General features: G+C 51.6%; 254 protein-coding genes and 22 non-coding genes across 276 annotated transcripts, besides 1 other annotated feature; 136 read left to right on the top strand and 140 right to left on the bottom strand.

Moving 5' to 3' along the window:
• Nucleotides 1-14,616: 14,616 nt before the first annotated feature.
• SMAC4_13332 (uncharacterized protein) lies at nucleotides 14,617-14,874 on the top strand (the record flags this gene model as incomplete). Its single annotated transcript, XM_066091376.1, has 1 exon — nucleotides 14,617-14,874. One exon carries the CDS (start codon nucleotides 14,617-14,619, stop codon nucleotides 14,872-14,874), a length of 258 nt encoding a protein of 85 aa, XP_065946284.1.
• A 2,770-nt stretch (nucleotides 14,875-17,644) lies between these two features.
• On the bottom strand, nucleotides 17,645-18,425 carry SMAC4_05103 (uncharacterized protein; the record flags this gene model as incomplete). Its single annotated transcript, XM_003346796.1, has 2 exons — nucleotides 17,645-17,873; nucleotides 18,187-18,425. The coding sequence occupies 2 exons, from the start codon at nucleotides 18,423-18,425 to the stop codon at nucleotides 17,645-17,647; spliced, it is 468 nt and encodes a 155-aa protein (XP_003346844.1).
• A 2,723-nt stretch (nucleotides 18,426-21,148) lies between these two features.
• Nucleotides 21,149-21,196: a sequence feature (Short protein (SMAC4_13331, WPJ60994.1) was converted to a misc_feature.).
• Nucleotides 21,197-26,095: 4,899 nt separating this feature from the next.
• Nucleotides 26,096-27,112, top strand: SMAC4_13330 (uncharacterized protein; the record flags this gene model as incomplete). The annotated part of the gene is made up of 1 exon (XM_066091375.1): nucleotides 26,096-27,112. One exon carries the CDS (start codon nucleotides 26,096-26,098, stop codon nucleotides 27,110-27,112), a length of 1,017 nt encoding a protein of 338 aa, XP_065946283.1.
• Nucleotides 27,113-30,412: 3,300 nt separating this feature from the next.
• On the bottom strand, nucleotides 30,413-31,637 carry SMAC4_05102 (uncharacterized protein; the record flags this gene model as incomplete). Its single annotated transcript, XM_003346795.1, has 4 exons — nucleotides 30,413-30,644; nucleotides 30,784-30,925; nucleotides 30,993-31,067; nucleotides 31,436-31,637. The coding sequence occupies 4 exons, from the start codon at nucleotides 31,635-31,637 to the stop codon at nucleotides 30,413-30,415; spliced, it is 651 nt and encodes a 216-aa protein (XP_003346843.1).
• Nucleotides 31,638-33,214: 1,577 nt separating this feature from the next.
• On the top strand, nucleotides 33,215-35,301 carry SMAC4_05101 (uncharacterized protein). The gene is made up of 4 exons (XM_003346794.2): nucleotides 33,215-33,502; nucleotides 33,580-33,768; nucleotides 33,923-34,024; nucleotides 34,104-35,301. Exons 1-4 carry the CDS (start codon nucleotides 33,221-33,223, stop codon nucleotides 34,191-34,193), a joined length of 663 nt encoding a protein of 220 aa, XP_003346842.1. The 5' UTR covers nucleotides 33,215-33,220; the 3' UTR covers nucleotides 34,194-35,301.
• Nucleotides 35,302-38,640: 3,339 nt separating this feature from the next.
• SMAC4_05100 (uncharacterized protein) lies at nucleotides 38,641-47,469 on the bottom strand. The gene is made up of 5 exons (XM_003346793.2): nucleotides 44,912-47,469; nucleotides 43,986-44,354; nucleotides 40,293-43,871; nucleotides 39,464-40,229; nucleotides 38,641-39,398 (listed from the first exon to the last, which is right to left on the bottom strand). The coding sequence occupies exons 1-5, from the start codon at nucleotides 46,022-46,024 to the stop codon at nucleotides 39,199-39,201; spliced, it is 6,027 nt and encodes a 2,008-aa protein (XP_003346841.1). The 5' UTR covers nucleotides 46,025-47,469; the 3' UTR covers nucleotides 38,641-39,198.
• A 3,616-nt stretch (nucleotides 47,470-51,085) lies between these two features.
• On the top strand, nucleotides 51,086-54,115 carry SMAC4_05099 (uncharacterized protein). The gene is made up of 3 exons (XM_003346792.2): nucleotides 51,086-52,163; nucleotides 52,225-53,366; nucleotides 53,428-54,115. Exons 1-3 carry the CDS (start codon nucleotides 51,591-51,593, stop codon nucleotides 53,552-53,554), a joined length of 1,842 nt encoding a protein of 613 aa, XP_003346840.1. The 5' UTR covers nucleotides 51,086-51,590; the 3' UTR covers nucleotides 53,555-54,115.
• A 3,895-nt stretch (nucleotides 54,116-58,010) lies between these two features.
• On the bottom strand, nucleotides 58,011-61,586 carry SMAC4_05098 (uncharacterized protein; the record flags this gene model as incomplete). Its single annotated transcript, XM_066090225.1, has 1 exon — nucleotides 58,011-61,586. The coding sequence occupies one exon, from the start codon at nucleotides 61,584-61,586 to the stop codon at nucleotides 58,011-58,013; it is 3,576 nt and encodes a 1,191-aa protein (XP_065946282.1).
• A 1,095-nt stretch (nucleotides 61,587-62,681) lies between these two features.
• On the bottom strand, nucleotides 62,682-63,774 carry SMAC4_12906 (uncharacterized protein). The gene is made up of 2 exons (XM_003346791.2): nucleotides 63,300-63,774; nucleotides 62,682-63,212 (listed from the first exon to the last, which is right to left on the bottom strand). The coding sequence occupies exons 1-2, from the start codon at nucleotides 63,495-63,497 to the stop codon at nucleotides 62,817-62,819; spliced, it is 594 nt and encodes a 197-aa protein (XP_003346839.2). The 5' UTR covers nucleotides 63,498-63,774; the 3' UTR covers nucleotides 62,682-62,816.
• Nucleotides 63,775-65,267: 1,493 nt separating this feature from the next.
• On the top strand, nucleotides 65,268-67,837 carry SMAC4_05097 (uncharacterized protein). The gene is made up of 3 exons (XM_003346790.2): nucleotides 65,268-66,363; nucleotides 66,447-66,682; nucleotides 66,753-67,837. The coding sequence occupies exons 1-3, from the start codon at nucleotides 66,046-66,048 to the stop codon at nucleotides 67,138-67,140; spliced, it is 942 nt and encodes a 313-aa protein (XP_003346838.1). The 5' UTR covers nucleotides 65,268-66,045; the 3' UTR covers nucleotides 67,141-67,837.
• A 1,109-nt stretch (nucleotides 67,838-68,946) lies between these two features.
• Nucleotides 68,947-70,755, bottom strand: SMAC4_05096 (uncharacterized protein; the record flags this gene model as incomplete). The annotated part of the gene is made up of 1 exon (XM_003346789.3): nucleotides 68,947-70,755. Exon 1 carries the CDS (start codon nucleotides 70,444-70,446, stop codon nucleotides 68,947-68,949), a length of 1,500 nt encoding a protein of 499 aa, XP_003346837.3. The 5' UTR covers nucleotides 70,447-70,755.
• A 579-nt stretch (nucleotides 70,756-71,334) lies between these two features.
• On the bottom strand, nucleotides 71,335-72,309 carry SMAC4_05095 (uncharacterized protein; the record flags this gene model as incomplete). The annotated part of the gene is made up of 2 exons (XM_003346788.1): nucleotides 71,335-71,715; nucleotides 72,223-72,309. The coding sequence occupies 2 exons, from the start codon at nucleotides 72,307-72,309 to the stop codon at nucleotides 71,335-71,337; spliced, it is 468 nt and encodes a 155-aa protein (XP_003346836.1).
• Nucleotides 72,310-76,488: 4,179 nt separating this feature from the next.
• On the bottom strand, nucleotides 76,489-77,784 carry SMAC4_05093 (uncharacterized protein; the record flags this gene model as incomplete). The annotated part of the gene is made up of 4 exons (XM_003346787.2): nucleotides 77,209-77,784; nucleotides 77,106-77,148; nucleotides 76,872-76,927; nucleotides 76,489-76,780 (listed from the first exon to the last, which is right to left on the bottom strand). The coding sequence occupies exons 1-4, from the start codon at nucleotides 77,571-77,573 to the stop codon at nucleotides 76,489-76,491; spliced, it is 756 nt and encodes a 251-aa protein (XP_003346835.2). The 5' UTR covers nucleotides 77,574-77,784.
• A 4,211-nt stretch (nucleotides 77,785-81,995) lies between these two features.
• SMAC4_05092 (uncharacterized protein) lies at nucleotides 81,996-82,997 on the top strand (the record flags this gene model as incomplete). Its single annotated transcript, XM_003346786.2, has 1 exon — nucleotides 81,996-82,997. The coding sequence occupies one exon, from the start codon at nucleotides 81,996-81,998 to the stop codon at nucleotides 82,995-82,997; it is 1,002 nt and encodes a 333-aa protein (XP_003346834.2).
• Nucleotides 82,998-90,139: 7,142 nt separating this feature from the next.
• Nucleotides 90,140-91,898, top strand: SMAC4_05091 (uncharacterized protein; the record flags this gene model as incomplete). The annotated part of the gene is made up of 3 exons (XM_003346785.1): nucleotides 90,140-90,234; nucleotides 90,336-90,613; nucleotides 90,760-91,898. 3 exons carry the CDS (start codon nucleotides 90,140-90,142, stop codon nucleotides 91,896-91,898), a joined length of 1,512 nt encoding a protein of 503 aa, XP_003346833.1.
• Nucleotides 91,899-94,706: 2,808 nt separating this feature from the next.
• Nucleotides 94,707-97,886, top strand: SMAC4_05090 (uncharacterized protein). Its single transcript, XM_003346784.2, has 2 exons — nucleotides 94,707-96,145; nucleotides 96,905-97,886. Exons 1-2 carry the CDS (start codon nucleotides 95,555-95,557, stop codon nucleotides 97,733-97,735), a joined length of 1,422 nt encoding a protein of 473 aa, XP_003346832.1. The 5' UTR covers nucleotides 94,707-95,554; the 3' UTR covers nucleotides 97,736-97,886.
• A 2,398-nt stretch (nucleotides 97,887-100,284) lies between these two features.
• Nucleotides 100,285-101,219, top strand: SMAC4_12745 (uncharacterized protein; the record flags this gene model as incomplete). The annotated part of the gene is made up of 4 exons (XM_024655689.1): nucleotides 100,285-100,619; nucleotides 100,675-100,901; nucleotides 100,964-101,097; nucleotides 101,160-101,219. 4 exons carry the CDS (start codon nucleotides 100,285-100,287, stop codon nucleotides 101,217-101,219), a joined length of 756 nt encoding a protein of 251 aa, XP_024511536.1.
• Nucleotides 101,220-102,942: 1,723 nt separating this feature from the next.
• Nucleotides 102,943-103,437, top strand: SMAC4_05089 (uncharacterized protein; the record flags this gene model as incomplete). Its single annotated transcript, XM_003346783.1, has 1 exon — nucleotides 102,943-103,437. One exon carries the CDS (start codon nucleotides 102,943-102,945, stop codon nucleotides 103,435-103,437), a length of 495 nt encoding a protein of 164 aa, XP_003346831.1.
• A 1,413-nt stretch (nucleotides 103,438-104,850) lies between these two features.
• Nucleotides 104,851-104,975, top strand: SMAC4_13329. Its single transcript has 2 exons — nucleotides 104,851-104,887; nucleotides 104,940-104,975. It is a non-coding gene; the product is annotated as a tRNA-Thr (tRNA).
• A 2,150-nt stretch (nucleotides 104,976-107,125) lies between these two features.
• On the bottom strand, nucleotides 107,126-108,884 carry SMAC4_05088 (uncharacterized protein; the record flags this gene model as incomplete). The annotated part of the gene is made up of 2 exons (XM_003346782.1): nucleotides 107,126-108,414; nucleotides 108,473-108,884. The coding sequence occupies 2 exons, from the start codon at nucleotides 108,882-108,884 to the stop codon at nucleotides 107,126-107,128; spliced, it is 1,701 nt and encodes a 566-aa protein (XP_003346830.1).
• Nucleotides 108,885-111,148: 2,264 nt separating this feature from the next.
• Nucleotides 111,149-111,703, top strand: SMAC4_05087 (uncharacterized protein; the record flags this gene model as incomplete). Its single annotated transcript, XM_003346781.1, has 1 exon — nucleotides 111,149-111,703. The coding sequence occupies one exon, from the start codon at nucleotides 111,149-111,151 to the stop codon at nucleotides 111,701-111,703; it is 555 nt and encodes a 184-aa protein (XP_003346829.1).
• Nucleotides 111,704-112,106: 403 nt separating this feature from the next.
• Nucleotides 112,107-112,652, bottom strand: SMAC4_05086 (uncharacterized protein; the record flags this gene model as incomplete). The annotated part of the gene is made up of 1 exon (XM_003346780.1): nucleotides 112,107-112,652. The coding sequence occupies one exon, from the start codon at nucleotides 112,650-112,652 to the stop codon at nucleotides 112,107-112,109; it is 546 nt and encodes a 181-aa protein (XP_003346828.1).
• Nucleotides 112,653-113,683: 1,031 nt separating this feature from the next.
• SMAC4_05085 (uncharacterized protein) lies at nucleotides 113,684-115,923 on the bottom strand. The gene is made up of 3 exons (XM_003346779.2): nucleotides 115,352-115,923; nucleotides 114,689-115,134; nucleotides 113,684-114,465 (listed from the first exon to the last, which is right to left on the bottom strand). The coding sequence occupies exons 1-3, from the start codon at nucleotides 115,654-115,656 to the stop codon at nucleotides 114,122-114,124; spliced, it is 1,095 nt and encodes a 364-aa protein (XP_003346827.2). The 5' UTR covers nucleotides 115,657-115,923; the 3' UTR covers nucleotides 113,684-114,121.
• A 737-nt stretch (nucleotides 115,924-116,660) lies between these two features.
• Nucleotides 116,661-116,787, top strand: SMAC4_13328. Its single transcript has 2 exons — nucleotides 116,661-116,697; nucleotides 116,752-116,787. It is a non-coding gene; the product is annotated as a tRNA-Glu (tRNA).
• A 114-nt stretch (nucleotides 116,788-116,901) lies between these two features.
• SMAC4_05084 (uncharacterized protein) lies at nucleotides 116,902-117,510 on the bottom strand (the record flags this gene model as incomplete). Its single annotated transcript, XM_003346778.1, has 1 exon — nucleotides 116,902-117,510. One exon carries the CDS (start codon nucleotides 117,508-117,510, stop codon nucleotides 116,902-116,904), a length of 609 nt encoding a protein of 202 aa, XP_003346826.1.
• Nucleotides 117,511-119,001: 1,491 nt separating this feature from the next.
• On the bottom strand, nucleotides 119,002-124,274 carry SMAC4_05083 (uncharacterized protein). The gene is made up of 2 exons (XM_003346777.2): nucleotides 122,838-124,274; nucleotides 119,002-122,781 (listed from the first exon to the last, which is right to left on the bottom strand). Exons 1-2 carry the CDS (start codon nucleotides 123,608-123,610, stop codon nucleotides 119,349-119,351), a joined length of 4,206 nt encoding a protein of 1,401 aa, XP_003346825.1. The 5' UTR covers nucleotides 123,611-124,274; the 3' UTR covers nucleotides 119,002-119,348.
• A 2,119-nt stretch (nucleotides 124,275-126,393) lies between these two features.
• On the top strand, nucleotides 126,394-129,976 carry SMAC4_05082 (uncharacterized protein; the record flags this gene model as incomplete). The annotated part of the gene is made up of 3 exons (XM_003346776.2): nucleotides 126,394-126,456; nucleotides 126,524-129,243; nucleotides 129,316-129,976. 3 exons carry the CDS (start codon nucleotides 126,394-126,396, stop codon nucleotides 129,674-129,676), a joined length of 3,144 nt encoding a protein of 1,047 aa, XP_003346824.1. The 3' UTR covers nucleotides 129,677-129,976.
• Nucleotides 129,977-134,830: 4,854 nt separating this feature from the next.
• On the top strand, nucleotides 134,831-135,442 carry SMAC4_05081 (uncharacterized protein; the record flags this gene model as incomplete). The annotated part of the gene is made up of 1 exon (XM_003346775.1): nucleotides 134,831-135,442. One exon carries the CDS (start codon nucleotides 134,831-134,833, stop codon nucleotides 135,440-135,442), a length of 612 nt encoding a protein of 203 aa, XP_003346823.1.
• Nucleotides 135,443-135,999: 557 nt separating this feature from the next.
• On the bottom strand, nucleotides 136,000-137,922 carry SMAC4_05080 (uncharacterized protein). The gene is made up of 2 exons (XM_003346774.2): nucleotides 137,632-137,922; nucleotides 136,000-137,458 (listed from the first exon to the last, which is right to left on the bottom strand). The coding sequence occupies exons 1-2, from the start codon at nucleotides 137,783-137,785 to the stop codon at nucleotides 136,026-136,028; spliced, it is 1,587 nt and encodes a 528-aa protein (XP_003346822.1). The 5' UTR covers nucleotides 137,786-137,922; the 3' UTR covers nucleotides 136,000-136,025.
• Nucleotides 137,923-138,662: 740 nt separating this feature from the next.
• On the bottom strand, nucleotides 138,663-140,364 carry SMAC4_05079 (mitochondrial 54S ribosomal mL57 domain-containing protein; the record flags this gene model as incomplete). Its single annotated transcript, XM_003346773.2, has 4 exons — nucleotides 138,663-139,053; nucleotides 139,134-139,360; nucleotides 139,463-140,060; nucleotides 140,236-140,364. The coding sequence occupies 4 exons, from the start codon at nucleotides 140,362-140,364 to the stop codon at nucleotides 138,910-138,912; spliced, it is 1,098 nt and encodes a 365-aa protein (XP_003346821.2). The 3' UTR covers nucleotides 138,663-138,909.
• Nucleotides 140,365-140,601: 237 nt separating this feature from the next.
• On the top strand, nucleotides 140,602-142,888 carry SMAC4_05078 (uncharacterized protein). The gene has a single exon (XM_003346772.2). It carries the CDS (start codon nucleotides 140,747-140,749, stop codon nucleotides 142,643-142,645), a length of 1,899 nt encoding a protein of 632 aa, XP_003346820.1. The 5' UTR covers nucleotides 140,602-140,746; the 3' UTR covers nucleotides 142,646-142,888.
• An 82-nt stretch (nucleotides 142,889-142,970) lies between these two features.
• SMAC4_05077 (uncharacterized protein) lies at nucleotides 142,971-144,932 on the bottom strand (the record flags this gene model as incomplete). Its single annotated transcript, XM_003346771.1, has 1 exon — nucleotides 142,971-144,932. One exon carries the CDS (start codon nucleotides 144,930-144,932, stop codon nucleotides 142,971-142,973), a length of 1,962 nt encoding a protein of 653 aa, XP_003346819.1.
• A 2,607-nt stretch (nucleotides 144,933-147,539) lies between these two features.
• Nucleotides 147,540-150,390, top strand: SMAC4_05076 (uncharacterized protein). The gene is made up of 2 exons (XM_003346770.2): nucleotides 147,540-148,668; nucleotides 148,978-150,390. The coding sequence occupies exons 1-2, from the start codon at nucleotides 147,600-147,602 to the stop codon at nucleotides 150,081-150,083; spliced, it is 2,175 nt and encodes a 724-aa protein (XP_003346818.1). The 5' UTR covers nucleotides 147,540-147,599; the 3' UTR covers nucleotides 150,084-150,390.
• A 2,735-nt stretch (nucleotides 150,391-153,125) lies between these two features.
• SMAC4_05075 (uncharacterized protein) lies at nucleotides 153,126-155,249 on the top strand (the record flags this gene model as incomplete). Its single annotated transcript, XM_066090224.1, has 2 exons — nucleotides 153,126-154,576; nucleotides 154,696-155,249. Exons 1-2 carry the CDS (start codon nucleotides 154,090-154,092, stop codon nucleotides 155,247-155,249), a joined length of 1,041 nt encoding a protein of 346 aa, XP_065946281.1. The 5' UTR covers nucleotides 153,126-154,089.
• A 132-nt stretch (nucleotides 155,250-155,381) lies between these two features.
• Nucleotides 155,382-157,905, bottom strand: SMAC4_05074 (uncharacterized protein). Its single transcript, XM_003346768.2, has 4 exons — nucleotides 157,526-157,905; nucleotides 157,097-157,195; nucleotides 156,549-157,011; nucleotides 155,382-156,384 (listed from the first exon to the last, which is right to left on the bottom strand). The coding sequence occupies exons 1-4, from the start codon at nucleotides 157,676-157,678 to the stop codon at nucleotides 155,651-155,653; spliced, it is 1,449 nt and encodes a 482-aa protein (XP_003346816.1). The 5' UTR covers nucleotides 157,679-157,905; the 3' UTR covers nucleotides 155,382-155,650.
• A 4,608-nt stretch (nucleotides 157,906-162,513) lies between these two features.
• Nucleotides 162,514-162,619, bottom strand: SMAC4_13327. Its single transcript has 2 exons — nucleotides 162,582-162,619; nucleotides 162,514-162,548 (listed from the first exon to the last, which is right to left on the bottom strand). It is a non-coding gene; the product is annotated as a tRNA-Gly (tRNA).
• A 257-nt stretch (nucleotides 162,620-162,876) lies between these two features.
• On the bottom strand, nucleotides 162,877-165,149 carry SMAC4_05073 (uncharacterized protein). Its single transcript, XM_003346767.2, has 2 exons — nucleotides 164,764-165,149; nucleotides 162,877-164,672 (listed from the first exon to the last, which is right to left on the bottom strand). The coding sequence occupies exons 1-2, from the start codon at nucleotides 164,986-164,988 to the stop codon at nucleotides 163,107-163,109; spliced, it is 1,791 nt and encodes a 596-aa protein (XP_003346815.1). The 5' UTR covers nucleotides 164,989-165,149; the 3' UTR covers nucleotides 162,877-163,106.
• Nucleotides 165,150-166,387: 1,238 nt separating this feature from the next.
• On the top strand, nucleotides 166,388-169,867 carry SMAC4_05072 (uncharacterized protein). Its single transcript, XM_024655687.2, has 4 exons — nucleotides 166,388-168,230; nucleotides 168,379-168,815; nucleotides 168,881-169,206; nucleotides 169,280-169,867. The coding sequence occupies exons 1-4, from the start codon at nucleotides 167,799-167,801 to the stop codon at nucleotides 169,435-169,437; spliced, it is 1,353 nt and encodes a 450-aa protein (XP_024511535.2). The 5' UTR covers nucleotides 166,388-167,798; the 3' UTR covers nucleotides 169,438-169,867.
• Nucleotides 169,868-170,208: 341 nt separating this feature from the next.
• SMAC4_12905 (uncharacterized protein) lies at nucleotides 170,209-171,156 on the top strand (the record flags this gene model as incomplete). Its single annotated transcript, XM_066091148.1, has 1 exon — nucleotides 170,209-171,156. One exon carries the CDS (start codon nucleotides 170,209-170,211, stop codon nucleotides 171,154-171,156), a length of 948 nt encoding a protein of 315 aa, XP_065946280.1.
• A 516-nt stretch (nucleotides 171,157-171,672) lies between these two features.
• On the top strand, nucleotides 171,673-171,760 carry SMAC4_13326. The gene is given in 2 exon segments: nucleotides 171,673-171,708; nucleotides 171,725-171,760. It is a non-coding gene; the product is annotated as a tRNA-Ala (tRNA).
• A 678-nt stretch (nucleotides 171,761-172,438) lies between these two features.
• Nucleotides 172,439-172,538, bottom strand: SMAC4_13325. Its single transcript is given in 2 exon segments — nucleotides 172,439-172,482; nucleotides 172,502-172,538. It is a non-coding gene; the product is annotated as a tRNA-Ser (tRNA).
• A 613-nt stretch (nucleotides 172,539-173,151) lies between these two features.
• On the bottom strand, nucleotides 173,152-174,423 carry SMAC4_05071 (uncharacterized protein; the record flags this gene model as incomplete). The annotated part of the gene is made up of 1 exon (XM_003346765.2): nucleotides 173,152-174,423. One exon carries the CDS (start codon nucleotides 174,421-174,423, stop codon nucleotides 173,152-173,154), a length of 1,272 nt encoding a protein of 423 aa, XP_003346813.2.
• Nucleotides 174,424-175,465: 1,042 nt separating this feature from the next.
• SMAC4_05070 (uncharacterized protein) lies at nucleotides 175,466-177,771 on the bottom strand. Its single transcript, XM_003346764.2, has 2 exons — nucleotides 177,317-177,771; nucleotides 175,466-177,223 (listed from the first exon to the last, which is right to left on the bottom strand). The coding sequence occupies exons 1-2, from the start codon at nucleotides 177,392-177,394 to the stop codon at nucleotides 175,763-175,765; spliced, it is 1,539 nt and encodes a 512-aa protein (XP_003346812.1). The 5' UTR covers nucleotides 177,395-177,771; the 3' UTR covers nucleotides 175,466-175,762.
• A 6,263-nt stretch (nucleotides 177,772-184,034) lies between these two features.
• SMAC4_13324 (uncharacterized protein) lies at nucleotides 184,035-184,493 on the top strand (the record flags this gene model as incomplete). Its single annotated transcript, XM_066091374.1, has 1 exon — nucleotides 184,035-184,493. The coding sequence occupies one exon, from the start codon at nucleotides 184,035-184,037 to the stop codon at nucleotides 184,491-184,493; it is 459 nt and encodes a 152-aa protein (XP_065946279.1).
• Nucleotides 184,494-185,893: 1,400 nt separating this feature from the next.
• Nucleotides 185,894-188,374, top strand: SMAC4_12747 (uncharacterized protein). Its single transcript, XM_066091082.1, has 4 exons — nucleotides 185,894-186,439; nucleotides 186,494-186,678; nucleotides 186,735-187,122; nucleotides 187,175-188,374. The coding sequence occupies exons 1-4, from the start codon at nucleotides 185,934-185,936 to the stop codon at nucleotides 187,602-187,604; spliced, it is 1,509 nt and encodes a 502-aa protein (XP_065946278.1). The 5' UTR covers nucleotides 185,894-185,933; the 3' UTR covers nucleotides 187,605-188,374.
• An 857-nt stretch (nucleotides 188,375-189,231) lies between these two features.
• SMAC4_13323 lies at nucleotides 189,232-189,303 on the top strand. The gene has a single exon. It is a non-coding gene; the product is annotated as a tRNA-Thr (tRNA).
• A 1,530-nt stretch (nucleotides 189,304-190,833) lies between these two features.
• SMAC4_05069 (uncharacterized protein) lies at nucleotides 190,834-191,775 on the top strand (the record flags this gene model as incomplete). Its single annotated transcript, XM_003346763.1, has 2 exons — nucleotides 190,834-191,194; nucleotides 191,291-191,775. 2 exons carry the CDS (start codon nucleotides 190,834-190,836, stop codon nucleotides 191,773-191,775), a joined length of 846 nt encoding a protein of 281 aa, XP_003346811.1.
• An 869-nt stretch (nucleotides 191,776-192,644) lies between these two features.
• Nucleotides 192,645-193,778, top strand: SMAC4_05068 (uncharacterized protein; the record flags this gene model as incomplete). Its single annotated transcript, XM_066090223.1, has 2 exons — nucleotides 192,645-192,891; nucleotides 193,155-193,778. 2 exons carry the CDS (start codon nucleotides 192,645-192,647, stop codon nucleotides 193,484-193,486), a joined length of 579 nt encoding a protein of 192 aa, XP_065946277.1. The 3' UTR covers nucleotides 193,487-193,778.
• Nucleotides 193,779-193,852: 74 nt separating this feature from the next.
• SMAC4_05067 (uncharacterized protein) lies at nucleotides 193,853-196,073 on the bottom strand. Its single transcript, XM_003346761.2, has 2 exons — nucleotides 195,241-196,073; nucleotides 193,853-195,177 (listed from the first exon to the last, which is right to left on the bottom strand). Exons 1-2 carry the CDS (start codon nucleotides 195,460-195,462, stop codon nucleotides 194,176-194,178), a joined length of 1,224 nt encoding a protein of 407 aa, XP_003346809.1. The 5' UTR covers nucleotides 195,463-196,073; the 3' UTR covers nucleotides 193,853-194,175.
• A 551-nt stretch (nucleotides 196,074-196,624) lies between these two features.
• On the bottom strand, nucleotides 196,625-198,750 carry SMAC4_05066 (uncharacterized protein). The gene is made up of 2 exons (XM_003346760.2): nucleotides 198,136-198,750; nucleotides 196,625-198,059 (listed from the first exon to the last, which is right to left on the bottom strand). Exons 1-2 carry the CDS (start codon nucleotides 198,157-198,159, stop codon nucleotides 197,046-197,048), a joined length of 1,038 nt encoding a protein of 345 aa, XP_003346808.1. The 5' UTR covers nucleotides 198,160-198,750; the 3' UTR covers nucleotides 196,625-197,045.
• A 2,135-nt stretch (nucleotides 198,751-200,885) lies between these two features.
• On the bottom strand, nucleotides 200,886-202,242 carry SMAC4_05065 (uncharacterized protein). The gene is made up of 2 exons (XM_003346759.2): nucleotides 202,029-202,242; nucleotides 200,886-201,977 (listed from the first exon to the last, which is right to left on the bottom strand). The coding sequence occupies exons 1-2, from the start codon at nucleotides 202,144-202,146 to the stop codon at nucleotides 201,064-201,066; spliced, it is 1,032 nt and encodes a 343-aa protein (XP_003346807.1). The 5' UTR covers nucleotides 202,147-202,242; the 3' UTR covers nucleotides 200,886-201,063.
• A 596-nt stretch (nucleotides 202,243-202,838) lies between these two features.
• Nucleotides 202,839-202,925, bottom strand: SMAC4_13322. The gene is given in 2 exon segments: nucleotides 202,839-202,874; nucleotides 202,890-202,925. It is a non-coding gene; the product is annotated as a tRNA-Ala (tRNA).
• Nucleotides 202,926-203,705: 780 nt separating this feature from the next.
• Nucleotides 203,706-204,635, top strand: SMAC4_05064 (uncharacterized protein; the record flags this gene model as incomplete). The annotated part of the gene is made up of 1 exon (XM_003346758.1): nucleotides 203,706-204,635. One exon carries the CDS (start codon nucleotides 203,706-203,708, stop codon nucleotides 204,633-204,635), a length of 930 nt encoding a protein of 309 aa, XP_003346806.1.
• A 564-nt stretch (nucleotides 204,636-205,199) lies between these two features.
• On the bottom strand, nucleotides 205,200-205,616 carry SMAC4_05063 (uncharacterized protein; the record flags this gene model as incomplete). Its single annotated transcript, XM_003346757.1, has 1 exon — nucleotides 205,200-205,616. The coding sequence occupies one exon, from the start codon at nucleotides 205,614-205,616 to the stop codon at nucleotides 205,200-205,202; it is 417 nt and encodes a 138-aa protein (XP_003346805.1).
• A 2,088-nt stretch (nucleotides 205,617-207,704) lies between these two features.
• On the top strand, nucleotides 207,705-208,444 carry SMAC4_05062 (uncharacterized protein). The gene is made up of 2 exons (XM_003346756.2): nucleotides 207,705-207,802; nucleotides 207,861-208,444. The coding sequence occupies exon 2, from the start codon at nucleotides 207,887-207,889 to the stop codon at nucleotides 208,268-208,270; it is 384 nt and encodes a 127-aa protein (XP_003346804.1). The 5' UTR covers nucleotides 207,705-207,802; nucleotides 207,861-207,886; the 3' UTR covers nucleotides 208,271-208,444.
• Nucleotides 208,445-208,539: 95 nt separating this feature from the next.
• SMAC4_05061 (uncharacterized protein) lies at nucleotides 208,540-210,045 on the bottom strand. The gene is made up of 2 exons (XM_003346755.2): nucleotides 208,860-210,045; nucleotides 208,540-208,796 (listed from the first exon to the last, which is right to left on the bottom strand). The coding sequence occupies exons 1-2, from the start codon at nucleotides 209,590-209,592 to the stop codon at nucleotides 208,603-208,605; spliced, it is 927 nt and encodes a 308-aa protein (XP_003346803.1). The 5' UTR covers nucleotides 209,593-210,045; the 3' UTR covers nucleotides 208,540-208,602.
• Nucleotides 210,046-210,251: 206 nt separating this feature from the next.
• SMAC4_05060 (uncharacterized protein) lies at nucleotides 210,252-211,981 on the top strand (the record flags this gene model as incomplete). Its single annotated transcript, XM_003346754.2, has 2 exons — nucleotides 210,252-211,842; nucleotides 211,898-211,981. The coding sequence occupies exons 1-2, from the start codon at nucleotides 210,811-210,813 to the stop codon at nucleotides 211,979-211,981; spliced, it is 1,116 nt and encodes a 371-aa protein (XP_003346802.1). The 5' UTR covers nucleotides 210,252-210,810.
• A 1,863-nt stretch (nucleotides 211,982-213,844) lies between these two features.
• Nucleotides 213,845-215,269, top strand: SMAC4_13321 (uncharacterized protein; the record flags this gene model as incomplete). Its single annotated transcript, XM_066091373.1, has 1 exon — nucleotides 213,845-215,269. The coding sequence occupies one exon, from the start codon at nucleotides 213,845-213,847 to the stop codon at nucleotides 215,267-215,269; it is 1,425 nt and encodes a 474-aa protein (XP_065946276.1).
• A 1,303-nt stretch (nucleotides 215,270-216,572) lies between these two features.
• SMAC4_13320 lies at nucleotides 216,573-216,663 on the top strand. Its single transcript is given in 2 exon segments — nucleotides 216,573-216,610; nucleotides 216,629-216,663. It is a non-coding gene; the product is annotated as a tRNA-Glu (tRNA).
• A 4,933-nt stretch (nucleotides 216,664-221,596) lies between these two features.
• SMAC4_05058 (uncharacterized protein) lies at nucleotides 221,597-224,207 on the bottom strand. The gene is made up of 4 exons (XM_066090222.1): nucleotides 223,563-224,207; nucleotides 223,349-223,477; nucleotides 222,176-223,273; nucleotides 221,597-222,116 (listed from the first exon to the last, which is right to left on the bottom strand). The coding sequence occupies exons 1-4, from the start codon at nucleotides 223,599-223,601 to the stop codon at nucleotides 222,036-222,038; spliced, it is 1,347 nt and encodes a 448-aa protein (XP_065946275.1). The 5' UTR covers nucleotides 223,602-224,207; the 3' UTR covers nucleotides 221,597-222,035.
• A 3,711-nt stretch (nucleotides 224,208-227,918) lies between these two features.
• Nucleotides 227,919-231,055, top strand: SMAC4_05057 (uncharacterized protein). Its single transcript, XM_003346751.2, has 2 exons — nucleotides 227,919-229,427; nucleotides 229,486-231,055. The coding sequence occupies exons 1-2, from the start codon at nucleotides 228,689-228,691 to the stop codon at nucleotides 230,694-230,696; spliced, it is 1,950 nt and encodes a 649-aa protein (XP_003346799.2). The 5' UTR covers nucleotides 227,919-228,688; the 3' UTR covers nucleotides 230,697-231,055.
• A 252-nt stretch (nucleotides 231,056-231,307) lies between these two features.
• Nucleotides 231,308-231,941, bottom strand: SMAC4_12746 (uncharacterized protein; the record flags this gene model as incomplete). Its single annotated transcript, XM_024655685.1, has 2 exons — nucleotides 231,308-231,810; nucleotides 231,887-231,941. The coding sequence occupies 2 exons, from the start codon at nucleotides 231,939-231,941 to the stop codon at nucleotides 231,308-231,310; spliced, it is 558 nt and encodes a 185-aa protein (XP_024511533.1).
• Nucleotides 231,942-232,619: 678 nt separating this feature from the next.
• Nucleotides 232,620-232,690, top strand: SMAC4_13319. Its single transcript has one exon. It is a non-coding gene; the product is annotated as a tRNA-Gly (tRNA).
• Nucleotides 232,691-233,362: 672 nt separating this feature from the next.
• On the top strand, nucleotides 233,363-234,523 carry SMAC4_05056 (uncharacterized protein; the record flags this gene model as incomplete). The annotated part of the gene is made up of 1 exon (XM_003346750.1): nucleotides 233,363-234,523. One exon carries the CDS (start codon nucleotides 233,363-233,365, stop codon nucleotides 234,521-234,523), a length of 1,161 nt encoding a protein of 386 aa, XP_003346798.1.
• A 367-nt stretch (nucleotides 234,524-234,890) lies between these two features.
• On the bottom strand, nucleotides 234,891-236,238 carry SMAC4_05055 (uncharacterized protein; the record flags this gene model as incomplete). The annotated part of the gene is made up of 2 exons (XM_003346749.2): nucleotides 235,763-236,238; nucleotides 234,891-235,697 (listed from the first exon to the last, which is right to left on the bottom strand). Exons 1-2 carry the CDS (start codon nucleotides 236,036-236,038, stop codon nucleotides 234,891-234,893), a joined length of 1,083 nt encoding a protein of 360 aa, XP_003346797.1. The 5' UTR covers nucleotides 236,039-236,238.
• Nucleotides 236,239-236,320: 82 nt separating this feature from the next.
• SMAC4_05054 (uncharacterized protein) lies at nucleotides 236,321-237,161 on the bottom strand (the record flags this gene model as incomplete). Its single annotated transcript, XM_003346748.2, has 1 exon — nucleotides 236,321-237,161. One exon carries the CDS (start codon nucleotides 237,159-237,161, stop codon nucleotides 236,394-236,396), a length of 768 nt encoding a protein of 255 aa, XP_003346796.1. The 3' UTR covers nucleotides 236,321-236,393.
• Nucleotides 237,162-238,079: 918 nt separating this feature from the next.
• On the top strand, nucleotides 238,080-240,153 carry SMAC4_05053 (uncharacterized protein). Its single transcript, XM_003346747.2, has one exon. It carries the CDS (start codon nucleotides 238,141-238,143, stop codon nucleotides 239,878-239,880), a length of 1,740 nt encoding a protein of 579 aa, XP_003346795.1. The 5' UTR covers nucleotides 238,080-238,140; the 3' UTR covers nucleotides 239,881-240,153.
• A 601-nt stretch (nucleotides 240,154-240,754) lies between these two features.
• SMAC4_05052 (uncharacterized protein) lies at nucleotides 240,755-242,253 on the bottom strand (the record flags this gene model as incomplete). Its single annotated transcript, XM_003346746.1, has 2 exons — nucleotides 240,755-242,105; nucleotides 242,162-242,253. The coding sequence occupies 2 exons, from the start codon at nucleotides 242,251-242,253 to the stop codon at nucleotides 240,755-240,757; spliced, it is 1,443 nt and encodes a 480-aa protein (XP_003346794.1).
• A 977-nt stretch (nucleotides 242,254-243,230) lies between these two features.
• On the bottom strand, nucleotides 243,231-245,008 carry SMAC4_05051 (uncharacterized protein; the record flags this gene model as incomplete). The annotated part of the gene is made up of 1 exon (XM_003346745.2): nucleotides 243,231-245,008. Exon 1 carries the CDS (start codon nucleotides 244,794-244,796, stop codon nucleotides 243,231-243,233), a length of 1,566 nt encoding a protein of 521 aa, XP_003346793.1. The 5' UTR covers nucleotides 244,797-245,008.
• A 389-nt stretch (nucleotides 245,009-245,397) lies between these two features.
• SMAC4_05050 (uncharacterized protein) lies at nucleotides 245,398-247,941 on the top strand. Its single transcript, XM_003346744.2, has 3 exons — nucleotides 245,398-246,406; nucleotides 246,459-247,052; nucleotides 247,118-247,941. Exons 1-3 carry the CDS (start codon nucleotides 246,092-246,094, stop codon nucleotides 247,703-247,705), a joined length of 1,497 nt encoding a protein of 498 aa, XP_003346792.1. The 5' UTR covers nucleotides 245,398-246,091; the 3' UTR covers nucleotides 247,706-247,941.
• A 3,764-nt stretch (nucleotides 247,942-251,705) lies between these two features.
• SMAC4_05049 (uncharacterized protein) lies at nucleotides 251,706-255,090 on the top strand. Its single transcript, XM_003346743.2, has 4 exons — nucleotides 251,706-252,799; nucleotides 252,878-253,025; nucleotides 253,095-253,305; nucleotides 253,361-255,090. Exons 1-4 carry the CDS (start codon nucleotides 252,476-252,478, stop codon nucleotides 254,265-254,267), a joined length of 1,590 nt encoding a protein of 529 aa, XP_003346791.2. The 5' UTR covers nucleotides 251,706-252,475; the 3' UTR covers nucleotides 254,268-255,090.
• Nucleotides 255,091-255,200: 110 nt separating this feature from the next.
• On the bottom strand, nucleotides 255,201-256,878 carry SMAC4_05048 (uncharacterized protein; the record flags this gene model as incomplete). Its single annotated transcript, XM_003346742.2, has 2 exons — nucleotides 256,146-256,878; nucleotides 255,201-256,087 (listed from the first exon to the last, which is right to left on the bottom strand). Exons 1-2 carry the CDS (start codon nucleotides 256,525-256,527, stop codon nucleotides 255,201-255,203), a joined length of 1,269 nt encoding a protein of 422 aa, XP_003346790.1. The 5' UTR covers nucleotides 256,528-256,878.
• Nucleotides 256,879-258,448: 1,570 nt separating this feature from the next.
• SMAC4_05047 (uncharacterized protein) lies at nucleotides 258,449-259,189 on the top strand (the record flags this gene model as incomplete). Its single annotated transcript, XM_003346741.1, has 1 exon — nucleotides 258,449-259,189. One exon carries the CDS (start codon nucleotides 258,449-258,451, stop codon nucleotides 259,187-259,189), a length of 741 nt encoding a protein of 246 aa, XP_003346789.1.
• Nucleotides 259,190-259,914: 725 nt separating this feature from the next.
• On the top strand, nucleotides 259,915-261,305 carry SMAC4_05046 (uncharacterized protein; the record flags this gene model as incomplete). Its single annotated transcript, XM_003346740.1, has 2 exons — nucleotides 259,915-260,251; nucleotides 260,332-261,305. 2 exons carry the CDS (start codon nucleotides 259,915-259,917, stop codon nucleotides 261,303-261,305), a joined length of 1,311 nt encoding a protein of 436 aa, XP_003346788.1.
• Nucleotides 261,306-262,652: 1,347 nt separating this feature from the next.
• On the top strand, nucleotides 262,653-263,778 carry SMAC4_12904 (uncharacterized protein; the record flags this gene model as incomplete). Its single annotated transcript, XM_066091147.1, has 2 exons — nucleotides 262,653-262,761; nucleotides 262,841-263,778. The coding sequence occupies 2 exons, from the start codon at nucleotides 262,653-262,655 to the stop codon at nucleotides 263,776-263,778; spliced, it is 1,047 nt and encodes a 348-aa protein (XP_065946274.1).
• Nucleotides 263,779-264,439: 661 nt separating this feature from the next.
• On the top strand, nucleotides 264,440-265,186 carry SMAC4_13318 (uncharacterized protein; the record flags this gene model as incomplete). Its single annotated transcript, XM_066091372.1, has 1 exon — nucleotides 264,440-265,186. One exon carries the CDS (start codon nucleotides 264,440-264,442, stop codon nucleotides 265,184-265,186), a length of 747 nt encoding a protein of 248 aa, XP_065946273.1.
• A 426-nt stretch (nucleotides 265,187-265,612) lies between these two features.
• Nucleotides 265,613-266,611, bottom strand: SMAC4_05045 (uncharacterized protein; the record flags this gene model as incomplete). Its single annotated transcript, XM_003346739.3, has 1 exon — nucleotides 265,613-266,611. The coding sequence occupies one exon, from the start codon at nucleotides 266,609-266,611 to the stop codon at nucleotides 265,613-265,615; it is 999 nt and encodes a 332-aa protein (XP_003346787.3).
• Nucleotides 266,612-267,344: 733 nt separating this feature from the next.
• SMAC4_05044 (uncharacterized protein) lies at nucleotides 267,345-270,160 on the bottom strand (the record flags this gene model as incomplete). Its single annotated transcript, XM_003346737.2, has 3 exons — nucleotides 267,345-268,281; nucleotides 268,347-270,013; nucleotides 270,073-270,160. 3 exons carry the CDS (start codon nucleotides 270,158-270,160, stop codon nucleotides 267,475-267,477), a joined length of 2,562 nt encoding a protein of 853 aa, XP_003346785.2. The 3' UTR covers nucleotides 267,345-267,474.
• Nucleotides 270,161-270,771: 611 nt separating this feature from the next.
• Nucleotides 270,772-271,128, bottom strand: SMAC4_05042 (uncharacterized protein; the record flags this gene model as incomplete). Its single annotated transcript, XM_003346736.1, has 1 exon — nucleotides 270,772-271,128. The coding sequence occupies one exon, from the start codon at nucleotides 271,126-271,128 to the stop codon at nucleotides 270,772-270,774; it is 357 nt and encodes a 118-aa protein (XP_003346784.1).
• Nucleotides 271,129-271,664: 536 nt separating this feature from the next.
• Nucleotides 271,665-273,843, bottom strand: SMAC4_05041 (uncharacterized protein). The gene is made up of 3 exons (XM_003346735.2): nucleotides 273,296-273,843; nucleotides 272,152-273,219; nucleotides 271,665-272,079 (listed from the first exon to the last, which is right to left on the bottom strand). Exons 1-2 carry the CDS (start codon nucleotides 273,598-273,600, stop codon nucleotides 272,154-272,156), a joined length of 1,371 nt encoding a protein of 456 aa, XP_003346783.1. The 5' UTR covers nucleotides 273,601-273,843; the 3' UTR covers nucleotides 271,665-272,079; nucleotides 272,152-272,153.
• Nucleotides 273,844-274,129: 286 nt separating this feature from the next.
• On the top strand, nucleotides 274,130-274,201 carry SMAC4_13317. Its single transcript has one exon. It is a non-coding gene; the product is annotated as a tRNA-Trp (tRNA).
• Nucleotides 274,202-275,890: 1,689 nt separating this feature from the next.
• On the bottom strand, nucleotides 275,891-276,939 carry SMAC4_09733 (uncharacterized protein; the record flags this gene model as incomplete). The annotated part of the gene is made up of 2 exons (XM_003342949.1): nucleotides 275,891-276,566; nucleotides 276,614-276,939. The coding sequence occupies 2 exons, from the start codon at nucleotides 276,937-276,939 to the stop codon at nucleotides 275,891-275,893; spliced, it is 1,002 nt and encodes a 333-aa protein (XP_003342997.1).
• A 153-nt stretch (nucleotides 276,940-277,092) lies between these two features.
• Nucleotides 277,093-278,802, bottom strand: SMAC4_09732 (uncharacterized protein; the record flags this gene model as incomplete). Its single annotated transcript, XM_003342948.1, has 2 exons — nucleotides 277,093-277,327; nucleotides 278,231-278,802. The coding sequence occupies 2 exons, from the start codon at nucleotides 278,800-278,802 to the stop codon at nucleotides 277,093-277,095; spliced, it is 807 nt and encodes a 268-aa protein (XP_003342996.1).
• A 3,597-nt stretch (nucleotides 278,803-282,399) lies between these two features.
• Nucleotides 282,400-282,742, top strand: SMAC4_13316 (uncharacterized protein; the record flags this gene model as incomplete). Its single annotated transcript, XM_066091371.1, has 2 exons — nucleotides 282,400-282,620; nucleotides 282,664-282,742. 2 exons carry the CDS (start codon nucleotides 282,400-282,402, stop codon nucleotides 282,740-282,742), a joined length of 300 nt encoding a protein of 99 aa, XP_065946272.1.
• A 1,689-nt stretch (nucleotides 282,743-284,431) lies between these two features.
• Nucleotides 284,432-284,602, top strand: SMAC4_13315 (uncharacterized protein; the record flags this gene model as incomplete). The annotated part of the gene is made up of 1 exon (XM_066091370.1): nucleotides 284,432-284,602. The coding sequence occupies one exon, from the start codon at nucleotides 284,432-284,434 to the stop codon at nucleotides 284,600-284,602; it is 171 nt and encodes a 56-aa protein (XP_065946271.1).
• A 10,290-nt stretch (nucleotides 284,603-294,892) lies between these two features.
• Nucleotides 294,893-295,441, top strand: SMAC4_13314 (uncharacterized protein; the record flags this gene model as incomplete). Its single annotated transcript, XM_066091369.1, has 1 exon — nucleotides 294,893-295,441. The coding sequence occupies one exon, from the start codon at nucleotides 294,893-294,895 to the stop codon at nucleotides 295,439-295,441; it is 549 nt and encodes a 182-aa protein (XP_065946270.1).
• Nucleotides 295,442-296,268: 827 nt separating this feature from the next.
• Nucleotides 296,269-299,817, top strand: SMAC4_13313 (uncharacterized protein; the record flags this gene model as incomplete). Its single annotated transcript, XM_066091368.1, has 1 exon — nucleotides 296,269-299,817. The coding sequence occupies one exon, from the start codon at nucleotides 296,269-296,271 to the stop codon at nucleotides 299,815-299,817; it is 3,549 nt and encodes a 1,182-aa protein (XP_065946269.1).
• A 961-nt stretch (nucleotides 299,818-300,778) lies between these two features.
• Nucleotides 300,779-300,970, bottom strand: SMAC4_13312 (uncharacterized protein; the record flags this gene model as incomplete). The annotated part of the gene is made up of 1 exon (XM_066091367.1): nucleotides 300,779-300,970. One exon carries the CDS (start codon nucleotides 300,968-300,970, stop codon nucleotides 300,779-300,781), a length of 192 nt encoding a protein of 63 aa, XP_065946268.1.
• Nucleotides 300,971-308,515: 7,545 nt separating this feature from the next.
• On the bottom strand, nucleotides 308,516-308,686 carry SMAC4_13311 (uncharacterized protein; the record flags this gene model as incomplete). Its single annotated transcript, XM_066091366.1, has 1 exon — nucleotides 308,516-308,686. One exon carries the CDS (start codon nucleotides 308,684-308,686, stop codon nucleotides 308,516-308,518), a length of 171 nt encoding a protein of 56 aa, XP_065946267.1.
• A 1,689-nt stretch (nucleotides 308,687-310,375) lies between these two features.
• SMAC4_13310 (uncharacterized protein) lies at nucleotides 310,376-310,718 on the bottom strand (the record flags this gene model as incomplete). The annotated part of the gene is made up of 2 exons (XM_066091365.1): nucleotides 310,376-310,454; nucleotides 310,498-310,718. 2 exons carry the CDS (start codon nucleotides 310,716-310,718, stop codon nucleotides 310,376-310,378), a joined length of 300 nt encoding a protein of 99 aa, XP_065946266.1.
• An 8,817-nt stretch (nucleotides 310,719-319,535) lies between these two features.
• On the bottom strand, nucleotides 319,536-320,604 carry SMAC4_08328 (uncharacterized protein; the record flags this gene model as incomplete). The annotated part of the gene is made up of 3 exons (XM_066090781.1): nucleotides 320,262-320,604; nucleotides 320,008-320,129; nucleotides 319,536-319,957 (listed from the first exon to the last, which is right to left on the bottom strand). The coding sequence occupies exons 2-3, from the start codon at nucleotides 320,093-320,095 to the stop codon at nucleotides 319,536-319,538; spliced, it is 510 nt and encodes a 169-aa protein (XP_065946265.1). The 5' UTR covers nucleotides 320,096-320,129; nucleotides 320,262-320,604.
• A 1,308-nt stretch (nucleotides 320,605-321,912) lies between these two features.
• On the bottom strand, nucleotides 321,913-322,419 carry SMAC4_13309 (uncharacterized protein; the record flags this gene model as incomplete). The annotated part of the gene is made up of 2 exons (XM_066091364.1): nucleotides 321,913-322,086; nucleotides 322,297-322,419. The coding sequence occupies 2 exons, from the start codon at nucleotides 322,417-322,419 to the stop codon at nucleotides 321,913-321,915; spliced, it is 297 nt and encodes a 98-aa protein (XP_065946264.1).
• A 2,039-nt stretch (nucleotides 322,420-324,458) lies between these two features.
• On the top strand, nucleotides 324,459-324,530 carry SMAC4_13308. Its single transcript has one exon. It is a non-coding gene; the product is annotated as a tRNA-Trp (tRNA).
• A 1,154-nt stretch (nucleotides 324,531-325,684) lies between these two features.
• On the top strand, nucleotides 325,685-327,443 carry SMAC4_08329 (uncharacterized protein; the record flags this gene model as incomplete). The annotated part of the gene is made up of 5 exons (XM_003347311.2): nucleotides 325,685-326,518; nucleotides 326,621-326,688; nucleotides 326,756-327,080; nucleotides 327,174-327,306; nucleotides 327,377-327,443. The coding sequence occupies exons 1-5, from the start codon at nucleotides 325,894-325,896 to the stop codon at nucleotides 327,441-327,443; spliced, it is 1,218 nt and encodes a 405-aa protein (XP_003347359.2). The 5' UTR covers nucleotides 325,685-325,893.
• A 492-nt stretch (nucleotides 327,444-327,935) lies between these two features.
• SMAC4_12864 (uncharacterized protein) lies at nucleotides 327,936-329,405 on the top strand. Its single transcript, XM_066091118.1, has 2 exons — nucleotides 327,936-328,754; nucleotides 328,814-329,405. The coding sequence occupies exons 1-2, from the start codon at nucleotides 327,948-327,950 to the stop codon at nucleotides 329,009-329,011; spliced, it is 1,005 nt and encodes a 334-aa protein (XP_065946263.1). The 5' UTR covers nucleotides 327,936-327,947; the 3' UTR covers nucleotides 329,012-329,405.
• Nucleotides 329,406-329,571: 166 nt separating this feature from the next.
• SMAC4_08330 (uncharacterized protein) lies at nucleotides 329,572-330,279 on the top strand (the record flags this gene model as incomplete). The annotated part of the gene is made up of 2 exons (XM_003347312.2): nucleotides 329,572-329,748; nucleotides 329,823-330,279. The coding sequence occupies 2 exons, from the start codon at nucleotides 329,572-329,574 to the stop codon at nucleotides 330,138-330,140; spliced, it is 495 nt and encodes a 164-aa protein (XP_003347360.1). The 3' UTR covers nucleotides 330,141-330,279.
• Nucleotides 330,280-330,768: 489 nt separating this feature from the next.
• On the top strand, nucleotides 330,769-331,677 carry SMAC4_08331 (uncharacterized protein; the record flags this gene model as incomplete). The annotated part of the gene is made up of 4 exons (XM_003347313.1): nucleotides 330,769-331,186; nucleotides 331,278-331,317; nucleotides 331,396-331,447; nucleotides 331,522-331,677. 4 exons carry the CDS (start codon nucleotides 330,769-330,771, stop codon nucleotides 331,675-331,677), a joined length of 666 nt encoding a protein of 221 aa, XP_003347361.1.
• Nucleotides 331,678-331,783: 106 nt separating this feature from the next.
• On the bottom strand, nucleotides 331,784-334,741 carry SMAC4_08332 (uncharacterized protein; the record flags this gene model as incomplete). The annotated part of the gene is made up of 2 exons (XM_003347314.2): nucleotides 331,784-334,428; nucleotides 334,501-334,741. 2 exons carry the CDS (start codon nucleotides 334,739-334,741, stop codon nucleotides 331,925-331,927), a joined length of 2,745 nt encoding a protein of 914 aa, XP_003347362.1. The 3' UTR covers nucleotides 331,784-331,924.
• A 1,332-nt stretch (nucleotides 334,742-336,073) lies between these two features.
• SMAC4_08333 (uncharacterized protein) lies at nucleotides 336,074-340,174 on the bottom strand. The gene is made up of 3 exons (XM_003347315.2): nucleotides 339,070-340,174; nucleotides 338,592-339,010; nucleotides 336,074-338,527 (listed from the first exon to the last, which is right to left on the bottom strand). The coding sequence occupies exons 1-3, from the start codon at nucleotides 339,220-339,222 to the stop codon at nucleotides 336,460-336,462; spliced, it is 2,640 nt and encodes an 879-aa protein (XP_003347363.1). The 5' UTR covers nucleotides 339,223-340,174; the 3' UTR covers nucleotides 336,074-336,459.
• Nucleotides 340,175-341,383: 1,209 nt separating this feature from the next.
• On the top strand, nucleotides 341,384-341,728 carry SMAC4_13307 (uncharacterized protein; the record flags this gene model as incomplete). Its single annotated transcript, XM_066091363.1, has 1 exon — nucleotides 341,384-341,728. One exon carries the CDS (start codon nucleotides 341,384-341,386, stop codon nucleotides 341,726-341,728), a length of 345 nt encoding a protein of 114 aa, XP_065946262.1.
• A 940-nt stretch (nucleotides 341,729-342,668) lies between these two features.
• SMAC4_08334 (uncharacterized protein) lies at nucleotides 342,669-344,351 on the bottom strand (the record flags this gene model as incomplete). The annotated part of the gene is made up of 2 exons (XM_003347316.1): nucleotides 342,669-343,657; nucleotides 343,745-344,351. The coding sequence occupies 2 exons, from the start codon at nucleotides 344,349-344,351 to the stop codon at nucleotides 342,669-342,671; spliced, it is 1,596 nt and encodes a 531-aa protein (XP_003347364.1).
• A 1,948-nt stretch (nucleotides 344,352-346,299) lies between these two features.
• SMAC4_08335 (uncharacterized protein) lies at nucleotides 346,300-349,073 on the bottom strand (the record flags this gene model as incomplete). Its single annotated transcript, XM_003347317.2, has 5 exons — nucleotides 348,719-349,073; nucleotides 348,522-348,598; nucleotides 347,971-348,449; nucleotides 347,493-347,898; nucleotides 346,300-347,434 (listed from the first exon to the last, which is right to left on the bottom strand). Exons 1-5 carry the CDS (start codon nucleotides 348,809-348,811, stop codon nucleotides 346,300-346,302), a joined length of 2,190 nt encoding a protein of 729 aa, XP_003347365.2. The 5' UTR covers nucleotides 348,812-349,073.
• Nucleotides 349,074-352,107: 3,034 nt separating this feature from the next.
• SMAC4_08336 (uncharacterized protein) lies at nucleotides 352,108-355,518 on the bottom strand. Its single transcript, XM_003347319.2, has 3 exons — nucleotides 354,930-355,518; nucleotides 354,221-354,791; nucleotides 352,108-354,165 (listed from the first exon to the last, which is right to left on the bottom strand). Exons 1-3 carry the CDS (start codon nucleotides 354,991-354,993, stop codon nucleotides 352,854-352,856), a joined length of 1,947 nt encoding a protein of 648 aa, XP_003347367.2. The 5' UTR covers nucleotides 354,994-355,518; the 3' UTR covers nucleotides 352,108-352,853.
• A 1,359-nt stretch (nucleotides 355,519-356,877) lies between these two features.
• On the top strand, nucleotides 356,878-359,682 carry SMAC4_08338 (uncharacterized protein; the record flags this gene model as incomplete). The annotated part of the gene is made up of 2 exons (XM_066090782.1): nucleotides 356,878-357,313; nucleotides 357,393-359,682. 2 exons carry the CDS (start codon nucleotides 356,878-356,880, stop codon nucleotides 359,192-359,194), a joined length of 2,238 nt encoding a protein of 745 aa, XP_065946261.1. The 3' UTR covers nucleotides 359,195-359,682.
• A 360-nt stretch (nucleotides 359,683-360,042) lies between these two features.
• On the top strand, nucleotides 360,043-362,067 carry SMAC4_08339 (uncharacterized protein). Its single transcript, XM_003347321.2, has 3 exons — nucleotides 360,043-361,129; nucleotides 361,207-361,326; nucleotides 361,397-362,067. The coding sequence occupies exons 1-3, from the start codon at nucleotides 360,837-360,839 to the stop codon at nucleotides 361,476-361,478; spliced, it is 495 nt and encodes a 164-aa protein (XP_003347369.1). The 5' UTR covers nucleotides 360,043-360,836; the 3' UTR covers nucleotides 361,479-362,067.
• A 1,459-nt stretch (nucleotides 362,068-363,526) lies between these two features.
• Nucleotides 363,527-365,154, top strand: SMAC4_08340 (uncharacterized protein; the record flags this gene model as incomplete). Its single annotated transcript, XM_066090783.1, has 2 exons — nucleotides 363,527-364,639; nucleotides 364,737-365,154. The coding sequence occupies one exon, from the start codon at nucleotides 363,527-363,529 to the stop codon at nucleotides 364,637-364,639; it is 1,113 nt and encodes a 370-aa protein (XP_065946260.1). The 3' UTR covers nucleotides 364,737-365,154.
• Nucleotides 365,155-371,755: 6,601 nt separating this feature from the next.
• SMAC4_13306 lies at nucleotides 371,756-371,827 on the bottom strand. Its single transcript has one exon. It is a non-coding gene; the product is annotated as a tRNA-Arg (tRNA).
• Nucleotides 371,828-373,993: 2,166 nt separating this feature from the next.
• On the top strand, nucleotides 373,994-375,820 carry SMAC4_08341 (uncharacterized protein). The gene is made up of 2 exons (XM_003347323.2): nucleotides 373,994-374,355; nucleotides 374,427-375,820. Exons 1-2 carry the CDS (start codon nucleotides 374,253-374,255, stop codon nucleotides 375,029-375,031), a joined length of 708 nt encoding a protein of 235 aa, XP_003347371.1. The 5' UTR covers nucleotides 373,994-374,252; the 3' UTR covers nucleotides 375,032-375,820.
• Nucleotides 375,821-385,410: 9,590 nt separating this feature from the next.
• SMAC4_08342 (uncharacterized protein) lies at nucleotides 385,411-390,505 on the top strand. Its single transcript, XM_003347324.2, has 6 exons — nucleotides 385,411-386,912; nucleotides 387,002-387,111; nucleotides 387,170-388,636; nucleotides 388,692-388,808; nucleotides 388,862-389,491; nucleotides 389,549-390,505. The coding sequence occupies exons 1-6, from the start codon at nucleotides 386,133-386,135 to the stop codon at nucleotides 390,057-390,059; spliced, it is 3,615 nt and encodes a 1,204-aa protein (XP_003347372.1). The 5' UTR covers nucleotides 385,411-386,132; the 3' UTR covers nucleotides 390,060-390,505.
• A 660-nt stretch (nucleotides 390,506-391,165) lies between these two features.
• On the bottom strand, nucleotides 391,166-393,234 carry SMAC4_08343 (uncharacterized protein). Its single transcript, XM_003347325.2, has 4 exons — nucleotides 392,184-393,234; nucleotides 392,014-392,101; nucleotides 391,757-391,939; nucleotides 391,166-391,681 (listed from the first exon to the last, which is right to left on the bottom strand). The coding sequence occupies exons 1-4, from the start codon at nucleotides 392,838-392,840 to the stop codon at nucleotides 391,509-391,511; spliced, it is 1,101 nt and encodes a 366-aa protein (XP_003347373.1). The 5' UTR covers nucleotides 392,841-393,234; the 3' UTR covers nucleotides 391,166-391,508.
• A 336-nt stretch (nucleotides 393,235-393,570) lies between these two features.
• Nucleotides 393,571-403,470, bottom strand: SMAC4_08344 (uncharacterized protein). Its single transcript, XM_003347326.2, has 3 exons — nucleotides 402,052-403,470; nucleotides 398,440-401,452; nucleotides 393,571-398,380 (listed from the first exon to the last, which is right to left on the bottom strand). The coding sequence occupies exons 2-3, from the start codon at nucleotides 401,134-401,136 to the stop codon at nucleotides 396,770-396,772; spliced, it is 4,308 nt and encodes a 1,435-aa protein (XP_003347374.1). The 5' UTR covers nucleotides 401,137-401,452; nucleotides 402,052-403,470; the 3' UTR covers nucleotides 393,571-396,769.
• Nucleotides 403,471-407,509: 4,039 nt separating this feature from the next.
• On the top strand, nucleotides 407,510-408,826 carry SMAC4_08345 (uncharacterized protein). The gene is made up of 2 exons (XM_003347327.2): nucleotides 407,510-407,796; nucleotides 407,855-408,826. Exons 1-2 carry the CDS (start codon nucleotides 407,609-407,611, stop codon nucleotides 408,747-408,749), a joined length of 1,083 nt encoding a protein of 360 aa, XP_003347375.1. The 5' UTR covers nucleotides 407,510-407,608; the 3' UTR covers nucleotides 408,750-408,826.
• Nucleotides 408,827-409,442: 616 nt separating this feature from the next.
• SMAC4_08346 (uncharacterized protein) lies at nucleotides 409,443-411,861 on the top strand. The gene is made up of 3 exons (XM_003347328.2): nucleotides 409,443-409,802; nucleotides 409,863-410,766; nucleotides 410,819-411,861. The coding sequence occupies exons 1-3, from the start codon at nucleotides 409,615-409,617 to the stop codon at nucleotides 411,401-411,403; spliced, it is 1,677 nt and encodes a 558-aa protein (XP_003347376.1). The 5' UTR covers nucleotides 409,443-409,614; the 3' UTR covers nucleotides 411,404-411,861.
• Nucleotides 411,862-412,104: 243 nt separating this feature from the next.
• Nucleotides 412,105-413,422, bottom strand: SMAC4_08347 (uncharacterized protein; the record flags this gene model as incomplete). Its single annotated transcript, XM_003347329.2, has 1 exon — nucleotides 412,105-413,422. The coding sequence occupies one exon, from the start codon at nucleotides 413,420-413,422 to the stop codon at nucleotides 412,571-412,573; it is 852 nt and encodes a 283-aa protein (XP_003347377.1). The 3' UTR covers nucleotides 412,105-412,570.
• Nucleotides 413,423-413,960: 538 nt separating this feature from the next.
• Nucleotides 413,961-415,942, bottom strand: SMAC4_08348 (uncharacterized protein). The gene is made up of 2 exons (XM_066090784.1): nucleotides 415,411-415,942; nucleotides 413,961-415,354 (listed from the first exon to the last, which is right to left on the bottom strand). The coding sequence occupies exons 1-2, from the start codon at nucleotides 415,634-415,636 to the stop codon at nucleotides 414,021-414,023; spliced, it is 1,560 nt and encodes a 519-aa protein (XP_065946259.1). The 5' UTR covers nucleotides 415,637-415,942; the 3' UTR covers nucleotides 413,961-414,020.
• A 1,131-nt stretch (nucleotides 415,943-417,073) lies between these two features.
• Nucleotides 417,074-419,411, top strand: SMAC4_08349 (uncharacterized protein; the record flags this gene model as incomplete). Its single annotated transcript, XM_003347331.2, has 1 exon — nucleotides 417,074-419,411. One exon carries the CDS (start codon nucleotides 417,074-417,076, stop codon nucleotides 419,177-419,179), a length of 2,106 nt encoding a protein of 701 aa, XP_003347379.1. The 3' UTR covers nucleotides 419,180-419,411.
• Nucleotides 419,412-419,477: 66 nt separating this feature from the next.
• On the bottom strand, nucleotides 419,478-424,473 carry SMAC4_08350 (uncharacterized protein). Its single transcript, XM_066090785.1, has 5 exons — nucleotides 424,325-424,473; nucleotides 423,155-424,020; nucleotides 421,029-423,012; nucleotides 420,193-420,905; nucleotides 419,478-420,119 (listed from the first exon to the last, which is right to left on the bottom strand). The coding sequence occupies exons 2-5, from the start codon at nucleotides 423,157-423,159 to the stop codon at nucleotides 420,107-420,109; spliced, it is 2,715 nt and encodes a 904-aa protein (XP_065946258.1). The 5' UTR covers nucleotides 423,160-424,020; nucleotides 424,325-424,473; the 3' UTR covers nucleotides 419,478-420,106.
• A 2,323-nt stretch (nucleotides 424,474-426,796) lies between these two features.
• SMAC4_08351 (uncharacterized protein) lies at nucleotides 426,797-428,856 on the bottom strand. The gene is made up of 4 exons (XM_003347333.2): nucleotides 428,258-428,856; nucleotides 427,981-428,187; nucleotides 427,765-427,923; nucleotides 426,797-427,702 (listed from the first exon to the last, which is right to left on the bottom strand). The coding sequence occupies exons 1-4, from the start codon at nucleotides 428,597-428,599 to the stop codon at nucleotides 427,472-427,474; spliced, it is 939 nt and encodes a 312-aa protein (XP_003347381.2). The 5' UTR covers nucleotides 428,600-428,856; the 3' UTR covers nucleotides 426,797-427,471.
• Nucleotides 428,857-428,989: 133 nt separating this feature from the next.
• On the top strand, nucleotides 428,990-433,256 carry SMAC4_08352 (uncharacterized protein). The gene is made up of 5 exons (XM_003347334.2): nucleotides 428,990-429,632; nucleotides 429,688-429,806; nucleotides 429,872-430,452; nucleotides 430,505-430,730; nucleotides 430,786-433,256. Coding segments are annotated over exons 1-5 (3,201 nt in total). The 5' UTR covers nucleotides 428,990-429,630; the 3' UTR covers nucleotides 433,059-433,256.
• Nucleotides 433,257-433,458: 202 nt separating this feature from the next.
• Nucleotides 433,459-434,656, bottom strand: SMAC4_08353 (uncharacterized protein). Its single transcript, XM_003347335.2, has one exon. The coding sequence runs from the start codon at nucleotides 434,392-434,394 to the stop codon at nucleotides 433,471-433,473; it is 924 nt and encodes a 307-aa protein (XP_003347383.1). The 5' UTR covers nucleotides 434,395-434,656; the 3' UTR covers nucleotides 433,459-433,470.
• A 225-nt stretch (nucleotides 434,657-434,881) lies between these two features.
• On the top strand, nucleotides 434,882-438,233 carry SMAC4_08354 (uncharacterized protein). The gene is made up of 8 exons (XM_066090786.1): nucleotides 434,882-435,242; nucleotides 435,386-435,461; nucleotides 435,521-435,799; nucleotides 435,854-437,020; nucleotides 437,080-437,163; nucleotides 437,221-437,385; nucleotides 437,462-437,753; nucleotides 437,808-438,233. The coding sequence occupies exons 2-8, from the start codon at nucleotides 435,405-435,407 to the stop codon at nucleotides 437,954-437,956; spliced, it is 2,193 nt and encodes a 730-aa protein (XP_065946257.1). The 5' UTR covers nucleotides 434,882-435,242; nucleotides 435,386-435,404; the 3' UTR covers nucleotides 437,957-438,233.
• A 214-nt stretch (nucleotides 438,234-438,447) lies between these two features.
• Nucleotides 438,448-440,152, top strand: SMAC4_08355 (uncharacterized protein). Its single transcript, XM_003347337.2, has 2 exons — nucleotides 438,448-439,009; nucleotides 439,279-440,152. Exons 1-2 carry the CDS (start codon nucleotides 438,637-438,639, stop codon nucleotides 440,046-440,048), a joined length of 1,143 nt encoding a protein of 380 aa, XP_003347385.2. The 5' UTR covers nucleotides 438,448-438,636; the 3' UTR covers nucleotides 440,049-440,152.
• A 584-nt stretch (nucleotides 440,153-440,736) lies between these two features.
• SMAC4_08356 (uncharacterized protein) lies at nucleotides 440,737-442,781 on the bottom strand. The gene is made up of 3 exons (XM_066090787.1): nucleotides 442,464-442,781; nucleotides 441,209-442,388; nucleotides 440,737-441,116 (listed from the first exon to the last, which is right to left on the bottom strand). The coding sequence occupies exons 1-3, from the start codon at nucleotides 442,648-442,650 to the stop codon at nucleotides 440,945-440,947; spliced, it is 1,539 nt and encodes a 512-aa protein (XP_065946256.1). The 5' UTR covers nucleotides 442,651-442,781; the 3' UTR covers nucleotides 440,737-440,944.
• A 22-nt stretch (nucleotides 442,782-442,803) lies between these two features.
• Nucleotides 442,804-446,304, bottom strand: SMAC4_08357 (uncharacterized protein). Its single transcript, XM_066090788.1, has 7 exons — nucleotides 445,885-446,304; nucleotides 444,976-445,824; nucleotides 444,893-444,919; nucleotides 444,031-444,801; nucleotides 443,607-443,956; nucleotides 443,366-443,539; nucleotides 442,804-443,298 (listed from the first exon to the last, which is right to left on the bottom strand). The coding sequence occupies exons 2-7, from the start codon at nucleotides 444,989-444,991 to the stop codon at nucleotides 443,254-443,256; spliced, it is 1,383 nt and encodes a 460-aa protein (XP_065946255.1). The 5' UTR covers nucleotides 444,992-445,824; nucleotides 445,885-446,304; the 3' UTR covers nucleotides 442,804-443,253.
• Nucleotides 446,305-446,344: 40 nt separating this feature from the next.
• Nucleotides 446,345-447,817, top strand: SMAC4_08358 (uncharacterized protein). The gene is made up of 3 exons (XM_003347340.2): nucleotides 446,345-447,195; nucleotides 447,256-447,441; nucleotides 447,528-447,817. Exons 1-3 carry the CDS (start codon nucleotides 446,745-446,747, stop codon nucleotides 447,701-447,703), a joined length of 813 nt encoding a protein of 270 aa, XP_003347388.1. The 5' UTR covers nucleotides 446,345-446,744; the 3' UTR covers nucleotides 447,704-447,817.
• Nucleotides 447,818-448,050: 233 nt separating this feature from the next.
• On the top strand, nucleotides 448,051-451,078 carry SMAC4_08359 (uncharacterized protein). The gene is made up of 3 exons (XM_003347341.2): nucleotides 448,051-449,071; nucleotides 449,148-449,264; nucleotides 449,368-451,078. The coding sequence occupies exons 1-3, from the start codon at nucleotides 448,435-448,437 to the stop codon at nucleotides 451,038-451,040; spliced, it is 2,427 nt and encodes an 808-aa protein (XP_003347389.2). The 5' UTR covers nucleotides 448,051-448,434; the 3' UTR covers nucleotides 451,041-451,078.
• Nucleotides 451,079-453,439: 2,361 nt separating this feature from the next.
• On the top strand, nucleotides 453,440-453,946 carry SMAC4_07510 (uncharacterized protein; the record flags this gene model as incomplete). Its single annotated transcript, XM_003344454.1, has 1 exon — nucleotides 453,440-453,946. The coding sequence occupies one exon, from the start codon at nucleotides 453,440-453,442 to the stop codon at nucleotides 453,944-453,946; it is 507 nt and encodes a 168-aa protein (XP_003344502.1).
• A 246-nt stretch (nucleotides 453,947-454,192) lies between these two features.
• Nucleotides 454,193-455,417, bottom strand: SMAC4_07511 (uncharacterized protein). The gene is made up of 2 exons (XM_066090640.1): nucleotides 454,803-455,417; nucleotides 454,193-454,700 (listed from the first exon to the last, which is right to left on the bottom strand). The coding sequence occupies exon 1, from the start codon at nucleotides 455,400-455,402 to the stop codon at nucleotides 454,947-454,949; it is 456 nt and encodes a 151-aa protein (XP_065946254.1). The 5' UTR covers nucleotides 455,403-455,417; the 3' UTR covers nucleotides 454,193-454,700; nucleotides 454,803-454,946.
• Nucleotides 455,418-455,720: 303 nt separating this feature from the next.
• On the top strand, nucleotides 455,721-458,267 carry SMAC4_07512 (uncharacterized protein). The gene is made up of 5 exons (XM_024655349.2): nucleotides 455,721-456,071; nucleotides 456,505-456,646; nucleotides 456,698-457,351; nucleotides 457,451-457,517; nucleotides 457,582-458,267. The coding sequence occupies exons 1-5, from the start codon at nucleotides 456,060-456,062 to the stop codon at nucleotides 457,679-457,681; spliced, it is 975 nt and encodes a 324-aa protein (XP_024511248.1). The 5' UTR covers nucleotides 455,721-456,059; the 3' UTR covers nucleotides 457,682-458,267.
• Nucleotides 458,268-458,748: 481 nt separating this feature from the next.
• SMAC4_07513 (uncharacterized protein) lies at nucleotides 458,749-460,968 on the top strand (the record flags this gene model as incomplete). Its single annotated transcript, XM_003344457.2, has 2 exons — nucleotides 458,749-459,109; nucleotides 459,287-460,968. The coding sequence occupies 2 exons, from the start codon at nucleotides 458,749-458,751 to the stop codon at nucleotides 460,861-460,863; spliced, it is 1,938 nt and encodes a 645-aa protein (XP_003344505.1). The 3' UTR covers nucleotides 460,864-460,968.
• Nucleotides 460,969-461,541: 573 nt separating this feature from the next.
• Nucleotides 461,542-463,990, top strand: SMAC4_07514 (uncharacterized protein). The gene is made up of 2 exons (XM_066090641.1): nucleotides 461,542-462,708; nucleotides 462,847-463,990. Exons 1-2 carry the CDS (start codon nucleotides 461,825-461,827, stop codon nucleotides 463,754-463,756), a joined length of 1,794 nt encoding a protein of 597 aa, XP_065946253.1. The 5' UTR covers nucleotides 461,542-461,824; the 3' UTR covers nucleotides 463,757-463,990.
• A 51-nt stretch (nucleotides 463,991-464,041) lies between these two features.
• Nucleotides 464,042-468,017, bottom strand: SMAC4_07515 (uncharacterized protein). Its single transcript, XM_003344459.2, has 3 exons — nucleotides 467,733-468,017; nucleotides 467,086-467,665; nucleotides 464,042-466,983 (listed from the first exon to the last, which is right to left on the bottom strand). The coding sequence occupies exon 3, from the start codon at nucleotides 466,523-466,525 to the stop codon at nucleotides 464,549-464,551; it is 1,977 nt and encodes a 658-aa protein (XP_003344507.1). The 5' UTR covers nucleotides 466,526-466,983; nucleotides 467,086-467,665; nucleotides 467,733-468,017; the 3' UTR covers nucleotides 464,042-464,548.
• A 27-nt stretch (nucleotides 468,018-468,044) lies between these two features.
• Nucleotides 468,045-470,981, bottom strand: SMAC4_07517 (uncharacterized protein). The gene is made up of 3 exons (XM_003344461.2): nucleotides 470,138-470,981; nucleotides 468,655-469,990; nucleotides 468,045-468,580 (listed from the first exon to the last, which is right to left on the bottom strand). Exons 1-3 carry the CDS (start codon nucleotides 470,171-470,173, stop codon nucleotides 468,555-468,557), a joined length of 1,398 nt encoding a protein of 465 aa, XP_003344509.1. The 5' UTR covers nucleotides 470,174-470,981; the 3' UTR covers nucleotides 468,045-468,554.
• Nucleotides 470,982-471,400: 419 nt separating this feature from the next.
• Nucleotides 471,401-473,580, top strand: SMAC4_07518 (uncharacterized protein). Its single transcript, XM_003344462.2, has 3 exons — nucleotides 471,401-471,749; nucleotides 471,816-472,639; nucleotides 472,830-473,580. The coding sequence occupies exons 1-3, from the start codon at nucleotides 471,479-471,481 to the stop codon at nucleotides 473,250-473,252; spliced, it is 1,518 nt and encodes a 505-aa protein (XP_003344510.1). The 5' UTR covers nucleotides 471,401-471,478; the 3' UTR covers nucleotides 473,253-473,580.
• A 782-nt stretch (nucleotides 473,581-474,362) lies between these two features.
• On the top strand, nucleotides 474,363-475,266 carry SMAC4_07519 (uncharacterized protein). The gene is made up of 2 exons (XM_003344463.2): nucleotides 474,363-474,596; nucleotides 474,668-475,266. Exons 1-2 carry the CDS (start codon nucleotides 474,495-474,497, stop codon nucleotides 475,115-475,117), a joined length of 552 nt encoding a protein of 183 aa, XP_003344511.1. The 5' UTR covers nucleotides 474,363-474,494; the 3' UTR covers nucleotides 475,118-475,266.
• A 2,829-nt stretch (nucleotides 475,267-478,095) lies between these two features.
• SMAC4_07520 (uncharacterized protein) lies at nucleotides 478,096-479,302 on the top strand (the record flags this gene model as incomplete). Its single annotated transcript, XM_003344464.1, has 3 exons — nucleotides 478,096-478,230; nucleotides 478,285-478,972; nucleotides 479,061-479,302. The coding sequence occupies 3 exons, from the start codon at nucleotides 478,096-478,098 to the stop codon at nucleotides 479,300-479,302; spliced, it is 1,065 nt and encodes a 354-aa protein (XP_003344512.1).
• A 1,940-nt stretch (nucleotides 479,303-481,242) lies between these two features.
• Nucleotides 481,243-481,342, bottom strand: SMAC4_13305. Its single transcript is given in 2 exon segments — nucleotides 481,243-481,286; nucleotides 481,306-481,342. It is a non-coding gene; the product is annotated as a tRNA-Ser (tRNA).
• Nucleotides 481,343-481,393: 51 nt separating this feature from the next.
• On the top strand, nucleotides 481,394-485,271 carry SMAC4_07521 (uncharacterized protein). The gene is made up of 4 exons (XM_066090642.1): nucleotides 481,394-481,937; nucleotides 482,102-482,206; nucleotides 482,300-482,984; nucleotides 483,040-485,271. The coding sequence occupies exons 1-4, from the start codon at nucleotides 481,914-481,916 to the stop codon at nucleotides 484,707-484,709; spliced, it is 2,484 nt and encodes an 827-aa protein (XP_065946252.1). The 5' UTR covers nucleotides 481,394-481,913; the 3' UTR covers nucleotides 484,710-485,271.
• Nucleotides 485,272-486,370: 1,099 nt separating this feature from the next.
• Nucleotides 486,371-490,765, top strand: SMAC4_07522 (uncharacterized protein; the record flags this gene model as incomplete). The annotated part of the gene is made up of 4 exons (XM_003344466.1): nucleotides 486,371-488,788; nucleotides 488,878-489,217; nucleotides 489,291-489,606; nucleotides 489,757-490,765. 4 exons carry the CDS (start codon nucleotides 486,371-486,373, stop codon nucleotides 490,763-490,765), a joined length of 4,083 nt encoding a protein of 1,360 aa, XP_003344514.1.
• Nucleotides 490,766-491,328: 563 nt separating this feature from the next.
• Nucleotides 491,329-494,559, bottom strand: SMAC4_07523 (uncharacterized protein; the record flags this gene model as incomplete). The annotated part of the gene is made up of 1 exon (XM_003344467.1): nucleotides 491,329-494,559. The coding sequence occupies one exon, from the start codon at nucleotides 494,557-494,559 to the stop codon at nucleotides 491,329-491,331; it is 3,231 nt and encodes a 1,076-aa protein (XP_003344515.1).
• A 5,581-nt stretch (nucleotides 494,560-500,140) lies between these two features.
• SMAC4_07524 (uncharacterized protein) lies at nucleotides 500,141-502,687 on the bottom strand. Its single transcript, XM_003344468.2, has one exon. The coding sequence runs from the start codon at nucleotides 502,443-502,445 to the stop codon at nucleotides 500,346-500,348; it is 2,100 nt and encodes a 699-aa protein (XP_003344516.1). The 5' UTR covers nucleotides 502,446-502,687; the 3' UTR covers nucleotides 500,141-500,345.
• A 5,904-nt stretch (nucleotides 502,688-508,591) lies between these two features.
• On the top strand, nucleotides 508,592-511,964 carry SMAC4_07525 (uncharacterized protein). Its single transcript, XM_003344469.2, has 5 exons — nucleotides 508,592-509,463; nucleotides 509,535-510,220; nucleotides 510,295-510,761; nucleotides 510,875-511,483; nucleotides 511,589-511,964. The coding sequence occupies exons 2-3, from the start codon at nucleotides 509,558-509,560 to the stop codon at nucleotides 510,367-510,369; spliced, it is 738 nt and encodes a 245-aa protein (XP_003344517.1). The 5' UTR covers nucleotides 508,592-509,463; nucleotides 509,535-509,557; the 3' UTR covers nucleotides 510,370-510,761; nucleotides 510,875-511,483; nucleotides 511,589-511,964.
• A 781-nt stretch (nucleotides 511,965-512,745) lies between these two features.
• SMAC4_07526 (uncharacterized protein) lies at nucleotides 512,746-517,347 on the bottom strand. Its single transcript, XM_024655351.2, has 6 exons — nucleotides 516,554-517,347; nucleotides 516,291-516,357; nucleotides 515,530-516,209; nucleotides 515,206-515,478; nucleotides 513,366-515,151; nucleotides 512,746-513,262 (listed from the first exon to the last, which is right to left on the bottom strand). Exons 2-6 carry the CDS (start codon nucleotides 516,327-516,329, stop codon nucleotides 513,143-513,145), a joined length of 2,898 nt encoding a protein of 965 aa, XP_024511250.1. The 5' UTR covers nucleotides 516,330-516,357; nucleotides 516,554-517,347; the 3' UTR covers nucleotides 512,746-513,142.
• A 277-nt stretch (nucleotides 517,348-517,624) lies between these two features.
• SMAC4_07527 (uncharacterized protein) lies at nucleotides 517,625-518,810 on the bottom strand (the record flags this gene model as incomplete). The annotated part of the gene is made up of 1 exon (XM_003344471.2): nucleotides 517,625-518,810. One exon carries the CDS (start codon nucleotides 518,808-518,810, stop codon nucleotides 518,064-518,066), a length of 747 nt encoding a protein of 248 aa, XP_003344519.2. The 3' UTR covers nucleotides 517,625-518,063.
• Nucleotides 518,811-522,870: 4,060 nt separating this feature from the next.
• On the bottom strand, nucleotides 522,871-526,274 carry SMAC4_07528 (uncharacterized protein). The gene is made up of 3 exons (XM_024655352.2): nucleotides 524,683-526,274; nucleotides 524,357-524,623; nucleotides 522,871-524,297 (listed from the first exon to the last, which is right to left on the bottom strand). Exons 1-3 carry the CDS (start codon nucleotides 524,967-524,969, stop codon nucleotides 523,409-523,411), a joined length of 1,443 nt encoding a protein of 480 aa, XP_024511251.1. The 5' UTR covers nucleotides 524,970-526,274; the 3' UTR covers nucleotides 522,871-523,408.
• Nucleotides 526,275-532,222: 5,948 nt separating this feature from the next.
• Nucleotides 532,223-535,127, bottom strand: SMAC4_07529 (uncharacterized protein; the record flags this gene model as incomplete). Its single annotated transcript, XM_003344473.2, has 9 exons — nucleotides 532,223-533,133; nucleotides 533,188-533,312; nucleotides 533,365-533,845; nucleotides 533,903-534,012; nucleotides 534,063-534,411; nucleotides 534,469-534,562; nucleotides 534,621-534,717; nucleotides 534,777-534,866; nucleotides 534,936-535,127. 9 exons carry the CDS (start codon nucleotides 535,125-535,127, stop codon nucleotides 532,800-532,802), a joined length of 1,872 nt encoding a protein of 623 aa, XP_003344521.1. The 3' UTR covers nucleotides 532,223-532,799.
• Nucleotides 535,128-540,252: 5,125 nt separating this feature from the next.
• SMAC4_07530 (uncharacterized protein) lies at nucleotides 540,253-543,208 on the top strand. Its single transcript, XM_003344474.2, has one exon. The coding sequence runs from the start codon at nucleotides 540,446-540,448 to the stop codon at nucleotides 542,837-542,839; it is 2,394 nt and encodes a 797-aa protein (XP_003344522.1). The 5' UTR covers nucleotides 540,253-540,445; the 3' UTR covers nucleotides 542,840-543,208.
• A 211-nt stretch (nucleotides 543,209-543,419) lies between these two features.
• Nucleotides 543,420-543,491, bottom strand: SMAC4_13304. The gene has a single exon. It is a non-coding gene; the product is annotated as a tRNA-Thr (tRNA).
• Nucleotides 543,492-544,096: 605 nt separating this feature from the next.
• Nucleotides 544,097-545,780, bottom strand: SMAC4_07531 (uncharacterized protein). The gene is made up of 2 exons (XM_003344475.3): nucleotides 545,523-545,780; nucleotides 544,097-545,465 (listed from the first exon to the last, which is right to left on the bottom strand). Exons 1-2 carry the CDS (start codon nucleotides 545,722-545,724, stop codon nucleotides 544,132-544,134), a joined length of 1,536 nt encoding a protein of 511 aa, XP_003344523.2. The 5' UTR covers nucleotides 545,725-545,780; the 3' UTR covers nucleotides 544,097-544,131.
• Nucleotides 545,781-549,654: 3,874 nt separating this feature from the next.
• SMAC4_13303 lies at nucleotides 549,655-549,750 on the bottom strand. Its single transcript has 2 exons — nucleotides 549,713-549,750; nucleotides 549,655-549,690 (listed from the first exon to the last, which is right to left on the bottom strand). It is a non-coding gene; the product is annotated as a tRNA-Ile (tRNA).
• Nucleotides 549,751-551,267: 1,517 nt separating this feature from the next.
• On the top strand, nucleotides 551,268-553,281 carry SMAC4_07532 (uncharacterized protein; the record flags this gene model as incomplete). The annotated part of the gene is made up of 1 exon (XM_003344476.2): nucleotides 551,268-553,281. One exon carries the CDS (start codon nucleotides 551,268-551,270, stop codon nucleotides 553,062-553,064), a length of 1,797 nt encoding a protein of 598 aa, XP_003344524.1. The 3' UTR covers nucleotides 553,065-553,281.
• Nucleotides 553,282-554,780: 1,499 nt separating this feature from the next.
• Nucleotides 554,781-557,525, bottom strand: SMAC4_07533 (uncharacterized protein). Its single transcript, XM_024655353.2, has 7 exons — nucleotides 557,325-557,525; nucleotides 557,148-557,184; nucleotides 557,054-557,075; nucleotides 556,940-556,988; nucleotides 556,795-556,879; nucleotides 555,165-556,729; nucleotides 554,781-555,095 (listed from the first exon to the last, which is right to left on the bottom strand). The coding sequence occupies exons 1-7, from the start codon at nucleotides 557,331-557,333 to the stop codon at nucleotides 555,039-555,041; spliced, it is 1,824 nt and encodes a 607-aa protein (XP_024511252.2). The 5' UTR covers nucleotides 557,334-557,525; the 3' UTR covers nucleotides 554,781-555,038.
• A 935-nt stretch (nucleotides 557,526-558,460) lies between these two features.
• SMAC4_07534 (uncharacterized protein) lies at nucleotides 558,461-564,472 on the bottom strand. Its single transcript, XM_066090643.1, has 3 exons — nucleotides 562,845-564,472; nucleotides 559,652-562,769; nucleotides 558,461-559,580 (listed from the first exon to the last, which is right to left on the bottom strand). The coding sequence occupies exons 1-3, from the start codon at nucleotides 563,562-563,564 to the stop codon at nucleotides 559,477-559,479; spliced, it is 3,942 nt and encodes a 1,313-aa protein (XP_065946251.1). The 5' UTR covers nucleotides 563,565-564,472; the 3' UTR covers nucleotides 558,461-559,476.
• A 200-nt stretch (nucleotides 564,473-564,672) lies between these two features.
• Nucleotides 564,673-566,570, bottom strand: SMAC4_07535 (uncharacterized protein). The gene is made up of 2 exons (XM_003344479.2): nucleotides 566,251-566,570; nucleotides 564,673-566,172 (listed from the first exon to the last, which is right to left on the bottom strand). Exons 1-2 carry the CDS (start codon nucleotides 566,468-566,470, stop codon nucleotides 565,073-565,075), a joined length of 1,320 nt encoding a protein of 439 aa, XP_003344527.1. The 5' UTR covers nucleotides 566,471-566,570; the 3' UTR covers nucleotides 564,673-565,072.
• Nucleotides 566,571-566,954: 384 nt separating this feature from the next.
• Nucleotides 566,955-568,238, top strand: SMAC4_07536 (uncharacterized protein). The gene is made up of 3 exons (XM_003344480.2): nucleotides 566,955-567,142; nucleotides 567,369-567,673; nucleotides 567,806-568,238. Exons 1-3 carry the CDS (start codon nucleotides 567,125-567,127, stop codon nucleotides 567,966-567,968), a joined length of 486 nt encoding a protein of 161 aa, XP_003344528.1. The 5' UTR covers nucleotides 566,955-567,124; the 3' UTR covers nucleotides 567,969-568,238.
• A 30-nt stretch (nucleotides 568,239-568,268) lies between these two features.
• Nucleotides 568,269-569,082, bottom strand: SMAC4_07537 (uncharacterized protein; the record flags this gene model as incomplete). The annotated part of the gene is made up of 2 exons (XM_003344481.2): nucleotides 568,804-569,082; nucleotides 568,269-568,733 (listed from the first exon to the last, which is right to left on the bottom strand). Exons 1-2 carry the CDS (start codon nucleotides 569,032-569,034, stop codon nucleotides 568,269-568,271), a joined length of 696 nt encoding a protein of 231 aa, XP_003344529.1. The 5' UTR covers nucleotides 569,035-569,082.
• A 231-nt stretch (nucleotides 569,083-569,313) lies between these two features.
• SMAC4_07538 (uncharacterized protein) lies at nucleotides 569,314-570,770 on the top strand. Its single transcript, XM_003344482.2, has 4 exons — nucleotides 569,314-569,559; nucleotides 569,689-570,062; nucleotides 570,119-570,337; nucleotides 570,395-570,770. Exons 1-4 carry the CDS (start codon nucleotides 569,468-569,470, stop codon nucleotides 570,532-570,534), a joined length of 825 nt encoding a protein of 274 aa, XP_003344530.1. The 5' UTR covers nucleotides 569,314-569,467; the 3' UTR covers nucleotides 570,535-570,770.
• Nucleotides 570,771-570,849: 79 nt separating this feature from the next.
• Nucleotides 570,850-571,858, bottom strand: SMAC4_07539 (uncharacterized protein). The gene is made up of 2 exons (XM_003344483.2): nucleotides 571,585-571,858; nucleotides 570,850-571,432 (listed from the first exon to the last, which is right to left on the bottom strand). The coding sequence occupies exons 1-2, from the start codon at nucleotides 571,768-571,770 to the stop codon at nucleotides 571,235-571,237; spliced, it is 384 nt and encodes a 127-aa protein (XP_003344531.1). The 5' UTR covers nucleotides 571,771-571,858; the 3' UTR covers nucleotides 570,850-571,234.
• A 148-nt stretch (nucleotides 571,859-572,006) lies between these two features.
• Nucleotides 572,007-572,572, bottom strand: SMAC4_07540 (uncharacterized protein; the record flags this gene model as incomplete). Its single annotated transcript, XM_003344484.2, has 2 exons — nucleotides 572,007-572,185; nucleotides 572,254-572,572. The coding sequence occupies 2 exons, from the start codon at nucleotides 572,570-572,572 to the stop codon at nucleotides 572,154-572,156; spliced, it is 351 nt and encodes a 116-aa protein (XP_003344532.1). The 3' UTR covers nucleotides 572,007-572,153.
• An 18-nt stretch (nucleotides 572,573-572,590) lies between these two features.
• Nucleotides 572,591-573,844, bottom strand: SMAC4_07541 (uncharacterized protein). The gene is made up of 3 exons (XM_003344485.2): nucleotides 573,139-573,844; nucleotides 572,949-573,075; nucleotides 572,591-572,880 (listed from the first exon to the last, which is right to left on the bottom strand). Exons 1-3 carry the CDS (start codon nucleotides 573,461-573,463, stop codon nucleotides 572,709-572,711), a joined length of 624 nt encoding a protein of 207 aa, XP_003344533.1. The 5' UTR covers nucleotides 573,464-573,844; the 3' UTR covers nucleotides 572,591-572,708.
• SMAC4_07542 (uncharacterized protein) lies at nucleotides 573,845-575,473 on the top strand. Its single transcript, XM_003344486.2, has 2 exons — nucleotides 573,845-574,394; nucleotides 574,497-575,473. The coding sequence occupies exons 1-2, from the start codon at nucleotides 574,351-574,353 to the stop codon at nucleotides 575,206-575,208; spliced, it is 756 nt and encodes a 251-aa protein (XP_003344534.1). The 5' UTR covers nucleotides 573,845-574,350; the 3' UTR covers nucleotides 575,209-575,473.
• Nucleotides 575,474-575,476: 3 nt separating this feature from the next.
• On the bottom strand, nucleotides 575,477-578,455 carry SMAC4_07543 (uncharacterized protein). The gene is made up of 3 exons (XM_066090644.1): nucleotides 577,930-578,455; nucleotides 576,675-577,819; nucleotides 575,477-576,607 (listed from the first exon to the last, which is right to left on the bottom strand). The coding sequence occupies exons 2-3, from the start codon at nucleotides 577,518-577,520 to the stop codon at nucleotides 575,828-575,830; spliced, it is 1,626 nt and encodes a 541-aa protein (XP_065946250.1). The 5' UTR covers nucleotides 577,521-577,819; nucleotides 577,930-578,455; the 3' UTR covers nucleotides 575,477-575,827.
• Nucleotides 578,456-579,343: 888 nt separating this feature from the next.
• SMAC4_07544 (uncharacterized protein) lies at nucleotides 579,344-585,265 on the top strand. The gene is made up of 3 exons (XM_024655354.2): nucleotides 579,344-580,296; nucleotides 580,520-584,429; nucleotides 584,486-585,265. The coding sequence occupies exons 1-3, from the start codon at nucleotides 580,173-580,175 to the stop codon at nucleotides 584,523-584,525; spliced, it is 4,074 nt and encodes a 1,357-aa protein (XP_024511253.1). The 5' UTR covers nucleotides 579,344-580,172; the 3' UTR covers nucleotides 584,526-585,265.
• Nucleotides 585,266-586,537: 1,272 nt separating this feature from the next.
• On the top strand, nucleotides 586,538-589,552 carry SMAC4_07545 (uncharacterized protein). Its single transcript, XM_003344489.2, has 2 exons — nucleotides 586,538-587,140; nucleotides 587,203-589,552. The coding sequence occupies exons 1-2, from the start codon at nucleotides 586,965-586,967 to the stop codon at nucleotides 587,999-588,001; spliced, it is 975 nt and encodes a 324-aa protein (XP_003344537.1). The 5' UTR covers nucleotides 586,538-586,964; the 3' UTR covers nucleotides 588,002-589,552.
• A 1,936-nt stretch (nucleotides 589,553-591,488) lies between these two features.
• Nucleotides 591,489-597,126, top strand: SMAC4_07546 (uncharacterized protein). The gene is made up of 3 exons (XM_003344490.2): nucleotides 591,489-591,786; nucleotides 591,862-592,137; nucleotides 592,203-597,126. The coding sequence occupies exons 1-3, from the start codon at nucleotides 591,741-591,743 to the stop codon at nucleotides 593,243-593,245; spliced, it is 1,365 nt and encodes a 454-aa protein (XP_003344538.1). The 5' UTR covers nucleotides 591,489-591,740; the 3' UTR covers nucleotides 593,246-597,126.
• Nucleotides 597,127-598,060: 934 nt separating this feature from the next.
• Nucleotides 598,061-603,381, top strand: SMAC4_07547 (uncharacterized protein). The gene is made up of 5 exons (XM_066090645.1): nucleotides 598,061-599,387; nucleotides 599,442-599,558; nucleotides 599,635-600,540; nucleotides 600,603-600,792; nucleotides 600,884-603,381. The coding sequence occupies exons 1-5, from the start codon at nucleotides 598,730-598,732 to the stop codon at nucleotides 603,108-603,110; spliced, it is 4,098 nt and encodes a 1,365-aa protein (XP_065946249.1). The 5' UTR covers nucleotides 598,061-598,729; the 3' UTR covers nucleotides 603,111-603,381.
• Nucleotides 603,382-608,013: 4,632 nt separating this feature from the next.
• On the top strand, nucleotides 608,014-609,022 carry SMAC4_07549 (uncharacterized protein; the record flags this gene model as incomplete). Its single annotated transcript, XM_003344493.1, has 2 exons — nucleotides 608,014-608,836; nucleotides 608,922-609,022. The coding sequence occupies 2 exons, from the start codon at nucleotides 608,014-608,016 to the stop codon at nucleotides 609,020-609,022; spliced, it is 924 nt and encodes a 307-aa protein (XP_003344541.1).
• A 140-nt stretch (nucleotides 609,023-609,162) lies between these two features.
• SMAC4_07550 (uncharacterized protein) lies at nucleotides 609,163-610,849 on the bottom strand. Its single transcript, XM_003344494.2, has 2 exons — nucleotides 610,135-610,849; nucleotides 609,163-610,030 (listed from the first exon to the last, which is right to left on the bottom strand). The coding sequence occupies exons 1-2, from the start codon at nucleotides 610,491-610,493 to the stop codon at nucleotides 609,361-609,363; spliced, it is 1,029 nt and encodes a 342-aa protein (XP_003344542.1). The 5' UTR covers nucleotides 610,494-610,849; the 3' UTR covers nucleotides 609,163-609,360.
• Nucleotides 610,850-611,087: 238 nt separating this feature from the next.
• On the bottom strand, nucleotides 611,088-611,160 carry SMAC4_13302. The gene has a single exon. It is a non-coding gene; the product is annotated as a tRNA-Val (tRNA).
• Nucleotides 611,161-611,419: 259 nt separating this feature from the next.
• On the bottom strand, nucleotides 611,420-616,115 carry SMAC4_07551 (uncharacterized protein). Its single transcript, XM_003344495.2, has 5 exons — nucleotides 615,242-616,115; nucleotides 615,083-615,170; nucleotides 613,477-615,003; nucleotides 613,135-613,391; nucleotides 611,420-613,062 (listed from the first exon to the last, which is right to left on the bottom strand). Exons 1-5 carry the CDS (start codon nucleotides 615,380-615,382, stop codon nucleotides 612,208-612,210), a joined length of 2,868 nt encoding a protein of 955 aa, XP_003344543.1. The 5' UTR covers nucleotides 615,383-616,115; the 3' UTR covers nucleotides 611,420-612,207.
• A 344-nt stretch (nucleotides 616,116-616,459) lies between these two features.
• On the bottom strand, nucleotides 616,460-617,933 carry SMAC4_07552 (uncharacterized protein). The gene is made up of 2 exons (XM_003344496.2): nucleotides 617,659-617,933; nucleotides 616,460-617,510 (listed from the first exon to the last, which is right to left on the bottom strand). The coding sequence occupies exons 1-2, from the start codon at nucleotides 617,749-617,751 to the stop codon at nucleotides 616,887-616,889; spliced, it is 717 nt and encodes a 238-aa protein (XP_003344544.1). The 5' UTR covers nucleotides 617,752-617,933; the 3' UTR covers nucleotides 616,460-616,886.
• A 1,524-nt stretch (nucleotides 617,934-619,457) lies between these two features.
• SMAC4_07553 (uncharacterized protein) lies at nucleotides 619,458-625,235 on the bottom strand. The gene is made up of 5 exons (XM_003344497.2): nucleotides 624,537-625,235; nucleotides 622,334-624,481; nucleotides 621,940-622,275; nucleotides 620,883-621,882; nucleotides 619,458-620,829 (listed from the first exon to the last, which is right to left on the bottom strand). Exons 1-5 carry the CDS (start codon nucleotides 624,756-624,758, stop codon nucleotides 619,586-619,588), a joined length of 4,950 nt encoding a protein of 1,649 aa, XP_003344545.2. The 5' UTR covers nucleotides 624,759-625,235; the 3' UTR covers nucleotides 619,458-619,585.
• Nucleotides 625,236-625,881: 646 nt separating this feature from the next.
• SMAC4_07554 (uncharacterized protein) lies at nucleotides 625,882-628,555 on the top strand (the record flags this gene model as incomplete). The annotated part of the gene is made up of 2 exons (XM_003344498.2): nucleotides 625,882-625,951; nucleotides 626,029-628,555. The coding sequence occupies 2 exons, from the start codon at nucleotides 625,882-625,884 to the stop codon at nucleotides 628,206-628,208; spliced, it is 2,250 nt and encodes a 749-aa protein (XP_003344546.1). The 3' UTR covers nucleotides 628,209-628,555.
• A 111-nt stretch (nucleotides 628,556-628,666) lies between these two features.
• SMAC4_07555 (uncharacterized protein) lies at nucleotides 628,667-630,024 on the top strand. Its single transcript, XM_003344499.2, has 2 exons — nucleotides 628,667-628,970; nucleotides 629,067-630,024. The coding sequence occupies exons 1-2, from the start codon at nucleotides 628,808-628,810 to the stop codon at nucleotides 629,939-629,941; spliced, it is 1,038 nt and encodes a 345-aa protein (XP_003344547.1). The 5' UTR covers nucleotides 628,667-628,807; the 3' UTR covers nucleotides 629,942-630,024.
• A 1-nt stretch (nucleotide 630,025) lies between these two features.
• On the bottom strand, nucleotides 630,026-631,834 carry SMAC4_07556 (uncharacterized protein). The gene is made up of 2 exons (XM_066090646.1): nucleotides 630,805-631,834; nucleotides 630,026-630,739 (listed from the first exon to the last, which is right to left on the bottom strand). Exons 1-2 carry the CDS (start codon nucleotides 631,798-631,800, stop codon nucleotides 630,185-630,187), a joined length of 1,551 nt encoding a protein of 516 aa, XP_065946248.1. The 5' UTR covers nucleotides 631,801-631,834; the 3' UTR covers nucleotides 630,026-630,184.
• Nucleotides 631,835-631,960: 126 nt separating this feature from the next.
• SMAC4_07557 (uncharacterized protein) lies at nucleotides 631,961-633,641 on the top strand. The gene is made up of 5 exons (XM_066090647.1): nucleotides 631,961-632,115; nucleotides 632,196-632,224; nucleotides 632,369-632,393; nucleotides 632,453-632,884; nucleotides 632,986-633,641. The coding sequence occupies exons 1-5, from the start codon at nucleotides 632,087-632,089 to the stop codon at nucleotides 633,572-633,574; spliced, it is 1,104 nt and encodes a 367-aa protein (XP_065946247.1). The 5' UTR covers nucleotides 631,961-632,086; the 3' UTR covers nucleotides 633,575-633,641.
• An 81-nt stretch (nucleotides 633,642-633,722) lies between these two features.
• Nucleotides 633,723-635,438, bottom strand: SMAC4_07558 (uncharacterized protein). Its single transcript, XM_003344502.2, has 3 exons — nucleotides 634,566-635,438; nucleotides 634,417-634,503; nucleotides 633,723-634,295 (listed from the first exon to the last, which is right to left on the bottom strand). The coding sequence occupies exons 1-3, from the start codon at nucleotides 634,796-634,798 to the stop codon at nucleotides 634,163-634,165; spliced, it is 453 nt and encodes a 150-aa protein (XP_003344550.1). The 5' UTR covers nucleotides 634,799-635,438; the 3' UTR covers nucleotides 633,723-634,162.
• A 294-nt stretch (nucleotides 635,439-635,732) lies between these two features.
• Nucleotides 635,733-638,881, bottom strand: SMAC4_07559 (uncharacterized protein). The gene is made up of 3 exons (XM_003344503.2): nucleotides 637,247-638,881; nucleotides 637,105-637,181; nucleotides 635,733-637,035 (listed from the first exon to the last, which is right to left on the bottom strand). The coding sequence occupies exons 1-3, from the start codon at nucleotides 637,268-637,270 to the stop codon at nucleotides 635,781-635,783; spliced, it is 1,356 nt and encodes a 451-aa protein (XP_003344551.1). The 5' UTR covers nucleotides 637,271-638,881; the 3' UTR covers nucleotides 635,733-635,780.
• A 1,384-nt stretch (nucleotides 638,882-640,265) lies between these two features.
• SMAC4_07560 (uncharacterized protein) lies at nucleotides 640,266-643,119 on the top strand (the record flags this gene model as incomplete). Its single annotated transcript, XM_066090648.1, has 5 exons — nucleotides 640,266-640,385; nucleotides 640,448-640,549; nucleotides 640,619-640,993; nucleotides 641,047-641,710; nucleotides 641,777-643,119. The coding sequence occupies 5 exons, from the start codon at nucleotides 640,266-640,268 to the stop codon at nucleotides 643,117-643,119; spliced, it is 2,604 nt and encodes an 867-aa protein (XP_065946246.1).
• An 815-nt stretch (nucleotides 643,120-643,934) lies between these two features.
• Nucleotides 643,935-644,029, bottom strand: SMAC4_13301. The gene is made up of 2 exons: nucleotides 643,993-644,029; nucleotides 643,935-643,969 (listed from the first exon to the last, which is right to left on the bottom strand). It is a non-coding gene; the product is annotated as a tRNA-His (tRNA).
• A 739-nt stretch (nucleotides 644,030-644,768) lies between these two features.
• On the bottom strand, nucleotides 644,769-646,926 carry SMAC4_07561 (uncharacterized protein). The gene is made up of 5 exons (XM_003344505.2): nucleotides 646,473-646,926; nucleotides 646,223-646,307; nucleotides 645,989-646,067; nucleotides 645,292-645,930; nucleotides 644,769-645,236 (listed from the first exon to the last, which is right to left on the bottom strand). Exons 1-5 carry the CDS (start codon nucleotides 646,618-646,620, stop codon nucleotides 645,138-645,140), a joined length of 1,050 nt encoding a protein of 349 aa, XP_003344553.1. The 5' UTR covers nucleotides 646,621-646,926; the 3' UTR covers nucleotides 644,769-645,137.
• Nucleotides 646,927-652,215: 5,289 nt separating this feature from the next.
• SMAC4_03247 (uncharacterized protein) lies at nucleotides 652,216-655,381 on the top strand. Its single transcript, XM_024655357.2, has 7 exons — nucleotides 652,216-652,982; nucleotides 653,163-653,351; nucleotides 653,408-653,443; nucleotides 653,495-653,762; nucleotides 653,819-653,899; nucleotides 653,954-654,556; nucleotides 654,607-655,381. The coding sequence occupies exons 1-7, from the start codon at nucleotides 652,969-652,971 to the stop codon at nucleotides 655,039-655,041; spliced, it is 1,626 nt and encodes a 541-aa protein (XP_024511256.1). The 5' UTR covers nucleotides 652,216-652,968; the 3' UTR covers nucleotides 655,042-655,381.
• An 88-nt stretch (nucleotides 655,382-655,469) lies between these two features.
• SMAC4_03246 (uncharacterized protein) lies at nucleotides 655,470-657,423 on the top strand. The gene is made up of 3 exons (XM_003349608.2): nucleotides 655,470-655,936; nucleotides 656,342-656,817; nucleotides 656,895-657,423. Exons 1-3 carry the CDS (start codon nucleotides 655,491-655,493, stop codon nucleotides 657,194-657,196), a joined length of 1,224 nt encoding a protein of 407 aa, XP_003349656.2. The 5' UTR covers nucleotides 655,470-655,490; the 3' UTR covers nucleotides 657,197-657,423.
• Nucleotides 657,424-657,839: 416 nt separating this feature from the next.
• SMAC4_03245 (uncharacterized protein) lies at nucleotides 657,840-663,004 on the top strand. The gene is made up of 3 exons (XM_003349607.2): nucleotides 657,840-658,229; nucleotides 658,377-660,243; nucleotides 660,303-663,004. Exons 2-3 carry the CDS (start codon nucleotides 659,896-659,898, stop codon nucleotides 662,388-662,390), a joined length of 2,436 nt encoding a protein of 811 aa, XP_003349655.2. The 5' UTR covers nucleotides 657,840-658,229; nucleotides 658,377-659,895; the 3' UTR covers nucleotides 662,391-663,004.
• A 312-nt stretch (nucleotides 663,005-663,316) lies between these two features.
• On the bottom strand, nucleotides 663,317-664,855 carry SMAC4_03244 (uncharacterized protein). The gene is made up of 2 exons (XM_003349606.2): nucleotides 664,570-664,855; nucleotides 663,317-664,489 (listed from the first exon to the last, which is right to left on the bottom strand). Exons 1-2 carry the CDS (start codon nucleotides 664,687-664,689, stop codon nucleotides 663,566-663,568), a joined length of 1,044 nt encoding a protein of 347 aa, XP_003349654.1. The 5' UTR covers nucleotides 664,690-664,855; the 3' UTR covers nucleotides 663,317-663,565.
• A 552-nt stretch (nucleotides 664,856-665,407) lies between these two features.
• Nucleotides 665,408-668,861, top strand: SMAC4_03243 (uncharacterized protein). The gene is made up of 5 exons (XM_066089913.1): nucleotides 665,408-665,594; nucleotides 665,663-665,796; nucleotides 665,858-666,400; nucleotides 666,459-668,227; nucleotides 668,312-668,861. Exons 2-4 carry the CDS (start codon nucleotides 665,699-665,701, stop codon nucleotides 667,834-667,836), a joined length of 2,019 nt encoding a protein of 672 aa, XP_065946245.1. The 5' UTR covers nucleotides 665,408-665,594; nucleotides 665,663-665,698; the 3' UTR covers nucleotides 667,837-668,227; nucleotides 668,312-668,861.
• Nucleotides 668,862-669,901: 1,040 nt separating this feature from the next.
• SMAC4_03241 (uncharacterized protein) lies at nucleotides 669,902-670,909 on the top strand (the record flags this gene model as incomplete). The annotated part of the gene is made up of 1 exon (XM_003349604.1): nucleotides 669,902-670,909. One exon carries the CDS (start codon nucleotides 669,902-669,904, stop codon nucleotides 670,907-670,909), a length of 1,008 nt encoding a protein of 335 aa, XP_003349652.1.
• A 1,773-nt stretch (nucleotides 670,910-672,682) lies between these two features.
• SMAC4_03240 (uncharacterized protein) lies at nucleotides 672,683-677,089 on the bottom strand. Its single transcript, XM_024655358.2, has 3 exons — nucleotides 676,506-677,089; nucleotides 673,426-676,443; nucleotides 672,683-673,362 (listed from the first exon to the last, which is right to left on the bottom strand). The coding sequence occupies exons 1-3, from the start codon at nucleotides 676,592-676,594 to the stop codon at nucleotides 672,999-673,001; spliced, it is 3,471 nt and encodes a 1,156-aa protein (XP_024511257.1). The 5' UTR covers nucleotides 676,595-677,089; the 3' UTR covers nucleotides 672,683-672,998.
• Nucleotides 677,090-677,472: 383 nt separating this feature from the next.
• On the top strand, nucleotides 677,473-679,781 carry SMAC4_03239 (uncharacterized protein; the record flags this gene model as incomplete). Its single annotated transcript, XM_003349602.1, has 3 exons — nucleotides 677,473-677,618; nucleotides 677,687-679,219; nucleotides 679,286-679,781. 3 exons carry the CDS (start codon nucleotides 677,473-677,475, stop codon nucleotides 679,779-679,781), a joined length of 2,175 nt encoding a protein of 724 aa, XP_003349650.1.
• A 429-nt stretch (nucleotides 679,782-680,210) lies between these two features.
• Nucleotides 680,211-681,998, bottom strand: SMAC4_03238 (uncharacterized protein; the record flags this gene model as incomplete). Its single annotated transcript, XM_066089912.1, has 2 exons — nucleotides 680,211-680,303; nucleotides 680,385-681,998. 2 exons carry the CDS (start codon nucleotides 681,996-681,998, stop codon nucleotides 680,211-680,213), a joined length of 1,707 nt encoding a protein of 568 aa, XP_065946244.1.
• Nucleotides 681,999-682,723: 725 nt separating this feature from the next.
• SMAC4_03237 (uncharacterized protein) lies at nucleotides 682,724-684,074 on the top strand. Its single transcript, XM_024655359.2, has 3 exons — nucleotides 682,724-683,026; nucleotides 683,101-683,391; nucleotides 683,477-684,074. Exons 1-3 carry the CDS (start codon nucleotides 682,880-682,882, stop codon nucleotides 683,831-683,833), a joined length of 795 nt encoding a protein of 264 aa, XP_024511258.1. The 5' UTR covers nucleotides 682,724-682,879; the 3' UTR covers nucleotides 683,834-684,074.
• A 152-nt stretch (nucleotides 684,075-684,226) lies between these two features.
• On the bottom strand, nucleotides 684,227-686,644 carry SMAC4_03236 (uncharacterized protein). The gene is made up of 2 exons (XM_003349599.2): nucleotides 684,639-686,644; nucleotides 684,227-684,568 (listed from the first exon to the last, which is right to left on the bottom strand). The coding sequence occupies exons 1-2, from the start codon at nucleotides 686,081-686,083 to the stop codon at nucleotides 684,385-684,387; spliced, it is 1,629 nt and encodes a 542-aa protein (XP_003349647.1). The 5' UTR covers nucleotides 686,084-686,644; the 3' UTR covers nucleotides 684,227-684,384.
• A 45-nt stretch (nucleotides 686,645-686,689) lies between these two features.
• SMAC4_03235 (uncharacterized protein) lies at nucleotides 686,690-689,402 on the bottom strand (the record flags this gene model as incomplete). The annotated part of the gene is made up of 1 exon (XM_003349598.2): nucleotides 686,690-689,402. One exon carries the CDS (start codon nucleotides 689,400-689,402, stop codon nucleotides 686,895-686,897), a length of 2,508 nt encoding a protein of 835 aa, XP_003349646.1. The 3' UTR covers nucleotides 686,690-686,894.
• Nucleotides 689,403-689,896: 494 nt separating this feature from the next.
• Nucleotides 689,897-691,208, top strand: SMAC4_03234 (uncharacterized protein). Its single transcript, XM_003349597.2, has 2 exons — nucleotides 689,897-690,166; nucleotides 690,280-691,208. Exons 1-2 carry the CDS (start codon nucleotides 690,130-690,132, stop codon nucleotides 690,918-690,920), a joined length of 678 nt encoding a protein of 225 aa, XP_003349645.1. The 5' UTR covers nucleotides 689,897-690,129; the 3' UTR covers nucleotides 690,921-691,208.
• Nucleotides 691,209-691,326: 118 nt separating this feature from the next.
• On the bottom strand, nucleotides 691,327-692,992 carry SMAC4_03233 (uncharacterized protein). Its single transcript, XM_003349596.2, has 3 exons — nucleotides 692,839-692,992; nucleotides 692,239-692,765; nucleotides 691,327-692,172 (listed from the first exon to the last, which is right to left on the bottom strand). The coding sequence occupies exons 2-3, from the start codon at nucleotides 692,704-692,706 to the stop codon at nucleotides 691,483-691,485; spliced, it is 1,158 nt and encodes a 385-aa protein (XP_003349644.1). The 5' UTR covers nucleotides 692,707-692,765; nucleotides 692,839-692,992; the 3' UTR covers nucleotides 691,327-691,482.
• Nucleotides 692,993-695,735: 2,743 nt separating this feature from the next.
• On the top strand, nucleotides 695,736-697,708 carry SMAC4_03232 (uncharacterized protein). Its single transcript, XM_003349595.2, has 2 exons — nucleotides 695,736-696,119; nucleotides 696,209-697,708. Exons 1-2 carry the CDS (start codon nucleotides 695,898-695,900, stop codon nucleotides 697,223-697,225), a joined length of 1,239 nt encoding a protein of 412 aa, XP_003349643.1. The 5' UTR covers nucleotides 695,736-695,897; the 3' UTR covers nucleotides 697,226-697,708.
• Nucleotides 697,709-697,826: 118 nt separating this feature from the next.
• SMAC4_03231 (uncharacterized protein) lies at nucleotides 697,827-701,851 on the bottom strand. Its single transcript, XM_003349594.2, has 5 exons — nucleotides 701,337-701,851; nucleotides 701,149-701,233; nucleotides 700,971-701,092; nucleotides 699,293-700,898; nucleotides 697,827-699,239 (listed from the first exon to the last, which is right to left on the bottom strand). The coding sequence occupies exons 1-5, from the start codon at nucleotides 701,511-701,513 to the stop codon at nucleotides 698,131-698,133; spliced, it is 3,099 nt and encodes a 1,032-aa protein (XP_003349642.1). The 5' UTR covers nucleotides 701,514-701,851; the 3' UTR covers nucleotides 697,827-698,130.
• A 1,211-nt stretch (nucleotides 701,852-703,062) lies between these two features.
• On the top strand, nucleotides 703,063-704,309 carry SMAC4_03230 (uncharacterized protein; the record flags this gene model as incomplete). Its single annotated transcript, XM_066089911.1, has 4 exons — nucleotides 703,063-703,086; nucleotides 703,315-703,419; nucleotides 703,635-703,714; nucleotides 703,972-704,309. The coding sequence occupies 4 exons, from the start codon at nucleotides 703,063-703,065 to the stop codon at nucleotides 704,117-704,119; spliced, it is 357 nt and encodes a 118-aa protein (XP_065946243.1). The 3' UTR covers nucleotides 704,120-704,309.
• Nucleotides 704,310-704,652: 343 nt separating this feature from the next.
• SMAC4_03229 (uncharacterized protein) lies at nucleotides 704,653-707,197 on the bottom strand. Its single transcript, XM_003349592.2, has 4 exons — nucleotides 706,269-707,197; nucleotides 705,629-706,200; nucleotides 705,486-705,574; nucleotides 704,653-705,423 (listed from the first exon to the last, which is right to left on the bottom strand). Exons 1-4 carry the CDS (start codon nucleotides 706,396-706,398, stop codon nucleotides 704,847-704,849), a joined length of 1,368 nt encoding a protein of 455 aa, XP_003349640.1. The 5' UTR covers nucleotides 706,399-707,197; the 3' UTR covers nucleotides 704,653-704,846.
• Nucleotides 707,198-707,683: 486 nt separating this feature from the next.
• Nucleotides 707,684-711,370, bottom strand: SMAC4_03228 (uncharacterized protein). The gene is made up of 4 exons (XM_066089910.1): nucleotides 710,482-711,370; nucleotides 710,194-710,405; nucleotides 708,553-710,114; nucleotides 707,684-708,498 (listed from the first exon to the last, which is right to left on the bottom strand). The coding sequence occupies exons 1-4, from the start codon at nucleotides 710,524-710,526 to the stop codon at nucleotides 708,104-708,106; spliced, it is 2,214 nt and encodes a 737-aa protein (XP_065946242.1). The 5' UTR covers nucleotides 710,527-711,370; the 3' UTR covers nucleotides 707,684-708,103.
• Nucleotides 711,371-711,724: 354 nt separating this feature from the next.
• Nucleotides 711,725-713,779, top strand: SMAC4_03227 (uncharacterized protein). The gene is made up of 3 exons (XM_003349590.2): nucleotides 711,725-712,577; nucleotides 712,636-712,873; nucleotides 712,929-713,779. The coding sequence occupies exons 1-3, from the start codon at nucleotides 711,850-711,852 to the stop codon at nucleotides 713,412-713,414; spliced, it is 1,452 nt and encodes a 483-aa protein (XP_003349638.1). The 5' UTR covers nucleotides 711,725-711,849; the 3' UTR covers nucleotides 713,415-713,779.
• A 2,161-nt stretch (nucleotides 713,780-715,940) lies between these two features.
• On the top strand, nucleotides 715,941-719,400 carry SMAC4_03226 (uncharacterized protein). Its single transcript, XM_003349589.2, has 3 exons — nucleotides 715,941-716,253; nucleotides 716,575-716,810; nucleotides 716,898-719,400. Exons 2-3 carry the CDS (start codon nucleotides 716,599-716,601, stop codon nucleotides 719,083-719,085), a joined length of 2,400 nt encoding a protein of 799 aa, XP_003349637.2. The 5' UTR covers nucleotides 715,941-716,253; nucleotides 716,575-716,598; the 3' UTR covers nucleotides 719,086-719,400.
• Nucleotides 719,401-728,552: 9,152 nt separating this feature from the next.
• On the top strand, nucleotides 728,553-732,788 carry SMAC4_03225 (uncharacterized protein). The gene is made up of 6 exons (XM_066089909.1): nucleotides 728,553-729,251; nucleotides 729,609-730,025; nucleotides 730,129-730,201; nucleotides 730,296-730,361; nucleotides 730,422-731,282; nucleotides 731,333-732,788. The coding sequence occupies exons 2-6, from the start codon at nucleotides 730,015-730,017 to the stop codon at nucleotides 732,509-732,511; spliced, it is 2,190 nt and encodes a 729-aa protein (XP_065946241.1). The 5' UTR covers nucleotides 728,553-729,251; nucleotides 729,609-730,014; the 3' UTR covers nucleotides 732,512-732,788.
• A 179-nt stretch (nucleotides 732,789-732,967) lies between these two features.
• SMAC4_13300 lies at nucleotides 732,968-733,063 on the top strand. Its single transcript has 2 exons — nucleotides 732,968-733,005; nucleotides 733,028-733,063. It is a non-coding gene; the product is annotated as a tRNA-Ile (tRNA).
• Nucleotides 733,064-734,421: 1,358 nt separating this feature from the next.
• On the top strand, nucleotides 734,422-737,137 carry SMAC4_03224 (uncharacterized protein; the record flags this gene model as incomplete). Its single annotated transcript, XM_003349587.2, has 2 exons — nucleotides 734,422-735,476; nucleotides 735,538-737,137. The coding sequence occupies 2 exons, from the start codon at nucleotides 734,422-734,424 to the stop codon at nucleotides 737,135-737,137; spliced, it is 2,655 nt and encodes an 884-aa protein (XP_003349635.2).
• A 7,669-nt stretch (nucleotides 737,138-744,806) lies between these two features.
• On the bottom strand, nucleotides 744,807-747,950 carry SMAC4_03223 (uncharacterized protein). The gene is made up of 4 exons (XM_066089908.1): nucleotides 747,036-747,950; nucleotides 746,064-746,943; nucleotides 745,695-746,009; nucleotides 744,807-745,613 (listed from the first exon to the last, which is right to left on the bottom strand). The coding sequence occupies exons 1-4, from the start codon at nucleotides 747,065-747,067 to the stop codon at nucleotides 745,431-745,433; spliced, it is 1,410 nt and encodes a 469-aa protein (XP_065946240.1). The 5' UTR covers nucleotides 747,068-747,950; the 3' UTR covers nucleotides 744,807-745,430.
• Nucleotides 747,951-764,232: 16,282 nt separating this feature from the next.
• On the bottom strand, nucleotides 764,233-766,792 carry SMAC4_13298 (uncharacterized protein; the record flags this gene model as incomplete). The annotated part of the gene is made up of 3 exons (XM_066091362.1): nucleotides 764,233-765,003; nucleotides 765,056-766,617; nucleotides 766,672-766,792. 3 exons carry the CDS (start codon nucleotides 766,790-766,792, stop codon nucleotides 764,233-764,235), a joined length of 2,454 nt encoding a protein of 817 aa, XP_065946239.1.
• A 1,165-nt stretch (nucleotides 766,793-767,957) lies between these two features.
• On the bottom strand, nucleotides 767,958-768,446 carry SMAC4_13297 (uncharacterized protein; the record flags this gene model as incomplete). The annotated part of the gene is made up of 1 exon (XM_066091361.1): nucleotides 767,958-768,446. The coding sequence occupies one exon, from the start codon at nucleotides 768,444-768,446 to the stop codon at nucleotides 767,958-767,960; it is 489 nt and encodes a 162-aa protein (XP_065946238.1).
• Nucleotides 768,447-771,033: 2,587 nt separating this feature from the next.
• Nucleotides 771,034-771,366, bottom strand: SMAC4_13296 (uncharacterized protein; the record flags this gene model as incomplete). Its single annotated transcript, XM_066091360.1, has 1 exon — nucleotides 771,034-771,366. One exon carries the CDS (start codon nucleotides 771,364-771,366, stop codon nucleotides 771,034-771,036), a length of 333 nt encoding a protein of 110 aa, XP_065946237.1.
• Nucleotides 771,367-772,636: 1,270 nt separating this feature from the next.
• On the bottom strand, nucleotides 772,637-773,788 carry SMAC4_13295 (uncharacterized protein; the record flags this gene model as incomplete). The annotated part of the gene is made up of 1 exon (XM_066091359.1): nucleotides 772,637-773,788. One exon carries the CDS (start codon nucleotides 773,786-773,788, stop codon nucleotides 772,637-772,639), a length of 1,152 nt encoding a protein of 383 aa, XP_065946236.1.
• Nucleotides 773,789-775,777: 1,989 nt separating this feature from the next.
• Nucleotides 775,778-775,951, top strand: SMAC4_13294 (uncharacterized protein; the record flags this gene model as incomplete). Its single annotated transcript, XM_066091358.1, has 1 exon — nucleotides 775,778-775,951. The coding sequence occupies one exon, from the start codon at nucleotides 775,778-775,780 to the stop codon at nucleotides 775,949-775,951; it is 174 nt and encodes a 57-aa protein (XP_065946235.1).
• A 936-nt stretch (nucleotides 775,952-776,887) lies between these two features.
• SMAC4_13293 (uncharacterized protein) lies at nucleotides 776,888-778,207 on the top strand (the record flags this gene model as incomplete). The annotated part of the gene is made up of 1 exon (XM_066091357.1): nucleotides 776,888-778,207. One exon carries the CDS (start codon nucleotides 776,888-776,890, stop codon nucleotides 778,205-778,207), a length of 1,320 nt encoding a protein of 439 aa, XP_065946234.1.
• Nucleotides 778,208-779,244: 1,037 nt separating this feature from the next.
• On the bottom strand, nucleotides 779,245-780,597 carry SMAC4_13292 (uncharacterized protein; the record flags this gene model as incomplete). Its single annotated transcript, XM_066091356.1, has 1 exon — nucleotides 779,245-780,597. Exon 1 carries the CDS (start codon nucleotides 780,340-780,342, stop codon nucleotides 779,245-779,247), a length of 1,098 nt encoding a protein of 365 aa, XP_065946233.1. The 5' UTR covers nucleotides 780,343-780,597.
• A 1,152-nt stretch (nucleotides 780,598-781,749) lies between these two features.
• On the top strand, nucleotides 781,750-782,400 carry SMAC4_13291 (uncharacterized protein; the record flags this gene model as incomplete). Its single annotated transcript, XM_066091355.1, has 1 exon — nucleotides 781,750-782,400. The coding sequence occupies one exon, from the start codon at nucleotides 781,750-781,752 to the stop codon at nucleotides 782,398-782,400; it is 651 nt and encodes a 216-aa protein (XP_065946232.1).
• Nucleotides 782,401-782,626: 226 nt separating this feature from the next.
• On the bottom strand, nucleotides 782,627-783,214 carry SMAC4_13290 (uncharacterized protein; the record flags this gene model as incomplete). Its single annotated transcript, XM_066091354.1, has 2 exons — nucleotides 782,627-783,076; nucleotides 783,158-783,214. 2 exons carry the CDS (start codon nucleotides 783,212-783,214, stop codon nucleotides 782,627-782,629), a joined length of 507 nt encoding a protein of 168 aa, XP_065946231.1.
• A 2,760-nt stretch (nucleotides 783,215-785,974) lies between these two features.
• SMAC4_09902 (uncharacterized protein) lies at nucleotides 785,975-787,372 on the top strand (the record flags this gene model as incomplete). The annotated part of the gene is made up of 2 exons (XM_066091027.1): nucleotides 785,975-786,607; nucleotides 786,653-787,372. 2 exons carry the CDS (start codon nucleotides 785,975-785,977, stop codon nucleotides 787,370-787,372), a joined length of 1,353 nt encoding a protein of 450 aa, XP_065946230.1.
• A 4,373-nt stretch (nucleotides 787,373-791,745) lies between these two features.
• Nucleotides 791,746-791,834, bottom strand: SMAC4_13289. Its single transcript is given in 2 exon segments — nucleotides 791,746-791,781; nucleotides 791,797-791,834. It is a non-coding gene; the product is annotated as a tRNA-Tyr (tRNA).
• Nucleotides 791,835-792,429: 595 nt separating this feature from the next.
• SMAC4_03222 (uncharacterized protein) lies at nucleotides 792,430-797,656 on the bottom strand. Its single transcript, XM_066089907.1, has 5 exons — nucleotides 796,758-797,656; nucleotides 795,968-796,680; nucleotides 795,510-795,889; nucleotides 795,320-795,456; nucleotides 792,430-795,265 (listed from the first exon to the last, which is right to left on the bottom strand). The coding sequence occupies exons 1-5, from the start codon at nucleotides 796,921-796,923 to the stop codon at nucleotides 792,759-792,761; spliced, it is 3,903 nt and encodes a 1,300-aa protein (XP_065946229.1). The 5' UTR covers nucleotides 796,924-797,656; the 3' UTR covers nucleotides 792,430-792,758.
• A 1,613-nt stretch (nucleotides 797,657-799,269) lies between these two features.
• Nucleotides 799,270-801,878, bottom strand: SMAC4_03221 (uncharacterized protein; the record flags this gene model as incomplete). The annotated part of the gene is made up of 4 exons (XM_003349584.2): nucleotides 799,270-801,333; nucleotides 801,403-801,513; nucleotides 801,652-801,668; nucleotides 801,767-801,878. 4 exons carry the CDS (start codon nucleotides 801,876-801,878, stop codon nucleotides 799,270-799,272), a joined length of 2,304 nt encoding a protein of 767 aa, XP_003349632.2.
• A 1,408-nt stretch (nucleotides 801,879-803,286) lies between these two features.
• SMAC4_03220 (uncharacterized protein) lies at nucleotides 803,287-804,751 on the top strand. Its single transcript, XM_003349583.2, has one exon. The coding sequence runs from the start codon at nucleotides 803,632-803,634 to the stop codon at nucleotides 804,433-804,435; it is 804 nt and encodes a 267-aa protein (XP_003349631.1). The 5' UTR covers nucleotides 803,287-803,631; the 3' UTR covers nucleotides 804,436-804,751.
• A 66-nt stretch (nucleotides 804,752-804,817) lies between these two features.
• On the bottom strand, nucleotides 804,818-806,523 carry SMAC4_03219 (uncharacterized protein; the record flags this gene model as incomplete). The annotated part of the gene is made up of 5 exons (XM_066089906.1): nucleotides 806,019-806,523; nucleotides 805,921-805,952; nucleotides 805,739-805,818; nucleotides 805,369-805,636; nucleotides 804,818-805,304 (listed from the first exon to the last, which is right to left on the bottom strand). Exons 1-5 carry the CDS (start codon nucleotides 806,109-806,111, stop codon nucleotides 804,818-804,820), a joined length of 960 nt encoding a protein of 319 aa, XP_065946228.1. The 5' UTR covers nucleotides 806,112-806,523.
• A 2,751-nt stretch (nucleotides 806,524-809,274) lies between these two features.
• On the top strand, nucleotides 809,275-812,519 carry SMAC4_03218 (uncharacterized protein). The gene is made up of 3 exons (XM_003349581.2): nucleotides 809,275-811,419; nucleotides 811,518-811,639; nucleotides 811,702-812,519. The coding sequence occupies exons 1-3, from the start codon at nucleotides 810,390-810,392 to the stop codon at nucleotides 812,230-812,232; spliced, it is 1,683 nt and encodes a 560-aa protein (XP_003349629.2). The 5' UTR covers nucleotides 809,275-810,389; the 3' UTR covers nucleotides 812,233-812,519.
• A 264-nt stretch (nucleotides 812,520-812,783) lies between these two features.
• On the top strand, nucleotides 812,784-814,374 carry SMAC4_03217 (uncharacterized protein). Its single transcript, XM_003349580.2, has 3 exons — nucleotides 812,784-812,985; nucleotides 813,124-813,578; nucleotides 813,647-814,374. The coding sequence occupies exons 1-3, from the start codon at nucleotides 812,914-812,916 to the stop codon at nucleotides 813,936-813,938; spliced, it is 819 nt and encodes a 272-aa protein (XP_003349628.1). The 5' UTR covers nucleotides 812,784-812,913; the 3' UTR covers nucleotides 813,939-814,374.
• Nucleotides 814,375-814,896: 522 nt separating this feature from the next.
• SMAC4_03216 (uncharacterized protein) lies at nucleotides 814,897-816,811 on the top strand. The gene is made up of 4 exons (XM_003349579.2): nucleotides 814,897-815,024; nucleotides 815,169-815,731; nucleotides 816,006-816,097; nucleotides 816,202-816,811. The coding sequence occupies exons 2-4, from the start codon at nucleotides 815,224-815,226 to the stop codon at nucleotides 816,223-816,225; spliced, it is 624 nt and encodes a 207-aa protein (XP_003349627.2). The 5' UTR covers nucleotides 814,897-815,024; nucleotides 815,169-815,223; the 3' UTR covers nucleotides 816,226-816,811.
• A 17-nt stretch (nucleotides 816,812-816,828) lies between these two features.
• On the bottom strand, nucleotides 816,829-819,366 carry SMAC4_03215 (uncharacterized protein; the record flags this gene model as incomplete). The annotated part of the gene is made up of 2 exons (XM_003349578.2): nucleotides 816,829-817,632; nucleotides 817,707-819,366. The coding sequence occupies 2 exons, from the start codon at nucleotides 819,364-819,366 to the stop codon at nucleotides 817,535-817,537; spliced, it is 1,758 nt and encodes a 585-aa protein (XP_003349626.1). The 3' UTR covers nucleotides 816,829-817,534.
• Nucleotides 819,367-820,801: 1,435 nt separating this feature from the next.
• SMAC4_03214 (uncharacterized protein) lies at nucleotides 820,802-825,093 on the top strand (the record flags this gene model as incomplete). The annotated part of the gene is made up of 2 exons (XM_003349577.1): nucleotides 820,802-824,753; nucleotides 824,843-825,093. The coding sequence occupies 2 exons, from the start codon at nucleotides 820,802-820,804 to the stop codon at nucleotides 825,091-825,093; spliced, it is 4,203 nt and encodes a 1,400-aa protein (XP_003349625.1).
• A 178-nt stretch (nucleotides 825,094-825,271) lies between these two features.
• SMAC4_03213 (uncharacterized protein) lies at nucleotides 825,272-826,442 on the bottom strand. Its single transcript, XM_003349576.2, has 5 exons — nucleotides 826,267-826,442; nucleotides 826,180-826,200; nucleotides 826,019-826,025; nucleotides 825,631-825,913; nucleotides 825,272-825,558 (listed from the first exon to the last, which is right to left on the bottom strand). Exons 1-5 carry the CDS (start codon nucleotides 826,315-826,317, stop codon nucleotides 825,507-825,509), a joined length of 414 nt encoding a protein of 137 aa, XP_003349624.1. The 5' UTR covers nucleotides 826,318-826,442; the 3' UTR covers nucleotides 825,272-825,506.
• A 247-nt stretch (nucleotides 826,443-826,689) lies between these two features.
• On the top strand, nucleotides 826,690-828,708 carry SMAC4_03212 (uncharacterized protein). The gene is made up of 3 exons (XM_003349575.2): nucleotides 826,690-827,077; nucleotides 827,143-827,214; nucleotides 827,282-828,708. The coding sequence occupies exons 1-3, from the start codon at nucleotides 826,814-826,816 to the stop codon at nucleotides 828,542-828,544; spliced, it is 1,599 nt and encodes a 532-aa protein (XP_003349623.1). The 5' UTR covers nucleotides 826,690-826,813; the 3' UTR covers nucleotides 828,545-828,708.
• A 1,724-nt stretch (nucleotides 828,709-830,432) lies between these two features.
• SMAC4_03211 (uncharacterized protein) lies at nucleotides 830,433-833,386 on the top strand (the record flags this gene model as incomplete). The annotated part of the gene is made up of 3 exons (XM_003349574.2): nucleotides 830,433-830,867; nucleotides 830,993-831,708; nucleotides 832,405-833,386. 3 exons carry the CDS (start codon nucleotides 830,433-830,435, stop codon nucleotides 833,384-833,386), a joined length of 2,133 nt encoding a protein of 710 aa, XP_003349622.2.
• A 153-nt stretch (nucleotides 833,387-833,539) lies between these two features.
• Nucleotides 833,540-834,209, top strand: SMAC4_03210 (uncharacterized protein; the record flags this gene model as incomplete). The annotated part of the gene is made up of 1 exon (XM_003349573.2): nucleotides 833,540-834,209. One exon carries the CDS (start codon nucleotides 833,540-833,542, stop codon nucleotides 834,179-834,181), a length of 642 nt encoding a protein of 213 aa, XP_003349621.1. The 3' UTR covers nucleotides 834,182-834,209.
• Nucleotides 834,210-835,787: 1,578 nt separating this feature from the next.
• On the top strand, nucleotides 835,788-837,563 carry SMAC4_12833 (uncharacterized protein; the record flags this gene model as incomplete). Its single annotated transcript, XM_066091095.1, has 3 exons — nucleotides 835,788-835,875; nucleotides 835,950-836,281; nucleotides 836,334-837,563. 3 exons carry the CDS (start codon nucleotides 835,788-835,790, stop codon nucleotides 837,561-837,563), a joined length of 1,650 nt encoding a protein of 549 aa, XP_065946227.1.
• A 621-nt stretch (nucleotides 837,564-838,184) lies between these two features.
• SMAC4_13288 (uncharacterized protein) lies at nucleotides 838,185-839,422 on the top strand (the record flags this gene model as incomplete). The annotated part of the gene is made up of 2 exons (XM_066091353.1): nucleotides 838,185-838,229; nucleotides 838,304-839,422. 2 exons carry the CDS (start codon nucleotides 838,185-838,187, stop codon nucleotides 839,420-839,422), a joined length of 1,164 nt encoding a protein of 387 aa, XP_065946226.1.
• Nucleotides 839,423-840,228: 806 nt separating this feature from the next.
• On the top strand, nucleotides 840,229-843,124 carry SMAC4_03209 (uncharacterized protein). The gene is made up of 6 exons (XM_003349572.2): nucleotides 840,229-840,853; nucleotides 840,918-841,050; nucleotides 841,112-841,452; nucleotides 841,516-841,631; nucleotides 841,682-842,499; nucleotides 842,584-843,124. The coding sequence occupies exons 1-6, from the start codon at nucleotides 840,529-840,531 to the stop codon at nucleotides 842,723-842,725; spliced, it is 1,875 nt and encodes a 624-aa protein (XP_003349620.1). The 5' UTR covers nucleotides 840,229-840,528; the 3' UTR covers nucleotides 842,726-843,124.
• Nucleotides 843,125-843,633: 509 nt separating this feature from the next.
• SMAC4_03208 (uncharacterized protein) lies at nucleotides 843,634-844,750 on the bottom strand (the record flags this gene model as incomplete). The annotated part of the gene is made up of 2 exons (XM_003349571.2): nucleotides 843,634-844,314; nucleotides 844,624-844,750. 2 exons carry the CDS (start codon nucleotides 844,748-844,750, stop codon nucleotides 843,854-843,856), a joined length of 588 nt encoding a protein of 195 aa, XP_003349619.1. The 3' UTR covers nucleotides 843,634-843,853.
• A 2,893-nt stretch (nucleotides 844,751-847,643) lies between these two features.
• On the top strand, nucleotides 847,644-849,293 carry SMAC4_03207 (uncharacterized protein). Its single transcript, XM_003349570.2, has one exon. It carries the CDS (start codon nucleotides 848,130-848,132, stop codon nucleotides 848,943-848,945), a length of 816 nt encoding a protein of 271 aa, XP_003349618.1. The 5' UTR covers nucleotides 847,644-848,129; the 3' UTR covers nucleotides 848,946-849,293.
• A 4,765-nt stretch (nucleotides 849,294-854,058) lies between these two features.
• Nucleotides 854,059-854,145, bottom strand: SMAC4_13287. Its single transcript is given in 2 exon segments — nucleotides 854,059-854,093; nucleotides 854,109-854,145. It is a non-coding gene; the product is annotated as a tRNA-Gly (tRNA).
• A 146-nt stretch (nucleotides 854,146-854,291) lies between these two features.
• Nucleotides 854,292-855,742, bottom strand: SMAC4_03205 (uncharacterized protein). The gene is made up of 2 exons (XM_003349569.2): nucleotides 855,598-855,742; nucleotides 854,292-855,534 (listed from the first exon to the last, which is right to left on the bottom strand). Exons 1-2 carry the CDS (start codon nucleotides 855,667-855,669, stop codon nucleotides 854,557-854,559), a joined length of 1,050 nt encoding a protein of 349 aa, XP_003349617.1. The 5' UTR covers nucleotides 855,670-855,742; the 3' UTR covers nucleotides 854,292-854,556.
• An 826-nt stretch (nucleotides 855,743-856,568) lies between these two features.
• SMAC4_03204 (uncharacterized protein) lies at nucleotides 856,569-857,096 on the top strand (the record flags this gene model as incomplete). Its single annotated transcript, XM_003349568.1, has 1 exon — nucleotides 856,569-857,096. One exon carries the CDS (start codon nucleotides 856,569-856,571, stop codon nucleotides 857,094-857,096), a length of 528 nt encoding a protein of 175 aa, XP_003349616.1.
• Nucleotides 857,097-858,747: 1,651 nt separating this feature from the next.
• On the top strand, nucleotides 858,748-863,495 carry SMAC4_03203 (uncharacterized protein). The gene is made up of 5 exons (XM_066089905.1): nucleotides 858,748-859,419; nucleotides 859,493-860,686; nucleotides 860,740-862,716; nucleotides 862,778-862,852; nucleotides 862,913-863,495. The coding sequence occupies exons 2-5, from the start codon at nucleotides 860,101-860,103 to the stop codon at nucleotides 862,945-862,947; spliced, it is 2,673 nt and encodes an 890-aa protein (XP_065946225.1). The 5' UTR covers nucleotides 858,748-859,419; nucleotides 859,493-860,100; the 3' UTR covers nucleotides 862,948-863,495.
• Nucleotides 863,496-863,800: 305 nt separating this feature from the next.
• Nucleotides 863,801-866,219, top strand: SMAC4_03202 (uncharacterized protein; the record flags this gene model as incomplete). Its single annotated transcript, XM_003349566.2, has 4 exons — nucleotides 863,801-864,245; nucleotides 864,304-864,496; nucleotides 864,624-865,972; nucleotides 866,058-866,219. Exons 1-4 carry the CDS (start codon nucleotides 864,162-864,164, stop codon nucleotides 866,217-866,219), a joined length of 1,788 nt encoding a protein of 595 aa, XP_003349614.1. The 5' UTR covers nucleotides 863,801-864,161.
• A 64-nt stretch (nucleotides 866,220-866,283) lies between these two features.
• SMAC4_03201 (uncharacterized protein) lies at nucleotides 866,284-867,517 on the bottom strand (the record flags this gene model as incomplete). Its single annotated transcript, XM_003349565.2, has 3 exons — nucleotides 866,930-867,517; nucleotides 866,750-866,861; nucleotides 866,284-866,672 (listed from the first exon to the last, which is right to left on the bottom strand). The coding sequence occupies exons 1-3, from the start codon at nucleotides 867,302-867,304 to the stop codon at nucleotides 866,284-866,286; spliced, it is 876 nt and encodes a 291-aa protein (XP_003349613.1). The 5' UTR covers nucleotides 867,305-867,517.
• An 859-nt stretch (nucleotides 867,518-868,376) lies between these two features.
• On the top strand, nucleotides 868,377-869,216 carry SMAC4_03200 (uncharacterized protein). The gene is made up of 3 exons (XM_003349564.2): nucleotides 868,377-868,858; nucleotides 868,915-869,035; nucleotides 869,106-869,216. The coding sequence occupies exons 1-3, from the start codon at nucleotides 868,460-868,462 to the stop codon at nucleotides 869,135-869,137; spliced, it is 552 nt and encodes a 183-aa protein (XP_003349612.2). The 5' UTR covers nucleotides 868,377-868,459; the 3' UTR covers nucleotides 869,138-869,216.
• A 2,308-nt stretch (nucleotides 869,217-871,524) lies between these two features.
• SMAC4_03198 (uncharacterized protein) lies at nucleotides 871,525-871,956 on the top strand (the record flags this gene model as incomplete). Its single annotated transcript, XM_003349562.1, has 1 exon — nucleotides 871,525-871,956. The coding sequence occupies one exon, from the start codon at nucleotides 871,525-871,527 to the stop codon at nucleotides 871,954-871,956; it is 432 nt and encodes a 143-aa protein (XP_003349610.1).
• A 465-nt stretch (nucleotides 871,957-872,421) lies between these two features.
• Nucleotides 872,422-872,515, bottom strand: SMAC4_13286. Its single transcript is given in 2 exon segments — nucleotides 872,422-872,463; nucleotides 872,478-872,515. It is a non-coding gene; the product is annotated as a tRNA-Leu (tRNA).
• A 1,809-nt stretch (nucleotides 872,516-874,324) lies between these two features.
• On the top strand, nucleotides 874,325-875,931 carry SMAC4_03197 (uncharacterized protein; the record flags this gene model as incomplete). The annotated part of the gene is made up of 2 exons (XM_003349561.1): nucleotides 874,325-874,420; nucleotides 874,492-875,931. The coding sequence occupies 2 exons, from the start codon at nucleotides 874,325-874,327 to the stop codon at nucleotides 875,929-875,931; spliced, it is 1,536 nt and encodes a 511-aa protein (XP_003349609.1).
• Nucleotides 875,932-876,253: 322 nt separating this feature from the next.
• SMAC4_03196 (uncharacterized protein) lies at nucleotides 876,254-879,064 on the bottom strand (the record flags this gene model as incomplete). Its single annotated transcript, XM_003349560.1, has 1 exon — nucleotides 876,254-879,064. One exon carries the CDS (start codon nucleotides 879,062-879,064, stop codon nucleotides 876,254-876,256), a length of 2,811 nt encoding a protein of 936 aa, XP_003349608.1.
• An 856-nt stretch (nucleotides 879,065-879,920) lies between these two features.
• SMAC4_03195 (uncharacterized protein) lies at nucleotides 879,921-881,466 on the bottom strand. The gene is made up of 2 exons (XM_003349559.2): nucleotides 881,067-881,466; nucleotides 879,921-880,989 (listed from the first exon to the last, which is right to left on the bottom strand). The coding sequence occupies exons 1-2, from the start codon at nucleotides 881,260-881,262 to the stop codon at nucleotides 880,595-880,597; spliced, it is 591 nt and encodes a 196-aa protein (XP_003349607.1). The 5' UTR covers nucleotides 881,263-881,466; the 3' UTR covers nucleotides 879,921-880,594.
• A 2,162-nt stretch (nucleotides 881,467-883,628) lies between these two features.
• On the bottom strand, nucleotides 883,629-885,669 carry SMAC4_03194 (uncharacterized protein; the record flags this gene model as incomplete). Its single annotated transcript, XM_066089904.1, has 8 exons — nucleotides 883,629-884,107; nucleotides 884,163-884,475; nucleotides 884,530-884,601; nucleotides 884,664-884,744; nucleotides 884,792-884,881; nucleotides 884,942-885,050; nucleotides 885,108-885,174; nucleotides 885,237-885,669. The coding sequence occupies 8 exons, from the start codon at nucleotides 885,667-885,669 to the stop codon at nucleotides 883,827-883,829; spliced, it is 1,446 nt and encodes a 481-aa protein (XP_065946224.1). The 3' UTR covers nucleotides 883,629-883,826.
• A 646-nt stretch (nucleotides 885,670-886,315) lies between these two features.
• On the top strand, nucleotides 886,316-888,810 carry SMAC4_03193 (uncharacterized protein; the record flags this gene model as incomplete). Its single annotated transcript, XM_003349557.2, has 3 exons — nucleotides 886,316-886,558; nucleotides 886,627-888,339; nucleotides 888,408-888,810. 3 exons carry the CDS (start codon nucleotides 886,316-886,318, stop codon nucleotides 888,696-888,698), a joined length of 2,247 nt encoding a protein of 748 aa, XP_003349605.1. The 3' UTR covers nucleotides 888,699-888,810.
• Nucleotides 888,811-889,193: 383 nt separating this feature from the next.
• On the top strand, nucleotides 889,194-891,448 carry SMAC4_03192 (uncharacterized protein). Its single transcript, XM_003349556.2, has 2 exons — nucleotides 889,194-890,224; nucleotides 890,279-891,448. The coding sequence occupies exons 1-2, from the start codon at nucleotides 889,394-889,396 to the stop codon at nucleotides 890,846-890,848; spliced, it is 1,401 nt and encodes a 466-aa protein (XP_003349604.1). The 5' UTR covers nucleotides 889,194-889,393; the 3' UTR covers nucleotides 890,849-891,448.
• Nucleotides 891,449-891,559: 111 nt separating this feature from the next.
• SMAC4_03191 (uncharacterized protein) lies at nucleotides 891,560-894,162 on the bottom strand. Its single transcript, XM_003349555.2, has 2 exons — nucleotides 893,440-894,162; nucleotides 891,560-893,339 (listed from the first exon to the last, which is right to left on the bottom strand). Exons 1-2 carry the CDS (start codon nucleotides 893,529-893,531, stop codon nucleotides 891,806-891,808), a joined length of 1,626 nt encoding a protein of 541 aa, XP_003349603.1. The 5' UTR covers nucleotides 893,532-894,162; the 3' UTR covers nucleotides 891,560-891,805.
• A 10-nt stretch (nucleotides 894,163-894,172) lies between these two features.
• Nucleotides 894,173-897,164, top strand: SMAC4_03190 (uncharacterized protein). Its single transcript, XM_066089903.1, has 2 exons — nucleotides 894,173-894,743; nucleotides 895,008-897,164. Exon 2 carries the CDS (start codon nucleotides 895,027-895,029, stop codon nucleotides 896,926-896,928), a length of 1,902 nt encoding a protein of 633 aa, XP_065946223.1. The 5' UTR covers nucleotides 894,173-894,743; nucleotides 895,008-895,026; the 3' UTR covers nucleotides 896,929-897,164.
• Nucleotides 897,165-897,518: 354 nt separating this feature from the next.
• On the top strand, nucleotides 897,519-899,203 carry SMAC4_03189 (uncharacterized protein). The gene is made up of 2 exons (XM_003349553.2): nucleotides 897,519-898,562; nucleotides 898,680-899,203. Exons 1-2 carry the CDS (start codon nucleotides 897,952-897,954, stop codon nucleotides 898,810-898,812), a joined length of 744 nt encoding a protein of 247 aa, XP_003349601.1. The 5' UTR covers nucleotides 897,519-897,951; the 3' UTR covers nucleotides 898,813-899,203.
• Nucleotides 899,204-899,244: 41 nt separating this feature from the next.
• SMAC4_03188 (uncharacterized protein) lies at nucleotides 899,245-900,798 on the bottom strand (the record flags this gene model as incomplete). The annotated part of the gene is made up of 2 exons (XM_003349552.1): nucleotides 899,245-899,558; nucleotides 899,748-900,798. 2 exons carry the CDS (start codon nucleotides 900,796-900,798, stop codon nucleotides 899,245-899,247), a joined length of 1,365 nt encoding a protein of 454 aa, XP_003349600.1.
• Nucleotides 900,799-901,488: 690 nt separating this feature from the next.
• Nucleotides 901,489-902,798, bottom strand: SMAC4_03187 (uncharacterized protein; the record flags this gene model as incomplete). The annotated part of the gene is made up of 4 exons (XM_003349551.2): nucleotides 902,309-902,798; nucleotides 902,197-902,225; nucleotides 901,589-902,137; nucleotides 901,489-901,526 (listed from the first exon to the last, which is right to left on the bottom strand). The coding sequence occupies exons 1-4, from the start codon at nucleotides 902,464-902,466 to the stop codon at nucleotides 901,489-901,491; spliced, it is 774 nt and encodes a 257-aa protein (XP_003349599.1). The 5' UTR covers nucleotides 902,467-902,798.
• A 701-nt stretch (nucleotides 902,799-903,499) lies between these two features.
• On the top strand, nucleotides 903,500-905,066 carry SMAC4_03186 (uncharacterized protein; the record flags this gene model as incomplete). The annotated part of the gene is made up of 2 exons (XM_003349550.1): nucleotides 903,500-904,373; nucleotides 904,438-905,066. 2 exons carry the CDS (start codon nucleotides 903,500-903,502, stop codon nucleotides 905,064-905,066), a joined length of 1,503 nt encoding a protein of 500 aa, XP_003349598.1.
• Nucleotides 905,067-905,296: 230 nt separating this feature from the next.
• SMAC4_03185 (uncharacterized protein) lies at nucleotides 905,297-906,306 on the top strand. Its single transcript, XM_003349549.2, has 2 exons — nucleotides 905,297-905,855; nucleotides 905,973-906,306. Exons 1-2 carry the CDS (start codon nucleotides 905,452-905,454, stop codon nucleotides 906,073-906,075), a joined length of 507 nt encoding a protein of 168 aa, XP_003349597.2. The 5' UTR covers nucleotides 905,297-905,451; the 3' UTR covers nucleotides 906,076-906,306.
• A 524-nt stretch (nucleotides 906,307-906,830) lies between these two features.
• SMAC4_03184 (uncharacterized protein) lies at nucleotides 906,831-908,031 on the top strand. Its single transcript, XM_003349548.2, has 2 exons — nucleotides 906,831-907,539; nucleotides 907,638-908,031. The coding sequence occupies exons 1-2, from the start codon at nucleotides 907,264-907,266 to the stop codon at nucleotides 907,746-907,748; spliced, it is 387 nt and encodes a 128-aa protein (XP_003349596.1). The 5' UTR covers nucleotides 906,831-907,263; the 3' UTR covers nucleotides 907,749-908,031.
• Nucleotides 908,032-908,495: 464 nt separating this feature from the next.
• On the bottom strand, nucleotides 908,496-909,978 carry SMAC4_03183 (uncharacterized protein). Its single transcript, XM_003349547.2, has 2 exons — nucleotides 909,027-909,978; nucleotides 908,496-908,939 (listed from the first exon to the last, which is right to left on the bottom strand). The coding sequence occupies exons 1-2, from the start codon at nucleotides 909,714-909,716 to the stop codon at nucleotides 908,628-908,630; spliced, it is 1,002 nt and encodes a 333-aa protein (XP_003349595.1). The 5' UTR covers nucleotides 909,717-909,978; the 3' UTR covers nucleotides 908,496-908,627.
• A 409-nt stretch (nucleotides 909,979-910,387) lies between these two features.
• Nucleotides 910,388-913,019, bottom strand: SMAC4_03182 (uncharacterized protein). Its single transcript, XM_066089902.1, has 5 exons — nucleotides 912,933-913,019; nucleotides 912,325-912,862; nucleotides 912,111-912,242; nucleotides 911,904-912,050; nucleotides 910,388-911,841 (listed from the first exon to the last, which is right to left on the bottom strand). Exons 2-5 carry the CDS (start codon nucleotides 912,795-912,797, stop codon nucleotides 910,614-910,616), a joined length of 1,980 nt encoding a protein of 659 aa, XP_065946222.1. The 5' UTR covers nucleotides 912,798-912,862; nucleotides 912,933-913,019; the 3' UTR covers nucleotides 910,388-910,613.
• Nucleotides 913,020-913,785: 766 nt separating this feature from the next.
• On the top strand, nucleotides 913,786-913,858 carry SMAC4_13284. Its single transcript has one exon. It is a non-coding gene; the product is annotated as a tRNA-Lys (tRNA).
• A 3,028-nt stretch (nucleotides 913,859-916,886) lies between these two features.
• SMAC4_03181 (uncharacterized protein) lies at nucleotides 916,887-921,246 on the bottom strand (the record flags this gene model as incomplete). Its single annotated transcript, XM_003349545.2, has 1 exon — nucleotides 916,887-921,246. One exon carries the CDS (start codon nucleotides 921,244-921,246, stop codon nucleotides 916,900-916,902), a length of 4,347 nt encoding a protein of 1,448 aa, XP_003349593.1. The 3' UTR covers nucleotides 916,887-916,899.
• A 1,325-nt stretch (nucleotides 921,247-922,571) lies between these two features.
• Nucleotides 922,572-924,656, top strand: SMAC4_03180 (uncharacterized protein; the record flags this gene model as incomplete). The annotated part of the gene is made up of 1 exon (XM_003349544.2): nucleotides 922,572-924,656. The coding sequence occupies one exon, from the start codon at nucleotides 922,572-922,574 to the stop codon at nucleotides 924,654-924,656; it is 2,085 nt and encodes a 694-aa protein (XP_003349592.2).
• A 77-nt stretch (nucleotides 924,657-924,733) lies between these two features.
• Nucleotides 924,734-926,110, bottom strand: SMAC4_03179 (uncharacterized protein). The gene is made up of 3 exons (XM_003349543.2): nucleotides 925,677-926,110; nucleotides 925,422-925,573; nucleotides 924,734-925,316 (listed from the first exon to the last, which is right to left on the bottom strand). The coding sequence occupies exons 1-3, from the start codon at nucleotides 925,866-925,868 to the stop codon at nucleotides 925,136-925,138; spliced, it is 525 nt and encodes a 174-aa protein (XP_003349591.1). The 5' UTR covers nucleotides 925,869-926,110; the 3' UTR covers nucleotides 924,734-925,135.
• A 742-nt stretch (nucleotides 926,111-926,852) lies between these two features.
• Nucleotides 926,853-928,532, bottom strand: SMAC4_03178 (uncharacterized protein; the record flags this gene model as incomplete). Its single annotated transcript, XM_003349542.2, has 3 exons — nucleotides 928,343-928,532; nucleotides 927,439-928,245; nucleotides 926,853-927,371 (listed from the first exon to the last, which is right to left on the bottom strand). The coding sequence occupies exons 1-3, from the start codon at nucleotides 928,397-928,399 to the stop codon at nucleotides 926,853-926,855; spliced, it is 1,383 nt and encodes a 460-aa protein (XP_003349590.1). The 5' UTR covers nucleotides 928,400-928,532.
• Nucleotides 928,533-928,803: 271 nt separating this feature from the next.
• Nucleotides 928,804-930,030, bottom strand: SMAC4_03177 (uncharacterized protein). The gene is made up of 2 exons (XM_003349541.2): nucleotides 929,465-930,030; nucleotides 928,804-929,398 (listed from the first exon to the last, which is right to left on the bottom strand). Exons 1-2 carry the CDS (start codon nucleotides 929,738-929,740, stop codon nucleotides 929,291-929,293), a joined length of 384 nt encoding a protein of 127 aa, XP_003349589.1. The 5' UTR covers nucleotides 929,741-930,030; the 3' UTR covers nucleotides 928,804-929,290.
• A 216-nt stretch (nucleotides 930,031-930,246) lies between these two features.
• Nucleotides 930,247-932,034, top strand: SMAC4_03176 (uncharacterized protein). Its single transcript, XM_003349540.2, has 3 exons — nucleotides 930,247-930,509; nucleotides 930,570-931,003; nucleotides 931,071-932,034. The coding sequence occupies exons 1-3, from the start codon at nucleotides 930,447-930,449 to the stop codon at nucleotides 931,864-931,866; spliced, it is 1,293 nt and encodes a 430-aa protein (XP_003349588.1). The 5' UTR covers nucleotides 930,247-930,446; the 3' UTR covers nucleotides 931,867-932,034.
• Nucleotides 932,035-932,453: 419 nt separating this feature from the next.
• On the bottom strand, nucleotides 932,454-933,698 carry SMAC4_03175 (uncharacterized protein; the record flags this gene model as incomplete). The annotated part of the gene is made up of 1 exon (XM_003349539.2): nucleotides 932,454-933,698. The coding sequence occupies one exon, from the start codon at nucleotides 933,696-933,698 to the stop codon at nucleotides 932,454-932,456; it is 1,245 nt and encodes a 414-aa protein (XP_003349587.2).
• Nucleotides 933,699-934,604: 906 nt separating this feature from the next.
• On the bottom strand, nucleotides 934,605-939,201 carry SMAC4_03174 (uncharacterized protein; the record flags this gene model as incomplete). The annotated part of the gene is made up of 3 exons (XM_066089901.1): nucleotides 934,605-936,414; nucleotides 936,468-937,564; nucleotides 937,625-939,201. 3 exons carry the CDS (start codon nucleotides 939,199-939,201, stop codon nucleotides 934,790-934,792), a joined length of 4,299 nt encoding a protein of 1,432 aa, XP_065946221.1. The 3' UTR covers nucleotides 934,605-934,789.
• Nucleotides 939,202-940,655: 1,454 nt separating this feature from the next.
• Nucleotides 940,656-944,305, bottom strand: SMAC4_03173 (uncharacterized protein). The gene is made up of 3 exons (XM_003349537.2): nucleotides 943,455-944,305; nucleotides 941,865-943,384; nucleotides 940,656-941,796 (listed from the first exon to the last, which is right to left on the bottom strand). Exons 1-3 carry the CDS (start codon nucleotides 943,614-943,616, stop codon nucleotides 941,031-941,033), a joined length of 2,448 nt encoding a protein of 815 aa, XP_003349585.1. The 5' UTR covers nucleotides 943,617-944,305; the 3' UTR covers nucleotides 940,656-941,030.
• Nucleotides 944,306-949,453: 5,148 nt separating this feature from the next.
• SMAC4_03172 (uncharacterized protein) lies at nucleotides 949,454-951,784 on the bottom strand (the record flags this gene model as incomplete). Its single annotated transcript, XM_003349536.2, has 4 exons — nucleotides 950,576-951,784; nucleotides 950,050-950,371; nucleotides 949,823-949,965; nucleotides 949,454-949,639 (listed from the first exon to the last, which is right to left on the bottom strand). The coding sequence occupies exons 1-4, from the start codon at nucleotides 951,677-951,679 to the stop codon at nucleotides 949,454-949,456; spliced, it is 1,755 nt and encodes a 584-aa protein (XP_003349584.1). The 5' UTR covers nucleotides 951,680-951,784.
• Nucleotides 951,785-952,152: 368 nt separating this feature from the next.
• Nucleotides 952,153-955,073, bottom strand: SMAC4_03171 (uncharacterized protein). Its single transcript, XM_003349535.2, has 3 exons — nucleotides 954,070-955,073; nucleotides 953,609-954,014; nucleotides 952,153-953,547 (listed from the first exon to the last, which is right to left on the bottom strand). The coding sequence occupies exons 1-3, from the start codon at nucleotides 954,699-954,701 to the stop codon at nucleotides 952,483-952,485; spliced, it is 2,103 nt and encodes a 700-aa protein (XP_003349583.2). The 5' UTR covers nucleotides 954,702-955,073; the 3' UTR covers nucleotides 952,153-952,482.
• A 1,248-nt stretch (nucleotides 955,074-956,321) lies between these two features.
• SMAC4_03170 (uncharacterized protein) lies at nucleotides 956,322-958,593 on the bottom strand. Its single transcript, XM_003349534.3, has 3 exons — nucleotides 958,485-958,593; nucleotides 957,777-958,420; nucleotides 956,322-957,716 (listed from the first exon to the last, which is right to left on the bottom strand). Exons 1-3 carry the CDS (start codon nucleotides 958,540-958,542, stop codon nucleotides 957,114-957,116), a joined length of 1,305 nt encoding a protein of 434 aa, XP_003349582.2. The 5' UTR covers nucleotides 958,543-958,593; the 3' UTR covers nucleotides 956,322-957,113.
• A 321-nt stretch (nucleotides 958,594-958,914) lies between these two features.
• SMAC4_03169 (uncharacterized protein) lies at nucleotides 958,915-959,546 on the bottom strand (the record flags this gene model as incomplete). The annotated part of the gene is made up of 2 exons (XM_003349533.1): nucleotides 958,915-959,307; nucleotides 959,478-959,546. 2 exons carry the CDS (start codon nucleotides 959,544-959,546, stop codon nucleotides 958,915-958,917), a joined length of 462 nt encoding a protein of 153 aa, XP_003349581.1.
• A 425-nt stretch (nucleotides 959,547-959,971) lies between these two features.
• SMAC4_03168 (uncharacterized protein) lies at nucleotides 959,972-960,859 on the bottom strand (the record flags this gene model as incomplete). Its single annotated transcript, XM_003349532.1, has 1 exon — nucleotides 959,972-960,859. One exon carries the CDS (start codon nucleotides 960,857-960,859, stop codon nucleotides 959,972-959,974), a length of 888 nt encoding a protein of 295 aa, XP_003349580.1.
• A 402-nt stretch (nucleotides 960,860-961,261) lies between these two features.
• On the bottom strand, nucleotides 961,262-962,227 carry SMAC4_03167 (uncharacterized protein; the record flags this gene model as incomplete). Its single annotated transcript, XM_003349531.1, has 1 exon — nucleotides 961,262-962,227. One exon carries the CDS (start codon nucleotides 962,225-962,227, stop codon nucleotides 961,262-961,264), a length of 966 nt encoding a protein of 321 aa, XP_003349579.1.
• Between the last annotated feature and the right edge of the window lie 1,957 nt (nucleotides 962,228-964,184).

The raw sequence follows: 964,184 nt of genomic DNA, 5'->3' as shown, positions 1-964,184 counted from the left end.
CCTCCCGGTCGTGGACTCTAGACCGCGAGGACTGGGCTTGCCGGACAAATGTGTAAGACGTATACCCCCCAGAACTCTCGGTACTCACCAGCCAAGGAGAGATACCAAGTGATGAAGGTGGAATAGGGGGATGCAATGGGGATAAGTAAGAACTGTTTATTCCATACAACGAAGGAAACTTGATCGTTGATGTTTTTGGACACAGATCTCTGCATCACTGGAGACACGATGCATTGTTCTTCGGCGTATGGGTTTTGTTTGCAATCTCTAGCCCTCCCGGTCGCGGACTGGAGACCGGAAAGACCAGGCGTGCCGGACGGATGTGTAAGGGGCTTGTGTGTGATGCTTGGGCAGGGCTGACGGGGCAGGTATGTATAACTGATGGACAGGGGAAATACTAACTTATCAATGACTGAATGATTTAGGCTTCCGTACCTTGGGTTTGGCCCGCATCTTCTCCAGCTCGCGCGCCTTGACACGCATCGGCAATTGACGCGCTTCTTCGACTTTCCAGGCTGATGACAACGGCGCCTCCATGGCTGCCGATCCCTTTGGCGGGCTGTTTGTTCTGCCAGCACTACCTGCCTTGTCCGCCGAGGACAAGAAGAAGCAAAAGATGAAGAAGAAGAATAAGAAGTCCACCACCCGTGGCACCACCAAGCCCTTCAAAGCTCGGAGAGTCAAGTTTGCTTGACCCAACAAGAAGGTCCGTCTTGGACTACCTCTCGCCTCTCTGGGGTTTGGACATGGTGGTTCTGGCACTCCGTCTCCCTGTGGAAGATTAACAAGAGCGAGCCGACTGTCCGACTGTCTATTGTGCGATGGTTCCCATATGAGTGCTGTTGGTTATGCCGTGGGTGATGCTGGGCACCCTTACGGAGCTCTGTTTACTTCCTCGTCCGTGGGTCGATTTTCAAAATTTCCCATACTGGGGAATTTCGCGGAAATCGGGAAGTCGCGACTCAGACCGTCGGGTCGAAAACCCACTGGCAGTCCTGGGGGCCAGCCGAAACCGACGATGAACCCAAGCCGGGAACGATGGGAGCCGCCACCGAAGCGCGAAGCCGACGCATCCTCGAGCCCATGGGATTCTCGAGGGAATTTCCGGCAGGTCACCTTTTCGAAACTTGCTGACTTTGTCGTTCTCGGCCTGGTCCTCCTAGCCCGGCAATGGAAGGGGGTTATTTACTTGTTGCTGGTACATTTTCATGCCGGGGTAGAAGGGCGGTCCAGGCGCTCAGCCTTCTGGCTCTCCGTCATCCTGGTCGATTGCGTAGTCGTCGTCGAACGACAACCACTGCTCCTGGAGTGCTTCCTCCACCTTGGCAGCAATGCTCATCCATGAATGTCTTCACGTCCAGCTTCATGCTGGTTGTCCTTGGAGTCGATCACCGGCAAAGCTGAGTGGTTGCGTGACGTTGGACTCAACTTCGCCGACCTCGATACACATGCATCTCGACTGCATTGGGCAATGGACACGCGGCGTTTCGAGTCGTGGAGAATCTGGTGGTAAAGATGGGAGTTGTTGAGGAGCCACTTGGAGGAAATGCAGCCGACGTTCAGGCGCGCGCGCAGCTCCGGCGAAGTGGGCTTTTTTGAGGCTTTCTTCAATGCCGAGGAGGAGGAAGGTAGTCCGGGGGTGTTGATGACCCGGAATGATGCTCGTGATGCCGACAGCACGCCTGAGACCGCAGATCCTGCTGCGACCGTCGAGGTGTCTTGAAAGCAGGGCGAAGACTGACCGATCCTACCGGTAGATTCGTTGGTGACGTTGGGCTCAACGCCTTTGGCTCAGCCGTGTGATGACTTCGGTCAGTGAGCGGCCCAGCCCGGCCCAGCCCCGGCCCAGCCTGCGATCGCTGCCCGCTTCACGCTACCCCAGTTGATGGGGAGAGAAACAACGGGGCCTTGAGCTCGCAGACTGGGTGACCGCACCACATGTTGAAATGTGATGCGGAGATATAGAGTTGTGTAGGTCGACTCCAAACTGACCCTCAGGCGCTATTGCCCCGGAGGAGGGGAGTAGGGAAGCCGTCTTTGAGCGCGATTTGGAGGGAAGTCGAGACCGGTCGGGGCAAAGTCGATGGGCATGACGATGTATGACGCCGCGAGGCACATGAAAACCTGGAGGGTGATCGGCAGATGGTTAGCACCGATTCCTCAAGGAGAAAGTGGCAGTCATGAACGAGGTGGGTGCTCCAACGTCAAATTTAAGCAATTTTATGTCATCACTGAGCTAATCACGAAGTGAACGCTCTATGACAGGTTTGTCTAAGACTGGGAATCATCATGGAAGGGGAGCTGACGGGACCAGAAGCAGGAAAAGCATCGGGTACCTTGCAGATTTGATCGAAGTCTTTGAGTCTCCATGAGAGGTTTCCGAGGCGGTGCTATTGTCAAACTTGGTGCTTGCCTTCGTGGGATGGCTCGAGGTATTTCTGCTGTCAAACTTGACGGTTAGCAATGCTTTCCAGAGAAAATGCCAGATTATATACGCGCGGTGAGGGCTCCAAAGTCAGAAGCATCAGTTTCTTCGTCGAGCCCGTCGCCACAAAGACGAATTTCTCTTTGTAAGTGTAGATGTCTTGACCGGTATCATCACGGAAAGGAGCAGTGCTAACGCGAAGGGACGCGGCATGGGAAGAAGCGGCTTAACTTGCAAACGAGATCAAAGAGCGCCCTCATGGCAGAGAAGCTAGGTGATTGCCTGCGTCCAGCAACAGATGATTAGCAACTGTCTTAGAGAAAACGGCTTTGTGCTTTCAAGCGGACGAGAGGAATGCTCCAAAATCAGATAAAAGCTCATAGGCTTGGGTCTTCATTGAGCCGGCCTTGGAAGAAAGACCTTCTCTTTGATAAGTGTAATCTCTTAACGATTGTCATCATGGAAAGGAGCAGTGCTAACGATGGGAAGTGGCAGATGCGAACGACGTACCTTTCAACGAAGGGCTTGTTGCCTGGTGTCCAAAGCTCGCGAGCTGACAAAAGTGCAAGTACGCGAAAGATCCAAACCCGGAAACCACTTCGCGCTGCATGGCGCGTCTGCCCCATCTGGCGCTTTCTGCAAGTGCGGCAAGTTAGCAACAGTCACTCAAAGACGAGTGTTCGCGTTACAGAGAGCCGTTTGGTGCTTCCAGTCAGATTGGAATGAGTACTAAGTTGTTTTCCTCATGGATACCACTAAGTATGTTTTTGGGTTCGGTCTTCACTTGAAGAAGATGTCTTCATCGTGGAAGTTGTTGTGGTGGTGTTGGTAACGGGGAATGGCAGTCAGCGTACCTTTATTTCTCGTCGACTGCGTTTTCACGCGTTGCTAAGCGCTGTTTGTTGGCTTCGCCGAATCGCCGCTCGCTTCCGTCGCTAAAAGCGTTGGGGAGCAGTGAAGGAGTCCTTGCGATCGAGGAGTGTTGACGAGTGTCGCGCTGGGTCATCCTGCGCTTCGCGACGTTTACAGAAAGGTAGTGTTGCCTGTTTGAGATTTAAATGTCAAGTGGTCAGCTTCGTGTCAGAGAGAGAAGAGTGGAGCGCAAGCGCGTGAAGGTGAATGAAGCTGGTTCAGAAAAATGGAATGGGACTTTTTTGTCTGTCATTTGACAGGCGAATGCTTTTGGTCTAAGAACATGGCAAGTCTGTTTCATCATTGGCAAGCTTGGGGTGTGGTGAAAGTGAGAGGCGTTTGACTTACCATCCATGGTTGCCCGGTCGAAGTCTGTGTCTGCTGGAAGAAGGGTCGGCGGGAAGCCTCAAAGTATCTGGTGTCAGCCAAGATCAGAGACAACTGATGCGAAAATGATTGCAGGTGCAGAAAAGGAAAGTTGCTTGGCCTCAGAAATTGGTATGGGACTTGTTTCTCTGTCATTGAGCAGGCGAACGTTTTTGGTTCTCGAGTAATGGCTTAGTCCTGTTTCATCATTGGCAAGCTTGGGTGGTGTGGTAGTCTGGTGGAAGTGAGAGAGGGATGGGTTGACTTACGAAGGTGCGCCGCGCGCTTTTGTTGGTTGAAGGACGAGGAGGGCCAACCGGGCAAGTGTCTGGAAGATCAAAGACAGGGCAGTCAGCTATCTGTCACAAGCGCGGGCTGGAATGGAAGTGCGGAAATTGTTGCTTGCCCTCAGGCCGTTTGGTTTTCTTCGCGTCATGGAGGAGTCGAAGTTGTTGCACTCTCAGATGATGCAAATGATGAAATATTTTGGTTGATCATCATGTGCAAGCGGGTGGTGGGGTGGAGATGAGGAAGTGTTGCCTTACCACGGTGCGACTCTTCCTAGCTGGTAGAAAAGGAGGGGCAAGTGCCTGGAAGACGAAGGCAGTTAGCTTCCCATCAGAATCGGAGAGAATCGAACACGGGTGTGGATCTTGTTGCTTGCCCTCAGGCGTTTGGCTTTTTCGCGTCATGAAGGAGTTGAAGTTGTTGCACTCTCAGATGCAGCAAATGTACATGAAGGGTATTTTGGGTTGATCATCATATGCAAGCGGTGGTGGGGTGGAGGTGAGGAACAAGTGGGAGGCTTACCAAGTGGTTAAACTGCGACCAAACGGCCAAGCGGAAGTGAGAGAAGCTGCAGTGTTCTGAACCCGTTAGCAAACAGCCCAAGTCATGGGGAAAGCTGTCAAGTGCTGCGAAAGGTTGTTGATGGCCTCAGTGCATTTGCTCGTGTTTGGTTTCATGGAGCTGTGACAGTTTTTTGGACTGTGAAGGCTTTGCACTCTCAAAACAGTATCCTTTTTGCGTCATCATTGGCCATCCGGGGAGTGAAGGAAGGAGGGTCTGGCTTACCCAAGTTGCCGACATGAGTAGCGATGGATGCTGAAGTCAAAGTGGCCTATGATGAGCAAACGTCAGCAAAGAGCCAGAGACAAGAAATGCTGACAAGTGTTGAGGAAGTTCTGGTGGTTTCAGGCCATTTGGTGGTTTTGGTCTCATTGAGCCGTGACAGTTAATGGACTGTAAAGGCTTTGCGCTCTTGAAAGCAAATTATGTAGTCATCATCCCCAAGCAGGAAGTAGGAGCAGAAAACAAGTATCTAACTTACTCAAAGTTTTTAGTCTGGTTGCGGTAGATGCTAAATACAATACAATTTGTAATGGTATAAAGCACCGTTAGCAAAGATCCAAAGACAAGAAATACCGACAAGTGTTGAGGAAGTTCTGGTGGTTTCAAGCCATTTGGTGTTGTTGATCTCATTGAGCCGTGACAGTTAATGGACTGTGAAGGCTTTGCGCTCTTGAAAGCAGATTATGTGGTTATCATCCCCAAGTGGGAAGTAGAAGAAGGAAACGGGTGTCTAACTTACTAAAGGCTTCCGATCTGATTGCGGTGGATGCTGAACACAAAGCAATTTGTGATGGCATGCAGCACCGTCAGCAAAGATCCAAACACAAGAGATGCCGACAAGTGTTGAACGATTCGCTGGTGGTTTCAGTCCATTTGGTATTGTTGATCTCATGGAGCCGTGACGGTTTTCTTTTTGGACCGTGGAGGCTTTGCACTCTCAACGAATAAGGCAGTTTTTGGTCATCATCCCCAAGCAGGAAGTGGGAAAAGAAAATGGCTGTCCAACTCACCCAACTTTCTAATCATGCGGAGTCGCGGCAAGAGCTCGAGAGGAGAGACCGAAAACCTGTGATAGGCACGTCAGCAAAGACATCCAAAGACGAGAGATCCCAGCAAGTTCTGTAGGAATGCAATGGCTTTTTTTGTTGTTGTTGTTATTGTTGTTGTTATTTTTAACGTCTACTTCCGCCTCCCGTAGGGCATGAGACGTGCCGCACCGGTGAGTCTAGCATACAAAATTAAGAGCAATGCCCTAACTGTCCACCAAAACCATTGATCCGAGGGCAAACCGAGGCCTATTGCCAGTGTAAATCATGTGTTGCCCATAGCGTAAACGCGGCCCAACACTTGTAATCGAATCGCCCAGTGGGCGAGGTGGAATGCAATGGCATCAGTACGCGTTATTGGTTTCATGGAGCCGTGACAGCCGTATAGACCGTGAAGGCTTTGCGCTCTCAATACAACCTCAACATTTTCGTCATCATTGGCCAGGGGGGAGTGAGAGATGGGAGGAAGAAGAGTGTCTGGCTTACCCACGTTGCTGACCATGAACTTCACCAAGGGCTTGAGATAGAAGAGAACCTGGAAACTGCAGTGAATGACCATGTCAGCAAAGAGACCAAGCAAAAAAATGCAGACAATTGTTTGAAGAAGATGTGTCGGCCTCAGTAGTGCGCATGTTTGATCTCATTGAGCCGTGACAATCCTCGACTGTGGAAGCTTTGCCCTCTCGAAGTAAGGAAAAGGAAAGTTTTTGTCATCATCGACCGGGCAGGGGAATGGGTGAATGGCTTACCGGGGGGAATGATGTTGTTCGCCATCGTCAGAAAGACTGCAAGAGAAGGCCGGAGAAGGAAGAGCCTGCGTTGAACACCGTTAGCAACGAGCCAAAGACAAGTGGAAACTTGACAAGTGTTGAGAGTGTTGCTCGGTCTCAGAAGTGTCTTTGTTTTTATCGGCCTTAGGAGACCTCAAGAAAAGAGTAAAAATCCACACAGATGTGCAAGTTTGATCATCATGAACCAAGCGGGTATCGGAAACAAGGATAAGGGAAAGCTGGCTTACCAATTGCTAAAAGCATTGCGTTGTCCAAACACAGAGTCTGTTGTCCCTGTTCATTCAGTTGGGGTGTTAGCAAAGCCTCTCCCAACCACAGCCTGATTTTGAGAAAAAGGAAGAAGACGTTGCTTTGAATCAGATAATCTCCAGTCGAATTTGGCTTTCAGTCGGGATCGCGAGCGCCCGCTCGTCCCCCTCAACAAAAGATCCGTGTGGTCATCATGGAAGCAACTGAGTGTTCGGGGAAAACAGCAAGGAAGGGAAGCTCGACATACCGCTGGTTGTCTCTGACAGACACACATCCTCGTGCGACAGAACCTTTCATGGCTCTCAAGTTGAAGGCTCTCCCAATGCTGGCCTCGCTTGGATGAGGCAGTGTCACCAAAGCGATGTTTCCAGCTCCAAGACAAAGACACAGCCAAACTTCAAGCAAAACCCACCATCCCTCGGCGCTTATGGGGTGCTCCCTAGCGCCTGCAGGATCCTCTCAGATGCCGTCCGGCACAGGCAAAGCCCTTACTGGAATGGTGCTGAGGTGGTGCTTGTATGTTACGATCCAATCAGAGAATCCTATGTAGGCTAGACTAGATGACCAATTAGGTAGGACCCGAAGGGTCGGGTCCACGGGTCCGGTATATTGGGTCCAGGAAGGCCGGTATAAAAGAAGGCTTCCCCAGGCCTCTTGTTACCGGACCTTCAGCAAGCAATAGCTATCACAATCTACCAGTACCTTTCGGCTACTACTCTGTTACTCTATTGTTCTATCCCAGTTATAATACTCCCGTGCTTGTAACGGTTCGTCACAGTGTACTTGTTGACCCTCGACTCCCCGGTAGACCGTAGGGAACCACGCGGTAACACACTTCATGAATTGGAACAAGGCTTCCTTTGCAGGTCACCGCGGGAAGGTGCCCGAGCCACAATGACCCGGACAGCCCTCCCGCAACTATCTATCTCCATCACTCTATCTTACACTACGCACTTATAACAGGACCCGCGGCGCCTATGGTCGGCGTAATTACCGGAGGGTGTAAGAAACTGGATGCCCCTAGTGTGCACAATCCCCCAGTAAGCGGCCACCTCGATCGTTGACGGTGACCGCCGCGCGGTGGCAGTAACTGAATGGGGCTGAGGGATCGGATTTTTGCGGGGGGTCGATATGAGAAATGTTGAATCTCGCGCCCTGACGGTACCTCGACCAAGCTGGTAACCGGTTGATGTCGGCATCAGTTAAGACTAACTCGTGAAGATGTTGGATCTCCATGGAGGAAAGTGGATTTGTGTGTGAAGTCATCTCAATCCACCTCGATGCCTGGTGATGGTCCATGTCGCCGCGCCGTGGAGTTGACTGAATGAGTGGTTGGCTGGCGGCTGCATGTGCTGGAGGGGGGAGTTGTGACAAGGGCAGTGTTCTGGGCTTGGAACAGTAGTTCAATTCCGCTGATAAACTACTTTGGTCTCGAAGGCCTTGTTGGTCCTTTCAACCTCTAGAGGAAGGTTGGGCTTCAAGGCCTTCTTATGCCAAAGGGAAACGGTACCTATCTAGTATGTATGGGTCTTTGTCACCTGAGGCTCCAAGGCATCTAGCAATCTGCATACATGTAGGTCTTTCTCGTATGACACCAGGAGTGTGGTGTATGCCCGTTTAACAGTGTGGCATATGCTCGTTTGACAGTGTGGCATATGCCCATTTGACAGTGTGGCATATGTCCGTGTGACAGGAGTTGACTTCACAGTTCCGTGCTGATTTCACTCGACTGTTGTGTGTGGGTGTTACATGATGTGTTGCGTTTCGAGAGACCGGCTTTCCCGTGGGCGCCTTGCAAAGTTGCCGGCAAGGCGGAAGGTTGTGGGAAGCCTCAGAAGATTGTGGCTTGTCACACGGACATTTGCCCATAGTTCTGGGTTAGGGTTGCCGAGGCTTAGCAGAGTCTCAATGCCTGACATCAGCCTCATGAATGCCCGGTGGCCGCAGGCCGCGAGGCTCAACCTCGCTTTGGCCAGACTCTCAGCTACCAGCATCGCTCACCCAAGCCCCTCTCGACGCCTTCAGGCTAGCGAGCCAACCACCGAACTGCCGACGACGCTAGTAAGCGAGATGAGGCAATCCCCAGTCATCACAGAAGCGATCACAGCAACCAAGCAAGGATTAGAGCGACCGAACGAGGATCGGCGCCAGAAGAAGGAAGTAGAATGGTTGAAGGCACTCAGGAAGACCCACATGTATGAAGATCGCTAGATAGATACCCTGAGGCCTCAAGCAACAAGGCTTGGTACGTACCTTAGTACGCACCAAACCTCTTTGGCATAAGAAGGCCTTGAAGCCCGGCCTGGATGGAAAAGCTTCAGAGGATTCAACAAGGCCTTCGGGACCAAAGTAGTTTATCAGCGGAATTGAACTACTGTTCCAAGCCCAGAACACTGCCCTTGTCACAGTGAGCGAGCCGCCAGTATATGACGGAACCTGTAGCACAAAGGAAAATATAAAAGAAATGACAAAATCACTCCTCTCCGCTCTCGTTCTCGCTCTCCTCCTCCCGCAAGGCCTCCTCCCGTCTCCTTGCACGGTGAACTAGCCTGTCCAAGTTCACCGTAACCCTCTCAATGTCGTGGCCATGGCCAACCTCCACCCCTCTACTCCGTAAAAACCCCATAAGGTTGTCAGCGGCGCCACCGCCGTCAGTGTGCTGTTGCCAGAGTGTCTGGCGCCATGCCTTTCTCGTGCAAGTCCATGAAAAGAAGTGCGAGGTCTGGATTCTAGCGATGAAGCGCTGCCAGTAAATTCCAATAGCAAGGGAGAGATTCTCCCGCGTAGCCGCTTCGCCCGTGACGGGGAAAACTGCATATGCCTTCCTGCAGAAAAAGGGATGGAAGGGATTCTTCCAGCTTCCACAGAAGCATGTTAGCAGGGCGTCCTCGTGCTCGAAGCGCTCGTGGTAGTCCTTGAAATCCCCGTGGCCAGACCTGGCCGCGAGGAGGTGGTGTAAAGAGCGTCTGTCCAACTCTTTTAGTTCGTCGTTAGGCTTGATAGAGACCCCCAAAGAAGCAAAGACAAGTGTCAATGACAAAAGGCCTCAGAGTACTTAAGTGAAATGATCCAACCCCGCTCTATCTACGACAAGTGATTTTGCGCATCAGCGAGGGAATGTCGCCCTTCATCTGGTAAGCGCAAGTGCCGAATCCCCTTTTCCGAAGCACAAGGCCGCAAGCACCCCTGTTTATTTCAGACGTGTGCATGCCACAGGGACGAAAGCCGAAGCATATCGTGTGATGGCCACTCGTTCTCATTATTGGCTGTAAAAAAGAAGATCGGAGAAGAATACGTACACACAAGACCTGGCAAAGGACGTTGTTGTGTTGCGGAGAATGTCTTTATCGGCTGTAGTTGTCTGCAAGTGTGCCCTAATGATGGAAACGGTCAGCAAAGCTCGAGTGAGATGATGAAAGTCAAAGACCGGTGTCAATGACATGGAAAGAAGCCTCAGAGTTAGAGTGAAAAGAGCGGACCCCAAACTATCTACGGGAGAGTGATGTCGTCCATCAGCGTGGAAATACCGGCTTATACACAGCACCCAGCTAATATCAGATATGCCACAGGGACGAAAAATCGTATGTGGCCACTCGTTCTCATCATTGGCCAGACGGAGAAAGGGCCAAAAACAGGAGAAGAACACTTACTACGCAAAGAGTTCGCATAAAAGATGGTCTTGTTGGCAAAGGTCAGTCACCTGCAAGCTGGATGATGAAAAAGGTCAGCAAAGCTCAAGTGAGATGAAGTCAAAGACCAATGTCAGGAATGAAGAGTGCCTCAGAGTTGAGAGTGAAAAGCCGACCCCTCGCTATCTATGACAGAGTGGTTGTGTGCATCAGCGAGGAATGCTGAGTCCAGATGCCGAATCTCCTTTTCCGAAGCACCAGACCAGTTTACAACACCCTGTTAGTTTCAGATGTGTGTATGACATAGGGACGAAAGTCGAAACGATCGTGTGTGACCGCTCGTTCTCATCATTGGCAAGAAAGTGGAAGGCTGAATGGGAGAGTTGGAATACTCACACGTTACAAAGAGTTATCGAGAGATGACATGTTGACTTGTTATGGACTCTGTTGTGGACTCTTTTGTGGACTCTGTTGCTGACTTGAAGGCTGTGCAGCGGTCGCAGGCGCAGGCGACTGAAGTTATGTCGCTGATGTCGTGTCGTTGAAGTCTGGCAAAGTGGAAGCCGGTCGCAATGATCGCAGCGAAGTGCTTTTTTGTTGTTGTTATTTTTAACGTCTACTTCCGCCTCCCGTAGGGCATGAGACGTGCCACATCGGGATCGCAGCGAAATGCAAGACAACCTGATCGCCACAAAAATAATGTTAGCCCAATCCATGAAACAAGGTGCGTCAAGTCTTGAGTGATGGACGTCAAGTGTTATGAGGCGACGGGGGCATCAGTCCCGAAGGGCATTCCCCAGCAACAGTCCTCCCGAACCAAGGGTCACTACTTCTTGGAACAGGCACAGACACCAGCACAACCTCCAAGCTGTGGCATGCAAAGAGGAGGCTGGCTGGACTAAGTGAGTAGAGGGGCGGCTCTACTCATATTTGAAGTCTGTGTTGTTGTCATGTTGTCGTTTAAAGACAAAGTCGCAGTCGCAGAGAGAGAGAAAACCGTGGAGAGGTGCCCAGGACAGAAGATGTCTCAGACAGCCTCCCCGCAGCGCCGAAAGCTGCCCACATCCGATGTGTGAAGTCGAAGTCGCAAAACCTGTTGTCAAAGTCTGAAAGTGTCAGCCCAATCTGTTCATGGTGTCCCAATAAGAGGTGCCCATAGGGTGCCCGGATTGGGTCCTGCGCGGCGCCAGGCCGGGAAGCGGAAGGAACTTTCATGACCGCAAACGTCCCCCCAGAGGCCTGGCAAAGCCCCCGTGAGAATGGCCGCTTTCCCTGAGGTGGCTGGCCCCAGAGACCACAGGCACTCTCGCAAGCGGCGCCAACCGTCATGAACACCGACCCGGCTGAACTGAGTGAATTCGTTGTGCAATGAACTCACTTGATTGATGATTGTGTGAGAACGTGTGTCGGTCGAGTCGAAGATGGCGATGAAGTGTCGGGAAGGAAGTTGTCGCGAAGAAGATGAAGACCGTCGATGCTCGATGACGAAGAAGACCTACATGCACCACCACACCAAGTTAGCCATGGCCCATCCTCCTTGGTCACCCCAGACTCGGTCCCGGAGGGTCTTGTTCCTGACTTGTCATTGTCTATAGCACAGCCACCTCCCTCCTGGTGTGCACACCGCGGTCCTGATACTGATCCCACAACCCAAGGCAAGGCTAAGTAGGTGCACCTACCTGATGTGAAAGAAAGAGAAGAAGTAAAAAGCTGAAGACCGAAACCGATGAAGACGATGATGATGACGAAGAGCTGCTGTGATCACCGCAAAAGTGGGTTAGCCAACCGAACACACGAATCCAAGTCTGAAGACAAAGACGAAACAAAACCCGTGACATCAGTGTCATCTCCACCTCGCCCACAGAGACAGTGTCACCTAGAGGCGTGACCGGGCCTGGCAGCCTCGCAGCCAACTTTAAGAAGCCGATAGGTTGTCTTCATTGCCACATGGGGGTTCTGCCGCGCACAAGGAATAAAACTAAGTAGGAGTAGGACCTACCAAATGATGAAGAAGATGAAGAATGTCGAAGACCGACGACCGGTGATGATGAAGACCTGCTGAGTTCACCGCAAAGCGGGTTAGCAAAACTGAACACGGAACAAACCGAAGAATGAACAGAACCCGCAGCATCAGTACCATCTCCACCTCGCGCCCATCATTGGCGTCGCGTTAGAGGCGTGACTGTCCGGCGCCCCGCAAATGGTTGAACCACTGCGGCCCCAGCCTCGCAGTCAGCATTAAGGAGCCGATGAGTTATCTTCATCGCCACATGGAGGGTTCTGTCGCGCACAAGGAGAAGCTAAGTAGGAGTTGACCTACTTGAATGTGTGTGTGTGAAGTCGAACTCGAACTCGAAGTCAAAGGCGCGATGATGTCGAGGTGATAATGTTGTTGTTGTTGTTGTCGTTGTTGTTATTTTTAACATCTACTTCCGCCTCCCGTAGGGAATGAGACATGCAACATCGGTGAATCTCGCGTACAAAGATAAGAGCAGGGCCCTAAATGTCCACCAAAAGACCATTAACCCGAGGGCAACCCGAGGCCTATTGCCAGTATAAATCATGTGTTGCCCGTAGCGCAAACGCGGCCCAACACCTCCAATCGAATCGCCCAGTGGGCGAGCCGCCAGTATATGGTGGGACCCGTAGAACAAAGGAAAATATCGAGGTGATGAAGAAGGAAACCTGTGAAAAACTGAAACCCTTAGCCCAACCAGAGAACTTGTCATTGTCATCGTCAGGATGTAAGAATGGGACCGTTCAGGGAAATCCAAACACCGCTGGCTCAGAGGTTGGCAATTTGGTCTTCATCGTGTACCCAAGGCCGAAGCCGAGGACGCAGACCCGAGGAGGGTATCATCATTGCCAGCGATGAAATGGTGTTGGACTAAGCGAGCACGCTGTGCAATATGACTCACCATGATGAAGTTGAAGATGTTGAAACTGATGATGTTGAAGTTCAAAAAACCTGTAAAGACTGAGTCACATTAGCCCAACCGGATATCAAGTCAATAGTATAAGGGACCCCGAACACCGCCTTGTGGCTCAGAATTGGCACTCAAGTCTTCATGAAGCATCAGACACAATGAGGATATTTCATCATTGCCAGCGACAAACGGGAGTTGGACTAAGTGAGCACGCTGTGCAATGTAACTCACCTTGAGATAGAAGAAGCTGTTGATGATGTCGATGATGTCGAGGTGATGAAGAAGAAAACTTGTGAAGACTGAATCACATTAGCCCGACTGGATGTCATGTCAATAGTATAAGGGACCCCAAACACCGCCTTGTAGCTCAGACAGTGGCCCAGTTGTCCTCAAGATGACAGCTCGAGATGGCACAGGTAATCATCATTGCCAGCGATGAATGGGAGTTAGGCTAAGTGAGCGCACGCTGTGCAATGTGACTCACCATGAAGTTAGAATGTGTTGAAGTGCGAAAGATCTGTGTCGCGTCGCAAGCTGAAGACCGAACAATGATGATGATGATGATTGACCTTGAAAAAAAAGAACAAGAACACGTCAGTAAACTGCTTGACAACGCGAATGATTGTCTGGTTAGGTGAGGTAATTCTTGCTTCAGATAGTGGCAGTTTCTTCCATACAAGGCTAAGACTGTTACCAGCAACGCCAGCGTTACCTGGACACAAACAACAGGAATACTGACGCGGTCACGTTTCATCATGCTGGGACTCTGTGTGTGATAGTATCTGTTCTTACCTGAAGATGTGAAAGCTGAAAGATGCGCGATGATGATGATGATGATGATGCTTGATCCTGAGAGAGAAAGAACACATCAGTAAACTGCTGGACAAATGATATCCGGTTAGGTGAGACGTTTCTCAGGTTCCCTGGTCAGTGGCAATTTGTCTTCATTGCCTCAATGCTCGACTTGGTGTATGATCATCATGGGAATAGTCTGCTCGTGCTAGTATCTGTTCTTACCTGAAGAGAAGATGTGAAGCTCAAGATGACGAGCGATGACGGTCGAAGAAGATGATGATGGTTGAAGGAGAAGAAGAAGAAGTTGGAGGAGGAGAAGAAGGTGAGTATGACGAGAGTTGAGGAAGGAGGAAAAGTTTGCGAAGGTAAAAAAAGGTGAAGGAGGAGGGGTTTAAGTAGAGGAGAAGGAGGGAAAACAGGTGGGGTCACGGCGCGACAGAATCAGTCTTCCTGAATAGAAATTCCCGGTGGGGCATGGCAAAAGGCAGGTACTCGAAGGAAAAGCAAACAATCGTCTGATGCGGGCCATTTAGAAGACGGGACGAAGAGATAGGACAAAGTGCGCAAGCGATTTGGTGGCCAGGCGGGCTGGTTCTGACGTCTGTTTGTGCAACCACCAGCTGGATGAGGCTGTCTATTGGCACGGCAACTGTGGCAGGCTGGCCAAAAGGGTCCACACTAAAACCAAAAGCTGGTCTGCCACCCGTCCCAAAAGGGAATCTGGCGCAAGGCGGGGCAGTCGGGACGGTCTGGGCCAGCACAAGAGGCAGCAAAGAAGACCGGACGACGGCTGGGAGATGGCAAGGGCCCCACAGCTGGTCAACTCATCGTGGTCACGACGGCACAGTGGGGGTACGGCAACGGAGCACCCTGGCTCGTTGAGGAGGGGGAAGACGGGCTCGACGTTCTTCTGCAGGGTTCTCTTCGCACCTTGGATTGCTTGGGACGAATGCCTTGCTCATCCTTTTACCCAACAAGTCCCAAAGTTGAGATGTGTGAGATGGAACAAGTATCTGTGGGTATGCAAATTCAAGAAAGCAGCCCTTTAGTAGGCTGAGAAGCACAAAGGCAAGCGCTTAATCACTCCATGGTACTTCTCGAGTCTCCGTCAACAATGAGACGAGCAAAAGGGACGGTCACTCGTCCCATGGCCTGCAGGTATCTTGAGCAAGGAAGATGGGATCTCAAAACAATTTCGAGTCACACGGGATCGAGACCCCTGTCATAGATAGCAAGAGGATCGAGGGGCAAAGCCTTGTGCCTCGAAGAAATCATCTCGTTGGCCTCAAGGAGGGATGATGTGACTAGATGGGACGGGAAGCAACAGGAACTTTGGTCTGTTGAGACGGCTGGCATGGCATATCGGACCAGCTGTTGTGGGTCGGTGCTTTTGTGTTGTGGCCTCGACCGTTTGCCTTTCCATGGGCACGGTGACGCGACAGTTTGCCGGCTGGAAGGTACGCAAGCCGGCACTGGGACTGTGCTTTGACTTATCGGGTTTTCACCGCTTTGGAGGGTAACAGGGCGGGCAGCGGGCAAGGGAAAAGTGAAAGCTCGTTGAGCTCTTCGTGGAAATCTCAAAATCACGTTGTTAACTGTGTTGAGAAAGAAGTTATTTGCAAGTGATTGCCATTGAGGTCTGTCGGAAGCATGAGGAATTTCGTGATAATCGCTTTGAGGAGAATATTGCGCAAGCGAAATATGCACAAGAAGGAAGTCCCGGTTGAGCTCTTTTTAGGAGTGCACATATCGTGTCGCTGTTGGCCTTGAAGCCAAAATTATTTGCGAGTGACTGCTGGGTTGCGCTTTGGAGGCAGATTCTGCGACCTCGATATCATGACCTTTTGCTCAGCGCTGGAAAGCAATACCCAAAATTATAACCGGTTAACACAAATCATATCAACGACTTCCCCCAGCTTCCCTGGGAATTCAAGAACAATCCCTGAGCTTGGAATCATGTTCCAATGCTTGTCGTTGGAGAGGGGAGCCAAGGACAAACCCAGCTGTTTCCAATGCCACCTAGTATGCTTCCATGAGAGTCAACACCTTTACTTGCATTTTGAGCACAAATCAACTCTAGGAGCATGTTAAATAGAGTGCATTATCCTCCTACATTGAGTGGCCATACAATTTACCTACTGTTGCGTTGAGTTTGTTGAAAACACTTTCAACGAATTCGATGTCCAGACATTTTGCCATTCTCGGCGTCAAGGAGGTTTATCGACAAATTTCTCCTGTCATTTGACCGGAAACCATAGTTTAATATGCACCAGAAGGGCTATTTCCATGTTCAGAATAACTAAACCCTGTTACAAAGCCCATGTTCGATATTCCCGAGCTGAGTCGGCATTCCAAGAGTGAGGGCAGGTAGCCCAGTGAAAGTCCACTTCAATGCGCGTTATTACCCTCACTAGCAGTCTCAAGCATTTGTCCTAAACTCGGACAAGATGGAAATGTCAAACTTGAACTTGAATTATGTTATCTGGGAGTGTCTCATGCGCGTATTCCCCGTCACTTTTCTTGGCCAGTGCTTTGTGCAATACACCATGTCAATCACACGAATCTGATGACTGCAAGCTTGGTTTGGTTCTTAATTCTCCGTCTCTCATTCTGTACTACTATGCCAAAGCTCCATGTCAAAGCTTTTGTTGTCCTTCGTTGAGCCTTACTCCCATATATCTGCCGCCCTCGCTTTGTTCCTGAAATCCATCGCCAACACCACAGAAAGACTCAAATGCAAGCTCGACCGATATTCGTGGACATTAAGATGTGTTCTCCCGTTTCCTTCCATATTCCCTATTCTCTCCTCCATCCGGAGCCGGACCAGAAATCAGCCATTTTTCTGACCATTTTGAGACCAAAATTGTGCTTTGCCGCTGTCTCACAATCATTGGAATGTTTTGTTTACACGCAAAAGGGGCTGCAGTTGTTCTGATGTCGTTGAAAGTGGGTCTGGTGGTGGCGCATGATTGGTGGGCTGGGTGATCTTCGGTGCTACGGTGGGCGACACAGCGCCAGTGGCAATACGGTGAGACGACAATGGACCTGGAAGCAAACACTTGGGAAGCTGTGTTGAGGACATGATTATACAATGAAAGAGTAATTTGAGAGGATATGGGAATTTGGCGGGACTGCCGAGGGTTAGAGGTCATTAGAACACCATCGACATGGACACCAAACAAGATGGAAGGGACACCCGACAACGAACAACGCCGGCAAGTGCGTCAAAGAGGCACAAGGCCTAGAATTCGTCAACTGTTATTGATCGAGATAACCACGAGAAGAAAGTTCCTTAACCATCCACTTATACCGATGACATGATGTCCGCATTTCTTTCTCCCTATCTTGCAACATGAATGCCCCCGCGCCGCTGCGCGTTTTCTCCTCAAGCTTGTTAACTCTCGCGTTCGGCTACCACGCCACCATGGGCTCAACGCCTTTGGCCCTGGCCGGTGACTACCGCTGGCTGTGAAATGGCTTCAATGTCTAGAATTGTCAAGGTCGCTTGGCCAACAAGAAAGTTCTTCACGACAACCCGTGCGCGAGTTTTATCGGAGGGGAAGCCGAGCACGCGAGTGCAGCAGCTGGAGAAGTGGCGGCTAGGTTGGTCGGAAGCAATGGAGATCATGGGGGTTGTCGACGTCGTTGGCGTCTACTTCTTCAGCGGCGTCCCTGGGATGTTCTTGACGAGGGAGCTGGAGGCGTCCTTGGATGGCGAAGTCTCCTGTACGGAGCTTGAAGGCTGGCAGGCTGCTGTGCTGGGGCTTGATATTGATGCTGCAGAAGTTGGCCCGGGAGGCGGGGAAGGCGAAGGAGAGGGCGGAGACAGCTCGAGGCTCCAGCAATGGTATGTCGGATTGTTCCACATGCTCTTTACCTGGCTAACAAATGCGTTAGTGTCTTCGAGCTTTGAGGGTTCCCCAAGTTGGACATGGCGAAGAAGAAGTGATCCAGTGATTGGGGGTGTTGTGCTTTCTTCCATGCTTCCATCGCCATCGTGAACTCGCAAAGGCCTGTAAAAGAGGCCGAAGATGTTCCACGATGAGAAGACAGCGAACAGAGAGATCAAACACGTATCAAAACCGATACATGGAGTCTAGGCAATATGTCTTGAAGTCTGACAACGCCTGCTCGTTGTGGACATGGTAATTGGAGAAGGATGTTCGTGTATTGAGATCTGTCGGAATGTCTTACTCTGGCTTCGGGGGCTTCAGGTTTGGGAAATGCTTTGCCCTGAACTCTGCCTGCCTTTGTGCATATGTCTTCCTCTTCCCCTCGGGCTGTAAGCCCTCTGTGATCTGGGTGCCTTGTGCCTTGGACTCGGCTTTGGGGCCGGACTCGTTGGAGAGGATGTGTCCTGGCTGTAAGGGAGGTGTTGGCTGCTTTTGCGAGTCACAGCCAGTGCCAAATGAGTTGTTGTTGGGGGCAAGCATGGTGAAGGCAAATGGTAGTGGTGTATGGTTGAATTCCAAGCAGGGTGCTGGTCGTTCTGCTGTGTGGCAATGCTTTGGCTTGAACTTTGTAGTAGTGATGAAGATTGAAAGTCGAGTGCAAAACTCGTGAGAGACTGCTCGAGGAACGAAAATGGGGTCGCGAAAGGAAAATTGGCGGCTCTCCCGTCTTCGCGCAGCTTCCACTTCCAAGTTCCCGTTCCACTTTTTCCGTGCCGGCCACCAGATTGCCCAGTACCTGGGAGCCCCTCCCTGTTGTCACGTATCGAAACGTTCAAGAAAAGAGCAACAAGTCCAAAGTGGCACGAGGTCCTGGGTCATTTGAGGGGGTGCATGAGGTTGGCAAGGTCATATGAGCTGTTCGCAAGCCGGGGACAGCATCCTCGAGACCTGGCTGTGGCAAGCTCTTTCCTCTTGCCGCATTGCGCTAACACCGGACGCGATTGTATCGGATCCCTGTTCCTGTTACTGCCTGTTTCGGTTGCAAGCCCCGCTGAAAATCTTTCGGCATGGGCAGATTGCCTGCCGTGGTGCCAGTGACGACTTATCAGCTCCCGTCAGGAGGTGGCCAGACTCTTGACTCTTCCGATTGCAAGAATGAGCTTGGGAATTAAACGGGCTTGGGAGTGAGGAAGTAGGCTGAAAATATAGCATTTCGGTGTGGAAAAGTCCGCATCAAATGTGCTATGCATTTTGGCCTGCAAGCTCTTTGCTGTAGTTGTGCTATGAACCTTATTGCTTTGCTTGCTTGCGAAACTGGGCGTTCCCATTCCGAATAACTTGGAGTTATACGCGTCCTTCGAAGCAAGGGCGCGATTTCCTAAGAAAAAAACGGTTCTCATCATTCGACTTGCATCCAGTCCACGCGAAACTATTGACTGGATCTCTGTTGCTTTTTCCTCTTATGCTTTTGCTCCTCAAGAAGGCTGTACGGAATTGCCGAACCAAGCCGGCTCCAGATTGCAATCCACCACGGGGATGACGAGCCGGCTTGTTCTGCGCAGGAAACTTGGAAGCTCGAGCGATGCCTCAAGCAACGAAGATCTCGAGGAAAGAATTGGAATGTGAACCTGGAAGGATTGCACACTGACAAAAGCCTTTTTCTGTTGGCCGAAACGCCTTGGGTTGGGGATTCAAGAGCTTCTCTTACTGCACCAGTACACAGGAAGAGAATAAAAACGTCGAAGAAGGTCTTCATTAGCTCATCTTCTTTTCGTTTCATGGCCCAGGAAACACAAACTTTACGGCGTTGATCTCACGTCCTTGTCCACACGAACAGCTACATCTCTCGCTTTTTATTCCAAGTTCTTACCGCCATGTCAGTTCCCAAACTCAAAGCTTGCAACCAATCATTTCTTTGCCGTAGCCTGCCATCATTAGGATCATCATCCACAGCTCCATGGCTTTTCGTTCAGTCTCTGTGGTCAAGATGGAAAGGACTGCCACTTGCAGTTTTGTTGTCAACATTGGTTTCATGGGTTTTGTGACAAGGGCAGTGTTCTGGGCTTGGAACAGTAGTTCAATTCCGCTGATAAACTACTTTGGTCTCGAAGGCCTTGTTGGTCCTTTCAACCTCTAGAGGAAGGCTGGGCTTCAAGGCCTTCTTATGCCAAAGGGAAACGGTACCTATCTAGTACGTACGGGTCCTTGTCACCTGAGGCTCCAAGGTATCTAGCAATCTGCATACATGTAGGTCTTTCTCGTATGACACCAGGAGTGTGGCATATGCCCGTATGCCACCAGGAATGTAGCGTTTGCCCGTATGCCACCAGGAGTGTAGCATATGCCCGTATGTTACCAGGAGTGTGGCATATGTCCGTGTGACAGGTTTACCCTTCCTCCAGGAGCACACGGCTAGAAGAAAGACATCATCATGATTATTGACGTCCCTGCTGACGGTCTTTGTGCACCATTTGCTTGCGCTTCGTCCTTCTCAGTGTTAAAGGAGCGTTCACAGGCGGGCAGGCTGTGTGAAGGGACGGAAATCCGCACTAAAGGTCCTGCTCCGACATATATACACCAAACAGACTTTGCATGCCGTTCACCATGGGTGTTCACAAACCCCCATTGTCAAGGAATTGGCTCTGGCGGCTCAGAGACACAGCGTTTTAATTAGGTACCTTAGTTCTGACATTGGAAACCGCAGAAAGGTGGGTAACATCTCGGTTATAGTGATTGGTCGACCGATCGTGTACCACTAGGCGTCTGATCTCGTTGTGATGGGGTGAAGCTAAACACGAGGCATGGATGAATGAGTGATGAACCATTTTGCTATATGAAAGAAATACAAGGCTGCTCCATGAATGGAAGAAACCAATGTCTACAAATAACCGTTTTGCTCAACTCAATGTTCCACTTCCGATCCTCCGCTTCGTTCCACCGCCCGCATTGTCTTTATAACAGCCAGACCCTGCTTTGTGACACCCATAAACTGGTGCTTAGCCGCGGTAGCGCCAATGGCATCGATGGCAACGCCGAGGTTGCCGTCGGTTCCGTTCTTGAAACCGACAGGGAAGGAAGATCGGAGACATGAGTCTTTCATCGATGAGTGATGCGATATCACAGCCCGAAGAAGAATCCACGAGGCTCATTTCCTCAATTATGTTCTGGAAGGCTCTGATTTTTGCAGTCCCAGTCAAATGGGATGCTGTCGGGTCTCTTGTTGGGCTCATAGACGCGGCGGACGTCGTCATATTTGACAGTACCTAGACGCTCGACGTCGAACAAGCAGTAGGCAATCTCGTACTCGGCATCGGGCTTTTCAAGCAAGTTTTCGAAGTATGTCCAGTCGGAGAGCGAGTCTTGGCGATGGACGGCATATCTCCTGGTCCTGCAGAAGGAGGGTGTCTTGGAGGCGGGGCTCCTTCAAAATGAAGTGGAAGTTAGCAAAGTCCGGTTCCCCATGAACTTTGACTTGACCGGGAACTGCGACTTACCACCTTGTCAATCTTGAAGAAGTTCTACCTATCCACTGGCTCACTAGCCTCCAGGAGTGCTTCGAGAGCAACTGTCAATGAATCAAGTGTTAGCCGTCCAAGCTAACGGTGACACCAACAGATCCAAATGAACCAAGTTCATTCGCAATGGGGGGAGGGGGTACCCAGAACTTGTCCTGGCTTGCGATATCATCTACGGTATTGACTAACAACTGTGCAGGTTCTTTCGCAGCAGGAGTTCAGGAAGATGGGACAAAGGACTCACGGATATTCTCCTCTCTCCTTTCCCGGACACCCCAGGCCAGGGCCAGTGGTTGATGTGGATCGCATCCTTTGGCCCTGGCCTGGAGACGGGTCTTGAGAACGTCACACGGAGTGGCGGTGGTGTTCGGAGCCAAAGCTCAAACTCGCGGAATGGCCTTGTCGGGGCAAGTCGGGTTCTGAAGATTGCCCTTGGCAGTAGCGCGGCCCAAGATCAGGAGGCCACTGCTGGTTGACACGCTTCCCTTGCTTCCTCTCTGGGAGTGTTATGTGAGTGCGGATCAGACAATATCAAAGAGCGAGGGCCGGCTCTCCACGGTGTCAAGGACTGAGCACGTGTAGGATTATGGCGCAACGAAAGGTAGCTTGTGAAGCTATGGAAGAAAGACAAAGCAGCATGGAAACGATTTTGTGTTGAACTGGTATGAAGAAATAGAAGAATTGATGGGAGAATGATGATCTGGGGAAGCCTCATTCAAATACGGCACCAAAATCCGACCCATGTCCTCTTCGCCAGTACCAGTCACACAGCGGGATGAAAAGGGCAAGAAATAGCCTGGAAGTCTTGCTAAGGTACCACACCTTACAAATGGAGGCACAAAGGTACAAGGAGCAGACATTACCGAGACACTTCTCCGCAACGGGTCGCAAACTTTCACCGGCAAGAGCACTTTGCTTGGGAAATGAAAGAACGCTCAACGATCCAGCCTAGGCCATGTCGGCTCCCGTTTCCCGCATGACCTTGGATCTTTGCAACTTCTCTCCTACTTGCCCGCCGTTTTGAAAAGAACCTCTATGGCTTGCTTCATGGTTTTGAGGCAGACATCGGGGTGTCTGTAGTGTGAAGAAGCCTCGAGTGGGCATCGAGGTTGCAGGCACCATTCTGGATATGGAATTCGCATTATTCGAGGCCTGTTTCGTCTGATGTTTGGTATTCGTTGTATTCTTAAGAATTGGTAGAAGGGCTCCACAAGGCCGCCATTAGGAACAAGAATCTCATGAGCTTGAATCACGGCCAAAGCTTTGGCTGAAAGTGAAAACAAACTTGAGCCGCCTCTCCAGCTTTCAGACACTCTTCCGCTTCCATCGTTGCCCAAGAAAATCGAAAGAAAGAGCACTTCCCTCGCACATCTCAGACCTACTTCCTGCAGCAGATTTCCCTCAAGAACTCCACCGCAGAAGAAGAAGAAGAAGGCACAAGCCATCACGGCACTTCCAGGCCCTTCCAAAACAGACAAGCAGTAAGTCACCCTGTACCGCTACCTGGTAGAAAGCATATGTATTGCTCTTTCCATGCCAACCTACATATTTGCATCTTTGAGGCACTGTGAGGCCATCCCTGCTGATTTCCTTTCAGTTCCACCTCGCCTCAAAGCCCTCTTCACGGTAGGCAGCTACCCCCCAGTCGTCGATCGGCGATCCCCAAATCGTCTGCAAGCACCTCGATCACAGATCACTAGACTCGTAGAGAGGAAAAGTGGAAGTCGCGCTTTTGAACACCAGCTGACCCAATTACATCACCTCCAGATCACACCATGGTTAAAGTCTGTCGTCTCCGCCTGCTCTTCGGAGCCCTCTTGCTGGCCTGGTGGGCCATTCATTATCATCGCCAGTGGCAGGCGTATTCGGACCACATTGTCGCGGCCCTGGGCCACCAAGGAAAAGGCGTCGCCAACATTGCCGGGACGGGAACGGGGGTAAGAATCCACAGAGGGGAAACCCTCTACCTCTGAGTCCAACCACAATTCGCCCAAGGACAAGATGGAGGAGGGAGAGGACGGAAGCCGGGGCACAATGGACATGGGGGAATTTCTGGGGCCAAAAAGGGCTAACTGACGTCTATTCAGCAAAAACTAACATCTTTTCATCTCGTGTCATGCACTTCTCCTTCATCGTAACTCTGTCGTGATTTTTTTCCTGGCGATCTTCATCTTTCTTGTAGGTAGGTAAGCGTGAAATGCTCTTGTCCGTGAACACCCAGACTGCCCAGGCAAAAGAGCTCAACACTGGAGAGAGCGCTCTCGTTGACCGTTGTAGTAAGCGATACCAGCTTCCTTCCGGCGATGGGGTCTTGCAAGCCCTGCATCTTGAATGGCGCGTTCTTCAGTCCGGACTGCCTCAGGTTCCATCCAGAACTTTGCCCCACGATTTCTCATGTGAAAGTACATCAAAGCCTTCCAACCATGAGACGCACGATAAGCAAGAGGGATATTAAGACCGGCAGAGACGGGTGCTTCCTGGTACTCCACACGACCACGCTGGTAGTCTGTTGAAGACCTTCTCTGGGCCTCCCTTGTCGCCGCACCGGGCTCCTGTATTCTAGAGTATGGCAATGCCCGTCTTGAGTGTAAATACGACGACAGCGGCAGTTAAGCTCGGTTGTGTTGAATCGGGTTGCCATTCTGACACAGAAATTTAACCGTAGTGCCTGCTCGTCCACCAAGGCAGGATCGCAAAATCCCACTTTTAAGTGAACCAAGCCTGACCAAACTCTGAGTTCACGCTCTACCTTCGGTTTCTTTGCCAACTCCAGTACTAAAAGGGTCCTGATTGCTCGGATATGATGCTTTGACTTTCCATCCTCGGCGCCAACAAGCTTACAACGACCATGACCCTTCCATTCGAAGCTGTCCGTTGCTGCCCACGGGTCTCTCAACCGTTTGCTGTCCCTTTTTGGACGAGATCATGTCCACGGAATTGTCAGGCTCGGACGTGAAATAAGGATCAAAGACGTTGCTGCGAGGCGAGAATGCGTGCAGTGTTGGACATGAACGTCGGAGGCGTTATTGCGTCGAGGTGCAGCGCAGTGAAGTGCGTCCGTAAATGGCTGATCCCAGGTGGCCCCAGGATTCCTATAAGACTGCCCATGACCCCATGCCTCTCTGGTCCGTTTTCGCTCTCCCCTCATAGTCATCCCATTCTTCAGTCCTTCAAACAATCCCAAATCCAAACAAACAAACACTCAACCATCTTCAACCATCTCCACTTCTCCACTTTTCTTCTCCCTTTGAATCACTCCGCCTTGCGCCCCATCAGCACACATGTATCCGGCACCGGCTTGCCTTTGGGCTGCTGCCTCATCATTGCCTCTTTTGATCCATCAGCTCGCCGTCACCTGCTTCAACAACGACAGCATCTTCCAGTCCTCTCCATTTCGGCTCATGTGTCTCACCACCTGACATAAGGTTCATCCTCCGAGTGGTTGCTTTTCCGCTGACCAAAGCCCTGTGGCATCTTCTAACATGGGCTCTTCCGCGTCGCGCAGTCCTTCGCCATGATGGCGTACATACCTTATACCTTGTACTCGTTGCCCAGCTACTCATTGCCGGCATCGATTGAAAGGTCAGTTTCTTCCAGATGGACTCTTCGGTGCTTTGCTTTTTTCTCTATGGCGTCAAAGCTCGCATGCTGACTACCATCCCAACGCAGCGCCGTCTCAGATGCGGGCTCCCTCAGGGCTCACCAGCCTCGCCCATCATCTACCTACTCTACACAGAGCCAGTCCATCGCCTCGGGGAGAGCGAAGCGCAGCACTTTGGATATGCAGACGATTGTGCAGTCCTTGTCACTGGCTCTTCGAACGAAGAGGTTGTAGAGAAGGCACAACGAGAGTTGGACGCTATGGTCCAATGGGGAGCAGACAACGCTGTTGACTTCTCCCCGGACAAGACCGAAATCCAGTTTTTCTCCAGGAAAAGACAAACTGCGCCTTTCCCAACCATTACGCACGGAGGAGTCGTGGTGGCTGCACAGCCGGCAATGCGTTGGCTGGGGATTTGGCTCCACAGCAAGCTGAATTGGAAGCACCACATTGAGCACAGGCTCGCCTCCGCTAAGCAGGTGGTCCGCCACATACGCGGTCTCAATAGAGTATACCACGGTGCTCCCCCAGGCTCCATGGTGAAGGCTATGAAGGCTGTCGTCCTGCCAAAGGCCCTATTTGGCTCCGAAATCTGGTGGCCAGGCCATAAGAAGCACGCTCTTCACCGCAAACAAGAGGAGTTTCCGCTTGTTAGCAACGGACTAGCGGACCTCGTCCATAAAGTGCAGACGGCGGCTAATACCGCCATCCGCGCCAGCTTACCAGTGTGGAGAACGACGTGCCTTGCTATTCTCTACCGCGAAGCTGGCCTGGCCCCCGTCCCTCTTCTTCTGGAAGCGGCCCGCTGGCGGCATGCTGTGCGCCTCCTCACATTAGACCCCGCCCACCCGCTTGTCCCGCGTCTTTCGGAATTCCGAAGGACGCCGCGCGGCCTACCTCGCCGCCCTACAACGCTACAGACGGCCACCCAGCTCGCCTTGCCGTTCCCGCGGCCGGTTTTACAGCCGCCCGTATATAACGGAGACACTCACAAAGATCCAGCGCCCAAGTCGAAGGACAGAGCTGCCAAGGATTTTAAAGAATGGCTTCTCCAGCTAGATCCCTCGGAGATCGTCGTTTATACCGACGGCTCTATGATAGCCAAGCAGATGGGCCTTCCAGCGCACGCGGAGGACCCGGACGCGGAAGAAGAAAGCCCAGAGGGCGAGTGCGTAGGCTTTGGCTACGTAATCTTCCAAGGAAAAACAGAACTTGGCCGCGGATGCGGTCAATTAGAACATGCGGAAGTCTTCGATGCGGAGGCCGAAGGGGCGCGGCATGGTCTCAAGGCCGCTGTGACGCTCTTCCCAGAGGCACAGGCCCGGCCACGCATTACGGTATGCCTTGATAACACGTCCGTCATTAGAGGTCTCCGGGGAACCCCAGCTGCGTCGTCACAAGCGGCTTTCCTTGATTTCCATGCCACCCGCAAAGGCTATGGCCCCAGTCTGGTGGACGTCCGCTGGGTTCCTGGCCACAAGGGCATCACAGGCAACGAGATTGCTGACGAGCTCGCTAAGGCGGGCGCCGAAGGAGGAGAGGTAGTTAATCAAGGCTTGGCTACCCTTGCGCACTCAAGCCGGCTTGCTAAAAGGGAGGCGCGCACAGATTTCAAGCCATGGTGGGTCGCAAACAAGCCAGAGTCGTATGCAGACTATAGGCTGGGCGTCTCTACTAATCCTAACGAAGAGTTGGAGCTGGACAGGCGCTCCCTACACCATCTTCTGGCAGCTAGATCAGGCCACGGGGATTTCAAGGACTACCACGAGCGCTTCGAGCATGAGGACGCGCTGCCGACGTGCTTCTGTGGAAGCTGGAAGAATCCATTCCATCCCTTCTTCTGCAGGAAGGCACATGCGGTTCCCCGGTCACAGACGAAGCGGCTACGCGGGAGAACCTCTCCCTTGCTATTGGAATTTACTGGCAGCGCTTCATCGCTAGAATCCAGACCTCACACTTCTTTTCGTGGACTTGCACGAGAAAGGCTTGGCGCCAGTCACTCTGGCAACAGCACATCGACGACGGGGGCACCGCTGACAACCTTACAGGGTTTCTACGGGGTGAAGGGGTGGAGATTGGGCGCGGCCACGACATCGAGAGGGTTACGGTAGACTTGGACAGGCTAGTCTACCGCGTAAGGAGACGGGAGGAGGCCTTACGGGAGGGGGAGAGCGAGAGCGAGAGCGGGGAGGAGTGATCTTGCCCTTTTCTTTTATCTTGTCCTTTGTTCTACGGGTCCCGCCATATACTGGCGGCTCGCTCAGTGGGCGATTCGATTGAAGGTGTTGGATCGCGTTTACGCTACGGGCAACACATGATTTATACTGGCAATAGGCCTCGGGTTGCCCTCGGGTTAATGGTCTTTTGGTGGACAGTTAGGGCACTGCTATTATCTTTGTACGCGAGATTCACCCATGTGGCACGTCTCATGCCCTACGGGAGGCGGAAGTAGACGTTAAAAATAACAACAACAACAAAAAAAAAAAGCAGAGCCGCAGATTCTGGTCTACAGCCACCTCAGCATGGCAAACAATCACCTCGAGCCGTCGCTGAGCGCATCGCAGTCATGTCCATGCCACCGGGATTCAACATCAACATCGTCAATACCAACATCCCTAGCATCATCGATAACACCATCCGTGCCACCGAAGTGGCCTCCACTTCGCTCCAGCTGGCGCCGGGGAGGACAACCACAACAATACCCCTGCTTAGGGCGCCGGCGCCAGCTGGGCATCACTGAGGCAAACACAGTAATTTGACAACCTCCACTGGCATTGGCAAGCACTTCTGCTTCTGGACGAAGTGGTCGAACACTTAGTTCTGGAGTTGTCTCGCGGAAGAAAAGAAACGGAAACCAGGGCGGCCTAAATACCCGAAAGGGCGTGTCGGTGAATGGGCAAGGCCAGTGAATGGCGGCCCAGTCCAGGGCACAGACTTCCAACACCACATCATGCCACCGGCCTTCAACATCAATAACGGATCATCAATATCAACATCCCTACAAGCATCATCGATAACGCCATCCGTGGCACCTAAGTGGCTTCTACTTCGTGCCAGCCGGCGCCGATGCCCGCGAAACTACGTGAAAGGGCAAACCACAATAGAGCGCCGGCGCCGGCACCCACTTCACAAACATGTCCATGCGGGTTACACAGGCATTATGAGATATTTCAACCAGGGACCACTAAATCTGCCAGCGACGGTGCCATGGAATGCCAGCCAACGAAACACGCCAGAAGGCAAAATTAGCCTGTTCGAGGCTAGAGGCTGCGTTTCCGAGGCGGCTGTAGCCCAGCCAGGCTGGAGATACCCTTAGCGGTGGAGCAGCACTGCGTCCCGCAGTTTCTTGGTTCTTTTTGGATCTTACCTCTTTTCACATCACCTTTTTGAGATAGCACGGCATTTTTACACCATCTCTATCAACATTTATCCTTCCGGTCCCTGGCGGAGCACCAGCATCGAGAGGAAACCCCAGCAACAGGGCCAAACGATTGTCATCCGGATGGTCATTGTCGTCAACAGCATAGCGTTGATAATATCAATGTTCATCATCGTTGAACGAGGAGGCCAATTTGGAGGGCTGGAAAGGAAAGGAGCTTGAGGAGACAAAGCAGTGAGAGCAATATCAGGAACACGAACAGAGTGGGGGGAATGGGGTAAGGGGGCTCGTAATGGAGGAGGAAACGGGCATGGCCCTTTTTCAGCTTTCCGGGCTACGAAAGAAGATTCTCCAGTTGGCCGAGTTTGGAGTGCCGTATTTGTGGTAACATCAACATCATCCCATTGTTATTCCATTGTTATTCCATTTTTGGTCCACTGTTACCTGTATCTAGTACCTGGTTGTGCCAGACGAAGCATATAGCTGTTGTGTTCTCGGTCGATTTGGTGGAAGAAACCTGTACTTGGGCAGCAAGAAGTCAATAGGAGCTACACCCCCTCCATCGGGGAGGAAAGGAAGCGCCTGGAGAAGGTGAAGGCGGAGTTGTTGGCTGCAAAGTGGAAGGCGGCGTTCGATCTGAAGATTTAACAACTTCATTCTTTTTTCTTTAGTCTTTCTTTCTTTAGTCTTTCTTTCTTTAGTCTTTCTTTCTTTAGACTTTCTTTCTTTAGTCTTTCTTCTTTTCATTTCATTTTCATATAGCTGGTAGCAGGTAGTATAGAGTTAGCAGGTAGTCAATCACCTTGAAACCACTCCCGTGCCTTTCCATGCGGTTTTTGCTCAAAGTGTTGCTTGTGACATACAGCTGTGGACCATACCTACCTACATTGAAGATATTGACAGCCACCGACAGTCTTGTCCTCCTCTATGCCCTAATATTGCTGATTCCCGGCCGACCCAACGTGACATTACGCAAGCAGACTCCTTCATATGACCACCGTTTGCGAAGCCAATCTTGTTTTCCCATCTATGGCTCGACGAGTTGACGCTTTTCCTGTGAATTTGCGAGTGAAAAATGGACTTCGCATCAATAGCATCGCGGTTTCAATCACTACGGGCAGTGCATCTTCAGTGTATGTCCAATCCCGGCGAGCTGACCCAAAGTCCAGCGAAAAAGGCACTCGACGATATCTCTTCTATTCACCAGAATTTTATTGAATGAATGCCAATCATGGCTCTTTCAGTTGATTCCTGAACGGGCTTCAATGTTCTTTGGCGTCTTTGCAGTGAGTTGCGATTTTCGTCTCATGTGCCATTCCGGCCTTGGTTTCTCCACTCCATCCCGACACCCGAAGACACTCAACGATATCGCCACCAAATATCATTCTTCTAACCAAAAAAACACATGGCAATGTATTATCTATCATTTCCCCATAGATCTGCAGGTTTTCTCATTTGTTGCATGGCCATGCACCATGGTTCAAGTGGAGTGTCTCACATGCACATGGGTGCTTGGTTGGGGTTGCGACATGGCATGATCATGGGCAGCAAATAAGAACTTCACGACGAGCAATCGCGCGAGAAGCAACACGACATAGCACAATGCAAGCAAGTTTGATATCACAAACGAAATAAAACTCTAAGGACTAAATAGGAACTATGGAACTACAATGACAAAGGAAAAACGTGCCCAGTTCAATCGGTTATGGTGTAGCGGTAACATCCATCGTTGACTCTCATTTCTCAGGAGTGACTGCTCTCTCACCCTCCAATTTCCTACACGTATCTTACAAGTCTACCTCCCAAAGACCAAAATTGCAGAGAGCGATGTGACCATTGGCGTTCAGAAGGATGATTTCCAGCTTGAGATCGCCGGTATATAATGTTGTAAGCGTAGGCCCGCGGCCTCTACGCTATCAACCAACCCGTTGATGGTAAACTTTGGCCATCCTCTACCTTCAAGAACCTTACTCGCGTGAGGCCGAGGAGGCACTCCAGGAACGGTGGTCATCGTTCGACGACGACTACGCAATCAACAAGGACTACGGAGAGCTCCTGGTCGGGGTATCGCAATGCGATGCTGTTGTCCTTGTGCTTGTTGTTGGGCCTGGGCCGCGTTGGCCTGAGTGTCCTGGTTCTGCGTCATCTTGACCTGGATGAGCGCCCCGGAGCAGGTGTGGTTGAGGTACGTGCACGTGCGCGCCGCGATCTCGTACATTGGTGTGCTGAAGTCGCAGTTCTTGCTCCATGAGGGAGCGGTGTACCTGATACACCTGGCGAGCGTCAAGCCGCGAGAGCTAGAGAAGATGAAGGTCAAGCTGGAGATGCCCGGTGTGGACAAACTGTTGTGGCGTTGTTTGATGTTGTGGGGCCTGCATGTTGCCATCTGTGTCCTCCTGCAACTGCAGACTTTGTAGTGTGGGCTCGACCTGGACAGCGCGATAACCTGCGGCATGGCCGGTAATGCCGCGCGTGGTGCCGTTGGTGGTGTTGCCGCTAATGCTCGAGTTTGCCTCGCTGGAATCTTTTTGCCTGTTCTTGGAGTCTCTGAAGGTGGAGCATCGTGTTGGGGATCTGGTCGGGGTATCGCGATGCGATGCTGTTGTTCTTACGGTTGTCTGTTGGGCCAAAGTGAGGCAGCGGCTCTGGGGTCGCGTCAGAGCGAGAACCGTCGCGCTTGGACCCATCTAAGGGCATGTTCGTTCAGGCAGTAGCACAGTGACAGAAGCCTTTTTTTGCTGGCGAAAAGGCCTTGGATTAGGGATAGAAGAGCTTCTCCTAACGCACTGCAGCTGGAATGAACAACATATAGCCGTCTCCAAATAAGTTGAACATGATGGCAGGTAAATGGGAAGAACGGGTTTTGGTTCTGATGAAGGTAGAGGGTCAGCACATCAACGCAGTGCAATTTGATGATGTATTGTAATGAAACGATGGAAGTGGAGAGCCAGGACATACATGTAATCCTTGAAGCCGCTCTCTCGTTTCCTATCCTGTCACATGCGCTTCCACCAGGCTATCACATCTTTTGCGATGACATCCTCCTCAAACTTACGCTTCTCGATATTCTCGACCTTGGTGGCCTTGGCAACAAGTACGGTGGCACCGGTGATCTCGGCGGGGACGTCGGCGTAGGTGATAGCGTCAGTGGTGGTGGTGGCGGCGGCAATGGTGCAGTTGGTGCCATTGCTGGCCGCATAGCCAGCAACACCACCGCCGATGTTGACACGCACAGGCGTGTCCAATCTCTTGTCCATCTTGGCCAACAGGCAAAGCCAATACACAATCAGGAGCGCAAAAAGGGCCCCGATAATGTGCGAAAACCGGCGAGAAATGCAATGTGCGAGCATTGGGTAGTCGTGACTGTGCCAGGAGCAGATCGAGGGTGCTGTGGTCTCTTGGTGTGTTAGACATGGAATAAACAACTGAATTGATGACCAGGCGCAAATGACTGACCTGAAAAATCTGAAAAAGTCCTGTCGCCTGGGGCACGGTGCGATCAAATCCGTGAACGGCCAACGAGGGAGACGGATTCTACTGGTTTCACCTGTCAGACCGTGGACTCAAACGAAAGCAACGGGAAAGGGAAGAGCAGTCTCGTCGATGACAACAAACTCACCTTGATATCTGAAAACTGGGGGTACCCTCTGCGGCAGAGCAGGAACAACGGACTTGATCTGTTGACTTCAGTCAGATTGATGTCACATTTGGGGATAGGTGGTGGCGCCATCCACGACGACAGAAGACTGGACTCACCTTAGTTGGCTTGAGAGCCTTGGGAGTTGACGGAAGAACTCTGCACCTTGTGTGGGTGCAAGCAGGACTGAAATGGAAGGGGCATTGTCAGTACGGCCTCGAGAGGGGGGAAAAAAGAATCTCTGATGCGAGATAAGGCCAGGAGGGAAGACAAACCGTTGATGCGGTCCCAGTTGTATTCGTCTGGATGGTTTCCAGGTTCAAGACCACAGATGCTTGTGACGGCGCATGGAACGCGACAAAGTCTTTACGGTTGTACTTGAAGGATACTGTGAAGAAAGTTGGTGATGGAAGATGAATGTGGAAAAAGGAGAGAGAGGGAGGGGATGGAGGGGCAGAAGAGGGAGAGGGAAAAGAAATCAGTCGAAGGAGGGAGAATTGTGCGCTCACCCGGTCCCGGCCAAGGTACATCGACGAAGTACCTTTACTGTCTTTGGTATTGCGCCAATGGTGACCAACATGGAGCGCACGTAGCGGTGGCTGGAGGCGGCTGCCTCCTTCCTTCTTTGACTGCCAGTTGACTCCCTAACGCTGAGCGGCCGGTTCATGTGGACGAGCCCGGGCAAGGATCCATCGTCATCTGCCGGCTGATGACGCTGGTCTAGCCCCGCGTAATTTCCAATAAGCTGTGGCTCGTTGCCTTCTGCGAGGAAGGAAGGGTGCTCCTCTCTCCAGCTCGCGGTTCCTTCACTGCGCCCAAGGGCAAGTGACTGGCTCATGTGGACGGCAACTTGCTCAAGACAGGGGCTTCTCTCACCTCATCTGACCCCGCGTAATCTCAGAATGATGTGACCCGTTTACCGTTGCGGGGAAGGAAGTGGCCTTTGAGGGGTGATACAGCTCATCGAGGAGTCTAAACAGCAGGTACCTACCCTTCGCCGGTTTAAAGTCGTTCCGGTGCTTCTGGGTGCTTCTTCTGTAGAGAATGATGGTCCTCTTGGCAGTTGGCCGATTCATACCTTCACATATATCGAGGGTCGCCCACGCTCTGTCCTCGCTTCTCCTGCTTCTTCTCTTCTTCTCCAGTTAAAATTTCACCATGATTTTTTCCTTGTGTCTCTGTTCACTCCGTTCACTTCAACATATGCACTCTCTCGCTTTGCCCTTTCTCCTTTCTCGGTTCTCCATTGTTGTCTTCGACTTGTTGGGCGAAAAGCCCGCTTGCCTCATCGACTGGACCGGCTGGTATAGTTCCATCCACCCTATCGACGAGCAGCGCCGCATTCTTGACCGCCTCATCTGGTCCTCCAGCTTCGAGTCCTTCCTCGCCACCAAGTACCCCAACGACAACTTTCTCTTTGGTAAGTCCAATGTCAGGCACCTCTCAGAAGCAGAGTGCCGCCTAGCCACCACCAAGCTCTCCAAGGTTTGACCGACTAGGATGGCAAGCGCATCCAGTCATTTTGGGACGTTTCTGCTCACAATGTATCTCTTCGCACACAGGCCCCATCATCTGTTCACCTCGATGCAAAGCTCAAGCCTATGGGTAGACCCTATCCAGCGCAGCCACCAGGAATATCTGCAAGGCCCGGGCCCGCGTGCAGCACGGCAGTTGGTCGACACTTCCCCGGCGTGCATTCTCGGCCATCGAGCCTCCTGCAAGCCCGCTCCCAGTACGGCGAACCCCCGCCCGTTGGTGTTACGAGGACCACGTCTCTCCAAATTCCCCTTTGACCCTCTCTTCTCACAGCCTCCAGGCCACTGCAAGTAAAGCCATCGGTTGTGCATAAACCCACTGGTACACGCTCCTTTTTGCTCTCCTTCGCTCACGTTACACCCTGACCAGCGGCGTGCCGTCGTCGCTGGTCAGGGTATCGTCTACGAGTGCTTGGGCTTCCACTCTCTCCCCGCCTTCTCTACCGGTGGTACCATCCACAGCCGGCCATGTGTAAGTTGTTCTTCGACTCTCCCTTTGGTGGCTGTTCACATAAGCTGACATCATTCCACGTGCACCAACAGACCCCCAGCAATGTTCTGCGCAGTACATCAACGAGCAGTACACCGACCCCGTCAACAAGATTACCCTCGGCACCTGGCGGCCGGACCCTAAGAGATGAAGGAAGCCACGGAGAATCCGCGACCGTGTCCTCGTCGTGCCGTTGAGGTATGTTCCCACAGCGTTATCCGCCTTGCTTCGTGCTGTCCAAATAGCCCATCTAACACCTGTCATCTCTACCAGGATGACGATGAAGGGCGTCCTGGTCAGACCACCAACTAGGTGGAAAGTTGAAATCATTTCACTGACATCAAGAACGAGGTTGTCCGATCCTTGATCGACGACTCTTGGAAGGGCCGTCATCAGTGTCATGATCGAGTCGAACATCAACGAGGGAAACCAGAACGGTCGGTTTCCCTCGTTGATGGCACCACCATGGAGTCTCTTGGGTTGCTGGTCAACGACAAGGTTGATCTAGCCAAGGCCAGAGGTCTCGAGCTAACAAACAAACCAGTATTGGATTGTAGTTGAATATGGGGGAAGTAGCATGAGTACTTGTATCTAAGGTAGATAGCGTTAGTCAAAGACATGCATTAACTCAATTTCTTCTTGAACATTCCCGGCCGTACATATTGCCCGTGATACATTTCCATAAATCCGACAGCTTGTGTTGTTCTTCTCCCGTTTGTCGCGTCTGTTGTTTGTGCTTTTGTGATGATTTTCAGTCTCGACATGGCTGTCGTCCGGGCTCTTAGATGAATTATGCTCTCCGTTTTGCTGCCACTTGTAACAGAAATGCCTAAAGCAATCTGCCGAAGGAATGAAAAGAACCTAGACTCTAGTTCCTGGACACTTGAATTGTCGCTGTCGTCGTCGTCGATGAATCGGACAGTGCTCGGGGCCCCGTGTTGGGGTGGTTGTGAGTGTGGTCACACATGGTTGTCCTCGCGTCTTGAGTCTTGACAGTAAATGATATATGATCCAGGTCGGTGGGAGGTCTTGGACGAAACCACGAAGGGTTGGAGAAAGGAAGATAAAGAGGACTGGAGGTGTAATAAACGCAAAGGAGGACGCGTGAAGGTAACGCAAAGCAAACAAGGAAACCTGGTTGCCAATGCCACGGGCGACAGCTGATCCCACCGCAGGTCTGCAGGCTACCAACAACTTGGATCTTGCACAGCCGAGAACGAGTGAAGCGGATTTCCACGTGAAGAAGCACTGGGGAAGGGGGACGTCTGCTCTGCAAGGACGAAAAACTCCAGGAAAAGGTTCACTGACAACGCGTTTGACTTCGTTTAGCTGTTCCTACGAAGCTTTCTGGTAAGCCTCGGGAAGTTGGTGCTGGGTTGTGGATGAACCAAGGTCAAAGACGTACCAATACTTCAGTATATGATTAATTGGAGGTCCATATGCCACTGCAATGGGATGAGCCTCTCCAGAAAGCAAAGGCCATGGCAAGGTTGGAAGGGGAAGAGGTTTAAAAAGACTGGACTCACCGACGTTGCTCTTAGGTCCCCATTCACATATCTTCCAACCTGTGAAGAACCACAGCGCAAATGTAGACAACGCCCATCACGTGCTAGCCTGCCCACCCACAGCTTGTTCAGATGCTCTAACATCCATCGACATCAACGCTTCTGGGCTAGGCGCCTGTCGATTAAACCGAGAAGATGCAACGGTTAACAACAGCAGTAGCAGCATGAACCAACGTTGTACCCAGAGACCGAGCCCTCACCTAGGGTGGAAGATAAGGTCTTGAAACTCCCGTCGCGTTGACCGGCTCTGCATCAGGTTCTGGCAAGCTTTCCGGGCCACAAGTCCTTGATATTCTTTACCCATGTGGTATCATCCCTCCTGTCATTTGCAAGCATCTTGAACTGGCCGACCCCGTGTGTCTCGACCATCGACCATTTGCTGGCTCTGGATATCAAGATCCCAGGACAGACAGAACGGGTAATCAAACAGAATGGGATGAAAAGAGCACTAGCGAAGGCAGTGAAGGGCAGAAACAAGCTCATCTACGTCAAAGGCAAAAAGGACCACTTTGCCCGGGAGAGTTTGTTAACAAAAAGGAATGACTGGGGGACGAATAAAACAAAGGGAGTGTTCAGGCGTGAATGTGTCAACAAAGATGCTCCAAAATCGACCACAGTTTCGCCTTTTCCGACCTCATCGGAGACCCGGAAATCCATGTCAAGCTCCTAGATGGCAGTGACAATGTTCAACCTCACACACATCGGTCTCTTTCGGTATTAAAGATAGATGGCAATGGCAATGTTGGAGCATCCTCTGCCCTGCAGTGGTTGGTGTTAGCGATCGCTGTTCAAGAAAGGCATGAACAAAAACAATTCGATATAAGCTACAAAACCCTACACTCCCGTCAGATTGAATACGGGTTCCGATGCCTGAGAAAGTAGCCCAAACTCTTGAATGGAAGGAAATGAGTTCAGTTGGCAGATACCACCCACCTTCTTTTTGTATAAAAGGCTAGATGGATCTGCTGGTGTTGGTCTGCACTTTTCTGTTCCTGTGATGGCAGTGTTAACACGACATGAAAGAAGTGGGTCAGACGGATATCCAGACAGGAGCACTAACAATAAACCGCCATTTGCAGCAACCTGACCAAAAAATTGTGCACAGTTTATCCTCAATCAACTACCCAAAAGAATGACTCAGGGTTTTGAAGGGATAGGCAGGTTGTGCTTGTACACCTAGCAGGTTTTCTTGATACGAAGAAGCCATTTACAACGGTGACATCGATATAGCTTTTTTTTTCGTTACAGCCGAGAGAGTGTTAGGTTATCAAGCACGCAGGCTGAAAGGAGCACCAACAATAAAGTGTCATCAACCAGCAGTCGAGCCAAGAGGCTGTGCACCATCCATCATCGTACGACTGCCCATCCAAGTGCGGGAACCTCTCAAGAAGAGCCGAAAGACTTAATTCTATACTCCTGAGTTTCTCTTCGTGCGGAAATGTCGACAGCGATGGTGATATCCCTGCCATGGCAATGCTAGCGATCCCTACATCCCCACTGCTCAGATACACATCGTCAAAACCGAAGCACTAACACAACCAGCCCATTACCGGCGACCGACCGAGAAAGGTTCACAGTTGTCACGATCATCGCCCGGGCCAAACATCATATAAAACTCATAAGAAGAAGTAACTGCACTTAGCTTTATACCGGACACCTTTTTTCGTGTAGAAACCGTTAATGGCGGCCGTGGGGTCGTTCTGGTCATTTCTGGCCCTGTCGGGCAGAGCCAGGGAAGTGTTAGCGAAACCGCCGCCCAGTGTCCTGACAAAACGGCCCGCTGAGATCGGACATTGGGAAGATGTTCAGTCTGGTGGTGTTGTTGTTTTCAGCATGACCCATATTTCCCGGGAGGTGTGCCGTGGCCGTGAAGTATGCACGGGGCGTGATCAGGGGCACTGGCAATTTAGGTTGTCTTAGCCTGCTCGTCTAAATCGGACGGGAGAAAAGATGACGGTGGTATATTTCTTCCTGTGCTTTTTACTTCTTTTTCTCTCGAGGGTCGTCTGATCGTTTCTGAGGCTCCGTTGTCGTTAGGAAAGGCGGGACGGAAGGATGCCGGGGAAGCACACCATCCATGCCCGTGGCAATCGGGGCCTGGCACTGGCAACACGGAGCGTCCAGGATTTGACCGGGAGACAGACCGCGAAGAAGCGGCTATGGAGGGGGGGAAGGTCGGACGGGGAAAGATAGCGCCCAGCACAGTTGCAGAACGTCCGGAAGACAGGAGGTGCCCGGGCGGCCGCAAAGAAGCCGGCACTTCCGCTGTCGCATTTCAAGGTGCCTCTACCATAAAGAGGCAACACTGTAATCCCCTCCAAGGTTTAAGAGGGAGATAGTAGGCAAGCATCTATGCAAGGCATTGGTGGTTTCTGGGCCCGGTGTCTTCAAAGTGTTCCCGTGTTTCGATGTCAAGCAAGAAATTTCGACGGATGGACAGCTTGAAAGGCACGTTGTTAGACCCCAGCGGCCTCACGGGCGACTTACAAGACGTGCACTAACATTTCGACACCCTACCTGAGCTTGACCCACTTTGACCACTTTCCTGTGCCCGCAAGCCCGCTGCCCGCATGCCGCCTCGACAAGTTGACATGGACATGCGTGAACCGCCGAGGAGAACAGCCCATAGTAAATAGCATTGACTTTGGTGAGGGACAACTCCGCGTCTCGACTCCCAGCTCTCCTCCCGGGGCCCATTGCTTCCTGACTCCGGAGCCGGGCATGCTTTCATCGTCTTTATGTCCTTTGACCGCCGCCAACACACCAACCACCACGCTCAAATTTGCAATGACACAGCAAGCAGGTAATTTTTTTTTCTTCAAAATTTAAACCTGGCCATCGGCTCATATCCCTCTTTACCGTGTTTACCTCTCCAACCCCTCCCAGGTTCGCCCTTTCTATTCCGTCCCATCAGGTTCAACCATCTATCAGCCCTTCATTCCTGCCTGCCTTCCTCCCTTCCGCCGGTTTAGCCTTGTAAGATCTCGAAACTTTCGTGCTTGTGACATGCATTTCGTAAAGAATGTTGCCTAACCCTGACCAGTTGTCGTAAGCCATCGAGGCAGCATAGCAAGTGAATATGAAATTGACATGTTATCATTGCATTGATGGTTCATCGTGAGTCTTGCTCCAAGCCGCGTCCTTGCCTCCTTGACGAATACAAGAGCCTAACTGTAACACATCAAGATATCCATTTCCAGACTGCTTGGTCCATAGTCCTTTTTGGTTGCATTTAAGCTGTGAACTGTGTAGTTTAGTCTACCTGTACCTTATTCTGCTTATGCTATATCCATACATATTTTCTACCTTGTGAAACATCCATTACCGGATGCGTCTTGTTTCCCTTTCTCCTTTGCTGCTTTTCCGGACCTCTGGTGTTGTTCCGTAACATGCAAGTTGTAAGTGAATGCTTGAGCGAAGGCCATCAACCATGGAACCTCCCCAACCATCTAGTAGTACAAACGAAAACAATACGGTGAAAGCAAATCTCCTCCACTACCAATTCAGCGCTCTTTGTGCCTTGACCAGGCATATGTCATGACCAATGCAAGCAAGGCCTCTTCACTCTGCTGTAGGAGATGACATCAGATATCAAATCTCCCCATCAGCAATAGCCAACCTCTGCTTGGTAGTCTTAGCCTTCTTGCTTCCACCACCCGTAGTCTTCCTCTTCTTCGCCGCTCCTCCCACGGCACTGCCCTTCCCGTCACCTCCCGCTTCTCCATTGACATTAGGCGTAGCCGTCCCACTACCCTTGGTACCATTGCCACCATCATCAAAGTTACCCTCGCCTGTTATCACTGTTAGCTCAACGTCCTTTCATCATCTTGGTCAGGTACGGAAAAAGAAGACTCACCCTCATGATACATCTCATCCAAACTAACCTCCTTCCCTTCACCACCCACACCACCCCTCTTCCTCTTGCTACCACCTCCCTTGATCTTCTTGGCCAACTTCTCCATCTCTCCACTCTCGAGAAGCTCACGTTCCCGCTTCTCAATCATCTCCGCCTGCTCATCGTCCGCCAACCACATAGCGATATCGCGGTTCCTGTTCTCCGGCGCACGACGACCAGAGAAATCGACACCTCCGCCGGCAGCCGACGAGCCGCCCGTGATGACCACGCGCTGGACTTCCTCCTTCTGCATGGCGCGCTTGCGGATACGCTCCTCGATCGTGCCACGCGTGATGAGACGGTAGACGGTGACTTGCTTGGTCTGACCCAGACGATGAGCGCGATCCATGGCTTGCGAGTCGATGGTCGGGTTCCAATCCGAGTCGTAGAAGATGACCGTGTCGGCGGAGGTAAGGTTGATGCCGAGACCACCGGCGCGGGTAGAAAGCAGGAAGATGAAGATCTCGGGACGGGTCTGGAAGTCGGCGACGGTGTCGCGACGGTCTTCGAGCTTGGTGGAACCGTCGAGTCGGCAGTACTTGTAGTTGCGGTAGGTGAGGTACTCCTCCATGAGGTCGATCATGCGGGTCATTTGGAAGTAGAGGAGTACGCGGTGGCCGTTCTCCTTGAGCTCGCGAAGGAGCTCGTCCAGCTTGGCGAGCTTGCCGGAGTCGGTAACGAAGCGGCGCATGGAAGGGACGGTGATGTTGGTGAACTTCTGCTTCTCCTTGTCTGGTGCAGGGAACAAGGCAGGAGGTGGGTAGCGTGATGGCGGCACCTTCTGTAGGACAAGTGCCTTCTCCTCGGCCAAGGTAGGTCCGAAGAGGACCTTACGCATAGGAGCGTTGAACATGATATTCTCACGCTCAATGACCGAGGCACAGGTGTCGCAAACAACCTCGATAGGAGGAGCGGAGGTCTTTGGGCACGCAGCCTGCTCGAGACGACCAAGGCCAGTCTCAGCAAATGCACTACGCGAGACATTCATCAAGCTGCTCAGAATGCCTTGCTCGGTGATATCAGCCAAAGGCTTCCGATCCTCGCGTTCCCTGATCTTGAAGAGGGCATGCGCGGGAGTAAAGTTCAAGTCCTCCGGCTCATCATAGGCGATCTTAATCTCGGCAAGACGGTTCTTCTTGGTAGACATCTCAACAGCCCGAGCAAAGAGATCCTTGTGGCTAGCCCGGTAGACCTCCTCATAGCTGGTATCGGCAAAGCGTAGCCACGAGAAGTTGTCATTACCAGCCAGGCTCTCGCGGATATGCTGTGGAGTCCAGATGTTGAACTTCTCATTCAACCACTGGTTCCGCCACCCAGCGACCTGATTGTCTTCACCAGCCTTGTACAGCCGTCCTCCGTCGCGCCAGAGTAGCTTAGGCAGCTCATACTGAATCAAGCTGCGCGTAGAGTAACCGACATTAACCGGATTACCCTCACGGAGGAACGAGGCTGTCTCGGCAAAGTAGCCGAACGAGTACGGTGAAGCGGTATCCGCACGCTCGAAGAGGTCGGGGTGGTTGCACACCTTACGGAACTGCATGACGAGATTCATGAGACTAGCAGAATCGTCGTCGCCCAGTGTCGCCTTCTCGATGAGGTCCATGATGCTGATCTGGTTGCGCAGGTTGGCGTACATGGCACGTTGTCTGTAGGTGAGATCGCAGAAGACGTCCAACTCGATCTTGTCGCCAAGTTCCTTTTGGACATGCTTCTTGACACGACGCAGCATGAAGGGTTTGAGGATCATATGCAGACGCTTCAGCTGGTCTTCGTTCAACTTGGTATTACTCTGGGCATGAGACTCGATGTCCTTGGAGAACCATTCGCTGAACTCGTCGTGGGAATCGAAGAGGGAAGGCATGATAAAATGGAGCAAGGCCCAGAGTTCCTGCATGTTGTTCTGGATAGGCGTACCCGTCAACAGGAGACGGTTACGGCAATGGAAGCCCAGCAGGCACTTCCAACGTGAACTCTGCGAACTCTTGATAGCCTGGGCTTCATCGAGAATCATGTACTGCCACTTCATTTTCTGGAAGTACGCAACATCAGAGACGACAAGCTGGTAAGAGGTAATCATGACATGGAAGGGAGCGTCCTTCTTGTAAGTCGTGTGCTTGCGATCCCAGAACTTGCGCAGTACCTTACGGTCGCCCGCAGTACCCCAGTAAGGGAGCACCTTGAACTGGGGAACGAACTTTGTGATTTCCTGCTGCCAGTTGTGCAGGGTAGACGCAGGCGCAACAACCAGGAAGGGACCCCAGATGTCGTACTTCTCGGCGAGGTAGGCCATGACGGAGATGGACTGCACCGTCTTTCCTAGACCCATTTCGTCGGCCAGGATACCGTTGATGCCTTGTTCGTACAGGTTGACCAGCCAGTTGAGACCCTTGAGCTGGTATTCCTTGAGCTGGCAGTTGAGAAGCTTGGGCTGCTCGATCTCGACATCGCCCATCATGGTCGGGTTCTGGAAGTTCATCTCGCCATCCTCGTCAAGCTTAGACTCCTCCTTGTTGAACTCTCTAGCCTTCCTCTGGGCCTCGGCAATGGCATTCTGCGCATTAGCCATAGCAGCGGCCCGCAGCGTCGATTCATCTTCGGCGTCAAAGTCGAGGTTCTCGAAGTTGGTGACCTTGGCACCAATGGGACCAGTAGGCACCTCGATATCCATGTCGTTCTCCGGAATCTTATCCTTGCTGGCCGCAATTTCATCGGGGTGGTCCGTGCTGCGCTCAACCTCATTGGTCTTGATCTTCTTGCCAATGAAATGGGAGTACAGCTCGGTCTGCGAGATAAGGAAGTTGAGCTTCCTCTTCTGGCGAGCGGCTTCGCGATCGGCTTCCTCCTTGCGGGCGTTCTCTAGCTCTTGTTTCTCAGCTGCCTTCCGGAGATCACGCTCCTCGCGCTCGTTGCGCTTCCAGAAGCCCATCATGTCACGCATGACACGCTTGGCGCGAGCCTGCAGATCTTTGGTGCCCTTATTGGTACGGAGTTGCCATCTCTTGGCCTCTTTCGACGCGAGGATGGCGGTCTTCTTGAGGTTGGATGACTTAGTGGAATACGAATCGATCGCCAGTCTGAACACCTTGTTGACGTCCTTCCTGGCGAGATCGCGCCAAATCTGATCATAGATCTGGTTGAAGCCCTTGGACTGGAACTTGAGCTCCAACGGGTCCTTGGGTTCCTCGACAACCTTCTCCTTCACCTTGGGCTCCTTAGGCTCCTTGGCCTCCTTCGGCTCTTGGGGCTCCTTGTTCTCCTTGTCCTTCTCTGCATCAGTCTCCTTGGGCGCCTTAGTCTTGGTAAGCTTGATACGGATCTTGTTGGTCTCTTCCTTGGGCGGCAGCTCGAGACCAGCATCGAGGGCGGCTTGGGCAGCTTCGGCGGCATCCTTCTCGGCCTGCTTCTGCTCCTTGGATTTCTTGGGTCTCGTGCCGGCACGGCCCTTGCCCTTCGTCTTGCCAGGCTCCATGTTCTCGGCCTGGAACGTAGCCATAGTACCGCCTTCCAGGTTCGGCTCAATGGGATTGAGATTCCTGGCTGGGCCCTTGATACCCTTCTGCAAGATGAGTCGGGTCTGCTGCACCTTCTTGTTGGCCCGCTCGGCTTCGCGCATGTACTTCTGCCTTTCCGCTTCGTCCTGCGCCGCAGAGGCCCTGGCCAAGGCGGCAGCCTTTGCTTCCATGGTAGTAGCCATGGACTTCTCGCGCCGCCTCTTGCGCTGCATATCCTTCTTGCGCTCCTTCTCGGCAAAGAGCTCGCGCTCCCGGACCTCTTGCAAAGCATCGTCGTAGTTAAGGTCGTCATATCGACGCTTACCAAAGTCGGCATGCAGCTTGAGCTTCTGGGTCTCGATCTCTGTGTACTCAGCTCTCCTAAGTCGGCGCAGGCGAAGATCGCGATTGTTCATCTCTTGCCTCCGCTCCTCGCGTCGCTGTCTCCACTCGCGCAACTCTTCCTCGTAGTCAGACTCATCAGGAAGCTCTCGCGCTTCGATTCTGTCCATGCATTTTCTAATCTTCTCCTCGTTTTCGGCAGAGAACACCTTCTGTTGCTTGGGGGCACCGTTGGCCATTCTCTTGGCTGGAATGCGAATGTTGGGCAGAGGACTCTCTTGTTTGGACGACCCTCGTCGCCCTTTGGGTGTGGACTCGGAGTGCCTGATATCGGAGATGCGTGGCTGTTTCGGCTGGCGCGGTTTTCTCTCCTTCTTCTCCTTGACAAACTTCTCGGATGAGTCGGCGCGTTCGACCTTCATGGGAATGTCGTCGTCGTCATCCATTATCGGTGAAGTAGGGCGCGGTCTGGAAACGGGCTCGGAGCTCGAAAGGATGTGGGAAAAGGACATGACACCGGCGCCGCGGCTGGTATTCTGCAAGCAACGATTGTTGTCAGCGACGGTTGGCTGAAAGAGAGGGGAAGGACAAAGGGAGGGAGGATGGACATTGCCAATTGGTACGTGGGGACGAAGGGCGAAAGAGCTTACGGTTGATGTAGCGGAAGACATCTTGGATGGTGGCGAGTCGTTTCGGCCTAGGGCGGGTAGTGCAGTCTTGCCGTTGGATGTGGGATTAGCTAAGATGGCGCTTCGTATCGTAGGCGAGGCCATGCTCGGTGGTCTGAGTGAAAGCCTAGGGCTGATGGATCCGGCGAGACTGCCAACGCTTCCAGTTCCGATACTGGCCGGTGCGGCTACTGACGCCGGATGGGAAATGGCGGCAATGGGACTACGCGTCGCAACAGTAAAGTTGGACGGAGCTGCAATCGATGGAGGCGATGTATGATCGACCGGGTAGTTCTCTTTCTTCCTGTAATAATCGGTCGACGATTGGGAATAGTTGTACGGATCGCGGGTCTAATGATTGCAGAAGAGCAAAGGTTGGGTCAGTGGAAGTGGAACAGTCAAAGTGCCAGCAAAGCTTTGTTGTTGGTGGTGGTGTTTCGTGTGTCAGGAGCCAGGCAAGGGATGAATGATGCAGCTGAAGTAGTTGTATTAATCGGTGGTAGCTGTTGTGGTGGTGGCGTGCACTTGTAAATTTTCAGACCGTCACCCATCGGCCAAGGTTTTGGAGTGGTGACTTTTTCTTGGTCACTGCATTGAGAACCTTGGGGGCAGGGTTGGGTGAAGAGGTGGTGGTTTGTGATTATGGGACTAAGGGGAGGGATGATGGTGGTGTTGAAAGAAAGGGAAAGGAATGGGAAAGCGGGCGGTGAATAAAGGACGACGTGACGGGGTTGTGGTGTTGGGAGTGGAAAGTTTGTCATGGCCACTCGACCATGTTCGGATGTGTGGTGCGTTGTAGTGTGGTGTTTGGTGGTTCAATGACTTTTGAGTGGTGATTGCTAGTGTGTGTGGTGATTCGGTGGATTCCATCTGCAGACGGTACAAGTGAATGTCAAAAGTTGGCTTACCTTGTTCGTGGCCGAGCCCGAAGCGGAAGGCTGGGACGTTTGCGAAGTCTGGGTCGCGTTTCGCCAGGAGCTTGTTCCCGTGGAGGAGAGTCGGGAGGAGGAGCCCGTGTCAGAATGGCCCGAAACCCTGCGCTGTGATTCCCTTGTTGTATCGGACCGGTAGTGGTCGCGGTGGTTGTCGCGATCTCGATCTTTTCGTGGGCTCAGGCCGCTAATACTGGTTTCGGCGGTTGGGTCGTAAAAGCTGCCGCCTGTCGATGATTTTTCGCGTAATGACGAATCCCGATCGCGGAACGATTCAGCCGGCGAATAATAGGCCGACGGCGCGTGCAGTTGCGATGTTCGGGCTGGTGGTTGCGAGCTCGACGACGACGAGACCGTGATGGAGTTTCCAATGCCTCCTGCTGATAGAGGTAGTAGCGAGCTCGAAGCTGGGGCCGGAGCTGATAGGCCGGCAATTGGTGTAATGGCAGGTGGAGCTTGCAACGAGGACGGCGGCGGTGGCAGCGAGGGTGCGGATGCTGCGACAAAGGGATTTGAATGGTGTTGTTGTTGGTTTGTTGTTGGAGGATTGAGAATTGAGCGTGGACCCGTGGGTGGTGGTGGTGGTTGACTGCTCAGACTGCTGCCGGCGGCACCTAGCGCGTCGTTGGCGTTGTTGGTGGTGGAAGTAGAAGTGGGAGGCGAGGCCGAAAAGGGACCTGGATGTGGTGGTGCAGCGTGTGCTGGAGTCGCCAGGGAGGAAAGTGGATGACGGTATTCCGATGCTTGTTGCTGATGCGTTGGCGATCGCAAATTGAACGAGGACGAGCCGTGCGTCGTCGCGCGCATGAAATTCGTCGATGAGGAGGGCGGCGGCGGAACTGCTGGTCCTCCAATTCCATGGAGCAATGATGATGATGACGACGCTGCTGCTTGTGGTGGTGGTGGTGCTGCTTGGGATGATTGTACGGCGCTGTTGCTGCTGCTGCTCACTGGGTTGAGAATGTCGCGCAGACCTCCGCGTGGTTGTGGTGGTGCTGGCCCGCCGCCGTTTCCTCCTCGATCTCCCCCTTCTGTTCCATCCTCGTCAAAATGAGGAGGTCGCTGCAGCACCGTCGAGAAGTGGTCCATGCTGGCTGCTGATATGTCTGGTGTCTTCTGGTTTCTACCGTGTACCGTTCAATCCCCCTCAAATCCCAGTTCCAAACGTTTAATACCAAACACAACACAGTCTTGTTCTTCTTCCTGTTTCTCTGCCTCTAGCTTGCTTGTATAATCTCTACGTGTTATCGGTATCCCATCGGACGAGACGATTGTCGTCGTGTTCCTGTCTCGACACTGCCTTGCTTGTACTTTGGGGCGCGATTCAAACAAAGAAAGCGCGGCGCAACAAGGCGAGCGGCGAGCTTTTCTGTTATGCTCTAGTGGGATCTGTAGAGTTGCTATGTTTGATGCTTGCCGACTGGCCTACACCTTGTCGGACAGTCTAGAATTCGGTCGACTCGTGATCGGATTCAATGACTGAATGCGCGGCGACTTGGATTGTTTCTGCCGTTGCAGTTAATCGGTCGGGTATTCGTGATGATTTGGTTGCTATAAGCGATCGATTGTCGCGATTGCTCGGATGGAATGGCGGCGGCCTCGGCTGGGTTCGAGATGACAAGCTGGAGGGGCAAAAGCGGGAAGTTATTCGAAGCTTGTCCGAGACTAAGCTGTCGCTATGCCGTTGTCGCTAGGCGGTAGCTGCAGTCGTCACGGGAAAAAAAAATAGAAGCGATCGGCCAAAAGTCGCAATGACAGCGAAGGTACTACTAGATGGGCAACAAGTAATGGCTTGTTGCCGGTGCTGGTTGTGGTGATGTGGGATCGTCGGATGACGGGGGTGAGTCTGGATCGAAGCCAGATTGAAGATGGTTGAGATGACACAGCACAACGGAAGAAGAGAAATGGGCCGATGGAGACTCGGACCACGGTGATGGTGTTAGAAGGTATGGTGATAGCGGGGAATGGCAAAGATATGGTGTGGATGACTTGAATGTGAAGATGGTAGTCGAAACCCCCATCAGTTATTGTTGACAGCCTTGACGACGACGATGATGATGGTTGCCCCGGCTGGTCCGTTCTATTTCGGCTGTTGGCCACATCTACAAGTGTTTTGGTCTGGGTTCAGTTGTGTGCGCGCGTGTGAAAATGGAAATGCAGACTCTTTCACACACTCCCGGCCTCGGGCTCTGCCTCTGCTCTCTGCTCTCACGCCCCGAAAATGTGCCCCTTTGGCTTCTGCTGGTCTTCCAGTTTCCCTCTTCTCGCTCACCTCTCGCGAAGGGTGAGCGATCCATCCATTACTGGGGAAGAGGCACGGCCCAGTCTGCTCACCCCGGTCCACCACATTGGATGCATCCCATTCCCGGGCCCCGTTGCAGCAGATCCATTTCTGGACTTGTGATTGGTCAGATACCTAGCAGATGTACACGACCCGCTGCACGCACCTGCCCTGTGCCCTGTGCCCTGCAACTCTGCGCTCCCGCAAAAAGACGTCAGCCCTCCGCGCTAGACCCACCGACTTGGTCCCTGTAAGGCCCGCGTCTGTTCTTATGTCCGCCTGTGAACCCGAGGCTTCAATGAATCGAACCATCACGAGATGAAACATCACCACAAAGTGGTCAATATTTGACATTCTCAATTCATTCCTTTTTACCTTCAGGTCACGAATCGTGGTCCTGCAGTATTGTAACTCTCACATCGGTTCAGAATCCAAGCTGACCGCGCATGTTTCAACTCCCGGACGCTCGGGTCGTGTCCGGTCAGTAGGGTCAGGCCAACAACGCCAAGCCAAGGCACGATTTCTCATCTGAACCCTCCATTGTGTGAACGAAATTTGCCGAGTGCCATGACAGCCCGCCCGTAAGAAAAGAAACAGTCAACGCCCAACCAACAACTTGCCAACCTTTTGGCTTTGGCAGCCATCAATCGGACACCTGACAATCCACGAATATCAATCACCACAACCATCACATACAAACCTCCATCGCCATGGCCATAGAGAAATTCTTGTTGTATGGTATCATGAACTCCAATGTCACTTTTCACAGAATTTTCCATCATCGTTCTTCAAATCCCCAGCCTTGGCGCGATCGAAGAACGGTGGACGCGCTGGCGCGGAAGACAGCCGGCTGGGGCGGGCGGTTGGGCGGCCTAAATGGTACGTACCCCTTGTCAGTTGTCACGGCCGGCCACCCCAGGTTCTTCAACTCCAACAGCCAGTCCCCAGAGCCGGAGAACTGGAGAAGTGAAGAACTGGAGAATCGGAAATTTTGGACCTCGCACTGCGAATTTGCAAATCCATCATCTCCTCCTATGAAATCTTCCCAGCACTTTTTCTTTTGTAATGACCATGATTTGAGCTTTCTGCAGTTCTGAAAAGTGAAAGACAACAGTGCCAGGGCAGCAGCGGCTGAAGGTTGCAACTCGATGTTGTGCAAACCGCTACCGCCTACCCTGCTATTGGCTACCCTATTGTTGGCTGGCTCATTCGCCCAGCCAAAATCGAAAATCTGAAATCCGAAAAACAGAATGGCCGCCTTCTTTTCCGCTGGCTGCTGGCCAGCTTGGTGGTACATGCGCAGCGGTACATACCTCTTGGCTAACCCAAATGACCAATAAAAGTGCGAGAAGCTGTTGCCTGCCGGTGAGTTGCCGGCCGCGAGCCTACGGCAAGCGTTGCAGACTACAGACATTCGAATGCAGGACAGCAGCTCAAAAACCGAAACACTTCAGTGCAATGATCATGAGGTCCATGTTCCAAATCACAATGGTTGAAGTTTGGCTCACCATATTCCATGCTGTTTACCCGAAAGGTCTCGTTTCGCTATTAGAAAACCCACGCGGGATTCGTGCAATGATATTTGCTTGACCCAGCGAAGTGTGTGTTTGAAGTTGCTTTTCTCCAGACGACAAATTCACGGCCAACTTACAAACCGTAAAGGTTCGGTTGACAGTTCTAAGTGGAAGAGACGCCAATACAACGGATCAAGCCAGTATTACAGCAGTAGCTTGAAGTTGTGCAAGTATAGGCGTTTAGGATCACGCAAGGCACGTAAGGTAAGTTCTAAAATGCATTGCATTGTCAAGACAAAGTGAAAGTCAAGACAAGACGATGAGACAAGAAATCATGCAAGCCACACCGATGAAAAACGATGGTGAAGGGCTCTCGGCATCACGGGTGACAGCAAGAAGAGGAAAATCACAGGGAAAAAAACGGAACAGTTACCTGACAGATGAATACCCGACCGCGGGCATGAGCTGGAGTTGATTGTTTTGTCGCGATATCACAGAGAGAATGGGTGTTACTTGGGGGTCTGGGTGCGGTTGGTTGGGACCTTTATTCAATCCCCAAGTACGTGCTAGATTCCAAACCTCATATCCACGGTTAACTTACCAGAACAAGCAGGAAAAGGCATGAAGCCCAAGTCTTTGCTTGAGCAATCATGACGGAGATCAAATCCGTTCTATGGAACACTATTTCCATGACACGTTTGTAGGAAGTGATTCCATCCACGTCTAACGGATCAGAGCGGCAGCTGGAAATGGTGACAACATCTTATCGTCTGTAATCGCCAACATAAACAACCCCTTCAACTGCTCAACGAATCCGACCAGTGCACTCTCACACGGTTAAAAGCCGTACGATTCTCCTTCACTTTCACATTGTAGGTTGTGATTGAGAGATACACCACACAGTTTCATTCTCAAGGTAGGTAGGTATAGGTATCTTCTGTACATCTTAAGCGACTGTACTAAACATCGAGAGTGTCCCGTCCTGTACTAAACATCAACACTTTCCCATCATATCTGCCCATCTCGACGTGGAGATCAAGAGTTTGACTTCCCAGATGCCCGACTTCGGGCTAGAAAGGAACGGACATGGTATCTAGTCTGAGTCTAGCCTCGTTGCTGGTTTCGGTACCATTCAGTGAAACACAAGAGTGAGAAATCAGAAGATCATGCAGTCAGTCTTACTCATCAACTACAGACTATCATCAACTTCAGCTACAAGCTATCATCAATCTCAGCTTTCTCGGGTGTTTATCGTGATGACTGATTCAGTTCAACGGCCCCGGTGAGGAACCTGCCATGGGGCGACAGAGGGGTTGGGTAGGTTAGGCCGTAGATGTCTTGGCTCGAGACGGTAATTGCAGTTACGGACGAAAGCGGGGCCGGGCGGAGGGTACCGTGCCGGACATGGAGCCGGGCCCGGGTGCATGGGGTCCGGGTGCTCGGCGGGAATTGTGGGTCGTTTCCGGAAGGGTTCTGTGCGCATGTTTGGGTCTCGACAACCTCGCCACACGATCGTCTGGCAATTTTACTTGAGTCTTTTGAAGGTGCTAAAGCGTACGATCTTCATGCTCAAATGGTCTCGACAAAGCAAAGAAGGGAACGAAGTGTTGCAACTCAGAGTGTTCAGGTGCAGCTCTGCATCCGAAGCATTTCATCCCCGCAACAACCCTAACCCAGGGGAATGAGAATCACAGCCGCTTGTCTTGGGCGAAACGTTCATTTTCACAAGCGTCGGAGGTCAATAGAATACGATTGCTTTATCATGGCAAAAAATCATCAGTCTGATCCATTATGATTGTGCCTGATGAATCAGAAGCACTTGCTGAGCCAACCAACGCCAAAGTCAACGGTCGGTCAGCCACCCAGGGGTCAGATAAGGTAAGCGATGCAAGCAATGGCCACTCGGCCAATGCAGCGGTGGGGAATGGAGTGTGACGTCAATCGAGAACGAGCCCCTACTGCGTCTGCCCCAACACGTGTAGCGATTCGACAAGTGCAAGTCGCCGTGGAAAAGGTGTTTGATTGATTTTGTGCATGAACAAGATGAATGTGGCAGAGGAAGACGGTGAGGGTGAATAGGATGGTTTTCGAGTGAATGCGACACCCCCAACCGCCGTTGTCATTGTTCGGGCATTTCGAGGGACCAGCCAAGCCATCTCTCCGAAAGTCGAACAAAAAAAAGAATCCAAAAGTTGTCGAATGCGGTTGGTCGTTTGAGCGCTGACCACCCGATAAGCAGATGATAAGCTGGTCATTGCTGCCTTGCGGCCTGACCGCCAATTGCCAAGGCTGCTATCAGCTGGCTATCGGCGGTATCAGCAAATCGTTATCAGAGAAATTCGTGAAAATTCAAAGCCCCACCATTTGCCCGCCTGGCAGAGGGATGGAAGCGAAGGAGGGAGGCTCGAGTGCTAGTCGCCCGCTTTGAAGTTTTGGCAGTGACAGTGCGACCGCCTCCCCCCACCTTTTCTGCCCTGGCAGGCCTGGTTGGAACAGCAAAATCGCCAGCCAAGAGCGCTGTACTGGACCCATCGCATTCTTTGCCTTCGACCGACCCGACTTGTTTGACTTTGACTCTCTGACCCGTCTCAGGTCTTCTTGCACTCTTCTTCCTTTTCCACTTCCCCCCTTGTGCTTCGACGGTCGGTTTTTTGTCTGTCCAGAGTGTGTGTGTTTTTCAATCGGATTCCTTTGTCAATCCGCCCACCACTCCCTCCTCATCACTATTCACTTAGTGATTCTGTTTAGAGAGAAGTAGATTCTTTCGACACCTTCTTTTTTTTCCCATTGTGTTCGTGCATCGTCACCAGCACAACCATCACCACCACACCTTCAACCACAACAGACTCCATCACTCAAGATGCCTCCTTCCGCCTCCAAGCAGAAGCGTCTCGCGGAGAAGGCCGCCAAGGCCAACAAGGGCAAGCCCGTCAAGGAAGTCGAGCTCGATGCTTTCGGCAAGCCCGTCGTCGAGGATGAGCCCGCCACCAAGGCCGAGCAGCTCGACGAGGTCAAGCGTCTTGCCCAGCAGATGGACAAGCACGGTCTCTCCGATCGTGTCACCACCGGTGTCCTGGCTTCCACCCAGGCCTCCAAGGACGTCAAGATCACCTCCGTCTCCCTCGTCTTCCACGGCCGCGTCCTGATCAAGGATGCCACTCTCGAGCTTACCCTCGGCCGCAGGTACGGTCTCTTGGGTGAGAACGGTTGCGGCAAGTCCACCCTTCTCAAGGCCATCGCCGCCCGCGAGTACCCCGTTCCCGAGCACGTCGACATCTACCTTCTGAACGAGGGTGCTCCTCCCAGTGACCTTGGTGCCCTTGACTGGGTCGTCACCGAGGCCAAGAACGAGTTGGCCCGTCTCGAGATGGTCGCCGAGAAGATTCTTGAGGACGAGGGCCCCGACTCGCCCCTCCTCGAGGACCTCTACGATGTATGTATTTTCCCTTCTATGATTACCAGGCGCATTCACGATGCTAACCCTGCCGTCACAGCACATCGACAAGATGGACCCCTCCACCTTCGAGACCCGCGCTTCCCTCATCTTGACCGGTCTCGGTTTCAACAAGCAGACCATCCAGAAGAAGACCAAGGACATGTCCGGTGGTTGGCGTATGCGTGTTGCCCTCGCCAAGGCCCTCTTCGTCAAGCCCACTCTCCTCCTTCTCGACGACCCTACCGCCCATTTGGATCTCGAGGCCTGCGTGTGGTTGGAAGAATACCTCAAGAAGTGGGACCGCACCCTCGTCCTGGTTTCTCACTCCGAGGATTTCCTCAACGGTGTCTGCACAAGCATGATCGACATGCGCCTCCAGACCCTCATCTACTATGGTGGTAACTACGACACTTACCACAAGACCCGCGCCGAGCAGGAGACCAACCAGATGAAGGCCTACCAGAAGCAGCAGGATGAAATTACCCACATCAAGAAGTTCATTGCTAGCGCTGGTACCTACGCCAACTTGGTCCGTCAGGCCAAGTCCCGCCAGAAGATTCTCGACAAGATGGAGGCCGATGGCTTCATCCAGCCCGTCAAGCAGGATCGTGTCTTCTCCTTCCGCTTCGCCGATGTTGAGAAGCTCCCTCCTCCTGTCTTGTCTTTCGACAACGTTACCTTCTCGTACTCTGGCGACCCCAAGGACGACCTGTACCGCCACATCGATCTCGGTTTCGACATGGACTCCCGTACCGCTCTCGTCGGCCCCAACGGTGTTGGCAAGTCCACCCTGCTCCGCCTCATGACTGGCAAGCTCTCGCCCACCGACGGTGTCGTCCAGCGTCACACCCATTTGAAGCTTGGTCTCTACTCTCAGCACTCTGCTGAGCAGCTTGACTTGACCAAGTCAGCTCTCGACTTCGTTCGTGACAAGTACCCCGACAAGTCTCAGGACTACCAGTACTGGCGCCAGCAGCTTGGCAAGTACGGTCTGTCCGGTGAGTCCCAGACCTCGCTTATCGGTACACTTTCCGACGGCCAGAAGTCCCGTATCGTCTTTGCCCTCCTCGCCATCGAGTCCCCCAACATGCTCTTGCTCGACGAGCCTACCAACGGTCTCGATATTCCCACCATTGACTCGCTCGCCGATGCCATCAACGCCTTCACCGGTGGTGTTATCGTCGTTTCTCACGATTTCAGGTTAGTTTGGTTCCCACTTCGCCACCCACATGACTCGGTTGCTGACATGATACAAAAACAGACTTTTGGACAAGATTGCCAAGCAGATTCTTGTGTGCGAGAACAAGACCATTAAGCGATGGGAGGGTTCCATTGCCGATTACAAGAACTACCTCCGCAAGAAGATGATCAGCGCCGGTGCTGTCTAGAGGAATGCCAGTCGATAAACGATGTCTCTGGAAAAGCGCGGGATGATGATGTCAGGGTGTTTGTTCATGTAATTTCGGCGTTCTTTAATTTACTCGGGCACGTCTTTTCTTCTTTCATCTCTTCTTTTAGACTGGAAACTTGATGATCGTGGGCTGGATGGGTATTATTCATGGCTTTGTGATGAACAAAATAGGTGGCTTGATGGTTTGATTGGGCTATGACTACTTGTGTATATGACTCTGTTCATATTGGGAATGAACACAAAAGCGAAGAGATTTGATCAAACATGGAACGTCAACGTGGAGACCAGATCTAGGATTGGAAGAAGATGAAGATGATATCCAAAAGCGATGTGCTGTCACTGGATGAGGACAAGGTACCCTGCCCTACACATAGACTAGCTTCATCCGGTGGTTGTTTCTAGGGTATCATGGAATTTGGTAGACTTGTTATTGTTTTTACATCTTGCGGTCCTTCCGCATATCTTGCTCCCGTGAATCATGATAATGCCGGACTTGCCCTGCCGCCTCCGCCGTAATGCCGTTCGACTGTCAAGGCTGATGATGACTTGAGGTGGTCTGCATGGCGGCGGTCTTACACCTTTCTCGCGGGTCGGACATACAAACCTAGAAGACATAATACCTCATGGCTTTGACTCCCCTATATGTGCGTCCGGCGGCGGGCTGTAAGTTATGTTGGGCAACTCGTGCCCCAGCTCCAGGTCCGGCTTCGGCAACCTTTTGCCTCTCCAGCACTCGCCGTGCCGTGCCGGCCCGGGCCCGTCTCTGTCTAAACATGAATCCAACCCAATCCAAGTCTACGCCAGTTGCCCGCATAGGCGGCCAAGAAGCTCAGAGGACGATGGTCCATAATAGCCCAAGTTTATGACCGTTAATGGGCAGGACATCTTATCCTCGCACAGCTAGGTACCTACAGTAGTTAGACCTACCTTACTTGCCTTGGTGACTAGAGCGATCGATCTGGAAGTGACCACCAACAGGACCACCATGGGGAGCGTACACCACATCTATGATCACGGACATTAACACATGGGATGGGGGTCAGACTTTTCCAGTCTCTCCAGTCTCTCCAGTCTCTCCAGTCTCTCCGGTCGAAATTGAAGCATTCAACATGTTGCAAAAAAACACAAAAAAAACCAGTTTGCTGTAATGAGGCCGACATTTAGGTACCTTATCTATAAGGAAGGTACCCTCTAGTGACATGGAGTGAGTGTCTTTCATACTTTGCACCTTTTCGTTTCCATCCATCATCCATCCATCTCGGGCCTCTTGAATTTTATTTTTTTATTTCTTCTTTCTTTGTTAGATTTTGGTGGGTGGGTGGGTACCTAGGTGGTGCAAAAATGTCTGCCCGTCCATGGATAGATAGATAGCTGGAGAGGATAAGGTACCTACCTACCCTCCTACCTTCTCTCTCACGGCGGGGAGCTTCCCACTTGGTCCATGATCGTTAACGTCCAGTCTTCTTCTCCATTTATAACAGGTGACCCTGAAGACGTAACTTTTTCGTGATCTGATCTGATCTGATACCTACATATCATCCCATGCATGATGCATGGACCTTTAAAACCTTAATTAACAACTTAACGGTTGCTTGCACTTGGACGGCACGGCAGCACGCACGCTCTTCAGCTCTTCAGCTCTTCAACTCTTCAGCTCTGCCATCCGAATCAACATGAATCATTTTTTCTAATTATTAGACCACTCGGATGTGCATGTCTTTCTTACCTATTCCTTTGTCTCTCAGGAGCATTTTCTTTAATCCGCTCCGTGTTGGTGATTCTGAAGCGCTTCGTTAGACCTAGTTTCCCAGGACGGCCTCCGTGTTGGTGGTATTTGTTAGTGCAACTGCTCGAATGGATGCATGCCCAAGGCACGCGCTTCAACTGGACGTTTCCACCCGACCGACTCCCATCACCACGAAGCAGCTTTGAACTACAACCTGGGGACTACTTCACGGGGCTTGTTCTGACGTCTTCGTTATCTTTAATGACCCTTCCATTAACTCATTCCGTGTTGCTGGCTGCCCGTCCAAGTGCCCTTCACTATGGCGGCTCAGTCTCCGCGTTAGTGGTAATTGTTAGTGCGTCCGTTGTATTCACTCGCGCCAATTCCGCGTTTCACAGCAACTCCGACCACGACACTGCCACTTTCAGGTTCTCGAATTGCGGACACTTCACATCAAATCACATTCATTCACGAACGACCTCATCCACCTTGGTTCCTCGAACTGGTGAATTGATCATTCTTGTCGTAAAGCTATACACAAACGCTGATGTATCTAAAAACAATTCCGCTGTAAGCTGGCAAACCAACACCGAACAAACGAATGAATCTGGACCTTCACATCCTTTCCCTTTCGTCATGATGTTCCATCTTTCGGTCAAACTTCAACATCTTTCCAACCGCTCTACGGCTATCAGACACCGCATCACCCTTCCATACGCCCATATCATACAGATACTACCACAGACAGACACAACCAACGCTAGAAACGGCAGAAACAGCAGACACAGCACAAAAGCTACCGATCCCTCCCAGCACCCGTGCCCGTCAACCTCCGAACCAACCCCTTCAGCCTCCCACCATGCCAATTCCCACGCAACCCTCTCTCGTTGGGATCTTCATTTTCCTTCCTTCCAGCAACGGTAGTAAACGAGCTCCCACCAGGCAACCCGGGCAATCTAAGCCATGTTCTGGCGCGCTTCTTCGCACTTGAAGGATCCACGAACTCTTCGGCCTCCTTGGACTCCTTAGATTGCTTGGACTCCTTGCTTGAATAATTTTCCAGGAGGAACGTGACTGATTTTCTTGTAGGCAACGAGTGGTGGTGTGTTGTGGGCTGTTGCTCTTTGGCAGGAAGCGGTTCTTTGGCGAGAAGTCTTTCAAGAAACAACGAGTTCTCAGCTCGTTTTGCGGCTTTGGCTTCCTTCTCAAATTTCTTGTTCAGGTTTCTTGGATCTTCATGTTGCTTGGGCTTTCTCCATTTAGGGAACAAGTTCCTGCCCCAAAACAGGTAATGGCCGAGCGTTGCGGACTGTCGAGTTTCGAAGTTTGCCTGGGGGTCTGCGCGGGTATTTTCCTCGAAATCGGCCTCGGAGTAGGCATCATTGACCAAGTTCATAAGCCTCGCCAGCTCAGCCGCTGCCTCGGGAGTCCATCGTCTACTCCCGCGCATGTCCATTCCTGGTCCTCCCATGAAAATGAGCTCATCAGCCCTTTCAATGAATCCGCCCTTGAACGCACTTTCGAATAAGCCACCACCATGTGCAGTGAACGCTGCTGCCGAAGAAGAAGAGGCATTCCTCCTCCTGAAATTGTCAAGGTACTCATCATCCTCGGCATCTCTAGCCTCTCTACAAAATCCGGCTTCTTCACCGTAGTCCGACTTGTCATCGATCGTCAACTGCCGACGGATATTTGCCCAGTATTCTTCTTGGATTTCTTTCTCATGGCGGAATGCGCCGGTTGCTTCTTCTTGCTCGGAGTTGACGGATTCTTCTTCTTCCTACTACGAAGAATCTTCCTCTTCCTCGTCCAGGGCGTCCAGAAAAGCAGGCTCATCCAGCCCTCCGCCTCTGAGGGTTCCAATGTTCTCAAAGTCATCGTGATTGCCAGAAGCCTCTCCACCAGCCTGACCGATAGAAGAAGAAGCAGGAGGATTGACCGGGCCACCAGGGGATGATGTACCAGCAGCAGCATCAGATGGCCCGCCAACATGATCACCGCTTGAAGCAGCACCAGAACCAGCATTGCCGACGATATCATCATCGGCGGCGGCTGCAGCACCACATGCAGCCAAGTCAGTGCCCCTCTCGGAGGACAATTTTTGGAAGCTCCCTTCAAAGGCCTCCCCAAAACCCTCGGATTCCGCAAATCTGCATATGGAATACCATTCCTCCTCGAAGTCAACGGGATCTCTAAGAAACTCTTCCCTGGACGTAGAATAAGGAGAAGAAGAAGAAGAAGTAGAAGAAGAAGAAGAAAAAGAAAAAGAAGAAGAAGAAGAAGAAGAAGAAGAAGAAGAAGAAGGGGAATTGAACGGACCACCAGGAGAAGTATCGTTAGCAGCAGCAGGTTGGCCATCGATATACCTCTAGTCAGGATAGAGAGCTGCACCGCCACCGGATTCATCGCTCGAAGAAGAAGCACCATCATCGCCAACAGAGTCGTCATCTGAAGAAGTACGAGTATCGCCAACGGTATCGTCATCGTCAGCAGGTTGACCATCGTCAGAGTCAGGGCCGAGAGGTGTACCGCCACCAGATGAATCACTCGAAGAAGAAGCGCCATCCTCATCCTCCTCCTCCTCCTCACCATCATCATCATCATCATCATCATCATCATCATCATCATCATCATCATCATCATCATCATCATCATCATCATCATCAGTGACAACACCGGCAGCATCAGGTTGGCCATCGATATACCTCTAGTTAGGATAGAGAGCTGCACCGCCACCGGATTCATCGCTCGAAGAAGAAGCACTGTCGTCGCCAACGATATCCTCATCCTCATCATAATCATCATCATCATTGACAGCACCGGCAGCATCAGGTTGATCATCGTCAGAGTCAGGACCAAGAGGTACACCGCCATCAGATGAATCACTCGAAGAAGAATCACCATCATTGCCAACGACATCATCATTCTCATCATCATTGTCAGTAGCACTACTGGCACCACCGGCACCACCTACACCGCCGACGAAAGCAAAGACCCTCACAGCAACCGACTCCCGCACTCTCGCAACAGGCATCAGCTCGAGAGGAGCGAGGAGGCCCTGCGTCGTCCGTAAAAAATCGATTTCCTTGGCCGCGGTTCTCGTCAGAGTAGGGTCGCCCTCACGGTACTTTTCGAAGCCTCTTTCAAAGGCCTCCCCAAAACCCTCTAGTTCCGCCTGGCATCTCAGCCTCTCAATCAAGTGCCATTCATTCTCTGATATGACGGTACCGGTATCTTTCACGGGTTGGATAGGCCCGTGATTTTGAGGCTGCCGAGTAGAGATGAGGGGACTGGAGCTTGACCCTTCATCTGCTGTTGCTGCTGCTGCTGCTTCTACCGTTACAGCAGGACCACTTGTGGCAGCAGCAGCATCATCGGCACCTTGACCAGGAATATTGTGGGCATTGTGGGCAGCGGCAGAAGCAATCACCTTCATTGACTCCTCCGCCTGACATGTCGCAAAAGCTCTCTGCTCAGCAGTCTTCCAGCCCAGCTCATCCTCCAGGAGATAAGCGAGGACCACAACATGGAACCTCAACGCATCGGGTGTATTCTTTCGCAACCATTCAAAGCCCTCGTCAAAAGCTTGCAGGATGCCCATTTCTTGCGCAAGTGACCTCATCTTGTCGAACGCGTGGTGCCCTTGATCCTCCTCCTCTGTTGTTGTTGTTGTTGTTGTGCCGGACAGGAGAATATCTTCCACAACAGCTTTCTTACATGTACCCAGAGACTGAGAAGGCCCAGCAAGAAGAGTACTTGAACTTGACCCTTCATTTGCTGCTGCTGCTGCTGCTGCTACGGTGCCCGACGTTGCCGCAGAGCCGCTGGAATGCCCTTGATCCCCCTCTGTTCCGGTTGTTACGCTTAACCTGAGAATGTCTTCCACAACAGCCCCAAACCTCGAGCTTGACCCTTCATTTGCTCCATGTCCCCTTCGAGTACCGCGGGAAGTAGCAATCCACCTCACGAGCTTCATCTCCCTATCCCTCCAAATAGCCATTAACTGCTGAGCTTCCAATCCCGGCTCAGACCTTTGCAAACGGCTTTGCAAACCAACGAGGGACACGGTATGGACGCTCAAAATGGTGTGGCGTTCATCTTCCGAAAACATTGCAAACCCCTTTGAAAAGGTCAGCCCGATACCATTTGCATCAGCAAGTGCTCGGAGCCTCTCAAACGAATCCAATTGATCTTCTTCATGTTCCCCGATACCCCATTTTTGCTGCGCAGTCGTTCGTACAAGCCTCTTAAACGAAGTCGATTGGTCCGCAGTAGGATCATCTGGTGTTTCTTTCGCGGTAGGGATAGGGGTAGGGGTAGAGGTATTGTCTTCCACAACTGGAGACCGCCGGGAAGGCCCAGGGACAGTAAGGGCACCACTTTTTGAACTTGAACTTGACCCTTTTCCACTTGCTCTCGTTAGAAACCTGAAATCACGGGCGGCAGCAATAGGCTCCCTGACAAGCTTCAGCTCCCAGTCCCTCCAATCAGCCGTCAACTGAGCTTTCAAGTCCAGGGGCGTCTTAGCAGATTGTAAAAGGTCTTGGAAGCTAGCGAGCTCCCGAGCATGACAACTCAAAAGATAACGACGGTCACCCTTCGACAACGCTTCATATCCCTTTAAAAAATCCATCCCAATACCATCTTCATTCGAAAGCGCTCGCAGCCTCGCAAGCGAAGCCGATTGATCTGCTTGATCTACTTCCCTTGTGGTATCCAATTCTTGCACAGTCACTCCCAAGTCTAGACTTGGAATCACAATCGGTGAGCCCGATTCTCGTATTTCTCTCGCAATAGAGACAAGAGCACTGTCTTTCACAACATCTCTCTTACCCCCACCATCTGGAGTCAGAGAAGAAGGACCAGCAAGGGCACTTTTGGAACTTGACCCTTCTTCACGTGCTTCTGCTCCCGTTCCAGAACCGCTGGTGGCGCTGGCGGCAGCTTTGGAGGCCAAATATCTTTCTTTAGCCCTCTCCTTCCACGCATCAAGGTCCTCGGCATGTTTTCTGTATGCGGTAGCGAGAATGTCATCGTGATCTTGAGCAGGAGCAGGGTCCTTGACCTTCCGTTTGCCCTTCCCTTTCGGTCCTTCGGCTTCGACTTTGACTTCGGCGTTGGATGTGGCCTTTTCTTCAGCCTCAACCCACCGAGCACATGCTGTGACTAATTTTCGGTGGTGTTCCATCAACCCCAGGAATTCATCACATTCCTCCACGTGGTCTTTGTACGCCTCCATTGTTTTCATCTCCTCCAGCAACTCTCGCCATGTTTTAATATCTTTGTTGGCGTCCACCACACAGCTCAGCCAGTCTTTCAATGTCGTCACGCGTAATCTATCAAACTCAGGAATGTCGAGACAACGGATGTCGAGACAAAGCATGGTCTCATCAATAGAAATCGAGGAATACGGCCCGTCTGGATCCTCTTTCTTCAACCTGAGAATAGCTGCGGTGTCTCGCATGCGATGGGCCTTGTCGCACATCTCCCTGAATTCCGACTCCCTCCCCTGCCTCTCCGCCATCAATTCTTTTGTCCCGAGCTGGTTCTCAGTGCCGCCCTTCAACTTAGCCTGGACAGCCGCCAAGGCCTCGCCAGCAGCGCGATATGTCTTTGGTAGAGGCTTCTTCGTGGCCTCGGAGATGTCGGCCGTAGACCTAGCTTGTATGGCCGCGACGAGATCGCCAACAGTAAGAAGTGGCTTGGGTAGAGGCTTTTCCGTGACCTTGGGCTCATAGGCGGACCTGGCAGGAGCGGTAGGTTGTGAACGAATGTATGCATTAATTCGCTCATTAATGGCTTTTTCTCGGTTGGCCCGTTCCAAACTGCTCTGTGATCCCTCTTTGCACGGAGCTATTTTCTCCATACCAATCCAGAAGAATTGGTATCCATCGGATTGGAGGTTACCTGCAAGTGATTCATGGCAGCACCCAACCCAGCCTTTATGCTTTAACGGGCCTGTTTTGCGATTGTCAAGGAGTTGTAGAACCCGATCCGTTGTAAGAATTTCCCCATCTCTTAGGCTTGTTGTCTTCATATCTGAGACAGCTTGATTGTCCGTTTCGGGTATGACCTCACCTCCATAGATCAGATGTTTCAAATCGGCGACCAGTGACCTCAGTTCCCTGCGTTCTGTGCAGAACTTGGCATGCTTCAAGCTCATGGCTGGTTCAATGTCAGAGAACTTATCTAAAGCACGGCCAAAAATTTCTTCGTATACTGAGGCCCTCTGTTGAACATATTCCAGTTGTTTCCATGGTCCGCCCGTTGTTTTAGGAAGCATGCCATAAAGAAGTGGAAACAAAGACGAGGTTGGGGTAGAGCGTTGAGGACGATAAGGGACACTGATCAGGTCCTCCGCGCAAGCAATAGCCACCACAGCCCATGGGGAAAGGCGTCGAGATTTGTTGCTCCTTAAGTGCGGTATGGTCCACCATACGTGCGGATTGGCCTCTACTTTCGCCGCCTCCACGATATCCTTCAGCTTGTTGTTGGATGTGCTTAAAGACACGCTGTCACGAAGTGATTCGAAATCATCAACCCAATGCCGGTCAATGTGTAACAGACGCGATGCCTATTCGTTCCTGATGTTTGATAACCAATTGATTCTTTTCTGGTTAAGTGATGGCGGTTGACCGGTGCATCTCTTGCCAACACCGGGGAAAACCAAGCCGAGAAGTATGGCGCTGTCTAGGGGCCATTCGCCGCATAAATCTTCTAACTTTGTGACCGTACCGCTAGGAGTTGTACCTTTGGATTTCGGTGACTGGTTGAATGGTGGTGGTGGGGGAAGAGAGCTCACGTGGTCCTTGGGAGGTGGCAGACGAGTGTTCTCCTCCTTTTCCTCAGCACCATCTGGGGCCGGGCTCGGCGGAAGGATGGGCGGGGTTTCAACCGTAGGTGAGGCAGCTGCGCTATCAGGCGAAGCGAGACGGAGATCCGAACTCTTATCAACAGGAAGCTTGATGTCTCCTGGAAGATTGACAGCCTCTTGCGCTGGTAGAGCTTCCTTGGCGGGAGTAGAGCAAGCCTCGCCCTCGCTGATAGAAACAGAAGGGGCTGTTTGACTAGGGCCAGGAGAAGCGGCAGGACCCTCTGGTACGGTTGGAAGGAGATCCAAGTCCTCATCGACTGGGAGTGGGACGGCTGCGGGAGAAGGAAGAGTTTCCTCAGCCGGGGCTAATGGCTCAGTAGGGTTTGCCGTAGTGATGTCTTGGTGATCGAGATTGGTAGAGGTACTTTCGCTCTCGCTCTCCGCAGCGCCCACGAGACCAAAGACGAGATCGTCAGGCAGCATTTCGTCATACGCCTCGTCGATCTCAATGGCCGTTACAGGTAGAATGTCGCTTTTGTTGTAAAAGTATGGTTGTTGCAAGTCTTCAATATCGTCAACCTCTGTATGTATTATTTCTATTTCGGACTCTTTTGTATCATTGACTGTTTGATCAGCGGCCGCATTCTCATGCACCACAGAAATCTCGGGGCCACCTCCCCTTAACCCAAGGAGAGACTCCTACAACTCCTTGTCGCCGTTGACCTTTTCCTCCTGTGTGCCATTTTGCCAGTCCTCATGCTTGACATCCACGATGCGGAGAATCTTTTCAGCCTTGGGAAGAGGCTCTTCACGCTCCTCTTGCTTCTGGGAAGGTTGGGCGCCTTGTGAAAGAGTCGAGGTCAATGCGTTGAGCAGCTGGACGGCGCGCTGGAACACAATGAAGCTGATGAACAAGGAAGCGCCGATAGAGCCCGTAACGAGGAGGGCGCAGCCGAAGAAGAAGAGGCCAATGCTCGTCCAGAAGAGCAAAAAGACTAGGGCGGCGCCGAAGCCAACGACAGCGGTGGAGAGGACATATCCGAGGAAGAGCAGAAGGGGGACAGAAGCGAGAGCAATTTGGATCGCGAGGAATACCTAGACGATGGGGATTTGTTAGCTGGATGCTGTCTGACCGCGAAGGGACATTGGTGTTTGCTCGGGAAAGGGGAGGCAGAAACGCACAGTCAAAAGGGGACGTTCGTTGTGGAAGCGTCGGACACTGTCGTGGGTTCTCTTGCGGTATTCGGGCGAGGTAACGTATTGGCACGCGGTGTTGACAACGGCGGCGGTTTGACGGGTCACACAGTTGCGAGCGCGGATCAAGTTGGAGAAGACGGAACCCAGAAGGGACTGGTCTTGGGCCGGCTGGACCTTAGGCATGTTTGCGGCTTGAGGAGAGTCGAGAAGCTGGTCACGACGCTGTCTAACAAGTGGAAGGATGCCGTCTGTGTTTAGGCCTGGCTGGTGTGGTTGGCTGTGGCTGGCTGTGGGTGTAGTATGTGTAGATAATGGAAACGAAGGTGTTTCGAGATATCTGATAAAGTAGGTAGGAAATGGATGATTGAAGCGGTGGTAGTAGTTGAAGAATTTCGATATGAAGAGCCCAGATAGAGACTCTCGTGGACGGGAGGGGGCGAGATGGTATTGTAGTCTGTAAAACGAAAAGGTTGGAAGAGGAAGAGTCCAAGACAAGTGGTTCGATCGGAGTGTAGTAACCAAGGAAGAAACGGAACAAAACGGCTGACGATGGGTACCTGAGCAAAACCCAATGTAACAATGTAACGGACGGGAGGGAGCACTTTCCAGACAATTGCGAATCAAGAGACTCAACTTGTTCTGGTGGTTGCAACCGAGAAAGCCGTGGAAGGCGCCAAGAGCCCAGAGCGCGTATGTCATTCTCTTGCATGACGTAATCCAGCCTGGGACAGGTACGTACCACAGTACGCCACCTCCCCTCTTTTATCACATGCATGCGGACTGCGGAGAGCATCTTTGGTAGTTTAGGTTCTGCCTGGCAGCTGCCAACCAGCTGTCACAGATGAATGTGCCTGTTGTCCACTGAATGAGCCCGCCAAGACATTGCAACAACCCATTGGCCAGTGCAGCACGAGAAACATGTCCGAATCTGGTGCACCAATTCCGAGAATGTACGAAACAAAGGTGCTATATCTGCGACAGAAACAACAATCAACATGTCTTGAGAAAGCGCCGTTAATCTGTGTGCCCCTGAAAATGGGCGTGAAAGAGCGAGAAGAGCCTGAGGAGGCACAGTGGTGCATTCCACTTGGCCATTACACAAATAATGTCGACCGTTTTGCAACTGTCGCGGTGAGCTTGCACGGGGGCACTCTCCTAATTGCGCCCACCTCGTTGACTGTATGTGGCAACGGCCGCAAGTGCACTTTCTGACCACCAGACAGAGGTAGACCTGGGGAAGGAGCGGGATAGTGGATGGACCGGGCAGGCATGAATCGATTGAGCTGGATGGAAGGAAGAAGAGGCCGATACGCCAACCACACTCGGGACCGACCAGCGAAATCAATCAATTCGAGTTGAGTTCTCCTTCCATTCATCAACGAGTGGAAGTTGCCGGCTGGACCAGTAATGTGAGGCATGAGTGGCCTAGTCACGCCAGTCAAAAGACAATTGGAAAAAGCTTATTGCAGAGGCCAGTCAGATGAATACAGTTCTCGACTTCAAAGGGAGGAAGCAGGGAGCCAAGGGCCGTCACTCTGGCCAGACATGAAAGCACTGACCTGAGAAACGCGCTCTTGGGATGAGACATCTGCTTAACACTCATCAGGACCTCAAAGTCAATTGAAAAAGAAAAAAAAAAGAAGAAAAAAACCGAAGAAAATACCCGCCATCACCACGAGCCGACAGCAGAGTCCCGAACTCCCGATAGGGCTTGACGGCCGGGCCGGGCCTGTTGCCCCCGGTCCATTTCGGCCGCTTTGAGAGTTGAGACAGACGGAACTGAAGTGAACAACAACCAATAAACTGCCAACAGTTAAAGAAATATCAAATGAGATTTATGAGAGAGACTCCTATAAAGAAAACCACCCAATCAGGAGCCGGCAAGATTTCAGACTCTTACCGTACACTAACAGTCTCACTTACCCCTGAGGGTTAGCATCGTGTCTCGCATGCCCCGTCTTCCAGACTCTCTCCCTGTAGGGCCACTCGCTGTCAAGCATCGTTACAGGGGAGCAGGGATCCAATTTCGGTGCCTAATTCCCGTCTTTATTGATTTCTCCACATTGGCTCCCACGCTTGCTCAGCACTAGTACCCTTCTCGACAAGCTTGCTCTCTCATGTTAGAAGTTTACTGACCGACGGCAGCAAGACTTTCTTCTCCAGAACCATCAATGTTCCTGAGCCGTCAATGTGACTTGCCAACGTCCTGGTCTTATACCTGCCGGCGTCTTCAACATTCGCGCCTGGGGTTTGACTTCTTCTTTTCCCATCTCTCACAGGTTTCCATACTCGGCGGCGCAATGGCTCGAAGCTAAACATCTTGTTCGAGACCTTCTCAACGACAGGTCCGACCTCGGCTGTCCATCAAGCACCATCGTGGTCTAGGAGCCCGGAAGACTTGAGGATTGGGGAGCGTCGAGGGCCGAGAGGTGCCGAGGACCACAACACGAACCGATAGCAACGAATACACATCTCAAAGTAACACCGCGATAGTTTTCTGCGCCGCTATTCATCTCTTTGTCCTTCAGGACTCGAAGTTGGATGCGCCATCCACCATAATCGGCTCTCCGTTCTCGAAAGACAGATCCAGTCAAACTGGCCAACCTGTCGGCTCGTTTTCTGCTCGAGATGCTCAGGTTGAAGCCGCCTTCATCGCCATCTTCGTCAACAACTTGAACCACAAACCCGGACAGCTGCGCCGCCCAGCCCATCCAAAACTAACGACGGCTTAATGCCGCGGGACGACCCCCTGCGGCACCCGCCGCCCGCCTATGTCTTCGACCATCCAAACAACCTTGTCGTCGAGTCCTGGCTAGACACTCTCCCGCCCTTAACCAAAAAGCCCTCTCGCCGGGACATCAAGCAATGGCGGCGCGCACGAGGCGGCAAACCGTCAGCCCACAGGACCTGGTTCATCTTCTCCATCGTCATTCGCGCCATCTCGACAGTCGTCGCCATCATCGCATGGGGTCTGAACGTGGCGGTTTTTGTGGAAAGTCGACTGTACTGGGGCGGAGTGCCGGATAGGATGATTGCTGTGTTTGTGGTGGTAGGTTTGCCTTGCCCCAGGAAATGAAGACCAACGAGGGAACCATGGGCGGAACTGTTGCGCTGACTGATCTTTCGTGAAAGGCACCCGCTATCATCAGTTGGAACACAGCCGAGTTCATCACGATTTGTGTCCGCAAATCTAGCGGTATACCATCCGTGTATCATGCCTGGGCTGACGGGATTCTATTCGTGGGGGTTGCCACGACAACGGGAATCGTGCTGGTTGATATGATCATTGGGATTGCCGAGTTTGGTTCGTTGTATGATGGGTTGTTGGCCAAGGGCATTGTGTTGGTTGCAATGTTGCTCTTACTGATGTGAGTACCCATCACGTCAGCCTCCAACGGGCCCAGTCTCCCGGAGCATTCCGCTGACCGTACACTACAGGGTCCTTCACTCCTTCCTCTTCTTCAACTACTTCTGCCACAAGCTAGACAGACACGACCCAGGACCATTCGTACCTCTAAAGACAACCGGCCTACCGAAGGGCGACGTGGAAGCCGCATCACTAGCTAGGGCATCACCTACAACACAACCGGAGCCGCCATTCCGTTACAAGACCTACGAATATTACGCCAAGGAGGAAATGGAGATCACGAGTACCGGGCGAAGGCCCGACGGAGGATTTGTGATCGACAAGGGTGTTGAAGATATTCAACAGACCGTCGGGGCGAGTACTACGATAGCAGCGAGGCGGTCTGAGGCTCAGATACCGTATGAAATACCGATTCTGCCGTCGGTGTTTTCTCCGCACAAGTCCGGGACGTGCATATGAGGCGGGATTACATGAAGCACAAAGAAGGACAACAGTTGGATATATCACAATGATGACCATAATGACAGACGATGTTCGAGCAATGAAAGAAAACGTCATGAGTGGAAGCATGGTCAGTTTTTGAACTCTATGTTGGAGTGGCACGGCACAGAGGCCTGCAGTGGACAATTGATACCTGTCTCGGACATGTTCGAAGAATCTAGTAAGATGACAAAAGAAGACATTGAATCAGTATGTACGTTTCCACCTCTTACCGCGGTTCGTACGGCAACTCTGCCTATACCACTTGTAACCCATGCCGTTTCCCATAGTCCCGACCCACCTTCTTATCTCTTCCCCTCCCCTAAAAGCTTCACGCTCACATCCCTAAGGCTAACAGATTTTAATACGCGGCTAGCCCTACAAAGGCGATCTTCAAGCCGACAGAGATACCTGGAGGGATAACAAGCCAATCCCACCTGTAGCGGTGCCTCGATGTTCCTCACCGAAAGTCCAACCGGTACAACGACAGACCTCCCAGGCACCAACGTGCATGCCATGTATACAGCAACCGGTGACATGCTCCCAGACGCTTTTTCCTCAACCGACCTTCGATGATTGCCCCCCGAGACAAGGAAAGAAGCTGGAAAACATACGAGTCCGAAGTCCGAAGTGCCATCCAAACTAGTATCGGGTTGACAATTCACTCTGGCAACCGGGCAGTCCAGATCTTGCACTTGGAGAAGGCGACTAGACGCGACTGAGGTTCGCTGCTTGGCTTTCTCATGACTGACGTTGGGATACGTGTATCCTCACCATACATGTGGCAGTCTCCGAAGTTCGAAGTGGCTCTGTCTCGTGGATACTTGTTGTGGTGGAGCAGGAACGGGGCCTTTGATAGCAGACTGGGGCCTGCACTGCCTGGCGTGCAATGGACTAACGGTGCTACGCTACCGATCACCTCAACTCCTGACCTCGCCCCGTCAACTTCCAGTTCCCACGGGCATGAGATGCTACCGTGTCAGCCTTCCCCCCAAGGCCCCAAGGATTAAGCAGACGTTCCAAGCCCTACCTACCCAACTGCGAGTGCCCCTGTTCAAGCTGTGGCATTTCGCTTGCACTGGAACTTGAACCCATTCCATGGGCCTGGGCTGGACAGATGTTCTGAGGCAGAAACTGCAGACTGGAGGTCGGGAGCCATGAGATGGGAGAGGTCGGAGGACTTCATGGCTCGAGTAGGACTCGAGGTTGGAATAGACTTTGGAACGGCTGATGTTGGAATAAAGTCCATGTTTGCTGTTGAAGGTGGAGTTCTGATCTGAGGCCAAGGTTCTACTGCAGGCTCACGTACAGGTCCAGCTCCAGTTTGGTTAAAATTCAGGTTTATATGCCACATGAGATTCATGTTCTGATACGGGCTCCAGTCGTGGTTGTGGTCGAGGTTGTGGTCCAGACTCTAATAATCCATAAGGTACGTTTTCAGGTCAGGTCCCAGGGCAAGTCCCAGGGCAAGTTCCAGGAAAGATTATCATGGGTGCAACCTAAGCTGGCCAGATGGAGATGGAAATGAAAGCCAGTCAGAGACTCAGAGGACCACACTCGGTACCTTACTTTAACTCAGATCTGCAGGGGTCGACAGCGAGAGTCAAAGAGTCTCTATAACTTATCAGAACACAAGAAATGCGAAGAGCATAAAGACTGACACTGGTACAGGCACAGGCACAGGCACAAGCGCAGGAAAGCGGAGGAATGGGAGCCACCCTCCCAGCCTGCCCCGTATCCAAGACCCAACCTCCTGTCCTCCTCCAACACCACAGCATCTACCCTCTACCCCTCCAATTCCAAAACCTCCTCAACCCACACCCTAACCTTCTCCGCCACCTGCTCGCTATGATTAATACAAAAAGCATGCGGAATCCTATCCTCATCAATCACAATCTTCGTCCCCCCTTCTTTACCCATATGGCCTTCCCTCTTGCGTCGCTCAATGAACTCGTCCCGGTATTTATCTGCGACCCAGTGATCGTTTTGGCCGAAGTAGAGGAAGAACTTTGGCTTCTTTTTCTGGGTCTGTCCCTGCTGTTGTTGCCCCTGATTGTGTGCGTGTTCCTGACGGATTTGCCGATCAACTTCTTCCCAATCTGACTCGACTGTTTCAATTTCTTTGGCTACCACTTCCCCTTCCCTTTCCCCCTCCCCTTCTGCTGATGAACCAGAGGTAGAGACAGAACCAGATGAAGAAGACCACCACCCCCACCGCCCCTCCCCATCCCTAATAACACCCATCTCGTCCTTCCCCAAGTGAATCGCCTGCCAGATTCCGTCCCTGCTCTGCAAGAACCTTGTAGTAACCTTGCTTCCATGCTCGCTCATGCCTAGTACTCGTCGGGTAATCCACCGCAGCGCGAACCCAGGTACAAGGTCAACGAAGGACTTGGCGAGAACATGCGCGTAGTTGTTGAGAAAAGGGATGGACCGGATTCGAGACAGGTGAAGCCCGGAGGGGGAGAGATGCATTTGGTGGATGGTGGGGAAGAGGAGGAGGGCTGTGCTTATTGGCAACAACTGGGAAGGGGAAGAGGACTGAAGAGAGCGGTGCAAGATTTCCAGAGCCAAAAAACTGCCGACTGAGTGCCCCGCTAGGATTATCTCGTCGAAGGGTCCTTTCTGTTCATTCAGAGTGACGAGAGAGGAGTAAAGGTGGGAAATCTGCTCTTCCAAGAGAAACGGTTCCGTTTCTGGGGACCCGGGGACAAAGGGGGTGTGGTCGGAGTCCGAAAAGCCGATGAGGTTCTGGCCGTAGATGTGGAAGGTTATGGGCTGTTGGTCTGGTGAGGAGTAAGACTTGGATTCGAGTTCGTTGAGGAGGGAGCGCAAGTGGTTGAAGAAGGGGGCGTAGTAGTCGATTAGGCCGGGGTTGCCGGAGATGAAGAAGAGGAGGTAGCGCTTTGGTTTTGTCGTCGTGTTGCTGTTGCTGCTGTTAAAGATGCTGGTGCTTGTGGCATTGGGAGATGGGTATTCGAGAAAAGGAACAGGACCAGTTGGACGGCGCGTTGTGGCCGGCGCTGGTGGTGGTTGAAGCGGAACGGAGGAGGAGGATGGCATTTTGCGGGACTTGTCGCTTGGAACTGGCGATTTTGTTGTTGTGAGAGCGACAGTGGATAACGACAAAGGAAATCCAAATGTTCGAGAAAGACTGAAAGCGTTGCGCCGGAAAGGAAGTCGAGCAAGACTCCTGAGCATGGCCGTGATGGTGCTCGTGAGTTTGCGATCGGGACGAACGGACGTTGATAGCGGGCCCGAGGTGCACCAAACGGAGCCAATCATTGCAATCGGCCGAACAAGCGGACCCCAATGCCAAGAAGCCAACACCAGGAAATCGCACCTCCGACCCTAACCCTTGCCCCTTTTGATATCAAATGGCTGCGCCCAAAGTGCGACAAGCAAGTCTTTGTTGACGACCTGATATTGCGCTCGCACATACGTCGCGCTCAGTGGATGCCATAAAGTTGTCATTTCTTGCAACGCTTAAAACATCCATCTGAAGTTGGCCCACGGATTTGACGACGCCAACGATCTAGCTTACGCTGAATAGCGAGCTGAGTTACCTCTAGTATGGTCTCATCTTCATCGTCTCCAACGTTCATTTCCAAGACAAAACCTGTGAATTCTTCCTGCAGCTCGCATGTGCATTTCCCTAGGAATAACTGCAGATAAACTTCCCTGTAAATAAAAACCGACATGAATGCACCGGGAGGGGCTTGCTGATGCAGCTGCCAGTGGGCAATGATGTCAGACACTTTGAGAACTACAAAGCTTCGGACGTGTGGACGACGCCGGTCTTTCACAGATCCACAGCCTGTAAACTCACGGCAGCGAGCCCTTTATTATACCCCAGCACACACAATCTTACTAAGGTACTACAAACATCATCACCCATCCACTGACACTGCAGGATCCTGTTGCTGAATTTGGAAGATGGTTTCCTGTCACCACGAAGAGCCTGACAGGCCCCAATTCTCCCCACGCAGACGGCTGTCAATCTGCCTCTGACCTTACGACCTATGATGACGTTCCCAAGACCGTCGGGTTGAACATGATAGAATGAGGCGCGCAAGTGGCAACGGTGAAACTTGTTCAGTCATAAATGGGCGAGCAGATCCAGGAGCCACTGAAGGCACATCCATCTCTTTGCTATATATCTGTTGAATAACACTAAGAGAACAAGAACAACAGCAGAAACAACAAACAACAAGCAACAATAGCAACAGCAGCAACAGCAACAACAAGCAACATGAACATGAACAGGAGAAGAGGGAAGAAGAAATGTTGAATCTTCAGATCGAAGGCCGCTTTCACCTTCTCCAACCGCTTCCTCTCCTCCTCTGAGTCAACTGTGGGCAAGCGCCTGTCGCGACCGTTCTTGACATAGTGGCTGAGAGAGTTCGCCACCTCGATCATCACACCGATGATGGCCTTCTTGTCCTCGCGGACCTGATCAGCGGCGACTTTGGCACGACGGCCCCACATCGCCGACGTCTCAACCTCTCCGATGAGAAGCTCAAATGCTCTGGCAATATCCTCGTTATGGCGGGCCTGTCCAACAGATTCGAAAGGTCAGGTTAACCTGAGTGCAACAACAATTGGGACTCGAGGAAGGACCGGAGACATGACGACTTACTTTGCGCCGCTGGTGTATTATGTTGTTGCCAGGACAGGCTGCCACGTCTCTTGATCTAGTCGAGACGACGGGAGTATTCGAGCGTGTGGTCCGAAAACCTCAGATCGCTTGCTAGGCTGCACGCCCGTGTTACGATCCAATCATGGAGACTAGACTAGCCGACCAATCAGATCGGACCCGAGACGAAGGTTCGGGTCCACGGGTCCAGTATATCGGGTCCATGAAGACCGGTATAAAAGAAGGCCTTCCCCGGCCTCTTGTTACCGGTTCTTCAGCAAGCAATAGCTATCACAATCTACCAGTACCTTTTGGCTACTACACTGTTACTCTATTGTTCTATCCCAGCGATAATACTCCTGTGCTTGTAACGGTTCGTCACAGCCCGGAGGAGGGGTCCATGGGAAGTGATTTGGGCTAAACACTTTGCAAAGTTTGGTTTGCAAGGTGTCCAGCATCTTGCCCAAAGCTCGATCACTAATCACGCAGTCGTTGCTCTCTGCCGGCGTCATGGAGATCAGGCGCGGAATGAGCTTGTTCCCAAAATCACGTCACGGCGGAAGTCGAAAAGGTGGTGATGGAGGTCAGCGCGACACGGGCGAGGAGAGTCTGTTTCCGGGAGAAGCACCTCTCTGGTTCTTAACCAGATCAATGGGATAGACCATGCTGCTGCTATTGTCAGTGCGGTGTTAAAAAGACATCAAACGGCAAGGCAAACAGAGAATCTTCGTTGGCCATACCCAGAGACCGCGCTGCTCGCTGAGCGGACGACGTGTAACTTGCCCTTGGATGGCCAGCCCATGAGCAACAGAGCCTGGGTCATTTATCTTGGGATTTTCCGTGAGGAGCGGCGAAAGGTCGTGAAGTGAGCAAGGGCCAGGCCCTCGTGGCGGAGGGAACACTTGGAGAAGAAGATGAAATGTCAGTGAGTGCCACTGTCGACATGTTTTGCCGCGGAAAATAGTTGCGTGACGATTGCCAGGAAAATGTGAACTTATTGTGACAAAGACTGGAGGAAAAGTGAACAATGGGTGACAATTGGAGACCAGACCAGGCGGGGACCACGGGGTTTTTATCTGTGTGGGAGACGAGGGACTGGTAGTGGATGTGCGTCTAATGCATACACGCTTGGAAGGGCTATGCCGGAACGAATGAACACCCCTGTCAACCTTCCTCTGGGTTCCATTTCCCGTTACAGAGCACTGGAAAAGGCAAAGCTTGACAGAAACTACAGCACGATGGAAAGGAAGACACTTCTACGGCAAGAATCAGGCAAGGTACGACGGATTTGAGAGCACGACTGGATGAAAGTAGATTACGCCGAAGGCAGGTCACAATGAAATGCAGATTCGTACCGCGAAAGACGTGGAAGTCAGGGCAAAAGGCAAGTCACGACGGAAGGCAAGTCACGGCGAGAAGCAAGACACAGAGGAAAACAAAGCACGGTGGCAGTCAAGTGGTGGTGGTCATTCAAACCAGGCGCCCCGCGTCCACCTGTTATAGTCTAGGCCCCCTTCTCCTCCACCTCCACCTCTACCGCTGCCGCTGCTGCTGTTGCTGCTGCTGGTGGTGACACCCGTGTTGCTGGTGTTGGGCATGGTGCTGGGGTTGATGCCCCTGCTGGTGGTGCTGCTGCTGTTGTTGTTGTTGCTGCTGTTGCAGGAGGAAGTGGTGGCGGCGGCAGCCGAGGCCGCGCCAACCGCCGCGCCGACGCTGGTCTTCTCGGGCATCGTGCTGGTGAAAGAGACAACAAGTCAGAATGAAAGGCAAGGGCAATGCTGCGTGTTAGTGGTTGGACTCACAGATCTTGGTGGCACCTGGGGAGTGGGAGCCGTGGGGAGAGGTGGAGGTGCTGGTGTGGTGGGTGAACCTGGAGATCTGGTGTCAGCAAGGAAAGGCAATGAGAATGGAATGCGTGCACTCACAAATTCTGAGAGGAAGCGGCGCAGATGTTCTTGGTGTGTGACTGAGGTGGAAAGACGGCCTCAAAGATCTGTGCAGTGATGGTTGCCGGAGAAGAAGAAGGGAAAAGAGAAGAGACCAGACTGGGTCTTTATGCTTTTCGGGAGACTGGAGGGCAGATGCGTGGGAGTCACTCATCCACCAGAATGCGAAGTACCTTCGTCCAGAGCAGTCTAGAGGTAGGCAGGTGTCTACCACGGAAGAGATCACATCTTCTTCCTCGAGGGATCGTGAGTCTTGGCAATCTCTTCATCACTGACCAAATGATCAACCGTGAGGTCACTTTCCTGAAGGCAACCCGACTGGAACTTTCACGTTTTTGCAATGACAGCCGTTGGAAAGTGCAAGAGCCAGTGGATTAGAGGAGTCTTGGCCCTGCTGACGGCACTCCATGACATCAAGTGCTGAGGAGAGTCGAGGATCAAAATCCAAATCGGAATTCACGAGAGTCTCTTTCGGTCACAAGAGACAGAGAAACGGAAAGTCACAGGTTGATAAGCCCTCAAACGCGGAGAAGATGAGCGGCAAAAGCATCTGGGGACGGGAACATCCGCTCCGGGAGCAGTCACGAGAAATTGAACAGTGATCACGGAATCTCACGATCGAGCAAAAGCAGATCGAACATCAGGAAGCTGCAGAAGTCGGGTTTTCTCAGGGGGCAGGTAAGGTAGACGGGAAACTGACACGCAGAATTGGCCAGAAGCAGAGATTGGGCGAGCCGTAGAGGTCCTCACGAGTTCAGATCTCGATCACGGCAATCCGCAGGCTCAGAGACTTGGGAAATCACGCGATGTCCATGGCAAATGGAAGAATGGGAAATTGAGAAGGAAGAATGGGAAACCGCAAATGTCAAAAGATCGAGGATTGAGAGGTTGGCGGACGGACGTTTTCCTTCTGATGAGCTCTGGGTGGAGATTGGAACACAGCATCTAGACCAAGTACAGCCGTGCCTTTGACTATGAACCTTGATCACGATGAGCACGCAATGGCTGCGGAGAGCCGAATGAAGGAGAAGTAGAAAGCCACGTGCTCGAGAAGATACATGTAGAGTGACATCCGAACAGAAGAGACAGGCAGACGGGAACTTCCAGCTCGATTCACCCCTTGGATGACGATCTTCGTGGCTTCTTACCCCACACCTGCCTGACAGGTACCAGCAGCAAAAGTGTCCAATCCAGATCCAGACTTACAATCACGGGAGCCTGGCCGGTGATCGTCCGCAAGGAACCTGGGGAGAACCAGGAAGGCGCGAATTCTGGAAGCTCGCCGGTTTGTTGAGCCTCAAGGCAGGCAGATCGGAAAGTTCCGAATCTCATGATAGCCAAGATTTGAGAGATACCGAACCATCAAGGTTCCTGGTATGATGAGCCTCAAGTTCTGGAGTGCCCTTGGGGAAAGAACAAGGCAGCCGCCTGGCCGGGAGATGGGTGTCCATCCGCCTCCAAAGTGACGAAGAGGCCAGGGTTGGTTCCTGGACCCGACTTCTGGTTGAGTTGGCGGAGCGCGTCACGCGTCTCTTGTGCGGCTAGTTTCTTCCCACAGACTTCGAAAAGCCTCCCGTCTTCTGCCAGGCTAGACGTACCCGGCCAGTCTTCAGGAGCAAAGTTTCACACTACTCCACAATTTCCGGGGCTCGGAGACACTCGCACGTTCTGATTCCAGCTTCGGCCTTTTTGAGCTCCATGACCCCATGTTTGTTCCATGAGGGTCTCCAGAGCCGAAAGACGGCCATGAGGGCTTGCCGGATGATCAATGACTCCGACTGAATTCCCACAAATGTCAAAGCTGCCAATCTCACAACCGGGAAGGTGTCGCCTGCGGCAAGAGCAAGATGCTTCCAGGCCACCTCATGCATTTGACTGGGACGCAAACCACCAAGCCACTCGAAAATTACCTCCATCACCGTAGCAGTGGAGGAGGGAAGGCGTGAAACAGGCAAGTGTCCGGCCTCGATCGATCAGTCTGGCCCGATCAAATTTCTCCCATCATCGCGTCATGTCACAAGAGCCCCTCCTCCTGCAGGCTCCCTGCTGGACCCACCCATATCTCTTTTGCCCGGTCGCGTTGAGGACCGTCAAGGGCAAGGCCGAATTCAAAAGGCAAGAACCATGGAGGTAGACCACTGGACAAGCGAACGCGAGTGAAAGAAGAAGGTTGAGAGCAAAGTGACGGGAGACAGAGAGGAGTGGCAGTCGTCATCACTTTGGCATCAGTCTTGGGATCACCACTTCTGGCTGCCGGACACTGACAAATTGTGAGGTCTTCTTGGGAGGCCACAAAAAGATAATACACTGCCTGTAGCCATTGCTCGTGAAATGATAAGATCATCACATGGAGGGCATTCTGAGAGAAAATGAGGCCATCATATCTCTCACTGTAGTGACATGCTCCTGATTTACACAACGGGTCGTTTGCAGACTTCTTGTTGGTTTAAATGGTCGCCTTTGGCATCACTCAGAAAGGAACCAAATCTTAAAGACAATCGGCTCCGTGATTTGTTGTTTTGCTCATGCCTTTCTTGCAGTGAAGTGGTGGCCATGGAGCAGGAGACACTAGCAGAAGTTGTTACATGCACGCAAAGGAAATAGAAGACAAAGATTGCGAGCATGGAGATCACTGACAAAACATCACGAAAGCGTCAAGGCCAAGAGCAGTAGTGCAAATCAGCAGAAGCTAAAGGTTGTGTTATTTCTAGATGTGGCGTCCATGATCCATCCCCCAATAACAAGCTAGATAAAGGTAGAACTGATTTGCAGTTCAGCTTCGTCGCCTCCCGCGAAAATCTTGTCAACTTTGATGTCCGGCTTGCTCTTGAATCCCCCTTTCGGACCTGAACTGCTCGCACACGGCCCTCTGACGTTCGCATACGAGACTTTGCTGCCCTGCGAGATGTTGCACAGAGTGTTCAAGTTTTCGAGGAGGTGATGGTAGGAAGGGTGATCAGTCCCGCAATGGGGAACTTGTCCCGGATGTCGGGAAGCGAGTCTTCCTCTCTTGTTGACGGGGTCCGTGTACCGCGGCCTAGAGCGAGAGAATTAGTTTGTTAGCAACGTGATGACAGACCGAGAGGGAACACAAAGGCCGATGAGACGGGAAGAGAGTAAGCACCTACACCTGACTGGTGCCAACCAGTGTCGGCGACGAAGCCGGAAGGGGGATACCCTCAGGCTGTTTGGAAGATCAGATCCCTCGCGAAAGGAAAAGGTCCGCCAGTATCGGAGTTTTCGACGCCAAGAAGGAAGAAAAAGTCAAGTCAGCCGCGCCGCCGCGCTGGGCTGGGGGCTGCCTCCTGAAAATTTGGTCAGGAACGATGTCAGTTTGGAACCACGGAAGGAGATGTACTTACAGGCTCCCACGAGCACACCGGCTCCGCACTTAAAATCTTCATCCTGAGGGTGGAGCGGCGGCCACGGTCTTCGTCGTCATCGGCATCGACGCCAGCAGCCTACATGCGGCCCATGACAGTTGACGTGGTGGGGGCGACGGTGACGGTGACCGTGACTGTGGCTCTACAGGCCGATGGTGATTGGCTTGGAGTTGAAATGGGAGAGGGGCTCTGGTTCTTGTGGGCGAGATGTGTGATTATTAGCGTCCACAGGAGGATCAATCCTGAGCCCAGGATCACCATCGACCAAAACTTGACATCGCTGGAGAGTTGGCAAAACATTTTGAAAGATTTGTGTGGGACGAAAGGTTGATTTTGAGGACTGTTTGAAGTAGACAAGTAGTGGGAGTTGGTAATTGTGATGTTGAGTGAAGAGGGAAGAGGGGAGGGACGAAAAGTTGAGGAGTGGAAAAGGGTTCTGGGTTTCATTTATGGGCAAACTTCTCCAGCCTTGTACCTGGGTACCGTGTACCTGTGTACCGTGACTGTTGCCTCTTCCCTTTTCGAGACAGAGGGCTAGCCACCAAGTTCAATCTCTGTCTGTCCTGCGTACCTGCCCACGCTGGGCGCGCGAAGTCTGGATGACTTGCCTCGGGACCGAAGAACTCTGTAACTGGATACACCCCACCTTTCATCCCGGCTCAGGACACCCCTCTGATCTGATTTTGAGGTCCCCTCTTAGAAGACAGGACCGTATGGGAAGGAGGGAGGTACTTGGCCAAGGTACCTCTTCTTTCTGCGTGGCGTGGGCCGATGTTCGGTGGAGGTAATGACCTGAAGGCAGAGAGTTCTTTCCTTCGTGCTCTTCGGCTCTCTTGCAGATCTGGAAGAACATGCTGGCAGACATAAGGCTTCTCTTTTCCCACTTCTCCCACTTCTGCTCTTCTTGTCTGTGTCTCATCATCTGCCATCTCTCTTCCAATCCTTCAAAATCCAGTCACCTCAATCAGCCTGATGCAGCATCTCACCAACAACCAACTACGACAGCTGATCATTGCCATTGTCTGGTAGTCGCAGTATCACCATCGCGATGGGTGCACCCGTAAGGGCTGGTGCATCGACGCAGACTTCTCGCCTTACCAACACCTTCCTCGATGTACTGCGCATGTTTACGCATTATTCGCCTGGTGGGTTGCCGATATCCCTCCCCATTTCCCCCGAGTTTGCTCGAGAAACCCCAGCCAACCAAGCCACAGGAGACACCAGAGTCCGGATTCCGAGCATGGTTCTTCAGCTTCAAACCAACCAACGTTTTGGAAGAGAGCTAGTAATGTTTCTATTCTGCATGGGACGCTGGCATCGACTTGATGCTAGACGACCATAGCGTGGACTTCCCCTCCCAGTTCGGATGTTCTCCTTTCACAGCCTTCTCAACCATGTTCTCGACCGCTAACTCTCGTGTGGTAGAAGGAATCCGGTTCGAAGCTGAACAACGCGCTGAGTCCTTTGCCAGCTCCGCACCCTCTTGCACACCCGCATCCGGAAACTCGGCTGGCCTTCCCTCTCACAAAGACTGTGGATGGGGTTTCAAGTTTTCCAGTCCAAGGACAGGTACTGTGACTATACCGGTCAGGTGATTTTCTGGAGCTCAGGTCCACGCCGCTACTCGATTGAAGCTCTGGAAATTAGATCCGGAAATGGCGATATTAACAGCTCATTCAAGATCAACAAGGGTCTTCGGATCTCTCGTCAGCTCTTCTGCGATCTGACTTCGGCCGGTATGCCCATCGCCTCTGAGATGTCGGGCACTAATGGTGGAGAAGTATGAGCCGGCGGTTGTACGAGAGGGCAACACATTGAACGCCGAGCTGTCTTGTAAATATTTTGTCGCTTATTTCGTTGTTGTCTGGAACGAGAACCGACTGAAACGAAAAGAGATGGGAACGGAGTCACTCAGGACCAATACTGTGATGTAATCTCTTTCTCTTTCTCTATATCTTCTTCTTTATCTTTCTATTTCTCTTTCTCAAGTTCAGCTGCAATCAAAAATTCGTCCCAAACAATCTTTTGCTCTTATCGTGTTTGTCTGCTAGAGGCAACAGCTCTATGACACTGGATCTTTGTGACATATGTGATCTGACATGATGTGACACTGAAGTCTAGTTGACTTGAACATTCCATTCTTCTTTTGATGTATCTTGCAAATAGAGGCTTACTGTCGATGGCCAAGTAAGGGGCTTTATTGTTCTGCATTGTGTCTTTGGCCCTCCGTGTTCATGACCTTTTACTCGCAGAGATACAGCAGCTGACTCAGTTGTTTATACCCCGTAGCTTCCAAACGCACAAAGGTGACGCTCTGTACAAGTAGACCGCAGGCAGTGTCCGGTGAGGACTGCTAGGTCTGTTTCCGTAGTTCGAGCTCTCAATAATTGCACGATCACTGAACTTGGTGTAAGGTCAGATCATGCTCAACAATAATCGCAAGAGACATGTTGAGATGGTACTCAGCTCTTTCTCTCCTCACATCAAAGCCAACGCCACTTAAGCAGACACGGCGATTTAAGTGAGAAGAGAAAGAGACAGCCACAACCCAGAATATGCCCCTGGGTGGTTTATTTGCTCTCGGTTTCAGCAGCTGAAGGAGACGAGACGGAGGAGTGAAACTACAAAACCCCGGACGATCTATGAGAACAACATGGAAGTTGAGACAACGCGTCGTCCGAAGACGGAGATGAAAGTCCTTTGCTTCGTTTGTTTTGGAGAAAAGAGTTTCCTTCATGCTTTGGCAAAGCGATGAAACATGGAATGCGAATATTTAAGATGTGGGAGGAGGCACGCAGTTCGGGGAAGTTGGCTTGGGATATGGGTTTGTGCTGGAGGAAGCCCGAGGTCTGTGGCTCTGAGCCGATGATACATTGGCCAGAACTTTTTGGACTTTGGTTTCTTTTAGAGCAACGTGGCTATTCGTTCTGAGAATGGAGTAGTTTCAAGCTACCAGAGACTCCCATCTTGACGTTGACGCACGACGAGAACATAAAATGTGCCCGGCAAGGTTCTCGTGCCTCACACGGCATTGGACCTCAGGCACCAGCCGCACATCTGGAGAACTCGAGCCTGCCCGTCCAAAGCAAGTACAGACAAAAGACCAGCTTGAACCAAGCTGTTAGCCTGCCGTATTTTGAACATCCACACCCCGCCTCTCCTGCATTACCGTATCCCCTCGGTGGATGGCTTCGTCCCTCTTCCTTCCCACAGACCAGCCTCTGCGGAAGTTTCAAGAACGAACGACTAGCACAAGCATTGTAATACAGATAAAAGCTCTTACTCAGAGCTATTGAGATTGCTGAGTGCCACTGTGCTTTTCGTGTAAAAAGTGGGTCAAAACGTCGAGTGTCCGTTGAGTCCAGGACGGGAAGGCAGCGATATGGTCCGAGCTTGCACGTCATTATCGAATCTCTGCCGCTCACCTCAGCCTCGGTACTCGCACAGTGAAACGTATCACTTGCGATTATGATTGACAGGGAGAGGGAATGAGTTAAGCCGAAAGTCGGGGTGGAAAGCAGGAGTGTCCGCTTAGAGGAAAGGCAGTGAAAAGTCCGGCGCGTGGGAAAGTTGATGGGGATTTCGGAGCTGAGGCAGGTGCGTAAGCAATATCGTGGCTTCAGACGTGCCTTACAGCCATTCAGACTCTGTTAAAGTCGCCTTGGGCTCCCCATTAGGCAACTCAACAAGGGAGCTTAGAACTCGAGTTAGACAGCCCCAGCAATACAAACCTGTGCTCCTCAGCTCGGTTTCCAGTCCTTGATAGAAGACCTTCCCTGCATTCACAAAGTTGACGAGTCCTCTTTTTCTTCAAAATCAGTTACACCTCTTTGGCCCGCTCTCGTCAGATCTTCTCGTAGGACATGCATAAGTGATTTCACCGTAATGACCATGGTGATCTGCCTGCGAGCCCCGAAGGCCCGCCGTCCGTGACCGGGACGTAACTTTCCAAACCACCCCGCCATCCCGTAGCCGCACCTTCCAAATTCAAGACGGCGTTTGCCCAGCAAGGATGCTGGACCGTAGGTCTGCCATTCACTGGCATCCCGTCGCGTCTTTCGTCTCGTCTCCAAGTTCGAGACCGGGATATGCGAAGGGCAAGTGGCTCGATTCTGCCATTCTGTTGGCCCGGTGACATCCATTTCGCACAAATCGCAAGGCAGGCAGCCGTCAAAAGATGGGATGGTTTGAAAGTACCGCTGCCTCGTTGCAGAGCTTGCACAAGAGCACCTTGGATCATCCTCGACTTGCCCCTCCATAAAATCCCACTGCGCGTCGCGATTTGATTTCCTCTTCTTCCTCTTTTCTTCTCCAGGTATCATCCTGCCAGCAAGCTCTGAGTGAAGAAATCCAAAGTCGAAGCAGTCAACAGCACTCTCTCTTCTGCATCATACCAGTTGTCGATTCTGCCCAACCTCTTAGGCCGCAGCTGATCGGCTCGCTACGACTAAGTCCCCATTCCGGGTTCTCTGGCTGCCTCCCTTTGATCAAAGTAATATTCCCAGCTGCTTTGCCTCTCTAGTCAGAATTCTAACGCGTCATAGTCGCCTGCCTTTTTCTTTTCCATCCCTGAAGAGAACTTCCTTGACGATCTTACCTTCAGCAAGGGTGTCAACCTTCCCTAGCACCCGAATTTCTCCTTGAGCTCGTCGTCGACTGCTGCCCCTGACTATCCGTCAGTCTCTCCTCACACCACAAGTAAGCTCGACATTCACCCCGAGTTTGTTCTATGCCCGCCTCCTCCTCTCCGACGGAGACAAAGACTCTCCCGCCTTTCCGCCACTGCTGCTCCTCAGACTCCCCTCACCAGGAAGTCAGTCCCCTCCACTCCCAAGCTCGACCGCCTCAACCTCTCCACCGGCAACCAAGATGTGCATTCGGTACGATCAGCACTGGCACTGCCACTACGAGCACGGCGGCTGCAAGGGCAAGCTCGACAAGGACACTGCCGACGAGCCCATCCCCTCCAAATGGGAGCCGTGTGAGAGGGCCAGACGGACCGGCACTCGTTGCGAGGATGCCACGGTTGTCCGTCAGCACCTGTCCATGTGCTGCCCGATGCACCACTCGCGTCGGATCCAGCAGCTGGACGAGCTGTGGCAGGACGAGTGGAAGAACCAAGTGTTCGACTACTTCGTCCAGAAGCAGAAGCACTTGTCGAAGCAGGAGAAAACCGACTGGCGTCGTGTCCGCGACCTGCAGAAGGAGCGCTGGGCCAAGTTTGAGGCCGGTCTGGAGGACATTTACGCTCAGCTGGGAAACGAGCTCAACGAGGACGTCATCCGCATCTTTGGCACGACTTTCTACGAGCGCATCGAGCAGAGCATGCTGTCTTTCGTCAACAGGGTTCGTCTGGACTTGGATGGAGTGCGTGCAAGGAGGCAGCAAGTTCTCCAGGCTCAGCTGGAGCGTGAGGAAAGGGGTCGCCAGGCTGCTGCTGCCGCTGCCGAGGTCGCTGCCGCTGCAGCTGGTCCGCCGCCGCCCATTCCGCCCAAGAGCAGCAAGAGGAGACAGAGGTCTCTGACCTCCGTCAGAGAGGGTGACTTGATGCAGGTTCAGGATGCCCTGAGACAGATGGCGTTGTCTGGTGTCGCTGGTGCCTCAGCCTCAGCCCAGACTCGCCCTCTTCCTCCGATTCCGACCCCAGCTCAAGCTGGCTGCACCGTTGCTCGCGCTCCGGTTGCTGCCGCCATCACCGGCCCCTCTTTTTCCTCGTCCGCGTCTGGTCATGACGATGACGCCACCCTTGCGGTTGCCGCGTCCATCGACCATGTCTTTCGCCCTCCTTCAAGAGGTTCCTCCACTGCCTTGTCTTCGGATGAGGACAGTGAGAGCGAAGACGAGAAGCGCTTGCTCAGCAGGGACTTGTAAGACTCCGGTCTACAAGAATCGCCCCCATCGTCCTGGGACCAGCGATCAAAGAGCAACAACAGTGCTCCTCAAGTCCGTGGAATCAAGTGCTGCAAATGAGGCAACCATCGCCCCCAAAGACCTGGGAACCGGCGTCTAACGGGCTGAAAAAACGACTCCTTAAGACCTGGAGCAACGTGAAGGGCACCTTTAGCACTCCCCAACAAAAGACCCAGGGCGAGGAAGTTTGGACTACAAGACGCTCCCAGAAAACCCGGGGTTGCGTATCATAGGGTTGAAAAAACGCGCCTGAAGACCCAGGACTAGCGTGCAGGGCTGTAACCTTTTGTGCCGAGGTACATTTAGCACTCTCAAAAGACCTTGAGAGGAAGTTCATGGGCAAAGCATTGATTTCCGCTCCCAGAAACCTTTCCCGGGTGAAGCGAAGTATGGGTTGAAAAAACGTTCCCGAAGATGCCTGGGGTAGACGTGTTGGGCAATGTGGTTGTGGTATTTCATGGCCGGCCGGTATGTGATGAGGCATAGGATTCGGAACTTCGATGGCGCCAGATGAAGTGGTCATCAGTGGAATTATCTTCTAGATGGGACTGGGCTTTGGGCTTGGTAACTGGCTGGAACGAACGATCTTTTCGTGCTTCGTCAAGCGGGGCGTTAAAGATGTTGGTCGCTTCAAGGTTATTGGTGTGGTCGTGGGAGCTCCTGACAAACTCGCGCCAATCTTCCAGATGGGACAGGGCTTTGAGCCTGGTAGCTGGCTTGAGCGAACTATTTTCTCGTGCTTTGTCAAGGAATAAAAGACTGAAAGCAAAGCGGCGATAACCTTTGGCAAATCTTGCACCAGATCTTGCAGGATGTCGGTCGCTTCAAGTTTATTGCGCGGTCGTGGGAACTCCTCACAAAGGTCTATGGGCTGATCCTGCCAGACTTCATGTTATGACGCGTTGGGAGGCGCTGATGATATTCTGGGATTCGCTTGTGATCTTTCGTTGGGAGTTTCGTGATGGAGGATTTGGAGTTCGGGATGAATGGTTCTATTTCTTCGGAGTTCAAGGTTGATACCCCTCGGTCATAAATTGATTTGGTTTTGGGCTGTGCTTGATTGTTACATTTGCTGGCTTGATGCTTTCATGAATGCCAATGTGAATGTGAATGTGAATGTGTGCCCTTCACATGGTCAATGACTGTTCGGTTTCAAGGTTTCTGCTAACTTGTGCCTCTACAGGTTGCAAGAAAGTATTTCGCCAACCTGGTTGTGAAAAAGGCGTAAGGAGGCGTTTTCATGCCTGGCAACACGCGTACATAGAAGCCGGAGGAGATACTCCATCTGTGAGTCCTGAGTGTACCCAAGTTCTCGCCCGGTCTTGCTCACTGACATCTAGAAACAGCACCGCAACAACTCCAATCGACAACAACCCAGACATGTCCGGTGTAATCAAATACAACAATATCATCAGCAATAACCATCACCGCTCTCGCGTCTCAATCACTGAGCGCGCATATTCCGCTATAGTTACGGACTCGATTCATCATCGTACCCTTTTTCAAGAAAATATTTAGGAATTTCTGGATGCGGGGCACAAACGATCAAATCTCGTCACACGGTAAGTTCGGTGTCTCTGTCGTAGAGGTACAAACAATTCTGCCAGCGGAACACACACGTGACAGACCCGTACCGACAGTGGTTGAGAAGGGAGGGGTGTGATGGTCGGTCGGCCCGGCTCAGTGCCGTCCGAGGACGCCAGCGATCAATACATCATCCACACCTCGCCAATCTCAACGACCTAGACGAGATACGGACGAGGTATTCAATATCAACACCTCTATGGCATTGGGACGGGAGGAACGCCAATTCATCGACAAGGCGCACCAGGCATATTGTGCCCATCTCTTCCTCTTGACAGCACCGCCTCCACTTGCCATGGGCAGTTCCACATTTGGCTTCTTCTTAACGTCCTTCGCTCTTCTCTGACGCCACCAGCGGTCCCGGCACGCTCTATGTTCTTGCTCTTCGGTTCTCTCCAGTGGGCCCGCTCAGCTGCTTCTTGGGTGGCACGTGGCATCGTAAAGGCTGGGCGTTGTTCCCTGATGTGCTTGAGCCTGAGCAAGGAGCAGGCTTCCGCTTTGTAGCACAAAACCCTTCCACGTCACATCTGGCACTTCCATTCCGTTTTTGGGTCAGGGTTTGCCTCGAACCCATGTCTTTGCTTCTTGGTGTCCCAGATGTACTTGCAGAAGACGCACTTAGGTAGGTAGATTGTACGTCAAGGCCGTCTCGAGAACCAGACGAGGAACAGGGACAGCCTGGCGCAGATAGGACTAGCTGCCCCTGCGAGTCTGGTGGCATTGGTGCCGCGCCAACGCTGGGGACGGTGAAGACAGCCTGAGCTGGCCGGCGGTCAAGATATGGATGGTGCCAACCGGCGGGAAGAACGGGTTGATGTTAGTGGATAGAATTGGGATGAGGTATGAGGCATGCTGGGAGCGAGCAGGAGCAAGAAAATTGGACGAGGGGGAGAAAGGGAAGAAGGGGTTGAGAGGGAAAATTATGAGGAGGACGAGAGGGGAGAGATGAGAGGGGAGCAGGAAAGGTTGTGGTGGCATTGGCATTTCAGCCCCCGGGTGTGGTGCATATTGAAATGCGAAGGGAAGTTGGCGAAGTTGACGAGAGATCGCCAGGGTCCTCATAACCCACGGGCATGTTCAATGAGGTGGTAAAAGCTGACATCGAAGGCTGCCCCTGGGCTCTTGTATGCTGGGGGAGGTTCGGAGTGGCCGCGCCCCCGCAAGAGAGATGTTGCGGTTCCGTCCGGATGGTTGGAGCCTGCCCCCCCTGGCTAGGGCGCTTTCGCTGCGATTCATTTGGGATGTCTCGAGCTATCCAGCCATGGGAGTGACATTCGGGTATGCGTGGTATTTAAGGTGTCTGCCTGAGGTGGTGGCGCCCTGAATGGAAGGAATCCGGGGCTTTGGACGTTGGTGGTCGGGGGGGTTGCAACGTCCGACCGCCTGGTAGGGCCAGGGGGAGGAGGTACCTGTGCGTCGGACATTGCAGAGGCCGGAACTGATGCAGGCCGATTGAACATGGAAGAAACGGACAACAACAAACAAAAGCCTTATCGTGCGCTTCTGACAGTTCTAGCAGGTTTTAACAAAGATTTATGTTGTATCTCGGAGGAGTGTCTTGCTCAGGGGTACAACCGCGATGTGCAACCCTTGGCTGAAATGGACCTGACCAAACCCTTGTCCGGTACCTCCACAATGTCTTCTTCACCCTCGACTTCAGTTTCTTCCCTTCCCTTTTCCATATTCACCCAACATCAAAATCACCAACTTCCACTGCTTATCTCCCTCCCTCTTCCAGGTCGGAGACCGTCAGCTGTAGGACAATGACAATTTCCAGGGATATTTCTTCCTTGGATCGCCCGCCCAAGTTTGCCTTGGCTTACCGTCTCTATTGTACAGCATGCGATCTTTGTTCTCGCAAGTACTGAGAAAAAGATTAGACCCAAGAGGCCTCTGAAAGGGAATACCGGATGAAAGAAGGAGATGAAAGCCGCGTTCGTCTACGAAAACATATCAAATAGACGAGCACTTATCAGTCCAGTTTCTCGACGCCCTTTGGTCTCGTTTACTCGCAATTATCTGCACCACCTCTCTCAGTCCTCGGCTCTCCATGTCCCTAGATCAACTTGATGGGCGAGTCTGCCTGCCTTGCTGTAATAAGAGTCGTACTGATACCAGACCCACTCCAGCTGGTCGAAAATCGCAAGAGAAAAATGCTCGTCCACACAAATTGGTAAGCACCACCACTTACGAGTGACGCAAAGGAAAGCTTCAACACTGGCGCCCACAGGCATGAACTACTCATCGTCCCCACTGTTCACTACCTGCTACCGAAGTGTTGATGTTCCGGTGTATTCCATTGTTCCAGTGATTATCACCGGCCGATGCGATTCTCTTCTTGACGTCCTTCGTCTCACTGTCCCAATGTCGGCTATAGCACCCAGATTTGGCAGAAGAACCATGTTCCTATGCTGCCCCTGCCTGGCCCTGGCACCATTGGGACTCCATAGATGCAGCAGATATATACCTAGGTACCTAGTTGAGCAACAGGCGCTGAACATGGAGTCCGGGCCCAGGTTCATGTTACCGACCGCGAGGGGGGAGCCTGGTCACCATTACCCGCCAACATACCTGATGTACTGTGCTGGCAACGGGTGGACCGAAACCCACCGCGGTCTCCTCTGATGGTCTCTCATTCCAGAGTCCCGGCCGACATCAACAAGCCGCTGCAACGTCTGCGGTTTATAGCAACAGAAGCCACACTTCCATGCTTTCATTCGTTGCATCGGCCATCCAGTCCGTTGAAAGGGAATCCGAGAGGTCTGGTCGAAAATCCTCCCTTGGTCGTAGCCACAGGCCAGATTCCCATATGGACCACCATGCACCCGTTAGGCTTTCTGGGGGAGCAAGTTGACGCCCAGCCATCCATGAATCGAGGCGTCGGCTGAAGGAAGACGCCAAAGGGTGCAAAGGGTGCACATGTCTCTAATTGCACAGACCAAGAAGCGTCTCTACTGGCAGCTTTCCAAGCACGTTCCTTGGTCGGTTATGCCGAGATGGGCCACTAGGTTCTCGTTCCAGTATTTTCCCGTTGGAGATACCGATGGCAAGCCGCGCAAACCATGGAAGCCAGCCTGCATAACCTGCTCCAGATGCCCAGGGGAAGTCTCTGCCAGTCAGCCACGTATGATGGTGGTGAGCCGTGATGTGGATTGTGAAGAATGATTTTGTACACAGCGCAGTAATGTTTCTTCCATAGAGGTAGACGTGATTGCACGACCACGAACTCCGACGCAGCACAATCTCCGGGACCCTTTCGGGGGTTTTGTGACATTGAGACCATGAGGTGGGCGTCAAGCTTCTCTCCGCCCTGCGCTGTGGTCTCTGGCCAGGAGCTTCTAGAGACCATTGCTGGGATCGTTCTCTGCATGTCTTTGGTGGGCGCGCTTGGAAAGCCAGCTGCGACCATCTGCTCCATGAGGTGTCTTTGACGCGTTTTCTGCTTGTGCGTTTGGCATTGTGGGTTTCGAGCTCCTCCTCCATCTGTCATGTTATGCAATTTTGCCTTGTGGACGTTCTAGTAGAGACAGGCTGTGTGGCCGCTGAGAGGGAGCCAGGAGCCTGTCTGGTTTCTCTCTTCCAGGAAAGAAAATTTGAATCTGCGGTGTGCAAATGGCATCCAGCCGGGCCACCCGCCACCATAAGCCCACCCTCCGGCCATGGATATGGACACCATCGCACCAAAATAGCATCAGAGAAGCATATCACCCAGCATATCTCTGCACCGAAATGAAGACAAGAGGATGGATGCAATCGTCCAGCAGCACCAATATACCAGGCATCGACCATGACGAGGTACATCGTTGTCAGCCATAACCGCGGGGCATGCCCGTCAGTCTAGTCTATACCACCAGTCGGGCGGTAGTTGATATAACTCGTACAGACGTCGGCGATCTAACCAAGGCTGCTGAGAACCGGAAGCAGCAGTGTGTGAGATGCTTCTGTTTACGCCTTCTCCTCAGCGTCCATCGGCGCCCATTCAACGGGCGGATTGCACGTGTCCGCTCTACTCGAAGCCGGGGCGAGTTGAAGTGAAATACCTTAAATCAAGGCAGTGTTCCTGCGCAGTTAGCAGGCAGCGAGGGTGAGCAGTTGCTTGGGAGTTCCGCACACTTCAGGCAACCTCAACGTGGGGATTTTGGCAGAGTGAGCTGGCTGTTCCGCTTTGATAGCTCGCGTTCTTGAAGGGTCCAGGCGCGATGGGGTGACTTGAGTTGTCGTTGGGTCCGACCCAGAGTTGGTCGTGGTGGATGAGATCCCAGGTTGCGGAAGAAAGACTCCAGGCAGGTTAATGGTATTGGGACAGGGTGATTGATGTTCGTATTGGGTTTTGTGTGAAAATAGGTCTTTTCACAGGTTCCGGTAAAGGGTCTTCTGACACAGGAATTGCAGGTTGCTAGTGCTGGAGAGCTCACTGATGATCGAAGGGATCCTGGGCAGGTTCTTGAATCTAGTCCGCGTTAGAGAGATAGCCGAAGCACCTTCCCGCTGCTCACAGCCAGAGTTCCATCTCCTACCGGGAAACCTGGAAGTTTTGTGCCCGGAGAAAGACATTCACTCCGCGTGCACCAGGCTGGGCAGGGATGTACGTAACACGACCCTTATCACACAAAGACTTTCCTGAGTAACACGAGGGGCTTTACCAACGGAACTATTCCGTCAACAAGCACTTTATTCACAAGTATGTTTCTATCAAACGAGGCTTAAGTTGACAACGCATAACAAGGAGACAAATCCAAGGGCACATATTATCACGAAAGAACGTGCTATTGCCTCTACCGCTCCCAGCAGACCAACACAGCCTCAACTCTATATTGTTTTGCCGCTTGCAGACGCGACAATGTCGCGCCCTCCTACCCTCCATCGCCTACCAACTCTTCCGTGAATCCAGGAACCCCTTGGTAGATCTCCCGGGTGTTTAACCCGAAAGCGCGGAGCCGCGGTACCTGAGGACGCGACCCTTACATCACTCAAGCATGGTCGAGCATGGTCGGACAGGGATGAGCTTCACGGAGCGAGGCAGTGGTTTACCCCGAATGTGTGCTCGAGCCCCCTCAAAAGCCCCGAAAGACTCCAAAACCGATTCAAATCAACGGAGACGGAACCGATCCGGAGACATTACAAAGACCGGGCTGCAAGAATGTTCGATGGATGTTCCCTTGTAGATGAACTTGTTCGGATCATCTCCGCTGCTCCGCATCTTGGCGTTCATCATCTTCATAGAGATCTTGAACTGTGAGAACATGAAGATTCCGGACGGACATGGACATGGCCGTGAGGCGACAATCTTCTCCGCGCCTTGGCGTTCATCATATCAGAGGTGATGGACGTCACGACCATCTCATTGTTGACTTCCAGTCAGGGGAGAATTGGGGAGTGGTACCTTGCGTGCGGATTTGGTATAAAGAAAGGCCGCGGAGATGTTCTTGTCCTCAGGAACTAGTGTTGTGAGGGGTAGGTAGAAGCAAAGAATCTTGGTTCAAGATCATCACCACCATCACCACAGCGTTCGTCTCACGATGACTGTATTGGCGGTCTTGCTGGCGCTTGCCACCGCCGTCTCCCAGTCTACGGGGCTGGCACTACCTGCTCCTGCTCCCGCTCCGGCGCCGCAGTAGGTCTTCCATATCCGCTCAAGCTCCAGCTCCAGCTCCAGCCCCATGGCCGTCCGTCTCCTGTCAGAACAAACGAACCAACTGACCATGTCCATCACAGAATGGTCTACGGCGAGAACTCCGGCCCCGTAGCCGGAGTCTCCCCTCCAATCCCGACCGCAAGCGGGCGAACTGGTTCTCTCCGTGGCAGCACCAATCTACTGGGAGCCAACTCTCCGCAGCCAGATCTCGACACAGCAAACTCGGCCATAGTACCGAACCCACAATCTGTCAACGGACAGGATGCGAATGCCGACCTGGGCTTGTATCTCGATTTTAATAGTGCAAATCCGCCGCAGCCTAATAGGGGTGGAAGAGGGGGGACGGATCCGGGACCTAGTAGGTTTTCCAATCCACTTGCACATCGTTTGCGTTTGTAAACCGGTTGAAGGAGCAAGAGAAAGGAAAGAGAGAAAAATAAACGAGAGAAAAGGGAGACAAGAAAAAGGAGAGAAAAGACTGACAGAAACATAACACAAAAACAGGAACATACGACTACGAAAAACTCAACCCCGACCTCTACGCACCACCGGGTACTGACGCCGGCAGCACGCCTCAATTCATGTTCAACATGGGCCTAGCGCACAACCGCGCCGGCGTGGGTAACCATTCCGGCTGGGCACGGCAGCAAAACCAAGACGTCCTTCCCGTGGCGAAAGCCATGGCGGGCGTGGACATGCGTCTCGAGCCGAATGCCTATCGTGAACTACACTGGCACACGGCAGCCGAGTGGTCGTTGGTTCTGAAGGGGTGTACGCGTGTAGCGGCACTCGACACGGACGGGCGGACGTACATCGATGATGTCTGTGCGGGTGACGTCTGGTTTTTTCCGGCGGGTGTGCCGCATAGTTTGCAAGCTTTGGAGATGGGGACGGAGTTCCTTTTGGTGTTTGACTCAGGGGCATTCAACGAGGAAGCGACCTTTTTGGTGACGGAGATGATGTTGCGGAACCCCGTTGAGGTGTTGAGTAAAGACCTGAAAGCCAATACCTCGGCGTTTGACAATCTGCCCAAAGACCAATTGTACATCTTCAACGGCACGCCTGCCCCAAAAAACATCGCCGAGCAGAACTTGACAGGTCCAGCTGGTGCCCGGACCGGCAACGAGAGTTTCACGTACCACTGGTCGCGCCAACAGCCGATGGAGGTCGAGGGAGGCTCAGTCAAGATCATCGACCCGTTAACCTTCCCCATCGCAAGCAACTTCTCCGCTTCGCAGGTGGTCATCCACCCGGGCGCCATGCGCGAGATCCACTGGCACACGACGTCGGACGAGTACGCCTTCTTCATCCAAGGGTCGGGCCGCATAACCGTGTACGTGGCGCCGTCGGCATCGAGGACCTACGACTTTACTGCGGGAGGAGTGGGATACATCCCGCAAGGGTCGAGCCACTATATCGAGAACACGGGGACCGAGGATCTGGTTTACCTCGAGGTGCTGCAGGCAAGCAAGTTCACGGATATCAGCGTGGCGCAGTGGTTGGCGCTGACGCCGAGGCAGGTGATTAAGGATCATCTGCATTTGCCGGATGAGTTGCTGGATCGGTTACCGACGGAGAAACCGTATGTGGTTGCGGGGAACAAGAACTTGACGGCCATGGCGGGGGGTGGGCAGGCTTATTGAGCGGTACCTGGCGTTGGACTTGACTTGGAATGTGAGGTTTGCTTGTACGATAGCAAGTATGATGCACGGCGTGAATGCTGGATAACTTGGTGTGGTGGCGAGTGGTGACGGCGGACCTCATGCAAACGCTGTGTGTCCAGCCAGCAAGCAGCACATGAGGCCTTGACCATGCATGTCGGCGTTGGGGAAGGTCCTTCTGTACGAATGTATGCATTTTTCCGTTTCCTGTCAAAGTTGCATGAATGACTCGTCTGTGCCAAATGCCTGGTTTTGGGATTTTGCTCATCCAGATTGGGAGTGTCTCTTCGAGTTCCGTGTTGACTGTTGAGAGGCCATCGTCACATCCCATGTGAAAAACCACCTGCAAATCCAGTAACCCATTCGCATCCTCGGGCCGTTGGATGCAGCAGACACCAGACTATTACTTCAATTGCCCAAAAGGTTGTTGGATGGCGGTGAAGCAAGGAAGGAAGGAAGCAGTGTCGTTTTGAGAAACACCGACGGCAATTTTGTTACTTTGTTGCCTGGTGGTGATGGTGGTGATGGTGGTGATGGTGGTGGTAGTGGTGCGTTGTGGTGGCTGGCGTGAATAGCGTCCTCCTGTGATGCCGTCGATGATACTTTCTGCATCCAGAATAGCGGTTCACTTGCTTCTGCAGGCAACAAAATTTTGTTGTGCAGCAGTGTTGGCTCTGGAAGATCGAGACATTCCAGGAGTCGTCAGAATGCAAATGTGAAGTGCAGAGGAAGATGACCAACAAAATGAAAAAGGCACATTAAATGCCGTGTCCTGTCAATTGCATCGCATCGGATGGAAATGGAAAACGAAACCTGACTTCCTTGACCAAGCTTCCATCCCGTTCCAGCTGTTGGGGCACGGCCAGATCCTCTGACAAATGGTAAGATGGTTCGTGCACAGATACGCTACTGGGGAAAGCGTTAGCTGTCTAACAGAAATGGCCAACATTTTCTGCAAACTTGGATAGCATGGCAGTGTGCAAATAACAAGCTGCAAATAACAAGCTTTTTCCAATTTGACCCCGCCGTATTGGCACAGGATCAACCGCGAGCGGCATGGTTTCGACTTTGGAACATGGGGGGGGGGGGGCGATGACTGACCGCCCAACCGCATTAGGTTTAGCCGAGTGGGCTCTTTCCCAGGTTGCACTTGGGTTTTGTGCTTCCATTCCAATGCCCCGTCGTTCTTTTTTGGCCCCTTGCATTTTGCAACATCTTTTTCCACAGCAGCCGGCGACACCTGGAGGAATCTTGGAATGTGATCCGACTAGTGTACACCACCACAGGTACACGTACAATCTCAAATTGAGGCTATAACAAGCCTTATTGCAAATAGATTGCCAACGAGTCTCTATCTGTTCCCCTCCAATTCCATCGTCGGTTTGATAGCCGTGGATCACCGTCTCTCTCTCTGGCAGGGAAACGGCTGGTTGGGATTCATGAATGTGAGGGGCGGCGAGAGACATTCGATCACTTTGAACCATCAAACCGACCAAGCAAGCCGAAAGCGACACAGAGACATGACCTCAGCAACTTCCCGACACATGCCAACAACACCACCACCACACCCACACCACACCGAGGTGCAAAAACACACCTACAAAGACAGAGTGAGATTATCCCCTCCCCCCTTTCGGAAACGGTAACACGAAAACAGGAAATCAGCCAATTATGTTCCCAAAACCACAGACGCCATGCTGTTGATATTGGCGCCCATGTGTGTCAGTCGTCTTCAGCCTCAGTCCTCGGCACAATTACGAGTTGCGGGTCAGTGACAAAATGCACCAAGTGGTGTGTCTGGAATCTAACTGCAGCAACAAACTTCCTTGCCAATCCACATTTGTATCCTTGCAGGCTTCCATGGTTTGTACTGTAACTTTATCACGGCCCTACAAGGTTTAGACAGCAGAGTGGAGTGAATTGGAACTGTCCCTCATCTTCCCGCATCCTCGGTGCAGTGGTTCGAGGATTGACAGGTCCCCTTTTTCTTCTCTCTGCCTTTTCTATCCGCAGCGATCTTCCAGGCCCAGGCTGTGGTGAGTGATCCGGCCAGTGGGATTTCCCCATGCTTGCTTATCCCAATCCCCCCCTGACCAATCTTTTACGCGTCCTGTAGTAAACGAACAGCGAACAGGGCGTAGAGGGCTGTGCAAAGTGCGCTCTTCCCATCTGCGTGGAGGAGGACCCCTACAAGTGTCAGATGTGACCTCGTATCAAAGGGCAGCTTTCCGGGAGTTAGGCCATGGGAAGCCAACAAGAAAACCATGTGTTTGTGGATACATACGCTATATCTCAATCACACGCACATTTATTCACACACCTTGCTTTTTACAGTTGCTTTTGGTTTTTAGCTTTCGAGGCTGCCTAGATTTCTCCAACGGGGGGAATTAGGATTAGCCTTGGTTAATGGATTATCGAAGGACCTTCCATCGAGTTACATACATCATGTTATCTTCCTGCTACAATCAGTACATCAAAGCACACTGCCGACGGAATTGTTTGTCTAGCATTTCCCCTCGAGCGGAAACTGGGACTGGCAGTTGAGTGACGACCTCCTTCAGAGACAACATCCAATCCACATGCAGAATTCAGTCCCAGCCCCATTTCCTCTTTTTCCCTGCTCGCGGTGTGTGGCTTTCCCATGTCCTGGGTCAGCCCGTCTCTCAATGTCTCAATGGGGAGATGGAGGGGTGACGGCGTTCTGGCGGTTCCAGGGGTGTGGGTTAAATAAGCAACAATGCCTACTGCATGCCGGATGCCCAGCCTTCTCTTTCTTACATGAATAAAAAAAGTTTATGTACTTGGTATTGTCCTCATCTGCACATCCGCAGTTTTGCCTTGTCATCTGTGCTTCCCGCCTTTTACCCCTGCCTTGGAACTTTCCCAGCCAGACTCCTGACATCTTGACACCTTAACATCTGCCACCAACAACATCTGGACATCCGAGATCCGAACGGAACAGAACAGACCCAACGTTCGTGACAAAACGGCTGGGCCCACCAATCTCCACTTCCACTTACACGAGACGACCCATCGAATCGAGACCGAGACCGATCCACCGTACAGAAAAACCACGCGAGATACTGGGATCATCCGCGTAATCGACACAGCCCGCTCCGATTCGATTCTGATCTTTGCCGCAGTCTGCTCCGGGGAAACCGGGTTTTCGATTTCGAAACTCAACAGGCTCAGGCCCAGACTACATTGCGTTATCTCTCATACATTTGGCTTTTGCATCACTTTCACTCACTGCATTCACTTGCTTCATCCGGCATATCTCTGGTGGCGACTCAGTGCCATCTGCCATCATCTCCAGCATCGACATCAACCAACATACTTGCCCGGCACGCACCGACGACCAAACATGCAGATGCCATAAACTGACGCTATTCCCCTCTTTTCCACGCCCTTCTCCCGCTCCCGCTCCCAACAGTTCGGATCTTCCCCATCAACTCCAGTCGATCACCACCGACTACCGAACCAGACCCTGTCCGTTCGTTCTCGTGTCGTTCAGGGCAGGCTTTTACGTGTAGTAAAAAGCCCGCCTTACCTACCACGGACCACATCCGAACACCTAGCTACCTAAGCAGGATCTAGTCGCCCCTCCTCCAGTCGTTACCAGATAACAACATCCCGTCATGTTGCTGGGCGACCCAACCGGCGGGTCACCGTCGTCGTCATCGCCGTCGTCCTGGATGTCCGCCATCGTCGCCCACTGGCGCTCCTACTGCCACACCCACCGCATCTTCCTGGTCGTCTTCGTCCTCTTGACGATCTTCGTGCTGGAAAAATATCGGTCTGCGCTGGCTAGCACGTTTGTGACAAGCAGCGATCCCGTTGTTGTCGTTCCTGGATCATCATCATCACCACCATCACCAGTCCAAGAAGGGCAACATTATGAACCCTACCCTGAAGCCGGAGCCGGCACGGCACCCGCAAATGAGGAACCACCAAAGCCCAAACAATTAACACCCGAAGAACTCCTCGACTTGTCCCAGCAAAACGCCGGCAACGCAACCCTGGGATTCCACTCCATCAAGTACATCAACATGAAGGCGCGGTATGATCGCGAGGACGCCATGGCACTGCAGGCGTACCTTTCGGGACTGAAGATTGACGATTATCCGGCCGTCGAGGCCGATATGATTGATCCTGTTGGCATGCCGCCTACGCATCGCCCGGGGAAGCTGAAGAATGGCGAGAAGGGGTGTTGGAGGGCCCATGCTAATGTGGGTGTTTCTTTTCATTTTTTTGGTTGCCTTGCCCATTTCCACGTTTACCTCCCATCCCCTGATATCAGAACCAAATCGGCATGCCCTCCCTTTACCAACTCCCTCCCAAATTGCCCTCATCTGGCCACCAAACAGCAGAAAAAATCCCCATGATTCCCCTTACATTCGTTTCCCTTCCTTTCTTTTCTTCCCTTCCATTCATCGAATAGACGAATGGGCCTTGGCCAGCTTGGACTTGAGGTCGGAGGTACCTTTGGCGGAGCCGCCGACAGCAAGGACGAGAGGGGTCTTGGACCAGGTCTTGCGTTGCCACTATGGATGCCCCGGAGGTTCATGCCCCAGAGGTTGGAGATGTTCATACTCGGCATCCAAGTGTGCCTCCAGTACCATCACCTAAATAGCAGAGAAACCCAACCTCCGTGCTTCCCTCTCACCCCCTTTCCCGTTCTCCCCTTCTCATCCTCCTATGTTCCCTAGCTTCCTACACTTCTCCTTGTCATTCCACCTTTCCATCCTTCGTGTCTTCCCAGTCCCTTTCCATTATTTCCTCCCTTTCACTAGTCCTCCTCTTCCACATCTCTTCTCCGGCCTGAGACCTCTTCTTTCCACCTGCCTCCACCTTCCTTTCACCCCAGCCCTCATATACACCAAACCACCAAACCACCAAACCCTCCAACCCCCGTCCCTCACCTTCTCCTCCACCAAGACTCCTCCTTAACCCCCAAACAACAAAGGTACTAACAACCCCAACCACAGATCTGGTCCGACCAAACCCGCTCCCGCCTTCCCCCCATTTTGATTCTCGAATCCGACGCAGCCTGGGACCTCCAAATCCGCCCCATAATGTCCCTTTTAAACGCTCACTTCATCACCTTCCTCAACAACATCTCCTCCACCCCTGTTCACGACCCCTCTTTCAACTCGCCCAATAACCACAAAGTCCACGGCAAACCTTCTTACAACCCCTCCAACCCCATCCTCCCCAACCCCGACGACCCCTGGCTTTCCGAACACTGGGACTTGTTTTCAATCGGGCAATGTTTCGAGTACTCCCAAGACCACGACATCAAACTCGTTTACGACGACGAGTCTGTTCCTGAAGGAAAAGAGTATTGGGGACAGAAAATGGGGAAGGAGAGGGTTATTAGGAAGTCAGGGGGGATTACGTGCACGACTGCTTATGCGATTAGTCATACCGGTGCCGCGAAGCTGTTGTTGAGGAGTGCGATGGATTTGGATAACCCCGTGGATTTGCTGATGAGGAGGTTGACGATGAGTAGGGATTTGGTGGCGTATAGTCTGTTTCCGCCCGTGGTGGCGCAGTGGGAGTATATTGGTGGCATTGGAATGGGGGAGAGGGGGGCACAGAGTGATATCAATGGCGGGAAACATAAGGATACTCCCGAGAATGCGCACATGCCGGGGTGGAAGGATGTCAAGGAGAAGGGAACCATTTGGACAACAAAGGGACATCATAGTGATGTTGGGTTCAAGAATATGGTGCTTAAGGAGGCGTGGACCGAGATCATTGGTGAGGAACCAAAGAAGTTTGAGGAGAGTTTGTGGAATCCTGAGACGAATGATTAAGTCCCGGTGTGAGGGAGAGAGGAGGAGCAAGGAATTGGATACCAACGGAGGGAAAAGGAAAGGAACAAGGCCCAAGTGGTCATCATGTGTGAAAGAAAAACCATCACAATCAGTTACGATGAAAGTTTATCTAATAAATTACTGTCTGCAACTACATGCGCCAGTCGTTTGCCTGGCCGTCGAACCACTCCTGTCAAACATGTCCAACATGTCCAACACCACCACCATAACCACCAGCAAAATTGAACAGTTACATACAACAACTACAATCTCAACCAAACCATGAGCCCAACCCAAGACTTTCTCCACATTCTCCAAAATTCCCCCCCATGTCCCCCGCTCTGCGACGTTTTTCCCCTTTTTTTTCTGGTTTTTTTTTCCCCTCTTTTTTTTTCTTTTTTCTTTTTTTTTTGTATTCTCTCACTCCATGCTCCCCCCCGCCCTGATTCCATGCGAGACAGTGTTGACAACAACAAAGCAATTCGAACTGGACCGAGCCGGCAATGGTCACCATTGCAGCTGCCTGCTTTGGGCTGCTTCAGCCATTTCGCCCTCCCCCACGAACTGTCTCCTTACACATCCTTTGACCCTGCCGGAGATGGGAATCCCCGGTCCCAAACGACCTGGAACAAGTTGCCATGTGTTAGCTTCCATGACATTCCATCAAACAGACAAGACAGAACAGAAGCAGATGGACTTACCATAGCGTGTGGTCGTATCCTGGCGACAAACTAGCGTCGCCTCCCATGGTGGCCTTGGCAGACTTTCTTGGTTTGCTGTGAAAGCCGAAGCCAAAGCTAAGTTAGCCGACGCACACGTGTGATCATCTCCTGGGACTACGAACCATCTCGGACGCTTGAATCGGGTATCGTGTAGCGGTAACATCGTTGACTCTCACTTTCCAGGAGTGACCGGCGAGGCAATCTGGTATAGTACGTATGCTTCTCCGGCGCTCCGCGCTGTAACGCTCGGGCCTGGCAGCCGCTTATGGCATATCAGCAGCCTTGCCTGATGAAGGCGAAGGCGCTGGCCAGGCCCGGCGTAAGGTAATGTGAGCGTGATACGGGGTATCGGTCGAGATACTAGAGGGGAGATAAATGAGTGGTCAGCTTGTGGTTCTTGTGTGGGTGGATGGGTGGTGAGGAACATGATGGATGCCACTGGGGTTTGGTGCAGTGATGGGCCACTGGGCTGGACTGGGAAGGTGAAGGAGTGACCCTCTTGAGCAACCTTGCTTGACATGGACAGTCAAGGAAAGTGAAGCTCTGGCTGAGTTGACCAGGCTGGCCTCAGGTTGTGGCAGTGATGTCTCCAAAGGAGAGCCGCACAGCGTTGGAAGAAGATGGGATGCAGTGGAGGAGTGTGTTTGCAGCGTGCTACGTCGACCTTGAATCGCATGTCAAATGACTCACTTATGAAGATGGCAGCGGAAACACGATGATCAGCTTTTTGGAAAGCGCTTCCGTTGAGCAGAGATGTGAAATCATGTCGTTATTTCGGTCCCACTGGTGGCATACTTGGAAGTTGAGGACAAATGATTGGGTGAGAAGAATGATGGGATGATAGAGAGAATTTTTGGAAAAGAGGAGAAATTGGGGAAGACAGGAATTAAGTACTGAGGGAGAGGGGCACAGGAGGAAAATTCTGTCTGCTTCTGACACAAATCTGAACGCAAGGCCAGAAGGCAGGGCCGCTTGACCTCGAGCGCTTCCCGGCGAACAAGGGGGGGCTTGAAAAAGGTGACGCGGGAGCCTTGGGCGGAAGGAGCCAGGAAAGAAAGGACGCCGGCATCGCCGCCAGCACTCTCAAGTTGTCAGCCATGCATGCCCTGGTGCTCTGGCAGTAACGTGGGCAATCGAGATTTGAGTTCCGAGATAACGCATCACCTCATCGGACACTTGACGAATAAGACGAGGGCTTGAGAAGATGCGAGTCCATGAAGGAAATGGTAACAATAACGGCGGAGGAAGTCATCGCAGCAGATGACTTCAAGTTGACAGGTGTACCTGGTGCCTGGCAGTGGTGCGGATAATCGGAGACTGCACATGGGCCGATTCTCGGATAACGCATGACCGCGAATGCTTGGCGAACAACAAGAGGGCTTCCAGTTTTGACAGGAGCCGAGTCCTTCAAGGAGAGCCTGGAAGGAACGAGAATAAGGACTCCCAGGCTCGCAGACCCGACTCTCAAGTACCTCCAGGTACCTGGAAAGGCTGCCAGGTATGCCTCAGTACCTGGCAGTTACACGTCGGGCCCAGCAGACATGGAGAAGTCGGAGTCCCGATGACGCATGGCCTCGAACGCTTGGCAAATGAAGGGTGGCCGTGATATTAGGAGGCAAGGCCTGAGAGGAAGGAACGAGGAGGATGGGAATATGAGGCTCGCAGTCGAGACTCTCAAGGGGCCAGGCATGCCCTGGTGCCTGGCAGTAACGCAGAGGCTCATACGGAAATGACGAAGGATTCGGACCACTCTGTCCCCTCGTTCTGTCCACTTCGAGCCGTTCTCGCCAACTCAGAATTCCTCCGTGACCAAAAGCTAACCAAGAGATGACGAGTTTCTCCACCCAGCCTTCGCAGCGCAGCTCTCGTCAGCCACCCAAGTTGACATCCAAGGCGCACATGGGTTCTGGACTTAAATCGAGCGTCCCCCGCCCTCTTGTCCCATCCCCCTTCTTCCTCTTCATTTTCGCCTTCATCATTATCTTCTTCTTCGTCGTCGTCCTCACATCTTCTTCCCTTTCTTCTCTCTTCTTCTTCTCCTCCCTCGCAACCACTTCATTGTTGGACCAAGGGACATTCCATCCACAAAAAGCCAGCTCCACCGCGAGCTCTCCTCTGGTCTTCCTTTCCCTGTTGGCTCCACCATCTCCCACCTGCTCAAGGCGAGTTCCTTTGGTTCCCTTTGTCCTTCGGAGACTGCCTTCTAACAAGTCTCAGTACACCAGAGCGGGCGGGCGGCGACGAGGGCCTTGTCACAACGAATCCCGGCAGGGCCTCCGTGCTCGCTAGCCATTGTCATCCACTGAAGAAAACGCCCGGAATATCTCAGCAAGCCTGGTTTCTGCCTCACCGGGGCCTCCCCCAGCTTGGACGGCACAGTGGCGCCTTCGGCTTGGTTTGCCTCCGGGTGCTCTTACCAAGGATTCGAACGAGTACATCTCTTGGTACGAGGCTCTTGGTGACATCTTTGCTTTGGAGTGGACATTAGCGCTGACACAACAGACAGCCTTGCTCTCACCATCATCGAGAGTTTGCTCTTCCGGCACTGACTCCAAGAAGCCGCCCGAAGGCGACGAGGAGACCAGTCCAGGTCAAGTGAAGGGGAGTGACCAGTACACCACCTCCAAGAATTCCATACTTGCAAGTACAACGGCTTCATCCATCATCTTTCTTCGAAAGCTAACGCCGGCCTTGAATCGCAGGAAATGTCCGGGGCCCAACGAGGCCATCTTCTCCGAGTTCGCCGGTATGGCCGGTGCTGAGGCTGCACATCGCACAATATGGGACGGCGTCGTGGCAACTGTGCTTGGCCACGGCGCCGTCCAGTCCTCTTGGACATGGCCTTGGGACAAGAGACATTTGTTCGTGACAAGGGTGGGAAGCCTACATCTGGTGCTGGGGTCGTGTTCTCAACGCGGTGGACATGAGGCTGGGTTAAATAACGAATTTGTATTGCACTTGTTTGCGCGCAGACCTTGGCCAGACAGGCGATTCGAGCCCTAACGAGTAGTACTGTAGATAGAAACATCGGCAATATTAGTGCCTTTCTGATCTCTCTGTCCCTTAAACTTGTCCGCATTTTTGTTCATGAGTTCTTGGAGCCTTCCTTGGGTGTAGTCGTTGTATTCGCTCGTACATGTATCCGTTCCTGGGCTCCGTCCGACATTATGTCCAACCGACCTTGGGTGTTTGATTGTTCGAGTCGGTCGTACTTGAAGTTGAACCCAGTAACGCGGATGCCTCGCCCTGTCAGGATCTTTCTCTGGTGTTTTGAGACTGCCTCTTGACGCAGGCGTTGATCGCTGGCACAGAAATCCCTTGGACCCTTTTCCAAATTTCAACCTGCCCTTGACTAGAGCGAGATGTTTGTTTCCATCAGCAACCAGAGTTAAAGCAGTGTAACACAATGATCGTTGCGAGCAGTGAAGCGGAGCTAATCGCATCAACAAGTGACTGCCACGCCGTACCGTCACAACGAACTTGCCTGATGAAGTTCCTCTGCCAGCCTCTTTACGTTCTTCTTTTCCGAGAAGATCCAGTACTCCGCGCACACAGGTTACTCTCTGAGGGGTTCTACCTACAGGAGTACCTCCATTCAAGGCCATGATGTCCAATTGTGGACGTGCCCATTCGTCTCAAGCATGGTGCCCCACCAGATGAGTCCTCTACTCTGATCGCCCGGGCTGTCATCCGGACTGTTTGAGCATGTTTGCTACCGCTCCGTGCCAAAATAGGACTTTCCCATTTTGACGGCAGTTACGTCCTTCTTGTCCCTCTCGTGGAGCATCCACCGTCTTTCCCGCGCGTGCCCACAAAACCCCCGCCAGCAAAGATTCCTCCCCGACCAACTTTCTTCTCCCGACCGACATCCTCCAGAGAGTTAACACCTTCTGTCCATTCAGCTACACCCGTGATTAAATCATCTCCCAACCATATACACCAGCTTCAAAGCGTGCCGTTTTCTATTCCGCTCTCCCCTTCGCGCTGTCTACTCGGCTCTCGCCTTCGGTGCAGCGCCGTCTTCCTCCCCCGACCCTCTCATCACGCAGTTCCGTCTTTGAAACATCGTTTCGCCTCGTGGCATTCCTCTCGCTACTTTCCAAGACACATCGCCCAAGTCTTTCCTTCTTTTCGAGTTCTGAGTTCAGGCTGAGATCATCAAGACGCGAGATCTTCCACTTGGGCGTCAACGCGGGTTCCGGCGTGGATGAAGGGACTGACTGGAGCTAACGGTGAACTACCTCCACGAAAAGCAGTGCCCGGCCAGAGAACTTTCCGATCTTCTTCATTGGATCACGACGACTTTTTCGCCTCGCAACATAAAAGACCGTTCAGAGGTAAGTACAGTCTTTAACTTCCTTACGTATCCCTCCTGTCCTTCCCATTACCTCTCTTGCCTCAGACAAAACACCCCCGTGCTGTTCAAATCCAACCCGACACCCCAAGTCTCACTAAAACATTCCACTCACCTCAACCTAAAAAGCCATGTGCTTCCAGATCATCCGCTCCTTCTCCTGCGGCTGCGCGCGTCACCACAAGCTCGAATGCTGCGTGAGCAAAGCCCTGCGCCTGTCATCATCCACCACGGGCGTCGCTCCCCTTAGCCCCGGCGAAGGCTGCGACTGGACCATCTCCGGCCCGCGCCGTTTTCGTTTCAGCACACCGTGCCAAACCTGCGCGTACGCACAGTGCATCTGGCTGACCGGCAACTTCTCCATCTCGTCCAAAGGCTCGGCCTGGACTGGGCTGATGAAGAACGGGGCTGCGGCCGAGCGCGTCGTGGGGTTTCGCTGGTTGAGGGAGACGAGAGCGAAGCTTAAGAGGACTTTGCAAGAGAGGGACCGGGAGGAGAAGGATGGCGAGGATTTTGAGTGGAGGACGGAGCATTGGAGACGGATGTTACAGAGGAAGAGGATTAGGAGAGAGGTGAGGAACAGGTGGAGGGAGAAGAGGAGAGGGAGGGAAGAGAGGGGACTGTAAAGTCAGTGAGGCTCGGGGTCTGAGAAGGAGGAGAGGGAGTGGAGTGTAATGTAAGGCCGGAGAGGTTCGGGGTTTGAGACGGGGGTGTAGAGGAAGCGGGGGAGGATGGTTAGTTGCTTTTGCTTTTACCTTGAACAACCGCACATGGTAAGAAGAAGTTGGCTGCTCGTTACGTGAAGACACAAAGAAGAAGACCGAGGATGGAGGTAGTTTGGAAGTATTTTAGCGGCGGAGGAAGGATAGAAACTCCAAGGAACGGCGTGGAAGCGCAGGGGCAGTATTCGTAGCAAATGATACCCATACCCGAGCCGAGTTGACAAGGAACATAGTCCATCCAAGATCGTTCCACATCCAGCCCGTACTCATGCCCGTGAGTTTGTAGGTGTGCAATAAACCCAATAAGACGTCTGGAGCACAACCCTCCGTAGCGCGATCCATTCATGCTCCCGTGCAACACCATCGCCCATGCCTGGGCTCCATTTCAGGAAACGAGTATGGCTTCACCGCCACAAACCACCTTATCTGCCAAGTGGAAGCATTATTCTTGATGTATCTGGGTGCTGTTTCCAGAATGCTACATTCAAGCCGATTTGAAGGGACAGAAAACGGCCGCCAACATGGACGCAATATTCATTTTCTTCCTGTCGATCGCGTAAAGCTTCGTTTGGCAGGGTCTCTAGGGGGTTTGGATTGGTGGTCGCGTTGAAGCTATTGCTCATGAACTTGACGGTGGTATGTTAAATAGCGTGAAAGGGTGACATGACACTTGAGCATTTCAACAACCACGAAAACCATCATGGATGCTGCTTTTGCGGTAACCCGTGTGCCGAAAACAGACCAGCGAACTCCGGCCCCGCGATCCTCCCTCTGGTGACCTTGAAGGCGGCCAACGCTGGATGTCCCCAACAGCGTGCTAGCAGAGTTGTTAACAGCAGAGTCGCCAGTCATCACATCAAACTTGAATATTGGGCGTCATGGTAGTAGTTCTGGTAGTAACAGAACAGTCGTGGCCTGCGACTGTTGTTTTGGTTGGGAAGGCATTGGGTGGGATGCACTTAATGGTCGGCGGCCAACCATCATGGCCAGCGTCAACATCGGGAGATTCTCAAAAGGACGGGACTGGAGTCAAGTCCTGGCTATAACCTCCGCAGGCAGCTTGCGTCGCGGGCCGGTTGAATGGCATGCGATCAAACGCGCAGAGGAAGGAAGGCGCGCGTTCTAAAACCACGGCTTGCCAGCTCAGTTCCGTTAAGGTATTGACGTTGTCCTCCCTGCCCTCCATGTCGCTAGACCAGTCCCAGCCCCAGTCCCAGCCCCAGTCCCAGCCAGTGGTATCCCACTGCCCTCTACCGCCACTGCCCCTGACAGGAGGTATATATATCACTTCCGCAAACCCTCCTTCCATCAATGAAAGCGCGGGTGGTGTAGTGGTCAACGCGTTCGCTCAGTACATGGCACCTCGATCACCTACGGTGTTTGTAGTTAGGGCTGCCACCCCTGAATGTAAAAGATCCCGGGTTCGAACCCCGGTCTGCGCATTCTTTTTTTCCTATTTGTTTTTTACATTTTCTTTTCCCCCTTTCTTACTACTAGTTCTTAGGGTTCAGGCTTTACTTGTATATCTGCAGCCCTCTAGAGAGGCAACGACGAGATGAAGTAATGGAAAATAGACTTGGAGAGCGGTTAGATTCCTTTTTGTGAGGTTAACGCGCCTGTGCTGGGAGGGAAACGGCATCTTGCTTGGTGAAGGGGAAGGTGAGGTTAGAGCTCTTTGCTCCCACGCATTTACATGGTCGGTCTCAGCTGGACTGCGCGGTTGCTGGGTCGGGGCGTCAGACACTCGCCGCAACATCCACGAACTTTATTACGGTATCTCACTCCTCCCTCACACCGAAAGCTTCTTTACAGCAATGGAGGAATTTTGTTAGGACGTAATCCATCTGTTTGCGCGCTACTTCTTTTCGGTTCTATTCAAGGCCTCGGAGAATGACTTTATGCCCTACATATACCGAATCCGAGAGCAGGAGGCAGGAAGGACATCACGACGCGTTTGACTTTTGGTAGAGGTACCTACTTAGCAAAGAAACGCCTCCGGTTGTCAGTACTTCTGGCAATGAGCTTAGAATGTAGATGGCTTCTACCTTGATTCCCAGCACCAACATCAAATCAAAACCGAGGTGCTAAGCGGTGCCCCTTTCTTTATTGTCGAAAATGGCATAAGGGCCACTCAGCTTGGTTGGCAAAGACATGGACGGAGCACAGCTTAGCCCACATTCCAGTTGCGCTCTCCTCCTGGCAGGGGTACCTTACAGGTACCTAGGTATTGTTGAGGCACACACAGACTAATACTCGTCGGACCGAAGGAGTCTTGCCAGCATCCTGAGCTGCAATGTCTGAGATGCCTCCGCTCTCCAGCTTCGACTGTGTATCTCCTGCCTTCATCCTCGACATTTGATCTTCCTATTCCTCCTTTTCGAACTTCGGAACCTAGCTTCCAGTCGAGTTCCAATCCGGGCTGGTACCGCCCAAGCCCAAACACTATCCACCCCCCTCTTTTTTTCTTTTCGCTACGATATGTTCTCCTACCTCTATATATGTAGAGGTATTCTAGAGGAAGGTATTTAAGCTCCTCCACCGTACCGTACCACTTGGCTTTTAGCCCTTCCCTGCGCGACAGCTTCTTGTCCTATGCGGGCGAAGGCGAAGTCGTTACGTTCGTACGTTAAATGGGCAGTCGGGTAGCATCTCTGGCTCGGAGTCGGCCCCGGTCTCGGACGGTGGTAGGTAGGTATTCCGGTGGCGACTTTGGGCAGCATTTGCGGCAGTAGCTACTTCCTGCCTTGCCTGGATGGTCATTACCTCGACCCTCCTGATTACTTCTTCGGTGTATATGGATGGCATGGCGGTGAAGTCCGTAGAGACTGTTGAAACGGAAGACTTTGAGGCCCCCGAAGGAGTGATGGCGTTTCCCAAGTGTGGGTGGCTGTTTGCTCGTACTCTGTAGGCCGTGAGATCTGGATGCGCAAGGCTCGCATCCCTAGAAGATCCTTCGATCCATGTCAGCAAATTTGAGGCTGCGTTGCCGTGCATGCAGGTTGCTGCAGTGTCTTCTGGGAAATATGCAGAAGATGCAGAAGCGACCTGCGATGTCCGCAGCAGAAGCGCCATTCTTTCGATCAGACCGGAAAAGTTACTTGAGTCTGGAATATCGGAGGGTAGCAGGTGTGTAAAAGGGAGCGAGGATGACCTCCTAGACCATGAGTGTCTGGTAACGGGCAAGCGATTCACCGCCGAGGTGCCCCATTGTCACTTGACAACAAAGGACGGACCGTCCTTTAGTGCAGCCTCAGAGGCACCTTTCAAGATAGGTAAGGATGCATGCTGGAGCTAGCTTGGTGCTTGGTAAGTTGGTTTCCTGCGGCGCTTCTTCCATTTCTTGACACTTCCAGTGACTCCCGCCGGCAATATCACAAACATTCAGTTGAGCTTTATAGTGCAAAAGGATCTTTGTATCGTACGTTCATTGTCATCTCTGCACTGTCTAACCTCTATCTTCCCCCTTTTGTCATATCATGGGTATCATTATTATCATCAATGCTGTCCCGTTAAAACCAGCATCTTGCCTTGCATCTTCCCTCTTTTAACATTTGCAACATCCAAAGTCAATCCAACGAACAACAAATCCCGCTCAGTGAGCAAACCTAAAATCCAACCTCTTCGGCCCCTCATCCTTCGTAGTCAACAGATATACCTGCTGCTCCTCGGGCGTCATCGCATTCCACTTCTCCTCCTTCAGCTTATTCCTCCACATATAAAACGCCTTAGTCAGATAAAACAGCACAACATTCAAGCAAACAATTGCCAGCAACACCTTGTTCCCCCTCTTGTACAACGGCTTGTCGTCCTCGCGGTAGATGTTATCATAAACAATATTGCCAGCCTGCACAAACATGTTGTACAACGCCGCGGAAACCGCCCTCGTACGCACGCTGTTGCTGTTCTGGGCGTTCCAAGACACCAATATGGCGTGGCAGTATGGATACGACAAGACGCCGGTGAGAAGAGCGTAGCGGACCCAGACGCCGGAGTTGGGCAGGGCGACGATGGCTGCGAGAAAGGGAAGCATCCACCATTGCGAAATGGAGGAGATGAGTGCACGCTCTTTGCACCGCTTGGAAACCCAAGACAGAATGACCAAGTTACAGGCAAAGAGGAAGTAGGCGGGAATGGTGAGGAGGTTGGCTTGGAACACGCTGAAGCCGTCAGTGCGGAGAATCAGACTGAGGTAGTTGCCGGCAGGTCCAGGAGGAATGTAAGCAAACAAGCCGACAATATAGAGCGGCCACATCTCCCATTCCTTGATTGCCAGGAGCAAGCCTTTGGCCGAGACGCCCTCGCGGTTGTTCATGTCGCCCTTGGAGGGATCGTCGCGCAGCAGACGGTTGACAATGATGTATTCCTCGCGATCAGAGAACCAGCCGTTCTTTCCGCGGAACCAGGACTTGGTCTGGCAAGGACCCGGGGGCATGAGAACAAAAGCGAAGATACCGACGATGAGGGAGATCAGGGCTTCGATCAGGAACAGCCACTGCCAACCACTCCAGCCATTGATACCACGCATCTGCAAAATCCCGGCGGCCATCAGAGAACCAACGATGTTGACGGTCGACAGAGCAGTCCAGAAGAAAGCCAGACGGAGGGGCAGCTCGTTCGACTTGTAAAAGTAGGTCAACCAGAGGACAATGTCAGGGATGAAACCACCCATGGCAACACCCATAAGTGCCTTGATGACATAGAAATGGGCTCTGTTGGTGATCCAGACTTGGGCACCCGACAAGATGGACCAAGATACGATTTGCATGGGAATAAAGCGGTCGGCACCAAGCCTCTTGGCCACGAGGCCGGAGGGAAGCTCAGCCAGTAAGAAGGTAGCGAGGAAAATGGTTTGACCATAGTTGAAGTCGTTTGTGTTCATTCCTGGGTCGTGTCAGTACTAACTCGGTGACCAGGAAGGGACTAATCATGAAGGACATACCCAATTCCGGCAACATGTCATCGCTGATAGCTCGGTTGATGTTCTTCCGATGCAAGTCCAAGCTGCAGAACATGATCCAAGCCCAAAACATGATCCTGAAGTCGATCTTGCGCACAAGCTTGCGCTCCTCTGAGGCGTCCCATTGGAACGACGGGTCGAATCGGTGACGGTTCTCGTACCCGGCGCGCTCATAGACCTCAGCCCAATGCGCAGCAATTGCGGGGACACTAAAGACGTGATCAGGGGTCGAGCCGTACTCGTCTTTCTTGCCGCTGAGTTCTTCAGAGATAGAGACGTGGGAAAAAGAGGCGGAACGGGCCGGCGAGGAAACACCCTTGACATCGTTCAGGGATCCAGAGGAAGGGGTATCGATGGAAGAGACCGCCTTCTTTTCGTCTTGGAAGTCGGCCATGGCTGCGGCACGGGCCGGGAGGCTTCTCGCGATCGATGAGCCGGTAACGAATAGGGAGTCGAGCTACCTGAAGAGGGTGGCAGTCTTTCGAGATTGGCGTCTACAAAGGCGCAAGGGACGAGACTTGGCTGCGGCTTGGTGTGGTGTTCAAGGGTATCTCCGCGGGATTCCACGACATGGCGACATCAACATTTTACAGTGACGCGAGTTATAAGGAATACCGTTGGATGGCGGGTCTGGCGTGGTCGCAAAGCGAATCGGCAGCAACTCGGAAGATTTCATGTTGACAATTGAGGATGATCTTGCGTCATGTCGATCTCTCGCGTAGGTTCAGCGGCTGTTGGTCCCGCGTTGGGAATGGTGATGGCGTGTCGCCAGATGGCGCCATCACGGACGAGTATTGCTCTCCGGACTTGGTTGACAGATTGCGCGTCTGTCATAGAAAAGGTCAGCCTTTAAACATGATGTTCTAGACCCATCGAGTAATAATGTCCCGAATGTTGCTGGCATAAACGGGGAGTGGAAGTACCTGATAGGCGGTTATCCTCTCAGAATCCCAAGTGGAAATCCTCCGGGGCAGTTATTGCGTGATGCCGAAGGCGGAAAATTTCAAGGCTATTCTCGAACAGGTCGTTTTGCCCATCGGGTACTAGTTGGTGTTTACGGTCGCCAGTCAGGCAGTTTTGCTTGGGTGTTGAAAGCTGAAAGTGGTCGACGGCGATGGGCTAGGGCGGGGCGTCGTGCTGGATTGATGACGTGCTTCGCGTACGAGATGGTGCTGTCGCCAAAACGCAACGGTTGAAAATGGCTGCAGGAACCGCAGACGAATTGCGCTAATCAGCTCCACCAAGTTCGGTTAGCCAAGACTAGACCAACGAGGGTATAAGTGTCGTAAGGAATAAGTAGAAGATCTAGATGTCGTGATTCTTGGTGGTGTTGCGAATGGTGGAGGTTGCGATTAGGCTGGACTGCGCTTTCCGAGATTCGTCATGCATGCAATGCCTTAACGGTTTTTCTCTGCCTCCTGTCGGTTCTGCAGACACTCAGGAGATTTGCAAAGCTCGAAGCTCCTGCCAAGGTATGAGTTCTGTTCGATGGTCGTTCTATCCTTCCACACTCGTTCTCAAAATCCAACTGCGGATCCGGGGGAAGAACTCCCACCGTGAGAAAAGCCAGTCTTCTCGACGACGAGTCCTGACCCAAGAACCCAATGACAGGCCATGGCCGCCAGTTTCATGCACATGTCGATCACGATCAGCATTGCAGGCTGACAGCTTCCGAACACCATCCACTGCAGCCTGATGACCTGCCATGTGCAACTGGTCTTCGATGTAACCAATATTTTACCAAGTGACCGGGTGAGGGCTGTGATGTATGCGGAAAAAAGATGCGACACGAAACCGCAAAGACGGACCACGGGAAAATGTGCAAAACAGTCTACTCAGCTGCGAGCAAGAAAAGCACATGATGATATTACATCATACCATCCTTTTCCGTCTTTGAAGGTATGTAGATTGTACGGCATTACATGTTTTTGTGTTGTGTTGGTTGTTGGGTGGGTGTGTTTGCTTTGTCAGGGGCATGCGCCATGAGCCATCGACGCGGGCCGTTGGGCGTTGGACCTATATTGGATCCAACGGGCCGCGATGGAAACAACAAGACTGCCGTCAACTTGAAGAATAAAAAAGGCATAAATACGGCTCCGGGCGGCAAGCATAAAATGTGATTGGTGTTTCCTCCAACGACGAATTCGCCTCAGCTCACATCTTATCATCACTGAACGCAAACGCTGTTAGAGACCGGTGTTGACAATGCCGCCCTCTGTCAACCGGAAAGCGTGTCAACTGCTTCGAAAGTCAACACCGCCCCAACTACCCGTATTTCCTACCAGTCAACAAAGGAAGCTACCTACTTTGAGGATGTGTCTCTGGGTCAGAGATGTGGAAAAACGATGAACAAGACAAGCCACGGAGTCGAGCACATAGAAACGCTTCCATGAGCTATATTCAGGTCGCGTCGCTCATCTCATCAAACCCCCATCCATCTGTTACTCCTTCGATACCTAGGTATACACAATCCATCCAGCTGTTTGCCGAGTTGTTATTGAGATTCCTCCAGGTTCGCTCAAGTTCCAGCACATTGCAACAGAACACCCACAAGTTCACTCCTGATCTGTGGAAGGGAGCTCGTCTCACATTACCATCTCACGCGACTACCTCCCATCATACCTATCCGCCACCGTTTAGAACAACACCAATCAAATCATGTGCAACACCAGCATCCGACGATACGCACATTGTGCTTGCATGCACGAGTGGGTAGTGCCCTGCCGCTCGCTGCTATTTCAAGGTCCCCAAGAGAAGGGCAAGGAGCGGGACGACGATAGCTACCTGAGCAGTGAGGGCGCCATTGCGAAGCACAAGCCGAAGGTCGTTGCCTTCCTCAAAAATCCCAGATCTGAGGAGTGGGACGCGCATAAATCCTGTGACGACTCTTTCGATCGGTCTCGCGATGTCACCACGTTTGAGACTGGTGCTTGTCCAGCATGCAAAGCTTTAGTCAAGGCTAAAGCCGACCCACAACACCCGGACCATGAGGGCCAGAAGATTGTTCACGACGCGGTTGTTGTGGAAGTACCGCTCAACTTGGGAAAACGCAAGGATTTGGACTGGACGCCGCGAAGCTACTACTACATCCACCGGAGGAAGTACGTTTTTGATGGAGAAGGCCACGAGCATATGGAGGGCATAGTTGGTGACCTGCACCTGGAGGAGGAGAATGTGGAGGGCACGCAATATCGAATTCTTCTGGGGGGCTAATGGAGCTGGCTCGAGGAGTGCCATCAGGTGCTGTTCGAAGGAGCCAGGCTGTGCTCTGGAGATTTACCCTAGGTGGTTGGACCTAGGTACCGGTATCTTCAAGTTGGAGCTAGAGTCCGCGTTGAGTCAGTCGTTGGAGGGCAATGCACATGGTGCGAGGTAACTTCAAGCTGGACTTGGAGAGACCCATTGAGGTGCAACGGTCAAATAATGGAGGGCAGATATATGAGTACTACATGTACCCATGGAGGGCAGCACCGGATGAGATGTGGATTGGAAATTTGGAGAGGTAATAAACATTGCTTTCTACCAAATATTATCGCACCATCAAACAACCACACGCAAGATGAAATTCCCCTCGGCCCTCGTAAACATTAAAGATACCCCTGACTACCCTAGGTCCCTAATTACCTCTACCAGGAAAGTGAAGACCTCTAAAAGCAAAGAGCGTCCGGCCCTCAACTACATCCCTCCAAGTAGGGAACTCCGGCTCCAAAGGCCACACCGGCCTCCCGCCTTGCACAGAGGTATCCCCTTCCCAGAACACCTCCTCGTCCAGACGCCGCACTTCCTCATCGTTCTCAACCAAATGTCCACGTCCAGAGGCCCTCAAGCCCCGCACGCGATGCATACGAGCACACGCGTCGCAGACAACCTGCGAAGTTTCCGTCCGGATGTTGAACGGGGTCAGGATCCGACAGACGAGCTCTGGGCTTCTCGCGAAATTATATCGGGCCACGTATCCGATCAGGGGATTAGCGTCGGCATCGAGCAGCGAGTAGTACATGTTGTGGACGTGGACCGGGCCAGACATGGATGGCAAGGTACGCGCGTGAAGACGCATCATGTACCAGACGATCACCCGGATGCGAGCTTTTTCGAATTCGCACCATGTGATGCGGTACTGGTCGTGGGAGCATGGATGGGTTTCGATGTAGCCTTGGCACATTGTTGCTCGAGGAAGTGGGTGAGGTGGCCAGACGGTGGAAACCTAGTAACGAAGAATGCCCAGCTAGATATAGGTGAAGTATTTCGCTGGTGATGGGAAGTTGTGTTGTTGACTGATGAAATAAGCGATGCTTGTAGACCTGTTGTTGCGCATCATCATCAGTCGGAGCACACGAGGTAGATGATGGAGACAAAGACCTAGAGGTACCTACCTGAGCCTTACGCTGAGACTGTGCTGATGTTTATAGAGATATTCGTAGATTGTGTGGGAAGAAAAAGGAGTCCTTGAATGCCGCTGGCGTAAATGCACGATGGGAGGAGTGATTGCATCGTTTTGACCCTGTAGCGCATCTCCAAGTTTTGTACAGCTTGAGTCCTGTTCGATTCTCGAACGTCACTGCAGCCATACACAGGAATAAAATCCTGGGGGAAAGAGCAAGTGAAACTTTTCCTGAAAAATTCCTCGCACTTTCCTCGATAGGTACCTACGGTAGGTAGGTGACGGCCTCTCCTTCGTTGATACAGCGGCGGAAGGAGGTAGGGAATCTCAACAACAGTTCGAATTGTGCTTTCCTTGATCAGCACTATCGGGCAATCTTCGTCATTTCTACCATCATCACATGAGCTGCCGGGTCACTTAAGCACACTTGGCTTACCCAAGCTCACCAGCTCATGAACAAGGGAGAAATAGTAATTTTTTACGGCAAAGCCGAAGACTGCAACGTGTTTCATCTGAGCCGTTGCCATAGATTTTGTCCGGAGTACATCAGCAACAGCAACTACAGCATAGAGGCATATTCACCCAAGGGCCAGAGACAATCCAACAAGACACTCGCACGAGGACACAAGAAAATAACAGGGAGACCAACACGTCTTTGGCCCAGGAGTACATACATCACATCAATATCAAACAAGAAAAGCACCACAAACAAAAGGATGAAAAAGGAATATGTGGTAAGTGAATGGATTCAGGTCTAGATGTTCCAATTATCTACCAGCCGGCTAGAAAGACTGCTCTGGCCAGCGGCCTAAGCACCTCCCGCGGTAACCTGCAAAGGAAACCAAGTTCCAGTTTATGGAGTATTGTTATCGCGTGGCTTCCTACGGTCTGCCGGGGAGTCAACGTTGACAGCACGAGCCACCTCAGCACCGTTCCAGCCAAAGACGAGCGGAATGATATGCTCATCCTTATCATTAGCATAGCAGTATCCGCGCCAAGAGAGACATGCTATCCAGCTGGGTAACTGGCAAGGTAGGGAGTAGCAACAGAGGAGATCGCTGCGGCATGCTGCCGGAGTGGACACGACGGAGCTCCTGCATGTGAGAGCCGACACCAAGGCGCTCCGAGAAGGAGACCAAGATGGACGCAAAGAGTTCTAATGTAGGTACTGGCCTCGCAAGAAACCCAGAAGACCGAGGGCCTAGACGCAGATGTCAGGTTCAACACATCATGGAGTGGTTCATCAAAGCTCATGTTGTCCAAGGTGACGGTTCGTTGTTGAACTCGATGAGCTTGGGCTCATGGATGGGCTGCTTCCTCGGCCTCACGCGAATAAGGTTCTCGATGAAGCACCCGGTCGCAGTGGCCGCCGTTTCTGCCGCGGACCGTGCACTGGCAGCAGACCCACTGGGAAGACATTGTTGGAGATGGCGCTGAGGAGAGTTGGTCTCCTTGCCAAATGCGATGTAACCGGCGTAGCTCTGCGCGTCGACACAAGCTGCCTTTTCGACCGCGGGCTTCCGGAAGAAAGGCTTGCTGCCAATGACAATAGGTATCCTTGACGCCATAGTCAACGGAGCGGTCAATGAGGGCCCTCATACCGGGAACAAGGGTCTCTATGGTGTCCTGGTGGTTGTTGGCATTGGCATTTGGTAGCCAGGAGGGTGCAATCTCGATGTTTCTTGTGAAACACGTGATGCCTCTCTTCCGAGGATGCTTCCAATTCATGGCTGGCGACAGCCACCGAGAGAAAAGGAACAAAATCAGAGAAAACTAACAAACTCCTTCACGGAGAGTAAAACGGACTGGCCATGTACTGGGCGGCCTGCTGGACAGGCACCTGAAGACCAGGCTGTCCGTCATGGCGCGGGGTGTAGTAATGAAGCTCACGGTCGAGGAGCGACAGTCAGCTTGATAGCCTTCTTGGGGGCGACACCAACAAGCATTGTCAGTGAGGGCCAGACTAGTAGTTGGACCGGTGACCACCAGCGAATCCTGGGTGTTGTATGTCCCAATCCGGGGGATTAATCGCGTCCAGATCGGGATGCTGTCGAGCATGATGTGGCCCGTAGCTTGAGGTGGCTTGGTCGTGGCCGCACCAGTACCGACATGATCAGTCGCTGGATTCGGCTTCTGGACAATGCCAGGACCCCGGATGTTGAAGGCGACGCGAGATTTATTCCGGTGGAGTACTTTCACCAGCTCCCAAAGCGGAGTGGCTGTCGAGGAAGGAAGCTGAGTGCACACCACGCGGCGTCGTTGGCTGCCAGAATAAGTGATGGAATTGAAGGTTGCGTTTTGTAAATGGTGTGCGAGCCGAGACCAGATAAACGGGAATCTGAGAAAGCGGTGCGCTTGTGTTGATGTCAAACAAGTCAGCGTGTGTTTTCATTGAGACTAAAGGGAGTTGGAGTGTGCTGATTGCCCGGTCATGATGACCAAGGGCTGGGACGTGGGTTAATGCCCCTGTGTTTGCTCACCTGGTGATATTGAAACTTTGCAAATCTCCTGTCTCCAGCAGTTCATCTCCAAAGAGGCTAACCTGAACTGGAGGTGAGACGGGGACTGAGCTTGTCGAGAAAAATAGCAGAGTGGCAAAGGGGAGCACTGGAGTTATCAAGACAATTAGCGGCGGTGCCGATGACTGGAGCGACAGCCAACAGCTATGACGACCATAGGTGCACTTACTCCTTGGCAACAACGCACCCTGGCGAGATCCATAGGAGCCTTGGAACTGAGTACTCGACAATGTGGTCGCCAGCGCGATCAAACTCCCGAGCGCCATTGACAACAGCCTCAAATTGAATTTGAGGGGTGCCGTCAGGCTAGCGACGGCGGTACCTCCAAGCTCCAGCTCTGGTGGGAGGGCGGATGGTGTCAGTTTGCTGCCATCTCGCCTTCACTGCTGGACAGGAAAACGAGGAGAAGAATACGAGAAAAAGAGACAAGAGAACTTACTCATGAGAAGCTAGTACCTAGTGAAGGAGGCCATCTTTGTTTTGGGAGAATGGTTTGTGGGTGGAAATATGATCGAGCGTTGCGTGGCAGGGAAGGAAAAGGAAAAAAAAAAAAAAAAAAGGCTGGGCGGATGAACAGGAGACAAAACAGTGAACAGGAGACAAAAAAGTGAACAGGAGGAGGGCAGCCTGCGAAACCAAACCCGTAAAGACAGGTGACAGGGCGAGGTGAGGGAGAGGGAGGGCAGGTTTCTAGCCCTGGAGAGTGACGCGTCGAGTAGCGAGACGTGCCTTCCATCTTTCTTTCTTTCAGAGCAGACGGGAGGTCAGAAGGCTGGAGTGGGCACGGGCCGCAAAGGGCACTACAACTTCAGCGAGATTCCTCTGCTGCCTCCCGACCATAGAAGTAGAGGTACCCCTCAGCTCAGTTTGGAACTGTCACTGGCTTCTTGTTCGTTCTTTCCGTCACGGGGTAGCCTTTGAAATGAGCCGGGGTTGGACAGTCGGTGCCATGATTTGCTGGTGACTCCGTTGACAACTTGAAAGTTTCGTGTGCTTCTGTGGTCAACTCCTCTCAGAGAACCGAAAGGGTTGCTAGAAATAAAGAAGAATGAGACGAAACATGTATGAGACGAACTGCAAAGAAGACTAACAAGAGACAGTGGTGAAAAGTCCAGCTGGCACAACAATTGGAGACATTCAAATGCGTTTTTTCTTGCGGACGAGAATGTATCGTAATTGCCAGTACCAGCAGCACCAACAGTACCATCAGTACCAGAACGGGAGGTAAATCTATCAGGTTCACAGACCTCCTTCCAACAAACAAACAAAAGCGCAGTTGGCGTAGTGGTCAACGCGTTCGCTCTTCAAATAGCACTTCGAGCAGCTACGGTGTCCGTTGCGGGCTGGGACGCCAGTCTGACAGTGAAAATTCCCGTGTTCGAATTCCGGACCGCGCATTCTTTTTTTTGTATTTCTTGTTTCTTTCTCTTTTTTTGTCTCGTGGTGGTGCTTTGAGAGTCCATCGCGGTTGAAGTCACACACGACAGATATGTGCCAGCCATCATCCTTGATTATTCGGAGTCAAAGTCCACCATAACCGAAGACGCGTCGTTGTAGTCGCACTCGCAAAGGCCATAAGTGTTCTTGTTCTGACTGTTTACCTTGGTAGCAAGTTGACCCGTTGGGTGATAGGCCGCCAAGTACGTGGGTCTGTACTCTCTCCTCTTCTTTGGGTCGGGGAAATCTTTTTGGAGTTTCTGGTTGATCACATTCACCTCATGGTCAACCACTTTGGATTGAGCTGCCTTTTGGTCCTTTGTCAAGGTGTGTTCAGGCTGATATACGTATCCTATTGAGGTAGGGGCAGCAGGTTCCTCGCTCTTCTTTTTGTTGATGTTGAGGCGACCTTTAAACTTCGAGAAGGATTTGGACGTAGCCAGCGGCGTGATGGAAGGCGAAATGTGGGTGCCGCGCTTGCATATCAGGTCGGGGTTTGTTGGGCAGTCCGAGTGAATCACCAAGCGGGTATTATCGACGTTCTTGCAGACTTCTAGCAGTCCCGGCTTGTAGTTTTTATCCTGAGGTGGTAGGGGTTTCACGCCTAGAACTTCAGCGCAGAGTCTGGTTTTCCCAATCAAGCATCGACACCCCCGATAGTAGTCCCCGAAAAGTTCGCACATCGTGACTTTTCAGCGGATGTTGGTCTTCGCGATAGCCACTTGGAGTTGGGGCAAGGATTGTAGGATGTCTAACGCAGGATAATCTTTGTTGTAGTTCGAGAGATCGGATGGAAGCCGTGCCTATAGGTAGATGTACGTCCTTGATCAGTAAGAGATAAAACCATCAGAACGGGAAGGTAGCAAGAAGGGAGATGGCGATATATGGAAGTGCTTACGACAAGATGCTAGCTCTGTACACCAAGAATAGCGGTAGCGTCTAGAGGTGTAGCTTTCTTCGATGAAGGTGGTAACAATGGGCTGACTGATGACTCGGAGGTACATAGCATAACAAGTCGCTAGAGGCATGCATCGTTCAGGCGAGGCTTCCTGGTTTTAAATCCATGGTGGTCGTCTTTCACGCGCTTTCTCAGCCTGGAACTGGACATTGTCGTCCGTAAGCGCCCTAGGAAGGCTTTGGTCTTTGCAAGGTATCGGTAGCATGGGCTTGCCTGTCCACGTTGGTCCGTTGGTGCATAGGTACCAGTTGATCCGCCCAAATCCAGACAGTTTAAAGTGCCTTGATGGTGTCACACACCTGCCATCCAAGGTCGGTCATCGGAAGATTTCGGCGATCAAGTGGACTTTACGTCTCTTATCCGGTTTACATCTTTCTGGCGAGAGGTCAAAGAAGACGGGACGTTTCAAACCCGGAGAGGTGCTGAACGTGCCTGACCGGTAAGAACATGAAACTCAAGGGGAAAGAACTCGCTCCAGTTTGTTGGTATCGATATAAGCGCCAAGTCGGACGCAGAACGGCCAACATTGGATCGGATGTCTTGCGAAAGTTGTGACAGACATGGAAGATGATCGAACTGCTTGTTGTAGAAGGCAAGTGGAAAAACATGACCGGAGGTCGGGCTGGTCGGCCAAGAAACGGGAGGTTCGACAGAGGCTTCGTGTTGTCTGCACGCCCACAGGCACGGGCCACTGCAGTCCAACCACATTGCATTGCACTGCATCCCCCGACCATTAAATGCGTGCCGTTTTGGACCTGCGTTTACCGGTACTATTAACTTCATTCCGTTCTTTTTATATGGCGGGCGGCTGATGTATGCCCGGCTCTGGTGTTGGTTCGCATTTTGAGTGCACTTGCGGTATTGAGGCGGCTCTGTTGGCGGCTCCGTTAGTCCCAAGCTTCCAACCCGTGCCGCAGTCCATCGTCTTTATCTCGACGACCCAACGGCCAACGATTTACACTCACCTAGCCGTGCCCCTTGCGAGAACCTCAAAGACAAGAAGACACCAAGTGCCGTGCCCAACAGCCAAGCAACAAATTGCGAATAACAAACCATCGGAAGTTAGCAAGCAGTACTAGACAACCTGGAAGATACATCAGCACCAACGAACCTTTGCCGTCCTTTGTAGTTCTCAGAAGACGATAACCAACCTGAAAAACATCTGGAAACAAGAAAAAGAATGAAGCGAAAATTGTATCCAATGCTTATTACAACCAGAAATATCTATCCAAGAAAGTTAAGTGTGAGTGCTGTCTATCTATATGATGCTGACGCTGTGATGCAAGTGTTTAAGTTCAAAGCAGATGCTATGTCCTCCCTTTTATCCCCTCCCGCCCCCAGATTGGACATGGCGCTCATACCGACATGCCTCCCGTCTTTACCGATGCTCCTCCATTCTTCCGTACATCCGTACATCATTAACTACCGTGGGTATCTTAACCGATGACTTCTCTTCGTTCAACGCACTCACTCACTCTCTTCTCCTCCCCCTTCATGTTCCTCAACCATCATCCACCACCTCTTCCCTCCCCCATATCCCAACAAGCCCAAGACTAAGAAGACTTACTCAGCCTTCTTACTAGTCTTGGTCCTCAACTTCATCAACCCATAAACCATCGCATAACTGCTCGCCACGAAAATGACCACGATACCCGCATCCCTCCACGCATAACTATAACTCTTCAGGTTAATCGTCTGCAAGTAGTCAGATCCCGTAGTATACTGACAAACCCTGCACCCCTGCGTGGCCTCAGGATTAATGAGGTTCGTCGCGCGTCCCATGCCCATCATGTAATCCTTCAGATACTGGGCGCAGGTAGTTCCATTGGGGGGGTTAAACACGGCAAACTCCCTTTCATGACATTCGATTTCTTTGCCCCAGAGGTTGAACGTCAACATGCTACCCATGAGGTAGTTGAAGGGGTTGAGGTAGTAGATCCAGTAGCGCCAGAAGACCTGGATCTGCTGATAGGGCACCAGGACACCGCAGAAGGAGACGAGGATACCGATCACGAAAGGATTGGCAAGCGCGGCAAAGATGGCGTTGGGCGCGTACGCCGCGATGAACTGCCCGATGCCCGTGTACACGAACTCGTACATGAGCATGACGAAAAACGTGCCGCCGGCACGCGTGGAGGCTGAGGGCGCGCCCGTGGTGTAGTACCAGCAGACGAAATAGAGGACGGCGCAGACGCAGAGGTACGGGATTTCGGAGACGACGAGACCGGTTACGAAGGCGATCCAGGAATACATCTTGGATTTCTTCTCGCGGGCTTCGAAGATCTGGCGGCGCTCGATGAATAAGGGCTGAAGCTGGGCGATGACGCCGGGCGCGACGAAGATGAAGTTGAAGATGGTAAAGAGACGCATCTGCAGATCGGAAACGCGGTCGCCGATCATCCAGAAGGAGAAGCCGTTGAACAAGGCCGAGCCGATGTGCAGCGCGAACTTGTTGTTGATGTAGTCGATGTTGCGGTAGAGCGAGATGTTGTTGCGGTTGGACACGATCTTGAGCTGTTCCCACAGGGGGGTGGCGAACTCGTGGCCGTCGTCTTGAGTGCCGGGAGGCTTGGAGGCGGCTTCGTTGATGATCTGGTCGAGTTCCTCGGTCACGGACTTGTGCTCCGGTGACTCGAGCCAGACTTGGTTCCAGTCCTTGCCCTTGGAGAGAGAGCCGGAGACGACGTCGATCATGTGCTCGGCCGGGTTGGTCTCCTCGGGGCAGGGGGCGCCGTACTTGGCGAAGTAGTCCTTGACCGTCTGGGCGTTGTCGCCGATTTCACCAAAGTAGACGGTCTTGCCGCCCTTGGCGAGAAGCAAGAGGGTGTCGAACTGGGCGAAGAGCTGCTGGGAAGGCTGGTGGATGGTGACGAGAACGGCTTGGCCAACATCGGCAAGCTTGCGGAGGAAACGAACGGTGTTGTAGGCGGACTGGCCATCGAGACCGGAAGTAGGCTCGTCCAAGAAGATGAGAATGCTGGGCTTGGCGACCAACTCGACACCAATGGTAACACGCTTGCGCTGTTCGACGGAGAGACCGGCACCGACGCGACCGATAAGGGTATCGGCAAGATCGTGGAGCTCCAGGAGATCAATGATGGTATCGACGTACTTGAGCTTCTCCTCACGGGGAACCTCACGGGGCTGACGAAGGAGAGCGGAGAACTCAAGGGCCTCACGGACAGTGGAGTAGGGCTCGTGGACATCAAGCTGCTCGCAGTAACCGGCAGAACGTTGGAAGGAAACAGGGAGAGGACGACCGTCGACAAGGATGGAGCCCTTGATGGTACCTTCGGTCTTGCGCTGGGCCAAAACATCGAGAAGAGTGGTCTTTCCGGCACCCGAAGAACCCATCAAGGCTCCCAACATGCCAGGCTTAACCCAACCCTGAACGTTATCCAAGAGAACACGGTCACCAGAGGGAGTCTTGACGGTGTAGGTGAGGTCCTTCCAGGTGAAGACCGAGGTGTTGCGAACCAAGTCCCTGTCGGAGTCCTTAGCCTCACCAGCGCTGGCCTCCTTGTCGTAGACAGTCTCCTCACCGCTGCTGCTAGCACCGGCCTTCTCCTCGTCGATGTTCTGGATAGCCTTGACGTGCTTGGCCTTCTCACGGGGGATCAGCAGGGAAGGACCGCCCTCGGAAAGGGGACGCCACTTGGTAGTCGCGACGATGGTGATGCCGACAAAGAGAGCCCACCAAGCCCAGAGGATACCAAAGTTTCTCCAGACGTGAGAGTGACTGTAGGAAAGAGACTTGAGATAGTTGTCACCATAGACGACGTTCTCGCCCTGGATAGCACCACCAACACCAGCGCAAGACTGATGCTCGAGGTCGGTGTAGCCAGGGCCGTTGGGGACCAGGTTGACGCCGACGCAGGGAATGGTGGTACCGTGGAACTCGTTGGACAAGAGAGCATCGAAGGCGTAAGCCATGGGGTTGATCCAGTAGATCCAGCCGAACCAAGGGTGCATCTTGGGCTTCTGAATCATGTAACCGTTGTACATGATGAGAGCGGAGATCATGAAACCGGACACCTTGGAGGCGGCATCGAAGGTCCTGAAGGCGGCACCAATGGCTCTGAAGAAGGCAGTCATGGTCATGGTGGCAGCGATGAGAATGATCCAGTAGGTAAACCAAGCACCGGCGTCCATGGTCAGGGCAACCATGAAGTACAGGACGATAGACCAGACAGTAACCTGCAGAATGATGACGGGGATATCGGCAGCAACCTGGGCAAGGCAGAAAGCGGCAGGGTGGAAGAAACCCATGCCCTTTTGCTTGACCAGAACGGGGCGACCGTTGAACGAGTCTGTGACTTCAGACATGGACATCAAGCTGTTGTGGAGAAGAGAGAAGAAGAGGGCACCGGACTTGACGAAGAGACCAGCAGAGTTGTCAGGGGCGTTGTAGAAGAGGGAACCGGCGATCAAAGCCTGGGCCAAGGTGGAACCCTGCTTGATGATGAAGGTGGGCTTGTCACCAAGGACGATCTGGTACTGGCGGGCGATACAGGCCTTGACCTGCTGGTAGAAGCTGACGGTATAAGGGCTATTCTTTCCGAGGTGCTTGTCCTTTTCAACAGCAACACCCTCCTCGAACTGCTTGGTCCTCTCCCTGGCCTCCTCGGATGTGGGATAGCTGTACTCGGAAGCCATGCAAGGGTAGAGCTCGGATTTTTGGTAGACGTCTCTGAGTTGATCGGCGTTGCGAGGGAAGGTCTTTTCGAAGCCAGGGCGAACAACTCTCTCGGTGGGAACAGTGATACCAGTAAGGTAGTCGGCAACGTTGGCACCCTCCTGGCACTCGAAGCCAAGAGACTCCATGAAGGGACGGGCCTCCTTCATGGGACCGTAGTAAACCTCCTTGCCGTAGTCGAGAACAAGGACCTTGTCGAAGAGATCGTAGATACCGTTACTGGCCTGGTAGAGGGTGACGATGGTGGAGAGACCCATGACATCGGTCATGGCGCGGAGGCACTTGGCCCACTCGAGAGCACTAGAGGTGTGTTAGTCTGATCCTGGCAGTCATCGGTCAAGATAGGGGGTACGTACGTGCTAGCATCCAGACCACGGGTAGAGTTATCCCAGCAAAAGACGGAACCACGAGAGGCCATACATTCAATGATGGAAACACGCTTGCGTTCACCGCCAGAGACACCGCGAACGTACTCGTTTCCGACCTTGGTGTCCGTGGTATGAGGAATGCTCATGGCCTCGAGCAGGAAGTCCATGTTCTCCTTGCGGTACTCTTCGGGGGAGGCAACGCCATCAGGGATTTTGAAAGGGATGTTGAGACGGGTCGCAAAGTCCATGGTCTGGCCGACGGTAAGGGTAGGGAAGAAGACTTCCTCCTCGTTGTTCATGACGATCTGACCGCGGTACTTGTTGGCCTCCTTGGCATCCAACGAACCATAGTGAACATCGCCAGTGACGGCTTTGTAGCCTTCGCGCTTGTTGGCCAAGAGGTTGAGAAGGGTGGTGCATCCGGAGCCGGGACGGCCGAGGACCAACAACATCTCACCGGGCTTGACGCAACCATGGCTGTTGTCGAGGATAGTCTTGAGAGGGGGCTTCTGCTTTCCTTCCTGGATCTTCTTGGGGATGTTGAACTGGGAAAGGACGTTTTCCTGGATGGCGGCGTCGGAGCTGATGACCTGGACGGTGAGGTCCTTCCATGTAACACCCAGTTCACGAGCAGGGATTCCGGAGTTTTGTTCGCGCTCCTTCAAGGCCTCAACCTTGTGTTGGAGACCCCATTGGCGGTTGTCGCCAGTATTTTCCTCTCTGGTAGAGGCAGCACTGCTGCTGTCGCCTTCGACGCCCATGGCGGATGGGTTGGTGACCGGAGGTCGGTGGTCGGCCGCTTTGACGAGCAGTGGTGAGACTTGTCTTTGATATCAGGAAGCGGAGTGGTGGTGATGTTGTTAGCGGTAGGTATTAGGGGTTGAGTTGATGTATTAAGAGTAAGGTATGTATGTATAGTTGAACTGAACAAGAAAAGATCAAGATGAAGATGGGAAGAGAAAGATGAAGGGGCCAGGAGTATTTCTACACCTTTCTTGGTTAGTTAGTATACAGTGTTGGTAATAGGCCGGGGCTCGGCTTTTGCGTGGTGGGCACTCACTAACGGCGAACAGCCGTTTGTTGATTGTTCCTTTCAATGTCGCCGGGCCCGCTTACGAATAGTCTCTGGAAGTGTGAGGACGGGGGACCGCTGAACGGGCAGTGTTGTGATGGGGCCCTCGGGGGGAGCTACAGCACGGTGTGCCTGAATCCATTGCGGCCATCCTTGACGGTTGGGAACGTGTATGTGTGGATCAGGGAAACCATGACGGAGATTGATAAGTTCGATAACAAAGGGCGGGGCTGGCTAACAAGCTTCGATGATGGCGGCGAGAGCGACGATCGGGGACAAATCAGGCCAATGATGGAGCAGTCATGCCCATGGGGGTGGCTTGTCACCCAGCTTCTTGTGTCCTTGTCTTCCGCTTACCTAAGTCATTTTTCTTTTACCGGTGAAGAACAAGAAAAGACATGAACATCCACTTTGAGGGTTTCTCCGGCTCGATCTGGCTCCGAGTGTTGGGACCCGACAGTTCGACACGGCCACGAGTTACGGGGCTATGGAGCTTTTGCTGATGGATGTTTTGAAATCCATGTGTCAGCGGTACTTTTTTCATTTGAGGCCGAAAGCATGAAGATCTTGGGACAAAATTGGAGTGGACATTGTACGTGTAGGCTCGGGGCTCGGACAACCCAATCCTGCGAATATCAGAGTGACCTCCAATCGCAAACGACGGGGAGCCTCAACGACGAACGCAGAGATTTGTAACATGAAAAAGCTAAGATCCGATCTCTGGATCCAGCCGTGGCGTTGCAACCAAGTGGAGCAAAAAGATGGCCCTTGGTCCTGGCTCGGTGGGATCGAGGAGAATCGGAGGGCTCTTTTTCAGACATCCGGTTGGTCGAGGAGACGACGTCCTGACAGACCCCAGTTTCGTCACAGTTAAAGTTCCGCTTAAGTAAGCGGCAAGGCTCAGACTTTGGAGATTCGCCGACCCATCGAAGCTTTGATGGAATGTGCAAACTGGTGGAGTTATGAGAGGAGGAGTGGTACATAACGCCGGCTACCCACGAGGTTGCGGTGTCTGGCAGTTGGAGGTCAGCATAAGATCAATGAATTGTCCGGCAAATCCGATGAGCGGTCTGTGTTTGAGGTTTCATGATTACCTGGGTGGTTGATGACTGGGCGATGTACCTTTTGATGAATTGAAGGTGAACTTTCATTGTCGGTGTTAGCGGCAGCACTTCCATTTGATGGTCTGTGAGTCGCTGAAATGGCGGCCCCGCTCCGACTTTCACAACACGAAAAAGGGATTCCCGTCAGTTCCTGCAAACCGACCAAAGATTTTACAAATGGAAATCCCAGGATCCCGAGCTGAAAACACCGAATGGACTCGCAGCGGCCAAGGATCGCCTTCTTTACGCGTTTGAGTTGCCGGGCAATTTTAAAGGACGGATGGAGTCGACGGCCGGGACTCTGTTAGCGCTACGGGTACGGCTACTTTGGGGTTTACAGCCTGAAGATCCTGTTGGCGGGGTACCTTGAGACTGGCACCCTCCATCTTGACCACGGTCATGATGCTTGAATGAAACCTGGAAAATATATAATAAACCTCTGAATGGTCATCAGTTTTCAGTTCGGTCTTGAGTGAGACGTCTAGTAGAGTGAAAAGGGACGGACTTGGGGCATATACAGATAGGTACAAGCTGCCCTCTGGGTGAAACTGAGTACGGTACTACACTAGCAATTTCCAAGGGGCTCACTGCAAAGCACCTGGACCGTCACAGTTGACATGTACACGTAGGTATCGGACCCGACCAGAGAAAAATGTCGGAACTCACAAGCCCCGATGAGATTGACATCCGAAAACAGAAAAGGAACAAGACAGATAACTGATGGAGACGCTCTTTCTTCTAAAAAGAGTCAACGGTCTTCGGGGAGGCGCGTGCGACGGCTTATCGGTCATACGGACTGACGTTAACATTTTTTTATTTTTTTTACTACTAATGACGGCCGCTGTCTGACACTCATTTCTTTCGGCGTTTGGAGATTTCGGAGCTTTGTAAGTCTGGACCGATAACAAAAAAAGTCAACCACCAAACCCTGGCTGTGCGGACGGCACAGCATGCTCCCAGCTATCAATCTCAAACTGGCTCGACAAGTCAGCCGATATCATGGACCCTGAAACTCCTTTTGTCTTCTTCGTTTATGCTTTACCCTCCGAAGGCAGACAATTCGATTCAGGGTCCAGGCATCGCATCTGGCCTGACTGAGTGGTCGTGATTTTCACAAGTCAAAGTTTCATTAACCGTGTGCGCATTCAATTGTACACATTACTCTCAGAAGGTCACTAACAGCTCTACAGCACAAACCCGCTGACAAAGCGTTAGTACACACCAGTGCCAACGCCACTGTTTGACAAAACCTCAACGGCCCGAGTATCGTGCACCTGTCAAGCCGCCGCCAAGGTCTCAAATCCCGACATCTGTGTACCTATCTATTGTGTACCTCATACCTATTACAGGATCCCGAACTCGAGGTGCAATGCCTTCCACTCAACCGACACAAAAGAGAAAAAGAGCCTGTGATTCGTGTCACAAGCGAAAGGTTTGTGTTATCCCAATTATCAGCCCAAAATGCCGTGCTTTGATCACTTTGCTAATCCCATTCGTAGATCCAATGTGACAGCGCCGATGTGCCTTCTTCCAACTGCAATTGGTGCCATCACCATGGCATGACGTGCACCTTCAATCGTGTGGTCGGACGGAAAACGTGGGCTCGGAATAGGAACGGGAGCGGCGGAAGCACCACCACAGCCGGCAATCCAAACTCTGCCTCAGTCGGCGGCCCCTCCCCCTCATCGGCTGTCGTCGACGTCACTGTCGGCCCCTCTGACCCCGATCTCCGTCCCCCTAATGCAAGCCAATCTCAACCGCCGCAACTGTACCAACAGCAGCCGCCTCCGTCACCACTCCCACTCCCACCACAGCAACAGCAACAACCACTGCCACCCCTGGCCGCCCATCTTGGCATCTCAATACAATCAAACTCCGATCTTGGGGATCCTCAACACCGTCATTCATCTCTCTCCGGATCGATCGACGACAGCATCTATGCTCAACACCTGGACCCTTACAACCATCCACACTCACCCTCATCCTCTGTTGCCTCAACGCCATCAGGAGCATCAACATCTGGCTTTGGTGCCCCTACTCGACCTGCTTCCCGATCTGGAGCTAGCAATTATCACGCCTTTCCATTTTCGGTTCACAACTCGGAATCATTCCATCCAAGTCCCCTGTCCCGCACACATTCCCCTCACGGGAGTGTCTCTTCAGTGCAAACACACCACACAAGCCATACCCCTGCCCAGTATCAACAACAACATTATCAAAAACAACATCACCAAGAACCAGAACAAGTCCACCCCGTCTACTCCCACTTCCCCGTCGCCAACCCGAACCTCATCCCCAACTCAGGCCACAGCTCTTACTTCGGTAAGCTTCATTTCGCCGGCTACCACCTAGGAGAGATCTCCTCCTACAACGGCATCCCCTTCTTCTCCGAAGACGGCCAAGCATGGATCCGTTCTCGCACCGGACAAGAAGCCTCCTTCCCAGCGATATGGGGTGACGTTCCCCCTTGGCAGACGCGACCCAGCCTTGATTCTGTATTTTTGTGCAAGGTGGCTCAGCAGCCAGTTGGCCAGCTGGAGTTGCCGGAACGTAAAGTCGTCGAGCAATACGTCTCCTTTTTCATCGCGTCCGAGTTCAGGCTGGCGTTCCCGCTGGTTGATCCGGTGCTGTTTAATGAAACACTGGATGTGGCTTATGGACACGATGGGGAGCATGGTGAGATGAATGGGTTGAGTTTTGAGCAGATCACTGCCAAGGCATGTGTGTTTGCGTTCTTGTCGGTAATTTCTCTGCTGGAAGCCGAGAGGACGGAGAGGTTCCCGGATATCCCAAACATTGATACCGATATGATGGCTGCTAAGGCGCAGATGCTTTTGCCGCTAACTATCCAAGCGTTGGACATCACGAGTCTACAAACGTCGTTCATGCTGTGTCTCTACCAGCTCTTTCTGGGACAAGTCCAGTCGTCGGCTATGCTCCTCGCGTTTGCCTGTCGGATCATGTTCATGTTGGGAGGGCATAAGCTCTCAAACGCTTCGTGGTTACCAACACCTGAATCTCGATCTGGCAGCGGCACAGCTACCCCAGCTTCAGCACCAGTCGACATCGCAGACCGCAAACGCCGTCACCTCCGCAAACTCTTCTGGCTCTGCTACAGCGTCGACACCGACATCTCCCTCCGAACAGGCCAACCCCCTTCCATAGACAATGACCACTGCGACCTTTCTTTACCACCAGGCTACATTGACATCCAGTACCTTGACCGTCAAGAAATCGAATCTCTCAAAGAACGACAAATCTACCCCTTTCATAACCCATCCGCGTCATCCCATAGTACTAATAAGAACTCCCCATATTCCTCCCAAGGCGCAACACCAACCTACCCATCCAACATGAACCTCCACTCCGGTACTCCCATCCCCACAACCATGCCATCAGCAGCAGCAGCCCGAGGACATGGACACGGACACGGAATCCAACACCATCCCTACTCCGGCCAACCCTACCTCCAACTCGACGAAACCTCCATCCCCGTATTGCCAGGGGACCTCCGTCTAACTCTGATCAAATCCAAAACCTGCAAACTTCTTTACTCCGCCTCGGCCCTGCGCAAGTCCGATGCTGAGCTGCTACGGGATATCAGAGAACTAGATGATGAGCTGGAACGGTGGAGGATGTCGGTGCCAGAACGGTTTCGGCCTGCGCTTTCGCTTCCTAGGGGTTCAAATTCTCCATCGCGGGGACGACAGGGAAGTGAAAGGTGGAGCGAGGGGAATGGTCAGCAGCAGGAGGTGGCTTATTGTCAGGGCCATGGGCATGCTGGCCAAGGGGATGGACGAGAGCGGGAGCAGGGCACATCGTACAAGCCATGTGGCAGATGTCTGTACTGCCTAGGTGCCCATACCAGGTCCACCGCCTCCGCCTCCGGACAACAACAAAGACCAACGGGACACGGCGGAAAGTTCTACGACGCTGGCATGTCTGCCGAAAGCGTTCGCACCATCCTCATCAACCTGCAGTATCACCACCTCGTGGCAACCATCCATCAGGCGACTGGCCGCTGTAGAGCCTGGCAGAGCCGGAGCGCGGCGAGGATGAGTGGCTGTAGGGTGTTGGAGGATGTGGAGAACGCGTCGAGGCCGGGGGAGGTGTTGATGGAGGGCGTCAGTTCCAGCCTGGCACTGTCGGTGGAGGCCAGTCGGTCGACACTCATCTACCTACGCTCTGTTACGCGCGCTTTGCTGGGAGAAGCATTCTGGTACGTTTTTGTCCCTTAACCCCCCTTTCCCCCCCCAGTCAACGATATAACACAGAGCTAACAACCCAAAAGGGTAATCATCCTCTACCCAATGTCAGCAGTAATGACCATCTTCTGCTCCATCCTTCTCAACCCCCTCGGCCCACAAGCCGAAGACGATTTACGGTTACTCGAGTCCGCACCGGACTTGATAAAAGGGATACGTATCCGTCGACCGACGCAGACGGAGCTGTTGCATTTGAAGACGGTAGATGAGTTCATGGGAGAGTTGATGAGGCTTGGTGGGTGTGCCATCAGGAGGGCAAAGGAGGAGAAGAGGGAGAGAGAGTTGAGGGAACAAAGGGCTATGGGAGGTGCAGATGGAGGTGGAGGTGGAAGTGGAGGCTATAGGTTGCCGGAGTTGAGTGAAGAGAGTGCGAGGCAGGCGGGATGAGGGGTGGACACGGGGATGATTATGCCGGGGAGCATCATATAGATGTCTGGTACAGGGCGGCAACAAGGAAGTGCAGATGGATATAACCAGCCGTGCCAACGTTCAAGAAGTTTGGTTAAGGGTCTCTGGTGGTGCTATAACACTCTGTATTATTGGTGTGGTCGCGCAATATTTGAGCTGTGGTGTGATTGATGGTGGTGGTGGACGCGGTCCAGGATTCTCGGGTGAGGCGTCACTGTTTGCTTCCAACATCAATCATCCTGGAACTCCTGGTTCCGCGTCTCCGCGATCATATATCACTTTTTTTTTTCTCTTCTGAGATTGTCAACCAACTCATCCCATCTCATCCCTTCCTCCTTCCCGCGTTGGCTCTCAGCGCATTTTTTTATTTTTTTTTGTGACGTGGGTGGCTTACCCATTATCTCCGCATCCTATGACCAGCGCCAGAGCCGCGTTGAAAGAATCGATGAAAAGGGCTGGATGCTGGTAGCCCAGCAATTCCAACATTCTCGGAACCGGAAATACATAACCTTCCAGACATGGCTCGTTGGACTTCTTTCCTCCATTGCGGCCTTGTGTTTGGAAGAGACTGGAATCGGACCTGGGTCTCCAGAGTCTTTGGAAGAGCACGGGAGGTCCATGTCTATAGGCAGCCCAGGAGGGCTTTGAGAAGACGTCGTCAACACCCAACAGTCGTGGTTGGATTCGACATCCCTTCTTCGGTGAGCTATTCGTCCACTGTTAGACCTCGTTATGTCTTGCTTCACTCTTTGATCGCCGCGGAACAGAAGTTGGACCGCAGAAGGTGGGGAAAGAGGATGATGGAGGTCAAACGTCAATGGATGCGGAGAGAGGAAAAGCTTTGCGGTTCACGATTCTTGACATGGTGTTGTCCATGCGGCTCGTTGGGCGGTAGTTGGTGATGGCATCATAAAGGGGGTAGAGTTGAGCTGGCGATGTTGCAGACGGGATGGATCGGATGGGATTCGTTTACCCTCTGGCTGGCTGTTGGGAAGATTTGATGCATCCAGTCAGGGAGATATGGTGAGACGATGGCGTTCACGCCCAGCTTAAACTCGAGGCTTGAATGCCAACGTCGGCTCGTTGATGAGGTTTTCCGTGTGGGCGCTTTTCGTGTGCCGCTCAGCTCGCGATGTTTCTCATTACCAACTGCTGAACCGCCATTTTGAACAAAGAATAGGAGGATCTAGGAAGTCTTCCCCTTTGACTTCGTCGGTACTTCAGCGATGATGATACGGAAGTGCGGTTCAATAGTTGGATATAAAGGGCTATGGTGGTCTCCGAATGGATATGGATTCTTTCAGCATCAACCCCATCGCCATCTGATTAAGACAGAGTTGGATTGGATTTAAGCTTTCAACTATTTACGAAATTAAAGTTTTAGCATTCTATTAAGTTTACTGGTTACAAACCCTTGTTCTTAAAGTATTTAAGAATTACTTACATACTGCGTTCCTGCCTATAACTAAATTCAATACCATAATGATGTATTAATTTATAGGCTAGTACTATTCTATATGCTACTGCTTTAGAGTGGAAATTAATACTTATTCTAATAGGTGGGTGAAACTGTCACGGCGCTGGCGGACCACTAAACCACTAGGCTATGTTCCAAAAGGATACAAGTAACCGAAGCTGGCAGTTCGGTCGCTCAAGTGGTCTTATATGGTTTGTCCCGGAAGAGGCACCCGAGTGCATTCCGTGACAGAAACCCCCTTTCTCTGGGACGTAGGGGACGGCTACTGAAGCGGGATTCGGTATTATATATAATCTTCTTAAATGCCCCGACTTCTACGTCTTCGTTGAGACCCACCAACAAGTTAGTTGTAAGTAAAAGCTGGATAGATGCGGTAGGAGCTAATGCCCGGAAAGGCTGCGTGCGCGTGGCAGCCAAGTCGTGGAGGAAGAGGACACGATCAAGGAGGCCGCCCAGAACGGCGCCGTTGTCACGATCCACTATTCGAGCTACAGCTTGGACAAATTTCTTTCACTCAAAAGCAAATCGGTCGATGACTGCGCTTGCCTCGAGCCAGGTGACGCGTTAAAGGACGCATGGTATCGGAAGGGGCTGCCTTGTACCTGATCCGAAAGATTTCAATTCAATACGTACCTCTAGGTATGTTCTGTGTTGGACTTGGACCAGGTCCGACTTGAAGCTCGTGTGATATGTGGGATGCGCTTGGAAGCAAGGTACAATCTTCCCACTGCGTTTTCTGGGATAAAATGGAGCAAAGGGGGAAGGATGTTCAGGAGATCTGCAGGTCAGGTTTCTATCTCGTTGTTCAAGTTGGATACGGAATCAGAGAATGTGCGCATGGCGAAATAGTCTTACACGGTTACACTCATTGAAGGTCCATCGTTTGTTTGATACGGCTTTGGGGGTATTGCTCGGATAGCTTCAGGTGCCAAGTGCCTAGCAGGTAAGGTACCTCTGCTGATCAAGTCAAATCTATAACAGCCTGGTGCTGTTTTCGGTCCATCAGAACATGCTTCATTTCTACTTATTCTTTAGCCATTGCATCTCTATTCCTCCGCAAGTTCAGATCCAGCTGGTAGTTATCTCGCTCCATGTACACTGGCATTGGCTCTTAACAACAAGATCAACCTGCCATTCCACTCCCTATTCCAATTTCCACCTATCTCTCCTCCCCCTACCTTCCATTAACCCCGGTTTCACAATCCTATACCCCGGTGTAGACAAATAATTCCCACCTGGACAACCCCTAAAGTGTCCAATCACGTCCTCCCTCCCCTAGAGGTACATACCTCTACACAATGAACCACACATTTGCCTCCCATTCCTCCCCTTATCCGCATCAACCATCAACCTTACCACATCTCTCAATATACGCGGGAACCATGGTACATATCAACCTCGCTCCCACGTGGCGCTGCCGTCGTGACGGGAAGCCCCGGCCGATGTTATCGCGTGCCCTTTCGTGTCTTGTCGGGAACAATCCTGGGGAAAAAAAATATATTTGAGTAAAGGTACGCCGTCTTCAAGGTAAAGACAATTGTTGAGGAGATCCAAAATCTGCGGCAAGTATTAGCCATACCTGAATGAACAGAGAAAGTGGGAGGAACTACGGTAGCCAGTGGCGAAAAAGACCCCAAAATTATTTTTTTTAAAAAAAGATTAAAAGTTTAGAGGTAATTTAACGAAGGAGAAAAAAAAAACCGAGATGAGGTAAAAAAAATATTTGGAACAAAGGCGAGCAACATACCTAATAAAAATGTCACAGGTTGACATTGGCTATATAGTGTGCATTCCAAGTTCTACCTTGCAAGCAGAACATCGTCCTATCTTTTGTAGGTTTGGCCGTCTGGGCATATGCACCCTAGCCTGTCATAAAAAACCACAAGACCGCGGATGCACCTAGAACTAGAATGCCACAGATTTCTATGCCGTTGCAAGTAAAAACGTCGTTTCGATTCCCAATACCAACCCCCAGCTATACATCACTAACTAGAGCAACCAAATCCCCCCTTTATTTTTCTTACCTACTGTCACGGCGCTGGCGGACCACTACATCACTAGGCTATGTTCCAAAAGGATACAAGTAACCGAAGCTGGCAATTCGGTCGCTCAAGTGGTCTTATATAGTTGTGATAGCAGTCGAGAGGCACAACTACAAGGCTGCCATCACACCTACCCCTCCTCGAGCCCTTATACTCCCCTCATACTCCCCTCACCCTTTCCTTCCCCTCACCTTATAACCGCCCTCCTCAAGATCCCATCCAAACAAGCCTTATAAGCCATACAAGCATCACACATCCCCTCTTCCTTCGTACTAGTTGTCGACGTTGCGCCAGCCTTACATCCGCCAAAAGTTAGGTAGTGTGCTGGAGGCGAGTACTTCCGAGCAAGAGCATTAATCGCTCTCTGATTTTAACAGCTTTTTGCAGCCGGTGCATTTAGTTTCGGTGTAGGTTGTTTTGCACATTTTGTGGGCGGTGGAAGGGGAATGGAAGGGGTGGAAGGGGTGGAATGGATTGGAATGGAATGGCGCTGGGTTGGTGGCGGTGATGGTGGTGGTGGTATTGTGTTTGGTGTGAACAAGTTGCCCGTGCTTTAGGCAAGACCGTCAGCGGGAAAACCCAAGTAGGGAGATATAGAACTGGAGGTCAATGGAGAGGGGACTATTGTGCATTATATTCGCTTTTTCTCTTGCAAGTTGAGTTCTCTTGTTCCACGTTTCTGTTTTCATAATCGTGAATATCGTGGTGGCTGGTGGCTGGTGGCTCATTGAGCAACGACCATTGTCCATGGCAGGAAGTCAGTCCGATTGTGACGTGACTGAACTGTATCATCCAATGACGTACCAAAGAAATGGCCAATAATTCTGGGAGGTCTGAAATATTCACATGTCTGTCAGTCTGTAGTCTCCAAGTCATGGCGGCTCTTATTTCTTCAAGTCGCAAGTGACAGAGACAGGTAAATAAAAAAAGAAAGAAAAAAGGCTGTGGACAGGTCCGCCGTGCCTGTAAAAGCCAATACCAACAACGGCAGATATATCCAACGGGCCTAGACTTGAACTTCAAGGAAAACATGAAAGAGAAGATCCACAGACTTCTAGGTCGTTCCTCAATAGAAATATAGGAAGGACTCGCTAGCCGCTAACGTCTGTACCCTAGAGGTACAGAAGTACTGCCGACTCCACCATAAACATCAGATGGCAGAACTATAGAATCCGAATGATAGCTTTTGTACGCGTGCCTATTTCATTTGAACTGGACGAGAGGGGGTTATTGCGAAAATTTGACAATAGCACGAAGGACTGCTTCTTCTTCAAAGTTTCCCGAAGATTTGAGAGAGAGAGAGAGAGGGGTATAAAAGCTCCTCCAGTTTTTTTCGTCTCTTCTCCAAACTTTCTAGCAGAACGTCAAAGCAAGTCAGGCAACAAGTCAAGAAACAAGCAAGCAAGCAAATATTGGCGTTACGAAAAGAAAAAGACAAAACGTAAAGACTCGTCTCGTCTCGCGCAAACCAAGGAAAAGACTCCCGTCACTTCACCTCAAAATCATAAACCAAGCAACAAACCCAAGCAACAAGCAACGTAAACCATCCCCACCTCCCCCTCAACTCCATTCAGCAAACGTAAAGCTAACCAAGAATCGACTCAAAACAAAAAGATGTGCACCAAAAAACAATACAACTTCGCCCTCTGCGGCCACACCACCTGGTGCGAGTCGCACTGCGACACCAAGATGGAGCGCGTGCTCGGGGACCCCACCAGCGAGGACTACCCGCCCCCCTGCGTGCCCGTCACCGAGATCCTGGTGGGCGGCAAGGAGCCCACCAAGTTGGTGGGTAAGTGCGTTGCTTGTCGTCGGGCTGAGGCGAAGGCTGAGGAGAAGAAGGCGGAGGAGAAGAAGAAGAGGGCTGAGGAGAAGAAGGCCAAGAAGGATGCTGAGGAGAAGGCCAAGAAGGATGCTGAGGAGGCGATCAGGAATCTCCGCCGTCATTCCGTTCTTGCCATTGTTTCTGGCAAGGACTTTGCTAACGCTGTTAGTGGTATTGGTGGTGCTTTCGGTGCCTCTGGTGCTGTTGGCGAGACTGGTGGTGCTGGTGCTGGTGGTGCTGGTGGTGCTGGTGGTACTGGTGGTGCTGGTGGTGCTGGTGCTGCTGCCGCTTCTGGCGCTGGTTACCCTGGTGCCGACGACATTTTTGAGGACCTTGAGGTCTCCTCGAGTGATGAGAGTGCTGCCGGTGCTCGCATTGTTTTTCCCTTTGGTCGAGGATGAAGAGGAAAGGGTTGAGTAGTGGCCCGGCATGACAAGGATAAGAGGTGAGTTGTTCCTGATCACAGATGTGTTGTGCCATTTTTTTCTAACTTTCTTGTTGACAGGACGCGACTTGACTCGTATTGAAGTTTGGGTTTGCTGACCAAAGGCTGGGCTGTGGTGGGAAGACAGGACAGAAAATGGGCAAGAGAACGTGGCGGAAGGACTGGATCGTGCATGGATAATCTGCTGGATTTGAGAATGCGATGGCAATGGCATGGAAAAGGACATACCCGTCTATAGCTCGAAGGAGACAAATTCTGCGGACAAGTTAGTGGTTCTGCGAGTGCAATGAAGGATGGAGGGAAGTCACAGAAAGATAAAACCCACAGTTACATGGTATGGCAATCTCAAGGCAAACGCAAGAACAAGAAAGTCATAAGGAGTACTTTCTCCTGTTCGGGCTTTCTGAAATTGGGGAAAATCACAAACCATCAATTTTCGTTCGCTTTCGGCTGTGTTCCTTGATGCTTGAAGTTCGGTAATGTGATGATGGCTTCGCGAGCTCGTTCAATTCCATGGGCAGAGACAACTAAGTCTCCTCTCAAGCCTTCCTCCTCTTAGCAGAAGGCTCATCCTTCTGACCCGTGCTCTGCTTGCCCAAAGCCTCCTCCTGCTTCTTAATCCACGCCACCGCCTCCCTAATAATCCTCTTCTCACCCGCCCTAACCCATACAGCCATCTCCCTCCTGGTCGTCGGTCTGCCACCGTCAATCCCCTGCAGCACCTTCTCATCCTCCTCCAAACTAGTAGCATACTGCCCTTCCCTCTCCTCCAACGCACTTGCCACGGCACCCAACAAGATCTCCTTCACCCTCACCTTCTTATCCCCCAACGCCTCCGCGACCGCCCTGTCCCCGGACCCAACAACCTTCTTCACAGCCTTCAGGTAAGTCCTAACTTGCTCCTCCAACTCCTCCGGCCATCCCACGAACTCCGCTTCTCCGTGGACTTGGCCCTCCGAATCAGGGTCCTCGCTTTGCCGTTCAAGAACAAAACTATCCTCCCACTCTCCCTCCTCTTTTTCGTCCTCAAGGAGCTCGTCGACCTTTTCCCACTGCACATCCTTCTTCTTCCCTTGCAAGCCATCCACCATCTTCTTCAGCCCCTTTTCGATCAAATCCCACCCCAACTCCACGACATCATACCGCGCATGGTTGGGCGTGACATATCCATACCGTCTCAACAACTCCGCACTGCTTAGGGGGCCGTAGTAATTCAAAATTTCCTCCCCTTCCTTGATTTCGCGTAGCGAAGTAGCAGTCAAACTGCCCTCTTCGTGATTAATATGCGCGTTGAAAACGGCGTCGGCATTAAGCATGTCAGCCATGGGTACCATGCCCATGGTATCGTTCTGTCCGGCGATCTTATCTTCTACCCAGCCATCTCCTTCCTCGTCTTCGTCGTCGTCGTCTTCCTTGGCGAGGTCGAACGCGTACGCCATGATTGCTGATCCCATCCTGTGCCCCAAGGCTAGGAGTTCCTCCTCAGATAGCTTGGATCCGGAGTAGGAAGCAGGGTAGAAGGCGGATTCGTTGTCTTTAACGACCTTGACGATTTTCGAGCGGATCATCTCATCCGCTTCTTCTTTGCCTACTTTGGGAACCAAAGCAGAAGCTTGCAGCTCGCCGAGCTCTTCGTTGGTCCAGAACATGGGGGTGTCGAACTTTTCGGGCAAGACGGACAGGTAGGGGTACCAAGGCGAGGCGGAACCTTGGAGGTACTCGTGGACGAGAATGAGAATGAGGAGGGTCCAGGGGTCCTGGGCGTTAGGGTCGTCTTCCAGTTCCTCTACGAGCTCGGGAACGTCGTCATCATCGGCGGTGTGGTCGTTGGATTCCTCGGCGACGGTGGGTTCGGCGGGACCCTTGAAGAGGGCAGGAAGCTTGCTGGCGAGAGGGGAGGTGGCGGCGCAAAGGATGGAAGAGCGCGGGATGGTGAAGAGGGTTGTGTCGGCGGGGATGGGGGCGGTTGCGACTGGGGTGGTGTTAGTGACCGTTGGTCATGGGAGAGAGACACATGGTGGGTAAGAACAGCGTGTAAGCCATGAGCCTTGAGCTTGAGCAAACATGGATGGTGGGCATGAGAGGATGATGGACACTCGACGATATTTCGCGACTGGGTCAAGGTCGGGAAAAAAAAGAACATACTAATACCACGACCAGCACTCTTATCTCTTAAATCAACAAGCTTGATGTCCTTGTGAAAGGTGGCACCGGGCTGGCTGGTGAACCATTCGAGGAACTTTTGAGTCTGCTGCTCAAAGTCACCGACGGGTACGGTATCCGTGGTGGTGGTGGCCATGATGGGCAACGTTGGTTGGTGAAATGTTGAAGTGAATGTTTGACTTCAAAGGAACCAATGGCGATATTCCGACAATGAAGATTTGCAAGGGTAGGTAAGAGGTTGAGAAGTTGTGAGATTTGTCCGTCGCCTTCGCTGAAATGGTGAAATTTCCAGAAGCCGAGACTGCTCCAGCGATCTCGGTCTTGTCAGTGGAATTTGTCGGAGATGGCTCGTGCACACTTGGCTTCTGGGAAGGGTTAGGGTTGTGAACGCCGCTCGCAACGCCACGATTGAGGATGAGGTTTGCGCCGGTAAACAAAGGAAAAGGGGCAAGACAAACAACTGTAAATGCATGGGAAGAAATACAGCCCAGAGTCCAGTAGTTCATTGCTTTATTACTTCATGTAGTTGGTGTCCCGGATGGCACCCAAATCCTTGGCGACGGTATTCCATTTCCACTCTTGTGCGCGATGTGTCTTTTTCTCCGTTAACTTAAACCGATGATGCGCGTTTAGGGGAGTGTTCAAGACTGTTGCCCGTTGCTGATCGCCAATATCTTACTTGTCCACCATCGGTTACCGTGAGATTCTGCCTGCAAGGTCCAAGGAATGCGAAACCAGGATAGGTGCTCGTGAACAAGTATCAGCGTGAGGAACGCCAGAAGTGTGGTCAAGCTGGCCAGCTGCTTTGGGGGTCTGGAGTGGTAGTTGCGGCCGGAAGGGAGAGGTGGAGGAATTCTTGAGATTCGTAAATCGCCACTGGTGATGCCGTGTCTGGTAGTCTGCCTCTCGGAACGAGCGAGGGAGGCGTTTCTCTGTCGGCTTGTCGTTGCCCGATCTTGTGCTGTTTTCTCTGCTGTCAATGGTGGTTAGTTCACACCATGTAACATACTTGGACATTTTTTCGATCCCTTCAACGCATTGTCTCAGACTCAACGACCTGACCGAACCATCTTGCATGCAAACAATAATCATTCTGGACTCCGGCCCGCAGGCATGATGAAATGGGTATGCGGGATTATGCCAGCCTCTATGCCCATTCGATATAGTACAGGGGTGTATACAATAAAGGGATGCTTCTCTTCTTCTTTCCTCTTTTCTCCTTCTCTTTCTCTCTGCTCCTCTCTCGGCCTGGCGCGCACCTTACGCTCCGAGCTTCTTGAGGATCTTCTCTCTGACGATGCGCTGGGCGACAGCGGCACCCTTTTCTAACGAGATGGCGCCAATGATGGCGAAGAGGGTTGAGTTGAGGACGACGACGACACCAGAGGATTCGAGATCTTCGGGCTAGAGTCACAAGGTTTAGTGTTAGTAGCAGCTCTGTGCGATAGTGTAGCGCAGTACATGACAAGGCGCGCAAGTCTTACCATTCTGGGCTTCCACCGCAAGACAGTGAGAAGTCCGAGATCGATACCCATCCTCGCGATCTTGGTCTTGTCCATAATGTCTATCGGTTGCGTGTGGATGAGCTTGTCGATGTTGGCCAAGGCGGCGTGGTTGTAGGGCTGGCGGCCGTACTTGTCGGCGGCGGGCTCGTTAAGGACGGGGCTGGTGAGGATGGAGCGGGTAGTCTCGAGGGCGATTATTTGACGGCCTGACAGAACCTTGTTAGCCGGAGTTCGTGCTGGTGTTTCCGTCGCAATGTTTCCATCTTGTCCTGCGCAACACCCTCCATATTCCGTGCTGTCTCACGTACCCAGGAAAGCCAGCCTTGTGTTGTAACCTCTCCTTCCGTAGTCGAAACTCTTGTGGGTGACGGCCAGCCACTTGGTCTCGTCTGATAGCATCCTGGAGCCGCCCTGGCCGAGGAAGGCCTCGTAGAAGGCATCCAACTTTTCCGGGTCGCTGTTGACCAACCAGTGCTTGCGCCTGGGGTCCTTGACCAGGTTGAGGGAGAAACCGGGACCCTTCATGCGCTCGGGGGTGTACGACCACCTTGGCCTGGGCTGCTGCGAGCTGCTGCTGCTGCCGGAAGCATCTTGTTCTTGTTGGACAGCCGACGACGACGAGACCTGGCGGGCGACGGGGACGGCAACGAGTTGTTGGACAGCGACGGGTCGCCTAGAGCATTGCTGCGCGACAGTCTTGCATGTCGAGGCAAAGACGGAACGGGAGGGTGTGAGGGTGGCCATTGTGGTCTTTTGGATGTGAATGCGACTGGAGATGCGACGACGACGACGACCCGGGGCGAGACCGTGGAGATACTTGGAGGTATGAAGGTGGGTGGATGCGGATTGGGACCGGGTCGTGGGGTAGAAAGAGACGTCGAGGTCGGATGGGCGCCCGTTTCCACTCTCGAATCGCAAAACACCAAAGAGTCCGGGATCCGTGAAAGGGAAAGGATGTCGCGCGGCTGGCAGTTCGGTCGGCGCGGTCGGTGCACAGGCTCAGTTTCGACGGGTCGCTGTGCGGGATGTCCCAAGGCAAGGCTCCGGGTCCGTTCGCGCGCGCCAGAGTGGGACGGCAGACGGGAATTTTTTGCGACCGATTTGAGGGACGGGACCCCTCGGCAGGCTTCGATGCGGCCTTGGCGGCCAAAGCCCGGGGTGGTCTGTGCGCCATATCAATGAACTTGTCCGGACTTTGGCCGTCGACCATTGGGCGATTTCTCCAAGCCAGCAAAATGCGGGGCCTGAGCTCTCAAAGATGCTAGCCGATTGAAGTTAGCTCAACAATCATTCCCTCCCGTCTTGGCGTATTCAAAAGGTACATCAGCCAGGTACCTTGGAGAGAAGAACAGGGGCAGCTCCGCGAAATCGATTTACACGGTTGGTCCACTGTTGGTCAGCGCCTGTCAGTTGTTTGTCGCGTCCCTTGCAGTTCAGTTGCAACAAGACTTGCTCTTCTTCCTTTCATCTGATCCCTTTTTTCTTCCCCAGCACTTTTCTTCAACAAAAAGCTGCTCTTCCCCAAGGCACTCGATGCTCGTCCTTACAATGAACTCCCGTTTGTGACCTCACTGACCATTTCAGCACTCGCAATGGCATCCTCGTCGTCGACCCCTTCCACCGTCTCCAAACGCGATCGCGACTCTTCCTCAGCCAAAATGAGCTCCTCCAACCAGGCGAATGCTGGTGGCAGCACCACGAGTACCACCAACAACACCACGAACGAACTCTTGGAGAAGCTTGGTTCTGTGCTGCCAAAAGACCTCAAGTTCTCGATCCACCACTTATCGACACCACCCACCCGCACCGATGCTCTCTACGCAGCTCCCCCGGGAGAGAAACCCGACAAGACATACTGCGAGAAGCACTTCCTCGCCCTCTCGATCGAAGTTCCCGTTAGCGGTGCCATCAAGCGTGCGTCCCCGGGAGCTGATGAGGTCAAGTCGACCGAGACGACAACGAAACAAGTCATTGCCTTCGCCATTGAGGTTTTCATCTTTACCACAGCCTTCCAGACAGTGCTCTTCGTCTCCAAGGCCGACTCGACCGGTTACCTCCATCTTCTCAAGCTACCACGAGGAGGTCCTTCTCCCATTAGCGAAGTCAGCTCGACCTTCGTATCCTACCTCATTCAACACCGACGACGGAAAAACATTGTCTCTGTCGTCAACCTCTTCGGTCGTGCGCAGAACCAGTACCTCTTCCCAGGCAGTGGTGAAAACGACGGAATCGGGCCAGGAAGGGAGAAGCACATTCTTAGTGACAGGGGTCTGATCAGGTGGTGGTGTCGAGTTCTCAACCCGCTTCTGGAGGATCAGCGCAAGGATGACCGAGTTGCGGCTACCAAGGGATACCTCCTTGTCCCTGGCCTTGAAGAGCGAGACATGCGCGCCTTCCTTCCACGGACTGTCACAAGCGCCAACGACTGGGAGATCGGCCACCCCATGGAGAGGATCTCCCATTATACTCAGGAATTCGACTGGGTGCCGCCTAGGTGTCTGATCCCTCGATACCCAGACGACCCAAAGTCCCGGTATAGGGATGAGCTTGACGAGGAGTCTGCAAAGTGGAAGCAGGATATGGGCACATGGAAGAGCATCAGGACGTTGAACCAGTTTTGGGATACCATGGCCTTTAGGCAGGAATGCTCATCCGGACGACTGACAGGGTTCATCTGGTTAGTTTTTGACCCCAAGGAGTCGGAAGCAGAAGAACAGGCGACACAAGCCACGACGGGTTCGTTTTCAACGTCGTTTGCAACTGCGCCACTTATGACCCCTACGGGCTCGTTCGACCCTTCTACCGCCTTCCCACCTTCAACTCCACCAAAGCGTCGTGCTGATGCACCGGCTCGTACGCCGCAGGCCAGTCCGCTAAAGGCCTCTTTCACAGCTGACCAAGCTCCTGCCTCTCAACAAGACACCCAAAAGGAGTCGAACAAGAAAGAGAAGGAGAAGAAAAAGAAGCTAAAAGGTCGCATCACCCCTCGTGTTCCCAAAGTCAAGAAACATCAACGGAACTACCTCTTCAAGCGACCCAACACAACAGCCTACTACCACTGGCCGGTCGAGGGTCGTGGCGACCTCATCGTAGACGAGCACGACTACAAGCGCGTGGTGGAGCTACTGCTGCAGCTTGACTTCGAGACACTAGATAAAGCTTGCAGTGCAACCAAGCGATGGATCAGCGAGGCCGGCATGGGTGCCAAATGGGGACATGAGGTTGTTGGGAGGCGGGTCCAGACTGTGACGAGTGCCACTGTTGGTCGGGGAAGTGCGGCTCCAGTTAACAACTTGACAGGATTGGTGAGGAAGAAGAAGCCGGCTGCTGTTGAGACTGGCGCGGCGGACGTGAAGACTAATGGGCTTGAGGACCCGTTCACCGAGAAGGGGACAGTAGGTGATGCTGTGAATACATTGGTGCTTGAAGCACCAAAGGTGAACGTGCTGGGAGCTGGGTTGATTCGGAAGAAGCCCAAGACATCAGCTTAAGTGTCCCGGTTGGTGGAATTATTTTCTTTATTTTCTTGTGATACCTATTTGTATTTTCTTTCGCGGCATGATACCTTTTCGGAGACAGCAGGGTTGCGGAAAACGGGATGGGTCAAATGTATGGGCACATAAGGCATATGACGATTGGTTGAGCATTGCTTTTGTGCAGGGTAAACGGATCGTGGATATTACCTACCTTGGATTGATTGTTAGCTACATTATTATTCGAAATTCGACACTGAAAGCAAGTTTTCAAACTGCGTATGTTCCTTCCCATCATATCCTCTTGTCCCTTCCTCCAGCCAACCAGCCAACCAACTCACACTCATCCCTCCAAACCCCCCACCACCCCCCTCGCCAACCTGACCTTCATCCGCATCCCATCCGCCGCCCTCGCCGTCACCTGTCTCCTCGTATACAACTTTTCCTTAACCACACAACACCCCGTCCCATCCACCACGTGCACCGGCTGCTTCCCCTCCATGTACTCATCAGACCCTTGACCGTCTTGAGGTACCAACACCTTCTCCCCCAACCCAACCTTAACAAAATCATACCGTCCATGCACCAAAGCAACAACGACCTTTGCCTCGATAATCGCCAGGTCGCGACCGATGCAGTCGCGAGGGCCGCGCTCAAAGGGACGCCATGCTCCTGGTGGGATTTCGCCTTTGCCTTCAAAATCAGACTCGGATAACCATCGCTCAGGCCAAAACTCATCTTTTGTCTCGCCATAAACCTCGGGATCGCGATGGATGATGGTCGCGCAGTTGTAGAGGACCATTCCGTCGAGGTTCCATTGGCCTCCTCGTCCTTGTCCTTGTCTCCCACCCTTTCCTTGACCGCCGACAGAGAAAGAGGAAAAAGCAGGCTCAGTTACCACGAAACCCGAACCAACGTCCGCCCTCCTCGCCGTGCCCGCAGGCGGATGCAACCTCAACGCCTCCTTGACAACAGCATGTGTATAAACCATTCTATTCAACTTCTCCGGACCCTCCGAGCCTGACAGCTGGGTCCTAATTTCCGAAGGGGAAGCACCTGGTTTGAATATTGAGTCAAGTTCGGAAGATATGCGGCTGTGGGCCCGCGGACAGATGGAGAGGTAATAGAGGATCCAACCGATTAAGATGGCGGTGGTGTCGTGGCCTGCGAAGAGGAACGTTTTGAGGGCGTCGGTTGTTGTTGAGAGAATTTTGGGAGGGAGAGTGGGTGAATTTTCCTGCTCGCTTAGGGAGAGGGACAAGATCGAACGGGATTTGGGGGCAGTGGTTGTCTTGGGCGGTTGCTGGTGGTGAGAAGATGGGTTGGAGGAGTGAAACTCATCCAAGTGTTTCCTCTGCACAAATTCCCTCAGGAAAGTATCGACTCTCTGCGACAAAACCTGTCTCCGACGACGACTGAACGGTTTGGTGAAAAGCTGTAACCATTCGATGGGCGGTTTACCTTCGGCGGCGTAGGAGGTTATGAGGCGGTAGTAGATTTTGGTGAAGTTGGACATTTGTCCTTTTTCTTCTCTGCCGTCCCCCCCTTCTCCCCCTTTTGTTCCCATCCCTGCCGCCAAATCATCATCCTCCTCTTCAGCACCAGCAACAGCAGCAGCAGCAGCGTCCTCACTCAAATCCGCCTTCCCCAAAAGTTCCTCCTGCGCACCAACATCAACCTCCATCACCACCTCGCCAATAACATCCACCGTCAGCCCTTGCGTCAACATATCCAGTTTCACCACCTTTTCTTGACCGTCAGTAGCAACCTGTTCCAAAAGCCTCATAAACATCCACACCTTTTCCGTGACAACCGGTAACAAACCCATCAAATGCCCCGGCGCAAACCCCGGGTTAAACCTCTTGCGTAAGTCCTTCCATTCCTGTCCCTCTTTAATAATGATACTGTCGTGTCCGACCAACGGTTTTAGGTCACCGAGGGTATAAGACTTGGGAACGCTGTAGGGGAAGTCGTGCTTGCCAGACAGGGAGGAAGGGCGGGATATTTGTTCAGCTAGATGGTGAGAGGCGATAATACACAAACAGGGCCCAACGGGTCTCAAGTCGATGAGGAATAAGGGCGGGTTGTTGAGGGAGTGCCAGATTTCGAGGAGGACGAGGTCGATGTGTCTGTCTGAAGGGAGGCTGTTTTGGGACATGAATTTGTGGAGGAGGGACATGTGCCCCCAGATGAGGGAGGTGGGGGGTTGGGGGATGTGGGCATATTGTTGGAAGCGGTGGTAGTGGAGGCGGCGGTAGGCGACGAAGGTAAGGGCAAGAAAGGCTGTGAGGAGGAGGGCAGACATCGTGGTGGCGTCGATGGTAATGGCGGTGGTGAGGGTGAGGGTGAGGGTGAGGGTGATGGCGAGGGTGTTTGGATGGTTTGGTGTACTTGGGGTTATCGGTAGAGGTAGAGGTAGGTGAAGGTGCTGGAGGAGGAGGGGATATGACAAGAATCCAACTGAAGAGTCCAAGAGTCCAAGAAAGACAAGAGGCTGCGGTGAGGGCTGAAAAGTAAGAACTCAAGAAGGCAAGAAACGTCGATCCGGCTACTTCTTGCCCTCCCTTATATGCCGCTGGGTGGTACCATAATATGATCTGCGTCCCGTTCTCGTTCCCGCGGTGTTTCATTGTCCCCAGCCGATCTCCCAATCGCTTCATTTGTACTAAGTCCATGCACTCACCTTCGGGTCGACGGGTAAATACTGTACCAGCTGAGAAGAATCAAATCCATCATACCTCTCCCGAGTCTCGACCCCTCTGGCTGAATCATTCTTTTCCTATTGCTTCCCGTATCTTTCTTGCTTCTTCCGTCGCATCCGCCTCTTCTTCTTCTTCTTCTTCTTCTTCTTCTTTCTTTTGCGTCTGCTGTGGTACACTCCCACTTGACGTTCCCCAGCCAGCCCATACACCTCCATGACCTCCACCATGGTTCTCGTACAGACGATCGTCTCATAGGTCAATGTCTGATATGATAGCCCCAAAAAGGTCTCATACGTCAGAAGCAAGGGACAAGGCTTAGTCCAAGCTTTCCCAAGCGATTGACCGAGTGGGGGAATATTGGAGACCTGCCATCCTGGTGCCAATCCATGATCCATCCATCGTCCAACGGGTCACGGCGTCAGTTCCGTTACACTAGCAGTTTTCTATGCAATGGAAGTGGTAGTTCGCAGGAGCAAGTGCTCGGTCCGTCCCTTTTGGCTTGCATCATGATCCTTGGGAGTGTTGTAGAGAAGGAAGTCTTGGTACCAATGGTAGTTTCTTCTTTTGATGTAAATTGCCAATGGAATCGTGATCCGAGGCGAACGAGCGGGCAATTAATTTGGGGGATTTGGGGACTTTGGCCCGAGTGGCCGAGTGGCCGAATGGCCGGCGGATGTCTGGCTGGGCGCTCGTGTATGTCGGCAGTTGGAGGGTGGGAATGGACCCTAACCCTACAATTGGGGGAGTTGAGGGGAGAGGCCTTTGTTGGAGGGGGTCGGACAAGAAAAAAGAATGGCAATGTCCTTCTCCTCTGGAGGCTCTTGGTTGACCTCACTTCGCCCGCAGTGATGGAAGATTATTCCTTTTCTGATGGGCATTGTTTCCGTTTGCTCTTCACCCGCCTCTCAGTTCCTTCCATGTATGCGCCTTTACCCAAGGAGCCTGAACATTCGCGTTGCATGAAGCAGGTTGCGTCTTCTGCTGCCAGGGCATTGTCAGGCACATGCAACAACAGCCTTAGCATGCCACTTATTATCCGTCTGACAGTCACTTTGACCTGAGGCTCAAAAAAACCGCCATGTTTAATGCGAGGGTAATTTGACTTCACGCGTTGTTTACCTACCGTGTTCGCGTCTTTGCATTATCATCAGCATGTGATCTTGTCCCCTGGGCTTTACCATGCCATGATCCGAGTTCCGATGGCGTTGGATGCCAGACGTCCACGCCCACGTCCAGGGCCCGTATCCGCGCCGAATGCAACGGGTCGTGTCGTGCTTACATGGTCCCTTAAAGCGAACCTTCAAGTCTTCATCAAAACAAAAGCGAACGTCAATTCACCTCTTTCAGAATCTTTTTCACCATCTTTTCCTTCCCACCTTTTGGTGTTTGTCCCTCCCTTAGAGAATGGCTTGCGATGCCGCGCGGGGAAATGGCATTCAACACCGGAGTTCCGGGACCACCAACACCGAACCACTGACACTCAGTTGGCGCCATTGAGCCCCACCGAACGTCGGGGTCTAGCGTCCCCTGGTAGCAGCGTGACATTCCCTGCACCTGCGCTTTTGGCGGCAGCGGCGCGTGGCACTGGATGTGGTCCAGTGGATTTTGAGAAATGAATGGTATGCGCACATATTTTTTCACTTTGGGTTGTCACTGCAGGAGGCAGTGAGTGGGTGAGAAAGATTGAACGTGGGCGTGGAAAGTAACAAACAGTCTCCAATTGACCAATGTGGGTGGAGGTGGCCAAGGTGACAAGCCGAATGGACCAACCCCAATGTACTCCAGGCTCTTGAAGACAAAGCCCCAATCTCAAACGACCTGTCCAGCCTAGACAGCACACCGCCATCTCCACATGTGGACTGGATCCCAACCTAAACCACTTGTCCTCAACAAGGTCAAGACCAGGCCATTCACGTCCACGGCCCCAGACCAGGCTATTGTTATCTTGGTTGTTGTTTTTGGGGACGCCTTTTTAGTCCAGTTGGAGTCCAAACCACCATCAATCCTCATGCCGGAGCTCATTTGGTAGGGCGGCGAATTACTTGTCTTGTGTACTTGCTCTCAAAAATTGTCCATTTTTACCCCTTTTCCGCTGCAGCCTGGTTCCCCTCAACATCTGGATCCGGCCGGTGCGGGGCCCGCCGTACACTTGACACAGACAGCAGCGCAAGTCATTGAGAGGAACCCGCCGACCCGGAACGGACCTGGACCTGGACCTGGACCTGGACCCGGACCCGCGGACCCGGGCCTGTCTGATACAATAGCACCAGATGGCCGTGCTTCCACTGCCCGACATCGGGACATGGCTGTTTCGTCGCGGCGACTCGGATCGCAAACGGGTCGCCGCCGAGAATCCCGTCGCAATTGTCAAACAGCTCGACGGCCACATCAAGACACTCAAACTCAAGCAACCGGACCCGTCTCACTCTCACTCAGCACTCAAGGATGCCGATAAGGACGCCCTGGTGGGGGCCATGCTGCTCATGGGCAAGAGCCTCCAAGATGCCCTCAACATGTTCATATCCGAGGTACTGCCGCATGACGAGTACCCCAAGGGATGGAATGAGGTCCTCTCTGGCACCCTCGGCGGCTTGCATAGGGCCCTTACCGACACGCTGGTTACCCTGGAACGTCCTTCCGCTGAAGTCGGTCTCAGTATGAAGCAGCAGCAGGAATCGCTAAAGACTCGAACACTCAGTTTGGAGCTCGACGAGGCTCCCGTAAAACCTGGACTCAACAGATCTGAATCAGCACCAGCTGCCACAGTCCAAGGTGAAATCTCACCCGACTTCCCACCTCTTGGTCCACCTCTCCGCCTCGCCCCCGTTCCCGAACGATTCGAACCTGCCTATGAATACCGTGACCTAGCCGCCGAGAATCCGGGTGTCAGCATTGCCGTCATCCAGGAATTGCGCGCCGAAATGCGCGTCAACGCCGCCATACAGCTCGCCATCGAATCGCTCGAGTTCACCGAGGGCCAGCTGCAGCTGGTCAAGCAAGTGAACAAGGCCGCTGGCGGCGCCGGGGCTAACTTGGAGCCTGTTCAGCAACACTTCTACGAAGGATACGATCGCATTCTTCGCCGGGCTGTGGAGTTGGAACGTCGGGACTGCAGCAGTGAGGTGCCTGTTCCGGTCCAACAACAATCTCGTAACGAGAACCGGCCTCAAACAAGCCACACGCAAAGTTCTGCCCAGCTGAGTCCCACGTCTTGGAAGCCGCGCGCGCCGAGGAGGATAAGTCTCGTTACTATCCCGCCGCCTCACGAGGAGGAGGCCCTTGCTCGTGGTCAGAGACGGGGTAGTCATACCCAGAAGAGACCTGGCACGGCACCGAATGGTTCGGGAGGCATGATGCACAGGAAGCGGAGCATCATGTTCAACGATGATGAATTTTCTGATCACTCGACGTTGGGAAATTCAAGGTCGTATTCAACTCTGAGGGGGTCGCATGGTTCGAGAGGATCGATGGAGGCTATGACTATGAGCCCGACTGGTCAGGCGTTTGATCAGAGTGCGAGGGCGAGGGCGAATGTGAGGAGGAATACGGTGCATGGAATGGGGGGGATAGGGATTAGGGAGGAGGGTATGTCTTTACTTTGCTTTTCTCTGTGGCCCCGAGAAAAATGATTGCTAACACCGACAACAGATGAACGACCGCAACCCCACGGCCTCTCAAAATCCCAACAACTACAACCATCCAATCAACAACCCACCCTCCGCCGCCGTCTCTCCCTAGCTGAAGAACTCGCCATGGCCGGTAATACCGATTCTGACTCCTCCAACTACGGCGATGAAGTCGACTATGACTACGATGACGAGGATAACGACCACAGCTACCAGGAGGACGACAACGAAGACCACGAAGGCCACCAAGACGACGAGGAAGAAGACGAAGAATTTGGTGAATTCGGCGAAGTAGGCGAAGCAAGCGTCATCCAATCCGAACTCGGCAGCGGCAGTGATCGGGATCTAGCCAGTCCTCGGACGCCTGCTTATGGGCCTGGAGGAGGGCTAAGTCCTGGAGTTGGACCTGGAGGTCCCGGAGGCTTTGTACATGGCATGGTCCATGGTGGACTTGGGCTTGCTGCCGCAGCAGGGAATGGGGACCATCATGACCTAAATCACATGCAACACTCCCGCATGTCATCACTCGATTCTATCCCCATGAGCGAAGGCATAGTGGGACAGATACCTCCTAGCGAATACGGGAGTCAATTCGATGGCGAAGGCAGCACCTACGGTGGTGGTGGCAGGGGATATGGATGGGCGCACAGCAGACAGATTTCAAACGTCAGTACTACTTTTGACGATAGGATATCGTATGTCCCGAGTACGCAGTGGGGGAATGTTGAGTCTGTGGAGGAAGGGTACGAAGGGGAAGAAGAAGAATACGAACATCATCAGCAACAAGGCCAACAACAAGGGCGAGAAGGAGATGAGGAGGAGGAGGAAGAAGAAGAACTAAAAGGCCCCGGAGGTCGTCCCTTATCAGGATACTTCCCTGGCGCAGGTCGGTACGATGGAGAGTACGACGACGATAGGGAGTATGGCGATGACATGGACGACGAAGAAGGGGATGGTTATGCGGATGAAGATGAAGGGATGGAAGGAGGAGACCATGATGACGAGGGCAGTGGCGGGTCGGTGGATGAGAACGAGGAGTTGACGGAGATTATTGAGCAGTTGAGGCCGTATATGATGTTGGGTGGGGCGACGGGGAATACGGGGAATACGGGGAGGATATCTGCTTGAGATGTGGCGTGAGGCGTCTGCATTTGCATGAGAACCGGCCCCGGGCAGCATGATATGGGGCATGGGCATGGGATCAACAACAGGCACTTTGGAGGATTGGATTAGAAAAACCAAGGAGTGGAAGGAGGACGCAAAAAATACCACAGACACCATGGACATGGAACCGGAATCACATTTCTTTTGTTTAGTTACTCCCCTTACATCCAACTTTAGCATATCACATAGTACGGTAATGTGTACGGATTGCATAGTATATTATTGGACACTTGGACACTTGCAGACATGGGCATGTCGACATGGAATAGCGGGCGGCGTGGGTGTACCAGTCTTCTAGACTTCCATCTAGACATCAAGAGACAATGGAATAATATGATTCACCACACACCAGCCGCGCCATCTACAGTCACGATTCATGAACCACATATGCTTACACTACATGGAGCGAGAATGGAGATCTCAGCTTGCATGCACTATAAGAAGAAATTAATATGCGTAATACTTATTCTATTCTTCTTTCTACATCTCCCGAAGCAACAAGTTCCTCCAAAGCTCCAAAAAGCCTTTATTCACACCACCCCAATCCACCACACAACACAACACCACCCCATTCCCATCCCCCATTCCCAACTCATCCCCCATCCCCATACCCTTGCAAAGTATCCAGCTAAAATGTGCAAAACCACATACAACGAAACAAAATGCACCCGCTGCAAGAAACTCGTCAAATCCGGAATCGACCAGGCCTCCTGCTCCAAAGTGCTGGCCTCAAGCACACTGACCTTCGGCGGATGTAAGGCCGGGACGTCGTCGGTGACGAACAAGAAGGAGGAGGGGATATGTGAGACTTGCGAGGTCAAGCTGGAGAGGATTGCTATTGTTTTTAGGAGTATGGCTATGGGTGGATAAATACCCTGGAGAGAAGGGGCAGGGGGCATTGACGTGGGTACACTGGGGACAAGGGAGGTGAAGATGAATACCTTGTGTTATACGTACCTATATAGGTGTTGGAAGGAATTAATGGTACTTCTGATAGGTAGTCTAGGTAGGAATGAGGGCGATGTTTTCTTTACTTACACTTAAGTGTCTTGGGCTATCTGGCGTCCTTTCAGTTCAGCTGAATGGTATATGAAATCTTCAGCCCTCGTTTTGCCTGTCCATGTCCTTGATGTTTTTCTTTACCCCTCTCTCCCCCTGCTTTTTTTTAATTTTTTATTTGCACTAGGGTATACTAGTAGCTATCTTCTTCCCTTCTCCTACTTCCTTCTAACTGACACTTGCCGCCAATGGTTGATTTCACCTACCAAGTATCCAGTACAGCTGAATAAGTAGTTAAGGTATGTAGGTATAAATATACCTGTCTGAAAACCCCTTTGTACGGCCTAGCTCACAACATCTCATTGCTCACCAGTGTGGTGCTTCTACCTCTTCCCAATGCCAAATTCTACATTTTCTTGGCCAGGACAAAATTTTTATCGCAGCCTGACACAACCGATACCGTATTGATGGTGGCTACGTTCATCCGACACTAGTAAACACAGAGAGAGAGAGAGAGCTATGTGGCTTCACCGATGTCTCAAGCGTGCCCACCACGGAGGGTTTGTTCGTCAGGTTCAGGTCTTCCAAAAAAAAAAAAAAAAAAAGATGACCATCGCTCTGGTTTAGTTAAAAAAAAAAAAGGATGAAAACGCTGTGTCACAGACTCGATATTGTACCTTGCCGTTGGCAATGGATATGATCCCCCGGCCCGTGCTATCCACAATTGTGAACCAGGCTTGCAGTAGAAGCAAGAATGCATTTAAATCACAGCTTGCACTATAAGAACACAAGACAAGGCACAATGGCTCTTATACAACCTACCTCATACATCCCGCAAAGCCATTAGCCTACACTACTACAGCAAAATGTGCACAGCAACCTACAACGAAACCAAATGCACCGAGTGCGGTGCCGTACTCAAATCCAAAGTTGATTACGACAAATGCTACGAAGTCTCGAGCACCAAGTACACGACAAGCCCCCTGGATGTTGGGGGTTGTAAAGAGGGAGTCACTTCGGTGACGAACACGAAGGAGGAGGGGATGTGCGATGGTTGTAGGGCGAAAAATGCCGCAGCCGCGGCGGCAGTATATGTCCCGAGCGTGGGTGAGTATTTGACGTAGGAGATGGGTGGAGGGGTGGATGGTAGATGGATGGTAGATGGAGGAGGGTATGAGGGCAAGCAGAGGGGAAGAAGATCCTAAGGGGGAATTCAAGAAGAATGGAAGGTGTTGTGTTCGCGCCGGACTGGATGGTGTGATTGTCATGTGTACCTCTAGAGGTACAGTTGTGTATTATTGAAACTGAGCGTTGGGAATGAACGAGAATAATACTTTCACTTGCAACTGCATGGTGCTGATAATGTCTGCCTTTTTTTGGATCCACGATCTTCTGGCGTCTTGTCATGTTGCCTTGATGTTGCCTTTGGTGTTTTATTTCCTCGATGTTTCTTTCTGAGATAACTGTGGCTGCCACATGCGTTCATCAGACTCACATGCCGTTATACTGCATGACAGATTGGATCTGTATGACAGGTGCGAGGGAACCTCCTGCATCGAGGAGTCTTGAACATTGAAACTGTCAACGCAGGCGGGAACGTCGGGGTCATTTTTCCTCGCGCTAACCAGACCCGGACACTTCTTGCCGCTTTTTCTGTGTGGCCTGTTGTCAAGCTGATAACCACTTTCAGTTCTCCTACATTTTCTTTCTTTTTTTCCTCCTTCCAAGTTCCCTCCTTTACCATGCCGACCCATTTTTACTCCCATTAAATGTTGCTTTATTCCGAACTGCAGCAATCTGGTCTTGCCATCCAGGCTGGACTTCGATAAACAAGCCGCTTCAGGTCTCGACAATCCAGTTACCAACCAACGACACAGAACCCAGCGCGAACCTCAAGCCGTAACTAGCACGACGCGAGAGTCATTTACCTTTCCCAGGTTATTCTGCAATTGGAAATTAAAGCAAACCAACATGTTTTGTCACCATTGGCATATGCTGGGTTGGTTTCTTGCAACCACTTCGGCATACTGTGTAACAGCAAGGGGCGAGCAATGAGCAACAAACATTGGCGGGCATTTTACTATGCCGTCCGCCCTGAGAAAGGCGTTGGCAAACAAACGTTCCCATCAAAGACGGCTTTGTTCTTCATGCGCCTCGAGAACACATCAAGCGACTGGATCTGGTCAGTTCGTGGCCCATCAGCCTTTGGCTGGAAGAAGGGCCGGGGGCCCTCAATGAGCATAAATACTGTACAGTTCCTTTGCCATCCTTTCTAGGGATATGTTGCTTTATATTCACCTCGAATTCCCGCAAGGTAGCTAGTCACATCATGAAACCATATCCAGCTATCGCGAACCTCAAGCCAAAACACGCCCTCCGTCCAAGCCGCAGAAGAAACGATACACATCGCCAGATTCCGGCACACTGACGTCGTGAAAGACCATAGTTGCGAACAAACCTCGAGCAAGGCATAATCGCTCGTGTAAAAGGTACCTAAGACTGCCTAGACCCCATGGAACCACTGCCCTGTTTCCTTCCACCATATCACTTCCCACGTCCCGACACCAACAACACGATGCGGCATCAGCAAAGTTTGGGGTCCGAAAAGACCACGAAACCGGTTGATTCATAAAAGCTGAAATGACATTGCTTCGCTCATCAAATTGACCGGGTCGATGTAACATCATATACCCAAGGTAGAGTTCTACCATCGCCTCAAATCGCCACGCCTACGCCTTATTCCAGCCCCCAACCGAACCAACCTGGAAGTGACGGTGCGGCGCAAGAGACATGATATCAGTCCTTCCGACCCCGGGAGATGTATCAAGGTCGGGGGTTCTCCTTTCCTCCGATTGTCTAACATCTTCGTCCGACAGGACTTCCAGGTATCGTACACCGACTCCCCAGGATCCATCTACCTGCCTCAACTTCCCAACGTAGAGGTTCCTATCACCTACAGCTACCAGCTACAATGGACAACCACCGCAACTCTAACAACACATTCGGTCACCAAACAATCACCTCCAGTACTACAGCTACTCTCTCACCACATCACACCTTTACCTCTACTCACGACGACATGGGGACATGGGAAAAGCAAGCCATCCCTCCCGTCCCTCCCGCAGTCCCGCCAAAGCAAACCCCTTTGCATCAAGGACATGACGCTCCACAACCTCTCTCAGCATATTACACACCCCACGAGTACGTCGATGTCAACGGAATGCGGAATAAGGCGATTATCCCTGCGAACGGGTTTGAGAAGTTCTCTCAGCATGGACATGGTGGACAGCCGCCAGCAACAGCAAAGTCGTCCGGGGGGCAAGGGATATATGGGATGCGAAGGTCGACGTTTGTGCTGGTTGTTGCTTTGGTTGTTGTTGTTGCCGTGGCAATTGGTTTAGGTGTTGGGTTGGGGGTTGGGTTGAAGAAGACTGGTGGTGGTGGTGGTCGTGATGGAGGTTTGTGTGTTTCCCGTTGTCTTCCTTCTTGTCATGGCTCAGTCATAATTCCGATACCAGCCCTTTTACGCCTTTCATGGGCTTGCAAAAAAGGAGTGAGGTAACTAACACCACCACAGTCTCCGTTTGTCCAGCCCAGCAATCCCAAATCACTACTTCCGTCTCCCCTTCCTTAACAATAGTCGCAACATCAGCAACAGCATCACCACAACCAACCAGCGCCAACGGCCGCGCACCTACAACCGCAACCACAACCACCACAGTCACCCTCGCCCTCCCAAGCCCCCTAGCTTCAACCACCTCCCAATCCAAACTCACATGCCCAACCTCCAACTCCACGCTCCTCACCTCGCCCTTCACTTCTTCCAACCAAGCACAAAAATACCAAATCCTCTGCGACGCAAACCTCTTCGCCTCCTCCTCTTCCCCTTCCTCAAAACAAAATCTTGCGGGCCCTTTGAGGGCAATACAGACACTCGAACAATGCTGGGGCGTGTGCGATGGGATGAATTTCTTTTTGGGGAGAAAAGACGTGGCGGCTGTGTGGAATTATATCGATGGGCCGGCGAAGGGGGACTGTTGGTGTATTGCTGGACCGCAGACGGGGGAGGGACAATTGAGGGTGGTGGGGAATGATGGGGTGGGTGTTGTTGTTAGGCCTTGGGATGGTTAATTTGCTCAGAGGGAAGGGGTAGGGGGAGAAGGTGGATGGTTGAGGAAAGAATGACGAGGAAATGGGGCGAAATTTCCGATGAGGTTGAAAGGCGATCTACTGTACAAATAGCCTGCTGGAATACATGTCCAAATTTTGTACCTCAATATCAGAATCCGAGTACCTCTACCTCCCATCGAAGCATGTGCAGCCGAAGTCCAGCTCTAGTACACAGGTAGTAAATGCCAGAGGCAACCCGTAAAACCATCTCAACACATCGACTTCATTTTCTTTATCCATGACATAGAGGTATCAAACAAATTCCAATCCAAATCTAGCACCAAGAAACAAAAGAAACAATAATACAGTCCAAACCCGTTGACAAAAAGTTCGATCATCCTCCATCATCATCATCATCATCATCAAACCATCTCCCTCTCCCTCGCCTGCTGCTGCTCCTGCCTACTGTTACTACCACTATTCGTCACCGGGCCCTGACAAGTCGTAATAGTCGTCACCTTCTTCCCATGTCCCATTCCCATTCCCATGCCCATTCCCATGCCCATCCCAGGTACGCCCTGGCTCTGCCCCGTCCCATAGAATGGCACATCATCCTGCTGCCACACCAGATTCCTCTCGCTACCCGCTGGACTAATCCTCCCCGCATTGCCAATATCTTCCTCCGAGCCTCCTCCGTTCAAGTTACCCCCATGTCCATGTCCGTGCCCAGACTCGTGTCCCATTACCTCACTAATAGGCACACTCTTCATTTCAATCTCGTGCTCAACCTGGATCTCACCCGGGTTGCGCCGGTTACCCTTGTCATGGTTTCCAGACCGCATGGCGCTTCCGCCGATACTATGCATCGATCGCGTGTGCGTTCTTATGCCGGATCGATTGCCAGATCGCTCAGACTGCGAACCTCCTCCGGCAGATTTGGGATCTCCTGCACCATGCTTGCCGCTGCCTCCAAGTACGCCTCCCCCGAGCTTGGATTTGGAAGCGTAGTAGGCCCCCTTGGTCTTGGCGTAGATGTCGGAAAGCAACATCTTGGGGAAAACCTTCATGACGAGAGGCTTGAGAGCGGGTGCGGAGGCGCACATGATTGCGATGTTGACTTCGATGCAGGACCAGATGGCTATTGAGACGCCCATTACTGTTTTTTGTGTCAGCACCTCACGTGAACAAAGAAAGAAATGGAGGAAGGGGAAGCGAGGAGTGGATGGGGAAGAGAGGATGGGAAAAAATGACGAAACTGGAGGCGGCGGGGGGAGAAGGGGAGAAAAGAACGGAAGAGGCTGAAGAAAAAAAAAAGCATACCACTCTGCTCCTCATCCGGACTTTCCGCAATCTGTTTTAGTGAAAACAGCCTAACAACACTCATAAGGCTCGCAAAAGTCCCCAAGCCAAACAAACTAGTCAGAATAAGCTTCTGCCTTTTCGGGATCTGCAACTTCCACAACAACGGAATGGGCACAATCGCCAGCACCAGATCCGAAAGGATATTGATCCCCGCGTTGACGAAAGTAATGATGTTCTTATCCATGCAGACGCCCCTGGGGGCACGTTCCCGTCGAACGACTTCCCACCACAGGTTGATGGGCCAGCACGTGAAGAATGTGCCGAGGACGGTCCAGAGACCGTAGATGACGACCAAAACGAAGTAGACGCGGAAAAACTTCTGCATCTTGGGCGTGCGGAAGACGCGATAGCATTGCACTGTGATGGACATTTTGACGAACATGAGGGCGAGGGAGTAGATCCAGATTGTTGCCCAGAGGGCCTGTTGGGGGGGGGGGCATGTTGGTTAGTTAATTTCTTTGGTGAATGGTTGTTGGGGATGGGGGAGGGGGTTTGGGGGGACTTACGTATAGGAAGCCGACAACCTCATCTTCACTTGTTAGATGTCTTCCTAATCCAGCTTTGATTTGTATCATCACAACAGTAAGATATGCGATTGACGCTGCCTGTCAACCAACAAGGGTATATGTTAGCCCATGTCCATCTAAGTTCCATGCAAAAACTCCATCCAGCAGTGATCGACATCGATACCCAACAAGCTGGCACGGCACCAGGGAATAGCTTCATCCCCGTCACCGCCCATTGTTCCATGTCCTTGCCAAACGTAGATCGTGATGACAAACATCACCACTCACACCCAAACGTGGTAAGCGGCGTAAGGCATAAGGCGTAAGCGCGGCCCGGTCCATCTCCGTCTCTTCCCATGCGCCAACCACAACCCCCATTGGTCCTCCAACCACAAACCCCAAATGATGACAGAGTGAAAGCAAACTCACCATCGACCCAACAATATAGTAATCATCCGACCCCACATTCTTCACCAGAACCGCCCTTGTGAATAATCGGAAGCAGACGGTGATAAAGGCCAGCGTGGTGAATATCATATCCACCACCACGATTGCCACGGCTGGGGGCGCAATCCACGTCATGATGCTTGGTTGACTATCGATGGCCTGGATGGCATTCTCTGAGTGTAGTGTGTTGTTCGCTTTGTCGTTATCCGTCTCTTCTCCTGATTCGTCACTGGTCGTAGTTTATGTTGTTGACGGAGATGTTTGCTCACCCTTCAAGGGGAGATCGGAAGGAGTGGGAGTGTCTTAGATGGTGTGGCGTATGTTGATGTCGATGGGAAGGAGAGACTCGGGGTGGTCTGATGTTTGTTGAAGAGACGTTGTGGAAATCGTCAGCCTCGAAAAGTCTCAAGGAAGGAAAAGTTTAGTTAGGCAAGCAGCAAAGGAAAAGTGGGAAAACCTTCCAGGACCCAGGTTCCCACAAGCGGCACGTCTCCAGCGTACCGGGCCTTATATCAGAGCTCCGCTCCGTTCAGTTGCGTTACCAAAGCTTCTAGCTTTCTTCTTCCTTCCTTCCTTCCTTCTTCCAGTAACCAACCAGTTTGCGTGCCCGTATCTACCCCTACTTGGCTCGTTATCCGAAGACCGAGCGAGAGCTTAGCAGAAAATGCAGGAAGGGGTAGTATTCCGTCACGGTAGCAGTCGTTTATCTCGTGTCAGTGTTGTCGGCTCGTGGTGGCTTGGCCGAACTAGTATTCGACGGTTGGAGAGATTAGATCACGCACGTAAGAACAAATTCTCATGCGACTTTGGGAATGGGTCAAATCAAAATGGAAAAGTAATTTGCGACGGACAGACTGAATGGATGGACATCTAGATACATCGATGCAAGACCGGCTGGCAGGTAGGCCGAGTAGTGTGGAGTGTGGATAGGCAGGACAGGCTTGAGTTGGACTAGTAAGAACGAAGAAGAGGAGGAAGTTGATGGCTGATGACTGATGACTGATGGATGGATGGATGGATGGATGGCCGGCACGGAACAGAGGATTCACCAAGCGTCCGAGCCAGATTCTTGACTGCCATGGATCGACTAGAGCTTGCATGAGTCTCACCCATCGAGTTTAGACCTTTTGTGACTGAATCGATACACCCACAGAGCATCCCACACAATATGCTCATGCGAAACCCTCTTCGAATGACGGTTGTGGCTTGTCTTGGCCAAGTCCCTTAGTCTAAGCCGTCAAGGGAGCGGGAGAGGGTAAGCTAGAGACGGCAGGGATGGGGGACAATGGGGTCCATGGGGGGACAATGTTTTGGAGCGGTTGGTGTGCCCATCAATGTTGCAGGTGTTCAGGAACGGAGGACCCTAGAAACATGCAGTGTCTACCTAGGAACGGGTGGTATGGGTTGGGGGCTTGGGACGCGTCAGGTTACAGTAGAACCCCCTGTTCCTACAACCCCCCCTCCTTCTTTCTGCAACTCCATATAAATTTGCCCTATCAGTGCAACACTTTTTACCGCCCCAATTACCAAATTTGTATGGGGATGTGGCGCTATCAAATGCAAAATGCCTAGTATATGCAAAAGCTTTGGGCGTCCCCTATAAAGCCCGAATTAGTTGCAAAAACAGGGGGTTTTACTGTACGTACATTGTCCCGGCTTATTTTCCCGTTTTACCCTTGGCCACTCAGCATCCTTGAGGGTTCTGATTCGATGGCAGACTGCTGCACGGCTGGACTTGATGAATCAGATTGGTCTTTGCAGGGAGGATGGTTTGAGGCAAGGGATATTGATTTTTTTTTCCAACTCCAGAACAGCAGCTATGGCGCGTTTTGGTCTGTAATGCCATTGCGTGTGCTCAGAGCGCAAGGATAAAGGATCTCACAACAATCTAACGCTTGTTTAGGAGATAGAGAGGTCCAAGCGAGCACGAATCCGCAAGTCTTTCCAGGAGCAAGGACAGCTTCGGAGTAAGACGGGCTTGGTTGAAGACTGGAAGTGGACCATGTCAAGATAGATGATACACGTGGGTTACATTCCGAGTCTGTTCCTGAATTCCATCATGTGCTGAGAACCTTGGGAGCTCGCTAGAGCCAACATTCCCTCGCTCTCGCTTGAGGTGAAGAGGCAATATCCACTCGTGGGGGAAGGAAGGAGTCGTCCCAAAGGGTAAGACGAGATGGGGTGAAGAATGCAAAGAATGGCTAGCACGAACCATTGTTTCGGAATGAGTGGTAGAGAGGAAATAGGCGAGTGCCATGAAGCGAGTAAGGTAGATTGGTCGTGGTCACCCCGAGAGCACTCCAGAAAAGATATTAGTATCCTTGCTTTTGCAAGCTTCATGATCCTTCCGGAGCACGTTTTTCGCTTGTCTCTTGGGGTTTCCACTCTTTCATCCTTGAGCTGGACCCTGTTCACGCTCTCGAAAAACGATGTAAAATTGCTTTCCCGATGGCCAAGATGGCCGAGAACCGAGAGGTGGGCTCATCAGAAAGAAATGTTTAACTGATCATGATGGAGAACTCAGTCTGGAACCTCAAGAGAAGCAAAGCCATTGTTACCCCGTATTTCCCATCACCAACGTGATTTCGATAAGGTCTCAACTTCGCCGCAATATCAGAACCAGCTATCGACAAGGAGATATGACGCGCAATCTCGAGGCTCGGGTCTCGAGACTTGAAGAGGAATGTGGTTGGCAAGTGACGACGACGGCCGAGGCAGCGAATTGGAGGAAGAAGTAGCGTTAGACTAGCCTCGGTAGGGGCAGGTGAGAATACACCATGGATTCGTGATCGAACACAGGGATTGTTCTCGGTGATGGATCCAGACAATGGCCTGTGTCTCGTCGTCTTGTTTTCTTCTGGGGTGTGTCTGGGAACATTGATGGCATGGGCATGCCCAGTCGAATGGTTGGTCATTGCCTGGAGCCCCTGTCTCGATCAGTCCCTCACTCCGATCACGGTGATCATGGAAGGTGAAGGGTTCCTGCCCCCTGATGAGGTGATGTGGAGGACTGGGAGGCCTAGAAGACCCAAGGGCTGGGGGCAATGTGAAATATGAGTGATCGGAAACTGCCTACAACGTTCCTTGTCATATGCTATAGACATAGGGACCCTTGACGCGCATCCCACGCAAGGCAATTGGGTTTCTTCAGATAAAAAAGAAGAAGAAAAAGAAAAAGAAAAGTGACAGTTAACGTTGGTATTCGCTTAAACCACCCAAGCTCAAATACCAACAACGTGTGTATTGTGGCCACCGTCCCAGCGAGATGGGATTTGTGATAAACGATGACTGCCGCAACGTGTGCCATCAACGACGGCAATCACAAGAACACGGCGTGTAGTGCAAGACACAATGGTCGCGCGGAGAGTTTTTGATCGTTGTTGAAATGCCGAGGAAGGTGTGAAGGTGTGCGCCTGTTTAGAAGGTGCCGCGGTCTTTCCTCTCAGTTCTGTTCTGTCATTTAGTGTCTGTACAGTGCACGCACTAACAATTTCACCCATCTTGGCTGCTGACCAGACCAGCTCCACGGCCCGCTCCATGTAGTGGGAAATCTCCCGTTTCAAAGATCGATTGAAATCTTTCTCGTTTTCATCCTAGCAGGGAATGCGCCCGTCGTTTTCCGTGGTAGCAATTTGCTCGAGAAGTCAATAGTTCACAATTGTCCTTAATGGGCAAGTCAAACCCCGGCAGCGAACACGGCGTTACCGCCTTTGTAATCACTATTACATTACGGCTTCGTAACGAACCGTAACGCCTCGGTACCAAACCTGCCCTGAGCAAAACCAACCAACCACATCCCATTTTCCCCTGGCGACAATGAATTGACAAGACGGCATGCCCTTCCGCTGCAAGAGATTTGCACTAGTTCTGGTGTGTGGGAGACCCTGCAATCCCACCCTGGGGAACGACCCTGTTGGGACCGTTGGCGTCTAGACAATGCCATCAGAACTTTAACCAGACGCGGGTCGCGGACAGAGACCCTTCTCTTTCCTCGCTCCTTTTCCCGTTTTCATCGTTCTTCCCTGTTAGTCACCCTTCCTTTGCGTCTCGCGAATGCATGATAACTTACGATTTGGCAGGTAGCGAGTTCTAGTGAAGGGTAAAGACGGCGAGAATGTAACGCAACGGACATACACGAGGTGGAGAAAGGGCAATTTGTAGCCGGTCCGAGTTCCATGAATTACACTACACTACAGAAACATGTGAAGAGATGCTGTTAGAACAAACATCTTGACGCCACCATCTCGATGTGCGTTATCGACCCTTCTCTTGGACATAACCGATGAGGTCGTGACGTTGTTAAGAAATAACTACAGGAAACCTCGATAACATCCAGTAATGCTCTTCCTGATGAATTCTGAGAAACACTGCATGCTCGCGAGCCTTCGTGTTTTGTGTCGTCAGCATGGCCTTCTGTGTTGATTGTATCATTCTCACAGGCCATAAACTCCGCCATCATGGATTCCGGAGAGAAACCCCCTATCCTCCTAAGCTGCTCTAACGGCTCGCCAACGGACTGATCTCTAGCACCCTTCTAGCGGCTTCATCAGGCTGTTAGCTCAGGCTTTTTAGCGCAGTGGGCCAGTGGCAGGTTTTCTAGCTTACCAGTCTGTCGGATCCGAATGCGAATCTCTTGCCTGTTCTGTAGGGGCGACGCAACGGTTTATCGAACGATGGGTGGTCCCTTGGCAGTCTTCCACAGTGGATTTTGTTGAGACTTGACATAACACTCACAGTGGAAATTTGGAAGACCGATGTAGGTATATGGGCTTTGAACAGTTACAATGTTGTTATGCTTCCCAAGCGGAGGAGCATTTTGGGCAATTTGGCGGGCAGTTTGCCAAAGGTTGGCTTGCCCCATAGCATTGTCCCAAGACAGGCAAGATCAGTTAATTATGAAGAAGAGGATCTTCGATGGATTAATACAAATGAGAGTTTCCACGTTGCAAGAAACGGCCAAAAAAGATAATTGCGCGGTCCGGGGTTCGAACCCGGGTCTCCGGCTTCCTCCTCCATTGAGGGGTCTGGGACCTTGTGGTGGAAGGCCGATGCGTTAAACCTCTACGCCAACCGCACTTGTATTTGTTGTTGTTGGAGATAATGGCTAGGAGGATGGTTATGTACCGCTAGGCAGGTGGGCAAACCATCCAGGCTGTGATGTTGAATGAAGACCTTCAGGTACATCCCTAGATGTGAATGGAAGCTCCTGGAGACATCGACGTGGACAAGTGCCTACAGATACGCAGTACTGTTTGAACTAGTGTTCAAATTGCTCTATGTCTAGCATCATATCAAGAAAAGTCGGTATAAAAGAAGGATGAGAAAGAAATACAAGCTCCAGAAACCATCGCTCGTTAAGGGATTGACAAAGGGGTATTCCAAGATCTAACAAGATTTTTGTGCGCATGGCTTTTGAACAACAAGCAAACAGAAAACTCCAACCAACCGCTCATGAACAATGGGCACGTGCAACAAACATCCTGTCCATCAACCATCCCGTAACTCATGATGCAAGATCCATCACCATCACCCACCCAGGCAACCCCTCCCCTCCACGGTTGACCTACGCATGGGGAGTCCTCTCAACATCCCTCTCACGGTCACTATATAACTCCTCCTCCTTCTCAATCGGGTTATCAATCCGCATATTAAATTCCCTATCCTCCTCCTTCAAGAAACACGCCAAGATAGCGGCAAGCGCCACGAAGCACGCCGCAGCGATCCACACCCTTCTGAACCCGGTCGCAAACGTCTCCTTAAGCGCCTCCACTCCGGCTCCAATAATCTGCGGCGTCACCCCTTCAATCTTGGGAATCAGCTCCTCGTGGTGATCAGCCAATGCACCAATCAGGGGTCCGACGCTTTGCAGGGGAAGACCGAGAGGCATGACGGCCTTGGCGATGTTATCGCCTAGATGGCCCATGGCGCCGTTGAAGAGCGCGTTGTAGATGGCTAGACCGACGGACCCTCCCAAAGAGCGGAGGCCAATGACGAGACCGGAGGCGATGGCGATGAGTTCCGGAGGAGTGGACAGCTGGGCGATGGTGACGAGCACGACGAGGGACATGCCGAGGGAAGTACCGAGGATTACCGGGTAACCCCAGACTGCGTCGTTGGTGCCGAGGCCTGAGGTAGACATGCAAGCGAAGAAGACGACGAAGATGATGAAGGAGGCGACGGTGATCCAGCGCACGCGCTTGTAGTGGGCGCAGTAGATGCCCGCGGCGGCGGCGGAGAAGATGGACACAATCATGGTGATGGAGTAGCGGGTGGTGACGAGCAGGGCGTCGGACTCGTAGAGGATGCCGACTTGGAAGGCGAAGTAGTTGTTGGCGCCGAAGAAGGCCAGACCCTCGCAGAAGAGGCAGATGAGAACGATGGAGAAGTTGCGGTTCTTGAAGAGGCCGTGGTGGAACATGCCGTCCTTCTTGAAGAAGGTCTCGTAGACGGCGAGGGCAATGATGAGAGCCATGCCGATGCCGAAGGTGGCGGAGACGTGGGCATCGGACCACGGATACGGGTTCTCGGACCAGGAGAGGCCGATGCAGAAGAGGATGATTCCTGAGGAGAGGAGGAAGTAGCCAACCCAGTCGAGCTTGCCGAGCTTCTCGGAGAAGGAGAAGGACCTCTCAAGCTCGGTCTGAGGGGGATTGTAGAAGACGAAGCAGAGGATGGTGGCGAGGAGGAAGAGACCGGTGCCGAGGTACCAGAAGTTCCGGAAGCCCTCGGAGGGGACGTTGGAAGTACGGGAGAAAGCACCGGAGCAAAGCAGGGCAGTAACACCACCGAAGCCGTTGGCCACGAGGTCAGCGGCCTGACCCCATGATCGGTAGCGGCGCGGAAGGACCTCGGAGGAAACGGCGTGGAGAAGGGGCTGAGCACCGTAGCTGATGGAAGTGATGGCAAAGCCGGCAATGGCCATGTTCATCGATGTGGCCCGGGCCACGATGATGGAGCCGACGGCACCAATGAGGGTAGAGATGACCAAGAACCAACGACGGCCCCAGTAGTCAGCCGATTGGGAGAAGATGGGACTCAGCACAGCTGTGCCAATGGCAATCGATGAGGAGAGCCATACTCCGTCAGCTGTGCTTCCCTTCCCGAGTGTGATGGCGATGGTATTCGTTTGCTGTGTGTGACGAGTAGGAGTCAGTGCACTGGATCATACATGACTGAATGTCTCAGAGGGAGTAAACACAAGGGAGAGGATCGGCACTTACAGCTCCACAGCCGACGACATTGTAAATCTGAACAAAGTAGATCACGCAAATGGCAAAGACGGCCAGGAAGGTCTTTGCGTGAAGATGCGGCCTGGGTTCGCTTCGTGAAGACGCGGTATCAAAAGCAGCGAACTGCGATGACTGAACTGTGCCCTTCTCCGGGTGCTGGTCATGCTCGGAAGCAGTGCTTGGGGGAGATCCCGCCTCCCTTGCTGTATCCGCCATTTTTCTTCTTTACTCAACTCTTTGTGCTGAAAGGATTAAGTCCAGTGTCGGAGCGGATGGATATGTGTAACAGCAGTGGAAGTGCTCAGACCCAGAGACAGTGGAAGGTGGAAGAGTGAAGGTGTAAGGTGAAGAAACTTTCTTATCCGAGAAGTTGCATGAAAGACACAGACAAGAAAGGGAGAAGAGAAGTCAAGTGTGTGACATAAAGTACCGAGACGGAAGAATAACCGACAGATACGAAGATGCCGAAAGGTAGATTGTATATGTTCATATGGATGGCAAACAAACAAACATCTGCGTTTCTGCAACGTCCGCCACTTGGGACCATGACAAGAAAGACCAACAAAACCAAGGCCAAAGTGCAATCTCCCCGAGTATACCCTTAACACCATGCATCCAGCATCAATCTGCCTGTGTAATTGCTCTTTTACCAAGGGACAATGCGGCAACAAAACGCTACATAACACTGTCCAGCCCCTGTGGTAACTCTGTTCTAGACCTTAGCCGCGAGGCAAGCAACAGCGGGAGGGCAAGTGATGCGTCTCTGATGAAGAACCGGGGGATATCATGCCCTGCTATGATACCGGGGATGATAATAGTGCGCTTGAAGATGGTGATATGATCAAGTGTCTGTCTGGCCCGTACAAGGTCGTCTGTCACCGATCGTAACGCCAAAGTTACGAAAGTTACTGTTACATAGCAATTGTGACAATTACACACCATACCCAAGCCGCTATTCGCGGACGCTAAAGTCCAGGCCAGTCCACTAAGACGGCACGATACAGTGGGGCAAAACAGGCGAAATTGCAAAGGCGTGTGATGTTGGGGAAGAAGACAAGGGGATTGTGACGACGAGGGCGGTCAACGGAGACGACGAGGCATCCTGTTCGTTCGTATGGAGAGCGGGGGGGTCAGGAAAAGAACGGCTGGGGAAGAAGGAAAGGGTCCAATGCCTTCTTCCCCCTTATTGACCAGGCCCCCCGTGAAACGTGAGAAGCTTCAAGGGCAAGGGCAGCTGTCAATAGCGGAGAAGGACGAGGGAGAGCCTGGGAGAATGTCAGTGATCATCGATCTGTCCAATGTTCTCCAGGTATAGGGCCTAGCTGGATCTGGGCTAGGTGTTGAACGCCGTTCCTGTCAGTTTGTCCTGTCAGGTACCGATCGGAGAAGAAAAAAAGCAGAGACGTTTGTTCGCCTTTCCTTTTGGTTGTTCGTCTTTTTGGTTCCTCGGCATTTCGAAGGCGAAGACGAAGACGAAACCCTATCCAGTGACCGCTTGCGAATCTTTGGTTCAACGGTATTTCCCATTGTCAAGAGAAAGCAAAAAAGCGTACGATGTCCCAGGGTTGAGGTTCCAGCGCTGTTCGTACCGTGTCGAAACCCATCAGTTGTATGGGAAAGTGAAGCAATTCGCACTCACCAGTCATCTTTCTTCCTCTGACATTGGACCCGATATCCCCCCACATCAAAACTCAACGGTCCCTTCCGGAACGGCTCGCTAGCGACCTTTCTCCGTTAGCGGCCAATCTTCCAGCGAATCCACTGATGCTCTTCAGCGGGCCTTGGGTCTTGGGGGGCTCGAGCACTCGACACCCCTGAGCAGTTGACGTTACAGCGGCTAAGCTCAGCCGGTCATAGCGCAATTGTGTTCCGCCCCTGTACGTATTTCCTGACATCAATGTCTCTGCCACGATTCATCCTTTTGGTAACCAGTGATGTGTCACGTTTCTCCCCTCGGATTGTGTGATGGGAATCTTTTCTTTTTTCTTGTGATTCCATAATGATGGTTTTTTCTAGCCCCGGCAATTTTGAAGCTTAATTGGACCCAGAAACTGCGAGTGACGACGCCATATCACGACGACTATCAAGTATCAGCATCAATCAGATAATGCGAAAGAGAGGCCCGGAATTGTGATGGATGTGAGAGATATGTCGAGGTCCTGATGTTGCTCGGCGGCGGGTCGATATGGACCAGACTGAAGCGACGCTGCCAGTGTCAACCTCCTGCGGTCTGCGATTTTCCCTTGGGTCCCATGTCTTGGCCAGGAAGGTGTGCTCCGACCAAAGTCGACCCCTTGCCGTGGGCAAAAAAATATCGAGATCAAGGGCCAGGATAGCGTAACTCCCCGAGGTAAGTCTCATACGATTCCGTTGCTTCTTTTGGATGGCCAAGGTAACGCAATCTTTCTGCCCGTGGAACACATCTTGCAAGGCAACGGTTATTCCACGGAGGGGTCTTTGTGTGCTTCCTGGGCTCGTCCTTTTAATCTCCAGTTCACTAATGGGTTTCCTCTTGGTAGGTGTTGGTTTGGTCGTTCTCTGCTACTCAAATCTGGAGCTCTGATTCCAGATCAAGGCCAAGACAAGAGACGCGGAACACATACCTGATGTGACGAGACCCTTGGAATGGAGTTCGTCTCCTAACACATGGCTTGTCTCATCCATTCCTGCCGACCTACCCGGATTCAATCAGATCACAGGTCGTATCGAATGTCTTCTGCCATGCTGCGGTGTGGTGATAGCAAAGATTCCACTATCGGACGGTGAAAGCCAGGATACTTGGTCATCCTTGGGTCAGGGGTAAAGACCTTGCATGGTCCCGAATCCCCGTGATGCCTTTCTTCTGCCTTCTTATTGGGAACACGCCGTATGCCAGGAAGAGCTGCTTTTGATCCTTTGTGTCACTGTATCTTTCTTGCCTAGTCTTGTGTTGTCTTGTCCTGCTCTGCCTGTCAGTCTCATTGCATGAGTCCTTTCTGAGCCTTGGTTGCATTCACATATTCACTTACTCACATACCGTCATCACCATGCCTGCCCTCACCCAAGACCAATCCCTCGATGTGATCATCGTCGGAGCCGGCATCGCAGGACTAGCTGCCGGCATCTCGCTTCGCCGTGCGGGCCACAGCGTCCGCATCTTTGAGCGGTCAGAGCTCAACAACGAGGTTGGAGCCGCTATCCATGTGCCTCCAAACGCCAACCGCTCCCTCGTGGCGTGGGGCCTGGATCCTGTGGAGAACAGGTTCGTTCCGTCTAAGGGCATCGCCATTGGATCAGGAGCCACTCTTCAGCAGTTCGACTTCACTCCATTCGGTGACTTTGTTCCGAAGGTGTTTGGCGGTCCTCTGTACTTTGCCCACCGAGTCGACCTGCATGAGTCCTTGAAGAAGCTGGCGATGGGCCCTGAGGGTCCGGGGAAGCCTGTCGAGTTGAACTTGGGCGTGCAGGTGGTCGCTTATGTGAGTAATATCCAAAACGTGGAGATGAAACAGCCGGCCCCTTACTCTCCCGTCCGCACAAGATCATCATGCCGGACACGGTAGCGAGAAGCCACCGAGACACGGGATGAGAGATAGCCTTATGCTAACCACTTCCTTCCCTTTATAGAACCCAGAGGAGCCATCCATCACGCTTAGCTCTGGCATTGTGAAGAAGGCGGACCTTGTCATTGCCGCAGATGGTGTCCACTCCATTGCTGTTGAGGCTATCCTTGGATATGCCCACAAGCCGGAGCCTCAAGCGCTCTACAATGGTTGCTACCGTTTCCTGATCCCGGCTGCTGACCTTGATGCCGATGAGGAGACGGCATGGTGGAACAAGAATGGCGAGAAAGAAGGTCTTATGAGGATCTTTACGGCCAGCAAGTTTGGCAACCGCTTCATCTCGTATCCATGCCGTGGTGGTGAAGTTTGGAACTGTGTTGGCATGTTCCACGATGAAGAGTTGATTGGTGCCACCAAGGAAGATTGGCAGACACCGGTCGACAAGTCCCACGTGCTCAAGACATTTGCCGATTTCCATCCTTCTCTCCAGGCCGTACTGAAGTATGTCATCCCTCTCTCCTTCCTTCCTCCGATGCGGGGCTGCTAACATGACCTCCGCGGTGTAGCAAAGCAAGCGATGTGAAGCGCTGGCCTCTCCTCTACCGCGGTCCCATCCCCACCTGGACCAAAGGGAAGATGATCATTATCGGAGACGCAGCCCATCCCATGCTGCCGCACCAAGGTCAAGGTGGCGCACAGGGTATCGAAGATGGCATTGCTCTTGGTATCTCGCTAAGTGGTGCTAAAGCTGAGGATATCAAGGAAAGATTGGCCCTTTTTGAGAAGGGCAGGAGGCACAGGGCCAGCGCTATCCAGGTGATGAGCAATGCCGGGCCGGATCAAGCTGAGAGAGTTACTAGAGAGGTGGCCGAATACGTTAGCGTTCCTCTTGGTATGTTCACTCCCTCCGATGTCTCTCTGCCGTATCCTAGGGCGAGCGGCGCTAACCTGACTTCCACACACAGACTCACAGGCCAAGTTTGCCGAGTACAACTGGGGCCACGACATTGTCGACACGATGATCCAACTGCTCCGGGGGTCTGTCGATGCCAAGTTCGAACTTCCGGAAGGATTCTTCAAGGGCAACCCCTTCTCGCCGCAAAATGCGCCCAAGTATGCGTAGAGGACGAGCAGGAATGGTGGACGTCAAGGTCGCATATCAGAGAATAGAGCGCCGGTCGGGTCTAGGCATTTCGTGTCTAGACATTTCGTGTAACAAAACATAACAGAATTCCCACATAGATTTTTTCGTATCTCGGTAGCATGACAATTCGATTGGTTTGAAAGAAGACAGGGGATACTGGGTGACGTCTGTTGTCTTGGATGTTGTTGCGGTGAAAGGTCGAGAAAGGGAAGCATGCGTTTGATGATCAAAACCAGACCCAGTAGCCATTCTTCAGCGCCCTACCTTAACAATTATCACTAACCATGCTCTACCCTCCAGTGAAGCACCGGGACGGTGGACCCACCGGGCGGTCCCGAACGCTTCGTTCCTTCCCTCCGGCTTCCGTCTTCAGCGCCGCCGGGCCCCGCGCGGGGCAAACGGACCGCCTGTGACACACTGGCCTGTTGTGGACTTGTCGATCCGGAGCAAGCAACACTGCCGGATCTCCTTCCTGGTTTATTCCTGGAAACCCAAACACAAGACAGAATTCGATTGGTTTTGTACAAAGTCGGAATTATTTTCGATTACATCAACACGTCACCACAACCACCCTTAATGCGCCCCGCATTGCGTCATTTTCAGCAATACATTTATAAATCAACAGAGGGATTCTCACTGCGACTGTCACCGTCACCAGCAGCTCCATCGACCTGCAAATCGACAGCTTCATTGAAGCCCATTTTCAGAGTCAATCACCAAGCCAGAAGAATCCTCACAACAACCATCATCATGTCGTCCGCTCAAACCCCCCTCAAAATCGGCTTCGTGCCCGAGCACTTCTCCACCCCCCTCCACTTCGCCCAAAAGCACTACGGCCTCTCCGCCGAACTGGTCCCCTTCCCCTCCGGCACGGGACACATGATCACCTCTCTGCGCTCCGGCGAGATCGACGTAGCCGTCGGCTTGACCGAAGGCTGGGTGGCCGGTCTGGGCAAGGACGCCTCCATCGACCCCAGCTTCGGCACCGACGGCGGCTACCGGCTCGTAGGCACCTACGTCGAAACGCCCCTGTGCTGGGCCATCTCGACGGGCGCCAACCGGCCAGAGATCCAGAGTGTCGACTCGCTCAAGGGCGGCAAGATCGGTGTTTCCAGAATCGGTTCCGGTTCCTACGTGATGGGTTACGTGCTGGCTGACCAGCGCGACTGGCTTATTCCGACGACGGCGGTAGGCATGGGTATCGAGACTGCCTCGCCCTTTTCGGACTTTGTGGTGCTGAACACGTTCAAGAACTTGCGGGATGCGGTGAACGATGGAAGGGCGGATTTCTTCATGTGGGAGCATTTCACGAGTAAGAAGTACTATGATAGCGGGGAGATCAGGCGCGTGGGGGAGATTTACACACCCTGGAGTAGCTGGAAGATTGTTGCGTCGACCAAGTTGTTCGATGACCAGAAGAAGCTGGATGAGCGCGTGGAGGAGGCTATGGACAAGATTAACGAGGGTATCAAGCACTTTGAGGAACACCAGGATGAGGCTGTCAAGTATATCAGCACGGAGCTGGATTACTCGGAGGAAGATGCCAGGGAGTGGCTGAAGACTGTCAAGTTCCCCAAGAAGGTGCAGGGCGTTGATAAGGAGGTTATTGACAAGACTGTGAATATCCTGAGGAAGGCGAGTGTGTTGATGGAGGGCAGGGGCATGAAGCCTGAGGAGATGATTGCCAAGACTAGGTAAAGGGGTGCATTTTTGATGGATGATGGATGATGAATGATTAGGACATGCATGGTAGACAAAATGCGTTGTTTTTCGTGGTATTCAATCTCGGGCTCATTGGTGGACTGCTGGTACGCGATGTCTTTTGACACTGGATCACTTTATGTGAGCCAACATCTCATTGTGATACATCAAACAACCATCAATCACAGGTTTAGTTGATGATGACCATACTCGTTGCGTTTCGAGGTATTCATTTTCGGGCTCAAATGAGGCGGGCGGCTGCTCCTCGCTGGCTGAGCATAGGATTACTTGATGTGGGAGGAACATTTTCTGATGAGTTGAAGCTCAAGTCAACCAAATGTGCTATACAATTCAGTTAAGCCCTCTTTCGCATATCATCGTTGTCTTTTTGTATTGTTGTCTTGTCGTTGTTGTGGTTTTGTCATCAATATCTCAGCTTGACCTCAAAAGCGGAACCGCTACCACGAGCTAGCTCCATATAGGCTCTTCCTTCTCAAACCAATATCAAGTAATGGGCTAATGGTCTAGTGGTATGATTTCTGTTTTGCAATGCCTTGTCTTACAATACAGACGGTCCCGCGTTCAATCCGCGGTTAGTCCAACTTTTTGCCCTTTTTTGCTTTGCTCTGTTTGTTCGTTGAAGTTCGGCGATGCTGGAGATATGCTCTCTTATTTTTGTTTCATCAGGGGATCCCAGGCTTTGATGGCGCAAACCCTGGAGGTTGGGATGAACTGCTGGCAAATCCCAGCTTGAAGACATGGTGTATCCAGAATCAATGGTTTTTGGCAACATCGCAAAAATCAATAAGCGAGTTAAACCAGTGAATGATGATGTTTCAGCCATTTCATGTCATATCTTCAGCATTCTAAACAGTTCATCTCCTGACCGGCATTCTGTTCGATAGGTGTGCGCTCAAGAAGCGCAGGGAACATTCACGTTAACATACACTAGCTAACTAACAATCCACATGCGTAGGATATCCAAACTGTTCTTTTCACACACAGTCGCGCTTCCTCGAAATAATCGGTCGTTTCTATCCAGTCGTATCATCTTTCCAATTGCGGGTGGTGCAGAAGCCGCGCAAGTACAAGCAACATGAACGGACTTGAAACCTCCCACTTAACAAAAACTCGACTGACACAATCAACCGCACCACCACATCCTCCATCTAATCCGGTACAAAACATCACGATTCAAAAAACAAAAAGGAATGTTCCATACCCGCTACACAGAATCACGTTGAAACAGGCAACGAGGACCAAAAAGGCAAAAGCAATGCGTCACCTACAGGATTCGAACCTGTGCTCCCGAGGGAACTGCCTAAACTTGCTTTCTTGCGAATAGCAGGGCAGCGCGTTAACCACTCCGCCAAAGTGACTGGTTGTGATTGTTGTTGTAAGTGGGTAATCGTAGAATTACCTATTTACTCCAACATAAAACGCACAATATAGGTGTTGTTCTCCAAGGCACTCTTCTCTCCTTTTGCGCTTACCGTCTGTCCACGCATTTCGGTTGAATTGTTACCATTGTTTTAGTTACTCGGGTCACTCCATCTTAATATCAGCTGCAGGCAGGTATCTCTGAGCTCTACCACTCTTGTTTGGTGGTGCTGAACACATCTGTTGTTGATGCGCGTCGTAACCTTGTTTACATGGCTACCAGGCAGACGCTTTGGATACTAAAGTAGAAGGCATAGTACAGCATTAAAATTGGGATACTTGGAATAGATATACGTTAAAAGCACTAGATGATGGGATAGATGCCGTGGACGCGTTAGCATGACTTAACTAGCGGACCTGGGACATGGAGTTTAGTCATCCTTTTTGGGGGGCTTCTCGTAAGGGGTATCTTCTTTTCTCCGTCTCGTTCTTTCTCTTCCCACTTGATGGTATATCTCCATACTCTCCTTGTCTCCTCATCTACCGTGCTCCATTCAAAACCCTCTCTCATTCCCCTCCTCCCTCCCTCAACCCCCCTTCCTATCTCCTTCACTACTGTAAAATATTCCCCCACTCATCAACCCCAACAACAACCACACTAACCCCTTTATTCTCCTTAAACACCTTCCACCCATTACCACCCCCATTACCACCCCCATTCCCTTTCCCACCACTCGCATCCCCCCCCTCCACGCCCTTTTTCCCCACACACCAACACCCCCCCCTCCCGGGCCCCTTTTCCCACGCATAATTCCACACGGCGCTCACATCTCCCCTCTTCAAGTAAAAGTTCATGGCATCACATACCGCAAAACATTCTTCGAGGGTCTGCGTGACGAAACCTGATGCTAGGTCTTGCTTGAGGGGGTTTTGGGATAGGTTGGTGTCGCAGAGGATTTTATATTTCTTTTTCGAAGAAGAGGAGGAGGATGAGGAGGAGGGCAAAAGGGGGGAGGCGAAGATGGTGTCATTGAAGGAGGGGCAGGTTAGATGGGGAATGCCTGCGACGGCGCTGTTGGTGTCGGTGTCGGTGTCGGGGTCGCTGTTGGTGGTGTCGGTGCTGGAAGCGGACGGCGCAGCTGCAGTAGACGAAGTAGATGTTTGGGAGTTGCCGTTGCTATTATCTGACGGCGACGTGCTAGTTGGTGAAGCAGGACAAGCTCCCCCTCCCCCTCCCCCTCCAGCTCCAGCACCCCCCAACCCCGTCCCCGAGTTTTTGGCACAACTCCCCTTCAACCCCATCCCCAACCCAGCTCCCAATCCCACTCCCAGACCTATTATTATCGCCAACAAGACGAGAAACACAAACATGGACCGTTTCAAGCCGCATACCCTTTGCCCATGCCCAAGCCCATGCCCATCACCATCCGCCGGTGATAACTTCAAAAGACCCTGACCTTGACCACCAGGCACCACAGGCGCAAACCCCTTATTCCTCACCCCGTTAACATCAACATATTCATGGGGGATATAATACGTCGAAAGCGGCTGGAGACCATCATGTTCGTGCGCGTTCGTCGGGGCTAGTTCGGGGGAATATGATTCTGGTACAGCGGGAAGAATGGCAAAGACGGAGACAGCATCGTAGAGAGCGAGAGACTGCGTGGTGGTCTGGGCAGAGACCATGGTCGCGGTCCTGGACCTTGGCTTCAAGTTGTCTTTGGCGAAATCATGGTTTCCTGCCGCTGAAGGGGAAGTTATCTCTGAAACGTTGTCTGATGTGAAAGCGGAGACGGCGGGAGTGGATGGGTCTGTTATTTGGTTGTTGCTGCTGCTGTTGGCGTATGGGCTGTTGGAGTTGCGGTAAATACCTGTACCGGCCATTGTTGATGTTGTTGTGAATGATCGGGCCATCACTCGGGGAGGGCGGGGAGGGAGGGAGGGAGGGGCCCGTGGAAGTCGAGGTTTCGATACGAAACTGCGAAAAGGAGGGACTGGAAGAAAAAGGAGGGAGAAAAGAAGAAACAGAGGATATCGATTGAGCTGGGGAGGCGAAGGGAACCGGAGTGCTATCCTCAAACTCGAAATCTCGTACCGCAACAATCAGGTAGCAGCGGATTAGTGGCTGAACATGGAAGGAGAATGACCAGTTGCAGATTCCCTTTTCACGATGTTTGACCACACAGAGGCGGACCGGGCCCCTGAATTTCTTGAATGAGGGGAGACGAACAAAGCGTTGCCGGTTCAGCATTTAGCCAGTGCCAAAGGGCATGGTCTGAGCCATAAGTACCGGCCTGCCCCATCCATAGAGGCACCCGATGCCTCAAGTCTCTGTCTTGTTGCTATCTGTGGAAGTGTCCGGTCAATCGTCATCAGGTAAGGGAGTCCCGCTGGCCCGCGAATACAACCAAGCCTCTCTGGGTACGAAACCAACCACTCCGAAGACCGTGTTTGATATCCAATACCAACATGAAAACCCAGTCCTTCCGGGTAAACATCCGGTCGATGTCCAGTTGCTCATAACGAGTGCGCCTGATCCCACGCTGACCATGGTATGACGGGCCATATGTTTCGAGTCCGTACCTACATCCCGAACTCTGCCGCTTGGTTCTGTATTGTATAAAGGAATGTTTGGCGCTTGCCATTGCAAGGATTGATTTGACCGCCGTGGCCTGTGAACAAATCAGATGCAAACAAACCATCCCGAGAGGAAAGAAAGGACCGGCTTCCGAAACAAACTCAAAGGAAATGAAAGAATGTAAAAGCGTAAAAAAAGAAGCATTGGCTTGGAAGGATCGAACCCAGTGCCACGCGGATGAGGCGTTCACGGGGTTCAACTACCCCTAACCTTCACTCGCCCTCCGGTCCTCATTCCCACAAAGTTCACATTGACCCTATCCCATAGAAAACATCATGAGCTCATACATCATATCCGGGCCTCGCTGTCATGGTCATGATTAAGATAGGTAGGTTGTAGGTAGTATCGAAAAAAGTCCTAGCCTGGCTTGCTATATCATCCAATCCGCGTGTTCCAAGCCAAGTCAAGTTCCCGTTATTTGTTGTACGTGTTGTTACAGTAGAAACCCCAGACGCCAGAATGATGCAAGCACTTTTGCTGCTGCTGCTGCTGCCCTAAAACAAAGAATTGAACGTGAAATCGATGAACGACGACGCATTAGAACTCATTAAAAGTCGACATCCCTTTTTTTGTCATTACCTTCCTTTACCTCCTCCCCCGTCCACCACCACCTCCCATCATCCCACTCATTTGTTTCATCATAGCATTCATATCCATCCCGCCCATACCACCACCCCCGCCGCCCATGCCACCAAGCATCTTCATCAACCCGCCCATATCTTGGTTACCGCCGCCCATGCTCTGTAGACGCTTCTGCATAGCAGCCAGTTGTTGCGCCTTGTTGCCACCTCCCATGGCGCTCTGGGCGCGCTGCATGTTCTTCATGTTACCGCCCATCTTCTTGGCCATACCGGCCATCATGCGCTGCTGGGTAAGCAGGTCCTCGACCTCCCTAACCGTTGTTCCGGATCCCTTAGCAACACGCGTCATACGCGTGGGTTGCTCGGTGAAGATCTTGCCGTCGCTGTCGAGCTCCTTGTCGGTCATGCTGTCGCAGATGTAGATCATGCGCTTGAGCTTGAGCGACCCTTCCTCGTCGTCCATATTCTGCATCATGCTGCTCATGCCGGGGATCATGCCGGCCATCTTGCTGAGGGGACCCATCTTCATGATGTTCTGCAGCTGGTCGCGCAAGTCACGAATGGTGAAGATGCCTTCGGTGATGTGCTTGATGGTGTCCTTCTGGTCGAGCTTGAGAGACTGAACGTGCTCGACGAGGCCGGCCATGTCGCCCATGCCGAGGAGCTTGCTGATGAAGTTGTTGGGTACGAAGCGCTCGAGGTCGAGCATGTGCTCACCGGTACCGATGAAGACGATGGGGGTGTGGGTGGCGGCGACGGCCGAGATGGCACCACCACCAGCGGCATGGCCGTCGGTCTTGGTAATAATAATGGCACCGAAGTCGGCAGCCTCCTTGAAGGCCTTTGCTTGGGCCTCGGCTTGTTGACCGATAGAAGCATCGAGCACCATGATGGTTTCGTCCGGCTTGACTGCCGTCTGAATGTCCATCATTTCCTGGAAGAGCGACTCTTCTTGCCTGTGACGACCCGACGTATCGACGATGATAATCTCGAACTTCTCCTTCTTGAACTTGTCCACACCATCGCGCGCCACCACTACGGGATCCGTCTCTGTCAAACTGCCGTAGTATGGGATCTTGGCCTTGGTCGCGTTCTGCTTGAGCTGGTCGAAGGCACCGGCACGGAAGGTATCGGCGCAGACAAGACCGACGCGGAAACCGCGCGACTGGTAGTGCCTGGCGAGCTTTGTACATGTTGTCGTCTTACCAGCACCCTGGAGACCGACAAACATGATGACGTTGGACTTGCCCTTCTTTGGCTTGAAGGGCTCGGCATGGGGATCGACGAGGCGGACGAGTTCATCGAATACGGCTTTCTGGATCAATCGTTTCTTGTTGACGGCCGGTGGTAGTTCTTTGAAGTTGACTGTGGACTTGATCGATTTGCGCAGTTGGCCGACGAGACGGACGTTGACATCGGCTTCGAGGAGGGCGGAGCAGATCTCCTTGAGCATGCCATCGAAGGCCTGGAGACAGAGACAACATGGTTAGCAAACTGGACAGGTTGACTGTTGGAGGGAGTTACGGTATCGACCGGAAGCTGGCAGGGGGGGGCTCACCTTCTCATCAAGATTGGGGGCGCGTGTTAGGTCGCTGACGGCCGCATTGATGCGACGACCTAGATCCTGCAACACCATGGCTGTTGATTATATGGCGGCTATGAAGCCGACTAGGGGGTATCGTTGAGTTGTTTCTAGGAAAAGGGTCGTTGTCGCCGTCGTTCAATTCGACTATGACGGTGCTCGTTTATTAGGGGAGGTCGTTTCTCCGGTTGCAGTTGTGGTTTGGTGGTTGTTGCTCGGTCAGTGATGCGCTTCGGTCATCGGTTGGTGGCCACTCGGTGCTCTTGGTGGATTGGAAACGGACACTTCCACATTGCAATTGCTTGGCACTCAAGGAAGCTCAGGACCGTCGCCGCGTGGACGGGCATCGGGGACGATTGGCGGGCGGAAATGGTGGGGCAGTTCGCCGCTGGAGCCAGCCTGACCCCACGGGCGGTGAACGGGGCTTGGCGTTCGTTGAGTTTATGGCCTTGGCGGTCCCTGGCAGCCTGTGGCAGCTCAAGACAGTTGCCCGTCAGCTGTGGCGTGTTATTTGTATAAGTGATAAGAGGCAATCCATCATTTAAATGGTCTAACATTTCGTTGGCTCTATTACGAGCATCATATTTGCTCCCACCCTGCATTTGGGCCTCAAAAGTTGCAAGCTACACGACACGGAAAGACAGACAGACGCTCAATTCATCGACTTGGCAAAACCCTCGAACCGGGAAACCCCATGAACACCTACCTCACTCTCACTCTCACAACTTCGCGGCGTCAAATTTGCAAATCTCCGGCTTTCTTGTCTTCTCTTGGCCCACATCACATTTGTTCTCTGCAGAAGTGTAAAAAAGCTTCTCTGGCATGGTGGCATAGAAGGAAAATGGTTGCAACGGGCTTCCTGCTGTGTGATTACTCTTTCTTCAGTTGTGTCTGACAATCAGTTTATGCTGCAGTGGTTTCTGCAGAACCGTGCTTCAGTTGGTTGCCAGGTTATCAACCGCCGAGCGCCGATTCGCTGCCGTGAGTGTGTACAACCACAATTTTGAATTCACTATAGGAGAGACGAACGGGAGAACGAACTTGAATGGAAACTGTTCGTTGGATGATAAACTGAACCCTTCTCGGCCTCCCTCTCTTCCCTCATTGTCGTGCAGTGTGTGAACTGAAACCTTTAATCAATGCCGATGATACATCTGATCAGGAGTTCGCGAACTTGCGGCCACCAGCATTATCGCTTTCGGGTCTCTGGCCTTGATTTTTTCTTCTTATTTTTCCAAGATACTCCCCAGTAGGTGTCAATAACTCCAACTTTTTAAACCAAATGTGTATGGGCAAAACACGAGGAGGAGCCCGAAAGTTCTTACTGTTGTGTTGTGTTGTGTCGTCGTCCCGTCGGGATCTCCGTTCCAAATCAACGCATCAACGCATCAACGGGCATGGGCATAGGCATGCAGTGACACTCATTTCAGTTGCTTTGCTGTCTGGTCTGTCTGGTCTGTCTGGTCTGTCGATTCTGCCGAATTCCTTCGAGGTCCCTTCGAGAATCGCTTTCATTCCTTCCAGTCCTTCCACCAGCCTTCCAGTCCTTCCACAGACCCCCTCACCTCACCTCAACAATTCGATTATAAGAGTTGGGCCGCGTTTACGCTATGGGCAACACATGATTTACACTGGCAATAGGCCTCGGTTTGCCCTCGGATTAAAGGGTTTGGTGGACAGTTAGGGCACTGCTCCTATTTTTGTATGCTAGATTCAACGATGTGGCACGTCTCATGCCCTACGGGAGGCGGAAGTAAGACTTAAAAAATAACAACAACAACAACAACAACAACAACAACCTTACCTCAACAACCTAACCCCTCCAACCCCTGTACTGTCAATCGGGATGGATAAGCGTCGTTCCAGTGTGTGCTTGCGTGCGCCTGTATGTCTGTATTTTTCTGTACGCAACATGGAAGCAGAATGTGGAATGAAATTCTAATAGAACTGCGTTTTAGGCTTTTAACCGAACCGACGGTGCATCCGACCATCCTCCATGATCCTACCCATCCACTCCATCCTTTCATCCAGGAAGCGGCACGGCGGCGTAGACGCGCAAGCAATCAACCATCGGTAACCACACGCGTGGTAAAATACTCGGCGCCCGTCTGACATTTGTTCATTAGTTAGTCGGACTGGCGGGCTGCTCATTAATGATAGTTGCAGCTACTTTATGTGACAGATGCGACAGAACACTGATGCCGCTGACCTATCCTTCCTCTCGGGTTTGAAAAGTATGGAAGGTAGGGAGTCAGGCTAGAAAACGCTTCGGGCCTAGCTTGGTTTAGTTGGCTGTATCCATCTGCAAGACGTAAGGCGCTACCTACTTTATTTATCCAGAGCCCCGGAAGACTTGCTGGAAGAATACCCGGTCGCCAGGGTTTTGTGAATGAAAGATTGTGCTCTGTGCTCTTGGGCCTTGCAAGGTGCTATGTAGCACAGGCGAAGACAGCTTTTCGTACGTGCCACGACCACGCAGATCCCTTGTCATGTTTCTTGTGTTTCTTGTGCGGCCTTTCCCATGTCTGGAGGTACTGTACCATGCCGATTTGTGAAATTCACGGATATAAGTGTGGTATTCGCCGCAACACAGGTATTACCTCCTAGTGGTTGGGATTTTTTTTCGACGGCCAGCAAGAACGGACAACAGCTTACGTGGAACACAGGTACTACTGGACCGACCATCCAAATGTTCTGCGAACCCACCATCGATCTTTGCTCGGTTCCGTACAGACACTCGATCACGATATCTGGCAATGATGTGATATCTGTTCCCCAGCATCTGTCAAGTATGTAACCTGCCGGTCATTCGGAGTAAAGATCTCGGTCCCAAGGATTGCTTTCCAAGACCGACAGCAACAAGACGGGAATGCTGGTCTTGAACACCTCGTTTCATGTGTTGCACCAAGGGCTGATTGCTGTGTGAGACGGGATGGTCCGAAACATCGTGAGCAAGCCTGGCGTCCCAACAAATCGAAATTGGGACGAGCTCTTTTGTGTTTTGTACGTGATCAGAGACAACAGCTAAGTAAGCTGTCTTGAAGGGTCTGAGTCAAAAGGTACTACCTTCAGCGCCCCACCAGTATGAAATATTTCAAAGGCAATCCATCGCTTCTCTGCCAAAATCAGTTCTCACTTGATCAGAAAAGGGTTCCTGCCCTCGAAGTTCTTTGCCCTTGCGCAACATGCCATATGCTACCGCCCGCCCGGATACGTCATGACCAAACCAAAGGGCAGAAGCAGAAGCACAATGCGGTCTCAGTTTGACGACAGCTGTTTGATGGGTTTGACAATCTGTTTCGGCAAACCGTCAAAACTCGATGCCGCACTCGCGGTCGTTATCCGCAACCCCGCCCTTGTTCATGCTGTCAAAAGACTCAAGAGAGATTCCCGGGTGTATGGGTGCCATGCTGTCATGCCAGGTTGACAGCAGCAGGAACAGAATGCGATGATACCGTATGTTTTCAACTTCGATGTGATGCGCCATCGACCCAACATGAGGCGGTTCGCAGATGCCTCGTGGCAAGAGTGCCGAGATATAGTCATGTGAACTTTGCTGCTCCGATCGTCAATGTTATGATCAGTCTGGGAATTGGGGAACTTGGGGGAATCTGGGGAAACCGGGCTTGGTAGCTTGAAAGAGAAAGACAATCCGGCGATGTTCTGATCACCAACACGTACGCCGCATGGCTGCATCCATCCTTTCATGCCATTCACTGACTGCCGGGTCCCGCTAAAAGACCGTCGACTCAGCGTGGCAAGGTACACATGCCGATGTGCAATGCAAACTCAAAGGGGTCTGCTCCGTTGGGGTATCGTGCCATGGTGAAGCTATCACGTTCTGTCTGATTCGAGTTCGGACGGGCGGACTGAGCTCGCTATCATGACTGGATTTCCTCGTAGGCCAAGCCTGTTGCAATGTAGTTGAGTAGCGGCTTGGATGAACAATACAGGTTAACTTGCCATAATGCTGACGTGGTTGATATCTTGGGGATATCTTGGAGGAATTGGCGGATAGAAAATCTCCAACAAGGCCACCTTTCTGTAAAAGGGGTCACCGCCGCCGAGGAGCAACGGTCAACGAAGCGCCGCCTACTGGTAGTACACGGTAAGTCTGAGGCCGTGGTGACATTGGTGACATCTTGGCGGGATGTGGGGGTTTTCAAGCTCTTGGCTTTCGCAGTTCCCAAGACTTTTTTGAAGTTCCCCTTTGTGGTGCAGTTGACAGCCCAAGGACGCCAAAGAAAGTCATCAATGTCATCCAAGTAATCCACGTAATCCAAGTGGGGAAGGGGGGGTGTAAGATCTTGTAAGACTTGCCTGTGAAAGCCAAAGGCGATCCCGGGGTTTCTTGACAGAAAGAGGAAAAGCTTCCGTTGGAGCGAAGCATGAACAAGAAGCTTGGCTGGTTTGGAGTTCAGTTGGAGAGTGAGTTGGGTCAGAATGCGGAGAGAGATGAAGGGTCGATGGATACCTGGTCACGGATTCATCTAGACGTGGCTAGGGCAGAGCTAGGGAAACAGATATCCACAACTGAAGCTGGAGTTGTTTCGACGTGAATGATGAGTGGAGGAACAAACGAGAGAGAGGTTCGGATGATGCCATGATCTGATCAGGCAGCATCGGTAGCATTGCTAGCTTCTCTGTTGGGTCTGGGGATAAGGTTTCGCTCGGAGCATCTCGAGACAATAATCTGGGGAAATGGAGTCGTCGATGGAGTCAAAGTGGAATGGAGTCGAGATGGAGAACAAGAAAGAGGAGAACGGATGTGACGGTCGAAGCTTGGCATGTTTAGGCCTTTGGTGAGAAGCTTGACTTTCCTGAAGGCCACGAATGCCTCAAGAAAAGCGTGCAGAAATGGAGAAGATTGGAGGAGAAGCGGAGCAAGATGGGCCAAGCAGGCGGGCAATTGGTCGAGCTTTTCCCTTTGAAGGAAAGAAGCATCGAAACTGGAGGCGTTGTGATTGCGCGATTGCCAGGGCGGTGGAGTTGAGAAGCGAAATGGCAAGGGGCATTGGGCGCAACGGGCGCAATTGGAGGCGGCGCCAGTGCGGGGATGGTGGTGATGGGCCTGAGGAAAGCTTGTTGGGGCTGGAGTGTCCACTGTGTCCACTGTAAAAGAGGAGAATCCGGGGCAGAGTCCACTGTTTCCACCATTGATGCAAATCCGGGGTAACTTTGACTGAACGTCGTCTCTTCTCTCCCTCTCGACTGTTGCATCTCCAACCTCTTCTCATTGTTCACATGATCGATGGAGGCTCTCGTAAGAATCCCGCTTGCTGTCTGTACAAGTTTCCACACACATACACATACAATCAGTTTGTGTTCTTTGGTGTGGCTTTCTGAATTGCCGACGCCTCCTCTCCCCATATTGAATAATACGCGATGATACCTAGTACACGGTGATCATTGTTGCTTGTAAGGACGTGTTTTACTCGTATCTTGAGAATGAATGGCAAGAACTATCACAATTCGGTGGGGTTGGGACAGATATCAACTGGATATCAAAGGAAAGAGGTACTTTATGCACCTGCCGTTCAAAACTGCGACCGCATTATCCGCTGCCGCTGCCGCTGCAAGTGCCACTTTGCAAAATCTCCAATTCACAGACAAGGCAGGTGCGTCCGCCCGCCGTGATCCGTGAAATGTCACACAAAATCAAAATATGGGTCTGAGCAACCTCGACCTTTCATTCCTTCCCTTCCTTCCTTTGACTGAGGACAAGAACCCAAAGTAAAAACTCTGGTGGGAAATGGCAAATGATGAAATTGTGACGGCGTAATTTCAAAACATTTGGGTCAACCACAGGTGCCCGAGATGTCTCCTCCCTCTTCTTTCCTTGCCGAGTCCTTCCCATCTTACAGCCCTGGCTTCTTCCCCTTGCCGGCTGACAGCAGCGGGCGGTCTGTATTTCCATTGGATCTTCAAACCTTGAGGTTTCAATCTCCCATTGTGCCCTCGACTCGCAGACCGCGCTCCATGGACACAATCCAACCACCATCGCACCATCGCAACAATCAATCTATCGCCGCCGGCCATCTGACTGCTTTGAGCGGCGCCTTCAGTTGCTTTCGTTCCAAGCAAAACCACTTGGCGGACAGTGACCTCTCCTTTTTCGTCGCTTTTCGTTCAGCTCATCCTTTGTGCGACAAAGTGGCGTCCTCCTACTTTACTAAATTCAGTATTGATCGTAGTCTCTTCTTGATGCCTGCCAGATGGTCAGTCGATATCGCTATACCCAACCCAAGCAGGGCCCCAGCCAGAAGTGTATAGCCAGGTCATGGATGTTGCCATTTCGGGAACATCAATTCAGCAAATTCCCTTGGCCCGGGGTACGATACAAAGTGCTAACTAGGCTCTATAGGCCCAGCACAAAGGAACAATATCGGCCTGGTCGGGTGCCTGAGTGCTGGCCTCGCTCTTACCTTGTCGTTTGCCTGCGATCTGGGAAATTTGGGAGCCTCAGTGATGGAAACCCGCCGGCGCCTGCATGCATTTCCCCAAAGATCCCAATAAACGCGTCCTTACATGCCTGTCTGACCCATGCTGACAATGCCTCGAGAGGCTTCAAACTGGCGCTTCCGTTTGCGCAAAAGAGCCATGCATTCACACGACCAGTTCACGACCACGACTACGACCACGACAACTACAACGACAACCTGCCTGCCGCTGCTTTCAAACTTTCACGACTGTCATGACTGCCGATCCCGCACCGGCAACCCTTTGTCTGCGCCGTCGGCGGACGCACGACCATGGTCAGATTCACGTACCCCCAAGCACCACTGGCACCCAGGTAGACACCACTATCGGACAATGTGCCCCTCCTTTAGTCTCACGAAAATCAAGCCTCAAGCTCGTTTCGACAAAGACGTACTGCATCATGCATTCCCATACACCTCCCATTTATCCTTCCGCCCGAAGCCTTCTTCCGGAACGCCGTTTGTGGTCGTCGCCACGTGCGGGGGAAGATTCCTCGAGATTTGGGCGTACTGGGCGTTCTGGGCACCGCGGGACATCGTGGGATTTCAGGCCCATTTCTGCCACTACCACTCTGCAGGGAGGGGGTCTGGGTGGGAGAAAGGGACAAGTTGACAGCAGGACACGTCCAGAGTTTTCCTCTTGCCTTCACCACGGCTTCGATCCCGCCCAATAGCATATCAGCCAAGACGGATGAAATATCAGATCCAGGTTGTTGGTGTGCCGCCGAGCCCAAGTTGCAAGTGGACGAGCCTGGTTGTGCCTCACCGAAAGGGTCCATATGCCGGTCGAGGAACTAGGGACAACGGCCGCGATGGCTGGAATGGGTGGTGGTGGATGGCTGCGGGAGGGTGTGGTCGAGATGCGGTCCAGCTGCAAGCAGAGGTGCACTCGAGGTTAGTCCGAGCGCAAGCCCAAGAATAAACGAGTTAGAACGAGTCTAACGAGCAAGACAAAGGCTCTTCGATGCTACTCGAGCCCTGCAGCCAAGCCGTCTTGGCGGCCGCGGCTGGATTAGGTTGGCGGGACCAGTCCAACCAAACGAGTCCCAAATTCCCTGCTTGTTGTCGTCGACCTTTCCGCCTTCCCCAGGTCAACAAGTTTCTTTTTCTTTTCCCCCAGGGAGGCCCAGCCAAACGTCGTACCGTACCCCCCCGGCCGGACTGTCCACCACTCAGAGGTCGTCTTACCTCATCCTTAAATGGCTGGATATTACCAACGATAATACTCCATACTGTTCGCTTCGTGGTGGAAAGATGGGCCATACCATCCGGATGGGGTCGGTGAGCCAAACAAAAGCGCAGCTGGCTTATCAAATATTCGGCCTCAACCAACGTCCCGCTTCTCACCCCCTTTTTTTTTTTTTTTTCACACTCTCAAAGTGATTACTTACCCGTTTTTGGCAAGCACACATGTTGGATAGTGTACGGAACCGCTTCCGGAACGCTGCCGACGACAGCTCTCGGCAAAACGGGCCTTGCTCACGAGTCGGTGTAAGTGACGGTAATCTGTACGCTGTTCTCGTCTGTTTTCTACGAGTTGCCAGAGTACGGTAACGCTTGTGTTTCCTCAGATCAGAGACATGCTCCGCCTGTTAGTCTCAGTGGACTGAGACCCCCCATGTTGACATGAAAGGGAGCCAGGGGGCCTGGGCCAAGCTACATGAAAACCATGGGGAAGCCATTTCGCAAGGATCATTCAGCATTCGCATACCCTACCTCACCGGTACTTAGTAATGTCTTGTCCACGCTTGCTTACCATGTACATGTACTGCTTAGTGTAGCACCCCCTAGCCACGACATGGTGTTCTGCTGTACCCCCCTTCAACCACTTACAAGGTACCCTCGTACCCTTGTTCTTATTTTCCATGTGCCTGGTTGTCCGGGCCTGCGGATGAAAGACTTCCAACCTTAAGTTTGTCTTCCCCGACTATAAGGACCGGAGCATCCTCATCATGACTCCTTTCCTTGTGTGTTCTCTCTCTTTTCTCCAGGGAATTGGCGGTCCGTTCCATTCACTCATACGCCCGACACCTTCATCCCATCCCAGCCATCCTTCAACTTCAACACCTTATCTGCACTTCATAGGTTGAGCGAACCACATCACAGTTGCCACCATGGCTGCCGAGCACGACGCACCCGTGCGGGACGTCCCGACGACTGAGAGCTCCAGCGTCAATAACGAGAAGGCTGCCCTTCCCGAGTACACTGAACACGTTGCTCTGGAAAGTGCCGGCTGGGACGAGAAGCGAACCCAGAAGCTCATTCGCAAAATCGATACCAGACTCCTCCCCTTCCTCGCCCTGCTATACCTTCTATCCTTCCTCGACCGTACGAATATCGGCAATGCCAAGCTCGAGCTCCTTACGCAGGACTTGAAGCTCACCGGCCTCAAGTACAACAATGCGCTTGGCATCTTCTTCCCCTTCTACGTCCTTGCTGAGGTCCCCTCCAACATGGCCATGAAGCGCTTCCGCCCCTCCATCTGGATCCCATCCATCATGATTGCCTGGGGTATTTGCTGCACCCTTATGGGCATTGTCAAGGATTACCATGGCCTGATGGCAGTGCGTTCTTGCTTGGGTCTTGCCGAGGGCGGTCTCTTCCCTGGTATTACCTACTAGTACGTATCTTCTTTTTGTTTGCCGATCAAGTACAGTTGCTAACGGTATTCAAGCATCACAATGTGGTACAGGCGTCACGAGTGCGGTTTCCGCATGGCCATTTTCTTCTCCGCTGCTACCGCCGCCGGTGCTTTCGGTGGTCTTCTGGCTCGTGGTATCCTGGAGATGAAGGGTGTTGGTGGCTACAATGGATGGCGCTGGCTCTTCATCTTGGAGGGTATCTTGACTTTCATCGTTGGTACGTTGCCTGTCTTGCTTTCTTACGTGGTTTGTTTTCTGACCATTTCCTTTCAGCCGTCATCGCCTACTTCGCCATGTACGACTACCCTCAAACCGCCAAGTTTCTCAAGCCTGCGGAGCGTGAGGAGATCGCCAACCGTCTCAAGCTCGATCGTTCTTCCCTTGCCGATGAGTTCGACATCAAGTACTTCAAGGCTGCCCTCAAGGACTGGAAGATCTGGGTCCATATGTTCATCACCATTGGCGTTTACACTGGCTTGTACTCGTACTCGCTTTTCGTGCCCACCATCATCAACAGCATCGGCACCTTCACCCCCGAGCAGAGTCAGCTTTTGACTGTCCCGCCATATGTGGTGGCCTGCCTTTTCTGTATTGGCGCCGGTTGGTTTGCCGATAGGCTCAAGCAGCGTGGTCTCTTCATGTTGTTCTTCATGGGCATGGCGTACGTATCTCCCCATTTCCACCTTTGTAACACTTTACTAACGACGGAGCAGTATCGTTGGCTTGATTATGTTGATGGCTACCAGGAACCCCGGTGTCCGCTACGCCGGCTGCTTCTTCCTCGCTTCGGGTATCTACCCCAACGTTCCCCAGGGTGTCGCATGGAACGGCAACAACATTGGCGGCTCTCTCAAGCGTGGTGTCGGTATTGCCATGCACGTGGGTTTCGGCAACTTGGGTGGTGTCGCCTCCTCCTACCTTTTCCTCAGCAAGCAGTCTCCCCACTACTACCAGGGCTTTGGCACCCTTCTCGGCTGCCAGGTCATGGCTTTCTGCCTGTCCCTCTTCATGACTATCTACCTCAGGCGCGAGAACGCTCGCCGTGACCGCGAGTACAAGCCCCCAAGCGAGTACACCGAGGAGGAGAGGATTGCTGAGCGCGAGAAGGGCGACAACGCCACCTTCTTCCGCTACACTGTATAGAGGTGTTCACGTTGCGCGCGCGTGCTTTACCGTTTACGACTTTGGGTTTTGTCATGATGGAAGTACATATGATATGGGACTGAACATACGGTATATGTTCATTGACGACTCGGTTGTTTTATGACATTGGGGGTCGTCTGTATCATGCCTTGTACATGTTTATTACTTATACCTTACGGATTAATATGGGGCGGTGGCACTTGAGAGGGTTATGTCATGATTGTTATGGATGGGATACCAAAGATCTTCTGTTGGATAGATCAAAACTACTTTTTTTTTTGGCTATGTACCACAATTATACCCACGTACCATACCGCGCGTTCTACTTGTATTCGTTATTTGTGAGGAAACACTCCTCCCAAAGGAACGGATAGGGGTCCAAAGAAAGTTTGAGGGGCTCCAGAGCTATACCCAGGACATCAGACGATTGATATCCGCAATGTACCTCTACTTTGTCAAGGTTAGTGCTCTGGGCACGTTTGAAGCCTTGATTTACGTCACCCTTCAACCGCAGGGCGCTCGTGCAGTAGCTTGGCGGTGGTTGAAGCATGCTGAAAGTCAAGGACTTTCCTGGTTTCAATGGCGGTGATCCACGATTACAAGCCACAGACTGGTTAAGGTAACCTTATCTATCAACGATCAAACAGCAGGGTAAGAAAGAGAATCTGCGGATGAATGATAGATAGGCTACGACGGCCAAGACATCACAGCACTTGTCTCGGCCATTCTGCTGATTATTTCTGAGCTAAGAACGAGGCGAAGCTGATGCCAAGTCATATGTTGTTTTATCAGATGGTTTGCTAATCTGGAGATTTGTGGTCGGGGCGCAGGAAGGTTTATAAGGCACTGCTCGCGGTCTCTGGCGAGGGGCGCTGATGGCATGCTGTTCATCAGATGGTCGGCGATGTGGAGAGATGTGTGGTCGGAGCAAACTGTTTCTGCGGGGTGCTGCTCGCGGTCTTCGGCGACGGACGGAAAAAAAAGGGATCACTTCGCAGTACTAACAAATCACCTTCACAGCCCGACCTCCCTGAAAGAGGGGGATGCTCAAAATTTCATGTTTTACAGTGATCTAATGGGTTTTTGACAACGCAATACAAATTTCTTGAACCCCCAAAGCGCGTTCTTGACATTATTGGCCTTGACTGATTTAATCTTCGCTGGTTGAAGTCTCGGTCGGGTTGCTACAATCGTTGTTTGCTGGTCAATGCGAGCTTCTAATACTCACCAGGAAAATCCCAGCAGGAATTTTGGAGAGAAACTCACATCGCGTGTAGGAACAAAAGCATCGGTAGACCACCTGTCCGTTCCCGGTGCCAAGGACTTGGAATAGCATCCAGTCGGGATTGAGGTGTTCGTGCGCGACATCCATCCAGTGCGACAGTGTGGCAGTCGTTACCGACCCAAGTCACCCACTAATGTTGTGTACTTGCAGGTAGATTTAGGGGCCAGATTCCTTTCCTGGACTTCTGCCCTTACAAACATTTCAAATCAGCAAATCCATCAACGCTTCGTCGCGCATGTCTCGAAAGTCGAAGTTCAGTAAGTCCAAACCCAATCCGCTACTTACCCGCGTTGACTTTTTGGGTATTATAAGTTTATAATTCCCAGCTTACTATCGTTGGAAGCCCGCATGGCTCAGTGGTAGAGCGCATCACTAGTAATGATGAGGTCGTCAGTTCGATTCTGGCTGTGGGCAAGCTTTTTTTACCCTTTTTGCTCCTTTTTGTCTCTATTTTGTACTATACATTCCTTTTCTATCTTGACCAGTTACTACACTGGATATTTTTGCTCACGATAGATATCACGAGTTTTCCGGTGTTGTGGATGTCAAACAGACTTTTTACCATGCGTTGAATGCCCTGATTCTGCAGTGCGCACACACAGCACGAGACATGCAGGCACGGCACGGGCTTGCAACAAATAAAACCCCGAAAATGCAGGTGTCGGTCGGCACCCGTTGCGGGCCGTGGAGGCAGGCAAGGCAGGCACGACTGGGCATGAATGATTGCTTTGCTTTATCGTGCAGTGCGTGCAGTGTCGGAAATTCGGGTGCGGGGAGGAAAAAGCGTCTTGGGGTTTCTGAAGGTGTGCGCAACGCCGATTGAGGGGTTGGCCACGACCTGAATGAAGACTGCCGGTTACAACTCGAAAGGAACTGTCAACCGCCTCTGCTGATGCGGCGACATTTGCTCACCTTGCAATCCGTCCGTCCAATGTGATCAATCTGGCCGCCGTCAAGACTCGCTGCCACGCAACACCAACGAAACGAACCCTCGATTCGGACGCATGAGACATAGCCTTGCTCACCGAGCACTCCCGGGGGGTGCCTTTCCTGACTGTCGATATTCGCGACATCCTCGACCTAAGTTTAGGACCGAAGCTGCCCTCAATCCAGTCGTCCGTGATGCAGTCGACGAAGCTCAACTACAAGACAAGACGCCTATGGCGTACCGGAGATGGGCTCCATTTGACCTGATAATATGCTGCTGCTTGCGGTCTATTATTTCCTTTGGAGCCAACCGCAATCGACACCACCAACACATCAACCAACACGTCGGTTAGCGATCCCCCATTGCTGATGTGAGCAGCGGGGCTGCATCAATCCGAGCTCGCCCTGGAGCTGTCCATGTTCTGCATCGTTTGTCAAGCCAAACCACTAGATCCAACTGGAGATTGAGGCTGTTGGCCATTGATTCGACTGCCATGGCCTGATCGGCCGCTCAGCGGCCAATATATATGCGGATGTCCACAGCGTAGGAGATACCTAGTTGCTAATACCCATAGACAAGGCCGAGACGTATTTCAGTTCCTGCTTAACCCTTTGCTTACACCGTTGTTTCCTGCTAAATCAACGACACGGCAGAACATTGAGGTTCCGCCTGGGCAGTCACCACATCCGGACACTACTTTGGCTTTGCTCGACCTCCTTACCCAACCTGCCTACTTGGCGCCGGTCGTGTTGATCCTCGGATTCATCGTCCACCACCTGTTCCTGAAGCCGTCCAACCTCCCGAAACTCCCGATCATCAGCGCAAGGGACGATGACTGGTTTTCCCTCTACCAAGCCCGTTGGCGAACCCTACGAGACTACGAAAAGGCCCTCCGAGAGACGGAACGGAAACACAAGAACGAGACAGTCATACTACCCTTCGTCGGCTCCAATGTGGTATTGCTGCCCCGGTCAGAGACACAGTTTGTCGTCGACCAACCTGAAAATGTCCTCAGCATGCACGCCCACACCGCCGACAACCTGGAACTTGATTACACCACTCCCAAGCCAGACGTTGCTAATAACGCTATACATCACGTTCTCATCTTGAACAATCTTACAAAACAGATCGGTAATCTTATTCCCAGCGTGGTGGAAGAGGTAGTGTGGGCTTTTGACAAACACTGGGGCAGTGGCACCGAGTATAAGGAAGTATGTGTTTACGAAACTGCTCAGCGCATCGTCGGTCCGGCTACCAACTGCGCGCTTGTCGGAAAACCGCTTTGTCGGAATCTGGAATCCCTTGATACCGCCATGGCATACGCCCAAGCTGTCCCTCTGACAGCGACGATTCTCAGATTCGTTTGGGAACCGATACGTCCGCTTGTGGGCTTTTCCGCAACCATCTCAATCCATCGTTATGCGCGCAAGATGGAGAAGTTGATGCGCCCCGAGATCCAGTGACGACTTGCAGCCGATGAGGCGCGCCAGCAGGATCCGGAGGCTCACAAGGTCACGGACGAACCGAACGACTTCCTCCAGTGGACAATCAGACAAGCCAAACAAATGGGCGATCCCTACCTCTGGTCACCAACCACTCTTACTGTCCGTATCATGATCCTTAACTTTGCGGCCTTGCACACCACTTCCTTCGCCATCACCCACGCACTCCTCGATCTGGTCGCCTCAAAGCAAGAGTACATCGATGAGCTCCGCGATGAAGTTGAGTCTGTCCTCGCGGAGCACAACGGCGAGTGGAACAAGCGCGCCTTAGCCCAGATGGTCAAAATTGACAGTGTTCTGCGCGAGTCACAGCGGATGAACTCGCCCATGAGCGTAGGGCTAACGCGCAACGTAACGGCGAAAGAAGGAATCACAACTCCCTCGGGCGTCAAGATTCCGTACGCAGCCACGGTGTGCGTCCCGGGGTTTACAGTGATGCACGACGACGAGGTGTAACAAGACGCGGAGACGTTCAAGCCGTTCAGATTTGCGGATCAAAGGAGGGCCGATAGCGTGGAATGTGTCGAGCGGGCGAACAAGGCCTTCCCAACGACCAGTAACGAGTATCTCGCCTTTGGTCATGGGAGGAATGCGTGTCCCGGGCGGTTCTTTGCGGCGAGTGAGCTGAAGCTCATATTGGCGTATGCATTGTTCAACTATGATATTAAGGTTACGCCGGGAAGGAGGCCGAAGAATAAGTGGATTGGGCAGAACAGGATTCCGCCTTTTGAGGCGACTATTAGGATCAAGAGGAGGGAGGTTGGGAAGGTATTTGGGCCAAGTTGGCGATGCCGAGTAAGTGGTGGATGAGTAAGAACTATCGTTGACAGCTCATCGTTGATGAGATCCAAATTGTCATTCATCTGTTTGCCGTATCGGTCTCGCGGATGTGCTTATGCGGCGTACGATTTGCGAAGCAGACTGCCGTGCTGAGAGGTCTTTCAGCTGCGGGAAACCCCTGGATAATATTGATGAGCGACCCAGACTTTTTGTTGTTCGTACATCGCACCATTGAAGATCCTATGTGTGGTCAGCCACTCATAGTATGGCGTGGCACTGAGCGGCTGCATGATGCCAGCTTTATTTGCTTTCGTAAGTGTGGGGAGAAGGACAGGACGGCATCATGGATACTACTCTGTTGTTTACTTCGGACTGTCGCGAGCTGACATATTGGGATCGAGACCGAGCTGTCGTTTGTGATGTTCTTTTTTTGCGACTATAAAGACACTTGATCAACCTCCTGACATCGAGGCACTTAGTCGACATAAGTAACCCGTCTTGTTTCTCAACGGCACTCAAAAGCTTCATCCAGGGCCAACATCAATATGAAATCATTCCTCCTCTCCCTCCTTTCGGCATCTCTTCTGTTCCTACCTCAAGGAGTCTTCGGAGCTGCAGAGGCACTGGCACCTGCACCAGTCAAGGATAAATACCCCAAGCCTCCCAAGCTGGAGTTCCTCTACACCGTCAACATTACCGGTGGAGAAACTTACAATGTCGGTAACGGGCCAAATGGACTTCGACTTGTTGTGCCTATTTTGAACGGAACATTTGCTGGCCCTAGGCTTAAGGGTTTGTTTTGTTTTTATTGCCTTTCTTTGCCTCTACCTTTTCCCCTTTCGCAGTCCTCTCTCGATCTCTATGATTCTCCTTCTACCTCTCCTTCTACCTCCTTTCCACCTTTTTCTCTACTTCCACTTCCACATCTCACCGTCCCCATATCTCATCCCATCCCTTATCCCTCCTCTTCCCCCTTTCTTCTCCCATGCTCCTTCTTCTTGTCCCAGCAAGAAAGACAAACATATGATACCGACTAAATCTTTACAACCCAAAAGGAACCGTCGTCCCAGCAGGCGGCGACTGGGCCCTCTTCCGCAAAGACAACACCCTCGTCGCTGACGTGCGCCAGACCTTCAAGACCGTCGACGGCGCTTACATCCAGGTTTTCGAAACGGGCGTCACACAACCCGATAATAGCTCGTATGTGAGGTTGACGTTCGAGACGGGGTATGAGAAGTATACGTGGTTGAATTCGGTTGTTGCTGTGGGGATTTTGAGGTTGGTGGAAGGAGGAGGAGGCTCGGGGGGGTTGAGGATTGATACTTGGTTGGTGAGTCTATTAACCACGGGAGTACCGTATCACGGGATCGATGATGAGGAGCGATGAAGAGGGAGGAATGATGCTAACATGGTCTATGATAGATGGCGCCGAATTAAGTTAGATGGAGGCAGTGTCAAGTCCAGCAGATCCGTCCTGTTGTGAGGGGGAAGAGATATATGGAACTTCAGGAGAACTGTCATGGAAGATGAAGGGAATAGGTACCCTATAACGACTGGAAGGAATCATGAATCATGTATACGGGTACAGCTCACACATAGGTACCTCCAACGACTCAAGTTCACCCAATTAACACATATCAGGATCACCGAGTCCAATACAGCATAATACTTGGGAATATGTTTATGGTAGGTGTAACTAATGATGAAGTGAAGATTTAAGGCACTGGATACAAGGCATTGAATATGTTTAGAGATTTTTGTTCATTGTTCAGTTGTAATAATTAGGTATGCTGAAACAAGTATGGGGGTATTCGCGAACTTCTCGCCGCTCATCAACCATTCCTAGCCAAACGCCAGCCAACGATGATGTGAACGACCTCAAAAGAAAACATTAGGTTCGTAGGGTACTAGTCGTATACTTCGTGATTATACCCTGCCCATGCATGACCAGGCATGATGAGCAAAGGGGTAAAACTTCCAACGCCTCTCTTCCTTCCTCCGGTTTTAAACACCAGACCTCTCCCTCTTCTCGTAACATCAAAACACATTCTGCTTTCAAGTCCACCAGGGAACTCTTTAGACCATCTGCTCAGCCGGGACCCCATTGTTATGGAACGGTCCACCAACACCATTACCAGCATGACCATGACCCACAGGCTTGCGGTTAATAGCCGAACCAGCACCACCACCATAACCACCATAGCCGCCATACCCACCACCAGCATACCCATGCCTGTCATCAAAAGGGAATCCAGCACCGCTGTTGCCCCAGCCAACCTGCCTAGTGAAAGTGGCGCCACCGAGCTCCATATCATCACGGCTGCCAAAGGGGAACGGGTTGGACCTGTTAAGAGGAATATGGTTATAGCGCCAATCCCAGATCGAAGCGTAAACCATGCGGTAAGCGCTGAAAGCCATGACGGTACCAATGATGCCGCCAGCAACGACGTCGTACCAGTGATGGAACTCGTCGATGGTCAGCGCGCCAGCGATCAAGACGGCGCCGAGCACGGGAGCGTAGACGGCAGCCAGCTTCCAGAGCGCAGGGTGGTAGTTGGAGAAGACCTTGAGCTTGGCGTTGAGGTAAAGAGCGAGGAAGATGAAGCCGGCGAAAGCAGCGGTGGAGTGACCCGACGGCATCGACTCGAGAGAATCATCGATCTCGTTTTGGTCGCCGGTGCAGATATCCTTTGTGTAGTAAATCTGCCCGAACCCTTGCGCGGAGTATCCGTCCTCGGCAATACCGGTGTTGGTAGCACGCGTGATGTCGGGCTTGCAGACCGTCAGGAAGTGAGGGCGCAGGCCGCCGATGAGCCACTTGATGAAGACCTGGAAGACGGCTGCCGTGATCAAGGAGTAGAGAAGACCGATGATGCCATTGTTGACGTCCCAGAAGGAGCGGATGCGGATCTGCATGCACAGGATGATGAAGATGGGGATCATGGCGGCGAGGAAGGCGGCGAGCCAGATGGGAATGATTTCCTTGCGCATGGGGTAGGCGAATTGCGGGTAGACGATCTCGCCGTCGGCGAAGGTGACGGCGAAGGAGCGTGAGGGAGCCGGGTGGGCGTAGTAGACCTGTTGACGACCATGTTAGAGATGGATAACTGAAAACAAGGTGAGGAAAAGGTAAAGACTTACGCCGAGACCGATGGCACCGAGGGCAGCCATGGTGAGAATGTCGAGCCAGGTGTACTTGAGCCATTGGCCAAAGGTAGGCCTGGTGCTCATGGTGTAGGGCTCGAAGCCATGGCGACGAGCGCGCTTCTCCTTGTGAGTGGCATGATGCCCGTGGGTGCCGTTAGCACCGACGGGAGGTGCAGTGCCATCCGCGGCGCGGGGTTGACGGTTGAAGAAGCCCATCTTTTGTTGTGTGGTTTTCCTCAGTTGTTGTGATGGTTGTTTACTCGCAAATTATCACCACTCTGGATTGTGGATGGTTGAAAAGACTGGCCTGTGATGGCAGCCCTTGTGTTCCAGTTCAGAGTTGTACAGGAGCTGTTGAGTTGTACAAACTGTCGGTTGGATGGATCAGAAGAAGAAGTCTGAGGTAATGGTGAGCTGGTGTTGGTTTATAAACAACAAAAACGGAAGACCAAATTTGGGTTATTACCAAAGAACCTGCACGTTTGAAACACGCACAGCATGTGAGTGTTTGTGGGTTTGACGTCATAATGGAAGATGTGATGGTTGTGGTCGAGTGAATGGTCAAAGGCACAACTGAACGACCACTATGGTAACAGGCAAGCGAGAGTGGGTGGACGGGACTATGCCCTGTAGTCACTGATGCCCATGCTTGCCGGTTCCCGTGTAAGTGCCCATTTGGACATTGCAATTCTCTGCAGTGAGCCGCTTCGTTATTTCCTGGCTGAGTGATTCATGCTTGTGACGCTACGGAGTAAGGTCCGTGAAATTCGGCACACGACACTGAAGTGATTCGGCCATTCCCGAAGCCAAAAACATGAGAAAAGGGCAGAGTCCCTTGGTAGGAATGGACCTTTGAATCGAGATGTTGTCAATCATTTTCACAAGCATGAAACAAAAATGGAAGGCCAAGACGGGACTCGGCAACACGGCACTCGCCTGGCCGCGGAAAGGGTAGCATTCATGGGTTGTTTCTTGGATTTGGAGGACTGTCAACTCCTCGTTATGACGGTCCAGACCAAATGGTCGTCATGTTTTGATGTCAGAGAGAGAGAGTGATGGTCCCGACCCTTAACCCTGAACAACATCAACAAGGAAGTGCCTGTAATTTACCGTTTAATCTTTCAGGGGACGCGCTCACCAGTGACATCACATCCTACCCACACCACGCGGAGTTAAGACGGCCAACATCTTGGCAGGACTTGGCAAACTGGGCACCCGTCGTTTGGAGTTTGACCAATGAGAGGGTAGCAGTAGAATGACATCAAAGCACAGGGAGTGACGCTCCGATAACCGATAGCGAGCAATCGATAAGCTGATAAGATAGCAGCTCAGCTCAACCCCTCCTCTGACGAAAGCTCCCCCGCTCAAGTCAACCCCTCACCGCCGCCGTTCGCTTGTCGTTTCCGAGAAATCGTTAGCTGAAGACAACAACCGGCACCACACCAATGCAACCAACCATTTAACAATTCACAATTCATTTCAAAGATCAAATAATGGTTTGGAGGGAATCGAATTGCCATCTCTATCAGGTGTGTGTATCTGCTTGTGTAAAAATCCAAATGCTAAACCCTCCCAAATTGTATGGCTCGCACTCGCTCTCTGTAGCTGCTCTAGCGGAGAGAAGAGTGATGACCATGTTGTTCGTAAACCCAAGTGTTGTGTAAAACAGAAATGCAGTGGTGTATCCCAAAACGATGACAGAAAAAAGATGGAAATATGAACGAGATCGCTCCCACGCCGTCCGCGCTTTCTATAACAGCAGCAAAGCAAACAATGACAATCGCAACAGTGAGAGAAGATCAACGACGACTCGAAACATGAAGCGCGTGCCCCGAAGGATACCCATTCGGGTAAATCCCGACATTGCTAATGCTGTCTCCGGGCGCTATGCTGTCGTCATCCAACCAGTCGCGCTCCACGGGCCCGCTGGAGAGATAAGTCGGCGCCGTGCTGAAGGTGTCGCCGTCATGACGTTTTTGGTATGATACTGTTGCGTGATGATGGGCGGGGGCAGGTTGATATGTTGCATGTCCGTGGTTGTTGTGGTGAGGGCTGTGGCTGTTGTCGCGATCGCGGGAATGGCTCTCCCGGGGATGGCTCTCACGACGTTGCTGCTGCTGCTCTAGGCATTGACGGCATTCGCGGGACACGCTCACGCTGTTGGGAAAGGTGTTAGTAGGCGGGACATGAGGATGGTAGGAGGCCGAACGAGGTAACATGGGCTTGGTGGTGATAGTGTGTGTGGTAGTATGCGTGTTTGTAGCAAGAGGAGGAGTGTGGCTTGTCCCCGAAACGTAGCGAACGCCTGAGCCAACAACTGGTGGAAGATCATGAGAAAGACCATGACCGCCGCTACCGCTAACTCTTCTCTCAGAACCGGAAGCGAGCCGGTAGCTTGAGGAGGGGTTGTTGGCCGACGACGACCGGGGAAGATGTGGTGGGCGTTGTGTAGAAGAACTTGAAGCAGTAACATGAACGCGATGGTGCGGTGGTGTTGGGGATCGGGACCGAGTAGGGGGTGTATTACATCTGTGCAGGGAACCGGCAGGGAGAGGTCCGAGGACCTTGCCGCCCTTGACAATCATCTGGATGCCCTCCTTGAGGAAGACGACACCGTCACCCTTGGTATCGCCGATGTAGTTCTCGCCGCTGCGGACCGAGCCGGTCCAGAACTGGACACAGTCCGCACCCTGGACGACGAACTCGCCAGCGTTGGCCTTGGCCTCAAAGGTCTGATCAGTAACCTTGGCGGCCGAGGCGAGCTCGGAAGCCCTCTTGGAGATCTCGGTCGAGCCGTTGACCCAGAAGGATTGCTGTTGTAAAAGGCATATGTCAGCTTCCGAGTTCTCAAGAGACAGCCAAAGAACAGCATCCTCAGGGGTTACTTACGACGCTCTCACGCTGGGCAGACATGTTGGATGGTTGTGTTTGGAGGTGGTAAAAGGGTAGTTGGGTTTGGTGGAGTTGTTGTTTGGAGGTCGGATAAGGTATGTCAAGTTGCTTATTGTGTTTGGGATTTATAAGTTTCGACAACACCCACAAGAGAACCCGGGGACTGTCGATCTATTTATCATCACCTATGCACTACCTACTCTCTTCAGCTCTCAGCTACTCTGTCAGCTCTTCATGCCCAAAAAAGCCACAGCTCCCAATCCACATCCCACATCCATAGCCCCTCGAGCCCCTCTCTGTCCTGTCTCGGGCGTTGAGGTGCATCCCGAATCGGGCCATCGTGGAGTTTCAACGGAGAAGAAGGTGGGCCGGGAGTACCTGTTGGCTACAGAATATTCCGGCCGGCCAATTGAACGACCTACCGCCCGCGCCATCAAAGATTGTACACTAGGTACACTACGCCAGCGGGACCAGCCCCGTGGCCGGCCACGCCACGGTACGGGCGGCGCCTAAACGAGATGCCCAACATGGCAAGGTTCTAACAGGTCAGCAACGCTGAGACTGACGTGGATGAATGCGGCCTCACAGCTCCTTAGTTCTAGCGATTTGCTCGGCAGCGCTGGCGTGAGACTGCGTCCTCCTGAAGTTATCGTCCAGTGCCAGCATGGCGGGTGGGTTCCCATCAGGAGGCTAGGGCTGTTTTGGGTAAAGGCTGCAGCAGAAGCCGCAGTCGAGTCGACCGCTTTCAAGAGAGCTTTTCTACGAGTCATTTGCTATGGTAAGTCTGCCTGCCTCAGGAGCGGTTCAATGACAAACACCGTCGCCTTGTGTGAGCGCCTCGAATTCTCTGAATGGGCCTCAACTAAAAGAAAGCGAACCTGTCAACTCGTCAGGCTGGAAAGTGGCTGGTAGGCCACTACGCTAGGTCGCTAGTAATGGCTAGGCACTAACTGATCACAAACCGACCCAGCCGGCGGCGGTTGTTTCGAAAATTCCAAGACCAACAGCAGCGGTGGTGCCTTACCATCCGCGCGCGCACCGCACCCCTCACACCCATCGCACCCATCGCATCGTCGTCACAGAACGTTGTGCGCGGCAAGGCCTCATTGGTCTCTCTGTGGATCTGGACTGCCGACCCTCAACCGGCAATAGCCCCCATTGGCTAGTAGCAAAGCCAGCCCGCCGAGCCCGCCCGTCAAAGATGGGATGTGGATTTGTGGAGGGGTCGATTAGCGTGCGGCGCGGTGGCCCAGATCAAGACCCCAAAGAAGGGGGGGCGCAAAGCAACACGCATATCGAGATGGAGCACGTGGAACCACTCCATCCATCGACGAAGAAACGAACGAACAAAAGGGCGCAAAAAGGGGTCTTCATCAATGTCCTCGAAAGCGATTCGTGATGTCGAGAAGACAGGCAACACAAGAAAGAGGGGACGGCGGCAACATTGGTGGACAAATGGCCTAATCGCATGCAAAATGGCAACAAATAGGGCCACTGATGATGGCCTCGAGTTTACGAGACGGCCTCGACGGCGATGAGGTTGGCTGACATCTTAGATGATCTGCAGTTTCTCGACCACTTCGACTTTGCGATCCTGCATAGCCCCTCAGGCCCTTCAAGCGCCCCTTCTTTTCTCCCATCACGACTGGCCCTCCTGGAGTTTTCCACAAGTTCTAGATTTGTTTACGTGGCCGAAATCCCATAATTTCCAACCATTCGCGCCCGCCTTACGCAAGCACAGGTTTTACTAGCTCTCACGAGAGGGCCAGCAGAAAGACCTATCGTGTGGGATAATGCGAGGAATGGACCGTCGCCATCACAAATCACACTTGACGATTCACATACAATCGTCCAGTGAGTGCTCTTTAACCATTTTATAGGCCCTCGTGTTTCTGCAAGGGGTCCATTCATCACTTTTTAGTTCCTTTAGTTCCGTTGCTTCCGCCCAGCCGTCCCTGAATTGCTTTAGCGAGCAGAGACGAGTCTTAAGCCTTTTGTTAGCTTTAGCTTGGAGCTTGGAAAGGTTTCCTGCAGAAAAGAAAGCAGCCAATGTGCTGTGCAACATCGACGACCGACCGACCGCATTCAAGGCCCATATGCAGGTGCAACAACATGCATCGAAAAGGACAATTCCCCTTGCTGCTGCCTTTGGACAAGCCATTCTTGGCCTATCTTTACTGGCCTCTGGGGTCTCGATTGGCATTGCCCTGACATGACATTGCTGGGTCCACGACATTCACATCCACATATGCAGGATATCTGTGCAGCTAGGCTGTGCTGACTTAGACCAGGACTGGAGAGCTATATGGTAGGAGCTCGTTCCACTCCCCACGACTGGCACACACAAGAGTGGGTTTGTGACTTGTGAGGCCTCAGTTTTTGCAGTATCTGGAGGACTCGAAGATCTGACAAATGTAAACAATGGCTTGTCGTTGGAGGACAAGAAGCAAGATGGGACACGTTGTTACCCAACCAGCAACCTATGGTCTTGTGCATGGCAAGGCGGCCTGGCTGGCTGACTTCAAGCGGAGCAGACATCAAAGACATATCAGCTTGATATTGCATTGCATTGCGATGCTGCGACTCGAGTCTCGAGTAGCTGGGCAACATGAGATGCGTTCCTGATGAGTTTTTCTTGTTTTCGGTCTCTGATGGATCAGTTCAGCTAATGTCAGCGCAGGCTACTTCCATGAATGATATCCGATTTGTTTACATTCAGAGTTTATCTACCAAAGACGCCGTTTAGTTTTCCGTGGCAGACTTCCAGACTTGAGAATCCGAGAGGTGCCGGCGCCATCACAGACTCCGAATCGAGGCGTCATCCTCTGGAAAATCAAACGTCTACCCACCTGGATAGCCTCATTACCTGTGTCTTCCTTCGAGCACACACCCTCAACACCAACAACATATCACCACTCCACCGCATCACAGTCGACTCTGCCCCTTCATCTCCCCCTTCGCCCTCCCCGCCAAATTCCTTTCACTCCCCAACACCAAGCCCACATGATTACTAACCACCACCAGCTCCCCCATTTCATCCATCACCAAAACCTCCAAATCAAACCTCCCACCTCTAACCTCCTTGCTGCTCACTCTCATCCTCAACCACTCCCACCCTTCTTTCGGTGCAGCCTTTTTCTGCTCAACATTCATCACAACAGTAGGATACCAATGCTTAGCATCATGTCTGAACGCCGCCCCCTCATTTTCCTTTTCGTCCCTCGGCCGGTAGGCCTCAACGACATACGGCCAGCAATCGGATACATACCCCAGCGTCGCATCCGTGAACCTTTCTCCCGAAGCGAGACAAATCCACAGGTCGATGATTGACTTCCGAACCTGGCCCTGGCGGGGGATATAAAACTTGATATTCTGTAAAGCGCGGATGTAGCTGAACCCGGGCGGAAGCTGGATGTTGGTCCAACTCGGGTCTTTATTTTCCTTGAGCAAGCCAAAATTGGGTTTTGTCAAGGTCAGGGGCGGGGGAACCAGCAAAAATTGGGTGTCGAGAGAGATTCCTTGAAGAGAAGAGAGGTTGGTCATGACGAGGTAGGCGGTTAGCCGTTTTTTGCCACGGGTTGCTTCGGGGGAGGAAGAGCTGATTTGGACCGAGCCGCCGCCTTGGTACAAGGTTGCGTGCAGGGTGGTTAGTTGGCGGCCAGGCTTGACATCCTCGATGATGATGGTTGCTGGACCGACTTCGGTGCGGTTGAGGTACTCGAAGTGGGCGTTCAGGACGTGCGGTTGCGGGTTAGAAGGGGAGCGGGAGCGGGAGCGAGAGGAGCCGTGAAGGATGGCGGCTTGGAGGATGCATGATGCTACGTAACCGCCGTTGGGGACTGTGAATTGTGTTAGTTATGTTCTTGATCGGAAGGTGTAGTGATACTTACCGGCGCCGATGCAGAATGAGTCTACCAGGTTGGCTTGGTAGGTGTTGGCATCGATCCTTTTGATCTCGGTCGCCTTGGCGAACGGGATAATTCCCGTTGATGGTTTGTCTGAGGCCATTTTTGGTACAAAGTTTCTAGACTACTCGGTGTGGGATCTCGAAGACACGAGAGTTGTGGAAAGATACATGTGTGTAGCACTTATACAGTGATGTTGTTGATGAATCCGGGGAACAGTTTACCCCAAATCCCCACCTTGGTGAGACTGTCTGAGCCTCGGTTGCCAAGTCGGCAGCTTCCCGATTATTGATCCCCAACTCAATTGCACGTTGGGGGATTGATACAATTGGGACTTGAAAGTTTCGTGATGTTCACCATTCATCGAATTTTTTTCAAGCTGACATGTCTGGAAAGGTCCAAACCAGAATGTCAAAAAACAGCCAAAAGGATAACGATACCCATGGCGAAGGGAGGTACCAGGAGATGCAAAAATGTTAGACAACACCGGATTCGAACCGTGTACACCGCCTACCACAGGAACTCATCCAGTCGTACCTTCCCTATCATACCTTCCCTTCATCGTAGCTGTCTCTGCCCCGCTACCCTTCCCGCCGCCGTTCTTTTCTTTCATCTCTTGCCACTTTCGGTTGACTTGTTGACGCAACACCATACATCAACTGAACACAAAAACGCAAAAACCGATCAAATCCGGTGCAAAATGGATTTGAATCCAAACAAATAAAAAGAAACACATCCTGCCGTCCGAAGAACATTCTCAAACTTAGCATGGATTGTGCCAAAGGTGCAAAAAGATGGACAATGCCGGATTCGAACCGGCGACCTTTCACAAACGTATTTATGGAATGCGAAGCGAAAATCATACCCCTAGACCAATTGCCCGTTTGTTACTAGTGGCTCCAAATCTTGAGCCTATCAACACCAACTCTGGGCATTTCAGTACAGCACCATCCACCTTTGGCTCTGGCGCTCTGCTGTCCACTCACTTTTTGGTCCCCACTTGCCTCGGCTCTTGTTCCCGTCGACTCGATACTAACGACCACTTCAACAACACGACGACAAGCGCTCTGTTCCAGAACAGAATCACATGTCCCAGATTGCAACATAGACCAAATCCGAGATAAAAGCTTATCAAGTCTTGGCTGTTGGGAAACTCAACAAACTTTCTGTGGTAACGTCGTCATCGCGGCGGTTGAAACTCCGTAGAACCATTGACCGCCGACCACCGGCCGTTGCAACCGGTGATGAAACCAAGAAACGAAGAGACGAACGCCCATGACAGCACTGACAGAAACGCGGCAAAGGGCTGAACGATTCCCAAAACAGACAATGTCCCGGCTTGACGTGGAGACTCCGGCTCCGCTCCCACGGGCTGGATCGCTGATCTTGGCATCAAATTCTCCAGTGCCCCAAGCTGGACCGGGAACCGACGACGAGAAAAGTTGAAGATATGGAAGTTTCCGATGCTGGTCCCTGCGATGGGTTGTGATGAGGGACCCGTTTTTCACTCATTGACTTTCAATTTCATAACGACATCTGCTCTCCTTACTCCTATATCGGGCACTTCACTCTTCTTGTTCATCACCTTGAACTGGACATCTCACTTGCAAATCGAACACAGCTTCACATAGACGACGGGAGTCAACACAAACAACTGCCATAATGTCTGAACAAGCACTCGTCGACGCAGTCGTCACCCACTCCGAAAAACAATCCCCCCTGGGACCCGGCTTCAAGCGCCTCACAGAACAAATCTACCTCCAAGAAGCTCCCTCCTCCGCCACTCCCTTGTCCCCCTCAGACCCAACAACCATCCTCCTCTACGGCTGGGGCGATGCTCGCCCCAAGCATCTCGCCAAATACGTCGACGGCTACCGCGCCCTCTTTCCCGCCGCCAAGCTCGTCGTCATCCTCTGCCCCCTCCTGCGCTGTCTCTACCAAACCCTCGACGCCCGCTCCAAGGCCATGACCCCCGTCATCTCCGCTTGCTTCGGCTCCCTGGACTCCGCCGACCGTAAGTCCGTCGAGGCTTCCGGAAACAACAGGGTCTTGGTGCAGGTCATGTCCAATACCGGAGGGATGTACTTCGCCGCCACTTTGAACGCCTACCGCAAGCGCTTCGGCGGCGAGGTCTTCCCGCATAATATGCTCGTCGTCGATTCCACACCGGGTAGCACCTCCTTCCTGCAAAACGCCGGTCCGTGGTCGAGGGCGATGGCCATCGGTGCCCGGGCGTGGTTCCCCTTGCCGTTTATTGTGACGCAAGCGCTGGCTTGCATCTTCCTGGCGGCGCTGCACGGCTTCGGGTGGTTGGTTGGCGCGTCGAGCGCGGCGGCTTATTCAGTGGCGGCGGTGAACAATGAGAAGCTGTGTGAGAAAAGTGCCAGGAGACTGTATCTGTACTCGAAGGAGGACGATATCATTTATTGGGAGGATGTCGAGAAGCATGCGGCGCAGGCGAGGCAAAGGGGGTATGTGGTTGATATGGACATATTTGAGGGGACGCCGCATGTGGGACATATGAGGCAGCATCCGGAGCAGTATTGGGGGGCGATCAAGAAGACGTGGACGGAGGCTGTTGCTGGCCTCTAGAGTGTTCGTTTGGTGAAAAGGGGAAGAGATGTTTAGGGATGAGTCTTCTGTCTTTGTGGGTGGAGATCGACGGGCTCGGGGGTAATAAAGGGGGTATGTCGTAGAAGAATTGGAGCGGGAAAAACACTAATTTGCAGGCGCATTGGATACTAGAAGGCATATTATACAGCATTAGAATTGGGATAATTCTGGGATAGATGATAGAAGAGCTAGATGATGGAATACCTAGATGTCATGGGCGCTTGAACCTGACTTTACGAACGAAAGACTCAAGTCATCCTCCGGGACCTCTCCTCAGGTGTAGATGTACCTTGCTCGTTTTCCTCACTCCTATTTTCTTTCCAACCCTTCCACATCCCTTCATGTTTCTCCGTGACCCGTGTTCCTTTATGCTCTCATCAGTAGATCACTGAAACGCTCAACTCCGATGATCCCGGTGTTATGTTTCATTCCCTTCCTCCACCTAGGTACATATAGATCTTCAACCCAAGACCTCCCACCACCCTCAACCCCTTTCTCCATCTCTTATCGGCCTTCACTCCTCATCGCCCAAAGCCCTAAAGTCTAAACACAAACCCCCATACACCCCTCCCCATGCTCCCCCTCATCCTTCCCAGGAACGCACTCATCCCTCGGATCATCCACACACTCCCACCCCTCAGGACACATCAGCCCCAGCATACCTCCACACCGTTTCGTCGGCTCAACGCAGATACCTCCGCAGTCGGCGCCGTTCTTCTTAGGGCCGCAATCGTCGCGCGGGTCGTCAACGCACACTTGGCTTTGGGCAGGGCACGGAATGTTGGCGAGGCCGCCGCAGGGAATGGAGGGGATGCAGGCGTCGTGATGGAAGATTTGGTTGGGCGGGCAGCTTGTGGGTATGGCGCTTTCGGAGGAGCGAGAGGTGAGGGGGAGGGAGATAGCTGTGGCTGTGGCCGCGGTGGTCAGGAGGGAGAGGAGGGTGGTGGTTTTGAAGAACATCGTGGGTTTAGCTTTCAATGGTTTTTGGTATATTTGTTTGGAGGGTTGGGCTGGAGATTGTATGGAAGGTTGAGTAAGTTGGTAACCTTGGGATTACGAATAAACGGGGCCTTGAACGGGGACTTACTTGGGGGATAGTGATAATTGCTGTTGTTCAGCAGTCTGTTACTCCTTTAAGAACTATTCCCGGTGCACTCGTTGAGTGCCTGTTGCTGATTATAAGATGATGTGATCAAAGTCGGGAAGTCAGCAGTCTTTTATACCCAACTGGATAACCAAATCTTCGCTTTGACGACCGCGCGCAAAAAGCATCATGATGCCCCTGAGACGATGCGCTTACCTGTTTGGATTCATGGAGTGAAAACTCCGCGAAAAGCACTTGATCAGTTGTAAAAAGCTAGGTGCCAGGCAGTGCCCAGACGTCTAGTAGGCAATAGATGGTCTCCGGATATGCTTACAACTTTTGCTTTCCGCCATCCACTTGTCGTTCCCCATGTAGTCGACGCAGAAAATGCGATGCACGTTCCTCTGGGCTTTCCAGTTCTGGCCAAAAGCCAAGACGGAGGGAGAGGCGTGAGAGAAAATGGCATGGACCACATTGGGAATTGCATGTCCACGTAAAACCCTTCAGAAGTTCCTGACCGCTTCGTGCTTCCGGTCATATATCGAGACCGAAAGAACAGATGGAGGTTGAACTCAGCGTGAGATGGCTTTATGGCAGGGCGGTAGATGGTTAGGTACGCAACAGCTGGGTGAAGCTCGACGGCTCCGGTCCTTTCATTGCTTACATACTTCCCTCAGGATGTACACCGAATCGCGTTAGACATCCAGCCAAACGGCAATGAAGTCTCCAGCTCATGGCTGACACGACGTTACCTTACATATCAGCATTGGAGGCAATCTCAACCTCCAAGGAAACGATGTGCCGCACCCAGGTAACACAAGACAATAGAATGTTCATCACCCGTCCCCTCCCCGCCCTTGGCATGACAAAACAGAAGCTACCCAATACTTCCAAAAGCGTCAACAGTCATGCAAAGCTTCTTGTCCCGTTTCAAGCTCTGCTCCGAGAGCGGACATAAGACGGGAGAACACTCTTCCGACGTCCACGACATCTGGTGGGAAAAGCGACGACAGCAGGAAGATGGGAATGGCAGCATAAGAAGATAGGTACCTTCTCGGAGATACAATCGATTGGGAAAGGCAAGAGATCAAATGACAATTGTTACCACCACATGAATGTTTAACATGCATGAGTGCGGGACTTGAGCCGGTTGCTGACATAAACAACGACATGAATAGCAGCGAGACGTAGTGTTACAGAAGATCTCAGATGTACTGCCAAAGCTGTCATTTAGAGAGGTGGTTGATGTTACCTTCAACAATGATGGAATGTTCGGAATCCTTTGGATTTGCACATGGCATATGACTCGTCCTATACCTGGGTAGTCGTGGGTTGCGTGCTCGGTGTACTTGCCCCCTCTTGTGGTGACCTGTCAAGCGGTGAGCGAGTGTCATACAGATCTTGCGCAAGATGTCAAGATGCATTGTGGTAACTACCCGCCATTTCCCCGGATTTACCTAAATGCAGCTCGGCCTGTAACGTATCGTCAGCCCTAAGCTTATTTATCCCCATCTGACAGCCGCCAACTATGTCAGGAACAGATCGAAAGAAAACTCAGCCTCAGCCACCTGACGCTAGTCATGACCAATTACCTGCGACGAGCAACGGTCAATTCTTATACGGGCAAGCCACAAACTCCTCGGGCAATGACTTACATGGAATACGGTGGACTTGCTTACTTTTCTTCAATGTGGTTTCGTTCTGAAACTCCGTCTTGGCTTCGACCGAAAAGGAAGTGCAAAGGAACATGAATTACGTATCCTCCTTCAAGCCAGGTGGAAGCAACTGCCCTACAGAAGGCGGGAGAGTAAGCATAGCCTAAATCAGCCGATTAACTCCGTTCCACAACATGACTGAAAGTTGTTACTCCAAGAGTGTAAATGGGTGACCATGCCAACGGTTTTAGGGTGAAGACGGTTTCTTCATTCCAGTATAAATGATGATGGGTTCCCCATGGTCGATCATCTCATTTCACCAATATCAAACACAAGCACCTGAACATAACCATCTCTTACGGCTATACATCCATCTCAAGAACAACAGACAAGTAATAACCAACAAGGTAAGCCAAGCTCAACGGTGAACAAGGAGAAAAAGGTTCAATTACTCACAGTTTCCAGACATCACCCACAAAGCCAACACCAAAATGCTCTTCAAGACCACTCTCCTCTCCCTCCTCGCCGTCGTCTCGGCCACCGCCATCCCCCGCACATCCTCCACCGAAATCAACAAGTGCCTCCCCGGTCAAATCTCCATCGGCGGCACATGCTTCAAGGCCGGCGCCTTCTGCGGCGGCTTCGCCGGTATCCCCTGCGCCGACAAGAACCAGATCTGCGTTGACGACCCGCGCGATGACTGCGACCCGAAGAACGGAGGCGCCGACTGCGGTGGCGTCTGCATCGAGCCGCTGTTCTGCGGTGGATTTGCCGGTATTTCGTGCCCCAAGAGGTTGACTTGTGTGGATGATCCTAGGGATGATTGTGATCCTGAGAATGGTGGTGCGGACTGCGGTGGGATTTGCGTTGCTTGAGGGATGAACGGGTGAGGGAGGTGAGGAAGATGGGGAAGGATGTGGAAAGAGGATTCGGTTGACGGATGGGGTGTCGAAAGGGATAGGAAGGGGATTATGAGGGGTATAGACTTGGAGGATGGTCTATCCCGGTGGCGGTGGAGGATATATGAGACACACAGTACACTCGCTTCCATTTCATTTAAATTTACAACACAAATCCAAAACGGAGATAGACATTCTTTGCAGATCACAAATCAAGAACCTCGCGGTCCTCCATCAACCAATATCTCTCCAGAGACTTGAAGCAGGTGTGGAAAAGTGTGTAATGCAGAGGTATCGTGGTCGTTCTGCTATAGCTTGCTGGGAATGAGGGCACCGCCTGACTGCTCGCCGTCTAGGAACAGGTTGATCAAGAACGAAAAGTGGTCGGCGTACTGGTACAAAAAGCCGTGTCCAGCGTCGGGGTATAGGTGCAAATACGCATTCGGTAGTGTCTTGTACATCAGGTAGCTGTTTTCCGTTGGCAAGAGCAAGTCTTGAGATCCTGTTCAAATATGGCGTTAGCATTGTGACGTGCGATACTCCCACTCGCCGGCAGAGAACTCACCATTGGCAATCAGCACTGGAATCTTCAACCCCTTCAACTTCTCCAGACTACCCTCTCCCATGAACTTGGCAAAGGCAATGCCCTGGCTCTTTGACCCTTCCTTCCCCAAATGACCCATCATCTCCTTCCTCGCCCCAGCAATCCTCCTCCAACTCTTTTCGCCCTCCGCCCAGCTCTTCTCCGAACACCGTCCAAAGAAGCCCTTCATAAACGCCTCTTTCTGCTGCTCCACCGTCTGCGCCGCCGCCAACCTCTGGAAAGCCTCCGTCTCCTGACCCTTGAACCTCTTGACTCCCGGCCCGTCACTCGGCGTAGTTCCGGCCAACACCAACCTCCTAACCTTCACTTTGCCCCCCGAATACTCTTCCGCAATCAGCGCCACCATCTGGGCATTGCACCCACCCATGGAGTAGCCAAAAACGTCCACTTGAGGAATGTTCATCACGATGAGCAAGTCGATGACACTTTGCGCCCACTCGGTGATGGAAAGGGGTACGGCACCCTCAGAGCGGCCAACGCCGGGGATGTCTGTGAGGATGACCGGGCGTTGATCGGCCAGAGGATCAATCAGGGCCGGATCCCATTGGTCCATGGTGCCGCGGAAGCCCATAAGCATGACAAGGGGAATCTTGCCGGATGAGGAGGGTGAAGGGCCGAGTAGGCGGTAGGATATGCGGTGGCCATCTTTGCCGATGGGGGCGAAGAGGTCTCGGGCGGTCGAAAATGTGGCCATCTTTTTGATCGGGACTGAGTTTTCGGAAAGAAGCTTGTAATGTGTATAGTGGAACAAGCTGAAGCACTCGTGCCTGGTGACTCTTTATAAAGGGATGGGTCGTGTGAGCAAACCCCTGGCTGGCCTGAGAACGACAGCCGAACCCCGCGTCGTGATGCCGTCGAATGCCGTGGCGCCAAGTACCGAGGATGTTAGTGGGACCCTAACCCTGAATTTCCGTGTGTCAGTCGTCAATCATCGCGCGATTGGCATTGGGAGGAGTGGTTCAGATGATCAATGTGGTGCTCATCCTTGGATAGAATTTGTAGACAGTCCTTGTGACATAAGAAGAGACCTTGGTGGACAGAAATCTAGTGGTATTTGCTCATCTTTGGTGTTGTGAAACCGGTATCGGTCTAGGAAGAAGGTCATGGCTCCGAGTCGTTTGGCGGGTGAATTAGGTTAGGGGAAAGGAGGAAGAATGAAGAAGATTACGGCAGTCCTATCAGGGCAGGATACACCAACCCCGAATACCAGGGGAGATGCAAGGGGCTCTGAACTCGCAGCCCAACGGTGGTTGATGAGTCTTGGCTGTGAATGAGATGGTTTCTGCTGTTACACTAACAACCTTTTCGCCTAGATACCCGTAGGTCACGTTAGCTAAGAAGCAACAACCTAACAATTTTAATAACATCCCCCGCATTGCAGTTTTGCACCTGCGTTTGTCTCCCAACATCAACTTCCTACAACCGAACCATTATGAACATCAACAACAACAACCAGTTTACGCGTTCAAAATCACACCTCATGATCAACAGCCATATCGCGACACCACAACAATACCAATAGTACACGATGCCCTGAAATACGAGAGGACTGCGCCGCCCGTTGGCGCTTTAACGACCAGGCTCCAGCTATATATCCCCCTCTCAATCGCACCACCACTGAGCTGCTCTCACAGGTGGGTGCGACTCCGGACCGGCTTTAACCATGTCCTCGCCAAGACGCTGGTTCGACGCCGGTGACCTCGGACCGCGAGCCGACAACTACGGCCACGACCGAGAGTCAGCCTCAACTCCCGAGTTCCAATCACGACGACCCCGCACCGGACGACTGGCAAAGATACACCTATAAACACTCCCACGGTTCGACATCGACATCTAAGCCTATCTCTCAAGCCTTTCGCATCGCTACCCGCCCGGTATCATACGCCTGCTACACTTACCTTGGATACTCAAGATGACAGACGGAAAGAAAGACGAGTTCAGTTTTGACAAGGTCGATGAGGACCTGAAGGGCTTCTTCTATGCCCCAGCTGGCTATACCGATCACACTTTCAAGTCCTCCAGCGGCGTCGAGCTTGGAGTCCGTGTTTGGCCGGCCGAGAACGTGGTCCAAGAACCGGCCCCGATTTTGTTCTGGGTCCATGGAGGCGGTTTCCTCGGTGGACACCACTTTGTTCCTCTGCCGTGGCTGAACCCCGGCTTCCGCAAACGAGGATACCACCTTGTTTCCCTCAACTACCGTCTCGCCCCCCAAGCCGCATTCGATCACCAACTCGCCGACTGTATCGAGTCCGTCGAATGGTGCCGCAAAAACCTTCCGTCCATCTTGGACGAGGGCAAGGTAGACGTTGATCGTTATGCCCTTGTTGGTGAATCCGCCGGTGGCACCCTAGTGACCCTAATGGGCTTGCACTTAACTTCACCTCCCCCAAGAGTTATCGTCGACGCCTACGGCCTTGTTGATATCTGGTACTACATCAACATGCCCGACCGCACACCTGAGCCATGGAAGGGAGAGTTCACCGACCAGGAACTAGAGCGCTTCATCGGCGACAGGGACCTAAAGAACGTCTTGACAGATGCTTGCTGCTGGAACGAACAGGAACTGTTTCCTGAAGAAGAGCTCAGAAAGCGCTGGGCGGCTGACATCAGGTACGACAAGCGTTTCCGGTTGCAGGCGGAAGCCCACCAGTGGCGTTCCGTAAGGTCGTTTCCGGGTGATGTACATAAGGCCTTCCTCCACAGCGAGCGATTTCCTGATAAGGCGGAACTGGTCAAGTTCATCACGTCTATGGCTCCCCTCAAGGTTCTCCAGGAGGACAAGCAGCGGTCTTACCCACCAACCGCCTTCCTGCATGGCAACGCCGATGAGCCTGTTCCCATTCAGCAGAGTTATGACTTGGCCGCTACGCTCAGGGAGAGAGGCGTTCCTGTCATTGAGAGATACGAGGAGGGCGAGCCGCACGTATTTGACATCAAATACACGGTAAGATAGTCGAAACCTGCTTACATTCTGGCAATTACTGACAAAATGATTCCAGGGCCCTACTGTCCCTGGCTGGGACACCACGATTCAACCAGTTCTCGACTTTGTTGACCAGCACGTTGGGACCAAGAGGCAGTAGAATGGAACCTACATGAAGTACTCCCAAGTGGCAGACACTTATTGGTAACCACCGAATTGGACAAACCACGATCAGATACGAATGCGAACAAGAGCTTTACCACCACCTTTGCATCCAGTACTGTCATAAAAAGCCCCAGGCCTTGATGCACTTGTCGTCCTTGCAACCGTAACACTCTTGTATTTAGCCGGAAGCTCAAGTACCGGCGCTTCCATGTGTTCTGGTAGCAATCAAAAGGCGCCAAGCCGAAGCCATACTTGTTTTGACATTCATTCGCTTCTTTCCGGCGATGGCGGAGGAACACATGACGACCAGGTTGCTTTCCTTTTGCCCATTGCATTGCCCCCTCTTGATCAGTTCTTTCCACTTTGGACGCTTCCAGAAGAAGTCCTTCCTTTCGGTTGCGCGAGGGTAACACTTCATCCACGTTCTTCGTCTTCTGGTTCCTCGTCCCGTATGGTGGAAAAACTGCGAGCTCCGGGTTCTGTCAAGGGACCGACATGTGGTTCTGTCCTAAAGAGCTCCAGTGAATCTCGGTCCGTGGGAGGCAGTCCCGCAGGACCTCCATGTTCTTCCTCAATGTTCTAATGGCAGCATTATTGCTTTTCGTCTCTGCTCTATCTGTTGCTTTGTTTTATCGGGACTCGATTATCTCGCCCAACCGGGCAAAGTCGATGCTGATGGTCTCTAAGCATCTATCCAGCCGTGCCTCTGCTCAGGCTTCATGCTAAAAGTCCTCAGTCCACAATCTCCGCCGCGCCACCGTTTCTGCTGTCGCCGCTCCGTCTCCGAATGTACCTGGGCGAGCTGGCCCGAGAAGTTCAACATGCCATTTGCCACAGCAACCTTTGTCCATGTCCCAACCTCCGGCCTGAACCGTTCATGCTTGCAGTCAGTAGTCACATCTCAGGAACAAAAAAGAGACCATGGCTCAGTGACATCGTCTCTTGGCACGATTTTTCAGATTCCAGAAACCGGGGTTGGTGTGTTCCTGACTTCCACACTACGGAACGTCTTCTGCCGACCTCGATGCTACCTACCCCAGATATTTCACCCCAACAACCCCAATTCAACTAAAGTGTTACATCGACTTCACCCAATATGGAGTTATCAGCTTCTAGCTATACCCAAGAACAACATGGCATACCCCGATGAAAGTTTGACTTGGACTAAAGTCTTTGCTCCTCAATCCGCTCTGGTCGGCCTTCAAGGACACTCCGAGGCTTTGTCGTAATACTTCCTGTTTAAGAACCCATTTTGATTCTCGTCTTTTAAGGGGAGAATGAGGAGTCTATACATTATCAACGCAGATGTTTGCCGGCACAAAGTTAACCTGCTTATACGAAATACCACTTGATGGAAACTGATACCTTCTAGGCACAAGGTCATGGCGACTACCAGGTCCAACAACATGATCACACGAGTACGACGACATCTTTCGTCACATACTCAAACTGAAGCTGAAAATGTCCAGCCCAATATTAGCCTAAAAGCATCCGGAGACAATGCTGAGGTTGAGGCTCGGTCGACATGCATGAAGCACATGGCTTGATCCGTCCCTCCCACTGTCCATAACAAGGAATGCCATGTGCTGGAGAGTAGCACGTGGTGAACAATACCGGAGCTACTAGTGTGGAGAAGGCAGCCATAGCACCCTATTCGTTGAACCAAATTCCGAGAAGAACATCTCAAAGGTGCACAATCAAGCGGGTGTGTGTCCGACTTCAGTATCCGGGTTAGTAGTGATGAGGCTTCTCAAAGATATAGTCGCTATATATTGCCTGGCCTTCGTGCCCTCGATGTTGCTTGGTCTTCCTGTGTGATAGTCAGTAGCTGTTGCAAGTTCTTCTTTCATCTTTGACAATGCTGTCTCCAGCTCAGGCCTCCGCTCTTCTCGTCGCCCTCGGCGCCGCCGGCGTCACGGCCCAAACACAAAACCTCTGGGGCCAATGCGGCGGCATCGGCTGGAGCGGTCCTACTACTTGCGCCTCCGGATCGTACTGCTTCCACCAGAATGACTGGTACTACCAATGCATTCCTGGCGCCGGTCCTACAACAGCTGCTCCTGCTCAGCCTACCACTACCCTGATCAGCACCACCAAGGCGCCCACCTATTCCTCCTCGACGGCCGCTGCCCCATCACCAACTACCTCAGTCCCTTCCGCCGGCGGCGGTGGCGTCTGCCCTAACGTCCCAACCAGCTTGGGCGCGTCGGTCTCGACCCTTCCTGACCCCTTCACTTTTGCGGGAGGTCAGAAGGTTATCAATCGCGCTGACTGGACTTGCCGTCAAGCCGAGATCAAGGCTCTCTTCGAGAAGTACGAGCTCGGTACACTCCCAGCCAAGCCCACCGTCTCCGCCAGCTACTCCGGCAGCACCTTGAGCATCACCGCCTCGACGGGCGGCAAGTCCATCTCCTTCTCTGTCACCATCAACAAGCCCTCAGGCTCTGGCCCCTTCCCCGCCATTATCAACTACGGCTCCTACGGTGCCAGCATTCCCGTGCCCTCAGGCGTCGCCACCATCCTCTTCAACAACGACGATATCGCCGCCCAACAAGACGGCTCCTCGCGCGGCAAGGGCAAATTCTACGACCTCTACGGCTCCTCGCACTCCGCCGGCGCTCTCACCGCCTGGGCTTGGGGCGTCTCCCGCATCATCGACGCTCTAGAGCTCACCAAATCCCAAACCAACATCGACCCAACCCGCATCGGCGTAACGGGCTGCTCGCGCAACGGCAAGGGCGCCTTTGTAGCAGGCGCCTTCGAGCCTCGCATCGCCCTAACCCTCCCCCAGGAGTCGGGAGCAGGCGGCGCCGGCTGCTGGCGTCTCGCCAACTGGCAGAACTCCAACGGGTACAACGTGCAAGACGCCAAGGAAATCGTCGGCGAAAACGTCTGGTTTTCGCCCAACTTCAACTCCTACGTCAACAACGTCAACCAGCTGCCCTTTGACCACCACCTTTTGGCGTCTCTCGTGGCGCCCCGCGGTCTTTATATTATGGAAAATCCAGACTTTGAGTGGCTTGGCAAGATTAGCACGTACGGATGTATGGGTGCTGCGCGCAAGAATTATCAGGCGTTAGGAGCGTTGGAGGCGTTTGGATACTCGCAGGTCGGAGGACATAATCATTGCAGTTTTCCCGGTGCGCAGAGTTCCGAGTTGAATGCGTTTGTTAGCAAGTATTTGTTGGGAAATAGTGGGACTACGACGGGGGTTTTCAGGACGGATCAGAATCTGAACTTTAACATTGAGAGTTGGTGTCCTTGGACGGTTCCTAGTCTTTAAGGGGGCACAAGGGGGGCTGGTCTCAGGAAGGAAATTAGTAGGTACGATTGTGGGCTGTGTGAAGGGGTTGGGATTTGGGAGAGGTTGGAAGGGGAGGAGGCAGTAGAGGCGAGGATGAATACTGGGAGGTTGAAGTGAAGGAAGGGGGTCGCGTTGGGTGTTGAGGCCAAAGGGTAAGGGTAAGGCGGTTACTTGGCTGTTGATGGTAGCATGGAATATGAAGGAGATGAAGTAACTCTGCTTGTACATAGTCTGTTTGTTCGAATATGAAATGCACATACTTCCCTTTATTCCATCGTCAAGTTGCTTGCTGCTTCAATTGTTTTTCTGTGGGAGAACGCTCTTAACCACTTCTGTCCAGGTCCGGTCTAGTTGTTGGTATGAAGTAAGTAAGAACTCCCTAGGAAGCCTGACAATGGAGGGAGAAAAGGCCCTCTGGCCCAAGTCCCTCAATGGAATCTAACACACACATTATGTGAATATTAGACTACGGCACAAACTGGGTCCTGTCTCGACGGCAATGAACTGTGAATGAGGAGAGATCAGGAAGATGGATGGAAATAGACACTGAGGGAACTTTGAGTGCATGAGCAGAGTTGAATCAGAGACCATGGGATGCGGCTACTTACCTGTACCCATCGAGCAGTTCAGATGTCTGGTTTATGGAGAAACGTGACCATGGCCTCGACTTCGCCGGAAGCTAGACTTGTTGATCAAGTCATCAGGTCAACCAACTGCAACAAAAGTGATTGTGTGGGGAGGCAATGGGAAGTGCGAAAGACACCGACTACTCGTCTGGGTTAGAAACGCCACCGGCGACCCATTAATTGTAAGTCAGACAAGATCGATTCTAGACCTGACTACTAGTGATTGCCCTCCCGTGGACAGACAAGACGGTGATGGGATGTGAGCAAGAGAACTTGGCGCATTCCATATTCTCAAGTTGGATCATGAACTACTGTAGATCGTAGAAGCTCACGCCGGTCTCGTGTTCAGTTCATTTCGGAGTTTCTCTTTAAAAGGCACGCCAGGGCAACAGTGGCGCCATGTCCTCTGCGCAGCTCGCTCCTTCCACAATCCAAACGGGAGCCTGCCGCATCTCGTCCCCGACCCCCTTTGCCGGCCGGCTGTCTGATGATCAAGCGGCAGGAAGTTACCGAGCAGAACTCGCAGGCGCACGCGGCGCGACAACCTGATCCTCAGACGCAAGCACCCGCTTAGAGATGAGACGAAGTTCATATGTCCCTCCCTTCATAGGGACAAACTTTGTTACCTCCTTCCAACAATAACCATTCAGCCAATCTCCCATGTAGTGCAGAGGTTTAGCATACTGGATTTTCATACCTCAATTTTGGAAATCTCCAGAGACCCGGGTTCGAACCCCGGCGTGGGAAATCGCATATTCTTTTTGCGTTTTTCCGGAGGCATTCACTTTTATTGAGTGTTGCGCCGCTGGTGTTGAGGGGCAGAGGTGCCTGCCTTTGTGGCGAGAAATGTCGACTGTCGATTTTCTGCACAACCGGAAGGTGCCGATGTCGGTCTCACTCAGTTACTGCACTTGTGCAGGTACGAGCCAGGTGCTTGTACTTGAAGTTTTAGCGGAAATTTTCCCGTGTCTTCTCTTCCTTTCTTTTGTTTCCTTCTCCTGTCATCATGACCACTACATCACAACCTCCACGTTACACACGTATGGACTTTGCGAACCCCTCTCCTTGAAACTGCGGCATTTCATACTGATTAATTCCTCTCGGCCTCAATCACCGTCAAAGTCTACTCCGATTGACGTTCGTTGCTCTTCCCGGGCTCGTTACTCATCCCATCATAGCCGGATGCCCACCCGTCTACCACGACAACACACTCTTTTCCGGAAACGGGCTCCGGTTCTTAACCCCTAAGACTTAAGCACGATAGTCACAGTCTCGGCCAAAGTATACAGCCAGTCTGCACACGCCACATGCAGCAGGACCATGCCACGAGTCACGGGAGTCGGAAGGGCTACGCCGCGGCGGATGAGCCAGAGTAGCAGCCCGAGTCGAGACCCTGACGCTCATCGCGGCTCGCGCCTAAATCACAGTGACCCACAAAGAAAAGGCCTGTCTGGTAAACAACAAGTTCAAGACATCCATCTCTGTCTGACGTCCTGTCAAGGATCTGCGTAACATTACACAACAGATACTAATTCAGAGCCTCTCATAGGTAGAGATATACTCGGAAACACCCCTTTCCCACCCAACGACTCGCAACCGCCCTCGAACATCGTCCCTCTATTTTCATCCTCTCCCAAGCCAGGCAGGCCTCTCGTCTGATGCGGTGCGGCTTCCGAGATCTGTGTCGGCGCGTGCACAAGTGCAGAGTCAGCGTCATCTGCACCTCCGGCTGTTCAATCATGTCCGGTACCGACACAGGCTTGCCAGTGCGGTATCTGGATGTTGGGCATCGGGTCTTTGACACAGTGACACAAATAAGCCACACGTTCCTCACTTCTAGTGGAGTAGTTCTCCTGTTCTACCATTGGCTTGTTTGTGCCTTATGCGGCTTCCTCTTTACAGTATGAGGCTTCCTTCAGGGGAGTGTCACTGGGAGCAGTGATTTCTCCCTCGCCCGATGATAACACAATGATGGCATCTGTATGCTCCTGGGAGGTCTTCTCAAACCAAAGACCACAGTGAGAATGGAGGCGGTAACGGGTTAAGCAAGATGGCTTGCTTGCAGACGCCCGCAAACCGTGCAACAAATAATGATAGACGAGAAGATCACTGGCAGAACATTCAACAACCATACTTGCTTGGTCAACAAATGGATAGGTATAAAGGTAGGTTCTTCCTTCATATCATCATTCCACATGTTTCTTGCAAAACCCTGTATCCATTCTCCAGTCAGCTCTTTCTTGTTGTGACGAAGTCATGGGCGGAGGCCCAAACCTTGGCAGCATCGCTGCAGAATTGTCGTCTCAGTCCTACAACAGATATTATTCGCAGATTTCCCAAAAGACACTTTCTTTCAGAGGCAAAGCTGCCGAGCTTGCCGCAAGCCAATGGTATTTGGTAGCTTCCAAAGTCGTTGATGGATCAGGATCACAGACATTGGTCTCGCAACTCGTTCTCATAACCGTCGTTGAGGGCCTGTCTATGTCGCATTTATGATGCGGGATTGTCGGCTGCGTCCGTGATGGGATTGTGACTGTTTCGGAAGAGAGCACCACCAGAAGCAAAGTTCCTGGCCACAGCTCTTCACCGGCTGAATGGTTGTGGCGGTCAAGGGCTTCTGGAGTCGCCTATGAATCTGCACCTGCAGGGTTTGGGTGTCTTGCATGAGAGACGAGACCTACCTATCCCACTTGCCACAAGCCACCAGAAGCAAGTGACTCTGCAAAGAACGAACTTCTAAACTGGGGAATCATGATCTTTCCCTCAGCCATATGACTTTGACACGGGGCTTCCGGTGTCTGTCTTGGGAGATCCTTGAAAAATGGGCGTTGGGTTCCGTCAATGTTTCACAGCGTTTCCTTGCTTGTTCCGATATATCATTTTTCTGATTGGCACTTCTTCGTCATTTTACAAAGCATATTTCCATTGCCAGTGGCACTTTGATTGGTGTTGTGGTGCTCTTTCTAGCCGTCAGTCATCCCACAGGTGCTCGTCTGATGTGTCGGTACCCCAAACCAGCCAAGGTATGTGAGTAATGATCTTCCACATGTAGCAACAAGCGCTGACTTTGATATAGATGCGTACATACTGTTAAAGATTGAACGGTCATCGAACTTACCCTGAGTTTTGAGTGGACGACTCCGTATTATGCTCCAATAACAGCACATCGGATTACTACAACCAAATCGATTAAGCGCCAGCGTGAGACTGGTGGACTTGTTCCGACTCATCGGCCAGCTATGGCTTGCGAAACTCTCAACGATTTCCCTTACCATAGCCGATTACCAGTAGTGTCAGCTGTCGGTCTTGAGGTTTTCTGGCCAACCATGCGTTAACACATTCGTGGCCCTGGAGAGCAGCCATGAAGCAGTTCAATGACCACGAGACCTCCTGTGATGAAAGGTATGGACTGGAAATAAGCCCGGGATGTGTTATGAGACAACAACTGCCGCTGGTCACATCCGAAGCCGCACTAGGTATCGCGCTTCGTCGGCTTCCTCGAGATATTTCGGTACCCGGTCTCGCGTGTCTGGAGGTGTGGGAAGGCAAGCCACTTGGTCTTGTCTCCGCATCATAATGGCTCGAGGATGTCTCGGTTCCGCCTAACTTCATGGAAATTGCAGACCATGGACGTTGTTGGGCATCATCGGTGCATTAGCGTACCATCCCATCGGTTTCTCGTCGAGGTTGGGGGAGGTTGAGAGTAGATTTAAAATGGAGCTCATCTCTGTCATTTCTGATAGATCTTACAACCCAGAGATCTTCAACTTTACGACCCACGCTCCTGAAACCCACACGTCCTAATTTGAGGATTTCACCAGACTAGGTTCCATCTTTCCACCCACTTACGAGAGACTATGACTTCACACGTGAGTATAACTTTTACCCATCACATCATCTCGAGGAACTTGCTGACTTCTCCCAGGGCCATCATTCCAGGTCCACAGCCAGCTTGCATGGCGACGGCCATGGTGAAAGATACCACAGAAGCAGCGGCAGGGAATTCAAGAGCAGCAAATCAGGATCCAAAAGAAGCACCGCAGCCCACAATTCACGGACCCCTTCATACCCCGTGTCATTCCTCTTCGCCGTGAACGAGTTCACATTTTCCTACGAGGACAACTCCCCAACTCCTAGAGACCAGTGGAACAACATTCTACCGCCAGCTACCGGAGCTGGCTATCACAGTGCTGCACAAGTGCCTGTCTTTCGATACACTGACGGCGTCATCACACTTGCGGAGGGTTATCACTGGTGGAGATCCGCAGCAGGCCAGCCCGGCGGTATCTACAGATATGACGCATTCAATAATTATATGGGACAAGCTACGGACTACGCGGTACACAGTATAGTCTCCTGTTCCGAGTCACCATGCCTTCCTTTCCTTGTCACTGAGGGAGATCCCACTCTCTCGAACAGCTGCACACATTTAAGCGGCTGTCACTGTCAGGCACCGTCCGGAGACAACGAACTGATTCATTGGAGACTACTGCACTTCGACCACATGGATGGTGTTTCGCGAGCAAACGCAGGATATTACGGACATCCATATGTTGCGGGCCAAAAACCCTCTTGGATGCCAGCTTTAGTGCCCAAGGTGTTCGAAAACCCCAAGGGATCCCAAGTCCCATCGCGGGGCCTCTCCGGGGACGTGTCTATTGTGATAGGCCTGATGGCTTTTCACAGTCCTCCCGGCAATCCGAACCGTGTATTCGAGGACCAATGCTGGTGGCAAAACACATGGATAGGACCTCGTTCAAGACCAGCGTATTGTAAGGAGTCCTCAATCTCTATGGTACCATGTACAAGTTAGCGGTCCACGTACTAACATTTAACTCAGATACTCCCCCGGGCCACAATCAGACTCAAGGGGCCGACCCTTTACCAAGAGGCTTCCTTGTCCATGTATGCTACGATATCGACCCGGCAACAACACCCCCTGAGAATACCACCATACAGCACAGGGAACACAATAGAAACATATTGCGCTTTGCAGCCGAAGAAGCGTGGGTTTACGACGACCCAGTCAATACCCACTGATGGGAGTCTCAGTTGGGCGTTTTCAAGGGGCACTTTACGCATGCCATGATCTTCCTTTTTTCTTTCACTGTTGTTGTTCTTCTCTTTCTTTCTGTCTTTCTTCTTTCCTGACACCAGTTGGATCTGTTTGCATTTTGGTATTACTCCCGTCTGTTGCACCGACCTGGATTCCTCTCAGCTGGCTGAGTGGATATTGGCCGTCTTTTGTTTACTTTACCCCTGATTCCTGTCATCAGCCGCTGTCCTGTACTCTTTCCCCACCTTTGCCGTAATGTTAGCCTGAAGTTGGGCTTGGATACGGAAGGCCTGGGCTGCTAATCCAACCAACATCCTGGGGCAAAGGGGGGAGGCGCCCTTTCGATTCGGTACTAGCTTGGGCTTCTTCTTCGGGTTCTGCGGGACGGAGCCTTACCTTGGGGATTGGTTGCATACCATAGGTTCTCGACGTTTGTTTATTCATTAACCATTACCAGCCTCCTGTGCACGTGGAGGCTGGAATACAGCTTGTTTCTTGTGTTTCTGTTAGCTAGCCAGGGTATAGGAAGAGGCAGTTATAGGCACACGACATTATGACCGACCGCCCATCTTCCTTCCACTCGTGGATGGTGACACAGGCACACGGATTTAATTCATACAAATCCAGCTTGACGCTTTTGACCGCCGCAGCTTTGGTCCTAGACAGGAATACTTTTGCAGAGATATTATATCGAATATTGTTGACATGGATGGACATCATCATGCCCTTGTGTGGCACGTACGCCTCATCTACCTATAAATAACCGCTCTCCCCCCTCTAGTCCATGTCGTTTCAGGGCCATCATTACTATACATACGCCATAATGCTCTTCTCTTCTTTTACCACCCATCCGTGACAGCGGATCGAAAATCGGGGATGCCGCCGCTCAGCCTCTCACCGACCAAAGCGTAACCGGCGACGGTACAGGCGCGCATGAAGTAGCATGCCTATCCGAGACTCTTGTGTGGCCGGCCACCCCTTATGCCTTGTCGCTGGTCTGTAGGAGGTTTCTGTTTTCGTCTGTTGTTCAAAAGCTTGTCTCATGTCAAACCTCCGTCTTTGCTCATACCGCGTCGGGCAATCTGACGGCGATATCTCCTGACTGTGTGATGTACCTGACCCAAGGCAGAGAGGGGTATTGTAACTGTTCAAACAGAGTTAGTACGCATAGACAAAACGAGTGGGCAATAGGGAAGAGCTCACCTTTGGCTCCGTAATCTTCAAATACCGCACCTGAATCCCACTCGTGGTGAAATATGGAATCTCGAACTTGACCTGAATCGGCCTCTTGGCTCCCTTGCCCGGAGCTCCCACCCCACCCATACTACCACCAAACCCACCCGTCATGCCACCGCCATGCTCATCATCGCCCCGTACACTGGGCAGGCCCAGCTCCGCGCGCATCAGGAACTCCTTGCCGCCGCCAAATTGCTTGATCTTCCACACGATCGCGCTCTTCTCGGGCGCGTAGTGTACGCTGCCCACGTTCGTCCGGAACCGCGGCGTGTCGGCGTCATCCGGGACAGGCACGATGATCTCCACGTTGTTGGCCGTCGAGCGGCGCTTGAACTGCGCGCGCGCCTTGAGCATGTACTCGATTCGGGACCCGGAATGGGATTCCACCACGCACTCGACCCAGATCAGCGGCTTCACCTGCGTGTTGAGCCGGTAGGACATGAGCTCGAACTCGCCGTCGGGCGGGATGAAGGAGATGGTGCGGTCGTTTTCGAAGCGCGACAGGCGCACGCACTGGTGGAACTTGACGTCTTCCATCTCGATGGCTTTGCCGCGCGTGGTGCGCCCCGTGGTCTCGAACATTACTTTGTCGTTTAGCCCTAGGCGCAGCTCGGGCATGCCGGAGAGGTAGCACTTCATTTTGATGGCGCCGAGGATTTCAGAGCGTAGGACGTTGCCGTTGGCGGACACCAGGAGGTTGAGCGACTCGATCACGTCCAGGAAGACTTCGTTCTTGCGGTAGCGGATGCCCTCGGAGCGCCACGACACGGCGTTGGTGACGGCGATGGGCGGGCGCGCTTGGATTTCCAGCTTGTGTGATTCCTGCGTGATGTACTCTTGCAAGATCTTGGACTCGGTCGTTTGCGGGTAGCCGAAGTCCATCATCTCGTCCAGGAGCTCGTAGATGATGACGAAGTTGTCCCGGATCGATTCCTCTTCGAGGGCTTTGAAGTATTCGGTGAAGACCTCGACGATCTTGTGCAGGAACAACAAAATCTCGGCGGCGTTGGTATTGCGTTTTGTGAGGGCGAGGAGGTAGAGGTTGTTGTGGCGGATGTAGAGGTACTGTGTTGTAGCAGAGTAGCTTCAGTATTTTGACCCTAGAGGTTCTCGCGGGCTGATGACGGACTGTAAACATACATTGATACCCTCGTGGGAAAAGCATGGTGGTACGGCGGACGACTCTTCTTCGGCTTCGCTTAATAGGATAGGGAACTTCTCGACGGCGGACATGGGAATATCACCGCGGTAGTTACGGGCAAGGAGGGTCTATAAGTGAAGGCGCATTGGGCGGTCAGCTTGGATGTGCTTTGCTCTTGGACTTCGCGACACCGTCAGGATGGCCATTTCCCACCTTGCCCTTAAGATCTAGAAAGAAAATGGCAGATGCCATGGTGGCCAATCGTGTATGTTGTTGTCTGGGGAAATCGAGTGTAGAGAGGTGTTGTCGTTGGCGTCGTGGTCGAGGAGAAGGTGTTGTCGACGGAAACGATGGTGGAGGGGCAATTGGATGTACAAGGCGCAAGCTACGATTAGGGGGGGTATCGAGTAGGCGCGAGCGCCAAAGGGGGTTCGGAATCGGTTCGTTGATGGACTATATCATGCGCCGTGGGTTGGTTGATTATCCCGTCAAGAAGCTGGGTGGCAGAAAATGCAGAGTATCACCGTCGTCGATGTTGTCTTGTCAAAACCTAGGTGTAGCGCGGGCGAATTACAATATCGTAGACGAGTGGTGTGCAGTTGGCCGCCGCTATCGATCGCGACAAGTGGTGACAAGCGATGCATCCAGATCTCGAAAGCACAGGCCAAGAACACCCTGGCGGCCAGCAATGCCAGCCCAGAGCTCACCCACAGCACACCAAGCACCAGAAACGCCAAGCACTCGTGGTCAGCGAGGTTCCCCTTTGTCAAGCCTGAACAAGCTTCTTTGGCTCCAGCTGGCTGTCAGCTGGCCCCTGCTGGATCCTTTGATGGAAATGGCTTGGTAGGTCTTGGCAGGGTCGAAAGGTGAGCACTTCCATTGAATCGGTCAATCGGTCAAGCTTTCCAGGTGATGAGCCACATCCTGTCATCGTCGTCGGCGCAAGGCTCAACATCTGTTCCGGTAGAAGGAAAGGAAGTGGGGCAAGATTTTGGAACGTCGGATCTGCCCCACCCGAAACTTGTGGCAGCCCGTCTTCTGGAAAAAGGTCCGTGCTTCTGTGCCAGATCCACCCAAAAATCACCCTTCCGCAGGAGTATTTTAGGGAATCTTTGTCGCCCAAATCTTTACACTCTTTTTCTCCTCTTTTTTTTCTCTCCAACGCGTCCTCAGACAGTGCCGAACATCGCAAATGCACACTCGGCTCCGGCATTCTGTCGGGGTTCCGAACCGTGTCCTATGGTGATTCTGCGATTTCGCGACGCGGAGAGAAGGGGAGGAAATCTGGTATTTCTCTCCCAATGGCTCCATAAGAGCTGCCCATGTATGTTTTTCTTTTCTTCGGGAAAGATTGACCAAAATTACTCGGGCGGCGTCAGAGGTTCCACACATTCCCATTTATCACCGTAAAACTTTGTGGTGTTTTGCACAACTTTTGCATTTGTATTGCCGTTGATCGTAACGCAAAGTGCCCATGTTCCATTTTGGTCATCGTTCTACGTCGCCGGAGACCCGTGTGCCCTTCTACGGAGACGGAGGTCTGTCTACGCCGGCCGGCCGGCCGACATCTCGTGTTCGGGCTCGGATTCGGAGCAGCCATTCCTTCGCTCCTTGGCCGGAAGACGGGAGACCCGAGACAGACGGATGAATGAAAACTTGGAAGCGGACCTGTTCACAGTCGGCCCGTTGCACCCGGGCTACTTCTACTCTCCGATGATTAGTGATCGATATCACCACACACACACACTGCCGAAAGTCAATGCCGCAGTGTCTGCCAATGTCAGTGTGCCGCAATCTCGAGCGTTTCACCGGTTCAGCTACCAAGAATTCCGCACGTGATGATCAGGTGGTGGTCTGGTTGCTCCCATGGCGTTGGTGGTGCCGTCTTTTTGTTCCTCATCGTTGAGCCATTCGACCAGCCGTACACGTACAAGCCGTGCCAGCCATGCCATGCCAACCAGCTGGACCGTTATCTGTCTGTCTCTGGTGGACGAGACATCCCATCTCGGTAGCTTCGCCGAGCCATCAGCCTTTTTAATTTTTTTTTCGCGTTTGCGTGATTGTGTTTGCTTTTGTTTTCTTGCTTCGTCTCTAGGTTCCTCCATGTCGCTTGATCAGTGCGGCTGATCTCCGTTCCGTCCTGGACCCTCACTTTCGGGGATGAGCGAGAAAAGTTCCGCAACATGGGAAATCCAAGCGGGTGTAGAGGACATGGGGAAACTTGATTCGAATTTCAGGCACGATCTTTCCGGAGCACGGATTTATCAATGAAAGGCCCGCCGCTAGCCATGCTGGCCGTGTCTTAAAAACCCTGAAAGGCTGTCTGGCTATTTGGTGTGCACATCAATCTCATCAGTGTGAGTCGTGGATGAGGAGGGATTGGGGAGCCGTCCGTGGGAGCTTCGATGTGATGCAGGGAAAACGGGAAAGCGCACGGAAAGAGGCCGCGAGAGGAAATAATCGACGGCTGTCTTTCGCCTTTTACATGTGATGGTGGATCAACAGGCCCATCCCTGGGGACTTTTTAACAAAGCGAGGGCTTGCAAATCCAGTCCGTTCTTTCCGTTTGGTGGCTCCTCTGTCCGTTTTATTTTACCTACAGGTAACACGTGATGGATATGATAGGCGTCTTCGGTTTTGCTCGAGTCGAGTCGAGTCGCCTGAAGTTGCTATCTTGGGATAAGACGGACTTGATCAAAAGTACGGGCGAGGTGTAAAACGCTATTATGAGCTAGCAGTAACTGATAGTGGTTGTTCAGTTGTATGGATTCTGAATCCTTCCATCATCAACACCTATGTTGGCGATTGGCAAGCACGGACAGTAGATACCGTTGCAGCTGGCAGCTGTCTTCTGATATCATGTGTTCAATATCCATGTTTCTTGACTTTGCTGGGATGCTGCAGTTGGTGAGATGATGCCGATCGAACCGTCGTAACTCGTCATCATCATCTCACATGTCGCATCCTTCCTTCCTTCCTTTCTTCTTATGCCATATTGTGTGTTGTCTGCTTTTTCTCCCACTCCCTTTCCGCCAGCCCCGTTTCTTCGTGTTTGGTTTCCAACTCGATTCCCAGAAACAGAGAGCGTCGCACAGCGAGTGTTGCTTGGACCCCGCGGCGATTTGATTGTTGGTAGCAAATATCCCTGGTAGGGTGGTAGGATTGACGGCCAAGGGAGGGGCAACAGGGCAACAGGGCAACAAGGCAGGGGGAGAAAACGTTCGAAAGGGGCCAAGAAGGGCGAGGGGTTCGCGATAGCAAGAGAAACAGAAACAAAACCTCACGGATGAATGGCGTCTTTACGTTTTTACCTCAGCCCATCCCCATTCAACAGCAACCCATCAAACCCAGCGCAGCAGAGTTGCAGCACGGCGTATGGGGTACATACAGCGTACATGTCGCCCACATATAGGTGTGGTATACGTAGCAGCAGCTAATGCACAGCATCAGGGTAGATTCAACGTGCACGGTTACAACGGGCTCGCGGTGGTTGTCAAGTCATTGATTGTCTAATACCGATCGTGAGATAGCATCGAAGTGTGTGATTGAGGGTCTCGTTGGAGTGTTGGACACTTGGACTGGGCCAGCAAGGCTGGAAAGACGGGGATTGGGTCTGAAAACAGCCGAAAGCCACGGCAGCAACCCCCAATACGGATTGCCCAACAGAGTGTCGGAAACAACGAAAGCAAACCACGGCTCCGTTGGGCGTCCAGTGTGTGTGTGTCCAGTGTAAAGCAGACAACCACGAGAAATGAATTCCCAGCCTCGGAGATCGCTGCACTTTTGCGGCCGCCTGACCTTGACGTGACATTCTTTTTCGGAATAACGGGGTTTGCGGTTAGCCTGAACAAGTTTGCTCTTTGGCACTAGGAAAGACCAAGAAACAACACCATCGAATGTTTGTTGAGATGGAATCCACCTTCAGATTTCACGTTAGGTTATCAGATTTGGGAGGTGGTCCCGATTTAACCTGTTCCGAGAACTTGGTAAGCCCTTCTCACACAGTTCTGTTTAGCTCGGGTTAATCTAGCATCATGACATGCTTTGAAGGGCACTTTGGGATAACCTCAACCGATCATTACGGAGTCACCTCGATGGGCTCATGTACGAGAAAGGGTGAAAAGATCCATAGCACTATGGAGTTGGAAGGAAATAGGGCTTGTGATTCCCACGTGCTTGTCCGCTTTGCTGAGCTTCTTCCATCCTCCGTTTTCCAGTTTGACTCCTCACGGTGCAAAGTCTATGCGCGAGCACTTTGGCGCTATCAGATGCCGCCCTGTTTCTCACTGACTGTTGATGTCTTTGACGCTCACATGGGAGGGAGTTAAGAGAATACGCACAGTATGGTATCTCCGCATAGCCTCGATAGCGCGGAAGGTGCAGTCAGTGACTTCAGGCCACAAGACGGCGCTACAATGGAATCGTCCTCGTCATCCCACCGTCTTCCACTCGACGGGAACGTACAGGGCACAAAATGTCACCGAGCGTGACTGCCATGTGAGGTGGCCCGCCCTTTTTAGTGGTGAGAGTCTCCTCTTCTCATGTTTCTGGGCTGTTTCCATCCATTTGGCTTGACCTCCCTCAGTTTGTCACTTTTTCTCCCACCACTTTTTACTGTTCGACACCACCACCTCCTCCACCACTTGAAACCTCGACACTGCCAGGCACCACGCCATTTTACCGACAACCCTCACCGAATTTGGATCTTGTTTTTGTTTTCTGGGATCTCTGCTTCTTCCTTACGCTTTGTTTCTCAGCATAACGTTTAGGCGACATTCTCTTCGACAGCGATAGCGATATAGGGACTTTGTCTCACGCATTGATAGTTTACCAAACAACCAATTCTTTTCCGGCCTCAAAGTCTGCTCTTACTCAACACACTGCACTTCAGCACACAGCCTTTTTTCTCTGCATCTCGGCAGCTCCATCCGCCGCCGCGCTTTTGCCACCTCAAAAATCCGAATCCGAACCTTTTGCCCATCCAATCTCAATCAAACCACATCTACCGCACAGCTCCATTTAGAAGCGCTCTGCCGCTTGGACACATCAGACAAGATCCGTACATAAAGCCCGGTCGGCGGCAGCACCTCTCTTTGTTGGGCAGCACATGTCAGAAAAGCACAGCAGCGATTGCCTTGAACCGATTCCACTTCGACCCTGCGAAACTGAGTAGCGACTCCGCTGAATCGCTGAATTGATATTCAGCCAGCGCATTGTCCATACGAAATCAAGTTAGCGACGAGGGAGCGGATACGAAAAAGTGGAAACTCGGTAGCCGGCAACAGCGAATCTCAAGGTTGGAAATCGTCCTGGTGACGGCACCATCCGAGCCAGGTAGCATGGAACATCATCATCATCGTCACATGCACCCGCCGTCGTCGCAGAAGCACCAGCATCAGCACTATCAGCAGCCGCCGCCGCAACATCATCAGCATTATGAATCACATCAACAACACCAACAACACGACCAGCAGCATTCTGCACCTCTCCCCAAGCAGGAGCAGACCGACAGCTCCTCGGCTCCTGTCTTGGCCGCCTTGCCTGCATACCCGACGCTGCCCCCTATTTGGGACTCGACACATTCACCCGCATTGAGTGCATCTTCCACGTCCACAATGCAGGCCTCAGCCTCTTCGCTATCCTCGTTGCCACCGCTTGTTCTGCATCCTCCCTCCTCAGGACTACAGCCCAACCAACCACGATCACGCTCGCCATCGTCGAACCGTTTCCAGACCCGGGAGCCAGCACCATTATCGCTCTTCGACGGCAGCCCTACGACTGAACTTCCGCCTATTCAGCTGAACCGTGAAAGGAGCAGCTCGGATCACTCCCTCCCGTCGATAGCATCTCTGAATGTTGGGGGCTCGCTCCCAACTCTGCAGCCAACGCCAACACCACAACCTCCTCCGAAGCTCACCTGGCCGAATTCCAACCCATTATCGGCCTACTATTCCGACAATGATAATGATGGACGTGGCGCATCTCCCCAGCAGCGTCATGACCGAAGATCGACCAGTGTCAGCCTGGATGATCCGCAGGTCATGATGGCTATCTCCGCCCTGAACGAATTGAAAACTGGTAGGTGCTGGCGAACACACAGTGGCATTTTATAAAGTGCTAACAAATGGGTCCCCAGATTCAGTTTCATCCCCTCCCAACCGTAACACACCACTGCGTGGTGGGACGAGAGACCGGAACCAAGAACCCGAGCCTCTACTGTCGCTTATAACCACAGCCCATCCGATCATCGAAAGCACGGTGCAGCGATCTTCTCACCTCTACACAAAGACCAAGAACTTTTCGCCCCGTATCAGATCAGGCCTCGAATACGTCGAGGGCTCGCTAATACCTGTCGCAGACACGGTGAACAATGTCGGTCGCCGAACCGGAATCGAGTCCGGCGTCAGATGGATTCTTGGAAAGCGGACTAAGAGTTCCAGCGATACGCGTGAGAGCGGGCAGAACAAGCGGCATATGGCTTCTAGGCCTATGAACGGGACCGGGAGCGAAGCACGGTTTTCGGAGGCTTCGACTACCGATGGATCCCGCCGGACTTCGATTAGCACCATTGAGACGTTACCCGCCTATGACGACCAGCGATCGCCAGCTTACGACGAGACGGTTGAACAAAACGGTCAGTCACTTGATCCCAAGTCAGCTCTCCATTCGCAGATGGGAAGCGGACGGGTCCAGGTCACCACATCCAGCCTCAAGGAGACCATGAAGGAGGAAAGTTTACGCTCGCTCAAGTATGTGCTTGAGACGTTGAGGGATGTGACCAACACCCTCCAGCAGGGCACCAATGAGTTGAGCTCCGTACTTGATCAGTATGACAGAACGACAACCAGAAGAGATGGTGAAGACCATGTCATGACCGACGGGTCTGCGCCGGAAGAGGATCGCACGAAGCTGGTGGAGCGTATGACTGAACTCCGGCAAAACATTTACTCCAACATCAAGGATGTTTCGTCGGTTGTCTCCAACTACACTGGCGCTGCTTTGCCCGAGAATGCCGGTAACCTTGTCCGCCACCATCTTCTCAGCCTGCCCATGGTTTGGAGTCAGGCTAGCAAGAAGACTTCGAGCGAGCAACCAAACTCGCAAGACCCGAATGCGCTTGTGCGTAAGGCTGCCAAGGTGGCTCTCTCTTTTAGCAAAGAGGGATTGCATATTTTCTCTCAGATCATGGAGATCATCCGTACCGCAACCGATCACGCGGAGGACTGGAGAAATAAGAAGATGAACCAGTCGGGCCCCATGAACGGTGCAGAGCATGAAATTCGGCTTGTGGTTGACCAACCTCTTCCTCGGGTTGCTACCATCAATGGTGATCTTCCCATGAGGTAGAAACTCATGGTATTTACGAAAGAACCCGCAGCGAGCAACTACCGTTACAAGGGAGACCCGTTTCTATTAAAAAGCATGATGGCTTCGGTGGCTGGGGTTGCGACGAGTATAAACTTTCTGTTACGATTAGAGCTTTTCTTTTTGGTCGGCGTAAAGAGCTGATGAGCTTGGTTTGGTTGATTGGGTGCGGGATTTGGACGAGAGAAACTTGTTCTGAATCTTGGGAACAGGACGTTAACCGTTATATACCACTTTTCCTTTTTCGTTTGTTTTATTAGTTGATCACACTTGCTTGGGATACCGATACTTGAAGTTCTGGCGCCTGGGAGTACCTTAAATCTCCACACCACATTACCCTTACTGGGTTGGCTACATCTTTCTGGCTCTTTGTAAATGACTCATTTGTCAATTTACCATTTCTCACCGAGCGTCATTGTTCCAATTCAGTCTTGACCATACGGATGGACTGAAGCGAGCTTGGTTTCATCGCAATTTTCATCCAACTAACCAAAGAGGTCTCGCAGCTCTCATCCAAACTAAGATCATAAACCCACTCCTAAAATATCCTCACTAACTCGCACAACCCGTCTCACCTTCACGCCTTCCCACCCTCACTCAACCTTCTCAATTTTCTCCTCCTCCCCCTCCACATCCCCATCATACTCAAAAACCCCAAACCACCCAACCACACACCCCACCACTGGCCCCAAGCTCCTCCCAATGTGCAACCAATTCCACCTCCTCACCAAATCTCTCACTTCCTGCAAGTTACTAACCAGCGGACCCGGCTCAATTTGCATCTCATTAAGCCTCATCAACGCCTTATTAGTGGGGAGCATGACGATGAGCGTGAAGGGCATTATGTAAAGGGTTAGGAGGGCTGCTGTTGTGAAGAGTTTCCACCGTTTCTTTTGGCTTTCCGTTCGGGAGGTGGAGCGAAGCTTGTAAGCTGTGTACCCATAAAGAGAGGCGGTTAAAGCAGCGAGAGGTGGCATGGAAGCTGCGCCGAGCTTGTAAAGGGATGACCAGGAGGAGAGAAGAATGGGGGCTGTGGGGGAGGAGGTGGGAGAGGTGATGGTGGGGATTGAGAGGAGGGGGATTGAGAGGAGGCAGCCTTTTGTGGGAGTGTTAGTATGGGAGTCGAGGGGAGAGATGGTGGAACGGAGAGAGGATTAAAGAAGTGGACTTGCCTGAGAGGAAGGACCCCGTCATTAAGCCCAACTGGGCGCCGGTTAGGGCGGACATCTTGGTCTCTCGAATTGAGTATATTAGATGGAAGATATTGTCTCTGTGTTGAAGTATTGTACGATGTCCAACGTAGGGAGTTTGGTATTGGGTTAGATATAAGCTTATGATTTGGCAATGAGCTCAATTTAAGCTAGAACCTCATAGGGTCGAGTGCTGACCCGTGGTGGTGTGATGACGGCCCGCTTCTAGGATGTCAGCTCGGATGATAACGGAGTTAAGACGTAAATGACTGGACAGCTACATTTTGAGGTGCCCTCTGAGGCTGAGAACTGTCTGACTACTGTTGATGGTGACAAGTACGATATGAGTGGATTAATTGACGAAAGACATACCTCCTCATTGTTGTTGGGGGGCCATTGCGTAATGTTTACACGATGGTAGGCGCACGGAACGTCCGCTTCACTTATACTCGGCTCACAGGTATTCGAAGGGGGGAATTGCTAATGTCCAACGCCTTCGATTGTCCTAGAGACAGGATATCATTTGCCTGTTGGAGAAGTACCTAAGGTAGCTCGTCGACTTCAACCTTTCTCAGCTAATACGTTGATAGGAAGGAACGACAAGTCCTGTTCTGTTGGTCAACTATTCTCACGAGATGAATGATCCCTACCCCTGTTAATTGTGTGGGTACTTAAGTATTATTTCGTCGTCAAATCCTCAGCAACCCATTGAATCGCGCCAGTGGTTTAGTGGTAAAATCCATCGTTGCCATCGATGGGCCCCGCGTTCGATTCGCGGCTGGCGCATGATAACTACTTTTTTGCGCTTTTTTGCATCTCGGACCTTTTCGATATTCCTAGCACAGCATCTTTCTTTGTTTGTTTTTCACCTTTTTCATATCACCTGTTACAATACTGCATACAAGTTCATATTTCTTCTGGTTCTTGAGGTTATTTTCCACTACTCGTATGGCTCAATATTCCCGATTGAAGCAACAATTGAGGAGTGTCATGATGTTCATGTTTCGGTCCTTGCGATTGTCTGCATCATATCCCCGACTTTTGTCGAAGCAAAACCTACACAACTCGAACTCTTCCGCTCATCATCATACCTTTTATCTAACTAGGTACCCCTTCTTCTTGGCCTATAGCCTTTTGCGTGATATACTGTGCGTGATGCAAGCAGGCAATCAACGAAGGTCGACAGTAGCAAACCACCACGGAATTTGAGTGGAGGAGCAACCGCAGTTTGGTGAGCTAACCCATGATCACAACGGTAGCAATCACTCTCGGCAAGATGGCCAAAGGACCAAATATATAAAGGCGAGTGTAGCAGTAGCATTCGGTTACCCGCGTCACATCCCCACGACGTGAACACTCTCCGTTAACTCCCCCATCAAAACCTACTTCATCTTATCTCCTCTTCCTCAACCCCCTCCCAACTCCCCTCCTCCTCACCCACAGCTCAAAACATCAAAAATGGGCCCCGGAATCCACCCTCACACCCTCCCTCCCCGTCCCCAACGATCCCAACCCAAGCCGGCCACCACCAGAACCCACAAACTAGCTCGAGACAACCTCTACCACCCCCGCGGCAACACCTACTTCTTCAAATCCCAATTCCTCACCACCCTCCCCTACCCTTCGGGCTCTTACGCCGGAAAAAACATCATAGTAACCGGCTCCAACACCGGTCTCGGTCTCGAAGCCGCCCGTCACTTTGTTCGGCTCGGGTGCAGCCGCATGATTCTCGCTGTGCGGAACCTCGAAAAGGGCAACCAGGCCAAAGCCTCCATTGAGCACTCAACTGGTTGTTCCGAAGGAATTATCTCAGTCTGGGAACTCGACCTATGTTCTTACAGCAGCGTGCAATCATTCGCTTCTCGCGTATCTGCGGAGTTGGAGAGGGTAGATATCTTGCTGCTTAACGCGGGTGTTTGTGCTTTGAAAGGACCGTGGCGGATTGTGGAAGAAGATGAGGAGGCGATAACCGTCAATGTCGTCACCACCTTCCTCTTGGCCTTTCTACTGTTTCCCAAGTTGAGAGAAACTGCCCGCTTGTTCCCCGACACAGTCAGTCCAGGACCAACGATGACGGTGGTTACATCCCTCGCCCATACCTATACGGACTTCCGCCTTTCCCGGACTGCACCCGAGGGACAGCTTTTCAAGAGTCTCAGTTCACCCGATAGGCCGGAAGCGATGTTCGACGACCACACAGATCAATACTTCATTTCCAAACTTTTACAGATCTTCCTTGTCCGGGCGATGGCGGCGGAGTGTCCTGTGGAGAAAACGGGGGTGACGATTAATTGTGTTCAGCCGGGATTCGTCAAGTCGGGGCTTTTCAAGTTTGAGAGCCACGTACATGGGCTGTTCGCGGTGGCGTTTGGGATGGCGATGAATGGGCTGGTGGCTAGGTCGACAGAGTGTGGGAGTAGGACTTTGATGCATGCTGCTAGTCAGGGCGGAAAAGAGAGCGGAACGCATGGGGGGTATTTGTCGGATTGTATGATGGATGAGCCGGGTGAGTTCGTGACGGGGGAGGAGGGGAGGGTGGTGCAGGAGAGGGTGTGGAGGGAGTTGAGGGGGAAGGTGGAGGGGGTTTGTCCGGGGGTTCTGAAGGGGTTGGAGGTTTGAGGTTGGGGTTGCTACGTAGAAGGGGAGATGGATCGGATGTGGTGAGGACGTAACACCAGGAATACTTTTCCGGGTGTTGAACCGTTCTTAATCTGCCTTCGGGCTGAAAATGAAAGTGTGTTTTGGATTATGATATCCCTGTTTGAATACAATTCAGGTGTTCTGATTCTGTCAAAGGCATATTGTAGTCCTCTGGATGCTTTTTGGATTCAATGAAATGCCGTTTCAGAAGGCAGAAATGCTTGATTAATCGTACAATAGGGGTATCTGATAATAGGCTGAGATGCTCCCTGGTATTACCTCCTAAACGCAATGCCGGCTAACTAGTAATACAAAAGCAACGATATCCCGCCTTTCCACGCTCTCTTCACTCCATGCTCTTAACGAGCTTGAACCTCTCCTCAGAGCCATTAGTACTGCCATCCAAACCAGCGGGGACCTCCAAACCTCTCTTCACAATCCAGTCAACCAAAATCTCCAGCTTATTGACCGTCAACATACGAGGGCTGCGACCACCCAAAACCTCAGTAACCGGCTTCGCCATCACATCCTCCAAATCCTCCAAACGCTCATCAGCAGGATGCTCAGTAATAAACTCCTTCAAAAGCACCGCATTCCACCCACACCCCCAAGCCGACTCCACATCCTTCTTAATATCATCACCAACGTAGAGCTTCAACCAAGGAACACTCTCGCCAAACTTGCCGATGCCAAGCTCATGAATAACCGCCCTGCGAGCCAGAATCTCTCCGGCCTGCCACATCAGCTTGTGCGGCTTTGACTCCTCAACGTCGTACGACATGACGGTAAAGTCGATGTCGTATGACTTTCCGTCGACGGGGCGAGCGCTTTCGAAGTGTGTGTCCTGCTTGGACTCTCGTTGGAAACGCAGGGGGCTGACGTCAAGGCCCAGAGAAGAAAGTATACCGCCTACGCGGTCGTCGGAGTTGCTGATGACGCCGAGGACGACGTGGTTGATGGAGGGGTTCTCGAGCTTGTTGGTGGCCTTGTGATGCTTCATGGACTGGAGAAGCTTGGGCATGTTGGAGGCAGTCTTGTAAGCGTCCCGAGTGGAGAAGTGGTGGAAAAGTCTACGGCCAAGATCATCCAGCTGGTCTTTGTGAGCTGGGTTGCTCAGACTGGGCTCAACGTCGACGAAGATATTCTTAATAACCTGTAGTGAAATTTCATGTCAGCTTCAGTTCAGAATCAGATATATGACCAGGAAATTTGACTCACCTTCGTCCACCAATCTTCGGGGGTCATGCCCTTGATGTGCTTGCCATAGTTCGGGTACTCTTTGGTAGCTGTGGTGATGCGGTCGTGAAGGTAACGGGCCACAACATCGTCGCTAGCGTGTTGAAGGCCGTTATCGCGAGCAAACTGACCGTAAGTATGGTGAACGGGCTCTTTGGGAGCATAGAGGGTCTCGAACGCGTCAAAGCATACGAGGAGGTTGTACTTGGGAGCTCGCGAGATATTCGCGGCTTTGGCGGCTTGAAGTAGTCCACGCATGATGATATCGAAACTTGCTGGGTTGGTAGAATAGGGCTTTGTTAAAGTGATGGTCACTGGCAGAAGGAAAGTAGATAGACGATGGGCTTGGGCTTGAGTTTAATAGTCCTCGACCGAAGAAGGACAAGGTTTGTCTCGACGAGTAACGGGGGTAAGGTGATCCATAAGTGACTCGAGTGAGTATGAGGCAGAGAGTGTGGAAGATCGATGATGAATACGGATTTGGGTTGAGGTACCTGGAAGCCGCTAAAAGGATAGTGGGGCATAGAGGGGAAATGCAGCAAACAAGACCTTCAGCTTCGTCTGATATTGATCTCTGACAACTAACCTACGGGAAACGTATAGCTTACTCACTTTACCTAAGAGTCTTTGCAGTCCACAAAATGGCCTTGTGAATAAATGCCATGAACCCAGGGTCCTCCAGAAATGCTTCATCAAAGTGGCCAAGAGAGTTATAAAACGACCGGCCGCCCTCAAACTCCTGTGCCCACGCAATGGGGTGACGCTCACCGTGTTTTCCTCCAGTATAGGTCTCTTCGTTTACTTCCAAGAGAACCTGGAGATGCTGATTATCCCACGGGTTGGTCTTGAAGTTGTACCATTCGTCGAACCAGTCCCATACCCACTCCTTGTCTGCCGTCACACCGAACAGTTTCTTCTTTCCCTCGTTCTCGCCTTCGGGTCTCTTCAGAATTCCAGCAAGGGTAGGATGGCCCCTGTTGTTGATAACGGGCCGGATCTTGGCCATCTGCGGCTCTGGATGATCCGTAAAGACGCCACCGATCAAGCGGCCATACCACGCACTCGACTGCATGCCGAAGCTGGCGCAGTGGATGCCAACAACGCCGCCGCCGGAGTGGACGAAGCCCTTGAGTGAGTCGAGCTGGGAAGAATCGAGGAACTCGCCGGAGCATTGCAAGAGAACGATGACTCGGAACTGTGAGAGACTTTCGGGCGTAAATATCATAGGGTCTTCGGTTGCCGTCGTGAGGAATGGGTGGGCAGTGGTCGAGGAAGTTGCCGCGAGGTCTTCGAGAGCCTTTATACCAGCGGGGATAGAGCCGTGACGGTAGGCTACAGTGCGGGAGAAGACCAGCACCTTGAAGGGTTCGGCTGAAGACATGGTGGACGTCTGGCGATAGAGGAGTTGTCTTGGCCAAGCTTGGGTGGCAATGAGAGGACAGTTAGTTGTCCTGCTTTCAAGCATCCAGGCTATCGGGATGGGAGACTATAAGACATTGAAGGATGCGATAGAGATGGCATAGTCCCGGAGACTATTGATTCTCATCCCATAACGGGAGCCAATGACATTTTAGCCATGATGCTGGTGGGGCGTTGTTCGGATGAAGTTGATGGGAATCACGATCTCCATGCGTTCAAGTGTGGGGGAGAAGATGGGACGAACTGTCGAATTGTGGGGGGATGCACGCGCTATATTATAGCGTTTCTTGCAACAATAACCCGTTGTCCGTCCCTGCCCCAGATTGGAACTTCAACTCTTTCAACATGTTTCACTGAGCTGTTTCTCTTCTATGAAACATCTACATGGGAACCATCCAGACGAGAACCAGCAATGAGACAAAACAACAGCTGTTGGGTGGAATCCCAGCTTCTTGAACCCCGGGATCAGCAAGGATTCGGGGCTTGTCGCCCATCGATGATCCTTTCATTTCCTGGATTGGGGTTCTCACCAAAAGCTTCGCCTGCGGCTGAGCAAGGCACCCGCTTGCTTGAGGTTTAGCTGAAGGAACGCCAAGACGGTTAACCCTCGATATCCGGTGCTTGCTGATGCTTGTTCGTACATGAAGCAACATTCCCAACTAAATCGGAGGCAGGGCTATCCCATTCGCCAAACAGGCTGTCTTGTGGACTGCTTGACTCGTGTTGTGCCTGGCTGCTTTCACTGTGCTTCAGCCACATCAGACTGTCTTGCAGGTTGTGACCGTTGGGCTTTTTTCACCAAGTGGTCTTCAGCCCCAGCCTTCTCTCTCTCTTCTCTTTCTCTCATTCTTGTTATCTTGCACCTGTTTTTATAAACTCCGGACTCGGCACAATCTGCACAAGTGTGAGATTGGGACTTCGGGTCTCATCAGTTAGTCATCATGTCATATAGCGCATATAACGGCATTTCCCCATATGGCTCTGCTTATCGGCAGGAGTCTCAACCACAAGAACAACAACAATCCGAACAACAACGTCGACAATCAGAGCCGAAAGCCTACCGTCCCTATCAACCGTACCGACCACCTACACAGCAGCCGACTCCAAGTGACAATTATGAGGATGATAGCCGACGTTCGTCTGTTGCAAGCCAGTCACCTCTGGCTTCTTCGCTCGCCAAGCTTGACCTTGGCGATACTTCCATGGCTCCGGCACCTTTGAGACTTCAACGCAAGCCCGTCTCAAGTCAACCATCGACTCCGTTGAAGACACTGCAGTCAACACAAACAGATCAGGACTACAAACCTTATCCCCCGCCATCTTCGCAACACCGTAGCTCGGTCTCGTCAACGGTTGGACGACGAACATCCTATGGCTTTGTTGTCGAGCTTGAAGGCTCACCACCTCCTTCTCGGAGAGAGAGCAATGCCGTACAGCCTCCTTCAAATGCCCCCCTACCGAAGCCGCCTAAGAAGTTGGAAACTCCCGACAGTGAAGGACTGATCCCCATAGAGTCCGAGGCATTACCTTCTGTCCCCGGCGCCTGGCCTACCTCTATTGAAGAACAGCCAGCAAATGGATCACAGCCTCTTTATGCCCAAGCTCAATATAAGAAACCGTTCTCACCCCAGCATGAAGTGACGCAGAGCACCCCTAGTCCTCCTCCCCATCCTGTCCAATATCCATCGGCCTACCAGCAACAAGGGTGCACGCCTCCGCCTATATCACAGCCGACTTATACGTCTGCTCCGGCTCAACCAAGTTACCAGAGCTTCTCACCTCCGCAGTCACCACCACTGCCTTCATCTGCAGGAACTCCGGCTCCGTTCACTCCTCAATATCACCAATACCAGCAGCCAAGCTATAGTCCCGCGCCATCGCCTGTATACAGCCAAGCACCAACATCTCCGGTCGGGCCAGCATCTCCACCACCGCCATATCAGCAGCAAACCTACGGTAGTCCTCCCCAGTCACCACCACCACCTCCACAATCGACACGCCCAACATCTCAGTATTTCTCCGGCTACCAGTCTCCACCAAAACCAACCCTCAACACCAGCAACTTGCCAACTCCTCCAAGCCAGCAAGGACCATTCTCACCCACCTCTCCGCAATCACCAACTCCAGGAGGACACAGGCACTCAGTTTCGTATTTCCCAGCAGCCTATCCACCCCGGCCTTCACCACCAACCCAACATCCGGCTTCGCCCACAGTCACTTCTCCTTCCTCAACTTTCCCTTCGACCCCCAGTCTCAACATTGGCGCGTACCCTCCATCGCCCTCACCTGCAACCCCAGGAACTCAACAACCCCAACCCCAACCCCAACCAACAATAACATACACCGCCGCCCCCTCCCAACCTACCTACTATTCACCAACCCCCTCCTTCTCCTCATCCAACTCTACCTCAGGAACAGGAAGACCCGGCGGAGCCCTCTACAACTTCCCCTCCCCACCCACCCCCTCCTTAAACTCCAAGTTATCCATCAACGGCCTCAAGCGCACGGCGGCCGGATTAGGCGGGGCGATCAAGAATGTTGCGAGCGTGGTGGAAGTTGCAGGACGGGAGGCCGTGAAGGCTGGGAGGGCGGCTGCTACTTCTGGGAGTAAGGAATCTGGGTCTGGCAAGGCGGGCAGGAGGGTTAGTGGGATGGGGTTTTATGGTGGGATGCGGGGATAGAACTGGATGAGCTGCTTGGGGGGAGGCAAAATTAAGGGGGAAAAAAACAAAAGAGAGACGAAATGGAACAAACAAGGGGTGAAAACGATGTTGGATGATTGGGTCAGTAGGGTATAAGGTTGGGTTCGGTGGATGTTGGATGTTGCAGGAGCGTGCGGGTGATGATATATGCCGGATATTTAATGATACCCAAAAACATACGCGCTCTGAAAAGGAATGGTACCTACTTCTAAGTACTAACTGCAGACGAGTGGAACTCGTAGTCCTCGCTCCAGTTCTACAAAGGGGTATTTCAATCATAGTGATGTATCGGTTGGTTATGTGGGTGAAGACTTCTCGTCAGTTCTCTGGGGCTTTCACTTACCTATCCCACGCTTCATATGTCTCGAACGTCTTCGATGGTTGAAGACATGCTAACTGAGTTGCTGATGAGGGGCAAAAAAGAGACAGTAAAGTATAGAGGTACCTACGTAGCATTGCCCTTGGCGGCCCCCGTCAGGCACGTACTTCTTTACCTCGGCGTGGTCATCGTTCATCGACAAGACGGTTTACTCATACTCAAAGCTAGGTAAGTATCTGACACAACTAACACAATCGCCATCCATACCGTAATCACCAACAAGGCGGTCAAAGTAGGTATATCCAAACATTGTATTGACAGTCTGATAAAGTATATGTGCAGTTCAACCCTGTCAGGCGAACACCAAAAAAGATTCTTAATCTATGTACAAAGAACTTGGTTAAGAAGGCAGGAAATCCAAAGTTGGCTCTCATTATCACCCCTTTTCACTTCCACTCTTTCATCCCCTTCCCTCTTCATCTCCTCAACCACCAACCTTTCTTCACAAGCATACCATCAGCAAAGACGACACGCTTAGAAAGCAGGGTTAGCGTTCTTGAGCAGCTGCTCAAAGTAAGCCTGGAACCACTGGCCAGCCTCAGGGGCAGGCTTGAGAGCATCCGAGAGACCGCAGTGGAAGTCATAGCGGGCAGCGGAGGTGTTGGAGGTACCGTCGGACTCGCCACCGGGCTTGACCCAGACGAAGGCGTCGGTGATGGAGGAGCCGGTGTTGGTGGTGGGGCGGGTGCCGAAGCCGGTGCCGATGGCGTTGCACCAGTCACCCTGCTCGATCTGGCCCGTGGGCTGCATGCCGGAGCGGCCCGTGTCGACGATGAACTGGGCGGGGAAGCCGGCGGCGTTGAGCAACGGGGAGAAGGCCTCGACGAAGCGCTTCTCATCGTAGTTGGGGTTGGGGGTGGTGTACGAGGGAGCCGAGGCGAGCGACCAGCCGTTGTAGTTGGACACGTTGGTGACGAGACCACGGACCGACTTGGGCTTACCGGCGTTCTTGTAGACGTCGGCGAAGAGGGTGGCGGCGGGCCCGATGTTGGCGGGCCAGCCGAGCCAGCCACCGTGGCCAGCGTCGAGGTACTGAGCAACGTGGGGGAGGTCGAGCTGGGTGATGGCGTAGTTGGTGCACTCCTTGTAGGCGGAGGCGGCGTTGGCGCACTTGGCAACGTTAGTGTTGGTGACAAGGTTGGCAAGCGAGTCGGGCTCGACGACGAGGATGGTACGGATGTCAGAGTACTCGACGAGGAGCTTGCGGATGGCGTTGATGTAGGTCTTGTAGTTATTGATGCCGTTGTTGGCGAGGGAGAACTCGCCGTTGGAGGCGGCAGCAGCGCAGTCACGGTCGGGGAGATCGTAGACGACGAAGTGAGCGGCATATGGAGGGTTGGCACCGGCCTTGTTGGCAGCGCGGATCTCCTGGAGGGTGCTCTTCATGAGAGTGTCAACGGTGATGTTGCGGTCGAGCCACTGGAAGGTAGGGACCTTGGCAACGGCCGAGGCCTTAGCGGCCCAGGTGCCAGTCATGGAAGGAATGGCATGGTTGTAGATCTCGGAGGAGTAGTAGCTGTTGGCCCAGCCCTGAACACCGACGAAGGGGTTGCCAGTGAAGCTAGCAGTGGAGGAAGCACCGCCAGCAATGGTGGTGGTGGGCACCGAGGGAGCGGTGGTGGTGATGGGCTGGTTAGCGCTGCTGGTGGTGACCTTGCTGGTGGTGCTGGAGACCTTGCTAGTGCTGGTAGGGCTGGTGGAAGAAGCCTTGGTGGTGGTGGCCGCACCGGGCAAGCACTGGAAGTAGTAGGGGTTGATCTCAGAGCAGTAGTTGCCAGAGGAGCAGCAAGTCGCGCCAGACCAGCCAATACCACCGCATTGGCTCCTATATAGTCTGTTAGCCTCTGTGTATCAAGTCTTGAGGGTGATGTATGATCATACCAGGAAGAGCCGCAGTTCTGGCGGTCCTCGAGGACGGGGGCGGCGAGGGCAGAGGCCGTCAAGGCGGCAGCGAGAAGGAGCTTGGCAACCATTGTGACAGCTGTTGATGATTAGAGTTTCCGTTGACTGAATGATCCAGAATGCCAGTGCTGAGGATATTCGAATCAACAACGGCGAAGTTGTCCCCTTTTATGATTGAGTTCTCTTGACGAGACCTCTGACCTCCATCTGTCCAAGATCCATCGGTCGGGAAGACGGGAACTTGCTCCCGAGACGTTGAGAAACGAGCACATGATGCCACCAACTGAGCGAGCCTTGTTCGATTCAGTTCAGCTAGGGAGCTCGGTTGTTCCATGGACTAGGCCCGCCGCGGTGGTGGCAGAAACGGGCGCCATTCCGAGAGTGGTTCTACCCCGGAGTCACAGGGAGGATCGTCCCGGATAGGCCATGGAGGAGCCTCAGGACGAAGCTCCGAAGCCTCGACGGGAACTACGGGATGCTCGACCATGTAGCGCCATGACCACAATAACCCACACGTCCTCCTCAATATGCCAGCCCAAGACCGATAAGTGCGAGCAAGTGGACAGCTTGGCGCTGGAGAGGAAGTCGGGGCCCGAGGGGGGGCGACAAGACTGTTCAGGAACAAGTGTAACGCTGTCTACAAGAAACAGGCCAAGCTGTCCGCCAAACCCGCCGACCTGGACACCGCATTCGAGCAATATCGTGGAACCGGGTTTTGGTTTGGATTCGGGGTGGAAACCGGGTCTCGTTCTCGGAGCCCACGTTCCTTGATGTCCGTTATGGGTAAGCGCCCGGCTCTTGGTTGCGGGGACGGGGCGACAGGGGTTTGTTGTGATTGGCGACTGCCGGGTCTCTAGGCGGAAAAGATGCACCACCTTTCCGCCATCGTCACATTGCTCGAGGTCCTTTGACTTTGAAGCGACATGGCGTAGTGCTGCCGAGATCTTTGGTTCATGCATCCGCATCGGTTCTTTCCGGTATGCCGTTCACAGCGCTAGTTTTGTGATTCAAAGATTCAAGGTGTGGGTATGTTTCTGTCTGGTGTTTCTCAGTTATTCCCAGAGTCAAAGACGAGAGCAAGCCGCTGATCCAACACAAGGTCAACTCCCTCCCGTACCGATCCCGCAAAAGCTGGATCGTGGAACAAGACGCCCAGTTCCTGGCTTGTATACCAGCTTGCACGGTCCATGTTACCGGACCCTAGGACCGTGAACTCGCGATCAACAATGGTCAGCTTGAGATGAGAGTGGACAGGCTCTTCCTCTTCAGGATCCTGCATCTGGGCATCGTTGACCGCACGAGCTTGGCTTCCACGCTTGCCTGCTTTGGTTGCGGAACGCGGCTGAAAGTAAGAGATGCGTAGGTGGCCAAGACCGGGGTCTCCAGATTCTAGATCGCGAGCAGCAGCGTGTGTGCGGAGCTTCTTAAAACGGCGTACAAGGGATCGGAGGCACCAAGATGTGGTGGTGCCAGCCGTGACAAGCTGCTCCAGAAGCATCATGTTCCGACCTGTCACAATGGTAACATCGACGCCTCGCTTTAGAGCGTCTAGCAATGCAGCAATGACGGGCTCGCAGGTGAGATTCGGGGTCTGTAGGTAGATGGACCGTCGAGCCTGCTCAAAGAGCTCCAGCATTGCAACGTTCAAGGGGGTAGCTGGAGGTTTGGCAGCTCGTTGCCACGGCAAGAAGCGGAACTGTGGGTTCTGATGATGCGAGGAAGGCAACACAAGCGTCGGAAGCGGTTCCGAAGAGGCTGCAGGACGAACCAAGTGATGAGCACTGCTAGGGACAAAGATAAGATCTTGGGGATCAAGAAACTGATGCTGTAGCTCAGACGTACGGCTACTATGGCTGGCAGGGAGGGGTTTCCGGAAGTCGAGATGTTTCTCCCATGTCAAGGCATAGAAGGACATGAGACTGGTGACAGCATCGCCCGTGATCTCAACACAGCCTTCCAACCACGGCTCCCAGCTGACGTTGCAACTTGGGATAAAGGCGCGTTGTCTGTCGATGATGACGAATTTTGGGTGCATGACACTAAAGGGGAGGAAGAATAGACTCTTCACTTGAAGGCGGATACCGGCCTCCCCCAACAAGGCAGGGTCTGGGAGACCGAGCTTATTTTGCCATTCAGCTGGTGAATAGGTGTAGCCATCGTGAGACTGTGGGTGCAGTAACTTTTGAAATATAGATCGTGACGAAAAGCAGATTCGGACCGTCAGAGGTTCGATGTCTTGCTGGTTGGGCAGATGACGGCGATGGTTCGCAAGTTTGACAAGAGCATCGGTGATGGCGGAGAGGGCCTTTGAAGGAGCCCAGAAGCAAGTGACAAAGACCACTTCGGATCTGGCCGAGACGATGGCGGGAATCAGGGTGCTTGTAAAGATGGATGCTCCTGTTCCTAGCTGGAATGCATGCGGTGTGCTTCGAGATATGATGACTTGTTGGTCTGCCTCGTCAGTGGCGTCGTATCTGGGAAGATCCCATCGTGTAGCCGTAGGGTTTTGCTGTTGATGGCGTTGAAGCTGGTTGAGGAACTTGTGGACAAAACTGGACGAGTAGCTCATGTCTCGTTTGGAGCGATTGTGTAGCGGGATGTAGTCATGGGCCATGGGATGTTATTAGGACGACGGTAAGGTTCGTAACAATTGTCCGACGGAAAGAAGTTGGAGGTTGAAAAGGTTTAGGGTTGGAAGTGAAAGTGGTGATGCAATTGGCAATTGGGACACAAAGTTGGCGGTGCCTGGAAATTGGAAGCAATTTGGGGTCCATTACAGTTGGAGAACACCAGATGCTCCATCCATCAAGGTTTAGCGTGCGGGGAACTGCTGGTCAAGGCTTTTTGAATTCCAACCACAGCTTCCCACCCACAAACGACTCCAAACCATCACTCGCTCATTTGCATCATCTTTCCTCTTCCAACAGTTGAAGAATTCAGGACACTGGACCCAAAGCTTCTTCTACCTCAGCTGCCAATCAATCGCACATGGCTATCAGTACCTATCTTTGCTTCTTCTCTTTGACAAAGCCATGACTTGTCAGCAAGCTGCTCAAGGACCTTCTCACGCCATCTTGAGTGATTGAAGCCACACAATGCGTGCCTTCCAGATCAGTACACAAGTGGACGTTGAGTCTTTGTTACCAAATGTTTTCATATTATTTTTACTCCAAGACATTCCAGCTATGCTCTCAAGGGTCTAGATCTTACGTACCTACTGCCAGAGCTGCCCCCCACGCCAAGTCCAACGAGACATCAATACCAACCACCTCCACCAGGCACATGTCTTGAAATACCGCCGGTACTGATCTTAAGTCCCGAGCTTTAAACTGATCCATCAACGTTTCACCATTGAATTGCTTCGAGTCAGAATTCGGCAGCTTTGGCTCGGACCTCCTCCGCTTTGAACGGTCAGTGACCTCATCAGGTTAAGCTTTCCGCACTCCCCCAATCCTGCCAAGACAGGGTACCCCCAAGTTGTGTTGACAGCGCGGGGATCTGTCCAATGATAAAAGGATCATATTCGATGTCGCCATCACCACTACGAATTTGATAATGATGGTCCATGTCTTTCTCACTGGCCAGAAGAGCCATCAATCCAGCCTCCTGATACACTACCGGGAGTGCTCGATTGTGAGATACCAATACCGGCCATACCCAGAAAAGCCTTCAGTATAGCCAAGATCGTATGTAGTTGCCTTGATATAAGAACCCCCCTTCAAGAACCAGGGTTTTACAAGATGAAGAAACTGTTTGCTTACACTTGATGTCTCGGGCTATCTAACCGTCTGTATCACCTCCAAAACTTGTACTACCGGCGAGCGCCGTGTTCCAAACATCACACCTTTTGTGATATACAGGATTCTTTTCTCTTACCTTCGCCCAGGGATCCTCGACCCCTAAACAACCATGGCTGAACCTGCAACAGAGGACAAGCCTCAACAGTACTCCGAGTCGGATAAGCGACCATCGGTTGAGCCAGGTTCTGTAACAGCCTCTAAGACAGCTGACGTCGAGATGAACAAGGTCAATGAAAAGTCACTGCTTCGAAAGCTCGACATTCGTTTGTTGCCTGCCGTCGGCATCCTCTATCTTCTATCCTTCTTGGATCGCAGCAATGTGGGCAACGCGAGAATCGAGGGTCTCGCATCAGACCTTGGTATGACGGGCAACCAGTACCTGACTGGTCTGACTCTCTACTTCATCGGTTATGTCATCTTTGAGGTCAGTGTCCTTCACACCTCATGATGAAGTCTTCTCACTTACACATCGATAGATTCCGTGCAACATCGTCCTCAAACGGACAACACCCAGGTTCTGGTTACCCACCCTCACCATCCTATGGGGTATCGTGGCCACCCTGATGGGCATTGTTCAGGACCTCACTGGCTTCTTCATCGCCCGTTTCTTTCTCGGTGTCGCTGAGAGTGGTCTCTTCCCCGGCGTAGTCTACTACTTCTCCATGTGGTACAAGCGCCGCGAGAGACAGTTCCGCATTTCACTTTTCTTCGGAGCCGCCGCCCTTGCCGGATCCTTCGGTGGTATCCTAGCCTATGGCATCAGCTTCATGCGCGGCACCGTCTGGGAGCACGGTTGGCGCTGGATCTTCATCCTCGAGGGTATCGCCACAGTCGTTGTAGCTGTGGCAGCGTACTGGTTTATATACAACTACCCAGACACTGCCGAGTTTCTCACGGACAAGGAGCGCAAGTTCATCCATGCCCGTCTGGCTTCAGATAGCGATGCCACCCACGACGAGAGCTTCACCTGGGACAATGTCCTGCGCGCCTTGAAGGACCCAAAGTGCTGGCTCTACGGACTGAGTTTCCACACCATGAGCTTACCTCTCTACACCTTCTCCCTGTTTTTGGTAAGCCAACATGATCGAAAGAGGACAACACTTACCCATCTCACAAACTAACACCGCCGTTACAGCCCTCCATTATCAGCGCCCTAGGCTACCGCGCCGCAACCGCCCAACTCCTCACCATCCCGCCCTACGCCTTCGCCTTCCTCACCACCCTCACCGTCGCCACCGTTTCCGAGCGCCTCCACAAGCGCGCCATCTTCATCATCGGCTCCGCCATCTTCGCCATAATCGGCTACAGCATGCTGCTCGCCAACAAAGACCCCATCGCCCGCCCCGGTCTCTCGTACGCCGGCACCTTCTTCGCTGCGGGAGGTATCTACCCCGCCACGGCCCTGGCCCTGTCCTGGCCAGCCATTAACGTATCGGGACAGACCAAGAGGGCGGTGGCGAACGCGATGCAGATCAGTATCGGCAACTTGGGCGCTGTGCTGGGCACGCAGTTGTACAGGAGCGGGGATGGGCCGAGGTATATCGTCGGTCACAGCTTTGCGTTGGGGTATCTGGCGGGGAACGTAATTGTTTCGAGCCTGCTGTATTTCATCTTGAGCAGGGAGAATAAGAGGCGGGATGGGATTGCGCCGGAGGTGGAGGAGGTTGGGCATTTGGTGGATTGGGACGGGGATGAGGATCCTAGGTGGAGGTTTCAGTACTAGTCTGGCGGGATTGGGTTGTTGTCGAACGGTGGCATTATCGGGTCGAAACGGATCAAGGTGGTCTTGTGAATACAGGTGCGCAAAGTTCCGAAGGAGGGAGAGAGAGAAGGAAAAGTGTTTGTGCTAGTGCAGGTATTAGCCGGCGCTTTGCTTGGCTTCTGGGAAATTACGTTCAGAGATACCCTTGATATATAAGTCTATGCGTTATAGATAGGAAGTTCGATTCCACCCGTAGATCATCAAGTTGCACTGACTGACTGAATGTGACTGTGAGTCATGTGAGGTTGTGGTCGAGATCAACGCAAGGATTAGTAGGAGAGCAATGGGCCTCTTTGGGCTCGTGAAGGCCTTTGAAGCGCGTCTCGAACGCGTCGAAGCGTGGAAAGCCCGGAGATGCTTGGACGAAATGTTGAATCGAGTTTTTAAAAAATGGTCCGGAGATATACACGGCGAACGGTATACTATATGCGAAACTCTTATGGCAAGCCTTTTTCCATGGTAGAGCGTTGAGTGAACCGATGAGTTCCGAGGGTCATGACCGGCGCCAACGTTTCTGGTGTGAATTGAGTAAAGCTGTTTTGTTTGATTTGTGGGTTCCTTCATGGCCGGAGACACTCGGGTGAAAGAATTGAGTTGGACAACATTCGCAGATTTGATAATAAGATCACTGGTATGGGATAGGTAGCCGAAGACTCTACCAATAATGAGATACTACTGAGGTGAGCTGAACCGTGATAAACAGCTTGGTCTTGAAACACGCAGCAATTAATTGTGTGTTTTCTTGCGCGGATGTGGTAAAGGTCCTGAAAACTTGGACGGTATATTGGACTGGACGCCATCAAACAATCTGCTAAAAACCATCCATGGGACGAGTTGGCGCGCGGATTGCCGGATTGGGCGTGTAAGTCGTCAAGCTATCATCCAGTTTGGGATACCTAGGTCCTGTTTTGCGTTGTGATTTTGTCAAGTCAACGTTCGGAGACAGTCGGGTGTAAAAGTTGGAAGTCGTGAGGGCCCGGATATTTGGTTGTGCTTTTATGTATGATTTCCATAGTATTATAACCATGGGAACTTGTTATTTGGCTGAGTATACGAGAAGCGCCTCATTAAAACTGGACGGATGTGTTTCGAAACACTCGAGTGATGGGAGTGTAAAGGCTTGTTTGTGTTGTGAATCCCGTCATCCTACCCTACGGAGATGTTCGGGTGCAAAAGTTGGAATTCGTGAGGGCCCGGAGATTTGGTTGTACATTTCCCTTGGTACAGTAAAACTGGAATAGTTGGTATTGACGCACTTAGCAAAGGAAGTGAAAAGGGTTTGTAGAGTTTTTCGTGATTTTCGTCAAGGTCCGGAGACGTCCGGTTTCCAAACCTTGACTTTGAGAGCCTCCGGAAATTTGATCAGCTATAAGATTTCGACGATATAGCAATCAGTGCGCCATGGCTGTAACGGAAGGTCGCCGACTGGAGTGTCGTGTCAACCGGTGACTCATCGTCAAGATCACGATCCTTCAAAGTACCGTCGGAAAGAACAAAAGTTGTGTGTTTGTTTGAGAGTTGAAAATTCTTCCCAAGGTTCGGAGATGATCGGGGCAAATTTTTTTTTTCGAAGAGTTCGAGAACACCGGGGCTACCGGGGGCCTTCTCCCCGGCAAGCCAGCGAAGCCATGTCTCACGGCCTCGGCCCCGAAAGGGTTACCTTTGTAGGTAGCTTTGTGTAAGTGGACTGATGGATTTCATTCTCAAAAACACCAAAAAGTCTTACCTTACCCTTCCAGCATTTCTTCGAGACCTGTGCTGTTGAAGGTCAGAGGAGCACGATCTGTTTTTGAAAACCTTGAGGAAACCTACCACAATCGCCGCTGTTGTATTGCACAATGACGATGATGATGACGATGACGATGGGATCATCGCTTTTTTTTGAAGGGGAAGAAAAGAAAGCGCTCATCAACATATGCGCTCGGCCGCGGAGAAAAAAATCGATGACATGTAGAAATCTCTAGAACCTGCAAATGGTGTTTATTCTCGCTGAAACAATGGAACTGTCGATGAGGTGATTATTGGTTTGACAGGTTCGATGTACGACCGACCGACAGGCTTCGATCTTCTCTGTTGTGCTCGTCACTCGACATGCCTTGCTGCACTGCATGGCAGATCCTGTGTTACCAAACAAACAATGTTTTGTTTCCTCTTCTTTTTTTTCTTGTCGATTTTCTTCCATTCATTCACGCGCGCACACGCAGTCGCATCGGACGTTCTGGTTATACCGCATTGCCAAAGAAGAGGTAACCGAGATGTGGTGAAACAGGGGCATGTTTCCAAGTATCCCTCTTTTTTCTCAATGTCCGGGGATGGTGGGCGTTGTAGGTTTTGCGGTGGCGTACTGGGCGTCTGTCGCTTAAGCCCGCCAAGCTAGCAGTTCAGGGGGTGGTGTTTAAACAGGTTAGACCACGGCGTTAAGAGGGACGGATCAAGGAAGCCTGGCCGTGGTTTTTTTCCTTCTAGAAGGACGGAAGAAGATTGATTGGGACGGGTAGCAAGCCGATAGCTTGGAACGCATTCCTCGCGGAGATGAGAAGTTGAAGATTTTTTCGAGTGTTATAGTGAAGGTATAGGAGTTATAGCGTAACTATTCCCGACGGTCACTAACAAGTTTTCAGACGACATGAGGGCTTGAATGCCAAGGGCCGAGACTGTAGGAGGATCAGCATATTCAAACAAAAATAGTGTTAGGGACAGGCATAAATGCATGCATCTGTGAATTGATCAGAGCAAGCATGTAGCTTCCATATTTCCAATCACATCTCGTCGATCCTCGATGACTGTTTGCTGTGGAGTTGGTTGTGAACCCGGATATCCACTATCTCGAGGGCGGAGTGCAGGCCAAGCTTCTCGCGATGATGTTTGGCTTGTTGCCCTGTAGGGATTGCCATGCGATCGTTAACAAAACAACTGAGAGGAGCTTTGATGCATGAACATGACAGCATCTCAGATGTTGTGGAGAGAGCTGAGGTGAAGATTATGAAGCTGTCCGACAGTCACCGTCACAGCTTTCCCTTAGGTTGGCTGAATAAGTGTCAGTGCAGTGGGGATGATGATGATGTCTGTGTCCGGCCGGGGATAGGATTATCAACAGCACTGACTGTCATGAATCAGCACTGCTGTATGGCCTCTCCAATGTGCATTGGTGCGTGAATACATGCCTCTAGTATAGTAGTAACGTAATGCTACCTATATATCGACAAGGGTTATGATGAGAATGGTATGGCGGTTAGTGGTCGGGTCAATGCATTCGTACTTTGCAGCCGCTAACAATCCAGTTGCAAATTGGATACGGAATGCCACTTGTTGGGTTAAAATCATTCATCGATGCCTAGACTAACAGACAACACTTGACCTGCAGAGCATTACCGCATTGGACCACGTATTAGTACTGCACCAGGTAAACACCAAGGATGCTCACATCATCACTTCCTTTTTGATGGCAGGAGCAGATTGGACTTTGAGAATGAATGAATGAATGAATTTTACGACCACATTCTACTAATACTAGATAATGTGTCGTGCCCGCGACGGCGGCTGGGCATAGGTACATTAGTGCGGAGGACTTTGAGAAGGAAGCTCTCAATTTGCGCAACCATGCCCGTTCTCCTTCACTGAATTGCAGTGGTCGTCCAGTGGCTGTCGCAGCCAAGAAGGGTCAAGTGGATTTCAGGCTCCAAATCTTTGGGTTCGCGGCGGGTGTCAAGCCAATGCGGTGCAGGCTTGGCTACATGCACGTGACTTGGTCAGGAACCACAGCCAACGTTGTGTGGAGTTTTGCAGCGTCTACCAGTAGCCGGCAGCCCTGGGAGAAAGTGGGGATTCTGTTTCACAGCCGGCGACAGAACACGACGGGACCCTTTGACCTTCTATTCTGTGTTTTTTAGTGTAGGCGATTCACGCCACTTGGGGATATCCCACTTTGATCCCCGCACGTCGTGTTCTCCCGATGTGTACCGTTGTAGTGTAACAGGTGCTACGTATAACGGGATAGCAGCACTAACTAGCACTACGGACAATACCGAGAAATCTAGAAATCGGGAACCGGAGATGATGGACGAGTGCGGTCCAGAGTGGAGGAGGATTTCCCATATCCAGGTAGGGACCAGGGCATGACATCTTCAAACAGGGGCCAGACAATGGGTACGGACGTCGTGGAGACAAGGGTGAAGGGATGGGTTGCCGAGATGCAGAAAGCAAAGTGGAAATAAAATCATTGGGAAAAAGAAGGAGAGCCCGGACAAGAGAGAGAGCTGGAAAGCGAAGACCAGTCGTCACCTCATCGACACAAAACAAAACCTTTTAAACATTCAACTTCCCCATCCACATCCCCCTCCCCTCCCCTTTTTGCCTACTTTCGGTCTAGATTTCACAAACAAATCTCATTCTACATTTTTCCTTTTCCACCTCTTTTTAGATTATTCCTATTTTGCCTTTGACCCCTTGTCCCTCGTTTTGGTTCGACTTTCCTAAGGGGCTTTTCCAAAGTATTTCCATATCACCAACCCGGTTCAACACCTAACGGTAACCACCTACGGATTCCAGCAACAAACATTGGATTGGATCCCCGTTATCAATACCTATTCCACATTTCCCTAGATCTGGAGGATTCGAGTTAGATTGATCACCACTTTCCCCCGTATTTCAACACATTCGTCCCCGTCCATCCGGACTCCTGTGGGTACCACCTCTCCTGGACTACCAGGTGTACCACCCCATCGCTCATACATGTCGATCCAGCAGCCTCAAAGCAGTATCCCGACTGCGGTTGAGCTTCCAGTATCCAATCACAACAGGCTAGGCTCTTCTGGCACTAGTACAACCACAACCACAACCACAATGGCCGACGAGGGCGGTCACGTAGGAGGCACCTCGGACCTAGGGCCGGAGCAACAACACATCAATGGCGGCGCCGAGAAGCCCCGGCTGCCCCGGTTATCCATCGAGAACCTTCCTGAGCTGGACCAGATACCCACGCTCATGTCACCTCGTGTCAACACCATGAACCCCTTCCGGCCTGTACACAACTCCCTAGAGATCGATGACTACTTTGTATGTCCCTACCCACATCAACCCATGCCTTGATCACAACACATACAGAGCACTAACACAACCCTTCCACGATCCCAGACTGGCCCCCGAGACACCCAGAAGCACTCAAAATGGCCTATCTTCATGCAGATGCACGGCAGTATCCTGCCCAAGATGATCCTACCACTCCTCGGAGTCGGTGCCTGGACCACTATGCTCACTGTTATTAACTTTAAAGTGACAAACTGTGCGTTCCACCTACCCCCTTTGCCTATCGTATCCCTATCACAAGCTGACACTTCCTCCTCCCCACCAGTGGGTATTCACAACATCCTTCTCACGGTCCTCGGTTTCGTGGTCGGTATGGGTCTGTCCTTTCGCAGCTCGACCGCCTACGAGCGCTATTCAGAGGGTCGCAAATACTGGTCCTCGTTGCTCCTGGCATGTCAGACGCTCGGTCGTGTCTACTGGGTGCATGCCAAAGAGCGGGAAGGCGAGCTAGGGAAGAAGGACGTTTTGGCCAAGCTGTAAGTCTCAGGGATTCCATTTCCATAGCTTTTTTTTTTTTGCTAACATTCACAGAACCGCCCTCAACCTCCTGGTCGCCTTTTCCGTATCCTTGAAACATCGTCTCCGCTTCGAGCCCTACACCTGCTACGACGACATCTCGCACCTCGTGGCCCACCTCGACACCTTTGCCCGGCGGGCCACCGAGGAGGAGCCAGATAAGACGCTCAAGGCCCTCCAAGGTCCTGGCTTCTTCAAGTCGGTCGGCGAGTACATCGGCGTCAGCTTCGCCGCCTCGAACCCGCGCAAGATGATTAAGAAGGCATCTCGCCCGCTCGGCAACCTCCCCCTGGAAATCCTTTCGTACCTAGCCACCTACACGGACGAGCTGATCGCCGAGGGCCAGCTGCCCGTGCCTATGCAGCAAACGCTGGCCTACAACAACATGGCAATCCTCAACGACGTGTTAGTGGGCACCGATCGTGTTTTGTCCACCCCGCTGCCCATCGCCTACGCCATCGCCATCGCGCAAATCACCTGGGTTTACATTCTGTTACTTCCCTTCCAGCTGTTGCCCACGTTGAACTGGATTACTATTCCGGCTACGATCGCAGCGGCCTACATCATTCTGGGACTGCTCTTCATCGGCCGCGAAATCGAGAACCCATTCGGTCGCGACGTCAACGACTTACCGCTCGAGTCCTACTGCGCGCAGATCGCCGCGGACATGGATATCATTGCCAGCCGCAAGAAGAGGACGACGAACGCCGACTGGATCGAGAATATCGAGAACAAGCCACTTTGGCCTTTGAGCAATTCCGGCTGGCACGTCTGGATGAACCGTGGCGAGGAGAGTATTCGGCAGGCGGTCGGCCAGAAGCTGGAGAGCCAGTTTGAGACGAGGAAGGAGCTGGATAAGTTGCAGGCTGAGCGGAGCGTGATGGAGCGAGTTAGAAGCAAGGTTACGGGGTGTAATGTATGACTGGACACTATCCAAGACTTTTGGGATGAGTTGTGCGAGTTGGTTGTGTTGCTGAAAAGAGAAGCGAGCGACAGCGAGTTGTTTGAGCTGTCAAGAAGAGAAGCAAGCGGGTTGTTGTTATTGCTGCAAGACTTTCGTTTCTGTTTCCTTTGTTTTGTCTTTTGTTATTTCTTCTTCTTCTTTTCTTTCCCGGCGGCGTACATGACGCGGCCGACGGACTTTATTTGGGATCTCTTCTTACATTCATGGGTAATGGATCGGTCTGTGGAATGGGGACAGCAGGTGCGGTCTTCCCACGGTTATCAAAAAAGGTTGGGATGGCTGCGGTGTTTTCAAAAGTTGGATGATCTGTTTTTTGGTTCTGATTTTGATTCGACGCCGTGTAGTAGCCCGATTGCAGAGTCGGGCAACATGGTATGAGCATGCACAAAGAATGATGGAGGAGGATACAAGAAGCATGCACGCAGATATCTGTCTACGACACATACTTTGGATTTACAGCCTGGACAAAGATTGATATACTCAGGCTGTTTGGATATACTTGGATTATACACAGCTTGGGAGACGAAACAAATCCCAGGCAATTTGGAACTTCTGGATATCAACTTGGGATATCGACGAAGGGATAATTTAGTGGAAATACTTTTTATGGTACAACAGATACAGAGAGATACACTCAACTCAGAATGCAAGAAACCATCTACTCTCTACTACTCTCACCCATCCATCCATCTCATCATAACATCGTTCTATCGTATGTTTTCATCATTTTCGCCATCAATGTGATATCATGCCCTCATGAGTTCGTAACGCTCGATGCAGTCATAAAAAGGTCGTGACAAGGAAAAAAAGGAAGATGTTCAAAAAAAGTTGTACAAGGTGCGAAGAAAGAAGATAACGGAAACATCCCCTTTCGCTCAGTGAAAAGAAGAATCACCTCGTCACGCCCCTAATATCCCCATCCCCCTCATACTCCCCAATCGAATGTTTCTCCCCCACATGATCAACCAGGCTCTCCTCCCGCTTACAAACCGTATCCCGTTCCCGATGTTTCGAGCACAAATAACACGCATACCCGCCTCCCTCGCGATGACATTTGACGAAAAACCGCGTAGTCAACAGATAACTCCTGTACTCCACCTCCTCTTTCCCTGTGCGTTCATTATGTGTAACGACCTCCTTGTCAACCCGCCAGGGCCCCCGCTGGGAGACTTCCACGGGGTCGAATAAGTGGGCGTGGCAATCTGGGCAGATTCCTGAAGAGGCTAGGCTAGAATCGAGGGCTTGCCCGGATTGTTGAAGATAGGTGGCGTATTGGCAGTAGATTGAGGAGTGGTAGGTTAATTGTTTTGGGATGTGGGAGCCTTTTGAGGCTACTGAGCGGGCGCGAGAGCGGGTGGAGGGTGAGGGTGAGCGGTGGGAGTGGTGAGAGACAGAGCCAGGGCCGCGGGTGCGGGTGCGATGAGTGGTGGTTGGATGGTAGGAGGTGTCATAGTCGGTCGTGTCGTAGTAATCGCGGAGAGAAGGGGTGGAGGAGATGCGACGGACGGGAGCGATGGGTCGGCGGCTTTGACTGCGGCCGCCGGAACGGTGGGAGGGTGCTGGAGCAGGAAGAGCAGCCCGATCGACAGGGGCGGATTGAAGCATACGCTGGTATTGGTCCCGGAGGGCGCGCATGCTCCCTTCTCGAGCAAACTCGGAGGCGTTGTAGAGCTTGCGGATGTCCGGGGGGTCGCCGGTGTAGAGGGCTTCTTCGAGCATTTTGATGACAGTGCCTTGGAGGGTGATGATTTGGCCTTGGAGTTGGGTTTGGGCAAGCACTGGGTTTTTGTTAGCTCGGTCTCTGGCTGGAATATTATGAAGGAGTTGTAAGCTTACAGTCACCCTGAGCAAACTGAGGTCCCGCCCTTGAGTAAAGCTGGTCATACTGCCCTTGAACCAACGGACCGCCTCGCTGGAGGGAGTTTCTCAGATCCTCTTCGTTTTCTCCTCCTCCTCTTTGACTCTTACTACTTTTCTTCTCGCGCTCCTCAATCTCGGTCTTGCCCTTCACAGCGTCATCCAGTCGCTGTTCCAGCTCTTTGATCTTGCGGTTCTGGCCCCTGTCCATCTTGCGCTGCCTCCGTTGTCTTCTCGCCTCCCCAACACGGTCGAACAGGTTGACTCCGGTGGTGAAGGTACCGGCAATGGTGGATATGAGGGTTGCGAGGATGAAACTCTGCTTGAGCCTCCTGTCGTCGATTGCTCCTGCGGCCTCCATCTTTGCTGATGTCTGTTGTAGTAGTATTGGTTATCGGGGTTGGGTTTGCTGTCTTGGAGTTGTTGAAGTTCCCGTGATACATGAGTCGATGAGGAGGTTATGAGATATTTAAGAGATGTCGTCGTGGGTTGGGGTTCAACTTATGTGATCTTCTCCTTGCGAAACTTGCGAACCGGGAAAGTAAGCTTCCTTGGCGGTCTTGGGCTCCGTTGGGAGTTCCGAGAGGCTTTGAGACACGAATGTCTAGAATGATCTGCAGGTCGAGGCATGATGATGGAAGGGGGAGGTTGTCGGCATGGGGTAGTTGGTAAGCCTTAACGGAGGCTAATTGGATTTTCTACCCAATAGCACCTATGTGCTGGCATGCAAACCTGCGTAATGGTGCCCTCGGGTTACTCAATGGAGCTCTCTCACGAAAGGTTTGATGAGAAAAACGGGTGTTCACTTAGATTGATGTGAGCCAAGGAAAAGATGCCGTTCCTGTGGTAGTGTAAAAGACAGCGGTGAGTGGTCCAGTGACGTCAGACCCGCCCGGGACTTGTTCGGGGTATGATCGTCAGCTTTCAACACTTCCAATACAATATCAGACAACACCACACACACTCCAGTGATCTATCATCGTCGGTTAGGCTGGAAATGAACCCTCATTTTCGGGTGTTGGAATGATTTTTTCATGCACCCTGCAATCTCAATGCCGAAGGACCAATCGATGACCCCGATTGTGTGCAAAAAGGGTCCTTCTCGCCCTGTCACTTGATGCCCTACAAAACACCGCCCATTTCCTTTGAACCCTTTTCTCTGGTAGGTATGCGAAGCACTGCACCATCCCCAATGGGTACAGTACACTACCTACATTTCCCTGTCATCCTGTGGTGATCATCAGCATCTGTCAACCACGGCCATCGGCATTGGATGACACCCATCAATAACTACCGGACCTTGTGGACTCTGTTTGTCAGACAGGTAAGCCTTGTTAATAAACTCGGTTCCGGTCGTCATACCTTCACTCGGATATCTTGACGATGGCTTCATCAGAAACCGAAAATAATCCTCACCGACGTTTCCTGAGTCTTCCTGATTAATTATAATGAAATCGAAAGCACGCAATGATGGTAAATCCGGACCATGATGACTCCGCACTAACACTTATGACCCCGCGCTCCCACATTCCTATCACCGAACGTAACGACCGAGCAAGCTCCAACTCCACTGTAACATTGGAGCCCCTCTCTTGTCAACCCACTCGCTATTGAGGGCAGCATCGTCATTGTCAGCTTATACCATCCTTAACGTAGTACGAGGCGCAGCATGTGATGTGTTGGTGGAGATGTGAAGAACTCTCAAATACGGCTACCGACCAGTTCGTAAGAAGGCCACGGTAGAGTTGTGGGTTGCTCTTGATGGGAATAGAGTCCTACTAAGACGGGAGTCCCCAAGGCGAACTACACTCGCACTCCTATCCGGTTTCTTTCCCAGACAGTCAGCAAACATACCTACCTCTAGCATTAACCTTCACATGGTTGATACTTCGAACGACCAACATCACCACTATGTAACTATGAGACTCGATATCGAGCTGGATCACAATGACCCCGGCTGCTCCTGTATACAGCGTCCTGAGTTGGTAGTTGTGTGAATGCACTTTCGTCCCATTGGGACATGCAAGTGAATGCAGCATCTCCGACATCGCCGAGCATCACCGAGCTGGCTTGCGCGTCCTCTGAATCTTTTGACACACTCACGCATAACCACCTCGAACAGCTGTACTTAAGTAGCTTCACCACCTTCAGAGGAAGTTTCCCTATTTATACCACTCTTTTCCTGCTCAACTCCAGTCTTTCTACTTACCTCGTTGCCCAGGTTAGCACCTATAGATCAGTCCCTCAACCAGAACCCCATCAAACCACATCTCACCATCAACATGTCTACCGGCAACTTCAAGTTCGAAAACAAGGGCCACAAATGGGTCCAAAACGACGTCTGGACCGCCGTCGACGGCTACACAATGGGCCATCTACACCCCTCCACCAAACCCAACGCCTCCGCTCTCCAAAACGCCCTCGACGCCTCCAAAGCCGCCGGTCTGCCCGACATCTCGGCCTCCCCCGCGCAGAGCAAGTTCATGGCTCTGCAATGCCGCGTCCTAGGCGTCACGCACGCCCTCGAGGTCGGCACTCTGGGCGGCTACTCAGCCATCTGGCTCGCGAGCGAGAACCCGCAGATGAAGCTCACGACCGTCGAGTTCGACCCCAAGCATGTCGAGGTGGCGCGCAAGAACATTGCGTATGCGGGGCTGGAGGACCGGATCGAGGTTATCCAGGGTTCGGGGCTGGAGGTGTTAAGCCAGCTGAGGAAGGAGACCGAGGAGGGAAAGAGGCCCAAGTTTGGGTTCTTCTTTATCGATGCGGATAAGCCGAATAACCTCAACTATTTCAACCTGGCGGTGGAGATGGCGCTGCCCAAGGCCATGATTTGCGTGGATAATGTGGTGCGCGGAGGCAGGCTGATTGATGAGAGTGCGGCTGGGCCTAGGGATACGGCGGGTAGGGTTTTGGTGGAGGGAGTGGCGAAGGATCAGAGGGTTGAGTCGGTGGTTATGCAGACTGTGGGTGAGAAGAGCTATGATGGATGTCTTTGGGCCATCTTGAAGTCGGAGGCTTGAAGGACATCGGGAACTTCAGGTTGGGGCTTGGAGGTGAGAGGTGTTACGAGCTGCGACGTTTGTGAGTTATGAAAGTGGTCGGGGACTTGGAATTCGCACGTCCAACATTGATCGAGCATTGAGGTAGTGCACCTCCTTGAGAGAGGGAATAAGCAAATGACATTTAAAGTTTCATCGGCCTCCATGAATGGGTTGATCACAAGTGAAGTCCCGTGACATGCTGTAGAAATTGAAGAGGTGAAACTCAGCAACCAGCATCGAGGTAGTGTCGCTCCTTGTTTATTGTTAGTACCACGGAAAAGGGGCATCGCTGTCAAAGTACCTCGTTGCTTGGTGCAGAGTGTGTCACTAACAATTTCCCATCAGGCCTCACTGTTGTGTTTCTTAAACGCTTAGGTCAGAAGTACCTCGCTCGGTTCTTGCCCCCGGCACCTATGTCGCGCGCCCCCGTTTGCCGCAGCAGGTCGACATGGCAATCACTCAGGGACCTCCCGCACTGCAGGAGCGTCCACTTATCCCCTGAGGAGCCGCCTGTTCAGGGTGGCACTAGTTGCTCTCTACAGCACGGTAGTGGACGCGACATGATTGCAGGTGTTCCTGGATGAATTGTTCCCCGACCGCCCGCCTACCGCCCTTGACATCGAATTCCGCCCGCCGCCCCGTCGTCGCCAACTCCCGTCGACCTGCACTTTTCAATCGCCTTTTCTCCCCGACGACCCTTCACGATGCTCTCTGGGATCCTCATCTTCAACCAAAAGGGCGAGAACCTCATCTTCCGAGCCTTCCGCAATGACTGCCGGCCACGACTGGCGGACGTGTTCCGCATCCAGGTCATCAGCAACGCCCAGGTCCGATCCCCTATCCTGACCCTCGGCAGCACCACCTTCAGCCATGTCAAGCATGAGAACATCTACCTGGTCGCCATCACCCGTAGTAACGCCAATGCCGCCCTGGTCTTCGAGTTTCTCTACCGCTTGATCGCCTTGGGGCGCGGCTACTTTGGCAAGTTTGACGAGGAGGCCGTCAAGAACAACTTTGTCCTAGTCTACGAGCTCCTGGATGGTATGGCCCCCGTATGCCCCTTTAGTGTTTCTTAGCAGACGGTTTGGAATTAGCCGACTAATCTGAACTCTGTGTCACAGAAATCATCGACTTCGGATACCCCCAAAACACCGAGACCGACACACTCAAGATGTACATCACAACCGAAGGCGTCAAATCCGAACGAGCGGTCGAAGATAGCGCCAAGATCACCATGCAAGCCACGGGCGCTTTATCCTGGCGCAAGGCCGACGTCAAGTACCGCAAGAACGAAGCCTTCGTGGACGTGATCGAGGACGTGAACCTGCTCATGAGCGCAACGGGTTCCGTCCTGCGCGCCGACGTCAACGGCCAGATCATCATGCGCGCCTACCTCAGCGGCACGCCCGAGTGCAAGTTCGGACTTAACGACCGCCTCCTTCTCGACCAGGACGGCCTCATGAGCCTGCCCAGCGGCAACAGGATGGGGAGCAAGGCGACCAAGGCCGCTGCTGGAAGCGTCACGCTCGAGGACTGCCAGTTCCACCAGTGCGTCAAGCTGGGCAAGTTCGACAGCGACCGCATCATCAGCTTCATCCCGCCCGACGGCGAGTTCGAGCTGATGCGGTACCGCGCGACCGAGAACGTCAACCTTCCCTTCAAAGTGCACGCCATTGTCAACGAGGTGGGCAAGACCAAGGTGGAATACAGCATCGGTGTGCGCGCCAACTTTGGGTCCAAGTTGTTTGCGACCAATGTCGTGGTGAAGATCCCCACGCCGCTCAACACGGCGAGGATCACGGAGCGCTGCACCCAGGGCAAGGCCAAGTACGAGCCGTCCGAGAACGTGATTGTGTGGAAGATTGGTCGCTTTGCTGGACAGAGCGAATTTGTGCTGAGCGCCGAGGCCGAGCTCACGAGCATGACGAACCAGAAGGCTTGGAGCAGGCCGCCACTCAGCATGAACTTTAGCTTGCTGATGTTTACCAGCTCTGGCTTGCTGGTTCGCTATCTCAAGGTGTTTGAGAAGAGCAACTACTCGAGTGTGAAGTGGGTGAGGTATATGACAAGGGCGGGGAGCTACGAGATTAGGTAAGTTGCTGTCCTCTTATTCCTCTTCGGTTTCTTTGTCGGCACAAATGTTGTTTGCTAACATGGGCATCCTCACAGGTTCTAAATAATTGTATAATATATAATGGCGTGCGCCACCGACTACAAACCGGCCGGTTAATCCACGGGCGCATCCTACTACCTACGGCATATAATAGCACGGCGTCTGGGCGTTATTAGTTACACGAAGGGAAGCATGGGCCGATCGATACCAGAGTAATAAAAGCAAATTACACAACGAGCATGATCCAAAAAGAGGAACAAAGGTCACAGCAACGTTACGACAGAAGAACGACGGGAAGCCTTTGGCCAGTGTCTGGTACAGGCACGATAATACGTGGCACGCCTGGCAGTAGGCTATAGGTGATAGGGCCGTGCGATTTGGAGACCTCAACTCCCAGAGATAGGATGTGTCGCCGATTAGCTTTGTATGAAGATACCATTGCTATTGGTGAAGGGGGTGATCTGGAACAACGCCACGAGTATGGTCGCCCAGTGATGGAAGGCGGCACGGTAAACATGCTTCGAATTTATTTCCTTGTCTTCCTGTTATGCGATCAAGCATGGTTAGATCAGGGTTGTGCTCACATAGTGACAGGTCGCTCGGGAGGCTTGGTATCGATGACTTTTGACTGGATGCGGGGCCATCTTCGCACGCAAGGCCCTGCGAACGAACGTCTTGATTCCAGACTTTTCTACGCCTTTTGTCCTTTGAGCCGTGGCTTTTTCTTGTGGCTCTGGTGTTGAATCTTCTCGCTTGGTCTTTGCTCTCAAGGGAGCACTTTAGGAGATATATATCCGGTCTTACGGACACAATGCAGCCCTGCCAGCTTGTCAGTGTCAGTGTTAGTGTCAACCATCATCGTTTCTGACTCGATGGTTTTTGTCGTTCCAAGCTTCCATCGTGTGACGAAAGACAGACTGTTGTTTTGTCCACTCTCGGTCTGAGCGCTTGCGTCTCGTCTGTGTGTTATAAACCAAGCCAACGGATGTACCCAGTATGACGCCGAAAGGACGAAGCGTACATGGTCTCAAATCCACTCTCACGGGTACCAGGACCGGTCGGGTGGGTAGAAAAGGTGAGGAAGCCGGTCACTTTCCGCGGTGTCGATGGGTTGGTTTGGCATTCTGCATGTCTCGAATTGGACCATGTTTCCTACGATTTCTTTTAGTGTTTGCTGAAGACTTCGTGCGCCGTTGTCGTCATTGCTGAGTGTCTGGAGACATCAAGCAGTTCCTCATTGTCGAAAACATTTGCATCCTTCTCTCTCTTTTTCCCGGGTCTCTTTCGTTCCCCTTGGCTCTTGCCAGTCTTGCCTTGTTTGAGACAAGGATGGACAACAATATGTTGGGCGTCCTGTTGCCGCGGCTGCTCTTGGTCCTTTCGGCAGTGGTTGCGTTTGCTGCAGCACAGTCAGGGTCAGATTGTAATCCACTCAAGAGTAAGTTTCTCCGGATATTTCCATGAAATACTTTTCGGAGTATACGGCTGACGTAAGGGGGTGTTGTGTCGTATCACAGCCTCTGGCTGCCCTCCGGACAAAGGTCTCACCAACAGTCCATATGGTGTGGACTTCACCAAAGGAACAACCGATTGGGCCTCTTGGACGTCCGTGGGCACCGGTTCGGTCTTATACGACTCCCACGGTGCCGCCCTCACGATTGCCAAGAAGGGAGACGCACCCACCATCGCCACCAACTGGTATATCTTCTTCGGTCGTGTCGAGGTGCTCATGCGTGCGGCTCCGGGGACGGGTATCGTCAGCAGCGTGGTGCTCGCGAGCGATGACGGAGACGAGGTCGACTGGGAAATACTCGGCGGCAACAACGACGAGGTGCAGACCAACTACTTTGGCAAGGGGAACCTGACGCTGTTCAACCGCGGTGGAAAGACTCCCGTGCACAATGTGCAAGGAACGACATACAGCTATGCCATTGACTGGCAGATTGATCAGTTGACGTGGTACGTTGATGGGCAGGCAGTTCGCACGCTCAAAAAGGAGGATGCCGTGGGAGGGCTGAACTATCCGCAGACGCCCATGAAGCTGAAAATAGGGTCGTGGGCTGGAGGGGATCCGGATAATGCGCCGGGGACAATTGCGTGGGCAGGAGGCGTGACGGACTACACCAAGGGGCCGTTCACGATGTATGTCGAGAAGGTGTCGGTGACGAATCAGTACGCGGCCACGAGCTATTCGTATGGCGATATGTCGGGGAGCTGGGATAGCATTGTCCTGAAGAAGGATGGTGCCGCTGAAGGGACTCAGAGCAAAGAGGATGATATGGTTGATAGTGCCGTCATGGAGGATGATGGAACGACTGGGGTTGCCTCTGCCGCCAACTCGTCCGCGTCGAGCCCGAGTACATCGTCTGCCACGGGAAGAGGGGATGGTCACGTCGGATGTCTGTTGAGTGTTTGGTTGGCGCTCCTTCCTGTGGTAGTGTATTTCGCTCTTTGAACCCTCATCGGTACCTACCTTCCGGGTCAGAAAAAGATAGGATCAAATACGGAAGGAACCCTTTTTCCTGGTTGTACCAGCAACTTTTGTCGCTCCTTCCATTTTTCAACCGGCGTTCTCTGGCTGGCACGGACCATCACCGCCTCTTCATTTGTTGCTCGCTTTTTGTTTGTCGCGTCCGGGTTCTTTCCCGGCGACAAAGCATCTTCTTTATTTCCTCTCTCCTCTTCCATCTCCGTCACCCACCAACCTTTCCTTCCTCTTCAGCCGATTCACAAGCAACCACCAGTGCACGCGCAACATACGAAGGCCACATCAAAATCACGAAGCGCGTCGCGGAACTTGACCAGGTGATCGTCTTCCTTTTGTCACGAATACTTCAAGCTGTCACATCACTTTTGCTAACGCCCGCGCGACAGACTTCCCCCGCCTTCCCATCATCGTACTACCGAACATATCAACCAAGCAAGTTCTTAGAGGCAACAAGTAGTCGAGTGACTATCAACAGCCAGATAATTTTCGACACCTTGCCATTTTCCCTTCAAGCTGTTCTTACACCAACCTCACTTCCCCTTGCTCTGTTACGTCTACTCCCGTCAAGCGACTGGCATACAACACGAAGACTGGACAGGAAACCGAAACTATGGACAATTCCCCCAACATGCCCAACATGACTATCGATTTCACAAAGGGATTCATCGCGCTCGTCTGCGTCGTCCTGTACCTCCTGGCGTACCTGGCCCGCCTTGTCGACAACTTCAAGAAAGGTGTTCTCCTCCAAGCTCCGCCCCTTCCCCTGCCCCCTTTCCTCAAGGGCCCCGAGGATCTCGAGCTCTGGGACATGTTTCTCATGACCTACCTCGACTTCTACGGTTTGTCGTCCTATCTCAAGGACGATGTTCGCGAACCCTTGATCGGACCCGGCAGGGACGACTGGAAGAAGCAGAGAGCCAGAGTCAACTACATCCTGCTCAATACCATTGCCGACCCTGACGTAATCGTCACGCTGAAGCTGTACAACTGGGACATCAAGGAGGAGAACCCCAAGGTCACCTATGATCTGGTCAAGCGCGTCTTCGCCCAAAAGACCGGCAGCGTCCACTGCGGAAAACTCTTCAGCGACTTTGTTGCTCTCAGAAGAGACCAGTGCGCCTCCATGGGCGACTATCTTCAGCGCCTCCAGTCCGTCAAGGATCAGCTGACTGAGGAGGGCTGGAGCTTTGATTCCGACTTCGGCGTCACCGCTGTGCTTGATGGATCCGGACTGAAGGAAGACTACCCGGCCTTGCACGCCAAGCTAGTCGAGGAATGGACTATCAACCGCCTTACCTGGGAGGATCTCATAAAGGATCTTAGGACCATCAACTTCCAGGAGCGCACAAAGGACAAAAAGCGCTCGCTTGTCTGATGGCTTTTCTCGGGTCAGCTTCACAAGGTCGTCGAAGCCTCCACGGCTTCTCTACTGGATTCTGATTTCGGGATAGGATCGTGGTCAGTCGGCTTTTTTGCCGACATACATTGTTTGCTTTTGGCTCTTGACAAGGTTTTTTTGAGAACAGTACCGGGCTCCCTGAAGGTCACAAGACCCTAGCCATGCCATCGCAACAGGACATGGTCTACTCTCTATCCCGAGCTTTCATGTTGGTTGGCATTCATTGTGCATTTCTTATCAAGTACCTGCCTTCTACCGGGGGCTTGTCTCATAATACAACCACGTCTTCTGCTCATGTTTTCTTTACCCATGGCCCCCCATCACAGTTGTGGGATCTCTAGCTAGTGCTAGGGTAGTGCGATGAGTCACTCCTCTCATTTGTCATCATATTGTACTATGCGCTCACTCGATCAGTTCCTCTTTGTTTGTTGCGTCCACGAGAAGTTTCCTCCACCGGCTCACGTGTACTCGTCCGTCTTTCATTACTGCCAACACATGTCTCTCTGGCTCGTCCAGCACCGCCACTTCGTTGAATGGGTTGACGTTGAGGATAAGCATGTCCGCAGCATATCCTGGTTTGAGCTGGCCGAGAAACGACTCCTGTCCCAACATCTTTGCCGCATTTACAGTAGCTGACTGCAAAACTTGCTTGCTCTTTAGGATGACCGAACGGATGCCAAACTCCTTCGACTGCTCTCTCGTCAAAGGTCCCAAAAGATCAGAGCCATAACACATGTTGACTCCTGCCTTCTCCGCAATTGTGAGTGACATTAATCCCTGACGAAGCACCTCTTCGTTCTTTCGCTGATTTTCTGGCGGCAGAAAGCCGGCATACTCATCTGATGCCATCGCGTCATACGTTACTAACGTTGGCGTTAGCCAGATTCCCTTTTCAGCCATATACCGCGCCGTCGCTTCGTCAATAAGGTTCCCGTGTTCGATACCCTTGACACCATTGTCAACAGCATGGCGGATTGCTTTGGGCGTGTATGCATGGGCAGTCACGTAGGTTCCGTAGCTCTCTGCTACATCGCAGATGGCCCGGACCTCGGCAGCCGTGAATTGCGTGTTGGTCAACCGATCCGTGGGAGAGGCAACGCCGCCTCCGACCATAATCTTGATGAAATCCGCTCCTGTCCTCAGCTGCTCTCGCGCCGCACGAATGCACTCCGGTACTCCGTCACAGACCACAGCCAGTTGGCCCGCTGAGCCCGCACAACAGCCTACTTGGTTTCCGTGGTCGTGGGCGCCGCGGAGGTCGCCATGGCCACCTGTCTGAGACAGAGCCCGATTGCAGATAAAGAGCCGTGGGCCAGGAAAAACGCCCTCTTCAAGAGCCTCCTTCAAGGCAAGCGTGGCACCACCCGTGTCACGAACAGTGGTGAAACCCCTGCTAAGCATCTGCGAGCAGACGAAGGGTTGACGAAGAAGGGAAATAGCAGGATCAGAAATGGCCGCGGCGGAAGAGAGACTGAGTTCCCCTGGTACGGCACTGACATGGACATGGCAGTCGATAAGCCCGGGACATAGAAACTTGCCGTCGAGGTCAATTTCTGTTACTGGTTCCAAGTCATCTTCGCGCCGTAGATGATGAGCGAGGCCGGCAATTCTGGGATCGTTCTTCTCGACTAGCTTGATCACGCCATCTGCGACCTTGACGTTGACGTTGGAGATGATGACCCCTTGAGCGGTATCCACAAGATTGGCTCTTTTGAAGAGATACGTCTTCCTTGGTGGCGGTTTCCATGGCTTGGTGACGGTTTCTGGGATCCCTCCGAAGGCCGAGCTCCATGTTGCTTCGGATCGACTCATCGTGACAGGTATGGAAGCTATTGGCTGCTCTACGGTCGGAGAGTGATGGCCGTGGAATAATGATGGGATTCTCATAGTACTCTTTCTGGACGACACGAGCGCCTCAATGAGATGCTGTCCTTGGGGACTTCAAGGCTTTTAACAAATACAGATATGGTCAAGAAGCGGGGTTGTAGCCGCGGTAGAAGAAAATACCTGCATAGGTACATCTACCTGCAGTATTGATGGGTCAGCCACCAATCACGGCAGAGATAGGCCCTGAGATTAGTGGAGTACAGGATGACGCCTTCTCGCTGTGTGATTACTGTGATATGATCATGTACGATGCATCGGAGACTTCACACAAGGTACGTAACTTCCAAGATCATCTTTGGAGAGAAAAAACTGCTCAAAACGCTCACTGTTGGATTCCAGTAACCGCAGATCTAACTATCACCAGCTGACGGATGGTCTCAAACTCCAATTCCGCACCCGTTCGTAACCCCCTTGGGCATCTCCTTAGTCTGACATCCATCATCCATCTCAATGGCAGAGCCCCCCGCATCACTTCCGCCCTCCCCAGTCGGAGCCTGTACCTCCTGTTTCTTCTTGCTGGCCAGCTCGTCTTGTTGCTTCACGGGAGCTGGCGGGTAAATCGGCTCTCCAAACGAGCCACCCGTATGACTCGGTCCGCCAGGAAGCTCATAAAAAGGAGGGAAATCATCCGGCACCTTCATTGATTGAAGAAGAGGCAGTTGCTCGCCACCATATGTCGACTCCCTGAAGCCGTTGAATCTGACCTTCCAGGTCGTCGGGAACGGGATCATCTCGTCCCATTTGGGGGTCATGTACGTGTCCGTCGCGGGGCATCGCAGTCTGCCGAGATTGTAAGTCTCCCTCAGTTCCTTGGCCGTCAACTTCTTGGGTTCTTTGGCTTCTGCAACCTTGACCTCTGCGACCTTGACCTCTGCATTCTTGGCCCTCACTTGGGGGTTGATGTGTCGGATACGCTGTGGTGCCATGAAGTTGGTGTATGTCACGTATGACGAGTCGAGGGCGATCTTCTTCAGTTGGCCTTGGGTATCGTGGCCACGTCTGAGGTCCTTGATCTGAGCTAGGGCTTTAATCATGGCGGTCAAACTGTTCGCGGCGAGGTGTCTGGGGTGGTATCTAACGAACCTCTCGGTGAAGCTGGAGTGGTAGGAGAGGTATTTGGTTTCCCAGGGTGCTGGCATGCCAGTGGCTGAGACATCATCCTTGTGCTTCCGGTCACCGCGGTTCTAAGTCGAGTTAAGTGTTAGTAACGCCGTTTCTTCCTGGGGTTTTCGGGGTGATGAGAACTTACAATGTCGCAGATGATCAGCTCATCTTTCTTCACGGCCAAACTGGTACCCTGCACCACACAATCCTTGGCCGCCTTGCGTAGAATGGGTAGCTTCACGCTCTTCCTCTGTTCCTTCAAAACGATCTTCTTGATATCGTCAAAGGTGTTGGTCGGCACACCCCTAAACTCCGCCAGCGCAAGGTTTTGGATATGGAGCCAATCGCAACTCTGCTCCGCTGAAGCTCCCGGCTTCTTTTTCTCGGCTGCCAGTGTGTACCGGTCAGTAAGGAATGAGTTCAGAACCGACGTGAAGGCCAGAACCAAGTTATACGAGCTATCTAGAGCAATCAGCAACAGAATTGCCGCCGCCTTACCAGCATCGCCCTTCTGCTCTTGCAAGACCTGTTCGGAAACCTTGAATCCCAGCTCGCTCATCGGGTTCTTGTCGCCGGCTGCCGACTTCCAGAACCATGATCCCACGCTCTGGAGCGCCCGTGTGAGACGGAACTTGTTCGCCTCGGCAACATTCCCCTCGTTGAGCGTCAGTTCAAAGAGGAATTCCATCGAGTCCTTGAACACCTTGCGCCGTTTCGGGATTTTGGTCTCGTCGGCGTTGTACGAGAAGTAGACATGGCAGTTGGTGATGTGCTGGTAGATTTCGTTCTCGGAGTACTTCGCATCAAGGCTCCTCTCCGACTTTACGAGATGCCCGAAACCAAGGAAGTCGGCAACATACCGAGTGACGACGGGGATGGCGAAGTCTCTGGTGACATCGAGCTGGTAGACCGGATCAACCTTTGACTTTTCTTGCCCCGGCTTCATCACAACGGATACACGCCTGATGATATCTCTCATGAGGGTGGTGAAGTATGTCATCAACTGGTGGGTATCGGTGTCGATTTCTTCGCGGTGTCCGTCATCCGGCTTTTTATCACCATCTCTCCTTTTGCCCTTTTTGCGCGGGGCCAGAACCTCGGCGACTTTGGCGGGGAGAATATCGGTCTCAAGGCGGACTGGGTGAACGATGTTGTCCGTATGGTCATCCAGAACTGCCATGATTTGCGCAGGATCAGTGAGAATCTTGGGGTCAACAGGCTTCCGAGGGTTTGAGGCCGAAGTGTCAGGTGTGATGGCGAAGTCTTTGCCGTAGCCTTGCGCCGCTGCGTACTCGGCGTTCTTCTGGGCTGTATAGAAGGGGTGGAAGAAGCGAACCGAGTTGGTTGGGAACCACTCCGGGAACGATCGCTGCAGAAGTCGATGGAATACGGAGCTCTTGAGCACATCGTTATCTGGGGTTGCCTCCTTCATACCCCAAGAGGTGAGCGAGTTCGTGTTCCAGTCAACGGTGTAGAACCGATCCGACCGGACGAGGGTGATGGCATCGGAGAAAATGGCAGCCCACAACGCCGAATCGACATCACTCGGTCCTGGATCCGCATTCTGACTCGCGTCCGACTCGCAGAAGATACCGGGATAAAGCTCGACCTTATCGGGGTGCTCATAGAGATCACGGAGTGCATTCTGGACCTCAACACAGCCTGAGATGCTCTCGAACGATTCGTGACGCTTCATTCCGAAGAACTCACGGAAGTCGTTCAGCGTGCCGACTCCCCACTTGCGCGCCTGGATGATGCCCAAGACCTCGACGGCTTTCAAGGACCGAGGTACGTTCGTAGGCCCGTAGTTCGCTTTTCCAATCCACGTTAGCGTATGACCAGTAACCAGGATTGACAGTGTGTGCACTTACAGATTGGCTCGTCCATCACCTTGGTAAGGTGTTCGATCGTTTGCTCATCCTTGAACAGTCTGGTAATTGGGTCTCGCCTGAAGGCCATCTTCTCTCTGATGGAAGCCCATCAGTGCCCGGAGGTAGTCGTGAATGGAGACTTGTATGTAGATGCCGCATGTGATCAGCCGAGCCGTGTGAAAGAGGTCATCATCCAGCTTCTTCCAGGCTGCGTCACAGCCGTCATAGAATGCTTTGACTTCCTTTTCGTCTGGCTGGGCCCTGTAAGATGAATACATGGAGAGCTTTCGATGCATGGTCGTACTCATCGGTGGCAATCCGGCCGTTGCTCTCGAAGGCCTGGTTGGCATGCTTGAACCTCTCCAAAGCTTGCTGGTAGTCCGTGTCGTCCTTCAGTTTATCTTTAACAAAGTAACTGACAGCGGCCAGGAACTTAGCCTCCTGATACTTCCTGGGGACTGAAAAGCGGCCGTTTTCGTTGATGCGCCGAAGTTGCGTGGCCGCGTAGTTATGGTACCGGTTGTACATGACCAGCATGATACAAACACCCGGCGGTTGACGAAGCAGTCTGTCCTCTGCGAAGGTGTCTGGCTTAAGCAGGCCAAGACCATAATTGTCATCACGAACCTTGCGCTGCATCTCCTTGGTGAAGCCGTACAGAGGTGACAGATCGAGATATGACGACGTATCAGAGATGCTCTAGTCATTATCATTGGTGCGGAAGATGTCGTGGATGATGATAGTGGCATGGTAGATGAGCATGCTCGACAAGCCTGACTGACTTGGACGGCCGTTTTCCTCTCTTGCCATCAACCGGTCGAAAAGATCCCCCAGATCGGGCAAGGCTCCGAGTGGATGGGTCTTTGCAGGCACGGTTTTGGCATAAGGAGCTCCAGCTTGGCCCAGGTGTGGGTTCATCGCGCTGTTGAACTTGCCATCGGCGGTCCGGTACTTGAAAGCGTTGCCCAAGTAACTCAGAGGCGGGTGCAACATGCGGTCGTACTTGATCTTGACTTGCTCTTCAATGAACTCGTTCCTGACACTGTCGTTCGACATGGAAGCTATCAGCGATGCACCAGCCTTGATGTCGAGGCCGTTTCCTTTGAGATAGTTCGTCACGACTGCGGCCATGCTGGGTACGTTCTTAAGCTCCATAATTCTCCCTGTCCAGTTACTTCAGAGGCTCGTTTCGGAATTGGGGATGGCCCGAGGATTTAAAGGGTTTAAGTCCATCCTGACCAGACTGGGGAGTTGGTTGTCCACTTTCAATATACCTAGAGTCGCAAATACGACATGACACCAACAAGCATTGTCCCACAAAGCCCACCTACTGTGTAGGAAGTGCATTTACAACACATTCATCGTCATACATGTGCCCTTATCGTATCAGGCTAGAACACCGTTTCCGGGTATTCAGGTCTGCGCCAGCCGTTGACGCCAGCGATCTCCATGGCTAAACTTCCATTGGCTTGGTTGCACTCAGCAGTTCCGATCTCAGCTTGCAAGATCTCGCCAACAAGCCAATTACTGAGCATTGTAACACTCCTCATTCGGTGCAAGTTGCCGATAGTCTGCAGTTTCCACAGTGCTGTTGTTGTGTTGGCAGCCACGGCATTGTCAATGGTCAAGGAAAAGCGTTGAAGAAAGATTGATTGACAGCGCGTACCCATATCTGGATCTATTCAGATCTCAACTCGATATCTAGAACTATTGGACTAAGTGGCCGGCTGAAGTCTAGCCCGAAGCTCTAGAGTGGGTCTCTCTTCCTCAAACTTAGTCGGAAACGATAGGCAAAGAGCGCAAGCTATTGACAAGCTGAACCTGCAGTCAAAACGCAAAGTCCGTTGAAGTGTGGCAGTTGTGATATCTAAAGGGTCCTCAAGGTCCTCAGGCTCAGGGTTGTACACAGGTGGCGACAGCTTTGACATGTCGACGTCCCATTTGGGAAAAGAAAAGGAAAATAGACCTAAGGCTCTAGAGCCATGCGCCAAGAAATATTGGGCACGCCTAATCACATGTCAGTATAGGCGATCCTAGTGGAATGAGAAACAACAAATCCAGAAATGATTGCCGAAATACCTTTAATGGATACCAGGAGACGTTTCCGATTTATTCCCCTTGCTGCCATGGAGCCATGGGATCGTCCCCGAAGGCCTGTTGTTCTCGTCGAGAAAGTCCAAGACCTGCGCATTCACGTTGGCCGGGACAAGAAAGGCTCGATAGATCAGTTTTAATCCCCCTGTGCGTGGCAGGACATGCCGATCTGCAAACCAGTCATACCAATGGTTCCAGGCCTCCGTGCGAGTAAACATCATTGACGCCTTCACAGCCTGTTGGACCACCGGGTACCTTTCTTTTTGGTATAAGCCGAAGGCCGCTTCGATCTTCCTTTTACTGATCGGCACACCAGGGTTGGTCTCGTTGTTCATCAGCGCCCGGAGCTTGTTGGTAAGCACAACGACGTCTTGCACTCCCGTGTTCCACCCTTGGCCCGTATTGTAAGTCTGCTTGTTAACAGCGTCGCCGACCAGGACAATGCGGTCATGATGGAAGTGTTGAATCAGACCTTCATGGAGATCAGTCAGATAGCAAGACGTCCGCGTTTGGTAAAGGTCGTTGAGTGTAAGCGTGGATGTGCAATGGGCATGGCCAACCTCCTCCATGAAGCTCTCCAGATCTTTCTCGGTGTACCGTCGTCGTTCCCTTGTTGGCTTGGGCAGCTTCTGACTGAACATGAACCATGTCTTCTCCGAGCCGGCAAGCAGGAGCGACGAGATTCCGCTCCCATGCATATGCCACTCATCGCGGGGGCTGATTCCTGGTGGCGGGCTGACCGTATGCCCGAACACACACCGATACGTCGCGACAAACGGCTTCTCCTCATTCACGGCTGCCTTTGGCGACTCTTGCAGTGTGATGCGACGCATGCAATCGCGCACCTTGCTGTGGGCTCCGTCCGCTCCGACCACAATGCTGCCTCTCTCCAGGCTTCCGTCGGTACACCGGACCACGACCCCCTCCTCGGTCGTCTCGATGGTTTCTACTTCTTTGCCGGGGAATAGATGCTGTCTGATCTCTTCAGGAAGAGCACCGTACAGCAACTGCATCAGCTCGGGTCGATGCACAATAACCCATCCTGTTCCATGGCTAGAGGTACATCACCAGTCGTTATTAGCTATATCTTGTCCATGTATGCCTCAGTTGCTCGCTTTCTTTGACCTACAATTCTTTGCACCACGCATCAGTGTCAACAGTCGAAAATGGCTGCCCGTCATTTGTTACCACCGTTCCGGGGTGCATGTGAGTCCCGATTGCCTCCACTGCCTCAAGCAGCCCCAGCTGAGCCAAGAGCCGCAAAGTGTTGGGCATGACGCCGATTCCGGCACCTGCAGCTTCAGGCACAGCAAGGGCATTTTGGCGTTCGAGGACCACAAAATCTACGCCAGCTCGGTAGAAGGTATGCGCTGCCATCAGTCCAACCGGACCACCGCCAACAATGATGGCACGGAAAGGATGTGAGGTCGTCATTGCAAGATCGTGTTCTTGATGGGTTTTGTTACCTTACTGTGGGGTGCACCGTACATGATACCTACCCCTTGGGATGGGTTTAGGCAGCTTTTATAATCGACAGAATGTTGGACATTGGTCGGCTAGATAACCGAATTGGTTCAGTCTGTGTCGCCGGTCATGCTTCGCAAACATGTGAGACGCCCCATTTGATCAATTCTAAGATATTCTTATAAGTTACCTCAGGTGGGAGAAGTGTGGGACGCTGACTGCAGAAACATTGTTGCAGATCAGTAAGCACGCAGCGGACTTGTCATGAGGTTATGGGCAGGGCGCGCCCTATTGGGGGTAGTTGTGGCTACAAGCACGCCATTGTATTTCCACTTCCGGGTTGTATCGTCTTCCTTATGTGATCGCGTGCATCGTCTTCGCGTGGGGGTTCGGCGGCATCGGCAACAGATGGGAGATAGGACAACGAATAAAATTGGTCGTACATTGAACAGGTTATGTGCCTTTCTAGACTAACAGACAAAGGACTTCAGATATCTTCGGCCTCATGGCGCAACGGTAGCGCGTTCGACTCCAGATCGAAAGGTTATCCGTTCAAATCGGGTTGGGGTCAGCTTATTTTTTTTTCGTTTTGTCTTTTTTTGGCCTAGAGATTATTAGTATAAGCGTAGCCGTGTTCCTGACAATTTCCACGAAAATCGCTTCTTTCCATATTTCTATCAGGATGGCAGAGGTAGATAGCTAAGGTAATTGTAATAAGAGTAGTTTACGTAGGAGAAATTAAAGTGGGAGTTAATATGAGGTGTATTATTAGCCGAACCGATACTCTAATAATCTCTTATAAACCGCTATTTATAGTAGTTTTCTACAAAATTAGTAGTAGCTGAGTTTAGAATAGCACCGACGAATTCTAACGCTACCCTATAACGTTACGTCCCATTCTTTTCGGCGTACTTCAGAGAATAACCAGTGCTTAATACTCTTAACCCCTATAATAGATCTTTTAAAACTTAATACAACCTCCTCTTTTTTAAGTTTTTATCTCAAAAACTTGAGCTCCTCCGCGCCGCCTCTCCAACTCTATACCTACCGTCCGTAGCTATTATAAAAGCTGTACTCCGGAATAGCCGTTCCAGCGTTATGTTACGAACCATGAGCGAGGGACACGGGCCAACCAAGCCACCGGTACACAACAGCCACATGAAGGCTGGGCAGTGTAACTATGACAAGGAAGGAAGGCTCATGAAGGTAGGCCAGGCTCATAAAGGCGAGCCAGGCTCACGAAGATGAGCCAGCCCATAGGCAGTGAGCCAGCACTAAGGGGCTCACGTGTACGTGGACATCCGGAAACAAATATCTCGCAGAGGGCGAGCAGGTATATGTCATGGGGCTGGCGCCTAGGGGTGTTTGCCTGGCTTGAACTCCATGTAGGCCAGGCCTGCCCTCCGACCGGGTGCACTCCTGGGGTGCGCCGCACGAACCACATTTTTGACCTTGGCGTTTCTAGCACCTTCGATATCCGCACCTCTCTTGTGTATTTAGCTGTAAGCTCCATGCCATACTGGCACAGACTTCCCTTTTCCTCTTTGTTGAATATTATCACTTTCACCAAGGCCTACTTGCTTGTATACCTTGTAGAACCCTTACAGTATAAAGGGACTACGGGAAAACTCAGATTGTCAGATAGTTCGACAGTAGTCAATAGATCATTATCACCGGGACCAGTATTACGAACATACTTGTTGTGAACCTTTTGGCTTCACCGAACAGCACTGATAGTTACTACCTTCAGCTATCTCATTTAGGCAGATTAGACTGCCGTTTGTCACACGTTAACTAAGCTTCAGTTTTATTCTTTTTACTATTTCTCGCCCGCCGCCTTCCTTCCAAATCGCCTCCTTTATTACGACGCACCAGCTCACGTAGTTCCGTATCGCGTAGTTAGGTACAAATGAATAAATAACTAAAGCTAAAGAAGAAAAGAGGGAGAGATTGAGAGCTGGGCTCTAAAGTGCATCCTTATATGGGATGAGCCCAGATCTGCCAGTCTATACCGCCTTCCTTATCCAATCTAATACATCAGAGTTGCGGGATCCATATTGTCACACTATCCTCCCTCCCGAATTGAGGCTCAGCCCCAGAGCCGAAAAGAGAAATGAAAATGAAAAGAAAAAATTTCGTCACAGACAAGAATCGAACACTTCCTCCAACGTCCTCCTACTTCTTCCTTACCACTGCTCTCCTTTTAAAACCAACTCGTGATCCTTCGGCTGGCTTGTCGTTGTCGCCATGGTCTAACTTGTCACCCGTCAACCATTGGGTTAGCCGTTTGAGGGGGTCCTGGCATCATATGGTTCGCGTCGTGATATTCCTTCAAGAGCTCTGCTGAGTTGACAAAGTTGCTCGTTGGCCAGAACTCTGGGTCGGGGTCCCAACCTTTCCATTCCACCTGGTATTCCAACTTTCCTCTGGTGACCTTTGATGTAACCACTTTCAAGACTTCCCACTCCTCCTGATCACCATTGACCAACTCGCCAGCTGGATTTTCGTTACCTTGTCCAGGCAGTGGGTTGTCGGCACACTTCCTCAGACGGTCAGCATGATAAACGGTTGCTCCTCTCCATCCTTCAGGAACCTCCAGCTCATAAGAGTATCCTCTCATGGCCTTGATCCTATAAGGGATACGTGTTTGTCTCCAATCGAGTTTGTCACTAGGACGGTCCGTTATCCAACCTCTTTTGATGATAAAGACACGGTCTCCAACACCGAAGTCTGGTTCTCTTCTCTGCTTGTTGGCCTGTGTGGTTTGCTGCCGTTGGGCCTTGTTGATGGCGTAACGTGCTGTGGCATGAAACGTCTTCAACCGGTCAATCAGTTGGTGAGCCTCTTGTCGATTGATCTCCATCTTGGGCGGCTTCGGTTCCACGCGGTCCTCCCAATCCAGCACACCAGGCATGGGGAAGCCCATGATAACCTCCCTGGGGGACAGTCCATCCAGACTATCATGGGGTAGGCTCATTTGAACCGCGTCCAGTGCTGGGATAACTCGGACCAGTCGTCCTGATTGTGGTTGATGTATGGTCTCAACCGTTGGTCAATGTATTGGTGAAGATTCTCGACGCGGCCCGCGGTCTGGGGATGGCCTGATGTAGCCAGCTTCCACTTGACGTTTAACAGCGACGCCGCTTCCTGCATCATTTGGGATACAAACTGTGGACCGCGGTCACTAATGACCTCATCTGGGAAACCGAAGACGCGGTAGGGTCCGCGGTAGTAGAGGACAGCGGCGTCCCTTGCGGTAACCTTGTCTTTACAAGGGAAACTCCAGCTGGCCTTCGTGAATCGATCCATTATTACCATAATCATATTGTAACCGTGTCGATCTTTGGGCATCGACTTGAAATCGATTACCAGTGATTTGAAAGCACGACAGTCCTCTTTCAATGGGATCGAGTGCATCAAGCCGGGAGTCTTGTCTCTGGGAGCCTTGGATGCCTTGCAAGTTCAGCAGTTATTGATATAACGATCCACGTCTTCCGCCATGCCTGCCCACCAGTATCGCTTGTAAACTATTCGTTTGGTCTTGTTCCGACCAGGGTGGGCCGACGTGACGGGGCAATGTGCCGCCTCGATGAGCTTGGTGCGCAAGTTCTCGTCTTCTGGGACTACCAGCTTGTAATCCTTTGTCAGTAGTCCGTCTTTCAACATAAAGGGGGAGTCGTCTGACTTCGCCTTTTCCCTGTAGATTGATAGTGAATTAGCTGAGCGGTTCGCTTGGAGAATCTGGTCCACCAGGTCATGGCTGACTTCCAGTTCTGCGATCTGGATTTCTTACTCCCCGTCTAGAGCAAAAACCCCCGACCCGGACGACGAGCCACTGCCATTCGTAGAGGTGCTTGGTCTCCCGGGGTCAGGAGGCCTGGAATAAAAGTGGAAACACACAGAAAGGATTAGGGTTTTTCCAGCCCACGGCCACGCGAGCGCCTGACCTAAGAGGCTTTTTTCCCGCACTTATGTAGCTATGCCCAGCCGCCGTCGCGGGCACGACTTATTATCTAGTATTGGTAGAACGTAGTCGAAAAATTCATTCATTCATTCATTCATCGAGACAGTGGCGGGGGCGGAACGAACCCTTCGCTGGGCTTTGCGACTAGGACGACTGCAGGGGTACAAGCTGGCAGTGAAGATCGAACAAGCCAAGGAAACAGAAGAGCTACTAGGGAATTCAGATTGATCTTTGATTCTGGACAGCGGGAGTACGGTCGGGGAACCACGCAGCGGAATCAAAGATCGGGCCTCGGGAATGACGGTAAGGTTATACCGAGAGGAAGATAAACATCGAAGGCACGGCGTCGACACGGCGTCGTTGCAACAGAGAAGCGGAGGGCTTTCATCCGGCTACGGTACGGTTTTTCCCACCGACTAAGAACGGAAGCAGTACCGCATACCCACTGGGTAGACTATGTAAATAATAATAATAATAATAATGAATTTTTCGACCTAGTTCTACCAATCTATGATAATGGGTCGTGCCCGCGACGGCGGCTGGGCATAGGTACATTAATCGGGGAAAACCCACGGGCACCTTCCCGGGGGTGGAAAACCCTGTTGTTTCTATCTACTGGCGACCGGTTCCCCTCACTCCCCTCCTTCCCCCTCCTCCTCCTCCATCTCCGTGTCCTCCTCCAGCCTTCCTACCGTTCGTCCGTCGTAGTTGATTCCTTCCAATTCGGCCGGTGCGTGTCCCGGCATTTCGAAGGGTAGTGGTTCGTCGTCTGGGTCCGGGGTCTCCGGCCTGATCGTTCTGATGCCGTAGATACTGCCGTCCGCCCTAGCGCGGGCGCCGGTGTATCCATCGGCCTTGAGGTTGTGTATCCTGTTTAGGTAAGTGGCGTAGTTTGAACCGAAGGCACTGGGAGTGTCTTTTGTTGCCAGTGGGTTCTTGTAGGCCACGAGTGGGCATAGTGAGAAGTGTCCTTTCTCGAGGGGTTCTCCGCAGAAGCAGTTCTTGTATGCTTCGGGGGGGTGGTTGAAACGGTCATGGTACGAGTGGAAGTCGTAGTGTCCGGTCTTTTCTCCTATCCACCTCGCGAGGTATGACCGCGGGAGGTCGAGGTAGGGGTTGTTGTGGTGCCAGGGGGTGTCCTGGAGGTATGGCGGTCTGTGGGTCTGCCAGTACAGGTCGGGGTCTGCTTCCGGGGGAAGTGTCTGCATGTGGGGGGCTTTGGGCGGGGCCTCCGCCCCCGGGTTCGACTATGTAAATAGTTTAGCGTGATAAGACAATATATGAATATATACAATCCCTTAAATAAAAATTATTGAATAGAAATCCAGCCACCCCCTTATTAGCCTCCGTCCAAGCCCATTACCCCAGTATGTTACCATATAATTGCTATAAATACCAACAATTTCAAAGAATTTAACAACATCTACAGTATCCAATTCAAAATACAATACCCCGCGTAAACATACTGTTACAAAACCTATTAAACCTCTCTTCCCTATCCAATAATAATATTAAATACAAAGTTTAATTGAAACGCTCATCCTTCTACCTGAAGGTGTTCAGGCGGGCCCACCAAAGGTGTCATGGAAATAATCCGCACCAAAGGTCGCAGCCGTGGCCCCGCTGAAGCTCCGAAACGAAAGTGGAAGGTGCGGCGGCTCTGTCTATACGGGTCCAAGGTGCAATTAACCCTACGTTTTGCCAACACGGGATCTGACCTAAATAGGGAATTAATGCATTGGTCAAGACACAGTCTAGATGGCAAGGATAGAAATTTGAACAGAATCCTTTGGCGTCAGAACCACGTCTTAACTGTCGAATGTATCAAAATTTAAAAAGTCGTCAGATTGATCGCCTCAATCCAGGGGTCATTCTGGTTATTATTTTATAGTGGTACGAGGTCTGGTTGTTGAACAGTACTTGAAGGAGTGGTTTTTGAAGATGCAACCGTGAATACAACCGTGGATGCGACCGTGGTAATTGGAAAGTTTTTGAGAATCGCCAAGTGAAATTGTTGAAGCAAAGATAAATGAAACCGTCAAGACTACAATAAAAAGGGCAACGATAAAAAAGGAGGCGATAACAAAAGAAAATTTCAAAATGGTGAAATTTTTTCTATAATTAATATCCCTGCGAACCCTAAGGGTAGGCTGAGTATCAAAATAATGGAAAAATGACGGCGGATATTTTGAATTTGGGTAAAAGTTAATCCGGCCTCCTGTTGAGGAGGAATTCCGATAGCAAAAAAAATGACGAATGATGAGTCTTTAAAATTTTAAATAGGGGTTTTTTTTTTCTTTTTTTTTATAAGAAAAAAGGGGGAGGGGGAGGTGGAAAGAAGAATGGGCGTTTTACTGGCTTCCTTAGGCTCTATCAGGCTAGCTCCACCTAAGGGACTACTATTTGTATTAAACCGTTAGTTACAATACTACGAAATTCGTGGAAATAATTGTAATCAACGACCTCTCGCCCTTTTTAACTGTAAAAATAGTAGCCGTAATCAATACTTTCTCAATCTTCAAAACTAATAACCTTTTGCGCCTGCTATTTGTAATCAGAATTAATATTAAACTAACATCCTCCCCCTCCTACTAACCGTAGTCGTAATTAATACTTCCCCTTTAATTGTAGTACTCAAAGCTCATAATACCTCCCCCCTCTCAATTGTAGTAATAACTGTAACTGATTCCCCCCTAAATACAAATCTCCCCCGAATATATTTTTCCTGGCACCCACTGTAGGTCGGTTGTTAGTGGCCGTGCTAGGATTACCCTATTTCTGGTGCAATAGATATCTGTGGCCTAACCCACCACTTTTGTATCATTTCGAAGTCGGGAAGATACATTCGAAATTACAATCACGACCACGACGGCGGCCTTTGGACAGTTCACCGCCGTCTCGGCCCCAGCCATAGCTTTTGAAACCGAGCTTTTCAAAGGCATCTTGAGAAGAAAGAACGCCAGAGAGACGACACTTGTCCAGGGGGGGGGGGGGGGGGGGGGGGGGGGGGGGGGGGGGGGAGCGACAACCACTCTTCGGAAACCTCCCCCTTAGAACGCCGCTTGCTGGACCCAAAACGGCTGAGCCGCATTCCAATCGGAATTCTCTTCTCAACCGCTTTTCGTTCAACATCGGAAAGGACGGCATTGACCTCGGATAATATACACTTTTCAAAACCTCCCAATGTCGGGGATAGCTTAGGAAAGGGGTCTTCCAAATGGTTTTTCAAAGCTGCACAGAAATGAGAGTTTTTAACGCAAAGCCACGCCATGGTCCGACTTGGCTGACCGATGCTTTTCCCCCGCACTTATATAGTATCTATGCCCAGCCGCCGTCGCGGGTACAACTTATTATTTAGTACTGGTAGAACTTGGTCGAAAAGTTTATCGTTCATTCATTCATACACGGGCTGCAGGCCCCCAGCAACCGAAAGGAGCTCATAAAGAACTCATAGAAATGTCTGAGCTCCTGAGATAAAACATTAGCTAGTAAATTAATAATCAGATTTCTATAATGCATAACAACGCGTTCGGTATCTAAAAAATCTATACTATTATTATCATTTTTATACTCGTGGGCCTACTTGTGGGCCTGCTCGTAAGCCCGCTTATAAACCTATTTGTAAGCCTGCTCGTAAATCCATTCGCAAGCTTATTCGTAAGCCTATTCGTAAAATCATGCCGGGGCGAGCGGACTAAAGGGTTTAAAAGGATTGCTATTGCTGTTTAAAAGATGAAAAAGGCGTTTTGTATCCCTACCGTTAGCAAGTATGTTAAAATCGTCATCAAAAAGACCATGAATCAAGCGTTCCTGTTTTTCTCATATAAAAACGCTAGTATAATCATTGCTAGTATTATCGTAAGTGAATTTGATAGGTTCGTTATTATCATGGGCAAAGGGCAACTCTCCCCTAAATAATCAACTCTCCCCCGAAAATATTTTTCTTGGCACTCTCTGTTAGTTGGTTGTTAGAGGCCAGGCCAAAATTACCCTGTTTTTGGTGCAACTGGTGCCTTAATGCTATCTATGGCCTAACCCACCACTTTTTCATCGTTTTGAATTCGGGAAGATACAATTCGAACGACAGTAACAACAACTACGGCGGCGGCCTTGGGAGAGTTCACCGCCGTCTCGTCCCTCACAGCTGATAGCTTTTGAAACCAAGCTCTTCAAAAGTACTTCGCAAATGAAAGAGCGCCGGAGAGATGACAGCTCGTCGGGGGGCGAGCGACAACCACTCTTCGAAACCTCCCCCTTAGAACGCCGCTTGCTGGACCCAAAACGGCTGGGCTGCATTCTAATTAAAATTTTCTTTTCGATCCATTTTCATTTCAACATCGGAAAGGAAAGGACGGCGATCTCCTTGGACAATATACACTTTTGGAACCTCACAATGCCAGGGACAGGAATAGGAAAATGAAGGCTTTTGGGGCCTAAGGGTTTTTCCAGCGCATGTCCACGCTAGGGTCCGACCTAGCTGACCTATGAGGCTTTTTTCCCGTTTTATGTACCTATGCCACGCCGCCGTCGCAGGCACGACTTATTATCTAGTATTGGTAGAACGTAGTCGAAAAATTCATTCATTCATTCATTTATTCCGGTAGCTGTCGCACGTCTCATGCCCTTCGGGAGGCGGAAGTAGAGGTTAAAAATAACAACAACAACCAAACAAAATTGCCTGGGCGCGCGCACTGAAGGCTGAGCTTGCCTCCCAAGGCCTGAAACCTTACGTCACCAAGAGTATTCCTGAGCCCAAAGTTAACGACAAAACCAAGGATGAAGACGAGAAGCGCCTTCACCAGTGGATGATGGATCGCGCTAAGGCGATGTCTATTATTCACTCTACCATTCGCGACGAGAAGGTCCAGAACGTTCTGTCTATCAACGGCTGGGACGAGGATAACGACGATCCAAAGTATCTATTCGATTTCATCAAGAACAGCATTTCCAGTGCACCAATGAGGCCAAGAGCGATGTTCTCGACGAGTACCAGACCATCAAGCGTGCCTCCTTCGCTACCTTGGAGGCCTTTCTTATGCGCTGTCATTCATTCATTCATGCGCTGGCAGTCTCTTCGCAAGCGTGTCAAGGACGTCGGCTACAAGATCGACGACACTGTCGAGCTTACCAACCTTTTCAATGCGGTGAAACACTCCTTTCCCAACGAGGCTTTATTGTGGGCCGCTGACATGAACAAGAACGAATTGATTACCATAACCTTCCTGGCGAGGCTCTCTACCCTGGCCAACACCCAGAAAAACTATACCAATATGGTTGCTGCGAAGGTCGAGGTTAAGACGAAGGATACCACGAAGGAGGTTAAGACTGAGACCAACGGAGATGAGCGTGTCGCCTGTGACGTCTGGCAAGAAGATCTACAAGAATTTGAAACATTTTCCATGTGGCCATCATCGCGTTCCCGGCACTCCCGACTGCTGGTGGTGCGATCTCTACAAGGCTCCTGATACCTGGATCAACAAGAAGAAGGCGATCGGTTGGCTCAAGAACACCGGAACCACGGCCGCCATCGCGGGCAACAACAGCAACATCAACAACCCGCCTACGATCGCTGGCGTCAACTCCAACCTGATCTTTGGCCTGGGAGGACTGTCGTTTGATGACAATCTTGAGGAGGATTTTCACTCGAGCTCCTGACAGGTGTAGAACCTATTCAGACAGATAGCGTTCAATATAACTTCGTCAAAGTCCAACAAGCTCCCGAGGCAACAAATGTGAATAGAGATACCGTGCTATTCGATAGCGGATGTGGATCCAATTTCTTCAACGATGTGAAATGGTTTACAGAGTTACAGCCACTCCCACGATCAATCAGTCACCAAGTCGGTAACGGCCAGATAACTAAATCATATCATATGGGTGTCGTGGAACTGAGTCTCCCCACCATATCTGGCAAACAGATTACGGTCGAGATCAGAGATGCGATTTTATCGCCATCAACACCAGTCAACCTTCTCACGACAACCGGGTTACTGGATGGTGGAATGGTTTGGTCCATGGAGACGAACAAGATCAAATTCAATAAGGGAAAATACATGGGAGAAGAGATACAATGCAACTGGATAGCCAACCTTCCAATCTTACCGACAATGGCACCGAGAGATATCGACGAGAGATATCAGGCCCAAGCACCAAGGCTTGCCTTATTAGCGTCTATCAACTACGATACGATGCATAAACGACTAATGCATGCAGGAAAAGAACAAGTCATAAAGGCTTGCCGTGACGCGGGTATTACCCTGTCAAATATCGGAAAAACGAATTGTGATGCGTGCCTTCAAAGTAAGGGAACCGGCATTGTCTACAAGGTGTCAAATCCAGTTGCGACGAGACCACTTGAGTGCGTAAGGATTGATACGTGGAGCCACAACGTTGCAGGTCACATGGGGATTAGGCACGTTGTGCACTTTGTCTGCATGATATCCGGTTTTCACTGGGTAAAGATGATAAGACGGAAGAGCGAGGGGTTGATAGCCATTAAGGAATGGAAGAGATGGGTTGAACTCCAGACCGGCCTGAAGGTAAAGGTTCTGGGGATGGATGGAGGCACAGAGTTTGGCTTTGGTACGAAGGAGTTCCAGAGCAGTGAAATCGTGGCTTGAGGACGACAAAAAGGGGTTGAATTCATAAAGACACCACCACACACCCCGTCGATGAACGGCGCACCAGAAAGAGCAGGAAGAGCGATGATGGAAAAATCAAGAGCGACAATAATCGAGCACGACATCCCTATCGTACTATGGCCTTTGGTCGTCGATGCGGTAGTCAGGGTCATGAACATACTTCCAATAAAATCCAACAAAGAGTACATCAGTCCTCATGAAGTTCTCAGCAGAGCAGCAGGCATCCCGAATCCGAAGCCCAGTATCCATCATTTCCGAACGTATTATTGCACGGCATATTACCATATCAAGAAAGAAAGAAGGGTATAAGGCGACAAATGGGCGGAGCATTCGAGACGAGGCCACTTCGTTGGTTATGCAGACTTGAATGGGAGGATCTTCTACATCTGGGACCCAGAATATCAACAACTGGTCAAAGCGAGTGCCGTAAGGTTCCTTGAAGATTCATCTATGAATGAATGAATTTTTCTACTACGTTCTACCAATACTAGATAATAAGTCGTGCCCGCGACGGCGGCTGGGCATAGGTACATAAGTGCGGGAAAAAAAAGCTTCTTAGGTCAGGCGCTCGCGTGGCCGTGGGCTGGAAAAACCCTAATCCTTTCTGTATGTAGTCAGTCAGAAGAGGAGAGGGCCGTCAAGCATAGTGTATTCTTCTCAGACCAGTCGATGGAGGAGGTGGATAAGGTTCTGCAGAGCAAAAAGGAAGTCTGGATTACAGCAAAACGTCCCAAACCCGAGGAGCTGATAAATGGACCAAGTGTTACGCCTGAGCCACATGGGTGGGTGACACAGAGGAGTCAAGGAAAAGAGAAAGCGGTTACCATGACGGATCAACAACAGGAGGAACACACGATTGATTCAATCTTAGGCCTTACCCCGACAAAACATATCTCAACACTTCCAACACCATCACCAAGTGTAACGCCAGCGCCAGAATTAGCTCAACAACCATCTCCAACAATAACAACACTACCTACGATACAAGAAGAACCCAAATCACCATCCCCGGCCCCATCGAAAACATCAGCAGAAACAACTTCCTCCGAGGAGGAGTCAACCCCGTCACCAGGCCCAACTCAACAACCTCTGGGTCCGGACCGAACCCCTCTAGGTTCGCGGGCTTCAACTCTAGGCCCGACATCAATTCCTCTAGGATCGTCGAGAGAAATCAAGGGTCCGAGGGAACAACAGAGCGTTCCGAGGTTGGAACTACAAGAACCCGGAACACAACCCCGAGTGTCCTGAAAAGCAACCCCGCAATATGCGAACCAAGATGTGATGACCTCAACTGAGCAAGACCAAGAGGATGACTTCCAGTATTTCGATGACGATGACGAGTTTGAGCCATTCGATAACTTGCCCTATATTAACCCTCATGATCTTGACGAAGAAGACCCTATCCCACCGAGGCAAAACCAGATCAGATCAGCATCCTCATCCTCATCCCCAGATCCAATCCAGGATACTCCGTCAAAACCACCAAGAATCACGCAACAACTAAAGTAACAACCGACCAAGAATCAGCACCCACGGAGCTAGAACACGCGACAACGGAGTCGGAGAAGGCGTTGCCGGAGTCGGAGGGGGGCTGTCAGCAGAGAAAGAACCGACAACGGACCAATCTACCGCATCCGCGGGGGCGGAGGTGACAAGAACGGGGAGACCGAGACGCCAGGCGGCACCGCAACCGGGTACGCTAACCGAAAAGCAAATCATCGTCGACAGCAACAACAAACCCACTAGTGAACTCCCTATCTTTTACCATGGTCTTCCAGAGAGGGGAGTGATTCTTGACAAAGTGGAGACCCTGTGTTTGACAGCGGTTAAGGTGATGATGCATGATCTTGAGACTCATTTATCCTCCATTCCAAAGAACTACCGCCAAGCAAAGAAACGCGAAAACTTCGAGATATACTGGAAGCCGGCTATGGAGAAGCAGTTGGCAGCATTGGAGGAGAGGGGTGTTTATGATCTGGTTCCTTTTGAACCAGGCATGGAAGTCCTCCCTGGGAAATGGGTTTATGGTGAGAAAGAAAATCTGGACTTGAAGACAATGGACCCAAGGGCACGATGGGTGGCTTGTGGCAACTTTGAGCAAGGCTCATGGGATATTGAAGATGTCTACGCGGCTGTGGCAAACGCAGCGAGCGTAAAGATCTTCCTTGCACCATGGCAGTCCTGGACCTCGAGTGCCATCAGTTTGACTTCAATACGGCGTTATTAAACGCCCCCATACCTGCAGAAAAGCGGTATTACGTGGAGCAACCGACTGGTTTGGAAAAAGGACCAAGGGGGTGTAAATCGCTTGGTTTGCCTACTAAGATGAGCTCTGTATGAATTGACAGCCAGTCCTCTTTATTGGTTTAATATCTTATTGCCCATCTTGAGAGGATTGGGCTTTGAACCAGTGAACTCGGATACTTGCAGAGTTTACCAACCTTGTTCCAACAGCCAAGTCACTTCAGTGGATCGCACATGTGATGGAGGAACTGGGATACGGCCAACCGCCTTTGAAAATCCTTTACACGGACAGCAAGAACGCCAGGGACCGGGTGTTGAATCGAAACAATGCTGGTCGTAACCGATGTATAGATGTACGGTTCAAATGGATCATGGAACAGGTGGAAGCAAAAGAGTTCGACATTTTACATATCAAGGGCGAGGATATGATTGCGGATGGACTGACAAAACCACTGAAAGCGGACAAGCACGCAAGATTCGTAGGATTGCTGGGATTGGAGGAGAAGAAGATTCCATGGATGAAGGCTCGAAAGAAGGTTATAACGATGGGTTGATCCCAACACCATGGGAGTCTGTTTGTTTACATGATGATGGACCCCTGAGAGCTGTTTCGGGCCACGGGGGCGTGTTGTGGTGGGGCCTGTCCCACCTCTGCCATTCGCTGGCCTTGTTATGTGGGTCCATGAGCTCACACCACCATTGTATTTAGCCCTCCACATTTCTTTTCCTTTCTTGTCTCCTGAGCTTAACACAATCAACACACTTCTTGTGCCCACGAGTCCAAGAGCTTGGTTTCAAAAGCTATCGGCTGTGAGGGACGAGACGGCGGTGAACTCTCCAAAGGCCGCCGTCGTAGTTGTTGTTGCTGTCGTTCGAATTGTATCTTGCCGAATTCAAAACAATGAAAAAGTGGTGGGTTAGGCTACTGGTAGCCCTAAGGCACCCATTGCACCAAAAACAGGGTAATTTTGGTCTGGCCTCTAACAACCGACTAACGGAGGGAGCCAAAAGAAATATTTTTGGGGGAGAGTTGAAGCAATAATCACGGATTGGGGATATGGGCGTATAAACAGCCTATAAAGAAATGGCTCGTATAGTAATCTACCAGGCTTTTTAATATACCGCAAGAGTGATGTAGAGAGGCATCTGGCCTAAATAGTTGGGGGTGCCTAGGCTTAAGTATATATCAAGTTCTTAACTTATATATAAGCCAATATGAGCTCCTCCAACCGGACGAACACTGGTGGCAGCACCATGGGCACTGTCAATAACACCACAAACGAACTCTCGGAAGACCTTGCTTCTGTGCTTCGAGTTATATTCAGTAACTTCAGCGTGGCAATTGTCAAGAATGGGAGAGGCCCAGAGTCCCCTACGATGACGTTTGCCTCTTTCTTAGGACATTCACTCTTAAACTGGCGCTTGAGGGGGCGGCCCGCATTTACTCCGCCATCCGCTCGGTGCACGGGCCACAACAACCCCATGGCCTGCTCCCTCACCCATCTTGTTCACTTCCATTTAAGAAATACCAGTACGATAGTAATTAGCGATCGATTCGCCTCTTCCATTACTCCCAAGTAGCCATTTGGAAACGAATACTTCTCTTACACGGTCATTTACACCAGTTAGACCGAACTAGCGTGTTTGCAAGAGAGGGATAGGTTATCCCTGCCCGATGAACCGCAAGTGGCAAATTAAGAATTTTGAACCAACAGTGTTTATTATTTTAGGCTTTAGGCTTTGTTATTGAGCTTTTAAAAGAAAAGCTACATATATTTTTAGTAAAATATTCCACTTTCCAGAAAAGCGTACCAATAAGAATCAGTGTGACCCTGGATGGGAAAGTTGTTACTGATTGACTACCACAGCGGGAAAGGGGGGTGCGTAGCCTGTATTTTGATTGGGCGGGATATAGTGTCTAATTATCGTACACTAATAGGAACCGGGCTGATTGAAGAATGCTCTAAATACGTCAACAGCTTCAAATAACCTTTGGCCTTCAACTAGTTCTCCGCACCCATTTCAGTGGAAGTAATAAGAATCCACCGCCACTACCCCTCCGGACAATAGCCTTCCTACAGCAATATACCTCAAAAGCGGCAACCACTAATACACACGGATCTAAGCCGTGCGTCGCACAATGGTTGATACAATTAACAAATACTTACAGGTCGGTTGCATAAAACGAATATAACAATTAGAACTATAATAACAAGAAAGGGAAGTAGAGAAGCTGAGTAAAGGCTACCTTATCAAGCCCAATAGAGTAAGAACAATAAAAAAAATCATCCCGTATGAAAAACTTCTCGTCCTTGATCTTTCCACCATCCATCCAAAATCTTCTGCTATTTTGTACCCAACGAACAGAAGAAATACCGATCGGAAATCCCAGCTTGGGAATTCGCAATAAGAATGGTGCGTGCGCGTTCGACATATGTTGTATAACGCTCATCCGCATTGGAGTATCCTCTGTCCTTGTGCTCTTCCGCAAGAGACTTCAAATCGGCGATTGCCAAGAAACAAGAAACTTCTGCAAACCCCTCCGTATCAACTAAGCATTCCCGAGAAGCGGCATACGCAGCATTCCACCTAGCCATAGCCGCTATACGGCCATTTGCTGATTGTCTTCCAATAATGTGACCGATAATGGCATAGCCAAGACTAATACGGAAGAAAGCCCTCCTCTTAACCTTGGACGTAGGACCTTCCAAGCGTCTGTATTCTTTGAAAAGAGGAGTAAAAGCTGCTTCCGCAGTTTCGTCATATGTCAACCGGTTCTTTTCAAAATCTTCTGGATCCTTTGAAAAAGAATCCAAAGTTTTAGCCAACCATAATTCTGCCTGTGCCACTCTGAGGATGCGAGGTTGTACATCCGTCCACACCGGTGTACTGGCTGAGAGTGATTGAGCCTCCTTGTAGTTACCGAGTTCCGAATAAACGGATAAAAGCTGAATGCAGCTTCGAAACGTCGTCGTCTAACCGGTTTCTTGGAAAGCAATCGGTGAAAGGAGGCCTAACGCGGCTTCAAAATTGCCTTGAAACCGGTGCAGTTTCCCCTTCGCATAATTTATCTTCCAGTCCGTTTCGGATAGTGGACTGGTATGAACGGGCGATAGTAGAGATTATAGCTGCTTTTCCGCTTCGTCTAATTGTCCCTGCTCTATACAGGTTTGTGACGATAGAATGACGAATTCTGTAAATTGTCTTTTGTTCTTCGGAGGCGGCGGTAATTTGGGTGTGTTTCCCCTGATTATATCGAGTTCGATTTTCCTTAGTTGGATGTTGATCGTCCAAAGTTCCGACGCTTCGTATTTAGACGCTAGTTCTTCGGCGAGGTGAACGAGTTCAAGCTTGGTTACCATATTACCAAAGTTCGACGCCGCTAGGAAAACCCCGATAATATAGTGGATCTGCGTCTTGCTGCATTGGTCGAAAGATATGTCTTGGAAGCACGAGCCTCTATGAAATTTTAGACCAGGTGATAGTACGATTGGCCGCCCCGTAGAAAACTAAATTATGAATTAGTACACAGATTTAAAACTCATTAGGAACGAAAATCCAATACATACTCTTCGTCGTACTTATCAGTTGGGTACGTATGAGCAATAAAGAGAAGGGCTTTCAGTTCATATGTAGGCAGACAGGAAGTGACGATCAAATCTTGTTTGATCACGTCTCTTGATTTGTGATTGAGCTCAAAGTCATGGTTCGACCACCGGAATCGATTATGAATAATTGACTTCGACGTAGCTTTAATAGTTGGGTTCCTGTTTTGGTTGAGAAGCTTGTTCAAGATCGAATCCAACTTTTGGATATCTGGGACGTGAGCGGGGTATGAGAAAACAGGTTCCTCAATCTTACTCCCATCCTCAGACAAAAGCTTGGAGAAGTGACAACCCCGGTAGAGGAGATCGCCATGTATACCTCTCTTAGGCAAGCATGTCATCAGACGTAGCAGCTCTTTGCCAGCGTCCTCACAAGCTGGACAGCCTCGCGTATGACGTAGTAACGAACCAGTACTTTGGTAAGAGTTACTACAATAGCACCAATGTTGTCCCGACTGAATTGAGGGGCTAGAAGTTTGCATGTTGTCGGATGTGGAAAACGATGTACGACCAAAGGGTTAATGTTGAATAAGCGGGGTGAAGTAAGAAAGAGCCGCATACGTGGCAGATCATGCACGGGCCTCGGAAAGCGACTCGAATTACGTGCAATGACCGAATTGAAAATTGGATAGAGTAAGGAATTTGTGCTACCTATAGAGGGTAGTTTGCAGCCTAGTGTGATGGCAGCCCTGCAGCTATGCCTCTTGACTGCCATTGCAACTGTCTACAACCACTTGAGCGACCGAATTCCCAGCTTTGGTTACTTATATCCTTTTGGAACATACCCTGGTGGTGTAGTGGTCCGCCAGCGCCGTGACATTTATTACTAGAAAGAACCAGCCTTAAGGTTAGAAATAACCATTTGGCTTAGTGACCAAGTGGTTAATCAGGTAGTTCTTTATTTGCATTCGCGCTGGTGATCTTGTTCGATTCCTCTTCGTGACTACCTTTTTAAATTCTAATCCTGAAACCACCTCGACTCGCGGCCCTGCTACCGGAAGACGAACCCTTCGAATGTTGTCCCTTGGGTTTTCTATAGCAATGAACGTTGTCGCTTTGCAATGGCCTTTCCAGTGCACAATGACTACTCACCAAATTCCCTTGTTAGATACTTATACTAAATATAATCAATATCAAAGCAATCTAAGAAAGCGCTGGTTAAATCTCGAGATGTGCGGTGAAAGCGATCGGTTCCGCTGGACGCCGGCTGTCAGACTAGGATGTTGATCTCCAAAAGCGATGTGATGTGTCATGCAATAAATTGGATAATAGAGCTAGCTTCATTATTGGGATTGTCGGAGTAAGAACCCTCATCAGACTCCATGTTGAAAATAAGCTTGTATGTGTAGAGGACATTTAAGAAGCTTGTAATACCTCACAATAGGCCCTCAAGAGGAGGAGGGTTGCTATAGTAACGGCCATACTAATAGACTATTACGAGATATAGAGAGCACCAGTATTATACTGTATCCATAGCGCTCTTGAGTGGCGTGGGGAAGGTTTTGGAGGCAATTGTTGCGGAGCGACTCGCCCTCGTGGCGGAGGAGCATGGGCTCCTGCCCGAGGGACAGATGGGGAATAGGAAAGGGAGATCGACAGAGTTTGCAATCAGGGTATTGACGGAGACGGTGCACACAGCGTGGGAGCTAGGGGCGGTAGCTTCACTACTCCTCCTAAATCTCAAGGGGGCATTCGATCGGGTTAACCATAGGTGGCTCCTCCACACCTTGTGGGAAAAGGGGCTGCCCCAATGGCTTCTCCAATGGGTCGAGAGCTTCCTGACCGACCGAAGAGGGTGTCTCTCTTTCGACGGAACATCGTTGCGGGAGTTTCACGTGCCCACAGGGGTGCCGCAGGGCTCCCCCCCTTCACCAATCCTCTTCTTGATCTTCATTGCCACAGTATATGAGGCACTGAAGGGACTGAAGGGCATAGTAACGGTTGGGTTTGCAGGTGATACTAACATGGCCTTTTCGAGGTCGACGAGGGAGAACTGCGAGAAGCTGAAAGAAGCATGGCGGATCTGCCACAGATGGGCGGAGGAGAGAGGAATGGAGTTTGAGGCTGGCAAGTCCGAGCCCATCCACTTCAGCAAAACCCGACAGCCACGGACCGAGACCGTCGACTTGGGGGGGCACCAGTTGACTCCCACAGAGTCGGCGTGGTTCCTAGGAGTGTGGCTGGACCGCAAACTGAACTAATGAGAACACACACCTTCAGGCGGTAAAGAAGAAAATGTCAACACAGATCTTCGCTCTCACACGCATCGCGGCGAAAACGTGGGGTTGTAGCCTCGTTCGAGCAAGAGAGGTGTACACAGAGGCAATTCGTGCGGCAGTGGCCTACGGAGCGTCAGCGTACCACACGCCAACCGAGCCGCTCGGGGAACCACGGGGTCTCGCGAAGGCGCTTGAAACGACCCAGGCTAACTGCTTGAAGGTTGTCTCTGGCGCTTACAAGGCCGCGTCTACATTTAGTGGGGAGATAGAGACCTTCTGCCCACCCCTCGACCTCTACCTCAACAAAAGGGTTAGGGCGTTTGAGGAGCGACTCGCCCGCTCACCGGCGGCGGCCTTCGTTAGAGGAACGCCAGCTTGGGTTGCGGCAGAGTTACAGGGTAAATGGGGAGGTAGACAACTACAGCTGCCCCCGGTCAGCGGCCGAGCGAAGGCTGAGTGGGCTGACCGATGGGCCCCTAGACAAGACATCCCGATACCGTAGGGGGAGGTGAGAGAGCCCACGTCGGGTGAAAAGAAGCGGTGGTTGGAAGAGGCAACTCGGAGAGAGTGGATAGCGAGGTGGCACGTTAGGGTGGCCGAGGCGATGAGCAAAAGGAAGAAGCTGAGTGCCACAGAGGCGCGTGCGCGGTTCTATGGAACCACACCGCAGTACCACACATGGCCCAGTACGGATGAGAAGTCATCTCCGCACTACCTCTCGAAGGCTATGAGCTCACTCCTGGTGCAAATCAGAACGGGCAAGATAGGCTTACAGGCGTTCCTCTTTGAGAGAAGAGTGCCGGAGGTGACAACACCGTACTGCCGGTGCGGGTTAGCGAAGGAGACGTTCGAACAAATTGTCTTGGAATGTAGAGAAACGGAAGACACATTGGTTATGGGGAGACCCAACATGGCCGACAAACATCGAACAACTCTACGACGAACTCGAGACAGTGACGGGGGCGGAACGAATCCTTCGCTGGGCTTTACAACAGGGCCGACTGCAAGAGTACAAGCTGGCAGTGAAGATTGAACAAGCGAAGGAAGCAGAAGAGCTACTGGGGAATTCAGATTGATCTTTGATTCTGGAGAGGGGGAGTATGGTCAGGGGACCACGCAGCAAAATCAAAGATCGGGCCTCGGCAATGACGGTGAGGTCATACCGAGAGGAAGATAAACATCGAAGGCACGGCGTCGACACGGCGTCGTTGCAATAGAGAAGCGGAGGCTTTTCATCCGGCTAGAGTACGGTTTTGCCCACCGACTAAGAACGGAAGCAGCACCGCATACCCACTGGATAGACGATGTAAATGGTTGAGCGTGATGAGAGAATATATATATTAGAAATTGCTAGTAGAGTTTTTGTTAAATCATTTATTTTTCTTGTAATATCAGGAGCCGCTCTTAACTTTAGTGAAAAAGAAGAAAAGGATTTACGCAAGTTTAGTTTTAATTTCCTTTTTTGTTTATCTAGTAGTTAAAGTCCTTGATTGTATTTTTAAATTTTAGTAGAGAAACTAATATATCCCTAAGATACGTATTAAAATATAAGAATTTTATCCTTCCATTTTCTTTGATAACTTTTCTGCCTATTTTATAATACCACTACCACCGTTTGAATTATTCGTATCTCTTATTTTTCCTTTAAATTACTACAATCTTGTCTTCTAATAATAATGATACTTATTTTATTGTCTCTAGAAATAATTCTTTCTTGAGTTTAATTTAATAGAAAGTTCTGGAGGAGAAGTAGTATAATATTTGTAATGAGTTTACTATTAATATAAATATTATGTTTAATCTTCTTACACAAGCGAATCTTGATTGTAGAAGATACTGCGTTTTATTCCTATTTTTTACCTACTATTAGCGGCATAGTATGTTAAATCAATATTGGTTTTGACAATAAGTAGTTGTTGTGGTGGGGTCTGTCCCACCTCCATTCACTGACATTGCCATGTGGGCCCACCAGCCCGCACCACCATGTATTTAGCCCTCCACATTTTCTTTTCCTTTTCTTGTCTTCCTAGTTTAACACAATCAACACACTTCTTGTGCCCACAAACTCCAAGAGGTTATGAACCCTCTGCACGCGATCGCATCGTATTGCATCGCTGTGCACAGCTATCACGAGTACTGAGAACCCAGAGACAAAGAGACAAGCAACACCGAGTGCGAGTCAACCCAGAGAACAAGACCCCGCGTCGTCGCAACATCGAGTGCGCGTCGCGTTCAAGCATCAAGAGCGAGACGACATTGTCAAGCGACAAGAACAAGACCCTGAGATCAAGACTGAGATTGTCAAGCGACAAGAACACAAGACAAGACATTTCACCCACGAAGATTAGAACAATCAAGACCCCGCGACAAGCTTTCTATTTTACAACAGAGATCGCGACAAGATGTCTTTCAACGCCGCCACCTTAATTCCCCTTTAAGGGTGAGAGCAACCTTGATGCCTGAGCCTGCACCCTCAAGGTTGAGCTCGCCTCCCAGGGACTCAAGCTCTATGTGACCAAAACTATTCCCGAGCCCAAGGTCAATGGCAAAACTAAAGATGAGGACGAGAAGCGCGTTCATCAGTGGCACATGGACCGCGCCAAGGCCATGGCCATCATTCATTCCACCATTCGCGATGAGAAAGTCCAGTCCGTTTTGTCTATCAACGGCTGGGACGAAGACAACGACGATCCGAAGTATTTGTTCAACTTCATTAGGAATAGTATCTCCAGCGTCACCAACGAGGCCAAGAGCGATGCCCTCGACGTGTATCAAACCATCAAGTGTTCCTCTTTCACTACCTTGGAGGCCTTCCTCATGCGCTGGCAGACTTTGCGCAAGCGTGTCAAGGACGTTGGCTACATCATCGACGATAAGGTTGAGCTTACCAACCTCTTCAACGCTGTTAAGCGCTCTTTTCCCCATGAAGCCATGTTGTGGGCAGCGGACATGAACAAGAATGAGTTGACAACCATGTCCTTTTTGGCCAGACTCTCTACGTTGGCCAACACTCAGAAGAACTACACCAACATGGTTGCCGCGAAGCTGGAGGTCAAGACCAAGGAGACTAAGGAGATCAAGACTGAGAGCAACGGAGATGGGCGTGTCGCCTGTGACGTCTGCGGCAAGAAGGTCTAGAAGGGTTTGATGCATTTCTCCTGTGGCCATCATCGCATTCCAGGCACCCCTGACTGCTGGTGGTGCGACCCCGACAAGGCACCTGATACCTGTCATCTCAACAATAATACGGGCGGCACCACGGCCGCCATTGCTGGCAACAACAGCAACATCAACAATCCTCCCACGGCTTCGACTTTGTCGTCTGCCGTCAACTCCAACTTGCTGTTCGGCCTTGGCGGTTTATCATTTGATGATGACTGGGAGGAGGAGGATTTTCACTAGAGCTCCTGACGGATGTAGAACCGGCTATTCATCAGACAGATAGCGTTCAATATAATTTCGTCAAAGTCCAACAAGCTCCCGAGGCAATGACCGTAACACGAGACATGGTACTATACGACAGTGGATGTGGTTCGAATATTTTCAACGACGTCAAATGGTTTACAGAATTACAACCTCTACCCAGGCCGGTTACCCATCAAGTCGGTAACGGTGAAAGGACCAGATCATATCATATGGGGGTGGTGGAGTTGAGTCTCCCTACCAAATCAGGCAAAAGGATACTGGTCGAGATCAGAGATGTCATACTTTCTCCCTCAATACCAGTTAATCTGTTGACGAAGACTGGGTTACTGGATAGCGGCATGGTTTAGTCAATAGAGATAAACAGGATCACATTTAATAAAGGAAAGTTCGTGGGAGAAGAGATCCAATGCGACTGGGTCACAAATCTACCAGTCCTCCCAACGATGGCACCGCGAGATATCGACGAGAAATACCAGAACCAAGCACCCAGACTGGCACTGATGGCCACGATTAATTACGAGACAATGCATCGAAGACTCATGCACGCAGGCAAGGAGCAGGTTTTGAAAGCCTGTAAAGATGCGGGCATAAAGTTGGCAAATGCTGGGAAGACTGAATGCGACGCATGCTTCCGGAGCAAATCAACTGATATCATTCACAAAGTCTCTAACTCAGTGGCCACCAAACCACTGGAGTTCGTGAGAATTGATACATGGAGTCACAACGTGGCTGGCCATATGGGTTGTCGACATGTGGTACATTTCGTCTGCATGGTTTCAGGTTTTCATTGGGTCAAAATGATACGGCAAAAGAGCGATGGATTTGTGGCTATCAAGGAATGGAGATGGGTTGAGCTTCAGACAGGCCTGAAGGTGAAGGTTCTAGGCCTAGATGGAGGTACGGAGTTTGGGTTTGGATCCAAGGATTACCAGAACGATAAACTGGTTGCTTGGGGACGTCAAGAAGGCATTGAGATTATAAAGACGCCAGCTCATACCCCGTGGATAAACAGCGCCCCGGAAAGAGCTGGCAGAGCAATGATGGAGAAGTCGAGAGCCACGATTTTGGAACACAATATCCCCATCGAGTTATGGCCTTTGGTCGTTGACTCCGTGGTTAAGGTGATGAACCTTCTACCAACAAAGACTAACGATGAGTACATTAGCCCACACGAAGTCCTCAGCAGAGCTGCTGGTATCCCGAACCCCAAACCGAACATTAAGCATTTGAGAACGTATTATTGCACAGCTTATTACCATATTAAGAAGGAGAGGCGAGTGCAAGGGGACAAGTTTGCCGCGCATTCGAGGAGGGGACACTTGGTTGGATATGCTGATTTAAACGGAAGGATCTTTCATATCTGGGACCCAGAACACAAGCAACTAATCAAAGCCAGCGCGGTCAGGTTTCTGGAGCCTGACGAGAACCAGTCGCCAGAGGAACAGGCACTGGATCATGCTGTTATATTCTCTGACCAGTCCATTGAGGAGGTGGACAGGGTGCTTGAAAGCAAGAACGAAGTCTGGATCACGGTAAACAGACCAAAACCGTTGGAATTAATAAGCAGTACCAAAGAGAACAACAAGCAGAAGGCGCCAGACAAGGCCCCGCCGTCAAGGAAGGCGCCAGAACAACCAATGATTGACTCAGTAATGGGTATAAAACCAACGAGTTTGAACAATCCAGTACTTCCCACGCCATCGCCCAGCGTAACACCAGCACTGGTCCCGAAATCAACACAATTCCCAGCATCGCCACTGCAGCGCAACAGTTCATTATCCCCAATGCCAACAGCGACAACCATCGCCTCAGGACCACAGAGCCCAGATTCAGGACCGACAACACTCCAACAACCCCATTCTGACCAGGAAGAAACCCTGAGACAGCGGAATCCAGATACCCAACAGAGAACGCAGCTACGAATCTCATGGAGAGCGACGCCTCAGACCTCCACTGAGGATGTCATCGATTCGATTGAGCAGGATGAAGATAATGAAGAGTTCCAATTGTTTGTTGACAACGAGGATGACGAGGACGAATTCGAACCATTTGACAGATCTCCATTTGTTGATCCTCACGATCTGGACGAAGAAGAGCCTATCCCACCAACCAGAAACCGAATGCAATCATCGCCAGACCCTCTACAAAATACTCCTTCTAAACTACCCAGACCGAAGGCGCCACCGGGGAACTCGATAATGGAACCTGACGAACAGACAACGGAGCAACAGCAAGCCTCTTTGGGAGCGGAGGAGGCATCTGCGGGGGCGGAGACTGCGGTGTTACAGACAACAGCTTCAGGGCGTCCTAGACCACAAGCAGCACCAGCACTGGGTACGCTAACTGGAAAACAGAAGGTCGTGGACAGCAACAATCAGGAAGTGGATATTGACGCACCTATATTTTACCATGGTCTGCCCGAGAGAGGGATGACGGAGCAAGGCGTGGAGCTGTTGTGCTTGACAGCAATCAAGGTCATGCACGATATTGAAACGGGCAACTCCTCTGTCCTAAAGAACTACCGACAAGCCAAGAAACTGAAGAACTTCGAGGAATACTGGAAGCCAGCTATGAAGAAGCAGGTGAATACCCTAGAAGAGAGAGGAGTTTACGACTTGGTTCCATTCCAACAGGGCATGGAGGTGCTGCCTGGCAAATGGGTATATGACGAGAAAGACAACTTTGAGCTCAAAACGAAAGATCCAAGAGCGCGATGGGTAGCCTGTGGCAATTACGAGCAAGGCTCTTGGGATACGGAGGATGTCTACGCGGCTGTGGCCAACGCAGCGAGCGTAAAGATCTTCTTGGCAATTATAGCCGTTATGGATCTCGAGTGCCACCAGTTCGACTTCAACACTGCATTTCTGAATGCGCTAATCCCTGATGGGAAGAAATACTTCGTTGAACAACCATCTGGGCTTGAGAAAGGACCACGAGGGATCAACAGACTCGTATGCCTACTGAAGAGAGCACTTTACGGCCTGAAAAGTAGCCCGTTATATTGGTTTCAGACGTTGCTACCTATTTTGAAAAGCCTGGGTTTCGAACCGGTCACAGAAGACACCTGCCTGTTCAGCAACACCAAACTGGGAGCATTACTGGTTTTGTACGTCGACGACTTTCTCATTGCTGCACCAACGGACAAAGTTATCTTCGATATGAGGGATCAACTCCTGAGTCATTTCAAACTCAAACACCTGGGAGAGGTGAAGACATTCCTGGGTTTCGATATCGTGAGGAACAGACAAGACAGGACGGTTTTCGTCTCTCAAGAACGATATACTCGATCCTTGATCAATAAGTTTGGCTATCAAGACCTGTTTGGAGTCAATACTCCATGGCCTGTGGATGTGAAGGTTGGTGACCACAAGACAGGAGATGAGGTTCTGGAACAAAAGTCATACATCAAGAAGACCGGCAGTCTCAACTACCTATCGATGGGTACACAACCCGACATTACGTTCACTGTCAACAAGCTGTGTGAGGCAAATGCTAAACCAACAACGGGTTTGGTTACGGTGGTAAAACACCTGTTTCGATATCTGATAAAATATCCGGATATGGGCATCGTCTTGGGAGGAAAGCCGTCACCAAGGGACCTAAATATGAGGGTATTTGCAGATGCTTCATATGCAGACGATCCTCTCACGCGTCATGGTACAGGAGAACATGTGGTATTCGTTGCTGGAGGTCCAGTTTACTGGAAATCGAAGAAGCAAGCGTTTGTGACCACAAGCACCACGGAGGCGGAGTTCACAAACCTGGTTCCAGCAGCGAAGTCCATTCAATGGATTTCACGTATGATGGAAGAGCTGGGCCGTGTTCAACCAACACAGAAGGTCCTGTATACGGACAGCAAGAATGCGAGGGACAGGGTCTTGAATCGCAAAGTGCCGGGAAGAAACCGTTGCATGGATATACGGTTTAAATGGATCATTGAGAATGTCGAGAAGAAGGAATTTGATTTTGTTCATGTGATGGGAGAGGACATGATTGCCGACGGTTTGACAAAACCGCTGAAGGCGGACAAGCACGCACGTTTTATCAAAATGCCAGGATTGGAAGCAAGGGAGGTACCATGGGCCTGAGCTGAGTATTGATGGGTTGAGATTACTCAACACCATGGGATTTGCTTGTTTACATTGTGATGAGCCTCTGGGAGCCGTTTCGGGCTACGGGGGCGTGTTGTGGTGGGGTCTGTCCCACCTCCATTCACTGACATTGTCATGTGGGCCCACCAGCCCGCATCACCATGTATTTAGCCCTCCACATTTTCTTTTCCTTTTCTTGTCTTCCTAGTTTAACACAATCAACACACTTCTTGTGCCCACAAACTCCAAGAGTAGTGGATCCTATTGAAAACTCATTTCTATTTTTTAAGTATTAGTGTATTATTTTTGTAATTCGTTTTAAAGAACGCTTTGGAATGCAACTCTTGAACAATTCGTTATAGTGATTTAAGTTTACAATATTTTTAATTTTGTAGTTCCCACTTAATGAATGGTATACAAGATAGCGCCTCATTGGAAAGTATGGGGATATTAGAGTGTTAGTTCGAAATTACAATGTTGTTGGTAGATATTGAAGAATCCTTCATAATATTCATATTTCTCCGAAGAACTATTTTAATTATTTGGTTATTGTTAAGAAAGGGTATTTATTTTCACGAGTATTATAATAATTACATAAGAGTTAAGGAGGAATCTATTCCGGATTAATGATTTAGGTTCTGTCACAGGTTGACATTGGCTATATAGTGTGCATTCCGAGTTCTGCCTTGCAAGCAGAACATCGTCCTATCTTTTGTAGGTTTGGCCGTCTGGGCATATGCACCCCAGCCTGTCACAGGTTCGCAGCTGGAAGTAAGTAATGAATTCGTGTTACGAACCATGAGCAAGGAACACGGGCCAACCAAGCCACCGGTACACAACAGCCACATAAAGGCTGGGCAGTGTAACCATGACAAGGAAGGAAGGCTCATAAAGGCGAGCCAGGCTCACGAAGATGAGCCAGCCCATAGGCAGTGAGCCAGCACTAAGGGGCTCACGTCTACGTGGACATCCGGAAGCAAATATCTCGCAGAGGGAGTCCCAGTGGCCCGTTCGTTCTCCTACCAACCTCGCTAGGTATTTGCGTGGTAGTCCGAGGTATGGGTTGTTGTACCATGGTTGGTCCGCAAGGCTGTGTGGTTTGTTGCTGGCCCAGTATAGCTCTGGGTCGGACTCGGGCGGCAGGGTCCATTGTCCGGGCCGGTGTGTCTGTTCTTCGGTGCCGGGGGCGAGCCAGTTACGGAGGGCGGGGCAATCTAGGGCGCCACATTTCGTCTAGGGTTCTTCTGGTGAGGGTTGTGACTCCGCGAGGGCGCGCAGTCTTGACCATCTCTTTGGTGGGGCTCATCTCAGTCTCTGTGTGAGTGGGTGGTTGCCCGGGAGCGTTTGTAGCCTGGCGGCAGCCCTCGCCGTCTCTCTTCGTGAAACTCCCGCAACGATGTTCCGTCGAAAGAGAGACACCCTCTTCGGTCGGTCAGGAAGCTCTCGACCCATTGGAGAAGCCATTGGGGCAGCCCCTTTTCCCACAAGGTGTGGAGGAGCCACCTATGGTTAACCCGATCGAATGCCCCCTTGAGATTTAGGAGGAGTAGTGAAGCTACCGCCCCTAGCTCCCACGCTGTGTGCACCGTCTCCGTCAATACCCTGATTGCAAACTCTGTCGATCTCCCTTTCCTATTCCCCATCTGTCCCTCGGGCAGGAGCCCATGCTCCTCCGCCACGAGGGCGAGTCGCTCCGCAACAATTGCCTCCAAAACCTTCCCCACGCCACTCAAGAGCGCTATGGATACAGTATAATACTGGTGCTCTCTATATCTCGTAATAGTCTATTAGTATGGCCGTTACTATAGCAACCCTCCTCCTCTTGAGGGCCTATTGTGAGGTATTACAAGCTTCTTAAATGTCCTCTACACATACAAGCTTATTTTCAACATGGAGTCTGATGAGGGTTCTTACTCAGACAATCCCAATAATGAAGCTAGCTCTATTATCCAATTTACTGCACGACACATCACATCGCTTTTAGAGATCAACATCCTAGTCTGACAGCCGGCGTCCAGCGGAACCGATCGCTTTCACCGCACATCTCGAGATTTAACCAGCGCTTTCTTAGATTGCTTTGATATTGATTATATTTAGTATAAGTATCTAACAAGGGAATTTAGTGAGTACTCATTGTGCACTGAAAGGCTATTGCAAAGCGAAAACGTTCATTGCTATAGAAAACCCAAGGGACAACATTCGAAGGGTTCGTCTTCCGGTAGCAGGGCCGCGAGTTGAGGTGGTTTCAGGATTAGAATTCAAAAAGGTAGTCACGAGGAGGAATCGAACAAGATCACCAGCGCAAATGCAAATAAAGAACTACCTGATTAACCACTTGGTCACTAAGCCAAATGGTTATTTCTAACCTTAAGGCTGGTTCTTTCTAGTAATAAATGTCACGGCGCTGGCGGATCACTACACCACTAGGGTATGTTCCAAAAGGATATAAGTAACCAAAGCTGGGAATTCGGTCGCTCAAGTGGTTGTAGACAGTTGCAATGGCAGTCAAGAGGCATAGCTGCAGGGCTGCCATCACACTAGGCTGTAAACTACCCTCTATAGGTAGCACAAATTCCTTACTCTATCCAATTTTCAATTCGGTCATTGCACGTGATTCGAGTCGCTTTCCGAGGCCCGTGCATGATCTGCCACGTATGCGGCTCTTTCTTACTTCACCCCGCTTATTCAACATTAACCCTTTGGTCGTACATCGTTTTCCACATCCGACAACATGCAAACTTCTAGCCCCTCAATTCAGTCGGGACAACATTGGTGCTATTGTAGTAACTCTTACCAAAGTACTGGTTCGTTACTACGTCATACGCGAGGCTGTCCAGCTTGTGAGGACGCTGGCAAAGAGCTGCTACGTCTGATGACATGCTTGCCTAAGAGAGGTATACATGGCGATCTCCTCTACCGGGGTTGTCACTTCTCCAAGCTTTTGTCTGAGGATGGGAGTAAGATTGAGGAACCTGTTTTCTCATACCCCGCTCACGTCCCAGATATCCAAAAGTTGGATTCGATCTTGAACAAGCTTCTCAACCAAAACAGGAACCCAGCTATTAAAGCTACGTCGAAGTCAATTATTCATAATCGATTCCGGTGGTCGAACCATGACTTTGAGCTCAATCACAAATCAAGAGACGTGATCAAACAAGATTTGATCGTCACTTCCTGTCTGCCTACATATGAACTGAAAGCCCTTCTCTTTATTGCTCATACGTACCCAACTGATAAGTACGACGAAGAGTATGTATTGGATTTTCGTTCCTAATGAGTTTTAAATCTGTGTACTAATTCATAATTTAGTTTTCTACGGGGCGGCCAATCGTACTATCACCTGGTCTAAAATTTCATAGAGGCTCGTGCTTCCAAGACATATCTTTCGACCAATGCAGCAAGACGCAGATCCACTATATTATCGGGGTTTTCCTAGCGGCGTCGAACTTTGGTAATATGGTAACCAAGCTTGAACTCGTTCACCTCGCCGAAGAACTAGCGTCTAAATACGAAGCGTCGGAACTTTGGACGATCAACATCCAACTAAGGAAAATCGAACTCGATATAATCAGGGGAAACACACCCAAATTACCGCCGCCTCCGAAGAACAAAAGACAATTTACAGAATTCGTCATTCTATCGTCACAAACCTGTATAGAGCAGGGACAATTAGACGAAGCGGAAAAGCAGCTATAATCTCTACTATCGCCCGTTCATACCAGTCCACTATCCGAAACGGACTGGAAGATAAATTATGCGAAGGGGAAACTGCACCGGTTTCAAGGCAATTTTGAAGCCGCGTTAGGCCTCCTTTCACCGATTGCTTTCCAAGAAACCGGTTAGACGACGACGTTTCGAAGCTGCATTCAGCTTTTATCCGTTTATTCGGAACTCGGTAACTACAAGGAGGCTCAATCACTCTCAGCCAGTACACCGGTGTGGACGGATGTACAACCTCGCATCCTCAGAGTGGCACAGGCAGAATTATGGTTGGCTAAAACTTTGGATTCTTTTTCAAAGGATCCAGAAGATTTTGAAAAGAACCGGTTGACATATGACGAAACTGCGGAAGCAGCTTTTACTCCTCTTTTCAAAGAATACAGACGCTTGGAAGGTCCTACGTCCAAGGTTAAGAGGAGGGCTTTCTTCCGTATTAGTCTTGGCTATGCCATTATCGGTCACATTATTGGAAGACAATCAGCAAATGGCCGTATAGCGGCTATGGCTAGGTGGAATGCTGCGTATGCCGCTTCTCGGGAATGCTTAGTTGATACGGAGGGGTTTGCAGAAGTTTCTTGTTTCTTGGCAATCGCCGATTTGAAGTCTCTTGCGGAAGAGCACAAGGACAGAGGATACTCCAATGCGGATGAGCGTTATACAACATATGTCGAACGCGCACGCACCATTCTTATTGCGAATTCCCAAGCTGGGATTTCCGATCGGTATTTCTTCTGTTCGTTGGGTACAAAATAGCAGAAGATTTTGGATGGATGGTGGAAAGATCAAGGACGAGAAGTTTTTCATACGGGATGATTTTTTTTATTGTTCTTACTCTATTGGGCTTGATAAGGTAGCCTTTACTCAGCTTCTCTACTTCCCTTTCTTGTTATTATAGTTCTAATTGTTATATTCGTTTTATGCAACCGACCTGTAAGTATTTGTTAATTGTATCAACCATTGTGCGACGCACGGCTTAGATCCGTGTGTATTAGTGGTTGCCGCTTTTGAGGTATATTGCTGTAGGAAGGCTATTGTCCGGAGGGGTAGTGGCGGTGGATTCTTATTACTTCCACTGAAATGGGTGCGGAGAACTAGTTGAAGGCCAAAGGTTATTTGAAGCTGTTGACGTATTTAGAGCATTCTTCAATCAGCCCGGTTCCTATTAGTGTACGATAATTAGACACTATATCCCGCCCAATCAAAATACAGGCTACGCACCCCCCTTTCCCGCTGTGGTAGTCAATCAGTAACAACTTTCCCATCCAGGGTCACACTGATTCTTATTGGTACGCTTTTCTGGAAAGTGGAATATTTTACTAAAAATATATGTAGCTTTTCTTTTAAAAGCTCAATAACAAAGCCTAAAGCCTAAAATAATAAACACTGTTGGTTCAAAATTCTTAATTTGCCACTTGCGGTTCATCGGGCAGGGATAACCTATCCCTCTCTTGCAAACACGCTAGTTCGGTCTAACTGGTGTAAATGACCGTGTAAGAGAAGTATTCGTTTCCAAATGGCTACTTGGGAGTAATGGAAGAGGCGAATCGATCGCTAATTACTATCGTACTGGTATTTCTTAAATGGAAGTGAACAAGATGGGTGAGGGAGCAGGCCATGGGGTTGTTGTGGCCCGTGCACCGAGCGGATGGCGGAGTAAATGCGGGCCGCCCCCTCAAGCGCCAGTTTAAGAGTGAATGTCCTAAGAAAGAGGCAAACGTCATCGTAGGGGACTCTGGGCCTCTCCCATTCTTGACAATTGCCACGCTGAAGTTACTGAATATAACTCGAAGCACAGAAGCAAGGTCTTCCGAGAGTTCGTTTGTGGTGTTATTGACAGTGCCCATGGTGCTGCCACCAGTGTTCGTCCGGTTGGAGGAGCTCATATTGGCTTATATATAAGTTAAGAACTTGATATATACTTAAGCCTAGGCACCCCCAACTATTTAGGCCAGATGCCTCTCTACATCACTCTTGCGGTATATTAAAAAGCCTGGTAGATTACTATACGAGCCATTTCTTTATAGGCTGTTTATACGCCCATATCCCCAATCCGTGATTATTGCTTCAACTCTCCCCCAAAAATATTTCTTTTGGCTCCCTCCGTTAGTCGGTTGTTAGAGGCCAGACCAAAATTACCCTGTTTTTGGTGCAATGGGTGCCTTAGGGCTACCAGTAGCCTAACCCACCACTTTTTCATTGTTTTGAATTCGGCAAGATACAATTCGAACGACAGCAACAACAACTACGACGGCGGCCTTTGGAGAGTTCACCGCCGTCTCGTCCCTCACAGCCGATAGCTTTTGAAACCAAGCTCTTGGACTCGTGGGCACAAGAAGTGTGTTGATTGTGTTAAGCTCAGGAGACAAGAAAGGAAAAGAAATGTGGAGGGCTAAATACAATGGTGGTGTGAGCTCATGGACCCACATAACAAGGCCAGCGAATGGCAGAGGTGGGACAGGCCCCACCACAACACGCCCCCGTGGCCCGAAACAGCTCTCAGGGGTCCATCATCATGTAAACAAACAGACTCCCATGGTGTTGGGATCAACCCATCGTTATAACCTTCTTTCGAGCCTTCATCCATGGAATCTTCTTCTCCTCCAATCCCAGCAATCCTACGAATCTTGCGTGCTTGTCCGCTTTCAGTGGTTTTGTCAGTCCATCCGCAATCATATCCTCGCCCTTGATATGTAAAATGTCGAACTCTTTTGCTTCCACCTGTTCCATGATCCATTTGAACCGTACATCTATACATCGGTTACGACCAGCATTGTTTCGATTCAACACCCGGTCCCTGGCGTTCTTGCTGTCCGTGTAAAGGATTTTCAAAGGCGGTTGGCCGTATCCCAGTTCCTCCATCACATGTGCGATCCACTGAAGTGACTTGGCTGTTGGAACAAGGTTGGTAAACTCTGCAAGTATCCGAGTTCACTGGTTCAAAGCCCAATCCTCTCAAGATGGGCAATAAGATATTAAACCAATAAAGAGGACTGGCTGTCAATTCATACAGAGCTCATCTTAGTAGGCAAACCAAGCGATTTACACCCCCTTGGTCCTTTTTCCAAACCAGTCGGTTGCTCCACGTAATACCGCTTTTCTGCAGGTATGGGGGCGTTTAATAACGCCGTATTGAAGTCAAACTGATGGCACTCGAGGTCCAGGACTGCCATGGTGCAAGGAAGATCTTTACGCTCGCTGCGTTTGCCACAGCCGCGTAGACATCTTCAATATCCCATGAGCCTTGCTCAAAGTTGCCACAAGCCACCCATCGTGCCCTTGGGTCCATTGTCTTCAAGTCCAGATTTTCTTTCTCACCATAAACCCATTTCCCAGGGAGGACTTCCATGCCTGGTTCAAAAGGAACCAGATCATAAACACCCCTCTCCTCCAATGCTGCCAACTGCTTCTCCATAGCCGGCTTCCAGTATATCTCGAAGTTTTCGCGTTTCTTTGCTTGGCGGTAGTTCTTTGGAATGGAGGATAAATGAGTCTCAAGATCATGCATCATCACCTTAACCGCTGTCAAACACAGGGTCTCCACTTTGTCAAGAATCACTCCCCTCTCTGGAAGACCATGGTAAAAGATAGGGAGTTCACTAGTGGGTTTGTTGTTGCTGTCGACGATGATTTGCTTTTCGGTTAGCGTACCCGGTTGCGGTGCCGCCTGGCGTCTCGGTCTCCCCGTTCTTGTCACCTCCGCCCCCGCGGATGCGGTAGATTGGTCCGTTGTCGGTTCTTTCTCTGCTGACAGCCCCCCTCCGACTCCGGCAACGCCTTCTCCGACTCCGTTGTCGCGTGTTCTAGCTCCGTGGGTGCTGATTCTTGGTCGGTTGTTACTTTAGTTGTTGCGTGATTCTTGGTGGTTTTGACGGAGTATCCTGGATTGGATCTGGGGATGAGGATGAGGATGCTGATCTGATCTGGTTTTGCCTCGGTGGGATAGGGTCTTCTTCGTCAAGATCATGAGGGTTAATATAGGGCAAGTTATCGAATGGCTCAAACTCGTCATCGTCATCGAAATACTGGAAGTCATCCTCTTGGTCTTGCTCAGTTGAGGTCATCACATCTTGGTTCGCATATTGCGGGGTTGCTTTTCAGGACACTCGGGGTTGTGTTCCGGGTTCTTGTAGTTCCAACCTCGGAACGCTCTGTTGTTCCCTCGGACCCTTGATTTCTCTCGACGATCCTAGAGGAATTGATGTCGGGCCTAGAGTTGAAGCCCGCGAACCTAGAGGGGTTCGGTCCGGACCCAGAGGTTGTTGAGTTGGGCCTGGTGACGGGGTTGACTCCTCCTCGGAGGAAGTTGTTTCTGCTGATGTTTTCGATGGGGCCGGGGATGGTGATTTGGGTTCTTCTTGTATCGTAGGTAGTGTTGTTATTGTTGGAGATGGTTGTTGAGCTAATTCTGGCGCTGGCGTTACACTTGGTGATGGTGTTGGAAGTGTTGAGATATGTTTTGTCGGGGTAAGGCCTAAGATTGAATCAATCGTGTGTTCCTCCTGTTGTTGATCCGTCATGGTAACCGCTTTCTCTTTTCCTTGACTCCTCTGTGTCACCCACCCATGTGGCTCAGGCGTAACACTTGGTCCATTTATCAGCTCCTCGGGTTTGGGACGTTTTGCTGTAATCCAGACTTCCTTTTTGCTCTGCAGAACCTTATCCACCTCCTCCATCGACTGGTCTGAGAAGAATACACTATGCTTGACGGCCCTCTCCTCTTCTGACTGACTACATACAGAAAGGATTAGGGTTTTTCCAGCCCACGGCCACGCGAGCGCCTGACCTAAGAAGCTTTTTTTTCCCGCACTTATGTACCTATGCCCAGCCGCCGTCGCGGGCACGACTTATTATCTAGTATTGGTAGAACGTAGTAGAAAAATTCATTCATTCATAGATGAATCTTCAAGGAACCTTACGGCACTCGCTTTGACCAGTTGTTGATATTCTGGGTCCCAGATGTAGAAGATCCTCCCATTCAAGTCTGCATAACCAACGAAGTGGCCTCGTCTCGAATGCTCCGCCCATTTGTCGCCTTATACCCTTCTTTCTTTCTTGATATGGTAATATGCCGTGCAATAATACGTTCGGAAATGATGGATACTGGGCTTCGGATTCGGGATGCCTGCTGCTCTGCTGAGAACTTCATGAGGACTGATGTACTCTTTGTTGGATTTTATTGGAAGTATGTTCATGACCCTGACTACCGCATCGACGACCAAAGGCCATAGTACGATAGGGATGTCGTGCTCGATTATTGTCGCTCTTGATTTTTCCATCATCGCTCTTCCTGCTCTTTCTGGTGCGCCGTTCATCGACGGGGTGTGTGGTGGTGTCTTTATGAATTCAACCCCTTTTTGTCGTCCTCAAGCCACGATTTCACTGCTCTGGAACTCCTTCGTACCAAAGCCAAACTCTGTGCCTCCATCCATCCCCAGAACCTTTACCTTCAGGCCGGTCTGGAGTTCAACCCATCTCTTCCATTCCTTAATGGCTATCAACCCCTCGCTCTTCCGTCTTATCATCTTTACCCAGTGAAAACCGGATATCATGCAGACAAAGTGCACAACGTGCCTAATCCCCATGTGACCTGCAACGTTGTGGCTCCACGTATCAATCCTTACGCACTCAAGTGGTCTCGTCGCAACTGGATTTGACACCTTGTAGACAATGCCGGTTCCCTTACTTTGAAGGCACGCATCACAATTCGTTTTTCCGATATTTGACAGGGTAATACCCGCGTCACGGCAAGCCTTTATGACTTGTTCTTTTCCTGCATGCATTAGTCGTTTATGCATCGTATCGTAGTTGATAGACGCTAATAAGGCAAGCCTTGGTGCTTGGGCCTGATATCTCTCGTCGATATCTCTCGGTGCCATTGTCGGTAAGATTGGAAGGTTGGCTATCCAGTTGCATTGTATCTCTTCTCCCATGTATTTTCCCTTATTGAATTTGATCTTGTTCGTCTCCATGGACCAAACCATTCCACCATCCAGTAACCCGGTTGTCGTGAGAAGGTTGACTGGTGTTGATGGCGATAAAATCGCATCTCTGATCTCGACCGTAATCTGTTTGCCAGATATGGTGGGGAGACTCAGTTCCACGACACCCATATGATATGATTTAGTTATCTGGCCGTTACCGACTTGGTGACTGATTGATCGTGGGAGTGGCTGTAACTCTGTAAACCATTTCACATCGTTGAAGAAATTGGATCCACATCCGCTATCGAATAGCACGGTATCTCTATTCACATTTGTTGCCTCGGGAGCTTGTTGGACTTTGACGAAGTTATATTGAACGCTATCTGTCTGAATAGGTTCTACACCTGTCAGGAGCTCGAGTGAAAATCCTCCTCAAGATTGTCATCAAACGACAGTCCTCCCAGGCCAAAGATCAGGTTGGAGTTGACGCCAGCGATCGTAGGCGGGTTGTTGATGTTGCTGTTGTTGCCCGCGATGGCGGCCGTGGTTCCGGTGTTCTTGAGCCAACCGATCGCCTTCTTCTTGTTGATCCAGGTATCAGGAGCCTTGTAGAGATCGCACCACCAGCAGTCGGGAGTGCCGGGAACGCGATGATGGCCACATGGAAAATGTTTCAAATTCTTGTAGATCTTCTTGCCAGACGTCACAGGCGACACGCTCATCTCCGTTGGTCTCAGTCTTAACCTCCTTCGTGGTATCCTTCGTCTTAACCTCGACCTTCGCAGCAACCATATTGGTATAGTTTTTCTGGGTGTTGGCCAGGGTAGAGAGCCTCGCCAGGAAGGTTATGGTAGTCAATTCGTTCTTGTTCATGTCAGCGGCCCACAATAAAGCCTCGTTGGGAAAGGAGTGTTTCACCGCATTGAAAAGGTTGGTAAGCTCGACAGTGTCGTCGATCTTGTAGCCGACGTCCTTGACACGCTTGCGAAGAGACTGCCAGCGCATGAATGAATGAATGACAGCGCATAAGAAAGGCCTCCAAGGTAGCGAAGGAGGCACGCTTGATGGTCTGGTACTCGTCGAGAACATCGCTCTTGGCCTCATTGGTGCACTGGAAATGCTGTTCTTGATGAAATCGAATAGATACTTTGGATCGTCGTTATCCTCGTCCCAGCCGTTGATAGACAGAACGTTCTGGACCTTCTCGTCGCGAATGGTAGAGTGAATAATAGACATCGCCTTAGCGCGATCCATCATCCACTGGTGAAGGCGCTTCTCGTCTTCATCCTTGGTTTTGTCGTTAACTTTGGGCTCAGGAATACTCTTGGTGACGTAAGGTTTCAGGCCTTGGGAGGCAAGCTCAGCCTTCAGTGCGCGCGCCCAGGCAATTTTGTTTGGTTGTTGTTGTTATTTTTAACCTCTACTTCCGCCTCCCGAAGGGCATGAGACGTGCGACAGCTACCGGAATAAATGAATGAATGAATGAATTTTTCGACTACGTTCTACCAATACTAGATAATAAGTCGTGCCTGCGACGGCGGCGTGGCATAGGTACATAAAACGGGAAAAAAGCCTCATAGGTCAGCTAGGTCGGACCCTAGCGTGGACATGCGCTGGAAAAACCCTTAGGCCCCAAAAGCCTTCATTTTCCTATTCCTGTCCCTGGCATTGTGAGGTTCCAAAAGTGTATATTGTCCAAGGAGATCGCCGTCCTTTCCTTTCCGATGTTGAAATGAAAATGGATCGAAAAGAAAATTTTAATTAGAATGCAGCCCAGCCGTTTTGGGTCCAGCAAGCGGCGTTCTAAGGGGGAGGTTTCGAAGAGTGGTTGTCGCTCGCCCCCCGACGAGCTGTCATCTCTCCGGCGCTCTTTCATTTGCGAAGTACTTTTGAAGAGCTTGGTTTCAAAAGCTATCAGCTGTGAGGGACGAGACGGCGGTGAACTCTCCCAAGGCCGCCGCCGTAGTTGTTGTTACTGTCGTTCGAATTGTATCTTCCCGAATTCAAAACGATGAAAAAGTGGTGGGTTAGGCCATAGATAGCATTAAGGCACCAGTTGCACCAAAAACAGGGTAATTTTGGCCTGGCCTCTAACAACCAACTAACAGAGAGTGCCAAGAAAAATATTTTCGGGGGAGAGTTGATTATTTAGGGGAGAGTTGCCCTTTGCCCATGATAATAACGAACCTATCAAATTCACTTACGATAATACTAGCAATGATTATACTAGCGTTTTTATATGAGAAAAACAGGAACGCTTGATTCATGGTCTTTTTGATGACGATTTTAACATACTTGCTAACGGTAGGGATACAAAACGCCTTTTTCATCTTTTAAACAGCAATAGCAATCCTTTTAAACCCTTTAGTCCGCTCGCCCCGGCATGATTTTACGAATAGGCTTACGAATAAGCTTGCGAATGGATTTACGAGCAGGCTTACAAATAGGTTTATAAGCGGGCTTACGAGCAGGCCCACAAGTAGGCCCACGAGTATAAAAATGATAATAATAGTATAGATTTTTTAGATACCGAACGCGTTGTTATGCATTATAGAAATCTGATTATTAATTTACTAGCTAATGTTTTATCTCAGGAGCTCAGACATTTCTATGAGTTCTTTATGAGCTCCTTTCGGTTGCTGGGGGCCTGCAGCCCGTGTATGAATGAATGAACGATAAACTTTTCGACCAAGTTCTACCAGTACTAAATAATAAGTTGTACCCGCGACGGCGGCTGGGCATAGATACTATATAAGTGCGGGGGAAAAGCATCGGTCAGCCAAGTCGGACCATGGCGTGGCTTTGCGTTAAAAACTCTCATTTCTGTGCAGCTTTGAAAAACCATTTGGAAGACCCCTTTCCTAAGCTATCCCCGACATTGGGAGGTTTTGAAAAGTGTATATTATCCGAGGTCAATGCCGTCCTTTCCGATGTTGAACGAAAAGCGGTTGAGAAGAGAATTCCGATTGGAATGCGGCTCAGCCGTTTTGGGTCCAGCAAGCGGCGTTCTAAGGGGGAGGTTTCCGAAGAGTGGTTGTCGCTCCCCCCTTCCCCCCCCCCCCCCCCCCCCCCCCCCCCGGACAAGTGTCGTCTCTCTGGCGTTCTTTCTTCTCAAGATGCCTTTGAAAAGCTCGGTTTCAAAAGCTATGGCTGGGGCCGAGACGGCGGTGAACTGTCCAAAGGCCGCCGTCGTGGTCGTGATTGTAATTTCGAATGTATCTTCCCGACTTCGAAATGATACAAAAGTGGTGGGTTAGGCCACAGATATCTATTGCACCAGAAATAGGGTAATCCTAGCACGGCCACTAACAACCGACTCACAGTGGGTGCCAGGAAAAATATATTCGGGGGAGAGTTGTTCCTGGCCTTATGGGACCGGGATTTGGATCGGTTCCTCGGGTTCTTCTACTCCTCCTCTCATTTCTTTGGTGTACTCTTTGGGATTCGGGTTGGTGAAATACTGTTCGATGAGTTTGCTTCTTCTCTTTGGCTGCTACACTTAGGTACTGACTTCTTTCGATCGGTTGGGGTTTGCCATCAAGATGGATGGACTTTCGGATTGCCACAAGACTGTGTGGACTTTGAGGGGGTCTGTTAGTCGCTATGCAACGTCGAGATTGGGTGCCTGTCGGTCGAGTCGACGTCGAGGGCAAAGGTTGAAAGAAAGAAAGCTGGGTAGATGAGAAAATTGACTATGGTTGAGTGAATTGTGAATGAAAAGGTGACCATCGTGGTCAAGGAAAGAGTGACCTTAGGCTTTGGTCGAGGGTGATCTTGATGATTAAGATCTGGGCCTATCGTGGTCGCTACAAAATTGCAACGAAGGTTGTTAGCGGGGTAACTGAGTGGCCGCTGAATTGATAATGAGAGTCGTCGCCATTTCTTTTTGAAGATGGAGATCGCTGCCTTCTTGCACCCCCGTGGATGGCGCAGGAGGCTAGAATAGCTTCCGAAAAGGGTGCGTGCAATGCGCGACAGGGCTCATAACATATCGGAGGGCTGGAAAAGGCTACAACGAAAAAGGGCTTGATTGTTGTTTTGCAGTGGAGGAGAAACGGAAGCCCGGGCAGCCTAAATCCCTGAAAGGGAGTGCCCAGGGCACGGACCTCCAACCGAATCTGAGGGGATTAACCGACTATACTATTAAATGGTTCAATAACGTACGTACTATAGACCAAAGTATGAAGAAAAATGTTTCCTTGATTAGTACGAACGTTACAATATTGAATAAGAAAATTTATTCAGTTAATAATAACATAATTATCGTAGATAGTAAAGTTATTTTCCTATTTATAGCCGTTGTTTCGTTTCCGCAAGCGGTTAAGTAGGCAGTTGCAACTAATAACCGGGTTGAGATTAAACTAGATTAATTAGTCGCTACAAAAACCCTATAGACTAATATTCCTAGTCGCTACCCCAAATCTACTAATAATACTACTCTTTATAATCCAAAATTGAAACACGCTCTAAAGCCGGTACTTTATAAACGTATTGTATTACAATATTACACCCCCGTAGTCAGAAGCAATATTTCTACTCTACTTCCTCCTATTCTCCCGCCTACTGAAGATTCGCAAATTTGGTCTACTCCCTATATTCTAATTCTGGGCTTCATATTAACCAACGTAAGTAAAGAGGCTGCTACTCTACTAGCGTACATCCTACCAGATGTAGAACTTCTTCCCGGCTATTAAATGAACCCCACTTATATGCCCAGACTATATAACTATATCCCTTTAGGAACTCTTAGTGTTAAGCTCTATACCTCGGAACTTACCTCTATTCCTATATTTGTAGTTGCATTGAACTTTTTTAAATTTACAACTCCCAACTTTATTTTTAAGTCGGCGATTCGTAGAATAGCTCAAGATGAATAATTTTTGAAGGAAATGGAAGTTCTAAAGTAGAATATTAAGAACGAGGCCGCTAGACTTATAACTATGGCCTTGAACGCAGTGAAAGTTACTAGAAATAAAAAGGGTTCTCAAGTATTATATAACTTTAGAAGTGATGCCCTTAGTAGTAGCACGCTTAGTAGAAGCGCTCCCAGCAGTAATTTTCCTGGTAATTTATTTGGTAATATGCCTTCCCCTAGTAATTTTCTTACTTCCTTTAGTAGAAACCCCTACGTTGGCTATAGTTTATACTTTCGTTGCAAAGAAATTGAAGCTAAAAAAAAAGGATATCGGCTATTACAATTAATACTATCCAGGCCTTAACAACCTCAATATAATCTACAATAGAAAATATATTATTGATACGGATATATATATATATATATATATATATATTGTCTGATCACGCTACACTGTGCTATTTAGTCTACACAATGGGTAAGCGGTGCCGCTTCCTTTCTTAGTCTAAGGGAAAAACCGTGTTGTTGAATACTGGATGAAAACCCTCAGCTTCTCTATTTCCAACCGTAATACTAAATCCGAACTTTCATCCCGTCTCACCATGGGAGCCCGGGGAGTCGTGGTTGCTTCGATGTTTGTCGTCCGTTTTTATCGTTATCTTCTTTTTTCGTCCCAGTGAACATCGTTACTTCAGATTGGCTGGTATACTGAGACCCCTTCCCCCGCCCCACCTTACGCTTCGGGTGCCTCGAATATGCGCCGGGTGATTCTTCTTTCATCCTGTCTTCAGGGTTCAGGGGTAGAGGAGGAGGGGACTTACTCGTGGTACTGGATTTCTCCGCCGATTCAACTCTCCCCCAAAAATATTTTTCCTGGCACCCTCTGTTAGTTGGGTGTTAGAGGCCAGGCCAAAATTACCCTGTTTTTGGTGCAACTGGTGTTGGTGAGGGATGAATGAATGACGAAGCAGCCGACGGAAAAATAAGATCCAGGACTCCGTAGCATTCACGCAGGTTGCTGCTGCGGAAGAAGGGAAAAATGACCAACGACTTAAGGTCGTAGCTCGTTGGGGAAGCTACCAAGCTCTCGGACTGGTAGATTCCGGAGCTCAGTTGAATCTTATCTTACCTTAGTTCGTCAACCAACTGACAATCCCTTGGAAAAAGAAGAAGGCACCTTTTGTGGTAAAAGGACCTTTCAAGACCCAGACCGTGAGAGGGAAACATTACCACTCCCTATCACGGGTGGAAGGAAAGACGGTCGAAATCAGCTTCGACATCGTTGATATAGGGCCAACTAAGGAGATGATCCTAGGGCACCCATGGCATGTTGCATGCGACCCAGACATCAGTTGGAAGGATGGTGGCCACCTGCGTCCTCGGACGCGCCCAACCGCTGATGGGAAACCCGGAGCATGGAAGGAAGCAAGCTGCGATAGCAATGTTCCTACGGCCCCACCGCCAGCAGTACAGGAAGTTATGATTTGTACTATTGATAAGAGCGGCAAGGTTACGGAAGAAGGGTTAGTGACGTTGGTAGAGGTATCGGCAGTCAACGCTCAACACAAGTTCGACTATCAACTCTCTCCCAAATAATTTTTTTCTTGGCACCCGCTGTTAGTCGGTTGCTAGCGGAGAAGCCAAGAATTACCCTTTTTTGGTGCCTTTAGATGCCTTAGGGCTATCAATGGCTTAACCCACCATTTCGATCTTCGGCGGAGGGATTCTGGAGAGTTGACCTCCGTCTACGACAACGCCGGTAGCTCTCGAAGCCGAGCTCTTCGACAATATCTACCACTCGAGGAAAATAAAGGGGCGCCGAGGATAGTACCGTTCAACGGGCACAAGCCGCATCGAATGACAACCACCTCGAAAACTCTGCCTTAGGATGCCGCTTGCCGGACCCAAAACGACTGGGCCGCATTCTAATCGCTATATCTTCTTCGATCCTCAATGATATCGATAAATACATCGACTATCTCCTTTTTAACTAAGGGAGGACGGCGGACCAATTTTGGAGGTTTCTCCCCTTGAGATTTCCCTCCAACGACGTTGACCTCTATTACTTCAAATCAGCTACGGGATTTGTGGGAGTCCGTGCACGGGCGCGGACAGGAGGGCTCAGCCCGAGCAGCAAATGCTAATTGGGGCCCCTAACTAAGGTATCTCTTTTCGGGGGCAACGAATTTATCTGGCTTTAAGCTGTGGTTTGCGCTCTACTTTTTGGGGTTATAGAGGGAGGATTTGGGCTCTTTCTTGTATCTATTCCGGTAGCTGTCACACATCTCATGCCCTTCGGGAGGCGGAAGTAGACGTTAAAAATAACAACAACAACAACAACAACGAGTTCGACTATTACCAGAACCAACAGACGGAAAAGCCGAAGGCGACAATTCCGGAAGAATATCGCGGACACCCGGCTTTCGTCAGCAAGCATCTTGAAGGACTACCACCACGAGGACCGTGGGATCATGAGATCAAGCTCAAGGAAGGAGCCAAGCTCAAGTTCTTCAAAGTATACCACACCAATGAGAAACAAAACCAGGAGTTGAGGAAGTACTTGGACGAAGACTTAAAAAGAGGGCACATTCGGGAATCCACATCGTCAGCAGGGTACCCCATCCTCTTCGTGCCGAAGAAAGATGGAAAGCTACGACTTTGTGTTGATTACAGGCAACTGAATCATAAGACCGTGAGAAACAGTTATCCCCTACCCTTGATTTCGCGCATCCGGAATCAATTAGGAGGAGCACGATACTTCACGCGCCTTAATTTACCAGTTGCCTACGCCCACATTCGCATCAAAGATGGCGACGAATGGAAGACACCATCTTGCACACCCTATGGACACTACGAGTCCCTCTTTATGCCCTTCGGGTTGACTTATGCATCTGCGACATTGCAATCTGTCAGCGACCATGCCATTCGACCCTATCTCGACAAGTTCGCCATTTGCTACTTGGATGACATTCTCATATATTCCAAGATCCTCGAGGACCACAAGGAACATGTGGAGAAGGTTCTGGATGCACTACACCAGCACAACCTTTCGGTCAACATGGAAAAGAGTGAATTCCATGTGAGGGAGACCGTGTTTCTTGGGTATCTGATCTCGGAGAACGAGGTCAGGATGAAACCAAGCAAGGTGGAAGCCGTACGGAACTGGCCTGTTCCCAGGAACACGACCGCTGTACGCAGATTCCTAGGGTTTACCAACTTCTATCGCATGTTTATTCGCTATTACGGGAAAATCGCTAGGCCATTGTACGAGCTCACCAAGACGGAGGCTGTTTTCACATGGGGAAGGGAAGAACAGGAGGCTTTCAAAGCCATCTGCGATGCAGTTACCGCATACCCTGTGTTGAAGCTTCCTGACCCACGCAAGCAATTTGAAGTTGAGACGGATGCGTCAGATTACGCTATGGGAGGACAGTTGGGACAACGCAACGACCAAGGGAAATTACATCCTCTAGCGTTCTTCTCAAAGAAACTAGAAGGACCCCGGCGCAACTACCCAATTCACGACAAGGAACTTCTAGCTGTTATCGAAGCATTCCCAGAGTGGAGACCGTATCTCAGCGGTACTACAAAGGAAGTGCTAGTCTACACCGACCGCAAGAACCTTAGGTACTTTACGATTACGAAAGTACTTAATGGATGGCAGACGCGATGGGCAGAGTTCTTGGCGGAGTTCAACTTTCAAATTGACTACAAGAAAGAATCAGGGAATGCCCGAGCAGACGCGTTAAGCCGCAGGGCAGATCATGTGAAAGATACAGCAGAAGCCTTCGCACCCTTGTTCCAGAAACAGCCAGATGGAACGCTTACGCACCCTCTACAAGAATGGGTAGAATGTTGCGCCATCTACAGGGCTAAGGACCAAGCCCTCAGGCGACAGGCTACTATCGCCACCCCTGAAGACAGGCAGCGATGGGAGAACAGCCAGGACGAAGGAGTCACCCTCCAAAGTGACCGACTATGGTACCACGACAAGGCCTATGTGTGGCCAGAACAGAGAGAAAACCTCATCGTGGACGTCCATGCTTCCAAGATAGGAGGGCACATGGGCATCGCCAAGACCATAGCCAGGATACGGCAACACTACGACTTCCCAAGAATGAAAGCCGAAGTAGCTCGAACATTGCAGGCCTGTGAACGCTGTAGCAGGACCAGGGTTGCAAGACACAAGCCATACGGGTTTTTTGAACCCTTAGAGGTCGCAGAAAGGCCGTGGAGTTCGGTAACTATGGACTTTATTACCAAGTTACCGCCGTCCGCAGACACTGCCACAGGAATCCGATACGACAGCATCCTGGTAGTGGTGGACAGGCTGACCAAGTACTTACTTCTTACCATATAAGGAAACATGGTCAGCAGCGCAGCTTGCGGATGTGGTTCATCGGAACGTTACTTCGGTACACGGATGGCCGAAGGAGTGGATTACGGACAGAGATACCAAGTTCGCCTCCAAGTTTTGGCAAGCCTTAATGGCCAAGCTCGGTACCAAGAGCAAGCTGTCAACCGCTTACCACCCCCAAACGGATGGATAAACGGAACGGATCAACCAGATCGTGGAACACTACTTAAGGAACTATGTCAACTTCAAGCAAGCAACTGGGTAGAACCATTACCTACTGCGCAAATGGCATACAATACCTCGCCAACAGAAACCACGAAGGTGACACCTTTCTTCGCGAACTACGGATACGAGATGGAACAATTGGAAGGACCCGATTCAAATGTTCCCAGAGCCTCAGTTAAAGCCCAAAAACTGCATATGCTGCACGAAAAACTGAAGCACGAACTCGAGTTCGTACGTCAGAAGATGAGCCGGTACTACAACCTAAAAAGGCTCGAGGGACCTCGCTTTAAGGAGGGGGATAAAGTCCTTTTATCCACCAGAAACCTAAGCACAAAGGGACCCAGTAAGAAACTGGACGACCGACGAGCGGGACCTTTTAAGATCAAAAAGAAAATCTTAGATGCGGTATTCCAATTGGACATTCCCGACGCTATGAAACTAAGATCACAATCATTTCACGTATCGCTACTGGAACCGGCATCAAGAAACGCTAGAATCAACACTAGTGTCAGCATCAAGGACAAGGAAGAAGAATGGGACGTGGAGCAAATTTTAGATTCAAAAATCGAGGAAGGAGAGCTGGAGTACCTCATCAAGTGGGAAGGATTCGGTCCCAAAAACAACACATGGGAACCCGTCACGAATTTGAGTTGCCCTGAGAAGTTGGAGGAATTCCACCGGAGGAACCCGGATTGCCCAGGGGCGCAGGAGTACCTAGCCAAGCAGTAGGGTAATCGTACACGTCGAGGGACGACCAATCGAATGAAGGCACGGAAGCATTAGGCGCGCCAGCCGCTTGCCTTTGGGGCAGCGTCTGGGCCTGCTCCTCCACACGCTCCTCGGCCTCCAACGCCTCCAACTCCGCCATACTGCGCTCTGTGAGCTCACGACTCTTCGCCGACAGCCGTTCTTGCTCTTGTTTCAATTGATCCAACTTGGCTGACTGAGTTTTGAGCGATTGCGTCAGTTCATGAATACTCTGTGTCAACTCTTGAACACACTTCAGAGCCTCCGACTCTGTTTCAGACACACGAGCCCTTTCTTCAAGGACGATTGCCACTACTGAGGATCAGCGACGGCGCAATTAAAAATGCCAGGAGGAGACTAACGTTCTATATCAGTGACCATACTTACACAAGGACGAGCGTGACGAACGCAACCTCCGCACTTTCCTGCGTCAGGAAGGCGCTTGCACATCAAAGAACGTTGAAAACAACGTTGGTAGGGATCACTAGGAAGACCAAACCGCTCGATACGGGTCAGCAAGGACTGTCGTTTCAAAGCAGCCTTGGAAGGGCGTTTCTCAATGCGAGACAACATGACGACGGACCGGAGAAGGGGAATAGGACAGGAAAGGACTTACAATATCTAGGACAACGTTGGGGGTCAGTGGAGAATAAGAATCTAGCAAGAACATGCAATGAACCCAGTAGCCGTCGAGGACGTTGGCTAGGGAGGGGAAGCATCGTGTTACGAACTTATGAGGACACACGGGCCAACCACAAGGCTGGTAGCATAGACAGCCCAATAAGGCTAGACTGCGTAACGCCAGGACAGGGAAGAGCTCACAGGACAACAAGGCTCGCGCTAATCAGAGTGAGCCCGCAAAACCCAGCACCAAGCACTAGGGGTTCACGGTTGCGTGAACATCCGGAAACAGATATCTCGCAGAGGGCGAGCAGGTATAAAGGAACGACTGGAGAACTCAGATTCTCAGATAGTTCGACAGTAGTCAACAGACATTCAGACCATTGTCACCATTGAGACCAGTACGCAAGCATACTTTGTTATGAACCCTTTGGCTTCACCGAACGACTCTGATAGTTATTACCTTCAGCTATCTCATTTAGGCAGATCAGACTGCCGTTCGTCACATATATGCGTTATGAAATTAAATAAAGAAAGCGGTCAAGAGTGGAAAAATCTAGGCACCTACTTAACGGTACACCGCCGGCCTACATTCTAATCACTTATCCTTTCTTTCCTTAACTTTAGCTATGTTATCGTTTTATACACACTCGTGGTGCTTCTGTTAAACGCCTCCATATTACATTCTAACAAAACTAAGCTGTACCTTATGTTCTACTTGGGGCTTATGCACTTATAGTTGCGTTCTACCTCTGTACAAATAGTATTTCCCTGAATTAAATTCAGAAAGTGCTTAAGGGTAGTAGAATCTAAACCTAGTTAACAATTTTTACCCGATCCAAAGTCTAACCTCTTTCACTCTTTCTTTTAGCTTAAATTAATTTATAGTATTGTACACATTTAGGGTGCTTCGGTTAAATGCCCCCGTGTTGCATTCTGTTAATCATTTTCCAAATATATTAAATTTATAGCGGTATTAACTCCGGACGCCGAAGTTGTTGGAGTTTAATGAAGTAAGAACGCTAGTATGCGTTCTGCGCTAGCGGAGTAATAATGGATAAATTAACCTCCTATAGCGCAGATTTGGATTATAATATATTAGTTCAAGCTTACGCGGGTATGATAGCAACGACTCTTATGATTGTTTGTCGGAGGGCTGGAAAAGACGACAACAAAAAGGGCTTGATTGTTGTTGTTTTGCGAAAGAGGAGAAACGGAAACCAGGGCAGCCTAAATACCTGGAAGGGAGTGCCCAGGGCACGGACTTCCAACATTGTTACTACCCACACCTATTTCTCCGCTCGTCTTTTTCTATTTTCCAGCTTAGTATATACAGATTTCCAAACGGTTAATATGCTGCGAGGGCTTTAGAGCACACTACCAAGGTTAGTGAATTCCTGATAGTAGGTTCACGGGATTGTAATGCAGAAACCGTTAATTTGTCGTAGATTCACAACGGAAGTTCTTCCAGGGTCTGGTAGCTACATAGAGTTGGTATGACCTATGAGCCTCATGCTGTGATCAGAGCTATGCTAATATCTGGCTTGAACAATAGTCAATCGCCTGCTCTGAATGGTTACAAGGCTAACCCTGTGATTGTGTATCCAAAAGCTGGTGCGTGCCTATCAAATGCCGCCCTATAGCATCTAGCAATGAGCGAGGCTGACAAAAACAGCCCATGCTCCTTCCGGATCATCTGAAGTAGTAAAAACCACCTCCCCAGAAACATACTTATCCCCCGGACTGCACTGGTCCAAGATCATCTGTGCCCCGTCGGCTATTTGCCCATAACTGTTAAGATCGATTCGGTAATTAGGGTACTAAAAGATGACAAGGTCACGTTTGATTAGCACGTGGGTGACCACAATTTGGCTTAAGGCAGATACACAGAGAGAGAAACAAGTTTCTTGTGAATAGAAAAAGTTCCCTGTGAATGAAAGAGGGGACAAGAAGATTTTTTTCGTGGAAAAAACGGCAGTCGTACGTACCACATTAGTCCAGTGTATGTCACTATTGTGAGAGCAACTGACTCGTTCAAAGTCAATGGGACCCAGGGATGGGGAACCGGTTACTCTGTTTCTCAAAAATTCAATCCCCTCTGCGATTCTCCTCCTCTGGACGGGATAGCCATCGGCATTGCATATGATTTTCATGTCCCAACGGTCGCTAAGAGATTTTGGAACTAGTTCCTTAGATCGAGGCTAGTTGAACGAAGGCTCGTTTGATGGAGTAATCCCTGGTACGCTTTGCGGTAAACATTGAGTATTGCTGATCAACTGCGAAACGAAGGTTAGACGGATACTCAACAGATTGATGAGATAAGGACGGTTACCTACCTGGAGGATAGCGAGCGAAATTGAGTAGGCGATCTTGGAGAGACGCATGGTGGCTATGGTTGCTAAGTGTCGACCTTTGGGTATGTTTAGGGAAGTGCGGTTGACGATCTTGGAATGTATCTAAGAAGATCGGATGTTCCTACTTAGGTAGAAAGAATGCACATGAAGTTTGATAGGAGAGAGGCTGAATTTTGATATGCTTGTCAATACCTACGGGGTGTTGTATGGTAAATGACTACATTGATGTTGGAAGAAGGAAGAAAAGCAGAACTAAAGAAAAGGCACAGAGACTTCTGCTTTTACAAGTAAATGTTTTGAGGAAATGTGTTTAGACTAATTATGCAGCGTAGATATTTGTTCATGCATGCATGCACTCAATATCCAACAGCGCCTCGGACATAATTGATTTCGCTCTTCTATTCCATATACGATCTGATTATGCAATGGATACTACAGAAACTCGCGAAACTGCCAAAAGTTCTTCTCAATTTCACGCCGGCATATATGCAGGAAGTTGGCAGGATCAGGCTGGTCACTGTGCCTTCGGATGTGTGCAAGTTAGTATGGAGGTTAATGTCCTTCGGTTTTTAGTAACTAGATGAATACATTTGCTGATGTATACGTGCGTATGGGGCTGATTTCTGGCAGACCTCTGCTAGGTTTCTGCTATATGCCGGCGTTGAAAAGGGAAAGGCGTTTTGTCAATTTTTGTGACGAACGGAGTCTGATCTGCCTAAATGAGATAGCTGAAGGTAGTAACTATCAGTGCTGTTCGGTGAAGCCAAAAGGTTCACAACAAGTATGTTCGTAATACTGGTCTCGGTGATAATGATCTATTGACTACTGTCAAACTATCTGACAATCTGACTTTTCCCGTAGTCCCTTTATACCTGCTCGCCCTCTGCGAGATATCTGTTTCCGGATGCTCTGCTGAACCCCATAGGTCTATCTAATGAGTGTTGGCTCACTGAGAGGCTTGCTCACTGTGAGCCACTGCGCCTGTGAGCGCCTGCATGTGCCATTGGATCCCATGTCGTCCCTGATAGGCTGTGTTGTTTGTCCGAGATGGGGCAGCCAGGTCCCAATGGTCTGGCCGTCCTTTGTGTCACTTAAGTTCGTAACAATTTTGTGGATTCCGAGAGCGTTGAGTTTTGTTTATACATGCGGAAAATATTCAACAATGCCCCGGACACAGCTGGCCTTATTAACCCATTTAGGCTGGTAATTACTCATCTTGACAGGCTAAGGACAATGTTCGGGATAGACTTTATAATATGGCCATCTGCTCCCTTGCCGCTTCAAAGCTCAATTGCATAGCGTGTAGTGTATAGTGCCTAGTACTAGTTAAATCAAGCTGTCAATATACTTGAAATAAAATGTCCCTTGTGGTGTAGCGTATGTATCTGGTACTTTTGCACAACTTATTTTAGATTTGTGAACTTTCTTATAATTTTCATAAAATAAAAAAAGACGTAGACCTTGTTGTTGTATTCCAGCTACTAATAGTTTTCCAAGCAATTTGATTTTATTTTCGTCTGTCCTAAAATAAAACCTAGTCCCAGATTTGTGCTACCTTCTTCTTAACGAGTAGAGAGGGTTGAAAAAATGTCCTATACTGCACTACAGCTGTTAAGTACTACTTGTTACATACGTGAAGCTTGTAATAGCAGTATATATATAAATAATTCATTATTAAAAATAACCCAAATCTTAACACACTTACTAATTCCGTACACTACTTCTTCCCTAACTAAGCCACTTATATAGCCCTATTATCCGAGTACACCCACCCGTAGCACTAGTAGATTTTCTCAATTCGCTTAATAGAAACTTAATTCTAACGGATTTTCAATAACGGCCTCATGGCGCAACGGTAGCGCGTTCGACTCCAGATCGAAAGGTTATCCGTTCAAATCGGGTTGGGGTCATTTTCATTTTTTTTTCATTTCACGCAATTGCGCCTACGCAGTGGATATCGGAAATTCAAGCAAATTTTTTTGAGGTTCCGCACATCGAGGTCCATTCGTGGTCGGACTGGGGCTGGTAGTGGGAATCCCGGTATTGTAGCGGACCGTTTTGCTGTTCACGTCCGGACGCTCTCCTCCTCTACCGCTAATTCTCATTCGATTTGGATTCCTCTTAGCGGGCCGCCATACCCGATCTGGGTCTTCAAGCGAGTGTCTCGCGCTCAGAGGGTTACAGTGGGCGTGCAGATGGGGGCCACTCTTTACCCCTAGAAGTTTAGCCTCCCCATATAAGGTATCCAAATCGAATCAAAATTAGCGGTACCAGCCATAGGTCCTGCGCTGAGGTCACGTCCCTCGGGTGTGGGTGGTCCTGTCCATTTCTTTTGCTTCGATACTCGTTTCTGCACTTGATCCGTGGCACCTCGTTTCAGGTGCGGCACGTGTTAGTTAAGCTCCAGATTCGCTTGACGTTTGGGTTGATGACATCATTTTATCAACCATGTTATGAGAACCAAAAGCCCAGGCCACGAGACAAATTGCCAGACTGGGTTTATAACCCATAAGTTATGTGTCGTAACTGAATGGCTCTGCTGATGCGCAACTGTTCGGGGCTGATATTCGTCGACAACCAGTCAGAGTGCTTATCCGCCGGCAATACGTAGTTCTCAAGTCCTCTTTCCCCATTTCTTCATCCAAACGGTTACCAACCACTTGCTAATATTTGACAGCTGGACACAAAACGAACCTGAAGCAAGCTGGAAACCCAAAGGTTGCTTACACTCCTGCATGAAAGAAGTAATGAACACCTGAAGAGCGCTTGTCCGTTTGTCGTCAATGCTGCCTCCGCAAAAGGGGTGACGGCGGTAGTGTGCTTTAACCTACGGCGATCCAGGACATTGCACAGGGGCATCACACACGGGCGCACCGCCCCTTGTTGGTGCAGCCCAGCTTGGTTCCTTGAGGTTGTATTTCCAGGTTTCGACGTGCCGGCATCACGAGGGAGGCCCTCCCGATCGTGTCAACGTGTCCCGGCGTTCTGGCCAAGCACAAGGCAAGCGACGTGCAAGCGTCATGTGAGGGGCCACTAGGATGCCACTAGCAGCCCTAGCTGTATCGAATGCTGATCTTCCATCATGGTGCAGTCATGGAATCCTTGATTGATCAATCGAGCAGCAAGTTCATAAGGCCTTCATCGTGGCCATGTTTTGTGTCTTCAGCTGGCTCTTGGTGATCCCGTTTGCTTTCATGCTCTTGATCAAGTTCCTCCCGCCAAGGCCTCGACCACCTACCTTCCGACAGTGAACCTCAGCAGCGGCTATTCACCATGTCGCTTCCGTCCACATACCGCCGCTCTGAGTCGAGCATGCTCGAGCACCAGACCTGGCGCGATCAAGGCTTCGAGCCTGCCGAGACATCCCTCGCTAACATGATGAAATCCCAAGGCCTTGTCCAAAAGTTCAAGGTTACCCATCTACTCTCCTACCTTGGCCGACTGAACCCCATACCGATTGGCGTGTCCAAGAACGACGCAGTTTGGCTTTTCGATAATGTTGCCTTTCGCGGCCCAAATGGTACATGGCAGGCAGAGTTTGTGACGGCTGTTTTCGACGCGCGCGTATCAACCAAGTTCGTTGAGATTGTCGGCGACATCGCCGAAAAAGTGGGTCTCTCCAAGGGCGACAAGCAGGAGAAGACGATTGAGCAGCGCATTACTCCTTTTCTCATGGAGGTCCTCCCTGGAAGACGTGTCGATATCAAGTTTGGCGAGTCTACCGCGTTGCGGCTGGGCCCTGGAGGCAGGAACGGAGTCAGCAGTGACCTGAAGAAGCTCCCCGACTCAGCAGCTGGAACCGTGGTAAAGTCAGCAGCCGAAGTACCATCTGGCGCAGGAGGATTGCTGGAAATGAACACATTCTATACGGAGCCTAAGGGCTGGGCTGTCATTTCTGGTATGCTTGTGGTCTTCGGGCCGTCTTTTGATCGAGAGACAGCTTTCTTCCCCCACACAAACCGCCCGATGTGTGCTTCTAACACCCGATCCTCTAAAACAGATGTTGATGACACTATCAAGATCACGCAAACGAGTGATCCTGTGGGAATCCTACGGTCCACGTTTGTGGTAAGTTTAGCATTCTCCGCGTTCGATGATAGACCTCGGACATTGATGGTATCTCACCCTTCTGTAGGCAGAGCCGACGCCAATCGCAGGCATGCCAGAGCTATACTGGCAAATCAAGGACATGGTGACGCCGTCTGCACCGTGGTTCTATTTGTCGGCATCACCATACAACCTTTACCCTTTCCTCCGGAACTTCACTCACCGTTACTATCCCCGGGGCCAGTTGATCCTGCGAGATGCCAGTTGGATGACCATTCCAGGGTTGCTCTCCAATCTTACGCTGGGAACCCAAAAGTACAAGGTCGATCGCATGAAGAAGCTGTACGAGTGGCTACCAAAGAAGAAGATGATCTGTATCGGCGATTCAACGCAAAGCGACCCCGAAGCATATGGTGAGCTGATGATACCTTTAATTCGGAAAGAGAACAAGTGAACCGTACCAGAAACCCCACTGGCTGGCTAACAGTTGGCATAATGTTCTGCAGGCGAGATGTACAGGAAGCATCCAGAATGGATCAAACTGATCCTCATCCGGAAAGTTACTGACATTGCCGCTGTCGGTACGGAAACAAAGAATGCTCCCAAGCGATTCGAAGAAGCGTTTAAGGGTGTCCCAAGGTATGTGCAGCGACTTTGTACGGCTGAGGTCCGCTTTTGAGTATTGGATCTAACCTTGCGATACCTGCAGAGAGGCGTGGCATGTGTTTGAGGATCCTGCCGAGTGCCGTGAACGGATTCAAAGAGTGATGGGCTAGAGGCCAAGTTGTTTACGGCACTTCTCTTTACCTCTCTACGAACGAGCTGTGAGTTGCGTCTGGTGATGGCGGTATGCCAGGTCCAATGCTCACACTTGAGTCATGTGCTTTAGTCGTGTGAATTTTGCCTGAGACCTGCTGTGGTACCTGCCTCGTCGACTTAGTAAGATCTGGCTTTGGAGGTGGCACGTATATATTCCGAGGCCACCCACCACCTCTTCCCGTCATGGGGTCAGAAGGCGGACATGGTCTTTCCGTTATGTTATTTAGTTTGCTTGGACGTTATGACTGATGAATGATACGGATACCCATTTTGTACAATAGTCTACTTTTCTGTCAGTGATTGTTCAATTTTGATGGGGCATAGGCACCTTGCTGGCCACTCCACCGAACGAATGCGGGGAAATGCAAGCTTACCCCATCTTCTGTATTGTCCGCACCCGCCTCTGACGGGACCGAAAGCTTGTCTGTCTTGGTTTTTACGTCAGCGATTTATTTATCCGAATGGTCCGCTTCACCACCCGTCCCCTCCTATCTGTGGGACATTATTGTAGACAACTGGGCCGGCTCAGAGCGATTACACCTGTTGCCTTGTACCTTCCGATATCATTAGCTTCACATCAACTGCCATCCGCCCCTTTGCAGCGTGTTCCGTTTACCACCCCTCCTAGTGCCACTGCCCTGTCAACCGCAGCTGAAAGGTTCATGATGTCGTCCGAAGGTGCGGCAGCAAAGCGACAGAAGTCCAACAAGGATGTGCCCTACAGCCTCACCTACTGGCCAGAGATCCCCGGCCGCGGCGAGTTCATCCGGCTTGCCCTCGAGGAGGCCGGTGCCGAGTACGTCGACACGGCCAAAACCGAGGGAGGTATCGACGAGGTCATGGCTCACATAAAGGGCGAGAAACCTGACGACGATACCAACCCTCCTATTTTTGCGCCACCCATCCTCAAGCACGGTGATCTTGTCATCAGCCAAACCCCCAACATTCTGCTGTACCTCGGTCCGCGATTGGGTCTCGTACCCGGTGTCGAGGAGGATCCGGATGCTTTGTACAAGGTCAACGAGCTGGCACTTACGGCGCTGGATGGCTTGAGCAATGAGCCCCACGACTGCCATCACCCAATCGCATCTGAGCTGTACTATGAGGACCAAAAGGAAGAGGCCAAACGGAAGGCCGAACATTACGTCAAGACGCGGTTGCCAAAGTTTCTCGGTTACTTTGAAAGGGTCTTGAACTCGAAGGCCAGCGGCGAGGGCCCCTACCTCTACGCAGGCAAGCTGTCATATGCGGATTTGGTCCTCTTCCAGGTATGTTCCATGCCATAAAAACACCGGTTGCTGTTCACATAAAGACTGACATGAGATAGTGTCTGGATGGCCTCAAGTTCATGTTCCCCAAGGCTATGGCGAAGTTGGAGAAGGAGGGTAAGCACTCGAAGCTGTTTGAGCTGTACGATGCTGTCAAGCAGAGGCCCAAGCTCAAGGAATACCTCGAGGGTCCTCGTCGGCAGAAGTACAGCAGTGGCCTTTATCGGTACTATGAGGAGTTCGATATTGAGGGCTGAGGGTAAAGAAAATAACCGACGAACTACTGGACATTCGTGGGCATAACTTATGGGTTAGAGTTCATTGTCGGTCGACCGGTCTGAAATGGAAGTCGCGAATTCGGAACTCAAGCTAATCGTGAGAGAATGCGCTCTGTTCGTGTTGCCTCGTTTCTTTTCTAGGGTCTTGATGTTCCCAGGTTCCCCTACCTAACTCCCGGGGTAATAACCTACGTTCTTTATCCCCCTGTGTCGATCCATTCGTACATGGGCTGGAATAGTCTATGCGGCATCTGGGTCATTATGATGACGTTATGATTTATCCACTACAAAACCCCAAAGACTGCAGGCGTCCTGCATCTCGTCGGCGTTTTCGTTTCGCTATTTGAGTTTCCGTTTCCTTGTGATTTTCCTTCTAGGACTCAATGCTCTCCCGCGTCACTCATCGCTCCATCTGCTCAGGTAGAACTCAACAGAGTTTCGTACTAGGCGCTTTCTATACACATTGTTTACTAGACCTTCGGAGGACAAGGCGACTAGATCATTGCCAGTTTCACCACGCGAAGCTGCTCCAACGCACAATGGTTCCATTCCAGACCCCCAGTAGCGATCCTCCCAAGCATGAAATGCAGTATTTCCCCGACATGACGACAGCTTTGCCGTCTGAGTCTGGCGAGTTCCGTCGTGTTCTGTGGACCGGGCTCTACTCTCAGCTCGTACTGATGACTATCCCCGTGGGTGGAGATATCGGAGAAGAGGTAAGTATCCCGCGGCCTGTCTAGTGCTATTACTACCTCTACATATACCGGTCAGGGATGCTAAGTCATGGCAGATTCATACGAGGGACCAAATTCTCACTTTTACCTCGGGCGTCGGCCTCGCCCAAGTTGGGGGCAAGGAACAGAAGATCAAGGCAGGCGATATGGTAATTGTACCAGCAGGAACAAAGCATCAGTTCCTGAACCAAGGACCTACCCCCTTGATTCTTTACACCGTCTACTCACCGGCTGAGCACAAGCCAACATCGGTGCATAAGACCAAGGAGGAGGGCGAGAAGGAGGAAGAAGAAGGTATTGATGTGCCGCCTGAATGGAGTCAAAGGAGCAGGAAGCAGAACATTGAGGAGGGATGGGTGAAGGCCGAGGAGTGAGTTAAGCATTCAACAACATGTTGGCATATTTCCGCCTTCCGTGTGTCGGGCTTTTTTCCCCTGTTCTCTCCTTTCTCTGTTGTCGTTGCCACCAACTCTCCTCACGGCTGCTTCATTGTACACCCTACGCTTCATTCTGCCTCCCGCGTTTTGAAAGGCTCGGATCGTGCTAGTGCGTGCGAGAACTGGTCGGCAGATTTGTCAATGCGTACCATTTTAACAGCACGAGCCTAGGCACGCATCAAGTATTTTTGTTCATGCAAATCGAAAGTCACCACGGAGCTAGAGGCGCGTTGCATGTGACCGTGATGATATTGGAGTGTTGTTATGATCTTGCTTTTCTTCTTAAGGCTTCAACGTTTCAACTGCAACGCCGGGATATTCAGTGCCGTAGCACTTTGGGTAAATGTTGCCCCATGAGCCAAACATCATTCCACCAGTAGGGATCCAAACATTTGGGCCTTGAAACATTCAATGGTACCTCTAATCAACCAGAAAACATATAATGGCAAGGTTCTCCCTGATTTTATGGGAAACATGAAGACCAACCTTACCATACCTAACCTCCCTCCTTTTCTTTACCCTCGCCTGACCCTGCGACGTCCAGACCTCGAGTCATCAAGCAAAGATGCAGCTTCTATCCGTTATCTTTCTTCCTGTTCTTCTGTTTGCCAGCCGGGCTACCGCCGCAACATGGTACTTCCTGCGCTACAACACCCCTTCAGGAGCCAGGTTCACTGCCTTCAGTGGACAAATGGTCATCCCAGCTCTACCCAAAGCGGCAGTCTACTACCTTTGGCCGGGCCTCCAGCCGACCGACAACAGCGGAGTGTATCAGAACGTGCTTGACGGACGGAGCGGCACCTGGTGGTTTGGATCAGGATGGTGTTGTTCTAACCCTTCGCTGCCGTGGGGCGGCGGGTTCAACACGTATGTGGGGGAGACGAACAGCTTCTCGAATGTGTTGAACAGTGACGGGGGCGGATGGACTACGATAACGACAAGGGGAACTAACGGCTCGCCCGTGTCCAATACCTTTCCTCTTGGTGAGTCCACGGGGAAAGCCTGCTCTGAACCAAGGGCAGAATGATGGGGAAGAAAAGGTGTGGGTGCTGATACTCTGGACTTGTACGACAGCGGGCAAATCTTTCAACCAGGCCATCTTCGCCATTGAACTGTAAGTTTCAAGCATTCTTTCCCGTCCAACCCCCAAAGCCAACTAAAGCCGCGGTGCTAGTACTGACGGGTGAAATAGGTATGATGTGCCGTGGAACTTCGGGGCCTTGACATTCAAGAACGTCAAAATTGTGAGTGTCATCCCGGGCAGTGGAATCTTTGACTCCCACTCTCAATGTAAAGGAATGTTAACTTCCCTGAACAGGTTGCGACTGGAAGCACGAACTCGGCATGGTGCACAGGAAAGCCAGAAAACTATAACGCGGCTACAAGATACGCCATTTCTGGTGCGAGGGCATCGGTCAGCGGTACGACCGTCACATGCACCATTGACTCGATGGTTTTGCAAGGACCTGCATAGGTAATAAGGTAACAACAGATAAACTCAACTCAGGTATTAGTCTGTCTCTTGACGAACTCAGCTGTCTTCACTTAGGCGGTATGATGGCAGGAAGTGGAAACATGTATATCGTGGTTATTATTTGTTCATGCGATGGTACAAAGGCAGGTCATTCTACCGTATCCTAGAGGTAGCAAGAAACTTCTCTCATCAATCATAATCATCGGCCCATGAGTTGCAACACACTATTTCTGTATACCACCACCCTTTAGAGCACAGCAGTGAAACCTTTGGTCAACGGGATGTTGACATCCACGCTCTTCTTCCTCAAAGCACTGACAACGGTGATCTTGGTGATCTTAAGATCGGTCTTGAATCCAAAGTCACCCTTGGCGGTCAGAACGCCCAGGGCATACTTGAACTTGATGTTCGTGACGCCCTGCTGCTCCAGGCTGACACCGTCATCAAGGTAAAGCTCACCCTCGGCAATGAGATCCTTGCCGACCGCGACGATGAGCTCAAAGTTCTGCTTGCGAAGCTCGGTGGTGGTCATGGCAGACTTGGCCCTGAGAGGAACAATGACGCCACCACGAAGGTAGAGCGGGATATCAGTCAAGCTCTGGTCCTTGACGGTGGCGGTCTTGCCCTTGCCGTAAACGACGTTAAGAGTGTACCAGTCATAGAAGATATCGTGGGGAAGGTAGACATCAACACTGGTCGAGTTCTCCTCAGTGACGGGAGCGACGAGGAGGCCGGAACCGTAGAAGTACTGGTGCTGGAGGCCAAAGGTGTTGGCGTCCTTGGGATAAAGGTAGAACATGGGGTTGATCATGGGGGTACCATCCAGGGACTGCTTGTACTGGGCAGTGTAGATGTAATCGAGCAGGCGGTAGCGGATATCGATGGCCTTGCGGGCGGCCTTAGCCACGCTCTCCCAGCGGTAGAACTCCTGGCCGATGACGGGAAGGTACTCGTTGTGGTTGCGGTAAAAGGGAGCAAAGGCACCGAGCATGGCCCAGCGAGCGCAGAGCGACTCGGTCGTGTTTCCACCGAAGCCACAAACATCAGCGCCCACCATAGGGATCTGGTAGATAGAAGCAAAGGCCATCATTGTGTAGATGCTCTCGCGATAGTGTTGCCAGTCGGCAATGTTGTCACCGAGCCATTTGCCAACCGAGTGGCCGGCGCCAGCAAAGGTGGAGCGAGTGATGATGAAGGGGCGGAGGCCAGGACGGCGGGCAAGCATGGCTCCGCGGGACTGAATCGACATCATGGTGCCGTAAAGGTTGTGAACATCATATTCAGCCAGGCCATTCTGGTGGATGGTATCGGTATTCACGGTCTTGTTAGAGAGACCGCCCTTGTCGGCGTTCCAAGAGTCCAGGTAAGCAGCCTTGTTGTGGATCGAATACTTGGGGAAGAGAAGGTCACGGCCAGGAAGACCAAGCTGCTTGCCGGCAGCAATGTTAACCTCGACAGTCTCCTGACGCTCAGCAATAAGAACATCACGCTTGGCAGGGGCCTCAATGGTCAAGGCCTTCTTCTCCTTGCATTCGGTTCCCTCGGGCTGGAAGACGCAAGGCCAGCCAGGGAGCTCCCGGGGAGGAGTCCTCACAGCAGGAGGCTCAGGCGGGTAGCCGATAGCGGATTTCTCGGGGTTGTCGCAGGGGAAGAAGCAAGGGAAGTTGGAGGGTTCGTTCATGTCAATCCAGAGACCGTCAATGTCAACGCCAGAGCTCGCAGAGAAGAACTGAGCAAACTCATCGTCCCAGTACTGGGTGATGTTGGCGGAGAACCAGTCGGGGAAGACCGAGACACCAGGCCATACGACACCCTTGTAGAGGGAACCGTCATCGCGCTTGAGGAAGACGTTTTGTTCGATACCGCGGGTCAAAGCGGGGTTCTCAGGTCCCTCTGCCGCCGACACGGCAGGATCGACCATGACAATGTACTTCTGGTCATTCTCATGGAGGTGGCCGACCAATTGTCTCATGGTCGCGAGAGGGAAACGCTGAGGATCCAGGGTAAAGACCCTTCTGCGGTCCATGTAGTCAATATCGGTCCACATCGTCTCAAGGGGAATGCTGGCCTGGCTGTAGTTGTAGACAACCTCGGCAACCTCGAAGGCATCCTGATAGCCGTAGCGGCACTGGTGGAAGCCAAAACCCCAGTAGGGCATCATGGTAGGGACCTTGGTGATCTCGGCGTATTGCTTAGCAACCTCGATCGGGCTGGGGCCGGCCACGAAATAGAAGTCAAAGACGCCTCCAAGGGAGTTATACTCGAGGTATTGACCGGAGCGGCTGTTCTTGTCAACGACGACGTCGATGCCGTTGGAGTTGAGGAACAAGACACCGTGACTGCCACTCTTGCGGTGCTCGTAGTAGACCGGGTGGTTGCCATAAAGGTTTGCTCCGTTAGGAGTGGAGTAGGCATCCTGAGACCAGAAAGTCCGGACGTAGTTGGTGGTGTTGAGGCGGAAAGAGTCCGAGTGCTCACCGAGACCGTACAGGTTCGGGTTCTTGGGGAGCTTGGTACGGAGGCGAAGGTACTGGGACTCGAAGATCAGGGAAGCGGCCGAAGTATCGAAGAGGACCTCACCGGTCTTGGCGCGGGTGACGGAGAAGGAGAAAGGGTTGGCCTTGTAGTTGAACTTCAGGGCAGACTTTTTGGAGTTCGTACCCTTGGCTGCCTGCGGGCGAGGAAAGACAGACTCGGGGATCTGATACACATCGTTGGCGGCATCTTGGATCTTGACGTGGAGGCGGTTGTCTAACACACAAATCCTTGATGTCAGCTTTTCTAGTCCCTTTTAATATCTGGTTGATTTATCGGCTAACTCACCCGTTTCGTAAGTCACCTCAAGGACGAGGTTGTCCAGATCAGTGCCGTAGGCATTGCATGCCTTTCCGGCAAGTTTGAGCTCCGCCGTCAAGCCATTGGCGCTCGTCTTGACGTTCGAAGCCTTATAGCCCGGGCACTTGGCCAACGGATCGTTGTTGACGGCGCGGATGGCCGGTGGTAGGGCGGCAGAGCAGAACGAAGCCAACAGCCCGAGGGCCGCGAGACGGGATCCCACAAGCATCTTGTAGTCTGTCCGGCTGGTTGGTGTTTGGTGACACAAACACACAAGAGAAATAGATTGCGATCCGGAGAGATGCCACTCTAAATGTCCCTCACACCAGAACCACGGGAGGCGGCATGCTCTTACTTATACACATTTCAGTCTGGACCAACCACATCGTCACCGAGCAGGGGAAATCTGGAGGAAGCAACACTGTTAGTTCCCGCCCCGGCAAATCAGGAAAAGATCGGCCAGTGACGATATTCCACAGACGGTTGGAAGCTGCAAAGTTGGGGAAGCTGGGGGGAATCCGGGGACAACGCAAGGAACGATTGCGAACGCCGCCTTGGGAGCCATTGTGGACCTTGAGAACCTTGGGACTGCCATGCTGAAGGTTCCCAATCCGTACCACCTCTCCGCACTCAATCATACATTGTCATGAGGTTTTTGCTAACGAAAACGCACCAACTCTCATGACCGCAAAGGTTCGTAGCGTCCCGAATCCCGCGATGGAATCGGAGCCGACCTCGTGTCGGCCTCATGTCGGTGTTGACAAGGCTTTGAGCGGGCCTATTCCTACAGACCAAGCCCGACTAGCTGGAAGGTGGTGAAGAAAAGCATCAGTTGAGGGGAGTATGGGCGGTCAACATGTGAATAACAAAGTCTTGGTATACTCTGCCCACTTGCCTTTTCCTACTGCATGTTGCTCTCTGGCTGGCCGGTGAGCCTGCTTTTCTCCAATTCACCGACGCCCCCCCAGTCTTACCTTCCCCATCCCCCGCTCTTACCCCTGGCTTTTCTCCGCATAAATATTCCTGGGGAAAAGCCATTGGCTCAAGACTCCATCAACAGAGTTCGGGGGTAGCATCGCAGGTGGGACTGATGGCCCATGTTCCTCAAGAAAGGCCCGAATGTCGGGATCGAGGATGCGAGGCTGGCCCACTGAACCAACACCAGAACGACCGTCCAAGGCGGAGAATCAACGGGCGGAGTTGGAGCCTGCAAGCTTGGGTTGTGATCGGGCTAGACTCCGACCGCGGTTGTGGTTTGCTAAAGCCGGGTGAGGTTCGGATGCCGAGATTTAGACCAACAACACCAAGCCCATAGTTCATCCTGCAACCAAGGTTGAGCTTGTCAAGCCTCACTGGAACCCAGTTCATAGCTCTAAGAACATCAGATCGATATCCGAGGTTTCCGAACGGACGGCAGACAGCTTTACCATTTCGCTTCATCGTTTCTGCACAGTCCCAAATCAGCAGGTGGTAAATCTCATGCTCGGGGCACCTTTGCAACTACACCTCATCAGCCGATTCATCCTCTTTGTACGGACGGAGTATATGAAGTCAACAGATACCTAACGCAAAGGAATTCAAAAATTTTATATGCCGCTATTAGAGTGGTCATGACAGCCCCCTGTGTTTATGGCCCTTATAGGGATGCACAAACCATATAGCCGCGGGCGAAAGACTAGACGCTGAACTGATGCTGCACCTCAGAATACGCTCCAGGAGAGTAACGAAACAATAGCATCCGTGATGTAAATACCAGGCTCGCTGTAAGACTCCAGCACCGCCTGAAAATACTAACTCCAGCAACTCTCTAATCATGCTTATACAGTACCCATATGCGTCGCAGTGCTTCTCTCTCCATGGCCTGGAAGATGCCGTGATCCCGATAATCCCAATAAAAACAAAGAACACCAAGATACGAAATGACTTTGATCAAGTTCCTCCCCACGGTCAGTCCACATCCATACCGTCCGAATCCGGCGCCGATAATGCCACGGTGATTGAGGGGTCCTCATCCTCTTTCTTCGTGATTTCAGCAGCAGCCGAGTTCTGATTCGCGTTCCTATCCGCAGGCATAGCTGATCCATTCTGCGGACAGAGCCTATACTTGTCGTCCTCGATGCGCTCAATAATACCTTCATCAAGCGCCCATTCTGCGAGCAGGCGATCTACGCCCATCCGATCAGCCTCTCCCTTTTCCATATGTCGACCGACATGTTCCGTCCACTCATCCCAAGATCCGGCGCCCTCAAAAGCGTTCTGGCAGTCGGGTTTGGGACAAGACGATCGCTGAGGAGGTTGCCTGCGCGTTACCAGACATGACGCTTGCATCTCCTTCACGTGCCCCTCCCACTCGGCGAGAAGTCCGGCCTCGGGCTTGGCACCGGGCTTCTTGAGAATCGCCGGGGCATGCATTCGTCGCAGATGCTGCGTAAACAAGTCTTTGCGGTTGAACTCATTCCCCTTGCCATCAGCGTTGCTTTGTGGACAGGCCGAGCACCGGTAATATTGCAGGCACAGGTGCTGAGAGGCTATGTGACGCTTCCACTCATTCTTGGATCCGAACGTGCTTGCACACCCGGCAAAGGAGAAAGCACACGGGAACGGCCTCGTGTGAGCAGCTGCTATGTGCTTACGGAGCGAAGACGAGTCCTTGAATGGCGCATGACTACAGTGGCTACACCGCGTCTCTTGCTTCGACACTTGTTTCTGAAGCGGCCTCCTCCCTGCTGCACCCCTTGGGCTTTCAGAGGGGATCTTGCCATTGACCACTCCAACCTTGGCACGAGGAGTGCCATAGGGGACGCCGTAGTGGATCTCATCCATAACGGTGTCATTCACATCGGAGGCACCGGGCTCTTCAGGGTGCCTAACTGCAATACTATCTCCCACCCTGTTGCTTTGTGCGTGGAGATCGCTCAGCATCTTCAACTGTTCTGCCGCTTCTTTCATCTCGTCGGAATCTTCTGCGTCGTCTTTGGTCTTGGGACCGGGGATCTGACCTGGAGGGCCAGGAGTGACCGGAACAGCTCCGTTGGGCGTGGGAAGCGGGACCCGGTGCTCCTGACGTGGTTGAGTCTCCTGTGCCAGTGAAGAGTAATGGTTCGTGTGGTCTCGCCGGTTCAAAGACGGGCTACCTGCAGCAGCCTCTCGTGCCTCAAGAAGAATGCGGCCATCCTCGAAGTCTTTGGGCATCGGCTGGCCGTTCACGGCGGACTTGACGAGTCGTTGGTAGAGATGAATCATGTTGTGCGAGCTGATGTATCCCAGGAAGCAGCAGACCTTGTCGTGCTGAACGATGTTCCATATCGAGAGCGGCATCGAGATCAAGAGCATAGTGGGAGGCCCGAGGAACATGCCCTCCACCGTAATTTTCGAGGCAACGGACGGAGGATTATGGAGCCATTGGTGGAAGAAGCCCATGTCCGCGCTCGCATCTCCCACGAATGTGGTACACACTAGCACTCTACTACTCTCCTCGAAAGTAAGGTCGGCTACTTCTGCGGCTGTGAGCGGCTGGTCATCGCGGGTCGACCTCCAGGCGTCCCCATCCACGTCAGCGGATTGAGGAGGCGACTGCAGCTGTGCAACTTCTTTCTTCAAGGGTCCCAGAACAATATCACGTCCCTTGGCAGGAGTCAAGGTGAAAGTCACAGGGACTCTCTCGGGCGGAGCTATCTTGGCCGTTCCATTGACCAGCTTGGCAACAGCTTGGGCGCTCTCGTGTTGCCGCAGTGTTATTAGCTCGTCGAGTAGCTTCTGAACGCTGAAGGGACGACCACTAGCAAGCTTGGTAAGAGCATCAGCCAAGGTAGCTGTGAAAGAGCGGGGTCCAGCCTCTCTTGAGCTCTGCTCCGGGGTGTACGCGGCAATGACCTGTTTGGTACCATGACTCCCGGCGGGAGGTGAATCCTTGATAGCACAGGTGTCTAACAAGAGCAGAATCTCTGGCTGGGCATCTTCGAACAGACATCGGACACCGTCCCACTTGAGCTTGGCAGCATCGTCGCGAGCGTTACTATACCCGTAAATGTCAGTCTGAGAAACAGGGGCAATACTGTTCGACAAGAGAGTCAACCTACCAGGCCCAATAGAGGTGGTTGTCTTGGCCAACAAAACCATGACCGGCGTAGTACACAATCAAGAGGTGATCAGGGCCGGCGTTCTCGAGAAACGAGGCCATCTGGTAGCTTAGCTTGATGCTAGGGTTGGGCACAGTAGGGATAACCCATTTCTCGGTGCTGTAGTTGTACCGGTCCCGAAACACCCTTTCCAAGAGCAGCATGTCTGCCTCAACACTGAGGTCCTCCTCCCATCTCAGCATCAGTACCGACACGCTCCTGTGAGGAACAAGTTGCTCCTTGACTGTCTTGATGTACATGGCAGCATCTTGGAGATGTCTCGCGTAGGCCTCGAACTCTCCACGTTCGGTAGGCGGTGCGGACTGGGTAGACTGTGCTGGCGACACGAGTGGTTCGGCGGCGGCGGGCTGGAAGTGCTGCTGTGGAGGAGGACGGTTAGAAGAGACATGTCAGATGGAATAACAAGGCTACCACTAACCTGGTCCTGAGGGAAAGACTGTGCTGGAGGCTGGCCCTGAGCCTGAGCTTGAGCTTGGGGCTGAGGCTGAGGAGTCGTCGATGGGAGAGCGGGTTGGGCTGGCGCATCGGAAACCTTGGGAGCCAGTCTCCTCCGCTTCGATGGAGGGTCCATGGCGTCGTTGATGTCGGCCACTTTGAGTATCACACAAGGGGCGGTGACGGCGGGACGGAGGTCGAGGACGACGATTGTGTGTTCGAAGGCAGGACAAGGAAGTAGCTAGCTGTCTCGAGGCTGAGCAAGCTCGAAAGCGCAGGGTAGATAGCAGTATCAGTTCTCCGGTAGTATGGATCAGTCGAGGCCACAAAGGACACGGCAGGCCGGACAGGACAAGGGTACAGGAATTTGGCTGAGGGCGCGATAATAAGGCTGTACTCGACGAGGCCACAACAAAGCCCAAGCGAGCCTTTACGAGCGGCCGACCTAGACGGCAGCAGATGCGTCAAGGAGGCAGTCTTGGGGCTTTAATTTGATGGGCACGACAGCCTAAACAGAGTGAGATGTCTGGCTGATTCCAAAAATGCGTTGTCGGAAGAGAATCAGATTACAATGGCCGCCAATCAATGACGGGAGAACCCTGTGGACAGCGAATTGGCGGAATGGGCCACAGAGATAGATATCCTTCCTATGCACAGCTCGCACACAGGACAGACAGGGCAAGGGCGGGAAAGAAAGAAGGAAAACAATTGATCAAGATGGGTAAAAATCCAGAGTCGCTGTGGTGTTGATTTCTTGTTGTTGTCGCGATTGAGACTGTCGAGGTGAGTCGTGTCGGTCGGCAAAGGTTCAGGTCAGCCTCAACAAGATGAAAAGAGAAGCGGGGGAAGGAGCTCAGGTCGGGTTCAGTTGGGAAATCTGAGGTCAGGTTGTCTCGCCTCGACAACAGCAGAAAATGAAGAGGTGAGGGCCCGGGAAGTGGAAGTGCAAGCCACCACAAGGTTCCAGGTTGCCCAGAGCCTCTGTTAAGCAGATAAGTACTCCCCGGTTGAGATACAGTGAGGTGAGGCTGTGGTGGTAAACTGAAAGCTACCTGACGGAGGAGCGACGAGGGACTGCAGCAGGTACTCGGCTTTGAATTAGCCTTGTGGCAGGGCGCGCAAGGTTCAAGCACCAATTGGATTCGCGGCCGATGATTGGCCCAGATGGTGGCGCCAAGGCTCCATGTCTGCACGCACCTATACGGATGGAGCCAGACAAGACCTGTGGAGCGGGGCTGACAGCACCTGGAAAGCCCACCGGGAAGCAGCTATCGAGAGTTATCGGCCACGGCCTCGTCCACTTGGAAGGCGTGTCTCCCCGACTGATTGGTGCACAAGCACTTCTCCGGGATTGCACCAGATGCGACCAGCCCCGCCCCTCGCAACCCCCAGTGGTCCGTCCGTCCAATCCCGTCATGTTTTGACCGTCTCAGCGACCTACCGGCATCTTTCCCTCTCCTCTCTCGTTCGCTACACGGCCCTGCACTCCTCACTTGTTCGAAACTTCGAATCAAGAGCGAGATGCCATTCCGACCTCGCCCTCCCTCCTCCTTGTCTCCGTCCATTCCCGTTGAGCCGACTAGAGCTCGATGAAGGATTCGATAGGGACACAGCTTGACAGTGTACTGTCCACTATCATTCATTATTATCAATCATATCAAAATGTCGTTGACGATGGTGCCCTTGATGAATAGCCTGCTACATAGAAGAATGCTGCTAACCTTCCGACGGGAGTTCAAGGCCGTGTCAGTTTTCATGCCTCTACCTTAGAGCTGCACCCTGACCCCTACCTAACTTTCCCTTGCCATGTACCCAATGCGCCAGGCTTGGATTCTGTCAGCTGCAGCGTTGCGGCCTCACCTCACTTACAGACCGACAAGACCATGGATCCTCGCTCGTTTCCCCGCCGCCTTTGCCTGGTCTTGTGCAATTACTGCGCAGACTTGTTTTCCAATCCCTTTTTGCCTAGAATCGGGCAACTATTTCAGGCGCCCTTCAGACAACTCTTTGGCCAAGTCAGGCTAAGAACTCTCTTTTGAGCTCACTCTTCCCAGGAGACCAAAACAACACAACAGAACAAAGACAAGGCAAGGACATGGAGAGTTGCATGGGGATGCGTCTGTGCCCAACGATAAAACATTCCAACTGGTTCTGGGCCATTGTCGCCTGCTTACGCCGTACCCATTCATGCTTCCTCGTCCCCCTTGGGCCCAGGACTCATCAACGAACGAGCAGCGGGAACGGCCAGAAGACACAGACGGACGAACCAGACCTGCTTGCATCAACATGGCATCGATATGGCATGGTATGGGCACTACCGCAAGCCCACGATCCAACAAGAAAACAAACGATTCGTCCGCCTCGTTCATGATCTAGCGTGTTTGGTCGAATCAGAGGAGGCAAGAGAGCCTCGGACCGCCCACTGCATGCATGACAAGGCCAAAGAACCCAAAGAAAGTGCTGCCAGCACCGCACCGCCTGGGCGCCGCGCGGGCACCTCTCCAGCCCAGTCCAGTCCAGTCCTGTCCTCAAGAGATCGAGATACCATGCCAACCTCGCCAACCTCCCGAATCTCTTACCAAAAAGGCTCTTTCCCGTTTTCGGAGTGTACGTCAGCCTTCTGCAGTTCGCTGCACGCCTGATTGGCACACCTCAGCTAGCACGTCTTTGACTAAGGTTTGACCATTCATCCTTAGGACCTTGGGAGCCAGGAGCTAAAAGCCGAAGAGCATATTCTTATCGGGCAAAGGCAGGCAGGCTTTCTCCACTCACCGCATTGTCATGCCCGTTTCGCCCGGAGAGGGAGGCAGTGCGTCCTTTTCGGGTAATTGTCCTTTATTGATCTGTCTCATCCCGTGACATTCACTGTGAGCCCTGAAATAGCCAATGGATTGGGGAAGGCTTCAGCGTTCTCACTCGAACAAAACGAAGGGGAAAAAAAAGAAAAGAACTCTACAAGGCAGACAAGCTGAGAAGGGTAAGGTGTTTTGTGCTGTCGCCTTGCAGGAATGTCCAAGCGAACACAAAAGGCCTGGGCGTATCATGTGTGTGCGTCAAGGGGTTTAGTTAGTCAACTAACCTCAGTCTTTGCCTTTCTACGCGAGCTGGACGAGTGTCTAAACACAACTGACACAAGGATGTGCCAGCTTCGTGAGCATACATGTGCTCAAGTCTTTTCGGAAGAAGTTGCTTTTTAGGGAGCGAGCCATCTAATGAACTCCTGTCTGTGAAGGGTTAGGGTTATCTACAGCCGCTAAGTGTTCGCTACGAAAGGTGACTGTCTAGTAACTATCGATGGTGAACTTTTGGTTTTCAACGCTTCACTTCCATCGCCAAATTTACCGTCACTGGCTTGGATTTTTAGGGGAATGTCAGCAAAACACGAACAATTGGCATGTGTGGGAAAAGACGTTTCAAGCCAAAACCTCCCGAGAACTTATAAATTCTCAGTTGTATGAGACTCTGGGGAAGTGAATCCAAGACGGCCCGTGTACTTGATGTCAAACTTTTTTTATATATCCTGCGCAGGTAATGGATCAGCTATTCCTACAAAATTTTATCAGCGAGCCACCGGGCCTCACATTACACCGGTTCGCTTCTTCCTCCATGTCCCACCCCCACTGCATCGTCGACCTGGCCCTCCCCGATAGCTCCATAAGCATACGCATGGGCACCACTTTCCCCAAACCCTCCATCATCCAGCCGAGACAGTGCTCTCTTGACTTCATCTTCCCAATTGCTCATGCCCACAATCGCCCACTCGAGCACACCCACCAGATACAAGGCAACACATTGCCCAATCCACAGCCCTTGGAGGCCCCAAACGTGGAAAGCAAGATAGATGCCCATCGGAAGCGCACCGCCATAGTAACTGACCAGATTCACCGCCGCGCCCACCCACTGCCTCCCCGTTCCCCTCAGCACGCCTCCGCAGGATCCATTCAAGCCATCAGCGATCTGGAACAGCGCCACAAATGGCATCACATCCGCCACTAGCCTGATCACCCTTTCATCATCATTAAACAGGCGTCCAAACACATCCTTGACACTCATCAAGACCGCCAGTATCAGCGCTCCAGCAACTATGCTGAGCACCACGGCACAATGCGACGCCCTGCTTGCCTCCTTCACCTTGCGCGCCCCCAACAGGTTGCCAACTCTCGAGCTAGCGGCCACGCCCAAGCCGAACGGAATCGTGTTGATGATTTGATCAGCTGTCATAATCACGGACTGCGCGGCTAGGGCGATGGTGCCCAGCTGGCCGGCAGCCAAAGCCACGATCTCAAAGGCCCACCACTCGGTGCCTACGTGAATGATGCCCAGCAGAGCGAGGCGGATGAAGGGGCCGATGTTTGAGAGGGCTCGGCGAGGGGCGAGGCCGCCCCAGCATTCGTGGCCGCGGACGAAGGTGGCGTACGCGACGAGGAGGAAGAAGGAGCACCAGTACGAGATACCAGTGGCGAGAGGAGCGCCGTGCAGACCGAGACCGAGTTTGTGGATGAAGAAGTAGTTAAGCAAGGCGTTGAGAGGGGAAGTGATGAGGAGGACGTAAGTTCCTGGGCGGTAGACTTCTGTTGATAGAGAAACGGGTTAGTAACCGGCACTTTACGGAAGTTTATGGACGAGGCATTGAGAAAGGTGAGTAATGGAAAACTAACCTTGAGCCTGCAAGAACTTCTTCATGCACTCGAACCAGATGTAGCCCAAACCGCCAGGTATGAGGCGTCGAAGAAACATGGCGCTCTCTACGCAAATGTACTCTTCCTGGCCAAGCAGTCGGAACAAAGGCTCCGAAAAGGTCCATATCAAAGCCACGATGGCATACAATGCGGTCAAGACCGCTAGGCCGCGCTGCAGGAGGATGCCAAGGTCATGCTTGTTGGATGAAGCTGTATAGCTACTCGATGCTAGAGTGTCCAGAGCAGTTGAGCCGCCCAGAGCGATCAACCAAGCCGTGGACATGGCGAACATGTACGAGAAGGCGACCGTGGCTAGAGCTTCCGGACTTAGACGGCCGACTATAAGGATAGAACCGGTCTGGAGGGAGTTTTGGAGCGTATAGGCGAATATGACGGGTATGGCGATTTTGCTGAGAAGCCAGAGCTCGGATAGCCATAGCCTATACTCTGGTAGGATGAAGGCCTCAGATTCCTCAACTTGGGTGCTGGAAGACTGGATTGATGGAGGCTTCCTGAGCAGTGATGTTGTCTCACTTGGGTGAGGTTCCAAGGGACCGGTGGCCCTGGAGGGGGCGGTTCCTGACATTTTGGGGCCAAAGAAGATGTGATCTGGCTGTTATCGACACAACTCTGAGGTTCGGGGTTGGTATACCGTGAGGCTTGGACTCGAGAGACTCGCGTCGTTCAATCAAGGTCAGAGACCAGGCGAGTCCATGAGTCAATACTTATTCCTCTTCCATGGCGTACGTATCCCCAAGGACTACGTACTGACACACAATTATCCCCGCATCTGATGGCAGCGGGAAGCATAACGCAAGATAGCATACTGGCAGATCAGAGAGTGGGAGCGAATCCGAGACTTTGGTATAGCCCCCCCCCCGAGATTGGCAACTGTTATCCAGCCAGTCAAGGATGGCTTCTCCGGGAACGAAAAGAAGATGTCGAGCATTACTCGCAGAGTGAAACACGGAGCGCCACTGTGCGAGCCGAGGGCCGTAAGATAAGACATAATCGCAGGCTCAGACAGCTATCTGGCCAGTGAAGTTACTAAATTGCCCATTGACTCGGGTCGGGTCGCCGGTCATGTCTGGGTGTTTACACTGTAAATTGAGATGATACCGGTCCAGTGCTCCGAAACGTAGCAGTAGGTAGCGGTTAGGTAGTTGCTTCAAAGTGGAAGATACCGGTGCCGCTCAAGTGTTTCCATCTGCATAACATGGGAAATGGAATCCTAAAGCGGTTAGATCCAACCTCATGCTAGGTGGTAATCTAGATAGCAAAGATGATGTTAGACAAAATGCCAAATGCCTACGACGGTGATATTCAGAGTAGTACCAGACCTTTTGGGATTGCCATTGCGGGATCTCGTCTTGAATGGCTCGTCGATGGCGATGTCTTATCGGAAGGGGGAAAGCCAATCGAATGAGGTCGCAATCGACGCCTCTTTGGCCTCCTTTTCGGTTGTCGAATGATGTTATTCATCGCAAAGAAGAATTGATGTCAAAGGCAAAGGGGGCTGTCGCAGCAATGGCTTTTACCGTCTGCATGAAACACAGGTTATCGGCGACGTCGTATAAATCGTTCTTCTTGGGGTTACGTAAATGATGTCTGCCAAATCCATCAACGGCGTTGCAAATCAAGCACAGGAGAGTGATGATTTTTGACCTAGGCAATAAATATGTGTGTCTAATATGACTTGTTGGAGAGAAAGAGAAGGGTTGAGAAAGAGCTTCGAAATCGGGCAAATGGAAAGCCGCCAGATGAAGAGAGTGGACGGAGGGAGTGTTCGAATGGGCAAGTCGCTGAGGCGATCGGTTGGAATCATGGAATAGAAAGAGCACAATTCGAAGGAATGCAAAATGGTAGGAAAAGAAGTTCACCTTTCCCGCAATACGTTGGTACAAGTAATGTATGACATTCCGAGGCGGGACGGGGGCGGTCGGGGTTGAGCGGGGCAGCCGATGTGATAAACCCGGCCCGGAGATGACGCGATCGCGGGGAAGCCGGCCACCAAAATCCCGGGCTCCGATCACTGCTGGCTAAGGAAGGGGAGTTGACGAGCGATGAAAAGATGTTTCCAAGTTCGAATTCTTTTCCGTGTTCTTTATTGCTTGGCAGCAAATTGTTTAAGAGAATATTACAAACAACTGCACACATACTTCACACATGCACACACATACACAATGCCCGTGTACCTGCCGGACCATTCCAGCCCACACGGATAGAGGTACACACGCCTGACGCTAATGCCATGCTATTCCCGTCAGGCACACTTGATGGCAGCCTTGACTCCTTCCGTACGTGAAGATGACCATCAAATCTCAAACGACTCGAGATTGGACTGCTCATGTGCTGTCGACAACGGAAGGCGCACAAGGCAGCCAGAGTTCTGCGCGGGTACCTGCCTGCGCTCTGCAGTTCGTTCTTTCCAAAGCCACTTGTTGCCTCCAGGCTCCCACCGTGTTTTGGCATTTGCATGCCGGCAGTGCAGTGGTCTTTCCTTCCACTCTTACTTCACCACTTTTACTTCGAGTTCACTTCGGTTCCATTTCCTTTCCCTTTCCCTTTCCCTTCGCCAGTCTTGTCATCTTCGGCTTATCATCACTCCCACGACGCCCGTCGAATTCCTTTCCAAACTCGTTCTTGGCACTGCCGCTCCTGCTTCTACCGCTTTTGGGCTCGATGTTTGAGGCTGTAATGTTTTCGTTCACGTCGACGTCGCCATCCTTCAGCCAGCGTTGAAGCCGCATAGCCGCGTCCATGGTACGGCGCGCAATCTCCCAATTCCCCATACCCATTTGTAGCAGGGTAGCATTCATCATGGTCTTGACCCACAGATCATGCCCTGTGTTCTTCAGACTGGATATCAGAGGCAGAAGCATCCAATTGCAGACTCCCAGCAAAGAACGCCATGTCGCCAGCGGAACCCTCCATGCTGTCGTCCAGAGCTCCAGGAAATCGTCGATGCTGACCACCTCGCTAAATGGACGCCGTGTCGTGATGGCTCGAGTGTACAAGATTGCCGATATCCGGATGACTTGGTACACATAGTCCAGGGCCTCGACACTAGCTGGCATAGCTAAGTCTTCTCCAAAACTTCCCTCTCTCCGTTGCGATATCTCCCCTGCGTCAACTCCAGAACTGTGTCCCGTCCCCTGTTGCTGAACCCCGAGACCATATGCTGAAAACTGCTGAGTGATTTGTGTCGTAGGTGATGCAGCCGCCTTGAACCTGCTTTTGCCCTCCATACCCCCCCTGGTTTGTGACTCAAGTGCCGTGTTCACCGCTGGAGATGGAGCATTGGCTGATCCCGGAGAAGGTCGTCTCGCTACAGGGCCATCCGGCGGAAGCTTCAACATCTGGTCATGAGTCCATTTAGACGTCTCATGCAGTTTCTGTAGTTCGATTGGGGAAGCGTCGTCAGGAAGCCCCAGGACTGTGCACACAAGGAAGCGCATGTCGTCCAGGATCGAAGCTGTGATGGGGTGTATGTGGAACTCCTCATGACATGAAGCAAAGTATGGGAGAGATCCCGATGATATTGTGGATATCAGGGGCGTGTTCAGGGCCAGCTGCAACGGGGGCTGGGTACTGTCTTGGAAGTCAAACTCGTTGCCTCCCCGTAGAGAAGGCGGTATCTCGAAACTCAATGCAATCCCGACGTCCGCTCTGCCACTCATTGTTAGCACAACCCAGTTCCACATCATACTGCCCCATTGAATCTTACGTTATGGCAAGTTTGCTAATCAAGCCGTTTAGCCCCAGCGTTCGAAACCCACCGCGGAGTTTAATCATCTCACAAAGGCCACCCATATGTGCATGAAGGGACTGCTTTTCGCCCCAATACCACTCATTGATAATGAGCTGAACAACCCCGGCTATTCCTTCGTCTCCGGCTACCAGACTTGACTTGATATGGTCATTCAAGAGCGCTATAGCTTGCCCTTTATGTGCCATCGCCACCGTCATATCAATCATGCCCGTCACATTGAGCCAGCCTGCGGCGGTGCATATGGCCACGCGAGTTAGGAGAGGCGATCGAAGGCAGAATGGAATGTAATGTTGGATATACGGGTTCGTTGCATCGGGGTTGCTGTCTAGGGATGCTTTCATATTACCGATCAGGTTGACGACTGCATTGATCGGTAGTGTTAGCGACGTATACTCGAGCCCGCATCGTCCCCCAGAGAAAGCAGAAAACTTACACATGTTTAGCAGGTCATTGTCCTGGATAGGATGTCGAGGTGCGGGAGGAATGTGCCCATGTCCTTGGTCCTGACTTGTTCCGGGCCACTCTCGAGACCAGTTCCCACTCAGAAAGCGAGCGGGAATAGTGTGATACGCTCGAAGTAGATTTGCGGCATCATGGTATAGGTCAGTGTGGAGTGTGCACCCTTCACTGCAGCCAAATTCTGGACCGCCCTGTGTCCTGCTGAAGACGTGCGGTTGAGGCATCATGGTAGACACGGGAAGCTGTGTGCCAATGTCTATCCCTGACCAGCGAACTGTCACTGCTCCAGTTTCTCCTTCAGGACTCGCTGTCCATGATGAAGATGCCTGCCGCGGGGGCAAGAGAGGATGACGAGTTCCTTCGATTTCGAACTGCCCGCCGTACCGTCCTGATGAAGGCAACACGGGTATTGCAAAGGCCGATTGTTGGGAGATGGGAGTTACGCTAGGCCGTCTTTGGATCCATCAGATCAGTTTCCTTTTCCCAAACACGATCATGCCTTGATCCTGGAGCTGGTATATGTACCTGCTGCTGGGTTTATACTCGCATAACGGTTGGGGAAACCGCCTTGCGCAGTTGCTACATGGCTGACCCTGATTGCACTACGGAGAAGGGACCATGTCGTCAGTCTATGGCAGACCAGTACAGATGTTGTTGTGGTTAATCTGGGCCTGGCCATCCTATTCAGACTCGTACTTGACACTGACTCGGAATTATCGTACCTTTTGTTTTCTTCTCCGACACTCGCCACAAGACGTTGTCGTCCTCTCGGCACGCGAAGACCGGCCGACAGGAGGACGTGTGGCCTCGGACATGGTCCTGTCTGGACGGCAAGTTTGACAGCACAACGGTCATTGGGGTTTGCGCCGACATGAGCTTAACGGGCCATAAGGCTGACTTATAGGTAAGTCCCGTTCGAAAGATGGCTGCGACAAGGGACAAGCTTCAGGCTTTTACCTGCACACCATCGGCTTTCAGACTCTTTTGGATTAGCGTACAATATGCGCTCCGGTTATCAGAAGAAGCCACCACTGGTGAAGCAGAGCAGGTGGGCGAGCACCCACTGGCGACGGTACTGCTTCACAAGAAGCGAGATGTGCTAAGGTGGGAGGGCGAAGCCTAGAACAGCAGATCACGGTAATCTGCATACAATTCATCACTTTGTCACCTCTAGGTCCGCGGAGATAACAAACATCCACCTTCGAAAGCAATGGTTCGACATGGTGACTATTAGTATGTCACGATTGGGACAGGGTACACCGCGGACACTTCTATTGCAACCTCACCTGCTCTACCCCGTAAGCCAGCACACAAGTATCGACTCAATTTGTGCGCATGATAATCGCCTTTAAAAAGATTGAAGGCGCTGCTGACTACAACACCCTGACACGAAGTCCTGCATTTTTGAATCGTTTCGCAACAGACAACAGATATTGATCAAAGCCTCAAGCGACGACATGGAGACACCTGTACCAGAGTACCTTTTCACAGCACAGACTCAAGTGGCGCACCTGAAGGGGAGGACAGCTGTCTCAGGACTGATACGACGATTTTACCACTGATTCCCAGCACCGCATGTCTCTCAACGACCGAAATCGACGACATACATAGGACGATGCGACTTTAGACGGACGCATGCAAACTTGAATATTCTGATAGGTCATGGATCTCGGCTCTTCCTAAGCATGTATGAAGGAGCAGCTCCTTTGATAACGTCATAATCAACTCGACCTCAAGCCTGTTTGGGAAATTGGTTGCGGGCTTTGTGCCTGGAGAGCTGTTCAAGTTGGACACCACCGCAAGACCTCAAGGACTCGGTAGGTAGTTTGCTAACTGGCGGTCTACGTGATCACTACCGGACTAGTGGTTTCGACGAAGGTGAAGTGGAGGCGTTTCCTCGTTTCCGTTAGACTGTCACAACCCACAGACAAACATGTTGAACTGGGATCATTATCGGTGGCCCTGCCATTGACCCGAGTCTTGGGTAGGTCGACAGGAAATCTCTCGCGTTAGGCCATTGTGGCAGTGCACCCGTCTGGCAGGGATGAGCTGCCGGATCAGCAGCCGCCAAGCGAACAGGAAGTTGCCCCAGAGCTACCTTGCGGCGACTGACAGGTACAGGTCTCACAAACCGTCGTCTCGTGCCGCAGCTCAATGCAGAAGCCGAGTGGTAAGCAGAGATCGAGCCAGTAGAGACAAAGCTGGCTTAACCCTCCTTGAGCAGATATCGGGTTAGCACTTTTCCAGGTGGTCCTACGAGGCATGAGAAGCCCAGAGAAATCAGCATGTTGGGGACATACCGACGTTGAGGGGAAACCCGGTGCAAGTGCCCATGATCCTCGCTTGCACGATACAGACCCCCCCAGTTGGATAGCCACCGGAGGTCATCCCGGAAAAGCTACGGACCAGTTACATGACACAAGAATACGAAAGGTAGGTGCCCCAGAAACTCTTTCAAGAACGTTATTGGCCTTGCATTCTCATCAGGCAAGACAGGCACATGGCTTAACATGCATCGGCAGTGTGAAGACTCCTTTCCCCTCCTTCCCCTCCTCAGCTCTGCCGGGAAAGCTTTAGCGCTGTTACTTTCGAAAGAGGCGCAGCTATGCACTAATGTAAGATTATGAGGTTGTCTAGGATGGGCCCTTGCGTGTGCACTGGCCGAGAACCTTTTTTTTTGTCCTCGCCTAAGAGTCACGAATGCCAAGACTGTTCGGATAATAGGGGTTCAGTGTTTACTATCTGATGGAGCCAATCCTTTAATGTAACGTAAGAAGGAGGCCCTCAACGTCCGATATTCTACGTTGGCCGTGTTTCAGCTTCAAGGGCCAAAACAGAGCAGCTCGCTTCTTTTATCCAATTCCATGGACGTCTTACCGCTCACAGGAACGAAATCGAGTGTAAGAGATCAAATTAAGCATGATTACCCTTGATCGACGCTACCGGCACTGGACTGCACTGTGACGTAGGGCTGAAGGGGTAACAGCTCCACCCGAACCGAACCCTTGGGTCAAGATCTCGAGTCTGATTTACCACTTCTCACGGGATATGCGCCCGGTTTCATGGAGCTATGCGGGCATGGGCATGAGGATCGTGCTTTTATATACAGGACGGATGTTAAATCAAACAATAGTACAGCAAGCGAATTCCACCTCCAACAGCATTGGCTGTATAGGGTCTCGTACCCGGTTCATCATCTTGTAAGCCGGGTAGCTCAATAGCCTTAACCTAACAAGTAAGCCGGGTCTTATCTCCGTTCTTTCTTACTTACCATAACCACCTACAGCTTTTTACTTTCTGACGGTGTTCACACTTTCAGAATTGCGGTGATCCAAGAAGTCCAAAACCCAGAAGCCATCCTGAGCTTGTGTGCGCCGGTGTTCCCCCAAGGAGATCAGGCTCCCCCAATGCGTGCGATGCGTGCCACCAGTGCGCTTGGAGAACTTCGTAAACCGAACCACTCCGGTCCACTCCTTTTCATGGTCTTTTCTGGAAGGATAATAATCATTACCATGATACAAAAAACAAGGCATACACGAGTGAGATATCTTGGCCCGGAAACAAAAACCAATCAATAATGCTCTTCTTCTTCCATTCCTCATTTCAGCTGATCAGTGTCTGTAGTCACTGTGTGATGCCTGCCTGCCTACTGGCCTACCTGCCTGTCTGCCAGGGAATGTTGTGTAACTGTGCTAGCCTGGAGCTTGAATTGCTATATTTGGTGTGCTTCGCGAAACGGGTTGGTTCTGACTTAACATGTGGTAGAAGACACCTGGGTACTATGTAGAGTGCGCTCTGCTCGTTGTTCGCTAGTGGCTGGCAGAACGGAAATAATGAGATGTTTGATAGGACGAAAACAGATGCGCTCAGTTTCGTCAGTGATCCCGCGAGGCGAGGTATGTTGAAACAGGAAAGCAAACAGATGAAAGTAAAAGGAAAGAGACAAGCCGGGCAAACACGCTCTACACAAGAAGCACATGGAGGGAAGTGGTGTGGTGAGGTTTATCGCAACATGCACACACACGGGCACACCGGCACACACGCAGAAGCAAATTCGATACAGGCGGGAAGCATGGAAGCTGAAATGAGCAAAGCTGAAAAATCAAAGTGTCATTCAATTCAAGACGGAAGAACTAGAAGGGCACATCATCATCAACTCAGCCCCGGACTTCCACTTCTATGGTATCTTCTAGAGCTCGTACAATCCTACTCTCCTGCCACCATAGCCACAGCGCCAATAAACGGTCCATTGCCAGGTAAACAAGAAGATACCAAAGCTAACCATTAGCCATTGAAAACAGAACAAGAATAATCACCATGGAAAAGGCGATAATAACCCAGTTCATTACATTTCTAAGCCAATAACGCTTCGCGCGCGCGCCGACCCTCACAGCTGAAGTAAGAAATGGTATATATAGCTGGAATATAAGAAAAGGACATGGTATTGGTATGTAGTGGTATCATCGCGTTGTTCCGTGTCATAACGTCATATCATGAAGTATTTGTTGTCGTCGTCCATGAGTGTGGGTGTGTGGTATATTTTTCTCCTCCCTTCTTTTCCGCACGCCCCCCTTCTCCCTTCTTATCTCCTCTTCTTCTGCCCCTTCATCTCACTCCGCATCCTCGTCTTCACCCAACTTCCGTGTGGAAAGCTCGCCAAGTTGAGTTTCCAATGCCCAGTTCTCGTATCCAGTCATTCGGGCCCTGGTGACACCATGGCGTACCTGGCTGGCTGGCTGGCTGCCTGTGTCTAACCACACCACATCACATCACAACACACCACACCACACCGTTGCCTGCCAGCAGGCATGGTGTTGCTTCGCCCCCATACCTCACTCGCTCGTGGTATTATGCTCTTCACCTCACATTATAATTAGGTTTCCTCGCCATATTCACAACAGGCGGCTCCTCATCGTCATCAATCGGATACGGCACATACCCAGCCGGCAGGGTATTCTTCCTGCCAGTAGGACTAACCGGCGAGATCAGTCCGTCCGCCGAGGACAGCGGCGTCTTGGGCGGAAGCGGTGGCGGCTCTATCCTCGGCGGATACTGAAATTGCTGCTGATAATGCTGCTGCTGGTTCTGGTACCCGGGATATTGCGGGTGCCTGGGCTGATCGTCTTCGGTGACGATGGCGATCTTATCTTGCCCTGAGGCGTTTCGCCACTCTGAAGGGGTTGGGGCCATGGCGACGAATTTGTCTGTGTCGTTAGTCCCGGATGGGACTGGAGGAGGGACGGCGGGGGCCGGGCGACTGGGCGCTAGGTGGCTACTACTGCTTTTTGCAGAGTGGACGCGCTCGGCTGAGGATCTAGGCGAGGGTGTGCTGATGCCGTTGACGCTTTGTCCAGGGACGGAAAGTGCGTCGAAGCCGGATTCGTAGGATTGTCGGCTTGGCGGCGTGCCGAGTCGCTGGGGAGGGTAGGTTGGCATGTCGCCGGGTAGTTCGACGGCTAGGGGCATGGAAAAGCTGGGTGTGGTCTTGATTAACTCGGGAATAGGGCCAGGGCCATTGCTGGTGCTGCTGGCGCGCTCCCATCGCTGCTTTGCGAAGTGGATTTTTGCAAGCTTGGCGGATGCGCCCTGCACCATTCTCTGTTCCTCGTCCCGCTGCAAATATCGCCTAGTGTTTGTGCTGATGTCGGATAACCTGTGCCACTCGTTCATACCAAACTCTCCAACGCCGACCTCGACATTAAAGCGGTAGTAGTTCTCGATGTTGACGCCGCGCTTTACCAGATGCTCCTTCTTCATCATCTCGTGGATCTTCTCGCACCCTTCAATCTTGGCAATCAGCTTCCTCCTCGCGTCCGCGAACTCGCCCATGAACCCCTCGTACCAAAGAGTAGAGTTCATATCACTTCCCTTTGGCCGCTTTCCTGTCCCAACACTGACGAAGACACCCACTTCCCGTCCGGGCCACTCGTTGACCACCGCCTCATCCAGGGCGTACATGGAGGGGTTGAAGACGCCAACGCCATCGTCATGGAAAACAGACTGGCCAATCTGTATGGGCTTGAAGGCAAGTCCGATGGCGCAGGTGGCTCGGCCTGCTTGCCAGATGGTGCAGTCGAATTCAGGGGCTGGTTCTTTTCTCGAGTCGTAGGAACGAAGTACGGCAGGCTTCGCGTTTCTAGGAGATCCCTTGTACATGGCAGTTACGGCACTAGAACACTTGTTAGCGGTCTATCTCCTAATCCAGGACTCCTTGAGATACTTGCGTTTTCGTACGGTTCTCCCTCTCGTCGTAGAGACGAGCATGGGGATTGCCCCAGCGGGAATTGAAAGTGGGCCTTATTGACTGTGCGCTGGGACTCCTTGCACTGAAGCTAACGACACTGGCATTGCTGGAGTGTCTTCTAGGATATGAAGAGGCCGCGCTTGAGCGGGAGACGGCACTCAAAGGACTGAAAGTATCTTGAACAGCGCCATCGTTTCCTTCCCTCTCGTTGATAGTATGTTCCCTCACACAGTCCTGAATAGCTTCCTCCAGCTTCGTTGCCTTGAACACGGTTGATCGGTAGGGAATGCCGGCAATGGTCTTGTCTGTCTCAAAGACCTTGCGGGTAAGGCGCACATAGAGTTCCTTGCATGTCTCGAGATCGAGTCGTAACCTTCCCAGCATAATCGCAATCAGGCCGCCGGTCCCGGTGCCGACGATAAGGTCGAAGTGGTCGCATGGTTTAGGGATCTCGGAGCGGCGCGGTGCTCTGCCTTCTATTTCGACAAAGGTGCGGTGCATCAACTCTTGGATGATGAGAAACATGGAATAACCACGGACGCCTCCGCCATCTGTCACCGCGTTGGTTAGCCCATGGCTAAGCTGTGTTTGATTTTGTTTCAAAGCATGGTGCAGACAGCTTGGTCTGATATAAAACAGAGCTGTTTGATGCGCACGGGGAAAGGAATCTGGGGGGGAAGAAGACCCACCGAGCGATAAGATGCGCAAAGGCGGCCCTTTTGTTGTATCTTTTCTCTTGAGCCCACCCTCCATCTTGTATTCCTCCTGTGTCTGTCCTTCTTGAATTGCTGAAGATGCGCTCTCTCGCAGATATGGCGACGAGGGTAAGGTGTATAGTATTCTTTGTGTTGGGGATCGATCGGTTGGCTTGCGACTGAGATTTGTTGGATTTGGTGCCTTACGGGCGAAGGTTGCGGAACCCGAATGGAATGCGCCCGCAAATGCGGGTGACCACACAGGTAGTAGAAACTAGTGGCCTTACTGCTGCAGCGGGAGGGTATATCGTTGCGGGTGCTGGTGTCACTTGGTTCGAAAGCGTCGTCGAGGGCGTGCTCTGGTCGGCGTGGAGGGGACCTTGCAGCGCTTGATGGTTCACTGGTTGCAGAATGACGGGAAGTCTAGATGGCACTGACGTTGCTGACGCAGGAGCTTGGGCCAGACAGGAAACGATCGACTGCAATAACCGCCACACCTGCAGTTCCTGGATTAATAAACGACGAGTTGAGTCGTCGTTATTGGATTTCTGTTGTTTTGGTGTTGCTGTTGGTGTCGTCGTTGGGGAAAGACGGTCAAGATTTTGATATTCAAAGAAGTTGGCCTCCCTTGACACTTTGAAAATCCCAAATCCGTACCCGCCGAGCGTTGCGTGGACGAATGTGGCAGTGCAGAACTTCAGTAGTAAGCTCGCGCGAGCCGGAGTCCCGAGTCAAAGCAAAAAGTCACGTTGCTTGCTTATAAAACCGCATGCCAAGGGGGCAACTCAGTAACAGTCGCTCGTGTCAGTATGTAGGGCCGTATCCGTATGTGGCATCCAGGCATCTTGTCGTCCGGTGTCTGTACGCAGATGACCTTTTCGAGACTTTTCTTTCACATGAAGCGATGCGAAGACATGTTCGACCAACGAGATGTGTTGGTGACCAGCGCCCCAGGGCTGGGCATATCTCGAAGCTTGGAGTTGATTGGCTGAGGGGGCAGATGGACTGTTAGACTTACAGCACAAAATGGCCCCAAGTCTCAACTCCAGCGGTTATCGAAATTTCCATCGACAACCACCGGCAAGAAAGAAGCCCTGACGGCGACGAGGTTACTCCATGGAGAGAAAGTGCGGAGTATATGCACCATCGTCAAATCATTACATGTCATTCGATACCAAACCGACCAAGCTCTCCAGAGTTTCGATGGAGAACTCGTGGAGAGGTGGCGGTGCGCGCATAGCCTAGTCCTCTTCAGGGGATAGCGTGCCAAGCCAATATGACGGACTTAAAAGCCGACGTTGGAGACGGGAAACTGATAAAGACGGGCGGCCCCATCCCGCCAAGGCCGACCATCTGCATAAAACTTGAACTTTCAAGACAACACTTGCAGAATCCAACAAAAGTCAGTCGCCTCAGAAAGAAGATCGAGATGGCTCGAATAGAGAGGAACCCAATCGTGTACATATGAACAGAGGAAGAAAAAGTGAGTTATCTGGTGGAAAGCCCTTGTTTTACTCTCAGGCCAATGGAAAGCCAGTCTCTGTGCTTCCTTGCCTTCTGGTTGGCCGTCTCCAAGCGCTTTCGGTGTTTCTCAGACAGTGAAATCCGTGCAGTTGCGGGGCACCACTTATACTTGCCCAAGATGAACGACGTCATCGTGATTGCTGTGCTACTGGCAGCTGTACCTGCCCTGAAGCTTCCCTACAACACAGCAATGTCTGCACCAACTAAGGTACTTCTACATCCTCATTTGCAATGCATCTATAACCCAGCGCTGGTCGTATTCGATAACCGGGAAAGATAACATTTACAACCTCCAACCGCTTCCCAAATCAACGTCTGTGAGCTTGGCAAGACCACCACCAAGGAAAGCTGATGTAGGTTGGTGCGTGTCACTGTCACTGTTATTGTCAACACTTGCTTTCCCATCGACACCGCCGCCATGGATCTCATAACGTCGTGTTTTGGAGGAGGCCGTATCAGGCTCCCGGATGAGGAGGCACCGCTGCTGTCTCATTACGACGATGATACTTCGTTGCAGAGACAGCTACACCAGAAATTGCATACCTACCAGATGCTACGTGCCCTTTCCAAGGGATACTTGCCATCCAACGACCAAGCCATCACCAACCTGAGGACCCTCCTCTCCTCCTCCATCTTGAATCCAGACAACTCGGCCCTCAGCGACTCGGGACGGGCACTCACCTTCTACTCCAAAAAATGGATTGCCCAACTCATTCAGCTCTTGGAGCACAAGAACAGCAAGGACCAGATCCAGGATTTTATGTGGTACCTCTCCAAGGCTCGTGTGTCCGTTGACATGGAACACATTGCCGAGCGCGCTACCAAAGCTAGAGCCAAGGCTGATACTGCTGCTGGTAAGGTCTTTTTTTTTTTTTTTTAAAAAAAAAAAAACTCCATCTAAAGATACATGTACTAATGATCACGTCTAAACAGCATACAAGAGCATCCAAACAGTTGGATCCCTGCTCTTGACCAACTCCGACTTTCGCCTCTTCCTCTCGGATCTCGGTGTGGTTTCTCGCCAAGTGTTCCGTGACACTGCCTTTGCCCTCTCTGCCGCATCGAAAGAGGCAGGCAAGCGCCTTGAGCCTTCCAAGGAAGAAAAAGAATCCGTGGCGAAACCAGGGAATGATGCGACAACCGACAAACCGGCCCAACAGGACTTGCAGGATCAGGCTGCTGAGGTCGGGGAGGTGCTTGGAGACGTTGCGACCACTGTGGCCCAGGAAGCCGAAAGTAGCATCGTCGACAAGCTACAGGGCGACGAGACCGATACTCTGCTATACCGCCTGAAGCAAGCTGTTACCAAGCTTCGAGACCGCAGGGATTACTCGGATTCAGTATCGACATTCTCGCTCCTCCTAAAACGATATGCCATGGTATACTCGCGCATCGCTCGCGATACCCTAAACGCTGCCGACCAAGACATTGACCGTAACCCAGAGACGGACAAAGCTCTAGAGAACTTCTGGCTCTTCATAAAGTCCTTTGGCGAACAACAAGAATGGGAGGAATTGGAAAAGAGGTTCAAGCTGGTCATAGACCATGGTCACAGCGACCCCGAATTCGAGAAGCTGATCGGTGAGCTAGGCAATGCTGCCCAGGAGATGTTCACCGACCCATCTTTCTTTGACCATGCCGAGGAGCGCTTCCAGGACCTCCGAGACCAGTCCCAGCAGCTCGCTTCTCGCTCTTCCCTGCGTGATGACATTGATGGCTTGTTGTCACAGTTGCAGTCCACCTTCCGGTCTGTTATGCGTGATCGTGATATCTCTGGCCTGCTCAAGACGTCAGCCACCATTGGCAAGATCTTGTCGCCGAAACACCACTACACCAACACAGACTTGGTGACAGACTCCATTAACTTCTTTGTTCCATTGCTCATCCAAGCGATCAACTACATTCCTATTCCCAGGTTGGAGATCTCCACACCCGAGATTGACCTTCTGCTCGAGAACCTGATCCTCGAGCCTGGCAAGACCATTAACCACACTTCGTTCTTCCCATACAAGCTTCGTATCGAGACCCTCAACGACATCGAAATCCGTAAGGCCAGATTCCGTACCACATCCGCCATGAAAAGTCTAGTGAGAATCAAGATCAATGGACTCTCGGTCCGCGCCGAGGAAATGGGTTTCTGGATGAAGGCACATACCGGCTTACTGCGCTACGTCGATGAAGGCATTGCCTCCTTCGCAATGGACGAACGGGGCATGGATCTCGAGATCGACGTCGAGGTCGGCCGTGACAGGATGGACAGCGTTCTCTCCCTCCGCAGCGTCCGATGCGAAATCCACAAACTCGACTTCACCATGCGCCAGAGCAAGCTCAGCTGGTTGGCCTGGCTCTTCAAGCCCTTCATGAAGCCCATCATCAAGAAGACCATTGAGATGCAAATCGCCATGGGCATCGCCCAGTCCTTGCGGTTCGCCAACCGCGAGATCCTCTTCGCCAGGGAGAGACTCCGCGCCACGCGCATTGCGGATCCGGATGATCTCAAGACGTTCTTCAAGGCTATCTTGGCGAGGTTGACGCCTCCTGACGATCCGGATCTCAATGTCCGTGTGGGTGTTATGGATCCCGGAAGAGGCGTGTTCGACGGGGTGTATGCTCCGGGAAGTATTGTCAAATTGTGGAATGAGGAGGCTACGCAGGCATCGCAGAGGATTCGGGAGAATGATCAGGATGGATGGAGAAATAGCATTTTTGATGTTCATGCTACTTTGATGACTTGAGTGGTAGGTCAAAGGAAGAACTACTAGGGTCATTGACGGGTAGGTATGAAGGAGAGACTGTTTTTCTTCTATTTTGATGGCACATTTTGGTGTTTTATGGAATAGCGATATGGTTTTTGCGGTATAATGACAGGTTTACGACGGATATGCAACTCCGATATTTCAATTCTCTCTACTGTCATTTCGAAATCTCCCTCAGATGGACACGCAGAAGGGAACATTGTCACATGTAATTATGCCTTCTATGAGGTTTGGCACTTGTAACTATAGCGAAGGGGGAAACAAAAAGCGCTGGCGGAGACTTTCAGTACTGGTTTCATCTTTCAAAGCTTCGTGATGCTTTTAACAGCCTTCCAGAGCAAAAGGTAACTCATTGGAAAGCATACCGATCTCGATCACAAAAATTACGGCAAAAGCCGTTGGGAGCAAAAGCAAGTATAGTCTGTTTCAGTCTTGAAGGTGGACATCTCTTCCGACACCCCCAAGAAAAGAGATCAGACCAATCGTAATCCAGGAATTCCGTGCTATGACTTCATACCAGACTTTCTTTAGACGACCACTCATCTCCCAGCCGTCTCAGCCGTTTCTTATGCCGATCATAGGTCATACATAGGCCGTCCTTTCAACATTCAGATCTGGTGCCAAGAATTATTGGTCTTCTTGTCGACTTTGTTCAAAAGCGGGTGGTATCAGGTTATCAAGTTTCTCTCCAAGTTTTCCAAGGTGGGTACTTACAAGCGAGTCAAGCCATGTTTCTTGTGATATGTTGTGACAGTGATTATTTGTCCGGTCATTTTCTTGTCACACGTAGACGGACGGTACTACACAAAGACCTATGGAAGAAAAGTGGATGAGGCCTCCCATACTCCAGTTATTGGCTATGGCCGTTCTGGGTTCAACGAGTGCCGGGACGGGGACCAAGGAAGCATGGAAGATGTTCAAAGTACCGGTGACCAACCACATGTTATTCACAGACCATATGCTCCCGTAGTTACTAGTGGACAAACACAAACCACGTGCAAGATGGAGCATGGACCTGAAATGTGAAAATCACCGAAAAGCAACGTGAGCCAAGGAGGTGTTCAGATAGTGCCAAGAATAAGGAACCATGGCCATGACGAGAGCCTAGGTACCGTGCCCTCCTTGACAGGACCCTGAGGTTTGTCTGCAGGGACTGGTGAGCTTGGGTGAGCCTGTGTGGGAAAGGATGAAGCATCATATCGGAAAGGATGGTGGTGATAAGGAAGGACTTGGCTCAACTTGGCTGATGTGAGTATGTCGTGGTCTGTGTGGTGTGTGGTGTTTGGTGCGGTATGGTATGGAGGGTAAGTTGATGCCCAGTTTGAGGACATGGAAACGGGTTACCTTGTCATGTCATGTCGAGTTTGAGGATTTGACCTGAGGTGGGTGGGCGGAAGATAACGAGCGCTGACTTGATGTGATGGTTGTGATATATGTCATGCCCTCCGACACAACAGACGTGGTTTAATCTGGCTTCTTCTGTCAGTTCTCTCGACATTATCGCTCTAGACAAATCGAAACCACATTAACTCGTGGAATATCAACCAGCACTTTACCTCAACTAACCAATCTCGAACCTTGATAGCCGATACATCTACTAGACGCACCCGCAATCGCCAAAATGATCCTAGTAGACATCATCTCCATCATCCTCCGCCTGGCGGAACTCGCCTTCGCGACCATCGTCGCCGCTCTCAACGGGCGCTTCCTGCACGCCGTCCGCGGCACCTCAACATGGGATCTCGGTCGGCACATCTACACCGAGGTGGTAGCGGGCCTGTCCATCTTGTTCGCCATCATCTGGCTGTTCCCCTTCTCGAGCTCGTTCATCCACTGGCCTATGGATTTGGTCATTTCCATCATGTGGTTTGTGAGCTTTGGGTTGTTGGTTAATTGGTTAAATGGGGCTTGTGGGTATGTATCTCCCCTTTGGTTTCCTGGGAGAAGATGAGATGAAATGGATAGGTGCTAAAGAGTGCGTGTTTGTGCAGGTATGTCTTCGATTGGGATAATGTTGGGTTTGGTGGTGCGGGTAGCTGTGGTGAGTGGAAGGCTACGGTTGCTTTTGCCTTTCTCAGTGCCATTTGCTGGCTTGTTAGTGCTTTGGTTGGGTAAGTTTTGTCACTTCCATGACTTGGTAAATGCTGTCGACAGATGCTAACATGTGAAAATACGTTGTAGTCTCTACTGGGTCCGTCGCCATACCCGCGCTCCCGTTGATACGGGCTATCGCCGTCGCCGCTGGTATCGCTCTCGCGTCTAAGTTCAGATGCTTCGTGTTGCAATCGAACGGTGGATGTGGACAATTTCACTACCGTACCATATGACGGAGGTCTTCGTCTCTTGGGAGAGAGAGGCTAACCTTCCGCCTTGTTTTTCCTACATATTTTGTAATTTGGACCTGGGGATGTTTTGTCTGGAGGAGTGATGGGCGGAAATGATACCCGATACCCCGAGAATGCAATTGAATCTGGACCGTTGTCGCGATGGAGTAACTGTGCCTTTTGGACCCTGTTCTTCAATCGCATTTCTCTTTGCCCCTGAACAAACCGATGGAATGACGGGCGTTTATGGAGACCCTCATGGCCTTCATGGGATGATAATGACGGAAAACGGGCCGCAAAAGTTATAATTAGCTGCCATGTTGCCTGCTTCTTGGCCCTCGCGTGGGAGCTGAAACTCTTTTAGAATCCAGTCGGTTATCCCCCTTTGGGTAGATATCCTGTTGATCGTGGTGTTTTCTTGGTCTAGATCGTATGAGACTGAATCTGAGTCCAGCGTCTGGAATGCTTGTTCGAAGAATCAAAAGGTTCAGATTGAAGCTGCGTCATTGGTGTAGGGCTGAAGTGGGGTATTATGACGTAGTTATAGTGGGGTTACGTGGAGAGGCAGGCATGTTGACTTTGACCCTTCTGACACTGCAACGGGAAATTTCAGATTGAATCAGATTCCAACATGAAGCTCAAATTGGCGCGCCACAGCAGCTACAACAAGGAACACGGTCGCAATCCCGTCAAAAACCGTTCGTATTATCCATGGGAGCGGGAAAGTGTGACGGCAGATCGGTGGTACGGAATTGCTGCAATCACCTGGATTTTTCCCGAATGGCAACATCGAAATTGCCTTTTCCAGCTCGGCTTTTTGTTGCTGTTTTGTTCATCTGCCCTGCCCTGGTGACTCTGAAGATCTTCACGGTCAGAGAGCTGAACAGAAGCCAGAAGACACATTGCTTGGCAACGGAACATGGAAAAGTTGGTAGGAGCTGACGAATGGTCCTTTGAGAGCTGCCCGTTACATAACGCTTTGACCAATAATGTGCAAGGAACAGACCTGGTTTAGCTTGTTTCACAGTTCCTTGAAGCTTTCTGCGAAAGCTTCATCCAGATGATGATCAGGACCCTGATTGTCACTTCCCACTTCCTCATCGGCTTTGCCAATGTGCAATTCTGATGGACGATAATTCCGATCCAAATGAGGCTTGACTTGTAAAAACTCCACGTCACAGCCACAGATCATGGGTAAATCATGGCTGGGTTTGAACTGTAGCGTTGCGGGGCCCCTCTTAGCATGACGTCTTTGCCTCCATCTTTTCTTTCACATCCAGCGGAAGGTGCTTGTTGGCTAACACGGACAAGTGCGGCTTTGCTCCATATGGCGTTATGCCGCAGCCCTTGTTCGTCTGGTCTGCACTCAACGCACCGATGACGACACCGGACAAGAAGACCGCGAATGGGCCCGAGTACCACTTACACTACACGTCCCGTTACCTGCCTCGCTTGTTGTCCTGCATACACGGCCAGCAGGCATAGCCAAGCAGGAACGGCATGTACTGCCGTCAGATGCCTCGTTCCCTGCCGACCTCACCTGGGCTTGCCAACGGTACCTGGTAAGCCTTGGCTGCCGTCCAAGAACTGGATCGAGATGATGCCATGGCTCCCTCTTTACGCCATTGTCCCCTTTCCCAGACGTCTTCCTCAGTCGAAAAAGTGAAGTCGACTCTGGCATATAAAGAACACCATCCTCTCCCGATCTCAGCTCATATTTCCGATTCCTCAATACACTCAAATCAACCAACCCAACAATCATCACAATCAACACCAAACAACACTTTGATACCCCTTCAAATTTTATATTATACCCCCAACACGTACCTAACACCCAAGAACAACATCCAATATGTCCGGCATCATCAACAAGATCAAGGAGGCTGTCCACAGCGACAACTCTGCTCACCACGGCGCCCCTGAGGGCACTGCCGGCCCGCACAACTCCCGCGCTGCCAACGCTGCCGATCCCCGAGTAGACTCCGACATGGACGGCTCCCACCGCAAGGTTGCCGGCCACGGCGAGCACGGCGGCCAGGCCGCTTATGGCGGTGGTCACCCCGAGGCCTACACTCTCGGCGGTAGCCACCTCCCCACCACTGGCTCCAACACCACCGGTACCCACGCCGGCACTCACTCTGGCACTCACGGCACTGCTGAGGGCGTTCACGGCCCCCACAGCTCTCGTGCTGCCAACGCTCTCGACCCCCGTGTTGACTCTGACCGTGATGGTTCCCGCACTGCCGGCAACACCGGCTACAACACTCATAGCACTGGTAACACCTATGGCTCGTCTGGCACGCACGGCACTGCTGAGGGCGTTCACGGCCCCCACAGCTCTCGTGCTGCCAACGCTCTCGATCCCCGTGTTGACTCTGACCGTGATGGTTCCCGCACCGCCGGCACTGGCGCCGGTTACAACACACACGGCACCACCGAGGGCGCCTATGGTCCTCACAGCTCTCGTGCCGCCAACGCCCTAGACCCTCGTGTTGACTCCGACCGTGATGGTTCCCGCACTGCCGGCAACACCGGCTACAACACTCACAGCACCGGTAACACCTTTGGCTCTACCGGCACCCACGGTACCCACGGCACTGGCAACACCTACGGCAGCTCTGGCACACACGGCACTGCCGAGGGCGTTCACGGCCCCCACAGCTCTCGTGCCGCCAACGCTCTCGACCCCCGCGTCGACTCTGACCGTGACGGCTCCAGGACCGCTGGCAACACCACCGGTACTCACAACACTGGTAACACCTTCGGCACCATTGGCACCCACGACCGCCAGAACCACCCCTTCAGCTCTTCCAACACCCACGGCGCTGGCTCCGGCCACACCGGTGTGACCGGCACCCATGGTGCTCCCACTGGTACCCACGGTCCCCATGACAGCCGTGCTGCCAACACCCTTGACCCCCGTGTCGACTCCGATCGTGATGGCCGTGCTGCCAACCTCGGCCACCACTCCGGCCCTGGCCCCGCTCCCAACACTGCCGGCCCTCACGGCTCCGACATGGCCAACAAGCTTGACCCCCGCGTCGACTCTGACCTTGATGGTAGCAAGACCGTCGGCGGTAACAAGACCTACCAACAGTAAGTAAGTATACATCCTACCTTGCCCGTGGCTGAACATCCTCTTCTTGAGGTCGGCCTGTGGCGTCCCGGTGACACTCAAGCTAACAACTACTCCCAAGACAACCTCACCACACTTCTAACCTCGCCCATAAGGACCCCACCGACGCTGCTCAGGTCCCGCCCTCTGTTCTCCGCAAGAGCATTGGCGAGCCCGTCATTGAGCACGAGGACCACGGTCACCACCGCGAGAGGAGAAACAGCATCAAGACCCACCAGGAGACTTATAGCGGCATCTAATCTGTTGGTGTCTGCTTGTTAAAAAGTTAAACTCCGGCGGGCGTTTTTATGGCTTGATGGCTTTAACGACTTTTACGACTTGTTACTTTTTCCTTTTTAATGATTCGAGGATACCTCTTTCTACTCTTGTACCACCTATACCACATTCCCTTTTTGTAATGGAGGATTGAGGAAAAGTGTGTCGATTACGACTACGAGCTTTTTACATAGGACAGTTACCTCCAAATGAGAATTGTTGCCTTGTATATCTTGTGTGCCCATCGTTCTGATGTGACATTGTGAATTCTTTCTAATACTGTGAGTGCTGTTTCAATGCTTGAATGATTTATTAATATGGTCCATTCTTGGTGTGTGAGTGATGTGGTACCACGTCCGCATATATAGTACGTACACACTAACAGCACACTAACAGCAAGCTCTCAAGCCGTTCGACAACACAATCCCATCCCTGATTCGCTGGGTATGGAATTTACACCGTCCCTCTAAGTCGAAGTGTATCTGCGTAAACCATACGAAACAAATGTCACTGGCACATTGAGATAGTCCCAGGTCGCCGGATCCCTTCTAACCATCTAGACCATCCGAGGTGGTGCCATCCCAATCAAAATACATGCGCCCATAGTCCAACGTACCAGACGTCACTCAGCCAGATTTGTTAACGTAGGATGATATCTGCATATGTCTTTGTGCACACCAGCATCTTTTAAATCAAACCCTTACATACCTTTGCAGTGCGTTCCATTCTCTGCACATGTGTGTAAGGAAAGGCTGGCCTGTTGTCAAAGCCAACTTGCCTCCGGAAGTACTACACATGCATGTAACTTCTTGGTATAGGACTGATAAATGTGCATGACATACCAAATACCGCATAATTCCGGTGAACGTATTTTGAGGGTTCAAGGCGCAAATGGCCGAATCTACCAGGGTTAAACTAGTAGGGTTAGCTTTAGGATTTGGGTTATGGGAGAGTTTCTTTGGACCCTGAAAATACATTGACCGGAATTCTACGGTAGATTCAAAGCATTGCGTTTGAGAAACCCTGCGCTATGGCCCGAATGGATGCGGCACATTCACATGAATCCTAAAACGTATGTTACCGAGATACGATGACTTACAACTTTATATATTCGTATTTCAGGGGTGAATGTATTCCGAATCACGAGATTATCCAATTACTTGGTAGTTGTTTAGAGAATTGGCAAGAACGGGCCAAAATTCGTCACCGAGTACTCTCCCAGATCTCGGAGGATAAAAAGGGTTTGAACAAGAGCAGCAATTCCACAGTTGCAAAATAACAAGAAGCTGGGTTGAATGATTGAACCAAACCAGTAAATGGGAAAGAACATGTGTAGAAAAAAAAAAGAAGAGACAAAAAACATACAACACCTGGGATTCGCTGGTCGTCACCGACCCAACTACTAGTCAGGCGATTGGTAGCTTATCTATGGGAGAGCGGACGGGATCCCGAGTTTTCTACCATCTATGGTCGTATGTGCTTGTAATGCTTGATTTAGCTGACTATATGGTAATATGCACACGGATGATCATCATGATTGTGGTTGTGGTTGTGGTGATAGTTTTGTAGACCTGACGAGTAATGATGATGGGCTGGTGGCAGTAAAATTTGCAGAATTGGGAGTTTCGTTTTTGAGAGGTCCAGAAAGGATGATAAGAAGGCAGCGGTACTTTCCAGATCCTCGTATATTCCCTGTATTTTCCCCGGGCCTTCAACTTGTGTTCCCAGTGTCCCTGCTCAAGCTACTCAGTTTGCACCTTTAGCCACCCAGGTCTCAGTCTCCCTCAGTTCAAAGTTCCCATCCAAGTCCTACTTCAACTTGACTTTTATCTCGTCCGCCAGTTCGACCGCAGCGTTCGCTCGATCGGCTTCTCGTAATCGTTCCCGTGTCGATGCAGTGAGGCTGTGGATTAGTATGGGCAAGGAACTCTCCTTCCAAGCCCGTAGTCCAAGGTTGTTGGTCCCACGAATTGTCCAAATGGCAAATAGACAGCTCGTTAGGATGGTGCTGACAGGCAAAATAAGAAATGGAATGCGTATATGTATGTACCGTATTGTATAGACCGCGTAGGCGGTTGCAAACTTGGTATGCTCTTAATGAAGGTTGCGGAGCCACACGGAGAGGCTTTTGGAGCTATTCTCAAAGTATTCATCGATACCGTCGTCTATTACTGCCCACTTTGTCCCTGAGACGATCGGGTACCCCCTCCGTGATATCACGAAGCTTAGACTGTTATCATCACGTGGCTGTCCGAATGCTTCTATTACCCAGGATATCATGGAAAGGATGGTTCAAAAGCTGATGGCGTATGTGAAATCCTCGGCGAATTTTTTGCTAGGATCCCACATGTTGTTGACTTTGTTACGTTCCCAACCAGCTGGTAACAGCAGTTCGAGCCCCTGACGATCTGGACCCCAATATGTCAGCCGGCCTTTATAATCAAATGTGCCGGAGGTATTGCTGTAGTTTGACAAGGTCCACGGGCTGTAAAACGTGCTATCGTGTAGAGAGTTCCAATAAGCCCACTGATCGGAACCCTCGAAATTTCCGAGCCCCGAATCAGGCTCAGGGATAATGTCCAAGGACCCCGGTAGCCATTCATCTCGAGTCCATGTAGCCGACTGCAAAACATGCTCCTGTAGCACGTTGTCTCAAACTGTGGAGTCATATCGCTTGAGACAAAAAAAAATACCACGCTCTTGAGCCTGGGGTAACTCATCATTTTTAGAATCTCCTGACGAGTATGTTTGAGGGACTTTGAAAAGTTGAAACACAATGAACGTAGTGGATGCGTTGAAAAGGTGTACTGTTTGTCTTCGGTCTCTGTTACTCTTCCGCTTCCAGCTATGTACGTAGGATCAAACTGACCAAGGTAACCTCGCCGATTTGCTAAATATACAGGGGTTTCCATCTGAAGGTCCTGGTCCACGTTAAGACCCCAAGTAAAACAGTCGTCCTGATTCGCACACTGGGAAGAAAGGAAATTGTCCACGGTCTTTGATTCAGAATCATAGGGCGTACGTACTTTGACAATACGCTCCGAGATATTGTGACAGGCGCTGCATATAGCGAGAGAATCGAATACGTCAAAAGTGCAGTTGCTTGAGCGACAGTGGTGCAACAAGGTCGAGGTAGGTTCGTACGGCCGAAGTGGCAATTCCTCAAAATCTTCGTAGAACGCGGTGCTCAACCCTTCTGGCAGCGCTAAGCTGTGCCAAATGCTGAGTTTCACGTCGTCGTCTCCGGCAGACCCATTAGCAGGAGTAAGAATGATATTTGGAGGTCTTTTGGAGACCAAATCATTACCCTTCGTGAAATTCCTTGTAAAGCGCCGCAGCTCGGATTCCCAGTCCACTGAACATATAGTCCATGACCGATGAAATGTCGACGCCGCAATGGTCGCCTCCAGGAAACGGTCATAGCCAAGCAAAGCTATGGTGGCAATGAGCCCCAGCGCAATCCAGCGACTTAGGTGCCTAATTACCAAAGCATCGTCGATTTTGAGCTCGGCTGACACAGGGCGTCCTTCAAGTAGGTAACCGTACAAGAATGGGGGACCTGTTCAATGGAGGAAACCGAGGCCTCACCTAGAACCGATATCCGTCAAAAGTTTAACACTCCCAAATGGCCTCGAGAGGCAGCATCGAACTTGACAAAAGTGGTGAGCTTGTGTTTAGTTCGCAAAAACGAGTTCCACTTGGTCTGGCCGATGGTCGAGGTTAGGGTAAACGCCATCGCGGTACGAGAGATTTGTGATAAAATGGAGACAACGGTGCTCAAGGATAGGAAGATCGTCCACGAGTCAGCGTAGGATCCATGGTAGGCCATCACATGGAGATGGTGGAAACGAGCGAGCTACAGCTCAAGATCATGGCTGTTATCTCCCATTTCCAGCCCGATTTGTGAGTTTTCCGCGGGATAGTGGACCATAAACCGCCCTGTTCCAACGGTTAATGTCGAGAACCTTGAAGGCGGTACACAATGTTGGCCAACGCGTGAATTACAGACAAACCTACAACTTTCGACTGTTTGCCGTCCATACCCAAACCAACCTCGTCGACGTTGCTGCCTGAAACTGCCTTAGATGCCTCATGGATATGCTCCTGTCGGTTTGCCTGTGATGTAAGAGAAGAGTAGGTCGATGGAATGGGCCCCTTGGACACTGCAACCGTGTCAAGTTGGGGCAACAGACTCAAAGTGTCCCGCCGCTCGTCCCCAAAGGTACGCGAATGGTTATAGGCCGTCATCTAACTCGTTGGGCCAGACAACAAGTGTTCCTCATTGTCAGATGAGGTAGCTAGATGAGTCCGTGGTCCAGCAAGTGAGTCGCGTAGACACCGAAGTAAGGACTGCGAGGGGGTAGGCGACATTTTAATAGCAAGTTTCAACCTAGAGCCTTGCGACTACGTCACCGATAATTGGCGTTGTGTCCAAAAGCAAAAAATACGCCTTCTTTCCCAACATTTGCTGGCCCCGCATGTCGGATGGTTGCACAACGCTGCGAGGCTTGGATACTACTGCCTCAATCTGGGGATAAATGTCGAATCAGAGCCAACTCCAGCCACATATACCAATGTCTGGAATTCCAGCTGAGACATGTTTAGAGAAATATCCTGCGAGGCTATGGCTGTGTTGGATATAGCAATGCACGGGGTTAACTGGGAAATAAGCGGATAAGATCCTGCTTCCACGTCCACAACTACTTGAAGCGGGCGGGATGAAGGCTTCCTTTCATTCATGGTGGTGTATGCTTGCTTGACCTGCTTTAGACGACGATATCATCATGTATTTAGCAACAGAGCGCCATGTGATAACGGTGTAAGCGGTAGATGGGTGCCTGGGCTCAAAGTGCTGACCACAATGAGGCAGGAACCTAACAGCGTCCACGGAATGAACTCCGCAGACTTAGAAAACCTTCTGGATGCAGCCCTTGGCTGGGGCCTTATCGTTCAACGTCGACGAAGAGTTGTAGCTGGCCATCGAGTGTCCTTCAAATGTCTCACCCCGTTGAGAATCACCCAACGGCCATGCCCGATTCAAACTGGCACAAAATAATGAAATGGTGGCGCAACGACAAATCACTCCCAGTCTCTGTAATGAGCTGGCATGGTTCTTGAAACGCCATTGCATATGAGAGCTCTTCGGGTGTAAAACAAGTGGAAAATGTGCGAGGAAACCAATAGGAACATAACGGAGAATAGTCCGCCTGTGGAGGGGTCATAAAACAAGATCGAGCATCTTGATTTGCGGCAAAGAGCTTGCCATACTTGGTTTGACCTGTGTCATGAACTTGACCTGTTTGGTGACTGATGCCTTGGAGAGAACATGTGACGAGGTAGGCGGCCATCCTCAGTTCGGTGTACACTGGTGTGCCGGATTCGCAATTTCTCCTGTAATTAGATACTGAAAGTTCGAGGAGCTCTGAGCATTAACGGGGAGCGAGGTAGATAGGCCCTTATACAAGGTCTTCGTAGAATGCATCATCGACTCCGTAGACATCACCGCTAATGAATGTCATCCCAGATCTGTCTCCATCTCACCCATCTCTCTAGTGGTAGTTGAGAGGTAGCCGCCAGCTAGCGGCCCTTACCCACCCTATCACTGTCGCTCAATGATGGAGACGTAATCGCAAGAACAACGGACATGACTGTCCAATTTGGACTAAGCAGAGTAAATCAAGGAAGAAAGTGAGGCGCGCGAAGCCCTTACCCCACAGGGATCAAATCCGTAAGATCAAGGTAAGCAACTCGCTGAAAGCTGAGAATGTTCCTTGCCCCCCTGTTTGGTTGATGTACTTGTTTTGTCCTTACGGGGCTGAAAAAGAAAAGAGAGTGAAAAAGGCACAGAGGAGCAGATCTGTACCCCGTAAACAAGAAAAACGGGGTAGAGAGGGGGGAACCAACGACTTTGCTGAACTCCTTGGCCTCAGTTGACTTCAAGAATGGTTAGAACTTTTCGGTCCTTCGACCCTACCCCAGCTTCTCGCTATCCACCACGGCTAGTATACGGAGTAGCGTACCGTCACGCTCTTGTAAGACGAGACGGGGACTCGCGAGGTTGGCATCTGAGTCTACGTGTAGGCGGTGTTTACGAGGAACCGCTGATGGATTCGGCACTTCCCGCAGATAATGAGCGACGGTGTGATGAGAAAGGTACTGTACAGTTGTGGGGACGACGTGCTGGCCGTTAACTTCATTGCACGCTCTTCTGCCGTTAAATTCGCCAAGCATTTCCATGTTGCGTTTGACGGCGCACCCGGATGACAGGCCTATGCATCCGTGGCTCCTCCGGACCAAATTGTCGGTGCCGGCCATGCTCGTTCTAAGGACCTCCAGTCACCGACCGTATCAATGAGCTGTGGTTGGATGCATGAGGAAAAGACTGATTGGGGAACAGGTAGTGAAGGGTGCGGATATCTTGTGAAGGAAGAAATGATGGCCAGCCGTAAATCAAGCTGTACACTTCGGCGAGGTGCGGTGTGGAGAGTGCGCTACGCTAGGAGATCTCTGGAGATATCGAAGTGAGAATCAGGATCTAAAGGAAAAGGGGGGGGGTGGTACGCTCTCCGATCCCTGCTTTTGAGGGTTCTTTACATTTAGTCAAGCGAAGAGGGCAAAATAACAGAAGCGGGCCTTGTATAGCCATGTCCACTAAGGCGCTTTTACCCGGACACCGTCTGCCGGGCCTAGTCAAGGATAGGCAAAGGACGTGAAAGGGGAGTGTGGATTTCCGAAGACAAAAAAGTTGACCGCGAGAAGCAGAACAAACACCACCATCCGCATGCGCGCATCAAATTGCAAGAAAGGCAAAAGAAAAAGATGAGTCGATCCACCCAGGGGTCGAACCTGGAACCTCCTGATTCGTAGTCAGACGCTCTGCCATTGAGCCAGCGGACCTTGTACTGTTGAAAAGCAGTCTTGTAGGGAGTTCCTTTCAATGCTGTGGGATATCCTTGATCTTGGTGTGGAGGCACGATGAATATTTATGACCAATGCGACCCGTCTGAAGCCAAGAACCCCACACCGCAACACCCGGATTCGCTCCGTTGCCCGAACCACCGAAGATGCCGGGCCCCCGGGGGTCAACCAAGTCAGGGGCAGAAATGCTCGACATGTTCGAGGAACTAAAGTCGATCCGATATCGCCTTTCTCGTATTCTTTATCCCCAGTTCAACGGGATATACGCAAATGTTTTCCCAATCGAGTAAGGCGAATGAGGCTCAAATATTAACCGGCGCGTTGATGTGCTTCGCATGGCTCCGAAGCGCTGTCGCCAATGCATGGAATGGCGACAAAGAAGCCAAGAAGACGAGGAACTCCGAGACATGTCTCACTTTCCCACGGAAAGACGACGGGCCGCTCCACCATGGCCGGGGTGTACTTTCGTGTTTCCGGTCAATGACCGGTCGGTGTCAACGGTATCTCGTGAAAGATGGCAGTTCTGCCCATATGCCAGCACTCGCTTTAGGAAGGTGTTTATGTCAAGAGCATTGCTGCTGACAGCAATACCAAGCTTGAAAAGTCATGACGGAAATTTGATCTGCGGTGAGACCACGAATCCCATTTTGTACTTCTCGAGGCGAGGAAGTCGGGGACCATACTGCCTGTCATCGCCGATTTCATCTTCGCCAGGTTTCCGCTTGTGACAATGGGAGCGCTAAGTAACTTGCTTCCCAATCATGGAGAATGCGAGGACAAGTTCAGAATGTTGTGCCCCCGGAAGAGGCTAGACAACGCTCCAGGGGAACGTGGTCTGCCTAACCCATCAAGCCTCGGAAGGTGTTCCAACACTTTGCGCTTTTGCACTTGAGTTCTGTTGACAGGTGCGCAGCTGGTGCTTTCATCTTCCCTGTCAACTCCCTCTAGTTGATGTGTCCAGGAATGGAGATGCCCACCGAAATGCCCGTTGTAGATGCCACTAGCGACATTGGTTCCTCCCATGACGACGCCGCTGGAACTGCCACCGCCACCAGTTCCTCTCCGGACGACTATGTCCGATATTAGCATATACCCAACGAAAGAAGGGCTGATTATTTCGGTACCTACTACTGCCGATGAGATTGCTGATGGTGCGTTTCCCCCTCTGTGCATGGATGGCTGCCACGGCAGGACCCATGCCGCAAAGCCTGGTGGTAATGGCGGCCCATGGAGGACCATTACCAGAATCTCGTTCTCAGTCAGATAGAACAATAGATCCTTCTGTTGTGGAGTCATCCTAGAGGCGAGACAAACACTGCTCCCCGTCAGCCGGTACACCGGCCAGCAAGTGGATTTACCGTCGTCCCCTCTCCGTAGCCATAGCGGAATCGGAAAACCGGGCAAAACGAATGTAGTAATTTGGTGATTGGGAGTTTGGAGAGGATACTGAGGCCTACCATAGGTCACCAGTCGACTGGTCAAACAAAGTTTGCTTGGTATTCATCCGGTGACGGCCTTCAATATTGATGATGACGGCCGGGGATGTTGTGTCAGGACGGGTCGGGTTTCAATCGCCTACCAGGTACTGTAGACCGTGACGTGCAAGGGCAATCTATGCATGACAGAGGTTTCATGGCGGTCTTGGGTTGATCAACTCGAGGATCGGATGGAGGGCCGTTCCCAGACTGTCGGAGTCGGATGACATTTCTCGGGTTGCAACCCGGTTTGCTTGCATTCCAGACGGGGCTCGCATCATCACCTCCCGTCAAGTGGTAAGAGGGAGGCACTGTGGGTGGTATCGCTAAAACATTTCGGCGCCCATGCTGGGTAAGAATGGTGGAAGAAAGATGTCGGCAGAGTCTTTGACGTTGCTTGGGTAGGTGGACGTGGCATTGATCAAGGTAAGGATAAAAGAGGAACTATTGACGGGAGTGAAGTTGTTGAGTGATAGAATGCTTTCCGTGATGAAGGAACTAATGTCGCTGCAAAGCTGAGTGGCTCCCCACTGCGCTTGAACGCGGGGTACTTTGGCGGCCAGTAGGGACGATTCCAGTGCCTGCCGGGCATTGGGCTCTCAACACGGCAGGGCCCCTCAGTTTTGACTCGAATCTTGTTGACGTACCGTTTTTCTCCTGCCAAAAAGGAAAGGACGTCTGGCTTAAAGCCTCGTCACTTCCTTTGCAGTACCAACCAAGGCCATGAAAATATTTTGACACAGAAGCGGGACTGTGAGGAAATCCGTGTAGCTCCTTCCTCAATTTGAAATGGGGAGCAGTGTTTTGGGCAGAACACAAAATTTTCTTGATACACGCTGTTGTCCCGCTGGCTGAAAGAAACGACAAAAGTTTACCAAATACTTCCCACTTCAGTCTTCTTCACCTCACCATCATTATCCACCCTCAACATGACTTCGTCACCAGCCCCCAGTGAATATTCCGACGAGGAACTACGCCCATCGAGAAAAGAGAGTCGAGGACGTGAATTGAACGTCTATGATGCCGTTGTCGGTATGTTTTGTCTCCTTGGTGCTCCTGTTGCCCGGTATATATGTGAACTTTATCATCTAACTTCCTTCCAGGTAATGTCACCTTGAATGACCGATCTCAATCAGGTGCTTCGCGTCGGAATGACTCCTCAAGTAAGCGGCAAAAGCGATCCTCCGGACTGCATTCTTCCCGCGACCCCAGGTACGCTCCTGAGGAAGTTCTCTTCCGACGCAAGGGCGCGCCTGTTCGCTACGAAGAAAATGACATATACTGGGCCAACGAGGATCTGCCTGACAGCGGACGTCATCTCCTCCCCGACAGCGACCTCTTAAAGTCCATCCATGGATACACCAGCAACTTCTACGACGCAATGGCCCTTCGCCTCGGTTCGCGCTGTGTTATTGGCTCCCGTACCATTGATGAGAGGAGTATGGATGAAACCGCTCTGCTTGCCTTTGGAATCCTCCTGGAAGAAGCAAGTCGCGAGGCCATGGGGAAGAGAGGGGATTTGGTTCTGACCGAACCGTTCACGGATTCTAAGCTACTACACGCTGATGAACGTGCTCTCGTCACCCCTGCTGTGGTCCATCAACAACCAGTTGCGGATGGTGACCATGGAGCAACTCCGGAAAAAAAGTGGCGAAAGAAGAAAAGAAAAATCCGACGTGACGACGATGTTGCAGCAACCGAAACATGATCCAGCCATTCCTGGTGCCCGAGACAAGGCGTTGCTCGGTATACACATCCAACGAACCTGGGAATCAGCCTTGTAACAAATGGTCTTGTCAAACTCGGACTTTGGACATCATCATCCACAACGTTGCTGCCTTCATCACCTCTGGACGATTGTTACTTGACGACCAAGGTTGCATCGACGTTTGCGCTTATCAGTAGCCGGCCGCTGTCTATAAACCCAAAGCCTTGCTATAACGTGGGTGCTTACCATGTGGTCGTGGTGCTCGCTTCTGTCCCTGAATCAACTCGAGAACACGTTTTCAGACCCTGCCATCTCCAGACGAGGGCCCCGCACAATGCTGATCATCAGTACAAAGGTTATTAGGCGCCTCGGCGAGGATGCGTGTTCGAACGCAAAGGCCACCCCTCTGTTATGGTCTTGACAAGCGTGAAGGCTTTGGAGCAACTGCGGTACTGGCTGGTCACTAACACAAAAGGCATATGCCTCTGGGATCATGGAGCCGCCACAATGGGACGCCAAATGGCTGAAACACGGAGTGGTCACGTTGTGAACCGCGACCAAGATCCAAACCCTTCTCCTCTTTGTCGATCCATCACAGAGAGCTTCGCGTAGGACATCCGCGTTGCTTTTCTCTATCATGGGGATACAGCTACGTACTAGCCATGACTTAGCAAGCACAGTACACGCTGAAATGCATAACCCCGATATGAATAGTATCATCTCCGGATAAAATACGTACCTGATGCACTGTACATTACACAGCCTAGTACTACAAATCGACTGTGTTTCGTGCGTATCAAGCAGCGTTCGCGCGCCATCCGGGTTTGCTTGCTGGTTTGAGGAGCGCAGCTCTTCTCCAGTGCTGTGAGATAATTGGTCAAGGTGATAGTGACAGGAGTTCGCCAGAAGCAACGTTTTGACAGAAAATGGTAACAGAACGACATATGTTACAGTTGGTGTGCCTATAATACGTGGCTAATATTTCCGACGCAACGGAACTCGACTTCTGTCGCCGGAACAGCCTAATTAGAGATTCAAGGGCATGCTGTCCTTGACGCAAGCTACCGCTCACGTACACCGGAAGAACAAGTGTCAGAATTTCGGTGAATTTTACTGAAGATCGGAACATATCCGCTAGACTCTAGTCTAGTAAGTGCCGAATGAAACACAAATTACAGTGGATGGACGACGAGCCCTCCAACTGTAGTGTAAGCTCACGTATTCTTCTAGTAGTCGCACTGTCATCCTTTTGACGAGCATCGCAGTGTTCTCGGGGAATCCTCAAGCATGTACACTCCGTCAATATCGTTTCCTAACTCTGGAATCTTCCTAGCCGGAGCCAGCGGACGTTCGATTCTGTAGTGGAGCTTACCATCCGCCTAGATGGAAGCTTACGTTCCATCACCCGTCTTTCAACTTACCTGCATTTCCATCCTTACCTGGAGAGATATCCGCTCCTCTTATTCATCAACCGAAATATTCGAGACATTTTCCACAACAGGAGCCAGCAGCAGGTCGGTCTCGAAGCTGGACAAAAATCCCCGTGTTCCAAGTCGTTGACAAGGAAGCCACGAGCGAGAACCACAAAAAGCTTGACAAGGGGGGAATACCCAAGTCCTATAGCTCAGAGTCACGATCACGACATACATGGGTATCCGGAGCTCCCTCCATAGGCTTCTACGCGTAACGTGAGTGGTCAGCTAACGCCTGGCAACAACGCTGGGCTTTCATGATGAGCATGGCATGGCTTCGTGAGCATGGCTTATTCTGGGAAAGTGATAGGTTGAAACAACCGATAATTGAAGTCCCCTTCTTCCTACAAAGATCTTTTCCACACCAAGACACTAGGTACACTACTATCGCGCATTGATATCCACGGGGTCATGAGGACTGGACTGGAGAAGAAGGGACGCGTGAGAAAATACCTCTTCATTATTGCGTAAACGAGGTGCTAAAAGAGAGGCCACGGCAATTGCTGGATATCCAGACGGGCTCCATGACTCCATAGATAGGCCTGGCTCAAACCTGGCTGGGGCCTATTTCAGCGCACCGCACCGCATCGTTGCCTTACTTCGGCTCACGAGAACGGCAAACGATCAAGATTAATGAATGCCGGTCAGCTCTCCATCTCCGTCTCCACATGGTGTATTTCTTAGGTATGCTAGGCATTGTGGTTCGGGGTATTCAGGGTAGGTAGGTGGGTAGTGTAGGTGAACATCCACAGACAGGCTTTCTCCTCGCTGTTGCATGTGGCACGTAGGTATGGCAGGAGATTTGGCGAGAAAGACATGGAGAGATCGGGGGCAAGACCGATATGATCAGACAGGTGGACAGATGGACATGCGCGACAGGTGAAACGAAACGAAACGAGGCTGACATGAACTGCTTGCTTTCTTGCCATGTTTCCTGGTTGTTCACCCAGTTGTGCCTTCGAGATGCAAAGATCCTTTGACGGGCCTGACGGGCTCAGGTAAGCATAGACAACGGACAGCGTGGACGGGACGATAGATCACGGGTAGTCATCTCTACTATCGACGTTCCGTATGTACACAAATCATGGTTTTCAAATCGTTGAGGCGTCCGATGTCGAAGTCAGACCAGGTTCCGTTTCTTTTGGTCCTCGAAAGCCAGCCGCCCTGTGCCGCTGGCTTGCTCATCTGTTCGTCCATGTTTTCGGCTCTAACATCTGACGTGACCTGACATCATTAGAACTTGGAATCGAACAGCAGTCCAGAACAACCGAGCGAGCCTCCATTTTCAAGTCTGATACAAATCTCAAGAATTTGGTGCTAATATCTGAGACATTTTCGCAATTGGACACTGAAAATCCTACGTGAAGCGAACTGCAAAAGCGAAGCGACGCGATGCGATGCGATGCCCGACGCCGTAGTTCCCGGCCTGGAATCGCGCACGTGGATGTTCTTTTTTCTGTTATGGCGTTTTGACGTTCTGGCGGTGTTCTGAGAGGCGCCACTTGGTTTACTCCGTATGTTTCTCCAACAACCGAGATTGCTTTAGGCGAGTAATTATCTTCGAGAAGAAAAAACAGACTTTTTGCCGTTTTGGTCAATATTCCGAACAAGGGGAGGGGAGTGGGGTTCGAAGATTGTAAAAGTGAGAACTGAGAACTGTTGATAGTTACCACAAACTCGCGAGTAATGAGTAGGTGAGCAACGAAGAAGATGGGGTGGTGCGTAAAGCATCGGCACTTTGGTACGTACCCCCTCCTCAATTAACCCTATCTTTCAAGTACCGCTTTTTTTGATATTTAAGTTTATCTCGAGTAATATCCATGCTATAAAAAAGGTAACGCATCCACGCAATTCAGCTGGCCCAAAAGGGGACTTTTTACTATATTTTGCTTTATATCGGGTTGCGGAGGGTGGAATGTGGGGGTCACAAGCTTCAAAATCGACTTCGGACCTTCGTCACTTGGAAAGTGGTGATAATTGCGGGTGGCAGGGGTAGTACGTACCAAAGTATCGACGCTTTACGCAAACCCAAAGATAGGACGTATCGTTAGGGTTGTTTGTGTGTGGCTTCACCGTTCTCACTTAAGGTATGTAGTGAATGACCGGACGTACCTCCGGTCCTGCAGCCCTCGTCTTCGGACTTCGAGATGGGCATGGCATCTGTAGTGTGAAGCCCAGAACACGTTGGGATAAGCTCAACATCCCCAAGCCCCCAAGTCGAAACCCCCCCAAAATCAGCCCTGCCGTCATCGATTCGAGACCAGCCGAGTACGATTGCCATCTGCACCTTCGCGGGGCCTAAAAGGTAACGATTGCCATCTGCACCTTCGCGGGGCCTAGAAGGTACGACGGAGCCACCGTGACCGCGGACTTTGCGGGGCCTTTAATGTCAGTACCAGGAACTGCGTTTAGCATTTAGTGGGTTTATCATCGCTGTCCATTCCGCACCTTGAAATTGCAAAAGAGAGGGGCAATGAAGTCAAATGAACACCGGAGCTGACGCCGACTAATTGCCAGCTGAGGTCCGAGGACCCGGTCTCCGGGTTTGGTGTGAGTGGAGAGATCCGTCTAGTGTACTGTAAGTCCGGGAGGGGAAATGGATTTGGAGTGGAAGATGGATGTAGGACGATGGTGGGGGATTTGAGACATTTGGACAGCTTCACTTTTTTTATCCTTCGTTTCTTTTGTCGTCGCAAAGAGGTTCATGAGTGAGGGGGGGCGTGACACACCAGGTTTTGTCTTGGTAACAAGAGATTTCCAAGGCGCGGCATTACCGGCTCGGGGAGGCAAGCAAACAAAAAAGCAAAGAGAAACAAGAGATTCGAACTCGTCGGCGAGGTTTTATTTGGTATGCCAGAAGGATCCCTCTACCCCTTCATATTAGTAACTTGGGGAGGGATATGGAATCAGCGAGTCACGTCCTCAGAAAGCCTTGCCAACCAAAACCACCCAGGACAAGGCGTTGAAGCTCCGAAGGGCAACGATGCAAAAAGTGGAAACGGGCGCAGGTTTAGGCGAATATTGTTTGCCATCCGGAGTCCCAAACTTTTGGTTCATGGGACGGACTAAGGGTGTCTATCGGTCGCTCGGTCGGCGGCTCGGCAGGGGAAGCACAGGGGGTCAGGGCCGAAAAAAGTTTGTTGGGTGACTTGGGTATTCCGTTGCGAGGCAGCCCAGAGACGAAGGGTAGGCCTGACTGTGTGGACTGCACGTAGTGGTCGGATTGCTTGTCGCAGGTATGTATGGGGAGGAAGGGAATCACATATATGTGCGCAATTATCCGTTTGGCTCTGGCGTTGCAACCGTCGATTGGTGGTCACGTATTTTTCCGTGGTTTTGAGATGTGTTGTGGTATTCTGAGCATTCACTTGTTTTTCGAATGTCGGAGAAAAATAATGAGAAGATCAACTTTGTGTCAGTTGAGTGAGGTATCGTACTGTGTACCCGTTGCTGAGAGCGGTGAAGTTACCGACCGTACGGTTCAACCAAGCGTTAGTCCATGTAAAAGAGCCCTCTGTATTGGACAAGAGCTGCGATCACATGAAAATTCTGTTTGCTAGCGGTTTTTGCTACACGCAGTCTTTCCAAGATGATTGTCCTCTGTGACTTGTTAGTTAACTGCAGCAGCCCGAAAAGTTTACTACTCAACTGCCTATTCAAGCCTGGCACCTGATCCTCTTTGCCCATGTAAGCTAGAGCGGTGAAGATGAGCTTCCTGTCAGTGATAGGTTAGATAGGCTTAGGCGGCCCTTGATACCTTGGTGGACTTTGCTAGTTTGCATAAGAGATAACATTCTTGGTGAAGGTAGGTCTTGAAAAGATGTTTGTATGTCATCTGTTGGAGGGTAGCCGTTGTGAAGCCGGATTTTGATAGGCCGTAATTAGGGCACGCCGCTTGTCGGGAGGAGGGGAAGGGGTGGGATCCGTAGTGATGGATGCAGTGAGATCTTCCCGCCCAGACCGAGAGCTGCCGAGTGGTACGCTATCACGTCTTGGGCTATTGTTGGTGCGTCTAAGTTGACCTCCTCCACTGCGGTACAGGTCTTCAGGTCCCGTGGCCTCCTCCACCGGCTAATCGATAGATGCATAATACCCGCTGAGCAGGTATGTAGATCACCGGTCCAAATGACAAGGGCCTGCTTGCGTCTTTTCTGTCCGACCTTGACGTGGGTCTATGGAGGGAGGGGGTGATCTGGAAGAGTGGAAGCAACGAGGATGGAGTGAAGGTAATGTAGATGGGGCCGAACCCGACCCAACGGAACTCCGGGAGTGGCTGGACCGAATAGGAAGATGAAGGTAAGGAGGCTCTCGCTGACAGACTAGGACATGCCCGTCGGGTAAATTAGTACTAAGTAGGAACAGAGAGACAGAAAAAGACAAAAACAAAGGCCGATACAGTACGAGTTGGTGCCATATCTATCTCTATTCTTAGTTAATAATGGATAATGCTAGATCTGACCATGAAGTCACCGCCTTTCTCCAGTGGAACTGGTTACGCCTTGCCAAGGTAGGTAATCCGACGCAGTCCACTACGCTGAAGTGTGTGGTGCAGCAGAGATATCTGTCAGTATCTGGGGAAGACAGGTATGTGAGACAGAGAGAGAGAGACAGATCCCAGATCTGAGATGGAAGAAGGACAAAGGGCAACAGATACATGAGGGTCCCAAGACTGGCCAGTCTCAGTTTCTGTGTGTCTGATAGGGAGTGAAGCAAGCAACACCTCTAACCCCGCATGTTTTGTTGGGAAAATATGCTGTTGTACGTCGACGTCTTGAGGGCTGTGCATGACCATGTTGTTGGATGTTTGTCTTTCTTTTTTCGAAAGGGGACCTATTGTTTTTTCCCCAAGTTCTGATACAACTGCACAGCCAATGAACTCGGAAGGGAGACCTTCACCCCAGAGGTATCTTTCAGCCTGCCCGAGCTGCTCATTCCTTATACTTCTTTCCAGGCACGGGTGCCGCAGTGGGACGACACGAGAGTCTGGATGAACTCATGGCAGCTGGAGAAGGCACGAGAACGGGAGGGTAATTTGGAGAATCGACGGGAAGGAGCCCGTTTATCGAAGATTTCGTGGAAGGCGCTTGCAAGGGAAAGAGGCTCTCGGCTGTGCCTGGTGACGGGAAGCCTGGGGAGAGCACCCTTGGCTGCGAGCCTGCGACTTCCAAGGTGTTGCTATAGCACTTGACTGCGGTAGGTTAGCGGATGGTAGACGCGCTAGCTGGATGCGGCATGACGGCTCTGGACTGAAAGACCCTTGAGTTGAAGACATTCAGATTGTGCCCAATCGTAATACATGGTTCGCACGGGTCAATGTAAATTTCCATGGCAGGCCGACGCACAGGCCCGCCCCATGCACTGTGTACATCAATCAGCAGGAGCGACGCCGACGTGCCTGCCTTTCTGCTCATCCGAAGAGGACATGGCAATTTCCCATGGCCTGGGTTGACGCCGATGCGGCAAGAGTTGTCCATCTTGCAAAAAAATTGCAGCGCAGGAGTGGTCGACAACTGCCCGTCAGTACTTGCGTCAGGGAGCCACAACTTTGGGAAAAAGCAAGAGAATTGAGCACAAATCTTTTCTCTTGATGCACCGATCCTACCACAGCCATGATATCCGAGGTTGAGCACTGCGACAAGGCGGATGTCGTGAACCTTGTTGAGACTTGAGATAAGTCGTCGCTGTTGATATTACGAGGTATGTATTTAGCCGCAATCCGCAATCTCTTTATTTGCATGCTAGCACCCCGCCGCTAACCGTAGTCATCAGTCAACCAATCACCACTACCGAAAGGCAAACCCCAAGCCCTGAAGCTGAAGCACCAGACATCAACCACCATGTCGCCGTGCAAAGGCTAGCTCGCCAGGTACCACACCCTCACCCGACGGTGATCAACCTCCAAGAGCCCCAGTCCGCGACCGGCCATCCCGCTTTCCACTCCCCTCGTTCGGGCCTCAAGGGCACAAAGACAAGGACATACGGCCTTTTCCGCTCTCGTCCTGGGCTTGATAGCAAAAGCGAGGAAAAGAGGATCCGATCGTCATCGTCGCTGGCTACGGGACACAGTGAAAGCCATTTGATCTCGCCTGGAAAGCTCCGAGTTCGGATTGGACAATGTGTTGTGTGCCTTACATAGCAACTATCGTGCCATATCGTTCCTTCGGGGGGCTCGACATGATATTACCGGATATCGAATATCGCGACACAAGGAGAATTTCCAATTCCAGCCGTGGACACTGGACAGTGGCATCCCGTTCACGTGCAGCGCACTGCTGGTGACTAATGGCAATAATATGGACATCCACTCTGGAAATTGAACACGATGCAAAGTACCCTTCGCAAAACGACTCAACTCGCTGCTCCCAAGTAACACTCCACGTACCACCAAAGCGGAAGAGCAAGCACGGACCTTTTCCATGCGGATCTTTTGATGGTGATCGGATCTCATATCAGCCATCCTGTTTTTCGGATTTCGGGCGGCTGGCCACGCCCACATCGTTTGCGGACACTGTCATCGAGAGGCCTTATTATAGCTAGTCTTTATCACGACACCCGCCCCTCAGAAGAATGCCGAACGAGCCAAGGCTGACAGGCTCTGAATTTTGTGAGCCCGTGACTCCGACTGAGGTGACTATGTTAGCTCGGAGCGCCGGCTGGTGGTAATGGTTGGTGGGTATGCCAATGCTGAGAGCGAGACCGGCAACGTACATGTGCTGTACCGGGTACCATTCAGACGTCGTATCGACTTCTTCCTCCCATAGTGCTGAGGCGCGGAAGTACAGAACATTGCGTACGGGCTACATGTCGTGGTGACGCGGTACGGGATCCCCATCAGCCCCTGTCCATCAGCAACAAATATTGGACATGTTGGAGGGATGGTAAAGAAGATGACCTTTCCTCCCCCATCTTGGCCCCGCCCTCTTCTAGCCTGGCAAGTTCACCATCATGCTGTGATGCAGAAGATGAGGGATGAGAACATGCAACCTCGCGAACCCCACCTCAGTCACTTGAGCTCACTCCGGCACCTATCCACGCCACTATGGGGATGGATGTTACCACCATCACTACCACCCGTTGCGCCTTGCCGCTCGTTGGACAACAGCCCGCTGTCAGCCGTCAGAACGAGTCACAATTGTCATCTCGGTTGACAATGTCCTTGCTGACCAAAACCATCTCGGACATCTCAGTTGCTGAGAAGACTGATCCTTCTGATGCAGTGCCTCTTGCTGCTATGCTAGCGGATAGCTGAGAGTAGAACGATGGGGATTCTACCACATACCCCGTTGAGGAAGTCGAGGGAGTGTGGTATCTTGGAATCTGAGACTGCCTACGTACATGCAAGGTCAGCGCCCCGTTACTACGATACCGTATGGGTGGCACACACCATTGTGATGACCCGCGCGACCCCCCGGAAATGGTTTCTTTGTCACTTCTGTCACGACAGTACCAGGAGGGCGTGGGCCACGGAGGGCTAGTACGTCGTCACTTTTATCGGTAGCATTATTATCGCCGCTTGTTGTCCTTTTGCAACTGCTTCTTTCACCAGCTGGATTCGGGCGCCACCTGCGCCGAAACGTTGTCCTCTCTCTGTTCTCGCGCCGCGCGCCAACATAGAGACTCGGCCACCTCTTGCTTCTGCGAACACAGTATCAAGAAAAGATACCTCACGATATGCTGTACTAAAACCGCTAGCTCCTTCGACACTCCACGCCAATCATCTAGCGAGCCGTGAACTTGGCGGTCGGTATCCACAAACTACCGCTTGACATACCACCTTTATGGCCTCAAAAGTTACCTGCACGGCAGCATAGCGACACGAAAACGTACCGAATCTACAGTGATCATCCTACCTTGACTGGTCTTCGCGCTCACCCGCGGCCTTTGCACTATCATCCTTACTCATCCAAGACCTTGGAGTATTGCGCGGCACAACAGACGACGGGAATATAGGAGATAGTAGTGTGCGCGCAACCTGGAAGCCCTATCATCAACCCATAGTTATTAACAGCACGCATTCTCTCATTAAGGGTCCCCGAGTGCGAGACTGTCTAATACTGTGTGGTCGCAGCATCCGCAGGCTACAACACGCGTCAGTGGCCTGTCACGACGACGCCTTACCACTCAGGACCTACCATTAACTACACAGTACTGAGGTATAACTGCTAGGATTCACGTCCAGGGGCCAGCCCCTTGGTGTCACCGCTTATCCAGATTTCCCCGCAAAAAGGAGCAGACGGGAAGACGAATGAGAAACAAAAGAAGGAACAAAAAGAAAGACAGAAAGAAAAGACAAGAGAACGAGCCGGGAGAACGAAAAAGACAGGACTCCGCTGGTCAACCGTCATCGACAGGAGCAAAAGTGAAAGCCAGGCACATGCGCAAGCACTCGACCGCGAATACAGGCAAGACCCCGGACGAGAGTGAGCTCGAGGCCCACTCGTTTGCTTCTCTCTGATTGCGCCGTCGACCGAACGAAGCTACGGGGATCCACCGGAAAGAGGTACTGGCTTGGCTGGAGTCTGCCGGATTCTCGATGAGGATGGACTAGCTCCAAATTCCATTTCCTTTTTTCTCTTCCGCACTCGACGCTGATTGACCGTCTCTTTTTTCCCCAAGCTGGTCACTTGGTTTGACGACGAGGCAAACCGACCACAGAGAAAAGAAGACACCAAAAAGACACACACGCCAGGTGTCACGGTCAGAAACACCAAGCACGTACAGCTACTAGGTATGTACACTTTTACATTACAGGCCACACAACACCCAAGCCAGCGAGAAAGCCCCCTTCGTTCCACCTGATCGTCCTATCCGAATCCCCGACCTGTTCCCCTGCCCGTGCCGGGCTACTACAGCACCGGTCCCCATCACACATATCCTTCAACCGAGTTCTGGATTTTCCAGACTCCCCGTGCTCCCCACCTGCCCGCAAGCGCCCCAATCTCGAACAGGCAACTTCTTCCATTGCTGCCCAACTGTTTGGTCTGTCTGGCCTGTCTGCGGCCTGTCTGGCTTGAGCCTCGTTGACGTGAAGCTAGGTGTGAGCTGAGAAGAGGCTTGACACAAAGTCGCAGGGGCCCTCGCTTTAGGTTACGTCTGTCCGGCGCCGGCCCGGATCCCTCAGCCTACGCGCCTCCCCACGTGCCTACACCCTCTAGACTCCAGAGTCTTCGAAACCTCGACAGGCTACCGAGTCTTCTCACCCCCATACCCACATAAGACATTTTACGACTACCTACCTACCTACCTACCTACGCTGTCCACCGCGCCCGCACGGCTCTTATGCCCCTTTCAGACCAATAAGCTTCATCCCGTGGCCTTGCTTTCCTATGATTGCGCGCGAACCCTGAAGCCCCGAAGCTTGCTCCCCCCTCTCTCGCCTCTTACATTGGACTCCGACTGTACGGGTCCTACTCCTGGCAAGCTCTGTCTTAGGTCCCTTGTTGCCCTGTTCCTGGGTCCGGAATACTAGGGCTTGTTGTTCGGAAAGCTCCATGGTGTTGCCACAGCTTATGCGCTTGGGCTACTGCTTGCTCCCGCCTGTCGTCTGAACTGTCTACCCCCTTTGGCTACTGCTGTTTGGCGTAAACGGTGTATCTGTGTAATACGGATACACATACATATTACCCAGCATGGACCCAGGCCCGCCCGACCCAAAACGACCCCGTCTGTCAACTGCCTCATCATGGTCAGCAGGTGGTGCGCACCACGGTGTGTCGCTCCTACATCCCACGCCATCTCCGACTGCTGGTCAACAGCATCCTCAACATCCTCATCATCTTAACCACCCCACGCCTTCGCCGCGATATCAACAAACCTCCCCTCACCCGTTCTCACGACCCCAAGGTCCTGGTGATCCCGGCGCCGCGCCTGCTGTCTCGCATCCCCATCCGCCGCCGCCGCCGCCGCCGCCGCCGCCGCCTCCGGCTCCATCGCAGCAAGGCCCCGTCGACGACCGGCGACATCATGAGCCCGACCGATATCCGCCTATGCAAGACCACCACCGACAACATCATCCTTCATCTCAGCCACCACCAGCACACCACCAGTACAACCCTGGATACCATCCTCCGAGAGAAGTTGTGGTGAAGCAGGACCCGACCGACGATAGCAACACTCCACCACACCTAAGGAGGCCCAATTCGACGGGCCATGCTCCCGACGGCATGACACCAGGGACCCCGATGTCAGCTCTGCCTCACCAAGGTTACCCTGAAGATAAACGCCATATGAGCTTCGACAATGGCCCCCAACAAAACATGTACAGACAGCCGAGTTTCCCTCCTCAGACGCCTATGGCGCATGGTCAACCATCATACGACTACCCTCCTCACTATGGACACCATGGCGACCTTCCCTATATCCAGATTGCCCCAGCGGCGGGAAAGCGCAAGGCGCAAAGAGCATCGCAGGTCGGTTTGGGTCCTAGCTAAGGATATACACGCAACTTGCGATCAAGCAAGGTTTGCGCTATAGACATAAAAGCTAACCTGCCCCATAGGCTTGTGATATGTGCCGGCAGCTGAAAGCCAAATGTGATGAGCTTAAACCCTGTAAAAGTTGCAAGGAAAAGAAGGTTGAATGCAAGTACCGCGAGGCGGTACCAAAGCAGTACGTACTTGTATACCGGTTGTCGGGTGGTTGTCGCATTGCTGACAAAACGATACAGACAAGACAAAGTGGCGGCCGATATCTTGGAGAACCTGATGGCTTTGAGAAGCGACTTCAGCATGTTCAACCATCGCATTACGAGACTGGAGAAGAGATTGGAACGCGTCGCGCCTGCGTTGGAAGCGCATCCGGAAATGATGTCGTCGGATGATGATCGTCCGGGTTCTGCTGACTCAGCAGCCATCGAAGATGGCTACAACTCATCGTCGCCAGGAGGCTCGGAAAACGCAACAAGGACACAGGCTCCTATAGATACACAGGAGGCGCGCAACATTACGAAGAACATGGACGAAGAGAAGGAACAAGAGCCTGGCCCATTTGTACGACCTGGAGCGCCCGCCATCCCGCTGAACCATACGACACTGGCTGCCCTTCTTCTGAAGTGGAAGTCGATAAAGCGCCTAGCGCAACGCTATCTGGATGTCGAGAACATCAAGTTTGTCGAAGAATATCCTATTCGACAGGAAGAGAGGCGGGGACTTCTTAGGTTATGGGGCAGAGGAGAAGGTCTCGACAGCAGCCGCATGGACAGAGAGTCCAACCACAACCTGGGTATGATGGAAGTTATTGACGACTACTCGGAAACGGGAGCTCCATCACCTGCGGATTGCTGGGGCGGAATTAGCGGCTCACCTGGGCCGATGGACCACAGGTCTACCATGGTTGGAGTCCAGACATTGGACTTTTCGGAAGAAACCGTCTGGAAGTACGTGCAGAGCTATCTGGACAACATTCAAAATATGCATCCGCTCATAATACCGAGAGAGCTGCATGCGATGGTGCGTTTGTTCTTGGATGGCATCCAGCAAAGCACCAAGAAACCTAAGGGTAGTGCTGGAATCGCAAAGTTCGTTGGAGCGCCGCCGCTGAGCTCGCAGGGTGAGACAGGGGTCAAAAGGAAGCGCTCCCCGGCACCCGACGGCGCAGACTCGCCATCAATGCTACCGAGGTCGGGGAAGCCGACATTTCAGCGGTCCATCAACAACGCGCTTGTGTTGCTGGTTCTTGCTCTGGGAAAAATTTGTCTGATCAAGGATAGAAAGATTCCGGATGTCGTGCCTGTGAGTGAGCCTTCACATGGGTCGCCAATGGTACGCAACGGATATCCCGCCTCTCCTATACAGGGATCTCCGCCGTCCTATGGTTCACATTCTCACTCGGCGGGTCTACCTTCGCCAAAGGATAGCGCAGATAGGTCGGGTCCTAGCAGGCGGCAGTCGTTCCAGGGAGGTGGCGCGCCTTCTATGAGGGTAGGATCACTCAAACGGAACATGGATGTGATTCCGGGCCTGGACTATTTCGCATACGCGACAGATATCTTGGGAGGGCAGCTGGCGGGAACGAGCCTGCGGCACATTCACGCGTACATCTTGGCGGGTTTGTATCATGGGCAGATGGGAAGAGTCATGGAAAGCTATGCCTACATCAAGGAGGCTGGCTGGGCTTTGCAGATCAAGATGAGACCGTAAGTAAACTTGTGCTAAGGTTTTTGACTGAGGGAGGGCTAACCCCAAGAACAGGAGCCTCGATCGGCTGAAGAAACTTCAAGAAAACCACCCATTTAATATTAATGCCGTGAAGGAGAAGTCGGATAATCAGATCGTCTTTGCCTTTTGGACATGTCTGCAACTTGAAAGGTGGGCAACGGCGTTCAAAAGTGAAGAGGAAGAGGCTAACATGAATACCATAGTGACATCGTGGCCGAGCTCCCTCTCCCACAATCCCACATCCTTGCGTTTGAGGAGATTATGCCGTATCCTAACATCAATCTGGCCAAGATGCACGGCTTCGAGGAGCATGTCCTGCAAAGCTACCTTGCTCAGCTTTACCTCCGAAAGTCCTTGAACCAAATTCATCAAATGCTTTATAACCCCGAGGATCCGCGATCACTAAAGGCGCAAAACGGCACCCCGCCAGGAAATATCATCGAGGTCATCACGAAATCTCTCGATCTACGCTTCGTCCCTCCCGAGTACAAGTTCACGCACGATGATCCGCCAGCTGGAGACCTTCTTTCCGCCCGACTACGTGCCAAGTACTGGGGAGCCCAAGTCATCACCTACAGGCCGTACATCCGACAGATTCTGGAGTCAAATGTGGCTCAGATGGCGACAGCCGAATCCCCGATGCCAGCGAGCACCCCCAGTGACGCTATGACTCCTCTCGATACCCAGATGCACAGCGTGAATGGCGAGATCACTCAGGATACCATTGAGTATGCGAAGAAGGGAATCCGGGCTCTGATTGAGAGCACCAGGGCTTTCCATGGTCTGCCAGACAAGCGGTTTGTTGTCACTAACATCTTTGGCACTGCGCATGCGTAAGTTTCACTCGGTATGATTCAGCTACATACATGTTACTGATCTTTAATACACAGCCAATGGGGTAACCTCCTCACACTCGCAGCGGTGTTCAAGGATCCAACACTTCATCGTCATGTTAACGAGCAGACGCTTAAGGAGCTCTTCGCCAGGACCATAGCCTTTTTCAGGATCATCGCCCAGCCAACAAGCGCACTGTCTGTTGACATGCGCATTCTCGAGGGCTTGGAGCGCGAGTTGTGGCACAAGCCCAACAGTGTAGACATCATGATGGATAACAATCACCATGTTAGCTCCTTTGTGGGCACACCATTGTCAGGCCCGCCACCGCCGCCCCCGGGCCCTAGGCCGACAGCACACTCTGCACCACCACTAGGACCACCAGGGCCACCAGGACCGCCGGGACCGCCGGGACCATCACCACAGATGCCAAGGAGTCCGATGCCGCCAATACAAAATAGCATGCATGGCCACGGGCCCCAAGATGGCATGATGCCTCCTTTACCTCCTATCCATCAACACCAACACCAACACCAACACCAACATCAACATTCACACCCCCTTTAAGGGAGATTTTGTATCTCAACCACCATACATGTTTTAGTATTTTGGAAACTGTGAAGGATTTCTATTACACTTGGTCCAAAAGCCATAATTCCCTTTGTGTACAAACAGAAAGAGGAGGATGGAGGTCATTGTGAGCGAGCGTAACAAGTGAAGGGTCGTCAGTCGATGTTGGTTAGCATGCGCGAACTAGAGGTGGACCCGATACTGTCCCTTTCCTTGGATATCAACTCATACATAGGATGCATCATGGCATACACACGGGGGTTGCATAATACCTATCTGCATCAGCATATCTTGAGAGAGAAATGAAGAGAGCATCTCTGCTATACAGCTCCGGCGTTGTCACTTACCCACCTATTCTGTCAACCTTATCTACCTACCAACTACCTACCAACTACATACATACCTACCTGTCTATCTATCCTCATCAGATACCCACACCAATCAAGCAATCTCACTCAGTCCTTGACATCTTACTACTACTGTGCAGCTCAAACGCTTCCGGCATTCCCACCTTCAAAACCAAAGTTTCTTCGGACCGTCAAGCTAAAGGGAAGATGTTGAAACAACCACAAACAACTACTCGTCAAATCCATCAAACATTCACTCCCTACTACAACCAGACCGACCCTCCGTCATCCACCATAAACAACCGCCAAACAACCAAACACACATTGATCACATAAAACACAACAACAACAACAAACAAACATCAGTCAACTCGACCTGTCTCTTGCATTTGCATAGGCGTCTTCAAGCTGGTGAGGGAGGAGCGCGAAAAGAAAAGCTATACATTAGTCGAGAGAGGGAGGGTACAAAAAAGGAAGCTGGTCCGCGGAGGATATACCATTTTGTCTGTCTCTGTATGTGTGAAATGTTTGTACGCTGCATGTCTGCATTTTTCTTTAGGTACTTGTCATCTTTTTGTCATATCTACTTTTTTTGTCTTGTATCTACCTATCCACTCTATTGGTTTCAAAAGTACCGGTGGTGTGAGCGAAGGGATAGGGAATAGCATCGGAGGAATCATAAATTCACAAACAAAATTACCCAACTCTATTAAAGTAGTCTGTTTTTAACGGCTGGCAATTTTTACTACAAGTGTCAACCAAGTTCTTCGTAAATTCATTCATGACGCTATTGGTACATTGATACACCCTGCGTGAAGCTCATAACCTCATTCATCGAATCAAACTTGCGGCTTTACATCCTCACCCATCCATCCATCCATCCATCCATCCATCCATCCATCCATCCATCCATCCATCCATCCATCCATCCATCCATCCATCCATCCATCCATCCATCCACCACTATCATATATCTTAACTCACGCACTCTTTCCACAATTCCCCTATCCATCGCTATTTAACCTTCATAATCCATCAACCGTCAAAGTTCACCACCCTAACAAACCCTCTCATGAACACCCACCCACGCTCACACCTTTCACAACAAAACAACAATCAAACAAAGCCACCCATCCGGATACGCCGCGTCCCTCATCAACTCCTCCAGCGGTGCCAAAAAGGGCACGGGAGCTCCGTGCAAGATGACGTTTGCCAGGACGGGGTCCCGGCTGCTGGGGAAGAGGGCGGGTAGGAGGGATTTAAGGGCTTGGCCTAGGGTTTGGGGTGTTCCTTTTGAGAGTTAGTACTAATACGGTTGGGGGGGTGAAGCAAACGGGAAAGACTTACGATTATTTGAACCCCGTGGAGGAACAAGGGTTTGCATCACGCGGTAAGAGCCGGCTGCTTGGGTTTTGTTGTTGTCCGATGAAGGTGGTGAGGAAGGGATGTAAATGCGTATTGGAACGTTTTTGAGAGCTGTGGGGGCGTTGAGGAGGTGGGTGTTTACTTTTGTGAAGGCTTGGTAGTCATCTGCACTCAGTTAGTCAGTCTCCATTTGGGAGAAAAGAACAAAAAAGGGTAGGAAGAAGAGTAGAAAAACATACTATCCTGCACAGCATTCCACAACGCCGTCGTATGCTCTTTACTCAAACCCATGATCCGTTTTGCATTTCCATTTCGGATAAAATCCGCCTAGTCACTCATCATCAGTCTCGTCTCTAAACTGCTCAGCGAGATCCAGTCTCCCCGTTCGCCACAGACCAGAAAAACCCACCTCCTTAGCACTATTCATAAAAGTATCACAAATATCCCACCCATCCCCATCGCCCACCACCAACCTCCACGGCATTTCACTCGGCTGGTACAGATCCACCAGCAGTCCGACGCTCAAGTTACGCAGGTGGACTTCCTCATGGTGAAAACTCGAGCACGGAGTGCCGTAGTAGGCCGTCAGCCGGGGCAGCAGCAACGCGAGATAACTGAACCGCGGGACCGAGCAGATGTAGGGCGTTTTTGGGTGTGATTGGTGGGTGATGTAGAGAGGGATTTGGAGGGACCAGAGGGTTTCGGGGATGGAGGTTGGTTTTGGTTTGGGAAGTAATGGGGCATGCCGGGGGGTTACGGTGGATGAGGTGGTGGATGATAGTGGCCTTTGGGGAAGGTCGTCATGGCTGCCGTCTCTAGATCCGGATCCGGATCCGTATCGGTGTTCGGATGCCGGGCCTCCGCCTCCGCCCCGGAGACTACTAGTGAACCCGGGACTGTGGCCGTGGCCGAGAACGAGACCGGTACCGGACCCGGCCCCTCGTGAGGATCGGAACGGATATGTAGACCGGAAGGAAAGAGATGATTGGTATTGGTCTTCTTGGTAAGGGGACTCTTCGCGCTGCGGAAGCTGTGGGGAGTGGGAGTAGGGGTTTGGAGATGCCATGGCTAACCTGGTCCTTGGCTGCCTCAGGGACCGGGACCGGACCGGGTCTGTTGGGTTGACTGAGGCTAACCTGACTTGGCCTGACAGGTTAAACGTCGCCGACCGGGTGGGCAGGTGGGTAGTGTGGGTGACACGGAGTGGGATGTGGGATGTCCTCTCTTCCTGTCCTGCCTGCGGCGCCAGTGAGGGCGGCGATGTTCCGGCCTTGTCTTTCGGGGGTTTGCGGCGAAGTGAGATTGGCAGGGGCTTTTACTGTTTCATGCAGTAAAACTTGGCCGGTCAAAGACAAATCGGTTATCGAGGGTTGTAGTTGATGGTATTCGGGTTCCCTTCTTTGCTTCTTTTTCGCAATCGGTGTGGTGATTGTTTCGTGAAGTGAGGTTACGGTTCGCTCCCGTTGGCTGATGAGAGGTGACTGAAGTTCAGATGACGGCGTCACTGGTGTTAGTGGGTAACTACAGTGGGGCAAGGCAGGTGATACAGGCGGTGCATCATGTAGCTGGTGGTGGCTGCCTTAGCGGCCTGAGATAACACTTATCGTATGTTGCGATCCGCTACTAAGTCCGAATACCACGAATTACGGCAGGACAGAATATCACAAAGTCCCCAATGGATCATGTTTAATTCCCGTTTCATTCGATAGTAAGTCTGTGAGGTTTCGGAGCTTAGGCATGTCTCTGTCTTCATGGCGATGATGATAGTGACAGTGGCTTACAGCACTCCTAAAATCCAACCCGTCAGCGATAATTGTTAGCGAACAGCGAAACACCAAAAAGTGGACATCAAGGTTCCGAGTACCGACGCCCGAACGTAAGGCATGCTCGTCGGCGTGTGATGTTCACTGCAAGTCTGCAAATCACCTGCCTTGCCCTACATGATGTATGCATGTCACGGTAGTCACGACACGACACGACACGACACGACACGACGCGGCGGCCATTCTTCTCAAAGGGAACTCATACTGTACGCTGTTTTTGGCATCGGAAATCGGCTATAAGAATATCTACTGTGTGCTGTTAACCGCCATGTGTTTCCGTTCTTCCTTCGCTTCAGCCGGCCGAGGAAAGTGACCCTACTTACCACACCTCAACGACCCAGGCGGATGGGATGGAACAGGATTCCGCCCGGCCGGACAGGTAACAGCCCAGCAGGCCCAGGACAGGATGATGGCGCGAGCACGTTTCAATCTTAGAAATGTTACCCATCAGCGCCATTATCGTCAGAATGGGAACACCTTTCATGTTCTGTCACTCTTTGAGGTACATACATAAGCCTCTCCTCCCCCTCGCTCCTCCCTTGCTCCCGTCTCGCCAATGTCACCCCTCCCGCACCACTGGGTCCCAGTGAGGTCCCAGTTGACCGGGCAAAAGCAGCCTCCTCAGCTCATCACTAACAGTTTGATAGACGAAATGGCCTGATGTTTTATTTTTCTCGCTTCGGTTCCCTTTTTGCGCTTGAGCGTTCGAACGTTCTAGAGCGCCCAGCTTTTTTTTTTTTTTGGACCTTTCGAAGGAAGGAAGGAAGGTTCCAAGACTTCCAAGACTTCCACTCAGGACTCCAGCGATGATTGAGTGTTTTCGCTTCCAGTAGATGCTTCTGACACTGTGTATGGACTTGTAGCGATTGGGATTAGGACACTTCCGAAGGGCTTCTTCTAGTGCGAAGCGAATGAAAGGGAAGGGAAGAAGGCCTGAGAAGCTGAACTCCAATGAGGTGATGGATTCTTCTCGATCTTCTCGATCTTTTCTTGTCTTTGAGGCTTTCTGGAAAAAGAGGAATATGGCATGATCGTGAGACAAAAAGACGCACGAACGGGCGAAGTTCCTGTACGCATGCAAGTGGGAGTGATGAGGGAGCGAGGGTATCGACAGCCATCACGTTGAAGACCGGACCATTTAGCGTATCCAGATCCTCGGTTTCGCTTGGCGTTTCCGTATTCTTTTCCGACGACGAACGGGAGAACCCACGAGCGGGACGAACCTTTCTCTTGGGAATTCTTCTTCCTTTCGACGATCGTTCGTCACAGAACCGTGTGAAGACAACTGAAGATCTCCCAGGTCTCTGGGCACATACTGACCATTTTACCCAGGCTCTGACACTGTCCTCCTACGTATCTCCCGACCCTATCACCATCCATTATTCACGCGCAACAAACTACCTCATTAGGCTCATTACCCGGCCGCGCCGACCGACGACTGGGACTCTCCTACATTCCCCCAAAGACCCCAAAATGTCTCAATGTCTTGAGATGCTGGGCACGCCGACAGGAACAAGCAACGCAAGCAACCCGAACAACGGAAATATGGCCTGACTTGATCTAGTGTAGTTGGAATCTAGATCTTTCCTCTCTGTTCCGTCGACAGTAGGTATCCTTCTAGAAGGTCCGAAGGGGGTGTGTGCTACAGGCTATAGCGCTCGCATCCGCGATTAATGCTATCTTCGGTAACTCTTGCCCGAAACTAACGGCAACACCCAGCTGGCCCAGATTCTCAGGTACCAGATAGCTGGGGATTCTAAGGATTCACCATTGAGGCACTAGAAACATGAACTATTGACGGCCCGCTAGTTTACCTAGTGAAGGGTGTTCAGCGATAGATAAACGACGACGAGGACGACGACGGGCTTCGTCCGAGCTGATGTACTCCGTATAATTAGGACTTGGAAATCACAAAGTACAACTATCTGACCAGAGAAGACCAGGGGGATAGAAAACGTGATGGCCTCCCACATCCCGTGATATGCCATTATCAGATATGCTTCCAGGGCTTCCCGTGGGTATTCAGATTCGGAATGCGAAGAGAGATGACCCAAACCTCCCAAGGTGCTGCCTCCATGGATGACATATCGTCTTCTCAAGGTTAACTACGGCGTATCCCCTCCATCGTTTGGCCGAGATGTCTCCTTAACTCTTCATCAGGACTGTCTGACAGAGACTTCAACTTCACACCACCTACACTTCAACTCCCACCTCAACTCCCACCTCACATCTTACATCAACGCAAGAAGAGCTTACCGGAAGTATCACGTTAATCATGGAAGATTATCCGTCTTACTCTCTACAACCTTTCATCTCATCTCACACAATCATTTCACACAACCATCTCACCGATGAGGAACGGCCACAAACCACAAAGGTGCCGTGCCCCGTAGCAACGGGTATGACATGGTGGTCAGCTTCCTGTTACCTTTCTTGTTACCGCTACAATTTGGAGAGCACGTGGGTAGGTCAGGTAGGTTCGGTGTTACTCTTGCACTTCACGGAAGTAAGTGGGTGAGTGGATAGGGAACCAGTTGACGTGAGATCGATATCCTGTTTAACCGGAGTCCGATCCCAGGAAGGACTGGCAGGCAGGATGAAACGTTCAAGATACCTCTACTGAGGAATAGACACACCACTATCGTACACAACACATCATCACATGTATGAGATCAAAAAGGAGCCAGAAAGAATATCGTGCAAGATCAGCGCTTCAACATGTTCTTCATTCATTTCTCTCTAGGGCTTCCTTCCATGCCTCTGTGCTTCTTCACCACGCTCATCCAATACTATATGCAACGCAAAGTAACGCAACGCAACGACCCTCCCTAGATCCACGACCCTCCCTAGATCCAAGACACTACTATTTAACAAGTTGCAAAAAAAAGAGTAATGATCAAGACAAGACATTATCCATGTAGTACTATTTTGGTTTCCCACCCCACGCACGCTTGGACTATTAACACAAGCAGAAGCAAAACGAACAAAGTCCAATCGGCAAAACTAACCCTCCGTTTGTTATGGTATCAATAATAATGGAAAAGAAAACTACCCAGGTAATGTGATGATATGATACGCAGCCCAACCATGTCAGAAGAGAGGCACTGGCGTGATGAATGTAGTGTGTATGTAGTATGCAATTAGAAAATGTAGGACAGTAGTGGGATGCCGCTCAAACAACGCTCGCCTTCCTACTCCTCCTTGAAAATACCCTCGAGAAACTATGAGAATCTCCAGCCCCATCCCCGCCCCTCGAACCTGTAGCAGTGGTAATCGACGACGTCGGCCCACCAAAATCGAACGGCGCCGCAGCTCCCATGCTAGGTGGTGGCGTCGAGTTCTTCAGGAACGAAGCCAGATCAGAGATTCCCGAGGTGGGAGCTACGTAGGCATCCCTTGGCTCAAACCTCTTCATGGCCACACGCGGGGCCGTGGTGCCGCTTGATTGTGACATGCCTCGCCCTCGTGACATTGGCATGTTTTGGTTGTGATTGACAGAGTTTTGGTTGACGGAGGAAGGTGGTGCATATTGATCAACGCCGGGAGGCATGTGAACTTGGATCGGTGTGTAGCCCCTTCCGCTGTTGGCGCTGGCACGACTGCTAAGGCCTCGGGATTCATTGAACCTCACGGGGCTTTGGGGGCTCATACTGCTCGACGAGCTTGGAGGGACGTTCGACTTGTTTTCGCGTCTAGTAAATCGTGACATCAAGCTCGTGGCGCTTGACTTTTTCTTCGGCTGTGGCTCCTTGGGCGATGTCATTACGGGAGCAACAACTGGTTCCGGTGGCGGAGGAACGTTTCGCAAGAAGTCCATCAAGCTCTCCTCGTTTGTCGGTGGTCGTTTTGGCTTGACCGGGTAATCATCATCCTCATCGAAGTCCTCCTCATCGGTAAGGTCGATGGCATACGGGTCTCGTGGGCCGCGACGCTTGCGCTGTGGCATGGCTGACGGCATTGGCATCACCACATCGTCCTCCTCTATTCCTTCGAAGCGCCCGGTTGCAGTGCTATGTTGTGACTTATTCCTGCTGAGCAGAGCACTCTGCGAGTTGACCGATGACTGGAATGAATGCATCGAGTTATTGGTGATATCGGTCGAGGCCTGGCTGTTTCTGACATCAACATCGCGTAGCTGGGCATCCACAGCTTTACCGCCGACTTCGAGAATAGACATCTGATCAGAGTCCAACGTGCTCCGGAAAGGAGCGACTGCTTGCGGGATCCGTGGATTGCCCGCGGTAGGTGGGCCGCGACGGATGAAGTCGATCAGATCGGAGTTATCGTCCCTGTCAGTCTGGGGTTCACGAGCTGTGAGCCGCAGACGATTGTAGTTGCTGTTGTTTGTGGTCGGTCGGGGAGCCTCAGTGATAAGGGGAACAGAAGGGGGAGAAACAGGCCCGGAGACATTCCGGAGCCCGCTTTGCTGCCCTGAGTTACGGTTCATGACGGCAGTGTTGATACCAGTTGGACCCGTTGCGCGAATGAAGTCGGCGAAGTCTGCTACCGACTCCCGGTTTATTCTTGGGTCTCTCGCTTGCGGCGGGTGCGGACGTGGGGGTTGTGGAATTGCATGCAGGATCGGGCCGGATGCTGTGCTATTATTACTGTTGCGCTTCAACTCGGGCATGGGATGCTGCGAGTGGGCATCCTTATCCTTCTTGGCATCTCTTTTGCGATTAGACGACGATGATCGAGACCGATCTGAGTCGCGACGGGTATCCAGGCTCTTCCTGGTTCTAACAGCGATGATGGGACTACCGGTGGACCGTGTTGACTGAGACTGTATCTGGAGGTTAATATCCCTTCGGGCGCTAGTTAAATGAGTGGTATCCAACTTACGTCAATGTCTCGCATGCTTTCGGGCGTTAGCGTGAACTGGATGGTCTGATCGCTCTGGATGAGCTCTTCAAAGTTTCGCGCGACATCTTCCCGGGATTGCGCCGCTGCTGAGCCTTCCTCCGAAGTCCTTACCAGCCTCAGCTTGTTCGACGACCTCGTCGATGTAGACGATGACGATATTGAGCTGGCCGTTTCCTGTCGCACCATTACACCAGGTTTTGGCGGTTCCGGGAACCGAGGAAGAGAGCCCGTCTCAGATGGGCTGCGACCACGAGAGCGTTGCACAGATATTTTCCCGATCGAAGTCGGTTGGTCCTCCACAGAAAGGTTACTGCGAGCCCTCCTGCTGGGACTCCGATCAGACATCTCTGGCGCAGCAACCTCCGTGATCACGGAGACCCTCGGGCGACTTTGGGCGTGGTGCTTGGGAGGTGGTTTGGGCCTATCTTCAAAATAAAATGTCCCAGACGAACCGGTGGGGGTTGTAATCTTGGGCGTGGAGCGGATGGGAGATGAGCCGGGAGACCCACGCTCCGCAACCGAGCCTAGAATTGGGTTAGAGCCACTCGACATATCTTGACCCTCAAAACCCTCTGGCGAAGGAGGCTCAGGAATCGCTTCGAGAGCACCGTCATCCGTAACAGGAGAGACCTCTTCGGGGGCAACTTCAGCAGATAACGCCGATTTATTACCGCCGTGCCCGGAGATCCGTGCCCCGGAAGCACTGTCCGGCGAATATCGTGATCGTTCCTCGGTAATTGAAGCCGTCCTGAGACTACTGCTTCGTGACAAGCGCATATGCTCGCTTGAATCGAGTGTCGGGCTGTTGCGGGCGGCCGTGCCAGGGCTGCGAGGACTGGTTACCTCGATCAAGCGTGCTGAGTAGATGCTAGGGGTTCTAGTCCTTCCCATGGTCGTGATGATGGGTGCTGGCCTTCCTTGCTCAGACACCGTCGGAGATGCACTTCGGCCAGAGATGGATATCCTTGACGAGGTGAGAATCTGTGGTTCCTCGTCCATAGACTCATCGTCATATTCGTTTTCATCGCTAACTTTGATCTCATCATCGGTTGCAACACCACCGGACTTCTGCGTTTGAGGCGCCGCCTCGGCCTCCTGTGGAGAGGCAGGGGCATCCACAAGCGAAGTTCCAACTGGGGTCATTGTTGCATCTTCAAGGACATTTGACTTGTCGTCCTGTGCCGGTTGCTTGTCGTCTGAAATCTGAGACTGTTCGACATCCTTTTCATCAGCTGCGGGAAGGGGTACAAGCTCGCTCGCCTGTGCCTTTGCTCGTGTGGGCGAACCGCTGGGAGTGGCAGTGGGTGTTGGGAGCGAATTGGAGCGTTTCTTCGAAGCTGACAGAGGAGCATGCGATGGCGATAGAGTAGGAGTGGGCGGGTTAGCAGGCTTGGCCACGGGCCAGACCATCAAGCTCTGTGGCCGCACCTTCCTCTTCCGAGCAGCTCTCTCTTCTGCTCCGTCTCTGCTCCGAGATCGAACTGACAAACCAGTGCTTTGGATCTCTTCCACGTCATTATCACCCATTGGCAAAGGAATGGCGGCAGCAACCAGACACTCTTCCACATCTTCCTCCTTGGCTGTCTCCTTGGTCTCGGTCTTGTTCGCATCAACCTTGGTTTCTATTTCGTTCGCAGGCTCCGGGATGGTTTCTGGTACTGGGGTCACTGGGGTTTCTGTGACGCTGGGCGAGCGCAAGTGCGTCGGTGTTGCACGAGACGAGCGCATTGAGTCCCTCGAAAAGGAGTGGGACAAGCCTCTGTCTAGAATGGTGATCACGGGAGATCTAATCTTTTTCTTCCACGTCCTCCACAGCCTTCCCAGAGTACGATCAAGCGCGACCCGCTCCATGTCAAATTCCTGGACCACAATTTGTTCGGTTGACTCGCCGGGTTTGCGCAGGCCCTCCTTCAACTCCTTCTCGTACTTGACACGAATGCGTTGAAAGGCGGCCTGCCCCGCAATGATCAGCGCTTGTTCTCCCAGGTATTCAATGATTGAGGTCAAGAATATGGAGACAGCAGAAGACACCAATTCAGAAGTCTGGTCCTCCTGCCGTGGGCTGAGGAGCTCCTTCTCCATATAATAGTCCTCGTCCTCCTCTTCCATGTCACCGAGTGACGAGTATACCATACATCGGAGCCGCGTCCGTTTCCAGATCAGCTCCAAGTCCCAGTCTTTGGCGGCGCTGGGATTCGGAGCATCCTCCTCAGAGTCACCCATGTATTCCTGCAACTCCTCATCCGCCTGGTTGATGACATCTTTGGCAAGTTTTGGCTTGAGGACTTCGGTTATGGCTGGGCGGAGGGAAGCTAGGGTAGCTGAGCGTGCGACTGAGATGAAGTTGAACAGCAGGTGATCGAGAAAGTTGTTGACAAGGTGTAGGGCGGCTGGAGAGACGAGGGCGGGTTCGCTGGATGGCTCGATGCCATGTTGATCGAGTAAAGCGTCGGCATGACTGTCGTGGTCGTTGGTGACGATTTGCGAAGCAGCCGAGGCGGCGATGAAGGCCGCTTCAGGGGACACGGTCAGCGGGGGTGACATTAAGCTGGCCGCAATGGTAGACGGTCTGTCGCTCGATATACTCTGGGCTCTCGAGCGGGAGTGTGTCTTTATCGAGGGAGAAAAGATGGCCGACTCCGGCCGAGACATGGCCTGGTCTGACGAGGGAGCCATGTTTGTACACGATGCAAGAATGCAGCTGGTATTCGGGTGTTGATTAGGGAATTGCTATTACTAGCGGGATGCAGGTCGTCGTCTGGTGTTCCGGCAACACGACAGGTAGCTAGCTCGACGAGGCGTCAGGCCAGCGAGGGAGCACAACAGGGCCGAGCATTCGTAGGGTTGGGAAACCGCAAGAATTAAGAAAGCAAGCAAGGGGCCAAGGCGGCTGTATATTGATATTGTATGGCGAGTGGGCGGTAGGGTGAAACCAGGGGACCAGGAATGATCCAGAAGAGGTGATATATCTCGCAGGGGAGGGGGCGGGAGGCTGCTTTTGTGCACTGATTCGTCAGTCGAGCTGTTCGCAGGCATAAAGCTGATGGCGTATAAGATGGAAGAGGTATAGAGCAGCCGGCGCCGAGGCTGAAACACGTTTGGCGGGAGAAGGATGGCATGGCATAAAGATGGGAGTCTAGGGAAGAGTATATAGCCAATGTATGGCTAGGAGAGCAAGGAGATGGTGTAAGACGGCGGCGGTAGAAGACCACAACTCGGTGCTGCCGTGTCAAGCCATCTCCAACCTCAGTCAAGATGCGACCAAGCGGCACCGGGATGCGACAAACATGGCTGAGTGCTGCTGGGAAGAGGAATTTACTCTGGGCTTTGTACGTCCTCTGCAGCGAAACAAGTGAACAACGGGAGATTCGGATGACCAGATGTGTGTTGACGCTTCCTTTTCTGCGGCACCGACACAAAACAGGCGGGATGCAAGCAGGCGAGGCAGCCAGCCGTTTGGCCCTGTTTTCCCATCCCATCCTTGGGGCTTCCATGTATTTGCCAACATAACATGTCCCAGACTCCCTTTCCCCCCAGACTGTCCCAATGTGCGCCCCGTACGACCTTGTGACGACGAATGGAACTACGCACCTTGAGAGGATGAACCAATTAGTCCTGGCTGCTGACTCTGTCGTGTAGAGTGAAGGAGATATTCTCCGATCAAGGTCGAAAATGGGTGGACGAGGTGGATGATGGTGTGGTGAAATTACACAAGAAATCGACTGGCTGATGACCGAATGAGGGAGGACGGATAACGCAAGGGCGCAAAAAGCGAGAAATTGTAGCGAGTGACCCAAGAATAGAATGTTACAAGAACGGATCACGACTACTGTGTAGTATGGTGATGCTGTGGTCGTGTGTAATAGAACAGATGCTGCATGGAATGGGATGAAGTCAAAGTTGAAAGGAGAAAGGTTGGAATGGAAGACGAGGCGGCCCTTGAGTTCGGATGGTTTCCAATCTGCCAGTGTAATGATGCTGTATTTGTCATGCTGCGTATCGTTCGTTCGTTTCGCGTTACAAGGCCTCCCCGGTGTCCAATACCCGAGAGTGTCTTGAATCGAGATTGGCGATACGGTCTGTCGGCAGCTGGTGGGTGAACACAAAGCAACGACGGCGACGATGATGATGGCAAAAGGGAAGAATCGGTAGTCGTGAGAAAAGAAAAAAAGATGACAAGCTGCAGCCCATATGGGGGAATCTGGAGAAACCTCGCTCAGGGGCGTTGTCCGGTGTTCACAACTTAAAGCCGGGGCTGCGAATGTTCCCTTGTACGATGCCGTTCCTTCATTGAAATGTGTAAGATTCCAGTTCCTGCTCGACTGTCTGCCACTGCAGCCCTGTATTCTTGGGCTGGGGAGGAGCCGGGGGTGGTTACCTGGTGTTACCCGGAGGGTTAGAAGGGTCCAGCAACGGTTTGGCCTCACCCACTTCGGGACCTATAATTGCTATAAAACGGCCTAGCGTGCTAAGATTGGGGATCCCCTCCTTCCAGCAACAGCATTGATTTTCAGGGCCTGACGCTAGCCAAGTTGGCCAAGCTCTCCCTAGCTTTCCTGCTCTTCATTGTCCCACGGCATTTCGCTTGAAGGGAATAGGGTATGGTGTTCGTATTGTTGCTGTCATCCGGTGGTATGATTAATTGTTCGGTTCATTGTTGGTATCACAAGATCGGTACCTCATATAATCTCGAGCCGTGCCTTCCTTTGATATCCATCTCACGCCTCCTAGGTATCTCCCGTCTCTTTCTCTTTCCTTTTGTGCCGTGTGTTCCTGCCTCCAGCGGGGATAAAAGTGAAGCCAAGGGATTACGGATTGTGTTGAAGGACCCACCCACTTTAGCGAAGTGGGGTCACTCCAACCGGCAAAGGTGGATCACTAGCTGCTTGGGAACGGCAGGGGCCCTTGCACACTGGACACCCTGTGCCTGAGTCGTGCCTGCCCCACGTCCGCTGTCAAATTATTGAATTCAGGTACCAGCTGCCACGGAACGGTCTCGTTCATTTCGCCAAGTGGAAGCAAAGCAAAGAAAATGTTCAGAATCGTCATCGAAACAAACATCCACCGCCAAATGCAATGCATCTGGCTCGAAGGGACAAAAGAAAAAGAAAAGCTCGCCGTTGCAGGTCGCCACTATGGCGACTCGAAACCGCCCAAAAAAATCCGGCTTGTTCAGGTGACAGTCGGCGTCGGCCACGATAACCTCAGGGTAGCATTGAGTGATCAAAGCACATTGCGCAGAGTGTGGTGCTCGGACCTACAGCTGCTTCGAAGCCGGAGGTCCTGCGGAGTCACAAGTCTGGAGAAGGTGGGATCATTGATCAATGGTGACGACTGAGACACCCAAAACACCAATCATCAAAATGCTGCGGCACGAGCAATCAGAAACTGCAGGTTGAGCTTGCTTCTGTCGGAGTATGTTTTGTCCCCATCTTGCAGACGAGACAAAGAGACGAAATATCACCATCACAACCAACCGCAAGATAAGATGCTTTTCGTCTCCATCTCGTTCTCGGGATATCCCTTTTTCGTCCCCTCTAGTGTACACTGTAACTTCAGATGAACCTCTTTTTCCCGGCATGATGCCTGTTTCTCCAACGTCTTTCCACAGACACGACACCACTCGCCGGCTTGGAGCAGTCCCCGCCGCCCATCGGGTGACTGTCTGCTGCCATTCCCTTCATGTTGGGATCCTTGGATGAGAACAAGGCAAGAAGGCGTTATTGGCGCACATCCATTCTCTTAATCCTTTTGTTTGCTTCCCTCGGCATACCTTCAACTCTCGTATTGGCAACCCGGAAGTCTTGACATGTTTGTCACGCAAGGAAGCCACCACGGCACGGGCCCTCAGCATGGACAAACCCGCAACCGCAACCGCAACCGCACCACCATCAGGCAGAAGACCAAAGAGCCACGATCCCGACTTGATGGTACCGAATCCCTTGGTTCGGCCAGCCGGGGAGACCAGGAGTGTGCGGAACAGTGGAGAGAAAGCTTCCCAACACCTGATCGTGGGGTTGGACCGTTGAACTCGAAGCTTAGGTCTGAAATGAACCGAGTGGATCTTTTCCTTTTCACAATGGTCCTGGAGGACGGCATTGTGGGAAATGGATTCCAGGTCCAAAAGTTAAACGGCCAGGAACAAGCTCCCGAGAGTTTCTCCAACAACTCCACTGTCGAACCCCGAAAAAGGTATTGCCAATCTTGCAACAGACCACCAGCAGCCCCGTACCCCCTCAGGAGAAAATAGAAAACGGCAGATCTCACCCACTTCTCGACAGACGAAAGAATTGTCCAGACTTGTCCACCGCGTTCCTCAATTATTACGAGCGAGGTATCGACAAGGTCGTCATGGTCAGACATTAACGAGCGAAGTCGTTTATCGCTATCGGTATCCCCGGCCTGGGCACCCCGGACGATAATAACACCCGCTGTGCATCCGACAACGACGACGACGACGACGACAACGACACCTCGCCAACCGGAGGCGTTGTCGTATCAATCAAATCGAGTCGACAAGATACGACGTCACCTTTCCTCTCTAATATCCGCGCTCACTGTCAGGTGTTAGCGTACACTCAATCACGACAATGCAGTAGTCGCACAAACTAACGACCTGATCTGGCGAACATGACAGCATACGCCTCTCGGGAAGTATGGCCAATGCTAAGAATAAGTTTATATCCACCATTCTCCCCCATCCTTCCGAAAAGGGGAGTTCGTTAAAGAGAACACCAAGCCACAAGCGACACAACAGCGGCCCAAGATGGAGTCCCCAAAGGCGCAAGACCTTGGAGTCACATATTGTCGGCCGCTTCTGGATGCCTTCTCTAATATAACTCGTGCACGAAGATCTGCACCCCAAGAAGGGAATCACGCTCGCTCCATATAGGTATTCCATATTTCCATGCCACCTCCCGTCATGTACAAGTAGCCAGCCGTTTCGCACGCCTACCTCTAGACACCACGCTACGGATGGACACCGCAACGCAACGAAGCGCAACGTTAAAAACATGTGTTTCCCTGGTTGAGGAAAAGATGATGTTTGGACAGAAGGTGTGGTCCCTTCCCGCCGGCTCCAGCTATATATTGGCTTTGTGGTACCAAGACTGGTAAGTAGGGCCTCAAAGGGAGCAAACATCCCTTCTCGTGGACCGCTGGTAGGTTGCCATGCTTTTCCTTTCCCCGTCACTGCCCGTGTTCTTCATTTCTTTTCCCTTGCACAAAGGCAACAGTTGGGAATATGGGGAGGGCAAGCGACAACAATCAAGTGTAAGGGCTGGGGCACCGTTGACAATGCAAGGCGATGCATGGAAGAAGCCAAGATAAAATAGTTGGATGTTTGCTTTTCCGGACTTTCCTCTTTGTCTTTCTTCTTTGCATACTTAGCAGGGCTCTCGCGTGCTTGCGTATTACTCACTGGGCTGAGCGGCGGGCTTTCCTCACGCATTTCTGCATCTTTTTGCTTTTTGTAAAGGGCACGGCGGAGAGGAAGACACTATTCCTTGCTGCGCATCACAAAAGGACTGAACACCGGGCCGTAAGGCCGCTTCGATCTGGAGTCCGACGCGGTACGGGTGAGATGAGTATACAGTACCTGTATCGACGGACATGGTGGACAGTGCTTCGCCGGGTCGTTGAGGAGTTCAACCCGAGAAGGGCCGAGTTCATGGTCGGCGATGACCCACGAAACATTGATGACTGCCCGAGATTGGAAAGGAAAGATAAAAAAACAACAAAGAGCGCGACCAAGCCGATGGTGATAGTGATGGATTTACGTTCCAGTCGCTCTCATCTCATCTCACATACGATCTCACCCCTTGGCCCTGATTGCAGATTCTTTGTCGCGATTCACGTGGCGCTCTCCAAGATTATCGTCGCTGCCATCAATGACGGTCGATTAATGAATGACCATTACAGACAGAATATCACATAACCACAACGCCTTCTGTCATCAACCATCAACTCACGTGGTAGCTTGGAGTTTTATGACTCCCCTGTTCCCTTTTCATCACATTTCTGCCGGTAACCATGCGGAAGTGAAAGAGAATAAGATTACCTTTCCCATGATATCTCCTCAAATGTGATAGGTAAATCTTGGAATGTCTCTCAGTAATCTTGGAGGATCACTCCCGTCGCTAGGATCCAAGATCTTGATAATGATGTTGAGGCTCACAGTATGAGTTCTGATAGGTCGGTGTCCGCTCGTGTCAAGAACATTTTAGGAGGCTAAGAAGCGACCTGAGACAAGGCCAGATGTGATAACTTGTGCTGGAGAACGATAGAGTGATGAGGTGTAAACTAGACCAAAGGAGAATAGACTGCGACTGAGAATTGCTTCCTAGTCAGCTATATGACAGTCTCATACGTCTTTACATGCAAGGACTACCCCTATCATCTTCCTCAAGGCTAGACGAGCCGGACCCAGAAGTCTTTAGCTGAGCGGTATGCCATCTCCTTTGGGCTGCGATGACTCAAGCCAAAAGGACGATATTATCTTGCTGAAGCGCACGTACAATCAAGATTCGTGACATAAGCCCGAATCGGCTACCATAGACACCCAAGCCAGGAACTCCGAAAAGCATGTCTCAAAATTGAGGCTCTGCTGAGCAACCGAAACCGAAGGAATGAGAGATGAGAGCCTTGCAGAAGACAAGATACACATCACCTTACCAGGAGCACAGCTGGGTAACAACGATCAGCTTACGCGGCATGCTCTTGGAACATGGAAGGTATTCCAAACCTAGACCATACTTGGTCAATGTACGCGAGGTCTATCGTCGGATAATGCCGAGACGATGTCGCTTTCAGCTGCCCGACCAGGGCATACCGGATAAGCGGCTCAGTGATGCATACCCAAGCATACGACTTCCAAGGCAGGCATGTGAAGCCAAGACGAGTTAGAAGATGGCGCCTTCCTCTTCAGTGGTTCTGAGTGAGCTCCCTGCAGCAAGGAAGCAAGGCAGGAGAGGGGGAAGTTCATGCGCGGTTCATGTTCGGGGTGTACCTCTACCTATGATAGGTATAAGATCTTCGAGCTGCAACTCGGCTACGATAACTTACCTTTGCCTCTTCTCAGGATTGCTAGAGTCGATTCGGAGGAAGCTACAGTAACATCATCCACAAACTGACAACTTCGACAAAAGAAATGGCCGAATTACTCCTTCCCGAGCCATTCGCCAGCATCCCTCGGGAACCGCTGACTTTCGGCCCTTCCCCCATCCAACCTCTCCCCCGCATCTCTCAAGCTCTGGGTGGAAAGGTCAATGTCTTCGCCAAGCGCGAGGACCTCAACTCTGGTCTTGCCTTTGGAGGCAACAAGACCAGGAAGCTAGAGTGAGCGACACCCCCTCTCTTCTTTCTCACCAAGAAACACACTGACGAAAGCCCCCAGATACCTCCTCCCCGACACCATCTCCCAAGGGTGCGACACCCTCGTCTCGATAGGTGGCATCCAATCCAACCACACGCGCCAAGTCGCCGCCGCCGCTGCAAAACTCGGCCTGCACGCCGCTCTCGTCCAAGAACACTGGGTACCCGACTGGATGGATCCCGGCTACGAACAAGTCGGCAACATCCAACTCTCGCGGCTCATGGGGGCTGACGTCCGGCTTGAACCGCTAGCCGGGTTCGGGATCGAGCATAAGCAGACGTTGGCGAAACTCAAGGATGACCTGGAGAAGGAAGGGAGAAAACCATATTATATCCCGGCTGGAGCATCGGATCATCCCCTGGGAGGATTGGGGTTTGCGAGGTGGGCGTTTGAGGTTGTCGCGCAGGAGGAGGAGTTGGACGGGGTTTATTTCGATACGGTGGTTGTTTGTGCGGTAACGGGGTCGACGATGGCGGGGATGGTTGCCGGGTTTAAACTTGTTGAGAAGTTGGAACGGGAGAAGAATGGAAGTGGGAATGTTAGGAAGAGGAGGGTGATTGGGATTGATGCTTCAGCCAAGGTTGAGCAGACGAGGGCGCAGGTGTTGAGGATTGCGAAGCAGACTGCCGTGAAAATCGGGTTGAAAGAGGAGGATATCACCGAGGAGGATATCGTGCTGGATGATCGGTACCATGCGGGAGTTTATGGCGTGCCGGATCAGAGGACGATTGAGGCTATCAAGTTTGGGGCGAGGACGGAAGCGTTTATTACTGATCCCGTGTATGAGGGGAAGAGTCTGGCGGGCATGATGGATATGATCAAGAAGGGGGAGATTGAGGAGGGCAGCAATGTGCTGTATGCGCACCTTGGTGGACAGCTGGCGTTGAATGCATACTCGGCTTTGGGGTTAGAATAAGATGATGTTGAAGCTTGGGAATGAGTCAGGTGAAGTCGAAGATTTTGGTCGCTTAAAGTTTACCTTTCTAGTTGCACAATGCCGAGATGCAAGTTGTCGGAGAATGCTACAGAGAAGCGAAAGAAGAAGCAATTCACAAATCACGGCAGAAGTTGCCATGGAGCTCGGCATAAGGGGTGGGAACGTGGGGGTGGATCTGCCCGTGGTGGTGGGGTCGCCTAGAAATCCACTATCAGTCACTGAAGAAACTCTCAAACGCCGCTATCGTTGAGCAAATTTTGTGTTGAGTGCCCCTCCACGCCCTCCTCTTCAGTGTTGATCACTGTGTTGAGTGAGTGTTGGACAACAGCAATGGCGACGCAGGTGGGTGTCATCTTGTCGAAAGTTGGGGGAAGGTGCGCGCGGGTTCCGAACCCGAATTCTGTCCGCGGACATTTTGGATTTTGGGAATATTGTCATGTTGTATGAAATTTGCGATCCATTGTTTACTTTCGGCCCAACCTCCGAGGGGGTTCCGTTTTGTCATAGTATTTCCAACTTGCATCAGGGTATCTCCTCCGGGGCTCCATCAAGCCGATCCGCGGACCGCCTCAACGTCGCCTCGAGTCCCGACTTACATACACCTCCGACCCTCTCTTGGCCGGGGCTGAAGAGTCATTCTAGCATAGAGATAAACATATAAAGCACCTCCATCTTCCCACTCACTGTTATTCATCTCTTCAAGAACCATCATCCACCTCAGCCAACCTCACCAACACACTCCCCCATCTTTCCCTCTTCCTCTGATCCCATACCTCACCGCCAACACTATACTCTGGCCAGAACAGGCGGTTAGCACGCACCTCCATTGCTTTCTCGTCTCGGTATGGCTCAGAACCCTTCAGACGCTCCTGTAGGGGAACATGTCATACACGTTGTCCCTTATCCCACAACCAAGCTCACATCAGAGGGTGAGGGTGGTAGTGGTCATGACGCTCACCAGCTAGAGCAAGGCCAAGTTTCCATGCCTGAACAGTTCCAATATGACATCGACAAGGTCGAACGAGTCTACCGGTATGTTATCCATCGTCATATCACCACTATCTTCACCACATCACTGACCCGGGACCACAGCAAACTCGACCTCCGCATCATCCCCGCCTTCTGGATCCTCTACTTCCTCTGCTCCGCCATCCGCTCCAACATCGGCATCGCCCAGACCATGAACCGCGACGTCCACCACGACCTCGTCACCGTCCTGGGCATGACCGCCAAAGACACCTCCACAGCCCTCGCCCTCTTCTACGTCTCCTACGTCATCTTCGACCTGCCTTCGAACCTCGTCATGAGCCGACTCTCGCCCCGCGCCTGGATGGCTAGGATCGTCTTCGCCGTCGGACTCATCGGCACTTGCTTCACGGCCGTCAAAGCCCCCTGGAGCGTCAAATTCCTCCGCTTCTTGTTGGGTGTCGTCACGGCGGGTATGTGGCCCGGCATGTCCTACTACCTGACACTGTTCTATCCTCCTTCTCGTACCGGCAAGAGAATCGGCATGTACTATACCGCGGCGCAGCTGTCGGCGGCCGTGGTCGGCCTGGTGTCGGCTGGGTTCCAGAAGATGGACGGGCTAAGGGGATTGACTGGTTTCCAGTGGATGTTCCTCGTTTATGGGCTGCTGGGCGTTGCGCTGGGTATTTCTTTGCTTTTCTGGTTGCCCGATCGCCCCCTGGCTCCGGGAGAGCAGAGGGTTAGGCATAAGTGGTTGAGGTGGTTGCCTACTAGCCCTGAGGCGCTGAAAGGCGAAGATGCGTTGATCCATTATCATGATCTGAGGAGAGTGTATCACTCGCGCCCTTGGAACATGAAGGATCTGTGGTACGTCTTGATCGATTGGCGTCTGTGGCCCCTGGTGCTCATGTACTTTGGGGTTGTAGGCGTTGGTATTGGCACGCAGCTGTATGGGAGCGTCATCATTGCTTCGATCAACTCGAGCTTTAGCGGGATTACGGTTAGCTTGTTGTTTGCGCCTATTTGGTTGGTAAGTTTTGGCCAGGTCCTTGTTTTTGTGGAAGGTATACTAACGTTAGCAGACGGACTTCCTCGCTATCGTCCTCGTCACCCCCATCTCCGATCGCTTCCACAAATATCGCGCCGTCTTCTTCTCCATGGGCGCCCTCATCCAAATCGCCGGCCTCCTCACTGTCACTTTCGCTCTCTCCAACCCGTGGGCCCGTTACGGCGGCTTGCTTATGATCGGCTTCGGTCTCGGCCCCACCGTGCCCGTCTGCATGGCCTGGACGAACGAGATCTTCCAGAAGCGTCACCGCGAGGTCGGCGTGGCCGCTGCCTCCGCTCTCGTTTCCGGTCTTGGTAACCTGGGTAGTATCACCACTACCTATGCCCTCTACACCGGCTGGCCCGAGGACGCGGCCAAGGGACCTCATCAGTACCGCAAGAGCAATTACACCATGATTGGTATTTTGGCCATGAGCATTGCCAGCAGTATTGCCATGACGGTTCTCCTCAGCATCTTTGGCAACGAGCCCAGCCAAAGGATCGTCACAAGCAGTGGTAGCTCGGCAACAGCCGTTGGGGAAGAAATCCAGGACGGTGCTGCTTTGCGCGAGAAGCAGCAGCGTGGCTTTGGTGGGATGTTGGGGAGGAAGAAGAACTAATCTCTTCACCACCACCAAAGAGACAAAAAGGGAGTTGAGCTTGCGGTCTCTTGAGAATTCTCACCGTCAAACTCCCGTGGGACCACACAAAGGGTGAAGCTTTGTTGCTGCCACACATAACCTACCATCAGGAGAAGGGCTGCATCTGATGTGGTTCTATCTCCGTCTGTCGCACCGGTTTACTTTGCGACACTCTCACTTTATGACAACTGTCGAACGGCACACACCTGTCCGTTCACGACACTACCTCTACGATACAACACACGACACTTCCTGCCTCACTAATCAACAACGATGGGACCGGGAGAAAGTGACAATGCTTCTACGCTATCACTTCTCCTTAGTCCTATCCTCACAACATCATGAGGCAAGAACCACGAAAACAAACCAACGAACAAAAAAAGAGGACGAACACGAAAAAGAGTAGGACGATTGCTTTTGCTTTTTTTTTTTTTTTTTTTGGGCTTACTTATTGTTTATGATACCCCATCCGTGTTTAGATACGCTGTCGCCTTTGCCGAGTTTTACATCACTAGGATACCCATTTTTTTCCGATTATCAATATCTCGACAGCGACAGTGCGCTAACGCCATCGCTGGGACGGCGTGTTGGGACCGAGTACCTTAATCCCGAAAAAAAAAAAGGGAGGCGGCGACAATGCTTTTACGCTATCGCCAATGCCGGGTCTCGTGGGCGTTTTTGCTTTTTTGTTTTGACTGTTTTTGGCTTTGGTATACCTTTTGGTATACCTATATACATCATGTACCTCTCCGTCTCCAATGGAGATGGGGGGAAGGAGAAGGGATACAAAGCAGTTGGGCTACCAGTACATGTATGGGATAGTCGGTCGTTCGCTAGATGCTAGATCCTGATCAATACAGCATTATTTTGCTGAAACTTTGTCAGTGAAGATGCGACATATGTCGGTTTATCTTTTCTACCAATATAGATAATCGTGAGGGGATTCGGTGCTGGTATGCTTGATATATTGCTGGGTATTTTCATAGAACTGCAATCATCGCCTCGACCAAGCAGTCTTTGAGCCCTGACGTAGCCAACTTCATCGACATCAAGCGAAACACGGTCCCATATACAACACCATTGAAACTATGCCTTGCTTCCAAACACCGTCACCATTCTCCCGCGGCGTTCCCCACCTCCTTCCCCTCATGGGAACCCACTCTTCAACCTCTCAGCAAAGAACTCCATCATAGGCAACACCTCCTCCCTACTCCTCGGCATCCCATCATCCGGCCTCTTCCACTCCACCACCTTCACGTTCTCAAACTCCCTCTCAATCAAATCCACCTCGTCCTCACCCACATACTCGCTCTTGCTTCCATGCAAAACCAACACGGGCGTCTTCGCCTTCTCCCTCGCACTAATACTAGGAATCATCGAAGGCGGCAACGCCCCTCCAATTGACACGATTCCCTTGAACGCTTTGTTCCCCTTCTCTTTCTTCGTCTCAATCACGCCTTCCTTAACCTCCTCACCCTCTTTCACCTCCCTCACCTTCGCATCCTCCTTCTCGGAGTTCCAAGTCCTCAACAAACTCCCCAGCCCCAACGCCACCCCGCCCCCCTGTCCAAACCCAAACAACAAAACATCACTCGTCTCCCACCCACACCTCCCAATCAAAACCTCCCCAACAAGCTTATCCATCACCAACCCCGTGACTTTTTCGTAACCCGGATCCATATCTAACTCTCCCGTCCGTCCATCAATCGTTAGGTCGTCGCCCCAGTGGAAATTGTTTAGCTCGCCGTCGAAATCCGAAGGTAGACCCAGCAGAGAGGGCGGGAGGGGGGAGATGCCGCGGATGGAAATAGCCAAGACGCCCGGGAGGGCGAGTTGCGAGGCGAAGGAGAGGAAGGGCGTGTTGGTGTCGCCTAGGCCGTGGAAGAGGAGGAGGATGGCAGTTGTGGATTCGGGCGGGGAGGGGTGGTGGAGGGAGATTTGGAGGGAGGGGGGAAGGGAGGAGAAGTCCTCTTGTTGCGGGATCCTTGTGGGCGGCATGGTGATTTCTGTGTGTTTTTGTCGTGATGGTTTTCTTGAGTTGAGTTGGTGGTTGATTGCTTTTTGAGGGGTGGTTGTTCCGTGTATTCTGTGTGGAAGTCACGGTGATGCCCTGACTGAGATGAGTTTGATCGTTGACTGGGTGGGTGTTGATCGCTGAATGAGCGATGAGTTGTGAGTTGTAGAAGGAAAGAGGATGGGCCAGCTGTGAATTGATGAGATGACGATATCGTTCGTTGCTCGGAGCGGGAGAGCGGGTCCCGTTTCTTCGGGCTCGGAAGCCCCGCTTTTAACCGAGTGGATCCCTTGATCACTGAATGTCTCGAGATATCAAGATTGAATTCATCAAGCTGTTGTTGGTGAGGGGAACATAATAACTGACAAAGGGTTGAAATCTTACAGTCTATTGTAGGCCGGGGTATGACAAGTACGAAGAAATTTGCCATAAGACACAATAATCATGCTATTACGAACCTCATTTCCCATCTACGATCTCTGCATGTGAGCTCGAGGTCAATGGCTTCCTCTTAACGTCTTCAAAGAATTACATAGTCATGCCTTAAATATACACTCTTTTCTTTTGGTGATATATTATTTATCACTTCTTCTCCTCCTCGACCCTCTCGGCAAACCCCTTCTCCTCCAAATCCTTCGCATCAGCATTCTCATCCGGAACCAACGGTGTCTCAGCCACCGAGTCAACACCCGATCCCAACCCAGAGCTACCACTCTGCTCATCCTGTATCCTCAACTCTCCCACCTTTTCCGCGACAGTCCCCTCAACCTTCTTCTCACCCTCCTTGACCTGCTCACCCTCCTCACCCTCAAACTTGCTCCACGCAGGTTTATTCTTCTTCTGCTCATTCGGTCCCTCGCTCTTAAAATGATATCCCCTCGCCCTGGGCCTCTCTCCCAATCCCGTCGGGATCTCCGGCTCGTACCTCAGCTGAAACTGCTTCGCCTTCTCCTCAAACGTGCCATCAGCCAGCGCCTCGCGGATGGAAGCAAAGAAGGAAGCCAACACGGCGTGATTGTGGATCTGCAACAGCGTCCAGCCCAGCATTTCTCTGGCGCACAGCAGGTGCTGCACAAAGGCGCGGTGGTGCGTGGTGCAGGCGTAGCAGGTGCAGGAGTCGGTTAGGGGCGTGAGGGAGATGGAATGCTCAGGGGAGGACATGTCGATTCCTAGGGGGAGGAGTTCTGAAGACTCAGAAGAGCCAGGAGGAGGAGGAGGGAAGGTAAACGACAGCGCGATGCCAGCGTCGGAAGCGGTCGAGAGGAAGGGAAGGAGGAAGATATCCATTCCCAGAGCCAACTGGCGAAGGACTTGATGGGGGGTGGAGGGCGCAGTGAGAGCCAGGCGGGGGAGGGTGTCGAGGTTTTTGTATTTCTCAGAGGAAGAGATATCGGGGATCAGGTCGGCGTCGTAGACGGCTAGACCTGAGAGGCCGGCAGGGTTGGATGCGTGCTCTTCAGACAAACGCTCGAGATACTCCCATTGCATGGAGTAGCTGATGGGAAGGACGGGGGCGAAGGTTGCGATCTTGGAGTCCTTGTTTTTATACATCTCGGTGAACCATTCCTTGATCCAGTCGTCGGTGCGCTCAGCCATGCGGAGGGCGCGCTTGGAGGTGGGCGTGTTGGTCTTGTGGGTGAGGTCGGCCAGGGGAATGGCGATGTCGGGGTTGAGGGACTGGACGGCGTTGAGGTACTCCTTTGTGGTGACGGCTTGGAAGCCGGTGGAGGTGAAGACGGAGATGCCCTGGTTGGTGTTGCCCATAGGGGAGGCGACAGCGGGAAGTCTTCTTGAGCCGAGAACGGTGATGATGGAGGAGGGCATGGCTGTGAAGCTGTTCAAGGGCTTGTTGATGGGCGAGGGGGTCTCGTAGATGGGAGGTGAGCGGGTCATGTATTGCTGGGGACGCTCGATGACTATGATATTGTGTTAGGTTATGACTATTTCTAGAAGTGAATGTATCATGACTTACAGTCCTCCAAGGCCATATAAGTGCCATTGGTATGTAAGTGCTTCTCGACATTGTCTGGGGTTACGTGAGGGATGACACCTCTCGAAGTGAGGCCAAAGAAGTTGGGAGTGTCGACAGTACGACGACCTGAGAAGGCCAGACGGCCGAGTCTGGCACCGCCATCCTTAACGGCGGTCTTGAGCAGTTCAAAGGTCATGGTTGTTGGTCCTTGCCCATCAATCGACATCTTTTCTGAAGCTGACCCCTCTTGGTGGAGAGATGGAGTCTTGATATTGGAGTGAGTTGAGGTGAGGTGTTGGGATGCCGGAACCTGGATTTTTCAGGCTATGGAGCGGCAACGCAAATGACCTCTCTTGATGTTCCCTAGTTGGGTATGATGATGATTCTTCAAGACAATTCCCAATTCTTCCTTGTCTGATATCGTTGGGTTAGCTGAAGCTTTTCTACGCTACCATACAGTATCAAAATTTCGCGATACGCAGTTTTGGAGTTTTTGTTACATCGGCCAGTTCCGTTGTTGGCGTTGGTTCGCGCAGTGTAGCAGTGTAACTTTTCAATATCGGTATTTTGTGTATTTTTGCGCAATAGTTCACCGTTCTGCTCGCCAAGCTGTTAAGGCCGCCTGTAGTGAGGGGTGCACAGGGGTTGTTCCCTGTAATTCAGGTGCTAGAACCGCCTCGCCTTGGCAAAGCTGAAGGGAAGGTGGGGTTCTGGATCTGTCGGATCCCTCGACTTTCACGAGTCGTCCCGCACCTCCCCGCCTCTTTCCAATGTCAGTGGGTGCCTGGCGTTCCCGCCTGTGTCTGTGTCAAATGTCAAAGTGTTTTGGCGATGATACCTAGACTTTGATACAGCAGCTGTTGACATTGGCCCGATATCACCAATGATAAGAACAACAAACAGTTCGAAGGTTTCCAGATCGAACGCCGAGAACATGATGTCTCCGCCATGACGAAGAGGTTGAGACGCAGGGACCGATTGGCAATGATCGTCAACATGTCCCATTCTGCCCTGCTAGGTCTGCGATCCCTCTGCTGGAAGATACCGTTGCTAACAAACTCGACCGTATTCCCGCGCCTGTACCCCGTACTCAACCCCCGTGTGTGCCAATCACGGCCTGTGTTTCGAATCATGTTCGCTCCCAAGAGAAAAGTCTCTCTGGGCAACAACCCACCAGCACCGTCTTATCCGGACCACTGCGGCCTCAAAGCGATGCATCCGGCAAACCTGGGCGCATCAACTTGGCTCAGCTTCCAAGACAAACATCTCACCTCATCCGTCCTCCCTTTGCCTTGTTCTTGTTTCCCTTTTTCCACCTTTTTATACTTTATGTTGAACAGATCCCCAGACACTCTGAGGTCGCAGATGCTTTGTTTATCTTCTCGTTTTGCGGCTTGACTGCCTTGATACCCCCATCATTTACTTATCTCGAACTTCAACTCGTCTTGTTGACTTTTTACTTGTTTTGTTTTGATGCGTTTCGTCATAGCCTACTTAGAACTGCCTTAGTCTCCACGCGGGTCCATCAAGGTCTCCGAGGTGACCTTGAACCTGTCACATATCTACGAGGACCTCGAAAACTCAACTTCGACAGCTTTGCACTATATACGAGGAATTGGATATTCGGAATCATACAAACATCATCTTACAACATCGATCAGACATGGTGGGAACCCAAGACGGGGCGACGTCCCCCAAATCCGTCAACCAAGTACACCAGGTTCAAGATCTCGAGAATCTCTCTTCCTCCTCCGGTTCAGACAACAGCGCCAGCAGTAGCAATTCCAGCAGCGGCACCGGTACTCCGATTGTCACCAACAGCGCGACGATACTGATCACGACCGACCATCCCGACGCACCACTTCCCGAAGTAACCCTTGTCGAAGCCCTCGAGGCCGATAACTCCCCGCCCACTCCGCGATTTATCCAAGACGCCGGCTCGTGGAAGAGGTGGAAATGGGTACCATATCCCGTCCGGCGTTCAATTGTCGCCGTCATTCAATGGGCTCACGGCCCCGTCACTCCTCAGCGGTTCCGAATCAAGCCGTTGTTCCCAGGCGTTCAATATGCGCCAATCCTGCTCCTGGAGAAGAAATTCCCACGGTTGAGGCATAGGCTATGGCTGCTGTTCTTCTGGATCGCTATGTGGATCATCACCTTCGCCTTGGTCATGCGGAAAGAGCTGGACGTGGACGAGATTCCGGGATGGGGAAGGCCCGTCTCGATTGGTTGCGGAGCTGCCTACTGGGAGATGGACAATGGTTGCGGACTCGATGGCATGCGGTGTCGGCCCTTCACCAACTCCGGGTTCGCCTTCAAGTGTCCTGCCAACTGCGCAAGCTATGAGGTCTTGAACCCGCGCGCGGTGGGTGACCAGGAAGTGGTATACAGACCTCTGATCGTTGGCGGTCCGCCAGCAACAGGAGGCGATACCACCCCCGTCTACCGCGGCGACTCCCACCTCTGCGGCTCTGCCGTTCATGCCGGCGTTGTCTCCAACGCGCATGGCGGCTGTGGTGTGGTGCGGTTGATCGGAACGCAGAGGAACTTCAGCAGCTCGGAACGGAACGGAATCGAGAGCATTGCCTTCGACTCGTACTTCCCGCTATCTTTCACCTTTGAGGAAGGGGTTAAATGCTCAGCCAAGGATATGCGCTGGGCGCTCCTCGCCATATCCGTCGTCTTTTCCACTGTGCTCTCGGTACTGATCACATCACCGCACCTCTTCTTCTTCCCCGTCTTCACAGGCATCTACTGGACCGTTGGCCTGGCTACTGACCCGGCCAACATCACCGATGTCCCTTCCCTCATCTCGCGTGAGCTCGGCTCCTTCCTCCCCGCCATGCTGGCAGCATGGGTCATGTACGACCACATGGGCATCCGCCGCTCCCTTTCTGGCCTCACCGCCCAGTTCGAAAAGACCATCCTCTGGCTCGGCGGCTGCTGGGTCGGTGCTCTAACGAACTACACCTTCGACTTCATTCCCATCCAGCGTCTCACGCCCCACGACCTCGCACAACAACCTGGCGCGCGCGCCGCTCTGGCAATCATCATCATCGTGCTGATCATCATCGTGGCCTCGCAGGCCTGGTTCTTCCGGCAGGAAGGCAGACTAGTCCGCTACCTCAAGTTCTACACCATCGTCGGCGCAGCCCTCATCCTCTGCGTGATCTTGCCGGACCTCAAGCTGCGTATCCACCATTACATCCTCGCCTTGCTCCTCTTGCCAGGGACAAGCATGCAAACCCGTCCTTCCCTTCTCTACCAGGGCCTGCTGGTAGGGCTATTCATCAACGGCATTGCCCGCTGGGGATGGGACCCGGTCTTGCAAACCGCCTACGCTTTGCAGGGCGACGCGCAGCTCGGTTCGCCTCTACCAGCTATCGCTGCCCCTGTCATCTCACTAGGGAAGAATATCTCCTCTATTACTTTCACCTGGGGCAAGCCACCTGGTTCGATCTACGATGGGATTAGCGTGCTGGTGAATGATGTGGAACGGTTCAGGACGTATTTCAGCAATGATGAGTTCGACAAGAACGCACCCTCCAACTTTACGTGGACGAGAGAGGGCGAAGAGATGGGGAGAGATACGGAGTACTTTAGGTTTGCGTGGATGCAGGGGTACAAGAGTGAGGATTACACCAAGGCGGGAGTGTGGACGAAGGAGGGCGAGTGGGTTGCCATGGCGCCGGGGCCGTCGAGGGTTAAGAGGGGTTTGGGAATGGGTGTTGAGGGGGAGGAAGAGGAGGGGAGGAGGAGGTTAGCTTGAGGGTTTCTACTGAGTAATCTAGTAGATTAGCAATGATGTTGGGAATTGGATATAAGGATATATGGCTACGATTTACCGTTACGATTCGATAACGAATACCGACGATGACTTGCTTCGAGGCATGAAATGCTGCCTGCCGTTCTGGTATGTGGTTCGAAACATCAAGAGTGTCTAGAGCAGGGTAAAAGGCAAAGAGAAAGAGATATGACCAATTCAGCATGATTCTGTCACAGCAGATGGGGAAGAAGCCCGGAAGGCGACCAGATCGGTCCTTTGATTGGTCATGTAGTTCTCCCAAAGTCCCATCATTTATTGTGTTAAACAAAACCCTATACCACCAGTCAACACCCAACCCAACCACCCACTCCCTCTGACCTCCACTTCCACTTCCACGTTCATATCCACGTTCACGTCCACATCCTTATCATCATCATCATCATCATCAGCCACATTCAGACATGCCCTACCCGCCGTCCCCAACGTAAAGATAATCATCCACAAATGATCTTGTATCATCAATCATATGTCAATCATCTCTCTCATCTCTCATCCCGTCATTCATCATCATCCCAACATCGTGTAGGTACTTTTTTGGTCATGATATTTTCCAACAAACACAAAAAAAGAAAACAAGCGCGTCAGAAAGCCTCCAGGAAGGAGTTGAACGCCTCTGTATCCGCCAAAAGCACACAAAAAGAATATGAGAAAACGTAAGAACCGTCAAAGCAGAGAAGAGGTATCGAAAGCCAAAACCAACAAACAGACAAAACTCGAAAACAATCATAAAGAAAGGGAGGGAATAAGGGGGAGAATCAGCCTGCGATGAAGGCTGAAGACCGGTAGCCGGATGTGTCGACGACGACTAGACAAGCTGCTGACCCGTCGCTGAATCCTGATGTCTACTCGAAAGTAACTCGCTTAGTCTTCTTAGTGCTTCTTTCTATTTTCAAACAACAAGCGTTAGCTTTTCTCTCCTCTCATCGTCATCATTAGGGGAAGGACCGGAAGGATACCTAACAAGGACATACTTCTTACTACTACTACTCTTGACCGGCTTCCCGCCCGCCATCCACCCCAGCACGCTCGCCTTGGTCTCCTTCCTGCTATGGCTGCTCGAATGCTTGCTCTTATGCTGCCTAACCTCGGGCTCGACATCCACAACAATGGCCGCCGGTCTCGGAGGCGGCGCGGCGTGTCTACCACCACCGCCACCACTACCGGGCCAGCCAGGCGGAGGCGGGGGCGGAATAGGACCGCCGCCGCCGCCGCCGCCGGCGCCAAAACCAGGAGGCATGCCCATAGGAGGCCGAGCAGGTTGTCCACCAGGGAACATGTGATGCGCCATTCTATCGCCGTGAGCATCGGGAAGACGAGAAGAAGCGGGAGGAGCGCCAGGGAACATGGGACGGCCAGGAATACCTCCTCCCATGCCGCCGCCGGGGCCACCGGCTCCAAAGCCAGGGGGTAGACCATTGCCGCCGCCCATGCCCATGCCCATGCCCATGCCGTGACCTCCTCCGAGAGGACCGGGCTGGCTGCGAAGGGGCGCTTTGTCCATGGGCCACATCTGCATGGTGATTTGCCAGTCGGGCTCGATGACGCGCTCCCAGACGGAGGGGAGGATGACCTCGCCGTCGGGACCGATCAGGTCGTAGTGGCCTTCTTGGACGTGAGGGCCGATGACGTCGACGTGGAGGAAGGCTTGTTTGATTAATTCTTCCATGCCCTGGACGATCATGTCAACGTTAGTAACTGGCTGGGAAGGAAACGAAGAGGGAAAAGGGGAGGAAAAGGGGAGGAAAAGGGGAGGAAAAGGGGAGGAAAAGGGGAGGAAAAGGATAAGACATACCTGCCACGTCTGACACAGTCGAAAGGGGAAGCTGAACTTGCGGCCTACAGCGTCCTTAAACCTGATAGGGGCCTTATCCTTCTTAAGTTCAGCCTCGTCCTCTTTCTCCTTCTTGGCGGCCTCCTCCGCAAGGATCTTCTTCTTGAGCGCCTCCTCCGCAGCCTTCTTCTCCTCCTCAGCGGCCTTGGCCTTCTCGGCAGCTTCCCGGGCCTTGTTCTCGGCCTCGTCTAGGAGCCGCTTACGCAGTGCCTCCTCCGCCTTCTTGCGGTCTTCCTCAGCAGCCGCCTGCTTCGCCACTTCCGCCTTCTCCTTCTCCATGCGCTCGCGGGCCTCGATCTCCGCCTTCAGCTTGGCTTCGGCCTCGAGGTGCTTCTGCCACTCCTCAAACTCCTTCTGCTTGCGCGCCTTCTCGGCCTCCTCGGCCGCCTTCTTGGCTGCCTCCTCGGCGGCTTTTTCTCGGTCGGCCCGAATGGCGGCAGCGATCTTTTCCTCGGTCTCCTTAAGCGCCCGGTCCAGCCTCGCTTTGGCTTCATCCTCCAGCCGTTTCCGCTCCGCCGCCTCCTCCGCCGCCTTCTTCTCCGCGGCAATCCGCTGCAGCTCCTCCTCGGCGTGCTTCTTCTTGAGTTCCTCCTCCTTGGCCCTTACAGCCGCTTCGATCCGCTGCTTCTCGAGCTCAGCAGCGATCTTGGCCTGCTCCTCCTCGCGCTTGCGCCTTTCCTCGGCAGCCTTCAGCTCAGCCTCGAACTCAGCTCTCGCTTTGCGTTGAGCCTCAGCCAGCGCCTCGGCGTGTTTTCTTTGTCGTTCTTCCTCCTCCTTGCGCGCCTGAGCGGCCTTCTCCTCCGCCGCCCGCTGCGCCTCTTTCACAGCGCGCTCCATCTCGGCGTTCTGCTCCGCCTGGCGCTTCTTCTCCTCTTCGGCGCGCTTGCGGTCCTCTTCCTGCTTTTTGCGCAGCTCCTCCTCGGCCTTTTCGCGGATCTTGCGCTCGATCTCACGGTTCTTCTCCTCTTCTTCTTTGCGCTTCTTCTCCAGCTGGAACTCTTCGAGCTGCTTCTTGAGAGCTTCCATCTCTGGATCGAGCTTCTTCTCCGGGGCTGGGGTTGGCGGCTTGCCCGGGTGTTCGGTGGGTGGTGGCGGAGGGGGCTGGAACATGAGTCCGGCCATGTGGCTGGGCCCGGGAGTGCCGAAGCCCCCGTTGGCACCGTAGTAGCCGAGAGCGCCGGCGGTGCCACCTGGTACGCCGCCTCCTCCGTAGGGCATCATGTCGTAGTGATGGCCGCGCGGGTTATGACCACGCGGGTCACCGTGGCCGCCGAAGTAGTCATCGCCGCCGCCGCCACCACCGCGTCTGGTTCGGGTGAGGGTGTCGTTCATGGGAGAGGGAGCGAATGGGTTGTTGTAGGCGTCATATGGTACCATCTGGTTGTAATGGCTGGGCACGTATCCAGCATGGCTGGGGGCGTAGGCACTGTGTCCCGCGGCGCCACGGCCATAGTAGCCCGGTTGTGAGTGGTGTCCATGGCCGCGCCCTCCATATCCTCCGTACTCTTCCCCGTATTCCGACTCCATGGGGCCAGGAGCCGTCGGGGCGCGATAAGAGTAAGACTGTCTTCCTGCGGGAACGAGATGCCGGCGCGATGCAGATTCACTGCGTTCTAGCAGCCGGGGACTCCGGGCGCTATGGGTACTGTGGGAGCGAGAGTGAGGAGATTGGGGAGGCAATGGTGGCGGATGTCCGTGATGATGGCGAGGATAGTAGTCTGCTGTTGCTGAGGCAGAATCCGAAGGGTCTATTTCGTCGTATTGGTCATCCCAATGGTCTTCTTCGGTGGACTCGTCGTCTGTCACTTCCTCGTCGTCCTCGTCATCGCGGTCTTCGTGACCGTACTGGTATGTGAACTGTGATGAGTCGTATTCGCTCGATGATGTGGTTGAGGAATATGCAGGACCTGGATTATTCACAGTAATGTTGATTGATCGTCGGGTCCTATTCCAGGCGCAAAGAGAAGAAGGAAGGGGTCCGGGGTTAGCTGGTTCCAAGAAGGGAGAACGAACAGACACAGGCCAGGTAATGTGGCGCAGTCGCGATGTAGAATTCGAGGGAAATCGAGGATCCGGACCAGACTTACGACATTGGAAATGTATTTGGGGTATCACCCTTTGCTCGTGACAATCTGCAGGGAGAGAGCCGGAGCAAAGGGAGCAGCGAGAGAGAGTTGCCTAACAGTAGGTAGTCGAAGCACCAACTAGCAAAAGAAGGACCAACAATGTTGGTGCGCTTGAGTGCGGACCAGTGCCGGTACGGTAGTTGCCTTGTTTCCTTGCTTGGGTACTCGAAAGAGTTGGAAGCTGAGGTAAGAGGGTAGCAGGCGAGGAACAGAGACGGGCTGGCAGGAGTGTAAAGCGGAAGGAAGAATGAGCAATGGAGGAGGGTGGGGGAGCGGGAGGGACGATTGAGGGCTCTTCTCAGCTGGCGCTGAAGTGTCTATGACCTGGACTGTTTGGTAACGGAGTATGTAGCGAGTAACAAGACCCGGGCGGTGAGTGAGTGAGTGAGCAACGGGAATGAAGAGCGAACACAACCTGGACGGTGCGGGAAAAGAGACTTGGGAGTGAGTGGTGAGGTGTGGTGGTGGCTTGCGCCTCCCGTGCTATTGCTGGTCGCGGCAGGTTTCTGGATGGACGTGGATGATTGGTCACGTCTTCTCCCTTCTGGTCAATCTCAAGACTGTCCAGAGTGACTCTTCGGTACCCCGTTTGAAGAAGCCGGAGTGAGTAAGCCGAAGTCGAAAGGGTCTCCGTGTTTCACTTGAGAGTTGTTGACTTGAGAATCACAAAGCGCCAGTTCGAGATAGGTAGCTGGACTCTGTTGTTGTTGATTTTCCAGATGGAATCGTTAGTTGTTCTTGAGGCTTGGACAATGGCCGGAATGACAATATGGCTGAGGGGAAGGGTTGCCAGAGATACCGGCAAGGGTGGGTGGAAAATAGGTTGGCTGGGATCAATATCAGGTCAGCATGAAAAAAAAAAACCACATTCACAAGCGACAGCAGACAATGTGGCCGCCGTTTTGATAGCGAACAAGGGATCTAGATCAGATCGACAACGAGGGGAACAACGGCGGGGCAAGCCGATTGTTGAGGAGCTAGGCTCCAGGCTATGTAACAGAGCTGACAAGGGTTAAGAAGGCTCGCGGTTGTCTCAGTTCCATGGGACAGAGGGTTTGGATAGTGGGTGAAAACAGGAAACTGATTCAAAATGGGCTTAACAGTGTAAAGAAGACATGTCTAAAAACGTACCAGATGTTATCTGACAGCACAACGTCGAGTTGATGGTCGAGTATGTACCCTGTGGTCTTGGCTGTTAGTGCCCAGTTGATATTGAGGGGTTGATCAACATCTAGAAGCCTGAGAGGTTCTATAGAATTGTCACAAGAGAGAAGTCTGGGGTAGCGTGGACTGCGGGAAGCCTCTGTCTCGCTAGGCCTCCCGATCTCACGCAAGGGGGGCTGGGCTGGAGGGGGTAGGGAAGAGAGTGAGAAATTTGGGCCAGCCAACAACGACGACAGTGACTGGCGAGTTGCATCCCAGACCGGACCGTCGCTAGATTAGCTGGCCTGTTCCTTGACCTCGTGGGTATAAGAGGTTGACTTTAAATGTTTGTCATCGGATCGGTTCGTGTTGAGCGCTTGGAGAAACTGAACTGTCCCTACGGGTGATTCTTCCCACACCTTCATCATCACACTGGCCCTGAATGGAGCTTCCCCGCGACTTTGCGAACTGGCGATCCCGCCAAGACAGACAGAGGGGCGAACACTTCCCGCTTCTGCTGATAGAGGGCAGCAGAGGGGAAAAGAGAATGCGAGGGCGGTCCGCGAATAGCAGACACTGAAGAAGGAAAGAGGCGTGGTTTAAGATTGACCACGAGGAAGCAATTAAAGAAGATCACCACGTACCGTTGTATTCCTGTAGGATTCCGTGGGTTTCTGGTTGGCCAGCTTTTGCTGCGTGGTGGTTGAGAGTTCGTGGCGATCTCGGCGGCTTGTGTATGCGAGGATGTCTGGAATCTCTCAACTGTTGATGATAGTCGGCATAAGGTTGGCTACTTCTATGGTGTGTGAAACTGTTTTTGGAATTTCAAGTACGTGTGCCTCCTCTTTGGTTTAGTCACAAGACTTGAACCGTATGGGACCACTTGGATCTTGTTAGATGGTCGTAGAGTAGCAGCAGAGGCAAGCACGAGATGTGTTTACGCAGAACGTATGCACAGTCTGTAGTGCAAGGAGGCAGGGAGATGGGGATGCAAAAAGAGCCGCCTAGTATCGAGGGTACAGGGTACTCCGTATGGCAGAACGGATATGTAGAAAGATTTGTTTGGTTGAAGGAGGGCAGACCAGCTGAAGTACACTGCGAGGTAGTGCCGGCGTTGATATTTCGGTTCCAAGGACAGCGGATGTTGCTGTAGGCGGCCGTCTTGCCGTATGTATAGGAATATTTCATACGATCAAACCACTCGCCCTTGCAGAGCAAAAGATGGGAATCCTCCAGCGGGAAGCACTAAGACGGAATTACATACGGCACCCTTCCGTGACGCAAAGCTGGATGATGCTGGAAGAGCCGGGAACAGGTATCGGCGGAGGGGAACACACACAGAGGTGCCTCATGGTTAGGCCTGAGACGGTAGTCGCTGCTGCGTCTCATTCAGCAAGGCTGGGGGAACTGCAGCACGACGGAGACCTTGTGTAAAGGCGGAGCGTGTTGTCCTGCCTGCAGTGCCTAGAAACAGGCAACCCTGCCCTCATCACCCTTACACCAAGCACCGTAGACACCGATAGACATGGCCTTTATCTGACGGGCGCACCCGGCTTTCTAGATTGCCCACGCTTTTCCGTAGTGTGAGTAGACCGTATCTCGATAGTCGTAAACTGACAAATATCACCCATTGGTGACGGTGTCTTTGCAGATACTCGATGCCTTTGTGTCCTGACCGAGTGACTGTACTCATGAGGCAGCAGGAAGACAAGCGGCCAGGCAAATGACTCCATCGTGGAGAGCGAGTGAAAGAGGTGAGAGTTTAGTTTCGGAGGGGCTTGGAGTTAAAGACAGGGGTATCGAAAAGGTTTAGTCCGCTGACGGCAAGGGAACTAAAACTGGGGAGACAGGGGGGATGGTGGGGATGAGCGACGACTTTCCCCTCCGTTGGTGATACCGCCTAAAGATGTTGGTGAAATTCGTGAGTACCAAATGTTCGGTCTTCAGACTTTCAAAAGTGAGTCGATGGTAAAGAGTCTATCTATATGAGTCTTTGGGCAATTGGGGATGTCGTTTATGCAGTCCTAGTCTCCTCTGTCGTTGAGGCTGCGGTGTGATTTTTCTTTCTTTTTTTCTTTTCTTTCTCCGGTTGACTTTCTCAAAGGAGAGAATGGCATGGTGGTGTTCAGTGCAACTTTGGTCGCATGTACGCTAGAGAGTCTCGGCGATGAGGAAACGCCAGCCCCGGAGGCAGAGTCAGAAAGGCGAATATGCTTCTTGTCGAGCAAATTGCCATGATGATGTGGTGATTAAAGATCTGGTTATGTTTTGTTGTTTCACTTGATGGATGCTTGATGGCAGTATCGGCTGCTGTTCCGGATTGCCATGTATAAGCCATCACCGACTCGCCGCCGACCATGCGGCATGGAGGTTGTGAAACCGTTCATGGTGATCTGGGAATTCCATATAATCTCTTCATTCATTACTATTATTACCAATGGCCGCTTTGAAAGACATCATGAGGCAAGGCATCAATTATCGTCAGGGATACCTCGTCTTGAGCCCGTACATGGCGTTGGAGAAAAAACGGAAGATGAGCCAGTGTCCTGGCCTGGGCTGTTGGCCTGGTTGGCCGGTAACCATGTTGCGATACCACGCAATCCGGAGAGCCAATCATATGTCGTTCCGCGCCGAAACCAGGCCGCCAGTTGTGAACATCTTTTTCTGCCCAAAAAATAAAATAAAAAAGTTTCATGAGGGGTTCGGGAGGTTTTGCGACCTGCATCAACGCAACAGTCGCGGGCTTTGGAAGCGTCCTCTTTCTGGTTGGGCTGAGAACGGCGGCGCCGCCCATCTGACCACCAGGCAAAGGTTCGCCTTTGGGCATCTACTGGAGCCACGTGAAGCTGGTTTTCTTGATGCCTTTTCGCTGCCCAAAGACCCACTGCGTCAACTAATGCAGGTAAGAGCCAAAGTACCTCGCAAGGGTACCAATGATGCTCACTCGCTCCCCAGCCATCGTCAAAAGGTCGTTCCGATTGCGACGACGGCTTCCATCACGCCCGGTGGGTTTCGGTAACACGTTCCGATTGTGCCAAACACCATCCATCAAGAGGTCAAAAGAGGCAATGGGCATGTCGAATCGGTCACTGGACTAGGCGCCGTACCGTTTGCCTCGTTCAACGGCATCAAATCTCACCTCTCAATTCCATTTTGTGAGAGCAATTCCCGGGCGACTGCAACCTCACGCTCGTCATAGCCGCGCCAGCCCCTGTCCTTGAGAGTGCTGTGACGAACGATTTCTGAAAGCTTCGCGGTCGCAAGCTCGTCGAGACGCTCGATTTTCTTGAAATCAGGCAGAGTAAACTCGCCATCGTGGGTTTGCTTGGCCTGCTTGGTCTGTTCCTTAAGGAGCCTTGTGGTGACCTGGCGGATGGTCAGCATATCATTCGCATGTTGTTCGTGTATGACGACTATCGGAAACTTACCAGCTTCAGCCCATAGTAACCACGGAGATAGTCGTCGCACAGCTCAATGCTCCGAGCAAACCGCTTGAGGGCCTCGGCCAAGTACTTTCCGTGGGATCCACCACCGTTTCCGGAAGTCGTGGCAGCCATGTACTGCAACTCTCCCAAACGTGCGTGTATCTAGATGGGCTACATTAGTATATGACTTAGGGTGTCGAATAAGAGAGGAGCGCATACGTTCCAGGCATTGGGCGTCAAGAGGAGGACCTCCTCCAACGCGTAGATGGCTTGCGAATACAGCCCTTGTGTGAAGTATAGATCGGACAGCTCAGACCAGGCCTCGGCATCGGTTGGGGAGAAGTCGAGGAGTTGTACGAGAGCCGATGCGGCATCCGAGACGCGGCCCATGGACCGTAGGAGGGCAATCCGGCGCTTCGTGATAGGCTGTAACCACAAAAATGAACTGTTAGCAAATCTCCGGTCCAAGAACAGTTGGCAGACGGTGATGACCCACGATATTGGTGCTATTTCCTTCCAGGATAGCGTCGTATTGTTTGAGAATCGCTTCCAGCTCTCCATTGCCTTGGGCCTGAGCCTCAGACATCAAGCCCCTTAGAGTCATTACCCTCTCATTGTCGGCCCCAAACCGTGCCTCTAGCTGATCCATACATTTTGCGGCAGATTCATCATCGCCGGTTCGGAGGCATGATAGCAGCAGGTTCTCGTATGTTGCCCATTGGTCCACCGTATCGGAGCTTGATGGCGAGCCTGACAAGATAACGGGGGCTTGTTGTGCGAGTTGGAGAGCTGCCGAAGGAGGGAGCTTGGCCGGGTTATAGAGAAGCGAAGGCGCCATTATGTATGTTCGATGCGGTATCTCGGGTCGCGATAGTTCGATGGTAGTGATCGAGATTTAACTTCGGACGAAGGATTACGTCGCTTGTTCTCCTTGGGGTAGGAACAACCGTCAACGGTCGTTGGTGTAGGTCGCAAGCTCAAAAACGACCAATTGGGAGTTTGCGTAGATATTAGCGATATAATTTGAAGTTTTGGGTTAGACCCTTGAGTTGGGAGTGGTCGTCGAGTGGTGGAAGAGGTGATGTTGATGGAGGAAGCTTGATGCTCTCTGGCGTCTTGATAGCGTCAATCCGTAGACGTTGCGCGGCGAGCAGCTGCTCAGGCACTGGATCATGGCTGTGGGGCAAGCATGGAGCTTCTTACACAAGGTCGCACTGTGCCGCAGCTGCTTTTTCAGCGGCAAAGCAGCTAAAAGGACAGTGCGTCTGGGGTATCAGAGGGCAGGCGCATACTGTACGATCCGTCCTTCAGCTCCACCAACTTGACTCCTCCCAGCGCGGGCAGGCAGAGGTCGATTCCGCCAGTGACGTGAGACAGCACGACCACGACGGGGAAGGGTGCCACACTGGGAACCTGGCTTCCCGTCTTCCAGAACTGAACTCCAAACGAAGATCCAGCAACCGTGTTTCGATGACAAGTAAACCCCACGGCGTCAAGACGAGAAGCGCATAGACAACACTCGACCCGGGTGCGCCGACACCACATCTCCAAGCTTCCCCTCTCAAGTACGGCCGCAGCAAGATGCGTCGAGTTGCGATTCAGTCCAAACACCACAACACCTCGTCGCCGTCGCCTCGCCGTATCTCCAGCCTATACTAGACTTCCAGGTCGATTCGCGTCTACACACTCTCGAACCACAAACCATTTTACGCGCCCCTCAACCTTCTACTCTTGTCACCGAATACGACACGAACCAAGCTCCGAAGACCAAGCCCAACCATCGGTTGCGCCGCCAGTGTCCGACCTGGAACTACCATATCATACCTACAACATCTGGAACATCAGCAGTTGACCACTACAACCGCAACCATGTGCGTCAAGCTCCAGCTTCCGTCTACACGAATCGACTTAGCTGATGCCCCTTAGGTTCGAAAAGTCACTGTACGACCTCATCCGAGGTCTGCGTAACCACAAGGGAAACGAAAAGGAGTACATCCAGAACTGTCTGAAAGAATGTCGTTCCGAGATTAAAAGCCAGGATATGGGTTCGTCTCTCTTCGGTTCACTTCTGTGTTTTGCGCCCATCACTTTCACTAACAGCTACGCAAAGATGTCAAGGCCACGGCCCTACTCAAGATCATATACCTAGAGATGAACGGCCATGACATGTCCTGGGCCTCCTTCCACGTCCTCGAGGTCATGTCCTCGCCTAAATACCACCAGAAGCGCGTTGGATATCTCGGCGCCGTCCAGAGCTTCAAGACCGATACCGAAGTGCTCATGCTAGCCACCAACCTCCTCAAGAAGGACCTCTCGGCCTCCTCTCCAATAGTCATTTCGCTCCCGATTGCGGCGCTTCCACATATTATAACGCCATCTCTCGCCCTCTCCGTACTAGCAGATCTGCTACCGCGCCTTAGCCACTCGCATGCGGCTATCAGGAAGAAGACCATCGTTACACTATACAGGCTAGCCTTGGTATACCCAGAGACACTCCGAGCAGCATGGCCCAAAATCAAGGAGCGACTTATGGATAAGAACGAGGACCCGAGCGTTACAGCGGCGATTGTGAACGTGGTGTGTGAACTAGGCTGGCGGAGGCCCCAGGATTTCTTGCCTTTGGCTCCGCGCCTGTTCGAACTATTGGTTGATGGGGGTAACAACTGGATGGCGATAAAGTTGATCAAACTGGTAGGAGGAAACCCAGCCTTTAAACCCAAAGTCTCTTTGCTAATTTGCGTAGTTTGCAACCCTCACCCCTCTAGAACCGCGTCTCGTTCGTAAGCTTCTGCCGCCCTTAACCGATCTGATCCGAACAACGCCAGCAATGTCTTTGTTATACGAGTGCATCAACGGTATCATCCAAGGGGGAATTCTCGGAGATTCGGAAGACGACGGAAGGGAGGAAATTGCCAGCCTTTGTGTTTCAAAGCTTCGTGGCATGATCACTTTCAATGGCGATGCAAATTGTGAGTACACTTCTCTGAATGGTTGTAATGCGACTCTAACCTGTCTTGCGTCTAGTAAAATATGTGGCTCTTTTGGCCTTTAACCGGATCGTGGTCACACACCCGTTCCTTGTTGCCCAACAAGAGGACGTGATTATGGAGTGCATCGACAGCGAAGATATTACCATTAGGATAAAGGCCCTTGACCTGGTACAAGGGATGGTCAGCAGCGATAACCTGATGTCCATTGTCAGCCGGCTTATGAGGCAGCTCAAGACATCTTCCAGCTCGAACAATGACCAGTTAGACGATCTGTCAACCGACTCGAGCGAAGAAATGGGCGCTGAACGGCGGTCTCGGAAGAGAGATGAGGCCCCTCCTCTCCCCGAAGACTATCAGATCGACGTTATTGGCAGGATCCTGAAGATGTGCTCGCAAAACAACTACTCCAGTGTGGTCGACTTTGACTGGTACATTGACGTACTAACACAGCTCATCCGGATTGCTCCTGCGTCTCGTAAGGAGATTGACTTGGACGGTATAGCACTGGGAGCGAAATCTGCCACAGCCGACATCTCGGAGAGCATCGGTAATGAGCTCAGAAATGTGGCTGTCAAGGTGAAGGCCGTGAGAGTTGCCGCTGTCCGAGCTGCCGAACTTATTATCGCAAAGTTGACGATGGAATCAACTTCCCATCAGGTGACATCAGGCTCACTTAAGCCTGTTGCTTGGATCGCCGGAGAATACGCATATCAGCTATCAAACCCAAGCGACACACTCAATCACTTATTACAGTTAATACCGCGCATCAGACCTCCAGAGGTTCTCGCAACCTGCTTGCAGGCCTCCATGAAGTTGTTCGCGCTCATTGCTGGAAACGACCAAACATACTGGACAGCAGAACGAAAGTCGATGGTATCACTACTCATGGCGCGGGTCATTCATACTTATGAGCCCCTAATCACCCATCCATCTCTTGAGGTCCAGGAACGGGCGGTGGAGTTTACCGAGCTCCTGAAGCTCACGGCCGAGGCAGCATCGGCACAAGCGCCATCAACGGACGAACTGCAACAAGACCCACCACTCCTTCTCACACAAGCGATACCATCTCTCTTCCAAGGTTGGGAGTTAAACTCCGTTGCAGTTGGCGCTCAGCTGAACGTCCCAATGCCGGAGGGCCTGGACTTGGACGAACCTATTCATCCCAACCTCGGCAGTCTGCTGGCACAAGCAGACTCGTTGATGCTTCCCATCCAGGAAGACGATGAGTTCGCGGCTTACTACAACGAAAAGGCCGCCCCAACCAGCATATCCAGCGAGCCAGCAATCAACAGACTAAGGGATGCACCCGAGACAGCATCCTCCGGTTCCTACCAGCAAGCGACGGAGGATAGCTACCTCGACGCCGACATCATTGCCCGTCGGAAGGCCGAACGGGCAGAGCGTAACCGCGACGACCCCTTTTACATAGGCGGCCTAGGCAGTCCCTCTCGCTCACAAGGCACTTCCACTCCAATACACAACATCCTGCAAAACGAAAATGGTCCGGACCTCGATATCGACTCCATTCCTATCATGAAGCTCGACCTTGGCGCCATCAGTTCCTCCGGCGTCGGCGCTCCCGGATCATACCAGCAACCCAAAGCACCCAAATCACGTCCACAAATCGTTGTCGCAGCAGACGAGACGCTGGTCGGCAGCCGTCCTTCCACCCCGCGAACCGGAAGTCAACACGACTCCGACCCCGATCCTCCCAGCGCCAGCGCCAAATCTCGTGCAGCAAAGAAGCTTAAGCAATCCCTTTTGCAGGTTGACTCGAGCCACTTGCGCAACCTCAGCCTCGAAGCCAGCCAGTCTGACGATCCAGGTACCTTGCCGCACGAGAAGCTGGCGGAGACCGATGAGGAAATGGCAAAGGCCATGAAGGAAGTCCAACGACTAAGACTGGAAATGCAGAGGGCTAACGAGAGGATACAAGTCGCTCAGGGTGTCCCGATGGAGGGGGTAGTGGTGAAGAGTAAGAAGAAGAAGAAGGATAAGGATGGCGAGAAAGAAGGGAAGAAGGGAAAGAAGGCCAAGGCGAAGGTTGAAGGGGGTGATGGGGCAGATGACGAAAAGGAGAAGAAGGTCAAGAAGAAGAAGAAGGCGACAGAGGGAAGTCAAGAAGATGTGGCGGTAGAAGGAGGACCAGTTGGTGGAGAGGGTGATGCGGTGGCGGTTAAGAAGAAAAAGAAGGACAAGGAAGGGACGGTTAAGAAGAAGAAGCCGAAGAGAATTATACAGCTTGATGATGATGAGACGGGGGCTGGGGCTGGAAATGGAGAGGGAGTTGAAGCTGGTGAGCCATAGGTTTTAAGACAAGATAGAGGGTAGAACGGATGAAAAAGAGCACAAGGGATGAACTTAATTAATGGTTATGAAGCTGCGTGCATGATGACCCTTTTCTCCTGCTGTTAGATTTGTTGGTGACGATGCCCATCTATCTATGTAATCCCAAATAATGATAATACAAGGCTATATGACGAAAGCAATGAATGCCGCGAAGCCATCCTTCTAGTCTGGTCTAATCTATTCCTCTTAACCCAAACTCCTCCTCCAGTGTAGGTCAGAACTCCAAGGGGCCAGTCGGCTACTACCGTGCCCTATCACCCGATATATAGTTTCCTGTCACCGGTAACTCCTCAGGCAGGCAGGCAGGCACTTCACCACCAACCCCTTAATCTCTCCCTCTCTCCATCCCTTCTCACTAGCCAGGTTGGTATCACCTCCTCCAAGTCCTCCTAGCCCTCTCCTCAAAAGCCTCCACCATCTCATCCACCTTCTGCCCCGCCAACTGTCCAACCGCAAGCCCCAGCGCGGGATTCGCAAACTTGAACCTGACACTCAGGGCCACCTCCGTCCACTTATCTCCTCCCTCTTGGTTTTTTATCCCTCCCGGGGCCGACACAGACCTAACAGTCCACCTCGTGACCAAACTCTCAAACAGCCCTTCCATCTTCTCCGTATCTGAAGTCGAAGAAGAGGAGTAGCCGAACCTCTGGAGGACAGAAGACGGGATGGTAGTGCTGGCATTACCGCTGACTGCTTCTACGATCCCCATACCTTGTCCGGAGCCGTCGTCTGGTACGCAGTATACTCGGGAAGAGTAGGATTCTGTGAAAGGGCCCCAACCTACTGTTAGGTCACCGCGGGATGGCCATTTCTGTTTCTTCCCCGCTGTTACCCCCTCCCCCGTTTGTCCCCCCTCGTGACCGGCTGCAGGTATTGACTCTGGAGCAGTAGCCCACGCAGTAACCACACTCCGACTACAATGCGGCAAAAACTGATCGTAGCAAGAAACGTCCGCGATCAAATTGTAGAGGTGCGAAGGCGGGTAAGGGAGGATGCGGCGGGCGCGGAGGACGGTTTCTGGCGCGCCTTTGTTTCCGTTGGGAGAGGCATTGTTGAGGGCTGAGGCGGCGGAGGATACGGCGGAGAGGAGCCAGGAGGAGTAAGGGCGGGTGGTCGTAGTTGTGGTGGTGGTGGTAAGTGGTGGCCGGCGCGTGTGTGAGGGTGTGGGTTTGTTGTTGAAAGAGTTGTTGGTTGTGGTGGTGAGGGAGGAAAGAGATCGGACGGCGCTCGTTCGGGGTATGAGAAGGCGACGGGTTGCGCTTGGAGGGACGAGGAGGGTTGGTCGTGGTGGCATTTTGTCGAGGGATAGTCCGGGGGACTATGAAGGAGGTAGAGGTTCGAACGGTCGAGGTAGTTGGTTTGCGCCGCGGTGATTTGCAGTTCGGGAGGGTGTTACGGTTCGGAGTGCAAACGGAGTGGTGGAGGTTGATTGTTGCGGTTTTCGAGACGGGCTTCTGTGGAGCTTGAAGTAATTAGGGAGAAGAGAAGGATGAGGAGGTTCGTGGAGGTTGTGGAAGGGTGGCGACTGGGCGTACCCGAATGCGCCGGAATAAACAAAGCTGGGAACTTTTTGAAGCCATTCCCGTCGCAATTCGGGGAATTCGTCCCGAGGTCGGGGTTACAATATTGCTATTTCAACTGTGCTCATACCGTGCCTGAGTACGCGCTGTAATGCCGCTGCATGAGAATGCACGTGGCGGTGGAATGTTATCTCGGGGTTGTCCAACGTTGGGAGTTTGCTATTCAAACCATGTATTTAGCCAAACATAGCACCTTTGCGGGGTACCTGATCTACGAGTGGACCTCAACTTGGGATTGGAGTTGATTACGGCGAGATCGTTATGATACCAGAGCGAATGAAGAATATGTAATAACTTTGGGAATGTAAACTGTCAAACAGAGAGCATTCCCGTACGGTACTTAGCGAAGAAAGGTTGATGGTGATAAGAGACGCTATGATGCCGAATCTTTTCCGGTTACTAACAACGGACAGGCTGTGATGCGGATCCGTCCCATCTTCCACTGAGACCCCAGTCGTCCCCGTTCACGGCCCTCATCAAGAACGTCATCCGAACCTCAGAAGGGACGGGCCGTGATACTTTGGTAAACCAGCTGGTCTTGGGTCCTTAGGTCCTCTTTCAGGTAAGTCCACCATTTTCTTTGCAGGAACACCATCGCCGAGGGCTTTATGACTCAACCCGGCTGCCCTGCACTTCCAGTCGTCATCTACCTTCTGCAACCCCTCACTTTGAGGTTCTTCTCTTACACATTGTTGTCGACAGCAGAACCGATCCGTCTTCAAAAATGGGAGGTCACCTGGTGACGGTTGCGACCTGCAGTCTGAACCAATGGGTTCTGGATGTAAGTTAAGCACTTGAAATTCCATATATCTACAGGGCAATCCTAACTCAAACAAACAGTGGGAGGGAAACCTTCAGCGCATCGTCGAGAGTATTCATCTCGCCAAGAAGGCCGGTGCTAGACTTCGTGTCGGTCCTGAGTTGGAGATATGCGGTTACTCGAGTTTGGATCACTTCCACGAGCTCGATGTCTACACCCACAGTCTGGAGATGCTCCGCAAGCTCCTGGAGGATGAGAGCTGCCATGACATCCTTATCGACGTCGGTCTTCCGATCCTTCACAGGAACATCAGATATAATGCCCGGGCCATCCTGCTCAACGGCAAGATCCTGTTGATTGTAAGTATACCCATGATTTTCATACCGCTTACTGCTTGCTAACGACCATAACAGAGACCCAAGATGTGGCTTGCCAACGATGGAAACTACAGAGAGATGAGACACTTCACCCCATGGATGCGTCCCAGAGAAACCGAACTGTTCCACCTCCCCAAGATCCTCCAGGAAACCCAAGGCGAGACCCACGTTCTCTTCGGAGATGCCGTCATCTCCACCCCCGAGACAGCTTTTGGAGCTGAAACCTGCGAAGAGCTCTTTACCCCCAAGGCTCCTCACATCGACATGGCTCTTGACGGTGTTGAGATTATTACCAACAGCAGTGGCTCCCACTTCACCCTGCAGAAACTCGATGTCCGCCTCAAGCTTATCATGGAGGCAACTCGCAAGTCAGGTGGTGTTTACCTCTATGCCAACCAACAAGGCTGTGACGGTGAACGTCTCTACTTTGACGGCTGCGCCATGATTATCGTTAACGGTGAAATCGTCGCCCAGGGCTCGCAATTCAGTCTCAACGATGTCGAAGTGGTCACTGCCACTGTCGATCTGGAGGAAGTCAGAGCATACAGGTCTTCCATCTCGCGTGGTTTGCAAGCAGCCACTTCGAATGCCAAGTACCAGCGGATCCAGACCTCGTTCGAGCTCAGCCCTGAGGATGAGGATACCGACATTTGGAAGAAGCCCACCCTTCCCAGGCCGCCGAGGTATCACTCAGTCGAGGAAGAGATTGCTCTCTGCGGTGGCTGCTATCTCTGGGATTACCTCCGAAGATCTGGAACAGCTGGTTACTTGGTTCCCCTAAGCGGAGGTATCGACTCTTGCGCCACGGCGACCCTCGTCTTCTCCATGTGCCGCATCGTCATCCAAGCCATCGAAGACGGCAACCAGCAAGTCATTGAGGATGTCAAGCGCATCTGCAAGTACGGCAAGGAAGGCGAACTTCCCAAGACTCCCCAGGAGCTCTGCAACCAGGTTTTCACCACCATCTACATGGGCATGAGCAAGCAGAGCTCTGCTGAAACCCGTGGACGTGCCAAGGAGCTTTCCGAGGCCATCGGTAGCTACCATGTTAACCTCGACATAGACGAGGCGTATGAGGCGCAGAAGAAGCTTATTGTCCAGACGACGGGCTTTGATCCCAAGTTCAAGGTTCATGGCGGTACGGTTCAGGAGAACTTGACGTTGCAGTGCTTGCAGGCTCGTATTAGGATGGTTACCGCTTATGTATGTCCTTCGCCCAGCTCCAGTGACAAGCATAGAGGTATACTGACAATATCATATAGGAATTTGGCCAGATTCTCCCCACTGCTCGTGGCAGGCCCGGTGGTGGAAGTCTGTTGGTTCTTGGAAGTGCTAACGTTGGCGAGGTAAGTCCGGCACGTCCATCGAATATGCGAGTTAACATATACTGATCCTTGTGACAGAGTCTTCGTGGTTACTTGACCAAATATGACTGCTCTAGTGCCGACATCAACCCCATTGGGTCAATCGACAAGGCAGACTTGAAGCGCTTCATTGCCTGGGCCGAAAAGGAGTTTGACCTTCCTTGCTTGCACGGTTTCTTGACGGCTGTTCCTACTGCTGAGCTGGTAAGTAATTTCAGATCTTCGATTTGCTCGGCACTCCAAACTTGAACTCCAATGCTAACCACACCTTGTATTACAGGAGCCCATCACCCAAGAATACGTCCAAAGCGACGAGGCCGACATGGGAATGACCTACGCCGAGCTAACAGTCTTCGGCCGTCTTCGGAAGCTGAACAAGCTTGGTCCCTATGCCATGTTCCAGCGTCTTGTCCACGACTGGAGTGCGGACCGTGAGAAGGTCGAGGGTGACGAGGCGCCTTTCTATACTCCGAGACAGGTTGCCGAGAAGGTCAAGAGGTTTTTCCACTTCTATGCCATTAATAGGCACAAGATGACTACCCTTACTCCTGCTTTACATTGCAACGATTACTGTAAGTTGACCCCATGGTCCGAATGTGGAAGAAACCAAGGCTGACATATCGTAGCACCGGACGACAACAGATTCGACCTTAGGCCGTTCTTGTATCCCCCCTTCTGGAAGAGCTGGAGCTTCAAGAGGATCGATATGGAGCTTGAGAAGATTGAGAAGAAGAGGGAGGAGCGCGCGGCAGGCAAGGGCAAGGAGGCTGCTTAGGATTTGCGACTACTCAACTAGATAGAATGTTCAGTAGTTTGCAAATGAAGTCGAATAAGTACACCAAAAAGTTCATCGACGACTAATTTGAACGCACCACCGCTGGGGCTGGCAGCTGCCGTGGGAGTTGGGACGCGAAGCTTGGATGCTTTAGTTGAGGAAGGAACGAGGGATTATGCCTAGCTCACGCACTTGGTCCTCGGTCCCCCTCATCATCGTTGGCCATCGCATTTCCAGCTAAATAGAAAATTCAAGGTCATATTTTAAATCACTTCCAAGCATTCGACCATCAGTTCACTCCAATCCAGACAGGCAAGTGAAGGACAGCTTCTTGATGTGATACTCCCCACGGTCATTCAAGGGTTAGGGTAGATAAGGATAGGGCACTGAATCAGTGCCCGTACCCGCCATGTGCAAAGTTGGGTGGACCCCGCGCAGCCCCAATTGGCCCCACAGGCTCTGGACCATTTTTGTACTTTTTGGCGTTTTGAAATTTGCAAATCTTTTCTCCTCCTCTCCTCCTCTTCATTCTTCGTTCCTTCCGCGGTTCGAGAACCAGCACGATATGCTGCACCAACCTTACAACAAAGCCAGTGCCATTCAATGACGAGTGGTGATTGTTAGCTGCATCTTTTTACCAGTGCACTAACCAGGATCCTCCAACATCATTGTCCTTCGCCATGGCATCGAATGGCGTCGTCGCTCCTGTCGCTTCTTCAGAGGCACAGGTTGTCGCCGATGAGCAACAACAACAGCAGCCCGAGCAACAGCTCACTGCCCAGATCTCCAAGCTCGAAATAGCCGAGGAGAACCAGCAGCAGCAGCTTGAGCAGCAGCAAGAGGACCAGCAGGCTCCCCATCGGTCCCACGATCCCCAGTTCAACCAAAAGCGCAGCGACCCGTTTCAGTTCGGATCTCGCTACCTGCAGGAGCAGGACGACGTCTTTGAGTTCAACGCGTGGGACCATGTCGAGACTGATGACGCATACAAGGAGTATGCTGAACAGCAGTACGAGATGCAGCGCAATGCGCCCGTCTCGGACTTTGACAAGCGTAAGTTTACCATCCATATTTTGTTCCTCCCCAATGGTTCACACTAAGAGAGAGGGGTTCATCCCAATTGCACCTTCTCTCTCTTGGGCTTCCGTGATGATTTACAATCATAGCATAGTTCATCTGAATATTTTATGAAGACAACTGTAGCATATATAGTCTTTCGCTCCCATCTGACTGTTGCCCTTACCATTGGGTTTCTTTAACACAACAAGTTGCTGTCATTCAGACATTGGAGCAGTCTGCTAACTCAACTTGCCACAATACAGATCGGTTCAACTCGGACCCTGCAAAGTGGTGGAACCAGTTCTACAAGAACAACACCGCCAACTTCTTCAAGGATCGCAAGTGGCTTCAGCAGGAGTTTCCCATCCTGGACAAGGTCGCTTCTGAGGGATATGGTCCCTGCACCCTCCTCGAAATAGGAGCCGGCGCGGGCAACACGGCCTTCCCCATCCTGTCCAAGAACAAGAACCCCGAGCTAAAGATCCACGCCTGTGATTTCTCCAAGAAGGCCGTCGAGGTGATGCGCTCGCACGAGGCCTACAACACAGACCAGATGCAGGCCGACGTGTGGGATGTGGCCGGCGACGAGCTGCCCCCTCACCTCGGGGAGAACTCGGTCGACGTCGCCCTCATGGTGTTCATCTTCTCTGCATTGTCCCCGTTGCAGTGGAAGAAGGCCGTCGAGAATGTGTACCGCGTGCTCAAGCCCGGCGGTGAAGTGTGCTTCCGTGACTATGGAAGAGGAGACCTGGCCCAGGTCCGCTTCAAGAAGGGTCGTTACCTTGACGAGAACTTCTACATTCGTGGTGACGGCACCCGCGTCTACTTCTTTGAGAAGGACGAGCTGGCCGATATCTGGTCTGGCAAGCTGTTCACCAAGGACAGCGAGGTCGAGGACGCGTCTGAGCCTGATATCCGCTTCGTGATTGAGGACCTTGGTGTCGATCGTAGATTGCTCGTCAACCGCGCAAAGAAGCTCAAGATGTACCGCTGCTGGTTGCAGGGTCGCTTCAGGAAGCCTTTGCCGCAGTAGTAGAAGAATAACAAAACAACTGATACCCATTCTACATTACCTTTTGCGTTCCTCTTGCTATTCAATGTGATTGTCCTGTCGATTCTCTTGATACTTCTAGTGGTGTTGCTCCTATTCCTGTAGCCCGAGGTTGTCAACAGGCGAGCGAAGATAACACCAGCTCACTCCGGTATTTATCCGTCCCTTCAGATATCTCACACTCCAGGGCATATCTATGGTAGGTATATAAGCACCCATCCCCCTTTGACCAAACACATCCACGACAACGACAACACGACAACGACATAATACATACGACCATAGGCACTTTGGGAAAACTCGGGATCCCGTCAGCTCGCCGATCGATAAGCCAGTGACCGCCAGGCCAGTAGTCGGTTCGGTGACGACCGGTGAATAACCTGGTGTTGTATGTCCTCTTTTTTGGCCTTTGGCTTCTGGGTTGTTCTTTCCTTCTTGTTTTTGGGACGTTGGTGTGGTTGGGTAAGGAAGGCGCGTTGAAGTTGGCTTCTGGGTATTCATGTGGTGCTTCCTGTGCTCATCGTCAGTGCTGGAAATCCAACACGGTCAACGGGTATGATTGTATCTCTTCATGGGGTGTCATGTTAGAACTACAAGAAGTTGATCATGTCCATTAAGCGCAGTTAATACATACGTTCATCGAAGCAATAAATATTTTTTTACACATCTTCGTTGCATTTACACAAGTGTTATATACAGCCCTCGCTATGTCGCCTGAACGCCAGAAGAAGAACAAGAATAAAAGCCATAAGAATCCTCCCTATCCTGTCCCATGCCCGCATACAGTATACAGGGAGAGATCTTGATCCAAGCCAGACAATAAGTTTGCCCCTTTTCTTGTCATCCATCCACGAAAACCACTCATGGTCATAATATCTTCAACCCTCCATCTTCACATCCCCTTGTCCCGACATCTTCCCCATATTCTTCAGCAGATAACTCCGCTTAAAGTACTCATTCGGATGGACAATCGTCTCCAGCTGCGCCGCAGTCATGATTCCGTCGTCCTTGGCCTTTTTTAGTTCTTCCTTGTGGAGGTGTTCGAAGACCCTGTTTTTGTTCCATGTTAGTCACCATCACCAAAATCTCTCAACCCCAAGAAGAAAAAAAAGGAGAGGAGAGGAAAGAAAAATAAAACATACCGATTACAAGCCATATGAAACTTCTGCTTCTCCTTATCCTCCTTAACCCCATTCAGCACCCCCCTATCTGTAACGCCCATGCCCTGCTGCAACAGCGTCTGCAGATTCTCCATGTTAAAGTGTCTATACGGACACCCGTGCGCCTCTCCGGGGCCAGGCGGGTGTTCGGTAAGAATCTTTTGGCAAGAGTATGGACTGTAACCGCCTCCGCGCCGATTACTATCGCCGCCGACGTCGCCGTAGGTATGTCTGACATTATACCGGTACTCTTTGTTGAACGTGTCATCTGTTATCTTGCTGAAGCTCTGGCGCCAGAAGAGAAGGCATTCTTCCAGGTTGAGACCGATTCCCTTCAGGAATAACGTGTATTGTAGCCGACCGTAGTGTTTCAAATGCGCGTCGCGACGAAGTGTACGGTGGAGGTGCGACATGCAAGCCGGGAAATGGTGGTTAGCCACCAGCGTGTCGATGTTTCTTGCTGAGATATCCGCTGACGAGATAGCGGATGAAGTGCCGACATACGAAGCGTCGGGCGTGATAAAGTTCTTGCTCAAGTGCGCCAGGATCGGGGTAAGGCGGTCGTCCTCGTCTAATCTGGGGAGTGCCCGGGCAGTGAGTTCGAGCTGTCGCTCCAACCGGGAAGAGAACTCCGAAACGACCATCGCTTGTTGTTCACGCGCGGGAACGTAGGCGTACCCTTGCTGCAAAAAGACACGACGTTGTTCGACGAGTTCGGGCACGCGCGTCCAGTCGACTTTGCACCACGTTTGGTCTTCTTCGTATGACTGTCCTCCACCTCCTCCGCCCTTTTTGTTGAAGGCGGCAGTCGCTGCCAGTTCGGAAGCTAGCTCGCGCTTTTCATCGTCGGAAACAGTCTCCCAGTCGAGGTTAAGTGAGTTGATAAACGCCGTGCGCTCGCGGCCATCGTCGGTGTTCAGGCGCATGCGGAAAAGCATGGTTTCCACGCGGGTGAAGCGCCGCCTGAGGTCCTCTGTAGACGCAAATGCGAGGCGCAGGATGAAGTGGCTGTAGTGATCCTTTTGTCGCTGGGCGAAGAGCTGAGAGGAGGAGGAGCTGTTGGTGTCGAGGGGGAGGTATTTGTCGAGTAAAGGCTTCATGTGCGAGGCTGTCTCGGCGGGGGTTTTGTTACGGAAGGAACAGGCTTCGAGTTCGGCGAGGACTGTGATGATGCTAACAGTTAGAGAGACATGTGGATGGAGAGCTAGAGTTAGAGTTGAAAGTAGGAAGGACATACTTCGTAACCTATCAATGGCCCATTGTTCAAACTGCTCGATGGTGATGTCTGCTGTGGGAGGGGTCGAGTAGAAGTTGAGACGATGGGGGTAACCGGTGTCCTTGTAGGCGGCTTCTGCGAACTGTTTCTTGCGGTGGTCGAGATTACGCCTTTTGGGGTCGATCCGGCTGACGTTTGATCGTAGCATGATGAAAACTTGCTATGTTGTGGCTGTCTTCCAGCCTCTTTCTTAGACCTGGGACGCTGTGGGTTTGGATGTCGTGGGCTGGTGATGGGGTTTGGTCTGGGAGACGCGTCTAAAGTTGCTGAGACGCGCAGCTCTTGGAAAATCAATTAAAACGCGGACCAGTCAGACATCATTTAGCACTAAGGTCAAGCGTGATACTGCATTGACCCTAACCCTAGTGAGGACGGTCCGCTGAACCACCTTTTCAGTTGACAAACACTTTGGACTTTTCTTTCCTTGCGCAATGTATTCCCAATAATGACCATTTATTTTCGTCCTGACTGTACGGACTCACATATTCGCGATGCCAGATTGCGATATGATCCCATGCTTCCAAGCGGAAGGGAAGCGGCCAAGAATCTACCGGGCAAGAATACGTCCAACGGTTCACTCAAACTGACATTTTGCTATTCCCTATGAAAATCTCCAAACCAAAATTGACGCCGCTGGTAAACCCAAAGATAAATATGATAAAAGAAGAGAAAGTGGTCTGATCTCGCAGATCCAAGTTTGATTGCCACAGGTATCAATCTCCCATACAATTCCCCATACCTAAACCTATATTTAAGCCTTCACTGTCTGGCCGCTCATGAACGCACTGAAGGCAGTCTTTCAAAAAGTTAGTTCATGTTGTTTCCAAAGGTGTCAAGTGGGGATCTTGTGGAGGTTGACATACCGCATTCCTCGTCTGGATGAACACCGTTCCAGGACCAGTGAACTTGCACACCAATCCTTCACCAGAAGCGAAGCCAGAGAGCATACCGCCGGAAGCAACACGTTCCAGGATATACTTGGTGTTCCAAGCAACCAAGTGACCGTTATCAACGATGTACTTCTCGCCGTCCGTCAGCTGTATCATCCGTTAGCAAATTCGCTCGGTTACACTCCGGCCTTTAGTACAACGGGTTAATACTCACGTCCTTACGAATAATAGCACCAAAACTAGTCAACCACAACAATCCAGTGCCACTGATCTTATACACCCACAGTCCCTCACCAGAGAACATGGCCTTGCCGAGTCCCTGGCGCTTGTAGTCCTTGATAACGTGCTGCGTCGAAGCCAAGTATCCGTCGTGGCTGACGGACCAGGTCTGTGAGCCGTCCAAGCGGAGACTCGTTATATCGCCCAGCATGGCGGGGCCCAAAAGCAGCTCGCCAGGACCAGTAAATGTCGAGGTGCCCATCTCACCACCGGCAACGAGCTTCTTCATGCTGAATTTGTAGGCGCCCTTGAGGGAGACGGAGGGGGACATGGCGATCATTGTGCCTGTGCACGCAGGATTCGTTAGTTCGATGGTCTCCTATGTGGCGACCGCGGTAGCTGGCAGTGAAAGAACATACCAGGCTTAGCATCCAACGGGCACCCAACCGCCAACTGAACAGTCAAGATGGTGTTGCAATCTCGATGACTGATGCGATAACTACCACCATTGAACGTTCCCACGTCATCTGACACCGCACCAACACCCGAAAACTGTCCAGGGGCAGGCGCACCAGTAATGGCAGCCGCTGCCGCAGTGCTCAACCCCAAACCAACTGGCTGTTGGGATGCTGGCTGCTGCTTCTGTTGCTGAACCTGCTGCTGAACCTGCTGCTGAGCCTGGGGCTGCTGCTCGCCTTGTTGAGGATATTGTGGAGGAGCGGCATACTGTTGCTGAGGAGGAGGGGTGTGAGCGGAGGTTCGAGAGGCGCTCGAGTCGGTCCTCATGTGAAGAGGGAGGGCCGCTTGAGGATGTTGCTGCTGGACTGGAGGAGCTGCGTATTGAGGCTGCGGTTGTTGAACCTGTTGCTGCTGGGTTGGTGGTGGCCCATATTGCTGCTGTTGTTGTTGTTGAGTCGGCGGCGCGGCATATTGTTGGGCCGCCGGTGGTGGTGAAAACTGTTGTTGTGGTGGCTGTTGATATTGCTGCTGCTGTTGCTGCTGCTGAGGAGGAAAGGGGTATGAAGGAGTGGATGATTTGGGCGGTGGCGTGGCAGACGAGCCGGCGGACTGAGGAGGAGGAGGATAGTGTCTTCCTTGCTGCTGAGTGGTCGGAGGAGATGGGTAAGAGAACTTCGTCTGGGTAGGAGGAGCAGACATGGGAGGAGGAGGATAGCTGTGTTGAGCAGGAGCTGTTGTCTTTGTCAGTATCAACCATTTCATCTACTTTTCAACTGCCTCGATGTCTTTGACAGAGGACTAAGAAATCAGTTTGGAACATACCTCCAGCACCAGATGTTCCGGGAGGGGCTAGGATTCTGGTCAGCTATGCCATGCCTCACTGACGAAGAGCGTCTGAAACTCACGGGGGTAGTAAGACATGTTGATTGTCTGTTTTGCTCAAATTCTTGAATACTTGACTCTCTTCTCAGGTAGCTTCAAAAGCTTGGTTAGAGTTCCTCTTCTTGAAGCTGAATTTCAATGTGAAGTGTCAATGGAACTTTTGGAGTAACTCGATGGATGCCCCGCACTTATAAGATGACCGCAGATCACTTGTGTTTCCCGAAGTTCGTGAGACTGTCAGCAGATAATGGTGATGGCTGTGGTGAGAAGCCTGTGTAAAAAGAAGGATTCAGACAAATTCACAGAGTCGGAAGACGGAGGAGGAGAGGGACGAGAGGAAGAAGAGCATCCGACGCGACGTCAACTCGGCGTCCAGACTCATTTGTATCTTTGAAGGGTGCCACTGGTACCTGAGCAACTTTACCCTAGTGTAGCAGGGGAGCAAGCCCCCTAGATCGCCTCTTGTTGCCCGTCCGCCATAGCGGCTGTGGTTGCGGGCTGCTTTCTAATTCAAGCTCAATAATGTATGGAGAAGATGAAGTATCCAATCAGTGAGCCTTGAGAATGACAGGAAGGGAAGAGCGCCGTCTTGTCTTCATGGGGCCATGGAGCAATGAGTGCAAGCGCGGGACGAGGGCGCTTACAGAGAGCAACCGAGGAATCTGATTGGCGGCCAAGTCTTACGGGCTCAGGGTCCTGTCCGGATCTCCGTTGGCGAATCCAAATTCTAGCTCACCAAAGTCGAGACCTTTGAAGTTGAAAAGGAATCTTTGAGAAATGTGAGAGGTGAAGAAGGTTTCCCGTTGTCTGTTCTGTTCGCACTCCCGGATTCCGAGGATGAGCTTCTGAACGAAAGGGGAAGTTAGTTTACTCTGCGATACTGGTCAGTGCGGACTACGGATAGAGTTCGGACCCATCATGGAAAGACAAACAGCCAGTGACTTTCAGGAAACATATCAGCCACATGATGTGCTTCGACTCGTGATTGAAGTTGCGTCTCGTTATGGAGTGGTCCATGATAATGCCCGAGGAGATTACTGTTGCCCAAAAGGCCGAGTAACAAGTCTCCGTTGGCAAACTGATAATGTTGAGGATGGCTGAGTTGTTTGAGGATTGACTTGTGGTGCAGGCGAAACTGTGAGCGGCCTCAGTGGCACGGAAACTCGTCAGCACTTCAACTTGGAACTCTGTGCCTGCCGAAAAGTCATGGCGGGGTCATAGACTCAACCGTTGGTCGGGCAAAGGCGGATACCGTTGTCAGTCGATTGACCAATGGGATGTAGTGGAATGATGCGCTGCCTGCCGCAATGACTTTAGTTGCATCACTCACATGCAACCCAAAGAGGTCCGCGAACTTGTGGAAGTCATGAAAAATAAAATAAGAGCCGTTGCGTGACCCCCCTACGATATCGTCAGCCATCGCAACGAGGAGATCTGACTCGAATTGGGTTCGACCTAACCGACACGCCTCCTCCCTCTTCCTTGCCTAAACTCCTCTTGCTGCGCCTTTGAGCCTTCGAGATCCTGTCATAGTTCCCGATCACGCGTTTGTCTTTTTCTGCCGCGGAACCCGACAGGCACGGCTAGGGCATCGACTCCCACCTCCGATCAAGTACCAGCTTGTTGGCGACGGCATCTTTTTGCATTCATAACCCTCGAAATCCCCCCAGCGATTACACGTGTACGAAGCGCATCCCTTGGAGCTTAAGAAGCTTGTAGCTTGGAGCTTGGGCCACCTCGCGACGTTTCCACGACCGACCGATTCATACCACAAGCCGATTAGACCATCACCATGTTGAGGACAGGATACGGAGCTGCCGATTCCCTCCTTCGAGGAGGCGCAATCTTCCGGAGGGTTGCTAGGGATACCACGGTTGCTCGGACATGGGCGCAACACATATCCACCAAGAGCGCAGCTACACCACAGCTCCAGTACGCGAGCTTGTCGGCCAGGATCAGACAGTCACAGAGAGCCGGACAGCCCAAGCAGTTTACCACCTCGTCTAGACGCCCATTCCAATCGTCGAGGTCCCGCCGATCTGAAAAGTCGTCGGAGAGCGAGGGAGCCAAGGAGAAGGCCAAGGGAAAAGCGAAGGAACCAGAGCCGACCGGATTCAGCGCGAGGATGAAGAAGCTTTCCAAGGAGTACGGCTGGACTGCCGTTGGAGTCTATCTCGCCCTTAGCGTGCTAGACTTCCCTTTCTGCTTCTTGCTCGTGCGCACGGTCGGCACTGAGAAGATTGGTAAGTTTGTCTTCCATCATGGGCAAAACGAACAAAAACTAACGTTCTGGTAATTTGTAGCCCACTTCGAACATATTGTCGTGTCATGGCTCGAAAAGGTCATTCCTCAAAGTGTCCAGGACTTCTGGCGCCACTACCGGACGACTCTCAAGGACAACAAGCGGGAACGCACTGGTGAGGAGCCCGAGGAGACTGCGGGTTGGGGTGTTGAGGCCGCCGAGGAGCGGAGCAAGCAAGCTGGAGCTAGTAAGTACTCCAGTCTCATTGTTCCTCCTTCGAGGTCTGGGGGATATATCACCATTGGACAAATATGCTAACCGTCTCCTTCTCAGGTTTGGCCACCCAGCTTGCTCTGGCGTATGCGATCCACAAGAGCTTCATCTTTATCAGGGTCCCTTTGACAGCTGCTATCCTCCCCAAGGTCGTCAAGATTCTGAGGTCTTGGGGTTACCAGATCGGCACAAAGAAGGTGGCGAAGGCAGTCGTCAAGACGGTCAAGAAGGCTTGAGAGAAGTGCTCACCTTGCCTTGGATACCCCCGTCACACTTTTCAATATCTCTACTCCCTTTTTCCTTTAGTTGTATATCCCTTGTTTGGAGGCTGGCGTTCCGTAGGTGGTTGTTGCATTGCATACAAAATAAGAATCCCTTTCCCACGAACCGGACACACTATACTAAACATGACAATGTAGTACACGCTTAGGTCATTACCCGCCAGAGAACATAATAAGAAGCATGTTACTTGAAGTCCTGTGTCATCCTCTGCAGTTTGCGACCCCGATGATTCGCAAGAATCAATATGGCAATCTTCTAGGCCATCATGCTGTCCAATATGTACCATTTGCTGTATCAATACACAGCAGCCGCAGCTGACAACGGCTGATCAAATGCGGTAAGTGGCTGCACGGGCAAAACACGAGCATGGACAACACATATTATGCATGCAATTTACCCCGTTGTTCATCCCACTCACCTACCCACTTGGAGACACAAAAGCCAAATGTTACACTTATCAACGCGGATGTCAATGATCAACCTGCCACCCACGGATATAGCACCTACTTTCAGAATCTCGCTTGAACTTATCAATTACTCCGTTAACGGTTCCGGCGCCCGGGGTGGTATCGTACCATCGAGGTTCTCATTGGCCTGCCACATTCGTCAACTATATCGACAATCAAGCATTCTTTCTAGTTTAAGAAGGTGGTAACACCCGATCAACCGTCTCCCGCCAGGTACCATGGATTGCAATGAACGACAGTTCCTCCGTCCTCTCTTATATCCCGGCAACCCCGCCGATTCCATCTCCACTTCCCATGGCCTGACATATTCAGTACCGGTTGTTCCTCGCCGCGGAACCTACGGCACCATGAATATGGCCTCTTCAGACATCGAGAAGCGGGGCTTGGTGGTCCTGAGGGCAGAACTCATCCCTCGTTCAGTCAAGCAGGCCCGATCACGACGGATTCTCTTGTCTGTCTTGTGGCTCTTCGCTTCACTATTCGTTACCGGGTTCGTTTTCTATGCCCTGGGTATAACATCATGTCAGAGAACCGATGGCTCGACGATTGCTCCCACATCAATCGGAAAATATGCCCATGGAGTTGAAGGACTCGAGACTACCAAGCCAGCCACTCTCGACACTCTCAAATCCCAGCCAGAAGAAAGGCAGATTCAAGCATCCGTCACAACTTCGTCTGCTGCTGCGGAGAAGACGGTCCTCAGAAACTTTGAGGTCGCGCCACCAGTGTTGATGCCGTATGGCCCGGCTGATAGCGATGGGACGACAGCAATCCCGGCTGGATATACTCAGAAGGCGTGTACCGTGTTGTTGATGCGTCGTGATTTTGCTTTCAGCTATGGAGACCCGTACATCGGTAAGCTGGACCATATTGCAGAATCATTTCTTCTAGACTAGTGATTCTGACAGTTCCATGTTTCACCATGATATAGGAGACTACACGCCGCCCAGCTGCAAGTTTAACCGGGTGGTGATGAACTTTACCGTTGTTAGCGAGGGGAGACAGTACGATCGCCTGGCGTTGATGTACCTTGGTGATACCGAAGTTTGTGAGTCTTTCCTTCCACACGAACAACAGAGCCTCTTCGTGTAGCACATGGATACACCTGAGATTATCACTATACCGAGACAGAAAAGGCTAACTCAGCGTAGGGAGAACTTCAACCGCCGAACCGGTAGTCCCTCCCGGCATCCGCTGGGAATATCTCAAGGACATGACCGAGTACCTCTCCCTCTGGCAGCAAAAGCAAAAGATCATCTTCGACCTCGGCAACCTCGTCAACGACAAGTACACGGGCATCTTCAACACCACCCTCACAGCGACCTTCTTTCACAGCGACGTCGCCACTAACGCCGCACCTCCCAGCGACCTCATCATCCCCGTCTCCGCCCGACAGTCCGCCAACAACGGTATCAGCCAGTTCACTCTCCCCAAGGACAACGCCACCAACACCATCTCCAACTTCCCGCGCAACGCCCGCCGCGCCGTCTTCTCCGTGTCCGCCAACGGCCAAGGCAACGAAGAGTTTTGGTGGTCCAACGTGCTCCAAAGCGACGCCGATGCTTTCTCCGACACCGTCGGCGAGTTACCCGGCCTCTCGCCCTTCCGCGAGGTGCAAGTCCTGATCGATGGGCAACTAGCCGGCGTCTACTGGCCTTTTCCGGTGATTTTCACAGGAGGCGTGGTCCCCTCTTTACATCGCCCCATCGCTGGCATCGAGGCGTTTGACTTGAAAGAACACGAAATCGACGTCACGCCGTGGCTGGCCGTTCTCACGGACGGGAAACCCCATGAGTTTACGATCCGGATAGCTGGTATCAACGACACCCAATTCTCGTCTGCCTCCGGCCAGCATCAAGCGGTACTGACAGACCACGTCAACGAATCGTGGTACGTCACGGGCAAAATCTTCATCTGGACTGATGGAGCTGGGAGTTCGCATTCTCGCGGCAATAACAGGAAACCACCGACCATCATCGACGGCCTCACTCCGCAAATCACTCTCTCCTCTATCCGTACCCCTTCGACCAATTCGTCCAATAGTACAGCCCCAGAATCAATAACCTACACCACATCAGTTACCCGCTCCCTCCGCATCCGCTCTCCCCTCGGCACCTGGACCCAAACTTTATCTTACACCAACAAAGGCCTCGTCTCCGCTCAGGGATATAACCAGCTAAACGACATGCTTATTTCCGGGTCTGAGTCTTCTTCCTCTTTACCCTCCTCTTCCTCTGGCCCTGGCTCCTCTGCTGGTAGTGTAGACTACAAAACCACTTATACGTATCCCTTGCTAGCAAATAGTTCCTACTCCGTCTCGCCCACGGGTAATCTAAGTATATGGGGCCATCTTGTTCAAGGCAAGACCGTCACACTAGCAGGAGCATCCGTGTTTCCAGATTATGACACCGTTGCTTTTAATGGGAATGGTAAACGACCGAAGTATAAGGAGTCGAGGTTGGAAACGAAAAAGGAGGGAGAGGCGTGGTATGAGCAGACTGGTGATGGGAAGAATAGCACGGGGAGTGGGGACTCGAAGCAGGTTTTTAAGTTTGCGGGGGTTGAGGTGAGGAGTGGAAAAGGGGAGCAATTGTATTTTAGGGATGTGGAAGCTAGAGGTGGGAAGGTGGTTAGAGATGTTAAGAGGTTGGGTGGGAAGGGGGTTGTTACTGGGTTTGAGGTGGCAGTGGAAGGAGGAGGAGGAAGTGGTAATGGGGGAGTGTTTGGTGATGTACCAACGGTCGATGTTGGTGAGGGAGTCAAGGGGGGTGGAGTGAAAATGGGAGGAGCGATGAGGATGTTTCTGGGTAGGAATAGGTTTTGATTATACCTTGAGTAGTGTTGAGGGTGATGGATATCTGGTTTCGCTGAAAAAGAAAAAAGTTAGAGGAGGAGGCGAGATGAAATACATGTACGGAAGTTTTACAACCTAAAGATTTGGCTCCCTTGAGTCTTTTAAACAGTCAACTCGGCGTGGTTCTCCAGTCCAAAGTTCACTTAATGCATGTAGAACATCAACACCATTGTAACAGCACCCAACTTGTTTCGAACTTAATATTGTACATCGCTGGTGATATCAAAGGAACCATTCAGAAACCATCAATCACCAAGTCAACAAGTGGAAAACACCAACTTTCCCCCTTTCTATGTAGAGCCAACCTCGTTGATTTCTCCCAGCAAGTAGCAACTCAAATCCAAATCCAGCTACCTACCTATAAAACTATCGTTATACAGCATTTTATGCGCCCATGAATGCATCTTCCGTGGTATCCATTCCATTGGTGACCTTAAAGCGACAGGAGTGCGCCTCTCCCGTTGTGCCGTGTTGAGCGGCATGTTATGTATGGAATGCTACCGATCGGACCATGCGATGGCACAACAGTGGAACTTATTGGATACCACTCACCCATTTCCAAAACAAGCTGGCTGGAGGGCGTTAAAAAACGGCTTGTCGCCGAGGTTTTGTATGCTGTACATATCCAGATACCCAGAACCGACACGCAAAGAAGTAGAAGGTGATGAGGGGTAGAGGGGCAGTGAAACGAAGATCTGAGTATGGGAATTGAGGCACACGGGCGCTAGGATGCAGCATGGAAGGGCATGTCATGAGATCGACAAGGAATGATTCTGCTGTTAATCCTGGTGTTGAGCGATGTCATTCGACAGAGACCCATCAAAGGAGAAGACGACGACAATCCAATCCAAGGGCCCAAGATATAGATGAAACGAACTTTTGCGAGCAAGCCACACTCGTTAAGCTGAACTTTTGCGGAGAGTATACGTACACCTACCGGGCAAGTTCGAGGCAGTGTCCGGATACGCGGATGGCCCGAACGAGGTGCGGTGGCGTTTATGTAAAGTATCATTGTTCGCTTCCCAGACTTTCCTTGAGGTCACGGGTAACTGGCCGGTAATAACCCTCTTGGAAGAAATGATGGCGGGGAGCCTTCTTGGGGTGGTACTGCAGCTGTTGTTAAAGGTTGTATTTCCTGTGTATGGTCACTCAAAACGAGGTTGAGTGTTGTGTAAGTGAGTGAATCCGGAATGGTTGTTGATTCTTGGTCGTCTCTCGCTCGGGATGTTCCCGTCATGATGTTGGAGGGAAGAGAATATGATGAGCACATCCAGCACCAACACCAACAACATAAAATTTTCTCTGTTCATATGAACCGAACAAAGAACAATGGAGGGGTAAGTCGCGATCATCATCGACCAACCGAACTGAAAGCGGGCCAATCAATCCCCAACAAGCCGTTGTCGACAAAGGGTTCAATGAAGGGTTCAGAGATCGGGAAGTAAAGGCCCAAGCTCGCCGGCCTCTCATAGACTAATATCGTCATCGGGGCCAGGGTCTCGCCCCCCACCACTACACTAGCAATGATGCTTCGCATTTTGCTTGGCACCGCCGCTCTTGACTCTTGACCCATGTCATTCTCATGACAATTGCCGTCCACGCCCCTCCATCGATCGGCTACTCGCTCTCAGTACACTAGTGTAGTGTAAGTCGCAGTGACATTCAAATGTAAAGGCGCTTTCTCTGACGGATAGGATGGGATGGGATGTTGTATGCCGTGCGTCAGTCAGTCAGTCAATCAGTTGGTGGGTAAGAGAAAGGAAGAGGCCTTGGCTGTGTAAAAGGTACAATGGCCATGTGTGAATGATACGGCACTCAGTCTGCTAAGTACCAAATCCCAACCTGACCTTTGAAGGACACTCCCTTTCTTTTACTGATTAAAACCGGTTGACCACCCACATATTCTTTCCTTATTCTTCACCTTGTTGTGCAATCCTCTCGCGACTTCTACACGAAAGAGTGTCAGAGACATCTTCCAACAACATCCGAGACAACCTGAGATACAACCTTAAAACTCCCTAACAAGCAACAACATTGCCGCAAGCTCCACGACTCCTACTCTGCTCGGATATACACTCTTGATATCTGAGCTCTACCAAACTCAACCTTCTTCCTACAACACCTAAACAACAATAACAGCAACACCAACAACAATAACAACAACACCACCACCAACAACAACAACAACAACAACAACAACAACAACAACAACAACAACAACAACAACAACAACAACAACAACAACAACAACAACAACAACAACAACAACAACAACAACAACAACAACAACAACAACAACAACAACAACAACAACAACAACAAAAAAACCCCCCCCCCCCCCCCCCCCCCCCAAAAAAAAAACCGCCAAAATGGAACCAATACACCTCATCCTCCGCTGTCTCCAACTCCTCTTCCTCATAATCCTTACCGCCCTAATCGGCAACGTCATCGCCCTCGACGTCGCCGCCTCCTCCACCGCGCGCTCCGCCATCAACTTCTCCATGTTCGTCATCGTGCTCTCCTGGCTCGCCGCTTTATTCGGTCTAGCGGCAGCCTTATTCCAACGCATCGCCATCCCGCTGGTGATGCTCGCTCTCGACGCCGCCGCCACTTTATTTACTGTTATAGCGGGTATCGTGCTTGCTGCCAAGCTAGGCGCTGTCAACTGCGGAGATACCGATGGTCATGGACGTAACTGGATCGCGTACGGGAGCGCGGATGACGCGAAGCGGTGCAGGGAGATTCAGGCGGGGACGGCGTTTATGTGGTTCCTTTTTGCGGCGTTCGCGGCGGCGTTGACGATGGCTGTTATGAGCTGGCGCAGGACGGGCGGGAGCGTGAGGAGCGGGCCGATGATGTCTCAGGTGGGCGTCTAAGCTGAGGGAGGAAGGGGGGTGGGGTGGTGGGCAGGTTGGATACTTGAGAGAGTAGTCGAGAAGATTGTCGTTGAAAGTTGGATATCCTGGATGGTTTTAGGTGCTTGGATGGTTATGAAACTGGTAATGATTGTAATGATGGATATGGTGCTATCGGTTTTAGGCGTAATATGGAATCCTCTTCATGGCCGCGCGATGTCGCAAACTCGATGATTATACCTATAATAGTGTAATGACATGGAGATATATTGGGCTAGGAAAGATCAAAACTATAGTATTAGTCGAACCTAAAGTCAGCAACAGTAATTGGCATTGTCTGAAAATCAGTACTTCCAAAGCTTTAACGCTTGCTTCCACGAGCGAGTATAATGACAGTCCAAATGCCTTCCACACAAACGATGTGATGATTCTTCACCTTCAACACAGCAAGTGTTTGCAAGAACCAAACATACCGCTTTATGCTAGTTGTGTTCCCATACCGTTAACGCCAAAAGAGCACTATGTTCCTCCATCCCTAGTATCCCAAGATATACCGACGAAGTATTGTATCGAGAATTCGTGCTGCTGCCGTCGTGTCACCCTTGAGTTCAACTCCCCTCATTACCACAGGCGTCTGTCTGTCTGTCTGTCTGTCTGCCTGCCTCTCCCCCTCAGACCGTCGACGCGGCTCCTACCCAACCGGCAATGTTGAATAGCGTCTTGTTATACCACTCAACCTTGACACCGTGCATCCACTCCATGTACCGTCCCCAACCTACCAGCAAGGCCTACATGTTAGCAACTGACTTTTTGCATCCTCGTCGTACCCCTCCCACACAGCGCAAGCTGTCTTCTCGAAAAGTCTGGTCTGTCTTACTCCAATAAGCAAACTTGCGCCCCAAAAACTTCCCCGCGAACGGTATTAGCACCATGGTCATGAGAAGCTGCAGCTGCTCGAGACTCTGTTCCCATTCCTTTTGCGCGTCTGATTCGTCGTCGTATTCCGAGTCATCGTCCGAGTCTAGGATACTGCTGGAGATGGACGGAAGGGAGGCGACATCGTCGTCGTTGTCGGTTGACGGGGAGTGGTCGTGTAGGACGTAGGAGTCAGAGGGGGTAGACATGGTTGTTTCTTTCGGATGTCGCGCAATCGCGGATTGTGTTTACGTATCGGGTTTACGGTCGGGACTCGGGAGTAGGCAGGTAGGTAGCTATCGTCAATGCTATTCGGATGGGGCGAGCGAGTAAAGTGGTCGGCGCCGGCGCACGGTCGGTTGTCGCGAGGGATGATTGCTATCGTAGCTTCGGGCAAGTTGCGATGGTTCACTGTAAGAATTGGTGATACCTGTCGTTCTGGATGTTGTAAAGATCGCGTTGGACAGTTTGCTTGTTGATAGGAGATTGTTGGTTCACGAACACGGCGACACACGGAGATGGATACGGACTCGGCCCGCCTGCCAGGTTGATGGAGCTGCATGTTCGTCGGTGACGGATACTGCAGTGCAGCTGTGCTGGACCTCGCTGCCGCCAAGCACTGCAAGGCCCAGTGCCAACCCAACGGTGTCGGACTGTGCGTCCGTGGCTTGAGCGGGTTAGGGGCAGGGGTGCAGAGGCATGGAGAATGGAGAAGCGGAGGCGATTTGGGGGACCTCTGCAAGTGGCGGACAGCTGCCCCAGCCACATTCTACCCCACTTGTCAGGTGATTGAGAGACTGACTCACAGTTTCGCTTCAATCAACGTCATGAACTTGTGAACACAGGCGCGGTGCCCCATCCAGAGCCGTGCCTGTGCAAGTCCAGTTCTCCAGCCCAAACGACAGCGAGGACAGACAGCAGCCGACAACAGCCAGCCTTGAGCCCCAAAATACCCAACCAGGACCCAAGCATCCAACTCCCCGCAAAGAACAATTCCAGGTCCGAAAAGAAAGATCTGCCCGCATTTCCAATTCGCACTTGCTCGGCGCAACATCCAAACCACCCCGAAAGTATAATCTCATCCTCAAAAATCCACTCTTGCCTACACTACAACAAAGAGTCCACCGGAAGAGACATCGATACAAAGAAAAAAGACAGACAATCTCTCAAACACAAAACACACATACACATCACACTTCACACACACAAGTGGCCCAGCATGGATTCCGAAGTAAGTATCTGGGATGGATCTCCTTGCTTCTGTACACTATCTCTACGCCCACACACACACACAACACGCCCTCTCGTCCTCCCCGACCCTACCACACACGCTAGAAACAGATACCTCTAGCCCTGGGGAAAGCCACGCTTCTCGCCCAGTCAGAAAAAAGTCACATTCACCACACTGCACACCCCTCACTGTACATTATCCCCAGTCCCCCGGCCGGCCCTGAACTCCCCCGACGTGGACTTGCCCCTCCAACCCTCCCTCCCCCCAGCCCAAATCCACCATAAAGTTCTGGCACTCTGCAACCGCGAAAACGCCGCCAATCATCCCAAAAAAATCCGAGCTTTCCTATCCACACTTGACGGCAAAATCCTTGACCGCTATCGCGACTCCCACGAACAAGCGCCTTATCCACTCCGGTATACTAACCTTTTAGGATTCCTCTGTCCAAAGACGCCCTTCGCGCAAGTCCGTTGCCTTTACCGACGAGAAGCTAGTTGTCGACGCCGACGGTTCTGTCACCATGGTCGCCTCTCCCACCGACGAAATCAAGGAGACTGCCCAGTCCCACTCTGCTCGTACGCCGCCCCTCTCCGCCGCTCTCGGGGCCTTTACTGATGCTGCCCAAGCCACCACCACCACCGACGCCCAGGACGCTGCCGCCGCCCCTGCCGCCGATGACGGCCTCGACCTCTCGCTCATGAAGAAGAAGAAGAAGAAGGTCAAGAAGGACGAGGATGCTGCCGACGCCGCCGACGAGGCCGCCCCTGCCGAGGGTGACGGTGCTATCGACCTCACCATGAAGAAGAAGAAGAAGAAGAAGGTCGCCAAGGAGGATGACGAGTTCGCCAAGAAGCTTGAGGCTCTCAACCTCGAGGGCAAGGAGGGCGAGGAGGCCGCCCCTGAGGAGGACGAGCAGGACGGCGATATGGACCAGGGCACCGGCATTTGGGCCCACGACGAGACCAAGACCATCACCTACAACCCTCTTCTGTCCCGTTTCTTCGCCCTCCTCTCGCAGAAGAACCCCGACCACGCCTCTACCGGTACGCGGTCATATAAGATCCCGCCTCCCCAGTGTCTCCGTGAAGGCAACAAGAAGACCATCTTCGCCAACCTTCCCGAGATTTGCAAGCGCATGAAGAGAGCCGACGAGCACGTTACTTCCTACCTTTTCGCCGAATTGGGTACCAGCGGTTCCGTCGACGGCAGCAGGCGTCTGGTTATCAAGGGTCGTTTCCAGCAGAAGCAGATCGAGAACGTTCTGCGTACCTACATTATCGGTAAGTTTCAGTCGTTTTGGTGTTTTGCGGCCAAACGGACAATATCGCCACCAGCGCCAAACGTTCTAATGTGATTACAAATGCTAACTTGTTGAACAGAGTACGTCACCTGCAAGACGTGCCGTTCCCCCAACACCGAGCTCTCCAAGGGCGAGAACCGTCTTTAGTAAGTTGGCCTCTTGCTGTTGTTTACGACGACGCAGACCCGAAATACTAACATATCACCACAGTTTCATTACCTGCAACTCTTGCGGTTCCAGACGGTCCGTCCAGGCCATCAAGACCGGTTTCTCTGCCCAGGTCGGCAAGAGAAGAAAGATGCAGGGTTAAGCGGTTTTTGTTTTCTTGTTTCGAGGCCCCTTGCAGTTTGCTTTTCAATGTTTTCACACGCTTCAAGGACGGAGTTAAGACGGCATTGTGTATGGCTGGTTGGGCACGGGTGGTCTTTTACGAAGTAGCACGGCCCCCCTCTGAGAACGGCAAAATCTCTCTCCTCTTCAGAGAATGGAAGAGAGAGTCTGTGCTACAAAATTTCAGGTGAATTCCTTACGAACGCGGTAGGGAACGGGTTAATATGACGATACTTGATGAAAGAATTGGTACAACACAAAAGTTCTGGTTTTTTTCGATGATGGTGGCACACTTATCCTTACTTTGCATAGAGAATTTGTTGAAGGGACTGAACATGTCTGGTTTGGATGATGGATGAGAGCCGCGAGGTTGTATCTAGACTGACGTGTGGGATTCGAAGTTCTTCATATCACGAACAGACAAAACGGTGTCAGAAAAGCTAGACTGGGAGAGGAAGGAGGAGAGGCTGACAGTCTGACCGAGCGCAAGAAATACGAAGCGATGGATATTGATATCTTACGAGCAGGTTCTCTACAGTATGTATAGCCTGCCAACCTGACTTGTCAAATCATGTTATGTTCTTGTAGCTGAAACGGGCAGTGAATTCATCAAGATCGTGAACCTTGAGATTCCAGAGTTGGGTGACGACGAAAAGCGGCCGCTGAGGGTCCGCAAATGCTGACGGTGACGTGAATTCGCTGCGTAATGTTTTGCGTTCGTTCGGTTGATGCACCGGCCTCAAAAACGATAGGCCGAATTCGTGCATAACTAGAACTAGTTGCTTTCGGGTATTGTTTTTCGTAACGGGAATCCTTCTCCTTTTCTCCTCACATTTTCTCAAAACAAACAAATTCTGTACAAGACACGGTAACCGCACCCGGTTGGGGTTTTCGTTGACTCATAGGTCAACAGCTCAACCTGGTCCGTTCGTTTAACAACTTGAGCCCGATAGTCAACATCACTCATCACTACTTTACCTCTTCCACCCCACTTCAACCAAACCACATCCCACATCCCTCGCCGTCCACAACAACCAATAACCCCAAATGGTCATCCGCGACGGCGACCCCCCGGGCTTCACCCCATCTTCCACCTCCCACTACTCCCACTACTGCCACGACGACACCGACGACACCGAACTCCGCCGCGCCGCCGCCGCGGCCCAACACCAAACAAACACCGCCGTCCAGCGATGGCACAACCGCATCGCCAACCATCCCCGCATCAACCCTTCTTATCCTTCTTCAGACCCCTCGGACCCCTTCGGGGAATCTACCATGGCCGGCCTACCTTCAGCTAACCCATCGGCGTCTTACTGGTTACAGAAAAGTGAGGAATCGCAACGGCTGGAGGATTTCAGGAGTACGAGGGAATTGCCGGGGACGGCGGATACGGTTATTGTTGGGAGTGGGATTACGGGGGCGTTTGCGGGGTGGTTTTTGTTGGAGGAGATGAAGGGGGGGAGGGTTGAGAGGGTTGAGGTTGAGAAGGGGAGGGAAAATGGGGAGGGTTCTACGGGAGCTAGCAACGGGACTGGAGCTGGGACTGGTGCTGGGACTGGGACTGGATCTGGATCTGGATTAGGTTCTGCCTCCGCTGCATCATCATCATCATCATCATCATCATCATCATCAACAGCAGGACAACCTTCCGGTGACTGGAAGCAGAAATACAACAAGCCCTGGCCATCCACCAACTGGCCACCACCACCCGACTGGAACGAAGAGCCAGCACTTGATCCCTTTTCTCCTCACACAGAAGAAGAAGAAGAAGAAGAAGAAAACGAAAACAGCTACACCGGCGTCCTAATGCTCGAAGCCCGCCAACCCTGTTCCGGCGCCACCGGCCGCAACGGCGGACACTGTCAACCTCTCATATACTCCTCTTCCTCCTCAACCGCCGAGTTCGAGCTGGCTACTTACCACTTCATCAAATCCTTTGTTGAAAAACATGAGATTGGGGAGCAAGTAGATTGGAGGACGTTAAAGACTGTTCATGGGTATTTGACTGATGAAGTGTGGGAGGGGGCGAAGGGTTTGGTAGAGAAATTGCCGGAGGGGCTGAGGGGGCAGGTGGAGTTGGTTGATCATGACGAGAGGAAGACAACGGAAGATGGGGAGACGTTGAGACATCTGAGGGTTCCGGGCGTGAAGGGCGCGGTGGTGCAGAGGCACGCGGCTAGTTTGTGGCCTTATAAACTGGTGGCGTGGGTTTTGCGAAAGTTGTTGGAGAAGTATCCTGTTCAGGAGAACGATAGGTTGGCTGGTCTGCACATGGGTGGAAAGGGAAGGGCTAAAGGGGGATTTAACCTACAAAGCAACACTCCCGTCTTGGGGCTGCACAGACTCCGCGGCGGAAAATGGATGATAACCACCAGCCGAGGTGAAATCAGGGCGAACAGAGTGTTGATCGCAACAAACGGGTACACGAGTAACCTGCTTCCAGGAATGAAGGACTTGATCATCCCCGTCCGAAGCCAAGTTGCATCCTTGCGGCCGCCCAAGGACGTTATCACCAAAAAAGTAGCAGAGCTGGATTACAGCTACGCGTTCGTCAGCGAAGAGAAATTTCCTAGGGATGAGTATCTTATCCAGCGCCCGCTTCCCGGAGGCGAGCTAATCTACGGCGGAGCTCGAAGTCACGCGGAGAATAAGGCCGTGGGAGTATGGCAGGACGACGACGTTGAGCGAGGCGTCGCGACCTATCTGAGGCAAAACCTGGCGCCGTATCCGTTGGATTTGACCCCTGACAAAAGTGGCGCTGTTCCTACTCCCAACAATACGCCTACGGATGGCAACGAGACGACGGAACTCAAAGCTACGCATCAGTGGACGGGCATCATGGGCTTCAGCAGAGACGCGAGTCCGTGGGTTGGTCAGGTCCCGGAAATGCTTGGCGGCGGAGAGAATCTGTATGTGTGTGCGGGTTATACGGGACACGGGATGCCGCAGGCGGCGTTGGCGGCGAGGATGGTGGCGGAGGAGATATTGGGTAAACCCGTTAGGGATGATGGGCTTGAGTTGCCGAAGGAGATGAAGTTGACGGAGGAAAGGGTGAGATATGTGAGGGAGAATACGAAGACGTTGCAGGAGCAGCAGAAGGCGCCGGGATGGTCGGCTACGATGCCGGAGTTGTTGGCTGTTACGGAACGGAGAGGTTGAGATATTGAAGGGAGGGGAGGAGAGTTGATGACGAGCTTGTGAACCAGTCACATTGGGCTAAATGATTGTATAGAACCTAGATAAACTACAGAGCTGTTCATGTGTTTCGATTAGACCGACACGTTTTGTCTTGTACAACGTGAAGCTGATGGCTGTGATGTTGAGTCCGAGATGACCATTACCAACTGCAAACCTCTCTACACCTACGTAAAACCGGATTATCTACCCCGGACTTGTTGTGCACGATGCATACAAAACATGGCGTTTTCCTATCCCTCCACACTTCAAAAATAAACAAAAAATCATGAGAAACGGCTTCTTCCGGCTTGTGGTGATATGTTCTTGTCAAGGTGTCCCCGGAGTGTTTTCTCGGACCGGCAAAAGCACCTGCCAAATCGGGGATTGGCCTCCGTGACCCGTTCAAGACGACCGCTCGACTCCGATCTCCGGTGGACCTCTAACAAAGACTATGCCCTGTGCCGATGCACCGAAAGGCGGCAATCAGCGGCCGGGAGCGGGGCTGGCCTGCCGAGTTTAGTGGCTTTCTCTAGGCAGTTGTTAGGCAGTTGTTAGACAGTTAGTACAGTCCGGTAGGCAGCCAGGCCATCGCCCCATCTCCTCGCATTCCTCCAATGGTGGTGGCTTACATCAGATGAATACGATTATCCTTCTTGATAGCAAAGATCTTCACCAGTTGACAGAAGTTTGTTGCCTTGGTTGCCTGGTTGCTGTAGTCAAAAGTTAGAATAAAACATTTGTTTCATCACGACTCAAAAACTTGTTTCACTTTCTTCGTTTTTCCTCCTTCCCACACAAAGCAAAGTTGGGTCAGCGACCTTACCCAACCCACATTCCCCAACGACACATCAACCACCATCGACCTCATCCCATCATCCCAACTTAAGAGGCCCAGAGAAGTAAACAAACCCTCAAGGGGTCCAGTCCATCCCATCCAATCAACATGACAAACCAAATCACCGACTCCGAATGGGCCGACATCCTCGCCCACGAGCTCCCTTCCCAAAACGACCCCATCCTGCAAAAATACCACGCCGCCCGCACCGCCTTGGTCGCCGAAGAGCAAAAACAGCGATCGGACGCCATCTTCCGCCAATCCCTCTCTCCCTTAGCCCGCAAAGCATGCACCATTGTCTCGCGGATCCGTTCCCAGGAAAAGTCCGAGATCTGGACGCCCGATCTGGAAGAGCAGCTCGCGCGCAAGGAGGAAAACAACGGCATCATCATCCACCCGGGCATGATGTTTACGCTCGCCAAGGAGACAATGGAATCCACGAAATTGTGGAAGATTGTGCGCAAAATGCCAAAGGGCGCGCTGCTGCATAGTCACTGTGATGCCATGGTTGATTTTGATTTTTTGCTGGCAGTGGTGTTGGAGACGGAGGGGATGGGGATTGCCACACCGGAAAAGGGGGGGCTGGGGAGTGAGGAGAGGAGGAGGGAGGGGGGAGTGGTGGTTAAGTATGTTGGTGATTTGACGGAAGGAGGGAAGAAGGGGAAGGTGGATGCGAAGTTGATTTGGGGCGGGAAAGGGGATGAGGGAGGGGAAGTGTATGAGCCGGGGACTTTTGTTAACTTGGTGGAAGCGGCGGATGCGTTTCCCCAGGGTGGAAGGCAAGGGTTCTTGAAGTGGTTGAAGAGTAGGTGTATCCTGAGCCAGACGGACGCGATCGAGCAGAGACATGGGTCGGCGGAAATTTGGAGAAAGTTTATGGGGTGTTTTGAGGTTATTGGGTCGATGCTGCATTATGAACCGATCTGGAGGAGGTTTTTGAGGAAGTTGTTGGAGCAGTTGGTGGAGGATGGGGTTTATTGGGTTGAGGTTCGGTGAGTTTACCCCCTTCTTCTTGATGTCTGACATATGAAGAGATGGCTAGCGGGTCACCTCATCCGAGGCCTCATCAACATCACCGTCAACATCACACCAAGTTCGTTCCTGTAGAACCCCCGGACTAACATTCACAGATTCGCCTGGCCACTAGGTTACTGCCGCCTCAACTCCACCGTCCCAGAACCCGATTACACAGCCATGTTCACCGTAATCGAAGAAGAAGTGGCCGCCTTCAAGCGCACCCCCTTGGGTGCCCCCTTCTGGGGTCTCCGCATGATCTGGACCACAGTCCGCGCCTTCGGCCCACGCACCATCATCCAGTCCATGAACGATTGCATCGCCACCAAGCTCTCTTTTCCCCATCTAATCGCCGGCTACGACTTGGTGGGGCCCGAAGACGCGGGCCGGCACCTGACGGACCTGCTCCCGGAGCTCTTCTGGTTCAAGAAACAATGCGCCGCCGAAGGCGTGGAAATCCCCCTTTTCTTACACGCGGGCGAAACCCTGGGCGATGGCGACGCAGTGGACCATAACCTATTCGACGCTCTGCTTCTGGGCGCAAGACGCATAGGTCACGGGTTTTCGCTGTATAAACACCCGCAGCTGATCAAGGCTGTGAAAGATAAGCGGGTGCTGATTGAGAGTTGTCCCATCTCCAACGAAGTGTTGCGGTTGACGGGGAGTATCATGCAGCATCCTTTGCCGGCGCTGCTGGCGAGAGGTGTGCCGTGTGCCTTGTGTAATGACGATCCGGCGATTTTGGGGCAGGACATGGCGGGCATGACGCACGATTTCTGGCAGGCGCTGCAGGGGTGGGAGAACTTGGGTTTGGCGGGCTTGGGATCGTTGGCGGAGAATTCAGTCAGGTGGGCGGCGTTTGAGGATCAGACGGCTGATGAGTGGGCGAGGGATGTAAGGGAGGCGAGTATGGGAGGTGGTGTCAAGGCGGAGAGGCTGAGGCAGTGGGCGACTGAGTGGGAGAAGTTTTGCGTGTGGGTGGTCGACGAGTATGGGGATGAGTACGGTGGTGACGAGGAGGCGTGAAGTGAAGAGGAGAGGATATTAGGGCAGCAGCACAGTGAGTTGAGAACAGACAGCTCGAAGCTGTTGGGATCAGTTTGATGTTGTAGCGTTTGTAAAACATTACTTGATTATATGGCCATTCTTCCGTTTCCTGGTGTGGAAGCCAGCTTTGGCGTCATGTGTCTCGATAGCTTGAGATTCTGTCTGCGATGCTCATCAGAGTCAGAACTTACCCAGGCGAGTAACCCTTCTCGTTGTACCGTATCAAGGAAGTGGATGACAGTGCACCCTTTCCCATCATCACATGAACGCCTTTGATGTTACGACATCTGATCAGTTCCGTAAAACATGGACGCGTACCAATCTTCTTGATCCATATCTCTATCACAACGGTTATCTAGAAAGAAAGGTACCGGCAATATCAATGACAATAACTGACAAAGTCATTCGCAGAACAAACCCAATAACATGAAAAAGTGCAAAGCTTGTGCAAAACGACCTAAACCTAGGTCTCTCAATCATAACCATACCCGCATGTGTCTCGGAATAACTCCAGACACCTTCTGCTCAATAAAAACAACTACCGGCCATAATAATAGCAAAATTGGCCCATAAATCGATACTCCGTATCGTCTCAACGACCATAAACTGTAATGACAAGTCCTCAAATCCGGCGCCAGTAAGGAATGCCAACATGAGAGAAAACATCTCTCATACTCCTCCGTGGCATACATATGCAAAGAAATAAGAATCCCAGCAATTCTTATTCTGTCCCCACGTCCTCTCACGATCACTGTAATCACCTCTGGGACATCACGCCGTCACTCCTTCCTTGATCACCTCCATCTTCTTCTCGGCGATTCCCATGTCGCATGGTGTCTGCTCGGCAATCTCCCCAGTTGTTACCTTGTCTTCAGTCACCTTTTCGATGATCTTCTCAAGAGCATGCTTGCCTTCCATCTTCTTTTCAGGGACCTTGTTATCGTTCTTTGCAGAGACCTCCTTGTCGTCCTTCTTCACGACGTCCGCCATGACCCTCTCAATAACTTTGGCTTTGAACTCTTCAGCCACAAGTTTCTGCTTCAACCTCTTCTCTTCTGCACGCCGAGCTTCCATCTCCCGCACTACGGTTTTGGCCTCTTCGGCCCTTACTTTCCATTCAAGCGTGAGGCCCGGTTCCTCGAGCTTGGTAGGCTCGACTTGGTGTTGATGCTGACGCACTATGCGGTTCGCCTGTCGGATCTTGCACTTGATATGGTACCCGGGCTCATTGGCTTTGCGCCATTCCAAATACTCCTCATATTGTTGCTGCTTGATCGGATCCGGGACCCGAGGCTTCGTCGTAACGGGGAAATAAGGGCGATCAGCCTTGGGCCCTGGCTGAGCTGGTTGACCTGCGCCTGTAAGTGGAATTGACGGCTGTACTGTCGGCATTGCTGACACTGCGGCCTGAGGATACACTGATCCCAAGCCGCCGATAGGAGCCGGCGCAAACGGTGGAATGGGCGGCCGCATTGAAGGCAGCAAAGTTCCAGTGCCCAAACTTGCTGCCATGTTTAAGGGTTGCATGTTGAACGGCGGAACAGCCATCGATGGCCCGGCAGAGGGTGGGAACGTCCCAAAGTTGCCCAAACCTGGTCCTCCCATCCATGGAGCAGGGAAGAACGGTAAACCCGTACTGGGTTTCTGTGGCTGCAAGCTCAAGCTGGAATGAGTGCCAGTCATTGGATTGACACTGGCTAAAACAGGGTTGGAAGGATGCTGGGTGGGCGGAACTTGAAATGCTTTTCGGTGCTTGGTCTTCGCACCGGACTTTATCGGACTTGACTGTTGTGTCTGCACCATATCAACTCCAGTGCTTGCCTCCTGGTTTGTCTCAGCAGTTTGTAGCCTATCCACTGGAGGAATAGATCCGGCCACGGGCGCATCAGGACTTGGGTTGAAAAGAAGTGAGGTAAGTGGGCCACGAGAAAGCTTCTTGGGAGTAAATACCGGCAGATGGACACTGTCGGTAGAAATCTTGAACTCGGCCGCTGCAGGATTCAGTTTCTTGGTGGCGCTTTGGGGCTCTAAACCTCTCTTGGTGTCCGCAACGGGTTCGTCTTGTGAATCCATAGAGTTCTCTGGCGTTGAGTAATGGATAGTAGACGATGGGTTGCTGGCGCTGGCGTACCCAGAGTCACTGGATCCGCCCTTCCTCTCAGGGTGAATCACAGTAACTCGGCTCAGGTGGGCATTTTCGAACACTGCACCATCCTTTAGTTTGGCAGACAAGATGGCCGGATCCGCAGGTTGTAGTTTGATGGATGGTACTCTAGGCTTCACCAAAGACGGTGTTGGCAAGCGCTTTTGGAGACGGTTGATCATGTTGCGGAAGCGTTGTTCCTCGTCATCTTGCGGTTGTGCTTCCGAGATTTCAGGCGCACCCATACTGTCTTTGGAATCTTCAGGCGGATTGGCCGCCGCTGACGCATCCTGGTGACGAGTCTCGTGTTCAAGAGGAGGTTCATCTGCGGTAGGGACTGCCCGAGGGGTGTTGAGTATGGCCTGGATATCGTCCGAGAGGTCGTGGTTGGTGTCCAACCACCTGGAGGCGACTTTGCCGCTGAGAATTTGGGGATCTATGACACGTCTGAGCTCTCCAAATACAGAGGAGCTAGAGGAGTCATCGGAATAGTCGCTCTTGAAGCATTTAGGGCGGATATCAAAGGTGAATCGGTTAGGCAAGGGGACGTCCTCCCCGTTGACATTCATGAGCATTGGCTTCATGTCTTCGATGCGGACCATCATCGGTTCCTGAGCCAAGTCAAGTAAATGCTCAGATGAGGCTGCAGAGTGCACCGTGGATTGATTTGAGACTGAGCGGTCTCCTGGTGCCGAGGAAACCACTTCCTAAGCAGTTTGGCCGTCATTTGGGCGATAGAACCCAGGTTCGTGAGGCATAACCATGGAGTGCTCCGTGGCGCTCGACCGCTGAGCAATCTTTTTTCGGAGGTTGCCCTTGTCCGAAATTCCAGGGGCAGACGCATGCTTGCGCCAGTCATCGGATGCAAGTGCTTTTCCTTTTCCCTCAGAAGCAACTGGGTCCCCCAATGCAGTCTTGACCTTCAACGCAGGAACTCTAGAGCGGCTAAAGTTCCTGCTACTGGCGATGTGACTGGTGATGCCAGCCATGTTGTCTGACAGTCGGCGGGTGTTGCTTGATGTGGGTGTTCTCGGTCCTTCAAGGACGTAGAGTCCTTCCTGGTCTGAGACGTGTTAGTCAACTGCATGCTCGTGATGTGTCCATAAAACGGCGACCAAGCTCGGAGTCATCATATTGACATTTGTGCAAGGGAGAAAGAACTCACTGCAAGACCAGCAAAGCGGCGATATCACGTTGATATTGTGGACTGGGTAAGACAACCCAGTGTTTGTCCTTCAAGACAAGTCTGTGTATTCCTTGGTTCCGTCAAGGGACTCGGCTATTTCCAACAGGAATGGGCCAGTCCGTTCCGCTAAGACGAGTGGGAGAAGAGTTGGCGACAGAGGAAGGAGACCAGACAAACCCAGTGTGAGCTGAGGTGACGAGAGTGGTTCAGGTAGGTTGTCGAGAGTGCTATCGTGGAAGGGAGGTTGGTATTCGGGGGTAGTGTTTTCTTCCTTTCCGTGCAAGATTTTCCTTGCTTCCAAAAAACGCTTGAAGTGTATCAACACGAAGAGAGAAGAGATGACATAATACTGCGAACCGCAAGACAAATAGAGAGACGATACCCAAAAAATGGCGGCCAAAAAGATTGCCTGGAGTCTGCGAGTTGCGCTACGCTTGGTGGTAGTGGTGGTGGTTGTGAGAAGAGGGAGAAGAGTTTGTGTGCAAGTGAAAGGAGGGGGATTAAAAGCCCAGAGATCTGGGTTTGCCTGGCGTACTGAACAGAGGTTGTGACTTCCTGTCTTGTTTCACGGTCAGGGATGGAATCATGGGAAACTGGAGGAAGGAGCATACGAATGGATTGCTTACCGCATTTTTTGAAGGCTTCTATCCGCCTTGGTGCGAACATTGGCAGGTGCAGCTTTCTCAACTCGAAGCTGCCCGTGTAAGTCGGAGGATATTCACCTCTCACCTGGAGGCCGATGTCTAAAACATCTCCGGAATGGGCCTTCCAGTACACATATGACCGCTTTCGATGTTGCTTAGAATGAGTGGCAGAGCTGATACACGCTCTTCTTTCCTCCCAGAACCAGACCCTTTAAGTCGAGCAGGGAAGTGAGGCTGAGCCGGGTGTTCTTGACAAGACAAGCGGTCGTCGATGACATTGAAGATGAAGAACTGTATGGTCGTTGCGTTAACAGAATTAGAAATTAGCTTCACATGAAGCTTGATGCGCGGGCAAGTACCTATCTAAACAAACCACGACAGCGACCATGGCAAGACGAATCCAATCCAAGCTTCTTTCTTTCGACCCGATGCACCTCTCATCCCGTCGTTTCCCTTAAGCTGTCCCCGAGCGCCCCAAAACGATACACCCGCCACTTCCTTCAGACGCAAACTCCATGCTCCTTGCAGTGTCCCCCCTTCATGAACATTCTTCTTTCCCGACTAATTCCTCGAAAAGGAATCACAGGCCCTCTGCGTCGGTGTATGAACATCCACAAATCGTGATCCAGAACTCATGACATGGTTACAAGGCAGACAACTTGTGAAAACTCCAGATTGTAGAAGCGAAAACTCCTGACATGTACAGGAACACAAAAAAAGGGTATAGGTTGAAGTCATGCTGAAAAGTGAAGTGTGCTGAAAGCAACTCTTTGATAACTACATTCACAAGTTGCCTTGCGTTCTCTAGCTATTCAATTGGACATAGTTACCTAGAAAAAGGTCATGTTAGAACATGTTCAACTCGCATATGAAAAAGGCATCTAAGAAAAAGTACAGTACGTACCTGGGAATTGACCCTGCTTTCCATGCAACTTTCCAATCCACCACTCATTCTCGTTCGCAGTCCTTGTTACTATCTCAATCACATCACCGGCACGGAAGCTTAGATCGCCCTCTGCTTGCGCCGAGTAGTCGTAAAGTGCCGTGACGGTCTCTACCTGGGGTGCCGCCATGAGGGCCTTGGGCTTGGGCTTCGGCGGTGGGGGCTTGGCCTTTGCGGCCGCCGCCATGGACAACGACGAGGGTTTCGGGCTGGCAACTGGAGCGGCGTAGGAGGCTGGTGTCGCATGTAGCGTGCTCGGCTTCACCGAATACGGTGGTGGAGCATGCGCTTCTACGGGTTCCGCCTGAGTCTCCCAAGGTCGCGGTGCTGTAACAGCAGGAGCTTGTTGCTGTTCCCAGGGTCGGGGGGCTGTCACTGAAGGAGCCGCTTCAGGGGTACCGGTGGAAGTGGTCGTCGAGGAACCAGCTGTAAGAAGGCCTGCTGGCTTGTTTCCTTCGAGGGCACCAGGACGTTGGTACTTTGGCGGTCGCTTCATACCCGTGGTCTTGAACTTGACGATGGAGAGCGCCTCCGCACGCTCTTGGACGTCGCCACGCTTGGCGTGGAAGGCCTCCTCAATGTCCAAAGTCAGATCGAAGTAGCCAATGTCGCAATGCTGCATCTTCTCGTGTAGGGTATAGAAGATGTTGAGCTGCATGTAGTAGAAGGACTGGAAAAGCGGCTGAATGAACTGGCGTTCGAGGGCAAACAGCTTGGGTAGCTCGTCCTTAAGCAGATCGTTGAAGTAGTTGTACTCTTGAGTGGCCTGCTCAACGTCGTTCTCAGCCTTCCACATAGCCTTCTCGTCCTTTGCCGACCGATCCTTCTTGTCCTGGAGCTTCTTGAGGGTGGCGCGGTGTCTGTCGTAGTCCAGCTTCTTGTGCTCGCGTTTCACGGCCGTTTTGCGAATGACCTTGACCACATCGAGGAGCTCGTTCGCTGGCCGAATAATCCTACTCTCGATCATCTCCAACTCTGGCGCCAGTGTTTCCTGCAGGTCCTTGACAACGGCCTCATACTCCTCGCAGGCGGCAATACCCTCAATGTTTCCATGGGGGACAAGGGAGTCGGGATCGGACATGCGACCGCTGATGGGCTTGTAGATTTCGGTCATGGCCTTGGAGAACTCGATCTGGTGTTGCAGCATGCCATTGATGGCCTCGAAGTACTTTTTGCTCTCATCGTGAAGGCGCTTGGTCTCAGTTTCGAGCTCTTGGAATCTGCGCTCGGAGTCGATGTAGACAGCGTCTTTGGTATGCTCGCCGAGGTTGAACTTTTGCTTGAATTGTTGTGGTGCCTGGTAATTTGTCGCGTTAGTGTCTGTTTGGCAACTCCTGAATCTTACGAAAAAGGAGGACTCGACGGCAAGTTCGGAAGCGATGAGGACGATGCCCCAACCAGAGACTAAGGGAGGTGAGATTTAAGTATGCGGGGCAGAACTTACGCGAATCACGCTTTTCTGAAAGCCCCTGAAGCTCATGGTCTGCTACGATGTCGTATGATGATATCTGATGAGTATTCGGTGGTTGTATGGAAATCCGCAAAGCGTGTTTGCGGGCTGTTCGAGGAGGTTTAAGGCAATCGTCCGGCGGTTATGTTGCACCTGGATGCCCTCTCCAAGTCGAGATCCGGATATGGTTGCTTGGTGATGACGCTGGGGTGGGCAGGGGGCGGTGCAGGCGGTTTGGCTGGTGGACGAAGTCTTGGCTGAGCGAAGCTTGCGACGGTTTTCGTGGCGCTGCTATTTGCTGAGTATTTGTTTGGCACGCCGCACACAGTGGCCTCGTTCCAAGGTGTAAGAAAGTCTTGTCTGGGCGTCTTGTGATCTCGGTTTGTTCTTGGATCCCGTTCCCGTTCGGTCGGTCTTTGTCAGCAGTTCCCGGTCCGACAAACTTTCTAGGGGAGGACGGATGGTTCGATGTCGACAAGCACTTGGGAATGTTAACGGTGAGAGGGAGAGTAGCTGTCCAGAGGTAGTAAGATGGATGCTAGGTAACAGTAAATGGATGTCAAATAGGTCGTCGGTGGGTTTATGGCACTGATATTTGGTGAAGCACTTTCAAGCAGACATCCAATGGCAGAAAAAGGGAAACCGAGGAGGGAAATACCGTCATCGGTTGTTCTGCTTTTGGTCGATTGAGAACCCCAGAATGGAACGAATTGGAACGATGTCGGGAAGTTAGCTCTGCTTCTAGCGACTGACCGCCGTCAGGGTAGACTGGTGGGACCCACTGTAAGCTTTCATTCCACTCATCCCGCCAGCAGCATTAAGTTGTTGGACATGCCGATTTGAGAGCACAATTGTTGGTCAGTGCTCCTTTTTTGTGCAATCGATGCGTCCGTTCACAAAATTCCATAGAGCATTTGTCAAATGTCATCCAACTGCACCTCCGAGCAACTCCGTCATGCCCGTTCTCCAACATTTTGGAGCAAGCGTCATTTTCGCCGTACGCGCTTGTCCGAGATAGGAACAGGTGGGACATCTGATAGCGAGATGACCAATCAAAAATGCCAAGTCCTGTCAGTCATCGCCCCTCATTGGCACATCCCTTATCACCGACCCCTCCGAGGCCAAGTCCGCGTGCGGATGCTGTTTGTTTCGATTTGTTCTTTCCTGTATGGCGGAAATTCCGTCCGACTGCCGAACAGGTGGAAGCTCTGAATTTCTGAGCCGCCCCGCCCGCCGCCTCCATCTTTTTGTGGTTTTGTCACAAAACGAACCTTTTCCCCCTCATCCGTCTCCAACTTCACCATCATCTCCCCTTCTTCTCTTCTTTTTCTCGCCATGTCCAACATTGCGCCGTCCGTCTTGCGACAGGCATCGCGCTTGGCCACGGCCGCCCCTCTTCGCAGCGCGCGTGTGCTGTCGCGGGCGACCACTGCGGCTGCTGTCAAGACTGCTTCTGCCTCCAGGAGCTATGTGACCGAGACCAAGAGGAACAACGCCGACGTGCAGGCCGAGCATGCTATCAAGCTGGATCACAGGGAGATGGAGAAGCAGGGCCTCGCCATCAGCGCGCAGGATGGCTCGAGCCAACACGTCAGCCCCATGGCTGGTAAGCATCATCATCACCATCTCGAGGACATATCGCGCAGTCAACCTCTTTGCTGACACATACAAGATGTCCTCAGCAATGCTACCGTGATGGACGAGGGACAGCGCCCCATCTACCTGGACATGCAGGCCACAACCCCCGTCGACCCCAGAGTGCTCGATGCCATGATGCCCTTCTTCACCAACGTCTATGGCAACCCCCACTCGAGGACACATGCCTACGGCTGGGAGACAGACAAGGCCGTTGAGGAGGCCAGGAAACATATTGCTGATCTGATTGGCGCTGACCCCAAGGAAATCATCTTCACCAGCGGTGCCACCGAATCCAACAATATGAGCATCAAGGGTGTGGCCCGGTTCTTTGGCCGGTCCGGCAAGAAGAAGCACATAATCACCAGCCAGACAGAGCACAAGTGTGTCCTCGACAGCTGCAGGCATCTTCAGGACGAGGGTTTCGAAGTGACCTATCTCCCAGTGAAGAGCACCGGCCTGATCGACATGGCGGAGCTGGAGGCTGCCATCCGCCCCGACACCGCCATCGTCAGTATCATGGCTGTGAACAACGAGATTGGTGTCATCCAACCCCTCGAGGAAATCGGCAAGCTCTGCCGGTCCAAGAAGATCTTCTTCCACACCGACGCCGCCCAGGCTGTTGGCAAGATCCCCCTTGACGTTAACGCCATGAACATTGACTTGATGTCCATCTCCTCTCACAAGATCTATGGCCCCAAGGGCATCGGTGCATGCTACGTCCGTCGTCGGCCAAGAGTCAGACTCGACCCCATCATCAGCGGTGGTGGTCAGGAGAGAGGTCTTCGCAGCGGCACGCTGGCTCCTCCGCTCGTTGTCGGCTTCGGAGAGGCGTGCCGCATCGCCAAGGAAGAGATGCCGGTATGTTACAGTCCTTTCCTTTTTTACCACCCCACTTTCCTGATGAGTCGCTTTACACATGCATGGCTTTCTGAAGTCCCGTGACAAGGACTCCCTGTTGATAAATAGCAACTTCTCTGATCGAAACCCCCTCACATCCTACATTTTATGCATCGTTTGGTTCAAGAATGGGCGCTAACTGTTGCAAAAGTACGACTCCAAGCGTATCAAGTACCTCTCCGACCGTCTTCTCCACGGTCTGCTCTCCATGGAGCACACCAGCCAGAACGGTGACCCCAACCACTTCTACCCCGGCTGCGTGAACGTTTCTTTCGCCTACGTCGAGGGTGAGTCCCTCCTAATGGCCCTGAAGGATATTGCTCTTTCTTCCGGCAGTGCTTGCACTTCGGCTTCTCTAGAGCCCAGTTACGTTCTCCGTGCTTTGGGCAACAGTGATGAGAGCGCCCACTCCAGTATCCGTTTCGGTATCGGCCGGTTCACTACCGAGCAGGAGATCGACTACGTGCTCAAGGCCGTGACGGAGCGTGTGGGCTTCCTCCGTGAGCTTTCCCCTCTGTGGGAGCTCGTCCAGGAGGGTATCGACCTGAACACGATTCAGTGGAGCCAGCACTAAGAGGTGACACGGTGTGGTTGATGAGCGGTATTTTTATCACGTTTTATAAAATGGGCGGAGTTATCATTACTTTTTCCTTTCTCCCGTTGCGCTGCCTTTTCAAGACTACAGGCGGCACGGGTTATTTATACAGCCAACCTTAGAGAATTGGTGAGGCTCCCGCAAGGACGGAAGCAAGGGGCAAAACATGACCCATTGTATACTATCATGTATGTAAGCGATATTTGCGGATGACTTTTGTTTTTTGATGAGCAAGAGAATGATACCATAGGGCTGGAAGACGGCGCTTTGAAGTGTTAGTCAAGAGAACAATTCACCATATAATGGATATACATAATTCCCAACATTGCATCTGATGAACGTCGTGGTTTCCACTGAATTTGGCTGTGTGGTGTCGACTGCGTCTCTTGCGTGTTGGTTTGCAATGCTATACCCGACACTTTCCGCGGACGATGCGTGCAATATGACCCTGTTCAGTTGCCGCGATCACGTTTCTTTGAGAACCACCTAGGTAGGTACGGTTCACAAAGGATCAAAACCTTCCATTTGCAAAAACGTGGTGTTGAGGGGCTTAGCTCGGTTCGATGGTGGCTGCGATAACCTATGATGTCAGAGTCTCATTGGGGACGTTCGGATGGTGGGATGAACGGACCCCTGTCGGTCGGCTCTAACCTATGACATCATACCTTTTGGTGTGCTTTGTGAGACTAACGGCATCTTCACAGGCAACAAACAGCACACCATTCCTGCTACATGCAACGAGCTGGTGCTGGAAGCTACGGGCTGAAACAAACAAGAAAGAGCACAGCTGGCCAATTAGAGCAAGAAATGGGTTGGACATTCGGAAGGGATGGGTGAACACAAGGTTCACATGGCCATCTCAGGCTTCCCAGGGCTCCTCTACAGTCCGTCATTGCCCTTCAACCCCAGGCCAAGATTTCGGGCAGGACCCTGGTTTTCAGGACGGGAAGTTCTATTCTGGTCATCCGATCTGGTTCTTGTTTGTCTTTCACGACTTCACGGTGGAACCTGGGACAGCCATGATTTGGGATATATAAATCAAAGAGATCCTTCCTTCTTGGACTTACATCTCAGTTCATCATTCTCACGATACAATCAATCAAATCAACAACAACAACAACAACAACAACAACAACAACAACTCCAAACCAAAACCATCACCACTTTTTACCTACTTAACCTAAAGTAATTTCAACGTACCCCAAACAACAACCATCCAACATGTCTACCGAGAACAACTCCACCCTCAAGTCCTACATCGACTCCGCCACTGGCGCTGTCCAGAACGCCGTTGGTAACATCATGGGCAACCGCGGTGATCAGGTACGTTTTGGCAATCCTCTTAGCTCAAACTCTACCTCATTCCCCCATAACTAACACATCAAACAACACAGGCCGAAGGTGAACTCAAGAAGGAGAAGGCCCACGCCGAGCACGCCGCCTCGCACGACACCGCCAAGCTGCCCGGCTTCACCGCCACCACCGACGGCGCCGTCGCCGCCGACCACCCCGACCGCGCCTCCGGCTCGTGGAAGCAGACCGCCGGAGCAGCCAAGGAGTTCGTCGGTGGCACCATCGGCTCCGAGGAGCTCAAGCAGGCCGGCCGTCAACAGAACCGCGAAGGCCAGGAGCAGGAAGCTCGCGGCCAGGTTAAGGACCTCGGCGAGGGCGCCAAGGATCGGTTTACCGGTCAGCTCGGCAACGCTGCGGCTGCCCTTGTTGGCGATCGCGAGAAGGAAGCTGAGTATCAGGCTCAGCATGATGTTGGCAAGGCCCAGCAGAGGGGCGCAGAGCATGATATTAGCAAGGAGGCTGAGGCGCAGAAGAGGACTTCTGATCTCTAAATGCTGACAACACAAGGCCAGGAAGGAGGATGGGCATGGGAGAGAAGGATTGATGATACCCCCTTTTTCACATACACCTATAACGACTTAATGATGGAATGGTTCTTTTAGTTTCAGTTTCAGTTTCAGTTAATACAAGATTATCTGAACAGCATCTGATTTCACAAAAGACTTGAGTGAAGATTTCGAAATGTTCAACGTTACAAATGGGTGCCAAAAACAACGTTGTGTGCTCTCGTTCTGTGGAAGCCTGATGATTTGTTTCTCTTGACGACTGACTTACACCGAGACGATACGAACAGGCCTTAATTTACAGTTCTGACATGCGTCGACTGCCATGTCCGTGTCCGTATTGCACGAAACGGACCGATGTTGAAGCTTACTGCAGATCCGAGACTTTTGAACAGCCTCTGGACTTACTACCTGAACATTTCGTTATATGCAAGTAACGTTTGTTGGTGGTTGATTCACTTGGTTTTGGGCAGGCTGCGTGTGTACAGAAGTTAGAGACAGAATGAGGAGGGAACATCAATTGTAAACTGGCGGATTCGTGTTGCTCGTGTGTTGCTCGCTTGGCGTATGTCGGTCGGGGGGAGCCATGATGAAGTATGGAGATCTCGTGCCCCGAGCTTGGCAGATGATTGTCGCGTGGAAATGGTGTCTGTATTTCCAGCGTTCAATGGCCAAGGACCTACCGAAATCTCGGAGTCGTTGTCCGCTTTGGACTTGGAGATTGAAATTGAAAGTTGCGGAGCAGAAGATGCAGTGGAAGACGAACTGATAAGCCGACAAGATGAACCCAATAGCTGGACGGCACTGCAAAGCAAGCCTCCCGGCAGGCAGGTGGGGCGGTTCATACAGTCTCCCTGCCTGCCGCGTCAATTGGGGCCGCTTCAATCTCAAGACTTCCCCTCATCTCCTCTTTACAACAATGGAAAGCGACGGGAGATACGAAATGCTCGCTTGGTCGGCATGAATCATCAACCTCAGCTGAACTCCGCGCCCGTTCTCGTCACTTCTATCTTTCTGGCTTGAGGACGATCCAACGGCCAAGCCTCCTTTCGCTCTGCCTCCAACATGGAGATGAAGCATGGCCCCCAATCCGCCCAACTCATCAACAGAAAGTCTGGTTGACCAGGACCCAAACCTGGGCTGATGTTCTTTTCTTGTCCTTCCAATTGTGGTTACTGTTGATATCCCTTCATCACCAACTCCTCCTTGAGGCGTTTCGAGATCGGGTCATTCGGTCTCGCTTTTCGAGCTATGGTGTCGTCAAAACCCATGTTCCCATCACCGTTACATTACAGTCCTACAGTTTCCTTTTACCGAGTCCAAGGGATGATGGGAAAACGGGATATGCAAGTCATCACGCAGCAGTTCGTCCCAAACTGTCCTGCATCCCAAAAGGGACAGATGCTTCTCGCAAGGTGTAACAGCTTAGAGACTCCCATTAACAACTTGGTTTCACAAAGCTCAGAACAAGTGAACAGCATAGGCTTCGGATGTTTATTTCTGAAGCCTGGTGTGTAACAGTGGACAACGCGAACCTCCTTCCTTCAACTACACTTTTTTCTTTCAGCTCTCGTCTATTTCCAAGGCTCGAAGAATCCTGCACTCACTTAGTCTTTCGCTAAGCCTCGAGTAAGACATCGCTCGGGAGCGCGCCTTTCCGACCCAATGTTGACAAGACTTCACCCTCCATCATCCTCTCTCAACGGCGTCTATCGCCAACAACACCCTATAACCATCCTTACCAGCCCTATTGTCCCACCTTGTTGCACCATCTCGCAACCGTCAAACCCCAGTGTTTGATCATCAAAGTGTGGCTTGTTGGTCCTCGGGTGGCTTTGCCAATTTCCAGATACAACACCTCAACTCCACGACTTCCAACCCTTCTGCTTTGACAGTAACAATTTGTGGTGGTCCTTGTTCATCTTCAGCATCTCTTATAACCTACGCAATTGGCCATCCCAGTCCACTCACCACATTTTCAAGTCTTTTCTTAGGAACTTCCTAAACTCTTTCAATCTTCGAACTTCAAATCTCCATTTGTGGTTGTTGCTTGGCCTCGGGACAGCCCTACGGGAGATGATGCGATCTACGGTCCGGGTAACCCCAGACCTCGAATCAGATTCTCACCGAAGACGCCATCACCATGCGTCTCAACTCTGATCCTTCATATTCTCACAAAGCTGCAAGAACTTCATGGTTATGAACAAGAATCCATCACCATGCCCCGCTAGTGCTCACATATGGCGTCTATTCTTGACCTCATTCTGCCCTGACTTTCCGACCCATGAGTTGTGAGTTGTGAGGTCAGGGTATGGCTAAGCAAGAAGAAGCCTCTCGGAAGAGCCCGCAAGTTATTCAGACTGCCGAATTGTGGGGGTTCCGCGGTGGCCCATTACGGCGGGCCAACTATCCCGTGCAGAAAAGGGCCAAGCGGCAGTCCTTCCGTATTGATGACATGGGGATCTTCGGTATGGGCACCGTTGGTCCTCACACTTGGGGTTCGGATAGACCAACATGCTTTGGATGTCATATCATCCTTGAAATGTTCAGTCACGCCGCCAGCCGGAACCGAACCGCCTCGTAAGGAAAGACGTTCTGGTGGAGGGGAGTGAGGGAAATCGGGTGTGGGATGTCATCGGCTTCCGCTCCCGACTACTTCGATCTTCACCTGTCGACTCTCACTAGTCCTGTGCCGTTGGCTTGAGAAATCTCCCCTTCGTTATTCTGGCTTGGCTAGCTCTCCTCCTGACCCCCTCCGAGTTTACCGTGCCTCTGGGTTGCCGTAGTTAGAGTTTAAGGTTCTGTCTGAGACGATGATGCATCCCGAAGTGACAACGCCTTCGGGCTCCTATATAAGTTCAAGACCATGGCCACTTCATCTCCAACATCATCTCAGAAGGCATCAGCAGCACCAACAAGCCGGATAATCAACCCCAACTCTCTCTCACTGAATGCCTCACTCTACAATGCGCCAGAAAGCCTCCTCGCAACAACCTGCTGCCATGATGAGAATCGCTATCGCAGGAGGTGGCTCCTTTGCGTACATCCTCGCCCAGGAGATTGCCAAGAGCGCTCATCCCGTTCTTGTTCTCACTCGTCAGGTATGGTTTCCTCTTCCTACTCCTCCTTTAGCTCTACTAACACACTTAAAACAGCCCCACCCCGAATTCGAAGAAAACCTTCCCTCCTGCCAACTCGTCCAAGTAGACTACCAAAACGTCGAAGAACTGCACTATGTCCTCCGCGGCGTCGACCTCCTCATTTCCACCATCTCCAACAACGAGCAGCTCAACCTCATCGACGCTGCCCGCCGCGCCCGTGTCCGCTGCTTCGTCCCCTCCGAGTTCGAGGGCCCTCTATCCCACCGGCCACCGGCCAACTCTACGGACCCGCTCGACAACCGCGGCTCACGCGCTGCTTTGGACCTTTTGGAGTCTTGGTCCCAATCCCGCTCACACAGGATGAACTACACTGTCTTCTCCTGCGGTGTGTTCATGGAGCGGTTTTCTCGCGGTGGACTGCAGCCTTGGGGAATCGGGACGCAACTGGGGTTGATGGGCCCGATGCAACCGATGAGTGATTACCTGGTAAATGTTGAGCAGGGCACGGCGGAGGTGGTGGAACGGGATCCCCAAGGGAGGACGGCATACGTGGCTATGACGAGCATGTATGATGTTGCGAGGTTCGTGGCAGCGGCGGTGGAGTTGACGGGGACCGGAACTAGTGCAATGGGTGTGCCGCCGTTGGAGAGGTGGCCTAGGGAGTGGAGGGTTAGAGGGGATTACATGGCGGTGGGGGAGGTGGTGGGGGAGGTGGTGGGCGCTTGTGAATTGGTTCGAGGAGGTGAGTCTCTCTTTTTCTTCTTCTCCATTCTCTTGTTTTCGATTCTGAGAGGTTGTGGAATGTGGTTGCTAACAAGTTCACGAACGAGAAGCCCAATTCAGCATCACTCGAGGAACCTACGAAGAAGCTGAGGCCTGGGCAAACGAGTACCAGCGTGCTGGCGACGTGGCGACATATCTCTACTACCAGAGGCTGTTGCAGACTGCTAATGGACGGTATAACATTCGCTCGACGAACCTGAACGAACTGGTTAATCAGGGCGAGAGAACGGCATTCCAGCCGATGAGGTTTAGGGAGTGGTTGGAGCAGGTCTGGGGAGGTGTGATGTAGGTACCTTACCCGTACCTTCAAGCTTACAAGCTTACGAGATAATGTGCCATGGGCGTTCAGTTGAGCATTTTGAGAAGGAGTTGGGGGTGGATTACTTGATGTTGGACAATATGGTGTTTTGGCATACGCATATGATGGGATACCCCTTTTCTTTCTGGCTTTGTTTTCATTCTTTCCCTTTTCGCAAACGCGATAGCACATTCCCTAGGGCAGTTAAGTATTGCTCTATTCACTTTTCAAAATTTGTTGCGCGCACAAAGGTTGCTAGCATGTGGTGGTGTCAATCGGATATCCTCTCTTCACTTTCTTTTTCCCCGTTTCTTCACCTATAGACTTTTTTAATCCCACATCTTTGTCCCCTCGTCCGTTTCCACTATGTCATAATAATCCCTCTTCTCCCCTCATAACTAAACCGAAAATTCTTTGCTTTTTTTTTTTTTGGAACCTCCGCACGTCATGAGATCATGCTTGCCGTTAGTTTTAGCGCGCGGAAGCATAATCGTTGGAAACTTCAGCTCACCATCACAGCATACCAATGCAAGTTATCAGCCCCCAATATACACTCCTAATCACCTCCTTCTGAAACCATCACCAACTTATATCAACATCGGAACAGTCAATGATTTGTTTGATTTGTTCAGCTCGCGTTTATCGCGTTTATCAAAAAGAAACCGGCTTGAGCCGGATGCAACATACCTTATTCCCCGCGCGATATTCCCACCCACAAGTTCTGTAGTGATCGTGATGTTGATCGATGCAGTGCAATGTACCGGTTCCAGTCCAGATCCGGTAGGTATGATAAGGTATCTTATGTTCACCCATCGTGACGTCGAATGATTTTGAAACATTCCCAAACTCCAAACCAAAAAAAATCCCCACGCTGCGAACACAGTAAAAGTTGTCTTGCCGTTTGGGCCGTTTGAAGTTCAGCTGGTCCTTCATCACTACTACGATCACGCACATACGTGGTTCAGCTGGCTGTCCGGTACTAGTCCCGTAATCCAGAAAGCGGTACAGCACGAGACGACACGAACGGGCGGCATGACGGCACTGCCCTACAACTGCCCTGCAACTGCAACTGTGGTCTCCATGGAGATCATAACCACTGAATCGCATCCTATGTTTCGGTAAGGTACCTGGGCACAGCATTGATAGCCCTTTGACGGGAGACCGGCGGAAGGATGCCGAGTCGGATGTCGATGTTGATGCCGACTTCGGACATGCCGGTCGCCGGTCGCCGGATGTTGGACAATATGGGAAAGTTGATCGGATACGACAGTTGAATGGTTTAAAGAAGAGCCAACGTCCTCGTAATTGTCGGTCAGCTTATCGTTTGATATGTCACACCGGAGAGTTGAAGGTACATCGCCACAGGTGTAAAAGGGAGGACGCATCTGGATAGCTGGGTGGAATGTGGATGATGACCGACATCATGAGGTCCTTGAAAGAATACCGAAGGTGGCTTGGGCAGCGAAGACAAGACGGTATACGAATTGTACCTTGATCGCAATGTTGCGTCGTGGTTACTGGCATCGATTCTTTTTTGAGACTTGTTTTTTTGGTACTTAGTTCAAGGTGTTCACAACCATGCACCAATCGAAGAGAAGTGCTTTCATCTGGCTCAAATATGCAAAAGAAGAAAGACCGAAGACCGAAAACAAAAAATGACGACGGAGAAGAAGAAGAGAACGATTATTGATCACAGTTCCAAAAAAGACAAAAGTGCAGCAGCCGCGTCAGCCATTTCTGGTGTACAAGCAATGTGAATGGACATCAAACACGAATCCCAACTGACTCAATCAAGCGCATCATCACACACGACCTCCATCCAATCCGGCACAGGACACCGTGAAGCGAAAAAGGATAAAAGTCGAACACCTGCTGCACACAACGACAAGAAACCTGTGATAACAAGCAAAGAAAAAAAGAAAAAAGAAGTGCGTCACCTACAGGATTCGAACCTGTGCTCCCGAGGGAACTGCCTAAACTTGCTTTCTTACGAATAGCAGGGCAGCGCGTTAACCACTCCGCCAAAGTGACTAGTGGTTGCTGTTGTTAAGGTAGCCTGTTTGTTGTACTTATATGTACCAATTTCTTGTTACAGCCGCCACAACGCAGGGCGAGGCAGGGTTCTAGAACAACTGTGTCGGCGACAAAGAAAGGATCGTCTGGGCTGTGGCTGTGCGGTTTGATCTTCGGGCCACCTTCCCTGTCACGGTGCGTCACCTTGAAGCTACCTTACCAGGGTTCGGTTTCCCATAACGTGGCATTTACTGGCGCGGGCAATGTCCATTCCTCAGTTGACAGTTCTCCTTTACAGCACCTTTTGAACCCCCAGAAGTGCCTTCTACTGCCTGCATTGGTCTGCGTCGTAGCTGCTTACGTCCACTGTCAATCTCACATCATCAGCTCGAGGTATCGACGACCTCGCTTGCCCGTTTCACTCCATCACGAATTCCCATTCCAGTCCATTCCACCCATGATGGCAACTTACTAGTGCGATCCCTCCCATTGCTAAAACCGAAATAGTTCAACCTCTGTTTTGTTTTCTTGTCAGCTACGGCTTTCGCCCATTACTGCTGCACACTGCACCCAAAAGATACAGGCCAAGATGCGGTTGGCGTGGTACGCAGGGGTAAGTTGGAAGCTCCCCAGTTGATAGAGAGAGAAAAGCTCAGCTCCAGCTCCAGTCCCCAACCATCTATCTCCAAACTCCCTCCAGCTCCAGTTCCAAATTCCCAAGTCCCAGACCATATGGAAATATACTCGACTCAAACTAACCATAACTGCTATGCATAGTGCTCGACGGCCCTGGCGGCCTCGGTCGTCGTTTCGGCGTTCCATCAACGAGCCAACTTCTACTCTGCCGTCGTCCATCTGGGCCAGAACAGCCTCTCTCTCGTGGTACGTCCATACACTCCCTCAACATACCTTTGCTGCCGTTGTGGTATATGTATACCCAGTAGCTAACCCAGCCATGGTTTCCAACCACAACAGGTCCTCGCGAACCTAATCCTCGTCCTCTATGGTGCCTTGATGTACGGCCTCCAGCGCCTCTGCTTCGGCCCCCTCCGCCCCGTCGAGATCGAGCAACTGTACGAACGCGCTTGGTTCGCCGTCACCGAGACGTGCTTGGCCATGACCATCTTCCGCGAAGAAGTCGGTCCCTTCTTCCTGTTCATGTTCACGGCGCTGGTCACGGGCAAGGTATGGGGCTGGATCGGCGAAGGCCGCGTCGAGATCTTTGAGCAGCAACCGCCCGCCAACCCACGCCTGTTCCATACCCGCCTATCCGTCTCGCTGCTCCTGAGCGTGGCGTACAACGTCTGGATGCTCAAGTACTGCGTCAATACGGTGGTCCAGCAGGCACGTCCTACTATGATGGTTATGTTCCTCTTCGAGTTCGCGGTACAGACGGTGACTTCCAGCCAGACGGGCATCAGGTATCTGTTCTCCATGTGGGAGCAGCATATTACGAGGGTGCAGACGAGGAACGGGTTGGAGCAGAGGAAGCGCCAGATTAGAGAGCGCAGGGCGGAGATTCTGAGGCGTAGAGAACAGGGCGATGCAGAGGCGGAGAATGAGGAGCTGCCCAGCGAGGGCGATGTGGAAGAGATGGACATTGAGGTTCCTGGCTGGGATGCCAAGGGGCTGTATATCTTGTCGTTGGATTTGGTTTCTGGTAAGTCCGGATGTTATTTGATGGGTATGCGCAGTTGCACTAACCATGGCGACAGACTTCCTCAAGCTCTGCATCTACACGGCATTCTTCTGTGTTCTTATGACGTTCTACGGATTGCCCATCCACATTATCAGGGACTGGTTCATGACGACCAGATCCTTCATCAAGCGACTAAACGCCCTACTGCGCTACCGCCAGGCTCTTCGGGACATGGATCAGTATGCCGACGCTACCGAGCAAGATCTCGGACAAGACGACACCTGCATTATTTGCAGAGAAGAAATGCGCCCTTGGAACCCCCAGGACCCGATCCGTCTCGAGCGTACCCGTGCCAAGAAGCTGCCCTGTGGCCATATTCTACACCAAGGATGTCTCAAGAGCTGGCTGGAACGCCAGCAAGTGTGTCCGACCTGCCGACGCCCCGTCTCTAGGGAAGGCCAGCAGCCGAATCAAAATGCGCCGGGAGGGGGCTTTAACGGGCTCAACCTTCCCGCCGCACAGAACCAACAACCTCAACCGATTAACGGTCAAGCGCCCGCCAACCAAGCTCCTAATGGTCTGCTGCCGGGCAACCAAGGGAACAACCAGAATAATGGTGGTGTTAGGATGTTTAACTTGGGTCCTATCAGATTAGGCTTCGCACAAGGCCAGGATATCCAGGAGATGGCCAGAAGAATGGGTATCCCGGAGGATATGGCTAATGCCCATCATCAGCCCGTGAATGCGCAGGTACCGCCAGCACAACAACAACAACAACAACAACAACCTATTAATGGACAAGGTGCTGCTACTGGCATGGATCAAATTCAGACGCAGCTGATGGAAATTGGGCAGCGTCTGGATCAGGAGTTGAGGGAGTTGAGCTCTACGATCGGACAGTTCCGCTCGTTGCAGAACATTGCCACGGAGCTGGCTCGGGTACGCCATGCTCAGCAAGCGCAAGCACATGGGGTAATACTTCCTCAAGAGCCGGTACAAATCCCACCATTCCCACAAAATGCCACCAGGCATGGCGCTGCCGATTGGGGAACGGCTATTCCAGCCGGCAGTCCTGATTTGCCCGAGGGTGTGGTGATCCCTGAGGGGTGGTCGCTGCTTCCTTTGGAACGGTTGAATGGTGCTGCTGTGGCTCCGGGACAAAATGCCGGTGGCGAGACAGCAGCATCAGGGACAGCAACAGCAGGGCCGTCGACTGAGCAGCGGACAGTTAGGGAACCAAGGCCCGATAATGAAGCTCAAAGTCAAATTCAACCAGCTCTTTTAACTGCTACGCCACCAACTAGCCACAGCCAACCTATTACCCCCACAACTCCCACAACTCCCAGGAGTTCTACCGAACAGCAACAAACGACCACTAATACTGTATCTCCAACGCCTGTCTGGACTGGGGAGACACAAACTCCGCGTTCACCAGAACCATCAACATCATCTCCTCGACCAGAAAACACGCCCCAAAACCTAGGAACGATAGCGCCGGAGGCGAATCCCAGTCCCTTGGGAGGATTGGCCGGAGGTTGGAGCTTCAATAATGTCCCGTCCTCTCCACAGCCGGAAGCATCCCAACCTGGGCCCAGTACCAAGAGAGAAGGAGAGGAGCAAGAGGAGGTTGAGTCTGACGGTCGTTTATCTATCGACGCTAGTGAAAGTCATAGACCAAGGCCAAGACCCGCTCCCGCTGCGGTTGAGGATGCTGAGGATGAGGAAGCTGCTGCTGGAAGGAGCTGAGGGGAGCCATAGAAAATGGGGTTGAAGGGTTGATGGGGTTGATGGTTATTCTTAACGGCGCTTTTCTGGGAGGAAATTGCCCACACCTACACCTACCTTAGCTGTTTCTGCCGAGTGCTGGCGGCTGACAAAAGCGTTCAGTGGTGCCATAGTGGTAGAGGCATCGTGGTCTTTATGTTTTAAGTGGAAGCGATGTAAATGTATAAATTATAGTCCATTGTTCTCCTGGCAGCCCTTTGGGCCTATGATGCTTGAGGTTGATGTGAAGTGTGTGTATTGTGTCGATACTTCGCAGAAGGGGTACGTGCGGGTTGCCCCTGAATCCCGTCCGAATGTCCAAGCGGGCCAAGGCAAGGACCAACCTTGAGCGAGGATGTATGGAAGTTGTTCATCTGGTGTTTCCGAAACGCCGCCGTCGGCTCTGGATCACGGTATTGATGAGGCCAAGTGGGTAGCTGTCACGGAATGCTTCTGGAAGGGGGTGGATGCCATGAGAGGTGGTGGAAATTATATTTTCACATTGCGATGAAAGGCAATTAGGGTGGCGTTTGTTTTTTTCTTTCCTCAAGTTCGCTCAACGAGACTGTCTGCATCTCGGCCGGCCATACTCACCACTAGTTAACACACATCGACAATAGCGGCAGTATACTCATCCCGGCCTTTGATCCTACAGGACGGGAGTGACAGACCTGAAGCAACCAGACCCTTGAGTCATTCGTTCTTATGCGAAACACGGAGAGCAGGAGGAAACGAATACCGAAGCGGAAGACTCGGCGAGTATGAGAAGATCTTAACGGGCGTCTCCTCGTTTTGCACAAGTAGACGAACGAGCAGGACATAACCGACCATCAACACTACTACCTATTAAGCGCCGGCCGGCTATTGTAAGGAAAAAAGCTCGAATTTGGACCAATATCGGCCAAGTTGGGGCTTAATATAGCTCTGATAAGCTAGGCGCGGTAAATCTTTGACGGGAAGTGGAAGGAGTGACAAAGAAAAGGATCGAGGTACGTACGTTGAGAATTCCATTGTTTTGTGTGTTCACCTTACGCGCCCGCGCGGCCCAAATCTACCCTCATTGTTCGGATCAGCCAGTTGGTTTGAACCGAGGAAATGGAAGTTGGCTTAAATTTGAGCTCAGTTTCACCGGTTCAATCGTTCGTTCATACAAGAATAAGATGGGATGGAATGCAATTGCTGATCATGGACACAGATACCTTAGTGAAGCAGTCCGACAAGAAGGACGTCCTTCACTTAATCTAGAGTGAAGTGACCGGGAACGATACTCGGGATACTGCAACTTCTTCCAAGCGATTAGCATTCGGGTACGGTAGCAGAGGGTATAAAGGAGTTCGAGCTTCGGATCGCTTCAATTTGCCTAACCCGAAAAAAAGCTGTCGGCTAGGCAGCTAGTCCTTTACGGAGAAAACATCAAAATGACGGCACGATCAATCATCGATCCATCTCCGCCCTGGACGAGCCTCTTCCCTCCAGCGCAGTCAAGGTCAAGACCAAGATCAAGCTCACAGACATCGAAAACGAAACCGAAAGCTACTACCGGAAAACGCCCCAAAAATGGATCTCGAACCCAAAGCCAGAACAAGACCGCCTCGCAAGCAAACCAGCAAAGCACAACTTCCCTCGTGCCGCAAGGATCCATAATGAGCACCACGACAGCCACCTGCAGCGGCGGCACCACTCTCCGCCGATACATCACACCGCCATCGCAGCAGCAGCAGCAACAGCAGCATGTTGGTAACGGTGGTTCATCAACACCCTCGCCTCCCCTTCTAACCCTCTCCCTGCCATCTTCTACGCCTCCTTCCATCCCTATAGATATAGATAGTACCCACCCTTTGGCTCCTGATGACCACCACCACAATCACGATCATCACTGTCCACACGGCTGCAACAACAACAACAACAACAACAACAACAACAACAACCGATCATCAGACACACCCATAACCAGCATCTCCTTGCCCATCTCCAGCAGCCCTAGCGCCGCAAACAACAACCTGCTCACTGACCAGAGTCATATTACCATCGAACCAATCTTTGCCTCAGATTCCGTCCTGGATATATACCCCACGAACACCACCACGTCGGAATCAAGGGCCAGCAGCACCCTAAGCAAAGAATGGCGGCATGACCCCAAGCGGAACCAGAAGGCGCAGAAGGCGGCGAGCAGGATCATTGAGGGGTGTTATTCACGGAAGAAGAGGGGGAGGAGGTGGATGATGAGGGATAAGGTTAGGCAGTGGAAGAGGGAGTTTATGTCGAGTAGTTTGAAAGGAAAAGGGGAGAGGGGGCCGAGGGATGGAGGGGGGAGGGTTAGGGGGGGCTATGATGGGGGTATTGGTGCAGGACAGAGGGGAAAAGAAGCAGCAGGAGGGAAGAAAGGAGAAAGGGAAACAAGGTGGAGCTGGAGAGGCGGATGGAAGGGCGTGCAACAAGATGCAGACAACGGGCTCTGGGGGTTCGACGGAGGGTTCAAGAGAACGGATAAAAAGGCGGCGACTGCAGCAGCTGCCGCAGCAGCAGCAAAGGAGACACGGTGGCCACCTATTCTTGCCCCTTCTGGCCCTGGGGATGGGGATGAGAATGACATGGAAATACCAGCTCCTCCGCCGATACCAAAGCCACCGCGGAACTCGGTGGTCATGGAGCGCTTGGCTGACGTGCTGGGTGCCAGCTCGACCGAGACTAGTTTCGGCTTTAGGAGAAGGGATTATCTGCGGCAGGTTGAGGAGAAGGACTCGAAGGATGCCATTACCAGCCACAACCGGAGGTATCATGCAGACTATGCAGATGCAGACCGAAGGAACTTGTATGAGAAGAAGACGCACAGCAAGTCCCAAAACCGGACCTCCGGTACTGGGTTGTGGAAACGAGGCTTGGAAAAGTTCAAAAAGCTGCTGGTTCTGTCGGAGAGCAGCCGCAAGACGTATTCAGCAAGTCGACCTGCAACACCACGCATCGCATTGAGAGGCAAAGTTGTTGATACCAGTCTCCTGCATCCGCACTGGAAGGGGAGGCCACGTATGGATAAGGCGGAGGATTCAAAAGAGGGCCAGACCTCTGCCGGATCTCTTGAGGGCACATATCTTCTTCCTTCTTTACACCACTTACACACACGTCCGAAAAACCCCTTTTCACAACAACCAGCAGCAACGGAGATGCCAGAAACAACACACGCTACAATGGACCGGAACAATTACAACGACAACATGGCAGATGACTCCTCCGGCAAGAGCTCCATGGTGGCCCCTTCAAGGTATTTCTACATCGACGAGAACACCGGGGAGTCCCATTTCGGCGAAGGGGAACTGCCCAGGTCCATCAAGGACAAAGGTAAAAGGAAAGGAATCGAAATCGAAATCGATTACAGCCTTGTCCACGAAGATTCCCATCTCAAGATCCAGGTGCCTGGTTACCCTCCTCCTCTTCCAGGCCCTAAAGCCAAATGTCGGTGCAAACGCTGCCAGACAGCGATGGATCTGGCAAGCATGGCGGCCGTCCCCGCCCCCACGGACCATGTCTTGCACACGTATAAATGCCTGGCGGATGTTCCCATTTCGTTGGTTGATTTAAGTATGCCTGCGCCGCCGCTGCAATCATGGTTCTTCCCGCAACGATTCCCGCAGGGCAAGAGCAGCACATGGGGGCTACCTAGGATACAGCCGTCCACGGAGGACTTTAGTCAGGCACCGGAGTTCTCCCGGTACACCACCACCACCACCACCACGACGAACACTGCCACATGCGTCAACAACGACGACGACAACAACAGACATCCTGTGGTTCCTTTCCAATGGTCCTTCCATTCAACCTTCTCTTCGGTTCCTTCCAATACTATGAGCCCTCCTTCCTCCACCTGGCAGCAGCAGCCTTTTTCTTCTGGCTCGAGAACTATTCCTCCTGGCGGGTATGGAGGAGATGAAGAAGAAGAGTTTGGCGTGGAATATCGGTTCGTAAATTCTTCTCATCACAAGAACGAAAACAAGCAGCATCGTGATTGTGTTGTTGTTGAACGAGAAGAACAAGAAGGGGAAGAAGATGAAGATGATGATTACGATGTTATTGAGGGACAGGAGGAGGAAGAAGAAGCTTACCATTTTTCTCAAAAAGGGGATCAGCACTCGACTTATGGCTTTGGAGCGCTCAGCTCTGGGACCAAAACGACAACTACGATGAGTTCGAAGCATTCCATGGCTTCAGTGAGCAACTTGGATTCGACGCGGACGAAGACCCCGACAACGACGACGGCGACGGTGACGATGACGAGCGAACGGATACCGACGAAGACACCGATACCGACGAAGACAGTGATGGAGACACCGACGAGGACACCGACGAGAACACCGACGGAACCACCCCCGAAGCCAACCCGCCAACAGAAGATAACTCGGCCGCAGTGGTTGTTGGAGAATCTAGCCAACAACTGTCGAATCTCAGAAAACGAAGATCATCATCGTCTGAATCCGACAGCGAGCCCAACCAAAAGCGTCAGAACACAATCTATTGGTTCCAACCAAATTGATCCATCTTCGAAGATGGACCACCAGACAAAGGGGTCAGATAAACAAGAGAACGAGCATGAGCACCAAAACAAAGAATACGACGAAAACGATAACGACCCCTGCGATCAACGAGCCCCCTCGTACGTCGGCACCGGCCAGCGACCGCCCAGCAAGCTGTTTTTTACACGTCCTCGTCCGCGTGCTTTAGCTCCTTCATTATCAGCAACACACGCTTCTTCTTCTTCTGCGTCTGCATCTGTTTTCGCTGCTTTACCATCTCCTGTTCCTGAAGAAGGTATCGCCCATTACAACGCTGCCGATGTCGATGCCGATGCCGACGTTGATGTCAACCAGCAACATGAACACGATAATCAGTTGGAAGAAAAGAAACATCGACACAGCTACCACAGTCATCATAGTCATCACAGTCATAACAACCGCTACAGTAAAAGTAGTAGCAACAGCAACAATCGTCGTTCTTCCAGATCTTCCTGGTCTCTGAGTATTTCGACTATTTCCACTAGGGCTAGTAGTCCCCATAGCAACAAAGAGGGCAACAGCAGCAGCAAGAGAGACAGCAAACGAAACAGCAAGAGGGACAGTAAGAGCAGCAGCAACAACAAAAGACATTCCACCGGCATCTACAGCAACAATTCCCACGCCGGTCCAAGCTCTTGGTACAAAATCAAAGCCAAAACCACGAATCGAAAAAGATCATCAACAACTTCCACCACCGGGACTACAGCCACTGGTTCTTCTCGCGTTTCGGAGCTGGATAAAGTTACCAGCAATGAGTCCACAACTACTGGTGTCCCTGGTCAGCACTCTCGCACCCACAGCACTCAAACTACGAGCACCATCGACAGCCATGACAGCCATGACAGCCAAGATAGCCACGACGCAGAAGGTAGCAGTGCGAATAGGCTGAGACATACACGCACGGCGTCAGTAACATTGGAATCCGACCTTTTGATCATTCCCCTGGAAGAAGTGGAGGATTTCATTATCCCTTCCGATGCTCTGTCCGATGTCACTTCCGATGCCCCTTCCGATGCCGAAGTCAACGGGGGTGGGCAGGGACATGATAACAACGAGGATGGTAACAAGGAAACCAACAACAACGACAACCCCGAAAACGAACACGACGTAGGAAATGGAAGAGAAAGAGGCAGGAGAAGAGAAACCGAAACAACAGACGAAGAAATCGCTCGAGCAAAATGGGAATGGGAAAGGGAAAAAAGAAGAAGAATGAGACCAGGAGCAGAAGCAGAAGGATACGAAAACGTCAGTGGTGGAGTTAGAGGAGATTATGGGAGGGGAGGATGGAGGATAGTCAATGGTGCTGATGGGAATCATGTCAGGGTGAGAGTCAAAGAAGTTGGTTTCAATGGGGGAGATGAGACGGATTTGTGTACGTCGGTTGGCACTGGTACTACTAGTACGGGAACGGGGTTGTGGATGAAGGATTCTAGGGGTACGATGGGGAGTGCGAGGACGATGGGGACGGAGAGGAGTGCGGGGAGTGTTGAATAGTACTAGCTTGTAAGGACAATATGATGGATGGTGTTTGCTTTCGAACGTGGTAATTATTGAGCAGTAATTACTTTAGTGACTAAATGTCGGATACACTTCAATGCTGGGTTGTTTCATGGTGCATTACTTGACGTTGTATAAAAGACATGATGCTTAGAGTTTTGTTACGGTATCTCAAATTTGATGCAGGGAAGTCTGGAGGAAAGCAATGTGTTGATGGCGGCGATAAGGGAGTGTCTAGCTAGGTGGACTCTGTCAGGGCAGCAACACATCCAGCCATGTGCGAATTCGACCGAGCAACGAAGACGAGAACACCAGAGAAGTTTTTATTATTTACGGCTTTTTTTCGAGGACTAATTAGTCTCAAAGCCATTTCCCATCTCTTTGCCTTCGTTTGTTCCAAACACTAGTCATATATCCTCCTTCCTAAAACCTGGTGTATCATCCCCTCCTCCTCCCCTTCACAACTTCCTCCCCTTCACAACTTCCTCCCCTTCACAACTTCCTCCCCTTCACAACTTCCTCCCCTTCACAACTTCCTCCCCTTCACAACTTCCTCCCCTTCACAACTTCCTCCCCTTCACAACTTCCTCCCCCAAACTCTTCACAGTCTCCAACACCTCTCCAATCAACATCGATGCATCCTCCCTCTTCTTCCCTTCTTCATCTTGTTCGTCTTGGCTGTACATACTCCCCGTCGAGTTGGACTCTGGGATAGAGTGCATAGATTGTGAGTGCGTATGCGAGTTTGAACCGGAATTAATGGGACGAAACGAACGCAGGCTGGTATTGAAGCTATCCTCCGAGTTCAACAACTTTTGAATTTTGGAGAGGTGATGATGGTCTTCGCGTGGGCGGGGTGGGCGGCGGGTTATTGGGAGGGTGAGTGAGTAGTTCATAGAGTTGAGGGTCTGGCTCTGGGTGGGAGTGTTGTCATGGTCGTCGGAGGTGCGCAAAGGGCTCTGATGAGGAAGTTGGCTGTCGTCGAGAGAGGTCAGGTGGTGATTACCTCGTGCTCCGGACTGGGGGCGGTCGAAGCGGTGACTGGAAAGTGGGATGCTGGAAGCGCTGGTGCTTGCGGTAATGCCGTTTTTGGTTGCCCCTTCCTTGAATCCATCCCTGTGATGATGGTCGTTACTGCCTGCTCCTTCCTTCTCCAGACTGTTGTTCTTGTGCGAGTTCAAAAACTCTTGCACTTCGTCATTCAGGCTTTCCATCTCCTTTTGCATCTTAGTCTCGTCTTTGCTCTTATTCCTCCTCCTAAAATGCCCTCTGAAGCCACCACCTCCCTTCGGCGCCTCCTCCAGCTTCGGCACCTTTGTAACGAATTGTTTCGAGTGATACACCACGTCAGTCCCACTGGTCTCTCCCTTCTTCTTCATCCCTGTTGTCGTTTGTTCCGTTTCAGTATCTGCTGCCTGCTCCTCTTCTTCTGTCGGCGTTTTCTGGTGACCTTCCTGCGAATGCTGGGACCTGGAGTATCTGGGTCTAGTACCAGATTCACTGATACTCGCCAAAGAAGAGCGAGCCGGGAGGGTGGCTGAGTAAGGAATGCTACTGGGGATGCTGTCATCGGGATTGCTGAAGCCAGCACTGAGAATGGGGACAGGACTGCTGATGTTTGCCCGGGTGCTGCTGATGCTGTTGGCTGTGGTGGGAGTTTTGAGACTGTCGGAGTCTGGACTGGAAAGGGAAGATTTGCTTTGTCGACTACGAAGGTGGCGGAGGCCCGGGAGGTTCATGGCTGAGAGGTGGAGACGGCGGCGGCTGTGGCGGCGGCTGCTGTCGGTGTTCTTGCTGTGAGTGGGGGAAGGGTGGTCTTCGGGTGAGTGAGGTGAGTGTTGCTGTTCCTGTTCGGTCTCTTGATATGACCCAGACTGGGAGGGCAAGCTTTTACTCTCCGAGGTGTCACTCAGTCGTACAAGTGACGAGTGACGGCTGTGGACGGACCGCTTCTTCTCTTCCCTGCTCTCTATCTTTTTCTTGATCTGGTCAAAAGCAGACTCGGCTCTGGGCGTATTCTCCTGACTGCCATCAACGGCAACAGCTGTGGCTGGGGAAGAAGCGGCAGAATCCGCGGGAACTCGGCTGAACAACCCGTCAATCTCATCCAACGAAGGACCATCGGGTTGAGTCCGACGCTGATGGGTATCCTCTGCTTTCTGTTCATGAACTTCTTCGTCTTCATACCCCAAAGCCGAGTCCCAGTCCGCCTGCGATGTGCTCGCATTCACATCAAGAGATGATGAACTCGGACCACGAGACCCGGGGTGTTCCTGATTCATCAAGGAAAGGGTTGACTTCTTGGATGGAGAAGCCTTTGGGGTATTGCCATCCAGGTACTCGTCTTTACCCGCCGTCGACAAGGGAGGAGAAACTGGCCGCTTGGAGCTTCTAGGGGGAGGGCTTGGACTCTGTCGAAAAACCCTGGGCGGCGATAGGGGTGTCGGAGGCTCGGGCCTAACAGAAGCAGATGGCGAGGGCGGAGGGTGACCTGCCGTCAGGACCGAGTGCTTCAGTGGAGAATTAGACTTGGAGGATATCGACCTATTCGGCAGACGAGTCGGTGTACCCATGGGAGATGGACTCCCCCGGCCAACACTGGATAATCTGTTCGGTGATCGAAAAGGAATGGGAGGCGCAGGTAGCGGAATCTGCTTGGCGAAGGCACACGATGCCCTTGTCGAGACATCGGTTGTTCCAGGCAGAGGGAGTTGAATCTTCGGGATGTCGCTGCTGAGTGTTGAAATTTTAGTCTCGCGGTGGTCATCCGGGTTGTACACCTCATCTTCGTCAACCCACAAGTTGCGACGGACCGTCCACCAAAAATCCTGGACATCTGTTGGGTCGCGGCGAATAATTGGTTTGTCTTCCTCCATGGCGATGATTTCACTCTCTTCCTCCTCCAACGGTGGGTTGATTGAGAAGTTCTCGAGCTCGTGCATGAGCTTTTCCAAGGCCACGACTGAGGCCGAGGACTTTCTGTGCATGAGACTTGGTCTTCTTGATTGTCGTTGTACGAGTCGCGGGGCACTTGTGGTAATATGGGTCTCGGTTTGGGCCGTCTTGACTCTGTCCTGTCGCTTCGTGATACGGAGGGGTTTGTTTTCCTTGTCGAAGTCGTCGGGTTTGTCTCTCAACTTCTTGTCCTCGTGCTTTTCGTTTTGCTGGTCGACTTCCTCCTCGCCTTCGTTGAAATCGACAAATCCATCAAGACACCTGGCCAAAGGCTGGTTGAAATACGATTTGTAATTCAACAGCGTCAATGAATCCTCTTCATCCATTGCGAACGGCATGATCGAGCTCATCCTTGGGATGACAGGCGTCGACACACTCCTCGTGCCCTCTACCCCAGCTCCTGCGTCACCCGCCTCCCAAGCCTCTCTATCATTTTCACGATATTGACTCCTCCTCGCATCATGACACTCACTAACCCCTCTATCTCGGCCCTGGTTACCTTTCACCCGCCGAAAACTCGTCAGACTTGCGCCCGTCGATGCGCTGCTTCTGATGGTGCTGCATCGCGGGGTAATCGACTCGAACACTGGGGAATAGGGTGGCGGTTGTTTGCTCGCCGCGCTCTCGAATGACGCGATGATGGATCGGACGGAGCGGTTATTGTTCGCTTTCGGTTTCTTGGAAGGGGTGATGACGTCGCGGTTGAGGTTGGATGAGAAGCTGTGAGGTAGACCGCGGGGAAGGATTTTGCGGTTGAGGATGCTTTCTTGCGGTTGCGGTTGCGATGGAGGAGAAGGAGGGGGTGAATCACCCGCGGTAATGGGTGGGTTTTCCATCGCGGGAGTTGTCTGATGGCGAATTTAACGTTACGAGTCTTCTTTGTGGTCGTGGAGATGGTCGCGGTTTGCTTGGAGAATGTTCGGGTTTCTGAGATGGTTGATAGTTGTGGTTTGGTTGACTGCCTGCTCCGTGCTCCCATGGCAACAAGGTGAGGGTTAAAGTGAATGTGAGGGTAGGCACCGAGTTGAGACCAGGTTTTGGCGGGGAAGAAGGTCAGATGAAAAGTTTGCGCACAGGAAGGTTTTTCACCCGTTTCCAAGCTCGAGAAGGATGGGAGTTGAAGATCATCAGTTTTTAAGGTCGAGGCGAGAAGGGCTTGAGGATAACCTGAACGAGTGTCCAGAGCCAGAAATGGTAATCGCACCCTCGACCGCGAGGATATCTTTGCTAATTTCCATGCGTCCTTTTATTGTCAAGATGGTGAAATGGGCGTTATGAACTTGATTGACTTCACATCGACTTCACCTTGCAAATCTTTTTCAAAGGCAACCCAAAAAGGCGGAAAACTTGTCTGCATCATGTTCATCCAAGTCTCGACCGCAACAAAAACAGCAAAAAGCTCAGTCGCCCAGTAAAAGCTTGGTTGTTGGAACTTGAATCAAACCACAACGCTCCCGCTTGCAGGCAGACCTACGAAAACCGCTGTACCACGGGATACCGACGTACCCGGCAATGCAGTTTTCATCAACGGGACCTGGAACCACTGCGCCATGAGCCCGGTCTCCCGCTATGGGAGGAGGGTTAGGAAAGGGAGGTTATAAGGTCCCGGATGCCTAGGGCGACGACAAGGGAATGGGATGGGATGGAAGGGCCCGGGCTCGGTCGGAGGGGGAGATTTTTGAAGGCCTAGAATTCTAACTTGATGCGATGATTCTAGAAGGAATTTGTGGAATTGAATTAACGTTTTATTCATTGCAAGTTCCATCTCAGGCTAGGGAGCGTCTGTCTGTTCATGGTAGAGTGTCCGTCATCCAAAGCGATGCCGGGCATGAGGAATTGGAGTTGTTACCATTGCACAATATATGATGAGACCCAGAAATCGTTAGAAAATTTGAGACAGCAGTGCAAAGGAAGGCCCAGTGAACATGATACAATGTCCTGTTGAAACAACAAGATGTTCAAAGACACTCAATCATATGAGTGAGTGTTTCTGACGTGTCCATCACCGTTTGCCAGGCTGAAAGGAGGGAAGATCTCACATAGTCATATACAACTCCTTTGTTGATGTAGGTGATGCGAAACCCCTCAAAAGTGTGTGAGGCAATGCTGCCCCTTGAGCATCCAAGCTTCCGCTCGCAACACGTATAAAGACGTCATCACCAAATTCTATGTCGTTGTTTCCAGGCGAACAAGTCTGCTCATCTCATCACGAAGTTAACTCACCGCAAAAACAAGAACAAGAGCCAGCCACAACCATAACGCCAGATGTACCGGTCCGACGCATCCACCTACCCTTCCGACAATCGCTGGCCATCCCAATCCCAATCCCACCAGGCTCCCTTATTCTTCTGCAAACCAACAGGAATACAGACACTACCGACAAGAACACCAACCAGCATAGCCATGGATAACTACCGCCGACAACCTGCCGTCATCACCACCACCACCGCCGCCAGCAGCAGTACCAAAAATTCAGCAGCAGAAAGCTGGTGGGCGTGGTGCCGAAAGCTCCTCCGCAACATCATCACCTTCCCCCTGCTGCTCTTAAGCGGATACATCATCCTGGGAGTCATGTTTGGGATCGCGGCTTATACTTTAGGATGTGAGATTACCCGCTACAAATGTCTGCTTTTATTGAGAGGAGTGATAAGGATGTTGTTGGTTTGGGGGAGTTGTTTGCTGACGCTTGTGCTGGGTTAATTCTCTTTTTAGTGCTGATCATGGCTGGCAAGTATGGAAGGTGTCGGTTGAGTCATTCGGAGTGGTATTGCTCGAGGCAGTTGGGGGGGGTTTGGGATAGGTGAAGGGAAGGGGTGTTGGAGGTTGTTGAATGGGGAGTGCCTGGGAGTAGTGCGTAGGATTGGGGTGTTAACTGGGGGGTATCTTGGATTTCTTGAAAGTTAAAAATCGGATACTTGGATAGTGCTGGTATCAACAGCTTGAGGATAGCATTGCATCGGAGAGTTTGAGAGTTTGCCATTTTGAGAACCCGATAGTGGCTGCATTGCGTTTGGTGATCAAGTGTTGATGAAGATGAAGCAAAAGCCGGTATGAGAGGCCTGGCAGATAGCACAGTACGCGATGACGGAGGTATGAAAAGCTTCTGGGTGATTCGTGATCATCAAGATTTTCTAGGGCGAGGAGCTGATTGCAGCTGAAGCCGGTGTGTGTGCGCGAGTGTTGTCCAAAATTGTGGTGGTTGTTGGATGTGCGGCAAGTGGAAGGAAAAGCGGAAACTGAGGAGGGGCATTGGTGCTTGGTATTCTTGTGTAACGTCAAGTGTAAAGGGGATACAGGAAATAATGCTGATAAATGCGAGGTGAACCTTTACCACATCAGGCAGTATGATTCTGGTTTCTGAATATTTTGTAGCCAGTCAGCCGTCCGCCTCAGGGTCGTTCCTCACTTGTCCTTCCCGTTCCCGCTTTTTGAGACCGGCGAACCTTCCACAGTTTTTGTCACAATGAATCAATCACTTTTTGACATACACCTACTTTTCTTCTCTGCTCCTCCCGAATCCCCTGTTTGTCTATCTGACCAATACCAAGTCACATCTCACATCTTTCGGTAGACCAACGCGTTCATGATGCCAGAACGACGCCGGCGCAATGCTAGACCTCCAGACCCATGCCAGCTTGCCAAGATGACACTATTCCCTTTTCATCGCCGCAGTTCCTCTTTCGTCTTCCAGAATCTCTAGGAGCGCCAAAGACGGTCGCCCTCCTTGCGACCCAGCCCCAGACCACTTCACCCGCCAATACCTCTTCAAATCTTGGAATTCCGATACCCTCAGTGTCGGCCCGCGCATTAGTGTAAGGCAAAGCAATTAGCTGCGAGGTACGTGAATCCTTCCGGTGCGTAATCGCTCCAAACTCCATTCACCACGAGACTAGACGGGCGGCAAGTGGAAAAGTCTCAGATTGCGTCATAGGAGCTTTCTCTCGTCAGTCGTCACTAGTTTACCTGCTAGCAACGACGACGATCACAAACGAGCTGCAAGTGATAGCCAATGGGGTCTAAAGATGGATTCTTGGACCCTTTCACCAGTCGAACGACCACCCTTTGCCTCGAACAATGAAGGTCGAACGATACTGGTCAACGGTGTTCATGATGGTGAGACATCATGAAGGACAGCCGCCAGAAGAAAAAAAAGGAAAGGAAAGGGATACTAACTCTGGCGCCCTCCTTTACCCTGCGCCCAACCTACCGTTCCAGCGCGATGGGCGCCATGGCCGTGATGGTGGCCGTGTCCGTGTCCGTTAGTGGCTGCCGACCCCCGCCGAAAATGGGCGATTGCCTGTCGATGATCATTATAATGCCTTGTGTTGTCAACCTCACGCTGCACCTCCAACGAGCTGAGCACCACCACAAGCTTTTGCCAAGGTCAATCCCGACTCAGCTCTGGAAGATTCTTGTCAATCCCCTAAGCAAAAGCTGTGAATCGGGAACTGCCAGACAAACAAGACATGTTAAGCGCGCTGAACACTTTGTCCTCTGGTCTGGACTCCAAAGACACGCGATCTTTTGTGGAGTCATTTCACCATTTTGAGTGGAGGTAAGCGATGGACTACCCCAGATCAAGCCACATATAACGAAAAGTTTGCTCTGTCTCCAGTCGGACCACAGACGAGTGTCTAGACAGGGCCTTCATGAGAGGCCATTCCCGTAACAGTGAGATTGCGTCAGTTTGTTACTCGAGTCCTGAGTATCGTTCAGACACTCGCTTCTCACTGGTTTGTCTCTCAATCATCTATCTGTCTACAAGGACAACTTCTCGGTAGATGTATCTTCACAGCCACCTCCACGGCATCACGGCATCATCATATCGACCAACCCCAACTCTATCCCCCCAATTCCAACCTACGGATCGTTTCCCCGTCTCGGTGCCGGCATGGCAGTGTCTCTCTGTCTGCATATCCCATGTCTCTTCATCCAACCCTACGATAGTACTTTTGTACCACCACTCCAAGCCCCCTGGTCTTCCCAGCAGGGACAAAGCCCCAAATACCCCTTTTGTACGACCTCCAATGGTACGGGCTGACGAAGGATGGACGTCCAAATGGTCGGTCAGCCCACCCTATCGCTCGCTGGACCTGTGGCTGGTGGTGATTCTTCAAGTCGAAGATCTCCACGGACACTACCACATAGTCGGACAGTACGTACCCAAAGCTTCCAATGTAGGGGCTACTATCACCGCATTTCCTCTTGTATCCAAGGTTACACCCAAAAACCTGGCAATATGCTGGCCTAATGCTGGCTCAATGCCCCTGCTGGCACCGCGGATGTGGTAGCAGGTTACATTTGCCCTCCCGTCCGTCTGCGATGCAACTGGAACTTTTTGTCCAACATTTGTTCGGCACACCGCCGCTTCTACATGCTCTTGGAAGCTTAAGGTGGGAGAATCGCGGTGTGGGTGGAGGCAACTGATTATAGTGATCGGCCGGATTGTTACCTGCCTGCCTCCGTGGGTTGCCAAAGGGTCACTCTCAACCCTTCGGTAAGTTTGTACCGGATGGGACATGAAAGTTACAACGTTAACCAGAAACTCGATCCGCCACTGAAAGAAAAGCACTACGAGCGACATGACACTGCTTCATCCTGTTGGCTTCCTGCTGGCTTCGCGCCTTACGCCATCCGAATGCTGCTGCAAGTCCCCAAGCCGGCGACATGCCTGCCTACACGCCTACTGATAACCTGGCTCTTCTGGTTTCTGGGTAGTCTGGGTGCCTGGATGCCTACAAGCGACCCGACCACCGGGCCTTCTGTTAAACAGCAGCCAGTCAACAAGGAATGCTTTGGCGCTCAGTGGTACCTATCAATGACAGGAGCATGGCGCCGGCTTGGGGACTTGCAGGAGGCCCGGAATGCAGCCATGATGTCCTTTGGTTCCACACAATCACGATCCACGCCCCATGTCGACGTCTTGAGCATGAGCTGAAATGCGGAATTATTTCTGCAAGACCGTGGAAATGCGATGGTAACCGAACATGAGAGAGAGGAGAGATTGGTTATGGGAGAAGGTAAGCGAGGAGGTTGTTCGTACTGGTGCTGATATTTTGGCTAGGAAAAAGAAATGGTCAACGCGTTGACTCATACCTAGTTATCGCTCCCCAGGAATAGCATCACGACGATAGATGGTCGAGATCACAGCAACTGAAGTACTGAACTCCACAGCATCAGACATCTATGTTAACTTGATACCAGTCTGTTAGCCCAACTGACTACTTAATGCAGGTAGCAACTAATGTGAGTTGCTTGATATCCATGACCCCATCCCCACTATGGCAAGAAATGAATAATCATCACAATAGCAAAGGCGGGCACTTGGAACAACTCAACAGTGAGTAAAAGACAACGCACACGTTTATTAGCCACTTGACAAAAGAAAGACTTTAGTAGTGAAGGTGTAGCTATCTATATGGTATCATCAATCATCATCAGTCATTGAACCCCCAATCCAATATCCCCCATATCCCCCCCGGGTTCCCAGGTCCAGTTCCAGTTAACGTATCAATATCTTTTTGTTTGTTCACACCAACCTTTCTGGGCCGTGAACCATCACCGAATCCAACAGAAAAACAGAAGGCGAAGTTTTGTCAACCCTCTCTTTTCTCGTCGGAAGTCATTCATCCTCCAAATCCTCATCGAAGTCGAATGTCCGCTGTCGGACGACAATCTCCTGCTTGACGTAGATCTCCTCCTGTTCTCTCTTCACACCCTTAGCCGACTTATTCTTAACCGCCCTCGTCCGTCCACCCCTTCCCACTCCACACCCATGTGGGTTTCCATTCCCACCATGTCCCCTCCTCTTGAGCGGATCTCTAGTCGTCCACTTGCCTCCGTTTACTCTTCTAATAATCCCCACCTCGCGACTACTAGCCCACTCCGTAAGCGTCTTGTCATTCTCCCCACCAAATTCTACCTTATCTTCCTCCCCATTATGTTCTGTAATGTTCGGAGAAGAAGAAACAGTAGAAGCAGCAAAAGTAGTAAAAAGCGAAGAAGAAGCAGTGGCAGCAGCAGACTTCTCCAAATGCTTAGCAACATGTTCCATCCTCTGATCCCACGCCTCGGTGCCCTTGAAGGGGGCATGCGTGCAGCTAGGGACGGGACAGCGCATACATGTAGGTAAAGCGCAGCGCTTGATTTGTGCGCGAGATTGGAGGGTGGCTATGTAGGTGTTTAGTTCTTGGGCTGTGTTATTATTGCTCTGGTTGAGAGGGGATGGTTTCTTGTTGCTAGATGTGCTGGTAGATTCCTTCTTGAGGTGGGTTAGGTGGGAAGGCAAGTGCATACGACGAACGTGTTGCGTGTAGAGATCTTTGCGGTTGAAGACTGCGCCGTTGGGCAACAAGGGGGCATTACTGTCCTCGTCATCTTCCTCTCCTGTCATCACACCCTGAACAGCACCGGCACCGCTGCGACGGCCAGATCTCGGACCAGCTCCTGCCGTTCCCAAAGCAGTAGTAGGAGGAGAGTTGTTGTCCACATGGGCACACTCCCCCTCCCGACAAAGCCAATACTCTAGCACCAAATGCTGACTAGCCACATGTCTCTTCCATTCGTTCTTGCTTCCGAACGTGGAATCGCAACCGGCGAAAGAAAAGACGCAGATGAATGGGCGGGAATGCTGTTTCTTGATGTGCGCGTCTAGAGAGGGCTGGTCTTTGAAGCCGTGCGATTGAGAGTGGGAGTGTTGGCAGAGAGAGTGCGGGCAGAGGAGGGTACCGCGGGCAGAGGAGGGGGTTAGAGCTTGACTTGGGGCTTTGGTTGTGGCAGTTGAGGAAAAGGTGCGTGGAGTTGGTTGGCTTTGGTGTTGGGGCCCGTGAGGGCGGTGGGTGGTGAGGGAGGAATGGGAGGTTGGGGGGCGGCCGCGGCGGGTTGTTGTTGTTCTGGGTTTAGCGGTGGTTGTTGATGGAAGAGACGCGGTCCGCTTGGTGGTTGGGAGGTACTCATCGTCTTCGTCGTCGGCGTTGATGTCCCTGGTTCGCTTCAAGTTGAGGGAAAGGATAGTCGGTGATTGCACTTCGACCTTCTCCTGGGGTGCAGGTACCGGGTAGTGGTGGTTGACGGGCTTTGTGCAGTCAACTATAGGCGAGTTATGATGCTGCATCTGCTCCACGTCACACCCGCCAGACACGCCACCAGTCGTGTAACTCTCCCAGCTGTCGACACGCTGAAGCAAGGTGAACTCGGGAGTGCTGGTTTCGCTGTCGTAGCCGTCCAACTGCCCGGTGGAGTTGACGTCCATGGGATTGACGAAGGAGGAGTCTTTGCTCAGACCCATGCCGGCGAACTGGATAATCTGGTTCTGGGAGAAGCCAGTGTCTTCAAAGGGCAGAGGTTCCTGTAGGGGCGAGCGGGTTTCGTAGTAGGCAGAAAGTTCGGTGTTGGTGTCGGCTGGCGGACTTTGTGCACTTCCGGACGCTTCTGAAGCCTCAAAGGCAGAGAAGGGGCTGTTGTAGCGGGCTTGGAAGGGAGGCATGAAGGTGGGCTGTTGTGGCATGTTGGAGTTGAAGAACATTGTTGTCTTTTGCTCTTCCTTGTACTGGCGTTGCATTGTCTGGTGTTGATCCATGTTGACCGGGTAGAGCGATGGTGGTGTTTGACTTTGCAGGCTGGGATCGATGAAGCTCGAGGATGTGTCCTCCATCCTGTTGTAAGAGTATTGCATGTGCTGGTAGTTGTAGTTGTCGTTCGAGAAGAACCACGGGTTGGTCATCTTGACGAACTGTGCCAGATGCACAAATCACGAATATTGTGGAGGTCTTCGAGTAGTTCTGAATGGAAAGGAAAGGTGCATTCGAGTACACAGAACCGAGTGTAACAGGAAGAAGAAAAGTGAGAAGGGGTATCAGTAGATATGAAATGTCAGATGTTCTTGGTGTTGTTGAATGTTGAGGTATGATCAGGTCTCATACCACTTCGATGTTGACTGAAGAGTAAGGTTGAAAAAGAAAAGGCGTGACATGAAGGAAAGCTAGAGGGGGACCATGGACGCATTATATGACAGTGTAAGTGGACTGTGACTGAGTGTCAAGGGTCTTTTGCGTCCGCCAGGGGACTGGAAGGACTCGCCAGGTTGTTCCGCTACACAGTGGAACAAGTTAATGTACAAGCAGAGCCTCAAATCTTAACAGAGTTAGCATACGACTAAATTAAAGTCAGATAGGTAAACAGCCAAGACCCAGTACTTGTGGTACGGCAGCTACCTCGACGATCAATCAAGAGAGGGGAGGGCCTCAGGTGGCTCAGCCATTGGTGACGATGGGGAAGGCCTCTCATCACGTTCGTCTTACACACATCAGAAGCTTGGCCCGATCAGGAAAGGGCCGGTTACCGGGGTCTTGATGTGGTCTTGATGTCTGAACAATAAATTGTATGGGGGGCATCTGTGAGTTTTGGCCAATTGTCTGCCAAGCTGTGCTTACTGCGCCGCAGGGCTACTGGCACAGCTTTGGACAACTCAGCAGTCTTTCAGTCCTGTAATTATCGAGAGTCCACTTTTTCGACCTTTGGAAGTCATCAGGATTCAAGTACTTCGAGATGTCAATACGTACCTGTAATCGAGGGCTTCCTTTTCTTGCAGAGGCCATGCATAGGCACCCATGGGTTCTTTGTCTCGGGGGTTGGTTGCACATGGAGATCTTGCCGAATGTGAGTATTGATACGTGCTCAAACACCAGTTTGTAAGACTGTAATACCGTAAGAATGGTTCGCGCACCATTGCGATGAACATAGGGATAGGACCAAGGACTCGTATATCAGCACCGGGTATGGGGAGTACCAAGATCGGAGATCCAAGCTTAACCGCTGTCTGTGGTGATACGGTTGACGAAGACTGTTGTTCCTTTCAACTGTCAACCTGAATGACTAAAATCGTGCATTGCGGCTCTTGATGTAAGCAGACTCGGTCATGAGTTGTCTCGCTCTCGGTGGGTAGTTCTAGAGGTATACACGCCCAAATTTAGGGTAATGTGTATCGTTGGGGTCGTAAGCATAGACCAGGAAATCTGACCATGTGTAGTTGATTTCAAATCCTCGATAATCCTCTTCGTAATGCCCCAGCGCTGAGGATGTGAAGCGGGAGCATTGCCGCTTCACTGTGACGCTTTGAATCTTGAGGTCAAGGAGGCCCGAAACAAGACGGGTACATTTACGGCCTTTCAAGTTGTTGGTATCTCAAAAGGGCATCGCCAAGACGAACAAGACGAAGAGTCGTATGGCCTCATGTCGGGTTGAACTTGGGAAGCATCAACTTGCGAAGCTGATGGTGTCCTGGTAATGGTCGGTATTGCTCCAACATCGTGGCCTAATCCTTCCTTGTGTCAAGGGTGGCATGGAGTCTCAGGCCGGAGCTCGCTGACAAGAACCATAATGTCTCACCGCGTTGTCCGGAGAGAGCCCTGAGGATATTCTGGGGTATAAGTCCTGGAGGGGAATGGCAACTAGGGGTGGTGTTTGCCGGAATGATTTCAAGTACCGTATCCAGGACCGGATTATTCGCAGTCGTTCTTGCTGATTCGGAGATAGGGTCCAGGTCTGGGCGGCACAAGACTGGATGGGTTCCAATGGAGATGCCCAAATCACAGGTTAAGTTTTGGGAAAAGGTATGGTCGCATTGCAGTATAGCCAGGTGTGGCTGGTGCCCAGCTTGGGTTAATGTTGCGATGTTTTGAAGAAATGCGGCGGCCAAAAGAGGAAATAGTCGGATCTAAGCGTCTTTTTCATTGGATGGCGCTGTCACCGATTGAGTCCCCCTTGACGAATTTGTGCACTGTACCAGAGGCAGAATTACGGACCAAAACCACGGCGACACCTCCGTCTTCTGCCATCACGGGTCCCAATCTCAGAAAATGTCGCAGTGACCGAATCTGTAGCTCTACAGATTCCACGGCCAACTCTCTAAAGGATCATGACCGGAGCGAACGCCGAAATCAAAGGTTTCGGAGCAAGCCCCGAGTTTCAGGGGAAGCAAACTTTGGAGATTTGGGCGGTGGTCTGTCTTTGGGTCATTGATGTGTGGCCGTCCGTCGACCCCTAAAAGGAGCAGTTGGAGGCGTTGGAGGTGCTAGAGACGTCGAATCGTAGGTTGACAATTCAGCCCACAGAGACACTGGGTCCCTTTGGGTCCTCACCACCCTCCATCCCAACCAGATGGATATGGCCAGAAAATCCACCCGAGACTTGGGCGTCTTCTTCCCGCGCCAGGATCGCGCATCTGTATGGTCCCTTTTAGCGAGTTAAAGCCATCCGGGATGAGCCATAATCAAGACTGCTATGATGGTGTGCCAGCGCCTCCAGTTCCAGAGGCCCGAGAGGCTCCAGAGGCCCCGGAGGGTAGTTGATCGACCCGAGTCGGCCCATCCAAAGACATGGCGTTTCTGTTTGTGTAACTGCGTTAGCCATCAGTTTAGGTGTACGGAAGCCACTGCCACAATGGGTTAGATGCTGCGGCTAACTCTATGGGAGCTTTGCCTATCGTGGGTTTCTCTGCCGACGACATCTCACCCAAACCACCACGGATAGGATATCAAGAGGTCATCGAGAGAATGATGACTTGTCGTCAGGACTCAACTCCCGTCTTCACACTCTATCCCCGAAACCGCCCCTGCAGCAACGGCGGAGCAGCGCCTCCCTTGGGCGTCAAGCTCTGTGGGTATAGGCTCGCTGAAGTTAAGGTTCTCTCGCTGTCAGCATCTTGTGACGCCGGCGGCAACGAGGGAAGACATTCAGCCAGCATGATGCCCGCGTCAGGTTTCAGTCGGATGCCCTCCTCTTCTAGATTGCTGCCGTGCCGCGCCTTGAAGTCGGGGTTCGACGTCGACGGTCTTGCTTGGTTTGCTGCTCACTTTTCACTCCATCGCCGCGACTCGCGCCATGCAAGTCATTCCATGACGGGCAAATTGCGCTATCGTTGGCTTCAGGAACCTGCTTCTTGCATGGTCGAGTCTCGGTGAGCCAACATGGCTTCATTGGACTCGTCAGCGCGAACTGTGCCAAGCGGGGGTGAAACGGGATCATTTGGTCCTATGACTGTAGACGGCGTGAAGCCGGGAGGGATTGCTGTCGGACCTGAGTGGAAAATGACGAATGACGAGTGGGCATCCATAAGGCGACCAACGCGGCGAGCGGACGAGAAATGGTTGCCTCGTTTACCTTTCCATTTTCTGAGAGATAGCGGGTTGGTAAATTCTAGTACGGTTCATTACCATGTAAATTCCCCGTTCGCTACTCCACTTTTCCTGAATCTATAACATGCACATGCCCCACTCCTTCTCCGCAGCCAAATGTCGGTCCAGGAGGCCCTGGCTTTCAACAACTCCGCTCTAGACGACGCTTCAGTGACTTCTGTCTTTCTTCTTTTCCTCCAATCATTAAACCTGGCAACATATTTCAACATATTTCCTGAGGCAAAACTCAAAGAGGCCGAATGTTATTTTCGGACCTAACATCAACTCCTATTTACAACTCCTGCATTCAGTTTTCACCTGCCATTTCCCGTCAATCTGTCTGCCGAGCGGTGTCCTTGTCTGGACTCCATCGCAGCTGCGGATGCCGCCCGGATTCCCAAAACAATCTCTCATGATGTTCGCTCATCTACCGCCAACAACCCGCCCCCACCTCCCGAGTGACGTCCTATAACTCCTTTGGATATTGGCTGCTACCTTCTGTCCCGACCTCTCCTTCAGCTTCCCGCATTCTGAGACATCATTGGTCATAAGTCTATCCGGACGAGGTGCCGTGCCAAGGTTTTGGATCTCTATCTCACTTTCTCATCGAACAACCCGTCTCCATCCTCCCGCGTCTCGGAGATGACCGCTGCACCGGGTTTCAAGGTCTTACTTACCCGTGCTTCCATTCCAGTGGAAATTTGTAGGTTTTCTCAACTCGTGACCATGACTAATATGATTAAGATTATGAGGGCACACAGCGGTTCGTGACGATTGAACTGAGTCCTGGGAGCTGGATATCGAACAAACCAACCACTCACTACGGGAAGAGTGAGCATGACAATCTATCGACGTAGAGACGTCTTGATAGGTTCCCCCAGACCGCCCTACCCGGCGGGCGGGTGTTCCCCGGAAGGACCCCCGGCTTTTCGGCGATACTTACAAGTTGAGTGCCCTGCTCCGATTCCCCAGTCCTCCAGGAACTTTGACAGGATAAAAAAAAGGTTCGGAATCTCTTCTGAATACGGGGGCTCGTCCATATTGCTCGGGACAGCAACAGCTTATAATCCACTTGGCGTTTTGGGGTCCTTCAACCTGTCTATTGCTCCTTGACTTTCCATGCAAGGTACTCATCCTTCAAGCCTCTGATGACGGTGTATTATTATCCTCTCCGGGGTAAACCGAGAAACCCACGTGATCTATCACTTCTATCACCTCCCACCGGTCATGCCAAGCCGCCACAGCCACCGCGTTGGGTTTCAGAGAGAATAAGTAAGATGATCATCAAATTCACACAGCTTCTCGACAGGCACTTCGGACATGTAACTACGCCGAACAACGAACCATGTCCTGTTGAACCTCCCTCAACTCAAGCGCGTGTTCGGGGATCATCAACCTTAGGTAAATCCTTCGAAAAGCTCGAGGCGCGGTTCCAATGTGATGTAGTACAGAACAGAGTTCTAAGCGAGCAGCATCCCCCAACACCCCCCATCTTCTCCATCCTTTTTGCCGGTGCGAGCGTTACACACACCAATATTAGGTAACACAGCAAAGGTACCATAGGACAGGCACACATCAACAACCGCCGACCTGACTTCGACCGAGCTATCCATTCGGTATAGCGCACGACATCACACATCGTGCAGATACGATTCTCCCCATTTATCATGTACTAATAATATCAAACTCTTGGATCCTTTGACCGATCACAGCAGCGATATGGTTTGGCACGCCGGGGGATGCAGGGCGATGAGGTTTCTAACCGTCTGCCTGCCTCCTCATCTATCTATGCTGTGTGAGGTAGCGAAGGGACTGCGGTGATGATAGTCCGTGATTTCTTGGATGTCACGTTGCCTGATCGCCGTCTCTTTGCCCCCAGGGACTACCTAGCTGAGTAGTACACGATTCCTTCATTGCCATCTACCGGGTTTGACTCTTTTTCCCCTAAGCGGCCAGCACTTTGCTACAGACCGCACCTCCGTCGCACTCACCATGAGAAAACCCGGCCGTTCAGAAGCAGACTGGCAGCGAAGAGCCACCAATCCTCCTCATACAAGAACAATCATGACTACAACACACTTTTATGGCTGATGACTGAACACTCAAGAACATGGACGCAGTGCTTCAAGTTTCTAGCCCCCCAATTTTCCAGCAGCGTCTTCGAGTGAGAGTACGTGACACAAACAAAAGTTGCCCGCATCACTGATACCGCCGTAGCGTCATTAAATGCTTACATCATTCTCGAAACAAAACGACATTGGGATGCGGTATTGAACCGCTCGTAAGACCGACCAACTTCTGGATATGATCTCGTTCGTGCTTGGTTGTAGACTTATCCATCGTTGGCTAGATACTTTTTCAATCCTCAAGTTCGTACAAGGGCAGTTTTCTCGCTCTGCGGGCCCCAGACTCGATGCTTTCAGACATCACAAAGTTGGGTTGGGATGAAAGGGTCATAGCTTGCGATAGTCAGTAGGAAGGTGCCCGCCACTATCCCTTGGGGTCAAACGGGCACATAAGTCATCCTAACCAGCTGTCTCTCCGTGGTTAAGGTTCGTTGGGGTAAAAGGCAACATCCCTCAGGTGGGAAGATCTCGCCTCTGATTGAGGTCCTCGAGGAAGATATTGTTTCGAATCCAATACGGACCAACCACGTTTGTTTGTTTTTTGCACTTTTTTTATTGCACATTTTTGACTTGTTTTCAATGTTCTTTTTGGTCAACATCTTGCTTGATAACAATCATGGCTCCTCTTTTACACTTGGAGAAGAAAAAATTGACCGTTTCGCGTCGCTCATTCGGTATTGCAAGAGTGCAGACTTTTTCTCAAAGTAAAGTTGTCCATCCATTCTCCCCTTTCGAAACTGCCTCTGTAGTTCACTTCCCTATGGCAGCATTTTTGGGGATATCAACCCAGAGTGTTGGAGCGTGGGGTGCATGGAGTCGCACCTTCTCTGCCGGGCTTTCACATATGTGAGCACTTTATGGAAGGCGCGAAGGTACGAGCCGTCCGTTTTCACTCTAACCAAAAGTTGTCCCCCACCAGAGTTTTCGTTCTTAGGGCAAGGTACTCAACCTGGGATTGCAGACATCGTCCTCTTCTTCCTACACCAATCAATCCATCAATTTCTTCTCAATCTACAACCACGATCTCACTCCGTTCATCTTTCTTTGCGACTGGATTGCCAGCACTCGACTCAGCATCTGATACGGCCCTCCTGCGCAGCTGCGCTTGGTTGGATATATCGCGTTGTATCGCTATCACTTTAGCCCCCAATCGATCCGACTCACAAGGCCCGAATCAAAGCGGATGAACTACCGGCAAAATAGGATAGCCCTATGCCTAGTGCTGTGCTCCCAAAGAATCCCTTCTACTCTCGCTACGCCACACAATGAATATCGGTTATCACACTTACCCACGGGTACAGCTTTGCGAAAGCCCTGCCCAAGTTTCCTGCGGACTTCACCAGGATCTAAGCAAGGCCCAGGTTAAGAGGAAGCAATGGCGGGGTTTGTAGTGGGATGGAGGACCTATTATGTCCCTAGATTCCATCATATAGGTCGGCCTGTAAGTCATCAACTCTCTTGAACCGTACAAGATTCACAGGGTCTCATCTGATTATTATATCTTGAATGTAGAGCCTTCTGCCGTGGATATCGAGATGCCGCCATCAAGACTGCGCATGAGAGACGATGTCCAACTCCGCCCCGACAATTTCCTCAACCTACCCTACTACTGGACCATAGCCCGGAACAAAACACACGAGGTCCTCTTCACGAGCATAACAAACGGCTTAGATCTTATCAGCAACACAACCTCAGCATCGGGTCTGTCGCAGAAATACATCACTCCATGGACCAAACAGCTGATTCCAGGCAGTTGTCAAACCTCCCACTCGGTTGATCCGATAACGAGCAGCAATAACCCTGGCGCGCCATTGAACTGCTCTCAAGCATGCGTCGATATCTCCCTCCTCTTTGGCTCCCTTGCCACGTTGGCCAACTGCATCACCCTTTCGTCGGCGGCCCTGACGATCCAGAACAGAAGCCTCTCCCTCGGTCCACCGACCAATTCTACCGCTCTCGCTCAGTTCGGCGTGACTTCCGCAGATCTCACAAACTTCAACGGAGATGCAATGCTGAGAGGTGAAGTCCAATGTGCTGTCGCGTCTTGTCCCGACTGTTCCCAAAACGAGCTCTCCGCGCTGCATAATCGTAACCTTTCCACTCTCGGATCTGATGACTTTTCCATCATCTCTGCCGGACTTGCCCATTACTGCGAGGGGTTCGTAGCCAGGATTGACTCGGACGTTGCCGGCCCTGGTGTATGTCCCCTTCCATTTCCCCCCCTTTTTTAACGAGCCCAACAACCCACTAACCTCGTCATCAGAAATAACAGGTCCTAATATCCCACCTCTCCCAAAGCTACCTCACCCTGTTCTTCTTCCTCCTCATCAAACTCTTCAACTCCTGACCGCGCAAGCTCGTCTTTCTCCACCGCACCGCATCAGAACGTCCACATACACGTCGAAAGCATGCCCAGATCCAAGCCCAAGCAACATCAACATCAAAAGGGTGGCAAACATCCCTAGTCCTCTCCAAGCCCAGCGCTGCCCTGATATCCGCGACCGTAGAATTCTACGAAGCACAGACCTTTTTCGTCCTCACGATGCAGGCCGCCACCCTAGCAACCACGTCTCGATCCATCTGTTCGCTGCATTACGGCGACTCATGTCCGGCGCTGGAATCTGTGTGGAGTATAGCGAGGAGTATAATGAGCGCGGAGCTGGTGAGGATGCTGGCGTTCGATAGTGTGCTGCCGGTTTTGCTAGTGCAGAGTGGGTTGCAACGTGTTGGGGTAAATTGGTTAGTAGTTATCTCTCTTCTTCCTTCCCCCCCTCTGACCTCTCTGCCTTCCTTCCCATGCTATATATACCGGCTAGGTGTCAAACTAACGCGAACTCCATATCAAATAAAAGGTGGTACACCCACTTGTCAACCCTCCTCGTCACAAGCCTAGCCATCATCATCCAGATATGGTGATCCCGCTTCCTGCTAAGCTTTTCTGAACTGTTTACCCACCTGAAGGGGAGGGAACCGGTATCCCAGTGCGGGAATAACCCACCGTTAACCGTCTACTGCCTCGGGTCCTTGCCGCAAGTTAACCAAGAGTCAATCGTCTCTCCATGGTTTTGGTGCCTTCGCCTGTATGGATAGCGAGTTTGGTGATGGTGATTTTGATGATTGACATGATTGTGCGAGATGGGAGGAGGTTTTGTGTTGGGATTTCTCTTCCCAGGAAGTTTTTGAGAGAATTGGGAGATAAGTTCCCCTGGACGAAACAATTGGAACGAGGTGGATTCTTCGCGTTTACACGTGTTGTGGTCTCAATCCTCTATCGTGTTACTTGGGCTTGTCTGGATCTGGGCATGTTGGTCTGCTTATTGCTCCATTTGCATGACTTGCGGCGGTTGACGACGGATGGAAAGTCAGGACTGCTCAACAGGCCTGAGTTGTGGTCTTACGGCAACTGATTTCGGCAATGATTTGGGCGCCGGTGTTGGCCAAGTATGTGTACTACAACATTTGTGAGTTATCCCTTGACTTCTTTCAACACTATTTTATGCCGCATTGAGGAATTGGTGTGATATTCACCCTGGGAACTTGAGCTAATCAATTGTGTGGGCCAACAGCCGGCGTACCAAGTGGGTTTGCAGGAAGGATGTTAAAATGGTATAAGGTCGTAAACGAGAGGGCAGGACACGACGATCTTATGGACCTTGGCGGTAAGGTCGAGCGTGCGTTGAACGACCACGATGTTGAGGAGAAATCCAAGGAAGAGCGTCATGAGACACTCGGGTCCAGAGGCACGATCACGCGAATGTCAACATCATCGCCTAGCAATTGATGATGGGCAGGGATGTAGTATGATGCATATCTGAAAGACCAAATCAGGAGCTTCTTGCGATTACTATCTAAACCGCGATCCCGTCGTCCACTCCTCAAATGCGCAGTAAGCGAGGTTCGAGAACGGAATGCTCATGAGTTTGCTAGAAGGACCAAATAAGATAGATGGAAACCAAGTGTGATAAATGACAATGAAGACCTACTTACATTAGTAAGTAGTCAAAGAAAAAATGCAAAAAAAGAACACATGGTTATGGCCCGTATTGGATTCGAACCAATATCTTCCTCAAGGACCTCAATCAGAGGCAAGATCTTCCCACCTCAGGGATGCTGCCTTTTACACCAACGAACCCTAACCACGGAGAGACAGCCAGTTGAGATGACTTAAGTACCCGAGTACCTACCTACCTCCCCGAGAGCACCTTCCCGTTCACTAACTCTTCGCTCGTCTCGTTCTAGGTACCTCCCATTTCTGTCAGTGGACGAACGAAGCACCATCCCCGCAGTCCGCTAGCCACTCCTTCCCTTCCGTGTAGTTTCGGTTCCTTCATTTGCCCATTGCATATCACCAACTATTTGTTCCCATTCTCGCAAAACACCTTCCACAAGTAAACCTGCCGAGATCTTACGATATCCTATAACCCAGCAACCCCATTTACATTCAGGATCTTGCATCTGCACCTCTTCTTCCGCGGCAGTGTCATGCCAATCCTCATTCCGCTTTCTACTCGCCCGTTCCGCAGGACCCCCTCGGCGACCGGCTCGACCCCTTTGCCGTATCGGGACATATTCTTCATCTGCATAGCACCGCATCGTGAGCGGCTGCGAGCTACGTACCACAATATGTGTTGTGTCCTACAATCCTGTCAAAAATTCTCATATGGCCATATGGAAGGTTAAAACAACGTTGCACAAACTTTCATCTTTCAACCTTTTTCTTGTCCTGCTGTTTACTTTCACTGTTGTACGAAAAGGATTTCTGTCACTGTCTTGTCACTCGATCATGCCCAAGTAACCGGCGAGAGCTTGGAAAAGGGAAATGCGTTTGTTGTTGTATTTGGGATCAACCCATGTCTTATACTGGTCGTCATATCTTGCCACATACACTATACAGGCCCGGCCTGCATTGTGCAGTGCAGTGCAGTCAGACTCAGCCTTACCACTTGTCTCTTTTGCCCCCCACACATGTTCCCTTCGTCTAATCCGAAAAGCTGCTTTAAATCGTCAAAAACATGGACCAACATGCCATTCCAGAGACAAAAAAGAAATTTGAAAATATAAAAAGTTGACAAAAAGAGGTATCACCGAAACACAACATGACAACAGCCACCTAGGTATGCTTAATGTCCCTCCTGAGGACCCCTATGGTACTCAAGATCGCAGTGCTCGCACCGAGCATGGTTGCATTCCAAGCACCCGGGCGTCGTATCAACGTTGTACATGGCTCCGGTACAAGTACACTGTAACAAGAACGGGAATAAAGGTTAGTAAGTACAACCAAGAAGAGAAGAGGAGAGAGAGGCGCGGGGCCCCCACTGTGTATAGGGATTGAGGGATGCTTACACAAGACCAGAGGTACTCCCTCTGCCGACCGCTCTTCTGCTTCTTCGCTCTCGGCGCAGCAGCAGACGTTATGGTTCCATCCATTGCATTCGCGCGGCGCTTCAGAGATTGCATCCGCCCCTGGCAGGAGGAGGAACTCGAAGAAGAAGAGCTTAAAGAACTCCGAGTTTCCAAATCCTCCCCTGTCTGCTCAGTAGTTAAATCAACCACCTCTCGCTCTTTTTCTTTTTCGCTCCCAGGCACATTCTTCCCAATGGCACCACCACCACCACCACCACCAGTACCGCCACCAGCCACAGTCGAAGTCGTCGGCTCAATAAACTCCCAATCCCTAATAGTCTGCTGCTTCACGCTGTTCCTCCCAATGAAATGGTCCTCGATATGGTCAAACCTCGCTGACCACGCCAGCTTCTTGTCTTTTTGGAACTCGATCGTCTTGCGACAAAACCCGCACCAGAATCGCGACTCGCAGTTGCGGCCAATGTGGCACTCTGTCACCTTCTTTTTGATGGTGGGATCGTCCACTATGCGGTGTTCCTTGGACAGGTGAGTCCGGAAGGCCTCGCGGCGGTGGGCGACCCAGCCGCAAACTGAGGTGCGGTCGTCGACGAGGCTGACGCCCTGGTGGCGCTGATGCTTCTCATCGCAGCGCCAGACCTCGAGTTGCAGATGCTGACTGTTTTCGTGTCGCTTCCAGTCGTTTTTGCTGCCAAAGTTTTTGGAGCAGTTGTGGAAGGTGCAGGCGTAGGGCTTGTCGTGGCGCTTTTGGTGCTTCTTGAGTTCGCACTTGCGGTTGAAGCTCTTGTCGCACAGGAAGCAGGGGTTTTTGCTGGTGTTTCCGGTCTTGGGAGCAGCTGCAGCTGCAGAGGTGGGTGCAGGCTCTGGCTTGTTCTCGGTTAGGAGTTGGGGCTCAGAGTTCTCCTCTTTCTTTTGGTATCCAAGCTCGGCCATCAACTGATCAAGGTTACCCTTTGCTATTAGGACTCGAAGCATGGTGCGGACACTCTCGTCATCTTCGACGAGGATGGGCTTGGATGAGTTCCCAATCTGAAAGCCAAAGGATGTCTTGAGCACGGAGACCCGAGGCTGCTCAGACACATCATCAGAGTCGTCCGCGGATGTGTCTTGACCCATGTCAGGCATCGTATCATCCATCTCCTCGTCTTCAGCTGGCTCATTATCAAGGTGAGTACTCGCAACAACCTTCGCATCGGTAGTCTCCCGATGCTGATCGGTATTGACATCACGTCCATCATCATGAGACGGCAAGTGGCCGCTACCAGTCAACATAGGCCGGATACTCTGATTCATACCAACCGTGGTAATCGAAGGACTGGCATCACTGTTAGCGGCCGTCGCAGGCATCTCCTCACGTCCGTCTGCCAAGACTTCCGATTCAAAGCCAGGCTGCTGGCCACTCGAGGAGGGTTCATCGATCGAGATGGACCTCGTCCTCTCAAGTGTGCCCAACGAGCCGCGGCGGCTGGAAACCATGTGAAGGACGTGGGAGCTGCTGACCTCTGCGGCCCCTTCATCAGGCCATATGCCATTCTCCAAAGCGGGAAAATCCGCATTCTCGCTCATCGAGACCGCTCGACTCTGAAGGATGAGGGAAGAGTCCGTTGGAGCGGAAAGGCTGGTTTCGGTGAAAGGCGCCATGTGACTCAGGTATTGCAGTTGTGCCTGGTTAGTCCAGGAAGCGCCGTTTTGCTCAGGCATCGTTTGCATCTGGGACGCGAAAAAGGCGGTGGTCAACGGATCGGCAACGACCGGCTCCTGAGGAAGGCTGTAAAAAGGTATAAGCAGTGGCTAACAAATCAGGCCACGTTACATTACTTACTGAACTTCGTATAACTTCAGGTCGTCCTCGGCCTTGAGATTAATTTGATGAACCCTTCTCAAGTGTTGCCTGAAGTTATCTGCCCGAGGCCAATCTTTCTCCTTTTTGGACTTGTTCGGGCAGTTGCCGTGACGGCAGTGATATACGAGGGTATGCATCTTGTGGACGGACGCTATATGTCTCTGTAAATCGTTCTTGGTGCTAAAGCCTTGGCCACGACTGCAGCCAGGTTGTGTGCAATGATGCGGCTTCGTATGTTTCTGTTTGTGCTTACTGTTAGGAAGTAAGCAAGGGTTCGAGGAAAAGAGCATACTCGAGACTTACTTGAGCTCCGACTTGGTCTTGACGGGTTGTTTGCAGTGCTCACAGACCAGACCTTTGCCATCCGGGCGACGGGCACTGCCCTTGTGGCTCCAGTCACCGCTTTCCATGTCTTGCATAAGAGTGTCCCTGGGCATAACTGTAGTTTCGAGGTTTGAATCCTGCTGAAGCTGGAACTGTGACATTTGGAGCATGATTTGGCTATCGCCGGCACGGTCCATGTCCCCGTACACGGAAGGGTTCCCGACACTTTGCCTGGCTATACTACCATATCCAGAGTCGGAGAAGACTCCGGCGCGGTCAGCGGCAGTATCACACTCGGATGGCGCATGGTTATCACGATAGTCGGGGTATACGGGGTTGACAGTGATGTTGGCATTTTGGCTGACGCCCAGAGACTTCATGGGATTCCAGGCAGCACTGGGATCGTGTAAGAATTGATCCAATAGCACATAGCGCCCATTCCCTTGGGTTGGCGCATCATGTTCTTTCTGGAATTGTTGGTCCACGATAAAGCCCGCACGGGAGGCTTGACCGGTGGTCGCGGTAGTGGATAGGGTGCTTCCATATCCATGATTACCAGGTGCCATAGTAGTCGTAGTGTTGGACATGTTGATAGACGGAGAGTCGAGCAATCCAGGAGAGTGTGTACCCTGGCCAGACTGGCCGTTGTATTGGTAGGGCTAGCATGTGTTGTTAGAGACGACTCGATGCGGTTCAAAGTTCCTCATGATGAACTGAGGGAAGTTTGTGGGTCGCCCTACCTCATACCGGCCCTGTTGGCTATAGTGATATTGTGACATGATGGGCAACACTAGTCAGTCTCCTCGACTGGGGGTGTGTTAGCCATCTCCATGACCCTTTACTACACCTCCATGAATGTAACATCCGCGCAAGACGGCAATTGGACACGGCAACAACAGACAAGAGAGTCGTGTTGATATCGTCATATCCCAGTTGAGAAAAAAGGACAAAGGAGTGAAAGGAAGGTGAAGCACGAGAGACTAAAACATGACGCTGTACTAACGATTGAGAGGATGCCTTGTAGTCAGGATGATGCCTGTTTATTAAACAAGACTGATAGATCGCGGTTCACTCGGTTCGACGCCTTGTTGTTGCCTAACAAAGCATATTCGGACTGTGATGATGGTGGGATGGATTGATGAAGGGAGTGTGGCCGGTTGGTTGCCCTTTCCTTTGGGTAGGTTGGGGGTTGAGAGTATATGATGAGGAGGGGGATGTCCCCTTTGGCCCAGACAGGTACTGGGTTCTCCTCTTTTTCGAGAGCAAACAAAAGAGGCCCGGGATCGTATCAGAGCCCTGACCTCAAAAAGAGAGCGAAAGCGAAATCCCACGATAGCCGTGTTTCCGTCAGCGCATTCGGTGTACTTGGATTGTGAAATAATGGCGGTCGCAGATTGACAGCAAGCGGGGTCACGGGATACCAGATTTGGACGTCGGTCACGACGAAAATGATGAGAAATGATGGATTAGAAGCACGCTGCCGTTGCGAGGTGCACGCGCTGGATCTGGTGATGGACGTCGTGCTCGTCGTTGTCGGATGTTGAAAGTGGGAGACATGGACTGAGATGCCTGCGGTCGGGAAATTGAGGACTCCCAACTGGACTGGCTGAGAGGCCCGCAGAGCCCCAATTCCAGAGGCCCATGTTCGATTGAGGCCCTGTAAGGCCCCAGACACTCCCAGGGACGTATCCGCTGATGACATCGACGTCGGCAGCGGGGGTGACCACTACAAAAGGGACATACTGACACAGCCGACACCAAGACAAGGCAACCACTTCTCTCGGCTGCCCGCCGATGTTGCCTTCTTTGCGACAACCAGGGGTATCAACCAATCACATCTCAACAAACCTGGATGAGCCTCAAAAATGAGGGGACAAGGGGAACATCTCCAGCCACCGTGACAGTTTTCGGTGAGAAGTTTGGGAAAGGAAAGGACGAACGACGCCGTGCAACAGCCATCATCTCGAAATGACAGCACGATTGACCTCACGTGACGGTCAGAAGTACCGCGCCTGGATTATCTTGACCTGTCAACCTTCGGATTTTATATCTCAAAAGCTCATTGCATCAATCACTGCATGCGTCAGCTTAACAAGTTCAAAACGCCAAGATGCCATGTCAATGCAATGCATTTTGTTGATCATGCGCTTCCATTTCTTCTGGAAATGACATTGTGCTCCGACTTTCCAACCTTTTCTTGAACCGCGTCCCGACGATAGTCGTTAAAATCTTCCTATTCGCAACACCAACATTTCTCGCGGCGGCGTTGCTCTCTCCAATTCCGACCCCAATCGCATAGCCGGAAGTCCGGAACCTCTATCCACCTCACCCGACCGCCGTCGCTCCGGCCCCGCTACCTGTCAAAGAGGTCTCCACTTTTCCGGCGACGGCCCCGTTCCACGGAGCGGCCCGTGATGGCTTCTTCTCCGCAATGGCCGGCGTCCGCCAACTCCACACTCCCTGCGCAACTTTAAGTCCCGACCCAGCACTATTCCCACAAATACCTCAACCTATCAACCCATTCCGCCTCCCTCATCCACAGCCATCCTGCGATATCTCAAACAATACTCACCCCTTATCCCACCAAACCCACTAACCCCTTCTCCTTCTCTGTCCATCATATCTTCTCCGTTCCGTTCTAAACTCTCCTTTACCCCCTCCATCTTCTGCCCCCCTTCCTTCTCCTCCAGCTCCCTCATAACCCGAACCCAATCCTCCACGCTCCCCATCTTCATCAATACCCTGCACATCTCGCTCGGCCTGCGCTCCTTCTCTATCACTACCGCTGCCTTTTCTGGTTGCCACTCCATTGGATCGATCGGGGTCATGCCGTCGCCGATGCCCGCTTCGTTGGACCAAGTTTGTAAGAGTGCGTACAATTCGCGAGTGTGGGCGAGGAGGGATTTCCGGAGGGAGGCGTTGAGGTGATGCGTTTTGAAACAGGATTCACAACTGGGATCAAGGGCAGGGTTGGATGGTGGCCGAACGGTCGAGGAGGAGGTAGTACTGGGGGTGCTGGAAGCGCTAAAGTCGAGAGAGGCTTGGACGGGTGATACAGGCGTGCGATATGGCGTTCTGCGGAATGAAGTTGGCGTCATTTGGCTGTGGAGGTACCTGGGGGGAGTATACGGCGATGATCGTTTGAGTGGCGGAGGCGGAGGAGGAGGAGGAGGCGTGCTATATCCAAGTCCAAACCTATGCCTGGCTCTGGGATCGCGGGTTGGTGTCGTGGTTTTGCGATGGCGATGATTGGAAGTCATCTTGAAGAAACGGGAGAGGGGAGAGTAAAAGCTTCGATGCTTCTGCCGTGGCTTCTCACCTACGTCTGCTCCTTTCCCGGATCGGCGACTCTTCGTTTCGGGACGATGATGGGATTTCTTCTTACACCACAGGGATGGAGCGCCGAACATGTCGGTGTCGGAGTCGAGAGGCGTTTTACGTCTTGGGGCGTCGGCATCTTTGTGTTTCTTACCTCCTCGGCAACTGTGATCCTTCCTGTCTCCCATGGTGGATATCTGCTGACGAACTTGGCTATATCGGGTGTCTCTCCAAGAACCTTGACTGGTACTACAGAGGTGAACCCCCGACTTGGTTGGGGGTGACATCGATGGTGGTATATATGCTATAGGTAAGCGCTCGACCCTTTCGCAAGAGCAGTTCCTCTCGTTCCCACATGCTGGTCGAAACTTCTTGTGACATCAAGTCATCATCGTGTCCGTTCGTCTGCCTGGACAGGGCGAGCAACTACAAGAGTAATGTCTATTTCTTTCAGTCGAACAATAAGTCTTCGAGCCACATAAAGTGAACTCGAACAAGTTACACTGTTCCAGCAATCTACAGAATAGCATAGAAACTCCGGTATCTGTGCAGATTATAGCTCATGAGCGAGGTGTCAGATCTCAGCAAGCAATGTTCTCTTAATAGCTGGGTGTCTTTCCCAACATTGTGATAGAAAACAAAGGCCGACGAACAGACGTTGTTCTACTGCAGTCGGCCATTGAGTCCATCAAGCCCATTGGACCAGGACTTCAAAGAGACTGGATTCACAACGACTGCGTTTCACAATACCCAATCATCGACCTTCCTCAGGGCACCACTCGTTCACTAACAATACGCATCATCACATGAAATCGTATATTCATTTCTAGTTTAACTGGACCGGGAAGAAGCGGGAAAGGAACCGTTTCCCTCCAGCTGGTAACAACAGCGGTTGGTTAACATGCGAACTCCCCTGTCTGTTGTAGGCCGGGGAATCAAACGCGATACACGAAGCGTAGTAGCTTGCAGGGAATAGTGGCATGATTTTTGACGGCCCATCCATTATGTCGGGACCCCAACAATGATAGTCCCAAGGGGAAGAAGGCGACAGCAACTCGCTCACTGGTAACTTTTCTTCGGTTCTTTCACGGGCACGCGCACGGAGGCTGACTGCAACAACGGAAGCATGGGTTTAGAGAGTCTCTTTCTCGAACCAACGGCGCCCGGGGAGGTCTGGAAGAAGACCCAAACTTCCAAAGTGAATCAAAGAGAAGTTTGGTTCAAGGTAACCCACCCGACCTCACCCCACTTTCACTCGCAATATTGTCCTTGTCCAGTCAGAAGTTAGAAGCATCTGGCCCCGGGAAGATATCTTGGCTTCCATCCAGGGAGCTTGGAGGGCTGAGGCTTGGGAGGCTCGGGAGGTAAACCTCAAACAGGCAAAAGGCTTCGGAAATCGTGCGATGACGTTCCGTTGAGATGCAACTTGATCACACCACCATTCGTTTTTCCAGAGGACATCAGTCAGGGTCGTCGCTTTTCCGTTGAAGTTGGAGAAGTTCGACACTCCCATCGTCTGTAATATTTCGTCGCTCTGCTTAACGGGAGGAACGGGCAGAAGGAGACAGAAATGCAAGACAAAGAGTCTGTCTAAAGGGGAAAATGACAGTGAGTGTCTCCCTCAGAAACTGTTTTGTTACAACTCCCACACACCAAAGGCCATCACCCAAAAACAATACCATTTATGTATCCAACTCCAGCTCAACAATCGCATGACTTCCCCAGTTCCCAAACAGTTAGCACCCCAACCTTCACACCAACAGTGACCAAAACGGAGTCCCCCAAACGGCCAGCCCTCCGTTTCGCTTCGCTTAATTACCCCCCGGCCATTTGGCTACCCGGCCCCAGTGTTCCCCTACACTAACCCCCCTGCCCACCCCACCACCACCCGATCACTTTCAACCTCCAGTTACTAACACCGAAAACAGCAAAGCGTGACTAAAGATCGTCAGGGTAACTCCCAGCAAATGTTCTATGAAAAACTTCGGGAATAGGAATTGCGATTGGGGATCTTGAGAATGAGTTGTGGGATTTTTATGACTTGACTTGACTCCATTTTCAGGGCAAAGTGGGTAGTTTGTTGCGATCCCCGGATCTTCATGTTTTTTACTTCCCCAGCTCCCCAGAAATTCAGAGTGGAATCATGCGATCCGCAAGTAATGGAGACTCTTGGCCGCTCTTGGGCTAAGCTTGGTATTGCTTAAAACTTGGGAAGATGGTTCCATGGGAAAGGGGTATCATTCCACGAATGGGAAGAGTTGGTGATGATGGACAAATGTTTATGAGGGGAGTTTCAAGACTTCGGGGATAATGTCCGGTATGTATTGAAACTGACCCCGGCCCTTCGGTGGCATTCTTTAAAAGTTCTCGGAAATAAGCATGGTGAACTACGTATTCCCTCCCTCCCCTTGGAGCCTGGTGTACTTTCTTTCTGGATCCCCATTACAAGTCTAGTGCTCTTTTACCTAAGCTGGTCAAGACCTGGTAAAGATAGAACAGTGATCAAGGACCAGGTTTCGAAGCTTAGTTAATCAACTACGTAAGGAAAAACCACTTCCCCTGAATTGAAGAGAAAGCTTGTTCGTATGCAGACCCTTTATTCGGCCCTGTTTGAAGATCGAGCAAAATTGAACAAGATAACCGAAACGAACTTGCTTACTTCTTCAAGTGTTCTGTGCCGATATATCCACGGAGTTTCTGTAGCAAAGATGGAGAGATAGGATAAACAAGACGATCAGTCTCGAACCTCACAAGGAAAAGATGAACCAGTTACACAACATCCTTACTTCTTTGAACTCAGGGGCATCAACCTACCAACGTCCGTCAAAACGTACAATCTCGACCCTTCTCGCTACAACTGATCATTCAAGTTCTGGAGAACCAACTGCATGACATTTCCCGACCGCTCTTCAAATCCCATTAGCTGCCAGCCTACCAGCGGTTCCTGGCCAATTCAGGGGTAAAGGTTCGCTTAGTTCTTTAGTTTGGCCCGCGGCATTATACCTAGCAGCAAGTCCATGTCTCATACATTACATAAGGCAAGGCGAACAACCAACTGAAGTCCAAGAGGTCGATTCTGTAGCTTCCCCTGACCCAAGCAGCTGGATACTTACTCACATCTGCCGAAGTAGACCTCAGTACTAGTAAGCAAGGTCTGAGAATCGTAGTAGCGTAGCAGAAAGAAGGTCACCTTGGATATGCACTTTTCTCTCGCCTGTCACTCCAAAACAGAGTTGTAGACAGACTCTCGGCCTATGACCGCAGGCAGGAGGCCCACCCACGAATAATGAACTTCAAGATTCGAGACAAACGAGACACCTCCTTACTTCACGCAACAGTACCTAGAAGATGCCCCCCACTACAGAAAGAAAATGTCGAGACTTCATCTTATCCACTGTTGAAATCGTGTAACACCTAGCCTACCCTCGGTTTCCAACTTGTAACCTAGGTACCTAACCTAACCGCCTGTCAACCATCAACTGTCAACCAACCTGTCAGACACCTATCCCGTCCCATCCCGTCACGTCAAACCTGTCCCGAACACAGACACAGACACAGACACAGACACAAGCGGGAAACAGCAAGAGCGGGTGTTATTCGGAAACCTACACACGAGACAGTAAGACATGTATGTGCACGACTTCCTTCCTTTCCTCTCTCTGCGACACTTACGACACTCGCGTCAGAGGTGAGGCTCCCTACCTCTGTGGAGGTAAAGGTTTCTTCTTCTACATACCTCCTGGACATATGTAGGTATGCAAGATATAAGGAGAGGAAGACCTGTCTCGTTGCTTTGATAGCGAAGGGGGAGTGCGTGCGTACTTGGTACGTAGTCAAAAAGAAAAAGGTAATGAACCTGTCATTGGTCAATTATCCGCTTCAAATTCAATCAACCTTTTACCTCTACAATCTATGGTAGAGGGCATTTCCGCATGGTAGATGTCCATTCTTTTCTCATACTTCACACTCATTACTCTTTATTTGTTACTTGGTGACGAACATTTTCTGCAAGTACTCGTTTATTCCGCAACGGTAACCAGTCAATCTCCTTCGAGTACACAAAAACACCCGACCCCTGTCCCACCGGCACTTAGCACGTAGGACGTAGAACGTAGGACGATTACCGTTGGAACGTCAGACAAAGATGCAACTGCAACGGCAAAGCAGGGCGAAACAAGGCATATCAACGCGGGAGTTCCCTTTTGTGTTCCCAATCACGGTGTTTCGAACCAGCCTCCCTGATCTTGTATATACATACGTAGCGTAGCATTTCATATACCTAGATCTGAAGTATTATAAACGCTCATATGTAACCCTAGAAACATGGACTTTTGTGTGAAATTGGGTATCAAGACAAATACTACCAGAGACGCTGACGAAAAGAAGATGCCTGACAAATAAACCTGTTAATGGTGACAAAGAAAAAGAAATGCCATGAACACGGCTGTCATGATGGACCGTAAACCAAAAAGCACATGATCGCTTGCTTCTGGTGAACCAAATACCCAGAGGAGAACATAATTCCCAACGGCCGCCGATATTATCTCACATCTTTGGAAATACCGTCGCTCCCCATTCCGTACGAGCTCCTGCGGCTCCCACACGCCGCCAATTCCTCCATGCTCTCCGTCTCTGGACTCGCAAGGCCCGTCCGGCCGCCCATCTTGTGGAACGGGTTGATCCCAACACTAGCGACCTGCCCAATGATAACGCGCGAGGTGCTGTGGTGGTAATGACTTCCATCGCGACGTAGTTTGTTGCCAGACTCCGGGTCCCCTGAGAACCAATCCTTCACATCCTCGCCGAAGAACTTCCCACATGCCTTCCAAGACGTGACTGCATAGATGACTGCATTCCAGAAGCCCTGTAGCGGCAGGACCCCAGCGCCCATTAATTCGAGGACCTTCACCGTTTGGTTATGGTGAACCACGGAGTAGACACGGTTGCAACTCGAGGGTATCCATGTGATCAACAATGCTGTGAAGAAGAACAGTGCGCATTTGGTATAATGCCAGATTGCGCTGTTGTTCTGGCGAGACTTTGTGCGCTGGCCTGTATTCGCAGACCCAGACAGCCCTCCAGTGATTGTGGTTGTGCGTGCCAAGTTTTCGCCGTCGGGAGTTTCTGGAGGTCTCTGGGTATCTGCCGAAATGGTGACGGAATAAGCATTGGGCGGTACCCTTGGAGGTGCCGGGTCGCCAGAGCGTTCTTGTGCGCGGTTGTTTCTCTCGAGGTCCACGAGTCCGATACCATTCCGGTTAGCCATCTCGTGAGTGACGGAGACCTCTGTGATTTTGCGGGATTGCATAGTTTCATCAACCGTTCCACTGTAAGAGCTGCTGATGTGGAACTTCTTGATCTGTCGGTGGTTCTTGTAGATGTCTCTTCCTGCGCGGAGGTAGATGAAGAATGTAAAACCAATGGAAACCCTATGCAATCCAAGGTTAGATGGATTTGCAAATATTTGGAGAGCAGTGCGTTGACCTACCAGACAGGACCATAGAAGGTTGCAATGCGGAAGATATCCCATTTTGGACTAATCCAGCACCATAGTGTTGCATTCCCATACATCTTTCCCCTAGTAGGCGTCGAGATGAAGCAGTACACCAAAGCGGTGATGAATGTCAGACCATAGCAGCCTAGGAAGTAAAACTTCTCCATTGACCTCAGCTTATGGGCATCGTACTGGTGCTCAAAGATTAGAAATACGTTGAAAGCCATCGCCAACACCCAGAACGCGTCCGCCGGCATGAACCTGTGATAGGAAAATCTGTTAGCAGCCTGTCAAGTTGGATGAGGGTACTGCTAACTGACATCTGGATCAAAAACGCCTGCACCTGGCAGCCCGCTCCGTCCGCCTTGTCGACGAAGGATCTTCCCATCAATGTTGCGACGTTGGTTGCGAGATTGCCAAAGGTTGCGAAGAAGGCCAAGCGGTTGATGGGTTTCCGAAACCTCTTGGAGAAACAAAAGGTGAAGATGATGAAGAAACAGCCGAGTAGTGAGAAAACTGAGCAGACACGCTCAATCATGTTAAAAGTGTCATGGCTGCCGGCATGGTGATGGGCGTTCGGCCAGTCGGCGTCTTGGTCGGTCAACATGGTGGGGATTGGTGCGCAACGGCGCAAGAGGATTTTGAGGGAGACCAGGGAGTCGTCAAGAAGTCGTCGGATATATTGGCGTGATAGAAAAAGCGGTCTTGGGTTGTGATCCGAGTACTGGTGACAACTAACGGATCCAGAGATGATGGAAGGGAATGGCGTTCTCTGGCTGTAACAGCCTTCAGAGAAAAGTGTGCAAAAAGATCCAAGGAGCGGAGATGAGGTTTGATCCAGGATGATGCGGGAAGGGAGGGGCAGGAAAAGAAGGTCAAGAAAATATCAGACAGAAGGAAGGGGAGGGTTGAGGGTTCTCCCCGCCAGCCCCGAGGTCGGGGGTTGTGCGCCCGTCTGATGTTCTCGTTCCGTTGCCCTCCACTCGTAGCTCAGATCCGTATTCCAGCGGTGGTATGTTTCAAGAGGCCCTAAAAGCCGTGGTCCTCTAAGATGGTGTTGGATGTTGAGGTGTATATATGGTCGTCGTCCGAGCCAAGGCCGAGAGGAGAGGGAATGTGAGAGTGCGAAGCGCCTTGTGGAGGACCGAGGATCAACCAGTGTGGCTCAAGGTATTTCTAGGATGATATTGTCTTGGTACAGTTGGTCCCCTGAGAAAGCCTGGAAGGACTGGGAACCTGAAGGGATCCGGGTAAGACACCAGAAATTCCGGACAAGGATGTTGTTGACGACTGCCTCGCAAGGTCGAACTACCTGGAAGGTAGACAACTTAGGAAGGAGCAAGGTAAGCCGGTAAAGTGAGGAAAGTCCCGGCAAAAATAAGCTCTGCCCGCTGGTTGGTTGGATCGGTCAAAGTGGTCGGGTTGTACCTGCGTCGCCTTGAACAAATTGGAAGGAAAGTGATGGACCGTCCTTGTGCTTCATGCGTCCTTCACTTGTTGTTGAAATCCATGGTGCGTGTGGAAGAAGAGGTGTAATTTGGTACGGGACTTGCAAAAGAAATATTTAGCCATCACTGTGAACCTTCCCTGTGAACGGCAACAGAGGTGTTGTTTTTTTTATGTTCCAATAACCAGATGACAGGTAAAGAGGGAGGAGGGTGAAGCTGACGAAGATGATGAGATCACATATCCCACAAAGTCCGACTGCGCAAAGCTTCAAGATGAGTTAAGCCAGAGGACTGTGCAGAGAAAAATGGAGGTGCCAAATACATGAAGTTAACAAGACAAGACGGTGATGGAAGGTCCGTGAGGAATCTCTCCCATGTGGCAACCTCTTGAAAGCCGTGCCTGCCGGACTGGGCCCACTTCGCAGCACCACCACACTTAGCTAGCTTTTTTCCTGCGATCGTTCGTAGCTTTGTCTTCTCTTCAATATATTATTAACTTCTCTCTTGCTTTCTCTCCCGCCTTCTTTCCCTTATTTTCTATAGTCTAAGAGGTTATAAGCTCTTTTATGCAAAAGTGTACATTTATTTGAATACTATTATACTTTCTGCAACGTTTGTAACGAATTTGAAAAGCTGTTGCATTTATTATTTGCGATAGCGATCTTTGAAAGCTGTTGTAGTTATTCTTTACGATAATAACTAACAAAAACTATCATTATAATTGCTAAGGATCAAAATATTTTTTATTATTAAACTAATTTCTAAAGATTGAAAGACGCTACTTATCATTGAAATTGCTAAAGATTGAAAGACGCTACTTATCATTGAAATTGCTAAAGATTGAAAGACGCTACTTATCATTGAAATTGCTAAAGATTGAAACTTCTTATTAAATAACTAAGTTAGATTGAAAAGCAATACCCTTCATCGTAATTAAAGTTAGAATTACATTATAAGAATGTTATGCAAATTAAGTTACATTAAAACGTTTTATTTACTTTTTCCCTTAAATTATATAACTGATTTTACTGATTATAATTTAATTTTAATATTAACTTTTTATTTAGAAGATTATTAATTACTTGTCACGAAATGCACTCGGGATGCCTCTTCTGGAACAAATTATATAAGACCACTTGAGTAACCAAACTGCCAGCTTCAGTTACTTGTATTCTTTTCAAACATAGCTTAGTGATGTAGTGGTCCGCCAGCGCCGTGACACTTAACTGAAGCTAAAAAGCTACAAGTTCGAACCTCGTAGTTGGGAAAATCTTTGGATTTTTCGGATACTCTTATATAGGTTCCCTTTTACGGAGATGCACACGACCAGGTTGTATAGATGCTCTGCTGTCGCTTAATTGAGAATTCTCGTTCGAAAAGTTCGATCGGCTCCTAGGAACCGTCGCTGGCTAGCATAGTATCCCGAGGAGGTCGAGATTTGGGGCAAACCTCTCAATGTAAGGAAGGAAATGTTACAGAATGCACTCAGGTGCCTCTTCCAAGACAAACTATATAAGACCACTTGAGCGACTAAACTACCAGCTTCAATTGCTTGTATCTTTTTGGAATATAGCCTAGTGGTATAGTAGTCCGCCAGTACTATGACACTAGGTATATGATATAATATAAGCTAACTTTATGATGCTTTTCTTATTTAAAAAAAAGCTATATAATTAACTAAGAAGATAGTTTAGTTGGAAAGATCTGAGCTTAGTTTATCTTTAGTATAATCTAAAAGATTATGAGTTTGAACCCTGCTCCTCCCACTTCTATCTGGTTTTTATAACTATTAGATTCATTTAAATTAGGAGATATATATAGAAAATATATGAAAAAAATGCGGAAAAGAAAATCTAAATATAGTATTTATAATATAGCTGCTTAATATGTTTGAATTCACTAAGTTCAGGTAAGAAGTATCAAAATTGGAAAGAAGTATAAAATATTACTAACATTATATTCATTCTTTAAGTTTTCTATTATTATATAATAGATTGGATATTATATAAGTAATAATAAAATTATACCAAGCAAATGTTAAACTGTCAATAGAGTCCTAGAAATTAGATTATTATTTATAGTAATATTTAAGTACTAATATAAATAGAGAATTGAAATGTAATAGTAAATAGTTTATTGTTAATTTTAAGCTATATGTACACATGATACCAGAATCTCTGGATTCCTGGTATCGTTAGCCATACCCTATATTATAGCTTATACTCGTCATGACAGCTCAGATTAGCTAGGCTGCTATGGAGGCTTTGGTGCCTGCTTAGCTGTTGCTCTACGCTCGAGCTACCTAGCTCGCTGCGCTGCATATCCACTACGTGCAGACGGCTAGCTGGAAGCCAGGTCTTTCTTCTGAGAGAATCTCTCTTTTATCTATTTTTTACATACAATATAGCCTTACTCTCGTAACCTTCTGTATTGAGTGTAAATTCTACAATTCCCGTATTAACACAACAATGCTTCGTTTGCAAATAATTTACTAATTAGAATTTCAGTAGGAGGCTACAATATTATATTAGCTAGTTCCTTTGCAATTTGGAAATTGAAAAAATTCATACTAATTATTTTATTAACGTAAGAACCAGAATTCGTAAACTTGATTCCAACAGTAAAAGTATTATATTAAGCAAGGAATATGTTGGAGGAGGGTAGTTTTTACTAACTAGAATCGCAAATTCTATTTACAGATTTGGTTAATATAAAGTATATTATCTTAAACTCGGCCTAAATTGCTGTAAATTACTACTTGGACTTTTATTATAAATGAATTATCAGTATAGTAGTAAAGAAAACCTTTTATTTAATTTATATCATAAGTAGGAGTATGATAGTAGACAAATTAATAAAATGAATTTGATAAGTGAGTGTATAAGTGCTTTATATAATAATTAAGTATGGTTTCCGCTTCTAAAATTAGAAAATATTAAAAAGGACATGAGTAATTAATAGAGATAATAAGGGTTGGAACGCGGATTTTTGGTATTAAAGTAATTAATACTATACAAAATAGTGATATCAGAGATATATATATATAGATTTTTACTTCTTTCTTTCTCCTTACGTAATACTAGAGGAGCTGTGTTTCGCTCAGCCAGTATACGACCTTTAACTCTGCTTGCCAGACTAGGCCTACTTTCTAGTACTACTACACTTAGCTAGCTTTTTCTCCACGATTATTCGTAGCCTTGTTTTCTCTCCAATAAATTGTTAACTTCTCTCTCATCTTCTTCTCTTATTTCTTATAGTCGACGACAACCAAGAAAGGCCCATTGTCAGTAAGTCCGCTCGGGCCTTGATCTTTTTAACGAAGATCTAAGTAAAGGATCTCCTCCCTTCTCCCTCCTCCGCATGTCAGCGAAGGGGGAAAGAGAGATGAGAAATGAAGTGTGGGTGATCTTGGTAGACGCGGGGTATCGACCCCGACCCAGATGTTGCAGGGGTCTCAGCATCATCCCCCAAATCTGTTTCAAAAACGGATCGTCGGTTACAAAGTTACGAGAATACCGGGAATATCCCATTTGGGGATAGCTGCACATTTGGTACATTTGGTACATTTCCCATCTCAAGAGAATGCAACGTTGGTTGATCCCAAATCCCAGTCCCTCTCTCCCCAGTAGCCATTCTGCCCTGTAGAATGCCGCTGTCAGAAAAATAAATCCATGTAAACGAAGCGACCTTGTCGTCGGAACAAGCCCTAGAGTGGTGGCTGTTCGTATAAGCCAAGAATCCCGGGGTAAGAATCTTTTAAAACGGTACCATCGATGCCGGTCATCATTTTACCCACACCACCAGTAAAGGGAGATTTCGAAACTAGCTTGCAACAAGCAACGAGACGAGTACACGACACGACACGACCCGTTTAGCACGGATGAGCTGACGACAGACTGACATCTTCCAGTTACCGTCCGGTGAAGAATCTCGATCCAAGCAGAAAATTCGTCCTGCCAAGTCCGCAAGTCGGCGCCGGTCTTGGCTAGGGAAGCACATGGACCCTCGCCCGACGCCCGGTGACCCTCCCCGATGCCGCGGTTTCGGGAGCCCCAAAGTTCACCAACAACGTCGGGTCAACGTGTAGTTGCCGTCAGTCCGTCTGTGCGTGAACAGCGACAATCTCTCGAGAATCTCCAAGTGCCGGTGGTGTCTGTGTCAATTGGAACGAAATGAACATTGGAAAATGCATTGCGGTATATTGCCCGCATAAGCAAGGTCAATCTTCCGCGCGCCAGGATGACGGGCATTGGATCTCCGGGGATCATGGTGGTTGAAGACAATGAGTACCCCAAGACATACCGTGAGAAGAAATCTAGAGTCGTGATAATTATTTACCTACACCTACCTTACCACAACGTGACACGGAGGAAAGGGTCCGCGCAGCAGCTGGTCGGAGTGGCGGGTGGGCGGGAGGGAGGTTCACCAGTCATTCGCGAGCCGTTCGCAATCTTTGTTTCCTTCGTTCTTTCGCTCGGTCGCACAACGTTCTTTTCGTTCCTTCGTTTCGTTCGTCGTGGGATCTCGTTCGTTCACACGCGCGCGCGGGGTCATCACCCTTTCCCGTTCGGTCGTCGGCCGTGAACATCATCTGTGCCAGCCCTCTTTTCCGCCTCTTTCTGGTCATTTCATGCCAATGCATCAATTCATCTCAACTCTCACGATGGGATGGTCCGAGTCGCTTCGCGTTCGAGTCGCTTCGTGTTCGAGTTATGTAGTTGTCGTCGGTTGGAGCTGGAGGTGTCTCTGGACCTGGGTTTCGCGGCTGCGCCGCGGGACGATGGGACGATAGCCCAGCCATCTGCAAGTCGACGAATGGATCAAAGGATGGAACAAATTGAGTGCATACCTTACAACATGCATCCTTCGTGAGTGGTTCACCACGACTGGAAAGAACGACAATTCCTGTACTGTCTTGCCGTTTCGGCCGTTTCGCGCCGTTTTGTTTCCCCTCAAACCCCTGCGTCTGCCTGTAAATCGTCTCCACATTTAAGTCAAACCCGTGCAGGGAAGTGGACCCTTCCCCGATTTCCATATTTACTCCAACGAGTCTAGCGCATCCTTGGCGTCTTCCTTCGTGCCTGCCTTAAATCTACGGTACCTACACGTACATCAAATTCGCAGCAAAATGTAGAATATAAGCACGTGCAGGGGTCAAATCGATGTGGTGAGAAGACTTGTGTATTCTGTAGAGATCTGTGCCCAGTAAATGCCGCACCAGAAATCTGGGTTATTGCCCGAGCAACCGACCCGCTAGATTACACAAGACAGGTTGCATCAGCACCCCTGTAAACCCTCATTTCTGACACAAAGCCACCAAGTAGCACGAACCAACGTGAGACTTTCCTGTGCCTTCGACATTACCAAATCTCGAAGGCGTCAATCACCGACACCAAGCCCCAAAAAGATCAATGACTTGTTTTCCTTTTGAACCTTGAGATTAAAATCGATGGCAGGTGAGTTCCCACGGCTGTGGTATCTCTAGGGTAACAAATGCGCCTCATAGGGAATGGAACAAACGAAGTGAACTCAATCGACGACGGCCATTCTACCGGCAGGGCTCATCGGAACAGCTGAGTGTCTTAATTTTCTCCGTCCCCAAAACCACTAAACGTACTTCCAAGCCCCTCGGCCTTCTAATAGACTTTTCCGAAAATTCAAATGCCCTCATTCCTATACTCGTACTTGCGTGGTCACTGAAAGACATTGGTGAACATTGGGCTTTTGGGTATATAACAGATTTAACCGGACCGTTGCCCCGCCCTGCCAACCCACCTCGCTCTGTTTGGCCTTTCATCATCTCCATCATCTCCATCATCTCCATCATCTCCATCATCTCCATCATCTCCATCATCTCCATCATCTCCATCATCTCCATCATCTCCATCATCTCCATCATCTCCATCATCTCCATCATCCATATAACATCCATAACATCCACAATCCCCGTCTATGCTCCCGTGGGGTCTCCCACGTTCTGCCTGGAGCTCGGACTCCTTTTATTCATCATCCACTTTCGAACCTCAAGAAGAGCTCAAGCTGAAGCTCCAGGAGTCAAGTTCTCTAGAGGGGTCCAGAGTGTTGACGTTATTAAATGTCCGAGCTCGTCGGAACTCGGAAACGTCTCTCCGCATTTACATATAAACTTCAACATCCACCATTCCCCTGACATGATATTTTCCTCCCGACGATCATGTTTCCCGGATTTCAAATCTCTCGTGGCGAAATTGATCCCCGTCATTAGAACCTGTTCAAAGACGACAAGCTCACATCCACGGGGGTACCTTACGCGGCAAACCTCTTTCCGTGGATCCCCCTGATGACAGAATGTTGCCGAGTTCCGCCGGTGGACGGATGACGCAGGGCTTCGTTTATGATCACGACATCAACACTCGAGCAGCTTGGCGTTTCGAGATACGATTCATTAGACCTATATATGGTCTACAATGAGGACCTGCTCGGACGAGGAGGGCTCTTTTCTCGGCATAAAAGCCGCCCGACGACAGCCGAGACGACAGCCGTTAACGAATGATGAGAAGCAAGGACGCCACGGCGCACGCCATCCCCAGACCCCACTCCCGCGAAGAAGAAATGCAAACTTCCCACGTTTCGCATCTGGCGATTTCCATCCGACCGCAGGGCGCCCATGTTGTTGCTTGAAGTACAGTACAAAAATTTGGCGGTCTACATGATCATCCACTCGTGTCGAGCGGTAGCTGCCGTGTTGAGGTCTTTCTTTGATCATGAAACAAACCCTAGTCACATATGAGAAGAAAAAGAAGAAAAGCAAGATAATCCCCCAACTCCATTTCATGCATTCATATGCCAATCCTCCTGAACGCCTTCAAGACCAAGTGGTATTGCCCAAGTCATTCCTAAACGCATGGTAAGCTCGCCTCTTTTCGATTCCTGGGTAATGATCAGCTGTAGGAAGTCATGTTCCTCCTTGCTGCTCAACGGTAACCCTTACTCGGATGCTCGCAATTTCTTCAGTTAGAGCGAAAACGATCCGGCGACTGGGCTTTGCGCGAGTGTTTATCATCCATTGTTGACGCAGAAGCTACCGCAGATCTGGGGCGACTCTGGCGGGAAGCGTGGCGTTCCATCAGTTCGAACTCCTGCACAGCAACTTCCTCGGTTGCCTGGCTTTTGTTCTTCTGCATCTTGGCCCTGACATACTTGTAGGCTCTATAAACCCATGGCTTCCGACCGGCGGGATTGATTGTCCAGTATTGCTTCAGTTGGTAGTCATGAGGCTCGACCCCAGTGAGTTGCGAGATAATCCACATCAAGCCGTTCACAATGATGTACGTAAAAAGACCCCTTTGAGAGCGTGTCAGCTTTGTCAACGGGCATCTATGGGGTTCGGGAACTTACGCGATGAGGCCATATGCGACACTGTAGCTAAAAGGAATGAACATGATCGTGACAAAGGAGGGAATGGCGTCGCCAGCATAATTCCAGTTGATGCTGCCAATTTGCCGCAACATCAGGAAACCGATCTACCCCACGTCCGTCAGTACAATACACTTTTAGGGGAAATATTATCCTTACCAGGATCAGGGCCGGTCCAGTGGCATATGGGGGGATACCAGAAAAGAATGGCGCAAGGAACACCGCGGACAGGAAGCATAATCCAGTCACAATCGCCGCTATTCCAGTACGGCCACCCGACTGGGCTCCGGCGCCGCTTTCGACATAAACCGTGACAGGAGATGATCCCAGAAGGGCTCCCATAGAGATGCAGAAAGCGTTGGTGCAATATGCGATGGTGGAGCCGGGAAAGTCGGGGTCGAGTCCCTGGAGTCTGTAGGTGTATCTCGCTAGTCCCTGAAGCGTTGCGGTGCAGTCGATCATGTCGACGTAGAGCATGGTAAGGAGGGCAGCGATGAAGTTGCCTTCATGGTGGTGGAGGTCAAATCGCAGCTGAAACATGTCGAACCCCGTCTTGCGCACTCCGACCATGCTGGAGAAGTAATCCCATTTGTTCTGACCAGCGGAGTCGTAAGGGAAGAAGGTCACGGATGTCGAGCGTCTGAATGGTGCGATGGTCAGTCCCTGATCTTGTTTCGGTCCAACTGAGATCACTTACGGGATGGACATGAGAGTGACGAAGAGTACACCAATGCCAATGGAGTATTTGTTATTGAAGCCCATCAGGACAGCTGGCAAGATGCCTCCTCCAAGAATGCCGAGCCATAACTATTGCTTGTAAGAAGGTTGAAGAAGCCGAAGAAGACGGGTTACGTTACCTTGGGGCTCGCGATGGCGCTCGTACCAGTACACTGGGCCTGCTCGTTAGGATTGTCACAAACAGCCAGCGAGATCGGCACGACGTTTCCACTGGTAATGATACCAAGTCCAGTATTGAAAGTCAGACCAGTCAAGGCAAGGAACAAACCAATGCCACAGACGCCCGCGACCTTCATAGTGGGCGGAATGATTCTGACGAGCCAGTGACGAAGGCCGGTCAAGGCAAGGATGATGAAGATCCAGCCCTCGAGAAACACGGCCGTGAGAGCAGTACGCCAGGGTAGCAAGCCAGATCCTCTGATACCGATGACCTGATACGCGAAATAGGAGTTGAGGCCCATTCCAGGTCTGTTCTATTGTCAGCGATTTTGAAACATGTTGGATATGACAATGTTCGCAACTTACGCCACAGCCAAGGGCATATTGGTCGTCAAGCCAATAAGGATGCAAGACATGGCTGTAACGGCGGCGGTCACTGTGACCATATCGCGACGGAGTTCTGGCTATCTGTCAATACTACAAGTCCAAGAGAAGAGCAAGTCCGGCTTCTTACTGACCTTCGGTGCAGGTTGAGTAATCCATGGAACAATGTGGCTTGCCCTTATCCTCTCCCAGGCAGCTACACTCGTAACCCGAGGCGGCAATGACAGCCGGCTATGTTCGAGTTGGTTTGTTAGACACGTCTTCCTAAAATTGAGAGAGAGGAAGCGTACATTGGCGGCCAAAACGTAGAGCATGGTGGAAAATGTGATTAGTCCGGCGCGGATTTCGGTGCAGAAGTTCGCATCTCTGATCTCCTGGGGCTAAAGGTGATCGGATTATCAGTCAGTCTATGTCCATGAATCTGGAATACAACGTCGAAGAATACTGACATGACCTGATCCGCGAAGGCGGAAGAAGCGACCGATGTATGTGTCGCTAACCTTGCGGTTGACAAAGTCAACCCCGCCATTGATCGCATCGGTCGCATAGGCAGCGCCGCGGCGGAAAATAGAGCGATGAGGAGGGGTCGGATGGACTTCATCAGCGTTGTCCGAGAGTCGGACGCCGGTGCTGCCCGCCATTTCTCCGAGGGCGTCTTGGACTCTGCGGTCCACTAGACAAGCAGGGTTAGTCGCGGTTGTCTCGAAAAACGGGTCCCGAAGAAGTATCGCCTTGCAATACTCACGGCGTTGTGACGGTAAAGGAAAGAAGTATGGAGATGGATATAATGAAGGAGAGAGCCCGAGGCTGCGACACTTGACACAATCTTGAGCTGTGCCACTAAAGAAAAGATGTGGGCAGCGGAAGGAAGGTTTTTTGCGAGGGAAGGTGAAGAGAAGAAGGAGTGGACTCGGCGACCCAACGCGCTATGAAAAGTGCGGGTGGGTTGGGAGACGCGAATTGTGACTTTCTGAGGAAGGAGCGGCTGCGAAGTACCGGGTGGGTACTTATCTGCCTTTCCAAAGTCGGGAAGGCAGTACTGGTAGGTGCCCGATATCTCGGAGCCCAAGACTTTTTGCACGCCCAGGGGCAGATAAAGGACTGGAAGGAGATGGATGGTATACTTTTGTACTTGTTGTTACCACTTGACAGCAACTAGTAATTGTGTTTTTGTGAAGTTTGAGGTGATGTTGAGGAAAAGCCGCTTGAAAGAAGAAGTCGGGAGAAGAATTTGCTCAACAGGAAGATGAGATAAACGCGGTCACCGCAGCCAACCAGAAGGCACCTCAGATATGGTTTTCCTTGCGAGGAAGGATCAACGTAGGTGTGCAGACAGGAAAGGATGAGATGCACGTGAGCCCTAAGCAGGAACACTTCAAGTCCAGCAGACCAGTTCCGGTACCAAGTCGGGTTATTTTGTCATCTGATGGTCCAGAGCGATCAAAAGTACGGATATTTTGACATGTTTTTAGGTTAGTCATGACCCTTTAGCGAAGAAGTTGTTGTTATTACCCTGTGACCGAAACTTATGGGTATTTGGATGCAGGTTCAACGATATGAATCGCGTAGTTTTTCTTGGCTCATGGGGTTGATCGAAATTCTCCCATGGGTCATCCGCTCTGGTCAGCGGCACTACGGAGTAATATGTAATCCACGAATATCTGACAAGATTTAACAGTCGTCTGTCTCCTCCGTGGTCCCAATATCGGCCAGATCCGGGAGCGGGAGCAAAGGCGAGAGGGGCACGATACGTCGATGAGCCTCGTACGGTCCGGCTTCTCTTTCGGGACTTCTGGAAGTCATCATCATGTCGACGACAGCAGTCCCAAAGAGCCGCTCAACGGATCATTGCCTAAAGGAGAATGACTTCACAACGTTTGAATGAACCGGCTTCGATTCTCGTCCCCTTGGTGAAGCTACAATAGTTCTGCGCTGGTCCGTGTACGACGACTCGGCGAGTTTTCACCATCTCCAACCACATGAATTGACAGGAGATTGCCATCGATGAGCAGTCCTGGGCTAAAAAGGGTCTCATCAAACTTCAATCTGCTCGTCAGTTTCGTGCCCATGAGACACAGCAGGCAAACTTCCAAGGCTATAAAAGCCAATCCTCACCCTGTCTCCAGTGCCCATTACCATATCAGCCTTACTTTGCTCTCTGTTCATACTGTCATGGGTCCAGGAAATTGCCTACACTAGGCACTTGGTGACAGGACAACATGACTTCTCGAGAATCGAACACATGCTCTGTCCGCGGCTCTACACGATACCGTCTATTAGCAACGCAGGACGATAGACCACCAACCCCAGAAGCAGTCACACACCTGTTCTCGTCCTGGACATCACCCTCTTCATACGTATCTAAATACGCCGACCTTACGGATACCCTTACTCGGGAATGGTCAGCAAATGGGGAAAATACTGGGAGTCAGGGACATTTAACTTCTCAAACAACAGCATGAGCGAGTGCGGCTCTTCCCGGATAGCTACCTACCCCTGACCAGTTGGTAATCGCTTCGGCTGATCAGTGGTTGTGGCTTTCCACTCACAATTCCCGGAAATGGCAGCCGAAACCATAAACAACGTCCTCGCATGGTACGCGGCGAAGGAGACATATTTCACTCAGGGTATGTCACGAAACGATGTTAGGTACGTACCTCAAACACTCAGCCCCAAAGTGATTATTTGCTTGCAGGGTCCAGAAATGGCGGAGGCCACGATGTTATCGCCATGTAAGACTTCGCGTAAGCAAGCCTTGGCAGGGCTTACCAGGAGGATCATCAGGGGGGTTTTCCGCTGCACCCCTAAGACACCCAACCCCGATCTTACGAGCCGCCACACAATTCGAATCTGAAGCCACAGACCTTCTTCCCGCTCACAGCTGCCGCGCTGCCTGCATAGCCCTACCCATGGTGATGTGCCACGAGCTGGATCCATAATCTAGCTTATGGCACGCGGATAGTGTCGCGGCAATGGAAGCCGGGAAGAAGGCTCCTCGAAATCGGGCTACTACGTACTCTCGTCAGAGCTTGCCGTTCCAAAATTGGGCTGAAGACGGAAGAGGACATTACCGCGCCTCCTCCACACTATCACCAAGCTACGACTATCTGCGACTCCCCTAACCCACCGTCGACCACGACTGTTCACGGTTCGGGTGCCGGCTCGGCATGTTGCCAACCAGCACGGCACATACCGATATCTATTACCGTCCACCTGGGCAAAACAAGTCTCCGAGTAGCTGACTATGACAAAGCTGCAGGTTGTGCTGGTCGTCCCTGCTCTTGCGACTTATGGGACCAGAGCATCGGCCGTTTCCCATGTCTTTTTGTTTACTTCACCCCTGAACTAAGGTATGTGGAGACCGGTCCCACTGAGGTCACTTGCTGTCTAACAGGAGTCTGGGTCACTTCACCCATTCAACCCTCTGTCTCAGTACTAAGGAGTTATTCTACTGCCCAAGTCACAAACTCCCACAAGCCTGTTTGCCAAGAGTCTCCACAGGTCAGCCGGGGAAACTCTCGAGAATTTCTAGTACAGCTTCTATCTCCGTACCAAAGAGGCTCCATGCCGGGATCGAATATGCATCAAAGACAGCAAGGTTCGGTACAGGGGTACTCAGAATCCGATTCTCACGACATGGAAAAGTTACCTTATGTAAGGTACCGATGGCAAAAGTCCCCGACATACGGCATCAACTGAGCCCCAGCCACTGCCGTACCACCCATGAAGCGATGTGCCACTCTACCACTGAACAGCGGTCAAATATGAAGTCTATGTCGCTGACCGTGTGTAGGCTGTGTTCGAATCAATGAGATTTGGGATGGACCCTTAAAACTGTGGCACATGTCCTGCCAATCAAAGCAGATGCCAAGACTCTCAAAACTATGGGTGAGGTCTAAAGCTGCCATTAGTCCGCATTCACGATCACGGACCGCAAGGCCCCATCCCAAAAAGACAAACTTGCGGTGCGGTACCCAGATTAAGCCGTTTACACAAGGACTTCGCAGCTGTGTAGTCCTACCCCCTTCCGGGCGATCCCAACATGTATCCCGTGCGAAAGCGAAAAAGAAAAAGAAAAAGAAAAAGAAAAAGAAAAAGAAAAAGAAAAAGAAAAAGAAAAAGAAAAAGAAAAAGAAAAAGGAAAAGAAAAGGAAAAGGAAAAGGAAAAGGAAAAGGAAAAGGAAAACTACCATACCCACCTGCGTGGGTGTGAAAGAGTAATTTTCGTGAAGAGCAGTATCACAAATGAATCTGCCTTCGGGTTTTAGAACGGATGTTATTGGGAGTTGACCGATACTGTTAACAAGAGCGCCAACCTTTGACTTCTAACACCTTGAAGGGCCCATAATAGTAGCTATATACGAGATGGCCTGCAGCCATTCCCTTCTTGTCACGGTTCTGCCGTCATGGAGTACCGGAAGGATCGATTAACTGAACAGTATGCTACGATGACGGTGTGTTTACGTGGACGGTTCCCGTTTTGGCGCAACGCTTTCCTGCAAGTCACCAAGACAGCAAAGCCACCAACCACTGCATATTCTCATCTCTAAAACGCGGCAGAGTCAAGATTACCATAGGCCCAAAATCATCCTCATACCTGCGCGGCGATCCTTCCATTCGGTTTCCCCGCGGCCAGGGTTCGAAGCTTGACTGGCATTGGCACCAGAGGGTGAGAAGACATGAAGCGAAGAGCATACAGGCCATCACGTCTCGACAACGTGTGGTAGCATGTGCCATGCTACAATAGCTTGCGACTCGAAAAGGGTGGTGATGACAGCCGCACCGTCACACAGCAGATGCATGGGTACCTAGCTAGGTAGGTAAGTGACCTTTAAAATCCTCCGCGAACCCCCGCAAAAGCCGCCGGGTGCTACACAAAGCATCGCTTTGGCTTCAGTCCTGCCTCTCTTCCCCGAAAGCTTCTACTACACTACAACCTAGGTCCAACAGGCATGTTAAACGCAATTCTTACCTGCAAGCAATTGTTGATTTAGCCGCTCAGCAATCTTGTTATCATTACACCGGAAACGCACTCCGGCACTATACGCCATACACCATATCTGGAAGGATCGCGGGCATGAGCGGATGGAGGCATGGGCATGCTGCTTCTTTCATGGCAAAGGCTGGAGTAAACTTGCAGATGTCTATTACCACCCTACTGGTTGGAGACCGCTATCCGCTGTCATAAGATTCCCATCTGACTGGCCGAGTTTCCCATTCTTCGTGAGGCGCCTTATGTCCGACCCGTTGCAGTAAGTATCTTTATCTTCTTCTAAACCATCCATGTTGGCTTTCCCATCTACTTCTGTGTAAGTCAAACCCGCCATCTAACATGTAGTAGGCAGGTAGTCGTGCAGTTTTCTCCATACTCCGTCCGGCCCTTTCAACTCCGGTCCAACACGGTTTCAGTTCGCCATGTACGCTCTTAGGATGCAAATCGACCGTGTCGGTACCGGGCTAAGGTACCGATTTCGGTACTATGCACCAATTCTCTATCAAACTCGCCCGGGTTGAGTCTCTAATCGACTGTAGCCAAACAAGCGATTTCCTTTTGCCACAAGAAAAACGGCAAGTCGCCGAGTCTAGGTACATTCTCCTACACGGACGGTCTTGCATTGATGGGTATGGAAGGATTCGATATCATTGTAAGTGGGTTGTTGATGGCTTTGGTCGGCTGATATTTTCGGTATTCTGGGCATGGTTTCGACGTTGTTCAACGTCCATTTATACTCTGATTCTGCCACCAACTATGGGTTTTCATCAACAGTCTCGACAGCTTCAAACACAAGACAACTCCACAGGGTACGCCGACAACGCAAGACGCATTCTCGAAATATTCCATTATCAGTCACACAGGCTCCACTTTGTATCTCGCCAATATATCAGTCGCCTGGTCCGGCTCTTCTTCGCGGCTTCGTTTTGACTTCCACCTCACGCGTTTTTTCACACCACAATCATCATGGGCTCAGTAACAATAACCACGCCGCTCGATGAGCAACTCTCCATCCTCTATGTCGACTGTTTCGACTCTTTCACAAACAACATCATTGGTCTTCTCGAGGAGCGTCTAGGCGCAAATGTCATCATGGTTCGCATCGATGACAAGCAGGCTGACAAGGACCTTAACACACTACTTCGGGCCGTAGATGGCGTTGTCATCGGGCCCGGGCCCGGTCATCCTGGGAACCCCCAAGATGTCGGCTTCATCAACAAGCTCTGGGCTCTCAGCGACTCGGAACTCCTTCCTATCTTCGGCATCTGCCTCGGCTTCCAGTCTCTGTGCCTCAACCATGGTGCCGATGTCAAGAAACTCAAGAGCCCCCGCCATGGCATTGTCAGCCGATCTACGCACCAGAGCACCGATATTCTCAAGGGACTCGGCGATCTCGATTGCACCCAATATCACTCGCTTCATGCCGACCTCGAGCTGACGGGAGCTCCCGCAACCCACTTTTGGCAGCCAAACGATGTGTGCCCTGACCTGTTGCCTCTGGCATGGGATCTCAGTGATGAGAATAACGGCCCCGTCTTGATGGCTGTGCGCCATGCTACCAAGCCGTTCTGGGGGTGTCAGTTTCATCCCGAATCCATCTGCACCTCAGAAGCCGGCAAGGACATGCTCGTGAACTGGTGGAGGCATGCTCTCCGGTGGTCGGCCAACAATGGCCGGGTTCAGACCGAGAAGCTCACGGGTCGTTATCTTCCCAACTCGTTATCCCGTCCCTTCGTCGACGCGCCTGTTCAGTCCCATAACCTGAAAGCTTCACACCTCGCTCAAGAACTGCGCTCGGCCGCCGGCCGTGATGACATATTTCTCCGTTGGGCCAAATACCCGGCTCAGGGTGTGACCCCTACTGTTCTTCTAGAGAAGCTCGGTCACCGAGATGACGAGGTCATTCTTCTGGACTCTCAAGGACACAACATGGGTCGTTTCGACATTCTTGGTCTCTCCGTCCCTGGTAAGACCACGAACGTGACCTACAGTTCGTACGACCGCACGCTCAAATATGGCAATTACACCAAGAACATCGATTCGATCGATGAGTGCTGGCCGCTCTTCCAGGAGGCTCTCGATCTTTATTATCCCCAGAACCAGGAGATCGATCGGTCCAAGCTCCGTTCGGATATGGATAGGTTCATTGCCGGTCACCTGCCCGCCGACAGCCCCTTCTGGGGCGGTTTCATGGGGTACATCTCGTACGAGGCCGGGCTTGAGACCATCAATGTCAAGCTTCCTGAAAAGGCCACCGATGGCTCAGCTATCCCCGACATCAACTTTGCTTTCATCCACCGCAGCATCGTTATCGATCACCATACCAACCAGATCTACGTCCAATCACTTCTTCCCAACGACTGGACCTGGATTCTCCGCGTCGGCAGCCTCATCGACTCCGTTTCTGCTGCCTCCAACAAACTGACATGTCCCAGCTCAGAGTCTCGTCTCCTCGAGGACACTCTCGCCCGCTCCACCATCACCCGCCCAACCGGTGATTCCTACCGCGCCCAAGTCCGAGATTGCCAAGACCATCTCCGATCCGGCGACTCCTACGAGCTCTGCCTGACAGACGAGAGCTCCATCGTCATCCCCTCTGGCCCATCCTCCTCCTCCTCCTCCTCCTCCTCCAATGACTCGTCCCTTGACGCCTGGTCCCTCTACAAGAAGATGCGCCTCAACAACCCAGCCCCGCACGGTGCCTACCTAAACCTGCCCGACGTATCCATCGTCGGCACCAGCCCCGAGCGTTTCCTGTCTTGGTCGCGCGGCGGCCACTGCCAGTTCCGGCCCATCAAAGGCACTGTGAAGAAGGGTCCCGGGATGACCCACTCCATCGCCAGCGAGATCCTCAACAGCAGCAAGGAGCGCGCCGAGAACCTCATGATCGTCGACCTCATCCGCCACGACTTGTCAGGCGTCGTCGGCGCAGACAACACGTGGGTTTCGAAACTGATGGTCATGGAGGAGTACGAAAAGGTGTACCAGCTGGTGTCCGTCATCGAGGGGCAGCTGCCGCCCGCCGAACTACCCGGTGCCCCCAGGGGTCTGCATGTGCTCAAGAACTCGCTGCCGCCGGGGTCGATGACGGGTGCGCCCAAGAAGAGGTCGTGCGAAATCCTGGTCGACTTGGAGAAGAGGCCGAGGGGCATCTATGCGGGCGTGTTGGGGTATATGGATGTTGGTGGCGCGGGTGACTTTTCGGTGGTTATCAGGACGTTGGTGAGGAATAAGCTGGAGGAACAGGAAGTGTGGAGGATTGGTGCCGGTGGGGCGGTTACTATTCAGAGTACGGATGAGGCGGAGTTTGAGGAGATGGAAATCAAGGCGGGGAGTGTGTTGGAGTCGATGATGAGGTGAGAGTGATGGTTGCGCTGGCGCGGTTTGAAATGGCTCGCTGTTTGCTGTCCATGATACCTTGAATGGGGTGCATTAGAGGCGGCTTTGGCCAGGGAGTTCTTGGAGTATGATGGTTGCATGGGCTTTGTTAATTCGACTTTCATCTTCTTTCATGTTTTTTCTTCTTCACTTTCTCTTCTTATGACTACCTAACGACCATCACGCTAGACTTTTTCTTTGGTTTTCGTTTCTCCGTTCTACTTACCTCTTTCTATCCTCTCTTCTTGACTCATTGGTTATTTTCATTATTTCTGTACAGGGCAGGCAAGTGAGCGCACATAAAGATAGATCGTCTAGACTTAGACCCATAGAAGAATGAATCATCATTACGATAAACATCATCATTCACTTGTTCAGAAAAAAAAAGGCTGACACTTGCGAACCTTGACAAAAGGGGTGGTTCTAACCTAAACAGGAAAACGGAAAGTCAGCCAAGTGGGATGAATGCTCAGAAATTGTATGTATACAAGAAAGAAATGGAATAAATGAAAAAAGATGGTGATCTTCAAAAAAGTAAGAAAAGACAAAAAGAACAGTTGGATGCCCACAGCCAGAATCGAACTGACGACCTCATCATTACTAGTGATGCGCTCTACCACTGAGCCATGCGGGCTTTGTGTGATTTCAGATGAAAGAAGGTCAAAGCGTATTACTTAACAAAGGGTGTTTCACTATCACTGGTCCAATCTAGATCTTTCCTTGCCTAGTCCTAAGCCTCAGCTGAACGAACGCCACTCCGTCTACGGTTGCCAGAGCTCGCAGTTTTTGCTCTGTAGCTGATTAATTGTGAACATGCTTGCTATAAGCGATATACTTGGGGTTTATCTACATTGTCGTCGAAGGAATGCACGGCATGGGCTCTCCGCCGGAACGGGTAGGAGATTGGGATGAAAGACAGATCGGGATGGAAGTCCGTGCCTGACGAAATCGAACGAGATGAATGGATGGAATAGGTAGAAACTCTTGCTGTTTGTTTCACGTATTTTTGGATCTCACCTCTTTCTCTGATTGATTGTTATGTGCATTCCTCATTTAGACATACGTAAATAACCCTCTATATATCCTAGGTATGTCTTCATCAAGACCACCCCCAAAACATCGCCCAAACGCCGTCCCAATGCTTCCTTTTCAACGAAGGATAAATAGAGGTACCCAGACTCCTCTACCTAGGATAAGCCAAGAAAGAGTGTTTGTGGAATGGGGAAAAAGATAATTGCAAAAGATGTATTCAACTTGGAACATCATCATCATCATCACCAGCTCATAAACGGCTGCTGCTGCTGCATAAACAACTCATCCTCCTCTCCCCACCCCATCTCCAGCAATTCCGGCCTCGACAGTCCCATCAACATGTCATCACTTGCGGTGCATCCGTCCATGTTATTCATTTCCTTCTTCTTAGTGCTGCTTCCCTGACCCCGACCCCGACCCTGACCTCGACCCATTCTCACCATACAACGTTGCAAGGCATGTTTGAGTTTTTGAACCATCTGAGCCATGGCTTTGAGGTGGTGGGCATTGTTGCTATTGTCAAGGTTGCTGCTGAAGAAGTAACCCTGCTGTTCTTTCGATGAGAAAGAGGAGATGGACGATGCGGGACTGAGCAGTGGCGTGTTTGTGTGTGTGTTTTGGTTGTATTTCCTATTGTTATGACTTTGATGTTGATGATGTTGATGCTGATGATGCATAGAATCCACCAGCACCTCGTAAGCGTGGAGCAGAGTTGCGTAGCAGCTGGAGAGGGAAAGAATGATCATGTTGTTGGGGACTGCGGCTCTGGAAGGCAACGAGGGTGACGATGACGACGACGATGATGAGAAATGGGTAGAGCTGCCGGAGGACATGGGACTAGTTGGCTCGGAAGAGAATGGCGATGAAGATGGGGTGGCGAACATCCTAGAGGGAATAGAAACGCCGTCCAGGAGGTTGATGAGCGACTTGCCCGCGCCAAGAATGTCTTTGCAGTCGTTTGACGAGCCGCGGCCTTCGTGGAGGTTCTTGACGAGGTTGGATATGCGAGTTTGCAGGTCAAGAAGACGGATGTGGATGTCTCCATTGCCCTCGCCGTCACAACTGTGCTCTTCCGAGGGGAAAGAGTGTCTTTGGTTTTGGGGCTGCTTGGGAATGAAGGATGGGGAAAAGATGTTTTCCGTAAAGAGAGGGAATGGCGAGTCCAGGTCTGAGAATTCGGTGCTGGTACTGTTTATGCTCCAAGCGCGGTGGTGATCATGGCTGGAAGAGTGGTGGGACGACTGTTGCTGTGGTGTCACCGGGGAGTGCATAGATGAGCCAGAAGGGCTGGAAGAACCAGAAGAATGAGGAGGATGCGAATCCATGGCGCTCGCAAGTGCAAATGTGAGGTCACCGGAGCTTTCAGCGAGGAAAGAATCCATGAAGGGGAAGGAAAGGTAGTCGAGCTCGGCTTGGTAAGCAGAAGCGGAAAACAGATCGAAGTCACCGAGGAGACTCGGGTCTACACCTGAGTTCCCGTCGGCCATCATCGGCAGACTGTGGCCGAGTCCAGGCGTCGGCATTCCTAGTGATGCAGACATGTGCGTCTTTACCATGTGTGGAACTTGTCCTTTTCCTGTGTGATTACGTTAGTAAAATTGTCCTTCGAGAATTGAGGATACGGGGGACTCACTGCTCTTTGCGGCCGCTTCTTTCTTGCCCTTCTCCGAACTCCCCTTGCGAGCACCCAATGGGCGGCCGGTCCGGCCCGGAGGCGAGTAAGTACACGAGATTCCGAGTCGGTTGCATCGTACACATTCTCGGGTTTGTGGAGTTCGTTGACACCGGGTCTTCATGGTGTGACACCGGTCACAGGCGTCTCTGCTCGGACCCATCTTAAGGTACGTGATTGAGTGTGGTGGTGCTGGGGTACCTTTGTGTGGTATGCGTAGATTGCAAGTGGGTGACAGAGACCCTTTGTTATAGACGTTCTGTTGGTGTTGCGTAGATAAGGTTTCTGCGGGGAAGTCTGTTGCACTCGGTGTGATGGACTTTTTGTGAATTAGGGTCTGAGTTAACACAGTGCTGGTGTGATCCTCTGATATTGAAACGGGCTGAATGCAGTCTCGAAGCCGAGGAAATTGAAACGTTGAACTTGTTGATGTGATATGGTAAACACATAAAACAAGAACCCAGCATTGAAGGCTGAAAGAAGCTGGATGGATGTATAAATCGAATTGAGTCTCTGAGGCTCAGATGGATTTGGAATACCGAAGTGAACTCCCGTCGACTATTCAGGATCACAACATCGATCCCTTTGTGGTACCATGTTTCCTTGGTACAGTGAGCTCCCTGAGCAGATTCCCATGGGGAAGCAAAAATACCATCCGGGCTAACAACCCGAAACCTGAAGAGAATGTAGAGAAGGGGCCCAGTACCTTCGGTAGGGTCATCGGGAGACATGCTCAGTCTGCTTGAGGGATAGTATGGTACTAACGGCTGCGTTTACATGTGCTCCGTATGGGGAACGTCCAGAACCCATCATCTACTAAGAGACGGCAACCGGCTTCGGTAACGGGAGCACCCTTCATACTAAGCTTTTCACGGCTTTGGCGCGCGGGTAAGCGAAGGATCGTGCCTTCTTGGCTGCCATGAAGTAAGAGAAGAGGGGAACATGACGCCTCTGAGTGAGATAAGAGCATGCAAAGTTGGGAAAGGTGTGCTTGGAGGTAGTACTTTTGCTTAGTACTTTTGTAACCAGGAAAGGAAGGGTGTGGGGGAAGCAAGACATGTGATTGGGCCAAGGTGAAGGATTCTGACTTCAGATGGATCGGGGTCATATAGAGAACAGAGTAAGACGGCCAAAGAGAGACCGATTCCCACATTCATCGGTGAACAGTGGTAGGACTAACGCAGAGCCAACTGCCTCGTGCCGTTGAGCCCTAATGGACTATCTGATTTCCAGTAGCTCCAAGGGCGATACGAGGTGAAATGTGATCCGCTTGGATCTTTAGTCTATGGAGAATAAGACTTGGCTATACAGAAAAAGGAAGCAACAAACTAACAGATGGCGGTAGCCTACAACCCACGAGGGGTGCCTGACTCGTCCTCATGGCACATTTCACTTGGATGATAGAGCACACCCAAAAGAAGGTAACAAGCCGAGGACTGTCTCCTTATCACCGACGGGATAGTACCCGCCTCTTTCTGGAACCAGGGAGTGGGGGACGGGACTTTGGCCCTACTAACCTCTCAAATAGGAAGCGGTGGCGTCCCGCATAAGGCTATCGTTGAAGATTTACCCGTTGCGGGTATGTCAGATCCGTGATGTTGAGACATCAGCTACGCCCACCACCATGCTAGTTGCGCAGTGCAGACTAGGGGTCTTTGTGCTCAGTTCTTTACTCTGTGATAAGGGGTCCAAGACCAGACAGGCACATAGGCACGGTATGTTTGTGAGCTTTGATCTGTGGAGAACTTTTGTTAGTGCAAACCGTTGTCGAAAGATTTCAGCTTCGCACTTTGGGGGATGTAAGGTACTGACGATCTCGCAGCCGTGAGCGGGGGGTCATTTTGTTTACTATCCGAATCCTACGGTGAATGATGTGGTTTGGTGAATGCTGCCGTTCCTTCATTGAGCATCTGAGCCATAGTAGGCCTAGAGAATCAATCCGAGGGGTTAGATGCGAAATTTGAAATACCATTCTGTAAGCCCTTGAGCACTCCCGGCTCTTGCTTTCGGCTCATATGAATGCGGGATCGATCCGTGCCGCGAGATAGCGGATGAGTAAAAGCATCCATCATGGGAAGGGAGATGGGAAAGTCGAACCGTCTGGGTGACGGTTTTGGGAAGTTTGGGTACGGACTGATCCCCCAAGGAGACGAAGTCCGAGCCCCGTTGCCTGTGATGACATGCTTCAGTCTTCACATGGGGGATCCTGCCACCATTGGTCCAGTATAAGCTCAACCGAGTGTTGTGGCATCGAAGGATCTAGTGGTGTGACCTTCCACGCCTACCGTATCTTATTCACCAGCCAATAAGAGTGACTTGATCTGCTCGCCATGGAAACAAGTACTTCAGGGACATCATACCCATGCCTGGCACAAGAAGGTACATGACCACCATGGTTAATATCGCTCGGGATAGATTACAGAAAGATTCCGTTGAAGTCACTAATACCCATAAACACTGGCGTTGGTATCGAAGACTTCACGTTGACCCCATGAAATCCTTCAGTGCCTTGGTTCTGCAGCTCAACATAAGCAACCGTAAATCAAGGACATACCATCACAGGGCTTACCATGGCGTTTTCAATAGCCTTGACCCCGCTTTAGACTCTCTGATTATTTGCAATGAGTTTGAAGGAGTCCTGTCGTGTATGCTTACTTGCACCATTGCAATGTAAACATAGCACGTCCCGTGTGGACTTGAGTGGTTCCCGGGAGGTCGATTATTTTGTCCCCGGGCAAGGCTTAGGTAGACGAACACTCATTCGGATGCAGTTGCAGAGTGTCATGACAATATATCCGAAGCCTTGCTTTCGAACCCACAGACTTCCGATGCAAAGTTCTCAAGAGCGTAGGCATGAATGATGCCTTTGTTCTCATCCCCTCATCCTTCTCGTGTTCCTCCTCTATCCTCTTCCCAGGATGTCGCAGAACAGGCACTGATGCTCCGTTTGGTGGGGTAGACACTTAAAGCTCTGGGGGGAAGTCTCTAAGGGCAACACTGGACACACGTTTTCTGATTACAGGAAAGTATGGTCCATCTCCTCTGTTGAAACATGCGAAATCAGTGTTCCTTGATTCGTAGGGTTTGTTTTGACTGATGCCTTGCAGAAGACTGGACACTGTAGGCAACTAGAGCGGCCAGAATGCGGAGATGAAAAAAGAACGAGTGCTAAGAAAAACGAGATGAACAGCCGTCCTTGAAAATCTGTGGAGGGTTTAAGCATTTATATCATATTAGGCCCATCAAGAAGAAGGCTAACTATGATCGGACATTGACGCTCCTGGTAAAGTCCCGAGCATCTGTGCGGAACTTGTGTTTCCCTCCGATGAGTTGATGCGCGGTCCTTCTGTCTCGCTGCTCAAGTGAGATCTAGGAGACCAGCTGGAGGGCAGGGCTGTAACACCAAGAGGCGTGGCTGAATTGGTGCCCCAACTCAAGCCTCTATTAACCTTGATGACCTCCGATTCGCCGAAATATGCTTGCACAAGCGTTCAAGGCTCTCAGCTCCTCAGTATTCCCAATGGACTAGTCAACGACGCCAGCTTCATCAGCACTGCGCGGGATTTTGGACTCCCCTAGTGCTGATATGACCATTGCCACTTTAAAGCAGAATCAGCAAGAATGCCCAGTGAGCAAGAATGGCTGACGATCAAGTCATCGCATGCTGTTTTGTTTTGGTTCATCTTCGCCGCGGCGGCACGAGATGCCTCAGAGCGGGTCTGGCTCGCCGCCGGTCACGTTTCGTGTTTGTTTGGGCCGACCCATTAACTGTTTTCCCTTTCGCCTGCTCCGCGTTCTTGATCTTGTATCACCGGGTCGGGTTTGATTTGACTTTTGAGAGGCAGCTGTTGATTCAACCCTCGATTGCTCCAATATGCGATACTGAACTTTGTTCAAGCCCGAGCTAGCCTCCAAGACAGGCAGAGATGCAACAGCAGAGCAGGCTGGGTTGACAGAGTCGTGCCTTCTTTTCTCCTTCAAGGACTGCGGCTGTTGTTGAGCGAAAAGCACAGGGGAAAAAAAAGAGAAAGAGAATAAATATGAGGAGAGCTCCATCCCCGTAAAGTTAACAAAAAGAAATTGGAAAAAGATATGCCCAATAACAGGATTGAACTGTTGACCTTCGCATTGACTTGATATCAGAATTCTGATATTAGTACGACGCTCTAACCAGCTGAGCTAATCGGGCTATTAATTGTTGAAAAGACTCGGCAGAATGAGGGGTTATATTTCGCAACTGTAGTTGTGGGTAGAGGGCCCATCTCTGAGTGGACTCCTCTGTCGACTGACAGGACAGGATAACCTTGTACGCAGCGGGAAGTCTGACAATCAGGTGCAAGGGCACCGGGGCTTGGGTTGATATTTCGTGTAAATGACATCGTCAGGAAGGTTGAAGGTCTCAGCATAGTAGTCTGTTGTCTGAAAGGCAGCTGGGCTTTCATATGTCGCCGGCAGAAGGCGGTTTAACGACGGTGCCCTTCGATTTGTTGTGTTCTGGCCAGAACAATCGACCCCACGGATGTTTCATGGGAGTTATCCGTAGTCAAAGGACGAACTTGAAATGCTGTAATAGTTCATCCGATTCAATCGCGTACGTAGTGCTTTGACCAGCGCGGGAGTGCCTGAACGGGTGCTGAAGAAGTATGTAATCTCATCTCAAGTGGTATCCGCTTCTCCGCTTCAAATGTTCGAGATCATGATCGGCGTCTGGAGATGTATGGGTGCCACAGCTGGGGCCACATGCCGGAGATGGTGTTCGTTTTTGGGGTGTTCATGTTGTTGTTGGTGGATTGGCAACGGGCCGCCACAAAGCTGCACCAGTACAGCGGGCAGTCACCTCAGCTGCAGCTGTCAATTGCTGCTTCCCGTTACACAAACAGCAACACGGGGAAGCTGCAGCGGACGGGAGGTGCACAAACATCAACTGACGGCTCGGGAGGCTTTGAAAATTATGTTCACCGCCCAAAGGATAGTCTAGTTCTTTCCCATTGATGGTGCATAAAGGAAAAGCTTTGGGGAAATGAAAACCATCCTCTACCATATCCCTGGACTTCCACGTTCAGTTCTCAACATCGTTCCATTGATTCTTAAAAAAATCCTCCTCTCGTCCAGCTCTCGAGGTTCGGTCTTGGCCAGGACCCTTGCAGACAGTGGACGCTTCTCCAGTTCCTGCATTGTCCTGCAATTCAACGCGGAAACATTGCATCACTGCAGGTAAACAAACCGGGTCTCCACCAGACCTGTCGGCTTCTGAATATGTTCTTACACGGTGTGACCATAAACTAGGCATTTTACCAAACCATTGTTGCGTTCCCATTCGGATATCCAGCTTTTTGATATACATATCGCCAGCGCAAACAAAAGTCTAGAACCTTCAAGCACAACACTGTCCAACATCACCAACACCATCACCACAACGAACGAGGCCTTGCGGAGACGTTGTTTGGCGAACTGGGTCCCGTCCGCGACTCCAGGGCGAATAACATTACCAGATTCCAGCTGAGATCCGGGGCACCCCATGCCCTAAAACCAGGGGAAAAGCACCCATCCAGATCCTGCCATCCTCGCCAATTAAACATCACGGTTCCATGACAGGACCGAGATGAGGTCCGCTGCCCTGGCTCTACCACTACCTACCCGGGTGTCCACCAAGCAGCTGTTGAGCTTTCCATTCTCTCGGGGTTCTTGATCTTCTCTTTTTCCTAAATGACCTCGTCCTCCTCCGCCGCCGCCCTCCGGTCCGCCTTAACAGTCATCACCACCTGCTCCATCTCGGCCTGCGCCAACGCTCTTTTACTTCGTGACAGCCATCCGCTGAACATCCACACGGCTGCCGTCGTCGCCAGAAGAACGACTCGCCTTCCCACCACAACAAGCACAAACACAGCCCTCCAACTGGCCCTCCAGAAGCAGCTTTGCGATCGGCATCGGACCACCCGTACTCGCCGCCCCTGCGCCTCCACCTTCACTCCCTATCATCGACCAAACATTGACACAACAACGACAACAATAACAACAATACATTCGTTCATCACTGCTACTACTACTACTGCTATTCATCATCAGCAAGCCATATATCTAGGGACGGCTCATAGCCACTTTCGACGGGAGGAGAACTCCCTCGTCATGGCACATATCGTTTCACCCCACAACAGCTTTGGTCAGGTCGCAATGCAGTCCGCGCCCCTTCCCCGCCGAACTTCCTCGCTGCGATCTCGTGCTCGTCGTGGGAAAAGCACAGATGACACCGAGCTTCGACACGTACCCGACGAAGCCATTGCCACAGCTCTCGCCCATTCCGATGACGTGATTGAGAACCGCTCTTCACGGTCAGCTTCCACTGCGTCCCGGACCACTCATCGACTTTCCCTAACACTTCCGATTGCGCCGCCAAACCCGAATCCCTCGCGACCCATACCGACCTCGACGACCACCGCCTCCTTTCCACCAACCCCTTTTGATACCCCGGCAATCACGTCCCCTGCCGATTCCAATGACTTCATTACTGCCATTGCAGCACAAGAGCGACGCGTTCTCGAGCTTCGCGAAGAACTTTCCCGTGCCGAGTCGGACTTGGCCAAGCTGAAAAAACAGTGGGCGACCCATGAAGCATACAAGAAACGAGGCGAACGGCCGTTGCGCCCTGTTGGTCCGGTCCCAACTTTCCAAGACGATGAGGCAACAAAAAGGGCTGTGGAACTGGACAGGAGAAAAGTGCTGCTACAAAGTCTACAGAATCAGAATCAACCCCTTCCCGAGAATGGGCGCCGTCGTGTATTTCAGGGAGGACATGCGCGCACGCTATCACTGCTGTCCCCCACAAAACCGAGTAGTGACTTCCGCGATGGGTCAGAAAATAGTCGCAATGTTGCCTTCAGCCCATCACACCGGCCAAAACACCAATCCTGGGCACCACAAACCGCATCACAAACTGTTGGGGTCAAAGGGATCGCTCAGGATCTCAGGCAGGGATTGTGGACTTTTATGGAAGATCTGAGGCAGGCTACCGTGGGGGACGAGCCGATTACCGGACAGGGCATGTACATAAGAGGCGCGGATGGCAAGTTGAGCATGACGCCTATGCCAAATGGCGGCGCGGCCTCTTCCTCCAGCCGCACGGGAACGCAAGATGCATACAAGCCATCCGGTCTGAACACCCCGAGGAATCGATCTTCAACGGCATTCGATTGGGCACCCGCCGCGCCCACATCACGATCTACCAGCCCTCAAAAGGAAGCCCAGGATTCGGCAGCCGATACGGCACTGAAATCTCCTTCGCGACCAGCCCCAGCACTGATGCGATCCAAAACAGATGCATCCAAGTCATCTAAGCGATTTTCTTGGACTCCTCTGACGATGGAATCGGTGGACGACAACGACTGGTCAAACTGGGAAACTGCAGGAACTGCAACATCCACAAGATGGAGTGGAACCACCGTGAACGGCGACATCATCCCATCAACAACCTCCGAAAAGCGAACCGAGAACGACACATCTCTGTAAGGGCAATCCATTATTTCCTCTTACTCTCTCCCATCCTATGTGGGTACCATATCCGGCCGTATATACGCAATGTCCCAGTTTGTTTTAACAGGGCCATTAAAACCACCAGAAATACGAGCCAATACATATCACTTCTTCTATGAGTGGTGGATCATGATTTGAACGGCATATCATATCATACCATCTCCTCTCACGCAGCACAGCACATGAAAATCAAAAGGTCTCTCCCATCACAGACAACCCCTCCATTTCCTAACGCTGACTGACCCTCTTTTTTTTTTTTTTTTTTTTTTGACAGGAAGAAGTCCTCTAGTTCGAGTAAGAAACGCGTTGCGTCCACCTCCAGCCGCCCTGCTCCACCAGCAGTCACGTCGACCAACACCATACTCGAGGATCTCCTTCCACCCGTCCTCACAAGATTCGCACCGAGCAACTTGAAAAAAGACAGCCGACTACTACATGAAGGAGTGGGAAATGAGCTTGGCGCCGCCAGAGGTACACAAGCAGCCTCAGCCCGCTTATCATACCGTTGGCACCAACAATAAGGCGACATAAGGCCACTCTTTCAACCGATCGAGCGACCTACCTGACACCACGCTGATCATGACGAGGACACGAGAATATCGCAGTTGCCGATATCGATCTCAATTCAGTGGAACAGCAAGCTGATATACATATATATCTACGAGTACGAATCCGTGTAACAACCAACCTAACCTGCATCCCGACAAACTACAAATCTGCCACCTGGAGCCTACCACACCTCTCTCGTCGTTCAGCGTTCTTGAGGGATTTACCGAACTGGAACTGGGAGCAGCCGAATCGGAAGATTCGTCGGGCTGATTGATGGAACGAACCATTGCGAGGTCCGCCGCGGTATACAAATGTCAGCAACATCAGCAAACATCAAACACGAGCAGCAGCAGCAGCAGCAGCAGCAGTAGCAGCAGAACTATCTGGGTCATTGGTTATTTGCTTTACGATCATTTACACAATCACTACCCAAACCAATCAACCAAATAACCAACCAGGCGAGAGGGACAATATGACGACCCAGTCCAGAATTCATAATGGCCGACTGAACCGTCGATAGTAAGGTCCGCCAGTAGAGTTGGAAATTCCTACGAAATCAGGAATTGCACGAGCCAGATTGGGAACCATGTCGGATGGTACAACACACGTGTTTACCCGGCTGGTTGGTTGGGTTAGATCGGATCCAACCTCGCCAGATAGGATTGGCAGATTCGATGTTGGATCTGATTATTTGAGTGTTCGGGGAGATACGTATGTGGCAGATAAAAAAGATGCAGGGCGGGATGTGATGTGATGTGATGTGATGTAATGTCCGTCCTTCTGTCTGTTTTTTTTGAGGACGCAGAAAATTCCTTGTATCACCAAATATTGTAACGATGGATATGACGAGCACATAGAATGAGATTCATGACCATGATGACGAATCAAATAACAAGCCAAATTTCTGAGAACTTATCAAGATCACCGAACGAGTTACTGTGACTACAAACAAGTAAAGAGGGCTGGCTAATCCGAGGTTCCAAGTGAGTGAGCATGGGTAAAGAGGTATAGAGAGGGTCACTAGGACCAAGTAGTTCAAAAGCACCGTGGGTATAGCCGTATAAAAGAATGCGCAACCAAGAGAAGATGGTAGCATGGTACACATGCTCCAAAGCAAGAGGTAACAAGGGTTCCGTGACAAGTGAGCAACATACACAACTACTACTTCAACAACAACAACAACGACGACGACGACGACGAACTAATAGTTAACAAAGAAACCAACTAGGCAGAACAGTCTTTCAATCATCATCCTCATCAATCCATTTCATGCGTACCCTCCTTCCCATTCCATCAATGAACCCCAGACAGAGAGAGACAGACGTCCATGCATGCATGCTTGCTTCTTGCTTCCTTCTATGCTCACACACAAACTGCTACCGCATATCCCGGACGGAGCGTTTACTCATCAATAACAGACGCGAACTTGTCCAGCATCTGCTGCTGTATCGCCTCGTACTGTAACATCGAAGATAGTTAGTCATATGCTTCATTTGGTAGAGACGAGAAAAAGAGTTCAAAACATACCTTCTTGCAAATCTTCTCCTGTCCCTCACTAGGCACCTCGAACTTGAGACTCCTCAACTGAGCCTGCAAGTCCTGGGTGGCCTCGCGCACCTTGTTCCAGTTCTGGCCCTGGGCAATGGCCTTCTGCGCTTCGTCATGGAATCCCATCATGAGCTTCATCATCCACTCCGTCTTCCAAATAGGACAGAACTGGTCGTAGTCTGAGTAGCCGTTTTGCTGGAGGAAGTCCTCCTTGATGAGCGTCGCCATGTCGAGCGTGATCTTGTCGGGATCCGAGAGCGCCGACTTGCCGACCAGCTGGACGACCTGGTCGAGCTCTTCGCTGTCGGAAAGGAGCTGGCGGATGCGGTCGCGGAGGCGAGGGAATTCCGGGTACTCCTTCTCGTACCACTTGTCGAGGGTGGTGAGGTACTTGCTGTAACTGACGGAGGTGTTGATGGACGGGAAGTGCTTGCGCTGCGCAAGCTTCTTGTCGAGACCCCAGAAGACCTGCACGATGCCGAGGGTGGCAGATGTGACAGGATCAGAGAAATCACCACCGGGGGGAGAGACAGCACCGACAATGCTGACACTGCCCTCGCGCTGAGGGCTACCAAGAGCCTCGACCTTGCCGGCGCGTTCGTAGAAGGAGGCGAGCTTGGCACCAAGGTAAGCGGGGAAGCCCTGATCAGCCGGCATTTCTCCAAGACGACCGGAAATTTCTCTGAGCGCTTCAGCCCAACGGGATGAAGAGTCAGCCATCATGGCAACGTCCATGCCCTGATCCCTGAAGTACTCGGCGACTGTGATACCCGTGTAGATGGAGGCCTCACGGGCGGCGACGGGCATGTTGGAGGTGTTGGCGATGAGGGTTGTGCGCTTCATGATGGGCTCCTTGCGGCCGTCAACCTCGATAGACAGCTCGGGGAAATCCTTCAAGACTTCAGCCATTTCGTTACCGCGCTCACCACAACCGACGTAAACGATAACGTCACTGTTGGAAAACTTGGAGACAGACTGAGAAATGACAGTCTTGCCACAGCCGAAAGCACCAGGGATAGCAACAGTGCCACCCTGGACCGAGGGAAAGAGAGCGTCGAGCACACGTTGGCCGACAAGGAAAGGCTGGTTGGCGGAATGCTTCTCGGTCGTAGGGCGTGGTACACGAACAGGCCAGGTCTGCATCATGGGGTATTCGGTCTTCTTGCCATCAAACTCGATCTCGAGAATCTTCTCCTCAACGGTATACTCGCCCTTCTCGGCGATCCTGGTGATGGTACCACGGGCCCGGGGAGGAAGGAGAATCTTGTGAACAGAGATAAAAGAGTTTTCGTAGACGGTACCCCAGACGTCACCACCCGCGATGTGATCGCCAACCTTCATGGTCGGTGTGAACTCCCACTTCTTCTTGCGGTCCAGCGCAGGGGTGGCGATGCCGCGGGGAATGTAAATGCTGTTGGAAGCCTCGGCGATCTTCTCGAGGGGACGCTGAATACCATCGTAAATGTTGTTTAGGAGACCGGGGCCGAGTTCGACGGAGAGAGGCTTGCCTGTCCGTAGTACGGGATCGCCAACCATGACGCCAGCTATCAAGGGACTTGTTAGCTATCGCGGTGCAAGGATGGTATGACTTGGGGGTCGTCAGCCCTACCGGTCTCTTCGTATACTTGGATAGTCGCTTGGTCGCCATTGATGCGAATGACTTCACCAACTAGTTGATCGTGGCCAACTTTCACCTATCTTCAGTCTCAGCTCAGGCACCCCACCAGCGGCAGAGGACAAGTGTATAACCATACCAACTCATACATAGCAACACCAATCATATCCTCGGCGACGACGACAGGGCTTTGGGTCTATCGGTTAGCGAACTGGTCGAGAGACAGGGAGCTAGACTTCGATGGGGAGCGTACCCGGACACCGAGTAGATCTTGCCTGCGAGCTGTTAGTAAACCATGAATCTCGAGTCAAGTGTAGCAGTTACGAGGTTGCCCACTGGACACTTACCGGTTTGGATGCCATCCTTCTCGGCGCCGTTTTGGTGCTATTCAGAAGCCATGTTAGCAGACAAGGCCGTACATCAAATCCTGGTAGAGGTAAGAGGCATGTGATGATGTGCCAGTGGTTGCGACGTGAAGCGACGCGTTGCCGAGAAGAGGGGAACGATGATGGGGCGAAGCTTACGGGAGCCATCTTGGGCGAAAGAGCAATTGGCGCGGACGTAGGTTTCAGAGGAGGTCGAGGGGAATCCGAGGTAACGATGACTGTAGGTATATGTTTGTGCGCGGGTCGCTCGGGCGATGTTGGGGCAGGCGGATCGAGCTGCGATGTGGGTGTTGAGGGATCTGAGGACGGTTTGGTTGGTGATGGTGGCAGTGGGAGGTTGGAAGCTTGGTCAAGCAGAGCCGCCGAATTTGGGATGGTGGTGACGAGGTGAGGCACCCCAGGCCGCAGCCGCAGCCGCCCGCGTAGTGGGAGGGACAGTGGCTGCTGCTGCTGCTCCCCATGTTCCCCATCCATTAACAGGTCATCTGGATCCCCGTCGCTCTCCAACCATGACCCCGCCGAGCCCACCACTTGTGGATGCCATGATGCAGCAGGTGCTCCCACTGTGCTTTCCCCTACAAACTCCGACTGCTGTAAGTGGCCCCTAGCAGAACCTCTATCATCGTGATCCCGCTCACTCCAACTCCTGAGGCTGCTCTTGCCCGGACTGCTGTCCCTCTTGTCCCAATAATCGCCTGTCCCAAGACCGCTCTCGCTGCAAGTGGGAGAATTGGGACCGCTGTTTCTGCTGGCATGAACCAACAGGTCGACTAAAGAAGGCCGCGCCTTCAACCGCGGTCTGAATCCCGCCTGCATGCATGCAATCTGTCTGTTCCTGCTGGACGGGATACTGTAGGTAGAGCTTATGCAGATGTGTGCCGTGCGGTGCGCGTGGAAGATGTCAGTGAACGGTGTTAGACGTGGCTGGCAGCGCGCACGTCGGGTCTGATGCTGGAATTGAAGGTACTTGATCTCAGGTACAATCGCGTATTTTTTTTTTTCCTGCGAGATTTTGTTCTGCCCTGAGGTTTGGTAAATTGGGAAACGGATTCTGGATTTCGTCTCGTTAGGCAGGTGTTTTGTTTTATCGCGACATGACAAGCAGCTTCAGGGGCAGTGGCGCATTTGAAGGACGACAGCTGGGTTGAAGTAAATAAACAAGCCCCCCTGTTTTGAGGACCCCCGCCCAGCCAAGTAACAAGGGGTGAACTGGTCTTCAACGTCCGACGTTCCCACTTCATCAGGAAACTCAAAATGTCTTCAAGTAAGGTGGACTGCGTTTGATGAACAACAAATCAGCATGGTTACACTTAGAAGCAATGACATGGTCTAGAGGTAGGTAACCTATTCGTATTCAGATCCATATTACAGGTGGCCCTACTATGCGACCTGTCGTCGTCAACGGGCAGCCCATCTGCTAAATAACCTCTTGTCTCTACCCCAAACCCTGTCTCGTTACCCGTTTCCCCCGTATGTTTGACATGACCATCATGAAGTTGAAAAGGATCAATCGCCTACTTAGCCTGATATCTCAGGTCCTCCGAGCATGGGACTGAAGTATACAGATGGAAGAGCCATAACCTTGAACCTGCCGCCCATAATATCCCGTGCCTGTGCCATCTCTCTTTGGGAACCAATCTTGTTCAACCATCTCGAATCATAGCCAGATGCCGTCCCCATATTACTGAACCCCCAACATATCCTCTAACAAACGCCAAAAACACCGTGACAAACATTCCCAAATTTGACCAAGGCAAGTGGCACCCCAAGCAGCGATGTAGAGGGAAAGCATATGAAACCCATTTGCAAGAACCGTCCAAGTCCTTCCACCCGCCCACTTTTCAAGGCCGATCCCAGATAACGAAATGATACTTTCAGAAAAAGAGGAGAAAAAATGGTGCACACGGTATATGGGGGGAAAGGTTGCTGCGATTTTGGACGCGTCCCGTACAGCCACCTTCTGGATGGCCATAAAAAAGACAAAAATGAATGCCAACGATGATAGCCAAAGCATGGCAGGGTAATCGGTGATTAATTGTCCGCTCGTGAGGAAGAGATAAGCATAGCCAGGAAAGAAGTGCAACCCATAAGAGGCAAAGAAAGGAGACATCAATCCGCTTTGTTGCCCATACCAAACCGACCTGCTTCTGACACCATCCATCTTCTACCGCCTGGCTGTTTGTCGTGTCCAGTCGATCAACCTCCCCATCGTGAGGAAGGCTCAGCATCCAAAGCGTCCGGAGCCGTGATAGTCATTGTTAATCTACCAAGCGCATCGTGTGTGACTCGATCAGTTGAGGAAACCCTTGCATGCTGCTGTTCCGCACAAGCAGGGGATACGATCCGTGCTCCCGATCTCGCGCTCGAACTTGTAGTCGTATGTCAACTCTTCGTCTATAACAAGCCGTGTTAGCTCAAACTGTCACTGCATATCATGCTGCTTTCTACCACAAGAGAAGACTTACTCTGAGCAATGTCGCGCAGCGCATAGATGACGATGCGCTTGCTCCCTTCCACCTTGATGATCTTGGCCGTACAGTTGGGCATGCAGCTGTGGTTGATGAATCGGGCAATGCCGCCCTTCTTCGTCGCATCAATAACGGTGTTATCGTCGATGCGGAAGAGGTAGCTGCTTCCAATGCCGCTCTTGAGATATCTTGCTTCGCGAAGTTCCGCGATCTGCTGTCGGACTTCCTCACCAACGTACTCAATGATCATGTCATCCTTGTTGATATTCTCCATTGCATAGAGACCCCAGTTATGAATGGCGGACCGAGCAAATTTCACAGGCTTCTTTCGCTTCTTAAGCTGGTTGAAACGCAAGACATCCGAATCTTGCCCAAAGTTCTTCCGCTGATCGTTGATCTCCGCAACGTATCGGCGGTTGTTGACACGGTTGGCACGCGAATTGCCCTTGGCCACCAGGCTATCTGCTGCGAGCCTGGCTGCTTCTGCGGCGGCAGCAACAGAGTTGATGTTCCCGTTCTTCGCATTCTTTTCCCGCTCTTCTCTGGCCTTCTTGACCTTAATATGATGGGGAAGATACTTGGACTTCTCAGAGTTGAGAATCTTCTTGACACCCTCGGTCCTGGCACATCCTGTCGGATTGGGCACATAGTAACCGCCAATTCCGACCGGTTTATCCTTTGACCCATCCTCCGAGTTAAGTTGCCGGATCCTATTCCGTTTCCAGAGCCACAGCTCCGCATCACATTCAAGCTTACCGGTACCAAACTTCCTTTGAAGCCTCTGGGTATCTGGCCCGTCCTCACCCTGCAATGGCACCAGTTTCAGGGTTCCAATATCCAAGTGGAAATCCTTGGGTAGGACGAGAGCGTTAACTGGCTCCGATGGGTACAGCTCGGGATCCAGATCGGGTTTGCTCTCTATCGCAGGAGCTTCCGGGGCTTCCCCCTTTTCGAGTTCAGGTTCAGGTACAGCCTCGGGTTCACCAGCCTTGGATTTCGCTTCAGCTTCCGGAGTAGCTTCAATGTCTTCGATCCCGGCGGCCCGAAGAGCCTCTCTTTCATATATCTCCTGTTGCTGCTTCTTGAGCGCCTCACGCTCCTCAAAGATCTGCTTTTTGGACTTCTTCTTGGCTTTGCCCTTCTTCTTCAGTTTGGTGTTGTCCGGTTGAGGGGTTGGCAGCCGCGAGTCATCAGTTTCCTTGTCCTCAGTCGGTTCGGCTTTAACGTCGGCGTCAGGTAGGCCATCCAATGCAGCTTCGGTGCCTGGCAGGGTAGCAGACTCCACAGACTGCTCCTTTGAAGGCAACTGGGTCTCGATGGGAGCAATAGTCGCCTCGAAGAGCTCCTCAGCTTTCTTCTGCCGCTTGATAGCCGTTTCCACTGGAAGGTCCAATTTTCGCTTCCTTAGCAGGGCTGATGTATCGTTAAGAGCGAAGCTGGCCTCCGTCATCGAGTCATCTTCACCAGCAACCCAGGATCCGGTTTCCTCCTTGTTCCGGTCCTCCTCCGAACTCATACGACTCCTAGGGCGAGACTCCGGTTCCTCGGTGTCCCGGATCATAGAATATCGGTTATCCACACCATCATCAGAATCATCGTCACTATCGGAGTTAAGACGATGATGCAGGGACCGAAGATCTACTCGTTGTGTGGGTCGTGCTCGCGCAAACGGATCATTGAATCCGTGTTTTCGAGCATTCACCCCTCTGCTCTTCAGCTTTCGGACCCGTAGTGTTGAAACATCAGCGCGCGCCGTACGCCTCTCGATTGGGTCGGCTCTTGAGTTCGGAGTACCAACTGGAGAGGATCTGCCTTCAGAATCATCGAAGACAATCGATGGAATTGTACCACTGTGGGAGTCATCAATGTTGAGCTTTCGACGCTTCGCAGCATGATTGACTGGGTTGAGATAGTCAAAGACTGCGGGAAGGGTGATCTTGGTACGAATGGTCTTGAGTAGATGCTCCGTCATCTCTCGTCGTATTACTTCAGCAGCCTCCTTGACTGGATCGAGGTTCTTGGCCCGTTGCTTCTTCTCCTCCTCGATGTCCGCCTCTTCATCACGACGACGCCGATCTTGATCATCACGTTGTCGGTGTTCGGGTGGCGGCCTTTTCTCTGAACTATAGCTGTGCCTGCGATGGTCCTCAGAGGTTTTTGAGCTTGTGCCTACCGTGCCGAAAAGGTGAAGCTCCATGACCATGCTGTATGTGAAGAACGCTGTGTCGTTGGCGGAATTATAGCACTTGCCTGCTTCGTCTCGGCCATAATGGGAATCGCGGAAGATGATGTAGTAGCCCGTCCTATCCGCACGAATGTCATCAAATCCGTACTGCTTAAGCCGCTTCTTCATATGGGCCACAGTTGTCGGCATTACTGGGACGTAATCGTGGGCAACGAAAATATACGGCTCGCTCTTGATGTGATTGAGGATCGGTTCATTTTCGATTATGCTGGGATGTCGAGGCTTGGTTGATGTCCAGCCGGCTTCGGAACCTCCGAGGGCTCGGTGCGCTGCTGGGCCTTTGGGGGCCGTTGGCGGAGGTCCAGGTATAACCTCCCCAGCTCTTGGTTTAGGTCCGGTAGGAATCTTGTAGGCAGCGCTTGGGGGTTGCGATGTTTCCCTGCTCTTTTTAAGAACAGCCTCCATCAAGGCCTTGCTCTTTCGGCCTTCGGGGTCAAACTCGACACGGACTTGGCTGGCCTCTATCCTCCTGCCGTGCATTCCTCGGACAGCTCTCCTGGCAGCTTGATGAGCAGGAACAGGCACGGGTCGCGACGGGGTTGGTTTCGAGTCTTTGTATCGGATCGTTGCGAAGCCGAGATAGCTTCCCGTCTCTGGATGCATCTTGTTGCTGCTTTCCGCAATGTCCCCGAATGATGCGAAGATGGTAGTGACCTTTGTGAAGGCGATCAAAGGATTGAAGCCTCTCACTAGAATTTGGACTGGGGGCCCGGGGCCACAGGAGGTTTTGGGGTCATATGGGTAGGGCTTCAGGTTGCTCGGCGCATCGATCAATTGGGCTTTGGGGAGATGAAAGTTGACGTTGATGTAGCTGAGTTTCCCGCCGTGCGCCAGGCGTGGATCTGAAGGGGAAGCGTCATCTTCATCGTTCTATAAGCAGTATTAGCCAAATGATTCACAAAGATGACGCTCCCCCATCCACGCCGACGTGTTCAGTGTACGTACCAAGCCATAATCCTTGTATATAGGTTTCGCCTTTTTCTTTTCGGAGCTCGAGAGCTTCTTGTCCAAGAGAGGATCATATGTGCATATGGTGCACAAGACGGAGCGACTAGGGTTGCGAAGAGGGACACGGTCGGTACCGTCAGGTAGAGGGACGAGGAACTCGGTGGCCGAGCCATTGAGTGTCGGTGTCAGGCCGTTTTGCTTGTCGGCGTGATGGGGCGAGACGGAGTGCGGCTTCGCATGAAGGGATGTAGAGAGATATAAGGATGATGGTGAGTCGGCGGTTGTGAGAGGGGTGTTGGAGTTGTGAGTGTGAGAGTTCCTCACTGAAGCTGAGGCCATAGCGGGCTGTCGCGTAGAGGAACTGAAGATGGATGAGCTTGTGCTCGCATGCGAGCTTGCAGAGCCAACCGTGTTTAGCGTGTCGCCGGGCAGCGACTCGGAGTCTTCAAGAAGCGGAGGGCGGGTAGCGTCAGCACCGGCAGATGAGCTGTGATTGAGAGAGGTTATGTGTGAGCGGCCAGGACTGGCTCCGTCATCAGATCGGTTGGAAGTGAATGAGGACAAGGGAGTGCGATGACCGTTCGTGTCAACTGGCTGCGTGGGCGGAGAAGCTTGCGCTCTCATTCTTGCCCGTTCCCGCTCCGTGGCTCTGTCCCTGGCAGCCCGCGGAGCGGCAGGGAAGAACTGAGCGAAACTCGCACCGGACGACCGAGACATTGCGAGAATGGGGGAACGTCTACCTCTCCCGCCTTCCTCCTACCATCATCACTCGAGTCGGCGATACTGCGAGATAGCATGCATGAGGGGATCGATGCGGTGCCGATTGAGCTGGGCCGTGGCCGAAGTCGAGGGCAACGTGAGTTGCGATAACTTTTTGAATCACGCGCGCGTTGCAAAGCGAGAGAACCACGCGACAGGACGGGCGGGACTGGGACTGGGCTTTTGCCGATCAGGGCGGGCGCTGACGCTGGACGCTGAACGGGGGTCGACTGGCTGGTGAACGGGACAGCGAATGAGGGGCGTGGTGAGCTCGACTGTGTGCGAAGGAGGGAATGGATCTGGATCAAATAACGACGGCGAGCCCTGCTGACGTCGGCGACACGGAAAACGCTGGGAGACGGGTGGTTGTGAGGTGAGCAGGTCAAAATCGTGGCGGGATTGAATGAAGTCGAAAGTTTGAGAGTGTTCAAGGAGGTGCGTCAAGGGCACAAGGGCATGGGCAACGCAGACCAGGTTGTGGACCGTGGATTCTTGCGCCGGCCGCTGAAAGTTGAAAGATGGAAGCGTGGAAGAGCAACGGCGGCAGGCGGATAAGGGGATTTGCTAAGCCTAAAGCGGCAAGCTACTCTCAGGTCCGTCCTGCGCCAAGCATCCAGCTGGTCTGTGCATCCACAATTAAAGACCGTGTCGCGCTTCATTTGTCGCGTCTGCTGTCTTCCGCCAAGAACGTGAAAGCGCAAGAGGGGGGGCCTCCACATGTCACAGTGTCCACTGTCTGTTTACCATTTCTCTTACAGCCAACTGCGTCATTGCATTTTCACAAGATCCCCCAACTCCGTTCTTTGTCACCATCACCATAAAGGGCATGAAAAACTTGGAGAACATATCTGTTGGAGCTGTTGGAGCTGTTGGCTCAAGACTATTTGTTGGTGATGATCGCATACCTATATTGCCAACAACTGACGGCCGGAGGATGCAGTTTGTTCAAAAGTTTAACTTGACAATAGCAAGGTTCAAAGACTCGCTTTCTGCTGTTTTACGCAGAGTGCTAAAAGCGTCCGATTGTTGGATACAGTAAAACCTACAAGGTTGTTGTCCCCTGCTTTGCAATTTTGACAGCCTAGTTCTATACGGTTGCCGATTCCCAACACCGAACAAGGTCCAAGAACATCATCATTATGGCGATTTATTCGCCTTTCTTCCGGACAGACGCCAAATAATCAATGCTTGCTCCGACAATGAAGATTCAACACCATGGAACCAACCAACCCTCTCCCAGTGCCAACCATAAAAGCGCTTGATCATAAAACATTGTATGGTGCGTAAAAGAACCGGCCATACCAAGCGAACAGCCAACCAACCAACCAACCATCGTAACAATACATTTTACCAACCAGTCGTTGAACTCCGTAACGATACGATACCTAAACACCCACGCCGCTCATGCAGAGAAATTAACTGGAAGAATGTCCACCAAGTTCTTAACTTGCAATGCCCGCCTGTGCTCAGAAGTCGGTAGAGAGCTGGAAATCATCATCGGAATCGTCAAAATGTGGCACGGTCTCATGGTCACTGTGCTCTCCTTCCTCATCATGGGTGAAGATGGACAGGAGCCCAAGTGGCTTCTGGACCTCCTGTGTTGTCTGAGCCTGCGCAAACCGAGCCGGTGTGATGGTGCTGTCTGACCCATTCGACACCAGACTGCTGGTGCGGGAGAAATTACGAGGCCTTGGCCCCGGTTGCTGTTGACTACTGGCAGCAGCGCTGGCCGGTCTTGTCGCTTCGGAAACAGATCTGCCTCTGGTGTATCCTAGAGTGTTCCGAGATGCCGCAGTGGAGGTTGGACGGTCCTTCGACAGGGTTCTGGCGTGGCTTGCATTTGATAAAGACGGCTTGCGCGCAAAGAGACTGCCTTTGTTAACGGCCGTCAAAGAGGGCTTGCTATTCAACTGTGGGCGGGATATGCTTCGTTCCCTCGCGGAAGTATGGGACAGAGCGGAAGCAGCTCTTCGGGTTACCAATGTACTGGGCGGCCTGCTTGGTAGGCATCCAATCTTCTTAGTTTCTCCAGAACGAGCAACTGCAGATGCGTCCACTTGAGTCTTCTTAAAGACATCCTTGCTCTCAGGAACGTCGCCAATACTCCAATCGAATGCCTCCATGTCTTTCGTGATTTGTTCGTCGCCGCGTGCAAAGTTGCGTTGTTGCCGCTCTGCCATCTCCCTCTCCTTGGCTGTCATGCCATTGTCGTCCACTTTCTTATAGTAATACTCGTAGTATCCCTTGAACATGTTCTCAGGCTTCAGCGACTCGAAGGTCAGGGCGTGCGCAGGGAGGACGTCGGACTCGTACGGAAGATCCTGGGCCGGAGGAGGACAGTACTCGATCTCCTCTTCTTCGTCATGTTTCGGCTTGGTGTCAACATGCACTTCCAGCTTGGAGTCTTGGGTCTGCGGTGCGGCCTGCTTCTGAAGGAGGGTCGTCGTTGGTTTCACGGTTGACTTCAGATCGCCGCCTAGTTCCTTGCCTCCTCCGGTCTGTTGTGTCGCTCTTGCCTTTGCGTTGGTAGTTTTGTTCCCGAGTGGCGCTCTGGCAGTTCGAGGGGCTGCGATAAATGGTCAACCCATATTCTTTGCGCAACCAACCTCTTACAATTGTGGAAAGGGATCAAAGGAGCACTTACCGGGTGTCATCATGTTTGCCCGAGCTCCCTTGGTGAAGCCATTATCGCCTTTTACAATCGTGCCCTTTCCGCCAAACACTCGAGTGGTGTTCTCATCGTTGAGTGGAACCTTCAACGGCGTTTTGGGGTACAAAGCGCCGGGTGTCTTTGCTGGGAGTTGTTTGGTAATCCCAGCTTGATGCGCGATGCGATTTTCTTGGTCTTGCTGTGTTGCGAACATTGTTGGTTTTTTTGGGACGGGATTACCCCCAAATGTCCAAAGTTTTGTGAAGTCGTATATTAGTTGCGCGGAGAAAGGATCCAGCAGTTGGATGGTCTTCCGTTCAAAGTGCTTGGACCAGACGGTTGTTTGTGGGTGAATCGGGCGAAGCGTTGGCCGAGCAACGGGTTGAGTTGGTCAACTTGACTTGCCCCACTTTGAGCCGACCCCTTGTTGGATTCCAGGAGACGGGACCAGACCGACAAGTCCCAGTGGATGAAGATGGAAATTGAAAGACAGCGGGAAGCCGCGAGCAGCCCATTCAGAGGGTCAGACTTGCCAGACCGCCCGCTGGCGCACTGACGCACTGGGTCAATTGGATCAGCTGGACCCCCGATCTGGGCACGATGTATGGCTCCCGTCTGTCCCCAGTCACGGCAGGCGAGGGAGACACGCAGGCGTCCGTTATGGAGGGGAGGGGCACTCTCATATTGCAAACCCACTATCACTGTCCGCTACCTTCCACTCCTTCTCCTCTTCCCTTCCATCAACCCAACCACACATCCACACCATCCTCATAAGCTGCCCTTCTCGCACTCAAGATACCCTTCAGCTCGCACCATCACGCTCTTCTAATTTCACCTTTCTACCACACAAATACCTAATACCGCCACAATGGATCGCATCAAGGAGGTAAGAAACATCACCGCTTTCGAGAGCTTGATCCCTGGGGTGGACCCCACCAACTGCCCAGCGATGCGTAACCCCTTAATGGGAGCAACAACCAGCTACGGCCACCGCCACATCCGTAGTCCCCAGGCCTGCTCGTGAAGGCCTAAACATGCCCGCGACGACTCGACGCTATTATCGCGATACTCTTTGGTCGACAGAATGCTGACCAGCGCGATCATGTTTGCAGAAAATGAACCAGCTCCGCCTCGAGGCTGACGAGGCTTCGGGTAAGGTCGAGGAGCTCCAGACCAAGATCAAGACCCTCGAGCAGGAGAACCTCCAGAAGGAGCAGGAGATTACCTCTCTCTCCCACAAGAACAGCGTGCTAGAAAGTGAGGTGGACAAGCTTGAGACCCAGGTTAAGGAGTTGAAGAGCGCCGCCGAGGATGGCGCGCAACAAGGCACTCAGAACGAGACGCTGACACGGAGACTTCAACTTCTTGAAGAGGAGGCCGAGGAAGCTGACAAGACTCTTCGCGAGACCAACGAGAAGTACGTTCTCATCGAAGATCATCCGTTCCTGGACGATGAAATGGGGGGCCCCTGACCTCCCGCACCCCTGCACCCCTGAACCCCTTTTCTTTACGATATTGAGACTAATAAGCCATTTTTCTCGCTTTATAGACTTCGCCAGACCGACGTCAAGGCCGGCCACTTCGAGCGCAAGGTTCAGGCTCTCGAGCAAGAGCGCGATCAGTGGGAGTCCAAGTACGAGGAGATGGCCAAGAAGTACGCCGAGGTACAGAAGAGCTTGGAGGAGTTCCAGGCCGATATCGCCAACATCTAAGTTGGTTGACGGATGCAGTCGGAACATGGTGGAAATTCCTTTTACGTTTGTTCACAGCGTCACCGCATCGAGAATATCAGCCTGACCCTTTATGCCGTTTGTCCACGGGTTGTCGGACGGGGAGATAAGATGGACATACGAAGTCGTCATCTCACTTCCACGTACAACTCATATTACCTACTAGTTCAAAGCATAGTCCATCATCCCAGCATTGCACATATTGTACTTAAGAAAGATCTAATATTGCAAGGGAACCGCTGTCAGGAACAGCGGCAGATTATTCCTTCGTCATCTAACCCACTACGACCGCTTAGCCTTCTTTGCCCTCTGTTTCCTCTCTGTGACGTTTCGGTCATGTCGGCTTTCGTATGTGAATTTCCTCTTCTTCTTCTTCTCCGGGTAGTTTCGTTTTGACTTTTTGTCGGCCTCTTGTTGCGCCACCTCTTCGGCTGCATCCTTCTTCTTCTTGTTCTTCGCCGTCTCGGAATCTTCTTCGTCTCTCAAGGTCCGTGGTTTGTGGATGCCGTCCCTGTCTACGCTGACAGCTTCTACTGTCACAGTCGTGTAGCGGTCTTCATCGATGTATTCCTCCTCCAGATCAAGCGCAGGCTCTTCCGCAACTTCGTCCTCGGATATCCCGTCCCACTCTTCGTCTGGCTTCTTCTCAGAGCTTTTGTCGTCTGTACCGGCACGCTCTGCCTCATGGAGAAGCTTGTGCACTGTCTGGATATGTTCCTCGAGGTTCTTCGCGCGCTCCTCTCTGATCTGTCATCCGCCGTAGGTTAGAATTACTGCCGTGCAATACGAAAGAAACAGCGATTGTCCAAGTACGTACCTGCTTCCTCAGTCTAATTCGTTCCAACCGTGCCTCTTCCTCTGCTTGCGCCTTCGCAGCCTTGATGCGGGCCTGTTTGCGCTTGTGGAAACCGGTAAGATACTCGGTGCGGGCGTCCTTGTCGAATGTGATTTCCTCGACCTTGTGCACTGTCTTGCGCTTCTTGGGCGGCGGCACGAGGCCATCCTTTTTGGGCCTTGGCGCGGCGAAGAATGCTGGGTCTCTCTCCATTATGACGTTGAGTTTGAGTGGAAAGTTCGTTTGGTTGCAGTGCGTTGTGTGGAGAGAAGTCGAGGTGAGGACGGGAAGGATGTTTGGATGTAAGCGAGTCTAGGTCAACTGTAAATTTACTGATAGCACCCCCCTGTTCGAAGGTTCACTCAATGCAGGAAACGGCCTTATCGGATTCTGCCCCTTCGTACCGCCCATCTCTGATGCTGGCGTCAAGCCGCCAACAGCCTGCCGGTCGAACGCCCAGCATCCAATCCCATGCAACGGACGCCAGGCACTCTCTCAGTGCAGTGACATCCACGCTCCCGGGCTCTGGATCCTGGAGCTACACCACGCTACCGGTTGTACACTACACCATCCCATCGCATCTCCAACACAACAACCAACGACGACGACAACGACATCGGAGAGAGTTGTGCACATCCTATCAGCCATGAAACTCTCAATAGCAACAACTCTGCTCGCCTCCACGGCGGTGCATGCTTTTTCTGACTCTTCACCATTTGTCCTCTTTTCCACCTCCAAGTACGTCATGTCCAATTGTCGTTGCGGGTGGTGTCCCTTGCCTTCGCGCCATCATGATCTTGTGCCACATCTAACCCATCTTGCGCATTCAAACGCATTGTGCTAACACGTCGAAACTGTAATTGCTAGGCTCAACACACCCGAAAAGTACGATCAACTTCAGACCAGCAATCAAGTAATTGCTTCCGCCAAGGAGATCCTCTCTTCTTGTCCCACGAGGGACTACGTTATCGTATCCCAACCCAACGTCCACGCCGCCGATATTCGCGATGGCTCCCACTGCAAGATGCGCAGTCTTTGTGACACAATCGCCAGCAAGGATATCAAGGGACGGTTCAGCGTTGCGGAGGTGGTCGGCGACCTCTCCACCCACTCGTTGGAGGATTATGTGAAGGAAGCCTGTGCGGCCAAGGGGAAGGTTGCCGGTATTGTCAAGGTTGATCTCATGCATCTGCCTTCCCTGGAGCACATGGATAAGAGGGAGCAAATTATGGCTTCTAATGGTATGTTCAGTTCGGAGGGCTATTAGGTTGTCTTGTGCTAACATGTGCAACTTTAGACGATCAGCTGGGCCTTACGCTCGACACCCTCAAGGGCGATTATACCCTTGTCATGGTATCGGACCCTAACGAGTTCAAGGCTTACCAGCCTGACTTCATCGAGCCAGTCCATATGGATCTCAAGCGTGGAGATGTCGACTCTCAGGAGGGCAAGGGCAAGGGCAACACCACATATGACAACCGCCCGCTGTTTGTGAAGTATCAGTTCTTCACTCCTGGTATGTCATTTTGTACGCTGCTTCCCTTACAAAGACACTTTACTAACCATGGATTAGGTATTTTCGTGGCCATTATCGCTTTGATTGTCATGCTCTCCATTCTTGGCGTCGGACTGAGGGCTCTCGGTAGTCTCGAGGTCTCGTATGGCGCTTTCGACAAGGAGATGGGACCGGCTGCGCAGAAGAAGCAGCAGTAAACTACCTGGAGGACTCGTTCCTAGTTTTTGTGGGGCTTGGGATGCAGCGAACAACAGATGCGCATGCGGTAGGATGAAAGGTCTGTTCGGTCGTGGAATCATGCTATATGGGTTTGGGGGCTAGGTCGGAGTTCGAGGGTTCTTGTTCTTGGTTGGGTATCATTAAAGCATTGCGCATTCGTACACTAGAACAACAGAAGATATGGGAATGAAAACAAGAATGTACACACGAGCAATACTATGTATGAAGCATGTGCCACTTTCCAAACTTTGGCCTGGGTGAATGAATCTTTTTGTGTACGCCGCTGATATTGCCAGGTAATGCCTCTATTGATGTTTTCCCTCACAGAACGCCTTGAAAGTGAAACAAGTAAAATGCTGAAATAACCGCCCCTCAAGAAAAGGTCGTCGCCATCCTCCGAGCCCCTACCATTCATTCTTCTCCCCAGGAGCGACTGGACACTATAGCCCTTGATCAACCCTGGATCACCACCAGACCACCCATTCATCGATCGCTCCCCTGTAGATGGCCAGCCAGGTATCACGCCCCTTGAGTCCAAGTGAGAGCCACTCTTCCCTCTTGACGGTGCTGTCACCCATGCCGATCACCCGATGATGTTTTTCCGATTAGATACTTCTCCAACCGGTCCAACTGATCCAACCGGTCCATGAAAACGCCTCGCATCCGCCCGCGCTCCGCTCATACCAAGTGACTAGGCAAGAGAAAGTTGGCGACGCCGTTCTTGACGGCGTACTCGTGCCCGCAGTGACCGCACACGAGCTTGCCCTCCATCATCTGGGTCTCCATAAGCAGCTCGTGGAGCTCCTTAAGGAGAGCCTCGTCGGACTGGAGATCCTCTGGCGAGGGGGGCTGCTCGGGGAGCGTGGGAAAGCCGAGCTGGGGGTGGTATTTTGTTAGTGAAGGCGTTTCGATGAGGATCAATAGTGAATGAGGAGGAAGAGGAGTGAGATGGAGAGGAGAGGTGAAAATTGCATCGGAATGGTTTGAGTCAGATTGAACGGAAAAAAATTATGTTCACAACAACGTACCTCAGTAGAGGTGGTCCGCAGAGCAGCCCAGTCGATGCGGGGCAGGACATTGATCAGAAGTTGAGGGTTGATCTCGATATCGTCTTTGGCCAGCTCGGCCTCCTTGGGGTGCAGCGGGAACGAGTCGTTGGACGACTTGCAGTTCTTGACCGCGCAGGTCAGAAAGTTGAGGGTCATGACCTTCATCTTGATCGATTTTTGGTTGAATATGATATTTCGATTTTGATTTGTTTTTGGATTTGTTGAGACGGAGTTTTGAGGTGATACAGTAATGAAGAAAAAAAAAAAGATGTTCAAGGTTTCATTTCCTGTAGTGGTAGTAGTTTACAAGTCGGGTACTGACTGTACTACAAAAAAAGTTCGATATCCCAGCGACTGGAACGGATGCAAATGTGGGTCCACGTGATGCTACTTTATGCTTCGACTTACAGACACACCACCACATTGCCATAGCAATCATCATCAGCGCCACGACTACTCCTGAAACAAGGAAAAGACTGCCTTTGAATTTATGCTCCGAATGAGCCATATCTTGATCCTAGAGTAAATTTAACACCCAATCGTCTGCCCTAGTTACCACCGCCCTGACCCCAGTAGCTACCTGTTGTGCAGCTTGTCAGATTTCAGACTGTCGAGGTGTTATCTACTCCATACCCTTTCCGTACGTACCCTTAGGGGCGCGGCGAAGGCGAATATACACGACGAGGCCGGTGACCAAAACGCCAAAGAAAAGAACCTTGGCGAGCAAAGGGGCACCTTCGTCTTCGTCGGCAGCGGCGGCGGGGATGCTGCCGTGAGCAGGAGGCTTGGAGTCGGAGACAGGGACAGGAGCAGCAGGTTTCTCGTCTTCGTCTGCGTACGCGGGAGATGCCCATTGGGCTTGGCCTTCCAGGCCTGATGAGAAAAACACCGACTCATCAGCACATGGACTCATACACACGGGTAAATGGTCATAAAAGACAGGCAACCAAATCCACAAGTAGGACATCATGATAGGTATGAGGCTTCCAAAAGACTTTTTCTTCTATATCCTTTCCTCTCTTGTCTATGACATCTCCCACATAGGTTTGGAAACATAAATGGCAGGGGGTTGGGGGTTTGCAAAGATGGGTAGAAGACGCCTTTTAAAGCTCCACGTGGATACCTTCAGGGGGAACCTCAAGCTCGCCGCTCTTGGCGATCTTGACGGCCTCAACAGGAGCATCACGAGCGCCGGTCTTGGTGTTCTCGATCTTCTCAACGACATCGTAGCCCTCGAGGACCTCGCCGAAGACGACGTGCTTGCCATCGAGCCAACTGCAACATGACGCGTGTTAGCCAACCGGGCACTCCCTAGACCGTACAGCTAGAGCGTGTCAACTTACGAGGTGACGACAGTGGTAATGAAGAACTGGGAGCCGTTGGTGTCCTTGCCAGCGTTGGCCATGGAGAGGAGGCCCTTCTTGGTGTGCTTGAGCTTGAAGTTCTCATCGGCGAACTTCTCACCATAGACTGTACATAACCAGTCAATACTATGACCCCCTTAGTGAATAACAGGACTTGGGAGCAACATACTGGACTTGCCACCGGTGCCATCGCCCTTGGTGAAGTCACCACCCTGGATCATGAACTGCTTGATGACACGGTGGAAGGTAGAGCCCTCGTAACCGAAGCCCTTCTCGCCAGTGGCGAGAGCGCGGAAGTTCTCAGCGGTCTTGGGGACGGTCTTGCCATAGAGGCCGATGACGATGCGGCCGAGGGGCTTGTCGCCCTGCTCAATGTCGAAGTAGACCTTGTGGGTGATCTTGGGGCCCTTGGCTGCCTCGGCGGACTGCGCAAAGAGCAGCATGGCGCCGAGGAACAGCGCAGCGGCGAGGAGGAATCGCCGGAAGCTGAACATCTTGACTGTGTTTACGATGGTCTGGGATGAAATGGGAAAAGATAACGACCTGACCCAAGTCAAAGAGTGGATGGGAAAAAAGAAAAAGAAGAAGAAGAGGAAAAAGAGAAGAAAAGAAAGGAACAATGCGCCAGTGACCGTGATTATACACTGCGACTCTCTCTCGGTCCCCGGCTCCGTTGAAGCTACGTTTCACCTACCAAATCGGGCGAGCTGCCCTCCACTGTCCCGCGCGACTGGGGAACATGGAGCCAAACACTGACGGCCGGACCGACAGCGCGCGTCCTCCGCCAACCTCCCCCGTTCCTACACTATGCATTTTGTGGTGTTTGTTCAGACGTGCCCGCAGTGGCCAATTCCACGTTGGGGTCAGACAAGGGACTCAAAATTTCCCCTCAAAACAACAGGGGCAAGCAGGTCACCATTCAGACGGACAAGAGCCCCTCGAAACATTGGATTCGCTCATGGCTGTTGCGATTGCCCTGAGACGAGCAGGAGCTGCAGAAGCGGGGCAGCCAAAGAGGTGCCGCACGCCAAGCCGACGGCGGGTCCAGAACCACAATTTATTTTTAGACTCACCCCCTTGAACCGAAAGGGGGGTGTCAATCTGGGGCGCGTTTGCATGTGCAGCGCCCGCTAGGCATTGCAGTGTGTCTCGCCGAGATCGTGAACCCTGCCGGCCGCAACGTCATTCTAGTCTTCCCGAATAATTAAACACAATAGAACATCTTACTATACCACGACTTTCCCCAATCTCTTGTGCAGTGAATCTCGGGCCTCGATTTTGAATTGGAAAAGGCCGGCGCATGTCGATTGATGCGACTGACAACTAATGTTTACACTTTACCTGTCCTCCTCCTCCTCCTCCTCTTCGTAGCAGCGCGGTGATGTCCTCCACGAACGAGGAGGACCCCTTCCTTGAGGTCCAACAGTATGAACTCCCGCGGCCCCTTTTCTCAGTCAACAAAACCACAAAAACATCCACAACACAGCATTCACATTGACAGACAACTAACCCAACTTCCAAAAACAGGGACGTCCTAGCCCAACTCCAATCCACCCGCTCCCTCTTCACTTCCTACCTGCGCATCCGCTCTCTCTTCAGCTCGTCCTCCTCATCCACCGACTCCCCCGAGCTAATCTCAGCCCGCTCCGATCTCGAATCCGCCCTTTCCTCCCTCGCCGAAGACCTCGCCGACCTCGTCGAGTCCGTCAACGCCGTCGAGCGCGATCCCACGCAATATGGCCTGTCAGCGCACGAAGTGAACCGGCGCAAGCGCCTAGTGCAGGATGTCGGGGCCGAGGTGGAGAACATGCGGCAGGAGCTTGCCTCAAAAGCCGTATCCAAAAACAACACAAAAGACCAATTACCAGACCCATCCTCCTTCGCCATCGCCGACGGCGAAAATGGTTCTGGAGAACAGGATGACGACTACGCAGCCGAATTCGAGCACCAGCAACAGCTGCAGATGATGCGCGAGCAGGACCAGCATCTGGACGGGGTGTTCCAGACGGTCGGCGTGCTAAGGAGGCAGGCGGACGACATGGGCCGCGAGCTGGAGGAGCAGAGGGAGATGTTGGAGGTGGCGGACGATTTGGCGGATCGCGTCGGGGGGAGGTTGCAGACGGGGATGCAGAAGTTGCAGTATGTGATGAGGCACAACGAGGATGCGCTGAGCAGCTGTTGTATTGCCGTGTTGATCTTTGTGCTGATTATGTTGTTGGTTTTGTTGTTGATTCTGTGAGCTAAGCAAGGAGAGCAGCAGGATCGGGGTTGCTTCTTGGGTTGGTTATGTGGGCTAGTTTCTCTTTGGGGTTCTTGTCGGTTTAAGAGGAGTTTGAGAGGGGTGTATTGATAATTTTGATTCTCCTAACATGCTGTTCTTCTTATACGTACACCTTATGATGGACGGGTACACGGTAATACATTAATGAACTATTGGAGCACTACGATGGCCAGTAATTGTTGCTACTTTAAGCTCACTTTCACACGGGCATCGGTTGTCAGCAAGGATGTTTGAGCCATGCAAATGCTCAATTCTGCGCCCGATATAAGGCTGTCTCTAAGCGCTGCTGTGCTAGGTTTTTGTTTCTGTTTGCCCGCTACGAGCTTCGCTCCCTTAATTGTAGATACGCTGGGTATATAACAGAAAGCGTCAAATACGCTAGGAAGTCCTTTCTCCTCCTCCTCTTCTTCTTCCTCCGATAGAACACCAAGCTTTTTGTAACCGACATATGACAGACGTTATCGTTTCAAGATGCTAACAACCTAAAATGAACAGATCCCTGAACGCCGTTGATATGACTTTTTCCTTTCATGTGATGGGACAAGCCTTGTCCCTGACTCCTTAGACGACCGACCGCTTATCCAAGAACAAGTCCAGTACTCTTCCTGAGCAGGTCATAGACAACCTGTAACGAATTAACAGCACTGGACTTGACCGGCGCCCGAGCAGGGAACTCGACAAGCGCTGTCCTTAACGCCGCAAGAGCAGCGGTCCCATACGCGTGGATAAACTTTTCCTCGTAGTTCTGGATCATAGCTTTCAGAACCACACACTGGGTGTTGGATATCTCTGCTGAAGGGGTGTTGATGATCTTCGCCATGGCCGCCCAGTAATGACGTGGTGGGTATGGGTTCTGCTTCTTGGACGAGCCAAAGTTTCGCAACGATATTGCGGCAAAGCCGGCACCGAGACCCGTCATGCGGTCAAAATGTGCCTGTTCCGTAACCCATCTTCCGTTCTCTTTCCACCATCCTATCCTGGCGCGTCCTTGCTCTGTCTTTTCGCTGCCTCTGTAGCCCCAGAGCACGGGACAGACGACACGAAATTTGGCGAAAAGGATGTCGATCAAGGAGGCCCCGCGCCACGCGAAGGCCGGATCGGAAAATATGGCGGCGATACATACGCCCACGGGATCGGTTGTCTCCGGGCGCGGGCCGCCTTCGTTGATGAACTGAGAGATGGTCGCCTTGGCGAAAACGTTCAGTAGGTAGATAAAGAGTGACGGGATCTGCGGATCGTTGTTGGTAGGTCCTTGGACCGGCGCTCGTGGTTCGACGAGGAAAGTATTCGGGTCAACGAGCTGAGACTGCACGCGGTTTTCGAGCGCCTCGCGTAGCAGAGCAGCGATGGTATTGTTCTGTTATTGTGTCTGGTTAGCGCAGGCCACCAAAAATCCGAGAGCAGAATGAAGTTCGTGTCAGTACCTGTTGACGGTTAACTCCTGCGCCGCCTCCCGTGAGTTGTCCAACACACTTCCTGATCTCTCGGCGCATATCTCCCATGCGAGACTTGAGCGCCGGATTCGCTTTTGCTTGGTCCAACATTGACTTGCGCAGCAGTTTTAGGTTTTTGTGAATAACTGTCAAGCGGTCGGGTCCTTGCTGCGCGGGCGCTGGTGCCTGTGGTTTAGCAACGGTCGCGGGCGCCGTGACTCCATTGACCTGGGTACTGTTTCCTAGCAAGTTGTTGACCGCAGGTGAAGAGGAGGCTGCAATTGGAGGCGTTGTTTGCTTCGGGGCAGCAGTGGCGGGTTGCGCACTTGTTGATGTCTGTCCAAACGCTCCAAACCCCTTCGGCGCAGCTGATGCAGACGCAGCCTGTGTATCGGGTGTCTTTCCGAAGAGCGAACTGCCATTGAGTTGAGTCGCGAGTGGTTGTGACGGAGTTGGCGTTGAGGCAGGCTTCGGGGCTGGAGGTGGTGCCTTTACTGGTTCGGGGTCGGGCAAAACGGGCGGGATTTCGACCTTCTTTGCCTTGAGAGCATTGATCTTCCTTCGCTCAGCAGCAAGCTGTTCTTCTTGCCGTATCCTGTCCTCCTCTTTCTTCCGTTCCTCGATCAGGCGTTCCTGCTCTTGTCTCCACAGGTGTTCCTGGTATACCCTTTCGGCCTCCTCGCGCACACGTTCATGTTCCCTCCTTGCTGCCTCAATCAGAAGTCTGTGTCGAGCCTCGGAATTGCGGTCGCCAGCGAGAATGTCGGATATGACTGATCGTGAAGAAGGGCTTGCCCACTGGTTGCCGTTTGGGCGAGCGGGGGACGAGCCAGCCATCCTGTCGGTGGTTGGATGCGCTTGCTGCTTGACAATCCCAGGTACCCGTAACAATTGCCGAACTGGTGGTACACTGAGGGAAGTCAAGCAGAAATATCGCTGTTTCGTTTAGAGACGGGAAGAGGTTGAGGCGATCGTCCGGGTTTTGTCTTCGGTTCAACAGTTGCGGAGGGCTAGGATATGTAGTGAATGGATACTATCAAATGGAGTTGGAGTACTTTGCGCGCGCCGCGAATTGAAAAGCAATTAGGTACACCCTGCGGGTGCATGATTCAGTCTTGGCATCTCTGTTGTTCTTACTGTGTCTGGTTAGCGGCATGGTGGGGCAGAACAGATGGAAGTGGTATCTGTTTATAAACCAACCCGAACACTGAGTTTGGTGCATTGTAGTCGACAAGACCCTACATACTCTGTACCTACAAAGCGGCGGGGACTTTGGGTATAATCATCCAAGTTAAGATGTCAGCTTGGATTGTGTTGCGCTGAAATTTCTCTGGGTGCTCAGGCCTCCATTCAGACTCTGTGCTGATAGGGAAGAGAAAATGGTTATAAGCTGTGGATGGCGTCGAATTTGGAATACTTGACGACCTCTGCGTTCAGGAAAAAGAGCTTCGAAGGCATCAACACCAGAGTCGCCGTCGTATGTACCTACTTACATACAAAGTCAAGGTTAGTCAACGTTCTACCTAGTAGAAATTTCAAGCAAACTCCATTGCAAGCTGTGTGATGTAATCAAGGAAACAGCTTTTCGTTGCAGGCCTCTGCAAATCATCTCCATTCGTGGGAGCTGAGGACAAGAAGAACAAACATCGACGACAGGGGGGTCGGGCTGTGGTCTTTGTGTGTAGATAGCAACCCCATCAGTTCCCGCAGGCAGCCGTGTGTTCTCTTCAATAACTGTAGATAATTGTACGGTGAATGATGAGGCAGACTCGAAAGAAGGTTGCCGGAGCTTCTGAGACGGGAGACACGGCTGTCGTCTTATGCGGTGTACTCACGACGAGCCAGGGTTTCGGGTGTCACCATTATCACTGACGTCTTCCCTGTTACGCCAGCAAGGCCAGGCCACCTTCCCCAGTGATGCCCGGTACATCATGACATAGGTTGATGATCCCCTTTCCAACCACCGTTGAGTTTCTCTCAAAAGATATGTGAGCACGTATCCTCAACTACTTCTCGAGCCTCTTGTCCCCGTTCCTGTGAAGACACATTTGTGACAGGGAAGCTTCGCCCAGCATACGCCATGTTTGAGATTCCATGAATCTAAACTAAATGAGGTATGGGGTAAAGACGATTAACGAGTGTCCACTTCTGCCATTTGTGATTCGCGATTTTCCCAAGTCTGACCTGTTTCCCCACTGGCGTTTTTGAGAGCTTCCCACGGATGCTCCCGTCGTGACCTCGACCCTTCGAGGCTCTTTGCTGTCGAATAGAGAGTCGTGAGACTATGCCATCGATGTGTCGTCAGTCTGTAATTAATTTTAAACCAAGGCGAGGGAAAGGAAACGGGTCTATAAAGGGGGCTCAAAGGTTGCTTCATTGGGTAGTTGTAAGAGGAGCACACGGTGTGTCGCGCACATGGTGTATCCGGTGCACCCTAACACCGTGCGCACTTGCACCCTGGCGCTACTAACACTGGGGGCGACCTTTCAGCTGTCTGGAGCGAGTAGTCGCTGCTAGTGGAACGCCGTGGTGGTTCTTGACTGCCCGCTATAGGTTTGGTAGACCATTGCAGCGGGCTGCCCACCGGCGCTGATAGGTTATAGGTGCAAGCGGCGGGGGGACCAGACGATGCCCGCTGCTGCCGCCGCCGCACCGTGTATGCGCCTCCAAGGAGGGACGGACCTCAGGACAGTGAAGGCGGGACTGCTGCCAGGCCCATCCCGTCGTTCTCACGCATCAGTTCGTCACTGGTAGCAGGTACAAGACAGGAATGGACCTGACCTTTCAGGTTCCTCTCGCTGACTGCCCTCTGCCTGCGGTGCTGATGTGTGCTCCTCCTCTCCAATGCTCCTCCCAGGTTCAAGGTCCAGTCCTCCTGACTTTCTATAGCAGCGAACCTCTTTCCTCCTCTTCCACCTTCCACCACCTCCGAACTCCTCCTCCTCCTGCACTCTCCTTTCCCTTTCCGTCCCCACGAACCTCAACCCGCATCGGCTTCAGGCTTTCTAGCTTCAACGTCAACTCGCAAAGCCGGACACCTCCCTCCCTTATCTCTACACTCCCTCGTAGCAACTTTTCAATCTCTCATTATAAACCTCTTTGGACTCGATTTCAATTTCATCCAATCCGCTCTACTGCGAAACAAAACTGTCCTTTGGGGCGACCACGTCTCCGCACCGCAACCAAACATACCGGAACTCCATTCATCGCATCTGATGCATCGCAACGGCAATCCGGCCACACAAAAAAGATAAACAAACACAGCTCAATAACCTAACCTCCTCGTCTCAGTTCGGTCGACTACGCCTCGATTCGATTCCCACTCGACTCGACTCGACTCGACTCGACTCGGCTCGTGCTCTTCGTTCGTCACACGCTTTAGTTTCCAACGCCGAATTCGCCTTGCATTCGCACTCGACGTGCACCTTTTTCTGCCTGGATCACCCCAAAAGTCATCTGCACCTGTCCGTCCCAGCAAACTCCTGCATCATGGACCAGCAACAGCAGCCTCAAGGAGGCGTCCCTGGTCCCACCGGCCGACGGCTCCATATCGCCCACCGAAGAAGCCCTTCGGAGCTGACCCCGTTGATGAGTATGTTCTCGAACACGAACAGTATGTTTTGAGTTTCGCTGTTGTCATCGCCATTGTCATCGTGTACTATCGCGGCCCTCCTCCCACCGCTTTTGCACTGGACTATTTTTGGACGTGGCGAAAAGCTTCATGCGCCAATGATAATACCCCTGACCCTCCTCTCGTTCCCGCCTTCTATCCTTTTGTAACCCCTCATCCCCCCTCAATGCGGTAGCGTACTAACTGGATATTCTTCTCCGCGCAGTGGAACAGCTTGCCATCCAGCAGCAGATCGAACTCCTTCAGCAGCAGCAACAGCAGATTACAGCTCAATATGCCAACCTCGGTATGCTTCCGGCCACCCAGCCCCTGGGCCCTGGCGGGTTCACCAACTTCCAGCCCATTGCTGGTTTGGCGCCCCAGGCGGGCTTCCAGTTCCCGGTTCAGCTCCAGCAGCAGCCGTCCCTAGCTCCTCCTACACAACCACTCTCACATCGCCGTAATCAGTCGGCCATTCCAAACATGGGCATGGGGGGCCCGCCGCCTGCTCCTTCTGCCGGTGCCTCTGGTTCGACTTTCGGCAACTTCCAGGATCCTACCCAGGGTCACGCCCGAGAGAACAGTACCGGCGGTCGTGGCGGTCGTGGCGGTTCCGGCGGTGGCCATCAGAGAAGACATTCCTTGGCCCTGGCCGATGCGAAGAAGGCCGCCGAGATCGCCCAACAGAAGCGTACGACCTCTACCTTCCAGTTCCCTGCTGCTCCTGCCTCGGGCTCCTCCGAGAAGTCTGAGGATGATGCCAAGACCACCCCAAGCGCTACGCCTGCTCCGGCCGAGGGCCAGATAGCTCAGGGCTCGTCCTTCCGTGGCGGCCGTGGCGGCCACGGTAGGAGCCAGAGCATGGCTGTTGGCGCCAATGGCCGTGGTGGCCGCGGAGGCCATTTCTCTACTGACTCTATGGGCCAAGGCAGCGACTTCTCTCGCCGTGGTGGTGGCCATGCCCGCACTGGTTCCCGCAACTTCGACGGCAACTGGAGGAACCAGAACCAGAACCAGGCTCAGGACCAGACCGCTTCCATTCCTCAGAACCAGGGCTTCCAGCCCGGTCATCGCAGCCGCGGCTCTGTGAGCCAGTCCATCTCCTCCATTGGATCTTTCCAGTACCCTGGACAGCCTCAGCTGGTCCAGTTCCCTGGCCAGATGATGATGCCCCAGGTTTTCCCTGGCCAGCAACTCAACCCGATGCAGCTCAACCAGCTTCAGGCTCTTCAGCTTGCTCAGATGAATGGCCAGCCACTTACTGGTCTTGCCGCCAGCCAGCACGCCCCCCAAATGGCTGCTCCTGGTCAGCAAAGCCAGCAACAACAGCGCAAGACGCTTTTCACTCCTTACCTTCCCCAAGCTACTCTTCCCGCCCTCTTGGGTAACGGTCAGCTTGTTTCTGGTATTCTTCGCGTGAACAAGAAGAACAGAAGCGATGCCTACGTCTCGACCCAGGACGGCCTGCTTCCCGCCGACATCTTCATTTGCGGCAGCAAGGACCGCAACCGTGCTCTCGAAGGTGATCTCGTTGCGGTCGAGTTGTTGGATGTTGGTGAAGTGTGGGCGCAAAAGCGTGAGAAGGAAGAAAAGAAGAAGCGCAAGGATATCACCGACACTCGTTCCGGCTCCATTAGCGGAGGCCAAAACACTGGTGACGACAACGGCAACGCTGAGGGAGGCCTCCGCCGCCGTGGCAGTCTCAGACAGCGTCCTACCCAGAAGAAGAATGACGACGTCGAAGTCGAGGGTCAGAGTCTTCTTTTGGTGGAGGAAGAGGAGATCAATGATGAGCAGCAGCCCCTCTTCGCTGGCCACATCGTTGCCGTCATTGAGCGCGTTCCAGGCCAGATGTTCTCTGGCACCTTGGGTCTGCTCCGCCCGAGCAGCCAGGCTACCAAGGAGAAGCAGGAAGCCGAACGCGCTGCGAGAGACGGTGGCAATGGCCGCCAACAAGACTCGCGCTCCCACGAGAAGCCCAAGATTGTTTGGTTCAAGCCCACTGACAAGCGCGTTCCTTTGATTGCCATCCCCACCGAGCAAGCCCCCAAGGACTTCGTGGAGAAGCACCAGGACTATGCGGACCAGATCTTCGTGGCTTGCATCAAGCGCTGGCCCATCACTTCTCTGCATCCTTTCGGTACTCTCGTTGAGAAGCTGGGCAAGATGGGTGATCTTAAGGTTGAGACCGACGCCCTCCTTCGTGACAACAACTTCGCGTCCGACGAGTTTGCTGAGGCCGTTTTGCGCAACGTCAGCCAGCAAGACTGGTCGCTTGAGAGTGAGGATCAAGCTGCTCTTGCCACTCGCCGTGACTTCCGTGGCGAGAATGTGTTCACTGTTGAGTTGGATGGCTCTGTCGAGCTTGGCAACGGTGTTCATTTCAAGCAGTTGCCTGATGGTAAGATCGAGATCGGTATTCATGTTCCCGATGTCGCCCACTTCGTTAAGCCCGGTTCACTCGTTGACCGTGAAGCCAAGAAGCGCGGCACTGCGGTCCATCTCGTCAACCGCTTCTGTGCCCTTCTTCCCCCCAAGCTGTCGAGCGAGCTTTGCACCCTCACTCCTGAACAGGATCGCTTGACCTTCAGCGTTGTGTTCCACGTCAACCCCCAGACTGGTGCCGTGGCTGAAGGCGACACTTGGATTGGAAAGGGTATCGTCAAGAGCGGCGGAAAGGTGTCGCTTAACCAGATCGATGAAGCCCTTTCTGGTAGCAGTGGATTCTCGCATCCGTCCGTGAAGGCTATGGATATCCAGATTCTTAACGCTGTCGCTCAGAAGTTCCGCGAAGCTCGCTTGGGTGCCGGTGGCGAGCCCATTGCGCCTCTTCGTCTCCTTCAGCAGCTTGATGATGAGAACATCCCGCCTAAGCACAACATTTTCGAGTCTAGCCAGGCCACCGAGCTTGTTGAAGAGCTTATGCACAAGGCCAACACGTATGTTGCCCAGCGCCTTGCGCAGGGACTTCCGGAGAAGGCTCTTCTGCGCAGACAGTCTGCACCCAACTCTCGCCGTCTGCAAACTATCGTTGATCGCATGACTGCTTTGAGCTATGACATTGATGCCACCAGCAGCGGTACCCTACAGAACAGCTTGTTCAAGATTGACGATTCTGACATCAGGAAGGGTATGGAGACCCTCCTCGTCAAGTCCATGCAGCGCGCCAAGTACTTCATTGCTGGCAAGACTGCCAGTCTTCTTTGGCCTCACTATGCCTTGAACTTGCCCCTCTACACTCATTTCACTTACCCCACTAGGCGCTACGCCGATATCATTGTCCATCGTCAGCTTGAGGCTGTCCTTTCCGATGGAAAGATTGAATATACTGAGGACTTGGAGAACCTTGTCAAGACCGTCGAGGCTTGCAACACCAAGAAAGACTCAGCTCAAAACGCTCAGGAACAGAGCGTTCACATTGAGTCCTGCCGCACTATGGATAAGAAGCGTCAGGAGGTCAATGGTGACCTGATTAGCGAGGGTATCGTCATCTGTGTGTACGAGTCTGCCTTTGACGTTCTCATTCCCGAGTGGGGCTTCGAGAAGCGCGTCCACTGCGATCAGCTTCCTTTGAAGAAGGCCGAGTTCAGAAAAGAGAAGAGAGTTCTCGAACTTTACTGGGAGAAGGGCGTTCCCAGCTCCGCCTATGTCCCCGAAGATGAGCGTCCCAAGGCTGCTGCTTCTCAGCGCATCTCGAATGCTCTCGCTGCGGCTCGTCAGGCCGAAGAGGCTGACCGCGCCAAGAAGGAGCGCGAGGAGACTGCGCGCAAGCAGATCGAAACTGGTACCGTCTCGCACGATGATGTTGACGCTCTGTTCGAAGATGAGGACGACATCGAGGACAATGCCTCTGATATCACCGAGGCTATGGCCGGCGCATCTCTTGCGGAGCGCCCGACTCAGAGCGTGCCCGGTTCCCCTACTCAGTCTGCGGCTGAGGCTGTCGGTACCCTCCACCGTACCCGGTCCGACTCGAAGGTGCCTGTCGGTGACACGCCTGAGGCTCGCTTGACCAACAAGGAGAAGTACTTGAAGCTCTTCAAGCTCCGCGAGGAGGGTGGCGAGTACATCCAGGATGTGACGGAGATGACCCGTGTGCCTGTCATTCTCAAGACCGACCTCTCCAAGAGCCCACCGTAAGTTATATATCCCTTCTCCTTTTACATCATGCATAACTAACCAAACTCTTAAGGTGTCTCACTATCCGCTCGCTCAACCCCTATGCCCTCTAAATGTTTTGATGATTTGGAAAGACTATGCGTGGCGGTTGAAGAAGTGTTTAAGATGACTCAGCGATGTGGAAATATTGTTAAATAAGTAGGAGGAACGGATGATGTGTGATGGATTAGGAAGTAACGTCTCCAAGATTGCTATGGGGTGTGTCCCTTTGTTAAGGATATGGTGTGTGTATGTCTTATAGTCTGTTGGCTTATTCGCGAAGGTGTCATGTTATATAAGACCCCAACATGGATAAATTGGCGGATGACAGTTTGTGGGAGTATCAAGCATAATTTGGCTACCTAAATAGTTTTTGGGGACGGAGGATGAACACGTTATGATGAGGATTAAGAAGACAGTAACAGAGGAACAGATAAACGTGAATGAGGATTATTCGACGGAGTGGCGAGAAGGCTTGGGAAAAGCAAGCAGCTTGCGTGTCCATTTCGCAGAATAACAATCTTTTGAGATTCGACAAAGTCCTAACGAAGCCATCGCCATTCGCCGCATGTGTTGTTGAAGCTTCATCCATGCCGAGTGTGGGTAGAAAATGTTGTGTTAAACATCACCATGGAACACGGCTTCTTCGACTCGACATCCATGTCTTCCGTTTCCGTTTCCGTAGAAGTGAGAACAAGCGAATGAGCGAAACCCATCGCTACCTTGACGCGTGATGAGATGTTGGGAGTCAGTCGGCGTTAAAAGTAGTCTTGGAAGGCTTGGAGGGGTTACAGCACGGGGGGGAAAATCCAAAACGTTTAAAAGAGTTGCTGGGGGGCTTGGTAAGTAAGGTACCGGGTTAGAGCAAGTCCGTGTACCCGTAAGACTTTGAAACGTGTTTGAGACGTGGGAAGCGAAACAACCCCCCCCCCCCCCCCCCCCCCTTTTCAAGACTTTTATCCCCTGTCTATATCTCGACGAAAAGATGAATCCTCATTTCGAACACACGCAAAGAGAGAGAAAGAGATGATTTCCATGGAGATGGAGATGGAGATGGAGATACCCGAGCGCACGCAAGGTTAAGTAAGCGTTAACTTTTGTTTTTATGTTGATTATTAGTTCTATTGGTTCGGCGCCTTAGTTGGCCATGGGTGTTTTCCTCCTTTATGCTTTTTCCGCTCGTCAAGACTCGACGATGTGATTTTGGATTTGTGATGGACCAAAGACCAAGACCAAGGCCAGCCCAAGAGAGGCTAAGAACTCCACCAAGAAAAGAGCCAGACCAGACGCTTGAAGAGATGTGATGAAAAGGGTGAGGTAACCAACCATTCTTGGTGTTTCGTTTCTTTGGTTCTGAACAGTCTACCTCTAGTTCACTTGGCTTCCGTCTCACCTGCTTGTTACACAAAATAGGTAGCTGCATCGATCCTGAGAAATGCTTGGACTGAACCGACTTTGACTCAGCCTGTGTTGGTGTTGAGAGGTGGGATCGAAGGTATCCGTCCGGGCCCTTTCATTTTCCTCTCAATGCCATTTATTGTCAGAACGAACCCCAGTTGTTTGTTAATATTGCATCTGGAGAGCGGGCGGCTTATTCACATCTTCACATGCCACAACCACCTCACAAGATGTCAGTATGCCAGATTGGTATGCAGGCCCGAGAAAGAGAGATTCATATGAGGTACGTGTATAAGTTTTGATATATTTCAAAGGTAGTATAGCATAGTATAGTATAGCATGTATGTATGTACGTACCTTGCTTCCGACTCCGAAGCTCCTGTCACCACTCACCAGGCACGGCGGGAACTCATGCATAACCCCTGACCCTTGTCTCTTGGTGTTTTAGACTTTTGGGAAAATGGGAACAACCACCCTCCATTTCCGCAAACTATACTACCCAGATCCCCGGAACACTCAACAGCCGTTCGCCCCCGAGTGAAGCTATCCTCCTTGTTTCCAGGTGCTATAGTAGTGTAGTCAAATGTTCTGTTGTATCGATAACCCCGTATTCCGTGGTCCGGCCGCTTGGCGTTCGCCTGCAGTCACATCACGTCTTGTGAACTTTGTTTCCTCCTTTTGAAGAGATATATCCATACCTGGCTGTCCTCTTCAGGGCCGGTTGTTTTGTTGTTTTTCCTCCCTCCTCTTATTCCCTTCACCACCATTCATTTAACGTTCACAACAACCTGGTGTTGTGTTTGTTTGTGTTGCAGTTAACTCTTCTGTTTCATTCTTTTATATCAAGCACTGGTCTGCTTCCTAGCTGTTGCTTTCACTCTCCTTTTCTCGAGTTTCTACCTGTCTCTTCAAGCTGTGCTCATCAGTTCTCGAACACCGAATCACGATCATTCCGAACGATCAGCGACCAAAAGCCCTTTGCCTGCGGTTGGGCATAATTATCTTGTAATACTTGGACAAGAACAGTCCACACACGCACACAAGCATACACGCCACCAGAAGAAACGACCTACCTCTAAGCCAACTCATCAAAAGCAGTCGACGAAGTAGCCAACATGCCTTCAATCACAAAGACTCTCGGCCTGATTACGGCAGGCCTAGCTGCCCTGGCCTCAGCCTTGCCCGCCGTTCCCAAGTTGACGGGTAACCAACTCAACATCCACAGCTTCATGAAGCGACAGAATGCCCTGGCCGCGGCCGCAGGCCTGACGGATGTTGATATCCTGCAATTGTATGTCCTCCTCTTCTCTTCTTGCATCAGCCTCACAACAGCTAACCCGCCTGCCTTTTCAGCGCTCTCACTCTCGAGCTCCTCGAAGAGGCCTTCTACCGCGAAGGCTTCGCAAAGTTCCCGGCCGCCGACTTCACCGCGCTCGGCCTCTCCGAGTCTCAGATCAAGGACCTGCAGGGCATCGGCAGCACCGAAGAGGCGCACGTAATCCTGCTACAGGGCGCCATCGCCGCCGCCGGCGTCAAGCCCGTGCAGGCATGCACCTACAACTTCGCGGCTGTCGACTCCGCCGCCGCAATGGTCGCCACGGCCGCCGTGCTCGAGAACGTCGGCGTGTCGGCCTACCTAGGCGCGGCGCAGCTGGTGACCGACCCGGGCATCCTGACAACCGCGGCCTCGATCTTGACGGTTGAGGCGCGCCACCAGACCTTCATCAGAGCGGCGAGCGGCGTGGTGGCAGTCCCGCAGGCCTTCGACACGCCCTTGTCTCCCAAGCAGGTGTTCAGCCTTGCGGCGCCCTTCATCGCGAGCTGTCCCGAGGGCAGCAATCTGATCTTGACGGCGTTTCCGACGCTGACGATGGGCGGGGACGGGAAAACGGTCGCGGCTGCCGGGTCCGAGGTCAAGCTGCAGAGCACCGATGCGTCGGTGACGGCTGGCGCAAAATTCTGCGCCTTCACCACGGGTGGTGTCCCCGGCGGCACGGCGTTCACGGCGTTCGATGCTGCTACGGGCGGGTGTGTCGTGCCGCAGGGCTTGAACGGCGTAGTTTATGTGAGCTTGGCGAGCGCGGGCCCGTTGACAGGCAAGCTGACGGATGATATCATCGTGGCCGGTCCGATCGTGATGCAAGTGTCGTGAAAAGGTTGACGGCGTGGGAGGGGGAGCGTCGGTGGTTCTGTTTGTAATCGCAATCGTCAGCAAGTTTGTCTTGGTATTGGTGGTTTGAGGAGCGAAAAGCAGTAGAAACACGATGGAAAGCAACGATTTTGCATTCAATTCTTCGCAGATTTTCAATTGTACATATTTTGTACGTGTCTTATCTTTTTGTCCTCCGGTAGAACTGGAAAGCGCATCCTGCTAAGCTCGTCAACTTCGTATTCAGTTTCGGCAAGTGACATCTGCTTCCCGCTCGGTGGAATCCCGCTCTCCCCAGAAGTCGAACCTGTCGTTCCTTCCTCGAATGGAAGGAGGGGCATCTCCAAATTTCAACGGGTAAGGTAGCTGGCCACTGGATTCAACTGAAAGAGCGATCTGTGATGAGATGGGGAAGTGCGCTGCAAGTTCAATGATTGCTGTGCTGCTCTTGCCATCAATGACATCAAACAGTGACAATGCAAGGCATTGATTGAAAAAACAAAATCAAGCGGACAGCTTCCAAGTTCGCTTGGCTGCGTCAGCAGTCTCCAAAATATTTGGTAAGCCGAAGTCATTCACAGCGTCTCGCGCAAAGCGCACCTCGGCAACCACCTTAGTGATGTTCGAGATCGCCGACGCCGACGCCCACATCCTCCGTGTGGAGGCGAGTCGATCAGTCACAGAAGGATAAACCACGCAAGAAACGGACGACACCACAAGTACGAACTGGGAGCGGAGATGGGTATCCGTCTTGGATACGACAAGCCGGCAGCTACATACCAGTGAAGTCCAGTGCCAAGGTCATGTCGGCCCGTATATAGCGCCCAAATGTGAGATAAGGTCGCAGCGGATATTGAACGCGGGTGCAAGCTTCACTGGCACTGCAGAGTGCAGACACCAGGCTGCAAGTGCTCGCAGCAGCGCCGGAAGCCGCGTTGGCCGCTCGGAGATGGGTTCTTGGTGCCGCTTAGCCCCGAATCGTCGCATGGGGGGTTGATGGACTCGATAGGGGAGGCGGTCGTGTGGATACCGTTCGAGATACGGATTGCGGTGCAGTTTCCGTGATGTGGACTCGGGCACGGGCCCGACGCCAGGATTCCCACCGTTTGACTGGCGACCCGAAGTCGACGGCGTCTAGCGGCCGGGATTGCCCCTGGTTTTGGCGCTGGCCATCGGGAAGAATAGGATGTAAAGAAGCTTGTTTCCACTTCACGGGTGGCCTCTTTTTCGTGAGTCGGATTCCACTTTTATTTCGGCGCCACGTAAGAGCAAGCTTGTGCCGCGCTAGGGACGGACCTGTTGTTGGTCGTGTATGTGTATATGCCGAAACAAGCCAGCCGGCGGGAAGCTATTCAAGAGAAAAATTCGAGCTGAGAAACTGCCACCGGAGAGCAGATCTACACCCGATGTTGGTCCGAAAAGCGTGTGCTCTGGCGAGGTTGGCAACCTCCCATCGATCGTCGAAGTTTTCGGCATGTCGACTTTTTGAACTTTGTCGCTTTTGGATGGTCGCTGGCTCGCTGACTCGGCGTAGCTCGGACTGTGGTGTGCTTGTCTGCCCAGACTTTTCCCTCGCGCGTTGTCGATGGTGAAGACTATTTATCTAGTTCTCGCCGAAGCGGACCGCGACCGTGATAGTGGCGGAGATACACCACAATCTCTCCATCTTTTTTCTTCTTTTCGTTGCTCCTCCGTCCACTGATAAGCTCCTGCAAGGCTGAACGATATCGCTGGAGTTTGCAGGGACCCTGAATCATGGTCTTGCATCCCAGGAAGGAAGGTGGGGGTTCGTGACAAGGATGTATACTTGGGAATGCATTCACACCAACCTCGACGACGGCGACGGTGCATGGCAAGCAAGGGCCCTTGCTCTCCAGGGCGGTCTCGGACTGCAACCCGACCTGTCCTGGCCTCCTCTACCTCCCAAACTGGCTGATCAAACAGACCAATGACAGGTATCAATTCGTGAGCAAGAGGACAAATTGTGTCGCATTCACCCCTATCCGTCCAATGAAACCCTGGTGTGCCTCAGCGTTACATGACACTGGCAGCCTGCGACACGCGACCTGCGAGGTCGGAGTGCTCGAACGACGGTAGCGACTCCCGAAGCGACGTGGGCGAAGTGGGGGAGATTTGGGACTTTGCTCACGACTTGGCATTGATCCGTGTTCCGATCTTTTCCTCAGAAGGAGCGGATGGGCTGGTCCGGCGAAAAGAGCTTCCAACCCCTGCGAAACCGACACTCACTTGTACTTGTAACTGTTTACAAAAACCCTCGAGGCAGCCAATCAGCGCTCTCTGATAAGACAACGGACGATCTATGCGGCTGTGGCGCCCGGCGTGGAGCCCGCCGAGGTTGTGCAGGAAGCGCAGTCCCAGCCTGCCATGTCTTGATTCATAGACAGGGGGAGGGGGGAAAGCGCATTTCACTTCTCGTCTCAAATTTCTCTGTTCTCGCCCCAGCTGGCAACTTGAAATGTCGCGCACGAGCAGGACAAATATATGGACAGAAATGGCTATTGTCGACGATGGTGAATACTTGGGTATCATCAACGATTCTATTGCACGTTCGAATTATGTACATCCAGGCTGGGGTACCTTATGTTCTTAGAGTACTAGCCTACAGGCTAATTGGTGCTGATGAAATAGCTCTATCGAATATCGATAGCTCAGAAATGGTGAGCCGACCTCGGAGCGCTGACAAGACGGATGACGTTGATCCAGCCTGTCACAGGCCATCACACCCCCCAAAGTCTAAAACAGCCAATCCTACACGCGACCCTCCCACCCAGATGCTTGATCAATGACATTTCCATTCTGCTGCTAGATCCCACGTTGTATGTATGCAATGTGCAGATGAGCGTGGAAATGATGGACGGCGGAAAGATTTTCGCAGAAAAAAAAGGCGCGTCTCGATGCTCACGAAACATGACGGTGCTGTGGGCACTGGGGGGCCTTATTAGGGACATGTTGTCTCGAGAACGTTGCTGGACGGAGTCTTCAACAATATGTATCGCGTTCATCGATATGCAATCCGCACTGCCGGTTCAGACCACCTCTGCCAATCTGGAGAGCGACATTCGGATGCATCTGATATTGCTGAGCCCAGACGGCACCATATCCCGTCTTGACAGCACCCTTGGTGGCCAAGTACACAGTGACAAACTGACAGGGGCTAATCCCGGCGCAACTCCACCACGCCGAGTGCCCCCATGCGGGCTCCACGCCCCCATCCCTCAATGGCATTCTGCAGCTGGGATTGTTCGCGGGCGGGCTGCAACGCGGGATTTGAATGCCGCCTGGAAAACATACAGGCGACTAGAGACGAGACAGGGTCTGTGATGGTTTCATGCTCGCCTCCAGGTCGCTCCATGTTCGGAGGACGGGGAAGGCACTAGGGACGAGGGGATCGAGGGGGGATCGAGGACAACCCGGCATGCTTCGTGCTATCCTCGCAACCTAACGCCGTGGGCCCCCTCCGTCCCGCCCGTCTCGTCTCGCCCAGTCGAGGTCTCCGTCACGCCGACTCCTCCCCAAACCCTCAAGGTTACCTCTGCTTCCTTCCCCCAGTCGCCCCAGCTACTATTTTGTATAAAACCTTTTCATCCCCTCCTCCAGAGAGCACAGCTCCCTCTCGTCTTGTTCTCTTGCTCATCCATCTTGCCCTCCCACCAAGCACAACTATATCGATACCCGGTGGCCAACCCGTTGCTTTATTTTTATACCCCTCACCACATTCAAAATGTCCAACCTTCCCTCTGAGCCCGAGTTCGAGCAGGCCTACAAGGGTATGTCAACACCAAGAGAAACACATGTCTATCGTGTAGCCACGGAGCTGGAGCTGACTTGACTTCCCACCACAGAGCTGGCCTACACTCTCGAGAACTCCACCCTCTTCCAGAAGCACCCCGAGTACCGCACCGCCCTCAACGTTGCCTCCATCCCCGAGCGTGTTATTCAGTTCCGTGTTGTCTGGGAGGACGACCACGGCAACCTCCAGGTCAACCGCGGTTACCGCGTTCAGTTCAACTCCGCCCTCGGTCCCTACAAGGGTGGTCTCCGTCTCCACCCCTCCGTCAACCTTTCCATTCTCAAGTTCCTCGGTTTTGAGCAGATCTTCAAGAATGCCCTCACTGGCTGTAAGTGACAAAAGCGGGATTTACACAAGACAAAAGAAACCAAGTAGCTGACTCGGCGTCTCCAGTGAGCATGGGTGGTGGCAAGGGTGGTGCCGACTTCGACCCCAAGGGCAAGTCCGACGCTGAGATCCGTCGCTTCTGCTGCGCTTTCATGGCTGAGCTTTCCAAGCACATTGGTGCCGATACCGATGTTCCCGCTGGTGATATCGGTGTTGGCAGCCGCGAGATCGGCTACATGTTCGGTGCCTACCGCAAGGCCGCCAACCGTTTCGAGGGTGTCCTTACTGGCAAGGGCCTCTCCTGGGGTGGTTCTCTGATCCGCCCCGAGGCCACTGGTTACGGTCTCGTCTACTACGTCGGCCACATGCTCGAGTACTCTGGCGCTGGCTCCTACGCTGGCAAGCGCGTTGCCCTCTCTGGTTCCGGCAACGTCGCCCAGTACGCCGCCCTCAAGCTCATTGAGCTCGGCGCCACCGTCGTCTCCCTCTCCGACTCCAAGGGTGCCCTCATCGCCACTGGCGACAACGGCATCACCGTTGAGGATGTCAACGCCATCATGGCCATCAAGGAGGCCCGTCAGCCTCTTACCACCTTCCAGCACGACGGCCACGTCAAGTGGATCGAGGGTGCCCGCCCCTGGCTCCACGTTGGCAAGGTCGACATTGCTCTTCCTTGCGCCACCCAGAACGAGGTCTCCAAGGAGGAGGCTGAGGGTCTCGTTGCTGCCGGCTGCAGGTTCGTCGCTGAAGGTTCCAACATGGGCTGCACTCTCGAGGCCATTGAGGTCTTTGAGAACCACCGCAAGGAGAAGAAGGGTGAGGCCGTCTGGTACGCCCCTGGCAAGGCCGCCAACTGCGGTGGTGTCGCCGTTTCCGGTCTCGAGATGGCTCAGAACAGCCAGCGCCTCAACTGGACCCAGTCTGAGGTTGATGAGAGGCTCAAGGACATCATGAAGAACGCCTTCTTCAACGGTCTCAACACTGCCAAGACCTTCGTCGAGGCTGCTGAGGGCGAGCTTCCTTCCCTCGTTGCCGGCTCCAACATTGCTGGTTTCGTCAAGGTCGCCCAGGCCATGCACGACCAGGGTGACTGGTGGATCAAGAACTAAGCGGTCTTTTCTTTACCGTTTGTGAAACTTGGAATGGGAAAAAAAGGGAATTTTTTATGATGGGAACTGAGAAATGAAAATCACGGGCCGGAGTTGGGGTTTGCCATGCTGTCTTACCGAGCAGGCTTGGGTTCTTTTGGCGTTTAGTCTTTTCTTTTTAGATGGAGGCGGGTTTGATGACTTTCCATGCGCATATACCATTGGTGAATTCATATCCTATCTGTCGATTCACAAAACGTTTATTCTCTTGAAATTAGTTCTTCGTGACTGTGACTACTTCGGGTGCGTGCTTCCGCTTCCCTGTTGTGTGTACATTGGACGAGTCCTTAATATCTTTAAGTGTGTCTGCCTTGCCAATTCTTTGCGTTGTCTCTGAAGAACTTGGAAGTAACTTTTTTGTTTCAGAATCCCTCATTTATTCCATGGCCATATCAGATATTGCCCGGTATCCGCGATGTTGGTTGGAATCAAGATGGTATTCGGTATGAAGTCATCGATGACCTCTTGCGCCGCAAAAAAACGCCGGACAACGCCGCCCCAGTTGGACACACAAGAACCGAACTTTTGAAGTTTCAGAGATTCCGATACTGCGCTTTATTGAACTTCCATGCCACCTCACCTCTCCTTCACCTGACTTCCTTGTCACCATCGATATATACTTATACTGTCAAGTACTTTTTTTGTACAGGCTGCTGCGCCGCAAACGTTACCTGTTCCGGAATGAGGATAACTTATGTGAGGCTTGTTTAGATTCAATATTTTTCTCCTGGAAAGGAGGAAAGGAGGGATTCGGCCCGCAGGCCCTCGTAGTAGTCCACATACATAGACAACAAACAGTAAGAAGCTTATTGTGTGGGCATGTGTGGGCATGTGCGCGCCATGCCGTGTCAGAAGTATGTTGGTAATATCGACGGGAAGTATTGAACGTTGGCTGCTGTTGCCGGTTAGAAAAGAAAACCGTGCCGTTGTGGCTTTGATGAAGTTACCGTTGGTTTTCCCTTGGTTTTCAGTTGCTGATACACATGTACTCTGTTTGGTTTAGGGCTTACAGTAGAAGGCTTATGGGCTTATGGGCTTACCAGTACTCCGTTGACCGAATATGCGACGGAAGGAAATATGTACTCCGACTATACGTACGTAGGTACGTAGTATAGAGGCTTCCAACTTACACCTAGCCGACCCCAAAAGCGTTGGAACATTTTCCCATCTCTACGATTGACGTCGTTCAGCATGACAGTTGAGAGTTTTAGTCTAGAACGTCAGTGGCGCGCGGTGGGCTCGAGGGTGGCATCGTCGGCATGACTCGAGAAAGATGTGCGCTATCTGATGTCTAGTTCTAGGGCGTCCTGGATCATACATGCGGTACCGTACGCGGATATCCATCTGATTCCTGTTCTTTTCCGATCCGAGGGTTGTCGATACTTGTATCCAGTTGCGATACGATATGGCACTTTTGAGAATTGGAATGTGGGCGAATATTGGGTGCGCATCACAACCTTGTCTTGTCGGAGTGCATGAGGTTCGGATTCCGTCACCATACGTAGCTAGTCAGTATGGGTGTTTGATCTGATTGGACTATTGATGGTGAGAGTGTTGGGAGACTAGATGAGCACTAACTTGTTTGTATGGCGGATAGAAGCTTTTACAGTTAGTACGGAACTCAGCAGCAAACACATACCGAAAAGCAGTGATGTAGTAGTGTGTAGGCTGCCTGATCCCCGGGCCATCTTTCAGCTTCCTCTGTACAACTTCAGCAACCGAAAAGGGTGATATCGATCCAGATGACAGCATATGAGAAAGAGAGTTGGGGAAGCACCGAGCTAAGGGATTCATGGAGTTGAAACAAATGTTGTGGTGGCGATGCCATTCCTCTTTTAATCTTTCTCCTCCTCCTTGGACGACATTCATGCCTCATGGGAATGATCTCAGCTACCGGTATATCCAATCCTCGAACGGCGCAACCACACCTCCCCACGGGGAACGGCGTGTGGTGTCACGGTGTGCGTGCGTCACCTTAAGTACTCTTTCCATTCCTGTCTTTGATCATTTATTCACCTTGGTTGCTCTGGACCCAACCTACGAAACGAGAAACGAGAAACGGGTGTGACGCGAGGATGTGTGTGACGGCGACATGACTTCTTTCTTTTGTCCGAGTCTGGTCGTGTAATTGGTGGCACTAAATTGGGGAAAAGGGAGGGAAGAAGCAGCAGTAACACTTGGGAATGGGGGATACAGAGAACACGAGGGAGCCTGCCTGCTGGGGAACACGGGAGCGATATCATTAGGTGTCGATGTGCACTTTTGGATTAACATTTCACAGAAAAAGGTACGGTGTAAGGCGATATTGGTGACATTGGGGTAAACGCCAATAGATTATTCTCAATTGGATTGCTGATGCCTTGTAGAGATGAATTGGGTAGCCGGATTTGGCGCGCAAGGCAGTCATTTTCCTTCCGGGTTTACCAGACCCATCCCATCGCATGGAAGCGACGACTGTTCAGCTGGTAACTCTCACGAGGCTGTCGAGTCGCACCTTCCCTCTTGGGGCTGCGAACGAAAATTCTTCGCTTCGACGCTTCCAGACCGCCGTGATGACGAGGAGTGGAAATTGCCGTTGACCGGTTTCCCTTCTCTTCCTCGTTCCATTGCTACGGTAAGACTGGATAGAAACCTATTTTCCTCTCGTTATATGCCTACTGAGAAAACAATTGACGGCGCAGTTGAGGTCGTTAGGATAATCGCCAGGCATCCACATTGCACTGGACCGTCTCGACCGAACATTGTTCGCACTCGGCTTCTGGGATTGTGCTCCCTTGTCACCTATGAATGGTACCCATTCCCTTGTCGTTCGGCTCAGCATCAAAAGGGGTTCCTTGTCCGTAGCTCGTCAAGCACTGCCTCAGCCCTACCGACAGTAAGTAGAGACAACGGGCCGTTCCACCACCAACTAACTTTGCCATGTGGATGCTAACTTTGTCCCAACAGAGCCGTTGGTGATTCAGAAGGACTCGCACTGCTGGAAGTCAAGAAGAAAAGAATGACAAAAGTCAAACGTCTTTGCTGCCATGGGCTGCTTGAACCCTTAAAAGCATGTTAAACAGGGGCAGTTGTTCCCGGAAAGCATCATGCAATTTGCATGATACCGTACATGCTACGGCAGTCAAGCCACCACCCGCTGTCACGTTGTCAAACTGCCCGGGGAGCAGTACCTATATGCAATGCGTACTATCGTCCCCAAATTCTTCCCGACCTTCGACCACCCGGACTGGCCGCCACGAGAACGGAGTGAAACGGGAGGTTTCCAACTCCTCTGCAACGAACATCATCTCACCTGCTTCAGGGCTGGATGCGACCCCGAAATGCGGGAGAGCGGCAGAAACGACAGGCCGGTTGAAGCCTACGCTGGAAACCGATCCCCATTCGTTTCTCCATGACGATGACTGCCTTCCGTGCCTTTTTCTCCGACGTCCCCCTTTCTCAGAAAATCGTTATCATGGGGGGCCACATTGTGATCGGACAGTGAAGAGCGTCCAGTTGCGTTGAGGGTGGGGGATTGATGGCGTCCAGTCAACGTCCCCGTTCTACCGTCATGTGCCCGGGCATGGACCGGCTAGTGATGGGCCGAAACGAAGATGACGACAATGACAATGGCCACCTGGGGGCTGTTTGTGATACGGTGTATCAAAACCGACCTTGTCTCTGAGCACTCGTGCACTATCAACGACGATCAGTAAAGACAGCAGATTGGGGAAAGGGAACGACGGAAATGGACATGAACTGAGAAGAGTTCTCGCAGTCGTGCGTAGCACTCGTCCGGTGGCTTTGAGCTCGTCCTATCACCATCTACCATAGGTGCTAGCTTCGTTTTCAAGCCAATAGGATTGGTGATAGCATCTCTAAGCCAAGAAGCGCAGGGGATATCAGCCACTCAATGGATCGACCTCCAATGGCAGCTCGATCGCTGGCTGTTCGCTACCCCATCCTCCAGGGCCCAAGACCCCCTTCTCCGGACAAAATACGGACTGCCTTCCGGTTCCAAAGCTGGAATAAACCGTCAAAAAAGCATTTGCGACAGTATGTTTACAAGAAAGCTCCATGGCGGTATCCTCGTATCAAAAGGTCGACTTCATCTTGCAGCCAGAGCCATCAAAGATTTCATGAGAAAGGGAGCTCACGATCACATGTCAAGATTCGGTTGTTTCCAAATCGAAAAGAGCCTCAGATATGTTCGCCAAACGAGAGACAAGATCTGATGCTGATCGCTGTGGATAAGCAGCACCGAAAAGTCGCGATGGATCCTGGAGAACTCAGCTCGGTCTTTGCTTGGCTATGGATTTGCCATGTCAGTTCAATCATGGGGATAAATGACGGAGTAGCCGGTCCCTCCACTCCGAGCCAAGCGTCTCCGTACACGACATCGGTTGATACAGATGATCGGAAGAACCATCGTTGAACAAAACGGAAGAATCTCCCGTTTGGTTTCCAAAATGGTAGAAAGAGGCAAGGCATCCTGTGTTGGTTTTAGCAGTCACCGTGGCTTGCAACTCCACATGAACTGCCCCCTCCGCATCCTCCGGGAAACATGAGGCTTGCAGTTCGTGTACCCACACCGTCGTGATGGTCGGCAACAATCAGCATCTTCGACTCGCGCTTCTCACATGGTGGTGCCATGCCGTTACCATTGCAGATTTTCGGTGAATGTCCAGACGCTAGCAATGCACTCGACGTCCATACCCTTGCAACCCTCCATTGTCGTGCCTGGAGACGGACCCCGGCCAATGGTGATTTGCATTTCCCGCGATAATGTATTTTTGTTCAGCGCGGCCTCGGCGAACCAGGGAGCCAGGTTCAAATCAAAACCTAGCTGACACTGCGCCTTCACGATACTGCGAAGCCATGAGAAAGGAGCCGGGTAACCGTTCTCGTCGTTCTCCACACGAAGTATCTGATCTCCTACCTGAACGGACACAGACCGACACAGTGTACAGCCCTCCTCTTCCTCGACCTATACCTCACAAGGTAGGTAGGGCTATACGCTAGTCCGATGTACAAGTCGGTACACATCGTCAGCCGCACTTCCATGGACATTCTCGAGCAACGCTTGTTGTTCTTTTGCCCAGTCGGGCTAGAACAGTGCCACGTTATGGCGTCCCCATCAGACAGTTTGGATATCAAGGACCAGGGCAGAACAAAATGTCGTTCTGGCCAGCAGGTATATATCGATTTGACGCCTCCCATCCACTTCCCAATGGTACTGAAATCTCTTCTCACCTCCCCGTGTACTCTCAGCTCCTACCAACCGTTTTTCGTTAACCTTCCCTATATTCATATTATACCCTTTCTCTTGCCTTGTATTCCATAAGACATCAAGTCACACTATACCTCTTTTGCCAACCATAAGGGCCTCTTCACTGACATCTCCCGCTCGAGCCCTTTCATTAGGAAGTTTGATTTTGGAATTGTGATATATCTTTGACTAAAGAGATGGATAGGCTATCAGCTCACAAGTCAAACGGGGCTCTGTCTCCTCCGCCGACCCCAGCTTATGATGATCACCAACTCGGAGGAAAAACCGACACCGCCGGCCTCTTCCCCGGCTCTACACATACCAATGGCGACTCAGACGCCTCCTTCACCGAGTCACCCGATTCCGACTTCCCCCCTACTCCCCGTAGAAGCCCTAAGCAACAACCTCGGGATTTCCCTCGACCCAACCCAGTGTCTCACCAGATTCCGACAGAGGGTATCCACGACCACCAAGCTGGAGGACCTCGCGCCCGAGCCAACGCCAAAGTGCGCAGTTATGTAGCCGACCAAGACCGTCAAGCGTTTCCGAGAATTTCGAAACCGGTCGAACTTATACAGGTCGCCTACGATGTTGTGGTGATCGGATCCGGCTACGGTGGAGGTGTTGCGGCGTCACGGATGGCTCGTACAGGCTCATCGGTGTGTGTCCTTGAGCGTGGCCGTGAGAAGTGGCCTGGCGAGTACCCTACTGGTGCCGCGGACGCCTTCAAGGAACTCCATACATCCGGTACATTCGCCCCGGGATCTCTGGATGGTATACCCGTTGAGACGGGTGATCCCACCGGCATGTATCACTTGATTTTTGGAAAGGGACAGAATGCAGTTGTGGCTAATGGTACGTATACCTCTGCAGAAGCATGACAGGGCGCCAGCTAACGTGAAGCTTTAGGCCTCGGTGGAACAAGTCTCATGAACGCTAATGTCTTTATGGAGGCCGATAAGGGTACCTTGGCCATGAAGGCTTGGCCTCCCGAGATCCGGAACAAGGTGGACTCTTTGGACAAGTGTAAGTTCAAGAACCTTTTCAAAAGAAGCCTGAAATGCAGATGGTTTACAAGGTTGATACTGATCGTCAATATCAGACTACGAGAAGGTAGAAAAAGTACTTGAGCCAGCAGAGTACCCCGATGACTGGCCCGAGCTGCCGAAGGCCAAACTCCTCAAGAAGCAAGCCCAGTATATGGGCTATGGTGACAGATGGAGGAAGGTCAAGCAGACAACACGCTTCCAGAATGGCCCAAATAGCTGTGGGGTTGAGATGTCGGCATCGGCTTTGACCGGCCAGGATGCTACTGGCGTCAACGACGGCTCAAAGACGACCACCCTGGTTACTTATCTGGCCGATGCCTGGAACTGGGGCGCCGAACTGTTCTGCGAGTGCGAGGTGCGGTACATTGAAAAGGCCAAGGACGAGCAGGGTAACGATGACGGCTACCTTGTCTACTTCGCCTGGCATGGCCGCAACCGAGGCCATTTCAAAGCGAACCTTCACGGCGACCTCATGTGGGTTCGTGCGCGGAAAGCAGTCTTCTTGGGCGCTGGCGCCCTTGCAACTCCCGAGGTCCTGCTCAGAAGCAAAGCAATGGGTCTTGAGATGAGCAACTTGGTCGGACAGAACATGAGCGGGAATGGAGATATCCTGGCGTTTGGATACAACACCCACGAGACAGTGAACGGCATTGGCCGGGCATACCCTTCGCCGTATAACCCCATTGGACCTTGCATCACCAGTGTCATCGATTGCAGGCATAACCTAGAGAACCCCCTTGACGGATTCGTCATCGAAGAGGGCTCTGTTCCTCACGCCCTCGCACACTTCCTACAAGCGATGCTTGACCTGATGCCAGGAAGCGAAGAACCCAAGAACTTGACGGTTCTTGACAAGGCACACTCTGCTCTGGCTCGTTATGGTAGCAGATTCTTGGGCCCTTACTTCAAGAAGGGTGCCATTGCGAGGACGCAGGTTTACCTCATCATGTCTCATGATAGTAAGCAGCTCAAACAAGCCCCAACCAAGGCAACATTATCTTGAAAGCTAACACCCTCACAGGTAACCAGGCCATGCTGACCTTGCAGGACGATAAGCCAGTCCTTGAGTTCCTTGGCGTTGGTCGAAGTGATCATGTTAAGAAGCTCAATCACCTTTTAGCACAAGCTACGCAGGCTGTTGGCGGTACCTATGTTAAGAACCCCTTCGACGCCATGTTGGGTAACCAACAAGTAACAGTCCATCCTATCGGGTATGTTGCTCTTTTCCTACTCTTAAACCCCCGTACAAGTAGTGTACTGTGGCACGTAATTCTATGACTAACACAACCTTAAAACTTACAGCGGAGCTTGTATGGCCCGAGACAATACGGGTCGGACCGGTGTCACCAACCATGTGGGCGAGGTGTTCACGGGACTCGGAAGTGAGACCCATGACGGCCTCATCGTCACAGACGCCGCGGTGATTCCCACCGCTCTGGGTGCCAATCCTTTTGCTACCATTGCTGCCCTAGCAGAGCGGTCTGTCGAAGCATACTGCCAGCGCCAGGGTTTGCAAATCAGCGATGAGGAGAACGGTACCCTTGATCTTTTTGGCGAGCCGCAACATAAGCCCAAGCAGCATTTGCCACAGAGGACTGTCTCAAAGATCGAAGCTGTGGAAGAGGGGTACAGTCTCGGCTACGCAACCAGAGCTATCCAAATGGCCAAGGAGCTTTGCTCAAGCGGCATGGGTTTTACTGAGGTCATGTCCGGCTTCATCCATCATGATCCTAACATGAACACTGATGAGCGGTCTACATACGAGCTTGCCTACCGGACCGCCAAATCGCTCTGTGAAAGTGCTCGCTTCTTCCTCAGTGTTCAGGCTTTCGACACTCTAAGGACGCTTTCACACGCTCAGCATCGGGCCATGCTTACGGGAACCTTTGTGTGCCCCGCTATTCCTGGCTCACCATTCATGGTTCGGAGAGGCGAATTCAACCTGTTCATCATTGATGACAAGGCACCCGGTACCCGCAACTTGACATATGATTTTGATATGACCGGCGTCGATGGTAGGAGGCTGCACTTCCACGGTTACAAGGTCGTTGATTCGTCTGTTGCGCTGAACCCTCTTCAGTTTTGGCGCTCGACTAGCACACTCTACGTGACAGTCAGCGAGCATGTGGACGGAATGTGCAGCAATCTCGACGATGAAAACGCTTGGAGGCGTGGCAAGGTACTCGCCAAGGGTATTATGCACATTCAGCCGAAGGACTTCCTCTCTGAGATCATGACCATGACCCCAACTGGCAGCAACCTCTTGAAGAAGGTAGCCAGTGCGGCTAGTTTCATGACCTTCTTTACCCGCAAGTCTCTCTCTCTCTTCATGGCACCGTTGACCCCTCTCGAGTACCCAAGCATGTTGCCTACCGGCTACATCAACAACACACCGCCAACGGAGTCCCATGCCATCTACGCCGAGGATGGAGTTTGCACTCGCCTGCATATGTGGGAGCCAACTCACTATCCTGATAACGACAGGAAGAGCATCAAAAACCTCTTCATGGTTCCCGGCGCGGCAGTTGATCACCACATCTTTGCCCTTCCTACCATCCGGTACAACGCCGTCAATTACTTCAGACGTGCCGGTTATCGTGTCTTCATCACAGTTCACCGTATCGGACAGCTTATGGTTGCGGAGAACAGCTGGACTACCTATGACGCCCGTCTTGACATCAAGGCATGCATGCAGTACATTCGCGAGAAATACGGCCGGGAGAAGATCTACACCATCGCACACTGCATGGGCAGCGTGGCGCTTTCCACCGGTATGCTTGACGGGACGATCCCAACCGACTGGTTCCTGGGTGTTTCCTGCTCTCAAGTCTTCATGAACCCCATCTGGCAAACCATGAACCTCATCAAGGCCACCACCGGCCCCTATGACAAGATCTATAGGGCCCTTGCGGGCAACTGGTTCAGCTGCAGCACCAGCCGCGACGACAGCTATGTCCAGCAGGCTCTCAACCAGCTCCTGCGTCTCTATCCTCAACCGCGGAAGGAGATCTGCAACAACGCAGCCTGCCACCGCACCAGCCTGGTGTTCGGTCGGTGCTGGAACCACAGCAACCTGAACGAGGCGACGCACAGGCAGATCGACCGCTTCTTCGGCGGCGTCAACATGAAGTTGCTGCACCTGCTCATGAAACAGGGCGCCGAGGGGCACGTCATGACCAATGAGCCCCTGTGCCGGCGTCTCGACACGCCCGAGAATATTCAGCGGCTCAAGGGTATTCCGTTCCTGCTGTTTGTCGGCCGCGACCAGGCTGTGCTGTCGCCCGCGGCGACGGAGCGCACCTATGAGATCCTGTGCAACACTTTTGGCACCAACGATACCAGCTACAAGAGGCGCGTGGTGCCCGGGTATGGACACTTGGATGTGTGGATGGGCCGAAATGCCTGGAAGGATGTCTATCCGTTTGTCAGGGAGGAGGTGGATAGAGTGTGCAGAGGGGAGACGTACAAGTTTGTGGAGCCGAATGATGAGTTTAAGGAGATGGTTGATTCTGGGGAGTTGCTTTACTGAGAGGAGTAATGGCAAGGATGACGTGATGATGGGCCATGATGGTGATTTTGGATATATGCAGTTCACTTTATCGATACGATTGGCGATTGGATACTTCATTTTGGTCTATACTGGTACGGCGTCAGGGGCTTAGTTGGAATCTGCTTTTTCTTGGGGAGGACGGTACGCTAAAGTTATACATGTTGGGGATGAAGTTGACACCATGATTAGAGGAGTGCCTACATAGAAGGTGGTGGCCAACAGGAATACCACGCTCTGGCAGGTCCAGAGGATACTGTCGTAAACATACACCAAAACAGTCATTCTTACTTCCTGTACTGAATCATATCCCTTGCTACTCATGATCGTCTTCCAAGGAACCAAAAGTTTGCTATCACATATCAGAACCAAACTCGGCCATTCCTTTCTCCTGTAACTTGTAACATATATCATCAACTTGCCCGTAATCAATGACAATAATATCCGTACCAAAACGCCTTGACATACCAAAGTGATACCGTTACACTTGGTTTAGACAGTCTTAACTTATCCCTATACCTCTGAAGCACATTTGGACTGGGTGCTCAATCATCCCGTACGAGCCCACAAAAACACAAATATCCATATTTCCCCTTACCACATGGCAGCCGCATCAAAATCAAACCTCGTCAACTCCTTATTCGCATCCTCCAGATCCTTCTTGGCCTTCATCCGCATGTAGAAAATCGGGCAATCCTTGCTACTGCAGATAACCTCGCAGTGCATCGACCCCTGGCACCTCTGACACTGGGTCCAGAGCCTGCCAAACCTGACTTCCAGATCCGACACCTTATCCAGCGTCTTCTTGTACAGCTCGCCCACTCTCGGCGCATCGTCTGCGCAGACGGCACCCTGACTTTCCTCCTTGCCCGTCAACGGTTTCTTGCAGCCCATGCACGTCTGCGTCTTCTTGGCGAACTTCATGAGGCCGCCGACTGTGGGTGCCGCAACCGAGACGACGCGGGTGTGGTCACCCGTCAGCAACGACTTGGCCTTGGTCTCACCCAGGATGGGCTCGAAGATGCGGCCCAACGGTTTTGCCAGCTGGTTGTCCAGGTAGTACTTTGTGTCGATGGGCACGTTGTGCTCGAGCACGTAGATGGGGTCCTCGGAGCGCTCGAAGTTCTTGGAGCCCGCCGCGCCTTTCACCATGACGTAGGCGACACGGTCGCCGAGCCCAGGAGCGGAGCCGGCATCGCGCTTCTTCATGCGCTGCGCAAGCTCGACGTGGGCTTGCTTGGCGTCGTAGTTCTCTTTGGTGAGGGCTTTGGTAATGACTAGCTTGGACATGTCGATCTTGTTTTGCAGGAGGTCGGCGATGGTGTCTTTGACGTATCTAGTGGTGAAAGTTAGCATCATGTTAACTGGGCTAGAAGGACAAAGTAGGAAAGTCTTACGCTTCGGCTCCAGGGACGTCTTGGTCAATCAGGATCATTCTAAGAACCTTCTCGATGACAGTCTGGACTAGCAAGCAGTTGTCACGACGAACCGTCTCGATACCCTTGGTGTCCATCTTGTCGTACTTCTCAGGCTTGGTCCAGTAGAGACCCGCATAACGCTTCTTGTTGATGAGCAGGTATGGGAAGTAGACCTTTTCGAACTCCAACTTGATGGGCTTGACAAACTTGCCCGAGACATACTCCGAGGCGTCTTGGCCGAGCTTCATGGCCTCGGCAAGATCCTTGGTTCCGAACTTGACCATGACGGAATCGGTATCACCGTAGATGACCTGAGCATCGTGAGAATAGCCATTGGCAATAGTATACCGCTCCTCCACCTCCTTCTTGGTCCTCTCAATCATTTGGCGACCGAAACTGGTGACACTACTGGCAATCTCCAAGCAAGGAAGCTTGCCGTTTGTGGCACCTGTCAAACCGTAAACGGAGTTGGCACTGACCTTCAAGGCCAGCTGACGACCGTTCAGCACAGCCTTCTTGAAGGGGTCCTTCTCTACTGCCAACTCGCGCTTGGCTTGCTTTCTGGCAGATAGCAATTCCTCCAGAATTTGTGCCAAGAGACCTTTCCTCTGCTTAGTCGTTACAAACATGTCTCCGTTGGGAGTAACGATGTAGTCCTCGTCCTTCTTCAAGTTCCACCTCTCGATATCCCGCTTTTTGATGAGAGTCGTGTAGCAGAGGTTGTGTGCCTGCATGATACTGGGATACAGTGAAGCGAAATCGAGAGTGGCAATGGGCACATCGTAGTAGCCCCTTGTGGGCTCAATGACAGTAGCACCTTCGTACTGCTCTTCCGAGGACTCGGGACGCAGATTGGGAATGACCAGCTTCTGCTCCAAAGCCTTGCGGAATAGCTGACTCAAGAACTTGACTTGCTGACCTCTGGCCAAGAGGAAGTTGAACGGCACACCCGTGACTCTTGCCATTTCGGTGTAGTTTTCTAGACATGATAGCTTGTCCATCAACCTCTGCGGTAGATACGCATCCTTCAAGCAGTAAAGTGCAAGACGTCGCCTGGATTCCGGTGTGCCTTCGAACAATTCCGTGATCATAGAATGATGCACATCTTCCTTCTGCTCTCCTAGGAAGTTTGAGCAGACAGCGTTAAGGGTATAACTTCTCAGCTGATAGTCGCGTTGTACCAATTGTAGCATGTCTAGCTGAAGACGTCCGTTGGTATTTGTAGCCTTGGTGTCGCGATTGCCCATCTGCTTGCTGGAAAAGTTTGTTTCTTTTGCAACAGATCTTACCCTGGTACGAGACCAGAAGTCGAAGTCCTTGACTTTTAGGTGTTTGGCTCGGTCTAGAAGATACGGGAAATCGAAGTTGGCAATGTTGTAACCGATGATGATATCCGGATCGACCTGTTCTAGGAAGTTGCGCCATTCGCGAAGCATGTCCTCTTCCCTGTCAAAAGACAGAATCTGGGTAGCCACAATCGAGCTAGTCGTGTCGAGACAGAACACATTCCGAACAAATGGCTTCTTCTCTCCGTACTTTGTGACAATGTTGGCGATCTGGATGACGGAATCGTGTTGCGGTTCGGGAAAGATACCCTTGCGGCCAGCGCACTCGATATCGAAGGAGAGAATTCGCAGAGGGGCCATCTTAGACCATTCACCAGTCGGCTTGTGTGCTATTAAATCACGGTAGCTCATCTCGGCTTCGATTTGGCAGTTGGAGTGTTTATCGGTGACAAGCTGATAGCTGCCTGCGGGAGCCTCTACCCAAGACATACCAGCAATCTGGTGTTTGTTAGCTTTGGAAATCTTGGGACTACTTCAAGGGGGTGGCATACCGAGCAGTCGACCATGAACCGAAGCAGGTACTGAATATCATCAAAAGTCATGATGGACCCATCGCTCTTCCACATGCCCTTCCAGTTTGCCTTGTTCGTTTCGATCAATCTTCGGACTCTGGGGAGAAACTTGGGATCGTTGACGGTGACCTTGATATAAGGGTTTTGCGTGTTGCCTTGAAAGCCGTACATGTTCTCGCGCATCGTCAGGGAGACCGAGTGGATGGCCGGGGTGGGCATGGCGAGCTGGGTTTCGAGGAATGTTCTGTACTTGGGGCAATCATCGGGACCAAACGATACGGGGGCTTGGACATAGAGGTAATGCTTGAAGTCTTTGACATGGAGGAGAACCGAGTTTCCATTCTCAGTAACACCGAACAGCTTAATGGTCGCCTGACCGCCGTGGAGGAATCCCTCTTCGGCCTCGATGGACTGAAAGCAGAGACTGTCTGTTGCTGGGTTGTAGGTCGCTGGTAGTGGCGGGCGTTCCCAAGCCTGATCCTTTTCCGAGTTGTTCTGTTTCAGGTCGGAAATGTCCTGGCTCATGCGTTCAAGCACCTCGCTCTCGAAGGCGCTCTTAGGTTGCGTGGAGGGTATCCTGCCCTTGCCGTCATTCTTGAAAGTTCGGAAGCGGGACGAGGGAGGAACATCGTCGAGGCGTCTTTTCTTGGTTGAATCTGAAGAAGCGGCGGGAAGATTGTGAATGTTGCTGAGGGCGCTTGTTGCCTCGCCAAACGCGCGCTTCTGTGGCAACGCTGAGGGCGCCATTCCGGATCTTTGAAAGTTCGGTTGGCTGTGGTGGAGGCCGGTCTTGGTTGGATTCACAAGGACGAATCTTTCGGGACACGCGTTTGTCGTCTTGTGGGAGAGTACTGTCGTATCTGAGCCTAATGACAAGAAAACAGCAACAATGACAGCAAAAGAATATGTCTGGTTGGAGAGAGGGGAAGAAAATGTGGAATTGTAAATGGGACGAAATCGAAATCGCGACTGTACGCGACGAATGTCTTTGTTACGTGACAAGCACCCACTTGAGCCACTTTTACATGGCGCCGTTAATTACATGTGTGTATGTACCTATGTATGTAACTGCACCTCTTTAACCCCTGCAGCTAGGAACGAGATACCTTTACATTAGTATGTACCGCCACCTCAAAGCAGTGTAACGTTGCGGAATGACAACGTCTTATCATCTTCAACGAACTCTGGGATGACTATACGGTGATACTCAGTCCAGCCAGAAAAATTCAAAGAAATCCTTGAGCTTGCGAATGGCATGTTAAAGCGCAATAATGACACCGAGTTGCTATAATCGGAGCACGTGAACTCGCGTCAGACCCTAACCCTGTTATTCCTCCACTTCACGCCATCGCGGTACAGCGACCAGGGGGTATGCCCCGCGTCTTCTTTCTTACCACTTACAACTTTATCAAGTAATTGCATAACCTTACATCACTCCTCATTCTCCCTCGAAAGTTAGGCAACAAAGTGCGAAGCTTCACCAAGTGAGATCAACTGTTCCAATCCCCCAAGTTTTAACTACTGAACTGTCGAGCCATCAACTTTCAAGACACAATCCTGCATCACATCCTCCTCAAGCATCAAACCAACAACCGCCGCATTCAAACAAATGGCCGACCGTCGTCCCGGCCCCAACTTCAAACCCGCTGCTCCTTCAAGAACCGCGCCTCCTCCACACACCGGACTCTCTTCCGCCGGAGCAGGAGCAAGAGTCGGGGCACCAGTCCGCCGCAACCTCTTTCAACAACCACAATCACAATCACAATCACAATCACAATCACAACCAGCACAACCGACCCGACAACCCACTGCTGCCCCAGACTCTCAACAGTCTCAAGGACGCTACTACTCGCAGCAATCCTCTCAGTCTCAAATCTATCACACTTCACAAACCTATCATCACCAAAGTAACTTTCAATCTCATTCACAACAACACCAACACCAGCAGGCTTCTTACCTCACCGAGTCTTATACCCAACCTTATTTCCAAACCTACCCAAATACCCATTACTACCCCTACCCCCAAGACTCCCCCTCCTCCTCCCTGCCCCATCTCCAACAATACCACCAACTACCACCACCCCACCACGAAGGAGAAGGAGAAGAAGTAGAAGAAGACGTCAAAATGACCTCCTCACAAGAAGATCAACAACCCCCAACCGCAGTAACAGACCCCGACCAGGAAATAGTCGTGCGCGACAAAGAGACGGGAGAAATCGACCTAGGCAACGATCCTCCTACCCCTCCCTACGACGAGGACACGGAAGCGATCATGGAGGCGCGGATGGAGGCTGAGAAGGAACGGGAGAGGTTGGCGGATGCGGTGAGGGAGTGGTTGACTGAGCATGAGGCGGAGGGCAGGGGGGATGTTGGGTTGGAGGGAGTCACAGAAAGGGGAGGGGGGAGGGGAGAATGTGGGATGGATACTGAAGGTATGTCTTCAACTGAAGCTTGATCTATTATTGCCCGTGGATGACAGAGGATACGGGAGCTGGAGACTAACGACTGAAGTTGTAGAACTCTCGGAGGCAGTCAAGGCAAGCTTGAAGGCCAAGGTTGCGGCGTTATCTGAGGATAACTGGATGTTTGAGAGGGAGGAGGTACTTCATCTGCATTGATCGGGAGGGATGGTTGAGTGACGAGCGGCACGCTTTATGAACAAAGCTGGATGGCATTATTGGTATTGGGGCGAGTTGGGTTTGGTCTGATTTCGTCTCCGGCTTCTTCTCCCGACTCTTCACTTCATTTTCCCTTTGGTCTTCTTCCCCTTTGACTTGTCATATTACCTTAGCATAAGCAGCGTATACCCACCCCCCTATGATTACTTCTTTCACCCTTGATAACATCCCAGCAGGCTTTGAGCAGGATAGAACATGGACCGAAGATAAAATTAAGTCTGTCCCTTCCCGTAACAACAATCCATCGCTCTCCACGCTGTTCAGATGGCCCTGGCCCTTTAGTCCAATCCCTCAGCAGTAGGCGCCGCCTCAACCCTCCTCACCGGCGGCCTGCCGCCCGCAGCACCCGCACCACCGCCGCCGCCGCCACCACCGAACAAGCTACCCATCATATCCAGCAATGGGTTCGACTGCCTTGGCCTCTGAATGCCAAAATACATCTCAGCAATCATCTCCAGCGCGCCATCCCACGCCCCACCCAACTCGGCAAGGTTGCTCGCATATTTGGTCTTCAGCTGTCTGAACAGATCGGGTGTTCCCTTCTGCACTGCCAGCAGCAGCAGTCCCAAGAAATTCAACAACGGCAGGCTCGGGAAGATGCGGATATCGCTGCCATGGGCGCTCTCCACGTTCTGGACGCCCAGCGACGTGTTATCGGCCGTGAGCGCCGACACAAAAGCGCGGTATGACGTGTTGGCCGCGCGGACGTTGGCCAGCAGTAGATACGGCAAGATGGCGCGGGCGGCGAAGAGCGCGGCCGTGTGCGGTTGCTCGCTGTCCTTGTACCACTCGTACTCCATGCGCGTCAGCACCTCGGCCGACTCCTTGGTTCCCAAGATCAGGTGCTTCTCGGCCTCGTCCGTCTCGTGGCTCTCGGCGGCCAAGGTGCCGACGACATGGTGAAGTTCGGGGTCGCCGGCGGGGTAATCGCCGAATTTCCGTGACCAGCTGTGGTTTTCCATCTCCATTAGCCCCCACTCGCTTCCTTTCTTTTTTTCCTTTCCGCAAATCCATACGTAATCCACAGAGAAAGGAAAGAAAAGAAGACTTACTCAAAAACCTCCTTAACAAATTTCTTCCTCGTCGGCTCCTCAAACGCGAACAGTCTCAAGCACGTCAACAGCCTTCCCCTTGACGCCGCATCGGGCTTCACTTTGCCTTGCTTGTACACGTCCACCAGCAAGATGGCGAGATCGCCGCCGGCGCCGCCCGCTCCGGCCTTCAGAAGCGCCTGCGACACGCTAGAAAGAATGTCGATGGCGGCCGGCCAGTTCTCCGCCTTTGTGTACCGCGCCGCAACCAGTCTCGTCTCCTGCCCGGCCTCGTATTGCTCTTCGAACTGGCCCTCGGCGATGCGCTTCTGTAGTCGCGCAATTATCTTTTGGATCTTGGCGTCTTGTCTTGAGGCCATGATTGCTGCTGATGCTCTTGGTGTGATGGCTCAACAAATGTGGGTTATGATTCTTTGTGGTTCGGTTGGAGATATGGGTATCGTGGTGATGCCCCCCCTGATGTTGTAATCGGTTACCCTCGTAGATAACGGCTTGCGCAATGCTCGAGTTGGACCACTGATCGTTTGTGATATAATGTTGGTATACAGCAAACTCGAGAAATCGTCAAGACTCGTGGGTACCTGATGGTGTTAACTGATCGTGTTACGGAATTGAATTGTACGGTTGGTGTACGACGATCAAATCCGAGAGACGGGCAGGACCAGACAGCTCACGGCGTCGAAACCCCACTGACAAGCATCACAGCTCCTGCGTGCGCCCGCTGGAAATGGAAGGGAAAGGATGATGTCGGAAGTGGGGCAGTCTCCAAAAGGTGGGGCATTTCAGCAGCGGCAGGCAAGAGCTCTGCCAAAAAGGCAAGCACAAATCGAACCCCACTTCCCGCCCCCTATTCCGACCTCTTTCCTTTGTTTGTGTTGCGCTTCCCGAAGCTGCACAAGCTTGGGTGACGGGCAGAGTTGGATTTCAGGCCAAAAAAAAAAAAAAAAAAACTTTGCTCGAACCAGGTTTCGAACCTGGGACCTTTCGCGTGTGAGGCGAACGTGATAACCACTACACTATTCGAGCTCCGGTTATTGTTGCAGATTCTACGGACTTTAGCTGCTTATGACCACCGTTTGTGTTTCAAGAGTGCCGCTGCTTAACTACCGGTACATCTCGTCGACGACACAAGAGGAGGCGGAAGTAGTGACACCTGTCGTGTCAACAGGAAAGTCTGGTATACCGAATTGTATCATCCTTTTCTTCTAGTTGCAGAGTTTTCTCGGAATGTTCATCCAAGTATCGCGCGCTGGTCACTCTTCTTCACATGTAGGCGGCTAGGTATCCCCAACAAAGCTGGGTATCTTGTCTTACTACATTTAACATGTCACTATCCTTTCTCTGTTTTCTGCCCGGCCTTTCTGTTGTTAATCGCTTAACATGTAAGTAGGCAAAACTATTCACTAGTCTTGTGGTGGATGTATATCACCTAAGAATAACACGTTCCCAAGTCGAGTAGAGTTCCGCTATGCAAACGAGTCCATCTGCCAAAGCGCCTTTACAGATGGCAGGATATCAAAGTCGCTGCGTTCTTTAATAAGAAGACCACCGAGGACGCCCGCGAACCAATTACCTAGCCAACTCCTTCGATACTGCTTTCAGCTACACCCCTCTTGAAGACTCGACCTCACGCATATTCCAGCCTGGAGACTTTTAGGGACTCGGGGCTCAAATGACTGTCTCCGGGGAGCGCGAATGCACCCTTGCTCGTTTCTGCGGGCTCTCCTCCGAAGACTCGCTTGCTCTTTTTGGCGTCCTGCTCTGATCCTCATCGTCCATGGGTTGTTCATCATCCTGGGGCCGGGATGTTTCCGGCCTTTCCGTGTCAGAGTGTTTGTGTTGTGGCCCAGAGCGGGCTAGATCCAGTAACATGGACGCAGTGCCGAGGTCTCTGTTTTTCTGAATACTGAGAAAGGGCTCTTGCTCGAATAATCTCTCCGTGAAGGACAGCCACCTCGCAGTGCGCAGGGAACTGGGGTGATCATCTTCAAACAGCTTCCAAGTTAGCTGCTGAATGCGTAGGAAGGCAACGTCTGGTTCGAACCCCTCATATTCAGGGGCTAATTCCTTTGCCTAAAAGTCCATAATATCTCGGCTGAACGATTGCAAGGAGCTGCCCGAAGTCGTCAAGGCGGCAGTTGTGTTAGGTGCCTTGGCGAGGAATGGATTGTTACTGCGCTCCTGCATCTCTGGGCCCCTCGCCGTTGTAGTGCCATCGTCGGCAGGTTTGGTTGGCTTCGCGGTTATACCAGAGTCTTCTGTATGGGCACTGGATCCGCTGGCCTGGCTGCAACCGGCATTCGTATCGCCTCCTGTTTGGCGCCAATCAACATCCATCTTGTCCTCATCGAGGGACACACGCCCCATCTTCTCTGACGTGCCATCCATTGATGCACCAACGTTGGATGACTCATGTTCCTTGCTCTCTGCCTTATCTTCATAAGTGGGTGTGAGCAGGTCAACTAGATCATTGGAATGCGGAACAGCGGCATCTTCCTGGCGTGGGGAAGGAGCAAGACCATCCGCCATATCATGGTCAGAGCTGGCGCTAGCCTTCTCCGTGCCGTTTTCGTACCCCGATCCGTTGGAAGATTTGAGGAATTCTGCACGCATTTCATCATCCATCTCTACGTCGCCGGCTGATGCGTGGTTCGTGGCCATCGAGTCCACACTGTTAGATCTGTTACGTCTCTTCGAGTCCGGAGACGACATCGAAATAGGCCCACGCTTTCTGGAGTCTTCGTGCTGTTCATGCTCGGTCTGTGCCAGTTCTTGGCTGAAGAACTTATTGTCAAACCTGATGAAGGCCTTTAGAGCATCATTGAGAGGGATTGGTTCAGCGTTCATCGCCTTGTCAGAAGCGTAAATGAGAAGGGGTTCAGTGCCGACTGCGCAAGCCTGCGTTATAGCAGCTTCGTGGGTTGTTTTCTGACAACATAACGTTAGCAAGCCCATTCCATTCATCACTGCTGTTTCATGCATTTTACAGAAGAAACTTACCTCTATCTGCAAAGCGTAGTTGCTCCCGGAAGAGCACGAAATTTTAAACCACTGTTCCGTAGGGACCTCCCCATCTTCGAGATCAATAAGCTCGACTTCCTGTTTCCGCAAGAACACGGTGTTTGGCTCGCCTGTCACGCCACGAAGAGTAAACTTGGCCGTGGGGACCCATGAGTTATCCGAAGCAGGAACGGTGAGAGCCTTGCTATGTTGCTGCAAAGCATCCTTAATGCGTTCTTTTTGTGGCGCTATAGAGCCTATAGTTGTTTATGTCAGTACCTCGCTGAAATTAGAGGACACGAAAGACGAATATGGCCTTGGAAGTGGCCACGGTAATCATACCTTGTACAATCTTCTCAAGCTTGGCTGCCTGTTCTGTCAGAGACTTGATCTTGCGCTCGTAAAAAGCGATAATAGCTGCCTCATCCGGTGAAACCGATGCCTCCTTTTCAGCGCCCGCTAGATAAAGTCGGTAACCATCTCCACTAACATCGGAACTCGACTCTTCGAAATTTCTCCAGGCTGCCCGACCCTTGAGTTGCTGGATATGGTCTTTGCACCGTTCGATACTGTCCGTAATCATAGTTCGGCGGTCCATAGTTTTACCCGTTTCTTTGTCGATCCAACATGTCAACCTTTCCTCCTCCTCGGAACATTTGCGAAGCGCGTACGCCAGTTTTGATAGATCGGCTTGAAGTTCGTTGATTTTCTCTTCATTGGTTGCCAAGTACCGGTCAAGGTATATCGTCTCGGGTATGTCAACAGCTGCCGGGAGTCCCTGTGGCGCTCTGAGCGAAATCGTGAGTACCTCAGGCAGCTTACTGATCGTTGTGTAGGGTGTGCCCTCGAGTGAATCTCCTGAAGTATTCCGGTCCACCCAAAATGCCTTATCAAGACAAGCGTACAGGTTTGTTGTGGTAAGGTCCAAATCTTCACAGTACAACAGGTTGAGATACTCCAAGAAGCCTTGTTCGGTGCCGTATTGGGACTTTTTCACACACATGGTGAGATCGTCCCAGCTGTCATCATTTCTGGCTTTCAGCATCTCCATGTGGCTGTCGAAGAACTCCCTCTCACTATCCCAGCGGTCTTCGACACCGGGAGCTTTGCATTTGGCCAAGATGTCTGCCGTTCCGTAAGCCCTTTCTGTCGAGTCCAGGAATGCTACCAAACGATGAAGCTCGTCAGACCACGGAGGAAGCAACTGATTCCGCTCCGAGCTAATTTGTTCATCATGTTCCTGTAGCGCCGGGGGAAGAATCTTCTGTCCCCTCCACCATTCGTTGTTGCTTCCGTAGCCGTATTCCGGCACATTGCCTAACTGGAGAAGCGCATTCCGTGCGGCTGGGATGGAGTGCAGTATCGTCAAGATCCCACCGACGCGGTGTCGGTTAGTCGAATTATCGGAACGGTTCCTCAAAAACGCCGAGCTCCCGGGAGCCCTTTGTCTACTGACTGGTCTGGGATCCGTTTGGCGAAGCCTGAGGGGAACCATGGCCCATTGATTCGGATCATAGTCCGATCTGTTCGCTGGACCAAAATAGGGGCCATTGTTAGTGACACCCGACTCTTGAGGCGGAGGCGGAGGGGGCAGCTGCGGCGGCAATCCCAGTCCGTTGGAGATCGGTTGAGGAGTGTGCATGCCCGAAGGATTCATGGAGGCCGCAAGGGCTTGTTGGAGCTGCGCGTCCTCTTCCATTTGGTTCGTCGGGACACCGGAAGCATATGGACCGGTAGTCATGTCCACAGCACGTCCGATAGGAGACCGGTTGTCAACCCTCGAAGGAGGCCGTGATGGAGCGGTGGATCCATATCCCGGATCGTATCCGTAGAGGACCGGATCATTGTCTGGAGGCTGGATATGAAACGCTAACTCGAGTCTGTCAGCAGAAGATTGTGGTATAGGACTCAAGCAGTTCCAGGAGTCGGGGTTAGAAAGGGAACTCACATTGGTTGGGCCCATAAACACCCGTAACCCCATCACCTTCGCGGTTCGCATTGAATGCGGCCTCATCCCAAGCATAGGTTCTTTGAAACTGTACGCCGAATGTCAGCATCCAGTTCTGCCTTCACATGAACCCCGTCGGGTAGCGTGCTGGAATCTAACCTTATCGACGTCGTCTAATATCAGGTTGATGACCGCTTCCAGGTCACCTCCTTTTTCTCGCAAAGCAGTTGCGATGGATCGCTCATCATCATAGTTGGTGATGGCGCGCACCGTCTGGATTTGCTCCTGGTAATCGTCCATGGTGCCCGAGGTTCGTCTTTTGCGCCGCTAGGTCTATCACCGTAGTGCGTATTGTAGTCGGGTTTTGCTATTGTTCGCTATCTGCCGCCAACAGTCCCAGCGTCAGGCGCTCCTGGTCGGAGCGTGCCGCTGGTGGTTAAGATGTTGCTGGGCTGCCACTGATCGAGGGAAACTTGGGCCACTGGAGTCGGTCGAGTGGAATAAGAGCAGTTTGCGTCGCCGGTCCAGAAGAGGGAGGTCTGATCGTGTGAAGCTCTATCGATTTATGTAAAGCTGTATATTGGGTAAAAGAGGGGCGGAAAATTGTACGGCGACTGGAAGACCAAAGCGAGAATGGAAGAGAGAGTTGTTGGTAGGTTTGCGCAGGTGGCTCTGACTTAGGGTGATGATGTCGGCGGGGCAGCGATGGTGACCTTGATGGGTAGGGCCTGCGGGACGAGACCGGGGGTCTGGCGTAGATTGCGATGTTGTTGAAGGAACGGACGGCGATCTTGACGTTCGTCTAGTGGTAACTACCGAGTCTTAAAAGCAAAAAGGATGAAGCGGGCGAAGGATGGCTCTACTCTTGCTTTTGTTGTTGTCGGACGAAGGCAGGGCGAAGGGGATGATGGGAAGAGCCAAATTGGGATGTTGTTTGCCTTGATGTTGTTTGGACGACGCAAGAGCCTGCTTTGACACCCGAACCCGCTGTACCTACAGTAGGTAGGCACGTAAACAATGCGGCAGCCAGCTACTGGATGATGGGCAGGAGCTGCACCGGATTGCGGGGAAGGAGGGACGGTGTGTTAAGTTACTTTGTTTGCGGACGATGAGGATGAAAGCCAGAGAATGCTCAATGTACACTTCCACGCCGTAATATCAGTCATGTATTCTTTGGTTTCCAGTCGCATTTGCACAAAGATATCGCATGAGGGGGACGGTGGAGGGGCTTCAGAGGGACCTTCGTCACTGTGCCAGGGGGGTCTTCCCGTCTGGGTTTTGGCAGCACGGCATGAGCTCCGACATCGTGCACGAGCCATTTGGCTCTTTGATCTTGGGAGATGCCATCACGGGGCTACATCATACTCTTCACTTTGTGGAAGAAAGTTTTGAAAGTTGAAAGTCTATAGCTCTAGTCTAGACGTTTCCGCTAAAGGTAATCCATGTATTTAGGAAGCCGGACCGTTTCCCGTCTTTGCCAAAGTCTTCTCGCTGTTCAAGAAAACTATGGTTAAGGTTAGACAAAGTACCTAGGCGACGGGTTGTGTCTTTGTAAAAAAGCGACCAATGAAGTTTCCGCCAGATGTACTTATTTGGGTGGGAGACCATAAAAACGCCCAAATAGACCTGGGGTGTCCCCGACGCTATGCAATGAATATTACGGGTAGAAAAGAACCAAATAAGAAAAAGAGAAAGAGGGATATCGTCATCATCCTGACCCAAACCTGATCGAGCCCCGCTCAGCTTGACAGCAACTGTTGATACCGCTGCCGTAGAAGAACGTAGCATCCAAACAAAAGTCGGTCTATTGCTTCGAGTTGGAATCGTCATCATCGTCCTCGCTCCCTTCCTCCTCATCCTCAAAGTCCTGCATCTCGTCGTCATCCCCAGTGTCACTACCACCAAAGTCGAACTCCTCATCTGACTCGGCCCAAAAGTCGTCGTCGTTCTCCGCCTTCGGAGGAGGCTTTTCCTCGAAGCTGACCGGCATCTCGAAATCTGGCGGGATATCCCTCTTCGACCTCTCCACCGTTTCCCGGGCCTTCTTGTTGTAATCCTCCCTGTGGTCGCGGTACAGGACACCCGCGTCCACGTTGGCGGGGCTGTTGATCTCCGGGTCATCGAGCAGCAGCAGCACCGACCTCAGCACGCTCTCGGCGCCCTGGAGCGGTGACCACCGCTCGCTCGCCTGCTCGCCCGACATCAGGTCCTCGCCGGGTGTGTGCAGGATCGAGATGCAGAGCTGGCCGTCTGGGTAAATATTTGGGTGGGTGATGGGGATCAGGAAGCGGAACTTGGGTGGCTGATACGGGTATTCGTCCGAAAACACCATCTCGGCCCGGAAGTAACCTCCGTTGAAGGCGCTGTCGGAATTGATGACCATGAGGCCAAAGCGCCACTTGAGGATGTTGAGGGTGCCAGAGTCGTCCTGTTTGCTCCGAGAAGCAGAGAGTCAGTCTAGGTTCCGTAATGGGAGTGTAGTAATGATCGGAGTCGGCATTCGGGTACTGTGCCCGACGAAGCTATTCCGAGGGATAGACCGGGAACGAAAAAGAACGAATGGGAACAGAACGTACATCTTCAAAGTGAATCCATTTCTCTTTTCGTAGCGCCTTCATCTCACTCATCAAGCGCGTTGTTGCGCCCGACGCTGTTGTCCTGTACGACATGGCGAAATGTGGTTATGGTGGTGAAGGCGAGAGGTGTCGGTGACGGAGGTTGACAAAAGAAAGAATGGGCTGGTGGTTGGAGAAGCCCACTTTGCTTCGTTTGTGGTGATGGTGCGGTAGATATGCTGGTGGTGGTTCGTCAAGGGACCGACACGGAAATGGTGACGAGGAGTTCGAGAGGAGAATGGGCGGTACTTGTAGTTTGGGAGGATGTTGGTGAGAGGCGGGGGTTCGGGAAGATTGTTGGAAGATGGTGAAGGTTAGAGCGGGTATTGAACCTTTTAAAGAGGGATGAGTGGAATGATAACGATAACCAAACAATGGGAAATAGACTATGGAAGCACGGACAGTCCGCAAGGTACAACAAAGGATACCTAGAACCTACATAAACGGTTTGTCACGATGCTCTCGAATGGGGAAGTGGGAATCTTAAAAGGTTGATGGGAGTGGGCGGAAAATCAAGGGCTGGGCGGTGACAATCTGGAACAATAGAGGTGCTGCGAGTCAGGAGAAAAATCAGGGTCGGCCGGGATAAGAAAAGGGCGTCACGAGCGTCAGAACCGGATCAGGAAATGGTGTAGTGTAGTGAACTACGATGGGAGCGATGGGATCATGGAAAAGGTCACGCCTCTCCGCGGACAAGGACCCGGATGGAGGTTGGGCAAAGGCTCTAACACGCACTTGCCAGTGCTAACAGCCCAGACCATTTGTGAGGTTATCGACTTCCTTTTTCCCATGTTGGTGCAGCAGCCGAGCTGAGCGAAGCACAGGGGGATCCTGTCAACTGCCAGTCTTGCCTTGTCAATGGTGGTCAACGGCCGCTGCACACAATGGCGGTCTCGGGCTCTCGACATGAGACCAATGATAGTATCGCCAAAAGAGGGAGGCGGTAATCCCTTCCATGTTATCCTATTTGCCCGTCATCCTTTTAGAAAGCAGGCGGAACCTCCTAGAACCCTTTATTGTTGTTTTTTGCTGGCTTGGTTTTGAATGGAAGAAAGCAAGCTTTTGTTCGGTCCTCGGCCCAGATGACCCAAAAAAAAAAAAAAAAAAAAAAAAAAAAAAAGAAAATCAGACTATTATGTACAGGAAGGGCGAGATAGGATTTGCCACCGCCAAATGAGCATGGTGATAGGGCATGTTGGTGGTCGGAATCACACTTATCGGATGTTTTGTAGTTAACATGCACTAACAAATTTCCCCAGGCAGATCACGGTCCACTAAAGCTTCAAGTGACGCAGTTGTTGACAGAAAATTTTGAGTCCACCTCACTTTTGCATTCGCTATGAGGCATCATCCACCCATCATTTGCTACGTTTTGCTAGGTATACGAATCATGTGAGGAAACACGGGGAAAGTAAAGCAATTCCTCCTATAGGAGTCTGCGAAGCTCATGGACCTTGGAACTCTCTTCCTCACAGCTAGGAAAGCTGGTGGGTAACAGCCGGTAAGGACCTTGATAGTTACCCAGGTTCTCCGTGATCGGTGTTTTCCCGTCTTCTTGCGTACGAACCTCTTGGGGTGGCCAGCAAGGTGCTCATTGTAGACCGGAGATGGTCGGCCAGGACCTTTCACATGCGAAGAAGGGTTAGGGTTGGAAGCAGATAGATTCAGGGGCTTACCATACATAGTATGTAAAGATGAAAGAAAACGCGACATCGGATGAAATGCCTACATCAACATATATGGCAGAGGTAAATATCATCCAGAAAATTGCTGCTTTTTCCCTAACCAGATATACGAGTGTGAAGCTATCATACGCACCCCCAACCACAAGCGAGTTAAATGACCCAGCTATTTACTTCCCCGGGGTATCAACCACCCAACAACCAGATCAAGCCGACAAATTGTAGTAGATGCACGTCCCCGTCCTGAAATTATACACAAACGCGTGCTCCGACCCCTTCTTCGCTTCCCACTCCCACCTCCACCCCTTCAACATATCGTGAATCTCCTTGACGTACTTCTTCTCGCTCGTGCCGACGTTGTGTTCCACCTTGCGCCAGCTCTCCGCATCGCTCAGGCTCGTCCGCCGTATCATCTCCATCACGTTATCCGACGTCTCAATCGCGGCGATCGGCCCGTCCAGGAAGCTTTGCAGCAACCTGGCCGCGCTCGTCTGCGCCTGCTCCACCACCTGTCTCCGGTTGAACTTCTTGCTCTTCGTCTGCGCCACGAGCACGTGCACCTCCTGCTCACGCTCGCCGTCCGCGCCCAGGAACAAGTTGTTGTTCAATTCCGAGTTGTTGCCAAATGAGGAGAGACCGGCACCACCACCGCCGCCACGGAACTTGATCGCTGCTCCTGAAGATATGCCACCGCCGTGATGACCGCCGGCGCCGGTGCCGCGCATCTGAGCATCCCTGTTTTCGCGCATCTCGGCCTTCAGCCAGTTGAGTAGCTCCTTGGCGGGAATATCAGCGTCGGGTGCGTCCTTGCGGCCCATGGTCTTGATCTTGAGCATGTTGTCCTGCTTGATGATGACGATCCACGAGTACGACTCGTCGCGGTACTTGGAGAGCAAATCTTCGGGCGAGCGGGCATCGCGAGCAAGCTCGGCCGAGATGCAGTGCGCCCAGAGCGTCTGAACGAGCTCGATGCCCGAGGAGCGGAGGACTTCGGGGTCGAAGGAGGCGACGAGGACGTCGCAGCGTTTGATGTTGAAGAGCCCTTGGCTTTCTTCTTCGGCTGCCTTTTTGAGGAAGGCTTTGCCGGTGGCTTTCGGGACCGGCTTCGCTAGCTGCTTCTCCCAGTTCAAGCTGAAGCCGACCGCGTGGCGCTCTTCAAACCGGTTGCCGATCTTGGGACGGTGTTCCTTAATCAAGCTGTCGTAACGGCCACCGGCGGCAAAGACATCTTTGACCTTTTTGTCGTACAGACAAGAGAAGAGGATGCCACCGCGGAAGAACGCTTCGTTGATGCTGCTCAAGGGAGCGATGTAGATTTTGTTTTGGACGCCAAACCTCTTTGTGTATTCGTACACTTCTTTCAGATGGGCCAACGTTGATGAAGCTTGTTGATAGTATTCAGTTCCTTCGAAAAGCAGCTTGATCTTGGAAATGGCTTTGCTCGGGGTGTCTAGAGCAGAAGATTAGTTTGTTGTAGACATTTCACTGTGTAATGGCACTTACCTCTAAAGTCAAATCTCTGCAGCTCGTCTACGCTGGTCGCCGATATACCCACCATGGGTGACCGAAGTTCACCGCGCACTTTTTGCCATGTAAAGTTGCGAATGTTGAGCTTACTGAGGACCTCGGCAGCAGCCCTCCGTGTGCCCACTTCAACGCCACAGTACTCAAAGATGAGATTCAGGAGGTCGGAGTGTCCAAGCTGGAAGCAGATAGGAGTAGACGACACGGTAGGGAACGCGGTCGCGATCTCGTCCAGGACCTTGATAACCTCGGCCTCTTTCAGAGCAAGGTCCAAGGCATCGGAAGTGATAATGTCAAAGTCGACTTCTCCATAGACATCGGGCTGACCACCGCCGTGACGATCACGGAAGATGTTGCCAAAGGAGTACGACTTCTGGACAATGGGGCTGTTTGTGATTCTGGCGAGAGAGCGAGCATGGCCCATCATCAGATCGAAGGGCAGCTGAAGAACCGTACCATTCTGGTCGAGTAGGTGGACTGCGTTCTGGGGATAATGCGAAGAACTGGGATACAGGCAGGCGGTAGGGGCCTCGACCGCACCGTGTCGCCGGAAGATGGACACCAAAGTATCTTTGACGATGAACTGTCGCATGAGCTCTTGGGGTGATGGCCCAGAAGACGACATCTCCCAGGCGTAATCCTTTGCTTGTTCGGTCGGCCTGGAGAATAGGGTCTCGAGCATTTTCTGGTAGTAAGGCGAGTTGGGATCTGACAATCCAGCAATCGCGCGCCGTATCGCTTCACTTTCCATCTGAATCGGAAGCTTGCCACTCTTCATGAGCTCAGAGCTGGAAGGGCGCTCTTTGGGGTTGTGAGTCAGTAGTGACAACAGAACCTCGAGATGGTTTTTGTCCATATGCTTGAAGTCAGCGGGCAATACTGGAGGGGATCGGCGCAGCTGCTCGAGGACCATGGCGCGCTGCATTCCAAGCATAGGAGGGTACGACATCTCGAAGAAGATCACACCCAACGAATACATCTAGGGATAAAGTCAGTCCAGCCGATCAAGCCTAGTACAGGGGATGCTGAGACTTACATCAACCTTTGAAGTATAAGAGCCGCTGCCACCGGTCCTGACTTCAGGGGCAACGTAAACTGCTGTGCCGATGCTCCTGGTCATGTCGCTTGCATCCAAGCTTGCTGTTGACTTGTCTATCGCCAGCTGTCCGCTGGTGGCTAGTCCAAAGTCACCGATCTTCACGTTATCCAGGCCATCGGGACCTGAAGAGATGAAGATGTTTTCGGGCTTCAGGTCACGATGAACAATGTTGAGGCTGTGGATATGGCAGAGGCCTTCCAGGATTTGGCGGAACAGGCGCCAGATCTCAGCTGTTTCCTTAGACAGGTTCCGAGAAATCAAGTCGCGTAGTGTCTAAGTAATGGTCAGTGATATGTATCCCAGGGTTGATTTTGGTGTAATCTGAACCTACCCGCTTCTCACAGTACTCCATCGAAATGTACATTACGGTCTTATAGGGGCGAGTACTCCCTCGCCGAGGACGACGTCCGGTGACACCTAGGTGGCCTTTACCGCTCACAGTGGCAGCGTCGTCGTCCGAGTCACTACCGGATTCATCGTCTTCATCGTCCTCGTCATCTTCTTCATCGTCGTCATCATCCTCTTCACTTGAGCTATAATCGTACTCAATGCCTGGGTGGCCACTAGAGGACATGAAATCCAGGCCTCGGCTTTTGCTTTCGGCAAACTCAATATTGATGCCGTGAGATATCGTGACCTGAGAGCTCTCTGTCATATCCGTGGCGCCACCCTCCGTCGAAGTATCGCCTTCTGTATCAAAGTCCGGCACCTCCTCGAGCCACGTGTTGTAGTATCTGACCACAGCCGGATGGTTCATCTGAGATAGCAGTCGGACTTCCTTCAAAATCTCAGATAGTGTCTCTTGCGATCTTTGAGTGATCTTCTTTATGGCGTATAGGTGTCCGTCAATCATTTTGCGGGCTCGGACAACCTCTCCGAACCCTCCTTTTCCAAGGCGAGCCTCTTCCACATAGTCCTGCCGATATCTCGAAGACATGGGTCCGCGACTCATTGAGTCGTGCCTCATCCTTTGTGGGATTGTTTGCGGCATGGGCATTAAAGAACCCGGGACAGCAATGTCTTCTTCATCGATGATGGGCGCGTTGGTGGCAAGGAATTCGCTTGAGCTCAACTCAAAAGCCCGTGGCCGCTTCTTAGGGTCGGACTTGAAGAACTTGGAGACTAGTTCTTCTAGAGGAGCCGACAAGGAAAGAGAATCCATCAATGCGGAAGGGGAATGATACTTCTCGGCAACATCCAAACCGAAGATCATCTGGAGGAACACAACGCCAAAATCCCAGACATCGGTCTTTTGAGTGTACTGCGGTTTCGATACGCCTGCGATTTCGGGCGGAAACCAGTATGCGGATTTGGCAGCCCTCGAAGATGTAAGCGTTTTGATCTTGGTACAGAGATTGTGAAGTTCTCTCTGATAGAACGCATCAGTTATCTTGGGTACTATATCCCCCGCCTCGTTTCTGTAGAGGAGAATGTTGGCTGGATGAAGATCCTGATGGATGATTCCGTTGTTGTGAAGAAATGCCAGTGCTTCCAAAAGGTCGGCCGTCCATATCTTGGCCTTGTTGGTATCAATGTGGCCAGCCAGGTCGAGAAGCTCTTCAATCGGCCCCTTTGTGGCGAGGGGCGTCAAAATGCTGACAGTCCAGATCGTTGGCGCAGAAGAATCGGTGTCGCTGATGCCTCGATCGATCCTGAAGTCAAGGAAGGGAAGCAGATTCTGATGGCGCAGCTTTTTCAGGGTTTCCATCTGCGACTCTAGATACTGCAACTGCTTCTTGAACTGAGCCGAATCCTTTCCATGTGACTTGACTTCTACTTGCTTCAAGGCCAGGCTGGGGCGTACTGTTCTGGCGGACAAGACTGGTTTGACCTTGTAGACGGTGGTGATGGGACCTTCGCGAAAGACAGTTTTGCCGATGACGGTTTGGAAGAACAAGGCGTTACCGGAGCCATCAGTGATCTTGCAGGGCTGATCAAACATGAGCGTCTCGTCAGTCTCGCCGGGATCTTGCGGAGCACGGTCAGGGGATAATTGGTGGCTCCTGTTCTTCTTTCTGGATTCTTTTGCTTTATTTCGCTGGCGCTTGAGTTCTTCCTGGAGCATGTCTTCGAGGACTCTTTCTTCTTCCTTGCTCTCTTCGAGCTTCTTTCGTTCCTCTCGCTCCTTTTCGCTCTGCGCTAACCTTGCCAGCTCTGCTTCGTGAGCTGCCCTCTCCTCTTCCAGGGAGGGGATTTCCAGCCCCTGGACCTTTTTCTGAGCGGCTTCCTCCAGGATTTCACGGATCCCTTCGACAATCTGGTCTATCATCTCCTGTTCTGCTTGCGCGTAGATCTTGGGCTGTGAATCCACAAACTTTTGGATCTTGAACTTGGTCGATTCTCGTAGACTATGGTCATCCTTGATCGTCAGCAGTGGAGGTGTCTTTGGGTAGGTGGCCACCATGACAACACCCAGTGTCACTGAGAGCTCTTCGTCAGATGAGGGCTTGATCTTGATGTCAAACCGGGGTTCTGATTTCTAGAGGTATGTTAGTGTACAGCATTGTGAGAAGAGATCAAAGGTCAGATCTTACCTGCCATGCCCCGTGTGCTGCTTCATGTTGGGTAAAGTCTTCGCCGTAGATGGCCTGCAGCACCATTACTTCGCTCTCCTGGACTTCCTGATAATGAGTCTTTGGCGGCGGGGTTTGCCCCGGGGTCTTGAGCCCGGGGAAACTGGTGTTATCTTCATTGTTCTTCTTGGGGGGTTGTTGTTGGGCAGGCTTCTTCTTGCCGGCAGATTTCTTCCACGCCATGGCGAGCTGTTCTGCTTGAGCAGAGATCCTTGTTATTAATCAGTGAGTCTTGTTAGTCGTTGTGAAAAGGGGGTTGGTCTAGTGTAGGTATTAGGCCTTATGCAACGAACACAGCCGAGATGGCTGCGAGACTTCACTGAGCGGAGCCCATCTTAATTCGTGATAGACTGGGTTCGGAAAGGGGATAAGAGGAGAGAAACTGGAAGGGAAAGGGTGAAGGTTGGGTGGAAATGGAGTGACGTGGTCAGCAGTCGCTTTTCCAGAAGTGAGGAGATGAAAGACAGGTGTGACTCGTCGAATGACTCTAACACTCAGTGACTTGCAATGGAAACCCGCGAACAATGTCTCCAACAACATGGACCGGAGTCCACGACAACAGCATCCATCCCGCTGTTCAGCTCGGGCCTGATAAGGTCCCCCCAGCGAGTCCAGATAAACTTCCCAGCGCTGTGGGCGGGTACTAGCGGGTCCCTCAAGGTTCACCGACCGAGGGACCGGTACCGTGTCGCACTGTCACGGAGCTTTTGCCTGACACCTTGCACTGGGTTCAAGTGGATGATGGGTGACATGGCACTTGCAAGAAATTGTTAGCGGCTGCGGCTGGCACACGGCGGCGGGGAGCATTGAAAATGGAGCTTGGACAAGGAATAGAGGCAAAAGTGGAGACCCCACAGTCCCACTTGGGAACCTGAATTGAGATCTCTGCCGTGCTCTGTTGACGGATGGCACTGACACTGACAGTGACGGGCAAGACGCCCACTGCCATCGGTGTCAGGTCGTTCTCCCCTTCCAGCCCCGATTCCCATTGGCTCCCGTCTGTCCTGTTCAGGGAAAGAGTAAACAAATCACCCACCCGCGCATCGACATTCGACACCAACAAACAGGAGTCCTCCAGTCCCATCGCTCCCTGACTGCGACACAGCTTGCCGAGCCTGCTTGCGACACTGCACACACCCGATCCGATCCCATTCTCACCTCTGCAACCCCCATCAGCCACCATCGACCAACCTCCTCCTTATCGCGCGAACCGTATTCGAGGGGCCTATTCCCCCATTTCCGACCGCCCAGAGTATGCTGCGCTAGACTTCGCTTCAACTTCTTCATCCCATCACCGACCGACACAATGATTAGTTGGGCGTTGAGGCGCAACAACAACTCAAATGCGCAGAATGCGCCGGGCGCGCCCGATGCCGGTACGGTTGCAGACCATTCCAGTTGCAGGAGCCTCAGCGCATTCATATCCATTGTTTACTCTGACCATTTGGCCCAGATGAATCCACCAACCAGCTCGATGTTCCCGATACTCCAGCGCCGGTTTTCGCTGTGCGCGCCTTGAAGACTGCCTTGTTCGGCACACCCGCCAAAGATTCCAAAAAGTCCGCGCCTATGCCCGGTCCCCATCGATCACCGACGAAACCCACCGGCATTCTCTTGACTCCAGGTGTTGGCGCAGCTCGTCGCAAGCGCGTTTCCTTCGGTCATGGCGTTAAGGCGGGATCGGCCCTGGACTTGACCGCGACGAGTGGCTTTGGGGCCAACGGTCAGACCTCAAAACCAAAGACCCGATTGAACGAAATTCTCGAAAATTCGCGGACCAGGCCACAAACCGCGGATAACGGTGTCAAGACGTTTTCGGCCGAAGATGCATGGGATGAAGATGATGTCGAGTATTATGATGACTCGGATCTCGAGACAGATATCACAGATGCCACGGTCGATCTCAACGAACCACACTCGCGCTCTGGCAGGTACTGGAAGGCCGAGTTCGAAAAATACCACGCGGATGCGAGGGCGGAAATGGAGAAGCTGGTTAGATATAAGCAACTCGCAAAGTCCTACGCGAAACTGAAGGATGCTGAGGCTATCGACCTGAACAAGAAGCTCAAGGAGGAGCAGGAGAGGGTTCAGCTAATGGAGGAGCAAATTGCCGAGATGACGCGCCACGTCAATCTCTACTCCAAGCGAGGTGGCGCCGAGGCCAATAACGGATTGATGGAAGAGCTTAATCGACAAAAGGCTTTGGCGCAAGAGTACAGGGCCCAGGTCGAGGAATTGGAGGAGATACTGCGCGAAGATGAAGAGGATCACAACGACTATCAGGCGGGCAGCCACGCTTCGTACAAGCGGCGGATCGCATCACCCAGGACCCATCGGACACTTTTGGAGGCCCAGCGAGAACTCAGGAAGGCAAGATCACAGGTTAGGGAGCTTGGAAAGCTTCGGGATGAGCGGGACCGGATGAAGACAGAGCTCAAATTCGCCGAGCAACGAACCAACGCGCTCACCGAAGAGAATAAGAAGCTCAACAGTGAGGTCGTGTTGAGCAACTTCAAGGTCAAGGATTTGGAGAAACGGCTGGCCGAATCCAAGAACGAGAACCTGGTCAAGGACAATGAACTCCAGAAACTCAGGGCGGATTACGACAAATTGAAGGAAGACGCGAAATCCCGATACATGGAAGCCAGGCAAGTTTTGGAAAAGAAGAACGACAAAATATCCGAACTTCAGGACGAAATTGCAACCCTCAAGGCCGAGACGATCGAGTCCAAGTGGGCGGCGCGGATGAAGAACCTGGAGGCGAAACTGAAAGCGAGCCACGACAAGATCAAGGAAGCAAATGACCGAGAAGAAGCACTCAAGTTCCTGGAAACGGCCGAGGAGGAGAGCACATTGTTGTTCAAGGAGTTGGATGCACTCAGGAAAACAAGCATGCAGCGAGGGATTCTGAATCCCGCACCAGCTGCCGGAGCCCAGAAGCGAATCAGGACCAACACGGGCGACATCAAGCGGTACAGCTATGAGGACGAGGCATTGGTGTCTTCACGGGCTCTTAGGGAAAAGATCGAGGCAGACATGGCCAAAAAGCCTTTAGGATTTGGCGAAACCGCGAAGCAACAAGCGCCGTTGTGGACGACCAACCAACCTGACCGGGCAGCATCGCGCAGGACAACAGCAGGGACTACCACGGCAACTGCCTCATCTGCCGCTGCCAGAACTCTCCGAACAAAGCCGAGCTTGGAGGATATTCTAGGCAAGAAGCTGGATAAGCCATGGGCGAGCACCAAGACGACAGCAACAACGGCTGGCAACACCGGCTCTCAATTGCCGGCGACAAGGAGGACGCGTATTGCCCGGCCTCTCTCCAACGAAGTGCCCGAGCTTGAGCCATTCAAGGCCCCCACTTCTCACTCCTTTAAGGTGCCGGATCTTGAGCCCTTCAAACCAGACGTGGTGCCGCATTCGAACATCGCGCGTCTGGAAGGGTTTGACATTGATAGTAGCTCCGTCTGGAACGTTGGGAGCACTACACCGCCTCCGAAGACATCCACATCCACATCAACATCCCTTCCCGCAGACCGCCGAGCGGCAGCCATTGCTCGATTGCAGCGCAAGAGAGCCGAAAGGGAGAAGGGTCTGGGCGACAGGAATAAGGAGAACCTGTGGCCCTGATAGTGGCGTGCACACCGGCTATGTTTTCCGGTGGTAATGCTTGTAGCTTGATATGTACAGGGGCATGGCGGGCAATGTCTGGCAAGAGAAAAGGCTTCAGGTGAGGCGGTGTTAGATTACCTCGGTTCTACAATGGGCAGGCAGGGATGGATGGGTTACGGTCACTGTTTATAATCCAGGAGGAAGCATTGCGTGGTGTTTAAGGGTCAAGGGATATGGGTTTCCTTATCTAGGTTAGGGATCGCTACTGTTATCATGGCGTTATTCGGCGTCCGTCCATCTTTATGAGAAAAGCTAGAGACGAGTCCAAAGCATGGCTGAAGCGACGAAAGAAAACAATTACATATGTCATCGTTGTTTTCCTGTCATTGTGAATCCCCGTTGTCGTGATGAGGCGTTATTGTTGATTTTGCTTGGGTAGTTCTAGAACGATGTATCGTCGATAAGAGAGCACAGGTTTGCCCCGCTTTACAAATGTCTCTTAACAACAACAACTAAATGGACGTGTGTTACTATCACCACCCACCCGAAAGAGAACTGTTTCCATTTAAGTTACGAATAGCTGGAACCTAACGTTAGTTTGTTCATCAAGCGTCAGAATGTCACAACTACAAGATGGAAAAGCTATGGTTAACGAAGCCGAAGCAATTGAAAACGATATAGCCGACCTGGAAAGACGTCTGGCTGAAGCGAAACTGAAACAGAGACAGGCTTTGCAACAGCGTAATAGCACAGAAGAGTCTGAACTAGAAGCGACATTAGGTGAGCTATGCTTTGTTCAACATCTGCCTTCTCTTTAACTTAACCGTATTTCCCTTAATTCTACCTTAATACGCTTATCACTAACACATGCTTCAGTCCCCTCCCCCTCTCAAACCACCCTCCACTCCCCAGCCAACCACTTCCTCCTCCTGCTCTCCGACTCCGCCCTCCCTCTCGGCTCCTTCGCCTTCAGCAGCGGGCTCGAGTCCTACCTCGCCCACAACAAACCTCCTCCTTTTTCCCCTTCCCCTTCCTATAATACCACGTCATTGCCCAACAACCCAGTACCCAGAACCAAACCCCCACCACCCTCCTTCACCTCCTTCCTCCCGCTCTCCCTCTCTTCCTACGCCTCCACCACCCTTCCCTACGTCCTTGCCGCCCACCGGAACCCGACCCAGCTCGCCCTACTAGACGATACCCTCGACGCAACTATCGTCTGCACCGTCGGCCGGCGAGCCTCGGTCGCGCAAGGGCGAGCGCTGCTTTCCATCTGGGAACGTTCTCTATCAGCGTCGCTGCCGCCTGGATCTGCATCTGCTGAAAAGGCGGCGGGGATTTTGAAGCCCTTCTCGGTTTTACTTCGATCATCATCATCTTCTTCCACTTCCTCTGCGACAAACACATCAAGCAGCAGCAGTGGCTGGAACGACCCGCCACCAGTCTCTGCTCACCTCCCGCCCCTTTTCGGGGCCATCTGCGCCTTGGTCGGGCTATCGCTGGAGCAGACGGCTTATGTTTACTTGCTGAGCCATGTGAAGGCGCTGGTGAGCGCAGCGGTGAGGGCGGGCATGTTTGGCCCTTATCAGGCACAGAAGACGCTGGCGAGTAGGGCGGCGCAGGAGATGATTGCGGCGATGGTGGAGAGGGAATGGGAAACCGGCGTGGAGAAGGCTGGGCAGAGCGTGCCGGTTATGGATTTGTGGGTGGGCAGGCATGAGGTGCTTTATTCGAGGATTTTTAATAGTTAAAAGGGGAAGGGGGTGCTTATCAGGTTGTATGTAAGAAGCCGGTTTTTTGTTTACTTTGGAAAAAAGGGGGGGAGGGTGGAGGGATCAAATCAATGTATGTGGCAAACAAACTTGTACGGTATATGGTCGAACGCTCTTAATTTAGCATCATGCTCTTTCTATGCAATGATCCCGATGCAGTCCTGTTGCCTCGTTTTCTTATCGTTATGACCAAAAAATACCAGCTCTCTTCCCATTCATGCCTTAGTCGCTGTCATCATCACTACCATAAGCCACCAGCGGTCCCGCCGAGACAGGCGCTTTCGGTTTCTCCGCAACCGCCACTCTAGCAGCCTGTAGCGCAGCAAGGGTGCTTCCAGACAAAATTCCACCGGAACTCTGTTGTTGTTCTTGGGGTTGTGCCTCATTTTCCTGCTCCTGTCCCCACCCTCCAGCCTCCCCAGCTTCGAGCATCAGCAGTTGCTGATCCTCAAGCTCATACCCTTCGCGACCCCTGGGGTTCACCGCATTCTTTCCCCGGGCAAAATGTACTTCGTCTGGCGCCTCGTATCCTTCCAAGCCATAGCTACTCTCGATCCTCCTCCGTTTCCGCGCCTCTGGGTCTTTGCCCTCGATCTCGGCAACGTACTCGGCCGGCAGGGCTCGTCGGATGGCCTCCGCAGCTTGTTCCTCGATGCGCCTCGCCTCGCGTTTTTGCGCCATGGGGTTGGGATCCACTGTCGCCCATCGAACGTTGATGATCTCGTTGTGGTCTAACGACTGATGTGCCATCGCTTCCTTGGCGAATTGAGCATTTGCCTGTAACCGATGAATTAGTGCCGAGTTCCATACTCCAAGGGTTGATCCTAAGAACAATTGCTCACCTCGTTCGAATAAGTGACGAACGCCACACCTCTCGTGTTCAGCACACGCACTCTCTCTATTTGCCCCCATTCAGCAAAGTGACGCGCCACGATCTCCTCGATGTCTTCTGTGACGTGGATCCTGCCGATGTAGATCGTCCGGTTCTGCCTGCTGAAGCTGCCCACACCGCCCATGTCGTCGCGATAGTCGCTGAACTTGTCGCGCCCGAAACAGTCAACATTGGGGTTGAAAATGTCGTGGATGGTCGGTAGTCGATGGAGGTACTCGCAATCCTGGCCCTTGGGGCAGACACCCCTCGCGAAGAACAGACAAAAGAACGATCCTGCCACTCCGTCCGCGCGCGTGTATCCGGTATCCAAAGCGATATTACATCTTCCCTTGGCGTGTGTCTGGGACAGGTACTTGTCTTCGCGATCGCCACCTGACCACTTGTTGTACCAGATGTTGAACGTCGTTCCTGTCTGCGGGGGCGGCTCGGACTTGACCAGCGCCGGGTCGATTTGGGGTCGCGCCGGTCTCTTCTTGCGCCGGATGATCTTTTTGACCTTCTTTTCAGTTGGGGCGACGACTTCGGTGTTGGTTGTAGTGAGGGCGAGTTCCTGTGTCTGCGCGTCTGTCGCGTCTTCTCCGACTTGCGCTTGCTCGATCACGGCGGAGACAGGCTCCTCTGGCCTTGTGTCGACTTCGGCCATGGTTGCGTCGGATTGGAATTCCAGGTACGGTTCGATTCGGAGATGGATATGAAAGTCCAATTGGCCTTGATTCGCACGTGTATTAGGTTCAGTTGCGAGGGTAGCAGAAGTGTAGCGGGTGCGTATGCTGCAATTGCGATGAGAAGTGGAAAAAAGACAATGACGCCAGATTTGGTCGATGATTTGTTTGTCCAGGCCAAGTCGCAAAAGCACAGACACCTTTTCAGAGTTTCCAGGGTGTTGGCTTTTGGAGAATCTCCAAGCCTTGCAGTTCCTGGGCCGACCTGCAGAGACCCACTCCATTCCCGCAGATTGTGTGGGTCTCTGGAAGGCGGTGAACGGCAAAACCCACCTCTGTTGCCCCTCCTGTCTGGGAAATTCTGCCACTTTTAGGAACGTGGGGGTGCGCACTGATATGTTTGGATGTTACTGTTTCTTACAGCGTGTAATTCATCAACCTTGAATTTCACTTTCAGGGCCACTTCGTTTCTCACCAGCTTGTCAGTCTGGTGTTTACCTTGAGTTTTCTCACTTCATCCTTGTTTTTGTTAGAGTTATACCAAGGACAGAACTGTCCTAAATCGCCAAGATGGTGAACATTACGGAAAAGATCAAGGAGTAAGTTACACATCGATGCTTCCCCCGGTGCCTGAGTGATTGGGTTGATGGAGCCGGTCAAGCTGACCATGAGCCACAAGGATTGAGGAGGAGATGAGGAAGACCCAGAGTACGTCCACTCCCCTATACATATGTTTTGAAATAAGAATCATTGGTGCTAACATAGTGTTACAGAGAATAAGGCAACTGGTATGCTTAACCTCCTTTTCTTCACCCGTACTTCACAACATGTGCTGACCTGGTGAAACCAAAGAATACCATCTGGGTCTCTTGAAGGGGTAAGTAAGTCTACACTAGTACATCCTTGATGTTTCCTGATACTAACAATCACCCACAGAAAGCTTGCCCGTCTCCGTGCCCAACTACTCGAGCCAGGACCGGGCTCAGGTGGCGGTCCCGGTGCCGGTTTCGACGTCAGCAAAAGTGGCGATGCTCGTATAGCACTGGTCGGCTTCCCCTCAGTCGGTAAATCGACGTTCTTGTCCAAGGTCACCAAAACCAAGTCCGAAGTCGCCTCTTACGCTTTCACGACGCTCACGGCCATTCCTGGCGTGCTCGAATATGGCGGTGCCGAAATCCAGCTGCTCGATCTGCCCGGTATCATCGAGGGTGCCTCCGAAGGCAAGGGTAGAGGAAGACAGGTTATTTCGGCCGCCAAGACAAGCGACCTTATTCTCATGGTTCTGGACGCCACAAAACGTGCTGAGCAGAGGGCCCTCCTTGAGGCCGAGTTGGAGGCTGTAGGCATCAGACTTAACCGCGAGCCACCGTAAGTCTTTAAACCCTTCTGGTGTTGTGGGTTTGATGATTATTGTTGTCGTCGCCTTCCTTCCTTCCCCGGCCCTGCCAAGCTAACATCCTTCTCCTCAGAAACATCTACCTCAAACCCAAAAAGGCCGGCGGCATGAAGATCACCTTCCAAACACCTCCCAAGAACGGCCTCGACGAGAAGATGGTGATGAACATTCTGCGCGACTACAAGATCCTCAACTGCGAAGTCCTGGTGCGCGATGAGAACGTGACGGTCGACGACTTCATCGACGTGATTATGAAGGACCACCGCAAGTACATCAAGTGCTTGTACGTGTACAACAAGATCGACAGTGTGTCCTTGGACTTCCTCGACAAACTCGCGCGCGAGCCCTACACCTGCGTCATGTCCTGCGAGCTCGACCTCGGCATCCAGGACGTCATCGACCGCTGCTGGAAGGAGCTCAAGCTCATCCGCATCTACACCAAGCGCAAGGGCACCGACCCGGACTTTAGCGAGGCTCTGATTGTGAGGAGTAATAGCACTATCGAGGACGTGTGCGATCGCATTCACAGGACGCTCAAGGAGACCTTCAAGTACGCCCTCGTCTGGGGCGCCAGCGCGAGGCATATCCCCCAGAGGGTGGGGTTGGGTCATCCGGTGGCGGATGAGGACGTCGTGTATATAGTCAGCGGGTGGAAGGCTTAGTTGGTTGATGTGTTGCGGTATAGGCAAGACAGATCGATCTGTCGAAAAAAAATGTCAAATGTTTTCATCACCATCACACGTTCACTTAATCAGGCTGTCTCCAATGGAAGACAACGACGTTCGTGACCATTGTGTAGAATTCATCTTGCTAACTGCCTTGTCGTTATCATTCCATCGTTCATAACAGACGCCCTCTGGGCGCCATACATAACCCATCTTTGTAGTCCTGCTCTCATTCCTAACCCATGATTCCCTTCCCACTCTGATAGCTGCTGCCGTGAAACAACAGAAAAAAAAACACTTGAATCCTCGAAGCCATTTTGCCCCAACGCCCTAGTTGCAACACGCAATAAAACAGATATAACCCCTCCGTGACAGAGATCTCTGTGAACTCTCGTTCCCCTGATGACGAAAGCGCATAGGAAACAAACCGGCCTCCACAAAGACGTTGCTAGCCAGATGCAAACTCGCTAATGTCCGTTGTAAGCCAACGTAGCGCGGGCCTGCTATGCTTGAGCGCCCATAAAAGATGTAAAACAAGGAGTCGAATCGAAAGGGAACAAGTGGACGTAACAGTCGTCCGTCCGTCTAATCCTTCTTCACTCCGAAAAGACCGTTATTGACGGGACCCGTGGCGCCTACGGAGCCAGTGTTGCCGGTGGCGGTCGTACCCTCGAGTTTCTTAGCCGACGCTTGGGCGAAGAGCGACTTCGGCTTGACCCTGTTGTTTGGGGGGAAAAGCAGCGTGTTAGCATAACTGCACGTTTGAACACATTTTGAGGGTATCGTCATCGGCATCATCCTCTTCGTCGTGGGGCGTTTAGTTAGGTGACATAACATACTTTCCAGCCTGTTTGCTGCGGAAGGCGCTGAGCTTGGCAGTGCAGGGGCTCATGATGTTGTCCGACGGCGAGACGTACTTGGTGTGGCTTTGTACAATAATTGTATTAGCTTGACGATACCCGTATATGGGAAGAGGGAGGTGGCATACTCAATCTCCATCTTGTTTTGCAAGACCTGGCGGTGGTACTCCAAGGTCTTCATCGAGTCCGACTTGGTGACTGCTGCTGACATGTCGGCCATCTTGTTGTCCGCTGAGGGGGCGGCAAACAAGCTGGGCTTTTGTTCGGTTGTCATGTCCATGTCCATGGGCTCGCTGGAGGTTGTAGTGGTATCCATGGCCATGTTGGCGTCTTTGGGAAATAAGATGGTGTTGGTAGACATCTTGGTCGCAGAAGTGGTGTTGGTGATTTGGGTGTTGGTTGGGGGGGAATGCGGGTGATGTACGCGAGATTGTGGTTAGGCAGGGAAATCCAAGAATGGGTATTGCGTTCCAAAAGTTGCTGTTATCGAAGTGAAGAGAGAGTAATGTCTGGAACAGGTTTGGTTTTCTTCAGTTCAAAGGCGGGGCGCAAGGTTTTGGGAGTGAACCTGATGCGACTTTCGAGGTGAATGTTGATGCGCGGGGCAAGTCGGGCGAAAGATCGGCAAAACAGTGGGTGGTTTGATCTTGTCAGGGTCCGAAAGGGCTTTGTGTTTGTTGGATTTTGAGTTTACTGAAGATCGGTAAGGAGAAAGTGAAGTGAAGAATCTAATAAAGGGCAATGGACTAAGGAATTGCCATGTAGAATGCTGGTAACAGTAGCCGTTGTGTCGGTGGTAAAATTTGTTGACAGACTGCCGGATTGGGCGACAGTGACCGGGCAACGGGTCGTTCATTCCAGCTTGATGTCCCTCCCTTGCTGGACCCACAAGACATCATCACTGATCGCTCCTGCCCAACGCAGGAACGTGGTCCATGCGTCTGGACCTTCTGTGTTGTCATGCTCCTCACAGCATCGATAAACATACCGGCCTGGCGGGCTATTTTTTACGACATTGTAAACAAATGAGCATAGACGCTTCAGGATCAGATGGCTAAACAGAATCTGGGGTCTGCAAACCGAAACATCGGAACGGAACGATGTTGAAGGGAGGAACATGATAACAATGAACGGTGGTAGTCTTATGTCTCGTCTCAGGTGAGTGTGCGCTACACTAACAAATACCAGGCAACCGAGGCTCTGTGTCAAGCTTCGACATGTCACAATCTCCCCAGAGCCAGCAAAAACTTTACTCAACGTACACACGCAAGGTTGTCAGAAAAACGGATGGGCAAAAGATCTCATTGGAACGCTTCAACAATGGCTAAACAGGACCGCGCAACTCAAAGCTTGGAGTGCTTGATGTTCGACCCGATCTCAGTGCGCTTGGCACCATACTTCTTCCTCAGCTCCTCCGCCTTGGCCTTCTGGGCGTTGATCTTGTCCGTTACGGCCTTGCCGCGCTTGTTCTCGTTACGACCCATCTGCTGCAGATGGACCTCATCCGGACCATCAGCCAACCTGAGGGTTCTGATCTGAGCCCACATGTTAGCCAAGGGAGTATCCTGGCTGACACCAGCACCACCGAAGCTCTGGACAGCGCGGTCAATGACAGTCAAAGCCGTCTGTGGTACAAGGACCTTGGCCTGGGCGATCTCCTTGAGTGCCGCCTTGGGCCCTTGCTCGTCCATCTTGATGGCGGCGTTGAGCACAATAAGGCGGGCGGAATCGATCTCAATGCGAGACTTGGCAACCCATTCCAGGATGACGCCGTGTTCCCGCAGCTGTTTTCCGAAGGTGGTCTTCTTGGGGTCGTTGATGCGCATGAGCATCCACTCCAAGGCCCTCTCGGCGGCACCGATCGTGCGCATGGCGTGATGGATACGACCGGGGCCCAGACGACCCTGGATGATCTCGAATCCTCGGCCCTCGCCAAGAACGAGGTTGGCTGCTGGCACGCGAACGTTGTTGAAGGTAATGTGGCCGTGACCGTGAGGAGCATCGTCATACCCATAGACGGAAAGCATGCGCTCGATGGTGATGCCCTTGGCGTCCGAGGGAACGATGATGACGGACTGCTGCCTGTAGGGATCCTTGTTGTTGGGGTCACTCTTGCCCATAACGATGTAGACCTTGCAGCGAGGGTCACCGGCACCGCTCGACCACCACTTCTGGCCGTTGAGAACATAATGGTCGCCGTCCTTGGTGATCTTCATCTCGATGTTGCGGGCATCCGAAGAGGCCACCTGGGGCTCAGTCATCAAGAAGGCAGAACGGATCTTGCCGTCCATAAGAGGCTTCAACCATGTGGCCTTTTGCTGTTCGTTTCCATACTTGGCCAGAACCTCCATGTTGCCGGTGTCGGGGGCAGCGCAGTTGACGGCCTCGGAGGCAACGCGGGACTTGCCCAACCACTCAGCCATCAAGCCATATTCAAGATTGGTGAAGCCAGGGGACTCCTTATAGTGACCCTTGGGGAGGAACATGTTCCACAGGCCCAAAGACTTTGCCTTGTCCTTGAGATCCTCGACGATCTGGGGGTGGGCCTCCCATCTCGCATCTCCAACGCCAATCAGGGCTTCGTAGACAGCATCGGCACTTGTGACAGGCCGGTGTTAGACATATATCTTGACGAACAGAAACCGGATCCATGCAGATGATGCTTACGGGATGCAGTCCTCCTCAACGAAGCGAGCAACGACGTCCAGCGTCTTCTTGGCTCGCTCGCTAACACGATCGCAAACCTAAAGCAGACGAGAAATATTCAGTAATTGAAGTCGGTGAGATGAGGCACGGAGAGAAATCTTACAGCGATGGGAATCTGGGCAGACATGATGATGTTTGGATTGGGCGTTGATGTCGATCAACAACAGGTGAAGCAAAGAGGAGAAAGTGGTGGTTTCTGATGGGGGAGAAAGGATCCTATATGGTCAATCAGGTCTGCTAACAGCAAAGGAAGAATGAGAGGAAAGGCAGTCTTTCATGGGAATGTCGTTCGATTATGGGCGACGATTACTAAAGCTGGTCTTCTCTCCGGGGAGAGACGATCTACCCCGGATTAAGGAGCCAGCCCATCCATGCCGAAGCCGAGGCACAATGTTTCCGCCGGCAGTCATTGGAGTCGATTGTTTGGGGTGTGGAGAGCGCCTGGGCGCCAGGGTAACCGAACGGCGAGCTGAGGAAGCGGGCACTGCGGGGAAGACCCGCCAAGCATCTTGATCATCGAACCACAGCAGTGACAGTTCCGAGACTCGGATGGATCTCGCGACAGAAGACCCCAGCGCCATTCAGTTGAGCTGATCGATTGCTTTTTTAACGTTGTCCGGCCAGATCCGAAGACTGGTAGGATTGTGAAAGTTCGTTGTCGATGCACATGCTGAAATTTGTATTTTTGATGTCAATGATGGAAACGTCTTGTTATATCCGGTACTCACCACCTCTATCATTGCACGGTCCATCAACAGTCAGTTTGTTCGCAAAGTTTAGCATAGAGCTAGGGAGATACATGCTTTTGCTCCACAACGAGATCTTGTCCTGGTGCATTGATGCTCCAAGAGGAATTCCCGTAGTTCCACTGCCTTTTTAGCTCTGGGAGTGTGTGTGCCTGTGTCATTGAGACCCGTCAACACCAAAACATTCTACAGTTCTATGCTTGCCCATGTTTCGATCTCTTTAGGCTTCTGCTTCCGAAACAGTACCTTGGTTGCGGAGAAGCCGCAGAGCTTTTCCACATCGAGGCTTGCCCGTATCACCTCGGTACTTTATATCCTAGGTCAAAATGTACGAACCTCGACTTCGTTTGCTCCCAGTCATCAACCCATCGAGTTCCACCTACGATGTGAGTAATATCGCACAGCGCACCTTGGTGCCTAGAAACTGGTCACAACACCCACAAGAAGCACCAGTGGTTACGTACCTGTGTGCGTTACGTTTGAGACTGAGCTGCTCGTCGTATTCGTTACCACGGAGAGGTAACCCAATAACAGCTAACCTTGGAATAAGGCAGACAGCAAAAGATGCCAGCGTCTTCATTCTAGGCTCCTGTGACATAAGGATAGTACGGCTGGGTTTCTGAAAATCCAACGTTTGAGGTCTCAGACGAGCCCCCTGTATGAGAGCCAACGTCATTGGGAGGCGTCATTCAGCGGGACATGAGCGGATCTTGGATCCATTTGGCGCCGCGAAGGTTGTTGGGGCTGGACCCAACGAGGGGATTCAAGGCCATGGCACCCCCCTGTTCGCGTGTTGCCTCCACTGGCAGCGGAATGACAGCTGCGCTGCGCTAGCGATGCTACACCAATGAAAATCTCTTGCCTGGAAGAGAAACGTTGACAGATAAACTGGAGAAAGGGGACCATGATGTTCAACGTCGGCCGCCATATCGGAATTCTGCCAGAAACTCTCAAGTTAGACATGTAAGCAGAATGGGCATCCACGTACTCGGAGAGATACTAACTCAATTGCCTATGTTAGCGAGCCATGCGCCGTCCATCCTCCGCGGGAAGACCGGGAACGTGATGAATTGCGAATGGCAGGGCCATTAAGAGGTCAGGCACCTCTGAAAACTGGGAAACATGGGATCAGGGTTTAGGCATCAGATTACAGTACAGAGCTGTCCATCGGATGGAAGGCTTCAGAGCTGGCTGTGTGTTGATGGTGGATACCTCGTCTTCGTTTCTAGAAATGTGCCAATGTTTGTTTGCTGCATGGAAGATTCCATGGCAGTTCTCCATTTTGCATGAAAGAGAAAGAAAGCTGCTAGGAGACGGAAATCAGGTGTTGTCTCGACTTTCCACTTTGGATGTTCGTCACTGCCCCGCGCAACCAATCAGCCGCGTGATCCATGCGCGGCGTAGACTATTAGTCCGCTTAATGTCGATCTGTTTAGGCCCATTCTAGCAATGATTACGCTAACAGAGCCCCAACCACGCACCCCGTCATGCGTCAGGGGCTAGGCCGTCCGTCCTCCTGGGAATCTTTCCATTATCTTTTGAACATTCCCACTGTCGGTGCGACCGCGTTCGACAGGACAGGAACCAGACCACACAACCCCTCCTCGAGGTATGTTTACCCCCACCATCATACCTCTATGCATCCTGCGACATATCCAGGCGCAGCAAGCTTTTTGGGCCTTCAGTGAGGCTTGCTTTCGTCAACGCGCTCGCTCGATAGCGGACATCCTCTTCCAAGCACCGCCGGGCCCCAGGGCATTACCCTCACGCATGACGAACGGAATTGTGCAAATATGATCTAACAAGTACTTCTACGTACCTACAGTCCGAAGACGCAATCCCCAGAGGAGTCCAGGACCCCGAGCTAGGAAAGCGGGGACCCCATAGATATCCGGTACCAAGCGTACCTTTCAGCTTATCTCTTGGACCTTCCATCTTATTTTTCGCATCCCGCTTCCCCAGACTCTCTTCCCGTCGGTCTGTCCGTGCTCTTGACGTCGTCATAAGCCTGCCCTCGTCCGAACCTCGACCTCTATCGCTCGCCGTCTGCGTACTACGAACCCTGCCTTACCGCCGAACCCTACATATGCGCAAACCTATCTTCCAATTCGCGCGTACCTTGGCGTACCTAGCTTCCCAATAGGGACTTCAGCAGACCTTGAACAGGGCCGTGACCTCTTCGACCATCACTGCCTATCAGGGCTCTCTCGACCTGCCGACGCCCAATTATCGTCCTCCTCAACTGCTCTGGTTTCCAGATCATGAACCAGAACGATTTGAGAAAGCACCACCTATCCTGACAGCCTGATATAGCCCAACCGCTCAGCTTCGATTATCTAACCTTCGGCTCGTCCAGGAAATCTTCCAGGATCCATCATGGAGAAACTCAAGGGCACCAAAACCACTTCTTTGGTGCCCAAAAAGTTTCGAAGTGTACGTGACAAAAATGGTACTCATCGTAGAAACAAATCTACAGAACCAGGTCCAGGTCCAAGGGTCCGTTGCCCATTCTTTCTATTCTTACCGCTTTTCCGTCTTCAGCATCTGACTTTACACAGAGCCGACCCCTGGGTGACATGTCATGGTTTTCCGTGTTCAGGCCCGAATCTGTCAAGCAGGCACTACGAGAAAAAGAAGAGGTGGAAAAGGAGGCCGCAAAGGTATGTGTATGATGATCTTCCCGGGGCTGCTACGAGGCAGGTTACTGATGTGCCTACGATACATTACAGATAGCCGAAGTCACCAAGCAGCTGGAAGAGCGCAACTACACCGAGATCTCAGAAGAAGTGGTCCGGTTCTCACTGAATTCCAAATTCGCCAATGGGGATGTTGACAAAGCGATCGAGCTCATACGACTCCAACAAAAGGCCTTTGCTGGGATCATACAACCATACAATCCCAAGATCAGCATGCAAGGCGCGGAAAACCGGGGAAATGTCACCTGCTACCTCGACGCCTTGTTATTTGCCATGTTCGCGAAGCTTTCAGCCTTCGAATGCATGCTGAAGAACGATCCGGCAGATGAAAACCAGCGAAGGCTTGCAGGACTCCTAAGGTTATGGGTCAACATGCTCAGGAGTGGGATGTTGATACATACAGACATGGTACGTGACAATGACCGTGGATTCGACTCCCGGGACTGACGGTGTTTCTCTAGACCCAGCTTATCCAAGAATCTTTGGCGGCCTGTGGATGGGAGGAGGCCCAGGAACTTGAACAACAAGACACATCGGAGGCATTCGCCTTCATCACAGAAACCTTGCAACTACCGCTCCTCGCACTCCAGGTCGACCTCTTTCATCAAGGCAAGAAGGACGAAGACGACCACAAGGTTGTCCACGAGCGATTACTCAACCTCGCTGTTCCCCCAGATCCTGACGGAAAGGGTATCAAGCTGGAGGATTGTCTCGAAGAGTATTTCAACAACAAGGTTGACGTTTTCCGGGACAGTGTAGAGGAAAAGAAGGGGGATGACGAAAAGGGGCCCCTCCCACGCGAAACTGTCCGGTTGATAAGCGAGGACGAGGATGGTCAAGGGAGCGACCAAGGCGACAACAGCCCACATCTGCAACGAAGATGGACATCACAGGATTCGACGACACGCACTCCATTCTCGATGCTCGATATCACTTCGGCGAGACCCGAGCTACCAGCAGCACCCCGACACCGCTCTACTAGTATTATACAGCGTATCGTGGTAGAGGACAGGAAGCCCCCGTTGGATGCAGAGAATGAAACTCTGTTCCAGAAGGCCAAAAGAACGAGCTCAACCGTGGTCAAGGCCGTGACGATACCTGCCTGGCAGTTCTTCAGGTTAATCCGTACGTGTGACACCCAGAATAGAAATCCCATGGAATTGGATTGGTCAACTAACAAGCTTGATGTAGCATGGCATGCGACGGCTTCTACCGGTGAACCAAGCAACGATGTTGAGGTTGCACGGCATTTTAGCCAGCGGCCGGTGGTCGGCATCTGCTTGAAACGGTATACCATGACAGAAACCGGGTTCCCGATTCGACAGAATACTCTCATCGACATCCCTGACTCCATGCGCCTGCCACACTTCATGATGCCAGATGATGATGAGAAGCAATCCAATGGGTTAAGCCAGGAGTACAAGCTCGTGCTTCAGTCCGTCGTCTGCCACCGTGGTGACTCTCTTCACAGTGGTCACTATGTTTCATTTGCCCGCGTGGCACCGAAACTTCTCACTGACAATCGCCGATATGAACATGACCCGCCGCCGGATTACGAGGAGGCACAGTGGGTCAAGTTCGACGATTTGGATCTGGACAACCGAGTGTCCTACGTCGACGACATTAGAGACTCTCTGAGACAAGAGATGCCATATTTGCTCTTCTATCAGATCGTCCCGATGGTGGACGTCGCTACAGCCTCTAGTGATGGGTCTGTTAATGAGCCACCATCCTACAACGAGTCGACCACTGTGATTGCCGCTGTACCCGGGACGCCCAGCATGGAACCCCTTCCGGAACGGCCGGGCGGGATGTCAAGGTCGATTAGTGGCTACTTTGACTCCGCGTCAACCCTCGTGCACAACGGTGGCGGTCCCAACATCCGCTTTAGTACAGAGCTTGAACGGCCCGCACGTCTCAGTCTTGACGATGACCCGTATGGAACAGGAAGCGCCGGGCATTTGAGGGCAGACAGATCCAGACGCGGCAGCCTTGCGGTCTCTGATACCACGGCAACAACAGCCATTACACCTAGTGATGTAGGCGCGCCATCAATGCCACCTCCTACACCAGAAGGGGAGAGTACCGCAACGAGACTCGGTCGGGCAGCGGCGAAGTTCAAGAACAAATCACGACCCACCAGTCAAGCCGGCGAGACGCGCATTAGCCTTACCATGTCGCGATTTGGCCTGTCGCGGCCCAGTAGGGACACTCTCAACAAGGATAGCGCCAACGGTGCTGGTAACTCATCGGAAGGGGGCAGTGATGAGCAGCAACCGGAGGCCAAGGAGGTTGAGGATGCGAGTGATAAGGATCAGAAGGAGAAGAATAAGGATAAGGAGAAAGAGAAGGAAGGCCATCATCATCTGGGCCACCACTACCGCAAGTCTAAGAAGGACAAGGGTAGGGATAAGGAGGACACGAAGGAGAAGGGCAAGGATAAGGAAGGCAAGAAAGAGAAGGGAGACAAGTCGGGCAAGACTAAGGAGACAGGCAAGGATGGCGTCCCTGATCGGGAGTGCGCTGTCATGTGAGGATTTTTCAGCGCACGGGTTTAATGGTTTTCTAGTTTCCTTTTCTCGGGGTGGGAGGGATGGACAGGACGACAGGACGACAGGACGACAGGGTGGGACGGTGCATTCTCCGGGGCTGGCTGGTTGGGTTGGGTTGTATAAAGCATTTTCCACGTTGAGCGGTTAGAAACTGCTCTTCGTTAACATCATGGCATGGCGTTGGTGTATCCGCTGCTTGTTCTTCCCTTCATCTTTCTGCTTGTTGTGGAGATCATGTTTTCGGCTCTCTTGATTCTTCCAATGCATATACAAGGCGAAGAAGGCAAATGAAAACTGGGAGAATTACTACTAGATCTCGCCGAGAAGCAATATTTGTTATTGGCGTCTGTCTGTCTGTGCTTTTATGTTATGATTGTCCTAATGAGAGCTTGTGGTTTTAGTACAGAAAGATATATATGGCTTGAGATATTGTGACTGTAATCACGGTTGTTGAGTACTGCGCTGTCTGGTCCACCCAAGACGAGAGAGAAAGCAAGAAGGATAATTCTCCTCGAAGGTTTCACCGAGAACCCATGGTATAGTTTCCTTCAAAGAGTGGCAGTTGACGACTTCTTAAACCAAAAGATGCGGCCTCGATCAGACGCATTTCTCATGCTTGCTAACTTACAATCATCCATCGGCTTTCTACTTCTCGTCTACCGATTTGACATCGAAGATGAATCTGCAAAAGACAGAAGAATAAATAACTGAAAATAAAACAAAAACCGACACAGGAAATCACCTTGAAGATTTCCCATCTACGTTGGAGGTGAACACGACAAAAAAAGGAAAAAGAATGGGATTGCCAGGAATCGAACCTGGGTCCTCTCGGATCGTTGTATGATCGAAATCGAACCACAACGAGAAGTACTGACCACTATACTACAATCCCGCTTTCTTGAAGTTGCAGGCTAAATGGTCTGTTGATGTAGGTAGTAGGTAACAGAGCCATTGTTGGAGAAGTCTTTTTTTTGGTGATATTCGGGCAACGAATCAACGATGCGTGGATGGAATGAGATGGTGATGGATTGTTGGAGCTTGGTGGTTATTGTCAACTGTTTTTATGCATTATTTTAAAAAGAAAATCATTATCACGACTGTGCTGCTTGGTCCTATCCGGATCTGGAAAAGAGATCCAAAGGGGGGTATCGCAAGTTAATCGCATCATGTAGTATGATATCCTCTTCCTACCAAATCTGAGACCGTTTCCAACATGTGCTTGAATGTTTACACTGGTTCACTGATGACATGACTACGTACACCTTTATTAGTGTAGTACTACTAGGGGGAACAAAATACATCGATGACAACAAGTGCAGTATGCTTCAACCGCTTCTCGACATTTCAAACAATGCCTCGCTCTTACTTCTTCATCAAACCTCGTACATGTCGTATGTAAACCTTCTTCATATTCATGACACAAACATGCTGACCGTCCCCAAAGTACACTCAGTCAACCCAGAGAAATGCGCAGACCACAGAGACATGCTACACGCCCTTCCCTGATTGACCTGTCTATAATACAGAAAAAAGCTCCCCCCCTCCCTTTTTTTTCCCTCTCCCAAGGAAAACCAAAAGATAAAAAGCGCCAAGTGATGAGATGCAAAAGCGCGAGGGGAAGCTTTTTTTTCAAAAGGAGAAAATGTGGTGAGAGATGTCTATCGTTCCGTGTGAGCTGTATGCAAAGACCCAAGCCATGCGGAACCATTGCGAGGGAGAGGTTCGCAACATCCGACTTTTGATTTTTCTTATGGCAACTTGCCGTGACCGGTTCGTACTAAGTAATGTGATGAGGATGGGATCAAAGACAGATATGGCGCTGGTGGTGAGGGGATGTGAAGAGGTATGGCCCTCAGCCTTTCTGTTCTTTGGTACTTGGGGGCCATCGTGTGTGATTATATTACGTTGTCAACACAATGAGTAGAGTGCAAGGGTAGAGTGGAAACCAAATGCTGGCTCAATCAACCAGTGTTCTTCATCCCGGATATACATATTTCAGTTTAAAAGGGGATGTTGAGGGACTGGGCACCCTCCTGCTGCTCCTGGAGATCGACATCAGACGCCTCAATGGAGACGGACATGCCGAGCTTGGCTTGTTGCTTGAAGGGGGTTAGCATAGGCGCAAGACGAGAATGGAAAGGGCAATTAGCTTACAGTGACGTGGTCAACATCAGCAGCGAAGGTCAAGGTGACAGGGGCAGCACCAAGACGCTTCTCGAGCAAGCAGCTAAGCTTGCCCGTGGAGTCGATCTGAGCCCTGAAGGTGGACATTCTGAAGTCGTACTTGGCACCAAAGGTGGTGATGCCTTCCTTGGTAAGACCACCCATCATGCTCTGAGAGGGAGCGACAGACAGGGTCATATCAACACCAGCCTGGACTCTATCCGTAAGCTTCTTCCAGAAGGAAGTGTTGAGAGCACCCTGAGCCTGCAGCTGAGCGCTAGCAACCCAGTCATCGGCCTTGTAGCGGGCGAAGTAGGAGATGGCGGTATCGGGGCCCTGAGTGAGGCCCTGACGTTGCCAGACAGCCTGGAGACCGAGGCCGAGTCTGGGAGTGACGGACTGGAGATAGTCGCCAACGAAGATACCGGTGAGGCCGCCGTCGAGGAAAGAGGGGTTGATAGCCTTGAGGGAGGCAGTGAAGTCGTCGCCAAGGTGTTCGTGCTCGAACTGGGCCATATCCTGGCCGCCGCCGATCGAGAACTGCGACTTGGAGACGGTCCTGTCGCCCCACCTGTAGTTGAACCTTGTCGAGAGAGCGCCCTCGTTGTCGAGGTTACCCTGAGCGAAGATCTGTTTATGCGGGTTAGGAGCTGGCCCTTCTAGTATCGTGTATCCTCCGAGAGCATACCTGGTTGGTTCCGTAGAGAGCGGCAAAGGCATAAGGGTTCAGCCTCTCGCCCATAGCAAACTGGTGGGAAACTTGGAAGCTTGGGTTATAGGTCAGCGGTTATTCGAGGAAGATTTGCAAGGACCATAGCTGCTCAGAACCACAGGAACGCATGCGCAAACCAGACAATGTCCCTAATTCGCAACGCAATTCCTTCAATGATCCCTAACCGACAACTGGAATGAACCAACGTACAGAGGGGCAAGGCTGAAAGCCTTGGTGACGTCGGCGCGGAGGCCGGAGAACATATAGTTGGTGAGGAGGGTATCGCGTTGGACCTCTGTCAAGGCGCTGTCAGCAATGATTGTCCATTACTCCAACGAAGAGCCGGCCGGCGCAGCATCATGGAGTGCCGCAGCATACGGTATGTTGTTTCCGCGCACTCCCCGCCGACGACGCCGGGTATCTTCAAAGACTGGATTTGTATGGTGTGGCAGCAACGCACCGCGGGCGACGGTCTCGATCGTGCCGGGGTTGGAAAGACCGAACTGTTTCCTCCTCTCCTGGAAGGCGTTGAAGGCATCGGAAAGGCTCGAGTAAATGGCATTGTCGCGCAGCATCGCCAAAGGCGACTCAGTGGAAAACGAGGCCATGATTGTAAACGGTCGCAGTGGACAAGGATGACGAGAGGTTGTGGGTGGAAATCGAGGACGCAACGGATGGTGTCGTCAACTGCAGTGGTGTTGCGTGGGGACAAAAGTTGCGGATGGGTGGTGGACGCGGGTTTGTCGCCAGTTGAAGGTCCCAGAGCCTGGTTGGTTGGATGCCGCTTAGGATGGGGGAGAGAGCTGTCCGACGATATGAAAATATCCGTTCCGACCAAGCTTGTCAAAGACCCGCGCCCGGGACAGGAACTTCAAGCTGGGCCAAAAATTTCACGGTGTTAACGACACACCAGTCCCGGCTCGGTTGTTGGCCCCTGCGCGGCCCTGCGGCGGCTGCGGAGACTGGCTGTCTGGAGAGCTGGTCTGTGCTTCCTTAACAGTCGCATGTGCCAAGCGCTGTCACCCACACCCCTAACCCCGGTCGGGCGGTGAGATGGGGAACTCGGGATGACGACAGGTGGGCAAATTGGGGAAAACGAAAAGGAAGGAACGGCAGAAACCGATTTGTAGCCGCATTCAAACTTTCTCAATTCCGGATCGCCAGTGCAGAGCAGTCGGTGGTACAAACGCATCCATTCAAGCTGGAATTGTTACAAGCGATAGTAGCAGGATATTCCGTGACTACAATTCGATGTCAAGTCTCTTTGGAGTTCTTGTAAAACCCGTGCCGTTGATGATGGTGAACCCGGTCATTGTCTTTTGGTGGGGTAGTTGTTGCCTCATCTTTCTTGTACACAGTGCAATGCCCCTAAATGCTCTCCACCTGTGGAGCATGAATGACTGCAGAGGATCCGCCCTCGTCTCCTCTTTCCGCGTTACACGAGGGTGTAGTGGAGGCCTTTTGGCTGGGCGCTAAGGCTCATCACCCCTCTCTCTTCAAGGAGAAGATGGCAAATGATCTGAGATATGAAATAAATTTGTAACAGACTACATATAATTTTAGTGCAAATTTGATCTATCCCTATATTAAACTCTTATATTATACTTCACATTTTATAATTACAGCGCATTCATGAAAGCTAATAAACTACTTGATTAAGAATTATATATACAAAAGCAGCAATCTAGCATTTTCTTTATTATATATGTGAATTTAGTACCGCCAGAGTTAAATATAGCTCGGCTCTTTTAATATGTTTCTTCTACATTTGTAGCCGGAATTTCTTCTTAATTAGTAGTTTTAGTTTTTCATTTATGTTATATTCTCAAAACGGCGCTCTTATAATAGTATAAATAAAAACATGAATGAAAAGGCGAAATCAAATACTAGTATTAAAAAAGGCATTCATATCTTGACTAATTGTAGAATATTCAGTATTAGTAAAATATAAAAATATTGCTTAAGTTGAAGAATAATAATGCAATTAATACGTTTTTACTTAGTAGTAACTTCTTCTTTTTCTCTTCTACTTCTTCCTTCCTCTTCTTTTATTTTATTTGTTATAAATCTTTATAAATATTATTGATAAAAGTATTGTCGTTATTAAATAAATTAAGGATTATTGTCACGGCGCTGGCGGACCACTACGTTACTAGGGTTAATATAGGGCAAGGTATTAGATGTGTCCTATACCAAGCTTCAATCTCTAGCTGAGCTCCGATGCTATATTTATAATATTGAGGCTAATCTTAGTACTATGGCTGTCACAGGTTGACATTGGCTATATAGTGTGCATTCCAGGTTCTGCCTTGCAAGCAGAACATCGTCCTATCTTTTATAGGTTTGGCCGTCTGGGCATATGCACCCTAGCCTGTTATAATGGCAATGGCTATATACGTAATAGTATATTAGCCAATGGCACGTAAGGCACAAAGCATATGATCTAGCCTTATAACAACCCGGCCTTATTTATAAAATAAAAATTAGCAATTTTTGAACAATTGTAAAATAACTAGCAATACTTATTCTAAATTTAACTATTTATCTGGCGAAGCGATCCCTATATAGTCGCGCAATTAATAGAATTAATTGTACAATAGTAGACGAAATTTATACTATGAATATCATAATTAAGAAGTATAATTAATTATGATAGGCAAAAGGTAAATAGTAAATATAATTATATATAATTATACAAAGAAGTAAGAGAGAGAGTATAAACCGGTGCCTAAAAGAATAACTTTATATAGGCTTAGGTGTAGGATCTACCTGCCGGTGGATTTATAGCACTCGGGATGTTATTAGCTAATCTTATCTCAACTGTAGTTATAGCAGCGGTCGTAATAATATTGTAGTTTTAGAAACTATGGTGCTATCTTTAAGCACGTGATGCAATATAAGCTAACCTTGTAACAAAGATTTAAATATTCTTTATTACTTATAAAATGTGACGAACGGCAGTCTGATCTGCCTAATGTCACAGGTTGACATTGGCTATATAGTGTGCATTCCGAGTTCTGCCTTGCAAGCAGAACATCGTCCTATCTTTTATAGGTTTGGCCGTCTGGGCATATGCACCCTAGCCTGTCATACCTAAGTGGGATAGTTGAAGGTAAAGACTATCAGTGCTGTTCGGTGAAGCTGAAGAGTTCACAACAAGTATGTCTGCAATACTGGTCTCGGTGATAATGATCTATTGACTACTGTCGAACTATCTGACAATCTGAGTTCTCCCGTAGTCCCTTTATACCTGCTCGCCCTCTGCGAGATATCTGTCTCCGGATGCTCTTGTCGAGCCCCGTAGGTCTGTCTAATGCGTGCCTGCTCACTGGTGATGCTTTGCTCACTTGCTCACTTCGTGAGCGTCTGCTCGCCGTGAGCACTTCGTTCACCGTGAGCGTTCTGCATGCGTTCTCTGGTCCGTCCTGGCTTGGTGTGTGACACGGCCTGGCACGGCCTAACCCGTTTAGGCCGGTTGTGTTACCAAAGCCATGGTTGGTCCGTGTATCCTCATAAGTTCGTAACATAAAATTATTTTAGTAACGTTAGTCGTAAAGTTGTAATAAATAATGAAAAGATGGAATTGTTGCTGTAGCTCTATTTGAACATTTACTTTGTTATTGTTATTGAAAGGAAAGAGGGCATTTATAAAAGTGCGAAGGAATTTAAATAAGTAATTTACTAACTATATAAGTATATTTGAATTAACATCAGTTATATATTTCTAATATTCAATAAAATTAAATATATCTTTCTTATTAATCAGAATATACTTTATTTTATAGTTCTTTTCATATTTATTCTAATAGTTATTTTAGTAGACCTTTCCCTTGCCGTTAATTATATCCTTCTCCTGTATTTCATAAACTTCGCTTTGAATTTAGAAAATGTTTTTCATTGCTTAAATGTATTTTCTCTACTCCTCCTCCCGCTCCTTTCGTAATCTTTGTATTACTGTAATATTAAGCTCCTCTCTTAATAAGTTTATGGTATTACTTTTACCCTTCCATAGTAGTTTGTAAATTCTCCTTCTTATTCTTTCATTTATCGTTGATTCTCTTTCCCTACTAAATTACTTTTTCATTCATATAGTATTAAATAAAAAGCGAGCTTTTTAGAAGAAAAATATAATGTTATTAGGAAATGTTTACCGGTAAGGGAATTAAATTTGTAGAAATAGTAGTTTTTAATGAGAATAAGAACTTCTATAGCAATTCTGAACCTATTTATTTTGGAAAGTAATAATAGGAGAATTAGATTTATTTACTTATAGTTAATAAGAATTAAATGATAAAGAATACTATTAATCAAGTATAATAACTTATTAACTTACTTCAGTTACCTAATTTTTCATTGTTCGAAAATCTTTGTTTTATTCAATAGCTAAGTATTAGCATTATTGAATTTGATTATAGTATTATAAACTTTTATACAAGCCTTTAATATATTTTGAAACTTTCGAATAAAGTCTGTTTCATTAAAAGTATAAGCGTTCTTTTTAATACAGTTCTGAAGAATCTTTTTATATTGCGGTTTAAGAAGACTAAATATATTAATATTTAATAGCTTTATAAAATAAATAGAATAGAGGCGTAGTACTATCAGTACGATATTAAAAGCTTTAATGTATATTTAGACTTCTATAGTATAATATTTATCAAGTTTATTAATAATTAATAATTGGTATAATAGTTTGTTATTAATTCGTTACTTCCTTAAACTTCTTATTAAATTGTCACGGCAAATAGAGGAAGGGAATGCAACAAAGCAACAATGACCTTACTATTGAATGAAGGTCAAAAGATGAGGAAAAAGAAGAACTAGAATATAAAGGATGGCTGCGGCGCAAAGAATATACTGTGCACTGCCAAGAACCATGCAGCTATAGAAGCAATGCTGACCAGCGGTTGAGCCGCGCCGTCACATAAATTATTGAAATTCCTACTATTACAACTTATACTATATTAAATATAGCTAAACTAATTTATAAATAATAAATACTTTTATTTAAAAGATAGTAATAATTTAAAAGAGTAACGGTTAAAATACTTTAATTCATTAATTATAAGTCTATTATTTGAAAAATCGGCTAGTAATTTAATAAAGCGAACGTTAGTAGCAAAATTATTATAAATAAACTTTTTTATAAGATCCGTTTCAAATATAAAAAAAGTAGCTAAGTTTTTACTTTTAGCGCTTACGTATATTATTAAAGTATAAGACTTATAATTTGCAACATGGTTAATTTTAGTTATATAAACGAATAATTAATATTCAACATTATATAATTTTACTAGTCAGATTATATTGTAACCATTTACTTTTTAATTAATTAGGTCTTTTAGTATAAAACCTTTCTTATAACCGTTTGTAATACAACTGATTTTTATTCTTGTTTTACTACTATCTTAGTAATTTTCTTTTTTTTAATTTCTTTTTTTATTAACGCTTAATATTAATTCAATTATTCAATTATAACATTATTACTTAATTTCCCAAACTTTCTCTTTATATTCACTTTGTAGTAAATTGTAATAGCGCATTTAAAATTATTTCCAAAAACCTTTTCAATTAATAAGAGTCGTAAGTAGTTAATAGACTCTGTAACGTACGTAAATAGTTAGCGGTTGAAAAATTAATTTTTATATATTGCTAGGAACTTTCTATAGAAGTAAAGAATAATATATATAATTAATGTAATTTCTTCTTCGTCAGTTATTAGTCGAAGATAGTTATAGATACGCGGTGTCATAGCGGGTTTATTTTATTTATACAACGCTTTTACGTAGCGACAAATTGAATTCTTTGACTACCAGATAGTACGAGCTATATATTTAATAAATAGGGGCTTCTTCTTTTTATTATGAAATTTGAGAGTTTTAATACAAACGTGACCTTTATTACACTTTTAAGTACTAGTTAATTTCATGAAATTAAGTAAAAAATAATTAAATAGTATTATAATTAATATATCTATTAGCGATTAATATTAATTATATTAAATTAATAGCAATTCTATGTAATTAAAAGAGATTTTACTAGTACGCAACTTTAATTACAATATGAAATAGGGTATTAAAGTTATCTGAAATTACAATATTAATAAGCGATTTTTTAGAACGTTAATAGGAGAATTTATATAGTACTGATCCCAGATTTATTTCGTGTTCCAGATTATTACCACCCTCTCCTCATGGAGAGAGGAGTGATGAACCTTGGCGCCCAGCCAAAAGGCCTCCACTACACATTCGAGTAACTTTCAACAAAAAGCCAAGAGGCGGCCGGCATCGTCCACCTTTTTGGTGCCATTTTCCACTCGAGCTTCCCTCACGTTCGCAGTCCCGCACAATTGCTTCAGTGATACTGATTGGTTTGCGATGTGCTGAAGTACCTCATTTCTCACCACAATCGTTCCAATCTTTGCGACATAGAACTTGGATTTCTTCTCTGATATCTGTTATAATATCATCCTACCCATCTCAACCACTTTATTGCTATTTGGATTTGTGAACCAGTCAGCACGTCAACCTTTGGACCTCTTCCCGTCACCACCGAACAGTATATTGGTTGCCGTCTCGACCTTTATAAATCCCAACCGGATCTCACTCGGTCAGAAACATACGCTTTCCCGACATCTGCGACCACCGCCGAGCATCATCATCACACCACGGGGCACGCTTTCCAGCAACTTTGCCATACCGATCTTTCTGTGTTCCGTCGAAGATCTAAAGAACTGAACAACTTGGTGGACACATCCTACAAGTATCTTGCGGAATCATACAAGGCAAGCGCCGTTGGTGCTAAATTCGCTTGCGGCCCACCCACTCCGTCCGCCGACACCCGGGCTTCCTTCACGACCGAAACCTCTGAGCAACGGGACAACCCTTCTGCGTCCTGGTACCGAACATAACTGCAACGAGTACATTTTACCCGAGAAGCAGAACATAACCGGCGACATGGATACACTCTTGTAAGTTCAAGATGGCTTGCACCGTTACCGAGCTCCAATCCATGTCATTGGCGATTACTTTAGTCTGGAATTGGGATTCTGCGAAGTAACAATTGCACCGGAAACCAAACTCTTAGCCATGGGAATCATTTCAGAAACTTGGGGGTGGACTTGTTCATAGACAATTGCTAACATATGCAGAACTGCCGAGATTGCGGCCAACGCACCGCGGTACCGTCGCAAGAGTTCAACCTTTATCGACGGCATTCACGATGTCACAGACCAAGACAATATGGCCCCGGCCCAGCTTTACAGCACAATGTCTGGCAGGCTCTTCCATTCAGGCCGTATTGCTATCGTTATGGTTGGCCTCCCCGCGCGGGGCAAGACGTAGGGCTCTCCATATACCCTCGGGTGTTCTCATAAGTATGCTAACAGTAACTTAGTCATATCTGTGTTTCCATGGCACGGTATCTTCAGTGGTACGTTTTAACCTCATCCTACTTGTTACGCAATCGTCTAATCCTTCATAGGCTCGGTGTCAAGACGCGGATTTTCCACCTAGGCGACTACCGCCGTGCTACCGTTGGCGAGGGCGGACATGTTCCTCAGGACTACTTTTACCCCAATGCCTCTCCAGCCTCGACCATGCTCCGACAAAAGATACTGAAGAAGTGCAGGGAGGATATCTACGCGTGGCTCAACCACGAAAATGGCCAAGTTGCTATCTACGACGCCGTCAATCCTACTGCGGCTGGACGCCGTGCGCTTGCAAAGGAGTTTGCCAAACACGATGTGCAGGTGAGATTATATGGTGGCTGAGGTGCGGATGAAGGATTTCCGCTAATACTTTGCAGACTTTGTTTCTGGAATCGTACGTCAATGATGAGGAGATTCTCAAGGAAAATGCCAGGAACGTCAAGATCCATTCGCCGGATGTGAGTACAATCAACAAAAACGCCACAACGGCCATGAGTGCTGACGACTTTCAGTTTGATGGCATGGATCCTGATGAAGCAGCCGAACGGTACTTGAAGCGGATCGAAACTAAAATTCCGATTTTCGAAACCATGCAAGAGGAAGAACTAAACTACGTGAAGATGATTAACGCCGGCCAGGCATTCTTCTACAACAATGTCAGCTTCAACTACCTCTCGCATCGCATCGTCTTCTACCTTACGAACCTGCACATCAAAGCCCGCACAACCTTCTTTGTCCGGGCTGGGCCAGCAGAAGGCGAAGAGTCCTACAAATCCGACGCTCCTCTCTCTGAAGAAGGCAGATCATACGCAGAGAAGATGACCGAGACCCTTCTCCGACATCGGGAGCAAGAAAGGAAGACCAACAGCGAACAGGCCGGCCACGAGGTTCCTCTAAGGCCTCTGGCTGTTTGGACATCTACGAGACTCCGCACGATCCAGACGGCCGATCCCCTGAAAGAGCGAGGCTATAATGTTCGGCAACGCTCGCAGATGAGCCAAATCAACCCCGGTGTGTGCGAGAAGTTGTCGGAGATGGCTATCCGTAGACTATATCCCGAAGAGGTGGAAAAGCACGAGCTTGACCCATACCATCACCGTTATCCCCGTGCAGAGGTTAGTGTTTGCTGTCAAGATTACAGTGAATCCAGCTAACATATACACAGTCGTACCACGACCTCGCTGTCCGTCTCGAGCCCATCATTCTCGAACTCGAACGCGAGCAGAACGATGTGCTTATCATTGCTCATGAGAGCGTTCTGCGCGTTCTGTACTCATACCTGATGCACTGCAGACCCATGGAGATCCCCAAGCTCAAATTCCCGAGGGATGAGATTATCGAGATCATTCCGGCGGCGTATCAGAATGAAGCTAAGCGCATTCATATCCCCGGCCTTGACCCGCAGTTTACCCCCGGGTCGCCCGAGGACATCCGCATCCCCGTCCCCAGCATTTCCAGCAGTAACCTGCCGCCTATTGATGGAATAAGCAGCCCTGTCGAGCCATCCTCCATGGACAACCTTTTGACCACGCGGCCTCCTGAGAAGGTGGTGAATAACACCAAGGAGATGGTGGCGGATAAGGTGGCCGATCTTGATTAATTCACGGCATACTTGAATGTGGAGTGAAAACGGCGTTTTCACTGAGTGGGCGATCATCGTTTGAGCAATAGGGTTGTCCTCGACAAGACATGGTTCATTCCACTGTAGACCGTTGATTCCCCAGGAGCACACCCTCGCAAAGAAACAGTATTCAGTCGTTCAGATATAGCGGGTAGACGTACTGAGAGCGAGCGAGATTTTGGACTTCAACATACAAGAAGAGGCAAAGCATTAGATAGCGTCTCGAGCTAGTGAAATTATCTTATGTTCCCATTTATCTCACTTCTTCTGGGACGCACTTTTAGGCTCATATGAACCTGGAGACCGAATTGTTTCTTTGCGTCTTCATGATATACATATGACAACCTCAAAAAAAAAACCGGCTAGTAATGCGCTTCTGAAATCCCATATCTGATGGGTTTCAAAACTCTTGATCGGTCCTTCCTTCCATGCTCACGCCGGATACGTTGATGGAAGCGACTGAACTGAAGCAGAACACCTGCAACGTAAGCCACTTCAGCCACACGTGTGGCACAGTCGGATGTGTACCATACTGCATCTACTCCAACGATCCGTCATCGGCATCAACCATCCAACTGAACAACCTTCTTGACTTCCACGACCACTCTCAACAAATCCCCGTCATACGAACCCAGAAAATGGCCTCCACCACGAAACCAACAAAAACCGCCCTCGTCACCGGCGCCACCGGCCTCCTAGGCAGACAAGTCGTCAAAGCTTTCCAAGGCCTAAGCGTGCCTACCGAGCTTAGCTCCAATGCTGGCTGGACGTGGGAGGTCAAGGGGACGGGATTCTCGCGGGCGGATGGGGTGAATGTGCTGAAGGTGGATCTGGAGAAGGCGGAGGAGGTGGAGAGGATTTTGGAGGATGTTAAGTGAGTTTCTGATTTTTTTCATTTCTTTTTTCAGGTGTGTTCTGGCTTGACGTTGGAAGGAGTTTCGGGTTTGGGGTTCTGGGGATAGCCTGGATGGAGGGTTGTGTTGGATTGGTGTGTTGGGATGGATTTTTGGACTGGTGAGAGCTACAGGTTTTGGTGTTGCCGATTTGGGGGGTTGGGGCTGGGGGCATGGGACTGATGGGAGGAATCTTACGATGCTTGGCGTTATGGTTGGGACATGATTGATGTCTTTTGGTTTATCGGGTTGGATATGAAGAACCTCGTAGTTGTCTTACAAGGCAGCCTTGGACAGCTTGTCTTTTCTGATGCACTTACTCGTCCTTTCTCATATGGACTTGAAGTAACACATGGACTATCAAGGCTAACTAACACATTCACTAGCCCTCAAGTCCTTGTTCACTGCGCCGCCAACCGCTTCCCTGACAAGGTCGACGCCGATCCTGAAGGCACCCGCCTCCTCAACGTGGAGGCTACTCGCACCCTCGCTAAGGCTTGTGCTTCGCGTGGTATCCTCCTCATCTACATCTCCACCGACTACGTCTTCTCCGGAAAGCCAGGCGAGGCACCTTACGAGGCTGATGCTGCCACGGGCCCTACAAACCTCTATGGCGTTACCAAGCTGGACGGCGAGAAGGCCGTGATGGAGGAGTTTTCCAAGGCCGGCAAGGAGGGTTTGGGCGTGGTGATGAGGGTACCCGTGCTGTATGGCAAGACGGAGGAGGGCAGGAACGAGGAGAGTGCGGTCAATGTCCTTTTGGACGCTGTCTTCAAGGCGCAGGAGGGAAAGAAGGTCAAGATGGACCACTGGGCGCTGAGATTTCCTACCAACACAGAGGACGTGGGTAGGGTTGCTCGGGGTAAGTTATGGATGGGCCTGCAACTCTTTTCCAACTCTTCTCACCCTAGTCGGCCGGTGCTAACTTTGGAATGCCAGATGTTGCGGTCAAGTACCTGTCAACCAGCGGAGCCGAGAGGTCATCGCTACCGAGAATCCTTCAGATGTCGAGTGAGGAACAGTATACCAAGTATGAGATGTGTCAGCTCTTTGCAGAGATCTTGGGAGTCCCCCTTGACAACATGGAGGCGAACACGGAGGGCAACGACCCTAACGCGAGCGTTCAGCGTCCGTATGACTGCCACCTTAGCACCAAGGCGCTGAAGGATTTGGGTATCGATGTCTCAACTCAGGACTTTGCTGGCTGGTGGAGAAGAGAGTTGAGAGCTTTCCGCCATTAAGCGACGATTGGTGAGTTAAAGATATGAAGGCTGTGTATACTATTGGCAACATTATAGCTGGTCCTCATGGACTCTTGCTCCCGGGCTTCTTTTCTACGCAGCAAGTTTAGTGTAGATCTTCCAGCTAAAACATGCACTTGATTAGTTAGAGAGCATCGGCTGTGACGTGCCGGTACAAGACTCGCCAAGTGCTGCTCGAAGTTCACCGTCGAATAAACTGCTTGGCGCCTTTGTAAGGTGGCGGGTGAGGCAGGGTGGCTCAGAGGGTGGTTGGCATGTGAAATATCGCTGAAGTTCGCGCTACCCGAAGCGTTGGGGAAGATAGCGTCAACGGGATGAGACATGTCGGAGAACAATAACCGCGATCTGAGCGCGTGAAAGGTTGTAGACGAGCTCGCATTAAAGGTAAGGGATGTTTGTCGACGCGGTTTGCCTTTTGAGCCCTTCGTGTCAGATAGAGTGGAATATTGTTTGCTGCCCTGTTCTTTCGCGCTTCGATACAGCGGTAGCCTTGTCATCTTGCGACTTCTGGACAGGACAAGCGACAGCCCGGACAGCCTCGACAAAGCGGACGTAAAGCTGACGAACTGTGAGCGCTGTAGCGACCGGTCATTCGCTCCAGAGAAAGGGGAGAAAAAGAACAATGAACCCCGGACCGGTCTCTTCCAGTCCGGCTCCAGGGTCAGCTTCCTCTTCCACTTCGGGGCCCACCATCGGGGTTCCAGAGCGGAAGTATATCCCCTACCGCCAAGGAGCGGAGGAGCAGCTGAAACTGACCGTGGGGAACAGGGCTGGTAGGGCCCCGAAAGCCCCAACAACAGCCCCAGTCATGTCATCATCAGTGGCCCTGGTGGAGACACTGTTGGCGCCGGAGTCAGGGCTGGAGAGGGCATCCTCACCGCGATACTGCAGCGCTCTCCGGGAGAGATGCGTGTCACTGTCCGATGGTATTGTGACAGTGACACCCACCACAGCCCGAGGCGGCAGCATCATCACATGGCAGCATCAAGATGGCAGAAAGAAGCGGCCGGGAGTAGGGTCCTTGGCCATCTCTCCAGCGCCTTACAAGAAGGGGCACAGGAGATCGCCGGCCACAGCAGCCGCCGACTGAGGGGAAGGGAAGAAAAGGTGGAAGAGAAGCAGGAACCCACGGTCGAAGCTGTTGCTGACCTCCGGGAAGTGGAAGTGGAAGGAGAATCTCGACCATTTGCTGGAGGTTGAGGTGGAAATCGAAGTGGAAGCTGACACTGCAGACGCTGCAGGCACCCAGGGCACCACAGGCACGAATGCTACCATCCCTCTGCTAGTGGCTCAGGTACCCCAATCAGCGCCTGCAGCGGCGGTGGTACCTGGGGCTGTACCCTCACCGACTAGCGGGACCTCCCTGTCGTCGTGGACTCTTTCAAAAACTGGAAAAGAGGAGGGAAACAAGCCGTTTCTCCCGTCCAAGCCGCCCTTGCGCCCGCTGCCCTTGGCGAAACGCAACTCCAACGCTCGGCCGGGACAAGACAACAATGACGTGAATCGCAACAACAAGTGGGAGGGAGTCCCCGGTTCTGACGGCGATAGCCGGAGATGGGGATTGGGGTCCAAGCCGGCCTCAAGTGGAAGTTGTTGGTCTTCAACTTGTTCTACTTCGCCGTCCCTTCTTCCCCCTCTCCCCCCTCTTTCTTCCCCCGCGTCGAGACCCGGACTTCAGCTTCAAGCGTGCATAAGCCCAAGAGCTGGCGAGAACGTGGACGATCCCCAACAGCCCAAGGGAAGCGAGGATGGGTCAAGTGGTAGCAGCAGCACCAGCATATTCAGCAGCAGCGGAACGAGAAGTAATCACGAGAAGCCCAACAACAGCAGCAAGAGCCTGAGTCGAGACCAACAATCGCATAATAAAGGAGGCAACCAGTACAAAGACAAACTTGAAAAGGACGGCGCCGTCTTCACATTAGAGAAAAGGGTCCCCTACCCCCCAAGTGCCAAATCCAATCCCCCCTTCAGGTTCCTCCTCACCATCCTCAGAGTCGGCGCACCCCTCGCCCACTACCACCACCACCGTTACCACCACGACACAACGGCAGCATCCCACGCGGAAGCAGACGCAGGCGCAGACGCAGGCGCAGACGCAGAAGCAGACGCACTCGTACCTGGGCCCGGACCTGCATCTAAATCTGCACACAAACCACCACGACCCAAACTTTCCAGCCCCAGTGCGGTTCCTTGTCTCGGCCGCTGCTGCGGACTGTGCAGAGGTGGTCGATGTGGCCAAAGAGACGCGCAGTTGGCTTGAACAAGTTTTCAAAGACACGGTCGACAACACCGCCGCCCGGGAACGGGAACTCACACACGGCCAGGACCATCACCACTCTTTTTTGCTACCACTGCCGCTTGTCTCTGGGTGGCCCCATAATCCGTTCGATCCTGCAACCGACCACGGCCGTCAACCCGTCAACGGAGCTGAAGAACGACCCCGCTCACCCCGGCACACGCAAGCTGAACAAGCGGCTAGACTCACGGCGCAGATTAAGGGTCAAGAGGGCCTTGCTCCCGACAAGGGGTCTAACCTAGACGGAACCAAGGGTTCAACCAACAACAACACCACTGCGGCCGACGGCTTGGCTTCACAAACCTCGCAAACCTCGGTGCCACGATTAAACACGGGAGCCGACAGTCAAACCCTTGCCGAGCGGTGCAAGCTGGAGACCGACATGATCATGGACCACCACCAGTCCTCAGCCATGCCGCTCTCGCCCGCACCCTCTCACTCTTCTTTCTCCCTTAGAGGCAGAACTCGGGTTTTTGGAAAATTGCCTTTTCTCTCACGCAGCCGCAAGCCAGAAGGTCCAACCCCCCTCAAGATCGCCTCTCCGACATCCCCTTCTCAACAAAAATCTCCAACTTCTCCAACTTCACCAGTTTCTCCGGCCTCCTCCATGGGTGCCCCCCTCGACAGATCCCGGAGTCGGGATGCGAAGACGTATGCTGGTTCTGGAGGACGCGGTGTTGTACCAATTCAAGATGAGGTGCCAAAGGGTGCCATCAATGGCGCTGACAGAGTAAGTCAGCCTCCTAATGAACAAAGCCAAGATGGCCGACTAATGGATTACTGCGTTAGCGCGTTACCGTTCGCTACAAGGGCGTGACGGTTGATCTCAAAGTTGACGTTGATACTACTACTGTGGACATAATGCTGGCTTATGCCGACCAGACAGGCCTTCCCGTCAATGTCAACACCAGCATGGTGATCGAGGCGTACACCCCTTTGGGGCTTGAGCGACGCCTTCGTCGATATGAACGTATCCGTGATGTCTTAAACTCTTGGGACCAAGACATGCAGAACGTTCTGATTATCCAGACCGAAAACGACCGCAGCGATGAGAACCTAGACCTCACCAGTGTTCCCCGTGAACACAAGATACCTACTGGCTTTGTCCTTCCGCTTCAGCACTCGCACAGGCCTGGGAAATGGACCAAGCGTTATATTACTTTGCTCGAAAACGGACAACTGGTTTCGTCCAAGAAACCCGACGCCAAACTGTCAGACAAGGACATCTTGAGCATCTGCCATCTGTCTGATTTCGACATCTACACGCCGACCGAAGCACAGAAGCGAAAGGAGCTACGACCACCCAAGAAACATTGCTACGCCATCAAAAGCCAGCAGAAAACCACGATCTTCATGTCGACAGATAATTTCGTCCACTACTTGAGCACCGAAGACGCCGCGGTCGCCCATCAATTCTTTGCTCGCGTCCAAGCCTGGCGAAGCTGGTATCTGGTCAACAAGGTTTTGCAGCTGCATAATAAAAAGCAAGAACGGGATGCAGAGAAACCGCCTCAACCCTCTGCTTCGCCGCACAAACCAAGGATAGCAGTTAGAGATGTCAACGTGGATGGCCACAAAATCAGAGTTTCAGTCGACGAGTCTCCTTACCCAATTGGTACATTCAAGCCCCTAATCGACCTGCAGCGTTTCGACAAACCCATCGACGAGTTTGGAAAGGACTGGGAAGCCGACCGATCGAGATGGCAAGTCCCGCCGCTACCGCCACTTGATAAGCTTCAGAAAATTAGGAGGGCGACGCAAGAAGAGAAAGAAGCACCGTTTGGCTCGAGCGGTTTGCTTGGCAACATATATGAAGAGCGAAAACAGGCTCAGAAGGAAGAGGAGAGGAAGAAGCTGGAGGTTGTCACTGACAACGGCTTTACCGATCGACCCAGCCTTCTAAATGGCGGATTGGTAGCTTCACCAACCGAGGAGACCGGGTATCACAATGGGCGGTCGGAACCCAAGGCATGGCTTCCTTCGGCAGTTGAACATACTGCCACCCAGCGAAGCACAAGAGCACCCTCTGTTCGTCGCAGTGCTCCATCTAATCAGTCGCCGCCATCCCACTACGCTCCATCGCAATACGCACCATCGCAATACGCCCCGACCCTGCACGACCGTGGGCGTGAATCGCATCGACGCCAGCAACCAAACCAGCAACGAAAGCCCAGCGGGCCTCTTGTGGACCTGACTCCGAAATTTGTCGAACCACCCCAATGGTCGCGTGAAGGTCTGGGACGAGGTGTGAGGGCTCCAGAAGGTGTACCTTTGGTCGACATGGCCACAGCAGCCAAAGTGGCTCCCGGTGCCAAACCTATCGAACTGCCACCCCGGACACTTGTTAGACGGGAACCCAGCACGCGGGCTCCTGGTTCTCGGCCAGGAACTAGTGGTGGCCAAGCACCGCCAGGTTCTAGCGCAGGAAGTGTCCGGGCTGTTAGTCGGGCTCCCTCCGTGCGGAGCAGGATGACGAGTAGAGACGGGCCTCCTGGTGGTGGGAGGAGCCTGTCAGGATCGACCTATGTACCACCTGTACCCTCTATACCCGGATCAATCCTCGGCAACGGGCCGACCTATCCACCCCCCTCATCCAGAGGTAGAGACGCAGAAGGTTACCGTCCCCGTACGTCGTCTGGTGGGCAACAGCCCCAGTCAAAAAATGGCTCTCCTCCGTCCTCCGGCTATGAACACGAACGTCAAAGAACCTTTTCTTTGAGAAACCAGCCACACCCATTGTTGTCGTTCGATGAGGCCCTAGATGAACCGCGAGGTCTACTCGGGAACAGCAATGCCGGCTCCGTGCAACGAGCCCGGAGTGTCCGCGTCGGCAATTCTTCCGGCCGCGCGAGAAATGGGAGTATTTACAATTACTGATTGACATGAATAAGCTGGTAGAACTTTTCCTTGGACTGTATCACGATTACTTATCACGACTTAACGCCGATTACGAGTTTCTTACCGATTTTTGAACGATGTATGGGCTTTCTTTTTTCTTTGGTCCGGATATCATGCTGCCCAACAGCCCAATGTAATGAATCTTCTTGTCAGAGTTGGTACGAACGGAGGTTTATGTTATGGTTATCTGATATTTTGAGGGACTCCAGAATTTTCTCAGGGTGATGGAATTTTATACCTATACTTTGACCATTTAATTCTGTTTTATTTACGGCACTGTTTTGTTTTATTCTTCAACACAAATCGCGATTTCAGGAACTTGCAGTCAGTTTGGAGCTGCTGTTAGGGAACTTATGGATATACCTACACAACTTGTGAAAGGCTGGGGTGACTTATCTACATGGCGTCAAGCTGGGGGTAAGAAGAATAGAGATAGAGAGAGAGAGAGAAGAGCTGGAGCTGGGGCAAAGACCATGGAAGTATGGAACGACGAATTATACCCCAAAGGTGGGAGAATCTTGGACTGGTTTGATGTAGTTGTAAAAAATCTTATCACACATTTCTTTTACAATTCGGTGACAATACAAAGACGCATCTGTCACGGGTATGATACAAGTTTATTGCTCGTGTAACTGAACCTTTGCTGGCGCTAAACTTCGTTACACTGCAATTTCCCATGCTGAACCTGCAATCTCAACACTTGTCTGGGCATTTCCTCCATGCTTACTGTTCATGATGAATTTGAAACCACTTGTGTCACGAACTACAACTCAAAGAACGAATACGAGGGAAAGCATTACAAAGAACGTCAAGCACCACTATCTAGCCACGCCAGAGTAAACGTTGTGCGGGGATAGGACGAATCATCCCGTAATGGGTAAAAGTGTTCCCATACAAATGGGATGGTATATTTGATATTATATTTACTTTTTTTTAATTTATTTCCTTCCTTCGTTCTGGCCATTGCATGCATTCAAGCAAGTATGTATAGCAGAAAAACAAACAAAGGCCTGGTATCTCTCGCAAAAAAACTGTGAATGAATGGAAACGCTTTGCAGTGTCGTTTGTTCCATCATCAACAACCAAGTCCAACATTACGTATATATCATCTCCCCCCCTCATCCTTCATCAAGCAACCGTAAAAGGAGAATGGTTTACTTGCTGCGCTTGTAGATCTTGCCAAGGAAGGCCTCAAAGACCTGCTTCTTGAGACCCTTGCCCTCGTCAATGGCGTCGATCATGTTGCGGATCTCGCCGACGCGCTCCTCCTCGTACTGCTTGTAGTGGTCCTCGAGCTTGAGCTCGTCGTACAGCTGCTTGATGACGGCCTCCTTGGCCCTGTCCTTGCGGCCGTAGTTCTCCTCGAGCGTCTTGCGCTGCTCGGGGGTGACCATGCTGAGGGCCTTATTGACCAGCCACGAGCACTTGTTATCCTGGATGTCGGTGCCGATCTTGCCAATGTGCTCGGGCCGGCCAAAGTTGTCCAGGTAGTCGTCCTGCACCTGGAAGTACTCGCCCAGAGGGATGAGGATGTCCTCGGCCTGCTTGAGGTTCTCGGGCGTGGCGATGTCGAGCATGTACATGGCCAGGGCCACGGGCAGGTAGAACGAGTAGTAGGCCGTCTTGTAGATGACGATGAAGGTGTACTTGTCCATCGAGAAGTTGTCCAGGTCGACCTTGTCCTCGGGCGCGGTCAACAGGTCGCAGAGCTGGCCCATCTCCGTCTGGAAGGTAACCTCGTGGAAGAGCTCGAGGAAGTCGACGTAGCGCGGGTGCGACTTGAAGTACTTCTTGAGAAGGGTGTAGATGGCCGATTCGAGCATGAAGGCGTCATTGATGGCAACCATGCCAACGCCCTCCTGGAGGTACCAGCACGGCTTGCCGCGGCGGGTGATGGACGAGTCCATGATATCGTCGGAGACCAGGAAGAAGGCCTGGAGGAGCTCGGTCATCCAGCCGAGAGTCGCGGCCTGGAAGTACTCCTCCTCGGTCAGGGGGCGGCCGAGCAGGATGGAGGCCGAGTCGGGGACGGACATGCCGCGGTTGCACTTGCCGCCGAGAGCGTTGACCTCAAGGGACTACAACAGGAAAAAGACGATAGATTTAGCATCATAGCTCTTTTTGGGACGCGACAAAGGTAGACAATCATGGTGCTCACCTGCTTGTACCAGCTGAGCATCTGCTCGGGCAGCTTGTATGCCTTGGCATACTCGAGGAGCGCCTCCTCCAGCTTGGGGAAGACGCTCTCGAACTCCTTGAGGGTTGTTGTCTTGGCCATGGTTGCGATATGTGGTTTCTGCCCGAAGAAACTTTGGGGGTTGCTGGGAAGAGGACGGGGAGGAGATATGTATCGGGAAGATGGGTTGGTTCAGGAGGTGGGAAATCGCAATTACTAGCTACAAGCACTGTTTAGCAGAGCCAGCTTGGCCTGGTGGGGTCGGCGGGACAGCTGTACAATCTAACAATGCTAGATGTGTGAATCTTGCACCTCTTTGGGTAATATATCGGACAGGTGGAGCGAGTCTCTACACCATCTCCAAAATGACCCAAAGTGACCCAAGCTCCCGATAACACAAGAGGCCCAACAAAAGGGGTCGTGATAGTCGTTCTTCTGATCACTTCAACACGGCCTAGCTATGAATGGAGAAACATTCCGTCCATATAGGCGTATAAGGCGTCATGAATCCCAAGTTTGGATGCTGAACGCCGAAGAGATGTTCCTGCGATCCCTGTAACCGAACACTTCCATCTACCGAGAGGGACTGGACTGGACCCTTCGACTTGGCCGCCCGTGGGTGCGCACCGTGGTGTCGATCCAGTGGGCGCGACACCCCCCCTGCCGCCTGCGTCGTAGCCGCACCTTCCATGTGCTGCCATTGGTGCCTGCCGGCGCAACCTTAGTGTACAATGTGCACCGTGCACGCGTTCCCGACAACGCTGAACGCCCTGTAGCAACAGGAAGGACCAACCAACAGCGGCCTGGGACAACAATGTTCACGACGGGACATTGTTTTGATCGATCGGCCAAACTTACTCTTCAACATCCGTCACTCTTTCAGCCCACAAAAGAGCGCCTTTGGTTAATGGCACCGAACTGCCACACTTTTGAATTTTCTTCATGTTGAACGGGAACTGGATTTCCTTCAGCAAAGTTCTTGGTCGCGGCCAATCTATCTTTAATCGGTCTGCCTCCCTCCGTGATGTCTCCCCCACTCGTTATTTATACTCATTCACTAACAATTATCTCCCAGGCGACATACCTAAACACTAACCACATTTTTGTCACAATGCGTCTATCAGCAATAGACACCTTACACCTTAAAGAAGCCCTGCAAAATGCAGTTGTGAAATGCTCCGAGCGTTGTCTTTACCAATCTGCAAAATGGTATTCGGTCCATCCCACGGTATCCGCGAGGCCGTCTCCCTTGGCTAACGCAACAATTCAGGGCCGCCGAGCTCCTCGACTCGGTTCCCGATCCAGTCCTAAGTGATGTGGATCAAGAAGATGCGGCTGGACTTCGAGGATATCAGCACCCGGCCTTCTCCTCTAATCCGGACCCAGTGGAAGCTGAGCTGGAGGCTAAGGACCTCAGCAAGTATCTACTCGCCAAGTCCTTCTTCGATTGCAAAGAGTTCGACCGCTGCGCTTCCGTCTTCTTGCCAGATTCACTTCTCTCCGGCCTACTATCCACGAAAGCCAATGATCCTGCCACACCAAAAGGCAAGGGAAAGGCAAGTGCTGCTCTGCCGTTCGAGCAGTCTCTGCCCAATCTCAGTCAGAAAAGCTTGTTCCTGGCCCTCTATGCCAAAGTTATCTCGGGAGAGAAGAAGAAGAACGAAGAGTCGGAGATGATCATGGGTCCACAGGACCTGGGTACCATCAAGAACAGCCATCTTGTTATTGTCAGCCGCTTCCTTGAAAGATGGTTTGCCGAGCGCAAGGCTGAAGACTCCGATCTGCCACCAAGTCAGGGCTTCCTCGAATATCTGTAAGTGTGTCCCTGTGTATAGCGTCTTGTAATGTGCGTTATGCTGATGTTGAAATAGGTACGGCATGGTTTTGGTCAAGGAGAAGAACGACGACGCTGCGTTCGATTATCTTCTCAATAGTGTCCATCTGTTCCCATGGAACTGGGGTGCTTGGCTTGAGCTCACAAATCTCATCCCAGGGGTCGAACAGCTCAACAAGATAACCCCCGTCCTTCCTCAAAACATCATGTCTTTCATCTTTTACGCCAACACGGCGGTTAATCTGTATCAACAAGGGCAAGATCTCGCTGCCTCGGTTAACGACCTCCTGAAGCTTTTCCCCACATCCTCTTTCATACTAACTTGTAGGGCGCTCTTAAACTACCACTCCAAGGACCTGTACACTGCGGAACAAAACTTCAGCAACTTGCTTGCGCTACACCCACATCGTCTCGATTCGTTAGATCACTACTCCAACATCTTATACGTCCTCAATATGCGCCCAAAACTTGCATTCTTGGCCCACCTTTGTTCCAGTATAGACAAGTTCCGACCCGAGTCGTGCGTCGTCATAGGCAACTACTACTCTCTCTTATCTTTCCACGAAAAGGCTGTACAGTACTTCCGCCGAGCCCTCACTTTGGACCGCTCGTGCCTCTCCGCCTGGACGCTTATGGGTCATGAATACGTCGAGCTGAAGAACACACACGCAGCCATCGAGTCATACCGGCGCGCTGTTGATGTCAACCGGCGCGACTACCGCGCCTGGTACGGTCTTGGACAGACATATGAGGTGCTCGAGATGAATGCCTACGCTTTATACTATTACAAAAAGGCTGCTGGTCTCAGACCTTGGGATGGGAAGATGTGGCAGGCTGTCGGGTCATGCCTACAGAAAATGGGTAAAGACAGGGACGGGATAAAGGCACTCAAGAGGGCATTGCTGGCGGACAGTTACTATGATTCAACGTTGAGTAGCTTCGGGAGTTCGGGGCCTGCAGACAGGATGGCGCAGATGGATCCAGAGGTGTTGCTCCAGATTGCTACCATGTATGACCGCCTGGGGGAGGTCGACGAGGCCAGGGCGTACATGGAGCTTTGTGTGGCACAGGAGGATGGAGGAGCTACTGAAAACGTGGACACTTCAGCTGTCGGTACCTCGAATCCCGGCGAATCTTTTGTCGTTCATGGGGATTCGCCTGGGTCGGACGGGGATGCAGAGGGAGGATACGAGGGGCGTGGTGGAGCTGGGCAGGTAGAAGGAACAGGGGTAACAGTGGCCACAAGCAAGGCACGTATGTGGCTTGCCAGGTACGCGATGAAGACGGAGGACTACGTTACGGCTAACCGGCTGGCTACGGAGCTATGCCAGGATGGAGTCGAGGTGGAAGAGGCCAAGGCACTCATTCGTGAGGTTAGGTCGAGGATGGAACTCGCTGATTTGACGGAGCGCTAGAGGCCGCCTTCTTTGGCATTTCCCAATATTGAAGAGTACTTGCCGTCGGCAGCAAGGATCAGTATTGGTAGCAACGGCGGCGGGGCGCCGAGGCTGAGGAGGGTCCCGAGATCTGGACGATACCATGAGTATGTCGGTCCTGTACCAGCAATGACGGATCATGGAAGTGGGATATATGAGGACCGGAGTCAGGAAAGCGATGGTGATGAGAATGGGGCAAACGGTCGCTACGACGATTGGTTTGATCAAGACTACCTGGCGGACGGATACGATGATGACGATCTTGACGACGACGATGATGATAATAACGGCGGTGCTCCTACGAATGTGTGAAATGACCATCGTTATTTGGACATCAGATTGCATGTCGATAGCTGGTGTTCCTCTCAAGGTATCGTTACCCACCCCGCCACCTTGGCCTTACGCAGTATGTAGGATGCTCTCCCTAATCTTGTTTGTTCTGGCCCTGTTGCAGAGTACATGCCTCAAGCGCCTTGGCTGCACCTTCACTCTGGTCGAACGTGGTCAGATAAACATTTTGCTTATCGCCTCCTTCTTGTTGGTTGTATAAAGCGTGCAAGACCTGCTTTAAGTGTCACGGACGCCTGAGCAAGCAATCCCAAGGAGCGATGGTCAAGTTTCAGGCTCCCCGTGCATTCTCATGATCACGCGGTCACAAATTGACGGGCACCAAGGCCGAGAGACGATACCGGTTCACGAGACCTGGTTATATAGTATTGCGGTTAACATCTATATATGACTTAGTAACCGACCGAGTTGTGTGTTCTTCGAGTGTTCCGCCGTTTCTCTTGCCTTTTTGTATCCGACTTACCACGTTCCCTTCTTGCTGTGACCAAATCACAACAACTCCATGACAAGAAACAATTACGCATTCACCCATGTCCACTTGACTAGCATGTTTGATGAAGCCTCCGTGTGTGTCACTCACCTGTAACAGCTTTCGATCGGCTCGGTTTACGCCTTAGAACTCGGATAACATGTGTTTCGGCAGGTCTTGGTCAACGGCATCAACAATATCAAAGAGCTGGTGAGAGAGCTGGCTTCTGTGGCCATGTTGTAAATACGAACCCAGGTCCCTTCTGTCCAATCACATAACATTACTTTCAGCAAACATGTGCTAATCTACTTTGAGTTAGTGGAGAGCTGTACCATCGATCAAAACTCGCCGAGAGATGCTACTGCGGGCCGACAGCAGCTGGCATGTACTATGCGCAGGTGATACCGAACCTGGCTTAGACGACATGTCTTGCTTTCTTCCATTTCTCACTTCAGACTTCCATGTTATGAGAATCTCGGGATTTTAAGGGCATACAAAGTCTGCAGTGCATTATGATGGTCAACTGGCACCGTCGTGCCCGGCAAAAACCCCAAAGCACCAACCCTGAGTTCGGCAGGCCATACAGTTGGGGCGCGAATACTCTCGATACACTCGGACTTCCAATGTGCCGCAGCTCCAGGTGGCATACCAGTTACAGAATGTCGACATGCAATACTCCAAGCTTTTACAGTGTCGAAATCATACAAACCACGAGGAGTACTCGCTTACGAAGCTCTTTATTAGGGAGTGTCCAAACCGCCCTGCTGAGCCTCTCGTCTACCATCACCGTCGAGTGTCCAGAAGTTTCAAAACTGAGAGGGGGAGAGAATGTTACAAACCGACATATTTGAGCAGGTATCGAAGCATGAAGCACAATGGATGGCCTGGTTGCTAGTGTTTCAACGAGAGCCGGGCAGTGTACGGCACTTGTTGCATCCAGACCCGGCAACTTCTGCACGTCAGCTTTTTATCCCACGGATTCCACGGAAAATATGCGGCATGCACCGGTGTGGATAAACACTCGGAATTCCAGATCTTAGCAAGTTAGAAAAAGAGAACATCTTTCGAAACGAAGGCCTGGGCTCGTATATATGGCTGATATGCCCTCCCGTTTTCCACGCTTTAGGGATCACCATTTTCAACTTCGAAATACAAAGCACACTCCAATTTCGTCCTTTGACTTAATACGACCTTGATACTTGAACCATCCGACAAAAAAGTTTCAAGATGTTCCCTTCGACGCCTCTACTTTTCCTCCCAGTCCTTGGCCTTGTGGCCGCCAACAAGGTCACCTTCATCTCCCTTGACCAAGGTGACAGAGTCATTTACTCCAAGCACAAGCTTGGGTGTGCAGAGGGTAACCAGGGGTGCGAGGACCTCATACCCCTAGCTGTTCCTGGACTCACTCACGTCTCTCTCGATATCCCCACCGGCTGGGAAGGCAACTTTTACTCCGTGCCGGCCGGCACTCGCGACCGCACCGGAATGCTGGCCGAGATTCGTGCCCAGGGGTTCGAGAGCAAGTCATGGTTCGATGTCTCTGCCATCGACAATCCCGGCGACCACGTGGGCGTCAAGCAGTTCTGGCCCGCTAACGACCCCAACGCTGAGGTCAGCGGCTGCATCACTTTTCCTTGCGACCATGCATACTACCACCCGGACGACAAGCAGACGAAAAAGCCCACCAAGAGCGAGGAATTCTACTGTACCCTCGGCAACGCTGATCTGGCGAAGTACCCTCACCTCGCACAGTGGCACATGCTCTACAGCGATAAACATCAGAAGTGGCTTCCTATGTCCATACCCTCCGTAACCGGTGCGGATGCCAGCGTTGTTGCTGTCCATGGCGGGCCCGCTGCTACTGGCGGTACTACTACAGCCGAGTCTCCTACTGCCACTCACACTGCCGTTGCCGACGAGACGGACAACGCCGACGAGGAAGACGCTGTAGATGAGGCGGACGCCACCGACGAGGAAAACACTGCAGATGAGGCGGACGTCACCAACGAGGAAGACACTGCAGCTGAGGACTACGCTGCCGATGAGGAAGCCGCCGATGAAGAAGACGCCACCGAAGAGACCGACATCGCCAACGAGACAGCATCCTCCCATCCAACTCTTTCGACTCTAGTCACTTCGGTCAAGAAGCAGACAGCAACTCCCACTATGACATTCGACCATAGCCATGGCCACCATGGCTATACCGTTGCCGCAAATCACACGGCATCCGACTAGTCGTCATCAGGTCACTAGTAGCAACAAAGAACGACTCCAATCATCACCTCTCTCTCCCATACCAGGATGTCACGCACGACGGGTCAGCAGCTTTGATTAGGGTATCTTTTTCTTTGGTTCATTACGCGCCATAGACTAAAGATTGGTTATCGAGAAGTTGTTTCAGGAAACATGTCATATAAGGAAGAGATTACGAAAAGAAGCAGGTCAACAGGACTGGTATTAGACGGGAAAGATAGAGCATCATGGAACGGAAAGGCGGGTTAGTTTAGATTACTTTGACAACCCTAATGAAGCATTACAAAACAATTGGAAAAGACAACGTATCTACCTATCTATAGACGTCCTCCAAGACTTTCTGCCTGGTTGGAGTTACTTGTACGGAAACATTTTGTATATGGACCATATTTAGTTCAATATTTTTGAAGTTTTTACCCTTTGTCCTTCTTTGGACGATACAACTCAGAAAAGATACTTTTCCCAGCGATGATATGGAACGTCTCGACGCCCAAGCAAACTTTGACTTCCTCTTTCGATAATTTTGTTCCCCAAGATGGCAGTTACGACTTTGACAACAGCTGGAGGAGGGGACAATACAACAAAACCCGGGCGTTATCGGGCACAGCAGAAGTAGCTCCTTCCTTGATCTCCCTCTGCCACGCAAAGAAAATTCCAACGGCAGGTGAAACCAAGCTTAAAGTGCATCACTATTTCCTCAGCTGAGTCCTCCAGAATCGATTCGGCTTCTTCACAGGCTATGTTGGTCGAGATAAGGCATCATGGCACCTGCAGTGGCCTTTCCTTTCAGTTCTTTACATTTCCGTTACGGGAAGTCCCGGTCCGATCCGAGGTTCAAAAATTCTCACCAGAAATGAAACCAAGAGGGGGTGGAGGTTTTACGAGGAAAATGCATGCATGCTTCATGTACTCGCTTACCAAGGAAATTCCAACGGACAGAACTGACCACCGGGCTCCGTGTTCCGTGTTCCAACCTTCGTGTTCCGTGTCCCGTGCTCCCGACTCCCGACATCGAAGACTTCGGACGCTGCGCACCGCAAAAGACCTTCCTTACCTAATGACATTTCGTGCATCACCCTCTTGATAAAGAAGCAGTAATGTACGAAGAGGGCCAAGCCAACGTGCATTGCAGCCACGAAGCTTAGCTTATCAGCTTATGAACCCTGATAATGCCTGCTTATAAACATACCTACCTACCTACCTTATCTCTGAGCGATGTGCAGAAAGGGGAGCAGAGCAGGCGGATCGAGATACCAGGGCTGACTAACTGAATCATAGTCTGCGTCGTAGACTCGGCGACCGAGAAGCCGAGAGTATTTAGAGCAAAAGTACAACTGAGAATTTTAACGTGTTGATGCAACAGAATGTAAACCAAGTACATATGGTGATGGACTCGGATCATAAAGGAGCTTTCTTTTCACACGAACGACAACGAACTTGAAAGCTGGAAACTTGGTGCACACACATTATTACATCAGGCCTTTCACTTCCATCGTCGATTCGCAAAACCAAACTCGCTCTAAAAACTCCAAAAATAAACATGTAGACTAAAACACTGATTTCCAACATCCTCATCACTTCCCCGACCAATCCAATAAAAAAATTTGCAACAAAAAAGCCAAGTCGCCCATAGTACGCTTGTTGAACTAACAACAATCCGCTAGCTGCAACCATGGGAAAACCGCTACGCTAAGTTAGTCATGCAACGATAACCACCACTGCGCCATGAGACCATGACAACCGCAGTGGGGTTCCCCGTTGTGTTAGAGGGGTCAGTTAACGAACCTTATATGGTGCCTGTCACTGGTGCTTCTAGTCTTGGAAGGTACGCGGGAGGTGCCGGGGCGGGCAAGGTGTCATGTCATGTCATCCGATGTCTGCCACTTCATGAGGAAGGGGCGACCGCGACTCCTAGGAGTGCGGCAGTGGCACGAGGGAAATGGCAGGAGCGTCGGGACAACTTTGGTCATTAAACTCTTGAAGGTTTGACATTTTTGAGGTTGGAACCCCCCGTTAAACAGTACTGATGCTTTTATCTAGACGCCTAGCCCCAGCCATTTCTTAACTCATATTACCTTCCGAAACCCGTTGCTTCAGCAGCGGCACTAACTTCTGCTATGATTTCAGCGGAGCTTCTTCCCGTCAATGTCTGAGTAGGTGTTGGTGTTGGCGCGCGAGATCCTGCCCGCGACCCAGCTCGAGATCCGGCGCGGGACCCGGCGCGAGACCCGGCACGAGAACCAGGAGCGAGCGCAGGGGATGGAGCTCGGGATGGAGTGCGAGATGGAGGATGGGACGGGGTAAGGGATGTTGGCCTTGAAGGTGCTTTCCTGATCTCCTTGGCTTTAACAATGTTGATGAGGTGCTGACCCGCATCCTCAAACCCATCGAGCTTGTTGAGGCGGGAATCGAAGTATTCGACGTCACGCAACATGCTGTAGTCCAGATGTTAGCATCGCCTCTTGAAAGCTCGTTCGATGACACGGAGAAAAACTCACCTCTCTTTCCCAGCTTCCGTGGTAGGCTCCAGTCCCTTAAACGTCGAGCCAAATGTGTCTTTGTAGTTCTTGAACACCAACATCATGATCATGCGCACCGTTCCTTCTGGCAACTGTCTAGTCAAGTTGCGGTGAAGCGTGGTGGTTTCCTTGGCGAGTGTCTCCATGTACTCGTGCGCTGCTGAGGACCCGGCATCCCAGTTGATTTGCCTCATCTTCCTAGATGCAAGGACTGCTCGGCCGGTCATGATCTCGACCAGTTTATTGTAGATGATGTTCTGGTGCTCTTGGAAGTCACGCCTGACTTTGTCGAAGTCCGCCATCACACCGGAGACAAGGCTGTTGACGCAATGACGGCGGACGAACTCACGCACATGAGGAATAATTGCCGCGATGAAGGCTAGTGCCTGCGATGCTACAGCAAGATGGCGCGTTGTGATATTCTTAAGGCCCGCAGACTTGAGGGCACCCGCGCCCAGAATGAGTTGCTTGCAGCGGGAGTTAAACAGTTGAAGGTAGGCGATGAGCGAGGACGACACATCAGCTGTCATGGAGGGAATGCCGACAATAAGGTGGATGAACTGAGCCGTGCCGTTCATGCATAATATCGCGGACTTGGGGAGCAGGAACGTCTCAGAGTCGACGACGGCAGCGCGCGCTTTGGACTTGGAACCTCCGTTCGCCTGTGCTTCAGCAGCCTTGTCCCCAGAGTCGCCGTTGGCCTGCGCTCCAAGGGCAGGAGCAGCAGCGCTGTCACCATCTTCATTATCAGAGGGTGTAATCCAGACTTTGGTTGCTTCTGCCCAAATGGCCGCATCTCGTGTGCTCCCTTCCAATATGTGGCTGAGAAGCTCCGTATCTTTCTCGGTAAAATCCTGGCTTGCCCACTGGTCACTCTCCATGCCCTGGGCAAGCTTCTGCTTCTCAGAATCGCCGTGACGCTGAACAAATTCCTTGATATGACCATTGACCAGGTTCTTCAAGACTGTCCCGCTTCGGCCTGAGATGGCCTCGCACTCATTGGCGAAATGGAGGTTGAGAGTGAAATATCGCAGGAACCATTCAAGCGTTAGACGAGTACTCTGCTCCGATCTAACCTTCAATAGCCTCACGACCTTATCCTGAGCAATATCAACGGCTTGCCCAAGAAGGTTTGAAAGGTCGAGGGCTGTATGGATCTCTTCCTGAGCCTCTAGGGCTGCTGTAGACAAGCGCCTGCCGGTAGGACTAAAAGGTGGAGACCTAAGACCGCTAGTCGGATCCGAGTCGCTGAGAGAACTTGCGACGTCTAACAACACTTTTGCTTGTGTATCCAGTCGTCTTAGGGTTTCGGTTACTCCGATGTAGATCTTGACTAGCAGCTCCTCCGCCTCCTTGGGTTCCAAAGCACGCAGGTTACGAGCCAGAATGGAGGAACGCTCCTGTTGAGGGCGTTGCTTGCCTCCTGTCATGGTCGACGCGGACATCATGGACTCATTATCATCATCGTTGGAACTCGGCAAGGGCCGGCGGATGAGGTTCTTGATCTCGCGTACAGCTGTCTCTCTATAAGCAGTCGCAGCGGCTGTAAGGAACTTGGCTCTATGCAAGCCAGTCAGACTAACCAGAAGTTCCGATCGGAGACCGTCTGTTGATGTCAGGTAGGATGGAAAAGCCGAGGGCTCGCGATTGTGACCTCCTCGGGCGCGTATGGAAGCACTACTCCACCGCATCAGAACCTCCTGAGTTGAGACATGCGCAACGTGGCGCTGGATGTCACGTATTAGGAGAGTGATAAACCTCTCTTCGTAGCTCTTGCCGATACGTTGCCGGAGAGTACTCATGTCGTTGTGTACACCTTGGAGAGCAGTGGTGCCCCTGAGATCTCTCAACTCCATCCCGGGACGACCATTGTGGGAAGCCCCCTCTTCTCCGGCGATCAGCTTTTCCAAAGCGTCAATGTTGTCAAGCGCTGCATCCACCTCGCCCGAGTCTACCAGCGATTCACATACAGCCACCCCCTCAACCACTTCCCGGAGCTGCATGACTGCATCGTGCAATTGCTGGATGTTCTCCCGTCTCCGCCGTTGGTGCACGATGTCCAAGCCCCTGGTTGCGATCTCCTCGTCCAGATTTTCCAGTTCTCTCCTTAGTGTCTTGATTCTGCCCACGGAGTCCGCGGCTTCTGAATGTAGTTCCCTAAGAGACCCCAGCGCAGTGAAGAAGGTGGTTGAAGCGGTTGAAATAGACTGGATGAGGTGCATTTCGACGGTGTCCATGTACCATGATAGCTTCTCCTGCAATATGGCGTTCGTCGCAAGGGCCTTCCGAGGCGCTGATGCCTGGCCATTATGGTTGGCTCGGTCTTCGGATCCCGGTGCGGGTCGTACTACTTCGGATCGCTCGCTGACAACATCAAAAGTCCGGGGGTTCTCGAGGTGAAAATCTTCGTCGAAATATACCAGGGGAATGGTGGACAACGGGGGAGGACCCTGCGATGCCGCTTTCCTGTAGCTTGAGCTGCGTCGAGCGGGGCCCGGGGCCTCTATCGATGATATGGACGCAATGGATGAACTGGAAGCCCTCCTGGAAGCGCCCGATCGTTTACCCGGCCGTAGATGTCCATCCTCGACCGAGGTTGCGTCAGCCTTGCTACCTCGCCTGCTGTGAGTACCGGATGCCTCTTCTTCGTCCGCCTGAACCCGACGTAGCTGTTCGTATAACGCGCCGACTTGAGTGAGGTATTGCGTAAATTCGGCATTATCAACGTTGGGGACGTTGGTGAGAGTGACGGGCGGAATGTCTCGAGCAGTCGGAGGCTTATGAGCAGTGGAAGCGGGAGCTGAGGTGTGGGGAAGCAGACCGGTTCGTACTATGGGTGGCTGGAGCAGGGTCGAGATGGCATTCTGGCCGGACTCGAGGACGGCGTCACCCCAGGTACCGCTGGAACTGTCGAGAGAGCCGCCGATGGAGTGTATGGAGCTCGCAGTTGAATCTCGTCGCGGATGGAACGGGCGGCTCGGACTGCGTGAGCCTCTCCTTTAAGAAGCTGTTAGTGTATGTGTTATGGAGAAGGCATGGACAGACAAAGCGCATCGCACCCATGGAAAGGGAAGTCGCCAAAATGGCCGGCATTAGGTATTGGCGATAGGCTATCGACCGACTTGCGAGCACCCTGGTTGGAGAACATGATGGCTCATCAAGTCTCCCGGAAGTCCTAGGCCTAAGCTCAGGGGAAGACGAAATGGCCCTTGGTCATGCGCGGTGGATTGGCGACTTGGAAAAGATGGGAGTTCGGTAATCGGTATGATGATCGTGGGAGGCTCAAGCTGTACTAGGCACGGGCCGGCAGATAGGTAGGTAGGTGCTTGTAGTGTTGTTGAAGGTATCGTGGTCCAAGGTAGACAGAGAGTATGGGCTGTTACTGCAAAGGGTCACCGGGATATCATGGCGAAACAAGGGCAAGACAAGAACCAGAGTGTATTTTCCACACAAGATGGCCGAGAAGAAGCGCAAAACACTAGTATTGTGACGAAGAGTAGGTATTGAAGTTGAGACTCGGGAGCTGTTGAAAGTCCCCCCATTCGAAGCGGAAGCCACGCAGCATTGGATCCCAAACTACAGGACCCTTGTTCGGATACGTAGTGCAGTTGAATGAAGCTCCGCCCGCCATGATTACTTGAGCGGGCCACGGAGCTGGGCTGGCTCTCGCACCGTTTGCTGCAAGAGTGTATGAAGGGTGAATCCCCTTAACGGAATATTCTTCTACACGTGTTCATGTTAGGGTACTCCGCACTTCAGGGCCCTGCCTGCTGGGCCGTGCGGCGGATTCCTGCCATCCAGTTACAGGTGGGGCACCCATTAAAACCCCTGCCAAAAATCGCGTCTTGGGCGCGGAGTATCCAATGTTTCTCGCGTCGCGGTTTTCGCATACGTACCTACGTTTTGCGATTTTGGTTTCTCCCTCTGCTTTGCCTTCCAGATACCATACAACACTCTTGGTGCGAACCTCTACGACCCAGCGCACCTGAGTAAACAAACCAGCTCCACACAAAACCACCGTCAGTTATGGATCATCAGTCTGTCTTCTCAGCCCGGACCTACGCCGGCGCTGCTTCTTCATATGTACCAGAGGAGGACAGCAACCAGCACATACGCGCCCAGCTCGAGGCTTTCATTCTCGACTTCAGACTCGATAACAGCTTCATCTACAGGTTGGCTTCATTTCCTACTATCACCCTTTTCTCTCCCTGAAGTATCCTTCTAACAAGATCCCGTCCAGAGATCAACTACGAGAAAATGCCCTCCTGAAAAAATACTACTGCGATGTCAACATTGGCGACCTGATCAAGTTCAACGAGGAGATCGCCCACAGACTAGTCACCGAACCCGCCGAGATTATCCCTCTGTTCGAGGCCGCCCTGAAGCGCTGCACACACCGAATTGTCTTCCCGAACGAGCCCAAGATAGACCTGCCCGACCACCAACTGCTTCTACATTCCAACGCCGAAGATGTTTCCATCCGTAACCTCGACTCCCTTACAATCTCCCGGCTGGTCCGGGTACCTGGTATCGTCATTGGTGCCTCGGTAATGTCGTCCAAGGCGACAGAACTTCACGTCCAGTGCCGCAACTGCGGCCACGTCCAACACGTTCACGTATCCGGCGGCTTCAGTGGCGCCACCCTTCCCAGGTCATGTGGCAGAATCAGGGCGCCAGGCGACCCCGGCGAGAAGTGCCCCATGGATCCTTACTTTGTACAACACGAGAAGTCAAGATTCGTCGACCAACAGATTATCAAGCTTCAGGAAGCTCCAGACCAAGTCCCCGTCGGTGAACTGCCCCGCCACGTCTTGATCTCCGCCGACCGCTATCTTACAAACCGTGTGGTTCCCGGCTCAAGATGTACCGTCATGGGCATCTTTTCTATATACCAAAGTGGAGGCAACAAGAAGTCCACAAGCGGCGCCGTCGCCATTCGCACACCCTATCTCCGCGCAGTCGGTATCCAGACAGACATTGACCAAACAGCCAAGGGTCTGGCTGTCTTCTCGGAGGAAGAAGAGCAAGAATTCCTTGAACTTAGCCGTCGCCCGGATCTCTACAACGTCATGGCCGAGTGCATTGCGCCATCTATCTACGGAAACAAGGACATCAAAAAGGCCATCCTCTGTTTGCTCATGGGTGGCTCCAAGAAGATCCTCCCGGATGGCATGAGGCTCCGTGGTGATATCAACGTCCTTTTACTGGGTGACCCCGGTACAGCCAAGTCGCAGCTGCTCAAGTTCGTCGAGAAGGTCGCCCCTATCGCCATCTACACCTCCGGCAAGGGTTCCTCCGCCGCCGGTTTGACGGCTTCCGTCCAGCGCGACGCTTCCACGCGCGAGTTCTACCTCGAAGGCGGTGCCATGGTGCTCGCTGACGGCGGTGTCGTCTGTATCGACGAGTTTGACAAGATGCGTGACGAGGACAGAGTGGCGATCCACGAAGCCATGGAGCAGCAGACCATTTCCATCGCCAAGGCCGGTATCACCACGATTCTCAACGCTCGCACTTCGGTCCTCGCCGCCGCTAACCCCATCTTTGGCCGCTACGATGATATGAAGACCCCCGGCGAGAACATCGACTTCCAGACCACCATCCTGTCGCGTTTTGACATGATCTTCATCGTCAAGGATGAGCACGAGCGCGGCCGTGATGAGCGCATCGCCAAGCATGTTATGGGCATCCACATGGGTGGCCGCGGTGTTGAGGAGCGGATCGAGGCCGAGATTCCGGTTGAGAAGATGAGGCGATACGTCGCCTATTGCCGATCGTAAGTCGCTTCCCCCTTCTTGATCTCACGTCAAGTACTTTAAAACTGACAAATTTCCCTCTCCAGCCGCTGCGCCCCCCGTCTCTCCCCCGAAGCCGCCGAGAAGCTCTCCTCTCACTTCGTCGCCATCCGCAAGCAAGTGCACGCCTCCGAACTCGAAGCTAACGCGCGCTCCTCGATTCCCATCACCGTCCGTCAGCTCGAAGCCATTGTGCGCATCACCGAGTCGCTCGCCAAGCTTACCCTTTCCCCCGTCGCCACGGAGAAGCACGTGGACGAGGCCATCCGCTTGTTCCTGTGCTCGACCATGGACGCCGTCAACCAGGGGGGCAGCACGGGCAGCAACCGGGAGCTGAACGACGAGACGTCCCGCGTCGAGGCCGAGCTGAAGCGCCGTCTCCCGATCGGCTGGAGCACCAGCTTGGCCACCCTCCGCAGGGAAATGGTGGAGGGTAAGGGGTTCAGCGAGGTGGCGCTGAATAGGGCGTTGATGATGTTGCAGAGGAGGGATACGATCATGTTCAGGAACCAGGGTGCGCAGGTTTACAGGAATGGCGCATAAACGAAAGGATGGGAGGCGGAAGACGACGTTTTTATTGGTTTGAAAATGTTTGGACGAAAAAAGCACCTTTTGTGTTCTTTTTGGGCGTACACGTTAAACAGGTACAATTGGGCTTCATGGCGATGGGCGTAATGGGGGCTCTTCCAGCTTTTTTTCTTGGGTCTGGGCTGGTAGATGTTTTGTCTAACCAAAGGTCAATTTAGAAGATACACATGTGATCATTTTGTTGCAGTTCAGTCTTATCTGTTTTCTTGATGTCATCCCGTTATAGACATGTCCATCAACGTCTTTGGCTAACGCGGTTCTTGAGGATGCTTGTATTCCAGATTCTTGAGTAGTAAGGCCTTTTTTCTGAGAACTTTCTTCGCGCCCATTTGTCGCTATGATAAGTTATATCGGACATTTCATAGGCTTGTTTCATCCCGCCTCTTACGCATACGCCAATGTGTTATCATCCCTCATATAACCAGCCACGCCCAGCGCTGTCTCGCCGCCAGAGACAGAAGGTCCCTTAACAACAATCTGTAATTTCATCTCATGGTTAGCCAAACCGTCCTATGTTTCATTCAATAACGGGATACGGGGGTTGAGATTAAAGCTTACCTCTCCCCTACTGACGCCATCGGTAGTCTTATACTCTCCCATATCCTTGAAAAACACCTCGGTGCTGCTCAATGGCGGTCCAAAGTGCGAGCACTTATCCTCAAACACTCGGTAATCATAGAACAGCGTCTGTGCCACCGCGCCCGCCACCTTGGCAGCCGTCAGCGCATAGATGATGCGTGCACCAGTGTAAGCCCTGAGATCCGACAGCACCTGCGACGACAAGCGGGGCGTATCCGAGCCCACGCGCTCAGCGGTCAGGATCAAGCGAAGCTTGCCGGGCTTGGTGCCAATAGAAGGGCGAAGGCTGTCGTAGTAAGACGAGAGGAGCGAGGCGGTGGGCATGACGCCGTACTGGGTCAGGTGGCGGGTCTGCAGCCAGTGGAGATTGCGGGCGATGAGCGAGAAGTTGGTGGCGGTCTCCTGGTGCGTCTTGACAAGAGCTGCGGGCGTGGCGACGAGGATGGTGGGCGAAATGCCGCGGGTCGCGGCGGCGAGGTCATAGGCTTGGGTTCCGACAGAGTTCAGGGCGACAGAGGCGTTGGAGAAAAGCGCGGCCAGGGTCAGGACGAGGGTGTGGCTGTTGGCGAGAGAGTCGGCGGGGAGGAAGAGATCGGATGGCCCCATTTTCTGGGAGGTCGGGATGGCGAAGAGCTGGGAAGCGATGGCTGAGGCGAAGTTACCGGCTGTGAAGGTAACCATTTCCGAGGGAATGCCAGACTTGTACTGCCAGAAGAGGATGACATCGCTGGGCTCCTTTTGGCCTTCAAGCGGGGGAAGCTCACGGCCAGCGGCGGCGGGGCTGTCGCCGATGATCTCATGCCAGGTGGAAACATTGACGCTACTGCCGGTGCCCTCGGGAACTTCATTCCAGTCCATGTGCCTGCTGCCTTCTTCGACGATCCAAATCAGCTGACGGAGAGACGGGTAGTGCTTAGCAACGAGGTCGAAAGGGAAACAGCCGGGGGCAGTGATGACAGTGTCAGCACCAGACCGGCGCAACACTGAGATAACATCTTCTTCCGGTTGATCGAAGGGAAGAACGACGGCCGTGAGGTTGTAAAAGGCGCAGGCAAAGAGGGCCGCAAGTAGCTCGACCGAGTTGGGAATGTAGATGGCCACACGGCTGCCGCCCTGCTCCTTGATGTGTTGTCCGATCAGGTTGATTTGGCGCGTGATGTCGTCCAACGAGTGCTCCGTAACATGTTCGGTACCGAAAACGCTGAGGATCTTGCCCTTGGCGCCCTTGTTCGGGCCGTCCTCCTGGACACCGGCCACAGCTTGCCTCCAGATATCGCGGAGATCACCATCGCGCCCTCTTGCCCAGCGCGAGGCACCGGGATCCTTGACGTTCAGACCGGTCTGAAGAGGCATACCATGAGGGGCAGACTGGGCGCGGTATACGGGAGACTGACCAGGCTGTCGAACGGGGGAGCCTTGAGCCTGTCGGACAAGGAGCATGGGATGGGTATCGGGGTCCGTTCGTGTAGAGAGCTGGTAGGTAATGAAGCCGATGAAGGCAGTGACAATGATGGTGCTGTAGATGTTCCATTGTGCAAAGAAATCCGAGATGCCCTCGTCGAGGGTCAACAACAGATTATCGAAGGCGCCCATGATGACCGACGGAGCTGCGCAGGCGCAGCGTTCAAAAGGGTTCGAGGGTTTGTCGCGAGTTGAGTTGTATTGTTAGATAGTTCGATAATTCGATAGGGTTGGGTTGGGTAGAGCTCTCGAAACTGTCAGTTGCCGGGTAAGTATCGCGTGTTATGTCAGGTTGAGCCCTGGACCGGCAGGGGAGCGAGATGCGGGACCGTTCAGGATGACAGGTCAAAGACACCCAGGCAAGGATGGAGCTCTTATAAGGAAAATGGATCTGGTGGGGTCCGAGGCCTCTTGAACTGACTCAGGACTCCCGTGTTCACAGCGGAGAGAATGGAGAGAATGGAGACGGGGAAATGGACCCAGACAACGGAAAGACTCCAGCAAGATGGCGGATGGCGGAGTCCGGACGCAGCCTGAATGCGGGACACAGCGGGGTTCACCCACGGAGGCCTGATCGGGTCCTGTCGTTCGTCGTATAAGTCACCCGAAATGTCAGACTTAGGCGGCGCGGGGGTTCAATTGATATCGAGAGACCACCAAATTCAGCAGCCCAACATGGCAGATAATCCCATGTGGCGGCCATTTGCTGGCTGTTGTCTGCCCGCTGAGAGTGAGTAGGTACCGTCGTACCTTACTGAGAGACCGAAGCACCGCTTGGCACCTGCCCCGGCTCGGTTAACCCGATAGAAGAAGCTCTTGGGCCAATCACCTACGTGGATTAGGTCACAAACTATTAGAACATCCAACCCGTTAACAACGTAGCGGGACCTCGCGGGCAACCTCCAAACTGGGACGTCGACGAGAAGCTCTACGGAAAGCTCCAACCTCTCGAACGAAGAATCGCAAGTCGCCAATTGGGCCCTCCACGCCACCGTCCGCGTATCAAGACAGCCATGGCGACTAAGCTGACTCCCTTCCTCATGCGGACGGCCGTCCGGGCGGCGACCCGGCTGTCTACCAAGTCTTCGGCCTCGATTGCGCTCGTCTCCCGCGCATGCCTCTCCATCTCGGCGCGGAGGCCGAGCGACACCCTCATGGTGGTATGTTGTGTGTGCTTTACACAGGTGCTAAAAGCTCTCAGGCGTGCTGACAGTCTGCCGTTATCACCATCCAGCATCGCAACACCCCCGACAACAACCCCGACATCCCCTTCAAGTTCTCGGCCGAAAATGAAAAGGTCATTGAGGAGATCATCAAGCGCTACCCGCCGCAGTACAAGAAGGCCGCCGTCATGCCCCTGCTCGATCTCGGCCAGCGCCAGCACGGCTTCTGCAGCATCAGCGTCATGAACGAGGTGGCCCGTCTGCTTGAGATGCCCCCCATGCGCGTCTACGAGGTCGCCTCTTTCTACACCATGTACAACCGCACCCCGGTTGGCAAGTTCCACGTTCAGGCTTGCACTACTGTACGTTTTAGTTCCTTTCCCTTGGGTTTCTATCACCTCTCCATTTCGAATTCCGTGGTAACTGACTCTGCTTTCTTTTCCACAGACCCCCTGCCAACTAGGCGGTTGCGGCTCCGACGTGATTGTCAAGGCCATCAAGGAGCACCTCGGCATCAAGCAAGGCGAGACCACTCCCGACGGCCTCTTCACTTTCCTCGAGGTCGAGTGCCTTGGCGCGTGCGCCAACGCGCCCATGGTCCAGATCAACGACGACTACTTTGAGGACTTGACCCCGGAAACCATCACGCAGGTGTTGGTGGCGCTCAAGGAGAGTGTCACGGACGCATCCAAGGCGCCCAAGCCGGGCCCGCAGAGCGGGAGACAGACGTGCGAGAATGCCGCCGGCCTAACAAGTCTGACGAGCGAGCCATACGGGCCGGAGGTCACGAGGTCGGATCTTTAAGTCTGGGGGTTTGATATGGGATTAGATGAGCGGTAATGGGGCTGACGTGCAAGGTCACGATGACAGAAACTGTCACATAGACAGGACAATGGACCAACAGGACAGTGATGACGGCAAATGCATTAGACCAGAGATGTACAAAGCTAAGAACGTTACAGTACACTATTTGTATTTGTATTTGTGTTGTTTCTTGTGGTATGCTTGAATAATCTGACGATAATCTGGGCTAACTGAGCTGACAAAATCAAATTCAAAGTCCTCGCGAGGAGTCTTGAGCTACACATCCCAAGTTCCCCTGTCCCTGTTTAATCATATCCAACTAAAGGGTCCATGCAAAGTGTTGCTCATATCATAAGCATCATACCCAGTGCAGAATGGTAAGCCAATTCCTCCCTCCACTTGAGTGGCGTTATCCAAATCAAACTTTCTAACCGTCTCGTATAGTAAGTAACCTTGAAGCTTCCAAACACTTTTTATCCTGAAAATCATACCGAGGGGAATATCAACTTTTGTGTAGTGTAGCCTCGTCATCCAAAACAAAATTAACCGAATTAGAGCAATCTCAAAATCCAGCCGTCTCCCAGTCTCTTGTTCTCGGAATCCAAACCACCCCAGATCAAGATACTGTTTTCCTCAAGCTCGCCCATGGCAGCACTAGCAATCCAGCCTCTTGGGCCAGGGCCGCCAACCGAGGCAACATCTTCGGCATCATGTGGGACAGTATCAACCTTAGTCCTGCAGCACCCAAGTCGTTAGTAATTATGGTTAAAGAGACATCTGGGCAGGAATCGGACGGAAAACTCACCAATGACCTTCCCTGCTTTTCCTTCCAACGACAGAGTTCACCTTATCCCCGACGCTTGCCAGACTCATGCCCTCTGCGGGGACCTGGTAGACCCAGACATCGTCATAGAACTTTTCTGTGGCATCGTGGCCCTTGCCACTGCCCTCCTTCTCTCCAAGTATGAGGACAAGATACTCTCGGCCACCGCCGACCGTGATCGCCTCGAATCCAGCAACGCTTCTCGCCCCCGGCCACTGATCCTCATCGGGGTCTTGGCTACCAAGAACAGTAGGAACAGGCGCCGGATCGGGCTCCTTGTATCCCACGTCCTCCCTACCCTGCAACAAGCTCTTCCACCCATCCTTGACCGAAATGCTGGCGTCTCCCTTGCCGACCTGGTCGTCGAACTCCTCGAGCACGAGCTCCAGATAATCCAGCTGCCCGCCCTCTTGGGTCTCACCATTGAACCCGCCAAAGCGGTACAGTCTGCTCCTGCTCAGTGCAAGAGCAGCACCACCACGGGCCGGGCCTGGGGCGTCGGGCAATTGTTGCCAGATGCGTGAGTGGATGTCGAAGGCCCACAGGTCAGAGGTTCTCTTGCCATCGGCCAGACAACCGCCGTGGATAATAAAGGTGCCATAGCCATCCACGTCGGCATCGACAGCGTGCTCAGCTACCTTACCGACAATGGGACGCTGTGGGGTGCCAACTTCGTCCACGTCGCGGTCACCCGTGGCCCAGTCACGGATGGTGTTCGTGCGCTTAATGAGGCCTTCGCCAATGTCACCTCCAAAATTATTACTAGTGGAAGAGCTGGTGGTAGGTCGGCTGTGGCTCTTCTTCGTGGGTGATGTCTTGCTGAAGTTGCGGGGCTTGTCGGTTGCCACGGCCGAATGGTAGCTGCGTGGCTCAGGGACAGCGGGTGATTTTCCGCTGACGGGGGAGACGGGGTCAAGGTAAGACCAGAAGTGAGTACGGGTGTCGAAGACCCAGATACGGCCGGCTTCGTCGAGGGGAGTCATGTCAGGACCGCCGCGTCCACCGAAGAGGAAGATGCGGTGGCCGATAACAGCTGTGACGTGACCGACACGCGGGGCAGGAGTCTCGCTCGACTCGTTGGTTTCGGGGGACTTGTTCTTCTCGTCCGAGGTATCTGTGGCCCTTGGCGACTTCGCCTTGATGGCATAGTAGTCCGCCGGGGCACTACTCGAAGGAAGGACAATAGCGTGCATATCGTTGTCCGTAGGCTGATGGGCATTCTCGGCCTCGCCGCCAAAGAGGTAGGCTGTTCCGGCGACAATGTCGATTGAATGGGAGGATCTGGGAAGGGCGGGGACTTTTATCTTCTCCCAACTGCCCCTCATGTGAGCCCCGTGATCATTCGCCTGGTGTTTGGAAGTCAAAGTCGTCGATATCGAGGAGAGGATGCCGGTCGTGCGACGCTTTATGTCTTCGAGCGCTTCCATAGTTTCGATTTGGGACAAGAGAATTTATTCTGCGTATGGATACAAATACCAGATGCGATTTATAGGTATAGCCTTTATAAAGTAGTTCCGTAGGATTTTGGGACGAAAGACAGACGCGAGTGATGTGGTTGGCGTTGAGCGTGTAAATGCAAGTTTATCAGCTTATCGGTCAGGGGCAGTGACGTCAGAGGCCGTATAAGCCGTACTCGACAAGGGTCCAGAAGCGGATTGATCTTCAACGTTCTTTTAATTGAAAGGGGCCTCGCAATCCATCTGAGTGTGCAGTGTTGCAGGGAGGTCTGATGAAGAACTGAAAGAAGGTCAGGAATCCACTCTCCAGGGCAGTGCAAAGGTGATGGTAAGGATTGAAGGCCCCGGGCAAGTGGACAAGGACGGGACGCCGAAGGGACAGAGACAGGAAGGACCCAAGCTCGATCCAGGCGGACTTCTCCTTCCCCGATTTCGTGCGTCACTTCTATTCCCATGCAGCAAAGGCGGGGTATAGGCAGAAGGAGCTGTGTTTGTCTCCCAATCCGGAAGTCATGGTACGATCGGCTCGACTGCTTTCCTTGTGAAATTCATAATTTAGCGTGAAGTGACAACGGAACGTTAAAATGGTTGTGTATTGCGAAAAACATTGGTAAAATCGAACGATCTACCGAAAGCAAACACTAAACTAAGGTATAAATGGATATATCGAAACCCCAATCCCAACTAATGCTTGTCAAAAGTACCCCCAAAACGCCGTCCGTCTCCATGCACACCACTTGACGAAAACCACCTTGCTATATCACCATCCAACCCAGTCCTCTCATACCAAGGTAAACGCTCCGCTAACACCCTCAAACTCCTGGATCTTCCCCCCAAACAAGCTCTTGCTATCACCATAGTACTTGAGTCGATACACTCCCGGCCCCAGTTCCTTATCCCACCACTCATCAGTCTCTTCCCCAGTCTCCCACGTAATCTCCACCTCGCTCGTTCCCAAGACGCTGTTCTTCCTCTTCCAGCTGTAAATCAAGCTCCAATCTTGGTCGTCTCTGACGGTCCGCCACTCAGACTTTTGGGGGTTCGCCTGGTCGACAAACAACTTCTCCACTGCCGCGTACGTCCCCTCCAGCCTGAGGTTGTTCCTGGGGTTGGCACCGACGAACACCGCGCGGATCGTGTCTCCCCTGTGATACCCCTGCGTCGAGTCAACGTCTACAAGAACGTCTCCAAAGTTTTTGAAGAGCGGCGGTGCGTCACGGATCACCGCAGGGATGAAAGACAGGGATCGGTTCGTGTTGTCAGGCGGCATTGACTTCTCGTCGTGGACCGGTGGACTAGTCGATTCGGAAGAGAGGTACGGGAGGAATGACAGCGTCACGTTGATGTAAGCGTTGAGTGTATGGGGTCCGTAGAGTGTCGATGCACCTTCGTAACGCTGGATCTGGTACTCCTCTTCGGTCGTGATATAGTGCGTGTAAGTGTTTGCGGGACCACCCAAGACGACAATTGGCTCGCTCGAGGGTCCGCCAGTGTAGCCGTAGGTCTGTTCCATGTCTTGATCGAGGATTTTCTTGAAGCTTTTGCCTACGGTCTCTTTCCACCGACGGCCAGCCATGGTGGTGACTTCGCCTGGGCTAACGACGATGGCAAATTGTCCAACACGGAAGGCTTGTACATCAACGATGTTGGGACTCCAGTCGTAGGGCCGGAAGATCTCGCCTACGTCCAAAAGGACAGGCTTGGGGTGTTGGCAAGCCTTCTGTTCCTCGCCCGGTGCCTTGATGAAATACCGAACAACCTTCCAGATAGGCATTGTCGTGTTCTCGTTACCGTCATGCTGAATAAAGTCAAACCCGCCCGGTCCATCAGTCGTCCCTGCGGCAAAGGAATATCCCAACGCCGCTGGGCAAGTGCGAGCGCGTCTACCATCGGGCAGAACAAATGTGAAGTTGGACATGTCATGGAATGTGTGGAAGGCTTTGACCCACGGGCCTCTGATTGGTGACGGGTTGTTGATAAGGTGGTCATATAACTGTTTTGCTGGCTCGAATTGGCGTCTTCCAATCTCGAAGCAGGAGCTGGCACCATCGTCGTTAGCCATGAATTCCGGGCCTCTGCCGTGGCAAGCCTGAGATTTGCCGTTGCTGCAAGTGCTGTTCTTAAAGCTGCATTGTGAACCGGAGTCATCCTCACACCAGGCCCCAAGCACATTGGGGCTGACGTCGCCCATGTTAGCCTGGGAGAAGCCGGCCACAAAGTCCTCGGCTGCTGACGAGTCTCCACGAACGCTCTTCTCAAACAGCCAAGCCGCGACTCCCTTATTGTCTCCAGTCACTACAGTGTTGTTGCCAAGCATGGAGGTTCCGTGAACAGGAAACCATGTGAGAACACCGATGTTCTTTCCGTCCAATGCCCTCTGGAACTTCAGCAGGGTAAGATCCTTCTCCACCGAGCCGTCTTCTTCTTCGCTCTGGTAATATTTCATGCGTTCGGCTTCGGGATTTGCGAGGTAAGAGAACAAGCTGCGGTTGATGTTTGCTCCAAAGACTTTGGTTGTACTCGCGCTAAGGTATCCCGGTTGTAGGCTCTCGTGGGCCTTTCGAATGGATAAGATGGCGCCGTCCACAATGGCTTGGTATCCCTGGCGATCGAAACCTTTGCTCGTGAGCTGTGGCAGTAGGTAGTTTAGCCATCCTCCGGGCCCGGCGTGGGAATGTGTGCCTGTCACGGCGATGTTGTGGTGGCCATAAACGGCATATTCGGGACCTAGTTCTTTCAAGGCTTTGATAATACCATATCGGACTGCTGTATCGCCAGACTGCGTATCGAGGACCAGATAAACGAACCGGTCTTGCGGACGTTCGATATCTCCAATAATGAAGGCTCGGGAGTAAAGTCGTTGACGAAGACCGGTGCCCAGTTGCATTGGATCGGCATAGCCCATGAGGTTGATCTCGACCACAGGACCGGTAATGTCACCTTTGCCTACACCTAGCAAGTATTGGGTGTCGGTAGCGCATGTTGACACATTGGTTCCTGGATTGAAGATATCTGAGCGCCAATAGTCCCATGATAAGCGATCGAACTGCGCAGCGACCAGGACCAACGCAATAACGACGGAGAAAAGTATCAAGACGTTTCCAACGAAGAGGGATGCTGCCCTTGATGTTGGACACCGTGAAGGTCTTTGCAAATCTGGATTTTCTGCGAAGCGAACTCGAAGAGGGGCTTTCGTGGTATCGATATTCCGGTCCTTTTCGAATGTCTGTGCCTTTTCCTGATCAGCAGCTAGAGGCTCGAACTGGGGATCACCGACTTGGGGTGCCATCGCATCGGTGGAGGATCAGTCAACGGCAAAGCAGCGAATTTCAAATAAGAATATCATAAGCAAGAAATATAAACAAAACAGATGATGTTCCGCGTCCGACTTTTATTCTCTCAAGTGTTGAACGTGAGATAAGCACTTATCTAGTGAGGAAACAGCCGAAAAACAGGCATCGACGAACAAGCATTCTGGATAGCTCGGGAATGATTTACAGTAAACAATGCCTGCCGGGCTCACCGGCCAACAAGGTTGGCTTGGCGCCAAAGCAGCTGTGTCGTCATAGGCCCCACCAGCGGATGTATGCTCTTGCTGAAGCGGATACCACACCGTGCTGCTAACAAACAGCGCTAAAACGCCAGGGAAACTCACCGCCAAAGCACCGTTGATCAGGGTCATTGCGCACGGTGATGCAGCTGCCGCCTTTCAGCCCGACTCCGGATGTGGGGAACGATTTTCCGTGTTATCGCGACTGCCACATTCGCGTTATCGCATCGCATCGCAAACACATCGTATCACATCACAAATCGTCAATTGCACCGCAACGCCAGAACACCATATCACAAAAGCATAGCTGTGCCCACGATCATCAAAATCCCTTACGGAACTTGGTTTTATCTTGAGTCGAACTCTCACGACCAAGGAGACGACCACCAGAAAGACAGCACATCAAAACCATCACCACTTCGCTCCCAAAAGACAGCAACAAAAGTCGCATCACAAAACCGCCAAAATGCCACTAATAACCACGATCCACGAATCCCTCCCATGTACGTCCGCCTCTTCCCAATTCTCCTACCTTTCAACCCTCTTCTTCCCCCTTCAACCACCTCCCTACTTTCCTCCCATAAACTCAACTAACCTAACCCCCTTTGCTCAACAGACATCGACCCCGAACCCACCCCCGCCGACCGTCTCGCCGCCGAAGCCCTCATAACCGCCGAACGCTCTCTCGTCCCCGACGACCCCTACCACGCGCTTCTCCCTCCTCCCTACACGCCCTCTTCGCACCTCACCCCCCTCATCCAATCCGAATTCGAGCGCATCGCCTCCTCCCTCTCCTCGAACCCCGACGCGCCACCACCAAAGCTCAACGCTCTCGATCTAACCCGCTACTCCTCCATCCCCGAGATCCCTTCGCCCGCGGACCTCTCCCAGATGGACTCCTCCGAAGCCACCACCCTTTTGCAGTCCCTCCTCGAAAAGGCCTACACGGATCACACCTACGTCGCTTCGCGACGGGCGCACTTGGCGTTGCTGGACACGTACGGCAAGAACGCGTGGCTGATTGGTAATTGGCAGCTGGAGGGGGAGTTGAAGGCCATCGAAAAGGAGCTGGCGGACGCGAAGAGGGAGATTGATCTTGTGACGCTGCAGCGGAAGCAGGCGCAGGACGAGGCCGGGCCGGAGATTCTGGGGCTGGAGGATACGTGGAAGAAGGGCGTGGGGAGGGTTTTGGAGACGGAAGCGGCTGTGGAGGGGTTGAGGAGGCAGGTTTTGGAGGTTAGGAGGGGGATAGAGTAGGGTTGGTATTCGAAAAGGAAGACTGCATTTGTTTTGATTTTGGGTTTACAGGCATGATACATGTTGTTTCGCTGTATAAACATACCGGGAAGAAGAAGGGTCAGGGAAGCATCAATCTGCATCAGAGGAGAGCATGTCACAAAAAAGAGCGACGAAGATGTTTGAACAGGGACGAATGAATGAGCTGCTAGGTTACTTGCACAATACTCTACCCCTAATAGATACGAGGGTAATGGGAGAAGCAACGCCGAAAGAGCGGATGGTGTGATAAAACTGAATGATGTGGGGAGATCATCGGTTAGCATGAGGCATGAAAGCCAATAGTTCACAATTCTGGAACAAATGGGGCTTCAATGGCAATGAATAATATCAGTGCATTTTGTACTAAAACCTAGGTAGACGCCTTTCCTGACAGCAATAAAGCTAACATAACAACAACTACTAACTACTTTCTTGTCTCCAAGTCTTGAACCTCAAACCCAGGCCAAGAACGGTCCATACCCAACAGTAATGAAGAAAGCCGTTTTAGTCTATAACACTACAATTCGCACTTTGGTTCCTCTCAAGACATCTGTAAAGGATCCACCTCTTCCACTTCAACATACCTGGTCCTCCGCAAAATGCTTTCGATCGGACCAAGCAATCTCTGGAAAGCATTCTTGCCAAGCCTGGCAACCTTGACCTCAGACTGGCTAATGACGCTGGCCGCACGGGGGGCATCGTTCAGCAGCGCAAGCTCACCGAAGAAATCGCCCTTCTTGTAGTACTTAACTGGAGAATCGTTTCCTCGCTTGAACGCTGCCGCCTCGCCAGCCTCCAACAGGAAGAAGGAGTGGCCCGGGTCACCCTCACGGATGATCTCATGGCCAGCCGGGTACTTTTGGCTCTCGAGAGCATCCGCAATCTTGGACCGCTCATATGGCGTAAGGGTCTTGAGGATGGGCACCTCTTCGAGAAAGCTCTCGTACATCCGACGACGAGAGAAGGTCGACTCCATGAGGATTCGTCGGAAAGTAACGCGATCAAGCGCCCATAGTGTGCACTGAGCCTCAGCAGAGACGACAGTGGCAGCACGGGGTGCGTTGTACATGAGAGCAAGCTCACCAAAAGAGCCACCCTCCGCGATCTCGCCAACCTTCTGTCCCATACCGTCCGGACCGGGTTGGAGAGAGCCAGTGCTGTTGACATAAACTTCGAAACTTCCTTTCTCTACCACATAGAAGTAATCACCAGCGTCACCTTGACTAATCACCTACATGACGGTTAGAAAGGTCATAAACCTCGAGATAGAGAGACAACCAGTGCTTCAAGTACTAACCTTGATTCCTTTAGCAGGCACGGGTTTCTCTACCAAGGCACCCAAAACCTGGGCACTCTGGTCGTCTTCGAGATGACTGAAAAGAAAATTGCCGCCGATGGCTTTCTTCAAACGCTCAAGCTGATCTGGTGTCTTCTGGTGAACAGGGGGTGACCAGTTATCGGAGTTATCCGTAACTGGTTTCAGAGACTCTGCGGAAACGGAAGTCCGGCGACCCAAGTTGTAATGAGCAGGGAAGTCGTCAGGTTGGCGCCTCACGGGCACGTCCGATGGAGCATCACCACCAAAGCCGTTCCAGAAAGGGGGCGCAGCATCGTTCTTGACGCCGAAGTTGGGGGTCGTAGGCGAAGTGATGGTGTCGTTTTCGTCTTCCTCAACTAGCCTGTGCATCGGGCCAGGCTCAGTTCTGCCTGAGCCGCCAAACGGGTTTGCGTTCCCGAAAGGGCTAGTGAAACCTGTGCTCGACATTATGGTGACGTTGATCCCAACAGATAAGTTTCGTAAGGTGTGCTGAGCTGAATTGGGAGCTGTTGTCTTGAATCAGACAAACGTTTGAATCAAGTATACGAATGGGTGTAGCCAGGACCGGACACTACCTACTGAGACTGGGGAAAGGGATCCAAAGGTGTTCTGTATCCGAACTTTATTTTATAATTCGCGAGCAAAAGTCGGATGGAGATCGGAGGGCGAAAAGGGATTGGAGTGTCTGTAATTAAACACGGGGGCGTTGTAAGGTAGATCTCTGGCGCCTGGGAGCACTTTACAAAATTAGCACCTGATTACCGAAAGAACAAGTACAGATCACCCGTATAGATCTTTGACATCGGATCAAAGTGGAATTGCCGGACGGGAGATTGCGAAATTGACAGACTGACATGGCGCAGACAAGAGATCGGTCTTGGGATGACAGTAGTCCACACTCCATGTGATCTGTTTGGCCACGAACCTATGCGACGGAACGCACAGGTACAAGATGCTCGATGACACAAGGCCAATGTTGATCAGAGCAAACAGGATGAGACATGGCTGAAGAGATTAGGGAACTTACCTAGGGATCACCGTGAGCTGGAGTAGGATAGGTGGTATTCGAGAGGTAGACAACAAGAGTCTTGCGGTGGTCGCGAAGGCCGGAGATGGATGGATAGGTTTCAGAGGACGAGGGCGGGAATGATGAAAGACGAGCGGGATTGCCGAATGGGCGATGGCAAGGGAGCGCTTTGACAATCTCGTAGCCTTGGAAGATGCTTTATACGTAGCTGCCCGGAAAGCAGAGAAGAGAGCAGGCTGCGTTGTGTGGACAAGGAAGAAAGGCCGAAAGACAAGACGGTTCGGCAAAGGCCGCAGAAGTTGTTGACCGAAGAAGTTCTGGTGTCCGAGTGGAATTGCGGTTGCGGTTGCGATCTCGCTTGCAGTGGAGTTGCCTTGTTAGCGACGCAAGATAGAAGCAAGGCAGCTGTGGCGAGGCGTGGTGGCCGAACGAAGCAGGCGACGGGGAGCTGTGTGGGTGGAGGTGGAAATGATGGCAATGGCGGGGAAAGGGAATGGAAATGGCAACAAGGCTCAACCACAAGACGGCCACGGCAATGGAAATGAGACAATGGAGTCTTGCGTTCTGACTGTCTTTGTTATAAAAAGGGCGAGAGTAGAAGCGCGGGAAGCACAGAGAGCAGGAGAGCTGGCATGGAGGGGAGTGATTGTGGAGGAGGTGAAGCTTTAGGTTTTGGCGGGCGGGTGGGGTGGGTGATGCCGTTCCCGCCCTACAGTGCGCTCGTTACCTATCTAGGGGTTCTGGGTCGTGAAGGTGCTCTGGCGGTTGACCGTTGCCGTGCTGGCGTGCAGGGTTCTCTGCGATTTCCCTTCCCGGCCATCGCCTCACAGCTTGGCCGTTGAGGTAGGGCCGTGTCACAGAAGGCTTCTGTAATCCTTCCAGAACCAATCTACCTCTGATTCAGCAGCCGGCATTTGATGTGACTTAAGAGGTACGAATGCCAATTTCTCACCCTCCTCATTCCAATCTTTCACGCAATTACTTTCATCTATCATCCTTCCACCTTTTCGACACTTTGAGCCACGTCAGTCAGTGACTGAACTATCAGCAAATTCGAGGCGACTGGATCAGTTGAAAGGCAATCCCCTCCTCCGTTCCCTGGTGGGAGCAAGGCCCACCCCTCTTGGGCTCCTTGCTGCTTCTCCACAGGTTCCGCTAAGCACGATCACACACTCAAGTCTGTCGAATCCTTCTAGAAAACAAGCACGAGCCCTCATGCGGCTCTCCCCCTCTTCTTCCCTTGCTTCTTCCTGCGTCCCTGCGTGGTCTGTCCAATTGTCTGCCTCGTGTGCGCCAGCTCTCTTCTCGGGTGCCAGTTTGCCCGCATTGCCTGCCATTCAGATGTTCTGTCGCCGGGGTTGCACATGTGGTTGGCTGTAACCTCATTGACCCCGTCTGGCCCCCGTCGGGTGTCTGACGTGTGAGTCTGATGCTGTCCTTCTTCTTCGGCTTCTCTTGCAGATCTCGGCACCCATTTCGTAACGTTTTGCGAGCCAGAGAAGTAGAAACCGCTTCTTTTTGCGGGTGGCAACCGTCCCCGAAGACTTGGCGTTGCTTGTTAGTTTCTTATCCCCAATGATGATCTCGATGCCGTTCGACTGCCGTTCAACTTTTGTCTCAACACTTCGTTCTACGAAACCTGAAAGAAGAGACAAGTCTTTTCACGCCTAACAGAAAAGAAGTGTCACGAGGGAATTTGGGTGAGATGCTTGCGGAGTGTTTGCGTCCTCTTTGGCGTACATACAGCGTAGTGTCCGGTTGACCGGTCCCCGTCAGACCAAGTGGAGCGGATGAGACATGGAACATGTTGCAATCAAGATACTGATATGCAAAAGGCCGAGATACTACCCGGCAGCCCAGCAGTACACACACAAGACACAATGTCGTTGAGATGACGGATTTTGAATTGGATGGTGAATCTGGAGTAGCAGGACAGGAACGGTGAGAGAAAAGTGAAACAAGGAGGTTGGTGGTACATATAGAGGTTGGCGGCTCACTCTGTGACACCTCATCTGGAAGTTGAATTGCTCACTCACAGAGTGTTGTCTCCCGAAGCAGCAACCTCTTTAACAAATGACGATTGACGTGCGGGGCTGCGGAGAATGGCTCGTGCGTTTACTGCCTTAGCGCCAGGACATGCTTTCGCTCACGTGAGGCATCCCGTGAGACTGTTCAGATTGTGGAACTGAAGTCGGAGGTCGGATTTCAGAACGAAAGTGCCCCACTCACGATTGGAAACATCACAGCCTCCCTGCCAAGACGAAGGCACGGACCATCTCGCATTGCTGGAGCGCCCCAGAAGGCCGAAGGGTCCGCGTCTTGCGTTCCACTGCCACTGCCCTCCACTCTCGAGCATGGACTTGCAGCGACGGGGTGCAGTGGACTGCCCGTCCCGTCCTTGTAGCGCCCGACTGTCGACCGCACCGTTGACAATTCCATTGCCCGCCTTCAGACTGTTCCCTGTGCAGTTGTGTTCCTGGCGCCGCCGTCGCATCATCAACTTTGAAACGGCTTGAAATTCCACCTGCATCATCGCAATCGCCCATCTCCTGGTCTTTCATTCTTGTCGATCTCTTAGCGACGACAGCAGTCACTGGAATAACGCGATATCATGGCACCTCGCCGTCGCCGTGGCGGCCGCGATGGCTCCCAGGACGGCAATTCATCAGAGACAGATGCTCCTAAAAACCGTCCGCCCAACACTGCTTTCCGCCAGCAACGAATGCGCGCCTGGCAATGTGTGCTTACACCGAAACTTATCGTCTCCATCTTCACCGTCCTTGCCGCCATCTATCTCGGCTTCGGCGCCTACTTGACATATCTCGCCTTTACTGTACTTTTCCCCCGGTTCCCTTTGTGCCCCCTGTCACCTCTTGCAAAAAGTGTCCGGCCAGCCGCTGACCATGTCGCCCATCTTGTTAGGTTCGAGATCTCAGTATTGACTACACCGACTGTCTAAAAGATGCGCCCAGAGGAAGTGACATAAAGGCGGCTATTCCACCCGATAATGTCAAGTCGCATTTCTCGTCATCCGCCCTGGAGACGCACCCGAACCTCGACCCCAAGAAAATGTCGACATGGCATGTTGAGGAGCGAAACGTAACCTTCGAATGGAGCGGTATCACGGCCCCAAGAAACATCTGCGTTATCTCGTTCCCTATTCCCGAGGAACTCCCGGCGCCCGTCAGCTTCTACTACCACCTCAACAACTTCTACCAGAACCATCGTCGCTACGTTAATTCGTTCAACGCCAAGCAACTCTTGGGCGATGCCGTATCCAAGGATGTCATTGACGGCTCGACCTGCAAGCCACTGGATCTCGACCCCCGAGGAACTGGAAAGGTCATCTACCCGTGCGGCGTGGTGGCCAACTCCATGTTCAACGACACCTTCTCCAACCCCTACAACGAGCAAAACTCTACCGACTACGTCATGTCCAACAAGGCTGGTGATATCAGTTGGGAAGGATTGAAGGATCTCTACGGCGAGACCAAGTACTCGCGTTCCGAGATCGTCCCCCCACCCAACTGGGAGGCAGCCTGGCCCAATGGCTACACGAACGACACCAAGCTTCCTGACCTCAAGAACTGGGCCGACTTCCAGAACTGGATGATGCTGGCCGCCTCTCCGGACTTCTACAAGCTGGTGCGCAAGAACGACCACGAAGCCATGAAGGCGGGCAACTACCGGATCGAGATCGTCGACAACTTCAACACCACCGTCTACAACGGCCACAAGTCCATCGTCCTCACCACCATCACCGCCATGGGCGCCCGCAACATCTGGCCAGGGATAATATTCCTCATCGTTGGCGGCATCTGCCTCATTCTTGACGTCTACTTTGTCTTGTCCTTCTTCATCTGGAAGCCCCGTAAGCTGGGCGACCCCTCGTATCTGTCATGGAATCAGCCTTCGGCTGCGCAGGCTGGATCTACATGAACAAAATAACCACGGATACTTCACCATGAAATAAGACAAAGCTCAATGAATGAAGATATAATATAGACCTAATTATGCTGTGAGATGGATGGATGGATGGATTATTGGCGGCAGGGATGGATGTTCCGAAAATTCTTACCCGGGCGCAATGAGGTCAAGACAGGGGCTGGCTTGCCGGTCGAAACTTGCCATGAGATAGAATGGGACAAAAGAAGAGAAGGGAGGGGGGAGGGGCGAGAGAGAGAGGAGAGAGGGGGTGAGCGTTGCGTGTGGGCGCGGCCGTAACCACCCTTTCGAGCTTTGCCTGTTGTTGACTCTAAACACTTTCGCTGGGTTTTGATGTTCAGCACGCGCTCACAGTCTTTTTTGGGATATCAATAACTGAACGGCGTCTTTGGGTTTGGTCTAGTTTTCGTATTTTTTTTTGATTTTTTCTTTTTACCTCTTAGTACAGACATATCGTGAGAACCCGAGACTCATTATCTATTTACACAATTCTTAAAACTGCCATGTCTTCTTTCAGTGAGTACTAGAACCAATCGTGAGTCAAAAAAGAAGGCGAAAGTAATCAACTATGAGATACCAGTTCGTTGTGAAAGAAGTAGTTTATACCACCGTACTTACTACCTGCTTTGTTCATACGACTACCGTATCAAACAATAATTTCCCATTTGCACGCCAGCCAAATTTACCCATTGAAAAAGACGACTTTGCGCAAAAAAAAACCAAATCCACGCCGACCTAGGAAAAAGAGGAAAAAGGAAAAGGCTAAACTTTGTACACAAGCCCGATTTTGTATCCCTTTTTTCCCATGATAAGCAAACTCACAAGGCAATAAAAGCCAACTGATTAACCTTGTTATATCGTGAGAAGGGATTAGAGGAAGACCGGGTCTAGTCAGTCCTCTACTTTCTCCGCTTCTTGGGTGCCGCACGCTCCTCATCGTCGTCGAAGCCGCTCTCCCTGTCACGCTTCTTGGCCTTCCTCTCCAGCTCATCCCAATCCTCGCCCTCCTCTTCCTCGCTGTCTTCGGCTTCGTCACTAGCCTCCTCCGAGGCGTTGGAGTCATACTCCGAATCCTCTTCGCTGGACTCGGAAGCGTCCTCCAACTCGCTCTCGCTAATCTCGAAGGCGCTCTCCTCTTCCTCCTCCTCGGCATCGTCATCATCGCTGTCGTTCTGCAGAAAACCCCAGCCGCCATCCAAGAAGAACTGATGGGTATTAGCAGTGACAGTCTTCATGATGACACCCCAGTTGAGGTTGAGTGGACCCTCTGAGAACGCGATATCGGACGAGTCGAGGAACTCCTTCACATCCTCCAAAGACTCGACCGGTATGGTGTTGATGTGGTATGGTGCCCTTGTAAAGTCTTTGAAGACAAACACCAGATCGAAGTTTTTGAGGCCGAACTGTACGCGTTCCAGATGGGCGACTTCGATGTCCTCCAGGGTGATGACCATAAATGGTGGTTCGGTGATCTGGATGAGACACTCCGTCGTGGGCTGGATGTACACGTTACTGCGGAACGGCACACCGTTGAAACCAAGGTCACGGAGTGGCATATCCACCTCAATGCCCTCGTTGCGGCCCGCCTCAGCGATCTTCTCCGCGAACGACTTAAACAGGCGGTCAAGCTCTGCGCGGCGCCGGCGTTCCTCCTGTTCGGCCTCGAACTCGTCCTCGTCGCCGTAACGATACTTGCGCTTCCTATTGCCGGTCTCGTCGAACTGAATATCGGTAGCTTCCCTGTAAAATTGGACATCCTTCGTCTTCTTCTTGTTTCCGATGATAATGGGATCCTTGAGGTGGATGTGGATGATCACGATCAACTCGTGCTGGCACGGTTGGAAGAAGAGATGGCGAACGTTGGAGAAGAGGATATCCACGCGTTGTGTTGTGCTGAGAGGTGACTGGTAGCGAATACCGTTCTGGTGAATCTCCACCTTGCCAGGCACACGCTTGCCCTCCATGGCCGGCCGGATGAAGACATTATCCAATACGGCGGGCCGACGGTCTAAAATTTGGTCAGTATGTTTTAATGATGATTGCTCCAGGTAAGCCACTTACTTCTGATTTCAACGAGCTTGTCCTGCTCAACTACATCCTCCATATCCTTCTTTTCCTGTTCCTTCTTGACAGCGTCTCGTTTGAGGTTCGCGATTTGGTTTGCAATGTCGGTATACCTGTCGCCATCAGTTGATTTGAAGGTCAAGCTCCTGACGAAGTGCGCAGATGCGTCTTCGAAGGGCTGCTCATCCTTTCGACCCACACCCTGGCCAGGAGACAAGAAGTTGATTCTTAAGAACGACCACTCGCCCTCGTCGCTCTTGCTTGCGTTCTTGATGGTGTTGATGTGGAAAGGTACGGGCCTGCCCATGACAGGCAGGACTATGGTCGCGTTCTTTTGGTCAATGACGATGCCCATATCCTTGACCTTGGGCGGGAACTGGTTATCCCGCTTGTAAGATTCAAAGCGCTTGAACTTCTTGACTTCGACACCGTTCTCATCGGCGGTGGACTCGGCATACTTAGCCAAACCCTCCTTCTGCTTTTTCTGCGCAAGTTGCTTCTGATGCTCACGGCGTCTCTTGTCCGCGTCCTCGTCTACCGTGGTGTTACGCTCAGAGCGCAGACGAGTGCTGGTGATGTTCTTAGTTGCAACAGCACCCACCCTAGAGTCCCGTTTCTCCTTCTTTGGAGTGGGCTGCGCTTCTTCCTCGTCTTTAAAGAAGAACGAGGTCGCGTCAACATCAACAGGCGCTTCACCAGTGAACACCACCGGCTCGGAGCTTGTGACACGGATCGTATCCGTAAGGATCAAGGAGTAAACCTTGCTGTTCTTATCCTGGGGGTTGGGGTTCTGGATATCACTGAAACCGGTGGTGACAACCAGCGTCATGCCATCCTTGAGTGTCCGGGTGTTCTTGCTGTTAAGAATCAAAGTCGGATCCTTGTTCTCGAGGCCGATGCCAAAGCCGACATTCTTGAGGAAGTGCTTCTCAAGGTCGGGCTTCTTGGACCGCACAAAGCTGTAGGCCTTGTTGTACACGTCCTTGATAGTGGCACCATCCCGAATCTCCTTGAGAATAAGGTTGTGGACAGCAAGTAGGAACTTGTAGTTGCTTTCTTGGGACTTGTTGGGGTCGACCATGAATGTTCTGGCAATCTGGGAACAGTAGGACTTGTATCTGAGGCCCATGGCCGCAATGATAATTCCCGGGTGGAGAACATCATTGTCCGAATCAGCCTGCCACTTCAGATCAAATTTGCCACCACTTTGCACGATAGGACCAAGGATCCAGTCCAACTGTTCGGGATCAAGGTCAGCCGGGAGCTTTTGTCGGTTGGGCAGCTCGACAGTCTTCCAGAACTTGTCGTCTTCCAGTTTGTTGAAGACCTTATCGGCTAGCGCGCTGTGTTTGATCTTCTTGTCTTGGTCGAGGATATTGGACATTTCGTCGAGGAAGTAAGGGGTCAGGAGGGCAACGCAAGCCTTGGACGAGGTGCGCATGGCGCGAAGCTCGGTCTCATCCTTGACGGAGAAAGCGCCTGCAGACAGAGCCTGGGCAATATCAACCTCCTCCACATCCTCGCAGTTATCGGCGTAGACCTTCTTCCATTCGTCGATAAAGGGGCCCTTGGAGGTGTCCTTGGTAAGGACGCCAACCTTCTTCTGTAGCGAGGGGAGAGTTTGTTAGAACTGCGCCAAGAACTTGATTTGCGTCCAGAGCATGATGTAACTTACGCCCGCGGCCTTGATGGCATCCGTGATCTTGACGAAAAGCTTCTCGTTCTCGGCGGCATCTTTGCCTCGCACGAGGACCTCAACCGGGTACCTACCGCCCTTCACTTGGTCGAGGTACTTGGCTATTAAAGTGTCAGATGTTTTATCGGTGTGGTCGGGTCGGGAGGATCAAGTGAACCTTTCTTTTGGGTGGTGAGAATGTAGATGGTGTCGAGGGTAAACAGCATGAGGGTCGTCGGGAACTCGTAACCTAGCAGCCAGAACTGTACGTAGGAGCTATCAGCAGCTGTCTTTTGACTAGGATGGCGCACCGGACGCACAGCCACAGCGCGCCAAACGGAAACTCTCCAAGTGGGCACAACTCACATGCATAGCGTTGTTCTTGTGAAACTCGGGGTTCTCGTCGACCTTGCCCATCAGAACGACGATGGAGGAGACGCCCCCGAAGAGGGCATCTCCAGAGCGCTTGTCGGCCTTCCAGGCATTGTAGAAGTGCGAGACGCGCTCCTGGAAGACCTTGCTGTCGATTTTGATGTCTGCCATGATGAGCGACGGCACAGCGGCGCGCGATTGAAGATGGCAGAAACAATCAAAACAGCAGAGGTTTGTGTTTGGGCGAAGTTGTGCTTTTTTGCGAGGGGCTGCGTGCTCGGTGACGGTGGCGGCGGACACCCTTCAAGATGAACAAGGCTACCACACCTCTCCAGCGGCACTGCTACAGTGCTTGCCAGCCGGGGTCCAGTCCCAGGCCAAGACACAAAAATTCCCGTGTCGCGCGTCGCTCACGTCACGGGCCACAGCTCTTGGCGCCCCTGTCCACTGTCTTCGCGTTGGGATGCCTAAGAGGTTTTCTGTTATGCCTCAGGCAGCTATTAATCCGCTGGTTGCCACGGCAATGATTGTATTCGTAAGAGCTGTATGGTATCAGGTGGCGGATTTGAAGGCCTGGCTGTAATAAATACGGGAGGAGGGTGTAAGATAACCCAGATGAATGAACTATGGGATCGAATAGAGAAGTGAAAGGGGAGTCGTTGTGACTTCCAACTGATTGCCATCCTGATGTTTCCAGGTTGAACATGTACATACCTCTCCCAGTCCTGTACCAAGTAGGTGCATGCAGAAAGAGGGACGGGTGGGACTGGGCGCCGGGAAACGGATGGGTGGGGCTCGACAGGTGCGATTAAAGTCTTGGCAAGCGAAGCTCCCATCTCAGGGACCCCTCCGAACTTCTTCCATTCCTTATTCAACCATCAATCAGACCTCTTACCTTTCACTTTACTTCAACATGAAGTCCAAATGATGGGCTATTCATAGGAATGCACCGAAATACTTGATAAGCGAGTGGCGGAGGCAAATGCGACATAGCGAGGACGATACCATTTTCAAGCATGGATACGACGCAGAGACGAGCGACGGGACCATGTAATAACCCTAAAACAGCAATGTTCTCGACGCCAAAGGCGGAAACGCAACGAGAGGATTATTCTGAAGACACATATCTTCCTTGGTGGAGTAACATATTCCTAGATTGCGGCATAAGGCTGAATATCAGAAGATATCTCCAACGAATGAAATGGAACTGTGAACGGCCGACTGGTTGCTTCAATGAGTCGTGGAAATGACGAACCATGTCCATCGAACCAACCACTGCATCACTCAGCGATGACTCGACGATGGCTCACACTGCTATACTGCATAATGTCTTCGTACTTTATCAGGGACCAGTTGGGAATCTCTCTGAATCATGGCTCGGTTTACCTCAAACGACATATCAGGACCAGCGAGGCCACTCTGGTAGGAGATCCGCGGTCCGTCTGCATAGAATAGTGAGGAAGGTCTTGAACTGAAGCTTTCTACTTGATGAAGTACGAAGAGCGGTCACCCGTGTTTTCACATCATTCTCTCCAATCTCTCGCGGTTTACCGGACTAGTGAATCAATCCGGTGCTGGTGCGGAGCAAAATCCGTGAATCCACCGGGGGCCATTCGGAACGGCCCATCGGCTGCCGGTACAGCGGTGGTCCCGCACGGACCGGGGTCCGGAGCACGTCAGCGCCATCCGGCCCCACTTCCCCAGATTCGGAAATGAAAGAATGACAAATCTCAAAAAGTTCAAGGTCGGTTTCTTCGTGGTCCAACACCGTCACTCTTCAATACTCGAATTCCACGATTTGTACATAGGCAAAACAGGTCATAATATCAAGTCAAAATGGTTCGTGAGCAGTTCCTAGCTATTTAATCATGATGTTCTCAAACGGTTGTCTCCCCATCACACATCTTAGCTACTAGCTACTGCAACTTCAGAATCCGCTTAGACTAATCCATTCTCAATGGTACATGCGTAGGTCCACGCCGACGCTTCCAACTTTGCTGCCAACTTCACCAAGGAAGAGGCCTACCAGCAGGTTCTCGACCAGGCTGAAGGTCTCTTCTATGAGCAGAGAAACTGGGTATGATGATAAACCAAGCCATTTTGCGCACAAACAATATCAAAAAGAAACATTGTCTAACAAGGTGACCTGAATCATTCACATACATTAGGTTTGGTAAGTCAACTTTAGCTCCTCCGTGTACCCCACAACCCTTGCTCAAAGCATCCTTTGCAATTAGCATAGCAGAAGTACAAGAGATGACCAATTACTAACGCAACTTCATGTTCAAACAGCAACTTGTCCAACTGCGCTGCCCTTCTCTGGCACGCCTTCAAGTCACTTCCTGCTCCGAGCAACCAGGTCAACTGGGCTGGTGAGTACTTATCTTCATCTGTGATTAAGAACTTGCTTCTCTCCATTTCAAATTATAAGCCCCTTCAACATTTCCCGTTTCACTCTATAACTTTCCCCTTATCCGACCTGAATAGTTCTACGCCTCTTCCCAACAAGCCACCCACCTATTCTTTCCCCCTACTGTGTAGATCCCGTTCCATCCCATCTCCTCGCCACACTCCACACCACTTACTGCTTACTCCTCCCTTCCAAACCCCAGCTAACTAGTATCCACAGGTTTCTACACCCTCAACCACTCCTCCACCACCGAACTCATCCTCGGCCCCTTCCAAGGCAAGGTAGCCTGCCAAACCATCGCCTTTGGCCGGGGCGTATGCGGCGCCGCCGCTTCGACCAAGACCACCCAGCTCGTTCCCGACGTTGACGCCTTCCCCGGCCACATCGCCTGCGACGGTGACAGCAAGAGCGAGATTGTTGTCCCCATCGTCGTGGACGACAAGGTGGTGGCCATCATTGACGTGGATTGCGCGGAGCTGAACGGGTTTGATGAGGTCGATAAGGTGTGGTTGGAGAAGTTGGCGGATTTGGTGGGGAAGAGCTGTGACTGGCCTTGAGTGTTGAGCGTTACGAGAAGGAGGAGGAAGAAGAAGAGGGAGGATGGGGGATGATGGGTGATGGATGAGTAAGACTGTTGATAGGGGCTAAAAAAGGGTTGAAGGTGAATGGGAACTCCGGGCTGTTACCATAGAAGGTGAATGAAACTTGGATATAGATGAGAACGTAACATATACACACAAGTTAAAACCCCTTCTTCCAAGCAAAAAATGAAGTGGTCTCAGTCACCACTACATGGAAGTATGTTGCCAGTCACTAGTTTGGCTCAACTCATCACAAGTGAGACTGCTCAAAGAAAAGTATGCTAGTGCGATCTGTTCTTCGCAATGTTCTACATGTAGGTGGTTTGCAATGTAAACCCCCATTCGAAAATACCATGGTGGGTCACAGTTGTCACGTTTCTAAAACGAGGGTTCAAGAGACAAAAGACATTATTCTATATTGTACATGGTATTCCGCAATGCAACTCGCCGATAGCTCTTCTGAGCATCATCATGGGCCAGTAGATTTGGCAAACTTCAAACTACACCACTTCCTTAGACAAGAAGGGCACCGGTGAAGGTGAAGAGCATGGCCAGTGCGGTGACAACGAAAGGAGCTTTGTCAACGGGACCGATACTGCGGGTGCCTGCGGCACTATCGCTCTCGCTGCTGGAAGGAGAAGCAGTGTTGGTAGAAGATCCAGAGCCCGGTTCCGCATCGCCAGTGCTAGTGCCCTGGGCCTGCTGAGAGCCCTCGCCCTTGAGACCGGGGCCAGTGCCAGCGCCGTCCTTCATGAACTTCTTGGCACCCTCGGGCATAGCAGGCAGCTTGGTAGAGTCAACCAGCCAGTTGGAGTCCTTGGTAGGGCAGGCAGCGGCCTTGGTAGTCTTGCTGAAGCCGCCATCACCAGTAGGCGCCGGATACTTGCTCATGGCCTTTGCGAAGTTGGCGAATTCGGGCTTCTCCTCAACCTTGCTTCCAGGTCCGAGCTTGGCAATCCCGTATCCGTTCTCCTCCAAGGCGTACTCGTACATGAGACCTCCCGAGTAGACGCCAGTCATCTTATCGCTCATGAGAGCCTCCATCTCGCCAAAGTCGCGGGTGTTCGTGATGCAACCATATTCAGAAAGGCTGTTGAGAAGAGTCAGATTATGCTGGCTTTGCAAGTTTCTCGGAGAGAGGGGTAGGCTTACAAAATGGGAAGGCCGTAACCAGTGAAGTTCTTCACCTTCTGGTCCCAGCCGGCGTCCTCAAAGTTCGAGCTGCACCAGGAATAATCGTTCTGTATCTCACGGTTAGGCTCCGACCTGCACATTGGGCCAACAGGAAAACTTACAAAGGCGAAGAAGTCGCTTCTCTCGTCATCAGTTCCGCAGTTCATGTAGTTGGCGAGCTGCATGCGGTTCTGGGAGACATCGGCAGCCGAGTATCCAACAGGAATCTTCCTGTAACCACGGTTGCCGATATACTGGCGCATATCACGAGTGGTGGCCTTGACATATTTGGCTGCCAGAGTGCTGTTGACCACATCGTTGATGACCTCGTTGCCCGAGAAGAAGGCAAGGGTATTGTCGTACTCGGCAAAAGCGTCGATCGTGGCGAAAACGCTCTGGAGGTACTTGTCATTGTACGACTGGTGGGGGTCGAAGCGGTTGAGCGAGTAAAGGGGACTGTTCGCGTCGATAACGACATAGATCCCAGCATCGGCCAAGAGCTTCATGCACTCGTCGTGCTTCTTGGAGTTGTCCACCATGTAGACACGAATAGTGTTGACTCCCAGCTTCTTGAATTCGGCAACGTCGCGCTTGCACATGTCGGTATCGGCTAGGGGATCTATCATGCCGGACGATCCTCCGGGCTGGTAATCGATTCCTCTGATATAGAAGCGCTCCTTGCCCTTCCAGAAGGCTATACACGAAGGCGTTAGTATTCCCGCTGATGTGAACGCCACATCTTCCAAAGGCAGAACCGCTCACCATTTCCGGAGACTGTGACAGCAGGGAGGTCAGCCCTCTTGTTCGGCTGCTGCTGCTCGGTTGGCGTTGGGGTCGCTGCACTGAGGCTGGCGATGGAGGCCAACGCCAACATCAAACTGATAGACTTCATTTTGGCGCCGCAAATACTTTGTCGAGTATGTGATGTGTAGGCGAATAGATTGTGAGTCAATAACAGTTATCGGTCTGCGAAATGTAGGTATGAAGGCGGGGTGGGGCGTTACTGCTGTTGGGAAGAAGGCACAGCAAGAAAGTCCAAAATGGGCTAGATATCGAATGATTAAAGCAACAACACAAAGTGAAGAAGCGGTAAATAATCAGAATGGAATAGTCTTGATGCGTGTGCGATCAAAGACGAACGAGGGAATTGGGCAAACAGCCTGTGTAACGAGGGGAAACCGTTTCAAGCACGGAAATGTTGTTGAGAGTGGAAAGTGCTCTTGGAGGAAAGGGCAACTGGAATGAGACGAAGGAGGGGGAGAGGAGCACATAAAAAGCAGGCCGTGTCACCACAAGAAATCAGGAGGTCGATTGCCAGCCATTCAGTTTGTTAGGTTGGCAAGCGCATTGTTCATCCCTTCCCGTGTCCCTTCACAAGAATGACCGGAGAGTGTCCTGGTGGAGTTGTAGTGGTGATCAGACGGTATCGGTACCTGGCATTGGACATTTTGGACGCATAATGGCCCATGGTTCAAGGTTTGCAGATTTGGAAGAGTCCCGGTCATTCCTCCGGAGGGAAACAGATTGACGGGATGTTCAAGATTTACCTGTGTCTGTTTCATGTTTTTCCACTGCCAGCGCAGAACATCAGATTTAGTGTTGCCTCAAGGTGGAAGGCTGTGCAACTCTCTCCTGCAAATCTCTCGAGATCAACATCCACGCATCGAGAAGTGATCTTCCGTGCTGCACCGAGATATCTGGAGCATTTGTCTCGCTCACGAGGTGTATAACGAGTTTCATTCGATATGCAAGCCATTCAGCGTCGTACACTACATATGGTAGGAGTGTGGAATAATTATAGAACTGACGTGGATAACTCGAGCACTCCCAACAAAACCATGTCGTCTCTGGGGCATGTTGGACGAGAGTGGCTTACCAAAGCGCTAAAATCCAATTCGCAAGAATGACAGAGATTCCCTGGCACACATCTGTCTTGCCGCATTCTTCGTTCCGTTTGCTGTATGGATTCCGTTTTAACATCCCGTGGGTAAACAAAAATGGTGGAGTTCTGCTGGACCTTCACTCCGGGAAGTCGAGTCTCCAAAAGTGTCTGGCTCGTAATAAGAGGCGAATGTAGTGTAAGCTGGGATGAACAAGCTCCCAAGAGCGGATCTGGTACCCGAAACACTGGCGCCCTTGGCAAAGAAAGCTTGAACTCACGACAATGCACAAGCTTGAAGCTTTTTTTTTTTGGAGTGAAAGTGGCTTGTCGACGAGGAACACCGGAGAGGAATTGGAAGACGTCCATGCACGAGCTACGTCATATCGTTTCAGGAACCCGTGCTCTTGGCAGGGGTACCCCAAACAACAAAAAAGGGGTAACGAGAAGGGCGAAAAAGGGAGAACCAAGCTGACTGCCAATCAACAAGAACACTCCTATACCAACGTCGCAGTTGAAAGGTGATGTACAAATAAGGGCCCGAGAGATCTTCTCAAGTGCCTGACGAATGTAATTGAAGGTTTTCCCGTATCCATTGGGTGATAAGCGAATCCAATCTTCACAGCCAGACCGGTGAGCTATCGCATCGCATCGCCGAGGTCAATCCAGTGTCGAAACGAACCTGTCTTGAGCCCTGGGAAGCGCATCGAGAGGTATACTAGACAACCTGGACGTAGTTCGCAGGGACACTCTTTGTCACTCCTCCCTTCTCGACCTCTGCCCACCCGTCTCCTTGGTCCTCCTTGATCAGAACGAATCTCTCGCCCACAGCCATGCTATGCTCCGTGTCGCTACCAGCCTGATAATCGTACAGCGCCTCAACATACTGCAGCTTCTTGGCTCCACGTCTTGGTGCCACTGCAGGTCCCTTCTTCTTCGTCGATGCCGCGATGGATGAGCCGCTGTTGGAGTAAGTCGATGGCGGCCGGCCCGATTGGCCCGTGTGCTGTGGTACGAGAGCCGTAGGAGTAGACGGTGGTAGTATCTCGACGTATGATGTCGGTACATTGCCTTCCTTATAGCCCGCCCGCACCCTTGTCCACCCGCTTCCAGCTAAAGGTTGTGTAAGCTACTCGTATCAATCAACCCAAGAGCAACGGTACTTACTATCTGGTTCCAAGACCACGAGTTCTCTTCCCTCGGGCACCGAGAGTTCGCCCTCACCTCCAGCCTCGAAGGTGTAGAGCATCTTTGCCTTTTGTTCCTGATGCCCACCACCGTTAGGCGCGCTTCCTGGCAGTTCGCTAATGAATGCGGGCGGTGGCGGAGCCAGGATGCGATTCTTCCGGGGTGCACTAGACGGTGCTGGGGAGGCTGCCGGTGGCCTTGTATTAGGAACATCTGGAGGGGCATCGTCGCCAGGAGAAATGGGCCCCGAAATCGATCTTTGAGCGCTGGCCGCATACCCAGAACGCACAGAGCTGACTGTGTTTGACCGAGTGAGATCCGGCATCTCGTTAACATGGCTCGACGATGCGGTAGGCTTGAGCAGCTGGTTGGCCAGCTCTTGTCGTTCCTGCTTATACTTTTTACGCTCCTCCTTGTTCAGCTCCCCTGGGCATTCCGCTGGCACCTTCATCTCGCATTTGCTATGGCAAGTATACCCGCAGTCCCGGCAATCGAAGCCCTTGGCTGTCAAGCCCCACATCCTCTCTCCGCACAAGTCGCAGTTGGTGGGAATCTTGAAGGTTTGCGACTTGAAGTTGTGGCTCTTGGCACCCAGTGTCACGTCACCAACGGCTGAAGTAATCGTAGACGTCTCGACCTCTGCTGTCAACCGCTTCCGGTCGACCTGATGCAGGTCCTCTTGCTGCAAAAAGAGCTGTGTGAGAACGAAGAACTCATCCTGTGTTTGCTCTGTCCCTTCTAGCACCCTCTGTTTCGCTCGCTTTGCTGCTTCCACTTCTCGCCTCTTCTTATCAACTTCGCGCCGCAATTCCCCGAGTTGGCCCTTTGACTTGTTCAGCACGTTGCGCAGATAGATCTTGGCTGGCTCGTCCGTAACCATGGACTCGTCGTCGTGCCATACTGGGCTTGGCTCAAAGACCTTGTCGGGAGGCTCCTGGAAAGCGCCTGTATTGTGCTGCATGTACATCATCGAATCTAGCTGAGGTTCATTCCGCACAATCTCCTTGGCCATGTGATCAACCTCACCACTGCAGTTCTGAAGCATGGAAAACTCGAGCTGAGTGGCTTCAGACCAGAACCCGTTCAACTTCATTGTGCGGAACTCGGCAATATCTTGCAGGTTGTCCATGACTTCGGGAAGGAATTCGTGGTAGTGCTTCTCCTTTTGCTTGTTGGTAACGTTGATGGCGATCAGGTAGGTGTTCTTCGTGTTGTTCATCTCTTGTAGCTGATGTTGGAACGAACTTTGCGCCTTTGCCTTGTCGAATGCTGACTCTGACTTTTTGCGTTTGCTCTCGACATCCTGGCATACCGAGTCGTACTTGGTCTTGACTTTCTGCAGTGCGGCATACTGGACTTCCTTTTCTTTTTCGAGCTTTTCAGCATATTCGACTTGGCGCTTGCGTTGCGCATCCAGTTTCATGGCCACGTCTTTGATCGGGTCCGCAATCTTGGTGACAAACTCGGTCGCGAGACGGTCGTGTTCGCTGGCGACCAGTTCAAGCTTCGTTAGGATCGTAGACCATGTAGTCATCGAGGCACTATTTACACGGAAACCCGTCAGTCAGCTGGCATAGAACACCCAAGCAAATGTGACCATGTTCCAACACATTGTCGTACCTCTCAAGGGACCCAGGGGTCATTGTAGGGGTATCGCCGACACTCAAGCTCGTTGACTTTTTGGCTTTCTTGTCGTAGTACTTCTTTGCTATCGCGCTGAGCTCGGCACTATATCGTTTCTCGGCGGCGCTCCGTTCGCGAAAGTAAGCTTGGACATCGTCGAAGAAGGCAATGTTGTTGGCCACATAGACATTGGCCGGTTTGAAGCCATCCTGCGTAAGAGCATGTTAGTCAAGGCCACAGCCGTAAGCGAAAGCCTCTGAGCCGGCCAGGAAAGACAATGACAACCTTGAGGACTGTGCCGAAGGATGGCGCAATTTCCACCTCGGCCATGGTTTTTTTTTTAGTAGTTTCCTTTAATATGGAGAGTTGTCGTCGTGTATAACCATGCAAAGGAGAACTCGGGTAAACATGCAATTCGGTCTTCGGGGGAAGATGAGTGGATTGCGCCGTCAGCTGTCGGTCTGTCTGTCTAGATCGAATGATGAATCGATCACGCTGTGCTGTTCCTGGGTGTGTACAAGTGGAGGCAGGAACCCGTTGGGTCTTTGAGGAACGCGGCCGAGAAGACGGGATCGACGAGCGGGTGTGTTTAAAGTGGAAGAAAGAGCACGACAGATGTAGCGTAAGGGACAAGCAACTACAAGTAGGAGCAAAGAAAGGAAGCAAGAGAAGGTAGGAGGTCAGGTACCCCTCCAACAGCTGAAGGTGAGTGCAAATCGGCTGGCTATCCCGGTCCGTACACCGTAGCCCGAGCAGCCGGCGAGAGCTGGTAGTACGATGAATGCCCACTGCGCTTGGGTGATGATAATGAGAATGGCAACGTGGAATGGGGGGCTGGTGGCTACTCAATTAAGAAGGCCCCAGCTGTGCCGTCGGACCTGCGGCTTGGCCGGTGCCACAATAGTGCGGTCTAGGCAGTGTGCGTTAACTGCATGGAAACTGATGAGGAAGCAAGATATCGTTATTGAAGGAGGAGAATTCACAAGACGCAGAGAGAAACCTCGTTTGGCCGAAAGAAACAAATGGACTTGAAGCCGCCAAAACGAAGGAAGGAACCGAGACCCAACGATTCATGACCCCACCAAGCCACGCTGCAGGTGCTGGCTCGTGCTTTGTCCATTCAGGCCTGTCAGCAGTGTCAGGGCATCCTGCCAGCGTCCACTCCAGGGCAAGGTACCAACTGGAAGATGCAGATGCCCCACTATTGCTGGGGAGTGGTTTGACGGCGTCGCGACTTCCTCGCCAGTCAACCCTGCCATTGCCAGAATCTCTTTCTGCCGACAGCTTTCTTTTCTTCGCATTCTCTCCCGCCCACAAACCACTGCTGGCAGTTGCTTTGTGGTCACCGACAGCTCAACATTCCAGGTATTCGGACGTCTGTCTGAAAGATCCAAGTTGTTTGATCCAACAAGAACTCTCCCTGCGGTAAGCTTGCCACTGTCTGCGCCGTCTCCTGCGGCCTTGGTCTGGCGCGTTGAATTGGGACGCGGGGCATCAAGACCTGACGAACCTAAGCGCAGCTTGAATCTTGGCTCACCCACGTCTCAGCTCCTTGCGATAGCCGGAGTACTGGGAGGAGGAAACGAAATATTCATCGTACTGACCTTGCAATTTTGATGATTGCCAGCAGTCCCTCCCAAATACGACGTCATAATGGCCGATCTCGCCAGCCGCATCACCAAGCCCGACGAGGCTCCGGCTGCCGCTCCCGAGGCTGCGCCCGCGCCTGCCCCTGCGTCCGAAGAGCCCAAGGCCCCCGAGAACGAAACCTCCATCGAAGAGAGCCAGAGCAACCTTGTCAAGAACGAGTACGAAGTCGAGATTAAGTTGAGCGATCTTCAGAATGACACCGAAAGCCCCCTCTACTCCGTCAGCTCGTTTGAGGAGCTGGGTCTTCCCGAGGCTGTCAACCGTGGTCTGCTCGCCATCAACTTCAAGAAGCCCTCCAAGGTCCAGGAGAAGTGCCTTCCTCTCATGCTCTCCGACCCTCCCCGCAACATGATTGCCCAGTCTCAATCCGGTACTGGAAAGACTGCCGCTTTCGTCCTTACTGTTCTCTCCCGCATCGACCTGTCCAAGCCCCACCAGCCCCAAGCCCTTCTGCTTGCTCCCAGCAGAGAGCTTGCCCGCCAGATCCAGACCGTTATTCAGACCATTGGTCAGTTCTGCGAGAACCTGATTGTTGAGGCCGCCATTCCTGGTGCCATTTCGCGCGAGACCGGTGTTAGAGGCAGCGTCGTCGTTGGAACTCCGGGAACTGTCATGGACCTTTGCAAGCGCAGGCAGTTTGACACCTCGCAGTTGAAGGTTCTTGTTATTGACGAGGCCGACAACATGCTTGACCAGCAGGGCCTGGGTGATCAGTGTGTCCGCGTCAAGAGGTAAGTACAGTCTAAACAGATGTGTTATGCAACCTTGATCGGAACTGACGCTGAGTAGCCTCCTCCCCAAGACCATTCAGATCCTCCTTTTCTCTGCGACGTTCCCCGACAAGGTTCTGAGATTTGCCGAGCGCTTCGCACCCAACGCCAACCAGATGAAGCTCAAGCACAAGGAGCTTACGGTCAAGGGCATTTCACAGATGTTCATGGACTGCCCCACTGAGAAGGACAAATACGACATTCTCTGCAAGCTCTATGGTCTCATGACCATTGGTTCATCCGTCATCTTCGTCAGGGTATGTTTTCCCTCGAATGCTGCTGCCATGCTTTTGCTAACGTGCTTTCCCCCAGACGAGAGAGACGGCCAACGAGATCCAGAAGCGCATGGAAGCCGATGGCCATAAGGTTTCGGCCCTTCACGGTGCCTACGAAGGCCAAAGCCGTGATGTTCTTCTCGATGAATTCCGCTCCGGACGTTCCAAGGTCCTCATCACCACAAACGTTCTGGCGCGTGGTATTGATGTTTCCAGTGTGTCCATGGTCATCAACTACGACATTCCGATGAAGGGACCGGGCGAGAGGGAGCCGGACGCGGAGACCTACCTTCACCGTATTGGTCGTACCGGTCGTTTCGGTCGTGTTGGTGTCTCGATCAGCTTTGTCCACGACCGCAGGAGCTACGAGGCGCTTTCCCAGATCGCACAATTCTACGGAATCGACCTTATCCAGCTGGATCCTAATGACCTGGATGATACCGAGAGGAAGGTGCAGGAAGTTATCAAGTCGAGCAGGGCCCAGGCGGAGTACGTTCCCAGCGCTACTGATTCGGCCGTTTAGGTATCTGGCCGATCAATGAGTGTCGAAGAGGATTCCAAGTCGTTGAAGGCGTTGAAGTCGTTTTTCTCTCCATCGCCGATGCTGCCGCAAACGCCGCAGGTTAGCAGATGGTGGTAAGCTGTTGCATAAGGAGTTTATCAACTGAATCATCTAGCGTAGGCGAGGGATCATGTCTTTTCATCGTTGCTGCGGCATCAAGTTATGGGAAGCACAGTCGGAAACGGTATATGGGAGTGAACTCATGATGCGCATATTCTGTCATTGAAAATGGAAAATTGGGAGTTTAGATCAAAGAGATACCAACAGTGGGCGAAAGCCAGATTACTTTGCAGTTAACAAAATCGTCCAAGACGTGTTTAATACTACCCGACCATGGTACACCAGGATGCCTACCGGTAGGCGCCAGGGTATCATAATTTTTCAGGTGCATAGTGTCTCGTGTGAAATGGGGCTACGGAGGCTTATATATCTGCGACTCAACCGTCGTGATATGTAGTTATATGTCGGCTTCATGATGAATGTTAGAGCACCTCTCAGGATCGAGCACGGCCCTCGGTATGGTTCGCGTCCAGCTGGATGGCATGGATCCCGTCAAGCCAGGACCGGCTATCTTTTATGGCCCAACGCGATGAATACTGTACGCAGTTTTACACCAATTAACACGACGGCAGGCTCGGCACTTGGTCGTCTTTGTGATCCAGCAAAGGTGTACCATACGGCACATCTCCCTTGACAACGGTATTTATCTGGATTCACTCGGTCCGTGAGCTCGGATATGGATGCGTGTTAGCTGGAGCTGTGTATAAATCATTGTAGCTCAGTATCGCAGTCCCGCAGTCGTTATTAAGGTGCTTGTTGCCTTGTTCGTCAGAGTGGTAGTATGTGGCTGTGAAAATGCAGACTTGGTGGCTTGGGCTGATGAAGACAACCTCAAGCTCACAATCTGAGATCTTGGATGAGACACTGGACATTTATATGGGAAGCTCCACGTGATCGGCCCGCGAGCCGTATGCACAAAACACTGGATCGTTGAGGCGAGCGTTGTGGCTCGTGAGAATCTGGGGTGGTACCCGAACGGGAATAGCGTCGTTGGCCTGTTGGCGCCCACCACCCTTGGGCGTGTCCGGGGTCTCGCCTACGCTTTAAGCGCCAACCAAGCGCGTACCCGGCGTCAGTCTCTCACTCGCCCACCTCTTCCCAGCTCCGAGCCTTCACAGCCATTCATCTATCTGCGGGTGTTGTTCCTGCATACCAACTTTGGCCAGTCGACTGGAGAACCGCCACAGTGTTTCTCACCCTCCCCGCCGTTGGCACCCATGTGCAATTCCGGATATCATGGCGCCCGAAATAGATCTGCCATATTTTGAGACCAATGAAAGGACGGCGGACCTGAATTTTACCCAGGACAGGTGCCTCTTCTCAGATCGCCTGTTTCTCTTTACTGCTCCATTCGTCAGCCACCTTGTGCAAGGGATATGAACACCGTCGAAGCCATGCCTGCAATGGAACGTCTCTCATGTCCTACACGCAATGATGCCATAGCCAGAGGTCCAATAGACCCCAGCTGGCGATTCGGACTCCTCAGTCGTCGGGTACAGGGTACTCACTACTCACGAGTTCTAGCGCGTCTCTGCGGGTAGGTGGCATGGGTACGACTTCAAAGTCATTGGCCACGGCCAGGATGGCGACGAGATTGCTGGTATCGTTAAGCGCAGCACACCGGGACTTTACTGCTTTTGACTTTGTGGTACACATGATGATGGCATGGCTCGTGAGTGTCGAGGCTGGTTACCTTGTATAGGACCCCGAGTGGAGTGTGACACATGGCGTTCAAGCCTCATCCAAGACTTTCCTCTCTCGGATTTTCTCTTTTCTTTCCCAGGTACCATCTTCATCCTTCCTTCAATATCATCATTTCCACATCTCTTTTTCTTGTGTGTTTTCTGTGTGTTTCCTCTCCTATCACATTCGGTTCCCGTTTCATAATCAGCATTTCTCGACATCAGCTCACCCTCCTTCGGCCGCTTCTTACATCACGATATACTTCATGCATTCACATTGTTTGTTTCGGGTTCGATAATCATCACATACAATACGGCATCCGTTCTTCCCGGCCCAACGCCTTTTCCTTAGTTTCGAATTTTCCTTGGTCCCATTACTCGACGCGGAGATGCTGGTCATCTCCTCTTAATTTTTAATCTCATTTAAGCTCGGTAAGTTGGTTTCTTCGTACATCTTGTTATGCGATTTGCATTCCAACCGCCCGAAGGTCTGTTGGTTCGGCTTCCCACGTCATTGGATACTGAATCCGGCACCATTGATCTCGCCACTGGGCCAGCATAACAGGTCAATAGCTACTCGAAGTGGACTGAGAGGGAGGGATCCAAGAAAGAAAGGGAACCTGGACTGGAGCAAGGAACACCTTCTCTCCTTTCAACCAAATATCACGATATGTTGCTGAAGTCGGGGCGCGGGCGTTGTCTTCCATGATCAGTCTCCGAATCTCATCACTAACCTCACCTCCAGATGTTGCCCAGTACTATGGCCTTCAAGCCATTCTTGTGCTTGGGCTTACTATGGACGACCATCTCAGCAGTCGCTCAAGCAGCCGAACCGCAAATACCGACATCGATAGTAGAAACCGTGCCGACGTGCGCGAGGCCATGCTTCCAATCATGGATATCAGCAAACCTCGATCTCACCTGTGGAGGAAAGACCCCATCTTTACGATGCATGTGCAAGCAGACAGGCGGCGGAGGATATACACTAGGGGAGGGAGCAGTAGCCTGCATGATTGGCGAGAAGGAGTTGGGAAACTGCAAGGACACTACGGCTGGTGGTAAGTGATTTGATATCAGATTCTGGTGCGAGGTGGGTGGGAGGCTGACTGATGGCAGTTCAAGCAACAACAAAGGCGTATAATATCTGCGACAGTGTTGATGACTCGGCGTCGAGGACTCACGATGTTATTGTGGCAACTCTGATCCTCCCAACGGGGGCAGGGAACCTTGCTGCTCCAACTTTAACAAAAGGCACTGGCAGTGCCGCACTTTCGACAGTAACGAAATCAGCGGCTCCTGCCTCCACCACTGCTACAGCTTCACCGAGCACGCATACAACAACATCAAGTTCAGGACTTACTTCCACGACCAGTATTGAGTCCAGCACGGCTCAAACCTCAATCATGAGCACGAGTCCGAGCTCCGTTCCAAGTGTGGAACCCACGGCTTCCAGCACAACAGCGCCGGCCACATCAGGTACATCAGGCGTATCTGCTCCGGCTGGGGCGCCCGCTGAAAAGCAATCACCGCAACTCACCAGCGCTCAGATTGCTGGGATCACGATAGGTTGTGTGGCGGTTGTGGCTCTGGGTGCAGCGCTTGTACTATTGGCTAAGTGCGCGCGCCGCAAGAGAATGGGTTCCCGGGATCCGGAGAAGGGATTCAACAGGATGAGGGACTCGTTCAAGAGTTTCGGCCGCAGAAGCATCACCGGTCCCGATTTGCTGGGCATCAGCTATCCGATCCAGAGAATTCCTTCGTCTTCGCAACCGGGCACTCCTCCGTTTAGGCCCACGAAAGCACCGAGGGCGGACGGCGTTGGTCTGGCGATCATGCCTGGATCCGCTTCGGCGTCAAACTCTCCCAGACCTACAGTGACCAGAGCTACTGCCGGCGCAGCCCCTATTCTGCCCATGCCTGCTTTGCCGCCAGCCATGGTAATCACTCCGGCTTCCCGGACCCAGACGCCACTTGGTAGGAAGGAGACGCCAAAGCCGAACTTGACTTTGGCTATTCCGAAGAATCCATCAATGCCCGCTGCTGTCCCAGCCGCTATCCCGAGGGCTGTTCCTGCCCCAGCTCCCAACGCTGCGCCTCTGACCGGAAGAGATAGTGTCATTACCGAGTTTGCAGAGGATGGCGAAGGAGAGAGCAGGTCGGGTACTGCTATTTGGCGTCCGCCGCCAAGTGATCCTCAATCGGCAACCACCTACTACTTTGCTGATAAGAAGGGCAACTGGGTCCTCAGAAACTCCACTGTAGGCGCGGGATCCAAGAACCAAATGCCACCATACCCAACCTCTTCTGTCGAGTTGCCAAGCCCGCAAGACAAGACGAAGGCCGAAAGGGCTTATATGCCGTACACACCCGGCATGGTCGTGGCTCCCCTTAGAGTACCCTCCAGAGAGCGGGAGCAGGATGCCTTTGTGGAATCACCTGTTGCCATGAGAGATGATGCACATGCCCGGGATAACGTGGCATCCAGCGTCTACTCTGAATACAACGCTCCTCTGACCGTGGTACCTGGCCCGGAGAACCCCATGCCCACTATGCCTTCGTCAGCGCCGTCTGCAAACAACAACGGGAGGAACTTGACAGGCACCAAAACCAAGCGCAAGTCCGTCAAGAGGACGACCCGGCAACGTCGGATGTCCCAGGACTCTGCCACAGAGATCGAGTCGGGAGACGAAGAAGATGATAGCCAGGATCTTTCCCCCGTGGCGGAATCGCCGTACTCGCCGAGCCCTCTTTCTAACGGAAAGTCACCGGTGTCATATCCCAAGATTCACAAGCAGGAAAAGAATGTGAATGAGGGCCTGCAGCAGCTTCGCGATGCTCAACAGGCTCTGGGCAGTGGTACTTCCGGTCCCGAACCCCCCAGGCGCAACTCCAAGCGCATGTCCAAGCAGCAGGGACAAAGCCAAGCTCAGGGACAGGGACGGTTTCCCATCAGGATCGTGACCCCGGAAGAGCGAGATAACGAGGCATTCCGCATGGGTGCAGTTCCCCATGGAACACCTCAGTTGATGGTCGGCATGTCGAGGCCCATGAACGCTCCTGTTGTTAACGCAAACAGGAACAAGAACCCTGGACAGACGAGGACTGGATCCCCCGAGGGACGTTTCCCGATTGCCGTGCCGGTTGAGCACCAGCAACAGCAGCGCCAGCAACCCCAGAGGAGACAAAGCTCAGTAGCTACTGGCCCCAATGGCTATTGGAATGGCCAGCAACAACACCCACAAGGACAGGGACAGGGCTCTGCATACTACTACCGTGCCCCATCGCCACGCCAGTGGGAGCAGCAGCAACGCCAGTTGCAGCAAGCTCAACGAGCACAGCAGCAGCCCACCTACTTCCGTCCTTCTCAGGGACACTATGAGGCTCAGATGCTGCTGCAGCAGCAGCGTCAATACAGACCCCAACAGCCTCAACGATCATGGCCCATCTTTGCCCAGCCAGCCCAACCGCAGCAGAACCAGCATCAGCATGGAGCTCAGCACCAACACACAAGAACCAACAGTTCTTCCCTGCTCACCAAGCGCCTCGGTGCCGAAAAGGCCGCAGCACTTGCCCTCAACCCCAACCCCAACAGCAGCTCTAACAAGAGCATCGGCAGACCCGCAAAGGGGTGGGCTAGAGATGGCCAACAGCAGCAACAGCAACAGCAACAACAGTACTGGCAAGAAGGCCAAGCTCAGAACTGGGGCAACAACAACAACAACAACAACAACGCTAGGGCAACCCTGCCGTCTCAAAACCCGTACGGTGGTAACCCCAACAACACCAATGAGCGGTTCGTGGACTTTCCGCCGCCGCCGATCACTCCTGGCTGGGTGCCGGAGTTGACGCCGACGAGGAGGGGGGATGATTTATTTTTGAATGTGCAGTGATTTAGGATGATGAAAAATGGGGTTTTTAATAATGATTTGATTCGAGTTTTGTGTTTCAACTTCTTTAGGGGCGGGGAACTGTTTCTTTTCTTTTTTTTGTCTTAACGATCATTGATCAACGGCTCAGATTGTTTTTTGTGTATGTATCTTAAAGAGTTAAAATGGGGATGAGGGACTCGGAGTCTGGTTGCATTGGGCGGTGTTTAAGGTTTATTTGGGTCGGGGGTTGGGGTTGATACCATGAGAACGAGTCGGAGATGGGGAATGAGTGTTGTTTCTTTGGATATTATGATAGAATGAAAGAAATATTTCATCGCAGAACTTTAGATGCTTCCATGTTGGGTGTGTTTTTTGTGAAGATGATTGAACACTGAAGTCGTGCGTTGACTGCCGTTGCGGGTCGATACCATAACAATAATCTGGACGTGCGGGTGGAGTGTCTTTGGAGATGATTATGGAAGAAATATTCATTGTCGTTGCAGACTCCTGGGTTGCTTGAAAATACTTGATGTGATGGGTTCAAGTTCCGGTCGCGGTCACGACGAGGGGTATCACGAGCCGAGGCACGTGCCGCACAGTTCTACTGTAGCATATTTCCATTTGTTCCGATTATATAAGATGATAAGATAAAGGATTGATGAAAGGTGCGGTTACCAGTGGCTCTCAGTGGTCAGAATTATACCAAGCCCTGGCTGCATTCAGTTTCATCGCCGACACGCAACGTGGGGGAGGACAGTCGATCAGATTGTGCGGACGCAGTCGACTGCGAACATGTGCATTGTGAACGGTTCGTTAGTTCCGAACCTTCCAATGGATGGTGCATGTAAAACATGATTACTGAGCCGTTCGACTCCCTTGGAAAAAACGAGGCACTCACCCAGTTAACTATTCCCGCGAACCAGTTTCCCCTCCTCCATTGACGAGAGGCATCGCGATCTCGGGCATAGTCAAGTTGGTAAGACGACCTGGAGGTTCTCATCTCATGTTGATGTTTTTGTACTTGTGATAACGAGAGCTGATTACATAATCCAGGCACGATCAGCCAAAGCCAAGGCTGACATTGCCTGGAGGTGGATTAGAAATCCAGATTCGGAGATCCATGACAATGGGGAACTGTCAGATTGACCGTGCAGAATTGATTGATTGTAGTGCGACCGTGCCAGAAGGTTTGGGGGTGCTGGAGATACCCAGAAGGGGGTCCCCAGTGCCAGAAATCAGGTAGTTGGGAGGCTAACCTAGAAATGGCTTAGCTATAAATCCACCCACAAATCTGATACACCTCCTTACTTGCAAGCTTTTTAAATAGGGCAAAAGTGAAGCTATTTATGGATTAATTAAAATAATTTTTTTTTTCAGAATTGTAATCTCCCTAATAAAGTTATAAACGTCTTCCAGCAAGTTATTTCTGACTTTCACAACTCTATCACTAATTCTAAATAGCGTATTCGCTATTCTCATTAGTTCCCGAATGTTACGAACTTAAGCACGGGTCAACCAAGCTACCGGAACACTACAGCCACGCGAAGGCTGGGCAGTGTAACTACAGCAGGGGAAGAACTTGTGAGCAGGCAAGGACTCACCCGTTGAGCCAGGCTCACCAGTCGAGCCAGACTCGCTGAACAAGTCAACTAGTTACCAGATAGTTATGAGACTCACGGATTATGAGTAGCCGGAGACAGATATCTCGCAAAGGGCGAGCAGGTATAAAAGAGATGCTGGAGAACTTATATTGTTAGATAGTTAGACAGTAGTCAATTGATTATTATCACCAAGACTAGTATAACGCTACTATACTTGTTGTGAACCTTTTGAGTTTATTGAACGTCTACTAATAGTTATCTACCTTCAGCTATCCCACTTAGGCAGATCAGACTGCCATTAGTCACATGGGAAGATCTTATATTCTTAATAATTTAAGGTTTTCGCTAATCCATTAGCGGGTATTGTTTTCATTTCAAAATACTTAATGTTAATTTTCCTTTCCCAAATCTTTCATTATAGCTAATAATTATAGATATGTACGTGCTTCAATTTAGTTATTAATTTAGCTACTTCAACGATAATTACCCTAATAATTCAAGTATTCTTGTAATTAATTACAAGTATATTCAATTTAATAAGAATATTAATACTCTAATATAACTATATAATAGTGATTACTTAATTATATTGAGAAATAATAGCAATTTAACCTTTATAATCAACATAAATACTATCTTTTACTTCGTCATACTTTAATAAATCATACTACTATATAGTAGTTTATTAACAAAGAAATTACAATACTATTAAATAGAGTAGCTAAAATACTTTATTCATTAATATACGACTTTAAACTACTTTATACGAATTAAAATATAGAAATTTATAATTCTATTTTACTACTTCTTAGGTTATTTAATAACGAATAAAGAAATAATAGAGATAATTAGCAGCCTTACTTATAGTTGCTTTTTAACCAGTTGCATTACCAACTTTCTAGAACTTATATTCTTTTCAACGTTCGAGTTGTAGGAAGCTTTTTTTAACGGTAGAAAATTTGTTTAATTAATAAGTAAGTAATAAAGGAAAATAATTATAAAGATAAAAGTTAACCGCTTTGTTATGAAGGGTGGCTGTTTCGATTCTATTATACAATAAAACCTTCCTCTAATACTTGAAATTCATTTCAACTCAAAATATTACAACTTCAGCAACTTCTCTTTTTAAGTAGAAAAAATATACTTCGATGGTTATCAAAAGATTAAATTATGGATTAAAATCAACAAAATGTTTCCCGTACAAAAAAATCCAAAGTTTTCAATGATATATAAATATATGCATGTCACGGCGCTAGCGGACCACTACACTACTAGGCTATGTTTCAAAAGGATATAAGTAACCGAAGCTGGCAGTTCGGTCGCTCAAGTGGTCTTATATAGTGCTTTTGATACACTTGTAAATACTTATTTGAATAAAGAGATTTATACATAAAGACCTTTTGGAAATCGGAAGTGTAGTATGATATTTAAACTTATTAAAGCTTTTGATAAACTACGGCGTACTTTTCTACTATAGTAACGAATGTTTAATAGTAAATTTATGGGATTGGAATTCTTTTTATTAAAGAAAGATTTATATATCTTCGGATGAAGTAAGATTCTAGTATTTTATCATATTGATAATATTATATTCGTTTTCAATAAATCCAAATACGGCCAAGTAACTACTGTCACAGGTTGACATTGGCTATATAGTGTGCATTCCGAGTTCTTCCTTACAAGCAGAATATTGTCCTATCTTTTGTAGGTTTGGCCGTCTGGGCATGTGCACCCTAGCCTGTCATAGTATGTTCTGCTTAAACGGTGGGTTCGATTCCCGACCGTGGCAATTTCGAGGGCGATTTTGGGATACTCTTGTCGGCACTTAGTCGAGCGCAGCTCCTAAGAATACAATGACAATTGGGGACCATGGATGTAAATCGAAGAGTACCGAAATGCCACGTATCGGCCCATTGGAAAATGTCCAACTTAGCGGGAAGTTGCATTTTCAGGTAGTGCTATATAAGCCGTCGCATTACGATAAATCCTCCGCGACATTGTCGCCCTCGGAAATAGGGCCGGGGCCGGGGCCTTATCTTGAAGATTATTGAAAGAAAACTTCGCTTTAAGGGGAGGTAGTGTCACAGGTTGATATTGGCTATATAGTGTGCATTCCGAGTTCTGCCTTGTAAGCAGAACATTGTCCTATCTTTTATAGGTTTGGCCGTCTGGGCATAAGCACCCTAGCCTGTCATAACTACTATATTCCTTTAATTTGAAGAGAAATATAAATTTATGGGCCGCGGTAACTTTCGATGGTTTTTAGGAATTGAGATTTTTAAGAATTGCAAAGTAAAATTAATTTAGTTATTTTAATAGGTGTATATTTATAAAATTACTAAATTTAGTAAAAATAATTTCATTTTTGCTTTTATTGTAATAAATTTTGAAGAATTCTTATTATTTGATAGTATAATAACGTTTCTTGAAATTTAGTAGTATTAAATCGTAGTCGGTCTTATTATATACGCTGCTATTATTACTTAACTAAATATTACTTTCGTAATAAATGTGTCACAGGTTGGCATTGGCTATATAGTATGCATTCCGAGTTCTGCCTTGCAAGCAGAACATTGTCCTATCTTTTGTAGGTTTGGCCATCTGGGCATATGCATTCTAGCCTGTCATAGTATGTTCTGCTTACAAGGCAGAACTCGGAATGGACATTATATAGCTAAGGCCAACCTGTGACAAAATGGATGCGTTCGTTGTAATTATAATCTAGAGCTATAATATATATATATATTATCTTATCACGCTAAACTATTTATATAGTCTACTTAATAGGTAAGCGGTGCTGCTTCCTTTCTTAGTCTAAGAGAAAAACCGTGTTGTTGAATACTAGATAAAAACCCTCAACTTCTCCATTTCCAACCGTAACCCTAAGTCTGAACTTTCATCCCGTTTTACCATAGAAGCTCAAGGAGCCGTGGTTGCTTCGATATTTGTCGTCCGTTCTTATCGTTATCTTCTTTCGTTCTAGTGAACTTCGTTACTTCTGATTGGCTAGTATACTGAGACCCCGCCTCACCTTATCCCATCTTACGCTTCGGTTGCTTCAAGTATGCGCCGGATGATTCTTCTTTCAACCTATCTTGAAGGTTCAAGAGTGGAAGAGGAAGGGTCTTACTTGTGATACTGGATTTCTCTGCCGATTGGCCGGTCGGCTGCCTATAAGGCGTTGTGAGGCCGGAATTTTTAATAAGAGAGATAGCGATTGGTCAGTTAAATTTATAAAGGTTCCAATTTCATGAACCTTTATTAGTTAGCTTAATAATATCATGACTAATATTACTAAATCCAAGAAAGAGATTTTCTACACGTGCCTAGTCACGTGTACCTATGGGTAAGCTAAGGACTAGAGTAAGCCTGACATCATCTTTAACACCTCTTATGACTAGGAAGGCGGGGATAATTCCATCCGATTTTTTTTAAACAAACTAAATGAAAGTGAGACGAGCAGGATTCGAACTCACAACCTTTCAAATAATACCAAAGGTAAACTAAGCTCAGATCTTCCTAACTGAGCTATTACTCGATCTATAATATACAAAAGCGGTTTATACAGTATTTTATTATTTTAGTTTCTACATTAATTTTTATTTTTATTTTAGAAGTTCATTACTATTGGAGATTATTTCTAACATTTTATACGCTAATAATAACGTTAATTAAAAAGGTTTATAGAGTTTTACAATTAAATTCTACAATTAAATATCTTTCAACTTTACAAGAAAATAAACTATTGTTATTAAATAATATATTACAAGTATAAATAACGCAATCCGGTTATAAATTTCAAATTTAGTAACTGAAAGAGATAGTATAACTAATAAAGAATCTAATCCATACATTTATTTAGAATTTATCGTATTTCTTTTCTTTCTTTTAAGCAACGGTAATTATTGTTTGAACCTTACAGCCGCAAATGTATAAATAACTAAAATCTAATTTTCGTAGCTCAGTTTATACTGTCACTGCGACGCATTTCACCACTACGCTTTAACGTTCTGTGTTTCCGCAAAAGGATACAAGGAACCAAAGCTGGCAATTGGGTTGCTCAAGTGGTCTTATATAGTTGCGACGGATGCCCAGTCCGTCATATATACGTTCTTGAAGTAAGTAATAAAACTGTATTATTACTTATATAGAGCCTTCTAATTATGAATATATTTAAATATACGGTTATTAAAATAGATTATCGCTACAATAATAAATCATTAGAAAGTTTTGAAAAAAAAACCGCACTCTCTTTTAGTACTATCGCTTTTTCTTTTATAATACCCGCTAAATATTTAATACTGCTATTTTAATTTTAAATATAGAGAATTAAAAGCTCGAGCTCTATAAGGCGAATCGATAACTATACTTTAACGTAATAACTATACCAACTTATTATCAGCCTTAATATATTTAACTTTAATGTTATACTGGTAAGCTATAAAACCAATTACTATCAGTAGATTATATATAATAAAAGTAGCATTTTGAATAATTGAATAAATGTTCTAAATATAGTTAATTCAGCAATAAAGAATTAATATTATTGAAGTATAACCTTGATACCGGAGTTCCTAGATTCCCAGTATTGTTGGCTATACCCTGTATTATAGCTTAGACTAGTCATGACAGCCCAAATTAGCTGGGCTGCCATGAAAGCTCTGGTGCCTACCCAGCCGTTGCCTTGTGCTCGGGCTATCTAGCTCGCTACACTGCATATCTACTGCGGGCAGACGGCTGGCTGGAAGCCAGGCCTTTCTTCCAAGAGAATCTCTCTTTTACCTTTTATTTACATACAATATAGCCTCACTCTTGTGACCCCCTGTATTGAGTGTAAATCCCACAATTCCCGTCTCAAACCTTTTCTTTCTTTTTCAAGGTCTATAAGATTAACTACAAATTGCTCGCTTGAATTATAACCAAGTTTTGTAATTTTTAAATAGTATTACGCTTAATTTTCAAAAATATATATACTTTCCATTTAGAAGTACAAATACTCTTAATATAGGCGTTACTGACGTTATGTAAATATTCGAGAATTTAGAAGCTGAAGTAATTAAATTTACAATACTATAAATTAGTGGGTATTGTATAGGTACAAGATCTAATACATAAGTAAAACAAATTTATTGAATTAAAAAAGTAATATAATTGAAAGAAAAAGATTAATATTTGAAAGTAAATAAAAAAGCAACCTATTTAATCGTCGAAAATAATTCTTAAATAGCTCTTAATCCTAAAAGAAGCTTTATCTTTCAAGTAATTAAAGTAATACTAAATTTATAACAAAATTAAAGTAAAATTCTAGTTCTCTGAACCTTAATTTAATAATATTATATACTCCTTATACTTCAATATTATTAGTTCTAAAACCCTCAATGAGTATTGAAGTATTACTTAATTGAATATAGTCTTTTAGTATACCTATCTAAAATAATAAAAAATCAATAATTTCGGCAGAAATACAAAGAAATACGTCCGAATTGAGAATTGCTAAATTCTTTAGAAAATAAATATTCTCTTCTTCTCCTACATCTATAGTACTACAACTAACAAAATAAATTATATTACTAGTACCAATTTTTCATCGCTTTTATTATTTATAAAAAGCCTTATTAGCTTCGTACGCAAAAGCAATAAATCATTTTCTTATTTTATTTTTAATTTTCTTAACTCTTTTACTAATTTTTAAATGTTTTCGAAATTCTCTTCCACTAGCTTTTGAATCCTAGTTAATAAATACTACTTAGGATCGTTTTACACTTCGAGCATTAAATACTAATAATACATTTTTGGGTATAGACTTCGCTTACATACTTTATATTAAAGAAACCCGAATTTCTTTCCTAATTATGGAAATCTTTAATATTAGTCCCGCGTTTTTTTTTTGTACGCTTACTTTCCTCTTCCTGTGATGGCAGCCTGGCAGTGTGCATCTCACTGCTATCACAACTATATAAGACCACTTGAGCGACCGAATTGCCAGCTTCGGTTACTTGTATCCTTTTAGAACATAGCCTAGTAATGTAGTAGTCCGCCAGCGCTGTGACACTTCCATTTACTATTGAAACTAGGAGTATCTTTCTAATTAAATATAAATCCTTTCAAACCAAGAAGGTTACCGGTTTAAATACTCTGTGCAATTACTTTTTTGAAAAAATTGCATAATGATATATTTGAATATACTAATCCTTTTAAACTCGGCGGATACGTCTTTATATTTGTCACCGAATGCACTCGGGAGCTTCTTCTAAGACAAACTATATAAGACCACTTGAGCAACCGAACTGTTAGCTTTGGTTACTTGTATTCTTTTAGAACATAGCCTAGTAGTGTAGTGGTCCGCCAGCGCCGTAACTATATTTCAAAGAACTATTTCAAATTTATATTTGAATTTAATAAAATTTATTACCTAAACGAACTTGTATAAGCGAATCATGTTAATAAAGTCTGTAAACTACAATATAAAGTTTAAACAATCGCTAATACCTAAGCGTACTTCAAATGCTATAATAATTTGCTATTTGAATAGCTACTTTTTAAAATCCTTAAAAGTCTTTTTATAAATTTTTGTAAGTAATCTTTCATTAATTTCTTCTATTCGAATTAGTATTAATGTGTCATGGGGCTGGCGCCTAGGGGTGTTTGCCTGGCTTGAACTCTATGAAAGCCAGGCCTGCCCTCTGACTGGGTGCACTCCTGGGGTATGCCGCACGAACCACATTTTCGACCTTGGCGTTTCTAGCACCTTCGATATACGCACCTCTCTTGTGTATTTAGCTGTAAGCTCCATGCCATACTGGCACAGACTTCCCTTTTCCTCTTTGTCGAATATTATCACTTTCACCAAGGCCTACCTGTGTGTATACCTCGTAGAACCCTTACATAATGTAATAAGTAGCAACGTAAATACCTATCTATTTATATACTATTATATTAGTATTATTAAAATCCTTCCAATATTCATAAGCAAACTAAATAAGTCACGTTGGTTTAATTAAACGCTACTTCTCCAACAGTAATAAAATCCGTATTGACTTTAGCAACTATATTTTCTTTATATTTTATTTCATTAAATAAGTATTTTCTTCCTCCAAATCTTTTTCAAAATGTTCTTCGTTGTTATCATCTATTTCGTTTTTAAATTAATTATTAATACTAGTGCCGTCAGTATTATTTATATTTCTTAAATTAATTAGGTCTGTAAAATTATTAATAAATAGTTTTCAAGTTTTAATACTCTAGTTAAAGCGATTAAAGTTCTTCTTAACCATAAAAATACATTTCTTTACTTAATTTGTTATAAAATAATCTTCCATCTTAAGTAATAGAACTTAGTAAAATATAAAGATTCTTTTAAGAAGCTAATTACTAAATTGAATATTGCTATTAACTAGATGCTTAAAAGCTTTGTACTAGCTGAGCTAATCTTTGAAGGACTTCAGGACGACGGAGATTGCTTTATCAGTAGTTTCTTTCAAAAATAGTATTATAAGAGAGTAGTAGTAATAGTTGCTTAACTATTAATTAAATTTGTATCGTTACGCTATTGTAAATATGCAAATCAAATTATTAATTGTTAAATTGACTATATAAAATTAATTATTAAATAATCTATAGTACAACCGTACCAAAAGACTGAGAGGTATTAAAGATACCTAGAAGAGGGTCCCCAATGCTAAAAATCAGATAGTTAAGTGGCTAACCTAGAAATGGCTTAGCCATAAATCCACTCACAAATCTGATAGGAACCTTAATTGCAACCCGCCTCGGCGTCCGAAAGCGCTGTGCAAATTGCGGAAATCGGCGGATACCCGACTCCACATGCAACCGCTATGGAAGGATTCGGGAGAAAAAGAGAGACTCCAGTTTTGTTAACAGGCCATCGAGCCGAGACCTAACTTTCATTTTTCACGCACTGCCGCGGGCCCTGCCGACTCACCACCTAGTCTACAGTGTCGATCGGGTCTGGCCATTACTCGCCAAGTAGGTTATTGCTACAGTACCGCATTGGTTTTCTATGCCGTTTCTTCGAATTGTGTTGTTGCTCTTGTTCGGCTTCCCCTTCTCGCTTGTTGGTTGCTCTTAACGGGAACCGCCGTCTCCAAGTATATCTACCCCCGGTCGAAAAATTCAAAATTTTCAAGTCCGTCTCGTTATTACAACACCTGAGACTTGACACTTCAATTTCTCATGCGCAACTGGCTCGGCCGTCTCAATTTCTCCAAGGGTTGACAGGACGGGAGAACCTCAACGGATATCGATATCGGAGTCAGTTCATGTTCGATAACTGCACCGTACGCATCCGCATGCTATTGGCACGGTACTGATATTCCGTCATCGACGCCATCTGCAGATTTATACACATTTTACTCCATACTACGGGACCACTGGCACCACTACCTCTACGGACCTCCTTTATATCTCCAACCTTCCGGGATCTTTTGACTTTTTATTACTAAACGGGGGGAAACATCAGACTACCCAAACCGAAGCCTCATAATTGCTTGCCTTCTCTTTCCCTAATACACTCACCCACGCTTGACGGGTTGATTCAGTCAAAAAGGTCCCCAGTCACGCCTGCTGGTATGTACAATGCATTTTTCGTTTTCTGTTAGCCAGTCACAATTCTCTGCCCCGCGATTTTCATCCCCAATCCGCTATCTACGCCCCGCCAATCATTTTGGTTAGACTCAGCCAGGTGCAGCTATCAAGCGCTTCAATTGCCCAGTGCATCTCGAGGAGATTGCGTGCGTTTATGACGCCTTCGACTCCAACACCTCCATGGGAAAGAGGCGCTCATCTCGGCATCCTTCAACCTACTCACACTCAACCCGGGATTGCAAATGGGCGCTTGGCTAACGTGGGGGATGAAACTTCTCTCTTCACTTCTTCCCCACGGGGGACGAAGAGAGAGAGGGGTGGTCCCGATGATATGTGTAGACTGTTATACTATCCCGCAACCGTGATCAACCAGGTCTTCTCTTAAAGGTGTGCGGCCCGGCGTGCTGCATCACCACAGCGAAGTCTGCCCCAGCACGAGTCATCAACAGCGACTGAGATTTGGAGGTCGTCAAGTCGCCTCATCGAGTTAGGTGGCTCATCATCGTTGGACTCTGGTCAGAGCTGCTCATCAGTCGCGCACTTACTATACCGTCACCAGTAGCTTTCTGCTCAGTGGAAATAAACGTACAGTCAGCTTGTCAACGCGGACGAAAAAAGACAACTGCTCTTACCCGGAGCATTTCTGACAGCTGTCCAAGAAGCGGCAGCGGATTTACCAAGAAAACGGATTTCATCCAACGGCCTCCATCTCTCCACTCACCAAAGAGCAGTCGTCACAGTAACAATGGGTCTTCTGTACGTATACCCGTCCCCGATATGCACACTTGCCGCGCAAGTCGCATCCGGGGGAAAACACCAGTCCCGCTGCCCATGACGCCATATACTGATACTACAAAAGAGCTTTGGGAACGGCTCTGGATTGGCCAGATGCCAAGCAACAAGCACATCTCGTTCGCGCCTGGGGCATTAAGGTGAGCCTCGACATTCTTTACTCCGGCCCCTCAATGCCTTCCTGCGGAATGCACGAGAAAAAGTCCCCGCAGACGTATGCTAACGTGATACCAGCAACTACTCGAAATATGGAACAAGGCCAAGGGCAAGGAGCGCGACGCTATGCTCTGGGGTGATGAGGTACGTTTTGTCCCTGATGGCTTGATTTACCAACTCTCAAGGTCCTAACTCTACGCTTAGATCGAGTACTTGGTCGTCAACTACTCCAAAGATGATTCAAAGGTCCTGCTCTCCCTTCGCCAGGCCGATATTCTCAAGGCTTTGGCCGACAGCAAGACTCTCAAGGTAACAGGAGACTGTGCCCCTGGTACCGAGGCTAATGGAGATGCCGGGAACGTAACTCTTCCCGTTTTCCATCCGGAATTCGGAAGGTTCATGCTTGAAGCCACCCCCGGAAAGCCATGGGGCATCGACTTCAAGGATTTGTTGACCGTTGAGGCCGACATGAAGTTGAGGAGGTGCATTGCGAAGGACCACATGCTTCCGAACGAGCATCCCATCACGCTCACCACCTTCCCCCGAATCGGCAGCCCAGGAGGGTTCACTGAACCATCCTATCCCGTCTCCGGCCCCAAGCTGCGATCGCAGTTTGTCCCCGACGAAATCGCCAACCCTCACATCCGCTTCCCTACCCTTGCTGCCAACATCCGTTCGCGCCGCGGCCGGAAAGTCCAGGTCAATGTTCCGGTTTTCAGAGACGAGAACACGCCGTGGCCATGGAAGGACCCAACCGTCAACTATGACCTGCACAACTGGCCCGAGGACGATGATGTCCGCAACGGTGCCGCTCCCGACAACTTCATCCACATGGATGCCATGGCTTTTGGCATGGGCAGCTGTTGTCTGCAGATTACCTTCCAGGCCAAAAACATCACCGAAGGCCGGAAGATGTACGACCAGTTGAGCCCTCTAGGCCCTATCCTACTTGCGCTCACTGCGGCGACACCGGTGTACAAGGGCTTTCTCGCCGATACCGATGTCAGGTGGAACCAAATCAGCAGGGCTGTGGACGACCGCACACCTGAGGAGATGGGGGAGAAGGTAGGAACATCATTATTTCAATCTTTGGTTCAATGCTGACCGTTTCATAGCCTCTGAAGAACGATAGATGGCGGATTCCCAAGTCGCGTTATGCTTCAAACTCAACTTATATCTCTACCGATTCCCGGTTGCGACCCGAGTACATGGATCCTAACCTCGTCATCGACCCCGAGATTAAGCAGCAGTTGCTCGACGGTGGCATGGACGACCGTTTGGCTACCCACTTTGCCCATCTTTTCATCCGTGATCCTATCGTCATCTTTAACGAGGATCTCCAGGAGCTCGACCTGACCAAGACGGATCACTTCGAGAACATCCAGAGTACTAACTGGCAGCATATGCGCTTCAAGCCGCCTCCGGCTGACAACAGCATTGGTTGGCGTGTGGAGTTCCGGCCGATGGAGATCCAAATTACCGACTTTGAGAATGCCGCCTTCTCCGTCTTCATCGTCCTTATTACCCGTGCCATCCTCAGTTTTGATCTCAATTTCTACATCCCCATCGTGAAGGTGGACGAGAATATGGAGACTGCGCACGCCCGCAACGCCAATCTCGAGAAGAAGTTCTGGTTCCGCAAGAACCCATTCCCCGTCCGCACCACTCGCAGGGGCGGCAGCGGCTCCAGATCGGCTTCCGGCGCCAGCACACCTAGTGGCGGACCAAGCAGACCCGCCACTCCGCCCCTGGGACCCGTCGAGGACGAATACAGACTCATGAGCGTCAACGAGGTCATCAACGGCACCGCGTACGCCAAGGCGACTTCCAAGGAGGTGACCGAGGATGCCGAGGAGGGCGAAGAGTTCCCCGGACTTATTCCTCTGGTGGAAAGCTACCTCGACAGCGTCAACATGGACGTCGCCACGCGCTGCGGCCTCGCCCGTTACCTCGATCTCATCCGCAAGCGCGCGAGCGGAGAGCTCTGGACGGCGGCCAAGTGGATCCGTGAGTTCATCGCGAAGCACCCCGAGTACAAGAAGGACAGCGTGGTCTCGGAAGAGGTCACCAAGGATCTTGTCGGCGCCGTTATCGCCATCGGTGAGAGAGAGAAGCGTGGGCTGGGCATTGATGATTTGATCGGTCAGGTGCCGCATCTGGAGAAGCTGTTTGGCACCTTCCTCAAGGGTAAGAGCCCTTGTGGCGGCGCTGGCCAGGCAGCTTTGGAACAGGAGTTGAAGGATGACGACACCAAGGTGAACGGCGTGAAGAGGAAGTTTGAAGGGGAAGAGTAGCGTGAACTATACTCTGGGGCTTTCTTGTGTTTTACGACGTGATCGGGGGATGCCCCAATCCTCGGGTTGGAATAATAGGAGTCATGGTGGAAAGCGGCAGCATGCTAAAAGTCTAGGCAAGGAGCAGGAATGTGAGGGGAGGGTGGACGTTTGTGTTCTTTTTTTGCATCATCGTTAGACTGCATTGCCTTGGATACGCTTACGCACGATCTTTGTATGGTATTATTTTCTTGGGTCATCGTTCTTGAAATCGAAAACATGATTATAAACGTTTGCATTTTGACGCTGTGTCTGCATGTTTATAGAGCTGCCGAAAAGTCCTACACTGTGAGACTGTCACTTCGTTCTACATATTCAGCTGGGCATACGACAAGGAGGACCACACCTTTGGGACTTGCTGGGATTCTACTTACCACCATAATTGGTCATGGAGCTTTCTGTACTTCAACGAAAACAGCCCGATTAGCTCAGCTGGTTAGAGCGTCGTACTAATATCGGAATTCTGATATCAAGTCAATGCGAAGGTCAACAGTTCAATCCTGTTATTGGGCATTTCTTTTTTCGCTTTTTGACATTTCCATTTCCCCCCCCATCCTCTTATCATTTTTTTTATTCCTTCTTCGACTTTGAACATCAGACATGCCTTGTGATTTTCATCAAGATATCTGTCACCTTGAGGTTGATGGTGTTGAGCAGCTGTTCGTCCTATCGATAAGATCTCGCTCACGTCTATACATACATACCTCATGACTTCCACCAACTAACTCTCTCTTGACCACGCGAACTCCTCTTTCTCCACATGTTCTTCTACACAGCATCACATATTAATCCCTATCCCTGCTCATACCTATAGAAACGTGGCTAATATGTTTCGACAGGGAAGATCTAGATGACCGGGACAGCAACTTGAAGAATAAGGTTGCATCGGGCCTCGTGGTTCTGAAACGCGACTGGAGCTCCTTGCTGATATTATCCGAACGTCAATCCAATCCTCTGTCAACTTCCCCGCGCCGCATAAACTTGACCCCTACAACATCCCAACAACCACCACCGCACCAGACAAGATGATTCGCCTTGGATCGGAAATGGGCTGTGCCGTGGTTCCGCCTCAGAAGAATTCCATTTCTGGATCGTCTTCAGAAACGACATGGACCAGAGAAGAGACAGAGCGTGTTCAGTCGTCTTCCATAGCTCGGTCGAAAGGTCGACCTGGCGGAGTGATGATGATGAAGCTGGCAAGATGGCCAAAGAAAGCCTGCGATAAGCCAGCCCTTTCTTCATCACTCGCCCCGTTTGTACCATGAAACGACCGCCGAAAGCTCACATTGAGCATGACCGATTGGCCGCGCCAGGACCTGGACCCGGCACTGCAGAAGCATAAATGAGGTCCTGTTATAGCGTCATCTTGGCAACCGCAGCCTTGAACACCCAACAAGACATCGGCATCATGGGAGCTCTCACTCAGCCAAGACGCTCTCTCTCGTCACTCTGTGTGCTTGACCTACCATGGTGCGAGAAGCGATCCTACCGTCTATGCCTGCGTTACCGTGCATCTCGACGACAACCCAGTCAAGGTCTGATACAAGACTCATACCTACCACTGACCCTTTCCCGCACCCTTTTCCCTCTCTTTATCCTTGTTGCCCATCATGACGGCTAGAGCCTACGTTCTCTCCTCGTTTCAGATATCCTCCAAGCAAACCAACCAAGAATTTCAACACGCGCGCCTTATGACCAGTGTCATACCGTGTCACTCTTCCTCCTCGAGGCTCTCCTTCGCATCATCATCATCTCGATAGTGATCATCTTTTACTCGTTCGTTGAGCCTCAGTGCTTATTACATTCGTTACTTAAGTAGTGCTGCTACAAAGCAGCCAACAACACATCCTCTGAAAAGAATGGAGAGTATAATGGAGGGTTCCACTCCCTCAAATTCCTCCTCCCAAGTCGTTCGAAACCAGCGCTCCTTCATCCAAGAACGCCGCCGCCACCGCTCCCTAATCCAATGGCCCTTCCAATCCATAGCCACCGATGCCAGCAGCTTATTTTCCTTCACCGGTCTTTCCGGCCGACCACCCACGAGAGCGACGAAAGCGACCCGGACGACACGAACGGGGACCGTCTCATCTGCTGGAGGAGGTGGTGGAGGAGGCGGCGGCGGACCAGAGCGTCCCACTTTTGCCCGCCGAGCAACTTGGGACCCGAGACGGATACGGGAAGAAGACGTGGAGTCGGTCAACCAGGACCTGATTCCTGATTATGTCATCAATTATCTACGCGGCGAGACACCGGAGATGGTGGCGAGGAGGAAGAGGAACGGGGGCAAGCTGGGCGAGAGAGCGGTGGATATGATGCATCAGCATCGGCCGCATGAGTCGAGAGCTGGTATTCTGGAGGATGTGCTTTCGGAGACGAGCAGCGAGAGGCTAGGGTTTTGGGGAGAGGATGGAGGTGTGGCGGGCGGGGACGAGGAGAGGAGGTACATACTTCCCGGGACAGGGTCGCGGTGGAAGAGGTGGAGTGGCGCGGTAACGGGAGGAAGTCGAAGCAGGAGGTGGAAGAGGTGGACAGCAGGGTGGAGGGCAGGCGTTGGATTGAACGCTTTCTTGGCAGGGCTGATTTTGCTGGTAGGGATCATTTGCTTCGTGATTCTGGCGGCATGGAAGGGGAAAGATGTCTTCGAGGGGAGGATCGTCATCTACGACGGCTCATGCTCGACTATTTCGGCGATCGATTGGGGGGTACATGCTGCCATCAACATTCTTGGGGTTATCTTGTTGGCGGGGGCAAACTATACGTTCCAGGTACTGAGCAGTCCTACGAGGGAGGAGGTTACGGCGGCGCATGAGAGGAAGAAATGGCTGGATATCGGGATACCGTCGTTTCGAAATCTGGGGTATGTTGCAAAGAACAGGAGTCTCTTAGCCGTTTTCATTCTTCTAACGGCCATCTCTACGCAAGTAATGTGAGTCCACCTTTCTTTCCGAGAACGCTAGGGTCTTTCACAATGCTAACCACGGCCCCAGTTCTAATTCCATAATCTTTCCGTCCGGCCCCGCCCAATCAACCCGAACCATCACCGCCGACACTCCCCAGCCAACATGTCAACTCAACGTCTATGGCTCCCTCCTCGGCATCACCGTCCTCCTCAACCTCATCATCATCCTCTCTCTCACCTCCGTCCTCATCTTCTTCAAGCGAGGACCATCCTTCACCCCGCTCGTCACCCTAGGAGACGCCGTCACCTCCTTTCTCAGCGATCCCGATCCTATCACCCGCGGAGCCTGCCTCCTCTCCAAAGACGACGTCAAGCAAGGCAACTGGGCGTCCGGCGCGAGCCAACCAAAACACTGGGTGCCTAAACGCCACTACTGGTTCCAGGCCCCCTCTCTACCACGCTGGATCATCACGGGATTAGCATGGGCTATCTGCGCGGGCGCTACAGCTGCTGCGCTGGCATTTTCTATCAAGCATGATGATGGAAATGGTCTCTCGCCATTTGGGAACAGTCACTTAACTTCCTCCTCCCCAGACTCGTCTCTAGCGAAAAACGAGCCACTTATTCCCCTGAACCAACAGTTACCTACAGCAGCAACACAAATAACGATTCCAGCATGGGCCGCAATCATCATCTCCTCCCTCCCCCATCTCCTCCTTTCAGCGCTTTACCTTGCCCTTAACCCGCTCTTGACGACGTACTTTCTCTCGCACGAATCCTCCCTCTTCTACTCCGGTCACCAGGACCACAGTTCGAAAAAATTGCAAGCACGACCACTCCGCGTCTCCTCCTCAGCCCTCGACATCGACCCCGACAGCTCGCAGACGACCTCTCTCTATTTCACCCTTCCCCGGCCCGTGTCATGGTTTCTGCTAGCTGTCTTTTCAGCCATGGGGTTCGTGATGAGTCAGAGTTTCGGTGCCTTGCACCTTGCCACCCCTTCACCAGAAGGAGTGGAAAGAGAGGAAGTGATAACAACAACAACAACAACAACAACAACAACAACAACAACAACAACAACAGCAACAACAACAGCAACAACAACAGCAACAACAACAGCAACAACAACAGCCCTCTTCACAAGCGGCGTAGGCCTCACCACTCTTCTCGGCCTTTTGGTTCTACTTTTCGCATTCACCATGGTGCTGGGGTTTAGGACATCCACTCCTAAATTCTCTACCTTATCAACAACAACAACCACTACTACTATTATTACTCCTAGTGGCAAACTCACCCCTGCATCTGGAGTCACCACCGAGGCACCACCACCACCACCACCTGTTGAGAAGAACATGGTACTACCGATACTACTTGGAAACCCAATGGCATTGCCTGGAGGAAGTTGTAGTGCTGTTATCAGCGCTCAGTGTCATTTTGTTTCTAGCGACGAGAAGGGGAAGGGAAAGGGAAGACGGAGGAGTGTGGTGTTTAGTGGTGTGCCTGAGGCTTCCGGTACTAATGATAATACTACGGAGATCTGGAAGAGGCCGTTGGTGTGGGGAGTGGTAGAAAAAGGAGGAGCAGGTCACAATGAAGAAGCGACGGCGACGCAGGTGGGGATTGGACATTGTGGCTTTTCTGTTGCCGGGAGAGCGGGGATTGTGACGGAGGGGAGAGCTTATGCTTGATATCATGACTTGATGAATTCGTCTTTCATGGAGTTATATTGTTGCTTTACTGTCGCTATTCTTCTCTTTTCGCGCAACATCCTTTGTTCTGCTTAGATACCCACGACCCCCCTGGATTGGACGATGGGGTTGTTTGATTTTCTTGTTTACTAGTTAACTGAAAATGAAGACCACATTGTCGAAGTTTGTTATCGCGACTCGGCAATTTCAGAAATCACTAGTCTTAACGCGTAGTGACTCGGAGAGGTTAGAAAAAATTAGCATGAGGCGCAAGTTCGCATAAAAATCCTGGTAATATTACCGTCCGTTTTCGTATCAGCACCGTACGGTATTTGCTCCGTTTCGACCTCTTCCTTCCTCCCAGCCCAGCACAGTCTCCACTGACTCTCTCATACTAGTTCAATACCTACCATGCCATCCATTGTTGGTGGTACCTCTCTATCCAGGCACATGATCAGGCGCACTGTGAAAGCCTGCATGCATGCATGACAGTCCCGTGAGTAAAAAGGACCCTGAGACAATATGGAGAGAAGTCAATCTCCTGCAGGAAGAAGCAAGCCTGAATAGAAACCAGTTAGTTAACATCCCCGTCATGGACATGGACGGCGCACATGGCAAGGGCCACGGGAAGTATGGCGCTGTAGAGTTGACATGACGCTCTCAACTCTGCTGGACAATGCTTCCAGATGCAGAGAGGCAGGGACGGATATGGCTTGGGTAACGATAACACGCGGCAGCCACCGCCAAAGGAGCAACCACTTCATTAATCGATCGTGCCTCGTGGGTGCCAGGATTCGAATATCTTTGGAAGGGCCCTTCAAGAAGACGGATCAGATGAGGTAACTGGCCGTCAATCTTAGTTCACTTTTCCCTCCTTCGGCCGGTAGTTGAACTCCATCATCCCACGGTGGCAGGCGCTGTATATCTCGGACAGAGCTGACAATGTAATGGGGAGGTTGAAGTTGAGACGTGGCGCCTCGCCCGGGAGACCATGGGGCTCTCAGCTCCCCATCTTGGCAATGCCATTGGAGCGATGGTCCGTATAAGGTATGCGAGATGAGATCCTGTGTTCAGGGTCCTTTCAGACCTTCCACTCCGTTCCCGGCGGATAGCTCTTCTAAGCTCCGTTGTCTTTCGTCTAGAAAACCGAGATCCAAGGAAAAGTTAGCGCGGGGACGATCTCATCTTAACGCGCAGAAAACATGGCATTCTAGATTTTAATGGTGATGTAAATTCCTTACGGGATGTAGCATAAGTCTGCTTTGTTGGACGAAGAACAGGGCTCACAAATGTGGCCGAGCCGCCATCTGTCTTGGAACAGGCCGACACCCTTACCGCTTTGTTGGGAAATCGGAGGAACATTGGCTGTGATATGCATATTGAGTGCAAAACTTTGTAAGGATTCTCCTGAGTCGAAGGCTCGGAGTGATAGATTGGGTGTCTCGATCCGATGTTAGACATGAGGCAAAACGAACCATAGGAAACTATGTCCGAAGCCCGCTCCATGCCCTGCGATTATGAGAACAGATACCAAACCTTACATTTCGGTTGTCGATCTATGTGTGACAGACAGCCGCCGGAGAAGTTATCGGCCTCGCTGAAAATCCTTCCCCTCAAGCACACCACGGAGTAGCGCACCTAGTACGAGTTGATAAGTGCCCTAGCAGATCTGGATGGGCCCACCGGCAAACCCCACGTGCAATCGGGGTATAGGCCAGACTTGGACAATATTGCTTTTGGTAGATTCACCTACATGGCGAGCGCTAGGAGGAGACCGAAGCGCATCGGTGTCGAATACGGAAAAGCCACGGAAAAGGAGTGTGAGACGTCCGGATCGAGCCGAGCACATGGCCCCCCTGGCGATCAAGAGCCGCCCTTTTTGTTGTCATGTCCAATCGTAGAGGCCCAAGGAGGGAATATTGAAGATGACCATGGTGAAGACTGCATTTCCGTTGGGGATTGCAAGGTTGATGGCTTCAAAGGATCGGCAAGCAGGGTCCTGTCAACGCTGGCTGGTGAGACATGACAGAGCTTCTGCCATGTTTCTTGTTGACACCGGTTGGTTGGGGCCGAAGACTTGAGTCAGTCGATCTGGATCCGGACTCGATCGTGCTTTTTGTTGATTTTGTCCTTGATCGACCAGATAGTGTCCGCACCGCCCGAGGCCGACTCCTTCATCAACAACACCTTTTGCATAAGAGCTTCGACGATTGTGACCCAATAGCACAACGAGATGTTCTGAAGCGGCAATATGTAGAATGATCGGATTATTTGAGTGCATGGCAGACACAGACAAGTGTCAGGCACGTGGTCGATGACAGCGAAGCGGTGTAGCATAGCGCTCGCATCCATCGTCGGTCAAAAGGACCCCTAAGGTCTGTCAGTGTCGGTTTGTACGCGGTGTGTGCGTTGAATCATTGGTAAAAAGCCAATCATGGAAATGGCCAGCGTGTCTTGGACCCGAACCGACGACTGAGAAATGGGTGGAAAGGTAAAACCTCCCCCTTACCTCTTGTCCGGAGCGACTGCCCCTGAGTCGTGAATGTCTCGGTCATAGACTTGTGGGATAATGTTTCTTGGTGTGGACGACGACGACGACGACGGAGGCTCATGGAGTGTTCAGGTCGGCCGATTAGCAAAGACACAGAAGAATGGTCACCCACGGTTCTCTTGGTTGCTTCTTTGGCATGAATCTAGAAGGATTTGAGGAAATGAAGTGGGTGGTTGACGGCCGCAGCAGGTTGCAGCCAGGTTGCAGCGGCTGAAACCAGTTCGGGAACCAACTGAACTCGCCAACCGCCATGTCATGCAAGTATGTGAGAAGTGGCATCGTGGTCTGCCAGGGAAAGAGGCTGGAGGGCAAAGAAAATGAAAGTGCATTTACCGGCAGGAAGCCCTGGTGGTCTATCGTCGGGCGACCCTGCTCTGTGCTGCCCTGCCCTAATACGTCATAGAGCACACTTTATCAATTGTTCCCTCAGACGCGGAGAAATTTCCGGAGTCGTTCCTGCCTTAACATTGAGGTAGGTACGGTATCTAGGTAAGTACTGAGCATGAAGGGAAGGTGCGTTGCTCTGTTCACGATTGACTCTCTGTCTCTCCCAATTCTCGCCAGATTTTGTTCCTTCCCTTCAATCTCCCCAAGTTGGTCGAGTGTCGATTACTTACGAAAACAACCTAGTGTCTCAACTTCATCATTCTCATTACGATGCTTGGTGGATGGTCGCTGGTGATGGACGGGAGTGATGATGGGTGATAATGCACCTACCCGTCTGCACACACTCGAAGGAGGGGGCCGCCTTGGGGGGGGGGGGGGGGGGGGGGGGGGGAACGTCAACGCTTGAGTGCTGGCAACCAAATGCCTTTTCCTTTCCTTTTCCTTTGTTACTGAGGTCATGACCGTTTGTCTGATCCTCAACCCGTGTGCCATCCATTTTGTTGCTCGTTACTATTACGTGTATATACGCTCACTTCCAAGTTTGTTCTCCATTCCCCCAAGCCACACAACCTATCACCACACAGTTAATGCTTCCCGGTGCCGGCGCCGGTTCCCGATTCTTCGGTGTCACTGCTCTCTCACGTCAGACAATGGGGTCGAGATCCCGAGTGCACGCATACCAACCGAACAAGTTTACTGGCTCTAGTCCACCCTCGATGCCGGGCCGGTGCAAGTCACAATCGGGCTGTGAGCAGAACATGCAAGCTGAGGTGTGTTTGTCGCCTTACATACCATTCCCGTCCCGTCTGTCCCGCTTATCCCGCCTCTCCCGCCTATAAGCAGCCGAAGACGAACTGGTGGCCAAAGACATCCAGTCCATCTATTGCTCCCGCACATCCCGTCGTCCCTCGATCGGCAAGTTGGCTGCGGTGGTGTGTTGCCCATGGAGTACCTGCATCCCCAGGTGGGCATCTCTTATTGGAGAACAAAGGCGGGAGGTCGGGTTGCAAAGAATCCAAGAGCCTCACTCGGCTCGGCTGACCCATCACTCGTCTTCTTGCCTTATCATGCTTGTGTCCTTGCACAATGTACAACGACCTTCCTGGCCTCACCTCTCATCCTTCAGCATATCTTGACAGGCCAACTATGTAACAAACCAAAGTCCGACAAGTTGACATACGATGGTGATCGTTGGCGTTCCACGTTGCACATTTGATCTAAACAGGGAGTTAAGGCAACGACCACTATCTCATCGGCTAATCTATGTCCGTCGTGAAATAGCCGTGGCTAAGGTTGGTACCAAAATATCCAAAGTGATCTACTACATAGCGACAAACAATGGGGGCGACTACATCGGGGCCATTAACATTCTGCCCACCTTGGCTGAGAAGTCCCTGGAAGCATTTTAAAAGGTGCCAAATACAGCGGGTGTGCAAGAATCATTACTGGACCCCCTCCAATCCCCTTCAATATCGCGGATAAGGGTCCGGAAGCTTGCCTAGGGGCTCCAATGATGTGTTGTCAAGCGACACTCACATTTTGTCATCGCATCTCTCCTCGCCATGCAACCAGGCGACATACAGCACAGTATCCTCCTTAGTTCTTCACCTTGCGCCAGGGGAGCAGCAGCTTGGCGGGAAACCAACCGTTGTGCGAGTCTGGGGGAAGTTACATCATCAAGGATGAGAGGTACTCCAAACTATACTTGGTGTGTATATCAAGCACTGTGTTGTGTTTCACGGTGCGTGCTCTTGTTTCTCAATGCTTCTCGTGCTTTAAGCGTTACAAAGGGCGGCTAGGGGTACCGAGACAGCGCAAAATAGCTGACGAGGGTACAACGGGATGGATCTTGGATCTCGAAGAGGACGGAGGCCGGCATGAGGAAAGGTGAAATTGGTATGTGGGACAGGCTGAATGCAATTCATTTGTTGGCCAAATCCTTGTTACACCACGCAGTTCCTTACTTATTCTTTGTTACAATGTACACTCGTGAGTCTCTTGGTTCCTGTCTCCACTACTCTCAATTACCCTTTCACGTCGCCCTTTTCCGGACACGAGAGTTTAAACTTGGAATGATAAAGCACGGTTCAAGATTGAGATCTATCACGAGACAACAGACACTCAAGTGTTTCTTGCGCACCGACCCTCGACGACCATGCGAATACAAGAATATCAGGTACCTACCAATCCGCCTACACAGTCGGTAGAACACAGTACAAGCGGCAGCCAACCTTAAAAGCTGTGTACCCGTTGATCACAACGCACGCAGTGGTGTACGGTACGCCCAGCACATAAGCCGACCTCCAACAACGCATGTCTACCTGACCTGACTTGGCCCTAAACTGGGATGATCCAACGGGCAAGAAAAAGAAAAGGTGGGGTTGATTACCGGGGCCGAATGGTGGGGGGAAGTGGTGAATACATTTGCTGACAGACCTGACTTTAATGAAGCGCAGACGACAAAAAGCAGAACTGTTTAACACCCTCAAACTTCTCGCGTGTATCTATCCATCTACCTGCTCTCGCTATTTTTCAAATATGCGTTGATTAGGTAAACTTGCCTGCTCAAAAGGAGTCAGTCTGATGTACACAATAGGGACCTCACCCAGGATGACCTCTAGCCAAATTTTCGAACACGGGTGCCCTTGTTCACTCACTTCTCCCATTTTCACGAAAACCGTGTATACAATCACCAAAATTGACTGTAGTTGTGAACGATTTGTTGTCCCCTCAACAAGCCCCCCCCTTGACTTCCACGATCTGCTACACTTATACAACCTGACGACAACGCTTTAACATGGAGTATACCTACCTACCCACTTGATATAACGACATGATAACAACCAAATTTGCCGCTCAGATTCAAGGTTTTCGAACCACAGCCGGTCTGTCAACCTCACTGTATGATTGATTGATACCTAACAATACTATACGCCGCCACCGCCCATCTCTACCTCTACATATCTGAACGCTCCTTGGGACGGCCAAGCGAGCCGATTTCACTCTTTTTTTCACGGCCCGAAAAAAAACAAAAAAACACATTCCGCATTCTTTTTGCTATGTAGATAGTCGTAGGGGCGTACTAGACAGAATCCTTACCGCCATGTGTATAGATTTAGGTTTTTTCCTTTCATCCAGTCAGTCAGCCCCCTTTGTTTTGAACCTTGTTGAGTTGAGTTTGCCTATCCCATCCTACTCGCTCAAGTTCCACTTCCCTTTCCACTTCAACTTCCACTTACCACTCCCGCGATCTTTCCGGAGGTAAGTATCAACAACTCAAATCTTTGCATTCCATCGGTTCCCCAGTGTTCAGAGCCATTCCCCCGTCCCCGACTTTCCCAGTTCTCCATCCCCGGTCTAGGTCTCGGTCCCCGGCCCTCCGGGCACACTACGCTACATACTAAGCTACCTAGGCTGACTGACTGACTGGCCATGTTACATGTAATGTAGACAAGGGAACGGAAGAAGAGACACAATCGCAAACGTCGATCGATCCCTCCATCATCCCCTTTGATTACATGATTACATGACTTTATCGCTTTTCGCTTCTATCCTACCTGCTCTACCCCTTGTTTTTTTTTTCTTGTTTTTTCTAGAATTCATTATTCTAGGTAGTATGGACATGTCGACATGTGGACATGTTTGTACATACACACTACTTACCACACGTACATGTAGACAAGAGATATAGATAGTAAGGAAGCAAGTAAGCAACGTTTTGAGATGTCATCATCGTTTCCCCGCATAGAAGTTCCATGGTTACGAGTGTTTTGTATTATCAGTATGTAACAAGATGAAGTAGCTACCTACCTGTAGCGATGAGCGGTTAACATGGACTTTGCGCGCGGTATATAGAGTTATGTAGATTTAAACAACAAACAACTTGTTATCAACTCTTGAAGATTCCTTCTTTTCTTTCTTTTTCATTGCTCTTATTGCCCGCCCATACAAGAACCAATCTCTTCTGTCATGCCATCTACCCTACAACCTTTCACTCTTTGCCTAACAAGAAGTGGCTGAGGTTGTTAAAGTAGGTACCTAGCACACTTTTATGTGATACCTCCCAAGTCCATTGATCCCCAGCCGCCACGTAGGCTTAAACCTTGTATTTTGCCATGCCATTTTGCATACCATGGCCATGGCTTTACGCCTTACAAGCCTTACAAGCCTTGCAAGCCTCATCATAACTGTGACCCGTCCAGCCCGTCCTGCCCGTATTGTGTTTGTTTTTGTCGTGTGTGCGTGTGAAATGCGTGTTTGTTTCGTTTGCTAACGCGCCCGACAGGTTGATTTCCCACATGGAAGGAACCGACCCTTTCCGCCCTTTGTCAAAAGATACCTTACAAAAGGATTGCTTTCTTTGCCCTCGTATCCAAGCCCTACCGCTAGATTAAGCCACATCATCTGATCGCTGATCTCGCACTCCGGCATGGTTATTGGGTAGACATGCTTGTTGTAGATCGTGTTCCGTCCGGTGTGCGTGGAAACGGAAAGAAGGCAAGCAAATAAAAACCTAATCGACGCCACAGAGCAATACAACGCAGAAAAACAATAGCGTGGCACGGGTACTGGGTCCCGTCTGCGTACTGGCAAGGACGCAACTTTTTCAAAGGAATTTTTAGGAAGGTATTCAATGTAGAAAAAGCCAGAATGGCCGTTGTTTCGCGACCGCTCCTCTCTCGGTCCTGATGTACCCAAGATCACGGGTTCCGCCGAGGAATCCGCGTAAACAACCGGGCACGAAACGCCATGCCAGATGCCATGAACTCTGATGTTTGCTTTACCAGAATAGCGAAACAGATTGGAACTGCAGATTCGTGTATGCAGATAGTGTAACGAGAAAGAAGCCGCATAAGCCTTGTTAGCTCTATAGCAGATCCCTCTCTCTTTCAGCCTGAATTTGTGCGAAACGAAGTCGCACCTATATACCGGTTCTGGAAAACAGCGGTGGAGAAGGGGTATAAAGTATACACAGCTTTTTTCAAGATGTAGAATAAACAAGGGCTTTTGCGTTGATTCATTGAACAAAATCTCAGATCCCCTCATATGCCCGGACCTTTGCCTTCTTTGTGCTGCGCCTAGAACCGCAACCAGACCAAGCCCAGAACCCCAAAACCAGAACCCCGGGTATAAAAGACAACATAGGACCCAAGATAAAAGAAGGCTTGCTAAAACAAATTGGAAGATAAATCGTGACTCGAAAGCGTCTGTACCGTCTGCACGCTGCAGATATGAGGCAAGTCGACAAGTATCTTCGATGTAACCGGCACACATGGCGCCAATGGCTGCAATCGAGTTTGTCGAGACTGGGGTGGAATGCCCGCCGTGGGTGTATTTTTCTGCCGGATTATAAATCTAGTGTCGATCGTCGGTGGGTTTGGGTCGGATGGATCGTTGTTCCAATTGTCGTTTGCGCTCAAGCTTGGCGTAGTGCAAGCCGCAGGCGTTGCAGAGAGTTCTCGCGCCGTCTGGGCCGCGCCTCCATTCGGGAGTATCGATCCTGTTGCAGCTATGGCATCTTCCAGGAGGAGCTGCACGCTGTATCACAGAAATGTGTAAGCTTCAGGCTCGTTTCCATCTCTTTGCACCAGGCTCTAAAGTTGGGACAAAACAACTTACGCCACGCCTTTTCTTCACTTCGTTGAAGGATGAATGCTTTCCCATGCCGTCACCATACATGGAAACATCATCGTCTTCCGCTCCAGACTTGCGTCCGCCATTCTCTCGCGACCGTTCCGAATTGATCTGGGCGATGAGGTGTCGGAGGTTCTTCAGATTCTCGACAGCGACAACTGCGCTGTCGATGACAACGGAGATTTCGCTTTCGGTTGGTAGTCTTGATGGAAGCGGCTGTCCTTGTTGTTCCCGTGCCGCGGCGCCGTAGCCTTCAGCGAAATGATAAACGGTGCGCCCAGCGTGCGCGATCTGCTTATTCTTGATTATTAGACGTGGAAAAAGTGAACGAGTCAACTACAGTTTCACACTTACCATGTACATCATCTCCCCATAAGACGACCAGTCCGGCAAAGACCTTTCCGAGGTAGACTTGTATTCGGTACTTCTAGCATGACCATGCCTATATTCTTGCTCCTCTGGGTACATAGGCGGTCGGTGCTGCGATTCGTATGGTGATGGCAGTCCGGGTCCACTATGCCTGGGGGAAACAGGGTAAGCCGACAACGGTAGTTGGCCAGGAGGAAGACGTCCCGTTTGCGAGTAATGGGGTCCCGCTGGGTGTCCTGGAGGATGGTGGGGATATCCGGCACTCATTGGGGATGCCTCGGCATGCCTTTGGTCAACCTCCATTTGTTCAAGCTTCACTGGTGGCGAGGGATGCTGATGGTGTGTGGGAAATGTATTCAGCGGGGGAGGCGGAGGCGGCCTGCTGGACAATGAAGGTCTTGCGGGATCGGAGAAGGCGGGTAAAGGATCAGGGCGGGGGAAGCCCGAGCTGGGATGCAGCGCCCTTGGCGAAGGATGCTTGTCAACATCGTAACTTCGTGGCGGCCCAGATGGTGCAAATGGCGAAGGAAGACTCTGGGATGGCGGCAGTGACGTCGGGGCATGTGGAGGGTAGGAGGTCGGCTTGGTACCCGAGATGACTTCTGAAATGGAAGGCAACGACTGTCGGTGAGGGTTCTCCGACTCGTCGGACGTCCGCCGGGAATCTACTGGCGAAATCATGCCGGGAATGCTTGTGGACGACGAAGGGTGGTAGGCGCCGTGGGAAAATGAGTGCGAGTGGTATTGGGAGCTTGGGTTGATCAATGTTGCCGTCGCCATCGCTGTGCCTTCTCTGCTGCTTCTGCTGTTGTATGGTCGTGCTGGATCAAAGTGTTCACGAGTAGTGGTGGCAGACAGGATCCCGCTAGGTAGCAGAAGACAAAATGTTAACCCAACGGCTCGACTATGCAAGACAAGAACCCGATGGCGGATTGACGTGAGAAGGAAGAGACGCACCTTTGCCTAGCAGCAGAATCGCCCGCTTCCATAGCGGGTCTTAATAAAATAAATGGCGTCGATGACCCAAAGCAGAGCACCCCTAGCTCAAACTAGCATCTGACTCGGAGAGGCCAGGATAGACGGGATGAAAGAGACGCAGCAGGTCTATCGGTGGGCGTAAAGGGCGGGACGGACCGGAGAGACAGTCCGTTGGTATCGCTCGCGGATATACACTCTTATAAGGGCACAATAGGTACCGAGTAGACAAGAATATAACAGTGCGTCGCCGGTGGTGGTAGTAGTAGTTGGTCGTGCAATGGAGTGTGTTGGTGAAGAGTTGAGAAAGGACAAAAAGATGCTGAATGGCCGTGGAGGTGGTAAGATTGCGTGGTGGTGGCTGTCAGGCGGAGGTGCACAGGCCGAATCGCAGTGGTGGGTGGTGGGTATTCAGTCTGGGCTCTTCAATTCAGGTTGGGAGATCTGAGATCTGAACGGGATCGAGATGGAGTTGGGTGACGAGTGGATAAGAGAGGCCACGCCTTCGGTCCGGTCAGGTATGTATGTAACAAGTCTCTTTGTTCTGCTTCCGTCTCTTGTATGTAGTAGGTACGGTATCGATGCAAAAGTTGGAAAACCCACCCGGACGGACTGATGTTCTGTCGAGTTAAGATTGGAGACTGCAACGTCCACTGCGACCAGCTGCTGGAATGGCAGGAATGGAGATTGCAGATGGGAGCCAGATGGGAGCCAGATGGGATGGGACAAGATTGAGGGAGGGGGGACCGCTGAGGAGGATTCGGGGTTTTGTCAGTATTTCCGGGCCAGAAGTGACAGCCTGAGTCGTCAATGTTGGAACCCAAGGGGACGGATGGACATGCAGGTAAGGTGGTGGCGAGCGAACGAGATGTTCTTGTCTTTTTGTGACTTTTTAAGACGGTAGCCGCATGGGGGGGGGGGGAAGGAGGCCGGGAAGGGGGGTCCAGGGGAATGGGGGATGGGCTGCCAACGGGGGAGACTGGGGGGATGGGGGAAAAGGAACCTGGGACTTGGGACTTGGGAGCGATGGAGCAGGGGGGGAGGGGGTCCAGTAAGGTACCTTGGCGTAAGAGCGGGCAGGAAGTGGAAGACGGGCACCAGCAGCTTCCAGCAGGGGTCGTTTGGAAGGAAACACCGGGCAATGTGCACCACAGGTCCGGGTGCAAGTGGATTCAGGTGGCCCTACGCTACCTACTCGACGCTACTTGCTGTGGATGCATTGAACGCACTGGGGGGAGATGCTGCAGCACTCGACGGGACTCGCTGCCTCCATCTGCTGGGTCTGGGTTTGCGTCCCGTCCTGCACTTCTGCGGCTAGTGGATGGCCGGTGGATGACAGATGCCCGTTCCCTGAGGTGAGGTGTTGAAAGGCCGAGGGACGCTCCTGTCCGTCAAGGAATCAGGCACCGCTTCCACCACACTTGTTCAGCTGTGGATTTGCGTGGTGAGCCGGCTACCTGTACCTTTTTTAGTGGGAAAAGGTGTACCTGTATTCCACGGGAATGGGTCAGGAATCTGGGAATGGAACCTGGGATGGAAGGATTCAAGCCAAGTGCAAAGAGCACACACCCCTGCCGCTCTCTGGTTTCCGCTGTAAAAGCTGCTGGACCCATTGTCTCTCTACTTGGCCTGTTTGGGTCAAGTGCACGAGGTACAGGCGCGAAAGGCGGTACATCCCAAAAAGGAGTAGGTACGTACAACCTACCTACCTTACCCTCACCACTTGCCAGGCAATGGAGCCGTCTCTTGTCTGTTCTCCTCTGGGCTGTCGTGTCGTGCCGTGGCTGTGGGAATTGCGAGGGTTGAGAGGGAACCGAAATCGAGCCAAGCAAGGCGTGCACTAGGCTTGTGCCGTCCGTCTTCAATGTCGCAGATCGGGCGAATGTACATGGGACCGTCCCTCCTCTCCTCGGTGGGGAGTTTGGCTGAATGGTTAGAATTACTAGCTAGCGTCAGGAATCCAACTCGATGGGGGATGGCTGAGATGGCCGATGAATGGTGGAGTGACGGATGTAGACCTGGCGAAGAACGTTGGGGCTTTTCCCACCTTCCCGTCGTTGATGTGTGTTTATTACCTAGGACTCACTTTCTTCTAGTGGCTTTTAGCCTTTCTGTACCCCCTTCGCTTCACCTTGTTTCCCTACTTGCCAGCTGGAATGGCCGATGTTTCCGATCCATTCAGTGGGAATTGTTATGTTGTCAAGCTTCTTCTGCGCAAACGCTCAAGGCTATTTGTACCTTTCCAATAGTTGAACAGAGAACCGTTCACGAAAGCCTCTAAGAACTACACTCGCTGCCGGTGACAGTCCTGTGCTTGCTTGGATGACGCGTCGCACTAAGTGAAGTGGACGGTTACAAAAATTCGAGAAACGGGTAGACAGGCGAATGGATATCACAATTTGTCTTGATGGCACTGGTGACACCACAAAGACAACAAAAGGGGAACCCGGGAGAGTGAAAGGGGGTAAAAAAGTACCAAGCGCTTTTGAGAAGCGACGCCGTTCAACAAGCGGACGAGGACCGGATCTTGTAATAATCACCTCAGAACAGAGCCAGCGAGCCAGCCAGCGCCAAACCTGAATCTGAAGGGATCACAAACTCACAAGCACAAGGGCAGCTGGGCAGCTGCAGCACGGCAAGGCAAGAATCTGTGGTTGTGCGGCCTTGTGCTGTGAGAGAGTGTGTTCGGAATGACACAAGAGTCGGAGAAAAAAGGGACTTGCGACAGGGCGGGCGGAAGGCGGCCAAGCATCCTGCTTCCAACCCAGCCCATTTCTTACAACAGAGACTGACCGACCTGACCTGAGCAACGGCACGAGGGGATACAAAAACTCCCGTCTGGTGCACATCCATTTCCATCGGCTGGGGGGGTAAGGCATGGTGCATACAATGCGATCCGATACGATCCGATACAACCTCATCGACAGAGTTCCCGGTCCTGCTGCTCGTTGGTGTCTCATACAGTACTTTGCGTACCGTATATCCCCATGTTGTACTTGCACTTGTAGTCGTCTATAGCGTCGCTGCTTGCTGGTCATCCTTCGCCTTTCATGTTGGTGTCTTGTCCCAACCATATGTCGACGCTTGGGAGGTGTGCGATATCATGTCCCCCTACCCCTATCAATATCATGTCGCTCCAGATGCAAAGAAAAGCCAACAAATTTGACATATTTCCTTTGGTTTGCATGAAAACACTGAATACCAATCAGCATAACGGCGTCGCAGTTGATGGTCCCTTTGATTTTCCTATGCTCATGCCGTCCCGGGGGTGGAATGGGACCGATTGATACCTACGACGTCAGTGGTGCTTCTCGGCCGGTCTCAACCAGGTGCGATCCCGCCAGCCCGCCCACCCGTGATGAAATGTGCGAGATGAGATTGGGACTTGGCATCCTGGTAAAGGTGAAGAACTTGTGAGAACGAGTGGATTTTAATGGAAATACCGACGAGAAGAACAAGTGGAGGGTTCCCAAAGAGGCGTCACCGTCATCTGAAAAGTGACGATCACTCCGGGAGAAAAAAAAACCGCAGATACCCAACATGCCCCAGCCCAGATTTGATGATCATCGATGGTCTCTGGGTGAGATTGCCCAGATTGAAGTGGGGGAAGCTTCCGTTGTCGTCGAGCGCGAACTGAAGCCCAAATGGATGGGTGATTGAGGGAAGGGGGGTTTTCGCAAGATCTCAGTCGAGCCGTTACAATGTTGAGCCCGACATCGTTAGGAACTGCACTTGTACGGTACGCGGGTGCTGGGACCTGGTGCTGCGCTTGGGATTTCTGAGATGTATCGACAAGTGAAAATGGCGACGGACCAGGCGGCGATCCTGGTAAATGCGGTGAGTGAGGTGAGTATGCCATTACAGTACGTACCGGTTTTCGACCATGACATGCACTGTACACGTGTACACGCCTTCTGCTGTGCTCGTACAGTACGAATGCGCTACAGCGCTTCATGTGCCTCGAGCCTACCCTCGGCCACCAAAGTTGCAAAAGGACATCCTCAAAATCGACTCAAATTTAGTAAGTATGTTACCGGTACGGTATTGTAAGATCGAGTATCCCCATCCCCTGCTTCCTCACAGCGTTCATATCGCGGCATCACACATTCGTTTGTCTACATGTCAGCATTCTTTGGCATTTGTCTGGGGCTAATGAGCAGTTCCACCCTCAATGGCAGCAAAAGACACACCTGTCGGGGTGGTCACAAGACGGGCATTGTGGATGGCTTCGCCGGTCTCAATTGCGTGCCGTGGATGGGTTGGGAGCTTCACAGCGTGACCTACATCCTTATTTCACTGTGCATCATGCAGATGCTGTGCAGGAACGCGATGCGAATTTGCAAATGGCAGCCCTTGTCAGAGTTTGTGATAATCTGCCAGCTGTACCCCTGGCTGTTGTTTGGGTCAGCAACCATGATACGTATGCGAAGCCGGTGGCGGCAATTGGTCGTGGGTGGAAGACAGGCTCCAGAAGAGGAGGCCATTGCCAACAACTGTTTTCGGACAACCGAGGTCGCATTCCCTTGGGAAAGAACAGGCCACAAGAACGTCGAATAAACATATGTTGTGCCTCATATACAGTACGTCTTCTTGCATCTTGTCGTGTCCCGGGACTTAATGGGCAAGGTCGCTTTCCACCAAACAAGGTCGCCAGTCGATTCGCGGAAAAACGCCTCGTGACCCGGAGTTTCGCGGCCTTGTCAGTCATGCAATCTGATTCTGACTTGACCGTTGGGTCGGCTGGGATAATTGACCAACTTGTTTTGGCGGTTCTCCAGGGATATCGGCTTCCCAGGCTGTGACCATAAGCTGTCTAGGGTCACCCGAATGACGAGCCTTTTCCAAACACAGCAGATGAAATGATGATCTTTTAGGCGCGAAAGCCCGAATGACACCGTCTCAAGACCTTTTAATTGGTGACCAGACCAGCGTTGTAGGATAGCTGGTTTTCTTATCGGACTGAGAGCGGTCTTATATTGGCTAAAAGACTCGTTCCAGATTTCCCGTCGTTCTAGAATGTTATCTCCGTTAATATTTTCTCGAGAGGTGTTGCGCCGAATCGAGATTCAAATATCGCGCTAGCCGGGGCCGGTTTCAAGACAAACCAGATCAATCTCAACTCATATGTGACGAGCAGAATCAGTAATCAACCCGAAAAAGTTTGGACTCTGCGGTGAAGTCATGCCGGGTCTTGAGAGGTTTGATTGCTACTGAAACAGACAAGCACCAGTTAGCAACCTGAAGACTTGGGTCAAAGACGGCGACACTCACATACTGAGATACGATTTGTACCCAAATCCAAGAAGATGCCTTCATCCCACAAGTAGATATCTTCACCCGCGTTGCTCACTTCCACCTGCCTGGGTATCGGGTCCTTCACTGTTTGCTAGCAACAGGGTTATCCGCCAAAAGGCCAACGTGTTTGTGGAATATCAGCAGATCATGCACACCTCTCAACAGTGGGTGGAGGTCGCCGACCTGAAGGGGAACAACTGAAGACGGTTCGCGCTAAACATGGCTATCAAGTATCAGTTGGCTGTATGGGGAAATACTGCAGAGGGTAGAGGTACCTACTGGACAGGTACAGAACGTACGGTGGGGGGAATCTCGGTTTATGTCAGATCGATCCATCATCCACCTCTCCGAATCTCCGGGTTGCGCCAAGATGTTCCCACTCAAGCACATGCCGACAAGTGCGAATCTCTGAAAGCTCTCACGGTCATGAAAGCCCCAGAAAAAGAAGAGGTACCGGTACCAGCACCCAGGTACCACGAGTATCACGGGCAAATTCCGGAGAAGGTGTCGCCGTTTGGGCAAACACTCATCATTGCATTGTCAAGCCTATCCGCTTCCAGCGTCACGGTAACTGTCCGAGTGGAGAGTCAGCCTGAGGTGACGCTTGAACCTCAGCAGAGGCACATGGAGCACATCACATCGCACATCGATCTGGCCCGTGCCTCCCAACCGTTCCCACGGCAGAGCAATGGCAGGGATCTGTAGTCGACGAGGAGAGCAGGGAAGAGCGGGGCCCGGTGCAGCCATTCCTCCTGAGGCCATTCAGTAGCGTATTTTTAGAGCAGGGATTCCATTGGCCGGATTCCAGATGGCTTGGGCCTCGCTAATCGATAATCGAACGGGGGCCACAGTGGCAGTGGACGGCCTGCGACTCCGTGGGCGTGGCTGACATGGGTGCCGGGGTTTGAGCAAAAAAGCTCAGTCCTACAAGAAAGGGCAGATCCGAGCGGTGTCAAAAGTCAGGCGGGCTGGAGTGTATCTGCGGGCGGGAAACATATGGGGTGGCCTTACCAGAAATCCGCTCACCAATGGTGCTCTCTTCTCGAGGGGTTCCCCGCTCAGTGTTCAGCCTGTTAATCTCGACCGGTGTCAGAAAAAGAAGCTGATCGTCAAACGAAAAGGAAATGCGAAGTCACTTGGCGGCTACGGTCTCCTATCAAGCTTCTTTTGACTTTCAGTAGTGTATGCACACAAGGTCAACAGGTACGTAATATTGTACCGGTCGCCCATCAGTTCCGTGACTTCCTGTCTCTTGAAGAGCCAGCACCCCAAGATTCCTGTATGTGCGGTCCCGTTGCCATTGTCGGAGGAAGAGTGTCCGACGCCGGGGCCAGTAAAGCTTCGAGATGGAGGAGAAGCGTATCCTCTGTCTTTGAACTGAGCGGCAGTTACAAATCGGGGCGTATATGTTCATCCGGGTATGGAGACGGGCTCGAGTCAAGTTCCTGACTCCTTTCTCCATCATCAGAGCGTCAAAGCCCACCAAACCCACCTTCATCGGCCTCGCATCGCCCATCATCTTGCAGATCAAAAACGTCGATTTTCTTGTTTGCTTGCCCTGCAGATCTGCCCCTTGGCCGTCCCCCAGGTCGCGGGATGGACAGTGCGATCACCCAAGGACCATGACAGGCCTGCAGTCCAGTTTCCTGTTTTGTTGCCTGTCTGACGACAGTCATCACCAATGGCGAAATGGTTGCTCAAAAGGGATAGGGACAGTCTAACTAGCTCATTCTAGGGGTTTGGGCGGTCCATACCCCCCGCCGCGGCGAGGTTCCCTTGCGAAGCTGGCAGACTGGTTTGGACTCGATATTCCAATGCGTATCTGCCAAAATCAAATTAGCAATCTTCTAGCGTTTCTCTTCCTTTCTGGCAGCCTCCTGGGGTTCAACATGTACCGTCCCGGACAGTCGCTGTGTGCCACGACCACCATGGTCACAACCGGCGCCAACAACAACACGGCCAGTGGTTTTACTGGATTGGAACCATGACCGCAGCAAGGAGGTGTTAGAGCCGCTATGTATTGGCAGATTGGCCGGCGCCGGGATCGCTTGCCGGAAAGCATGGCATTGCAGCGTTGCAGTCAATTTTGCCCCTATCAGGGTAGCAAGATCATGATCAGATTCAATATTTCAGACCGACCTTTCATTGACGGGCTGGGCAATGGTCGAGATGGACCGCGATTGATCTGCTTTCGGGTGCGATTGCCGCTGCGAAAAATGGCCAGAAATAGGAATGTCAGCTCCAACTTGGAAAATGAATGACGGCACGGACTCCACCAACAACGACCGATCCAAATATCACGACTCCTTCATTGGGCCAAGCGCCGTCTCGTTTATCTCGCCGTTGCATTTGGTTGGTACGGTTCTATCTTTCTGGGCTGATCCATTGCCTCTTTGCAGTCCCGTCCTTGAGGTACGCCTGTACACAGTAGAGCCTGACAGTACGCCTAATACGCTAAAACACTCGGGTTTCTGCCCCAAAATTCTGGATAGCCAATTTCAACTCAACTCAACGGCCATAATCAACCGCGGGCCTCAAGGCAACCCATCAACAACCCCACTCCGACAAAGACCCAAGACTTTAGCCAACGGCGAAGTGGAAGTGACACTGACGAGGCGCAGAGTTGGGAAAGCGTGCCGGGCAATCTGATTTGGCGCCAACCATGGACCCGAGGCCACACGAAATCTGCACCTGCCTTGTTGCAACCATCGTAGCTTCCATATGAAGTTCGTTTTGCGGAGTTGAGGGCCTTTGGTCTTTCCACAAGCGCTTCTTCGTCTCCGCCGGAGTGGTATCGGTGGCGCGTCAATGCCTTCACAAGCGGCAGGAGCTCACCGGTGCTGGATTTTAGACAACTTTTAGGGCAAGCGGAAGGCAGGGCAGGGCAGGGCAGACTCGGAAAGGATTTAACGCATGAGAAGGAGCTCCACAGAGGAATCGAGCGAAACTGGCTGACAGGCAACCTAGAGGAAGTCCATTCCCCGTCCCACTTCCCCCAGCCGTCGTGAGTCTGTGGCATCTTTACCTCACCGTCTCTTCACCACTGCAACAGCGCTAATGCGAACTGTTCCTACGGGCTGCAACCTTGGCATCTTGGACGTATCATTGCTTCTCGATCGAGATGGAGGCATCTTGTGCTTGTCAACAGGATCGAGATCACGAGGCTTGTTGCGGGCTTGCGGTTCAGTTTTCACAAGACCAGGCGGCCACATATATACAACACAGCAGTTCAACAATGGAACCAATTTCAACTCGGACGATCACTGCACCGACTCGGCGAATGGATCACACAAAGCTCACGGCGATATAAATGATGGTATCCCGATAAGCCAGCCAGGGCGATGACAACCGAGGCTCCATCTATTTGAATGGTAAGCACCTATCTTCCTTGGCATCTCAACACAGATATGGGCATGACAACATCGGGCCACAAACCAGAATAACATTAGGTTGGGGTGGTTCGCTGACAGGCCATTAATGACGCTATTCCAGAGCCATGCCACTGAACTGGGTGCCGTGCCCCTTTGGGACATCGAATCGATGGGTCCCCAGCCTCCCCCCCTTCCCCCACCTCTCCAGCACGCCCAGAAATCGCAGAGTGTCAGATTCCCGAGATGGACGCTAATCAATTAATTGCACGTGCAGATCCGAATCCCCCCATCAGTCAGCGATGACGAGAAGCCCAGTCGCATTCTAGAAGCTTGGGCGGTAGGCAAGAAAAGTAAAAAGAAACGAAACCCAGAAAAGAAGAAAAGAACATGGGGCCATGCAAGCGCTTTCAGCACCGCTGCTGAAGAGTCGAGAACTCGTCGACAGACCAGCCTAACTGAACAGAACAAAACGTCGCTTCTGGAGAACAGACGCCGGCTCAAAAGAACAAAGTTCACCAGGCAATCCAGGGTCCGGCGCGCAATCGGTCCACGGCAGCGCCGACGTGCTAATTCGATAATAGATGCCAAGGATGCGCACATGGCACATGGGCGAATGAGAAACGCGGGATTCGAATCTGGATTATCTGCATCGTACCATTCTTATAAACCCGAAGAAGAGACATGACGCCTCCCGGTGTTTTATCTCACAGCCGCGCTCGACGGTCCCAGGGCGAATACGTTCTCACCCACCCCCCCCCCACATCTGCATCTTTGGTGCTCTTCGTGCTCGTTCAGCAGGCGCCACCAAAGTGGCAGCCTAGCATGGGGTATACTTACAGGCTCGGCGACCAGAGACTGGGTTCCTCTTCTAGCTGGATGTACCTATCGAGCCAACGAATCCCCAGCGCGTGTCCAGGTTGCTTGCCAGATTCAGCTTGCTAGAAGCTGTGAGCTTCTGCCTCAAAGCCTCCGGCTCATTCGCCTCGAAGCTTACTTATAAACATCTGTCAAGTGTCGTGGTCCGAAAAGCCGACAGCCACGGTTTGTGCTCATTCGATTCTGGGTCCGGCACACAGTGAGATCGTCGATAAGGTACTGCGCACAATAACCGTTATTACGCTCATTCCGCTAACCTCAGCTACCCTACCCAGCCCGGACCATGATCCCATGATCCACCCGTCCCAATCTTGCTGCACTACCGGCTCGCGGAGAGCTTCCGGACCCAAGGATTTTACAGAGGAGAGCGCGAACAGATCGAGCCCATGGGGGGACCGGACCCTTCGATCTAAATGAAGGTCTCCGAGCACGGTCACATTACTGCTACGCTATGGAAACTAGGCCATGCTTAGGCTGGATTTGTTCAAGTCCTGCTTGGATAATGTGGCCTGTTATCTCGGCCACTGCTTCTGACATGCCCATCCCCGAGGTTCATCGTCATCACCACTTTAACGAAAGAAATTCATCACGGGCACATAATCTTGGCAAAGACAGGACAAGGGCAAGCTACGGCGTACAGACGCTAAATCAAGGCAACCGAGTCCAATTGTTGGGTACGGCAACATTGTCAGGTTAGCCTACACCTGGAACAAAGCCCGACCCATTGCAAGTCCTCGTGGAAACGAGGATGAGTACCTAACGCTCCGGCGTACGTGCTGGCGAGCGTCGAAAAACAAAAAGTCATAGGGCCGTCACAACGCCCAGTAACAGCTCCACGTGGTTCACTCTTGGCGCGGGGAGCTTGTGTTAGTCGAAAGAGGTTCTTTCAACCGATCGCCAAGACAAAGAAAGAAAAGTGTGGGTGGAAAGAAGGGGCGATGCGGAGTAACTTCTTTTTGAGTCAGGCCAAGACCAAGAGAATATCAAAAGTTTCCCTGGCCCTTGGCACCGCCTTCTTATCGGCGACAAAATCATCATGTCCGCAATGCCACTTCAGTCAAGACCTTGGCTGAGGAACTGGGGAGACATCTATGACAGCCACGACGTGATGATGGGTTATGCGGAAGACACGATTCTGATGCTTGAGGGCTGTCACGTCTTCAAGCGGTCTTGACATGCCCGTCGCATCAATCGTGGCAACAACCGCTCGCAGGATGGTTTACCTGTCCCACTCATTCACCACTGAGATCTCAAAGCACCGTTCTAAAACCGCCACAAGGCCGACGAGTTTGGTGTCTCGTAGGTTAGGGCTACCTCAGAGAACGCAAGGAAAAGATAATCTGTCTGTACCATGACATGTGGCATGATCTAGATCAGCTACAACCAAACACAGTCGGTGGTAATCAGCACAGATATATACCGAGGAGTCACCGGTTTCAATTCTCTCTCACGGTCCAAGGCCCTACTTGGAGCTCATTTGCTGCATTGCTGATGCAGCTACTGTATTCAATCTGATACGGCCGCTGGAGAGACTGAGTGCTGTGTCAAAATTGTGCCTTTTTGGCGCCGGCCCACCAGCTCTTTGGCAATAGCTTTCTGAGGCAACACCTGGTCGTATATAATACGAGGCGTCGAGATCGTATGTTTCGCGATCTCTTAGCAGTCTTACCCGTCAGCCGACCACGGGAACGACAAGCACTACCTCAACCGTGCGGAGAAGGGGTTAATGGGCCGAAAATCTCCGATGTACGAGGCTTCACAAGCTGATATGAGCCGTGTATATACTATTGAACACAGGACGTGGAGTGCACGCATGTTTCCTGAGCGATCGTTGTGATAGCCGGCATACAACTCTGTGTCCGATGTCCCTCAACTCTTCGTCCAACCGCCGTTCGTATCTCACCCTTTCAGCTGCCAGAGCACTTGTACTCTCTTCACTCCTGCGCTCTTTGAGGAGTATCGGCATATATTACAGCTCTGGTAATTATGTGGTTTGCAGCGCGGCACGTTTTGTGAACACAAGGGCTACCACGGAAGCACAAGCATAGGGCAGGTTTTAAATCTATACACACCCCTCCCGTTTGGGTTACCCACGTGTAATCTTGGGCATCAGCGTCTCGTTTAAGCCTAAAACTCATCCATATGCGGGCCGGCTGGGGTAGGAAGCTTGTTCACTGTAGGGTCGGAGTTTGTGGTTGTCAGCCAATCTCTCCTCCCCAGGATCTTGCTCCATTCTCCCCCACCGCTCTACTTGTAGAAAAATGGCCCTCTGGAATCGATCGTTTGATCTTAAGCCATCCAGATCTTTATCCCACACTAGTCGGGTCGGTTAAATTAAACACATGGGCGTACAGCCCCTACGTACAAAAGGCTATCCGCTGTGTCATTCACTTTGCATATCCCTTTCAGGTTATTTTTGAACGTGGAGACGATGCTGGGGACTTTGAGCACTTCAAGTTGTGACTCTTATTCCAGCAAGCCATGGGATACACTACCGCCGAGGTTGTGCATAAGCCGCGATCACTTGTTAGCAATATCTGCGTATATTGCCACTCTTGATCACAACTGTTCAAGAGGGTGAAATCTCCCGTATGACTCGGTGCGTGGGTTCGATGCGGCACCTTTTTGCCTGTTCGTCACGGGAAGGCACAAAAACTTGAGCCAACCAAATCATGACCATGACGAGATCAACCCTGCGGTACGACGGGAATGCGAGATCGGGAAGTCGTCTCGACATACGTAGTTCATGCTCTCTCGCGGGAAATTTCTGATTTCTTGAACAACAGCTGCAAATGCCGTACGATGGAAACTGGCAAGTGACTCTCTTCGGCGGCAGTATTGAGCGCTCATTTTCTCGCCTTCCCATCAAACAGGTGTGTCTGCGAAGTATGACTGTCCATTGTCATATTTCCTTTTTGCACTTCGAGAACGGGATGTCACTTCAGTATTCTGTGGTCAGTTTTTTTGGCAAGCAGCATAATAACGGTAAATCGATGCAGTCCCGATGAACGCCGCACATGACTTCAACAAGTTGAAAAGCCAGCAGTGGGCTTCGTGGATGGACAAAGGACAAATGCCCTGAGGTCAGTAACATTCCTTGTAAAATTCTGTGATTAACAGGCAACGTCCATTCCCTACCCGCAGCTATTGATGTTCTCGCCGCGGGCTGACATAGTGTCATCTTGAAGCTAGTGACTACGTTTGTTGCCGGGTCTTAAGATCATTCGGTTGCCCAGTTTGTAGCTGTGTTTCGCCTGTAAGTAGGTTACATCCCTCCTAATAGTTTGATGTCCTGGTTGGCTACTGCACTTAAGGGCCAAGTGAGAGCAATACGTTTGCTCATCTTTGACAGGTTCTGAGACCGTTGTGGGCGTTTGACAGACAGCTGATTCAATTGCCTACGTGTAATATCTAGACCACGACGATCACTGCCTCTATGCTCGAAACAAGGGCACAAAACGATAACTCAACATCCCAAAAGGGCGATAAACCGAGCATCCCCTTTTCTTTTTAATATTTCCCTCCACTTACCTATCAGCCTCACACACACGGGACCGCTGCAGTTTATATGCCAAATGTTTGTCCTCGTCACTGTCTCGGTCAAGCTGCAAGGCAAGATGTCTGTCAGCAGTACCTCGCATTCAGCGAATAGGAATTCAAATGTTGCGATTCTATCATACAAGATCTCTTGACCGGTCGTTCACTAACGGCGCTTGAACAACTCCTATGCAACCGATCTCACCTACGTTTCTACGTAGTAGTGACTATCATGTAAGTGCCCATCTTCAGTACACTCCTTATCGCTTTGTCGCCCTCCTGGGATTTAACTGAAAGACAATATCATTTGTCAGCATCATCTTATACTTCTGTCCGTTTGAAGATGAGACATTTATCTCATATGCAGAGGGTACAGGTCAAGCGGTACATTTCTGTATCTCAGAAGCGAGACAAGCGTGGCAGCTCTCGGAAACAGGAAGATCGCACTTGCAGGAAGGAGCGCGGGAAGTGATAAAACTCACCGATGTGCCAGCACCCCTTCACCCTGCACATGGCAGCAAGTCGATGTTGCAATGTTGCAGCCGTCGTGCAGAAACAATAATCCCGTCACAAAGCAAACAAGATCGTCGAGCTGTCTTTCGTTGGTGTCTCAACACTCGCACTCGGCTATCAGCTTTAATACACCACTAGTCCCGCGGCACGGCAACATAACTAGGAATGACTGCGCCATTGTGAGCCAGAAAAAAAGGAGGCCATCAATACAAATGCGACCAGATGAAGTCAACTTCCTAGCTTGCTTGCCTGTTTTGGTCAGACTCTTAGACGAATACGTCCTTGAGGTGACATTGCCAGTGGGTAAATGATGTATTCCAGGGATTATCAAGGCTAGGCAGCCTGCTGACCGGTCTGTAAGATCGATCCAAACCGTTGGCCAGACACGGGTTACCTGTCTTCTTTCTTCCCTTCTTTTCCATTTTCTCTCTTTTTAAGTTGCCCTAGAGGCTGAAACCTTTGCTTCTTTTCCCTGTTCATCAACTGGTTTGCTACGCTCTTTGCGGGATCTCTCATTGAGATAGGCAGTTGTCAGACGCCGCATTGACACCCTGCCTTTGCTTTATTGTGTCTCTTTTTTTTCTTTTTCTACAGCAGAGACAGAAACGGCATTGCGCAGCACACAGGTCGCAATCAACACAACTCCCACGCAAAGTGCGAGGCGCAAAGGGAAATACATGGCGTTGAAAGTGACCGTGGACTGCAGGAAGAGAAAGAGACTGACGCCACAGTTTATGCACCAACATGAAACCCAGTTATATCCTACGAGATCATCAGATTCGGGATCCTCGCCAGGTTGCAGCCGGACGGACAGGCGGACAGCTGGATGGTGGTGGCCCCTTCTGTACGCGGACACTGGGGCAGGCATTTGATCCACTTTACCAATCCTGTCTCCTCAAAAGGCACTTTTATGTCGCCATCTTGGCAAGTGTTTAGCGTTTCGAAATCCGCGGGTGGACGTTACCTTGAGGAGGTGTGCTCAGCGAATGATTCAGAACACTCTACCTGGGAAACCGGCCGAATCGAGCTACATACGACCAAACCCTTGACGCTATCACAAGGTGAACCTCCAGTCTTCAGCTCCAGCTCCCTTGGAAGTTACTACTGGAATTCAGTTGTGCCAACTCCTACCGGATCTTGGTGTGGAATAAAGGCAATGCAAAGATGGTCCAGGCCCTCGTCCATCGTTCGACCAGGCGCTTTGTATTGTACGACTTTTTCCCACCAAGCTCTAAATCCGCTTACATGCTCCCTTGTTCTCTCCCCATACATACCTTGAGTGAATTTATATCCCAGACATGACAAGACAATCTTGCCTGCTTGTCTCGGGTAAGACATGCAGCTAGAGAGGGAAGCTGAGACATCAGATCATGTCCCACTGCCTCTGCTCATTATCTATCACTCGCGTGTCTGGAAGCTTCAAACGATGCTTCTAGATGGTCCTACAATTACTTCCTACATATCTTCCTCTGCATCTGGTCTCTCCCTCCCTCAGGGGAGTTGGTGGGCAGGTAAAACAGGTCGGTAGACGACGAGGGTGCGATGACGAACTACCGCCTAACACGATTTAGGTCAGTCAGGAACCATGGTCCATGGGCGCCGTAATCTTGAATACGACAATACGTTACAGCTCGGATTCGTGTATCGTACTTACTATTACCCACATCAGAAGGACAAACATTTCGATACATGCGATACTCGCAATGCAAGTGCGATGCGATGCAATACGATGCGATGCACACCCCCTGGACCTTTAGAATTTGGTAGGCCCCTCTCCTCCCCCCCTTTGACAAACGTCGATAGAGTACCCCAACCCCGACCCGCCCCCGACCTCCCGACGGCTGACAATTGCTTGACTGCAACCTTACTTTGTCCTTTCGGAAGACATCCGTACCGTTGTTGGGGGGCACACGCACGCATTCCTTGCTGACATGGGGGGCAGAAGAGAGGGGGCAACAGAAAGGAAAAGACGCGGACAAGTGAAAAGTGATGCGATCATCTCATTTTATCTAGTCCTCGATCGACTTTTTGAGGTATAGCAACGCCTCTTATTGGTGTGGATATCATGCCTGCCCATGTAGTACCTGGCTTAAAACCTATGTCTACAAGACTGCACGGATAGGCAGCCAGGTACCTCTACCTCTTGTACATACAAACATGCTTGCCTTGCCTTGCCTACGTATGTAAAGTAGGTATGTAGCAAATGGGCCTTGCGTCCCTTCCACGCAGCCATCTCGCATCACGAGCATTGTCGATAATAAATAAAATACCAAAACTCTTGATTACGATTGGTTGCCCAGTTCAATATCAATGCATCGCTTATGGGTCAGAACCCCCACTTAACTGACTACCTCTACTACATACCCCCTCAGTCACTGGACAACACAACACAACTTTTGTTGCTCCCTCTTTTCTTTGCTTTTTAAACGACAACGATGACGGCCGGGGGCGGCTCATCACCTTGACACCTCGGCATCCCGTAGCGTACTTCCCACGATGGCCGATGATGCATGTGCGATTCAGCACTGCCCTCCACTCCCCTCGACTCAGTTCTGAGCCAGCAGCTATGTACCTCACTCTGAAACCTGCTTTGGAGTTTGTTCGGGTTCTACTTCAAGCTCCGGCTACAGTAAGAAAAAAAACATTCGGACTTTGGTCACGGGGAGCACCTTCGAAATAGCATCTTATGATTTGGATGTGGGAAAGTCATAAGAACAGTACACTACAAAATCGACATGAGAAGAACACAAGAAGCACATATCGCATTCGGCACGGGAAGCATCAACAGAAAGGTATTCATAAACCATAGGTTGGAGAGCAACAAGCACATACGACCATAACCCACTGGAAAACTCGGGATCCCGTCCGCTCTCCCATAGATAAGCCAGTGAGGGGAAGATTATCTATTGGAGCTATGGGAGCCGTTTTTTTTGACAGGGGTTTGGATGACTCAGCTGAAAGCGCCGCTCCCGTTTCTGGAACCGTTTTTCCACTGCCTTCGCCGTCGAGTGCACCGTTCCACTTACGCCATGCCCAGCTGAGTAGGCTAGGCATATACTACACAAGGTACTTACCCCTGCCATTTACCCCCAGCACCTCCATATACTTGATACTTTTAATTGGGAGGTGTGGTTAGCTTTGGTGAACATCAGAAGGGTATGGTAAGATATGCGTCGTTGTGCGAAGGAGAGAAAAGGAGGATGTGCGTGAAGGACTGGCTATATGGGCGAGAGCCCAGACAGGCCAGTCCTTTTTTGTTGTTGTTATTTTTAACGTCTACTTCCGCCTCCCGTAGGGCATGAGACGTAAAAGGCAGGCCAGTCCGTGTGCGCGGACGTGCAGTGCGACAATGTCACAGGCTAATCCCGTGGCATCTGGATCGCACAGGCACCTGCAAAAGGAGAGGCAAGGGATGGAACAGTCTTGCTTCTTCATAATAGAATACGTCATCTTGACAGCAGTAGAAGGTACCAGAATTTACAAAATTCCTATAAATTTACCTTTCCTCCCAGACCCTTCTGGTAGCACGCTAGAAAAAAGAAATAAAGAGACAAGAATTGAGAACGAAATGGAATAAACTATATGTCTTACAAGACGCCAATAAACCAAATCTGTCCCGATTCGCAGATGAAGGATATCATCTGTCCCTGGACATAACACTCATCCGGTCGGTAATTTGGTGGTAGCCAAAGTACGTTCTGGCCATTGCAAGTAATCCAAGACTTATCCTGTCCCAAGTTATAGCTATGGCTTTCTAAGTCATCTAGTACAACTTGGCTTTCGGTAGTTTCTGTAACTATATTAATATGTCCAACGTTGGTATGTAGGTCGCGATTGGTAGGATCAAACGAGATATCGGTTATACTAGTAGTAGTAGGAATCGTTTGGAGGCAGCTCCCCGACGCCGGATTCCAGATCTTGATCGTTTTGTCCCTCGAACCGGACGCCAGCCGCTGGCCATCAGGCGAGAAGGCCACGGAATTAACCCCGCTGCTATGGCCTTCGAGGGTTTGGAGGCAGCTCCCCGACGCCGGATCCCAGATCTTGATCGTTTGGTCATCCGAACCGGACGCCAGCCGCTGGCCATCAGGCGAGAAGGCCACGGACCGAACGTAGCTGCTATGGCCTTCGAGGGTTTGGAAGCAGGCATTCCAGTCCAATTCCACAGCCGGCTTTGTTTGAATCCATTCAGGTTCTTCTCCTTTGAAATTTCTCTTTATCAAGCTCCTGCTTGGAGCAAATACAAGCGCTGATATGTATGCTTGAATTGGAGCTTGCTCTATTATTGACTTATAAGATAGAGCAAACCGGTAAGCATCCCACATAAGCTTTGATAACTGCGATTGATTATTACCTCGCTATATCTTTAGTTAGACCAAGTTCCAAGTGCGGAGTTAGACTTGTACTTACTAGTAGGCCCTCGAGCCTTCTAATAGCAACAACGCCCGCAGGCATAGCTTGGAGTAGACTTAGAGCTTCCAACCAGTAAAGGTACTTTGTCTTGAGGAATGCATAGACAACCCCATTATCCTGTAAACGATCATGCCATTTTGTGTTCGTGTCAGAAACTGAGTCACACAAGTGATCAACCCAGTAGACGCACGAGTACCGCACCGTCGCTAGCGGGTCCGGATCCGGCACTTGGACCTTGTCACTCGGAAATCCCGGTGCCCTTAAGCCGTATATGTCGCGTCGCAGTGTTGTAGACATAGCATCAAGTGACCTCGAGAAGATGGTATAGTTCACATCTTCTTTCCCAGAAGGAAAAATCCACTTGAATGTCTCCAAAGCTTGATTGCCAGCTTTATCAGAGGCATTGCCAAGTAAAAAGTCCTTGGCGGATTGGTGGACGAAATAAACAGTCTGGTCTCGAAGAGTCAAAAACGAGCCGCAAAGCCCTATGATCGCTTCCAGGAATTCAGGATTGTTGCGAATATTATTGGGTAGCTTGATGAGCGTAGCTAATTCATGAAGACTGATTGGTCGGTGAACAATTGCGGTAACGGCAAGAATGTCTTTGCAAAGACCGGAATCCCGTAGTAGGCTTATTATAATCTGTTTCATTCGCGCGTATAGAGCATCCAGCCCGGGTGGAAACGTGCGTAGGATCTCTTGGACATGCCATTCCTCGACCTCTTCGTCTGCAAGCGCTTGGCAGACCAACGCCACCCAGAGGAACGTATTTTGCGCGTTGGAGTGCAAATAATCATAAACGGCCCTTTTCGTAGCAAGCTTGTACTCCTTCAGTTGGTCCACCTTGTACCGAATAAATGCATCGACAGCTGTCGCGACGGATTTTGCATTTAGCTCCAGGGATACGATTAATTTGGTTGTAGCAACTCTCAATCCTTTCTCGATTCGCGGCCAGTTACGACTCGAGACGATCCACTTGACTTGAGAAGATCCAGATGGTTCTTGGGTGATTAAGCCAAGAAGCTGTGACTGATCTTCGACACACTCATCAAGTGCGTCGATGATCAGGTAGGTCGTTCGGAGGTCTTGGTCTTGTAGGATATTGGTGAAGATTCTCGATAGGGCGTCCCACGTATTTGGATCTTTGAAGAGCCCTTCGCCTGCACGGTCGTACTCACTGCGCACGTGTGAGAGGATAGATGGCTGCTGGTCACTGAGTACGTAGATTAGGCCGCGCAGTACGGCAGTTGCATTGTTGATACGAGAGTCGGTAGCTTGGCAGAAGAAGTAGGCCACATTGCAGTGGTGCGCGTTGGCAGTACTGCCTTGATCCAGCTCATTGATGATGCCGCACAACAACATAGTCTTCCCTTTGCCGGGGTCGCCCTTGATCCAGAGCAGTCGGTGCTGTGGGTCGTCACGCCATTGTTGAAAGTCAGCGTTATTGAGGACCCAACGATACGAGTCCTGCAAAAGGCCGCCTTTGGTCCGTTCAATACGGACTTTATCATAGCAAGGATCGGCAATGCGCAAGTGCTTCAGACATTGCTGGTCCTTCTCTGACATTATGTTAGAACAAGCCCATACCGACACCGCCCATAATGGAAACCTACGTTCGTAGAGGTAGTAGTTGTATTGCGGCCCGGCGGCGTTGTTGTTATACTGAGCACCCGGGCCGATATTGGCATTGGAGAAACCCGAACCAGAATTAGAGACAGACCAGGACCTTTGCATGTTGTAGCGATTGAGCTTCGGGATTCCTATGATGCTTGGCTACAAGACCAGACGTGAGGCACGGAATGAGGTTGCTCGTCTTGTAGACTTAGTTGTAGACTTAGAAAAAGGACCCAAGGAGCAAGCAAGAGGTTGACAGAACCGAATGATGAGATGAATAGTGTTCAACCGGTTGACCAGCCCAAACTCCAAAGGTGTACTGTCGCCGAACTTCTGGCTTGTCTCATCCCCAACCGAGGGTAATCATTAAGCTGCGTGATGTGGCGGATGTGCCACCGAAATGTGCACATTTGCGGCATCAGCTGTTGATGCCTGGCCTTCCAGATCAGCCTAGGTGTCAAGATGCCCAATGGATACTACCTGTTAATGCCCAAATTCCCAGTCTGGCGTGGGTCGGCTACCAATCGCATGTGCCAATGGTAATGTGAAGATATCCTTTCGGGGAAAGCTGAATGCGACGCCTGCCCCCACAACTATAAGTAAGACGCCACTCTCCTAGACTGAGATCACCGTCACTGCGAGAAAGGTCCTAAGCAAATTCGGCCAATCAGAAGCTTCAAGGAAGAACTCCGCACCGAAGATAAAACACTTAGGCTTGAAGGGTCACCTGGCCAAGAGGGGATTGTCTGGTCTGGATGCCCTCCATATTTCCCATCATGGTGGATGGAGGTATGTGAGGCCACCAATCCGACGGCGTCTAGCAACGTGGCTCACTCTGAGAGCAAAGGGTACAAGAGCTAAGCCTCAATCCACCCTCTCCACGTTGCGCCTTGCCTTTAACACCCCGAGTAGATGTTGAAACCCTCAGTACTTTCGACCTGTGCTTGGGATCTTTGCAACTCGAGACAGTGTTGTTCTTCATTTTTTATAGCCAGGTTTGACGTCAACATCTGCAGAAATGGACTGTGACAAGGGCAGTATTCTGGGCTTGGAACAGTAGTTCAATTCAGCTGATAAACTACTTTGGTCTCGAAGGCCTTGTTGATCCTTTCAACCTCAATGAGAAGGTCGAGCCTTAAGGCCTTCTTATACCAAAGAAGGTTGGTACGTACCGAGCCCTGTGTGCCAGGCATCGGCGCGAGTCTATCTAGTTCATCTGCCTACAAGTAGATCTTCTGAATGCCAACCTTCGTCCAGTTGCCCGTCGGTAATTCCGGTCGGTGGTTTAATTGATGAAAGTCGCCGGCGGATGTCCGTGTGGCATTCTGTCGGTAATTCTGGTCGGCAGTTTGACTGATGAGTGTCGCCGGTGAATGTCCGTGTGACACTTGTGGCCAGGAACCCAGCGGACGTCCACCAGACTGGGGCCATAGCCCTTGCGGGTGGCACAGAAATCAAGGAAAGCCGCTTGCGATGACGCAGCTGGGGTTCCCCGGAGCCCTCTAATGACGGACGTGTTATCGAGGCATATCGTAATGCGTGGCCGGGCTTGTGCCTCCGGAAAGAGCGCCACAGCGGCCTTGAGACCGTGCCGCGCCCCTTCCGCCTCTGCATCAAAGACTTCCGCCTGTTCTAATTGACCGCATCCGCGGCCAAGTTCTGTCTGTCCTTGGAAGATTACGTAGCCAAAGCCTACGCACTCGCCCTCTGGTCTTTCTTCTTCAGCATCCGGGTCCTCCGCGTGCGCTGGAAGGCCCATCTCCTTAGATATCATAGAACCGTCGGTGTAAACGACGATCTCCGAGGGATCTAGCTGGAGAAGCCATTCTTTGAAATCCTTGGCAGCCCTGTCCTTTGACGTGGGTGCTGGATTATTGTGAGTGTCTCCGTTATAAACGGGCGGCTGTAGAACCGGCCGCGGGAAAGGCAAGGCGAGTTGGGCAGCCGTCTGTAGCGTTGTAGGGCCGCGAGGCAGGCCGTGCGGCGTCACTCGAGATTCCGAAAGACGCGGAAGGGTGGGATCTAAGGTAAGGAGGCGTACAGCGTCCCGCCGGCGGGCCGCTTCCAGAAGAAGGGCAGGCTAGCTTCACGGTAGAGAATGGCAAGACGCGTCGTTCTCTACACCGGTAAGCTGGCGCGGATGGCAGTGTTCACCGCCGTCTGGACCTTATGAACAAGGTCCGCCAGTCCGTTGCTAACAAGCGGAAACTCCCCTTGTTTGCGGAGAAGGGTGTGCTTCTTATGGCCTGGCCACCAGATTTCAGAGCCAAATAGGGCCTTTGGCAGGACTGCCGCCTTCATAGCCTTCACCATGGAGCCTGGAGGAGCGCTGTGGTAGACTCTGTTGAGACCGCGTATGTGGCGGACCACCTGCTTGGCGGAGGCGAGCCTGTGCTCAATGTGGTGCTTCCAGTTCAGCTTGCTGTGGAGCCAAATCCCTAGCCAACGCATTGCCGGCTGTGCAGCCACCACGACTCCTCTGTGCGTAATGGTTGGGAAGGGCGCAATTTGTCTTTTCCTGGAGAAAACCTGAATTTCGGTCTTGTCCGGGGAGAAGTCGACAGCGTTGTCTACTCCCCATTGGACCATGGCGTCCAACTCTCGTTGGGCCTTCTCTGCAACCTCCTCGTTCGAAGAGCCCGTGACCAGGACTGCACAATCGTCTGCATATCCAAAGTGCTGCGCTTCGCTCTCCCCGAAGCGATGAACTGGCTCTGTATAAAGCAGGTAGATGATGGGCGAGGCTGGTGAGCCCTGGGGGAGCCCGCATCTGAGACGGCGCATAGGAGTGGTCACCCCCGGGTATCAAATGCAGGCCATACGGTCCGTCATAAAAGACTCAACCCAGCGGGCTACGCAGTCTGGCCACCCTTGCTCCCGCAAACGTAAAACCAGCCTATTCACCAGGACGGCGTCAAAGGCACCTTTGACGTCCATAGCTACCAGTGCAGCAACAAGTCCCTTGTCGAGTGTGGCTTCCATATCGTGGAACAGAGCTTCCACAATGTCCACGGCCGAACGCCATGGAAGAGCACCAGCCTGCTGGGGGTTTAAGACCCCATTAGAAATAGCCGTCCAAGCGATCCGCCTACCGATAAGACGTTCAATGCCTTTTCCAAGGCAGGACAGGAGCGAAATGGGCCGCCATCTCTTGGCCGTCGTCTGGTCTTTCCCCGGTTTCGGTATCATAACTACTTCCGCCTGTCGGAAGACTTGGGGGTGGTAGCCGGTAGCAACGCAGCCCTGATAGAGCCGCAAGACAGAGTCTTGATAGATTCCCAGGATGCCTTCAACATACGGACCGTAATGCCGTCAGTGCCGGGGGATGTATTGCCAGAACCGCAGAGGGTTTGTAGACTTCGTCCGCGTGGACGACGGTCGACCAGGGTAGGCGACGGCGTGGTACCGTGGGCACCCAGCCAGTTTCGAGGCCTGCGCACACGTCTTATTCCACCACTTTGCATTCTTCTCAGGTCTCGAGGGCCTGCAAGAGATTTGGAGGGCCTCTGTAAGGACATTGCAGAGCGCCTCGGCGAGCTCGTCGAGCCTTTCCGGAGAGTCCTCGCCTGTAGGAAGGAGCGGGACCAAGCCCATGAGGAACGAGACGTTTTCGGCATATAGTTTAATAGCTTCTGGGTCTTCACGAAGGAACAGTCGACGGCGGGGAGACTCTACCGGTTGGGTGGGGATGTCCGTAATGCAAACTTGGTGGTCTGAGCCGCAGTCCGCCTCTGGGGCAGTCCTTGTTGAGCAGAGCGGTATGTTCGAAAAGGTAAGGTCAATAGTATTACCACAGTTGTGGGTAGGTACGCCAGGAGCCGTCAGCAAATCCAGGCTATGCTCTGTAACGTAGTCTACAATTCGCGTGGCACCTTCTGATGTTTCCGCGCCGGGTTGCCAGGAGTGGTGTTTAGCATTAAAGTCGCCAGCAAGGAGTGTCCTTGTCGTTGGCTACCAACTCTGCAGTAGCTCGAGGGCCGAAAAATCATTTGATCGGCGGTAGATATTAACGAAGGTGACACCCTGCGTCTCTACCCATAGTAGATCTCTGGTATGGCTGAGTGTGAATCCTACTGCTGCCACTCCCTTACGAACGTACGTGGCGACGCGTGGGTGGGTAGTAGTTTCCTTTGTCCATGTGCGGACAGGAGTGTAAAGAGCGTAGAGGGGGTGCCCGGGAATGCCAAGGCGGCCCTCGTAGAACCACGCTCGTGGCTCTTGGATCATAATCACATCCGCTCCAGCCTCACTAGCAGCTTGAAGGGCAATCTCGTGCGTGTCGCGTGCTCGTGCTACATTAGCCTGAAAGACACGTAGTCTGGAATTGTTCAGGCTGTCGCAAGAGGGGGTCGAGTGTCTATTCATAGGCCAGCGGCCCTCTTGGAGGGCGTTCTGTGGCGGCTAGAGCGGCGGACTGTGTCGGAGGAGGACGTACACTCGCTCAACTGGACCATTATTGTGTCCTCATCAACTGAGAGCTGGCTCTGGTCAGAGCTGTCGGAGTTCTCAGGACTAGAGGGTGCGGAACTAAGGCTGGACAGCTCGTTAGAAGACGTGGTGGTACTTTCCTGGCTGCCGGGAGAGGCATCGCGGTCATATTTCCTAGTGAAAAGTATGCCGCCTTCACGTCGAATCTGCTTCTGTTGTAGAGGGGTCGGGCGGATGACGGTATCTCTTTGGCGTCTTGGACGCATAGGACACTCGGCGTGGGTGGACTCAAAAGGGCCACGGCAGTTGGCGCATTGAATGTGACGGTCACATTCCCCGTGGGCGGTATGTCCGCATTGTGGGCATTTAGCAGCGCGAGCGCACCCTCTGCGGCCATGCCACTCAAAGCATTCCGTGCATTGGTCCAGCGGGCGGCGTTTCTGGACGAGACGGCTAATGTTGCTAACGTCAAAAAGACGGAAAGGAGAGACAGGCTTTTCGAAGGAGATGAGCCAGGTTGCGTAGGCCTCGCCAGGATGGTAGTACTGAGAGGGACGGAGGGCGACAGGCTCTTGGCCGGTTTGGACGAGGACTTCGTCCTTAATGGCGGTGGTAGTGTCGACAGGAACCATACCGATCCGCATCGTCATGGGCACATTCTGGACGGCGTAGGTGACCCGTCTAGTCGAAGAAAGACGCGGCTGTCAATTTGGGGTAGGGCAGCCTTGCGGGTGAGGCTGGAGTGGGAGCAGGAAGTAGAGCGGGAGGCGGAGATGGAATTCGCACCGCGGGCGGCAGCTTCTGCGAAGATGGGCCCCTTCCCCTTGCTAGTAGGGGAAGCGGAGGCCTTCTTGCTTGCTGGGGCCGTGTGGCCCGGAGCAGGCGAAGGAGGTGAAGCAAAGCTTTTCTGCAAGGCGGCGGTGATGGTTCGTGCGAGGCGGTCAGCTTCGCGGGCGTGGGCTGGGGAGACGGCGGAGAACCGGGGGAGTTCGGTATCAAGGTAGGCGGCGAAGGAGCGGTAGATCTCCGCTTTGGCAAGAGCTTCAGAGACGAGGGTCTCAGCGAAGGTCGTAATGGAACCAGAAGCATTAGGGGTGGCGGTGGTGGTGGGCAAGACGGGCTTCCTCGTCCGCAGTCCGGGCTCTCTTGGCCGGCTGCGCCGTCGTGGAGGGCGGGGGCGGGACGCAAAGAAAGTCCGGCAGGGGGTAAACTGGTATTATGGCCGGCGGCGGTGGTTTGGGGGCCCCGGAGGGCGAAGGCGTAGACATTTTGTCGTTATGGTTATTGAGATATCGACCGTGGAAACGGCGATTTTGGTGGTGTTAGGTATTTTGCCGGCAACCAAGCGTTAGTACTAACACTTGGCGCCAAGACTTTTTGTTGCAGGAGGAAGAAAAAAAAAAAAAAAAAAAAAAAAAAAAAAAAACCTGGGCTTATGTATATTATAAAACGAGAACAATTCAACACAGCCATAAGTTTTATTCAACTTCTATTCCATTTGTGATACGTACATCAAGCTATGCTTTGATACTGACATCACCTGTGTTGTAATCTATATAGATCAGTGATGGCCTCCTCATAAGCTGCTATGATAGGTCTGTAGAGCTGCTCTGGATCTCCTTCGGGAGTTCCGATAATGATTCCCTTTTCGTGATAGGGAAAAAGAATATCCCTAATTTTCCAACAAAGCGGTTCTAAAACTTTGAGCTTCTCTGGAAACTCCTCCAGAACTATCTCAAAAGTAACGGACATGTTACCTTTCTTATTCATAGCAATCTGACTGAAACTTCCGATCTCCCATTGGTGAAAAACGCTCTCCTGAGGCGCCTTCTTGTTGCCAGAAAATCCGTTATACCACGATTGGCGCCCACACATCCAAAGAAGGACATAGAAAAACGATTCGAGGTCGTGACGATATGTGTGGTCGATGTTGCGCAATACTTCAATCGCCATGAACTGGATCGTGCCGGTTATTTGTCGCGCTCCGCTTGGGCCGCTATTCTGTGCTTTAGCCATGTCAAGGTCGATCAGCATGCCCTTGAGGCCATCTGCTGTTTCAGGGTCCGTGATGATGATGTTGTTTGGAGAAATGTCGCGGTGGAGAATTTTGCCAGTGACGAAGAGAGATTGGTGCGCCTTGATCGCATCTCGCATTGATTCTAGCAGTTGCTTGATATCAGTAAACTCGCTGATGACGCGACCGGCAGGTGAGATGACGAGGCAGGAATAGATCCGATCTTCCCACAGGTCCTCGCTAGGCGCAGATAGGGCCGGCTTGGTCTTGCTTGTCGACGACGACGGCTGGGTGCTCAGCTTTCGATTTAGCTTCTGGCTATCGGATCGCTGCCTCTTATTGGATCTGGATACGGTGTCGGTGGCGCTAGATGACGACTTGCGCTTATTGCCCGATATACTAGTGCTTGTTGAAGCCAATGAAGGGTCGTCCGCCCCGTTCTGAAACCGGTGAGCCGTTGGGAACTCCAGTTTCTTCCGTATTTCTGCAATGGTAGCGATTCGATGATGCGCTACTATTCCAGCTACCCCTTTAACACCCTTTTCCTTTGCTTGCGTTAGGTGGTCTACCTCCGCCGTCCGTTTACCCGATGCCCAAGCGAATTTGACAACGCTGTTGTCTTCGGTCGTATAGCAGGTAGTGCCGCGACTTACGATGGCCTTCTGCCTATACATCGCCCTATCCAACCTGATCCTCGTTGCTTGACCACCTGTGTCGTTTAGCGTAATATAGCGTTTTTTTTTTCCTCCCTCGATAACTCGCTCAATAAAGGTATCCCGGCCCATTGCCTCAGCATCCATCGTAGCATAGCCGACAAGAGCGCGCGCAAACATGTCCGCCTTTTCGTGAATATCAAAGAACCCGGAACTATACGCCCCAGCCCGATCGAAGATCCAGAGCTCCATCTTGGAGGCGCAGAGAAGGAAGGCGTGGACGAATCGACGGGTCGGCTGGTCGGCGAATACCTTGCGCACGTAGCGGGAGAGTTGCAGGAAATCCGTCTTAAACCTGCGTTCACTTTGTGACTTCTTTTGCTCCCCAACAACCAGAATGTTTTTGTATTCATAAAGGGTACCCGCTTCTGTAGTTGACGCTTGGAAGAATATATCCATCTGGTCTTTCCCTTCTTTAAACTGGTGGGCAGATGCGGTGGTATGGAGCTTGTTCGGTGCCCCGGCTAGGAAGCGCTCTTCCAGGGAGCAAAGCCATTCCCAGACCGGTTTTTTATCAGGATTGGCCGGGAAGCCCGTCCATTTCGTTCCGTTATGCGCTGTCTTGATCTTCTCTAACATTACCTTCTGTTCGTTGCGCCAGTTTTCGAGGTCGAAGAACTTTTCCAAAAAACCCCCTACACCGCGGAAGGTGCAGTTTTTGATCTCGTGGAACAGTTCCTTTTCCACCACCTCGCGCGTTGCACTATCAGCAAGCCGATTCGAACTGGTCTTGACAGGCGTTCCTTTGAACGTAGACGGAACTGTGGGGCGAAGAGGGGGAGTGCGGGGAGTCAAGGTGTCGAGGAGACTGAAGACGGCAGCCCAAATGGCAGTGTCGTTGGAGTTGTCGACGACAAGGCGGACGAGAGGGCGAAATGGGTCGAGGTTCGCTATCTTCCCTCCTTGGACATTCTGTCGCAGGTCCAATAGTCTGAGTGCCACGCTACCGTCTCCATCGGAAGAGGGAAGGTTGAATGCTGCGGGAGATCCGACAAGCGCCAGTAAAAGGGATGCAATAGATTCCCGGTACGCATCGTCGGCTTCGTTGGCGTCGCGCAATTTGTCTCGAACGCGGTCAAGTGTATCACCGAGCGGGCGTTCGGAAATGATCTCCTTCTGTTCTTCTAAAAGAGTCATTTTGAGAAAGGACGTGCTGGGAATTACTAATTGTGTGGAAAATGGATGGGCAATGAAGATGGTAAACAAACAATGCTGGTTATTGAAAGAAGAGTTGGAGTAAACAAAGACCCACTATTTATGGACCCAGACATTGGCGCGATAGACCACGTGATGCTGGGAACTATTGGGTTCCCTAGTTAGCTGGCTAGGTCCGTGAATGGGATATTCAAATCACTAACAGGAATGGGTGCGATTTTCACCAAAATCTCCTACGGTTCTGCACATGACATTAACACCACTGATTGGTTCCAATGATTCTTTGGCCTTACTTACCGTTTTCATTGCCTTTGCCATCGAGTGCACCGTTCCACTTACACCAAGCAGGCTGTTGGCAATACAGTGGCTGGCCGTCTTCAAGTCTACTGGTCCGAATCTGGCGTCCAGGGTACATAGGAATATGATCCGTATGTGGGCCCCACTCTCCTCTGAATCTGGGCCGTTACCTGGCCACCCGAGCCACTCTTTCGTTTGTGACCCACTCTTTGAGTTAAGTGCATTATGGAGCCTTCGAACACTCACTCCATGCAAGGCCTCATTGTATTCTTCTTCTCCCCTTCAAACTACTTTTGGCGAATGCAGTTATTTATCATTCCATTTTACTTTCTCCAACCAAGCCGCCAATCAATCATTTTCCTAACCTATTGTTCCCAACGTCTCAACCGTCCGCCAATCTGACAGTTGACCACGTGATAAGACTAGACGCGACATTTCACGAAACGCGACCTTCGCCCCCTTCTATAGCCGCGTCTCAAGAACATCATCACCATCGCCATGACGGATCGGGCTCAGGCGCTCATCCTCGGTCAGGAACAGATCATCCGAGAACATCCCATCGGCACAGGCCTAGATGCCTTCCGTGCTTCGTTCGAATCAGTCTGTAAAGACAGGGCAATCTCCTGTCCTACGCCAGACGCGCTCCGTCAGCTGGACAAAAAAGGTGAGTGAGACAGGCCCACGTTGCCGAGATGCCCATCTAACCATTGTTTAGATTTCCAGGAGCTTGCGTTTAGTCTTTTGTCGACAATCCAAATCCTCCCTATTACCCGTCTTCTACGTTCGAATACGGGCAGTGGCACCCTTCGAATCGATCTGTTGAGACGCCTACCCGCCCTCGACTCCGACGACGTGGACAACTTCGACTCGGACCAATTCGAACCACTTTTCAATGCAGTCCTCACCAACAAGCCCGACGATGAGATCTGGCGCCAAGTGTACTGTGCCGTTACCGAAACCACCCCGCCTCCCCGACCGACAGCATCTTACCTTTTTCAAACTCCGTGGTCTATCAACACGAGCAGCTTCGCAAACTCCTCCGAGCTCCGCAAACATGTGGACGTGGTCCTCAAGGATGAGCTCGGCTCCATATACATCGACCTTCCTAACTTCCACGACATCTTTTTCGGTCGGGTGGCGGGTCTAAAGACAGCATCAGAGGCCGTCTTCAACAAGTGCACGGAAGGCAGCGAACCACTCTTCCGTAGTGGTTGGCGCGGGTGGCCGACAGATGCGAACCAGGACCGTGTCCTGGACTGGTTTGCAGAACTGAGCGAGAAACTGGCAGTGTTTGCAGAAGAGTACCATCCGAATCGGACACCGACGCCGCGACGAAGGCTGCTGGTACAACCCAACAAACCGATCCGCGGCTCGATAGCGGAACGCAAAGTGGACGTCGGCTTCGTGGATGATTCAAAGGCTGGAAAGGATACTCCATGGTGCTGGTCGCATATTCTCGTACCGGGCGAGCTGAAGAGCAATCCTTCTGCCGATATAGCGTCAAAGGCATGGCTCGATCTCGGGAGGTACGCGAGGGAAGTATCCGGTGCTCAAGATACGCTGGACAATCGTCGCTTTGTTTTGGGATTTACCATCTGTGGATCACTCATGAGGATATGGGAGTTTGATCGGCTCGGGGCCATCGCATCGGAACAGTTCAATATCAACACGGAGGGCTTAAAGTTCGTATCAACGGTCCTCGCGTTTCTCTGGATGAGCGAGGAGGAGCTTGGGTTCGACCCATCTATTATAAAGGAGAATGATAATCGGTTCGTCCAGATCAAGAGTAATGACTCAACAGAGCGTCTTATCATTGATAAAGTCATGCTACGCGCATGTTGTATGTCCGGCCGGGCAACGACCTGCTGGAAGGCCCATCCCGAGGGAGACCCGCAGACGCCACTAGTCATCAAGGATTCCTGGCAGTACCCTGAGCGCGACGAGGAAGGGGAGCTGCTGCGAGATGCGACCGATAAAGGGGTAGTGAACGTAGCTCGATACTATCACCACGAGACGGTCCAGGTGCGCGGAACCGATGACGATGTCCGAAGCAACGTTCGAGGAGGAATAGATGTTAATAAGGCGAAGAACTACAAGCTGGAACACTCGACGCCGTCGACCAGGACGGTTACGGCTAGTGCCTCACGGAAAGGCCGCAGTACTAGCATGGCTGGCAAGAAACGGTCATCTAGCCAAACCGACGCCGCTTTACCCTCCAGCAAGCGGTCCTGTACGACCCAGGCTAGCAGTGATGCGCTGCAAAATCGGGTACATCGGCGAGTCATTGTTCGCGACTATGGCCAACCCATCTATAAGGCAAGCTCCCGAGTGGCCCTACTTGCTGCGTTGGAAGGCTGCATTGACGGACACGAGTCCCTATGGAGAACGGCCGGCCTCCTTCACAGAGACATCTCCATTAACAACCTTATGATCAATGAAGACGACAACAACCCTTCCTGGCCTTCATTCTTAATCGACCTAGATCTTGCTGTCAGAAAGGAACGAGAAGGTGCCTCTGGAGCAAAGGGCATGACCGGCACCAGGGCGTTCATGGCAATTGGGGTCCTTCTGGGCGAACAACATTCCTTCATGCACGATCTCGAATCATTCTTTTGGGTTCTGTTCTGGATCTGCGTCCACTACGACGGGCCACACAAGAGCAGGGTTGTTGACGAGTTTGACCAGTGGAATTATATCCGCCCGGTAATGTTGGCAGACTTGAAGAAGGGGCGAGTGGCTGATGAAGGAGATTTCATCAAATCCGCAAAAGTGCACTTCACGCCATACTACCAGCCGTTGGTACCTTGGGTCAACAAACTACGGAGAGAAGTATTTCCGAACGGTGGGAGGTGGAAAAAAGAGAACGAGGGATTGTATGATCGGATGAGGGGGATTCTTGGGGAAGCCCGAAATGATCCAAATGTATAACGCAGAGATAGCTTCGCAAATTAGTGTAATTAGCAGAGAGAATTATACATAGTGATCTGCGCGCACGGCTTCCAGCTCCTCCAAACCGAGCGCGAGCAACAGCAGTCTCTTGCCCAAGTCGCAGCCAGGTTTCAGCAAGTCGTAACTAACGTTTAACATCCATCCTAAACTGTCTCACTCCTATATTTACTTCCCAAATATTATTGAGACGAGCTAAGCTGACCCTGAGATCTAGGTTCCCATTGCGCCCTGGTTTGATGACGAAGATGAAGCAGCTGGGTCTCTACCAGTCTGTGGCGCTGACACATGACATTGAAGGTTTCCTTATCTATTTCATAACCAACTACTTGGAGAACTACGACAGCACATAGGGATTATACAGCTTGCTGGGGATTGACGCTTGGCAATCCGGCCAATACGTTTACACCGCGACGCGCCACCGCGCAAGAGAAAAAGAGAACGCGACACACACTTCAAGCCGAGCAAGAAGTCTGCAACGTGCTGGGCACAACCGGGAAGCTCAAGCCACCCCTGCTGACAGTCTCTACCGGCAACTGCAGTCGTACGCCGACAATAAGAAGAAATATCGACAAGCCGATCGGATATTAGCCTCTAATCAAGGTTGTACGTTTAAGTAGCCACGTCATTGGAGATGAAGTTTTATAATGACAGATGTACTGACTTGAGCTCTGGCTTGATACAGACAGATACTGTGTTGTTGTTGTTGTTGTTGTTGTTGTTGTTGTTATTTTTAACGTCTACTTCCGCCTCCCGTAGGGCATGAGACGTGCCACATCGGTAAACCTAGCGTACAAAATTAAGAGAAATACCCTGGTGCGCCCTTGAGGCGCCCAGTGTCCTTATTGTCCACCAAACCATTAATTCGAGGGCAACCCGAGGCCTATTGCCAGTGTAAATCGTGTGTTGCCCGTAGCGTAAACGCCACCCAACACCTCCAATCGAATCGCCCAGTGGGCGAGCCGCCAGTCTATGGCGGGACCCGTAGAACAAAGGAAAAGACATAAGAAAGGGCAAAATCACTCCTCCCCGCTCTCGCTCTCCCCCTTCCGCAAGGCCTCTTCCCGTCTCCTTACGCGGTAAACTAGCCTGTTCAAGTCTACCGTAACCCTCTCGATGTCGTGGCCGCGCCCAATCTCCACTCCTTCACCCTGTAGAAACCCTGTAACGTTATCAGCGGTGCCCCCGTCGTCGATGTGCTGTTGCCAGAGTGTCTGGCGCCAAGCCTTTCTCGTGCAAGTCCACGAAAAGAAGTGGGAGGTCTGTATTCTAGCAATAAATTGTTGCCAATAAATACCGATAGCAAGGGAGAGATTCGCCCGCGTAGCCGCTTCGCCTGTGACCGGGGAAACCGCATGTGCCTTCCTGCAGAAGAAGGGATGGAAGGGGTTCTTCCAGCTTCCACAGAAGCACGACGGCAGGGCGTCCTCGTGTTCGAAGCGCTCGTGGTAGTCCTTGAAATCCCCGTGGCCAGACCTGGCCGCGAGGAGGTGGTGTAAAGAGCGTCTGTCCAACTCTTTTAGTTCGTCGTTAGGCTTGATAGAGACCCCCAGCCTGTAGCCTGCATACAACTCTGGCTTGTTCACGGCCCACCATGCCTTGAAATCCGTGCGAGCCTCCCTTTTGGAAAGCCGCCTTGAGTGCGCAAGGGTAGCCAAGCCTTGATTAACTACCTCTCCCTCTTCAGCACCCGCCTTAGCGAATTCGTCAGCAATCTCGTTGCCCGTGATGCCCTTGTGGCCGGGAACCCAGCGGACGTCCACCAGACGGGGGCCATAGCCCTTTCGGATGGCGCGGAAATCGAGGAAAGCCGCTTGTGACGACGCAGCTGGGGTTCCTCGGAGTCCTCTAATGACGGACGTGTTATCAAGGCATATCGTAATGCGTGGTCGGGCCTGTGCCTCCGGGAAGAGCGCCACAGCGGCCTTGAGACCATGCCGCGCGCCTTCGGCCTCCGCATCGAAAACTTCCGCTTGTTCTAGCTGACCGCATCCGCAGCCGAGTTCTGTCTGTCCTTGAAAGATTACGTAGCCAAAGCCTACGCACCCGCCCTCTGGTCTTTCTTCGGCGTCGGGGTCCTCCGCGTGCGCTGGGAGGGCCATTTGCCTAGCTATCATAGAGCCGTCGGTGTAAACGACAATCTCCGAGGGATCTCGTTGGAGAAGCCATCCTTCGAAATCCTTGGCAGCCCTGTCCTTAGACGTGGGCGCTGGATCTTTGTGAGTGTCTCCGTTATGGACGGGCGGCTGTAGAACCGGCCGCGGGAAAGGCAAGGCGAGCTATGCAGCCGTCTGTAGCGTTGTAGGGCGGCGAGGCAGGCCGCGCGGCGTCATTCGGGGTTCCGAAAGCCGCGGGACGAGCGGGTGGGCGGGATCTAAGGTGAGGAGGCGCACAGCGTGCCGCCGGCGGGCCGCTTCTAGAAGAAGGGGGATGGGAGGCAGGCTAGCTTCGCGGTAGAGAATGGCAAGGCGCGTCGTTCTCCACACTGGTAAGCTGGCGCGGATGGCAATGTTAACCGCAGTCTGGACTTTATGGACGAGGTCCGCCAGTCCATTGTTAACAAGCGGAAACTCCCCTTATTTACGGTGAAGGGCGTGCTTCTTATACCCTGGCCACCAGATTTCAGAGCCAAATAGGGCCTTTGGCAGGACGACAGCCTTCATGGCCTTCACCATAGAACCTGGAGGGGCGCTGTGGTAGATTCTATTGAGACCGCGTATGTGGCGGACTACTTGCTTGGCGGAGGCGAGCCTGTGCTCAATATGGTGCTTCCAGTTCAGCTTGCTGTGAAGCCATATCCCCAGCCAACGTATTGCCGGCTGTGCAGCCACCTCGACTCCTCTGTGCGTAATGGTAGGGAAAGGCGCAGTTTGTCTTTTCCTGGAGAAAAACTGAATTTCGGTCTTGTCCGGCGAGAAGTCAACAGCGTTGTCTACTCCCCATTGGACCATGGCGTCCAGCTCTCGTTGGGCCTTCTCTACGACCTCTTCATTCGAAGAGCCAGTAACAAGAACTGCACAGTCGTCTGCATATCCGAAATGCTGTGCTTCGCTCTCTCCAAGACGATGGACCGGCTCTGTGTAGAGCAGGTAAATGATGGGCGAAGCAGGTGAGCCCTGAGGGAGCCCGCATCTGAGACGGCGCATAGGAGTGGTCACGCCCGGGTATCGAACGCAGGCCATGCGGTCCGTCATAAAAGACTCGACCCAGCGGACCACGCAGTCTGGCCACCCTTGTTCCCGCAAGCGTAAAACCAGCCTATTCACTAGGACGGCATCAAAGGCGCCTTTGACATCCATAGCTACTAGTGCGGCAACGAGTCCCTTGTCGAGTGCAGCTTCGATATCGTGAAACAGAGCTTCCACAATGTCAACGGCCGAACGCCTCGGGAGGGCGCCAGCCTGCTGGGGATTTAAGACCCCGCTAGAAATAGCCGTCCAAGCGATCCGCCTGCCAATAAGGCGTTCGATGCGAGATTGCTAATGAGCTCGCTAAGGCGGGCGCCGAAGGAGGAGAGGTAGTCAATGAAGGCTTGGCTACCCTTGCGCACTCAAGGCGGCTTGCTAAGAGGGAGGCGCACGGATTTCAAGGCATGGTGGGCCGCGAACAAGCCAGAGTCTTATGCAGACTACCGGTTGGGGGTCTCTATCCAGCCTAACGACGAACTAAAAGAGCTGGACAGACGCTCTTTACACCACCTCCTCGCGGCCAGGTCTGGCCACGGGGATTTCAAGGACTACCACGAGCGCTTCAAGCACGAGGACGCCCTGCTGACATGTTTTTGTGGAAGCTGGAAGAATCCATTTCATCCCTTTTTCTGCAGGAAGGCATATGCAGTTTCCCCCGTCACGGGCGAAGCGGCTACGCGGGAGAATCTCTCCCTTGCTATTGGAATTTACTGGCAGCGCTTCATCGCTAGGATCCAGACCTCGCACTTCTTTTCGTGGACTTGCACGAGAAAGGCATGGCGCCAGACACTCTGGCACCAGCACACTGACGGCGGTGGCGCCGCTGACAACCTTACGGGGTTTTTACGGAGTAGAGGGGTGGAGGTTGGCCATGGCCACGATATTGAGAGGGTTACGGTGGACTTGGACAGGCTCGTTCACCGTGCAAGGAGACGGGAGGAGGCCTTGCGGGAGGAGGAGAGCGAGAGCAAGAGCGGAGAGGAGTGATTTTGTCATTTCTTTTATCTTTTCCTTTGTGCTACAGGTTCCGTCATATACTGGCGGCTCGCCCACTGGGCGATTCGACTATAAGTGTTGGGCCGCGTTTACGCTATGGGCAACACATGATTTATACTGGCAATAGGTCTCGGTTTGCCCTCAGATTAATGGTTTTGGTGGACAGTTAGGGCATTGCTCTTAATTTTGTATGCTAGACTCACCGGTGCGGCACGTCTCATGCCCTACGGGAGGCGGAAGTAGACGTTAAAAATAACAACAACAAAAAAAAAAAAAAATTGTAAACCCAGTTATTGTAGACCCAATCACTTCGAAATTGTCCGACCTTGTCGAGTGTCGTAACCGCTGGAAGAAGTTCATCCTTTGTAAGGATGAACTCTTGATCTCCTTGATGGGCGATGGATATGTTGCCACTAAGCCCTGTTCGGTGTGAGAGGAAATCGGAGAGAGTGACCATGTGCTGTATTTTTGCATCGGTCTCGAATCCCTTAAGTAGATCTTTCATCGGTGTACTCCATTCGAACTTGACCTCCTTGCCCTCCCCACGGACCTTTGCAAGACACGCGACCACAAAGCTCTTTGTCATGGACCCTATGCCGTAAACTGTATCGGGACTGGGTTGACGTGGCTTGATGTTAGGCTGGTTTTCGGCAACTGTTTCATGGCCCTTGGTGAAGATGATCTTGTTGTCGTGAAGTATACCCACGGATGCTGAAGGAGCACCCGAAATTTGGCACATATCGTCGACGATGGAGATAACGGATTGGAGACGATTGCGTATGACCTCCTCCTGCGTACAGAACATGATTACAAAGGTATGAAAAGAAAAAAAAAATGAAAAAAAACCGATGGGAGCGATAAAGGAGGAGAAACACTATTGAGAACTGGAGGACGCCTCCATGTGAGTCGAGGGCGTTGGCATCATAATATGCGCCCGTTGGCTTTATGCACGGGTCTTGGTATAGGGTCATTGCGGTGACAGAATCAAACGAGATTGCTCCAGTCCAGGAGCTCACCAAGGCTTCTACACCTCGGGTGCTTGGTAGCACAAATTTTGTGTTGCTTCTCATTACGAGAAAGAGAGGGTGTATAGTTAAAGGCCCAGACAATCCCTAGGTGGCCTGCACTATGGGTCATCGAATAAGGGTGGTTGATTGCACATGCCTGCCGGGGATCCTATTGGGGTGTGCATGCCCAAGGTGAGGTGGTCAAAATGTCCACCGGTTGTCTTATTTTGCGGGCAGTCACGTAGTAGCTCCAGCCGGTCAACGTTCGCCAAGTTGTCGCCTTCTTTATAGCGAACATACCTGGTTCTGTTCAATGCTCTCAACGTGGATGAATGAACTCAGGTCCATGGACGGGTGTTCAGATCACTAACAGGAATGGGTGCGATTTTCACCAAAATCTGCTACGATTTTGCATACGCCATTAACACCACTGCAGTGGTCCAAAACGAAATGATTGGTACCGATAATCTTGATAGAGGATGGCCAGAAGTGCCAGACTCCATCTTTGAAATCTGACAGGTTGCGGGGACAGCCGAGGTAACCTCCGGACTAGGCAGCTGCAGGGCCCAGCAAGGCCAAAGAATCATTGGAACCAATCAGTGGCGAGTGCCTTGCAATTCCATGCTGGTTTGTTTGTTTGTGGTCTGGTGCTTCGGCGTCTTCCTGTTCCTCAGCCACTGCCCCGTATGCATCTCTCTCAGCCAATCGACTCTTCTACAAAGGTGTTGCAAACCAACCATGGTTATGGCATGCCAATCTTCCCCTCAGGAAGGGAAGAGGTAGGCTAATGCAGGCGGATGAAGGAGGTCGATCGTGATCAGTTTGTCGTAGTGGATCACCAAACTGTAGGAACCAATTCTTCAAGAATGGGCTTCTGACCGAGGGGCCCGAGACCCTCTCCCGTAAGGGTCCGCAAAAGAAACAACCGAAATTCCACATGTCCGCGGAAATGCGCATTGGGTGCAAAAGCTTCAACTGACGCTATGTAAGGATCCTGTCCAATTTCATTATATCTCGTTCTCTTCACACGGCGGCGCATGATACTGCGACCTGCTCTTTGGCCCTGTTTGGTAGTATCTTGAACAATCGCGTAGTTGGTGGACTGTCTCTTTCCAACTTTACTGTATACACATATGACTGGAGGCACCGACATTCGTTCGTTTTAATTACGTTTTGAAAGAAAAAAAAACCCCCCAAAAAACGATAAACAAAAATGGTGACATCAATAAAAAGAAAAAAAAAGATAAAAACATACAACACCAGGGATTCGCTGGTTGTCACCAACCCAACTACTAGTCTGGCCCTCAGTAAGCTTATCTATGGGAGGAGGAAGGACAGGAAACGGTTCTTTTAATCACGTGGTAGGGTTAAAAAACTGAACCACCACCTCCTATATCCATATCGTTCGGACGGAGGCATAACGGTGGAGTGGAGAGGCGGCGCTAAAACAACGAATACAATTGGGCGGATTACGAGAAAAGCAGCTTATGTATGGGAGTTGGAAGGATAAGAACCGGGTCGTTTAATCACGTGGTAGGGTCAAAAAACTGAACAACCACCTCCCATATCCATAACCATTCGGACGGAGGCAAGACAGTAAGTGGGAAGCCGGCGCTAAAAAGATAAATATAATTGAGTTGATTACGAGACAAGTTGGCCGTCCTGACACTGCGGCTAGCCACGTTAACGTTTGTCAAAGTGCAATATCTGCGGTATAGGTATACTAGCACAATTCTCAGTCGCGGCCGTACAAGCTCCTCTTCCAGTAGCTGAATTATGGAGTTCAACGAAAGCATTTCTTTGGCAGTATAAACAGCTGCTTAATGTCTTACTGTCAGTGCGATCGCCGCTTGGCGTCCGGGTTCCATGCGCCCACGAGTCCCAAAGGAAATCGAAAGTAAGGCATCAATGCATTGTCCGCTCAAGGACACTGGTTATCACAACGCCTTGGTTGTTGGCAGCAATCGGCAGCCTAGGCTCTACTGCAATTTGCAGGTTCCACTCGGATTTACAGCCCTACCCGCGCCACGCCCGCTGCTTGGTACACTGTAGACCCGTGACAGAAAGCCACGACCCTCGCCCAACCCAGGCAATTGATTTGGCGCCCTGAACCTTCTGGGTCCATGAATGCCCAGCTCAAAAAACAAATAGCGTTTGGATAATTGGCGTGTGATTGGGAGAAGCCACCAGCCATCTCGTGCCTAACAAAGTGACAACGCAGAGTCCTATGCTCCCTCATGCCCTCGAGAAAACACAGTGTTCTAGTTTCTTTTCCTTGTTTTTTCCTAGATAGCAGAAGAGAGGAATTCCAGGCGCTTTCATAAACTTGATCCATCGATCATCAAACATAGCACCCGCTGCCTTCGAGACAAAACGCCGAGACAAAACGATCATCCTCGAGTGCATCACTATGTCGCCTAAATCAAGATGTTCCTCCTGCTAAGATATGCTCGTGGTTTCAGACGCGTTCCAAGCGACACAGAAATGCGGAAGATAGGAAAAGTTCTAAGAACCAAGGGTAGTCTTGCCCTGCACAGCACATCCCCGTCACTACCTCTATGTCTTCCCTCCCCCTCCCGTCCGCTCTGGCTGCTGGTTCTACTGATGTAGAGACGTCCACCTCACGACTCCCAGTCACTTCAGCTACCGGTTCCATCAATATGGAGACGTCCACCCCACGGCCCCCAACCGCTCCGGCTACCGGTTCCGCCAATATAGAGACGTCCGCCGGCGCGGATGACACCATTGTTCGCCTCCCAGCGACTCCAGCTACCAATCCTACCAGCATAGAGACGTCCGCCAGCACAGATGACACTACTACCAGCTTATCCGTAAAATTCTGGGAGGATGCCTATAATGAATTCAAAAAAGAAGAGACCGAATTGGTAAACGCATATGAGAAGATGCTGTCCCGACAGCTACAAAGTGGCTCCAACTCAATGATGCTCGAGTCTCAGCCAAATATCAAGTCTCAGCCGAACATCATCGCCCAAAACAACTTGGACAGACGCCGCCAAATGATGCAGCTTATCAATGCCGGCCTAGCCAAGACTGAGAGGGAGGCCAAAGTGAAAGAGAGCTGTGGCGGAGTCGTGGACGTTGTTCTATCTGTTAAGAAAATTATAAGTGAGGCAATCCAGACTGTGCCCCAAGCTGCGCTTCCATGGACCGGTATTTGTATTGCTCTAGAGGTACGTTTATCTGGAGGATAATATTTCTCATGCTAACTTTTGCAGATGCTTGCCAACCCTATAAAAGCGACCGAAGCTAACCGCAAAGGGATCGACTACGTTGTTAAGAGAATGGACTGGCATTGGAATTCGTCGAAAAGCCTTCTCAAGCTCACCAACATCAGCGAACTCGATGGAATGAGAGGCGAATTGAAGATCCAAATTGTTGGCCTCTACAAAGCGTTCCTCTCTTACCAGATTAAGAGTGTTTGTGCTTATTATCGCACCCGCGGCCTAGCCTTTCTCCGAGATATAGTCAAGCTTGACGACTGGGATGCTGATTTGGGGGCTATCCAAGACGCCGAGAAGCGTTTCGACACAGATGTCCAAACATACACCACCCAGAAAGGGGCGTCGCATCTCGAGCAGCTTGTTAGACAAAAAATGTCAGAGAAGGACCAGCAATGCCTGAAGCACTTGCGCATTACCGATCCTCGCGATGATAAAGTCCGCATCGAACGGACCAAAGGAGGCCTTTTGCAGGACTCATATCGTTGGGTCCTCAAAAACGCCGACTTTCAACAATGGCATGACGACCCACAGCACCGACTGCTCTGGATCAAGGGCGACCCCGGCAAAGGAAAGACTATGTTGCTATGCGGTATCATCAATGAGCTGGAGCAAGACAATACTGCCAACGCGCGCCACTGCAATGTGGCCTACTTCTTCTGCCAAGCTACCTGTCACACGGACATCGCCCACACTCCTGGGTTTGAAGTTCAATAGAGCCTCAATGCTTGACATCAACCCAACCTCGCCATACAATGCCAGCCTTGCCTCAGCCAGACTATTCGGCCAACAGGCACGGCTGTCACACGGACATTTGCCGGTGACATTCACCAGTCAAACTGCCGACCAGAATTACCGACAGAATGCCACACGGACATCCGCCGGCGACTTTCATCAATTAAACCACCGACCGGAATTACCGACGGGCAACTGGACGAAGGTTGGCATTCAGAAGATCTACTTGTAGGCAGATGAACTAGATAGACTCGCGCCGATGCCTGGCACACAGGGCTCGGTACGTACCAACCTTCTTTGGTATAAGAAGGCCTTAAGGCTCGACCTTCTCATTGAGGTTGAAAGGATCAACAAGGCCTTCGAGACCAAAGTAGTTTATCAGCTGAATTGAACTACTGTTCCAAGCCCAGAATACTGCCCTTGTCACACTACCTGTGACGAACCGTTACAAGCACAGGAGTATTATCGCTGGGATAGAACAATAGAGTAACAGTGTAGTAGCCAAAAGGTACTGGTAGATTGTGATAGCTATTGCTTGCTGAAGAACCGGTAACAAGAGGCCGGGGAAGGCCTTCTTTTATACCGGTCTTCATGGACCCGATATACTGGACCCGTGGACCCGAACCTTCGTCTCGGGTCCGATCTGATTGGTCGGCTAGTCTAGTCTCCATGATTGGATCGTAACACTACCGACTCTCGCATCAACAATGCAACCGCTGTACTGCGCGGCCTAATCTACCTACTTGGTGTCCAGCAGCCATCTATTCTCTCACACGTGCGGAGTGAGTACGACCGTGCAGGCGAGGGCCTCTTCAAAGATGCAAATACGTGGGACGCCCTGTCGAGACTCTTCACCAATATCCTACAAGACTCAAGCCTCCGAACGACCTACCTCATCATCGACGCGCTTGACGAGTGCATAACAACAGACCTGCTACAGCTTCTCGACTTGATTGCTCAGCAAACATCATCTGAATCTCGAGTCAAGTGGATCGTCTCAAGCCGTAATTGGCCGCAAATTGAGGAACGGTTAGAGAAAGCCACAGATAAAGTGAAGGTCTCCCTGGAGCTGAATGCGGAATCCGTCGCAGCGGCTGTCAATGCATTTATCCTGTACAAGGTGGATGACCTAGCAGAGCTGAAGAAGTATGGTCCAAAGACAAAGAAGACCGTTCAGGACTACCTGTGCTCCAACGCGCAGGACACGTTCCTCTGGGTGGCGTTGGTCTGCCAAGTACTTGCAGGCCCGGAGGTTAAGAAATGGCGTACCGAAGAAATGCTACGCAAATTTCCGCCCGGGCTGGATGCTCTATATGCGCGGATGAGAGAGAACATGAGCCGGTCCGAGGATTCCGATTACTGCAAGCGCATTCTTGCTGTTGTTGCAATTGTTTGCCGGCCAATCAGCCTTCAAGAACTAACCACTCTTGTCGAGGTGCCCGATGTTATTTGCGACGACCTTGAATCTCTAAAAGAGATTATAGGGCTTTGCGGTTCATTTCTAACGCTACGAGAACAAACTATTTATTTTGTCCATCAATCAGCCAAGGACTTTTTACTTGGCAATGCATCTGATAAAGCCGGCAACCAAGCTTCTCAGGAGGCGTTCAAGTGGATTTTTCCTGCTGGAAAAGAAGATGTGAACTATACCATCTTCTTGAGGTCACTTGATGCCATGTCTAAAATACTGCGACGCAACATACACGGCTTAAGGGCACCGGGATTTCCGAGTGACAAGGTCCAAGTACCGGATCCGGATCCGCTAGCGACGGTGCGGTACTCGTGCGCCTACTGGGTTGATCACTTGTGTGACTTGATTTCTGACACGAACACAAACCGAAATGATCTTTTACAGGACAACGGGGTTGTCTATACATTCCTCAAGACGAAGTACCTTTACTGGCTGGAAGCTCTAAGTCTACTCCAAGCTATGCCTGCGGGCGTTGTTGCTATTAGAAAGCTCGAGAGCCTACTAGTAAGTACAAGTCTTACTCCGCACTAGGAACTAGTTTAACTAAAGATACAGGGAGGTAATGATCAGTCGCAGTTGTCAAAGCTTGTTTGGGATGCTTACCGGTTTGCTCTATCTTATAAGTCAATAATAGAGCAAGCTCCACTTCAAGCATACATATCAGCGCTTGTATTTGCTCCAAGCAGGAGCTTGATAAAGAGAAATTTCAAAGGAGAAGAACCTGAATGGATTCAAACGAAGCCGGCTGTGGAATTGGACTGGAATGCCTGCCTCCAAACCCTCGAAGGCCATAGCGGCTGCGTTGATTCAGTGGCCTTCTCGCCGGATGGCCAGCGGCTGGCGTCCGGTTCGAGAGACAAAACGATCAAGATCTGGGATCCGGCGTCGGGGAGCTGCCTCCAAACCCTTGAAGGCCATAGCGACTGGGTTAGCTCAGTGGCCTTCTCGCCGGATGGCCAGCGGCTGGCGTCCGGTTCGTGGGACAAAACGATCAAGATCTAGGATCCGGCGTCGGGGAGCTGCCTCCAAACGATTCCTACTACTACTAGTATAACCGATATCTCGTTTGATCCTACCAATCGCTACCTACGTACCAACGTTGGACATATTAAAACAGTTACAGAAACTACCGAAAGCCAAGTTGTACTAGATAACTCAAAAAGCCATAGCTATAACTTGGGACAGGATAAGTCTTGGATTACTTGCAACGGCCAGAACGTACTTTGGCTACCACCAAATTACCGACCGTCTCGGTGTTATGTCCAGGGACAGATGATATCCTTCATCTGCGCATCGGGACAGATTTAGCTTATTGGCGTCTCGCAAGATATATAATTTATTTCATTTCGTTCTCAATTCTTGTCTCTTTATTTCTTTTTTCTAGCGTGCCACCAGAAGGGTCTGGGAGGACAGGTAAATTTGTAAGAATTTTGTACATTCTGGTACCTTCTACTGTTGTCAAGATGACGTATTCTATTATGAAGAAGCAAGACTGTTCCATCCTTGACTCTCCTTTTGCAGGTGCCTGTGCGATCCAGATGCCACGGGATTAACCCGTGACTGCCCAATCTTCACCGGGTTAGCCTGTGACATTGTCGCACTGCACGTCCGGGCTCTCTTGGCCGACTGCGCCGTCGTGGAGGGCGGTGGCGGGACGCAAAGGGTGTCCGGCAGAGGAGTAACCGGCGTCATGACCGGCGGCGTTGGTTGGGGGACCCCAGGGGGCGAAGGCGTAGACATTTCATAGTTATGGTTGTTGGGATATCGACCGTGAAAGCGGCGATTTGGGTAGCGTTAAGGATTTGCGGGCAACCAAGCGTTAGCACTAACACTTGGCGCCAAGACCTTTGTTGCGAGAGGAAGATGGGACTGTGGGCAATGTCCGTGCGACATAACGAGCTCAGTATGTTTGGGAGTAGGGGCCGTAATTGATGCGGTAGAATCAATGCGGTAGAATCAATGCGGTAGAATCAACTGAAAAGAATGGATATGCAGTGAATGCAGTGAGAATGTGATAGAAGTGTGCTTGTTTGGTTCAGTCGGAAATCTGAAGGTAAAGACGCGATTTATATACTGAGGCCCTTCTGATGTTCACCAAAACTAATCACACCTCCCAATTAAAAGTATCAAGTATATAGAGTAGGTGTCGGGGGTAAATGGCAGGGGTAAGTACCTTGTGTAGTATATGTCTAGCCTACTCAGCTGGGCTTGGCGTAAGTGGAACGGTGCACTCGACGGCAAAGGCAATGGGAAACGGTTCTCGAAACGGGAGCGGCGTTTTCAGCTGAGTCATCCAAATCCCTGTCAAAAAATGACTCCCATAGAAAAGCCACCCCTCAGTGCTCATATTTATGGGAGCGGGAAGGACAGGAAACGGTTCTTTTAATCACGTGGTAGGGTCGAAAAACTGAACCACCAGCTCCCATATTCATATCGTTCGGACGGAGGCAAGACGGTACGTGGGGAGGCGGCGCTAAAAAGATGAATGTGATTGGGCGGATTATGAGCAAAGTAGACCGTCCTGACACTGCCGCTAGACCTTTTACATAGCTAATACCAAGATTGCAGTTCCATACCAGTGTATAGGTTTTATGAACATGAAGGTAGGGACTGGAAAAATATATATATAGCAAGAGTCTTGGTACATCAACATGCTTTTGTAAGGTATGAAGATGTTGAGAAGATATAAGAGTGTTACTTGTCAACCAACCCTTGCAGCAACAACTACAATAACACGATCCAACGACATGAGGTTAACAGACGAAGCGTCAAGATAGAAGAAAGAAAAAAAAAGACAAAAAACACGCATACCAAAATAGCAACAAAATAATGAGGGTAAGAGAGCCAGAGGGAATCTAAAGATGGAAAAAGTGAAAAAAGAAATTCCCCTCGACCGGAATCGAGCCGGTGACCTTTCGGTATACAATTTAGACAATTACAGCCGAACGTGATAGCCAACTACACCACAAGGGGTTTTTGTTTGTTGAACTAGCGGCTCACTTCAAATTCTCAAGTAGCTGAAGCCAGGCCGTAGTATTTCGTGCGCGGTTTGTTTGTGGTCATGTGGGTGTTCACGACCACCAACGAACATGTCATTGTTGATTATGGATGGTTTTTTTCCCACGAGGTTTGAGTATTGAATTTTTCGGAAAACTATTTGTGGAGATAGCGGAGTGCAAGGATGATGACATGACAAGCTTTGAATGCTTAATTTGACGGGGAGATGGGGAGATGGGGACAATAAGACCTACTCTTCAGGGGGTTTGTGTTCTGTCCCGTTGAGAAGGCGAGGAAGAGTTGTAGGTAGACGATTGAAAACTAAGCGCTTTAAAGTTCATTGAGTTGACCAAGGGTACATGTTGACTTAAGTATGGTTTCTCAACATTCAAATTGCGGAGGGAAGGAAGGTGCAGTGTTGTCAGGACAGTCGTTCTTACCTATCTGTACCTCTACCTTTCAATCCAGGTTGATCTGTAAATGGGTTTATTAAGGATGGAGAAAGGGGGTTTCCAGCAGGCAGTCGACGAGGCCATCGCTTTCCGTCGTCTGAGATCAGTGGCGGTTGTTGCGAGCGGATATGTTGTCTCTTCACGGAATGAAATTTCAAACTCAGTTACCAACTCAATCCCAGCATTATCTCAAGTAAAGGTACTCCCACAGGGTCAGACTGGGGCGTTTCTAGCCCCGATGAGTATCTGAGTGAAGTTGAATGTTTAAAAAGGAATTGGCCAACAAATGACTCTGTCATTATTGATGGAAAACCTGATGAGCCAGACAAGAACAACACCCAAGGTACATCACCGGTGTGATAAACTACATAATCTTGAAAGAAATCTACCTAAAGGAGATAAATACCATCGCCATCCTTAAACAAGCCAAAAGCACAAATGTCACCCGTTACACCTGCCCCTCAGCAACAGTCTTTTCCCTCTCCTCGCCCTCAAGAGTAGCATCCTTCGCGCTATCATCAACATCCAACACCTTTTCCACCTCCTCTTTCTTTAACCCCTTGTCTTCACCCTCATCATCCTTTTCCTTCCCCGGTTTAGCCACACCGTCGTCCCCTTCCTTGCCCTTCTTATTACTCTTCTTGAACCCCTTAATCCACTTACTCTCCTTTCTCTCCCCATCCTTCTCCTTCTTCTTCTTAGCATCCCTCTCATTATCACTGACAATCTCCCATGGATTCGGTCTGATAACTTTCAACTTGACCATCTCCTTCTTTTCACTTTCCCCTTCCTTGCCATCTGGACCTTTGTCTCCATCTTCAGCGGCAGTGACATCTTGATCAACACGATAATAAACCCTCAACCCCACCACCGCCACCGCATTCCACGGGTTCTTCTCGAACTCCGCATTCAGGTCAACCGGTCCATTCATAGGCACATCTCTTCTGCCACCATGTCTCCCACGGGGATCCCGACCTCTGCCCCCAATCGGCGGACCCGGATACGGAGGACCAGGTTGCACCGGTTGCGGCTGGGGCGGCGGTGGTGGCAGGATAGCAGCCTGGTGACGGCCTTGATCCTGAAGCCTCCCGTTGCGACGAGCGTCGTCACGAATGTGCATGTCAAGTTCCCGGTCGGAAATGTCGGATATACTGGAGATGCTGTAGTCATCTTCTGAGTCAGAAGGGGAAGAAGACTCAGAAAAGCTATCGTCGTAGAAGCGGGGACCGGTGTTGCGACTTTGATGATGGGGGTCGTCGAAAAAGACATCGCGACGTGGTGGCGGCGGTAGTCCATTTCGTTGCCGAGCCCGACGAGACGAGGGTCCGGTGTCAATGGGTGGGTGCATTGGTGATCTTCCACGCAGTTGGGAGAGGGGTCTTTGCTGGCGGTGGTCGTGAATGTGGGGAGCCGAGAAGGGACGTTGGGGAGGAGGCATCGGTGGTTGGAGAGTGCGTTGCTCGGACGGGGCACGAAGATGAGGAGGAGGTGGTGGAGGCTGCCTCTGGTTGTCGATATCTTTTGGCTTTGGTTCTTGCCCCTGCTCCGTACCATTGTTGACACTGTCTCCGAGCATTAGCTCAAGCTCTTGTTTCAAGCTAGAGAAAAGATTAACAGCTGCCCAAAGCTTGGTCTCAATCTCCTTATTACGATTATTGTTTCTTTCATCTTCGTCTTGCGTTGGATGAGGTGATTGCGAATGTTGAGGAACGTCCTTCGGTGTCTTGTTGATCTCTGCTGATGACCCTGGCTGTATGCCGACTGGATTCTGCGTACTTGGTTCTTGTGCCTGCTCCGAGGATGGTTCAAAAAGGCTGGTGGAAGATTCACCACCACGCTGCTGTGTTGGAGCTGATTGAGGCGTCAGTACATCCGTCGAAGGGGCCTCTGGAGCCTTTTCATCCTTTGTAACAGGGCCGGGCAGTACAGGCTCTGGAAGACGGTCCGCTGCATCGACTTCGGGAGCACCCGTGCTGCTAACGGACGGAGTTGGCTGTCCGGCGTCTGTAGACGGCGCAGTATCTACTGCCGCGGGTACCATACGCTCGCCATCATGATGTAAGGCAGCACCAAGGCTGAAAGAATGATCTTTTGTCCCCGTTCTTTGCCCATTGATAGGAGCCTCGGATGTCTCTCCAGCCTGCTTCCTTTCTGCTTCTTCCCGTTTTTCCTTCTTCTTTTCCACCTTCGCCTTTCGTTTCTCGGCCTTCCTCTTCATCCTCTCCTTGTTTTTGTCCACCCGACGCTTCGTCCTTTCGCAGTTTTTCATGCGGTTGTAGTAGTTAATCTCCTTCTCCTCCATGATAGCCTTCCGCAAACTTTCTCGTTGCTTGTCCTTCTTCCGCTGTTCATGTGCCTCGCGAGCTGCTTTCTCCTCAAGACTTTCCTTGATCTTGGCTTTGCTATGCGCCAGATCATAGGAAAGCCCGATACGAAGCAGTTTCTCGCGATGGTGACGGGCATTATTCCGCACAACGTCCTCGGTAGGCAGAACCCACTCGTTGCGAGTGGCATCGATCTTGACGAGGACCAAGTATTCGCCAGCATCAAGATCCAGTTCCACGTTAATGGAGCGGTTCATACGAGAGGAGTGTTGCGTTCGTACTAGATAGTCGTCCTCCCCAGAACGATGCACGCGGAAGTTAAGCTCGAATCTGTACTGGCCCTCTAGCCCGCGGAAGTAGCGGTCATCAAGCTGGGAGAGGACGATGACCACCGGGCCGGGCTTTGCCAGTGCAAAGGCAAACTTGGTGTCATGATATTCTAGGGTCCATGGTACGAAGAGCGTGGTCCAGATGGAGGTAACTTTCCAGTCCGGTCCGAAGAGGCGTGTTCGATCAAAGGCCTGAAACTTGCGCAAGAAGTCCCTGTAGGAGATCCAAAATGCACCATCATCTCCGAACCGGTGATCTAGTTTCTGCAGCCATTCTGGTGTCCACTCCTTTGAACCATCACCTGTAGAGTTATGTTAGCCACTTTCTCAGCGCAAGGCTTCTGGAAGAAACTCACTCCAGGGCCCTGTCCACTCTCCTTTCCCCCAAGGGTTCTTCAACAAGAGGAGTCGCTCCCCGTCAATGTCCACCGCTTTCATGACAGAATAGGCATGCTGTTCCATAATCCCCTTTCTGTCACCGTAGCCGCGTCCCCTGGGCCCTTGTTGTCAGTATTTTGTATGCAAATAAAGAATCGGGAAACTCACCAGACCCCAGTCGAACATCCAAACAGAAATTGCTCATTGACCTTCATAAGCTCCTCCTTCCAGAAATGTTCCTTGTCAAGTATATCCGCAGTGTATAATCCAGAGGTCACACCGCCCGTGAGATCCTCGATACCTTCACCAGTGAAACCTCCCTCAATAGCTGCATAGTCTCCGTGGGCTTTGGCATAAGCCTTCTCGAGCAAAGGCAGCCAGGTTTCGTTCGGGTTCTCGCACTGCGCAAAGTAGAGTGCGCCGCTATTGGATTGGTAGGTTTTCCTATAAATTTCCTCAGAGTCTGGGCGATCCCTATCATCCCATAACACACGTTCCATGTGAAAACGATCTATAGCCTCATCATAGTCAGGCCTAGTGAGATAGAGCTATTGCAGCCGCGTCTGGTTAGCGAGATTCATCAAGCGCACTGGTAGAACAATGAATAATTTATCAACTCGCATTACCTTGTCATCAATGATTTCGCTGAACCACTCCCCATCCCGGTGAAAGACAAAGCCGTAGACACCAATGTCCTGGTCGTGAGCCACACAAATCCGTTCGATGAGTCCAGGCTTGTTGCTCATCGTGCACAATGCCGCCATGAGCCAGCAGTCACCGTCTCTGCCCTGGCGCACATCATTTGCGGAGGGACCTTCAATGTAGAACTTTGGGTCGTCAAAGATCTCGCCCACACGCTTTACTGATGCGGGCCGAAACTTGGACCCAGGCATCCGTCCTTGCGGGGACAATTGCGCGACTTCATCTCCCTTGGCGACTTTGGTTTGGGTCTTGATCTGGCACTTCGCTGGAGTGCCTGTGCCTTGGTCACGATCACCATAGTCTCTCCTGTGACGATGGGATCGCGACCGGGGGCGTGGTAGGTGGTTGTAGTCGGAATCTGAGTCGCTACTGGAGAATTCGATGATGTTCTCGTTACTAAGCGATTCGAGGCAATCGCGCCTACCCGTCTTCAAGTCGTACTCCAGGTCGAAATGCGGGTCTCTGTACTTCTGGTTGACACGACGGCATTCTTGAACGATCTTTTCCACCTTGGCCCTGCAGATAGCCGCGGCTTCTTCGAAGGATGCTTGCGCATTTGTACCACCTCCCACCTCCTTAGCTGACTTGCGCTTGGCAAGCCTCTCAGCGTACTCGTTCTTGGGGAGAACCGTAGTGGCTGCAGAATTTGTAAGCCTTCAGGCTCTCCAAATGCCGAGCTGAAAAATTTCGGGTAGGAATTGTAGGTGTACTTACCCTTTCCCGGGACTCTCGCGGTAAACTTTGTCCAGAAATCGTCGACCTTACTTTGCGGTGTCTTGTACTTATGGTGTTGACCCCAAAGTCCTCCGTGAGGTTGATAAACCGTCATTTCTGCCAGAACCGACCTCCCACCTGGTGTTGGTGATGGAGACCGTGACATCTTGGGCGCGTTGGGCTATTGGGCTCTGGATGAGTGTGAGGATGAGAAAGGGAGGTGTGGAAACTGAGATTTCACTCTTTCTCAGCTATCTCTGATCGGCCTGAGCAGTTCTTGTAGAAGAAAAAAAGAAGGAGAGAAGAAGCAAGCGTCAAACAGGCAGCAGCCTTGCCAGGCAATGTGGGCTATATATCTATCACCTGGCTTCCAGGCAAATCACCCTCATGCGCGGAGGGGAACACGGCAGAAAGCTGGTATCCAGCCCCGTCCATAGGCCGATTGGTCCATGTATACCTGCGGTTTGAGTGACACATAGAGCGGGGATAAGCCGCGCTGTTTCTGAATCCCGTCATTTTCCTAAAGGGTGCCTTCGACGTGCCCGTACGTACCTCACTTCCCGGTCTTCAGTCCTCAGCCCCCGGAACCAACCAACCGGTTCAAGACTAATCTGGAAAGGCATGCCCCTCGTTTCATGGTTGGCACCAACTCAATTTGTGAGAAAATAAACAGCGATTAGTATGTTCTTTGTCGGTTGCCGCCGACGCGATGGATGAGACAAAGGATATCGCATGCAAGTGGCCATGGCTGGGCAGGAGGTTTCGCGCTTGAGCAAGTTGGTGTTCCTGGAACAACCGTGAACAACAGATGAAGCCGCCACATCATTATCCGGGTGTGAGTGAGACAGTGACAACCCAACCCGTGCAACTTTGCAACCGGGAGCCGACTTAACAACATGGTAACAACAGCATGAAAAGAGAGAGACAAGCAGGAGGAAAGCAAGGATGAAAGCAGTAGTGTGAAAGTGATAATAGAGCAGAATCCAACGCCTCTCAGAGAGAGGATCGCGATCACCTTTTCTTTCCTGTCATGCCTGAACCAGTAGTATGGCGCTTCTCGTCTCTTTTCACTTCCCTTTGCTGTTTTTCCTTGCTCGGTTTCCACCGGCCGTGTCCTGGACACTTGCCCAGCATCTCGGTGTCTGTTACTGACTCCAGCACGTTACTGAATGCGATCTCAAAGCCTCTCTTCCATGGTGGTGGCCAGCTGTGCTTTGGGCTGTTATCTGTCAGAAAAAGCAGTGGCGCCCTGTCAATGACTTTGTAATGCTAGCGATTAGTAGTCGGTAAACCTGTTCTCCATCCTTCGGCATTAGTGCGAGGAAGGAATGTGGGCGGAGTGTGGGCGGTAGAACAGGTAGCGGTAGGTTTTCTCGGTGATACCATAAGACCACTGCAACACTACCAACCATTGACGGACAGGCTCACGGGAGGGTGGTGAACGGCGGGCTCAGCAAGCCAATGGCGATGCTTGGTGAAGGATGCATAGCCTGTCTGCAGAGCTTACTGTGAAGCTTTTGTGTGCATCTCCTGTTCTTGGCACTGAAGTCCGAGTGGAAGGGTTGGACACGGTTACAACACCGCAGCAGTCAACGTAAACGTGATGACCCGAGATGTATGTATCATCGACAGCGGTTGTTGGGGCTTGCGAACGCCGAGGATGCTCAGCGTAGTATATCCCCGGATAATCCTTTGCGGCTGTGCTGTGCTGAGCTCTGTTGAGCGATATTACTGCGGTGCTTTCGTTTGATGGTGCCACCATGGTTGGCATGGCTTGAATATATGGCAATAAGCTTGGAACAATGTGATTCTTGCCGGTGAAAAGGAAGGCATGATCGCTGGCTTCGTTGGTTGAAGAGGAAAAGGCGTGACAGGCTCAGCTAAATACGCTGCAAATGAAATGAAAATCTGAGTAAATAGAACCTTCCGAATGTCATCAGCGGCGTGGAATAAGTGATTTGGTGGTGATCGCGATTCGGTGCTGTTGTGGAAACAGTGGTTGTTGCATGACAAAGAAGGAACAACGAGGAATTTTAGAATGTGAGCAGGAAGATGCACGTCCCGCTGTACAGTAAATTCTACAGTTCAATTAAGTCCATAGCGCTACTCAGTGCTTGGTTGCAGCAGGCCGGTAGCATATTATGTAGCCACCAACGACCCTTTTATAAACTCCTGCACATGTTCCGAGCCCCATTGTCCATCGATTATCTACCTATCTCGCAGTTTTGACGACCGGACAGCGTTCAAATAGAACGAAATATGAAAATAGGTAGACAATAACACCACAATGTTAGTGAATGACCCTAGCAGTACCGGGCAAAAACTGACATATGAACGGGCAAAAGCTAGTATGTACAAGAAGAGTGAATCGTAGATGCTGTGCTCATCCCTATGACAAGATGTACTAAAATCAATTAACACACAAGAAACGTGAGTTACACCTCCACCAAGCAATATATGCCTTGAGCTGGACTAACCTTCCCCTTTACTCAAGTGGAAGATCCCTTTCCACTCAATGTCCGCTTCTCGCACTCAAGCTGGCAAAAGCATCTGGACTGTGCCTCCCGTTTGACCAATCCATCCCCAAGGCCATTACACTTTCCCTACTTGCGTTGTATGCCTTGGGTGCCGCCCCGTTCTGCTGCTGTCCCTGAGCCGGCCCTCCTGCGCTTATGAACGGGTTCTTGCTTCCCGCCATCTGGCTTCCTGCCCCTTGGTTTGGTGGCTGTTGCTGTTGCTGTTGCTGTTGCTGTTGCTGTTGCTGTTGCTGTTGCTGTTGCTGTTGCTGTTGCTGTTGCTGTTGCTGTTGAAACTGCTGCTGTTGGGGCTGTCCTTGTGGAGCATAGTTTCCGTTCGCCTGTCCAGCTTGTGCGGGTGCTTGCTGGCCGTGGGCCTGAGGCGGGTTTTGCTGTTGCGCCTGGGGTGGTTGGGGAGCAAGCTGTGGGTAGTTATACAGAGCCAAGATGGACGCATTGTCGGGTCGTTGAGGTTGATATTGTTGCTGATATTGCTGTTGCGGTTGATATTGCTGTTGTTGTTGCTGCTGCTGTGGTTGATATTGTTGTTGTGGGTTATATCTGCCTTGCTGCATCTGGGGCATCTGGGGCATCTGGGGCATCTGGGCGACCTGGGGGTTTTGCATCTGCATCTGTCCCTGAGCCTGGTACTGCGGTACCTGTCCCGTCATTTGTTGTGCAAGACCGTATTGTTGCTGAGGAACCTGTTGTTGCTGCTGCTGGGGCATTCCACCTGTTGCTTGGTTGAAGAAGGGATTATTTCCAGTCTGTTGCATGCTCAGAGGCGCGGGGGCCTGAGCTTGTCCGCCAGCGTAGAAGTTTTGCTGCGACTGTTCGGGTATTTGGGTGAGGGTAGGTGACTGCAACCTTGTCGGCGACTTGGCAAAAGGGTTGTTTGCATAGCTACCGGCGTAGCCTGTCGTGTTGATGGTCATTGGTTGCTGGGGCTGGAATTGATTCTGGGGCTGCTGCTGCTGCTGTTGCTGGAATTGGGTCTGAGACTGCTGCTGCTGTTGTTGGTTGTTGAAGAATGGGTTATAACCAGTAGCTTGCGACGTTAAGGGGAAAGTCTGGCTGCTGGCGAGAGCAATCGAGGGATAGTTCTGCTGAGCCGGTCCTGTCATCTGGGGTTGCTGGTATCCTGCCGGAGCATTCTGCTGCTGAGGAGCAAGCATTCCCCCTGTGTGGTGGGGGAAGAGCGGTTGAGAAGGAGGAGCAAGCGAGAGATTCTGGAAAGCTTGATCGAACGCGGACATGGCCTGTTGCTGTTGCGGTTGCTGCTGCTGAGGGGCCGTTTGCTGTGGTACGCCAAAAGGATTCGTCGTGGTCATGTTATAAGGGTTCCTATTTTGCAGTGTGCCTGTCGATTGAGAGGACAACGGCTGAGGGGGCAGTGGCGCATGGTCGAGCATGTCGAACGGGTTCATGCTGGCTGGGCTGATCGGTCGTCCACGAGCTGCGTCCTGGCTAGATGTCGATGGTGCCAAACTCTGGCTAGAGGCCGTGGGGGTTTGCTTCTTGTTCAGGTTGAGCGGTGTTTGAGCCTCCCTTCCCTCTCCCAGCCTAACCAACGCCTCGATAGCCTTTTCCAAAGACCCGCCAACCCCTTTAAGAACCATGGCATTCCTTTGTGCGTCCGTAAAGCCCATATCCCGCAGCTTCTGTAACTTGATTCCGGTTTCATCGGCGTCGTTGCTCTCGAATCGAACCGTTGCCCCAAAGCCTCCATTGGTCCGGGGGGATGCCGGACTCCGTGGCCCAGGAGAGGCCGACCTGCCCGTGTCGTGTTTCTTCTTTGAGCCAAGTGGGAATATGGAGGATGCCGACCTCAAGCCAAATCGACTGCCGGTTTTCGGGGGAAGCGGAGGGGGCGTTTCGTCGGAAGAGGTGCTGCCGGTGTTGTGCTTCTTGGCGCCCGCCAGGGATCGCTGCATGTATTTTTGACGAATGAATCTCTCCATCGCGGGATCTACCTCGTCGGCGTCGACCGGTATAGGTGGCTTTTTGTTGTCGGGATTGTAGGTCTTGTTGGAGGCAATATTGCCGACCTTTTTCATATTCTAGAGGGCGTGAAAAGTGTGAGCGTCCCTGCAGCGGAAATCGGCATGGGCATGGCGTATCTTGCATACCTCGACTTGCTCGTTGGACCAACTATCCATGCTCAAAGACTTGACCTTGGAGATGTGGGTGCCCAGCTTGCGGTGGATAGTGGCGCACCGCATGCAAAGGAAGATTCCCAACTGAAGAGCCGATGATTATTAGCAAGGTCGTGCGCGGCGCGGAAAGATCATGCGTGGCCGGACGGAGGATCGGGTATGGGGGCTGTTGTTTGTACGGATCACAACCACAAAGAGGGAGAATTATGTAGGTAGACGTACGCTCCATGATGCCCAGGCTGTGGTAGAAGATGGGTTAGTCGGTCGTCCGAGCTCTGAAGCGAAGGGCGGAAGGTGCGGCATGAAGCCATCGTGGAAGGTAATTGGGGGAACATACATGGATTCCGTGCTGAACAATCAGCACAAACATTGTTGCCGGGAGCTTGGGCGAGTTCGTGGAGAACCTTTTCGTTGCGCGCCTGTTGGCGCTTGCTCATTGTTCCCGACATGTCGCGCGAGAACGAGACCGGGCGGGACAGTTGGTTCGGGCTGCCCAGTGTTTGCGCGGAATGTGTCGATGGATTGTCCTGTTTCGGAACGGTTGGATTGTTCGGGTTGGCGATGGGTGTTGGGAGGTCGAGTCGGACGGGAAGTTGTGGTTTGGGATCGCAGTCGAAGTGCGAAGACGAGGTGAAGCGTGAAAGTGCTGTAAGGTAGGATTGCTTGGGATGGACCGGAAGGTTGGGACTCGGGAGCGAGCCGCTAAAACCAGTGGGCGTTCAGGCTGGTGGACAGGGTTACCATAGGTTGCCAGGGGTTGTGACGCCAATTGGGACCCAGTCTTGAAATGCGGAAAAGAGGTCGGACGGCGCGGCCGGTGTTTGTGTCCCCGTCTGGTGTGCTCGGCGCCCGGTGCCCAAGCGAAGATGGGCTCTACTGAACGGGCGGTAGGGGCGGTCCTTGGAAGGGAACGGTGAATATCAACAGCGGACTGCAGCTGCCTCTTTGTGTCTATGACGTTTGAGGTTTCCCCCATTCTTTTTTCATATCCATCCTATACTACATCTTTACCCAAAACAACCTGAATCCTCGTACCGAGAACTGGGTATCATGACGTTCACCTACACTACAGTACCACGACACTATCAGAGACTCACCCTGGCCACTGGGCACCGAGATGCTCACGTCCTCCGCTGGGCACCGGACACCCCTATAAAAGCAAAATAATTATGGCTGATCCTCCAGCCCTTTTCAGTTTAGCACCGCCCGCCAAGTAAGCCAAGTAAGAAGAGGGGTTCCATCTCCCTATTCGTGCTCTGTCTGGCAACATGGGAAGAAAAAGAACAATGTCCCCAGCCAAGGGCAGACCCCTTGCCAGCTGTGATGACCCCCTTTTCCAGTACCCCAACCGACGCCAGTCCATCCCAGCTACCCGTCTTGGCCCTAAATACCATTGTCGTCGGCACCGGATCCCTTGCGGTTGTTTTCCGTCGTCTCAACCGATTGGAACAAAACGACCATAAGCTTGGGTCCGGAGATGGAAACAACAGTTCACAAGATTTGAAAGTCTCGGGTATCGTCGCCATGCCGAATGTGCCGATAGGGTTAGGGTTATATGACGCTCCACATGTCGGCCAACAGTGCCGGTATGGATGTTCGCAAGGTCCGATGTATACAATAACCTTCCACGAAAATCGGGTTCTCATGGGAAAAAAGAAAGCGACCAGATACCTACTCAAACGTGCAATTAACCGACTAACCGTGACTTCTCAAAACGGGGGTTCACGGCAAGACATTTGTGGTGCATTTACATCATCACCGCGCTTACCACGCCCGCCAGGCCCGCTCTCGCCCGCCTATCACCCGACAAATTTGCTCCACCCTCCGGCGATAACACTTACACGTACACGGGCAATCAACAAACCGGCCAACAAGTCAACAATTGCCGATCGTAGAAAGTGCGGATTGCTACTACCATATTGCATCCGACAATGATGACATTGCATGTCCAGTCTTTTATTGCCCGTCTGCTAATACGCCCATTGTCTTCCTTGTGAAACACGGCGAAACATCATCTTCCTCTTACATCAACTTACTTCCCGCTTTCGCCCATTCAAGGAACTAAGCTCAGACGAATGAGATCACAACATTAAAAACGAAGATAACCTCATAACTCCCAAACCACTAGTTACTAGTAACAATATCAACGACAGCAAACACCGATCTCACCGACCCGAAGAACATCACCCTGCGAAAAAACCGATGCACTCATCATCCCTCCTAGCAACAACCCTCACCCTCACCCTCACCTCCACCATGGCCGCCTCTTCCAACAGCACCATCAAGGACAACCTTCTCTTTCCTCCACCACCCCCCTCCGTCATCTCCGCCCCGCAAGTACTCCCGAACGCCTCTATCGAGCCCCCCTCCACCCAATCCATCATCAACTCCCTCTCCCTCACCGCCTTCGTCGAAGGCGGTTACATGGCCGAAACCGATCGGAACCCCCTCGAGATTCCCTCCCCTTTCCCTCTTTATCCCGCCACCACTTTTTCGGATCCCAACCCGGCCGAGGATGGTCCAAACTACACGTTTGATCCTGATTCCTACCGGCCTGGGTTTGACCCCAAGAAGAGGAATGCTTCGACGACTATTTATTACCTCTTAACGGGCGCCGGCAAGGAGGGGAGTGGTGGTTCGCCAAAGGGGTATCTACATCGGAACAGGGGACGGATCATCCATACGCTGCATCGTGGACGGGGGCGGTACGTGGTTTTGCACGCGGATGAGACGCCGTGTAGGGTGGAGAGTTTTGTAGTGGGCAAGAATGTGGAAAAGGAGAAGGTGCAGTGGGTTGTGGACGGGGGCAAGTATAAGGGGACTTTTGTTTTGCCCTTGGAAGATGGGGAGGATGACGATGAGATGGTTTTCATTTCGGAGACGACAGTGCCGGGGTGGGAGGTTTTTGACCATGACTTTTTGGATCGAAAGGGGTTGGAGATGTTAATGGAAGGGGATGAGGAGAAGATTAGGCAGTTAGAGTGGTTGGTCAAGCAGGAGGAGTGAGGACTTTGGGACGAGTTCAGGGGAAGAATGGTGATAGTGTTGGTTAGGTGCGTGGATGACGGACAGACATTTGTATGGGTTAAGTCTGGAGGAGATGGCGTCATCTCAGGAGTCACTCGCGTTGAAACCGCAGAAGTGGGGTGGATGGCAAATTCAAACAACTCAGTGTTGGAATTCCGAGCTTTCAAGTTCTTTTTGCCTTTTGATTGCCTTGCCTTATGAAACGACATCCGGTTTTCGGCCCCAGACAACATAGATCTTCATGTACGCATGGACATTCCTGTCGAACATGGAATTCCGTACGTCTACCAGGTCGACCTAGTATTTTCATAAACAAGAGAGGTCAGCAGGAGAGTTCTCCTCGAATCTCACCAGGGCAAAATCAATGCGACAGAAAACTCACCTCGACCTGTTCTACCGTCTTTCCACCAAACCGATGCAGCAACCCAACACTTAAACCACTCAGTCCGCCTGACAGATTCCTCTGCCAAAGCATTCCGAGGTGTTTCAACCTTGGTTCCTTAGCCCACCCGCCCACGGGAAGTTTCAAGACCATCTGCTGCACATCCACAAATCCAACCTCCTCCAGCCACTGCTTGATATCGTCGCCAATGATCAGCTCTCGATCCGCAGCCCTGGACGCTACGTCCATATCTTGAGCCCACTGCAGCAGCTTGTAGTCATCCGTCATGCTGCCGTCGTCGCATACTGGGAGCACGTTCAGCTCCTGGCACTCGAGCCACCCGCCCGGTTTTAGGTGATCGAATGCTCGTTGGATAATTTGAGACTTCATATCTGACCAGCAACCGAGGGTGTATCGGGTGTGGATATAGTTGAAGTAGTTGGGAGGATATATCCACTCTTCGGATCTGGTAGGATCGGTTAGTGTTAGTGATCGAAAAATGGGAACTGGGACCTATTATGGAAGCTTACGAATCTTCCACGAAAAATCGGACATTTGGCGGAACGAGATCGGGTTGAACAGGTGAGAGGTCGGTCCCGATAATCTCGGCCTCGGGGAACTCATCGCCCATGTCGATGGCCCAGGTGCCAGTACCCGTCCCGATGTCCAGCACCTTTCTTGGGGAGTTTTTACGAGAGAAGGGCGCAAAGTAGTTGCGACCCTCCATCACCTCTTTGGCGATTGCATATTGGTCATCTAGACGCTCAGTCTCGGTAGGGTCGTTGGGGTAATGGTAAGCTATATATGCGTTATTCGAGGTTAGCAGCTAAAGCCAGATGATTCTGGGGTTTTGCGTTTGGAAGAATGCCTGAGAATTAGACGATATTATGTGAAACTTACACCCCGCGCGATAGGAATGGTATGTTCTCCCAAATTCTTCCTCGTACTTGGAGATGCTCTCTGAGAGGGAAACGGAGTCACTTCAGTTGTAAAGCGTTAGAGAGGATGACATGTGAAAGTTTGCCGATCACCTCGGAAAAAAAGGTTCTCCATCATGGGTGATTTGGGGGAGTGTGATTTACTATATGTCGCGGCTAGAGCTAGAGTGGTCCGACTGCATATGAAGAATGTCAGTACACTATGTTGAATCCCAGGACATCTGGTTCATCAGGGTACTAACGTCAGCCTCGATGTTTCGTGAGGATGAGTCTAGGTATGTTTCGAAAGTGAACTGATAACCATGAAGACCACCATTGCTCGGAAGAAATGTCATGGTCGTAAGAAGCCAAGGGGTGGATGAAAATGGATAGGCGTTCGACACAAAAAGGGTTCAGAAGAGAATCGAAAGAGCAGAGGAAGAGGAGAAAGAGAGAGAGAAAAACAAAAAAAAAGTGTTTCCGGGAGAGGAGAGGAAGAAAAGACAAGTATGATATATCCAACCCCAGTCGAAAGGACGACTGTGGGCGGTACCGATTGGGTGGGACACGGTAGTCGAAGGTAGGAGGGGGAGGAAAGGCTCCGAGAAAGTTTGGGAAGCTTGACGAGGCGTCCCAGCAATCTGGGTCAACCCTATCGACGGGATCCAAGGACTGGGAAGCATCGAGGTCCACCCTCCGATGGTGTGGGTGGAAGCGAGTCAACTGTCCGGGGTTGGGAATCTGGCACACCTCACACATCTGGGGCACGTTCCAATTTTCGTCCATGGAATCCGTTTCCCATACAAAATCGACCCCTGCTATTGATATGCAGTTAATTACACTGTATAAACACTGTATAAAAGCACTTAAACTCTCAAAAAGTACTATTTCTACTAAGAAGCCCTATTCAACTTCTATAGCACCCTTATAATCTACTTGTTGCTTACATATATCCTAGTTATATTCTTAAAGAATAATGTAAAGCGCTAGAAGTGATTAACTACAATACTTACAAAAAAAATATTTTCATTATTAATCGGGCTTGTCACGGAATGTACTCGGGTGCTTCTTCTGAAACAAACCATATAAGACTACTTGAGCGACTGAACTGCCAGCTTTTGATTACTTGTATCTTTTTAAAATATAACTTAGTAGTATAGTGGTCTGCCAGCGCCGTGACAGTATTGTAATAAGTTAATATATTGCAGCGGTACTTTACTAAAGGTAATAATATTGATAGGGAAGTTCTTTTATTTTAGACAGGATATCCGTATACGAAAGCTATTATAAATTAAGTTATTTAAGCCAAAAGTATTATTGTTAATAAAGTTAACCATTGTTTGCTGCAATGCCCTAACTAGCCTATAATAATAGCACCAGTATAGAGATGCTACAGTGAACTATGCACTTGTAGCAGAGCGGAGCGGAAGCGGTAAGAAGTACGACAGCAGTACTGAAGAAAGCGGCGTAGTAGTAAAGATAATAGATGGATATGACAGGCTAGGGTGCATATGCCCAGACGGCCAAACCTACAAAAGATAAGACGATGTTCTGCTTGCAAGGCAAAACTCGGAATGTATACTATATAGCTAATGTCAACCTGTGACAGTAGATGTTGTAAAAAAGGTCTTAAAGAGAACTCTGCTCTCAAAATAAAAGAGTACAGTGAACTCTGCACTATAAGAAACAACTATTATAGTAAACTCTGCATTATAAGAGTAGACTGTATTATATTGCTTTGATTGTGCTTGCTTGCTTAAGGAGTAACTAACTAAAGAAGAGAAGCGGTCTTTATATACACGAACGTTAAGTATTTAGAACCTTCCAGAGTGTAGGAGCTTCTGTAAGTTGATAGGAGCGCTTGTAAGAGCTGTAAGAATTCTACGAGGTATGCACGCAGGTAGGCCTTGGTGAAAGTGATAATATTCGACAAAGAGGAAAAGGGAAGTCTGTGCCAGCATGGCATGGAGCTTACAGCTAATATACAAGAGAGGTGCGGATATCGAAGGTGCTAGAAACGCCAAGGTCGAAAACGTGGTTCGTGCGGCGCACCCCAGGAGTGCACCCAGTCGGAGGGCAGGCCTGGCTTACATAGAGTTCAAGCCAGGCAAACACTCCTAGGCGCCAGCCCCATGACAGAGCACTATACCATGAAAGAAATGAACTGAATCTATGAGCTTTTGGTACATTCTATGATGACAAATTAGTCTAGAAGCAATGCTGAACAAGTTAGAGAATCTAAAATACAGTAGCAAAACTTCTGTATTCTAGTATGTTCTGTGGAGCCTGAGTGGACTGATTTCGTAGAAGGAATAGTTCAATCAGCCTTCTATATACTACAAGGTAGTATAAGATAGTTACAAAGCACAGGACTAGCTACATGTTAACAACAATATTAAAATAGTTGGAAGATATAAAAAGTAGAATAATAAATCATTTAATAGAAGAACAAAAACAATGAAAAATTACAAAATAAGTATTGAAAGATTTTGATTAATAATATTATTACGTTAATATTTATATTTATACTTAATTCAATTCCTCTCTTCTTTGTTCAATTAAGTATTCGAAATTTATGATTTATATTAACTTGCTATTATTACTAGTAATAAAGCTCTTATACGCTCAAAAGTATAGCTGCTGCAATTTGCCCGATTCCAACTATTATTATAGTAGATTATTATTTATATTCCTCTTTTCATCTTCCTAAACCTTTATAGTTAACACTATTAACTACTATAACTGGTAACCGCGTAAATAATATAGTGTTTCATACTGTAAGGGTTCTACGAGGTATACACACAGGTAGGCCTTGGTGAAAGTGATAATATTCGACAAAGAGGAAAAGGGAAGTCTGTGCCAGTATGGCATGGAGCTTACAGCTAAATACACAAGAGAGGTGCGTATATCGAAGGTGCTAGAAACGCCAAGGTCGAAAATGTGGTTCGTGCGGCATACCCCAGGAGTGCACCCAGTCAGAGGGCAGGCCTGGCTTTCATAGAGTTCAAGCCAGGCAAACACCCCTAGGCGCCAGCCCCATGACACATACAACGGTTTTCTAATTATAAAACGAACGTATTTATTTATAAATAACTTCAATATTGAGTTCGTTGTAGTATTGACAGTCTTATGACATTATAACAATATTCTCTATTAAAGATTTTGATGATGGTTTATACTCCTATTGTAAAGACTCGCTTACAGCGCATGCAGGCGCTGCTATATAATAAAAAGAGAAAAAAAAAGAAGAAAAAAATGGTACAAACCTATCCCTATCAGTATTGCAGATTTTACCTTTGTATACAGATTAACAGAATGGATTCTATGGACGAAAATTGGAACGCGCCCCTGAATGTGGAACGGACCCAGCAGTCTGGTGCGTACAAAGGCATGGGAGGCACTTTGTGGGGGGGGGGGGGGGGGACCGCGCATGGAGGGTACCATTTGACGCACTCGGCGTATTCAGTACCACTGGTACCACTGGGCCACGAAGCCCAATGAGGCATGAATCCGCGGGATGAAGCGGCTGGAACCACCGCATCTTTGAGTTCCCCACCGACTCTTCCAGGGTCAGTCTTTTCAGGGCTAAGGTAGGTATTCTAGGCCCTTGGAATCATGAACCGGCAGAAGAGGGTACGGTCCGATTGTGAAAGTCGATTGTGAAGGTCGATACAGGTCGTCTGTCTTCTGATGTTTTCATATCCATCCATAGTGCACAGGGAAGGACAGAACCATGTCGGTCCGAGGCGAGAAGTGAATATAGTGTCCAGGATGGCGCATATGAGAGATAGGTATGGAGATGGTCAGTCCAAAGAAGGGCCTCCAAAGGTGTTCGCATTGCTGTCCTTGCCAGCTCATATCCATGGAAAGCAGAAGCCGGCTGTACGGCAGAAGCATAAATGAAACACATCTGCAGTGGCATTGGCAGGCCTACGATGCACATCTGTGGTGTAGGTGGGATGGCTGCTACTTTGTCTGCAAGTCGTGGACGGACAACGTGGTCTGAAGAGTTGAAAGGGAAGGTTGCTTTTCTCGCTTCACTGCACTGAGCACGAATTTGCGCAAAGTGGTCCATCGGTGAATGTGGCGGGTGTTGAATTGTCAGGCGCAAATCTTCACTTGTCATTAAACTTCCGTAGCAAGTGGAAACAAAGTGAAGAGAGGTGAAGAGAGTTCCTTCCTTTGGATAACTCTGGCTGCAGCGGCCTGCATGCCCTGAAATTGAGTGCGGAAAGTGGGGGCTGAGGGGTGCCTTATCGCCTTTATCGATACAGCAGGCGCAGGCCAACCGCCAAACATCCGTTGGAATTGCATATCTTCCCGCCCTCCGACTTCCCCTCCTCTTGTGAATGATCATCATCTCCCACTGTCTTGTTGCAAGGTATGTCTTAGTCTATACCAATTAACGAGGATATCATGATACCGGTACAGACGGATATTAGCAGACCACTCGAGAACATTAGAGATCATTAGCCTTCAAACATTCGTCAACACACTAAGCCATCATATAAGTAGTAGAAAGCATGCCGCTCTCATGCACGCCATGCGGCCGATATAACCTGTAGCTGAACTTGACCCAAAAACCAACCAAATCGAACCGGACATCATCCCGCCATCAAAGGAACAGCATCGCCATGGCAGCAGCAAACAACACACCTTCTCTACCGGATCACATGCAGCCCGCCTACGTGGACAGGATCCTCAAGCCACTGGAAAGCAGGATTTCCGAACTCCTCGATGAGTTTTGCCCATCCAGTCAGGGAGCCGAGAGGCTGAACGATATAAAAAAGCTGGTGGTCAATTACGTAGTCCTCCAGATCCTCACGCAAACCTTCGACCCCAACCTCTGCGTCACGCCTCGCCCAAAGGATCTGGCCCACGCCGAAGCGTGGGTGGAAAACTACTGCCACGATTCGTCCATCCACCTTGGCGGCGAGCCGCCGCAGATTACGGGTCTCGCCGGCCATGGCAAGGAGTTCTACTCGACGCTCACGCACATCATAGCCGACATCGTGCCGGCCCTCAACTCGCAGGCGCTTTCCTCGCGCTACTACGGTTTCGTGACGGGCGGCGTTCACCCTGTGGCGCAGGCGGCTGATAATGTGGTCACGGCACTCGATCAGAACGTGCAGGTTCATTTGCCGACGACGCATTCTATAAGTACTGTCGTGGAACACCATGCTCTTTCGATGCTCCGCTCCCTCTTGGCTCTGGACGGGTTTCAGGGTAAGACCTTTACTACTGGCGCAACGGCAAGCAATATCATGGGCCTTGCATGCGGGCGGGAGGCGGTTATCTCGGCAAGGCTGCCTGACTACGCAAAGACGGGAGGAGTAGGCGAGCTGGGGCTCGTGGGTGCGTGCATGGCAGCGGGTGTGAGGGAAGTACAGATTTTGACGAGCAAAGGTCACTCGTCACTTTACAAGGCGGCGAGTGTCGTGGGGTTGGGAAGGGCGGTGGTTAAGGATTTGGGGTTCCCAGATACGCCCTGGGTGTTGGATCTGAAGGCCGTAGAGCGGGAGCTCAAGCGCGAAGGAGTGGCGAGCCTCATCGTGGTGAGCGCGGGAGAGGTGAATACCGGGCAGTTCGGGACGAGTGGCAATGCCATGAAGGAGCTGAGGAAGTTGGCCGATCGATACAAAGCGTGGATCCATGTTGATGGAGGTAAGTTCCCGTTACGCACCCCATCAGTTGAAGGTTGCCTTCAAAGACGCGGTACGGCAATAGTGATTTGCTGACGGCGGTATGGCGATATGAAACAGCATTTGGGATATTTGCTCGCGCTCTTCCCAAGGTCGACAGGTTCGCCAAACTTCGTGAGAGGACGGCTGGCCTCGAGTTGGCGGATAGTATAGCCGCTGATGGTCACAAGTTGCTAAACGTGGTAAGTCTTCATCGCTCAGTCTCTCTCAAAAACCCGGCCCTCTGACGTCGAGTCTTCTTTAGCCATACGACAACGGCATCTTCTTGTGCAGTAAACCTGAAGTTATGAGCCAAGTTTTCCAGAACCCCAACGCGGCATACCTAGCGCCAGTAGCCTCAACGTCAAGATCTGGTACCGACACCGAGATTCAAAGCCCCTTACACGTAGGCCTAGAAAACTCGCGAAGGTTCCGTGCCCTTCCTGTGTATGCTTTGCTTCTACACCTCGGCCGCGAGAACATGGGAGAAATGCTGGCGAGGATGGTTGACCTAGCACGGGAAATCGCCGCCTTTATCCGGGACTCGGACAAGTACGAGTTGCTTCCAGACGAGACAGGAGCTGATATCGAATGCACGCATATCATCGTCTTGTTCAAGGCGAAGAATCCTGACCTTAATGAGGTCTTGGTGGAAAAGATCAACGAGACAAGGAGGATGTATGTGAGCGCGACAAAGTGGAACGGCGAGAATGCGGTGCGCATTGCGGTGGGAAGTTGGAAGGTTGATGTTGAAGAAGATTTTAAAGCAGTGAAGTCCGTGTTGAACTCGCTATAGTGTCTATAGATGTATCCCATCCAATATGTGGTGGACGTTGTCGATGAGTCGAAATATCGTCTAAAGCGATGACGTGCGCGGTTGAAAGGCGTCAAAACATCTTAAATTACTTGACCAAGCTGTTGATGAGGTTATGATGAAGCCGATAGTTGTTGTCTGATACTGGACATCAAGGAGAGCTCCATTCCATGTCAAGTTGACCCTTGTTTTCCATCCGGTTGTTGTCCTCTGATGATTTGATCTGATCTGCCCTTGGGCTCTGCCATTGTATCTCTGGGGAAATGTGGACCACTGGAAGCTCTGGAAGCCATAATATGCGCCAATTGAGGCTTCTTGTCGACAGTAAGCTTGATAAATGCATATCTAGCAGCTAGTAGGAGCTAATGAAGGCAGGGGCTGGCAAAAGACACATTGCAGACTCGTGCCAACACTTTCCCGTTCGTCAGAGTCGCGTCTTGGCTGCCAAGAGGACCCGCACTTCGTCCCGCCGCCCGTCCCCAGTTCCGCTGGAGCTCAGGTCACTCCCTGGTTGGGTCCAGTGTTCGCCGCCTTTGGGACACCTCACGCTTCTAGATATTTGGCCTTGAATTTCCACTTCCCTTCTGCTTCCTCCTTTCTTTTGCTTCGTCAACCCAATCTCTATCTCCTTGTTTCCCGGTTTCCTCCCCCACGCCAGTCATCATGGTCAACTTCAAGTGGTCCTCTCTCGCCCTGCTCGCTCTCCGCGCTGTCTCTGTCTTTGCGCAAGAAGAGGTAAGCCCTTGATTCCCTTCCCAGCTGTGTTCTCGTCGGGAACAGCTCGGACCTAGCTATTCAGCTAGTTATGACCGCATCATAGCTTCTCCCCGCTTCCTCGTCCCACTAGTTGCTAACCACCAGCACTTTCTATAGGCTTTCGGCGATGATGCGACCACGGTTCCCGTCTCGCAGCCCGAGCTGAAGGCTGATGTCCAGACCACCTTCCCCGATGCCGACATCTTCGGTGTCAAGCTCGTGAACGGCAAGGTCACCAGGGCTCTTATCGACATCACCAACCAGGAGGAGGGCCCCATCCAGGTCGCCTTCGTTGGCGGTGCCCTCAAGACCACTCGTCCCCTGCCCGAGGACGCGCCTCTCTACACTTCGATTGTGCGCAACTTGACCGCCACTCGCTTCCAGACCGAGATCCCGGCTGGCGAGAAGCAGACTCTTCCCTACAACTTTGTCTTGGATATGATGCCTCAGGATGTCGTTGTCGAGCTTATTGCCGTCATCACCAACCCCGCCGGCGAAATTTTTGAGATCCAGCTGCACAACGGTCCCGCCGCCATTGTTGAGGCCCCCACCAGCATCTTCGACCCCCAGATGTGAGTTCTTTTGCGCTCACAGCCGATGGATTGACGGGGCATGTGTACTGACCCATTTTCCTATGTAGCATCTTCCTCTACCTCTTCCTCACCGGTGTCTTCGGCGCTACCCTTTACTTCGTCTACAAGACCTGGATCGAGGCTCTCTTCCCCCAGGCTGTCAAGAAGACCAAGGCCCCCAAGAAGGTCAAGAAGGTCGAGGTCTCCGAGCCCCTGTCTGGTTCTGAGTCGGCCGGTGCCACCTCTGGCGGCGAGAAGAACTTTGACGAGAGCTGGATCCCCTCGCACCATCTTAACCGTCCCGTTGCCCGCCGCGTCAAGAGCGGTGCCAGCGCCAAGTCTAAGAAGGGCGATCTATGAACGGGAATCCGGCAAACACTTTTGTTTTGCAGTTTTCGTTTAATGACACCTTTATAAAAACCTTTAATGACGTGGAATTGTGGGGATCGGTCATGTTCTCCTTATGTCTTTATATACCGGGAGCCGGTGGTTGTCTAGACCACCAACAGGCGTCTTCCTTTATGCCAAAATTCTGTAAGATTGGTCTAGGGTTAAGCTCAACATTACGGTGGGACACAGGAAGCTGGTGACACGATGGGAAATGGGATCCTGCGAGCCGAAATGCTTTTGAGTTTGGAAAAGGTGGAGCGCGACAAGCAGCACACCAACTCAAATCATACCGGAGTCAAGGGAAAGGCGCAGAGATTTGTACCATATAACGACGATTAAGATATATGAAATGGCTAATTATGCACGTGGGCCGACGGGGTTGCTCACGATGCTGGAGGAACAAACAACTTTCACGATCCCATCGCGCATGCTTGAATTGTCATAAGAGATGATGTCAAAAAAGGAGAGGAGCAGGCACGAGATGGCATGACGCCGAAAGGAAGAGACACTACCGATCATAACATAAAGAGTGCCAGGTATAATTATGCCCATACTTCAGACCTGACACAGAACTGGGACCACGCAAGACCGCGACCGGTCGCTGTGACGCAAACTAGTGGATATAACCGCTGTGCTTTTAACCAGAAATTTAGTCGAAGTTGGAGAGGAGACAAACGAACGCTCTTACGCTCGCAATAATATGACATGGGTCGTATCCATCTTCGGAAAGAACCGAGAACGGGGACCAAGGTTCCTCCTGCCCAGAAAGGGGTTGTTGTTGGGTGGGAGGAGACGGGACCGAGACCAGGACGCCCCCATGGGGGAAGGGTCCAGGCATGTCGCGTCAAGTGACAGCACACGCCTTTGGGCCTGCTCGCTCTCGCTCCTGCGGCAGCACCAGAACCCCGTCCGAAATAAATCAAAACAAAAATCATTCTCTTCTCCTATAACAAAAAAACCACCCGGCCAACCTTCTCCATCCTCAGAATTCCACGGATATATCAAAAATTCGTTGCAACTGGATCGTGGCCATTTTTTCCTGATTTTTTGTTTTCGGTAAGTGCGCGTGCTGCTTTTCGCATTTTCACTCTTTTTCCCCATCCACGCACGACCTCCACTCGCCCAGTCCGCCCACCCTCCTTTGCTTGGCCGACGCGCCATTCACGTTGCCCAACCACCATAAACTAACCGTTTCCATAGTAAATAGAAGAATTCCAAGTAAAGAACAATAGCATCCGGATTCACTCCAATCACTATGGCGCCCACCAAGCCCCAATCTGAAGAGCAGCCCGTCAAGCGCGGCCGTGGCCGTCCCCCCAAGGACCCGTCCGAGAGGAAGGCTGTTGCCCCCCCTAGTGGTCGCCCTCGTGGCAGGCCCAAGGGTAGCGGTGGTGTGAAGAAGCCTGCTCAGAAAACTGCTGCCAGCACCATCTCTCGCCGCGGACGTCCTCCCAAGGCTGCTGCTGCTGCCACCCCCGTTGCCGCCAAGAAGAAGGCTGCTACGCCCAAGGCTTCTGCTTCCAAGGCCACCCCCTCTTCCACTGGCAGAGGTCGCGGTCGTCCTCGCAAGTCGGATGTCAGCGAGGCTGCCGCTCCCATCTCCAAGAAGGCTACCCCCAAGAAGAGCACGACACCCAAGAAGGGCGGACCCGGCAGACGTGGCCGCCCCCCCAAGGCTGTGACCGAGGAGTCTGCCGAGGAGGATGCGGAAGAGGCCGAGAAGGCCGCCTCTGATGCTGCCTCTGACGTCGACGAGGCTGCAAGTGAGTAAAAGTAGCCTCATTTTGGCTCCCAAATCTGAACTCTTTCATGAACGGTTCCGGCGAGTCTTCATCTTTCTCATTCGCGCTGCGCTGTGTCATTCTTATTTTCTTTAGATACCAAGACAAAATTACCTATCCTTTTCCTATTCTTTCACTCCTACATTCCATGTCTCCATAGGTACATGCCGCCGTGCCATGCCCTCTTCCTCATACATCACCGGAACCCAAAGTGCCAACTAGCGAATGCCCCTCTGACTTTCCCACTCCACTTCAGACTTCGATGACGATTTCAAGGATGCCGACGGTGACGTAGATATGGACTTGAACGGTTCGGGTCCTGTTGACATCGAAGCAACTGGTAAAGAGGTTCGTACGAGCACCAGCAACCCACAAGGCAGCTTTTCATTCAATGGCATCCTGTAAGAAACATCCTGTTGCACGACCTCTTTGTAACTAACCGCCACTTGAAGGACATCCCCATTGATAGCGCTTAGTGGTCGACTTTGGGCAATGAGTCCGGAGAAGAAGAACAGACAGAAGGAATAGTAAAGGAGGAGTCAGAGGAGGAGGAGGAAATTTTGGACTGCATAGTGGTTTGCCTGAGCTCGGATCCTCCAGAACCACCATCGCCGTCGTCTCAACCGCCGTTCCCACCACCAGAGACCCCGGAACCACCACCGCGTATAAAGCAGGAGCAAGAGCAAGATTATTTTCCGTCATTATCTTTTTCATCATCTTTTTGGGATTTTCAAGCGTCTTCACCACCAGCACTACAATCCGACCCAGTACCACACTTCGACCCAGTACCGGACGAAATCGATCGAGGAGACGAACAAGCGGACCAGGACGAAGTCAAATCGCCGCCTGAGTCCTCAACGTCGTTGTTTGTTTATCAGCCAGATTCATCCCCAGAGCAGGCGCCAGAGCGGGACACGGTGGCAAAGACCGGCTTCAGACGGAGGGAAAGGGATAATGAGTTAGAAAGCGCAGGTCTAGGGTGTATCGTTAGCTGACAATGGATTTTGGGTTCGAGCGTACTGAGCGTATACTTGTTGCGATATTCTGTCATAATATCTCGGAGTTTTCAGGCGGCTGCAAGCGAAGATTTGTTACCATTCAGTCTGTCTAAAAGTTAAGTTGATTTGCATTGTTGCCATCGTTTTCATCAAGGCTCAAGAACACAAGACGCTGATGGATCCTTCATCCATCCCAAGTATGCTCTTCGACCCAACCTTAAGCTATCATTAACAGTTCATGATAAGACCGTTGTACCTAACTCATCGATAAACAACAAGCCCCCAATAACAGCAATCGAGTATGACCGCTTTGAAAAACTCTGCGCCGATCCCATGTTTGAAGTCCCGTTTGCTTTGCCCAATTGTTCCGTCCATGTTGCCGATCCATCCAAAAACAAAACAAAAAAAAAGTGCGTAACTCCCTTAACCTAACCCAACCACCGTCCCTTTTGTAGACGCAAGAATGAAAGAAATAAGAGAGAAAAGAAATCGTTAATCCGGTTATCAGTCATTATGTATGGACTTGTCCTGCACCCGTATAGCATATGCCTCCACTAAAAGCAATAATAAAGTAGCGTCGTTCTCCTTCCTCGATATGGATAGATAGTTGTTGCCGTAGCCGCTGAGGTCACCTCAGACTTAAGTCGCCGCTGCCACCACCGTCGTCGCTGTGCGCCGTCATTCTCCCTTCACATGTAATCCCGCTTCCCCCACCCGGCCAACCTCAACCACACTACCAGTGGCACTCTCTTTCCTTCTCACGCGGAATGATTTCCCCACCTGCCCCTTAGCGGTGGCAGAATGCTGGTTGTTGTTGTTGTTGTTGTTGTTGTTGTTGTTGTTGTTGTTGTTGTTGTTGTCGTTTGTACCTCGCTCGCGATACCGCTGCTCTTAATTGAAGTTGTTATTGCTCCCGTCATTATTGCTGTTCCCATGTTGATGGTGGCTTCTACTCGGACCAGGGCCGCCTAAGCCATGTACTTCTGCGGCCGCGACGGCGGCGCCACTGGCGGTTCCGTCCATGAAAATCAGTTGGTTGTTGTGATTGTTGTTGTTTGTGTAGTCAACTGAGCCGTTGTTGTCGCCTCCGTAGCTGTAGTCGCCGTCACTGGAGGAGACGCTCATGGGTGCTAGGCGGGCTATTGCGTGGTTGTTGTTTTGTTGTTGCTGGTGGTCTGACGGACCAGCTTCGAGTCTCGGGTCGATTTGGTAGGCCGACTCTTGTTGCTGTTGAGGTTGATGCTGTTGTTGCCAGATATGACCAGCGTTCCTCGAACTGCTGCTCGCTCCGGATATCCCGTTAGAATCGCCGCCCAATGCATCCTCCGCCCGCAACGGGCTTCCCTTTAAAGCCCAAGGAGTTTCCAAATCCCCACCCGCCGGCACCTCGGGCCACTCAGGCGCCCAATCCGGTTTGCGGTCGTACATGGACTCGCACACCTGCCTGTCGCCCTTCAGGATCATGCCGTTCAAGACCTCCTTCAACCACGCCATACCCTCCCTGTACTGCGCCGCACTCGGGTAATCGCTCACTTTGGCAGACCTTACCTCCTCCACCATCCTCATTGTCTGGTACCGCGGCTGCTGGTCCGAATTGGGCACCAACACGCGCTTCCTGACCTCCAGAGCAAAGTACACGCAGTCACTCGGCTGAGGCTGCCACTGACATACAGACCCGGACCCGAAATGCACGCCAACTCCTCCTTCGCCGCCGTCGTTGTCGTTGTCGGGAGCGCCCGTGAATACGGGGATCCGGCTGTAACCCAGAACGCGCATGTAAGCCCAGTAGGCGCCCGAGATGGTGCCGTGCAGGATCCGCCAGCAGCTCAGGAAGCGCGTCTGGCAGATGAAGGCCTCGACGGTGCCCGGGTCGGGAAACTTGCCGATGCGCGTGTTCAGCTCGATCGAGCAGTTGCTGGCCTCGGCCATCTTCTGCACCTGCTCGAACCAGATGTCGAAGGAGCCGTAGAAGGTGAGCGGGTGTACAGGCATCTTGTAGCTGAATTCTAGCGGAGTCGTCCACCCTCGGTAGTTGTCGGCCGGTTCGCAGATGCGCGGCTGAGCGGACAGGTAAGGGGGCAGAGGGGGCATCCTGTAGATGTCATCGGCGTGCCCCTGCGGCGGCGACGCAACTGTTTGGTGAGGAGGTCTTAGGATTGGCATGTCCCTGGTATCTTCCCGATGTTCTCCATTTCCGTCATGTGGCAGTGGTGGTTGGACTTGTTGGGCAGGTTCCTGGGCAGGCTCAGGAGCGGTTCGGGATGATGTAGCTTTTCGTTTCTTCGAAGGCGGCTGAGAGGGTGGAGGAGGAGCAGGAGCTTCTGGTGGAGGTCGTCTACTCCTCAGTTGCCGACCTGAAGACGACATGGTGTTGCTATTGTCTGTGGGTTCGGTAAATAGGTTCACGGCTGGGAGGGTTGGATCTTCAAGGGTTTGACTATTCGGTGGTGCTGACTGTTGTGGCTGTTGAATTTGACCTGGAGCTGGAGCTGGAGCTGGAGCTGGAGCTGCTGAGGTCTGGCTTTTGTGCACACCAACGTATGAGGGAAGCGGCACTGGAGTCTCGCGCACGACGTAGCCAGCCCGTTTGTGGTTATTCTGATTGCTGTCGCTACTCATGTTGGTGAGGTGAAGATGAAAACAGTGGGAGTGTACGAGCAGACAGAAATGAACACACGACGAGGGCCTGCTAGGACAAACAAGGCAGGAGGGGACCACAAGCTGGAGGTAGTATCCAACTACACTACTACAGTAAAAAGGAATACCAAGATTTAGTGTAGATGTAACAGGATCTCGGTAACCCCGCAGTTGAAGGTAGTAGTTTGACAGTGTCCTAGATAGGTATGATGTGGTGGTGGACGAGACTGAGCAGTGAAAGTTGCAATTCACTTACAACAGACTTCGGATGATAGTGGCAGTTATCGAGATGCAAAGAGATGGAACCTGAGGTGTGCCCCACCAGGAGAGAAGGGCAGAGGACAGAGAGAAGCGGACGGAATGCGGGATCAAACTTGACACGAAGAGGACCTGATGCAGAGTTATGTAGTCCGGCGGGAGACGCGCTTGCCTTGATGCCCGTGAATGTTTACACAGGACGGAGCCTTGCGGTCCCGGGCCGAAGGTGGTACAAGCCTGCTCACAGACGAAAAGTCCCTGGTAAGAAATCGCTGGTTCGCATTTTGGAAAGTAGACGGGTGGTTCTCGGGTGAACCATTTCTGATTTGTTCAAATATCTTGGATAGCTGGAATGGTTGTAAAAGGTAAAGTGCAGCACGAACCCCTCCCGGTCCCAACTCTCAGCTTGTGTCCCAATCAAGTTACCGCTATGAACCCTAACCACAACCCTAATAGCACCGTGACATTCAATGGCCCCACTCCTCTCGTACGTAACCCGAAGAACCTTACCAAGAAGTTCCTGGACAATGGCAGTTGTTTGCTGCAGCTTGCCATGCTTAACCTTTTTGATGCTTGTGAAAAAGAAAGGCAATTCATACGTCTGCTGGAGTAGTGGGATAACAAAGGGGACATGAGCATCCTATGTGGCGATCTTCACAATACAGGTACCAACTGATAAGTCACACTACCTAATGCGGACCCACTTTGAGTACAGCGCTGTCTCTGCAGTGACTCTGTCGCCAGGTCCTGCTTGGTTTTTTTTGCCGTCAACGGTCACGGTGCTTGCCGTCAAACCACAGGGATCGATTTTCTTGTCTGTCTGGCAAACCAGCAACTACAACCGGACGACATAGCACTCTCAAGTCACTTACCGCCTTCGACTTCTCCAGTTGATTGTGGACTTGATTGTATCACCTATCTTTAATCATATCGGGCCAGATATCTCCGGCCCTGTTTTCCTCACTCAATTTACGAGCCCCGACAGAAATGGACAGCGGCGCAAGCGTAGGTCAAGTTCTTGTGGGTGTCATTCGCCGCGGCCAACTCTTCGGCTTCAACTTTTTCCTTTTCTGCAACGCTTGAAGCGGATGAGTGATTTTCGAAAACACAAAACACCAAAATTTTATCGTGAAAGGAAGTCGACACTAGCGTCGCAAATATGCCCCCCAAGAAAGGGACCAAAAGTAGCCAGGCCAAGGCCCAGAGTGCCCCTGCGCCTGCAGCCGCTTCATCGTCGGCATCTCAGCCCGCCTCCAAATCCAAAAAGGACTCCAAGAAGGCTGCTGCTGGCCCATCAGACGGCGACTTTATTGTCTTCAGCAATTCCGACAAGGACCCCAAGAAAAGGGGCGGAGCCAAAGCCGGTCCCTCCAAGCCCGCAGAGGAGCCTGATGCCGGGCCCCCGAAGCCGACTATTAAGCAAATCATCGGTGGCCAGTCTTGGACCGGCAAGCTACCCGTCAACCTTCTTTCGGAGCACTGCCAGAAACAAAAGTGGGAGAGGCCTGACTACAACACCCACAAGACCAACGATGGTTTCTCCGTCTTCGTTACACTAAGTGCAAAGAACCCAAAGACCCAGGAAGTCACTAAGCTGCCGCCATTCAAGCTGCCTCCCAGCCATCTTCACCTTATCTACAGGCCCACTGCTCTCGAGGCCAAACATGCCGCCGCCACCTACGCCCTGTACCGCGTTTGCAGCATGAAGAACATGCACATGACGCTCCCACCAGACTATAGGTCGCTCTGGAAGGAGTTTGAGGCCCTCAAGAAGCAGGATGTCAAGGAGGGCAAGGCGTGGATGTACGAGGCCGACCCTTTCCAGGCTCTGAGAGAGCGCGAGGAGGCAAAGGCGGCCGCCGAGAAGAAGAGAGCTCAGCTTCAGGCTGCCAAGGAAAAGGCTGCGAACGAACCCGGTGTTTCCTTGGCATTCAGGGGCAGCGGCTCCGGAGGCGGAGGAGGTGGCGGCGCCCACAATGTCATGAGGGGGTGGGCCAATGTTCCCAAGATTGAGATGGGCAACAAGACTCGATCGCAGCTTGAGGATCTGCTCCGTAGGGAGACGGTCTGGAATCCGAATGGTGTGGTTATGTCGGCGTCGCAAAAGGCTGCCATCGTTAAGGAGTTCAAGGACTTGGGATTCCGCCGAAGCCATATCGAAGAGGCCGTTGAGGAGTGCAAGGACAGAGAAGAGGCCTTGGAATGGCTCTTGGTCCATATTCCTGAAGATGATCTTCCGAGATGGGCGCTTCCTGAGAAGTATAGCGCTGGTGTAACTGTGGCCGCCACAGATCTCAAGAGAGAGGGTGCCATCACGCGACTCGCTCAGTCCGGATACTCCATTGACCTCTGTCGCAAACTCCTGGCGCTCCATAACGGAGATGAGGCGAAGGCAGCAGAAGACCTGCAGAAGCTTCTTCTGGCCAGTGGCTCCGAGTCCGCTGATAACTCTTCTGCGGACGCAGATGGTCTAGACACCTGGAGGGATGCCGATGAGTGCTGGGAAGAGGAGATGGCTACGTTGGAGGCATGCTTTGGGGACAAGTTTTCCAAGATTTCTTCAGAAGTCTGCGAGATCAAGTTGGAGGGCGTCAAAAATGGCACTCTGACCAATGTCAATGCCTGCGTCCAGTTCCGCAAATCAGAGCAGTATCCTACCCAGGTCATTCTGGCCATGGTAGCCGCTCTCCCGTCCTACATCAAGCTCAGTGTTATCAAACAGGCTTTGGCATACGCTCTCACTTTGGAAGGCGAGGAGATGAAGATTTTCTACGTTGCCAGCTGGGTCCAAGAAAACATCAATGAGATCATTGAAAAGCCCGGTCGCATCCGCGAAGTTGCTGCTGTGGCATCCGCAGCTTCGGAGGAACCCAAGAGGGTCGTTAAGCGGGCGCGCAGAGCCCCTCGTTACCCCAAGCCTATCAACTGGTCGCCTGATCCTCGTAGCACGGAGGAGTGGCGTGCCAGAACGGAAACTCCCTCTTACAAAAAGATGCTGTACGCACGACAGAATTTGCCAGCCTGGCAGGTACAGGACTACCTCGTTCAGACGGTCTCGGAGAATCAGGTCACTATCATATCTGGAGAAACAGGTTCCGGAAAGTCTACGCAGTCCGTGCAGTTCATCCTGGATGATTTGTACAGCAAGGGACTTGGAAAGGGCGCAAACATCATTGTCACCCAACCTCGTCGTATTTCTGCCCTGGGTTTGGCGGACAGAGTCAGCGACGAGCGTTGTTCGCAGGTTGGTCAAGAAGTCGGTTACTCGATCCGTGGCGAAAGCAAGACGAGCCTGAACACCAGAATCACCTTCGTCACCACTGGTGTGCTGCTCCGGCGCCTCCAGACCTCGGGTGGCCGTGTGGAGGATGTGGTTTCATCGCTTGCCGATGTCAGCCACGTGGTGGTCGATGAGGTGCACGAGCGCAGTCTCGACACTGATTTCCTGCTTGCCATCATTCGCGATGTCTTGTACAAGCGCAGGGACTTGAAGCTCATTCTCATGAGTGCCACGCTCGATGCTGCGTCTTTCAAGGACTACTTTACCGTTGATAATAGGAATGTGTCGGTTGGTCTTGTTGAGATTTCTGGCCGCACATATCCTGTCCAGGATTACTACCTCGACGATGTAATCCACATGACCGGCTTCAGTGTTGGCAACAGGGGCGAATACTACTATGACGATAACGCTGGCAGCAACGCCAAGGAAGACCCCAATGCTGACCCCATCAACAAGATCATCCAGAGAATGGGCAGCCGCATCAACTACGATCTCCTTGTGGAGACCGTATGTGCTATTGATAGCGACCTTGCCGAGACCCAGAAGTCTGGTGGTATCTTGATCTTCCTGCCGGGTGTTGCTGAAATCAACCGTGCCTGCAACGCTCTGCGAGCAATCCCATCCCTCCATGTTCTCCCTCTTCACGCCTCCTTGGAGACCAAAGAGCAGAAAAGGGTGTTTGCAGCAGCTCCTCCTGGAAAGAGAAAGGTGGTTATTGCCACCAACGTCGCCGAGACGTCCATCACTATCGACGATATCGTCGCAGTCATCGATAGCGGTAGGGTCAAGGAGACCTCGTTCGACCCGCAGAACAACATGCGTAAGCTCGAGGAGACATGGGCCTCCCGCGCCGCCTGCAAGCAGCGTCGTGGTCGTGCCGGCCGTGTCCAAGCAGGCAAGTGCTACAAGCTATTCACCCGGAACATGGAGATGCAGATGGCCGAGCGTCCCGACCCCGAGATCCGGCGTGTTCCCCTGGAGCAGCTGTGCTTGGCCGTCAGAGCAATGGGCATCAAGGACGTCAGCCAGTTCCTCTCTCGTGCTCCCACGCCGCCCGAGGCCACAGCCGTCGAGGCATCCATCACCATGCTCAGGCGGATGGGTGCCCTCGATGGCGAGGAACTGACCGCCCTCGGTCAGCAACTGGCCATGATCCCTGCCGATCTGCGGTGCGGCAAGCTGATGGTCTACGGCTCCATCTTCGGCTGTCTCGACGACTGCGTTACGATCTCAGCCATCTTGAGCACCAAGAGCCCCTTCGTCTCTCCCCAGGAAAAGCGCGAGGAAGCCAAGGAGGCCAGAAAGAGGTTCTCCCAAGGCGACGGCGACCTGCTCACCGACCTCCGCGCCTTCCAGGAGTGGAACGACCAGATGAACCAGCGCCTGGGCCAGAGCCGGGTGCGCGCTTGGTGCGGCGACAACTTCCTCAACTACCAGACCCTGTCGGACATCGCCTCGACGCGCTCGCAGTACTACTCGGCCCTAAAAGAAATGGGCATCATCCCGTATAACTACTCCGAGTACAACAACAATAATCAGCAGCAGGGTAACAAGTCCATGGCCCTCCTGCGCGCCCTCACCGCCTCAGCCTTCAGCCCGCAGATCGCCCGGATCCAGTTCCCCGACAAGAAGTTCGCGGCGTCCATGACCGGCGCCGTGGAGCTGGACCCGGAGGCCAAGACCATCAAGTTCTTCTCGCAGGAGAACGGGAGGGTGTTCATCCATCCTAGCAGCACCCTGTTCGATAGCCAGGGCTTCACGGGCAACGCGTCGTTTATGTCGTATTTCACCAAGATTGCCACTAGCAAGATCTTTATCAGGGATCTTACTCGTAAGTGTTTTGTCTTTTTTTAAACTGGTACTTATATCGGTTTTTTTTTCTTATAGTATTGGGATACGTACTGACACCGTCGACAATAGCATTCAATGCCTACACTCTTCTCCTCTTCTCGGGTGCCATCGACTTGGACACCCAGGGCCGCGGTCTCGTGGTTGATGGCTGGCTTCGCCTCCGCGGATGGGCCCGTATCGGTGTCCTGGTGTCCAGGTTGAGAGGGTTGATTGATAAGCTGATCACATTGAAGGTCGAGAATCCGGCGCTGGATGTCGAGAAGAATGATATCATCAAGACGGTGATTAAGCTCGTCGAGCTTGATGGTCTTGATGCTTGAGGTGGGAGTGTCCAAATAACAAAAAGGGGGACGGGACGGAGACGTTTGTTGCATGTAAATACGGCATGGATGGTTGTATGGGTAGAAGGGAAGCCTAAGTCAAAGGTGGGGACAACGGGTATTTTTGGATTGTAACCGATATATAGTCACTTTCTCCACACGGGTTTTCCTGGTGAGATTCCGGGTTTTTCTTTTCTGTGAGCTGAAGCCTGAAGCTGGAGGTAATATGCATTCTATAGGTCCTGTTCTTTCCCTATGACGTTCTGTTGTTCCGGATAAAAACCTCTCCAAGCCAAGCAAGACACACTCCCTCGCTCACTCACATCTCTCTCTTTAAGCGTCCATACTTATGTACACCTCCACTTCTCACTCAAGAGACCTTCTCGTCTCACCGTCGCCACCAAAAAGTGTATTTAGTGTCTAGGAGCAGCAACAGGCTCCCACGACTGGATCTTGGGCTTGACACTATGAACTAGTTATCAGCACACACACACACCCACGCACCCGCAGCCATACTTAGAAGATCGTGGAACGTACGTATTATAAGTCTTGAAAGCCCCCATCTGCGCCGTATAGTTGGGGTTGTGCACCTCGGGGGCCCAGGGCCTCTTGGGCGCCTGCGTAGCGATGGGATCCTGCGACGGCACCGTGTCGATGACGTACGAGATCCAGGCGTGCCACAGAGGCTCGATCTGCGAGGGGTCGTAGTCGTGCTTGGCGTAGTCGACCCAGCGCGTGCGGAGGGGGAGTTCCTCCTGGTTCTCGAAGAACTTGTTGCCGAACTTGTCGACGCCTACGAGGGTGCCGGCTTTGGTGTCGCCTGTTTTGTAGTCACCATGTTAGTTGCTGGTTGGTCTGGTGATGATGGTGTTGAGGTGGGTAGCCCTGGAATTGAGGGTTGGTCAGGGGATGCGTGGCTCCATACCGATATGCTGTTTGTGGAGAGAGCAGCAACGTGGGTGTTAGTAGCTGTAGCTTTGGCTGCTATATATGTAGGACTCGTTTGTTGTTCGCCGGAATGTCGTGGTTGGGTCTGGCTGTATGGACTCATTCGACGGGAGATGACAATGATGGGTGTAGACGTACGTTCATTTGGTGCCAGGCATCCTGTAATCACGACGGCCTCTCGTTAGCGACGGCGCATAATTCGTTATGGATGGATGAAAACGATACCTTCAAGCCAACCTTGCGCAGGTTGCGGATCGTTCTGGTGATGGTAGACATGGTTGTTATTCTTGACTCGCGGAGAGTGGAGTCAATTGCGATTGTGCGCCGTGGAGTGTAGAATCAGAGAGGGAGCTCCTCCGGGGTTGCTGTCGTCGGCGATGGCGTCTGTCGGGTCGGTCGTGGAGTTGAAAGTTGGAGTCGCAACTGGCGGCTGACGCAGTGGATCGAGGTGGCCAATTGCAGCTGGCAAGGAAGAGCTGAGTGGGAGCTCTGGCCCATGACATCCTTCAGACGAAAATGCCAAGGCGGGCCACGAACAGCCTTGTAAACTCCCCACAACTCCTTCCCGTCAGCGGGCGGTCATCCCGCGTCTTCAGTGGATTGGCCCGGGGTCCAGGCGCCGGCTGTACTGTACCGGGTCGCTAGGTCATCGGCGCGACAACCGATGGAATGCCCGCATCCAAAAATTTGGCCGATCTAAACGGACAAGACAACTTCGACAAGAACATCCCGATCCCCGTCTTTTACAGAAACCCCCCAGCTTATTGCGGATATGCTGGCAAGGAGTACTTCACGATGCTGCACCAAGCTTAGAGCACCGCCTTCGCGGCTCAGTTTACGAGTAGCCAGGCCACAATGCCGACAGTTCTCCTCGCCGTCTTCCGGGGCGTCACATAGCACCGGTCCGAACACCTCCAGCGCCGGCCTGCTTGCGCCCTTCACGAACGAGCTCGACAAGATCGCCCCGTCCTTCAGGATCAACGGCTCCCAAGTTCGCGTTTTACAAACACCGACCGAGTTCTACGAGACCCTCAAGGTTCGACAAAAAAAGGCTTGTCTTGTCAGCTAGCGGTGCTGACTGATAGCCTTCCCACTCATCAGGAAAAGATTCGCAAGGCAGAGAAGCGCATCTTCCTCTCGACCCTATACATTGGCAAGTCGGAGAAGGAATTGGTACTAGATCCCTTCGATCCAGCGCATTAGAGTTGCTATGTGCTAATATAACTGCGCATTTCCTCAGATTGCGACTCTCCAAGAAGCCCTCCGCGCGAAACCCGATTTAAAGCTCAGCATCCTCACTGACGCCTTGCGCGGTACTCGTGAAGCGCCCAACCCATCATGCGCCTCCCTTTTGGCGCCCTTGATTTCCGAGTTCGGCCCTGATCGTGTCGAAATCCGAATGTACCATACACCAAACCTCACCGGACTCAGAAAGAAGCACATCCCCAAGAGGATAAATGAAGGATGGGGACTACAGCATATGAAGTTGTACGGCATCGATGATGAGATTATTCTCTCTGGCGCAAACCTCTCCAGCGACTACTTTTCAGACAGGCAGGATCGTTACCATGTCTACTCGAGCAGGGACATCACCGAGTACTTCTCCAACCTTCAGACGGCCGTTTCATCGCTGAGCTTCCTCGTCAAGCCCTCTTCCGACCCGTCCGGCTTCGAACTAGTATGGCCAGAGGATAACTCAGCCATCTCCCCCCTCGAAAACCCAAAGAAGTTCGTCACCGAATCGACTGCACTCGTATCCGGCCTCATCTCGCCAAAGACAGCACCACGGACCGCACTCGACGACACACCAGCCGAGAAGCGCGACACCAAGGTCTACATGCTTGCGCAATTCTCCCAGCTTCTGTCGCCCGACACCTCGACCGAGCTTCCCGCCGTCAGCCATGTCCTACGGACTCTAGCGGCTCCAGAATACGCCAACTCGTCCTGGACGTTCACAGCCGGCTACTTCAACCCTGCGCCCTCGCTGACCCAGCTCCTCCTGGGCACCGCTTCGACGAACAACGTGGTCATCACCGCCTCACCCTTCGCCAACGGCTTCTACCAGTCCCCCGGCGTTTCCGGTCTGCTTCCTGACGCCTACACCCTCCTGGCGCGCCGCTTCGTCCGCGCCGTGCACGAGTCCAAGCACCGGGGCACCACGGTGCTGAAGGAGTGGAGGAAGGGCACGGTTGGTGAGCCCGGTGGGTGGACCTACCATGCCAAGGGCCTTTGGGTCACCATGCCCAAGAACGAGAACCCTAGCATTTCCTTGATTGGTAGCTCCAACTACACCAAGAGGAGTTATTCGCTCGATTTGGAAGCTAATGCACTCATTGTGACGGAGAACGAGGACCTGAAGAAGAGGCTGGGCGAGGAGCAGAGATGGTTGCAGGATAATACGACGGTGGCGACGCGGGAGGATTTTGCAAAGACGGAGAGGAGGGTTGGGCTTAAGGTGAGGATTGCGATGATGATCGTGCAGCTTGTTGGTGGAGCGCTATGAACAGGGACCTGGGGAAGTTGAAGGGAAGTGGAGTCCCTGCGAGGTATGTACAATAGTAGCGGTGGTGTGTGTGACATGTATGATGAGATAAAGGTATATACCCCCATAAAATGTATCATTAGCGAGAACTTGACGAACTTGACCTAGGCGATTGATTTTCAACAGTTCACCTCATAAGATGAAGAAAGAAGAGGCATCTCCTTAACTTGATCTTCTGGCGGCAAGCACGGGGCAATGGTGTCTCGGTAACTCAGCTCCTGAGACGGAAGCTTTGAAACACCTCCAACACGCCCCCTGGAACGAGAGAAAGGAGGATCGACCGCTAACGGACCGAGAATCATTCATGGGCAGTTATCCCAACCGGAAACCTTAGGTTTGCATGCACATAGGAAGAGCCGCATATTGATATCAGTTACGAAAGGACGACATTAATCACCAGCCGCCATACCTACTCAGCTAAGAACCAAACCTACCACCTGCGAACGAATTGGCCAGAATCATTTTACACCGACATCCCTCACTATGGTCGAGTTTAGCACCAGGAAGGACAAGGTCCGGATTTGACCTGCGGACCGCTGCCGCCGCCACCACGGCCGCTTCGTTGACCACCCGCCCCGGCTATACCTGCTCCCGAAAGACAGAAACGGACTGAGATCGGCATGTTCGGAAAATAAGCAATCATGGGCGCTGTTCTAGACCACGAGTCCACAACGTCCAACGGCCATTATATACCCGTAGTCAGATTTACAGACATACCTCTAGGTAAGGAAATATTCAACGTGGCGTTGAAAAGGTGTGTATGAACTATCGCTGTGGTCGGGTCGGCAGAGTTGGCTTCCGCGCCTCTCTCGATGAATCCGACTGAGCTGAGAAAAAAGTGTATGATTGCCAGGAGATAACTTCAACGAACGTAAATCTGCAGGTAACATTGTGACAGTTGGGTATGGTATGCGTTGCCGGTTCAATCAAACAGATAACGAACTAGTTTGAGGGTTCCTGAACTCAGAAACCCCACAAGTTGGCAAGTAGAGCAAGGTTAGCAAGGATCCCAAAAATAACTTACCTACCCTGTACAACACCTCCACCATTTCCATTAACACAACCGGCATGCGACAACCCGAGCGTTTGGGACTCCGGTCCCGGGGTTCTTCCGGTCGTCACCACAACCTGTCTCGCAAGTAATCAGATCCGAAACAAACATGAGCAACTTGGTTAGTTTTCGCCTAGTTGGGCCTTTTCTTGTTCGGCTAACTTCGCTGCCGTTTCTTGTCCACCCACCCTTGCTTTGAGCCTTGGTTGACTGGGAGGTCCGCTCATGGGCCCCAACGTCAGACATGTTACAGAGTTGCAATGGATCCCTTCTTGTTCCCAATTAGGAAATCCTGAGCTCACTTTGAGTTTCCTTTCCGGTCTGCGGTTGTAAAGACACGCGTAACCCGACCGCCCACGAAATGGGTAAGAGGAAAACAAATTGAAGTTGTTGGGCCGGAGATAATATCTGGATGGTTAACAGTATTGCGTCAATAAAGTTCTGATGTTGGTAAACCACCTCATTCATGTCTTTCTAATTTTCCTCTTACCTCTCTTCCATCTTCCATCTTCCATCTTCTCTTGTTTCTCATCATCTTACATCCCGAACCACCCACCGAGAAAGTCTCTCGCCTGGAGTGTGATTAGCATGTCCCCATCAAAGACTCATACCATCCCCAGTATTGCCATCTCTTTCGTCGATACTGGCATGTCTCCAAGCATGTCACCCTCACGTTTCCCTCTCCTCAACTCCCCTCTTCATCCTGCCAGGGTCATGACCCTTCGTCGTCAGCGGCAAGAGAAATCTTCATCCAAAGCAGCATTGATGTCAACACTCCGAAAACCACTCCTTCACATCATGGCAGTCCTCCTTCTCGTCCTCTCGACAGGGGCGGCCTTTCTCAGCCAAACAGGCACATCATCAGCTTCAATAACCACAACCATCATCACAAACCAACAACAGCAACAAACAATCCCACAACCACAACATCAAATACCAGAAAAGGACACACCCCAAAACATCTGCAAAACCCACGACCAACCCAACCCCCTAGTCTCCCTCTTCCCCAACAACGCCACAGGAGTGCTTAACGCGACACTGGCCATAATTCCCATCCCGCTCGCTCTCGCTCGCCGCCTGGTTCCATCGGGGTACTCCATCCTTGAATCAACCTATCGATCACTACTCGGTCCCGGTGGATTTCCGGAGGGGATGTACCCCGTTTTGTTGCAGGCGGCGCACGATCATGATATCCAGCTGAAGGCGTATGGGATTGTTTTGGATGATTTTTCTGTATGTTCTTTTTTCTTCTTCTCCCTTTCCTCAAGGATGCCTCTCAGGATGATCGAAGCGATGGTCGATGAATGGGTGATGATGATGATGATGATGGCTGATGCTGATAATAATTGATTAATCAGAGAGTTGGTTTCGAATTCCCCTTTTTAGATCTCTCCGGCGACGGTTACTCCTCCTACCGCTGGGCTCCGGCACAGCTAATCAGCGCTGGGAATGACATTGCCATTGACGGCTCGCGAGCTTACGGGACGCGGGTTTCGCCGGCGAGGTTCGAGCCTGAGTGTGAGGCGTATCAGACGTTGGCGAATGGGAATACGTATTTCAAGGGGACCGCGATGACCGCATCTGCGTCCGGATCTGCCTTCGGTATTAACTCCTCTGTTGTTGAGGACGACAATGCCGGTTTGAGGAGAAAAGATGATGAAAGGTCGATAGAGCTGGAGATGACTCGTCTCATTTTCTCCTCTATCAGCCCTGGCAGTCCATACCCATACCCCTTGGACTTTTTCAAAAACATCACCAACCAACCTACCTTTGCCAGCTCTGGTGGTGGCTGCGATAACATGATCCGGCTCTTCGACACTTCCATGTCTAAGGGGAAATTTGCGCCGGTGTCGGTGAGAGGGAGGGTTAAAGCGGTTAATGTGTTTCCGTTTGTTGAAGGCGGAGAGTTGGACTTGGATTCGGAGTTGGACTTCGATCCATCAGAAGGCTCGCACTCGGACGACACCAATGGCCGAGGAAGGCAACGGAAATGGGAATGGATTGATGTGTACGGGGTGCAAGTGGCCACGCCGTTTGTCGAGAACAACTACTTGGATTGCGAGGCGATGAGTGGGTATGAGGGCTGGACTGCCCCAGATGAGATGATGTTGGATGATTTATGAGGGAATGTCAGCAGTCAGAAGCAAAAGTCTTTGAGGCCGGGGAAATGATGAATGAAATTGATACGGAATAGTTGATCTCGATGAAATGACTCAGTGCGACCGAAATCTGAGCTAGAAGATGATGAGGGGGCGGCGGCATATAGAAAGTGCTCACCTTCCTCTTGCGGCTTACGACGTAGTTAGGGAAGGCGTGACTATAAGATGACTGCCACCCCATCGCAAACACTAGACTGTCAGCTTCACTCTTGTCTTTTTAGTGGAAGACGAAATAGGCCGACGATATTCAAACACCAGAAACTCGCCAGCTTGACAGAGCGACCGGGTCGAATGATTGCGATATCCATCGGCATGTCGGCGTCAACTAATCAAAAGATTGTTCCCCCGTATGGGGAGTGGAAAAGTGAAATTACCGCTGAAGCTGTGACCGCTGGGAGTTGCAACATCACTTCCCCCAGAGTTTGTGTGAGTATAATATGATTCCTGCAAACCACAAAATCCGGCCGCTGACATGCAATTCCGCAGCCTCGAACGGGAAGAGTTCTCTCCCTTTAATCCCGCCCAGATGGATCACAGACGATTCATGAGCTCAGATTCGATAAGGACAACTTCACTGAGACTGTTGATATCCTCGCTAAATTCAACGACAGTGCTTCAACATATCTCTATGAGTACGGAGGGTTGCAATACGTATTGTGGCCTGGCGAACAACTCAAGATCATCTACTCCGATGCGCGCGCCAAGACAGTAGGCGTGCTGGTTTCAAACGACCAAGAGAAGAGATGGGAGCGGCAGGTCTCGTTCAAGTCTGAAACACACCGGTACGGCGATTTCGACTGCCATCCAGGTACACCATGGGTTCTGGCCGTCGAAGAGGACCACACCTATCCCAAGCCGGAAGACGTCAAAAACAATGTGGCCCTTATCCACATTGAGACCGGCGAGGCCAGGCATCTTCGGGGCATCGGGCAGCACGACTTCGTCGCTTATCCGCGGTTCAACCCTACTGATATGACACAGATTTGCCATATCCATTGGGACCATCCTAACATGCCGTTCTGGGGAGCGAAGCTGAGCGTGATGAGCCTTGACCTGGCCAGCTCAACCATTTCAGAGGCGAAGATCGTTGGAGGCGATGACACATCCACGGCTGCAGAGCCTAGATGGGGGCCAGGCGGGCAACTCTACTTTGGTTGCGACAAGTCCGGCTTTCGTCAGCTGTGGAAATATCACAAGGGTGATAGCGAGCCAATTTTGCTACCGGGATGGGAGGACGCGGAGTTCGGGGATGCGCATTGGGCTGTGGGGGCCCAGAGTTACGTGTTTCTGACAGACAAGGTGATCGTTGCGGCCCCGGTTCGATTTGGAGAGATGGAATTTGTGCACGTGAACTTGGAAAACGGCATCGCGACAAAGTTGGACCTTCCTTTGACCAACGCCAGCATTCGTATGTACTGCCTGGCACGGCTTTCAGAAAACTCGGTGCTCGCCGTGGCCAGCGGTTATCGCACACCACCTGGTGTGTACCGTTTCAACATCTTGCCGAATCTGACCGTCAAGTCCGATCTTTTCGTGTCATCTGTTAAATCTCAGTTGCCGGAACAGTTGTTCTCATCGCCGGAGCATATTTGATTCACAACGATCGAAGAGCCGCACAGGGAGGTCCACGGATTCCTTTGGCTCCCATCCAACCCCAGATATGAGGGACCAGAAGGAACGCTTCCTCCATTGATCATCCAACCCCACGGCGGACCAACCGCATACAATCCGCCAGGACTCTGCATGATGGTGCAGTATTTCACGAGCCGAGGGTATGCGTTCTGCTTCTCCAACTATACCGGCTCATCTGCCCACGGGAAAACGTACCGGGAAGCATCAAGAGGGGAATTTGGTGTAGTCGACCGTGACGATGTGATCGAAACGGTCCGATATCTCGCGAAATCTGGGCGGGTTGATGGTTCTCGCGTTGGTATCGAAGGCGCGAGCTCGGGCGGTTACTGTGTGTTGCAATACTTGACACGATATCCGGACGTGTTTGCCGGAGGAATCAGCATGTGTGGTGTCAGCGACCTCAAGACACTGGACGAGGAAACGCATAAGCTGGAGTTACATTACCTGCAGACGCTCCTAGGACTCGAAGACAAAACCGAGGAAGAAAAGCTTGGTCTGTTCCGGGAACGCAGTCCTTTGTATTATGCCCAACACATCGCTTCTCCATTGCTACTGATCCATGGAGATGCCGACCCGGTGGTGCCCATTGGGCAGAGCGAGGATATCAAGCAGGCAGTCGGAGGAAACGATGGAGATGTCAAGATGGTCGTTCTCAGAGGCAAAGGACACATGTTCAGGCACGCTGATAATATGAAGTTGGCATTAGTCGAGTGTGAGGAGTGGTGGAAGAAGACGTTGTTGCGAATTCCAAGTTGAGAGAATAAATTGGGACTGGGAGAGGTTCGATTCGGATGAATTGGCGGCAGTGAGAACCAACAGAGGGCTAGTGGGTTATTGTTAGTGCATTCGGTATAGCGTGGAGTAGACTGTTAACTGATTGCACCAAGAACACTCTTTCTGCTAACAATGTCCCAATGAAGTACTTGCCCCACATCTGAATGCTGCGATCATCAATACAGTGAACTTCAGACTGTTTGGCAGGTACATGTGATCAACAAACCCCAATTTCACGGTGATGCCAAAAAATCTGAAGTTGCTCTTTCCGCCAACGCTGAGACAGTTTTAGTCCATTCACTTTCTTCTCATAACCATTGACAGTGAATAAACGACTATTAGGGATTTCGATCACGATGGCAACGACCCCAAGTTCATTTAGACATCTTCGCCGTTTTTCTGGATAACACCGCCGGCTAGATTCGGTACAGTCTCGGGCATGCGGCATCACACGTTTCATTTGCAACAATCCTGAAAATCAGTCGTTTGCTGACCTTTCCTTGGCTACGTCCCCTACCCAACCACATGGCCAGGTTAAGGTGAGCTTGTCTTCACCGAAGGCTCCACTCCTCAGCGGCTTAACCCCGACCAGCTTCTCCATAATCCCCACGGGGAGAGCGCTCACGAGTTCAGAAAGCTTGGAACTTTGGAAGATCCTCCAATCCCTCCAATTCAGGCAATTATTCAGGATCCGCTGTCACGCCGGACTGAAAACCCCAGCACGGAAACCTGGGTACGGCGATGAGGTCTCAAGTGGTTTAGCTGAGGTCAATGGCTGTGGGGTAGGGCTGTTGGACTCCCAAGAAAGGCACCTATGCCCAGCCGTCAATTCGTTAGACCTGTCAGACCCGTTACGGCACTGCACGGCTATGTACCACCGAGGTGCATTACCATGCGCACCACTCAGGACGAGAACCGGTCCCAAAGGTGCCGTCGTCATGGTCCCACACTCCTCCGTCCCCCGGACCTAGCTGTTCTCCACGATTTCGCCGAACGAGTCCGTCGAATCCGTGAGCCGCCAAGCCGGCGAACGGTACCTCAGACGTCGGGGAAGAGGGTCTCGATCCACATCCAACTCGGTGATCTTCAGGCCCGGGGAAGTGAGGGGCCCCGCGTTTCACACAGTGGACGAATTCTTGTCGTTCATGGGATCAAGTGCTGACTCTCGAACGCTCCAACAACCTCACTCCTGTAGATAATACCCACACGACGTTACTGGCTTTCGAGGGGGAATGGGCCGAAGACCTGACTTGAACGTCCGAATTGCTTCCTTTCCCAGTGTCAACAATACCACCGTCGTGGAGAACTGGTAAAGAAAAGATGAGAGAGGTTGGTCAAAGACCCTGTTTATCCTTGCCCGTTCATGTTACCTTGTCACGCTCGTCTCATTCCCGAGAGAGGTGTGTGCCTGGTTCTTGGTTACTTCTGGGTAGTACCAGAGATGATCCGCTCAAGTCGGGAAAGTGATCAACGACGTGCTGCTTCTATATATGATCTCGGGATACCCTTCTGCATATGCTCCTGATGGTTCTGTTGTGTTCTCGCATACCTTTCGACATTAAACAACTGTGTATCGAACAGTGTCGCCATGAAGCAATTCCTGGGGCTCAGAGGCCAGGCCTTGAACCTGGCCGTGGGCGCAATCGCAGGATGTGATTTCCTCCTCTTCGGATACGGTATGTCATGGCCAAAAGTTGAAGAGTCAAGAATGAGCAAAGAGCATCTTCTAACCACCGATGGATCACAACAGATCAGGGTGTTATGGGAGGCATCCTCACTTTACCTATATTCCTTGACCAATTTCCTGATATTAACCCAAACCGTCCTGGTTTAACGGCGGCCCAGTCCTCGACAGCCTCTACGTACCAAGGCATCTCCGTCGCATCCTACAACTTGGGCTGTTTCATCGGCGCCATTATCACCATCTTCATCGGCAACCCTTTGGGCCGTAAAAAGATCATTCTACTTGGAACTGCTATCATGATTGTCGGTGCCGCTTTGCAGGCCAGCGCTACTACCCTGGAACATTTCATTATCGGCCGTATCATCACCGGCATTGGTAATGGAGGAAACACATCTACGGTCAGTCAGACCTTCAGCTACGACTTTCAAGACATTCTCTAACCCCTTACAGGTCCCTACTTGGCAATCCGAGACTTCAAAAGCACACAAACGAGGCAAGATGGTTATGATCGAAGGATCTCTTGTCACTGCCGGCATCATGTTGAGTTACTGGATTGATCTCGGCTTGAGTTTCGCTCCTGGCTCCGTTGCTTGGCGCTTCCCCTTGGCCTTTCAGATCGTCTTTTGCATTTTCATCCTCATTTTCATTCCCTTCATGCCCGAATCGCCTCGCTGGCTGGTCTTCAGGGGCCGCAATGCCGAAGCCAAGGAAGTTCTGGCCGCTCTCAACGACGTGGACCTCCAAGATCCCATTGTCGAAATCGAATTCCAGTCCATCCACGAGACTGTTGTTGAGATGTCCAAGGGGAGCTTCAAGGACCTATTCACCATGGACAAGGACCGCAACTTCCACCGCACCCTGCTCGCATACGTCAACCAGGTCTTCCAGCAAATCTCCGGTATCAACCTCATCACTTACTATGCCGCCGTCATCTACAGCGGCCTCGGCATGTCTGACTTCATGGCCCGTCTCCTCGCTGCCCTCAACGGTACCGAGTACTTCATCGCCTCCTGGCCCGCCATCTGGCTCGTCGAGCGCATCGGACGCCGCAAGCTCATGTTGTTCGGTGCCATCGGCCAAGCCGCAACCATGGCCATCCTGGCAGGCGTCAACTCCCGACCGGACGACAAGCCCTACCAGATTGCCGGCATCGTGTTCCTCTTCGTCTTCAACACAGTCTTTGCCATCGGCTGGCTCGGCATGTCCTGGCTCTACCCGGCCGAGATCGTTCCGCTCCGCATCCGTGCGCCGGCCAACGCGCTGTCTACGTCGGCGAACTGGATCTTCAACTTTATGGTTGTCATGATCACGCCTATTGCGTTCAACAACATCAAGTACCAGACTTACATCATCTTCGCCGTCATCAACGCTTTCATCGTTCCCGTCGTCTACTTCTTCTATCCCGAGACGGCGTGCCGTTCCTTGGAAGAGATGGACATGATCTTCCGCAAAGTGGATGGCTGGAAGGGATACTTTACCGTGGTGCATCAGGCCAAGGTCGAGCCCAGATGGTACGACAAGGATGGCAAGCGCATTGGCGGTGCGGACTTTGAGAAGGCTGCTGGGCGCCGAAGTCATGCGATTCCTGAGTCGCCCGGATCAGAGAAGCCGACAATGGCCCACGTGGCGGATGATGCGATTACTTCATCGAGCAGTGATGCGGGTCGTCGGGAGTTGTAGTAGGTGTTAGTGAAGTGTTGGAAAAAATAACAAGTACGAGTTTCGTTTATCACTGTCGTTCCCTTTTCAGTGCTTCCATGGTGGTTCGTGATTGTTACACACTTCGGAGGTTTTCTGGAAAATGTAACCCCGTTGATGTTCCCGATCTCCCCAGATTTTCTCCCGAGTGATCGACCGCGTACTTACCATCCGGGATATTTGGGTAAATAGGGTGGTTTTCCAGTGTGAAAGCAGGGGAGTACCGTGGTGGCCAACTTTGGCTAAAGTGAAACTTGAATAGCTGGATATGCAGATTACCCTTCGGGCCAACATCGTCCGTCTTTCGACCATGTATAAAAGAGGCTCAAAATACATTCAACGACTGCACGACCTCTCTCTCTTGGCACCATCCTCACTCATCAACTGAAACACTCTGTGTCCACCGAGTACACGCAGCCAATTGGTATCACGATGGTTCACATCAGGTCACTCGGCCTCGGTACGGCCATGCTTCTTTTGAGCAACTGGGTCAATGGATTGCCTTCACCAATTTCCGACACCGAGCACGGCGAGCTTTTGGGACTCCATGACTCGGTCGGAGCTGCTGTAGATGACTACCACTGGGTAGCCTCTTGGACTTCGATGCCGCAACTGGTCGAATCGAGTAACATGCCACCATCGCCATTTGTAAGGAGATCAATACTTTTCTAAAGCCGTACCAACCAGATATGAGTTCATGCTGACTACCAATGCACGTGCAGTCAAGCGGCGGGGTCTTCAAAGATGCCACTCTCCGTCAGACCCTCCACCTCTCCCTCCCTGCCAACCGCATCCGCCTACAAATTAGCAATACCTTCGGGGGCTCCGACCTACCCATAACCGCCGCCACCATCGCTCTCCCCACCTCAGGCAAAGCCGGAGTCTCCGGTATTGACACCGCCACCCTGAAGCCCATCACGTTCCAAAACGGCAAAGAAGGCATCACCATCGCCCGGGGCCAAGTAGCCTACACAGATCCCATCGACTTCAGCGTAGCCGGGCAAACCAACATCGCCGTATCGCTCTACTTCAAAACCGGCCAAAGCGGCAGCAGCATCACCGGCCACCCGGGTTCCCGCACTACCAGCTGGATGGTTTCCGGCAACAAAGCCTCGGACGCCAGCATAACCGGCGGCAAGGACACCAAGCACTGGTATTTTATATCTGCCGTCGAAGCCTGGAAGTCCACCTCCTCCAACTCTTCCGCCTTCATCATCCTCGGCGACAGCATCACCGATGGCCGCGGCAGCACCGACGACGCCAACAACCGGTGGCCCGATCTGTTGTTAGCGCGCATGCAGAAGGCCGGAATCAACCACATCGGCGTCAACAACCAAGCAGCAGGCGGCAACGCTGTTCTCAACGGCGGGCTCGGTCCCACGCTGCTAAGCAGATACAAGCGCGACGCTTTACAACAACAGGGTGTGAGATACGTCATGATCTTCGAGGGAGTAAACGACATTGGCGGCGGCGGGACCGACAGTGGCTCGCAAAACGGGATCGGGAATAGGCTGATTGGTGCCTACAAGCAGATTGCGAAGGAGTGCAACGCGGCGGGGATCAAGGTTATTGGAGGCACGATCACGCCGTTTGGAGGGAATGGGCAGAGTTATAGTAATCCGACGAGAGAGCAGACGAGGCAGAGGGTTAATGAGTGGATTTTGAGTAATGCGGGAGAGGGAAAGGCGTTGGATGCGGTGGTGGACTTTGGGAAAATTATTGGCGATCCGAACACCAAGAGTCAACTGGCGAAGCAGTATGATGGCGGGGATCATTTGCATCCGAATGTGGCGGGGTATCAGGCTATGGCTGATGGGTTCCCGCTGGGGTTCTTTGATTGAGGAAGGCACGTTGGGAAGGTGGATGGATGGATGCCGCGGGTGAAGGAGATCGAGGTGGAAGGTGCGTTGCCCCATGAAAGGGACGGAAAGTACGAGTCGGCAAGGAGTGAAGGTACGGCTTGAAGAAACTTGGCAAGTCGAATCGAATTTTTTCTCAATGAAATTTTAACTTCCAGTCAATTCCTCTTCAGAAAAGCAGTCTCAAGAGCATCAAGTTTGGACGGAAAGAACTGAGTCCTTGGTGAGTGTTGTCATGCTACCACTGAGTGACGAGTGAACTTGATGGTACGTCCTAGCCTCCATTCACACATCCAACTTCCCCTCACGGTACCACCGTCAACGTGCTGCCCTCTTCGCCTATCTCAACCTTGATTGGGAATGACACACGTCTCAGCAGGATTTCCGGAGATGGGGATCTGGAGATAGACGCACCCCAAGACCAATAGCTTGGAAGCTTACCCACTTCGAGCAGGATTCGTCCTTCAATTTTGATCCCGACTGGATGCTTCCTGAGCGCCCCTGCATGTAAGATGCTCCCGTGGAATGTTTCCGTTTGGACGACGACCAAGACGATATGCGACCAAGGTTGCTATGTATGAGTTGTGGTTGAGACATGTCCCCACAGCAACCATAACACTCACCATCACATCAACAACACCAACAGCCCAGCTGCAAGATGAACAGTATTTGTGATAGAACGCTAATTTGTGAATAGTTAACCTGTCTCTCAAGCTTTGGCGGTCTGCCAACACATGCCATGTGTAGCAGTGACATCGGACGATGAACAGAGCACTATCTGCTTGAACTTTACCACTGTTCACCCGACACTTCACTGTTGCAGATCGAACCTGAATGGCTCATGCTCCAGGCGACAATGGAAACTGGACTAGTATAAGGTATCAGAATTCTTCCCTTCCACCCAATTCAAACTCAGACTTGCACACAAACTTCCAGTCATCCGCATCCCCAGTCGTGAAACCAAGCACGACATCGCAACTTCCGAATACACCAACCACATCTTGCGCAACATACCGCGACACCCTCACTCAATATCGCAACCACTTGCATCGGAGCAATCCACTCTTGATTGTTCACTGTAGAGCAAGATGAATTTCTTCATTGGCGCCTTCGGCACCGACCCGTCGTCGAATATGGCGAGGAACAACAGTAGCGCGGCGGGCACGTCCAGCGCGAGTACCATTGACTTTCAGACCATCGCGAAGTCCGTCGACACGGCAGCGGGAATTGCGATCGGTCTCTTTGTTGCCTACTCCGCCGCCAAGCACCTCTCCGAAGCCTATCTTAGAGGCAATACGTGGGGAAAGCTCTCTCTCCCGCCGAGCCCGCCGGGTGACTTTCTCCTTGGTCATAGTCGTCTTATTCCGGAGGACGAGTCCTTCCGCAAGTATGCAAAGTGGTCAAAGGAGTACAGTAAGTTGGACTCACCGATATACCTTCTACTGATCAATAGACTGACATTCTTGACGTAAAACAGACTCCGATGTGTTGTATTTCGAGACTCTTGGCACCAAGTGGATTGTACTCAACTCCTACGAAGCAGCCCATGAACTGCTCGACGTTCGTGGAAGGAAGTATTCCGACCGTCCTCGCTTCGTGATGTTTGAGGAGTAAGTTCTCTTCCTCGCGACCTTGTCCCATATGGAGCATTGCTAACAACTATATCTATAGAATGGGATGGGCGCCCACCCTTACCTGGCTCCGTCGGTCGTCTACATGGGCTCTCCATCGCAAAGTTCTAGCGCCTCCTCTCACCAAGGCCAGCGTTGCTCGTCTTTTCCAAGCCCTGCAGAAGAAGCAAGCAATGATCATGTGCAAGAATCTGATCGAGAAGCCCGAAGAGTGGATGTCCGCAGTCACTCATTTCGCCGTGTCCATCATGATGAAGATCACCTATGGCATCAATGTCGACACTCCCACAGATGAGTGGGTCAAGTTAGCTGCTGAGGCTTCAGAGGCTGTTGGCAAGGCAGGAGCTCCAGGCAGCTCGATCATGGATCGCATTCCGTGGAGTAAGTTCTTCCCAAGTCACGAAATTGTCCGAAAGAACAAAATGCTAACCTTGAATCATCTAGCCCGCCATCTTCCCGACTGGTTGCCCTTCATGGAGCGTCTCAAGTATGCTCGCCAGAGCAAGCAGGCCATCCAGAGGATTACCGAACGCCCTTTCACGAAATCGATGTGGGACTACGTAAGTTAACCTTTTGATAAGTAAAATTCGGTTGCTAACTGGAAATACAGTGGGAACGCTACTGCGACCCCGTTCGCGAGATCCAGTCATGCTTTGTGCACAAGAGGACCGAGCAACGGGAGCAGGACATTCGTAACGCCCGCAGGAACGACTTCCATGAGGAGGATATCAAGGGAGGAGCCGCGACCATGCTCATCGCCGGCAACGATACCACTGCCTCGACTGTCAACCTCGTCATTCTCTACTTGGTGAAGCACCCTCGCGTGCAACGCCGCGCTCAGTCGGAGGTCGACTACGTTCTACTCACGACCGGCACTCCCCCCGAGCCCGTGAAGGATTACCGCCCCACCACTCCCGCACCCTGGGCTACATCCTCCACCAACCGCGCCGGTACCATCCGCCTGCCCACCTTTGACGATATCCCCAAGTTCAAATACGTCAACCTCGTCCTCCAGGAGGTCTACCGCATCAACCCCCTTTCCCCACTCGGCATTCCGCATGCCAGTGTTAAGGATGACAACGACATCGACCCCGACGGTGACGACACCTACAACGGAATGCGCATCCCTTGCGGAACCATTGTCTATCCCAACGTTTGGGCCATGAGCAGAGACGAGAAGCGTTATCGCGAGCCCGAGCGCTTCTTTCCCGAGCGCTACCTGCCCAAGGAGGAGGGCGGTTGGGGCGAGCCTTTCCCTGTTGGCAACTTTGGTTTTGGACGGCGCGTTTGCTTGGGCCAGCATCTGGCGGAGAGCAGTTTGTTGATTGCCATGGCGATGATGTTGGCAACGATCGAGGTTGATCTGCCCGTTGGTCCGGATGGTAATCCGAAGGATTTTGAGCCCGAGTTTTCGCATAAGGGACAGTCGTAAGTTTTCTCCTTTTTTTATCTCTAAGCGCCCAAAACATAACTTGTTTGAAGACATTAGTTGCTAACGTCACTCTCTCGCAGGATTGTTCTTCCCTTCGAAGTCTCCATCAAGGCTCGCTCTCCCGTGGTGATTGAGTTACTTGACCGCCACATTCTTGTCGCCAAGATGGCCGAGAAGGCAGCGGATGGTGGCAAGGATGGTCCCCCTACCCCTACCCTTTGAGTTGTTGCTATAACATGGCACAGCGACAACTCGCCAGCTTGATGAACGTCGTAAGCATTCTCGTGGATGAATCACACTTCATCTGAAAAGCGGCACATGGAAATCCGGACATAGATGGCGTTCAAATGGAATGGATTAAGCCCTCATGTCAACGAGACGGTCAGTGATGGGAATAAGGAAAAGGAAAAGGGGCCACTAGGGAGCCTATAGGCTACTGCGCTTGCTTGACCATAAGTAGGGTAGGAATCTTGGGCGAAAATGGGAAGGAAAAGAATATCTGGTATTGGTCATATCTGTGATTTTGACTATGGCTGGAAGTCAAACTAGCTCAGATAGTCCCATTAACACCCAGATTTACCTATAGTTGACTCGTGCTCAGATGATTGACTCGCCATTGCCAAATTCAGCATGTGTGAGCTACTGCTTCTCGAGGTCTTGGAATAGCGATGATAATGATGGCACCTTAACAGAAGATTTCCTTCCTGTGATCGTTAGGAAAAGTAGCGTCTCATCATAGCTACAACGATAGTCTAAGACTGTATGTGAATGGCCAATACTGGAGGGTTGTCATTCATTCTTACAAAGTTACAATGCAATGTACCGAGACTGTTCAAAATATCTACTTGGAGAGACTCCCTCGTGATCGTGATGACGGAAACGTGATGACTTGTACACGAGTTGGTGTGTGAAGTAGCTTGCAAGTTACGGATGTGCTTACAAGTAACGCATGTGCAATATGATCGGCGGATTTGGTGTGTCTGCTACAAGATTGAGAAGATAATGGGGTCCTAATAACCTTTCACTTTGCCTTGTAACTGGGCTTTTTTCTTTTAGCTGAAAAAATTAAATTTTTTGTTTTTATTATCTTGGGAGAATTTCGAGTGATGAATAGTTGGGGATGGCGCTGAGTCTTATCGTCTATTATTATTCATGTGCTACCTAGAAGTGGGTAGCCATCATCTCTTCCATCTTTGAGATGTCACACTTCCCTATCTGGTCAGTATCGCCTTCATAACCTGAAGGTTTCTAAAGAGAATGCGTGTCCCTGATTATTTGAACTTCCATCAATGTCCATACCAGCCATGAGCAAAAGATCTGAATGTGGTGGCAGGCTTGACAATAAAAACATCATACATGAGTTAACATACCTCCGCTCCTTTCTGGCGCTTCTGTCAGCTCCAGCCCATAATACACAGTGGGATCAAAGATCATCCTCCAAAACCCCCTCGCAAAGTCCCGTTTCCTTAAGCTCAACCTTCGCGGCGTCTCTGATAGCGAGGATCCACGGCCTCGAGTCCCCAAAGCAATCGAACTGAATCCCGGACTCTGCGAACGCTGCATGACATCCGAGAAGTGTTCCCTTGGAATGTTTCTGAATGCGTTCCACAGAGCGAGAAGCTTTGGCTCGGGCTCGACAACCATCTCGGGATGACACTGTGCCTTCCACTCAGCACTGAGCTTGGCTAGAAATCTGTCTCTGTGCTCGCTGGTGCCGCTGTCATCGTCGCTCTCGTTGTCCCCGTCGTCGTCATCATCGGAGCCATCGGAGCCATTGTCGCGGATGTACCGTACGCTCGCTTGATTCCGCCCTATATTGTCATAGCTATCCGAGAATACCTTATCGAGCACGAGAATGTCGGTCCAACGGTAAGGAATCCAGCATAGAAATGAGCCGGTTTCGATCACACATTTGGTCTTTTCCATCGAGTCTTTGGCATGTGGATCTTCTAGACGATGTGACCATCACTCTACCTCCCCGCAATGCTCGCGCTTGGGTAACAGTCTAAGTGGCTTGTTTGGTGCGACTTGGTATGTGACGGAACGAAGACTGGCAAGTTTTCGTTGGCTCTGCTGCTCATCCCCAACTTGCTTGTGGCATCCGATTTGAGCACTGTGACATTCAGCAGCTAGATTGAGCAGCATCGCCTTGACCGCGTTGCGATAGGATGAGAACAACTCTGGCAACTTTGAAGCTTTGATGACGGTGGGGTTATCGTCGGGTAAGATATGGACAAGATGGGACATGTCGGATCGCAGCAAGGCTCGACCGAGATGATCATCCATATAGGAATGCTCTGGGTTGTTATCTTAATATCGACTTATCCACAAGTCGCATTCGAGGATGTCCATCTTCCATTCGTCGAGGATGCTCAGTTCAAGGAGATTTGGCGGAAGTAGGCTGGCTAGATTGAACTCGCGCAAAAAGTTGTAGGGGTTCCCGAATAGAAGATGTTTCTAAATGGTCAACTTCTCTAAGTGCACCAAAGTTGGCAAACTAGTAAGACGCCGCCCTTGTCCGATGAAGTTCTTGAGGCAGGTCGAGTAGCAGAAAACGAGCGTAAGCTGTTGAAGTTGGCTGCCCCTCAGGAGCAATGCTTCGGAGAGCGTTGGTACTGTTGGAGTGGGGAGTTCGTCTTCAACACGCAGTCTGTAAGGTCCCAATGGACGTTGCTTAACTACGAGAGAGACGAGATCTGGAGGAAAGTCGAGGAGCATAGCGCAAATTTTTCGAAGCTGCATGTTCGTATCGGAAAGGTGCAGATAACGGATACTTTTGAACGCGTAATAGCGGAAGGGTAATATAGGATCAGTCAGTCCAATGACTGTGAGCGTGTCAAGGGAGTGGAAACACCGAAACAGATAGTCTCCTTCATCATCAAGCGGGTCGTGGTGTGCTGAGTAATTCGAAGTTGGCGACAGGATGAGCTCGGTCAAAGACGAGCGAGCAGAAGTCTGGCGTAGAAAATGCGTTGTCATGATATAGCTTCGCGAAACTTGCAAAGCTGCACGTTGGAGGTCCCCAACCACGCGAGAGCTACAACAGTAGTCGTTGTACCCGAGGTGTTTCCCGAAGGATGCAGTAGAGGAGGTCTTCCATAAGCTTATTCATGGGTGCGCGAACGGGACCGGGGCGATGGCAAGCTGTTGTAAACCCAGCCCAGAGGAACAAATCCCGCTTTAAAGTGTTGACTAGCTCCATGGTACGCGTTCTCCTCCTTTTGACTCGAAGATCGGTGGCGTCATTGTCGGACTGACAATCGTCGTTATAGAACAGGATGCGCCAGTCAAATTCGCCTCGCTGGATGTTGCGCGGCGCTTCTTCAAAACGTATCGCCCAATCTCCGCCCAGAGCCCCATGTGAGTGCATTTGTATAGGTCGATTTCGTCTTTGGAGGCGTTGAAGGCTGCCACTACTGCCAGAACTCGGACCACCTCGCCTGCTTTGGGACACTCTAAGAGCGTCCGCAAGAAGAAGGGTAGTGTTGCCGCGTCTTCCAAAATAACGGTTTGGTAGAGGAGTAGAGAGGCCACAGCGTGACAGCGCGAGTGGACAAGGCATAGTATTCGTAAAGTCCGTCGATCTTGGAGGAGTCGAGAAGCTAGATCGTCGGCTTCATACGCATGCTTGCGTCCGATGCAAAAGTCTGGGAAGACATCGTCCTTTGCAGGCAAGGTGAGAGCGAAATGGCCAATGATCTGCGTGAGCGTCTCGGTCGGTAATTTTAGCAGTATCCTGTGCTTGCTCCAGGCTTCTTGCCAGTATTCCGAGGACGAGTGCGTCGCGGTTGGATGTCGATGGGTGGACGATCCGGCACTGGGGAAGGTGTGAAGGGGATGGTCCGAATCAAGATCTCGGAAAATTTTCGCATTTGACTTCATGAAGAGGGGAGGGCAGCTTTTCTGAGTAAACTGTAATTTTCATTCACTTCAGGCATTGGTTGACCGACCGGATTCGGATTGCTCTTTCCACAATAACCTGCCTTCCATCCCAACTCGGAAATGTGAACATTGAACATCGAGCAGAATCTATTGATAGACGTCAATGCAAACGTGTCCATGACATGTAGGGCCCACTGAGTTATGTAGGCAAGAAATCCACCAGGAACTCAGCATCCTTAGAGGCAATCCATGGACGTTATCCATTGTTGTGTCGTGGATCTGACATCCACAGACGAGAAAGTCGAGGATAATAACCTCGAAAGCCGCCCACTCAGTTAAGCAGGATATTTTGCTCGAGCCAGGGCTTGAAACTTATTCTGTCCCGGTCTGAATCACCGTTCCGAGGTCAGGATTCCGCGTCTACAGTGGAGTGAATCCGGGATGAGGATGAAGAACGTTGAACATTTGAAGTCATATCGGAGGCTGTGGTGTTCAGTCAAGTGACGTTGCCTACATACTTGCCTGCCGTGAGCACTGCGCGCACGGGCATTTCTAGTTACCTATTCCTCCATCGAGAAGGCAGCAATGAGTGTAGCCAATCAGATGCCTGTAACGTTAGCGCGATTGGAAAGTACAAAAAGAGGCAAGAGCAGGTACAAGTGGCTTGGCTTGCAAGGGGATGCCCCTGCCGATGCAAAACAGCCCCGGGAGATGATCAGTGCATTTGGGCGTCCATTTCCCCTGGTTCGCGTGATGTTGCATTGCGGCTTGTTTTCGTTTGACCTTTGGCCGTCGGGGCCGTTCAACTTTCACCATTTCTCCCACACGAACAGCAATGTGACGAACAGTGGTGAGAACCTGAGAGATATCCGCTGATTGCGCAGTGGAGCCATTTCAGGGCGGCCCCTGCCAAGTGCTGGCCGAGCCTGGGGTGCATTGGGGGTGCGTCCCGTCCACTCCACGCGGTGACCCGTCCCGAATTGGGCTGTTCTAGCTGCTCCAACTACTCTCCCCATGGAAATTATCGCCATGGCAAGAGACCCATACGACGTTGAATTAATGTAATTGCACCTTTGCCTTTTTTTTGCAAGACCCGGCAAAAAATCCCCCGACGAATCCCCCCTCTCCATCCAGCCCTTCCTCCCCCCTTCCAATTCCCAGACTTCCAGTTTCTTGGGCCTGCCTCACCTTCCCGTCCATCCTTTCCACTTTTCCACTTTCCTCACTTTCACCTTTCTCTCCTTCTCACCCAGTGGTCCGAGTCTCGAGCTGCTGCAACCATTGTTACTCGGCATCAATGCAGCACTGAATGTCGCATCACCGCATCTGTTTACCTTAATGCTTCACAGACACCGGCCATCTTGGACGACAAACGACAAACAACACATCCCAACCAGCCATGCCGTCATGAGCACACCACATTGTAGCTTGCAGTCCGCTACCGACCTTCCTTAATATCACCAGGACCAACCAAACAAACGCAACAAAAAGAACAACACTACAAAGAAATAACCCAACACTTACTTTGGCTATCGCAGCTCTGTCTCTCCTTGTCTCTCTCACATTTCGTCATTCTTGGTCCGTCGTCGTCGTCAATTATCGTCGCCGTTTTATTCCCTTGTCGTTCGTTCCTGTCAACAATCATCACAACAAAACCAAACCACTTCAAATCCTCGATACTTCCTCAAGAAAACTGCATTTGGCCCTCAATTAGAATCAGCCACATTCATAATCATCGCCCAAGATGCCGACCCACGCCCGCCGCCAGTCGCATTCCTCGATAGACCGAGTCTTCGACCTGTTGGCCGATCTCGAAGATACACAGATCTCTCTGCTCTTGGACGACTTCAACCACACCACCCCGAGCAACGTCCCCGTTTCCAAGGCCATTGACCTCTTCGAAACCGATCCCAAGCGGAAGACGAGGCGTAGTTCCACCATCAGGTCCTCCTCCCCGGTGAGGAACCTCCAGACAGAGCTTGAGCGGAGGCACAGCAGGAGGGTTGCGGCCAAGATCGCTCCTCAACACCTCACCACCCAACGGCCACAGGCCAAGCCAACGACGCCATACATCACCACTCCCAATGACCCCTCCAGGAGCCTGTCGTTTTCGTCGTCCGCTTCCGAGTACTCCGACCGTCCCGTGACGCCAACTGATGTCCCCCCCATGCCGTCTTTCCGCGCCCGCTCCTACAAGCGCATCAGCCGGCCGACACTCCTCTCCCCAACAGCCACGGCCGAGCTTCACGAGTTGTTGATGGCCTTTCTATACGAAACTCCGAGCTCGTCGAACCTGACTTCGGCAACCACTTCGAGCGCCCCGTCGCCCACGACCCCCGACCCAGCCTCGCGCTTCTCTCCTTTCTCGTCTTCTTCTTCTTTCATGTCGGCAGCAAACCGAACTAGAGCGATGGAACCAGAACCATTTTTCGACATGTTTGAGCCCTCGCCTACCCGGGCGCCCGTTTCGGCATTTGGTTCTTTTGGTGGGAGGACAAGAGCGGAGCCAGCAGCAGCAGTCAATATGAGTGGCATATTTGAAGTTTTGGCCTCCCATTAGAAGGAATGAGATGTTGTGGAGGGAAAACTGATCAGAGACCACACCCACGCATTCGCAGCCCACACAGACACACAAAAACTGCTCTCTCTTTTTCGCTTCTTTTGTTGGATTATTTTATTCTTATATCTGGGTAAACCTCATTGACTTGTTAATGAGAAAGAGAGGGGGGGAGATATCAAACACATACGCACATCGCACATTATTCGCACAACTTCTTTGCTCTGGCTTCTGGCCCTCAGACGAAGTACCTGTACTACTATATCAACCATTGGCTTTGGACTTTCGCGGACCAAGCTGAATTTTACAAAACTTACTCTTCGAAACATATCACAAGGTGCTTTCTGGGGCGACCAAGTTCTGTAAACTTTACACCACTTCACGTACATATTTCTTATATCACTTTACCCATAGACAAAAGTTTCTGCGCCCACGCGCAACTTGGAAAACTGCAAATGATCGCTTCTTCCATTTCACAGAACTGCTTTCTTACCGTATGATATCACACAGAAATCGGGATCCAGCTCAAATGATCGAAATCCCAGTCACAGACCTTCACTGCTGCATAGTAAGTCAGGCCCAAGGTAGGTAGAATCCGGATTTCCCGAGATAATACCCGTCCGGTACGGCCGAGTCAATGTATCTCCCATCAAGTCCTACCGGGGACCTCCCTGGTCACAACTTTCGGACTCCAGACAATCGGTGCGTCACACATACACATGGCCGCCAGGCATAATGCCAGTTTACCCTCCAGATACCAAGTCACTATGTACAGAAAAATCCGTAGCTCAGCTTGACTAGTGCCAACTAAACTTTATCACAACTACAGCCGACCCGACTCTCTAGGTATGATCATGTTTTGGTTTACCTAGGTACCTATCCCGAAGGAGCTTGTCCATCAAGTTACCGGTGGTTTGGTACGCCGAGCAGATGCATTGCTGGCGCAGTGCCAGTGTGTGTGAATATGTAAGCTCCCGCTGGCCCGTCTGACGTGCATCCAGTCGGTATTGCGTGCATAGAAAAGGCACAGCGGCACATCAATCATCCATCAGCCAGCTTGAACAGCTGGGAGACGATGTGAAAGGGTATCTACCTACCTAGGTATTTACCCGTACTAATCGACGGAGGAACCCGGCAGTTTGGAATGTGTGGGGGTTGCTATGGTAAGTGGTTACACGGCGTCGATATGGCCCTGGAATGGCGGTTGTACACTCAGTCAACGGTATTAATGGATCGGGCATGGCGGACAAACCAGGTGCTGAACCTGATTGCTTCCCTGTCAAAAACTCTCTCGTGAACTAAGATGGGAGGAGGCGTTGAGTGTTTGTGATGCTCAGGCTGAGCCGAAAGCCGAATAGGGAGGACATTGATGTTTTCTTGTATTAAAGTGGTGATGAGGTCATAGTCAAAGTCAAGTACCTCGATACGGCCTTTTCGTCGACACTGAGATTCAAAGCTGCGAGAACGGCGGTGTGGATATGGACTTGTCGTCTCTAGACAGACCTCATAGCTTTAGCATGTAATGCATGAACCCCATACATGACCACATTTTTATTTGTTCCTGCACACAAAAAGAACCATTGATAAGTATTGGTTTTGTGTATGATGAGCACATACGACCATACCCACTGGAAAACTCGGGATCCCGTCCGCTCTCCCATAGATAAGCCAGTGAGGGCCAGACTAGTAGTTGGGTCGGTGACGACCAGCGAATCCCTGGTGTTGTATGTCTGCTACTTTTTTTGCTAATCTTTCTCTCGTCCTTTTCTTTTTCCTTCTCTTTTTCAAGAGCTGAGCATTTGACTTCTACAAATTATTACACCTTTGTCTCGACCGCTGTCTGTGTCCCCGGAGAAGTCCACTCCTCCTCTCCGCCCAACACCCACTTCTCCTTGTCATAGGTAGCCGGCCACACACCGTTCTTGCCGGGGGCCATGATACCGTTGGGATCGAGAGCGTTCTTGATTGTCTCGTTAAGTTTCATCAGGGCGTTGTCGTTGAAGTTGTACGTGTTGGCGATCTGGTCCATGAGCGCCAGATGCGTGCGGTACTCGCCCCAGCCGTGGGCGGCGCAGTCTTTGACCATGGTGCGCATGAGCCAGCGGACACGGAGACGCTGTTCGGGATCTTCGCGGTCGAAGACGATGCAGACGATGTGATCTGTTGGATGGAACAAGAAAAAAGGGTTAGCGAGTGCTCGGGTAGGTAGAGAGGAAAGGACTGCTCCGTGAAAAGCAACATCTAGTGGAAGAGAGAAGGAGCGGTAAAAAGAACCAAACTCACGCATATCCCTCATGCCAATAACGAAGGTGCCCATAAAGTCGAAACCGGCCTCCTGACACCTCCTCTTCGTAACCTCATACTGCAAAGTCGCATCTGCACCGCTGATCTTGGCAATAGGCGAGAAAAACAGGTGCCCGCCGTTCGGGAGCCAGTCAACCCACTTCAGCTCGTCAAGACTGGGGATACCCTGGAGGGTATCCGATCGCATGTGCAAAACGCTTCTCTCTTCTGTCCGATCCTCGGGAAGGTAGAACCTGGATCCTGGTATGGTAAGAAAAGCGACCTTGATGGCTTCGAGGAGGGCGGCGCGTATGGGCTCGGGGCCGTAGACGGCGCCATAGAAATTCCATCGGCCGAGGTTGAGTTTGGTGGCGATCTCGTCCATCTCGGCCTCGGTCAAGGGAGTGTTCTTGTCGGTATAATGTGATTTGGGGTTGTGTACGGCAGCGTCGAGCAGGATATGACGGAGTGTAGGCACATTTTGGAGGACCATTTGCTGAGACAAAGAGCAAGGTTAGCTACACTCAATGGGAATGGGCAGCTAAGTATGAGCGGGCGGCACATACCAGACGGAGAGGACGGATCTTGTCGACGATTGCGGAAAGGTCGTCATCACGGGGGAAAGTGATCATGTAGGCCTGGTACCCGCCGGGGTTGGGCATGAGCCAGATGCCCATCTTCACCACAATTCCCAAGTTGCTCTGGGTAAAGATACCGTCATTGTAGGGGCCAAAGCCATAATTAAACAGCTGCCAGGCCTTGTTGGGCTTTTGCTCATGGGCTGCGAGGCCGGGGGTGTTTCCAGGCTCTGGGAGAGCACCCATGCCTGTCCTTACAAGCTCGCCATTGGGGAGAACAATTTCCATACCACAATGCATCATGAAGTGATCTGTTGTAAGAATTCAGCGTCATTCTGCCTCAACATGGAGCCAACATTCTGCTTACCGCCATATGGCGTGTACCCCATGCCACGCTCAACAGCGTTACCTGGTGTTTTCATGTCAGTTCCCGGCTAACATAACGAGAGTATAAGATATGCCTCCGCCTCCGATTCCAAATCCGAAACTCACCAATGATGGAACCACCACCAAGATCAGGCACATCAATCCACAGATGCTCTCTCAGTCCCGTCTTCACAAGGTGATCATAGAGACTGAAGTAGGTCACACCGGGCTCGACGAGCGCATAAGCGCCCTCGACGTTGACATCGAGGATCTTGTCCATGTTCTTTCCCAACTCGATACCCACGCTCCCCGGCACGCGAGGTGCGGTGCCGCCATACCCAACGTTTCTTCCGGCAGAGAAAGGCCAGACGGGTACGACAAACTCGTTGGCGAGCTTGACAATTGTTTGAACCTCGGGAACGCCTCGAGGTGCTACAACGGCGGAAGCCACAAAGTAGTCTCGCTCGTACACTGCGTGCATGTCGTGCGTCTTGCAGTTATCCATGTAGGTGCCATCGTTGAGAGGGTTTTGGGGGTCGACCACGGTGACATTCTCGACACCCACGATAGACTGAGCGCGGGAGATGAATGTCTGGAAGGCCTCCGGAGTAACGTTGGGCGGGAGACGCCTGGGGAGGGGGATCGTTGTTATAGAAGCCATTGCCGAATGTAAACGGGTGATTGAGGCCTAAATGAAGGAAGGTCTAGAGGACTGATAATATGTAGAGGAGTTGTCCTTTGGTTGTCCAAGACTCGGTATGCCCGACAAGGTTATGAGCGAGGAGAGGGTTGTATATGTACCTTAATCAGCAAACCACGAAGAACATCCTTCAGTTCTATAGTTTCTTCCCGCTTCTCCGCGCCCTCTTTTGAATCCATGTCTTTCTTCTCCTTGTACATGATATAGTCCACTGCTGGAGACTTGCAAGGGTCAGTTTCTGGTTCCGCTTCCACTATCTTGACCACCATTGAGATGCTAAACTGCCGCCAGAGTTGTAACCATCCCGTATTGACCAATCCGGAGAAGTAGGTGAAGTGCATTGCCCCGCTCCACAGGTATCGGTCCATGGGAAATAAGTCACTCGACGATCACCATGCTGCATGTAAGACGCCTAGCTCTCCCTAGGAATGGAGTTATGCACGCAAGACCGTTAAATGTTCCATCTCGGCTGCCTATCAATTCCTGCAAGAGGACTTGTCTCCGGCTTCTGGTGGGTTTCATGAAGTCAGGGTCAATGAGTTCCACTATCATACCACTTCGCAGGATCCTACCACGGGTGGTCTAACCATGAACATCATGGGTGATTGCCATCGACTTGAATGACTTCCATCAAAGGAGTGTGATAGCCGACATGGAAAACTATGGGCGAGGATTGTCAGCTTCGTCGCTGAAGTTACCGGGCATTTGAGTCCATCTGAATGAAAGGGCTTAGAGGAAGGAATAGACGAGGGCAGTTAGATGTTGGGAGCCCCGGGGATGAGATCATGGGCGAGAGGAAAAAGGGAGGTGCGCTTAGTCTCTCCGGCCGTGCAAGAAATACATCATTTACCCGACCTGGTTGTCGTCACCCATCATCTTATGAAGGTTATCTGGGACAAAACGCAGGGTCGGTTTATTGTGTGACCCGGCGCGGCTCGACTGCCGCACCTGCCTCAAGAACGTGGCAAACAAAAGACATTCCTGCCGTTAAGAATCGCACTCTTTACACACTGGGTAACACAGAGAAGGGGCCTTCACCTGGACTGGACAAGAAGAACCGACCAACAGCAACATGAGGGATAGCGCAGGCAGTTAAAAACATCCAAACACAAAAAAAAGAGCGTCTTTGGGTTGGTCGATCAAAGAAGCAACAGCTGGATCACTGAAAAAGAAAAAGCGAAAAAAGATGTGCGCCGACCGGGGTTCGAACCCGGGTCCCTCGCTGGTTCCAAAGAAATTTGGGAAGCGAGGATGCTAACCACTATACCATCGGCGCGGTTTACTTATTAAAGACGCTTCCGAAGCACTTGTTTATGTATGCCAAGCCCCTACCCCGCATCACCAGCAAGGTGCGATTCACGCCACTTGGCATGCTGACATGCCACCACTTCATGCGAGACACTCTGTTTGTATTCTCGCAGTTTGCGTTGGACAATCTTACATTTTCCCATCACGTTTCATCAGATTCCAGAGCCCTCTGGCGTAGACATCTTTGGCGCTGCCCTTTGTTCATGTATCATGCATCGTCAAGGTGTTTTACAGACTATTTCAACCTCCACTCCAGTGCGGCATTTCCGAAACTTCAGATATTTACGACTGCATGGCGCACAGGACTATGAAAGGGAAAATGATGACTTTCGCATCTAAATGAATCACCTAACCTCCTGACACCTTTCTAGTTGATTGACTAATGTAGTTGCGCAAGACAATCACTGCTCATCTTGGCCGCGGTGTCTACCGCGCGCTTGGTCGCCTCATCCAGATCCTCCTTCGGCAGTCCCAACAACCGGTTATCCACCTCGTCCTCATCAAAAGTGGCTTTTCCAAAGAAACCGACCTCATCGGGAAGGAAAATCGATGAATAGAGCACGATCACAAACCCGTGGCTGGGGTCAGTCGCCATGAGCTTCAATCCCCGCTGCCTCCTCGCCACGGACGGTTCCTTCGTAATAGTCCACTCCTCATCCGTGGTTCCGATGACGCGGTGCACCGAGTCCAGCATATCCTTCTGCGAGACATTGAAGCTCCCCACACGCAGCTCCTTGTTCTTCCACCTCGCAACCGTGAGATCCTGGTCGTTCTCGTCTTCAGGTAGCTCCTTCAGGCTGAAGAGTTTCGCAACGGCCCTTCCCACCTGTCTGGTTGTGGTGGTCCAGATCTTCTTCTCGCCGTCGTCAAAGAAGGTCACCTTCTTGTCCGGCAGCGTAAAGCCGTAGTTGCGCCTGCCCATGTACAGCGAGAACTCGTACCAGACCGAGCACTTGACGCAAATCCAGCTTGACACCCCCTGCGCTTCGACGTCCTTCAGGTTCTGGTACACAACTTCGCCGTGCATGGACTTCTTGCGCTTCTCCTCGTCATCGAGCCAGAGCCAGCCCCATCCGTTGGGCACGACATAGGGCACACCAGCCTTGGCGGCTGCGACGACGAGTCTGTGGTGAGTGCCAGGAGCGGCCTGTGGCGAGAGGCAGATGATGAGGACTTGTTGGCCTCGGAGAGCGTCGACTAGGGCGGATTCGCCATCTTCAGTGTCGTAGGACACGGCGATGCTTTCAAGACCGGCAGGTAGGGAGTTGGTGCTGCCGGGCCGGGTGAGGGCGGTCACGGTATGCTTTCCCGTAGCGAGGAGTTCTTCGACGATGGGAGAGCCAACGGTACCACTGGCCTATGAGTTGGTCAGTAGGGAAGCACAGATAACATGCTCTGACTGCGATGTGTGATAGCTTACACCGACGATGGTGATCCGCTCGATGCGGTTGGTAAACCCATCAGGCTGGTCCTTGGCGTACTTTGCGGTCATGGTGGATGTTGATGGTGCAAGTAAAGGCTTTTGGCTGATGGTATGTTCTGATGTGTTATGCTGTTGCTGAATGACAGCTCTCAACCTCTTCTGTTTGTTCCCGTCCTCTCCTACTTATACCAGAATATCTCACCTTGCAGGCATCTTTGTCGATACCATGCGGCCGTCTTAATTCCGTTCTCTCCGGACGTTGGCGCCACCCGTCTCCGAACATCAAGAATCCGAATGTTGATGACAAACGTGCGGATCTAATCCGACCCTTAACTTTCGGAGATATAGACATATGGCAGCGGACGTCGGTGGTCGGGGTCTCTAGCTGGGTTGGCCAATGACCTAGCGGGAAGCCTCCGACTGGGTCTTTAACTCCGGTTGCAGCGCACCCTATCTTCGCCGCACCAAATGCCGCCAAGGTGACCAGATAACGTGACCGAATAACAAGTCGTTCGTACCTACTCAGGTGCGACGTATCCGTCAGATTTATGATGATGTGAGAGGTCCGGGTGTGATGAGGAAGGAGCGTCTGTGAGGCAGTTTAGAGGTAAGAGACTTTTGATCGATGCTGCACGTTCTGCGGCCGGCATCTTAACTTTCAAAACAACATGGCAACTGACGCGATTTGCCGGTGCAGAACTGGAAGCAGAAGAGCTGAGGGTTGTTTCTCCAAACACGATATTCATTCATCACGGTTAATCGACCTCTATTGCGTCCTGACCTTCATCTTCAAACTTCTGTCTCTACTCAGACGCCAAATGAGCCTGCTACGAAGCCCAAGCCCGATATTTTGCTTTTGATAATTCAGATCACGGCATTGGTTTTTGTCCCCTCATGCCAGGCCAATTGAGTTCACCACCATCAAACTTAGAAAACGCTTCCGAGAGCCCGCACAACAATGAACCAAGATGAACCCAATCACCGGGATTGGCCTCGTTGCGGCATCGCTGCAGCAAGAAGGACTTGGAATTAAGGGGGTGCTTCAAGGGATCATACTCTTGAAAGATCTCAAGGAGACGCCCGCCAAGCTGACGGAACTTCTGAACGACGCCGAAAACGTCATACTACGAGTGGTCGAACTTGAAGACACGCTACAGAACCTGATGTCGGCTATCGCCAAGTTTCTTCCTCAGCAATACTTGACAAGCCTACGGAATACTGTCGCCGATGTTCGCGGAGCTATAGATGCCCTTCGCGTGGACCTGGAGCCTCTTCATGGCCACCTTCGGACCAATACATTGAGCACGCCCGGATCCGGTGTCAGAAAGCTCTGGAGAAGTGTGGTTGGGTTTTGGCGCTCAAGAAAAATGGCTTTCAGGGTATTGCGTTTTATGGATGTGATACGGCAACACTTCGCGACAGAGCTCAGACACTACCATGAAATCCTGGTTACTGGGAACTCGGGGTTGGCCGGGCAAGCAACACCTAAGGAGTAGAAGGCGTTTATCCCAAAGAAACAGCCGGAAATTCTGGATAAGCTGCTACAAATTCTGTGCCACAACAGTGCAGCAGAAGCGTCAAGACTACAAAACGCGTACAATTACTACAAATCAGAACAAGATCACGACAATGTGGACTTCTGCAATCCGGGCTAGGTGGCTCAACATGCCAAGCGACTTTCTCACCATATCATTTCAACATGGTTGCACAAAAGGCTTCATACGCAAAAGGGTTGTAACATAAACCAAACACATCACGGTCAGTACATTACACATTCAAGAGTGTCTCAACCCCCTTCAAACCCATTTTCGAGGCACTTTGTCAGTGGCCTAACTCCCAAGTAACTCTGGCCGATGTGGTTTTAAACTCTTCTACTCCATATCACAGTTTTTGAGCGGCCTTTCCTACTTAAACCTGAGGCGTACTGGGTTGTTGGTATTCGGTTTGTTCGTTTTACGACCGCTTCTTTACATACTCCATATTGCTCATATCTCCGAGCCGGGAAGGAGCCGGTCGGACTTCGAGGCTAATGATGGATGCCAGTATGCCGTGCGAGCACACGACAGCTCGTTTGCGGCTGTTATACCAACCAAACTGAGGCGAGGCTTGAAGGTTGCAGGATTTGGGGTAATGTCAGAGATGCAGTGGTTGGGTTCGTGTTACCCAAGAGGTCGTTGATCTGTTTGTTACAAGGCCAAGATGTAGGTATACACATCTTGTGGGTTGTGAGTGGTTGGCGGGGAACAGCTCGTGCTGCGGAGGTGTGGGGGTACCACTTGTTCGAGGACGGAGAAGGTGTTCTTTTCTTTGAGTTAACAGGTTGCAATGGTGATTTGGAGGATAATTTCTTTTGTCATACTTGGGGCTCTTCGAATGAAGCTTATGCGAACAGAGGAATTCAGGAGCGAAAGTGTCCATGGTTGTCAAAATTAGGGGAGAAGAAGACGGGTGCTCTCCAGGATACAAGTAGCCCGGGCCGGCCCCGCAGACCTAACTACCCATTGCGCTTAACAAATCTCACTGGACGGTACCTGCACCCTGGCCCCAAGCTTTGCGCAATCCGACAACCCAACGTCCAAACTCTTCAGTCCTTCCTTCCCTTCAAAGCGGCATTGTCTCTGTGCCATAAACGGAAGTCTCGATTGCGAACTCATTGAGCTTATTCGCACTTTCCATGAATGCCACAGGATAACGTCGAAAATTACCTCTAGGCGCCCAACAGTGGACACCACAGAAGTTTGCAATCACTTTTTCCCCCATTCTTCTCCAACTTTCTCGCACCGTTCATCGCTCTTGTTGCTGCCTGTCCAGTCAACGATATTCCATCACTAACCACCAGCCCTCCCTCTACACCAGGGCGACCACACGACCAGTCATGATTATTGCCGCCGAGCCGGCCGAGCGCATGTTTCTCGCCAGTTCCTGCACGATGGTTGTTTCCGGGTAATTTTGCACCACTCAATGGTCATCAATGGCGACAAACGTTTGATACCCAAGGGCGGGGTAGGTACCCTTTACGGCTGAGCATGCAGTCGACCATGGTCAACTTCGAACCATGCGCCCAAATCCACGGCGTGGGAAAGGGAGGGTGGACGACGCGGGGAGGGTAGGAGCAACCAGCGATCATCGTATTCCGGCTCTTTTGTTGACGGCATCGTTGTACAATGGAATCATGGTGCAGCAATGCCATTGTTTTCTTATTACCCCTCGGTCACCTCCCTCCTTTTCGTCCCGGGACCTTGGCCGACCTGATCCCTTTTCCCGGAGACACACATCAAAGGACGCGACCTCAAGGCGGTTAAAAATCCTGGAAGCGAAAGGTGTTGTGTAGCCGACTTCGACCTCGAGAATATCTGCTTGTACTCCTGGGACAGCACGGTACGACAAACAACCGAGCCACGACAGGCGACGACGACAACACACCCATCGAGCTCTGTCTCATTTCTCCCGACAACGAGAAGCCCACTCGACGATTTCTGGGGTCAATTCGCATCCCCGACAGCTCCAAAGAATATTAACAGTATCCTTTGATCACACGTATGTGGAGCGTGGAATGAGAAGTTGAGGCTTGGTTCGTCTCGACGGCGAAGCCATCCCAGTCTCTCGGCCATTGTCGATACCATGTGGTCATGGTCGTGTCTGCGGCCAGCCTTGGCCCAGAATGCTCCCGCTTCTTTGTCTCCGGCATCTCGCATCATTGCGCGCCTTCTCGGTAAGTCACATTGTAGGAAGTCCCAGATATTTCGACGGTGCCTCGGTTCCTGCTCCATTTGTCTATCAAAACGTGGACCTTCTTAATCAATTGCGCCAGAGAACACGGTATGAGATTGAAAGCTCGGATGAACCGGTGAACAGACATGGGATGAAAGACGTGTAGCTGATCTCTTCACAGAATGCAGCCAAACTCCAGTTATTCGCATCGGCACCGTCATAAGCTCCCGTCAATCATGGCATAGCACTTTCCACAAAGAACAACGTCCCGGCTCCCTCTCTCTGGCTCTTACAACTCCCAAACTTCAGTCCTTGCAACTCGTCCGCCATGCATCGGTTACCTCGTCTATTCCGCCTCAGCCACCGTCCAAGAGCTCCTCGGCTACATACTCTACCAATACTACCGCTACTCTCCCACCTACTATCCCTTACAAGCAGCTCACAATCGGCGTCCCACGCGAAACTTACCCCAATGAACGCCGTGTGGCCTTGACTCCCCAAAACGTCGTTCTTTTGCTCAAGAAAGGGTTTGGAAAGGTTCTTGTCGAAAAGGGAGCCGGTGCCGAAGCCGAGTTCCACGATTCTGCCTACGCAACAGCTGGTGCAACACTTGTTGATTCCGCTTCTGAAGTATGGAGCAACGCCGATATCGTACTCAAAGTTCGCGGTCCCAGTGTCGCCGAAGCGGAACTGCTCAAAAAAGGTCAAACTATCATTAGCTTCCTTCAGCCTGCTCAAAACAAACCACTTGTGGAAAAGCTTGCCTCTCGGAACGCGACGGTTTTTGCCATGGACATGATCCCTCGCATCTCTAGGGCACAGGTCTTTGATGCGCTGAGCAGCATGGCCAACATCGCCGGTTACAAAGCAGTGCTGGAAGCCTCAAATGTCTTTGGTCGATTTCTCACAGGTCAGGTTACAGCTGCTGGAAAGATCCCGCCTTGCAAAGTCTTGGTTATTGGTGCCGGTGTCGCTGGTTTGAGCGCCATTGCCACGGCTAGAAGAATGGGAGCTATTGTCCGTGGTTTCGATACCCGCCCCGCCGCTCGTGAACAGGTCCAGTCTCTCGGCGCCGAGTTCATCGAGGTCGAACTTCAGGAGGACGGGTCTGGTGCTGGAGGCTACGCCAAGGAAATGTCGCCAGAGTTTATCGCGGCCGAAATGAAATTGTTCACGGAGCAAGCTCAGGAGGTTGACATCATCATAACCACCGCCTTGATTCCCGGAAAGCCTGCTCCTAAGCTCATCACTAAATCCATGGTTGAGATCATGAAGCCCGGTTCCGTTGTTGTTGATCTGGCGGCCGAGGCTGGCGGAAACTGTGAAGTGACCCAGCCTGGAAAGCTCATCAACCACAAGGATGTCAAAGTTATTGGTAAGTGATTTGCTCATGAAGAGGAGAAACATACGACTAATAGCAGAAAACAGGATACACCGATCTCCCGTCTCGTCTTCCCACGCAGTCGTCCACCTTGTACTCGAACAATATTACAAAATTCCTCCTTTCCATGGCTCCTAAAGACAAGGAATACGGCATTGACCTTCAGGACGAGGTAGTTCGGGGTGCTATCGTCACCGACAAAGGGAAGATCCTCCCGCCAGCGCCTCGGCCAGCACCGCCTCCCGCACCTGCATCGACCCCGACCGCAGCCAAGGAAGCTGAAGTTGTAGCCCTCACCCCATTTCAGAAGACTTCGCGAGAGGTAGGCCTTGTCACGGGTGGTATGGGCGCTGCCCTTGCCTTGGGAAAACTTACTGGACCGTTGTTCATGGGCAACGCCTTTACCTTCGCTTTGGCCTCGCTCATCGGTTACCGTGTTGTATGGGGAGTTCAACCTGCTCTTCATTCTCCGTTAATGTCAGTCACCAATGCTATCTCAGGCATGGTGGGAGTCGGTGGTCTCTTCATCTTGGGTGGAGGCTACCTCCCCGAGACCATTCCTCAGGCTTTTGGTGCTGCTTCTGTTCTTCTCGCATTTGTCAACATTTCTGGCGGTTTTGTCATTACCAAACGAATGCTCGACATGTTCCGTCGTGCCACTGACCCTCCGGAATATCCATGGCTTTATGCTGTTCCTGCCGCATTGTTTGGTGGTGGCTTCATTGCTGCTGCGGCTTCAGGTGCAGCCGGATTAGTTCAAGCCGGTTACATGGTTAGCTCTGTGCTTTGTATCACTTCGCTTTCATCTCTGGCATCTCAATCAACTGCACGTCTGGGAAATACGCTTGGTATGCTGGGCGTGGGGTCTGGAGTCCTCGCCTCGCTGCTGGCCGCAGGTTTCCCACCCGAGGTTCTTGTACAGTTCGGCGGTCTGGCTGCCATTGGTGGTATTTTGGGTTTGCTTATTGGGAAGCGCATCACGCCCACCGACCTCCCACAGACTGTGGCGGCCCTGCACTCAGTGGTTGGCTTAGCGGCTGTGCTCACCAGTATCGGAAGTGTTATGGCCGGTGTTGATCATATCACGACTCTTCATCTCGTCACCGCCTACCTCGGTGTGCTTATTGGTGGTGTGACTTTCACAGGATCAATCGTGGCTTTTTTGAAGCTCGCCGGAAGAATGTCCTCCAAGCCAACCATTCTACCCGGCCGCCACTTGATCAACTCTGGTCTCCTGGCCTCGAACGTTGCGACCATGGGTGCCTTTGTCACACTGGCCCCTGGATCTCCAGCAATCGCTGCAGGCGCTCTGGCTGCCAACACTGTTCTCTCGTTCCTTAAGGGCTATACCACAACCGCGGCCATCGGTGGTGCTGACATGCCCGTGGTTATTACAGTCTTGAACGCTTACAGCGGCTTTGCTCTCGTTGCCGAAGGCTTCATGTTGGATAACCCACTACTGACGACAGTTGGTGCACTCATAGGTGTATCAGGTTCCATCCTCTCATACATCATGTGTGTGGCCATGAATCGTTCACTCACCAATGTCCTCTTTGGTGGAATATCTGCCCCAACAACAACAGAGTACAAGATAGAGGGATCCGTAACTCAGACCAATGTCGAAGACACAGCCGAAGCCCTGACCAACGCAGAGTCCGTCATCATTGTTGTCGGGTACGGCATGGCTGTAGCCAAGGCACAGTACGCCATCTCCGACATTACCCAGATGTTACGCTCCAAGGGCATCAAAGTGCGCTTCGCCATTCATCCCGTGGCCGGTCGCATGCCCGGTCAGTGCAATGTTCTTCTCGCGGAAGCTAGCGTGCCGTATGACATCGTACTGGAGATGGATGAGATCAACGATGACTTTGGCGAGACAGACCTTACGCTTGTAATCGGCGCGAACGACACAGTCAACCCGATCGCCTTGGAGCCAGGTAGTCCTATTGCTGGAATGCCCGTTTTGCATGCTTGGAAGAGTAAGCAGGTCGTGGTGATGAAGAGGGGTTTGGCTAGTGGATACGGTAAGGAGTCCATCAAAAATGTGGTTATGGGTGTTCTCAGGAAGCTGACGTTACAAAACAGCTGACGTACCGAATCCCATGTTCTACATGCCGGGGACGAAGATGCTCTTCGGAGACGCAAGAGTCACCACAGAAGGTTAGTGATTGCCGTATGGACAGGGTGTGGATGATGATACTGACTTGCTTTTCTTGCTAGCCATCAAAGCCGCGGTTGAGAGCCGTATCAAATAAGGACAAAGCCCGTATTTTCCTCTACTCTTTTCTACCGGGGCTTATATCATCATCCCCCCTTTCTCAGAATCCTCCCCATCCTCTTCGTCACTCAAGATGCTGTCTAATTACAAGACAAACTGTAGGAAGGCTCAAGTAGTCATCCGTCGGTAATTGGATACACAATTGCAAACAACAACTTGGATAGTTCAACCAGTATATGTGGCCGCACTCTTACTTTTTGTTTCACTCCACCATCCCCGTTTCTACTGCCAGTCTGTGCGACATTCATCTGCATGTACGATCTAATACTGGTTTGCTTGTTAGCTCGAGACTTTCGTTCAACCCTCCTAGGCGTTTTGCTATTTGTTTGATCCGTTTCGTTCTATACTTGAAGCATAATTTTACCTTGCATATACCATCTTGAATCTTGCTAATGCCTTTCTAATTCGTAATTAACCCTTTCTTTTTTTCCTAGTAAGGTTTAGGACAGTTTGCGATGTATCTCGTCCAATGTATTAGGAGTACCGAGCTAACAAACAAACCAGCATTATATCGCAGAGATATCAAGTAGTTTTAAAACGTTAAGCATCATTGTTCAAAGCAAGCTTTTACCCTGTACAGTAACCTGAGCTCGGAGCCGAACTTGGTAAAATTGGCAGTGGCGCACAAAAGGACGTCCCAGGTAACGGTGAATGATACGAATACGATTCTAATTCTCAGCAGAGACAGCATTTTATGGTAAGAGTCCAGGCCTATAACGAGATATAACAGAGCACCGAACTCTCCTTCAAGACATCAGGCACATCGTTCACATGTTACACGAAAAAGAACTGCCCCAATTGTAAGTCTCGTTCCTTACCGTCTTCAACCACCATTTTCACCAGCTCCAACGATGACAACCAGTAACTGGACATCGGTTGCATCGCAACAAAAAAGACAAAATAGTCCACTAGTAAATCCTTTGGTTGCGACGTTCCTGTGCTCAAGCGAGCCCGTCGACCTAGGCTGAATTGGAGTGCGGAGAGAGACACGGAAGAGGAGTCCCCGAATGTCCATCTCGTTGTAACGCCACCGTTGTAATTTCCCCTTTTGGGACCGGTGAACGGAGGATAACTGCACTTATAAGCTCAACTCACCTCCGAGTTCAGAGTCCGAATTATGATGGTATTTAGATCGTGGTGCTTCGTCAGGGCAGTCGTAGTTACAGTTACTGCGGCGGACCAAAAGGCAAAATGAAGTTCACGAGTACTTTGGCCTTGGGCCTCTCGGTGGTTGTTGATGGCACGCTGGGGGCAAAGATACCGCAGGGACCGAAGGTGAGGAATCTTTTGCACGTATGTCTTTTCTTTTGTCTAACAACGCTCGTCTACACAGACGACATGTCCGCCCGGTGCTAGCTTCAAGAAGCTCTCGGCGCAAGCCTTCATGGACGCCGCGACTCCTGGGTGGAATCTCGGAAACACACTTGACGCCGTTCCCGACGAAGGATCATGGAATAACCCCATCTTCCAGGCCAATGCGCTTGACGTGGTCAAATCAGCTGGGTTCAAGTCTGTTCGGATTCCTGGTATGTTTTTCTATTCATCATTCCTGTTGTCCCTCCCCCACTCTGTTTTGTCCCTGCGGCCGAGCCTTCCATATAAATGAAGCAATCGACATAACCGACACAACAAACTGACCATTATCACAAACAGTAACCTACTCCGACCACTTCTTGTTGCCTAACTCTCTAACAAACCACACCATTTCTCCCCAATGGCTCGACCGCGTCTCCACCGTAATCGACATGGCCACGTCGCGGGGGCTTTTGGTCGTAACAAACATGCACCACGACTCCTGGGCCTGGGCCGACGTCTCTTCTTCGGGAGGTAAAAACACCACTCTCATCCGCGAAAAGTTCTACGCCGGCTGGCTGCAAATCGCTACCAAACTCGCCTGCAAGCCCTCCACCGTAGCATTCGAGCCCATCAACGAGCCTCCCGGTTCCACGGCTGAAGATGCCGAAAGACTAATGGGTCTTAACGACCTGTTTATCCACGCCCTGAGGGATTCTGGCGGGTGGAATTCCCAGAGAGTGGTAACCCTGTCAGCGCTGAACATGGGGGGTGCTGATCGCATGCAAAATGGGTGGTTTAGGTTGCCGAAGAACATGACGAACCCGTGGGCTTTCCAGTTCCACTATTACTCGCCTTACGACTTCATTTTCCAAGCGTGGGGGAAGACGGTCTGGGGAAGTGAGAGCGATAAAGTGGCTGTGGTGGCGGATCTGGAAGCTGTGAGGGGAAATCTGACGGCGATTACTAATGACCCGAAAGTGCCGATTTATCTGGGCGAGTTCGATGCGAGCCAGTTGAGTCTCGAGGCTGCCGCTAGGTGGCGGTGGTTTGATACCGTCGTGTCAGCTGCGAGGAGGCTGAATATTGTTCCGGTGCTGTGGGATAATGGACTGGATAATTTGCAGAGGGAGACGGGGCGGTGGAGGGATGAAGTCGCGGTGGAGATTATTGTTAATGCCATCAAGGGCAAAAAGAATTCGTTGCCGGAAAGTACGACGGATGGTGGCGCGACGACGCAGGAGAGCTCGGCGTATGTTTTTAATAAGGTTGGGGAGGATATCGGGGCAGAGGGGAGGAACTTGTCGTTTGCGTTGAATGGGAACCGGTTTAAGGCGTTGAGTGTTGGCGGGGTGCCGCTCAAGGCTGGAAAGGATTATGCGGTCCAGGAGCAGGGGACGGTGACCCTCAAGAAGGAGTTCCTGGGCAAGTATCTCTCCAGGGACGCGGCGCCGGGAACCAAGGCGAATATCACGGTTACGTTCTCGGCTGGCGCGAAGAGTCGGGTGGAGATCGTCCAGTGGGATTTGCCGGTGCCGGCACAGACGATCTCCTCGGGGAGCGCGGTGCCGGCGGGTCAAGATTTGTCGGTTCCGGTGGTCTGGAAGGGGCTGCATCGGGTGGCGGCGGTGAAGATGATCAAGGCGGATGGGTCGTACCTGTTTGATGACTGGACCATGTGGTTGCCTGGGCTGCAGAAGGGCTGTGGTGTAAGTGTCCCCCTTTCCTTCTTCTCTCTTTCCCTGTCCCTTTCAGCAGACTCAGGTCTGAGGCCTAGTGTTAACAAGAAAGCAGACATATGGTGGCCAGTGGGACTTCGACTTCGACAAGCTCATCATCCGGAGGCAGACGCTGGATGCCGTGATTGCTTCAGGCCAAAGTGCCACGCTCACGTTCGAGTTCTATCCGCGTGCGGCAGGGAACGGGAATTACTTGAATTATACCCTGACCGTTTGATCATAGGTACGTATTGGGGGATATCATTGGTGGTTTCTGTCGGTGTCAAAGGGATATACCGTACTCATGGAGGCGTCGGAAGTTGCGCAACCACTTCCTTCTTCTTTCCCCAACTAAAAGGTCGGAACTTGGCTTGTCGCTCCTCCATCACCATCTCCTCATGTTGTGGTTGTTGTTCTTCTTGATCCACACTTCGCCCAAAGGCAGGGCTGATACTTCGCCGAATCTCCTTCACTTTCAGGAATGTCGGGGCTTGCCAGTCCTTGTTGGCCAGTTTCTTGCGCCAGGATGTCTTGCTGAATTCTGCGAGTAACTTGTTTCTCATGTCCTTGGCTGTATTGATGTTTTCGCCCATTTCGATGCCTAGCTCGAGGAGCAGGTGGGAGGCGAAGATTTGGCAGTTGTTATCGATCAAGCCGTATCTTGGATTCATCTTCTTGATTGCCTTGTTGCCTGTTTATGTGTGAGCAGGAAATGTTTCTTAGGATGATGTGCTTCGAGAATACACTGGGGCCTTGGTACGGACTTACTGGCTGCTAATACGGCTTGATCATTCCACCTTGTCTCGCCAACTTTTAGTTTGTTCGTCCACTTCTGTGTTCCGACTAAGCCGTGCTGGTTCACCACTGTGAAGTCTTTCTCCTGTTTCAGTGTCAGCATCTTGTTAGTGGACCCCAGTCATTCCGCATCTTCCCAGATTTCCAGCATACCATCCACAACTCATGATAATAATCCGTATCCTGGTCCCCCACTATCACAGCCCAGTGATTCGTCGGATCCGGAAACTCGCCCATCTCCTTGGTGATAGCCTGGCCCAGTCGGGTATGCTCGGCAAACAACACTCCTATGTTGTCCGCCACGGGATGCCAAGCGATGAAGACGGGTCGTTTCCTGCAGTGATGGTGTTCTCTGCCAGGTGGAATGATGGACGGTAACGCGCCCAAGCCGATGATGCCGGCGAGGGCACTCTGGACTTTTGCTAGCATGTCATAGCGATGGGCGGCTTCTGACTGGGTCTCGGAGGGCGCAACGGACCGCGAGTCGGAGTCGCTGTCGCGTCTGGATAAGAGATCTCTCAGATGCATGGCTCAGACCTGACTGATCTTGCTAGGTGTTGGTTGTCGTTGGTTGTGTCGGGTGTGTTGTGTATGGTGAGTGACGTATCGTTTGTAATCTAGAACTAGCCCTTGACGGCTTTTACACCCCCGCAGCTCTCACGGCAGCGCTCTTAGTTAAAAGGAAGCTGTTAATGCCCTGTTTCTTTTGCGGCAGGAATAAATCGCAACGCCAAGACCCGGTCTTTGAGTGATTGGGGTCGCGGGAAGGATGGATTCTTTATATCCTTCTTTTTGGAAATGTCGGGTTTCACAAACTTTCAGCTGATGGAAAATGTGGAACAATTCACCCGAGATCGCGGAAGTCGCGGCAACAGTTTCCGTGGACTTTTTCTCTATGTTTGCGTCAGCTGAGATTCGGCTCGCGCGAATGCATCACTCACAGATCGTTATTCCCCAGAGCCAGGGGGTTCAATGGATCGAGGGGGTCTTGGTACTCTAATGTACAATGGGCTGCGGCGATGCAAGGTCGACAGTGTGGCGTTACGCAAGATTGGCGGGCGAGACGCGCGTGGTTTTGTGGCGCAGGCAACGAAGCCAGCTGATCAAGCATTTTCAAGATTAAAGACATGTTGGATCTGGCCATCTCATCGCCCGTTTGGATGTTGTTGGTTTGCACATGTTTGTAAAGCAACTGTTTGACTTGTAGTTAAGGGGTCTCTGTTGGCGCTTTCCAGGGGATGGCAACAAAGCCCAACCCTACCCGGGTCCACAGCGGCACGAATGCTGACTTGCATCCTTCATCAGTTGCTTCATACCAAAGCCGAAGCCTACACATCAAGGTATCTCGAGTTCTGAAAGTGGAAAAAGAAACACCAACTCCGTAGTTAAGTACAGGTTGTGGTGTAGCGAAAGAACTCCGCGATGTTCGTCCAAAGGAAGGTGGAGACAGACGGGCATGCAGCATGCACTGTGCAACAGGGACTGCAACCGCACCCGAGCAACCGAGATAGGGCCTCTGGGCGCCCAGACCACTGCCCCAGGCACTGTAGATCGTTGACGTCACAGTTCATCGCTGTTGACTTACACGACTTATCCCTTTGAGAACTAACTTCGACTTCGACTTTGACTGAACGAACAACATTTCGGAATCGAAACAAACAATCTCGGAAATTCGGCCAGATAATGCTCCTCAGCCGAGTCCTGCCCAAGCCAACTTCGATCCTCCGTGCCAGCCAGCTGAGAACACTTCGCCTGCCACAGACCGTTACGTTCAGAGCGTCACCATCCTTCCCTAGGAACCCTCTCCTCCAGACATTCATCATGAGCATCCACATGAAGGGCCGTTGCGTCTGCAAGAACTTGCAATATTCACTAGAGCTTGACTCTCTCGATGATGCGAGAACCACACTTTGCCATTGCAACAGCTGCAAGAGGGCGTTTGGGACTAACTATGGTCTCACCACAAAGGTCCCCGTTAAGGGCTTCAAGTACGAGACCGGTACTCCGAAGAAGTTCAAGCAACACAATGGTGTAACAAGGGAGTTCTGTGATGACTGCGGTGCTTATATCTGCGAATACGGGGTAAGATTATTCGACAAAGTGTATTCCCACAAAGCAACCACTCACGCTTTTTATAGGAAGAAGCAGCAGACAGGTTCCGGTATATCATGTGGGGGTCCTTTGACGAGCCGGAAAAGGTGCCTCCCAAGGGCGAGTTCTTTTGCAAGAACAAGCCCAAGTGGATGCCCGATATTCCAGGTATGGTTCGAGGAGCGAATTCCGGGATGAGTGAAGTGTTCGTCAAGTGTAGAATCTAACCGAATTGCAGACACCTTCCGGAAGCAGGAGATCAAGGAGTAAAGAGCTTGACGGCATGTATGACGAGAAACAACAACAGAATGAGCTTATGAATAATGATGTCTTGGAAGTGAAATACAGTTAATTTTCAGCTAATGTCTCACCATTTCCTTCTCGTGCTGAAGTTGATGCGGGTCAATAATAATCGCAGCCCTTCCCTGGAGCTTTCCGCTTGAAACCACCTTCTCCAGCTCCTCGACCTGATCCAATCCATAGAACGGAGTCATTTTTACCTTGACCTCATGGTCAGAGAAAACCTTTAACAGCTCCTCGCTTTCCTTCCCTGAACACTGCAAGCTCCCCTTGATCCTCACATCCCTCAGTATCAGCTCGATGAACGGAATCTTCACCTCCAAAGGCTGAGCAACCTGCACCACCAATCCATGCATCTTTGTAATGGCGCACGCCAGTCCAGCAGCATCATCCGCATCAGACAAACTGTCAGTAGCATCGACACCATCCGTAGCAAACAACCCGTTATGATCAACATCCTTCCCATCATCCCCCAGTACGGCCTTTCCAACCTCTCTAACAACTTCATCCTTCCCCTTCCTTGCATCAATAACCACATCCGCCCCCATCTCCTTCGTCAGCTCCAGACCCTCATCCTTCACCTCGATACCCACAACCTTCAACCCCATCTTCGTCGCAAACTGCACCACCAAGTGTCCCAACCCGCCACCCGACCCGACAATCCCCAACCACTGCCCCGGCCGCAAGCCCGCCTCCTTAACCGCCCTCCACGCCGTCCTGCCCGCACACCCCAGCGGTACCGCCGCCAACAGCGACACACCCTCCGGAATCACCGTGCTCGTCCGGCTGTCGACAACCGCGCACTCTGCAAACACCCGTCGACTTGGATCCCGATGTGTCCATCGATATGCGCACACTAATGCTTGTAATGCTCTCCTCCTCCGGTAGCAGTGCAATCCCCGCACAATCCACAAAGTCCTAGTGGAATACCGCACATGACGCAATCGCCCGGTTTGAACGAGCCATCGGCTGCGACGGAGGAACCGACGGCTACGACGGTTCCTGATCCTTCGTGGGATCCGGTCAAAGGGAGCGGGATGCTGGGTACAGCGCCCAGGCGGATGATGGTGCCGGTGTGGCAGTGGGAGGCGACGGCGACTTTGACGAGGAGGTCATGAGGCCGGAGAATCAAAGGGGAGGGACGGGAATGGTGGTTTGAGTGTAAGGGCCACCGAAGGAGGTGATGCGGAGGGCTTGCATGGTGGCAGGGAGGGAGGGGGTTGGTTCCGCCATCTTTGAAGTTGGTGATTCTTGTTCTTTGGATCGTGAATAAAAAGACGGAGGTATTGTTTTGAGTAAACAGCGTTGAGGAGTGGAGGAAGGGGGAGGTCTAGGTCCTAGGATGATCACCGATATTCATGATGGACCCGCCTTGACACGTTGTCACTGTGCCGCTTTCTCCGCAGCAGGATTGGCGGAATGGGCTGTGGTTGGTAGGAAATCGAAGGATGCGGCCGTCATCAGTCCACGATTACGAGTGGCCCGAAAAACCTATAAAGTTACAGCTGATGTATCACAAGGACATGAGATTTTAGGGTGATACATTCAGTCTCGGCAGTCATGGTGAGATGGCTGACTGCATGTCGCCAACGGATATATTAACCGACCAATATCGGGATTCCCAGAAAAGTGTCAGATACGACGTTGTTTGAGACACTATCGTCGCATTCACGTGGAACTCATTTCACGTGGAATTAAGACTGAGATACTACACACAGAAGTGACGGCCATTTTGGGAATTGTTTCAGGTGAGCTACTGCTTTGTTCAGCGGTCCTTTGTCTTAGCTCAATCGGACAAGAGGGTAAATAAGGACACAGCTTCAGAGCTGTCTCTGAGAACTCAAAGGCTTTGTGTTCAACAAAGAAAGGATATTATCACGGTTCGCAATGGGGCTCAGGTCCTCAACTAGCGTTCTCCAACATGTCTCGCAAGGCAGCGTCAGTTTCAAGAAGAAACTCGGCGTCGTTCACAGCCTCACATTTATATCTTGAGCTAACCATTCCCAATCATAACAGGAAGATATCCGATCAGCAGCATCCTTCAACAGCAATACTCAACCCTTTCTCCTGATCTTTCTATTCTACAACATATTGCGGCAACTTGCCGGCCAAGTTCGCAATCTTCTTATCTCTCTACCAATCATAATACCAGTTACTACCACACCACCATCTCCTCAAGCCAACTACTTCACCAACATCTCCCTGCCAGTCTCTAGATTTTTAATCCTCCCTGGCCATCTACAAACCTTAACTATCTTCCACTTCCAACAAAAGTTTCAACAAACACCGTCATCCCCCAGTCAAACCAGCCAAACCAGTCAACCCAGTCAAACCTACTACCAGATCCCAACAACAAAATGGAACTCAAACGCAAAGCCGACAGCGTCAGCACTTCCTCCGACTCCTCATCCTCATCCCTCACCAACTCTCCGCAACCCTCCCTTCCAGTACTTCCACAGCTACAACTCCCATATTCCAGTTCCAGTTCCGATTCCGGTTCCGGTTCCGGTTCCGGTTCAACAGGACTAGACAGCACCGCCTCGCCTCCCAAGAAGATCAAGATAGTAATTATTAAGCAGCAGCCGAAGCCGAAGCCGAGAATGGAAATGGAGGTGGATGAATCGCCCATTTGTGGACAAGGTCCTCAACCTATTTTTTCGCAAGTGGAATGGGTGCCGGTGGAGTCAGGAACTACCATCGGGGCTGCTGTGGGATGTGGTGGCGGTGGCAGGTCGGGCTTGGCCATGGAGGAGGTTTCACCTAGGAGTATGACTTTTTGTCGGGGGTAGTAGTGAAGGTGAAGTTGAACTGGAAAGTGGGAACCCGAATGAGGAAAAAGGGAGGAAGTCGAAAGGAGGGAAAGATTGTTCATGCGTTCCTGCTGTATCGGTTGAGGAAGGGGAAATAAGTGGATGTGGATGTGAGTGATGGGCATCTGGCATGGTAGATCTGCTGGCAGACTCAATCAAGGGATGTTGCATAGCGAATAGAGAGAGCAACTGTTTCAAACTTCAACTGTCGTCCTTTACGTGTGTATACTTACGAAGGAAAAAAGAAAAGGAAGTTACCCCGAGGTACTCGTCAATATAATCCGCTGCATTCATGCATCAACACAACCACACCTTTTTTCGGCGCCTGTGTATATTTAATAAGACATTCTGCAACAGAAACAGATATGTTGCCGAAAAAGAAGGAGAGGAAATGCAAAAAGAAAAAGGAATCAGAAAAGACAAAAAGCACAAGAAGAAATGTAGTGACAAGAGTGGGATTCGAACCCACGCCCTTTCGGACTGCGATACTCAGAAGTGAACCTGAACACAGCGCCTTAGACCGCTCGGCCATCTTGCCTTAATTATTGTTGAAACTCAATCATAGTGATAGCAATTATATCGTACAATCAAGCATGGTTAATATAACTTCATCGCCAGTATCAATGGTATCTGGGTATATCGGTGTTTGTGTCTTCGGTCCAATGTGAATGCTGTTTTCGTGTCTGAATATCTTACTCTTCAGTCGCAATTGACGACCACGGTTCTGTTAAGGCGTCTAGCAAATTCATGGTCATGGTCAAACTCAGTCCGTCGATAATGTTGTGATGTTCCGTCCAGGTCAGTCCGGTTTTTCATCCAGGGTTCCGGCTTTGTTCGGTATCTAGATTGCAGCCCCTTGACTTTTGTTCCTTCTTTTTGATGAGCACGCTTCCCACCAATCTCCATCGGCACTTCCCCATCGGATAGCTTAGGATCCGTGAAAAGAGTGCAGCAAAACAGGGAAGCAGGCGGTGAGATGGAAGAGGGTGCAAGATGATCCGGAAGTTGCCATGAAGAATGGATTCGACGATGACGCCGTCTCGTTCACGTGCTGCGTGTTGTGTTCTGTGTTGTTTCCTAGATACTAAATACTTGGCTAGACACACTGTGTAAAATCCTTGGCAAATGGCAAGGCGATGTCGTGCAACTGTCGCAGCTCAAAACCCACCACAACGGTTCTTCGGCTGTTGTACCGGGCTCTGACATTGGTTGAAAACTTGAGAGAGACATGTGAGTGGCTGGGAATAACACAGTACCTATGTTTCTATCCGTCAGTTTTAAGGATGTCCCTAGCTCAGTGATCATTCACCTCCTCCTCGGGAACAGCTCGTCCCGGGCCTTGAGTGGAGTTATCACCGGGGATGTCGGACTTCCGGCCGGGTCACCGCCTCCCCTCTAATTCGTCTTCAAGTACCATATCACGACACTATCGAAATCTTGAACGGAAGTTGGTAACCAAGATTGGAGGGGAACGTAGGTAACACTGTCAGTTTCCAGGCAAGAATCCAGGGTCTGGAACAATATGGACATTCTTCTTTTGAACAATGCAATTCTCATAGTTGACCCGATATTACGGTTAGTCCTGCATCTTCACATGTATCGTGGTTGCATGTAGAGATCGATTCGTGGAACTCACCCTCACATTCGCCTCGCCCGCCTCGTTACCGCCACCCGCTCGCGTAGTGCACAGTATCGACAAGGACTGAGAGGACTTGACAGCTTTGACAGCTTGCGCCGTTTACTGCCAACCGACCCGACCATTTGGGCCTTGGAACGCCAACCTTTTCGCTTGGCAGGGGTTACGACCAACTAGACTAATATGCGAGTAAATGGGAAGGAGTGTCTCATCTGACTTGTACACTGCAAGTTCGATCGGTATTTTCTGGATGAAGTTGGTTAAGTGCCAGACCCTTGGGTCTGAGATGGAGTGATCAAAAGGAATGGACGAGGGAAAGAGGAATCGCCCCATATGTGAAACATGCAAGTATAGGAGCTAGTGGAATCGGTGAACGGGTAGTAGATTGATGTGGTGAAAGTGATGGACAAAGAACGCTTGACAGGAGTCATCATGGCTGCCCCAGACCTCCACTGCCCGCTCCTCACTTCTTACACATGTCTGGTTTTGTAAGGTTGTCCATCCCATATCGGCCCTGAACGCTGTCAAACATGCATGATCCGAACCTCGGACGGAAGCAAGGAGCCATGTGGTCAGCGCCAGCCCAGGCACCGGTCTGGGCGAGCGGTCCAGGTTGGCTTTCGAGCTACAAAACTTCTCAGCCAGTATAATTATTCCCATCTTCCCGTCTCTCAACTACCAGGCTGAGAACCAACACCTCAAACCTTCACCATGCTTTCCTCGGGCCTTAACAAGATTTTGCTTGGTGCCCTCGCCCTCGCGACCGCAGGAAGCTGCACTCTGTGGACTCCGTCATCCGACGCTGCCGTAAGATTCCAGCCAGATATCCTGAACGTTCATGTCCAATCTGAATCCAAGCTGACATTCTCATCATCCAGTGCAAAGCCATCCAGCTTGCTCTGCCTCCTGGGCGCGTTAACTATCCCGACTCTCCCGCCTACGCCAAGGAGAACAATTACTGGTCCAGCCGCCAGACCGACAACATCGCACCCGCCTGCTTTGTGGCGCCTGTGAATGCGTTCGAGGTCGCTACAACCGTGAAGTTGCTTGTCTCGCTGAATACCCAGTTCTCCGTCAAGGGTGGCGGCCACACCGCTTTTGCAGGCGGCTCCAACTCCGATGGCGGCGTCACCATTGACCTGATGTACCTCACTGCCCTCAACGTGGCATCGGACCGTAAGACGGTATCGATCGGCGCTGGAAACAGATGGATCAACGTCTCGCAGGCCCTCGATACGCTGGGGCTCGTTGTCGTGGGCGGCCGTGTGGCTGACGTGGGGGTCAGCGGTCTGATTCTCGGCGGAGGTATATCGTACTTCTCCGGGATGTACGGTTGGGCCTGCGACAACGTGCGCAACTACGAGGTCGTTCTCGCTTCCGGACTCATCGTCAATGCGTCTCCCACTAAGAATAAGAATCTGTATTGGGCGTTGCGCGGCGGAGGCGGCTCCAACTTCGGCATCGTGACTCGCTTCGACGTGGCGGCGTACGAGCAACCAGGCGGCAATATCTGGCACAACAGTCTCATCATCCCCGGCGCAGCCACCGCCTCCGCCATCACGGCGTACCAGAACTTGACGGTTAACGGCATGCCGGCCGACAACAAGGCCCACAGTTACATGGTCCTGACGCATATGGATATGCTGGGTGGTTACGCTGTGATTAGCGACCTGTTCCACGCAGACTTGCCCAACACATCGGATAGTGCGCATGAGGAGGTCCCTGGGGTGTTCCAACCTTTCGAGTCCCTGCCAACCATCATGAACACCAAATCCATAGTCAACGTGTCGACCGTGTCTCGTGAGATTGACGTCCCATACGGCTCCCGTCAGACATGGTGGGACACGACAGTCAAGGCTACGGATGCTTCCCTTCTCCTCGACATCGTACCTCTCTGGCAGGAACATGTCGAGAAGCTTCTAGCCGCCGCTAAGGGCACTGCGGTGACCCCCTTCTTGGCGTTCCAAGCTATCCCACTCAATGTGCTGAAGGCAATGGAGAAGAATGGTGGGAACGCGTTGGGTCTGAAGCAGAGCGATGGCCCCCTGATGCTGATCCAGTTGACGGCACAGTGGGCAGATAGTGCGCTTGATGATCTGATGGAAAGCAATTCCGAGGAAGTGATTGGTAAAATCAACGACCTTGCTAAGAGCCGGGGTTTGAGTCATGGCTTTGTCTATGCCAACTACGCCGGTAATAGACAAAGCGTGTTCGAGAGCTATGGAGCGGATAATCACGCCAAGCTGAAGCAAGTCGCACTGAAGTGGGATCCTAAGGGCACTCTGCGGAAGTTGTGGAGCGGATACTTCAAGCTGTGATGGATATCGACATCGCAACGTGCAGTCGATGGTTTATCCGGGGCGGATTGATCACTGATTCTCAGTAACCGGACTATCCGGCACGCTGAGGCTTTCCCATACGCACTTTAGTGGGCCGAAAGGTTCTAGACTTGAGAGATAGTTAGATCACTGCTTCGGTTTACCACCAATTGATGTTATATCCAAGGAAGCATACATACATTATCTTCCGCGTGTCCCTTGTGACCCGGTCCTACTAGGCGCAGGAAAGTCTTACCTATTCGAAGGGGACGTAAAGCGTGTCCAGTTTATTCTTACCCCCATTCCTCGTTGTACACCATTATTATTGCTCTGAGGTAAGAATGTCCTTGCAGCAAGTGAGCCGCTCACATGCCTCTTTGAGAAGTTCCGAGTTGGCTTCATAGAGGACCGAGCATAGAACGTCAAGCAGTTCAGGTAACCCATCCTTGAGGCCGGCTGCGGCGGACTCCGGCAGCTCGGAAAGAGCTGCGACTTTGGAGAGATAAGCGGCAACGCGATTGAAGTTGACTTGCTCGGGCTTCCTGAGGCGAGAACTGATATTCGAAAGGGGCGCAGCACTAGTAAGTGTAGAAGCACGTACGAAGCCCCATATGCTTAGGGCAGCGATGTACATGATCCACGGTCGGTGTGGATCAGGCTCGTTGCGGCAAGAATATGGTTGCAGGGTGATCGGTGGAAGCCCATGGCTTTTGTTTTGCCAATTCTGCTCGCCCTTGTTTCCTCTTGGATCAACAAGGATGCAATGGAGTACTTTGTAGGCGTGAAGAATCGCATGACGAGTGCCTGGCATGCTTGCCCAGGCTTTCATCTTGGGCACAATCATGGTATAGCGTTGATCGGATATTTTTTGGCCCAAGAGACGTTTCGCGCCGCCAAGGATCTGGCAGTCCAGAATGTCAGCAAACAAACTGAAGTGAGCCAAATGATAGAGCACTGCGGCACTCTGTATCGGGCCGTTTGAACCGGCATAGGGCACAATGGGATCGACCATGTTGGACCCTCCCAGAGACCCCTGGGCTTTGTCGAAGTAGGCTTTCCACTGATCGAACGCGCTCAACAATGTCATCTTCCAACCGTCGCTTTTGCTGTTAGGAATCTTTGTAAGATCCATCAGATTGTGTGTTTCTTTGCGTCGAAGATGCCAGCCGACACTGAGGAGACCAGACATGATGATCATGCGGCCAAATGAATGGGTCATGACTTCTTTGCCGTGAATTGCGAGTTTGAGCCCCTCAAGGAACGATACCTGCTTGACGCCATACATCCGGAGGTTTTGATCCAGCTGGCGAACATTGTCGGGGTTTGAGGCCGACCACAGATTATCATCACATGGTAAAGGCAGCTGTATCTCATATGGCACCATGTTGGCTTTGTGGCCAAACATGGCGGCATGGGTAATATCCAACATAAAAGCGGCAAAAACAACGCGATGCATTGACTCGGTTTGCGCCCAACGAGACCACCAAGTTCGGGAGTCCAGGCTCGTCCCGCTGTGAGTGTTGCCGTTATAATCTGCTGAGCCAGTAGGTTCCGGAGGCGATTCACTGCCTGAGCGGCCGATTAGTGGACTCCCTCGGCGTAGAAGGTTGAGGGTGACTTCGTGGAAAGTTTGGGCTCGCTCGTGTAGGCGTCTGGATGAGTAGAGCTTTTCGTAAAATTCGAGCAAGACTAATGCCTGCGCAACCCATAAGGCTATAGGCGGAATGGCATCCACCGTATCCAGTATATCCAACCGCACGCCCAGGACGATAATGTCAGCAACGACATCGTAGTGGGTGTAGCAGTCGCCACAGTTTCTCATGCGAAGGGACGCAGCGCCTAGCGCGATCATGACCATGAGGAGGTACACCGAGCACTTATTATAAGAGAAGGTGGGTTGGTGGACAATTGGGAGGCGAGCCGACACATGGTCCCAATACTCCTGCAAGCAGTCGCGCGTCATATCGAGATTTAGGACTGGCATAGTTCCGCAGCCACTTTTATCGACAACCTCTGTGATTCGCAGCCCGTTGGGCTTGTCTCTTAACTGCTTCGCATTGTATGTGAAGAACAGGCTGGATATTTCCTGGAGACGGGCCTCGGTGATGAAATCGCTGTCGGACTCGGTGACCCGGGTGGGAGCACTATCGACCTGAGAGCGGCCGCTGGTGATGGAGTCATAGTCGTAATGGATGCTGTTGTTCAATGCCGACTCGAGTCCACCGTCGAGGAAGGGGAGATGAGGGACGCTGAGGTCGCAGTTGTAGTCTTGTGGGTTGAACAGCCAAACGGCGAAGTTTTCTCTGGCCAGGTCCTCGCTGGGAAAGTCGACGTTGGGGTTATATGGCATAAGGGGCGGCTGTTGATTCGCCATGTGGCCGTGGTTCACATTTCGTTGGAAATACTCATTTTTAGGCGGAAGAGCAGGTGATATGTTGGTTGCTGAAGATGCCCAGTGTGAGTTCGTATGCTGGCCCATGGCTGACGAGCTCTGATGGTGTGAGTGGTGCCCCTGCTGCTGATGATGGTGGGACTGGAGATGCTGAAGAGAAGGCAGAACCTGGTGTTGCGACTGCGACTGTTGCGAGCGGGAATCGGGAATGAGGAGGATGGCAGCATCATGGGGAGCGCCTTGAAAGATGGACCGAGACTCGATGGCTACCTGGTGAGAAGCGGACGAGGCGGGTGTCTGGCCCTGAGAGGAGGTCGATTGGCCCGGAGTGAGCAGGTCATGGTGGTCTTTGGGGGTGCTGAAGCTAGGCAAGCGGTTTCGGGGGACATATGAGGCCGAATGCCGCTTTTTATGGCGTGATAGGAGATCGGCGCGAACGAACTGCTGTTCACAGCCGGCGGCATCGCAACGGTATATCTCCTTGGGATCGTGGTTGAGCTGATGGCGTTGGAGATGCTCTGCCCTGGAATACACCTTGTTACAGTCCTCATAGTTGCAGGCAAAACGCTTAGTCGCGCCTTTACGACTTGCGCGCTTATACGACGGACCGGGAGATGGTGAGGCGACGGAGGGAGTAGAGCGAGAGGCGGTTCCGGCAGTGGTAGTTGCGCCGGTGGGGGTCCCGGTGGCATGAGGGCCGGGGCCGTTGGGAAGCGGGAGTTGTTGTTGCTGGACCGACATGTTTGGCTGATGGTGGTCTCGGGTGGACGAGATGAGGTGTCACCCACTACATGCGCAATCGCTACAGGTAAGAATGCATGCTCATTATTGTATGCATAGGTCGTTTGTTAGCAGTTGAGACGGCTGCTCTTGGGCATGTCGGAAATCGGAGACGTCGTATGGCTTGGTGGGGACGGGCATGTGGTTGTGGAACGGAGGACAAAAAAGTGGAAGATGGACGTCGGAGAAAAAGGGTGGAGGAGGAACAGACGGAAAGAAAGACGACGACGGAATTCGAGAGCTGGACGGGACGAATTCCACTCCACATCGGATTGGGGTTCTGTCGGTCGCGTGGGGGAGTGAAGTGACTGCCCGAATCGCTGCAAGAGGTCTCATGGACACCACACCTGCACCATTGCACACCAAAAATACCGGAACCGCTGAAGAAAATGGCTGGCAGCAGCAATTGATCCTGCCTGAAGAACCCCAGTTCCTTCCTTGAACCGCAACGTCTCGCTTGGCCGGTGTCGTTCGTGGTTACCCCGAGTCCCCGACCTCTCTCTCGTGCCTGCCCGGCGCTGCCCACACTTTCCCCAGACGCGATCGCGACGGGAGCCAATGGACTGTCAGGGATCAGGGTTACTAACCCCACATTTACCCACACCCAGCTGTGCGGAGAGCGGGTCTGTGTACCCACACCGGTGACTATGGGGGCTTCAGCCAGAACCGTCGCTGAAGACTTCAACTCGGGACCTTTTCATTCTCTCTTTAGTGTCTCTTCACTTTTCGCAATGTTGACCTTGGTCAGGTGTGTCCTCATAAGGGTAAGTACCGGTAACTGGCTCCATTCGGGGTGTTCAGTGCCATCACTTGGGTCTTGGTATCTTTAGCCCGAAAAGCCTGCTACTGTACCTTTCCATTGTCTTCAGCGGGGTATAAATGGTAAGCCCCACAAATGAAGTCGAACCTCACACGCGGTGGCTTGCACCGGGCGTGGGGGCTCACTTGGAGGTGGAAGCTAAACGAGTCGAGACCATCCTCTCTCTTTTTGGCACAATTTTTCTTTTCTTTGTACACGTACAGGTTTCTCACCCTCACTGATATCAGCGCCTCCACTTCCATTCCTTCTCGAACCAAATTCATGTTCATCTGTTTTCATCTGCCGGCATTCACCCCTGTATAGCTTCTAAAGCGAGTCACTCTCCAGCAAATAATACGTATGTGAGCCACGGCAAGACCCTGGACAACGATGCCGTGATGCGGCGTGTGCTTCATGTGGCCCCTTATACTCCAGCTGTATGGTATCTCTGTGAGGTATCCAAAAACATCTTTCCGCGCTTTCCGCGTTTGATATTCTGTCTTATCAACAGATAAGCACCGAAGCATCACAACGCCTCTTGTTATCCACAGCTCTGGTCACCTATTGCCGCTTTATAACCATCAATTTTGTGCACCTAACCGAACAGGAAAAAAACAAATGCCATGAATCGTGTTTATGTGGTATCATCCAACACCTGAACCCTCAAACTTTCCCAACGGCCATATCTTTCCTTAGTTTTGCGCCGACCCGGAACCCGAAGCCTCGGAAGTGTCGCCAACAGACATCTTGAACTCGACATTGCCGTCATCATCCACCTTCAAGCCCTCAGCAGCAGCCTTGAGGCCTTCCGCCGTGTTCTTGTCCTCAAGACCACCCGCCTGCTCGAGGAAGTAATCCACCACGTCGTGCTTCTCGCCAAAGCTGGCCAGGTCCAGAGGCACGTAGTTCTTGTCGTTGGCCAGAGCCGGCGACGCACCAGCCGCCATGAGCAGCTTGATTACGTCGAGATGACCACCGAGGGCGGCCCAGTGAAGACCGGTGTTGCCGTACTCGTTGGCGGCGTCAATGTACGCCTGCTTCTCCTTTGGCCGGGAGGCGAACTCTGAGAGGATGAGAGTGACGATATCTGGTCGATGGTGTCAGTTTTTTTTTAAATTCACACATTCGTCTTTGTATAAGAAGAGGGTCCTCTTCAGCACATACCCAAGTGGCCGTTGCCCGCCGCCATGTGCAAGCAAGTCGACTTGCCCTCATCCTTTGCGCTTGCAATGATCTCTGCAACCGAAACCTTCTCTCTCTCGGCAAGCTCAGTGAGCGTGGTGGTCAAGTCATCCTTCTCACCCGCGCGGGCGAAATAGATGAGATCGTCAATCTCCTCCTCGTTCAACTGAGGGGCCATGTTGATGGTTGTGGGGAGGTGGGGTTGGAGAAATATTTGGTTGAGTTATCTAAGGTAAGTTGAGGTGAAGGACGTCTGGGTATGCTGGATATTGCCAATGATGAATGAGAGGCCTAACGGAATGATATTGTAGGGAGTGTACTGGCAACTGGCAGACTGAAATCGACAACTGACATCAGAGAGACTGACCCTGCTGTCGTTGCCTCTGCAAAATTTTTGGAGGGGTAAATTTTTCGCCCAAACTGTGCGCGCTTTCACATGAACGAGTCCACACTGTGCTCCACCTTCCGTATTTGTCTCTTTTACCCATCCACTGCCTAACGACAACATCAGATGCAACTGCATATTTAGTTCTTGGACACTCTCATTTCCAAGGTCTCTTCATCTGTTGGCCATCATAGAGATATACGGAAGATCTTCCGAGAGGGGTTTTCCAGACATTGAAACTTCCTCTGGGCAGTAAATACCTCTCGTCGGCGTCATTCCGATCCTGAATTCTCGAAAAGCCATGCGTGCTTGCCTCACTTCTTCTTTTTGTTGGCAGATGTCGACTTCATTTTGTCAAGCTTTCACATCTTGAATCCTGCGCAAACTTACTTGTAGACCTAAGAAAGCGACAAGTTGAAGATTCCGTCCCTAGTTCGAATGCTTACGGCTCCTGCCTTTACTGATAGAGAGCAGAACCCGAACAGCGCAAACCTGGATCAGGAAGGAGCTATATACATCTAGCAAGTACGTCTCCGACACTCTCCAGCAACTGAGCTGTATCGCCCTCTTGACATCGCCGCTACAAATTTCTAATGGCGCGGACTCTCTCAGTGTATCCGTTATATTTCGATTTTTGTTCATCACGCAAGCACCACATATTACTTTACAACAACCCATCCTCGAAATGACCGACTTCGTTCAGTCTCCGGCGGACGACAAGAGCAGACCCTCTGCGAAGGACAGAGATGCTCGACCAAGAGCCGAAAGTCAACCATCCCATTCAAACCTGGTGCAGCACCACGAGCATTTCTACACCAGGAGCGTGCCTCCCACCCAGAGCACCTTCAGCCAGTTATTTTCGGCCCCCACTCTACAAGCAAGACAGCATTACCAGACACCGTTCCCATCGTACCGACTGCCAACCGAGGCGTCCCAGAGAAGAGCATCCATCAGTTCAAATCGACAAGAAAACCCACAGAAACACAAGCCGACAACAACAACAACAACACATCGTCATTGTTCAAGACACTCCGACGGAAATCCTCAGAGTGCTCCACCGCATTTCATGATGAGTACCTTGGCATCGAGAGCTAAGGAGCTGCATGTACCTCGCAAGAACACAGTTTGACGTTATGAAGTTGGAACACATCAAGGAGACCAAAGAGTGATTGATGGCTTGATGGTGGAAAATATCGCGGTGATGGGCGGGTTCGTCGCCTTAGGAGGATTTTTGTGGATACCGGGGAGTAAATGGGGCGATATTATCCATACCTTGTCACTAACGGAAGGCCCTTTAACGATCCCAAATCCAATCAGCGTGGAAGACATGGAATAAGCAACAAACCTCACTTACGATCCTGAAAATACGGTGTTGAATCTCGTGTCTGCTTCAAAGCCAGCCCGGAACCAAGAAATCGGTGAGCAATTCATTTTCTCCGTCTGTTAAAAACTGGGATCTAACATCCTGAACTTCTTCTAGATACTACAAGTCTGCACCGTGTTGTTCAGCACAAATTGAAAGGGAATGGAGGGTTTTTACGCAGGAAGGGGGGAATACTTTTGACGATGACCTCCGTCATGGAAGGAGTACAGCATGTTAGAATGACCTAGACAACCCACAAGCTCAGAGATATGTCCATCAGGGTCTAAGAGCAGGAGACCGTCTCAGAGAAAATTTCGGGTTTTGATTGCTCTGAAGAGTCCTGACTGTTTGTCTGTCTCAGAGGAGGCGGAGTGAAAGTTGCACTAGAGGAAAAACAGTTTGTGTTGGACCCAAAACTCTTGGAAACATGACAACAACCGCTTGTATCTCAGCCCTGGCGTTGAGTATGGTTCTGATATGCCAGCTTCATATTTTTGCGAAGATGTTCTTGAGGTCCTGAACATGCTTCCTCTCTTTCCTTCTTCCATTGCTTGATGAATGAATGTTACAGATGTAGAACTCATACCGCATGCACGCGCATGCACCGCCCCCTCCCCCCAATCTCCCCCAACCCTCTCCTACCCGCTCAAACAGCCCTTAACCCCAAATAGAGGCACTTGAAGTACAATTTGGAGTCATAATATTAATAAAGTTCGATTAGTTCAGTTATTAGAGCGTTGCACACTTAAAGTGCAAAGGTCGGGAGTTAGATCCTCTCATCGAACGAATCCACAGACGTTCCACTCTGGCCAGTGTGGAATTGACCCGTGGGAACCTTTTTGATTGTTTTTTTCTTTCTTTTTTTCGTTATAGTTTTAGGTTTCAATCTTCGGTTTCTATCTCTTGATTTGTTTTCTTCTCGTTGCAACATGTCAGAACGACCACGTTACCCAAACATTAGTTGTCCTTGTCTCCGTTAATGCGAGTTCACATACTACCTGCTTTGGGATAACAGTCGCTCATCCAACCAGTTCGTAATATCGCCGAAATCATCAACCGCCTGTATCTCAGCCTTGACATTGAGCATCAACATTCTCTGCAGTTCTAGCTTGTGTTCCCGCCCTGATGAGTCAAGTCTTGCCGTGGTGCAAATGTCTCGCAAAACGCTGACGGCCTTCTCCCTGTCCCCTTCGTTGAGTGGCGCTGTGGAGTCGCTTGGGTGGCTTTTCGTTCTTCGAGTTCTCGGTCTTTTCGTCGGACGTTCGTCTTGGAGCGCTGTGGAATTTGACAAGTTAGCACAAGTCGTGTACCTGCCCAACGATGCACTCACCATCCACAGAATAAGCGATTGATTCCTGACTCGAGAGGTCTTGGCTCGATTGGCTGTCCTGGTTGTTGGCTGAGGGATCTTGCGTCACCATTGTCTGCGAGAGGACATCGCTACTGCGAATACCAAGCCATCTTAACCTGGGCACTTTAGTGCGCTCCTCATGGTCAAGCCGCTGGCTGCCGTATTGGTACGTCCGAAGGATAGAGATCCCGTGGGTATCAAAGTCGACCAAGGCAAACATAGGTAGACGTGGTTGAACAAAGTGGAGGGTTGCGAGGAACTTTCGTGTAGCAAGGTCGGGATATCCTTTTCCCTGAGAATGTACTTGTTAGCACTGTTGCCATTGCAGAGATTGACATAGCCTTACAGTCACCAGAATTCCACTTCCTGCCCGAGAGACTGCGTGGTAGCGCGAAGCTGACAGGGTTCGAAAGGTGGCCTGCCCGTATACGTCAGTGGAAGAGTCCTGGTAAGGATATACACAGGCGGAAGAAGTCATACCTCCTTCTCAATGACGAGAAGCCATTTGACGGATTGAAAGTCGATTTTCTCGACTGCACTGATTGATGGTAGCAGAACACCCTGGAACAGTCAGTCAATGAAGCTCCTGGGCGGACAGAGATACTTACACTGTCAGAAGACTCGGCACAATTGATGCTGGTACCTCCCCGCATCATAAGTTGCACCTGACCAGCAATGAGGCCCTTTGCGGTGGCTACCTAAAGCACCATGAGCATTACGAGTTGAGGAGATGAACCGGAAAAGTGTCAAATACGTACAATGTTCAGATCACCACGCCCTACTCCGAGTGTGAATGCAAGATTGTCCACCATCTCGTCGACCATGCTCTGTGACCTGAACAGTTCCATGTTTTGGTAGTAAATGTTCCTGTCCAAGTCAGAATCAAGCGTGCATGTACCGATTTGAACACTGACGGTAACGCACCTCTTGGTAATCAGAGTCCCAGATAAGAGGGCTTCGTGAGAAAGCTCAATGATGCGAAACAAGGCTTCTGTAAATAATGTGGTCAGTGCTACAGAGCTTAGCCGACGACAACTTGGTGGTTTGACTGACCAAATCTTCGAAGCTCCTGCGGATTACGTCCAGGAAATCTTACGGAATCTATGTGCCGCCCATCACTTGGATTTGAGGTAAAAGCGGTTGCGTTGAATGTCTGGGCATTAGTCGACCGCCGATAGGGTATCACAACGGGGCCCCCGACACTGACAGCATCCAAGATGGTCTCGAACAAGGTTTCGATCTTTGCGAGGGCATCATCGTTGAAATGGCTCTGTGGTATGGTCACAATATTGCGAGACACTCTGCCCCTGCCAACTCCCACCGAATTACCTTGCATAAGAGGAGGATTGGGCTGTCCATGACCGGTGCGAGTCCCGGGTTGAGAATTGGGTTGAGATGGAAGTTGAGAAGGAGGTTGGGAAGGAGGTTGGGAAGGAGGCTGAGAACGGGGCTGGAGGAACTGGTTGCGTATCGGACAGAAATACATGCTTGTAACAAGCGGTAGGAGAATGAGAGACAATGTTGTCGGATAAAGTACTTGTAGTTCGTCACCGATGGAGGGACGCTAGCCTGAGCGAGGAGTGTAAGTTGAACGGCACCGAAAGCTCTTCGTCCTCACCCGGGTCCAATTTGGTGGACAAGCAGAAGCTGGAATAAGAGCCTGATTTTGAAGTAAAACTGTCATCTTGGTGGTGAACCATAAAGAAATGTTCAAAAGAGATATCATGGGGAAGGAGCTTCTCCTTCGTGTGCTCTTTCCATGCTAGAGGCTCTTGATGTCTGACGGAATGTCGTTGCTGGACCCACTCGACTTACACGGCACAGTGTAAACCGGTACACCATCCGATCTCCATATTTCCAGACCCCCTCTGCTCCCCACACCCCCATGGCCCCCAAGTTCTTGGCGCCGTTGGCCCTGTCAAGGAATTGAGTCAAAGCTCCCACTTTACGGGAACACGACGCGACCCGTCCCGATTGGACTGGCGCATGTTTGGCCAGTTCAGGGGTAATGTCGTGTTGTCGTCTGTTGCGCTGTCAATTGTTCGTACTTTTCTCCTGAACCTTCATACACTCTTGTCTAACCCTAGGTCGTTCTTGTGTCATTTTTCCAAGACCAAACCAACTCATCCGTCATGGCGAGGAAGCAGGTCACTGAAGCCCCGGGGGCCTCGAACGGAGCAACCAAGAAACGGTCCAGCGTCGACAGCGATGATCACGATGCTAAGCGACCCCGGCTACAGGAGAGCACCGACAAGGCCCGTTGGCGTTTGAGGAGCGAAGGCGGCCGGCACACATGGCATTACCTCGAGGATGACGAAGCCGCAAAGGAATGGCCGCAATCATATGCTGACAAGTACTACTTGGGAATGCCTTTGGTAAACCATCCAGCCGAAAGCTCCCACAATGTCGCTGTCACCTGCTAATCTTGCTGCCAACCTCACAGGAGCTCCCTGAACTGCCCAAGGCGACGAACCCCCTCGATGCGGTGCGAAATGGTCTTACTTTCTTCGAAAAGCTCCAGCTTCCCGAGGGCCACTGGGGTTGTGAGTACGGCGGTCCCATGTTCCTCCTCCCCGGTGTCGTCATCGCCCGCTACGTCACCAAGAACCCCGTCCCATGGTACTACGCCACCGAGATCAAGAACTACCTATTTGCACGAGCGAATCCCGTCGACGGTGGATGGGGGCTACACATCGAAGGCGAGAGCACCATGCTGGGAACGACGCTGAACTACACGACGTTGCGCCTCGTGGGCGTGGAGGCAGACCATCCGGTCATGGTGAAAGCGCGGGCAACAATGCATAAGATGGGAGGTGCTATTTGTGCGCCACACTGGGCCAAATTCTGGCTCACGGTATTGGGCATCATGAAATGGGACATCGTCAACCCTGTCCCGCCCGAACTGTGGCTTCTCCCCGACTGGGTGCCCATTGCACCCTGGAGATGGTGGATTCACATGCGCCAGGTCTTCCTGCCCATGAGTTACCTATGGTCCAAGAAGTGGCAGGCAGAGGAGACGGATTTGATTCGGGAGTTGCGCAAGGAGTTGTTCGTGGAGGACTGGGATAAGATCGACTGGGCTGGGAACCGCAACACCATTCATCCCAACGACAACTACCACCCGAAAACCGCCTTCCTCAACACCGTGAACTGGCTTCTCGTGAACATCTGGAACCCCGTCTTCCGGGTCAAGTACTTGGTAGACAAGGCAGAGGCTTGGGCGTCGGAGCTCATCGACATGGAGGACGAAAACACTGATTATTCTGATCTAGCCCCTGTCAACGCCGCGATGAACACCGTTTGCTGTTACGTACGGGACGGACCTGGCGCGTATTCGGTACGAAGGCACGTCGAAAGGCTGGATGAGGTCCTATGGGTCAACGCTGAGGGTATGCTTTGCAATGGCACAAACGGCGTGCAATGTTGGGACACTGCCTTTGCAATCCAGGCCATCATGGACGCTGGTTTGACCGAAGACCCACGCTGGAGGCCGATGCTCATCAAATCGTTGGAGTTCCTCGAGGACCAGCAGATCCGGGAGAACGTCAAGGATCAGGACAAGTGCTATCGCCATCCCCGCAAGGGTGCTTGGGCGTTTAGCAACAAGGACCAAGGGTACGCAGTCAGCGATTGCGTCTCCGAGGCTTTGAAGTCGGTCATCATCCTGCAAAAGACGCCGGGTTTTCCAACCCTGATCGACGACCAGCGCATTTTTGACGCTGTCGACACTATGCTTACCTATCAGAACCCATCTGGTGCCTGCTCATCCTACGAGACGCCTCGGGCCGGACAGTGGATGGAGGTTTTGAATGCCGCAGAAGTGTTTGGCAACATTATGGTTGAATATGAGTATCCCGAATGCACGACGGCCGTCCTCACAACGCTCTCGCTTTTCAAGAAACACTGGCCCAACCATCGCACAGACGAGATCGACAGCTTTATTACCCGTGCTGTCAAGTGGATCAAGAGCGATCAGAAACCTCATGGTGGCTGGTATGGCAACTGGGGCATCTGCTTTACGTATGCCACCATGTTTGCTTTGGAGAGCTTGGCTAGTGTCGGTGAAACGTATGAGACCAGCAAATATGCCAAGAAGGGATGTGACTTCCTCATTTCCAAGCAGAGAGAGGACGGAGGGTGGTCTGAGAGTTACAAGGTAAGCTTCTCTGTGCATGGCACGGTCTGGTGTTATGTCACTTCAGCTTGATGCTAACCCGAGCTTAGGCATGTGAAACGGGCGAGTACGTCGAGCATCCAACTGGATCTCAAGTAGTCATGACCGCCTGGGCGCTCATTGGGTTGATCAAGGCCAAATATCCCAATATTGAACCTATCAAGATGGGCATCAAGTTGATTATGGATCGTCAACAACCCAACGGAGAGTGGCTGCAAGAGGCCATTGAGGGTGTCTTCAACAAGAGTTGCATGATCTCGTACCCGAACTACAAGTTCGTCTTTCCGCTGAAGGCCATGGGCCTGTTTGCCAAACGGTATCCGGATGAGAAGGTCGTTTGAATGCTCGGCCGAAGGGGATATTTCTAGATGACGTTGCAAAACTTCGAACGGAGGTATGATATTTAATGGGCTACATAATGTTAATACATATAATTCGATGTCAAGGCACCGGTTCTTGTCACCCATTTGGGATTCGAAAAGCTATACATGTTCATGCCCCTATCTCGCGGAAGTCCGTAATTTATGACCTTTCTGTACCAGTAAATCTCGCGGAAGTCCGTATGGACGGAAGTTCACTGTTTGCATACATAAGTCGGCGGGCATATAAGCTGTCGTGTGTGGTTTCCGGGGTGTAGGCCCGGTCGTCGACTTGGTTCCTGATGTTGACTTGGCCATCAAGGTGCGCATCCGCTACAGTGCAAACGGTCGTATCAGTTCTGAAATGGGAAGGCGGTGAGACGAGCACCCGCATGTGCCCTCCCTCTCCAGCAAGGCAGAATTAGGATATTCCCCCACCATGCATGACCCAATGGAGCTAACAGTTACGTACCCCCTTGATATAAAGTGGGAGCTGTTTCTCTCCGTTTCCATCAACTGAACCTTTTCAAACCAAACCCAACCCGTTCCGCTCTTCTACGACACCATTTCCGAGGCGTGTATCACCTCGCAGAAGCCACCATCCAACAGAGTTCATACTTCTTACACCGGGACCATCATCAGAATCTCGACACGAATCCTTTATTGACTCGACCAGAATGTCGGCTACCACATTCGCCCAGAAGGGCATCGACGCTCTCGAAAAGGGTGACTATGCCGCGGCCATTTCTCATCTCGACAAGGCACTCGAGTCTTCCAACTCGCCGGCTTGGCTCCTAGCTCGCTCCAAAGCACATCAAAAGGCCAAAGACCTCGAGGCAGCGCTACACGACGCCGAGCTTGCCTACCATGTCGCAGCCGAACGTGGCTCTGGAACATCACGCAGCCACATGATCCAAGCCCAGTATCGCCGTGCCGTTATCTACTACCAACTCGGACGCTTTGCCGATGCAGACTGCTGTGCGAAGTGGAGCATGCTGCTTGCCGAAGGCCGACCAGCCCGCGAGGACGATGGTGTGGAAAAGAGGGTCGACTCCGAAGGAAATTACATGGTCACATACGAGGAGTATCTTGCCGACAAGGACAACCAACCGAAACCCAAGACCTCTGAGGGCAACGCTTTCGCCGCTGCCGAGAAGGGACCTAATGCGACAGCCTGGAACATGGCATTCTCGTGGAGAAGCCAGGCTCTTGGGAGGCTTAAAAACCTGCCAAAAGATCACCCTGGCTGGAAGGTCAACGTCACCAAGATTCCGCCTAAGCCTGAGCAGAAGAAAGCTAGGCAGCCCGAGCCTGCCAATTCTACGAGTGAAGATGAGGTGCAAGAGCAAAAGCCACCCAAGAAGGAGGCTCCAGCCCCTGGGTCCGTCCCCGACGAGAAGCTCAAGCTGCGTGTTGATTTCTACCAGACCAACCAGACTCTCACTGTCAGTTTATTTGTGAAGGATCTCAAGAAGGATGATTTGAAGGTCGACTTTGGCAAACGCCAAGTAAGTCTACACTCCTTTGGAGCACCATAGACTACAGTTACTAACAGTGGATAGGTTCGCATCTCTCCGATCCCTCGCGAAGCCGCACCTTACGTCAAGCCCGGTGACAGAGAAGCTACCTCGACACTCATTCTCGCTGGCGAGATTGATCCCTCGGCCTCCAAATGGTCTGCTTCGCCACGTAAGATCGAGCTCGTTCTGCAGAAGGCCACACCTGGTGTTAAATGGGGGCTTTGGGGTGAAGAAAAGATTGGTTCAGCCGAATTCGACGACCAACAGCCTGATACAACAACATCATCTTCTGTTGCCTCGACTGCCAAGCCAGCTGCTCCTTCCGCTCCTACTCCCGCCAAGATCCCCGCCTACCCCACGAGCAGCAAATCTGGCCCCAAGAACTGGGACAGTCTTCCCGTTGACGACGAAGAAAAGGATGAGGGCCAGGATATTAATGGCTTCTTCAAATCTTTGTACAAGGGTAGCACGCCTGAACAGCAGCGTGCCATGATGAAGAGCTTCCTCGAAAGCAATGGCACGACACTGAGCACCAACTGGGAAGAGGTGAAGGATAAGGTCGTTCCGACAGTTCCCCCCGAGGGAGTCGAGCCCAAGCCGTGGAACGGTTAGTCGACATTACCGGGTTGGTTGACAAAGGTGACTGGCAGGTTGTGGACTATCCCAAAGATGCTTCGCTTAGACAGAGGAACGACAAACGAAGCCGGGAACATGAGTCAAGAGGCAGAGCAAGAGATTAATGAAGAAGGGCAGGATACTATCATATTCCTTAACAAAACCAAAACGGCTCAGGGACAGCCTGATTACGAGGAAGAATGGCAGGAATGGATGGGGCAGTTTGACTCTCTTCGACAAGTCTGTCGAGATCTCGTGCTGGAAAGGATGGGGATGGTTCGAAATCGTATGGAGCATTCTCCAGTTATCTATTTTCTGCTCGTTGGCGTGGATGTCAATTCTACTCATCTTTTTGAAGTACAGTGTCGTCGTTGAGTTGCGGGAGAAGCGGCCCTTTGCGCGTGCCCTTTATGACATTACGCAAGAAGACCTGGCTCGTCTGCCGGGTTTCCAGGCTATCAAAAATCCTCTGGCCGCTACCGGTGCAATCATTGAATTCATTATTCATAACATACCTTCTCACAGGTTTTCGCTGACTAACATAGCGGTAGTCTAAGCACTAGTCTATTAAAGCGATTAGTATAATATTGCGAAGCGAAGTTGATTCCAAGCTACTCCATCAAAGCCGATGTTCTAGTGATGTCTTCTGTGATTATCTATTAGCCCTTGGCTGCAGTTCGTGGTTAGACTTGGATGAGAATTCTGTTATCCAGCTAGTTTACGGGAAACGGTAGCTTGGAACTTAACATCCCATCAAATACAGGCCAAGTTTCGTGTCTATTTCTTGTATACAGGGGGTATGATTGTGTTGTTATTACCGCATCGATGAGGCATGCGAAGCGTCCAAGTACAGGTATGTAGTCTATCTTTCTATCTATGCAAGTATCATGGCATCAAAGTCTCATTCTCATTATTTCCCCCCTCCCCCGCGGGTCCTTCTCACTCAACATCTGTTCAATCCACGCGATCTTTGCTATCCGGCGAACCCGCCACCCTCAGTCTAGGCTTGCTCCCACCAACATCAGCAGCGCGGCTCTTCCTATCCTCCACCTCCACCACACTCATATCTATCCTCACCCTGAACTGCCTGCCCCTCCATCTGACGGTTGTGCCCAACAAAACGGCTGTCGTCCAGATCGGCAGCGCCAGGAGTTCCCTCCCCAACCACGCAGCAATCCACTCTTTAAACGGCCTCTGCACCGTGCCCCCTTGTCTCGCCGTGCCCCTGGCGAAAAAGGGCGTGTCCTCATCCACATCCAAGCTCTGCAGCCTGAACAGCTTGCTGGTCACCCACCGATCAATCGATATCCAAATCGCTACCGCGCCCAACCACAACGCCGCCATAGCTCCCCACGTCTGCGGCACACCGAAAGTCCTGTTGAACCACGGCAGCGTAGTCACCGCAAAGGCGAAATACGCACAACACACCAAGCTCTCCACGCCGGGCTCCACCAACGTAGCCGCAAGAACCGTCCACTTCCTCACCCGCAACCAGCGCACGCGCCGGGCAATGTACGCGGCGACGGACATGCCCGCCATGGGCTGGACGGCTACTTCGCCAGACACCAAACCGTGGTTTTTGTAGCCGGGAGAGGAAGAGCGCCATATTAAGTCGCCGATTAGGTGGTCTTCGCAGATATACGACGAGAAGAAATCGATGCCGGTGCCGCGGGTTGAGTCCGAAGAGCGTAAGAGGGGGTTGGAGGAGACGGTGGTGAAACTGTCCAGGTGCGACTTGCGGAACATGTTGGACTTGCCGACGATGCAAGGGGCTAGGCTGACGGTGTTGATGGCGCTGTAGAACTTGGCGTGGGTGGTGGACATGAACATTTCCTCGAGGCGGCCGCCGTGGGTGAGCAGGCCTTGCGGTTCCGAGGTAGTTCTGGATGTGATGCTAGAGGGCAGGAGGGATTGTCCTTCGGTTCTTGAGGTCTTGACGGCGCTGGTACCAGCACCAGAGGAGGGGATGTTGTCTAGGTCTACCACGAGGGGGAGCTGGTGGACGAATTTGTAGGGGGTTGCCCTGCCGCCGTTGGCTTCGAAGCCGAAGAGCTTGTCGACCATCCTGCCTGCCGCGTTCTTGGCTACCCAGACGTTGCAGTCCACGATCCAGATGACGTCGCCCTTGGCTTCGCGGTATGCGCGGCTGATGTTGCGGATCTTGGGGTTCGGGCCTAGGCTGTTGACGTGCCCGGCACTACCGTGGAGGATCGGGTCTTCTTCCTCGACGAGAACCTGCGCGTCGAAGGTGGGGAAGTCGGCCACGAGCTGGCAGAGGACGGCGTAGGCCGGGTCGTTCTTGGAATCGACGCAGAGCCGGATCGAGAGCTTGGACTTGGGGTAGGCGAGCCGGAAGGTCGAGGCGAGGCATTCGTATAGGCCTACGTCTACGCCCTTGACGGGCCGGATGACGGTAACGTGGGGGACCTCAGTTTCGGGCAATGAAGGCGAAGTGGGAGGCGGAAGAGGTGTGGTGTGGTTGCGGCATCTGTATGAGGAGCATATCCCGTGGTTAGTGACCAGTATGTAGGTTTGCGACAGCTGCAATGTTTTGCGCGCGGCATATGGTGTTGTTATAGTTCGCTTACAGCTTGGTGATGCCAACAACTTGGACGAGAAAGACAATACAGCTCCAGCCAAGACAAACCAAGGCCGCGCCTTGGACAATGTTTATAGACATTGGAACATAGCACTCTGTCTTAGTGAACCGGATGAAAGCTAGGACAAGATGGAGATCCGAAGGAAGAAAAGGAACGACGTCGCGCTGCGGCGCAAGAAATAAGCAAGGTTTTAGGAATGTGATGGCAGGGAAGTTTGAAAGGAGAGAAATTGTTTTGGGATATCGGGTGGTTAGAGATCGATGAGGTTAGAGCTTAGGTCAGCTTCCAGTTAGGTGATTTGAGCTTGGTAGGACAGGGTACAGTTGCCAGAGGAAGTAGACATGTACACAGCCAAGAAACATGAAAGCCTGGATAGGAAGCTATAAGTACGGTATTTATTCGGGATTTTCCCCAAGGAACGACTACTGGAAGTGGAGATACTACACGTGTAAGATCGTCGCTGAGAGAAAGGAGGTCTCGCGACTCGCAAGAAGATCTTTTTCACGATGGCCGGAATCATCGGATATTGACCTGAAAATTGAACGACATGTCTGCGCGCGATTGGAACTCTCGAGCTGGAACTCGCGATGGATGACAGCGGGAGCGGAAGCCCCAGCTTGAACTTGTGAGCCTGGGTTCCCCCAGCCGAATTGTCGGTTTTGGATGGATGTTGTCATGGATCTGAAATCTGAAATCTCAAAAGAAAACAAAAGTGACGCTTGTCGGCTCGTCCGGCAACGGCGGCTGTTCCACGCCAACGAGACAAGCTCCCGCCCAACGACGGGTCGAACGGCCGCTATCTACGCGACAATCGGCTCTGTGACTGGCAGGCATCATGACCTACGGAATTCAAGGGGAGGTCGCTAAATTGCCTGCCCCGGTCAGGCACACAAACACGGCAAGCGTCAGGGGAAGCTTATGTCAGCCAAGCTTGAAGCTCTTATCGCAACTGAACGCCAATCGGGGGCTCCACTTTATGAAGCCCTGGTCGACGTGGGGCTCGGCGGAATTTGCAGCGGCGCTCAATAAAATTCAAGAACCAAATCTTCTTCTGTTCCTGACTCTGACATCTTCCCGAGTTTCTGTTTCTCAGCACAACGACATCACCCAAGCCCAATTGGAGAAACAGCATGACAGGATCATGAACTGAACTCCGGGTACAAGCATTCGTTATTTGAATGCCCAATTGGATCTTGTCAAGTCGTGACCGTTATTGTCGCTGCTGAATGGCCAGGCGCCTTCAATACCCCCTCATCTTCGCCCACAAACTGGGTGCAATATCACTCCAAAGTGTAAGTTACAACATCATCATCATTCCTTCGGCGCGCATGTCCAGAGAGTGTCACCAGTGTCCCATCGGCTTTGCCCATAGACACCCCCAAGTTGCGGTGATGACTCCTTTTGTGCTTAGACAATATATCCTTCAGTGGATCGTTCTGTGTTAGCCTCTGTATTAGACTACAACGGTATCTGAGCAACATTACAATGGGGACCTCTTCTGGATGCGCTTTGAAAACTTGTGTTCGATTGACATTGCTGACATCATTCCTCATCAGGTCGATATGAACAGACACAATGGCTGAAAACATGATCACTACTACAATGTCGCAACCTGGCGTATCACCGAGTAAATCCGGGGAAGTAGCTCCTACGAGCATCAACCCCGCGGCAACATCTACGCCGCCTCGACCCCCCAGAGTTCCCTACCACCAGATCTACAAGCTCCCTGCGCCAATTCGTACCTTTCCGCTGCCTACCTTCTACCCCAGCAACCCCCTTTCTCTCTTTCACCTTGCCTTCGCGTGGTTGAGACAAGTGTTGTTGCCTCCGCCCGCCGAACCATCAGTGATACATGAGGGAATCTGGGATCCCGATACTCGCTCCGTACACGTTAAGGACCCTAAGTCCATCCGCGCCTTCTGGGAACAGGGCTTCTATGGAAAAGGAAGCTTGAGTCGTAGTGAACCCAACTGGTTTAAGAGAGAGCTGAGCCGCCGCGGTCTTGACGCGACAACGGTCAGCGAAGAACGCACCGTGTCACGCCGTGAAGAACGCAAGCAGGTCAAATGGGAAAGAGCAAAGGCAGAGCTGGAGGCCATCGAGAAACAAAAGCTCGAGGAAGCCCAGCTTGACAGTGAACCTGTGAATGCTGCTGTCCCAGAGTCTCTTGCCGCCGAGGTTGAGCCCAAGCCTGCTGTTCTACCCGCCTCTCTTCCTGATCCTGTTCTCTCTGTCACTTCAACCGCTTCATCATCCCAGCCTGCAACTACGGACGAGTATGTTCCCAAGACAGTAGCACATGGATCTATCGTCGAGCACAAAGCTCCAGTCGGCCCCCTGGAGCTTCTCGCCCTTCCCAACTCGTATGCTCGTGTCCGGGGCGAGGAGCCGGTCCTTTCGCAGCCTGAGTCGACAATCACTGAAGAGAACGTGCGCAAGGAATTCAAGCCGCCTGTTGGTCCCATTGAGTTGTTGGCTCTCCCCAATTCTCTGGCCGATCTTGTCGCACTATCAGTCGTATCCGTCTTGAGCGAGGAAATCGGTATTGATGAGGATGGGTCTTCAGAGGATCAGGTGGAGGCAAGTGCCTTGACCAACGACGAACCCGAGACCAGCGCAACCGAAGTCAACGATACAGCCTCTTCCGTTTCTTCTCCCTCTACGGACGGACTCCCAGACAGCCAGCCCGCACAGGAAGGCAACCCCGCCACTCTTGAGAGGAGAAAGAGCGTCCGCTTCTCCCCCACCGTCGAGTCTACCATCTTCCAGCACACCGATGCAGCCTCTGAAGTCAAGAACAACAACGGCTCGTCTGACACTGAAGCCATCTCTTCCGCTCTTCCTGCCGTCGAAAAGCCCGTCATCTCCGATGTCGTACCTGCCGTTTATTCCGAGGAGTTGGTTGACAAGGAACACTTCCAGTTGGCCCCCGAGGAGGCCTTCTTCTTGGCCTTTGGCCTCGGTGCTCTTCGCGTTGTTGACCCAGTCACCAAGGCTCCCATCTCAAACGAGCAGCTTCTCGCCAACCTTCGTGCCAACTCTTATTTTCCCCCGCGGTCCGTCGATAACCTCAGTCCCGAGGATCCCTTCCTCGTACAATACGCCGCTTATCACCACTTCCGCTCCTTTGGCTGGGTGCCCCGTCACGGTATCAAGTTTGGCGTCGACTGGATCATTTACCAGCGCGGCCCGGTTTTTGACCATTCCGAGTTCGGTATCATGGTGGTGCCCTCGTTCTCCGACCCTCGGTGGAGCGAGTACGAGCACGAGGAGTCCAAGAAGAGCTGGTCTTGGCTGATGGGTGTCAACCGTGTGTTGGCCCATGTGCTCAAGAGCTTGGTTCTCGTCTATGTTGACGTGCCGCCTCCGCCGGTGTTCGACGAGGAAATGAAAAAGGGCGGTATTGCGGCTGCCCTCAAGAAGTTCACGATCCGTGAGGTTATGGTTAGGCGGTTCTCTGTCAACCGCAACAGGTAGAAGGAATAACAAGGGTTTATGTGTCAATGAGGCATGGATATACCTATACAAGCATTGCATGGCGTCCAGGTTTTTGGGTTGTCTGACGGGATCGGAAAAATGATTATAGACTGTTAGCACCACTTGCATGGTTGGGTTCTTGATTTGAGCTATAACAGAGAGCATCCTGAACAATATTCTGGTAACTGGAATTCACATCTTGAAATGGAGTCGCGTAAATGGATAAAGAAACTTAGCCTCATTTCGATCTGAATCGCCCATATTATGTCTTTGCGAGTCCAGGGGCAGGTATCTGGAGAAGAGCCCAAACACAAGACTTCAAATTCCCCTACACGCAAACAACAGACGTCATGATTCATGACCACAACGCTAACATCCATCGCTTCTTTCAATCATCCAGACAGGATGAACCCCTTCGTTCCAAATACCTGAGAGAAAGAAAAAGAAAAGTCGAGATGCTTGGATTACACCTTCCCCCAGGTCTATCACACAACCTTCAGACTTGTGTCCACGGTAGGAGTGAGGGTTAGGGTTGACCCAACGCCGAACATGAACCTGCATGTCTCGATCTTTTTGTCATTTTTTTCCATCAGCCGGTAAACTTTCTTGACAATGAAAAATGATTATGATGCGGTGATATCAATGGCAAGATGGAATCGCGGGACACTGTGCCGTTTAATCACTGCCAAACAGCACAGCCAGAACCTTCGTCAGGGCCCCACGTGACGCTGATTGCACAAAATTCCTAGCATATTTAATCACGGCCTGAAACATCAACACAAACAAGCACGTCAATCACACTCAACGACTAAATAAACCGATATTTCCAGCCGCGCGCATTGGTTTACCTGATATTTTCAGACAACAGCTTTGACCAAGATATACATAAAAACAATCTCACCAACCATTCAACCAACTAGAAAACAAAACCCAGACCCACGAAAAGAAACAAAAAAACACCCCAAAAAAAACACCCAAGACACACGTCCGGTCTCACAGAATCGGTCCATCCATCCATCCAGAATGTCATACACAAGCGAAAATGACCACTCCGGCACCGGCCAAGACGCCTTCATCTCCAAAGACCACGGCCTCGCCTACTGGGAATCCATCTCTGCCGACGAGAACGGCATGCTGGGCGGGATCCCCAGCGTCGCCGGCTTCGCCAACACGTCCAAGATTGACCTGCAGGGCTCTCGTAATTTCCTCGCCAAGTTCGGCATCGGGTCCAGGTCCAAGTCCAAGTCCACACCGGGGCTGCGGCAGTGCAAGCGCATCATCGAGGGCGGGGCGGGCGTGGGACGGATCACGGAGGGATTGTTGACTGAACTACTACTGGATGAGGACGGAAAAGTGGATGTGATCGAGCCGATTGCCAAGTTCACGGCCAAGCTGCAGGGCAAAAAGGGCGTGGGGAAGGTGTACGTGATGGGGCTGGAGGAGTGGGCGCCTGAGTTTCAGTACGATTTGGTGTGGACGCAGTGGTGCGTCGGGCACTTGACGGACGAGCAGCTGGTGGAATACCTCAAGAGGTGCAAGAGCGTGCTGGCGGAGGATGGGCTGATTGTGATCAAGGAGAACACGACGGTGATGGGGCACGATGAGTTTGATGAGGAGGATAGTAGTGTTACGAGGTAAGTTCTTGAACCGTCTGGTTTCCGGGTGGGTGGGATGAGACGAGATGTGGAAACGACGGGGTGTGGGTGTGGTTTGTTGACTTTGACGTGACTAACGATTTCATAATGACACAGAGGCGAGACGACATTCCAGAATATCTTCCAAAAGGCTGGGTTGAGGGTTGTCAAGGCCGAGTTCCAAAAGGGATTCCCCCAGACGAAGACTATGAAACTTCTTCCGGTGCGGATGTACGCTTTGAAGCCTTAGTTAGGTGAGGCGGAGAGGAGAAGCAGGCATACGAGAAAAGCCACGAGAAAGCACACACGAAGACAAAAGGCCAGCACGAATACACGAGTCTTACCATTACATTATTAAAGAGCGAAGGATATATATCGATATATGTCAGCGTGGAGGCACCCAAGAGCGAGCATACTGTCCCCGGCAGGCTCTGGGCCGGTTTTCTTTAGCAGTAAGGGACATTCTCAACCAGGCATCCAGTATGCCAAACATGTTGTATCACAATATTCTTACTGGATCATTTGAAGGTTGTATTCGTTTACAGATCAACCTATATCGTGCAAATTGCCCAAGAGAGCATTAGAATAGAGAACAAGAAATACACCAGATTCTTTCAACAGCCGTCCTGATCACGAAATTTTCCCCATCCTCCCAGCCAGTCCGTAGCTTACCTTCCTTCTCTTACACCCTAACCTCGACAACCCGCCAAGACCCAGCTACATTTTCCCTTCCCCAAATCTCCTCAAGACTCTCCGTCGCATTCACCCTGCGCCCATGATAAACCCTGTAAGGATTTCTTTCCGGCAACCTCAACGCTGTCCGCAGGATCTTCTTTGCCTCCGGCCCATCACGTCTAAACACAAACGGGGAAGTCTCGAACTCTTGAAGCAGCGCCTTCTTTTTTCTTTCCCTGACAAACTCCTGGAAGTTGTGGGTATGTTGCTCCCATTGCAAAGCCTCCTTCTCCAAATGCCCCGCAGCTTCAATGGTACCAGCTAAGGAGGGTGGACGCAGGTGCGGATGGAGAACAGCGTTAAGTTGGTCCAGCTCGTCCAAAGTTTCTAGCTGCTTGATGATCCCGACCAAGCGGTGGACGTGGTTGACTTTCGTGCTGTATGCAGCATAAATGTCACGTACAGTGTTGGCGCAAAATATCCGGGGGCCGTTTGAAGTCTTGGAAGAACCATTGAATATTCCGGGGCTGTTGGCGTTGTTGGCGTTTGCTTCTTTGTCTCTGGTACTTATATGCGCCTGCCGCGTCGGTTGGTTCTTCTGCTGCGCGATCTGCTTCACCAAGCCTCTCCGTTGCGGTGCTTGAGGTCGCGGAATCGGCAATCGAACAATGCCAATGCACATCACGTTCTCCTCTGCCGTTTTGGTGGCTGCGACCCTGGACATGACACCGAAGAATCTGGCCAAGCTACACTCGTGGTTAATGACGAAATCCCATCGACGCTGGAAGCCTTCTGGGGCAACGTCTGGAGGCTTAGTTCCTTGCGGCTGCTTGTCAAAGGGTATCCCGTTTTTAGGACAAAATTTCTTGGAGTCCAGGAGTGACTGGCTTGCGGTTCGAGCCATGCCAAAGTCCCCGATGTAGAACTCTGGCAGCGGGTCTTCCTTTGTCCAGTGAAGAAATATGTTGCTAGCGTGCAGGTCGCAGTGGTAGACGGCCTCAGTGCCTCCTTGGTACATGACCTCCAAGGTCTCGCATATGTTGCGGATAGCACGGGCGACTAATGAGATTGGAATCTTGGGCAATGGAACTCCAGGCGCCGTACCGTTTTGATTGCCTGCTAGCCACAACGTTTGTTCCAGGATGTAAGGGTCTACCATGTTATAGAGTGTTCTGCCGTTGCAGAACTTCCAGTAACTCACTTGATAGTTCAGATGAGTACCTGCTCTCTCGGTCTCCTGGTAAGCGGGAACTTGGTCATAGTTGAGAAGTGTAATCCATCTCGGCCGGTAGTCCGCCAGACGGTGGGAACTGATGAGTCGGCGTAGAATGGTGATATCGGCTGGCTCCTCATGTTCGAGAGTGGAAGGACGAAGTTTCCTATCCACTTTCTGAACCACCTTCAGGCCTGTCTCTCTGTCCAGGACGAGCTGAGCATGACTTTGAACTCCGTAGCCTAGTTCGCTAACGAAGTAATATCGTTGATGGGGGATGGTGGAGTCAAAGAGGTATACGTAGCCGGGCTTCGGGGCAAGCTGATGGTGTTGTTCAGTGAGACGCATCAGTCGTGACGAACACTTTGGCCGTGTTCTGAATTAGAAGGATGATGAGAATACTCTCTGCTTTGAGGGACCCCGTCCCAGTATTCATATATCCCGTGGCGAAGAGGGTCAATCGGACTGCGGAGATGGGAGATCATGGGGCCAGAGAAGCTTGTAGTGTGTTCCGAAGCATTGATACTCCCATATTTGAAGTGACACATACAAGATCATGTCTCTGGCCTAATCGTCATCATAACGACCGTGGGAGGAATTGACTTGTGTGGTTTAGATGGTGTAAAATGGGTTGGAAACGAGGGATCACATTTCGCATCAGAAGTGCGTGAAAATATGCCATGTAGAAAGCTGGAGATAGGGAGGAAAGGAACTCATCCTAGTGACAAGCGGTCATATTCCCTCTTACACTAGCTTGGGTGCCTCGACTCGCTGTAGTCGTTTAGCTCTCTTCATCGTGCAAGTATGCGTCTGTCACACTGCCGGGATAATAATAGGTATCTCTGGGCCGGACTGGACTTTCCAATGAATTGAAATTGTTGTTCAGGTATGTATAGGTCTCATAGTGTTGATTGTAGGTCTAACAGCTTCCTTGTGCTGCTTCATCTGTTCCTTTGTCTTGTTTCACGCCCAGCAACGTGATTTGCATATCAACAAAACACAAAAACACTCACATAAAGGCGTTTTTGCTCATCGGTATCACTGCTTCTCGTTTTGCGCATAGATGAAGTTCGCCGCTATAATGCTTCACGTTAGCTAGAGAATCTCTATGAATCGTTCGGAACATGTCGAGACTTACCAAGGGGTGCTAATCCATTCTCAGCCGCCCAATCCCTCACACCATGCGTCTTACCATTCACTACTTCATCATATCCCCAGCGTTTTCTTTCGCTGGGCTTCGACAAGTGCAGCTTCTCGCTTGTTCCATTGACCGGTGCGAGGACCAAGATGACATATCTGTGCTTTCCGGTCTTTTCGGGCGGAGCCGGGGGTGTGTAAGACACTACGTCTTCCAAACTGTGGGGAGAAAGCGACAAAGGGCACCCCTGGGGTTCAGTTGGTTCGTCGGTGACGGCGTCATCCTCTGTGTCCGGATGTCCGACGGCAATCCAGTGGCAGAACTCTGACCATTTGGGGTCGTCTCGTGATGGGGCATCGGGATCAGTAATGACAACCACGAGAATTGTGCTAGAGCGAAGAAGGCAAGTTGTAGGCGACACCGGATCCTTGAGGAGAACAGACGGTGTATCTTGAAGGTCGTCCGGCTTAAGGGTGTTTCCCAGTGCTGCTTGGTGATCATCGGACCATTTCGCTTCCAAGTTCAATATGGGAACAAAGTCGTCAATGACTTAAAGTGACCGTTAGTTCACGAAATCACTCCGGGTTTCTTGACAACGATGGACGAACCTGTTGGAATGATCTCTGCATTCTTTAATCTACAGGATGCGTTCCCAAGAGGTCAGGACGAAGTCAGTGTCTCTTTTACAGAGTGGACGTATTGAAGATAGGAATCACTCACGCCTTTCTCACCCCCTCAGTCGTCGCCGTTGGTTCTGGCTGGGGTCCAACAGCGAGCTTAGCAGCTAAGACATGTTGGTCCGGGAGCCCGACCAAGCTCACAGCATTGCCCAAACTGGCAAGCAGGCCAAAGGCAATAAGACCGAACGTAGGCTTCATGACTGCGCCTATAAAATTTAAAATGGCCGGACTCGTGGCTCAGGAAAAAATATGGATGACGAAAGATAGGTAGGGGTAGGTCAGTGAAGGCATATGTTGCTGTCGTCATGTTCCTCCAAAACTGTCGGGCGGAACTGAGGGAGGTCTTATCAGCAGCGACCGATAAGGATCCATGATGTCATCCATAACAGACAGCAGTACCTGCACGAAACAACGGAAAGTACACCTGATGCCTTTAAATTCTCGCTCTTGCTGTTTACGTTGTGGGACTCATTGCAACTGCCCTTTTTACTTCCTCTGACTGAGATATTATGTTGGGCAAGTACGTTGCTTGTTCGGATCAGTACAAGTAGGTGATCCAGGTGTGAGAACCTTGCTGGTTAAGCCGTTAAGGTAAACAGGTACCGTACCCGAGACTATGGAGGGGGGTCCCAAGGAAATGCTTCCTCCGGCTTCCCGTCCGGGACCGCCTTCCATCTGGTCATTTCACGAAGGTACTCCGACCTGCTCTTTGAATTCTCTGATTCTTAGTCCCATCCCGCCCCACAATGTTCCACGCTTCGAATACACTGGGGTTTTTGAATCGATCATCGACGCCTCCAGCGGCAGACAACTGATGTGCTTTCTCACTTGCCTACCATAGTATGTGTTAAAGCAACGCCATTTTGTCGTCATTAAGTTCATTGCTTCTCCTCGTCCCAAGTCATAGCAACTTTCCCCGCCGGGGTCCGCGATGGGAGGCGCGCAACACGTTGGCCAAGTCACTCGGTATTAAGTTAAGACAAGCACTGGATATTCCAACACTAGGCGATACTAAATTACTTGTATATGGAGAGGTGAACAATTGTGCCGTTACTAGAAGTGCATTGATATGCATTCCCTGGGGGGTTCCCATTCACCGGCTATATGGGCCTCAAAGTGTTCCCGAACAAAGTTGTCCCTATACCTACAACTAACCTATCGTCACATCTCTTCTTCACCCATACTTCGTAACAACCATCCAGCAGAAGTAATGCACAAAATCAGGGACAGGATGTCTTCTTTTACCGACAGCGCTGCCGCACACCTACACCTAGACGGGATCGAAAGCCTCAGTCGAAGCCATACTCCGCGACATTTCTCCAGACAGGCTGCACCTCAGCCTCCTGCATCACCAGTCGACCTCCTTCGAAGCCACGTTCATCCCTTCCCCTCCCTGTCCGAAGCCCTGGCAGACACCAACAAGGACATCTTCCGATACTTTGACTCGTTTGGTTCCGCCAAAGTCCTGCTGATCGGCGACTCGTCTCACGGCACCTCGGAGTTCTACGCCTTTCGCGCCGCGCTAACGCGATACATGATCGAACACCATGGCTACAACATAGTCGCCTGCGAAGCTGACTGGCCCGACGCCGAGTCCATCGATCGATACGTCCGTCGGCGTCCAGGGCCAGGACCACCAGCGACCATCGAGTCTGAAGCCGAAGCGAAGCGGGCCGGGAGAGAACTCACCTTCATGCGGTTCCCACGGTGGATGTGGAGGAACAAGGAGACACATGATTTCGTTGAGTGGATGAGACGTTGGAACGAAGGGAAGGATGTAAAGAAGGAGGCTACTGGGTTTTACGGGCTGGATCTGTACAGCATGGGTTCATCGATGCGCGCGGTCATTGATTATTTGGAACAGGTCGATAAAGATATGGCAGAGGTTGCGAGAAAGAGCTATCGGAAATTGCATGAATGGTCTGAAGATCCCCACGAATACGGATTGGAGACGCTGGTGTCCGCGGGCAAGGGGTTCAAAGGATACGAGGATGACGTGGTACAGATGCTGAAGAAATTGCTGAGTAAAAGGCTCGAGTACGAACGGATAATGTGGGATGGAGAGGAGTTCCACGGAGGAGAGCAGAATGCGAGATTGGTAAAAGGTCGGGTTTCCAAAGGCAAGAGCCACAGATAGCTGGAGAGCCATTACTAACTTTGGTATTTCAGACGCGGAACACTACTACAAAGCCATGTACTACGCGCGCGACGAGTCCTGGAATCTTCGTGACACCCACATGTTCGAGACTCTCCAGCGCATCCTCGACCATCGTGGCTCCCACTCAAAGGCAATTGTGTGGGCGCACAACAGTCACATTGGAGATGCCCGCGCCACCAGCATGGGCTGGTCTGAGGATGAAATCAACATTGGGCAGTTGTGCAAAGAGGCTTATGGTAAGAAGGCTTTCAGCATCGGCTGCTTGGGATACACGGGTAGGGTTGCCGCCGCCAAACGTTGGGACGGGGACATGAGTGTTATGCATGTCAAGCCAGCCTTGCCCAACAGCTACGAAAAGCTGATGCACGATACTGGCATCAAGAACTTTGTGTTGGATATGAGGACAAAGCACTGCGATAATGCTTTGAGAGAGTCTTTGATGGAGAAGAAACTGGAGAGATTCATCGGAGTCATTTATTCGCCCGCGACGGAGAGACAGTCACATTACTCGTTTGCCGTGCTGCCTGAGCAGTTTGATGGCATTGTTTACTTTGATGAGACTGAAGAGGTTGGTGCTTTGGAGGTTCATCAGCCTCATGGGCCACTCGAGTTTGATGAGACATGGCCTTTCGGGTTGTGAGAAAGAGAAGGCTCTGGAAACGGGCATCCAAAAGTCTCAACGTTTTTTTGACGGAAACTCACATTGCAACGGAGTAGGAGAGAAGTGTCTCCAAATTGTCATCTGATGTTTTCTAGACATTTGACAGGCATGTGATGTCAAGGTTTTGCGTCGTCCCCGCGAAAGCACGGAGTCTTCTCCAGAGAGCGAGCGGAGCATAACGTCAAATGCCCGTCACTGCTAGGAAGACTGCAGATGACAGGTAGGGAGAGCGAGCCCTGCATGAAAGTGCTTGAAAGAAGCAAGAAACGCCAGAGTGCGCGCATAATCTAGTTTGCTCCTGCATCTCCCCTCAAAGAATCTCTTGATTACAAAGACAGGAAGCCCGGTCTATCGCTGCCATCCAATGCTTCGTAGCCGCTTCCTCATCGATCTGAAGCCCTTTCCACTCTTGTACGTCAAAAGATCCATAGCTACTACCGCCTACCATTCAACGAAGATGGATCCCGGAAATCGTGAGCGCGGCCTCAAGGCGGCCATCAACAACCCGCGCGTGTCCGAGCAGGCCAAGCAGCGCGATCGCGAGATCCTTGAAAGCGAGTTTGGAACTCGCATGCCCCAGGAGAGTACCACAGATATGGCAGAGGAGGAAGTTCTCACCGACATCCCCTCCAGCAAGCTTGGCTCATCCTCCGCTTCTACAGCCAAGAAGGGTCGCAGCAAGTCGGCTGGATCTCATGAAGCTGCCACCAGCTCCAAAACCGAGTCATCCACTTCCATGAATCTTGAGGGAAAGGACAGGGGCAATGTGTAAGTACCTAATCGCCGACCCTTTTCGGCCGCCATCATGAACCTGAACCCATTAAATACTATTCAAAGCGAGAGAAAGACCTTTGAGTGGTGGCTGACAAGTGTATTCTCGCAAAGTATCCGCGGACTGAAGGCAGCAATCAATAACCCCAACGTGTCGGAGAAGGCCAAGGAGAAGGACCGCAAGAAGCTGCACGATCTTGGAGAACCCATCGACTGAGGTGTTCTTGCCAAATTGGGCATTGGTCATACTGCCCCTGGACATGGAGGGTTCTGGAAGAGTCGTGCAAGTCAAAGATCTTGAAGGAATTAGGAAAGTTAACGGCACTAAAAGGGTACAACTTCATGATCGTCACACTCACCTGTGTACTTACATGGTACTGAGGTTCAGGAATGGATGAATGCAATCGGATTATCTTGATCACCATCATTCATCCTTTGTGTGAACGCAAAATAAAACCATGCAGGTGCCCTTCGATGGAAGTGATCGGTCTTGTATCCAACACCGCGGGAATGATGTGAACCGGAATGCCAAGACCTCGTCCCACTCCCCTTTTTCCCGGCTTACACGGTGAACGGAGCAGAAGATCTGAAGCCGCGGTTTCATGGCTACCTCTATGGTGCCTTCCAATTATCTGTCCATTGTTGAAGTATCTGGGCTTTAAGCTCCGGATTGTTCCTGCTGCGTTTGATAAGAATGTGTGGTGAGTGGATGATTGCGTGCTGTGTTGGGTTTGGGAATCGCCATCCGCCATCCGGATTCGAGACCGGCAGGGAAAGTGATCAACAAACAACTGCAATCAATCAGTGGCTCAAGGCTTTCAGGAATTCAGGAAACCCCCGCAGCCAAGGGCAATCATCGCCGATTCCCAACGTCATCACAGCCATTGACGCAACTGACTTCATCTTAAAAAGGGAAGGAAGCCTCCAAACAGTTTGTCTGTGGATCTTTGGTCACTGATATCCACTAACGACCGAACCGCAAACCGTCCGCCAAACTTGTTAGCACACCTTTTTGGGAACCTCGACGGCTCCAACAGGTCAACCCACCCGCTTGTCCACTTTGTGAGATGGAAAGGGCCACCCCGTGCCACTCTCCCAGGCCAGACGGGAACCACCAGATTAATTAAGACGATCGTCCCCACCCTTAAACAATGCATCACGTCGACTTTATCCATCACTGGTCCTCAGACGACACTATTTCAACTCCCACAACTTCCAGTCCTTCACCACCACTCACACACAACCCCAATGCCACACCACAGACCTACACACCCGACCCCGACGCAGAGCCTTCAGAGACCGCGCCAATCAAAGAGTCTCCAACGCCAGTCAGCAATACAACAGCTTCACCCACACCACCAGCTACAGCTACAGCTACACCCACGAAGAATCACCACACACAGCCATGAGCACCGCCGAGCAGCAGCAGCTTCCCTCCCGCGAGGAGCTCAAGGAGCGCGCCATTGAGGGCCACCCCATCACCACCGAAGAGGTCTCCAAGATCGCCAAGACGGAGACAGAGCTGACGGACGGTCGTGGACCAATCGCGGGCGGAGTTGCCGCGACGGCTCAGAGCTTGAAGGCCAAGCAGGAGCACTTTCTTGAGGTGGCCAGCGAGGTGTCTCACAAGCCTGTCGAGGAGATCACCAAGGAGGATGCCGCTGCTGTTGAGAGCGCCGAGGTATGGTTATTTACAATTATTTCTTTGATCGACCACTGTCAAATTCATCATCACCGTTGCGGTTTGATTCTGACAAATCTTGATTCATATGTGTACAGGCACGTCTTCTTGGTCACCGCCCGCCGAAGGGATCAACTGCCGCTACGATCCAGTCGATTGCGGACAAGAACGAGAAACTCATGTCCGAGACTAACAAGGCTGATGCCTAGGCTCTGGTGGATCGCAGTTCATTCAGAGGAGGATTGCTATGATGATTACGAAAATAGGGTTTGGCGCATTCAGGCATGGAGTTATGGAGATTGAGGTTTTTGGGAGAGATTATACAAAGAGCATGACATATGAATACACAGACGGAACAGTCTCAGCTGGGAAAACGTTGATTGATTGGGATCACTCAAGACTTTACATCAGATGTCTGCAAACGCACATTAGCTTGTCATAACCCAGCACCAACGATTAGAAAAAAAATATGTTCGACATTGCACGGATGGATTGGTCCCAGGAGTGAATTTTGATTGTCCCAAGTTTTTTGTCTGAGTTAACATCCCCACTCGCACCGAACTTATGGTGTTGAGAAACAGTTTGATAGAAGTAAGCACGGCGACGTTGGGGACGGTAGCCTCTATAACTTCCCCACTCTCAATATCGAATACGGAATAACGCATATACCAAGTATTTCTTAGGCCTGAACTAAAAGATATAACAAGTCTTATATTCAGAACTAGGCGTTCGTTTTGCTCAGTACTAGAATAATTGAGTTGGATTGGTGCGTGTGGGGTATATTCTTTTGTTTTCTCTTCCACCGGCAATTTGAAGCTGACACTTGGGAGCGAGATTGTTTCTTAACACTGATACCTGTAATTGATCTCGGTGTGCGAGAAAACGCAATGCGAATATCATTCATCATTGAACGCAGGGTCAGACAAGGCATGGTTGGTCAACAGAAAGGCATGAAATCGGATGTAGTAAACCAAATGCTATTTTTTGCTTGCTATCAAGTCAAGGCAGGCAGGTATTTATAGGTCATGTCGTCGTTACAAAAAGAAAGAGATCATTATTCATCCTCCCCTCGTCCTTCGACTTGTGCTCTAGGCAGAGTACCAGTCAACCAAAGCATCCTCGCCAAGCTTATCCTTGACGATACGCTCGCTCAGATCCCAGAGAGCCTGGCCAAGAACGGGGTCGGAAGCCTGGGAAGTTTCCTTTCCGGGCTGATCTACGTCCGAGAAATAGTGGCCGTTAAGGTTCTGCTCCTCGATCTTGGGGTCGGTAAGCGCCCACAAGGCACTGTAAGAACCCTGCTTCACGTCACGGCCGAAGGCCAGCATGGACCATGTGAGAAGCTTGCCGGTGATGCCGGGGTAGGCGTCCTTCCATTGTTGCTGCATGGCGGTGTTGACCTGATGTGTGGTATCTCATGTCAGCGAGACGAAATCGACATTGCGATTGATGATCGAAGGGAAGCTGGGGGGAAAGGGAAAACTTACAGCTCCAGGATGCACTGCAATCGCGTAAATTTTGTCCCCGTTTTTCTTGATCACCTTCTCCGCCAGCCCGTACTTGTTGAACAGAATCAGCGCCAGCTTGGTGCGGCCATACAACTCCGTCGGGCCCAGCTCCGGGTTGTTGATCTCGTCCAAGCTAGCAAAGTGCACTGCGCTCGGCGCCGTCCGATGCATCTCGCTGGCCTCAAAGACCACCCTTGGCGCAGGCGTGTTGGGCAACTTGCTCGTCTTCTTCAGGACAGGGTACAGCTGGTTGACAACATAATACTGTCCAAGATAGTTCACGCCGAAATGGCGATCGATCCCGTCCGCGTCCAGGCCGTACTGGTTCGTGTTGATGCCCGCTGACAGGACCAGGAAATCGAGCCGGTCGAGCTCTTCGCGGAGTGTCGAGAAGACGGAGCGGACCTGCGAGAGGTTGCCCATGTCGCATTCGCGCCATTCGACGACGGCTCCGGGGGATTCGGCGGTGATGGTCGCTTTGGCGTCCTCGCCTTGCTCCTCTTTGCGGTTCACCATGATTACCCGGCATCCGGCGTTGGCCAGGGCGCGCGAGACTTCGAAGCCGATGCCAAAGGCGCCGCCGGTTACGACGGCTACGCGGCCATTGAGGCCCTCGGGCTGGACGGGCTTGGGGCCGATGCCAGTGGCTTTTTGGAGGATGGACTGCATTTTGGTGGTTGTGTTGTTCTGTTGTTGTTTTGGTTTCGGGGGTATTGTTGGAGGTGTAAGTGGTAGTGGCTGTTAGTGTGTTGGCCTCGGGCAAGGTTGTCGAGAGATGGTTTTGACAGATTGATGATATGGAGAAAAGATAAGAAGTACAAGTAAGAGTGAGGAATACAACAATATCAACTTCTGAGGTCTTCCCACCCCTTCCCACCGAGAATTGATCAACGTCACTGCTGTCCTACACCGGTCGCACTTTCGTCTGAACATCATCGATTATCGTGACGTTAGCTCCAGGCACCGTGGTAAAGTGGGGTCATTGATGACATCACCACTTTCCTGAACGGGAACTCTTTTCGACGCTCTGGATGAACCACTTTGCCGCTATCTTCAACAACGAAAAGCCAATCAGAGAGATAATTTGGTATGTAGGGATTATTCATTTATGAATGTCTGAGACAGCCATATCGCTTGGTAGTCTTGACGACGATATTAACTGACTTTAGACTCTAGCATAGCAACAAGTATAATCTAATACTGGCTTGTTAGTTAGCTCGGTACTTCTAACATGCTTGACAAGATACATCCTAAACTGTCTCAAACCTTATGAAGACAAAACGACATGACTGGATACAGAATGAAAAGATATTAGCAGATTTCGATATGGCATATGCGAGGCACGATAACGCTTTTGTTATAGAACGGAAGGGATGAATTAGATATGGGAACGCCTAAGAAGATTGACGAGAGGTATCGAGCTAACAAACAAACGACAGTCATGACATCTGCCCCACCATTCTGACGCTGCAAAGAAAAGGCACCATCAACTCCGGCTTCATTCACCTTGCAGCATTCTTTTGAGCGAAAACACCTGGTGGGTTGAGTTAACGTTCATACCTAAATCTAGCAGCAGTCACACCAATCCTCATCCAACCCCTCCTTCGCATTTTCATCCCCAGGGGCATTCTTCCAATGTGAACGACCAGCCCAATCATTATCCCCCCGGACTTTAACGCCCTTACTCAGCTTCGCCGCCCACTTCAACAAGAACTCGTCCACCTCCTCCGGATTCTCCCCCCTTTCGCCGACCAAATTACTCGCCTTTACCTTGACCATCTGCCTCTCCAGGTTATACACGGTCGAAAACGTCAAAAAGCTCATGTACGCACTATCCACCGCCCCGCTGATCCAAGCATGGTGCGTGCTCAACGCCTCGCCGCTCATGAAAAACTTGCCGTTGCAGTGCACCTTCTGGAACTCAGGATAAAAGTCCTTGAACTGCCCTGGGCCAAAGAGCGCAAAGGCGCCGCCCTGCAAGGGGTCGTGAGACCAGGCGAAGGCGTGGTGCGTGACGTACTGCTGCTTAAGAAAGTCGAGCGTGATGGGCACAGGGACGTTGGCGGCAATGGTCTTGGGGTCGGCTTTGGAGAAGAGCTTGACTAGGGCGTGAAGACAGACGGAGACGACCTCGTCGTCGATTGAAGGGTCGGTCTTGGTGTAATCGGGTACCAGAGCGCCCATGCGCGTGGCGTCTTGCGCCCAGGAGTACGAGACCATCAGCACGGCCGGCTTGTCGGGTCCGTCGTTCCAGGAAGGGTAGACGACGTTGGATATAGGAAGGTCCGTGGACGAGACGCCGCCTACGAGAGTCCACCATGGCGAGGCAAACTTGATGGCTACCTTGGTGGCGCGGTCGTAGCTGAGCGAGCGGATGCCGGTTAGAACCTTGTCTGAAAGTTGTAGGCCTTCGATGTCGATGCGCCGGAGGGGAGCCATGGCAGTGGTGGAAAAGACGGTGCTGTAGTCGGTTGTGGATGGGGACTCTCCCTTGGGGCCGGTGGTAGTCACGCTGATGGCGGACTTGTCGGCGGTTTCGGACATGGCGGTTACGGGGCGGGAGGTGATGATCTTGATTCCGGGGGCTCCAGATCCCTCGGGCCAGTTGGGCATCTCGATTAGTTCCTTCATGCGCTCGGTGATCTGATGCATGCCGCCATCGAGACGCCACCATTTGGCGTGTTTGGCCGCCGCAAAGTCACAATAGTCGCAGATGGTCTCGGTGAAAGCTTGGTCGAAGAGTCCGGTAGACGTGTCGGATGCCTCGCCCATCGTCGTCTCCTCGTAAGTCAGTCTGGTAGCCAGGTAGTTAGTGGCCATTCAGGTAAGTTCTTCCTTTCCCCCTTGAAAGCTTACTTGGGATCAGCTTGAAGCATAAGCCATGCGCGGGTAGAGTAGTAATCATTGGATCCGTCCATGAACTTCTTGAAAGCGATGTCAAAGCTTTGAGCGTGGGTAAAGCTTTCAATGACACGTTTGACCGCAGCGTCGAATTTGCTTCCACTTTTGGTTGCGAATTGTTAACCCATCAAACCTAACATCATATAGATATCTGGTACTCACTCGGGTGTCTGGTTCTTATACCACCACATATTGGGGACTGGAATCTCGTTGGGTGTGCCGCTGTTTTTTTCCGTATAGTTGTATTCCGCCTTTTTGTGATCAAGCTGGAGAAAGCTGATGAGGTCGAGAGCACTGTCGAGTATGTCAGTATCCCACTGCTCAAAGCAAATTGTTCCTGGACGCTATCTCAGCAACAGAAAAACTGGTAACTTACGACCTCATGGTCTGGATATCCGGGATCCTCATCGCCCCAATATCATAATAATCATGCTCCGAATCCGGGTTCTTCCTATCCGAGAACCAATGCGTGTACAATCTTCCACCGACTCTCTCCGAGGCCTCGACAACATCGAAGTTATAGATGCCACTCATCTTGAGCATCAGCGCAGTGAACAAGCCAGCCACACCAGCACCCACGATGCAAATCTTGCCCTTGACGGGTGGTTCTCCGTCGCCAGAAAGAAGACCATCGCTCTCCTCGATATCATCTAGAGATGATGGGACATGGCGGAAGATGGGCTTGAGACCGCGGTCTTCTTCCTTGGACCAGCCGTGCTTTTTGGCGTGCTCTTCTTCCAGGTATTCCCGCAGGAGATGCTTGGCGTAGGCGATGCGAAGGCTGCCGCCGCCGCCGGGTGGGAGGAGGCCGTCGATGTCTCGGGGGATGTCGGTTTGGAGATGGGCCATAGTGGCCGAGGGCTATAGATATGTCTGAGAAAGAAATGGTAAAAAGGTGAATAAGGGTTGTCACGCTTTGTGTAGATGATCTTGTCAGTCCTTAGTTGCGCGAAACACAAACAAGGCTTTGGGGGATAAACAGACTTTTGTAGTAATTCCTTAACTGCCCTTCCTTCTCCCCTTGTCCTTGACTTTTTCTGTTGTTACTGCCTATCTCAACTTCTTGGAGGCCATGATCGATAGTGTGTGGACCGAAGAGCACTTGTGGCTAGCTGATCTTGTCATCAGGCCCCAATCTCGCAGGGTTTGTGTAACGGTTGTGGAGGAGGCTATCTCTAGACGTTGAGGCGTCGATACCAGCATATCACTTCTGAGGTGTCTGACTGAGGAGGTATCACTTTCTCAGCTGATAGACTATGCATGAGCTGAATTACTAGCACGAAGCTGAAGTGCAGAAGGGGATCGGTCCCGCGGAGAGGCCTCGTGCACTATTGGATCTAGCCTTTCTTTGCAGTCGTTAGCCGCATTAAGATGTTCTAGATCTAAAGTAGACCTTCGGCATTAGTGTCAGCCCGGCACTGAATATTGGGCTTTCCTGAATTCGAAGGAGGGGCCATTCGCTGTGTTCATCTGAAACGTTGAAGACGGGGTGCCCGGATGGATGTGAGGTGCTGTGAAAGATCTGTTAAGGTTACCCTCCAGCAGCTAAGCTTTCAGCGCTGTTTCACTGCCTTCCGCGGGTTCCAGCACTATCTGCACCATATCCCTGCCCTACCAACAGGGGATCTCAGGACCCTGCATCTGCCCATGTGATGCCCCACAGGGACACATACGGACCCACCCACTATGAACGTTCATCCCAAAATTCTCTTCTTAGTTCTTCACACCCACACGCACACATGAAAAAAGATGAAAAATGACTCGTGCACCGCACTTCCTTTCTTAACCACCTTTTCCAGACCCGACTTTCAACAATTGGCGGTTAACACCATTAACCGCCCGGCTAGCTCAATCGGTAGAGCGTGAGACTCTTAATCTCAAGGTTGTGGGTTCGACCCCCACGTCGGGCTCAATTCCCGGCGAACGTTTCCAAACGCGCCCTTCTTTTTCCTTCTCTTTCTTTTGTTCTTTTTTCCTTCGTTGGTATTATTTCTCCTTTCTATCGTCAACCCTTTACCTTCCTTTGCTCTCATTTCTTTTGCTCTGCACCGTTCTTCTTTCCTAAACCTCCATCTTCCTCCTTTGTCCGTTGCACCTTTTCCGTCGATCCTTTTTTTTTGCACCGCCGCACTCAAAGGGAATCCGCATGTCCGCGGTCTTCCTGTTGTATCTTCAACCGATGTGGACGCCTTGGTTCGTACATGTACGCGTCGAATTCTGGAGTGTCTGACGGGTCGACTGCTGTCCCGTACCAACCCAGCTGATGTTGTGGTATGTGCGGTAGTTCCTGCGGGAATTCCCCAAAGAATATTGAACTCAGATCTTGAGGATCGCTCTGGTGGTTGTCGTCGGGGACCCAAGAATTAAGGCAATTCCAGCCATCAATTTCGAGATCCAACTTCCCTGGGCCCTGAGGTTGGAAAGGTCGCTCTCTGTCTCGGGTTTGAGGTTCCTCCTCTGTTAGGCGTGGAAGCTCTGCAGCCTTACTACCCAAATGATTACGGTTGTTGTTTTCTTCAGTGTCGCTGTTGAGAAGCTATTCTACGGACGTTTTGATTTTCAAAACGATGCGTTGTTGCGTGGACGCAGGTAAGACCCACAAGTCCTCGTCTTCTTCAATGACTGACTGAAGTTGCGATGGGAGAAATTCCAGGGTCTGGTCGTCACTGGATTTTCTTTTCAGGGACGACTGTCGGGCTGGTCCGGGGGCTGGTTCCGCAATATCATCCTGGTCGTTTCCGTTTCTTATCAGCCTTTTACTCAAGGGCATGGTAGATGACTTGTTGGTAGTTTTCAAGGAAGAGAAAGGCACCACTCACAAGGGCTAGGAATCATCGCGTCGAAACGAAACACGGTGCGATATGTATGTTGCCACTGCTCAATCGCCGGTTTTCCTCTTCCCAGCGTACGCCCCCAGCTCTTCATTTGTGCGAATTGGATCTTCGAGATTGTCTCTTCCGGCACAAAAGGTTTACCGGCTGTGGCCTTGTGACGCCGTTTGAGGTGGTCCCTGTTACCGATAGTATTAGTATGCGTCTTCCTTTTCCCAGTATGGCTTTCTAACAACGACGCTCCGAAGGGATACTGACAAAACAAACAGATACTGACTTCAACCGACGCATGTTCTCATATCCGGGATGGGCACAACTCTTCCATTTCGGTATGCTGAAGTGCTTGGGGTCGTGCTTGTAAAACGGACAAGCTAGGTAGCGAGTCACTGTCTCCTCCTCCTCCTCGGACAGGTTCTGCGTGCCTTGAGTGACTTCTCTGGGTATAGTCCACTTCAAATAATCATCCCCATCCTCAACACATGTATTGTCCTTGGGTTTGTAAGGAATAGGTTGAATGCCTCCTACTATTGGGGTGGGCATTTTATTCACGCGTACTGCGCCGATACCTTGAGCTGGCATCGAGTGATTCCGGTCCTGGGGACCTTGCCAATCCCCCAGCTGCGGTAAGATTGGGTTACCGCCATACCCAACTCCTTGATCATGTGGAGACGAATGATGGCTTTGGCTTGTTATGAGAGGTGTCTCAATGTCGTAGCCCTGCAGGATAGGAAACGTAGAGCTTTCGTATGCCTCAGATTCAAGCGATGACGGCCAGGTGCCATGGCAATTCAGGAGTGAAGATGGGGTTCGGGGAGAGGAATGATCCAAGGCCGGATGCCATCCTTGCTGGGTCTTCCTTATAAGCCTGTTCTTGTTCATGCTTGGAACAATAGCAGGTAGTATTAAGCCTGACTTTTGATCCGGATTTATTAAAGGTGACTGGATGAAATGTCGCCCTCTCGTGCTGATTTGTGGAGGTCAACTTGGTGTAGCAAGAACGTGTGGAAGTACTCTTGACTTGAGCCATTCCGCTCTGCTAGCCAAGTGGAGGAATAGACACGGAAGAATAAACAGTGCCAAAGGAAGAGTCTAGGACTTTTATATGGCATTTTCCTGCAGAGTGACACAGGTGACTGGGGGTTATACATCAGAATTTGAACCGTTCGCCGTCAACCCCTCAGAGGTTGCATTACCAGCTCGCTTCAAAAAGGCCTCATAAAGGTAGCTTCTGACTGGACTGCCAGCGGAAGAACCAGAGGCAGAGCAACCCACCAACTGCCGGTGGTGAATCAAGAGTACACAGCATATTCATTAACACCATAGCAACGTTGAAAGATTAGGCAGAGACTTCAGACAGCCTTACGTTCTGGAGATTGATCTAGACCAGGTGTGAAACAGAACCCAATGCGGTGCAGACCCTGCAGTAAGCCGGTCGACCGCGTGGAACTATCGTCGTCAGCCTGTCAATGGAACATGTTTGGATAACAGGCGAGACAGCTGGCAGACGACACTTGTGCCCATGTTACATACCGTTTACAAAAGGAATCCACAGGACAAAATCGGGCGGTTTGGAGGAAAGAGAGAGCCCTACGAGGTATGGTAGACTGGAGCCACTATTCCTAGCATGTGCCCATCGTCACTGCTGTTGTTTGATGTCACAAGCAGTCGTACAGTCATGCTGCCAAGATCACCACCGCTCCATACCCACTTTCCAATCAGAAAACTTACCAGACCGCTGGGACATATCTCATTGCTCCGTCCCCCAACTTTCACGGCCGTTGAATGGGAAAATCATCATGAGCGAAATATCGAGTAAATACTAGGAAACGTCGTTGATCCAGGTGATAAATTCAAATACAGATCTAATGCAGAAAACAAGATACTAGGTAAGCACAACGTTGAATACCAGAAAAAAACCGATCCGATGTATACAAAAAAAAAAAAAAAAAAAAAAAGATTCCCCCGAGATCCTAACCAAAATCCAATGGTCGCAGCCAACACCTCATTCAGACCCAGTGACCCTGAATTACTCCTCAGAAATCATGGAAGACTCCTTCTCCCCCTCCTCCTCCTCAGAGGGATCCTCATTCTCAGGCAGCATGGAAGGGGGCTCATCCACCTCAGGGACGGTGCTTCAGATCCGGAACAAAACCCTTCTCCTGCGTGCTATCCTCCTCCTCTTCTTCTACCTCCTCCTCCTCCTCTTGCTGCTGTTCAACATCACCGCCCTGATCATCTTCATCCCAATCAGGAGGGGGAGGCATCTCCCCATCTCTAATGAGCCTGCGCATACTCTCTTGTTGCGCATTATAGAACCACTCCAGCCTCTGTCTCATAGCATCCGGGTATCCCTTTTTGGCCGAATAATACAACTTATACGTTGTCTGGCACATCTCCTTCAACTCTTCGGGCGTCTTGCCATCGAGGTCTTCCGCGAATCCCTCGGGTGTATCGTACCACACCAGCTCGTCGATAATACGGGGTCTGGCGCCCGGGCCTTCGCTCACCCTGGCCTTCCACGAGAGGGTTCGGTGCTCGCCGAACTCGGAAGGTCCGGCCAGTAGTCTCCTGTCGCACTCGCTTCTCAGCTCGGAATAGGTCATCATTGTAAATCTGCCCCTGTTGGCTAGCTGCCAATCGGATTCTTCACGCTCATCATCTGAATCTTCGGGGTCTGAATCGCCAGGTTCTGAGTCCTTAACACCCTTTGTCTTTGAAGTAGCCTTTGCCTTTGCAGGAGTAGCCTTTGCCTTTGCAGGAGTAGCGTTCGCCTTCTTCGGAGTAGCATTTGCTTTCGGGGCAGCAGAGTCCCCCTGAGAAGCTGCTGGTTCCTGAGAAACAGATCTAAGCCTCTCACTCCGTCTGGTGCTGACCTTGCCTTTTTTAGCGGGGGTCTTCGGCTCGGCGGCGTCGGGTGGCGGCGGCGTCTTCCTCTTGTTCTGGGGGCTCTGGGGTGGTTTCTCAGCGGGAGGGTTTTCAGGTTCAGGGGTTTGCTTGGCCCTCTTGCTTGGTCGGCCGGATGACTCGGAGTCGTCGTTTTCGTTGTCGTAGTCAGCATCATCTTCTGCTCTCCTCTTGTTCTTGGGGCTCTTGGAGGGATTCTCAGCGGGATTTTGTTCAGGTTCAGGGGTTTGCTTGGCCCTCTTGTTTGGTCGGCTAGACGACTCATCATCGTCGGCGTCGGCGTCGTCTGTCGCTCCACGCTTACGAGAGTTGGAAGCCTCCTCTTGTGTCCCCTGCTGCTCTTGCGGCTCCGGCCCTTTCTCCTTCTCCATCGTATCATCCCCCTTCCGCTTCTGTTGCACGTGTGTCTTCCGCAAGACTGTTTCGAGCATACTCGCCGTCTTCCACGCCTGCCTCTGTACGGGCGCCACTGCCTGCATATTTTGATAGTCCTGCACCAGACCGCGAGTTATAGCCGAGTCATCGAAAATGTTATCGAACGAATCGTTCGCTGCCTCGTTATTATCTTTCTCAGGATGCGTCTCTGTTCCCGGAGTGGAATCATAAGTAGAAGCATCCTCATATTCATCATTGAGCTCGTCATTGAGCTCATCCTCGTTCTCATCCTCGTTCTCATCCTCGTTCTCATCCTCGTTCTCATCCTCGTTCTCATCCCCGTTCTCATTGTTCTCTTCCTCCCCGTTCTCCTTCTCCGATGTCTTCTCCTTCTCAGGCTGCTTCTTCCCGTCCGGAGTGGAAACATAAGTAGAAGCGTCCTCAAACTCACCATTGAGCTTGTCATTGAGCTCTTGCTCTGCTCGCGCCTTCGCCTCCCTCTCCTTCTGCTCCTTCTCCTTCTGCTCCATCCTCTTCTTCTCCCAACCCCTTCTTTCCTCTGCCTCAGCCGCATTGAGTTCCTGCTGATTTTCAGGCTTATTTACCATTTGCTTCAATTGGTGTTCCGCCTTGCTCTCCTTGACGTGTAGTGACTGATCCTTCATCGCCTTTTGTACCTCCGTGTCATCCCATTGCCCGGCTTGCCCGGCTTGGTTGGCTTCCTCCTCGGCACGGGCCACATCCTTTTCGAAACGATTGAATTCGCCCTTCATCATGAGGCCCCAAAGGCCATGCAAGGATCGGTTCATTGCTATTCTGAGCCTGTCCGGGTTCACGGTACGAGCCGGATTAGCCGGGTCTTTGTCGGTCTCCAGGGCGATGCAGCTCAACTGATTCCACCCAAGGATGCCGAAGCGGAGAAACGCCATGGCATTGGCGATGGAATGCAAACTACACTCCCAACCACGGGTTTGTGCTGTGGTAGAAACGTTGAATGCCTCGCTCGTTTCGGGAATTTGCTTGTTGCAGCGACGAAGCCAATCTGTCAGAAGATCGACGGCTGCGTTGAACTTTTGCTCACGCTTATTTGGGTCGGAATCAAAATGCCACAAGTGGCCAGTGTCTCTCTCTCGGACAATTACTGTCCAATGATCTGGCTCATAATGGTGGACAAAGTGAACAGTGTAGCGGGCTTGATCGAAATTGTCCTCGAAAGTAGAAATGTCTCCCCAAATTGGGCCAACAGCTTCCTGATTTGCGGCTACCTCTGAGAATGTTTGTGCTCGTTGCTCCACGCCCGTCGTTGGATGGGAAACATCGATAAAAAAGGCCACGGGGGCGAGCCACCAGTTTCCCAGCCCCCAAGCTCCCAGTAGTGCTCTGGCGCCGGGTTGATCCTGAACGTACGAGATAAAACGGCAAGCCAAATGATACACTGCATCAATCGAGAGGTAGTTACTTTTGCGCATATCCACTAGGGCATTATGGATCTGCTCATAGGCCGCCTCGGCATATATGGAACGATCTGCAAGTTTGAGCCTATCGCAACATCTAAAATCAACCCGTTCGTAAGCGGGATGAAGTCCCTCAAGATCCTTGCCGAAATAAGCATCGTATGGGGGGATAATGACGGAAAGGACTTCATGTGGCGGCAATGGTAGGGATGGGTATGTAGGAAACCGAAATGTTAGGTGTTGTTGCTGGTATCTGACAGCGTTGAAAAACGTAGGATGGGGTACAGCATGTTCCTTCCCATCCTTTCGTGGGATGTTATCAAGCTTGGCGGGATTCTTACCCGGTGGCTGGCTGGAATTTCCCATGGTGTCCGAAGGCTTAGATCCAGAACTTTCTTGGTTAGGTGTCCCGGAGGAGACTGAGTTGGACTTCCCAGAAGAGGCCGCTTTGGTCTTATCAGCAGAATTGGAGTCCGTCTTCTCCTTTGAGGCTGAAACAGCCTTGACAGTACTGGCCCCATCGTCTTTGGGAGTGGGTGGTGGCAAAGCGACTCCCACAAGGCCGTGTAAAGAGCTTGTCATTGTTTCGCACGGCTTTTCTGAACCATCTAAATGAGCTGAAGAAGCAGACTTATCTCCACTCTCGTTTGAGCCCTCATCAACCGCCATTGCTTCAGTCGGGAGTGCATCGACGTGCGGTGTTGGCTTGAGTCCCATTGATAGCTCCATCGCCTTCATCATATCAAGTCGCAACTTCTGTGACTTCGCCCAGTCGTCCCCTCCCCTCCCATACGCAGGGATTTCGTGCCAGCCCAAGACGCCAAAGCGAAGGAAGGCTAAGATGTGAGCAACGGCGTGCAGGCCACATTCCCAGGCGAACTCTTGGGGAACGACGTCAACGAGACGGTGCTTCGTCTTTTTGGAAACATCAATCCTGTTTTCGCGACACCAATTGCGCAGCCCAGAAAGAACGGATGCGTGCCTTTGTTCGGCTTGATCTTGATTAGATTTGAAAGAATCAAAGTACCATGTGTTGCCGGTAAGTTTCTCCCTAATGATGACTGCTAGATGTTTGATGTCCGTAAAGCATACCCAGTAAACGGTATAAGCGGCTTTTGGAGCTTCCCTGGGAGTAGTGGGAGCGTCCGTTTCCCCACCATTTTGCGTCGTGCCCGATGTTGGGTTTGGTGTCTCAACCAGAGGCAGGTTAATGCTCTCCTCCGGGGTTGCAATCCACCATTGTCCTTCTTCAAATTTTCCAAGTACCGCCGTCTCTTGCTGTTGAGCCTGCGAGATTAAGCGGTAGGCAAGGTGATGAATTGCTTCTTTGGATGGAATGACATCCTTGGAGTCCTTATGGTCGGCGAACCTGGATAGCTCCTTGTGATTCTGGAAGTTGTGACGTAATTCGCAGAGAGCATTGTGTTGCTGTTCGTAGGCTTTCAAAGCAGCCTTTTCCTTGTCCTCCGACTGATGCCCCAAGTGATGATTGTCGAGGTACGGGATTTGAACCCGTTCCCAAGCAGTGGCTAAGATATTTCCATCGCTTTGCGGAGTGTCATCCTTTTTGGGCTTGTTGTACGGAGAGGTCCATGAAGGGTGAAGATCTTCATCTCTTAGGCTGAAGCCGAAGGATTGTCGCAAATCGAACTCTTCTTTGATAGGTTTAATATTGGGTAGGATGGTTGCATCAACTTTGAATCCGTGACCGCCAGCGGCATTAGAAGCCGCCATTGTGTGTTGATGGTGTGGTAGTTCTTGAGCGGCTTGTTGTTCGGTTGTCTTCGAGTGTTCTGTGAACAGCTCGATGCTATAACTTGGTTACCGGGGGTTGGGAGCTTATAACGGCCAAAGAAGATTGTGTCGTGAGCTTGTTCGTGCCGACCACAACCGTAGTAGATAAACAAGGACAAACTTGAGAATAAAGCACGGCCGGGCGAGACGATTAAAGAGGCCATTATCGAAGGTGACGAGAACAATGAAGCCACTGCCGAGTCAAGTCCAAGGACAATGGAGCAGGGCATTGAACCCGTTGTCGATGGACCAAAAAATCCATCGTGGCTTCAGCCTTTGGCGTTCTCGAGTCCATTGTTCACAAGAGCAGCTAAGCAGAGCCGCCTTAGAAGAGTTGGTGCTAGAACGATGAAGGATCTGTATCGTACCCGAAGGTTGATGGCAATGGGTCATGAGGTTTCGGAGCCGGGAGGCCTTGTAATGGTAAGGGGTTGGAAAGGCATGACACTTTCTGTTAGCTCTATTCCGCTTTTTCACGTCCGGAAATTCGTAAAGGTGAGAAGGAGAAGAGTGAGCAATGAAGAGCTCCGTCATGAAAGCTGCGGCAGGGACCCCTAACCCTGAGCTGGTGGATGAGCATCAATCAAAAAGCTTGAGACGGAGGACGTTGAGCTAACAAAAAAAGGAAAGAGATGGAAGAAAAAGTGGGATGAATGGACCAGAAGGCGTTTGAGCTGTGACTGAAAGAACACAACTGAGGCAAGATCAATCTCGACAAAGACGCCATCTGTAGCGGTCCTTCCTTTTGGCGTCGCAGAACGGAATCTTTGTTTTCATTTTGCTATTTTTGGGAAAGAGCGCCCGTGAATAAAAACGCCACACAAAAATGGGCTGGAAGGCTGGAAGGGACCGGGAGTCCTGACTGAAGTGGACGACGAGTGGACCCGCTTTTCAGGAACGGGAGCTTGGCATCCATAACGGGCTTCTCCACAGTGACGAAGTTTTTCTGGACGGGACTCCGCAAACTGGAAGGGTTCTCAATGTGTCAGCCGCACCCCACTGTAACGCCGCCCTGAACGCCCCAATTCCTGCCAGTGACCACAGTAAAGCCCACTGTTATTGCCTGCTCAAGCCAATGAAAATGGCAACTGAGACAACAAAGTCGAAACTTTCACTTGGGGACGACGTGGCTTGGCAGCAAACCTCCTTCCCTTCCCTTTTTGGTTCTTACCTACTTCCCTTCCGCTTCTAGTTTTTTCACTTCTTCCCTTTCAACACTACATCTCCCATCTTTCTTCATTCATTGTCCCCTTCTCCAGTCTATGATGAAGGCTACTCCCAAAATTTCGCGCCTTCTTACCCGATCAAGCAATCGCGTCCTTGGTGTCTCCTTGTCCCAACCCGCCTCATACCCTCTCACCTCACTTTTGCTTCACTCTTCCGCCACTCCAGCCAAACTCACGACTGGACAGACTCTTCAGCTCCCTTACCGCCACGGCCTGAATTCTCACTCAGCCTCTTTCTCGACCTCTAGCCCCTCTCACCAGGAGGCTGCTGCTGTTGCTGCTGTTGCTCCCGCTCCCCAAGTCTCTCCCGCCCCCGTCGCCGACATGCCGGGTGTTTACGCCGATATGGCTGGCCGCCTCGATGCCCGCCTGCTCAAGGCCCTCAACACCATGGGCTATGCCAACATGACCCCCGTCCAGGAAAAGGTCCTCAACATGGGCTCCTTCACCCAGGACTGCCTCGTCCAGGCCAAGACCGGCACCGGCAAGACCATCGCCTTCCTTCTCCCCGCCCTGCACACGCTCTTGAACGCCAAGGACCTCGACCCCTCCCAGGTCGCCTTGTTGATCCTCGCTCCCACCCGTGAGCTCGCCCAGCAGATCGTGGACGAGTGCGAGAAGCTGGTCAGCCAGTGCAACCCCAGGTTCGAGTGCCATCTTGCCGTTGGTGGTAGCGCCAAGGCCTCCAGTCTCAGCAAGTTCCTCCGCGGCAAGCCCACCATCCTCGTGGCCACTCCCGGCCGTCTGGATGACTACCTTTCCGACGAGCGTGTTAGGCAAAAGTTCAACAACCTCCGCTGCTTGGTCCTGGACGAGGCCGACTGCATGCTTGATCAAGGCTTCTTGCCCGCCCTGACCAAGATCCTCACAAGCCTGCCCAAAAAGCAACAGGCTGGCTGGCAGGGTATGTGCTTCAGTGCCACGCTCCCTCCCACAATCCACAAGGTGCTGCATCATGTTCTTGCTCCTAAGCACGCCCACATCACCACTGTCGACGAGAATGAGGCCCCTACCATCAACAGCGTCCCTCAGTCGTACATGAAGGTCGACTCGGTTGATGATGTCATTCCTACCCTCCACAAGCTCCTGTCAGCCGAACGTTTTGACAACCCCAAGCTCAAGGCTGTTGTCTTCTGTTCGACCGCCAGACAAGCCGCTCTTTTGTACACTCTCTTCGGTCACACCGGCGGCGCTGCCCCCGCGAAGCTGCCTGTTTGGCAGATGCAGTCACGCATGAACCAGGCGCAGCGCACCAGGACAACTGAGGAGTTCAAGAGCACCGAGAGCGGTATCCTCTTTGCCTCGGACGTGGTTGGACGTGGCTTGGACTTCCCCGACATCCACCTTGTCATCCAGGTTGGAATTCCCCTTAACAGCGAGCAATACGTTCACCGTGTTGGAAGAACCGGTCGCGCTGGCAAGGGTGGCCGCGCCGTCATGATTGTCACCCCCGAGGACTTTTGGTTTGTCGAGCGCAACCGCCAGTTCCCCATGGTCCAGTCCAAGCTCGAGCACGCCAAGGCGGCCGCCATCGACTCGGCCGGCATCATCAGCCAGTCACTGGCCAAGGTTCCCGATCAGGTCAAGGCCCAGGCCTACGTTGCCTTCCTCGGCTTCACCAACACCATGCGCTCCAAGATGAAGATCACCCCCGCCCAGATGGTTCAGATCGCCAACCGTTATGCCTTCTCCCTTGGCTGCGAGGAGCCCCCTGCCATTGAAGCGTCTACCATTAGCAAGATGGGACTCAAGGGTGTTCCTGGCTTGATCAAGAATAAGGGCCCATCTTTCAAGTCTCAGCGCGGCGGTAACAGGCAGAACCAATCTGCCCCCCGCGGCGGTGGTCGTGATGCCGGCCGTGATTCTGGCCGTGATGCTGGTCATGATGCTGGTCGCGACGCTGCTCGCGATGTGGATGCTTCCTTCTTCGGCAATGGTTCCAACGGAGGTGCTCCTCGTCGTGGTGGTGGTGGTGGTGGCCGTGGCCGTGGTGGCTTTGGCGGCAGAGGACGCGGTGGCCCTGCCGGTGGTGCCGGTGGTGACAGGAACAGTGGCTTCAAGAAGCCTCGTGACGACTCTGCGCCTCCCGGTCAGAACAAGAGACCGAGACGCGAAGATTTCTGATTGACGCCTGGACCGCGAGAAGAAAGCACACGACCGACCGAAAGGGAATAACCATCCCTGTTATTGATCATGACAAAAGATACCCAACCTGGCAGTTACGATACACCTTGGTTTTACACATGCACAAACGTTTTGTTTTTGTTTCCTTGATGACACCACGAGGACTGAGATAGACAGCGGGGCATTTCAGATTATCACATAGAGTCTAGAATTTGGTGTTAGATAAAAGTTCTATAACTCTTGTTTTGTTAGATAGACCGGATGGAGGGAGCAAGGCGTTCAGGCTAGGCCGGGGCAACATAGTCATAGACACGATTTTCATTCCATATTCATAGTTAACATCTCCAAGCCTCTATAACTACAACGTGTGTCCAATATTCTTCATCGTCCGTTTAGTCCCATGCTCCACGCTTGTAATAACTCACCCACCCTCCCTCTCCCGAAACCAGAAGCAAACAGATTCACAGTCAACCCACGACTCAAACAACCCTCACCGTCTTGCCCGTCTCAACCTCATACACCCACCCACTAATAGGAACCTCATCCTTGACCAACTTGGTCCCCCTCAAAAACTCGATATCGTCCCGAACAGCCTGCGTCAGCTCAGGGAAAGGAAGGAAATCCAGCTTTCTTTCCTCAAGCTCCTTTCGTGCTTCGACACTGTTTGGTATCCATTTCAGTTAGCCACAGCCCCCAAAAATGACAAAAAGGAGGTAAATGAAAGGACAAAAAAAAAAAAATAAGGAAAAAAAAGGGAAAACATACCCAAGATTCTCCTCAGCCACACCATAAGCATCCTCATTCTTGAACGTCAACATGCCGCAGCCGGTATGCTTGACGATGGCGATGGCTTCCGTGGCTAGAAGCTGCTGGCTGATGATGATGCTGCGGAGGGCGTCTTTGGTTGATGCGCCGGCCTAGATTTTGTTTGTATAAAAATGTCAACCACCTAGGTCTAATCACCACAAGGCCAAAGTGAAGTGAATAATAGTGTGAGCTGGGACGGGGACTCGAACGTACATTCCGAATAACATGCGCATCACCCAATTCGATCCCGAACGCTCTCGCGGGATCAATACGAGCATCCATGCAAGTGAGCAGGAGATACTTCTTTGCGGGCGGGAGGGCGAGATGGCCTTTGTCGAAGGTGGAGGAGTAAGAAGCCGAGGCGGCCTCGATGCGGGTGACGATGTCTTCGTTGGTGACGGGCATTTTCGGTGTTGGTGTTGGTAGAGAGAGAAATTTTTGTGTGAGTTCTTGACTGATCGAGTTGGTGAAGAGAGCTTCGAAGTGGTGAGGACTTTTTGAGATGAGCGGTTATAGCCAAGACTGAGTGGTGAAACGAGGTAAGGTATAAATGTCGTTACAAGTGAGTGGATACAACTTTCAAGTTTAGAGCTTGGTGCTACCGTCTTGGTGATGAGACTTTATATAGATGTAGTTGGCGACCGGTGATTGCTGATCTAAATCCTGATATATGTCATTCCCACAGCCTCATGAAACCCTCAGCCAAGCCCTTCATGGCGGGCTCGCGCGGGAGGGATGGCGTGCTCACACCGAGCGGGACCGAATGGATTCCCCCTCCGACTCAGCTTTGTTGCCCCTCTCTTCGACGGCGTTGGTGTCAACCAATCAAAGAGCAATCTTGCATTTGCGAATATCTACAAAGCTCTGCATATACTGTGTGGTTGGCGAATTGCATCACAGAGATGCTTGCATTTCACAATTCCTGTGGTTGACAGGAGCGCGTGTACTTACATAATCTAGTAATCTACCCTCACGCCGGTTGTTCCTGTCAAATCAATATTGAAGCGTGGTCATGAAGCGGTGAAAAAAAAAGATGCAAAAAAGTGATATACGTTACCGCTCTGTTCAAAAACGCCAGTCTGGTCAACCAAAGATGTCTCTAGATTGTATAGTACAGAAGGGGTAGGGTAGTGTACAGTTTCTTGTTTCGAAGTCATAAGCTTGCGTAGCTCTCATTCAGCCATTGCAGGCAGGGTATGCTGAAGAGCAAGAATATCGGTAGGGCTGAGTCCTGACAACAAACAAGATTCCTTTGTTGTACAAGGTGATTAGTGAACTTGGGCTCGACCCCGGCTTCCGAGCTCGGCTTCCAATCCAAGAATCATCAGTGTTGCTCCATTAGACGAGCCGTCGATGGTAGGTGGGATTCATTTGCAAATCATATCCCACTTAGTTGCTCCTGCGCCCCTTCTGCTTCTGCTTCTTCATCTCGAGACGAGCCATGAGAGCCTCGTGCTCCTCCAACGCTCTCCTCTCCTCATACTCCTTGGCACGCGAGGAGAAGTTGGTCTTCTCGTTCTTCTTCTTCCAGTTCTCAAGCTTCTCCTTCACAAAGCTGCTCGAGTCCTTGATGTCGCCGAGGAACGAGCCCGTGTCGGCAGGGGTGGCGGTGGTATCGATCGTCCTGGGCGCAACATACTGAATAGCGCCGCTAGGAGCAGCCGCCTTGGCGAAGGGGGAAGGCCCACGCATTCCACCCTTCACAAGCTCGGGGAGACCAACCCAGCGGCGGAAGGCGGGAAGGTGGAAAATGCTGGCCTGGAAGTACTGGCCGATCGCGGAGACGAGGAAGTACCACTGCAGGGCGGCAGGAAGCCACGCGGTAGCGAAGATGGAAATGGGGACAAGGACGACAGCCATCGACTTCATCATCCGACCCTGCTGGGGGGCCATGTAAGGGATGGGTTTCTATGGCAAAAGCATGTTATGTTAGCAATGGATCTTGTTGCATGGGGCAGTACCAGGGATAGCTTACCCTCATAGAGGCAACAAACAGGCAGGCACTGGCAATGGGAAGGGCGAAGTAAGGGTCGGCAACAGTAAGGTCGGGGAACCACAGGGTGCCACCAGTCTCCATGCTTTCGACAGGAAGCGCGGCCATTCCGCGAATAAGACGGAACATGCCGAAACCGATAGGAACCTGGACGAAGGGAATGAAGACCTTGAAGTAGTTGATGCCGGCGGCCTTGGTCATGTTGGCCATCTCTGCCCTATACTTCATAAGATCGTTCTGCTTGCTAGTGTCCCAGCTGGCCTCCTTCACCTTGGCCATGATGGCGGCATATCTGGGGTCCTTGTTCAGATCCTGCATCTTCTGGGACTCCTGCGAAGAGTTGAGAGAGGGCTTGAAGATGGAGATTCTGACAATGGCGGCGACGGCAGCGAGCGTGGCCCACCACGGAAGACCAGAGTAGACGTAGACGTGCTCGGTAAGCCATTGCATCATCGAGGTAACACCCCAGCCATAGTCGAGGCCGAGGGTCTTGAGGAAACCGATCTGTTCGGGAAGGTTGAGAAGATCGCTTCCGGTAAGCTCGACGGGAGTAGTGGCGACAGCATCGACGGGCGCGGAAGCGGGAGCGGCGGCGGCGGCATCGGCGACGGGGGCAGCGGCATCAGGGCCGGTCGAGGCGTAGCGGACCTGGCGAAGGGAAGAGAGGAGGGGGTGGGAAGCGGCGGCGGTCGCAGTGACGCCGAGAGGACCTCCTATCCTGCGAGCGCCCTGGGGGAAAGAAGAACGCAGAGCAGTGCCGAACTGTCGCGACGAAGGGGCCTTGAGAGACTATGCGCACAAGAATGGTGTTAGTCGCAGCGCATTGGGAAATGTGCCGCCGGTAGAGTGACAGAAGATAGGATGGGATATGTTGAAATAAACTCACAGCTCTGGCGAGCCCCAAAGCTGGGGTCGACCTTAGGAGGCCTCGGCTGGGAAGCATCTTGACTGGAGAGTTTGGGGAGACTTCAATGTTCAAGATAACCTCAAATAACAAAAGACCGGATCCCCTCCAAATTCAATGGGTCAACCGACAAGCATGGAAGTGGGACTCTGCCGCCGCCGACAGACGCGACTTTTTTTTCCCCAGAAAAGGAACTCGGCAAGGGTCCATGGGTCTCTAGCCAGGCCCCGCACCACTGCTTGGGTTTCAGCCAGGAACGGCCCGCAGAGCCCAATGAACGCTCATCTGGCAGCTGTCTCAACAGCCTAGACAGCCGCCAAGAGCCGCGGGACAGCCGGCAGTTGACCCGGGAAAGGCACATGGAAGCCCAGCAGGCTTCAGTGCGGCCATCACGGTCCTCACTTGTTATCTGTACCTATTTATATACGGAGTACCTTGCGGGCCAGACCAGGAGCGAAGAATTGTCTTGTCGTTGTAGCGTTGGATCTTATCCAATTTGCCATCATTCTTATTTCTCGTACGTAGTACCTGCAGTCACTGCCAGAAAGCATGTATCTCTGACGCCTGCTAGCAGTCTGCTGTGTTTGCTATATGCAGCCCAGAGCTATATGTAACTTGGATGCTCGATTCCTTCATCCTCCTCTCACTGCTCCAATTGTCGCACATGATATCGTAACCAATGCTCGTTTCAGTTAAACAGATGCCTTCAAAAGTCCGGCACGGTCGCCGCCGTGATGATGGAAGTGTGATTGCGCAGAGGACCAGGACAGGTCCCATGTGCTGCGTTGGGTAGTAGCGCTGTATAAGCGTCTATCTCGCCATTTTAAGTTTTATCAAAAACTTGATTCGGATTTCGGCTCTGGTAGTTGGACAATTGTGTCGCTGCTTTTTGCCGTTGCGCTAGGTGGCCTGCGGAAGGCGACGCGCCCATCACTCCAAGCTGGTCAGGTCATCCAAGTCCACCCTCCGCCTCGACCTCTCGACGACTTCGATACCGGGGCCGATCGAATGCGCCTCTCGTCTGCTGACGGGGAAGACCTAAAATGCGGTTAGCGCTTTTGACGGCGTGGATAGACCGAGTTGGAATAAGTCTGTGTCGCGTACTTTAGTATTGCTCCATCCCAACCTAAACGCAGCTTCATGGGCAAAGAGCTCTCCGAATCCCAACATCATTCCGTTCACAAAGGGGAGGAACAGGTTGATGACGGCGCTGCGGAATAGCGACCAGACGGTTGGTGGCTGGTAAAGGATTACGGCGGGGGAGGACGACGATGATGGAGATTGTGGTGACGTAGAATCGGGCGCCGAATACTGCTCGCTGTCTGACGGGATCGTGACGCCGGACTCGGTCAACGGGTTCGATAGTTCATCGGCGGACATGGTTACGGTTGTATTTGCTTGCGACGGTGGGAGGTTGTAAGGCGAATGGTTGGGGCGCAAGGTTGTTGGATGCGATAATGGAAGGAAGCTGAATGGCGTCGCAAAGGAGAAATGGAAGACGGAATGGATTGATGGGAGAAGCAACTGTGACAGGTCGCGAGCTAGGCACGGGGCAGGCAGAGCCGAACACCACAGAAAATCCCCGCCGGCTGGCGTCACAGGCTCACATCGCAGGGATGGACCTGACAGCTTGGATTCACTTTAGCGCGAGCATTTGGGGAACAGCGGGGCCTGTAAAAGCTTACGTAACAGGCAGGGAGGCCAGCAGCAGGTCGCAGCTTCTATTTGGCGGGGCGGAGCCACTTCATAGGTCCAAGTAGCTTCCACCTTAACAGCTGGGCAGCTGTTCAAGCAGTGATTCTGCGGGGCAACTGTTAGTGCTTCCCTACCGGTGCAGCTGTCACGTCACGTCCTCTAATGCTGCCTGTGATAGACATCGATTCACTTCTTTCTTTGGACTTTGCTTTCACTCGATCCATCTCATCCCAAACCTTCTTCCAGTCTTAGCGGTACATACCAACGGCTCCCGTCGATAATCGCATTGTATTTTTTTCCCCTTCGCCTCTACAAACTTGAACACACCGGAATATTTCACCTTGCAACTCAACTCGAACCAATCAAGCCATCATCATCTCGAAACACAACAATGGCGGACCACGACGACAAGATCAGCAGCTTCTGTGAGCTGACGGGAATCTCCACTGATGCGGTATGGTAGAATTATTTCAATCGTTTCACTATAGTATGCTTACTGACTGATATGACACAGGCTACAGAGTACCTGAACAATTACGACTGGGACATGGATGCTGCCGTCGCCGCATACTACACGGATCAAGACACCAGTGCTTCCAACACCGGAGCTGCCTCTGCTTCTGCTGCTGCCAGCGCCCCGGCGCCTGCCGAGTATACCGGCCCCAGGACTCTCGACGGCCGCCCCGCTCCCCAGTATGCGCAATCATCCTCTGCCGCCCCCAAGAAGACCCAAAAACGCACCGGCCTGGCGACCCTTAGCTCCATAGGTGGTCGCCGCGACGAGGATGACGATGACGACGAGGATGACGAGGAAGACGAGAGCCGCGGACCTAGGGATTTGTTTGCTGGTGGTGAGAAGTCAGGCTTGGCTGTCCAGGACCCTAGTCAACGTGAACCCAACAGCGACACCAGAAGGCTACTTCAAGATATCCTTGCCAAGGCTAGAGAGTATGTTCCCACAGTCGAAGTCTATGTCCAGTCCATCTCCTTACTAATTACCATGTCCTCCATGCAGGAACTCCCGTGCCAGTGCTGGCAATAGCTCCGATGACGAAGGAACCAGTACCGGACCCGCGAGACCTACCCGCTTCCGCGGCGCTGGTATGACCCTTGGCGGTGACGGCGTCGAGTCTCGACAAATCCCCGATCTCGACTCCGATACCTCTAGCCCGGCCCCCCGCCAGCCGGACGGCCCAACTCAGGAAAGAACCTTGCATATTTGGAGCAACGGATTCAGCGTCGAGGAGGGTCCACTCTATCGGTTTGATGACCCGGCGAACGCGGCCGATCTGGCCATGATCCGTGCTGGCCGCGCCCCGCTTCGGCTCATGAACGTCAGGCCTGATCAGCGCGTGAACGTTAAGTTGGAGCAACATCAGGAAGAGTGGAGGCAGTTGCCCAAGAAGTACGTCCCCTTTAGTGGTGAGGGCCGTCGCCTGGGAAGTCCTGTGCCGGGAGACGGATCCGCCCCTGCTGCTCCTGCTGCTGCACCCGCAAGAATCACTACTGCTTCTGTGTCTGCTGCTAGTGGATCTATCCAGGCCCCCTCAACTGGCGTGGATGAGTCGCAGCCGACAGTGATGTTGCGTATCCAGTTGCCTGACGGTAGCCGTCTCCCGGCTCGTTTCAACACCACCCAGACGATCGGCGATGTCTATGAGTTTATCCAGCGCTCTTCGACGGCTCTTTCGGCCCGACCTTGGGTCCTTTCTACGACCTTCCCCAACAAGGATCACACCGACAAGTCTCTGGTTCTGGGTGAGACTCCCGAGTTCAAGAGGGGCGCTGCTGCTGTCGTTAAGTGGGCTTAAGGGAGAAAGAAAAAGTATTGGTACGACTAATGAGAGGACCAAGAGGGTTAATCGGTAAAGGGATTTCGCTCATGGTCAGATTCATAATATGGGCCAACAAAGCAAGCAATTCTAGGCTAGACATAATCAGTCTTGATCTTTAAAACTAAAATACAGAAGCTCTAGTTGAGAGCTTCCTTGTTTAACCATATCGCCTAACACTAAATCTGTTGAACTGTCTTCTTCCCTCATTACTTTTGAACGCCTGCGTCGCCGTCGCCTTGGCCGCCATGGGTATCATCAACCCCTATCGCAAATGACTTGCTGAGTAAGACCGAAAACCCAAAAGAAAAGGAAAGCATGCCAACCAAAAAAATGCCCAAGACACAATATCAAGGGGCCGTCGTGTCTCGTGGGCGTGCTGTATGCCCCAGTCTGGCTTCTGTACATCCAAGAATATCGTGAGCCGAACCCGAATCACTCCAAAAACCCAAACTAACAAATGCTCTGTCGCCCATTATGCAAGCCTGAATGCATCTTTCCTCTGACCTTAACCCTCATCATCACCAAAGTTTTCTCCCCTCGTCCGCCACCCCCTTCACCTACAACTACGCTTCACCACCCCCTCCTCCCGCAGCCAACCCGCTCAACATCTGGGAACTCCCAATCCCCTGCGTCGGCGCAATCATCGGGCCATCCAGAAACCTAAACCACGGCCTCGCCGCCGCCACATTCAGCTTGGCGCTATTGAACCTCGCCTCTCCGGGAGGCATGCACACCAGGATATACGTGTTCGTCGTGAACTTGGTGACGAACATGCTGAAGTTGGCGCCCATCTTGTACTCGAAATCGCTAAACTGCTCCGCGTTGCGGGGCGTGCCGGTGAACTTGCTGCAGGTATGTTTCCACGCTTTCAGAATGTTGGACATGCGCTCGAAACGGTCGCCGTAGGGGTTCGATTCGCCTTCCGGGGAAGTCCATTTGCTCACGACAAGGAAGGAGGTGCGTTCGAAGAGCAGGATCTCGTCCGCATCGATTGCTACGCCCAAGGAAGCTAGCTGGGTCTCGATTACCGACAGGTTCGGGACCAGGTCATGGATTATGGACGCCCACGCTTTGTAGAGCGATTGGTCCCAGATGGAGGTGGCGAAGAGCTGCATCGAGACTTCGAGGTCGGGGATCGGTGAGTCTGGGGACGGGAGGGAGCCTGCCATGGCACCGCCTGGGCCAGGTGGTGGTGGTGGTGAGGGGCCGGTGAGTTCGGGTTTCTGTTTACGGACGATAGCCACCGCCTCGGCCGTCTTCCTGCGCACAAGCGCCACGCGCCGATCAAACACGTCCTCCCTCGTCATCGGCTGGATCAGATCCATCTTGTGGATGAGCACAAACACCTTGGCCTCGCGCGAGTACTGCACCAGCGCGGAAATAATGTTGACGTACGTCGCCAGATCGCGGTCCACGTCGCGCGACTCAATGTCGAAGACGTAGATCAGCACGCCCACGTTGCTGAACACGTGCGCCCGCTGCTGAGACAGGTAGTTCTCCATGAAGGCTTCTTGCCCGCCGCAGTCCCAGAGGTTGAGCGTTAGGTTGCCGAGGAATTTCACGTGCGAGAGGTCGATGTCAATGGTGGCGCCCAGACGCCGCGTGTCGCGCGCTAGGTAGTTGCTGAAGATAATGCTGCGCATGGATGACTTGCCGGAGCCGGATTTACCCATGAGCAAGACTTTTTGCTTCTTTACCTTTTTGAGCTGCGCTTGGGCGGCGGCTTGGGCGGCGGCCGTGGCGGTTGCTGCCGCTGCTGCTGCTGCTGCTGTTGAAGCGCCCGTGTTGGGCTGGTCGTAGTCGGCCATTGCGGGGTGACTTTCGAGTCAGGTGTGGTGTTGAGGTCGGCGGGGCGGTAGATGTGTTTGTGTGTTTGGTTGTGGTCACGGCGGCCGAATAGTGGTGGTGAGATTCACGTCTTCATTCAAGATGGTGAGTTGACTGGTGAGAATGTCGGTCGGTAAAATCAAATGGAGAGAGGTTACAGTCGGTTTGGTCGATCAGCTTATCGGTCAGGTCAATCGGTGAGCACTGAGGGCTGAGTGAGGTGATGCAGTGTTACGTCGTTCGGTCGGTCGGCTGAGGCTGAATTCCAACAGAAGGGATCGACCGCTGGCTACTGTGATGAAACGTTGTTCGTGGTTAAAGAGGGAAGCAGTTCATGCAATTGCTTTGATAAAGTTCGGTTCAGAAGGACGGACGCACTGAGATGTCCGCCCCGTGTCGGTTCCCACCCAACCACTGCAACGGACGGAGAGAGCCGCCCTGATGACGGCCTCCCCGCACCCGGCACGGGTGATCCCACCGGAGATAAGGATCGGGGGCAATCCACTTTGATCTCCGCACAAAATTGGAGAAGGAGTTGTGGCTGGTGTGGTGGAAGCTGGGTGTGGCTTTCCACTTATACCAATCTCAAGCGATCATCGTCGTTGATAATTATGGGGATAACTATGCCGGGAAGGAGATATCGATCCATTCTGAAAACGAATGACCAAAAGTTTCCATTAGTTTTCCCTCGAGACGCTTTCTCAATGCGTTATTGTGACGAAATATGAGTGATCATGTCCAGTTTGGCCGACTACACCACCACCTCTAACCCTTACCCTGTCCATCTGTGTTGAACACCAGACCATCCTCTACTGTGTAGGAACGTCTTGAACATGGTTAACTTCCAATACATGTTGAAGTCAACGCTGAAAGAAAATAATAACAAATTCTGAATCTGTTGAAGTAAGCTATATGCTATACTAATGGTATCAAATAAGCAAAAACACGCCATCCTTATCTCAGCTCAATCTTCCCTTTCCATGCAACAATCCCCCGAGTCTTATTCCATCGCCTTCATGCTTAACGCTCTCAACCCCTGAATCATTCCTTTCCTCCCCTTTCTCAAATCATCTCAATTCAACAGCTGCACTCTCCCCCCTCCATATCCAACACTGCCACCACCACCACGTCCACCAGCCGCCGACCACTGCCTCAACTCATTCAAATTAGTCTGCCCAATAATATTTCCCCTCTGCGCCCCCAACTCCGTCATATTCATCGTATGCTTCGCCCCCGCCAGCATCATATGCTTCTGATGAATGGCCTCAATATGTCTCTCATGCATTTGTTGAGCTCTCCCCTGGAACTCCAACCCTTGGTTATAATGCTCCGCGCGATTCCTCACGCCCAGCTGATGAGCCGACCGCTGGTGGTTTAGCGCCTGTCGATGGCGCTGGGCACCGGCGTGCATCTCAAATGCGTGCCGGTTTTCGGCATGGACGCGGTTCAGCATCCCGTGGTCCTTCCGTTGCTGCATCACCTGCCGGTGTTCGTGGCGCATGTGCGCAAGGGCGGTGCCGCGCTGTTGAGAGGCCATGACCATCCCGTCGTTGTGGTGCTGTATGGCGATGGACCGGTTGAGATGAGCGGCTTCGCGGCCGATGTTCATGTCGACTGCGTGCCGCTGAATACGGATGTCGCGCTGGACATGGGCGGCGTTGACGCCCATGACCATGTGGTTGTTGTGGTGCTGCCATTGGATCGTGCCGTCGACATTGGCGCCCTGCAGCTTGAGGGAGTTGTCGACGAGGGCGGCTTCAGTCTTGATGGTGATTTCGGTCTGGTGATCGAGGTACTTGTTTCGCCGGTGCTGGTCGGAGATGTTTTCATAGTGTCGGTATGAGCGGTCGTGGTGCAGGTCTTCGATCACGTCGACCGTCTTGGCCTTTTCAAATTCGCGGCGCAGGGCGGCGGCATGCTCTTCCTCTTGTTCCCGGATACGTCGCTCCCGGGCGCGGCGCTCCCGCTCAAACTGCTGGATTTCCTCGGGCATACCGACGGCATCGTGTGGCTGTTTCTGTTCCATGGTAGCGTAGTAACGGTCCTCACCGCCATGACCCTCCAGGATCTCGATAAGACCGGCGGTCCTTGGTCCCTGAAGCATGCCCTTCTTTACATACATCGTGGGCGAGTAGTGGTAGATATCCTCCACATACATGTTCTCCGGAGTGTTCAAGATCCGATACAAATGCTTGTCTAGGAGTAGACGAGTCATCGCTTCGTTGTCCATGTTGTCCAAGGCCAGGAAGAGGATGGTCTTGTCATTGGTCTTGAGCAAAGGGCTAGCACCACCAGTACAGAGGATTTCGACGGCCTCCTCAGCAATGGTGATATCACGAGGCACCGTAGCCTTGAGGGCCATCTCGCCGAAGGCGGTACGTCCGTCGTGCTTGCTTGATCTGTAGTTGGGATCGTGTCCGCATTCAACCAAGAGGCGCATTGCATCGACATGAAGATTGCGTGATGCCTCATGAAGACTGCCATCGTTCATGGAAGGATTGATCCTCAGTAATGCAGCCACAATGTCCGCATTGCCCAGCCTGGCAGCGATGTACAAGGCGGAACGTCCCTGGCTGTCTTTGGCATGGACTTTGGCACCAGCATCGAGGAGTGTCTGCACAGCTTCAAACCTCCCTGACTTGACCGCCAACATTAAAGCCGTAGTGTGAGTTCTCGGCGTCGCATACGCGATGTTGGCTGGTTGATTCTGTTAGTACAGGACATCTGCTCCAGAGAAGGTAGGCACTTACCACCGTGACGAACAAGCCCATTAACCACAGCTGGATCAATCTGGCTATTTCTGAGCAAAAGAGTCCACAACAAGACGGTAACTGGCTCATCGAAACTTCCAGCCCGAACCTTCTTCTCAGTCGACTCCTCCTCAGGGCAAACATCCGACAACACAGTAGACTCAAGATCACACCCGGCACCAACCAGACTATCCAACAAGTCCAGAGACTTGGGATAGGATTTGAGGCACAGGAAGATCGGCGACGGCATCCCCGGAATTGACTGGTTAACATCCGGCGCCGCAGTCCGTCTATCCGCAAAGACGTCGATCAAGCGTAGCAAGAGGTTTTCTTCATGATGCGCCATGATAGCGGTAGAAAGAGCGTGCGTAGAAGTCATCGAGGACGCACCGTTGCTCAGCAGCCGCGCAAGAAGCACCGGATCACCACGGCTGGCGGCGATCCCAACCGGCTTTCCGTTTTCGCAGTTGACATCGGCGCCGGCAGCGAAGAAGATGTCGAGGAATCTGTTGGCCAGATCGATCTGTGACTGCTTACAAGCGAGAGTGTCAATGACTTCCACCACGGCCTTGTTGATCACCTGGGTAGAGGCCCCTCCCCGAACGAGGAGCTCCATGACCTCGACGTGCTCAAAGGCAATCCACTGCTTGCCACGGTTGACGACACCGGCCATGGATTGCGTGAAGATGCTGTCATGAGTGCCAGAGTACTCTGTTAGGAGACCGAGGGTATCGCGGTCGAGATTGGAGGCAGCATTCTTAATGCAGACACCGTTCTCGTGCGTAGCCTCAGCTCCTGCTTCGAGTAGTGATTTGGCCAGAGGAAGGTCCGTGTCGGCCTCGAGGATGACGTGCTTCAAAGCCGTGTTTAGATGGTCAAACTGCAGACGCCCAATAAGATCAGCAAAAACCGCTCGCCTGCTTGTCCTGGAAGTCTTGAGCGCTTCGTTGATCGCGGTGAAAAGCGCCTTGTAGCTTATCCCTTGGTCGAGGAGCATGCGGAACGTCTCGGGTCGGTATTGGCGGATGGCGAAAATAAACACTTCGCCATTGTTATGGTTCACAGACGCGCGAGTGAGTAGCAACTTGATAAGGGGCCTGTTCCATGCTTTAGTTAGTCACGTTCTCTCTTCTGCTCGCCATCTTGAAGTGACTTGCCCATTATCAGGCCCTTCCTTGAAGGCCTGAACCAAGGCCTTTCCTACAGCATCCTCGTTGATCTGCTTTCGAAGCAAAAGTCCAATCATCGACTCCCTGGCACGCGGGTTGACCAGGTCCATTGCCCACGGCAAGGCAGCACCCAAGGCTTCGGGCGATGGTTCCCGACCAACAATCTCTTCAGCAATCTCTGGGCACGGCTTCTGAACAGCAATCTGCAAAGCTTCGCCATTTCCATAGTTCACATCCGCCTTTCCTTGCTGAAGTAAAAGACGGAACAGCTTTTTGTCCATCGCTCGATCCGAAGAAGTCTTGTTGGGCATTCCGGGCTCGGTAATAATTATCTTGACGACCTTGACCAACGCCTCCGCCGTACATGGCCCCTGAGCACCCGAATCGATGAGGATCTGGGCGATATCGTGACGCGTCTGTCGGTTATGAATTTCCACGGCTTGTGAAACCGCAAGCATGAGACTCCTGGGCTGCGGTTTCAGTACAAGCAGCTTGCTCAGAACATCAATATGCTCCGCCTTGACTGCATCCACCATGGCCATTGCTTCATACTGAGGTGGTGGCCTCTTGACCCTGAGGACCGTGTCTAGCAACTGGATGTGTCTTGTCCGCACAGCAGCCACGACGCCTTCCGTCACCAGCCGAGTCGTCTCCTCTCCTGCAGCACCTGCAGACAGACACATTTCGATGATTTCCCGGTCTTCTTCGGTCGAGCGAGCCACCATTGCCTTGTGGGCTCTGCCAAGAGCAGCATCCAAAGAACGAGGTGAGGGTTGAACCGGGCCAGAGATGAGAACTGCGACTAAATCGGGACGGCGGGCTTCCACAGCTGCCACCAACGCGGCTCCTCCATCATGGTTGACATCTGCCCAACACTTCAGTAGCAGACTGACTATTTCCAACGACCCGTTCTTTGCGGCTATCCTCAGCCCGCTAGATCGGCATGTAAGGCAGGGAAGTCGATGGCCAGCGAGGATGGCCTGTACAAGATCGACTTGGTTGCGGGATATGAGCTCGAGGAAGTCATCATGAAGCTGAACGGGATTCGCGCCGTGATCCAGTAAAGCCTGCAGGACGGCAAGGTTACCCCTCAGCATGGCATGGTGCAAAGCTCCATCGAGATTCTCCTGGTCGGCCTGGTGGGCGATGGCATAGACAGTCTCGGAGGGACATCGGACGGTTGCTCGGATGAGGATATCGCTGCGCCAGCCTTCATTTTTCCTGCCCGTCAGCTTGCTCCAGGTGTCCACGCTCCTCCTCTTGGAAAAGTTGACGTCGGCTCCGAGTGCCAGGAGGGCCTTGATCACACCGACGGGCCCATTTGCATCCACCACCTCGTCGAGAACTTGGTTGATTTCTTGGTAGGTGAAGGGTTTCTGTGAGTTGGAGAATGTCCGTGATCGGGTACGGAGACGACCGAAGGATTGTTCGCTGCTCTTGCTCTGGACAGAGGCTCGTCGTGCGAGGATCAGGCGCTTGGCCTCTTCGGTCTCGTGGTCGGCCATGATGGCCCGTTGGTTAGGGGAGAGTTGCTGTTGTTCTTGCGATTTCCACGAGAATCCCATTAAATATTTCGAGTAAGCTGACCGAGGTCGCTCCGGGCGGCACGATCAAAGCAGCATGTAAATATGGAAAAGACGAAATCAAGATGAACAGAAAATAGACGGACGATAACGGAAAAAAGAAAGGAATAAGGAAGCAGCAAGGAAAAGTAACCAAACACCAATGTGTGCAGATGTCGTGTTCGACGTACCAATCCAACTTGGAGAGAGGAAAGGAAACTTGCACAAATATGAAAGGTGACGGGAGTACCTGGATGGTGTTACCCATGAGAAATCAACAAACAGAAGCACGTCTGTCACCCAACGACGATCCAGCATCCACACCACCCACCATGAACGAAACACCGAAACAGTCACAGCCTTGAAAGCTTTTGGGTCCCGGTGGGTAGCTGGGCACACCTTGAACCCAACCTTTTCGCGATGAAGCCCATTTCCCTTTCCAGAACGGTCAACGAGAGTGGTCGGAGACGTTCCCCGGGACCCATGAGGACCCATATCACAGACGCCCTGCTTGCCCTGCCCGCCATGCTAGAGACATGTGGTGACATGTGGTGATATGCGGTGGCATGCGGTGGCATGCCTTTCAACCCACAGGATGCCATCGATGGCCGTCCATCGAAATGCAGCGCGATGCAGTGCAAATGCAGGCGCGTCTTGAAACGACCGACAGGCTTGAATACCGGACGAACAAGCGCAAGCGCGCCGCCGCAGCCAATCCGGATGATATGGGCGACCCGACCGTTTGGCAATGGCCGATCCCCCGGTCAGTGCCTTACGCCTTACCATGCTTGCCGGGGGGACGAATTGCTTGGTGATGCTTGACTGGTCGTGTTGACATGATTTTGTCGCGGGGAGGGATCATGGTCGGCAATGGTTGGTCACCGATGCTGGAAAACCAAGAGCCCCAGGACGATGTTAAGCGCTGAAAGCTGAGCGGGCCTGTTCCCCTGTAGGGGCCCACCAGAGAGCCGAGCAAGAGCCCAGGACGAAAAGGGACAAGTCTCTGGCGCCACGACGACATGCAGTCCCTGGTCGCACAAAAGTGGCCATTCGCGTCATCCAAAGAAGCGCCGTGAAGAAAAGCATGGATTGTTGAAAGTTCGTTTTCAGCAGGGGGGGGGGTGGTGGTTGATGGCCAGACTACCAATAGGTATTTTGATCGATTGAAAGTATATGGCTCTATTGTGAGGGGAAAGTTTGAAGCTGCAGCCGAACTGCCAGCGAGAACGGGTGCTCGGAAGATGAGCAATTCTGCCTCGTTCAACCGAATGTTCCTGCCTTGTCGGCCGCTTTGGTTGCCTGTTCCGAGGACAGAGAAGTCGAAATTGTTAAGAGGTAGTATGTCTGAATGGAGTCTCAATGCCCCTGGCACCGTATGACGGGAGGCGCCGCTGCAAGTTGTAGCGCATTGGTGGACACCGTGTAAGCTTATGGGGCTACACTACGCGAACCCCTTTTCAGCATGAAAATGAAGAGGAGGGGAAAAAGAGAAAAAGCCAACAATGTCTTCTCACCCTCAGGTTTTCCATTCCGATTCAAGTAACAAAGAAGCTATTCAATATGCGCAAACGCTATCTACAATCTCTAAACGTAATAGACGTCTCGGTCAGCCAAAACGATAAAAAAAGGACAATCCAACAAAAGAAGCCCAAATCGCACACTGATGCCCCAACCCCACGGCACTTTAAACAAAAAAAGGAGACACCAACACGATGCAGCATTCCCAAACCGGTACGCCCCGATTGACCAGACGGTAAACAACTCCAGCCCACTGACATCAAACCATGTCCCTATCCAGTCCTCACTCTACCACCATCGCCGCCCCATTATGATCAATATGACATGTCGATGTACTCTGGCGCTGTCTGCCAACCGTGCGGGTCCTCGCTATCCAAAAACCTGCAGTCGCTCCCCAGGCTGAGCTCACTAGAGCAAGAGTCCGGACCCGACTCGTCGACCGACTTTGTCAATCCCAGCTCCTTCGCCAACTTGGTCATGCCACGCGACCCTAGGTGGCCCGTGTGATCCCAACGGAACGTTCCCGACGCTACCGGAATGTCTTCCTCATCCACCACCTTCTCCGTGATTACGATCGCATTGCTGCTCTTTCCCTGGGCACAAGCCGTGCCCGCCGGTCCCACTTCGTCACCGCCCCAAGGTCGGCAAAGTGCCGATAACAGCGAGTGTGACAGCGCGGCCACGCGTTCCTTGGCATCCTTCGGCATCGTGAGAAGGTACTCCGGATCCGGCTCCTCAAGTTGTTCCGGTTCCACCATCGGCGTGTCCACACTGTTGTTGACTCTGGTAGCACCAGGGATAGGCGGGAAATCAGGAGGCATGGTGACCCAATCTTCCGTCCTCTGTCTCGTGGTTTGGTCGCCATTGCTCGGAAGAGCGGCTGCAAGGCTCTTAAAGATGGCGGAGAGTCGCACGTGGAAGCGAAGAGCCACCGGATCGATTCTTCCACAGAATTCAAGCGTGTCCAGGCACAGCTGCGCTAGTTTGAGGTCCGGAGCCCAGGAGCTGACCGGGAAGCCATGAAGTTGTTTCTGCGCTACCGAATGCATAATGACAACACACGAGGTATGTGCTTGGAAGCTGGTTTGAAATATGTCAGTCGACGCATTCAGCGATTCATACTGGATGGGAATATCGTCAGAACTTACATAACCAACCAGCAGCGTTGGAAGATACCACGTTCACCGTGCAGCAAAGCAAGCAGACGGGCTGAATGCTTGGCGGCAATCAGGCCCTGGGAAACGTGCTTAAGCAGCTTGCGGTCCTCCTCGGGGACGGACTCGCTAGCAACAATAACCTCCTTGCCATTGACAGTGGTCGTTTGGATGAGCCTGGCAGCAATCCAGCGATACAGAAGCTGCATAGCACCGAGATATAGCAAGTGAACATGATAGATAGACCTTCGGACTGTGTCATCAAGACTAGGGTTGGCAAGGTTGGCCAACTGCACGTCGACCGGGAGCTTCTCGTGCCACTTCTCGAGATATTCGTTGGCGACAACGGTAAGTCTGGGAAGATCCTGAAATTCGAATTGCATGCGGAGAATTTCGGCCTTGAGAAGCGATATCTTGGTCATCTCCCTCTGAACGGTCTCCGTCACATGAAGGGGATAATGAGGCTCAACTTCAGCAATGGGGACAAACTTCAAAAAGTCTGATCCAGCGCTGCCGGAGATGTACCCCAAAGTGGATGAAAGCCAGCTGGAGAAAAACATCAACGTCCTCCAGGTTTTCCTGTAGTCGATCATCTGGTCGGTCCTTTCGTCGCGGAGCAAAATGGTGGTATTCAAGCCAAATTGTCGAGACATGCTCATGCCGAGTTCCACCCAAGCAAGCGAAATAGTCGCCTTGTTCATAACGTTAAAGAATGCCAACATGGTGCAAACCTTGATGGCGTCGAGTGATGACTCCTCGAGAACATCCACGAAATATCGCCGGGCGACTTCATAAAAGATGTGTTCCGAGCCCTTCTCGAAGTCGTCGGGGTTGTACTGAATTCCAATGGCAGCGACTGAGCAAAGACAGCAAATCGCCATCTTCTGTGAATAGTTGGGTCGCCCATCGTAGCCAAAAACGGTGGTGAAGTACCGATCCATCTCCTGCTGGGAAAAGACATGAAAAAGTTTTCCGCTCGAGCTGTAGAAACTGTTAAGAGCCGCACGGGTGGCGTCCGCGTTGGGAATGACGAAACGAATCAAATAGGCCGAATGATCGACACGTAAGCGCGCGGTGGTGTTCCCGGAACCTGAGATAAGCTGCATGCTACCTTCAGACGACTCGTCCGAAGATGGAGAGCCAGATTGCAAAGCACGCTTGATGATGTCCGTTGATACAGTCGGGACAGCTGAAGGTGATGACAACGACTCGGAAAGTGACCCGCCCATGCTGGGCGACGACGAATCGTTGCGATGAAGTCCGGCGACAATGCGGTCGCCATTCTCGCTGGAAGCAGCCGACGAAAGCGAAACGATATCGTCGGCATTTCGAATACGTTGAAGCAATGCTTCAGCCTCTTCGGGTGACTTTTGCTGAAGGGCGGTCACCAACTTCTCTAACGCCTCCAGTCGTGATTTCATCGCCTCCTGGCGGGACTGGCCCTCCTCGCCTTCGTAGCCGCATGGCTTATTCTTGGTTTTGCAGCTAGTGCATCTGGGGCGAAGTCCATCGCACTACCCATCGCAAACATTACAAAACATCAGCGTCTCAAGATAGATAATTAGTTGAGGGAGTAAAACATACCTTGGCCTTGTATCGACGGCACGTATGACAAGCCTGAGTCACAGCTTTGACCCTCTTGGCATGCTTCTCTCCATTAACTCGGCCGGAGCCAGATGAAGTGCCTGATTTCGTCACCTTCAACGGCGCCGGCTGAATGGGCTTGTACTGCGTTGGTGGAGTCATCGGAACGGAGTTTTGTTGGTGATGTAATCCGGAGCCGCGGGACGGGACGGGAGCGGACGCGGCGCGGAGTCTCGGATATCGGAGAGGGACGCCGACGAGGTGGTTGGTGACGGAACTCTTGAGATTGTATGTACAGTGTAGGCCCGGCAATATGGGAACACAGCGGGTCCCGCTTTGTTTATTTGAGTGATCGGGTCGGGCGTCCAGGGATCAGGGTTCAAGCTTTTGTTGTTCGGCCGGTTCAGATTCGGAACCAGGATCGGTTTGCTGGGAACGAGGCACCCCGTCAATCCCGTAACAACGCTTGAGTTTCGCGGGTTTGGCTCGGGGCGGAGAACTGCGAAAAGCCTGGGGAAAAGCCTCAGTCGTGAAATCGGCGACGGACACGGGTAAAATAGCTGACGTCGGCGGCCGCTTGGCGCTTGTTGTCCGGCAGGCCTTTTTTGGGGGGAGGGGAAGGGGCCTTGCTCAATCTTTTCCCCGGTGGCGGCGGAGGATGTTGGGTTGTTGAAGGACGGGGAAGGTCACGAGAGGAATGACGAAGGATGAAGTTACTGCTTTGCAACTTTCGCTTGCGGCCGCCGCTTCGACGAAATGTAACAAGGTGTGCCGCGGCCGGGCCACCTGGGTATAATAGACTACGGTAAACGCACTTTTGGCCAGAATGTCCGTGCCAAGTCCAATCTGGCTGAACAAAATCGCAAGCGTGATAATCGGCTCTGCTGTCCGGGGTAGCATTCGAAATCTCGGGCACCACAGGATTCTGTCCCCAAGGCGGAGTGTGGCATGGGGACATGGCACACTGTGTACATCGCAGAGACGCTACAAGTATGCGGTACCTGTACAGGTGCTTTGCGATACAGACTCCCTGTTGTGTCTGTCCGAACTGCGGCTCGTTGGCAGAATTGCCAGCTCGCTCTGCTCGGCAGCTCGACCCAAGGCCAGGATCTGCCCCTTCATCAGGTGGGTTGGTGCCGAGATGCCCTGGATGTCCACGGTGACGGTGCCATCCGACGACGGTGCCCACATGCACAGTAGGTATCGCGTACGGCTCCCCTCCTTGAAGTGGCACCCGTTTCGCCGTCTACACTAACGTCCCTCTCGCCGGCCCCGTACGCTTCCCCTGGCCGGCGACCATTACATATTGTCCCCTCAACGGATCGATTCCGTTACGATCAGGAATGGAGCACAGGCTCCGCGACAGCCAATATTGCGATGCAGAGGAGCATGCAGGCCATGACTTGACTCTCAGAACACTCGGAACTTTGAATGCGAATTGTCGCTTATTGGACCGGGACTTGGCTGGATGAGGGGCGTTGAAAGGCGCGCCACAAGGTACCGAGCCGTTGGCATGAACTGATCTAGTCCAGTTCTTGGATTCAAAGTTCGGGTAGGTTGAAGCCGCCAATGGGGTGGAGCCGTAGGGAGACAGAGTGTAAACGGGTTGGACACCCGGCAGACCGATCCTTGTCCGGCATCGCGCACGTTGGACGCATTCTTCAGTGGACTCTTTTTCACATTCGGGTTTTTTTTTTTTTTCTTTTCTTCCTTCGAGGGTGTGTTCCAATGTATTTTTTCAGCTTCGAAGCTCGCCGACAACAAGCGATCCGCAAATCCAGGGCTGCCTTTTCGTCGAGCTGCAGTCAACTGGCCAAGGTCAGCGGAGACAACAAGAAAGAAGTTGGCGGTTGGCTGGCCGTGATTGGGCGTTGCTGGTGGTAGGAACGGGGACGGCAGGAGGACGAATGGAGACGCAGGGAGGGGAGCGATGGGGCGGATGGGGCGGATGGAGCTGATGGATAGGATGCGCAAAAACATGGGAAAGTTCCTGATCATTGCTGTCGCATCGCGTTCCCACTCTTGGGACCCGACACCAGGGTGCCCCCCTGGGGGTTTGATTCACCATCGCTAACATGGCCCACAATCGCTGCCGTGGGTCTGGTTTCTTGTTGGTTTCTGTCGTCGTTTCTTTGATGTCCAATTGGTGTCCAAACGGACAGTTGGTCGTGATTGTGATGGACGAGAACTATCATTAACGAGGTAGCAAAGGTCGACAAGTCGTGCGCGTGGAACAGACCGTTCTAGCCCTTGGTGCTGCGGGATCGAGTGAGGAGTCGAAGAAGGTTTCTGGCGTTTCTGGCGTCTGGACTCTGCCGAATATCGAATCTATCGAATATTGACGACGCGACTGTCAGGGTCTCGAACGAGTCGCACCTGGTGGAACACTAGAGGCGGCCATAGGGTCAAGTGATGGGGGGCATGGAGCGCCAAAGAAAGAGATTTAAGATGGTGGTCAGACAAACCGTCTGAATTAACGGACGATTTCTCCTGTGCGCGCTTGGCAAAATCTGCGAACCGGCAGTCGAACACAACGCACCGAATCGAACCGTCTTGAACTGAACAGACGGGAGGGGAAAAGGTCGTCAACCAGCCAGAGCACTCGAGCCAGTGGCAGCGAGAGAAGTTCCACTTTTGCTGTTTGGCGCTTGACACAGACGGACCAGTGGTGCATATTGCATCCTGGCAGCTGGCTGAAAAACGGCGAAGACCGATACTAAGTGCCATCCAAAAACCCCAACCCTGAGCAACGAGACGTCAAATTTGATCTCGGTTGGAAAGAGCCGTCCCGACGACACTCGGCTGCGAGATTACCACCACATTTTCTTAGGTTTTGGCAATGGCCTCAGCAAGCTCTTCGGTGTCGGAATTATTGTCAGGGGAAACGCCGGTTGAAAACGGGTGGGAAACGCTCAATATCCATGTGTCCCCTGCCCAATGGACCACAGTGCCTGAAGGTACGGATGGCGGCGAGAGGTACCCTACATGTCCCGTCCTGGGCAAAGAAAGAGCCTTCGCTTCTGCCGCAGACAGACGGGACTGAGGCAATTCATCGGGCCGTACTCGGATCTTGGCCACCGCGCTGGAGTAGGTACAACGTTGTGGGCGTGCCCGTACCCGACAGCAGTGCCCCGTTCATCCACCTTCCGTCCCTGATCTTCACGTCAAATGTGCAACCGTCCCGTTCTCCCCGCGCCAATCAAGATACCTAAAGAGGGTTCGAAGAACAAAAAAGCCATCTGCCGTTCAGACCTTGCGTCGCCATGATATCGAGAAAAAAAAACCAATTAATTCCGCTGAGAGTGACACATTGTCAACTCCGAGGTTTCCACTCGTCCACGCCTGATGAACACACAAAGTCGCGATCCCGGATGTGAATGGAGAACAGCGCTGAGGTTTGTCGACCCTGGAAAGGCCATAGGACATCTCCGTCCCCCCGCACTGATGAACAGACTCGCCGACTCGCCGTCAAGGAAACCCCTCCTCATCCCCGTTCTCGTGACCGCCAGAAGCCCCTCTTGCTTGGGGGTCTGGAGGACCTGTCACTACCCAGGGCCCAACAACCATCCAGGCTCTTCATCTACTTTCTCCTACCGTTGTTGACAAGGATGGAAGGTTCAAGACATGCAGTAGGCAAGGTAGGATACAGTACCCCAGAGAGAGAGGTTTATTAGTCATAACAGTCATGAACTTTTGACGCTCGTTTTAGCGTCAAACCGGAACAGCAATCATCGGCGCCTTGATGGGCAGTTCGTCTGTAGCTTCCGACTCGCCGACTGTCCAAACTCGACAACTCGCAGTGCCACAAAGGGCGGACGGATTTTCCGCGCCCGCCGCGAGCCAGAGCGTCGCAGTCACAGTCAGCGGATTCCGTTATTGCCAGTCCAGTCTCAGTCTGCATAATCGTCATTGACTCGTCACCAATCCCGCGTCGGCAGCCTGTAGTGTGCTATACGACCATATTATACTAGCTTCACGATCAGGAAACCCAACAACGGTACTTGCTCACTAGACTGATCCAGTAGCCAGAGGTACCAACTCATGAGGAAGTAAGGACTCATACGGTGTGTGCTGTACGTATTCCCGCAGCTCACCAAGCATGACGGTACTTAGTGTCCCGCTCAGCCGAGAAAAACGGTGTGACGAGATTGCTTGGGACCTTGTGAAGCAGACTGCGGTGCCAGCAGCCGGAGGTTGGGACTTGGGGGAGAACTGGTTCTGAATGGTGGCAATGGGTCATGCAGGTCCGCCGATAGTTTCGGGTTGCTGGCGGCCAACGCAGTTCCAGAAGTTGGGTTGTTGGTGTCAGCGTCTCGGCTTGGGGCCTGGTGGCACACACACGCGATCCAATAGCGCGGGATATGCAAGTCTCTATTGCCAACTCAAAGGGACTAACTGACAAGTGTCGTTTTATATGAACCGAAACTTCATGATCTTTGTAGATGATAGTCCGTGGTATGAAACTCCATAGAGGCCCAGACACAGACAACAACAAACGACAGATCAGCAATTTCTGGTTTCTCTGAGCGAGAGAGAAAAGACACGACGAGAAGAAACGTTCGGCCAGTGGTCGCGCGCCCCCTACACAGTAGCTGTGATCAGTTTCTCAAAGGGGTCGAAAGCCGAAAACCCACAATGTCCTCTCCTCAAGGTCCACGAGTCCACCCAAGATACCAACTGCCCCTGTCTGTACCAGTCGACGCCCGTTGTTGAACCGAAACCGACCAGCGAATTGAAAATGTTACCTACCTTATCTTTTGCAAAGTATTACCTAGGAGAAATGAGTCATGAACTTCAAGACTTAAAAGCTGGATGGAAAACTCTTCATTCGATCTTTGACGATGAAATAGCCGAGGCAAGACGTGCTGCGCTGTCTGAGAGCTCTGGATGGTGACATGTGTGACCTTACTGCCAAATTCACATCATCGTCCCATTATCGACAATCCTTTGTCTGAGACAACGACTCGGAAAGCGCTTTTACTGCCCGATCGTAAATCTCCCCGAGGCAACTTGGGGTTGACCTTGGACGCAAAAAGCTGGGGAGGGAAAGGGGAGCGTCCATCCTACGTGCCATATGGGTGGATAAGGGGAGAAAATTTATCTCAGTGAGACATTGAACGGCACTTAACCGAGAAATGAGCTTGTTAGCGAGCCGGGCAATAGTCGGTGGCAGCTCGGGTTTGATCAAGCCTGGGAGGGCCGCCGTTGCAATCCCCCTTTCCGGTGCATAGAGTGATAGGATGATCGCATGAGTGTGACAAGATGCAGAACAACAGGGCGAGATCTTTGAGCAAGGTCTCAGAGAAGATGCAAAAGTACACTCCATCAGCATTGGCTTGTAAAAATGCCGAAAGACATTGCCAAGTGGTGGCTGGCCAAGGGCGTTGCTTCAGCTCATGCCTCTTATAGGGGTTCCAAGGAGTTTGATCTGCCCAAAAAGAAAAGAAGAATCATATAATATAGTAACGCTTTCCATGCAGTTGTTTTGAATCACAAGATTACTTCATTGTACAATGTCAAATCATAACGAGACGGCTACACATACGGAAGGCCCGGGATCTCCGGGTCTTCACCTTCTTTTCCAGATCATCACCACCTTGCCCCTTGCGGGCTTCCCGGCACGGACTTCAACTCGCACTTTTGGAAAGCGCCGACGACAACTGCAGGCGAATGTCATGAATGATACCCCAGTGGGCCTTACTACTGCCGGTTATTGCCGGGACTTCCCAGCGACATCCAAGAGCCCCTATCCCTACCCTTGCTAAGCTTAACCCGACGGCGGCAACAGCTTCCAGTTCCGCGCGCTCCCGTCCAGACCTCCTCGCTTCTCCCTGTCTCTCGCCCTTGGTTCCTTGCCCACCACCGTCTCAAGACCACCAGACCTACCCACTGTAGCCCAAGCACTCCGTATGGTCAAGATGAAGGAAGGAAAGAGTCCCTCACCTCGCCCATCAGAGGACTAGGCATGTTCTTTTCCGAGACTACGACTCCGGAGTGCCTTATTTGGTGCTACGAAGGCCGCGTGCCCTAGCGAGCAGCGCCGCGCCCACAGCAGCAGCAGCCACAGCCGTCGACGTGGCAAACGAGAGCTGTAGTCCTTCGTAATAGACCTCGCGAGCCTTGAGCTGGATATCGGGAGGAAGGTCTTTGATAGCCGAGACCGAGTGACGGATTTCATCGATGACCTAAACTTGTGTGAGCTTCGACCAGAAAATAACAAACGCAGCCGAAAACCCCCTGAGCTGTTATGGACCAAGACATATACTTAGGGTCCGGCCCTGGCCCTGTGAGCGGGGAGGGCCGGGACCACAACAGGACTCGGGGAAATAAGAGCAAGAGAAAAAGCCACAAAAGAAAAGGGATGTTACTCTCCATTTATCTGGTATCTCGCCCAAAGCGCCGGGAAGCCGGACGCTGAGCGTGGTTTGCACAATGGCAGAGGTGATGGCGACGCCGTAGACAGTGCCGAGAGACCGGATAAGGTAAACGGTTGAGGCGGTGACGGCGTGGTCTAGCCATGTGTATTGGCTAGTTAGTCGATGGCAACGAAGGATCATAAGGATGTACTGAACACAATACTGGAGGTCAAACGTACCGGAATGGTCGAACGTGGCCAGCGAAGTGAAGAGAATGCCTGGATACACGATACCTTGGCCCAGGTTGGCGGGGAAGATGTAGACGAGATACTTCCACCTGGAGTCCTCAAAGGCTAGGGAAGTAACCAAGGCGTTGCCAAAGACCATCAGGGCGGTTCCAATACGAACGAGAGTGATGAGCTTCCCCCAGCGAGACATGACCACTCCGGCAATGAGGCCACCGATGGGAGTGGCCAGCGACGGAATGGCAAGTCGGGCGCCGGCGGTGGTGGCCGAGTCAAGAAGGACGACTTGGAAGAACAGAGGAAGGTTGAAGAGGTACTGGAGGCACGCATTCGTCAGTCAGCTGATCGTCATGATGAGAAGGAGGGAAAGCAGGAACGACCCGAAACAGCAAAACTGAACTCGAAGCAGGAGCATCTCCAAGAACTTGAAGGAGCAGTTCCAAGCAGGAGCAACTAGAAGCATGAAGAGCTTGAAGCAAGGGCAACTGAACTCGGGGCAGAACAGGATGGAGCAACTCACAGCATAAGCGCTCAACCCAGCACAAACATTCGCAAACTGCGTCAGCAGCGGCAGGCTTCCCTTCAACAACCTTAACGGAATAACCGGAATCGCCCTGGTCTTCGCCTCGACGACCAAGAACAACACCAGCATCGCCGTGCTGCCCACCAACGACGCCACAACCCACGGGCTACTCCAGGGCAATTCATTGCCTCCGAGGCTCAGCCCAACCAGCTGGATTGAAATGGCCGTCACCAGCAAAAAGGCCCCGGTAAAGTCCACCTTTCTCCAGATGAGTCCCCAAGTCCTCTCCTCTCCACCCATGACTCCATTGACGGGATTCTTAATAACCACCCACCCAACAGCCAGGGCAAACGCCGACACGGGCACCTGCAACAGGAAACACCAACGCCATCCAATCCCATCCGCGACACTCCCGCCGAAACTCGCTCCGCAAATGGCGCCGAACCCGAACATACCGTTTTGCAGCGCCTGGTACATCCCGCGCCTGCGGAAGGGAATCATGTCCGAATTGACGATGGTAGCCATAGTCATAAGCCCACCGCCGCCAAAGCCCGTGAGGCCGCGGGCGACGATGACCCAGATCATGCCATTTTCGGCGGAAGACTTGACGAGGCCGCACCAGAGACAGCCGAGGGCGAAGGTGATGGTGCTGATAAAGAAACAGACGCGGCGGCCGAAAATGTCGGACACGCGCCCGTAGAGCGGCTGGAAGGCGGTGCTGGTGACCAGGTAGGCGGTGGTCAGCCACGAGGCGGTGTTGGCGGCGCCGAACTCAGAAGAGATGATGGCGTAGGTGGCGGCGGTGATGGTGCCGTCGAAGCCGTAGAGGAAGACGTTGGACATGAGGGCGATTTGGATGAAGATGAAGTAAGGCGGAGGGGTCCAGCCATCATCGTCGAGGGAGGAGTGGTGGCCGGGGGTTTGAGATGAGGAGGAGCTGGAGCTGGCGCTGGCGGTGCGCGTGAGAAGGTGTTGGTTCTCGTCGGCTACGGCAAAGGCGTCATGCTCAGGGTCATCGACTACACCGGGCGGAACGGTAGTGTTGGTGAGATGGCGGTCGGGTTTGACGACCTGACGGTCCTGGACGGTTGGGTACGTCATTGTTATCTTCAGAGGCTGAAAAAAAAGGGTGATTGGTTCGATTGTGTTCAGATGCAATTTAGGTTAAGTATGGCAAGAAGATCAGAGGAACTACCAGTGTCGGGGTTGACAGTCATTTAAAATATCTTCATTGCAGATCCGATGTCGCGACCTCAACGATCGCGCGAATTGACCCTCTTGGCACATAAACTGCATAGATGCATATTACCCACACTGCGCAGATCCTTCACGAATGGCCGAACGAATGACGGAGGCTTTGAAGATGTCGAACCAAGTTCAGTTTAATGATTTCACGCCGTCGAAGTTTGACGGTGTCTTGTTGGTCATAAATCAAGGATCAAGGCCACGGAATGAATTGCGCAATCGATGTCAAGATGATGTGCTCAGGCAATACCAGACAGAGTATCGGAGCTCCCGCTACCACCTACGGACGTTAACACCAACCAACAGATGCGGTTCAACGAAGAGCAGTGTGTGTTATTAATAATTGAATTATGCCTAAGTAAGGGCTCATGCTAATAGACAAAGAGAGATCCTTCAAGATCTCCGAATAATATCGTTATGGTAAAATGCACAAAAACCCCCAAATGAGCGCCGTTTTCTCTACATATCTACCTTGTTGCCAAAGGCCCACCGCCGCCCGAACAAGATTGGAAGAAAAACTAATGATCTCTTTCTTTCTACCAAAAGAACAAAATGATGGAGGAACGCTAAAACAAAACAAAAAATGGTATCTATCAAGCTCTTAACTAAAAAAGCGACAACATTAACATGAACAACTTCAACTTCCTTGGGTAAGGTACTTAAAGCTTCTTGCAAAGCCTGGTACCATACTCAATCTGCTCCCACTTCTCCGTGCCGGGGGTAGAGACCGAGTAGAAAACACCACTGGGATCCCACTTCTGCCTGAGCTTGAGGAGCTTAGCGTAGTTGGTGCCCCAGAAGGCCGTCTGCCAGTTCGGCTGGAAGGGATCCGCCTCGTTAATGTAGGCGGCGCCGTTGGGACCAGCAGCGCGGAGACCGCCATCGACGATGTCTGTCAGGACACGCTGGGCGGCCTCCTTCTCGGCGATGGGGGCGTTGCCCGAGAGGGGCAAGATGGTGATGAGCTTGTCACTGACGTTGCGGAAGCGAGGATTGACGGCGCTGTCGGCCCACTGGCTCTGGGGCAGACCGTGACCGCCGTTCCACATGTGGCCGACGAGGAAGGCGCCGTTGTTGAGCACGTTCTTGAAGGCATCGATGATGCCGGCGTTGTTGTTGGCCACATCGGTCTTGCCGAAGGTCCAGCCGCCGGTCAGGGCCGAGTTACCGGCCACCTCGGTCTCGAACAGGGCGTTGTACAGCTCGTAGAAGGTGCTGTAGGTCGTGGTGGTCTTGTCGAAGGTGAGACCCATGGCGTTCCAGTCGTCGAAAAGGGGCCTGAGGACGGCCTCGAGCTGGGCAGCGGTCTTGTTGACGCCAACGACGGGCTGAACGCGGAATGTCATGCCCGGGTAGATTTCGTAATAAACGTACAAGCCGTTGTCGACGAAGTGGTTAGAGTAGCCGTGGAACTTGGCGATGGCGTCCCACCAGAGGGTCTCGTTGTTGTTGACGTTGACGGGGCCTAGGGCGAAGGTGGTGCCGGAGCTGGAGTAATCGTTAAAGGTCTTGTAAGTGGCCTGGACGATGACGCCGAAGGCAGAAGGACCACCGCCCCTGAGGGCCCAGAAAAGATCGGGGTTGATCTTGGCGTTGGCGGTTCGCAGAACACCATCAGCTGTGATGACCTTGAACTCGAGAGCGGTATCGGCGAGAAAGCCGTAGAGGTTGGTCAGAGGACCGTGGCCACCACCCTGGACGAGACCACCAGCAACACCGACAGTCTGTAATATCGAAATTAGCACTTGCACTGGTATACAACGTTTATAATGGGCTTCAACTTACAGCGCACTCGCCGGTAACCATGATCTTGGGAGGGCTCAGCGAGTGAAGCTTGCTGAGAGCCTCAAAAGCCTGAACACCGGCACCCACGGTAATGGCAGAGCCAGTGTAGTCACAGGCACCCCTGTAGCTGTTGGTAAGGCTGATGTCCTTGAAGCCATGAGTGTTGATGACGAGGGCACCCCAGCCGACGGATCTGCCAAGGAAGTCATGGCCAGTGTTACGAATGATCAAGCGGAGGTTGTTGTTCTTGGCGAAGAGAACACCAGCCTGGATATGGGCGATGGTCTTAGCCTTGATGTACAGGGTAGGGAAGTAGCCACCAGTGCAAGAATCAGTAGGGTTGGTGGTAGGCCTGCAGGTGTCGTTGGTGAAGTATGTCCAAAGGCCAGCAGTGGGAAGATCGATCCTGGTGTCGTTGTCAGTTGATATCCTCCTTGCCTCACAGATAGGAACACACTTACTGCCACTGCTCGCTGGCATAGTTCGCCTGAACTTCGGCGCACTGAGCCGCATTGTATGTGCTGATGTTGCCGAGAAGGCCCTGGAAGGTGTTGTAGCAAGACGCAGCCGGAGGAATGCTGACTTGCAAGTTGCCTCCAACAGTCGCGTTCAGCAACTTCCACTGGAGAGTGCTGGGCCAGCATAGATCACCAGGATGGCACTTGCAAGCATAGTTGGCTCCATTCCACCTCTTGTAGGTCCAGTCGAAGATGGACGCGACACCGAAAGTCCTTGCGGAGGCCCCTTCACCAATGTCACCGGTGGTCTCATTCCATGTGCTAGTGTTGGTAGGTGCAGCAGCCGCTTGCTGGGTGAGCAGCAGGGCGCTGGAGACGAAACTGGCGATAGTGGCCCTCATTGTGGTCGTTGATGTCGGAATCCGGAACCAGAACCAAGGGAAACGAAGTGGGACGAGGTGAAGATCTTCATTGTGGGCGGCGCGGGAGGGCTTTAATATGAGGAGGCGAGCAAGACGAGATCCAAGATGGGAATGGTTCGTGGTCGCCGACTGGACGGTAGCAATGTCGCCAATGTGGTACGCTCTAGCTGTGAACGTCGATGTCCCTGATTCGCCAAGCCCTTGCCCTGGCATTATATCCTGCGAGCTACTGCAGCCATGATGAGGCGATGTGACCGGATGACATGGCAACAATCTCCAAAATAGATTAAATCCTTATACTTTTCCAGATAGGAAGAACAAGGCCGAGCTTCTGGAATTGGACCGACCCAGAAGCAGACCAGAAGCAGGCGAGAGCAGACGAGAAGCGTAGACTAGACGAGCGCTAGACGCACACTTGGCCGATTATACTGATGGATGATTCCTTGGACGGGTTCTGGACGCCGCTCGCTTCGACATCGCTTGCGGAGAAGAGGGGATATTGGAGATGTCCGCGCCGGTGAGGAGCGCCGGTCAGCTCGCTTGATACTCAAGGATAGATTTTACAGTCGGCTATATGCACCCTGGCGGCTGTTGTCAGTGTCTGCCCGTCTGTCAAGGTGTTCAGCCGTCGTCGTTTGAGCGAGTGCGAGCAAAGCGACATGGAGACCACTAGCAAGAAGGCACCGAGAAAGGAAAGGAAATCATTCAGGCTGGGGCGCCAAGTACGAGGCGATGTAACTCTTATCAGGTAGAATAAGCTCTTGGCCTCTGGACTGGAGATCGGGGATGTCTTCGTCTAGGGAGGGTTGGCCGAGATCGAGGGGCGCCAGGGGGTTCTTGGGAGGCTCATCAGGGTTGTCAAGCGTGTGTCATTTCGTGTATGGCGCTATCCATCGAGTGTGCCATCGTCGCCATGGGCACAGTTTGATGTCAGAAGCAAAAATAACAGCGATAGCTCAATGCATTATTGACTTGATCGGTTCGGTAATTCAGCCTCTACACACGTGTATCGAATCGAGGTCGATGGTCGTATGCAATTTGTATTGCTTTTCTGGTGTGTGGCGCCTTCTAGAACAGAGAGTCGGAGTGACAAGTCAGTCTCGTCGTTGGAGCAAAGTTGAGGCTGTTGAATACCAGGAAAATCATTGAATTCGGATGACAATGATCACTCAGCGGAAGACGGGAAGTGGACGCGAGGAGGAGGAGGAACGGATGAAAAGTGGACTGAATTGCTCTCTCTCTCCATCTGGGTCAGGTCAGTGTGCATGGAAGTGCCCGTTAAAGACAAAATGTCTCCAATGTCTCCATTGCGTCTGCCCTGACATGGACCCCCTCATCTCCCAGACTCCAGTTTACGGGGGCTACAGTGCCACGTTCTGCTAAGAGACCGGCGCCTTCCAAGGGGCTTCGGAGGCTGGGGCTCCACGGGGTTTCGAGGGACCGCGGGGTAAAATGCCGACTCTGGCTGAATCCGTTCCCGTCTCCAGTGGGCGAGCGGGCCATAGCGGGGCTCGTTTAGGGGCCCGGTGCCTGCCTTGTGGTTCCCGGAAGCGAACCGAGGGAGCCTCAGGGGACTCACAATTTGGACACCCGACCCGCTCCGTTTAACACACAGACCTTCCAGTAAATTATCCTTGGCCTTCCCCGGTCGGTTGCAATCTTCCACCTTTTCACTTCCATGTTGTTGTCATCACTCATCACCCTCTCACTTCCACCACCAGCCTCCCCCAAAGTCACATCACAACTGCCGCCTTGCCGACCCTCGAAAGCCCAGAGATTATACCCAATCGGCAAACTACCAATTCGCGGACTATTTGCCATCTAGAATAGTGCTATCTATCCCACGTCCATTCTGATTATGGCCTGCTCGGGATAGACCCCTATCCCAGTCCCCTCGTGGGCAACGCCTCTCCCGTCGTACGTTCCCTCCACGAGGTGTGCCGAAGACCATCACTTTGGTTGACTTGGGAGGTCCATGATGGCATGACGGGCTGGGAGCTGGGCCGTGTTGTTGGATATCGGAGCACGACAGCCGGGCCATCGGGGTGTACAATTCACCCGCCCACAAAGCAAGGACACCGCCATGCTCTGGTACGCAGCAATTTCCCGTCCCACGTGGCTGGGCCGCAGATACCACAGTGTGGGAGACGCATGGCAGGTCATTTTCTGGAAATACGGCTCCGATGGTGCCGATTGCTGGAAGGGAGACAATCTTCTGGTGAAAGAATGAGACAGGACAACAGAGTGATGGAATATTCCGTTGCCTATCGACTCCTATCTGTCCAACATCAAGAACCTTTATCGATAAGAATTCCCTCTTTGCTGGGTCTCCCGTCCGCTCTGAGTCTCGTCTCGATACTGACCGGCCCGAAGACCGATCAGGGCCCTGGCTTGGCCACATCCAGCACAGTACGTAAAGACCAATGGCAGACTTTGCCAGTGAGCCGAGGTCACCTCAACCATCGATCGTGGAAAACCCGCCTTCGAAGCCCAAATCACGACTCCAAAGTATTATTCCAAATACTGCCCACCGTCACTCGGGACCTCCAGCCCTCTCTGCCTCCAGCCAGGACATGATACTTGATCTTCTTCACTTCGCCTCGCAACATTAGGAAACCATTATCCTCAAAGTTCGCCACCACATCGTTGTCCTTTGGCCCAGCACTCAGCCATGTCCACACGCTCACCCCCGCCTCCACGATAAAGCTGTGATACAGCTTCATATCCGTCTCTTAACCCCGGGTCGACAAGGGCAGCCTTTCCAAGCGGCGTTGGAGTCCAAGAGTTGACATGCGTGAATGTCTTGGTGGCATTCATATTCACTGGTGTTCCCCTTGCTGTGACCGTTGCCACGTTGTGCAACACCTTCCATCTCCCTTCGTACTCGACTCCAGCCCAAGTCGGCGCTTGCCAGATATCCTCGAGCTGCCAGTACAAGCAGCCCAGTTGACACTCTGGTTTTCCAACACCGACTCGGTAGAACTGGATCTGAGACTTATAAAAGTCTGCTTGGAACACTTGCGTTGACCATATCCACGCTGAGAAATTACCGATCGCATCAGTCTTGTTAGGTATCGGATAGTACATCTCAACCGCCATCGTCATCTCCCGCATGCCGTTCGAGCCATGGTTAAAATCTGACGTGTTCAGGCTCCCGGAAGGATAGTGGTGATTTCGCAGCGTAATGGTTGTGCTGTTGAAGCACAGCTCGTCCGCTGGTAGTACTCTCTGTCACGACGCCAGGCTTGGCATGCTGTGGAAGCCAAACTCGTTCGAGAACCGGCCTACCGGATACGCGCTAATGTTGAATGCCTGGCTGGTCTTGTAATTATAATAATCAGTGCTACCATGGACTTCGCCAGGTCCTTTGTTTTGATATCGTTGTTTGATGAGAATCGGCTCGCTGAAGTTGATGCTGAGATACCCATTATTGGTGCTGCTTGGCATATAAGTAATGCCGTGGCTGTTGTCGTAGACAGCTGGCAGCAGAGTGTCGATGAAGAGTGTTTCGTACTCGGCCTTATACCTTTCGTACTGTTCTGGAGCTGAGTAGTTCACGAGATACAGCTCAAGATTTTCCAGCTCGTTCCCTCCAGCCCAAAGGGCAAGAGACGGATGATGGTTGAACCTTCGGACCTGGTACTCGGCCTCCTCCCGAACATCATCCAGGAACTCAATGTCCACTGGATACAACGAGTCGCCAAACTCAAACTCACTCCACAAAAATATCCCAAGCTCATCAGCTATGTCGTACATGAAGTCAGGGGCATAGGCACCACTCGACCACAGGCGGAGCATGTTTTGGTTCCCAGACACGACGGCATCGAAGAGTTGCTTGAACCGAGCCGGAGTAACCCGTGGCCAAAAAGCGTCTGGTGGGATGAAGTTGCTCCCTTTGGCGTAAAATGGGTGGCCATTGACCTCAAAGTGCCCTATACGGACACATGTCAGCTTCTCTCTCAATCTCTGCGGGTGAAAGGGATTTTGCTCGCTCACAATGACTTCTGTTAGCAACCCCACTCCGCATCTCCTCCGTAACCGCACTCATATTCATCACAATAGTTCTGAACCCAGTTCTCTTTCTCACCTCCGCCAGTATCTCCCCAGCAGCATCAACAACCGTTATCTCCACATCATAGAGATTTTGTTCCCCCAATCTATTCGGCCACCACAACTTATACCCCCTACCATCCAACACCACACTCCCCTCAATCTTTTCACCAATATCAGACACACTCACATTCACCAAGGCCCCCTCACTTACAATCCTCCTCTTCCCATCAGGTTCCGTCTCCGTCTCAACAACTCGATACCTCATCCCCGCCCCAGCCGGCACTTTTCCAATTACATCCAAATTGGCTTTAAACATCCAATCCCTCTCCTGGTCGGGAGGTAGATTCGGCAGCTGTCCTTCAAGATAAATATCTCACAACGAGTTGCGGACATGAATCTCTTCTGCTTTTTGAAGTTGCACAACCCAAGCCTTCTGCCATACCCCCGTAGGCATAAACGCCGGACCCCAGTCCCAGCCGAAATCACTCTGTTCCTTGCGAACGAAGTGGCGGTTGGGAAACTCGAATTGGATTTGGACGTGGGCTGGCCAGATGGATTGGCTGGGACGGGAGGCGATGGATTCCGCCGTTACGGGGACAGAGGGGAAGTGGATGCGGAGCTCGGGGCCTGGTTCTGGTCTTGACCCTGGGTTAGAGTGGGAGCTGGCGTTGGGGGCGGTATTGGGAAAGCATGATGGGGGTTCGTTGAGGATGGAAGTGATATTGAACAGATACTGGCGGAATTGGTTGGTGGTGTAGGCTACGGGCTGGCCGCAGAGGGGGATGTTGGCGAAGGTATCAAGGCCGTTGAAAAGGAGGCAAGAGTGGGTGTTTGGGGTTGTGTTGTTATTGAGTAGGTAGGACGGGATGTGAATCAGTGAAATGCATGAGCGACCGTAAGGGGAAGAAAGGGAAGAGAATGAGATGGATTGCTAACAGTCCTGCCAGACTCGCCGTGTACACCCAGACCTCTCTCCTCGGATTTCCTGGGCGTTTGGGGCACCATAATGCTGCCGGCTTTACGGTATCATGTTATCATGAGCGAACGAGGCAACACAACTGTATTATGCATCTAACACGCGCTGGCAACTAAACGACAAGTTCTGCAATATCCTCGACCTTCCGTCCAACACCACGAGCGGTGGTCCTATCACGCCGGCTCGCATCTCCAGAGCCAGGGGTAAGACGGAAAGCCACCGAGTGCTATGGCCGCCGAAACTGCCACCCGCCGCCCCTGTTGTTTCCAGAGTGTCTGCCGGTCGTTCGTACCACCGCCCGAAAATCATGAAATCCGCCTTCCTACCTCTAGGCGCTCGGTAGCTCCAGTTCCACGATCCACGGAACCATTTCCCTTGCGTCCGGGTCTTCATCCTCCGGGCCCATCTCTAGAGCCGCGTTGACAAACAAGGTTTGCTGTCCCGGTACCAGCGGCTACTTGTCATCCTTGCAATGGCTTGTTCTTTTGAACCCGTTCCTGAAAAGCTGTTCCTTCCGGTTCTGTCTGTCCTTAACATCATCCTCCCCTTCGAATTTCCGGGGCTTGTAGTTGGCGACGCTGTCAATGAGTTTTGAAGCGCCATTATCGATCTCTGTCAGGTGCGAGGGTGCGGTGATGGTGGTTGTTGTCCCTTCTTTTCCACGCCAGGTAACGAGCTTGGCTCCCCATCCTTCATGGATGTGGCCGAAACAATGGAGGCGAGGGCGAGCCTTTGCGATGGCGGCAAACAGCTGGTCGCAGCCGCCCCGCTTCATGGAGGCCGTTCGGTCAAGTACGCTCTTTGGTGGCTCGTGTGTGATGGCGACGTCGACCCTTTTGTTGTCCGGCGGCAAAACAGAGAAGTTATGGTCGTCGTTGAGTTTAAATTGGAAGCCCATGCTTGCTTCGGGAGAAGGCGTGAAGGGGCTTGCGTACACTGTCAAGGCCGCTCCGTTTTGTAGGCGGAAGTTGTGGATGCCCTCATCCAGGAAGGTGATACCTTGCTCCTCTGAAAACAGCTGGCGAGCCTGGCCAACATCGCCATATTCTTTCCTCACGAGTTCGGGGCCAATATCCAGTCTGGTGATGGCTTCCGCGGTTAGCCGCTGGTAGGCGGACTCGTCGAGGGACCAGTCGTGGTTGCCTGCGATGATGAGCTTCAAGGGGGCGTCGATAGACTTGAGAACCTCAAGGGAGGAGCAATATTCTTCCAGTTTTGACTCGTCGGTAATGCCCCCGCAGTGGATGGCGACGTCGACTGATACCTTCGGCATAATGTGATCTTTGCCATGAGTGTCGGAAAGAATAAGGAAGGATATCGTGATAGTGTTTGTGGAATCCATTTTGGATAATTCTAGATAGAAAGAGCTTGGTTGCCAATGGATTCGTGATATTTGTTGAAAAGGAGAAGAAGTAAAAGACGTATAACAAGTGTCGGTTGTGTGGCTTCTTAAATAGTTTCCATGAGGTCAGGTAACATATTTCTCTGATGCAGAGCAAGCTTGGACATCAGCAAGAACTTCTCTTTTTCGATTCGACTCATTTGCCGCAGCCTACCTCTACGGTGAAATGCCTGTTGCATGCGACAAAGCTGCATTACCGAGGGAAAATGCCTGTGCAAGTCCAAACGCCGCATGCTCGGACAGTCAGGTCGGTCCATAAGAAAGGGGACGGTAGACGGCTCTTAGTTCAATTGAGACCATGGAACGTACATTTTGTTCTCTCCCAAGTCATCTAGGATTCTCTCATGTAAAGTAAATCCCACCATCAACAGCATAAGTCTGACCAGTAATATAATCCGCCCCCTCGCTCGCCAAAAATCCAACCAAACCCGCCACATCCTCTGGCGTAGAGTGCCTCTTCAACGGTACCAACGCGTCCGTAAACTTTTTGATTGTCCGGGCCTTGGCTCCTTCCCCTTCCGCCGCTTCCACATCCTCCATCTCCTTCTCCCCCTTTCCTGCCTTTCTCATCATCTCCTCAACCCTCACAAACCCCTCCGCAATCGTATCCCACATCCCCGTCTCCACCACGCCTGGCGCATACGCATTCGCTGTGATCCCTTCCCCCGCCAACTCCGCCGCGAAACTTTGCGTCAACCCTCTCACAGCAAACTTGCTTGTGGCGTACGGTCCCAACAACGGCTGCCCCCTCAGACCAGCCACGCTCGACGCGCCGATTAGTTTTCCCGATGTGCCTTGCTTGATGAATTGCTCGGCTGCGGCGCGGTAGCAGTTGAAGACGCCGATTACGTTCGTTTCGAGAATGTGGAGGAAGTCGTTGGGGTTGACGGAAAGAAGGGGTGCGGCGGCGACGATGCCTGCGTTTGCGATCATACACGACAAAGAGCCGTATACTGATAAGTGCGAGGAGAGAAGGGCGGAGACAGAGGTGGGGGTGGTGATGTCCGCGTGGAAGGGATGGGCGGAGTGGCCGAGGGATTGGAGGTCGTTACAGAGGGTTGTTAGGGCGTCATCGGACGATGAGGAGGAGGAAAGATCGTTGAGTGTAAGAACGTAGCCGTCGGCGGCGAGACGGTGGGCAGTTGCGCGGCCTATTCCACGCGCGGCACCGGTGATGATGGCTGATTTGATGGGTGCTTTGGGCTTGGGAGGTTGTTGAGTCGAGAGAAAGCGCCGCCGGAGGAATGTTGCTCGGAGGGGCTTGGAGATAGGATGGAGAGGGATGGATAGGTGTCGGAGGGTTGACATTGTGCCTTTCAGATGGAGGTATTTCCAAGAGTGAAAGTCTCTGCAGAAGCTAACGGTGTTTGAGTTCCAGGTTCGTGGTCGAGCGACGTCCTATATGGATTCATTTTTCCCCGGAGCGACGCAACGGGAATGCGATATGGCGTGAGCTTGCCCTCAGACCCCTCAGCTAATTTCCGGTCGTCCTACAAAATTCGTGCTGGGGAGATATACCCGAGTGTCTCAGATCTACATCTGTGGCTGGCGTGGTTCATCGCGTGATCGGGATCGGCGGTGTAACACTAGCAAAACCGAAAAGATTGTCCATTTACGGTACTACGACATCCAGCGGCCGCTGACTATTCTACCGAAGAGTTGGACGTCGTATGGTTCTTTACTCTGTTGGATCAGCAAAGGTTCACACAGGAACAAAAGCCTCTGGTAACCGTTGGCTGTGACAGATTGGGAATAGCCTCAGCTGGGTTAAAATCCATTTCAGCTACTCGCATACGCCTCAAAACCGCCACGTACAAGAGGCACTTGACCCTTTCGGGAGATTACACAAACCTCAGCTTCTCAACGAGTCCCCCGTCAATCAATACGTCGCGGTGGCTTGAGTTGAATAAGGACAAGCCATTCACAAATCGCTTGGAGGCCGCTACGCAGTGGCCGGTCTTGTTACTTCACTCAGTTTACAACAACGATTGGTTGGTATTCTGGGTATTCTACCCGCCAACTACACAGGGAGCTTGCACATCAGCGGTGCTGTCCTGCATGTCACAGGGCCACTGTTCATCGGGACCATCAGCATTTTATGCCCCACTGGTCTCAAGCATCACAATGCGCAAGCACTTCAACTCATTATTGTACGTCCATGGAGACTTGTTCTAATCTTTTTCTATTACATGGATCTACATACGGGCGAGTGGCTACCTATCTACACCAACGTCCGCGACAAAGAATATATGACGTTCTAGTAGCCTGAAATGTCTTCCATCTTCACGACTCTGAAGGTGCATGGAAAAAATCGTCTCTGCCGGAGCCTTAAGAGCATGACTTGGGCCGTCGATCTCAAACCAACACTCTCCGCCATGATAGTAATCTCCGGCACAAAAGCCCAAGTAAGCTCTTCCCTTCCGGGCGTAAGCAGCAAAGAAAAACAACTAGGCCATAGGTACTTCTTGACTCCAAGATTAACCACAAAGATGCAGCGCAAGAGTCGAAGGGCTCCTTCAATAACCTAGCGTGTAGCTGACCAGTTGACAGTGGTCCGGTCCCCATGAAAGAGTGGCGACAGACGATGGGTATAATTCTGTAACGACAATGGAGGAGGAAGAATGGAAGTCAGGGCCTGTAACAAGGGCAGTGTTCTGGGCTTGGAACAGTAGTTCAATTCCGCTGATAAACTACTTTGGTCCCGAAGGCCTTGTTAAATCCTTTGAAGCCTTTCCATCCAGGCTGGGCTTCAAGGCCTTCTTATGCCAAAGAGGTTTGGTGCGTACTAAGGTACGTATCAAGCCTTGTTGTTTGAGGCCTCAGTGTATCTATATAGCGATCTTCATACATGTGGATTTTCCAGAGTGCCTTCAACCATTCTACTTCCTTCTTCTGGCGTCGATCCTTGTTCGGTCGCTCTGATCCTTGCTTGGTTGCTGTGATCGCTTCTGTGATGACTGGGGATTGCCTCATCTCGCTTACTAGCGTTGTCGGCAGTTTGATGGTTGGCTCGCTAGCCTGAAGGCGTCGAGAGGGGCTTGGGTAAGCAATGCTGGTAGCTGAGAGTCTGGCCAAAGTGAGGTTGAGCCTCGCGGCCTGCGGCCGCCGGGCATTCATGAGGCTCATTCCAAGCGTTTGAGGCTCTGCTGAGCCTTGCGATCCTAACCCCTGGACTGTGGGCAATGTCCGTGTGACAGGGCCCCTAGCCCAGAAGTAACTAGGAGGGGGTATTGGTGATGAAAAGCTCGATGAAAGGACAACGAGA

The sequence above is a fragment of the Sordaria macrospora genome, chromosome 2 (genome assembly GCF_033870435.1).
Source record: "Sordaria macrospora chromosome 2, complete sequence".
Taxonomy (NCBI): Eukaryota; Fungi; Ascomycota; class Sordariomycetes; order Sordariales; family Sordariaceae; genus Sordaria; species Sordaria macrospora.
The sequence above is the reverse complement of the archived record's forward strand: the minus strand, read 5'-3'. Positions and strand labels throughout refer to the sequence as shown.

Coding starts and splice junctions, on each gene's coding strand:
- SMAC4_05101 (XM_003346794.2), top strand. CDS start 33,221: ATGCACTCTCTCGCTTTGCCCTTTCTCCTTTCTCGGTTCTCCATTGTT. Junction 33,769..33,922: donor AGTACGGCGAACCCCCGCCC/GTTGGTGTTACG, acceptor CACCCTGACCAG/CGGCGTGCCGTCGTCGCTGG. Junction 34,025..34,103: donor CCATCCACAGCCGGCCATGT/GTAAGTTGTTCT, acceptor ACAGACCCCCAG/CAATGTTCTGCGCAGTACAT.
- SMAC4_05100 (XM_003346793.2), bottom strand. CDS start 46,024: ATGGACCACTTCTCGACGGTGCTGCAGCGACCTCCTCATTTTGACGAG. Junction 43,872..43,985: donor TGTCTTCCGCTACATCAACC/GTAAGCTCTTTC, acceptor CGTTGCTTGCAG/AATACCAGCCGCGGCGCCGG. Junction 40,230..40,292: donor TGGCCGAGGAGAAGGCACTT/GTCCTACAGAAG, acceptor GCACCAGACAAG/GAGAAGCAGAAGTTCACCAA.
- SMAC4_05099 (XM_003346792.2), top strand. CDS start 51,591: ATGCCTCCTTCCGCCTCCAAGCAGAAGCGTCTCGCGGAGAAGGCCGCC. Junction 52,164..52,224: donor TCCTCGAGGACCTCTACGAT/GTATGTATTTTC, acceptor CTGCCGTCACAG/CACATCGACAAGATGGACCC. Junction 53,367..53,427: donor GTCGTTTCTCACGATTTCAG/GTTAGTTTGGTT, acceptor ATACAAAAACAG/ACTTTTGGACAAGATTGCCA.
- SMAC4_12906 (XM_003346791.2), bottom strand. CDS start 63,497: ATGCCTAAGGTCCAGCCGGCCCAAGACCAGTCCCTTCTGGGTTCCGTC. Junction 63,213..63,299: donor ACGAACGTCCCCTTTTGACT/GTGCGTTTCTGC, acceptor CCCATCGTCTAG/GTATTCCTCGCGATCCAAAT.
- SMAC4_05097 (XM_003346790.2), top strand. CDS start 66,046: ATGCCGCGGGACGACCCCCTGCGGCACCCGCCGCCCGCCTATGTCTTC. Junction 66,364..66,446: donor TGATTGCTGTGTTTGTGGTG/GTAGGTTTGCCT, acceptor CTTTCGTGAAAG/GCACCCGCTATCATCAGTTG. Junction 66,683..66,752: donor GCAATGTTGCTCTTACTGAT/GTGAGTACCCAT, acceptor CGTACACTACAG/GGTCCTTCACTCCTTCCTCT.
- SMAC4_05090 (XM_003346784.2), top strand. CDS start 95,555: ATGTTGCTGGGCGACCCAACCGGCGGGTCACCGTCGTCGTCATCGCCG. Junction 96,146..96,904: donor GTTGGAGGGCCCATGCTAAT/GTGGGTGTTTCT, acceptor CCCCAACCACAG/ATCTGGTCCGACCAAACCCG.
- SMAC4_05085 (XM_003346779.2), bottom strand. CDS start 115,656: ATGGCGCTCGGGAGTTTGATCGCGCTGGCGACCACATTGTCGAGTACT. Junction 115,135..115,351: donor CAAAGTTTCAATATCACCAG/GTGAGCAAACAC, acceptor TTATTCTGGCAG/CCAACGACGCCGCGTGGTGT. Junction 114,466..114,688: donor CCTGTCCAGCAGGCCGCCCA/GTACATGGCCAG, acceptor TCCCGGTATGAG/GGCCCTCATTGACCGCTCCG.
- SMAC4_05083 (XM_003346777.2), bottom strand. CDS start 123,610: ATGGGCGTCGAAGGCGACAGCAGCAGTGCTGCCTCTACCAGAGAGGAA. Junction 122,782..122,837: donor CGTGGTCTGGATGCTAGCAC/GTACGTACCCCC, acceptor ACACACCTCTAG/TGCTCTCGAGTGGGCCAAGT.
- SMAC4_05080 (XM_003346774.2), bottom strand. CDS start 137,785: ATGGCCACCACCACCACGGATACCGTACCCGTCGGTGACTTTGAGCAG. Junction 137,459..137,631: donor GAGTGCTGGTCGTGGTATTA/GTATGTTCTTTT, acceptor ACACCACCCCAG/TCGCAACCGCCCCCATCCCC.
- SMAC4_05078 (XM_003346772.2), top strand. CDS start 140,747: ATGGCATCCTCGTCGTCGACCCCTTCCACCGTCTCCAAACGCGATCGC.
- SMAC4_05076 (XM_003346770.2), top strand. CDS start 147,600: ATGGCCGTGCTTCCACTGCCCGACATCGGGACATGGCTGTTTCGTCGC. Junction 148,669..148,977: donor ACCTGGCACGGCACCGAATG/GTTCGGGAGGCA, acceptor CACCGACAACAG/ATGAACGACCGCAACCCCAC.
- SMAC4_05074 (XM_003346768.2), bottom strand. CDS start 157,678: ATGACGTGGATTGCGCCCCCAGCCGTGGCAATCGTGGTGGTGGATATG. Junction 157,012..157,096: donor AGGTTGTCGGCTTCCTATAC/GTAAGTCCCCCC, acceptor CCCCCCCAACAG/GCCCTCTGGGCAACAATCTG. Junction 156,385..156,548: donor TCCGGATGAGGAGCAGAGTG/GTATGCTTTTTT, acceptor CACAAAAAACAG/TAATGGGCGTCTCAATAGCC.
- SMAC4_05073 (XM_003346767.2), bottom strand. CDS start 164,988: ATGGCGGATACAGCAAGGGAGGCGGGATCTCCCCCAAGCACTGCTTCC. Junction 164,673..164,763: donor ATGTCGTCGGCTGTGGAGCT/GTAAGTGCCGAT, acceptor CGTCACACACAG/CAAACGAATACCATCGCCAT.
- SMAC4_05072 (XM_024655687.2), top strand. CDS start 167,799: ATGCCTGCCCTCACCCAAGACCAATCCCTCGATGTGATCATCGTCGGA. Junction 168,231..168,378: donor GCGTGCAGGTGGTCGCTTAT/GTGAGTAATATC, acceptor TTCCCTTTATAG/AACCCAGAGGAGCCATCCAT. Junction 168,816..168,880: donor TCTCTCCAGGCCGTACTGAA/GTATGTCATCCC, acceptor TCCGCGGTGTAG/CAAAGCAAGCGATGTGAAGC.
- SMAC4_05070 (XM_003346764.2), bottom strand. CDS start 177,394: ATGGTGTTGCAGGATCTAGGTCGTCGCATCAATGCGGCCGTCAGCGAC. Junction 177,224..177,316: donor CCCCCAATCTTGATGAGAAG/GTGAGCCCCCCC, acceptor CTCTGTCTCCAG/GCCTTCGATGGCATGCTCAA.
- SMAC4_12747 (XM_066091082.1), top strand. CDS start 185,934: ATGGCTGCCGAGCACGACGCACCCGTGCGGGACGTCCCGACGACTGAG. Junction 186,440..186,493: donor TTCCCTGGTATTACCTACTA/GTACGTATCTTC, acceptor ACGGTATTCAAG/CATCACAATGTGGTACAGGC. Junction 186,679..186,734: donor TATCTTGACTTTCATCGTTG/GTACGTTGCCTG, acceptor ATTTCCTTTCAG/CCGTCATCGCCTACTTCGCC.
- SMAC4_05067 (XM_003346761.2), bottom strand. CDS start 195,462: ATGGGCTTCTTCAACCGTCAACCCCGCGCCGCGGATGGCACTGCACCT. Junction 195,178..195,240: donor TCGGTGCCATCGGTCTCGGC/GTAAGTCTTTAC, acceptor GGTCGTCAACAG/GTCTACTACGCCCACCCGGC.
- SMAC4_05066 (XM_003346760.2), bottom strand. CDS start 198,159: ATGTCTGCCCAGCGTGAGAGCGTC. Junction 198,060..198,135: donor CTGCCCAGCGTGAGAGCGTC/GTAAGTAACCCC, acceptor CTTTTACAACAG/CAATCCTTCTGGGTCAACGG.
- SMAC4_05065 (XM_003346759.2), bottom strand. CDS start 202,146: ATGGCCTCAGACAAACCATCAACGGGAATTATCCCGTTCGCCAAGGCG. Junction 201,978..202,028: donor CTCATTCTGCATCGGCGCCG/GTAAGTATCACT, acceptor CACAATTCACAG/TCCCCAACGGCGGTTACGTA.
- SMAC4_05062 (XM_003346756.2), top strand. CDS start 207,887: ATGCTCTTCAAGACCACTCTCCTCTCCCTCCTCGCCGTCGTCTCGGCC.
- SMAC4_05061 (XM_003346755.2), bottom strand. CDS start 209,592: ATGGCCACATTTTCGACCGCCCGAGACCTCTTCGCCCCCATCGGCAAA. Junction 208,797..208,859: donor TCCAGTGCTGATTGCCAATG/GTGAGTTCTCTG, acceptor ATATTTGAACAG/GATCTCAAGACTTGCTCTTG.
- SMAC4_05058 (XM_066090222.1), bottom strand. CDS start 223,601: ATGGCATCTGCCATTTTCTTTCTAGATCTTAAGGGCAAG. Junction 223,274..223,348: donor TTTCCCACGAGGGTATCAAT/GTATGTTTACAG, acceptor GCTACAACACAG/TACCTCTACATCCGCCACAA. Junction 222,117..222,175: donor TGAAGATTACGGAGCCAAAG/GTGAGCTCTTCC, acceptor CTGTTTGAACAG/TTACAATACCCCTCTCTGCC.
- SMAC4_05057 (XM_003346751.2), top strand. CDS start 228,689: ATGGAACATCATCATCATCGTCACATGCACCCGCCGTCGTCGCAGAAG. Junction 229,428..229,485: donor CCTGAACGAATTGAAAACTG/GTAGGTGCTGGC, acceptor ATGGGTCCCCAG/ATTCAGTTTCATCCCCTCCC.
- SMAC4_05053 (XM_003346747.2), top strand. CDS start 238,141: ATGTCATATAGCGCATATAACGGCATTTCCCCATATGGCTCTGCTTAT.
- SMAC4_05050 (XM_003346744.2), top strand. CDS start 246,092: ATGGCTGAACCTGCAACAGAGGACAAGCCTCAACAGTACTCCGAGTCG. Junction 246,407..246,458: donor TCGGTTATGTCATCTTTGAG/GTCAGTGTCCTT, acceptor ACACATCGATAG/ATTCCGTGCAACATCGTCCT. Junction 247,053..247,117: donor ACACCTTCTCCCTGTTTTTG/GTAAGCCAACAT, acceptor CCGCCGTTACAG/CCCTCCATTATCAGCGCCCT.
- SMAC4_05049 (XM_003346743.2), top strand. CDS start 252,476: ATGTCGATCCAGCAGCCTCAAAGCAGTATCCCGACTGCGGTTGAGCTT. Junction 253,026..253,094: donor TAACTTTAAAGTGACAAACT/GTGCGTTCCACC, acceptor CCTCCCCACCAG/TGGGTATTCACAACATCCTT. Junction 253,306..253,360: donor AAGGACGTTTTGGCCAAGCT/GTAAGTCTCAGG, acceptor TAACATTCACAG/AACCGCCCTCAACCTCCTGG.
- SMAC4_05041 (XM_003346735.2), bottom strand. CDS start 273,600: ATGACGACCTCACATCCTTTCCGTGCCATCATTGTTGGCGGTGGTCCG. Junction 273,220..273,295: donor GATGCGTGGTGCAAAGAATT/GTAGGTCAAAGA, acceptor ATGTACCTCTAG/CCATGGAACAGGATGGGTTA.
- SMAC4_12864 (XM_066091118.1), top strand. CDS start 327,948: ATGGTCCGCTTCACCACCCGTCCCCTCCTATCTGTGGGACATTATTGT. Junction 328,755..328,813: donor CGGATTTGGTCCTCTTCCAG/GTATGTTCCATG, acceptor GACATGAGATAG/TGTCTGGATGGCCTCAAGTT.
- SMAC4_08333 (XM_003347315.2), bottom strand. CDS start 339,222: ATGGACCCTCCATCGAAGCGGAGGAGACTGGCTCCCAAGGTTTCCGAT. Junction 339,011..339,069: donor AGTCTTTCCCTCAGGACCAG/GTTAGTGGTAGC, acceptor CCTCCTCCACAG/CAGCACTTCCAGCCCGCCGC. Junction 338,528..338,591: donor AACCACCTCTATTGGGCCTG/GTAGGTTGACTC, acceptor TTACGGGTATAG/TAACGCTCGCGACGATGCTG.
- SMAC4_08336 (XM_003347319.2), bottom strand. CDS start 354,993: ATGGAGGGTGGGCTCAAGAGAAAAGATACAACAAAAGGGCCGCCTTTG. Junction 354,792..354,929: donor TTTGCGCATCTTATCGCTCG/GTGGGTCTTCTT, acceptor ACGCGGTGACAG/ATGGCGGAGGCGTCCGTGGT. Junction 354,166..354,220: donor AGGGAGAACCGTACGAAAAC/GCAAGTATCTCA, acceptor CAAGTGTTCTAG/TGCCGTAACTGCCATGTACA.
- SMAC4_08339 (XM_003347321.2), top strand. CDS start 360,837: ATGATCCTAGTAGACATCATCTCCATCATCCTCCGCCTGGCGGAACTC. Junction 361,130..361,206: donor TGGTTAAATGGGGCTTGTGG/GTATGTATCTCC, acceptor GTGTTTGTGCAG/GTATGTCTTCGATTGGGATA. Junction 361,327..361,396: donor CTTGTTAGTGCTTTGGTTGG/GTAAGTTTTGTC, acceptor AATACGTTGTAG/TCTCTACTGGGTCCGTCGCC.
- SMAC4_08341 (XM_003347323.2), top strand. CDS start 374,253: ATGACTTCGTCACCAGCCCCCAGTGAATATTCCGACGAGGAACTACGC. Junction 374,356..374,426: donor CGTCTATGATGCCGTTGTCG/GTATGTTTTGTC, acceptor ACTTCCTTCCAG/GTAATGTCACCTTGAATGAC.
- SMAC4_08342 (XM_003347324.2), top strand. CDS start 386,133: ATGGACCCAGGCCCGCCCGACCCAAAACGACCCCGTCTGTCAACTGCC. Junction 387,112..387,169: donor CGCGAGGCGGTACCAAAGCA/GTACGTACTTGT, acceptor AAAACGATACAG/ACAAGACAAAGTGGCGGCCG. Junction 389,492..389,548: donor ATCTTTGGCACTGCGCATGC/GTAAGTTTCACT, acceptor TTTAATACACAG/CCAATGGGGTAACCTCCTCA.
- SMAC4_08343 (XM_003347325.2), bottom strand. CDS start 392,840: ATGGCATCTCCAAACCCCTACTCCCACTCCCCACAGCTTCCGCAGCGC. Junction 392,102..392,183: donor TTATGAATAGTGCTAAGGAG/GTGGGTTTTTCT, acceptor ATGAGTGACTAG/GCGGATTTTATCCGAAATGG. Junction 391,940..392,013: donor GTGGAATGCTGTGCAGGATA/GTATGTTTTTCT, acceptor AACTGAGTGCAG/ATGACTACCAAGCCTTCACA.
- SMAC4_08344 (XM_003347326.2), bottom strand. CDS start 401,136: ATGGCTCCCTCGTCAGACCAGGCCATGTCTCGGCCGGAGTCGGCCATC. Junction 398,381..398,439: donor AAAGCATGCGAGACATTGAC/GTAAGTTGGATA, acceptor CTCCAGATACAG/TCTCAGTCAACACGGTCCAC.
- SMAC4_08345 (XM_003347327.2), top strand. CDS start 407,609: ATGGCCGAATTACTCCTTCCCGAGCCATTCGCCAGCATCCCTCGGGAA. Junction 407,797..407,854: donor AACAAGACCAGGAAGCTAGA/GTGAGCGACACC, acceptor GAAAGCCCCCAG/ATACCTCCTCCCCGACACCA.
- SMAC4_08346 (XM_003347328.2), top strand. CDS start 409,615: ATGGCTCAGAACCCTTCAGACGCTCCTGTAGGGGAACATGTCATACAC. Junction 409,803..409,862: donor AAGGTCGAACGAGTCTACCG/GTATGTTATCCA, acceptor CCGGGACCACAG/CAAACTCGACCTCCGCATCA. Junction 410,767..410,818: donor TGTTTGCGCCTATTTGGTTG/GTAAGTTTTGGC, acceptor TAACGTTAGCAG/ACGGACTTCCTCGCTATCGT.
- SMAC4_08348 (XM_066090784.1), bottom strand. CDS start 415,636: ATGTCGATTGATGGGCAAGGACCAACAACCATGACCTTTGAACTGCTC. Junction 415,355..415,410: donor TTATATGGCCTTGGAGGACT/GTAAGTCATGAT, acceptor ACAATATCATAG/TCATCGAGCGTCCCCAGCAA.
- SMAC4_08350 (XM_066090785.1), bottom strand. Junction 420,906..421,028: donor GACTGTGTCAGACGTGGCAG/GTATGTCTTATC, acceptor ATGATCGTCCAG/GGCATGGAAGAATTAATCAA.
- SMAC4_08351 (XM_003347333.2), bottom strand. CDS start 428,599: ATGGCGCCTTCGCTTCTCTATAACCCGGCCAAGCTCCCTCCTTCGGCA. Junction 428,188..428,257: donor AAGGAAATAGCACCAATATC/GTGGGTCATCAC, acceptor TTGTGGTTACAG/CCTATCACGAAGCGCCGGAT. Junction 427,924..427,980: donor TGACGCCCAATGCCTGGAAC/GTATGCGCTCCT, acceptor TAGCCCATCTAG/ATACACGCACGTTTGGGAGA.
- SMAC4_08352 (XM_003347334.2), top strand. Junction 429,807..429,871: donor GATTAAAAGCCAGGATATGG/GTTCGTCTCTCT, acceptor AGCTACGCAAAG/ATGTCAAGGCCACGGCCCTA. Junction 430,731..430,785: donor TTTCAATGGCGATGCAAATT/GTGAGTACACTT, acceptor TCTTGCGTCTAG/TAAAATATGTGGCTCTTTTG.
- SMAC4_08353 (XM_003347335.2), bottom strand. CDS start 434,394: ATGCCACCACGACCAACCCTCCTCGTCCCTCCAAGCGCAACCCGTCGC.
- SMAC4_08354 (XM_066090786.1), top strand. CDS start 435,405: ATGGGAGGTCACCTGGTGACGGTTGCGACCTGCAGTCTGAACCAATGG. Junction 435,800..435,853: donor ACGGCAAGATCCTGTTGATT/GTAAGTATACCC, acceptor CGACCATAACAG/AGACCCAAGATGTGGCTTGC. Junction 437,386..437,461: donor CTGTTCCTACTGCTGAGCTG/GTAAGTAATTTC, acceptor CTTGTATTACAG/GAGCCCATCACCCAAGAATA.
- SMAC4_08355 (XM_003347337.2), top strand. CDS start 438,637: ATGGCATCGAATGGCGTCGTCGCTCCTGTCGCTTCTTCAGAGGCACAG. Junction 439,010..439,278: donor CGTCTCGGACTTTGACAAGC/GTAAGTTTACCA, acceptor GCCACAATACAG/ATCGGTTCAACTCGGACCCT.
- SMAC4_08356 (XM_066090787.1), bottom strand. CDS start 442,650: ATGCTACGATCAAACGTCAGCCGGATCGACCCCAAAAGGCGTAATCTC. Junction 442,389..442,463: donor GGCCATTGATAGGTTACGAA/GTATGTCCTTCC, acceptor GCATCATCACAG/TCCTCGCCGAACTCGAAGCC. Junction 441,117..441,208: donor TTTCATATGGCTTGTAATCG/GTATGTTTTATT, acceptor GAACAAAAACAG/GGTCTTCGAACACCTCCACA.
- SMAC4_08357 (XM_066090788.1), bottom strand. Junction 443,957..444,030: donor CCCGTTGGATGCTAAGCCTG/GTATGTTCTTTC, acceptor CTGCGTGCACAG/GCACAATGATCGCCATGTCC. Junction 443,540..443,606: donor GTGCTATTATTCGTAAGGAC/GTGAGTATTAAC, acceptor CGGATGATACAG/CTGACGGACGGCGAGAAGTA.
- SMAC4_08358 (XM_003347340.2), top strand. CDS start 446,745: ATGTTGAGGACAGGATACGGAGCTGCCGATTCCCTCCTTCGAGGAGGC. Junction 447,196..447,255: donor GGTCGGCACTGAGAAGATTG/GTAAGTTTGTCT, acceptor GGTAATTTGTAG/CCCACTTCGAACATATTGTC. Junction 447,442..447,527: donor GAGCAAGCAAGCTGGAGCTA/GTAAGTACTCCA, acceptor TCTCCTTCTCAG/GTTTGGCCACCCAGCTTGCT.
- SMAC4_08359 (XM_003347341.2), top strand. CDS start 448,435: ATGGATTGCAATGAACGACAGTTCCTCCGTCCTCTCTTATATCCCGGC. Junction 449,072..449,147: donor CTATGGAGACCCGTACATCG/GTAAGCTGGACC, acceptor ACCATGATATAG/GAGACTACACGCCGCCCAGC. Junction 449,265..449,367: donor CCTTGGTGATACCGAAGTTT/GTGAGTCTTTCC, acceptor AACTCAGCGTAG/GGAGAACTTCAACCGCCGAA.
- SMAC4_07511 (XM_066090640.1), bottom strand. CDS start 455,402: ATGCAGCTCCATCAACCTGGCAGGCGGGCCGAGTCCGTATCCATCTCC.
- SMAC4_07512 (XM_024655349.2), top strand. Junction 456,647..456,697: donor TGCCCAGTCCCACTCTGCTC/GTACGCCGCCCC, acceptor ATGCTGCCCAAG/CCACCACCACCACCGACGCC. Junction 457,518..457,581: donor AAGGGCGAGAACCGTCTTTA/GTAAGTTGGCCT, acceptor ATATCACCACAG/TTTCATTACCTGCAACTCTT.
- SMAC4_07514 (XM_066090641.1), top strand. CDS start 461,825: ATGACAAACCAAATCACCGACTCCGAATGGGCCGACATCCTCGCCCAC. Junction 462,709..462,846: donor GTTTATTGGGTTGAGGTTCG/GTGAGTTTACCC, acceptor TAACATTCACAG/ATTCGCCTGGCCACTAGGTT.
- SMAC4_07515 (XM_003344459.2), bottom strand. CDS start 466,525: ATGATGGTCCGCATCGAAGACATGAAGCCAATGCTCATGAATGTCAAC.
- SMAC4_07517 (XM_003344461.2), bottom strand. CDS start 470,173: ATGAGCTTCAGGGGCTTTCAGAAAAGCGTGATTCGC. Junction 469,991..470,137: donor TTCAGAAAAGCGTGATTCGC/GTAAGTTCTGCC, acceptor ACAAATTACCAG/GCACCACAACAATTCAAGCA. Junction 468,581..468,654: donor AAAGCAGGGTCAATTCCCAG/GTACGTACTGTA, acceptor ACCTTTTTCTAG/GTAACTATGTCCAATTGAAT.
- SMAC4_07518 (XM_003344462.2), top strand. CDS start 471,479: ATGTCCAACATTGCGCCGTCCGTCTTGCGACAGGCATCGCGCTTGGCC. Junction 471,750..471,815: donor ACACGTCAGCCCCATGGCTG/GTAAGCATCATC, acceptor GACACATACAAG/ATGTCCTCAGCAATGCTACC. Junction 472,640..472,829: donor TCGCCAAGGAAGAGATGCCG/GTATGTTACAGT, acceptor CTGTTGCAAAAG/TACGACTCCAAGCGTATCAA.
- SMAC4_07519 (XM_003344463.2), top strand. CDS start 474,495: ATGTCTACCGAGAACAACTCCACCCTCAAGTCCTACATCGACTCCGCC. Junction 474,597..474,667: donor TGGGCAACCGCGGTGATCAG/GTACGTTTTGGC, acceptor CAAACAACACAG/GCCGAAGGTGAACTCAAGAA.
- SMAC4_07521 (XM_066090642.1), top strand. CDS start 481,914: ATGCGGTTGGCGTGGTACGCAGGG. Junction 482,207..482,299: donor AGAACAGCCTCTCTCTCGTG/GTACGTCCATAC, acceptor CAACCACAACAG/GTCCTCGCGAACCTAATCCT. Junction 482,985..483,039: donor GTCGTTGGATTTGGTTTCTG/GTAAGTCCGGAT, acceptor CCATGGCGACAG/ACTTCCTCAAGCTCTGCATC.
- SMAC4_07524 (XM_003344468.2), bottom strand. CDS start 502,445: ATGACCAACCCGTGGTTCTTCTCGAACGACAACTACAACTACCAGCAC.
- SMAC4_07525 (XM_003344469.2), top strand. CDS start 509,558: ATGCCGCCATCAAGACTGCGCATGAGAGACGATGTCCAACTCCGCCCC. Junction 510,221..510,294: donor CGGACGTTGCCGGCCCTGGT/GTATGTCCCCTT, acceptor CAGAAATAACAG/GTCCTAATATCCCACCTCTC.
- SMAC4_07526 (XM_024655351.2), bottom strand. CDS start 516,329: ATGTCACAATATCACTATAGCCAACAGGGCCGGTATGAG. Junction 516,210..516,290: donor GCCAACAGGGCCGGTATGAG/GTAGGGCGACCC, acceptor AACACATGCTAG/CCCTACCAATACAACGGCCA. Junction 513,263..513,365: donor GGGAGTACCTCTGGTCTTGT/GTAAGCATCCCT, acceptor TTCTTGTTACAG/TGTACTTGTACCGGAGCCAT.
- SMAC4_07528 (XM_024655352.2), bottom strand. CDS start 524,969: ATGTTGACCGACCAAGACGCCGACTGGCCGAACGCCCATCACCATGCC. Junction 524,624..524,682: donor CAGGCGTTTTTGATCCAGAT/GTCAGTTAGCAG, acceptor TTCCTATCACAG/GTTCATGCCGGCGGACGCGT. Junction 524,298..524,356: donor ACCTTCTATGGTCCTGTCTG/GTAGGTCAACGC, acceptor TGGATTGCATAG/GGTTTCCATTGGTTTTACAT.
- SMAC4_07530 (XM_003344474.2), top strand. CDS start 540,446: ATGGGCTCAGTAACAATAACCACGCCGCTCGATGAGCAACTCTCCATC.
- SMAC4_07531 (XM_003344475.3), bottom strand. CDS start 545,724: ATGGGTCCGAGCAGAGACGCCTGTGACCGGTGTCACACCATGAAGACC. Junction 545,466..545,522: donor AGAAGCGGCCGCAAAGAGCA/GTGAGTCCCCCG, acceptor GTAATCACACAG/GAAAAGGACAAGTTCCACAC.
- SMAC4_07533 (XM_024655353.2), bottom strand. Junction 557,076..557,147: donor GAAGGATGGCATCCAAACCG/GTAAGTGTCCAG, acceptor AACAGCTCGCAG/GCAAGATCTACTCGGTGTCC. Junction 556,730..556,794: donor CCAAGTATACGAAGAGACCG/GTAGGGCTGACG, acceptor GTCCCTTGATAG/CTGGCGTCATGGTTGGCGAT.
- SMAC4_07534 (XM_066090643.1), bottom strand. CDS start 563,564: ATGTCTCGGTCGTCCGGTGCGAGTTTCGCTCAGTTCTTCCCTGCCGCT. Junction 562,770..562,844: donor TATACAAGGATTATGGCTTG/GTACGTACACTG, acceptor TACTGCTTATAG/AACGATGAAGATGACGCTTC. Junction 559,581..559,651: donor GCTGCGCGACATTGCTCAGA/GTAAGTCTTCTC, acceptor GGCTTGTTATAG/ACGAAGAGTTGACATACGAC.
- SMAC4_07535 (XM_003344479.2), bottom strand. CDS start 566,470: ATGTTCGCAACACAGCAAGACCAAGAAAATCGCATCGCGCATCAAGCT. Junction 566,173..566,250: donor GGCAAACATGATGACACCCG/GTAAGTGCTCCT, acceptor CATTTATCGCAG/CCCCTCGAACTGCCAGAGCG.
- SMAC4_07536 (XM_003344480.2), top strand. Junction 567,674..567,805: donor CTTCGCGAGACCAACGAGAA/GTACGTTCTCAT, acceptor CTCGCTTTATAG/ACTTCGCCAGACCGACGTCA.
- SMAC4_07538 (XM_003344482.2), top strand. CDS start 569,468: ATGAAACTCTCAATAGCAACAACTCTGCTCGCCTCCACGGCGGTGCAT. Junction 569,560..569,688: donor GTCCTCTTTTCCACCTCCAA/GTACGTCATGTC, acceptor TGTAATTGCTAG/GCTCAACACACCCGAAAAGT. Junction 570,063..570,118: donor GCAAATTATGGCTTCTAATG/GTATGTTCAGTT, acceptor GTGCAACTTTAG/ACGATCAGCTGGGCCTTACG.
- SMAC4_07539 (XM_003344483.2), bottom strand. CDS start 571,770: ATGAAGGTCATGACCCTCAACTTTCTGACCTGCGCGGTCAAGAACTGC. Junction 571,433..571,584: donor TGCGGACCACCTCTACTGAG/GTACGTTGTTGT, acceptor TACCACCCCCAG/CTCGGCTTTCCCACGCTCCC.
- SMAC4_07541 (XM_003344485.2), bottom strand. CDS start 573,463: ATGTTCAGCTTCCGGCGATTCCTCCTCGCCGCTGCGCTGTTCCTCGGC. Junction 573,076..573,138: donor TGGCACCGGTGGCAAGTCCA/GTATGTTGCTCC, acceptor GGTTATGTACAG/TCTATGGTGAGAAGTTCGCC. Junction 572,881..572,948: donor ATTACCACTGTCGTCACCTC/GTAAGTTGACAC, acceptor GTCATGTTGCAG/TTGGCTCGATGGCAAGCACG.
- SMAC4_07542 (XM_003344486.2), top strand. CDS start 574,351: ATGTCCTCCACGAACGAGGAGGACCCCTTCCTTGAGGTCCAACA. Junction 574,395..574,496: donor CCCTTCCTTGAGGTCCAACA/GTATGAACTCCC, acceptor TTCCAAAAACAG/GGACGTCCTAGCCCAACTCC.
- SMAC4_07543 (XM_066090644.1), bottom strand. CDS start 577,520: ATGGCTGGCTCGTCCCCCGCTCGCCCAAACGGCAACCAGTGGGCAAGC. Junction 576,608..576,674: donor CAGGAGTTAACCGTCAACAG/GTACTGACACGA, acceptor ACACAATAACAG/AACAATACCATCGCTGCTCT.
- SMAC4_07544 (XM_024655354.2), top strand. CDS start 580,173: ATGGACCAGCAACAGCAGCCTCAAGGAGGCGTCCCTGGTCCCACCGGC. Junction 580,297..580,519: donor TATGTTCTCGAACACGAACA/GTATGTTTTGAG, acceptor TTCTCCGCGCAG/TGGAACAGCTTGCCATCCAG. Junction 584,430..584,485: donor GACCTCTCCAAGAGCCCACC/GTAAGTTATATA, acceptor CAAACTCTTAAG/GTGTCTCACTATCCGCTCGC.
- SMAC4_07545 (XM_003344489.2), top strand. CDS start 586,965: ATGCCTTCAATCACAAAGACTCTCGGCCTGATTACGGCAGGCCTAGCT. Junction 587,141..587,202: donor GATGTTGATATCCTGCAATT/GTATGTCCTCCT, acceptor CTGCCTTTTCAG/CGCTCTCACTCTCGAGCTCC.
- SMAC4_07546 (XM_003344490.2), top strand. CDS start 591,741: ATGTCCAACCTTCCCTCTGAGCCCGAGTTCGAGCAGGCCTACAAGG. Junction 591,787..591,861: donor GTTCGAGCAGGCCTACAAGG/GTATGTCAACAC, acceptor TTCCCACCACAG/AGCTGGCCTACACTCTCGAG. Junction 592,138..592,202: donor CAAGAATGCCCTCACTGGCT/GTAAGTGACAAA, acceptor CGGCGTCTCCAG/TGAGCATGGGTGGTGGCAAG.
- SMAC4_07547 (XM_066090645.1), top strand. CDS start 598,730: ATGGATAGGCTATCAGCTCACAAGTCAAACGGGGCTCTGTCTCCTCCG. Junction 600,541..600,602: donor CCTCATCATGTCTCATGATA/GTAAGCAGCTCA, acceptor ACACCCTCACAG/GTAACCAGGCCATGCTGACC. Junction 600,793..600,883: donor GTAACAGTCCATCCTATCGG/GTATGTTGCTCT, acceptor TAAAACTTACAG/CGGAGCTTGTATGGCCCGAG.
- SMAC4_07550 (XM_003344494.2), bottom strand. CDS start 610,493: ATGGCCTCAAGACAAGACGCCAAGATCCAAAAGATAATTGCGCGACTA. Junction 610,031..610,134: donor TTTGTTAAGGAGGTTTTTGA/GTAAGTCTTCTT, acceptor GGAAAACCACAG/CTGGTCACGGAAATTCGGCG.
- SMAC4_07551 (XM_003344495.2), bottom strand. CDS start 615,382: ATGGACGATTACCAGGAGCAAATCCAGACGGTGCGCGCCATCACCAAC. Junction 615,171..615,241: donor TATTAGACGACGTCGATAAG/GTTAGATTCCAG, acceptor TTCGGCGTACAG/TTTCAAAGAACCTATGCTTG. Junction 615,004..615,082: donor TGTTTATGGGCCCAACCAAT/GTGAGTTCCCTT, acceptor GACTCGAGTTAG/CGTTTCATATCCAGCCTCCA.
- SMAC4_07552 (XM_003344496.2), bottom strand. CDS start 617,751: ATGTCGTACAGGACAACAGCGTCGGGCGCAACAACGCGCTTGATGAGT. Junction 617,511..617,658: donor AATGGATTCACTTTGAAGAT/GTACGTTCTGTT, acceptor CGGAGCAAACAG/GACGACTCTGGCACCCTCAA.
- SMAC4_07553 (XM_003344497.2), bottom strand. CDS start 624,758: ATGGCGTGGAAGAAATCTGCCGGCAAGAAGAAGCCTGCCCAACAACAA. Junction 624,482..624,536: donor CAGCACACGGGGCATGGCAG/GTAAGATCTGAC, acceptor ACATACCTCTAG/AAATCAGAACCCCGGTTTGA. Junction 620,830..620,882: donor GCAGAGATTTGACTTTAGAG/GTAAGTGCCATT, acceptor CTTCTGCTCTAG/ACACCCCGAGCAAAGCCATT.
- SMAC4_07555 (XM_003344499.2), top strand. CDS start 628,808: ATGTCACAACTACAAGATGGAAAAGCTATGGTTAACGAAGCCGAAGCA. Junction 628,971..629,066: donor TGAACTAGAAGCGACATTAG/GTGAGCTATGCT, acceptor CACATGCTTCAG/TCCCCTCCCCCTCTCAAACC.
- SMAC4_07556 (XM_066090646.1), bottom strand. CDS start 631,800: ATGGAGTGGGTCTCTGCAGGTCGGCCCAGGAACTGCAAGGCTTGGAGA. Junction 630,740..630,804: donor TCGTCACTTATTCGAACGAG/GTGAGCAATTGT, acceptor CATCGGTTACAG/GCAAATGCTCAATTCGCCAA.
- SMAC4_07557 (XM_066090647.1), top strand. CDS start 632,087: ATGGTGAACATTACGGAAAAGATCAAGGA. Junction 632,116..632,195: donor ATTACGGAAAAGATCAAGGA/GTAAGTTACACA, acceptor ATGAGCCACAAG/GATTGAGGAGGAGATGAGGA. Junction 632,225..632,368: donor GGAGATGAGGAAGACCCAGA/GTACGTCCACTC, acceptor GTGAAACCAAAG/AATACCATCTGGGTCTCTTG.
- SMAC4_07558 (XM_003344502.2), bottom strand. CDS start 634,798: ATGTCTACCAACACCATCTTATTTCCCAAAGACGCCAACATGGCCATG. Junction 634,504..634,565: donor CAAAACAAGATGGAGATTGA/GTATGCCACCTC, acceptor TATTGTACAAAG/CCACACCAAGTACGTCTCGC. Junction 634,296..634,416: donor CGCAGCAAACAGGCTGGAAA/GTATGTTATGTC, acceptor CCCAAACAACAG/GGTCAAGCCGAAGTCGCTCT.
- SMAC4_07559 (XM_003344503.2), bottom strand. CDS start 637,270: ATGTCTGCCCAGATTCCCATCGCT. Junction 637,182..637,246: donor CTGCCCAGATTCCCATCGCT/GTAAGATTTCTC, acceptor CGTCTGCTTTAG/GTTTGCGATCGTGTTAGCGA. Junction 637,036..637,104: donor GTTGAGGAGGACTGCATCCC/GTAAGCATCATC, acceptor GCCTGTCACAAG/TGCCGATGCTGTCTACGAAG.
- SMAC4_07561 (XM_003344505.2), bottom strand. CDS start 646,620: ATGGCCTCGTTTTCCACTGAGTCGCCTTTGGCGATGCTGCGCGACAAT. Junction 646,308..646,472: donor GATCGAGACCGTCGCCCGCG/GTGCGTTGCTGC, acceptor GCGCCTTGACAG/AGGTCCAACGCGATACCCTC. Junction 645,237..645,291: donor CTGATGTTGACCACGTCACT/GTAAGCTAATTG, acceptor ACCCCCTTCAAG/CAACAAGCCAAGCTCGGCAT.
- SMAC4_03247 (XM_024655357.2), top strand. Junction 653,352..653,407: donor CTCCCCGCGCGGGGCAAGAC/GTAGGGCTCTCC, acceptor ACAGTAACTTAG/TCATATCTGTGTTTCCATGG. Junction 653,900..653,953: donor TCAAGATCCATTCGCCGGAT/GTGAGTACAATC, acceptor GACGACTTTCAG/TTTGATGGCATGGATCCTGA.
- SMAC4_03246 (XM_003349608.2), top strand. CDS start 655,491: ATGCTCACGCCGGATACGTTGATGGAAGCGACTGAACTGAAGCAGAAC. Junction 655,937..656,341: donor AGGATTTTGGAGGATGTTAA/GTGAGTTTCTGA, acceptor CACATTCACTAG/CCCTCAAGTCCTTGTTCACT. Junction 656,818..656,894: donor CGTGGGTAGGGTTGCTCGGG/GTAAGTTATGGA, acceptor TTGGAATGCCAG/ATGTTGCGGTCAAGTACCTG.
- SMAC4_03245 (XM_003349607.2), top strand. CDS start 659,896: ATGATCATGGACCACCACCAGTCCTCAGCCATGCCGCTCTCGCCCGCA. Junction 660,244..660,302: donor CCATCAATGGCGCTGACAGA/GTAAGTCAGCCT, acceptor TTACTGCGTTAG/CGCGTTACCGTTCGCTACAA.
- SMAC4_03244 (XM_003349606.2), bottom strand. CDS start 664,689: ATGGCCAAGACAACAACCCTCAAGGAGTTCGAGAGCGTCTTCCCCAAG. Junction 664,490..664,569: donor TGCTCAGCTGGTACAAGCAG/GTGAGCACCATG, acceptor TTCCTGTTGTAG/TCCCTTGAGGTCAACGCTCT.
- SMAC4_03243 (XM_066089913.1), top strand. CDS start 665,699: ATGCGTCTATCAGCAATAGACACCTTACACCTTAAAGAAGCCCTGCAA. Junction 665,797..665,857: donor CTTTACCAATCTGCAAAATG/GTATTCGGTCCA, acceptor GCAACAATTCAG/GGCCGCCGAGCTCCTCGACT. Junction 666,401..666,458: donor CAGGGCTTCCTCGAATATCT/GTAAGTGTGTCC, acceptor ATGTTGAAATAG/GTACGGCATGGTTTTGGTCA.
- SMAC4_03240 (XM_024655358.2), bottom strand. CDS start 676,594: ATGTTCTCCAACCAGGGTGCTCGCAAGTCGGTCGATAGCCTATCGCCA. Junction 676,444..676,505: donor GGCGACTTCCCTTTCCATGG/GTGCGATGCGCT, acceptor AGCTTCTTAAAG/GAGAGGCTCACGCAGTCCGA. Junction 673,363..673,425: donor ACGGAAGCTGGGAAAGAGAG/GTGAGTTTTTCT, acceptor TCTGGACTACAG/CATGTTGCGTGACGTCGAAT.
- SMAC4_03237 (XM_024655359.2), top strand. CDS start 682,880: ATGGCGACTAAGCTGACTCCCTTCCTCATGCGGACGGCCGTCCGGGCG. Junction 683,027..683,100: donor CGAGCGACACCCTCATGGTG/GTATGTTGTGTG, acceptor ATCACCATCCAG/CATCGCAACACCCCCGACAA. Junction 683,392..683,476: donor ACGTTCAGGCTTGCACTACT/GTACGTTTTAGT, acceptor TCTTTTCCACAG/ACCCCCTGCCAACTAGGCGG.
- SMAC4_03236 (XM_003349599.2), bottom strand. CDS start 686,083: ATGGAAGCGCTCGAAGACATAAAGCGTCGCACGACCGGCATCCTCTCC. Junction 684,569..684,638: donor AAAAGCAGGGAAGGTCATTG/GTGAGTTTTCCG, acceptor TGGGTGCTGCAG/GACTAAGGTTGATACTGTCC.
- SMAC4_03234 (XM_003349597.2), top strand. CDS start 690,130: ATGCCACTAATAACCACGATCCACGAATCCCTCCCAT. Junction 690,167..690,279: donor GATCCACGAATCCCTCCCAT/GTACGTCCGCCT, acceptor TTTGCTCAACAG/ACATCGACCCCGAACCCACC.
- SMAC4_03233 (XM_003349596.2), bottom strand. CDS start 692,706: ATGTCGAGCACAGGTTTCACTAGCCCTTTCGGGAACGCAAACCCGTTT. Junction 692,173..692,238: donor TGCCTGCTAAAGGAATCAAG/GTTAGTACTTGA, acceptor ACCGTCATGTAG/GTGATTAGTCAAGGTGACGC.
- SMAC4_03232 (XM_003349595.2), top strand. CDS start 695,898: ATGGCACCTCGCCGTCGCCGTGGCGGCCGCGATGGCTCCCAGGACGGC. Junction 696,120..696,208: donor TGACATATCTCGCCTTTACT/GTACTTTTCCCC, acceptor CCATCTTGTTAG/GTTCGAGATCTCAGTATTGA.
- SMAC4_03231 (XM_003349594.2), bottom strand. CDS start 701,513: ATGGCAGACATCAAAATCGACAGCAAGGTCTTCCAGGAGCGCGTCTCG. Junction 701,093..701,148: donor TCTCACCACCCAAAAGAAAG/GTTCACTTGATC, acceptor ACACTTTAATAG/CCAAGTACCTCGACCAAGTG. Junction 699,240..699,292: donor CAAGCTCGTTGAAATCAGAA/GTAAGTGGCTTA, acceptor ACCAAATTTTAG/ACCGTCGGCCCGCCGTATTG.
- SMAC4_03229 (XM_003349592.2), bottom strand. CDS start 706,398: ATGAAGTCTATCAGTTTGATGTTGGCGTTGGCCTCCATCGCCAGCCTC. Junction 706,201..706,268: donor TGTCACAGTCTCCGGAAATG/GTGAGCGGTTCT, acceptor CTTCGTGTATAG/CCTTCTGGAAGGGCAAGGAG. Junction 705,575..705,628: donor GAAGCGACTTCTTCGCCTTT/GTAAGTTTTCCT, acceptor CGTGAGATACAG/AACGATTATTCCTGGTGCAG.
- SMAC4_03228 (XM_066089910.1), bottom strand. CDS start 710,526: ATGGCCGAGGTGGAAATTGCGCCATCCTTCGGCACAGTCCTCAAG. Junction 710,406..710,481: donor CCTTCGGCACAGTCCTCAAG/GTTGTCATTGTC, acceptor GCTCTTACGCAG/GATGGCTTCAAACCGGCCAA. Junction 710,115..710,193: donor ACCCCTGGGTCCCTTGAGAG/GTACGACAATGT, acceptor CCGTGTAAATAG/TGCCTCGATGACTACATGGT.
- SMAC4_03227 (XM_003349590.2), top strand. CDS start 711,850: ATGGCCGATCTCGCCAGCCGCATCACCAAGCCCGACGAGGCTCCGGCT. Junction 712,578..712,635: donor CAGTGTGTCCGCGTCAAGAG/GTAAGTACAGTC, acceptor GACGCTGAGTAG/CCTCCTCCCCAAGACCATTC. Junction 712,874..712,928: donor CATCCGTCATCTTCGTCAGG/GTATGTTTTCCC, acceptor GCTTTCCCCCAG/ACGAGAGAGACGGCCAACGA.
- SMAC4_03226 (XM_003349589.2), top strand. CDS start 716,599: ATGAGCACGAGTCCGAGCTCCGTTCCAAGTGTGGAACCCACGGCTTCC. Junction 716,811..716,897: donor GCGCTTGTACTATTGGCTAA/GTGCGCGCGCCG, acceptor TTTCGGCCGCAG/AAGCATCACCGGTCCCGATT.
- SMAC4_03225 (XM_066089909.1), top strand. Junction 730,362..730,421: donor CTATGCTCTGGGGTGATGAG/GTACGTTTTGTC, acceptor CTCTACGCTTAG/ATCGAGTACTTGGTCGTCAA. Junction 731,283..731,332: donor CTGAGGAGATGGGGGAGAAG/GTAGGAACATCA, acceptor ACCGTTTCATAG/CCTCTGAAGAACGATAGATG.
- SMAC4_03223 (XM_066089908.1), bottom strand. CDS start 747,067: ATGGAAGCGGGCGATTCTGCTGCTAGGCAAAG. Junction 746,944..747,035: donor GATTCTGCTGCTAGGCAAAG/GTGCGTCTCTTC, acceptor TCTGCTACCTAG/CGGGATCCTGTCTGCCACCA. Junction 745,614..745,694: donor AAGTGAAGAAAAGGCGTGGC/GTAAGTTGTTTT, acceptor TCTGTGATACAG/CGTGCAGCTCCTCCTGGAAG.
- SMAC4_03222 (XM_066089907.1), bottom strand. CDS start 796,923: ATGTCACGGTCTCCATCACCAACACCAGGTGGGAGGTCGGTTCTGGCA. Junction 795,457..795,509: donor GGATGTTCGACTGGGGTCTG/GTGAGTTTCCCG, acceptor ACAAGGGCCCAG/GGGACGCGGCTACGGTGACA. Junction 795,266..795,319: donor AGAGTGGACAGGGCCCTGGA/GTGAGTTTCTTC, acceptor ATAACTCTACAG/GTGATGGTTCAAAGGAGTGG.
- SMAC4_03220 (XM_003349583.2), top strand. CDS start 803,632: ATGCACTCATCATCCCTCCTAGCAACAACCCTCACCCTCACCCTCACC.
- SMAC4_03218 (XM_003349581.2), top strand. CDS start 810,390: ATGGCAGCAGCAAACAACACACCTTCTCTACCGGATCACATGCAGCCC. Junction 811,420..811,517: donor GTGGATCCATGTTGATGGAG/GTAAGTTCCCGT, acceptor GATATGAAACAG/CATTTGGGATATTTGCTCGC. Junction 811,640..811,701: donor GTCACAAGTTGCTAAACGTG/GTAAGTCTTCAT, acceptor AGTCTTCTTTAG/CCATACGACAACGGCATCTT.
- SMAC4_03217 (XM_003349580.2), top strand. CDS start 812,914: ATGGTCAACTTCAAGTGGTCCTCTCTCGCCCTGCTCGCTCTCCGCGCT. Junction 812,986..813,123: donor CTGTCTTTGCGCAAGAAGAG/GTAAGCCCTTGA, acceptor CACTTTCTATAG/GCTTTCGGCGATGATGCGAC. Junction 813,579..813,646: donor AGCATCTTCGACCCCCAGAT/GTGAGTTCTTTT, acceptor TTTCCTATGTAG/CATCTTCCTCTACCTCTTCC.
- SMAC4_03216 (XM_003349579.2), top strand. CDS start 815,224: ATGGCGCCCACCAAGCCCCAATCTGAAGAGCAGCCCGTCAAGCGCGGC. Junction 815,732..816,005: donor TGACGTCGACGAGGCTGCAA/GTGAGTAAAAGT, acceptor ACTCCACTTCAG/ACTTCGATGACGATTTCAAG. Junction 816,098..816,201: donor TCGAAGCAACTGGTAAAGAG/GTTCGTACGAGC, acceptor CGCCACTTGAAG/GACATCCCCATTGATAGCGC.
- SMAC4_03213 (XM_003349576.2), bottom strand. CDS start 826,317: ATGTCTACCATCACCAGAACGATCCGCAACCTGCGCAAGGTTGGCTTG. Junction 826,201..826,266: donor TGCGCAAGGTTGGCTTGAAG/GTATCGTTTTCA, acceptor TCGTGATTACAG/GATGCCTGGCACCAAATGAA. Junction 825,559..825,630: donor GCTTTCAAGACTTATAATAC/GTACGTTCCACG, acceptor ACTAGTTCATAG/TGTCAAGCCCAAGATCCAGT.
- SMAC4_03212 (XM_003349575.2), top strand. CDS start 826,814: ATGCTGGCAAGGAGTACTTCACGATGCTGCACCAAGCTTAGAGCACCG. Junction 827,078..827,142: donor AGTTCTACGAGACCCTCAAG/GTTCGACAAAAA, acceptor CCCACTCATCAG/GAAAAGATTCGCAAGGCAGA. Junction 827,215..827,281: donor GCAAGTCGGAGAAGGAATTG/GTACTAGATCCC, acceptor GCATTTCCTCAG/ATTGCGACTCTCCAAGAAGC.
- SMAC4_03209 (XM_003349572.2), top strand. CDS start 840,529: ATGAATTTCTTCATTGGCGCCTTCGGCACCGACCCGTCGTCGAATATG. Junction 841,453..841,515: donor CATGGATCGCATTCCGTGGA/GTAAGTTCTTCC, acceptor TGAATCATCTAG/CCCGCCATCTTCCCGACTGG. Junction 841,632..841,681: donor CGAAATCGATGTGGGACTAC/GTAAGTTAACCT, acceptor CTGGAAATACAG/TGGGAACGCTACTGCGACCC.
- SMAC4_03207 (XM_003349570.2), top strand. CDS start 848,130: ATGCCGACCCACGCCCGCCGCCAGTCGCATTCCTCGATAGACCGAGTC.
- SMAC4_03205 (XM_003349569.2), bottom strand. CDS start 855,669: ATGACCGCAAAGTACGCCAAGGACCAGCCTGATGGGTTTACCAACCGC. Junction 855,535..855,597: donor AGCGGATCACCATCGTCGGT/GTAAGCTATCAC, acceptor ACCAACTCATAG/GCCAGTGGTACCGTTGGCTC.
- SMAC4_03203 (XM_066089905.1), top strand. CDS start 860,101: ATGGACATGATCCCTCGCATCTCTAGGGCACAGGTCTTTGATGCGCTG. Junction 862,717..862,777: donor GGGTTTGGCTAGTGGATACG/GTAAGGAGTCCA, acceptor GTTACAAAACAG/CTGACGTACCGAATCCCATG. Junction 862,853..862,912: donor CGCAAGAGTCACCACAGAAG/GTTAGTGATTGC, acceptor TTTTCTTGCTAG/CCATCAAAGCCGCGGTTGAG.
- SMAC4_03200 (XM_003349564.2), top strand. CDS start 868,460: ATGCTCCTCAGCCGAGTCCTGCCCAAGCCAACTTCGATCCTCCGTGCC. Junction 868,859..868,914: donor CTTATATCTGCGAATACGGG/GTAAGATTATTC, acceptor CGCTTTTTATAG/GAAGAAGCAGCAGACAGGTT. Junction 869,036..869,105: donor GTGGATGCCCGATATTCCAG/GTATGGTTCGAG, acceptor ACCGAATTGCAG/ACACCTTCCGGAAGCAGGAG.
- SMAC4_03195 (XM_003349559.2), bottom strand. CDS start 881,262: ATGGCCCCTCAGTTGAACGAGGAGGAGATTGACGATCTCATCTATTTC. Junction 880,990..881,066: donor GGCGGGCAACGGCCACTTGG/GTATGTGCTGAA, acceptor ACCATCGACCAG/ATATCGTCACTCTCATCCTC.
- SMAC4_03192 (XM_003349556.2), top strand. CDS start 889,394: ATGTCGGCTACCACATTCGCCCAGAAGGGCATCGACGCTCTCGAAAAG. Junction 890,225..890,278: donor TCGACTTTGGCAAACGCCAA/GTAAGTCTACAC, acceptor AACAGTGGATAG/GTTCGCATCTCTCCGATCCC.
- SMAC4_03191 (XM_003349555.2), bottom strand. CDS start 893,531: ATGTCTATAAACATTGTCCAAGGCGCGGCCTTGGTTTGTCTTGGCTGG. Junction 893,340..893,439: donor GTTGTTGGCATCACCAAGCT/GTAAGCGAACTA, acceptor CTCCTCATACAG/ATGCCGCAACCACACCACAC.
- SMAC4_03190 (XM_066089903.1), top strand. CDS start 895,027: ATGGCTGAAAACATGATCACTACTACAATGTCGCAACCTGGCGTATCA.
- SMAC4_03189 (XM_003349553.2), top strand. CDS start 897,952: ATGTCATACACAAGCGAAAATGACCACTCCGGCACCGGCCAAGACGCC. Junction 898,563..898,679: donor GAGGATAGTAGTGTTACGAG/GTAAGTTCTTGA, acceptor ATAATGACACAG/AGGCGAGACGACATTCCAGA.
- SMAC4_03185 (XM_003349549.2), top strand. CDS start 905,452: ATGCTTCGTAGCCGCTTCCTCATCGATCTGAAGCCCTTTCCACTCTTG. Junction 905,856..905,972: donor GGAAAGGACAGGGGCAATGT/GTAAGTACCTAA, acceptor ATTCTCGCAAAG/TATCCGCGGACTGAAGGCAG.
- SMAC4_03184 (XM_003349548.2), top strand. CDS start 907,264: ATGAGCACCGCCGAGCAGCAGCAGCTTCCCTCCCGCGAGGAGCTCAAG. Junction 907,540..907,637: donor CTGCTGTTGAGAGCGCCGAG/GTATGGTTATTT, acceptor ATATGTGTACAG/GCACGTCTTCTTGGTCACCG.
- SMAC4_03183 (XM_003349547.2), bottom strand. CDS start 909,716: ATGCAGTCCATCCTCCAAAAAGCCACTGGCATCGGCCCCAAGCCCGTC. Junction 908,940..909,026: donor TTGCAGTGCATCCTGGAGCT/GTAAGTTTTCCC, acceptor ACCACACATCAG/GTCAACACCGCCATGCAGCA.
- SMAC4_03182 (XM_066089902.1), bottom strand. CDS start 912,797: ATGGCCCATCTCCAAACCGACATCCCCCGAGACATCGACGGCCTCCTC. Junction 912,051..912,110: donor TATAAGAACCAGACACCCGA/GTGAGTACCAGA, acceptor CGCAACCAAAAG/TGGAAGCAAATTCGACGCTG. Junction 911,842..911,903: donor ATGCTTCAAGCTGATCCCAA/GTAAGCTTTCAA, acceptor CCTGGCTACCAG/ACTGACTTACGAGGAGACGA.
- SMAC4_03179 (XM_003349543.2), bottom strand. CDS start 925,868: ATGCCCGTCACCAACGAAGACATCGTCACCCGCATCGAGGCCGCCTCG. Junction 925,574..925,676: donor ATGCGCATGTTATTCGGAAT/GTACGTTCGAGT, acceptor AACAAAATCTAG/GCCGGCGCATCAACCAAAGA. Junction 925,317..925,421: donor GTGGCTGAGGAGAATCTTGG/GTATGTTTTCCC, acceptor GATACCAAACAG/TGTCGAAGCACGAAAGGAGC.
- SMAC4_03177 (XM_003349541.2), bottom strand. CDS start 929,740: ATGTCCGCCGATGAACTATCGAACCCGTTGACCGAGTCCGGCGTCACG. Junction 929,399..929,464: donor TGGGATGGAGCAATACTAAA/GTACGCGACACA, acceptor ACCGCATTTTAG/GTCTTCCCCGTCAGCAGACG.
- SMAC4_03176 (XM_003349540.2), top strand. CDS start 930,447: ATGGCGGACCACGACGACAAGATCAGCAGCTTCTGTGAGCTGACGGGA. Junction 930,510..930,569: donor CGGGAATCTCCACTGATGCG/GTATGGTAGAAT, acceptor GATATGACACAG/GCTACAGAGTACCTGAACAA. Junction 931,004..931,070: donor ATCCTTGCCAAGGCTAGAGA/GTATGTTCCCAC, acceptor TCCTCCATGCAG/GAACTCCCGTGCCAGTGCTG.
- SMAC4_03173 (XM_003349537.2), bottom strand. CDS start 943,616: ATGACTCCACCAACGCAGTACAAGCCCATTCAGCCGGCGCCGTTGAAG. Junction 943,385..943,454: donor GCCGTCGATACAAGGCCAAG/GTATGTTTTACT, acceptor TGCGATGGGTAG/TGCGATGGACTTCGCCCCAG. Junction 941,797..941,864: donor CAACGCTGCTGGTTGGTTAT/GTAAGTTCTGAC, acceptor ATTTCAAACCAG/CTTCCAAGCACATACCTCGT.
- SMAC4_03171 (XM_003349535.2), bottom strand. CDS start 954,701: ATGCCAGGGCAAGGGCTTGGCGAATCAGGGACATCGACGTTCACAGCT. Junction 954,015..954,069: donor TATGCCAGCGAGCAGTGGCA/GTAAGTGTGTTC, acceptor CAACGACACCAG/GATCGATCTTCCCACTGCTG. Junction 953,548..953,608: donor TGGTTACCGGCGAGTGCGCT/GTAAGTTGAAGC, acceptor TCGATATTACAG/ACTGTCGGTGTTGCTGGTGG.
- SMAC4_03170 (XM_003349534.3), bottom strand. CDS start 958,542: ATGAATATGAGTGCGGTTACGGAGGAGATGCGGAGTGGGGTTGCTAAC. Junction 958,421..958,484: donor GGTTGCTAACAGAAGTCATT/GTGAGCGAGCAA, acceptor GTGTCCGTATAG/GGCACTTTGAGGTCAATGGC. Junction 957,717..957,776: donor TCAACATTAGCGCGTATCCG/GTAGGCCGGTTC, acceptor GCGTCGTGACAG/AGAGTACTACCAGCGGACGA.